This window comes from Pelobates fuscus, chromosome 10, assembly GCF_036172605.1.
Source record: "Pelobates fuscus isolate aPelFus1 chromosome 10, aPelFus1.pri, whole genome shotgun sequence".
NCBI lineage: Eukaryota > Metazoa > Chordata > Amphibia > Anura > Pelobatidae > Pelobates > Pelobates fuscus.
In genome coordinates this window covers 96,797,042-97,873,926 of record NC_086326.1, presented here as the reverse complement: position 1 = coordinate 97,873,926, position 1,076,885 = coordinate 96,797,042, and the positions used below count along the sequence as shown (strand labels likewise).

The window sequence follows — 1,076,885 nt, the reverse complement described above, 5'->3', positions numbered from 1 at the left end:
GCCTGATAAATCCAGAAGAGACATACAAAATGTCCAGATTAGTAGTCCCATTATTAAATCTCACACTGGATACCTTAATAAGCAAAACATGCAAAGGGTGCAAATTGCAAATTAAATCATACAGTAAAGCATACTCACATGCAGACAATCTTACTGATGCACACAAATAGGCTCATTGACAGACAATCTCAATGACACAAAGATAAGGTTACTGGTACACACACAAATTTAGTACAGACAAACTCTGATATACACACACGCTTACTACAGACAAGCTCAAGCTCACTGATGCGCACACACTCTCTCTGCAGACAAGTCCATTGACACACATATGGTCACTACAGACAAGCTCACGATCACACACATGCTCCCTACAGAAGAGCTCACTAACACACAGATTCACTACAGACAAGCTCACTGACACACACATGCTCACTACAGACAAGCTCACTGACACACATATGGTCACTACAGACAAGCTCACGATCACACACATGCTTACTACAGACAAGCTCACTGCACACACACAGGGCCGACCTTAGGTGTTTAGACACCCTGTGCGAGCCAATCTTGTGGCGCCCTACGCCCCCCTCCCCCCCATCGGTCACCTAGACATACACAAAGAGGAAAAATTCCTTTGTAAGAAATAATTTGTTTTAATTACAGATAGTATAAGTGCAAGTGCAAACAATTACAATAATAAATAACTGGATATGCTTGTAACAATAATGTACATTAAGGGGACACTATAGTCATCAAAACAACGTTATCTTAATGAAGCAGTTTAGGTGTATAGAGCATGTCCCTGCTATATCACTGCTCAATTCTCTGCCATTTAAGTGTTAAATCATGTATACTCTCTCCCTTATTTCTTCACCCCACGTCTCTGGCCCCCTCTAGACAAATTCAGGCACACAATCTGCCGCCTCCACCCCCTTCTACAAACCCTGCCCCCCCTTCACCAAAACCCCTGCCCCTATTCACTTAACCCCTGCCCTCTTCACCAAAACACCTGGCTATCCCTTCATCAATGCCCTGACCCCCTTCATCTGACCTTGACACCCTTCATCAAACCCCTGGACCCCCTTACCAGTCCCCTGCCCCCATTCACCAATCCTCTGCACCCCTCATCAATGTTCTGCCCTCCCAGTGGCGGATCCAGAGCCTGATCTTGGGAGGGGCACTTGTAGATTATTTAAAGAAATAATCCAGACACAATAACCACTACAGATCAGTGTAGCGGTTATGGTGTCAATAGTGCCAGGACCCCCTCCCAGAGTAAGTAGTCAAACCGTTTAATAACAGTTTGACAACTTACCCGAGGTCTGCTGGGAAATGGGGCTGTAGTAGGGCATAGGAGCAGTGGTGTGTGTGAGTGGTGCAACGTGTAAGGGGTGCAGTGTGTGTGTGTGTGTGTGTGAAGGTTGCAGTGTGTGAGTGAGGGTGGCAGTATATGTCAGGGGTGCAGTGTGTGTGTTAGGGGGTCAGTGTATGTGTGGGTCAGTATTTGTGTGTGATATTTGCAGTTTGTGTGTGTGTGTGAGGATTGCAGTGTATGTGTGAGTGTGGGGCAATGTGTGTGTATGGAGGGGCAGAGTATGGGGGTAGTGTGTGTATGGAGGTGTATGTATGTGGGGAAGTGTGTATCTGTGGGGGGCAATGTGTGTGTTGGGGGGGCAGTGTGTGTGTATGGGGGCTGTGTGTGTGTATGGGGGTCAGTGTGTGTGTATGGGGGTCAGTGTGTGTGTATGGGGGCAGTGTGTGTGTGTATGGGGCAGTGTGTGTGTATGGGGGCAGTTTGTGTGTATGGGGGGCAGTGTGTGTGTATGGGGGCAGTGTGTGTGTATGGGAGCAGTGTGTGTATATGTGGGGGGCAGTGTGTGTGGATGGGGGGCAGTGTGTGTGTGTGGGGGGAGCAATGTGTGTGTGATTATAAAAAATCCCCCTACCCTTCTTATCCCCCCCACACAGACACACATACACTGCCCCTATACATATTACCGTATATACTCGAGTATAAGTCGAATTTTTCGGCACATTTTTTGTGCTGAAAAACCCCAACTCGACTTATACTCGAGTCAATGTCTGTATTATGGCAACTTACATTGCCATAATACAGACAAGGGGCTGTTGGGGGCTGGCAGAGAGCGTTTACTTGCCTCTCCTGCAGCTCCTATCAGCTCCCTTCTCCTCAGCGCCGGTCCGTGCAGCTCCCCTGTCAGCTCCCAGTTTAAGTCTCGTGAGAGCCGTGGGGTCAGAGCGTTGCCACGGGTTCCCGTGGCAACGCTCCGCGCGGACGCAAGACTTACACTGGGACTTGCAGAGGGAGCTGACCGGACCAGCGCGGAGGAGGAGGGAGCTGACAGGAGCTGCAGGAGAGGTAAGTAAACGCTCTCTGCCAGCCCCCTCCTACACAGCCCATCTACTGGACAACCAGGCAATGAGAGCCCCCCTCCTTGGCCATGTATCAAGCAGGGAGGGGGGACGAAAAAATAAATAAAAATGTAATAATAAAATATTAATAATAAAAAAATAATAATGAAAAAAATTACTAATAAAACAAAAAAATTATAATATTAAAATAATAATTTAAAAAATAATAATAAAAATGCCCACCCCCCACCAAGGCTCTGCATCACACTCTGCATCACACACACACACTGCACTCATACACACACTGCATTCATACACACACTGCATACATACACACACACACTGCATTCATACACACACACACTGCATTCATACACACACTACACTCATACACACACTGCATACATACACACACTGCACTCATACACACACACACTGCATTCATACACACACTACACTCATACACACACTGCATACATACACACACTGCACTCATACACACACTTTATTCATACACACACTTTATTCATACACACACACACTGCACTCATACACACACTGCACTCATACACACACACTGCATTCATTATATACACACACTGTAAATAAATATTCAATTAATATAATTTTTTTAGGATCTAATTTTATTTAGAAATTTACCAGTAGCTGCTGCATTTCCCACCCTAGTCTTATACTCGAGTCAATAAGGTTTCCCATTTTTTGGGGGTAAAATTAGGGGCCTCGGCTTATATTCGGGTCGGCTTATACTCAAGTATATACGGTAATTCTTTTTTTTTTTTTTAAAAACAACACATATTATATTACAAATATAAAACGCCCTCCCCCCCCCCCCCCCACCCTTCTTACAGGTGTTTTTTTTTTATTTAAATAAAACAAATTTTCATGTCCCCCCTCCCTTCGTTCCCTGGTGGTCATATTTCGTTCCCTCGTGGTCCGGTGGGGGTTCCATGGTGGTCCCAGTGGTGAGGTGAACTCTAGCCCACGTTTCAGAGAGGAGGACCCGGAGGAGCTGCAGGCTGAGCTCCCGGGTCTTCCCTCCCTGCCGGCTGTCAGCAATGTGCCTGAGGACCGGGGAGGGAGACCAGTGATCTCCCTCCCCGGTCCGCAGGCACATTGCAGGGCTGGTGTCAGGGGTCCGCGGGTAGCTAGGAGGGGAGGCTGCTCGCAACTTGCAGCACTCACCCTCAGTCCATCGCCGCCCGCGGTCTCCCCTCCTCCTACCTGTCGGCGAGCGGCGTCTCCTCTCCGCCGCTCGCCGCTCGCATCCTTTACGCCTCCCAGCGGCAGCATGTATAACGGCGTTAAAGCAACAGTACCACAATCACAGTGGGAGGCTTAGATATCTCCCACGTGTGATTGTTAATTCTGATTGGAAGTTATCCAATCAGAATTAAACCTAGGGTATTTATACTTACCTTTCCTGTTCCTCCCTGCCCTGTTGTGGTCTTTGCTGTATAGTATTGATTCTGAACTTGTGATTTCTGGTTACGTACTCTCTGGCTTGTTATACTGACTTTGTGACTTTCTCCTACCCTTTGACTTGTTTATCGTTATCCTGTCTTCTGGTTTCCCTGACTTGGCTTGTCTCCTGACTATTCTGTGTGTGCTTAGCCCGGCCACTCTAAGGTCCGGTACGGCACCTTTTCTGTGTGTGTGTGTGTCTGTTAGCGTGTTGGGTTCCCGGGAATCGTGACATTACAACAGGGCCATAATGGAACCTGCTGACATTCCACAGCTCCTAGTTAATCAGGATGCTAGAATGGATGGTTTAGACCATCGTATGGATCAGTTTGCCCAGGCTTTACAAACCATACTGGCTCATACTGCCCACTTGCAACCTGCCGTTCCAGAAGTTGTTGCTGCTGGGCCAGAACCCAGTCCTGATCCAGCAACCGCTCCTGCTCACGTGGTTCACATGACGCCACCTCAGCGCTATAGCGGTGATCCAGCATCGTGCCGTGGTTTCCTCAACCAAATTGATATTCATTTGGTGATGAATCCGCGCTCCTACCCCACTGACAGAACCAAAATTGCTTTTCTGATCAACCATTTGTCAGGGAAAGCTCTAGCATGGGCCAACTCCATGTGGGAGAACTCGTCCCCAATGTCCTTTGCAGACTTTCTAACAGCTTTCAAACGTACGTTTGATCAGCCCGGCCGGGTTGCTTCTGCTGGCAAAGCTCTGCTTAGGATCCGACAGGGCAGTAGATCAGTAGCGGATTATACCATTGAATTCCGCACTCTGGCAGCTGAAGTGGTTTGGAATAACGACTCTCTCGTAACAGCTTTTCAGGAGGGTTTGGCCGCTTACATATTAGACGAAATAGCATCCAGGGAATTGCCTGTTCTTCTGGATGATGTAATAGATTATATCATTCTAATTGACAACCGTATAAGAGAGATGCGTAGTCAAAGAAGGATGAATACACAGGGGTTACCTGCTTTACCCAGTACTGCACTACTAGCATTACCTCCCCCTAATCAACCACCTCCCGAACCCATGCAATTAGGTGCTGTAGGCTTATCTGAAGCTGAAAGAACGTACCGCAGAAGGGAGGACTTGTGCCTTTATTGTGGTAAGAGGGGGCATCTCCGAAGTAACTGTCCTAGTTTACAGGGAAACTACAGCACCTAAGGCCTAGAGAGGGGTCGGCCTCGGGTGTTATGGTTTTTTCCCCTCATGTGTCCATCTCCAGACCATTCATTACGGTTACTCTTTTGGTCAATCAAACCACTGTTACAACTAAAGCCTTGATCGATTCAGGTGCTGCAGATAACTTTATCGATGAGAACTTTGCTAAAAACGCAGCCTTGAATCTGATCCAAAAGGCCACACCCTTGGCCGTTGAGGCCATAGATGGTAGACCACTTGAGAAACCTCTGGTGACCCATGAGACCCAAGAAATGGTTATGGCCTTGGGTGCCTTACACAAAGAAAGGATAACCTTCCAAATAATTGACTCCCCTTCAGCTTCCATCATACTGGGCTTCCCCTGGTTAGTTAAGCATAACCCTGTACTTGATTGGGGTTGTTTGGATATACTCTCCTGGGGGGAATCCTGTCAACAAGACTGTATGGTCCGTTTACGTCCCGTTTGTTTACTCAATGTGCCTACAGCTAAACCACTTTCTGTTTCGGTCCCTCCTGTGTATGCAGACCTCGCATTGGTCTTTGAAAAAAGGGAAGCTGATAGACTACCCCCACACCGGGATTTTGATTGTGCCATAAACTTGTTGCCTGGAACGATGCCTCCTAGGGGCAAGGTCTACCCGCTTTCTGAGAAAGAAAACCAGGTCATGGAGGAGTACATACAGGAATCCTTACGTAAAGGTTTTATCAAAAAGGCCCTCCTAAAAGGCCCTCCTCTCCGGCTGGTGCTGGTTTCTTTTTTGTTGCCAAGAAAGAGGGCGATTTAAGGCCATGTATAGACTATAGGGGCCTGAATAATATAACAGTTAAAAATGCGTATCCTATCCCTCTCATTACTGAGTTGTTTGACCGTGTCAAAGGTTCTAGATTTTTTACCAAACTAGACCTCAGGAGGGCTTATAACTTGGTTCGTATAAAAGAAAACGATGAATGGAAGACAGCGTTCAATACACGCAGTGGGCATTACGAGTATCTAGTTATGCCTTTCGGACTGTGTAATGCTCCTGCTGTCTTTCAGGACCTCATAAATGATGTCCTTAGAGATTTACTACACGTCTGTGCCGTGGTCTATCTCGATGATATACTTGTATATTCTCCTGATCTGGAGTCTCATCATGCCCATGTGAGGAAGGGACTTAAGAGATTGCTACAAAATGGTCTTTATTGTAAATTGGAGAAATGTTTATTCGACCAAAAATCAGTACAATTCCTAGGGTACATCATTTCTGAACAGGGGTTCAGCATGGATCCTTCAAAATTAGAAGCCATGTTGTCTTGGCCTCTTCCTCAAGGCCTTAAGGCAATACAGCGATTTATAGGCTTTGCCAATTATTATCGTAGGTTTATTAAAAACTTTTCATCAGTCATTTCTCCTATCACTAAACTGACTAAAAAGGGTTTGCACCCCAGGGTTTGGACTCCTGAAGCCATGAAAGCCTTTGAGACTCTCAAAAAGGCATTTGCCACTGCCCCTGTGCTACACCATCCCGATCCTTCCCTTCCCTTTGTAATGGAAGTAGACGCTTCAGAATCAGGTGTGGGAGCTGTATTATCACAAAGACTATCCTATAACGAACCCCTCCATCCCTGTTGTTATTTTTCTAAAAAATTATCTGATTCGGAAAAGAATTACGACGTCGGGAACAGGGAACTATTAGCTATTGTGATGGCTTTTAAAGAGTGGAGATACTTATTAGAAGGAGCCAGACACGAAATCCTGGTTATAACTGATCATAAGAATCTCTCCTATATAGCTGATGCTAAAAGGTTGTCCTCTCGTCAAGCCAGATGGTCCTTATTTCTTTCACGCTTTCAGTTCGTTATCACATATAGGCCTGGGTACCGTAATGTCAAGGCTGATGCTATCTCCCGACAATACGAACCTTTGGAGTCTATTGCCCCCGCTCCTGAACCCATTGTACCCACGTCTAAGATAATAGCCGCTACCCGTTTGGTTATTTCGTCCCTTTTCCTGGATGGTATCAAGGCATACCAAACCCAAGCACCCTCTGAGACACCTGTTGATAGATTATACGTGAAAGAAAAAGATAGAAAGAAATTGTTAGTTTTATTTCACACCTCCAAAACGGCTGGTCACCCAGGGGTTACCAAAACATACAAGGGTCTTCTTCAACAGTTTTGGTGGCCTTCACTTAAGCAAGACGTAGTGGATTATGTGCAGGCTTGTCGTGTTTGTGCACAATGTAAGTCCCCTACTGTTAAACCCCCGGGCCTCTTGATGCCTCTATCCGTACCCAAGAAACCATGGACCCACTTATCCATGGACTTTATTGTGGATCTTCCTTCATCCGATGGAATGACAGTAATTTTGACTGTGACTGATAGGTTCTCTAAGATGGCACACTTTATTCCACTCAAAAAACTACCTTCTGCGGTTCAGTTGGCTCGGGTGTTTGCCAACAAGGTTTTCCGCTTGCATGGTATACCACAGGATATCGTATCCGACAGGGGTCCTCAATTTGTCTCTCGGTTTTGGAGGGGCTTTTGTGCTGAGATGGGGATTTCCTTGTCATTTACCTCCTCCTATCATCCACAATCCAATGGAGCTGCCGAACGGGCAAATCAATCTGTGGAGTTGTATTTACGCTGCTTCACAACTGCACACCAGGACAACTGGTCTCACCTCCTTCCATCGGCATGCGCAGCCAATTGCATTAGGGTGTGCACCCTAAAGCACAAACACACGGCGCATGTATATATATATATATATATATATATATACATACATACATACACACACATACATATACTGATGTGTGTGTGTGTTTGTGTGTGTGTGTGTGTGTGAGAGGGTGTTTGTAGTGTGCTATGTGTGTGTGAGGGTGCTGTTTGTGTCGTGTATTTGTGAGGGTGCTGTTAGTGTGCTGTGTGTGAGTGTGCTGTTTGTGTGAGGGTGCTGTATGTGTGAGGGTGCTGTATGTGTTTGTGAGGGTGCTGTTAGTGTGCTGTGTGTTTGTAAGGGTGCTGTGTGTGTGTGTGTGTGTGTGTGTTTGTGAGGGTGCTCTTAGTGTGCTGTGTGTGTGTGTGTGTGAAGATGCTGTATGTGTGATGTGTGTGTGGGTGGGTGCTGTATGTGTGTGGGTGCTGTTTGTGTGCTGTGTGTGTGAGGGTGCTGTTTGTGTGCTGTGTATGTGAGGGTGCCGTGTGCGCGCGCTGTTTGTGTTAGGGTGCTGTATGTGTGTAGGTGCTGTGTGTGTGTGTGGGTGCTGTATGTGTGTGTGGGTGCTGTATGTTTGGAGGGATTGTGAAGGTGGGGGCAGATTAGTAAATAACCCCCCTCCCTTCTTACCTTATGTAGGGAGGGGGGATCCTTGCTGTCCAAGGGAGGGGGGATCCTTGCTGTCCAAGGGAGAGTGAACTCTAGCCTGCGGGGCTAGAGTTCACTCTCGCGAGATCTGAGCATTGCCGCGGCAAAGCTCAGATCTCGCGAGAGGAACCTGGCGGAGCTTCTGTCTAGAGCTCCCCGGGTCCTCTCCTTCCTCCCTCCATGCTGCTGTGGCTGGTGAGGTACATCGTTGATCTCCCCGCCGGCCCATGGAGGCTAAGAGCAGAGCCGGGACTCAGATAGCGCCAGCTCTGCATGAGCCGACAGGGGAGATCTGGAGGTCTCCCCTGCCGGCAGGGGTCAAGTCCTGGGGAATAATATGTGGGATCTCTCCCAAGATTCCCACCCCCTCAAAAAAAATAATATACACTTGTGTGTGTGTGTGTATATATATATATATATATATATATATATATATATATACGCGTACACACACATACACTCACACACATATATTCACAGACACATACACACAATTACATACACTCACACATACATTCACAGACACACACAGACACACACACACACTTACAGGCACACACACACATACATTCACAGACACACACACACACTTACAGACGCACACATATATTCACAGACACATACACACTTACAAACACATACACTCACAGACACACACACATACACTCACAGACATTGACACACACACACACTCACACACACACATTCACAGACACACACACATTCACACACACACACACACACACACACATACACTCACACATACAGACACACACACTCACAGACACACACACATTCACACACACACACACACATACAGACACACACACACACTCACAGACACACACACACACACACACTCACAGACACACACACACATACATTCACAGACACACATTCACAAATTATTTTTTTAATAAAAAAAAAAAAAAAAAATTGTTCACCCAGCCTCCCTACCTGGAGTGCTGGCATGGACTTGTCCCTGGGGTCCAGTGGGGCGGGCGCCTCTCTCCATATCAGCCTCTCTCTCTATATCAGCCGCGGCGAGGGAGCTGTGAGCTGTGAGCTGTGAGCTGTGTGCTCTCTGCTCCCTCTCGCCGCGCGGGCTGTCTACAGTAGCTGGGAGCCGGAATATGACGTCATATTCCGGCTCCCAGCATCAGCAAACAGCGCGCGGCGAGAGGAAGCAGAGAGCACACAGCTCACAGCTCCCTCGCCGCGGCTGATATAGAGAGAGAGGCTGATAAGGACAGGGGGGACACAGGGGGAGGAAGGGGGACATTTCGGTGCGCTCAGTGCCTGCAGGAACGGCGTTCCTGCGCAAATAACAGTGCAGGAACGCTGTTCCTGCAGGACAATCCATAGATGTGCCGCGGGGATTAGGGTGTGCCCAGGCACACCCGGCACACCCCGTGCGCACGCCTATGCCTCCTTCCCTGGGCTGAATTCGCCAGAAAAACTGTGACTCATTCGTCCACTGGCTTAAGTCCTTTTTTGGTTGCTTATGGGTTCCAACCCTCTGTCCTTCCCGGCGTATTCTCCGACAAGGGAATACCCGCTTTGGACGAGCACCTAACCTCCTTACGGAAGATGTGGGATCAGGTCCATGCTACTCTTTCTCGAGTGGCTGTTACTCAGAAGAGATTTGCTGATCGTCGTAGAGGTGCTGCTCCTTCTTATGTTCCGGGTGATAGGGTTTGGTTGTCCTCTAAGAATCTCTGCCTCAGGGTCCCCTCGATGAAATTCGCGCCCAGGTTCCTTGGTCCCTACAAGGTATTGCGTAGGGTCAATCCTGTGTCCTACTCCCTGGCCTTACCTCCTTCCATGCGTATTCCTAACACTTTTCACACCTCCCTTTTGAAGCCCCTGCTCTGTAATCGATTCTCTGGTCCTCTCAGGCGTCCGGATTCCCTCCGCGCTGTCTCTAGTGACGTGTACGAAGTGGCTGCCCTGCTTGATTCTCGTTTTTCTCGGGGTCACTTGCAATATCTGGTTGACTGGAAGGGATACGGCCCTGAGGAGCGGTCCTGGGTTTCTGCCTCTGACGTGAACGCGCCCTCTTTGGTCCGCTCCTTTCATGCGCGATTTCCTTTGAAGCCTTCGGCTTCCCGCCCGTTGGGCGGTCCTTGAGGGGGGGTTATGTCAGGGGTCCGCGGGCGGCTAGGAGGGGAGGCTGCTCGCAACTTGCAGCACTCACCCTCAGTCCATCAGTCTCCCCTCCTCCTACCTGTCGGCGAGCGGCGTCTCCTCTCCGCCGCTCGCCGCTCGCATCCTTTACGCCTCCCAGCGGCAGCATGTATAACGCTGCACGCTGGAAGGCCGTTAATTTATGCAAGCGCCGGGGTCACGTGAGTGACCCGGAGTTAAAGCAACAGTACCACAATCACAGTGGGAGGCTTAGATATCTCCCACGTGTGATTGTTAATTTTGATTGGAAGTTATCCAATCAGAATTAAACCTAGGGTATTTATACTTACCTTTCCTGTTCCTCCCTGCCCTGTTGTGGTCTTTGCTGTATAGTATTGATTCTGAACTTGTGATTTCTGGTTACGTACTCTCTGGCTTGTTATACTGACTTTGTGACTTTCTCCTACCCTTTGACCTCGGCTTGTTTATCATTATCCTGTCTTCTGGTTTCCCTGACTCGGCTTGTCTCCTGACTATTCTGTGTGTGCTTAGCCCGGCCACTCTAAGGTCCGGTACGGCACCTTTTCTGTGTGTGTGTGTGTCTGTTAGTGTGTTGGGTTCCCGGGAATCGTGACAGCTGGCACTTGGACAATGCCAGCCCTGCATTAGCCGGCAGGGGAGAATCTCGGGGGGGGGCAAATGCCCGGTTGCCCCCCCCGGATCCGCCACTGTGCCCTCCTTCACCAGTTCCTGCCCCCCTTCACCAGTCCCCTGCCCCTTCACTAGACCCCTGCCCCCCTTCATCAGACCCTGCCCTCCTTCACCAATCCCCTTCCCCCCTTACCAGTCCCCTGCCCCATTCACCAATCCTCTGCCCCCCTTCGCCAATCCCCTGCCCCCCCTTTACCAGTCCCCTGCCCCCATTCATCAGACCCTGCCCCCTTAACCAATTCCCTGCCCCCCTTCCATCAATTCCTGCCCCCTATCATCAATCCCCTGCCCCCCTTTATCAGACCCTGCCACCTTAATCAATCTCCTACCCCCTTCACCAACAACCATGCACCCCTTCAATAAAAGGCAATATATTTAGTAAAAAAATAAAGCAATAAGAACAAGGACTCACTTTAATGGCTGCTGCTCCCTGGATTGAGCTTCCCACTCCGCCGCGTCGCAGATTTAAGAGCTCCAGCTGCCGACCTCACACGCACCAAGTGGATCCTGCCGCGGCTCCCTGTGAAGGCGGAGCACATGGACGTTGCGCCCCCACGCTCCATCTCCTCCACGCTACAGACCTCTTCATTCTGCAATGGATTCTGGCCACGGCTTGCCTCTCCCCTCATAACTTGGACTGGCCTCTTTGTGATCGACTGCGAGCTGTGTCGGCTGCCCCAGCGCCTCTGTTGCCATGGATCCCTGTGCGGCCGCACAGCTAGCACACCCCAAAGGCTGGCCCTGCACACACATGCTCCGCACAGACAGGCTCAGACACACCCATGCTCCCTACAGACAAGCTCACTGACACACATACAAGCTCACTCACTAGCAGGCACACACACAAACACAAACTCACTAGCAGGCACACACACACAGAAGCTTCCTCACTAGCAGATGCACACACACACAGAAGCTCACTCACTAGCAGATGTGCGCGCACACACACACACACTCACTCGCAAATGCACACACACAAAGACATCCACACACACACAGAGACAGACATCCACACACACAAAGGCAGGCATCCACACACACAGAGGCAGGCAGACAGCCACACACAAACAGCCACACACACACAGAAAGCCGCACACAGACAGCCACACACACAGGCAGACAGTCACACACACACACACATAGGCAGACAGTCACAAACTCACAAGCAGACAGTCACACACACAGGCAGACAGTTACACACACACACACACACACACACACAGGCAGACAGTCACACATTCAGACACAGGCAGACAGTCACACACACAGACAGTCACACACACACACACACAGACAGTCACACACACACACACACACACAGACAGTCACACTCACAGGCAGACAGTCACACACACAGACAGTCACACACACAGACAGACAGTCACACACACACAGGCAGACAGTCACACACAGACAGTCACACATACACAGACAGTCACACACTCACAGGCAGTCAAACACACAGACAGTCACACATACACAGACATTCACACACTCACATGCAGTCAAACACACACACAGACAGTCACACATACACAAAGGTCACACACTCACAGGCAGTCAAACACATACACACTGACCTGCTTCTTACCTCCTGCTTGGAGCTCCTGGAGACTGCTTGTTGGGGAAGCAGGGACTCCTTCCTGCTTCCCATGCTGAAATTACCAGGGCCCCCGCCTGCCGCTTAGCTCCGCCTCCGCCTGCCGCTTAGCCCCGCCCCCGCCTGCCGGTAAGCTCCGCCCCGCTGCAATATATATATTTTTTTTTCCTCTTTTTTTTTCTATCCCGGCCGGCCATGTGCGAGCTGCTCCCATGGGGCTCTTTGCGGCCGCACTGCTCGGGCCGGCCGGGATTACAGGAGCCTGGCCAGTGATGAATAGGGCCCCGCGAGGCTGACATTGACTGATGTTGTAGGCAGGTGGCGAGGGAGCACTCTCCCTTGAGCTCTTACTGCTCAGCTCCCTCGCGCGCCCCGCAGTGATGCCGGATCCGGAATATGACATCAGGTTTATTGTGAGGAATGCCATGTAAACGGACGATTTCATATATAAACATAAGAACTAGGTCTTGAGAGGACCAGTGGTTTCTAAAAATAAAAATTTTTCTGGTGCTAAATAGTACATTTGCTGCCTGCGGTGCACTTCATATCTGAGAGTCAAATAGAACCGTCAAATACTGTGGTTACATCGCACTTTTAAAAATTAAAATATTTTTAGTGCTAAAAAGTAAATTTGTGGCGTGCCCTTCATATCTGAGAGTCAAATAGAACCGTCAAATACTGTGGTTACATTGCACTTTGAAAAATTCTAATTTTCTTTGTGCTAAATAGTACATTTGCTGCCTGTGGTGCACTTCATATCTGAGAGTCAAATAAAACCGTCAAATACTGTGGTTATATTGCACTTTTAAAAATTCTTATTTTTTTGGTGCTAAAAAGTAAATTTGGTGCATGCACTTCACATCTGAGAGTCAAATAGAACCGTCAAATACTGTGGTTACATCGCACTTTTAAAAATTCAAATATTTTTGGTGCTAAAAAGTAAATTTGTGGCGTGCCCTTCATATCTGAGAGTCAAATAGAACCGTCAAATACTGTGGTTACATTGCAATTTGAAAAATTCTAATTTTGTTTGTGCTAAATAGTACATTTGCTGCCTGTGGTGCACTTCATATCTGAGAGTCAAATAAAACCGTCAAATACTGTGGTTACATTGCACTTTTAAAAATGCAATTTTTTTTGGTGCTAAAAAGTAAATTTGGTGCATGCACTTCACATCTGAGAGTCAAATAGAACCGTCAAATACTGAGGTTACATCGCACTTTGAAAAAGTCTAATATTTTTTATGCTAAAAGGCACATTTGCTGCCTGCGGAGCACTTCGTATCTGAGAGTCAAATAGAACTGTCAAATACTGCTGTGACATAGCAGTTTAAATAATTCAAATTTTTTGGGTGCTAAAAAGTAAATTTGTGGCGTGCACTTCATATCTGAGAGTCAAATAGAACCGTCAAATACTGTGGTTACATCGCACTTTGAAAAATGCAAAGTTTTTTGGTGCTAAATAGTACATTTGCTGCCTGCGGTGCACTTCATATCTGAGAGTCAAATAGAACCGTCAAATACTGTGGTTACATTGCACTTTTAAAAATTCATATTTTTTTGGTGCTAAAAAAGTAAATTTGTGGCGTGCACTTCATAGCTGAAAGTTAAATAGAACCGTCAAATACTGTGGTTACATTGCACTTTGAAAAATGAAAAAGAAATTTGGTGCTAAATAGTACATTTGCTGCCAGCGGTGCACTTCATATCTGAGAGTCAAATAGAACCGTCAAATACTGTGGTTACATCGCACTTTGAAAAATTCACATTTTTTTTGTGCTAAATAGTACATTTGCAGCCTGCGGTGCATTTCAATAAAACCGTTAAATAGTACTGTTACATTGTTGGTTTAAAAAAAAATCACACTTTTTTGAGACAGTGAAGTAACTGTATTAATTACGCCTGTCACACTGTTGTGTGACCTCTAGAAATGTTTTCTCTTTAGGACACCGGCACTGCCTTTCTGTCAGTGAACTTAATTGTTGACAATTGGCGATTACATTGTCGCCTGACATAAACCATCTGTTAGTTTGGGCCTGAGGCGGATAGCAGTTTGGCGCATGTACTTCCGCCACCGAGGATTGCAGGGCATTTCTCTTTGCCTCCTGTTGCCTCCTCCTCCTACTCTGCTTCCTCCTTCTCCTCTACCACCTCCTCATCCGGTGAGCGTAACACCTTCTCCACCAATTTCAGCACAGCCAGGGGGAAAGACAGCAGGCTGTTTTAAAACTCATATGTTTGGTGGGAAAAACCCCACACCGCGCAGGAGCTGTGGATGGGCATGGAACAACAGACCAATGAGTGGTTGTTGCCACTGAGCCTCAAGCCCGGCCTGGAGGTGTGTGATAATGGGCGAAATCTCGTTGCAGCTCTGGGCCTAGCCGGTTTGACGCACATCCCTTGCCTGGCGCATGTGCTGAATTTGGTGGTGCGGAAATTCATGAAAAACTACCCAGATATATCAGAGCTGCTGCAGAAAGTGCGGGCAGTCTGTGCGCGCTTTCTGCATTCTCACCCTGCTGCTGCTCGCCTGTCTGCGCTGCAGTGTAACTTCGGCCTTCCCGCTCACCACCTCATATGCGACGTGTCCACAAGGTGGAACTCCACCTTGCACATGCTGGAGAGACTGTGCGAGCAGCAGCAGGCGATAATGGAGTTTCAGCTGCAGCACGCATGGTACAGTCGCTCTGCACCAGACTTGCCCTCGAATAGATCCTTGTTAAAGGATTTAAAGTGTACTCATTCCAATTACAGGGCCTCGAAAGAGTCCTGTATTGTTAATTATCGTCACTACCTCCCCGCGTCAGGAGTGGGTAATTTGCGCGCCTGCTGCCTTCCTTGTATGTGGTAGCCGTTTCTCAGGCTCCCTCTCTGAAATCGAACCCTGATTCCCCGTTACCCATGGTCACCATGGTGGGCACAAAAAGTACCATCGAAAGTTGATAGGGCAGACACGGGGACGTGCGATCGGCCCAAGGTTATCTAGAGTCACCAAAGTGCCTGCGCAACGACTGCCGAGTTGCCCACATTATAACTTGTGCTGATTACTGGGTGGCCACCCTGCTGGATCCCCGTTACAAGGACAATGTGCCGTCCTTAATTCCCTCACTAGAGCATGATCGGAAGATGCGCATGCTGGTAGCTGCATGCTGGTAGATGCGCTGCTGAGGGCATTCCCAACTGACACCAGGGGCTCAGTGGAAGCACAAGGCGAAGGCAGAGGAGGAGGAAGAGGTCGCCAACGCAGCTGGGGCACCGCCAGCACCTCAGAAGGCAGGGTTAGCATGGCCGAAATGTGGAAAAGCTTTGTCAGCACGCCACAACAACCATCACCACCAGCTGATATGGAACGTCTTAGCAAGAGGCAGCATTTCAGCAACATGGTGGAACAGTACGTGTGCACACGCCTACACGTACTGACTGATGGGTCTGCCCCATTCAACTTCTGGGTCTCCAAATTGGGCACATGGCCTGAGCTTGCCCTTTATGCCTTGAAGGTGCTGGCCTGTCCTGCAGCCAGTGTATTGTCTGAACGTGTGTTTAGCACGGCAGGGGGCGTTATCACAGACAAGCGTAGCCACCTGTCCACAGCCAATGTGGACAAGCTCACGTTTATTAAAATGAACCAAGCATGGATGCCACCAGACTTGTCTGTACCTTGTGCAGAATAGACATTTTTACCGGCCTCACCCAGCCATTGTTATACTCAAGTGCACTTATTCTTTGTTTTCTTTTTTTATATGTCCCAATATTTTGGGGGCTACCCCAATTGTTTGCAGGGCACTTGTCCGACTCATCCCAATTTTACTTCCTTTTGCAGCCCTTTAGCCCTTTCCAGGACTTTTTTAGAGCCATTTTAGTGCCCAAAACTTCGGGTCACCATTGACTTCAATGGGGTTCGGTTTTGGGGTCAAGTTCGGGTCAAGTTCGAGGCCGAACTCGAACCTTTTGCTGAAGTCAACCCGAACCTGGCGAACCCGAACATCCAGGTGTCTGCTCAACTCTATCCTTGCCCCATTCCAATATTTGACAGTTTGCCCAGTCAATGTGAGGATTTTGCTTAATAAGCCAAGGAAAGCCTAATATGATGGGGCAAGAAGGGGAAGTAATTGCTTGGAAAGTTATGTCTTCCTTATGTAAGGCACCAATGGAAATGTTAATGGTCAAGGTTTCGTGGGTAATTAAGGGTTGAGAGAGAGGTCTCCCATCAATAGCCTCAACAGCCAGAGGTGATAATCTCTCCTTGATAGGTATAGCATTTTTCTTTACAAAATGTACATCAATGAAGTTTCCTGCCTCACCTGAGTCCATCAGGGTCTTGCATGAAGAGTACTTCTTGTTACATTTGATTGTAATATCAAGGAATCTATTTTTGTTATTCCCAGAGAACATATCCATCACACCTAACACCTGTCCCCGTAAGGTTCTTAAGTGCGGAAGTTTTCCGGACATATGGGACAAGCACTCCTCATATGTCCTTTTCTACCGCAGTATAGACATAGACCCTCTTTTCTCCCATATTGTTTTTCTGCCTCTGACAGTCTAGTGACCCCCAACTGCATAGGTTCGGGTTCAGACTGAATAGGGAGGTCAGGAACAATAGGTCTGGAAAAACGAGGTGCTAATGACATAGCCATTAGACATGTGCATGGGGAACATTTTCGGTTCGGCATTCTGAAATTTGGGACTTCCGCAATTCGGGACTTCCGCACTTCGGCACTTCGACACTTCGGAACTTCGGCACTTCGAAACTTCGAAACTTCGAAACTTTGGAATTTCTGAACTTCAGCATTTCAGAATTTCGGGACTTCGGGTCTTCTCTTGCAGCCACTTAGTAGATAACTCCCTAATTCCCACGGTATTAGGGAGTTATCTACCAAAAGGCTGAAAGACCTAAATTGGTCTTTCAGCCAAATTTACTAATGCTAAGTAAAAATAAGCCTGTGGCTGCTCACTGTTAAAAAAAATAAAAATAAAAATAAAGGACCTATTGCCCCCCCCCCCCCCGCCCCCGAGCGGTGGGTGGGGGCCCTAAATTAGAATAAGGGGGGGACCTAATTGTGGCGGAACCAACCCCGCCACTTGTGCCTGGAGAGGACTGCTTGCCAGCCTCTTGCCTTGCGACTATGGCCCTGGGATGTATTGCCCTTCTAGGAACTGATTTGGGCATATTGTATTTTATTATGCTGCTGCTGGCCCTTTAAGAACCATCTGGGGACATACTGTGGAGTTACTGGGTGGCCACCATTTCATGTATCAGAGGCACATGGTTAAAACAATGGATGGCGGCCATTTTAACTCACAGACACTGTTTGGACTTTTCTACACGGTGCCAACTCGACGGTATTTGGTGCACAAAGACATTGTGCAGTAGTTTTAAACTATACAACAGGGGACACATTATACAGTAATTATTTTTCATATAGCCTGTTTATGTTCTGCGGAATCTGCATTAAACTGTATCTTCCAAACTACTGAACGGATCTGGGTGAATTTTGGATATGTGGTTCACCCAGATTCCCCGGTTCCGAGGATATATTATTGCATGTTTTGGGGTCCCTGTGATATGTTTTATAATACTGTATTTCTCTGCCTGTGATAATTATATTAACCATTGTGTTCAGTAATCATATCACAGGCAGAGGGGAGGATTTTGTGTGGGAGTGTCTGTGTGTATTGTACGGATTGATTGGTTGTATTTCAAAACCCTGTGGGCAGTACTAGGTTTGTGGATTGTGAATAAAAGAGGCTGTATGTGCCAGTACATTCAGTTCTGCTTGACCTCAAAATGAAGTGTCGTCTCGTTATTGGGGGAATTGGATTGTATGCTGATTGCCAGGAGTGTAAGCTGATTGTATGCTTTTCCTGTTCAGCTGTTTACAGCATTTATATGCTTGAGAGCATTCGTATGCTTCTCCGGTTCGGTGGTTGTGGTGTCTGCTGCAGTGCTTGGAGTCCTCAGGAAGCGCTAGGAGCATCATTCAACGGAGGTACCCAGTCGGGGTACCTAAATTAGAATAAGGGGAGGGGGGACCTAATGTCCTCCCCCCTGGCCCCCACCCCTGAGCAGTGGGTGGGGGCCCTAAATACTAATAAGGGGGGACCTAATGTCCTCCCCCCTGGCCCCCACCCCTGAGCGGCGGGTTGGGGCCCTAAATAAAAAATAACCCCCCCCCCTCCCCCAGGTGACTAGGGGTCCCCAAGCCCCCCAAAAAATACTTTCAATTCACCAATCAGAGAGTTATGAGTCAAATTACACAGCGTGGGAAAATTCCAAAGAACTTTCCCACGCTGTGTAAATGATACAGAGCACTCTGATTGGTGGATTTCAAGTCAACCAATCAGAGTGCTGTGACAGGTAAATGTAGAGACTTGAAATACACAATAGAAGGGACAAGGGCGCTATACACAAAATATTACAACTGGTGCAGCTTAAAAACACCTCGGCGTACAGTCACTTATTACACCAAATGAGAGATATAGTGAGCAGAAAAAAAAAAGGTGAAAGCGCACAAACAGTGGAATATTTTACCTTTAAAATCTTGTATAGGTCCTATTTTCAGCAACAGACAGTAACTGTGGACCCTATATATAATGTATACAAGAAAACAACATAGTGTATACTGTTGAAACCTATTTACAATATGTGGAAAATAAAAAAGGTTCACTCACACTTTCCAGAGCCACATAGGTTAGGCTCTGGACTGTAAAGGTATTTCATCCACCAAGGGATACACTGGATCTGATCCTCCTCTTAGATGTTTGCAATAAGTTTTTCTTAGCAGGAGCTCAGGAACCAGGTAAGGTGAAGTGTTAAAATAAACATTTATTTGGTATAAAATAATAAAAGCAGAAATTGCTGACACAGCAGCTAGCACAATGCGTTTCGACCCTCCAGGGTCTTTTTCAAGTGCAGTATACACTATGTTGTTTTCTGCAGAACTTCAACACTTCGGCACTTCGGAACTTCGGCACTTTGACACTTCGGAAATTCGGTAATTTCGGGACTTCGACAATTCGGCAATTCATCTATTCGGACATTCGGAAGTACCCGAATGTCCAAATTGCCCGAAATTCATCCGAATTCACATTTAAACCGAAACAAATTGCACATGTCTAATAGCCATACGTCTGGTTCTATTTCTGGTAGTCTCTCTGGTTCTTAATCTATTATCAATTTGCATGATAAATGTGATTGTGACAAACTCCCCTTTTTACCTGAGTTTGCAACGAGCTCCTGGAGGAGCCTGCTTACCAGTCTTCTGCCCACAGACTAGGGACCCTGTGAAAAATAATGTAAAAGTCTCTGTTTGTGCAATTGGGATTATATGGTTCGTTTCCCGAACAACCGCACAAACCAGAAACCACCCTGGAGCTTGTTAACATCTATTAACAATTTGGAACGTTTCTCACCGCAGAGTTCTAATTGTTCTAATTACTGAAAAATAGCTACAATAATTAATTCCCAAATATACATATTATCAACTTACTGTTAACACTTTCTCCAACTAATTGGTGTAAGCCTTCCACATTTGACCATGCCAGATATTTTATAGGCATGCTTATGTATGCACAAAACCAAATCAGCTGTAACATACCAAGAAATGTCCTTAAAGATCTTACAAAATGACAGATGACATTTTCATACAGGAATACAGCCAACTGACCATTGTTGGAAATATCACCAGCCTTTTCTTTTCCACTGTTTTTGGGCTTTCCCCTGCACAGACTTTCTGAATTACCATCAGCAAATTTATCACACCTCCCATACTCCTGCAATTTCCTCAGAATTTGGAACCTTTAGTATCCTACCACCAACTGTGCATCGTCATTTACACTTAAGAATCTTGGCAGTGGTGGATAGGAAAACTTTATTTTAAGTCTGCAAAAAACTCATTCCACCCTCTCTCTCTCTTCCTCTCTATTTTAAGATAAATGCTTTTTTGCTTTCAAAATGGACTGGTTAGAAACGTTGGATAAAAAAATAAAATGAAAAAAAATTGAGAGTCAAAAAATTCATACAGTGCTGGAAACCTTGTATCCAAACACTGGATCACTTTCCCCAACAGTGCCTTCAATCCACCTTAGAAATGAAACCCCATGGTCTATGTATTTCCATAGCTCAGTATTAGTATTAAGACCTCCCCTTCCTTGATAAATTGGCAGTATGACAGCTTTCTCTGTGTTCTCCACTTTTCTGATCATTGGTGATGGGGCAAGTGGCGACTGCCCATGTGCAAAGTGGCTTAGAGTGGTTGTGGTGTCTGTAGTCTATGGTCAATAGGTCCTGTTTCATGTTTTTTTCAGTCCCTGGGAGCCAGAAGCCAGGCCTTCAGTGACCATGTGGCAGAGGCGAAGGTAAGCTTTTGTCACACCCACCTGGGGTTTTGCAGCGAAGACGGAACCCAATTGCAGCGGAACAGCACTGCCTTACAATCACGACCTTCAGGAGCACCTAGAAGTGGGGATAGGGTCCCAAAGGGTCTGTGGTGGCAGGGAGGCTTTTAATGGGAAGAAGCCAAGTGAGGAATCCGAGAAGTGAAGAAGCAGGAGGCAATGTCAATCAATCCAAAGTCAGGCAGCAGACAAGAGTAGTCAATCAATCCGGAGTCAGGTCAGGCAGCAGCCAAGGAGAATCAATCAGGGGACCAAGGGTCAGGAACCAGGAATATGAGCTGTAAATCAGGAAATAAGGCAGGTATTCAAGGGCAAGGAAAATAACCAAGCACTGACTGGAAGGTGTGCTTGGTTTAAATAGGGTGCTATAAAAAGAGGTCAGGGACTCAGCGCCATCTTGGTTTGCACCATAGTCCTTGACCTGCCTTTTTACCTATTGCAAAGCTGTTAATTTCTTGAATTGTAATCCTCTGTAGCCAGTTGTACATTTTCCTGCCTACCACTGCAGGAACACTTCCTGGCAGCCTTAACTAGCACTTCTTTAAATGCCTTAGCCTTCTCTTTTCCCACAGCAAACCATGTAAACCTTTATATGCCAGGGATGGAACGTTGAGTTCTCTGATACACATATCTGAATGTTGCCACATGGCTTACTGTTCCTCCACACAGCTTTTCTAGCTGGGACACTGGGACCTTTTATCTGTAGTAAGTGCTACATGATTACACTACTTCAATGATGGAACTTTAATGTACAGACACCTTGAGAAAAGTGAACAGGGATGTCCTTCTTAGTGTGAAGTCCTTCTTTAGCACTGAAAGGAAAATGTACATAGTCCCAAAATGTATATACTCAAGTTTAATCAACACAGTAAAGGAGGAGACTATATTTAAAAGAAGAAAAACTACCACAACAAGAGGACATAGTCTTAAATTAGAGGGGAAAAGGTTTAAAAATAATATCAGGAAGTATTACTTTACTGAGAGGGTAGTGGATGCATGGAATAGCCTTCCAGTTGAAGTGGTAGAGGTTAACACAGTAAAGGAGTTTAAGCATGCGTGGGATAGGCATAAGGCTATCCTAACTATAAGATAAGACCAGGGACTAATGACAGTATTTAGAAAATTAGGCAGACTAGATGGGCCGAATGGTTCTTATCTGCCGTCACATTCTATGTTTCTAAGTAAGCATTGTGCTTAGAAGGACCAAGGTTTGCAACAGAGACTGCTTGTCATTTTGTCACTTCTCAGTAAAATATAATCTGATCATCGACCTTGTCTATCAATAAAAATTATTAAGATAAAAAGGGCTTACTAACAGTGAAATCTGGAATGTACGCTGTGCATTATGTGAGTTAATTTGTGAGCATTTTTTAAGCAAGAGAAAAGAGGTGTTTAGTATTGAATGATCTGAATAGCCATAAAATGTCCTAATAATCAGATTATTTGGTACATTAGCTTTTAGAGTTTATTTCCTTGCTCAGATTTCTCCAGATGCATCTGTGGAAGCCAATTAAATAAGCAATAAGATGCGACAGCATGTACGTTTTATTTGTAATAATCTTGTATTGCATTTGCTATCCTCTAAAGGATGATTCATTTTTTTAGTCAAAATAAAATCTGTGATAAGCTGTAAAACAAATTAAGAAAATGCAAGTTATTCATTATCTGTAATACTGTATAGATCTGTTTAAATAAATTAGTGTATTAATGCCTTGTACGAGAGGGTTAAGGTAGACTTATGTTTTCTACAACAAAAAGAAAGAATATAAGAACTCTGAGAACGGACAAAAGCTTAGAGGAACTCAGTAGCTTGCCCTTCGGTAAATCCCCTCTTAGGTCTTAAAATAGTTTTTGCTCACCTCTGCCATTACAGAGGGAACCAGTTCCAAAGCATATCAGACTGATCCCACCCATAAGGACAGTCCAGAACCGAAATGCCAGCAAGTTCTCTCAGCACGAGAGATACAGCAACCTTGGACGATCGTTTCAGACTTACATGGGCCTCATGAGCAAAACATAGTGGATAGGATACCCCTCTAGGCACAGTGAGCACAGGGTCCATGTCTGGAGTACCTATTTAACTTGAGGAAAGCCAAGTTAGTGCAACTGATCCCCCCGAGTAAGGGCAGTCCAGAACCGAAATCCGACAAGTTCTCTCTCTGTGAGAGATACAGCAACTCCAGAGTTCTGATATGCTCTGATTCTGTTGTTATGTTTTCTATAATTCTCATACGATCCAGTGTATTCACTCACTAAACACCAACTAGCTACTTCATAATATGTCATTAAAAAAACACACAATTTTTTAAAAAAAAATTAAAAACACCTGACGTAATGGGGATTTGATTACATTAAAAGATTATGTATTGCATAAGCTTGCCACATTGCCAATATACCCCAGATGTAGACAGATATAGATGCCAAAAGTAACAATAACAAGAGTATTGTAGTTGTAATGATACCTTTTTTATTAGACTAACACAATATTTAAAAGACAAGCTTCTTCATTAAGCAATACTGATCAATAAGAGAGAGTGTAACACGTAAAACAAATGATGTTGCTGGGGGCGAGTTGAATGAGGTATCGTAAATAACAGAAGATGGGCCTGAGAATGTAAGATTTAGACTGAATAGCCAGAACAAGAAAATAAAGGACAGACAAATACAGGAGAGACAATAAGCACATAAAACAGTAGAAGATGTTGACATAACAATATAAAACTTGTAATATGTGTATATATAAATAGCTTAAATATTAGTGTAGTGGAAGAAGTGAAAAAAACAACAAAACACATTAGACAGTAAGATTTATGTTTAAGGGACACTATAGTCACTAAAACAACTTTAGCTTAATGAAGCTGTTTGGGTGTATAGATCATGCCTCTGTAGTTTTACAGCTCAATTTACTGCCATTTAGGAGTTAAATCACTTTTGTTTCGGTTTATGCAGCCCTAGCCACACCTCACCTGACTGTGATTAACACAACCTGAATGAAAATAAAATAGTTTCATTTCAATCAGTGTAACTAACTTTAAATGTTTTTTATCTCCTGATTTGTAAATTGAACTTTAATTACATGCAAGAGGCTCCTGCTGGGTCTAGCAAGCTATTATCAAAGCAGGAGATGAGAAATTATAAGTTAAACAGAATTTAAAGTAAAGGAAGTATAAACATTAGCTGACTCTTTACAGGAAGTGTTTAGGAAGGCTGTGCAACTCACATGCAGGGAGGGGTGTCTAGGGTTTTAACTTTTTTTTACTCCTAAATGGACAAGAATTGAGCAGTGAGACTGCAGGGGCATGATCTATACAGCAAAACCGCGTCATTACGATAAAGTTGTTCTGGTGACTATAGTGTCCCTTTAATAACTTTTGGTGGAGTGTCAGAATGCCAGAATCTACATGAAGTCTTTTATTTATGGTGTTCAAATATGTGATAATTTTCATCTAAATGCTTTCAAATCTTGCAGATCTTTTACATTCCATTTAATTATTTTTATTTTGAGGTTTTGGATAGAGTGATCAGTCTGGTCTGATGAGGTAAAGTTCTCTGTGCACCATGGTGAGGAGTGTAAGTTGTACATTGTTTAATAGGTGTCAGGAACGTTCGGGGATCCTACACACAGAATGCAAATACTAGTAATGTATACCGGACATTAGGATGGCCGGACTAACATTACACACACTAAGAATAGTTAAATAGCAAGCTGAGGTCAGGGGTACCAGAAATCAGAATCAACAATAATGCAATAGCCAAGGTCAAAGGTAAACAGAAGGAGGAATAGTCAAACGAAGCCAAAGTCAGAATACAAGAATACCAATACGGAATACTGAATATGCGCTCTTGGGTCAAACAAGAACTACAGCAGGGCAATTAGTCTCTCCCTGGTTTCTCTTTAAATACCGAGTTCACTTAAGTAGGTAACCACGCCCCCAAAATGTTCTCATTCGAACACCTTGGCGGGCCATGACGTTCTTAGCGCCATGACGTCGGCGCTTATTAGCTGCGTCATAAAAGGAGGCAGGTTTATCGCGGCTGGCGTGAATCACTAGGGACAAGCTGAAAGTTAGGAGTGTCCTCATAACCCTGCAATGAGATGCCAGCCTATGACATGCTCCTGATTGATACATATAGTTAACCTGACAGTAGGGAGCTAGTGTAATTGCCTAAGCTTACCCAAGACATGGTTGTAGTTCCATTTACCTATGATTAAGTGTGCTGCAGCATTTTGTATGGCCTCTAGGGGTGAGAAAACATCCTCTGGCATACCTACATACAGAGAACAATACTAGAGTATTATGATGTTCTTGCAATGCAGTGTATCATCCATTGGGATCTCTGTGCCACTAGATTTTCAACCGAACATCACCACATGCCTTTTAATCTTTTTTTTGGGAGGTGATATGTGCAAGATAGTGTTTTAGTGTCAGTTCAACATTGTTTCTCCACCTGATTCCACATTCTGTCCAACATTCTGAAAATGACGCAGTACATTATTGTGATGCAGACTCATTGGTCTCAGTCTGGCATGGACGCACTTGTACGTTCTTTCTGGTCAACAATGACCCAAAATAATAAACTGACAGTGCTAGCTCTATAAAATCCTTGTGTACTTGAATGCATTGCTCTGTTGTAGTGTCTTGGAATTGCCAGTAGATATACTGGCACACACACAGAGATACATTGACTTATTGGCACACACACAGACACACTTGAAGACATACTGACACATGCAAACACACACAGATACACTGACACATACACAGACATACTGACACACACAGATGCACTGACAGATACACAGACACACTGACACACACAGATGCACTGACATACTGGCACACACACAGACACACTGACAGACATTCTGACACACACATACACACAGACATACTGACACACAAGCAAACTTTACATTTTTAAAGCTTCCCTCCAATTTTCTACATTATGGGTTCAGGAGGGTGGCTTCCCTGGGGTCCAGTGGTAGGCTAAGGTAGTTGGAAGTGAGAGGCTCTGGCACCCCAGCCCTCTTCTGATGGCCTCCTTCTCCCATGCGGCTTGAATCTCTCTGGGAGGAAGTGACTTACGGCAGTATCTTCCTCCAGGCCGGCTGCCTTAAAACACGGGGGGCCAGCCACGCTGTTAAAGAGCCACAGCGACCGACCGGTCTCCTTCTGAGAAATGCCCACTGGGTGGCCCTAAATGCATGGGCCACCGGATGGGCCCCCTTAGTGTGTGGGCAGGGTTGGCTTTAGGCCTTCAGGAACCCTGTGCAAAAAATCTTCACAGCGTCCCCCCCTCCCCATCATAAGCCTACATCCATGTATAGTGTGTGTATACGGGTTTATTAAATGAATAATTATTTAAAAACAAATATTTATCCACCTTCCCTGTTGTTACATTGCAGGGTGGGGGGCATGCTGATCTCTGGTGGTCCAGTGTGCTGGGATGCTGGTCAGCACCTCCACCGGGAGCAGGCCATAGAGTAAATGTCTTGCGAGTTCAGGCACTTACTGTGTCAGAGCTTTCCCGTGGTAACCCGCGGCAACCAGGGCCGGATTAACATAGGGGGCTGATGGAGCTGCAGCTCCAGGCCCAGGCCCATGGAGTAGGCCCATTTTAAAAAAAAATTGTACTCTTAGGTTTGCCATGCCACCTGACTGGTATTTTAAGGCACAGTCTCTGCAATACCAGCACCGGCCAGTTGGCGTCACTGTGTATGGACAGAGGCAGGGATAGCATCTTACTGCCTCTCTCTACTCACTAATCCATGGGGGAGCAGCTACACAACACAGAGAGTCCAGAAAGGAGCTCCCAGCCTGCAGAGGCAGACTACAGCTCAGGCATGTGAAGGATAGGGGGAAAGGCAGCATGGAGACATGGGGACACTGAGACACTTGGGACACTGTGAGACATGGGGCCACTGAGACACTAAGGGCCACATGGGGACACTGAGACATTAGGGGACACTGGGAGAGGTGGGGACACTGAGACACTTGGGGACACTGGGAAACATGGGGACACTGAGATACTAAGCGACACTGTGAGACATGGGGACGCTGAGACACATGGGGACGCTGTGAGACATAGGGAGACACATTGGGACATGGAGACACTAGGGACACAGTGTCTCCATGTCTCCCAGTGTCCCCATGTCTCCCAGCCAGTGTCCCTAGTGTCTCAGTGTCCCCATTGCTTCCATTATCTCCAAATGTCTGTGTCCCCAAGTCTCCCAGTGTCCACATGTCTCTCAGCCAGTGGCTGTGTCCCCATGTCTCTCAGTGTCCCTATGTCTTCCAGCCAGTGTCCCTAGTGTCTCAGTGTCACCATGTCTCTGTGTCCCCAAATGTATGTGTCCATATGTCTCCCAGTGTTCCCATGTATATGTCCATAAGTTCCCCCATGTCTCCCAGTGTCCCCAAGTGTCTGTGTCCCCATGCCTCCCAGCCAGTGTTCCTAGTGTCTGTGTCCCCATGTCTCCCAGTGTCCCCTAGTCTTCCAGTGTCTGTGTTCCCATGTCTATCAGTGTCCTAGTTTCCCCAAATGCATGTATCCCCATGTCTCCCAGTGTCTGTGTCCCCATGTCTCTGTGTCCCTAGTGTCTGTGACACCATTTCTCCCAGTGTCCCCATGTCTTCCAATGTCTCAATGTCTCCCAGTGTCCCCATGTCTGTATTAACAAGTGCCCCCATGTCTCCCAGTGTCCCAAAGTGTCTCAGTGTCGTCGGATCTCTCAGTGTCCCCATGTCTCACTGTGTCCCCTTGTCTCTGAGTGTCCCCTAGTATCCTACTGACACTGGACATACTGAGACGTAGGGACACTGGGAGAAATGGGGACACAGACACTGGGAGACTAGGGAACTGGGTGACATGGGGACACTGACACTGTGATACATAGGGACATTGATGCCAGACTGGCCTTCCAATTCTTTGGTGGACAGACATTCTCCCTTTTTGGGCATGTTCGCCCCTTTTGGCTGGTCTGGTCACCGTGATTCGCGTCAGTGGCCCACCCTTTTACCCCACCCATTGACTTCCTGCTTCACTGGACACTGCTGTTAGGGGCTATGGATTTACTTGAGAGATGAAAGCATACATTATATAAAGAGATTAGCATAGAGTATGTGTTTTCTTATAGCTGCATCCTTTTAGCTTCCCTCCAACACCAACTCCATTAGATACATGATGCTTCAGAGGTATGACTGTTTTAGTGTTTTTGGTCGATAAGATTCTGTAATGTGTGTGACAGATGTGATGGCTGTGTGTGATAAGTATGGTATGTGTTGGGTGTGTATATGTGTGCAATATTTGTGTGGGGTTTATTGGCCGAGTGTGATGAGTATTTCATTCAGATAAAAATATGTATGTAAGCACATGTGTGAATGCAGGTGTGCAGGTGAGCCACATGCACACAGTCCCAGGCACACACGGTTACATGTCTCCATGCTTCACATGCCTGAGCTGTAGTCTGCCTCTGCAGGCTGGGAGCTGCTGTCTGGACTCTCTGTGCTGTGTAGCTGCTCCCCCATGGATCAGTGAGTAGAGAGAGGTAGTGAGATGCTGTAACATCCTATCCCTGCCTCTGTCCATACACAGTGACGCCAACTGGCCGGTGCTGGTATTGCAGAGTAATCTCTGTTTATACTGAGAAACATATTTGCGTTTGTATTGCCGGTATTACTGCAATACCGTCACGGCCAGGCAGCCTCAAATACCGACTGTACCTTAAAATACCAGTCAGGTGGCAAGCCTAAGAGTAGTGTGTAAAAAAAAAAAAGTAATTTTTTTTTAATGGGACTATTCCATGGGCCTGGGCTTGTAGCTGCAGCTCCATCAGCCCCTATGTTAATCCGGCCCTGTATGTATGTGTCTGTATGCATGTATGTCTATAAGCATGTACGTCTCTGTATGCCTGTATATGTATGTATGTCTATTTATGTCTGTATGTCTCTATATGTCAGTATGTCTCTGTATGTATGTCACTGTATGCATGTATGTCTCTGTATGACTGTGTTTGTATGTCTGTGTGTCTGTATGTCTCTGTATGATTATTTCTGTGTTAGTATGACAGTGTACCTGTATGACTGTTTCTGCATCTTCGCCTGTGTAGCTAAAAATCCTTGCAACGGCCCTGCAAGGAGGGCGCCAGAAGCTCCTGACTTCTAATTAGTTTATTAAATAATAAAAGTGGAAGGAAACTCTGCTACCTGCTCACCTACCTATCTACCTTCCTCACCTTAATAATAGTGAAGGAGGGCCCAATAACTAACTTTGAAAAATTATACTTACCATCAGATGTCTTCTTTTTTCTTACAGAAATGCCAAATAAAAAAACATTAACTCCTTAAGGACCCATGATGGAAATATTCCATCATGGGTCCTTAAGGAGTTAATGTTTTTTATTTTATTTATTTTAGCAGTATTTTGCCAGCAGGGACTTATTCCTTGTTTGCACCTGGTAACCCCAGGTATCATTTGATTTCTGGGACTCCCCTCTGTCAGGTGAGGCCAGCATGAGTGGCATCAGACTAACCGGTGCTCTGTTTGCACTACAAACAAGCATTTAAATGGAGATTTAAATCCCCACTGTTACAATGCGGTGTGAGCAGGGTTAAATATCTGCTCACACTAGAGAGTCCCAGGTATAAAATGGATACTGCAACTGTTTTTAGTGTCTGCAGGCTATTGCATGAGCTGCATGCACTGCTGTTAGTTAGCACGGTATGGGGCTTCTTAACTAGACATTGAACTGCCTATAACTAGATTGTAGTGTAAGCAGGGTTTAATACCTCCTCACACCAGGGAGTCCCGGGTATCAAACGATACCTGGGGATCCCCTCTTTCAGCTGGGGCCATTTTAGTGCTCCAGGCCTTAGATGAGCTGCATCCAGTGCTGAAAGTCCACACATGTCAGGAATAGAGATACCCTAACACGCAAATCTAAAGGAAACACTAAAGGAACACGTACTTGGCAGTACTAATGTCTAAGACAAAAAAATAAAATGTCTGCAAGCAGACAGAGTAAATGAGGTCATGGTCATGTGTATAACAGATACACAGAATTCATAGTCAAACCAAGATGAGAATACCAGAGGGCATGAATGGTCAAGCCGAGGTCAAGCCGAGGTCAGAGAACGATAAATCCAATACACAGTATAAACGCACTCTCGTGTAACAAGAACCACAACGGGGCAACAAAACAAGGACAATCAGGAAGTATATATATATATATATATATATACACCCTATACTGGGTTTTGATTGGTTACAAAGGACTGATATCACAAGTGTGTACATGTATGTACGTAGTGGGGAATCGCGAATCAGCATAATACATAAACCAACCCAATTCATCCCCCTTCCAAAATAATGACAGACAACGTAGTATGGATGAAACAGGCCACAGCCTTTATTATAACATATGACGAATACTGTATGACACGTCCATAATTTATTTAATAAGTGCTCTTCTTTTCTGTAACCAAAACATTAAAACATAAATAACCATAACTTAACATATATATAACCAGTGCAGGGCCGGACTGGCCCACCGGGATACCGGGAAATTTCCCGGTGGGCCGCGGCACCTGGGGGCTGCAGAGGTATGTGCCACCGGGTGGCCGGTCCGGTGGCACACTCAGAGGGGGCCGGCCGCTTTCCACGCTGGTGCCGCCGGGCCGGGTGGCAGCCTCGCCGGTCCGGCGGCACTTCTAATGCTGGGGACGGAGCGAGGAGGAGGGAGGAGCATGTCTCTGTACCATGCTCCCTCGCGGTTCCTGTGCTGTGAATTGTGGGAACCGCGAGGGAGCATGGTACAGAGACATGCTCCTCCCTCCTCCTCGCTCCGTCCCCAGCATTAGAAGTGCCGCCGGACCAGCGAGGCTGCCACCCGGCCCGGCAGCACCAGCGTGGAAAGCGGCCGGCCCCCTCTGACTCACTCCTCTCAGGTAAATGGAGGGGAATTATAGAGACACAAATGGGGGGGGGGAGGGGGAATTATAGAGACACAAAGGGGGGAGGGGGAATTATAGAGACACAAAGGGGGGGAGGGGGTATTATAGAGACACAAAGGGGGGTATTATATAGACACAAAGGGAGGGGGGTTATAGAGACACAAAGGGGGGGTTATTATAGAGACACAAAGGGGAGGTTATTATAGAGACACAAAGGGGGGGTATTATAGAGACACAAGGGGGGTTACTATATAGACACAAAGGGGGGGTATTATAGAGACACAAAGGGGGGTTATTATAGAGACACAAAGGGGGGAGGGGGAGTTATAGAGACACAAAGGGGGAGGGGGAATTATAGAGACACAAAGGGGGGGAGGGGGTATTATAAAGACACAAAGGGGGGGAGGGGGTATTATAGAGACACAAAGGGGGGTATTATAGATACACAAATGGGGGGGGTTAAAAAGACACAAAGGGGGGGTTATTATAGAGACACAAAGGGGGGGTTATTATAGAGACACAAAAGGGAAGGTTATTATAGAGACACAAAGGGGGGAGTATTATAGAGACACAAAGGGGGGTATTATAGAGACACAAAGGGGGGAGGGGTATTATAGAGACACAAAGGGGGGGTATTATAGAGACACAAAGGGGGGAATATAGAGACACAAGGGGGGGTAATATAGAGACACAAGGGGGTAATATAGAGACACAGGGGGGGTTATATAGAGACACAAGGGGGGGGGGTAATATAGAGACACAAGGGGGTGCAATATAGAGACACAAGGGGAAGTAATATAGAGACACAAGGGGAGGGGGAAATAAAACAGAGATAGGGAGGAAAGAGACAGTGGGAGAATAGAGAGAGACAGAGGGGGAGGGAGAGTGAGACACAAGGGGAGAAAGAGGGGGATAGAGAGATGGTAGAGAGGGAGAGAGAGACAGGGAAAAGAGGGAAAAAGAGACAGAGGGGAAGAGAGAGATACACAAGGGGAGGGGGAGAAAGAGACAGAGGGGGAAGAGAGTGACTGGGAAGGAGAGGGGTGATGTGGACACAGAGGAGCAGAGATAATATGACTGGTGGATCCAGGGGGGGGCAACGGGCAATTGCCCTTTCCCCCCAGATGCTCTACCCTGCTGGCCAATGCAAGGCTGGCACTGTCCAAGCACCATGTGCCTTCACGGACCGGAGGGGAGATCAGAGATCTCCCTCCCTGTTCTGGAGGCACCATGCAGGCAGTCGGCAGGGGAGGGAGGAAGAGAGGACTGTACATAATGTACATATATATATATATATATATAATATATATACGTAATACACAGAGAAATGTAATTGATATGTAACATATGTAATGAGCAGATATTGGCCCAGTCTTGTTGCTAGGTGCATACTCCAGCACAAAACAATATTTAAAGTGAGGAGCGCACCCACAGGACTTCAAAATAAACAAGATATCGTCATTTTTTACAGTTGTGCCCTACATACATTCACCATTTCAGTTCCATTACCAAGCTTTTCTTAATATGTCAAGGTAGTTGGACACGTCTGCTTAAAATAAATCTGCACTCTTGTTTTTTTTTTAAGCCTATATGTGCTTTTTTCACGTTGGAGTAATCATTTTTAATCTTAAATGATCTTTTCTAACGCTGTATTTGCACACTATGCTGGCGCGACGCATTATGGGGCTGGTAAATAATTTTTTTCCAGGGCTGCTTTTAATTCCCAGTCCGGCCCTAAACTAGTGTCATACAGTAAACACAACCGTCCTTGCCAATAAACTGACCATGCGCCTATGTACCACTTCCTCTCACCTCCCCCCTCGTCATAAAAATCATTTCCTTCCAGTGCCTGCCATCAGCCGACCTTATCCTCGCTCGATGGGCACGACATCCCAGATAACCTAAGGTTAACCATTTAAAGCAGGGGAGGTTGAGACCTTAAAAACTTGTTCATGTCATTCCATATACTTAAACATAACCCCCTCAAACTCAATTGGCAAGGACATTACGCCTAAAATCAGCGGGGGACCCCACCAAAACCATCCATGGCCTGTTCCACCACCTCTTGCAGCGCGAGATTAACAGAGGCCTGGTCCGACCTCCAGCAAGCACACCCAATCCCCTTGAGATAACTAGGCCTGTCCCGCTCAGAACCCTAAGGTGAACTGGAATCCACCAAGACAAACCTAGAAGCCCCTCTTGTTCAATTTTCCGACAGCAGCGCACCAGGGCACTCACATTGGTGAGCGCACTGTTAAAAGAAACGGGCGATAACCTCAGCCCAGACCCTGTGAACATCTGGGAAGAAAACAGAATGCATGACATGTCCAGATTTAATACATACAATAGGTGGAAAATCACACTTCTGGAGAATCTGTAAGATATATAGCACACACAATAGTGTAATACAGTTAATATCACTGAACAGTATAAAATATGCAGATGTGGTACTCACAAACGTGGAGCCAAGTATGTGTGGCTCTCACTCGAAGCGCCTTGGGACTTTTTATGGAAGGATGTCCCTCTCCTAGCTGGATCACTGGTCCCACTTGATCTCCAGGATAGTTAGAAGCTGGATAGGTATGCCCGGGGAAGTCAGAAACCAGGGGGCTGTCTGCACTCACCTGAACGTGCATACATAGGGTGCCGCTGGGAGCTAATTAATACAATAAAAAAGAAAATCCAGCACACTCCCTTATCCACTAAATAGCAAATTTGTTGCTGACAGATTTTGTTAGTTTTTTAAAAACACATAATCTAGGCAAAAATAATGGGGGTTTAGTTACATTATATGATCATACATTGCATAAGCCTGCCACAATGGCAATGTACCTCATTACAGCAGATCCTACGCTAATAGCCTAATGTCTAGATGGGGAAAAAAATCCATCTAGAGTTCTCTGCAGTACAAGGCTAAATAGGGCCCTGGGATGAGGCACCTGTGACAGGGAGGGGTGCAAAACCTAGGAGTTGGCTAGACTCCCAAATATACAGGGCCGGAACTTCCTATAGGCGACTTAGGCACTTAGACACTGAGTGAGCACTTCCTGTCAGTCGGGATGGGTACAGGAAACAGAAACTCCTGTACCGTGGACTGGACTGAAGTTCGACCACGCTACACAGGGGGGGGGGGGGGGGAGGAGAATGGGATGAAAGACCACTGGGGGGGGGGAAGCGGGGAGGCGGAGGGTGGAGGAGAGACCTCTATGGGAGGTTGGGGGTGGAGAGGAGAGACCACTAAGGGAGGGAGGTGGGGGTGAGGAGAGACCACTAAGGGAGGGAAGGGCGGGTGAGGAGAGACCACTAAGGGGGAGGGGTCACTAATGGAAATGGGGGGAGAAGAGCAGAGTACACTTAGGGAGGCAGGGTAGGAGAGTAGAGACCACTGAAGGGGGTGGAGAGGAGAGACCACTAATGGGGTGGGGGAGAGGAGAGACAACTAAGGGACAGCCGAGAAGGGGAGAGACCACTAAGGGGCAGGGGAGAGCTCTATGGGGTAGGGGAGTAGTAGAGAGCTCTAAGGGATGGGGGAAGCACCAAGGGATGGGGGAAAGGGTAGGAGAGAGCACTAGGAGACAGGAGGGGAGAGCTCTAAGGGACGGGAGGGGAGAGCACTATACGGGAAAGGGGGTGGGGAGATCACTAAGGGACAGTGGGGCAGGGGAGAACTCTAAGGGACAGGAGGGGAGAGCAGTAAGGGACAAGAGGGGAGAGAGGCTGAGGAAGGGGAGAAACAGAAGCACAAAGGGGCTGGTAGGACTTAGCGCCTATCCTACCCCACAAACTCTCTTTCACACTACACACACAATGCTTCCCTATACATACACAGAAACACACAATGCATCCCTACACACACAGAAACACACCATGCTTCCCTTACACACAGATAAACATCATACAATGCATAAGCCTGCCACAACGTCAATGTACCCCATCTTTCGCAGGTCTTAGTCTAACAGCCTAATGTCTGCTTCATGAGCTACTTACCTGGGGGGAAAAAATTCCATCTAGAGTTCTCTGCAGTACAAGGCTAAATAGGGCCCTGGGATGAGGCACCTGTGACAGGGAGGGGTGCAAAACCAAGGAGTTCCCTGGCTTCTATATATATAACATCCGATATAGAATGGCTGCTCACCGGTCTTTTAAAATGCAAATATTTTATTGGATAACGTTTAAAAAAAGACCGTTTCAGTCCCCGCTCGGGACTTTCTTTAGTGTCAATAACAATATATATATATATATGGGAGTCTAGCCAACTCCCCCCCCCCCCCCCAGTAAGTAGCTCATGAAGCAGACATTAGGCTGTTAGAATAGGACCTGACAAAGATGGGGTACATTGATGTTGTGGCAGGCTTATGCAATGTATGATCATATAATGTAACTCAGGGCTTGACAAGTTTCTTTGAAATATAGGAGCCAGCTAAAAAAGTTAGGAGCCAGTTTTTTTTAAGGGACACTATAGTCACCAGAACCACTACAGATTTATGTAGTTGTTCTGGTGCCTATAGCCTGTCCCTGTAGCCTTTTCAATGTAAACACTGCCTTAATGATCTTCATTTAGATCTCAGCTATGGATGCAGGACAAGCAACAGCGAAACCAGCATGGCATGGGGAAAAAAGGTAAGTAAAAACACCAATCATGTGATCGGATGGGGGCAGGTACCTAAATCGACACAAAGTCTCTGACAGACATAGAAACATAGAAACATAGAATGTGACGGCAGATAAGAACCATTCGGCCCATCTAGTCTGCCCAATATTTCGAAATACTTTTAATTAGCCCCTGACTTTATCTTAAGTCTAGGATAGACCTGACATACACATGCACACACTGACTGACAGACATACAGACATACACACACACACTCATTGACAAAGACACACACAGACATACACACACACTGACAGACATACACAGACTCATTGACAGAGACACACATAGACATACACACAGACATACATACACACAGACATACACACATTTATATTTTTAATTCTAATCCACCCAGCCTCCCTACCTTTGGGGGGGCTGAGTGGACTTTTCCTGGGGTCCAGTTGGGCTGATATTTCTGGGTGCGAGGGACCAGTGATCTGTCTGCAGTGATGCCGGGGCTGGAATTACATCATATTCTGGCTCTCGTCATCATTACACAGCGCGAGGAAGCAGAGAGGATCTGCAGGAAGATTGCTCCCTCGCACGCTGCCCGAGCCTGCCGCCTCCATACCTCCTGCAGGCAGGCAGGCAGCCAACTACAAAGCTCCCTGAGCTGGCCGCCTCTATGCTCCCGTGGGTGGCCGGCTACACAGCTTCCTGAGCCGGCTCCATTGTTTGCCCAGCTGGCCACTTTAGGTAAAAGGCTGACAAATCCCAGACACCAGGGCAAATTTCTACTCGCCATGGCAACCTGGCGCCTATATTAGGCCTAGATTAGGTGTTTTTTAAAAAAACTAACAAAATCTGTCAGCACCGAAGTTGCTATTTAGTGGATAAGGGAGTGTGCTGGATTTTCTATTTTATTGTATAAATTGGCTCCCAGCATATATACCGTATATACTCGAGTATAAGACGAGTTTTTCAGCACATTTTTTGTGCTGAAAACCCCCCACTCGTCTTATACTCGAGTGAGTGTCTGTATTATGGCAACTTACATTGCCATAATACAGACAGGACCGCCGGGCTCATTACAAGCCCGGCGGTCCTGTTGGGGGCTGGCAGCGAGCTGTAACTTACCTTCACAGCAGCTCCTGTCAGCTCCCTTCTCTCACCTCCGGTCAGCTCCCTCTGCAACTCTCGCAAGAGCCGCGGGGTCAGTGCGTTGCCACGGGTTACCATGGCAACGCTCCGCGCAGCCGCGAGACTTACAGAGGGAGCAGACCGGAGGTGAGAGAAGGGAGCTGACAGGAGCTGCTGTGAAGGTAAGTTACAACTCTCTGCCAGCCCCCCTCCTACAAGCCCATCCACTGGAGCACCAGGGAATGAGAGCCCCCCTCCCTGGCCAGCTAACAAGCAGGGAGGGGGGACGAATAAAATGTAAATAAAAATTTTAATAAAATAAAAATAATACATTTATAATATTAAAAAAATAATAATAATATAAAAATAAAATGTAATATATATATATATATATATATATATATATATAAAATGAATATTAAAATAATAATAATTTAAAAAAATAAGAAAGATGCCCACCCCTCAGCAGGGCTCTGCATCAGACACACAAACACACTGCATTCATACACACACACTGCATTATATACACACACACACTACACATACTGCATTCATACACACACACACTGCATTCATACACACACACACACTGCATTCATACACACACACACTGCATTCATACACACACACACACACTGCATTCATACACACACACTGCACTAATACACACACACACACTGCATTCATACACACACTCACTGCATTCATACACACACACTGCATTCATACACATACACACACACACACACACTGCATTATATACACACACACACACTGCATTCATTATATATACACACTGTAAATAAATATTCAATTACTATAATTTTGGGGGGATATAATTTTATTTAGAAATTTACCAGTAGCTGCTGCATTTCCCACCCTAGTCTTATACTCGAGTCAATACGTTTTCCCAGTTTTGGGGGGTAAAATTAGGAGTCTCGACTTATATTCGGGTCGGCTTATATTCGAGTATATACGGTATATATTTGGGAGTCTAGCCAACTCCTTGGTTTTGCACCCCTCCCTGTCACTGGTGCCTCATCCCAGGGCCCTATTTAGCCTTGTACTGCAGAGAACTCTAGATGGATTTTTCCCCCAAGTAAGTAGCTCATGAAGCAGACATTAGGCTGTCAGAGTAGGACCTACCAAAGATGGGGTACATTGACGTTGTGGCAGGCTTATGCAATGTATGTTCATACAATGTAACTAAACCCTCATTATGTTTTGCCTAGATTAGGTGTTTTTAAAAAACTAACAAAATCTGGCAGCACCGAAGTTGCTGTTTAGTGATTAAGGGAGTTCGCTAGATTTTCTTTTTTATTGTATAAATGAAGTCAGAATGACGTGCTAAGGAGGAGTGGGGAAAGCAAAAGAGACATCACTTCCATGATCGCAAGAAGCTGCGAGCGACATGTAGTAAGACAGCACAGCATGTAGTTCCTTAAATAGCCATTTAAGTGTCTATATCTTGGTGTGAGCAGTGTTAATTCCCTGCTCACACCAGGAAACCCAGGTGTCAGTAAATAACTGGGTCTTCCCACTGTCAGCTGGGGACATTTTTATTTGTCTCATATTCTTTGTTTTTGTTGCACTATCTTGGCTCTGCCCAAACTAAGAGGGTACTCCAGACGTGGACCCCATGCTCACTGTGCCTAGAGGAGTATCGGCTAAACCTGGCTGACGAGGCCCAAAGAAGGCTGACCCAATCATCCGGGGTTGCAGTATCTCTCCTGCAGAGAGCATTTGCTGGCATTTCGGTCCTGGGCTCCCTTATGGGGGGGATTAGCCTGATGTGTCTAATAACATAAGTGAGCAAAACCTTTGTTGAGAACTGAGCGTGGATTTACCGAAGGGCAAGCTACTGAGTTTTGCTAAGATTTTGTTTGTTCTTATATTCTTTGTGTTTGTTGGACATTTTAAGTGGCCCCAGATTGACAGGTGAAATGCATGCAGAGTGACATGGCATTCAACACTTTCAACGAGGATTTAAATCTCCATATACAGCAAGGCAGTGTAAAAAAGGATTATTCCCTGCTCAAACCAGAAACCCATTAGATACTTGGAGCTCCCCTCTGTGGGCATTCACTGCCTCACACCGCAAGACTCAACCCAATACCAATTACCTTATTCATTGAGCTTACATATGCGGTTCGAAGTTGATTTTGTTTCATTTTACGCTGACAAACCATAGTTAAGATTTCCCGACCTGTGCCAATACATACTAGATGCCATCCACACCCTTTTTAAAACTCTACTAAAATGTAAGGGAACTACCCCCCCCCCCCTCCCCCCCCCCCCCCCCCACCACCACCACCACCCTGCTAGAATAGGCTTGACATGCCCCCTGGCAATACAAGATTTTGGAGGTTTATCAGAGCATAACGTTAGACATAGAGCCAAGAATATACCAGCCTACCTATGCAGCCTTAACACTGACATAGGGTTACTGTCTTATGTAAGATGCATACTGACCCTCAACCTGAGGGAACCAAGCTATTATCAATCAATCCAATTCAGATTACCTCTACTACTGCCTGCGGGCTTACTGGACCTCACAGGTTAAGCACCAAAGTATAACCGACCTCTCTTGAACAGATACCGACTGAGACTACTCGACAGAGATCATGACAATTAAATACTAAACCCCCCGCCCCCCTCCAATTGACAAGGGTTTGTTATATACCTGAGCACAATTTAGTGATTTTTTTTAACAGTGGCACACATACAGTTTACAAAATAAACTTCTATATTGCAATGTCCATGTACAAAAATAAAACATTACTATAAACGTTGAATGAAATTGGCTCAAAATATACCATATGACATACCCTGTGGTGTCTTCTTTCACAAATGGAATGCATTTATGATGTAATTTTAATTGTCCCGCAGAGCCCTTGATAGGTGAAGATGGATCTATTTTTTAAGCATCATGAAGGGTTTTTACTGCTTTTTTCAAGTTTTGTGATGCAGACTTTTTTTCCATTTAATGATTTTTTTATTTATTTGGGGACTATTAAATTAAAAACAATCTGGGGGACATACTGTCATGCAAATTGAGAATATTTCCATGGCAAGACTCAAGAGAAGTGCTCTAATGATAATTCAAAGCATGGGAACATGTTTTTAAAGGTTTCTCCCATCTTAAAGCTCATTTTGTGAGAAGTCCTCAAAGGGTGAAGATTGATCTTTTTGTTGCATCAAGCTTTTTTTTGCCTTTTTTCTCATCAGTATTTTGTTGCATTATTATGACTTTTAATTTGGCTATTTGCTTGGGGGTTGAATGAAAAATAAGATTTAAAATAAAGTAGACTTCTGATGGCAATTATAATTATTTTATTTTACAGGTATCAATGTTATTGCCCCCCCTCCCCCCCCCCACTACCCCCCTCACTTTGATTAGGATATTTCTAGTGGAGTGCTAGCCATTCCTATTGTTTTGTACTCCCTATTATTAGGGTAAGGGAGGCAGGTCAGTGTAAAGCCCTATTCCCTGTGCAAACTGTTCTTTGTACAACTCGGCAGCAATGACTGCCCAGCCATTAGATTTTTATTACAATGAGAGGCCACTGGCTGCTCACTATTTAGTAGATATGCACACACCCACAGCATGGCAGATGGGGTCACAAGGGAGTTTTATAAACTCCCTTATACTAATATTAGGGTCATATTGACCCATATAAACTTTGAAACATTTTTATACATTTCAATGTCATGGCTGGTTTGCAAATGCTGGCCAGCAGTTAGATAATTGACCCTTGCGCCACCAAGGGCTTTTTAACTATTTGCCGTCTGCCAGCTAGCGCTGCCCGTAGGAAACTAGTTTTGATTAAATCCAGGTCCAGATTTTAGACATCGAGCTGATATCCGGACCATATGCAGGCTCATTCGGAGCCTTCTCTGCAAAATCCGGGCTTTTGCATTCCAAATGGCCTTGCAACAGTTTGTTTTTACCCCGTTCGGTAAACGCCATTCGGAGTTTAGAGAATAACCATACAAACAGTCGAATGGTGGAAATGTATACATTGCCTGAACATTTCATGCAAACAACATGATTCTGTAGTTTCTAATAAAATGTAGAGTTCCACCAAAATGAATACCAGCTCATATTCCCCAGGGAAGACTGTTGGTATTCAATTATCTGCACAGGATCTACCTTCTGGTGCAGGCAGCATAAATCCCCAAAATGTCTCAACAACTTAAAAAGCTCAAAGTATGTTAAAAATCTGTTTAAATACTTAGGATGAAAGGATAATACACAGCAGGGGGTACATAAAATGACCTGATATTGACAGCCTGTACTGTGTGAGCTCCTGATTTTGAGATGTCCCAGAAACAGCATTTAAAAGAACGATGATGCAACACGCATTCTTAGGGCACATCCATCATGCACAGTGACCTATTTCGAATTATTTAAAAAGTCATTCCTGACAACTGGTGCTGAGATCCTGAAGTGTGACCCTGCAGGAGGATGAGCTAACAAACAGAATATTTGACAAATGCATTATGTGTATCCTAAGCTATCTGAGGCTGTGTAAGGGGTGAAAGTAGATACGTAAAGTACCTTGATCAAACACAAGCTTCAGTGATCATCAAAATGATATTATTTCTAATCATTATACTCTCTAAAATACTCCCTTTATTTGTTTGGACCCTTGATTTGTGATAATGCACAAGGTAGCTACAGGTTCTACGATGAGAACTGCAGACTACGCAGGAGAATGCAATGGGACTGATAATACAGGCCAGGAAAGGTGCTAGGTAGTGGACTGACAGAAGATAAAACAGGACTCAGGAGTAGGTTAAAGGCAGGCAGCATAAGTGCAGGAAAGATACTAGTAATGGTAGCAAAGATTCAAGAATGAAACCCACACAAAGAATAATGTAACTAGGATAATAGAATAGGGTAACTCTTGCTCAGTTTGCACCATGCATTTTGCTTTATTGAAAAGTGAATAGTAGTAACTTAGTAGCATTACTCAAAAATATTTATTCTGGATGTTTACTGAAAAATGCACTCTGCATTATGCAGTACTCTATACTTTGCATGGCTTCCTGTTTTGGTTTTGTAGATCATGATGGTGAGGAACACCTGTTCTTGATTGAGGCTACACAACTTTGGAGTGGTCCAGAAGGTTGTGCCTCACGACCCTTTACCAGGTAGACAAAAAGGCTGCTATAGGGGAAGAGGTTTTATGGGCCCTCTTGCAGGATTAGGAAAGGTAATAAGGTGCACATTTTATTTGAGTTGTTGTGGTTATCGCATTGACCTCACACATGATCCCAAATCCAGAATTTCACGTATCTATTTAATCTGCAAAGTCAATTAAATTGAAACATTAAGTACTATCCAGTTGTTTGGGTGATAACATCATCAACACAGCTGGAATTAAAATGGTTCTGTCACCACAGTAGAATTGTTGTTTCACAAAGGTATAATCTTATAAATACTCATATTTAATTTGTTGGATTTTGAAATTGAAATTCCAATATAATCAAAGGATATTATACGGGTCTGTCTTATGGACAAGCCTGAAGTTGAAATAACACTTGAAAAAAGATGGAGTTTTTTATGTTAACTTTTTGTCAATTCCCACAACCTTCTCTAGTGATTGCTGTGGAAATTAGACATCTGCTCACGATCACGTGGGTTGAACTATGGAAGATCAAGCCATCTTGTGAAGTCCACCATTGACCTATGTGTGTCACTCAGGTGCGAGAGTACCGTATGCAGGTTCCTGGCAAATGTAAAGCCAAACGCTGAAGAAAGATGGCGTTGCCCAACATGTAAAATTTCAGGTAAGTATAACTCACGTTAGCATAACACTTGTCAAGCAGGTAATTACCCTTGGTGGTCTTTGCAAAATATGCACAGATCCTTGAAGATGACAGAGTCAATTTAATTGAAACTGGCGAAAACTAAATGGAGCCTTCCTGGTTAAATAATGGTAAATTATTGTATAAGCAGCAACATATGGCATTAAAGAGGATTACTGAAAACCTTGTTTAATAAAATTGTTGGTAAGACTTTACATGTCACCTTTCATAAAAGAACAGATGCAGTAAACATGAACATTACTTAAGGGGACACTTGGTTGGATATATAAATGTCACCATAATTTCACCTCTTTGCTGGAGTTGAATTTCATTTCCACGTCTGATCTGATGTCTGCTGTGTCTGCCAAAGAAACTCAGCGCAGTATATAGAATTTTTCCCGGGGGGGGGAGTAAAGTTATTTTGTTTTCTTTTACTTTACATCTCTGATGCCTCCAATTCCAAGGCGTTTGTAGAAAAAGGAAATTAAATGTAGCGTATGGTTCTCAGCGGCACACATTACCACATGGCTCTGGGGACTCAGGTCTACGTGTAGAGAAGGTGTCGGGAAATGTTACATTGTTACACTTTCTCTGCCCTCTCACCTCTCTCTGGTGACTGGTCTCTTGTACTAAATGCAGGAAATCCCTTCTTTTGTACTACCCCTTCTTCAATTACTACATCAAAGGCTCTGCAGACAAATAAGAACCAGAAAAGGAGGCTGAATTTAATAAGTGGATCAAAGGAAACATCCATTGAATGGGGTCAATGAATGTTGTAAAGACCTGGTAGATATATTATAACTTGTGTAACTCCTCCTATGCTCGTACTAGAATTAACCCATTTAGAGATATTTTGCAATCCGTAGCATACTGCTTCTGCCCTCCTCAATGAAACCCAAACTTAGCTTGTTAAGACAATTCATAACAACTGTGCAAGCCACAAAACTTCTTGGTCCTCCCAAGTACAATTCTCATTTGACCTTCAAGAATCTCAGGTCTTTAACTGAATTCTGGGGAAAGTATCCATTACAGAGTGTGCGGACCGCCTGGCACCCCGACTGGGTGCCTCTGCCAATCGATGCTTCCTAGTGCTCACCGAGTACTCCAAGCACTCCACCAGATACCATCAGCAATGTAGTCCCCACTTCCAGCGTTACAGCTTGGCTGGGGTCTCGCTGTCATCCACCCACCCAGGGCCAGATTAAGAGACCAGTGGGCCTGGTGCTGACAAATATGATGGGGCCTAATTACAGAATGTTATCGACCAAAAACACTAAAACAGTCATACCTCTCAAGCATCATGTATCTAATGGAGTTGGTGTTGCAGGGAAACTAAAAGGATGCAGCTATAAGAAAACACATACTCTATGCTAATCTCTTTATCTAATTTATGCTTTCATCTCTCAAGTAAATCCATACCCCCCTAACAGCAGTGTCCAGTGAAGCAGGAAGTCAATGGGTGGGGTAAAAGGGTGGGCCACTGACACGAATCACGTGACCAGAACAGCCAAAAGGGGCGAACATGCCCAAAAAGGGAGCATGTCTGTCCACCAAAGAATTGGAAGGCCAGTCTGGCATCAGTGTCCCTATGTATTACAGTGTCAGTGTCCCCATGTCACCCAATTCCCTAGTCTCCCTGTGTCTGTGTCCCCATTTCTCCCAGTGTCCCTATGTCTCAGTATGTCCAGTGTCAGTAGGATACTAGGGGACACAGTGAGACATGGGGACACTGAGAGATCCGAGGACACTGAGACACTTTGGGACACTGGGAGACATGGGGGCCCTGAGACACTTGGGGACACTGGGAGACATGGGGGCACTTGTGAATACAGACATGGTGACACTGGGAGACATGGCGACACTTGGAGAAATGGTGTCACAGACACTAGGGACACAGAGACATGGGGACACAGACATTGGGGAAACTAAGACACTAGGGACACTGAGAGACATGGGAACACGGACACTGGGAGACTAGGGGACACTGGGAGACATGGGGACACAGACACTAGGGACACTGGCTGGGAGGCGTGGGGACACAGACACTTGGGGACACTAGGAGACATGGGGGAACTTATGGACATATACATGGGAACACTGGTAGACATAGGGACAAAGACATTAGGACACACTGGGAGACATGGGGACACTAGGGATACTGAGACACTAGGGACACTGGCTGGAAAACATAGGGACACTGAGAGACATGGGGACACAGCCACTGGCTGGGAGACATGTGGACACTGGGAACAAAATGTAAATGTAATATGGACTGACAGTGAGAAATAAGTATACCCAATGGGATGAAATAACAGTAGGGCTGCGTCACATACAAGGGAGCGACTTATTAAATGAAACCGAAAAGATATAACTGGTATGTGAGCGCTCCAATTAATTATGCAGATCTACATAACAATCAAGATGAAAATATCAATAAACTTAAAAATGACCAATCTCGCCGAGATCACCACAATGACCACCATAAACCACAATTGAATGTACTGGGTGAGTCTTATCTGAATCAGAATACTCTACACATATATATATAAGAGTATAACAAAATATCATTTATTGTATAATAAACCAATCATAAAAAATGAAACAACATCTCAAAACGTCCAGTATCAGATGTAATCGTGATGAATAGTAAGGGGCCCCTTATTCATATTCTTGTCGACAAAGGACTGATGTAAAAAATCCGAGATGTGCACATTAGCATAAAAACTATATGTGAACTCAAAAAAGTTCAAGCAGTAGGCTCCAGTCCAGTCCGTGAAAAAATATATAAGTGGATAAACGGATAGTGCCCAGACGACCAAGCCGTCTTACGGAGAGGGAGCTCAAACACCAGCCAAACACCCTGGTCAAGACTAAGAGGGAAGCGATAGGGATGGCCCCAAAGGTGAAAAATCACATCCAGATATGGAAAACTATGGGGATATCACTTCAGCAACTTACCCTATCCGTCCGACCATCGGGTGAGAAACTGGGAGCACATAAACTCCAAACCGTGAGGGCTGCAGGAAAAAGGCCGTTCTCGCCAGGTCGCTTGCCGAAAATCAATGGCGGGTCGTAAAGGACGAATCGGCTGGGAAGTTCAAATCCGTCGGCGGTGTGGTGAGGTAGCAGACAGCACGTCTACGCGTTTCGTCCTAGCTGGAGGACTTTTTCAAGACAATGTCTGCTGTCTAAGAGCCGGGTTTATATACCCACTCTTAATTGATTCATAGAATGGTCATGATTGTTAATTGATTCATAGAATGGTCATGATTGTTAATTGATAAACTGAGATCATTACAGATCTAAAGTAAATGGTCATAATTGTTAATTGATAAACTGAGATCATTACAGATCTAAAATAAAATATGCTGCAAGTGGATAGAAAAACACAAAATATAATAAATGAAAACATATATCCTTATTAGGACAATCTCATATTATTAACATCGAAAAATTATATATATATAGACATAAAATAAAGATTAAAAATATATTTTTATTTTTACTTTTATTTTTACTAATAAAGTATTTCAATCTCAAGTTTAACAGAGATAATTAATCAATCTTGATTTGTGAGCCTTTTTTTTTTTTTTTTTTATTTAAAAATAATAATAATGATAATATAGTTCAATTGTTTTATAAAAATCTGTTATTTATATATATTAGATTAGGAACAAGAACATTAAAATAAATGTTGAGCACTATATTTTTGTATATATATTTATATGTATAATTAAGAAAAAGAACATTGGAAAAAATGCTGAACACTCATATAGGATTCATATAAGTGTTAAAGAGACCATGGGGTCTAAGGTGAATCGTAATATATATGTGGTTCCCGATTCATCCTCTCCCACATATAGAGACAGTGAAAGATCTTTCACTCACAGGGACAAATAAGTATGTCTTCCAAATTTTAAATGTTACATTCCACTTCTTCATTTAACCCATTAGGAGTAAGTGTGTTGAGTCTAAAGATCCATTTAGTTTCTGCTGTAATTAAGGCTAATTTTCTATTGGGTATATTCTCTGCAATATGCTCGATGCCCATTACTAAAAGCTGTGAAGGGTTACTGTCATGGGCCATTTGGAAGTGTCTGGCTACTGGAGATTTTTTATCACGGTTGCTGATGGCTCGTCTGTGTTCCCTGAACCTGGCTTTTAATGGTCTTGAAGTCTGACCTACATATAGCAAGTCACAAGTACATATCAACAGATATACCACAAATGAGGTATTGCACGAGATTCTAGTGGTTGTATGGAAGTTCTCATCTTTAGAGGAAGGGGGAAAATTCTTTTTTCCGTGACATATGTGTTGGCAGGTTAAGCATCGGGTGGCACCACATTTGAAATTTCCTGCTTCACATAATATCGATGTTTGATTAGTTTTTGCAGTCGGAAATTTGGAAGGGGCCAATAGGTTCTTTAGATTCCTATTTTTACGGAATGTTACTCTGGGTACTTCAGGGATACTGAAACGAAGCCATGGATCCAACCGCAGAATAGACCAATGATTGTTTAGGATATGAATGATCTGGTTGTACGCCCTATTGTACGTTGTCGAGAAGATGGGACCTTTATTCTGACCCACCTCTCTAGTACTGATGTGAAAGTCTATCCTCGGTTTAGGTCTCCTTATTATCGGATGATTCTCCAATAGAGATAGAATCTCCCTATGTTTGACTGAGGGGGAAGGTGATGAAATCAGTATATCAGCTGCAAACCCAGGGATAATTTTAGAGTTCTTTCCGTCCATTCCAATTTTACGCTGGTTGATAAGGGAATCTCTATTGAGCCCTCTAGCCTTCTGGTACGCCCGACCAATGATGCTAGGGTCATAATTCTTATCCAGAAATCGCTGGCAAAGGTCCAACGACTCCTCTTCAAAATTCTCCAAAAAGGAACAATTGCGTCGGAGCCTGGTGAACTGGCTAAACGGGATATTATTAATCCACGTAGGATGATGACCACTCGTGGAGTGTAAAAAACCATTGACATCCACCTGTTTTTTATATGTTCTGGTGTGGACATAACCAGGTTTCCCACTCAGGATTAAATCCAGAAATTCAATAGTAGATCTATTTTTGTTGCTCGTGAAGGAGAGCCCCCACTCGTTGTTATTGAGACTTTGAACGAACTCCTCAGCTTCATTTAGATCACCTTCCCAAATGATCAGGATGTCATCAATGAAGCGTTTGTAGAATTTCAGGTGCCTCTTCCAGATAGGGTTATGGTAGATGTTGGAATGCTCCCATAAACCCATAAAGATGTTGGCGTATGCTGGGGCAAAGCTCGCCCCCATTGCTGTCCCTTTCTTCTGTAAATAAAATTGCCCATTGAAACTAAAATAGTTGTGGGTTAAAATGAAGGATATACTTTCAACAATGGCTTCCACTTGAAATCGTGGAAGAAGGGGGTCTTCCAAAAGGAAATGTTTGACCGCTTTCAAACCTAACTGGTGGTCAATGTTGGAGTATAAGGCCGCCACGTCAATCGTTAGCCAGCAGAAGTTCTCCTGCCACACAACCTCCTGCATCAGAGACAACACGTGTCCTGTATCTTTAATGTAGGAGGGGAGGTGAATCATAATTTTTTGAAGGTGAGTGTCTACCCATTTTGAGAGTGGTGCAGTCAGAGAACCAATAGATGAAATGATGGGTCTATAGTTTTTATGCTAATGTGCACATCTCGGATTTTTTACATCAGTCCTTTGTCGACAAGAATATGAATAAGGGGCCCCTTACTATTCATCACGATTACATCTGATACTGGACGTTTTGAGATGTTGTTTCATTTTTTATGATTGGTTTATTATACAATAAATGATATTTTGTTATACTCTTATATATATATATGTGTAGAGTATTCTGATTCAGATAAGACTCACCCAGTACATTCAATTGTGGTTTATGGTGGTCATTGTGGTGATCTCGGCGAGATTGGTCATTTTTAAGTTTATTGATATTTTCATCTTGATTGTTATGTAGATCTGCATAATTAATTGGAGCGCTCACATACCAGTTATGTGGACACTGGGAGACTTGGGGACACAGACATTTGGGGACACTCAGAGACATGGGGACACTCAGAGACATTGGGACACAGACACTGGCAGACTAGGGGACACTGGGAGCCATGGGGACACTGAGACACTAGGTCCCCATGTCTCACAGTGTCCCCTAGTATCTGTGTCCCCATGTTTCCCAGTGTCCCCAAGTGTCTCATTGTCCTCACCCCTCCCAGTGTCCCCTAGTGTCTCAGTGTCCCCATGTGACCCCTAGTGTCTCAGTGTCCCCATGTCTCACTGTGTCCCCAAGTGTCTCAGTGTCCCCATGTCTCCCTGCTGCATTTCCCTCCATCCTTCACATGCCTGAGCTGTAGTCTGCCTCTGCATGGGGAAAGCTTTGGATTGGCTAAAATTGGCAAGGGAGCAGGGCCAAACGCCAATCAGCACCTCCTCATAGCGATGCAGTGAATCAATGCATCTCTATAAGGGAAAATTCAGCGTCTCCATGCAGAACGTGGGGACGATGAACGTCAGGGCTTCTTACTGTGCAGCCCTGAGCCAGGAAGCACCTCCAGTGGACATCTAAGGAGTGGCCACTTGGAGGTGTCCCTAGGGGAAATGTAAACACTGCCTTTTCTCTGTTTACATGAAAATGCCTGAAGGGAACTATTATACTCACCAGAACAATTACATTAAGCTGTAGTTGTTCTGGTGACTATAGTGTCCCTTTGACTTTTCGCAGTTTGGGGCCAGTTCAGAAAGAGTGTCCATTTAATTTCTTCACGTGAGGTATAGTAAATTGTTTTATGGATTAAAGACATACTTTCTTTTGTTCTCGTGTCCATGTGGGCGGAAATGGGTTAAATATTTAGCAATGTAAGTATACCACCATTTCCTTGCAGTTTATATTATTTTTTAACAGCCTGTCACTGTTTGAATTGAACTCTAGGGATTTACTAGACGAAAACCTGTATGATTTAGTGAAAGTTTGATCCTGCAACACATCATTGACCTCTGACACTCTTTAATTTAAATATTTCAAACTCAACCAACAGACCCCTTCACCAAGAGAGATTTTATACTTGTCTGCAGTTCACCAAACAGCTGTTTTGACATTCAGGGAATAAGTGTATAAGCCATGCAGGTGCTTTCTGGGCCATTCCCAAATATGTCAGAAAGAACCAACTCTGTCTGTCTGTCTGTTTGCAAATGTTATGTAGCTAGGATCAATTGGCAAATCAATGTTAAATTCTCATGATTTCTATGTTGTATTTAGAATGTCAGGGATACATAGGGATACATAGGATTAAGAAAAGCATATGCAACTTTAAAGACATTCTTTACAAGGGAAGTATTGCAGGGGGTCCTGGATGTTTTAGTCATAAACCCCTTAAGGACACAACTTCAGAAATAAAAGGGAATCATGACGGAATATGTGGTCAGATTTAAATATTGCTGTTCACAAGCGCAAACCATCCAACTTGAAGGAGCTGGAGCAGTTTTGCAAGGAGGAATGGGCAAAAATCCCAGTGGTAAGATGTAGCAAGCTCATAGAGACTTATCCAAAGCGACTTGGAGCTGTGATTGCCGCAAAAGATGGCTCTACAAAGTATTGACTTTAGGGGGGTGAATAGTTATGCACATTGACTTTTTCTGTTATTTTGTCCTATTTGTTGTTTGCTTCACAATAAAAAAAAGCATCTTCAAAGTTGTGGGCATGTTCTGTAAATTAAATAATGCAAATCCTCAAACAATCCATGTTAATTCCAGGTTGTGAGGCAATAAAACACGAAAAATGCCAAGGGGGGTGAATACTTTTGCAAGGCACTGTATGTGCCTGCAAGTGTGTGTGTGTGTGCGCGCAATTCTTACTAAGTTTGTCTGTGTCTCTGGCATTGTGTACCTGTGTAAATGCCTGATCATCCTTTTGTGTGAATGTGTGTCTCTGTGTCTGGGAACATATGATTGTGGGATAGCTGGTTGCATTGTGTTGTGTTTAAGGGGGGGGGCTGCTTGTGGTCTTGGTGTGTTGTTTTTTTTTTTTTTCTTTGAACGTTTGTGTGTTGCTTTTATTGTGAGGCTATGTCCCATGGTTGGGAGCTGACTGTGTACAAAGTCTGTCTGAAAAGTATCCAACCATGTAATATGAAAAATAAGGACATTTATTGAAAAAGATGCAAGAAACTTTGTTTATAGGACAATGACGCCAAGTAGGCACTTTGGGACCTCACACAGTTCTTCCAGCGTCTCTTACACTGTTCAAAATACTCCGCAAAATCCTTTGTTGGAATCACCATCAGCTGCCTCCTCATATTTACCCGGATCTTGGTGGTCTGAAATCTCTTCCCTTTCAAAGGTGATTTTGGAAAAAGCCAGAAGTCACAGGGCGCCAAACCTTTGAAACAGATTCTTGACCATGAAGCATTTGTACCACACTTTTATTTGCACTCATTGCATTGTCCTCTAAAGCGTTCTGAATCAACCCAGTAGTTTCCGTGGAGGAAAGATTTGTTGCTCTACTCACTCAGTAATTTATAATGTGACGGACACACAGTACACATGTTCACTCAATGGTGTCTAGCGTATGACTACAGTTGTCATTATGTCTACTGACTGATTACGTGCATTCCAGTCCACTCTCCTTGGCTGCCCACTTACATCGATGTTGCGCAAACCATTCTCGTTATATTATCAATGGCTGGACTTTTTCTGGACAGATCTTGTATGTGTCAGGAATATATGGGATCCTACACGCAGAGTGCAGTAGAATAGTAATGTGTACCGGACCTTAGAATGGCTGGGCTGATGTCACAAGGACAGAGAGTAATCAGGAACAAGCCAAGGTCAGAGGTGCCAGAAATCAAGAACAGCGAGGGTACGAAAGCTGAATCAAAGGGGTACAGAAGGTAGAGTAGTTAATCGAGCCAAAATCAGAACCAAGAGAACAAATACAAATATATAACACACTATTGGAACTGTAAGAACCACAACAGGGCAATGAGTCATGAGCCCTTATATACTGTGTTCCTTTAACTTGTAGCCACGCCCCCAAAATGTTAGATCATCATTTGTGTCATGGCGCGCACAAGCTGCGTCATTAAAAGGGGCCGGGCTATAGCACCCAGTGCGAGAACCGCTGGAAAGAAGAGAGGGACTACTGGAAAGGTCCCCAATCCCCTGCAGGATGACTCCAGTGTGTGGTACCCTGACAGTATGACAATTACTTACTTCAGGGGTTAACTGTAACAAATTGAGGAGTGGGATGATTGTGACAGGGTAAGGATGTGAGTGTGACAGGGATTGGGGTGCAGGTGTGTCAGAGTAAGGGGGTGAGTGTGCCAGAGTAAAGGGGTGAGTGTGACAGTGTTAGGGTAATGAGTGTGATAGGGGGTTACAGGGTTAAGGTGTGATTGTTGGGGGGTTAGTGACTGTAGTTGGGTAAGTGAAGGGGTGACAAGTGTGTGGGGAATTACAATAAGAGGGAAGGCTGTGTTACAGTAATATTTTGTATATAACATTAACCCCCAGTTACCTCCTAGGCAGAAAGGGGGTGGGGGGGGGGGGTCATAATGCATTCCCTAATGGTCTGTTGGATTCCCTGGTGATCTGGTGTGCTTTGTGTGACTCCAACCCTCACTGAGCCCCTGTCTGAGCCCGGGCCCTAAGTGGCCTCCTTGGTTCTCTAATGGGAAATCTGGCTCTATGGAAAATCGTGTACTCTTACCCTCTTACGAAAGGAAATTAAATTTGCGTTTACCTGGTAAATTTATTTTATGCCAGATGATAAAAGAACATGATGTCCCTGAACTCAATGCCAGTGCCTTATTGTACTTCAGTTGTTCTGCATATCTCCTTCCTCCTCTGCTTGGCTACAAACTGAAAATAATGGAGTTGCTGATGGAGGAGAAAAAGCTTTGTATTATGGCATGTTGTCCAGTTGGCAGGGGCATAAACCATATGTTATGGACGATATCCATCCAGAAGGATAGGAATTTCTCTGGTAAGCATACATTTTGCTTTTGTTTATCACACCATTTACATTAAACACTAGAAAGTATTTCATGATAATCCCAGGAGATTTTTTGAGATGCTGAAACCATCCGTTTTGGCACCAACAATAATTCCATGGTCAAAGATACTTAGGTCATTCTGATGTTCAGAAAAATATTAGGCCTCTTTAGCATGTCTGCATATTTTATTCATTGAATTCAAGCTATACTACATGATTTGCTGTTTGTCAGTTTGTGTTAAAAAGCAGATGTACCCAATAATATGGCCGTAGTTTTTATTTTTGGGGGTAATTACAGTTTACAAAACCTTGTGTTATTGTGCTACACCTTGCAAAGGTGACATTTAAAAATTGCCATAAACAATCTTCTTTGCTCTGTTAGGGACTATTGTAATTGGATACAGATGGGATAAACTAAATGAAAGAATTTAGCAGAAATCTCAGCGGAATGGCTAATGGGAGAGAGACAGAAAAGGAAATTAAAAATTATTCAAAGCAGATGGACTTGTCTTTGAGTTATTTCTCTCTCTGTTTTTTTTGTGTAATATATTAGGTTTGCAAAAAAAAAAAAAAAATATCTGCGCCTGTTTATTTTCTGCTGCTCCGGAAAGGCAGGTTATGGATTGGAGGCAGTGTAATTTTTATGAGGTCCGCTATCCGTCACAATTTGGGGCCTGTTTTTAAAGGATTTATAGAGTTTTCAGTAAATCGCATTCATATTTGGCACTGTTCTTTTCTTCTTTGCAAGCGGAAAAAAAGGAGGATTTCGCTTTATAACTCATTGACTAACTCCAGGTGACACCAATTATCGTTTTTCCATTACAGAATAACCAGAACAACTACAAAGGGTTAAATGTGGGGAAAGAATGGACTATGTTAGTCACACACATGTATAATATTAGCATTATGATCAGCTGGTTTTATATGTCTATAATGCCAGCAGCATTGCATGGATGCTATACACTTCTTTGTTGGCTCTGTGTGACTTTAGCAGTGAGATGCTGGGTTATATTTCCTGTAGATAAAGTACATGTTTAGTTTTTCTGTATTTTTGATGCCCTCTACACTTTTCTCTATGATAACTTTTCCCGAGCTACAACCTCCCACTGCAACATATTAAGCTGTCTCATTATCTTGTAGCACCAGTTACTAAGTGTCTATTAGGTTACACACCTGCTGTTTGGCATCAGACAGGGAGCAATGTTACTGTGTCCTTTGGAAACTTTAAAACACCTCGCAGGTTCCAGGTCTGTGAAATAACTCTCTGGAAATGAACCAGTTTGTCAATTGCTGAACCTTCACAGTTCTATGGCAATAGAAAAAAATCAAACAACAGAATATTTTAAAGGATTTGGGCGCTTATCTAGAAACGTGGATTTGGGGAGGCAGTGTAATTATTAGATGTAAATACAAGAAATATTCTAGAACAGGTCAGGACTTAACAAGGTCACCTCGATTATAGAAGCAGGGCCAAATGTCAGGAGCAGGAGCACACGCAAACCCACCGTAGCATGTACGTCTGATATATATATATATATATATATATATATATATTTGTAGTCGGGGCAATATAGCCGTATACAAAAATCTAGCATATAATAACCATAACATCAATGAGTTGGAACCAGTCGGTTGTGGTGTGCCGGAACCGACAAAGCAGTAGGCCTGTAACAAAAGTGGGCAAAAATTAAAATACCATAAGACGTAATACGTTAACCAACTTCTTCTTTATTTAGATAAGTCACAGAAAGCTTGTCTTAATTCTTTAACGGGATTAGGTATGTAGAGTGTGTAAGCTGAGGATTCCCAGCATCCCATTGTCTTGATAATGTGCGGGGGTATGTGATTAGCAGATGCTGTAGATGCTGCCCCGATTCGGAAAGAATGACCTGAGAAATGATTGGGGTTTAGGCCAAGCCTAGTCAATAGTAGACGTACATAAAGCATAAACTTTGTTGTAGTCAGAATGTTACCATGCAGTTCGAGCAAAGGTTGTAAAGGTTGTTGTGGAGTGAAAGAAGATAAGCGTCAAAACTTGTACAGGGCACCATTTATTATGAGTAGGAGACAAGGGGATTGTAATAGTATGACCTATGGCGCTGGTTTTTGATTGTTTTAAAATTAGTGGTAACGGTCATTATGTTTGCAAGACCATAGTTCTTAGGTAGTCGGGGGTTGTAATGGTCTTAGTCGTGAATTCGTTGGGTCGGAGGAACCCATGAAGGCTAAATATATAGCCGTCTTCTTACCATATTAGTTATGGGCTCAAAAGGAGAAGAATCTAATAAATGATTAGTGAATGGAATATGTTGTTGTCTATGGGTAGTCTTTGTGAGGGGACATGTGCGCCCCATTTTAATGTCTTTAAGTATTGTCTTAATTTGATATGAGGACAGGAAACCTGTAGCGCTGGGTTGTTGGATAAGCATGTGATGTTGAATACCAGTAAGGTACAGTTTTATCGTGTTAAATGATAGCTTAAGGTTAATGTGGCAAAAAGAAGTGAAACTCAATATAGATTCTAATGTGAACATGTCACGGATGTGGAATTCAGTGATGAATTTCTTGAATAATGGTATGAACAATGATGGCTTACTGTCATGAAAACTCCTCGGAGGGTATGAGGGAGTTTGAGACTTGGGGTAGCCGAGACGTGAGGTGCAGAGAAGTCTATGATTAGTTACAGTGTGAGGGAAGATTCCCTGTGACAATCCCCAATGGGATTGCACCATGCTGTAAATGGTGTAGATCGGAGAGGCCCAGGTAGAAATCTTTCTGCCATTTCTTGGGCCATGAGTTTAATGCCCGCACTTGGATGTTGCTGTGATGACTGCAAGTTATGGCATTCTAGATTCCCCCAAAAGTATATGGCAATACCTGTACGGAAGGCCTTTAAAATCGGAGGTTAGGAAATCGACTAAATGTCTGGAAGGGTGATGAGTTAGACAGTACTGGAAATGCATTATGTTTACATACGTGAAATAAGGTTCCGGGTACATTTATTGGGGCACATGGTTTGCATGTGCCCTGACATATTGAGAACATATCTGCAACAGTCTGGATGCAGTGAAACTACATGTGCCAACATGGAAATTGTTGCAAATCTGGGATTTGCCAAAGAGAATGAGACAACCCAATTTGTTTCTGGTAGTTCTCTACGTACTACCAGAGGTGTTAGAGCCTGAAACGTGATCGTCCGCTGTGTTGGGACAAAATTGTCATGTGGGACTAGCAACATCTTCTCAAAGTGAAAGTGTGTTGAATCTAGCTGGAGTGTTAGGTAGAGAGAAATCCTTACCACCTGTTTGATACATACTAAAACATGACGATAGCCATCATTATATAAACCCACAGAGTGCTAGTACTGGCTTGCTAGCTAAAGCCGCATGGTGAAACAAGTAACCCTTTGTTTGGTGACAGGTGAGGCCCTGCTAGTTGCCAAGTGGCATGAGAGGCTCTATCTATGCAGTGGTGCAAGGGGATTTTTTGTGGCCACCAAACGTAGTGGCAGGATGTTGGCCTCTCAGTGACTGTAACCAGAAAAAAGGGGAAGGGAGTGACAGGTGAGGCCCTCTCTATATATCATGCGAGGCGGCTATCTCACGAGTGGCCTGATGGGTGTTTGCCTCCGAGCGTTGAGGCGGGGTGTTGGCCTCGCGGGACCACTATACGACAGGCGTAGATGCCAAGAAAGGAGAGTACCTATTGGAAACCTATAGTCCCTAATTGCCAGTACCCTAAGGATATACCCAGTGGGAAACAGAAAATGAATGTATATCCCACATGAGCAGGTGTATGTACCTGGTTGTATGATCAGGTACTCTTACTGGTCATAAGGGTTATTAATACCTATATCCCGTACGGGTAAACAATGTATGAAAATTGAATATAGACATTTAAAAGCGTATACCCATATGTGTGTTATGCAAGTTTAATAGAGCAAAAGTGCTCCGTCCCAATGTTTATTGTATGCTTGTAATGCCCCTGTTTGAAGGCAATTAACTTGTCGGGAGTGTTGAATCATGTGTGACATGGAATACCACTGTACCCCGAAACCTGAGTGTAGTGAACCATGACTGGCAGCTGAATATCCTAATATGTGAAAATACGTAATTAGAAAGACTTATATTTTAAGCGTGCCACCATGCAAATATTCTGTATTAGACTCTGGAATCCTGCATAGTGCTTTAAATAGTATGAGCATTCTTGGGTAAAAGTATGCATATTGTCAGTAAATGTAACTAAATGCCTATGTAGGCAGGTATTCGGAAATGATTATATTATTGCAAGCATGAGTTGTAAGGAAGTGTTATTGTGTAATTATAATTATAGTGGGAATGTTATGAGGGGAATAACCATATGTCTGAAAAGCCTGTAGTATACCGTTTGACAGATAGGAGTCAGTATAAAAGTGAAAATGCTGTAGTTAGTTTGTTTGCTTATGAAATGAAATAAAGTCTGAGAAGCCTGTAGTATGCCTATTGACCAGTAGGGGTCAGCATGTAGGCGAAAATGCCGTGGTTCGTTGGTTTGTACATGAATTGCAATAATGTCTGAGAAGCCTGTAGTACACCGAATGACCGGTAGGGGTCAGTGTGCATGCGCAAATGCAGTGGTTCGTTGGTTTGTACATGAATTGCAATAACGTCTAAGAAGCCTGTAGTACACTGAATGACCGGTAGGGGTCAGTGTGTAGGCGCAAATGCAGTGGTTTGTTGGTTTGTACATGAAATGAAATGGGTGGGTACTGGTGGGCTAGCTAAATACCAAGTGGTGAAACAATTATGCTTTTGAGCGTGACAGATGAGTCCCTGCTAGTTGCCAAGCGTCTTGAGAGGCGCTATCTATGCGTGGGCCCGAGGGGAAGTTTGAGGCCACCGAACGCTGTGGCGGGGTGTTGGCCTCTCGGTGTCAATTAAAGCATAAGAAAGAATGGGAGTGACAGGTGAGGCCCTCTCTTTGCATTGTTGCGAGGCGGCTAGCTATGATTTGGCCCGAGGGGCGTAGTACCTCCGAGTACGAGGATGGGGATGTTGGCCTCGCGGGACCACTAGCCTATGGATTAAGACCAGAAGAATTTACCTAATTGGGACATATAACCTAGGACCAGTACCCCTTAAAACATAGAAAGTAATGGGCTCTGGCGTAGTACCTGATATGTGAGTCAGGCCGAGTTGTTACAGTAGAGGTAACCAGTGACTGAAAAAGTATTAGGATGTTTACCTGTGAATATGAGATTGATATATAGACGTCTGACTGTAATGTAGTAGTTTTGGCCAGATCGTGGGCCCTAAAACAAGAACCTACCCGATACTCTGCAGAGGGTAGTTTTAATGAGAAAGAAGATGACGGCTTCAGTGCTTGTAAAAGCTGCCGTCCTGCGTATAATAAGCTAAAAGAGTAAATGTACACATTTACCTATTTTTTTAATGTGTATTGTTTAGTTTTTAAAATTGAAACCTAATAAATTCCAACCAACCTATAAGGTAAATATAATTAACACAGGTGTGAGAAATCACTATTCCTAGTACGAACCCCTGGTATGAACCTGTGAAAAAAGGTCAGGAAAATCAGGACATATCATCCATGTATAACCATTTATATTAGTAGAAATTTATAAGTGACTGTAATAACGTTTGTAACCAGTAAGGGCAAAATCCCTTGGAGTACCGTTTGAAATTCGTGCTTATTCGTGAGTTGTATGTAATCCCTGAAAGGACTAGATAGAGTATTGAAACATACGAATGGATACATCCTAAGTGTAGACCGAATTGGCAATTTCATATATATATATATATATATAACACCGAATAATATCGTTCGTTAGATTTAAGAAGTGTGAATCATGCGAGTAAATACAAGATTTTAGCTGAAAGGTATATTTATGCGAAAACGAAAAGAACCGAGCGTTGGTTTAAACGAACGGGGCTCCGCCGTGTAAAGCTAGGAAGTTTTGCGCCGGTTGCTTTACGGCGGGCTTGACTTACGGTTTTCCCGCGGTTGTGAGTAACGAAACGGGCTGTGCAGACGCCGGTGACGGGGGAAGACCCATGGAAGCGCCGGACCAGGAGACTTCGAGGAAACAGGTAAGGAAAATCCAAGATGGTGGTCTGAACCGGAAGTAAAATGTTTCAGACTCGCCAGACCAGTAACAGTAAGGTGGGAGTGGATTGGCAGCCCTTTTAAAGGGAATTCAAGCCCCTCCCACAACTACAGGCCAAGTCTTCAAATATATACACACCTGTATATATATATATATATAACATTCACAATCATACCTCACATGGAGCCACATTTTCTCTATACATATATACATAGACCTAATAAGCTGCACACTGACTTACATCTAACACAACTTACATCTTACACAACTAACTACTCATATGCATACACATACATACATAACTAGTCACTCATTTCATTTCAAACACATACAAACAATGTGTGTAAATTACTAACCAGTCAGTCACACATACACATATTTGCTTAACAAAAAACAAAACAAAAAAAGACAATCAATTCTAAAAGTCTACTCACATCTGTCAAGCATACATAAGACAAAGTAATTTGACAGCCATAAATCTAGAGGAACACAGTTTTTTTTTTTCCAACACGCACTTTTGAGTATAACTTACCATTCTCAGTAGTTCTTTTTTTTTTCCTTTTTTTTTTGCTTCTTGATTGCAACAAAAATGGTGTGGCACTGCTCCAAGTGACCCTATGGATGGCAAGTGGACACCATCAGTAATGGCTGAACCTTAAAAAAAAACAAAAATATTGCAGCACACTTTGAGATGGCTCTGAAAATACCCCACAGTTGAATTATACAGTCATGTGAAAAAAGAAAGTACTGTACACCCTCTTTGAATTCTATGGTTTTACATATCTGGACATAACAGTCATCTGTTTCTTAGCAGATCTTAAAATTAGGTCAATACAACCTCAGATGAACAGCAACACATGGTATATTACACCATGTCATGATTTATTAAACAGAAATAAAACCAGAATGGAGAAGCCATGTGATTAAAACAGTATACCCTTACTGCTTCCATAGGAATGAAGAGACTTAGTAGCAGACAGGTGCTAGCTTGATTAATTGATCATTCGCAAGTGTGACCACCACTATAAAAACTGACATTATAATAGTTTGCTGGTCTGGAGCATTCAGGTGTGTATTAACACAATGCCAATCTGGAAAGACATCAGCAATGACCAGGGCCGAACTGGCCAACCGGGATACCGGGGAATTTCCTGGTGGGTCGCAGCACCTGGGGCTGCAGGAAGCCCTGATGTGTAATTTAAATATTTTCCCTCATACTGTAACAGCCTGTGTTAGAAAGAACGGAGGGACGGGCTGGGGCTGGAGGGAGGTGTTGGTGCGGCCCATTTAGTTCTGAGTCTCCCTCCTGAATCTTCAGCAATTGATGCCTCTATTCTCTGCCCCCGAACTCAAGCCCCGTCTCTTGGATTTTAGTCCCACCTCCCATGATCAAGCTACGCCCCCACACACACTGCTGACCTGGAAAGAAGAGGTCAGAAAATGGAGACATCACCTACCAGTGCTCCTTGTCTCACACAGCCTTCTGGAGTGGACATCCCAGCAATTCAACCCAAGGTCAGACCGTGCAATGTTCATAGAAATTGCAAAAACCCGAGAGTCACATCTCAGGACTTAATTAGCATGTTAAATGTTAAAGTTCATGACCGTATAATTAGAAAAAGATAAAACAAGTATGATTTGTTTGGAAAGATTGCCAGGACAACATGACAGCATGACGTTTGCAAAGTTGCATCTGAACAAACCACAAGACTTATGGAATAATGTCCTTTGGACAGATGAGTGGAGATGTTTGGCCAAAATGCACAGTGCCACGTTTGGTAAAAACCAAACACCGCATGTCAGCACAAACATCTTATATGAACTGTCAAGCACGGTGGTGAAGAGGTGATGATTTGGGCTTGTTTTGCAGCCACAGGATCTGAGAACCTTGCAGTCATTGAGTCGACCATGAAATCATCTGTATACCAAAGTAGTCTAGAGTCAAATGTGAGGGCATCTGTCCGACCATTAAAGCTTGGCTGAAATTGGGTCATGTAACAGGATAATGATCCCAAGCACACCAGTAGACCTACAACAGAATGGCTGAAAAAGAAAAGAATCAAGGTATTACAATGGCCCAGTCAAAGTTCAGAACTCAACATGATGAAATGCTGTAGCGGGACCTTAAGAGATCTGTGCATGAAGAAAGGCCAGCAAACCTCAATGAACTGAAGCAACACTGTAAAGAAGAGTGGGGTAAATGTCCTCCACAACAATGTGAGAGACTGATAAAGTCATACAGAAAACAATTACTGCAAGTCATTGCTGCTAAAGGGCAGGGTTGTACCTAGAGCATTTGGCACCCAGGGCCCTGAAGCAGTGGCGACTCTAGGAACAATATATACGGGAGTCAAAACTGGGGGTGGGAGGAGACAAAGGGGGCATTAATAATATTCACTAGGGGATGGGGTAATGTGCTGGTGTTGGCTGTCTGATGCCAGCATGCTGGCATCAGACAACAAATTTGCATATAATTCAATTAAACCAACCAGATTTCTGGTTCTGGGTTGGCTGATACCTCTTAACTTCTATTGTTGTTTAGCGCATAACTCTCCTATTTGCTATCTTTATGTGAGATTGCCATATTTAAGGACACAAATAAAGGAGCTATCTGCTAAAGAGCACCCTAATTTGGTATCTTTACATATAGAATCTCACATAAGGGCACCAATTTAGGGAATTATCTACTAAACAGATAACAGATCAAAATCTAAAAAGCCTTTTTCTACATTTTAATCTTTCAGTTATTTAGTAGATAACTCCCTTATTCGTTATCCTTATGTGGGATTGACATATTTAAGGACACCAAATTAGGGAGCTATCTACTAAACACATACACATTTATATACACACACAGACGTATGTCTGTGTGTGCACACCTGTGGTTGTGTGTGTATATATATACACACACACACAATCACAGACATACATAATCACAGGCACACACACAATCACAACAAACACGCTTAACCACACACATAATCACAGAGATACACAAACACAATCACATATACACATAATTTCTGCCATACACACAAAAATCACATTCATACACACATTTAGTAATTAAGAGGTCCACCAAACATTCACCTTGCTCTAGGAGGGCTGAAGTGGATCCTCCCACTGTTGACCAGCGGTTTCTGCTCGGCTTGGATCTCTGTGCTCTTTCTGCACAGCTCACTCACACTCCCAGTAGTGATGCTGATGCCAGGATGATGTCATATCCCAGCTGCCGGCGCGCACAAACTCCTATGTAGTCCATAAAGAATGTTTAATCTCACTGCCTCCCACTATATATCTGTCCTTGTCCCGTGTTTGAAAATGTGTGTTTGTGACAGCGTATGCATGTGCAATGTGTGTGACTGCATATGTAATCTGTGAATATGAGCCTGTGTGTAATGTGTCTATGTGACAGTGGGGGAACAGTTGTATGTGGTTGGGTGGGTCAGAGTAGATTGGGGTCTGGCACTTAGTGTGTGATATTGCATGGGGCAACGTGAGGACGTGGAGGTATATGTAAGGGAGTATTACTAGCAGGAGAAGGGTATATGTCAGGGAGGGTATTATTGTGATGTAATTCCAGTAAAATACAAGTTTAGCAGGCTAAGATTGCCACAAGGCATATGTATGTATATGTGTTTGTAGTATCAGTTGGTTAATTACACGTAGCTAAGATACTGTCATCACTGTACTGACCAGGTGCAGGAATGTAAGAACTGGAATTACGCGTCCCTCTCCTTTGTATCAGATGAGCCACGTGGTTAGACCGGATGGATGAGTTTAGACTCTATTCATTAAATAGGTTAAGGGTATGTGTGGGTGTAGTTAATTGTGGGAGGAGCTACAGTGCTATATAAGGAATGTACTCTATGTATTCAGTACTCAGACTTTGCTGTATTTTGGTGACGCTAGTCCCTCTGAGTCCCGATCGGTGATCCAATAAAGAATCTCTTCCTTCCTGAAGAAACCTGTGTCCATCTCTCTGTGCTTGGCTTCCGTCAGTTTCTCCGGTATCATTTGGTGCATTGGCCGGGAAGCTCATCGTTCAACGGTAGCTGAGAGGCAGAGGCGTGAGACGGTCTATCTTTGCCCACGTTCTCTACGGCTGCACCCCTGAACTTCTGCGTGGACCTCCCTTCGTCTCGGCGCCACTGGTCTGTTGTCCAGGAGATCATCGGCCTCTACGTGAGAAGTGCTGGGGTGTCCCCGTCGATGAGTGTGAACTCAGGTTCAGGAACGAGGAGGTAAGATAACTGCTGTTTTAGACGGCAGGACCCGCTAGGGGTATACCGATTGTGCGGTAGGCCCAAAGGGGTTTTTGAATCTGTATCTGCCCCCTCTGTCGGAGGGAAGGAGCGAAGGCGCACCGCTCGATCGAACGCTCTTTAGTCAGACCGTTTGATTTGGTTAGTCAGGCGGGGTCCTGGTGTAAATAGCCCTAGCCGGACACCGGTGTCTTGTCTAGACTAGCGTTCTAGGGTGTATATTACGTTCGCTAGGTCGGAGGGACCGGGAGACTAAGCGGCGCCTGTGTAAATTCGGTTCGCTAGTTCTCATCCTATCTGGGCTAAGTGGGAAGGCGTGTAAATTTGGAACCCACTAGACTTTTGATAGTGCGACTAAGAGGCGCCTGTGTAAATTCGGTTCTCTAGCTCGCTATATATGTGGTGATTGGGCAGTGTGGCTAACCAAAACGGGTGTATATAGTTTTAGGTAGTCCATTCAAGGTACTGGCCAATAGTTTAGTTGGGAATTGTAAATGTGTTAACGATTGTTTTAGTAAAGTGTATATCTTGTTAGATAGCGCGAGCTCAGCCGTCTAGCGAGAGTGTTAATAGTGTGTTGCTGTATTATAGTGCACGGTACCATAACCCTGTATATTTACTGACATTATATAATAAGTACTAATCATTGTCGTCCATTGCATGTTTAACACCATAACCACTAATAATTGTATTGTGACCTTAACTTGTGCTTTGACCTATGCTAACCGTACTGTAACCGCTATTTGTAAAAGACGATGTTACTGGGGTGTGTTATAGACGGGTAATTCGTATATAGAGAATTATAGCGTGGGTGACTGTGTAGTTACGCCAAAGGGCATAATATTGATTATATAGTGACTGGTGTAGCAGCTGTGTGTGTACGGGAATTCCCTGAGTGTTTATTGTTATTGTGTACGTTTCACTTGGTAACCGTACCACGTGGTGCTGTTGCCAGAGGAAACGGGTGTGACTGTTGAATAGTACGCGTGTATAGTAATCGTTGTCAACGACGTTCCACTGTTAAATATGGGTGCGTCGCAGTCAACGATTCCGGATCCCTTAGGATGTATGGTTAAGAATTTTAAAAAGGGATTCAAAGTTTGTGATTTTGGGGTAAAGATGTCTCCTGTACGTTTGGTCACTTTGTGCACTAGGGAGTGGCCTACTTTGGTTGCGGCATGGCCGCCACGTGGCAGTTTGGATCCAACTCTGGTACAGCGCTTACACGTGGCTGTATCGGGTAGGCCTGAACTTTACGGCCAGTTTCCTTATATTGATTGTTGGAGACAGGCCGTAAATGACTCGCCAAAATGGCTCCGGACATGCCACGAGGAACAGTGTCGCCTCATGGTAGCTAGGACTTGTTCGTCCACTAGGGCTGGTGTTAGGCCCATTTTGGACACGCCCCCTGAGTCCGAGATCCCTTTGCCGCCCCCTTACTTTCCGGTAAGAGGAAGTGACGCAAATACAGGAAGTCCTGTAACCCTTCCCTCATTACCCTCATCCACTTCCGCTTCCTCCTCCAGTACAGGATCCACCCCCCCTCGTACTAAATCTCCCCTTCCGGAACCAGAACCCACCCCCATTAGAAACGAATATCCTGATTTGGCGCCACTTCAGACTTCCGGTCAAGCTTCATCTAGCTCGGCCCGAAGTGTTCTATTTACCACCTTTTCCCAAAACCAACCTCCCACATCCCCATACCCTATCTCTCCCCGACCGGAACCCATGACTGACGCTTCCCTACGTAGCCCCATACAGACCCGACAGTTGACCGGTGCCCAACAATTGAGACACTATCAGATGCCTCTTCGTCTGAATCCCGGGTCAGCCTATATTAATGCCGCAGGTCAAATGGCACAAGCTGACCCTGTCTTCGTATATGTTCCCTTCACTACAACCGATCTTTTAAACTGGAAGACCCATAATTCCTCGTATACTGAGAAACCACAAGCCATGACTGATCTGTTCACCTCAATAGTACAGACACATAATCCGACATGGGCTGATTGCCAGCAGTTATTAATGACTTTATTTAACAATGAGGAAAGGACAAGAATAAATCAAGCAGCCATTAAAGCATTAGAGGATAGAGCCCGTGCTTTGAACCAAGCTAATCCAGCAGCATGGGCCGCAACACATTATCCCAACACTGATCCCGATTGGAACGTAAATGGTGCTGATATGGTTCAACTCAGAGCCTATAGAGACGCTATAATTGCTGGCATGAAAGCCGGAGGAAAGAAGGCTATTAATATGTCAAAGACAGTTGAGGTGATTCAGAAAAGCGATGAAGCGCCCAGTGTCTTTTATGACCGATTATTGGAGGCGTACCGCTTGTACACCCCCTTTAATCCGGAAGACGCAGACAATTCCCGAATGGTGAACTCCGCCTTTGTCAGCCAAGCTTACGGAGATATTAAGCGCAAGCTACAAAAGTTAGAAGGGTTTGCAGGTATGTCAATCTCCCAACTAATGGAGGTAGCTAATAAGGTCTATATGAATAGGGAAACAGAAAGCAAGAAAGAGGAGGAGCGCAAGATGCGTAAAAAGGCTGATATGCTAGCGGTAGCGATCGCAGGCGTAGATAAACGGGGCCCAGATAGAGGCAATAATAGATGGAGTAGGGAGCCTTTGAGTAGGGATCAGTGTGCGTATTGCAAGGAAGAAGGGCATTGGAGGAACGAATGTCCGCAAAGAGAGCAGTACGAGAGAGACCAACCCAGGGCAGGCTACGGAAACTTTAGAGGCAGAGCGAGAGGTAGAGGAGGTCCCGGAGGGAGTAATGGTTATAGAGGGAGTAATGGGAACAGAGGAAGTGTTAGGGAAGACAGGTATATTCCAGCAGCGCAAAGGTCCCGCGATAGAGAAGGTAGGGACTTCGTAGGATTGGCTGACACGGTCATGGAGGACTATTGATACCGACCGGGCTCCATCCCCCTTGGTCGAGCGGAGCCTATGGTCGATGTATCAATAGGGGGGAAAAGGAGTGCGTTCATGATCGACACTGGTGCTGAACATTCAGTGGTGACTAATCTAGTTGCTCCTCCATCTGGAAGGACTATTACTGTGATAGGAGCAACTGGAAGAAGTGCTGAAAGACCGGTTCTTAAAAGTCGACTCTGTACATTGGGAGGCCACGTAGTAAAACACCAATTCCTTTATATGCCTGAATGTCCAGTCCAATTGCTGGGACGTGATATGCTATCCAAATTACAAGCGCAGATTACGTTCCTACCAGATGGAACAACATCTTTAAAGTTTAATGGACCTTCAGGTATTATGACTTTATCCGTACCAAAGGAAGAAGAGTGGCGACTTTATACAGTGTTGACTAGCCAAAACCCTAGGAGTGATGAGACATTGTTTAACATACCAGGAGTTTGGGCAGAGAACAACCCACCAGGACTGGCCCGCAATATTCCACCAATAAAAATTGAACTGAAACATGGGGTTTATCCAGTGAGCCTAAGACAATATCACATTCCGCAGAAGGCTAAGAAGAACATCCAATCCTATCTGGATAAGTTCATACGGTATGGTATCCTAAAATTCTGTACTTCCCCCTGGAACACCCCATTGCTGCCTGTTCAAAAGCCCGGCACAGATGAGTATCGACCTGTGCAGGACTTAAGAGCAGTCAATGATGCGGTTGTTAGTATACATCCAGTTGTACCCAATCCATATAACCTGCTTGCTTTAATTCCGGGCGGGGCTACTTACTTCACAGTTTTAGACCTCAAAGATGCCTTCTTTTGCCTCCGAATTGCCGCAGAAAGTCAATGTATTTTTGCTTTCCAATGGGAGAACGCTGTAACGGGCTCAAAACGCCAAATGACTTGGACAAGACTGCCCCAAGGGTTTAAAAATTCACCTACCCTATTTGGTTCAGCCCTAAGTCAAGATCTATTGGATTTCGAGTCCATCCCAGGAGAGTGTGTATTGTTACAATATGTAGATGACTTGTTGATAGCAGCAGTTACAAAAGAAATCTGTCAGCAAGCAACGCACGATCTACTACACATTCTCTGGAAGGCAGGATACAAGGTGTCTAGAAAGAAGGCTCAGTTGTGTTTGCCAACTGTCAAGTATCTGGGGTTCCATATCTCTGAAGGTCAAAGAATTATGGGGCCAGAGAGAAAAGAGGCTGTCTGCCAAATACCAATACCCAAGAATAGAAGACAAGTGCGAGAATTCTTGGGGGCAGCAGGCTTCTGTAGGATATGGATTCCCAGTTATGCGATACTAGCAAAACCTCTGTACGCAGCTATCAAAGGTACAGAGCACGACCCCTTCCTATGGACCCAAGAACAGCAAACGGCATTTGAAGATGTGAAGAAGGCTTTGATGAGTGCCCCAGCATTAGGTCTACCTGATCACACACGACCATTCTACTTATATGTACACGAGCAAAGAAGAATGGCTGTGGGAGTATTGACACAGTACTTGGGATCATGGCAAAGACCTGTTGCCTACATGTCTAAGCAACTGGATGCAGTGGCCAGCGGACTTCCACCTTGTCTAAGAGCCGTAGCTGCAGCCGCCCTGCTAGTAGCTGAAGCCGATAAACTCACTCTGGGTCAAGAACTTTATGTACGAGTCCCACATGCAGTACAGACGTTGTTGGATTACAAAGGAAATCATTGGTTTAGTAACAGCCGTATGACCAAGTATCAAGCAATGTTGTGTGAAAACCCAAGAGTGCATTTAGAGACTGTAAACACCTTAAATCCAGCTACCCTTTTGCCACAACCTACTGAAAGTCAACATGATTGTTTGGAAGTAATGGATGAAGTATTCTCAAGTAGACCAGATCTTCGTGATTTTCCCATCCAGAACCCCGATGTTCAATATTACACCGACGGCAGTAGTTATGTGAAAGAAGGGATCCGCTATGCAGGATATGCAGTGACAACAATAGACAAGGTGATAGAAGCTCGGCCACTGGCGAAAGGAACATCAGCACAAAAGGCAGAATTAATAGCACTAACACGAGCGTTACAATTGGCTGAAGGTTTAAGAGTAAATATCTATACGGACTCTAAGTATGCGTTTTTAACCACTCATGCCCACGGAGCTTTGTATAAAGAAAGAGGACTACTGAATTCAGAAGGCAAAGAAATCAAGTACGCAGCTGAAATCCTACAACTATTGGAAGCAGTGTGGGAGCCGAAAGAAGTCGGTATCATACATTGTCGAGCGCATCTGAGAGGAGATGGTGATGTAACCAAGGGAAATCGGATGGCAGATAGTGCAGCTAAGCGTGCTGCTGAATCAGGAAGACAGGAGTATGTAGGGCATATAGCTGCTCTTATACCAACTCCACTGTCCCAATGGACTCCAGTTTATACAGCTCAAGAAGAGGAGTGGTTAAAGACTGAACCGGGAAAGTATCTGGAGAACAAGTGCTATCAGCTAGAAGATGGAAGAATAGTTATACCAGCATCGCTAGCGGTAGAAATTGTCCAAAATTATCACAACGGGACACATTCTGGGAGAGACAGTACTGAAGAATCTCTTAGAAAACATTTCTACATACCAAGATTGTCCAACTTGACTCAGGCCATTGTACGCAGATGTGTAACGTGTGCTAAGAATAATGCAAGACAAGGACCAGTAAAGCCACCAGGAGTTCAGTTTATGGGGGGACTCCCCATGTCCGATCTACAAATAGACTTTACAGTGATGCCTAAATCGGGTGGACATCGTTACCTGCTGGTAATTGTGTGCACCTATTCAGGCTGGGTAGAAGCATGTCCTACTCGTACAGAGAAAGCAGGAGAAGTTGTGAGATTCCTGCTACGAGAAATAATACCCCGATATGGACTACCCTGTTCTATAGGATCGGACAATGGTCCAGCTTTTGTTCACCAGTGCCTACAACAACTGACTCATATGCTTGGTATAAAGTGGAGGCTTCATACTGCATATAGACCCCAGAGTTCTGGTAAGGTAGAGAGAATGAATAGAACTATAAAGAACCAGTTGGCTAAAATGTGTCAGGAAACCCAACTTAAGTGGAACGTTCTCTTACCCATAGCTTTATTGCGAATCCGCAGTACCCCTACCAGAAGGATGGGCCTCTCTCCTTTTGAAATCATGTATGGGCGACCACCTCCCGTACTTGGTAACTTAAGGGGGGACTTGAGTCAGTTGGGAGAAGGAATTACCCGGCAGCAGGTTGTAGAGTTGGGTAAGACTATGGAGGAGGTACAGAAATGGGTACAAGATAGATTACCTGTGAATATTTATCCCCCTGTTCATAGTTACCATCCAGGAGACCAAGTGTGGATTAAAGAGTGGAATACTGTACCGTTAGGGCCCAAGTGGAGAGGTCCTTATGTTGTTCTTTTGTCTACCCCTACAGCAATAAAAGTAGCAGAAGTGACTCCGTGGATACATCACTCCAGGGTTAAACCAGCAGCAGTCGATTCTTGGCAAGTTACAGCAGATCCAGAGAATCCCTGCAAGATCCGGTTAAAACGCACTACTCAGTCGGAGTAACGAGGAATTATTGTGGATTACAAATTTTATTGTTACAGGTGTGAGTGAGAAGGCCATAATAAAGCCTGTCCGCTTACCATCACATAGTGTATAAGCCAGGAAAGTCTCGAAGGGACACCTGTGAAGATGAGCAGAACTCCATTCCCTGCAGCCCCTCACATCCTGGAAGCTGAGGCGCCATCGCACGGACGAAGACTGAGGATGACGGCGAAAGATGTGCTTTTGATAGTGTTTATTTATATGTGTTTTTATATTCAGGAAGGTAGAGGTACCGACACTCCTAGCTGTGAGGTATGCATTAAGACTACGAGAACAGGTAACCATATTTCCCAAACCCTAATTTGGCATTCACAATACGAATGTAAAGGAGATGTATCGAGATGTAGATACTTAAATATAGATTATAGTGTGTGCCATTTAGGAGTAGGAGAACCTAAGTGCTTCAGTCCGGAGTATCAGCCTCGTACAATTTGGTTGACTCTCAGGAATGGAGATCCTCAGGGGACCCTAATTAATAAAACGGTGTTAGAATCCGTACATTCTTCGGGTGTTCTGCTATTTGATGCGTGTAAAGCGATATCGAGTGGTAGAAAGCCGTGGAATGTATGTGGGGATCTTAGATGGGAGAGGACGTATGGGTCTAACGATAAATATATTTGTCCCAGTAGCAAAAATAAATATGTAAGTCCTAGATGCCCAAATAGAGATTATAACTTTTGCCCATATTGGTCTTGTGTGGGGTGGGCAACTTGGGGACAGACAGTAGACAAAGACATGATAGTGACTAAGTTGCCGACTAGCCCTTATTGTAAGTCTATGGAATGCAACCCAGTCCATATACTCATTAATAACCCCGACAAGTTCTTAGATAAGTATGGAAATTTATTTGGGTTTCAAATATACGGGACGGCTTTAGATCCTGGGACATTATTGTTTATAGGAATAGAGACTGATACGGTATCCTCCCAGACTCATCAAGTATACCATTCCTTTTACGAAGAGATGAGTATAGATAATAAGATCCCCCATAATGCTAAAAACCTGTTCATCGATTTAGCTGAAAGTATTGCCGGTAGTCTTAATGTTACCAACTGCTATGTGTGTGGAGGTACTAACATGGGAGACCAATGGCCTTGGGAAGCAAAGGAGGTAATGTCCGGTTCTGAGGCAGTTGACCAATTAATATCTACACAAGCCGATTATCATATGAGTGTTAGAGGTAAATCTGAGTGGAGATTAAAGACCTCCATCATAGGTTATGTTTGCATAGCAAGGAAAGGAATAATGTATAATACTTCTGTAGGAGAATTAACTTGTCTAGGGCAAAAAGCTTATGATAATGATACAAAGAATACAACTTGGTGGTCGGCTTCAAATGTCTCAGAACCATCTAACCCGTTTGCTAGATATGCCAATTTAAAGGATGTGTGGTTTGATCTATCCATCACATCTACTTGGAGAGCCCCAGCAAATTTGTACTGGATCTGTGGTAAGAAAGCCTATTCGGAGCTGCCACAGGACTGGGAAGGGGCATGTGTGTTGGGTATGCTCAAACCATCCTTCTTCTTGTTACCGATTGAAACAGGTGAGACTTTAGGTGTTAAAGTGTATGATGTGAATCATAGGAAGAAAAGGGGACCCATAGAGATAGGCGCCTGGGAAGATGATGAATGGCCTCCCCAGCGTATTATAGATTACTATGGGCCAGCCACGTGGGCTGAGGATGGTACCTTTGGTTATAGAACCCCTATTTATATGCTCAACCGTATTATAAGATTACAGGCGGTGGTTGAGATTATCACTAATGAAACATCACAAGCGCTCAATCTTCTAGCGAAGCATAACACCAGGATGAGGACAGCAGTCTACCAAAATAGATTAGCCTTGGATTACCTTTTGGCAGTAGAGGGAGGTGTATGTGGGAAGTTTAACCTAAGTAATTGCTGTCTTCAAATAGATGACGAAGGGCAAGCAATAGCTGAGCTTACTAGCCATATGGTTAAACTAGCGCATGTGCCTACTCAGGTATGGAAAGGGTACAATCCAAGTAGTTGGTTTGGTAGCTGGTATGAGTGGTTTGGAGGGCTTAAGGCAGTGGTAGGTGGAGTCCTACTGATTTTACTGTTGTGTCTACTCCTACCGTGTCTTATACCCTTAGTAGTTAGGTCTGTGCAAAGCCTGATAGGAAGTATAGCAGAGAGGAAGGCTGCTGCACAGATAATGGCGATATATAAGTATAAGGCTCTAGATCAAGGAGAACCAATGCAGGAAGATGAGTGTTAAAAGATTCACATCATAAGATAAGTCTGGTCTGGTTCATGGTAACCTGAGGTATATGCAAACCAAGGTTAAGTGATGCCTCAAGTAATTGTGAAATATCAGAGGCATCAAAGGGGGGAATGTGATGTAATTCCAGTAAAATACAAGTTTAGCAGGCTAAGATTGCCACAAGGCATATGTATGTATATGTGTTTGTAGTATCAGTTGGTTAATTACACGTAGCTAAGATACTGTCATCACTGTACTGACCAGGTGCAGGAATGTAAGAACTGGAATTACGCGTCCCTCTCCTTTGTATCAGATGAGCCACGTGGTTAGACCGGATGGATGAGTTTAGACTCTATTCATTAAATAGGTTAAGGGTATGTGTGGGTGTAGTTAATTGTGGGAGGAGCTACAGTGCTATATAAGGAATGTACTCTATGTATTCAGTACTCAGACTTTGCTGTATTTTGGTGACGCTAGTCCCTCTGAGTCCCGATCGGTGATCCAATAAAGAATCTCTTCCTTCCTGAAGAAACCTGTGTCCATCTCTCTGTGCTTGGCTTCCGTCAGTTTCTCCGGTATCATTATGACAAGGTGTACTTTTTGTGAATCGATCTTACATATTTTTTTTATGAATATTACATACCTCCTCAGTTCTGAGCTTTCCCCTCCCCCCATCTCCACCCCCTTATACTGAGCTAAAACCCATCTCCTTTCTTCCTATCTACATTTTCTAGACTGCTTTGACCCTCACCCTCCTACTACACGGTGCACAAGGGAGCTGAACAGCAGGATCAGTGCTCCCTCTCTGAGTGCAGTGATTGGCCGGCCGGCCAGCAGCTCGACCCCAGGGAAAGTGAGAATCCACTCCAGCACTCCCAAAGGTAGGGAGGCTGGGGGGATTGAATTAAAAAAATTTTTAAATGTGAGTGTGTTTGTGTGTGTGTGTGTCTGTTGGGGAGTGTGTGTGTATGTCTGTTAGTGTGTGTCTGTTAGGGAGTGTGTTACTATGTTTGTGTCTGTTAATGTGTGTATGTGTCTGTTAGTGTGTGTGTGTCTGTTACTGAGTGTGTTACTATGTGTGTGTCTGTTATTGTGTGTCTGCTAGTGAATGTGTTAGTATGTGTGTGTCTGTTAGAGAGTGTGTTAGTGTGTGTGTCTGTTAGTGTGCATGCATGTCTGTTAGTGAGTGTGTATGCATGTCTGTTAGTGAGAGTGTATTCGTGTCTGTTAGTGAGTGTGTGTCTGTTAGTGACTGTGTGTGTCTGTTAGTGAGTGTGTATGTCAGTTAGTGAGAGTGTGTGTGTCTGTTAATGTGGTTGTGTGTGTGTGTGTGTGTGTGTGTGTGTGTGTGTTAGTGAGTGTGCAACTATGTGTGTGTCTGTTATTGTGTGTGTGTGTGTGTGTCTGTTAGTGAGTGTGTTAGTGTGTGTGTGTGTTTCAGTGAGTGTGTTAGTATGTGTGTCTGTTAGTGAGTGTGTGTGTCTGTTAGTGATTGTATGTGTCTGTTAGTGAGAGTGTGTGTGTGTCTGTCAGAAACATAGAAACATAGAATGTGACGGCAGATAAGAACCATTCGGCCCATCTAGTCTGCCCAATTTTCTAAATACTTTCATTAGTCTCTGGCCTTATCTCATAGTTAGGATAGCCTTATGCCTATTCCACGCATGCTTAAACTCCTTTACTGTGTTAACCTCTACCACTTAAGCTGGAAGGCTATTCCATGCATCCACTACCCTCTCAGTAAAGTAATACTTCCTGATATTATTTTTAAACCTTTGTCCCAATAATTTGAGACTATGTCCTCTTGTTGTGGTAGTTTGTCTTCTTTTAAATATAGTCTCCTCCTTTACTGTGTTGATTCCCTTTATGTATTTAAATGTTTCTATCATATCCCCCCTGTCTCGTCTTTCCTCCAAGCTATACATGTTAAGATCCTTTAACCTTTCCTGGTAAGTTTTATCCTGCAATCCATGAACCAGTTTAGTAGCCCTTCTCTGAACTCTCTCTAAGGTATCAATATCCTTCTGAAGATACGGTCTCCAGTACTGCGTACAATACTCCAAGTGAGGTCTCACCAGTGTTCTGTACAATGGCATGAGCACTTCCCTCTTTCTACTGCTAATACCTCTCCCTATACAACCAAGCATTCTGCTAGCATTTCCTGCTGCTCTATTACATTGTCTGCCTGCCTTTAAGTCATCAGAAATAATCACCCCTAAATCCCTTTCCTCAGATGTTGAGGTTAGGACTCTATCAAATATTCTGTACTCTGCCCTTGGGTTTTTACATCCAAGATGCATTATCTTGCACTTATCCACATTAAATGTCAGTTGCCACAACTCTGACCATTTTTCTAGTTTACCTAAACATTAGCCATTTGGCTTATCCCTCCTGGAACATCAACCCTGTTACATACCTTAGTATCATCAGCAAAAAGACATACCTTACCATCAAGACCTTCTGATCTTGAAATCCACGTGTTTTTAGATGTTCAACAATCCTATCCTTTTACATGGTTTCCATCACTTTCCCCACTACTGAAGTAAGGCTTACTTGCCTATAGTTGCCCGACTCCTCCCTATTACCTTTCTTGTGAATGGGCACAACATTCGCCAACTTCCAATCTTATGGGACTACTCCTGTTATCAATGATTGGTTGAATAAATTTGTTAATGGTTTTGCTAGTACACCACTAAGCTCTTTTAATAGCTTTGGGTGTATTCCATCAGGTCCCATTGACTTATTTGTCTTTACTTTTGACAGTTGAAATAGAACCTTTCCTCTGTAAACTCACGTGTAATAAATAACTAATCTATCCTTTTTCTTAACTGAGGTCCCTCTCCTTCATTTTCATCTGTAAATACCGAACAAAAATATTCATTGAGGCAGTCAGTTAGACCTTTATCCTCTTCTACATACCTTCCTTCTTTTGTTTTTAATCTAACTAATCCTTGTTTTACTTTTCTTTTCTCATTTATGTATCTAAAAAAAGTTTTGTCCCCCTTTTTTACTGACTGTGCTATTTTCTCTTCTGTGTGTGATTTGGAAGCTCTTATAACTTGCTTAGCCTCTTTCTGCCTAATCTTATAGATCATTCTGTCTTCCTCACTCTGGTTTTTTTTATAATTACTAAATGCTAACTTTTAGTTTTTTACTATTTTGGCCACATCTGCGGAGTACCACAGTGAGTGTGTATGTCTGTTAGCTAGTGTATGTGTGTCTGTCAGTGAATGTGTGTGTATGACACTGAGTGTATATGTATCTGTCAGTGAATGTGTATGTGTATTTAGAAGGTGGGGTGGGGGTGGAGGGCGTCTGAGTTTTGTCATGCCTAGGGCAGCACAAAACCAGGAGACACCACTGCCTATACACCCACAGCAACCCCCAGCACAGTAGCTCCCAGGACCCACAGCAGCCCACAGAAGCTCCTAGCATACTAAGAGCCCCCAGCACCCACAAGAGCTCCCAGGACACCAGCAGGCACAGGAGCACCGCTAACACCAGCAGCCACAAAAGCCAAGGGACAGGATCCAGTCCAGCTCTCTCAAAGGTAGGGAGGCTAGGTGGACTAGGAAAAAATATAATAATTTGTGAGTGTATGAGAGTGTATGAGAAAATGTTGATCTGTGTGTGTGTGTGTGTGTGTGTGTGTATGTGTGTGTGTGTCACTGAGTGTGTGTGTCAGTAAGAGTGTGTCTGTCAGCGAAAGTGCATGTGTCTGTTGGTGAGTGTGAGTATGTCTGTCAGCGAATGAGTGTCTGTCAGTGAGTAAGTCGGTCAGTGAGTATGTGTGTGTGTCTGTCTGTCAGGGGGTGTGTAGCTGTCAGTGAATGTGTGTTTCTGTCAGAGTGTGTCAAATAAGTGGTCTGTGAGTGTGTGTACATTAGTGAATATCCGTCAGTGCATGTATTAGTGAGGTTGTGTGTCTGTCAGTCAAAAAAGTGCCTGTTGGTCTTAAAAAGCAAATTTGGATTGGGGGTACCGAGTTTAATCATGCCATGGGCAGCACAAATCCTAAATACACCACTGACTAGGTAATGCTGTATTCATTGTGATCTCATCCCCCCCCCCTCCCTTTAATGTATTTACCATCTACTGCAGATGTTCGGGAAGAGTTAAAAGAACACTCCTGGCACCATTACAACTTCATATCTATGAAGTTGATATAATTCCAGAAAGTTCTGGGCACAATTTAATGTTAGAGGTTAAACCAGGGCTGTCCAACCTGCGGCCCCCCAGATGTTGCTGAACTACAACTCCCATGATTCTTTCAATTAAACAGATAGCCAGGGAATCATGGGAGTTGTAGTTCAGCAACATCTGGGGGCCGCAGGTTGGACAGCCCTGGGTTAAACCTTTTCCGAATGGTTTATACACAGAGTTGTGCAATCAGCGGCTGTTTGTCCGGCATCCTGGTTTCCAGCGATGGGCCAAGGCTTTACTTTTTAAGCCTCGGACTGGACTCCGCTAATTGGCTGAGAGTATCAGTTGACGCTTTCAATTCAAAAATTGGGGCCTGATTTGCAAAATCTGAACATTGTTGAATTCCATCAAAAATATCTGGGTTTTGCAGTCCAGGGCTATTTAAACTTTAGTGAATAACTTTCATAATATATATACATACATCTGAGGAATACTCAGTCGGTATTTGCTTTTAACGTTTGTGGTAATTTTTTACTCCATTAGATGCCAGATGCCCCAACCATAAAAATTACGTTTACTTCCATCTTTCTCCAGTGACGAGTCTTCTCTCGCATTTGTTCCACTTGGACCCCAGAAGATAACAGCCCCCCTTACTCTCTGGCTGAAATTGGCACATGCACTGCAGTTGTCGTGATCGTACCAATCAAGAGGGGAGGTGTTGAAGAGACACACAGGTGAAAACATACATTGGGAAATGGCAAAATGTGTCTTCTACTTTGTTTCCATAAAGCCTTGCATCAACCCTGGAGGAATTGTGGAAAACTGACTGACAAGAGAAGGATTTTAGCTAAGGTTTTGCTTTACATAAACTCTGTAAAAAAAAAAAAAATCTATCTCTTGCTTGACTGTTTTGGCTGAAAAAAATTTTTTTTTTATTAATTCACCACAGTTCTGAATTTAGTGAATAGCTCCATTTGTCTGATCTTGATTGTCAGTTGGTTCTTTTTTCAAAATAAATAGCTAAATGTGTGTCCATTAAAGAATTTAAAGGCAACGTGGGACATGTATGGCACCCATCAATTGGTAAGTAACATGTCAAATAGGTTGTCTCTTTGTATGTTTACTCAGGGTCTGCAGTCCTCTATGATGTTACTACCAACATCACTAAAAAATGTGCTTGGCACTGGGCATAGTAAGGTCAACCTTTCTTGACCCTGTCTCATTGTGCATAGTGTAGTGGCACACCATAAACATGACTATACTGGAATAGTAAAATAGGAAATTGCTGTTCAGGATGATAGATTCGATTTTAAAGAAACTGTGGTGGCAATAAGCGATCCGTCCATTTGGCGAGGGCTATCCATTATACAGGCTGTCCAAATTGTTATGTCCTTTCAGACCAGGGGTCAACTCTGGGTCTGCCATTTGTATTTCATGACTTGTGGAACCTCACTAGGAGGTGAACGATTAAAATCACATTATCCAGGAGAAGAGCATTATGTGGCCAAACAAAAGCAATGTGAATGCAAATCCCGTAATCCTTCCTTCCCTGTCCAACTCTCCTGTTCCAGCCTCCTGTCCTGAGCCAGCTGCTTCCTTCTTACAAACATCTCTACCCAGCCAGCGGTGTTAGCTTGAGCCGATGCTCAGCCTGTTCTCCCCCTGTGTCATTAAGAGGTTTAATTCCCCCTTGATGGGAAGCTAATGCCAGGGTTCTGATTTTGACTTTCCAAACCCATTATACCAGATTGTTGGATGGAAGTTCCATATAGAGGCTTAATACAAGTGACTGCCCTCTGCAGATGAATGTGGCACAACTCAAACTGAGGAGAAAAACTAAACAAAAACAAGCAAAGCATCCCAAACGTAAAGACTTAAAATGTAGTTACCTTAAATATTAACCCTTCACAGACCACCCTCTTGTGATATGGCGAAACCCACTGTTTTGTAAAAAACATGCAGTGGTATTTTTTCATTGTTCTTTTATCCAGTCCAGGAACTAAAGGACATACTGTTTGTGTATATTAAGTGATTAATAATCACTTGTTAATATCCCTAATTATTGAATATAATCATAAACCACAATGCTGCTCGATTGGCAATATTTATTTTTCTTTATAGCAAGCTCTTTATGGCAGACTATACAGAGTAACTTAATATGTGGATATTAAATAACCATTCATAATGTGAATATCTAACAAATCCAGCTGTGGTTGCAACCTGCATATTTATTAGGATTGCCTAATATTTAAAAGATTATCCACACTTAAAATCCAATCCCAAAAATTACACATGAATGATGTGTGTATTATATTGTCACTTAGGTGAAATGATCAGATATGCGAAGATGATCATTTGAAAAATAGAATATTGTTGACAGCGCTAAATTAAACTATATAGAAACATGAGCATAATAATGTTATAAATATGACATCATTGAGTATTAACTACATGATGATATCATGCTTATGAAAAGCAAACAGCTTTGAAAATTAATGCTATCATTAGTATAATGTGCTGCAGGCATATATTTTGAAATTAAAGGAACACTATAGTCTAAATTACTTTAGCGAAATAAAGCAGTTTTAGTGTATAGATCGTTCCCCTGCAATTTCACTGCTCAATTCACTGTCATTTAGGAGTTAAATCACTTTATTTCTGTTTATGCAGCCCTAGCCACACCTCCCCTGGCTGTGATTGACAGAGCCTGCATGAAAAAAAAACTGGTTTCACTTTCAAACAGATGTAATTTACCTTAAATAATTGTATCTCAATCTCTAAATTGAACTTTAATCACATACAGGAGGCTCTTGCAGGGTCTAGCAAGCTATTAACATAGCAGGGGATAAGAAAATCTTAATTAAACAGAACTTGCAATAAAGAAAGCCTAAATAGGGCTCTCTTTACAGGAAGTGTTTATTGAAGGCTATGCAAGTCACATGCAGGGAGGTGTGACTAGGGTTCATAAACAAAGGGATTTAACTCCTAAATGGCAGAGGATTGAGCAGTGAGGCTGCAGGGGCATGTTCTATACACCAAAACTGCTTCATTAAGCTAAAGTTGTTCAGTTGACTATAGTGTCCCTTTAAACTTGCTGACTACCATACGTGGGACAGAACATAGGATAAATTTCCAAAATGCGCATTGAGCATTCTTCTTTTTTTGTTATTAATTTATGGGAGCTCTAAGTAGCACTGTAAATAACAAGATGTAGTGAGAGGTAGGTAGCAGTTAAAGGAACACAAGAAACACATTAGGTTAAAAAAAAAAAGAAGTGTGTTCCTAATGTTCTAGTGTCCTAGTCACTGATTATGTGATTATCTCCCATTCCCCTACAAAAAAATTGACTTACCTTTTCTCCCACTCTGTGCTGCTCTCTCCAAAGGGGGCCCTGCCTCCTTGGCTGAGATCATCGAGATCGATGATCTTAACCAATCAAATGCTTTCCCATAGGAAAGTATTGAGAGGCTAGTGCGCATGCAAAACACTACGATGTGCCAATCTGATCTGGTCTCAAGCCTCCCTCCTTTTTGGAGACTAATAAATAAGAGTAATGAAATGAGATTTCTAGCGCTTGTTCAGTATATATGTGGCAGCTCGAACTTCCCAAACCAGAGTCTCTTCCTTCTGGCCGTAGGTAGATGTAGAAAGGGAATGCAGGCAAGCAGTGCCTACAGTTATGTCCTCATATGTAATTAAAGATGGGGTAATATGAAAAATAAAAAGACAGTAAAACTGAATTTAGTGTAGTATTTAAGTTGCTGGTGGTTGTAGATAAAAGAACAAAAATGCACTTACAATCTTCTGGAGCTTATAGTCAGCTTCAGATTTATGCTCTTGGACAGTATAATCCCCGTCTAGGGATGTGCTGATCCTGGTCCCGGGCCTGTGTTGGAGGATATCTTTAGGCCAGTCAGCGTTGATAGACGTGTTCTCTTTCGATATGCTCTATTATAGCAGTAGAAGTTCACCAGCGTATAAAATTAAAAACAGAAAATAGTGCTCTCTGTGTTGCTAAAAGAGTAATAAGAAAAGTAAAAGGAGGTATACTCACAAAAGGAAAGCAAAGTAAAGTTTTGCTCAATCCGGTATCTCTTAGGTGGTATCTTCCCCACCAAGGAATTCGAAGTATGAATCCCCCATAAAATAAAATCAGGAAGGCCCAAATTCGATAAAAAGCTACTTTTATTTGAAAACAAAATAATACAATTGCTTAGTGTTTTAATTGTGTTTTATTCTGTACAATTGGTTTTATTTTTTTATTTTCAAATAAAATAGTTTTTTTTTTAATTCAGGGTAATTGCATGCCAATGGACTATTCTTTTCCCACATTGGATTAACCATATCAGAGCTTTGTCATTCAGGTGATTTATCATGAACCCCATATTAGCTCTGTCTATTGGATAAGAGCAGTGTGACGATTTAAAATGAATGCTTACTTGATTGAGAAACACTCTGTAGCCAGTAGCATCTCATTTATAATGAACTATAATAGTCAGGAGAGTGAATAAACGCATCCTGGGCTTCCAATGCAAGTGTGACTGCAGAGGATAATGGGAATGACTGCAGTAAAGGATAACAAGGTCTGCAGAGCCTGGGTAAACACCCATATGATGGTCCAGGTTCTCAATGCGAGCCTCACAAGTAGCATACTGGGGGTCAAGCATGCTGAGTCCATGACCCTGTTGTAATATCAAGGTAAGGAAGATAACCCACCACACAGAGCTTAAACCTATTCTACCTTAATAATACAGTTAGAGATAGCCGCGTATTACTGGTTCCTTTAGGATGGCTGGGCTTAACACAATGCCTATTGTAGGCGAAAATAGCAGAGTTAAGGAACGAGCCAAGGTGACTATGGCATGAATCAGGACTTTTTGATCAGCATAACCCTTCATTGACATCAAAATCAATGTGATTATGACACACATGGAGGAACAAATAGCCACAGGTAACCTTACAAGAATGTAGTTAGCCAGTTTGACTCTTCCTCTGTGATCAAACATTATAGATCAGGAGCTGATCAGAGACCTGGACTGGACTGGAAATCCCTGTCTTTTCTGGCATGGTGGTTGAACATCTGATTTTCAAATGTAAAGATTTCTCTGATGGAGTCATTATGCAGGCCTGGAAGCCTGTTTTAGCTCACATCTACAATAAATTGTGTTGAGCATCCTTGTCTTGTTGCTCTTCTAACAACTATACGTGGGAGTCCTTCCAGGTATCCACAATCCTGGATTTTCTCCGAGATGAGCAATACAGTCTGGCAGATCTCTTGTTTAATTTTTAAAAGCACTTGGCTTGTTTTCTTGATGTCAGACCTACATACAGGCTATGTCCCGTATCTGGTTCATCCTTCGACTTCACCTCAGATTGTCAATTTCATGATTCAACATTCCCACTTTCAAGCGATGCACAAGGTTGATTTACACTGTTTGTAATGGAAGGCTTTGAGAAATGACAATGTTTACATCATCCCACACAGCACAATGACATTGGACATGGCTTTAGAATATTGCAGACAGCAAGCCTGCATATCCTAAATGAATGGTAAACTAAGCTGTCCCTTGTGGCGCCGTATGATAATAGAAATGATATCTCTTCTGTGTTCTGATGCACATCCACTTATCGCTAGCTTCCTGGTGCCACATTATGACATCATATATGACATGGAACCCTCCCATTGGTCTCCTTGTATAATGTCAGTCTATGTGCTGCTTTTAGATGATGTATACACACTTGTGACATCATGGCTCTCTGTAACCAATCACAACCCATTATAGGGTATGGTAGTCCTTTCTGGTTGTCCTTGTTTCCTTGCCCTGTCATTGTTCTTGTTACTTGATAGTGTGTTTATACCGTGTATTGGATTTACTGTTTTCTGACCTCTACTTGTTTGTCTATTCTTGCTCTCTATTATGCTCACGTTGGCCTGACGATCAGCTATCAGGCCGAACTATGGTGTGACGACGGCTCGCGTGTAGCTGACGAGCAGCTACACGCGAGCCGTCGTCACACCATAGTGTGCACTGATTCGTCAGACGCCGGCCGCAATTACATGCGAGCCGACGTCTAATTCCAACCTCCCCACACAGACGCCGGCAGCTGCGCAGTGCTTGCCGACGTCCATAAACTCCAAGCCCCAGAATCCCTTGCGGCCGCTTGCCGGTCACATGACCGTATTACAAAATGTATTTTTACCCTATTTAAAACCTGTTTTTCTAATACTGATATTTTATAAGGCTCATAGAGCCTATTGTAATGTATACTGCATACAATCAGTTTATTTTAATATGTTATTTTATTACTGCTCATTATTTTAATTTTGATTGGCTATTCCTAATTTTTGGCGCCAATTTTTATTATCTGAATTGCTATTTAAACTTTACCTTGCCAGGTATCAGGTTCTTTTTCCATATTGATAAAGCCGTATTGGCGAAACGCGTATGTGGACTTTTACTGTGTATTTTTATTATATTAAAGATTATTTGGTCACTTTTTTTTACTGGTACCATTTATCTTTTTAATACACTGAGCACTGTTTTATACCTGTTTGTTACCTGGCATCATTTTGGACCCCAAGCAATCCCTAGGTGGGGATAATACCACCAACGCTATCATCAAAGAGCAGTTGGTCTGCTCCATTCTTGTGAGTATTATTTTTATTTCCCTTTTATCCGTGGATTTTACCCAGTGAGCACTATTTGTTGTCTCCTTTCTTTCTATATATTTGACCACTGACGGAGGAACCTTCCATATATCCCATAAGCGGGGATTATACCGCTGAACGCCTTTCATACTAGAGCGAGTTACAGCTCCTCCACATGTGAGTTCTATACCAGCTTTTAGACTGTTGTATCTCTTTATCAGACGTATTGCACTATTTTTTTCTCTATTTTTTCCTATATCTGAGTGAATCCCTAAGAAGGAGGAGAAAGAGGATATCCGCTCCGGACCAACATCCATAGATCCTACGTCCCCTATTGGACCTGTTCCAGATAAGACTTTCTTTCCCTTTTTTTACTTGGACTATTTTATACACTGACGTTTTGTGGCGCAGCCCTTCCCCCTATTTCTTGTATCTGCCATTATAGGGTATGGTAGTCCTTTCTGGTTGTCCTTGTTTCCTTGCCCTGTCATTGTTCTTGTTACTTGATAGTGTGTTTATACCGTGTATTGGATTTACTGTTTTCTGACCTCTACTTGTTTGTCTATTCTTGCTCTCTGTTATGCTCACGTTGGCCTGACGATCAATTCTGCATATCTCAGTTATCCTAGACCGAGGAGATTCTTTGCCTGCTTGTAGACATTTAATTTATCTTTCTCAGGCACTAGTCAGGTCACTCCAGGGCCGGCGCTTCCATAAGGCAGCACAGGCGGCCGCCTTAGGGCGCCAGAACAGGAGGGCGCAAAAATCCAAATCCCCCGCCTCTGGCTGGGGATTCGGATTTTTCACATCACCTGTCTTCCTGCAGCCAGCAGCCAGCAGCCAGCCGCCATCACACAGCAGGCAGGAAGTTCGCAATCCGCTGGGGAGTCTGGGAGAAGAGCAGTGGAGGTCATGCCCCTCCTCCTGAAATCATCAGTTGAGGCCGGATGAACTTCCAGACTTCAGGCTCCTGCCCACCCCTCCCTGGCCCAAGGTAAGACACAGGGGTGGGGGGGATTCACCACTTGTATAACCCCTGTGTACCCTCTCAGCCAATGGCCTCTCTACAGCCTCCGTTCCCCTTTCTATAGCCCCTGTCTCCTTTTACAGTCCCTGCCCACCCCGTATTGATCCCCTGTGCCCCGTATCAGCCCCTGTCCCCTCTAAAGCCCTCCCCTTTCTATAGCTCCTGTGCCACCTCTCAGCCCATGGCCTCTCTACAGCCCCTGTTCCCCTTTCTATAGCCCCTGTGCCCCTTTTACAGCCCCTGCCTACCCCTTCTATTGCCCCTGCCCACCCCTTCTATAGCCCTGGCTGTGCCCCACCACATCTTTTTCCCCCCCAAACCCCTGACCCACCACCCCAGTCCATATCCCCCACTCTGCAGCCCATGCCCCCTCTTTTATGCCCTATACCCTTCTATAGCCCCTGTTCATCTCTCTATAGCCCCTGTTCCCCTTTCTACAGCCCATGCACCCCATCTCAGCCGCTGTGCCCCCTCTATGATGCTGTGCCCCTTTTACAGCCTGTGTTTTCTTTAAACACACATACTGTGTTGCACCAAATGTTCAAGTTTATAGTGTATAGTGAACACTATACAATTCATTATATAATGTAATAATGGAAAATAAGAAGAAGAAAAAAAAGCTTAAATTTGCCATGAAGAAATCATTGGAGTAATAAAAAACAATTTTTTTTTAATTATAAATTTGTTTATTTTATTTTTTATTTTTATTTTTTTTTTAAATTCTTTATTTTTCCGTGCATCATCAGTGGTACAGACAGTTCTGTTTATGCAACGATTATATACTGCTAAGTTGGCATAACAAACAAGTCCATACAGTAGTTCGGTTATAACAGTAAATGCACATTTTTGTATAGTGGTCTGATGGGTTATAACGAGGTACCTACGAGAGTACTGGGCGTTGCTGGGCGAGAAATTGTGAGATGGTGAGTCATCACCGTTATGAACGTTGTGGGGGTGCGGTGAATGTATTGGCCTTGAGGCTTTCAGGGTAGTTGTCCCGCTACCCGGCATTCTATGTGTTGGATCACCTCGTATGCTGGTGGGTGTATAGTACCCTCTTTAAGTCTGGTGTCCCTGAACTCTGAGTCTCAGAGAGCCTATTGAAGTGGGGGTCTAACGTACCCTTATCTTTTGTGCCAGTTGAGTCCACCATGACCCCCGCCTGTATAGTTGAGTCAAAATGTATTTCTGCCTAGCGAACAGGCCTTCGTCTATATGGGAGTGGGTTGTGTTTCGGAGCGTGGTTGTCTATTTTGTTCTCGGGGTTGGACTGTTATGGATATGTGCGTTGCTTATGTGTCCCCTGTATGTCTGGTTCCCGGTGTGGGGTGTATTGCTCCATGGTTGGTTGTGTCCCTTGCCCCTGGGGCACTGGGGGGGGGGGGGGGGGGAGGGAGTTGTGTAGTTGAGTCACAGAGCTGTTTCTACGTGGTGTGAGCCCGACATAAAGTGTGTGGTTGTAGTGGTGTGTAAGTGAACCTTAAAACATAGGTGAACATAGGTAAAACATTAGCATAAACAACATGAGCAGTCTGTGGGTTCAGGTCGTGTGGCCTCTTTCTTCTTCTCCGCCCGTGCGGTTAGGGGAGTTTTCTGTGCTGCGTGGGCGAGTACTGGATGTCTTTGGAGCGGGTAGTCCTTGTGGAGTGAGTCCTAGTGCTGTCAGTAAGGCAGTGCTGTCTGATGGGTCTGACGCCTTATATGTATTCCCATCTTTTGTGACCAGGAGCGTTCTGGGCGTTGACCATCGGTATGTGAGTCCTGCTATCTGGAGGGGTTTCGTGATGGGCTGCATTCCCTTTCTCCATAACAATGTAGATCTGCTCAAGTCCTGAAAGACTGATATGGTGCTGGTTTCAAATTGTTACGGGGTGTTCCCTTTAAGGGCGGCTAGTAGGCCCATTTTGTCTGTTAGCGAGTGACAACGGAGAATGATGTCCCGTGGTGCTGCGGTGGGTGCTTGTGGGGATTTAGTTATCCGGTATACCCCATCAAAGGTAAAGTGTTTAGCCTGTCGTGTTGGGATGAGGGGGATTTTTAAAAATATATATTTGTAACATGAACAGGAGGCCAGGCCACCCAACTTGAGATCTCTGCACCAAGTACCACCCACCACAACAGCTCTTGTCCCTTGTGAAGTATATTTTTTGCGTATAGGTTTTAAATGGGATGACTATATGAAAGCTGCAGCTTGTTTCTCTATTTAAACAAACATCGGACAGAGCTCGGTGCAGTTAGATCTTTTTGTCCTTTAAATTCTTCGCTCACCTTGCCTGCTCCTGGTCTCCTTGGTGAGCCTTGCAGTTGGACAGGAGGCAGTGCAGTGATAAAGACACAGAGGATATCCCCTGTGTCTCTATCACTGTGCTGCTTCCACTGCGCTGCTACAGCCGAGTCTGACTAAGGGGTCGGGGTGCTGACAAGGCGCATAGCAAGAGCAGCCTAGCAAACTGGGGAGCAGACTAACAAAGCGGTGGCATGTGATCTGCTATACCTACAGGTGGCAAGATGCCTGCTCTTTCTGAAACAGTGACTGTCTGTCTGTCTTGCTCACCCCCTTTAATTAGACAAAGGTACAGGAGTGTCCTTTATTATAGTGTGTGTGTGTGTGTATCTCTATCTCTCTCTCTATCTCTCTATGTCTCTGTCTCTGTCTGTGAGTCCCTGTCTGTGCATTTGATTTCCTGTCTGTGTATATTTGGGGAGGGACTAGGGGTGGGGCTATTGGAAATGGGTCACCAAATTATTTTTGCCCCAGGTGTTTTTTGACTGTAGCAACGCCCAAGATGTAGACAGAGTACAATGTGTATGTAACACGGGGTAGACCATGACCAGAGAGTGCTACAGATTTAGTTGCAACTACTTTTTTTTTTTTACCTCCATATAGCCTACATTTTGTTTTTTAATGTAACATTACTTAATACCATTTGTAGTGGTCTATCATGCTTGAACATGAGTGCATTTATTGATTACCGTTTATTACAAGCTCAAATGCATTTGGTCAATTAAAGTGTTACTCCAACCAAAAACAGTGTTGTAATGAAACACTTTTTTTGGCTGGAGTAACCCTTGCTGGCGTAGTTTTCTCTCTCCTCTCTCAAAAAATAGGCAAGAAATTAAGGAGAATACTCGGCTGTAACTCAGCGCCAAGGCAAAGTCCTCCCTGCAGCCGGATCCTCCTTCTGTGACTTCAGGAGTTGGGGATGTCCTCTGGAGGCAGGGGCGAGGGAGGATTTAGAGCAGCACAAGCCATTGGTTGTCCGCTGCCAGCATGTTCTGTAATGACTCTGCCAGAGGTGAACTTACCTCTCTGACAGTAAAGTTCATTACCTCTGCATGTGCCGTGTTTCTTACTCAAACACTGCACATACAAATTCCAAGCACCATAACAACTGCAAATCAATGACGTGGTCATGGTGCCTGGAGTAACCCGTTAAGATATCGTAATAGTAACTGCTGTGAATGGTTTACTCCACATCACATAACACCCTCACATTATGGAGATAGTTCATTCCTGTCTAGATTATAAAAGGTGTTGTGACACCAAGTCTATTTGAAAATCAATTCATGATTTTAACACCCTCCATACCAATAGGGATGCAGTTGTAAGATGAATTATGATGATTATAGAATGTTGACGTTGTCCCAGAATTTTGTCATAAGATATCAATGAAATATAATAGGGAAGCTGCAACATATTGAAAAGACACAAGCTATTATATTACCTCAGATCCCTATGCTTTCTCTCAGCTGACAGTCTATGCTTCTACATATGGTGACAATGTGGAAGGGACAAAAAAAAAGATGACAATAGGGTACATGCCACTGTCACCCATCTCTACTTCAAGTCATGTCACAGTACCTTTTTAATTTTTTCACACAAGAAGCGTCAGGCCACAGCTTCAGATCGTTGTTTTGACAAGGTGACACCACAGGCTATAAACAATGGTTGAAAGAAATAACCAGTACAAACAGAATGTCATTAATAAAGCGAGGTGAGACACTGTTTTGGAGCAGGAGAGGGAAATGTCTCTGGAAATTTTTTAGCAGGCAACTGCTTGAAAGTTGAATGTTTTTCTAGAGAATGATGCCCGTGGTGTTATATATATTTTATACGGATTTCAGAGAAGCCGTTGTAGATAGCTATCATCATGACAAAAAGTTATTTTCCTCTCATCTTAAAGAGGTTTTACAATGTGACATTGTTCAGAATTATTTAAGATACTTTATGTAACATATTTCATTTTTCATTGTCTTACACGTAGAAGATTGTTATTTATTAATATAGTGCATCTGCTTGCTCTTTCTGATTGGCCTCTATAGTAAAAAATGAGGGGAATGGGTAATGTGTATGTCCAAAATACATGTATCATAATTAGTTTACGCAAGGTATGCTTTAATATATTCTAGCCATTTGATTTTTGCCTTTGGCCTCTGTGGTTTTGGCATCATTAATATGTTTTGGTTTGTTTTTTTTTGCATGTGCAAATCCTTGTAGTTTTGGAGGGAAAAAATATTTTGCAGAATTCTATACAATAAGCCTGGGTATGGCTTGCCATTATACAAATTGGATTCCTTATCAGTTTATATACACAGCTTAGCCACTGACTTCAGGCCTCCCAATTGTCCATATTATGGGGTGCATTACACCACGCAGACCTGCCCATTCTACGGGCAACCCCACCTTTCTGGTTGGGCCCAAAAGCCAGGTTACTGACCATTCATCTCTTACCTTTCCCACTGACATTCCTGTTCACAGGATGAAAAGTTGGGAGTTATGTATCTGCTATGAACAAGCTGACTGCATATAAGCAATGCATACTTCATTAAAACAAAAGGATAGAAACATAGTAAGGTTGGTTACTATGGTTGTGGCTTAAATAGAGCAGCTTAATTGTATTTCTCACATGAGCAAAATAATGTAAGAAACAGATACAATTCGTATCTTGTAATACCCTTTTTTTTTTTGGACTAACAGAATTTTTTAATGACAAGCTTTCAGGAGAACCTTCCTTTCTCAAGTCTGAAGCATTTCTGAGCAAGACGACACATATAATTCAAAATTGAGCATGTCCTTAAAAAATTCTTAGTCCAATAAAAAAGGTATTACAATAAAGAAAGAATTTTATCTGTTTTTTACATCTACATCACTTGACTAATACGGTTACAATCTCTACATGAGCAAAAGAAAGTAGCCAAAAGGGCCAAACATTACAACTCAACATTACAACGGAATGTACCAAAGAATAGGAAGGAAACCTAGGATTGCTGTTGTTGTCCTACACATGACGGCAATATTCAGTTAAGCTAAGCCCGACATTGTCATCAGAAGTGTGGCTTTGAAGATTTTTTTTTTTTAAAGGGCATTTAGAAGATCTTTTTTTTTTTTTTGTAAATTCTTTATTTTGTCATACAGGTGAATACAAAAACATAAACTAACGCCACAACAGCGTACATGCGCGTGTGTACAAAGTGAGTAATAGCTCTGATAATACAAATATTTGATCATACACGGTCTTGAATACTCAATAGTCGTCAAGCGCCATAACGCCCGACAGGAAAATGAATACAGCTGTGACATCGGTGCATAAGAACGCATTTGTAAAACAGAAGTATACTCTAGATTGAATGGCTGAGCATAAATGTGTTAACACTACTTTACTATATTATGTTATACTGTTGTATATTCGAGCTTTCAAGGTTGGCAGAAAAAATAAGGCAGTAACATCGTAGAAACATCAGTATTAAGACAGATATGACACATAGAGTCTGACTGCAGGAGCCGCAATATTAAGTGACATTTAGCACATAATCTGTTAAACTCAATTCAAGTTCTCATGCTCACGTCTATGTCTGTTATTATGGGGCCGACATTGGGATTCGGTTCCCAAAGCCTGATGCAGTTCAGTTCAGGAGTCGGTTCCCTGAATCCAGGTTTCAACCCGGAGTCTCCCATAGAAGTGAGCCCCAGGGGAAATTATGAGGCCACAGTTAGCCTAGTTGTTGGGGTTCGTTTGTGTGTCCCCCTGACCAGGCGTGGGATATGTTTGTTCCTGTCGCCCTGATGAATTGTAGATCTAGTGCTTAGCTCCTATCTGTTCGGTAGTTAGTCATGTCCTACCTTGATGACTAGTTCTCCATGTGTCTGAACCTGTTCCACCACTGTCTGTCAGCCTTGTGTAAAGCGGTGAATTGTGTCTAGAAGATGTTAATACATTGTTTCTTAATGGACTTTTTATGATAATGCACTATATGCATTAAAGGGTTTCCCATGGTTATAACTATGTATGCTCTTTATAAAGAGCAGAAATGTGTATCTATATATTGTGCTAGCACATTTTTACATTGAGAGAAAACCCTGTTTAAAAATAAATAATTTTCTTACCTGTCAGTCAATTCGTCGGCATAGACTCTGACTGACAAGGCAGCAGAATAAACACTTCCTACAGGCAGTTCTTCTGCTTCCATACATAGCAACCACAGAGCATGTGCTGTGGTTGCTATGGTAGCTCCATAGCCAACTCTGTTAGAGCTGGTTCGGTAGTATAGGATCGGAGTAAGTCTCTTTGTTTAGACTCTGACATGATGGCGCACGTAGGAGATTTGACCTTGATGGGAAAACATTCACATGCAGGACAAATCATAGAAGACTGAGGAGCAAAGGATGGAAAAATCATCTTGTATATGTTATTTTCCTACCTGCCTGTTTCTTCAGATGTTACTGTAATGCCTTAACTATGGTATCCTCTTACTTCCTGGTTCCACGGAGCCTAGCCACACCCCTGTATGACACGGTCTGCCTATTTAATCTGACTGCACCAGCTGATCAAGGCTGGATTATTGAACTACGTTCCTTACTCACAACCCGGCTACAACTTCGTTGTGAAAGCCTCTGCTACCAGACCGGACTGAAAGACTCTGCAAAGTTCCCTTCACCTCTCCTCATCCACGACTAAAGATTAAACACTCTTCATACGCCTCTGAGGAGATCTCGGGAACCAGTGTTCTATGTGCCGGAAGCTAAGTAAAACCAATGTGATAAGAGTTGCATCTAAAAGCTGTTATTACCTGTCTCCAAAAGTCCTTCGGTAAAAACAATCCCGTTACAGCTAACTTCAACTCATACTTCATATCAGTTATCTGCATCTGTCTTGCTTCAGTTAAAGTATGGAACAGCTATTGTAATTACTTATCACCTAAACCGTTAACTCTACTAAGAGACTCTTTATTGATTCAGTGTCTGCAATTTACTATCGTTTACTCCTTAAAGCTACAGTGCCTGTAATTGTGGACTTCAGTTATCATTTACTACTTAAAGCTACAGTGCCTGTAACTGTGGACTTCAGTTATCATTTACTACTTAAAGCTACAGTGCCTGTAATTGTGGACTTCAGTTATCGTTTACTACTTAAAGCTACAGTACCTGTAAATTGGAATTAAAGTCTTTACCTTTTACTTTCTTTAATAAATATTCAAACTATACGAAATCTGCAGTTGTGTTCCTTCATAACAAATGTTTAGACGTGACAGTTACTATGTTCCTTACATGTTAAAACATTCATTTTAATTACAAAATCCAAGTATTCCTGCTTTCTTAAAAGAACACTCCAGTGTTATAAATAAACGCAATATTGTAAAATAAAGAGGTTACTTACTTCTAATCCAATGGTGAGATTGGCTCCTTGCTGCAGCTTCCCATTTCCGCAGGAGGTCAGCACTAGCCAATTAAATGATTCTCACAGAAAAGCAATGGGAGGCAGGGTACATATACAGCAATCACTGCTTTACATTGACACTGCTTCTCACAGAGAAGTATCAAACCAGATGCTTCTTTATTAGAAGACCTTAATCCACTGCGAGCCAGCGCTTAAGGGGACACTATAGTCACCAGAACAACTAATGCTTTTTGAATTTGTTCTGATGAGTAGAATCATTACCTTCAGGCTTTTTGCTGTAAAAACCTGTCTATAAGTTTTTTAATACTATGTTAATTAATGTAAAATAAGTGAGATTTTAAACAATGGAGCATTTTAAAACTGGTTAATTTACATTGAGATTTTTATCTCTGTTGGGAAACACTTACATTTATATCATAACTGAGAGGGAATGTTGCTGAGATCCTTAAAAATAAAGAACACATGGTGTTTGTAATGAGACTTCTATTTACAAGCAATACACTCAGTCCGTGATTTGGCGCTCAACCTCTCTTATGCATCCAATAGTAAGTCATTCTATTTCCTGCTCTCAGCTACATAAAATAACATTGTTGCAGACAATAACATGAAACAAAGCACTGAATTTCCTAAATCTGGAAAGTTAACGATCCATTGGGTATTGAAATATTCTATATAAAGGTCTCATATTGCAGTCTAATGAGGTTTTGTTTAATGTAATGGAGATGTGGAAGGGATGGTAAATGCAATTTGTGATTGAATATCATGCACCTTTTACAGGTATATATAAAATCTGTTTATTACGCTTTATAAATTGGGCTGTGGATTTCTACTAACAACCGTTTAACATCTGTTACAGATCAGAAACAAGAGAGACCTTTGGATGGCAGTAGGAACTTTGTATTTATATATTATTGTATATGTGTGAAGAGCCCTAGGATCTAATCGTAATGATTTAATGGTGGAAAATCAGGATAAAACCAGTACAACAGAGAAACACATGACACAAAAATTGAAAAATCTGTGTGCAAAGGGGCTATTCATGGTATAAGTTCAGTTTTAGTCTGAGCACATTGCAGATGGAATAGTTGTAGAGTAATGACTGACAATTATCACCTTAGGTTCACCATAGTCAAAAAGGGCACTTCAGACACCTGGTGGGGGTTATTTCATGTGTACTGTCAGCAGTGAAAAACTCCACTATATAATTTATTTGATATGCTGTTATTTTTAAAAAAATATATAACAATATCTATTTAGTACATATAACCCCAATGAAAACATAAATGCATTTAATTATGCATTTATGCAACAGGGATATACGTAAAAACAGCTTGCAAAAACTGCAGATCTCTTGTCTTCTGCCTTTGAGAGCCCTCCTCTTCTAACTCCGCCCTCACTTTTTTTGGCTGTCCAATCACATACTTCCCAATGCAGCTCAATAAGACGGTTTTTGTAAGGTAGGTGCTCTGGGCTATTCTGCATTTTGAGTTTAGCTTCACTGAGCTAACCAAACCAGAGAGTAGCAGGACCAGTTTTCTGATTGATAGCCAGGGAGGCGCAACAAGGTTAATTTATAAATGTGCCCCTTTCTATTGGAATCTGCACTTTTTGCAATATTTAAAAGCATTTTTAGCAAGCTAAAGTGCTTCAGTTGTTTGGAGTGTTTCTTAAAGCGGCACTGTCACCACAGTGACATCACCAATGGGGGTCAAGTGGCCAGGGGGCAGAGAAAGGTGAGTTCTACTTACCTGAATCTCACAGACGCCACTCTCACAGGTGCCTGCATCTTCCTCCTGTGGGTCCTTTTCAGTTCCTGGTGCTATCGAATGCTCGACAGTACAGCATTGATGGATGATACTGCGAGACAGCGGGATCCTCCATAGACAGAGAAAATTCCCTGCAGCCATCACTGGTGACGGCTATCCTTATGTTTTAGTTAGAAAAAAAATTAAAATGAAAAAAAAAAAGACAGAGAAAGCAGAAGAGAAGTGGATGTGATTGGGTAAAGGTAAATACAGTGTAACAGTGCCGCTTTAAATGCCATTAACTAAGACACAAAGTGACTGGCAACAAAAATAAAATACCCACTATTGCAAGAATTTCCTAGCATAACATATGGAAAGTAAAATAAATTCTGTACAATGCTAAGACAATAAAAAAATTAAATAAAATAAAAACAGAGCTAAGCCTGAGCAACATTCCTCAATGGGCAAAAAGAAAGATACATTTAAAAGGATTTGTATCCTAAACATGCAAAGAATAGCTCTCAGCACTCAATTATGTCCCATTAAAAAACCCCACCAAACACCATAATCACTACAGCCCGATGTACTGCTTTTGGTGTCAGAGGTGTCCAAGCAAAGTAATTCGGCAAACTGTTTGAAAACATTCAGACGCCTGTATCACATCCAGCTTTTCCTGCAGGTTTTTATTTTCCCTGAACTTCGTAGAGCCAATTAGAGAGGCCCAGCATGGGCTCAGTGGAGCTAACCGGATTCTCCAGGCAGAAGAGTCCAGACATTGGCACTGCAGCAACGGGGACCTTGGAAGACCCAGGTAAATTGTCAAACCATTTTTAATCAGTTTGAATAAACTTTTCTGGGAAAGCACAAGGGCACTTCTAGCACCATAACCTGAACAGCAGGCTTTACTGATTATAATAGGGGGTAGATGCAGCAACTTAATAGTTCTCATTTGGATATATGCACCCACAAGGAAAAAGAACAGGAACATATGATAGTGTAGTCAGGGCCGGTGCTAGGATTTTTAGTTACACAGGCGAAGATGCATTTTGGCGCCCCCAACCCTCATTAAAAAAAAAAAAAATGCATCTTCACCTGTGTGTCTTTCCTCCCAAGCCACAGGCACACAGGCATCATTTTTCAGTCACACAGTCAAATTCATACAGGTACACTGTCATACAAAGACAGAAATAATCATACAGAGACATACAGACACATACAGTCAGAGACATACAAGCAGAGATATACATGCATACAGAGACATGCAGGCATATAAAGACATACATGCATACAGAGGCATACCGTCATACAGACACATACATACAGACAGGCATACAGAAACATACATAGAAAGACATTCAGGCACATACATACAGACATACAGGCATAAAGAAACATACATACAGAGACATACAGGCATGCAGACACATACATACATACAGAGGCATACCGTCATACAGACACATACATACATACAGAAACATGCATACAAAGACATACAGGCATACAGAGACACACACATACGTACATACAGAGACATAAAGGCATACAGTTACATACATGCATACAGAGACATATATACAGACATTCAGAGACAAACATACATCCAGTTACATACATGCATACAGAGACATACAGAAACATACGTACAAGACATACAGACACATACATACATACAGAGGCATACCGTCATACAGATACATACATACAGACAGGCTTACAGAAAAATACATACTCACACACACACACAAACTCACAGACACATACTCGAACACACAAATACTCACATGCACACACACACTGACAAACACACACACACACACACTGACAGACACACACACACTGACTGACAGATACACACACACACACACACACACACTGACAGACACACACACACTGACAGACACACACACACACACTGACAGACGCACACACAGACAGACACACACACAGACACACACACACACACACACTCACTGACAGACACACACACACTCACTGACAGACACACACACACTCACTGACAGACACACACACACTCACTCACACACACATACACACACAGTAATTAATTATCTAAATTAAATTTAAATTTCCCACCCAGCCTCCCTGGAGTGCTGGCGTGGGTCTTTCATTGGTGGTCCAGTGGGGCTGCTGGGAGGCGTGCGGCTGAAGTTGATTAGGAGGCGGCGAGGGAGCTCTCTGATCTCTCTGACCGGCTCCCTCGCAGGCTGTTTACTGATGCCGCGGGAGCCGGAATATGACGTCATATTCCGGCTCCCGCGGCATCAGCAAAAGGCGCGCGAGGGAGACGGTCAGAGAGATCAGAGAGTTCCCTCGCCGCCTCCTAATCAACTTGTGCCGCACGCCGCGCCGCTCCGCTCCGCTCCGCTCCGCTCCGCTCCGGGGATCCAGGAGGTGACCAGGCAGGAGGGAGCACTTCCCTCCTGCCGGTCACTGGAATTTTGCGCCCCCAGAGCCGGTGCACCCTAAGGCGGCTGCCTGTGCCGCCTTATGGACGCGCCGGCCCTGAGTGTAGTATATTAAAACTATTGTTGGTATAAATAAGATAAAAATGTGCACTTACACTTTTATGGAGCTTTAATGTAGCTCCAACGTATGCGTCGGGGCGGAATGATCCCAGCCTAAGGATATAGTGCAGTGCAGATTATTCGGTTATGTGGTCGTAGTTGTACAAGGTATCCTCATACACGTAAAACAGATCAAATATGTACTATAGTTATTTTATATATATATATATATATATATATATATATATATATGTATATATATAGCTTTGTAGCAGGGGTAAGTATAAATATAAAATGTGCATTCACGTGTAGTGGAGCCCTAAGATTGGCTCTAAATATAGCGTGTGAAGTGGAATGATCCCCACTCAAGGATATAGGCGTAGTCAGTATCTCTCCGTAGGTATGTATATAGAAAGAAACTAAATAAAAACCGCAATAGTGTACACCATTATTATGGAGTGCAAGACACAATAAAAAGATAAAAAGCCTACTGACATGCTTTAGAGCAAAGTGCGGTTTGCTTAATACAATACGCTTAGGTGGTATTATCCCCACCTAGAATATGTAGCCCAAAGATCCAGCAGTAGCCAGGACCGGATTAACATAGGGGCTGATGGAGCTGCAGCTCCACACCCAGGCCCATGGAATAGGCCCATTAAAAAAAAAAAAAAATTTTTTTTTTTTTTTTTTTTACACACACTACTTTTAGGTTTGCCACCTGACTGTTATTTTACCGGTATTTGAGGCTACCTGGTATTGCAGTAATACCGGCAATACAAATGCAGGTATTTTTCTCAGTATAAACGGAGATTACTCTGTAATACCAGCACCAGCCAGTAGAGGTCACTGTGTGTGAGAGAGGCAGGGGTAGGAAGTTACAGCATATCCCTCCCTGCCTCTCTCTACTCACTGATCCACGGGGGAGCAGCTACACAGCACAGAGAGTCCAGACAGCAGCTCCCAGCCTGCAGAGACAGCCTAGAGCTCAGGTAAGTGAAGGATGGGGGGAAAGGCAGCAGGGAGACATGGGGACACTTAGACACTAGGGGACACTTGGATACACTTGGGGACACTGGTAAACATGGGGACACTGAAACACTAGGGGACACTGTGAGATATGGGGATGCTGAGACACATGGGGACATTGGGAAGCACAGTGTCCCCATGCCTCCAAGCCAGTGTCCCTGTTGTCTCAGTGTCCCTAGTCTCCCAGTGTCTATGTCTCCATGTCTCTCAGTGTCCCTAGTGTCTCAGTGTCCCCATGTCTCCCAGTGTACCCAAATGTCTGTGTCCCCATGTCTCACAGTGTCCACATGTCTCCCAGCCAGTCCCCGTAGTGTCTCAGTGTCCCCATGTCTCCCAGTGTCCCTATGTCTCCCAGCTAGTGTCTCTAGTGTCTGTTTCCCCATGTCTCCCAGTATCTGTGCCCCATGTCTCTCAGTGTCCCTAGTGTCCCCAAATGTCCCCATGTCTCCCAGTGTCCCCAAGTGTCTCCATGCCTGTGTCTCCATGCCTCCCAGCCAGTGTCCCTAGTGTCCCTAGTGTCTTAGTGTCCCCATGTCTCCCAGTGTCTCTGCCTCCAGTCTCTGTATCCCTAGTGTCTGTGTCCCCATTTCTCCCAGTGTCCCCATTGACTTCCTGCTTCTGTTTTAGTGTCTATTGTCAATAAGATTCTTGTCCTGACTGCTAGTGTGGTCCGGCACGCAGAACTATGTAACATCTACATAGACAGAACAGAAAATGACAAAAAGTAAACCGGTCCTTAGAATGGCCGGACTAATACGTTAAACAGAGAATGGTCAAGGGAGACAGAAATATACAATACCATTTAACAAGCCAAGTCAGGGAAGCCAGGAATCAGAATAGTCAGGAATAGTCAAGGTCAAAATAATGGGAATATCAAAAACAGGACAATAAAACGCACTCTCAGGATTCAGGAACCAGGAACGAAAACCACGACAGGGCAATAACCTAGGTTAAATATCCCTCTGGCCTCTGACTGCAGAACGTGCATTTGTGTGGCGGCAGAGCGGCTTCCTACTCAGGACTGAGCAGGTAAACTCAGTTCGTTGGCGCGGTCGCACTGGTCCGGTGCAACCGCACCTCGCGGCGTGCAGGGGGCTGTGACAATTCTGTAATTAGGCCCCGTCATAATTGTCAGCCCCAGTGCTGTGGCCATCTTCAATGGCACCTAATGCGTGATCCACAGCATATATTCCTGGGTCTAGATGTAGGCCTAATGCTTACTCCAGTCAACAATTTTGTTTGGCTAGGCTATCTCTTGTCCCCGACCCACCCTCTATGCAATAGTTTTGCAGTAGTTGAAGCCACCTTTCTTGGATCGGTAACATTCACTCTGTGATGTAATCTGCAAAGAGGGGACAATTTGGTTGTTGATGTTAACCTTGTGAGATTAGCCTGTACAGCTCTGTTTAATCACAAGACTAAAGGCACATTCTAAGCATCATATCCTCTAGAGCCTGCTGTGGCGGAGCCTGCAGATTCACGATGGTAACTGGTGCAGGACTTCTAAATGCAACAGCTAAATCTAACCTTTTCCAAGCCTCCACAAATTTAAACACTCTAAGACTGGCCCATAAAACTGGTTTAGGAAGCCGGGGCAGCCACAAAATGCTCAGTGAAACAAGGTGCTAATTTCATGGAACTCTGAGTTGGTCTGGTCTCAGACGGCTGCCCAGTGAAAATAATGTCTGGTCTTACTCCATGAATTTAATAGCAATAAGAGCGCTTTTTGGAGTGGAGGTAGAGGAGAGAGAGGTGCCTAGGCAGAGCCCCCCTCCAAAAATAGATGCTTTCAGTGACCAGCACTTAGCTGCAGGAGCTTAGAACTCTGAGCCAGATGGTGATGAAACCTCAGCATGGTCAAACTTCATTTGACGATTTCTTGGGCTAGGCACATTGTAACCTGGTGCTTTTTGGCCGCTTTGCTTGGGGGAACGAGACCTATCCAGGGATATATGATTTTTATGTCTATGTTATGTTTAAGTTATGTTTTTACCCTTTTTATTATTAGGGCGACCTTATAGTTTATATCCCAGACTCAGAGACTTCTTATGTGTGACCCCCTTCTGATGTTGTCCCGTTATAAACCTGAATTGGTGACCATAAAGTGTGTTATTCTCCCCTTCACTAAGTGTTGCCTAGTGCTTGGGGAGGTGGACTATAATCTCAAATTTTTTCCACCCTGAGAGGACTTTAGTGGAGATACTCGCTCAGAGTACTGGAGCTCCGCTATATCTGCTGTAGTGGTTTTGGTGGCAGGCATACCCAAGGTAAATAGTCAAACCATAAAGACTAAAAAGCAATTGGGCCTGGTTTTAAGACTATAACGTTTGCTGACTTTGTCAGCGTTACCTACATTTCACTGTCAGCATTAGCATGCCTGAGATTGATAAAGATTGCTGTAGCAGGTTTAAATACCTTTTTTTTATTTTATTTTTTTATTTTTTTTTAGAAATACTTGATTTGATGGTATTATTAAGGTATTTGACCATTTGTCACATCTAAGGTATATGAGAAAAATGCATTTGTGCTTTTACACTAACATTTCAGAGACTGTGAAAGAAAAAAAGACATCCTGTCTAAATCTTTACAGGTCCCCAATATTTTTAAAAACATGTAGAAATAAGTGAAAAATACAAATTGTATACATTTTCATAAATTCTATTTTTTTTTTTTATTCTTTATTTTAAAGGTGCATGTTTATATTTCTGGCTTTACAGTGACAGAGGTGGTATAAGATACAGAAGAGAAGATAGGTTATTAGCATGTCACATGAATCTGCACACAATTTTAACTTTTTCTAACAGGTTGCTTTACCGTTGCGGTCTCTAGTGTCAACAAGCGCACCCTTGCTATTAGCCTAATCGTGTTTTCTTTTGGTCTGTCTATGTAGCCAGGCATGTTGCGTGGTTAAGCTTGTTTGTTGTGCTTTTGTTGCGAGCGGGGTAGCTGTACCAGTAGTGTGTTTTAGGCTGCTATGGGTCGCTATGTGATGTGTGTTATGGTGATAAATTCTATTTTTAAGTTGGTCTGCAAAGCAATCTATAAACAAACTGTTGTGCTGTGAGCTCTTTATATGCATCCCTTGCTTCAAATATATGTTATACTAATGTTTTTTTCAATCACAAAGTGCTCGTAGTGAAGAGGTTAAAAACTATTATATGATTGTGGCCCATTGAAAACATTATTGATTAGTTAGTGATACTAAATTGCAATGTAAGTCTGTATTAGCATTGATCTAACTGGGAGATAAGGCTGCATGCATGCAAATAACATCAAACACACTGGAATGTGCAAAATAGTACAGTAACGAGAAATAGGGGACCAGCGATTGAAAGAGAGATTTCTAAATGAAGATAATCCACAAGAAAAACGTTTTGCTGTCTGTGTCACCTGTGTTCATAGAAATATCTAGCATGGCAGCTAGACCATTCAGTGCCAATGTACTTCTCTCAGAGGGGAGTTCACATTGCAGTCACATCGTATTCAAATTTAGTGTGTGCTTAGTGCTTATGGATTGTGTCATATTCGTGAGTTCCCATTGACATTTGTTGACATATGCACTTATCCCTTTCCCTTCCTGATTTGGTCGAATCAATAAATTTAAGATGACATCATAGAGTGGAGAGGTAATGTTTGGAAGCACCAAATCCTGCAACTTGGCAGTGAGAAAATCTATGATCTGTGCTGCAAGAGACCAATCAGACATTTACGTCAGATACAAAGTGTCTGGCTTGCACATGGGATCTTGGGACGAGAGTCTGACAGCCTGCAGAAGCTGATAGATCTCATGACGATAGCAATGAAAGTAATTAAATTACGTTGCCATCTGCTCTCTGATGAATCTACAGCAAACGCACATTGACAGGAAGATATTAATGTCACCCTATTCCCCACTGACAAGGCCTTTAGGTAAAGGAGAGCAGACCAAAGTCAACGACAGGAGAGATCCATATTGGACATTTTAGGCCCACTTTGACCATATATCATTCACATCATTGATACTCATTATTATAGTATTTTCAGTCCCACTCTTATGTAGGGGTCAGTCAGGTGTCTCGTGAAGAGTGTTGTTTGTGTGTATCTGTGTAAAAATGGAATGTGTTGTGCTTACTTAAGTAGTTTGGCATAAATAAATGGCCATCACATTATAATGCTTAAATTTGCTACACATTTGCTGCCTAATGCAATATGCAGAACTCTATTAAGGCTGTAGTCGGCTGTAAATGAAATGGAAATGAAAATATTCCACCGGGCACTTGAAAAAGCAGTCAACACTTTAAGAGAGCAAGGTCTATTTCTAAAGGGAGCAAGTACAGCAGGAGGTGAGAGCCTTCTTTTCCCAAAAGCCACTTTTTACAGAATCGTAAACGAGTCTTGGCTTATACAACAGACGGTAATTTGAGCGAGAGGGTAAAAGGTTTCATTGCATTTCCCTACAGACCAGATATTGTTTATTTATCCTTCTTTATTCAAATTGTTCATTCATATTTGGGTTTTGCTTACTGTTTAAGTATGGGACTAATACTATACTATATGAAACAATGAGTTAAGTTAGCAAAGCCATCTAATTAGTTGGCCAATAAGTACATTGTTCTAACAAAAAGTATTTGATAGTTACTGAAAATATGAATAAACATTTTCTTTGTAAAATGAAGAATCCCACATTTTCTTGTCTTGACAGAACTTTCATCTTTGTTCACTCAAACCATCAGAGGTGGATTTAAACCGCCTCTGCTCTGTTTTCTGTTCCAGTATATCAGTCTACTAGACCTCTTGCTCATCTGCTGTACTATCATTTGTTATACCTGTTATCAAGGTTGTTGAAGGGACACTCTAAATATCAAAACTACTTCATCTTAATTAAGTCATTTTCATGAGTAGACCCTGTCTCTTCTTTCAGACAGTATAAAACATTGCTATTTCACAGCAAAGGCAGTTTTTACATTTGTCCAAAACCATGCCTCTAGTGGTCGTCTGAGGATCCACACTCCGGACTCTGCGGGAGCGCTGGGCCGGTAAGAACTGGCAGATAATGGGACAGACCTTTAGCAGTGCTCTCTGCATGGTCTGCCTGTGTGGCAGCATCACTGGCATGCCCCTCAAAGCCTGACCACCCTTTGTCTTATTTGCATACCTCCCAAAGTTGGAAGGTATGCAATTGTTAGTGCCATTTCAGCTTTTACTCACTTGACATTAAGAGCTTGTGATGAGCCCTTGAATGGGCAAAGCTGAGATCTGTATTACTGTCTCTCTAATAGAGTTATCAACTTCTGCCAAATAAGCACCTTATAAGAAACATTTAAATACATCTACGTAAAGGCATCATTGCTTTCTCCCAATGCAATACTTATTGAAATACAAAATGGCATTGTCGATACTCAATTACACATTTTCATTTTCAACATGCACACAATACAACCACAATTTTCACAAATTAATTAGTGAAATAGATTTCAAAGTACGTGTCGCAGACCCAGCAGTTTAACATTTTGCAGTGTTCTAAACTAAGTAAGACCCAATATTTCTTGGATACTTAAATGTTTTCAAGCAGGTGGCAGAGATGAGGCAATGTGCAAGGAACCACTCCATAGGAAGGAAGCGAGACATTTGCTTATTTTGGGTAAGGCATGTCCAGTTTTACAAGGCTATTTGGGTTTGCAGCCAACCTGTCTGTAAGGTGTTACTAGAATTAGTGAATATGAAGTAAATGATTAAAATGTCAGCTACATGTTTTTCTGCCACTTATAGTTAACCCATTATTAACTGCATTAATTTAAATTCGCATAGTTTTGACATGATACGAAACCTATTATTTTGCATTTTGTAATTGGTTTTCTATTTCTTTTTTGGATTTATAATACAGCCCATATATTTTTGTTCTCTACACACATTCTTCAGTTTGTGGCTTAAATAGTGGACTACTGGGCAACTTGATTAGGTGACTTGGGCCACTCTAGCAGGGAAATGCATCATATAGCATCATTATCATTTATGTGTTCCTTCTAAAGCCTATCTAAGAACTCATATTGGCTGTAGGGTTAACAGAGGTGAAACCAAGCTTTCTACTTGCTACAGTTTATACATTGCTTCGTCCAGTTGGATAACTATGGGACGGTCCCTTCTTGGAACTTAATGTGGCTAGAGGGTGAAAACACTCTACAGTATGTTAGGTGATGCCGTGATATATGCTTACACAAATGAAAATACATTTAGCAGTAAAACAAAATTGCTGTAATTTGTATTGTTGTGATGCTCTCTTACATATTCATACACAATGGAAATGAGGTATGGCATGGGAGGATTGTCCAAGGCAGATTGAACTACAGGGAGGCCTCAGCTCTGGAACAGAGTTAATTTTTAGCTATATTATTTTATGTTTATTCATTAATTTATTTATGGGCGGTGTTGGCGCCACTAATTGGTGGCGAGCCTGCTTCCCTGCTACAGTAGCAGTGCCATGACCTCCTCGTGCCCAATAACTAGCCGCAAAGGGCTTCCCCAGTGCGACGTGGTGGGTGGGTGGAATATCTGCGTGACTCAGCCATACTAGGTGTGTGCACGCACTATTAAAAGGGCAGGGGGCAGTACAAGGAGGGAGGTGTGTCAAGAGGCCCAGCAATGATATGCAGAGGGTGTAGCGGACTCCGGGTAACTCGACCAGTTACCTCCGCTAATTTCTTCCTTCAGCCTCTCTGGAACCGCTTACAGTGTAAAGACCTCCATTCCCCCCAGTAACTGGATGAGACACAGCTCTGGGAGTGCAACTTAATCTTATTATGCCACACACAGCTTTTATGCATAACCCCTTACAAGGGGTCTTCCATACAGACAAGCAAGGGTTTCCATCCCAAGATTCTCTGTGACTGGGAGCCCGGGCACAGGAAAAGGGACAAAGTCTCTTTGTCTCCCAGGCACACAAAGAGTTCCAAAATAGCTAGTGCCCCAAAATTGTCCCCACCAACCTTAGGAACCCCCACACCAGTACAACCAGTCTCTGTTCGTGAGGCTCCTGTGCAAACACCAGGCAAGGGAAGCATCTCCTTTCGGGATACGAAGCTCCAATTGAGAATATGGTTAGCCATTCTTGGATGGGTTTGGTGCTGTTTTTGGTCATGGAGAAATCCCCCTGACTTCCCAGGTCCATGATAAAGATGTGATTGCTCACATGGTTAGTACTATACCCCCTGAACCAAAATGTTAGTAGCCGAGTCCTGTTAGACACAATAGTGATATGCCTAACTCCCCTATTTATCCTGCCTTTGTCAAGGAGGATGCTCCTCCTCTTTAGCTTTGAGCATGACAGCTCAAGAGTTGAATTCTGGTTCCTGAGATAGATCGGATTATCTCTACTTTGGCCAAGAAGACTACAATTCCTTTGGAGGATAGTATATCATTCAAGCTCTCCATGGACAATACATTTGAGGTACACTTTTCAAGTATCAGACAGGCATTTCCGCCACGCAGTCTGTATGGCCAGACAAACATGTTTTTGTGGTATGATTCAGTCCCTCTTAAAGGACCGACGCCATCATCTCCACAGTGACTGGTGGTAAGAGTGCCTTTCTTCCACACGATCGAAAGTCCTTATTCCAGGGTCAATCCTTGGAACGTTTTTGCTTCATTTAGTGCTTTGTAGGGTCTTGGCCCCTTTTCTAAAGCCACTGCTTTGTCTCAGTCCTCAAGTGTAGCCACGGCCCCATGGAGGAAAGGTACTTCCTCTTGCATGAAAGTAATGCAGACCAAGAAAGTTGCCCTCCTTACAAAGTCTGTGTGCTGGTGTTCTCCCCACAGTCTAAGCTGCTATTGGGGTGACATCTATCATTCTTCAGGGACATGTGAACCTGATCTGTCTTGGACCCTTGGGTCTTGGGTGTGGTTTCTTCAGTTTGCTAACTATCTTTCAGCACTGGCTTTCTGGATTGAACAGCCAATTTAGAAAGGCACATAGTCATTCCTTCTTTTCTGGTTGCTGAAAAGTATCAGTGGGTCTACTAAACCCTGTTTGTCTAGAAGGACGTCTGTGGTTGAAAGCTCAGAATGTGATGCTCACATTCCTGGTGTAGACAATTAGAAAATGGAAGTCACCTGGTGGAGTAGAGTATCTCTCCAGAGTTCTTCTCCCAGCTTATCTGTTTGACTCTTTCCAAGATAGATCTATTGGCTTCATTTGAATGTATTAAGTGTATCACATCAGGAGCAGGTACCTGGGTGTGGACATTGACACTAGTGATCAACCTATTTTCTCTTGTTTGGAAAATGTATTGAGGGGTGACTAAGTGGCTGTCCTGCAGATTTGGTCCATAGAAGTATCATAGTCATGATGATTATATGGACCAAGCTGCAGTGCAGCCATGTTATTGTCCTTGCACACATTTTCCAAATTGTATTGTTGGATGTGTTTATGTCTGTTGATGCTGCTTTTATCAGGACCGTGTTCCATTTAGTCATTGTGCCTACCCACCTTACATTTTGAGGAGGCCTTGTGTCCTACCTGGTTTGAGTATAAGATCACATAGGTCACAACTCTGGGCTCTCAGCCTCCGAAAAGACACCATGAAAAATAAACATAAAGAAAAAACTCCCAATAAATTACAAACAAAACTATAAGAAACTGTATAACATTTGTATTGGGTCCAAGCACACAATGCTTTCCCCAACATCATCAAAACACAAAAACACACAACGCACATTACACACTGACATAAGATCAATCTTTCCTATATCTAATATGCTCTTTCCACTTCCACCCAAATTAATTTCCCAACCATCTATCTTCCCAATTAATACCCCCTGCCACTGACCCCTGTCTTCCCAATTAATATCTCCTGCCACTGATCGATAGATGAGATACAGAGAATCCCCTCCTTTTTATTTCCAGTACAGTTCCCTCAGTCCATCCATTATTATATTCTCCCATGCCCTTTCTCTAATTCGTATCACTAGAGTAATTCTCTTCCAGCCATATTTCCCAAGTACATCTCATCCAACTCACATCCTTTATAGTATTTCTCTCCATATCCCACTGGACATCTTTTGCATTCTCTCGCACTCATTCAAGACATGACACACTTGCAGACACACATACATACATAGAGACTTAGCCACACAGTCATGTAAAGACTCACAGACACATTTGCATTCATAAAAACTTTGCTATAATTTTACATGCATGTATGTCACACTATATGCATGTACTTCCAAGTGGACATTTCCACAACATTGAATATCTGGGAAGTATGACTCTATATATATGTGTGGAGTATGCTATTCTACTCACTGCATTTTCTACATTTTTAAACGTACTCTCCCCCAGAACAAAAGACGCTGTTCTGTCTGCTGCCAATATATTTTTCGAACAGAAAAACTGTTGGGGCACTGGGCCAAGTGTCCCTATGGATTATTGTCCACTGCAGACAATATTTGAAATCGTAGGCATATGATGCGTGGTAACAATCAGGACTAATAAGGACTAAAATTAATTTATTTTGAGTTATATTGTTTAGTTGCCCTAGTTTTGTAGCAATAGTTATAAGGAAAACTATGATTTATTTACATTTTTCTATTTAAAAAAAACAACAACCTTTTATACATATGTAATGTTCATGTTCAATGCATACATATAGGGTATTCAGGGCCGATCCAAGACAGTGTGCTGCCTGGGTCCAAGGATAAAATGCTGCCCCCCCCCCCCTTACCAAAACCACGTGCACATCCATTATGTTATGCAGTGTGTGTAGTGAATGCAGTGTATGTGTAGGGGATGCAGTGTGTGTAGTGACTGCATTTTGTGCATGTGTATAGTGAATGCAGTGTGTGTGTTTGTGTAGGGGATGAAGTGTGTGTAGTGAATGCAGAGTCTGTATTTGTGTAGTAGATGCAGAGAGTGTGTAGTATGTGTGTGTAGTGTATGCAGAGAGTGTGTGTAGTGGATGCAGTGTCTGTGTTTGTGTAGCAGATGCAGTGTCTGTGTAGCTTGTGTGTAGTGTATGCAGAGAGTGTGTGTAGTGGATCGGATGCAGTGTCTGTTTGTGTAGAAGATGCAGTGGCTGTGTAGTATGTGTGTGTATAGCGTATGCAGAGAGTGTGTGTAGTGGATGCAGTGTCTCTGTTTGTGTAGTGCATGTATTGTGTGCCGTGTCTGTAGTGGGGTTGGATAGGGGCTGTGAGGGTTGAGCAGTTTTTTTTAAATGTATAATTAGGTGTATTCCCCCCTCCCTGCCTCTTACCTGTGGTCAGGGAGGAAGGACATCATGGTGGCACAGCAACCTTGCCCTGTGAAGACGGGGCCCAGAAGTCTACTCTTCTGCCCAAGCAGCATGTCCTCTCCTCTCGCGGGCCTCTTGAGCATTGCATTGGGTTGCCAATGCTCCACACCACGTAATGTATTGTCATGGCAACCTGCGGCAACGCTCATGCGGCTTGGAAAAAAGGACTGCTGGAGGGGAAGACTTCTGGGCCCCCTCTTTACAGGACAAGGTAGCGGAGACCCAGAACTGCATATATATATATATATAGAAATAAACATCTCAGACCCCACAGCTGGCAACTTAAAGTGTACAGGGGAAGCAAAATGCCACCCCTGTCAAAGTGTTGTCTAGAGCCATGGCCCCACCGCGACCAACGGAAAGATGTATCTTTCTTTTAAAAATGATATCTAATATGTTTGAGTGTACTTAAAGAGAAAGTGAAATGATTGTGGAACAAAAACAAAGCAAAAGGGCCAAAAAAGACCTCAAACAAACACATGGAATTTCAAAAAAGGGCTCCGTCATGAAGGGGTTAGATGAAGTGGGTGTAAGACATCGAAAAATTGAAATGTAATGGAGCTGTGCTGGAATACCACAGCGTAACCCATAGAAGAGTTGATGCAGATTGAGCTGTAAAGGGAATATGATTTATAGACATAGAGTGAACTCCTACAGTTAGGGGAAAATAGCCATGAGAATAAAACAGAAACTAAGGTCTTTTTGTATATATATGTGTGTATTTTCTGGCAGAAGACACACGGCTGCATTTTTTCTTTGTGCCAAACTGCTTTGCACGGCAATTAGCTGTGTCCTTATTTAGTCTTTGGTCCCATAGGGCAGACAAAGTCATACATCATGTTGGAGAACTGGTAATTATGTAGCTGGATTACAGGTAGGCTTTGTAACTGTAACATGGAGCTCTGCTTACCCCCTTGTCTTTCATCCAATAAGCAGGCAGGCAGTAGGGGGTTTCTGAAAAAGATGCCCAATGCTTACACTCTGGCAACTCTGAAGTCAAGAAAGAAAAATCTTTATTGAACAGGAATTATTTCTCATATTATAACTCAGTAAAGCAAATAGAAGAATTTAAGGAGATACTCTAGTTTAGACTTGGCTTCCTTTCCTTCCTTCTTTCCTTCCTTCTTTCCTTCCTTCTTTCCTTCCTGCCTCTCTCTCTCTGTCTCACTCTCTCTTGCTTTCTCTGTCCTCCTCTCTCTCGCGCTTTTTCTCTTGCGCGCTCTTTCTCTCTAACTATTTCTCATTCTCTCCTGCGTGCTCTTTCTCTCTCTCGCTCCCTCTCTCGCACTCTTTCTCTCTCTCTCTCGCTCTCTCTCGCTCTCTCTCGCTCTCTCTCGCTCCCTCTCTCGCACTCTTTCTCGCTCTCTCTCACTCCCTCTCTCGCACTCTTTCTCGCTCTCTCTCGCTCCCTCTCTCGCACTCTTTCTCTCTCTCTCTCGCTCCCTCTCTCGCACTCTTTCTCTCTCTCTCTCTCGCTCCCTCTCTCGCACTCTTTCTCGCTCTCTCTCACTCCCTCTCTCGCACTCTTTCTCTCTCTCTCTCGCTCCCTTTCTCGCACTCTTTCTCTCTCTCTCTCTCGCTCCCTCTCTCGCACTCTTTCTCTCTCTCTCGCACTCTTTCTCTCTCTTGCTCCCTCCCTTGCTCGCTTTCTCTCTCTCGCTCCCTCTCTCACACTCTTTCTCTCTCTCTCGCACGCTTATTCTCTCTTGCTCCCTCTCTCATGCTCTTTCTCTCTCTCATGCTCTTTCTTTCTCTCTCTCGTGCTCTTTCTCTCTCTCTCTCTCTCTCTCTCTTTCTCTCTCTCGTGCTCTTTCGCTCTCTCTCTCCCTCTCTCTCTCTTTCTCTCCATAGTAGATCAACAATATGATGAAATGCCTCAAACCTTTTTAGGGAGCTATGAGAGGCCCAGTCATTTTAGATATCATTTTAGAATACAGGAATAGATTCCAGGATGCCAGAAATTTTATTCCTTCTTCTGGTTTAGAAACTATCTTTAGAAATGCCTGCTCTGACGTCTCCCATCTACTGTGCTCCCTCCTTCCAAATGCCACTCCCATCTTCGTGTACATTTAAATTGCTTTATTACCTTCCTTCTCTTTGTATATTTGTCCCTTATCTCTTTAGAGTGGTAGCTTGTTTGAGTAAGGCCCTCTTCACCTACTGTTCACATATGTCATACTTCAATTAAATGTCTGTTTTGTTTCCTATTGTGCAGCTCAGCCAAATATGTTGGCACAATATAAATAAGTGTAATTGGAAAGTCAGTGTGGCTGGCTGTCAAAGTCTTAGAACAAGAGTAGGCAACCTTTGGCACTCCAAGTGTTGTGGACTACATCTCACATGATGCTCTTTCAGCCATAATGCTATAAAAGGATCAAGGAAGATGTCGTCCACAAAATATAGAGTGCCCAAGGTGGCCTACCCCTTGAGTGAAAGTGGGTCTCTTATGCTGCTGTATAGTCATGGGTAGATCTGCTATTTTGGAAAATGTGCAAGGGTACATGCTATGTGGAGTACAGTCATCTTGGCTTCATTTGAGTATTTCAATTTGTAACCAGACATGTTCCTCAAAATGTTGGTGGCCACATAGGGATAATTTTCCGGAGGAATGTCTGCAGTATTTTTTGCTCAAGCCTCCACTATACACTAGATGAGCCCAAACAAAATGCCCAAAAAGAGTCCACGTGTAGTTTTATATATCTGGAGTGCCAATTGAATTCAGATTGAGTTTTTGTTTTTCCTTTCTATTATATTTATCTTATGTTTATGATGTGTTGCTTCACTGTCAACTGAGAAAGACAAATGCTACTTGTACGCATCAAAATCATCCTTTTTCTTTTTGAACATATATCATGATTGACAGTTTTTTGCAGCCTTTTATTTATTTTTTTCTTCATAGTCTAATGTGACACGAGGAAACATATGCACATCTCTATTACTATTCTGTAAAAAAAAAAAATCAATTAGATTAAGCAGCTGACGAAAGATCTTTTGCAGTGTAAACTATTCATAAAATTGTAATGGAAATCCTTAAACTGACAGATGGATGTATTTTTTTAAGATTATGTCAAAATGTGTTACTTATAGATGAGCATTACTTATTTAATGTTCTTGTAGAGGTGGGTGTACATTTAACACTTTGATTTCCATGGCGCTTAATCAATTAAATGCCGGGAATTGAAGCAAAAAAATATTTTAGAGAATATTAAAGGAACACTGAAGTCTCACTGCTCAATTCTCTCACATTTAGTATATAAATCACTTTTGTTTCTGCTTTGTTAGATAGTAACTTACTATAAAAATTGTTATCCCCTGCTCTGTAATTTGAACTACACGCTATTAAAAGAGCAGGAGATAAGAAATTAAAAATTAAACAGGGTTTACAATAAAGGAAGTGTAAACATTAGATGACTCTTTACAGGAAGTGTTTAGGAAGACTGTGTAAGTCACATGCAAGGAGGTGAGACTATGGCTGCATAAACAATGTAATTTAATACCTAAATGGCAGAGAATTGAGCAGTAGGACTGGAGAAGCATGATCTACACACCAACACTGCTTTATTAAGCTAAAGAAGTTTTGGTGACTATAGTATCTCTTTAACTCCTCAAGGACGGCGGGCATGCTATGCCGTCCTTAGGGAACCGACTTTAAACGCTGGAGAGGCGGCATAGCACGTCCCCGCCGGCACGATCCCACGCCGGCGATCACGGTATGGGGACTTACCTGGGAGCCCAGGGAGTCCCCCTCCTTCCTTTTCGGCCCCTCTGGGCCATGTGATCGCGAGGTCCTTGCGAGGACCTCGCGATCACATGGACTGTATAGCCGTCCAAGGTAGTGGCGTTCAAATAAGGTTTTTGCATTTTTCACACACAAACAAATATGAACACTAACTTTGGCCTAAAATATTTGGCCTAAAATTTTGATGATCAAATATAGCAAAAATATTCTGTGTTAACAGGCGCTTAAAACAAATTACAACAAGTGCTCTTATAATGCAGTAGCTCTCACACAAAATATAGGAACTCTCCAATCCTATCGTGATCAAATGTGAAAAATACACTATTTACATAACCAGTATGCAGTAGTGATAGTGTGTAGCGCTAAATAGTATTCACTTACTCCCCAGAATTATTTAGGGGTATAGAAGATATTAAGTAACTGTGGAAAAATAGAGAAATATATAGTGTACTCTGTACAGAAAGACGTGGTTGTACACCCTATAATAGGAAGCACTCACGTGGTTCAGAGCCTATTGAGGATTGGAAAGCCGAACGGAATCGGCAAAACGCGTTTTGGACTCACCTATATACTGTATGTATCATATTGATTTTAAAAGTGTATGTAATAAATATTATTTTTATTTGATATACATATATTTGGTGTATCTTCCATCCTGCTAAAGAGGGAAGGAGTCATCCCAAAAGGACTCATATGCTCATTTACTTAGAGCCAGGTTACCGGCTCTTACCCAGGTGAGATGCAATCTTCACTTTTATATGCATGTTTGTATATTGTTATCTCAAGGATTTCAACACCAGGGCGAGTTTTCCCTGTTTTCTTTCTCTTTATTTTTGAGGATTACATTCTATCTGGATTTAAAGGTGTGTGTCACCTAAAGGACACAAGGCAAGAGTGATTAGAGCCAATCCTCAATAGGCTCTGAACCACGTGAGTGCTTCCTATTATATGGTGTACAACCACGTCTTTCTGTACAGAGTACACTATATATTTCTCTATTTTTCCACAGTTACATAATATCTTCTATACCCCTAAAGAATTCTGGGGAGTAAGTGAATACTATTTAGCGCTACACACTATCACTACTGCATACTGGTTATGTAAATAGTGTATTTTTCACATAAAATTTTGATGATAAATGAAAGCCCTGTTTCTCCTGAATAAAATGATATATAATAAGTGTCGGTGCACATAATATGAAAGAGACGAATTACGCCTGAACAGACATATAGCGCAAATTCAAGTTTTTGTTTATGTTTTGTTTTGATCTCAACTTGTACATTTGCTTAAGTCCTTCAGGGGTTTAAATGACAAAGAAAGAAAGGGAGCCAGCAATGTATATTATAGTAAATATTTGGAAACAGTGTAACATATTTATTTTTTATTTTAAAATGTAACATTCATATAAATCTTTAATATGTATGTGTATTTCTATGTAGCAAAAAGGCCAGGGGGTTCAGCCCGGGTTAAACTAAAACAAAGAGAGGAATCTGTCAGATGATATATAACCACTATAAAGCAAATTGACTGCCTAGGTTGGAATTTAAATCCCCTACTTTGTTTTCTCTACCATCCTCAAATGTTCCTTCTTCCTTTCTCTGTTGGGTTATAATGAACAAGATAATGTTGGAGGAGGTCGGTGCTAGACGGGGGTTTAGAAAGTCCTGAGTCTGACTGAGAGGTCTTTGTGGGTGGGACCTGTTTGGATACACTGGCCTTGGACTGTACTGGTCGAATGGCCAGTGTCTTCCTTTTGTCTTCTGTGATACTTTTCACACATAATAACTTTCTGATGCAATAATATCCAACCCCCAGAACCCCAGATAGGTTTTGGCAATATCACAATCTATATTCACTTTTGTTATACATACATTCACCGCTTCCCTTTGAGAGAAGTTAAGTCCTCACTATTCAGTTGAGTTCATGTATTGAGAAAAGGGCTGGTGTTACCTTTGAAAGTACCATTCGTTAGAACACCTAGCGCCCAGTCTTTTGTGTGACCCGTCTCGATGAGAGTGTAATATGAATTATTTATAAGCACTCCTCAGCTATATTTAAAGATAGAACAATATTTCGATATAAATTGTTTTATATTTATCTGTTTAATTTTTTTTATGTAGATACTCAAGTTATTAATACACAGGACTATATATTTTTGTGTTTTCACTTTAAGTGCTATTTAACCCCTTAAGGACACATGACATGTGTGACATGTCATGATTCCCTTTTATTCCAGAAGTTTGGTCCTTAAGGGGTTAATCACGCTTTGTTGATTTCGAATAGTAAAAACTATATACTGTCACAGTGTGTCTGGAATGGTAGTGGATGTAAATTATTTAGGACCCCAAATCCTTCACGGTCTCTATCGACTCACCGCACCCTAACTAATTAATTAGCAGCCGCCAGACGGTAAATTCTCAGCCTCCTGACTCCTAAAAAAAGTGATTTTTGGTTGATCTGCTGAGGGTATCAGAAAAAACATATATTTTGTTTACTTGGTTATTCTGTCTGGAATATGATCTCTGAATGTTAAGTCAGTGCTCTAAAAGAGCTAGCTTTTTATATGTAGTATTTTGTAATCACCTGTGAATGTAATTAAAGGGACACTATAGTCACCCAGACCACTTCGGCTCAATTAAGTGGTCTGGGTGCCAGGTTTCTCAGGTTTTAACCCTTCACATGTAAACATAGCAGTTTCAGAGAAACTGCTTTGTTTACATTGCAGGGTTAATCCAGCCTCTTTTGGCTGTCTTCCTGACAGCCGCTAGAGGCGCTTCTGCGACGCTGGATGCGAAAATCGCATTCAGCATGCAGAACGTCCATAGGAAAGCATTGAGAAATGCTTTCCTTTGGACTATTTGAATGTGCGCGGGGCTCTTGTCGCGCATGCGCATTCCGCTCCACTCGGGAGCCAGCGTCGGAGTGGGTGGAGAGGTCATCTGGATTAAAGTAAGTAACTGGAGGGGTTTTAACCCCTTCTGCGCCAAGGGAGGGGGGCCCTGAGGGTGGGGGGGACCTAAGGGTTGTATAGAGTCAGGAAAACAAGTTTCAAAATAAAACTGCTACTTTCTGCAATTTCAATTCTGCGGCTGTTTATGCCCTAGAGCAGGGATAGGCAACCTTCGGCTCTGCAGATGTTTTGGACTACACCTCCCATGATGCTTTGCCAGCATTATGTGTGTAAGAGCATTATGGGGGATGTAGTCCACAACATCTGGAGAGACGAAGGTTGCCTATCCCTGCCCTAGAGCAATACTCCCCAAACCAGTCCTCATTGACCACCAACAGTGTAGGATTTATCTATTTTCCTTTTTTATTCCAATGGAGATACTGACAAAACCTGGACTCTTGCTAGGCCATGAGAACTGGTTTGAGAACCACCAGCCTAGAGGACCGTGTTGTTTTGGCTGGAAACCGGTATCCTATGGGGTTGCTGTATATATATACTCGGGAGCCGACGTCAGAGTGGGTGGAGAGGTTACCAGCGCCGAGGAAGCCAGGTGCTGGATTAAAGTAAGTAACTGAAGGGGTTTTAACCCCTTCAGCACCAAGGGAGGGGGCCCTGAGGGTGGTGGTTACCTAAGGGCTGTATAGAGTCAGGAAAACGAGTTTAAAGCCAGGCATGACATTTGTTTATTTATAAAATAAAACTGCTACTTTCTGCAATTTCAATTCTGTGGCTGTTTATACCCTAGAGCAGTACTCCCCAAACCAGTTCTCATTGACCACCAACAGTGTAGGATGTATCTATTTTCCTTTTTTATTCCAATGGAGATACTGACAAAACCTGGACTCTTGCTAGGCCATGAGAACTGGTTTGAGAACCACCAGCCTAGAGGACCGTGTTGTTTTGGCTGGAAACTGGTATCCTATGGGGTTGCTGTATATATATTTTTTTTTCCTCATTCTCGAGTTGTCTACAAGAGGCCTGTGGGTCTGAGGGTTCTATGCAGTATCTTAGCTTTTCCTAGAACTGCACTATTCTGGAGAGCGATCTCAGATAACCCACCTGCAACCTGTTGAAGCCACTCCCCCAACTTGGGGGTCAGCGCTCCAAGTGCTCCTATCATAACTAGGACTACTACTGCCTTCACTTTCCACATCCTTTCTAGCTCTTCCATTCCAGAACATGAAACGAGAAGAAACTAGAATATATATTTATAAAATCTGTATTGTACCAGACAGTGCGAATTGTCAATAAGATATTCTTTGTTTCTCATACTTACTCAGTGAACAACTCTACTCTAGCTAGTATAGCAGGATAGGGAGTAGATTATGGGTTGCAGGGTAATACCTGTTTTGTTTTTCTTCAACCTGGTCAAAACCAATTGGCCAGAAAAACATTGAACTGTGCCTATAGCCTCTCTGCATAATACTAACTACATTGAACTGTGCCTATAGTCTCTCTGCATAATACTAACTTCATCGAACTGTGCCTATAGCCTCTCTGCATAATACTAACTACATTGAACTGTGCCTATAGTCTCTCTGCATAATACTAACTTCATCGAACTGTGCCTATAGCCTCTCTGCATAATACTAACTACATCGTACTGTGCCTATAGCCTCTCTGCATAATACTAACTACATTGAACTGTGCCTATAGCCTCTCTGCATAATACTAACTACATCGAACTGTGCCTAGAGCCTCTCTGCATAATACTAGCTACATCGAACTGTGCCTATAGCCTCTCTGCATAATACTAACTACATCGTACTGTGCCTAGAGCCTCTCTGCATAATACTAACTACATTGAACTGTGCCTATAGCCTCTCTGCATAATCCTAACTACATCGTACTGTGCCTATAGCCTCTCTGCATAATACTAACTACATCGAACTGTACCTATAGCCTCTCTGCATAATACTAACTACATTGAACTGTGCCTATAGCCTCTCTGCATAATACTAACTACATCGAACTGTGCCTATAGCCTCTCTGCATAATACTAACTACATCGTACTGTGCCTATAGCCTCTCTGCATAATACTAACTACATCGAACTGTGCCTATAGCCTCTCTGCATAATACTAACTACATCGTACTGTGCCTATAGCCTCTCTGCATAATACTAACTACATTGAACTGTGCCTATAGCCTCTCTGCATAATACTAACTACATTGAACTGTGCCTATAGCCTCTCTGCATAATACTAACTACATTGAACTGTGCCTATAGCCTCTCTGCATAATACTAACTACATCGTACTGTGCCTATAGCCTCTCTGCATAATACTAACTACATCGAACTGTGCCTAGAGCCTCTCTGCATAATACTAGCTACATCGAACTGTGCCTATAGCCTCTCTGCATAATACTAACTACATCGTACTGTGCCTAGAGCCTCTCTGCATAATACTAACTACATTGAACTGTGCCTATAGCCTCTCTGCATAATCCTAACTACATCGTACTGTGCCTATAGCCTCTCTGCATAATACTAACTACATCGAACTGTGCCTATAGCCTCTCTGCATAATACTAACTACATTGAACTGTGCCTATAGCCTCTCTGCATAATACTAACTACATCGAACTGTGCCTATAGCCTCTCTGCATAATACTAACTACATCGTACTGTGCCTATAGCCTCTCTGCATAATACTAACTACATCGAACTGTGCCTATAGCCTCTCTGCATAATACTAACTACATCGTACTGTGCCTATAGCCTCTCTGCATAATACTAACTACATTGAACTGTGCCTATAGCCTCCCTGCAAAATACTAACTACATTGTACTGTGCCTATAGCCTCTCTGCATAATACTAACTACATTGAACTGTGCCTATAGCCTCTCTGCATAATACTAACTACATTGAACTGTGCCTATAGCCTCTCTGCATAATACTAGCTACATCAAACTGTGCCTATAGCCTCTCTGCATAATACTAACTACATCGTACTGTGCCTATAGCCTCTCTGCATAATACTAACTACATCGAACTGTGCCTATAGCCTCTCTGCATAATACTAACTACATCGTACTGTGCCTAGAGCCTCTCTGCATAATACTAACTACATCGTACTGTGCCTATAGCCTCTCTGCATAATACTAACTACATCGTACTGTGCCTATAGCCTCTCTGCATAAAACTAACTACATCGAACTGTGCCTATAGCCTCTCTGCATAATACTAACTACATTGAACTGTGCTTATAGCCTCTCTGCATAATACTAACTACATTGAACTGTGCTTATAGCCTCTCTGCATAATACTAACTACATCGAACTGTGCCTATAGCCTCTCTGCATAATACTAACTACATCGAACTGTGCCTATAGCCTCTCTGCATAATACTAACTACATCGAACTGTGCCTATAGCCTCTCTGCATAATACTAACTACATCGAACTGTAGTGGACTGTTTAAGAAGTTAAGATACCTCCTGAGAGGTAGAGTCAAAGCCTAACAATAGGTATTGGTGTTTATAAAGGGCAAAGCAACAAAATGTAATCCAATACTAACTGGAGGAAACTGAAATCAACGTTACGATTCTCACATCGTGTGCCATTGTTTTAAAAAAAAAAAACAAAGAAACGTAACATTGTTACGAGTGAGTTGCGAAATGTAAGAAAGTGGCAGATGAAAAAGAAATAGTAAGCAGAAGAATTAAAAGTATAATCATTCCAAGGTCAGTATGTACATAAGAAATGTATATATATAGCAGTCCAACTTTAGAGTTAGATACCCTCTGTACCAGCAGAAGTGTTACACAGAGAACTGTATATTTGGCCAAGTATGCGGAAAACCAAAATATAAGCTTTCCTGTCAAAATAAATGCAAATAAATGCATTTAAAGGTATATTTACTTATGATCTTATCTATCATTCTCAAGTTCCTTTAGAGGAGTTCTTATGTTGCTTTGGCCCAGCTGTAAAAACTGTTGATGATAGGAAGATGGAGTAGGAGAGGGAAAGGAAAGGATCTGTGATAAAATATGGATAAAAAAGATAAAGAAAGAATCAGGAAATGTGAGTGTATTGAAGAGAAGTGGAATAATGTTCATAGATATACCATATAGGGGCTAATTGTGAAGGTTATATGTTGCAAGATGATTGATGCAAGGTTGCTTCTCCCAGACTGCTTGTCACACTGTAGGAATGTTTAATGTTCTCATTATTGGATAGCCTGTTGTGTATATTATTCTGTCAGCACCCTGGGCCCATCTCAACTGCCAAAGCACTTCAAAGGACTGCGGGCCATTTATCATGGCCGTGTGCTGGCTGAGCGGAGTGCTGGTGATTTGTTATGACTTGAGAGAGGCCTGACAGACAGGCCCGCTGCAAAAAGGATCCCTTTCTATGTCACACTGAGAAAACATCACTGTCCCCTGCAATGACCTGCCTTTGTCACAGGAGGGGACAGTAGCCACCTGACACACTGCCCGTAGCAATGATGCAGCAGCAGTTTGGGTTCAATGTCTAAACTAAAGGGGAAACAAAAAACACTTTTTTTTGTCTAGTGAAGCTAAGAGTTTTGTAATAACAGCTTTCTGTTGTACAATGATACTGAGGATTTCTGAGTGAGAGGAAAATCAATTCTACAGATAACTAATAAGGAACTTCCTGTGTCATTTTATTAAGCAGGATTGTTCTAGTTACACATATGAAACATTCCACATTTTGTAATGATTTTGATTGTAACGATGTGATGCTGATAGATGCACTGTGAATGTAGAGCTGATGATTTGTTTTATGCAAGATAATAAACATGCTTTGCAATATTAATAAGAAACTTCTTATTGTAAACAATATTTCTTGCTGTTTACATACATCCACCACTGGCCTGTTTACAAATTTTTGAGGGAGTGAGTGGTTGGCTTAATACTGCATCATTAGTTTTACACCAGCAACCAGAACACAAGAACTCTTGGTTGTAAACCTTGAGAAAAACATAAAACCAGTATAATTGGCATGTAAGGAGTATTCTAACTGATCATGTGGTCTTATTGTAAGATTTAAATTCATTTAAATGTACCTGTTATGTAGATCTTTGAAATTTGTTTTGAATTCCAGGCAACACGATTCCAAATTCTTCACATCTGTTAAATAGTGACTGTGCCCTTGCCTGTCCTGTTTTGCTTAGATTAGTTCCTGCTTTTATAGTAATTGGGCATCATATGGTTCATGGTACTTTTCTGGCACCATATTATTTATTATGTATAAAGACCCTTTTTGTATAAATTGAAGATTATGCTAGCTTTAGTATACTAATAATCTTAATTTTAATAATGACAGTGTCAGGATCGGGACAGGGATCCAACACGCAGAGTAGGAACAGGAGAGATGTACGTATACCGGACCTTAGAATGGCCGGACTAACGTAAGGAGGAAGCAGAGAATAGTCAGAGACAAGCCGGGGTCGAGGGAACGAGAGGACAGGTAAGCGAGAGACAAGCCGAGGTCAAAGGACACGAGAGGTAAACGGGAACGATAGTACAAGCCGAGTCAAAACCAGATAGAACGATAAACATGAGAGCACTGAGGAACCAGACAAGCTAGAACCACGACAGGGCAATGAACCATTACACACATCCCTCTTTTATACCCTGGTTATCTAAATCATGACTCCGCCCTTGCCGAGCCCTGATTCGTTGTTCCGAACCAGATTGACAGGTCGGGATGTGATTGCCGTCATGACGTCGGCTCCTGAGCGTCGTGTCATAAAAGGAAGTGGGGTTCTCGCGGCCGGCGTGGGAATGACTATGAGAGCTGTGAGGATTGGATGAATCAGCCCCGCTGAGAGAACGGACGTCGGGAAGTCTAACCTCCTCCGAGGTAGAGACTTCAGGTACCCTGACAGACAGGAGGCGAGTATTTAGCATAAACTCTCTTTACTAGCTCCACCAGGGCCGGCGCTACCTGTAAGGCGGACTAGACCAGGAGCGCCGGCCCCTCTCATGCTGCAGCCGCCCGAGCGCTCTGCAGAGAGCCTCAGGCGGCTGCAGCTTTGCCCGGGCTGGTGCGTCCATGAGGGCGCACCGCCCGGGCGCAGCATTAGGAGAGGGGATGACAGGAGGGAAGTGCTCAGCGCTCCCTCCTGTCACTCCCTCACTGTAGCGTGGCCGAGCTCTGTATGGTCCGTGGGTACAGGGAGCATCTGTCTCCTGTACCCGGCTGGACTAACAGGAAGTGCACACTGAGTGTGCACTTCCTTTTAGGCCGGCCGGGTACAGGAAACAAATGCTCCCTGTATCCGCGGACCATACAGGGCTCGGCCACGCTACAACATAGGTAGGGGAGGGTGGGGGGATAAATTGAAAGGGAGGGGAGGAATACATTGAAAGGGGGGGGGGAATAAATGAAAAGGGAGGGGGTAATAAATTGACAGGGGGAGGGGGTAATAAATTGACAGGGAGGGGGGTAGTAAATTGATAGGGGGGGAATAAATTGACAGGGAGGGAGGGGGAATAAATTGACAGGTTGGGGAGGGGAATAAATGGACAGGAAGGGGGGGATAAATTGAAAGGGAGGGGAAAGAAATTGACAGGGTGGGGGGAAGAAATTGACAGGGAGGGGAATTGACGGGGTTGGGAGGGGGAATGAGAATGGGGAGGGGAGAAGAGAGTGACAACGGGGGAGACGAGAGTGACAAGGGAGGGGGAGAAGAGAGGGACAAGGGGGGAGAAGAGAGGGACAAGGGGGGGAGAAGAGAGTGACAAGGGAGGGGGAAGAAGAGAGAGACAAGGGAGGGGGGGAGAAGAGAGTGACAAGGAAGTTGGGGAGAAGAGAGTGACAAGGGAGGGGGGAGAAGAGAGGGACAAGGGGGGAGAAGAGAGGGACAAGGGGGGGAGAAGAGAGTGACAAGGGAGGGGGAGATTGACATCCATCACACACACACAATGCACCCCTTACACACAAAGACAATGCACCCCTTGCACACAGAAAAACACAATGCATTACACACACACAAGCAATGCAACCCTTACACACAATGCATTCCTTACACACACTCAATGCATGCCTTACACACACTCAATGCACCCCTTACAGATGCACACACTGCATCCCGTACATACACAGAAACACACCTTGCAGCCCTTACACATACAAACACAGATTCACACAATGCATTCCTTACACACATATAAGGACACCCCCTACTCCTGTGAACAAACTCATTGGTGGAACATGAAAGTGGACCCTGGGACCCAGACCTTGAACTGTGTAAAGGGCGTTAAAAAAATGGAGCTGCTTCCCGTTCTCCCAGAACATTGATTTTTGTGACCACAGTTACAAACAGCCTGCAGAGAGCCTGTTCTACACCAGACCAGTGGAGCCAGACTACAGCTAGAGCCCATCATCATCCTCATCTGGTTGTAAGTAGGCAATCTATTATTTTTTTCGTGGCACTAATCTCTAATTTACCTCACATTAAAGAAACACTATAGTCCACAGAACCACTTCAGCTTAATGTAGTGGTTCTGGTGTCTATATCCTGTCCCTGCAGACCTTTTAATGTAAACACGGCGGCACTGTAGCACTTGCGTTAGTTAACATGGCAGATCATATGGGTGGGGCATTGTGATGTCATATGGGGGGGGGGCGGCAAACTTTACTTTTGCCAAGGGCGGCAAAAATCCTTGCACCGGCCCTGAGCTCCACACAGCAGCAAAGAAACACATAGAAATATAGAACCAATCACAAGAGAGTAGGATGTACATAAGGCATAGTGACCTCATCACTTCTTCTTTCAGAAAGCGACATCAAGCGGAAGTAAACATATAACCAGCAATAACAATAACTCCTAAGTCCAACATCCGAAGGAGCAAACTTTGCCGTGAATTCCACACAAACAACAAAAAAGGGTTCAGGGACAAATCAAATCCGAAGGATTAAAATTCCATAGAGTTTCACGCGAACAATCAAATGTCTTCAGAGATTAATCATACTGAAAAGAGAATATGTCACAGGTTTAGGCACATAGTCATGAACATGTAAATCCAAGTAACGTACCATATACATCAATCATCCCATAGAAGAAAATTGTAAATTACGTGACATGTGCATCGTCGTCTTTCTTGGCATATTCCTGTTATAACCCAAATAGTGACATTAAAGAATTACAGACACATGAGTTTTGGCAAAATTATTCCACGGCTTTATTAAATATATATATAATAAAATATTAATTTAAAAGGTCATTGTCAACAAACGATTAGAAGACATCCCCCCATTTAACATAGCTATACACCAAGACAATGACCTAAACCACTTTACATTAATACATCCATATAACCATATAACATAGTATAAATAACATAAACATTAACATAGCCACCCAGGGCATCCATTTCCAATTGTAGGGGCATACCAAGACACCCCTACACCAGTATCACAGCCACCCAGGGCATCCATTTCCAATTGTAGGGGCATACCAAGACACCCCTACACCATTATCACAGCCACCAAGGGCATCCCTTTCCACTGTAGGGGCATACCAAGACACCCCTACACCATTATCACAGCCACCAAGGGCATCCATCTCCAGTGTAGGGGCATACCAAGACACCCCTACACCCCCAGGTTCAGAGCTACCGACGAGCTCGAACCTACCACCAAATCCAAATGTAAGTATTCCTCCTGACCTATCCCACCTACCAAAAACCGACTTACCCCCCAATTATCCTAATCCATCCCCCGTCGCCGTGACAAAACAGAAGAGCAATAAAGCTTAGCCATTACCAACACCTAACCAATAGGGAGGGTGGGCGGGACAGCTACTCGAGGTAAAGGATTTCAAATTAAAATGGGTATTTATATGAGCATTCTAGCCCGCTCCCCTTAACTGACATCTACCAATCAACCACCCCTTCTTCCATATGCCTGCCTCCTAGCTCTGTCAAGGCCCCTTCCACCTAGCTTGCTGTTCCATGGGCTTCAATCTAAAATTTGAATAACTATTATGTAAAACTCCAATGAGAATTCCAGATTATTGGAAATACAATCATCAATGTAAGTACAAAACATGAGAGGCAAACCTACAGAAAGAGTGGGTTAGCGAAGCAGGGAGAGAAAATACTTGCCTTCTGTCATTATTAAAATTAAGATTCTTAGTACACTAAAGCTAGCATAATCTTCAATTTTACAACATGACAGGAGACTTCGTATTTTGCATTTTTAACACTGAGAAAAGAATAGAAAACGAAGGAAGAATCCTAAAGTGCAACGAGAAACCTAGTATGTCGGGGCTACGGGAGTAACCTGTCCGTCGAACGCCCGAATATCCGGTACCTGATGGAAAGCCACACCAGACCAAGCATGAAAGTCCGTCAGCAGATGCCAGGCCCATAGAGAAAATGGAGAATGACCTCCACATCCCATAAGCCGGAGGTGGATGTCACTGGGTAGTTGATACACAAGAGGATCCTAGTCCATCGGGAGTCCTCAGACCGGGACACGGGCCGTTGAGCCGTCCCAATCATCACATAATGGATCAAGGTACAGTTCCAAACACCGATTAGACTGGGAACGCCCAGATGGAGAGGCAGCATCGTCACGTCCCTGGGGCCCAGGAGACTCCCAAGAGGTCCCCAGCAGCCTGCGATAGTCCGCTGATTTGCCCCAAAGAACCCCAAAAAGAGTCGAGGCCACCAGGGCAGCCGACCCTTCAGGATTAAAAGATGTGGGTTCCCTTCGGGTCCATGAGAAATAGTAGGATATGAATGTAGAAGGAGGAGATCCTCACCAGTCAGTACCGTAAGGTCCAGGAAACAAGGATTGATTCTGTCACAGTGGGACGGCCAAAGTGGTGTTATTCGCTGAACAACAAAATGATGGAGAATTTTTGCAAACATTGCAAGGAGGGGAAGACATACATCCTCAGGGGAGGCCCAGTTGACAGTTGTGCATTGTGGCAATTGAAAAACATCGCATTCTGGTGGTCCCTCTGATATGAGTCTCCCCAGGAGATAGTCCGACCTCTGGGATTTGCGAGGAAGGCAGGAATCAAAGATGCCTTTCATGATGTCTGACAGAAGACGGAAGTTGGTTCCATCCAGGTGAATGGTATACCGGACTGTCGACTCTATGTCCATCCGTAGTAGGATGTAACAGATGGAGTACTTATTTTCCAGTCTACGGATAGTGAAGCATTGCCCGAAGAATACTAGGTATCAGGGCCGCCACCAGAAATTTTGGGGCCCCTAACTCAGCTCAGGGTATGGGCCCCCTGGGGCCCGCCTCCAAATACTGCCCACTGGGTCCACACACAGACACAAACTCACACACTGATACAAAAGGACACAGATACATACTAACAGACACACATACTGAAACAGACATACAGGCATACATACTGACACACACATACTGAGACATACACACAGTCATACATAGTGGCAGACAGACACATACTAACATACATACAGACACACATGCAAGAGGAAATAAAGACACATACATACATACATACATACATACAGACACCGACATACATACATACAGACACTGACATCCATACACACACATTCATACATACAGACACTGACATCCATACACACATACATTCATAATGGCACACAGACATACATTCATAATGGCATACAGACAGACTGACATACATGCATATATACAGACATACTGACAGACATACATGCATACAGACATCCATACACACAGACCTACGTTCATAATGATATGCAGATATACATTCATACTGACATACAGACATACATATATACATACATAGACATACAGACATACATGCATACATGTATGCATACAGACATACACAAACATACATAGACAGACATACATACGTAGACATACATGCATGCAGTCAGACAGACATAGACATACACACATCTCGTCCTCCTCCTATACTACTTTACTATACCTGGTGCCCATGAAGGCACCATTCCTTTCCTATTTAGGTATACACCAGATTGGGAAATAGTATATAGGTTATTGTACCTTCACGATAGTGAGGTTGGGCAGCAGGATACCCTGTTATCCATATTGGCACGGAATTAATGCTCTATAGGGAAACCTGTTTTCAGTCTAACACCTGACTTGCTACATTACATATTGCCTTTTGATATTTTAACCTCTCCATTGCCTACTATTATAAGTCCGCTCTATTTACCTACAAGAGCTTTTGTAACATTCTGTGGCATTCAAATCTATTGTAGCATTTGTTGCCTTTGACACACGTGTTCAATTAGTATCGCCCTATATTGTTCTATTTGTCTCTCTGTCATTTAGTAGCAATTTATTGTTTATTGCTCACTAACAGAGTCGTACTTTATTATACCGGCACTAAGGGCGGCTATATGCCTATGTAGGTGGACTGTGGCGTCATTGAGGTATTCTTTAGGCAGTATCACTTTAGTAGCATTACTTATTCCCTTTTTACATCTCAGTTTTTCCCTCTGCCCACGATCACATGTTCGCTCCACTGACCTATTAGAGACTTGGAATACTGTGTGGCATTTGGATTAACTGTGGCGTTTGCTGCCACTGACATACGAGTGCATGTAATATCGCTTTAACTGTTGCCGATTATTATTTGTATCTCTGCTGCTTTACAGGAACTAGTATATTTGTTTACTGTTCTCCACCAGAGCCGTACTGTGTCATATCGGCATCTAGTGCGATTACATACCTCTGTAGGTGGACGGTGTTGCCACTGGGGTATCTTTTATACAGCAACGCTTTATTGATATACCCTTCAGGGGTCTTTATTCATAATTTTCACTTAGCTCTTTAGTTCCCTGAATCAACCCGAAGGAGATTGTCCAGGAAGATAATGCCTTGCCTTCCCCACACGTAATTAAACACAGTTTTTGGTTGTTTAACGAAGCAATCATGCCAGTCGCCTACGCGAAAAGGGTCCTTACTAGGTTTGCATGCCTTCCACCTAGATGCGATGGCTTCTCCTGTGGATGTAGTAGAAAGTAAATCGATGGTACCTTAGGGGTGCTCCCCTGAGGAAAACAGTACCTACCACCAGGGCTGCCATCAGAAATTTCTCACCTCACTCCCCCCTTCCCGCTTATATGGTTAAAGTTTTCGTTCTCTTTATTTATTTATTTATTTGTTCATTCAATTGCTTATTTATTGTATTTATCTTTCTAATAAAGTCTAATATTTTAACTGGGTTTTCCTCTACATCCCGCATATGTTTATATGCGTTTTAGGACAGATTCCTCTCCTGTTCTCCCTTACACACAGACATACATACATACAGACATACACACAGACATGCATCCATCCATACATACATACATACATAGGCATACAGTCATACATACAGACAGACATACACACAGACATGCATGCATACAGACATACAGACATACACACAGACATGCATGCATACAGACATACAGACATACACACAGACATGCATGCATACAGACATACATACATACAGACAGACACACGGACAGACATGCATGCAGACAGACAGACATACACAGGCAGACAGACAGACATACATACACATACATGCATCCAGACACACAGACATACATGCATACAGACAGACAGACAGACAGACAGACATAGACATACAGACAGACATGCATGCATCCAGACATACATACATACATACATACATACATACATAGACATACATAGACATACGGACAGACATACATGCATGCAGACAGACATACATGCATGCAGACAGACATACACGCATACAGACAGACATAGATGTACAGACAGACATGCATGCATCCAGACAGACATTCATACATGCATACAGACATACACATACAGACAGACAGACAGACAGACATATGCATACAGACACACAGACAGACAGACAGACATAGACATACACACAGACATACAGACAGACATGCATACATACATAGACATACATGCATGCATACAGACAGACATACACAGACAGACATACATGCATACAGACACACACATACACACATACACACATACATACATGCATACAGACACACACATACACACATACACACATACATACATGCATACAGACACACACATACACACATACACACATACATACATACATACATACATACATGCACATACACAGCTAGTTTTCCAGCCACCCTCCTGTCTCTTACCTTTTCTTTGCAGGAGGGTGGCTGGGGATGATGGGAGTCGGCGCGGCTCCCTCTTCACTGCCTAGCTCTCCCTCTTTACGGCTGGCGCTCGCTCCTCCCGCGCGGAGTGAGCTGGGAGGAAGTGACCACTTCCTCCCAGCAGCACTTGCGGCTGCTTTTTTTTTTTCTTTTTTTCTTTTTTTTTTAAAGGGGCCCGGTCGCGCTATACAACGGCCACAGTTAAGGTTGTCACCCCCTGATGGCGGCCCTGCTAGGTATGCAACGTGTAGGGTCACGGTGTTGCAGTGGACGACCGTGTGAATATTCCTTGAGGATAGAGGAGATTATACATTATACCTACACACAGAAGGACGTTTTTGCCCCTGAGGAAGTCCAAGGACGTTTGGACGAAACGCGTAGGGCTGATTGATAGTGTTAGAGTTTTTATTGTTTAGATTAGGCTGTTTTATTATTTTTATTTTTATTACTTCTGACCGGGTGAATTTGATCCTGAAAATCATCACCTGATCCTGAGACCGGTAGATTTTATATGCCTGTTTGCCACTACAACACTGTAAGTGTGCCTTATCATTAAAGTGTAATTTTTTACCAAGATACTCTGCACTATTTTGCTTTTTTATTTCCTTCTATGTATCCTATGATGGTCCACCAACTTTGAGATTTACATCGTTTGATAAGATATGCCTACAATCAAATTTGGTTTGTGAGTGTGAACTACTATTTATACTTCCACTCTTTTTTATATATCAACAGTATTATGCTATGTCTGTTATTATTGTATTGTAGATTCAATTTTTCCCATATCTATTGAGGATAGAGGAGACCCTTGAAGAGGGGGAGCTTCCATTTGCAAGGCGCGGCGTCGCTTGCGAATCCTAAAAAGCGGGTCATCCACTTCCAGTCGGACCTCAGAGAATCATGGGTGTTGATGAAGTCTTTAGTTCCCTGAATCAACCCGAAGGAGATTGTCCAGGAAGATAATGCCTTGCCTTCCCCACACGTAATTAAACACAGTTTTTGGTTGTTTAACGAAGCAATCATGCCAGTCGCCTACGCGAAAAGGGTCCTTACTAGGTTTGCATGCCTTCCACCTAGATGCGATGGCTTCTCCTGTGGATGTAGTAGAAAGTAAATCGATGGTACCTTAGGGGTGCTCCCCTGAGGAAAACAGTACCTACCACCAGGGCTGCCATCAGAAATTTTGGGGCCACTGACAAAGCACCAGCCCCCCCCCCCCCGCCCACTCCCTCCCGGGCCCGCCCACGCCCTACCTAGTCCGCTGACAATGATGCGGGACTGAATGTGGTGTGTATAGTGGAAGTGAATTAAAATGTGTGTAATGGATGTAGTGTTTGTGTGTATTAGATACTGGTTGTGCAGTGAATGCAGAGTGTGTGTTTGTGTAGCGGATGCAGTGTGTATAGTGAACGCAGAGTGTGTTTGAGTAGTGGATGTAGTGTGTGTACAGTGATGTAGTGTGTGTTTGTGTAGTGGATGTAGTGTTTGTATGCAGGGCCGGCCTTAGGTGATCAGACGCCCTGTGCGAGCCCAACATATGGCGCCCCCCCCCCCTTCAGCAAAACCCCTGCCCCTTCTACAATAGCCCTGTTCCGCCTACTACAAAACCCCCGCCTCCCTTTCTACAAAAACCCTGCCCTCCTTTTTACAAAACACCTGCCCTGTCTACAAAACCCCTGCTCTCCCTTTAATACAACCCCTGCCCACCCTTCTACAAAGTTTTTTCTCCCCCTTTAACAAACACATGCTATCATTATATATATCAACTATACAGCAATGTACACATAATATCACTAAAAACCTTCCCCATCCACCAAAACCACTGCCACCCTCTACAAAGGCCCTGTACTCATTCTACATAAACCTCTGCTCCCCTTCTACTAAACCCCTGCTCCCCTTCTACTAAACCCCTGTCCTCTTATACTAAACTCCTGCCCCCTTCTACTAAACCCCTGTCCTCTTATACTAAACTCCTGCCCCCTTATACTAAGCCCCTGCCCCTTATACTAAGCCCCTGCCCCCTTATACTAAGCCCCTGCCCCTTATACTAAGCCCCTGCCCCCTTATACTAAACCCCTGCTCCCCTTATACTAAACCCCTGCCCCCCTTCTGCTAAACCCCTGCCCCCCTTCTACTAAACCCCTGTCCTCTTATACTAAACTCCTGCCCCCTTATACTAAGCCCCTGCCCCTTATACTAAGCCCCTGCCCCCTTATACTAAGCCCCTGCCCCTTATACTAAGCCCCTGCCCCCTTATACTAAGCCCCTGCTCCCATTATACTAAACCCCTGTCCTCTTATACTAAACTCCTGCCCCCTTATACTAAGCCCCTGCCCCTTATACTAAGCCCCTGCCCCCTTATACTAAGCCCCTGCCCCTTATACTAAGCCCCTGCCCCCTTATACTAAGCCCCTGCTCCCATTATACTAAACCCCTGTCCTCTTATACTAAGCCCCTACCCCTTATACTAAGCCCCTGCCCCCTTATACTAAGCCCCTGCTCCCATTATACTAAACCCCTGTCCTCTTATACTAAGCCCCTACCCTTATACTAAGCCCCTGTCCCCCTTATACTAAACCGCTGCCCCTTATACTAAACTCCTGCCCCCCTTATACTAAGCCCCTGTTTCCTCTACAAACCCCCTGTTCCCTCTACAAACCCCCTGCTCCCCCTTCAACAAAACCCATGCCCCCTCCACAAAATCCTTTCCCCTGCCACTTCACCAGAAATGCCTGCCCCCTCTTCTACAAAACCCCAACTCCTTCTATAAAACCTCTGCTCCTCCCTAAACCAAAACCCCTCCCCTTCTACAAAACCCCTTCCCCAAAATCCCAGCCAGAAAACCTCTGCTCCCGTTCTGCAAACCCCACACACACAAAGACAACAATTTATTTAATAAAAGGAAAACAATTGTTACAACAAGAATAAGCAGACTTACATTAAATCTTGCTGCTCCCTGGACCCTCCTGAAAGTGTCCCAGTCTGCCGACCTTGATACCAGCACTGACCTCCTCCCTCACACTCACTGTGCGGATCCTTCCGCGAATGACTGTGGAGGCGGAGCATGCTCTTCCTCCGTGCTCCTGACCTCCTCTCTCTCCCGGCCGCTGCTCTCTTCATAATTTGCAAGTCAAGTGCACAGCACAATGCACTTGACTTGCTCTGCACATGACTCGGGCCGGCCTGTGAGTGACTGAGTGCGAGCTGTGTCGGCCGCCCGGCGCCCATGCTGCCATGGCGCCCTGTGCGGCCGCACAGCTCGCACACCCCTAAGGCTGGCCCTGTTTGTATGTACTATATGAAATGTGTTTAGTGGATGCAGTGTCTGTGTATAGTGAATGCAGAGTGTTTTAATTTGTGGTGGATGTAGTGTGTGTACTGTGAATACAGGATGTTTGTGTAGTGGATGCTGTGTGTACAGTTAATGCAGAGTGTGTGTCAGTATAGTGAATCCAGAGTGTGTGCATAGTTTAGTGAATGCAGTGTGTGTTAGACCTTATATTTCAGACTGGGCCCCTTAAAACAGCATTAACACCCAGCACTCCCAAGCAACCAAGTCCTGCTGAATCTTCAGAGCAGAGGTATCATCTCTGGAAGATTGCCCACCCTACCCTCCCCACACCATCCCACCCCATGGTCATCAACTTACTTATAGATAGTGCACATTAGCTGGTTTCCTTAACACACCAATCAAGTCACTAAACCTCTCCTCACCTGAATTCATTTAACACACTGCATCCTTACATTGGTTTAAACTCTCATTGATATTTGTGTGTGTTTGTATATATGATCTACATATCTATATACAACACATTTTCTCTAATGTTCTCCCTTCTATTTTTCACTTTAACACTAACTTCTCTCATCACTAAAATATCCATATCCTTTCACTCAGCTGTCCCTGGCAACACCATCATCATTACTTCCACCTTACTCCCCTCCCCTCTCTATTCATCTCATGCACTCTACACATACCTTTCCAGCCTATCTCCACCAACTCCTCCCAAATCCTCTACATACATACCCTCCTACAAAACTTTCAAATCCTACTCCCACCTTCACTTCCTTTCTATCCTTCTGCTCCTAGCAGCTGGTGATGTCTCTCCAAACCCCGGTCCCCTCTCAACAAACTCAGCACATACTAACCCAAGGATCCACACTAATCTCATACCCATCTCATGTTCCTCTAAATCCCCCTTCAATACTGCCCTCTGGAACGCACGCTCTGTTTGCAATATAACTAAATCCACTGCTGTCCATGACTTCTTCATCTCTCGTTCAATAGATTTACTAGCCTTAACAGAAACCTGGCTCTCCCCCTCTGACACTGCCAACCCTGCATCTTTGTCCTTCGGTGGTCTCCAAATTACCCACAACCCAAGAAAAACTCTGAATGTAAAGGTGGTGGTGTTGGGTTTCTTTGTTTCTTTGCTTTATTGAAGATTTTTCCTATAAAGCACTGAACAACTCTAGCCCCTCTTATATCTCCTCACAGATCCATAGGTATGTCCCTTCTCGGTCTCTCCGCTCTGCCCGTGACCACCTCCTGTCCGTTGTCCGCACTCGTACGGCCAACTCACGCTTGCAGGACTTCTCGCGGGCGGCTCCGTTCCTATGGAATAGCCTGCCTACCGCCATCAGACTCTCCCCTAGTCTTGCATCTTTTAAGAAGTGCCTTAAAACCCATCTCTTTAGGAAAGCTTATGGCATCCAAGACTAACCCCTACCTCACATACCTGTCTCTTGCCCTCTCCTAAAGGGCAGCCCACCCTATTTGATTGCAAATTCCTGTCCTAATGTGTTTTACATCCCACCTCCTATAGAATGTAAGCTCGATTGAGCAGGGTCCTCTTCAACCAGTGGCGTACATACCAGGGTTGCAGGGGTCGCGGCTGCGACCGGGCCCGGCCCACCAGGGGGCCCGGCTGCCCTGCGACCCAGGTATGTACCCACAGGGCCAGCCTCTTCTGCTGGAGGGCCCAGGAGACGGCCACCTCCGGGCCCCCCGAGGCTGGCCCTGCTGTCACCCGGCTGGCTGGCGGGCGCGCGAGGGAGCACTGTTCCCTGGGTGCTCCCTCTTCAGCTCCCTCGCGCGCCGCACTGAAACCGGAGCCGGAAGATGACATCATCTTCCGGCTCCGGCATCAGTACGCGGCGCGCAAGGGAGCTGAAGAGGGAGCACCCAGGGGACAGTGCTCCCTCGCGCGCCCGCCAGCCAGCCGGGTGACAGCCTGGCCAGCAACACCACTGGACCCCAGGGAATCCCCCCAGCTCTCCCACAGGTAAGGAGGCTGGGGGGGATTAAAAAAAACGTTTGAGTGTGTGTGTGTGTGTTAGTGAGTGTGTGTGTGTTAGTGAGTGTGTGTGTTAGTGTTAGTGAGTCTGTTGGTGTTAGTGAGTGTGTGTGTTAGTGAGTGTGTGTGTTAGTGAGTGTGTGTGTGTTAGTGAGTGTGTGTGTGTTAGTGAGTGAGTGTGTGTGTGTTAGTGAGTGTGTGTTAGTGTTAGAGTGTGTGTGTTAGTGTTAGAGAGTGTGTGTTAGTGTTAGAGTGAGTGAGTGAGTGTTAGTGAGTGTGTGTGTTAGTGTTAGTGAGTGTGTGTGTTAGTGTTAGTGTGTGTGTTAGTGAGTGTGTGTGTTAGTGTTAGTGAGTGTGTGTGTGTCTTAAGCACTTACCGTTCTCCAGCGCCGGACTCCCTTAACGCTGGGGATCTCTCCGTCCCCATCCGCCTCTCAGCTCCGAATGCGCATGCGTGGCAAGAGCCACGCGTGCATTCAAACCGCCCATAGGAAAGCATTACTCAATGCTTTCCTATGGACGTTCAGCGTCTTCTCACTGTGATTTTCACAGTGAGAATCGCAGAAAATCCTCTAGCGGCTGTCAATGAGACAGCCACTAGAGGCTGGATTAACCCTCAGTGAAACATAGCAGTTTCTCTGAAACTGCTATGTTTTCAGCTGCAGGGTTAAAACTAGAGAGACCTGGCACCCAGACCACTTCATTGAGCTGATGTGATCTGGGTGTCTGTAGTGGTCCTTTAAGTGTATGTGTTTATGCATGCACTGGCATACATACCGCGGTCGCACGGGTCGCAGCCCTGCGACCAGGTGCCCGCCGCTATGTGTTGCGGCCCCAGCCTGCGCAGAGTAAGCGCTCGCGTGGGGGGAGGGGGGGGGGAGGGGGGGGGCCGGATCAGTTTTCGCACCGGTGCCCCATGGGTTGTGTGTACGCCACTGTCTTCAACCTATTGTTCCTGTAAGTTTATTTGTAATTGTATGCAGTGTGTGTTGTGTTAGTGTATGCAGAGTGTGTTGTGTTGGTGTATGCAGAGTGTGTGTTGTGTTAATGTATGCAGTGTGTGTGTTGTGTCAGTGTATGCAGAGTGTGTGTTGTTAGTGTATGCAGTGTGTGTTGTGTCAGTGTATGCAGAGTGTGTTGTGTCAGTGTATGCAGAGTGTGTGTTGTGTTAGTGTATGCAGTGTGTGTTGTGTTGGTGTATGCAGTGTGTGTGTTGTGTCAGTGTATGTAGTGTGTGTTGTGTTAGTGTATGTAGTGTGTGTGTGTGTGTTGTGTCAGTGTATGTAGTGTGTGTGTTGTGTTAGTGTATGTAGTGTGTGTGTGTGTGTGTTGTGTCAGTGTATGTAGTGTGTGTGTTGTGTCAGTGTATGTAGTGTGTGTGTGTTGTGTTAGTGTATGTAGTGTGTGTGTGTTGTGTTAGTGTATATAGTGTGTGTGTGTTGTGTCAGTGTATGAAATGTGTGTGTTGTGTCAGTGTATGTAGTGTGTGTGTGTTGTGTCAGTGTATGCAGTGTGTGTGTTGTGTCAGTGTATGTAGTGTGTGTGTGTTGTGTCAGTGTATGCAGTGTGTGTGTGTTGTGTTAGTGTATGTAGTGTGTGTGTTGTGTCAGTGTATGTAGTGTGTGTGTTGTGTCAGTGTATGTAGTGTGTGTGTGTGTGTGTTGTGTCAGTGTATGTAGTGTGTGTGTGTGTGTGTAAATGTGCAATCTGGGGGAGGGGGAGGGGGGGCATTTTAACATAATTTTTTTTACAAAAAATTAAATTTAATTAAATTGTTTCTCCCCCCTCCCTGCTTACCTGTGTCTAGGGAGGGGGGAGATTCCATCCCTGGTGGTCCGGTGGCATGGTGGGGCCCCCCGGCTCCCTGTTACCGCAGAGGGGGCCCAGGCAGCACACAGCCTCTTCTCTTCTGTCCTCCAATAACTCTTGCGAGACCCGCGGAGCGTTGCCCTGGCAACCGGGTCTCGCGAGAGTTATTAGCAGAGACGAGAAGAGGAGAAGCAGTGTGCTGCATCGGCCCCCTCTGCGGTAACAGGGAGCCGGGGGCCCACGGCTGCACACATAGATAGCGATATTCGCTATCTATGTGTGCAGAGAGGGAAAGTGGGACCCAGGACCGCCAGAGCAGTCCGGGCCCCCCAGGGCTGCCGGGCCCATGACAGCCGTCATGGTTGTCACCCCCTGATGGCGGCCCTGCCTACCACATCAGTGCTTCTGAGTTCTCTGTCTGATCATCTGGAGCACCAGAGTTTGATTCTCGTGGTTGGCGACAAGCCCAGCTGTCGACCGGTCCCAAAGAACACACCTAATGGAGGGAACCACGTAAAACCTTCCCCCTGGAGGTTTGAGTCTTGATGAGGGCAGCGGGACCATAAACGTGTGTAATAAGTTCCCTCAGGAATTGGTGTGCCTTGTGCCTGTTGTCCCCAATGATCCACCAACCATCCATCAATACGGAGCAGTGCTACTATGTGCGTCCCATAGGAGTGGCGAACACTGGGGTTTCTGACGAAAACAGAAACATCTCTGTAATATCCTGCTCTATTCTGCGGAGATGTCTGGCCATGGCTTCTGGTACCCAGTACTCTTTTTACAATTCTTTTTTTTTTTTTTACATTTATTTTTTATTGAAGATTTTTCAAAAAGTATAGATCCAGTACATAGTTGCTTCGTAATGTATACAATCAAGTAGTCAGTGGGTTACGAGATAATACAATCGTACTCTAAAATTGCACAGCAACAACATCTGCTTCCATGCACCATTTAACATTCTGACGTAGATGATTTACAATATTCCCTTCATTTAGGTCTATGTTAACAACTCAAATCAACTCAACAAAGGTATATACACAAACAAGTATGCAGGCAAACCAAGTTATGTCGGATCTAGTAATTTCTGTATACTCCGTTCACTCCATGTCTATAAAAATCCCTGTCCATGTTTCCATAGGTTGTTTATGTCTCCCCCTGACCCCTCTCCACCTCTCTCACCGTCCATGGTGTCTCTGCCCCCCATACCATGTCTCCCAAACCTTCCAAACGTCTCTAAAATTTTCCGTGGCCTTACCGGTGTCGGTGGACAACTATGTTTTTTCCAATTTAATGCTATTAGATTTCTAGCAGCCATTAAAACTATCAATATTAATTGTATGTGGTTCTGTTGTGTTGTTTTGGGGAATAGCAGGAGTAAGCAGGTCGTTATGTTCATGGGGAAATACCTAACTCCGAGATCTATTAGTAAATTCTTAACATCTCCCCAGAGAGGTTGTATACCTCTGCATTGCCACCATATGTGTGGTATTGATCCCTCTTCCACTTCACATCTCCAACACTTGGATGATACGTCTGGATAGATTCTGTGTAATCTAACGGGAGTCATATACCACCTATAGAGTAGTTTTCGACATGCTTCAATGTGAGAGTAGCACTTAGTCCATTTTTTGATCCCATTTAGGGCTAGCATCCACTCTTCGTCTGTTATTTGCTTCCCCCCCTCGGTCTTCCAGTTCTGTTTACATGCCAACGGTTTTTGGGGTGTTAATTCTAGCCATGCTTTATAGCAGAGTGAGAGGGCTTTGGGTTTCATCGGGGCTGCCCAGCATCTGTGGGGTATAAGTCTTGCTGCTACTGTGGTTGTAGGCATAGTGGGTGGCGTGCTTTTGACATGTGTGTTTATCGTGTTTTTTAGGTGTAAGTAGGGGAAGATATCCGGTACCCCCCATTTATCTCTTATATCTGGGAAACTCATGATTGTTTGTTCTTTGCACAGCTGTTGGATTTGGGATATACCCAAACGTGACCATCTGGCTAGGGGGATCGTGGGATTCACTGCGAGAAGTGCATTTAGGGGAGCTTCAGGGTGGAAGTGTTTCTTCCAGCCAAGGGAGGACATAAAGGCATCCCACACTTTGATCGTTGCAGTTGTGGTAGGATATAGGTTCACTTTAGGGCCTCTCAATGCTCTCGGCGTCCACATGTAATTAAGCAGTGAGGTGTGCCTAAGTTGGTCTTGTTCCATATCAACCCACTGTGTTACTCCCTACTGGGCGTGCAGGTGTATGCTTGTTGCTAGGATAGAGGCTTTATAGTATAGTCCAATATTGGGTAGGCCTATGGCCCCCATCTTTGTTGTCCTTTGTAGGAGACTTAGAGGCAGCCTGGGTTATTTAACTCCCCAAATGTGGGAGTTGCATATGGCTTGTAAGGATTTATAGATTGCGGCCTGAATATCTATAGTGAGCATGCGAAATATATACAGTAACCTTGGTAATAGCATCATCTTATATGCATTCACTCGACCCAACCATGACAGTTTTGCATTTTTCCATTTATGTACCTCTGTGGTGCACAATTGAATGAGGGGTTTGTAATTGAGTTTCACTACACTGCTCATAGGAGTGGCAATCTTAACTCCTAAATACGTTATGGACGTTGTTCGCCAGTCAAGCTCACAGGAGGTTTTAAGGGTATTTACAGTTGGCCCTGGTAAATTTATCGGTAAGGCTTGTGTTTTTTCCCTGTTTAAGCGGTAGTATGAGATTCCGCCATAGTCTGTCAATAATGTTAGTAGAGGGTGTAGTGATTGTTCTGGGTTTGAAAGTGCCACAAGGATATCGTCTGCGAACATCGCCAGACAATAGTCCCTGTCCTTCAATGCAATACCGGTTATGGCTCGGTGTCTTCGTATTTTCCAAGCCAAGGGTTCTAGGAAGAGGATGTATAGCAAGGGGGACAGTGGGCATCCCTGGCGTGTCCCATTCGTAATGTGAAAGGTTTGTGATAGGAAACCACCATGGGAGACCCTAGCACTGGGTTGTGCATACAGTGCCAATATGCCCCTGATATTTGGATAGTACCTGTGTCATATATTGCCAGTTTAGTCTATCAAAGGCCTTTTCAGCGTCCAGCAGAAGGAAAAGACCTCCAAGTTCCTCCATCTCCATCCCCTCTATTATGTTTAGCAGCTTCCTCAAATTATCAGAGCCTTGTCGGTCCCTCACAAATCCCGACTGGTCATTGTGTACTAATTTATGCAGAAGTGGTGCCAATCTTTCGCTGAACAATTTCGCATAGATTTTGGCATCACTATTGAGCAGTGAAATGGGCCTGAAGTTTTTACAGGGTCTTTAGTTTTGCCTGGTTTGGGAAGTGTGGAGACATGTGCCATTGTTACTTCTTCTGGCAATGCTCCTTCCTTCATGCATTGGTTAAACATATCACCGAGAGGTTGAGCTAGGGCGTTAATGAAGGTGCGGTAGTATTTATTAGGTAGGCCATCAGGGCCTGGTGATTTGTTTAGCGGGAGTCTGGAGATCACCAAGGTGATCTCCTCTATTGTGGAGGGTTTGCTAAGCTGTTCCGCGTCCGTGTTAGATAAAGTCGGGAGGTCGACTCCTAATAAGAAGGCGTCAATATCTGCTTTCGAGGGGCAATTTGTCTGTGGGTCGTCTTTTAGATTATATAGCTTTTCATAGTAATGGGCAAATTCATCTACAATCCCTTGTGGGTCTAACATTTTGGTACCCTTGGAACTTTTGACGGAGGCAATCCTGGAGTTTGTAGTTCTCTGTTTCAATTCAGCGGCCAATCGTGCTCCTGCTGTGTTGCCTGCAGCAAAAAAGCTGAGTTTAAACCTGCGTGTAAGGATTGTCGTTTTGGCTAGTTCCAAATCTCTCAGCCGTGATTGTAAGAGTAGTAGTTTAGTATGGGTGGATGCCGTGGGGGAGTGTTTGTTAGCGTGGGTTAGAGAAGTTAATTTGGAAAGTATGGCCGTGTATGTTTCTAGTCGCTTCTTTTTTGCGTAGCTGGCATGCTTGATGAAGCAACCTCTTATGAAGGCTTTGTGTGCCAACCAAATTTGAGGTAGAGGTGAGTCTGGAGCTTTGTTCTCCTTAAAGTAAAATTGCAGATTTTGTTCTATTTGTTTAATTATGTCAGGGTCTGAAAGCAGTTGCTCATTGAGTCTCCAACTGCTCCTTCCAGCATTGGGGAATTGTTCTCTGAGTCGTAACGTGATAGGGGCATGGTCCGACCATGTAATTAGACCTATGTCCGTGTGTTCAACTTTTATGAGGGAGGAAGTGTGGATTAGAAATCTATCTATTCTCGAATAGCTGTTATGTGCTGCTGTGTGGCATGTATAGTCCCTCTCCGTGGGATGTGTGACTCGCTATGGGTCTGCGAGATTGTGTGATGTTAGTTTGTTGCAGATTTGTGTGGTTAGTCTGGACCTACTCTTTAATGTTTGTGCGGTCAGGTTTGGACCTCCAGAGGAGTCTAGGTCGCTGTCTAATAAGAAATTTGTGTCGCCTCCAATGATTACCTTCCCCAGTGCATGTGCAGATATCAATCCAATCAGTACATCAGCAAAGTCACATTGGTTAGCATTAGGCCCATATACATTAATCAAGGTATAGACATTGTTATTCAGGGAACATTTCAATATAAGGTATCTCCCCTTTTTATCCCCTATTTTGCGTATTAAGGAGAATGCTACATCTCTGCTGATAAGGATAGATACTCCTCTTTTTTTAGTTGAATGGCATGAGTGGGGAATTAGATTTGGGTCTTTTGCCCCATTTGAAGTGCGTTTCTTGAAAGAACATTATGTGGGCACCTAATGATTTTGCTTCACGCAGGGCTAGGCAGCGTTTATGGGGGGAATTCAACCCTTTAGTATTTAGGGAGCATAGTTTAAGTACCATCTTGGAAGTGGTGTAGTTTGTGACCTCTTGGGGGCAGGCGGGGTGCCCTGCTTGTACTAGTCTCCCTACTGGGAGGCACCTGCATAGCTACCATGGCGGTGCCAAATGGTGTTGGGGACACGGGACTCACAGTCCGTGGGGTCTGCCTTATAAAGAAAAAAAAGGAGAAAACAATACAATAACTGAACCAATAATCAACTATGTACAACATTCCATTCACTGCGCCTCTGCAGTGCAGTGTTAGGCGTAACGGTTTCTCTTGTGGCTCTGACTTGACAGCCACTTTGGGGGTGGGTATTGAAATCAAGAGCAAGGTTTTAACGGTAACAATTATTAAAGCAATTCTTAAGGGCCTTAGTATTGCCCTCAACGAGTGCAGTTAGGCTTTCAGCCCGGCATGGTAATTGAAGAGAAAGGAACATGTTTGAATATAGTCTATGCATACGACCTGTCCCTCATGAGCACCGTGTAGTCAGTTCTCGAGTAGGAGTTCTGATCTTTCTAGGCTTGTCCTTGTGTAATCGGGGAACGTGGTTGTTTCTTCCATTCGTTTTGGAGCTTTATTGTTGGTCTTCCATCTGTAGCTGGCAAACGGGCGTCTTGTATGGGAATGTTCCACTCTATTAGTTGTCGCTTGCCAGATTCAGGGTCGAGAATTGGGTTGTCTACACCGTTGCGCTTTACTAGCAATTTAGTCGGGAAGCCCCACTTATACTGTTTATCTGCTGCTCTCAATGCCGCTGTGATGTGGGTAAACGTGCGCCTCTTTATCATGGTTGCGGAGGAAAGGTCAATGAATAACTTGACTTGGGGAAATTGACCCGGGAGTTGACCTTGGCTTCTAGACGCTTGCATTATGCGATCTTTCGCAGTGAAATAATGTACTCGTGTGATAACGTCTCTTGGCACTGTTGCCAGTAGGTGTTTAGATTTTGGGAGGCGGTGTGTCCAGTCTAGCAGCAACTCAGTTTCCGTCAGAGCTGGAATGTAAGCTTTAAATATTTCTTGCACATAGTGGGGCAGATCTTGGGAGCCGACTGACTCCGGTATTCCCCGGATTCTAATATTATTACGGCGGACCCTGTCTTCGTGGTCTGCCACCTTTGCTTCTAGGCTTTGCACTCTCTCGAGTAGGGCCGTGTGTGCTTCTGCTAGGCCGTTATGAGCATCTATTATTTCATCTGCCCTCTCTTCCAGTCGTGCAGTTCTTTCTCCTAGAGCTTGGATGTCAGCCCTGATGTCTGTAGCAATCTGCTTCAGGTCTGATTTGAAGGAATTTTTGAAGTCTAGGAGCATGTTATGCAGTGAAGCGTTTGTAACAGGTGCTTGCATGCTATGCATAGTGTGAGTAGACTCACCCACGTCTGTGCATGAGGCTGGGGATCGAGGCTGGCCGGCGCCATTTTGTTCCGCTGTTCCACTCTTCGGTGACAATGCTACGTGCATTTGGAGGGTTTTCTGTTTACATTTTTTGGCGATGTTGGTGGACATTGTGTTAGGGAGGTATGCCCTCGTTGTAGTCTTATTTTCCGGTACTTAAACGCTGTGTATCCAAGCTGTGTGCACCTGTCGGCGGGAGAGCTCTGAGCTCAGGCGACTGCTCTCATTCGCCGCTAAGCCACGCCCCCTCTTTTTACAATTCTTGTTTAGTTTTTCTTGGTTTTTCTGTTTTTTTATTCCATGTCTAGTTTTCTTTATGCTGGGTTTTCTGGGTTCATTCCTTTATTCCGTTCCTGGAATTCCCAGTCTCCTGGTTTCCTTTATATGGTTATTTTATGTTGCCATACCCTTTCCTATTCCATTAATCCTTTTTGTTTCAGTTGGTTCCTGCAGGCAGTTGCTCCCTGTCCTCTTCCCCTTTCTTGCAGGTAAGTGCTGCGTGTGTTTTATTATTGTTTATTTAGTCATGCATATCTAGGCAGTATAGAACCCACTTTAATTGGCGTACTTTGGCGCAGTGGTGGGCTGCATACATCTTGGCCATTTATGTATGGCTAAATCTCCAATGTTTTTACAAATATAGTACTTAGTTATCTCTCCTCTTGTTTTGCCTTGTATCTCTTGTCTTGTTTTATTTTGTTTTGTATTCCAAGTTAATGTACAGTCCTGTCATGTCCTGCCCTGTCCATGTCCTGTTCTTGTTTCCCTTATGTATTGTGTACATGTTCTGGGTTTTGCTTTCTATCCTTCTCTGGCTCTGGGTTCTTCTAGTTTTGTCTTGTTTTCGTGTTTGGTGTCTATTCTAGCCTTACCTTGTTTCTTTACTGGATACATGTCTGCTGCAGAGCCTTCCTATCCAGTTCCTGGGAGGTCTGCTTATTGTCATCTGGCACCTGGGATCCACAGAAGCTGCATCAGGGCCCTGGTATGTGGTCGCACAAACACTGGTGCTCAACACCAGGGGGCGTGTGGGTACCCTGCACCAGGCCCAGATAATCCATTTCCACACAGTGACTCCTAATATCAAAATCAGGCATACTGGGTCCCGGTCATCGGACCACCACCCCTGACAATCTCTGAGCCGATTCACAAATATTGTGAGCCCATTCCCGGAGGGTGTTGGCGGCGTCCGACGTCATAGAGTCCAGCAGTTAGTCTTGGGTGTCTCTGAGACCTTTCCTGACTCCCCTGCGGAGTCACAGTGACCCAGAACCATGACGGACATCATCTTCTGGTCAAGTGCAGTCGTCTGTGCCGCTCTGTCCGGGAGGGAAGGGCATGGGTTGTCCGACCGCAAGCGGTTATGGATATTTTTATTTAGAGGCTACAAAGCCACAGGTGCATAAAGTAGCGAGGTGATCGAGAGGGGCCCAGTCTCTCGAATGTGAGTGACAGATGTGTTGGTTACACAGCCAGTGACCAGTAGGGTCCAGGGTTGTTTCCGTGTCTTCTCGCTCAGTAGCATGCGAGGCACTGTCACCTTCAGTTACCTGTGGATCCCCCAGAAAAAAACATTCCTTTTTCCTATTTCGGCTGCTTACAACAAAACAAACTGGTTGTGTGTCCAAAAACAATAGTAATATGCTAGTAATAATGTCCAAATAATTTTTTTTTTCAGCTCTGATATCTTGCTTTCCAAAAAGATCACATATCATCTTAAGTTCATGGAAAACAACATTGATAAAGAAAATATCCATTGCGAATGGCAAAGTTATTCTAAATAGTGATGAGAACATGTTGCTACATTGATCAATAGCCTTTTGAAGAATATTTCATTGAACAATCATACAAGTTTGATTGATATCACAGAGTAAAAATAAACTTCTAAACGTCTACATCATATATTGTGCCAAAAAACTCAAAAGTTGTCATGTTTCAAAAAAAGTATCACCTTTTGCTGATACAGTTTTATCACTGGCCCAAGCCCAAATTTTAATAGCTTGCCAGTAAAATAGCAGCTGTATGGCAACCCTGACTATTCAATGATGATAAGTATATCTATTTTCTGATAATATCTGATATAAATCTTAATAAAGGTCCCTGTGGTGGAATGAAACATAGATTTCTTTTCTACTTTCGTGTAAATTCTTTTTTTAAGTGCCTGAGTCCTCCATTTGTTAATATATATAGCTGGCTAAGCCCTCCAGGAAGAGGGAGTAAGTTTTTGCATACAAAACATACACATACATATCATGTGCGGCTTATGGTTTTTTAAATCATGTATTGCTTGGGTGATTAAAAACTGTAAAACACTGTCAGGGTTATTTACTAAAGTAAGAATTTTCATGAATTCAAAGGGAATTTCAAAAGGGAAAAGTAGCCAAATTTGAAGCACAAGATAACTTTTTCCCTTAATTTTAAATTGCATAGTTATATAGGCTGAAAAGAGACATGTGTCTATCAAGTTTACCCTTTCTCACATCTGCTTTTTGTTATTAATCCAAAAGAAGGGAAAAAAACAGTTCAATGCATATTTCAAGATCACTTATAAATATGTGAAATAGAAGCGGCAAGAACAGAACCTTGAGGCTCACTAGTTACCACTTGTGTCCAGCTTGAAAATGTACCATTATTAAAGGGACACTATAGTCACCTGAGCAACTTTAGCTTAATGAAGCAGTTTTGGTGTATAGAACATGCCCCTGCAGCCCCACTGCTCAATCCTCTGCAATTTAGGAGTTAAATCCCTTTGTTTATGAACACTAGTCACACCTTCCTGCATGTGACTTGCACAGCCTTCCATAAACACTTCCTGTAAAGAGAGCCCTATTTAGGCTTTCTTTATTGCAAGTTCTGTTTAATTAAGATTTTCTTATCCCCTGCTATGTTAATAGCTTGCTAGACCCTGCAAGAGCCTCCTGTATGTGATTAAAGTTCAATTTAGAGATTGAGATACAATTATTTAAGGTAAATTACATCTGTTTGAAAGTGAAACCAGTTTTTTTTTTATGCAGGCTCTGTCAATCATAGCCAGGGGAGGTGTGGCTAGGGCTGCATAAACAGAAACAAAGTGATTTAACTCCTAAATGACAGTGAATTGAGCAGTGAAATTGCAGGGGAATGATCTATACACTAAAACTGCTTTATTTAACTAAAGTAATTTAGGTGACTATAGTGTTCCTTTAACAACTCGTTGTACTCTATTTTTAAGCCAATGTTCTACTCAAGAACAATAATTTTCATCTCGACCAATTTCTTTGAGTTTGAATACTAACCTATTGTGAGGAACCATATCAAATGCCTTGACAAAATCCAAATAGATCACATCCACTGCAACATCCTGATCTATACTTCTACTTACTTCTTCATAGAATGCAATTAAGTTAGTTTGACAACCTAAGTTTCATAAAACCATGCACATTTTTGCTGATAGCCATGTTCTTCTCAATGAATTTCTGAATAGTATCCCTTAATAACCTTTGAAATACTTTCCCAGCCACATAAATTAAACTTACAGGTCTATAATTTTCCCACACTTTGTTCCTTAAGTACTTGTGGGTGAATACCATCAGGCTCTGGAACTTTGTTTATATTAACTTTCTTTAGTTGTTGCAGCACCTTGTCTTGCAATCATTTGCATATCTATAGCCATATGTTCTTCTTTAATATACATTAAGGAGAAGGAGTTATTTAAGATGTCTGCCTTTTCCTGGTCTTCATTAACTAACACCCTCATCCTGGTTTTCAGTGTACCTACACTTTAATTGTTATTAATTATTTAGAATTTACATACTTAAAAAATGCTTTGTGGTTGGTTTCGCTCTCTTTAAATTTCCTACAATTCTCACTTTAGTAAAAAACCATGTGTGTGTTATGGGTGGCGGTCCGGTGACCGGGATCCAGTATGCCTGATCTTGATATTAAGAGTCACTGTGTGGAAATGGATTTTCAGGGCCTGCTGCAGGGTAACCACACACCCCCTGGTGTTGAGCACCAGCCTTTGTGCGGCCACATACCAGGGCCCTGATGCAGCTTCTGCGGATCCCAGGTGCCAGATGACAATAAGTAGACCTCCCAGGATCTGAATAGGGAGGCTCTGCAGCAGATATGTATCCAGTACAGAAACAAGGCAAGACTAAAATAGACATCAAACAAGAAAACAAGACAAAACTAGGAGAACCCAGAACCGGAGCAGGACAGTAAAAAGAGTAGTGGATACCAGAAGCCAAGGCCAGACATCTCCGCCGAACAAAGCAGCATGTGACATAACTCCCCTCTTAAGGAGAGACCTCCGGGCGCTACTAGCAGCTCTCCAGCAGAGACCAGGAAAGGAGCAAGGATCCTGCAACAAGGTCCTCTTGACTTCCTGGAGGCAAGGATCCCCCGCCGGAGAGGTTTCCTGCAAAGGAACCATCAGCCATGCATAAAGATCCACTCCAGAACAGGAGTACTGCCATAAAATGGGAATCAGAACCGGAAACCAGAACCCAGAACCCAGAACCAAGCATCACAAGAGGACACCTGCATAGACCACTGAACTGCTTAAGTAGATAGACCTCCTCCAGGACAGGAATCAGACAGACTGAACAGGAATGAGGAAGTCATCTCCAACAGACTGGTCCAGATACAGGAACTCCTGTATGCTGCATAATCCAGGCAGGACAGGATACAGACAGGGCAGATCAGGAAAGCTGTAAAGTCCACTTCACGAACTCCATAAGGGCCTACGGCCATACTGTCACGGGTGGCAGTCCGGTGACCGGGACCCAGTATGCCTGATCTTGATATTAGGAGTCACTGTGTGGAAATTGATTATCAGGGCCTGGTGCAGGGTAACCGCACGCCCCCTGGTGTTGAGCAACAGTGTTTGTGTGGCCACAGAACCGGAGCAGGACAGAAAGCAGAACCCACAACATGTACACAAGACATGAGGGAAACATGAACAGGGCAGGACAGGACTGTACATGAACTTGGAATACAAGACAAAATAAAACAAGACAAGAGATACAAGGCAAAACAAGAGGAGACATAACTAAGTACTATATATGTAAAACATTGGAGATTTAGACATACATAAATGGCCAAGATGTATGCAGCCCACCAACTGCGTCAAAGTCTTCCAATTACAGTGGGTTCCTATCTACCTAGATATGCATGACTAAATAAACAATAATAAAACACACACAGCACTTACCTGCAAGAAAGGGCAGAGGACTTGGAGCAACTGCCTGCAGGAACCAACTGAAACAAAATAATTAATGGAAAAGGAAAGGGTGTGGCAACACAAAACAAACATATAAAGGAATCCAGGATAAAGAAAACCAGACATGGAATAGAAAACCAGAAAAAAAGAAGAACAACTAAACAAGAATTGTAAAAAGAGTACTGGATACCAGAAGCCAAGGCCAGACATCTCCGCAGAACAGAGCAGGATGTGACAGTGTGTGACTGACACTGTTTAGTTCAGAGCCCCTACTCTCAGAGCAGCACTAAGACATACATGTCATATCTTGCCCTAGATTAGTAGGAGTTACTTTCTCAGACAGCAGCTGTTAATACATGTTGACACTAATTCAGTCCCTCCCCATTACTGATATGCTGGGAAAGGGGTTTATGAAACAATCAGTGATAGGGGCTTAATTAAAAGAGTACTCTAACTTTTAGAGTTACCTTTAATAAAGTATCCTGTTGGTTGATGGTTTGCCTCCTTTGAGATCTAATGATATTATTGCAACCCAATGCTTCTCATCAAGAAGCATTTGGAACCTATAATGCATGCAGAGAAATTGCTGCTTTACGCCGGCTGTATACTTCATAGAGAAAAGCATTAAAGGACCACTATAGTGCCAGGAAAACATACTCGTTTTCCTGGCACTATAGTGCCCTGAGGGTGCCCCCACCCTCAGGGACCCCCTCCCGCCGGGCTCTGGGGAGAGTAAAGGGTTAAAACTTACCTTTCTCCAGCGCCGGGCGGGGAGCTCTCCTCCTCCGATCCTCCTCCTCTCCTCCCATTGGGCTGAATGCGCACGCGCGGCAAGAGCTGCGCGCGCATTCAGCCGGTCTCATAGGAAAGCATTATCAAAGCTTTCCTATGGACGCTTGCGTGCTCTCACTGTGATTTTCACAGTGAGAATCACGCAAGCGCCTCTAGCGGCTGTCAGTGAGACAGCCACTAGAGGATTTGAGGGCTGGATTAACCCATTTATAAACATGGCAGTTTCTCTGAAACTGCTATGTTTATTAAAAAAATGGGTTAACCCTAGCTGGACCTGGCACCCAGACCACTTCATTAAGCTGAAGTGGTCTGGGTGCCTAGAGTGATCCTTTAAGTATCAACATGCACGACATGATGGCAGCAAACGTGAACACCTTGGATTGTCTAAAGTCCTTATGAGGAAAAAGATCCAATAGTGGCTGTCAAACTGATAGCCACTAGAGGTGTTGTTTATCCATAATGTAACTATTACCATTTCCTTTATTAAGGTGAAGTGTTTTTGCTACTTAGAGTGTCCTTTTAGGGATAAGAGCTTTCAAATAGATAGCAATTTTAATCTTCTACCTTCTACCTTCTACCTTCTACCTTGTCCCTGTCCTTCTACCTTTATACTGCAGGGCTAAATCCATCTCTAGTGGCTGTCAGGATGACTTCAGCTGCATTTACTGAGCAAACCTCGGTCACATGATGCAGAAGTCCACGAAGAAGCATTGAATATGATGTTTTAGAATGGAGAAGCTTAAATGTGCATGCAGCGTTCAGCACACATGCCTATCAGATCCCCAGCACTCCTCTATGAGGAGCATTGGATTGGACCAACCATTGAGGAGGAGAAGTGAGTGGGGGGACAGAAAAGGGCACATGTGGAGAGGGGGTTAAAGAGGGCATAAGGCAAAGAAGGACATATGAGGGGCTAAAGAGGGCACAGTATGGTGGACAAAGATGGCACAGTAAGGGGGACAACGAAGGGCACAGAAGGGGAGGGTGGTTAAAGAGAGCACAGGAGTGGGTCAAAGAAGGGCACATGAGAGGGACTAAAGATGGCACAGTAGGGGGACAAAAGGGCACAGAAGGGGGGACAAAGAAGGGCACAGGAGGGGATTAAAGAAGGCACAGGTGGGGAGGGGGGCTAAAGAGGGCACAGGTGGGGACAGGGCTATAGATGCCACAGTAGGGGAGAGGGGCAAAAAAGGGAACCAAAAGGGGGGGTAAGACACACAGAGGGGCTGGGGGCCCAGAGAGACTTCATTGTAGTGTGTAATATGGCATTGATCAATAAATGCTTGTGCAATAAATATTCTTGAAAACATTAAAAAATGTGGGTGTTTTTTTACATTTTAATGTTGGGGGGAGGAGAGGGTGCCAAACACAGGATCCGCCCCGGGAGCGAAATGCTCTAGTTACGCCCCTAGATTCAGTCATTCAGCCATCATTATTTAGCCATTGTCAAAGTCACTCAGATCTTTTCACTTGCCCATTTGTCCTGCTTCCAATACATGAAATGTAAGACTGTTCACTTGCTGCTTGATATATCTGACTACTTGACATGTGCCATTGTAAAGATCTAATCAATGTTATTCACTTTACCTTTCAGTGGTTTTAAGGTTGTGGCTGATAAAAAAATATTGGCACTAATTAATGTCCCCACTAGACACCAAGGATGAATACCAGTTCCCAAAATGACATGTTAGATGAGCAGTGCAACATTTAAAATTTATTTTTAATTGGGACAATAGGAAGAAGGCTGAAAGATGGAATTAATATTAATGATTAATTTTAAAAAATGTGTAGACTTTAAAAAGTTTGTTACCATTATAGCAACACTATTAAACTGCAGCATTAGACATTACATGTGACTGTGCCAGGCTGCGTCTGTGTGTGTCAGTTAAGGTACGTTTGTGTTTCTGTCTGTGCCTGTGTATGTATGTGTGTATCTGTGTCATTCTGTGTAGTCCCATCTCTGTCTGTGTGTCCATTTCATTATGTATGCCTCTGCATAACTCCCAAATGTCCCTATTTAGGAGGGATAGTCCATATTTTGGGCCCAAATCCCTTTGTCCCTCTTTTCTAGGAGCTCCAGATTGTTGAGGTGTCTGAGAGTATAACAGAGCTCCACAGCAGTAATACAGAAATGTGTCTTTAAACTGCCATAAATGTGTTTAGAAAATAGGTTTTAAACAAGATGTGTTGTTTAGTTACATAAATTGTTATTTGTAAGTTTACCAATATTTCTCAGAACAGCCCTGCCCCAGCCACACCATCACTCCCCCTTTTTTTTTATCAATTTTAAATGTTGGGAGGTATGTGTTGATATGTCTTACAACTGTCCCAGGTTTGGCAGTACCATCCGCAATTCGGAATCCTGTCCTGCTCTCGTCTGGTCCCCAGATGCGGGAAATGTTCACCTTCAGCATGACACTAGAGCGCCAGGCAAAATGCTGTCAAGGCATTAAGTGCTCTGTGTATGTACTGGCCTAAGTGGAGCTGACTATACAGGCTGTCAATCAGCCTGGTGTTCATTCACCAAGTAGCATCAGTGGCATAAGCCTGCCCGCCCTTGTTCCTATTTTATGTTGGCCATTGTTGGAAGAAGTATTCTCACAAATTATCGGAGTCCAGTGTATCTTGAAGGCTGGTACTCCTAAAATCTGATTCCCACCTAATTCTAAACTCCCCTAAACCCCTTACCATGAAAACCTCTAATCCTAAACACCATAACTATCCCTAAAACTACAATCCCCTAATCCTGACCCCCAGAACTAATCCTACCTTAATCTTTTCACTACCCCTGACCGACACACAAGCGAATGCAGTAACATTACGGCTGTGCTGTTACCGATGCTCACTTTTAAAAGGGACTATTTTCACTAAAACGTTTAACACGTATTCGTTAATACTCCATCACTGGGGCCTTCCCTTGATTTGTTTTGCTACTGGCTATTGTACGAATTCCAGTTAACCATTTACACATTACAAGTGGAGAGAAAATGACCTCTTTTATTGCAATATATTTTTTTTATAAAACAGAGACTTTATTTGTTATCTGAGAGTGAGAATACTTTATATTGTTTTTGACAGCTCTTCTGAGCAAGTTTTAATGCTGCTGCAGGATTTACTGTTCCAGCCTAAAATTGTCACACAAATCATCAAACTCTCACCTGCCTTTGCCCTTTATTTTCACCACACTCACTCAGGATACTTAAGCCTTCCAAGATATTACTGATAAGACTGTCATGATTTTACATACTGCACTACTCTTGCTGCAGGCCTCATGCACCTGAAAGGGGTTTGTACAAAAATTAACCCAGCAGAGAGTTTCCCCACTGGCGAGGTTGGAATTAAGAATCCCAGGCACAGAGACACTGGCATTTCTCGTTTCTCCTTAAGAGAAAGAGAGAGCAATATCTGCTGGCTTTGTTTCCCCTCCCAGGGCAGTGACATGATTAATCGTCAGCTTGTGATCTAATTTTGGAACATGAAAACCAGCACATTTGTCTTTAAGATGAACGATGTGTCTTACTCTGCAGATGGAAATTTCGAGCAATGAAAAAGATTAAAGCAAAATTCCACTCCTTAGACCTAATCATGAGTTGTAGATTATTCTGTCGTTCTAACCAGATGGCAGCCCTGATTCTACATCCCTATTCTTATATTAATGAATACTAGACTGTTATATTTGACTTAGGTAAGTGAAATGTCTATCAACTGTTAATAGACTGCCAGACACTATAACACATGTTGTGCTTCTATAAGGAGTTGGTGCATTTTTCATGTTTTAGACTAATGGGGACCATTGTAATGCCCCACTGCTTTCTATCATTGTCACCGTTTGATAAATATTTTCAAGTGTAAAGGGGGAAAAAAAGCCAAAGTAAAAAAAAAAAAAAACTTTGTGTCCTGAGTTAATTTCCTTGTGTTGATCGCAACCATAAGTCTAAGAGTGAATGAGTCCCCCTGAAGCTATCCTTACTATGACTTAAGAGTGGGGTGATTAAGTTGCCAGTCAGAGTGGTCTGCACATGGCTATCCCTTCAAAAAAACCTAATTATGGGCCGGGAGGTGATGTATGAGCTAGATTATTTGAGACTCATCTTCTGGGAAGAGGCAGAGAGGATGTTGGTTTCACAGAGTACACAGTGAGTTTTAATCAAGATTTTTGAAATTGTATTATTATTTTATTTGTCTACTTGTCTGCGCAGACACTTGAGAGGTAGATTTGAAATGTTTTGCAACAAGGTTCATGTTGGAGCAACCTTGGTCTTAGAGTTATTAACCCCCTCTGTGACTGGTTCTTTGTGTGTCAAACCTTTTTAGGCTCTCCATCAATGGGTCAGGGAAACTGAAACTACACTTAATTTACTTTAATGTATATATTAAGAGCATTAGTTAACTCATAATAAAAATGTGTTGTGTTTTGTTTTTTATCAGGCCTGTGGTGGGATCAGGTTTCTTTATTTTGTGAATATTTAATAAGGGATATATGTGTGTGTAACATAACAACATATGCTAATATATATTAATTCTCCTAAGCTTGCCTGCCAGTAACGGGACCCATACTGTCTGTTCCAAATCATGTAAATCACACAGTCTCTCAAAGTCCTGTAAATACCCATCAATCTCATCCTTCTCCTCGCAAAACATCTTAAAGGCATGGTATGGGATTTGGGGTTTTACCTGGTTGCTGAGCAAAGCAGTAATGGATTCTGCTCGGGAGGGAGCATTCCGCACACTGTGTGCCATCACGTACTCCTGCACATCCGCCATCACCACGGACAGCGGTACAGGCTGTGGTACAGGCTGTGGTAAAAATTCCAGGCTGGTCCTCATTTCCCTCTGGTAGAGGGTCTCTTCCATGGCTGCTGGGGGTGTAGCGCTGCGAGCTCTGTCTCCTTCCATCAGTTCGGCAATCAGCACAGCTTTGGATTTGTTGCTGGCTATCTTACCCCTGGCTTCTAGCAGTTCCTTTAATGTCTGCCGCTTTAATGTAGAATAATCCGTATCCATTCACTTCGGTATTCGGTTCTTTTGTTGTATTCCAATTGCCATTCCCTTTTCCTGTTCGGCAGTTTAAATTGCACGAATTGCGCTTTTCGGCTGTAAGGTTGCCACCAATTGTAGCGGAGCGGCAATATTAAATCCCAAGATCTCCACTGGTCACAGTCAGCGCTGAAAAGTAAGGCAATATCCCAAATCCCCCAGTAACCGGACGAAACACAGTTCTGGGAGTCAACTCAGGTCTTTATTCACAGCTTCCAGTATTTATGCAAGTCCCCATGCTAGGGGTTTCCTTACTGACATAGCAGGTGTAATACAGTAGGGGACTACATGGGGGACATTTGGAGCATTTCTCCCATCCGTGCAGCAGAACCGGCAATTCACATGAAAATCTATAACTTCAATAATATTCACTTTATTTGCACGAACAGATGTTTGGTAGATAGCTGGGGTCTGAGTACACATTTCGTGAGAGTATAGCTCAGATCCCAGCTAAAACAACCGAACGCCGCACGAAATACACTTTATTACTAAAATCGTCTGGAAGTACCGAACCCGATGGGGAACCACAATAGGAGAAGACCGGAGCTCCCGAATGGCCTGGAAATACAGCAGTGCTCGTGCCGTCGAGTAGCCGTTTTCAGTTCCAGGCACTCAACGACAAAACACCGCTGGGGAGACAAAGGATCCAAGATGGCCGACCGCCGTGTGGTCGGTAGTCGAACGACGGCCACCCAGGAAAGCACTTAACTACCGATTGCAACAATGTTGCGATCTGCTAATTGGTGCCACACGACCCTCAGTGTGTGGGCTTGGGTTCGGTACTTATTTTGTTTCACGAACAGCCGGTAAAGTTGCTGTTCGTGAAACAACCACGTAAATGCTAGCGGCTTTTGGCTGCTAGCATACGAATACTATAGGGATACAGGTAATCATACAGTTCAATACAGAAAGCAAATTACATTTAAACACAATATGGCAGCAGTGCTTTGGACAACCTTTAGAGACACAGTTCTATAGTCTGAAGTGGCTAGGTTTGCCACAATAGTGTAGTACGTTTTTAATAAATATGGTGTATTGTAAATATATTAGTTACACTCACACAGAGCAGAGCTTTGTGTAATGTTTGTGTAAAATCAAAAGTTCTATTTTTCTCACATGTAGTAGATGTGACTAAAATTGATAAATAAAAATGGTCAAACACCTTGCTGGTAGGTATAAATAAGGACCATGAGAGCAGAACATCTGCACAGTGTCCATACACAGTAAATACAGTTAAGTCATATAGTTCTAAAATAAAGGATGCTATAGAAATGATAATGTAATACTAACAGTTAAATGGTAGAGTCCATTTACTGCTCCCCCTTCCCTGACTGTAGGAATGGTGTGACCCATTAAAAACTTGCTTTACTGTTTGGAAGCAGGGCTGAGCTTACATATTTTAGGCAGTATTTTGGCTTCTGTCAGAAAATATTATTTTATGCAGGCTGGTAATCATTCCAAGAGTAGATTTGAGCATGAGTGAAGATTTATGGATTAGACTGCATTTTGCAGAATGCATGAAAAAACAGTAAAGGAGTTTAAGCATGCGTGAGATAGGCATAGGGCTATCCTAACTATAAGAAAAGGCCAGGGACTAATGAAAGTATTTAGAAAATTGGGCAGACTAGATGGGCAGAATGGTTTTTATCTGCCGTCACATTCTATGTTTCTATAAAATATAAACTTTTATATTTGATTTAGGTTGTGAAATGAATAAGATGAGTGTAGAATAGCATACAATTGGGAAAAAGACAGTACCATATAAACAGATCAATACAAGAGGTAAAGAGGGTCCTGCCCATGAGAGGACATCTTGCCCCTGAATATCTTGTATGCAGAGTACTTTGCTACATAGCCCCGGAGCTTACGATCTAAAGGTTAAAATGGAGAGATGAGACAAGAGGTAGGAGGGGGAATTTGGAGGAGATGTCAGAGAGAATTAATAATATAATTACAGTAACTGGTAAAAAGTAAAGGGAATGAGGAGGTGATTGACTCTGATGTCAAACAGCTGGAGAGGCATGCTATAAAGCCAGAAGGAACCAGGGTGGGTAGTGCTTAGTGAAAGTGAAGTGGGTTTGTTTAATTTGCTTTGAAACACCTCTCACACCCAATAAAATGGTAAGAGTAGTGGCACTGCTATTCCGACCATGCTATTCCGACCAAGTGCTCCCAATGATAGAAGCTTCAAGATTCCGGGTGTGATAACCTTTGATGCATTATTTTACTATATATACAATTAATACTTAACATTATTTATAGAATTTCCGCATTCTGCTTCAATGCTTAGAGTCTTTGCATGGCAGTCGCTGCATCCTTTTTTGCGTGTGTAACACTGTACAGCAACATATGCAGGTGAATATATGGGTCTCAGTTATCTGTTTATCATAATCCTTGCTTGTACGTTGTAGTACTAAAAATTAAATTGTGAAAGAACTTAAAGCATTGCTGACAATCCCAGAACACTTGTTTAGTTTTGAGAGGCAGCCATCTGAATCAATGTGATACATCAGAGCCCGTCATAAAAATGCATGAGGATGTAAATGCTGTTGTAGTGCCATCCATCTCCTGCGCGGTAAATACAAAAAAAACCTCCCCGGTGATGTTATGGAAGGGAAATACATTATACTGAACACCATATTATCAGAAAAATTAAAGCATTGGGTGTTGCTAATTTGTCTTTGTTGTGCAAAACAAAATAAGATAAAGTGAATTTGAAAGTCTCATTCCCTTGTAATGCTCCTAGAATATTAAGTGTCTAAGGAACAAAATAAGTTGTAAAGAATTGGGTGCATCACTAGTAGTATAGAAATCGTTGTAGCCACATGGATGTAATCCAATTTATCCTTGTCCCCAATTACAGCTCTCCTAACAGAGCAAGCACTTTCTCCCCTGTCTTTATCATGAAGGTACAAGATGAATAGGTTTTTCTGTTTTCCATAGGGCATCTATGGTTCGGGTAGAAAGGATAATTACCAAAGTATAACACTGAAGCCCCAACAGAACCAATCAGAGGAAGGGCCACTCTTTGAGTGTTTTAGGGCACATTAATGTTTCAAAAAATCTGTGATACCGGACCCAAGGCACTTTGAGAAATGTAAGTTTGCAAGTGCTACTTGGCGAGTAGCCCTGATCTTGTTCTTAATTCATACATTTCTGTACTTCCCCTGGTGTTATATGATTGGTTAAACTTGGCTTAACTTTTCTCATTGTCATTAATTACACCTTCTTGAAAAGTTTTGGTTACTTAATCAGAATGTTCAATTGAAATGCATGGATGTTAGGGTTCCAGGTTTAGTGCCATATTTTGCGATCAAAATCATTTGGCTCATCCTAGATTGAACTTTTTGGACATTTTCTGATATTTGTTTAGCAAATAATCAATTTTATGAAAAGAAGCTGGATGAACCGTTAGCCAATCTGAACAAGAAGCTGGGTGAATAAGAAGTTAACTTCAGCCTTCAAATGAGAAGCTGGCCAAATAAAAAGCTAACTTCAGCATCATCTCAACAGAAGAGAAAAGGGTAATGGTAGAGAGCTGGGAAATAATGAACTACCATCATGTCTTTGCCCCTCCATACAGTCCAGCCTTTAGAGTCCTCCCATATTCAGCCAGCCGAATTCTGGGTTAACACAGCAAAAGCATAAAAAAATTAGACCTGGGGCTTTTCAGTAGCCACTCAGGGCTTTAACCATGTCATGGCAAAATAAGCTGTTTTTTTTGTACTTGAACTGGAGTGTTACTAGTAAGGCATAATGGTCATAAAGCATAGAATTTTATAAATCAAATAAAAAAAAAAAAAACATTTTAAAATAAAAATTTACCACTAGATGACACTGTAAGTAATAACAATCTTAATATATTATTGGTAGAATATGGGTACTAGCACATTACGTGGGTAAAGTCCAACAGGCTAGGAACAACATTTACGGAGAGGGGTGGAAACTAGCGACCAGCGTCTAAAAATGTCACCAGCATTTATAGATGAAAAAAACAAAACAAATACAAACAAAAGTATAATGTACTTGAACTGGAGTGTTACTAATAAGGCATAAGGGTCATACAGCATAAAATCCATCATTTTTAAATCAAATGAAAAACATTTTTTACATAAAAACTGGGTAAAGTCTAACAGGTTACAGAGAGGGGCGATACCTAGCGACCAGTGTCTAAAAATGTCACCAGTATTTATGGATGAAAAAAAACAAAACAAATACAAACAAAAGAACTCACCATTAGACTTATTTAAAAAGCAATATTGTACACTTCTATATGTGCTAATTTGTCAAACTAAATCTCTCCTACCTCACTTATAAATTATTTACACACAAAAACCTATTATTGCTATGTAAAAATCATATTAATATAGACATTAACATAGACATGATGGATTCAGTTATAGCAGTGTACAGAAATTGCAAATAGTAATTTCTTGCAGCACTTAAAAATAAAACCTCCACTTTCACAAACCCGTTTTAAGGACAGAGTAGCCAAAATGGAAGCATAGCCAACTTAGAAACTGTTTGTATTTCGGCTATTTTGACTTTAAATTTGAAATTCACGTTGAATTTTCACTTTAGTATAAAACAACTAACAGACTCGCACTTTTCATGGTCCCCATACTGTGCATCAATAGCAAAAAGGAATAGGCTACTTTTTATTGCTATGTATATAGATTGTGACATAAACCACTCTCTTTTTAATAGTGGTTCAAACCATGTTCCAATTCCTCTGTTATAAATGCTGTGCTATGCTAAATAAATGTATCCTGTTCACATGCAGTTTTTTATGTATTTGAAACTTAGTATAGTTCTAAAAATGATCAACTTTACTGATAATTAAAACATCTTTACGGAACATTCCCGATACAATATGAACTTTATTAGAATTAAATTATTATGGTGCCAGGAGGTCCCTGGTGCTGGCTTACATTAAGCGGTTAAACCATTAGCAAACTGTTTAACTCCATAGTAGGTTGTCCAGCTCTGTCCTCTCCACGTCCATTTAGGTCTGAGGCTTTGAAAGGAGGTATTTTTCCTGAAACAGGATGAAAGCATTAGCTGATACCCAGCTAAATTTTCAAAACGTATATCCTCCATCATTACTAATTTTAGGTTTTCAATTATAATTTTTTTGACAGTCAACAATTATTTCATAGTCCAGATGATACAGTGAAGGCCAATGTCATTTGTGGTGCATTTTGAACAAATTATCCTACTTCCCTTGTGTTACCACTTATGGATGAAAACCGTTTACTGTTTTTACTGTACCTGTCTGTTTTATCTATTTCAAACTTGTCATATAACAAGATTAACACTACAGATTTCACAGCACTTCCCTTACTAAGTCAATGATCACACAAGGCACCTTTCTCACAGGTGATAACAATATAGAATCACACCTAATGTAATATTAGCAGCTGTAAGGTGTATGTGGTGTGACTTGTTTCCTGATCTGTTGCCACTTTTAGAGAACTCAATATATATGTTATAAAGATTCCCTTCAAGGAATACCATGCTCTACAAGCAGATAGATAGATTAGAAAGATAGACAGGCAGTCAGCAATAAAATGACATTATAGGACAATAATGCTGATTATTATCTAAATTCAAAGTCAATTTCAAATTTAAGGCCAGAGCAGCCTTGTGACGGAACACCGTCACTGACTGCCATATCCACATGTGCCCACTGCTTATTCGTGTGTTTCAAGCAAACAAAGTGGGAAAAACACCCAATGAACGTACAAATTGAATAATAGTACAACCTGGAAAATGCAGGACGAGTGAATCTTATTTAGGATCTCTAGCAAATCTAAAAAGATAATAAATATGACATAGCGTAACACAATAAAAAAATTGTGGGAAAAAGTGATGCTGGTAGCAAACTCACAAACATAAGTGGAAAACAGGCTTCTCACCCCACCCGGGGTTAAATAGTATCTGGATTTGATAGTAGATCTTAGGAATTAAGAATCTTCAAAGGGACAAAGGAAAAACGCCATACATGGTGAAGTATGTATAAAACTAAGAAAACGATTTATTTGATCGCACTAACAAACAAGCAGGGGGTACAATCATATCTCCACTTGGAGTGGAATTCAAATGCAGCGTGGTGGATCTGGATATAGACCAACTCCTGCCGCAGACAATAAAAAAAATGGATAAACAAAGTAAAATATATCAAAGGTCCAACCAATCCGACGCGTTTCGTCCAGAGGAAAAGGGGCTTCTTCAGGGAAGGAGTTGGTTTATATCCAGATCCACCAGCTGGGCTTGAATTCCACTCCAAGTGGAGATATGCTTGTACCCTCTACTTGTTTGTAAGTGCAATTAAATAAATATTTTCTTAGTTTTATACATATTTCACCATGTATGGCTTTTTTCCTTTGTCCCTTTGAAGATTCTTAATGGCTAAGATCTACTATTAAATCCAGATACTATTTAACCCCGGTTGGGAGGGTGCCGTGAGCGGCGCGTGGCCGTCCTGGGCCGCCGCGAGCGGGGCCCTGACAACTGGTTCTCGCTGGAGCTGTGACCAAATAGAATGTTGTCCCTCTTGACTTGAATCTTTGGCTACTTGGAGAATAGTAAATTATATTATACTTTCACTAGGTTAGCCTGTTAATTGTTTTAAACAAACATCAAAATTAATTGGTGGAGACTCTTCTTATGAGACAGAACGCGACCAGTGATTTTAACCTAGTTTTCACTTTTTATCTTCATAAGCGTCATAATGATTCAACGATAATTTCCAATGACAAATATGTTTTATAGACAGAGGTTTCTGTCAGGGGGTGTTGGAAATCAAGTTGGAGCACTGCATAGTATGTCATGCGGGCTGGTGGCGTGCAAGTGATATTTTAAAATTAAACACAATGTTTCTACTTTGGAGCAAGGGAACAACAATGATGTATTATTATTATTATTGGCATTTATATAGCGCCAACATATTCCGCAGCACTTTACAATATTATCAGAGGGAAAAAATTAACAATAAATGAGACAATTACAAAATGTTTCAGAAACAATAGGTTGATGAGGACCCTGCTCAAAAGAGTTTAGTCTATAGCCGGCCTGCACAACCTGTGGCCTTCCAGATGTTTTTGAACTACAACGCTCGTGATTCATTTAATGCCAGGGTGGGGAACCTTCGGCCCTCCAGATTTTTTGAACTACATCTCCCTTGATGATTATGGCTGTAAGTGCATTATGGGAGATGTAGTCCAAAACATCTGGAGGGTTGAAGGTTCCCCACCCCTGATTTAATGAAACAGCCAATGCCCATGTTCTTTTGAATGAAACAAATAGCCGGGGGATCATGGGAGTTGTAGTTCAAAACACCTGGGGTGCGGCAGGTAGTGCAGGCCTGGTATAGAGGATTTATTCATTATCTATATGTAAAAGGTTTAACACCATAACTGTCTGTGTGGTGATAAATGTTACCTGTTGCTATATTGTTGAACAGTAATCTTGCCTTACTTTTCCGTCTCACTTAATACCCCACCTCCTTCAGTCCCAAACGACATATCATTCTTAAAATACAAACTTGTTGGCTTGTTTCGATATTTTCTCTTAGTCCTGTTTTTGCAGATTTCCCTGGGTAAAATCCATCCAGGTTTCCTGTATGAGAAAATAAATGTATGGTTATATATTGTGGAATTTGCATTCCATTACCTTGGTTTGCATGTCATAAAACATTTATTACACCCTTGGGCTAGAGATTTAATAATGACTGGGTGAAAGCACTAATGTGGACTTGGACTTGCAATGGAACAAAAGATTAATGCACTTTGATGTCACCCAGCTAATAATGCTGCTTGCCAATTTGTCCCATCAAAAAGCATTACAACCACACACACAGTCCTCTGTGATGTTTCAAAAAGCTGCAAAATGCAGCCTGAAGCTTGTGGGGGGAAAAGGACCTGCGAGGCCAGCCTGGAAATACAGAGCAACATTCCTTGTGCGGCAACGACTGTCGTAAAAGATTTAGAAGCGTGCTATTTTATTTTTTTCTTTCTTTCTTGCTTTAATTTATTTTTTTTTTACATATTGGTATATGGCAAGATGTCAGCATAGCTTTTTAAATAGCAATACAGGGTTACCATGCGTGTTTCTGTTAAAATAGAAGACGTACAAATATGCAAAGTTATTATAAAATAAATAGCAGACATGATATATTTCCTTTTAAGTAGACATCTGGTCACGTGTTATCAGTCTAATATTATCCCCTATTTGTATTAATCTATTATTTTCGGGAACATTAATTTATGATACCTGCAAGGGAACTGAGGAAAATGAAAACACCGGGAGGCAATGAAGTGGAGAGATGTCATTATTGAGCTTTGCTCGACTAAACACGTAAGTACTGACATATTATCTTTGAAGAGATCTCTTTGGTAATTGCAAAAATACACACAACTTCAATCTACAGGTAACTGGTTCTATGACCGGGGTATGCAACCTGCGGCACTGCAGATTTTGTGGACTACATCTCCTATAATGCTCTTACAGCCATAATGCTAGCAAAGCATCAGGGGGGATGTAGTCCACAATATCTGGAGTGCTGAAGGTTGCCTATCCCTGTTCTATGAGGTTCTTTCCTCAACAAATCTGTTCATTGTTTTAACCTCAATAAAATTAATACCACTGAAATTGTAATTAATCCACCTGACTCAGGATATTATTGAAAACTAAAGATACATCTACATATTCACTAACAAAACATATAATTATTCTAACATAGGTCAGCTATTGAAGCAAAGTGCATTGACAGTGCCCAAAGTTTCTCTTAAAGGAACACTGTAGCGTTAGGAATACAAATGTGTATTCCTAATGCTGTTGTGCCCTGGTGGCCGTTTAGGCCGCGGCTCTCTGCAGGGGGTAAATAATGAATTTTACTTATATTTTCTCCCTTGCAGCACCAGTCTTCATGGCTGAGATCATCGAGATTGATGATCTCAGCCAATCCAATACTTTCCCATAGAAAAGCATTGGGAGACTGGTGCACATGCACAGCTGAACACTGCGCGGCACCAATCAGACGGTCTCTGGGAGACAACATGATAGAAAAAGCACAGTTTTACTCTACTCTTTTTATAGGTAGCCACCTCTATTGGCTTATTGGCTGTCTGAGTGACAGTGTCTAGAAACATTTAAACCCTGCAATGTTTGCTGCTGCAGGCTTAAGATGGGGGAACATGGCATTAAGACCACTTCATTAGAATAAAGTGGTCTGTGTGCCTATAGTGTCCATTTAAGTTACCCACCTGAGACAAGTTCAGTTATAAATATATGTCTCAAAAAAGCTAGCACTGTGTAGGAATACGACTTTGTGTTAAAAGGAGAAACATTAAAGAATATTGGTGAATAGAAGGCCATTTATACCACGCTGCAATATTACAGTGCTTTACGGATTCTATTTAGCCGAGCGCCGTGACATTTTCACAGATATCAGCAGGAAGTGAAAATAAAGGTTACGTATATTGAAAATAACACAATTCACTTTCCTTGTAGAACAGTTATATTTTAGTTAAGCTTTTAGCAGCCAAATTAAACTGTTACCACCAAGAAATACGTATGTCAGGGTACATGTCTTCCCATCAGGACGTACACCTTTAAGATTTATTTCTGCAAAGCAGTTGGGAGTGGAAAGGGTGCGGCAATTAGGGATGAGTATGAAATGCTTCATGCAAGATGAAATCATTAATTAATTGCATCTCTTAACGAGTTTGAAGCATATAGCCCAAGTTTATCTGTGCCTATTAATTTGATATTTCAGGACGCTGTCACTTGAAATTAATTGCAGCTAATTAAAAATGTTAAGACAATAGTACAAAGGAGCCTGGGAGACATTGAGATTTCGATGCCCTGCAACATTTCTTTATCATGGCTCTCACTCACTCACAGGCAAAGGTTGGAACACAGCAGACATCTCAAAGAACACAGCTTTAAAAGCCAAAGTGCCACTTAAAAATACATAAATAGACATACATATAGAGGAAAACGGCAGAGAGCCCTTTCTTACTAGATAGGCGGCATTGAATAAACAGCAGATGTAGAAGTGACAAAATATACATTTTCGTCATGATGACTTAGTCATCTACCAGGTAATCTTAATTCACTTTGACATGTGCTTTTATATAACGTTTTAATTTGACACTATGCAGAGGAAATTGTATCTATATACAAAATAAATAAATACAATCTTGAAAATGCTAGAATCGTCTTAATATAAAAAGATATCAAATAAAAGGCAAAGGACCTCTGTTCGGAATGCTCTGTGTAGCAGCTCTGTAGTGCCAAATGAGAAATTTAACCCTAGGGCCACTGCCTTACACTCTGATTTTGGAGGAGTTATCTGGTGGCCACTCTGGTGGACTATTAGACATGTTCTGTCAATGGTCTTCCTGTCTGGAATATGTACCTGGTAGCTCTGCAGCCTACTTCTAGGTTTAAGACTGGACAACAGATGCCCTCTCGGTCTGAAGTTCCCTAGCCAGTGTTTCATTCCTCTATTAGGTCAACACTTCCTATACCAGCCTAAACAGACCTACATGCCAGTTGAATTCACTGACTTTTTGACGTACCCAAATCTAAAATGGCAGACACCTTATATGTCTCGAGAACATAACCCCCTCCACTTTATCTATGCTGGCTCATTTTGATGAGCTATTTGAGAACTATTGGGCAACGCTAAGAAGCGTTATTTAGTATTTTTATCGATTCATCAACAAATAAGAGGGAACAACACTTACGCCTAGACTGCAACAAGGGGGTACAAACCACATTGGCTGACAATTTATGAGGTCACTAAAGACTCACATGGCTTTGCACTCTGATTCTCATCTTGACAAATGACCTGTTCGCTGTTAATACAGGCCGAGACAAGCCTTTTTCATACTTTGAGTGTATATATTGAAGAGTGGACAATCAGTTTCTGTGTTAAATTTATTGTTATATTAGTCTTTGTAATGTCCAGGCTCAAAGGCGCACAGCTATTTTATGGCTTCATCTCTCAATCCTCACTAGTTTTATATGATTAGTCATGCTTTGTTCCATATGTACAAATCTGAGGTGGATGGCTTTGATCTCAATTACTTATTGTAATGTATGCTATGCACATGTACGAACAAAACAAAAATGTAAAAAAATTTAAAATAGCACAATAATAATAATTTTGTCCAGAATACCAGTCTGATAAAGTGATTTTATAGTAAGAGCTAGGTAAAATGTTATATCATATTCTCCCTAACACAATTTTAATGTATTTATTTAATAAACCCCCACTGGTCCAAAGGTGGGGGAATGGGCCTCAACTTTAAGCAACAATGTGCTGGTGCACTGTAGAGATGGGGAGCTGCCTCCTCCCACACTCAATCGCCAGAGTAGGCCATAGGTCTCGGGAGTTACAATCCTCGTAATATTGGGTCCATCGTAGTACTGCAAGAAGGATAGCACCAGCCTTTGTCATATAGCCAGGACTTTGAGATACAATTGCTGGTTAATAGGCAAGTAACCGGAATCCTGGAAGAGCAAAATGAACATTTGCCAGTCTGACATATCGGTCAGGCCCCGCACCAACACATATAGATTTATTTTTGCAGGTTCCGTTTCTTTTATTGAGGTAACGGGTAAAATTACAGCTAATTTTCTCACGGGGTAAAAGCAGATAATAAACATGTCGCATTGTCATGAAATACCTATGACATGAGTTACATAAATCACGCTGTAGCTCTGTGATGTAATAGAAGTGATAACCAGTATTGTAGGCGATATCGATACCTCCTTTTAACATAAAGAGTCGATTGGCTAATGGCATGACCACCATGAGCTTGAGTGCAGTTGGGCTGTGCTGAAACATGTGTATGGTAAGCTGCATATTTTGAAATAATAACAATAAATGGCATAAAGTACACAGTGCTAGAAACAAAGAACATAAAACAAGCCCTCGGTTGGCTCTCTTCTGAGGTAGGCTAATCAATAAGACATATCGCTGGATATAACGTGTAGTTTTCTGTTTAAAACTCTAGGAATACATGTGGTTTATGCTACTTATTGCAGGAGATCTTGTAATGTGACACCCTGTCATATCATGGTGAAGAATATTAGATGTTAATGCAATATGTTATGTTGAGTTATTGCATTCGCTGGTGATAAATTCTTTGAGCCAGTAACTAAATTGCTCATTATCCAAATTTCATCGTCTACTCTGGAAATGATGTTCTGACATGTTTGAAGCAATTGTCTTTGTTACATGTATGATCACTGATTATTTTGCTTTCATATAGTTGTTTGTTGTCACAATATAGTATATTATTGAGTAATATAGTTATTGGATGTTATATTATATTGTGTTATAAAATTAGGTTGAACTACAAGAATTTAGGATCAGAGCTAAAATAGTAGGTATCTCTTTAAATCAAAATGGTGGGTGTGGTCATATAATTCATTTTGTCATATTAATATTCATATTATTATTCATAATAATAATTACTATTTTTAATATTAATTAAAATAAACTATAATTTTTTTTTTATAATTTTCACAAAATATTTTTTGTAATATTTTGCCCCGCAATTATTTTGACAGTGTTCGGGGCCTCTCTTCGCACCGATCCCCCAGAAGGTGATTAGCGGATTTCAGTTGGCTTGACTTCTGGGACACTTGGGTCCAGAATCCTTCACAAATTCTGTCAAAGGCTGCAAGACTTCAATCTGTTCAACTTCACTGCCATCTTAAATCAATCAGGTCTTCGTTACAGGGGACTCTCAGGTGCCTTCCTGTGGGCACCAAGATAACCCCCATTGGTCCAAAGGGGTGGGGGGACAGGGCCTCAACTTTGAGCAACAATGGGCTGGTGCACTGTAGAGATAGGGTTGGCCACCTCCCACACTTGATCGCCAGTGTAGGCCATAGAACTCGGGAGTTACAATCCTTGTAATATTGGGTCCATCGCAGTACAGCAAGAGGGATAACACCAGCCTTCATCATATAGCCAGGACTTAGGGATAAAATTAATTTAAGAACATACTGACCCTCTTACAAAACAAAAATGTGAATAGCGCCAATAACTCCGTTACAACACAGTGCACATGCTGTCCCTCTTATCAAGTGTTCCCACACCACACTGTCACCTAAAAATACAAAAAAATCTACAGAGTGCACAAAAGTACTAAAATATACTTTCCGAGTTGGACAATGCCATATCTTAACAGAGTATGTGTAATAAAACATCTGTAGAAAACAAAAAAAGAAAATCAATCACAGCGTAACACAGTAAATAAAAAAACAAAGGGACCCTGGTTATGACTCCACTCACATTTAATAGAGCCATTACCAGGGTCTACGTATAGCGTTTTCTGGTGCCCCCCTTTTGGGCTAACATATCCACCGGTATATATGGTTGAAAATGTATTAAAGTAAAAAAAAATATGTATAAACGGGGTCTATAAATACAAGCCAAAACACAGTAAAATATCCAAAGGCTTTGCAAAATATAAAATACCGCTGGTCAGCCTCTCTAGAGAAAGTGCAAACACACTCTGTTTATTCAAAAAACAATACAAAATGTAACGTGTAAATACTAGTACATACAAAAGGTTGTTAAAAGAGGCTCAGTATTGACTCTTGCTGAAAAAACATTCTCCTGTCTGCACTCTTCTATAAATTAGCTGGACATACTTGATTTGCAAGGCACGCCAGCCTTGTAATATTAATTTAGAAATGGAAAGCTAAGGGCCACTGACCAGAAAGGTTTTAAGGACAGCACATAGCTAAATATATTCCTCAATGACAGAAAGGACAAAGTCTTACTGTTTTAATTGACTATTCAATACACAGCTGAGAGAAATCAGTAATAATATTGCCTTGAGTTATTCATTAAAACTATTTAAAAAAAATTATTAATAAATAAAACAGACGTATCCATAACAAATTAAAAACTTAATTGTAAGCCAAGACATTTCAAAAAATGAACTCAAATATTGCTCTAAAACAGGGGTCCCTGAAAAAGTAGATCCCCAGATGTTGCATAACTACAAATCCCCTAAAGCTTTGCATGCCTTTATGACAAAGCATCACGGAAGCTGTAATTTTAAAACATTTGGGGTTCAACCTTTTGGGCACCCCTGCTCTAAAACAAAATATATGGCCTGATCAATTAAATCATCAAAATCCTCTGTTATGAAAATGGAATACTATATACTGCCCTTAACAAAAAAGGGGAGGGGGCTTTTTTTCAGTCATCTAAACATGCAATAAAATGGGTAATGTAATAGAAGGAGCCTAGTAGGTACGTAAACTGTACTATGATAAAACCGAGGACAATCAACTACATAATATACTCACTATACTCCGGGTCGTGTCAAGGAAAGAAAATAATTAAGACAATTAAGAAAAAAATAAAAGTTAAATAACTAACATCTAGACACCAGATGGCATGATATGCATACTGTTTTACATTAGGAAAAATATTTACAAAATATTGTGATTCTCAAAATAGAAAATGTAAATTATCATTAATTAATCAGAAGATTTATATTAGCAAAATGAAAGCAAGGCAACCATATTTTAAAAGTTACTATATGACACATCTGATGCATTGCAAGCAGACGGAATACCAGGGTACCTACTAAATGCCTCTGTTTATTTTGTATCCATCTTCTGGACTTTTCTGGTTCTTCTTGGAAATTGGTTCTTAATGGTCAAGGTGGTGTCATACGATTAATTTGTAAAAATACAAAAATATATTTAATTGTCAATGTGGTGTCTTTCAGAGTTTCTTTCTCTGGTTCTGCCTCTTCTCCCCAACCCCTCTCTGTCGGCGTCCCCCAAGGTTCTGTCCTCGGCCCCCTATTGTTCTCTATCTATACTGCCTCCCTTGGTAAACTCATCAGCTCCTTTGGCTTCCAATATCATTTATATGCAGATGACACGCAAATCTACCTGTCCTCACCTGATCTCTCTCCGCCCACCTTGACTTGTGTTTCTGACTGCTATTTCCAACTGGATGGCTGCTCACTTCCTTAAACTCAACCTGTCCAAAACAGAACTTCTAGTTTTTCCTCCCTCAAGTGCTGCTACTCCTGTGTCTGTCTCCATCCAAGTCAACGGCGCTACTATCACCTCTACCTCGCAGGCTCGCTGCCTAGGGGTTCTTTTTGATTCTGACCTCTCTTTTACTCCCCATGTCCAATCAGGGCCGGTGCGTCCATAAGGCGGCACAGGCGGCCGCCTTAGGGCGCACTGGCTCTGGGGGTGCAAGATTTCAGTGACCGGCAGGAGGGAAGCGCTCTCTCCTGCCAGGTCACCTTCTGGACCCCCGGTGGGCGGCAATGTTCTAATGAGAGGCGGCGAGGGAGCTCTAACCTGTCTGCTCTGCTCCCTCGCACGCTGTCTGCTGATGCCGCGGGAGCCGGAATATGACGTCATATTCCGGCTCCCGCGGCATCAGCAGACAGCGTGCGAGGGAGCAGAGCAGGCAGGTTAGAGCTCCCTCGCCGCCTCTCATTAGAACACTGCCGCCCGCTGCACTGAAGCCCCACTGGACCCCAGGGACAGATCCACGCCAGCTCTCCAGGTAGGGAGGCTGGGTGGATATTATTAATAATTTGTGTGTGTCTGAAAGTGTATGTGTGAGTGTGTGTTTGTCTGTGAGTGTGTGTGTTTGTCTGTGAGTGTCTGTGTATGTGTTTGTCTGTGTATGTGTTTGTGTGTGAGTGTGTGTGTATGTGTGAGTGTGTCTGTGTATGTATGTGTTTGTCTGTGAGTGTGTGTGTATGTGTGAGTGTGTGTATGTGTCTGTGAGTGTGTGTCTGTGTATGTGTTTGTCTGTGTATGTGTTTGTCTGTGAGTGTGTGTGTCTGTGTATGTGTTGTCTGTGAGTGTGTGTGTATGTGTGAGTGTGTCTGTCAATGAATGAGTGTGTGTCAGATCAGTGAGTCTGTGTCTGTCAGTGACGTCTGTGTGTTTGTCATTGAGTGTGTGTGGCTGTTAGTGTGTATACACCACTGAGTGTAGCGTGGCGGAACGGAGCGCAGTACAGGAGCTTCTGTTTCCTGTACCCGGCCAGACTGACAGGAAGTGCTCACTGAGAGAGGACTTCCTATCAGTCCAGCCAGGTACAGAAAACTGAAGCTCCTGTAGAGGATCTGCTCCGCAACGCTACGAGACAGGTAGGAGGCACACCAGGAAGGGGAGTGTGACCGCTAAGAGGGTGGGGTGCACCAAGGGACAGAGAGGGGAGGGGAGAGAAACACCAAGGGACAGGGAAAATAAGGGGGAGGGGAGAGGAACACTAAGTGACGGGGAAGAGGGAGGGGCTAGTTAGGGGGCACATAGGTGAAGATGTTAATATTAGAGGGGGGGTGGAAAAATGCATCTTCGCCTATGTACCCAAAAATCCTTGCACCGGTCCTGTGTCCAATCGATAGTCAAATCCTGTCACTTCCAGCTCAAGAACATAGCGCGCATCCGCCCATATCTAACGCCGGACGCGGCTAAGATACTGGTTCATGCTGTTGTTCTCTCTCGCCTCGACTACTGCAATCCCCTTTTCACCGGTCTTACATGTTCCCAGCTTGCACCGCTGCAATCTATAATGAATGCGGCTGCGAGGCTTATTTTCCTGTCCGGTCGCACCTCCCACGCCTCCATGCTCTGTCAGTCCCTGCATTGGCTTCCAGTTAGATATAGGGCCCAATTCAAAATTCTGGCGCTTGCTTACAAATCCCTACGTAATACTGCTCCAACCTACCTATCCTCCCTCATACACAAGTATGTCCCGTCGAGACCCCTGCGCTCAGCCCAAGACCTACGCCTGTCCCCTGCCTATGGAACTCCCTTCCCTCCTCAATCAGACTTTCACCCAGCCTCCACTCCTTCAAAAAATCTTTGAAAACTCACTTCTTCATTAAAGCGTATCAATTAAACTGTCAGCAGGCTTCTCATCCCCCACCCCATGACTCCTTTCCTGCAACTGTCAAAAATGACCTATTAAACACTCAATAAACCCCTTCTCTAACAAACTATTTAATTCCCCTACTTTAACCCTTTGTGTCACTATGCCCCACTCCCTCTAGCATGTAAGCTCATTGAGCAGGGCCCTCAACCCCCTCTGTTCCTGTACGTCCAGTGGTCTGATCTCAATTATGTGTCTGTTAGTCCACCCATTGTACAGCGCTACAGAATTTGTTGGTGCTATATAAATAATAAAATAATAATAAAAATAATACGATAAATTTGTAAAAATACAAAAATATATTTAATGGTCAAGGTGGTGTCATGCGATTAATTTGTAAAAATACAAAAATATATTTAATGGTCAAGGTGGTGTCATACGATTAATTTGTAAAAATACAAAAATATATTTAATTTGCATGAGTAAATTACTATATTTTTACATGGATTTTCCTTACTAGACTCTGAAAGAACTGACTGACATTGGCCATTGTTGCCAAGTTTGTTAAAGGGACAATTTAGGGACTGTAACTGCTTTATCTCATTGAAGTGGTTAAACTGTCCTCTAGCGTTGTCCTTCCATTCAGCATTACAAGTTTTTAATAGCTTAATGCTAAAGGACAGTCCAGAGCAACCCATCTTCCCCTTGCTCTTTGGGCTAATGAGGAGTCTTTAGCCTGAGCAGCAATGGGTGGCTGTGATTGGCTTAAAGCAATCAGCTGACACTCTCAGCCAGCCAAAGTGTTGATTGGTGGTATAAATTGGCATGGCTAGAAAGGGGTTTATAATCTCTGCCTAAGCCACACCTGCAGTAGGAGATGGGCTGTGGGCGGCCATAGATCCTCATTAAAAGTTAAACTGCTCGAAAATGGTTTAATACTGAATGGAGGAATGGTGCCAAGGGACTCCAGACATGATAAATACTTCAACGAGATTAAATGGTTATAGGGCCTACAGTTAATCTTTAAAAGTTGTCCAAAGCTTCTTGTTTAACAATATTGTTAACTCAACATAATTTAATATATATATTCCAAAATGCATGCTTTTTTAACAATATATTTTTACATTCATTCCCATTTGCCAGTTTACTTTTGTAACCATCAGCCATAACAGTTTCTGATCTGTTAAAAAAGGAGTACCATAGATAACCTGATATTGTAGTAAATTGTATAGGGAAGGGAGATAAAATTAAACAAAGCATAGGTCACATTGGTAACTGAATGGGGTCAACTCTATTGCCAGGGCTCCCAAAATGTATGGAGGAATGGGCTCTGATGAGACTAAAATTGAACTTTTCGGCCATCAAAGAAAACGCTATGTCTGGCGCAAACCCCAGACATCACATCACCCAAAGAACACAAGGATGTGGGAGGCGGTTAATTTCAGTATGTGCAAAAAAGCGTTTAAGTGCTAACACAATATGCAGCAAAGCGGTGGGTTGTATATGCTGCCTATGCTGTCCCCAAGTGAGCCAAGATACATTAGCAACCAATCACTCTGGTTATACCACCAATGACCATGTTTTTAATTATGATTGGTATTTGTGGTTTAAAGAGAGGTATGGAGTGGATAAAATGATTGGAAGGGTTTGATATCTGTAGAAGACAGAACAGAGCCTAGTGAGAGAGATGATCATGATAGTGAGAATATGTGCCATTTGCCCAATTTTACTACACGACAGAAGGCATCATAGTTTTCTTAACTCTCTTTACTTAACTCCTACATTCACTTTGTATGGTTTTTTTCCTTTGCATATATTTATCCTTCTATTTCCTTATATTTTCCTGGTGTATTTATTTCTTATTTGTTTCACTTATTTCTCCAAGCTTTGCAGTGAGGGCTTACCCAGCGCAATTCTGTTATGCAGATTCATTGGGTGTAGGCTGTTAACCCACACAAATTTTAGGACTGATGGTGGTAGGCATTTATCAGTCTATTTTTAATTGTATAACTTCTCTTCTATAATATTAATTTTAATATTCTCAGAATACTCTTGCGACCCGTTTTTTGCTCTCCATAAGTTTAAAGGGTAATCCAGACGTGGACCCCTTGCTCACGGGGCCTAGAGAGATATAAGCTATGTCTCACTGATGATGCCTAACAAGGCTGAAACGATCGTCTGGGGTTGCTGTATCTCTCGTGCAGAGAGAACTTGCTGGCATTTCGGATCTGGACTGCCCGTATGGGTGGGACCAGTCTGATATGCTTCAGATATGTTCTCTCTGTAATGGCACAAGATGAGCTAAAACCAGCTTGAATTCTGAGCAGGGACCCACCGAAGGGCAGGCTATTTTAGCTGCTGTCCGTTCTCAGAATACTCTTGCGACCCGTTTTTTGCTCTCCATAAGTTTAAAGGGTAATCCAGACGTGGATCCCTTGCTCACGGTGCCTAGAGAGATATAAGCTATGTCTCACTGATGATGCCTAACAAGGCCGAAACGATTGTCTGGGGTTGCTGTATCTCTCGTGCAGAGAGAACTTGCTGGCATTTCGGATCTGGACTGCCCGTATGGGTGGGACCAGTCTGATATGCTTCAGATATGTTCTCTCTGTAATGGCACAAGATGAGCTAAAACCACCGAAGGGCAGGCTATTTCAACTGCTGTTCGTTCTCAGAATACTCTTGCGACACGATTTTTGCTATAATATTAATTTGTTGACTTTCTACATCAAAAAAAGAGGTGGGTCTTATTCTGACAACCCTTTATATAACCTGCTATTAGTTCTCTTATTGGTTGCTGGTTGTTATGGTTGCTGCTATAGATGTTAAGTAAAGAGCGTCAAGCAAATTTTTGCCTCCTGTCATTATTAATATTAACCTTATAGATACACTGAAGCTAGTATAATCTACAATGTATCCAGATTCCTTCATAGAGAAGTGGCACCCTTTACAGATTGGACTAATTTGCCTAATTATCTGTCAAGTGCAAACAGGGATAGCAGCATTTATGTACTCCTTACAAGAACATTTAAAAATATGTTAAAATGAAACTTAATCGTGAAGTGTCACGTCCTGCTCTGTTCTGTGGAGATGTCTGGCCTTGGCTTCTAGTATCCAGTACTCCTGTTACAATTCTTGTTTAGTTTTTCTTGTTTTTTTGGTTTTCTAGTCTGTGTCTGGTTTTCTTTATGCTGGGATTTCTGGGTTCATTCCTATAGTTGTCCCTGGATTTCCCAGTCTCCAGGTTTCATTTAAATGTTTGTTTTATGTTGCCACACCCGTTTGTTTTCCATCATTAACTCTGTTTCAGTGTTCCTGCAGGCAGCTCCTCGAGGCTTCTGCCCTTTCTTGCAGGTAAGTGCTATATATGTCTCTTGGTTGTTTTAGCATACATTAGGCAGTGTAGGACCTGCCAGATATGGGGTACATTGTCGTTGTTGGCAGGCTTATGCAATGTATGATCATATAGTGTGACTAAATCCCCATGATTTCCATATGTAGTACTTAGTTATTTCTCCTCTTGTTTTGCCTATGTTATCTTGTCTTGTTTTAGTTTGTATACCCAGTCCATGTACAGTCCTGTCCAGTCATGCCCATGTTATGTTCATGTTTTCCTCATGTCTTGTGTATATGTTCTGGGTTTAGCTTACTATCTTTCTCTGGTTCTGGGTTCTATTAGTTCTGTCTTGTTTTCATGTTTGGTGCCTGTTCTAGTCTTGCTTTGTTTCTAGTACTGGATACAATCTTGCTGCAGAGCCTCCCTATTCAGCTCCTGGGAGGTCTGCTAATTTCCATGCTCCTAGTTCCTGGTATCCGCTTAAGCTGATTCAGGGTGCTCAACACCAGGGGGCGTGCGGTTACCCTGCACCAGACCCTGCTAATCCACCTCCACAATGTGACTCCTACTCTGAACATCAGGCATACTGGGTCCTGGTCCTGCACCGCCGCCCGGATAGTGTCTGGGTCGGATAGTGTCTGGGCATCGGACCGCCACCCTGACATGAAGAAACCCGAATGCAGATGTATTCCACTTACTGTTACTACTATTTTGCAACAAATTGTGCACTATTTTCAATTGACAGCAACTCTTTACTCTCTATCTTTTAGCCAGTTTTCAATCCAAGAACAGTTATATTCCTCTAAACAAATCTCTTCTCAAAAAACTTCTATAGTATCTTTCTCTATGGAATCACATCATACGATTTAGTGAAATCAAAGTAGATCAAATCCACTGTCTTATTTTTTTTATTTATTTTTTTAAATTCTTTCTTTTTGGTGTGCACAAGAGTAATTACAAGCTTTGGTGCGCCACAACAGCGATATCAGGGAATAATATTGAACATTTGCATTACAGGTTGTGGTAAATGATTGTTAGGCACATTTTTAGTTAAAGTAACAGTTTAGCAATTGTTTAGGTTCTCGAGTAGCGTGAACTTTTAAGCATGCAATGCAACTAACATGTATAAACACGTTTGACTCAGTAGCTTAAAGTAAGTGTTAGTAATATGATCATGCTGAACTACGCTTGTCTGTGCTTAAGAGAGGGACATGCATTCCATACATAGACATCTGGACTGATTAGTCTTACACCTATCCTCTATAAAATTACATGTCTAGCTAGGTACACGGATGAGTTAAATGAACGACATCAAGCCTATATATTTGGTAGACGATATACTATGCTGAATGGTTTAAGCTTTAAACACATTGTTAACCACTGATATCCCGCAAGTAGTGGTGCCACAGCAGCATTCCACCCCGGCTGGTCTGGACTTCTTGGGTTGGTGTTTGCAGCATAGGGTAGTCCGGTGTGATTGCGGTGGACATAGGAGCCCAGAGCGAGCCATGCCAGTTACAGTCAGTACCGGGTCTTTCCATGAGGGGTATGGTGGCAGTCTGTCACCTACACAAAGGATATCGCAGTCGAGCCATTCAGAAAAAATAGAAGTAAAAAGAAAAGGGTGTAACAAAAAAATAAAAAGTAAAACCACCGGCGTTGGACCTGTCCTTATGCCTGTTATTGTCCCCAGAGTGCTGTTGGTTCCATCAGTGTTGTGAGGTAGCATAGGGGACTCTGCGTGGTCGGCAAGTCCGAGGCTGGAGTCAGCAATCTTCATTGGGTGAAGAGGTGTGGAGGCCCGTGCATGAGGGTCTCATAGTGTGGGCGAATGGTGAGCGTTGTGGATGGGCTTCCTTGCTTTGATGCCGGCTCGGATTTACCGGAGGTGCCACGTGTGGGTCGCTTCGGTCGGCCTTTTTTCAGGCCCAGTTTCAGGGATATCTGGTGAGTGGTGCTTCCGAGGGCTGCGTTCGCCACCTGTGTCCTCCACCTCTTACCCTATCTCATTTCCCATGCAGGCAGAAGGCATGATTATATGCGGGCTTTTCTCTAGTGAGGATGAAGCTCAGTGGGTCGTTTTCGCCTGCCGTCATATAAGGTTGTGCTTTTTAGTACAGGCCGCATTGCCGCCATTCTAGAGGCTCCGAAGTTGGGCTTTGTAGGGCCAGGATTCCCTCCGGTGGGGACCGGGATGACCCCCCCGGTCCATGTGGGGGGGAGGCGAGGCCTGTGAGGTGCATCACAAGGCTGTTGCGTGGCAGCCAGGTTCGCAAACGGGGGGCGGCCGTCCGTCCCGCTCTCCACCCGCCTAGGCCGCAGACCCCGAAGTTCCATTCCAACCGCTGGGGGCTCTGGCACTCCCGATCTCAGGGCCCACGGTGGCTCCAGCCTCAGCCCGGACACTGTATATAGCTTCAGGTCGCTCAATGTGCAGAAATTGCTTACGTTTTTAGCCATATTTGATCCGATTTATCAGGAGCCTCTCCAGCCTGCAACCGGTCAGCATGGCGGTCAGGCCCCGCCCTCCCAGATCAAATCCACTGTGACACACTGATCTGTACATTTAGTGACATAATATGTGACATAATTTCCCCTTCATAAATCATGCTGACTCTTGATAAGGATATTGTTGTTCATTTATATAGTCCTGAATATTTACCCTTAATAACCTTCAAATATTTTTCCATCACAGAAGCTATATACACAGGTCCTTAATTTTCCATCTGAGATTGTTACATTTCTAAATATTGGCATTACATCAGATTTATCACAATCTTTTTGTACAATTCTAGAAAACAAAGAATACTGTAAGATTAAACGGAAATTGTCACTTCTCAGGATTTTTAATATTATGTTTATTTATTCCTATTTCTAACAAATATGTATCTGTGAAGTGTGAAAAGTTAAATGAGATGTAGAAATCCACACCTCGTTATCCTGTCACTGAGAACCTCCATTGTGGCTCTCTGGCAGAGCTTGTAATAAGCTTTGTCCTTTGTACCTGGCAGTAAACATACAGAAATCTTACATAGAAGAGAATAAAGTTTCTATTTCTTTTTTGTATTTGCAATGTTTGCCTTGGCTTGCATTGTCTGGACTGGATTATGATGTAGTTTGCTAAATATTTAATATACATTTTTTTTTTTTTAAAGCATCTCATGAAAATAAAGGTTAACACATGTTATAGGTAATTTCCAATGTATTATTCAATGGTTTAAATTCCAGGAAAGTGAAAGGTCCTTTTTAAATATAATGGATTAACTATTAGAAGACCAGGCCCCCACTCATACACGTATGCCATGTGACCATGGGACTTGATCTGTGAATACTTTTTGATAAAAAAAAATTACCGCCAATCATATATCTTTCAGCATTTTTTTCAAAAATGTGTTTTATTTCTGGCCTCATTCACATTGACTTTTCATTTCAGTGACAAACATTTTTATTCTTACTGCTTCTCATGCATGAATGTCCTTTAAAAATGCTTTGTTATGGTTTTTAGACATGCGCAATTCGTTTCGGTCCAAATATGTATTCTGACGAATTTCGGGCAATTCGGACATTCGGGTGCTTCCGAATGTCCGAATTGCCGAAGTGCCGAATTGCTGAGGTCCCGAAGTTCCGAAATTACCTAATTTCCGAAGTGTCATAGTGCCGAAGTAGCCGAAGTTGCCGAAGTGTCAAAGTGCCGAAGTTCCGAAGCACAGTATTGCCTAAGTACTAATATACTTACCCAGTGAAAGAAGAAGAATGTTACATTGTATACAATTTTAAATAAATGGTATACAAACATAGCCAGGATTCACCTGTAAGCATTTGCAACACTTACAACAATCAAGTAACATACATTCATATAAAATGTAAGTTACTTGGCCAGTCAATGTAAAGACAGGAATGAATAAGTAGATAACTCCCTAATTCCCACGGTATTAGGGAGCTATCTACTAAAATGCTGAAAGACCTAAATTGGTCTTTCAGCCAAATTTACTAATACTAAGTAAAGCTATACCGCGAGTAGGGGCATGTCTATTAAACAGTGAGCAGCCTGTAGGGCCCCCACCCAGGTTCTTAGTTAAAGGTCCCCCCCTCATTATTTTTAGGGTGAGGGGGGTAGGTAGGGGGGTCATTTTTTGGGGGGTAGGTTTGGGACCCCTAGTCACCTGGGGGGACATTATTTTTAGGACCCCCACCCACCGCTCAGGGGTGGGGGCAGGGGGGAGGACAATAGGTCCCCCCCTATTGGTATTTAGGGCCCCCACCCGCCGCTCCAGGGTGGGGGCCAGGGGGGAGGACATTAGGTCCCCCCCTTTATTAGTATTTAGGGCCCCCACCCGCTGCTCAGGGGTGGGGGCCGGGGGGGAGGACATTAGGTCCCCCCCTTTATTAGTATTTAGGGCCCCCACCCGCCGCTCAGGGGTGGGGGCCAGGGGGAGGACATTAGGTCCCCCCTTATTAGTATTTAGGGCCCCCACTCGCCGCTCAGGGGTGGGGGCCAGGGGGGAGGACATTAGGTCCCCCCCTTATACCAATGTAGGGCCCCCACCCGCCGCTCAGGGGTGGGGGCCAGGGGGAGGACATTAGGTCCCCCCCTTATTAGTATTTAGGGCCCCCACCCACCGCTCAGGGGTGGGGGCCAGGGGGAGGACATTAGGTCCCCCCCTTATTAGTATTTAGGGCCCCCACCCACCGCTCAGGGGTGGGGGCCGGGGGGAGGACAATAGGTCCCCCCCCCATCATTTTACTTAAGGGCCCCCAACCGCAGGGGGGGCTTATTTTATTTATTTTTTTAAACAGTGAGCAGCCACAGGCTGCTCACTGCTTACTAGACATGCCCCTACTCGCGGTATAGCGAGTAGGGGCAAAATTTACTAATACTAAGTAATTTTAGTACTTAGTATTAGTAAATTTGTCTGAAAGACCAATTTAGGTCTTTCAGCCTTTTGGTAGATAACTCCCTAATACCGTGGAAATTAGGGAGTTATCTACTAAGCGGCTGCAATAGAAATGCCGAAGTCCCGAAATTCCAAAGTTCCGAAATTCCGAAGTGTCGAAGTTGCCGAAGTTGCCGAAGTTCCGAAGTGCCGAAGTTCCGAAGTGCTGAAATGCCGAAATTCCGAAGTTGCCGAATTTCCGAAGTGTCGAACTGCCGAAGAGCCGAAGTTCCGAAGTGCTGAAGAGCCGAAGTTCCGAAGTTGCCAAAGTTCCGAAGTATTGAAGTGTCGAATTGCCAAAGTCCCAAATTGCGAAAATTCAGAATTTCGGAATGCCGAACCGAACCGAAAACTTTCCCCATGCACATGCCTAATGGTTTTTCATCTCTGACTATCCATTTTTAACTTTCATACTTTAGCCCATCTAATTGCCTCTTTCCAAGTTCTCTTACAATGTTTTACTAACCAATCTAACATGTATTTTAAAAGCCATTTTCTTTTTTTTCTACAAAGTCAAAAAAAATTTAATATGTGTCTTTTATCATTATCATTTGATGAGAATTTTAGTTTTATAACGTGTGTCTAAAAAAATGTCACTTATCTTATGTCAGGCCACATCATAATGTAGGGTGAGTGACTGTAACTGAAAAAGGAAAAATTGCCTGGAGCGCCATTCTTCCAAAAGCAGTATTTACCAACCCAAAAATATTAACATTATAACACTTCAAAACTGAATGATAGGATGACCAAGTGTCTGCCTTGTAGATTTGGCCCATTGAAGCCTCATGGCGAAAGGCTTCCCCTGTTTGGGAAAGATTTGTTAACCAGAACATGGAATATAGACTTGAGTCAACGGCAAGAGTGATGGCTGAAGTGTTCTGACCCAAATAGGGTCCAGAAAAATTAACAAACAAGGAAGAAATCTTCCTAAAGGGTCCTAAAGGGTCTAGTGGCCTCAGGACACATATATGATCCAAATTATGCAACACTCTCTTCTTGCCATTACTGCGAACACACAATTATTTATTTCATTTACACTTACTAAATTCTAATATTAGTTACAAACATGTACCTATGACTTCCTGAATAACCACCCATAAATAATGAGATTGACAACTTCTTATGTTGGATAGGGCAGAGGCCACAGCTTTATTTAACTGCACAACGAGCCAGCAACCATCCAAAATAACAAGCTGTTAGGTGAGTACCGGCAGACAGGTAAACATTTACTTTAACCAGAGTCCACCGCAGTCCGTATTCTGCCTTCAGATTCCTTGCAGATCACAACTCCCCAAGCAAACTAAGGATTGCCTTAGGAATTCCTCCAATTTTTTATTTTTTTTACATGTGGCTTTTAATGATGTACTATCCACTTAAAAAGAAGTAGAAGACTCCTTGAACACGATAGATATAGGCTCATCTACCTTACCAACACAGTCAGCATTTCATCATTCAGAGGAAACATCTTAGCAAATTTAGGGGAAAGAACCAAGGTGGTCCTTGGTTTGTCCCGTTCATTTCACACCAAGGCCATAGGTGCAGAAAAATGTAGAGCTGCAGCAGGTGGATCCTTCATCACCTTAAGAGTGCACATCACCTATTTGAGGAGAAAGTGCATGTGCTCAAATGTAAAGGTATAAGTCACATTCTATTCCAGCAAACTCTGAGGGGTGCAATGGAATCGGAGAACAACTCTGAAAAGTGCAAAAAGTAGGGAATGAGCACCATCCTCCTTAATAAATAAAAGACATACAAAAATAAATTACTTAAAAAATATCTAAAAGTGAATATAGCTGCTGCAAAAATGCTATCCCACCATTTTAATGAAGGGTTAAATATATCACAAATGTTTAGGGACAAAGACCCTTTATCAATGTAGCAAGCCAAAATCTCCAGTATAGCGCCTCACCCACAGTCCATAATGCTCATTGAGTCCCAGAAAGTCCAAAAAGATTTGGAAATGTCCACAAATGCAATCTTCTTGTTATGTCATCAATGTGTATGACTATGCATGATGCGCTTGTACCATTGCTAAGGCAATCCAGACTTAGGAACCTGAATAGGAAGCAAAATAAAGTCATACCACATAAAATGTTCCTGCGGACGCCCATGCTGAAATGTATGGAGAACCCATGCTGGGGGTCGGTGTATAAATTGAGTGTACCTTTTCCTAATAAACCAGTCTATTCCCAGCATTAAGTCTTAGATAATGTCTAGAGGCGAAAGCTATATCACATTACACAGCTATAATCACAGAATACAGCGCTGACGGAGATACAGAGACATGTGTCCCTATCAGAGTGGCCAGATCTCAATACGATTTTGCATCTGTGAGATGTGCTGGAACAACAAATCCGATCCATAGAGGCCACGCCTCACCAATTGTGGGATTTGAGGAATCTGTTGGTATTGTCTTAATTCCAGATCCCACAGGACACGTTCAGAAGTCTAATGGGGTCCATCCCTCTCTGTATCGGAGTCCAAGTGGGATTTGCATAATATTAGACAGCTGGTTTTAATGTTATGCTATATACATAACAAAACACACAATCAGCACTTTAAAAAGTGCCCACCTAACACCCAGTAATATAGAAACTACACCACAGAGACAATAAAGTGTACAAAGTGTAATGATAAAGACATGCAATGGGAGTGGGGGACAGGGGTGTATTATTGTTTTGGAGGTTTTTACCAATCAGGTTATAGAACCTCTCCCTGTCACAGGTGCCGCATTGCAGAGCCTTGTATTAGAGGATGGGTGTCCCATATCAAAGATAGATCTCATAAGACCAATTGAGAGGTTAAGAAATGTCACAATTTTGCAATATATGATCATCAAGGCTGTTGCAAGAATTTTGGGCTACACAGGCAAAGATGCATTTAGCCCTCCCTCACCCCCCAAAAAAAATCTTCACTTGTGTGTCTCATAAACCCTCCTTTAAATTTCTAACCCCCTTTTGTGTTTCTTATCCCCTCTTATGAATGACTTACTCCCTTAAGTGTATCTTAACCCCCTTTGTGTCTTACATTTCCTTTTAGTGTATCTTATGCCCCATTTGTCCACTTTGGGTGTCTTATAACCCCCTTGTATATCTCTTACTCCCCCCCCCCCCCCCCCAGCTCCTTTGTGTGTCTCATACTTTTCACCAAGCCCCTTTGTGTGTCTTTAACTCTCCCAGCCTCTTAGTGTGTTTCTTTCTCTCATCCCCCTTTGTGCATTTCTTTCTTCCACCCCTTTGTGTGTGTGTGTATGTCTCTCCCACCCATCTCCTAGCGTGTCTCTTTCTCTCCCACATCCTTTTTGTCTCTCTTTCTCCCCCCAGCCCCTTTGTGTGTTTCGTTATCCTGCATCACTTTTCTGTGTCTCTTTCTTCCTACCAGTACCCTTATGTGTCTTTCTCCACAGCTCATCTGTATGTCTCCTCCCCAGTCCTTCTGTGTGTTTCTCTTTCTCCCTTATCCCTGTCTTTCTCTTTCTCCCTTTCATCTCTATGTGTTTGTTTCTCCCCTTCTCTGCTTAGTGTCTCTTTCTCCCCAGCTCCTTTATGTGTCTCTTTTTCCCCTTCTGCAGTCCTTCTAATGTATCTCTTAGATGGCCTTTTCCTCTTTCTCCAGTTGCTCTACAAGCGTCTTTTTTTTTACCCCTCTAGCCTTTTCTGTGTGTCTCTTACTGTCCCCACCCTCATTCATAGTCTCTTCCCCCTCCTCCATCTCCTAGTAGCATGGCTAGGCAGACCACGGTAGACGATCTTCTGTATCTCTCACCCGGTCTGTTTGTTGCCCTCAGCGAGTATCTTCGTGTCACACCGCATAGAGGATACAGAATATCCTCAATCGTGCTTTGTACAGCCATACTACAAGACTGGCAGGTGCGAAGTGCTATGTGTTCCCCTTCTGCTCGTCCCCCAGAGACTGTACCCCTGGGTTGGGGAATCCTAATGTTGCGCCGTCTCTGATGATCATATTTATATTGACCACTATTATTTTACCGAAGTATTTACTGCTAAAATCATAAGTACCATTTTACCTATTGTAATATTAATAGATCTTAACAATTATAAATCATACAATAGCATCACCCTAAATAAACCGTATGGCAAAATAGTTAAAGTATCTAGTTTCTTACAAATAAATAAACAGGAATTGTACAAAGGGTTAACTTAGATATGCCTTCAGTGATACGCAATGTGGGATGGAGTCGGTCAAACACATTTTTCTTCATTCCCTTGCTCTAAGATCATCTGTTGTCCGTCTCATTACGCAGAATGTAAATATCCATCTTAAGTAAACATGATATAAATGAGCGAGCAGAATAAAAGGTCTAGCCATTAATGGATGAGCCCATTACAGGACAGAGGTTTTTTTTTTGTTGATGATGTTCTAGAGGCAGAGTATTGCTTTGAGTTGATAAAACATGTGTTCTATAAATCATTGCCACAGGCCTCTTCTACAAGACTCTATCCAGTTTTACCATAAGCCCTGAATCTTAGTGGATGAGTGAGTATTTATATTGTAGTGATAGGCCTGGAAGGTTTAACTTAGCTTGCCAAGAAACATTTAATTCAACACTCCATTCTGCAAATTGCAACACAAATCACTAGTTATTTTCTTGTCAGGGGGTGTGTAAATAAATATTGTTAATTAATTTTTTTAGTCGCTTGACATTGAACTCATTTTTATTGCATACTATATTTACATAAGCAGAATCCAAAGGCTTAACCTTCCTTTTTTAACACAGGATCAAAATGCGTTTCGAATCTGTGAGTTATGCGGTTGATCTCATATTCGAAGTAAATGTCAGTCATAGAATAAGCTGGGTTAGAAAAGTTATTTTTAACTTGCTATCATGCCACAGGCTGCCACTTTAACATATCGGCAAATATTGTGTGACCACCATCTGGAATGAAGGTGGGCAGGGAAGAAAGCAAGTTGCCCAAAGAGGTAAACTCACCCATGAAAGGGGTAGGTTTGCCAATAAAGTGAGGGGACCACCTTAATAATGCCACACAGTAAATACAGTTAAATTATAGATTTGTAAAACAAAGGTTTCAGAAACTGCTATAGCAATCTTTATCAATCTCTGTAATGCTAATGTAATACATGTGTGTACGAGTATTTCACAGAGCTCCACAGCAATCAACAAGTCCATTAATTGATTTTCTTCTATTTTAGCTCTGACCTCTCTAATTGGGGGGACAGAAACGCTCAACCAAGATGCTGCCAATAGAGTTATTTTGTTAAACAACTTTAGAGCCTTCTTCAAAAAGCCCTCTCAGGGCTAAGATAACAAAAATAGCCAGGTACCTGATTTAGGCCTGTACAAGATGACTGCCAGGAGATCCCTCACTCCTTCCAAAAAAGACAGGACCACCACATGGGGAGGTACATGCTATGATGGAGATGCCTTTTTCTAAAGAAAACAAATGCGTTTTTTTTTTTTTTTAATTCTTTATTTTATTTGTGCATGGAAGATCACATATAACGTACCCTGCCACAACAGTCAGAGCATGTAAAGTCAAACAAAGAGTTGCATTGGTTAGGCAGTGAAAAAACTTTGCACATTTTTTTTAAGTTATTAACGCTTGACACAGAATTGTATTCAAACTGAGTACTAGCAAAAGTAAGAAACAGGATTAGCTTAAGATGTGTTATGAGAAAAGTAGGTAAGTTTGCAGGCTAGTTGTTCAGGCTTATGTCACTGTGTATTAAGCGTTAGGTTACCTGCTGAATAAACGTTAGGTTACATGCTGGATAGACATTAAGCTAGATTACATGCAAGGCTGTACTCGATTGGGACAGGTTAATTAGTAAACGTTAGGTTGCATGCTAAACAGACATTAAGCATATATTACGAAGGGTACAATTGCATGGCCTCTAATTAGACTGCTTATTGTTCATCATAAGTAACATCACTATTTATGGATTAGTAGGCTCCAGCACCACCACGAGGGCTGGTAGTGACGGTGAGCGGCAAAGGGCCTAACTCGTATCTCAGTCCTGGCTCCCAGGCTATCCTATGCCAGCCAGGGGTACCGCATGGTCCCTTCTCGAGCAGTCACACTGCAGGACATTGTCCCTGATTGCAGGCATGTTGGTCGCCTCTGCGGTCCCCTGCGTTTCGGGCTACGGTTTCAGCGTGTTTGGCGCCCTTGAAGTCGCCTCCATAGTGCCGCTGTGTGCTTCAGAGAGGAATGGTGCTTGATCCGCCGCCATGTTGGTGATTTTCCCGCTGGTAGGAAGGTGCGTCGCATTATGCAGGTGGTACTCGTTGGTGGAGAGGCAGGACAGCTCATCTGCCATTTCAACCTCCGCCAAAAATCGGTGAAGTGCCGGTTCAGCTTGGAGAGGATGTCTGCTAGGCCAGCTCTGGATCGTGGAGACCACGCGGTGTCCGCCATGTTGAGTGTGGCGCTGAGAAGGCCTCCGAGACTCCGGTCGTAGCAGAGGTGAGTAGCGTGTTTGGGTTTGAGAGTGTAAGCTGGTAGTCCCGGTCTGCTTGTGGTCCCGATGTTATCGCACATGCCCTCCGACATCTTTATTTCAGTGCTTGGGTTACAGGTCTTGGGGGCCCTGCTACGGCACCGCCGGTGTTTCGCGGTATTCGGGGCCTGAGGGTGGGGACCGGGATCACCCCCCCGGTCCAAGTAGGGGGGGGGGTACGGGGCCAGTTCCCCACGGGACCGACTCATGGCAGGGTGCTGATCGGCAGGCAGCGGGGCAGCGGCCGTCCACCCCGCTCACCTCCAGAGTAGGCCTTAAGGTGCCAATGAGGAACCCTCCTCCTGGGGACTGAAGCCCGTTCGGCCAGCCTCTCCCTGGATCCAGGGCTCTCTGCCCGCTGGGGGCCACCGATGCTGGACGGCTGTCTGCCCAAAATCGCATTTTCGTTGCTTATTTGGGCCTAATTTGCAGGAGCTGGTGTCGAGTGCGACCATCCAGCTCGGCGGTCCGGCCCCGCCCCCCACAAATGCGTTTTTTTCTGGCCTTTCTTCACAACTAATGTTTTCCATTCTCCTTATTGCTTTTGTAGCTTGTCTCTGCCCTTTTTTTAGTTCTGTCAAATAATTTCTTAAAACTGGTGCACAAAATTTCTCCACATAAGACTGATTTACAAGGAGGCATACTGATATTTGAATTATGTGAATCAATACCCATTTTTATCCATGACAGCACTTTACTAGCTTTTACAATGGCAGGCATTTCCCACTGTTGCCAAGATTGATATCTATAATTGTTCCCCAGTACTTTTTATGTAATGTTATCCAAACTCAAACCCATTTAATGTATAAATTGCTTGTGGATTATATTATGAAATGCATGTCTTAACATGTAGCTGTATTGGATCTCATCTGCCACATGCAAGTACAGTCCCCAATGTATCCAAATCCCTCTGTAGAGAAATAATATCCCGTTTAGACTATATTACTTTACCTTTTTGTGTCATCTGCCAACACAGACACATGACTCTCAATGCCCACTTCAAGATCATTTATAAACAATTTAAAGAGAAGTGTCTCACCACATTATTCTCTTGATCCTGTTTATCTCTGGTACTTTTGTTATTCTTACAGATAATGTCATTCTCAAACGTAATTATATTTTGAAACCTGATCATCTAAATCTTGTATAACATCTGAGGGAGATTGCCAATAGTATTATTCAACTCTTCAATCTTAGTTTTAGCATTAATTATCCTAGACTGTGGATTTTATTGAAATATTGACAGTGTAGTCATTTCATTGTGAGTGCCAGTGGCAGTGTGGTCTCCTGTTAAATATCTCCTAGCTCCAGCATGGAATGGCTGGCAACAATTGGCCTGGAGGGTGTGGAACAAAAGAGTGGGTTTTTTTGACTGTTAACATTTATTGCACAGTATGAACAAGCGGTCACGGTGGTCTGTAAATGCTTAAAGGAACACTCAAGATCCCTAAAACACTTTAGTTTGTTGAAAAGCTTTGTATGTGAAGTGTGCCCTCTTTTATAATTTTGCAAAAAGTGCAGATTTCAATAGAAACTGACACTTTTATAAATTAACCTGGTTACACCCCTTTGGCTTTCAAGCAGACAACAGGCCCTGTTACTTCCTGGTTTAGTTAGGTCAGTAGAGCTAATCTCAAGAGGCAGCAATTGCCCTGAGTAAGTGCCTTGCAAAGACTTTTCATTGAGCTGCATTGGGAAGTCTGTGATTGGACAGCCACAGAAAGTCTGGGTGGGGTTAGAAGAGGAGGGTTTGCCAAGGCTTCAAACAAGCTTTTTTTAGAAGTATCCCAAATGAAAAAATGCATAATTAAAACATGCTATGCTACTTGCATTAGTCTCATATCTAGGATAGCCTTATGCCTTTCCCAATGCATGCTTAAACTCCCTCACTGTGTTCACCTCTACCACTTCAGCTGGAAGGCTATTCCATGCATCCACTACCCTCTCAGTAAAGTAATACTTCATGATATTATTTTTTAAATCTTTGCCCCTCTAATTTAAGACTATGTCCTCTTGTTGTGGTAGTTTTTCTTCTTTTAAATATACTCTACTCCTTTACTGTGTTGATTCCCTTTATATATTTAAATGTTTTCTATCATATCCCCCCGTCTCGTCCTTCCTCCAGGCTACACGTGTTGAGATCCTTTAACCGTTCCTGGTAAGTTTTACCCTGAAATCCATGAACCAGTTATTTAGCCCTTCTCTGAACTCCTTCTAAAGTATCAATATCCTTCTGGTGATTCGGTCTCCAGTACTGCGTACAATACTCCAAGTGAGATCTTGCCAGTGCTCTTTCTACTACTAATACCTCTCCCTATTTCTAGTTTACCTAAATCATTTACCATTTTACCTCTTGGAACATCAACCTTGTTGCAAATCTTAGTATCATCAGTAAAAATACATCCCTTACCATCAAGACCTTCTGCACTATCACTAATAAAAATATTGAAGAAAATGGGTCCAAGTATAAATCTCTGAGGTACCCCTCTAGTAACAAGACATTGTTTCAAATATACTCCATATTGTCTTGTCTCAATCTTCAGTCACTGGTAAACACCTCCAGGCCTGGAGAACATTGCTGGACCAGCAGAGGTTGTGCACAATAGCTGGCTGCTACCTCACTCTTGCAGTACAGTGAAGAAGGTTGTAAGGCTGTAGACCACAACTCATGTATGCTATAAGACAATTGTCCCCTTGCAAGCCCTCCCTGTCAATGTTAATTTGGTTTGTTTTGTCATAGTACCATATAGACCCAGACCTTCCTTTTGAAGAATGGACTCTTGACATACAGCTAATAGGAAGGAGCAGGAGGTGCAAGCTGGTGATGCCCTCATTCTACTGATGAGTGCTCCTCCATCTGCACATAGGCTCCTGTGTGCAATGTGAAGAGGAAGAGAGGAACTTGAGGGAGGCAGCCTAATTGTTCCATGCACCTATGAAAGATGGAGGGTTTAATTTCTGACAGGTCCATCAATGAGCCTGTGTTAACCTGAGTGCACTGCACTATGCAAACAGATCGGGAGTCTAAGACAGGATTCTTAAGTTTCAGTACTGGTGATATTGCTCAAATCAGCATTAATGATAGCTGTCACTTTCCAATATTTTTAAATAATGTTTATGAATCACTATGTTTACAAAATATTTGGAAAGGGTAAAATTTTAAATAAATGTAGAAATTCACGCCTCTTTATCATGATTTGATAAATGGGCGTTAGTATAACTAAAGCACACAGAGGTATGTATAAAAAAATGCATGTTATGAAAATTGGTGCAAACATGGAAAAGTGCAAGAAAAGAAGCCAGAGTACTGTATGAAAAATACAAACTATAGGTGGTTTAGTATGTTTAATTTCCAGAAAAGTAACATTACCCTTTAATATTTTTCATCAATTGCAAGGGTTATGTATTACAAAATGTACGTGCTGAAAACGGGTGCAAACATTAAAAAGTGATGGAGTCACAAATGCAATGCCCCTGCAATGTCCCTGCTGGTTTCCATGGTTACTTCCCCACTTTAAAAAAACAATTTTCAAAGCACAAAACTTTTTATGCTTAATCCTTAGTGTTTCAATTTATCCTTCTCATTTGCATCATGTGCCTTGAACATGCCTTGACTGAACTGGATTTTAATGTTATCTGCTAAAGCTCTATTGCAAATGTAAAAGAAAAGAAGTTGGCGTATCGTATGAAAAATACAAGTTATATCTGGTTTAGGATGTTTCATTTTCAGAAAAGTAACTTTACCCTTTAATATTTTTCATCAATTGCAAGATTTTAAATTAGGGGAAATATTTGCCACACCTTCCCCTTTCTGACAAACCAGGTGCTGATTGTTTCAGACATTAAACCTCTAGAAACCGCCGAGTCGCTGAACTCCAGCTGGAACGAATGTAAAATATGCAAATGAGTTATAATAAAAAAGGGAGGTAGGGGGCTTAACAAGAGATGCTGAGTCTGAGTAACATCCATTGTGAGAACTGTTCTGGGTGTTTATCTGTCAGAAAAGATGATGCATACAACTTGTGACCATTAATGATGCTGATGTTATATCCTCCGATTAGCATGATTTAAGTCCAGTGTGTAATGATGTCGTTGGTTTGATGCACTGCCTCTGTTTACGAGCTGATTAAATTGGAAGACTTTGCTTGTTTCATGCTATGTGCTTTACAGCTTCATTACTGCAATCACAGAAGCTGTGAATATGCCCCCATACATCATGTCACAATATATCACTCTTTAAGATTGAATCAGTAGGAGCTGTTTATCAAACACACAAAGGCGCTATTGGCAAAAAAAAAAAAAAAAAGTCACACAAAAAGGCCTGGAATTTTTGCTTCCATTTTGGCGAAAGATAATTGTACTTGTTCTTATTTATGTGAAGTTTGGGGGCATTAAATAAAATTCCTGACTGCAAAATGGTGTCAAAGAAAGAGCACGTGATTTATTGAATTGAAAGAAAATAGGCCTTCTGATCTTGAATACTTGTTTTTATATGTCTAGCATCAAATAGTTAAAATGGTTGTTGATACAATATAACCGTGATTTAAAAAGGGAATGATTTTATTTAACAAATTAATGTTAGGAAAATGGTAAAATGGGCACAATATACAGGGCCTTTTCTTATTCTGTAGACTCCTGCCCTGCATTGGTTTGTAGGATATGTAGTTTAGCCCTCAGCCATAGTCCCACGTCTCGTATAAGCAATAGAGGAAGTAGAATTACTATTCAAATGTCACTGATCCAGGGGTCAGCTTATTGCTGCAGCAATTTATACAAATAACTACCTTTACATTTGGATAGCGACCAAGATGGCTGCATAAGAAAATAGCTCTGTGAGTGACAGGCATTAAAAACAGCAGAAAAGTGACAGAGAGACACAATGTGGACCACAGCCCCAGGATCATCACGTTCACTAAAATTTCCATCATGAGGACACTTGAGTATCTCACAATTACAAGATACAGCTCCTTAACCCCTTAAGGACACATGACGTGTGTGACACGTCATTATTCCATTTTATTCCAGAAGTTTGGTCCTTAAGGGGTTAAAGGTTGTTTGTTATTATATCATTTTTTTTTCATTCTTTATTTTTCAAAATGCAGAGTTAATTACACAATATTGATGAATGATATGACAGATGTTGTACATGTTAAAAGACAAGATATGCTGCACTTTTATTTATTTTTTTGTGGTAGAAAAGGTAACAAGAATGAGTAACAATATTGTCCAGGTCTAGAAAAACAGATAACGGGACAATCGATTCAAACTGACCATAAGTGCCGTTCAAATTAGTACAAGACTAGTATGTGCATGAGGTTATATGCTAGGTTTTACAATAGGAAAAAACTGGCACACACATAAATTGTTGGTTAACAAGCTAGGTGGTCAAGATGAAAAGACCACTAGGTCCCCACTCCCTATCCTGCCATTGCACTGCACATAGGTAAGCTGAAGCCAGATAAGATCAATGCAAACAGGTAGACTGAAGGGCATGTGAGGGTCTATAATTGCAGGGTGGTATCAAGTAGCATTATTGAACTGAATAATAGATTGGATAAACATGTTGGACGAATTAAAGAGAGAGACCACTGGAGGTAAGCCCTCTGCGGGACAGGTGCTCTAAGTACTGTAAAGCTCTGATGGGCAGCAATTATACTCAAATGCAAGTGGGGCAATCATAATGAACAATAGAGTGAGGTAAACTAGGAGCATACGTTGGATGTCCCCCTCAGTTGCTAGGTTGGAGGACTGGGGTGAACATACTGTGGCCAGCTCATCTGATTCCCTGGGATGGCAGAGCATAATCCCGCATTTTGAGGGGCACCCCATTAAAGAGTGAGGGCAGCAAAGTGAGGGTAGTAGAGCAAAGGGGATTCCCTGGTAGGAATGTCCTTGAGGGAGGCACTGCATGCTGTGTCGCCGAGGCTGCCGTCCTGGAACACTCCGTCAGCTGGTTCAGAGTGGGCCTTGGTTTTCCTCTGTGAGACTGGCCTCTGCGCAGTCACTGGATGTGCCTCTGCCAGGTCCGCTGTTGTTTCTGCGGTTTGTAGAGCCGCGGCTCACTTTGGGTACTTGACCCTTTTAGAGAGGCCTCTGCCTGGCTGTGGGGAGTTCCCGGCATTGCAGTCAAGGGCAAGGTGTGTGTTAGCTGCTCAACTGCTGCCCTCCCCCACACACTGCACTCCTCACACACACAGCTCCCCCCCACACACACAGCACCTCTCACACATAACATCCACCACACACAGCACCCCTCACACACACTCCCCCTCAGACACACAGCACACCCCTCACACACACACACAACACCCCAGTACACAGCACCCCACATCCACACACACACTCAGCACCCGTACACACAAACACATACACTGCACCCCTCAATGCAGTGTGTGTGTGTGTATTCAGCAGTCTGTATGTATTCAGTAGTCTGTGTGCGTATTCAGCAGACTGTGTGTGTGTATCCAGCAGTATGTGTGTGTATGTATTCAGCAGACTGTGTACTCAACATTCTGTGTGTGTGTGTATTTAGCAGTCTGTCTGTATGTGTATTCAGCAGTCTGTCTGTATGTGTATTCAGCAGTGTGTGTATTTAGAAGTCTGTGTGTGGGTGTGTATTCAGCGGACTGTGTGTACGTATTCAGCAGTCTGTGTGTATGTTTGTGTGTGTGTGTGTGTGTGTATTCAGCAGACTGTGTGCATGGATTTAGTGGACTGTGTGCATGTATTCAGCTGACTGTGTCTATGTATTCAGCAGTCTGTCTGTGTGTACTCAGCAGTCTGTCTGTGTGTGTATTTAGCAGTCTGTGTGTGTGTGTGTATTCAACAGTCTGTGTGTGTGTATTCAGCAGTCAGTGTGTGTATGTATTCAGCAGTCGGTGTGTGAATGTGTTCAGCAGTCTCTGACTGTATTCAGCAGTCTGTGTGTATGTATTGTATGTATATATTGCATTTGTTGGTGATACTAATAAATATAACGTGTTTACCCTGTATGATTTACAAAAATCAGTTGTACTAATAAAAGGTTATTGAGGAAGGATATGGAGATGCTGGGTTACCCTTTCTACTTACCCCACGGTTTACATATACTTTTGCTTCATTACCTAGCAAAACAAGGTCAGCCCCTCGGAGACAGGGAGATTTTGATTAGATATACTGGATGATTGGGTGATAGACATGGGAAAAAGTGGAGGGACTGGGTAGAACCGGGGACAAGGGACAGGGTGGATAACTTGAACATCGAGGTACTTAGATTACCATCGCATTAAACATTATGCCCTTCAATGTAAAGGGGCTGAATTCAAATCTATAAGAGAAGATTACTCTGGTAGGAAGCGCTGCAGCAAAAAGTGGATATGATATGTGTGCAAGAAACTCACTTTGGGGGGGGGGGCCTGACCGCCGGCGGGATCAGACGCGTTCTGTCTGAGCTCCTGCTCTGGGCCGGAAAATCGGTGATAACCACAAGCAAAAACTCACCCAGCACAACGAAACGGCGACCAAACTGACCCCTATCTGCAGAGGTACACGGGGACACCCACCAAGACCACCAGCAATGACCCGACAAGGGCCTCGGGCGCATGGGAGCTTGAGCCGGGACGAGACGGCCGCTCTCTCGGGTCTCCGGCTGGTGCCTGGCTTCCCCCCCATCACCCTCTGCCTCACTACCCCCTACACAACCCTCAGCATCACCCCCACCACCCTCAGCCTCACCACCCCCCACCACCCTCAGCCTCACTACCCACCACACCACCCTCAGCATCACCACCCTCAACCACCCTCAGCCTCACCACCCCCAACCACCCTCAGCCTCACTACACCCCACACCACCCTCAGCCTCACCACCCCAACCACCCTCAGCCTCACTACACCCCACACCACCCTCAGCCTCACCCCCACCACCCTCAGCCTCACTACCCCACACCACCCTCAGCATCACCACCCCCAACCACCATCAGCCTCACTACCCCCCACACCACCCTCAGCCTCACTACCCCCACACCCCACTCAGCCTCACCCCCACCACCCTCAGCATCCCCACCCCCAATCACCCTTAGCCGTACTACCCCCACACCACCCTCAGCATCACTAGCCCCCTCACCATCCTCAGCATCACCATCCCCCACCCTCAGCTTGACCCCCCCACCAACCTCAGCCTCACCCCCCACCGCCCTCAGCCTCTCCACCACCCTCAGCCTCACCACCCCCACCACCCTCAGCCTCACCCCCCCCCCCCCCCCCCTCTGAAGGTGCAAGCTACAGTTGATAAGCACAGATAAAGGGGGCATCAAAAGAGCAGGACCCTACAGGCTAAGCCCTACATCGCAAAGCCATGGCAACCACCGAACCCCCGGCGCTGCTAGTCCCGCAAAGACTGACCTGGGGGGCCGAACGAGCTTACCACTCACCCAGCACACAGCCAGAAATAGCCCACCTCAACAGTCTGAACCAGAGACACAGCAGCTACTGCCGCACACTACCAAGACAGCAGAGGGGGACACCACTGCACCACATGGGAAAGAGAAGAGCTTACCAAGCGCCAGAGTGGGATGACACCCCGGGATCCCTACGGAGAGAGCCTTATCTTTTGTCTGGACTTTCTAACAACACTAGCATATTGATTGCCACACGATTCAGTAAGATATACTTATCCCACCCCATAGGCAAAAATGCTATTACATGCTATGCTGTCCCTCTTTGTCACTCCTCTAATTTCTCACTCTCTGACTTGCCCATATTGATGACTAAACAAGCGAGAACCCAAGCAGTTTTAACAGTGGCATAAGTAGAAAAGCATACCCCTCTAAGACAAGCCATGCCGAAATCGTATCGCACTCCTAAGCATAAATAAATAAATGTTTAGTCTAGTAAGTCCAATGTGAACCACTAGTGTTCCACAGTCTGACCTTTTCATGTTATTATATGTTATGAGCTATGTCATACCTTAGTGTGTTCACATTAATCGCATTGTCACATACTTAACTATAGTACTACAGATCTAAAACCTTGCATTACATAGGCTATCTAAACAGACGTTGCTTATGTTTACAATATGTTTTCGTTAACCGACATAAAAATAAAAATTAGGCATTGCTATCCAGGAAATGTAATTCCTCATTGTTAACGATGCATTAACCCTAAACTGTATACCCCTCGTGCATTTCCCTCTCTTTATTCTGTACCCCATTGGACATGCCTTAATAAAAGAAAGATTGAAAAAAAAAAAAAAGAAACTCACTTTGTCAAAAGTAGAATGCCGCATTTTCAGCAAACCAACTTTCCACGTTTGCTCCATTCTCTTCACAACACCGAAAGTAAAAGTACTTCAGTACTGTTACATAAATCTGTACATTTCACATTACAAATGGTTAAAAATGACCCAAAGGGTAGGTATAATATAATTCAGGGTAGCATTAATGGGAAAGATGTCACACTCGTTAACATGTATCTCCCTACTGACAATCCACTTCCAATACTCTCTTCGAGCCTGCAATGAGTATCCCTTCTGAAGCTCACTTGTCATATTTTGTGCGGGGAGACTACAATATGCTGATAGGCCCACTCTTCAAAATCTACTTCCAAAACTAAATTGCAGTTTAGGTTTTGGGAAATGAATCCATGAATGCCAATTGTATGATATTTGTCGGATATTAGATCCGGGAGCGAGGGAATATTCTTTATATTCCCATACTCATGACAAATACAGTATTAATAGAAAATTTCCTGATTGACCAATCCATGCTTGGGACCACACGTCCTGAGAGTTACCAAATGGGGAAAAATAACAATTCTCTACAAAAAGAAGAAATTTCCTTTTTACAAGCTACAGACATACGTTTGAGAAAATCACAACCCTGATGTCTCGGCCACAACATTGTGGCTTACCCATAAGGCTCCACAATCAGGGGCCCCTTTATATCACATGCATCTTGCATTCATAAGGATAAAAAGAGGAAGATGGTAGATTTAGCTATCCAGCTACAATCTTTACAATCTCTTCATAAAGCCCATCAATCTATGGACACTGTGCAGTCCATCAAGAAAATTAGAAAAGAGATAAATGACTTACAACTTGAGAAAACTGAATTTATGTTAAAAAGATTGAGAGCCTCCAATTACTCACAAGGCAACAAAGCTAGCCGTATGTTAGCGGACAAGTTGAGGAAGCAGACGGCAGCTACATCAATACCGTAATTAATTAACGAAGCAGGCACTAAAATATACAAAGGATAAAAGAACAGGTTGCGCTTGGTAGTACTAAGAATATAAAAAGAAACACAATAATAAACTATATATGAGACGGCATGACTTAGATGTATATATAATAAGACAAAAGTCCACAAATATAGTTGTTTGCCCTATTATAATAGTCCAGATTAGATTCTAACGAGTAGGGACTTTCTGTTTTCAGTGACAGCCAGTTGTTCTCAATACGTCAGTATATGAAATGAAAAACACAGCATAGGAGTGTAGTCAGGGCCGCCACCAGAAATTTTGGGGCCCCTTACTGAGCTCAGGGTCTGGGACCCTGGGGGCCCGCCTCTAAAACCGCCCACAGATCCCGCCCACAGGAATACAAACACAGACACAAACACATTCACTGATACAAAAGGACACGGATACACACACACTGATACATACTAACAGGATATAGGCACACATACTGACACACACATACTGAGACATACACACATATACAGACACACAGGCATACCTAGTGACAAACACATACTAACATACATACAGACACACATGCATAAGGACATACAGACACAGACACATTCATAATGACATACAGACAGACATTCATACTGGCATACATACATTCATACAGACATGCAGACATACATACACTGACATTCATACACACATAATGACATGCATACAGATAGATATACATGCATACAGATATGCATACAGACATACATACAGACGTGCATACATACATACAGACATACATTCATACTGGCATACATACATTCATACAGACAATGACATCCATACATACACACATTCATAATGACATACAGACATACATTCATACTGGCATACATACATTCATACAGACAGACAGACATACAAACACACATTCATAATGACATACAGACATACATTCATACTGGCATACATACATTCATACAGACAGACATACACACATTCATAATGACATGCAGACATACATACACTGACATTCATACACACATAATGACATGCATACAGATAGACATACCTGCATACAGACATGCATACAGACATACAGACATGCATACATGCAGACATACATACATACTGGCATACATACACTGACATTCATACACACATAATGACATGCATACAGATAGACATATATCCATACAGACATGCATACAGACGTACAGACATGCATACATACATACAGACATACATCCATACTGGCATACATACACGGACATGCATACACACATATGACATGCATACATACACACAGACAGACATACATACAGACATACACACATACAGACATACATACATACATACACACACACAGACAGACAGACATACAGACATACACACAGACAGACATACATACATACTGGCATCCATACATTCATACAGACATACAGACAGACATGCACACACACACAGCTCATTTTCCAGCCACCCTCCTGTTTCTTACCTTGTCTTTGCAGGAGGGTGGCTGATGGGACTGGGAGTCGGCTGGCTCTCCCTCTTCATTGCCGGGCGCACGCTCCTCCCGCGCGGAGTGAGCTGGCAGGAAGTGTGATGTAATTCCAGTAAAATACAAGTTTAGCAGGCTAAGATTGCCACAAGGCATATGTATGTATATGTGTTTGTAGTATCAGTTAGTTAATTACACGTAGCTAAGATACTGTTATCACTGTACTGACCAGGTGCAGGAATGTAAGAACTGGAATTACGCGTCCCTCTCCTTTGTATCAGATGAGCCACGTGGTTAGACCGGATGGATGAGTTTAGACTCTATTTATTAAATAGGTTAAGGGTATGTGTGGGTGTAGTTAATTGTGGGAGGAGCTACAGTGCTATATAAGGAATGTACTCTATGTATTCAGTACTCAGACTTTGCTGTATTTTGGTGACGCTAGTCCCTCTGAGTCCCGATCGGTGATCCAATAAAGAATCTCTTCCTTCCTGAAGAAACCTGTGTCCATCTCTCTGTGCTTGGCTTCCGTCAGTTTCTCCGGTATCATTTGGTGCATTGGCCGGGAAGCTCATCGTTCAACGGTAGCTGAGAGGCAGAGGCGTGAGACGGTCTATCTTTGCCCACGTTCTCTACGGCTGCACCCCTGAACTTCTGCGTGGACCTCCCTTCGTCTCGGCGCCACTGGTCTGTTGTCCAGGAGATCATCGGCCTCTACGTGAGAAGTGCTGGGGTGTCCCCGTCGATGAGTGTGAACTCAGGTTCAGGAACGAGGAGGTAAGACAACTGCTGTTTTAGACGGCAGGACCCACTAGGGGTATACCGATTGTGCGGTAGGCCCAAAGGGGTTTTGAATCTGTGTATCTGCCCCCTCTGTCGGAGGGAAGGAGCGAAGGCGCACCGCTCGATCGAACGCTCTTTAGTCAGACCGTTTGATTTGGTTAGTCAGGCGGGGTCCTGGTGTAAGATAGCCCTAGCCGGACACCGGTGTCTTGTCTAGACTAGCGTTCTAGGGTGTATATTACGTTCGCTAGGTCGGAGGGACCGGGAGACTAAGCGGCGCCTGTGTAAATTCGGTTCGCTAGTTCTCATCCTATCTGGGCTAAGTGGGAAGGCGTGTAAATTTGGAACCCACTAGACTTTTGATAGTGCGACTAAGAGGCGCCTGTGTAAATTCGGTTCTCTAGCTCGCTATATATGTGGTGATTGGGCAGTGTGGCTAACCAAAACGGGTGTATATAGTTTTAGGTAGTCCATTCAAGGTACTGGCCAATAGTTTAGTTGGGAATTGTAAATGTGTTAACGATTGTTTTAGTAAAGTGTATATCTTGTTAGATAGCGCGAGCTCAGCCGTCTAGCGAGAGTGTTAATAGTGTGTTGCTGTATTATAGTGCACGGTACCATAACCCTGTATATTTACTGACATTATATAATAAGTACTAATCATTGTCGTCCATTGCATGTTTAACACCATAACCACTAATAATTGTATTGTGACCTTAACTTGTGCTTTGACCTATGCTAACCGTACTGTAACCGCTATTTGTAAAAGACGATGTTACTGGGGTGTGTTATAGACGGGTAATTCGTATATAGAGAATTATAGCGTGGGTGACTGTATAGTTACGCCAAAGGGCATAATATTGATTATATAGTGACTGGTGTAACAGCTGTGTGTGTACGGGAATTCCCTGAGTGTTTATTGTTATTGTGTACGTTTCACTTGGTAACCGTACCACGTGGTGCTGTTGCCAGAGGAAACGGGTGTGACTGTTGAATAGTACGCGTGTATAGTATTCGTTGTCGACGACGTTCCATTGTTAAGTATGGGTGCGTCGCAGTCAACGATTCCGGATCCCTTAGGATGTATGGTTAAGAATTTTAAAAAGGGATTCAAAGTTTGTGATTTTGGGGTAAAGATGTCTCCTGTACGTTTGGTCACTTTGTGTACTAGGGAGTGGCCTACTTTGGTTGCGGCATGGCCGCCACGTGGCAGTTTGGATCCAACTCTGGTACAGCGCTTACACGTGGCTGTATCGGGTAGGCCTGAACTTTACGGCCAGTTTCCTTATATTGACTGTTGGAGACAGGCCGTAAATGACTCGCCAAAATGGCTCCAGACATGCCACGAGGAGCAGTGTCGCCTCATGGTAGCTAGGACTTGCTCGTCCACTAGGACTGGTGTTAGGCCCATTTTGGACACGCCCCCTGAGTCCGAGATCCCTTTGCAGCCCCCTTACTTTCCGTTAAGAAGAAGTGACGCAAACGCAGGAAGTCCTGCACCCCTCCCCTCATTACCCTCATCCACTTCCGCTTCCTCCTCCAGTACAGGATCCACCCCCCCTCGTACTAAATCTCCCCTTCCGGAACCAGAATCCACCCCCATTAGAAACGAATATCCTGATTTGGCGCCACTTCAGACTTCCGGTCAAGCTTCATCTAGCTTGGCTCGAAGTGTTTTATTTACGACCTTTTCCCAAAACCGACCTCCCACATCCCCATACCCTATCTCTCCCCGACCGGAACCCATGACTGACGCCTCTCTACGTAGCCCCATCCAAACCCGACAGTTGACTGGTGCCCAACAATTAAAGCACTATCAGATGCCTCTTCGTCTGAATCCCGGGTCAGCTTATATCGATGCCGCAGGTCAAATGGCACACGCTGACCCAGTCTTCGTATATGTCCCATTTACCACAACCGATCTTTTAAACTGGAAGACCCATAATTCCTCGTATACTGAGAAACCACAAGCTATGACTGATCTGTTCACCTCAATAGTACAGACGCATAATCCGACATGGGCTGATTGCCAGCAGTTACTAATGACTTTATTTAACAATGAGGAAAGGACAAGAATAAATCAAGCAGCCATTAAAGCATTAGAGGATAGAGCCCGTGCTTTGAACCAAGCCAATCCAGCAGCATGGGCCGCGACACACTATCCCAACACCGATCCCGATTGGAACGTAAATGGTGCTGATATGGTTCAACTCAGAGCCTATAGAGACGCTATAATTGCTGGCATGAAAGCCGGAGGAAAGAAAGCCATTAACATGTCGAAGACAGTTGAGGTGATCCAGAAAAGCGATGAAGCGCCCAGTGTCTTTTATGACCGATTATTGGAGGCATACCGCTTGTATACCCCCTTTAATCCGGAAGACGCAGACAATTCCCGAATGGTTAACTCCGCCTTTGTCAGCCAAGCATACGGAGATATTAAGCGCAAGCTACAAAAGTTAGAAGGGTTTGCAGGTATGTCCATCACCCAACTAATGGAGGTAGCAAATAAGGTCTATATGAACAGGGATACAGAAAGTAAGAAAGAGGAAGAGCGCAAGATGCGTAAAAAGGCTGATATGCTAGCGGTAGCGATCGCAGGCGTAGATAAACGGGGCCCAGATAGAGGCAATAATAGATGGAGTAGGGAGCCTTTGAGTAGGGATCAATGCGCGTATTGCAAGGAAGAAGGGCATTGGAGGAACGAATGTCCGCAAAGAGAGCAGTACGAGAGAGACCAACCCAGGGCAGGCTACGGAAACTTTAGAGGTAGAGCGAGAGGTAGAGGAGGCCCCGGAGGGAGTAATGGTTATAGAGGGAGTAATGGGAACAGAGGAAGTGTTAGGGAAGACAGGTATATTCCAGCAGCGCAAAGGTCCCGCGATAGAGAAGGTAGGGACTTTGTAGGATTGGCTGACACTGTCATGGAGGACTATTGATACCGACCGGGCTCCATCCCCCTTGGTCGAGCGGAGCCTATGGTCGATGTATCAATAGGGGGAAAGAGGAGTGCGTTCATGATCGACACTGGTGCTGAACATTCAGTGGTGACTAATCTAGTTGCTCCTCCATCTGGAAGGACTATTACTGTGATAGGAGCAACTGGAAGAAGTGCTGAAAAACCGGTTCTTAAAAGTCGACTCTGTACATTGGGAGGCCACGTAGTAAAACACCAATTCCTTTATATGCCTGAATGTCCAGTCCAATTGCTGGGACGTGATATGCTATCAAAATTACAAGCGCAGATTACGTTCCTACCAAATGGAACAACATCCTTAAAGTTTAATGGACCTTCAGGTATTATGACTTTATCCGTACCAAAGGAAGAAGAGTGGCGACTTTATACAGTGTTGACTAGCCAAAACCCTAGGAGTGATGAGACATTATTCAACATACCAGGAGTTTGGGCAGAGAACAACCCACCAGGACTGGCCCGCAATATTCCACCAATAAAAATTGAACTGAAACATGGGGTTTATCCAGTGAGCCTAAGACAATATCACATTCCGCAGAAGGCTAAGAAGAACATCCAATCCTATCTGGATAAGTTCATACGGTATGGTATCCTAAAATTCTGTACTTCCCCCTGGAACACCCCATTGCTGCCTGTTCAAAAGCCCGGTACAGATGAGTATCGACCTGTACAGGACTTAAGAGCAGTCAATGATGCGGTTGTTAGCATACATCCAGTTGTACCCAATCCATATAACCTGCTTGCTTTAATTCCGGGCGGGGCTACTTACTTCACAGTCTTAGATCTCAAAGATGCCTTCTTTTGCCTCCGAATTGCCGCAGAAAGCCAATGTATTTTCGCTTTCCAATGGGAGAACGCTGTAACGGGCTCAAAACGCCAAATGACTTGGACAAGACTGCCCCAAGGGTTTAAAAATTCACCTACCCTATTTGGTTCAGCTCTAAGTCAAGATCTACTGGATTTCGAGTCTATCCCAGGAGAATGTGTATTGTTACAATATGTAGATGACTTGTTGATAGCAGCAGTTACAAAAGAAAAATGTCAGCAAGCAACGCACGATCTACTACATATTCTCTGGAAGGCAGGATACAAGGTGTCCAGGAAGAAGGCTCAGTTGTGTTTGCCAACTGTCAAGTATCTGGGATTCCATATCTCTGAAGGTCAAAGGATTATGGGGCCAGAGAGAAAAGAAGCTGTCTGCCAAATACCAATACCCAAGAATAGAAGACAAGTGCGAGAATTCTTGGGGGCAGCAGGCTTCTGTAGGATATGGATTCCCAGCTATGCGATACTGGCAAAACCTCTGTACGCAGCCATCAAAGGTACAGAGCACGACCCCTTCTTATGGACCCAAGAACAGCAAACGGCATTTGAAGATGTGAAGAAGGCTTTGATGAGTGCCCCAGCATTAGGTCTACCTGATCACACACGACCATTCTACTTATATGTACACGAGCAAAGAAGAATGGCTGTGGGAGTATTGACACAGTACTTGGGATCATGGCAAAGACCTGTTGCCTACATGTCTAAGCAACTGGATGCAGTGGCCAGCGGACTTCCACCTTGTCTAAGAGCCGTAGCTGCAGCCGCCCTGCTAGTAGCTGAAGCCGATAAACTCACTCTGGGTCAAGAACTTTATGTACGAGTCCCACATGCAGTACAGACGTTGTTGGATTACAAAGGAAATCATTGGTTTAGTAACAGCCGTATGACCAAGTATCAAGCAATGTTGTGTGAAAACCCAAGAGTGCATTTAGAGACTGTAAACACCTTAAATCCAGCTACCCTTTTGCCGCAACCTACTGAAAGTCAACATGATTGTTTGGAAGTAATGGATGAAGTATTTTCAAGTAGACCAGATCTTCGTGATTTTCCCATCCAGAACCCCGATGTTCAATATTACACCGACGGCAGTAGTTATGTGAAAGAAGGGATCCGCTATGCAGGATATGCAGTGACAACAATAGACAAGGTGATAGAAGCTCGGCCACTGGCGAAAGGAACATCAGCACAAAAGGCAGAATTAATAGCACTAACACGAGCGTTACAATTGGCTGAAGGTTTAAGAGTAAATATCTATACGGACTCTAAGTATGCGTTTTTAACCACTCATGCCCACGGAGCTTTGTATAAAGAAAGAGGACTACTGAATTCAGAAGGCAAAGAAATCAAGTACGCAGCTGAAATCCTACAACTATTGGAAGCAGTGTGGGAGCCGAAAGAAGTCGGTATCATACATTGTCGAGCGCATCTGAGAGGAGATGGTGATGTAACCAAGGGAAATCGGATGGCAGATAGTGCAGCTAAGCGTGCTGCTGAATCAGGAAGACAGGAGTATGTGGGGCATATAGCTGCTCTTATACCAACTCCACTGTCCCAATGGACTCCAGTTTATACAGCTCAAGAAGAGGAGTGGTTAAAGACTGAACCGGGAAAGTATTTGGAGAACAAGTGGTATCAGCTAGAAGATGGAAGAATAGTCATACCAGCATCACTAGCGGTAGAAATTGTCCAAAATTATCACAACGGGACACATTCTGGGAGAGACAGTACTGAAGAATCTCTCAGGAAACATTTCTACATACCAAGATTGTCCAACTTGACTCAGGCCATTGTACGCAGATGTGTAACGTGTGCTAAGAATAATGCAAGACAAGGACCAGTAAAGCCACCAGGAGTCCAGTTTATGGGGGGACTCCCCATGTCCGATCTACAAATAGACTTTACAGTAATGCCTAAATCGGGTGGACATCGTTACCTGTTGGTAATTGTGTGCACCTATTCAGGCTGGGTAGAAGCATGTCCTACTCGTACAGAGAAAGCAGGAGAAGTTGTAAGATTCCTGCTACGAGAAATAATACCCCGATATGGACTACCCTGTTCTATAGGATCGGACAATGGTCCAGCTTTTGTTCATCAGTGCCTACAACAACTGACTCATATGCTTGGTATAAAGTGGAGGCTTCATACTGCATATAGACCCCAGAGTTCTGGTAAGGTAGAGAGAATGAATAGAACTATAAAGAACCAGTTGGCTAAAATGTGTCAGGAAACCCAACTTAAGTGGAACGTTCTCTTACCCATAGCTTTATTGCGAATCCGCAGTACCCCTACCAGAAGGATGGGCCTCTCTCCTTTTGAAATCATGTATGGGCGACCACCTCCCGTACTTGGTAACTTAAGGGGGGACTTGAGTCAGTTGGGAGAAGGAATTACCCGGCAGCAGGTTGTAGAGTTGGGTAAGACTATGGAGGAGGTACAGAAATGGGTACAAGATAGATTACCTGTGAATATTTATCCCCCTGTTCATAGTTATCATCCAGGAGACCAAGTGTGGATTAAAGAGTGGAATAATGTACCGTTAGGGCCCAAGTGGAGAGGTCCTTATGTTGTTCTTTTGTCTACCCCTACAGCGATAAAAGTAGCCGAAGTAACTCCGTGGATACATCACTCCAGGGTTAAACCAGCAGCAGTCGATTCTTGGCAAATTACAGCAGATCCAGAGAATCCCTGCAAGATCCGGTTGAAACGCACTACTCAGTCGGAGTAACGAGGAATTATTGTGGATTACAAATTTTATTGTTACAGGTGTGAGTGAGAAGGCCATAATAAAGCCTGTCCGCTTACCAACACATAGTGTATAAGCCAGGAAAGTCTCGAAGGGACACCTGTGAAGACGAGCAGAACTCCATTCCCTGCAGCCCTCACATCCTGGAAGCTGAGGTTCCATCGCACGGACGAAGACTGAGGATGACGGCGAAAGATGTGCTTTTGATTGTGTTTATTTATATGTGTTTTTATATTCAGGAAGGTAGAGGTACCGACACTCCTAGCTGTGAGGTATGCATTAAGACTATGAGAACAGGTAACCATATTTCCCAAACCCTAATTTGGCATTCACAGTACGAATGTAAAGGAGAGGTATCAAGATGTAGATACCTAAATATAGACTATAGTGTGTGCTATTTAGGAGTAGGAGAACCTAAGTGCTTCAGTCCAGAGTATCAACCTCGTACAATTTGGTTGACTCTCAGGAATGGAGATCCTCAGGGGACCCTAATTAATAAGACGGTGTTAGAATCCGTACATTCTTCGGGTGTTCTGCTATTTGATGCATGTAAGGCGATATCAAGTGGTAGAAAACCGTGGAATGTATGTGGGGATCTTAGATGGGAGAGGACGTATGGGTCTAATGATAAATATATTTGTCCCAGTAGTAAAAATAAATATGTGAGTCCTAGATGCCCAAATAAAGACTATAACTTTTGTCCATATTGGTCTTGTGTGGGGTGGGCGACTTGGGGACAGACAGTAGATAAAGACATGATAGTGACTAAGTTGCCGACTAGCCCTTATTGTAAGTCTATGGAATGCAACCCAGTCCATATACTTATTAATAACCCCGACAAGTTCCTAGATAAGTATGGAAATTTATTTGGGTTTCAGATATACGGGACGGGTTTAGATCCTGGGACATTATTGTTTATAGGAATAGAGACTGATACGGTATCCTCCCAGACTCATCAAGTATACCATTCCTTTTATGAAGAGATGAGTATAGATAATAAGATCCCCCATAACGCTAAAAACCTGTTCATTGACCTAGCTGAAAGTATTGCCGGTAGTCTTAATGTTACCAACTGCTATGTGTGTGGAGGTACTAACATGGGAGACCAATGGCCTTGGGAAGCAAAGGAGGTAATGTCCGGTTCTGAGGCAGTTGACCAACTAATATCTACACAAGCCGATTATCATTTGAGTGTTAGAGGTAAATCTGAGTGGAGATTAAAGACCTCCATCATAGGTTATGTTTGCATAGCAAGGAAAGGAATAATGTATAATACTTCTGTAGGAGAATTAACTTGTCTAGGGCAAAAAGCTTATGATGATGATACAAAGAATACAACTTGGTGGTCGGCTTCAAATGTCTCAGAACCATCTAACCCGTTTGCTAGATATGCCAATTTAAAGGATGTGTGGTTTGATCTATCCATCACATCTACCTGGAGAGCCCCAGCAAATTTGTACTGGATCTGTGGTAAGAAAGCCTATTCGGAGTTGCCACAGGACTGGGAAGGGGCATGTGTGTTGGGTATGCTCAAACCATCCTTCTTCTTGTTACCGATTGAAACAGGTGAGACTTTAGGTGTTAAAGTGTATGATGTGAATCATAGGAAGAAAAGGGGACCCTTAGAGATAGGCACCTGGGAAGATAATGAATGGCCTCCCCAGCGTATCATAGATTATTATGGGCCAGCCACGTGGGCTGAGGATGGTACCTTTGGTTATAGAACCCCTATTTATATGCTCAACCGTATTATAAGATTACAGGCGGTGGTTGAGATTATCACAAATGAGACATCACAAGCGCTCAATCTTCTAGCGAAGCATAATACCAGGATGAGGACAGCAGTCTACCAAAATAGATTAGCCTTGGATTACCTTTTGGCAGTAGAGGGAGGTGTATGTGGGAAGTTTAACCTAAGTAATTGCTGTCTTCAAATAGATGACGAAGGGCAAGCAATAGCTGAGCTTACTAGCCATATGGTTAAACTAGCGCATGTGCCTACTCAGGTATGGAAAGGGTACAATCCAAGTAGTTGGTTTGGTAGCTGGTATGAGTGGTTTGGAGGGCTTAAGGCAGTGGTAGGTGGAGTCCTACTGATTTTACTGTTGTGTCTACTCCTACCGTGTCTTATACCCTTAGTAGTTAGGTCTGTGCAAAGCCTGATAGGAAGTATAGCAGAGAGGAAGGCTGCTGCACAGATAATGGCGATATATAAGTATAAGGCTCTAGATCAAGGAGAACCAATGCAGGAAGATGAGTGTTAAAAGATTCACATCATAAGATAAGTCTGGTCTGGTTCATGGTAACCTGAGGTATATGCAAACCAAGGTTAAGTGATGCCTCAAGTAATTGTGAAATATCAGAGGCATCAAAGGGGGGAATGTGATGTAATTCCAGTAAAATACAAGTTTAGCAGGCTAAGATTGCCACAAGGCATATGTATGTATATGTGTTTGTAGTATCAGTTAGTTAATTACACGTAGCTAAGATACTGTTATCACTGTACTGACCAGGTGCAGGAATGTAAGAACTGGAATTACGCGTCCCTCTCCTTTGTATCAGATGAGCCACGTGGTTAGACCGGATGGATGAGTTTAGACTCTATTTATTAAATAGGTTAAGGGTATGTGTGGGTGTAGTTAATTGTGGGAGGAGCTACAGTGCTATATAAGGAATGTACTCTATGTATTCAGTACTCAGACTTTGCTGTATTTTGGTGACGCTAGTCCCTCTGAGTCCCGATCGGTGATCCAATAAAGAATCTCTTCCTTCCTGAAGAAACCTGTGTCCATCTCTCTGTGCTTGGCTTCCGTCAGTTTCTCCGGTATCAGAAGTGACCACTTCCTCCCAGCAGCACTTGCGCTGCGGCGGCATTTAAAACATTTTTTTTTAAAGGGGCCCGATCGTGCTATACCACGGCCACAGCGCTGACCGGGCCCCTGAAGATATGGGGCCCCCACCCTCGTGGGCCACCCGATGGGCTCCATCAGCGTGCGGGCCCCGGTGCAACTGCACCGGCGGCCGTTCCGCTGCTACACGTGGGGCCCGGGCGACTGGACCCCCAGGGGCACCAGGCCCGTGACAACCATTATGGTTGTCACCCCCTGATGGCGGCCCATTATGGTTGTCACCCCCTGATGGCGGCCCTGTCCCTGGCCTTATCTTATAGCTAGGATAGCCTTATGCCTATCCCACACATGCTTAAACTTCCTCACTGTGTTAACCTCTACCCCTTCAGCTGGAAGGCTATTCTATGCATCCACTACCCTTTCTATAAATTAATACTTCCTGAAATTATTTTTAAAAACTTGCCCCTCTAATTTAAGACTATGTCCTCTTGTTGTGGTCATTTTCTTCCACTCATATTATATGATGAGTGGGACTGCATTTGGGGATAAACTACAAATCCCATAAAGTCCTGCTGGACAAAAGTTTATGGGAAAAATAATACATAGACAAAACTGAGATGCTCCTGATTGATGGAAATCATTTTTCATATATTAGATCTGTCTGCTGATTCTGCTCATGGTGTTTTAGCAAAAGCAGCCGTGATGTTAAAGCCAAGCATCTTTTGTATGATTTTTTTATTTTATTTTTTTACTCGTCTCTATAGTACATTAAGAAAGGCAGGATTTCCACCATATAAAATTCCTATAAGCTGGCTTAAAAATGATGCATACATTTGTTCAGCCCTGGTTGTACAGCTCATAATTATCTGGCCTGAAAACGATTACATTAGCACCTCCGGTCTAAGTTATTTTGCATAGTTGCTTAAGCCTTATTGCAATATATTATTTCTCTCTAAAAGTATTATCATAAATGTTTTAAATCTGTATTAATTTGGCATCACTTATGATCCCGAGAGAGACATTTATTATCATCTCTAGCTGCAAAAGAAAGCAGGTAATTAAGGAAGTTTTATATATCTGGTGTGGCTCAGCTATTAATTTCTGCAGAAAATGTTGCAATTTTAAAACTGAGATTTGTGTTTCATTTCGTATCATTACATGATATGGTAAACCATTTTGTTCCATGTAGACAATTTCCTGTATTTAAGAATACAGTGTTTTGACTTATACTGCAGGTATGTGAAATGTATATCGCCCGATGCCCGGTGCCCGGGACATGTGGCCTTGGTCAGGAAGGTTTTGTTTATTCTTTTAGCCCTACCACCAGCCAGCAGCAGGGTTGCCTTTGGGGAATTGGTGCTGGGCAGGGAGAGTACAGAGGCATCCTGGCCCACTCGGAAACGCCGTACCAGAATGCAGTAGTTGGGGCCAGCTTACTGGTGGCTCACAGGGAGGTGTGAGGAGTAGCAGCAGGCCAGAGCTCCTTGCAATGCAGAGGACTCATGACATACCCCAACACACACATGACATACAGCCAGCGCACACCACACACAAACACATCAAGCCAGGGCACACAAATAGCAAACACCACACACATGGTATGCAGCCAGCACACACCACACATGATGTACAGCCAACATACACCACACTTGCACCAAGCAGTCAGTACTCACTGCACAAACATGACACACGGACAGCACACACAACACACAGCAAGCACACACACAAGACACACAGCCAGCACTCACAGCACACAGATGACACACTATGAGAACACACCACACACATATGACACACAGCAAGCACACACCACACACACTATACAAAAGGGGGAGACTATGGCAGGGCAGAGAGCAAGACACTCTGGGTAATCCACAAGACTCCATATTTTTGCTAAAAAAATCCAGATGGCAAAACGTATGCTAAACTACCAAGGTTGTTACTATAACAGATATACAGAAATGGCAAAATTGATGCTAAACCAGTCATGGTGTAACTATATCAGATTTACAGAAAACAACAAGTACAGGGTGCGCCAAGAGCAAAGTGAATAAATAAAATAAATGATAGAAAAAAATACCAGGGAAACAGGCAAATTAAAGTCTCTAATTCACAGGTATATTCTTCAGAAATTCTCAAGTCGTCTTGGGTCAAATCCTCATCAGCATATATGAAAGAAAAAAGCACACAGAGGGGACCAATGGTGCAGTAACTTTTTTTTTTTTTTTTATTAATCAATTTTTATTAGCATCAGATAAGTAAAATGCAGAGCGGGCGCGCAGGCCCTAAACAACATTGAAGTGCGAGTCTACAAAACAGGAAGAGTATATGCACTCATAGGTAATACAATGGTATAACATAACATTTACATGTCATATAACAGTTCATATAGAGTAGTTATGTACAAAGATGTTTTCGGTCATTTACGTGGTAGCAATGTGTAGGGCAATGGTGCAGTAACTTAAAGGAGTATAGACACAGACAACACTGAGGTTAAGAAATGCCAACTCACATTTGTGGGAGCTATAACCAGCTCGAGTTAAAACAGCATACAGTGCTTTTAAACTCCCCACATGTAGGATATTCCTCTGAGGATATTTTCAGTGTAGGTCACATGAAATAAAAACACAAGAAAAGGCCCATAGTGCTCTCTATATTAAAAAAAGTGCTGGATAAAATAGGAAATGTACTTACAATTTACAGAGCAGACAAACCGCTCTGTGTAATGCGCCTGGGTGGAAATATCCCCACCATGGATTATTTGGATGGTATAAAAGCTTCAGATGTTAGGATATGCCAGGTAAAAAATAAGGATAAATATAAAAGTATTTAAAATTAAAGAGACTAACCAAAATATTAGGTAGTCGGAATTTTTTTTTTTTATTTAGAGTAAAATACAACGCGTTTCACCACATGGGGCTTCTTCAAGTGTACATGGCCCCTTTTGGCGAAACACGTTGTGTAAATGTGAAAGTATTTTAAATTATTATATATCAAAGGTTTTTCATTTAAATCAAGCTCCTGTTTTTGTCTATTCAACCACCTTAAAGTGAGACGGTCTCTTCTCTGGAAGTTACAATTCCTCTTACCATCACTAAAGTGAATAACTATTTAAAGGATCACTATAGGATCAGGAACACAAACATGTATTCCTGACCCTATAGTGAAAATCCACCATTTAGGTGGCTGCCCCTCCCTTAACCCCCTCAGAATGGGTTAAAAATCATCTTATTTTCAGCTCTCCACAGGTCTGCCGGCGCTGGCCCCGTCCCCGTCCCCATGGGGAATGCATCAGATTGGCTAAAATCAGCAAGGGGGCAGGGCCAAACGCCATTTTGGCCAATCAGCAACTCCTCATAGAGATGCATTAAATCAATGCATCTCTATGAAGAAAATTCAGCGTCTCCATGCAGAGCGTGGAGACGCTGAACGGCAGGGCTGCTTATTATGCAGCCCTGAGCCAGGAAGCACCTCCAGTGGCCATCTGAGGAGTGGCCACTTGGAGGTGTCCCTAGGGGCAATGTAAACACTGCCTTTTCTCTGAATTATATATTTATTTATTTATTCTATTTTTATTCTATTTTTTATTTCTTGCTTTGGTGCCCCTATCTTATTTTGTGCCTTACCGTAATCCCAATTTTTGTCAACCTAGGGGAGTTATCTGTCATTTCCTCTTGGTTTTCAGCAAAGGACCGCTTTCTAGCTGGAACAGGGGACAAACCACAGTATTTCTGCCCACAGTCGCCGTGGCTGCACTGAGGCCCTGGAACCACTCCTTCCTGGAGCCGAATGGGGAATTAGCTCTAGTCCTTACAAGGATTTTCCCCCTTGAATCTCCTGCAAGCTGGAACAGCAGACACAGGAGTAAATCTTCTTTCCCTCCAATAACAGGATGACACACAGATTTGGAGTGTAAGCTGGAATAGATTTTATTGGTGCAACACTGGCCTTTTATGACTATCCCCAAGCAAGGTGTACGCCCATATGGACCTTGTTGGGGACAGGGACATAAACTTACAAACCAATAATAACACACTTACAATGTAAGGCACTCTCACGCTTGAAACACAATCCCTCCACTCTGCTAGGGAGATAATTGGATCAATAACTGTACTAATTCTAATCCAATTATCTCCATGCACAGAAAAAAACATTTCTAAAAAGTTTTAAAAGTACCCCCACATGATACATGATATCCCCACAAATGTTACATGCCCTGATAGCCCTGATCTGGGTGACAAACATATCCACATATCACCCAGATCAGTTCAGGGGTTCAGGAATTTCCTGGAAGTCATATTTTTGACCGACTGTGCATATGGTCTTATGCCCAAAACAGTTCCATGAAATCAGTGCTAACGGTTGGTCAAGTTTGGTAGTCTTTTACAGGTTTACCTGCAGGACCCATAGTCTGTGGGCAGGAGGCTGGCAAGCAGGCTCCTCCAGGAGCTCGTGGCAAACTCACTTGAAGAGGGGAGTTTGTCACACTTAGTATTTGTACAATTCCAGATGTACCAGTCGGGGCCGTCTTTAACGCGGGGCAAACGGGGCAGCTGCCCCGGGCCCTGTCCCTGCTGGGGGGCCCAAGACAGCTACTCCGTTTGCCCTCTGCCCGCAAACTATGGGGGCTCATTGGGTGGCCCATGCACTTAGGGCCACCCGGTGGGCCTGTGTCAGCAGGGGCCCGGTCGGGCGCTGTGGCGCTTTAACAGCACGACCGGGCCCTTGCTTTTCAGCAGCCGACTGGGAGGAAGTGACAGCCGCGTGTCACTTCCTCCCACAGAAACAGGAGCCGCGCGGGAGGAAGGAGGACCAGCTGTTCAGGAGGGGGCCAGGCCGGGAGAGCTTAACTCCCAGCCACCCCAGCCAGCCCACTGGACCCCAGGGAAGCCACCCTCCAGGAAAAGGTAAGAAACTGGAGGGTGGTTATCAAATTTTGCATGAGTGTGTGTGTGTGTGTGTCAGTATATATGTATGTATGTATGTATGTTAGTGTGTCAGCATGTGTGTGTGTGTGTGTGAGAGAGAGAGAGTCTGTCAGTGTATCAGTATGTCTGTGTGTGTGTGTGTGTGTGAGTCTGTCAGTGTGTCAGTATGTCTGTATGTGTGTTTCAGTATGTCTGTCTGTCTGTCTGTATGTCTATGTGTGAGTCTGTCAGTGTCCGGGTGGTTTTGTATGTCTGTGTTTGTCAATATGTCTGTCAGTGTATGTGTGTTTCAGTATGTCCATCTGTCTGTGTGTATATGTGCCAGTATGTCTGTCAGTGTATCTGTATGTCTGTGTGTGTGAGTCCGTCAGTGTCTGTGTGATTCAGTATGTCTTTGTGTATGTGTGTTTCAGTATGGCTGGCTGTGTCAGTACGTCTGTCAGAATGTGTCTCTGTATCTGTATGTTGTCCATTTGTGTTTGTGTGTGTGTGTATCTGTATGTGTCAGTGTTTGTATCTGTATATCTGCATGTGTGTCAGGTTGTGTATCTGTGTGTCTGTATGTGTGTCAGTGTGTGTGTCGGTGTATCTATATGAAGTCAGTGTGTGTACCGTTGTATCTGCATGTATGCCAGTGTTTGTATCTGTGTGTGTCTATGTGTGTGTCAGTGTATCTATATGTAGTCTGTGTGTATCTGTATGTTCTTGTGTGTATCTATATGCGGTCAGTGTGTATCTGCGTGTGTGTGTCAGGTAGTGTATTTGTGCGTATCTATATGTAGTCAGGGGGGCCAAGTAAATGCTTGCCCAGGGTCCAATAAAAATTAAAGACGGCCCTGGTACCAGTGGCTGCTTTCATAACATTGCTAACTCTGAAAAAAGTTGAAGCTATGCAATTGGGTCTTGAGCTAATACCAGCCACATGGATACCTACTCATTTACATGGATGTCATCACTTATTAAATACTTTTCAAATCCCAATCCAAATCCCAAAAGGCTTTGTCAAATTAACCTACTTTATCTCCTAAATAACATTTACACGGAGAACATTAAAGAGCCTTCCTGCATGTATCCTTAAAGGGAAGGTCCCATGTATTTATATCTAATCATATCTGGGAGTTGGGGGGGGGGGGGAGTTTCCGAAAATTGTCTTCCCACTGTAGATGATCAAAAACAACTCAGCACAAGCAACTCAGCCAATTTCTTTCGAGGGACACACTGAATTAGCCTTGCCACGTTATCCTAACACAAATATCTGTGTTGCCTGAACATCACAAATGCTAGACACTATATCGCCACAATACATGTCCCTTGCAGAGTCGTGCGATCACTGAAGTGTTGTCACTTCTTTGTTCTGATGTAAACCCACTCATCCTAGCTTCTTGGTGCCTCCTTATGACATCATCTATGACATGGAACCCTCCCATTGGTCTCCTTTTATAATGTCATCTGATGCTTTTTGATGATGTGTACACACTAGTGACATCATGGCCCTCTTTAACCAATCACAACCCAGTACAGTATATATATACTGCCTGATTGTTCTTGTTTCCTTGCCCTGTTGTGGTTTCTGTTCACCTGTGTGTTACATATTACTTATTATTCAGTTTGCTGACCATTCTTGAACTCTGTAACCCTGATCTTGGCTTGTTTCTCGTTTCTGTGTATATCTGCAATCCCTGACCTTGGTTGCTATCATGTACTCTGTGTCTGCTTGCAGACTTTCTGACTACATTTCAGTGCTAACCAGCCACTCAAAGGACCGATACACATACATTCCTTGCATACATCCAGGTTTGTGTATTATGGCCAGGCCAATCCTGAGAATAATATTATAACACACAACTGACTAGCACACAAATAGGAATACCTTCACCGAGTTTGACGCAGATGCACAAAAATATCATACTACCTAAAACTACTCCTACATAAATATCTACAATTAGGAACACTATGATGGTTATGCAAAAGGCCCTGTTGACATCACCTGTCAGGCTTGAGGCTCACGGATCTAGAATCAATCTTCATCATATTCACTTCATGTTTCACCATCATTAGCTCATCCACAATTTCATAATGGTGAATCCATTAATCTGTTTATGTAATGTCAAGTCTAACTTCTTTGCACTGTGACGTACCACAACATATACAACTGACTAATAAAAAAAAACTCACTGTTCTTTGGTTTTGTCCAAAGTCTAGAGTCTAGAGCGTGCAGTGAATGTGCATTTTTAAAATTATTATTATTATTATCACTGGCATTTATAAGGTTCTAACATATTCTATATAAAAAAAAACTACAATATGCATAGATCAATACAAAGGTTGGTTCAAACACATGCTATCAATTTAGGAGGAACCTGGATGGGCGGAAGGAGAATGGGGTTGGGTGGGAAGTAGAAAATGAAGAGACTCCGTATTGCTTGGAGCTGGGTGTGTGAAGTGAGGCCTAAGGAACAGGGATGGAGATAAGACAAAGTTACCGTATATGAAAGTATTTCATTAAGGGCCGCGCTGTGCTTCAGAGTCTGTGAGGGTTTGCAGCTTTCCTCTTGAATACAGTTGCATTTAGTAAAATCTAATACATTTTGGTTGGATTCAGTAGAGTCTTTACTATGGAATTGCGTACTTTTAGACAGGCCAACCATGTTACACTAGGTTCGTGTTATTAAATAAGTAACATGTTGGATTTACATTCCACAACAATCATGTCAGGCGTCAAATTAGGTCAATTTATAGAGAAATAGCGCACAAAGTTGGCTAGACCTCCCATTTTGTTTGGGTGTTATTATTGGAATTAATACAGGGATGTCTTGAAATCCTTGACACCTTGAAATGTGCTTTTTTCTAAGCATTAGTAATTAAAGGGGACATCTGGTAATCCTTTGTGGGATTATGATTTAGTTTCCTTCTGGCTCTAGCTGTTTGGTTTAATTCTTTTATATTTTTTATCCTTGGGGGAATACAATGCATGTTGCATGTTGCAGATGCGTGAGAGACCAACAATGCTGTTCTATTGCTGGACTGTCCCCATGGGTCATAATGCTGGCAGAGTTGGGAAGTATTTTTTTTGTTCGTTTTGTTTTGTTTTGATTTTATATAAGCAACATTCCATTAAAGTTACTGTGTATAACAAAGAAATGTGATAAGTATTTGTACAAAAACATTTCACCCAGAAATTGACTTTCTTGCCAGTAAAATGAGATTAAAGACACATATTTATCAGCAGTATGGTATGTTGTTTGGCTCCTCATTAAAATCCATATTAAAAGATTAAATGATAAATAAATGGACACCAAAACAAGTCCATTAAAAGACCTCTGCCATTGAAGTTTTTATCTGACATGTTGAGGACCAGTAAGGCATACGGACCTGAATACTTGAATCTCACTAACATCCTACATGATCTTTCCCAAAAAACAAGAGCATGCTGGGACAGAGTAAAAATGATGCTGAGAAATAAGCAGGATCAGTGGCGTACACACAACCCCTGCGACCGCAGTATGTACGCCAGTGCATGCAGATACACATACACTTAAAGGACCACTACAGACACCCAGATCACATCAGCTCAATGATGTGGTCTGGGTACCAGGTCCCTCTAGTTTTAACCCTGCAGCTGAAAACATAGCAGTTTCAGAGAAACTGCTATGTTTTACTGAGGGTAATCCAGCCTCTAGTGGCTGTCTCATTGACAGCCGCTAGAGGAGCTTCCGCGATTCTCACTGTGAAAATCACAGTGAGAAGACGCTGAATGTCCATAGGAAAGCATTGAGTAATGCTTTCCTATGGGCGGTTTGAATGCGCATGCGGCTCTTGCCACGCATGCACATTCGGAGCTGAGAGGCAGATTGGGGCGGAGAGATCCCCAGCGCCAAAGGAGTCCGGCGCTGGAGAAAGGTAAGTGCTTAAGAAACACACACACTCACGAACAGACGCATACACACTAGCTAACAGACACACACACTCTCACAAACAGACGCACACACACTAGCTGACAGACACACACATTTACTGACAGACACACACCCAGTGACAGACATACATACACACTCACTGACAGCCAGACACATACACACTCACTTACAAAACACACACTCATTAACAGACGCACACAAACTAACACACTCAGTAACAGACACACACAGTAACACACTCACTGACACACTCTAACACTAACACACACACACTCTAACATTAACACACATACACACTCTAACACTAACACTCTAACACACACACACACACTAACCCACACACACACACACACTCACACACACACTCACACACACTAACACACACACTTTTTTTGAAAAAAATAATCCCCCAGCCTCCTTACCTTTGGGTAGCACACAAAAACAGACTTAAGGACTGCATTCAGCCTATTACAGCCCTATAGTCAAAGTGAGTATGGCAGCCGTTGGAGAGCTGCCTACAGGCACAACATATTGGTTGGAAAGGAAACCACTAGCCTAGATATGAAATAAAGACATGACATTTGGGGGACCAGTAGGGTTATTTAGCCTTTCAGTAAGGGGCAGTGGGGCATTATTAACATGAGCATTAACTGTATTGCAGAGGCTGAAGCGTAAAACACAGGGCCATCTAGTCTGCAGTGTCAGTGTACCTGCACTTGTGGTACTTCCCTGGTGAACAAGTTGCCTGATCATGCATCGTTCCTGTGTCATTACTGACAATACTCAAAGCCAAACTGGGTCCACTTATGACACCAATATCATACATTATTCTATGGTGACGGTTTCCATGGTGTCAATTGGGAATCAATCCACACACCTTTGAGCACATAAAGATATTCTTATCTGTATTTAGGTCTCCTCTGTGCCCATTCTGATGCACTGTCATGGTTTCTGTTAAAGATCTGTAATTTTCAGTGTAGTTATTCTGGGTATTCAACTTGTTTCTCGACTATTCTAATATCTGTATTCCTGACAATGGTTCTGTCTAACTGTACTGTTGATTTTCTGTAATCCTGACCTCGGCTACTCCTGCCCTTGATTTACCTATAGACAGGTATTTCTTGCCTAATCGTGGACTAATTTGTTAAGTCCAGCCATCCTAACATTCGGTAATACTCTATATCCTATTTTCTCTATCCTGTCTCAGGTTTGCGTGTTTGTATATCCCTATTTTGACAGTAGGTCCCACACCTGGTGGTACCCAGTGAAAACATATTTGGTATTAAAAAAGTCTCCAATGAAAATGTTTAAAAAGGAAAACCACCACAGATCCATTTAAATCAACAGTGGCCTGTCCACTGATTGTAGCTTTGTTGAAATACACAAATAAAATATGTGGATTTAACAATAATCTGAAATACTAACTGTGACAAACTGCCATTTGCCACTGGGCATTGGAGAGGACTTATTGCTAGCCTCCTGCCCTGCTACTATGGCCCTGGAAGGTATTGCCCTTTGAGACTTGCATTTGGGCCTAATGGATCTTGGTATACTGTTTCTGGCCCTTTAACTGTGTTGTACAAAGAAAGGGTTTATACTTTTAAACTGGCACTTCAAATGCAGTCGAAGTGCCGAAGCCGTTGAAGTGCCGAAACCGTCGAAGTGTCGAAGTCGTCGAAGTGGCCGCCATTAGACAGTCGAACACGTGGCGGCAGCCATTTTAATCCAGTCGAACGCGGTGACCTGTACCTTCCCCTACCCTTCGACACTGCGGCTGGAGGCTAAGTCCCGTTCGAAGATTCGAACACCCGTTCGAACGGGACTTTGTCATTTTGGTGTAAGATAGACCTCCATTATACTATTGAACACGGCTGGAACGCAACCCCGGTTCCACTTCGACACTTCGACAAAATTCGAAGTGAGTTCGACGATTCGAACACCACCTTCGGATGGGACTTTGTTACTTTTCAGGGCAGAAATAGACCGACCGCACAGCCTGAATCTGTGGAACTGTTTTGGCATGAAAATGTGCTTGCGGTCGGTCATAAAGGACTTCCAGCTAACTCTTTAACCCCTGGATGGAATTGGCTGAATTTTGGATATGTGTGTAAGTAAAGTATGCTGATTAATAATATGTGGTTTTTATGAAGATTGAATGTATAGTTTTACAGTTATAAAAATGTATAAAAATGTATGTTTAAATTGTACGTTATAATTGGGTTACCTCTCAGGCTAAGGGGAGGGAATCTGTGGGATGTAACCATTGTGTGATTGGGTAATGTTTAATTGGATGTGGGTGCCTCCCTTGCAGGGGAGAATTGCATAAAAGCAGAGTGTGTGTAATTAAACCAGAGTTCTTCTTGACCCTCAATACGTAGCCTTGTCTCGTTATTGGAGGGAACTGCTATATCACACTGGGGATTGCTATGCTCTGCATGCTCCCTTGAGCTTTAATCACTTAACTCTTGTTCCTGTTACGCTCTCCTTGGAGGAGAGGTCTTTCCCACACGGTCCTGAATGCTGGAGGTTCATTCAGGGTGGAAGGAAGACGACGCGGCTCCAGTTAAGCTACGGCGGTTGTGGAGTCTGCGGTGGTTGTGGTGTCCAGTGCGCTGCTTGTGGTCCTCGGCGCAAGCTAGGAAGCGTCCATCAACGGAAGGTGTCCGTTACACTAACTATCTGGAACTTCTTATATGAAGTGTGTACTTTTTTATTGCATTTAAATAGCTTTTCCAGACTGACTTTATCTGAAGTTATTAGGTTGTACATAAAAGGGGCTCCCCACCTCCATGTAAATTGCTACAAACAGTGTTTACCCCTAATGAAAAGCTACAATTAATCCAATTATTTTCTTATTTCACCAAAGAAATTGTACATTCTACCATGCCAAATGAAGGCATGGTAAATTCAGATATGCTAGTAGAAATATGTCTGGCTGGGCCACACTATGTTGAAGTCACCAGTGTGCTGAGAGATACATTTTCATAGACTTCACCCATTAAATGGACACTAAGCACCATAACCACTGCAGCTCTTTTTTTTAAATACATTTTGAAGCAGTCGGATATAAACAGTGTTCTCCCATTGCACACCTTTGGCAAACGCAGGAATAATGCAGGAATTACACTTGTTTATTATCAGTGCCAATCTGTCCATCCTTGGATGTCACATAATAAATATCTAAAATATCTTTCTAAAGTTACAAATAAGTTAAATTTGAGCACTTTGTCTATAGATTCCAGAGATTTCTCCCGCCAGCGAATCAGAATGCTTTATTTTCTTTTGTTTAATTATGGTGAACCACCATTTTGGTTCTGTTGATTCTGTTGACACAAAAATACTAATCTTTTGCTTTCTTCTATCAATGTTTGGATTATTGTCTATTATAACAAAGCTTGCCAGAGTATGGTAATACTCAGTACTGCTATACACGGCAGGCTGGTCACTTTCAGTGGTCTTAGTCACACAGCTTGCAATTACACCCCTTTGCTGTAATGGCAGTGTTAATTTATATCACTTTTCACTGCTGCAGAAAACACAACCAGTTTCTCTGAATCTTCTAATTGAGATTAAAGAAGCACTCGGCTAATTAGCTCTAAGAAATTACCTTATAATTTAAACAGTTAGGTAAATGTTTTTCTTGCGAGGGTGATCAGTAGAAATGTGTGTGCGAAGCAGGCTCTCACACTGCCAGAGAAGAAAAACAGCGTCTCCTTTCTCATTTTTTCATTCATTTTTCACCAGAAAATTCCTTTGCTACAAAGTACCAAAGAGACCTGTATTATCGGTACTGCACCCAACCTCTAATCAATATATTTCAGATTATAGTCATCAGTAGAGCGAACATGTGGTTTTTTTATTTCCAAGACACACGTCACAATGGTAGTGGTCTCATTAGCATTTGAAATCCAAAAAACATATGGATAACAAGTATTACATACACAGCTCCACATCTAACTCATGTAAAACACATCAGCTAAATCGCAATGAAATGGTACAATTGCACCCAGTGGTAATGCTAGGCTGCAAAAGGTCTACGAGCTTCAGGTACATTTTATGGCCCCTCCCACATATTTAAAAGAAGCCTTCCCAAAACACAGCCCTATTTCTTGCCCTTTGTCCAATTCTAAACTTTAAAGGGATACTCCAGACCCCTAAAGCACTTTATCTTGCTGAAGTGCATAAAGGGACACCCAAACCACTTCAGCTTATTGTGGTGGTCTAAGTGCACTGTCCCAGTCCCCTTAACCCTACAATAATAATTATTGCAGATATTGAGAAACTGCAATAATTACCTTGCAGGGTTAACTCCACCTTTTGTTGCTGACTACCAGACAGCCACTAGAGGCGCTTCCTGTTCCTTAGCGGACTTTTGGTCATGATTGCATGCCTGGGAGTAGGAGGGCAATGTCCAGGGGGCCCATGAAAATTCTTTGCCCAGGGTCCTTTTAATATTATAGACGGCCCTGATGAGAAATCAGTCGCTGCACATGAGCATTAGGTCCCCTCCAGTTGACTTAAAACAAAATATCTCCAAATAAATTCAGAGTATTATATATCATTACCACTACAAGTAGTGTTGCACTACTTCATACCAAAAACACTTTTTTACATAAAAATGATTTCCATAAAACACCCAAGTATTTTATGTAAATAGTTTTTTTTAAATGTTTATGGTATGAAGTAGCGCAAGACTACTTGTGGTTGTTCTGTTTCTGAGCACTTTAGAATATTTAAAGGATCACTATAGTGTCAGGAAAACAAACTTCTTTTCCTGACACTAAATAACCCTTAGGACTTCCCCACCCTCAAGGCCCCCCTCCCTTGGCGCTGAAGGGGTTAAAACACCTTCTGTTACTTACTTTAACCCAGCGCCAAGCTCCCTCAGCGCTGGTGACCTCTCCTCCCCTGCCGACGTCAGCTCCGGAGTGGAGTGGAATGCGCATGCGCGGCAAGTGCCGCTCGCGAATTCAAACTGTCCATAGGAAAATGCTTTCCTATGGACGCTCTGCACGCTGGATGCGAAAATCGCATCCAGCGTCGCAGAAGCGCCTCTAGCGGCTGTCAGGAAGACAACCACTAGAGGTTGGATTAACCCTGCTCTGAAACTGCTATGTTGAAGGGTTAAAACCTGGGGGACCTGGCACCCAGACCACTTGATTAAGCTGAAGTGGTCTGGGTGACTATAATGTCCCTTTAAGTGTATGCAGCAACATATATATGTATTACACTTTAATACACTTAGAGCATATTGTATTTATTTTGTAAGTGAATAGCTCTCTTTTGGTGTTTTATAGTATTATTTAAAACTGTATTTGTAAATCCCACACCTGCTGTATTAATAAGCAATTGTAATTGTGAGTACTGCTAATAGTTCCAAACTGCAGTCTTTGACCCCATTCTGTACAGCTAAGTTCCTGTGTCACTTATGAATAATTCAAGTGCCCAATAAAAGCCCATTTCATCCTTATTGTTTCATAAAGTATTTGGAATCAAACACTATTTTTTTTAGACTTGTGCATAGCAGGATGGTTCTGTTTGGCTGAATTATATTTCCCGAAATATAAATTTCGTTCAGGACATCCAGCACTGGTTTAAAGAGTGCAAAAATTGGCCAATCGGTGCACTGCAATATATATATATATATATTATACATGCATTCAAAGAATAAATATTAAATATTATGGATATATATTGCAGGAAAATGATAGGCACATTTTATTGCCATTTGATTAAAATATCAAGTGAGAAAAGGTAACCAATAGAGTGAGAAGCAGTAAAAAAAATCTATATTTATATAATATATATATTTATGGAATATATAATAATATATAAATATAGAATTTGTTTTACTGTTCCTGTTTTTATCCCAACTATTGGTCACTTGTCCCCTAGCCATCAGTCACCTTTTTTCCCATCAAACATCCCTATTTTTGGCATATGTTCCATATACCGAATGTTAGGCCTTCGTGCTAATTGTTTGCTCGGGTATATGGAATTCATGTGAACAGCCAGCAGACCCAAATATGGCCATATCACAACTCAGCAATACACAAGTCTACTATTTTACTATCCAATGTCAATACCATGATTGCATTATGTCACATGACCTTATAATGACCTTATAATACACTTTTGAATACCTGTTAATGCAGAACACTGACAATTTCTCCTGAATTTTTCTAGCACGGTTTCCAAAGGGCTCCTTCTCATATTTTAATATAGCCTTTTTTTTCAGTGCTGTACAGTTTTGTTTCGTAATTCCTGTCCAAACTGACTGAGTGTGATAGGAGTTACATTGCACAGCATCTCCAGTACATACATTAGTTAAAGGATTAGAGTTGGTCACCCAGTGCTCACTGCTATGCCAGGTGCTCTAACAGTGCTCAAGATAATAAACACAACTGTAATCTTATGTTTGCAGCTCCCTTACAGCCTACAATAATGATGGCTGCTCTACATTTGTACAACAAATATATAACTGATCTGTTTCAAGAGGAATCATAGTTGGGGAGAGGGGTATTGGCATTATTGTGTTGGGCATCCTCTGGCACAGTATGTTGGGGTGAATTATAAAACATTTACCCCCTGCAAATGACAGTAGATCGTGTTAAACTACATTGCATTGTACGACACTATTTACTATATTAACATATTAAATGTACTAAAATACAAAATTAAACAATTACTAATTATTTTAAAGTATAGCCACTTGGATTTCAGCATCAAAAACAAATCACTGTGAATAATCTGTGCAATAATCACCCTGACCACTAGGTGGCATGAGAGGGCCATTTAGCAGCTATTGTGCAACTTTTTTTCAGAATTTTGCTCAAATAATGATCCCTCATTATAAGGTCAAGTTTCAGTATAGCCTGTGAAGAGAATCTAATGCTTTCCCACTCATATGTTCTGTTCTGTGTTTCTGTTCACTAAAATTTATGTGGTTTATTAAAAAAAAAAAAAAATAAGTACATCCAGGCCTCAATTAGTGACAGCTAAACTCTTCTCACTTAGAAACATCGGTGGACCTCAAAGTATAGGAGAGGAAGGATTGGCATGCCTGTATGATATATTTCATTGAATGCCGCATGAATAACATATCTGTGCTCTCAGGGTCAGTTCTAGGAATTTTGGAGTAGATAGCCAGGATTGATGACTAAGCTGGAAGTGAATTCAGTATCAAACAGGAATAGGTATTCGGAATAATAAGTGGAATATTAAGGTCAATGTGATCTTCTTCTGTATTATATTCTATTTGTGATTATTTACCTATAGATCCGCTTAGAAATGAGAATAAGCGCTACTTGAATAATAGTTACCTTTTTATCATTTGCATGTGTTTTTCAAGTGTCCGCACACACCACGGCAATACAACAGGAGTTTATTAAATGCAAGTGATTTATGATGATACGCAAGGGTACAGTATGTTTGGGAGATTTATGAATATTCAAAGACACATTTAGGCGTATTCATTAAATGTGGAACTGCGGAGAATTGGCAAGGGAATTGCAAGATTTAGGGTAACGTTTTGGGAAAATAAATGAGTTGGGTAATCTTTCCATTTTAGCCATTTCGGCCTACTCACCTCTTGATATTTTCTTTCCTCTTCCTGCTTTAGTGTTTCAGAAGTGGAAATCCCAACAGCTTGCTACCGACCAGCGTAATGCACTGCTCGTCATGGGATTCCCCTCATCTTTCAAATCCCCCCCCCCAAAAAAACAGAATTTAAATAGGAGAAAACCCATTAACGAAAATGGTAAAAAAAAAAAAAAAAAAATAGGGCCTATGAAATAGTTTAACCCCTTAAGGACACATCACATGTGTGACATGTCATGATTCCCTTTTATTCCAGAAGTTTGGTCCTTAAGGGGTTAAACCAGTTAAACCTTACTATAGGCATCTGACTTTATTTTTTTTTATGTTTTTGGAACATATGATTCTAAGATGTCCTCTAGAGCCGTGATTCTAAGAATTTGAAAATTCCTCTAATTATAAAGCAATTAACTTTGTATATCACTAAGCAATATGCTAATCTATAACATGAAATCAGGGTGATATGCATCCCCCGTGCTCTGAATTTTGACAGGCGTACCCTAGCCATTTATCCACTCTCTATTTAAATAATTCTTTTTAAACTGTGAAAGAGCTAATTATTATCAGAGGAATTAGCCTTGCAATTTAGTTTTCATAGATACGTGTTTCTGGGGTTAAGTAAAATATTAGAATTGTGGGTTCCAGTGCATTATTAGTAAGCTCGTGTTTGGTCGCATTATACAAGGGCAGCAAGAACAGAGTCAAGGAGCCAGAACCAAGAGATGCTCATTAACTCCTTCTCAACTCGCAGAGGAGTTAAATGAAGTGATTAATGAGTTTGGACACACACTGTTGTCCCTGCCATGCACGGCGGTGTGAAGTGACACAGCCATCTCTTTCACAGTGAAGATTCTGACAAAGTGTTGACAGTGACATCTTCACTGAATCCTGTTGAATCCGCAGAAAAGCAGCACCTCTGCAAAGCGTCTGCCCTGTGCATCGCCACTCTAAAAAGAAATGCGATGCGTGGCTGTCTTTGTTTGCGTTTGTGTATGTCTATATATATATATATATATATATATAAAATACTTTCTGAGCAATTACATGGATCTTTTGTGCTAGCAATCTCTGCTGAATTTATGTGCATGCCAAAGCATTTATGTGTATCCCTGTGTGCGTATATGAGCACATTTTGTTATTTTATTAAGCTTATACGCTTTCAACGCACTACTTTTTGTGTCTCTCCAATCTCTAGCAAAATGTCGTTATGTAGGGCTACAATCACTAATTAGTGAATTATGGTGATTTTGGAACTGACTGGCAAATGTTAGGCCCAAGTTACTGAGTTGGAAACACACATTTGTAGATGAACTGCAGCTCCCACCACCCTCAGCAATCTACATGACAGTTGAAGTCATGGCCTAGTGACATGGCAACCTTCGGCACTCCAGATGGTGCTCTTACAGCCATAGCGCTGTCCACAACATCTGTAGTGCCGAAGGTTGCTTACCCTTGGCCTAGTACTCAAACTGACATTGATGAAACGTGAAGAAAAAATAATTTTATATTGTGGGGAAAGGGTTTTTAGAATTTCCTGGATGTGAGCTTGTGACTAGTTCTCTGATGAGCTTACTCAAATGTAAAGTGGAGGGTTTTCTGTTCCCTTCTTACTCCCCGCAACTGATAATGTATATGCTTTATATTGTGATAACGTTATTGTCTATCTTGTTCTAATAATAATTATAGGGCTTAATATTTCCACTGACCACTAGCCATTGGCAAGTGGAAATGTATCCCTGGCTAGTAGAAATTAACCTCTGTTGCCTATGCCACGGACCCTCCAGGCTTGCAATGCGAGTAACTGTAAGGCCTGGCTGGTAGCGTTGGACCACAGATTCTAAGCCATTATATCAATAGTAAGTTATCATTTATACAGGTTTTTCTGTCCAAACACATAGTAAGCATTTTACCGCATTTTCTCAGATTTTAAGTGAACCATCATCTGTTTCTTTGATTTGATGCTTTCTGACATCCCAGCTCATCTCCAGGTACTTGTGTCACTGTAAGTGTTAGATGTGGTCGTTTTATCTGTAAAAGTGCAGTTGCTATTATTAACACGGCCTTGTTATTTTATTTGGCATTCTCTTGTGAATTATATCTGTATGATTGACCTTAGCACAATACGCCAGGTGAGGCCTTACCAGGGATCTAGAGAGTGGTACCATTACCTCGCTCCATCTTCCCCTGTGTTTACTGTGATTATAGAAACATAGAATGTGACAGCAGATAAGAACCATTCGGCCCATCTAGTCTGCCCAATATTTCTTGATACTTTAATTTGTCCCCGGCTTTATCTTATAGCTAGGATAGCCTAATGCTTATCCTACGCATGCTTAAACTCCTTTACTGTGTTAATCTCTACCACTCCAGCTGGAAGGCATGCATCCACTACCCTCTCAGTAATGTAACTTCCTGATATTATTTATAAACCTTTGCCCCTCTGATTGCTTGCAAACCTGTATGTTATCTCAATTTATTTAATCTAATACCACCCAACACTCTTCCTCTACAATAGGACTTTGAATTGTAAAGGACACTGAATAGAGCAATTTGTATATGTTTATATAATCCTCATCCTATCTGAGAACGCCACTGACTATCATATTACACCTGTCTTTCATAGGATCTAGTATGGACTCTTTATCAAAGTCTTCACAACCATCACCACTACCACGATTATTATATCAGACTTGTCAGCATCTATCAGACTTGTCAGCCTCAGGGGCAAACGCTACAGTTCATAATATATATAAACCTATGTTATTTTGCATACCTTTCAACATTTCAGTTAACAAATGAGCGATAGGACTGCTACAGTCATACAGAGTTATTTGCAAAAATGCGAATTTTCCAGAATTCAGAAGGAATTCTAAGTGAATTTTAGATTTAAGGCCAAAGTAGTCAAATTGGAAGCACCGCTGACTTGGAGGTTTTTTTTTTTCCTCAGTTCAACTACTTTGGCCTTAAATTTGAAATTAACTTTGAATTCCCAACAATTATCAACTTAGCAAATAACCCTCTTAGTAATTCTCCTCTGCTGAAATTGTTGTGGAGTAGAAATTGTAAAAAAAAAAATCCAATTTAGCAATTTTCTATATTGTGCATTTATTTTGGCATTTCTCAACAAATCCCCATTTAGTGACCAATAAGGCAGCTGCTATATTATCAATAGCTCAGAACATTCTTCAACATGCAAGCTTGTGGGTGCAATCAATACAATTATTCCTTCCAAACAGAGCACTGTGGGGGGGATCCTCACCCAGTCTATCTGTATTAATAAATGATAACATGCAATACATAGTAACAACTTTTAAAGGCTAATACTCCATAGAGTCCATTTTTTTTATACTAACCATGCATGTTTAGAATATTCTCTGTTATTCTTGCCATTCCATAAAAGTTACATCCCAGGAATTAATGTTTTAGAATGTTAAGAAAAACCAAAGAGGAGACTATACTAACACTCCATTCATATCTATATCATCATAAGCAGCACTGGGCACATTGTGAGTCCAGATTTGTTCTGTGTCTTTGTATTGTTACCTGCTTGTGTCTCTGTGTATCTGGACTACCTGTAGCTGAGTGACAGTCCATGCATTTCTGAACATGCCTCTCCACCCATTAAGGCTGTACAATCCGCTAATCAAACACCATTCTCTCCCTGTCTGCTGACACCAAGCTCTATTTGGTGTGTCAAATGTTATACATGTCTACTTGATGTTGATGTATGATAATTTTTTTTTATGCCTCACATACTAATTAGCTGTAGGAGGGTGTTCAGCTGTTCAGCAGCGTGGTCAAACGAGAAATACACAACATGACGTTATTGCTTTTGGTGCATTGGAGGTAGAGAGATGAGATCTCTGTTTAAATACGTGATATTATATAGGGAATTGAATCAATTTAAGAATATTTTGTGATTTTTATTTTTTTGATGTATGTTTAAGTTATAGTTATAAACACTAGTGCAAGTTACTAAAAATGCTAGTGACCAGGTTATTTAAAAAAAAAAAAAAAGTTGACATAGATATAAATAGCTTTACGTGAACTGTGTGAATTGTCCAGGCGCCACTGCGCATTGTCCAGGCGCCACTGCGTATAATACAGTCGCAACTGCGTGCGTAGCTGTATTCTGTACATTAATCTGACGCAAAGGAATATAGATATCTTGCTGTGTTCCTGTGATGCAACAACACGTAGCTGACAGGAAACAAAATAAACGATACGTGCATATTATTGCTTATTGATTTAAAGTCAGATGTGCAGAGCAACAGTTTTATGTGTACTGTTTAAATGTATGTACACAGAATTTATTGCCTGACACGTAAATTTATAGGACAGTAAATATAGCATGGCTACAGGGTTTATGTTCACAAATATGATGAAATATTCTATTTTAGTTTTTTTTCTCTCTAACAGTAAGGTTTACAATGCACTTATTAGCACACAGTGAATTATGGAGACACATGTATTGATATGAGTAATAGGTTCTAGAACTGGTTATTACTATTGGCTTTATTCCATGCATCCTATCAATCCTTATTTAACATTAGGCCATCAAAGATTAACTTATAAAGCATCTTGTAGGCATGGAATGATTTTCAATAGTAATACCATTAAAGGTGTACCCCTCCCCACTCTTCCTTACCCCCAGACTAGATGTCATAGCAAAGTAATGTAAGGCCATTCAGATAAAGAGGACTGAAGGAAGAGGGGTTAGATATTGGAAAGGGTAAAATATTAGGGCTCTCTAACTACTTTTCACTGTCCCTTTCGATGCAAAGGATGCTTCTTGTAAAACAAAAAGATTTAGCTGTGGATAAAGTTACAATTTCAGGAGCCTGAATTTGTCTCCCAGAAATTCTGATAAGATCATCTTATATGAAACGCCATCCAGACAATTGTTTTCTTGGCTTGCAATTTATATGTGTTCATAGAACTTGGAATTACAAACCAGATAAGAGTGTCCTTTCTTGAAACATACACATCGTCTCGTTTTATCTCCCTTAATATATTTATCTGAAGACACTTCCCTTGTTGTAGATCAGAGATTTTATTTCTGACTTGTAAAAATGACTTTTGAGAGTATTAACAAAAATCCTGGGTTAAACACAAAAAAAAAATTAGAATATACAGAATAAATTGAGAATTGTAAAAAAAAAGAAAAAATTTCTGTTTAAAGAATAAGTTTGGTGGGGCATGTTCTGTTTTATATAACTATACAGTTACTGCTTTGTACTGTATGGATTTAATAAAACAGGGTATGTATATTATAAAATTAAACTAAAAGAAAGATTGGAATGGTATATTTATGAGCTCAGTGGAGACGTCTAGTGGCGATGTGATAAAACTGCAATAACTGAGAATAAAGGGCAAATAAATATATTTAATAAAATTACTGCATTCGTACTGGGTAATTTTATGTTAAGCAGGAGAGAATTGCTTTTATATTTTTTTTTATTTAAAAATTTATGTGAGGTCTGAGGTTATCTGGCATTGTGATTCATTGTTAAGTAGCTCTTCCTATGCTTTTCCCTGACATCTAATGCATTTTTGGAACATGACAGCAGTGCATTGTAAACACGTTTTTATTCTTGACAAATCATTGCATTTAAAAAAAAAAAATACAAAATTATTTTTAAAAATACAATTGGTAGAATAAAAAAAAATTAAGTCAAGCCATCTGATGAGAATGCAAAAAGGGACGTGTATATAATTGTATCCCATTTAAGTCTCTTTGAAGTATTTTTCATCTTGCAGGTTCCTGTAGGCGTCCATTCAATTCTTTGTTATCATTAATTCGAGGTTTTTATTTGACACTGAAGATTTGTGACAGAATTGTCAGCTTATCTTTAAATCATCCGGAGATGAAAAAAACACACACATCAGACAGTTTAAAAAGATTCAAAGAGGATCTGATTTATCTTTCTTGCAGTGGATAGAAAAAAAAATATGCAAAATATTTGCTGTACTTTCAAATGACTGAATGAGTCGTGTTAAGAGTATCTCGAACACTCGCTACAATTTACTGTGAGTTCTATCTTTTATCTCGCCTAGAATGGCACATTAAATGCTCAACAGGTTTGACTGCTGCGTTACATACATATATATATATATATATAACGTAAACACCGAATTTGATTTAAATCCTTACATAATCCAAGAATACGTCTAGTTAGTAAGTGTGTGTGCATATACATTATATAGATTATATATATATACACACATACATATGTATAATAGTGTATGTGTACTGTATATATATTTATTTATTTATCGTAAACACAGCATTTTTAAATACTTACATAATCCAATAATAATTCTAGTTAGTGTGTGTGCATATACATTATATATATATATATACACACACACAGACACACACAAACACATACATACATATGTATAATAGTGTATGTGTACTATATATATATATATATATTTATTTATTTATTTTTTACATATATATATATATCGTAAACACAGCATTTTTAAATACTTACATAATCCAAGAATAATTCTAGTTAGTGTGTGTGCATATACATTATATATATATACACACACACAAACACATACATACATATGTATAATAGTGTGTGCGTTATATATATTTGTATTTATTTATTTACATAGAGAGAGAGAGAGAGAGAGAGAGAGAGAGAGAGAAATAATTCATATGGATTATAAAGATCTGTGTGTGATTGTATAAACAAGTGTGAAATAATTGCTGAGTATTGATTGCAGAACAGACTATGTCTTTTAAGGGACAAACAAAATATTCGCAGATAATTATATATAATATCCCACTCGGTTATGTTGCATAGATCTGTGGACAGGCATTTATACCCAAGACATTATTTATGAATCAGGGAGCTGTGATGTGTTGACAATCGATTGCAGAATGCAGGCCAGAATAGTCGAGTTGGACATTGTCTGAAAGTCGGCTGGTTTACATTGGGCAGATCGGTTCGTCACAACTTGCTGTCTGTCTGTCGGTTTATCTGTCTAATCATTTATGTGCATCAAGTACAGTTTCAGGAATGTTATCCTGTATAATCTCCTTATTGGCAAGCAGATTTTATGGTCAATTTTATTAAACACATCAATAAAATATTCTGTGTATTGCAGTTTATATTTATTTACATGATATATTTTTCTAGTTTTATCATTGTATGTCATTTGTGTATGTGGTGTTGATATTTCATTGATGTGTGTCAAAATATATTTCTTTTTATTTATTTAGCTATATATATGGATGTAAGATATTCAAACACACCTGTACTTGCAGATCGATTTATCTTGCTATCACAGGTAAGAGCAGATTTTGTGTTTACGGTGAGGCTTCCTAGAATCGATTAGTGGAATCCTGTGAACTTCCAAATTCCATCAGCTAAGTAGCTCTGTTCAGACACAGCTCCCAGAGTGCTATGTCTCCATGTTTATTGTTTATTTAGATCTGCTTCCAAACCCTGCAGAATAACGCTACCAGCAATTCTGGATTAACATCAAAACGCAAATATTAGAGAATAGCGAGTTCAATCCCACGCTGAGAGTCACACCACATAGGATCTGAGTACATCCCGTGCAAAGATCATGCAATGATCACACAGTATCATCACATGGTAAAATCAGGCAGTGCTAACAAGCCTCATTCACAACAGATATGTTGATAATAAAAATAATAATATATATTATTAACATATATTGTGATATACATGCTCATTCTAAAAAAAAAGGTAATCATTTATAATTCTACAAGACGATCACATGGAGACACTCACTACACGAAAAAGAATATATCCCTTAGTCTTAGTGTATATTTAAATCATATTTATATATTATATTCTATATATAATTATTATTAATATTATTATTTTATATTCTTTTTTTTTTAAAAGTGGTTATGGTAGCCTTTTTCCCCATTTATGAATTAAGTTTAGGTGACATTTACCGAGAGTTTAAGAGAATTGAGGTGTCTGGGACCCACATCAGATAAATAGGAGTGAGATTTAAAGCAGTTATTGTGGTACCCTATAGGTTTTGGGACTTCTACAGCTGGTGCAAGGTAGGATGGGAGAATGCCTTTCAAAGACTTAGTAATCATAAAATAATCACTCACAGGACCCTCTTAAAATACAAGAAAAGTTGAAAATGTTTGAAAAATCTATTTAAAAAAAATCTATATAAGAACTAAAATGTAAAATGCACACAGGATAGTAGGTTAAACCATTCAAACATATCTAGATATTATTAATAAACGTAATCTGTTATGTGTGTTTAATTATACATTTATAACGAAGTCTTACCCTGTGGCTTTTTTTTCCAGAAACCAAACGTATAAAATATATAGTAAATCGTTGACTCATTAAACTGGGGTATATTTTCAGAACAGATTCACAATAAAAATTCATTAAGGTGGAATAAAATGTAATATCTAGCAGCATTAAATAAGTTTCCCCAAGTCAGTAATTTTGCAAGTGATTTTCATTTGAACATAACCTGCCATTTAGCTAATGGACCTCGAAACGTTGGATTTTTCTAATCTTTTTGTTTAAGAGACAATTTTTGTTCAATTTCTCTGGGGAAAAAAAATCTAAAGAAATGCGTGTATCTTCATAAATAGCACTCCAATATGAGTATTAATTAGAGTGTTTAACCCCTTAAGGACCAAACTTCTGGAATAAAAGGGAATCATGACATGTCAGACATGTCATGTGTCCTTAAGGGGTTAAAGCAATAGATCCACACAAAATAGGTAAGCTTAAAATAGTCATTGTAAAAAAGGAAAATCAAAACAAACAATATATAAAATAAAAAAATACACACAAACCAACAATGCATTCACACTATGAGCATTTATGGATTTTACTTATTTTGACTTCTTGAAGTGAACTGCATGGGGAAAATTAGCAGACACAGGATTCACACACACACACACACACACACACACACACACACACACAATACAGTGAATTTAAACATTGGTCTTAGTTTTGCCTGAACCTGCCTTGGCTTTTTTCCTAGTTAAACCATTACAATGTGTTTTACAATTTTAGCACATTCTCCCGGTATACTGCAAAAGCAATGCATGTTGTAATCCCAAGGCAGCAAAATGAAACTGGGGGGCCTATGGGAGAGGGTACACATCTTGGGACAAGTCTGGCATTTTTACACCTCTGTAACAAAAGCTGCGGCACAATATGTCAGTCTGTATATAGAATAGACTGACTTAATTAGAGCTCTTTGATCCTTTAGCTAAATATTACTGCCCTGATTCTATACATTAAATCATGTTTGGATTTTTAAATGTCCTATTAGCTATTTTGTGACAATAAACAACACAGCTGCACATTTTTTAACCCATATATTAATTAACATTTTGTTTTTAACTACTTTCTTTGATCTGGTGATATTAAAAAAAAAAACGTATTTTCCTAAATATTATTAGTTTTATATAATACTACGTTTTTATTTTACTATAAAAAATTTAATTTTGTATACTGCTTTTTATACATATTTTACTCGTGTTCTTAAAATCACTTAAAAAAAAAACAAAATAAAAAAAAAAACCCCAATAGATGAAATCGTTTGGACAGACACTGTTTTCTTCATTAAATTCCATTTCTAACGATATCATGAAAATATATTAAGCTTCTATTTAGTGATTAAAGGAAAGTCACGTTTGTAATAAAAATCATGTAAAAAAAAAAATACAAATAGTCATTGAAAATTTCATTCATATACTTTATATTTAAGTGGAAATATACAGGTTTTTTTTAATCCTAGTTTTTTTTTTTTCAGTAATACAAAAATGGGTTGCGTTTAATTCGGCTTTTACAGAAATCGGAAGGAAATTTAAACCCAGTTTGAAATAAATTTAAAACATATTAAATCAAATATAATGTATTTTAATCTTTATAGCAGGTACACTGTGAGTTTGATACAGGATGCAAAAATCACTGATGGAACTTGCAAACATTTTCATGTGACAGAAATTAAGAAAGAAAAAAAAAAAAAAAGCATTTATCCCCGAACAAAAATAAGGCAAATTAGGGACTTTTTTTTTTCGCAATAAAATCATTTTTTCCAGAATACATACAAAAAATAACCTGTTCTCTGTTTTTTTTTTTTTTTTTTATCTTTATTTTTTTTTAACACCTTAAAAATAATTGCAATTTTAAATTAGGACAAACTGCCGGCTGTTTTATTTATTTTTTTAGTAACAAACATGCATTGTAATGTAATGATATTTTTTTTGGGGGGGGAGAGGGGGCTTGATCCCAAATGAGACGTTAAATAAGGTACAATACAATAAGCAGTCATTGGTTTTTAAGTAACACTAGGAGGATTCAAGTTATGGTGTCCCTGTTGTTTTAGAATTGTACATGAGATTTCCACTTTACCTATCCAGAAATGCACTTTCATTTTTAGTTTATTTTAGACGTCCTGCTTGGAGCTAACATAAATAAATAAGAGTGTCCACGGATCCAGTCCTCAAATGAACACACATTGATCTCATTTTTTTTCCTTAGAAAAAAAAAAAAAAAAAAAACAAGAATAAAAATCAAAAGATTGAAGTCATTTATCTCCACATTCCATAGCCCCCTACTGGTAGTCATTGGTATCCTAGAGCTGATGCTGTGGTTAGTCTTTGCCCATACAGGGCATAGGGTGAATAGTAATGTCCTGTGGCTGCTGGCATTGGCACTGGGGCCCCTCCTGAGGGCAGAGGGCTTTTGGAGTAGGGGTGGTACCGGCTGGTACTGAGTCCCAGGGGGTGGTGGTGTGGGCTGCGCAGGGTGAGAGGGCTGGATGAGTGTCCTGTGGGTGGCATGTGCATGTGGCAGGCCATGGCAGCGGCTGCCAGTGAGGAGGAGCTGGGGTACCCTGGCAGCAGTTTGTCCGTGGCCCCTGGGAAGGCGGTGTGTGTCCGCAGGTGGCCCAGTAGTTCCTCTGAGGAGGAGAAGCGCTTGTCACAGGGGCCGGTGGCGGACACCCAGTTGCAGACATGGGGCAGGGGATCGTTGGGCAGCATGAAGCCGTAGGGGTAGAGGGGGTGGCCGGGCAGGGAGGGCGGGGAGACCCCGTGCAGGGCATGGCTGGGGTACATCAGGGGGTATCCGGATTTGAGGTCGTGGCCGCAGGAGGCGCTGGCCCCCAGCTGGGAGGCGCAGTGGTAGCTCAGGCAGTAGGGGTCCCGGCACAGGCTGGCGGTCATCACGGAGGGCGGGGAGGCCCCGGTCAGCGGGCTGGAGGAGGACTTGCTGGAGCAGCCCAGGCTCCCCAGCTGGCCGCCCTTGGAATGGTCCAGGGACACCCCGTGAGCCAGGAACTGGGGGTGGTATCCGGCGTAGGACAGGGAGCCCGGGTAGGACATGCCGGCAGGGGGCAGCGGGAACACGGTGTGGCCGGGCTTGTAGGGGGACACGGGGGCCACCAGGCCGGAGGCCAGCACGGAGCCCGAGGAGGAGCCGGAGGATGACACCGGGGTGGGGGACGGTGCGGCGGACAGGCTCTTGCAGGAGCCCTCGGAGTGAGCCTGGGGCAGGTCCACGCTGAGCCGGCCGTGCGGGGATGAGGAGCCCTTGGCGCTGCACTGCTCCGCGTCCTTCTTGTCCGCGCTCTCCGCGCTGGGCTTGGGGTCCGCGGGAGGAGGGGGGGTCCGCGGGGAGCCGGGGCTGCCGGTCCTGGGAGTGAAAGGAGGGCAGGCGGCACTGGGCACCCGGAAGCCGGACTTGTCCCCGGAAGACTGCTCCTTCTTGTCCGGAGTCTTGGAGTAAGGCTTGAAGCTGGACTTGTCCTCCGCCCCGATGTCGCTGAGTTTGAGGGGGGCGGACTTGGAGTCTTTGTCCCCCCCGGAGGATGAGCCGGTCACTGAGGACAGTTTGGAGGGGGCTGGGTCCGGCTTGCCGATCTGAGAGCAGGTCTGGGCCAACAGGGCGAGGGGGCTCTTCTTGGCATCCAGCTGGGGGAGAGAGAGAGACAGGGTCAGTACAGGCCTGGGGGACACTATACACACATTATTAGCCAAAATTCATCATCTAACAACCCTCAGCCAGCACAGTGTATATACTGCATTAATACCCAATCATTATCATCTAACAACCCTCAGCCAGCACAGTGTATATACTGCATTAATACCCCATAATCATCATCTAACAACCCTCAGCCAGCACTATGTATATACTGCATTTATATATATGTGTGTGTGTGTGTGTGTGTGTGTGTGTATATATTTATCTGTGTGTATATAAATAAAATAGTATATGTATATACATATATACACACACATATTACCTTCTATATTCTAGATGTAATGATATAATAACGTGTAATGATAATAATAACATAGTGATGATGAATGTGACTTAAGAACAAATAATGAATTGCTTTAGACAGAGCAGGTTTTAGGATTGTGTATATATCCCGGTCGCCCCTATTCACCTGGTGGATTTCGCTAGCTAAGGAAATATGAAGAATAGGATTTGTTGTGAATTAATCCCAAATCTTCCCCTTAAAAAACATTTCCGAATTGAGCTCGATATATTATCCAGATGCTTGGCTTGGTAAATGTTTTATCTAGATGCCTATATGTTTATGGAAAGTAATTAGTTTAAAACTCTGTTATTCCGGATGACAAATTTATATTTTTAACTCATTTTTTTGGCTTAGATCGTTTATACTTTAAGGTAGCACAATGATTTCTTAAACTTAATAACGCTATTGAATTGCAACATATGTAGAGATGTAAATAGGGAACATCAGAGGGGTCACCAGGGGGTGATGTTGGCCCTCAGTATGCCCTCCTCAAAAACTGTTACCCATTATAAAAGGGCTCACGTTTCTTTTAAATGAGGCCTCAATACACAGCCTCGCTCAATATTACTTGACATCAATACGTTTAATTTTACACTATATCTGCGTGTCTGTTGTTTTTTTCTATATGTCTGTTTTAATATATTTATACACACAAATTCCTAAATTTAAATAACTAGCATTTTGTCATGTCTGTTTTATTTATTACATATTTATTCTACCTAGACATATATTGTTTTAAGATTTACTTTTTTTTTTAATTACAAGTAAGTTTTACAACTCCAGATACAAGTTAATACTCAAACTATTGATAATTTGCCAATTTAATGATATAAGCTGATTTCTGGATAGCCAGTGATTTTGTGAAAGCTTGATTTTGTACAATGGCATGGGAAAGACTAAATTCATCCAAGTTACCCATTGACCCTTCGGCTAGAATTTCATATATAATATTCACACGGTGATATTGCCTTAATCTGCTGGGCTTTAATCTCAGCCCTTGGCATAAAACAAAGTGCTCTTAAATCCCTGCATGTAAGTGAAGAATGTCCAAAAACAGGTAATATACCATGTACAACATCACTCACAATATATTATCACTGCATAGAATGTTGGATTAATAACATCACTATACATTATCACTGCATAGAATGTCACTATACATTATTACTGCATAGAATGTTAGATTAATAATATCACTATATATTATTACTGCATAGAATGTTAGATTAATAACATCACTATATATTATTACTGCATAGAATGTTAGATTAATAACATCACTATATATTATTACTGCATAGAATGTTAGATTAATAACATCACTATATATTATTACTGCATAGAATGTTAGATTATACTGCATAGAATGTTACAAGAATAACATTGCCATACAATATTACTGTAGAATGTTACTTAATTAGCAACAACAATATATAGTCTGTATTATTTATCTATAAACTATTTTATAAATGATATAGTCTGTATGTATGTGGACAGATTGTGGTACAGTGTGTGTGTGTATAAGTATACCTATACAGATATAATGCTATATTATAGTAAATAAGCTACACTAAATACATTATAGTTATATTTCATTTTGCGTGTTAGATCTCCTGACTGTAAGAGAGTGCGCTGCAGTGTATTAAAATCAATCTATAATAAATACCGCCATTATTATTGTGTATAATGTACACTGTAGTGAGACTATAGGTCCCCCAGTAAGCCAGGCAGACAGCCCAGGGAAGTGAAGGCAGTCTGTGGCTGTGTGCAGAGAGTGGCTGGGCAGCAGGGCTCTAACCCCGGTGTAAGTCATTGCCATTGCCCGAAGGGTGGAGAGAGGAAAACAGTCTGTTCGGAAGTATTACTACAGGGGGGAGAGGGAAGGAAGCTGTGAGATCTGAGATCAGAGGAGAGGAAGGGGAAAGGGGAGGAAGGAGAGGAAGCAAACATCGAGCTTCACCGTGATAATAATAATGGCATCGATTAACATACTACTATATGCATAGAATATCTAACAGTATCTAGTATATATGTGTGTGTGTGTGTCTGTGTGTGAAGAATACTCAACAGTACAGTGCGTATGTGAGGTGTGAATAGAAGTGTGTGTATGTATAGAAAACACAACCTCTCGTATGTATAAATACTACAGTGTGTGTATGAATGTGTATACTGTACATAGTGTGTCTTTGTATGAATATATATAGATCCATACATACATACTGTGTCTGTGTATGATTGTATGTATATGCTATACATAGTTTGTATAAATGTACATATATACACTATGCATTGTGTGTCTGTGTATGTGTTATACATAGTATGTCTGAATGTATATGTTTACTACATATAGTGTGTCTGTGTGTGAATGTATATATACTATACATATGTGTGTGATTGTGTTGAATACTAAACAGTGTGTCTCTGGGTATGATTGTGTCTGAATGTGTGTATTCAGATAAAGCCAGCAGTAGTGTGTATTGCCTCCTTACCTCTATAGGGCTGACTGGGGTGGAGGGCAGTGGTTGGAGGTACTCCGGGTGTAAGATGTGTCCGCTCCGGGCTGTCAGCATTTTGAGCACCTTGATAGGGAGCCTGGCGGCCTGGCGCAGGGGGTCAGAGGGGGGTACGGGGTGCAGGAAGCAGGCTCTGTTAGCCGGGGACGATCCGGTGTCTCCGCTCTCCCGGGCTGTTGGACTCACACGACTTCCAGAAGCCAATGGCGAGCTGATCATGACCCCCTAACAGGCATTGGGGGAAACGAGGGGAGAGAGACCCCCAGGGGTGCTGGTTGACAAGCTGTAACAAAGTATCCCCGAGATGCCAGCGACGTGGGATCCTACAAATACCCCAGTATCCTATCGCCGATCCTGGTATCGGTGCTGTACAGTGACCTTCAGACACCGGCTCATCGGTGCAGAGCACTGCCTGGAGATGGTGCCGCCTAGACTGCTGTTACAACGTGTCAGTCTATATCCAAGAGATACAGGAAGATCCCACAGCCTGCGCGTCAGTCTGTATCCAACAGATAAGGGGGGAATCACAGCGGGGGTGTCAGTCAATATCCAGCAGATACAGGGGAATCACACAGCTGGGGTGTCAGTCAATATCCAGGGGATCACACAGCTGGGGTGTCAGTCAATATCCAGGGGATCACACAGCTGGGGTGTCAGTCTAAATCCAGGGGATCACACAGCTGGGGTGTCAGTCTATATCCAAGAGATACAGGGGGATCACAGTCTATATCCACCAGATACAGGGGATCACACAGCTCAGTCAATATCCAGCAGATATAACGCTGCCTCTCGCTGGAACCTGAATCCAGATACAATATATCGGTGCTGTGCCTTCAATGCCCGGCTCCTGGGCTCCTTGTAACAATGTAACTCTGTGCACAGCTGCTAAGGGAGTGAACGTTCCATCCAGTCAGGATCAGAGGGTTCCACTGCTGTAAGATCCTGGTGTTCCAGCCCGGTCCTGCGCCCACTCCTGGTACAGAGCGCGCAGTGTGATCAGCAGCGCAGCCAGCCAGAGTTCTGCCAGTGAAACTCACTTCAAAAGCCTCTGAATTAGAGCTGAGATTAAAGCCTTTGCCGCCTTCCAATCAAATGGGACCCCGAGGTGATTGGAGGGTCAAGGGGATGTGACGTCCCCTTTCTCCCTGCTTCTAATGCTTTTTCTCTTTCTTTCTTTATTCCTCCCCCTCTCTCCCTCCTCATGGTGGATTCGCCTCTTTGCTCAAAGCACTGGGCTTGTTTTACATTTTATGGTTCATGTCTCCAGCCGCTCTCATTATTCATAAAGTGTTTGCACAATGTTTCTCTATTTTCTTTCAAAGACAAGTCAAAGAAATACAGGCAGGCGCACCTATGTCATGTAATTTCTCCCATTGTCCTTAATACTGCCCATAAAAGCTTACACTCTATTATGAGAGAATGCAATGGATTGTATCTCTGTATAGTGAGAGAGAGAATGGCACTGCTGGGCTATAATGGACTATATGGAAGATTTGTATTATTTTTGTGTGGAGATAAAGTTGTGAGACTGGGGCAATTACTAGCCCTCACACCTATACACTGATCAGCCACAACATTAAAACCACTGACAGGTTAATTGAATAACATTGATTATATCATTACAAAGTCAATAGGTGGGATATATTAGGCAGCAAGTGAACAGTCTGTTCTTAATTTTAATGTGTTGAAAGCTGGAGAAATGGGCAAGTGAAAAGTTCTGAGTGACTTTGACAAGGGCCAAATAGTGATGACTAGATGACTGGTTCAGAGAATCTCTAAAACAGCAAGTCTTGTGGGGTGTTCCCGGTATTCAGTGGTTAGCACCTACCAAAAGTGGTGCAAGGAAGGACAACTGAACCGGTGTAGGGGTCATGGGTGCCCAAGACTCATTGATGCATGTGGGGAGTGAAGACTAGTCCATCTGGTCCGATCACACAAAAGAGCTAATGTAGCTCAAATTGCTGAAAAACATAATGATGACCATGATGGAAAGGTGTCAGAACACACAGTGCATCGCAGTTTGCGGTCAGACTGGCCAGATTGCACATGTTAAACCCTGTCCACTAACGAAAAAATTAGAACTTCATGTGGTTGTTACTTTGACATGTACCACCTACCTAGAGATTGTTGCAGACCACGTATTCATTGCACTGGTGTTCCTTGATGGCAGTGGCCATGGAAGTGGCAGTGGATAATGCACCCTTCCACACTGCAAAATTTGTTTAAGAATAGTTTGAAGAACATGACAGATGTTGCCGTGGGAGCATTTATGGGATGTGTTGGAACAACAAATCTGATCCATGGAGACCCCACCTCACAACTTTCAAGACTTAAAGGATCTTCTGCTAATGTGTTGGTGTCAGATACCACAGGACACGTTCAGAGCTGTTTTGGTAGCACAAAAGGGAACCTACACAATATTAGGCAGACAATACAAGCATAAAGGATTGCAAGCCGCAAGGGTCCATAGCACATTCACCATGGGTGAATTTCTACCCACCAGTGCTGAATTTTATCATGCCAATGGCTTGCGGGCAATTGGAAATGTTTATACCAACTGTCATTGTAGAGTAAGAAATTGAAGATGATGTTGAAAACCAGAGTAATCTGAATGTACCTTTTCTGGTTAAATACTTTGTTATTATTATATTAAAGTGGACAGAGGGACAGCAAGAGTGGACTGCTGTTATGAGGCAGACCTAAAGTAGTTCTATAAATAAGATTTGGATGTGTGAAGAAACAACACACACAGAGGTCATTGACAAAGAGAACAAAGGGATTGATATTGATCAATTATTTCTAAATAGGTAAGGAGTATCTGGGGTTTCTATTTAATGGCAATTACACCAGTGCATGTCTCTTCTTACCCCCTCACCCCATTTTGCGTCTTTCCTGATTCCCCCTTGTGTGCCTCCCTTACCCTCCCTTTGTCCCAGGTGTAGCATTGGCACACGAGACAACAGCAGAGCATCGTCTTGTACCTCTGCCCGGTCTGTTAGTTCACCTTCAGGTTCCCAAGCTAGCAGCATGCTAGGTAATGGTACAGAGGGTAGGAAAGATATCCAGTCATATCCTCACACTTCTGCTCGGAGCCTGAAGCAGCCCTGACAGACCAGGCAGTGGAACATGAAGATCCTATTTTGTGTTCCCGTGCGGCCACTCTACAAGGAGTGACAATGCAAAAAAGGGGTGTCCTGTGAAACTACTATTACCTGTCACCTGGGAACGCCCCTACCTCAGTTTGTACTCCACTGAAATGGAGATGCCATTTTATTTTGGGTACTGATGTGTAAAGCTTTGTAGGTAAAACAAAAAGTTGATGAACAGAAGCTTTGGTTACATCTTGCTAGAACTGGCAAATTGCATTTTAAGAGGAACATGATTTAGGATTTAGATATGAGGAATAAAAGAATGCTGACTGACAGGGAGAGGGTTAGTGCTTACAATAGGAAAGAGAAAAAGTCCTGATCTGGAAAGACTAACTTTTATAAAACATTCATACAACCAGTTGGAGACAGAAGAGAGGCAGTTTATCACATGATCAATAAGGGGAGGGGAAGAGATCAGGCAAGGAGCACAGTATCTGGATATCATGAATAGAATCCCATCACTAGCCTTTAAATAAACATATACCACCAAGAGCGAATTATTTTCAGACGATTACTTTTTAGTTTTTAGGCAATAATGCCTTGATCTCCATAGGAATGTAGCGGACAAATGAAAGGTGTTAGTTAAATACAAAACAAGATTGAAAGAAAAGAGAAAAAGAAAGCAAAGTAAGGTGTGAAGGGTGAGATGGTGGGGAAGGGGACTGAAGAATTGCTGAATTGTCCTCTTCAGTTACTGGGCAGAACAATCCTAGGGTAAAGGAAGAAACAGAAACAGTGTTGAAGATGGGATCAGCGAGCAAGGGAAACAGGTGGTTAACAATCTGGACTTAACCCCTTAAGGACACATGACATGTGTGACATGTCACGATTCCCTTTTATTCCAGAAGTTTGGTCCTTAAGGGGTTAAAGGGACACTATAGTCACCAGAACAACTGCAGCTTAATGTAGTTGTTCTGGTGAGTATAATCATTGCCTTCAGGCATTTTCATGCAATCACTGCCTTTTCTGAGAAATGTTTACATTGCCCCTAGGGACACCTCCAAGTGGTCACTCCTCAGATGGCCACAGGAGATGATTCCCAGGGTAGTGCTGCACAGTAGGCAGCACTGTCATTCAGCATCTCCACGCTCTGCATGGGGATGCTGAATTTTCCTCATAGAGATGCATTGAGATGCATCTCTATGAAGAAGTGCTGACTGGCCAAAGCGGCATTTGACCCCATCCCACCTCTTTGCCAATTTTAGCCAGTCCAATGATGACTGGATTGGCTAAAAATCGGCAGATTTTATGTCATTAAGGAGGTGGATCGGGGGCGGGGCCAGTGCCGGCGGACTGGCGCGGTGCTAGAAATAAGGTGAGTTTTAATTCCTTTTAAGGGGGCTGAGAGGGGGGAAAGCCCCCTAAATGGTAGGTTTAACAGTATAGGGTCAGAAATACATGTTTGTGTTCCTGACCCTATAGTGTTCCTTTAAAAGGTTGCAAAGCTGTTCGGTAAGGGGTGCTGATGAAAGCATTATTATATATAGATTTGTTCAATAAATAATAGTCTACCTAGGCATCACATGTTGTGTTTTTAACCAGGGATGCCTTAATTGCTCCAATACACAAATTGAGTATAACCATTTTTCTCTTGTTAATTTCTTATCCTTACTATAAATGTAATAATAATAATAATACAAAATGTGTTATCATATGGAGGGTACATTTGAGCTTTTACTATTAATGCTAAATCCTGGAGAATAACTGTAATTGAAACTTAATTGGGTTTTATGTTTAACATTTCACCTTTAACAAGGCTTGTTTTAAACTTCCCCAATAAATAGGTATGTCAAAAACATGTGCTCATGTAATGTTTGGATTGTGAGGATATCAAAGTTTGGATAGCCTTTTGGGTGTATGGTCTGGGATAGTGTTAAATAAATTTAAAGGAACACTGCCGGTACCATAACAACTCAATTAGAATAAGGTTGGTTTGGTGCCAGGAGGTCCATGGAACCAGCTTCCCTTAATGGCTAAACCGTTTCTGAAGAAACGGCATCAGGGGACTCCAGACACTATAACCACTTAAATGACATGAAGGTGTTACAGTGCCTACAGTGTTCCTTTAAGCAGACATTTCAATGTCAAGGTGTTTTCACTGAACCAACCTGCAGAAAGTAGACCACAAGCATAGAACAATACAACACAGTAATTGTAACAGGTTGATTATCGTATTTTGAATTCATTATGAAATACTCATATGGACTGATTTGGATTTTAGCGGCCATTCCAAAGCAATCAAAGGACAAAGTGGGCACAATAGAAGTGGTCGTGTCACTTTCAGGTACATTTACAGGGGTTCCGTCACCTTTGGGGGTCATATTTATGCAAAGACCCCCAAAGGTGACAGAACCCCTGTAAATAGAGGCCTCACTGGATGTAAAGTGGAGTGCTGGCAGGTGCACTGCCTCACATAAAATGCACTATGTGACGGTATTCTTATGTTATTATATTATATATAGTATCAGTATAAAACATTTAATATAAAATAAAGAAAGGGAGTGGGGTGTGGACTGATAGTGTGCAGGTTTGGAGTCAAAGTGGGCTATTTGTTTGAAGTTGCCCCCCCCAGTCCAATATTAGCCAGCCCTTTCCTGGTGCCCTGTAAAGCCTTGCAGGCCTGCTCCTTGAAAGCATTGTTGGGGAATTTTCACCCTACCGCACGACTTTACAGAAAGCCTGCTTTCCCATAACCAAAGTAAGAGGCGAATCCTTCCAATCAGGTGGCTGATGACACAATGAGACCAATGCAAAGGCTGGGGAATGTGAGAGTCACATGTTTCCAATAGAACTCTATCCCTCCCTCACCTTCCAGCTTTGCTCTCCCCATCTCTCCTCCCCTCCATCAATTGTCAATGTGACTTCACCACCATCAGTCAGTTATTTGTCAGCCTCTGTCAATCCGCTCCTGATTTATGTCAGCTTTTGTTGCTGATTACAAGGCTGGTGTGACTTGAAGGGAAAAGGAGAGGGGAGGGGGGAGAGAGAGACTGTTCGTTTGAAAAGAGTCATTCAGTTTAAGGAAATAGATCGTCCACAGTCTGAAGTCAATTTATATGCAGTAAGTTCGGAGTCAAATTCACACAACCTTCCCTGGACCTGCACATACACATTCTATACCTTGCTCTTTGAAGTCTCACCTGGCCACTAAGGGGTTAAACAGTTCACAGTAAGGTCATGGAACGTGCACCACGAATTAGCTGCTGTGTAGATCAGTGTTGAGTATGTAACCATACCCTGGATTTTCTAAGAGTTTCATCATTTTTTTAATTTTTATTTATTTTTAATTCACATTATTTCAGATTCTCCATTTCAGCCAGCGACCCACAGTGAATCTACACCTCAGCCGACCCTGGTGGGATTTTAACCCTTTCTGTGCCAGAAGCAATTGGTTCTACAGCTTAGTGGCAATAGAGCTGCCTATTCCATTTTGTGAGGGTCTAATGCGATCTAAATTGTAGCATTAGTGGGATTTTCTGTGTTCAGATCTATAGGTTATGAGGCAATGGCTGTATTTAAACCAGCTGCTAGCTTGTGGATTTAAATTAGTTTCTGGGTTGTAGTTGCTTTGCTTTACATGTCCATACTTTTACTATAGCAGGGGGGCAGTCTGCTCTCCAGAAAGCCTTTTAAATGTAGCTCTCCCTGACAGCAAGGTTAAACAAGGCTTGCCCAGGTGTATAGTGAGCAGGATATGGAAGAGAATCTGATGTCTTATTCTGTCTCTTTATATGTATGCTCCGGTTCTGAGTGATTTTTTTTATGAGGTTGGGGGGGGGGGAGGTTTGAAGAAGGGTAAGGGAGGAGGAGATTAAGATTGACACATTTTGAGAATCCCTGGAATGTCAATAAAACTGACACTTTACACAAATGATTGCTCTGGATCAAAGAAAACGTTCCAACCATTCATTACAGCTCTTAAGTATTCCCTCACAATTACCACATTTACAGCTCAGTTGTTTATGGATTCTCATTGGAAATAGATTTTCTGAGCTTCTTCCTGTCCACCAAAAGTCAGATCGATTCATCCCAGCAGCACCCTTTGTGCGCCAAGCCTTGGCCAAGGGGAAAAAAAACAGGCGCTGTCTCCTCACCACCTGGCACTTTACGGGTTACCTGTGTAACCGCTATTCAATAAACCGTTCGAAACGTTTCCTGCGTGTGGACGAATAATTGTTCTGCCTGTCTTGGTGTTAGTGCTTCGTTTGTAACAAGAGCGAAGTTTATTCTTTGTTAAAAAGGCTGTGATATGATTTAATAAATCAATGTCATTTTATGAAGATTAATACGTTCATCTCTGCTTGTAAAATGAGAATAGAAAAATATATATATATATATTCAATCTCACTGTACAGGAAAGCTATAATAAAATCACATCTGCATATACCATTGTACAGCGCTACGGAACTTGCTAGCGCTATATAATAAATGATTAATAATATGATATTTATGACATGTGAACGCGTAAGTGTCTGCGTGTAATTGTGTGTGTGTGCGTGCTTATATATAACTATACACTATACTGTATGTGTATATATATATCTATAAAAAGTATTATACATTTAAAATGTTGCATGGATAACTGTAATATATATTAGTATAAGATTTCTTTACATATGCATTTATGGCTGAGAATTAAATATACATCAGTGACTGATGTTAAGAGTTGTTTAAGTACTGTTCCTTAAGAATTTGAATATAGCAATTTAAAGCTCGTTGAAAGATATTTAAATAGCTTTGCTCTAGCAGCACAAAATAAAGCATTACGATAAAAATGATTTTAATATGGCACTTTGATTTATGTTTGTTAATCTCTCAGAGAGCACACGATCTGTACAATAATTACCTATGCTTTATATCTTAGTCTTTCACATCCTGCATTGAATCTGCTGGTTTCAGATCTTAATACTTTGTTTCTTTTCTTGTCTAAGGCTTTTTATTTTTTTGGTTTTTTTTTTTAAAGAGTGAAACTTGTTAATCTTTTACACCGTGGCCCACACATCGTGGGGGCAAGCAGTAAAGGTCACAGCAAGATAAAGCCCAACTAACACAGAGAGCAGGGCAAGTGCTCTGGGCAATAAGAGGGCCTGTCTGGGCTCTAGTGAGAGACATGTGAGCTAAAAAAAAAAAAAAAAACACTTTCATTTTCCCCCTTGTTATGCTTTAAAAATAAAAACAATTTTTTAAAAAAACCCTGCAGGGCAAGTCTTCCCAAACCAATCCCATAACATGTATACAAAGATAATCATTAGATGGACCTCAACTTACATTTTGTTCCAACTGAAATCGCTTCAAAGAACAATCAATGTGTTTTATAAATAATTCACTTTTTTTTAAAATTTTATTTCCAGATCGAAGTCACTTATTATTATATTTATTATTATTAATTGGTTCATTGACTTGCTTCCCTGGGAGATAAATCAGACTGGCCCTTAAATGTAAAAGAATAGAAAAATTCTAATATATTTTAATCACCCCAAGAGGAGGCAAGCAATCAGATAGTTCGAAATCTGGAGCTAGAATGGGGTTCTTGGCAGGCAAGGATTTTTAACCTCACACCCTGTTCCTGCGATAGTGCCTGTGACTGCAGTCTCCCCACATCTCCTCTTTTGTTGTCAAGTCGAATTGATAAATGAAGTGCAGTAAAAAAGTCTGCAGAGAGAGCTGAACCCTTCATTTGTGTTCATTTGCATCAAAGTGCTTGGAACAGCTGTTTTCCTTACAGGACCAGAGAGACTGCTATCTGTTTCTTTGGTGTGTTTGCCCTGCCTCCCGGGGTGAAATATTTAAGATTAATTACCTTAAGGTGGTGGGAGATGTGAAGAGGATTTTTTTTTTTTGTTTGAGTGGATGGGGAGGTGAGGGAGTGAAAGAATAAAGCTCATCTGAAAAATTCAGAGGTGATAGAGTACATGTACAACAAGCACTTTATTACCTTATAAAAATGTACAATTGATTCTGGAGAAATAATTTAAATCACCAACCCCTGTCTTTTTCTACAGTCAAGACAATACAAGTGATATTTACTTCTCCATTTTACATTATGAAGGTACCTGATCAATGTTATATATTTTTTTTTTTTACATATATATATAAACATTTTGAATCACATGTAAAACCGGTTTATACAGTCTTAGAAAATTAGGAGACTGATCAACAATTCCTAATAAAAAAAAATGTGTATTTTTATTTTTGGTCTAAGAGTTCTCTCCTTGCTAACAAAGCCTGTTTGTGATTGCTAGTCTCTGAATACATATAACTATATTTAAACACAGAACTCATAAAAACAATAATAATGATTTATTTATTTATTTACCCCAAATCCCACATATTGTGCAATCTGTGTTAGTACTGCATTTTTATTTTTATTTTTAAATCATTTTTGTATTAACACACATCCCTTTTGATCTTGGCTGGTTTTCTTTTTCCATATTAGTGAAACATTGTAATGTAACATTTCAGAGAGAACTAACATTGTAGAAGAAGAGGAAAAAAAAAAAAACCCCTCTAAGTGAAGGCAAAATTAATTAGAGAGTGTCCCGGCCTCTTTTACCTACCAGCTATTGCAAAGCATGTCAAGTCGATTTTATTTGCACACAATGGGAATGATTTATTTTCTCTTAGAAAGGAGTGGGCTGGAAAAAAAATGTGAGGATTGAAAAAAAAAAAGTTTGAAAATGCCTTGAACTATTCACAGTAGAGATGGCTAATCAGTATTGAGACTCAGGGCATTGGGCAGCTGTTTCAATGCGGGTTCTCTTTTCATCTCAAGCTGTATGGAAGCGCTCAATTAAAAGCCTATCAGTTTGTAAGTAAATCAACGCCTATCAAAGTTGTCACATCAAACAAAACGATTATTATTGCATCCCGCCTACCCTATTAATCTCCTACTTGGATAATCCCCTTGACAGGTCAGGCTGGTGAGAGCAAAACTCTGGACAGGATCCCCCTAATCTGGGCCAGGGGGGAGATTCAGGCTCACTTGCTCCTGAAAGTTGTACAACAAGCAGGTCTCTTTAAACCAGACTGGGGGCAGTAAGAGAGGGGGAGGAGAGGTAGACAATTGCTTACATAGGGAACCTATACACCTGCTCTAACTGCACTGGATAGGGGCAGGGGTGATAGCAATAAGGGGAAAGGGATACGATCAGGCAGGGACAATCTGATGGGGGCAGAGGATTTGGTACACTGTTTATTTTAAACACCACTACTTAGATCCAGGATGGCAGGGTGGGAAAGACCCCAAACCATTGGGACATTAAACACATGCACACACAGACACACATACACATTTTGATATACACACAGTTATACCCTGGGGTCCTGAAGTAAAACACTCTCTCTCTCTCTCTCTCTCTCTCTCTCTCTCTCTCTCTCTCTCTCTCTCTCTCTCTCTCTCTCTCTCTCTCTCTCTCTCTCTCTCTCTCTCTCTCTCTCTCTCTCTCTCTCTCTTCTCTCTCTCTCTCTCTCTCTCTCTCTCTCTCTCTCTCTCTCTCTCTCTCTCTCTCTCTCGTATAATCCGAGTGTATGTATAAATGTAGACGTGAAAAAGTATATTCGTCTAAACATTAATATAATATTAAAATATATTTAAGCATATAATTTAAATGTTTCCATTAATTTGTTTAAATATGATCACCTTACCCATTTTCAGTCAATTCTATCAGAATGTGTTTCTACACACCACGACTGAGGTTTAGTATCATGTAATACTACATCGGTATAGATAAGTTCTCATATATCAATGTCCAATATTTACAAATAGCTAATAGATTTATTCATTCTACACATCGGATTCCCCCATCGCCTCCTTTTTTATTTTTTTGTCATTGTATTTAAGTGGAAGTTATTTACCCAGTTTGCAAACATTTAATCACTGTCCTGCTTGGTCCTTCCTGATAATTGGATGCCATGCTAAAAAAAAAAAAAAAAAAAAAAAAATAAGATTTTTTTTTTTTTTTTAAATGTCCTCCCAGGTTTCTGGATTTCTTTTCCTGCAAAGACAGTTCGTGTTAAACCATCAGCATTTCTGTTGATCGTGGCCATGAAAGGGTTAATGGTTGGTCCCCAGAGAGAGCTGGTAATGAATCCAGCTTCTCATACATTAAGCTGTATCTCCCTCCCCATCCTGCTCCCTTCTATCCTTTTATCACATCTGGCCTCCAAAGACTTGCATTTCTTCACTACGCTGAAGTGTAATTTGTACTAATCGATTTTGCAGTAGAATAGGAGTTTTTAGATAAACTGGAAACAGTGATTTTTTTTTAAGGCAATGTCACAAAGCTCTCTACATTCTCTCTTCTCAGGGAGTAACAGAAAAAAAAAACCCTTAGTTTATTCATTACCTACTGTATTCCTGACACTTTCCCTTGTAATAGAATGACAGGACGCCTTCAGTGACACTGTTTTATGGTTATCATTTAGCATTTTATTCCCAACTCCCAAAAAAATAGCTTTTCTGTTTTTAGACAGCTTGATTGAAAAGCACAGATTTCAAAGCATAACTTGTTTTTTTTTTCTTCTTTCTTCTATTTACTATAGAAGCCTTTAGGCTGACTTAAGAACTAATACCAAGCAAGCACATATTTAGTTACAGCAATCCTTCAAAAGTTCACAAAGTCAAATAAATAAAGAGACAATCTTGACTTTCTGGTCTTGGTTGGGTTTATTGACAAACTGTGAAACCCCCTGTTCTATATGTCTTGTTTTGTCACCGAAGTGTCACACAAATATTCAAGTAAAACCACAGGAGATAAATTCATGGACTCCTTCCTACAAAGCACATTGCAGTACATTATCTATCTATTATGTAGGCTCTATAACATAAACTATATAGTTACTTGGTGTTTTATTTCATCATTTTTAAATTAGATTAAAACATAAATACATTAAATATTATTATTATTAGACATTCTGTTATTAACATTTATTTTGTATGTAGGAAGTATTTACTTATTTATCTGTCTGTCTCTCAGTTTATGTACTTACATTAATGTGCTTGTTATTATGTGTGTATATATATATATATATAAACACACACAGACACACACACACATATATATATATATATATATATATATATATAAAGACACACACACACACAGACACACACATATATATATATATATATATATATATATACACACACACACACACACACATAAAACATATACACAATTTGCTTTGTATACATACACATGCACACACACAGACACACACACATTTTTATATACACACATATACACATAATATATATATATATATATACACACTACTTGCTTTGTATACACACACACACACACACACACACACAGACACACATACAAATTTTTATATACACACACATATACACATAAAATATATATATATACATACACTATTTGCTTTGTATACACAGACAGACACAAACACACACAGACACACACATTTATATACATATATACACATAAAATATATATACACTATTTGCTTTGTATACATACACAGACACACACATTTATATACATATATACAATACACATAAAATATATATACCGTACACACTTCGCTTTGTACACACACACACACACGCACATACATATGTAATTAATGCCATTTTGCATACATGCATCTTTTCCTCTCGAGGATCATTACAGAAGACACGATAATTTATCTCCCCACTCATCAGCAGCCCCGCACAGCAATACATCATTCGAGTGAGGTGCAGTAAAAGTGCAGAATGATCTATAATGATGTAATATATACATTAAAAGGGTGTATGGGTGATCAGAGTTTTGCTAAAAATGTAAAAGGCCCTCTTGATTGATAACAGGGTAGCTGTTTTTCTGCAGAGCCTGTCAGCTCCTGACACAATGCCTGAGTTATTAGGGCAGAGAAGGGCAACCATAAATTTTCAGCGTCAGGCTGGAAGTCTCTTTATTGTGTGCATGATGGATTGGTCTCTGTACTAGACTCCAAATACTTCGTATCACCCTTAAATGGGAACACATTTTTCGTGGCCATAATTCATGTTTTTTAAATAGAAAGTTTGAACTGCCTGCCTATATTTCACCACCCTGACATATTTATGAATCACTCCCTGCATGCAAATATAATTATTTAAAACACTGAGGTGACATATGGGTTAGAAATGTTCCAACTGCTGTTAGTGGAGTGTTTTTTAATTCCCCAAACTGAGGAGTGATCTGAGAACAGCTCACTGCTTCATGGGTAATGCTTGTGGATGGGGATTTTTCCAAAATATATTTTTTTTTATGGAAAGAAAACAGAAGATAGTTTTAACCCTTTCTTCTTCTCCAGTGGTTTAAGCAAAGTAGCTTAGATTCACTAAGACTAACTATTGATATTATGCAGAGTGGAACAAATATTAGGATTTCCTATAAAACACAGACAATATCAGCAACCTACTTGAAATCCAAAAATATTAACATAGGTTATAACAGTGTGTGTGTGTGTGTGTCTGTGTGTGTATGTGCCTGTCTCTCTGTGTGTGTGTCTGTGTGTGTATGTGCCTGTCTCTGTGTGTGTGTGTGTTTAATTGGACTTGCAATTACAAATCTACAGATTCATGAGTGCATTAAAGATAAAACAAAACAAATATATATATATATATACTGTTGGGGTATATTTATTAATATGGGATCTGTGGGGAAAAAAGACAGGGAAATCTTCTAAAACTAGAAAAACTGCCAGATGGGATAATTTGGTCCAAAAATCTGCAGTTTCTTTTATCATTTCTTTACAATTCATTGTTTAGTTAACAAGCCCCTTTAAAGCCCAGCGTGAATAAATTATGTGGGAAATGGCAAAAAAAATGGTGTCAACAAACCATAATAATTTGTCTCTGTTTTGGGCATTCTGTTTCAATAGCTAGGCCAAGATGAACAATATTACATTTAGTTATGAGCAATTAAATATGGAGACACTGGGATAAGGAGTTTCAGAATGTATACTAGATGTATAATTTATCATCACAATTAACGTATTAGCTTTATTTCTTATTACACACATTATAGAGCTCCTAAGGTCAGTGGGATGTAGTATGCCTAATATATAGTGTATGTGCAGATCTGATAGGTTAGTGCTGAGTTCAGTTTCTTTTTGATAACTCCTTAAATGAAAAACAATGATCTTTACTGTGCATCTAAAAAATGGTGGACTCATTCAGCTTTCCTTACAAACGTAACCCCTTAAGGACACATGACGGAAATATTCCATCATGATGCCATTTTTATTCCAGAAGTTGTGTCCTTAAAACACCATACACACTGTTAGACATATAACATAGTGGTTTCACAAACACCAGGATGTAGTCATATATCTTCCATGGCCTAACCAAAACAAATATCAGAACAAAAAATGTTCTGCAGCACTGAGTGAGGTACTTTACCCCTCAAATGACTGGAAGCTTTTTATTTATTTGTTTGAATATATTTAATGTCTCTCTAAAACGACTTGTAGAACAACATTTAATGTAAGTCCAAAGCTGATATGAAACCAAGTGTGGCCATACCCCTAGTTGGGTCCTTAAAGGGACACTATAGGCATCAAAACAACTTTAGCTTGATTAAGCAGTTTTTGTGTATAGATCATGCCCCTGCAGTCTCTTTGCTCAATTTTCCGCCATTTAGGAGTTAAATCACTTTTGTTCTTGTTTATGCAACCCTAGCCACACCTCCCCTGGCTGTTACTGACACACCTTGCATGAAAAAAAACTGGTTTCATTTTTAATCAGATTTTAACTTGCTTTAGTAGTTTTTATCTCCGGCTCTGTAAATTGAACTTTAATCACTCACTGGAGGCTCCTGCAGGGTCTAGAAGGCTATTAACATAGCAGGAAATAAAAAAATCCAAAATGTAATAAAAGTGTAAACATTAGATCTCTGTTTATGAAGGCTGTGCAAGTCACATGCAGGGAGGTGTGACTAGGGCTGTATAAACAAAGTGATTTAACTGTGAAATAGCAGAGAATTGAGCGGTGAGACTGCAGAGGCATGATCTATACACAGAAACTGCTTAATTAAGCTACAGGTGCTTTGGTGACTATAGTGTCCCTTTGATATTAATATATTTTTAGAACTTTCCCATTATTTTTTGTACTCCCTTATATATTAGTATATTTGTTATATTTGTTATATTTATTAGTATATTTGTTATTTTATAAAGTTATTTAGTACACGGTGGCTATGCATATATTACCCTTTACTTTGCCTGTTCTGGTGAAGAGCGTGGACATGTCCGTCTGTGATAATTTAGAAGAAGGCCTTAGTATTATAAAGAGATATATAAAGAGACTGGAACTCCATAATATAGTCTCAATAATATAACTGCTATACTGCTATAGCAGTTCCCTGCACTTGCTGATTTGATTGTAGATCAACTGTACTGAGAGGCTGAACCCTACTACAATGCTAAATAAAATAAAGACTCGGGTAATATAAGCTGGCACATGACACTTATTAACAAAGAGATAAAGGCTATATAGCAATTATCGCAAACAAATGACTCTCCTTACTGATATTGTGATTGTCTTTGTCCTAGTCAATCTCTTTATTGGGGGGGCCGCAAAGGAAGGCGGCCTTTGGCACTCCAGATGTTGCAGACTACATCTTCCCTGATGCTTTGTTAGTATTACGGCTATAAGAGCATTATGGGAGATGTAAACCAAGACATCTGGAGTGCCGAAGGTTGCCTATTGGTGAGATAAGGTAACAAACACATACGATCAAGGCCAAACTGCTAACTTTTCAATCTTATCCTCACTCAGGAAATACAATGTGTGTGTCAATGTGTCGGAATGCACAGTGTCATTAATACTGGGGACCCTTATTGCGGGTAGTCAGATATGACTTTTGTAGGAGTAATAGTACCCTGAAAAATAATGCTGGGGCCACAGTATTTCTCCTCTTTCAGATAACAGAGCTGCATACTAGAATTCTACGACACAGTACCTGCTGCGGGGCATTCGACCCTGAAGCTGTATACTCAGACGGCTGATTCCTGGAAATACATTTAGAACAAAATGCTGTTTGTAAAAATATTATGTAAAATACAACTTTTTGTACCAATATATGAACAGTTTGTACATAATTGCCATAGCGATAGCAGGAGTAAAGGCTACAAAAATGTGTGTAAAGGTCCAATAGTGGGGAAATTATATTTGAGTAAATATTTGGTCTTGCAGTACCGCTTGAAACCTCCTCTAGCTTCCCTGATCTGGACACTGTTATGAATGTTGCACCTTTGCTACGTGTCTTGACTTTGGTTCACGTGACCTCACTTTGTGATAAATCCATTCACATCTTTCAGATACTGCAAAAATCCCAAGGGAAACATGAATTGGGTAGCCCTATCCCTGGTTCAGTGTGTGTTGCAGTTAAGATATCTGTCTGACACTACCCCACATTTTTGCATTGTGAATCCCGTGACTAACATGATACTATCTATGTGTATTTTTTTTTTTTTATTCAAGCTGCAACTCTGCTATTTCAATGTCAGTAAAATACGGAGAATGAAATTCACAAGCTATTGATACTAGGTGTTGGCTGTTATATCACACACAGGTGGAGATTCCCCAGATATGAAACATTTGGATTCTTAGTGACATGTTTAATGTTCTTTATGTCTTACTGTTATATTATATCCTCAGGGCTCTGCAGTTGATTGACAAGGCTCAGTGTTTTAAAGAAAAGCAGCGGCTTTATCAAAGAGGTAAATCCAAGATGGCTGGCCTCAGGCTAACATAAAACATTCTAGCACATAGGCACAAAATGAGAATATTTTCAGGTTGACTGTATAGGTGTAATTCATTTTTCTGAGTGTGAGTCTGTATGCTGCCAGAGGGGATTGTTACATTCTAGGGGATTGTTTATCTGAGTTAAACAACTCAACTACCCAAAAGTAATCTTCAGATATTAATGAAATATTTTCTTTACAACAGGTAAGTTCTATCAGAAATTAAAACAGATCACATACATGATACCGCTTTTTATCATTACTGTGCACGCCACGTGGCCATAAATAATGTGTTAGCATAATTGTCCTACATTATTTTCCACAGAGATATTATTCTTAAAAAATAAAATAAAAAAAATAATATAAATATATATAAAAAAAAATGCTGCATATCTAATTTATATATAAGCTTTAGGTTGCTTTTTCTCCATAACAGTAAGTGAGAGCTGAACTGAGCTCTGCGCATGACACCATCATAGCCCCCTACACTCCATATGATCTACCAAAATCTGGAGGTTTAAGTTTTTATAGTGCTGCTTATCTGAATGTGGAGTCAGTGAAGCTTTGAGCCTGGAGCCACCTGGAGCCAATGTTTGCAAGTTTTTAAAGCAAATATTTGGTGAATGTTACACATGTGACTTCACTACTGTGATGAACAAGGTCATAATTCTGTGGTTACTACGTGCAGTTTCCGTTGATGGATGCTATGGCAGGTTCATTCATCTTTATTTTTAACCTTGACTACTGACTACTAAACTAATTCAAGTATATGTGTAAAATAGAGCTTAGTAGGACCTTGTGAATGTTATTGGGTGTTGGACTCTTGATATAGTGGTCAAAATACCAATAATGCTTTAAGTTCTACCAATTCTGTGACCAACATGTTAAACTTGTACTTCTGAAACTTCTAATTATTTGCTAATTACTGGAACTGCAAGGTCTTTGAACAGACTAGGCCAGAGTTCGATTAATTATAGGGACACAGGAAGTAGGAACTAGGAACAGAATTAGAACCATAGCTTTAATAAGCAAATAGATTGATGAGATGATGGACTGAAGAATTAATAAGCTGGACCCTGGAGAATTGGGCAAAGTAACTACACACTTAAATATAGTAAAAAGTGTCTTGAACTTAACGGGAGGCACATGGAAGACAGCTGTAAGTTTGGACTGACATGACCAAGGCAAGAGATAGAAACAAGGCAGGAGAGTAGTCTGTGATACACTAGACAAGACTGAGAAACAGGATTATAGTCTGTGGCTAGATAAGGACTTACACTGGAATGATATACTGGATTAGACATTAATATCGTCTGGGACAACATGAGATCATCCACTGGATATATTGACATAGGCAGGAGAGTGGTCAGAGGTAATCCGAGGTCGTTTACTATAGCAATTTAAATGGGCGGACTAGTTAGCCAAATTGTAAAGTCAATAGTAAAAAGTAGACCTAGTATTTCTTTGAGAGTCCCTTGATATCATAGGCTTTGGTAAGATAAGGCAGATGAGGACCCACCAGACTATATAGGTGACACTATACCACAGTGGACAGGCAAGGTTAAAGCTGTGGACAGCAAGTCGTATTACAGAAATGAACCTATAAATTAATGCATGGAGGACTAAGTCTTGACATACCTTGGACATTCTCAACAGCTTTTCCAATGACTATAGACAAACACTTGGGGGTAATGTGTTAGAGATTTGTAGGTGACTTCTTTGATTTTCACTGTTTATTCTAATTACTGTAGAAAAAACAGGCGCTCAGTAAAATACTACATTTAAGGCACTCAGTAAAATACTATTTTTTTCTATTTAGGAAAGCATTTTTATAAAAACGTTTACTCAGATTAGGAGCTCATTAATATACGCTTATACATTAAACATTCTGACCTTGTAGAAAGAGGGGACACCTAGGTCTCAATTTAATATTTTTTAATGCGCTTTCCAAATTATTTAATATTTTTGGATAAACTTTAGAAATATTTTTTTTCAACATACTAAAATATAAAAAATTATCGCGTATATAAAAAAAATATATATCAATATATCTAAAAAAAAAATATTACAAAATATTAAAAAGATTTTTCATATGGTAAAATAACTTTAAAAGTTTATCCAATAATAGTAAATGATTTGGAAAGCTAATCAAGGCCCTAGTTAGGAAAGGGAGAAGATGAGATTGGGTATCTTTGTCTTTTCAAATGACACTCAGGAATACTGCATCCTATTAAAGGACCACTCTAGGCACCCAGACCACTTCAGCTTAATGAAGTGGTCTGGGTGCCAGATCCAGCTAGGGTTAACCCATTTTTTTTAATAAACATAGCAGTTTCAGAGAAACTGCTATGTTTATAAATGGGTTAATCCAGCCCTCAAATCCTCTAGTGGCTGTCTCACTGACAGCCGCTAGAGGCGCTTGCGTGATTCTCACTGTGAAAATCACAGTGAGAGCACGCAAGCGTCCATAGGAAATCATTGATAATGTTTTCCTATGAGACCGGCTGAATGTGCGCTCAGCTTTTGCCGCGCGTGCACATTCAGCCGAATGGGAGGAGAGGAGGAGGATCGGAGGCAGAGAGCTTCCCGCCCGGCGCTGGAGATAGGTACGTTTTAACCCCTTTCCTCTCCCCAGAGCCAGGCGGGAGGGGGACCCTGAGGGTGGGGGCACCCTCAGGGCACTATAGTGCCAGGAAAACGAGTATGTTTTCCTGGCACTATAGTGGTCCTTTAATTGCTGTACATAATGGAACAATTGGAGGCAATTTTTGCAAAATATAATAATTATCCACTAAACACTAAAAATAACAGGACGTCATACAGTGTAGATCACACACAATATAGAAGGAAATAAGTTATTTTTAATTATTACAAAAAACAAACCCACACATACATATGAAGATGTATCTAGCGTGAAGAGATTTAAATAATTAAGCATTTTCATAAAAAGTAGGATCCGAATGCATTAATGACATTGACATGCTAAGTAGGATTAATAAATATAGGTGAAACGTAGCTCATTGATGGCATAAGTTTTGACAACTTTTAATGCTTCTGAGGAACTGATGACAGATTTGAACCACTTAGCCCACCTGTTATATCCATCTTTTCTGCATTCGCTAGATATGCTAATATAATCAAATTCTTAGTGATTTTGACTATTATTATACTTTACAGCTTGCAATGTGCATAACTAAGCACCGTCATCTTGAATGAATAAATTAAATGGGAGCACTTTTTCTTTTTATCTTTAATATATTGGTGTTTCTTTATCAATATACTGAGTGGTATTACTGTATGGCCCTTGTAGTTAAAAGGGACACTGTAAGCACCTTAACTCTTATGTTACTGAAGTGGTTATGGTAAATATACCCTATCCCTGTAGCCTTTCCATCCTAAAGCTCATTCTGCCAACTTCTTAAAGAGACACTCTAGGTACCCAGACCACTTCAGCTCATTGAAGTGGTCCGGGTGCAGTGCCCTTGTCAGTTTAACCCTGCAGTTGTAATTATTGCAGTTATTGAGAAATATTTATATTGCAGGGTTAATTCCACCACTAGTGGCTGTCTACCAAGCACTAAAGGCGCTTCTGGGTCATTAGTCGACTTTTGGTCGCCTATCTGACGCTAGATTTCCTCACACTATGCACGAGGATATTCAGCATCAGCTAAAACTCCATAGGAAAGCATTGATTCGATCCTATGAGGTTGTCCCAATGCGATTGTGGCTGGCTTCGGGGTAGGAGGAGTGGAGGCGGAGCCTGCTGCAGCGCCAAGGAACATCGGCGCTGGATACGGGTAAATCCATTGAGGATTTTAACCCTTTCTTAGGTGGGTGAGACGGGGGGGCACTATAGTAGAGATTTGTATTCCTAGCCTATAGTTTCCCTTTATACCATTTACCTTGTTATTTTGTTAAAAAATAAATAGAAAAAGAAAACATAAATCGTCTCTGCTTTTTTTTTTTATATAATTCTTTATTTTTGCATTCCAGTAAACAGTAATCACAAGCCAAACAGAAACATAGCATTTACAATAAGGTCACGACATACTTCCACAAAATGTTGATAAGCATTCCAAGACCCACAGCAATCGAGAAGGAATCCCCAGGCTGTTATCGCTAGCACTATGTCTGTCCACAGCTGTCATGATACCTGTTGTATCTGCTTTAGAAGAGGTTGGGCATCTGGACGTCTTTTCCCAGGAAGGGACACATGCGCCCATCTCCTTCAGCCATTTCGGCCGTTTAGATGCCGCCCGCGATTGCCCCGCCCCCTTTTATGACGCAGTGCAACTTCGCCGACCTCACGACGTCGATGATGTCATGGCCCGCCGAAAAGTTCGAATCAGGACGTTTTGGGGGCGTGGACATCATTTAAAGAGCCAATGTATAAAAGGTACTCACTTACAGTGAGTCATTGCCATGTCGTGGTTCCAGCTTGTCTGTTCCCTCAGTGCTATTTCTGTTGTTGATTTTTGGTTCTTGACTTGGCTTTGTATCTTGACTTTGCTACTTTCTCCTACCCTTGTACTCGGCTTGGCTTTCGCTTACCTGTCTTCTCGTTCCCTCGACCTCGGCTTGTTTCTGACCATTCTTTGTCTGTGTGATATTAGTCCGGCCACTCTAAGGTCCGGTATATGCCTTTCTAGTTATTAGTACTCTAATTAGATCCCTGTCTCAATCCTTACAACAGCACAATGTTATATTTTTATTTAGTAAAACAGAGAACTGTAGAATAAATAAGAGAAAACATTTAAAGGGTAGCAAGAACATTGAACCGAGCTTCTGATTCCCCCCTGCCTCTGGTGCGCTATAACCGTCTGGATGGACCTCTTTATCTATGTTGTATATCCCTTCCAGGCGATACGCTTAAGTCCATTATCTGTCATCTGCCTAGTGTATCGAAATCTGCCGCGCTCCAGATAAAAGAGGAAGGGGGGTGTGCGGTGAAAAGGGATGGAAAATGGAAGGGGAGGAGGAAGAGGGGAGGAAAGGGATAGGAATGCCGTCAGGTGGAACCCATCAGTAACATGCGGAAACATCCTGCGTTGGATGCCTCTTCTATCCGGGGGGGCTCGCCTACTCCCCATGGGTGTTGTACCGAGGGCAGGGTTCAGTCACCCACCTCCCGGCTCCCACCTCACCCACCCTCCTGTCGTCCAGCCACAGGAGCCTTCAGTGATCCAAGAGCGCCATTAAATACGGCCACTCGACCCTAACAAACGCCTTCTCCTCATCCAAAGATAGGAGCAGAGAAGGCGTCCAAGACTTCTCCATGTACCACACCAGATCCACCACTCTTTTCATATTTTCGTATAATTGACTACCTGGGATGAACCCGACTTGAACTGGGTGAACCAGGCGGTGCAACATGTGTTTTAATCTGGTCGCTAGCACCTTAGCCAAAATCTTAGCATCCATGTTGATCAGTGATATCGGCCTATAACTACCCACCTGGGTCCTTCCCCTCCTTTGGTAGCAGCACAATATTGGCCAACTTCATCTCCTGGGACAACTGCTCACCTGCAATCGCCGAGTTAAACAGGGTGGTCAATCTTGGCACTAGTATTTAACGAAGCCTCTTATAATAGGCAATCCGCACCCGGGGTCTTCTGACCCAGGGTAGCTGAAATCGCATCTAATACCTCCTCAGGAGTAATCTCCTGTCTGAGAAGCAGTTTGTCCTGGATCGGTAAGGCGGGTAATGACACTGACTGCAAGAACTGTTGTATGTTTGCTCTGTAAGTAGTGTTCTCTAATGTGTGGGACGGAGAGTGGTTATATAGGGAGCTGGAGTAACTTGTGAACATCGATTCTATGTCTCCCGAGGAGGTAACCAACCCCCTCTCCAGATGCCGCAAGACAGTGAAAGGTTTTGTATGCGTCCTCGGTCGGAGTGTCCTAGCTAGGAAGGTGTCCATCCGATTAGCGTTCTCAAAATAAAAGCTGCGGGACCAAGTCATAGTCCAGGCCACATCGTCTAGAAGGGTCCTCTTAAGCTCTGTGTGGACCTCCCTCAGTGCCCTCAAGGACTGCGGTTCCAGGGTAGCCTTATGACGCTCTTCCGCCCGTCGCAACGCCTCCTGCAGATCCCTAATCTTCTTGGTTTCAAGACGCTTTTTGTGTGTTGCTTTTTTTAATTATCAGGACTCGAATGACCGCCTTGTGGGCAGACCACACTGTGGCCGCCACAACTCCTGGCATTTCATTGAGGAGAAAATACTCCTCCAAGGCAGCGTTCAATTCCGCCACAACCTTATTATCTTTCAGCAGCAAATTGTTCAGGCGCCATGTCCACTTCGTCGAACTTAGAAAACCTCGCAACAGTAGACGAATATCCACATGATCCGACCAAGAGATGGGCCGAATGTCCACCTCCTGCACTACCGGAAGCATCTTTCTGGAGACCAAAATACAAGAATATGTCCCATGAGGGGCTGAGTAGATGTGCAATTGTGCTCTCCCCCGCGCCCCAACCCGACCACAGCTGGAGACCGAGCCTGCCGGATCCCCCCGCAACCCCTCCCCCAAACAGTCCCAGGGAAACCCCGAGACCTCCCCGACCCATAATGATTACAAATTGCGAGTGTCATATTGTGCGTCTTAAGGGTAGACCTCGGTCCGAACACCCCGGGGGGGATCGTAGAGCAAGTGCAGCTCTCCTGTGCCATCCCATGGCCAGGACTCCCCTCCCCTCCCCCCCAGGTCTCCCCCTGTCCCACCCTGTGGAAAACCACTGACACCAGAATGCTGGTCAGCATCGCCATACTGTAGATCAGCGTGTCGACACCTCTGCCGCCCCTTGAGGGGGGAAGGTAGTCTAAAGTCCCCGCACCCAGATCACGCAGCTTCCCCTCCCGTATAGGGGGAAGATGGAACAAGACCCCACATCATGGCCCCCCTCCCAAAGGGGCACCAGAAGAGGCCTCCCCAATCCCACAGGCCCGCCCAAACCAGGACCAAGGACCCCCCGAGTAGCGCTCTTGCGTACCCCAACCCAAGTACCCCCAAAGTACCTGAATACTCTCACTGCCAGCTGGCAATCACCTTCAGAGCTCACGGCGGTCCATCCACTGCATCACCGCCATCTCCTCCGGCCATCCAGATCCTCTGAAGTCTTGACAAGGGCTGAAACTGAGACATCAGCGTGTCAGGCAGATCAGGATCCGAGGTATTAAGGGCCTACCAAAACTCAGGTAAGCTCTCCTGAGGCTGCAGAACAACTGCTCTACCTCCCTGGAATGACAGAAGCTTTAACGGGTGCCCCCATGTGAATTGGATCCCTTTCTGTTGGAGGGTGTTTGCAACAGGTTTCCATAATCGCTGTTTCTGTAGCGTAGAAGTAGCCAAATCTTTAAAAACCTGGAGCTGCGTCCTTGCATATAGAGCTTCCGACCCTCGGCACCTTCGGATGATCGCCTCCGCCATGGAGCAATGGTGACCTCTGGCAATCACATCGCGTTGAGCACTGCCCTAGGCCTCTCTCGCTCTCAGCGCCCAGTGCACGCGTTCGATCTCCCATCTCGCTTCTGCTATTTCCGGGAGCATAGGGCGGAAAACTCAGGGCAGCAAATTGGCCAAGCTCCCCTCACCCGAGGCCTTGGGTAAACCTCTGACCCTAATGTTATACCGGCGGGATCTATTAGACAGATCCTCTAAAAGGCTCTCCACCTCCTGCAGCTGGAAGCGGAGATCGTCAATGGTTTTCGTCCACATTGTTGAGAGCCTGCACGGCCTGTTCCACGTGGGCCTCCAACTCTGCCGTACGAACCTCTATAGCCTGTATGTCGGCCTTCAGGGCTTGGGTGCCCAACGTGATTGCCTCCGCAGGGTAAGACTTATCCACCTGCATCTGATGGAGAATGTGGGCAGTGTTATTGGAACATGACAGGGAGGCATCCAACGCCTCTTCTTCAGGGTCTTCCACACACGGGCTATGCTGGGCGCCATCTTGGATCTGCTTAGAGCTTTAGCCCGCCTACGAGAAGATCGATGCAACCGCTGAACCGTTGCGGGTCTGCTTCTTCCCGCTAGCCTTCATGCTACTGGATGCCGTCCAGACCCAAAAAGGGAAGGTATGTACAGGTTCTGGTTCACTGACTTTGCGACCATTGCTGTAGACGTTCAGGCCAAGCCCCATCGTCTCTGCTTTTTAACCTTTACACTACCTAGGTGCTGAGGTCTGAGAAAATAAACATAAGGAATGGGGTTTTAAAGTAAGGAATTTATGTCACATTAAATTGAGGGTGAAAGGTTGCCTGTTCTTACTGGACTACAACTCCTGTCAAAGAGTTGAGAGTTAAAACATACATTTGATTTAATGGGATAGTGAGGCAACCACTTCTTGAATAGAACATATGGAATATAACTCCAATTAACTGCATCAAGTGGTTGGCTGAATCTGAAAGGCATTTTAGTTATTCAATAGCTTTTTATATTAATTCCCTATTTTAATGGAAACATCAAAAATATTGTATTTATTACTGGCATTTATTAAGCGCCAACATATTCCACAGCACTGTACAATTAGGGTAGAACATACAATATGCACAGACCAATCCAAAAGGTAAGGAAGGTCCTGCCCGTGAGCTAAGATCTAGCCATTGAAGCTCTTTTATACAAAGTGCTTTGATAGACAGCCCATGAGCTTACAATCTAACGGATAAAATCAGGATTTGAGACAAGAGGTAGCAAGGGGAATTTGGAAGATGGAGCATTGTTATCAGGTGCATCAGTGTGAGAGGAGAATAGTGTGGGTGGTTTTCCCTATGAAGAAATTAGGGAACTGAAGAATGGTTGCAGATCAAATATGACACGTCAGGATATGTGATAAAGAGCAATTATTTAATAATCTTCATATTTCTTCCAAGCAAGCTGCATGAATTATGTGTTAGTTAAAGGGACACTCTAACGCTAAGCACCAAAACAACTTTAGTTCTGACATTTAAGAGTTAAATGACTTTTGTTTCTCTTTATGTAACCCTGGACACAACTCCCATGGCTGTGACTGACACAGCCTGCATGAAACAAAATGGTTTAATTTTCAATCAGATCTTAGAACATAGTGTGTTTATTTTAAAAGTTCTTATCTTCTGCTCTGCTAATTTAATTTTCCTCACACACAAGAGGCTCCTATTAGGTCTAGCAGGCATTTATCAGAGTAGGAAATAAGAAAGTCTAAATTAAACACATTATGCAAAAAAAAGAAGTTACACAATGTAGACTCTTTTTCAGGAAGTGTGTAGCGAGGCTGTGTGAGTCTCAGCCAGGGTAGGTGTGACAACAGCTGCACAAGCAAAGTGATTGAATTCCTAAATGGCAGAGAAATTAGAGGAGGCACTTCAGTTGCATGATCTATACACCAAAACTACTTAATTAAGCTTAAATTGTTTTGACGCTTAGAATGTCCCTTTATTTGCTGCATCAATGATAATCTAGTCTCCCAGTCTCAGTTTGCTTAAATGGACAGTCTATGGACTACAACTACTGCATACTGTTGGCCATGGAGCTCCTAGTCTGTGGGTGCCATCTCCAAGTTTTGCATCATGTGATATAATGTAAACACCTTAGAAAAACATGAAAACTCTCTATATTGTTATATTAAATATGCATTTCTCCAGTAAATATTAGAAGTATGTAGTATAAAATAGCTATTCTCCTTTACATTCTAAGTGGACAAATAGCAGCTAATAGGAAATTTGCATTATGTGTAGAGGTAGTTTCTAATTTGTATCTTGTTTAGGAAAAGCCTTTTACCCGGCTAAGCGTTGAAGTTAACAAATTACCATGTGGAGTGCTAAGCAACATTTTCAGGTAACCACGATACAGCAATTTATGTAGGGAATGTGATGTGTCTTAGTCATCAAATATGATGTGTCTTAGTCATCAAATGTCCTCCCTTTGAGTCACTTTATTGAGCACCAGGCCATATTTTGAAAGGATGTTCTTAACTTACTTCTGAGATCCAGTGGGAAGAGAGGGAAATTTAAGCTGAAATATTTGACCAAGTACCTTATTAGCAAAATCATGTATTGTAGACCATAATGCTAATATAACTTAGTCTTATGCATAAGACTTCTGGTATATCCATACTTTAGCTAATCTGTTTGAATACTGGATCCCATAATTGTTTGGGCCTCCCGATCCCACATCTTGTCAGTGAAGACTATGACCTGGCCTGTTTTAAGATGCCTGACTTGAGGTTGCTTGTCAGTAGGACATAAAGGCTATCTGCACTAAATCCCAATGAACTGCAAATTTTACACCAAAACAGCTAAGGAGGATAAATGAGTGGAGGGCCTTTTTTTCCAGTTCAGTTATTTTGAGTGAAAAATTAGAATTTTCATTCACTATCAAGAGAACTGGAAATTTAATATTTTAGACAAAAAGAAACCCCCCAAGCTCAGCTATTTTAGCCTCACATTTGCAATTTGATAGTCATTTCTCCACAATTCTCAATTAAATGAAAAAGAAATTGAACTGTCAAGGAAATTGAATATTTTAGACCAAAAAAATCCCCCCTCAGCTCAGCTATTCTAGTCTAACATTTACAATATGATTGGCATTTCTCCACAATTCTCAATTAAATAAAAACCCCGAACATTTGTATTATCACTACAGTGTGTTTGCTACGTGGGTTTTCTGTTACACTCAGCATCTTAATCTACAAATAAAGTATATGCCACCTGGATTTGAGTGTCATACACAAGGTTATGTGTCCTAGGATAAAGTCGATGGTGCATGATAACATTTTATCTGTGCGCCTGACACAACACACATACAAATCTATTTAAAGGTATATTCATTAAAAAGCATTAAATGTCATATATTATATGAGGCACTTTACTACAATCAATCTCTATTAACCAAATCAGACATTTCCGTTCCCGTGAAAATTTTTTTATATTTTTTTTTTTCTTAAATCTACTTTATGAAACCTAGAGAGAAGTGCTGCTGGTTAAACTCCAGTTTTAACAGCGGAAGATAAAGATACAAAGGCATGATTGCACCCTTAAATCACACAGTGATTTGATATGATCGACCAAATGGTAGCACAGTGCTCTATACCAGGCTTTTAAATGTAGCAGAAATAGCCCCAGCTTTCAAGTCTTCTTATAAATGGATTGCACTTTTTGGAAAGAGAAAATATTAAGCTTTTAATATGACCGTATTGATCACCGAGCAATGTTCCAATAAGAAGGGCCTTTTAAAAAGAGACAGATTTTCTTCTTATGCTCCCTTATTTACCATTATTTTCAATCCTTTGAAAACACTGACACAGCTTCATGACTCAGAATATCTTAGTTAGTGCTTCAAAGCAGCCACATTGTGCAACTCACAGAAAATGAGACAAATGGTTTCTCTTTGCACTGATATGTTTAGCTCACTTTTTAATTTTCAGCATATCGTATGTGTTTTTAAAATCCGCTGTACTTGCTTGCAAACCCATTTGATATTAAGACATTGAACTACTTAATTAAGAAATCATTGTATTTGACAAATAACGTGCAGTAATTTTGCTCCCAAATTGTCACATTCCCTGTATAGATGTCATATAGACCTATATGTTGTCACAGTGTAATCTTGTTACAAGAACTCTGATCTAATGTTTGTCATGCTGTGGATTAAGAGTGAGCTGTTGATCTGTAGAAGGTTGCATTTTCTGTAAATTAAATTAATTTGCAGTCAATTGATTTAGTTGGAAAATGTAGAGCTACCTCGATCACTCGTGTATTAAATTATTGGAAGTAAAGGGTTTAAGTGACACAAGTAAAACAGTTCTCTCTCTGTGTATCGATTACAGGATGGTGGGCAATTTTGACAACTGTTTCTTAGTATTTAAATGATTGTGTTTGCTAGCCTGTAGCTAACAATCAAAAAATATCATGTGATGGTTTACTGCCAAATCAAAATGTGGGCCTAATGTGTCAGCTGCTACACAATTTAGTAAGTCCTTTTAAGTACATTCCAAAAAGACCTACAGTAGTCATATTGTTTCCAAGAAGGCCATTGATAGTCATATGGTCCTTCCGGGGATATTCAAGCATTCAGCTAGGTATATCTATGCAGTAAATTAAGATTTATTAGTTCTATCTTAAATAAATAAAGTAAGGGTTTATGAACAAATTGATGAAGCATTTAAATAGCAAATCCATTGCATAACTTAATTAGTATTTTCACTATACGTAAATTGTTAAAGGGACACTATAGTCACTACAACAACTACAGCTTAATGCACTTGTTCTGGTGAGTATCGAAAGTCCCTGCAGGGTTTTTGCTGTAAATATTGCCTTTTCGGGGAAAAGGCAGTGTTAATATTGCTGCCTAGGGGCACCTCAAGTGGCAGCCATTGTCCAGTGGCAGTAAGTTTATGCATTTCTTTTTGTGTGTGTGTAGTGTGATCCCCCACAGAAGGGGTTGCTACAACCAAAACCAGTGTTTTATGAAAATACCTGTTTTTTGTCAGAGTTATCCTTTAACCCCTTTAGGACACATGACATGTGTGACATGTCATGATTTCCTTTTATTCCAGAAGTTTGGTCCTTAAGGGGTTAAATGAGAAACCCTGTCATATCTAAAATTGCTGGCACAATGCTGCATCTATAATCCAAGACAACTTGTATGTGTGTGTATATACAAATTCCATTCAAAGATCACAGTCAGTTAATGGCTGGTCATTAGAGACTATGAGGAGGCACCTTTGACCAGTGAAGCAAATTGGACTAATCTACTTAGTCGTACTCACATTACCATCATGTTTCTGGATCAAAGTACCTTAGTATTTATAGAAGAGACACCTGCTTTACTATTTCACTGCAAAAGGCCATTTGGCTGACTCAGAAATTCACTCTTCTTTATAGCAACTGCCTGCCTTGTCATCATCCCCAGGTCCCTAGAGATGACTGTACACTATTATAGCTCAATCTGGAGTATGGTTACATCCTCTAGTGATGTACAGCACGGTCAGCAGTTGCTCCTATTAGAATCGTTACTCTGTCTGAGTACAACCTTTAAGATTGATGTTTCCCACACAAGGATACAGTGTTTTGTTCTTATATAGCGATGACATAGCATATATAGCATCAAACTGACTTTTATTTCACCATTAGCAGTTCCCTGTTAGCTCTCTAGGATTATGGGGATCAAGGTGATGGGTTGTCTGGATGGCACTGGCTAAGTGCATTTAATTATATGACTGTTGAACATGTTTTAGGTACATTGTTAACTACCTTTACATGACTTTCTTATAGGTTGGATCTATAAATAAATACTTATATTGCTACTTTTGTTGCCCCTGTTTCGTAGTTTATTTATTTTTTATTTTTGCTGTGCATATGAAAATACAACATGCATGGGGTACCCCAAAGGCAATCCTTATGCTTTAGTTTTAAAACAGTTATAACATTAGGGGGTGTGATGATATATGCACATATTTATGGTGAGTATATACGATTATTCATGTTGTATGCAGCTTAGTGTTATATAGAGTAGAGTAGTGATAATAAGACGTTAAGCGCGAGCTGGTTGGGCGTCAGCATAAACAATAGTATTACATCTAAAGCCAAAGCTACAGCGAGAGGTTAGTCTCTCCATCAAAGTGTGGGTGAGCGTGTGTATGCTATACTTTACTCAAGGTACCAGTGTCCACATTAGAGTTGTCAGAGTCCCGGCCCGTAGGTGGGCTTCAGGAGACGGTTTGGTGAGTGTGTGCTCAGCGGTCCTCAGCCAATGCCTCTTGCATGCCGCCGAGGAGAGTCTGGTTTCTGGTCAGCTTTAGCAGTGCTCCCCTCCGATGTGCGGGAGCGTGGGTTGCCCTGCTCGTGGTGCAGGTGCTGTGTGTAGCGTGACAGGTCCCTGTCTCTTCGGTTCCGGGCTGTTAAGGGAGCTGGCGCCTTCTGTCCATGGATCCTCCTCCGTCGTGAGGCATGATCGTGGGTCCCCCGGGTTTCCGGCTTGCGGTCATCCCTGCGGGTAGTTGGACTGCGGCCTGGAGATTCCTCCAGTTGGGCTCACGGCCCAGAAGATGGACAGGTGTCTGCTGCTGGTTGGCAGGTAGGTCCCATCTCGGGAGGGGTAGGCAGGGGTTCACGTTGGGCAATGCGGTCCCAGAAGGCTTGGCAGATAGCTTCAAACCCGGCTTCGAAGGCCTCCCTCCAGCTCTGGTCTGTCTGGCTTGCTGGGCTGCGCTGTGATTGCGATGCGGTGGCCATCTTGAGGTGCCGCGTGGCTCACCAAGTTTTCCGGCAACGGCCTTTTTCTTTAGCTTTGCGTGTTTCAGGTGCCCTGCATGGACCGGGATGTCCGCCACCGGTCCAGGGGGGGGGGGAGGGGTAGGAGTTGGGAGGTGAGAGCGGTCTGTGAGCCTGTTTTCCAGCGAGGAGAGCAGCCGCCTCTCCCCGTTTCGGTCCCAGGTAGGCCTCAGCAGACATTCAGGGTTCCCGGTTTGTGACATGCATGAGTCGGTTGTCAAATCGTTTCCTGGGGTGTCCCCTCCTTGCTTGTTGTCCTCCAGGCAGTGGATGTGCTTGATTTTGGGGTGTTTTTCCCCCAGAAAGGCAATTTTGGTCAGGAGCTTGGTTTCTGCCCGTCTGCACAGCCTGAAAGCTAGGCTTCCCTGTTTCATATTCTATCCTCAAGTCTAGCAATTTGAATTTACTCTGATCCTTCTAATGACAGGAGGAGACTGAACAGCAGCAATGAAAGAATATACACATGGTGTATTAACAGTGTTTGTGTTACAAGCACACAATTCCATTTAAACATACATAGAGATGATTGCAAGCATTCATTTATAGCGCTTTCCTCATACATGTAGGTATGCACACATTCATCCTTTGAGGTTCCATGAGAGGGAGAGGGAGAGCAGGGCTCTATGGGACCTGAGATAAGTCAACGCTCAGTGTGCTTTTTAGTGGTATCTAGGCCCCAGTGTGCATTAGTAGTACAGATTGTGTTAAATGTGAGGCTGTATTGAGTGAGTGGACAAATAATACTGAGCGTGCGACTGGATTTTGTATGTTGGTAATGCTGAATATGTTAGTGTATACAGGGCTATATGGAAGGATGGAAACATCAATTGCTTCCCTGTAATAATTAATTGAAATTAATGCAATCTAAGTCCCCATTCTTAGAACCAACCCACATCATCGTCCTATACAGCACCATAGGAGACACATTTACATTTAAAGGACCACTATAGTGCCAGGAAAACACTCGTTTTCCTGGCACTATAGGGTCTCTAGGTCCCCCGCACCCTTAGGGCCCCCCTCCCGCCGGGCTCTAGGGGGTGGAAGGGGTTAAATCTTACCTCTTTTCCCTCGGCGCGGGGAACTCTCCTCCTCCTTTTTGCCGTCATCGGCTGAATGCGCATTCTCAATGCTTTCCTATGGACGCTGGCGTCTTCTCACTGTGAAAATCAATGAGACAGCCACTACAGGCTGGATTAACCCATAGGTAAACATAGCATTTTCTCTGAAACTGCTATGTTTACAGCAGAAAGGGTTAATCCTAGATGGACCTGGCACCCAGGCCACTTCATTAAGCTGAAGTGGTCTGGGTGCCTATAGTGGTCCTTTAACTACACAACAGCTATACCTGGAAGCTTTTTGCAACAATCACATTGTCTCAACATTTGTAATGGCTATTGTAACCTCACTTTAAATTTTTAAACATTGCATTTCCCTACTTTCTACCAATAGGCAATGCTCTGTATTATAGATCCTAACAGGTCATGGGATATAGTTATTGGCATGTGGAGTGCAGACCTGGTAACATAACTTCTCCTCCAGATACAGATCTTTTCAACTCCATAAAAAAAAAACCTTTACCTTACCTACTGTACACATAGCATAGCATGTACAAAAGTCGCCTAAAAGCGCGGAGATGGAGTTAACCCTGAAAGATAATTATTAGTTTCTTAAAAATTGCAATAGCTATCTTTGCAGGGTTAAGGGACCTGGGACCACTTCAGTTTTGCTACATTTGTTTCAATTCACATTATTCTTTCTGAATGCGAACTCATGGGACATTTTGCATAGCATTTTATATACAATTGCCAATGTTCTTTCTTGTTATTGTATCAGTATGTCTACCTACATATTCCTCTGTATGAATTTATACATATTATCTAAATTTGTTAATGTCTCACACTCTATATAAACGTTGTTCCATATTTAGATTTTGTAGAAGTTCACACAAATTTGTATTTTAATCTTTGACCACCTGGTCCTGATGTTATAATGGAGTACACGTCTAGGTCTGACTGGTAATTAGTCTCCCCGTCTCCTTCAAGTGGCTCTGTCATGTCACTCCCCCGCCCACCATCCAACGAGTATTTCATAAAAATAAAATCTTTATGAAATACTCACATTGACTGTGTTGGAATTTTACTGAAATTCCTACCCATCCCAAGATATATACTGAGAAAGTATAGACTACTTTCCCATAACCCAATGTTATGGGTGGCTAGGATGCCTCACTTTCCACAGGAACTCCAAGCGGACCAAAAATATAGAATTAGACTCCCACAGGAATTGGTTGGAAAAAATCAATCAGCAATTTATTATAAAAAGAGCAAATGACAATATAGATTTTTTGTGATTGCTGTTTTTATTGCTGTATCATTGGGATTTGGTCCCTGAGGAAGTTCAATTTTAAGGAAACGTAACGCGTAGGAGCTATGTTCCTCTAACTTTATACTTTTCTTGAGCTAATGTAATTTGCTCTTTTTATAATAAATTGCTGATTGATATTTTCCAACCAATTCCTGTGGGAGTCTAATTCTATTTTTTTGGTCCGCTTGGAGTTCCTGTGGAAAGTGAGGCACCCTAGCCACCCATAACATCGGGGGTAGGCACCCTTGAGCGCGTTTATACATCTGCATCTTGTGAGTGTACTCCAACTATTGTGCACGATTAATTTATTATTTACTGTACGGCTCTATGTACATTTTTATGTTCCCTATTTAGATCTGGCAAGCCGTATCCCACATGTTCTTTGTATATCCATATTTGTTGTAAAAGGTCGGATACTGGGTCACGATCTTGGGAGGCTGCCTTTTATTTCAGATAAGTATATTGTATACTTATTTACATTGTATTCATTTGATAGTGTTGTATCTGTTTTCTAGTGGCTGTCTCATTGACAGCCGCTAGAGGCGCTTCTGCAATTCTCACTGTGAAAATCACAGTGAGAAGACGCTGGACGTCCATAGGAAAGCATTGAGTAATGCTTTCCTGTGGGTGGTTTGAATGCGCGCGAGGCTCTTGCCACGGATGCGCATTTGGATCTGATGTCGGCAGTGGGTGGATAGTTCCCCAGCACAGAGGGAGCCCGGCACTGGAGAAAGGTAAGTAGCTGAAGGGGTTTTAACTCCTTCAGCACAGTGGGAGGGGGGCCCTGAGGGTGGGGGTGACCTAATGACCCTATAGTGCCAGGAACACAAGTTTGTTTTCCTGGCACTATAGTGGTCCTTTAACCCCTTAATGACACAACTTCTGGAATAAAAGGGAATCATGACGGAATATATCCGTCGTCTGTCCTTAAGGGGTTAAGTAAAACTTACCTTCACCTGCACCCACTGGAGACACACCAGATGTTACTTTGAGGGGAAAAGGAGGTTGCGATATATGCAAATAACACAGAAAGTGACAGATCCACTTTAATATTCCCACTGCAGCGCTGTACTCACAACATATGTGTGGATATGGCACTAATGAAAGAATTTCCACAAGGTGCTTTATTACATTTGTAAAGATTCTTATTGCAGAAATTAAATGGACACTATAGTCACCTGAACAACTTCAGCTTAATGAGGTTGTTCAGGTGAGAACTATAGCTCCCTGCAGTCTCTCATGTAAACACTGTATTTTCTCAGAAAATACAGTGTTTACATTGAAAGCTAGGAACACCTCCAGTTGCAGTTACTCAGAGTGAACCAGAGGGACTTCGGAGTTGATGGAGGCATAATATGCCTCCATCCAGTCAGATGTGCTCTCAGCAGAGCACAGGGCAGCACTGTGCACAGCATCCTGTGATTCAGTATCTCCTCCCTCTGCATGCAGACACTGAACTTTCCTCATAGAGATTCATTGATTCAATTCATCTCTATGAGATGCTGATTGGCCAGGGCTGTGTTTGAATCATGCTGACCCTGATCTGCCTCTTTGTCAGTCTGTCAATCCTATGGAGAAGCACTGTGATTGGATCAGGCTACCACATGTCAGCAGACTGCTTGTTTTTTTGAGACAAACAGCATGCAGATTTACAGCTTCAGGCTTGCATACAGTAAGATTTTTACTATATTTATGGAGGCATGAGGGTCCCAGGGGGGCTAGATGGTGGTGTTAACACTATAGGGTCAGGAATACATGTTTGTGTTCCTGACCCTATAGTGATCCTTTAAAGAATCCAGAAGTAGTAGACTTTTTGGACAGTCATTACATTGCAGTGAATTTTATGCTTACATGAAAAGAACACTCCAAGTACCATCACCACTACAGCTCCCTGTAGCTGTCATATTGCCATGAGTGCCCCTCCCTCCCCACCATTGTAAGGAGTCAAACTCATTTAGAATTATTTGACTTCCTACCTAGGGCCCACCAACCAAGTCCAGTGCTTTGCTTGGGAGAGCAAATGTTAGTTCCTGCTTAGGAGCTTCTGACTTTCTGTGGTCAGTAGTTGAAGCAAGGAGCGGCGCCCGGCAAGACGTCAAACCATTCTAAAACAATCTGACTACTTAGAACATGGAGGTGCAATTGGAACGTTTGCTTTAACACAAACTGAGGTGCCAGTGAGACCACATCCAGACCCTTTTTGTATTTAGAACTTGATGGTAATATAGGGGCTTGTTAATTAAACAGTGATAAAAAAAAATGTACAAAATCAAAGATAACACAGCCACTTCCATGTAGTTCTGCAGTAATGTATTGCTGTATATACTGTGAGCTTATATTGCACCCTGCAGTGAGCTGGACCCCCCCCCCCCCCCATGCTGGAGGTGTGCAGTCCATGCAGGTACACAGGCTTATATAGAGGCGTAGCTCCCAGCATGCACCACGCCACCCGGCAGTGGGGAGACCCGCACGTGCTACGTCAGCTGACCCGCAGTCTCGTGCCCGGCCAGCTGTAGTGAGCCAGCCAGTTAGCTAGCCAGCGCGCGCGCTAACCCCTCCGGGAATCGGGCGACAAGGAACCGAGTTCGGGCGAGCGAGACAGCGACCTGCGACATGGCCGAACAAGGGGAAGAGGTGGTGACAGGCACCCAGGTGAGTGGCACGGGGTCCGGGCGGAAGTGACGCAACGTCACAGGGCGGGAAATCCGGTGGCGTACCTGGCTCCATGCTACTAGGGAGAACCACAACTCCCATGATGCTTTGCCAGTCAGCTGACTAGCTCACTATGCCCAGCCTTGCTTTACAGCAGTTCCTTTCAGCTTTATCCAAACAGTGTGTTAGTGAGCGTGTCCTGCTCCCAGGGATGGGCGGATAATGCTCAGCATAGCAGCCAGCACTGCACTCACTGACACCAGCAGCATGTGTCCACCCACTAACTGGATCCATTAGAACTAAAACATCCATTTATCAGTCCAATCTCTGGCATGTGAGGCACATGGCCCTTAATTGGACTATGGCTTGTCATCACTCAATGCATTCATTTACACACAGGCCTCTGCCCAGGATGGACTAGTGAGTTATACTAAAATCAATGTGAGCTGATACAGTATCTGGAATCCCTGGAAAGTTTTGTTTTATATATTTTTAATCTCTTTTCTTTCTTCTGACCCATGTTTTGAACATAAGAGAATAATAAAAAAAAAAAAAAAGCCATCCATAATCTTTGGTCTATTACAGTTGTCTATTATGTGTGTTGGTAAAAATTAAATAATAAAATAAAATACAAACCTACATAGTGTGATGATTTAAACCTGTTCAGAATCAGAGATAATATATGCCATCCTAAGATTTAGTATTTAAACATCTTCCTTTGGCGTTGGACACGGGAATATTCACTAAAGTCTTAATTATTAAGAATTTAAATCTGGCAACATTTACACAAAAATAGCTGATTTGTAAAGAAATTACCAAGTCGACTATAGTCACAGTTTGCCTAATTTGTTTCTATTCCTTTTTTTTTTGTGTGTGTGTACGTACAGTTAGGACTTTGTAAATAAGCATATTAGTCTTGATACATAATTATGATATTCCATGTTAGCACAGTGCTGTGGATAATCGGTTAGGCAGCAGTGGATACTGTTGCTAGCTGCTTAAATTTTCCATTGTGGCGAGTAGAGGGTTGCATGAAAAAGCAGGATGGCAGGATCTTGTCACAAGAGCTCGGCTGTATGGAGTGATTGGGAAGCGTTGCTAATTTGCAATGCAGGCACTCTGTCAGGGTTATTCACAAAACTAAAAGTGAGAATTCAGTTGAATTTCATATTAAAGCATGTAATAGCCAAACAGGAAACATTCTCACATTTGGCCACTCTTTCAGTTTGGACACTCTGGACTTAAATTTGAAATTCACTTTGAATTCAAACTTTACTAAATAACCCTGAGTGTGCTGAGAGACGGGAGCCAGGTTATGCATATATCCCTGTCCTTTTCACAACAAATCATTAAAGAAATGTGGTTGCATATTGCATGGGGAATAAATGTGGCTGTCAGGTCTATTTGAAATGTTGGTGTCTGAATAATTCTGGTGGAATATACAAGGCTTATTGACATTGAACGTGAAGGCCTTCCTAGCATTGGTGGCATGGGAGGGCTAGCGGGGAGGATTGTGGAAGACATGGTGATAAAGCAGGTGGTATGGAAATTCAGAGGGTTGCTAATGTTGACATGGGGAAGGATGCCTAGTAGTGGTGACATGGGAATGGGAGGACTGGCTATGGTCACATAAGCTTAGGGTGTGGGATGCATTGCAGTGATGACTTTTGGAGAGCTGACTGGGAATATGGTTGGCTATGGTGGCATTACATGTGAAAATAGGGAGCGCTGGGTGGCGATGATGGCATGACAATAGGGAGGGCTGACTGTTGAGACCCTGAAGAGACAATCCAGATCCCTATGGCAATTTTGTTTGCTGAAATGCTTTATGCATGAAGTGTCTTTTTCTTTCTTTCATTGTGCAAAAACTGCAGATTTCAGTAGAAATTGGCACTTGCTTAAATTATTTTACACCCCTGGTCTTCGTGAAGACATTAAAATTGAAATACGCCTTGCTATCTGAACCTTAAAGGAACCTTTTGCGATATACCATAACATCTCCATCGCTACAAAATGGTTATTGGGTGTGGGGGTCCTGGGGCATCGTCTTACGTTCTAAGATCAAGTTTGAAACTTCTGCATTGAAGCCAGGGACAGAGAATGAGGAAGAAGGGCTGAGCAGTCAGGCAACATCTGGATCACTGTGGGATTAACCCTTGTGTATACAGTTTAACATCTTAAGGTAAGACAGCATCCAGAAACTTCAGGCCGCTCTCAAACTACCACTGGCTATCCACAGAGAAAAATGCATGTAAAAGGTACAGAGATTTCGAAACACGATAGTCCTGATCAGCTTGGACACCTTTTCCCTACACAGTGGCATACATCCCAGAGCTATCCTGGGGAGCCATAGGTAGCACTAATGGTTTTGAAGCTCAGGAGCCGGCAGAAATATTTTTAGTGTCTTCTGACTTTTCAGTGCTTGTTGTTCCACCTCATGGTGACTGAATGATTATTTTGTCCATATATATACACAGCATCTGTCCGACATGCTCATCAGCCATTTGCTCAGCAGGCCCAGACTTGACCTCCTGGCACCAAGAATGTGTATCCACCAAAAACTGTGATTATTTCCCACTATATCACTGCCATCTTCCACCAGTTTAATACACTCTATATAATGCATCAATAGAACCATCATCGGCACCTTTTGGATTTCTATTTATTTAATACTAAGTAAGTTGTGGAATATAAAGCAACATTTGTCCATACAATTGTTTATTTTAAAATGGAGCCAAGAATTATCCTGCAACACTAATTGTATTTAGTGTAGTGTGTGTTAACTCTTGACTTGGGGAAATTAATGTTAATATCAGTACAACATCTACAGATGTCTAATTCATTGTTGACCAACATAAGGACCACAGATGTTAAAGTTCTCAGGAGAGTCCTTTAAAACACTAGGTTGATTCCACCAGCAGTTTACCGTGAGTTTCATTAATGTCTTGTGAGAAGTAGAGCTAAGCCTTAATGCATACCTTGTGGGCTGGGCGATACGGATTCCTCGTTGGAGAATGTATATTTCTGGTGCCTATCTGGTGGTTACAGCCATTTGATCCTCTGCAAACAGATTACCATAATCAGACTTCATGGCAACTGATGTAAAAGTACGCTTGAAGACCACACCAATTTTTCCGTTCATAATCTAAATTATAACCTATTTAAGTTGTTGATGTTTATCTGTCCATCGTTATTTTTATTTTTTTCTCATTGAAACCTGGCTAAAGTGTAGAATAGCGCTTAAAATGTTATTATTAATTACTCTTTCGCAGTGCCACTAGCTCTACAGCTCTGCAGTAATTTGCCATACTACCAGGTTAGGTAAACTAGAGGCAAAGCGGAATGAGGTAAGAACGAGCTAAGTTTAAACTTTCTGTGTTATAAGCTCACCTTGTAAGTGTATCCCGTTTGAGACTGGTTTAACCTGTAGTTTTCTGTTTTAGGAAAGCTCAGGAGAGTGGCAGGCTAAGCTTTATAACCATTAAAACTACTGTAGTATTTAGAATGCTGGCATGCTGCTATCCCTATCCCCTGATTCTCTGCCAAATCACTTTTGAACAGGTTGACACAATCTGATGGTCCTACAGGACTCCACAGCTTGGCCCCTCGCTGTCTGTATTTCTCATGTAGAAATTCCACTTCCAAATTAGGAATATAAAGTCTGTCCATATTTGAACTGCATTCATTGTCTAAGGGCATCAGCTGATGCTGAGGGATCCTAGTTTAGTGTTTAACTATTTTAAGACTGTTTGACACAGAACCTGGGGACAGTGCAAAGTCCATGCGTACAGTGATCATTTCATATCTTAAATCTTCTGTTGTGTCTTATAACACATTTTAATTCCTGAATGTTTGTTTTTCCAGGTGTCGTACATAGGAAAAGATTGTACTGCCATTCCAACATTCCTTTCTAGAAAATACGGACATTTTGCCAAGAGACTTGATTTGAGCTTCAATTTGTTAAGGTAAGTCAGACTGAGATCTTCCCCACCTGATGATGCATTGACGATTGACTACAGAGGTTAGTTACATTAGTATTCCTCACAATTTTCTTCTGATGATGTTGCATACTCATGCTTGGATGTTGGCTGTGTGTTGAACAGTAAACCATAAAACCTGTAAGGTGACATTAGAACAATCATAGAGGTCTGACACTTTGACATCACATAGAGTGATTGTGTAGGAAATGAGATGCAAACACACTCTGCTTCAATACTAACCCATGGTGCAGATCCAGATCTGAGGCTGGCAAACCCAAATATATAAGTAGCAAATCAAAAATGTATCCAGGCTCTTGAGGGTAGTGAATGTCAGGTTTATTGAAGATCAGCGTAACAAATACAGCAGCATTTTGACCTTAAGAAAAGTCTTTATCAAATTTGTTGTTGATCAATGACAAGATTAGAAGTTAAATCATTTATTTAATTGCTAGACTGTAACACATCAAAATGTGACAATGTCCAAAAAGTTCATTTAAATATGCCCAGTTTTGGCAGTTTGACAAAAATAAAGGCCTTTTGTGCATTAGTAAGTAATGTTATTAGTATGGCTGGGCTTAACATTTGAAAGCCCAGAATACCATCTGCAAGAAGACAAAGCATAAACAGAGACAATCCAGGGTCAAAATAAGGAGCAACGAAGAACCAGCCAAGGTTTAGGGTCACAGAAGTCAGAATAGCGCTACAAACAAAGCCACCTTTGACTAGGCATTGAACAAACTTGTGCGTTGTCTTAATTAGCCCAAGAACAAGTACTGTTGGACAGCGTCAAATTATGACACCAGGATTTCTGATGCTGATATTATTAAAAAGACACGGCTAAAAAAAATTTATACAAGTCATAGGTGTTTTAAAAAGCTGCCATATTGGAGTGGCCTGGGCAGAAAGAATGCCAGAATGATGCACAGCATCAGTACATGAACCATGATAGAATCTAGGTATGGCAGAGGCCATGGCACCACGCTGTCCAAATTTGGCTAGATTTTTGAAGATAAAGCAGAAGTGAAAATTCCACATTATACCTGCAGCAGCGGATGGGCAAGACAGTGGGTTCATTGAAACGCTTAAAGTGGTTTAAAAAAAACAGATTACATACAACTACTTTTTGTACCATAACCATCATACAATCCTATTTATGGTGATTACTTATCCCATTAAGAAAGCTATAGTACGTGCATTGGGAACAAATGGCTATCAGATTATACTTAGCCCATCCATCACAGGAATATTGCTGGATCAAGCTTGTGATTAGCATACAGTTGGACAATGTAGAACAATCCTTAAAAAGGAATATGTGCCTAATCAATGGTCTCTCTCTTGCAGTGGTGGCTTCTTCATAGGGGCACTTAGGACAACATCCCACCAGTTAATTGTTCTTTTTTCATAATAAAAAAATAAAATAAAATTTTTTATTGCCAGTGGTAAAAGACAGAGCTACTGACATTGTTTCTCTAAGCCTGGTTTACTTGGAAATGTCTACTATAATTGAAAACGTACACCATACTGTGATAAATGCTCGCTCTTCTTCTTTCATTGCGGCACACACTGATTCACTAACAACAAATGATGGCTCTCTGGATAAACTGTTGAGAATGTGAGTTGTGTATATTTAGAACTTTGGTCTTTGTGAAACCAATGGGTAAAAGTATTCATACAAATTTATTAAAACAAAACAAAACTGCAAAACGGTAGCGATGTTTTGAATCTGTGCAGGAGAGGGAGGTTATACACCACTTTGGAATATCTAATCCTAAAGGCCAATGCTGGAAAACTGCAGGCTTCTTCCAAAAAGGAGGCATTAGGGCTACATTTCCTTCAAAGTGTAAGACATCCTTTATATTGACAAGTGATCTCAGTATGACACCAGTTTGCTTCAATTTTATTCATGAAAGCTTTTCTATAAACCTTGGTTAAGCACAAATCGAGTTTTACGAACCTGTCAGACAAGTTAGTTTGAATGTCACGTGTAAATCATGTACATCATATGAACTGTATAATGCTAGTTAACTCTAGATCTGCCGTGGATAGGCCTGGAGGCGTGCTTTCATGCTCTTATGTCATAGCATGAAACTGGACAATTCTGTATGTGTTTTGGACTTCTTCCGTTAATCATCAGAAGAAATGCATGTCATTCATTGTGGCAGGAAGGTTTTAAACATAGTGGACATACTGTAGCATACCATTAAATGAGATTTGTTCTAGGTGTCAGCCTTCACTTCATTCAAATAACGATGAATGAACATGCTTGTCTGTTCATGAGTTCTTCTGTTTAGTTAGTTAGTTGGGTGAGACTCTGCACTGTATATAATCTGTAAACTTGTAGCAGGCCTCTCTAACCTACTGTATCACATTGTTTCTCAAACTCTTACATCTATCTATCTATATATATATCTAATTTATTTCTGTGCAAAAGCTTAAGGCCACCCAAGAAAGTGTATGGAATGCAATTTAGCTGGCCTTTTAAGGGTTACCCCAAGCATCATGACCAACTCAGTGATTTGTTTATCATGCTATAATATTGAAATGTATACAATTCTTGTCTTTTCCTCAATAAAATAATATAAAATACATTTCAGTGATTTTGAAGCGGTCCTGGTGCTTAGAATATGTATGTGCAGCATTTCAGTTTGTAAAAACTGCACATTCAGAAATGTAGCAGCTTGTAACTCCAACAGTGTAATTTGCCACTTTTGAACAAGACTTTCGGCTGGCTAATGTGAATTCTGTGCAAATTTAGGTATGTGTCATTGTCCTGCTCTGCATGCTGGATACAGATGATGCCGGCACTACCCACCCTCCATGCTGCCAAATTTTCGTCTGAGCCTATCTTCCTTACAAGTTCATTGCTTTGGTATTCTATTTCATTCTGACCCTAATTTTACACCCGATATCCTGTCTGTTACAAAATACCGTCATTTTTACCTTGGACACATTGCCCACATTTACCCCTTTCTTACTTTTTTGTTTACACTCTTGAAATTTCGTGCACAAACTACTGTAACTCTCTTAGTTGGTCTCTCCAGGACCCACATGGTTTTTCTACACGAATGTTCCTGTCAGGCTTAATTGCCTCTCTTGTCGCTCCTTTCACACCCACCTTGTTTGCCAATGATTACCTTGACTTTCTGTACCCTTTAAAATTTACTTCACATTTAACATTTGCCTCCCAAGCTCTTACCACTCTACCCCACATTATATATTGTCATCCTTTTAATTAATTCATGGGTAAAGCCTTTCACAGTCACTCTGCTCTGGCAGTGACTGTCTCCTGTCTCAGTGGTTCTCAATGACCGCGCCATTCCTGTGGAACATCCTGCCTAACCCCTCATCTTTAGTCCTTAAGAACCCTTTTAATAGATTGTCAACAAGAGGGCCCAACATTTTTTTTCATTAATATTGCGAATGGGGAAAAAGTGGCCTTATTGGGTTGGGTGTACGTTCCTTCTTTGTTATAGAAGAACGGATGAAACTAGAAAAAGGAAAAAGTGACCCTCAATTTTTAACAGGAGGCAGTTTCATGTTTTATAAGAGATAGACCTCATCCTCTCTAACGTAACTAAATAGGTTCTATATATAAAAAAATAAAAAAAAATACAACAAAAAACCCACAATGTATAGAGGAGTAATTGGAGGAGGAGTTTCAAAATCTCCATTTGCTCAAAGAAGCCTCAATTGGAAACCTCATGTGGTCTGACTATGCCCCTATTTTTTTTTTTAAAAACATCGACCTTCAAGAAGACCTCAGGTGGTATGTCAATTGACATCTAAATGAGACTCTCCTTGACGACCCACGGGTGACTGAGGACCTATACACGACACTTTCTCACTATTTCACAGAAAATTGCACATCTGACACGACTGACCCCTGGATATGGGAAGCGCACAAGGGGGTGTTTCAGGGCATTTTAATTTAATGGGGATCTCGACTTAAAAGGGAATGAAGAGAGAAAATACACTCCCTCACCAGAGTAATACATGACGCAGCGATTAGCCACAAACCGATCCTATCCCAAGAGAATTTTCAGCGCCTAATGGCGAATAGCTTAAAACTCCAATCCCTTCTTACACTAGAGGCACAGAGAGCGGTCCAGATGACACGGAGCTCCTTTTACGCATATGGAAATAAGAGTGGGAAACTATTGGCCAGGGCACTGAAAGCATATTTTCAGAAAACTTTCATAATTAAAAATAAAGACGGGAGCTGATGTAACACCACAGATACAATAGCTGCATCCTTTAGGGATTTCTATCATGATCTTTATTTTACCTCCCCTAGACCGCACCTCCTGTGAACTAGAGGACTATTGCTCCATGAACATCCCACTTAAGGTCCCTAATTCTACAGCAGATCAATTAGCAACCTAGTTTACCCCAGAGGAACTTTCGTTAGTAATTAAAACCATGGCAAAGGGCAAAAGCCCAGGCCCAGATGGCCAAACTGCACATTATTATCAACTCTTCCAGACTATCCTTGGACCTCATTTATTTAGGACACTTAATGGATTAGCTCCATACGCCCAACCTTCAACCTCCTATGCTGAGAGCAGTGATTACAGTTATACATAAAACAGGGAAGGACCCAGAGGTTATGGTTTGTTAATGGATACCCTGGGATGTACGATAAAGTAGTTCACCCCGCTCAAAAAAAGAAGGGAAAGGAAAGGGGATAAAACGCTTTTCTAATTCTTATACATTTTGTACCACGCAAGATTAAGTCAAAAGATGTATTATCAACATCATTGTGTTAACCTCTTTGGACAAAGGCTAAATAGTGATCATTAACACATCTATTTTAAATTTCTCCTCTGTGGTTACTTTTAAACCTATTTTAATGTTGCAAGAGAGCATCGTATATTATAATTAATGTTGACTGTACCCCTGTATCCCTATACTCTTTTAAATCCTATGCCAAGTAAGATGATTGTTAGACTCCATGAAATAACATAGACTTGGGAACAATATGAATTGTACTTGCCAAATATCTGCATTTAATATGTTTATTATCAATGTGGTTTTTTTTTTTTATCATTGTCGTCTTAAAGACGACAGATTGTGTCACTGCTGGTGGTATATTTCTGGTCCATCTAATAGTGAAGGAGTAAGTGTAGGATCAATTTGGAAAGGTAGCATAATGGTTACCATGTAATTATGGGGAATCAAGGGTAAGAAGTAGACAACAGAAGAAAAGGGGAATGGAGTTATCTCTCTATAGTCAGAATTGCATATTTATCAGTGCGGATGGCTGTTATTAATGTAGCTGTCACACGGAAACACATTTTCTGCATTAAATCCATTTAGTATGTGCATTATTTGGCCTGGAATGCCATGAGGACATCAAAGCCCCTTTACGAATAAGAGCGCAGTGCCCTGCTGTGGAAGCAGAAGGAAGCTTGATCAATAAACCTGACATGTTAATGCAGAGCAAATAGAATAAAAGATATATATATATTTTTTTTTTTTTTTGGACAAGACATGAAAAATCACCTTGTGGCAGCTGGCAGACTGAAGCAGTAACTGCACAGACTGTGGCAACGTTGATCTGACAAGCAAAAAGGAGAGATGATGGCTAGAAGTTGGATTTCTTTCTAACTTTTATATATATATTTTTCCCCCCCTTTTTTTTTTCATGACCTGTCAGTTTTTGAAGGTGTCTGAATGGCCTGCTTAAAAAAATAATAAAAAAATTGTCATGTGAAAATTGTAGTCTCGGGTAGTTATGGCGCAGTTATGTCTTCCCTGATTCTAAATGCTGTGGGTTTTTTAATTGATTTCACTTTAGCTGCTGAAACTGTCAGGCATTCATAATCTGCAAGTCCTATAGATGCAGCGCTGGTATGTCATGCTTCAATGTGTAGTTATCAGAAAATTAATATCCTTAATGAACTGGTGCTTTCAAGCTAACAGGGCGTAAAATCCAACTTACCCTTTTCAATTGCTAATAGCGTATCAGACCCCCCCCCCCCCCCTTTCTGCCTTTTTATTTAGTTTGGAGAAATGCCTTCCAACAGCCTGATTCTTTTGATGCCCGACAAAATGCCAGCTTTGCTGTGGGTATATTGCGCGATCAATTACAATAAATATAGTAATTACACTGGAGTTAGTAATTAACATAATTGTAGTCAATTACTACAAATATAGTGCACAGCTAAATAAATGAGAGGGGAGAAATTAGCAAGCTAATTGATTTATCTTTATAATCGCTTTACTCCTTGTTCCATAGAATTGGCAGCTGAGGGTGTTTTCTTGTGTCCTGCCCTGCTCACTGGAATTTAACATTTTGCAAATAAGTCCAGTGTTGACAAGTGCATTTTTGCAACAGAGGAGGTGATGTGGTTTTTGTACAACCCATTGGGGGCTAATGTATGGTTTTCTTGTTTTGTTTGTTCTCACAGCTCATGATAATAGCATACAAATACTCATCCCCCCCCCCCCCATTTTTTTAATGTTTTATTTATTATGTAAACCTGTATGCTATCTCTCTCATTGTGTTCACTCTTATTGTGAGTTAACAAACAAGTCTGTTTGTCAAGGATTTCTTAGTACTAGCTGCTATTTAGAAGCTGTTGTATTGATTTTGTATACACAACATTTGTATTAAATAGAATTTTAAATGCATATAGTGGTCGAGCAAAACAGAACCGGAAAGCTAGTTTTTTTTAAAATTCTTTATTTATTCCAGTACAAGACATCACAAGCACTACACATACAGCAGCATATGATTTTGAATAAACAAGCATGTACACTGTGATCATGACATGCTACAGTAGCAAAATGAGTTAACAGGCAAGGTCACCCAAATCCCGTAACCAGAGACTGGTAAGGTGTAAGTACGTCTCTAATTCTCAAGGTAGGTCGCAACTCTATGTAAGCTTGGATATCCCGCCGTGGTTTTAATGGTATATAAAACAGTACACAGATAACATATGATAAATGATGACCGCACACGTGTTACAAAGAGAATAATAGGGATAAAACGACAGTGCTTAGCACAGGAGCATATTATCTTTCCCATGACTCTATCGTTACCCGCTTGTATTTCCAATATGTGCGATCGGGCCATAAAAATAAGGAGCTAAGAGTTGAAAGAGAAAGAATAGAGGAAGTGCCTCGAAAGTCTGAGGTCTTAGAAAAGGGGGTGGAGGGAACGGGGGGGGGGGGTGAGTGAGTCCGATGAGTGTTGCCCGATAAAAAGGTGTCTTGAGTAGTGTGCTATCCTTTCGCCGCTTTCCCCCAGAGGAGTCTGTATTATCTCTCCCTGTGGCCAGGTCAAGTCAATATAATGCACCACCTTTCTCAAATGACCCCAGAGGTGAGTTTGGATGCCCTAACTCATCCTTCCTATCTCAGTCGCTTGCAGTGCTATTTGTCCAGGGGCTCCAGATTTTATCGAATTTCTTCATTGTCCCCCTGACCTGTGCCGTTAGCTTATCCATCAGGAAAGTATCTTTTATTTTCTGTTTTACCATCGCTATTGTAGGAGTCTCCCTCTGCAGCCACACCTGCGCTAGGGCTCTTCTAGCCGCCAGGTTTATTTTTTGGACAAGGGTTTGTTCCGTTTTTGTCCAACCATCCATGGATCTGGACAGCAGATACACCCATGGGTCTAGTTTCGGAAAGCTAGTTTTTATATGGTATATAATGAAAAACAGGTGTTTGGTTAATATGGTGATAACTCATATCAAGCCATAGTTTTAGATTTGTGTGCCTTTTTATTCAGTCACCAAAAGATGACCCGGCAACAGTTTGCCCCCTTTCACGTCTTTGTTAAGTCTCCAAACATTATGGAAGGTCCATCCATTGAGACATTTAGTTTTTCTGTACTTTGTACACAATTCCTTAAAGCCCTCCATCCTTTCTGGGCTCCCTTAGTTTAAGTCTCTACCACACAGCAGGCATCAAACTAAGTGCATGACTCCCCAGCAAGCTCCTAACAAAGAACCCAAAGTCCATAAGTTCCAGACTCCTCCACCCCATTTACCACTGGAGCCTCTACTAGACTTATTACTGCAACAACCAGTCTGTGAAGACCAAATACCTTACTGCCAGTCTGTTGGGCACCCATGTTTATTGTACAGTAGGTGCATGGCAGTGGGCCACTTGCCTAATTTATAGAAACATTGACTGCATGTCAATCTACCTGTCATAGCATTGATCCGGAATTAGGAAGATGTGTCAATCTATACCAGGGATTGGTCAATACTGATATTGCATGTTGCCACCAATGTGACGGACCAAAATGTGGGGAACAGGATGACAATTGTTACAAGCCAATGATAATGCAGTACAGTAGGTGACACTCCCACACATTACACACAATCACTCCCCTCAGCCTGGGAGATAATTGAGTCAAGTTCTGTATGTAACTCCATTATCTCCAGGCAGAATTTTTTTTTTATAAAGTATGTAAAGTACCCCAATATACAACATACCCCCCTAAAAGTCTCCCTTACTGGAAGACTCTTTTTTTGGACCGACCGCACGCTTGCTTTCATGCCCAAAACAGTTCCAGAGAATCCGGCTGTGTGGCCAGTCTATTTCAAATAGTCGAAGTTCCATGAACTCGACGACAAAACACCGCTGACCAAGTTCGACTAAACAAGATGGCCACCGCCATGTGTTCGACTATACGAATGTGACCACCCATCCGTTTGTCAATTTTGGCTGCGGTTAACTACCAGCCTGGGAGGTAAATAGGCTGCACACTCCACTTGCGTGTGGTCCAGCTGTTGGGTGGTTTGAAGTGGCACTTCGAAAGTTCGAAGAACAACCGTCCAAAGTCCCAATAGGTACAAATAGAGTTGTTAACCACAATAAATTAAAGAGGCCATAGTCACAGGGTAAAAGGCTGGCAAGTAGTACCCTCCAAACCCCAGTGGCGAAGTGGCTTTCGCCACAGTGCCATAAGATATAATGTCTTGTCCATGTGAGCCAGTAAAATGAATCTCACCCTAGCCCAAATGGGGGAGGGAGTGGGGCTGGCAGCATAATATATTAATGCCTAAATGGGACACTCTTGGGGCCTTAAACCTTAGTCCCCATCCAAACAAAAATGATCTAACTCACATATTCTACAACTTGGTGATTCCACTGGCTTCAACTATTGCTTTTCTACCAATGACCTCATTCATTATTGTGTTGCTCAGATCCCGATCAGTAGTATAACTTTTGTGATGTGTAATTCCACCAACTATGTAATGATGCATATAAACATCTCTTTCAAAAGCTGTGTATTTAGGTTACCAGGAGTATTCAAGCAGACTTCAGCAGACATTGATTATTTGAGAAAGCATTAGTTATGGGCAATTATTTAACCTTAAAGAAAGTAGTAAGCGTGATTTTCAAAATTTGAGATATCAAGAACCTTTTCAAAAAGTATTACTTTATTATTTATTCTTGAAATCCTCTGAACATTGACTACAATTACTCTGAGAATGCACATACTTATAGTATATAGTGAATTACGCTGGTCCGTTTTATTTTTTTTAAAACCCCTTTTTTACATAGCATTTATTACATCTCACCCTCTACCCAGAAGCAACTCTGTATTTTCAAGTTGCACTACATGTTGTGTATGGAAAAGAAAGAGATGACATGACTCTAATATGTTTCTTTCTGTGTGTGGTTCCCTCTGAAATCCGTTTGCTAAATTAAATATTTATATGCAAAGATCCTCTTGAATTATTTAAAATCCGAAGACTAAAGACTTTTCTGGTGAGATTTCATATTTTTTTTATTAAATAAGAGCTTTTAGGGCTTGTAGGGGATTATGATGAAAAGACATAATACAATTATGTATATTGTTTCTTATTGGTCTCTGAACGTTATCCCCTTAAGGACACAGCTTCAGAAAGAAATGGGATTCATGACAGAAAATTTCCGTCCATAATGGGGGTTCTTCTGCTGCCCCCACTTCTGAAGTTGCAGTTTGGTCCTCTTTATTGCAACTTGGGAAACTGACCTGCTTGCTAATCACTTACTAAATTACGTGGCATAAGCAATGATTATAAAGATAATATAATAAAGATAAAGATATTTGTGTGATCAAGTGCACGAAGACGGATGTTGGTTTTTGTTTTTAGTTTTTTTTTTAGTTTTGCCTTGTTTTTTTCATATTTCTTGGTTATCTAACTAGTCTAGGTATTGGAAATGAATTCTACTCCATTCCAGCAGGGATGTGGATCCAACATGGACCATTGGTGGTCCTTAAGGCGTGGGTTAAGAAGCACTGATAAATTGTGTGGTATAGGTATTTTCTTACGTTTACACTACTGTTGCAATTTTCTTTTTCCTATGTTTGAACGTTCGATTAAAAATTCCCAGATTTTACTAGTAACATGACGTAAAGTCATGATTTTATTAAAGACACGGAGGCGAGTATTATGCATAACTCTTTCTTTATTTCCTCAGCAGCAAAAGATAGAGGAATATAAATATTATCAGAATGAAAGAAAAAACTGTATAGGTACCACAGGCAACCAATCACATAACAGAGGAAGTGACTATATAAGGCCTGTGTCTCCCACAATCCCCCTCTTTCTTGCGAAAACCGAAGACCAGGTAAAACGAACGATATCCCACTTGGCCATAACAGGAAACGGGAACAATCCGATAACTTCAAGCTAAAAAAGAGAGAGAAATATGGTAATAACCAAACTCCAAACTGTGGACTTACCAAGCAGAACTGAGATCTGGAAAAACAAAATACAAAATATAATTAGTATAAAATATTAAAAATAGTCCACTCAATTCACATAAAACAGACCAAATTGCAACATACCTGAAGAGTCCAATCGCATCCCACCCGTAGACCCCACACCGGGAAGGTGGGAGGGAATAATATTCGCCTCCGTGTCTTTAATAAAATCATGATTTTACGTCCTGTTACTAGGCCCCTGCCAAGAGTTCCAGGCAGTTGATGTGTAACGACTTCTCTGTGTCGGACCATCTGCCTCCTGTGGAAATGTCGCCACAACGAGCGCCCCAGCCGTGCAAGCTGGCATCGGACTCTATCACCACGTCCGGAACGGAACCGAAAATTGCCCTTCCGTACCAAGCTTCCATGTGTGCCAGCCACCACACCAACTCGTCCCTGGATTCCTCGTCTAAACGTATCCGGGATTCATAGGATTGACCCAATCGGAGGTGTGACCACTTGAGCCGTTGGAGAGCCCGGTAATGTAGTGGACCTGGGAATATCGCTTGAATGGAGGCTGCAAGCAGTCCGATGAGCCTTGCTGATTGACAAATCCGAAGCTCGCAGAGATCATTGAAGTTCCTTTTGGATTGCCTTCATCTTGGATTACGGCAAGTACCGGAATTGTTGGACGGAATCCACTTGGAAACCCAAAAACTCCATTGACTGGGCAGGGGTCAGGACCGACTTGTCCCAGTTGATCAGAAAATCCATGTTTTGTAAAAGGGTGATTGTCCAGTCCAAATGCAGCAGCAGACATTCCTTCGATTGGGACATGAGCAGGATGTCGTCCAGGTAAATAATCAGGCGTACCCCCCCCGGGTACGGAGGAACGCCACCACCGGCTTCATGATCTTGGTGAAGCACCAAAGGGCCGAGAAGAGACCGAACGGCAGGCATGTAAAACGCCAACGCCGTCCGTGCCAGGTGAAGTGAAGGTAGTCTCTGTACTCCACCGCGATGGGAACCGTGAAGTACGCGTCCTTCAGATCCAACTTGGCCAACCAGTCTGACTGTCGCAGAAGATCCCTGAGGCAATGTATACCTTTCATCTGAAAGTGTTGGTAACGCAAGAATGCGTTGAGAGGACGGAGATTTATCACCGAGCGAACCCTGCCCCCTTTCTTGGGCACTAGGAAAAGATTGCTCGTAAAGCCCGAAGCGGCGAACGGCAACTCTTCGATGGCGCCCTGGGACAACATCTCCTCGACTTTAAAATCATCTCGTCCTGATCCGGTGGGAGAGATAGCTCCCTGGGGATAGAAAACTGGACAGGCAGGGAAACAAACTCTAGGTGATAACCCCTTACGCATTGCAGAACCCAAGCACCTGAGGTTATATCTGTCCACCCTTGGTAGAATAATTCTAGCCTCCCCGCCACCCGTACATGAGCGAGAGGGGAAGAAAGGGTACTCACCATAAGGACGTCTGCAGCGCCACCACGGCCGGAAAGAAGGGAGGTGTCCTTGGATCCTGAAATCCTCAGGAAGGAAAGAAGGAACCTCTGGTGGCACGGAAACCACGGCCGGGTGGACGGTTCCTGCTACACCCGGCCCCTCCGAAAACCTTGGGTGCGAACACGCGCTTCATGTTCGCCTGCGCTTTGTCAATTGCCGTAAAGGTCTTGACATAAGAACCCATGTCCTTCACGAAGGAGGTGCCGAACAACATTCCTTCATTCCTTCATCAGCCGGATCAGGCTCCGCCACTGTCATAGCGGCCAATTTAGGGTCGATCTTCAGGAGAATCGCCTTACGTCTCTCTGAAGACATAGCCGTATTAGCGTTCCCCAAAAGGCAAATAGCCCGTTGGACCCATCCAATGGCCACATCTACATCCAAAACTGAGTCCCCAGCTCTGGCGGCGTCAAGAAGCTTGTACAGCTTTGACAGCGGGCCCAGTGTATCCAGGATCTTGTCCTGGCATCCCTTCCGGGAGTGGTCAAGACCCTTCTTGGATTTCCAGCCCGACTTATTCAGGAACTGAGCAATCTGGGGGTCAATGTCTGAGGTTTTACAGGCTGCGTCTGGGAGGGAAGGCCTTGGGCACTTGGCGTGCAACTTATTGCGGCCTTCTTTAGACAGGGGTGTGCGCATACGTTTAGCCACATATTGGGAGATATGATCTGGAGGGACCCATTCAGCAGACCGCGGGTGACGGAGGTCATCCGGGTCGAACAGGGGGTTACCCTGTGGATCAAAAAGCGCCTTACCATCCCCAGTGGGGCCCATCACCTTACCCCGGGCATTGGCAGAGGACCCAGAAGGGGTTAAACCCGTAGGGGGTAGGTCCTCACCCGACTCATCCTCTACAAGGGAGTCGTACTCCCTAACATCGGAATCATCCTCCACACTACGGTTGGTATCCAACCCATCATCCAGGGCTCTAGCCCGTTTCCATAATCTAGCCTTTTTAGCCCAGCCAGGGGCTCTTTTTCGCGTGGGAGGAGCGCCATCTGTGACCGCCTCTAGCGTGTCAGTCATGGCAGGTAAAACCTGCATCGAGGAGTGGGAGATGATATGTCTAGACTTGGCCTTCGCCTTACGAGTTCCAGGCACAGTCTGGGCAGGGGAAGGGGACCCCACACCCAGGGGGGCAGGGGTTGCCAGGGAAGGCAAAATCATAGAGTGCAGTGACTGGGAAAAGGAAGAGGAAACAGCCCCCATGGCTGAGGCAATCGCCTTCTGTAGGGAGGAAGCCATAGTGGCCTCTAACAGGGCCTGGAATTCTTGAGAGGCCATAGCACCCTCAGGGTTATCAATGTTAAAATCCCCAGAGGGATCAACAGGCCCATCCTCCCTATCCTGCATAGTGGGTAACCGTCACCAAGTAAATGGGGCACTGAGACTAAACTATAAGAATAAACACCATATAGAAGGGTTGATTAACCCACAGCAAAGAGTGCAGCAAACAGGACCTGATTGTTGGTGTACTCAGGGGACCCAGAGGACAAAGTGACCGACCGCACGGCAGCACAGCGAGCGATACACGGACCGCCCAAAATGGTCGCAGCACGTGGAGGAGTGCGCTCGCGGCCAGGCTCCCGGCGGGGGAAGGGGCGCGTGCACCTACCTGCGCGGGCAGAAAGTGAGCGCACCCAGCCGCGGCCGCAAGAAGAAAAACCGCCGCAGCAGAGGGGCAGCGCCAGGTCCCGTGTGGGAAACACGGGAATAGAGGAAGGCAGAGAACAGAGCCAGCAACCGAGGGAAAAACCCTCAGGGGCCACCCAAGTACACCAACGAGATGAAGGTTAAACACAGATGCACAAATAATGTAAATAACAATATGAAAAACAATAGTACAAATAAGATGCAATGATCAAGAGAGAACAAAATACTTAGCTGTCTGAGGAAGCAGCAAAGAAAGAGGGGGATTGTGGGAGACACAGGCCTTATATAGTCACTTCCTCTGTTATGTGATTGGTTGCCTGTGTACCTAAACAGTTTTTTCTTTCATTTTGATAATATTTATATTCCTCTATCTTTGCTGCTGAGGAAATAAAGAAAGAGTTACGCATAATATGAGCCTCCATGTCTTTAATAAAATTTGATTTGGGTAGTACACATCTTAAATGCCTATATGGAAAATGTATATTGCCAGCTGCTCTGTCCTAACAATTGTTGGTTCTCCATACCAAAATTGGGGCTGCCAGTCCAGCAGCACTGTATGCCAGAAAAAGGAGGCGTTGACACATGGTACTATGCTAAACAGTACCACAGGTATTTTCAAATCTAAAATGTACTTTGATTGTGTGTGTGATGGAAAAATATACAGTTCAGCAACAAGTAAAATGACAAGCCGGGTTGATGTGTTTCGTGTCTTAATGTCACTTTTTTAAGCATCCACTTTTTTTTTTTTCTCCACTTCCCACCAGCTAGTAGAGAGACACGTATCACAAGTTTTAAGCACACTAAAACTAAAATTTTAGAATTACAATGAATTACAAAAAAAGTAGTATCATATTAGACATGGAGGTAGGGGCAAATGTCTTTTTGGTGTGTTCTAAATATTTAATTTGTGTCATACGTTTCTATTGACATCCAAACCAGCATGGAACAAGGAGACTGTGGCGGAAACAGCCTCGCCACTGGGCATTGGAGAAGACTGATTGCCAGCCTCCTGCCCTGTGACTATGGCCCCATGTTGAAATGCTTGATTTTCCCCTGCAAAGACCCAAAAGCCGGGTCATTCGGTACTTTCCCTATGTGAGCAGTGTTACCCCAGATAGCTATGCCATGGAGCCCATTCGTATAACGAAAGACTATGGGAAAGACTTTGGCTCCATGGTAATTGAACTGTATGTATGTGATTTGAGCGCCATTCAGTAATAATGTGCGCTCAGATCTAAGCTATCTGAATGTACCTGTTTTATGCAATAGCTGCACAGTTATATGTTTTTATGTATTTTATTGTATTTTGCTACCATGTGGCTAATGAAGTTTTGCCTCTGTCCTTGGAGATAATTGGATTACTTCCCAATTATCTCCAGGATAGAAGACTCTGTGGAACTGGTTTTCGGCAGAAAAGCCATGCTTCATTTGGTCACAAAGCACGTTGATCTAACTTGTGACCCACTGGACCAATTTGTATGATTTTGACGTATGTTGGTATTTGGAGTATGCTGATTCTGAAAATGTAAGTGAATGTGATGCATACTTTTAAAGTTATGAATATTGTTTAAAACTGTATTTTCCTGCCTGTGATAATTATATTAACCCATTGTGTAAGGTAATTGTATCACAGGCAGAGGGCAGGATTTTGTGTGGGAGTGTCTGAGTGTATTGTATGTGTTTATTGGTTGTTCTTCAAAACCCTGTGGGCAGTACTATGTTTGTAGAATGTGAATAAAAGAGGCTGTATGGGCCAGTACAGTCAGTTCTACTTCAACCTCAATTTGGAGTGGCGTCTCTTATTTAGGGGAATCTGCTACAAGGGATTGCTATGCTTGTCATACTCCCTTGCTAAATCACTACTAAGCTCTTGTAAGAGCTTGTTCCTGCCTTGCTCTCTGGAGGAGTCTACGGTGGTTATGGTGTCTGCTGCAGTGCTTAGAGTCCTCAGGAAGCGCTAGGAGCATCCATCAACGGAGGTACCCAGTCGGGGTGCCAGGTGATCCGTTACAGAGACCTTACTGGAGCTATTTTCCTTGATTTTTGCAAAGGTCTTTGACACAGTAGACCACGACATTCTACTGCCCAAACTAGAAAACTCGGGTATTGGTGATTGTCCGCTAACCTGGTTTCGATCATATGTATCGGGTCGATCACAATATGTTTACATTTCTGACAGCGACTCCTTCCCTCTCCCAGTCACGTGTGGTGTTCCATTCTCAGCCCCCTAGTATTCACATTATTTATAAATAATCTGCCAAATGTCTGCACATAATCAAATGTACACATGTACGCAGACAACACCGTAATCTATGCAAGCAAATCCGATCTACCGCAGCTCGAGGCTGTGCTCCAAGACCAGTTCAGAGTTAGAAAAGTGGATCACAAAGAACAAATTCTTCCTAAACACTGACAGAACTGTCACAATGATCTTTGGAACAGTACCTAAATTACACAAATTACAAAATTCCCACCTACCCATCAAAACAAAATCAAATGGCACACTGACCGCAGCCCACTCTTTCAATACCTGGCTATGTTGTTATACCCCAATCTATCTTTGGCCTCTACATAGAAAAACTTGCATCTAAACTTTAGCCAAAACTAGGGGCCCTGTACAGAAACAAATCCTGCCTAAGCCCTACAGTAAAGGAAAAGATTGTACAGCAAAAGCTGATGCCAATCATTGATTATGGGGATGTAGTATATGCACCTGCACCGCAATCCCACATTAATAAACTCAATACATTGTATAACTCGTTCTGCCGCTTTGTGCTACAATGTAATTACATAACCCACCATGGTGACATGCTAAAAGACTAAACTGGCTGTCGCTGGAATCCCGACGCACCCTTCATCTTTCCAGCTTTGTGTTTTAAGAGATTTTCTGGGAAGCTCCCACCCTACCTGAGCAGAATGCTCTCTTCAGCTGTTTCCACTTTCTATAACCTCCGATCCAGTATCATCACTTTATTTAGTCTACCTCAATACAAAAAGAAAGCAGCTCGATCCTCCTTCTCCTACAGAGCACCGCATTTATGGAACGACCTCCCGCACAAATTAAAATATTCCCCAGGCCTAAATCCTTTCAGAGATCCCTCTCTACATACCTCAAAACAGAATGCACTTGTCATGGATGATTCTATATTTCCTACCTGTTCTATGTTAAATTTTTTATATATTGTGTATTAATATTGTTTTTGTAATTTATTGTATCAATGCAATGTTTTGTGGACCCAGGACATACTTGAAAACATGAGAAATCTCAATGTATCCTTCCTGGTAAAATATTTTATAAATATAGTAGCTAATGAAATTCTTCCTACATGAAGATAACCAAACTTGCTTCACAACTGTTGTATATGAATTCTGCTTTTACAGTGAGGAAAAAAGGTATTTGATCCCCTGCTGATTTTGAACATTTGCCCACTGACAAAGAAATGATCAGTCTATAATTTTAATGGTAGGTGCACTTTAACAGCGAAAGACAAAATAACAAAAATAAATCCAGAAAAACGCATGTCTAAAAGTTATAAATTGATTTACATGTTAATGAGTGAAATAAGTATTTGAGCCCTTCGACTTAGTACTTGTTGGCAATCACAGAGGTCAGACATTTCTTGTGGTTAGTCACCAGGTTTGCACACATCTCAGGAGGGATTTTGTCCCACTCCTCTTTGCAGATCCTTTCCAAATCATTAAGGTTTTGAGGCTGACGTTTGGCAACTCAAACCTTCAGCTCCATCCACAGATTTTCTATGGGATTAAGGTCTGGAGACTGGCTAGGCCACTCCATAACCTTAATGTGCTTCTTCTGAGACACTCCTTTGTTGCCTTGGCTGTGTGTTTTGGGTCATTGTCATGCTGGAATACCCATCCACGACCCATTTTCAATGCCCTGGCTGAAGGAAGGAGGTTCTCACCCAAGATTTGACGGTACATGGCCCCATCCATCGTCCCTTTGATACAGTGCAATTGTTCTGTCCCCTTGGCAGAAAAACACCCCCAAAGCATAATGTTTCCACCTCCATGTTGGATGGTGTTCTTGGGGTCATAGGCAGCATTCTTCCTCCTCCAAACATGGTGAGCTGAGTTGATGCCAAAGAGCTTGATTATAGACTGATCATTTCTTTGTCAGTGGGAAAATGTTCAAAATCAGCAGGGGATCAAATACTTTTTTTCCCTCACTGTATCTAATTTTCATGGAAACCAGAGACGAGTTGGCTTCCAATGCCCAAGCCACATCTACTGATGATAAGCATGTCTTTTTGTTTCACCCCGATTATTTTTCACTTTTGACTATTCTGTTCCATGAGTTTATTTTCTGTCTCCCGATTTGCGGTACGTAATATTTCTCCTCTAATTATCTGGGTGAAGTGCTACTCGCAACAGTGCCAAAGATCCATAACTTACTGTTGTGGTGTATCACCAAATTAATATAAATATTACACAAGGTTCGTCTACATTAAAAGGTATTTATTTAGAAGGCAACAACACAATACTATAAATGTATCACACACAGCCCAGACCCACGGAGCAACAACCCTTTTAAATCTATCTATCTATATAGTAATCCCCTTCCCCACACGTTTGATCTCACCCACGGTTAGGCCTTCACCATCCACCAAGGAAGAAAAGGAAGCAATAGAGTATAACAGGGTTCACCAAGATAGCACGTGGCGTCTGCACATCTGCCGTGCAGCAGAGCCAAAAAGGAACAGAGAGGAATGAGGATAAAGGGGGAGTGGTTATCTCTTTCCTGACTTGTAAAGGTATTGAATTACCATATCAAAGGTTAAGCTTATCCCCCTGTAAGAAAGATCTACATGAACTTGGTCACATGACCCCTGGTCACCATGTTAGTTTGATGACAGAATGTCACCACAACTGTATCTAGTATATTTATATATATATATATATATATATATATTTTTTTTTTAACAATGTCGACCGGCTGTATGTGCTTGGTATGTAGTGCAGAATTTTAATGACTGGCAAATTTTAAAGAGGCACAAAACTATGGCCTAGATTTCTATATTCTGGGACAATCTTTTCAAATGATTTCCTATTTTTGGATAAACTTTTAAAATGACTTGATATTTTGAAAAAATATCTTTTAATATTTTGAAGGGGGCGAAGCCAGACCGCAATGCTGGCTTGTCGAAAGTTTTCTGCCGGAAACCTGCAGCATCGTTTCCTGACATTTCCAGGTGCACCTGACAGGCTTGATATCGGGTGATTTCACCCCCCTTAGGGAAAGTCGAGTTCCTGGAGTCTGCGGCTTACCTGGGCGGGGAGTGAAGTAGACGGCCACTGCTTTGCTCTTTGACCCAACTGCTGCATTCCGGCATTTTGAATCTCCTTCTATCTAATCCAGTTTCCCCCCCTCTTTGGACCAGTGGGGAATATCCAGGTCTTCACTGGGGAGGCTGCCTGACTGGCTCAATCAAAGCCACTGTAAGCACAAAGGCCTATTCCCTAATAAGGCCACAAGACCGCATGGTGCTGATTCCTGCCTGAAATCTGAAGATATAATGGCCAAATATGATCTGCTATTTTAGAGCTTTTTGGCACAGATGGAGCAGGGGCTAACAGAACACCTACCTCATTCCCACCAGCCAGTGGGTGTCCAAAGCTTGTACATATGCTGTACATATGCTGTATCTCAGACAAAGAGCCATCCTGGGCCAAAAACTACACAGGAAGGCTACCCCCTCACCGCCCACATCTTCAGAAGGCTATGCAGCCGTGGCGCCGCCAACCTCAGATGCTGCGACTCCCAGGGAAAGACACCTAAGACTTTGTTCAGGTCCACAACTGGCTGCCTTTTTAATCAGGCCTAGAGTCTGAGCTTGCTCAATACAATTTTGTGGATGGTCTTAATAATTCTACATTCAGGCATTCCTTTACTTTGTTTTTAGGTCAAGCAGTCTCTACATGCAATATTCCACAGCCACACTGGTTTATTATGAAGGGCCAATCATGTGGCCGATCAGAGTGTATATTACTAGCTAGATCTTTTTACTTTCACTGTTGTTTTAGTTGTTTCTCTGATGCATGGCTTCTCTTTTCAGTTCAAAAGTTAGAGTACACCCAAAGACATGTCTGACGACTCAAAGTGGTCTCGGTGGTTAAATCTACGTTACTAGACCCTTGGTGTGACAATTTACTCCCCTGTTTCTTGGTTTGCAAGTTATATGTCTAAACGTACTCCCCTCCGGCAACTGAGACAGTACGATAGATTACTTACTTTTAAAGTAAGGTATTGTCTAGCAATTTGTGTCATGTTATGCTTCCATTATTATTTTGTCTTACTCTATTGATACATATTTGATCTTATAGACTTGTACGAATATATGTCTCGATTTTAATAAAATAAAAAATGTAAAAAAATTATTTACAAAAAATATAAAATTTGAATGTCTTTAAAAAAAAATAAACGTATCAAAAATATTGAATCATGAAAAGTTTATCAAAACATGTTAGAGTCCTATATTTCAACCACAAGTACCTATTTTTTTTTTTTTAAATCTATATTTTTTGCTGTGATCTAAATTCTCTAAATTCCAAAATTGTACTTTTTTTTTTTTTTTTTCCCTGGCGAGCCAAAACAGGCGTTTGAAGCAGCCAAAAACTATTTTCTGCTTTCACATTTACCGATCTAACCTTTTAAGCGTACCTACATTTACCTGGGCTGGCAGTCGTTTTGCATTTTAATGACAAATCAAGCACGATAACTTTCATTCGAAACGAAAGTGCCTTAAATGTCTTGGGCTGTCAGAATGAGACGCCGGGAACTTGATGAAAAGAGAACAAAGAAGATAAAGTATGAAGCCTAGATACAGTACAAAATGAAATAAAACCTTGTACGGCCTGTCACTGGTGTCAGTTGATATTCATATCTAAAGCACATTATAGTATTACTCTGGTACGCATAGCTTACTCATCTGTCTGTTTTAATTCATTACATTCTTTTGAGTCCCATGTGTCAGCAGTAGGGGAAAAAATAAGTTGACTCTTGTACATTTTAAAGGCTGGAGATATAGAATAATTTCTACATAGAACAGGGTCCTGAAGATGTCTTTCATTGTTTATAAATTATGTGTTTAGGATCAATACTCATAATGCATCTCTGAACTGATGTATCCATGTGTGTACTGTAATAGTTGTTTTGCTCTTCCATATGCAATAAATTGCATAAAAAGAGCAAAAATATATATTTTCATACATCCCAAGTGTCTCTAATTAGGGGGACAGTCTCAGGTTTGGGCCTAAATCTCTGTCCCTCTTTTTTTTTTTTTTCCCCTAATGGCCATCTATTCCAGGAACTCCATATTGTTTCTGTGTATGAGTTGAGTGTATGATCGGGAACCACAGCAATAATATTCACAGTAAAAATGTTATTGTTTCATACATTAGTAGATTACCTACATTCATCAGAATCCATGGCTACACTCCCACTCACCCTTTTAAAATGAAAGTGTCCCTATTTGTTCTTTTGAAATGTTTTGCGTTATGTATATCCTGGGATTTTTGAGGGATTGCAGACTTGTTAACATGCAGTAATCGGTAAGAATATCTATAAATGTAATTCACTAATGGAAAGCTGAAGACATATTCATTACATACATAACATATGTTGCCTACAATTCCCTGACACTATACTTTTGTTTTTGACACAAACTGGGCTCTTCCCAGTGACCAGGGATTCCCCCCTATCTCTACAACATCATTAATGTGGAATTAACAAGTCTGCATTATCAATGTTAATTTTGTTCAAGGTAGATGACACTAATTGGCTGAGCTTGCTGGGGGAAGACTTAGCCCAGTACTCTGTCAGCATATGTTATTCATGTTGGAAGTAATTGATATTTATAATGCAGAAATGTTAATTAGGCATAATTAACACTGTGAGAAGGAGAGTTCACACAGTGAAGGAGAGCCACAGTTTATATGGAACCATTCCTAAACGTTGATACTGCCATGGAGGGGACTCGTCACCAGGACTTTTTGGCAACATAACTACTCCTGGTACATTTTATATATTATTAATTGGGCAGAGCTCTGTTAAGGTGATAGGGAAGTTTTTTTTTAAAAATATATAATTTTATAATATTTCCTAAAATAGAGAGTTTCTTGACTTTCTTGTTTATGTCCATAAGATGTTGTTATTCCGGTGGTGCCCCAGCACTGGCACTTTTCTCTTTGAAGGTGCAGAGTGTCCAGTTGCTTTAACTAGTATAACCAATATTAAAAGGACACTAAAAGCACCATAACAACCTATGCTCTGGTTTGTGATGAAATGTTGGATGTTCCTTGTGCACATTTGCGTATAACTGTAACTGTATGTAACTAGAAGCCCAGCACTTATTTGCTTATTCACAAATGCCGCAGGAGGAAGTTCATGCACTATACGTATTATGAACTCTTGGAACTGGCTACAGCTGCTGTATTTTGTTTGTTTTGGAGGCTGCTTGCATGTGGTGTAGTGTGTGTGTGGATAGGGGCTGTTTGTGGTGTAGTGTGTGTGTGTGGGCAGTTGATGTTTCTAGTGTATGCCTGCTATTTGTAGTATGTGTGTGTGTACATGGATAGGGGCATATCTAGTGTGTGTAATCTGTGTGCAGATAGGGGATGTCTGTAGTGTGTTTGGATAAGCAATGTCTGTAATGAGTGTGTATATTTGAATACAGCCTGTTTGTGGTCTGTGTGTGAGGACGGGGACTGTTTTGAGGTGTGTATTTGTGGAAAAGAGCTTATTGTGGTGTAGTGTACATGGATAGAGGTTGTTTGTATTGTAATGTGTGTGTATAGGGGCTTTTTGTGGTGTAGTGTGTGTGGATAAGAGTTGTTTGTAATGGAATGTATGTGTGTTGATAGGGACTGTTTCTGGTGTGTGTGTGTGTGTGTGTGTGTGTGCGCGCATGTGAGAGAAGGGGAGAGGCATTAAAAAAATAAAAAACGTCTGTTTAGTAATCCACATTTATTCTCCCCTGTCTTACTTATCTTTGGCCAGGGAGTGGAGAATAATGTGCTATGGTGGGAGGAGCATGTGACCTGCACCTCTGGCTTGTGCAGTCAATTTGTACAGCTCCTTCCAAACAACAATATGATATTGTTGCTTCAGTAATCTGGCAGCAACACTCTGTGTCTGCAGCTTGTGGTGCAGGTGTAGTTAAAATGGTCTGCACTCATTGATGCATTGATCTCGTCATTACAGTGTGATGGGTCAATTGAGGAGCTCTTTGAACTCCTCACTATCCTCTGGAACTCCCTGCCTGGGTCAGACACAGAGTTCCTTTGAGATCTGAGTGTCTCGGCTCATGACCATAACCATAACAGCCTATTCGGCATTTGACAAGTTTGCCTTGGGTCTGAAACTCCAGCACACCGGTTTTACACCATAGGAGGTTTGATTTCAGAAACCGGCACTGACTTAAATAATGTACAACCCATGCAATAATTACTTTATCAGGAACATCTCCGTAACCAGAGATTTACGTGTCATAAGCATCTTCTAGGTTTTTGTTTGTTTTATTGTTGTTTTTTTTTTTTTTTTTTTTTACTTCTTCCGTTTGCAAAGCATAACTGAGATACATATTTACCTTGCATACAGCCTCGTAGGCTCTAGGATTGGAAAATGTTGTTAATATAACAATAATAAAAAAAGAAATACGGGCAAAATCTTTTAAATTGTACATGCAGAGCCTTAAAATGAGAAATATTGGATGGCTGATTATGAGGGGGGAAATGCACATATTAAATTAAAGTTGAAAAGCAACTTCATGCAGAAAGTAGACTAAATTAGTAGTTAAATAAAACAAGGGAATTGGTGCTGGAATTGAAATGTGATGTTCACCTTGCATCCATCACAACCCTTTAAGAATAATATTCAGTGAATAGCTGTATCAGCATATAGCACACGCTGAAAATGCAGCTATCTCCAACCTTAATTAGCTTCACGAGGGGGAAGAATAATGTTTAACTTCACTGGAGATCAAGTTAACATTACAGGTTCATCTTTAGACAGGCACTAAATTGCTTGCATCCCCCCCAAAAAAGAAAAAAAAAAGTTGTAATTTCGATTTGCATTTATTTGAAATGAAAAATAGTGGTTTTTTTTTTCCCTCTCAAAGCTTTATTTCCATTATACAATGATGAAAAGCACAGCAAATAAAATGAAGAAAAAAAAAATCACAGAAGAGAGAATTAATGGATGACTATCTACTTATTTTCCTAGGGAGCTGTCCTTTTTGAAAGAATAAATCACTTCTGCGAAACTCCTCTATTGTGTGAAATGATGTGTTTCTTGAATTTTCTTTTATTTGCCTTAAATGATAAGAGAAGGGGAGAAAAGAATGGCAAGAGTACTTCTAAGTATTAGAAATGAAAACCTAAATTCTGAAAAGCCATTTGTGTTCTAAAAGAAGGTGGGAGAGGGGGAAAAAAAAGCTGGGTGATTTTTAACAGCATTTTCATTTGTAAACATGTCCAGATACTGTCAGAAATGGATTGTGCCCCTTGGAGTACTAACAAGGAAAACTCTAGATGTACAGATGCCGTAGTACATAGAGATTGCAATATGAGTTAATTCTGAAATACGACTTTTAGACTGGCTGCAAATACTTAATCTTGTCTGTGTTGCTGCCGGGTTGAAAGGCATTTGCAAAGACCTGACTAATATAAAGACTCTCTTCCTACCTCTCATTATTTTTGCCCCTTTCTGCCTGGTAGAAGCTTCACTTGTCTGTGTACGACAAAGAAACATATGTTTAGATAACTTTAATGCTGGTTCTTTATCTCCAACTTAATACACTGTTTTGTTAGACATTTTGCTAAATGTGACCTGGTTATCCTTATCGCACTAGAAATAGGAAAATCATGGGTATATTCATCATAAGAAATTCAATTTAAAGAATTCAAACATATTTTTTACCCTCAAAAACCATGTCTACTATGTCAGCACAATTACACGTTCCCGGTACCAGAAAAATGAAGCCACGCAATAAATTGCAAAAAACCTCCTGGGCTCTTAATATTGTATGCTTTCCCACTGTACAGTGCTGAACAATGTGTTGGCTCTTTTATAATTCATTTATATGTAGTAACACCCATTTGTTATTTTTTTAAATTTTTTTCAAAATATTAATCAAATGTCGCTGTTGCCTTCGATTTAACTATTTTCTTGTACAATGTTGCTTGGAGAACATTTTTCTTTTTTCCTTCTATGTAGACTCTGGGATACATTTTTGCAAATGCTAGAACTTGGCAGGAATATACAAATAGATTTTGTTCCCCTTCTGCCATTTGGGATTTTGGACAGGAGAGAATTAATGTGCTGTTGCTATAAAAGATTTAAACTGGTGACGGCAATTCTTCCGTCAACTGCCACATACTAAATCTTAATGATGGTCGGTGGAAATATTTCTGTATTTCTGACCTCAAAATCTAAATGTTCTTTTCAGTTATTTTTTGTCTGAAGATTAAATGGGACTTGTTTGGGATTTATACCCTTGGGTAACCATCCAGAAATATTAACTATGTCCCATTTTCCAGAAAGTCCCAGTTGGAGAAGGGGCAGTAATATGTCATGAAGAAAATATTAGCAGTTTTTCTGTGCACAATTACAATCCTGTAATACTTGCAAAATCATTTATACTTGAGACTCTTTTGAACACCATTTCCCTCTAGTTTCAAGCTACAGTATGACTGGCCAAACCATTACTCAAAGCCCAGAATAGTGAAAAGTCCACAAACTTTGCTACTTCGTGGTAGTTGTGTAGGGGGAGAAGATAAATACTTTTAGCTGTCCTTCCTTTTGGCGAGGCTGTTTCAATAACTATGAATGTTATGGTATCAAGTACTGGTCATTCACACTGCTTAGCATCACACATAGCAATAATATGTTGAAGAAGGGAGTGGAGGTCTGTGCTATATAAATCCTAATAATAATGACTAGGGCTGCATGAACATTTCCTCCGTGCATCACGATTATACAGTGAAGTTATATAACAAGTAGTCGACGGACAAAATAAAGTTGAAGGATCGCAGAGGTGAAGAGGTCCCTGCTCTAACAAGCTTAAAGGAATACTCCTAAAGCCTTAATAACATTAGCTCTCAGCCCATTGAGAGTGATCGTGTGAAATAAGGTGGGATGGGATAATGTGTATTCCTTTTAAATGTTGGCAAGCAGGAACCCTAATATCTGTACGAGTTTCCACAGGTTGGTTCTAGATTTTAGTGTTCTCTATTAGTGGCTACAACAATCCTTTTCAGATTTGTGACTTCTTTTTTGTTGGAACACCTTCGCTTTTGTTGTCTTTTTTAGTACTTGCAATGTATAGCCAGGGCCGGATTAACATAGGGGCTGATGGAGCTGCAGCTCCAGGCCCAGGCCCATGGAATAGGCCCATTTAAAAAAAAAAAAAAATTGAAAAAAAAATTTGGAATTTTTTTTTTTTTTTTTTTTTTACACACTACTCTTAGGTTTGCCACCTGACTGGTATTTTACTGGCACAGCCGGTATTTGAGGCTGCCTGGCCGTGCTGGTATTGCAGTAATACCAGCAATACGCAGGTAATTTTCTCAGAATAAATGGAAATTACTCTGCAATACCAGCACCAGCTAGTAGGGGTCACTGCGTGTGTAGAGACGCAGGGATAGGAAGTTACAGAATATCCCTGCCTCTCTCTACTACTCACTGATCCATGGGGGAGCAGCTACACAGCACAGAGAGTCCAGACAGCAGATCTACAGCTCAGGTAAGTGAGGGATGGGGGGAAAGGCAGCAGGGACACATGGGGACACTGAGGCACTAGGGGACACATGGGGACACTGAGACACTAGGGGACACTGAGACACTAGGACACAGACACTGGGAGACCTGGGAACACTGAGACACTTGGGGACACTGGAAAACATGGGGACACTGAGACACTTGGGGACATATGGGGGCACTGAGACACTGGGGACACAGACACTAGGGGACACAGACACTAGGGGACACTGAGACACTAGGACACATGAGGACACAGACACTAGGACACAGTCACTGGGAGATCTGGGGACACTGTGACACTTGGGGACACTGAGACACATGGGGATGCTGAAATACATGGGGACGCTGTGAGACAGAGACATTGGGAGACACTGAGACATTGGGACACGGAGACACTATGTTCCCATGTCCCCCAGCCAGTGTCCCTAGTGTCTCAGTGTCCCCAAGTCTCCCAGTGTCTGTGTCCCATGTCTCTCAGTGTGCCTAGTGTCCCCATGTGTCCCCATGTCTCCCCATGTCTCCCCAAGTGTCTGTCTCCCAGCCAGTGTCCCCTAGTCTCCCAGTGTCCCCTAGTCTCCCAGTGTCCCCTAGTCTCCCAGTGTCTGTGTCCCTAGTGTCTTAGTGTCCCCAAATGTTTCAGTGTCTCCATGTCTCCCAGTGTCTGTGTCCCTAGTGTCTCAGTGTGCCTGGTGTCCCCATGTCTCCCAGTGTCCCTATATGTCCCAGTGTCCACATGTCTATGTCCACAACTGTCCCCAAGTGTCTGTCTCCCAGTGTCCCCTAGTCTCCCAGTGTCCCCTAGTCTCCCAGTGTCCCCTAGTCTCCCAGTGTCTGCGTTCCCATGTCTCTGTGTCCCTTGTGTCTTAGTGTCCCCAAATGTTTAAGTGTCCCCATGCCTCCCAGTGTCTGTGTCCCTAGTGTCTCAGTGTCCCCATTTCTCCCAGTTTCCCTAAATGTCTCAGTGTCCCCATGTCTCCCAGTGTCCCCATGTCTCCCAGTGTCCCCATGTCTGTGTCCCCAGGTCTCTGTGTCCCCGGGTCTGTCAGTGTCTCCATGTCTCTCAGTGTCCCCAATAGCCTAGTGACATGGGGACACACTGAGACATTGGGACACTGGGAGAAATGGGGACACAGACACTGGGAGACTAGGGGACTGGGCGACATGGGGACACTGACACTGTGATACATAGGGACACTGAGACACTGTGTGACTTGCGAGACTGAGACACTGCGAGACAGGGAGACACTAGGAGCAATCCATCTATACAGCAGAATCAAACTGTGAGTAGTTTGTTGGTGATATTACAGAATTTTCTCTGATGTCACTCCTTGTGATTTACATCATGTGATGTCACACATAACTGATTAAGGCTGGTATTTTTTTTCCAAGAAAGTTGGCAACCTTAACTACTCTTCACATACTCTTGCTTAAAGGAGCACTATAGGGTCAGGAACACAATCATGTATTTCTGACCCTATCATGTTAAAACCACCACCCTGGCCCCTTCTTGCCTCCCTAAATATAGTAAAATATTACTTGTATTCAATTCTGCAGCTGCTGGCTCAGAAATGGTGGTCTGAGCAAATTGCAATACTTCCCCGTAGGATTGGCTGAGACTGTCAACTAGACACAAGTCCAACATAGCCCTGGCCAATCAGCATCTCCTCATAAAGATAAACTGAATCAATGCATCTCTATGAGTAAAGTTCAGTGTCTGCATGCAGAGGGTGGAGACACTGAATGGCAGTGCTGCACACTAGGCAGTACTGCCCCAGGAAGCACCTCTAGCAGCCATCTAAGCAGCGGCCAGTGGAGTTATTTTCTCTGAAAAGACAGTGTTTACTGCAAAAAGCCTGCATGGAATGATTCTACTTACCAGAACAAATACAATAAGCTGTAGTTGTTCTGGTGACTATAGTGTCCCTTTAAGTTTGGAAGCTTAAGAGGGATGTATGGGAACAAAACTAGTGTGGACTGGCTGACATTAAAATTAGTTTAGGTAATGCAGACGTTGGTCTCTCTAACACTGTGGCATGTCCCCTTTCTTCTATACTCACTACATACACTTTTCTCTGTCTCAGACTATATACCAGGAACTTCTGCCTGCTAGTAAGAAGGTAAGGAGACAAGTGGACCAGCGAGTGCTAGGGGACAGTCCTTAGAAAGCATGGAGTGAGCGCATCATTAGACGCATTTATGCCAAGCTCAAGGTGCTGCCTGCATGGTATGTCCTTAGTTGGACAGCCTGCAGGATTGGCAGGCAGCCTGACATGCATTCATGCCAGGCTATCCTTTAAATTCTTTGGACAAACATGCCCCCTTTTTGGGCATGTTCACCCCTTTTGGCAGGTCTTGTCACGTGATTCGCGCCAGTGGCGTGTCACGTGACACCCTTTTACCCCGCCCATTGACTTCCTGCTTCACTGGACACTGCTGTTAGGGGTTATGGATTTACTTGAAAGATGAAAGCATAAATTAGAGAGAAATTAGCATAGAGTATGTGTATTCTTATAGCTGCATCCTACGAGTTTCCCTCCAGCACCATCTCCATCAGATACATGACGCTTGGGAGGTATGACTGTTTTAGTGTTTTTGGTTGATAAGATTCCATAATTAGGCCCATCTTAATTGTCAGCACCAGGCCCACTGTGCTCTTAATCCGGCCCTGTGTATAGCTCTCAACTTGGCACACACCAATAGATATTTGTGGCAACAGTTTGTACAATTAGCAATGGTGTTTTCTTGCATAAATTGTAAAGTGCTCTCATTACCAATATAAGGACTGTTTTATTAATAAATGAGATAAATAAGTAGACACACTGATACAAAAGGAGAAGAGAACCTTGCATGTGGACTTCCTTCCCTTACGAGGTATCATGGAAGAAGGCCTATGAACTTGCTCATTATTAAAGGGACACTATAGTCACCAGGACAACTGCAGACTAATGTTGTTCTGGTGTATACAGCCTGTCCATGCCGGCTTTTTAATGTAAGTTCAAAGGTAGTGTTAACATTACTTCCTAGGAACACCTGTAGTGGCAGTCCCAGTGACCTAGGAAGCTCCTCTAGTGGCCAAGTGTGGCTTTTTGCCACACAAACTCAATAGGCTCCTAATGCTTTCCTGTGGGAAAGTGATGGATTGGCTGAGATTGTGACATTTGATGCTCTCAGCGAAGGAGACAGAGCCAGCCTCTACATGAATCGAATAAAGGTTAGTTAAATAACGTTTTAACCGGAGGCAAGAGACCAAAAATTTGTTTTTTAGAACTTTGTATTCCTGACACTATATTGGGCCTTTACATTGTGTCTTGGACATTTTAAACCAAAATCGCCATATGGAAGCATTTTTTAACCTGCTGGTATTTCTAAATTTTGGGCATAAATTTTGCATGTCTCCGTTTCAGTTCACCAGTACTTAATGTGTAGTGAATAACCACAACTGCATTGTGTATTCTGCTGGGTTTTGGTGTGAGAAACCATTTCCATGTGGCTGTTTTTTGGTTTTTTTTATTTGTTTTGTTTCCTTTTTTCTTTTTCTTCTTCTTCGGGTCACTTTACAGTCCCCTTTCTGAATTACAACCTTTTCACTAACTTTATATTACAGTCATTCTAAGGGTACCCTAGCTAGATGTACACAACAATCATTGGTTATTCTTCATTAGCCTAGTCCTCTGTTGTAGCTTAATTAAATTGCACACCAACCTGGTTATTCCATGTGTAATTCTAAAAACAAACTTAAAGGAACACTATAGTGTCAGGAACACAAACCTGTATTCCTGTCACTATAGTGTTAAAATAACTATTTTAGTGTGTACAGCCCCTATCTGTGTAGTAAAACTTTTATTTTTACTCCCCTTTTCTCCAGCGCCACGACTGGCTTTGCGTTCCTAGGCAGGCAACATTAAAAGCCTGCAGGATCAGGCTATAGGCACCAGAACCACTACATTAAACTGGTGACTATAGTGCCCCTCTTAGGACTGTTTTTGCAGCCAACGCCGTTCACAAACTGATTAATCATATCACTCCAAAATTATACAGTGACCTCTTAATCAAAGGCCTTTGGAGTATAATTTTTTTTAGAACTATGTGCTATGGCTGATAAAGCTCTGCAAGAATCAAGTCCCAAAAGAAAATGTGTGAAATTTGTGGCTCTCTTTTTTTTTTTAATGTGGTTTGATTAGTAGGTATGTTAATGGTGACTATGGCTTTGTATTTAATTCCCTTTGAGATCCAGATCATTTAAACCTCTGAAAAATGCTTGCAAAAAAAGCCAAACTCCCTACAGACCTAAACGCCTATTTTTAAAAACTTCTAATGGGTTATACATAGAGATCTACATATCAAGATGTTTCTGGAGCAAAATTGTTAAAAGATGCATGTTATATCTGTTTTAAAGACTCTTGTCTGTTTCCACATCTGGTGCAAGAGATGACTCCTAACACTGTCCCTCGGGAACCGTAAAACAGAAACAAAAGTTTTCTATTAGCTGAAAATTTCTTAAGAAAAAAAAAAGTAACAGATCCTAAAATAGCTTGATGAAAATCTTTTATAACGATGCCAAGTGGGGAGTACAGCTGGCAATGAGACGCTTTGGAACCTAATTATTTTTTGTGTATATCTTCCGTTCCGCCACATGCAAACCTCCTAATTCAGAGATGTAGGTCTGTAAGTGGGCTATGTGTGAATGGTTGTGAAAGGTTGTATGATTTGCACAATACACACATTTCCTGCTGTTACACATCAACACATGAACCTATTGTTGAGTTGTTCTTTGATTCAATCTCTCCCCCCACCTCCTCCTGCTAGTCAAACTAATAGGGAGAAACATAATTAAAATACTGTGTGTTATTTGTGTGTATTAAGTTCTTTTCGTGAAAACCTTTATTCTCCAGCTCGTGTCTATGTAATCTACTAAACAAAGACTCAAGAGAATATTTGAACTGCATCAGTACACAAAATATTGGCAGTTTGACAAATGGAGCTTTCACTTTTATTTTCTGATATTGAGAGATATTACATGCTTTCAAATAAGAGAATTTTGAGGCTGTGGTTTATGGAGAGAATCCCAGATGTGAAGCTTGATTACTTTTTCTTTCTAATATTTAAATTTTTTATTTTTTGACTGCACTCTTTTGGGTGCACTATTTGCTGTACTATATCTCTTTTGTTAAATGTGTACATTTAAAATCCTCTTTTGTCTTCAGATCAAAATCTTGAATTTTTTTTTACATGTGTATATAGCATTAAACATTGCACAGGCAAGATAAGCAAGCTCTTTTAAAATAAGTGTATTTTTAGAATTTGGACACAACTTGGGTTTCTCATCTCTAATTACTTCTTTCTCCCATGTACTAGATTTATTTTTAGGATGGATTTGTTTTGATATAATTAACTCGGTGCCCAATGAGTCCAGCTCCTTATTTCCTTAAGGCAAATTAAATAAGAGGTGCATTTTAGCCTAAATATTCACATTTTGTATAAGAATTGTTGCTATAAATGTCATAAAATGAGGGGGAGGAAAAGCGTATCCTAAATAGGAAACCACTTCTCCCCGCCAGCAAAAACGATTTGCAGAAACTGTAGGTTATGAGTTACACTTTTGGGATTGCTGATTTTTGTCTGTACAGTATATGTAATTTTTTGTAATAAGTTCAAAGCATTATTTAGGTAAAGTTACTCTTTAAAAATTTTCTGTAGTTTGTGTGCTTGTTTACATGCGTCTGTGAATTACGATAATTGCACAGAATTTCATTTGAAAATATACCGGTAGTCATAGTTTTTACTATCATAGATTTTGCTCTGCTCTTCTTTTTTTAAAATTTTTATTTTTTTTTATACTATCTACTTTATACCTCATGTTGTTCCAACGATAAGGTCGTCATTCTTTCTTTAGTCTGATATTCAGAGATGTATCCACCCTTGAAATTGGTAGGTCATTTCAAAATTGTGTAGTTCGCTTGACTCCGACAACTAGGCCATCACTCTGGATAGGATAGGGGCAAATGAATGTGCACAGTCGCAGTGCCTCTAACACATTTGGGATTACGTAGGCTGAATTGGGGTCAGGCTTACGATAAATAAAAGCTACATCATACCTGCCAGGCTGAATATATAGAGTGGTGCCTTTGTAAATATAACCCCAGGCTAAATATCCCCTGTTCTGTCTTTGCAACTGATGTGTGCTTACCTCGCTATCAATTATTTATCCTTCTGAACCAGTAAACAGTGCTTCTAAAACCTCAGGCCTCAGTAAGTGTGTCTGATAAACCCAGAGCACCTCACGTTGACATGTGAACATTTATTTTTATCAGCTGCTATTGTGATTCATGAGTCTTTATTTCTTTTGATTTATGCTTATAGTGTCATGGACTCTAAAGCTTTACTGTGAATTGGGCAAAGAATCTCTTGCAAGCACAATAAGTTAGTTTCTGCTAAGGGCCATGTGTTGTCATGGCCTTTTTAATACTCAATGAAAGTTAAATGTGTCTGAAAACTGAAAACCTGCCTTCTAGCTTCCAGGACATGAAGTGAGAACCTAGACTTGCTTGACTGTTGCTACAACCGCAAACCCAGTGAGAGGGGCTACTGTTGTCAAGAGGATAGAAGCCCTCTGGACTTTGACTTTGAAGTTGGGGGAGTGGCTTCAGCAGATTCCAGGTGGGATATCTGATATCACCCAAAAGAGTGCAGTCCTAGGAACAGCTAAGATACTCTGCAGAACCCTTAGACTACCAGACCTCTGGTAGAGGACCCGAGCGTGAGGAATACCCACACAAAAAACACATACCACCAAGGAGGGTTGAGAAAATCAATTTTAGAATGGCAGTTGATTAAGTACGTGAGTAAATGGGTTCCTGACCCTAAGATACAAAAGCTATACAAAGTATGAAAAATTCTGCACTTCTATTCTAGAAGTATGAAATTTTTTTTCTTTAACCAAACATTCAACAGACTGGACCTGATAATGTCTTAGTACCTTTGTCAAGGCCCGACTGTTCACTAGCGCAAATAAAAAAATATGCAACTTCAAGGAGATTATTATCAACCTGATTTAACACACTGATATCCCTACATTGGTTGTTATACCAGTTATAGAACTATAAACCTCACCAGCCACCCACATTCAGTAGTTATTTTGTTGTTTTTGTCAGTCTTTGTTTTATTGAGGTAAGATTTTGGTTACAGCAATAAAATTGGAGACATGAGATTATGACATTGATTCATAGCTATAGTAAGGAGCTGTGGGAAAAGATCCCCTTGAGTTGTCGACCTCTTTTATATAAGGTGTAGAAGTAAGAAAGTATTTGCGATAAACAATCAAATACAATTGACGTAGGATCTAATGTAGTGAAATTTGCATCTCTCTCATATGTTAAGGGTTATGGACATAGCTATGTACTGTTGCTGAGTAGAGAATGCGAGTTGCCTCTGTAGGTTTCGGATAGGGTCAAAGGCAATTATGTCTGTATACAGTAATCAGAGGCTGGCACCCACTTAGTCTGGGGGGAGATAACAAAGTAGTGCAGGCCATTAGTGGGCTGAGGGGTGAGGAATATGTGGGGTGGTAAACCCCACTTGCCAGCAGGTACGGCTAAGCCGCGCATTAATGGAACATCTGTAGACACTCTATATTGGCTAATAAAAAGAAACAGTAGTGAAAACATAACACGGGAAGAAAGCAAAATAACTTGAGGCATATGAACTGTGTGAAAAGACTGAGTTCAAGCTGGTTGCTCATGGTATTGTTGCTGTTGCAGGATTTCCCTTCTGTGCGTCTGGAACAAACTGTTAGATTTTGTCTGGATCCTAGGATCTCCGTTGTCTGTGTAGGGTGGAGTTCCCCAGGTGCAGTCTGCAGACCAGGTTGCTGAGGGTTGCTTGCTATATCTGAAGCTTGCATGACTTTGAAAGTCACAGTGTCAGTGGTGATTTTCAGGCGCCGTGGGGTACCCCACTTGTATGATTTGTTGTGAGCAGAGAGTTCCTTAGTCAGAGGATGCAGAGATTTTCTCCATTCCAGTGTCGATTTGTATAGGTCTGGATAGAATGGTTGTGCTCTTCAAACCGGTATGGAAACTTACATAGAAACAAGTCCTGCACTCAAACTCCCATTACTCGTGGGCGGCAGCAACAACCACAGTACACATCAGCCAAAATACGTATATTAAAAACCAAAAAAAAAGTTACCTGCGCATCCTTTTTACATCCCTATGTATTTTTAAACAAATGGAGGTTTTTAGTTGCCTCCAATGGCCATGAGGCATGCTTATTAACCCTTAATAAGGAACACATGGGATGGGCAGCAGCATTGTAACCTAGCTGTGTGATACAAAAGTGAATACAAATACAACGAAACAAGTCCTGCGCTCAAACTCCCATTACTCCTGAGCGGCAGCAACGATCGTTTACAACAAGTTTTCGGTATGGAAACTTGTTGTGAATGGCGGCCATTAGGGTGAGGCGGTCTTGCCTGCTCTGGAATCGGATAATGACATCCCTGTTGGACCCCACATTGGCCCTTGGTGAGGTTTAAGTCTTGTATCCGCTTTCCAGCAGCATAGTTTTAGCCTGTTTGGCAGGGAAGAGATTTTGTAACAGTCTTCTGAAAAAGTGAGTAATTTCAGCAGCGGTAATGTCGTATGCTATGCTTCTCACCTTCACATTGTTCCACCTCCTCCTATCCTCCTTTACTGACATGCGGTCTTGTGCGATGGCGTGATCGCGTTGCAACGCCTGTACTGTGTGCTCCAGAGTGGTGAATCGGGTGTCATGAGCCGCTACGTTCAGCTTTGCATTGTGGAGAAGAATGGACACCCCTCCGATCTCCTCACGGAACTGGCCTATGTCGATAGCGATGTTGCGTCGGAGTTTGGCCTGGAGGCCTCTCAACATGCCCTCCATCACCGGTGTGCCCGTGGTGGTTGTGGGTGTCTAGGGTGCTGCTTCTCTCACCATCCGGGCACATATAGTCCCCAAGTCATCCAGGGAAGCCTCACTCGAAGATCAAGAGGGCCCATCGGAGGGAGACGCCATGACAGGTCTCTGTTGATGTTTTGGCCTCCGAAATAACTCTCCAATATCGGTGGATGACTGTGTTTTTTTCCAATTTGTATTATTTGTTTTTGCGGCCCATCGTTTAAGCAGCACTTCTCCCAGTGTTTGAGGGTATTGGGACAAGAAATTACCCCGATTTTTAGCAATTAGGTGCCGTTTCACAAGGATCTCCTGAGATGCACGTCTGCTCAGGATGGCTGCTGGCTCTGCCCCTTCCACCCCACATTCAGTAGTTATTTTAAAGGAAAACTGTTGGGATTTTTAAATTATTTTAAATAAATGATTACATGTAATGTATCCTGTAATAATATGTGTATATTATTTTATTATTGCATACAAATGAGTAAATTTTTATTTTCAGTGCATCTCCTAGTTTACCCTTTCTGTATATGTTCTGCAGAGTTGTAGACGGGAGCTTTTAGATCCCATGATTTTTAATCTAATTTGTACTTAAAACCTATATGTAACAATTTTGTATTTGTGATTTGTTTTTATAATATAATTTAAAGTCCAAAATCTAGTAAACACGTTGTTCATAGGAACCTTACCCTATTTGAATTTTTTTTTCTCTTCTTGATCGAGGGTATTTAGGTCATGTATTCTTTAATTCTTACCTCCAAATGTACCTCCTAGGTTACTCTCTAAATGGGATACTGAGCTTGGGTGCATTCTAACAGAGAAGCAGTGGGGAAAAAGAATGTATACTCCCACCAAAGTTCGATCAGTTCTGAGATTCAACAATTAAATTATATGTTGCTAATGCATTGGTATACAACATCTGAATTGCTTCACTGCATCTGTGCAGGGTTCTCCAGAGTATGTTGGAGATGCAAGGAGGAAGTTGGCACTGACTTACAAATATGGTGGTCTTATTCCATACTGAAAGCTGATTCATGCTACAGTGACCAAGATCATTAACACCAATCTCCCATTCCAACCTCTAATTAAACTTTTGAGTCACACAAAATCTCCAACATCCCTCTACTAGAAATTGCTCACTAAACATTTATTAAATCTTTTATTTCCCTATTACTCCTTTGACCGTCTCATTTTTTTTTTTAAATATTTTTTTCTTTATCTCTCTTACATGGGCCAATATAATAGAGCTACTTTGTGTAGTTAAAATAACATTTCCAGTAGCCAAGTGACGCAGTTTCATCATGACATTGTAACTGTACTTCCATGTGGTGCCTCATTTAATTCTGATGTACACTGTACCTTATTCTTGTTTTTTATTTGTGATGTACAATTCTTTGAAATAAAGATGTAAATTGGGTTAAAATGTAGAAATCGTGTATCCTACCATGGCCTGCAGCCTTCCAGGAATGGTAGGGATATTGGGCCTCCCCATCCTGAAAGAGTGAGTTACATAAAAAGAGAATAAATCTGATGTATTACCATTGGAGCCCTTGGAGATTTTTCACCAACTTCCACTCCTTAATATTGGATGCTAGTAGGGATTTTTCTTGTGCTACCTCTGGTGGGACAGAGGTGGAAGGAGTGTGGAGTAATTAAGGGAGCGCTACATTAGGTCAAAGCTGTGTTTACAAATGTACCATGTTAAATTGTCCCTCTTATCCAATCTAAAGCTTGGCGATAATGTGCGGCTACAGTATAGTGTTTTAGAATTGGAATATTAAGACCCAGATTGCATCTGGGTTGCGTTATTTGTGCAGAGGAAACCTTGGTTGTTCATGTTGCAAAAGAAATTTAGAAAAAGGGCTGATGAGAGTTTTCTCATCAGAGCGTGAAAGAAGTATGGGCAAGGATAAAACAAGTTTAGGCACTAAAACAGATATTAGGAGGGTCACTATGCTAGAAAGAGAAAGGGACAGATGTGAGAGGAGATCCTTTACCTCATCCAAAACTGGAGTCTTGTTCAAATGCTCGAGATAGGAGGGAAACTTAGGAATCCGCACTCCTATATATTTAAAATATGAGTGTGTCCACGATCAATTGATTGGGGGACCTGGGCCTAACCTCAAGGCTGTAGACTTTTACCAGTTAATTTGAAAGCCTGTAACTAGGCCATATGCATTAATAAGATTACGTAATATAAAGCAAAAGATTGTCCACAAAGCATGTGAGTTTAATTGTATATGAGCCCAATTTGATTCATTGGATGTCTATGGAAGGATAAATGTATCTAATAAGGTGATCAATGGCTAAGTTAAATAGGATGGGAGACGGGGCACCCAATTCACCCCTCTGGTAATCATGATATCTTCAAAGTCTAAACTGTTAACATTTAATTTAGTGGTTTGTTGAGTGTATAGAAACCTCATGGGATTATAGAATGGAATACCAAAGAACCTATATTTTAATATTCTAAAGAAGTGAGGCAAAGCAACCTTGTCAAGAGTGTCTAAATTAAGTAAAACCGCATGTTGTTTAACCAAGTGGTTGTCATATAGGGAGGTGGCATGCACTGCCATTCTTATTCTTTGGATGCACTGTCTACCACTAGTAAATTCCAGCTATTTAGGATTGTAAAATAGAGGAAAGGAACTGTTGGAATCTATTGGCTAGTATTTCAGTGAAGAGTTTGGAATCATTATTCAATAACGTTATTAGCCTGTAAGAGGTTGGCAAGGTTGGATCCTTCTCCTGTTTTAAAAGCAAAATGGTTTTAGACAAAGTTAGGGGCAGACCTGGCGCATTATCTTAATAAAAATTACATTGAAAAGGGAAATTAAAATGCTAGTTATCTGGGCTTTCAAAATCTTATAGAAGCCAATTGTAAATCTCCGGTCCGTGGACTTTACTTGCCTTGCCGGTTTTTATTGCCCAGGCCACCTCTTCATTAAGGACCTCTCTTTGGTCATTGGTTAGTCCGGGCTCGTTTTCTCCATTTACAAAACTATCCCTAGAGTAGAATCATCTGGCTGGGAACATAAAAAGTCAGAAAAGTAGGGGTGGAATATGGCCTTGATTCCCTCAGTAACGTGTGTCTGTGCATATTTGTTCCATCTAATTTGGCAATATTGGTAATACGATAATGTCCTGGCTTGGGCTTGCATAAGACATTTTCCCATCCTTTCCCCCAGACGCAATAAAAATTGCTTCTGGAAAATTGGAGTAGTTTTTTGGCATTTTCAAGTAAAAGTTAGTCTAGCAACAGTTTTGCTTCTATATAGGCCTGGCTTTTGGTGGCATTGGACAAGAAATGCATGTTGGGCAAATGTGCTGCTGCTTAATCAAGTTAAGTTGGTTATATTCTTGTTCATTACTTTTTGTAATTGGCAACATATGCTATTATTTGGCCTTGTCCAAATGTTCCAAATTGTCATCTCTGTAATTGGCCCAGGCCCTGTCCAACATGTTCCTAAAGGAGTCCTGTGTTGCTAGGTAAGCAGGAAATCTCCATTGAGGAATAAAAGGGATACGGGGACAGATTTAAAACGAAGTCTATAGGGGCATGCATTTATTTTAATCCGTAATGCCCTAGTGGTCATTACTGACTTGTTTCCCAACTTCAGGGTTAATAGTAACCATAATAAAAAGCAATCAAGTTACCTAGAATCCAACAACAGGCGAAGCTGCCTGTGCTAGTTTCCACAGCTCTTCTAATGTTGCAGCTCCCTCGCTCGGTCCAATAAAATAAGAGGCATTAGATTAACCACTTAGCCATGTGCACGTTCTGTGTTGATAAGGGGAAGGAGAGACGGAGTGTGGCTGAATAGGGAAAAATGCAGATTACGGGGATGAAGGAGAGCGGTCGAGTGGAAGCACTGTCTGTTTGCCGCCAGCACACCGACGACCAACATATTCTTTGCACAGAATTGACATTAGGCAGCTCTAAACAAAGTGATCATATCTATGGATGTCCAGCGTTTCTGCTTAACTCCTGCCACTATGATCATTTCTAAAAGCTGAAGTGGTCATGATGGTTTGAGTAACCCTTTTAAAATTAATGATTCTTAACCACTTTGAATACCTGTCAATACAATTAAAGGCTCCTTTTAAACACCATACAGCCTGTTGTACTAGGTATGGTGTTTAGCGTGTCCCCCTTAAGAGCCAAAGCTCCTAAAACGGAATTGAACGTTTTATTAGATTGCAGCAATGACAAAATAAAACTGTAAAATTGTGTAGTTTTCTATTCATCTATTATCTGTTTTGTATGCCACATCTTTTAGCATCTTTTAATTACTGGTACAGATGTATGAGGTTTTTTTTTTTTTATGTCTGTCTGTTGTGAAAAGGATTGACTGCCTAAGCCTTTTGAAACATCCTGAAAATTAAAAGGACTGCAGACACCGTCTATTCTTCTCTGAGAGTCTCTAGTTGAGTAATATCTCCATGATATTTTTCTTGAGTCATTCGAAATCGCGATGTCAGTAGTCAAGGGTTTACTTGTAAATTTAATAATCTAAAAATAAAACAAGCTGTCAACTTACCAAGTTAGAAAACCCTCAAGTGTCACTTTTTTTAGTTTCTTTATTTCAATGCCTTTTCTCAATTGTTCACCTTCACGCCAAATAAAAAGCATCATCAAAAAATAAAGCAAAAGGACCTGCAAACTTCACTCACGTTTACTTCAGAGCAGAGGCTGTGTGCCGGGAGAAGCTAGTGATGTGAGTTATTGTCAGGTCTTTGCGTGTCAGAACTTTGAAGCCTTTTGATGATTGAGCTGCTTACTCCTTTGCCTTGTCACATTCTTCCCATACACATTAGTTAGAAAGTTCTAGCTTTGGAACAGATTTCAAAACATTATTAGTTTTCCTTCCTTGTGCTCACAACCCTGTCATAAAAATCCCAGCCCCACACTATTTATATCCCAAATCAAAAATACCTCAAATTTTTCACCTTTGCCATAATTATTAGACTGCGTTGGTAATCATTAATTTCTGCATGTAAAAATATACACCGTGCATTAACAAAGTTCAGAATTAATGTTATTTTGATTTTATTATTTATATAGCGCCAGCAGATCCAGTAGCGCTGTACAATGGGGTGCCATCAATATATACCAATATACTTAACATTAGCAACCATATTAGTAAAATAAGTTTAAATATATACCGGCTGGAAATAGAGATTACTTTGTGACTGCATGTATAGTAGATTCTAGATGTGCAAAAATTGATTCATTGGGTATGGATATTACAATGATTTGATTTATTTATGGACGAACCAAATATTTGCACATCTCTTTTAAATACAGCAACGCAGGAGTTTGCACATTTTTTTTCAAGGGATACTCTTAATCGGTTTAGCCATCAGGATGTGTTTGTATTTTCGTAGTGGTTGTGTTGTAAGCTTTGTACAAGAGCTCTTTGTCTACCATGAGTGCGAAGAAGGGCTTCCATTTAAAAAAAAATTAAAAAAAAATTTGTGGTGTGGGTTCGCTCTCTAAGTTTTCATTGGGTACCCTTAGGAGATTGTTTTACTTTGCATTTAATGTCTGAAAACCTAGCAAATTGATCTTCAGACTAACTACACAAAGTGTACCTTCTACTGCAGTAGTTCTTGTGTGTGAAAAATGAAATTTAAAAAGAAATATTTTTTTTATAAATTGTAGAAAGCATAATCTGTAAATATGTACTCGTTTTTTAGTGAAGAGGCTTCCTATCCTATCTGTTCAATTTGTAGAAATATGTATCCAAACAATGATTTAATGTGATTTGTTTTATCTATAGTTACACCTCTGCTCTGCATACATTTTCTATTCAGTCATCTGAAGTGAAAGTCTTGGAAAGCCCTCCATGTGATGTCTGTGAAATTTAATGAACAAGATACTACAATAGTGACCACCTAACAAGTCCTGTTGCCATGTGATGCATGAGGCTAAAGGTTTATCATTCTTGTTAGCTGACCCTTCTTGTAAAAGTTTAATAGGGGATAAATTCACATGTGAATTGATAATCCCCTCATTTGTGCTAGAAACAATTTAACTCCTAATGAGGCTGTGAACGAGAAGCCCCATGTGAGGGGAACTGATGAAATCTAAACTTTTTTGCATTAACATTTGTATGCAAGGGACCCTTACACATAGTTCTAAATTGAAATTATTATTCATTGTGTTAATCTGCTATGTTAATCAAGGTGGTTATACATTTTTCTTGCTGCATGCATGTTTGTGAATGGCATTCCCCATGAAAACCAGATAGCGTTTAGACCAAGTATATAATGTCATGAAATTCACAAACATTCAGATGGCAAGGTTAGCCGTTTTATAGTGCAGTGGAATATATTGATGCTTAATAAATAAAATGATAAAAATTGACATTATATTTATAACGTCCAAGGATCTTAGTTCCTCAAGTACTCTCTTTCAGTAAAATTGTTTTGGACTCTTGTGAAATCGTATTTCTAATGGCACCGAAGGATGATTCACCTAAAAAAAAAAAAAAATGATCTGAAAATCAAACTAAATGTAGAAAAGCACACCTTTATTTACATTTTATGCTGGTTCTGAATGTCTCCATCTTGGCTTCCTGTTTGTCGTTATAACGCATGCCCTTTTCTGTCATTGTACATTGTGTGTGGAGGTGGAGAAAACGAAGCCATGTTGGAAGATTTATCATAGCGTCATGTTATGAAAAGAATTTAGCTAAGAGCCCAGTTTCCAATATATATATTTAAAAATATACATTTCTTGCAAAGGACTGCATATAAACATACCCCTGTTAACAGTCAAGCTGATTGATTGATGAAGGTATAATTTTGATGGACATGGTTTGCAGATTATTAAGACCATGTCAGATTTTGTCTTTTTGTCTTTTCCTTTTTATAGTTAAAGGAGAGATCCATATGTGAACAGCTAGTATGTTGACAATCTGCTTTTATCTCAATTGTTACCCAATCATGAATGCACTTTAAAAAAAATTAAATAAATCTCCAGCTTTGTGATAATTTTCCTCTTCAGACACGTTGAGAGGACCACTTCAATGCTGCCTAGCTAACTGTCAAAGCAATGCTCGCTTTTGCTCCAGTGGAAACAAGACAAAGCAACTTGAAAGGCCGTGGCAGGTTCTGAGCAGGTTTTCCTATCAACTTGCAAACTTGCAATGCAAATGTAGACATTTGCTATGCAAAGTGCGGTTGCATTAGTGTAAAAAGCTCTTCGGGAAAAAAAATGGCAATAATTGCTTATCACATTTCCCTAAACTAATTCATGCCTTGACTTGGCAGTCTTTTGGTTTTGACAACTACAGGAAGCTTCGAACAGGCAGGACATGAGCAGTGAGAACGATAAGCCTCAACTTGCCATGAAGAATTTTTTCAATATTGTTGCTTATTTCTTATAACAGAGATACAACGATTTCCACCATATTGTATTTTATTCCATATTGTTATTGTAAGATCTTAACTGTTACTGGGGAAGCTAACCTTGTATCACACACTGCCAGGGGTTAACAAATGTTTATATAGCAGCCAGACTGAACTATTTAGTAGTTTCACTGCAGATATTAAGTAAATGTACTTTCTGTGTAAGAAGCTCAAAGTGAAATGAGCAGTTGGTTAATTTGAAGAGGTTGAAAACACGTACTTCCATAAAGTTGTATAACATAAACAAACAAACAAACAAAAACACACGCTAAAGGTGCCCGCGTTAACTTTCTGATCCTTAGATCACAGGGGTTTTTAAACCCTCATATCAATTTCACAGATATTTTACAACCTTTAAAATAATGTGAGTTAAATTGCGTTTTCAAGATCCCAGATCATTGGAATCCTTCGACAAACCACTGTGTCTGCCACAAGATATCTTGAGTATTTTGTGGTGGTTTGCTGCTGTAGAATCACAAAACTCCAGAGCCAAAACGACCACTTTCTTTTACCGGAACATATCTTTGAAATATTTGCAAATGTATACATTTAAGATTAAATGCACCGTATTAAAATGTGCATCATCCAATCTCAAAGATTACACACCCCATGAAACCGAAGATTTTCAAATATTAACAGGAAACATATCCATAGTCACCTTTAAAGTATCTCCCTCATTATTATTATTATTGTTTTATTATTTATATGCTCCAGCAAATTCTGTAGCGCTGTACATACCTTATACTCTGATATACCAAGCAACAGCACCGGAAAAACTAATATATAGGGACTCCTCCTTGTAATAATATTGAACATCAATACTCACAATTTTGGTGTAAAAACTCTATTACACAGCTTCCTCTTTTTATAATAGTAGGGGCACTGGAAAACCATATTTTTACCTATTCTTAACCAAACGTGCCATGTCTTTTAGACTGTTTTCTTTTTGTAATTCTATTGTGCTCAATATCCAGAATTGGTTGTAGATCCATAAAATCGTTGCATAGTATGCATGCTGCAATATTTGGTGGGAAAGTACGTGCACTTTTTATTACTTGATCTTTTCTGACTACTGTACTGTGACCTCAGAATTAGCTGCCAAACTCAGGATGTTATGTGTTTTTTAATGTGTAGTAGGTGTGTTCTAAAACCAGACTTGTGCAAATCAAACTATTTTTTTCTTGTTGCAAATTATTCTATTACGGAAATACCTGATTAAATCTTTAGAGTTGATCTTGTGTTTTTTGATATGCTTTGCTCTTTAGTTTTTGTTTAGTTTTTTTTTGTTTTTCTTTTCTGACTGCAGTCTCAGTAATGTTTTTTTGTGTTAAAAACTAACTGAATAGTAACTTACAGGAACATGTATGTATGTATGTATGTATTATATGCATTGTTAGATTGTGAGACTATATTGTTACTTATTCTGTGTTGCTGGAGTTGACAAATTATTTTTATTGTTTTGTTTATCAGTAGAACTGGGCTTTCACCCTGATTGAACTTTCCCCCTCTGCCTGTTTTTAACAGTATACAACAGAGTAGTTTAGATTTTATGTGTTACCTTTGTGGATTCAAAAGTGTTTATTTGTGTGTGTGTGTGTGTATTCAGAGGGCTTATCTGAAAATAAATGCACAAGGAAATGTTGATTAAAAAGTGCATTAAATCATGATTTTTTTTTTCCGTGCCTGTGCGGGTGGTAGGAAGGCAAATGACTTTAGTCTACAAGTCTTATTGAAGTGCTTCAGAGTGATGATATCATAATTACTCTAATACATTTAAAAGCTTGAAGGGCTTTAGCATTTATTGAACTAAGCTCATTTAAAGAATTTAAAGGATGTCTTCAGGCTTCCTATTATGATAAAAAGGACAATATTGTTCATGGGTCTCAGTAAAATCAAGTGTGGTTTATATTTTTTTGTAATTTTTTTTTTTTATGCCATGTTGTAATTACATTTCAAAAGCTTTCTTACAAGTAGAAATAACAAAGGAGCTGTTTTTATGACTCATTAGGAATGCTAATTTCACAACTGTCAACTTCATTATTGTATTCTTTTTTTTATTTTTATTTTTAAAAAGAGGGAGAGAGGAAAAAAACTTTCTTCTGATGTGCAGTGGCCTTAAAGTTAAGGATCTGATCCAAAATGGAAAATGCTAAAACTTATGAAAATCATTTTAACTTTCCCTTGTGTCATTTATGTAATTTTACTGATGCTTATATTTGTGGCACTTGTTAATATATAATACTTTGAAATTAAGTTTACAACAGTATTCTATTCTATGCGAGGAAGAAGCCAAATTTTAACTTTTCCTGCTTTCAGTCCTGAATTCGCTTTTGAACAACAAAAAGACAAAATATTACCAGCTAGACAGAAAACCGTTCAAAATAGAAGTCTGGCCAGGCATCACAGATTGATAATAAGCAAATGAATGTATGGAGGTAGTATAGATTCACAGTTCATAAGGCAAAGTTGGTTGATTGCTCCAAGCAGTTCAGATCCTTGGCACAGGTTCAGAACACGAACTACATGGCTGCAAAAATCTACTCTACCTACCCAGTGGAATATTCTTTTTGTTATCTCATATAGCTCTATTCTACACCTTCTCTTACTCTCTCCTCGTTCAATCTAACAGAATGGTGCTCCTACTGTCTTTCTATGTTTACTCTTCATTACTTTGAAAATGTGCACAATTATTCATGCCAAACAATTCCCAGATTTTACTATTAACATGACTTAAAGTCATGATTTTATTAAAGACACGGAGGCGAGTATTATGCATATCTCTTTCTTTATTACTCTCAGCAGCAAAGATAGAGAAATATAAATATATCAAAATGAAAGAAAAAAACTGTATAGGCACACAGGCAACCAACCACATAACAGAGGAAGTGACTATAAAAGGCCTGTGTCTCCCACAATCCCCCTCTTTCTTGCGAACCGAAGACCAGGAAACATGAACCGACATCACACACACCGGTAAGAACAGGAAACGGCAACAAACCGAACTTCAAGCTACAAAAGAGAGAGAAATATGGTCAAATCCAAACTGAAACTCTCCAAATAAATTCGTCAGGAGCAGTCTAGGAACTCAAACCTAGAATATAGAAAAAATTACCATTAGTACCAAACCATGGAAAATTGAAAACTTCTTCAGTAAATATACACAATAAACACAATAAACACACAATAAACAGACTGGATAGCAACATACCTGAAAGTCCAACAGCATCTCATCCCAAAACCAAACACCGGGAGTGGGAGGGAATAATACTCGCCTCCGTGTCTTTAATAAAATCAGGACTTTACGTCATGTTAATAGTAAAATCTGGGAATTTTATTAAAGACACGGAGGCTCATATTATGCAAGTTTAAAGCTGTGCTACTACTTGAGATGCGATGTGTTCAATAGGGCTGAAATAGAAGTTACAGAAGGTCGACTCCCGAGACCAATCTGCCGCTCGCATAGTGTCCTCCAGTCTACAGCCAATTGCAGAAACCTCCGAAGCCATAGCACCACGTACCGAATGAGGCGTGAAGATAGAGGTGTCTATTCCCGCCGAAGATAAGAGCCAGCGCACCCAATGTGCCAGAATCGGGGTCAATGCAGGCCGGTAAGGCGAATTGAAAAGAAATGAAACAATGGATGCAAATCCAACGAACAACGAGACTGCGTAGCCTCCAAATAAGCCTTCAAACAATCCACTGGACAGAGTGCCGGACTCTCTGAGAATCTAGGGTACACAAACAACTTGGATGCCGATCTAGTCCTCCAGGATATGGAGAAAGAAATACCTTCGGGAGTAAAAACGATGGCGTCCCAATCAAGGGCTCCGACAAGTCCTAGTTGGTCGAGCGAGGCGAACAGCCCTGAGAAGGCGACATACGAAAGGACGTCTGCCGACGGGTGAACCATCCAAACCACCATGTCCAGCTGAGATAGCTGAGCAAAAAAAGGTTGATAATGCGGTACACCAAACCCGAATCGAACAGGAGCGTAAGGAACTCCAGGGTCAGATGTAGAGGGGCAGATACGGGATCCATGACTGTACCATGCACCAACTAGACCATGAGTCCCATGAAGTACGGTATGCTGATCTCGTACTTGGAGCCCATGCGTTATCGAGGAGCAGGAGAGTTGCTCACGGAACGTTTGGGACAACCCAAGGTCCCCTGAACGGGGCCACGAAATCAGAGGCAATTGGATCCGCAACACCAGCCCGTGCGGGGTCCCATCCGGATCCAGAAGGAGTTCTCAGAAACACGGGATCAGCCAAGGGTAATTGATTGATAACTCCATCAGGCGTGGGAACCATGGTTGAGATCTCCACAGAGGGGTAACCAGCATCAGGCAACAATCGTGATGAACCAACTTCAAGATCGTGCGAGCAATCATGTTGCACGGGGAAAAAGGCACACATGATTGGGTCGGGTCCCCAATCAGAAAACTCCGGTAGCTGGGTGTGCAGGCGGGATGCGAACTGGTCCATCTCGAACCGTCCCCATAACCCGTCTAGAGAGTGAAAACCCGAAACGTTCAAATGTCAAAAACTTTCGCCAATAGAGCCAACCTTTTGGATTTGGTACCTTCTAGGTGAATCATACAACGAAACTGTCGATATGTTATCCATCTTGAGGAGAACGCAGCAAGTCGCCCGACCTGGGGTAAGGCTGCGCATCCTTTGCGCGTGGGAGGCGCGCCTTCTGTGACCGCCTCAAGCGTGTCTTTAATGGCAGGTAAAACCTGCATCGAGGAGTGGGAGTCGACGTGCTAAGCCGCAGCCTTCGCCTGGCAGAGGCAAAGGCCTTCTGCAAGGATGATGCCATAGTGGCGTCTAGTAGGGTCTGAAACTCTTGGGAGGCCACATTTCCCCCAGAATTATCCTGGGTAAAGGCCTCTTGAAGGCCCCTCATACCTATCCTGCATATAAGCAGAAAAAAGTATACTCACAAAAACAATATAAAAATCTCTGAACTAAGTTGATTAGGAAAGCAACAGGGTTGAGTAACGCATAGGAGAAATAACAAAAAAGCACAATACATCAGGACGTAAAACAAACAATATATAGTATACTGACATGTACTGTAGTAGAATACACAGGGAAACAACACAATCTGTCTGTTGGTGTGCCCAGGGGACCCAGTGGCCTGCGAGGGCGGGCAGCAGGCTGACCGAGAGTAGCAGGCCGCGAGAAAAAAAAACGCCTCCAAAAATGGGCGCACGTGGAAGCCGGGCAGTCACCGATGGGGACAGGGCGCTCCGCGAGAGCGAGGAGAGAGCCGTGGACGGCTTAGAGAGTCGCGGAAAACCGGCACCCGCGGTCCGCGAGCGCTACCCAGAACAAGGTAGCCTAGGTGGGGAAAAACATAAATAAAAAGGGGGGAATCCCCACTAGGCACACCACCAGAAAGCAAAGACAGTGTAGATATACTATAAAACACAGCAAGGAAGCAAATGACATGCAGAAAAACAACAATAATAATGCAAAATCCATAAGAGGAGCAAGATACTTAGCTGGTCTGAGAGCAGCAAAGAAAGAGGGGGATTGTGGGAGACACAGGCCTTTTATAGTCACTTCCTCTGTTATGTGGTTGGTTGCCTGTGTGCCTATACAGTTTTTTCTTTCATTTTGATATATTTATATTTCTCTATCTTTGCTGCTGAGAGTAATAAAGAAAGAGAGATGCATAATATGAGCCTCCGTGTCTTTAATAAAATTGTCTTTATATGTCTATCGAAACACTGGCAACAGCTGTTGTGGCATTGCTAGCTTATATGTAATATGTAATACCTATGCACAAAAAATAATTACTTTTTTTTTTTTTTATCCGAATAGGAAAGTATTGATTCAATTTAGATTCAATGCATTCCTATGGTAAACTGGGCATTAGGATCCTCCATCAGCGTGATGTTGCTGAAGGAGGAGATCGAACCAGTGTTGAGGGATGTTGGTGCTGGAAGTAAGGTGAATGTTAATAGGTTTTCTTACCCTTTTATGCGTTCATTGGGAGGGTGAGGGGGGAATTAAAAGGAACACTATACGGTCAGCAACACAAACATGTATTCCTGACCCTATAGCGTTAAAACCGACATCTAGCCCCCCTGCCTCCCTCCCTTACCCTCATAAATTTAACAAAATGAAGATTTTGACCGTTTTTCAATTTTCTTACTGTCTTTTTACATTTCTGCGGTGTTTGTGTTTAGCTGTAATTTTCTTCTTACTCATATACTGTACCCACACATATTATATACAATTTTTCTCACCATTAAATGGTCTTTCTATAGATACCATTATTTTCATCATATCATATAATTTAATATAAAAAAATTAATAAAATATGCAAAACAAAACTGTTGCGCATCTACAACTGCCAAAAAAACACCCGCGCTATGTTACATTGTAACACTGATATCTGTCAGGAATCCCTGGATAACCCTTCACATGTATATATTTTTTTAAAAGATGCTTTGACTCTTTCCATGCAACCATTTTACCACCAATCTATGCCAAATTAGAAAAAAAAACTTTGGTGATTTGTTTGACACACATAACAATTTAAGAATACATGTACTGAGAACTTTAAGGGTTACTACCAAAAAAAACACCCCAATATGTTTTCAGCAACATCTGAGTACAGTAATACCACCCATGTACAGGTGTGTCGGGTTCTCTGGGGGCTAAAATACCCTATTTGATGGGTGCGCATTCCAGTTTTCCAACTTGGAATTTTCACAGTTGGTCATCATGCACCCATCTCCTATTTGGGACATTTTTGAAGCTGGACAATGTAATTTACCCCCATCAAACCATATATTTAAGTAGACACCCTAGGGTATTTCAAATGGTGGTCTTTTAACACTTTCCATGCACTAATTCTACCACCAGTCTTTGTCAAACTTTTGGGTAGTCATTGTTTTGTGTTATTTTTCACATACATTCTACTTTAGGCATGGATTCTCAGCTCCTGTTAGGTGTTACTGCCAAAGAACACCCCAATATGTGTTCAGCAACATCTCCTGAGTACAGTGTACAGTATACCACCTATGCATATGTTTGTTGGGTTGTTTTGGGGGTGCAATGCCAAGCTTCTGACATGTGTTTTTCAAATTTGTCATATCTTCTTTGCCCATCTTCTTTTTGTGGCCCTTTTTAGATATCCCAAATTATTTTCTTGCCATGAGCATGCATATATTTGAAAAGTTGACACCCCACAGCATTGTATATGTGGTATGTTTTGATGCCTTTGATGCAATCGTTTTAGTCAAAAAATTGGAGAAAATGTGTTGTGGTAATTTTTAAATTTTCATTTTTGCACACACATTTGTGTGTGATTTAGGAGAGCCTGTTGGTTATTGCAAGAAAACACTCCAGGTTGTTTTCTGCAAGGCCTCCTGAGTACAACCATGCCCCCCATGCATAGGTTTGCCAGGATTTGGGGAAGGTTCAGTTACAATTGTGTGACTTGTACTTTGAGTTGGATTTGAGAGATTGTTTCTTCTGATAGGCCTATCTTTAGTTTGGGGCTTATCACGTACCTCAGTGTTATTTATTGCCATGAAAGTGTATATATTTCAAACGTAGACTAGGGATGCACCGAAATGAAAATTCTGGGCCGAAACCGAACATTCAGGATGCCTTTAACCGAAAATGACTTTTTCCCCAAATGATTTTTAAAAAGTTTTTTTCCCTATAATTTTATTAATATTAGACTTTTTAATGAATTCAATTAATCTAATATGAAAAACATCCCTTCTCCCTTCTTTTTTAGTGGTCCCCCTGCTTAATGTTCCTCTCTCCCCCTCTAGTGTTCCTCTTCCCTCCTTTTTTTTAGTGTTCTTTCCCCCCTCCTCCACAGTCCCATAGTGTTCTTTTCTCCCCCCGCCCCTGTCCTATAGTGTTCTTTTCCCCCCTCCCCTGTCCCATAGTGTTCTTTCCCCCCTCCCCTGTCCCAAGTGCAGTATTCTTGACTTTTATGTTATCATTACTATCACTTTCATTGTGATATATAATCATCTGAATTGTTAATGCAAGCATGTCAGTTAAACTATGCAATCCAAAAAATATATATATTTTTTTTACATTTTTTTTATTTTTTTAAATTTTGGCAAATTTTACCTGTTTTCGGCCAAAACGGGAAAGACCCATTTTCGGCCGAAAATTTCGGCAGCCGAAATTCCGGTGCATCCCTAATGTAGACACCCCGAGGTATTGTATATAGAGTGCTTTGATGCAACCGTTTAAGCCAAAAAAATTGGAGAAAGTGTTTGGTGGTAATTTTTCATTTTTACACACACATTGCTTTTTGACTGATTTAGGAGAGCCTGTTGTTGGTTATTGCAAGGCCTCCTGAGTACACCCATGCCCACCATACAGAGGGTAAACGTAACCAAAAGAAAAAAACTGAATGGCAAATGTAAAAAAATAAAAATAAAAATGGACAAGTGTTTGAAGCAGTCCACAATGCAGAGTCCACGCTGTCCAGGGCAATCAGGACAGTAATATACGGTATCTTTTCTCTGCCCCCTCTTAAAACAGACCCTGCATCATTTCTGGGGATTCTGCTTTGCTGCAGTAGGGGGGATTTTAAAAATAGAATGTGTAGCCCCAACTCTGCTCTCTCCCTTTACCGGGGAGCAGGTGCATCATGGTACAAAATGATCTGGAGCTGAAACTGTAAAAAAGTCTGTTTCATTCTGGAGTTTGCTTTAGTGCACAACAAAAAAGAGTTATTAAGTAGATTGCAACCTTTTTGTTCCAGGCCCTTGTCTTCTGTATAATTAGGTAAATGCAACGCCATCTTGGGAGCCACATGGCTGTGGGGGGAGGAGGGGGGGGGGGGTTTAATATATTTATTATATACATATTGCAAGTCATGTGATTTGACAGCTGCCCTTTAAAGCCAAAAGTGTGAAAAACGTCTATCTGCATTTACCCAGAGAAGCTCTGAAAAAACATATTATGGGCTACTAGTTAGGGTGCCAATTTAACCCCTTCCAAGAACCCCAGCTGTCAAATCACATGACTTGCAATATTATGTTTACTTAGCCCCAATATTTAACACGTGCATTTGTGAAGTGTGAAAAATAAAATAACCTGAGAGATCCACACCTCTTTATCCTGCAACTGGGCTCCTCCATTAGGGCTTCCAGTCAGTAATTGTGTTAAGCTCTTTCCTTTATACATGGCAGTCAGCATAGAGAAAGAATAAAGAAAAGAGCAGAAATTAAATACTTTTTCCATGTAAGACCGTTTAAAAAAAACAAAAAACATTTAGTCTAAAGTTTTGGGTCGTCTTATACATGGAATGTCACTGCAGGGGTGCAGTAACATACCTGCATTCCGGATGTAATCCCCCCAAATATATTTTAATGACAGACGTTCAGGTGACATCAGGTGTGGCTCATGCAGAACACCCTTAGGCATCAATGAAGTAGTAGAAGTATTACAATGAAGTCCAGGGTTTCATTCTGTGCTAATTGTCTTCTACTAGATTCTGTAGCATCTTACCAGCAAAATGGCTGTCAAGTTCATAACCTCACATATATTTCTAGTCAAACAAAAACCACCCATTCAATTAAAGTGCCATTATTGAAATAAATAGAGATTAGATTTTCACAAAATCACACTTTGTGCTCTATCTACACAACTAATGAAACTCGTTTTTGCACCAACCTTGCACACAAACCCTGCAATCCTGTTGATTCATCTGATAAATATTTTACATACAAAGTGTAGTGAGAATTTGGTAACAGTATCAAAGTCTGAAATGTATTACTGATATTTTGATTGATTTTATTTCTCTTCTATGTGTACCTATTCATACCCAATAGGCAAGAAGTCCATATAACTGGATAGCCCAATATTGACGGATAAAGTAAATGTACATATTGGGATTGTATAGGTTGCATGAAGCAAACTAGATACCTTGTTTTCTCTCGTAAGCATACAGTGTGGAAATTAAGCCAGGGCAAGCTGGCCTGGGTACATTAGCCAGAGCAGATGTTCATCGTAGAGTCCATCGTAGAGTACAACAGTCACAGGAAGTTGTGATTTAGCAAGTTTTGAGCACAGCTCACTATGGCTCCTACTGTAGTGCTTTGTGTTGTCATTTTACAGCAAGCAGTGAAGCGGCTGGATTTAGACCAAACCCACATTGAGACTCCTGTGTCTCCCTTGTGCAACCAGACATTAGGGATGAGGCTTCTTCACTCTGGTATGCCAGCAGGAAGGGACCTCCTATGAGCTAAAAAGGCAAGTGGCTTGGTGGAAAGAAATAATCGGTCATTAATAGGCAACAGAGGGGACAAAATGGCAAAAATATGAGAAGAAAGGGCATGGGGATACATGGGTGTGTAGAAAAACATGGAATGGAGAGCACGAGAAAAGGGAGTAGGTGCATATACATTCCTGTGGCCACACTGATCTAACTCTACGTTAACAAACACACTACATCCAAATTCACCCCTGAATTTACACATTGATACTCCCACAACAAATACATCTCTGCATCCATACACTGACATTCTCCAAGGATATACCCCCTGTATTCACACACTGCCAAAACACAATTACAACCCTATATTCATACTGTTATATATTTACCTATTGTGAAATGCATTAATGAGATCTAAATAATTGCTCATCTTTAACTTTGAAGGCTTGGGTTCCTGGCGCCGTCACATTCACATATTTAAATGTGAATTGATCAGAAACCCAAAGCACTATTAATATTTTCACACTCCTGCTTTACTTGTTGCTGTCAGGGATTTACATTTTGGTTTTTCAGAACTTAGATCCTTGGAGTCCCCAAATAATATAGTTTCCAAATAATATTCTCACTCATCTTGTACTGAGCCTTCTGGATCTTCACCTCATCTTTGCTTAGTTTCTTCCTTCCAACTTGATGTTTATTGAACTTACTCTTCACTGATCTCTCCAATGCTCCTATTCATGTCTACAAACTAGATGTTCTATCTACCGACCTTAGGCTTGGATTACTGAATCTGATATTGGACACATCCCCTTGAATTGAGTTAGTTGGTCCTCATTTCTTTCATTTCTAATCTAATTTCTTGATTCCAAAGTATCCCATCATGTACCAGAGATGAGACAAGTTATGGCATATAAAGCAGCCCCATAACTTTTGCTAAAAAACAGAGTCTGCCTCAAACTCTAGCTGTCACTTCGGCAATCAAATTTGTTTCTCTAATTGTATGAAGGACAGCAGACTAGGTTGGGGTATCAATATGCCTTCATGCCTTTGTGTGAGCCCTACAGGCATCTAGGGTAATTTAATTAATCAATTTGTTTACTTGAGATTAAAGCATGTTAGTAGCCCTAGGTGGGGGGGGGGGGGGGGAGAAATTCAGAGAGGACTGCCTGTATGTTAACCTAGAACCTAGCTACTTTTGGGCAGTACCATTATAGCTGATAAAAGGATCCTCTATACTCATAGCCTCACCCGCAGTTGTGAGAGTGGGCAGACAGCTATGTTGGATAACGTGACTGGTGTTACATACCACCTCATACGCATTTTATAAGCCTGTTCCTGCAAGACTTCATTCAAACTTAGGTGATCACATCACAAATGTCTCTAAACTAGAGAGGCAGTTAATTGCCCAGAGTACCTGCCTTGCCTCCTCATTGATTTGCATTCGGAAGTCTGTGATTGGACAGCCACAGAAAGTCTGGGCTTGAGAAGAAGGGGGGCTTGAAAAGGCTTTTTCGATATACTCACAATGAATCAATGCATAATTAAAACATTGATTTTTTTAAATTTTATTTATTCATGGAGCAGTGGAATTACCCTTTTAATACATTTATACACTTCTTTCAAACAATACCACCACTTCTAATGAATGCACTAATCACATAGTATGTCCATTGTACATGTACAACTTACTTTTACTTGCTAAATATTTTTCCCCCCAGTAGATTCAGTTAAGTAGCTGCATAGGAGAACATTTTTGCAATAGTATTCAAGAACTCTTGAACCATTTCAACATACTCTCGTATGTATGTATGTATGTGCTTAGAACACTACTTCAAGGATTAGAAACATTTGTCTGAACCTCCTTTCCCATTGTGAAATGCGTACATGAATGGCATTAAATATTTGCATACTTAACAGCAACTCTACAAGAAAGAAAATCAGCCAGCCTGAATTGTCTTTTGATGTATTCTGCTTATAAATGGTAAATACTACAGTCCTGATAGCTGGCTTATAGCACAGAATGTGGTATAGGACGGCATTTCAACAAGCTACCTCAAAGTGTGCTGCAACCACATTGACTTCAGGTCTTTAATTGGTAGAATGTAGCCCTTAAATATGAATTGTTTAATGTGGCGGCATTAAAATTGTGGAAGCTATCTGTTATGTCAGACAACAAGCAGTTAATAAAAATAAGCATATTTAGCTAGAAGTATACAGAAAATGTATGTTGTATAATGCAAGTAAGGCTGCAAGTAAATGTGGCAAAGTTATTAACTTTGGGATGGTGAAGCTCGTACAAATAACTTACACCCTAAATGGTTGTGAATTAGGAAAAAACAAACGAGAACAGTACGGGAATTGTTATAGACCACAAACTAGGCAACAATATGCAATGTCAATCATCAGTTGCTAAGGCCAGTAAGGTATTGTCATGTACAGGGAGTGCAGAATTATTAGGCAAATGAGTATTTTGACCACATCATCCTCTTTATGCATGTTGTCTTACTCCAAGCTGTATAGACTCGAAAGCCTACTACCAATTAAGCATATTAGGTGATGTGCATCTCTGTAATGAGAAGGGGTGTGGTCTAATGACATCAACACCCTATATCAGGTGTGCATAATTATTAGGCAACTTCCTTTCCTTTGGCAAAATGGGTCAAAAGAAGGACTTGACAGGCTCAGAAAAGTCAAAAATAGTGAGATATCTTGCAGAGGGATGCAGCACTCTTAAAATTGCAAAGCTTCTGAAGCGTGATCATCGAACAATCAAGCGTTTCATTCAAAATAGTCAACAGGGTCGCAAGAAGCGTGTGGAGAAACCAAGGCGCAAAATAACTGCCCATGAACTGAGAGAAGTCAAGCGTGCAGCTGCCAAGATGCCACTTGCCACCAGTTTGGCCATATTTCAGAGCTGCAACATCACTGGAGTGCCCAAAAGCACAAGGTGTGCAATACTCAGAGACATGGCCAAGGTAAGAAAGGCTGAAAGACGACCACCACTGAACAAGACACACAAGCTGAAACGTCAAGACTGGGCCAAGAAATATCTCAAGACTGATTTTTCTAAGGTTTTATGGACTGATGAAATGAGAGTCTTGATGGGCCAGATGGATGGGCCCGTGGCTGGATTGGTAAAGGGCAGAGAGCTCCAGTCCGACTCAGACGCCAGCAAGGTGGAGGTGGAGTACTGGTTTGCGCTGGTATCATCAAAGAGCTTGTGGGGCCTTTTCGGGTTGAGGATGGAGTCAAGCTCAACTCCCAGTCCTACTGCCAGTTTCTGGAAGACACCTTCTTCAAGCAGTGGTACAGGAAGAAGTCTGCATCCTTCAAGAAAAACATGATTTTCATGCAGGACAATGCTCCATCACACGCGTCCATGTACTCCACAGCGTGGCTGGCAAGAAAGGGTATAAAAGAAGAAAATCTAATGACATGGCCTCCTTGTTCACCTGATCTGAACCCCATTGAGAACCTGTGGTCGATCATCAAATGTGAGATTTACAAGGAGGGAAAACAGTACACCTCTCTGAACAGTGTCTGGGAGGCTGTGGTTGCTGCTGCACGCAATGTTGATGGTGAACAGATCAAAACACTGACAGAATCCATGGATGGCAGGCTTTTGAGTGTCCTTGCAAAGAAAGGTGGCTATATTGGTCACTGATTTGTTTTTGTTTTGTTTTTGAATGTCGGAAATGTATATTTGTGAATGTTGAGATGTTATATTGGTTTCACTGGTAAAAATAAATAATTTAAATGGGTATATATTTGTTTTTTGTTAAGTTGCCTAATAATTATGCACAGTAATAGTCACCTGCACACACAGATATCCCCCTAAAATAGCTATAACTAAAAACTACTTCCAAAAATATTCAGCTTTGATATTAAGGAGTTTTTTGGGTTCATTGAGAACATGGTTGTTGTTCAATAATAAAATTAATCCTCAAAAATACAACTTTCCTAATAATTCTGCACTCCCTGTATAAAGGCGCATTAATTCTCAGGAGGAAATTTTTATTTTGCCTCGTTCTAAATCAAACCTAAGACCACACCATGAATTTGCCTTGCAATTTTGGGCACCTGTTCTAAATAAGATATTATGGCACTAGAAAAAATACAGAGGTGGGTTAGAAAGTTAATAAGTGGAATGGAAGGTTTTAGTTATGAAGAAAAGCTAACAAATTTAAAATCTGTTTAATTTAGGAAAATGACACCTCAGAGATGATTTGATATCATTATACAAATATACTTGGGGCCAATTATAAAAACCCTTGTTTGGAAATCTGTTCATAAATAGGAAGATAAATAGGTCACACTATCAATCAATTAGACTGGAAGAAAGGAGATTTAGTCTAAGCCAAGAAAAAGCTTCTTTAGAGTAAGAACTATAAACATGTGGACTTCTCTGCCTGAAGAGATGGTTTTATCAGTCTGTATAGATTTTTAATCCGCAAATGGATGAATACGAGCAAAATCGTTATATTCAGGGATATAATATTTAGTAAGTGGGTAAACAGCTTCCCGATCCAGGGAGAGATCTAACTGCCATTCTGGGCTAGAGAAGGATTTTTTTTCCTATAATTGGAAAGCGTTTCAAACTGGGTGTTTGCTTTCTTTTGGATAAACGGCAGAAACAGATGTGAGAAAGGTTGACCTTGATGGATACAACCCTTTTTTATAGCCTATATAACTGTAACAAAGTTGATGAGGAAAGTAAAAAAGAAAAAAATGTCAGTGGCTTGACTGTTTTTCTCTCATTGAAATGTGCTTTGGTCAAGTTGGGTGAAAACCACTGACATAGGAGAAGCGTTATTGAACCTACAAAAAAACTCCCTTTTACCTCCTTAGAAATGTGACAAATCTTAAAGGAGCTGTCTCCTTTCACTACAGCCTGCCTTAGTGGCTATGGTGCCAACATGCTACTAGCCCAATCTGCTGGTTTAATGTTAAATATTTTTTTGAATATTTGACACAAGCTGAGTGTTCCCTGTGCACTTGCAGCCTCATCCCTCACTGACCATATTGCTAATGTTACATTTTTACATTCCCCAAATCAATTTTGTCCATGTTTGTATGTTTGACCCGCAGCCTAGTGATGGTGCCAGGGGGATGCTGGGACTATAACCACTGCAGTGTACTAAGATGGTGCGTTCTAAATCCTAAAATACAATACAACGATCATATAAATTTTTTTAAAAAAAAGACAATCTTGTTTTTTTTTTTTGTTTTTTTTTTTATTCATATTAATTTATTTTTCTTGTAATAGTGTTGTAGAACATTATTTTTTTCTGATTTAGTATTGATGGTCATGTACTACTTGTAAGTCTGGACTAAGTAGCTAGACCTTTTTATAGTAAAGTAATGTAATTGGACATATAGTTTATTTATTTTAAATAACCTTTTTTTTTTTCCCAGACATCAAGGACCTGTAGACAGGGTGCTTGCTTAGGGGGCTTAGCCAGGCTGGAGCTCTGTGCATGTCTGATTTTTGCACTCTTTTAAATTTATTTTTTAAATAGTATAATCCACTATAATATTTAGAAAGAAATACTACCTTTAATTACATAATATAGAACAATGCCACTTGAATGCACCATATGTGTAGTTAATCATACAGCATAGTGTGGTGGTATTGCTGTAGGTGAAGGGATTTAATGCAGAGGCGGTAGGTTGAGGGCGATTGCTGGCATTGTAGGGTTAATATAGCATGGTGTGGAGTGTATAAATACATTTTTATACAATAATAAAATCAATTTTATAATTAATCGGTAAGTGTAATCACCCCTTAAAGTGGCACTGTCACTGTCTGGGGACTTCTTCCAGCTGGTCCGCATCAGCTGATATCACTGCTGTATTCTTGCGCACGAGCAAGAGTATAACATTGACGTCTATGGAAGATCTGGGGGGATTAACACTTCTAGACAGTGGTAGCTCCACCCAGAGTCTAGAAGTGTCAGACGTAGGAAGTATACAGAGACAAAGTAGTCCCTGCTTTGTCTCAATATATCTCTTGACTCAGTTGGAATTTCAGTGAAATTCCAACACAATCAATATGGGTCAAAGATTCTATATCTATTATATACTGCTTTTTCAGGAGGAAAGTGGTGACAGTGCTGCTTTAAAAACACAACAGAAGTTAATATTAAAAAATCTAACTAAATACAAAGAATATGGTGGAGCTCAGTCACCAATGAGTAAAAGAAAAAGTAAACATAGCACATACAGTAAATGACTTTCAATGAAGGGCAGAGCTTTTACCTAAAACAAAAAAAATTCAACAAAACCCAACTGGGCAGTATGGTAGGTGAAAGGGAATCACGTGATTCTGAGCCTCTTACTACACCTGGTACAAGTGATTTGTTTGCAGCAAGGATGTTTTTTACCTTCCATTGAGTCATTGTGCAGCTACCCTTTCTTGTGGATATTCTGCACTATATTTTTATTTCCACAACAGTGAGTCACGTCATGACTTATGCCCTTTACGCACTCTATTTCCAAACTGAAACCCTACCATGTACGTATTGTGACACCAGAGTATTCTAGAAACTTGTAGATGGTAGATGGAAGGCACTCACCTGATTCTGAGCCACTTTAAATTAACATTCTCAAGCACTATAGATCGCTGTCAGGATACAGTAATATGCCCAACACGCAGAACTCAAGTAAAAATAAATAAAACCCTAATGCTTATTACTAGACCTTAGAAAAGCCAGATTTAACGTATAAAAAGAAAAGTCAGGAATGCAGAGTGTACATAAACGGTAGGCAAGTCAAGGTCAAGGAATAACGAATTAAGAATAGCCAAGTAACAAGCCAAAGTCAAAATACACAAGAATCCATACCATAAACTCGCTCTCAGATAGCCACAATGGAAACCAGGACAGGGCAACGAGAAATGTTCAAAAAAGTTTTAAATAGCCTAAGGTATCACACGCACGTTCCCCATGGGAAAGGACTTAAGGGAGCCTTAAAAGGCTCTGAATTGCAGTGGCCAGCATCTCTAATGATTTGAGTCCCAGCTGCTGCGTCAGAGGAGGAGCATAAGGAGCACCAGTCAGGGCTGAGACCTTTGGGCACCACAGGAGTAGGTAAGTGTGCACCGACAGCATTCCCATTTCCACGTTGGAACACCGCCACAACGAGAAACACGAATGCAGAAAAAAAAACAACAACGTTTGGGCCGAAACGTTGTTTTTTTTCTTCTGCATTCGTGTTTCTGCCCTATTAGGCTTGTGGAATTTCTGGTAAAACTTTATTGTTGATTATTCTACTTTTTGTCTGTTTATTATCACTTATTGTTGTAATAAATGTGTTTTTGAACCAAGGGTTGGTCTATGAAACCAAGATAGATACTGTCTTTTGGTTTCTGGTGTGTATTCTCTTTCAAATCTATAATTCTAATTCCAATACATTGTGAATACAGACAAACTAATTATTGAATAATAGTTTCTCTACCCAGCTGTACTTGTATCTGTACCTGTATTTGAATACATGTGTATTTGTGTCTGTGTGTTTTTATATTTTATATATAAACCAATTGGTGTTTCTTTATTAAAAATGAACAGAAGGTGAATTCTGTTTCAGTGTATATGTTATATAATTAATTTTCCATCAGCTTTTAGAACAACCCGAGAGCTGAATTATTAATGTGTTCCCTCTAAGATCCTTTTAAATGTGCAAAATTGCTTTAATGATGATGGGCCTCTGTTAACTTGGGGTATGCTGAAAAAGCATCTGGCTATTTACTATTCTTTCTCACATCAAGGAGCTTTAGCAGGCCATATCTGATGTATATAGTTGTGTAGAATTTACCCTTCCTGCACCTCTGGTTAGAATTAATTCCATGTTGTTTGTACAAACAAAATGCAATAAATCATGGAAGTTGATTTTATAGACGCATCAGAAGACACTATTCAGCTGTTGTCAGTTACTTGGCTTTTAGGTTTTTCATTTCTTCAAAGGCTGAAACTCTCGTAGTTACTGTAGTCATTTGCTAATTTCAGTGTGGAAAGCAAACTTGCAAAAGCAGGCTGTCCCTGCTCTGCGTTTAAAAAATAAAATAAAAAATTTATTCCTGGTCTGTTTAATGTCTGCCTCCTGACATTCCCGGCCAGACATCATTGTAATGGTATGTGTAGTGATAAAGCCAATAATATGTCAAGATGATTGATAATCTAAGCATTACAGCAATATGACTTTGCTGTCCTCCTCTCAGACGGCTGTGATGGTTTCCAAATTGAATTCTTACAACCTAGATGTGTGTGTCTGTTTAAAGTGCGTATCCAGAGTCTATTTTTCTTATGCAGCGTAGTTTTGCAATTATAATAAAAGTAATGCTTTTTATTTAATTTTTAGAAGTTGCTAAGATATTTGTTCCTACATCGGGATTTTCCACCTCGGTGATTCTTCAGTGTCAAGAGAGCTGTAGAAAAATGGAATGTATTTAAAGGTTTTTATTTTCTGTAATAATACTAATTATGAAGCATTCACTCAGTGTACACTCCTCTACGACTGAAAGACTAGGAATACAAAATGGGTTCTGATTAATGTACTATGCAGAAAATTATGATACGGAGAGGCCTTATTGCGTAGAATTGTGCTATGTTAGAGAAATCGAATTTAACCTGAATTTCAAATTTTAGAGTCAAAATAGCCAATGTGGAGGAAATCTATGTCCACTTTGATTTCAATCCAGGTACTCTGACCTTAAATTTTAAATTCGGGGGGTGGGGGGGTGGGGGGTGCTGTGGTTGCTTAGACAAGCAAATTTATAATACGCTCCTAAAAACGTGTGTAAATCACAACAGAGCTGCTGAACAGTAATGCGTCCCCCCCACCCCTAATAAACCACAACCAAATTACATGTAAATAATCGCAAAGGAGATGGTATCAAATGCCAAAACATGCAAGTGGAATGCTCAGTATAGCAAACACTTAGAGATCAACTGAAGAAAGGTAGGGTGCTATCTTAAAGGCACGCAAGCCTACAAGTTTGGAGACTATTAAATATAGGATCTCATAAATGTTAGAGTGCACTGTTAACACCTACATCAAGATTTTCCTTGGTGTTTTTGATATATACATTATATTTATACTATTTTTTTGTTGTTGTTTCTGAGAAGGTTTTACATTTTATGCACATAGCAGTTAGTGTATTTAAATGAACACTATAGTCACCTAAACAACTTTAGCTTAATGAAGCAGTTTTAGTGTATAGATCATGCTTCTCAGGTTTCACTGCTCAATTCACTGCCATTTAGGAGTTAAATCACTTTGTTTCTGTTTATGCAGCCCTAGCCACACCTCCCCTTGCTCTGATTGCCAGAGCCTGCATGAAATAAAAATCGTTTTACTTTCAGTCAGATGTACTTTACCTTAAACAATTGTATCTCTTTCTCTGTAAATTTAATTTTAATCACATGCAAGAGGCTCTTGCAGGGTCTAGCAAGCTATTAACATAGCAGGGGATAAGAAAATCTAAATGAAACAGAACTTGCAATAAAGGAAGAATAAGCTATAGATGACTCTTTACAGGAAGTGTTTAGGAAGGCTGTGCAAGTCACATGCAGGGAGGTGTGACTAGGATTCATAAACAAAGTGATTTAACTCCTAAATGGCAGAGAATTGAGCAGTGAGACTACAGGGACATGATCTATACACAAAAACTGTTTCATTAAGCTAAAGTTGTTTTGGTGACTATAGTGTCCCTTTAATATCTGAATGTTTCAACATACTGACCACTCCACTTGACCATTTTGGTTTTTTGATAATATCTCTGCAATTATTTGCATGAAATTTGGGGGTCTCAAATGGTTTTCTTGACGTGTGGTTTTTTTAAAAAATAAATGCACTTTTAGAGAGAGAATGTTATGTAATTTGGACTCAATTTAAAGGGATCCTGTCATGAAAAAATGAACTTACCTGAAATGGCTCCCATATACATTGAATACACCATATATGACAAAAATACATAGTGCATTCAATGTAAAATATAAATATTTACTTTTCCTTTGTTCCAGTGCCGCTTTGTGGGTACTACTCCTTATGTAACACCCACCTCCTGCCGTCCTCCACTCCGCCTGCAGTCTTCTTTGATTTTCCCTGCTTGGGACACATCCAATAAATAAAATCTTATGCTCAATACAAAATTCCAGTGATACAGTAACCTATATTAGCTATGTAAATAATTTATATCCAGATTTCAGTTTAGAATTTGAAAATCCCCTGCCATCCTGCATGTTCTTTGTTACTTTAGTGGTGGTAGATTTTTTGTGAATTATATGGCTAATTTTTTTTAAATTTGATTATTTGAACTTGTGTAAAATACAAGGCTGTCCTGACATATATTGGCATTCGTTGCAAATGAGCGAAGTCACATGAATGAAATGACAAGCATTCAGATGTTTAATGGACAGATACAGTCATCTACCCAGAACTGCAGAAAAACGAGGTTTGTTTTGTCCTTACCTCCCCTGTAACATTCACTCCAGACAGTAATGGTTCGGCAGAGTTTGCTAGATTGTGGTTAAATAGAAGTGTTACCAACAAAAACGTCACTGTTTCTGTTAAACTTGTGCTCATGTGTACTTTCTATACACGGTTAGAAAACTTAATGTGGAATTGTGTGTGTCAAGAAAATGTATTTAATTTATTATTATTATTATTATTATTATTATTATTATTATGGGGGATGTAGTCCACAATATCTGGAGTGCTGAAGGTTGCCTACCCTTGTTTTAGCATTTTCAGGGTTGTCTCCTTTCTCCAGTAAATGGGGACTACTTGTTTAGCGGTGTCTATGATCCTAATGGCTCATTTTACTAATATTTTAGTTTAATCTAGTTTGACACTCTTGGAAGTATTCTTGTAAAGCTATAAATCTATTATATTCAGTAAGTTTTAGAGTTAAATTGTCACTTCTCTGGAAAAACAAAAACATTGAAAATCACCTACAACTTGTATTATTATTATTATTATTATTATTATTATTATTACGGCCATTTATATAGCGCCCAGGGCCGGCCTTAGGCATTTAGATGCCCTGTGCGAAAAATCTTCACAGCGCCCCCCCCCCCGTCATCCATGTATGCTGTAATGTTTGTGTTGTCTGTGTATGTGATAGTAGGTGTGATGACTGTGTGTGATATGTATGCTATGTGTGATATTTGTAATGGGTGTATTAACAGTGTGTGATATGCGTGTATTGGTTGTATGTAACACACACACACACACACACACACAGAGTCAGACGGCCATACACACACACACAGGAAGACATCCACACACACACACACACACACACACACAAAGGCAGACAGTCTCACACACACACACACACAGACACACACAGGCAGACAGTCAGTCATACACACAGACACAGGCAGTAATACACACAGACACACACAGAGGCAGACAGTAATACACACAGACACACACACAGTCATACACACAGACACACAGAGGCAGACAGTCATACACACACACACACACACAGACACACAGAGGCAGACAGTCATACACACACACACACACACACACACAGACAGTAATACACACAGGCAGAGAGTCACACTCACCTGACAATCACACAGTTACCTGTGGAGTTCATTGTGGAGGCAGTGCAGCTCCTGGTGATACCGGAGAAACTGACGGAAGCCAAGCACAGAGAGATGGACACAGGTTTCTTCAGGAAGGAAGAGATTCTTTATTGGATCACCGATCGGGACTCAGAGGGACTAATGTCACCAAAATACAGCAAGTTCTGAGCCCCGGACAATAGTGCAGGCTCCTTATATAGGCACATAACTTCTCCCATATTAAGCTCCACCCGCACATTCGCTTGACCAATCAATACAAATAAGAATTAACTTCCTGCTTGACCGCATGGCTTGTCCAGCACAATGGAGGAGGGGAATACTACATCCTGTATTCTTGCACATGCTCCGTACACTACTGATCGTATCTTGCCTCGTGCAACCAACTGATCGATACGTCAGCATATGCACGTACACATGCCACGTGGTAATCTCTGCCTACTAAATTTATTTTTACCGAGATTCCACCACACTGGTGACTGTTTGGTGGGGAAGCAGGGACTCCTTCCTGCTTCCCCTGCATCAGTTTTCCTGTGCTTTTAGCTCCGCCCCGCCGCACGGCGCCCCCTGCTCCACGGCACCCTGTGCGGCCGCACAGCTCGCACACCCCTAAGGCCGGCCCTGATAGCGCCAACAGATTCCGTAGCGCTTTACAGTATTATGGCTTGTATTACATTTATATTTATATATAAGTAACATCACAATCCAGGCACAACCAGGGCACATGTTGCAAATGAGGAGGATTAATAGAAACATTTCATTTCTCCTCTACTCTGTATTCTTTCTCTATGATGACTGCCAAGTGCAAAGGAAAAAGCTAATAACAATGGTTGTCAGGGAGCCAAATTGGAGGTGTTCAGATGCAGGAAAAAGTGGATTTCTACAATTACAATTTTCAGACATCACAATTACAAAATAAACCCTGTTTAGGAAATATACCCCTAATGAAGCCTTTTTCTGTAATCTTTATTTATTGAGACTTGCGAAGACAAGGAATTATAGGCACGCATGCCGCTTTATATGCGAGCATATAAAAAGTGTATACATTTTACAGGAGTAAATTGACTGTGTTAACGCTCTGATAGTCCAGAACCGCAAAATTGTGGAAAATAGTATATTACCATGATATGAAGAGCGATCCCCAGCATTAGCTGATACCGGAGTTTTCCCTTAGTACAGTAAGTGAGCCAGAGCTATGTGGGGAGTTCAGCCTTTCCCTCCACTTATCATAAAAATATGGCCTGCTAGAAAGGACAGCGTAAAGAGAGAGTGTGTAGATAGATAAAGAGAAGAGAAACAAGAAGGGTTCTCGTACCCGGGCGATCAAGCGCCTCGCCCCACCCTCCCCCCCAGACCCCCTGCAACTCCTGTCTGTTCAAGAATCACAGATCACGCGCCATATAAACAAACCATGGTTGCCAGGCCTCCGCATGTCTGGAACTTGCCCCAGAAGAGAAACATTTAGTGCCTCAGCTGCCTGTATATCCTTAACCCTGCGCAACCAAGCCTCCTTAGTAGGAATCTTGGTCTTTTTCCAAAAAACGGGAATCTGGGCTTTATTCGCATTAAGCAAGTGGCGTAAGATTTCTTATAGACCAAAATAGCTTTTGAAGACGTTAAGCAGAGCGAGCTCCCCCGACCACTCAACCGAATCAGCGAGAAAATCAGTCACCTCGTCCCTCACCATGTCCCAAAAATGGGCAATTTCTGGACATTCCCACCATATATGCCACATCGTGCCTCTATCAGCCTGGCATCTACAGCAAGTGGATGCCACACTAGGAAATATCCTGTGGAGGAGAGTCGGCGTCCTGTACCAGAACAATATTAATTTATAGTTAGTTTCCTGGTACTGTGAGCTGATAGAGCTCTTGTGTTGCCACACTAGCACCATGTCTCATTGTGTAGCTGAAAAAGATTGACCTATTCGTTCTTCCCAGTGTCTTTGGAACTTATTGCTCATGGGGCTATTCCCAACCAGGGGGGGTTGATAAAGCATCGATACTGCCTTCTCAATCACCGAGCCCCGCGAGCAAAGCTCTTCAAACCACGTGAGGTTCCGATGCAGCTTATCTCTATGCGGTAACATACGAACATAGTTCTGTAGTTGAATATACCGGAGAGTGATCAAGGGAGTTTGCGGTCCACCCTCCAGTAACACATCCAGTGCAAGGAGCTGTCCATCCCGTAACGCCCTGTGAATAGGGATATATTCTCCTTCCCCTAGAAACAGCCAGGCCGATGGTGGTTATCCGCCACCATGTTTGATATTATTAGACACCGGCAAGAGAGGGCTAGGCGTAGGTGAAACCTGAGGTAGTTCGCGTACAGCCTGCCAGGTGCGGAACGTTTGCGCGACTGGTGCCGTCTTATCTCTGTGCTCCATAACCTGCGATCCCCCCCAACCACACAGCTGGAGACACAGGAACTCCCATACTACTCCTGTCCAATGTTACCCATTGTTTTTGTGGGGATAGCAAATGCCAATCCAATATACTTTGCAAGACAGTGGCCTGAGTAAAGCCAGGCCCCCCCCTATGTCTGGGCAAACGAAGCAAATCATGGCACAGGCGGGATCGTTTCCCCCGCCAAACATATTTAATCACCGCCGACTTCAAATAGCAGAGAAGCCTGGAGCCGGTGGGGCGAGATGGACTATCTGGAAGAGGTATAACACCCTCAGGAGCACGTTCATTTTAACTACAGCCACCCTACCATGTCCAGGACACATGGGGGTATGACCATTTCAGCAGATAGGCCAGTATTGTCTTCAATAGGGGCAGAAAATTGCATTGATATAAATCTTGTGGGTCCGTGGTTACCCAGATTCCTAGATATTTCCCTAATGAAAACTTGCGTGCATTTAATTCTGAATTTTTAAATTGGGGATATAATCTAAAAATAAGTTGCGAAAGCTGCAGTTCTCCTGTTTGCTGCCTTTGCAAACCCTGTACAGATGTTCTGTGGCTGTCCAATCACAGACTGAGCAATTTCTACCTCTTGAGTTTAGCTCCACTGAACTAACCAAACTAGGATGCTTGAACACCAAAGCGGGTGTAACTAGGTTAATTTATAAAAGTGTAAATTTCTATTGAAATCTGCACTTGTTTTTTGGAACGGAATAAAACATGACACACTCTCCATACATAAAGCTTTTCAGCAAGCTAAAATGTTTTAGGTGTCTGGAGAGTCCATTTATATCAGTTGTTCCCAAACCAGTTCACGATTTAAAGATTATTCAGTTTTATCCAAGGTGTTTTAGAAAGGGAAAAAAACACCTCAGACACAACTGGGTAATTCCTAAACCCTGGACTGGTGTGTGTTTTTGTGAGGGGAGGAGGAGCACGGGACATGAGGACTGGTTTGTAAACTACTATTTTAACTCCTTAAGGACACAATTTCTGGAATAAAAGGGAATCATGACCGAATATTTCCGTCATGTGTTCTTAAGTGGTTAAATAAAGTAATAAAGTAGTAAGGAAACATGATTTGAAAAATAATGGGAAGTTTTCCTCCATCTTTAATTACACAACTGGCTGGTTGTGTGTGTGTGTGTGTGTGTGTGTGTGTATATATATATATATAAATCTATCTATCTATATATATATATATATATATATATATATATATATATATATATATATAAAATCTCATTTGAAACACACCTTTATTTATGAATTCTAAAATAATAATTATAAAACAACTTTTCTAGGAAGGGAGTCAGGTTTTAGGATTCACCAACTTTTAATACAGCATTTTATATTAGCGCTTGCTTGTGTGGAAGACATTCCAAAGTGGAATTAATTAGCATATCTATTCCTGCTGATATTATGTGAAGTGAAGTAGTGAGGTAGCCTAATGAGCTAAAGACGACCATTTATTTTACTTTCCTTGCTGTCAAACACATTAGTTCCTGAGGGACGTATACCACCTTTTTCAGACTTCAAGATTAGTGGTTTTTCTGTGGGTTTGGTACATCTGGTGCTGTTTTTACACTGATTTTGCACAAGTCTCAAAGACAAATTTTCCCTGGGTCATTAAAGCTTTTTTTCTTGGCAGTACATAAAAGATCTTTATACGTAGTGTCCATCATTGCCTCTGGATCACATTGTAATGTTGAAGAGTTAATTGCGATCTTTGTTACCTAATGCAAGAGCAATGCACACATAGCAGAGGCCTCCAGTAACAATAGACTTTGATATTTTATGTTTTGTTCTCATCACAGACATGGAAAATCTATTTTGTTCAATTTCCTAAGCTTTATGAATGTGTTTTCCTGCCTTATGGACACCTGGTTTATGGCTCTAATTGTTCATTTATATATATATATATATATATATATATATATATATCTTTTTAAATATTGCTTTGAACAAACCATTGTTGTATGTTCTTTTATTCTTCCACTGGCATTTGGTAACCTTGGCTTTAGCGCAGCTGTAACGCTTTGTTGCTAAATATTAGTTAAGGAGAATTGTACGTATTGTGTTACACTGTCCAATGCAAAACGATAAATTTACTCTCTTGCAAAGGTTATTGAGTTCTCATTTCAGTGCTTATATTGGCGTTTTAGAGTTTGGGTTACGCAGTATGAGAGTTTGGGTTACGCAGTATGAGAGTTTTGGGTCTGGGACGAGCGTTCTGGGTGTGTAAGTTTGGGCAGTCGGAGTCAAAATGAGAAGTTTAATGAAAACTAGTTTCAGGTACTAATAAACCTGTTAATATGACGCTGTGCAATGGTAGTTTAAGATGTATGAACCTCTGCTTTAGAGAGTTAGAATTATGTTATGGAGGTTTGGGGGTCTGGTTTTATCTTCTTGCCCTCTGTGGTCTCTTGATGTGTCAACGCTCTAACCATGCTGTTGTGATAAGTGTCAGAATAGCTACAATATTAAATCACTATAAGTATCATACAATCTTTGCACACACCTTAATCAAAATTCTTTAATCACGGATTCCAACTGTGTTGGAATGTAGACAAAGGACTAAATATATTTTCAGAAATTGAGTAACAATGATAAACTACGGTAGTCTCGGAGGTGACAGATACACACTAAGCTACCCATTTGCCAGCAAATTCGAACTCCTATTTTAAAACTAAGTTGAAGTTGCCTCTCCTGGCATGTTTTTACATTACAAAAGTATGATCTGTTAAATAATCAGCACTGTATTTTCTTGTATTATGTAGACTCCTTTTAATATGAATAATTTAAATTTAATAGCCTTCCATACAGTTTTATATATGTAATGGCCTTGACTTGGTGTCAATTAACAAAAAAATAAAAAAATTCTACTATGGAAACCTAGTTTATGATGAAATGAATATATGTGAAAGGTTTCCCATTACATAGGTTTATAGTGTCATGTGAGTCCATGCCACATATTGTAGTTTAATTCCTGCCTTTTTCCACATTTTCTGAAGAATAGACAGGGATTTGGCATGGTTTTAATGATATCTCTACTTCCATAATCTTAATGTTAATGCAGATGTAGAACAAATATATAGGTAGTATAATGCAAGATCATTACCTTACACTAGACATTTAAATTGAATAATTGGCACTCATAAAAATGCTAGATGTATTTGCAGGCATATACATGCTCATCACAATCATATTACTCATTTAATGTGTCCCAAAGAGAGCAAACTGCAGCTAAAGAAGAACTGATATTAGTGATATTAGTGCTGGTTTTATTGAAAAAAAAAAAATATACTGAATTTGTTTTTCTTAAATTTAATTTTTTTCCCTACCCCAGCATTTTCAGCCAATCACCACCATCCTCCACATTAGACATTGATATTGCTGAAGTGTTCATTGTACACTTTCAACACTTTCAATGTGGTTGAGGAAGAGATGGTCTTCTGGTGCTGTGGAGAACCCCAGTTTTTGTCAAACAGTTAAAAAATTCATCGTTGACCGAGAAAGTTGCACGTGGCATGAGCTTCTCAGGGAAAACTTCATTATAAATCTAATATTGGACAGTATTAACCCATTTTAGACCACAAAAGGATTACGTAACTGAGGGACACTCCACTGTGTGTTTGACCTGCTTCTGCTTAACACAAGTGGGCATAACTCATTGCAGCCATACTTGTGGCGGAGGAGGCGGCCGATCCTCTGCCCTGGTCTGGAGACAGCATGCTTTTGGGCCCTGTCCCCCCCCCCCCCCTCTTTTGGACCGGTGGGAGTATCCAGGCATTCTTGCGGCCTTAACTACAAGGCATAACACCCCAAGGCGATCTGAAGGGCCGAGGCCTACTGTCTAAGATGGCTGCCATGCCAGGGCCTGATGCATCGCAGGCCTTCCTACGGTCATCCATCAGCGAGACCCCGCTCCTGCAAGCTTTTGACAGCCTGTATGCACAATGTTGTGCCAAGCTAAATGCTAGTGCACTTACCACTGCTCCTGTGCACCGGACCAAAGCCTCCTGGAACCAGTCAGTGAGCCGTGATCACATGCCAAAGCTTCTCCCACGCGGCTTCCGCGTGGCATCACAAAGACGCAGGAGACCGACACAAAGGGTGAGCAAGCACTGAAGGCACAGACTCCACAACTGCTCCTGCTAATTTGTGCTACAGGGCATCGTGCGCCAGCTATCAGACCGCAGCCTGCCCACTCAGTGGATCTCGGCTTTGTGGCGCTGGGTATACGGGACAGAGAGATTGCAGGCACAAGCTACAGCTGCCGGACGCGATTGGTCCCAGAGCATCTTGCTGGCTGGCTTGGAGGCTTGGGCCCTATCAGCATGAATGGACAATGTTTGACCTGTGGCAGTGTCTCTCCCACTACAGGAGTTGGCTGAATGGTTCATAATCTCTACCCATAGCAAGGCTGTGTCTCTTATCATTCATGCATAGTTTCATATATGCTTATTTCGCTTTATTTCTTACTCTGCTCGCACTGAAAGTATGCTGAAGTCTATCTTGTATTCCCAGTGGTATTTCCCTCTGGTTGGTTACAACCATTCTAATTTATCCTGTCTCTCCTACTGCTATAATCAGGTACAACTGTGTTCTAGATGTCCTTTCCTAATGTAAAACTTGCAGACTACTATTTACAAATAAGCATAGTTAACGTTAAACAAAATCGTGCAGTTACTTAGACGTGTACGTTAATAGTACCTTTGTTACCTACTTTTCTTGATATGAGAAGATGTCAACGATTATCGATGTTTAACTCATTGCACAACAAAAATAAAGAATTATAAAAAAAAAAATAAGGAATTGAATTCGGACGAACCGTTCAAAACACATTTTTGCACAAGTCTACTAAATATGGAACCACACATAGCAGCAGGACAGCAACAAGACAAGATTAGAATACAGATATAGATATATATTTCAAAATGAAGGTTTTTAATTTTTTTGTGTGCATATGAACTATTTTGCGTTGTGTTCTGCAGTGTTAACGAGTAATCGTGTTCATCGTGTTCATCAGAGTTTGGTGAATATACTCTTTAGTCTGCAATGTTCTCAAGTTCCCAGCAAATCCATGTGATGGAGAGGTCAGAAATATTTAGTGCTCTCATGTTGTGCATTTCTGTTATTTAGTGGTTGTTCAGACTTGTATGATGGATAGAAGCCACGGGATTGAGTATAGTAAAACGTATAAAGCAATACCCGTTTGGCTGCATGAAGTCATTTTCTTTGGCTATAATAGGTTTGGTTACTTTTTATGTTTTGAAATCTTTCAGTATATCCATTTTCCTACAATATATATTGCCAGCTGTTTTCATGAATCCATTCGGTAACAAAAAATTGTAGTTGGCTGTGAAATGATTTGTCTTGACTATGTTGATGGTTTTATTCTTCCTTTTGCGCAATGAAATTGTGATGATCATGAATTTTGTTTTTTGTTTTTTTCTTGTATCTCAAATGAATTTATACAAGAATGTTAGTGTGAAATCCTTCTCAATTATCTTTGCTTTGTCAATAGGGCACAATAACTTTACATTTTGCTGTGATATTAAGTGTAACAAATAAGAATGTGGGGATAACCCCAGTAAGGGTCATAATAATGAAGAGACGTAACCCCAACTTAAAAATCCCTTCTGTCACTTGCCTGAGTCCAGCGCTGATGTCCCTCGGCAGTGGCTCGAAGTGTGCCTTTGCTCCTCCCCCGATGACGTCAGCCACACTCACATTAGATTGGCCCCATAGGAAAGCATTATATAACGCTTTCCTTTGGGGTATCAGGTGGCGCTGGATGTCCTCATGCATAGTTTAAGGGCGTCCAGCACCAGTTAAGCGACCAAAAGTCGCTTAACCACTTGGAAGGCCCTCTAGTGGCTAGTGGTAGACAGCCACTAGAGGTGGAGTTAACCCACAAAGGTAATTATTGCAGTTAGTTAGAAACTGCAATAATTACCTTTATAGGGGTTAAGGGATCTGGGTATATGCATCCGGACCACTTCAATGAGCTGTCCCTTTAACCATGTTTCAGACCTAGTGATGTGTCAGGCATGCGATTTGGAAGAAAAACACACAAGTCACACAAATTAGTCAGTCACGAATAGGGAATGAATAGGTAATAAAGAGTTACGCTTTATTACCAGTATTCAATATACTTTGACCGGAAACCTCTCATACCTTCCAAATGCCCTTGGACCCAGCAAGACACTCACAATTTGGGAACCCTGTCCTACGCTCTCATTTTTAGGGAAGCAGGTAAAGAATAATCTACCTAAAGTGCAGCCCAAAATTGACATGATATTGAGTAAACAAAGGCTTCTACAGAAATCTGCAAATGTGTAGGGGCCTATCTAACTGGCATCCAACATGTCTATCACTTATTTGTGCAAGGAACTCCCTTTGATGTCAGTAAGTCATTACACAAATGCCACAAGTGATGCTGAGTGCACCATGGACCCTCCCCTGTTGAAGTCAAACCCGGTCTGTCTAAATGTGTGCAAGATACAGTAATGAATGAAATGTTGAATGTGTATGTTAGTTTGAAACTGAATCAGTACTATGGCATGGAAATAAATGGAACATGTTCATCAGAGGTAAACAAAAAGGTTCAGTATTTTTATGTTTCTATAACTCTGCTGCAATTTGGTTACATATAATAGTGCAACATTGGGAGAAAATGTAAACAAATAAATGAGGATTAACCATTTTACCCAGTAAAATCCAAGAGTTTGGCAGAGCGAGCAATATGTTAAAACAAACAAACAACCTTATTAAGGGCAGCAATTTATTTATTTTATTATATATGATTAATTTGATGTGCATGGTGTGATCAATAAAATGAACCATTTGGATAACATTCAGTAACTTTGAACTGTAAAATACCCATTTTTATGCACTTTTCTTTTAGTGACTTGCTCCTATAAAATTCCTATCTGCAACACAGATCATAAATATATGCTAAAAGCTGGGGGAGGAAGTGTTATATAAACTACCACGGGACTTTTGTAACTTCACTGTTTAGTATCTTCAATCATCATGCATTTTGTATTTAAGAACTTAACTTATTCTATAAGAGTAACAGGCATCGTGTGTCCAGCCCACAGCAAAGGATAGTGACCGGGATTGTCATATAGTCATGTTTAACCATCAGAAATCCTTCTGTTAGGCTTTGGATTTCGTATCCGTGCAGCACACCAAAGCATAGCATGCTCAAAGAAAGCTTTAAAGTTCGACGAAAATGAATGAGTTCTAAATCTGTCTTTGAGGCGGTACATTTCACTGAAAATAACCATGGGTTTTTGGCACTCTTTGCAAAGGGGGTATTGGATTGTTCTTTAATCTATGTATGTTTAGAACCCTTTGCCCCTCTGCAAAGATGTAAATGCTTGAAGGAGACTGTCGCCCATGAAATCATCCTGTCCGTGAGCCAAAACTCCACCCTGCAACTGCAGAGTAAATAGATTCTCATGACAGGATAATAAAACTTGAGTCAAGAAAACATCAACTGTAAGTGACAGCTCACAGAGATCTGGTGCTTGTTAGGGCCGGATCAGAAGCCCAGATGCCTGGGATGTAAACTCATGAAGAGAAGATTAATTTATCTGTCATTCCAGACTTTGACAGTTGTTGTAAATCTGATTTAGCTATAAGCGGAAAAGGGGAGGGAGGATAGAGGGGGAAAAAAGTGGAAGAGTGGGGAGGGGTGTGAAGACCTCTGTGTTTGTGAGGGGTGACTCAAATGAATTAAAAAAAAAAAAAAACCTTTTAATGTTTAGGCTTTAAGAGGAACACATTTGAAAGATTGCTGCTCTAGAGCTTGCCGTGGCGTCCTTTAGCCATGGAATATAAAAGGCACTAATAGGTGTGGTAGCTCCAGAGCCTCATTGAATTACTACAAAGCTCCAGCTGATGAATCGGGGCAGTGTGTAGGAAGCTCTGCCTTTTTTTGCTGATTGATGGCAGCAGAGGGACACACTGCGCCCACGCCAAAGGTTGTTGTGAACTTGGCAACACCTCGGATGCCGGATGTTTGGGACTAGAATTGCAAGGGGAATTGTTTAGTGGGACGAGATTGAAATTGATTTCGGTAATAAAAGTCAAAACGTGGACAAATTAACCATTCAAAGCACTGAATCTTCAAAATGTAACATTCTAGAACGGATTGCCGCTGATACTGTGACCACATCTGTGACTGACAGGTCATAATTATGCCTGAACATTAATTAACCAATGATTTTTAAACTTGCAGTTTTCCCCTTTGAGCAGATCTTGTTGAATGTCACCAAGCCTTAGTTGGATTTATATTGCAATTCGTTATTTCCTGTTGGAAGCCTATTTATTAAAGGAGATGTTCTCACTTCTTCAATTCAACACTTTTTTGTGTTTGTATGCCTTATCTATGTATAGTACCCTGGAGAAGAGCACTTTTTTCACACTGAGCTTTAAAGAGATCATAACTGCTTTTTACCCATGGCCCCCTCCTGCATCCTTGAAAACAGACCTTGTGTCACATAGCTGGGGGCACAGAATAGACTCTGGGATGATTGCATTGCTCCTTAGCCTTACAGTATTCCATTTAAAGGTCATCGTATCATATTCAATAAGCGCATCCTACCAGCCCTGTGCCTATGGCAAACATCTGTGATGAATAAAGGCCTGCTGTGTTAACAACAGAAGAGCTGGTACCACATTGGTATTTTACAGGAAAGAGGCTGAGCACTAACACAGTGCTCTTTGTGACATTGGCATCCCATGTTGCAACTGGTTTCATTACTTTACTCTGTCTGCATTCCTCCTCAAGCAGAAGAGGTTTTTTTTTTTCTTGTTTTTTGTTTTTTTAGTGCCATCTGACTTGTCAGGCTTATAGATTAAAATCTCTGAGATTTTTAGATTGAATTGTATTAATTATCAGTAGATTGAAGGTCAGTAGATGTTTATTATAACCTTTCATTTGTTTAGTTGTCAGTTTTATTAAAAAAACAAAACAAAACAAAAACAAACAAACAAATGTTCACGACCATAAATATAATTGAGATCATGCACTTGGAGATTAAAGATTTAAAAAAAATTTTTTTTTTATTTCTTATACATTAGTACTGAATTCAGTGATTTGGAATTTTTGAAACGCATATAAACATGTAGGAGGTTTATTAATTAAAGAAGGAATTAACAGTGATTTTGAAAAATTCAGGCAGAGTTTGAGTTTTTCCATAAATGTGCTATTTGACCTAAGTTATAGAAGTAGATCATCCACTCTCCAATAAAATATTTTTAATAAGTTTTAACTTCTGAGTCTGAATTAATTTAACAAACTGCACACACGATCCTGATCTACTCAATAATATTTAGTGATAGCATTATTGTGCTGATTGTTTAGTAAAAATCTAAATACCAGTGCTGAATAAAACCTGGTAATTCGTCTATAACCTGTGCTAACTTTTTGTAAGAGATGCACTGTTTTTCTGTTAAATTAATATTAAATATTTAGCAAATGACACCTCTTTTTTTTATTTTTTTTATATATATATATATATATATATTTTTTAAATTCTTTATTTTTGTTGTGCTTTGGGTAACATAACAAATAAGCTCTTGGTGCCCCAATAGCAATCCTCGAGCACATTTTCAGGCAAAACAATAGGGACATTAGTAGGTTGGTTAAACGGATATAACAAATCTAAGTATACCAGATAAAGAGTACTGTTAGACTATGAAGGTATGATGCTAAACAGTAGCTTGAATCTGAGAGAGTCCTATCAATGCAATGCATAACGATAAGCATATCTGTGCGTCAATATCTTAAAACTGAAAAAAGGTAAAATTAGAGAGTACTGTGAGTCCACAAACCAGTCCCCTTCAACCCATGCCGGTTCTTGGCATGCCGGACTTCGGTGTCAGCCCGTGGGTGATTGCTGTCAGGTACGGTGTGGTGGCTCCTGGGCATCTCCGCTGATTAGGTCTGTGCTGGTAGCTGCTTGTACCGACCTGGGAGACTGGGGACTTCTCGTTCGCAGCGTGAGCCGGGATGTTGACTCTATCGCTGTAGGCCTTGCGCTTGCCGGTCGTCCGTGGTCTCACTGATGTGGGTCGCACGCCTGGTTGCTGTTTTGTCTGCGTGGAGCCGCGTCGTTTCGGAGGCGGGAGTCCCCTTCTGCCCCGGGGTTGCATGAGGGCTGGTGCTTGTAGGCCACGAGCCTGGAGACCATTGTGGGCCAGGTTCAACCCTTTCGGGATGGTGCGAGGAATCATGGCAGGTCGCTTGGGGCTTCGCTTAGCTGTTCCCCGCTTGTGTGGCCGGCACCTCAGGGGCTTGCCCCTTGTTGCTCTCAGCCCTGGAGGGCTTAAAACGTGGGGATCGGACTCTTGGGTTGTGGTGTTGCCCTGAAGCGGACCCTCACTCACCCGACTGCCGTCGGCTCCGAACGTAGCAGAGGAGATTCTGCGTGGCACTTCAGTCCCTAAGCGTGCCTCTAGCTTAGCCCAGAAGCGTTCAAAAATAAGCGTAATGGAGTCACTTGCTTGTTCCCAGGTGTGCATCGCTTCTGGTTGTGTTTGTAGCTTGTCTGATGTTGATGGCTGATAATGCGCCGCCATCTTGGGTGTTCCCGTCACCGCGTGTCTTTTAGAGGTGTTTGTGCCTGTTGCTTGGTGCTGGGTTCGGGACACTCCGTCCGGCGGGGACCGGGATATCCCCCACCGGTCCATAGGGGGGTGCACGATTTGCACTCGCTTGTTGCGGTCCGCATCAGGTTGGAAGGCGGCCGTCCTTCCCCCGTGCGTCCGCTAGGCCTCATTCTATTGCCGCGGTTCCCGGTCAGGATTGGTGCCGAGTCTGATATCGGCGCGTTCCAGAGTGCCTCCTCTAGCCGATAGGCTGATTTGTGGAGGTGTCTCAGCGTTTTTCCTCGGGTTATCCGTCGAGTTTGGGCCATCACGGCAGGAGCTCTGGTACAGTGCGTCTAGTCAGGTTGCCCGCTTGGCTCCGCCCCCCCCAGCAAATGACACCTCAATCCAATTCGGACAAGGACACATCCTGGCAAACTTTGCAATTCAAAAGGAGAAATAGAAATACTGTTTTATTTCTTCTCCTCTTAATATGCTTTTTGTTTTGTTTACCATAACAAATCAATGCAATAGTCCGGTAAGCTCTCCTATTGTAATGATTACTTCGTTTTTTTCTGATATGTTTATTTACGTTTGCCTCTGTTCTATCCTGTACATTTTACAAACCACCATTCTCTGTAGAATAGAGATTCTTTGCAGGTTGAAGTAGTAGCTTGCAAAGACATTTTATAGTACAGTTCCTTGGCACAGCTGTACTTACTATATGTGGCTCTTTTTATGTCCTTATACTGTCATTATTTTTGCATTCAGATATATTTAAGGAATTTGCATTCCCTGAAAGGCCATGAGGTTGTATTCAGATACTATAAGCAGGATACTTGAATGTTTTTATTTGATCTATTTTGCCATAATTACTGTATAGTAAAATAGTATTATAGACTCTCTTTGAAATATATTGCAAGATATGGTATACCAAGCTCTCTGTGTTGGACTGCATCCCCTATAATGCTCCTATAGCCATAATGCTGACAAGCATTAGGGGACATGAACATCTGTAGTGCCAAACGTTGGCTGCCCCTGCTCCAAACGGTTCCATTACCCCCATATTTCATCAAAGGAAGAACAAATACAATTTCTTCTAAAAGCTCTACTGTGCACTAAGGAGGAAGGGACGGGCCATGGGAAATATGTTTTCCTGGCACATTGATCAGTCTTGGAGGTCTGATGTAGAAAGTTGGAACGTTTGTGTTTTGTTTTTTTTGTTTGTTTTGTTTTGTAAAACGTGCTTTATTGGAAGGATGCTCCTCTGTTTTTCAGCTCAGCCGTCTTCATGTTTTAATGCTTCTTCTTATGGCTGACAAATTATTAGGTTTAAATCACTCATGCAAATGTGCATCCCATTTTCATGTTTGACTTCTATATGTCCTTGAAAAGGTTCAGGTTATGTGCAGTGTTTGCTTGTTTGGTTCCTACGCACAAACTGTCCACTCCAGGTTCTTGTTGGTTATAGAAAGGAATAGAGGTGGCATCCAACTGTGGAGATAGGCTGTTAATTAGTACCACAAGAAAAACGATCCTGATTGTGGGGAAATAGTGACTAAACTGTATTTACCCCCTCATCCTTTAGTTGCTGCAGCTGGGCTTTTAATCCTTTTCTTTCTATGTACCAAGAAAATCCAACAATCGGCCTTAAATCTGGTGTCAAAAGAAAGTGGGAGAATCCAAGGCAGAGGGTCACCACCGAGTGTTGAATAGTTTTAAGCCCTAGAGGCTGCACAATGGATCCTGACAGTCCACATTTTCTTGAGCTTTAAACTACCGGTAAGTCTTTGGTAACTTTAAAAAATCCTCTGCTTGCATGACTAAACCTATTGAAGATTTGGAGTCTAAAGCCGTCTCAGGCTTAAGGCTAAAAATTTTAATTCTCCACTAGAATAGATAGGGTTCTCCAGAAGCATGTACTGTGTCTTGGCTGATTTATTGAAAAAAGACTACACATGATAGTTATAGACTGTCAGGAAAAGGTCTGTGTGTCTGTGGAATGTTTTATCTGAAACAGCAATATGTCCTTGATAAGTGGAAAGAATGGAGCAAAATTAATGTCACTTCTTTCTTTCTAACCTGAAGATAGTGTACCTGTTTTTTCTTCAAACAATATATAGATGAATATTTTTATCATATACGGTATATATATATATAAAATCTATGATTAGGCGTGTGTGTGAAACACCTCTGGTCTCCCTGCTTGTTTTTAAAACCCTAATAAGGTATTCTTTCCCCCTAGAATATGTAGATTTTATAGTAAATGATTATTGTGTAATAGTAAAACTTTCAGGACCTGGGCAAGTTCCCGCTTAAATTTTTATAAAAAAAACGAGTAACTTCCAATTGGTATAAAATCCAAGGCATTTATGCACCCTGCCTAAATAACGTTTCTTTGTAACGAAGCGCGTAGACTTTATCTGCTGCCCGAGAGATCACTTGACCTGCAGTGGCACGTCTTTATTCTCATTGGTCTGGATCGGCTTTGGAGGAAACATTGTGTTTTAATTCCCTAAGGTGAATAAACTCCTTGTATTTTATACTGATTGTGATTTCCTGGTTTCTATTGCATTTAATCGGTCTGAGCTTCAACCAACACCAACTGTGATTTCTCCCTCTAAGCATATGTGGTTAACTTTTAAGCCATATATCAATGCTACCCGATATATGGATATTATTGGAAATTTCAATTTCCCCTTTTTTTTTTTTTTTGTATGTGGCATGACACCAAATATCGGTACATGGGCATGCATATGTATTATTTTTAAGTTTGTGTCATTATGATATTCTAACACCTTGTGTGCAGTTTTATTACAGTGTGGTTCATAATAGCTCAGTAATGTATCCCTCTCTGCACCTCTTATGCACAGACAGTGCCATTATAGCAGGGTACCCCCTAATATTGTGGACACTGGGCTTGCTATTGCTTGTAACGCTTGTTTCCAAGCTTTTAAAAGCCATTCCATTCTTTTTACATATGGTCAGTAGGCACTCACTTTTAACAGCTGTTTGTTATAAGTTTTTATATTTAATTATGTGTGCAAGATAACACAGCACATAAAAAATGTTCCGTTCTCTATTCTGAGTCAATCATTCTGCAAATCACCAATAATGTGACTCTGTAAGCCTACACTTTCACTAGTACAAATTTGTTAAATGATACATTTTTGTAAAAAAGATCTATTGCAGGTCTTTGGCTGTTAGACACTTGTGGTCATTGTTAAAAATATAGAGAATTTAAAAATAGGGGTCATGCAGTGGAGCAAAGAGAAGGGAGGCATGGAGACATGACAGACACAGCTAGGCATGTAGAGAGGCGCACTCGGTAGGCATGTAGAGAGGCGCACACGGTAGGCACGTAGAGAGGCGCACACGGTAGGCACGTAGAGAGGCGCACACGGTAGGCACGTAGAGAGGCGCACACGGTAGGCACGTAGAGAGGCGCACACGGTAGGCACGTAGAGAGGCGCACACGGTAGGCACGTAGAGAGGCGCACACGGTAGGCACGTAGAGAGGCGCACACGGTAGGCACGTAGAGAGGCGCACACGGTAGGCACGTAGAGAGGCGCACACGGTAGGCACGTAGAGAGGCGCACACGGTAGGCACGTAGAGAGGCGCACACGGTAGGCACGTAGAGAGGCGCACACGGTAGGCACGTAGAGAGGCGCACACGGTAGGCACGTAGAGAGGCGCACTCGGTAGGCACGTAGAGAGGCGCACACGGTAGGCACGTAGAGAGGCGCACACGGTAGGCACGTAGAGAGGCGCACACGGTAGGCACGTAGAGAGGCGCACACGGTAGGCACGTAGAGAGGAGCACACGGTAGGCACGTAGAGAGGCGCACACGGTAGGCACGTAGAGAGGCGCACACGGTAGGCACGTAGAGAGGCGCACACGGTAGGCACGTAGAGAGGCGCACACGGTAGGCACGTAGAGAGGCGCACACGGTAGGCACGTAGAGAGGCGCACACGGTAGGCACGTAGAGAGGCGCACACGGTAGGCACGTAGAGAGGCGCACACGGTAGGCACGTAGAGAGGCGCACACGGTAGGCATGTAGAGAGGCGCACACGGTAGGCACGTAGAGAGGCGCACACGGTAGGCACGTAGAGAGGCGCACACGGTAGGCACGTAGAGAGGCGCACACGGTAGGCACGTAGAGAGGCGCACACGGTAGGCACGTAGAGAGGCGCACACGGTAGGCACGTAGAGAGGCGCACTCGGTAGGCACGTAGAGAGGCGCACTCGGTAGGCACGTAGAGAGGCGCACTCGGTAGGCACGTAGAGAGGCGCACACGGTAGGCACGTAGAGAGGCGCACACGGTAGGCACGTAGAGAGGCGCACACGGTAGGCACGTAGAGAGGCGCACACGGTAGGCACGTAGAGAGGCACACACGGTAGGCATGTAGAGAGGCGCACATACACACCAGGAAGGTATGGAGTGGAGCACACTGTGACTTATGACAGCTTGCTTAGCAATTTTATTCATGTTTTTTTAATTAGCAAAACTGCCAAGTTATGGACTACGTATCTTAAACCTCTGCTGGCCAAGGATTTATGGGATATGTTCAGCTGTTACTTTGTAAATATTGAAAGAACTAAAAAGTGACTTATACGTGTTTTTTTTTTTTTTAAATCTTTATTTTTAAGGTGCATAGTTTTGGCTAATATTTAGCATGATACAAGATCATGATGTACAGAAACATGTACCGTATATCTTAGATATCTGGGGTACGAAACCATGTTTTTTTTTTGTAAAGCAAAATCGTGTAGGAACAATGGTCAAGAGAGTGAATCAAAACATCAGCATGTAAACCGTCACAAGCAGGACAATTGGGCTATCAGTTGTCCTTAGGCGTGGAGGCAAATATATGCAATAGAAGCATTAACATACATGTTTAGTGGAACAAACCGTTAAGAAGCATATATGATCCTTAAAACATGCTGAGACTAGGTATAAGTGTAAGATGCATATGACGCATTAGCAGTGTGGGCATGGGGCCTGGCAGTAGCCGTAGGAAGAGATATCCCATGAGGAATTTTAGTTTAGGGCGCTAGGCATTTTGAATTGAATCCCCTAAACAATGGGGCAGCAGGGGGGAGTATAGAGAAATAGAATGCCATATAATAAAATCCAGACACCTACTGTCCATATGTACCTACTCATATCAAGGGTAGGTAAGCCTGGTAAGTTTTTAACTGGTTCCTGGTTTGGTAATTGCTCACCAAAACAAGTGTATTTTTTTTTTTATTATTATTTGCTTTGTTTTAATGCATATTTCTATATAATTGTTTCAAAAATGTAAATATATAAAAAAATTTTTTGTATATTTCCTTTTGGAGTATTAAGTAACTAGAATAATAAGCACTGGTGGGGAGAGATTAAGGTACTCCTCCATAGTTTCACACAGGATAACCACAGGCCCATGGTCGGCCCTGCCAAGAATCCTGATTTCTTGGTGTAGGTTTGAAAGATGGACCTATCCCAGCTGGAGTTGGTCATATGTGTTTAATAAATTAACTTTCTGGTTTATTTTCCCTTATATTACTTTTATTGTATTCTGCAATAAATCTTTCTAAAGTATATTGTTGACACCGTATATCCAAATTACATCACTTTTAACATCGTAATAGCTGCATCAATGAATCACTAGGGAAAATTTTAAATATGGGCGATGGACTTTATTTTTTATTAAAAAAAAAAATTAAAAATAATAATTCATAGAAAACAAAACCAAAAACATAGTCGTATGTATTATACAATTTGTGAACCTGAAAATGTGCATTGTATGAAGACAAATCAGTGGAATTAATTATCCCAGCTGTCAATTCTTGGATCCTTGCAGTTTTGTTATCTAACGTTAGATCCTTTTTGCTTTTTTTGCACTTAAAGTACAAACTGTCACAGACCTGAGTGAAGGTTATTATTAGTGCCTAGTCATTAAAGCATGACATCCATTATTGGTTAGTGAAATAATTTAGGGTAAAGCAATTGCCAATCGATAATAACTCACACATTAGCAAGCTCTTCTCCATTGTCTGTCCCATGGAAATTGCGGACTTTGAAGTGCCTTGAAAGGTTCAGAAATGGCAAAGTGCTTGCGGAGTAAGAATCAAATTTGGTGAGCAGGGAGCCTGAAATCTCTTAAAGGAAATTATACCTAAATACGAGTATGACTTTTTAATTTCCTTTTTAAAGGTATTCATCTCTCTCTGTTTTCTGTGTGATGTATACTGTAGCAATCTTCTGATATATACCGTACTTATATTTCTGCAAGAATCCACATTTGCTATTGTAGCACAATTTTAAGCAGGTTTTGTGATTACAAGAAAGCATCATTTTATAATGTTTATTACATTACATTTTGTAATGTAGAAGATTCATTTTTTTGTCTAGCTGAAGAAAACCTTAAAGGACCACTATAGTGCCAGGAAAACAAACTCGTTTTCCTGGCACTATATGGTCTTTAGGTCCCCCCCCCCCCCCGCCCTCATGGCCACCCCTCCCGCTGGGTTCTAGCATGAGGAAGGGGTTAAACACTTACCTTTCTCCAGCGCCGGGCTCCCTCAGTGCTGGGGACTCTCCTCCCTCTTCGGCTGAATGCGCATGCGCGGCAAGAGCCACGCGCGCATTCAGTCAGTCCATAGGAAAGCATTCTCAATGCTTTCCTATAGACGCAAGCGCCTTCTCACTGTGAAAATCACAGTGAGAATCGCGGAAGCGCCTCTAGCGGCTGTCAATGAGACAGCCACTAGAGGCTGGATTAACACCATTGTGTACATAGCAGTTTGTCTGAAACTGCTATGTTTACAGCAGGCAGGGTTAACCCTAGATGGACCTGGCACCCAGACCACTTCATAAAGCTGAAGTGGTCTGGGTGCCTATAGTGGTCCTTTAATAATTGCCCAACACTAGTCTCTTGTTCATATCTAGTCTTCCCTTTCATTCATTTCATCAAAAAAACATGTGCCCAGCAATGATAAAGGCTAATAATTTTTTTTTATTGCGCATTCAGCCGAAGAGGGAGGAGAGTCCCCAGCACTGAGGGAGCCCGGCGCTGGAGAAAGGTAAGTGTTTAACCCCTTCCTCATGCTAGAACCCAGCGGGAGGGGTGGCCAAAGTGTGGTCTTCTGTAAGTGGTGTGCGGCTCGTTGTGTGGGAGACCTGCTCCCCGGCTTGTCTGGGATGGAGGTGTTCGCTTGCGTGCCTTCTGTGTGATCCTTTGCGATGCGGGTACTGGTTTGCTGTGCCCCCGGCTTTTCCGCATGATTTGCTTGATTTGGGCCAGCCTTGGAGCCGTGGTCAGAGCTCCGGATCGTGTCCCAGAGGTTGTGTCTTGTCGGGGCACTTTGCTGTGAGTTTCCCTCTGGTTGTTGTGGGTAACGGTCTGGCTTGAGCTTGTGAGCGCTTTGTGTAGTGGGCGCTGGATCGTTGCAGGCTCTCTCGGTGCCTTCGGCGCGTGTGGCGTCCGCCATTTTAGTTGAGGTGTTTAGGCCACAGCTTGCGGTATTGAGGCTGCTGCTTGGTCTTGGCTGGTCTGTTGTTGTCGAGGCCACTGGGTGAGGACCGGGATAACCCCCACCGGTCCAGGGGGGGGGGGAGGGCAGCCAAACGCCGTTCGGAGACCTGGGAGAGCGGCCGTCTCTTCCCAGCTCAAGCCCGGTAGGCCTTAAACCTTGATCGGGTTACTCCGGTACCGTGCTGGGTCGATGATGGTACCTTTGTGTTCGCCTGTAGCTTGTGGGTAGTTTGGGCACCTTTGTGGATTAGTGGGTGCCGTTGGTACCGAGTTGGCTCCGAAAATTTAGTCTAGGCGCTGGAGCTCAGACTAGACGCGTCTGATCCGTTTGGCGGTCGGCTCCGCCCCGATAAAGGCTGATATTTTGATTAGGCACTGACTTAAATCAGAATTATTGTGGAATCTGTCTGTTCAGTAGCAATAGACTTATGGAACTCTAAATATAGGTTAATGAAAACCAGAAAAGTTCTGTTTATGGCAATAAAAAAATACTGAAAAAACGGATGGCAGATTGTGATTTTAGTTATAAAATGCATTTTCAGATGTGCTGTATTATATAATTGACTTACAAACCGAGCGATCTACAATAACGTGAACAGAAAATAAAATACATAATCGACACAGTAACTAGTTTCTAGTATATACCACTACTATAGGTAGGTTACTATAAATCGACGCTATTTCCCCATATATAGACACTTTGCATGAATCGGTTTGATTTTATATGGTACACAGTTGGAAATGATTGAGGTCTTCAAGATGCCGCAGTGTTCTGTCACTGTTATCGATGCAAACTGATATGGAAGCAGAAAAAGAGAGATACATTTCAGCTTCCTTTCATTAGACCACGTGGAGATGGGTTGCAGAGCAGCAGGGTCTTGTGGGACTCTGGATCCACTTGAGACTGTGCCTCATTATAACACATCATTAATGTGCTGGTCAACAACTATCACAGAAGGGTGAGAATATTCAAATAACACAATAAACACTGTAATTATACATGCAATGTGCATTTGAAAAACGTGTCATTTCTGCTGACTTGAAGCTATGAGTATTTTGTATCGTGAAATATAATAACTGTTTATGGGAAAGGTGATGCTTTAACCCCTTAAGGACAAATGACGGAAATATTCCGTCATGATTCCCTTTTATTCCAGAAGTTGTGTCCTTAAGGGCTTAATATGTATCAATGGGGCGGTGAGCACACAATCAAAATCTAACTGGCCTGTGTATGCTTGTGTGACAAACAAACCCGGTTGATGTTGCTTGTCATCCTTTCTTCTTCCGTGCACAGCTGTGATTTGTTTCTGTGTTTTGGATCTAGTTTGAGTTGTCTATTAAACCATTTTATTGTGATAAACATTTGTGTAGTTGTACTTACGTTGTTAGGATTTATATAGTAAAAACAAAAAGTTAGGTTTGATTTGGTTTACACTTGAGATTGTCTTTTCCTTCAAAAATGTCAATTTCTGTTACTACGAATATGAGCTTAGTACTATACATTCATTATTTTAAAGTTTTGTCCCTGCAATCAGTGATGTAAGCCATTCGCATCCAGTAGCCTGAAACTGGTTTAACTGGCGATACAAGAACCTGTTTTATTGGGAAATACCGTTTTGGTTTTCGTAGAAGCACTTAGTCTGTTTTATACCTTTTGCATACATTGACCGGCTTTCACGACACTTTGTAGGTAGTTGATTTATTTTTAATGTCATTTGAAAATTATTGCAGATAATTGTATGGACAGCAGCCTAATCCAAAACGTACATAGTAGTAATACCCGGGGTATTCAAGCGTTGTAATATGTGTTTAGTTATCCTTTTTTTATTTGGGCTTTTAGTTTCCTTATGTTGTATTTAAGTGATCTGATTCTCCATTCTGTCTTATTCCCTATGTTATCTTCAAATGCAAGAAATCACTGTCTTTTAAATGTGAAAATGATTAATTTCTTAGTTTAAAAACTATCCTGCATTGTCCATGCATGATGCAAATGAAGGTATGACTGAAATTTAAATTTAATGCACCCTATTATAAGATCGAATTTTATTTAAAATGTTATATTTAGGAACCACTCAAAATCAATTGTGGACTAATTGGCTGCAGATAACAATAGCATGTATGCTTTGCAGATTTTTATACCTAGCTATGTATTTGGCAGACCATTCTAGTTTCTCTGGGTATATCCAATAGTAGATTGAGTGGCAATTGTTATCACAACTCTTATTATTATCATTATTATCGCCATCATGAAGATTTGCTTTTCTCCCTAGCTTTAGAAAGCACCTAAACACATTTAAATGGGGTTCGTTTTCTGCTCAAAAAGCTATTTCTTTTAACAAAACTGTGAAGGCCATTTTCAACTATGGTCTTTTTTCACCCCGGGATGATTACATTTTTATAAATGTTACAAAAGCTGACCGCAATCTACCCTACTCACTATGAAACCGGTGTACAGCACTTGAAATAACCTCTAACAGCTTTGTTGCACAAATATACTCCACAAGGTCACAAACGTATCAATAGAAAAATTGCTTTACTAATTTTCTAGCAATATGTACTCCTAAAACAGGATTGTATGGTTAGGACCTTTTACACCAATAATGAAACTCATGACGAAGAAGTATGAGTAGGAATTGAGAGAAATGAACACGTGGAAATACATAATTGTTTTAAATTGGAAATCACATTTCCCAACCGCATTGTTGCACGAATGACAACATATTTCCGGTACTGTTCTCTACCGAATATCCAAGCATTATTTTTGTATGATATCCCTTTACATTAGAAAAAATAATGATAATCAAATTGTGCACACATTAAGTATTCTGTTGAATGAGAGCATTTTAAATATAGCTCTTTCTGCTTGTTTAATATTCCCCTATCCTTTTTCTAGCTATGCTTAATTATTTCTAAACAAGTGTTTTTGCCACTCTGAAATCCTTTCTGGTTCATTTATCTGTTTGGTCAGGTGCGAAACTTTAATGAAGATGCTTGCTGCTTTATAACATAACAGTATCTTCACTGGAAAATTTGTTCTCAATGCTAAAAAGCTGTCGTGAGCTAATGAGATTTTTTTTTTTTTAAACTGTGATTGTTTTATTTGTCCTACCCACCCCCCAGAAATCCATTTTTAATGTCAGGAGAATTGTAGCACATTTAATGGCAATTTGAGCTTCTTTTTTATACCCAATGCACATTGTGAGATGTATGGACCTGATAAGGTGACATGCACTGTGAACTTGAAAGGTATTTATTGAATTAGGTTTCTGTTTTGAGGCTTAGAGTATCATCTGTGCTACTATAATTGCAACTTGAAACATTTAGTATATTAAAGGGATCCTATGATGCCAGGAAAACAAACCCGTTTTCCTGGTACTATAGACTCTTGGAAAGCCCCCCTCCCTCGGCACTGAAGGGGTTAAAACACCTTCAGCCACTTACCTTAATTCAGCGCGGGGCTCCCTCAGTGCTGGTGAACTTTCCCTCGCCCCCTCGCCAACATTCGCTCCCGAGTGAAGCCGAATGCTTTCCTATGGAAAGATAAGTGCGATTTACTCCGTGTAAATCGCGGAAAGCGGCCTCTAGTGGCTGTCGGGGAGACAGCCACTAGAAGCTGGATTACCCAGCAGTGTAAAAATAGTTTCTCTGAAACTGCTATGTTTTCAGCTGCAGGGTTAAAACTAGGGGGACCTGGCACCCAGACCACTTCAGTGAGCTGAAGTGATCTTGGTGCCTATAGTTGTCCTTAAAGTGTTTAAACAATGTTTAAGCTCCTCGTGCAATGGCCAAATCGTTCAAAATTAGAGTTTTCAAATTCTTAAATAAACTGGATTTTCAATTCAGATTTATTTATGAAATTGTAATACAGTACACAAGAAAAATAAATCATTATACACCAGAGCAATATGCATGTGGTGGGTTAGGGCAATGAAAAATGAAAACAAAAAAAATTGACCCTCTTATTCAGAATCAAACAATGTACATTCACCTGTGTGTAGATAGCAAACACACTTAGTGGGTATTAGGTGAAACAAACACACAAATTACCCTTAATTAACTGTATTGTAGATAAAGGATTCCTCTTATATCCTCAAGGCAATAACAACAAAACACCAAAAAAATGGCAATCTACAATACAGAAATAATAGAGAAGGACATAGCGCAATACTGTTGCAAAATACTATAATTGTGGTTTAAATGATTGCACTCACAAAAACAGTTTGATTGAAGGCACATCAAATATACTGCTGTGAAGAATTCAGGACTTGTGGATCATCAGAATCATGCATAGGAAGAAAGAGATAAATAATAGTGCAGAGTATCCAAGTAAAAAAGACACACTTTATTCACAAATACACTTACAGAATTGCAGTGTCAAGTAGGCACATCAAGGTTCAGATGGAATGGCATATCCCAGTGGAAAAATCCAGAGGAGCAAAAAAACCAGATGCATAAATTAAATAAAATCAACAGTAAAATAAAACGTATTAAAACAAGAAACTCTAGCACTAAAGGAAAGCCCTACGCGTTTCGTTCATAAAAGAACTTCCTCAGGGGCATCAAATAAGAAGTCCTCCAAATGCAGGCATAAAATCAAGTCCAGAAACCTCCCTTTTAAATCCGTCCGGTTTGGCGCGAAAAAGCCGACTCAGCCGTTCACTTCCGGGTTCGGACTGCTTCCGGTTACGTCATGCGTTCCGGAGTTGCTGTCCAAGCCTCAGTTTCGTTTTGTTAATCAGTTCGGAGGTAACACAGAGGGAAAGTTCCGTTATGCTTGGGCATTCAAACCCACAAGTCCATGATGAAAGAAACAGATGTATTACATGAATTAGCAGCATATCATATTATAACAAGAGCAATAGGAAGTAACATTACAAAGCTAATGTAGAAGAACATTATAGAACCCATAACTGGTGTGAAAACCTTAGGGGGAAATAGAATAAAATAACTAAATATAAATAAAAATAGATAAAAATAAATATAAATATAAATAAATAAAAACATAATAATAAAATAATAAAATAAAAAATATATGAAAAATTATATATGAAAAATATGGAGAAATTTATATGAACAAGATATATATAAGGGGAATAAATTAAATTAAACAGATTGGGTTTAATAATAAATATAACTTAATCAGATGAGTAACAATAAAGTTACTAAATAAAATGAAATATGAATAATTACAAAAAACAAATCAAATCAAAATCAACATTTAGACCCCTTGGTTTCATGGTTTTTAATGTATGGATCCAGTAACCCTCACGTTGTCTCAAAAACATCATTAGATCCCCACCTCTTTCGTTCAGAATTACTTGTTCGATGCCTATACACTTGAATGTATTAAAGCTAAAGATGGGACAGCTATTACAGTGTACCGGCACTGAGTGAGTCAATAGACCCTTTTTGATGTTATTCCTATGCTCCTGCAATCTAATTTTTAATTTCCTCCCAGTTCTTCCCACATATTGTATAAACAGATGTTTAAACAGCAACTCTATAAATACTTGCAAAAACAATATTCAGGTATATCATTTTAAAATTGTGGGACTGCACTTCAAACTGTATTTTCTTTTCTTTTTTTGATCAATATCAAAAACAGATTCAAGACAGGCTGAACTTGATGGACACATGTTTCTTTTCAGCTATGTAGCTATGCAACCTTAAAAAAAAACCACACATCACACAAAGAGTTAAATATTGGTTAAGAATATTTTGATCATTGATACATTTAGGTACTGATAAAAGTACCATAGTGGCTGACCTCTAATAGGTCCACAGAGGAGCTGACACCTTGGTTTGTAAAGATGGTATATAAATTATATTCAGTTTTGCCCTGGTGGCCTTGGGTAAATGAAAACTACAGATACAAATGTAACTTTTCGGTAAGTTTAGAAAACCTATACAATCCCCTACAGCCATTTCCCCTCACCATGGCATTCATTGTCCTCTGAGAAGTAAAATCCACACACACAAAAACATTTTTTTATATTAGCCAGCGTACTACTGGTATGCAACATTGGAAAGCCTCTAGCTGTCATAGTGCAGTGAGACAGAAGATATGATATACAAAATAACGGGTGTATCAATAGTTTTACACAATCTAAAGGGAGCGAATCAAAATAACTGGTGTATCAATAGTTTTACACAATCTAAAGGGAGAGATTAATGATTTGTAGATAAAAAAAAAAAAAAAAAAAAAAATCTCTATAGGTCCCATAATCCTTTGACTCTGACCTCAGACAAGAGTTAGGGTCCCAGGATTCTACAAGATTTCCCCAACTGTAGCATTGCTTCCAGCGTCTCTACAGCCTGTTTGATTAAGGTTTAGCCTCTGTTGACAGATTACCATTGGAAAAGGCCTCTGGCTGTGCTGTGCAGAATGAGTTAAGCAAAGGATTAACCACCGTACTCTCACTAATGCAGCCAAACTGTCAACAAGATCAAAGGATTTTCCAAAAGACAAGAAGCAATTTAGCAAAGTGTCCCTTTTATTGAAAGGCATCACACACATGCACATACAGAAAACTAGACCATTCAAACACATTGGCTATGGACAATACAGTGTATTTTCTTAGATATTAAGATTGACTCGATGTTCTTACAAGAAGGTGCTTGAGTAGAAGAAGTTTAAAAGGATATTGTTATTTTTACCTATGATCTACTTTGCTATGTACACTTGATTTGTATTGAATAAGGTATTGATATCACTTAATAATATTGATGTGCATGTATTTATAATGGAAAAGAGGCCTATTTGTTGTATTCCCCCCCCCTGTACATGTATAAATATATATTCTAAAACTCCAGAGGCTTAACTGTCTGCATTATCTGGCGTGGGTGAGGTGCATATTCTTTACTGGGCATGTGACCGATACAAATTGAGAAAGCCTATACAATACCCTACAGCCATTTCCCCTCACAATGGCATTCATTATTGTCTTCTGTGAAGTAAAATGCACATAAAAACTGCAGACATATTATATACACCAGTGTGTATATCCACGTTCCAGCAGTAGTAACATATAATTGAAATACCTTAGAATAAAAAGTACTGCTGTTTAAATTCATTTAAAACATTTGATGTTTGTTTATAATGCAGTGCATTCTAACGGCCACCTGTTATGACCTTCTGAGTACTTTTCAAGACCTGAGACTCAATTTATTTCTAAACACTGCTAATCGACCTCCCTTCTTTTTGGGTAATATAACAGTTGATTACAGCAAACCAAAACTAATAAGAACTGGATACATGTACATCATTTATAATATTACCTTAAGTTTAATTTGGATAAATCCAGGCCTCTGCTATAGCCTGTGTTCCAACAAAGCTAAACATATTCTAGCTAGAATGCCATGATCCATAAACTGGCATTCTGTGATGCTCTATCTGCGTGTAGCTTATGGTGGATTTCTGAACGAAACCTTGTGGAATGGAAACTTGCATTACTGCATGGAATGCGACTAGAGTATTACATTTAGAAAACTCTTCCAATCTACCCTACTAATAGTAAAAAAAAAAAAAAAAAAAAAAAATCGGCTCTGTCAATCATTATCAAAAAAAAATAAAAAAATGTGGCTCTGTCACCTTCTGGGGTCTTTGCATATTTTGGGTGATGGAGCTGTTTTTTAACTCAATCGTGGGTGAATTATCTACCCACATGCAGTTTTGAACTGGTTCCCACTGAATAAAGACAATATTTAGAGTGATCCTCTGTTAAATCATGACTGCAATCAATCAATCAATCATGTTATTGTTGAGGACTTCTAGAGAGATTTTACATAGAACAAACAAAAGACTTTACTAAATGGTTTATACTGTTTTTTTCCCACTAGTATTTAACAGCAGCAGCAATTGTTCATATTTTCACTTTGGGAAGGTAGTGGTCATTTTTAAGATGGTATAATAAATAATTCTTCATCATCCTATTCTAAAAGCCAATTAGGCTGTAATTGGGTATTGCCAGAAAATGCTGCCAATCACTCAGTGCTGGCTTGTCAGCCAACTCTTCCTGAGAGCTTTGCCAAAATAGATTTTGTTAATGCAGTTATCTATTTATCCATGTGCTAACAAAATAAATGACCTATTTGAAGCAGTGTTAAGCATCTTCATTTTTACATTAACTTTTTAAATTGCCAGTTTGGTGTCTCTATAGATCCCCTGAGTCTTTCTTTTATTTCCCCCTATTTTTTAAAAAACTTGGTTCTGGGCCCTTCAGTTGCTGGAATTCATTGATGATGTCATTTAATGTGAAATTGATTGCATTACTTTAATTCATCCACTGTTCTTTGCAGCATTGGCTCTAGAATTCAAGTTACAAATATGCTCACCTACCAGTTTATTAAAGGAACACTCCATTAAAAAAAAAAAAATTATATATATTTTTTTAACCATTTAGCTGATAAACAAACAGGTTGAAGTGCTTTACGTGTTTGGAGTGTTACTTTAAAAAAGGGTCAATTTATGCATTAAAACCACTTTGGCTTAATAAAATTGCTATGACGCAAAGATCATGTCCTGCAGTCTGAAAGACTGAAATTAATTTCTACATCCATAGCCTTGCCTCTGCTGGGTGTGACTTACAGAACCCCACTATATACTTACTAAAAAAAAAAGTGTTAAAGGAACTCTCCAAGTACCATAACCACTACAGCCTACTGTAACCTATAGTAACCTAAATCTTGACAGGCGCCTGTTGCCTCCACATCTAGTGCCGGAAGCTTGCTGAAAGAAATCTGAAGCAAGTGTTAAAGGGATATTCCAAGCACCATAACCACTACAACCCGCACATTTATTTTTCAGTTTGGGTTTTATTGTCTTTAAAATCAGTTGTACCTTTGTTCTAGAAGGGGCAATAGTCTATAACATTAAAATGCAAACCTTATACATGGCAGGTATACGATTATTGAGGAAACTGCAGATTTTATTAGATGTAGTTAAGTACAAGGAAGTTAATTCTAGACTCCAAAACATCTGAATGAGGGAATACCCCAGTAGTTTACTGCCTTGACAAAAACAACATAAAAGTTTATTAGGCCTTTTAAACAGAATGTGCTGTTTAAAACAGTATCTGCTATTTAGAACAAGTCCATAATGTCTGACAATGACACATTAACGTTTTTCCCCCAAATGTATTTTAAGGTTAATTCTGAAAATGTAAGTTTTATTTGGTAACCGCCATTGATGCTAGATTATGATTGTCTGAAAATGAAAGTGGCTCAGCTCAGATAATTTAGTTGAAACTTTCTAAAAAGAATATTTTATCACGAATTGGCAGCAGGGAGACATGGGGACACTGAGACACTAGGGGACACTGTGAGATATGGGGATGCTGAGACACATTGGGACATTGGGAGACACACTGGGACACGGAGACACATGGGTCACAGTGTCCCCATGCCTCCAAGCCATTGTCCCTATTGTCTCAGTGTCCTCTAGTCTCCCAATGTCTATGTCCCCCTTGTGTCTCAATGTCCCCATGTCTCCCAGTGTCCCCAAATGTCTGTGTCCCCATGTCTCCCAGTGTCCACATGTCTCCCAGCCAGTCCCCCTAGTGTCTGTGTCCCCATGTCCCCAGTGTCCCTATGCCTCCTAGCCAGTCTCTCTAGTGTCTGTTTCCCCATGTCTCCCAGTGTCTGTGTCCCCAAATGTCCCCATGTCTCCCAGTGTCCCAAGTGTCTCCATGCCTGTGTCTCCAGGCCTCCCAGCCAGTGTCCCTAGTGTCTCAGTGTCCCCATGTCTCCCCATGTCTCCCAGTGTCTTTGTCTCCATGTCTCTGTGTCCCTAGTGTCTGTGTCCCCATTTTTCCCAGTGTCCCCATTGACTTCCTGCTTCACTGGACACTGCTGTTAGGGGGTATGGATTTATACCATCTCCATTAGATACTTGATGCTTGAGAGGTATGACTGTTTTAGTGTCTATTGTCGATAAGATTCTTGTCATAACTGCTTGTGTGGTCCAGCACGCAGAACTATGTAACATCTACATGGACAGAACAGAAAATGATAAAACGTAAACCGGTCCTTAGAATGGCTGGACTAATATGTTAAACAGAGAATGGTCAAGGGAGCCAGAAATATACAATACCATTTAACAAGCCAAGTCAGGGAAGCCAGGAATCAGAATAGTCAGGAATAGTCTAGGTCAAAATAATGGGAATATCAAAAACAGGACAAGAAAACGCACTCTTAGGATTCAGGAACCAGGAACGAAAACTACGACAGGGCAATAACCTACGTTAAATATCCCTCTGGCCTCTGACTGCAGAACGTGCATTTGTGTGATGGCAGAGCGGCTCCCGACTCACCACTGAGCAGGTAAGCTCAGTTCGTTGGCGTGGTCGCACCGGTCCGGTGCGACCGCGGCGTGCCGGGGGCCGTGACAATTCTGTAATTAGGCCCCATCATAATTGTCAGCCCCAGGCCCACTGGGCTCTTAATCTGGCCCTTTCCCCTGAGGGGAAAAGAGCACAAAAAACTACTCCAGACCCCTCTCTCCCACCAGCCAGCAGCAGAAGGAGGACTCCAATCAAGCCACCCTCCTGGACACATATGGTAAACTAACAGGAGGGTGGCTGAAGATATAAAACAACATCACTTGTATGTGTTTATATCAGAGTGTGTGTGAGTGTGTCAGGGTGTGCATCTATCTGTGTGTGTGTGTGTGTGTGTGTGTGTGTGTATATATATATATATATATATATATATATATGTGTGTGTCAGTGTGCTTTTATGTGTGTGCACACATCTGTGTGTCAGAGTGTGTGTTTTTATGTCAGTGTGTATATCTGTTTCATGGTGTGTGCATGTGTCTGTGTTTGTGTGTGTCAGGGTGCGTGTATCTGTTTATCAGAATGTTTGTGTGTGCGTATGTATATGTCAGTGTATGCATGTGTTAAGGTGTGTGTGGCGGAACCAACCTCGCCACTGGGCATTGGAGAAGCCTGTTTGCCCGCCTCCTGCCTGCTGACTATGGCCCCTGGGAGATTTGACCCTTTAAATACAGGATTTGGGCATGTTGTATTGTATTATGCTGCTACTGGCCCTTTAAGAACCTTCTGGGGACATACTGTGGAGTTACTGGGTGGCCACCATTTCATGTATCAGAGACACATGGTGAGAACAATGGATGGCGGCCATTTTAACTCTCAGACACTGTTGTGACTTTTTTACACGGTGCCATCTCGACGATATTTGGTGCACAAAGACATTGTGCAGTAGTTTTAAACTATACAACAGGGGACACATTATACGGTGATTATTTTTCATATAGCCTGTATATGTTCTGAGGAATCTGCATTAAACTGTATCTTCCAAACCACTGAACGGATCTGGGTGAATTTTGGATATGTGGTTCACCCAGATCCCCCAGTTCCGAGGATATACGTTTTATGTTTTTTTTTTGCATGTTTTGGGGTCCCTGTGATATGTTTTATAAAACTGTATTTCTCTGCCTGTGATAATTAGATTTCCCATTGTGTAAGATAATTGTATCACAGGCAGAGGGAAGGACTTTACTGTGGGTTGTAACTGTTTTTTTATTGGTTATTTTATACCTCCCTGTGGGCGGTCCCGTATGTGCAAGACCGTAATAAAAACCAGGCTGGGTGTGCCAGCACAGTCAGTTCTTCTTCACCCGCAATTTGAAGTGTCGTCTCTTGGGGGAATCTGCTACAAGGGATTGCTATGCTCTGCATATTCCCTTGCTGTAATCACTACTAAGCTCTTGTAAGAGCTTGTTCCTGCTTCACTATCTTGGAGGAGAGGTTTACCCCCTGGAGCCTGGTCGTAGGTCCAGGGTGGGCAGGAGACGGCGAGACCCCAACCAAGCTGTGGCGGTTCGTGGGGTGGGGTCTGCGGTGCTTATGGTGTCTGGTGGAGTGCTTGTAGCCCTCGGGAAGCACCAGGAGCATCCATCAACGGAGGTACTCAGTCGGGGTGCCCGTCGATCCGTTACAGTGTGTGTATGTGTCGGTGTCTATATGGATCTGTGTGTATGTGTTGGTATGTATATATGTATCTGTGTGTTAATGGGAGTATGTATGTATGAGGTAGTGTATGTGCACACATCCAAGCATTTAAACACCGTAACAACATACAAACACACTCCAGCAATCTAACTCAAATACTGCATACAAACACACCCCTGCATTCAAACTCTAAAATTATATACAAACACACCCCTTCAATCAAACACAAAAACTTCACACAAATGTATATCTGCATTTAAAAGCGAAATTATTGATACCGGAGAAACTGACGGAAGCCAAGCACAGAGAGATGGACACAGGTTTCTTCAGGAAGGAAGAGATTCTTTATTCGGTTCACCGATCGGGACTCAGAGGGACTAATGTCACCAAAATACAGCAAGTTCTGAGCCCCGGACAATAGTGCAGGCTCCTTATATAGGCACATAACTCCTCCCATATTAAGCTCCACCCGCACATTCTCTTGACCAATCAATACAAATGAGAATTAACTTCCTGCTTGACCGCATGGCCTGTCCAGCACAATGGAGGAGGGGAATACTACATCCTATATTCTTGCACATGCTCCGTACACTACTGATCGTATCTTGCCTCGTGCAACCAACTGATCGATACGTCAGCATATGCACGTACACATGCCACGTGGTAATCTCGGCCTACTAAATTTATTTTTACCGAGATTCCACCACATTATGAATGCAAACATTACATATATACACACCCCAGTATTAAAACTATATACAAGCGCCACCCCTTCAAACACCAACACTATATATTACACTATAGATGTACAACCTAGAAATTCTGACTTGGGATGCCTTGGAAAATAATTGAAATATTAACGGGCGCCTTGAAAAGGGGTACTATGGCTTAAAGGATTATCCATTTGAAAGGGGTTATACCTGCATATGGATGAATGGCTGTACAGTTCAAAGCTTCTGTAATAAACCTCTGCCTTCTGTGTCACATTAAGCTGAAACATTCCCTCAATTCCAGTCGAAGCACTAACCCAATTAGGGATGAAGGAATAAATCATTCACTGAGGGGTACGAAGGGGATAGAGGACCAACATCAGGAGGGTACATCCCATAATCTGTTAGTCTAGAGCCGCCTCTGCTTGTACTCAAAAATGCTCCAACCTTGCCCCTAGGTTACTATGTTTTGGGCAATTCTTCATTGTCCAATTATTATATCCCAAAAGTGTTAATGTTCTAACAATGTCATTGTCCTTATGAGCTCAGAGTATGTATGAAGTGATCATTTCAGGCCTTTTAAACTTTCATATATACCTATACTACATTGATAAACCATGAAAGTCATGGTCATGAAAAAGAGTACACTGTGAGTAAACGGCAATCGTTTTTTTTTTTTTTTTTTTTAAACCACGCATTACAACTATGCCTTTAAGCTGTAGCTTTGTGACATGACTGAGCTTGCTCTCTCTAATTTTTGGCTTTGGTGTTATTTAGCTCAGTCAAATGTCTGTCAGTCTCCTCTAATCTGAGAAAATTGAACTGGGTTTTACAGAAGGATTCAACAGCTCAATTACGGCAGAGCCATTTTGTCAGACAGCTTTTTCAAGGCCCTGCTACATAAATATTCCAGGAGCAGATTACACTTTTCTGCTGCTCTGCCACAACTACTTTGTCCTGTCGTTGACGTTTAGCGCTCAAAATGTTTCAGGTTACACTTTTTAAATACAGGTTTCACAAAGCATGTAATGCCTGTGACAGTCATGCCATATACAGGGTTATTTACTAAAGTGATACTTCAAAGTGAATGTAAAATTCCAGGCCAAAGTAGCCGAACTTGAATCATAGCTGACTTACAGAATGTTTCCAGTTTGTCTGATTTGATCTTAAATTTGAAATTCACTTTGATTTCACCTTGTATTCTCACTTTAGTGAATAACCCTAATAGTATCCAGGGTTTATATGGTTTGTGTAATGGGTGATAACACTATAAGCAGCAGGTAATGTGGGGTTATATGTACAAAGTAATGAGTGAGTGGTTTAATCCTTAGAGTTCCAACCACATGATGGTCACGTGGTTGGCAAGAGTTTGGCTACAGTCTGATTGCAGACGCTTGCACACCTAATCATTCTAACGCTGCTCTGGGATGCAAAAGTGGCAAATCGTGGACCGCAGAAATATCCTTTAGGCTGGCAAAGCATTGTGGTGGGAGTTTATTTTTCATTATTTAATTTGTAATTTGCCTCATCAGGATTTCTTTGTTTCATGTCCTGCAAAGCCCATGTAAATTGTTGTGTATAGAACATTGATCCTATGTAGTACAGTTAAAGATATGTTGTTACATATGCAATAGATCTATACAATACAATTATAAATTAATGAATGTAATGGCTTCTTTTGATTTAAGGCAGACCGATGCAGTTATTTTCACGGACTTTAGGCTGGTGGCAAATAACGTAATGCCATGTATGTGGAGCTCACGTCTCCTTTATGAGATAAGAACATAAGGAGCAGAAAGTGGAAGACATGATGAAGGCAGCAGGAATGAGCATATTGCTCAGGTTTTAGTCCTAAAACAGCTGGATATGATCCAAGGCCATGCCAGTGGTCAGTATGAATGAAGACGCCGTCATGTGTGAGGATTGTTAGTTACATCCCTAGTGTCACCTGGCTAACACAAGCAGCTGCAGGGACATCAACTGACACTCAACATGTTAAAGCAAAATGTTCATATTGCTACTTCCTGAAGCAGAGGGGTCCTAAATACAATGCCTGATGCTGATGAGATCATCTTAATACTTCATAGCAGCAATGCCAGTGCTTCAGTTGGCAGAGGAACCTTGGTACTGCGGCTGTCCCCTTATCGTCTGATTAAAGTATCTCCTGCTTTATAATAAGATTGACTTCCTTAAGACTAAAACTTCCTCAAAGCCTTTAGATACTATTATATTGTTATAACTTGCAACTTTCCAAAAATGTCTGTATAACTATAGAATATGTACTACACAGGGCCGGTGCAAGCATTTTTGCCACCGTAGGTAAAAAATATTTTGCCGCCCCCACTCATACAGACTAACACACACGCTGACTCAAGTATAAACACACACTGATCCATGCAAACGAATGCACACGCACTGACCCATATACACACTCTGACCCATGCAGATACACATATACAGACACATACTGACCCATACAGACACATACTGACCCATACAGACAAACACTGACCCATACAGACTGACATACACAAACCTTCTGACAGAAGCAGACTAGCACATTCTTTGATACACATCTTACCTCCATTGCTGCTCCTATGCTCATCTTGCCTGCGCCTGGCGGCCCATCATTTCCTCTCTCAGCCCCACCTCTGCTATCCTCCCGCCCACTTGCCCCCACGTACAGGGGAACGGGTGGGAGTGAGCAATTGAAGTGCCCTCGCGCTGCTTTGGCATTGGATGCCTAGGAGGGGCCCTGGCTCTTAATGCTAACGTGGATGCCGCCGGATCGATGTTCTACCGGGCGCTAGTGAGCAGCTATGTAAGTGCTCCCTAGCGCCCGGTAACATGGTCGGCGGCACGCTCACAATAATAGAGGGAGGCTGAGGGCTGGCGCAAACTTGATCATAAAGTCAGGGCCGGTGTCCCCTCTTAAGCAGCACCCTAGGCGGCCACCTAGTTGGACTATAGGAAGCGCCGGCCCTGGTGCTACATAAATAAAGTGATCATCGTGGTCACTCTGCGCTGTCTGTTTTTATGCAGCCCGATACACGGCAAGTTGCAATGCACTGTGTCTTTTGAGACCTTTCTATCGTGGCTAGCTTCAAGTTTTTCAGCAGTTTAGACCACTGTAGCTTTTCTGCATGATCGAACCAGACGGGCTAACCTTCAAATTGAGATTCAGAATCAACTTTATATGGTGACACTATGTATACAGTGTCACTTGCCTTCAATGCCCATGTGCATCAATGAGCTTTGGGTTCCCATGTCGCTGACGCCGGTTCACCAGTTGTTCTTCCTTGCACCACTTTTGGTAGGTATTAACCTCTGCATACTGGGCAATGTTTGGAGATGCTCTGACCCAGTCGTCAAGCCATCACTGATTGCCCCTTGTCAGACTCACTCAGATCTTTTCATTTTCCCATTTTTCTCGCTTCCAACACATGAAAATCAAGAACGGACTGCTCACTTGTTGTCTAATATATCCCACCCCTTGACAGGTGCCATTGTAACGATGGTTTTAATTATGTGTGTGATTGTGTGTGCAATATATTATAGTTCTATATCTCTCTCAAAGATCTCAATTTTTAATATTTTAAAAAAATAAACTTGAATTTAATCTAGTGTTTAATATAACTAAGTACTAGCCTTTACATACAAAGCTGTCTTTTACAAATATTTTTTTCTAAGTGCTAAATATCCCCATTTTGTGCGAGAACTCTATTGAAGTCTAACAAAGTGCAATGGCAGCAATGTCCCAGCATCCAAACCGTTGTTAAAATTTTAAAGGTTACTGGAGAATCCTGTGAAAGGGAGCGCCTTTTTCTGCTATAAACTGTGTTCCTATTACAGAAAAAAAAAGTACATAAACCTTGCCAAGAAAATGATTGAGTCTATTCTATCAATCTAAGGTTTCTGGGCCACCTGACCCAACTACTGCTGTTTATTCAGCAGCACAATAACGTTTTACAAAATTTATGAATACACATTCCCTAGATTACTAAGGGTAGTATTGTTAACTAGAGGAATACATTGCTACGGATAGCTTGCTGTCCTTCCCATTAAAATGATTGACTGTGCGCTTGAAATCAAGGGAAACTGCATGAACAGTAAGTACAGCAGTTGAGTTAATCTAACTCTCTAGCGTTCAATGTCAGCGTGGACTTTGGCTCTATTTCAGGTTTTATGACTTGTTTAAACAATATAAAAGAGAGAAGCACAATGAATTGGTGCTCATAAATCATGGATTTATTAGGTACACATAATTAAAAAATGCCTACTCATATTTGGGAAGTTAAATCAAACCTTGAGATATGATATGGACTGACCATATTTTATTTTATTTTAGAAAACGATGTAAACGTATTCAGCAAGGTATGGCTCGGCACAGAATGTCCGTGATAGTTTAAAACCTCTAGCTTGCTCTGTATGGGAATAGCAGGTTGTTATGGAATTGGCTTGTTAACTGATGAAAGCTGGGTAGATAACCAGTGGTTAAAGTCACTTGTGTAATATCACTTTTTTTCAAGTTATTGCATTTGAGTATAAACTGATAATCAATAAGCTGTGATATATGTCCTGCATTTATGGGTTCAATTCCTTTAGTCCATACCTCTCAACATTTAAAGGAATGCCAAGCAGTGAGATGGCATGACACAAGGGGGCATGTTAAGGGCAGGTGGAGAGGTGGCTATTAAAAAAAAAAAAGGGGGGTCCTGTCCAAAAAGAGTTGGGACAATCTTGCCAACAATGTGTCAGAGCTGGCAATGCATCTTTGAAAGCATTCTCGCGTGGAATGAATGCTTTGAGCTCCGAGTGCAGCAGTATCAGATCATGTACTCGCACTGCGCTTATTGGGCAAATCGCGACTGTATCAGGGACTCTTGGGAGTTGTGTTATTAAACTGGAGTCCAACTAACCGTTTGTATCTTATTTTTTAGAAGCCACAAGGGGTCCATATATATGCTAAGCAGAAAACAAATCAGACAAGCTCTGTCCCAATATAATTTATTTACCAATGTTTCCTTCTATTTAGTTATCCATCTATTATTCATATTTTTAGATTGTATTTCTTTTTAATGTTTTTATATTTTGTTCTTGTTTTGTGTTTAATAAAAAGCTGTTATTAGTTTTCCCTGTCCCACTTGTCTCAAATATCAATATGAAAACTTGATGCCCATGGCAAGACACATTATAGACCCCCTCATGGCTTCAAAGTATTTATTTATTTGACTTCCACTCACCCTGGATCAATAGGCTTTGGGACAACCATGCTTCCTCAATTTACCATAACATCACAGTGGGAGTTTGACTTTGTTGATCGTTCAGGAATATAATCCATGACCTTTGGTGTCCTTTACCCACTTTTATTTTGTATTTGTTGACACCACACCTTCTTCTTTGAAGTTTAATTGGAGGTTGTTAAATAAAGTGGATTTGTTATGTAAATTGGCTGTGTAGATAATGCTCCACCTGGACTAGAGAATAAAATCTTGAAATCTTTGTTGGTAGGTGATATGTCCTCTGGCAAAAGAAAAAGTAACAGTTCCTTTATCTTGTTAATCATCATGTCAATGGTGCTACTTGTGAAGAGATGCTTGTTGGTTGTCAAAATATGTTGTTTAATTGGGCATACTTACATATACTTGAATATATCTGAGTAAATTACCTTTTTCATAATTTAGTTATGTAATTATTGAACTAAACTGGATTCCTGATTAACATTATTTAAAATAAATGTATTATTAGCTAAGCTTATTCTATGGCGCTGTAATAATGATGGTTCATTATTGCTATGCATTGTGACACTAATTCTCTAAATATATTCAATTATATCAAGCGCAAACGTCAGGAGATTTAGAATAAATAGGTTAGTGGGTACAGCTTCATCTTTTGGGAATTTAGAAATATTGTTATGTGAAATTGATCATTTTTATTTAATAAGATATCACAGATGAATGTGGTAGCATACAGCTTAATCTTTATAGACTTCTGATGCCCCGCGCTAATAAATTGTTTTACACGCTCACAGTGACATGTTGTAATTGCAGACTGCATTTCACAGGTTTTCTTGCCCCGATCAACTTTATCTCTGCAGTTTTACATCCATTACCGCAAACGCTATGCGCTTCCTTGTCTATACTTATAATATGTTGGAAGTATTTTGCAAGAGTGCACATTTTTTTTTTTATAGTTCTTTATTTTGTTGTGCATGTGAGTACAAATCAACTTAATAACGCCACAACAGCGTATACTTTGACATTTCAGTGAAACAGTGGCAGGAAAAAACTGCACATTTTTTAATTATTAACAGGCGTAAACTTTTAACACGTCACATGTTGATGAGTCGGGTGACAAGATGTGGTGGGCATGCGTACGTGTAGGTAGCTTAATTTGCAGATGATAATTAGGCGTGAACTTATGAGTGTGTCGCTAAGTTAAGGAGTTGGATGGCAGTATGAGTAGGACATGCGTGTGTTCTGGCTTTAGTGTGGAGACTTAGTTTGTATATTGTAAGCCGGCTGGAGTTTCCTATAATGTCTCATATGGTAAAACGGTAATGATACATGGGGATTATCATGCTGTGCTAGTCAGGTTAACTTGAGCCCCCTAGAGTGCTGAATATGAGTATGCTAACTGCGATACATGAATATTGTGAGAATACATTTAAAAATTTTTTAGGAGAAAAGTATTGAAAACCAAAAGTATAGCACAATCAAGCATTATTCAAGATAAGTCCTCCAGGAGGCATCTAACTGGTTAAAGGCATAACATGGTGAATGAAGAGCAACTGACTCACAGACGGCAGAGGAGGGTGCTTGATTGGTACACAGTGGCCCATATGTGTCCCCACCTCACCAGAATGGAGAGTAAGGTGGGTGACCAGGAGTCCCTTCTGTCTCAGATTAACCTGCGCTGTCCATGAGTATAACATAGTCCCGCAACCAGAGTACTGCAGGCTTTAGTGTCTCGAGGTGGACCAGTAGACAAGCCACATGTCACTGTTGGGGTTCCCCCCCAGTACCCCAGAGGAGGCAAAAGACCCAGCAGGGGATTGTAGTCGCTTTTGTTGGAGCTATGGGTGATTTGGGGTCTGCTTCACTGGGTATAACAGAACACCATACAACTGCAATGTGTGGCCTACAGCGAGACACAAGTCATTAAATCAGTGGAAGCACTCTAGAAAACATTAGTTAAATGAATAAGAACTAGCTTGAAGTCCAATGCTCATGTTTTTTTTAGGCCCTGGTAAAGTATGGGCCGTAGTCACAGCATGTCTGAGGCAGGGGCGGATCCAGAGCCTGATCTCAGGAGGGGCACTTGATTATTATTTAACAAAATAATCCAGAACTGTAGCCCGCAACTCCAGAGAGTTCACTCTTGCGAGATCCGGAGTGTTACTGTGGTAACCGCGGCAACGCTCTGCACTCGCAAGAGAAGGACCCGAAGGAGCTGCAGGCTGAGCTCCTGGGTCCTCTCTCACTCCCTCCCCTGCTGGCTGCCAGCACTGCAGCTTTGGCGCTTGGACAGTGCCAGCCCTGCATTAGTCGGCAGGGGAGAGGGAGACTCTCAGTCTGCTCGGTTTTCTCAGGGGTGGTGGGTGGGGAGGGGTGGGCGCAGTTCTAAGGTCAAGGAAGGCCATGGAATTAAATAATCCCAGATACAAGTGATGAATCCGATAAAATGTAATATAATGCTGAAATAAGAAACAGGAGTGTAGGAACGGTGAGGTCATCTGCATGGTGAAGCTGGACGCCACCAATGCCATATTTGAAAATGCTGTTCGTCCAGGGAGCATTCATTTCCATATTGCCAGGCTTCAACATCCAGGTATGGTTGCATTAATTCTGCGCATGCACAGATATCTGTTATTGGATCTCTGCTCAATGCCATGTTAGCAGTATGGTCGACACAGAAGTCAATGGCCAAGAACAGACCATTGGATGGTAATCAACCTGGTTATGCTGTGTGGCTTTATTTGTGTTGATTATTGTGCCTAAATATACAATATATGGCACTTTATATTTTACAGATTTTGTTTTTTGTGGATGTATTAATTTTCCTTTTTTTTTTATATGGATGTTGTGCCCACTCTTTTTCTGTATTTTCTCTATTTCCAAATACATTATGTGGCAGAACCACTGGTTATTTGTGTGTGTCCCCTTGTTTCCCCATGTGTTTCGTGTATTGTGCCCTGTTTCCCTGTTCAGGAGCAGCCCTACAAACAGCACCCATTCGTCTCCCGAACGGGGACCACCCCGGTAACCCATTAGAATGTTCACACACCAATCACTTAGAACGTTCACACCAATAACTTAAGTGCGAAACCGCATGGAAAGTAATTAATGAGTGCTCCCCTGGGTGGCTGCCATTTCATATAGACTAACCCCAACCAGGGGGAGCATTCGTATCCCGAAAGGAAGCAATTCCCTTGCCTGGTCGTCGCACAGGAACCTCACGAACAGAGACTGCTCGGGGAATGTACTTTTGTGGGGTTTCTGAGGTTGATGGGGACACTTTTGAGGTACTGTCTATTTTGGCAGGGTTTCTGTGCTGGGGAGACAAAGGGGCTAGAGACTTTTCCTGCCCCTTGGCTCCCAGGCACAGAGGATCCCGGGATGAAGACCCTTGTCTTCTTGGGTAGAAAACCCCTTGCATGGGTGACAGGCTTTCTGTACCTGGGAGACAAGGAGGCTAGATCCCCTATCCCGTGCCTTGGCTCCCAGACACAAAGGATCCTGGGATGGAAACCTCTGTCTATTTGTGTGGAAGACCCCTTGCAGGGGGCTATGCATTAAAGCCGTCTGTGGCACAATAAAATCGTGCTGTAATCCCAGAGCTGTGTGTTGTCCAGAGGTCTGCTTAGTTTAATGTGGAGGTCTGATTAGTTGAATGGTTCCAGAGTGACTAAAGGAAGGAATTAGTGGAGGTAACTGGTCGGGTTACCCGTGGTCCGCTACACATTATAAGGATCTTTTTAAATTACAGCCAATATCAGTCTTTAGTGTTATCTTGTTCTCTTGTTCTCAGTAACACTGTGTGTGTGTGTGTGTGTGTGTGTATTTATTTATTTTATTTTACAATTCTAAATGGCTGCCGTATTATTTATGGTGCCCTATATTGCAGACTTTTGGATCAGCTATTGTATTTTGGCCATGTATAGGCATTCAGAAAAAAAATTATTTATGCAAAGAATGCATGTGTTACATCCTATCATATATTGCGTTTTTTTTATTTTATTTTTTTATAGAGGCTTTATATTGGTATTATAGCAGGCAGCTATAGAGGAAACACAATTGTCTTTTCTTTTTGCTTTTAATATAATTGTATACCATATAGGCTCCTCTCTTTTCTAGATGTTTAAAATCATAGCGAGCCTGCACAAAGATGCCGTTAGGCACCCATTTTAACAGCCAGTTTTTCCATGACATTTATTGCTTAGCTGTGGATTGAAGAATCTCCTTTAAAGTATAGCATGGCATACACTCAGAACAATGATATTTATGTTGCTACTGTGTTAACAATGGCTTTCATAAGGAGCAAAACTTAAAAGGGTTTTGTTACCATTTCTAATACGTCATTCATAGGGTGAACAGTACAAGCCAAGAGGTAGGTGATAAGATACCTCCTTGTGAAAGCGTATAGAGATATATGCATTCCATTACCTACTGAGGAAAAACCACTTCAAAGAGTTTACTCTTTTTTTTTTACCTGGACAGATTCTCAAGCACCTATGTGATCTTGTTGCAAAGGTCTTCCTGAAGCATATAAGCAGACCTCTGCAAAGTATTCTCCACTGTGGCATTCTATTTCAATAGAATGCCACAGTATTCTGCAATTAATTTCCATCACTTCATAGCTTTATTATAGTTTTTATTTTCTGCTAAGAAATGCCTGTGAAGTCTGTGAAGTCTCTCATATGAAAGCATACAATATGAAATGAATAAAACTCAAAATGAGCCGTTCCAGAGTTTTTCTATTGTCGGTTGGTGAATAGGTAAAGCCTTTGTAAATCAGTCAGTAGGCAGTATGTTTTCCAGAAATTGCTATCGGGGTACTCTTTGCCCATGTTACCTGCTGGGCCTCTCCTCTTTAATGTTGTTATTTTGACGGGTAGATTTATAGGGCTTGAAATTTGTACAAATCAGTTGTCACTCAAAGCAACTTGTCAGTGTGTCTGCTCCTTTTGACCTGCTGTGCAAGGGAAAGGAGGTGAGCAAAGAAGGAAGGCTGAAGGTTTAGGCAAAAGGGCAGCTAAGGAGAAAAGGATATTCATTCAAATGGGCTTGAAATGGAGATAGGCTCTTAGGCCCTCGCTGCTCCTGTAGTGCAACCATTAAATTATTTTCCTTGATGTTGAACAACAGAGCAGCCTGAAATAACATGTTGTACACAGCTGAAAGCTGCATGACTTTGCCTGAGCGACCACATGGACAGCACGGACTACATTAAAGGAAGTGCCATGTTGCTGGTTGTATATTTACTGGTCTTTTTTGTAATTTAAAAAAAAATAAAAATAATTGTTAACAAAGCTACTGCATGAAAACAATACAACAGCTAAGTGGCTATCACAACTATAGTACTTAATAAAGTAATCCAGACAAAAAATAAACAAAGTAATATAAATGACAATAGTCTCCTTATCCCATTTACACTGTTTAGACGTGTCATTACATCCCGAACAACATTGGCTTAATCAATGTTGGGTGTGTAATGACAGGTTGTTACATTAGTGCCGGTGAAGCCGCCCTCCCCCCCACCAAATCCCTGTGAATTATACTTACCTTGCCAAATCTGTTTGGGGGAGACTGCCTGACAACCAAGGCAGACCCCCTGCAGCCAATGCTCGTTGATCTGAGTCATGTGATTGTGATGACACCGCAATCGCATGACTCTGATTGGCCGGATTGCAAGATTACCTGCAGGGGGTTATCACACAGATTCCCCAACATATGAATACAATCATATATCCCCGCATACAAATGTGTGTATTATATTGCCGCAAAAGCTTAGTACATTATTATGACATTCACAGTTAAAACGCCATGCAGAACTTAAAAAATAAAATTTCTTAATTTTCAAAGTTTTTAGATTTTATTCATATTAAACTGTGTTCCATATATTAATATTTGATGTGAAATGAAAAAAAAAAAAACTTTTCTCCTGAACAAAAAGATAATTCTAGGTTTTGTTTTGGTTCAGAACTTAGACAATTGCCTCCGTCATAAAGGTGTTAATGACAGTAGGGATAATGATGGAGCGGAGAGTCATCTAATAAAAAAGAGAGAAGCAGAGAGGTTTCATAGAGTAGCATATTTATTCCAATATAGTAATATAGGCATGTAGTTAGAACCACTCATGTGGTCCAGAAACCCATGTACAGTATAGGGGTGTTCCATTAATGGACACAAATAGTAAAGAGATTTATACAGGAACCTGGCACCAGCAGATGGCTCCAAGTGGTATTTTATTCCAATTTTATTCCTGTATACCTTTCCTTACTATTTTGACCCTTGAAGGGCTGTAAAGCTGCTACATGGTTTGGGAGAGTCTGTTTTTGTGCTCACTCAGCCTAATGCTGTGTTGTTCTCTGTAGTAGTCCAAGACATCATATGACCTCAGACTTCCTCTCGTATTCATTTGCAGCCTGGAGCACAGTATAGACTTTGATAAATGCTGTTAATGCATAAAACTGATCATTATTAAATGTTGCTCTGTTGGTCTGACTAACCATTGCTGTTCAATAGATTTAGCCAATGCCATTGACTGGGATTTGTTCACACTTTCATCAATATACTTTTATGAAAAATTGCATTTGACAAAACAATTTATTACTGAGCAATATATTGTAACTACCTGTATAATATTCTGAAATTACTATGATCCATTTCGATGCTCTAAATTCTTGCTTTGTTCAATGGTTGTTTTCAGTAGTACACTACAAAATGACATTCATCATTAGTGCCAAGTTAACATAACTGTTAAGTTAATGGATCCTAGCAAGTCCCCTAAAGCCACTTCATGTTTTCTAACGGTTTTCCTGGCACTATAGAATCCTACAGTGCCCCCCTCCCTCCCACCCCACATCCCACGTCACTGAAGGGGCTAAAACCTCTTCAGTCACTCACCTGAATCCAGCGCCGATGTCCCTAGGCACTGGGTCAGGCTCCACCCACGCTCCTCCCCCGCCGACGTCAGCCGAAGGAGGAAACCTAATGCGCATGTGCGGCAATGGCCGCGCTCGCATTAGCATTTAATGATAGGAAAGCATTATTCAGTGCTTTCCTTTGGGGATTCCGGTGACGCTGGAAGTCGTCATGCAGAGCATGAGGACGTCCAGCGTCGTTTAGACAACCAAAAGTCGTCTTAGCACCCGGAAGTCCCTTCTATGGCTGTCTTGTAGAAAGCCACTAGAGGAGGACTTAACCCTCCAAGGTAATTAGTGCAATTTCTCAGAAACTGCAATAATTACCACTGTAGAATTAAGTCACATGGGACATTGCACCCAGACCACTTCAATGAGCTGAAGTGGTCTGGGTACCTACACTGTCCCTTTAACTGGGATATCCCGGGTGGTGGCAGTCTGGTTCTTTTCTACATATATTGCTAAATTGGAAGATCCTCATTACTGATAGCATTACTAATAGCAGTCTGTTTTGGGGCGCAAACTATTGGTTGAGAATGTCAGTTACATAGCTGAAAATAGACTTGTTTCCATCAAGTTAAGCCCTCCTCACATATGTGTTTGCTGTTGATCCAAAAAAAGGCAAAAAAAACCCAGTCTGAAGCGCTTCCAATTTTGCAATAAACTAGGAAATATTCCGTCTTGACCCCCAAATGGCAGTCCGATATCTCCTTGGATCAAGCAGCTATTACTCCACTAATTCGAAATTATATCCCTATATGTTAGGGTTTTGGAAGTATTTATCCTAATGGCTGTTGAAACATCTGTACGGATAAAACCACCTCTTCAGGCAGAGACTTCCATATCCTTATAGTTCTTACAGTAAAAAAAAAACCTTTCCTTTGCCTTAGATTAAATCTCCTTTCTTCCAGCCTAAATGTATGACCTCGTGTCCTGTGTATAGCCCTGTTTATGAATAGATTTCCAGATAATGGTTTGTACTGGCCCCAAATATATTTGTATAATGTTATCATATCCCCTCTCAGGCAACGTTTTTCCATACTAAAGAGATTTAAATTTTTTAACCTTCATAACTAAAATACTCCATTCCTTTTATCAATTTTGTAGCTCGTCTCTGCACTTTTTCTAGTGCCATGATATCCTTCTTTAGAACAGGTGCCCAAAATTGCACAGCATATTCAAGGTGTGGTCTTACCAGCGATTTATAAAGAGGCAAAATTATATTTTCATCCTGAGAATTTATGCCCGATTATACATGACAAAACCTTACTGGCCTTAGCAACTGCAGATTGACATTGCATATTGCTGCCTAATTTGTTGTCTATAACAATTCCCAAATAATTCTGGTCTGTTAAATATCTAGGTATGTTGCTAGACTCCAATCTATCCTTTTCGCCTTCACATTGAAAATAATCTCTTCAAAACTTTATCCAAAACTAGGTGCCCTGCACAGAAACAAATCCTGCCTAAGCCCTACAGTAAGTAAACGGATAGTGCAACAAATGCTTATGCTGGTCATTGATAATGGGGATATAGTGTATGCACCCGCACCGCAAACCCACCTTTGTAAACTTCAAATGTTATATAATTCGCTCTGCCACTTTGTACTAGAATGTAATTACTTTACCCACCACTGTGACATATTAAAAGAGCTAAACTGGCTATCGCTGGAATCCAGACGCACTCTTCATCTTTCCAGCCAAGAGCATTTCTGGGAAGCTCCCACCCTACCTGAGAAGAATGCTTTCCCCGGCTGTTCCCACCTCCTATAACCTCCCATCCAGTACTAGCACGATATTCAGCATACCGCAATACAAAAATAAAGTGTCTCGATCCTCATTTTCCTACAGAGCACCGCAATTCTGGAATAACGTCAGGGACACAGTCAAATCTTCATTCAAACTAAAATCGTTTAAGAGATCTATGGCAATATGCCTCAGCATAGAATGCACCTGTCATGGTTGAATAGATTTATTACCTGCTATTTTTGAATTTATTATATATAATATATTGTTTGAATATTGTATTTGTGTAATATTGTATCCTATTGTAACAATGCAATGTTTTGTGGACCCAGGACATACTTGAAAATGAGAGAAATCTCAATGTATCCACCCTGGTAAAAAAATATAAGTTTTATATATTGTTTGCAGGTGTGTGTGATGTTATAGGGGTAGCCTCATCACTCAAAACTTGCCAAAAGTATCTTGGGGGAAAAAAAGAAAAAGGAACATGTGCTTTAGTTAGTTAGATCCATACAAGCTGTAAAATATATCCTTAAACTGGTAGAATTGGAGAGAAACATATGGGTGTGCTGGCCTGAAGTACAAATCCATCTCTGCCAACTCCCCTTGGATATTTTTGCCCACAGCATAAAGTTAGTTTACATGTATCAGAATGAATAGTTGCCTTTGTCCAGCATCTTTCTTCCCATGTATTGAACAAAACACATTGGCCAGAGCTTCCTAGTGTTGCTTTTACCCATATTTGTTTATATTGCGCAGTCTTGAATGTACATAGTGAAAATATAAACAGATCTCAGGGAGAGATCTCTTGAACGGTGATTCACTGGCACCAGCAATCAAGGAAAAGATGTATGAATCGGAACTTGTCCACACAGCTATTAGCAGCTGGCATTTACTTGTTCCAGACGCCAAGCTACAAAGTCTGCATTGATGTGCAATACAACCGCCTTCTTCCTTTTTCTATTTTTTTTCTGCCTTGTAAAAGCACAGCTGTCCAGGACATGACAGCTACAGCATTAGCAGGGCCATTAAGAGGTGTTGAACATTCTCAAGGAAATGATTTGAAAAACGACAGTGCTGTCGGACATTAATTATACACTGTATTCTATTCAAGGAAAAATATAATGCGTCCACATGGCTATGACATGCAAATGCTCTGCTGCTCCCTTTTAGTGTAAGGGGTAACTGCATTTAAATGAGCTTTAGGGAGGTAAAGAGGAAGCACTCTTAGGCACAAGGCAAGTAGATTTAATATATATATAATTTATTACGTATGTCCCAGTATCTCAAAATTTGTGACAGTCGACGCCTGCCAATCAATCGTGGTCAGTCTGTCAAATGTAGTCAAGAACAACTACACTGCCAAAATTTAGCTGTTGACGATCTAGAAACCTTGAAGGGTATTTGTTTAATAGTAAATGGATTTCTTGCTCAGATTTAATTAAATTGATATGAAATATCTGCTTTCCAAATGATTCAATACTGTTAGAAAAACTTTCAAAATTAGTGTCCCCCCTAACACTTCCACTCTGACTCCTTGGCTGATATCATCAGACTTGATGATCTCAGCCAATCCAATGCTTTCCCCATAGGAATCATTTGGAGGCTATTGCACATGCGCAGCAAAGCGCAGTTGCACCGATCGTCTTCTGCTCACAGAAGTTCTATGAGGAATATTTAGCATCTCCATTAAAGGGAAACTCCATTAAAGGGAAACTCCTTCAGTCACTTACCTGGGACAGCGGCAATGTCCCTCGCCGCTGTCTCCGCCTCCGCGACGCTCCTCCTAGTGATTGCGTCGGCCGGTGGGCGAGACTGATCTCGCCCACGGCCGAGGAGACGTAATGCGCATGCGCGGAAATGCCGCGCATGCGCATTACGTCTCCCCATAGGAAAGCATTGAAAAATCATTTCAATGCTTTCCTATGGGGTTTTGAGCGACGCTGGAGGTCCTCACACAGCGTGAGGACGTCCAGCGACGCTCTAGCACAGGTTTCCTGTGCTATGGACCAGGAAGTGACCTCTAGTGGCTGTCTAGTAGACAGCCACTAGAGGTGGAGTTAACCCTGCAATGTAATTATTGCAGTTTATGAAAAACTGCAATAATTACACTTGCAGGGTTAAGGGTAGTGGGAGTTGGCACCCAGACCACTCCAATGAGCAGAAGTGGTCTGGGTGCCTGGAGTGCCCCTTTAAGAGCATTGAGACATGGAATGTGCAGCACTGACCTTGGAAGCACCTCTAGTGGCCATCTGAGTTACAGCCACTGGAGGTGTTTCTAGGCAGTAATAGAAACCGTGCTCTTTCCCTGTACAGGCAATGTTTGCATTAAAAAACATACAGGGACGGACTACACTCACCAGCTGTAACCTGTACTTGTTCTGGTGACTATAGTGTCCCTTTAAAGTCTATAGGAATATTTGTATTTCTAGTAGTATTGAGTCATTTGGAAAGCCTTTGAAATTGAGGCCAAAAAGAAAGAACTTGAAAGTGAATATGTCCTCTTTCGTGGAAAGATGAAGTCTAAAATTTGGTTTCAAATCCTTTTTTTTTTTTTTTTATTTTTTTTTTTAATGTCACTAATTATAGACCATGGCAAAATAATGGTTTTCACAGGGGTAGTGTATCTTAGAGTAACAAAGGATGATGAACAATAACCATACTTGTAACTCTGTAAAAACTTCTCCCTCACTTTCTCAGTTACTAACCCAGCCAGTGCACTTTACAAACTAGAACCATATAAATTGTGTAATCTCTGTAAAACTATTGTGATTCCACATTCAGTCTGTGATCATCTGGTATATAATATTGGCTATAACAACTAAAGCTTAAAGAGATTCTCCAGTGCCAGGAAAACAAACCCGCTTTCTTGGCACTTACTTACCTGAATCCAGCATTGATGTCCATTGGCGCTGGGTAAGGCTCCACCCTGTACACGTCAGACGTTTGAAAATACGTCTGACGTGTGCTGGAGAGAGAAGGCACTGTGTGCGCGCCTTCTCTCTCCAGCCTGTCAGCAGAGGAGGGGGGCGGGCAAAGACCGCGAGCTGAGCTGTCAGTCAGCTCAGCTCGCGGCCGCTCACACCGCGCGCATGCGCGGTAGTGCGCTGAGGACTTCAGAGGGCGGCATGAATGCCGCCCTCTGAAGTATGTGCACATGTGCGGCGAAGCTGCGCATGCGCACAAGGGAGCAATGACGCTTCCAAATGGAAGCGTCTGATTGCTCCCTGCTCGCGCCCGCCTATTTCGTCATTTTGACGAAATAGGGGGCGCGGCTTCACGAGGCTCCCGGCGCTGAACCAGGTGAGTAAACAGGGGCTCCCTGGAGAGTCCCTTTAATTCTCTAAGCCGATCCCCTTGAAGAAACATTTAAAGGGACACTATAGTGTCATGAATACAAACGTGTATTCCTGACAGTTTAGCTCTGAGATCACTGTATAGGTGATTTTTCACTTCTTTCCAGCTCCACATGGGGGTCCTTGTGGCTGACTCCACCCCCACTTCGCCCCCATGGCTGAAATCAATAAACTTGGTGATCTCAGCCAATCCAGTGCTTACCCATAAGAAATTAAGGCCCAGATGTAGAATGAGTGGGAAAGAGGGAAGCCTGACTTCCAACCCATCCCTCCTGGATCATAAAATATAATGTCAATTTTTTGACAATGGCCTCAATTTAATATTATTGGATGACTTAGCTTTTCAAATGATTTAATGGTTTTAGATATATTTTTTTTTATCAAATTATGAAAATATTATATTAAATATACAGGGAGTGCAGAATTATTAGGCAAGTTGTATTTTTGAGGATTAATTTTATTATTGAACAACAACCATGTTCTCAATGAACCCAAAAAACTCATTAATATCAAAGCTGAATATTTTTGGAAGTAGTTTTTAGTTTGTTTTTAGTTTTAGCTATTTTAGGGGGATATCTGTGTGTGCAGGTGACTATTACTGTGCATAATTATTAGGCAACTTAACAAAAAACAAATATATACCCATTTCAATTATTTATTTTTAACCAGTGAAACCAATATAACATCTCAACATTCACAAATATACATTTCTGACATTCAAAAACAAAACAAAAACAAATCAGTGACCAATATAGCCACCTTTCTTTGCAAGGACACTCAAAAGCCTGCCATCCATGGATTCTGTCAGTGTTTTGATCTGTTCACCATCAACATTGCGTGCAGAAGCAACCACAGCCTCCTAGATACTGTTTAGAGAGGTGTACTGTTTTCCCTCCTTGTAAATCTCACATTTGATGATGGACCACAGGTTCTCAATGGGGTTCAGATCAGGTGAACAAGGAGGCCATGTCATTAGATTTTCTTCTTTTATACCCTTTCTTGCCAGCCACGCTGTGGAGTACTTGGACGCGTGTGATGGAGCATTGTCCTGCATGAAAATCACGTTTTTCTTGAAGGATGCAGACTTCTTCCTGTACCACTGCTTGAAGAAGGTGTCTTCCAGAAACTGGCAGTAGGACTGGGAGTTGAGCTTGACTCCATCCTCAACCCGAAAAGGCCCCACAAGCTCATCTTTGATGATACCAGCCCAAACCAGTACTCCACCTCCACCTTGCTGGCGTCTGAGTCGGACTGGAGCTCTCTGCCCTTTACCAATCCAGCCACGGGCCCATCCATCTGGCCCATCAAGACTCACTCTCATTTCATCAGTCCATAAAACCTTAGAAAAATCAGGCTTGAGATATTTATTGGCCCAGTCTTGACGTTTCAGCTTGTGTGTCTTGTTCAGTGGTGGTCGTCTTTCAGCCTTTCTTACCTTGGCCATGTCTCTGAGTATTGCACACCTTGTGCTTTTGGGCACTCCGGTGATGTTGCAGCTCTGAAATATGGACAAACTGGTGGCAAGTGGCATCTTGGCAGCTGCACGCTTGACTTTTCTCAGTTCATGGGCAGTTATTTTGCGCCTTGGTTTTTCCACACGCTTCTTGCGACCCTGTTGACTATTTTGAATGAAACGCTTGATTGTTCGATGATCACGCTTCAGAAGCTTTGCAATTTTAAGAGTGCTGCATCCCTCTGCAAGATATCTCACTATTTTTGACTTTTCTGAGCCTGTCAAGTCCTTCTTTTGACCCATTTTGCCAAAGGAAAGGAAGTTGCCTAATAATTATGCACACCTGATATAGGGTATTGATGTCATTAGACCACACCCCTTCTCATTACAGAGATGCACATCACCTAATATGCTTAATTGGTAGTAGGCTTTCGAGCCTATACAGCTTGGAGTAAGACAACATGCATAAAGAGGATGATGTGGTCAAAATACTCATTTGCCTAATAATTCTGCACTCCCTGTATAAAAAATATAAAAATAGTGAAAAATGTAAATATATTTTGTGATATTAAATCATTTTAAAAACATAGTCAGAAATATTAAATCATTTGAAAAGCTTATCCAAGAATATAAAACCGAGGCCGATGGTATGAGCTGGCTGTGTAATACAGTATATCTGCCCTATCGGAAAATATGGAATAATTGTGTATAAAATGCAGGGCTGACAGAGGAGAGGGGATAACAGAGTGTAATGACAAACCTGACGTGAAGTATAGTGCTCACAGGGTAATAAAGGAAAACCTTACCGGCCCATGGGCATCCACAGAGGGAGGGGGGAGCGGCATGGGGGGGGGAGAGAGAAAGCCCATAGATCAGGTAAGTGAGGGATGGGGGGAGACAGCCTATAGATCAGGTAAGTGAGGCATGGGGGGGAGAGAATGCCTATAGATAAGGTAAGTAAGAGATGGGGCGTGCAGCCTGTAGATCAGGTAAGTAATGTATGGGGGTGTGCAGCCTACAGATCAGGTATGTGAGGGATGGGGGAGACAGCCTACAGGAAGGGCCAGCAAGAAGCAGGAGGGTAAAGTAAGAGAAGGAGCAGAAAGGAGAAGGGACATCAAGGAACAGAAAGGGGCAGTAAGGAGCTGGAAAGGACAGCAAGGAGCACAAAGGAAAAGTAGGAGAAGGAGCAAAAAGGAACAGGAAGGGGCAGCAAGAAGCACGAAGGGGCAGCAAGGAGCTGGACGGTAAAGCAGTACAAAGGTAATATAGAAGGAGCAGAAAGGGTCAGTAAGGAGCTGGAAGGGGCAACAAGGAGCAGAAAGGGACAGAAGGAGCACAAAGGTAAAGTAGGAGAAGGAACAGAACTGAGCAGGAAGAGACATCAAGGAGCAGAAAGGGTCAGCAATGAGCTGGAAGGGGCAGAAGGGAGCAATAACATAAAGTAAGAGAAGGAGCAGAAATTAGCAAGAAGAGTCAGCAAGGAGCAGGAAGGGGCAGCAAGAAGAATGAAGGGTCTGCAAAGAGCAGAATGGGACAGAAGGAGCACAAAGGTAAAGGAGCAGAAAGAACCAGAAGGAGCACAAAGGTAAAGTAGGAGAAGGAGCAGCAAGGATTAGAAAAGGGGCAGAAGGAGCACAAATGTAAAGTAGGAGAAGGAGCAGAAATTAGCAGGAAGGGTCAGCAAGGAGCAGGAAGGGTCTGCATTGAACAGGAAGGGTCTGCAAGGAGAGGGAAGGCTCTGCAATGAGCAGAAAGGGACAGAAGGAGCACAAAGGTAAAGTTGGAGAAGGAGCAGAAAGCGACAGAAGGAGCACAAAGGTAAAGGAGCAGAAAGAATCAGAAGGGACACAAGGATAAAGTAGGAGAAGGAGCAGAAAGGAGAAGGAACAGAAATGAGCATGAAGGGACATCAAGGAACAGAAAGGTAAAATAGGATACGGAGCAGAAATGAGCAGGAAGGGTCTGCAAGGAGCAGAAAGGGGCAGGAGGGAACAGGAGGAGCACTAAGGTAAAGGAGCAGAAAGAATCAGAAGGGGTACAAAGGTAAAATATGAGAAGGAGCAGAAAAGGGTAGCAAGGAAGGAGGCAGAAGGAGCAGAAAGGGACAGCAAGGAGCAGAAATGTATCAGAAAGAGAGAAGCAGAAGGGCGCAAAATAAGCAGAACGTAGCAGAAAGGTAAAGGAGCAGAAGATGCCAAGGAGGATATAAGACCGTGTCAGAAGAAAAATAAGACTGTGTCAAATAAAAGAGAAGAAAAGGAGATTGGAGCAGGAAGGACAAGTAAAGTGAAGTGAACCCTTCACTTTATTCTGGACACCACATCATAAGGCTTTGGTACCTGGCCCTGGCAGGGAAACTTTGCACCTTCTCATCTCCCAAGGTAAAAAATAAATATCCGTGTTAATGTGTTCACTTTTATTTACTGAGTGTCAGGAAGCACAGAATGCCGCCGGGTAGGGTGTCGCTGATTTGCTCGAGCAGTCAGCTGGCACTAAGCCAATCTGTAGCTCCCCATTCATAAAAAAGTAAAACATTTTTATGAAGCGGGAACTCGCGATTTGCTTAGAGCGTCAACTGACCACTCTAGCCAATCTGCAGCATTCCTCTTAAAGGAATGAGAGCACCCAAGGGCCTCCTGGCATTATAGCATTTTAATTTAGATGAAGTTGTTATGGTGACCAGAATGTTCCTTTAATTTGCTTAAAGGAACACTATAGTGTCAGGAATACAAACATGTATTCCTGACGCCATAGTTGTGGAAACGCTATTCACCCTGGCTTTATGTGATAATGACTATGCCCCTTCCCTTTCATGACACTGTCAAAAATGGATGTCATTACAATTATGCCCCCCCCCCCCCCCCCCCGAAAAATTCCAGCGAATGCCCATGCACCTACATACAACAGGGGAAGAAATAGCAAGCATTGGGTCAGATAACTGAATCATTTAACTAAAAATACAGAAAGATGGCTGGTGAGACAGGAGGATGGGAAAGGTAGGCAAAGCATTTATTTAAAAAAATTCAATTACACAATTAAAAATAGAATATCAAATAGAGCATAAATCTTCAAATAAGTTATTATAAAAATATAAGTAAGTAAAGTATTTCTATTTCTAAAGTGTTTCTGTCTGGGTTTAGGATTAAATAACGGTCTCCTCTTGTTATGTACATTACACAGCTCCCATAACACCTCAAACAAAAAGGGAATACAACTAGATAGTTATTATTTAGATGTGCGAATATACCTTTAAATAGTTTTGTAGTAGTAGGAGTAGTGTGTGTTCCAAGATATCACATTTTCAACCGTTTCCCTAAACACATATATTTAATGTCATAAATAAATGAATATCAGGAGAGTGAAATTTCAGATAAACTGTAACCCCAAATGGGTTGATTATTATTGAATGAAAAAAACCAACAAATTTATTGTTTCCTTGTTGTCAAGCAGAGCTGACTCTTGATGTGATAGATCTAAAACACTGTATGCTTACTTGTTAAAATGGGATGTCTGGGGAAAATATCGGAAAATTATAGTGTTGGGTAAATTGAGCTAGCTTGGGTATGGCTACTGGAAGAAAACAGACGAGAAGCAATAACATCTTTACCTTAAACTCCCGCAGTGAGGCACTTAACCATTCTTGTTCTACCAATGATTGCACCACCACAAACAGCACAGCTGTCTCGGGAGATGGTCAGAATGTTACCTTATCTTAACCTTTCCACGACAGTCATCCTAGCGATGCCTTCGCAGAATTTTTTTTTTTTTTTTTTTTTTAAATCAGAAACATTGTCTGTTGTGGATGGCATATGTCATTTCTCTTAGGCGCACTGTGTGTCCTTGAAATTTCATACTAGTAAATTATTTGTGCTTTTATCTTGTGGGGGCGGAGGGAAGAAAGAGAATTGGTTGTGGAACTCAGCAAGCAAGCTGAATCTTTAAAGTAATCTCTAAATTGCTCACAAACTGGGACTGAATTGGAAGCTTTCAACAATGCGTGTAAATATTTGTTAACAGTCCCCGAAAAATGCTTGCCTTGTGGAAAGGCAACATCTAGATTTCCATAACGAACGTATGTATAGCTTTTTGCTCCCCTTTGATTTTGTGGCTCTCGCCTCAGGTTGTTGTTTTCTGTCCCATAATATGAATATCTCCATGCGTGAGCTATGTGATATATTTTCAGAACTATTTTCATGCCTTGGAGATTAAACCTTGTAAGTTTATTTTTCTGATATCATTGAACATATATTTAGAAATTCTTCCCCTTGCTTTTATGTTTTAAAAGCGTCATATGTTTAGCCAGAAATAAACAAGTGAATTTAATTGGCTGTCTTAATTTTATATATATATTATATATAAAGTCATTGGTTTTAATATTGTGGCTTAGCAGTGTAAATACACACACACGTATATACACAAACACATTCACACATAAATATATCCATCTATAAGCGTGTGTGTATATACACTGCTCTGCCACAATATTAAAACCAATGACTTTATATATAATATATATATAAAATTAAGACAGCCAATTAAATTCACTTGTTTATTTCTGGCTAAACATATGACGCTTTTAAGACATAAAAGCAAGGGGAAGAATTTCTAAATATATGTTCAATGATATCAGAAAAATAAACTTATTTGAAGTGAATAACATTGTTTATATTGCTACAATAGCAACTGGAATATATTAGGCAGCAAGTGAACAGTCAGTTCTTTAATTTCATGTGTTGGGAGCGGCAAAAATAGGCAAGCAAAAAGAGTGACTTTGGGGGGCAGGGTCTGGGCACCATGGCGACTGGCTGCACATTGTGAGAACTCCCGCAAAAACTCACTGACAAAGCCTGTTTCACAGGCAGCCAGCCCGCAAAAATCACAGCACTCAACTGCATCTCACCCATGGCAGGCCCGGGAGCAGCTCTTGATACCGGAGCGACCTTCCTGAGGGTTTTCTTGACGGAGATCCTGCTGCAGCCGAGCATAGCAGGCAGATCGCCCGGACCCTGCGGCGCAGCACCATGTAGGACCTGCCGCAACTCCTGTTCCCCTCCCCCCCACGTAATCAAGGCCCCTGAAGTGAAACCAAAATGGACGGCGGCCATGAAACGCTGCACTGCCGACCGAGCCAGGGGGGCTAAAGAGTGGCTGGACTCTTTCAATTACTCTTTCAGGTTCAAGGCTGTCTGCCAGAGGTTTTGGCAACATCTGGCTAATCGACCATGGGTGATGTCACCTCCTACCACCTCAAAGCCTCTCAATCAGACGCTGGGATCTTCTCCCTCAAATCAGCCTGAAGTCTGCCGGAAGCACGGCTCACACCTTCATACACCCTATGTAGCACAAAAGGGTGGTAAGGCTGGACTCTCTGCCCGCTCTTCTTCCAAGCCGGGGCCCAACTGGCGGTAACCCCCCACCGCTGTCCATATACCCAGGGGTCTGACTGGAACCCAGTAACCCCATGGGCCCACAATTCTGATGAAGGGATCAATGGATTACAGGCACGGGCTCCCACCAAGGCCTTGGGCCGAAGATACAAGATGCGGAGGTCCTGCGGACCCACACCCTGGCAGCGTGAACTCGTACATAGCCCTAACAGACTTGGACACTGGAGGGGTGAGGTGAGAGCGGAGGCACCGTTCCTGCAATGGCATGGACTATCTCAGTACCTGAAAGGACTCCCACTCTGGGGTATAGGCTGAAAGCCAAGCTTCCTCGGAAGGACGTTGCACCAACTAGCTGAGATCCAGGATCAACTGTGAATATCATCTACTATAAATGTTATGGTATCTTTCGGCCTGTTGCCCTCTTATCTTACTTTTTTATTACAATATGACACTACTATACCACTATAGTTCCCTACCAGGCTAAGCTCATTGATAAAGCTATTAGGGCATATATGCTACTCTAGAGGCCACCCACCACCCGAAATGGTCCCAGTTGTTTAAACTAATCACCTACGCAATCTATCATATCTTTAGAGCTACCAGTGCATAAGACATGCTTCCTTTTGATATAACTAACTTAGTAATAATCCTAACACACTGTATATGTTCCTCTTGCAATATAATTTTCTTTAATATGAGAATGAGTTTCCTGCAAACTGAGTGACATAACATTCACCCTTGTGATGTTAGATACACTGATTTCATTATTGTAAGATAACCCATCTAATTACTGCATACCTGCAATTATTCTTAAAGTCAACACTGTACAACTGTGTTTACAAACATACTGCCTCCTTAAAAAAAAATTGATTGACAATTGTAATAAAGGCTTCAATAACAACGGACCATTATAATAATCGTGTATATATAAAAAAATAGTATTTTGTAGTTTCAGCTTGTACAACAAAATAAACAAAAGACAAACTACATATTTAAACAAAGGACTCTATAGACTTTCAGATCTCAGAAGCAAAATAATATATTGGCATATCTCTAGACCAAGTGATATACAGTATTGATACTATTAGAACATTACAAATCATCATCCTTATGAAGAAAATTATACCAAAATGATCATAAGTTACATTTGTAAGTCTTCCCTTTAATATCTCAAATACGGGCCCAAATGGGCTGCTAGATCTGCCTTATGTTGGCATCACAATTTTAATTACAGATAAATCGTAATTAACCACCTTAGTAAGAATTACCCAATGTCTAGGAGACATGTGGTGACTCATTTTATACATTTATCTAGGATATCAGTTTTGTACTTACCGTTAATTAACCTCGCCACTGCTTTTGTCACAGGATTAACAAAGTGTTCTCTTCATTCTGGGTGTACAAACCTTTGGCTTTTATCCCCCCTTTAGGTTATCATGACTTTACATCAGATCTCTCTAAAGTTTCCATACAGCATTGCTCATGGTTACCGTCCATTGCTCTGCAGTTACTTAAAAAATGTTAGAAAACAAATATATATATATATATATATATATATATATATATATATATATATATATATATATATATATTGAAAAAGAGTGATTTTGACCAGGGCCAAATAATGATGGCTAAATGACTGGGTCAGAGCATCTCCAAAACGGCAAGTCTTGCGGGGTGTGCCCCGTATGCAGTGGCTAGTACCTTCCAAAAGTAATGCAAGGAACCACAGCCGGTGTACTGGTATCAGGGTCATGGGCTCTCAAGGCTCATTAATGCACATGGAGAGCACATTGCTGAAAAAAATACTGGTGCTTACCATGATAGAAAGGTGTCAGAACATACAGTGCATTGCAGGTTGCTGCATAGAAGTCTCCATAACTGCAGACCTGTCAAAGTGCCCATGATGATCCCTGTCCACCGACAAAAGCACCTTCACTGGGGACGTGAGTGTCGGAACTGAACCATAGAGCTATGGAAGAAGATTACCTTATCTGACGAATCTTGTTTTCTTTTCGATCAGGTGGGTGGCCGGGTACGTGAGCTTAGTTTACCTGGAGAAGAGATGGCAACAGGATGCACGATGGGAAGGAGGAAGTCCGGAGGAGGCAATGTTCTGCTGGGAAACCTTGGGTCCTGGCATTCATGAAGATGTTAATTTAAAACTTATCACCCACGTAGAGATTGTTGTAGACCACAAGAGGCAGAGGCCTCTTTCAGCAGCTTAGTGCACCTTGCCACACTGCAAAAATTGTTCAGGAATGTTTGAGGAACATCATAAAGAGTTCAAGGTGTTGCCTTGACCTCCAAATTCCCAGATCTTAATCCGATTGAGTAACAAATCTGATTCATGGAGGCATCATCTCCCAACTTGCAGAACTTAGGATATGCTGCTAATGTCTTGGTGCCAGATACCACTGGACACGTTCAGAGGTCTTGTGGAGTCCATGCCTCAGAGCTGTTTTGGCAGCACAAGGGGACCTTTATGATATTAGGCTGGTGATCTTAATGTTGTGGATAATCCGTGTGTGTGTGTGTGTGTGTGTGTGTGTGTGTATGTATGAGAAAAAGAAAGTACTCCCTCACTGAATTCCAAGGTTTTACATATCAGGACATAACAATCATCTGGTCTTTAGCAAGTCTTAACATTGGGTAAATACAACCTCAGATGAACAACAACACAACATATTACACCGTGTCATGATTTATTTAACAAAAATAAAGGCACAATGTTAGAACTATGCAAAAAAAAGTACACCTTATATTTCAGTATAAATGTCAGTCTCTTATCAGTCTCTCACATTGTTGTAAAGGAATTTTGGCCCACTCTTATTTACAACATTGCTTCAGTTGATTGAGGTTTGCTAGCATTTGTTTACGCACAGCTCTTGTAAGGTAATGCCACAGAATTTCAATCGGGTTGAGGTCTGGACTTTGATTGGGCCATTGTAACACATTAGTTCTTTTCTTTTTCAGCCATTCTGTTGTAGATATGCTGGTGTGCTTGGGATCATTGTCCTGTTGCATGACCCAATTTCGGCCAAGCTTTTGCTGTTGGACAGATGGCCTTACATTTGACTCTAGAATATTTTGGTATACAGAGGAGTTAATCATTGACTCAGTGCTGCAAGGTTCTCAGGTCATGTGGCTTCTAAACAAGCCCAAATTATCACCCTTCCACTACTGTGCTTGACACTTGGTATGAGGTGTTTGTTGATAGGCTGTTTGGCCATAATACACAATGCCACATTTGGTGAAACCCAAACAGCTCCACTCCAAAGGACATTGTTCCAGAAGTCTTGTGGTTTGTTTAGATGGAACTCAGATGCAAAACTAAGCCGTGCTGCCATTCTCTTTTTATAGAGAAGAGGTTTTCTACTGGCAACCCTTCCAAACAAACCATACTTGTTCAGTCTTTTTTTAATTGTACTGTCATGAACTTTAACAAACTAACTGAGACCTGTAGAGTCTGAGAGATTTAACTCTTGTGATTTTTGGACTGAACATTCCATGGTGTGATCTTGGGGTAATTTGCTGGGACGTCCACTCCTGGGAAGATTGGCAACTGTCTTGAATGTTTTCTGCTTTTGAATTATCGTTCTCACTGTGGAATTATGGACTTTAAATTGTCTGGAAATGGCTTATAACCCTTATAACCCTTCCCAGTTTGATGGACAGCAACAATTGCTTCTTTAATTGCTGATGTATTTCGTCCTTGGCATTGTGTTTGCTCCAGACCAGCAAACTGTTAGAACGTCAGTTTTTATAGACCTGGTCACACCCGCTGATGATAAATAATCAAGGGTGTTTAGGTAAATGCAATCTAATTCCAATTTTAAGACATGCTAAGATGATACAGACATACAGATGATTGTTATCATAACAATAATTTTGTGTGTGTGTGTGTGTCTGCTCTTATTACCCTCACAGACTCTCTGTTGTGTTCTATTATTAGGAAAGCTTTGTATATTTATTATTGTTGTTTTTTGTTTGTTGTTGTTTTATTTTATTTTTTTATTACATGTAACACTCATATTTTCAAAGCTAAGTATAACATTTAGTACGTTAAACCTGTCACTGATCGGTCTATCTCTCCGCACTTCCTTGAAGCCCAGTCCTACCAAGGACATTCCAAATATGTTGGTGGGATGTCACTTTCTCTGATAATTTGCAGTCAAAAGGTCATCCTACAGGAATTGGAGTACAGCATTGAGTGAGCCTGTCTGATTACCCCGTACAAAAGGATATCAAGCTCATTTTGATAAATGTGGTATAAAATCTGTTTTTATGCAGTGTAGTGCTAACTCTAGGGCCTGTTGTGAATAAATTCTGGCAGGCCGCTGTCAAATGAACAGAAGCCCTTAGTTATTTGATGAGATCTGGTTTCTGCAGTGTGTGAGAAGCAAAGATAAATTCCTGTCCTCTTAGAACTGTAGTAGTGACTCATAAATAAATGGTTACCCTTTGGTGCTTATAGTTTTCATTAGAGTGGCCAGAGTCCTCTTATTGACACCCTGGGTTGCCTATTCAGGGAAATGCAGTAAAATTTATCAGTGCGCTTTCAACACACAATAAATCATCTAAACAGGGAGCCATATGGCAGATAAGACCTTGAAAATGTGTCTTCAGCATGCAGTAGAATGATGCTGTTCAAGTCCTAAATGATTATAGCCTGGGATTTTTTTTTTCCCCAGAAGTAACGCATGCTTATGTTACGTGCCTTTATTTGCAGCTTGCATAGCTCCTATTTAAGGTAATGCCTTTCCTGCTGGAATTCCTCTGGTACCAAAAAAAAAGTTGAAAGTAGAAATTAGCCTTGTGGGATTTTCAGCTATGCTATCACAGATGAAAACAAGTGTGTATTATACGAAGCAGTGATTTTACAATTTAAATAAAAAGTCTACGGAGTCCGCCACTCAATGTTGTAGAAGAAAATTTCCTGCATCACAGCCTGACTACATTTATACATTTAAAGTGCATTATAATTGGCAATTAAACAATTTCCTATTTAAGTAGAATTTTTATTTTTTTGTATTTTGTTTTTTGCAAAGTAAACAATACGAAAAAAACAAAATTAGGTGTGTGCAAGTAAAATCTCAAACCCTGTACTACATGGTCAGTGCTGTCATCCTTGATGCTTGGTTTGACTGACACCATGTGCTTTCCTAGTCTGCCCGAGATTAGTGGGAGATACGCTCCTTGGCAGCAAATGCTGTTTTCAGCAGCTGACATTTTAATTTAGCCCTATTCACATGGTGAATTATATGTCGCACGTTGCGATGTGAAGAAACAGCAACTTTACATCTCCCAAGCTCCTCCTTGGCATATCTCTATTAGATGTTAAAGGAGCTCTATAGTGTTAGGAATAGAAATGTACCCCCACCCTCATCTAAAGACTTAGGCACTCTGGATGATAGAATTGTGGTTGATTGTGAGTCTCTAGTCGACCTGGGCATAGCTAACTCAGTCATGAGTACTTTTCTGCAATCTCGTAAGAATCTACTTCTTATACTTATCAGATATTACGAGCTTATGTGACCTTGGAAAATGATCAGAATATGGACCTTAATCCATCATCATTGTTTTATATACTCTGTCTTCTTCAAGCAGGCCTTGACAAGGGTCTAAATTATAATACTCTGACGGTACATGTTTTGGCACTGTCTGGATTAATAGGAATCTGTTGAGCTTTGGAGCCTCTGGTGGTAAGATTTTTTTTAAAGCGGTGATTAAGATAGACCTCCACTGAAGATATTCATGCCTTCTTGGGATATACTTCTTGTTTTTTAGGCCATGACGAGGCTCCTCTTTGAACCTATGGAATCTGTTTGTAAGACGATGTCCCAGAAGATCAACCTATTGGTAGCTCTGTGTTCAGGAAGAAGAGTTTGTCTCTTACCTATGAATCTCCCTTCACCATTTTTTTTCCTATGGCCTTTCCTGTAAAGCATGGAAGTAAATTGGTACATGCTGCCAGGATAAGCCAGGAAAAAGGAAATGTAATCACACTTGCCATAATCTTCTTTTACTAGCTATTATGTATGGCAGCATACTACCAACTTAATTACATTAAGGTTATCTTTCGAGCTTGTTACTGACATGTGATCTCATGACCAAGACCTCCTTTTAAATATTCATTCTATTTCATGTCCTATCAGTTTTTAAGGGGCAGAGCTAACCCATTCGTTTATTCTGCCATGATTAATAGCCAGGAAAAGATAATAATGTTAAGTATGATTACATTTCCCTTTAATTTGATTCAGATAGCTGGCTAGTGTGACATCAGTTAGAAACTAGTAACTATCACATGTACAACTAATGTGTAACCTACTCTATGTGAATTCCGTTAACATTTCACAATAAGCTTTAGACTTAAAACACACACACATTTGAACACCGTCATATTTATAGTGAGCCTGAAATGGCACAATGTTCATAAGAACACAGTGGTACTTACAGCACCACATTTTATAGTGACATTATTAGAGTAAGGCTAAAGGGACATAGCTTGTTGTAGTAGTTCTGGTGCAAGGAGCCATTGGGTGCCACCGCCATTCTTTCATCTATTTAATGAATCAATGTAATAATGGAGGCTTGTTAATTTTGTCTATTAGCAAATTGCTGGTCAGCTTATTGGTGGCTGCTTTCTCATTATCCACCTATGTGTCGACATTGACAAGCCCCCTTTGGTATCATGACGTCTGCCTCAGCGTTACATACCTGCTCGTGTTGGGAGATATACGTAGCTGCCACTGTTGACAACTATGTTATAGTTGTGCAAACCAGAGCTGAGAAGTAGCAAGTGCATCCTGTCTGTCTTTCTCTTAACATTTTTAAAAAAAATGCATTGCCAACAACAACGGTATGGGTTTTAAAGTTATATATTTGTGTAGCGTTGACTAAATTTGTTATACAATCTTGTGTGAAAAATGAACAGGAAACCTTCTGAAACATACTCCTTGTTATTTTTGTTCATTATGAAGTTAGGGGTTATCTTGTCATTGGCGTAGCTGTTACAGACCATAAAATGAAGGCGGTTTTGGAAGGAAAGCCGATAAGGCATTTGCTGAATGTCCTATTGGTTGAGTGAAAGAAGCAAGAGTATGATGTATGGGCCCTAGTCTCATTCCTACTCTCTGCTAACCTGGTGTCATTAATCATGGCCATTAGTATTTTTCAGACCTGCCTTCTGCTGAGTGCTTTGGAGAATCCATTGTCCAATCTATACACCAGCTCGCCAGTTACAAGAATCTCTGGATGAAAAAAATACAGTTTGTTTTTTTCCTTTCTCCTGCCACATCTCACCTCTTGTCTGCACAGTGACACATTTTCCTCTCTCTCTTGGGAAAAAAGCTGGGCTTGCGGTTTGTTTCTCTGTGTAAGCACTTATTTTGTGACACGTTAACAGGCTGGGCAGCTGTAATATACATTCATGAGTTAGAACAACAAAACTGCCTCTTGCTCTGTGCCTGCGTTACGTACTAAAGAGCAGGCAGGCAAAAATATCTTATTAAACAATGCAAAAAGGCCTCACCTTCTGAGTTAAAAGGAGAATTTGTTTGCGTGCTTTGATTTTTTTTTTCCGTTTCGAAAAATATTTTGTGGAACTTAATAAACAGTAATATATATTTAAGGTTCATTATCTCTTTCGGCATTTCAAGTCCTTAATATTCTGTAAAAATAATGGAAATAGCATGTAAAATGATGATTAGATGAAGATGTAGTATTGTACAATGAATGTTTCCAAACACCAAATCCTACAGATGCTTTAAGACTTTAACATTGATTTTGAGTTCTCCTACTTGTGTAATCTTTCATTAAACTTTTATTACTATTTAACCTACACTGCTTAACCATATCATTATTTCATTACAGCTATTACAGTAGGTAGGATTGTCAATTACTCCACAGAAGTCTGTAGATGAGGGCCTTTTAAGTCAATTTAGCCTTTCATGTCAAGAATCTTTATAAAGGACCACAGACAGCGTTCAGACCATAGTAATGATAAATTTGCAGATATGTGGCAGTATTTAGAATGTGAACTCTAAAGCTTTAATGGTCAAAAGAACATACCCCTAGAGTGCCAAAACATTTGGCCGAATGTTGCTGGTTCTTCACTTTAATTCGACCACTCTGCATTATTTTAATAATGATATTTTTTTTTCTTCTTAGCTCTGTGTGTGAGCTGAATATATATTATGGGCCTTTACGTTGCATTAAAACTGTAATCGCAAAACTAAATGACTGTTTTTCTTCTTCTTTCATTCAGCCACTATTTTATTAAGCCACCCAGAAATGGAAACGTAGATTAATTTCCTGCTAGGATGCTCATATGAGCAAGGTGTGATAGCACTGATTGTATCACGAGTATCTACTACAATTCTACTTTATAATACATGTGTATGTGTGAAAGGCGCTCACTGAAGGAAGTCTTTCTGTAGGAAGTCTTCATACAATATTTGCTTTAGTGCGCAAGTCTCAAAGACTAATGCTTGAAATGCAGTGCAAGGACATTCTTTACAATCGATACTAGTCAGATTATTCAGTAGCTTGGTGTAATAAATAGGAACGAAACTTGCATCCCATTGTCATTCCACCCCACATTGGCTTCCTGTAAAGCTTGGGCAGTGTGAAAGTTAGCAGGCCAGTCATGTGATAAGCGTCATTTGCACTGGCCAAAGAGCACTCCTGGAATTCGGGCAGGTCTGCTCGAAGGTCAGTTAGTTGGAGGCCTGCAGTGTTAAATTGATCAGGCTTCTATCTCACTTTTTCTACAAAGTGGCAATCTATGATGCCTATGCTATGTAGTCAGGTGATGCATTACCTCACATATGTAAAGCTTCAACATAAAACTGCAGTTTAGCAGAACATTGTGTTAATGGGGTTCTATCCCAGTAAAATATGCTTTTATATCTATGCGTTCATTATTTAAAAGTTCTGCTCAGTAAAATTTATAATCTATCAGTGAGCAATAACAGAGACACGAACAGATAATAGACAAACTGGCACTGTACGCATGATCACCACCACTGTACAAAATAGTTTGAAACAGTTTAACTGGTTCATACAAAATCTGGCTCTCCTGGTACCTACTTAAATAGAGGTCCACATCAGCTATTCATCTTTAGGTGTCAATGATATGTTGAATGCACTGGTTTTATCCCAATTTTCCAGTTACAGCTAAAACCTTTCCTAGTAAAATGGCACCACCTATAAGACGGTTCAACACTAATGAAGCTTTAGAAGTCCTCTCATCTGTCTCGTCCGTAGGTTTGGTTTCCTTTGTTCACAACAACCAAGGGATTTACACCTGGATTAACCCAAATAATATGTAAGCCGTAAAACATTAATATACTTAAAAATGGAATAAGTATATTAGTGACAGTACACTTGGATGAGTTTTTAGCAGCACTGGTTTATATTATCTAGCGCCATTACCCCTTGAGATTTTTTTCACCTTTGTTTTAAAACTGAATAGATATAAAATATAGTTTTTCCATATTGCTTGCCAACCTAACTCATGAGGTCATGTATAAGCAGGGACTGGCTTGCTATACTGTACATACATGACACTTATCTGCAGGCTGTAGTTCCTGTCCTTCCTGTATTTTTTATTAACCTATATTTCTGCATAGTCATAGGTTTTCAACAGCAGTTTTATCCCCCACCCCAATTGATTCACCTTGCTACAGTAATGAGAATAAACAGCCGTCCAGGAGCGCTGACCGCTCAAACTAATAAAGATGTATGTTTCAGTCTGAACTGCTCAGGATGCTTTGGGATTTGGTCCTATTTTTATGTGGTTCCCTGCACTTGAAACCCTCCCCTCCGTATAAAAGTGGATTTTCTTCGTTTAAACCATTTTGTCAAACAGTCACTAACGGTAGTTTAATGGACCTGTAAAATAATTTTCTTGTTAAGTCTCATGCATTTACGTTTTTATTCTCAAAATAATATTCAGCACATTCCGTTTGAACATTGCCATATAGAGAGTTCATTACCTATAGAGACTATCTATGTAATTAATGAATGAGCATTTTATTCAGTAATTCCAGATGCCTGATTTCTCGCTAAAGTGGTGTTTATTAAACATCAATTATATGATTTTCAGTGAGAATGAGCCACTTATCAGTTGGTCAGAGTTAACAATGAATACAGGCTTCCCAACAGTCCTGCTTTTGGCAGGGCAGTCCTGATTTTGTAAGATGCAGCAGGCCCTAGGACCATGCAGGGAACACTTTAGCAGCACTTTTAGCAAGGTCCCGGTCGGCCAGCCAGATTGCCTGTCAGTGGGTGGGTAGCATCCTCAATGAGGCCACCTCAGGACCCCTGTGCACTATGTCCCGATCCCATACCTGTCATTGGTGTGAGGTATGTAACCACGTTTTAAATAATAGCACAGACCTCACAACACATTTTTAGAAGTCTTCAGTTATTAAAATGGTTAAAGCTTTTCTAAAAGCGATCTACTTCTCCCACAATGAAGTTTTTGTTCTTTTTACTTGGTCCTTATTATACATTTTTAGCCTTTTATGTTGCTTCTTCTTTTACTATGCTCTTTCTCCATTGATTCATCACTTGTTTTCCTCCCCTACTGTATAAGATATAGTGGAGGTGGGCAGAACAACACAAGAGTGACGTTGGTAAGCCATTTTTCATTTTATTATTTTATTCTTTATTTTTACTAGAATACATAATGCATGGTGGGGATTACTTTGTCTTGTGTGTTTTATCACCGCTTGACAAAGGCAGACCTACCTTTGTCAAGGTTTGTCATTAAGGCATTGTCTTGCTCATTGTGAGACTATATTTGTGGTGGCTCTCACGATCTTGTGGAACTCTCCATAGATATTAGAGCTGCACACGTGTACAGCACTGATGTGGGCTCCTGGTGGATGAAGCGATAGGAGCTGAAAAAAGAACATGGTGGCACCCATGGAGGACAGCATCAGGTAAGTATATCTACCCTCCACTACACCCTCGGGCCGCTGTACAGCAAGCAGCGATATCAACATCAGGGGTCTTTTCAAAATATGCCAAGATCCCCGAAGGTGATAGAGCCACTTTAATGGATTTTGTGAATTGAAAATTACTTTCAGGAAAGACTAACATTTAGTTAAACAGTGTTCCCTGTGCCTTCAATCTTATTTTCTGCACATTCTAAAGCTGCACCTCTACATAAGATCCTGTCATCCAGAAAGAGTCAGTACGGACACAGAGAGAGCTGAACTTCTACAGAGTGCTTGTAGATTCATCTTAGGTCCTCCCAGCCCATCATCGCTAATGTTTTTTCAGTTTTTTATTTTTATTTATGTTCACTATTTTCCAGTGTTAAACCAATTATTTTAGGCTTTGTGGGGTCTAATTGTCTGTAGTCATACAGCCACATAAAAACCATGTACCAATGTGCCAAATAGGTTGTTCAGGTTTTTTGTTTGTTTTTTTCGAGGTGTGTAGGTGCAGAAGATTTTGTATTCATTCTTATTCATGATGCTCAATTGGTGTACCGATACCGACACATTTGTCTCAAAATTTAAGTGTGTTCTGTTATTTAGTGGCAAATGCTCCAGAATATTCTCATATTCTTGTACCTTATATAAAATATTTTTTATTTATATATATATTTTAAAGTATATTCATTAGGAAATTGGAATGAGGTAACATTAAATATGTGACCATTATATAAAAAAAATTGCATAAAATACACTTTGCCAACTCCCCTCTTGCTATGTCCCTTCCTCCCAATTCTCCCTGTTTGTGCTGAACTGGCAGATTTGCAAATTTGTCAGCAAGAAAGCGCCTCGGCTCATCTTTATGAAGCCAAAGTGGTTTCTTGTTAGCTGAGCAGCAAGCTACAGTAGAAAGGGCCTGATTTTGACAACATAATTTACATCTTTGTGGAAAAGTATTGCTGGCAGCTGAACTAATTTGTGCAGGATTAGGTTTGCTTGTCTTTTCTGCTGCTTAACCGCGTTATCTATCAGGGGCCCGTTTTCAAATATCACTTTTCAAGTGCGCCCTGGAGAGGTGGAATTGATCTGGAATAGAGAGAACAAAATTGCTCCAATAACTTTATGGTAAAAACGATTACTAAATCATACAGATGTGAGTAATTCTGAAAAGCAGAAAGAGATGTCAGACCTGACACCCCTCCAATGCATGCTGAAATTATAATTAAAGGCAAAAACTGAACAGAATGAATATTTTCCCCCTTCCTTTTTTCTTCTTTTCGTTTTTTTCTTTTCTTTCTTAAATAGAATGTATGTTGAATGTAAAAGGAGTATCTTGCACGTTTGCTTGTTGAAAAACTGAGGCATTTTTATCACAAATGCTTTAACAAGATCGGAATGGTGAATTTATTACCCGAGAAGGTTTGTATCCAATCTCTGCACAAATATATAGTACCTTATTGTCTATAAGAAATTATTTATTATGTGTGTGTGCTTATTTGCCAAACTGCAAAATGTAGTCAAGTATGCAGTGATGTCATTTGAAATGTTTGTACATTGGAACAGCTGTGTAATATAATTTTATACAAAGAGTATTGTGGTGTGCAGTGATGTCTTTTAATATGTATATATTTATTATATTACACAGAGAATCCAATCTGTGTGAGTGTATGTGTTTATATATATATATATATATTTCGTTTTTTTGTTTTTGTTTATTTAATACTGTTATGCATCACTTGTAAATCTCTATCATATGTCATATAGCTATACCTGTATACCAAACAGATTTTGGTGAGACCAAAGATGATAAAACTCCATAGAGTGCAAATAGAATAATTACTGTTCTGCATCACCTGCATATCTCAATTTAGACTGTTATGAGTCCTCCTTGACCATAGAAACTCAAATCATGTTTCCACAAGGATCCCTGAGTTCCCAGCTTGACGTGCAAATAAGTATAGACATATTTATGATATATGATAAATATATAATGTGGATGGATAGGCACATATATAGATAACATAGATGGGTATACAGGTGTAACGGGAAAGTGTGTCTGATTGGAAAATAATGTGGCACGTTCACTGATCATATGCTTAAAAGTTGTGCATCGCTTGTTTTGTTTGCATGTTTGTTTTCCTTTTAAAGGGCCCGTCTAGGAAAAAATAAACTACCAACAAATAGGCAAAACCAGAACTCTCTCTGTCCCATCTGATACACACAAGTTCCTCCTGCAGATCCTGGTGACTCCATCTTCAGGTCTTCAGATCCTGGTGACTCCATCTGCAAGGAGCCCTGTCGCTATTCTAGTTTAATAGTAAGGGCAAGAGTGCAAAACGGAATCCATGGAATGAAATGTGTATTCCCATCAGTTGTGGAAAATAGAAGATCTGGAGGTGAAGGCACATTTCGACAATCGGAAATCTGAGCTTATTTTAGCAACTAGAAGAGCAGACCCCATTTTTTGTCATCTTCTGTCATCGATATGACCCTCTCAGTGAGAGGCAGCTTACATGGAGATCTCTGCATGGCCAAATACATTGTTTGCTGTGACTCTGCTGCTACCCCAGAAGGTTAATATATAACCAGGGGCACTGTACTTCTGCTTCATAGCTTGGCATCCTAATTCACCCTCGATCCAGTAACATATGAAGTATTTACACCCAAAGCCACTAGTCCTAGAACAAAAGGATTTCAAATTATCGAATGCATTGCACAGTTGGCTATTTGCTCTCAACAACTCCCTGTTTTGTTTGTCTCTGGTGGTATGTCGGTGATGGCCAACTCTACATACCTTCTTCTGCATTTAATCAGCAGAAAAATGGTCCTAAGAAATCTTGAATGGCTTCACCTGTCTGCTACGCCTGGAAGGGATGTCCATTTTATATCTTCCTTTTACCACATCGATGGACTATTTTTAAAAAAAAATTCTTCTCCAATGTGTAAATGTTATGTTAACTTATCGCTCCTGATGTAAACTGTGTATTGCTGTCCTGTAGATTGTGTGTGTGTGTGTGTGTGTGTGTAGAATATTACAAAATAAATATATGGAATAATTTCATATACAAAAATGCTTTATTTTATTTTATTTTTTTTTCCTTTAACACTTCCTCTGATGATTTCTCACTGCTGCCATTCTGTAGCAGATAATTAATTGCCTTCAGTTCAAGGGTGTAATAATACAATTAATTATGCTGCAAGTTCTTGTCAAAGAAGAATTCTTAACTGGGCACCTTTTGCTGAAGCTGGGCTAATAAAAGGCTGGAAAGAATTTACATAATGCAGAGCTTGAAGTCTTTTAACCTATTCACTACTGAAGGTCGTGTCCTGGAGACGTTTAGAATGCAAAATCATTCTTTACCGCCATAGATGATGAAATCACAGTAATGGTACAGTTTGGGAATAATGCATGTGCATACATTTTCAAGTAAGCTGGTTTTATTCAGAAGTGCAAGTGTCCTCTGTTTAGTGATGCAAGACCTCAGGATATCAACGAATGTGGTCACATGCACGACACCGGTCAGGATTGGGTAACCCTAAGTATACAGCAATGTTTGGAGAACGTCTTTAAAGGGGAACTGTAATGTCTTGGAATTTGTATTAATATGTTTACTTATCCCCTCTTTTTGGTAAATTTGCATTTGTGAAGTTTGAAAAATAATTGGATGTAGAAGAAATCCACTTTTTTATGTGGGAACTGGAAGCTTCCATCTTGGCACCCTACCTATCTTTGTTAGAAGTCGTGTCCTTTTCACCTGACTGTCAGCATAGAGAAAACATGAGAGAGATGAGGAGAAATTAAACTAGGTTTCTGTTTCTTCTCCTCATTGGCAGTGTGTGCCCTGGCTGTACCTGGTCTGAACTGGATTGTGATGTATTAGAAGCTTAAAAGAAAACAAGTTCTAGTTGATTTTCAACATTTTATTAAGTGGAGCAATTTCCAGAGAACTATTAATATGACCGTGGTTAAGCAATTTAAAAAATAAAATAACATTCTCATAGTGTGGGTATGCACCACAACAGGTCAGGAATGTCTACTCTCTTAAAAATGTGACTTCATGCAAGTCATGGGTCAGGCTTATAGAATGCTGGTAACTCAAAAGTGTTATCAGGACTTTACAACCTCAAGTCCACACCACCTAGGCCACTTTCATGAGTTTGGACAACCCTTCAGGTTTCAGTCAGTCTTACTGAAGAGGTTTTGACAAGGTAGCTCAGAGTACGTGCCTATGCTTAAAATGTTACTCCAAAACCTTCTAACCATTTTTCTTTAAAAAAAAAAATTAAAAAAATATTTTATATAATTGAAAATAATTGAACGTGATCTTAGTGCTGAAAAAAAAAGTAATGAAATAAGCTATTACTTGCCTTTAAAACCATGCCTGGCATAACTCCCAACGCTGCTCAGCTCTACCGCCTGACGTCACGGCAGCCATTGCACTGTAGATTGGACCATTTAACCAGCTCTGAGCGCATGCGCGTAATCCAAACCGACGGGGGAGAGGGAGGGAGAAGGGAACATAAGCAGACAAACAAAAAACAACAACAACACATTAACTGTAATTAGGGAGGCGGGAGTGCTGCAGTGAGACAAGACACAAGCTTCCACTTTTTTTGTGATACAGTTACAGAAGTAATTTATAAAAGTTATACTTTTATTAACCCTTTAACATTCCAATCCTGAGATTCCTTTGCGGTCAGTGATCCTCACTTTGTCTGCATGACTAGTCATCATGTTCCTTTTATTTTGCAGATTATTTTATTTGCTCAAAAACGTAAGAAATGTCACCACAATGTGTGAAGTGAATTTTAAACTCCATTTACACCTTTCTGCTGCCGGCCTCTAAATGTTTGATTTGCATAACTAGTTAAAATGATATGGGAGCAGCATATTGATTCAATTCCATCTTGCAAAACTGTTAATTAATAATGATAATAAATGTGTCAGCACTTTATTATCTGCTTTGAATTGGCGATGATAAGTGTATTAATACCACTTTGGTAATAAAACTGCCCTGGCTATTGTTGGAAAAGCTGTGATAGTTTGAATAACCTAGCAATAAATATTTGTGTAATTTGCCAGAGATCAAATTAGAGAATTAATGATGTTTTCTCATGAACTGCAGGATTTGATTAAACACTTAAAACATTTTCACTTACAGTTCAGTGACTGCTCTTGAAAGGGATGTTCACATTATTCTTTAATCCCTTATAGTCTGACACAAAGTATTTTATAGGCAATTTCATTTCAAATTGGCCCCCTTGCTCCTTTAATTCCGCATTCTTCCTCTGCTATAATAATCCGTTTATTGTCAAAGGAAAAACACCACTAGGATTGCAGAGTGGAAAGAGATGTATGTGACAGAATCATTAATTTGCTGACTAATTACCTTAACTTAAAATCCCTGCAGTTGTCAAGCCTTAGAAGAGATATATTTCTGATATATTCAACTATAACATCTGTAATGATTTGGATAGCTCCTGGTTTAAGCTTCCAGTATTATTCATTCATCTATTTTGCTGTGCGGTTTATATTGAAAGATGGTAAAATCTTCCTTAGCAGGGCCTTGTCTGACGAAGGATGTAATCTAAAACGTGTGTGTGCGAGCATGGTAAACAAATTCTATCTACAAATTGTGCTGAGTGACGGGGAGAGCAGGATAGACCTCCCAAATGGTCCTGCTATGTAAGCATAGCAATGTTGGCGCATGTGCTGTGATAGCTATGGTTACTCCCCAGCCGACACTGCCAGCGCTGGCTAGGGAATATAGGAACACTGTGACTAATGTCGCTACGTTCAGATGCTAGGGATACTCGGCAAGATATGTCAGCAACCTACCAAAGGGGAACAGGAAGAAAAGGATCGGCGTATTACTAGAGCTTAGAGTGGCCATGCTAAGTAGGAACAGTAAATATCAGAATTAAATACCAACGTAACTCAAGCCAGCATGAGCTATACCAAATAGGACTAGACCGCAATAGTACACTCTACACAGAATAAGCCAAAACTCAGTGTCAGGAACATAACTGGGTCTGATAAACAGGAAATACTCCAGGATAAAGTCAAGGTAAATAAAAAATAGCCATGTCTCATGTGCAGGAGATACAGGACTAGACAAAACTCAGGGTTGAGGACACAGGTCAGGAACTGGAAATCAAGGGACAGCAGTGTGAAACGCTAAAGGGTTAGTGAAACCACAAAAGGACACAAGTCCAAAGATACCCATGCTTCATATTTGCATCACTTTTGTGTCGGCGCACTTTGTCAGACAAGACTCCAGCACAAAAGAATAGCAAGGTGAGAAGGTTGGAGCTCACGTCATTTTAGGTTTGTTGAAGGCCAGAGTGATACAACCATGACCTAGTTAAAATCTCACTGCATCGATACTGCTGAGACCACATCTGAATTGACAGATGCAAACACCCCATGATACCAACACTCTGGATTCAAACACCCCATGATATGAATCCAGAGTGTTGGCATCATGGGGTGTTTGCATCTGCCGCTTGGGAAAGTTTCCCCAAGCAGGGCAAATCAAAGTAGATAACACGTGGAGTGTACATATATTGGAGGTACATGTTACATAAGTGTAAAACCCATGAAGTTGAAGGATCTCAAACTACAAAGTATAGACATGTTAGCTTCTTATCTCTGCTCTAAAGGTAACATGACCTTTTTAAAGGAATATTATCAGTAGAAAATGGTTTTCTATATATGCAGCACAGAATATTCGTGTATAAACCATATTCTAAAGATTGCAGACTGTTAAAAATTATTCAAGACAAAGGATAAAATAAAAAGATGTAAATTATATTTTCTGTATGCTATTTATTTACAGTTCATATCAAAATTTATCAGAAAAGTGTATCCTCACAAATAAGACCGAAATATGTTGTACCTTTAAAACCAAGCAGATCCCACATATAGCATAAGGTTTCCACAGAGCTAACAGAAGTGGCAGGCTGAAAGTTTGTGCTGAGGAAAGACAGGAGGGCTTACAAATGCTGCAGATAAAAGGTCTGCAGCTTTTGCAAACCTTTTTTTTTTTTCTTCATATACCCACAAAGAACACATGCAGAAAAAATACATTGTTAAAAATAATGGCAATGAAGTGTTCCGACTTTTCTTTGTTTATAATGTCATGTGGGAAATGAATAATACTGCTGTTAACAGCAATTACTATATGCAAATTTCATTCAGAACTCTCGGTTCATGTTGCTGATAAATTGAGGTCTCCCATGCTATTCTGGGCCAAAACATTCTATGATACGATGATGCCTGAAGTTTCTCTTAGGAGTTTTGACTTTAAATTAAGACATTAAAATACTTCACTGCAATTACAGTTAATGCTGCATGTCATCTTATAGTGTGCTGAGATAAACAGGATCAATTATAATGTTTAATGTTGGTGTCCTTCCAATACCTATTACCACATAATGGATGGGGCTCAGGTGGAAGACTAACAAGAGGCTGTTGGTTTCTCCTAGGGAATTAAAGCAGCCAGGCACGCTGTGGGAGCAATGTGTGCATTTGTGTTACCTGTCACCTGCACTACAGGTGTGGACAGGTATAACGACGTATTCTATTTGCTTCAGAATCTGTCAGTAAATTGAGTTAATTAGTATGTTTCCATGCTTTTACAGCATGTGATAACAGTCCCTTCTGTTCGTTCTCTAACTTTCAGTTTGTGTAAATTGTTGGTTGTTACGTTGGCCACTTCACAATATGAAGGCTTATCGTTGTGCAACATTAATGGAATTTTAAAACCACATGACGAGATTTTCAAATCGACAAATGACTTTGAAGGTTCATATTTTCTTTCTGTCTGTTATATAAAAACCACTGTTATTTTTGTATTTATTTTTTTAACCGCTCACTAATATTTAGCTGTATCCAACAGTACGGAAAGTGATCATTAAGACTGCTATGCTCCAAATGTGTACCACATGGCAAAATCTTCGGTAAATTGGCCAAAGTGAGGAGGTAATAAAATAAACCCTGGTAATACAATAAATGTAATTTGAAATCTGCTTTGTAGGAACATTGTCAATTGCAATGACAATGGTAACTGTTTGATTAAAACCAAATTGTGACCTCTATGTATTTACCCATTTGATTTTGAAGTTTGGTTGATTTGTGTACCTTTTTTTTAAGATGCTTATTTCAGTAGACAGATACCACAGTTGTTTTAAGGGAGCACCCATTTTACTGTTAACCTCATCTAATATGGAGTGTGAGAATAGATGAGCCATTTGGGTGGGACTTACTTAGTTAATTAGGGAGTATTGGGGACCACTGTTTGTTTTTGGGATTTAAATGGTGCTTGTATGAGATAAGCATGTGAATAGTACATGCTGATGAGTGCACTGCATGCCGTCAAGAAGAAGTGATATGTGTCCAGAAGAAAATGGTGGATCGGGAAACCTTAAGTGTAAGAGAAGGTTGGAGGCTGTTCTAAATCCAGCCCATTTATTCTAATTTAAAGCATAATTTGTGAATTTTGAAACCCTTTTAATTACAGCTGTGGCCTAATACATTATCTAATTTTTCTTTGATTCTACTGTGAATATTAACAATTATATGTTCTTTAACAACCAACTTGCATAGGCTTTTCAGTAAGGTGTAAAGAGATCTTCACTGGTGGCTGTTTTGTAAGGTGGACAATCACAGACAGTGGGTCTTGTAGCACTCATAGCCTGTCAATGCTGATGTTTTGGGGCATAACTAGACATAGCAGTGCCACGGTGCATGAATTAATAAAGGGCCCCCTCGCCTTGTCTGTGGGGTTGGTTGGGTTTGATTGTGTGGTGGGTGGCAGAGTGTGACTCTGTAGTGGTTGGCACTAGTGTTCTAGGCAATAAGGTAAGTGTGAGTGTGTGTGTGCGGCTTGACTGAGTGTGACTATTTTTATTATTTTTTTTTTTTTTTAATTCTTTATTTTTTTGTGCTTGCAGGAAAACAAATAAGCATGCATTGCCCCAACAGCAGTTGCTTGCTGGTTAATTCAACATTTATAAACATGCGTTCAACACAGGCAGAGAATAACAGTGCACATTTTATATTATGAAGTACGGTAAACACAGTTGTAGCCTATGTGTCAGCTATAGACTAGTGTAAAGTCGGCAGTTAGTACTATTGACACTGCTGGGATGTGTTTTGTAAGTATAGGCTTGACGGGTAGATATTTATGCATGCAATGCTCCCGCTCTATTCATCGCTATGATTTTTAATTTGGTCTAATGGAGCATAGTACATGCATGGCTTAGGGTTATGCTTGTTTCTCATACTTTCGTGCGGCTTAAATTTATAGATGTACAATTTGTAGTCATCTAAGTGGGTCGCTTGGGCAGGATCGTTTAACTCTGGCTTGGTCAGCCTCGGGCACCACCATGGGTTGTGTGGAGGTCAGTGGGGTCGGTTGCCTACCTTTCCCGGGACGGGTCTGCTTAGTGGACGTCGGGTGGGTTTGTCACGGCCTGTTTGTTTTGTAGATGTCTGCAGCAGTGTGTGTCTGTCTGGAATGGTGACCTGTGTTGTATGTATGTGTTGCTCTGTCTCCCATTTGTGCTGGATGACTGCCTTGTAGGTCCTAGCGTGTGTGAGTCTGTGGGTATAATTTGTTTCGGTGTGTGTAGTGCGGGAACAATGTTTTAGAGTCCAAGATAAAGTCCAGGATCAGCATTCGTTCTCATCCAATGCCTAGTCTCGGTAGTGGGCTCTTAGGGCCGTGGGAGACCCGGCAACAAAGTCTAGTTACGCTGGTTTCACGTTCTTGGGCACTTCGGGAGGTCTGCTGCTGCCGCTCGTGATGTGAGAGCTTCCTTTGTATGCTGCAGTCCTTCCCGTGCAGGGGCTGTTGTGCTTCGTGATGTGATGCTTCCCACTGTGCCGTCTGGTCCGCCGTTTCTGTGGTAGTTGTTCGTGGTCTAGGCTCCTGGGCGGTTGCTGTCTGGGTGGGCTTTTGTGAGAAGATTGCGTTGGTCATTTTCTGCTGGTGCCCGGGGTTTTTGTTATTTCCCACCTTTTGGTTCGCGGCTTGCGGGTACTTGCCGGTGTTTGTTACCGCTTGTGATGGGCCGCTGGTCCGTGAGGGCTCCTGTGGTGTTTGGCGGGCCCCTCGTTGCTTGGTGAGTCCTTCTTTTGTAAGCCGCGTGGTTGCGGGCTGTCCGCCATTTTGGGGTATTCCTTCTGGGCTTTGTTTTGTGGCCCAATTAGTGTTTGGGCTCAGCCGACAGCATTGGTGGTCGCCTGTGGGGACCGGGATAACCCCCACCGGTCCAGAGGGGGGGGGGGTCCGCTGGACGCCGTTCAGAGACCCGGGGGGAGCGGCCGTCTCTCCCCGGCTCAAGCCCGTGTAGGCCCCAGGCCTTGGTCGGGTTACTCCGGTGCCTTGCCGTTGTATGAGTGGTGTCATCTTGTGAGTCCCCATCTGGTGGGTAGTTTGGTTGCCGATTTGGGTCGGTGGCTGTTTGTGGCACTGAGTTGGCTCCGATTTTCTGGCCCAGAACCTGGAGCTCAGACAAAACGTGTCTGATCCGTTCAGCGGCCAGGCTCCGCCCCCCGACTATTTTTATTATTAAACCAGAACCCTGCTAGTTCAGTGAGTGCTGGGTTGGTGCCATCATAAGGCCGCACAGGTGGCCCCATTAGGGCGCACCGGTGCGGGGAGTACACAGTGCGGGTGATCGGCAGGAGGAGAACACAGCGCTCCCCGTTATTGCCAGTCACACCATGTAGCATGGCTGCGCAGTTACCCAGAGGGGCTGGAGGGGAGAGCAAGAGCTGCTGGCAGAATCACCGGGGACGCTGCTGGCAGGAACCCAGTGGAGGTTTGTGTGGTCTGCATCTCCAGTAGTACATGCTCCTTGAAGTTGGAGCTCATTCAATGAACCTGCCATTAAATTCAGCCATTCAGTGAACCTGTAGAGACCATTACAACCTTGTTAATTAGCACTGCTAATGTGTTAGATGGCTGCTAAAACCACAGTAAGTCAATGAGTTCCCAGTGATTTAGGATTTAAACACAGTTAAAACAAATCCAGTATTTATTCAGGTTTAGCAGAATATTCAGGTGTGCCTGTTAGGCTGAAATTCAGTGCAAAGAAAAGTATGTAAGCAGATTCCGTTATTAAGTAGAAAGAAGTTGGAGCAATTGACGTTGCACATTTATCTTTAATAGCAGGAGGGTCACAGGCTGTCAGAACAACATCTAAATACTACTTGCTCCACTGGGGGGGGGGGGGGGTGGGGGGTGCATGCGGTGCTTAGTGTCATTTTAAGGAAGACACATTCTACCACAATGTTAATTGAGCATTATGTTTTTACACAAATATATAGTTACATCATTTATTTTTTGTTTTGTTCTACTTCGATTTTTGCCTGAAATACGTTTATTAATATAGTGGTCAGAATATTACATACAGGAAGACTGTCAGGATGCAGTCTAAGGCAAATAAATGCATAATAAATTTAATATAGCAAAGCACTCAGTAATTGACTTCCATCAGTAATTCACTTTGCTCGGGAAATACTATCCAGTAAAACATTATACAAATGCCACAGACATTTCAGAAACAAACCTCTGAATGATGTAAAATAACTTAATTTTTCCTATTCATTTTTTTTTTACCTCGATAATATTTAAATGGCTTTAGATGGCAAACAGGAACCAAACATCCAAATTTCTATTTTGCTGATTTTTTTTGTTTTGTTTTACGATGGCCTTATAAAAATCCAAACTTTTTTGAACCCTTGAGTGAGTTTACTTTTACAATGTCTACTAAAAGACTGTTTTAGCTATAATATAATTTCTAAACTCTAAATGATCAGTGGGCGACGTGGAATTATCGACAGAATACCCTTGGAAATGCATTTGCAAATTCCCTTAACATTAAAAGCAAAGTATCATATCCCTTGGATACCTAACAGACATATATTTCAAGAAACCATGTGCAAGGATTTCTAGGATTCACACCTCTTAATTGTCTTAAAAAAACAAAAAGAAACAAAGTTGTAACAAATAACCCACCGATGACACAAGGTGTTTTTCACCTTAGATAGCTAAATATATGGGGTAGAGAGCTTTCTCCTGTTTCCACTGCATCGAATTCCGCAATACCAGTTGCTTAGGTATCAGGACCTAGCTGCTTCAATGTGCTGTAGTATAGGGTCACTTTTATACCTACATACCTCCGCTCACATTAACTGCTTAATAAAAGGTTTATCTATTTTTTTTTATAGGAACAATAGTTTGTTTTGGGGTTATGCCATTTGCAGGACCCGAAGACTCTTTTTTTCATTTTCCCTATTTTAAAATATACATATCGCTTTCAAAGCCACTTTTTACTGAAGTCAATATGTGTGCAGTCAATAGAAATAATACATTGGGGTGTTATTGATCTGGCAAAATCCTGGATTCATGTCCCAGTTGGCTACAGTGAGCTGTATGCCTTGTAGGCTTTCATTGTTTTGTTTTTTGTTTTGTCTTGGTTTTTAATTTGTGCTCCGTTCACATACAAAGGAAAACAAAGCACCAAGTATCATATGTAAGTACAAACGGCATTGAAAGAGCAGGTGCATAAATGGTGAATGTTGAAAAAACATGTCAACTGAAGTTTTGTGGAATACACAAGGAAGCAAACGGCAATATTTGTTAACTTTCAAAGAATAAAGCACAAATGTGCCATGGGTTGACAGGACTGGATCAATTATTACGAAAAAAAAACCATTATTAAGAAAAAAAAGACACATATTGGTAGGGTGAGGGAACTTCAGAACCAATGCTGAGAAATTGCCTATGGAACCAGAAAAGTAAAAGCAAAAAATATACAGTATAAAATCAAACACAGCAGATCTGCCGTCCCACCTGTAGCTTGTCTTGGAACAAATTAAGAAATTAAGCCAAAGCTCATGACAGTCTCATGACAGGAGATACTCTGCTGACAGTCACAGTAATTGTAGAAAAATCTGTGCTTCTGTAAGATGGGTAGGTGATGTACCTGTCCTCCTTTCTTCAATAAGCGATGAGAACCCCACCTATATGGAATATTAGCCTCCCGCAGTGATGGCATGAAGCGAATGGCTCCATTTCATGGTGGATCTGCAAATCCCTTTTTAAAAGACTGCTGGGAGCCCTCAAAAGACAGGGACGAAAAATCTATGGTGACTCCCTCACAGTATGGCCCTCAACCCTTACAGAGTGATACCTGATGGGTATCAGAGTAGTCTCCTGCTGTAGGCTATTGGCCTCTGATGAAGCAGTGGAGTAAGTCTCGGGGGCATCATCTTCGGAAGCACGTGTTGCCTTTTGTGTCAGAGCAATGCTCCAGTATCTGGATCAATGCTACAATTCTTCTAGTGATGCCCTGTAGTCAGCTGCATGTGTGTGCCACAAATGGAACTATTAAGGCCATTAATACGCTTGAGAAAAGTGCCGATTGGTTATAAAAAGCACTGAGCTTGCCACCAATGCATCTGACTTCTGGCTCTGTGTCAGGATCGGGACAGGGATCCAACACGCAGAGTACAAAGAGTGGAAAAGTACGTATACCGGGCCTTAGAATGGCCGGACTAACGTACCGAGAGTAATAGAGAATAGTCAGAGACAAGCCGAGGTCGAGGGAACGAGAAGACAGATAAGCGAGGGACAAGCCGGGTCAAGGGATAACAGAGAAGCAGGAAAGTACAACAAGCCGAGTCAAAACCAAATAGAGCAAACGAGAATACCAGAGCACTGAGTGACTAGACAAGCTAGAACCACGACAGGGCAATGAGCTGAAGGGAGAAGTAAGCTTAAATACCCTGGCTCCGGATGGTAAGCACGCCTCTGACAAGTACCGATTGGATATCGGACACTTGAGTGACAGGTCGCTCGTGATAGCGTCATGACGTCACGTATTGAGCGTCCTGCTAGAAAAGGACGTGGATTCCTCGCGGCCGGTGTTTAAGTGACTGGATGAACCGCGAGGAACGGAGGAAGCAGCTCGCCTGGACGGATAAACCACCAAGTCTCTACCTCCCTTAGAGGTAGAGGCCTCAGGTACCCTGACACTCTGCCCCTTGTGTTTTTGTTTTGCATTAGATTTCTGTTCATTTTAGGATTGGACTTAGAACACATACAGGAAAGTTAGTTCCATGAAATCTCATTTCCTAGTACCATTAATCTGATGGTTCATGCTGCTATTCTACATCCATTTATTTTGTAAGGGGCTTGCATAATTCTGTGACCAGTTGCTCTGGTGTGCCATTTTATCAGCAATGGTTTGAATCTGATGATGCCATTAATTCGCCATTTATATTCTGGCTTTGCCTGGAGAAAACTGCTGTCGTGGTTCCTATTGGTGTGATGGTGTATTTCTTTAGTTACCGTATTTATTCGAGTATAACGCGCAAAATTTTGTACCGATTTTTAATCTAAAATTAGGGGTGCGCGTTATACTCGAATAAATATTAGCCCAGCAGAAGAGGGAGGGAGTGGGTGCTCCGATAATACCTCCCAGGACCGCCGGGCTCATTACAAGCCCGGCGGTCCTCGGGGGGTGGGCAGCAAGCGTTTACTCACCTCCCTGCAGCTCCTCCAGCTCCCCAGTGTAAATCTCGCGAGACCCGCGGCCAGCTCTGACGGCCGCGGGTCTCGCGAGATTTACACTGGGGAGCTGGAGGAGCTGCAGGGAGGTGAGTAAACGCTTGCTGCCCAGCGGTCCTGGGAGGTATTATTGGAGCACCCACTCCCTCCCTCTTCTGCTGGGCTAATATTTATTCGAGTATAACGAGCACCCCTAATTTTAGATTAAAAATCGGTACAAAATTTTATACCGATTTTTAATCATAAATTAGGGGTGCGCGTTATACACGTGTGCGCATTATACTCGAATAAATACGGTATATATTTTTTGTGTCTTTGTTACTTTTTGTGCTCAAACTTGTTAGCACCTATAAAATGGTGCTTTAATCCTCTCCATTCTAGGGAATTCTATGGAACAGACAGGGCTGGCGCTTCCATTAGGCCACCTAGGCGGTTGCCTAGGGCGCCGTGCCGCTGGCAACATGATCAGAAAGAAAAATGCCCTTCACTTACACTGTGCAGAACTACCTTACACCGTTGCCTGGCTTTGATCCCCATTTCATCAGGGAACGTGCGGGCGCAGCGTCCGTGCGCTACCGCACCCTGCACTGTCCGTGGGGATATGTTAGTGGGAGGGATTAATGAAGGAAGTGGGGCAGGGTGGCAGAGAGTGTCCCAGTAAGTCCTGTACTGGGTCTACTTTTCACTCGCTCCTGCCCTGTACTTGGGGTCAAGTGGGTGGGGGCAGGAAGTGAGGCTGATGAAGGGAGTGATGGGATGCCATGCTGCTAACTGATATAAGCAAGGAAGGTAAGTGTGCATTTTAGAATTTTAGAGAATGTGTGTGTACATGAGTCAGTGTGTGTGTGTGTGTATGTGTGTGTGCGCATGGGTCAGTGTATGTATGTGTGTGTTTGTGCATGGTTTCAGTGTGTATGCATGGATCAGTGTGTATGTGTCTGCATGGTTCAATGTATGTGTGGGTCGGAATGGATCAGTGTGGGTGTCAGTCCGCATGGGTCAGTGTGGGTGTCGGCACGCATGGGTCAGTGTGGGTGTCGGCATGCATGGGTCAGTGTGGGTGTCGGCACGCATGGGTCAGTGTGGGTGTCGGCACGCATGGGTCAGTGTGGGTGTCGGCACGCATGGGTCAGTGTGGGTGTCGGCACGCATGGGTCAGTGTGGGTGTCGGCACGCATGGGTCAGTGTGGGTGTCGGCACGCATGGGTCAGTGTGGGTGTCGGCACGCATGGGTCAGTGTGGTTGTCGGCACGCATGGGTCAGTGTGGTTGTCGGCACGCATGGGTCAGTGTGGGTGTCGGCACGCATGGGTCAGTGTGGTTGTTGGCACGCATGGGTCAGTGTGGGTGTCGGCACGCATGGGTCAGTGTGGGTGACAGCCCGCATGGGTCAGTGTGGGTGTCTCTCCGCCACACCAAACCGGAAAAAAATATATCTCCAATTCAGCCAAGTTTGCTGTTTAGCTTCTTTTTTTTTAAACCTAAATACAAAATTCACTTTGAATTCCTGACAATTCTTTGTGATGTCATGACACGGACAGATCACATGGATTGGGTTTTTTGAAGTCTCATCATGGCTGGAGCGAAGGGGGCGTAAAAATCTTTTTTTTGCCTAGGGCGGCAAAAATCCTTGCACCGGCCCTGGGAACAGAATACGCTTATGTGTGTTTCTTTTCTTCCTTATCTTTTGGTTAAGTCTTTAAGCATAAACTCTACAAATAGGGTTAGTCCCTATCCTGATAACAATCTGCTGTCCACCTATATGTGAAGGCAAGAAAACATCTACTTTGAAAATGTAAAAGGCATCCTCAGTGTAGCAGTTATCACCCATGTGTCACTACATAATTCATTATATAATTTTAAGCAATCTTTTTACTTAATTTGGGATGAGGTTTAAACACTGAGACATTTGTTTCTATATTTCCACTCTCCTCGTTTGACGTTTCCCTTCCAAAACCCATTGTCACACTCCGTTTTAACCCCTTAAGGACCAAACTTCTGGAATAAAATGGAATTATGACGTGTCAGACATGTCATGTGTCCTTAAGGGGTTAAAGGAACACTATAGTCACCTAAATTACTTTAGCTAAATAAAGCAGTTTTAGTGTATAGATCATTCCCCTGCAATTTCACTGCTCAATTCACTGTCATTTAGGAGTTAAATCACTTTGTTTCTGTTTATGCAGCCCTAGCCCTAGCCTGCATGAAAAAAAAAAAACTGGTTTCACTTTCAAACATTTAATTTACCTTAAATAATTGTATCTCAATCTCTAAATTGAACTTTAATCACATACAGGAGGCTCTTGCAGGGTCTAGCAAGCTATTAACATAGCAGGGGATGAGAAAATCTTAATTAAACAGAACTTGCAATAAAGAAAGCCTAAATAGGGCTCTCTTTACAGGAAGTGTTTATGGAAGGCTGTGCAAGTCACATGCAGGGAGGTGTGACTAGGGTTCATAAACAAAGGGATTTAACTCCTGAATGGCAGAGGATTGAGCAGTGGGCTGCAGGGGCATGTTCTATACACCAAAACTGCTTCATTAAGTTAAAGTTGTTCAGGTGACTATAGTGTCCCTTTAACTTGCAGTGTGTGGCACAGTTCAAAAATACATTTACCATATCCAAAATGATTCAGCAAGTCACTGATAGTATGTTTTCCGGACACTTTAACTGGAATATGACTGGTTGAGAATATAATAGAAGTACTATATTGGATCACCAAGCACAAATCCTTTATAATATGGATTTCCAGAAATTGGAATATTGTGTTCCTTTACCAGTGTGTTTTATTGTAAATAAAATAAATCTGGCTGCTAATGCACAATTTATAGTTTAAAACCTAAAATCAAACGCACCAGCACTATGCATAATAACCCTACTTCATGGATAAATATATTCTTGTTCACTTACAGTTTGCAATAGTCCCTTGCTCCTGTTACACTGAGTAATCTGTGATTTAAATCAGTTTTACGTGCGTGTTTTTTTTTTCTTTTCCCTAAATTGGGTGTTATAAATCTAGAGTAGTTGCTGGATATAGCACACGGGAGGATTTCTTATACATTTTAATGTTGCATAAGTAAGAAATAACCGTGCTTCAGCAATAAAATTGCAAATGTAAGCGAAAATAAAGATTTTGCATGTCTTTTCCCCCCACAAAAAAATTGTAACTAGGTTACATTTGTTTTGTAAACTCTGATCATAATTTATTCTTTTATTGAGTCTGCCTTTCACAAGTAGACATTTCCCACTACGATGCAAAGGAATTAGCAGAAAAGCACGAAGTAAAACAATCAGCAATTTATCTCCATAACCATAACAAAGCTAATCATACCATTCACATTTACGGAGGTTTTTTTTTTTCATACAGATGAGAGAGTTTCAGTAAGAGTAATGTATAACATATTGACAGCCATCAGTGATGATTACCTGATCAGCCAGAGTTTAGTAAAAGTGGTGGTTGAGAAAGGCCATTAATATAGTCACTTTATATTCATATTATTTTATGGGGTTTAATGCATAGTACTTATTCTCCTGTTGTTATGGTATTCACTTTCAGCCTTTAGTTACCCACTAGTTGTCATTGATCAAGCAGAACTGGATCAATAGTTATGGGTCTTTTTTGTTGTACCACATCGATAAGTGGCAGCCAGCATGGTGTGGACACGTGTCCGGACGTGTGTCTGTGTTGGCCCAGTCTGCCATAACTCGGCGTTCATTCACTAACTCTGTCCCAATGGATATGGCCAATCCTGGACAGTAGACAAGTCGGACTGCTGCCACTTTTATCTAAAAACTATAAAAATCATAGCTCATAACATTTCCTTCCTAATGTTGGATGGCTCTAAAATGGTTGTTCACTCTTAAATTATCTTCACCCCTAACTACCTCAACTTCTTTACAATTCTTAAATGCCACTTCCAGATTGATCTTCCAGTATTCCCACGCCTTACCTCTCGGTGATTCTTACATTGACTATATTCAACTGTAAGATTCAATTTCAATTCTTGACCCTTTTACCCTTTCCTATAAACAGGGCCGGCCTTAGGCATTTGGGCACCCTGTGCAAAAAATCTTCACAGCGCCCCCCCCCTCCCCCACTCCTTACCCCTTCCCACACACCCTGTCACACACACACAGGCAGGTAGACAGCCATACACACACACACACACACACTCAGGCAGTCATACACAGACAGCCACACACAAACACACACACAGACATAGAATGTGACGGCAGATAAGAACCATTCGGCCCATCTAGTCTGCCCAGACAGTCACACATAGGCAGTCACACACAAACACAGGCAGACAGCCACACACACAGCCACACACAAACACACAGGCAGACAGACAAGCACACAGAGGCAAACAGCCACACACACACAGTCACACACACACAAACAGTCAAACACACACTGTCAGACAGCCACACACACACAGTCACACACACACACACACTGGCAGACAGTCACACACACACACACACGCAGGCAGTCACACACGCGCAGACAGTCACACACACACACACACACTGGCAGACAGTCACACACACACACACTGGCAGACAGTCACACACACACACGCACAGACAGTCACACACACACACGCACAGACAGTCACACACAAACATAGGCAAACAGTCACACACACACAGGCAGACAGCCACACACAGTCAGACACACACACTCACTAACAGACAAACACACACACAGACACACACTAACAGACACAGACACACACTAACATACACAGACACACACTAACATACACAGACACACACTAACAGACACACACTAACATACACACACTAACATACACACACACTAAGATACACAGACACACACTAACATACACAGACGCACACTAACATACACACACTAACATACACACACACACACACACTAACATACACAGACACACACTAACATACACACACACACACTAACAGACACACACACACACACACACACACACACTCACCCACATTAACACATTTTTAAAAATGTATTTAGACACCCCCCCAGCCTCCTTACCTTTGGGAATGCTGTGGGGGGGGTCTCTTCCTCCCTGGTGGTCCAGTGGCTGCTGGGCTGGGCGGGCGGCTGGCGAGGGAGCACTTCCTCTGAGCTGTTTGCTCAGCTCCCTCGCGCCGCAGAGTGAGGCTGGGAGCCGGAATATGACCGCCCGGCATGTCTGTTAGCCGCAAGGCTAACAAGACATTTGCCTTGGGCATTTGGGGGCGGCTTTTTTTGCCGCCCCCTGGAAAATGCCGCCCAAGGCAAATGCCTTGTTAGCATTGCGGCTAACAGACATGCCGTGTGAGCTATGCGGCCGCAGGGCGCCCCCTGCACCATGGCGCCCTGTGCGGCCGCACAGCTCGCACACCCCTAAGGCCGGCCCTGCCTATAAAGCACTTCTTAATCATGCCCTGATCTACAAGTTCTTATTAATAAACAAATGTGTCCCATCCTGTATTCTCTGCTCTGCTAAAGACTTGTTCTGTTTGCACCCTCACTGCCATCTCTCACATATAAAGCTTGTAAAGGGCTTTGTTTAAATGATCAGTTAGACGTGATCAATAAGTCTTCAAACCTTTAAAGGGGTAGAGTAGGCACCAACACAACATTTAGCTTAATGAAGCAGTTTTGGTGTTTAGTCTAAAACCCTGCAGTCTGACTGCTTAATCCTCTACCATTTAGGAGTTTTCTCACTTTTTATGCAAGCCTAGCTACACCTTTTCTTGCTGTGACACACTTTATGTATGTATTATATATCTCTATTTATTTATTATATTTCTCTGAGCAGTTTAATTCCTTCTTTTGAAGATACACTATATGGACAAAAGTATTGGGACACACCTCTTAATTATTAAATTCAGGCGGTCAGTCAAATCCGTTGGCACACGTGTATAAAATCAAGCACCTATCCATGCAGTCTACATTTTACAAACATTTGTGAAAAAAATGCTTCATTCTGAAGAGCTTAGTGAATTCAAGCATGGTACTATGATAGGATGCCACCTTTGCAATAAGTCAGTTCCTGAAATTTCATCCCTGCTAGATATTCCACTGTCAACTGTAAGTTGTAATATTGGAATGTGAAGGCGTTTAGGAACAGCAGCAACTCAGCCACGAAGCAGAATACCGTGTAAAGTTACAGAGCGGGGTCAATGAGTGCTGAGGCGCATGGTGCGTAAAAGTCACTAGCACTCTGCTGATTCCATAGCTGAAATGTTTCAAACTTCCACTGGCATTAATATCCGCACAAAAACTGTGTGTCAGGAGCTTCATGGAATGGGTTTCCATGGCCGAGCAGCTGCATGCAATCCTCACATTACCAAGTACAATGCCAAGCGTTGGATTGAGTGGGGTAAAGTTTGCTGCCACTGGACTCTGGAGCAGTGGAAACATCTTCTGTGGAGTTACGAATCATGCTTCTCTGGCAATCTGATGGGCGATGCTGGATCTGGCGGATGCCAGGAGAACAAAAAATTGGAAATAGGTCGCTCTACAATAACAGAGAAATAATATGTAGTGGTAATATACTCGCATAAAATGAAAAAGGCAAAAAAAATTATTGGTAATAGTCCTAATACTTAGTAGACTGCTATAGGGTCCAGTTGACCTGTGGAGACTTGGTTATGTAATAAGTCCAATACGGTACTGAATCTTCAAGTGCTGGAGTTGTTTTTTTTGTTTTTTTTTAAATACGCAACAGTGAGGTAATCCACTCACCTATTAAGGAGCATGAACTAGCTCAAGTATTTCTGGCATTCAGTGGCGTCGATATAGGTGTTGATGATCTAAAGAGCTCCTCAGTATGTAGAGAGATAAAAGCCAAATATAGTGCTCACTGTATATATTGTAAAACAAATCAATGGTGAAGAAATAAAATACTCACATTCACATGAGCAGGATATACGGCTCAATATAATAGCATAGGTGGTACTATCCCCGCCTAGGATTCTTGGGCATGTGTGTGCTCCAATGTTGTAAGTGACCAGGTGTAAATAAAATAAATAAAATAATAAAAGGTATATGGCAAATATGTGGTTTAAAAAGAGCCAATATTCCTTTATTAGTAACTATTAAAAATAGAGTATAAAAACATGTCAGGAGAACATTACCTGCTTGACTGCATTGTGCCAACTGTAAAGTTTGGTGGACGAGGAATAATAAAAAAGGGGCTGTTTTTCATGGGCTGGGCTAGGCCCCTTACTTTATGTGAAGGGAAATCTTAATGCTTTGGCATTTTGGGCAATGCTTCCAACATCGTGGGGACAGTTTGGGGAAGGCCCCATTCTATTCCAGCAAGGCCTATAATGAGTTTGGTGTGAAAGAACTTGACTGGCCCACACAGAGCCCAGTCCTCAACCCTATTGAACACATTTGTGATGAACTTGAACAGATATTGCGAGCCAGGCCTTCTCGTCCAACATGTGCCTGACCTCACAAATGCTCTACTAGATGAATGGGCAAAAATTCCCATAGAACACTCCAAAATCTTGTGGTCTTGCCAGAAGACTGAAATCTGCAAAGGAGGACCAACTACAAGTTAATGTCTTTGAATTTAGAATGCAATGTTGTAAAAGTGTATATGGAGTTATTAGTAGATAAAAAGTGCATATGGAGTTATTAGTAGATTAGTAGAGTTTTAAGTATGTATATACTTTAGAAATCTGTTTTTGTTAGTGTGTTTATACTTTCTGTTGTGGAATATACATTGAGCATAAATTAAGCTATTGATTGTGTTTTATGCACAATTACTGTATGTGTTAATCAGCCTGGGCATGTGGGAAAGACATTGTGTATACATGGGTTACATATAAGTGGGCTGATGTGTTGACGTTGGACATGATGACGTGGCCAGTGCATGCATGGTCGATTGACCCGACACACAGAAATGGGATGTGTATATATATATATATATATATATATATATATATATATATATATATATATATATATATGTGTGTGTGTATATATATATATATATTATACACATATAATGAAGAAGGAAGATGTATTAACCCTTTCCTGAGTAAGCCTGAAACTTTAGTGGTTAGGCTTTAGTGGCCGTGATGCTTGGCGTAAACCTTTGTGTTGTTCACTCTGACACTATTGTGTTTTGGAGCTTTCATGTTAACCATACGGTGGTCATCCCCTGTTTTGTTTTTTATATAATTTGTAGGTTATTCTTATTGGCTTACTTCTTGAATTTTATATCTGTTTTTAGCGCTCTAAGAATCACATATATTTTTATGTCACACATTTTTTATAGGATTCAGTTAATTTGTGTTGTCTAATCACATGTATGCTTTGTTTATTCATCATTAATGTTCAATAGACTTATAACTCTTACATTGATTGTTGTTGATGCATAGAGACATTTATTATGTATAGTCTAATTGGTGCAGTTTTGGGCCCTTAAAACAGAACTGCCGCTGTGACAGTTACGCTTTCCCTCACCCCAGTAATTTCTAAAGAAGTGTTTATTGGGGTGTATTGTGAAGCTGAAGTATAAAACAAACATTTATTCTAAAGTGTTATTGTGTATATAGAGCACTGTGGGGATTAATTTCATTTGCATGGCATGCTCTGGCTATGCTAGGGCAAGCAGACATACGGTATAAATAAAAAAATGCAAACGTCTAGGAAACAGGGACGGACTAGCAGTGGTTTGCACCCCCGGGCAAAATTAGGACCCAGGCCCCCTACAGATCAACATATGTGCTGGTGTAGATGTACCGTGTGTTTGATTGTATGTGCATGTAACATGAATGTATGCTTCTGTGTGTATATTCACTGTAAGTCGCGTCAGGATATGTGGAATTAGAGTTGATTTCCTGGCACTATAGTTACCCACAGTTAAAACTCTCCCTTCTGTCACTTACCTGAATCCAGCGCTGATGTCCCTTGGTGCTGGTTCAGGCACCGCACTTGCATTAGGACTTCCCACATAGTAAAGTATTGTATAAAGCTTTCCTATGTGGTTTTGTATGAAGCTAGATGTCCTCATGCATAGCGTAAGGACATCCAGCGTCAGTTAGGTGACCAAAAGTTGCCTAGGGACCCGAAGTCTCTAGCGGCTGTCTGGTAGACAGCTACTAGAGATGGCGGTAACCCTGATAGGTAATTATTGCAATTTCTCCAAAACTGCAATAATTACCATTGTAGGGTTAATGAACCTGGGACACTGCACTCAGACCACTTAAGTGAGCTGAAGTGTTCTGGGTGCCTATAATGTCCATTTAAATATATTTAAATGGATAAAAAGACCCAACAATCAAAAATCGGGGGGACCAGTAATTTCTACCACTAAATCATAATAGTAATCACGGGGGTCTAGGGAAAGGTTAGCGGTCATCTGTCTCTTGCTCTCTCCTAAAGGGCCGTACTTTACTCTCTCCTGTAGTGGTTATAGGGTCTTTAGTGGGGACACGGAGTAATAGAGCCTATAGTGGGGGTAGGGGCTAATAGGGGCTATTGTGGATGTAGGAGAGGGATATGGACTGTGGTAGGTACTGGGGAGGCAAGGGGCTGTGGTAGGTGCAGAGAGCAATAGATGCAGTAGGAGAAATGGGCTGTAGTGGGCATATGGGCTCTAGTGCGTGCATGGGGTTAATTGGGCTTTAGTTGATGCAGGGAATATAGGGGCTGTAGGGGATATAAGAACTGTAGGGCATGCAGGGATTTTAGGGGCTGTAGAGTGTAGGGATGCTGAAGGGGTTAGAAGGGCTGGAGGGGATAGAGGAGCTGCAGGGGGTAGACAGTCTGTGTGAGGTAAGGGGTCTGTAGGGGGTGCAGGGATTTTAAGGGCTAGAGGAGGTGTAGGTATTTTAAGGGCTCTTAGAGGGTAAAGGGGCTGTAGGAGGTTTATAGAATGTAGGGGCCTACAGTGGTTAGAAGGTCTGCAGTGGGTAGGGGGACTGCAGGGGTTAGAAGGGCACTGTAGGGGGTAGAGAGCTAATAGGGGCTGCGGCGTTTAGAATGGCTGCAGGGGGTAGAAAGGCTGTAGGGAGTAGATGGGTTATAGGGGCTGCAGGAGCTAAGGGGGGAACGGGTTAGAAGGGCTGCAGGGGGTAGGCGGCTGCAGGGGTTATAGGGGCTGCAGGGGTTAGAATGGCTGCAGATGGTAAAAGGGCTGCAGGGGGTAGAGGGGCTGTAGAGAGTAGAGGGGTAATAGGGGCTGCAGGGGGTCTATGGTCGCAGGGGTTTGAAGGGCTGCAGGGGGTAGAGGAGCTATAGGGGCTGCAGGGGGTAGAGGGCAGCAGGGGGTAGATGGGCTATGGGGGCGGGGTGCTGATTATATAGTGTTTTACTTTAAAAAAAAAAAAAAAAATATTCCCTTCCCTTAGCCTTACCTGTGGCATGCTGTTGTAGATGCTGCTTGTTGTCTGTAACAGTGATCCGGCAGCTCCGCACAGCTCGTTGAACTTTTGATACACGATGTCATTTCCTGCATAAGCAGCCGCACGGAGCTGCCTGATCTGTTACAAACAGCTCTCATTCTGTTTATCTTTCAGGCACACTGAGCGTCAGCCTAGTGGGGGCTTCGGAAAGGCCCTATTAGCTGCCTCTCAGTGTGCCATGCTGGAACCGAGGAGATTGTATTTTGCAACAGGGGCCCGCGGAGCGCCGTGCGGGCCCCTTGCTGTGTGCAGGCTGGCTGGCGAGATGTTTAACTCCCCAGCCCAGTTGTTACTTAACTGCACAACGAGCGGGCCCCCAAGAGCTTCGGCCCTCGGTCCATGACCGATTTGCCAGAGTGCTTAGTCTGCTCCTGCTAGGAAAATAGCGTTGTAACAATCCTGATAGAGTGTAAATAGTGTAAACATGTGTATGTAAAATAAAAATGATCCTTTGGCTTTTATATATATCAAACTATGATAGGACCTTTTGCAGCCACACAGCTACAGTTCTACAACTCCTGTTTTGTGGTACTGTTGCCTGGCACACACTCATCCCTTTTGTCTGAGTGTTTTTTTTTTAAAGTTTTTTTTTTTTTTGTATTGTTTTAGATAGCAGGGAGCACTAGGCAGAGCCTTGCTGATGTTGATTAATGGGTAATCTAAGGTGAGAGACTCAGGGGCCAAGCAGCAGGGTCCATCCTGGTGGCATCTGATGCTGATTGGCTGTTCCCAGTGTGACTGAGCTGAGAGAGCGGACATTAAGATTAAGTGAGGCTGTCACAAGGAGGAGCACTGCACTGCATCATTCTAGGGGAGAGACAGCTGTGGTGGTAATCCTTCATCGCCAAGGGAGGGCTGCCAGCAGCAAGATAGACTGCTAAAGATAACCCTCTATAACTTGTGCTAAAGATCAGAAAACTTTGAATTCACATCCATCTGCTTAGCCCTGTTCTAAAGATGAAAGATAGGCAGAATAGGAAATAAGAAAAACTCTACAGGGATTAATCTTGACGTACTCTGCACACACAAGGGCAAGAACAAAACTTTAGATCCAAAATTGACAAACGAAGCCCCCCTCCTACCCCCGTACCCCTTTCGCTCATTCATCACATCAAGCACCCAATGCTAGTAGGTTTTGATTATGATTTTCATTTATGTGTTGGCTTAAAGGACGCCATAAATAATGGACAGACAGACAACTAAAAAAGAGAACAACAAAGGCCACTTAAGGAGGCATAAACTTTACAAAAGGATGTGAGAATGTTACCATTATTTTTATTTATTTTTATGTAAAAGTCCATGGTGTTTTCAAATAGGTCTTCTAATTACAGCAAAATACAGATTTTGGACTTTTTCACTGGAAAAGACAATTTGTTTACATTTATTTTTTAGCGGAGACTGGACTTAGTCCTCAATAAGTAAGAGAAAATACAGTAACGGGATACATTATCTATTAAAACAGAATTCAATGTAATTTACATAAATATTATGAATAGTTGGACTAGTTTGGTGTAATGGTACAGTAATTGCTTATAACTGTTAGATGGTACATTGGACAAAAGAATACTTCACGAGTATCAATGTTACTGGAGCTGTGGATTCAGTTTACATCATAGTGATAGAGTCAGTATTAGTCAGGGTGATGGTTACGCTGGTAGGGAACAGGGAATAGAAGGAGGTAGCATGGCGAGATGGAGTGACCTGTAAGGGTAGTTAGTTAAGTGTTGGTGAAAAATTTTGTAAATGATTGTCTTATGGAGTTTGTGAAAAGGTGAGACAGGTGGCTGACTGGATGTAGTGAGCGGCTTATTCCAGTAGTATAAGCTGAACTGCAGCCAATACAGCCAGTGAATCTACACTGGAGCTTGGCCACACTTGTGGCCACCCGATGGGCATCTCTGGTCAGAGGCCCTGTCACAACAGTAGTGCTGGAAGGGAGTTCAGGTTACTTTCTCCAAGCTTTCAGGGCACCTTAGAGGAGGGGGAGAGAGAAAAGGGAAAGCCTACACTAGCTCCAGAATCCCATCATCCGCCAGCAGCCAGATCCATTTTACCCCAGGAAGGTCACCCTCTTGCACCCAAATGGTACAGAAACACGAGGGTGGTTAAAAATACGGAAATTGTTACTTCTTTAGGTGTGTCAGTGTGCATATGTATCTGTATGTGGCATTATGTGTGTGTATCTGTGTTTCTGTGGCAGGGTATCTGTTGGCATGGCTAAATGCGTTTGTCAGTGTATGTGTGTATCTGTGTGACGTATGTGTGTGTGTGTGTGTGTGTATCTGTGTGCTTATTCTAAATGCCAGCACTACATACAAATATGTGCCTGCATTCAAATTTCAAAATTGCATTTGAACACAAACACTACACACAAACACACAAATACACACCTACATTCAGTCACACCTACAAACACACAGACAGTCCTACAAGGATGGTCAAATGGTAAATCCTGAGCTGACAGGGTAACGTGGGAGTTGTATAACCTTTTGACCAGTTTCGCGCTATAGGGGGATCCTAAAAATCCATTGCACTGGGGCCCTCACTTTATTTGTTCCTTTATTGTTAATTAGTTTTCGGAAAATGAACAGCATCAAGAAGGAGCACCTAGATATAGTTGGGATTATGGATACTGTAAACTTGTTTGAGCAGGGTCCCCATCTACCTATTTTTCTTCATCGTTTTGTAAATGTCTCATATATTGTTAAATTTCCATCCTTTCATAATATAATAAAGCGCTGCGGAAGTTGGCTTTGTATAAAAACTACTGCTACTAATAATAATAAGGATTTCATGGGAGCAGAGAGGACAAATATTGGCTTAGTATTAGAGGCCACATTCATGATTTTCTTTTTTTCTTTTATCAACTATTGGGTGTTAAGATTTGGTTAAATACAGGTGGGAAATCTAAACCAATGGCAAAAATGAGACAGAATGGAAAAAACATTTTTAGATTATTTTATTACTGGTACAGTCTTATATGTGTGCTAGCTTTCTGTTTGTTTTGCCTGTATGCTTAAAGACCTCTGGGTACCGTCCTTTAACTAAAAAAAAAATTACAAAAAGTAAATATAACGTTCACTCAATTTCTATTGGAATTAATTTACTGATATAAAAAAAAATGGTTGGTGGTGTAATATCCATGAGAAAGGACTTTTTTTTATACCTCTATTGTACAGAATCCATATGCATTTAGCTAACATATGGTAAGGGATGGGAGGATAATGTTACATGCAGTGAGACCCAAACAAACACTGTTAGAAAAAATGATCACTCTACTACATTACTATAAGTGAAAACCGTATGTATGGGTTGTCACCCGATACGGATTTATTAAACATAATAGATGCTTATTTTGCTCTGGCTGATTGGTTTCACTTGATTAATCTCTCACACCATTAACCCTTAGCTCAGGGCGTCCTTCAGAGAAAGCGGTGACAGATGTGCTGTGCTGAACTACAAACATACATCATTAAGAGATTATGCATTGTGTGAATGTGCTGCATATCTCTCCATCATAACACTTGCTGAAAAGAGCTTTCATTGTTTCGGTGGGCGGGTGGAGTCTGGTTCGTACTCCTATGCATTGGAACATACATATTGCGCTGTTCATTTCCTCTTTCAATAATCCTTGCAAACCTTGATTAATGGGAAGTATTTTTCAACATAATGAATAGCTGCTTTAAATATGGCAGCTTTAACCAGCTGAATGCCAGAGTGAGCTTGAAGTGTGGTTGCGATATGGAACATGTTTGGAACGTGTTTTAGTTCCAAATCGGAATCTCCTGTGGAGCTCCGTGGTCTGTTTCATGGTATAGGCAATATTGCCGCACCTTTTCAGAAGCACTGTGCATTTTTTCCAGACACCTGCATCTCCCGATTTGGGTTAGTGGTTTCTAAACCTGTCATCATTTGTGGAGTCCTCTTCACAACCACTATCCTTTCACTGTTGTGTCAGCGTTTTTTTTTTTTTATATTGCTGGGCTGTGCATACTTGCAGCTGGGGTTTTATACAGCTGTCAGAGCCCTAAAAGATGAGCATCATCTATAAAACTGTAAAATAATATCTTGAAAAGGGTGTCAGGGCAAGATTTGAAACAAATCACATTTACGCAGCTATGTTGTCTTTAAATCTCTTGCCTTTGACTAAATCTTTCCAGTGTGATAGAGGCAGCCATACAGTATCACTGTAATTGTTGTCATGTTCTGTGACATTTCAGCATTTACAAGGAAATGTATAAATTGTTTCTAGTTTCTCAAATTGTAAATAATATATATTATTTATCGATGGAGAGCAGGGTGAATGCACAAAATTTGACTTCCTTGTTACCTAGAATAATCTTTAGTTGTGGATGTCACTGCGGCATTAAATATATTAATCTCTCAACCTTGTAATAGGAAACCCTGCTGAAAATATATGAAAAGGTTCTGTAAAATCTGAAGCCCTGTGTGTATAAGGGGGGTTTGGCCCCTCTTTCGTTTGCTATGCGCAATCTGCATACCTCAGTATAGCAGGCCTGCCCAGGACCCCTTTCCCTCTATGACATTGACATATTAGTTACGCTGCCTTTTGCAATTTGATATCTTTAAATTTGCCAGCTTGTTAAGTTTTGATTAATGCGATTCCATTTCACCAAAGTAATTGGCTTGGCCTGTTGTGGAAGGAATCAGGCCTTCCACGGAACAAATGCTGGAACATGCTAATGAGGGAGGGAGTTCGTTAAATTGATGGCGCAGAGTGACAGTTATTAATGATTGTTATGATAAACAGACGAGCCCAGGATCGGGAAGAGTCGGGCGAAAGTGACAGTTTAAAAATAACATATATTGGAAAGTACTAACGAAGTAATATACTGTTACTAAAACAATCATGCAAGTTGTCAGGGGAAGAAATATAATTACACAGCTGCACCGGCTGTGTAGGGAGAGCAGGGATCCGGTGCATAATGGACACGTTTTTTATGTTGGCAAGAAGGAAATTTGTTATGGCAGAAAAGGAGCGTGGATTGATAAATTAATTGGTCGTCTTGTCCTATCTCGAAATACTTTAAACAAACCGACCAGGCAAGAGAACCAACTGCTTATCTACTGCCTTCATTTCTGTGGCATATCCATGCTCTCCCAGTCTTGCTGTTTTTGGGAACTATATCCTGAAGCATATTCTGTATGACTGCAAGCTCTTGAGGTGTCTTTTTATTCTTTAAAAAAAATAAACCTGAGCTAAAGAATTGTTTAAGAATTGGTAGGCCTTGAAATAACCTCCCCGTCAAATATCCTAAATAACGGCAAGGAGGCCACAGGCAGACAAACAGGACAATAATAATTACCCTTTATTTTCCTACCTCTCGTTAACGCCTCGTACAGTTATAATTACACATCCTTCTAAACAAACAAATACCTCCAACACTGGGTAGTATGACTGCAGAAAGGAAGGAGGAGGCAAAGAGCAGTGTCCGCTTTGATTTTATGTCAAGACACGGAGGCTCGTATTGCTTAACCCTTTCTTTACTGTCCACCAATAGCAGCAAAGAATACAACAGTAAGAAAAAATGGTAACCGTATCCAGTTATTAAGGATTTTTTTCTGTGTTTTATTACATGCTTGTTTTATACTATATATTATTTAAAATTCTTTATTTTTGGTGCAAATAGGATTAACAAACATTCCTGTGGTGCCACGACAGCAGGCACAGGTGGAGTAATGCTTACAACGTCATGGCATTATACAATTGCAAATTTTTTATGAAATAGGATAACAGGCTAAGGATACAGGCTAAAAACGTAAGCTTATTTCACAAGATCCGCATAATAACAGTGAGTTGGATCATAGAGATCTGTGCTTAGAGAGGTCGTAGTTAAATTCTCAGTAAACGTAATCAGGTCGCTGCAGTGTGTACACTGACACAAGCTTTAGACTAAACAGCACGTACAACAGGTAGCATGAGCGATTAAAGCAATATATTGTAACGAGTAGGCACAGAGATATCGTGAATGGCAATAATGCTGCACATATTATAAACAATAAGCATTTCATGTGAATCATTAGCTTGAAGCAATATTAGGTTAGAGTAACCTAGCTGGTGGACATTATGATTAGTGTTAAGTGAAGAATAGTCTGATGGTCAAACTTGAGTAACTAATATGGAGCATAACTAGGTCATTTAGGTCAAAACATTAAGATAAAATGTTGCAATATTACGGCAGCTTGTGAGTCACTGGTTTGGTACCGACAGGCTGGGTTTGGGCTGTAAGTCCTTTAAGGGACATGGGTACCGTACTCAAGAGTCTGTGGCATAATCAGCCGATTCCCCGGCTTGGTAGATCCATGTCGCCTCTGGGATTTCTCCTGAGTGCCTGGCCGCAGTTTTGTGGCAGTGCTTGGTATGTGTTGCGCCCGTCTTCTCGTTGGTTCACGGCCTCCCTGGTCGACAGCGTCGATTCGCCCCTGGTTTGCAGTGTCTGGCACCACTTCCTCCCTTTTGGAGCTGAGCCCTGCTGGCCCGAGGTTGTCGGGTACGTTGAGTGTGGGGCAGGTTGTGTGGGTCGGCAGGTCCCTCTCTGGGTTGTGAAGGCTTGGGTGCTTGCGCCCGATATTCCCGCCCTTGCGGTCGTTGCTGTGCAGTTGGTCGGGCTGCTGCTCTGAGGGCTTGTTGTGGGAGTCCGTAGTGGCGTCGGTGGGTCTCCGGACGGAGCCAAGAGGCCACCATTCGAGCCGCTTGACGGTGGGACAGTCCCATATTGCATATGATTTTGTGGAAGCTTGTGCAGAGGAGGTCTAGAGCTTCCAGTTGGCGAGCGCGTGTATAATTGCTAGTATTCCCGCCTTTAGGCCCATGCTGGGCGGCCATCTTGGGTTTGCCCTGGCAGGCTGGGGTTGCTGCTGGCTGCGAGGCTGCAGTCTTTTGTCGTTGTGTCAGTCCGCTTGGTGTGTGGATACCGGGATAACCCCCTCCGGTCCAAGGGGGGGGGGGTTGGGAGATCTGGAGTGCCTCTGAGGGGATCCGGTGCCGGAGAGAGCGGCCGCCTCTCCCCAGCCCCTGCTTCCGTAGGCCGCAGGTCTCTTTTCGGGTTTAGGGCTCCGACAGGCTCCGGGAAGGTGTCCATCGAGTCAGCGGTGTACACCCAGTGTGGGTAGCGCACCTCGGTGCTTGTGTGGTCTGAATAGCCTCCGTTATAATCCATTTTGCTGCCCGCCCGGCAGGAGCTCCTTCCCTGCACGTCTGTGCGGCTTGGCGGTCAGACCCCGCCCCCTATATACTATATATTATGTTGGTTACCTTTGAGCCCAGGGTTCCAGACCTTCCCTATGTTTTATTCTGTGTGTTATCCATGCTCACTTGCTTCTTTTGATTACTAACTTACCTCATTATATCTTTCCTCACTACCCTTTGACTCCATTTTCTCCTTCTCTCCGTTTATTTGGTGCCATTTTGCGCCTGTTTTCCGTCCTGTTCGGCTGTTTTCGTGTAAGAATTCTAACCAGTTCGGTAGATTCTTCATGAACACATGCCATTCGTTTGGTTTTTCTACACTTAGCTTCATTCGTCTGTTTTGCCGCGTTCGGCTAATTTTCATTCAAACTTTCAGTGCATTCGCCTGTTTCCTATTCATTACTTTCATATATTTATCCCATTGAATTTGTCTCTTTTTTGCCAAACGTTCGGCTGTTTAACTTGACGAATTGACTGTATTTTGGCCGCGAATCTCGTGAGATTGACGGGGCCATTTCCTGACTTCCTGTCTCTCTGACTTTGTGCGTGTTCTCATCCTATCTGCCGGTCTGGACCCTGGTGAGCTCCCTATCTATACCCTGTTAGGTTATACTAGTTTGCAGTGATTAACTCCTGCTAGTCTCCTCTGCTCTATTTAGCTTTATCCCATACTCGTTATATTGTTGTTTGAGTTTTTGTTGGGGAATATCTCACAGCACTAACATGCCCAGATCTAAAGTGCCTGCCAGCCCCTCCTCCCCTAGGGAGATGGACTTGCCCCAGGTTTTAGATAACCCATTTTCCAATCCTGTTTCTCCTTCTTCTGTTGGGGACCCTATGCCCCTGTCTGATGAGACCCAGTCCCTGGCGCTACAGAGCTCAGTCTTTGACGCCATTATGGCTGCTATGGGCTCCATGTAATCTGTCCTCTCCCAGACCATATCACAGGCCTTACGTGCACGCCCTTTGGCCGCAGAAGGTTCGGGCACGCCGACATGCTTAGTGCGACCGGCTACTGACCCTATAGGGGAGGCACCAACAAAGGCTACTGCCAAATCCAGGCACTCAAATCTCCCTGCCTCCAGAACACACATGACTGGTGTGACTATAGCCACCCATGACAGCGTGCCTATGCCACACAAGAGAGCCTTTCCGCGCCAGGCAGAATGGGCGTGGCAGTGGAAATGTGCTAGAGCACAAAAATAGAGCGACTTCGACTCAGAAATCGGGTCTAGTGAGGAGGCTGACACTGAGTCTGTGGATGACTGATGACGAATTTTGTGGGCAGAAATCTGACCCTTTTGGCCACTGCTCACTCTGCGATGGTTGCGAGTGGCCCTAGGAGCGACTCCCCCACTACTGCAGGCTCCACCCTCGTGGATCCGTCTGGGGAACTCATGTTTGACCCGGATGCTCTCCATCATCCGAGGTCGGCGGAATGGCTCCTGGCGGACCATGTGAAAACTGGGTAAGACGCCCCCTCAGTAAGGTGGCGCGTAATAAACTTAGGGCGGAATGCCCAAGACCATTGGTACCAAGCAAAGTCTGTGAGACCCCTGTAGTGGACCCTAAGATGACCCAATTCCTCTCTAAAATGGGTTGGAATCCCCGCAAGAGTCTAGATTCAGCACTTAAATCATGCCAAGATAAACATCTCAACATCTTTGGCCCTTTGGCCAAACTGTTTGATCTGGCTGAAATCGCCAGAGCCGAGAACCAGCAGGTTGACGCGAAAGAACTCCGTGGTTGGGTGCAGAGGGCTATCTGCATTGCGGGCAGTGTAAACACCTCCCTGTCCATTGAAAGGCATAAAGCCATTCTGATCAAAATTGAACCCAAACTGGCCAACCTCGCCCTCACAGAGGCAGGCAAGGACGCCCAAGGTCTCTTATTTGGGAACTCCTTTATTAAGGACCTGGGGCACTTTGTGGGTGCATTCACAGCCCTAGATAAGGCCCAATCCTCCATGAAGAGGGTGTTTCAGGGGCGGCAGATTCAGGGGTAGTCTGTCTAGCCACTCCAATTACCATGCCCGTGGATCGGTACGAGGCTCCTACACTCAGAGAACACCCTACCAGGAGACGAGACAGCAGTCTCCTTTCTTCCCCTCTCGTGGAAGACCATGGCGTTCCAGAGGCTTCAGAGGGAAGCCCGGTTCCAGACGCCCTTACGGTAAGCTTACATCTACCTCATGTTTCTTCCAATATATGTGTAGGGGGCAGACTCCGTTATCTTTTCCACACCTGGTCAACCATCACCTCAGATGTCTGGGTTCTGACCACAGTTCGGGGGTTTCACATCGAACTGGTCGACAATCCATGTCATGTACCCTCACCTCGCCCTATTTTGCTTTCTACAACCGACCGCGCCTTGATAGACGCAGAACTAACGGCCCTCCACGCAAAAGGGGCGATAGAGCCCGGTGTCCTCCACAGGGGTGATCAGCAATATTTTCCTAGTGGAAAAGAAATGCTGGCAAATGCGCCCTGTTATCAACCTCCGTGCCCTAAACACCCTGGTGCGCTATCGTCACTTCAAAATGGAGGGCATCCACCTCCTGCGAGACTTACTCCTTCAGTGAGACTGGATGGCAAAGTTGGACTTGAATGATGCCTACAGTGGCCGAGTCTTCCAGGGACCTGTTACGTTTCCTTTGGCTTCACGTGCCTCCCCTTCGGACTGTCGTCAGCCCCTTGGTGCTTCACAAAACTGTAGCGCCCCACCATGGCTTGGCTGCGCAGTCAGTGAGTCCGGCTAATCGTCCATTTGGACGACATCCTCATCATGGCACAGGATCGTTCAGTCCTTCGGAAACATCTTCAATGGACCTCCTCTCCCACCTGGGTTTTCTCCTCAAATGGGAAAAATCCTGCCTGTCTCCTTCACATCGCATGGAGTTCCTAGGCTTCACGGAAGATTCCGAAGCGGAGTCACTGAGCCTCCCTGCCTCCAAGATACGGACAATGCGCAAGGAGCTGCGCCACGCTTTAACGCGCACCCAGCTATCTCTACGCCACCTGGCACGGATCATTGGCCTTCTGGCAGCATCAATCCAAGCCGTGTTTCCAGCCCCACTCCATTACCGTGCCCTCCAGCGCCTGAAGATCGCACACCTTCGTGGGGGGGGGCGTCCTATGCGGACATGATCTCCCTGGACTCGGAGACTTGAAACGAATTGACCTGGTGGATCCACAACCTCTCGGCTTGGAATGACAAGGCCATCTTCGGCTCCCAACCAGAGTTCACGGTGGACTCAGACGCCAGTCTCCACAGCTGGGGTGCCCATTGCAACGGGGTGACTACCGGGGGTCGTTGCTGCCTTGTAACACCTCTAGTGGCAGTCACTTAGCCGACCTACATTCAGCTTTTCCACCCTCTGCATGGAGGCGCTGAACATTCGCTCTAGAGATGCTGATTGGCACAATATTTTTCTGTGCATGCTAATAGCCTCCCAATGCTTTTCTATGAGAAAGCATTGGATTGGCTGAGATCATTAGGCCATGGCAAGACAGGCACTGTGAGGGGGAAAAAAGATGAGTAAAAGCACCATTCCAAAGCGATCGGAGGGGGGCCGTCACCTAAACATACACACTCACTGTGTGAGGGAGCAAAGCAAGATCACAGCTCCCTTGCCACACGGGTCTATTCCTTACAGCCAGCCGCTGGCCCACCTCTAGTCTCCCCCAGCAAGTTTGCCTCCTCCGTGGAACCGGGCTGACAAAACCCAGTTGAGCCCTGATATAGCCTGTCCCTGTTTTCATACAATGTAAAACATTAATATTGTAAAGTGCTGCGGAATTAGTTGGTGCAGTATAAACACCAGTAATAATAATAATAATAATTGACAATTCTAAGAAACCGCAATGTTTACGTTTGTCTGAAACCAGGCATCTAGTGGCCATCAGACTGACAACACATTCCTATTGAAGAAACAATGTGAAGTATAATGCTGCCGAACGTGCACAATGGTGCTCATAGAGAAATATTGGCTTCAGTGCTTCTCTATGAGAAGCATTGGATTTTTTAAACACAATTGCTGCACGTGTGCTGCATATACCCATGTTAGAGTTAGTTTTTAATTGGTGTGCGATGTACAGCATTGAGGTCTATGGAGGGTCCCACCAGAGAGCCAGGAATTTCCAGTGGATAAAGCCAATTTCCTGCAGCTGTCACTGGTGAAGGATCACTAGGCGGTGGTAGCTTTGCCCAGTGTCTAGAAGCATCAAGTCTAGGAAATATGCAGAGACAAAGTACTTTGTCTCAGTATATCTCTTAACTGGGTTGGAATTTCAATCAACAGTGCCTCTTCAATATCCTTTCTTGATGCAGCTATTAGCAGATACCTTCTGTCTTCTAAAAACTTCAATGTATTTCCAAAAGTAAATTACAGTGGAAAAATAGGTGAAATCAAGATAGGTGCTTATTAAAGATAAGATGTCAATCTCAACAGCCTGTCCTACCTTGATCAGCTAATCAATTAGAACTGGGTAATATATGTCCTTGCATTGTCAGAAAGGGATTAAGATGTTCAGTGGACTTTCAGAATATGCTGAAGTGAAAGGGGTTTTCAAATGATTTTCAAGTGATGTAATATGTACGCTTTAAGAGCAGTAGTAATAATCCTGCTACCTTAAGGCTTGTGAAATTATACTCATTAAAACCCACATTTGCTATTCCTTTCAAATAATGTGACATAGTGACACAGAGCTTTCAGTCTATCCTTTCTATACAAAGTCTGATAGATTTGCATTTATAATGCCTAGGTAATTTCCACATTATCCATGTGGCTGCTTGGGGTGTGCCGAGCCCTGATTTTGTTAAATTGCTCAGTTTGGCAGAGAACTGGTGGACAATGCCCATAGCAGCTACACTGAGCTGTAGTGACTAGAATGTGTCTGAATTTTGGGTGATCAGCACATTGTCCTAATTCCATAACTCCATTAGCTCTATATGAACGCATTACAAACCAGGGCAATGGATGATGAGCGTGTTAATTTGCTTCATGATTGAGTTCTGTCCATGGCACCAAAAAAAGATATGATTCATCTGGAAAAAAGATCAATGATCGCTGAGGGGCAGCCACTAAATATTGATTTTATGAACAGATCAAATAAGAATAAAGGGGATAAAAGGAGGAGCTGTAAAGCATCTATATTTAAATATTTATAAATCTGTAATATTAAATATACATTTCCCCCCCTATTGGTTACTTCTCACTTGATCTGTGAACCAAATGGGAAAATGTGTCAATATGTACATGATAGTAATATTTTATATATTTTACAGTACACTGGCCCATTTCCGTGCCCTTTTTGGTTGTCCAAATCACTTTTCTGAATCATTTGCATGGACAAAAATTGCCCCATGGACAAGGTTTAGATTACCAAGACAATTAAAAAAAAAAAAAGAAATTGGTACAATTTTTCCCAATGTGCACATGTCTAGTAGTGACTATGATAAGGAGTGTTCCTTTTACGCTTTTCTTTCAATACACAAGTAAAAAGTATGCTACTCCTGGGTCAGTACCAAGCATCCATAAATCAATATAATTACTGAAATCAATAATATATATTTTATAGGCTGAAAATGACAAGTTATATCTTGTGTACATGCTAAGCTATTGGTGTCACATACGGTACTCAGCATCCTTCTTACCCTTTCATTTTACTGAGTGCAATTTGAATGCTTTCATTGCAGCAGTAAAGCTAAATACGACTAAAAATAATAAATATACTTGATTTTCATTGGGCATAAAACTTAATTTGCTCAGTTTAACATTTCAAAATTAGAGCACTTTTTAGTTAGAGAAGACTGAAGACATGAGCTGACCCCATATTTTTTTTAATAGATTGTGGAAATAATGCACTAAAAACATGCAATTATTTTAAAATTCCGAGATTCTCAAATTGGAATAATCCAGACATTTCTTAACCAGGTCCAATCCTATTTCTTTGGTTAATTTCCAAAGGAATACTGTACCATAGTCTATCATTTTCAATCCATTTTTCATTTGTGAACTTCTTTCGTGCTTCTTTGTTAGTCTTCTTCTTTGTGGGGGGGATATTTATTTATTGTCCGACATGATAGATGCTTTATGTAGTAGAACATGTGTAAACCAGGTAAATACCTTGGAAGATGTGAGATATCAACGCAGGTTGGGGGGCAGGGGAAGCTGCATTCGGGGAGATAAACTTGGGAATTTGACGATGCTGGCCACCATTGATATCTGTTCAGCAGCGAGCAACCAATCGCTTAATAGATCCAAATAATGAAAGGCACGGGATACACTGTCTGTGCAGTAAAAATAGACTCCTTCATTAGAACGAGGAAGGGAGCCACCACAATGTTTCTGCAATGATTCTTTATATAAGTATATGCATGATTAAGAGATCTAAATCAAATGTTGTGATGGCTCCTTTCCGTGCTCCAATAAAGCAGTCTGTGTTTTTGCGTATCCTGTTCCTTTCATTGCTCTTAACCATTCTGAAACCTGAGCGAGAAGCAAAATAACCTAATGTGTGTTTCCTTCAGAGTGTGCTGAAGGTGTAAGACTAGCTAGAAGGAATTATTGCTGAGTTTGGCTGGAATAGTAAAACTACCATCTTCGAGTCCAGAAATGAGTGGTTATGGTATTTCAATAATGAAGTGCCAACAGATCTCCAACTGGCATCTACAGCTGTCCTAGTGTGTTCACATGCCTTCCCCGGAAGCAGGGAGTTTAGTAACTTGTTGTAACAGCTGTGTAGACCTGTGTCGTCACCCTTGGCTCCAGTTGCTCTCTCATCCTGTGGAAAAGAGAGATACAAGTCTTTCCTGACAGATCCTGCAGGCTTCTGTCTCCAAGTTAGTGGCTATTCTCCCTGCTGACCTCATCCTGAACTTTGACCAGACCTTGTTACCGGTGGTCATAAATAAAACAGGAGTCCCTTTCATGAGCCCTGTCAATGGCCTGCCTGACTGGAGGTGATGTATAGTTCACAGAATTACTCCATGCTGGGACCAAACAGTAGGTAGAGATAATTTATATCAGCATTACAAGCAGGGTCCTGTCATCAAAGCACAATAGCTGTGAACTGTTCACAGAGACAGATCTTTTGGATTGTGGATTCTGCTGCTTCTGAATGCTGGCTGGCATTGTGGGGCCCTTGTGAAAAATAGTCACACCGAATTTAGTTTATTTTGCTTGCACACATATGTACACTTCACAGCAGTGAGACGAACAATGCCTAGTTAACTATTCATTAACTTGCATCGCTTTGCATTTTGGATATGTATCTCCTCCCACTCACCTACCTAAGCCCTCACATTAAATATGCTTTAACATGCTTTAAGAGTAGGCGGGAACGTTTTTCAATATGTTAAGTGTTTTTGCTTGCAGCCTGAAATACTACTGACTATCTATTTGGTGCAATAAGGTAAATTTATACGGTTATCTAAATAAAAATTCCACCTGTCAATCAATTTTTATTTTTTTACCTTCACGGCTTTAGCATTGACATAGAAATCTATGATTGATTGACAGGCCAGAGACGGAGAACCCATATTGCTGGCACTTGCAACACTAGAGGACTCTTGAGCTTTCACAGAGTTTTATAACCGGGTGACATTTGTAGGGCACAGTAAAGCCAGTGTGTTGGCGTCAAAGGGGAGGCGGGCACTACATTGGGAAGAGCTTATGTGTTCCTAGCGCAAAACCAATCAGGTAGGAGAAGGGCAGCTTGGAAGAGGAAACCTTGGGTCAGAGGAACATCTGTGAGTCCAACGTCAACTGAGGCAGCAGTGTTGGAGAGAGACTTAGTAAACCATAAATTACTTCTAAAGCATTATAATAGATCATCTGTTCACATGCTAAATTGTATTTTTGTTGTAAAGGGAAATGATAAAATTAAATAAAGAAAAACTGTTATGAGAGATTCAATACAGCATCATTAAGGAAGGCCTGTCACATCATACTATTCCCAACAGCCATCCCTCACAACATTGATGGGAACACATTTTGATGTGAGATGTGTGTTAGATGTCTATAGAACAATATATTGAAAATTCTACAATCTTGCAGTATCTTCCATAGACCTCCATCTTGTCCATGTGCGTGATCAGTGATGTAGCTTGAGTCCTGGCAGCTTCTTTTTTTTTTTTTTACTATGATAGTGCTACTGAGGAGTATACATCAGTTCATCTCATCCCACACAGAGTGCCAACATTGAAGCAGACATGTTACCAAAAATTGCATGACTCCACATGTGATAGCGACAGTTTAGCTAGTTGATGTATGGGTTAAAAAAACAAACAAACAACGTACGTTTGTACAATAACACACATAAAATAGGACTGATACAATATAATTAAACATTAATCAAATGTGTCATAACTCCTCCCCCCCTTCCCCCCCAAAGGAACCCTAGTTGTGTACATGCCTCGAGGATGACAAATTCTACAAGAATGAAATGAGCTTAGCTACTCATTCTTCAATAATGTGTACAAAATAATTGTGTAAAAAAAAAATCTGGAGAAGATTGCACTAGGGAGAGCATTGCGGCTAGAATATACAATTTATTGTGATTCATGGCCAGGGGTTTGATGAATCTGTGCATTTGTGCTACTGGGGACCTAATTTTAGGGTCCGATCCAGGGGTTAAGAACCACTGCATTAACATCTGGGTTTTTTTTTTTCCATTAGTGATTTGGCAATAAGACATGTTTTCGGGCAATTTAGACTGGTGATCAATTCAACATTCTCTGGAAGGGTTACTCTGCACATGCTCAGCTCTGTAGGAGACTGCTGCTCAACCCACTTCTCTTTTACAAAGTGGAATGCATTGAGGATGTAGATGGAGGGGTCAGCTTGACAGCGTATATGTTTTCCAAAAAAGTGCTTATGAACTAAGCAAAAATTGTTAATGTTACATTTGAATTCAAAGCCTCTTGACTATCCTGTTAACATTGCTGATACCATAGTGGGAGTTGGCACCCAGACCACTCCAATGGGCAGAAGTGGTCTTGGTGCCTGGAGTGTCCCTTTAACTGATCATTGGCCAGGTCTATTATGCTGGTGGTGCCATGGAGTATAACCGGGGCAACATTTTGGTAAATATGGGGGCGAAAAAGAAACATATATATTTTTATTTTGTAAGGAGATTTTAACAAACTTTTCCTATAAATAGACCTGTCATCTTTCTAGCATTTAACCCATTAAGGACCATTGCCAGGGGCTTGATGAATATGTGCATTTGTGCTCATTTTATGGTCCGATCAAAGGGTTAAGGATCACTGCATTAACGGCTGTTTTCTTTTCTTTTTTTGTGAGTTGGCAATGAAATGTTTTTGGGTAATTTATAGACTGTTGATCAATTCCGCATTCTCTGGCAGGGTTACTCTACACTTGATCAGCTCTGTAGGAGACGGCTACCCAACCCACTTCATTTTTCATGCCATTATCATAGTCCCTGCCAATATGACATTTCCGGTTTATTTAGTATTTGCAGATCCACAAACTTATCTGGTAGTCATTTTTTCTATAGCATCTTTAAAGGATAGTGGATTATGACAAACTCATACCAAAAGCGATCCTTAAGAGGTTAAGATATTAAAAACATTCTGATTGCAATATGTTCTCAAAAATATAGATTTTTTTTTCTAATGGTACTTCTTCTTATTATTATTATCGCCATTTATATAGCGCCAACAGATTCCGTAGCTCTTGCTTTTTAAAGTGTACAAGAATGTCAAGGTGTACAGTGTACATTCTACCAGACTGCCCTTTTGCATTTGTCTGATGTGCCCTGTTAAGTTTCAGCTCTGTATTTTGACATGCCTCACATGTAAATGTTTGAAGTATGTTGTGACTGGCTGTGACCTTCAATACCGTTTATCTGTTAGTGTTCTGTTACTTGCACAGACCATCCTGGGATTTCCCCCTATTCAATTACGTTCAGGTCCGATGTACAATATCCGTAAGTTAGTAAACAAAAATGGAATTCACATCTTTCTATAGTTTCATTTATGTCTGGTATGTTTCTCTCACCACTCTCCTGGTCCCAGAGCTCCATCAGACAAAAATTCCAGCCTCTGCGTTGCTGATATTCTTGCTATATTGGCACCGGCCACACAGCCTTAAATACCGGTAAGGTGGCAACCCTAACATTTTCACACCGTCACAAGTAGGACAATATATGTATACTTTCTAGAGATGTATTCATTTCCATCAAAATTACTGATTTTAATTATCCTGGCGTTAAACTCTCATTTTGACAATTTGCATACCTCCAAAGTGTCCCTTTTTAGGAGGGGCATTCCCTATTTTGGGCAAAATCCCGCTGTTCTACTTTTCTATCCTAATGTTTTATAGTTTGGAGAGTAACTGGTAATCAGTGACAGCAAGTTCGATAGCCGTAATTATAAAAGTACATTACTTGTATGAATACATTGTGATTTTCCCTTGTTTCCAAATGTCTTGGGTGTGGATTTTATTACAACCTACTCAGTGGTACAGATTTTATTAACCTCAGAAGGATGAGCAGCAGAAACGAACCTGCCAGGACTCAGAATTGGAAACCTTAGGTTCAAATTGGTACTACAGCTAGTGCATTACCCAATTGGCTTTTCCCACTGGCTCTTTATAAATTATGTTAGAAAAAGACAAAAAGGAGTTAAGGTAGTATAATAGAATCTGTAAATAAGCATAAGAAATAGCTTTGTGACCCATTTATAGTCTTTGAATTTGGCATCCTTGTCACCTTGGCCAAATTAGATTTTTCTAACACTGGGCAACAACTAAGCATATCCTATTAACCCTGTCTTTACCACCAGAGTGTGATTAGTGACAGAAAAAGAAATGTAGCCTATAGTCAATTGATCCTGTCAATCTCATCTTTCGTTAAAATTGATATAATGAGAGAAGGGGCTTTTCACCCATTGATTCTGTCACTGCCGCCTGGGTGACAGTAACACAGACAGAGGCCACCTATGGCCTATTGATTGTGTTACTTGAAGCCCAGAATAGTTATTGATAGAGTTAAAAAGCTTCTTTTCGATACTCGTAAATACGTCTGGCATGTTAAATATCAAATTCCAAAAATATCTTTACCAGCATTCAATACCTGCTGCTCACTATCCAGCACAAATTTATTATATGAGAACATACTGAACTATAAAGTCTATTGGGGAAAAATATGAATTGCTAATTATTTTATTGCAGTTCTTTCACACAACAGGTTTTTAACATTCTAAAACCAGTGATATAACATGGCAAATACATGAATTCTTTTGACTCCATTTTTCTGCAATAACTTAAGTTTTTGCCCTTTAATAGTGTAGCATAAGATCTAATTGGAAAAGGAACATTTCAAACAGTCACAGCTAGAGGTGTCATAGAACCACTGGGTAATTGCTTTAAACTTTGCAACACTTACCTTAATAAAGAAATAGTATGGCATAAGGAATATAAGAGATTTTTTTAGTGTGCCCTGGTGGTCCAGCGGATGGTTTATAAACCAATGTCGGTTCATTTATATAAATTTAAAATGCAATCCAGTGAGGAACCAGCTTCCCATAGTATTTTTTTTTTTTTTTTTAACATTCTTTTTTTTTTTTCTGTTTTTCTAATTTTGCACACTACAACAATTAGACCGGTGGTTACAATATCGTGAGTGTGGTATTGGTACAGGATTCTTGTATAAGTAAGGGCTACACCGTCACAGTTTGCGTTTGAGAATATGTACGTTTTTTAATTGTAGTGTATTGACAATATTGGGTTTTGCCTCTGACCTTCACCCCTCTCCCCTTACTCCTCACTGTGGATTCTTCGGTTGTGAAAACGCTCCCTACAGTTGTTGCTCATAATAGGGGGCTAATCAGGGGTCTCTCCCTCCTGCATCAGTAGGTGTGTTGAGATATCTATTTAATGTAATTATGAGTGATTGTCTCATCCTCCCTATCAGTCCGATCCACTCTTAGACAGCAAAGTTCCCATCATATTTTAATTAAACCAAAACACATTTTTTATTAGAATCAAAAAACAAACTTACAATAAGTTGGTGTTCTATGGCAGGATTCTTTCCCCTCCTGTGTCTGGGTCTGCCCCACTTCATTGTATTGAAATTAATGGGAAAAGCACTGTATGTACATGTGTTTGTGACTTTACATGTTCGTGCCAAGTGCATTGATACTTCTTTTTAATGTGGTAATATCGGAAAGCCATGAGTTTTCACTTGTGCGCAGCCATGATAGGAAAACTGTGAACTTTTGAATTTCCCTTGCTGGGAGATTTTCCACTTCCTTCTCCGAATGGTAAAACATTGAGAGGCAGAAACCAAAATGGACAGTTATATAACACTGCTACATCTCATATAGAGAGCAGATGTTTTTGGAGTGCAATTTAATGGATATACACCTTTAGATTGTAAGCTCACAGGCTATCTAGTTACGTACGGACAGGGCCCTCCTTTTTATCTGTTTTATTAGTCTGTGTATTATGTACTGTCTTTTCCCCCAATTATACAGCACTGAGAATCTATTAATTCTCTATAAATGCCATTAATATATCCAAATATTTTACAGAATTCAGATATAAAAATACATATTGCACTAGCATACCTCCCAGCAAAAGCAGTCCCAGAATTGGGATGCCGGTCGGAAGGGGTAAAGGGGATGGGCCAGTGATGCGATTATATCACTGACTATGCCCAAAAGGGGACTGACCGGTAGCACCATGCTACCGGTCAGTCATTTTGGCCGGCCCACTGCAGGGTCCTAGTGTCCTAAACATAGCGCAAGCGCCTCTTGTGATGCACTTGTGCTATGAAAGTTCCCTGTGTTCACATAAGCAGGACACCTGGGGACTAAAGTAGGACGGTGGGACGGGACTTGAAAACTGGGACTGCACTATATATGAGGTGTGCACTAAATATGATAAATGTGAAAGAAAGAAATGCCACAGAGAGTGTATTCGTTTTGAAAGCATGGGGAAGTAGAGTTAAGGGAGTTAAGTTATTAGGGAGCAATAACTAGGTTGTCCTCTATTGTAAATATTGTGGCCTAGGTATATACACTGTTTCAAGTAAGCCATAGATTATTCCCTGTTTGCCTGGGTTATTTGATGCAAGCGGTCTGCATTATGTTGGGATTAAATTGGGTCTTGCAAGTATGTCAGAGGGATCTCATATCTTATTGGCAGGTCTGTATAAGGTCGGAATGTTTAAGCCAAGACTGTAGAACTCTCAGGAATGTGCAGTAAACCAACAACATACTTCTATTCATTTCAAGAAAGCCAATCTGTGGTGTACTACGCATGCCATACACCAGAAATCAAACGACCTTTTCATTCACTGGAGACTCTCTGCACATGATCTATAGTGTACACACGAGGAATGAAATACGAGGGCAAATGGTGGCAGAGAATATATATTTTTTTTTTACCTACTTTTGTCGTTGTGTTAGCAGATAAAGAAAATCTAAAATCTTATTTTCTAAATAATGTAATATTTTCCAGAACGCAATCTCTTTATGCTGGAAAATGATGTTGGCTTTATTGCCTGAACCAGAGACTGTGACTAGGTAGTGATAATTTGCAGTACACGGTTTCTTTCTTTTACCTTTTCATATTGTATAGAGATTTTTTATATTCCTTGCACTGCCTAGTGGGAGCAGCTTTCCACTGCCTTTGCCATCTCGAAATAGTAAATAAAAGGCCCTACACAAAAATATGTTTCTACGGTAAACTCGCCAGGGAGGTACTTTTCAGTGTAGGGTTCTCGAATTCTGTTTTTTAGGCTTTTAAGAGGAAGTGTCACTTACAGAGAAATTACAGAACCCCCCCCCCCCTCCCTCAATGCCCCCCCTTTTTTCAATTTAATAAATGCTCCAATAATGCTTATAAAAAAAAATATAGTGATAAAAAAATGTTTAAAAAAATAAATAAATAGCGATTTAAAAAAAACACCAACAAAAAACTTTTACATCTGCTGCACTTCCAGGTTCTGAGTAATTTTGCCATCCCACGAGGCCTTGGAACCTTCTTAAAATGATGGGTGAATTTTAACTTGCACACACGGGCACCTCACTGCATTGTGTGCTACACGTTTTGTTATTATTTAAGTGTTTCCTTTGAATTTTTTTCTTCTATGCCTATTTAGTAAGTTTAACAGGGAGAAAGGCTTTCTCTACTTTAATTTACTTTATCTGTCCTACTTTGGATTATTAGTGCTGCTGATCCTCTAGACCATGGTTCGTCAACCTGGTCCCTACCGCCCACAAGTGGGCGTTTCAGGATTCCAGGTGGGCGGTAGGGATTTCCAGGTTGATAGTGCGGGCGGGCGGGTGCGAGCCGGCGGTACCCGTGCGACTGGGTACCGCTGTGACCATTTGCGGCTCCGGCCCGCGCGGTAAACCGCCGGGCCCGCCGTCCAAGGGGTCCATCGGGTGGCCCATGCTGTCAGGGCCACCCGATGGATGCGGATTGTAAGGGGGCCCGGTCAGCCCGGAACATCACAGAGCTGGGAGGAAGTGATTTCCCGGTCACTCCTCCCAGCTAAAACTGAGAGCCGCGCGGGAGGAAGCAGAGGGAGTCAGAGTGGGAACTTTGACTCCCATCCACCTGAGCCACCACTGGACCCCAGGAAAAGTCACCCTCCTGCACCTTAAAGGTAGGAAACAGGAGGGTGACTTAAATATAATGTGTTTGTTTGTGTGTGTGTGTCTTTGTAGGTATGTCTTGTGTGTCTGTCTGTATGTGTCTTTGTATGTATGTCTTGTGTGTGTGTATGTGTCTGTCTGTATATATGTGTGTCTTGTCTTTGTATGTATGTGTCATTGTATGTGTGTCTTGTGTGTCTGTATGTGTGTGTGTGTCTTGTGTGTGTGTGTGTCTTGAATGTGTGTCTTGTATGTGTGCCTGTCTGTTATAGTGGACTATAGTAAGTAGGCTACCTAGCTCAGCCTTCCTACTGGGCATTGCTATAAGGAAGGTTAAAAGATAGAAAAAAGGGGAAAAAAAGGTGGGGAGGAGAATTGAGGAGGGAGAGGAGATGAGCTGACGCACAAATGAGAAATCATATTATGCGCAAACAGAGAAGTCGTCTGAATATCACTGAAAGAGACCTTCGTTTGTTCCTTACGAAAATCGAACCAGATATCAAATATTTAGTCTCGCAGCATCAACCTCAAGGATCTCATTAATCACTAGTAAAGGTAATTTCAATTTACTTTATTGTTTTCTCATTAAACTTTATAAAGTTAAAAACCTTATAAACCTGCATTAAGTAGAAATAAAAAGATAAATGTACGTACATTTATTTATTTTTTAAAAAAACACCCTCCTTTCGCATTTGCGTGAAAACTGGTGGGCGGTAAGGACATTTTTTCAACCAAAAAGATGCATTAGTGGGCGGTAGGTAGAAAAAGGTTGACTACCACTGCTCTAGACAGTAACTTTTCTCCCTTTAGCATTTTTACCAGTGCTCAGGAATTAAGGTGAGATCTACTAACATCCTATGCATTAAAAGGCCAGGACTAATTAAGCCTATATGTATATTGCAGATTTGGGTGTTTAGCACTTCATCTCCCCACTTACTTAGGCATGAGAGTTTATGATTTAAATGTTTTCTTCTATGCCTATCTAGTAAGTCTCACAAGGAGAGAAGCTTTATTTTATTTTACTTTATCTGTCTGTCTACTTTTGATTATTAGGGCTTGCCAATAATAGACGGTGACCTTTCTCCCTTTGGCACTTTTTCTGGTGCTTAGGTACCAAGTGGAGATTTACTAACACCCTATGCGTTAAAGGGCCAGGACTTATAAAGCCTATATGAATATTGCAGATTTAGGCGTTTAGTAACTTTATCCCCTCACTTACTTAGGCATGGGAGTAGCCTTATAAGGCTAGTTTGGTATTTAGTATTATTTGGAGTTAGTTTATTTTCTGTTAGTTCAGATATTTAGTGGTCTCCCTGTGGTTACATTGTTCCATACCACTGGATGCTTTGGTGCCTACGTCTTTATCTCCAGCATTATATTCAGTTTGTGAGTTTTTGCTTCTTTGTTTCTGTTTCTGGTATCTAGGTTTAAGCCATTGGGCATTGCTGGAGTGCCCTCCTGTTGCATGGGATCAGTGCGGAGGTGGTGTTTATTCCCTTTTCCACCCATTTTCACACGGATCCCATTTCTTTTTATTTTTTTCAGAGTCCTTATGGGCCCAGGTGTGCTTTTTCCAGCAGTGTCACACACACGCGTGCACACTGCATACCAGCCATTCAGGGGTTAACTCATTTGTATGCTTCCCCCAGGTGTTTCTTAGCATAAAAATTAAAAAAAATAAAACTATAAAGAGTTTTAAAAAAAAAATGAAAGCTATTAGCACGACCAACGGTTACATTTTCGTTAGTGACATTTCCTCTTAAAGACTTCAGCAAATAATGTTTAAAAGCACATGAGGAGTGATGTAAAATAGTTCAGGTTATTTGGAGTTATTTGCATTTTTCATATTTTGGTTTTAAAAGAGCCCACTGCCGAAATGAGGTGCCTTGAAGGATTAAAAATCTAAAAGCAGCAAATGTTTACTTTTAGTATTATCAAAGTCATTTAAGGAAATCTGTTATATTGTTAGCAAGCCAAAAAAAAACCACTAACCACAAAATGTGAAAATGACCCAACAGGAATTACACCTTCATGGGGTAATTTAACTCCCCTACCTATTTCCTCCAAACCATAATTATATTACTGGAGGATAAACCTGCTTTACTCCTCGTCCCTTTGAAAATGTGTCCCCGCTGACTATTTTCCCACTTTGCTCTAATACGAAGTGACAGGCAGGGATATGCAGAGTAAGCTTCAAAACCCAGTAATTGTTTTTCAGTGAGAATAAGTTGGATCTGCTGGGTAATAGAACAGCAGCACTGATTAGTCTTCATTGGGGCTGCCTGCAGGACTGCGCTGACACCTGTCTAAAGTCCCTTTCTGTTCACACCAGCACTGATCCCTCTATTCTGCCTGTCACACGGTAGGAGGAAGAGACCTGAGGACCAAGACTTGAAAGGCCTCCCCTGAATCTTGTCATGCTTTTACTATTCACTGAGCCCAGCATAAAAGCAGACACCAAAACAAAGATTATTCAAATGCTTTTCACATGTGAGCTGCTACTTGAGCAGTGATTGCAGAAGGTCAATGCGGCTTTCTTTGTTTACATGCACAGGCGTTTGAATGAGTTCGAGGACAACTTTTAACAAACTAGGAGTCCTTTATTTGTTTACATTTATGCATTTCACAACATTCTTAAAAGTATCTGCCTGTTTGCATGTTTTATCCGTCTATAAATTGGGTCTTCAAATCCAGGTATCTTCTTCTTACTAAATCTTTTTATGTAAATCGGAGGTTGGACTTTTTTCGATTTTGATAAACCCTGTCATTTTGTTGCTCCTATGAACCAAAGATCCCAAGATATCCTAGTTTTCTGAATGATTCTTTCAGTTAAAAGGTCTGTTTTTTCATTTATTTTATTTTTAATATGGAGTACATAAAAGTAGTGATACCAAAATCATACAGAAATACTATAATACCCATACAAAATTACAAATCTATCAAAATGGTACTACAGAGGGAGTGTAGAGCATAGAAGCATTGCGAGTATACGTAGTATTAAAGGAAAACTCTAGGAGCAGGAATACAAATGTGTATTCCTGACCCTATAGTGTTAAAAACACATTTTAGGTGGCCAACCCTATGGGCCTCCCTTAAATAAAGTTAAAAGATAAAAAAAATTCCAGCACCGCGCGGATTCGCTGGCGCTCGTTTTGCCTCCTTGGCTGAGATCATCAGAATTGACTATCTCAGCCAATCCAATGCTCCTCCATAGGAAAGCATTTGGAGGCTATCGCACATGCTCCTACAAACGCCACACTGGCCAATCAGCCTCTCCTCAAAGGCACTGACACAGGAAGCAGCCCGAGTAACTGCAACTGGAAATGTCCCTAAGTAGCAATGTAAACACTGCCTTTTCTTTGAAAAAACAGTGTTAACATCAAAAAGCCTTGAGGGAGAGGGGCGTGTCTTGGCCACCATCTTAGATGGCCACGTTTTAGAGAGGCTCCTGGACAAGGGGGGCAATTTCGTCCATAAAGCACCAATTTAATTTCAATGAAGAAATTCTACATATAAATACTAATAACTAATACAATTCCTAACATGGAGAAGCTTAAGAAGGTTGAAAAATCTGCACCTGTCACGAAGAAAACGGGAGCAGGAGCTGCTGTGGTGAGTAAGGGTGCCCAGGCTCACTCCCCTGCTTCAAAATCCGGCTCGCGGCTTGTTTCGCCGCTTAAAATATCGTTGGTGGCGCCGGGGAAATCCCTCCCCACCTCCCTCCCGGTCTCCCATGCCAAATCGTATGCCTGTGCGGTCGCGACCCGCTCGCGGCATCCAGAGAGCGGCGGGACCGCGGCCGCACTAGCCGACACCTCTGTGTGCGGCTCAGAGTGCTCCGAGCACTCAGCATGCTCGGAGCACAGAGCTGTGTCTCCCGCGAGCGGCAAGGACCACCCAGCAAGCCGCTCGCGGTCTCAGCATAGAGCAGCCCGGTCACTCACTTACAAAAGTGACCGGGCTGCAAGTAAAGGGGAGGGTAGTGTGAGGTCTCGCTCCCCATCGGGATCCTCGGCCTCCAGGTTGTCGGTCCCGGTGGGGGGGGGCTCTGCTATCCGACCCCAAACTCTTAAAGGCACAGTAAGGGCTATGGAAAGCCCAGAGGACCAAAATATGGAAATAGGAGCTGAAATGCTCCAAACAAGTACTTTCTCTGCACTACCACAGAGAAAAGGTCATGATGCCACAACAAAGATGGCTGCCAGACCAGACAGTGTGTATTCCACTCCCAAGATGGCCACTGCCACCTCCAATATGGCTACCACTACGTTTATAGCAGCGACTTACAATCCAAATATGCCACCTGAACTGGCAGATGATCTGCCACCATCAGCTGGCATGATAATACAACTCATTAAAGATTTGAGAGTCGATCTGAAAAACGACTTTAAGAAAGACTTTGACACTTTGTATGGAGCCATGGAGGGCATTAATCAGCGGACGGAGATAATAGAGAATAGATTGCACTCTCAAGAGCAATCTCACCTGGATCTGGTTGAAACTGTAAAAGAGCTTCAGAAACAAGTATACCAGCAGGCGGAAAAATTAGCGGACGCCGAGGATAGAAGTAGGCGTAATAATCTAAGGATCAGGGGGATCCCTGAAAATATAGACTCTCTGGAATTACAAAATTATTTCCAGGCAATGGTGAAGTCAGCTCTACCAACTGCTAAAAACACGGATCTACTACTGGACCGCATCCATAGATTGCCTAAACCCGGTAATGCACCTGCAGCTGCACCCAAAGATGTGATAGTGAGATTTCACTATTACCACATTAAAGAGGAATTTCTGGGTGCAGTACGCACGTCAGGTCTCACGGGGGACTATAGTGGCATGAAGGTCTTCCAAGACTTCTCTGCCCAAACAATGAGGCGACGCAGAGAATTTCAACTTTTTACCGCGGAACTAAGACGAAGAGGGATAAGATATAGATGGGGATTCCCGGTTAAAGTCCTTTTCCGCATGGATGGCAGGAATTTCATAATCACGTCGCCTGAGGAAGGAATGGAACTCATCCAATCCATGAATAGGAGTCATGTATCGCCTCATAGACTGTCGCCATCTACTCCTCTGCAGGCCAGCAAGAGAAGCAAATCGGAAACTTCCTGAGTTTCCAGTTCATAGGGCTACAGTCTCCATTTTCCACGGTTGTAAATCGTTCGACACTTCAAGTTCAGATGTTCTTCCTATTTTCACTAAGGATTTTTTATTTATTTTTATTTTTATATATACACGTTTATCTTCATGATTTTTCTCTATTCTCTATTGATTTTTATGGCCTGGTTCTGAGAAAACTTTATCTCTGCAACAGGCTTTCGAGTCCTGCTCCAGTCTGGAGTTTTAGCGGGATTACTTTTGATTTTATCTTGTTACTCCTGGTTATGACTGTCCTTAGAGTTTGCACACCAATGACTATTTGACATAAGACTTAACGGTTTATTTCAGAAACCGATTTGACCACTTTCCAAACTTTTACAATCAATATTATTTTATGGTCCCTTGTTTTTTTTTGTATATCATTACATATTTCATTTTATTAATTTTTTTTTTATTTGTTCAGTGATTTTTGTCATTTCAAAACGTCATATTTTACAGCTGCCTCTTTGTTTTATTTTTTTTTTATTTATTTATTTTTTTTGTTTATTAATATTGCTCCCCTTGTATCCAGCAGCCTTCTCTCCCCCCAACCTGGGCCTAATACCCTGAGATGGAGAGACTTTTTTTGCTCTCCCTCATGGCCCTTTTTCATTGTTTGTTTATTTCCCCTGATAGGGGTATATACCCAAGTTTTTTGTACCCCGTTGATATTTTTATTTTTATATTTTCTTTGACCATCCATCCTTTAAAATTTGGCAGAAATGTTTACAGACCACGAATCACAGAAATACCTCATACAAAAATGCATATTATGTGGCATCAGCGACTTGCACAAATTCGTTCATTTATTCCCGTACACACATGTACACATCTTGAGTTTGTTGTGACGGTATTGTTGGATGTTTCTTTATTGGAAGGCGGTTGTTCGGACTCTCACAAAGTTGAATGTCCTTTTACTCTTTATCAAGCATTGCTGTTCCATAAATTATGGTTTTAAAATATATGTCATTTAATGTGAGAGGCCTGAACACCGCCCACAAAAGACGCTTACTATTCAAAGAAGCAAAATCCAACAAATCAGATGTCATCTGTGTACAGGAAACGCATTTTAAAAATGATAGAACACATAAGATTATGTCAAAGCTTTTCCCAGTCCAATATCATAGCACTTATAAATCCAAGTCTAGAGGTGCATCGATTTTCTTCCACAGGAATGTAGCATGTTTGACGAACAAAGTCATGACGGATGATGAAGGGAGGTATTTAATATGGATAGGTTCACTTAACACTATTGAATATACCATAGTGAACGTGTATTTTCCCAACACCGGTCAGTTGCAGTTCTTCAGGAAATTGATGGACTTAGTGAATGAGAATGTGAGAGGCAGCTTGGTAATGTGTGGCGATACGAATTTTGTTATGGACGGTGAATTGGATAACGCTAGAGAAGACAATGATCAACAACATAGAGGGGACAGCGACAGATTGGCAAACAAATGTTCCAAATACATGATTGAATGTGGTTTATATGATTCCTGGAGACTGATGCATGAGAATGAAAGAGATTTTACGTATTATTCTGTTTCTAAAAATATGTATTCCAGGCTGGACAGGTTTATGGTCCAGAACGCTTTAATTCCGCACATCTTGAAATCTGATATCTTAGACATTAACTGGTCTGACCATGCTCCAATCATAATGCATATTGACGAAATTGTTTCTTCAGCCCCGAATAGATCCTGGAAATTAGGCGATTATTTATTAAACGATGTTGTGAACAGATCATTGACGGAGAAAGCTTTGAGCGATTATTTTTTGGAAAATGCCTCACCCGAGGTTCCTGGCGAGGTGTCTTGGAATGCGCATAAGGCTGTGTTAAGAGGTCATTTTATTTCTAGAGCGTCTCACCTGAAGAAACTTAATAGCAATAATTTAAGAACATTGGAAAAAGAACTGTACAATTTGAACCAGGCCAATAAATGTGGTCCCTCGTCTTCCATATCAGCAATGATAGGAGAAATTAAGGCTAAAATTAACAAAATTAATTTAGATCGTACATCTCTTATGGTGAGACGTCTCAGGAAAACGTTTTACTTAAAAGGCAACAGGGCCTCTACTCTTTTGGCATCCAAACTCAGGCATGTGAATGCACAATCAAAAATAGCGTATTTACTTGATGATCAGGGGCGAAAAGTGTTTCATCCTACTAAAATAAGTGACATGTTTGCAGAGTATTATAGTAAACTTTATAATTTAGAACGCGATTCGAACCTTACCCAGCCTTCTGCAACAACCATTGATAAATTCTTAGACAGAGTGACATTGCCTCGGTTGTCTCCAGAACACTTGGAGAGTTTAGAATGTGAAATATCAGCAAAAGAGATAGCTGAGGCGATTAAACTTATGCCATCCGGAAAAGCCCCTGGTCCCGATGGATTCACTATTTTATATTATAAAACTTTTCAAGAAATTTTGATTCCCCACATGACCAAAATATTCAATTCCTATAAGTCCGGGGGAACGATGCCAGAGGAGTCCTTGTGCGCACGAATAGTCACCTTGCCAAAACCAGGAAAAACTCCTGATAGATGCCACAATTTTAGACCCATTTCTCTAATCAATAATGACTCAAAGATTTATTCTAAAGTTCTTGCAAATAGATTAACCAAATTAATCCCATTGCTAATAAATAAGGATCAAGTGGGTTTTGTAAAGGATAGACAGGCGCCCGATGGGACTAGAAGATTCATAAACTTGATTCAGCACATCAATATGACCAAAACGCCTTCATTGCTTCTATCTCTAGATGCAGAGAAGGCGTTTGACAGGATACATTGGGGATATTTATGGAGAACGTTAGAAAGATTCAACATACCACTATCCTTTATCACAGCAGTTAAGGCGCTATATTGTGCACCTTCCGCCCATGTCTCGGCTTCCGGTTTCTCGTCTAAAACGTTTTCTCTAACCAATGGGACGAGACAGGGGTGCCCTTTATCCCCAATTCTATTTGTTTTAGCAATAGAACCCCTGGCTGAACTAATTAGAATAACCCCACAAATTGCAGGAATTGCTGTTAAAGAATCCGCTCACAAAATTGGCCTGTTTGCAGACGATATAATTCTAGCTGTCAAAAATCCAAAAGAATCTTTGAGCCACCTCAAAGACATTTTAACTCAATTTGGCGAGATATCGTATTACAAATTAAATGAGTCTAAGTCTCAGGCCCTTCCATTTCATTTAAAAAATTCGGAAACTATTGCCCTTAAGAAATTATATTTATTTGATTGGAGAGCTGACTACATGGAATATCTTGGCATTAATTTATGCAAAAATTTGGTAAATATGCATAACCACAACTTGAGGAAAGCATGGTCGGACCTACAAAAGGAGATGGAGAGATGGGGCGGAATGGAACTTTCATGGCTGGGGAGGGTCGCATCTGTTAAGATGACGATACTTCCAAAAATTCTATATTTTTTTAGGACCATCCCTTTGTCCATCCCACTATCATTTTTTAATAAAGTTCATTCGACAATTATGAAGTTCATCTGGGGGAATAGGCCTGCTCGAGTGAAGCTCACTTCCTTGCAGCACCACAAATCGAATGGCGGTATCGGTGTTCCCGATTTCCGCAAATATTATTTCGCCACTAACGCTGCAGTGGCTGTGAGCTTTGGCAATCAGGTTGATAAACCCAGATGGATGGAAATAGAAGAATCAAAAATTTTACCGGTTAGACTGTCGGAATTACCCTGGTTAAATTCTAAGAAAAGACCTGGAATTACTAAGTTATTTTTATCTACCAAGACTACACTTAAGGCCTGGGATATTGTTTTTAAAAATGATCACTCTCCCAGCCTATATAGAGCAATGCCTATTGAGTTATTGAAAGATTATATTCCATCCTTAAAAATAGAACTGTTGAAGGAATGCTCTATAACTAATCTTGACAATTTTTTTCACGGCAATGCTATTCTTTCTTTGGAAAAATTGAAACTTAAGTATGGATTAACGAATGTATGTGAGTTGGATTGTAAGGTAATCATTGACAAATTGAAAGAACTATATAAGGTACCTGAATTTGATAAAAACTATAAAACGCTTGAGATGTCTCCATTAGAGAAAGCTTTTTTATGCAGCCCCACTAGTAAAGGCATGATATCCTTATGCTACTCGTTTTATAACGCCAAGCCCCTAGTTAAATTAAAACACATGTTGTCATGGGAGACGGAGTTGGGTGCCCAGTACGATCTAGAAGAATGGTTCGGTTTTTTTAAAGCTTTAAAAGGCATTTCGTATTGCACCGACCACTTTGAAAATCATTATAAAATTTTATATCGTTGGTACCTGGCCCCGTCTAGATTGCACAACATGAACAATATGTATTCTGACCGGTGTTGGAGGGATTGTGGGGGTGTGGGCAATATGGCCCATATTTGGTGGTTCTGTCCTAAATTAACTAAATATTGGAAATTGATTCACGACCTAATTATTAAAGTGGACAGAACCATTAGCATTTTAACCTCGGAACTAGCCTTATTTAAAAAACTCCCGGAGTCCATTACTAGAACAGACAAAATAATCATAGGTCACATTTTGATCGCTGCTACATCCTGTTTACCTAGACATTGGAAGTCCCAAGATGTGCCATCTCTCAGGGAAGTTTTTAATTTGATTCTAGAAAACAAGGCACACGAATTATCACATAGAGCTAATATGCGTGGTTTCCCAATATTAAAATACAATTGGGATAAGTGGGAAGAAAAAATCAAAACTGCATATGGTCTTTGACATATTTATTATTACAGTGCATTGATGTAAAAACATGTTTTTTTTATTTTTTGCCATATACACTGTCATGCCTATTGTAATACTGGATGGTTACTCTTTTCCATTTCCAAGTTTCCCTTCCCTTCCTACCCCCAATACAATGTTTATATTCTTGTTGTTATACAAATATGTAAAACTTTAATAAAAATATTTGAAAAGAAAAAAAAAAAAAAAAAAAAAAAAAAAGCCTTGAGGGACATACTAAACTCACCAGAACAACTACATTGTTGCGACTGTAGTGTGCCTTTTAATGATCAAACATGTTTTACATTTGTTTATGGTTACTTCCCATTGTAACATCAGTATACAGCACAATATGTCAATGAATTAATGTAATAACATGTGGGCTGTATGCACTCTAGTCAATTTAAGGACATTTCTGCTTATATAGAAGTACTACAGCAACACTCTACACAAGCATGCCTGGCTGTTTAGTATGGCTGAGTTTTATCAACATGTGGGCTGCGACCACACTCACATTTTATGGTTACAAATGCAATCCGGCAGCTAGTACAATGTACATTTTTTTTTTTTTTACATTACATTTAAACGTTTTTTTTTTTAGTATTTTTGGTTATTGATAACATTTTAAATATGCACAAATTCGCATGACTTTATCAGTTGGTTTGAGGGAAATAAGAGTTTTGCCAGTGAGTTTTTTGCCTAAACATCACCAATCCCAACTCACAATAGGTGACATAAAACAAGCACACTTCTTGGTACAATATGAGGGGAGGGGGAATTCGCTAAAATTGAAGTTTTGGATTAAGGCTTGAACTGGCCATATATCTTACTCTACAGTAATGCCTTGTTTCCATTGAGCGGTATGGTTCGGGTCGGTTTGGTTCGGAAGGGTTAGAATGGTCCAGCCTATTCAGGTAAGCGTTTCCACTGCAAGTCGGACTGCCAGGGGGAATGCGGGGTTTAGACCAAACGCCTAGCGTGTCATTTATCGTGAGCATTAACGTTTTCCTGTCCGCCAATCAATTGATTGTATAGTGTGACCCAAGTAGCTCCGCCCTAACCGTACCGTAACATTCCTATGGACCTACATCTGAAGGGAGCCCAGGAATGGTGCGTTTTGGTTCGGTTGTATGGGCCACTTTCATAATGGAAACACTCTAAATAGCGTACCAGACCGTACCGACCCTAACCATACCGCTGAGTGGAAACGGGGCATTAGTTTATTAATGGATTATGTTTTATGACTGAGAATTGATCACCAGCCATTAACTTTGAGAAGTGCATTTATCAGAAGAATCTAGATGGATTATTTTTATAAATTATTATTCATATTTATATAGTGCCAGTTCATTCCACAGCGCTTTTCAATAATCTGAAAGGGGTATATGTAACAATAAAAGGATCAATTACAAAATGTTATTTGAATAATAGGTAGATGAGGACCCTGATCAAACAAGCGAACATATAGACCACCTTAAGTCCACCGGGTACCGCTCCACTTCTCCACTAAAGCCTTCAAAGAACTTAAAGTACCTACAGTGCAGAGCCAGCGTAGTGGCTGCTCTTGGCCAATAATTTAAGCCCTACACCGCCAGTCATACTTCACACAGAAAGATTGTGGTTCTCTGAAGACTGTAAGGGAGGCAGGTAGTGGCACCCTCTGGACCCCATGTATGAAGTCGTTTCATTCCAACATGGTTTGATACTTGGATTGGGTGAGGGGTGCCAGGGCACTCCTTGTACCATAACCACTATGGCCCCTTATAGTAGTTATGGTGCTTGGAATGTTCCTTTATAGGCCTCTAAAGATGAATGCTCCAGATGTCTCAACTAGAACCTCTGACTGAACCCATTTTATTGCCTTAATAAACTATGTTTTGCCTGATTACTTTATAAGACATTGGTTTTATATACAATATCAGAGGACAAGACAAACTCGACACAGATTTAAACCTTTGACCACTTTAATGGAAATGTATTTTCCTCGAAACCCAGGAGGATTGTCGTGCTTAGTCCAATTGTGTCTGTATATTAGCAGCAAGTTACCTCACCTGTTGTAGAGAATATCAGGATAGTCTGGTAATGTTTATCAAGGAGTCAAAGTACATTTTTTCAAAGCAACTATCAAGCCAGATATTTTCTACGCATAGTGTAGGAATAGGGACTCACATGGCTGAATGCATGGAAGCAAATCTGAAGTTACATCTTAATTGTTTGAATTTTGTATAGTAAGATGGGGGTGGGGGGGGAAATAACACGAAATGCCAAAAGCATTTGATATGTACAAATATTGGCATCCCCTTTATCGCACCCTTTCATTGTCTCCTTTAAAAAAAACAAAACAAAAAAAAACTGTGAATTTATGCAAATGTTCTGCATTTCCCTAGACGTCTAATCCTTCGTAATCCTTCGTAAGCAAAGTGTAATGTGGTTGAATTGCTGTAATTTCTGGGATCATGATGTACATTTGATTAGTCTGAAACAAACTGCCTAATTAACATCACCTCTTAATAAATGCAATATCTGTAGACCACAATTTTTTAAATTAACATAACTGTTGACAAATGTAATGGGTGTTTCAGCCTTGCATTTTCTCTTATTGGTAGGGGAATTGGCCAAAGCGACACAAAAAAAAATAATGACATGCCGAGGAGGAGGGAGAGAAAAATTGCCATTACTGAAAAATGCACTTTATTCCAACCATCTGGTTGCATCTTGTTTACAGCTCTGTGTGCATTTATTGCTTATTAATCATGCTTACTCAGGGATTTTAATTACTCCCTATGTAGCTGCTCTGTCTTGAACTCAGACGTTGACCTTTTCCTTTTTTCCTGTTCTTTAAAACCATTAATCATACACAATCAACGCCAACAGGGTAGTGCCAACAGAGCCGCCCCCTTTTCTTAAAGCCCTCTCTCAGCAAACTGACTGCAGCTTCGTATTATCAGCATCCCGCCATATCTTAATTAATGACTCCAATTTTTAAAAGCACACTGCGAATGTGCACAAACACACATTGACAGACAAACCTCCTGCTCCTTTTGTCACTGTTTTTAGAATAACTTCGATGGAAAAACAAAACAAAACAAGAATCCAATCTTTTTGTATACTACTTCTCTTAAGATCCAACAGAAATTCAAATTCTCTATGCACAGAATGCCAAGGTTATACTGTGAATGTACACTGCGTGCAGAATTATTAGGCAAATGAGTATTTTGACCACATCATCCTCTTTATGCATGTTGTCTTACTCCAAGCTGTATAGGCTCGAAAGCCTACTACCAATTAAGCATATTAGGTGATGTGCATCTCTGTAATGAGAAGGGGTGTGGTCTAATGACATCAACACCCTATATCAGGTGTGCATAATTATTAGGCAACCTCCTTTCCTTTGGCAAAATGGGTCAAAAGAAGGACTTGACAGGCACAGAAAAGTCAAAAATAGTGAGATATCTTGCAGAGGGATGCAGCACTCTTAAAATTGCAAAGCTTCTGAAGCGTGATCATCGAACAATCAAGCGTTTCATTCAAAATAGTCAACAGGGTCGCAAGAAGCGTGTGGAGAAACCAAGGCGCAAAATAACTGCCCATGAACTGAGAAAAGTCAAGCGTGCAGCTGCCAAGATGCCACTTGCCACCAGTTTGGCCATATTTCATCACTGGAGTGCCCAAAAGCACAAGGTGTGCAATACTCAGAGACATGGCCAAGGTAAGAAAGGCTGAAAGACGACCACCACTGAACAAGACACACAAGCTGAAACGTCAAGACTGGGCCAAGAAATATCTCAAGACTGATTTTTCTAAGGTTTTATGGACTGATAAAATGAGAGTGAGTCTTGATGGGCCAGATGGATGGGCCCTTGGCTGGATTGGTAAAGGGCAGAGAGCTCCAGTCCGACTCAGACGCCAGCAAGGTGGAGGTGGAGTACTGGTTTGGGCTGGTATCATCAAAGATGAGCTTGTGGGGCCTTTTCGGGTTGAGGATGGAGTCAAGCTCAACTCCCAGTCCTACTGCCAGTTTCTGGAGGACACCTTCTTCAAGCAGTGGTACAGGAAGAAGTCTGCATCCTTCAAGAAAAACATGATTTTCATGCAGGACAATGCTCCATCACACGCGTCCAAGTACTCCACAGCGTGGCTGGCAAGAAAGGGTATAAAAGAAGAAAATCTAATGACATGGCCTCCTTGTTCACCTGATCTGAACCCCATTGAGAACCTGTGGTCCATCATCAAATGTGAGATTTACAAGGAGGGAAAACAGTACACCTCTCTGAACAGTGTCTGGGAGGCTGTGGTTGCTGCTGCACGCAATGTTGATGGTGAACAGATCAAAACACTGACAGAATCCATGGATGGCAGGCTTTTGAGTGTCCTTGCAAAGAAAGGTGGCTATATTGGTCACTGATTTGTTTTTGTTATGTTTTTGAATGTCAGAAATGTATATTTGTGAATGTTGAGATGTTATATTGGTTTCACTGGTAAAAATAAATAATTGAAATGGGTATATATTTGTTTTTTGTTAAGTTGCCTAATAATTATGCACAGTAATAGTCACCTGCACACACAGATATCCCCCTAAAATAGCTATAACTAAAAACAAACTAAAAACTACTTCCAAAAATATTCAGCTTTGATATTAATGAGTTTTTTGGGTTCATTGAGAACCTGGTTGTTGTTCAATAATAAAATTAATCCTCAAAAATACAACTTGCCTAATAATTCTGCACTCCCTGTATAATAAAAATGTGTACTGGGATAGCATGACCCCTTTAAGGCCGCATGCATCATCGGTACTACTCAAACTTCCCTCCGCTGCACCCACTCTCTACACCATTTCAGGACTCCCAATTTTAGGAACCATACACTGGAGTAAATTATAACAGAGTGGTGGTCCAGTAGGGGTGCTTGCCAGTGACTGAAAAGTTGAGACTGTTGGAATGTATGGCACTTGTGTTTGTTTATGAAAACATTATTAAATAGAGCATCCTATGTCAGATATCCAATTGCAAATCAATAAACAGGGACAACAAAGGAGTATAAATGACACAGAACAATTCTTATGCATTAAAAATATAGGAACACCTTTGATTTGTGTTTAATTAAATTTTTTTATGAGATGCTCGATCTTCTTATAAACCTAAATTAAAGATTCAGCAAATGGCATCATAATACAGTTCAGACAAGGCAAACATTGCAAATGAATAGGCACAGTAGAAACATTTACAATACCTTTTCTGTATGGTTTTTCTTTGCTGACTGCCAGGTCCAAAGAGCAGATCATGTAGGAATTACTGACAGGGACCCAAAATGAAGGCACCTGGTTGCTGGATGGAGACGTGTGGATTTCTACATTTAATTTTCTTTTTCCCATCTCACAAATGCATATTTGATAAATACTCGGATAAGCAAACTAAATATTAAACCGTTCTGGGAAGTGACATTTGTCCATTTCTATGGCTAGTGTGCCTAGAAAGCTTTCCCCACACCAGTATACCTCCAAATGTAGAAAAACCGGATACTACATACACAAGACTAGTACAACATTTAAGGTAAAGGAAGCTTAAGTGTTTTTAAGGGGTTTCTTGTACCTTGATAATATTGCAATTTTTTTTATGTGTTTATGTTCCCTAACAAACATCAGATGCTGTCTACTTGGAAACTAGGTCACACATGGCAGAATTATGTACTAGCCGTGTTTGTTTTTCCTTTGTCTTTCTGGTTGTAGTCAATGAACAATTATTAAAAGCTTGTAAAACTATTTACTCACACTGAACACAAATGTTCATTAAAATTTAACGCTATTGAACATTGCAACTGAATGTTTTGATTATTCTTTTTTTTTCACCATAACTACACATCAATACACTTCTGTGTCAATTTTGATCTTTTTTCTCACTCTGAATGAGTATAAATATGTGTTTAAGGGAAATGCTTAGTAATTTTATTTTATATAGAGCCGTTACATTCCTCTCCCTGCTCCATTCATCAGCTGTAATTCTTTTTGTAAATTACAGTCGCTTCAAAGAGTCAGAACTGCTAAAGACTTTGGGGCCTCCCTTACAATTTTATAATCGGAAGTCAAAATAATGCTTATTGCAGATTTTGTTTTTAATACGTAAATTCCTTACTGTATCATTTAGTTTTAATTTATTACCTTTGATGCTGTGGATATAAAATACGCAGTAGGTTTCCTGTTAATTAGGTAGCAGCATGCCCTCTGCTATTTCTTCATATACCAGAGCAATGAATGGATCATTTGCACCTATGCAGAGAGGTAATGGACAGTCATAGCAACATTTTTTAAGGGTTCATATGCTTTTCGTAATTACCGTTCAAATCCCTAATGTTTGAGTCTTTTTTTCTTCTACGAAGAACACATGTGGAGACGCAAAACTAGAACAGAATTATTGACAATATCATCAGTTTTACACCTACCCTGGTTAAAATTATGTAAGAATATAGACTCAATAACAGCTTCAAACCTCTTTTCAATATAATGAGTGGTGCCACTTGGAAGGCATTGGTGGAAATACTCCAACACAGGAACTTAGGGCATCTATGCAATGCTCACGGTCACACTACTTGAATATAAATAACGACCCAATTCTGGAGGGTGGATAGTTTTATCCTCCCCACCCCCTACGACGAACTCCCCACTCTTTTTCCATCCTATAAACAGTCAAAGTGATATAATCTTACTGTACAGTAGTAAGCACATTCTTCATTGTATATTGTTTTATATTTGGAACAGGTATAATGTGGAATAAATGTAGTGTACTGCATGTGTAAATAATCCTGTTATTTTCTAAAAAATAAAAAGATACATAGATAAAAATTACTGTATGTAACGCAAAGCATAGATAGTTTATTGATTTCTCCATTAAGCATCACATAGACATTGTTTTTAAAAAGTTAGGACGTAGTGGCAGCTAGTGTGAATACTGGCAATAGCCACTCTTAGCCACTCTCCATCATATGATGATATAGTAAATTAGCTTGTTAAAGCTCAATGAAGTGGTCTGGGTGCCAGGTCCATCTAGGGTTAACCCTGCCTGCTGTCAACATAGCAGTTTCAGTTTCATTAGGGTTAATCCAGCCTCTAGTGGCTGTCTCATTGACAGCTGCTAGAGGCGCTTCCGTGCTTCTCACTGTGATTGTCACAGTGAGAAGACGCTGACATCCATAGGAAAGCATTGAGAAATGCTTTCCTATGGACTGACTGAATGCGCGCGCTGCTCTTGCCGCGCATGCGCATTCAGCCGATGATGTCGGAAGGAGGAGGAGAGTCCCCAGCGCCGAGGGAGCCCGGCGCTGGAGAAAGGTAAGATATTAACCCCTTCCTCCCCCTTCAGCCCGGCGAGAGGGGGGCCCTGAGGGTGGGGGGACCCAAAGACCCTATAATGCCAGGAAAATGAGTTTGTTTTCCTGGAACTATAGTGGTCCTTTAAATGAGCCAAGTAGTATGCATCACACTGGATGTTGGTGACATCACCCACTCTGTTGCAGGAAGTATTTAGTGGGAAATGGGCCTGGAAGATTAATTTTGTTCCAAATTGTATTAAAACCGGTACTTTCTGAATATTTTGAATCACATACTTTGTATACATGCGAAAGCACTAATTGTAGATGTGGATACCAAATGTATCCAGGCAAGTGCTCCAGGTTCTGACTGTATTCGGCATTAAAAATGGGAATTTGTAGGAGTGTGCACACTAAAATGTAGTAGAAAAATATTAAAATAACTTTTACCTAGCGCAGCATAAGTACATAGATTGCTATGGATGGATTAGAAAAAAATCTACATTAAAAAAATGAAAAATCTGGACAAAATCTGCTGTGTAGTGAATAACCTTGTCGGAATTTTTTGCTTTCTCGTTGATACTTGTAGGTGCTATTAAAAAAAGCACATTTGTCAAACTCTTAGTTCATTGAAGAACAGCTGAAAGCTGATTAGATAAGTCTATGTATATTACTTGACTGTGTGTTGGACTGTGGTTTCCAACATACATTGATTAATGTGTGTTTAGTTGTATTTGAACCACCATGTTCTTTTTCCATATGTTGCTTTCTATCCTAACCAGTCTGTGTTTTTTTTTTAAAGGGCAAATGTAAAACATGTTTACCTTACATAGCTTTAAAACCATACAAATACAAACGGTACTTGTAAACCTGCTATAAAAAGATCAGAGGTTCCTCTGAAATGCACATTGCTATTTTGCCTGCGTATACCCCAGGGGATAGGACATAACCTTTCTTTCACTCTACTGATGTTGTGTTTATCTCAGTGTTGTTATCTGTGTAACACCACCCTTATTGCTGATGAAGATGATCATGAAGGAAACATCTCATTATACATGCAAATAGAATACAATTGAGTCTTTGTCTGTTTAGCTAGATAGACCACAGGACTACTTGTAGCCTCAAGCTGTCCTTTGTTTAAAGAGCTTGTATGACAAAGGTATGAGGACTGTAAGTTCTCTGTAAGGAAGTCAGCCTGCTGGACAGACAATGCTTCTGACTACTACTACTTCCTCTACCTATAAAGAAGCAGGATAGTTTCATGACTCCATGTGACTTTGCCTCAGGCATTAAGCAGAAAATAAAGTTTAAACCTATTTGATACTAGAAATTATCTAATGAAGCTGTAGAATGTCAGGGCTATTTTGGGTTACTGTCCCATCATACTAGTTTTGTTACCTGGTGTCTGACACCTGGGGACACCAGGGAACTGTCCCCATGCAGCAGAGCACAAGTGAGTCATTAGATGTGTTTGTACTTTATGGAAGGCACTAAGACCATGCAGGGAGCATTTTTTTTTTGAATTCTTTATTTTTGTTGTGCACGCGGAAATTCAAAGATTGCACAATATACAAATATAACAGAGAAAAGGTTTGTCAGATTTAAACAGTTGTACATGGAATTCAGCACATTTTTTTGTTATGAGACAGGCATACTGCATATTGAAGAAGGCTTAGCAATAAAGTGTGAGCATTGGGTGAGACTGGTGAGTGGTAACCAATAGATCGCCAGGTTGTGGTAATTCTGCTTTAGCAGAATAAGAGACACTAGGTTGACACGATTCGATGCAACGTAAACTTTTAAAGTAACGTGAAAACTGTAACTAAAATATCTATCGTTACGTTTGGTGGTCTCTAATGGTAAGGAAAGTTTCTAAATTCCTTATTTTGCTCACTCATCATATTAGTATAGCAATGCCAACGGAAAAGAGACAACAGGATGGGCCATAGCCCTTATGTTCTGCATATAATAAAAGAGGCATCTTAGCTGTCTAGTGTGCGGTCTTGTGCTGGGTGGGTTTTATATTTTAGTGACACGTCTAACAACAGTATAACGCTATAGTAAGATTAAAGTGGTCCCCTGAGCACACGGGTATTTGCAGGTCAAGGATGCATCAGGGTTTCTGACTTAGGCATTAGTGCTCCAGGGGGAGGAGAAAAGCCCCCCTCGGGGTTTTACAGTAGCTAATACTTGTATCCATCAGATACTCGGGTCTAAGGGCGCGTCTCTCATCTGTGTTTTCCCTTCGAGTTGCCTTAAAATTTGGCGTTAGAAAAGTAGAGAAGGGAAAAGAAGAAGAAGAAAAAAAAGGTACATGAAATAAAAACATAAACAGAGTATTCAATTGAAGGTGAGATAGCAGTCCCCTTCAGTGCGTCCGGCTCCCACGGGTATACTGTTCGGAGTTACATTCTCCAAGGCGATGCTTTATAGTGGCAGCCAGTGAACAAGAAAAACATTTAAAAAACTAGAACAAAAAACTTATAGTGGTTATAGTCACGTATTCCAGTGGCGGGTTCTGTGGTCTCCAATGGGATGGAGAGTCCGTCGGTTAGTGTGGTGATCTCAGGTAGCTTCTTCTGCCGATGTGGTGTGTCTGGCTGACCTGGGTACGAATTCCTTGGCGGTGGTAGGATTTAGTCTGGTGGAGGTGGTCGTAGATTCCGCTTGCGGGGCCTTCAGGCCCAGCTGGCCCAGGTAAGTGTCCAGGTCCAAGCCCAAGTTCATGTAGTAGCTTCTGCATATGGGTCTGCGGGGAGTTGTCGGGGGACAAACTCCGGTGCGGTGGCTGCATTCCTTCCTAGTGGGCGCGTGGGTCCAGCTGGGTCTGTCGCTGTGGCAAGTGCAGTTGTGGGAAGGTTTAATAGTCCTAGTGCCTTAGTAGCCTCCTGTATGTTATGGACTATGTGAGTGCTGCCTCCTCGTTCTATATGGAGGGTGCGCCCTGGTCCCCAGCGGTACCGGAGTTGGTGTAGTCGCAGGAGGGATGTGAATGGGCCCAGGGATCTCCTCCACGCCAGCGTCCCTCCTGAGAGATCAGAGAAGAAGGACAGTGTCATCCCCTCGAAGGTGAATGTTGACTGGCCTCTGATGGCTTCCAGGATTGCCTGCTTGTCTCTAGTGGACTGGAACCGGATTATTAGGTCCCCTGTGGCGGCTGGTGGGGCCCTTGCTGGTCTCGGTACACGAAATAGACCATCAAGGGTGATTGCTTTGGCTGCTTTCGGGGTCACACGTGTGGTGAGAAGTCTTCTAACCAGATGTGGTAGTTCCGCCTCTGGGACGGAGTCCATGACTCCTCTGAGTTTTAAGTTGTTACGGCGATGTTTATCCTCTTGGGAGGCAAGTTGCTGCTCGTGGAGCAGGGTTTGCTGCTTTAGGCTGTGGATTGCCGTTTGCAGTTCTGCAATCTGGTTTGTGTGGCTATTGGTGGTACCCTCCACTGCTCCCAGCCTGGCTGTGATGAGTTTGAGATCCTCTCTTAGCAGGGCCACATCTGCAGCTATCTTTCTATGGTGGTCTGCCATGAGTTCCCCTATGGCCTCCATAGACACTGGGGTGGGGGTTTTCGCGGGTGGTTGTGCCTGTACCAGTGCTTGTACCTGCATGGTCTGTGGGGGGTCCCCATCCTCCCCTTCACAGGTCCCATCTGAAAAGTTGGAGCACCCCCCATGTAGGGCTGCCATATGCGCTCCGGTTGCAACATGTGCATGCCGCCATAGTGCCCCGATGTCCATGCTCTGCCGGGGTTTGTCAGCCTTCGCTTTTTTCGTTTTCCGACCCATTGTGGTTGTGTGGGTCTTGGGGTGTACCTGGAGCGGGTTTGGGTCGTGTCTGCTCGCTCTTGTAAGGGGTTTGTTGGCTCGTTTGCCGGGAGCCCCGCGACCATGCGACCAGGGGCGGACTGAGCACTCGGGCAAATCGGTCATGGACCGAGGGCCCGAGGCTCTGGGGGGCCCGCCCGGTGCAGTGCAGTAATGGCTGAGCTGGGGAGTTAAACAATCTCCCCAGCCAGCCTGCACTCAGCAAGGGGCCCGCACAGCCTTCCGCGGGCCCCTGCTGCTAAAAATATTGCAGGGAGCATTTTAGCAACATGCTCTGCATGGTCTTGTGTTGGGCCAACTAAGTGGCATGAGTCTGCATGTCTGTGAGTTTATGGCTAGATGCCATGCCCCTTGAGTGGATTGGCCCAACCTTCCTGGGCAGACCTGCCCATCATGAACATTGCCAATGACACACGTTGCATCACTGGCAACTCAACCTGGGATCGGCCCACCACGTCCCATTATAATACTATTCAATGTTTTGATTTAGGAAATTGTGCTGATTTTACAATTGGAACATCTGTCACCCAGCAAAGCCTTATAGATCATCTAACTCCAATACGAACAGATTCTTCTTTGTTCTTGGTAAATTTCTCTTATTCATGATCAGTACCTGAGCACTAGAGACTCTTCCAGATGCATTACCCACTTCTGACATTAAATTATTTCCACTTAACTTTGATTTAAAGTGAAGCGTCTCATAGATTGAATACATTATGAATTTGATCCCCCTCCATCCAAATGATTAAACCATGTATTGTACTTTTCTGATTGCATTCTTGAGATAGGACCTATCTTCTTAAAACTCATAAAACATTTATTTTCTCATCAGTGCCTTCTATGAAGATGACAACCTTACTTAATGAAATAGTGTCCTCTTCATTTTCGATCCAAAGGACGATATAGTAATCAAAGAGTGGGTGTCTAAAATGTTCCCAATTTGCAACAACACTTCTGTAGTGCAGACCGTAGACCTTTTATATTGGCACATTTTGAGTGTCCATTAATTAAAGCACTTTGGAGTTGTCTTCTCATCATCTCCTTAACTCTAGACCCCAGAAGTACACACCTAAATAGTTTGGCCAAAATGTTAAGTCTATCAAATGCATTGCATCAATAGATTCATGCTAAGTGGCCATGCTACTGCCATTGACCCTTCTCCATAATAGAATGGGATTCAATCAAACTTGGTCCATCTTTTTGGAGATTGGATGAATACAGTGTTACCCGGGCCATACCTTGCAGAGCTTCAAAGAGTCCAATTGCTAAGATCAGTGTACTCTGTGCAGCCCCCAGGATGTTTACAATTTGTAGTTGATTATATAGTGCCTCTGGTCTTCCCTGCTCTCTCTCCCCAGGATACAATGAGAATACCAGATCAGAGAAAGCAAGTATGGACTCACACTGAACTCTGCTTTACATAAACACAGATAAGGAAATGTATTATCTGCAACACTCCACAGGTGCTTCCATGAGCCTCTATCAGGTTCCCTTCCCCTGGCCCACACAAAACAATAAAATAAAGTTGAAACACTTGAGCTCAAACTGTTAAGCTTTGTTTATAGCTGTTTCAAGCTGTTGAGTTTATTTATATTTTGTGTTGGGTAGAGAGATTGACATAATAATGGAATCCGAATGAACAGTCGCATGTTTGATACCGATGTGTTTCAGCCTGCAACATATTAACAAAAGATTTAACAATACAAGAAGTCGATAAATTCCCCTAAAATGCCTCCTTACCACCGCCAGGAAACCCATTACCAGAGCACATTTTAAAACATTTCTTATAAACTTTCTTCCAGTGAATGAACCCAGTAACATTTCTGATAAAGACTGAAAGGTTAAAACATTGACTGGTCTGGTTCTTGAATGAGAGATTCCAGAATTTTTGTTGGAAACTTCTACTTTATGTACAATTTTATGCCAGTAATTGACATTAAGATGCCTTGCTCACGTACCCACATACATTACTCACCAAGTAATGCTCCAGGGTTTGGAGAGTAGGGAATTCTGCAGCACTCCTGTACAACTAGCAAACATTTACAAACCTAAATGAACTAATCAATATACACCTGCACATTCGGAGTCTTCACCACAGAGAGCCTATAGAGAAACTCCATACCATGCCTGTACAGTAACCTTTTGGTGTTATACTAACGTGTAATGGACGGAGGCTGGTTAGTAAAGGAAGTGTGATATAACAAGACAGAAAATCTGCTTTTTTTTTTTCTCTCTATCAAATATTTTTCCACAAATATAAACAGTATATATATTTATCGACACATATTTTTTGTGTGGACTTCCCTTTTAATAGAAATATAGTATATGTTTCCCTTGTTAAATCCTGGAGACCACATGGACATTGCTTTTATGTTGTTTGAGTTTTTTGTTTGTTTTTTTACATCATGAGTTGATTTGTGGTGTTCATGTTGCATTTTTTCAGTTCTTAAAAAAACAAAAAACAACCTTTAGATTGGTAGAAGGGTCCTCATCAACCTATTGTTCATTTCAAACTTTGTAATAGTTTGTCCCATTCCCCCACACAAAAGAAGATGATGTGATAATGTTGTAGTGGGACTTTTCAGAAACTATTACTGTTCCACTATAATAAGTGTAATTCTGCATCAGGTATCTTTCCCTTAAACCTCCAAGATGATAAAGTACTGGTTAGAAAATTCACAGACCAGTGTCTATGTGTTTCCCATGCATTGACGGATCACTGGCTATCTCTCGGCCTCTGAAAGTCAATGCACTGTCCCCTTGTGATGGATCATTCTGTCCTGCTATGGCTTTACCTGATCTCTTCCAAGCCCAACATGTTTTCTCCAATTTTTTTTCTTTTGCAAATAGCCAATGTATTTCTCAGTAAACCAACTACATTTGATTGTGCTCCTATTCTTTTAGATATATTTTAACGAAATAGCTTCCTGATTTACTCATTTGTTGCTTAGTATTTGATATCCATGACCTTAAAACCAGTACTATCTGTTTGCCATTAGTGGGATTGCATAGTTAAATTTTTTTTTATTTTTTTTTATTTTTTTTTAATGACCCAATATTTTAATGCATCATACAAATAATGCATTAAAATATAAGTTGCATATAATGAAAGCTATTTTGAGAAGGGTCTTCTTTACCGCTAAATATTTCTCTATAATTCTAAAGCACTGCAGAATCCGCTATATAAATTGTGATAATAATCATACCTGTGAAATGTCCCACTGTTCAGGAGTGTTAAATTCTGGTCTATGGAGAATGTAGGTGTTCTAGATTAAATAATTGATTAAGTAAGTTTCGTTGGCTGTGATAGCAATGGACATCAAAGACAAATAATATAAATAAATAAAAAATAGGATCTTCTGAGGTAATTACATACTCTTCTATTTCACGTCTTATGACCAGAAATCAAAATGCATATAATGAATTATCTTAATGTGCACAATCACTTCACACGTTTGGTATACTGCTGAAGGCGGTTAGTGGTTCTCCAGATGTCCAGTGTTCATCTTCTCATCATGTCCTTCTGATTGTCATTCTGTCTTACATGATTAATTAGACTAGGTTGAGTTCTAACAGCTTGCAATTCTAAATTTTAAGTGTTTCACCAATATCGTCATAATATTTTCAAACGTCCATGAATCCTCCAAGTGTAACTAGTATATACAACTAAACACGACTGGCTAAATTGCTATTAATGGAACACTGTTATGTTGGGAATACAAACCTAATGCAAGAGTGTTCTCCTCTGCCTTTAGTTTAAGATCCACCAATTCTAAATAAAATAATTGGGGGGGTTTAACAGTATTACTCCACCTGCCGCAACTTCAAGCTCACTCTTCTTTTTTTGTCCAATCCCCATCTCCTAATAGAGCAGCATGGAGGACGAAAAGCGTATGCGTGCCCATCACTACACTCTGCCAATGAAATGGTGGTTAGCTGTGAGAACCACTTTTCATTCAGTTCTCTCTACAGAAGGACCTCATTTTGCTGTCAGAAAGACCGCCACTACAAGAATATTTAAACCTATAAAACAAGCATTGCAGTATCTACTAAACGGCAATGTTTAGATTGCATGGTTAAAACTAAAGGACCTCTGTACCCAGACCACCTTTGAGATTAAGCGGTCTGGGTGTCTTCAGTGGTCCTTTAAAATGCCTTTTCTTATCAATTATCATGTTGTTTTTTTGTGGTACCTGGTACATGTATTTGACATAAAGAAGTACGTACAGCCACTGGAAAACTGTTAAGGGGGATCTCTGTCACCCAAAATGTTGAGTAGCTCTGCATGTAATGGGCCATGTCGTCTGGATTCCTGTAGGATGTGGAGAGTGTCTTCTATGTTCCTGCAGGTCTGACTTATACTTTTAAGTGCATGGCACATTTTCTCATCCCAAACGTCTTTCTCCAAAATCCTACATTTAATTTGAAAGTCACTTTGTAATGATAATATTTCACTTTCAAGTGCGGATTTGTTCACACTAAGTGCAAAGCATAAAAATGTTGCTATGAGTTCTAACAATACTAAATCTTTGAAGCCACTGTTGAATTCTGTGCTGATGATCAATAGGCATGTGCACAGCTAAAAATATGGTTCATTTGCATTCTTTCATCTGAAAATGTTTTTGGGTTCAGACTGAATTTCGTTCAAGTGTTTCAGTTCAGACTATTTTTGTCCATGCTATTGTTTTGGCAAAAAGCAAATGGGACAAACCAAAACGACACACAAATGCACCTATTAGTGTGCTGCAAAACATATACAATACATAATATAATAATTTTGTGTATATATATGGCAATGCACTAATAGGCACATTTTTTCACCATTTGGTTTACAGATCAAGTAAGAAGTGACCAATAGAGTAGGGAAAAATGAGAAGCAGTAATAAATATATAATATATACATACTTTTTAAACATATGTATATCTGTGATATATTGATCTGTGAATAAAATCAAATTGATCTGTGAATAAAATCAATATTTAGTGGTTGTCCCCTTTTTTGTTGTATCAACGGACGGAACTCTGAAACATGGATTAAACGAAATAGCTTGTCCATTGCCTGTTAAATTTGTTTCGTTAATTGGCCATATTTCGATTCCAAGTTGCAGAATTCGTACATATTGGCAAATGCCACAAGTTTGAACGAATTGGGATTCTCTACTATTTGTGAAGTAAACTAAATATTGATCATCATTAAGATGTGTTGATTGTAAAGCGCTGCGGAATTTGACGGCGCTATATAAATATCATAATAATAATAATTCTTTGCTCTGATCCTTTAATTCTAAAATCACACTTTTCAATATAGGTACTTCATGATGCTGTAATATTTTAACACATATATATATTTTTTTTTTGCTTAAAAGATATTACAGAGCTGGAAATTTTAATAACGGTTTTATTTTTGCACCGTAAATTTAACTTGGACAACCATACTTCACTTTCCAGTTGTCGTATTTTTAGAGGTCACTATTTCATTTAAGTTAGCATGTCCATACAGGTTTGCAGAGATTTACATCTGCTTACACTGTCTCGTGTTCTTTTGTAAAAGGTCTGAATGCTTAACGTAATTCATTCTTATTTAAAAACAATCTTCTGGAGGATATCTATGAAAGCATTCATGCTGAAAGTTTTGCCATATGATGTCTACGTGGTCAGTCCTGCAGCATGCTCTCTAAGTGATTAGGTTGAGAATCTTTGACATCGATATGCATTCCCTTACAATAAAAAACAATCAATACCATAAGCAATTCTTTCCTCAAATTTCTTGCCTTCTATTTGCTGTTAACAGCAGTATTTTGAGTAAGTCCTCTTTTACAGACATATCCTGAAAGATCATTCTAATAAAGATTATTCGTTGTGATGTCTGTCATGTCTGTTGACTTGTAAAATTGCAGCGACAGCAAAACACATTTGGTTATAGCATTTTTTTTTCCTTCATCCAAACTCTCCTTATAATTCTACAGCATTGTACCAGTTATTCTAGATTACTGGGCGTCCTTAATAGCTGAAATAACTATAGACTTTAAAATCCTGATACACTGTTTCTGCTTCCCTAAACCATTCTTGTCCTTCCCACGTATATGACCAACGCAGAAAGAGGCAATAATTAATACCTTTAACTTCAAACTTACTGATTGCTGTGTGCTAAGGTGGGACTTCAGATCTTTGAGAGGGAGTTTGTTATTTTTAATGTTGGTGGAAATTCATTCACAAACTTTGAAAAGTTTTGAAGTGCCTCTTCAATTTTCTTTTCTTGGGAAGAATAGCATTTGCTGTGCAGGTCAAAAACAAACATTTTTGATTGCCCATCATTCCTCCTATTACATAGTTACATAGTTACATAGCTGAAAAGAGACTTGCGTCCATCAAGTTCAGCCTTCTTCACATTTGTTTTTTGCTGTTGATCCAAAAGAAGGCAAAAAAACCCAGTTTGAAGCACAATTTTGCAACAAGCTAGGGAAAAAAATCCTTCTTGACCCCAGAATGGCAGTCAGATTTATCCTTGGATCAAGCAGTTATTACCCTACATTGAAAGATTATATCCTTGAATGTTCTGTTTTTGCAAGTATGCATCTAGTAGCTGTTTGAATATCTGTATGGACTCTGATAAAACCACTTCTTCAGGCAGAGAATTCCACATCCTGATTCTTACAGTGTTCTTACAGTGAAAAAACCTTTCCTTTGCCTTAGACAACATCTTCTTTCTTCCAGTCTAAACGCATGGCCTCGTGTCCTATGTAAAGTCCGGTTTGTGAATAGATTTCCACACAATGGTTTGTATTGGCCCCGAATATATTTGTATAATGTTATCATATCCCCTCTCAGGCGACATTTTTCTAAACTAAATAGGTTTAAATTTGTTAACCGTTCTTCATAGCTGATCTGTTCCCGCCTCTGCACTTTTTCTAGTGCCATAATATCCTTCTTTAGAACAGGTGCCCAAAATTGCACAGCATATTCAATATGTGGTCTTAACAGGGATTTATAAAGAGGCAAAATGATATTCTCGTCCCAAGAATGAATGCCCTTTTTCATGCATGACAATACCTTACTGGCCTTGGCCACTGCTGATTGACATTGCACATTGTTGCATAGTTTGTTGTCTATAACAATTCCCAAGTCCTTTTCGTGTGTTGTTATCCCTAATTCGCTTCCATTAAGGGTATACGTTGTATACGTTGCTTGTGTATTCTTTACGCCGAAGTGCATAAATTCAACATTACATTTCATCTGCCATTTGAGTGCCCAGTCCCCCAGTCTATCTAAATCCCTCTACAGCAAAGTAATATCTTGCTCACATTGTATTATTTTACAAAGTTTTGTGTCATCTGCAAACACTGAAACATGACTTTCAATGCTGTCTTCAAGATCATTTATAAACACGTTAAACTATTCATCATGAAAATTGAATGGTTTTTTAGTTCCTTGGTATTTGATCAGAACATATTAGTAAGAGAAGCAAATAATTTACTGTACATTCCCAACACAGGTTTGTTAGGTGTGAAAAAACAAACAGAGAAAAAAAACTGATAAGAATGGGTAAGAGAGAAAATAAGGCAAATACTGTAGAAAGAGTGCTGTGTAGGTGGCCTCTGTAATTGGAGTGGGATCCAGTGCAGTTGCGGAAGGCTTTATTTTTGACACATATCTAGGAGTAGTCCATTGGCGTTTTATAAATAGTATGTAAGGCTTTCCATTGCTTTAAAGTTGCATACCTTAATTTGGTTTGAGGAGGGAACAGTGGCCACTGAAAGCAAACCATGTTTTAGAGGTCTAGGGTAGTGTTAGGGTGCTACGTAGAGCCAATTTGGCAGGATGTTAGAGTCCAGCTGAAAAGTTTTGTTTGATACAAACGGGTAAGACCACCACATGTGGTGGTAGAAGCCTGGGAAGGCAATTCCATCAGGACATGTCCAATAGGTATTCAAGTGCATACAGTTACTCTGAATCCAGTTAAAATCCAGTTGAAATCTTGCTTGTTTCTGTGTATTCTCCCTATTTGTAATGCTGTGCAGGTTACCCCCACCCCTACATGCACACACATTCGGCATCTGCGCCAATACTTACACATGCACAGGCATAAGCCTACATTTTCTTATGTACACAGTGATGCCCTTACACTCGCATTTACATAGACATGCTCACACTGTACTATATTCACGCATATGACTGCACAGGCATACACTTTTAAATATACAGACATGCCCATATATATGCAGGCAGGGCCACTACAAGGATGAAGATGCATTTTGTCACCCTCACCCCAAAAATTGTCGTCTCCTGTGCGTCTGGTAACCTCTTTGGGATGTCTTATCCCCTTTTGCCTGTTAGTGTGTCTTACATCTCTTTGCGTGTCTCTTACTTCCCCACCTGCCCCTTTGCATGTCTCTTACTCCCCTTTATGTGCTCCTTACTTTACCAGCCCTTTTGTGTATCTCTTACTTTCCTTCTAGGCCCTTTGTGTGTCTTTTACTGCCCAAAACTCCTTTGTGTGGCTCTTTCTACCCCCAAGCCCTTTTCTGTGTCTCCCACGCCCCAGTGTCTTTGTGCAGCTCTTTCTCCCCTCAGCCAGTTTTGTGTGTGTCTCCCCCAGTCCATTTGCGTGGCCCCATCTACAGATATATATATATATATATATATATATATATATATATATATATTTACACAATAAATGTACAAAGACACAACTATACAGACACAAAAACAAAGTTATGCAGGCACACAGTCACAAATATATACAGACACAGAGTCATAAAAGACATACAGGCATACAGAGATATTCATACATAGTCATACAGTTATACAGAGATAGACACAGACATACAAATACAGGCATACAAATACAGACACAGGCATAGAGTCATACAGAGACATACAGACACAGGCATGCAGAAACATACAGTGACCTACAGAAAGACATACAGAGACATATATACTTATTCATAATGGCACAGACATAGAGCCAAACATATATGAAACCAAAAGGCTGCACTCACTTGAACATGCATGCATTATAGGGTGCTGCTGGGGCCAATTCAAACAATATATAAGATACAAGATCCAGCACACTCTCTCATCCACTAAACTGCAATTTGAAGTTTCACATAATGTAATAGTTTTATTTTAAGACACCTCACCTATGCAAATAATATGGGTTTAGTTATCATACATTGCTGTGATCGTACATTGCATAAGCTTGCTACAATGTCAAAGTACCCAGGGCCTGGTTGGGAAAATAATTCGGCCCGGGCATTTTTTCTATCACAGCGGCCCATTAAGAAGGGGGCAGGGCAGGGCAGAGAGGGTGTGTTTTGTCATCACCAATGATAAGCACACCACCTCTCAAAGTGAGCATGTTGGTTCAATGCTCTTTCAGAGCAGACCATGCGCAGAGCTCTGCTGGAGAGCTCTAGCATGAGAAAAAGGCCTTGTATTTGTTTTGCACAGCGCAAGCAAATGTAATAGCATGCTTGCGCTGTGTTTCCTTACAACTTGTCTCTTGTGTCTCTATAAATGGGACACCAGGAGACAAAGGGGCCAGGAAAGAGTATTGTGCATGTGTTTGGAGCCTGCTTGTGGGATTGTGTGTGTGTAGACTGAGCGGATTGTGGTCTGGTATTGTGTAATAAGGTCAGTTTTATTCATGTTGTGTTTGTGGTGTAATGTAATGCATGTGTGGATAGAGGCTCTATAGTGTGTGTATAGGGGATGTGTGTGAGCAGTGGCGTACATACCGGGGTCGCAGGGGTCGCGGCTGCGACCGGGCCCGGCCCACCAGGGGGCCCGGCCGCCCTGCGACCCAGGTATGTACCCACAGGGCCAGCCTCTTCTGCTGGGGGGCCCAGGAGCTGGCCACCTCAGGGCCCCCCGAGGTTGGCCCTGCTGTCACCCGGCTGGCGGGCGCGCGAGGGAGCACTGTCCCCTGAGTGCTCCCTCTTCAGCTCCCTCGCGCACCGCACTGAAAACGGAGCCGGAAGATGACGTCATCTTCCGGCTCCGGTATCAGTACGCGGCGCGCGAGGGAGCTGAAGAGGGAGCACTCAGGGGACAGTGCTCCCTCGCGCGCCCGCCAGCCGGGTGACACCACTGGACCCCAGGGAATCCCCTCAGCTCTCCCACAGGTAAGGAGGCTGGGGGGATTAAATTAAAACAAAAAACGTGTGAGTGTGTTAGTGAGTGTGTTAGTGAGAGAGTGTTAGTGTTAGTGTGTTAGTGAGTGTTAGTGAGTGTGTTAGTGTGAGTGTTAGTGAGAGTGTGTTAGTGAGAGTGTGTTAGTGAGAGTGTGTTAGTGAGAGTGTGTGTGTTAGTGAGTGTGTTAGTGTGTGTGTTAGTGAGTGTGTTAGTGTGTGTGTGTTATTGAGTGTGTGTGTGTTAGTGAGAGTGTGAGTGAGAGTGTGAGTGTGTGAGTGTGAGTGTGTGAGTGTGAGTGTGTGAGTGAGAGTGTGTGAGTGAGAGTGTGTGAGTGAGAGTGTGTGAGTGAGAGTGTGTGAGTGAGAGTGTGTGAGTGAGAGTGTGAGAGTGTTAGTGAGTGTGTGAGAGTGTTGGTGTTGGTGTGTTAGTGTTAGTGTTAGTGAGAGTGTGTTAGTGAGAGTGTGTTAGTGAGAGTGTGTTAGTGAGAGTGTGTTAGTGTTAGTGTGTGTGTGTGTTAGTGAGTGTGTTAGTGTGTGTGTTAGTGTGTGTGTGTGTTAGTGTGTGTTAGTGAGAGTGTGTTAGTGAGAGTGTGTTAGTGAGAGTGTGTTAGTGAGAGTGTGTTAGTGAGAGTGTGTGTGTTAGTGAGAGTGTGTGTGTTAGTGAGAGTGTGTGTGTTAGTGTTAGTGATTGTGTTAGTGATTGTGTTAGTGAGTGTGTGTGTTAGTGAGTGTGTGTTAGTGAGTGTGTGTTAGTGAGTGTGTTAGAGTGTGTGTGTGTGTCTGTTACTGAGTATGTTTGTGTGCGTCTGTCACTGAGTGTGTGTCTGTCAGTAAATGTGTGCGTCTGTTCATGAGAGTGTGTGTGTCTAAAGCACTTACCTTTCTCCAGCGCCGGACTCCCTTGGCGCTGGGGATCTCTCCGTCCGGATCCGCCTCTCAGCTCCGAATGCACATGCGTGGCAAGAGCCACGCGCGCATTCAAACCGCCCATAGGAAAGCATTACTCAATGCTTTCCTATGGACGTTCAGCGTCTTCTCACTGTGATTTTCACAGTGAGAATCGCAGAAAATCCTCTAGCGGCTGTCAATGAGACAGCCACTAGAGGCTGGATTAACCCTCAGTGAAACATAGCAGTTTCTCTGAAACTGCTATGTTTTCAGCTGCAGGGTTAAAACTAGAGAGACCTGGCACCCAGACCACTTCATTGAGCTGATTTGATCTGGGTGTCTGTAGTGGTCCTTTAAGTATATGTGTTTATGCATGCACTGGCGTACATACCGCGGTCGCACGGGTCGCAGCCCTGCGACCAGGTGCCCGCCGCCATGTGTTGCGGCCCCAGCCCGCGCAGAGTAGGCGCGGGGGGGGGGGGGGGCCCCAAGGATAATTTTTCGCACCGGGGCCCCATGGGTTGTGTGTACGCCACTGTGTGTGAGGGGTGCAGTGTTTGTGTGAGGGGTGTATGTATAAACAAAAGGAGTAGTGGGAGCACTCAGAGGACTTCTTCAAAGTATTTTATTTTATTGTGGTGTTACATAAATGAACAAAAAATCAATCATTTCGACCCCTAAGGGGTCTTTTTCAAGAAAAAGACCTTTTAGGGGTCGAAACGTTGATCAAATTATTTTTTTTCATTTATGTGACAGCACAATAAAAGAAAATACTTTGAAGAAGTCCTCTGAGTGCTCCCACTACTCCTTTTGTATATATTGAACGCTGGGGATGCACCTGGGCAAGAATCTCAGAATCTTTTGAATTAGAGTGCCAAGTTCAAATTTGTGTGTGTGTGTGTGTGTGTGTGTGTGTGTATAAATATAGGTGAGGTATCTTAAAATAAAACTATTACATTATGTGAAAAAATGTGTGTGTGTGTGTATAAATATATATATATTTGGAAGTATTGTGTGTGTGGTGCAGTGTGTGTGTTGGGGGTTCTGTGTGTATGTGTGTGTGTGTGTGAGGGTGATGTGATGTGTGTTTGTGAGAGGGTGATGTGTGTGTGTGTGTGTGAGAGTGCTGTGTGTGAGGCATTGTATCCCCATGCTGCCATCCCTGGTGGTGCTAGTGGTGAGTGAACTCTAGCCTGTGGGGCAAGAGTTCACTCTCGCGAGATCGGGGGCGTTGCCATGGCAACACTCCGCATCTCATGAGAGGAACCCGGCGGAGCTGCAAGATAGAGCTCTGCCGGGTCCTCCTCTTCCTTCCTTTTCCAGCTGCATGTCTGTGGGCTGGTGAGGGAGATCTTTGATCTCCCTGCAGGGCCGGCGCTCGGATAGTGCGGGCCCTGCATGGACTGGTAGGGGTGGTCCTGTGACCTCCTCTGCCGGCCTCGGCCCATAGCCATCGTGGCCCACCGGGCATTTGCCCGGTGTGCCCGATGGCGAGTCCGGGCGTACCCCATTCTTGGCAGATCTTACTCTAGCACCTAATGTCTGCTCTTATGAGATTAATCCACTTACTTGGGAAATACTTCCTCCTGGGACTCTGCAGTGCAAGGTTAAATAGGATCCTTTAATGAGGCGCCTGTGACAGGGAAGGGTGCATTTTAACACTTTAAATGCAACTGAATTGACTCAGTCTCACTAATTTGTGTGTATAGCTAGATTTAGATGTGTGTGAATGGTGTTTCAAGTATATATGATGCTGAATGCCTTTCTTTCCTGATCCTTATGTCTGTATGTCTCTCCATTTTACCTTTGTCCCATGTATCTCCCACACTTATGTCATATGCTCTGTCTCTTCCCTAGTTGTGCCTTCCTTCCCCATCTTTCTCCTCCCTTCTCCATCTCTTCCCTCCCTTGTGTCTCCCTTACCCATCTCTACCCTCTCATGTGTCTCCCTTACCCATCTCTCCCCTTCCTCGTGTCTCCCTTGCTTAATTTCTCACCAGCCTATTGTCTTCCTTTCCCATCTCTCCCCACCCTAGTGTCTCCATCGCCCATCTCTCCCTTCTCTTGTGTCTCCCTCGTCCATCTCTCCCTTCTCTTGTGTCTCCCTCGTCCATCTCTCCCCTCCCTTGTGTCTCCCTCACCCAACTCCACCATACTTATTTTCCTCTCTTTTCTCTTCCCCACTTGTCTCCATCCCCTACTTGTGTTTTCTTCTCCTGACTTGACTCCCCTGGTGACACCTTCATCCATCTCCCACTAGCTTATACATAGATTGTAGTTTAATATTTAGTGTGTGTTGTGTTCCCGTATGGAATTATTTGAGCAAACTGTATTGCTGGTTCATTAGTCTTGCTGTATGTGTATGTATGTACGTTAATTTACTCTGACAGATTTAAATCTCATGACACATGGTTGCTCATCAAGTACTTATTGTCTCCATCTTATGACACGTCTCATGCATTGATGGACTTTTTATTCTTTATAATCTGAGTCTACTCTGCTGGCAGAGCTTTTGAGCATCTCTTTGCAACACACTACGATTTACCTGCCCACGCCTCCTTTCCCCAGAGCCTTTGTTGTCTGTCTCGCTGACTTTTTTTTTTCTCCCTTCTTCCCCCACTCCATCATTCCCCTCCCACCCCTTTTTTATTTTATGGGAAGTAATTTGATTTTATTAATAGCTTTCTGTCGCAGATTTGGGTATCCGGCCGGATAGCTGCCTCACTGTCTGTGTTTCGCTCCTCTCCGCTTATTTTTCTCTTGTTAAAGTCATCAAACGCTTGACAGCTGCATAACTCTTTTTAAAGCATTCCTACACTGACAGGTATTACCGATATTCGTCATTTGACTTACAGTAAGTGACAGCTAGAATTAGTTTTATGCTGCAGTGGAAGCTGTCTCTGAGGTAGCAAGTCCAGTCAAATTTGTATTGCATTTCTTTAATGTGTAGCCTCTTCCAAGTGGATATTAAAGGCAGTGGGCATCTGGGAGAAGCTGTAGATAGAGCATATAATGCTGAGAAGTGTCTTGTTAAACCTTCTTTTCCATTTGTTGTGTTTGTTTTCCAATCGGTTCTTTATTCACTCTCCGCTTTGAAGAACATTCTGAATATTAAGTACCCAGTAGCAGCAAAAGAGCATCGCGTGTGCACAGAACAGGTACATTGTCTGGAGTCTCAGCATCTTTTTGCAACTAGCACCCAAATCTTTATAGTCGATAGACTGTATGCATTCCTATACAGCGTGATGCTACAGATAGACTTTGTTGTCAGTAGAATAACTGCCTTTTAAACATATACAAACATTCTAAACACGGGAGCTTTAAAAACAGAACATTTTTAACCTCAAACAAGTGCCTGTTTTGGTCCTAATCTCAAAGCACTGCGCAGTCCTTGAGCCCATCAACTCCCCTTTAAAGACTGAGGTTTGTATAAGAATAAATAATTTTACAAGCACAATTTGTGTCTGCAGCCAAGAGGGAATAGCAATCCAATTTTTAAGTGTCACAAGGTCTCACAAGAATAATCTTGAGCACTGCTAAAAAAAGGAAGAAAAATAAAATCAAATCAAAGGAGACAGATTGGTTTTATGTAAAGCATTGGGTCATCGGCAAGGGAGCATCAAGGAGTTAAGTGCTTGTGGCACCTCTCACAAGCTCAGCGTATCAAGAGTCCATTTAAACAAACTCACCCCCTCCTCAACCTCTGTTAGTTCGTGTTAAGTTAACCTGTCCCTTTTCTTCCCCGATTCAATTTCCCTTCTCCCCCCATTACTTTCTTAATGCGCTCCCCTCCTTCCTCTTCCCAAGCATACTCAGCGGCAGTTGGCAAAATGTGTTAAATTAATTCAGTTGCAATTAGCAGATTTATGAGAGAGTCCCAATGTTATCCCTTAATTGGAGAGCATAAAACTGCAAAGCGAGTATGTGCTGGTTTCTCTTTGTGTAATAGGCAATCTGTCTTTGCCAAGGTGTGATGGATGGAGTGGTATCATGCCCTTGCCTTCTTTTATATTGGCTGTCAGCTCTTAACTGGGACTGAAGTATCAGGGTAACAAAAATTGATATAATGACTTAATGCGCCTTATTCTCTGTGAGCTACATCAGTTTAGAGCACTTCAGAGAGAAAAATGTGTGCAAAATATCAGAGGCTCATTTATCAAACTGTTTTCATTAACATACAGCTTGGTGCTGGCACAGCTCTCAATGAGAAGAGGAAGCCGCTGCAGAGTACAATTCATTTTGGGCCTCATATTTCTTGGATGAAAGGAGCCATCTAATACAAAGGAAATAATGCAAGATTTTTTTTATTCTATTTTTTGTCTGGAGGCTTTCAGCCATCCCAGCTCTGAACGGTGTCAAGTTTATTTTAGTTTGTTTTGTAAAATTAGAACAGCATCGGGTTCTGCAATTAAAAGAACGTATTTCATGCAATGCAAATTATGCGATCAAGTAATGAAACGGCCCTTTAGAATATTTGTTCAATTGTGAATTATGTGTGGTCTAAAAAAAAAGAAATATATATATATATATATATATATATATATACACTGATCAGCCACAACATTAACCCCTTAAGGACGGCGAGCGTACTATGCCGTCCTTAAAAGGGTGGACCTTAACGCCGGAGGGCGGCATTGTACGCCCAGCCGTCCTCCCGCCGTCCTGCCGCCAGAAACTTGCCTGGGGTGTCCTCATTTTGGCACCCCCTTCCCCCCTCCACTTTAAAATGTAAAAAACACCCACATAGTTTTTTTCAATGTATGTAGCATTGAGCAGTGAGCAGTGCGTGTTTCAATGTAAGCATGGTTTTGTGTGAATGTAGGGGTGTGTTTGTATGTAGTGTTGGCATTTTAATGCAGGCATGCATTTCTGTGTAGTGTTGACGAGATGCAGTGGTGTGGTTATATATAATGGTGATGTTTTTAATACAGAGGTGTGTTTGTATGTAGCGTTTACAATGGAATGCAGGGATGTTTTTGTGTGTAGTTAGGCAAGACGCTGATTTGTATGTAGATACATACACACATATACACACACCGTCACAAACAGATACAGAGGGGGGGGGGGGCTTAATAATTTTCCCTAGGGAATGGGGTATTGTGGTGCCATTGGCTGTCTGACGCCAGCATGTTGTGCATGCTGGCATCAGACAACACATTTGCATAGGTGTTCAAACCACGTCTCCTCCCTGTGCACTGCTTCCCTGTTGGTCAGGTTGTAGTAAAAGTGCCTCAGTTGTGCGTAGTGAAATCTGTGCATCAACGTCTGTTGTGTTGCTGTGCTCCACTCTCGTAGGCTTCTCAGCCCCCTTATGTGGGATTGCCACATTTAAGGACACCAAATAAAGGAGCTATCTGCTAAACCGCACCCTAATTTAGTATCTTTAAATCTCACATAAGGGCACCAATTTAGGGAATTATTTACTAAACAGCTAAAAGATCAAAATGTAAAAAGCCTTTTTCTTAAATTTTAATCTTTCAGTTGTTTAGTAGATAATTCCCTTATTTGTTATCCTTATGTGGGATTGACATATTTAAGGACACCAAATTAAGGAGCTATCTACTAAACACATACACATTTATATACACATACAACCACAGATATACACACACATTTAGTTATTAAGAGGTCCAACCAACATCCCTGTACATGGGGGATATTGTTATACTCGGGAGACTTCGCAGAACACAAATATGTACCCCATTTTGAATAACTTCAGTTGTCTACATTTGTAAATGGTATACCATGATGTGTTTAAGTCACATTCCTGAGCTACCATATGGTCTCAAAAGGCAACATAGACCCAGCAAACCAATCTAGCAAACTGAAATTGGCGAGCCCTATGTTGACCCTGTCACTTTCCAAAGCACCCTAAAACCTGTACATGGGTGGTATTGTTAAACTCGGGAGACTTCACTGAACACAAATAAGAGTGCTTTAAAACTGTAAAACTTATCACAACGATGATATCACCAGTAAAAATTCAGTTTTTGTGTAAAACAAAATGCAAAAAACAAAGATGAATGCTAACTTTGGCCAGTGTTTGTGACTACTACAAAAGACTGGACATACCCCATTTTGAATACCCTGGGTTGTCTACTTTTTCAAATGGTATGTCGTGGTGGGGTTAATTTTCATTTCTGGGCTGCCATACCGTCTCAAAGGCAACATAGCCAAACTGGCAAATAGCAATTTGTAAAAACAGAAATTGGCAAATAGTATGTTTGACCCTGTAGCTTTCTAAATCACCATAAAACCTGTACTTGAGGGGTGCTGTTGTACTCAAGAGACACTAATATGAGTGTTTTAGAGCAGCTAATTTTATTATACTGATAATATCATCGGTGAAAGGGCAGTTTATTTGTGAAATATTAAAAAAATCTAATACAAAAGCAAATTTTGGCCAGGGTTTCTGACGAAGTGGCGTCTAAAAAAAGAGTGGACATACCCCATTTTGAATACGTTGGGTTGTCTTCTTTTACAAATGGTATGCCACGATGAGGTTGATTTTCATTCCTGGGCTACCATACGGTTTTAAAGGCAACATAGGCCCGGCAAACCAATCTGGCAAATTTCAATGTGCAAACATGGAAAAGGGGAAAGCCCTACATTTGACCCCTGTAAGTTTCCAAAAAAAACATAAAACCTGTATATGGGGGTTACTGTTGTACTTGTGAGACATTTCTGAATAAAATTATGTGTATTTTATTTCAGTAAAAGCCAACAGCATTATGACATTCACAGTTAAAATGTCATGCAGAACTTGAAAAATAAAATTTCTTAATTTCTCATACTTTTTTAGATTTTATTCATATTAAATTATGTTTCATATAGAAATATTTTATATGAAATGAAAGCCCCGTTTCTCTTGAACAAAATGATATATAATAAATGTGGGTGCACTTAATATGAAAGAAGTGGAATATGGTTGAACCACATATAGCGCAAATTCCAGGTTTTGTTTACGTTTTGTTTTGATCACAACTTGTAAAATTGGCTCCGTCCTTAAGGGGTTAAAATCACTGACAGGTGAAGTAAATAACATTGATTATATCATTACAATGGTACCTGTCAATTATATTAGGCAGCAAGTGAACAGTTAGTTCTTTAATTTCATATGTTGGAAGCTGGAAAAATGGGTAAGTGAAAGATATGAGTGACTTTGACAAGGGTCAAATAGTGATGGCTAGACGACTGGGTCAGAGCATTTGCAAAATGGCAAGTCTGGTGAAGTGTTTCTGGTATGCAGTGTTTAGTACCTACTAAAAGTGGGGCAAGGAAGGATCACTGGTTTCAGGCTCATAGGCGCCCAATGCTCATTGATGCACGTCGGGAACGAAGAACTAGCCGGTCTGGTCTTATCACAGAGAAGTCGTTCTGTAGCTCAGATTGCTGATAAATGTAATGATTGCCATGATATAAAGGTGTCAGAACACAAAGTATATCAGTTTGCTGCTTATGGGGCTGTGTAGCTACAGACTGGGCAGAGTGCACATGATTACCACAGTCCTCCGCCTAAAGTGCCTTCAATGGGAAATGAGAACTGGACAATGGTAAAGTGGAAGAAGGTTGTTTGGTCTGATGAATTATGCTTTCTTTTAGATCAGGTGGCTGGGCGGGTGCATGTGTTTGGGGAAAGAGATGGCAACTGAATGCACTATGGGAAGAAGGCAGGCTGGCGGAGCCAGTGTTATGCTCTGGGAAATGATCTGCTGGAAAAACCTTGGGTGTTACTTGGACATGTACCTCCTACCTAGAGATTGTTGCAAAGCACATAGACCCCTTCATGGTAATGGTGTTTCTTTGACCTTATGTAGGCAGGTGTGTGCCTTTTCAAATCATGCCCAGTCAATTAAAGAACCACTATAGGCACCCAGACCACTTTAGAGGTCTGAGTGCCATGCCCCTAATGTTTTAACCCTGCAGAAGACACATAATCATTGCATTTGACTTTTTGGGGGGGTTTATTCTTAATCAATAACATATAAAATTTTACCTTGCACTGCAAAACATTATTACCTGTATATACAAATAATTACGCAGTGGTAAGGATTCTAATAGTAAAAAAAAGTGCGTAGCGCTAAAATTAGTGTTACACTTACCCCTAGGGGTTAAAAAATGAGAACACTGATACAAATAAAAACATACAGGTGGTCCTCGATTTGCGATCTACCAGTTTTATGACGGCTCCCACTTACGACCAGCTATCTCACGGGGTGGTAAGTGCGAGTCGTTGTGAGAATTATAGGAATTCCATGATCTGCTGCGTTTATCTATGTTCGGGGAAATTTCCCCCAAATTTATCACGAGCACCATTCGTGATACCTACAATCACTGGCGATGCTTTGGAGGAGTGACTTTTAGCACAGCTGAATAATCTGCCCCTTTCTGATGACATCACACGCCTTACATTGCAGCTTCTGACGTCACCTTCGGGATTTATCAGCTTGTTGATTATATCCATTATCCCTGATTAAAAGAGGTACTTTTAGTAAATCTTAGACCTCTTGGTGTGTTTTTCTCTCTAGTATATTTTCCAATGTGGACCATGTGAAGATATCCATTTTGCATCTCCATACACATTATCATTTTCTAGAGGAATTTCTTAATTTGCAGGGATTATTCTATATATGTATTTTATATATATTTTTTTATATTTTGTATATTTTTTTTAATGTTTTGTAAATTTGTGTGTTTTTATTTCTTATTTCACCCTTAATATTTGACTTTTTATTTGTCTTTGCATTGCATTCTCTATGAGTACAATGTACATAGGTCTGATTATATAGGGCTATAGAGGACTTATATTCATCAAGATGTTTCCAGTAATACAGATGACTACCTGAACTAATCTAAGAAGATGTGAGGAAATGGACTCCATTTGTAAAAAGGGCAATTACTTGTTACTCTGCCTGTGTGACGAGGAAGGGACGTGAGGGGTTGCCGTTCTGCAACTTCCTGGATACGAGGATCATTTACGGAAGAAGGAACAAGCTGATAAAAACCCAAAGGTGGGGGGCGTGGCCTAGCAGCCGACTAAGATGGCAGCTTAACGAGCGAGCTCCCGCGCATCCACGCACAATCCCGCATCTGCAACAAGCATCGCAACCCCAAACAGCTACCTACATGCCCAACACAGGCACCGGAGTCACCCCACGCAGGAAGAAACGAGGGGACCCGCACGAATCATCGCCCACAGTGGCCGACATGTTTGCGGCCTCGCGGTCCACCCAGGCCGCCCAAGATGGCCGCCGGACGGGTGCACGAAGCTCCCAAACCCATTCTCCCTCCGCTGATGCGGACGGGAGACACCCGGACCGCGGCAGCGGAGACACCGCACAAATCCTGCAACAGATAAAGGAAGTTAAGACATACTTGGCGGGCGAAATAACCCGCAGCACACTGGACATTAAAGCCGAGATCCAGGCCCTGGGCGCCCGCACAGCGGAACTGGAGCAGCGCATGGAGGGGCTCGTACAAGGCCATAACTCTGTCATACAGCACTCCACCTCCCTAAACCATCACCTGCTGGAACTGGAAATGCAAGTGGAGGATCTCTCCAACCGCTCCAGACGGAACAATCTCCGCATTAGGGGCTGGCCAGAAGCACCACAAGAAGGCCCTATTGCACCCCTCCTAGAGGCGTACTTTAGTGAAATGCTGCCGGATATACCAAAGGCCCAGTGGGCGATGGATCGGGCGCACAGGGCTCTGCGGGCCCGGCGCCTAAACGCTGACGTGCCAAGAGACATTATAATATGTTTCCATTACTACGCCACTAAAGAGGCCCTCCTGCGACACAACAGACACCATGAATTCACTTACAAGGGCAAACCCATCTCCCTTTATCAAGATCTGGCCCCCAGCACACTACAGCGACGGCGGGAGTGGAGGCCATTAACAGACATCTTACGGCAGCATGAGATCCGCTTTACCTGGGGCCATCCATTTAAAATCGTAGCATTCAAAGCCTGCAAGACCTGGACATCGCTCCCCCGCGAGACTTTGCCTTACCGGGACCGGTTAGGCAGGTCCTCACACCTCTCCCACGAGACTGGTACACGGTTTCACTACGAGCTGATCAGGAGAACTAACAGCTGCGGCTAACATCTCTAGCCCTGTGGGGGCTCCCACAGGACTTAAGACTGCAATATCTGCAAGATGGACAGCTAAGTTTTCCCAATAGAAATGACATACCAAGCCTTATCATTTGGGGGGACAACAGGTCACTGGAAATGAGGCGGGGGGTTTGGGAGGGGGGGAGGGGGAAGAGTGACTCAGAGGGAACAATGTGATGTATAATGCTATATCTGATGTCCTGATGAAATACTGGAGTACATGCATTGATGTCTTCTAGGCCCGGGGGGTTAAACACACAGACACCAACCGCCTCCGCGGCAGCACGCGGACATGCAGCTAATGCGCATGAGGCCCAAGACAGGCCCTCGATACCTGGCGGGGACAGGGGAGTCATGGAACACACCTAACACACGAAGGAGGGAAGACATAGCGAGACAGGCACTGCCGAGAAGGGGAGGAGGGGGCCGCGAGGGAAAACCCCCCCTAAAAAAAAAATAAAAAAAATACCAGGGGACCAAGACCGAGGCCTACTCCTCCACATGACGCCCAGAGGACCCTGCACCCCAGCAGACCTTAGGGATCCTATACTAGGCAAAATACGAAACACAAACAACAAGGGGAGACCTCTGCTATACGGCAGGAGAAACACAGCCACTATACACAGAGCTCCTAATACAGCATAACCCCTACCAACCCATGAAATCACCTCAGACTAGGGGATTTGACTCTACGTTAGTTGCCTACCACACCACAGTGGAAAGCGCAGGGAGATCACCTAATCCGAGGGGTGAACTCAGCACGGTTTTATGAAGCACAGGTCATGTCAAACTAACTTGATTGCGTTCTACGAAGAAGTAAGTAGAAGTATAGATCAGGGTGTTGCAGTGGATGTGATCTATTTGGATTTTGCCAAGGCATTTGATACAGTTCCACACAAAAGATTAGTGTTCAAACTCAAGGAAATCGGTCTCGATGAAAATGCTTGTTCTTGGGTAGAACATTGGCTTAAAAACAGAATACAAAGAGTTGTCGTTAATGGTAAATTTTCAAGCTGGACAGAGGTGGCAAGTGGTGTCCCTCAGGGGTCTGTTCTGGGACCCCTTCTATTTAACATTTTTATAAATGATCTTGAAGACAGCATTGAAAGTCATGTTTCAGTGTTTGCAGATGACACAAAACTTTGTAAAATAATACAATGTGAGCAAGATATTACTTTGCTGCAGAAGGATTTAGATAGACTGGAGGACTGGGCACTCAAATGGCAGATGAAATTTAATGTTGAAAAATGCAAAGTTATGCACTTCGGCGTAAAGAATACACAAGCAACGTATACCCTTAATGGAAGCGAATTAGGGATAACAACACACGAAAAGGACTTGGGAATTGTTATAGACAACAAACTATGCAACAATGTGCAATGTCAATCAGCAGTGGCCAAGGCCAGTAAGGTATTGTCATGCATGAAAAAGGGCATTCATTCTCGGGACAAGAATATCATTTTGCCTCTCTATAAATCACTGGTAAGACCACATATTGAATATGCTGTGCAATTTTGGGCACCTGTTCTAAAGAAGGATATCATGGCACTAGAAAAAGTGCAGAGGCGGGCTACAAAATTAATAAAAGGAATGGAACATATCAGCTATGAAGAAAGGTTAACAAATTTAAACCTATTTAGTTTAGAAAAACGTCGCCTGAGAGGGGATATGATAACATTATACAAATATATTCGGGGCCAATACAAACCATTGTGTGGAAATCTATTCACAAACCGGACTTTACATAGGACACGAGGCCATGCGTTTAGACTGGAAGAAAGAAGATTTCGTCTAAGGCAAAGTAAAGGTTTTTTTACTGTAAGAACAATCAGGATGTGGAATTCTCTGCCTGAAGAAGTGGTTTTATCAGAGTCCATACAGATGTTCAAACAGCTACTAGATGCATACTTGCAAAGACAGAATATTCAAGGATATAATCTTTCAATGTAGGGTAATAACTGCTTGATTCAAGGATAAATCTGACTGCCATTCTGGGGTCAATAAGGAATTTTTTGTCCTAGCTTGTTGCAAAATTGTGCTTCAAACTGGGGTTTGTTTTTTTTTTTTTTTTTCTCTTTTGGATCAACAGCAAAAAACAGGTGTGAGGAAGGCTGAACTTGATGGACGCAAGTCTCTTTTCAGCTATCTAACTATGTAACTATGTAACTATGTAACTTTTATACGCCACTCGGAGGGGGTGAGCACCCCCACCTTAATCTGGCACAGGTTAAGACCAGATTATTACTGTATGTTTATTTCACTTGTTTATATATATGTTTATTTCTATGTTTTTTGAAGATGAGGTTTCTAGATACTCACCTTTTATTCCTTTCTCTTTTACAATCTCTTATGACAAGTACCGATCTCCAACTTACACGCTCTACCTGGATGCCGCCCGCGTCCCACGGGGAGGGGGCCCCCATGATTAACTCAACTCACTGGGCACTCCACGATACTCGGAGAACCAGAGGTCCCGCAATCTCAACTGCACTACTTATGCCACCACATGGCTCTTAAGGTACTATCGTTTAATGTTAAAGGCCTCAACTCCCCTAACAAACGAAGGATGTTAGCAAGGGACCTAAAATCCAATAAAGTAGACATAGCACTGATTCAGGAGACGCACCTCCCCAGGTCGGCGCCCACCAAACTGACTGACAGAACCTACACGACAGTACATGAGGCTCGTACACAACGCAAAAGAGCAGGGGTGGCGATCCTCCTCCATAAAAATTGTCCATTACACATCACCACCACCCAAGCAGATCCAGAGGGCAGATTTATATACATAGGGGGCACACTATACACCACCAAGGTACACATCATAAATGTCTATGCACCCAATGAACCGGACCAGATATTTTGGACGAGCCTGGAGATGTTGGTGGCGGGGGCTGGGGGGGGGGATTCTCCTTGTGGGCGGTGACTTCAACGCGGTGCCATGCCCGGCAATAGACAGAAGCTCGAAACCGGGCACCGTGAGATCGCAGGGCAGAGGGAGCCAAGACAAGCTATTACACACATTTTTAACTCACACAGGCCTCCTGGACGCATGGCGGATGCAACACCCGACTACTTCCGACTACACGTTTTACTCCACACCACACAACACTTATTCCAGAATAGATAACATATTCCTCAATGGGGCAGGGATGGCTAAAGCCCTTCACACGGACATAAACAGCATCACATGGTCAGACCATGCTGACATAACACTAACCCTCAGCAACCTTAGATATAACTCCAACTGGGCCTGGAAACTAAATACTAGCCTCCTAAGGGACACCACCACACAAATCACAACCCGACAGGCTATCACAGAATATTTTGAACTTAATACAACCCCCGAAGCAGACCCCACCACGGTTTGGGCAGCACATAAAGCAGTCTTACGAGGACACTTTATAAAAATAGCCACCCAAAAAAAGCGAGCTAACACAAAACACCTGCTCGAACTACAGTCAGCTCTACGCAAAACGGAGCAACAACACAAAGCCAACCCGACAGACTCGAAACTTAGGGAACTAAACGCACTCAGACACTCGATCAGAGACATCACACTGGAGGCGGTATCGCACTCAATACTGTGGTCAAAACAATTATTTTACGAGAAGGCAAATAAAACAGATACACTCCTGGCCAGGGTGCTTCGCCCGCGGCTTCGCGGTAAGGCCATAACGAAATTACGCACGCCAACCAATGAACTAGCTCAGACGCCTGATACTATTAATGAAGTATTCACGTCATACTTCTCCGGCCTCTACAACCACGCCACCCACCTCCAGGCCACCAACACGTCATATATGGCGAGCATACATCAATTTCTCTCCGAACTTGACATTCACAAAGTGAATGGAGCGGAGGCAGCCTCTCTGAGAGAACCGATTACACAGACCGAAGTGGAGGCAGCTATAGCATCCCTGAAAGGTAATAAGGCACCAGGGCCGGACGGATATGACATTAGTTATTATAAGCAATTCAAAGAGACACTAGCCCCCCCTCTCACAGCCCTCAGCAACCACTTTATGCAGGGTGGGAATCCCGACAGAGACATGGCAACGGCAAACGTGGTACTCCTGCCAAAACCCGGAAAGGACGACACACTAGCCCCCAGTTACAGGCCAATTTCACTTATAAACACCGACCTCAAGATATTCGCAAAAATTTTAGCATCCAGACTCACTCCCCTACTCCCACGCCTAATTCATCCAGACCAGGTGGGCTTTATACCAGGCCGCCAACTATATGAAAACACACGCAGGGGAGTAAGCACGCTATGGCATATGGGGGAATCCGGGGCACCTTCTCTAGCGCTATCACTGGACGCGGAGAAGGCCTTCGATAGAGTACTGTGGCCATACCTGTTTGGGCTTCTTCGGTTTCAGGGGTTCCCAGAATCATTCGTAACAGCGATACAAGCACTTTATACTGACCTGAGGGCACAAATAGTCATAACGGGGGCACGAAAAACACCTTTCTCACTAGGGAACGGAACCAGACAGGGATGTCCCCTATCCTTGGAACCCCTCCTGCAGGCTATTCGACAACACCCACACATCAAAGGCATTGAGATCAAGGGAACACCATTCACGGTCTCGGCGTACGCCGATGACGTCCTGCTAACGCTTCAGGAACTCATGACCTCCCTCCACCATTTAACGCTCTTACTGGAGCGATTTGGCAATATCGCCGGGTACAAAATCAACTATTCCAAATCGGTCGCCATGCCCTTCCATTTAGGACCCTCAGACGTAACACAAATACACAACACATATCACTTAAAGATCGCGACCGATGAGTTCATGTACTTAGGCGTCCGCCTCACTGCTAATACAACCAACCTATACGCCCGCAACTACACACCCCTCATTCGAACCCTCATCACAGAACTGGACCAGTGGGCGGACAGACCCATCTCCTGGCTAGGGCGCATAAACTCCATAAAAATGAATGTGCTGCCGAGGCTACTGTTCCTCTTTCAGGCACTCCCGATACAGGTAACTCGGGGGAACCTGACAAGCATGCAACGGGCGATCGACGCCTTCATCTGGCAGAATAAACGCCCGAGAATAGCACGCGCCCTCATGTATAGACCAAAACCCAGGGGGGGATTAGGACTACCTAATATTCACACATACTATTTAGCAGCACAACTTACCCAAATCATACAATGGCACTCACCCCCTGACAGGAGACGATGGGTGGACATGGAGTCCCTAATGACGGACCAAGATCTCCCACAATTCTTCATATGGACGCCAAAATCACAAAGAACCATACTGCGTACCATGAACCCGGCCATACTCAACTCCATACAAATATGGGACCAAACCAACAAGAAATTCACCCTAAGCTCACACCCGTCCCCAATGACACCAGTTCTCAGAAATAGGGCATTCCCCCCAGGGCTGAGGGCCCAAGACTATAAAGGGATAGAGGCCACAGGGCTACAACGCTACACCCACTTATATGTGAACCATAACATAGTTACATACGAGCACCTAAGCACCAAAGCCACTTTACGAACAAGAGACTATTTTAGATATATGCAAATCCGAGACTTCGCACTAACACCCGAAGTACGGAAGGCTGCCCTGACACCACTGACCTTTTTTGAAAAACTGTGCTACACTGAAACCACCCAAACTAAACTTATCACACTACTATATGACCATCTCAATGGGGCTCTAGACAGGAGGGGCACGCTACGATACACTGACCAATGGGAAGCCGACCTGGGGGAGGTACTGGAGGGAACGGAGTGGCAAGATATATGGGAGGCATGCACCAAAACCACTATATGCGTAACAATTCAGGAACAGTCCTATAAAACAATGTTTAGATGGTACATGACACCAGTGAAACAAAAACACATGGGATTAAGCCCCACAGACGACTGCTGGCATCTGTGTGGAGAAAGGGGCACCTACATACACATGTGGTGGGAGTGCCCGAGGGTCACAGCATACTGGCGCAGCATAGTAGAGCTTAGCTCACAAATTATGCAAAAACGACTGGCGCTGGATCCGTGGGCGTGCCTGCTATCCAGACCTACAGAGGGCCTCCTCAGACACGAACAAAAACTCCTAAATATGATATACCTAGCGGCCCGAAGGGCCTTAGCACAACAATGGTCATGCCCGGACCCTCCGCAGATCTCTTTGGTTAAGACAAAGTTGCGAGACAACTACTTAATGGATAAATTAACCGCCCAGGTGCGAAACACTGTAACAAAGTTCTACAAGGTGTGGGATCTGTGGGAGCAGTTTGACACCTAACCACAACCCGGGACGTGGGGCGGCATCCACAAGCTAAATAGCTGTAACAGTGATTGGGATTCCCCCATCAACAACGGACACACCGGAACCCGAACGGGTGGTAGCGGCACCACTTCAGGACGGGTTCCTGGTCAAAACCAGGGCATAGGGCGCAGCCAGAAGAGAATGGCAACCCCTGTCTCTGGACCCTCAGGAGATCATCTTACGCTATCCTTTCCAAACTCTACTTGTCTCTAGTTCTTTATCTTTCCTCTCTACATGATCATCGAATGCAAGCACCCCAGACAAACGATCTGGCACGAGGAGTAACAAACTACCACTCACGGATAAGACGCAAACAGCAAGAGGGAATGGGGTTCTACTCCTGGGCCCCACAGGGACGCAGAGAGACCCTATCCCTACCAAACCTACCCCTCCACACTACTACCATTGTACATAGTTACTTGTGCTTGCCTACAAAACAGAAAATACCTGACGAAAACACACACGGAGTACATGATATGTGCATAATAACCGTATTAATCCATGTACTTTGCATTCTGTAACAAAATCTCTGACACTGCGTTGTCACATGCATGAATGTATCTGCCTTATTGTGTATCATCTTGATCGTCAGACCAAAAATAAAGAATTAAAAAAAAAACAAAAAACCCAAAGGTGAGGTCGGGCGCCGCAATATGAGGCGTGTGATGTCATCAGAAAGGGGCAGATTATTCAGTTGTGCTAAGAGTCACTCCTCCAAAGCATCGCCCGTGAGTGGAGGTATCACGAGTGGTGCTTAAAATATCCTTAAGTGTGCTTTGATTGATAAACAGGATATCATCAGCAGCATGATACCGATTGATGAAGCCGGGCTGTGACTGGCGAAATGCGTCTCGGAGTGTGACCCATTTGGATGTTCTTTCTGTATGTTTAATAAATTCTTGTTATACTATTTGGAACAGTGTCCTGTGGATCAACTGCTATTGCTGCTGCTGATTAAAGAAGGGTTGTATCTCCCTAAATTGAAACATTTACCTATATGCTAGGCACCAGGTCCAGGCACATCAGAAGGTGAGCACTACAGTTGTATTCTGTGACTGTTAGTTTAATGCACTAGGGTCGGCATTGTGCGCCTCTATCTCCCCTCTTTCGTCTCCCATTATATGAGGATATTTACTACCTATATTTCAAAGGGAAGGTTGAGTGTCACCAGAGTACACTAAAGCTGAAGTGTACCATAACAGGCTCTTACCCATGTGAGTGTATCCATTTTATATTAGTCCACTGACTAATTACCAACAGTGTTACACTATATGTGATTTTATTTTTATCTTTACAGTGTTGTAATTTTTTTAACTCCTAGGGGTAAGTCTAACACTAAATTTAGCGCTACGCACTTTTTTTTTTTTACTATTGGTATATCCTTAACACTTAGTAATTATTTGTATATTCTGCTGGAGCGGGATGGGGAGTTCCTACGTTTGTGTGGTAGTTGCTATCACTTTGCACTTTACTATTTGTCTTTGGGCCTTTAAGCATAGAGCACTTTGTTGTTTTCGTTGCTTATTACCTGTATATTCATATGCTATCTAGCAAGATGGTGACTGATAATGCAAACTGGCATATTAGAACCAATAGTCATGAGAGCACATTTTGCTTTTTTTCCCTCTCTCTTACCACTTCTAAAAAAATTTAATTCATTTTTATGTACCGTTATCTATTTTAGGGTTATGGCAGATGTTTAAATAAAAAGAACAAAAATGTCCTTATTACCTGGAAAGTTTTTTTTACCTGGAAAATCGAATGTTTATGCCACTGACTCACGTGATATAAAATTGTTTTGTTTTTAAAATCCTGCGAATAGTATGCCTTAAATGTTCAAGAGACATATAATTATTTTTTCACATTTTATCCTGGGTGGTAGGAACTTCAAGCGATAGTGGAGCGCGACATAGGGATCATACAGGGACCCCAAACTGCCATTAAGTCAATTGGAACATATAGTCCTTACAAAGTGAATTTGTTATCAGGAATCCATCCATACAATAAGGCCACTATGACACAAAGACAAATGTAAACCTAGACAAAACGATTGTGCAAGGCATAAATTTAAAGGGACACTATAGCATTAAGAATACAAACCAGTATTCCTAATGCTATAGTGCCCATGTTCCCAGTTTTGATAGGTCCTCACACTTTTCCTCACAATTTAATAAAATAAAGCTGTTTAGAGGGGGCGGGGCCTGGCCGCCGGCCGGATCAGACACGCTTTGTCTGAGCTCCTGTCTCGGAGCCGAAAAATCGGAGCTAACGGCGGGCATGGGGCACTCAACAGCTTGAAAATGAGAGCACAACATCACCCATGCGATGGAGATTCCAGGGATACCCGATAGGACCCCCAAAGGCACCAAAGTCATACGATCCAGGCCTGAGGCCTGCAGGCTTATGCTCGGGTGAGACGGCCGCTCACCCAGTTCTCTGGCCGGCGGTCTGCCACCCCCCCCCCCCTCTGGGCCGGGGGGGTCATCCCGGTCCCCACGGGCGACCAACGTACACGGCTGCATTTCCACTCAGGCCGAGCGCTGTGGATCGGACAGCGCGTGCCAAGATGGCCGACCAACAACTCTACGGCATAACAGCGAGCAGCGCACAAACAAGTCTGGCTGTTACCTCGTGGCGGAGAACTACCGACCTCAAGAAGCATCTCCACGAGGCACTGTAACCCGCCAAGACAGCAGCACCACGCCAGACTGCACATATCACCTGAGGTACCGAGGAGATCCCCACCAGCGAAAGGGCGGCATAGGCTGAGCAAAGTGGACTGTGTAAGGGACCGGATCTGACTCAGACCACCCACAGAAGAAGAGACCATACAGACGACAAGCAGATAACTATATAAACTTCTGTGCCTATCTGCTCAACCTCCTCCTTAGATTTTCCACTTGATTTAAAGCGACTAGTACTTAAACCAGCTAGATAGGCATGTCACCTGTGTAAAAGATCCCTCTGTTTAAATCGTTTTTTATGCACATCATAGCAAAATAACATCTGAGACCTTAGCCTGCCTAATTTCGTTACCCGTAAATGCTTTAGTTAACTTAACCATGTCTAGCCAGATAAACAGCCAAGTATGACATGCTTTTGTTTTAAGTTAAATGCATGATTATTTTGGCATGTCATGCTGCAAGAATGAGCAAGCTATTCTTAAGCCATGTTTATATCCAAACCTATGTATACATTAAAAAAAAAGTGCATTGTTTATCTATTCCCCACTGTAACTAATGTCTTGAAACCTACATATGGATTGCCGTTGGGGTACCATATGTATGCCTGTGACTAATATATGCACTGCAAAAATAAAGAATTAATAAATAAAGCTGTTTACTCACCCATTTTCACCTCTCAGACTCCTGCACGTCTTCCTCCGGCGATTGTCCATTCAAATGCTTCTCTTAAAAGGAGCTTTGGGGAACTAATGCACATGTGTGGCAAGCAGTGCGCATGCGTCCAATTCTTCATAGGAGAGCATTGAATTACAAAGACAGCCATTAGAGGTTTTAATCTTGTCCATGCTCTAGTAATTTCCCGCATGGATTACTGTAACCCTCTCCTGATTGGTCTCCCCAAAAGCCGTACTGCCCCGCTACAGTCTGTAATGAATGCTGCAGCTAGACTGATTTTCCTATCCAGTCGGTCCTCTCACACCTCGCCCCTCTGCCAGTCCTTACATTGGCTCCCTGTATCCTATAGGAGTCAATTCAAAGTGCTAACCCATACATTTAAAGCACTGAACAATTCCAGCCCCTCTTATATCTCTTCACTGATCCAGAGGTATGCCCCTCCTCGTACCCTCCGCTCTGCCCGCGACCACCTCCTGACCGCTGCTCGCACCCGTACGGCCAACTCACGCTTGCAGGACTTCTCACGGGCGGCTCCTCTCCTATGGAATAACTTGCCTACTGCCATCAGACTCTCCCCTAGTCTTCAATCATTTAAGAAGGGCCTTAAATCCCATCTCTTCAGGAAAGCGTATGGCCTCCCAGAGTAATCTCTCCCTTACATACCGGTCTCTTGCTCTCCTATGGGATAGTGCTTTGCTCTCTCCTCCAGCTCTGCTTCACTCCTACTTGATATTTCCTATCCTAATGTTTCTAATACCCCACTTCCTATAGACTGTAAGCTCATTTGAGCAGGGTCCTCTTCAACCTATTATTCCTGTAAGTTTTCTTGTAATTGTCTTATTTATTGTTACATCCCCCCCTCTCAAAATATTGTAAAGCGCTACGGAATCTGTTGGCGCTATATAAATGGCAATAATAATAATAATAAAAAAAAAAAAAATGACATGACCACTGCACCTAGACCACTTAATTGAGATGAAGTGGTCTGAGTGACTAAAGTGGTCTTTTAAATTATTTGCCTTTTCTTTGAATATAACAAATAAAATAAAAAATATTTTGACTGGTAAGGCAGGATTTTCAACTATTTTCCAGTCACGAGCAAATGTTGAATAACTTCCCACAAGAACTTTGCAGAAATGACTGCAAATCACTTCCAGAATAAAGTCATCTCTTTATACGTGAATTAATAAACTTTTACCTCATATAAAATACTCTCTTGCCAGTTTTTCTTGCAAATGACCCGAAATCCACAGTACACTTTCTCTCTTCAGTGTGCCTCCATTTCTCACTATGGTAAATATGGGATACTTTATATGTAGAAAAAGACGCATTTTGTTTTCAAGCATCAGAATGGTAATTTGTGGTCTTGTGAGAAATCGCAGAGAGCTTTGTAGCATATGTTTTATCAGGCCATAGTAAATATTATGTTGCAAGTGCTGAATAAGTAATTTATTTTTATCAAGCTTGATATTCCCATCTCTTCACTTTTTAATTTTTATTAAGAAAGTTTCTGTAATGTTCTTAAAGTAATAACCATCTCCCTTACAATGTGCTTCTAGGTAATCACAATATTTTTGGATACTTCCAGTTCTGATGGACGTTGTTAGACAAAACTTCCGTAAAGCAAGACATTTTGGCTAGAATGCTGGGTCAAACTATATAAATATAAAAAGCCAAATAAAGGCTATGCTATTTTGCACCCCCCCCCCCCCAACCCCATACCATGAAACTTACCATTATTCCTATTTAATCCCACACAGTTTTACTTTCTTTGCAGGCAGCTGATTTAATCTCTCCACACAAACTGAGTAGTTTGAACACAATGTAGTGAGTGGTTATGGTGCCAGGAGCGTCCTAGCGCCCAAAATGTAAATATTCAAACAATTTTACAACTGTTTCACTTCTTACCTGGGGTACACTAGGTGCCAATCACTGCCTTCACTACAGTCTCCTCTCTACCCTGAATCCTCTCTACCCTGTCTGAGCTAAGCCTGGCAAAGCATGGCTTAGCGGCCTTAGCCCATTGAATGAAAATGATCACCTGACACCACTAGCCATTGAGCTGGCCTTGCAGTTCATGATGTAGCTCAGTAGTGCTGGCATAAGTGCTTAAACAGAAGTTTCTGGCTCTCCTGAGGGCTGAGAGGAGGCAGGGAGTGGCACCCAGAAAATTCCAGTTAAGAAGTCAGCCAATTCTAAAACTGTTTACTTAGAGTGTAGGGGCACCAGGACATCCCTGGCAACATAACCACAATAGAGAATATGGTATTTGGAGTGTTCCTTTAATGACCATTAGCAGTGATGGCTGGTGAAACGTTAGGATGGTGGGGCACCAGACTCCTACCCCAGAATTTGGCTCCACCCTTTAACTCGTTAGCCACTATTTTCTGACCTGTGGTATCTGTCTACTTAATCTCATGTACTCAACCCCTAATGGTAGTCCCCATTCGATACAGTCGTCCATAGAACATAGAGAGCGAGATACAGTGCAAAGATACTTGTACAATACAGAGATATCAATACAAAACACAGAGCCAGGTACAATGTAGAGATTCTCATACAATACAAACAAATGCACACAACACATAAGGTACACATTAAATACACATAGCTAAATGGACTGTAGAAGTACCGTATTTATCGGCGTATAACACGCACTTTTTCTCCCTGAAAATAGGGAGAAAATCATGGGTGCGTGTTATACGCCGATATCCTACATTTACTTACCTGTCTTGAAGCGTGGGCCGGCTTCACAGCGCGCACCGCGGAACTGGAACTTAAATTTCAGGTTCCGGTTTCCAGGGGGACTGAAAGGAAGTGTGCACACTATTGTGTGCACACTTCCTTTCAGTCCCGCCGGTACTGGAACTTAAATTTCAGGTTCCGGTTTCCGGCGGGACTGAAAGGAAGTGTGCACACTATTGTGTGCACACTTCCTTTCAGTCCCGCCGGAAACCGGAACCTGAAATTTAAGTTCCAGTTCCGCGGTGCGCGCTGTGAAGCCGGCCCACGCTTCAAGACAGGTAAGTAAATATGGGACAGAGGGAAAGTGCACTAGGGGACACTATGGGAGGGGGCACACACTATGGGGTTGGAGAATACTATGGGGGGGGAGAATACTATGGGAGGGGGGAGAGAATATTATGGGGGGGAATACTATGGGAGGGGGGAGAGAATACTATGGGAGGGGGGAGAGAATACTATGGGAGGGGGGGAGATTACTATGGAAAGGGGGGGGAACACTATGGGATGAGGGGGGGGAATACTATGGGAGAGGTGGAAATTTCCTGGAATTTCCTTCTGGAAATGAGGTGCGTGTTATACGCCGGGGCGTGTTATACGCCGATAAATACGGGTACTTAAAGAACAGGCAGGATTTAATTTGAAAAAAAACCCAGAGATACACTCAGAGAGATGTGCACAAGAAGGACACCTTAATGCAAAAAGAAAATATCTATGTTGAATAAAGGACACAGTTTTGAGATAACATATAATGTGCAGTAGAGGCTTTTAAACTATTAGTAATAAGCAGCACAGTGCTGTCAGAGGCTATTGGCGGAGAGAAAAGCATATTATACACTTACATTTGGCAAGGGCCAGAAGCTACTGCTGCTGTGCTTCTTCCAAGATGGCTTCTTACTTTCTATGAGCCAATGATGACCCCTGAATAGAGTGGTCAATGATAGGCACTGAAATTCCTTCCTAAACGTTGACAAGGGATGTGCAAAACCTCCTGAAACAGGACAGGAGGATTTCGAATCTGTCCCATTTTTTGACATGCCTTGGTGCTATCAAGAAAGATTCTCCAAGCAGGGGGGGGAGAGGCCCTGCAGAAATGAAATCTATTCCAGAACTAATGACACTTTTTTTTTTTTTTTTTTTTCTTTTGACTCACACATGTGGCTGGAGAATGTTAATCTAACTTTTCCAATTTTTTCAGCTTATCCCCCCTTTTCCACTCAGAAAAAAAGTGTTTCCAAACTATTGCAAAAAACTTTTTCCCCCACATAAACACTGCCCAATGTGCCCCTATGGACAAGCTTCCACTGGTCATTAACATCTAATAAATTGATATAGATGCTCATAGCAAGTCCGTGAATGACTTTAATTTGAACATATCCTTAAATCCTTCCTAAAAAGAAAAAAAAAAAAGAATTGCTAAACAAGAGAAAGGGTTGGTATGGCTTCCGTGTGAAATATGTAGTGCTGAACACAGCACAGGATAAGGACATCATTACACTCTCATGACAGATAAGCTTGCAGTGTGCAAGTGTAAACTCATTTGTCTTCCTCTGACCTTTAAATAGTACTGTACTATTGTGCTGGATTTAAATCAATAATTTTGTCAAAACAAAATATACAACAGGCTTTTTCTCCTTCACATTGCAGTCCTAGACGATGGGGAGAGATTTCTCCTGCCCAAACTTAATATAACCTAGGGACAGCTTTATTACTTGGAGTTCAGTTTAACATTCTTTAAACTCGCGGTCATTCAATAGGAGCTGTTGCTTAGTTCAATTATGAACTAAAAAAAAAGTTATTCATTTGGAACTTTAATAGTATTTTATAAATAAATGCTGTAAATAAAATAATTCTTATACCTGGGCAATTTGCTGAATGGGCAGAGACACTTTAAAAATATTAACCATTTTGGTCTGCTATGCTCAGTTTAAAGGGACACTATAGTCACTCACCAGAACAACTACAGCTTATTGAATTTGTTCTGGTGAGTAGAATCATTACCTTCAGGCTTTTTTGCTGTAAACATTGTCTTTTTAAAGAAAATGCAGTGTATACATTACAGCCTAGTGATAACATCATTGGCCACTCCTCAGATGGCTGTTAGAGATCGTTCCTGGGTCATGACTGCCTAAAATGCATCCAAACATTCAGTATATCCTCCCTCTGCATGCAGACACTGAACGTTCCTCTTAGAGATTCATTGATTCAATTCATCTCTATGAGGAGATGCTGATTGGCCAGGGCTGTGTTTGAATCATGCTGGCTCTGCCTCTGATCTGCCTCTATGTCAGTCTCCGCCAATCCTATGGGGAAGCATTGTGATTGGATCAGGCTACCACTTCTGATGATGTCAGCAGACAGCTTGTTTTTCTGAGGCTAACAGCATGCAGATCTACAGCTTCAGGCTTGAATACAGTATGATTTTTACTATATGTATGGAGGCATGAGGGACCCAGGGGGGCTAGATGGTGGTTTTAACACTATAGGAATACATGTTTGTGTTCCTGACCCTATAGTGATCCTTTAAGTTATACCCCTGTCAACTACATGCCATTACATTTCCACACTGTGTAAAGCACAGCAGAATGACAATAATAATTACAGAAACCTAGTTCTGGCAGTAATTATATTATTCAAATGTTGTTTTTTTGGGGACCTCTTTGTATTCTAAAATGTCAGGCCTAGAATCCTTGGTAGCAGTGTCTTGGTCATTTTCAGTTTGTTTATTTTTTTTTTTTCCTCAATAAATATTCATGATTCAACGTTTTTCAAGAAAATAAATAAAAACTGCGTAATAAAATACAGGTGCATGTTTTGCAATTCTTTATTATTATTATTATAAGATTATTTATAAACTGGATCCTCTTCATAGATTGCCTTTATTGCGTCATCTGTATTAAGGAAAGATTTTTAAATATATTATAGCAAGGAAAATACCAATTGTGGGCTTAGTTATGAGTAGTGACTATCATTAAACTGGCTTTACGAAATTAAGATTGGAGTGGTAGGCCAGCGCCAATAAGAGTAGCACGTGCAGTGGTGTGCATTAATTATGAAGTGCATTTAGTGTAAAAAGTATGTGAACAAACAAAAAATATCTATCTATCTATCTTACAACAAAATATTATCATTTTGGAGTATGTTCCTTTTAGTGCGCAGTGTTTTTTTTACTTGTTATTGGCATTTGAAAAATCTTTTTATAATATCTGTCTGTAATCCAATCTTTTCCCTGTGGGCCCATTTGCCTAGTGTGAGATTATCTATCCGGTTGATTCCTAGTCCAATCAGATACTTCTCTCAGAGAATCAATGAATACATGTTGCGCATGTGTTTCAATCATTTGCCATAGAAGAATCTGATGAAGAAAGCGCTTCGTGTTGCTGTCTGTCTGACAACCACTACAGAGGCATGTTATTGCCCAAATGTAAACAATGCTGTTTCTCAGAAACAGCAATGTTTTACACTGTCAGACAAAAGGAAAAGAGGTAAACAATTCTGAGGCTTACGCTAAAATCATGTATGCTTCCAGGTATATCTAGACCTTGAAGTTATATGTTAGATATATGTGGCTGAAACCATTCTTTTGCACTCATAGGCATCCATACAATCTAGGAAATTGTCCACTTGTATGTGGCTGCCACAGCGTCTGGCTTCCAAAGAAAATAATTTGGGAACCACTATTCTGAAGATATAATTCTGAAGATATAATAGTAAAAACACTGTAGTATCTTAGTGTATTGAAGGATGTAAGGAGTATGATTTCCTCTGGTTTCCTTCTATATTAGTGTACATCTCACACTGTCAGCCACGTTAATACGTGTCTTGTTGCCTGTGTCCAACAATTCCATACATGACATAAAGGAGCTAGGTGTATTCTTTGCCAAGCTATACTAGTGGCATTAGGACGAGAGATCCGTGTTCCATCTGTGCTCAGGTTAGACACAGCAGTACAAGAGCCCTCTTACCAAACACCAGCATAATGAGTTCTTTTCTGCTTAGCATGGATCCCTGTGATATACAACTTGCAATTAAGCATGGCTTGGTGATCCGGTGATTAATGTCGAAACGACTCCTGAAGGAGCCACGCAGACCTCCCCGTCACATACTTCATGCTGTTTACAGCTGGGTCCCGATTAACAGTAAGATTCAAGGGGCCATTTACAATTCAGTAACCTTTATGACGGCAAACTCTTCAATCAGCATTTTATTTCCTTGGTAACACTTTAGTCATCTACAAATGTCAGAGTGAAATAGGGATATGAAATATTTAGGAACGGCAGGTGGAAGGGTAGCTGGTGAAATGTTAACCCTTTCACTGCCTGGGTTGCATTAAGTTGGTTAAAAGTATATTCAGTAAACTGTTCACAATTGGGAAACTGTTTTGTTTTTCAAGCAAGTATGAACTGTCTGTGTTATGTTAGCCTATTATTATTATTATTATTATTATTTATAAAGTGCCAACAAATACCGCAGGCTGTATGACTTCCAAGTAAAGATATCCCATTGTGAATGCATGTATTCTCTACGGCTGTAACTAAAAATGGCTGCTGTTTTCAAGTTATGCTTTGTTACGTCTATCAATAAATGGTTTGTGCTGAATCCATGCGAATGGATATATGCAAACCACTTGAGGAGAGAGGAGAAGCAGATTTGAGAAACTCCATGAAAGATGTATTGATTAAGGCTTCTAGAACTGGAACGTCAAATATTACAAAGTATAGGGAAAGACAAAAAGACTTTGCCCCTTTGCTGTCAGAAGCTCAGAGAACACCCTCTGGCACAATATGCTTGCATTTCACAATCAAGCCTAAGTTTCTGTCTCGTACATTTCTTTTTTGTTTTGTTATATTGTCTATTAAAGAAATCACTGTCAATATATGGATACTGCTTGTACACTGTAACATTCCCAAACAAGCATTATTTGCTCATGTTTAAACACTTTAATGAAAGAAATATTGATATGACTACTTTTGTAACTAAGCTGGGTAGAACAACTACTTCAGTTTGCTTTTCCAGAACTTGTGGTTCTTAACCACAAGGGTTAATGTATCGGAGCGTGGCTGTGGTAACCCATGGCAAGACTCTGATACAGTAAAAAGAGCATTGGAATTGGTCTGTACCGGCATCAGTGCTGCCTGTCCATGGAGCCCCAATACTCGAGGGTTGGCCCTGTAGCGACTGGCCATCAAAATCCTTTGAACTTCCCTGTCAGCCGAATACCCATGTAAGTGTGCTGGCCAGTGAGGGAGATCTTTTATCTTCACAGTGGTCGTGTCACCCCAAGGCCTCAGTGTCTTTTTGGGAAATCTGGGCCTCTATATCTAAATATTGGGCATCTTTAGCCACCACTGCAAATGCCCCAATCTATCCCTTCACACTAATAATAAAAAATATTTTCATATTTAACATGCTGCTTCTTCATTCTTTGACTTTATTTTTTAAGCCCTGAAAGAGGCCATATTATAAACATAATATCACGATGAAACTGTTTAAAACAAAAGGATCCTATTTGCAAAACTCAAACTCAAGCAAAAAAACAATCCAAGTGAGCCATTTGAGTGCTGTATGCCAATTGAGCATTCATGGCAGGAAAGGCCTTGATCAAACCTGTTCAGTTTTTACCACATGCTTTGTGATGGGGAGTCCGACTGCTGTCTTTGACAATCGTGCAACCAAAATATGATGTCACAAGTGTGATTAAGAATTTCAACTGTAGCTATGTAAAGATTTAAAGCAGGAAGTCATTTTAAGAAGTATATCAGTATTGATGCAAAAAGAGATTTTCAAGTATCTAAACGTGATAACACGAAATTCTGCTTTCAGCTGTCTAGACCTACAAATTCCTTGTGACCTTTTTTCCCCCAAAATGTCCCAAAATGACTTTAATTCCCACTTTTCATCATTTATGCCCCACTCATCTCAAAAAGATCACAGCCTTCCAGTCTCTCACTTGCAGCATTTTCACTTAAGATCAAGAGCGATGAGCTAGAGGTTTCAGGCTGAATCTCTGAGCAAAGGGCCGACGTGACATGGGTTATTATTTATTTGTCATCTTGAATGTAATAAGCTGTAGATACAGCACCGGCAGACCTTGATTTATTGCACTGTCGGCAGCAAGGAACGTCGCAACTGGTGTACCATGCAGAATGGATACAGAAGTGTCAGCCATGTCTATCTATCATGACTGAGACTTTCTCTCCCCCCCCCCCCTTCCCGTCTCCCTCTCCTTCAGACTCATAACACATTCTCACTTCATGCCAGAATACATAAACAATCTTTCATTATTTTGATGCATTTTTTCCGTATTTGTTCTTTACAGAACATAAACTTCGAATTTATGTATTTTGCACTGAGCTATTCACGTACTTTGGGTAGATAGATAAATGTACTGTTTGATAGGCATGCGTATATGCTAGATATTTATTTATCCTTTGTGTCTTTACAGGGAGGAGGTTTTTTTTGGGGGGGGAGTCAGTGAAATGAATGCTTTGGATAAATGTTTATGGAAATGTTTTGTGGACTGGAAATAAATGTAATTTAATGGATTTTTCTTTCCTGCCCAAAACACCTTATTACAAATGTAACATGAAAAATGTTAAGGCATGTCCTTAACAAATGGAAAACACCAAATGCCAAATAAAAGGGGCACTCCAAACAGCATAAACACGTTATGTTGCTTGCATAAGGTTATGCCTATAGGAGCTTCCCCTATCTGTGCTCCTTCCTATGTATAAGTGCACAACTCCCAACATATGAAATAGACAAAGAGGGACTCTTTCACTGTAGGAGAGGGGGAACAATGTATCCTATTTACACAAATTGATATCCAAACACATTTATTGTAGTTTAAAGATTGAGTATTGTGAGTATTGTATTGTCCAAATATATGGAACTCCTAGAAAAGAGGGACAAAGGAATTAAGGTCTATATTACGAACTGTCCGTTCTAAACCGGAAAACTTAGGAGGTATGTTAGTGCAGCAGCTAAATGCCTTCCTCCGGTAATAATATACTCCCCTGTTCCATATTAGGCATTATACAGCATGTGCATACTTGGTGTGTACATGCAATACATCTCTTAAGTCAGGCTTTGACAAATTTACTTTGAATCTAGGAGCCAACTAAAAAAGTGAGCAGACAGTTGTTGTTTTTTTAAACTTACAAAGCTTTATTTTCAATAAGAAAAATACAATTCTTAAAGGGACACTGTAGTCAGCAGGACCACTACAGCTTACTGTATTGGTTCTGGTGTCTATAGCCTGTCCCTGCAGGCTTTTCAATGTTCATCATAGAGATGCATTGATTCCATGGTCTCTATGTGGAGATGCTGATTGGCCGAGTTATGCAGCACATGCACAATAGCTTCCCAATACTTTCCTATGGGAAAGCATTGGATTGGCTGAGATCATCAAACTTGATTATCTCAGTCTTTTTTCCTAGACCGGCTCAATGTGGGAAAAACGGTGAGTAAAAACTCACTGATCGTAATGGGGCTGGTCACCTAAACATACAAACTCACTGACACACATATACACTCATACACTGACAGAAAACACACACATACACTGAGAGACAGACACACACACCATGACAGGTATATACACAGACACACACATGCACAAACTCACAAATTATTATGTGTTTTAATTCAATTTAAATCCACCCAGCCCGTCTACCTTTGGATCAGCTTTTCCTGGGGTCAAGTGGGCGGCTGGCTAGGGTAAAATGATCTTCCGGAGTGACTTAATATTCCGGCACTGGCATTACTGATCACAGCACCCTCGCGCCGCCTGCCTCGGAGGGAACGGGTTCTCAAATCCCTGCCTTAAGTGGTTTATATATCATGCTACTAACTCAAAAGTAGTTATATAAAATAAATTTTTAAAATAGTACATGTTGGAAAATCTTCTGTGTGCTGTTATTTAGTCAGTTTTTATACTTCACAAAAGTTAGCATTTGCTATCATGTGTTGTTCATAAGTACATGTGATGAACGCTTGTAGGATCCATTTTCATTATATGACTACAGCTCAACTACAGACCAATTCATATGCAAAGGAGGCAAACACTCAAAATGAAGGAGACCCACATTTTAACACTTTATATAAATAAGAAAAATATGTAAAAACTATTTATTAGGAATATACACACCTTCCCTTGCATTTGCTGCAAATCCTAAGGCATAATTTTCTACAGGAGTTCAGTATGCCCCTAAATCACTGGCCGTCAACCCTTCGCTAAAAAAACGTATGGAGCCATCCTTCCATTCAGCATTAGACTGGTTTTAACATTTTAATATTAAACAAGCCCCCTGCAGCCTACCGCCTCTGTGCTGCATGAACTATTGCGTCTAGCATTAGCCTGAGCAGCAATGGGTGGCGGCAACTGCCTGAAAGTATCCGTTGACTTTTAGCATATCAACACCCATTGATGGTATGAATTGGTATGGCAAGAAGGAAGAGTGTAATCAGTACCTTAGCTATGCCTCCAGTAGGGGCCAGACTGTGGGTTGCCAGTGACTTATATATAAATGGACACAGGATACACTGTAACTGTAGCTACTTCAATGGTATAGAGTCCCCTGGCATAATCCTTCAATTCGGTGTTAAGCCATTTGTAATGTTTTTATGCTATTGAGTTTTTATGCAGTCAATCCCCCTGTGCTGTTCAGGCTAATGAGGAAGCATTAGCCTTAGTGGCAATGGACAGCTGTGATTGGCTGAGTGTGTCAGCTGACCAATTTCAGCCTATCACAGTGCACATTTAGGTATGAATCGGTATGGCTAGAAGGAAGTGTTGAATGGAAGAACAGTGACTGTCTCTATCCACTATAACCACTGCAATGACATGGTTATAGTCCCTATAGTGTCCCTTTCATGTTAAACTGCTCTACAGAGTCCCTTTATATAGGGCTAAACTACTCCTCAAGAAAACTGCTAGCTAGGGCCTGTGTAGCCTATAGCCATAATATTTATTGTCTTATTTTAAAAGGAGTTGTATTGATAACAGCTTGGAGACTTGCACCACTATCATTACTGGTCTAACACGAGACATTAGAGGACCAGGACTGGCAATAACCTGGAGTAAGAGCCCTTTTTGTATGCAAACAAATTGTAACCCACTTGTGATAGTGAATGAATTAAATGGTTGAAATGGGCAGGGCTGCTGAAATAAAAAGAACACACACTAATTAAAAATAATAATAATAATAATAACATTGTGCAAGAGGCTTCCTTTAAAACATGTAGATCATAAGAGCAGAATGTTCTATATAATTATAAATCACCAAATAAAAAAAGTTTAAAAAAAAAAAAAGACTTGAACAGAAAACGTTTCAGTAATTCCTCGATATCCAAATGATCGTAGGAGCATTGCTGTATATTAACATCACATTAAGCATATGTTTGTTTTTCTTATCTAATTTGGCCTTTAGCTGATGCTTGTGTTACCACACTCCTAGTACAGTATTGTCAATGACAAATTTCCAGGCTATGCCATCTAAACAGAAATCTCATTTGGCAGCAGGAAATAAAGCTGATAGTCTATTTGTAAAATGCTTGTTCAGTGAGGGGCAAACTATTTGTTGCTGTCTAATTAGTGATGTTGCACATACTTGGCCATGCAGAGAGGAGACATTTTCCAAGTATTTATCCAATGGTATTTTAGACAGTGAGTTGGCTAGAAAATGAAAATGCCACTGTGTAAAGCCCAGGTCTGCTTCTCGCATGTGATGTTAATTAAATTTCCCTCACCACTGGCTGTAATTACGATAGTTGTGTATTCTTATTATGCGATACATTTTAAATGCTCCCCCCTGTTCATTTCATAATTTGGTTGTCCTAAATTGGGAGGTAAATATTTGTTTTGTTTTTGGAAAATATCTTTGTGTCTCAGCCTATCATTTCCACCTGTTAATTATCTAATAAATGGTCCATTAAAAAATAATAATAATAATAATTTAATACCGAAATGTGCTACTTTAACCCCTTAAGGACCAAACTTCTGGAAAAAAAGGGAATCATGACATGTCACACATGTCATGTGTCCTTAAGGGGTTAAACAGCAAAACAACTTTAGCTAAAGGAGATACTCTGAGCACCAAATCATGAAGCAGTTTTGGTGTATAGATCATGCCGCAGCAGTCTTACTGCTCAATTCTGTGCTGTTTAGGAGTTAAATCACTTTTGTTTCTGTTAATGCAGCCTTAGTCACACCTCCCCTGGCTGTAAATCACACAGCCTACATGAAAAACATGGTTTCAGTTTTGATCATTCCTTGCAGCACAATGTGTTTACTTGAGAAGTTCTCAAGTAAACACATTACTTATCTCTTGCTCTGTTAATTAAACTTTAATCACACACAGGAGGTTCCTGAGGGCTGTTAACAGAACTTCTAAAGTGAGATCAGTTTGAAAAACAAAGAACTGAACATCTGTTTGAAAAACAAAGTATTGAGCAGTGAGACTGTAGGGACCTGGTCTATACACCAAAATTGCTTCATTAAGCTAAAGCTGTTTTGATGCCTAGAACTTCTCTCTTGCCCCTTGGGAAGTAATCTATTCAGGAAATCTCAAATGGGTTCCCGCTGTGTAATTCTTAGCTTTTCATTTTGTCCGGTCTGTACTCCATCACATTAGAGTAGAGATGAAATGATGACACGATCCATGTACTGTGAATTAAGTAGGAATTATAAACCTGTGTTTTTAAAAGAGGTATCTTTGAAATACGTGTCATTCCATTGTTCATGCACAAGAGCTGTTGTCAATGCACATGGTCTTAAAAACCCAAACTGTTTACATAAAGGGAATCTATAGTTACCCAGACCACATGATCTCAATGAAGCGATCTGGGTGCAGTGTCCCTGTCCCTTTAACCCTGCACTATAAAACTTTGCAGTTTTTTTTAGAGCCCTGTGTATATTCCTGAGCCCCAAGTCTACAATATGGATAAGTCATGGAATTGGAGACTATATGCAGCTGTGACTGTTTGTTCCTGTCTCTATGTTCCTGTGTGTGCCCATCTGTGTCTGTCTGTCTGTGTACGTGTTTGTCTGTGTCTGTGTGCTTATGCATATGTGTGTTCATCTTTCACTTGCCATCTGTGTTTTTGTGTGCCTGTGAGTAACTGTGAGTGTGTCAATTGGTGTAATGATGGTGTGCGGTTGTGGAGCAGCCAAGGGTGCGATTTGGAGATGGACAAGAAGTGGGGTTTTAAGAAGTGGTTATTAAATTAGTTTTGGGCAAATGCCCCCAGTGTTTGTTTGTTTTTATCTTACCCTTGCAATACTCCTGCCCAGCATGCATTCTGTGTCGTTTAGTATGTTCACAATCCGCATCCTTGATAACATATAATTGTTTAGTTTTATTTTTTTAATTTCCTTTGTTTTTCATTTGTTTGTTATACTCTAAACTTTTTTGTTAATATCTATTATATTGAGAAACAAAGTTTATCTTAGGTGTGGCATATGCATTTGGAGTCTCTACTATTGTGTTTCCGAATGAGAAGCACAGTAATGTTTATAGCAATAAACTAGACCAGTGTTTCCCAACCCAGTCCTCAAGGCACACCTACCAGTCCAGGATTTAAGGATTACCCAGTTTTGTCTAAGGTGTTTTTAGAAAAAAAAGAAAAAACACCTTAGACAAAACTGGGTAATCCTTAAATCCTGGACTGGTAGGTGTGCCTTGAGGACTGGGTTGGGAAACACTGGACTAGACCATCCAGGTTTTAAAACTGGAAAAAACTGTTTAGCGTCATCGCAATCTCATTATGTTCTACGTTCTACAGAGCCGGGCACATTGTGTTAAAGTGTGGAATTATGAAACTAATGTGACAGACAGAAGCAAAACACTAGGTTATAAGAGCTTAGTCTGAAAGCTGAGATAAACAGGTGAGGCACAGAGTGTGGATGTGGCATGTAGTAGACTAAGTACAATCAATTTGTTGCTTAATTTGTGGATATTATGGATCTGTTGGGATTAATATGACTAGCAATACCTATTTGCATCTGTAAAAAATCTTCCTTGTGAGAGAAGTTGGCTGTGATAAGACTGGTAGAATCCTTGTTTCTGAGATATAATGGTGTATTTGGCAATAATGACTGATATTGTAACGGAAGCTTCCACCGCCTTGTAATGTGCTCCCTTGGAACTGCATACCAACTTCACACTAGATTGTAAGGCAAGTGGAGAAGCTTGGATGCCAAACTCCTTCCTAGAGACACTGGACCCTATTTTGTGAACTAGATCTGGTGTCTGCAGCCCTGACTTCAGATACTGTGACTGATTGCCCATGAGCCCAAACTGGCTTCCTTGTCACTGCCTCATGTGTCCTACATGGTCCCCACACCTCAGTCATTAACCACCCCTCCATTGTTTAAAACCTTATCCTCTATATATACGTTGGGTTTTCCACAAGAAGGTAGTAATTCTTTTACTAAGACTTGTCTAGTGTTTGGGTTGAGGTTGGGCGAGCTATAGCTTGGTTGCTGGTTGTGAAATACCACTAAATAAACTCAGATTGTGAGATGATTAGTGTTGAGTTTCCAGGTTACTGTGGTAGCTCCTCAAAGAATTCCAGGCTCCTGGAAGCTAATTTATGGAGAGCTTTGTAAGGCAGATTAAATAGTCATCAGAGGTTTTTGCAAAATGGAACATGAAAGGAATGGTGTGTAATAAAAATGAGATGGGTAATGTGGACATATCATGACAAGATACACTTGCCTTTTCATATGCACATATGTCTTGCTGAATGTTTGAGCAATGCTCGGCATATGGACAACCCTGATTTACCCTGTCGGGCAGCCTATTATCCTGTAGTACATGTGCACTGGGGTCACATGATATCCCTTTCCGAGGACACATCTCTAGTGATCTCAGTCACTTGCATATTTAACATGTTGCAATGTTTAACATGTAAAATAATTATGGAATTATTTTTTTGTGGCGGTGTTATGGCCAGGTGAGGGAATGAATAATAAAAGGTGGAAAAGGTACATACTTAGTGACTTATCTGTATATAGACTGATAAAGGGGATTTAATTATTTTTTTTTAAAAAAGTTTAACTACAGTTCTATTGTTATTGACGGCATCGGGCTATGAGAACAGTCCCTGATGCCTCTTTAGCATATGGCGGATTTTAGCTAAATGTATCTTTAGATAAACGATATCCAGCATCTTTATCTACTTAGCTCTGCGGCAGAGACAATCTTTCCACCAGTTTGTCATAGGCAGTATAAGATTTGGAGGTCTTCTACCCATTGACATTCTATCCTTCTATACTATGTATCAGGCATGAACTATGTGTTCTTTATACAGCCATTTCATATTTGGAGAGATGCGGTGTTAAAGAAATTGAATATTTGTTTGTATTTTTACACCACGGGAAGTGATCATGACAAGTGCTTGAAACATTGATCTAATTATTCACCATGAATAAATGTGGCACTAACCTCCTTTATGGGTTTATTTATTAGACCCTGTCTGCTTTGTAATTTGCTATGCAGAACAGTTATTGAACAATCGAGGCACAGTCTTATTGTCACTATGTAACGTCCTGAGAACAGTCAGGAATTTAAGGTCTTTTGCACTTAGCTAGGGTAAGGATAACTGATCTGTGACATGTATATCTGAAAGCTTAACCTTAAACAAACAGTTCTTCCATATAATATATATAATAAGAGATGTATGTACTACTTGATTTTCTTTTTTTATTAACCATGTAGAGTCAGTTAGAATTGATAGAAAATAATGTATATATATTTTGCCATGCAGTGCCTCCTCCTGTTTGTTATAATAATTTAAGGTTACTATGGGTGCAGGTCCTTCAAGTTTTTTTTTAAACCATTTTCGAGTGGTTTAACAAAAACAAACCAAAAAAAAAAGGACTTACGGTACTTACTAAAACACTGGGTTTTATAGTGCCAGAATTGTAGGTGGTCAAACCATTTTTGATCTGTTTGACTTTTTACCAGGAGTCTGCTGGGCACAGCTTCCCTTCTGCACAACTAATGTAGACATAACGTCACTGAAGTGGTCATGATGCTTGGTATATGCATGCACAGCTTTTTGCTATGAAAAGCTGCGCAAACCAGAGTTTATCCCCTCTTCTGGCAGAGGTGTAACTCCAGCTGCATCATTGGGGTGTCATTAGCCTGTCTAATATAAATTCTGTGTAAAAGTAATTGCTCAAATGTCAATCATTGGCTAAGAGTGGTCAGCTGATGTTCTCATCCATTGAATAATGACTCCACAGAAGCCAGAGATATGTCACCAGACCACCAGGAAGTCTCAGGGCCTGGTGAAGACCCAGTTATAGGGAGAAACCATTCCTAAATGGGTTGTCCCAATACTGGAGAAGCAGACCAGGGTACTCCTGGAATCCAAACCACTACAACATTCTGTAGTGGTTATGATACTTGGAGTAACCCTTTAAATAAATATCTTCTCAATTGGCAATGGTCACATTTATATTTGATTTCAGAACAAGCATTTAACTTGTTCTGTTCTTATACATTTTAAATATTTTGTGACATTGTCTTTGGGATTTTTTTTGTACCACTTGTCAGTTCAAAATTATTATAACAGACTGTTTAATGATGAGTAGTGACCGTTACTTCCTCATAGTCACAAGACTTATTTGTGATGTCATGCCTCTCTCCATGTGACAGATGGCAAATAGTCGTCCACTTGCCGCTTTGAAATGCCACCTGGTGGTCACTATGCAAAATACTGCATCCTCAGACTATTGCTTAGGGGTCTACCTCAAAAGGCCTTGTTGCTTGACCTTGTCCCAGTGTTGGTGGCAGTTTGACTGTATGCTTCTTTGGCATGTTATGGATCTCATGTTATGCAGCATTACATTATGTATGTTCTTCAGAAATAATTGCAACTTTTGTTTATGACAGATTTATGGACCATATATGCTTTTGTCCAGGTCTGGCTGAGTCAAGGTCTTATCTCAGTGGAGAACTCTCTTTTTCCACTAGCTACAGGCTCCCTATTCTTTACATTCCCTTGACATCTCCCACTGCATCCCAGACGCACACCTCCCTTTTAATTTATGGCTTAATTTCCCTCCTAATTCAGAAGATTGATGCCGGAAGGCTATTTGCCGAATTATTGAAATGTCACTACGTTTTATTGTTGTAATAAAGGGATTTCTATATATCACTCGCTCTATGGGGATTCCAGACCTTTTGCATACATCTTCCTAGCAACTGATGCTGGCAAAAAGTGCCAGCACTTATATTCCTAACAGGAGGCACGAGAAGGGAGGGTTTGTAGGATTCACATGTCATCCCAGGAGAGAAGGTTGTTAATTTGTGAGCACAGTTGTCTTTTACTGTGTTGACCCATTGTCTACAAGCACTAATGAATTATAAGTCCGTAATGTATCTCGTGTACTTTTCATTTAGTAAATCTTGTTTTCATTGTTGTCATAGCAATAAAGTCGCCGCATTCATTGTGGTGAGTTCTTGAAGTGCAGATTAAATTGCTGTTTGTAGTTATATTTTTTTTAAGGTCACAATGATAACACATTGCCCCTGTTCTGTTAATATGTTATATAGATAATGCAATCATAATAATGAAAACAATTAAAAATAGCAAGTACTTACCTTCCAAAATCATGAAGTTGCACAGTTTCTAGAAGCTGAATGCAGCTTCAGTTTGGCCACACCCTCACAAAGAGGCTCCACCAATCAGGAAACTCTCATTCTAGTTTGAGTTTGATTGTATTCCAGAAGATTAACTCCCATCTTTAATGCCAGCCGGGTGGACGGTGCCATGAGGGGGTGTTGCCAGTGACTTAACCGTAGCAATTCCTACAAGGGGCATCTGTTGACAAGCTGTTTGGCAGGCCCCCAGCGCTCTCTGCATGTTCTTAGTGCCTGCTGTATGGGTCTACTTATGTTGTTGCATTGTGATACCTGGGGCCAGTTCACCGGTGTCCCCAGATGCAGGACAGATTGGAACTAATGCAAGGCAGAAGGACAGGCCCCCCAAATTGGGTCTGTCCCTCTGAAAGGTCTGTTGGGAGGTCTGCCAGAAGTGGTTTATGAGAGAAATTGTTTATCCCACAGTAGTAGTTCCACTCATCACAAATGATAAAAACTGCATGGTTCTGTAGACTGATGGCAACGTTTCCACAACCGCTATCAGCTTATATACAGCACGGATCACTTTTTATTTTTGTGAACTTGTCCATATATTGAGCAATCAGCAGAACCACCAACTGCATGTGCAGTAATGCATTCAATTATTATTGCCATTTATATAGCGCCAACAGATTCCGTAGCGCTTGAAGATATCATGGCGCTTATTATTATTAACTTTAGCTCCACTATTGATACTATTAAAGGGTTATTCTGGTATTAACGGGTTTGCATCTTCCTCAAGGTAGATATACGGTAATTATTGCTGTGCGTATCTTTGAGCAGTCAAATAATAAAGAATCAACTGGAAGTTTCACGGGGTGAAACATCTCATATTAACTGGGTGAAACTGAAGATCTCCATGAAACGATGCTATCCACTGGGGACCTGCCAGTCCCTACAATATCCAAGTCCAAACCCCAAAAATGAATGTACAAACGGACACACCAGGAAATCCAGGACTTATTGTTCCGCAACAAAATGTATTCCATCATGAAGGAAGACCAGATCAAGTTACTTTGCACGATTTGTATTGCACAGAACACTAATTTCCTAGTCTATCTGTTTATGCATCAATTTTGTTGGTTTGTATATGTATCCACAAGCACCATGTAAGGAGTTTAGATTTTTTGTTTTATAATAAAATCTGGATTCTTTTTAAATGGCCATGTCTGAAATAATTTTGTTGATATGGCATTAAAAGTCACAACAGTCCATTTTATTATCTCAGACCTATTGAATCCACTTGAGTCAGTTCTTGTCACTAAATAACCAAGACATGTAGCTTGTGCTAATGCAAGTTCCCTCTCCCTCTATTTCAAAAAAGATGTTAAAACTTGCAGCAAGGGTTAACAGTCTCACAGAAAGTAATCAATATGGGTGATCTATTGCAGGACCTGCCAATACATTAATGGCTCCGTCCTGCCTTTGAAGGCGCCATTAATCATGGTGGTGCCACAGTGCTTAGCAGGCATCCATGCAAACAGCTCACCCCAAGAGCTAGGGAGGGGGGAGGAAAGACCTGAAGCAATTAACGTCCAGGCATTCTGCAGCTCAAGGGCCTGATGACTTTTACATACTAAAATAGTAAGCAAGGCCCCAATGGTAAATCAATAAAACAATAAGACAAACTATTTTAATAAGACAGAGGCACCCAGTTTATCACAGCTCGTCCTTTATTTATGGAAGCTTCTGCGGATATAAATAAATACTTACTTAGTGGATAACAGCAGGGCTTCCATTTAATGCCCCGGAATACAGGAAAATTATTCTCAGTACTCGGAAACATCTATCTCCCTTTCTCTCTCTCTCTCTCTTATTATATATAACAGAACTTATTTTTTCAGCTTTGTGCAAGAATAATAAATATATACTCTCATCAGGATTCTCTTGTTCTGAAGAGCTAACATTCTATTATTTTGTTTTTCTAATTTCAATAAACACAAAATGTATGTATTTGATCCCCTGCTGATTTTGAACGTTTGTCCACTGACAAAGAAATGATCAGTCTATAATTTTAATGGTGTATTTTAATAGTGAGAGACAGAATAACAAAAAAAAATCTAAAGAAACGCATGTCGAAAAAAGTATAAATTGATTGGCATGTCAATGAGAGAAATAAGTATTTGACCCCTTTGACTTGGTGGCAAAACCCTTGTTGGCAATCACAGAGGTCAGACATTACTTGCAGTTGGTCACCAGGTTTGCACACATGTCAGGAGGGATTTTGTCCCACTCCTCTTTGCAGATCCTCTTCAAGTCATTAAGGTTTCGAGGCTGACATTTGGCAACTTGAACCTTCAGCTCCATCCACAGATTTTCTGTGGGATTAAGGTCTCGAGACTGGCTAGGCCACTCCAGAACCTTAATGTACTTCTTCTTAAGCCACTCCTTTGTTGCCTTGGCTGTGTGTTTTGGGTCATTGTCATGCTGGAATACTCATCCACGACCCATTTTCACTGCCCAAGATTTGACGGTACATGGCCCCTGTGGTAACTTGTCTTCCTTGCATGGTAATTTATCTTCCTTTCAGGACCTCCTTAAACAAACAAACAGGTCTAGATAGGAGGGCTAAGAATCTTTCCTTCCCTCCCACAATTGCTAAAGGAAGTGATGCATGAACAGGATGTGATGTAAAACACATCATCTCAACCAAGGGTATATAACATAAGGCAAGGCAGGAAATCAGTCTGTTGCTTCCTTTTCTTCCTTGGTGGATGTGATGTTGAACTTGCAGCAGTGAGCCATTACTAGATGTGAAGGCCTAACCGTGGGTGAAATCAAATGTGTGGGGAAGGGGATTACTATATAGATAGATGCTGTGTGTTTGTGATAAATTTATAGTATTGTGTTGTTGCCTTCTAATAAATACCTTTTAATGTAGACAAACCTAGTGTAATATATATATATATATATATATATATTAATTTGGTGATTACACCACAGCCCCGTCCATCGTCCCTTTGACGCGGTGCAGTTGTCCTGTCCCCTCAGCAGAAAAACACCCCCAAAGCATAATGTTTTCATCTCCATGTTTGATGGTGGGGATGGTGTTCTTCGGGTCATAGGCAGCATTCCTCCTCCTCCTAACATGGCGACTTGAGTTGATGCCAAAGAGCTTGATTTTGGTCACATCTGACCACAACACTTTCACCCAGTTCTCCTCTAAATCATTCAGATGTTCATTGGCAAACTTCAGACGGGCCTGTACACATGCTTTCTTGAGCAGGGGGACCTTGCGGGCGCTGCAGGATTTCAGTCCTTCACGGCGCATTGTGTTACCAATTGTTTTCTTGGTGACTATGGTCCCAGCTGCCTTGAGATCATTAACAAGACCCTCCCATGTAGCTCTGGGCTGATTCCTCACCATTCTCATGATCATTGAAACTCCACGAGGTGAGATCCTGCATGGAGCACCAGACCGAGGGTGACTGACAGTTATTTTGTGCTTCTTCCATTTGTGAATAATCGCACCAACTGTGGTCACCTTCTCACCAAGCTGCTTGGCAATGGTCTTGTAGCCCATTCCAGCCTTGTGTCGGTCTACAATCTTGTCTCTGGCATCCTTGGACAGCTCTTTGGTCTTGGCCATGGTGGATAGTTTGATATCTGATTGCTACTGTGGACAGGTGTATTTTATACAGGTAAGAAGCTGAGATTAGGAGCACTCCCTTTAAGAGATATGTATAAAAGACAGCTGGGAGCCAGAAATCTTGCTGATTGATAGGGGATCAAATACTTATTTCACTCATTGACATGCAAATCAATTTATATGGTAGAATTCTTACTCACATTCAATTGAGCTTAATCCAGCTCTGGTGTGTATGGCTTGCAGCGGTAAAATCCTTGCTCATGGGATATGCAGTGAGTGTCCTCTCGGTGCCGTACCGTAGTTCCAGGGGGGGGATGATAAGAATGGAGACAATAATGGTGCAGTATGTTCCACAGTAGATAAAAGATAATAAAATATAGTATTAACACTCACATTTGGTAGAGCTTAAACTAGCTCTAGTGTGTTGGGCATACAGCAGTACAATCCCCGCCTCTGGGATATGGTGAGTGTTCTTTAAAGATGGTGGTATCAAGAGCCCAAAAGGAAGATCATAAAAACAGCAACAGTGCTCTCAATAAAATATTACTGGTATATGAACTATAATAAAATATACTCACAATATGTAGAGCAGGCTGACTGCTCTATGATAACAGCATAGGTGGTATGATCCCCACCTAGGATTCTTTGGAGTAACGAAGAAAAATAAAATAAAATAAAATGCAAGGTAGTAGTAAAAAAATAATAAAAATGTAAATAAAAGATGATGGTACAGAGGAGTAAAAAAAAAAAAATCTGTTTATTAATTTAAAAAGCAGTATACAATATCGAAACGCGTTTCACCATATAGGTTTTATCAATGGATCCATTGATATCCATTTGTCCATTGATTAAACCTATATGGTGAAACGCGTTTGGAAGGGAAGCATGTTGTGTTTCTGTGTGTGTAGGGTTGCATTGTGTGTGTGTGTGTGTGCATGTGTAGTGTGAAAGAGCTCCCTGTCCTGCCCCCTGTCCTATAGAGCTCTCCCTTCCGACTCTTAGAGATTTCCCCTGCCCCTTAATGGTCTCTCCTCTCCTCCCCTGTTCTTTAGTGGTCTCTACTCTCCTCCCTCCCCCCCCCCACCGTTAGTGGTCTCCTTTTCTCCTCGACTTTCCATTAGTGGTCTCTGCTCTCCTCTGCCCCCCCTTTCCATTAGTGGTCTCTCCTCTCCCCTCCTTTCCATTAGTGGTATCCTTCCACCCTTAGTGGTCTCTTCTCACCCCTCCTTTCCATTAGTGGTCTCTCCTCCACCCCCCTCCCCTAGTGGTCTCTCCTCCACCCCCCCTCCCTCCCTTAGTGGTCTCTGCTCTCCCCCCTCCCCTAGTGGTCTCTCCACCACACCCTCCCTCCTTTAGTGGTCTCTCCCTCCCCCACATTCTCCTCAACCCCCCCATGTTCTCCTCACCCCCCGTGTTCTCATCTCCCCCCTGTTCTCCTCTTCTTCCTTTCCTCCCTGTGTTTTCCTCCTCTTCTGCCTCCTCCCAGCCTTCCCCCTCCCTGTGTTCTTCTCTTCTACCTCCCCCTGTGTTCTCCTTTTCTTCTCCCCCTCCCCGTGTTCTCCTCTTCTTCTCCCCCTCCCTGTGTTCTCCTCTTCTTCTCCCCCTCCCTGTGTTCTCCTCTTCTTCTCCCCCTCCCTGTGTTCTCCTCTTCTTCCCCCCGTGTTCTCCTCTTCTTCCCCCCCGTGTTCTCCTCTTCTTCCCCCCCGTGTTCTCCTCTTCTTCCCCCCCTCCCTGTGTTCTCCTTTCCCCCCCGTGTTCTCTTCTTCCCCCCATGTTCTCCTCTTCTTCCCCCTTCCTGTTTTCTCCTCTTCTCCTCCCCGTGTTCTCCTCTTCTTCACTCCCTCCCCGTGTTCTCCTCTTCTTCCCCCCGTCTTTTTCTCTTCTTCCCCCCGTGTTTTTCTCTTCTTCCCCCCGTTTTTTCCTCTACTTCCCCCCGTTTTTTCCTCTACTTCCCCCCGTGTTTTCCTCTACTTCCCCCCCGTGTTTTCCTCTACTTCCCCCCGTGTTCTTCTCTTCTTCACTCCCTCCCCGTGTTTTTCTCTTCTTCCCCCCGTGTTTTTCTCTTCTTCCCCCCCGTGTTTTTCTCTTCTTCCCCCCCGTGTTTTTCTCTTCTTCCCCCCCCGTGTTTTTCTCTTCTTCCCCCCCGTGTTTTTCTCTACTTCCCCCCCATGTTTTTCTCTTCTTCCCCCCGTGTTTTCCTCTACTTTCCCCCGTGTTTTCCTCTACTTCCCCCCGTGTTTTCCTCTACTTCCCCCCCGTGTTTTCCTCTACTTCCCCCCCGTGTTTTCCTCTACTTCCCCCCTGTGTTTTCCTCTACTTCCCCCCTGTGTTTTCCTCTACTTCCCCCCGTGTTCTCCTCTTCTTCCCCCCGTGTTCTCCTCTCCTCCCCCCGTGTTCTCCTCTTCTTCTCCCCCCTCCCCTGTTCTCCTCTTCTTCTCCCTCCCTGTTTTCTCCTCACCTTCCTGTCCCTGTGTGTAGCATGGGTGCCCGAGCTCCTTTTTGGTTCGCGGTACAGGAGCTTCTGTTTCCTGTACCCGTCCAGACTGATGGGAAGTGCACACCTATCAGTCCAAGGAAGGGGAGGTGAGGAGAGAGGCAGTGCTGCAGCTGCCTGAGGCTCTCTATAGAGCGCTAAGGCGGCTGCAGCATTTAAAGGGCCGTCAATGAGGGCTCATGGTGCCCCCTCCTATATGGCGCCCTAGGCGGCTGCCTAGTTCGCCTTATAGGAAGCGCTGGACCTGACTGAGGGCTCAGTAGGTAATTTTTTTTACAGTTGCAGGAGAGGAGTCATGGGTGGGGTGGTGGATAAAAACCTGCTAACAGTTTAATTGATATGCTTTCTTGAAGAAGTGAGTTTTCAATTATTTGAATGGAGACTGGGTGAAAGTCTTAAGCTATAATTCTGCACCATCACTACAATGCTCCAATCAAATAAAATTAATGTTTTGACTCTCTTAAAGAATTTACTACACAGTTGCGTCACCATCATTTATTAGTACCATTTTGTGTCAGCTCCTCTTATTTCATTTTAAACTGCAAGCTGCCGTTATCATTGCTTCAGAGTCAAAGTTTATGTCTAAAACATGCAAAATAAATAAATATTCCTGTGAAATGTACCAAAACTTGGATTTTGTCTCAAGTGATTTGCGGCCATCATTACATCTGGAATGATACTACAGAATACATGAATATTTTAGTAGTGAAGAGCAAAGTTGTAATGTAACCCCATCCACTACTTGATATTTCAAAGAGATTTTCTAATTAAATGCCTTGCACTATTTGCCCAAGAGAGATTTTACAATGACTTTCCATGTGCATACAGAGAGCAAAATTGTCTCTTTAGTCTCTATTCACTAAACAGTGAATTGCAAATTCAAAGAGAAATAGCAAATTTACTGCCAAATTAACAATTGGAAACAGCTATTTTGGCTGGATTGGATAAATCCCCAAATTTTCAATGGTAGTTGCTTCTTGTAACGAGAAGAATCGTCACAATTAAAAATTTTGTGCAACCTAACAGCGTTATAAAAGTTAATACACGATTAATCTTTAGACGAACAGGAGATACATGAACACACACATACTCCTACCTGCAATGGCACAAAACCACAATAGGACCCCTCTAAAATCGCAGAGCCAATGGTTTTAACATTAAGTTATATTTACAATTACATTATTGATTGTATAAAATTCAAAAGTTGACTGAATGTACTCACGTAACACCACAACTGATGCAATGCATGACTGTTCTATGTCATCTTCCCATTATGTATAAATCTTTGCTGAACTTAGGCTTCTGCGCAAGCCTCGGTGTACACTACTACCTGAATCTTTGTCAGCAAAAAAAAGATTTAAAAAAAAAATAAAAGTTAAAGGATCACTGTAGTGTCAGGAAAACAAACTCATTTTCCTGACAATCTGTCATCCTAGTGTCCCCCTCCCGTGGCGCTAAAGGGGTTAAAGCCCCTTCAGCAGCTACGGAATCTGTTGGCGCTATATAAATGGCAATAATAATAATACCTTAATCCTGCGCCGTGCTCCCGCCGGCGTCAGCTCCCGAGTGGAGCGGAATGCGCATGCACAGCAAGAGCCGCGCACGCATTGAAACAGTCCATAGGAAAGCATTTCTCAATGCTATTTACTGTCCCCAATGGCAAACTCATTTGGTTCTCAAAACACCACTGTTGGTCTTGTATTTTAATATTTGCAGTGAGAATCATCAAGTTCCTCATAGTCTTTCATCCGGAAAGCACTGTGTTACAGATCCCATCTGTACATAAATTTTAGTAATAACTTGGACATAGATCTGGGGGAATCTAACCTTTTGAAGCTCAGGAAGCAGGCTCTATAAGGGGTCACAAGAGCACACAGGCGGGAGGATGAATGCAGAACAAAAAGACAATTAAAACTGATATGACTCTCATAACAGAAGTGGAAACAGCAGGCCGGATGGAAGCAATTTAGCTAACAAATTGCCCAAATACTTAAAACAGACCCAGGGGAGTGGGTGGCTTAGGTTTACCCAACATAACTAACCTAGAACGGAAAAAGGAGTGAAGGTGTTTGCATTAGGCTGTTACAATGGTATAGATCAGGGGTAGGCAACCTACGGCACTAGTGCCATACACGGCACTCGAGGTGTCTTTGCACGGCACTCAAGGCTGCTAGAGTCAAACAGGCTCTGGCCTATCAGAAGTCCCAGTAAAACTTCAGATATCTGCTAATACGAAGAGGTGGTGAAGGACAATCCTCAATTTATGCATTGCAGCACATAGCACTTGTGAATGGAAATCCACACGGTAGTAGTGCAGCCTGCTGTTGCAGCTCCTGTCCTTGACATGTACCTGGCCGGCCTGGTCCCCACTGGACCCCAGGGAAGCCACCCACACTGCTCGATATACACAGAGCTGCAGGATAACCCTCACCTCATACAAATAATACTAACAGCCCACACACAAACATACACACAATCCCCACAAATGCAACAATCCACATACATGCACACAACCCCACATGCAGCCTCTCACATGCAATAACCCAAACAGCCCCCACACACCACAAAACACACCATGTGACATATCCATCCACACACAATCCCACAAGCAGCCATTATGCACAGCCCAAATTCATAGGGACACGATACCACAAACTACTCATGAACATATACAATATAATAGCTCATATACGCACAAATACAACGATACAAAGCAATTACAGTAAAAATAACACAAGCAGAATATGGCAGCATACACACCTCAATTTAAAAAATATAGGACCGGCACGCTACGGGACATCACAATCCTATATCGGCACAGCGCTGTTAAAAGGTTGCCTACCCCTGGTATAGATCTTAAGTTCCATATTAAAGTGTAATGCAAGGGAAGAAATTCGAATTGACAAGCAGCCATAGTGCTTTACTTCCTTCTGTACACTTATTCATGAGTGTAGATGGAGAAAATGTGGTTATATGTGTTGAAATATATTTACGAAAGCAATCAATTTTTCATTAGAGCCAAAGTAAGAGGGATTTTGACTTTTTATTTTATTTTGTGAATATTCTCTGTTCATTCTTAATTTAATTGCGCCAGGTCAATGTAGCATCTGACAGTGATTATCTCAATATAGGACAATTAAGTAACGTGTTGTGTGGTAAGCTTCTGTTAGGAAGACATGTGACATGGAAACTGTAGATCTGATAACAGAAACTTTTGTGTAGTTCGAATCTCTGGCCATGGATATTGCTGTTTACATAGCAAAATGACAAATATATAGCCTTATATTTCCTTTACTGTTGGTAGCATTCCTAGGCTCCTCCATATAAAACACCATTCGGTCTGTTTGTGTGTTTCTAAATTTGACCAAGAAAATGAGTTATGATGTATTTAAGGAATACTACAGTGTTAGGAATACAAACATGTATTCCTTACTCCATAGGATCCTGTTACCTGCTTAGGTATCTGCCCCCACCTCCCTCCGTGTCTTTTTACGTTTTACCTACCTCCTAGGCATCACCGCACTGTTCTCCTCGCTTCCAGTGAAGTCTACTTGGCTGAGATCAACATCAAGCTTGATGATATCAGCCAATCCAAGGTTTCCCACAGGGAAGCATCGGGAGGCAAGTGCGCATGCATTGCAAATCAAAGTTAACAAATTGGCCAAATACCAATCAACCAATGGTCTAGGAAGAGCATTTGATTGAGAACTGAGTTTGCCATGGTTCTCAGCACAGAGGCCAGCCACTAGAGGAGTGTTAAACCTTGAAAAGAAAGCATAACATATACACTATAGTTGTTTTTTATGCTGAGCAATTGGGTTGATTGATGACAAAATAATGTCATGAAAGTCAGCACCCTAGAATAACGCAGGGTATTGGCATCATAAGGACTTGATAGCGAACAGCATCGATAATGACAAAAGAAGGATGCAGGGTAGTATAACTTGTACGTGGAGAACGCACAGAAAGGACAAGTACCATGACAAAGTGCATGCCTTGTCAACCTATACTGGTGGACTGTGAGGTGATGGTCGTGCTGTCACTTTATATTAAAGCAACCATAGTGAGAGCCTTCATCTTGGAAGAATTCAAAACTGCTGATCCTGAAATATTCTTATTTTTGTTTTTATATACTGATATGAATTACTACTTCTGCAATAATTTCAGTATTTGAATTTTCCCCAGGACCCCAGAGGTTTACCACTCTCCATCATGAATTGTTTGTTTTTTTTAAAATTTTTTTAAAGCTGGTTGAGTTGCAGTAATGGGCATTCTAATTTTTTTTCAATTTTTTTATTTTTGTTGTGCGAGAGGATACAAAGCATTTGCAAATGCCACAACAGCGTATCTAAACACATATCGATTAGGCCGTGGCATGTCCGGTTGCACATTTTATGATTTATTTAGCACGCTGAATGCATCTAGTGTGGCCCAATGGTGAGAGGTGTTATGAGCATGTAGTCTGGCTTAATGAAGGTGATGTTGAGCTATGGGGGAGAGTATTACGGTAGGTCTGGTGGCCTTCCCCCTGTGGGAGAGTTGTTGGATATTTCTGATGCAGAGATATTTCTGAGGCAGAGAGACTTGTCATCCGCCGTCATCTGATGGTGTTCGTCTACGTCTCTAGTGGAGAATGGGTGCCAGTCAGGGGATACTCGCTTTGTGTTTGCCCACATCTCCTTTACTGTCCCGTTGCTATTAGTGTGATATTTTATGCATACCTATTTGTGGCCCTAGGGAGTGGCGGCTAAAGGCGTCTAGTAGGCGGGGGGGGGGGGGTGTTGTGTTGACCATTGGGCCGTCCAAGCTGGGGGTGAGTGTAAGTTAAACTGGGTGTCACATGAGTCAAGCAAGTAGGTTATAATCATAAACAGGTTAAACTAAACTTTATAAACATATAATTGTTCAAGTCGCTGTTGCTGCATATGCGGCCTTGGGAGGTTGTCGTGGGACAAATTCGGTCACCGTCGCTGGGTTCCATCTCTGCGGTGCTTTCACTGAGGTTTGTGGCTCAGGTTGTGTTATAGAGTCCCAGAGCCAGTAGTAGTGCTTTTACCTCACGGAGATCTGTGACCTGGTGCTTGTCGTTGTCTTAGTTGAAGTATGCGGGATATGTTCCAGCGATATGGTATTCCGTGCTTCCTAAGAAGAGAGGTGAATGGATGGAGTGTGCATCTCCATGCTAATGTGCCGCCCGAGATATCTGCATAGAAAGTCAAGGAAAGTGTCTCGAAGGTGTAGGGTACTGAAATCACCTAAAGCTCCTGTGGAAGTACAAGGAGACCTAGTGGTCAGATTCCAACACAGTAGAGACAAAGCTGCGATCATGGCTGCAGTAAGGGGTAATTTCTGCTGGTTTTTGAGTGTTTATTGCATGTTGCAACGGAGCTCGTGGTGAATGAGACCACTCAGCTCGGAAGTTCGGCTCCGCCCCATGGGCATCCTTATTTAAGGTAAATTAACATTAGGTTCTCAACAGGTTGCAGGCAATCACTGGATACATCTGCAGCATAATCCATGTATCAAAATATGAAGATTCATATGCAGTGATCATTTTATATGTAGTGGCAATCCAATTTGTTTGTTTCAAGAATCTTTGTATGTCCCAACACAATATCCCTTGCAGACTCTCCGAATAGAATATCGGTGGCCGAGTATCCTCAAATGGTCCAATGGGAGGAGGAGACATTAGCAAAATCTATTGTGTTAATTCTACCTCATTTGTAGGCCTCAATTATGTAGGAACCCAAATGCAGACATTTTCCACACGCCTTATATAATCTCTTTAGAAAAGACAAGACTAAATTGTTGTTAAAGCCACAGAGCTCATATGTCATATCCAATCAAGATGGCAGAATCCCGAACATCAGTAAAGCTCTGCCCCTAAAATATATTCAAATGCTTTTAAAGGGACACTATAGTCACCTGAACAACTTCAGCTTAATGAGGTTGTTCAGGTGAGTGCTACAGCTACCCGGAGCCTTTTTCTTGTAAGCACTGTATTTTCTGAGAAAATGCAGTGTTTACATTGAAAGCTTGGAACACCTCTTGTTGCAGTCAATCAGACGGCCACCAGAGGGACTTCCGAGTTCAGAGGCCCTAAAAAGGCCTCTCGTCCGATGCATTCTGGGTGAATGCATCAGACGGGCTATCAGCACACAAAGCACTGTGAACGCGCTTTGTGTGCTGATAGCCTGTCAGCACTGCTGCGGGCGTGGCTTCAGCTGACAGCTTCAGCTTCAGCTGACAGCTGAAGCCCGAACCCACAGGGAGCTGACTGTCCACAATAGTGGTTGAAGGGGGGGGGGGAGACCTACTCTCCTTCCCCCCCCCCCCGGCCCCCACCGCTGTGCGGCGGGTGGGGGCCCTAAAATTATCAATAAGGGGGGGGACCTACTGTCCCCCCCCCCGGCCCCCACCCCTGTGCGGCGGGTGGGGGCCCTAAAATTATCAATAAGGGGGGGACCTACTGTCCCCCCCCGGACAGTAGGTCCAATAAGGGGGGGACCTACTGTCCCCCCCCGGCCCCCACCCCTGTGCGGCGGGTGGGGGCCCTAAAATTATCAATAAGGGGGACCTACTGTCCCCCCCCCCCCCGGCCCCCACCCCTGTGCGGCGGGTGGGGGCCCTAAAATTAAAATTATCAATAAGGGGGGGACCTATTGTCCCCCCCCGGCCCCCACCCCTGAGCGGTGGGTGGGGGCCCTAAAATTATCGATAAGGGGGGGGGCCTACTGTCCCCCCCGGCCCCCACCCCTGTGCGGCGGGTGGGGGCCCTAAAATTATCAATAAGGGGGGGACCTACTGTCCCCCCCCGGCCCCCACCCCTGTGCGGCGGGTGGGGGCCCTAAAATTATCAATAAGGGGGGGACCTACTGTCCCCCCCCGGCCCCCACCCCTGTGCGGCGGGTGGGGGCCCTAAAATTATCAATAAGGGGGGGACCTACTGTCCCCCCCGGCCCCCACCCCTGAGCGGTGGGTGGGGGCCCTAAATACAAAGGGGGGGGGGACCCTAGTTAACCCTCCCCCCCCCCCAAAAAAAAATTATCTCCCTACCTACCCCCCTCACCCTAAAAATAATGAGGGGGGGAACATTAACTAAAAACCTGTAAAAAAATAAAAAGAGATAAAAAAAACTTACCATTCGATGTTTTCTTTCTTCTAAAATCTTCTTTCTTCAGCCCAAAAAAGGCCAAATAAAAATCCATAATAACCGACGCAATTAAAAAAAAAAAAAAAAAAAAACCGAGCGCAAAAAAAATAATCCATCTTCACCCATGGAGGGCTCCGCGCAGACTGAGCTCCGCAGGGTGGGCAAGGCTTATAAAGCCTTGCCCCGCCCTGCAATTAGGCTAAGAACACTCTGATTGGTGGGTTTAAACCAATCAGAGTGCTCTTTGTCATTTTACAAGCGTGGGAAAGTTCTTTGGAATTTTCCCACGCTTGTAAAATGACACAGAGCACTGTGATTGGATGGATTTCAAGCCATCCAATCACAGTGCTCTGTGTCATTTTACAAGCGTGGGAAAGTTCTTTGGAATTTTCCCACGCTTGTAAAATGACACAGAGCACTGTGATTGGATGGCTTGAAACCCATCCAATCACAGTGCTCTGTGTCATTTTACAAGCGTGGGGAAATTCCAAAGAACTTTCCCACGCTTGTAAAATGACAAAGAGCACTGTGATTGGATGGCTTGAAATCCATCCAATCACAGTGCTCTGTGTCATTTTACAAGCGTGGGAAAATTCCAAAGAACTTTCCCACGCTTGTAAAATGACACAGAGCACTGTGATTGGATGGCTTGAAATCCATCCAATCACAGTGCTCTGTGTCATTTTACAAGCGTGGGAAAATTCCAAAAAACTTTCCCACGCTTGTAAAATGACAAAGAGCACTCTGATTGGCTCAAACCCACCAATCAGAGTGTTCTTAGCCTAATTGCAGGGCGGGGCAAGGCTTTATAAGCCTTCCCCACCCTGCGGAGCTCAGTCTGCGCGGAGCCCTCCATGGGTGAAGATGGATTATTTTTTTTTGCGCTCGGTTTTTTTTTTTTTTTTTTAATTGCGTCGGTTATTATGGATTTTTATTTGGCCTTTTTTGGGGCTGAAGAAAGAAGATTTTAGAAGAAAGAAAACATCGAATGGTAAGTTGATTTTATCTCATTTTTTCTTTTTTACAGGTTTTTAGTTAATGGTCCCCCCTCATTATTTTTAGGGTGAGGGGGGTAGGTAGGGAGATATTTTTTTTGGGGGGGGGGGGAGGGTTAACTAGGGTCCCCCCCCCCTTTGTATTTAGGGCCCCCACCCACCGCTCAGGGGTGGGGGCCGGGGGGGACAGTAGGTCCCCCCCTTATTGATCATTTTAGGGCCCCCACCCACCGCTCAGGGGTGGGGGCCGGGGGGGGACAATAGGTCCCCCCCTTATTGATAATTTTAGGGCCCCCACCCGCCGCACAGGGGTGGGGGCCGGGGGGGACAGTACGTCCCCCCCTTATTGATAATTGTAGGGCCCCCACCCGCCGCTCAGGGGTGGGGGCCGGGGGGGGGACAGTAGGTCCCCCCCCTCATTGATAATTTTAGGGCCCCCACCCGCCGCACAGGGGTGGGGGCCGGGGGGGACAGTAGGTCCCCCCCTTATTGATAATTGTAGGGCCCCCACCCGCCGCTCAGGGGTGGGGGCCGGGGGGGGGACAGTAGGTCCCCCCCCTCATTGATAATTTTAGGGCCCCCACCCGCCGCTCAGGGGTGGGGGCCGGGGGGGGGACAGTAGGTCCCCCCCCTCATTGATAATTTTAGGGCCCCCACCCGCCGCACAGGGGTGGGGGCCGGGGGGGGACAGTAGGTCCCCCCCCTTTTTGATAATTTTAGGGCCCCCACCCGCCGCTCAGGGGTGGGGGCCGGGGGGGGCAGTAGGTCCCCCCCCTCATTGATCATTTTAGGGCCCCCACCCGCCGCACAGGGGTGGGGGCCGGGGGGGGACAGTAGGTCCCCCCCCCATTGATAATTTTAGGGCCCCCACCCGCCGCTCAGGGGTGGGGGCCGGGGGGGGACAGTAGGTCCCCCCCCTTATTGATAATTTTAGGGCCCCCACCCGCCGCTCAGGGGTGGGGGCCGGGGGGGGACAGTAGGTCCCCCCCCTTATTGATAATTTTAGGGCCCCCACCCGCCGCTCAGGGGTGGGGGCCGGGGGGGGACAGTAGGTCCCCCCCCTTATTGATAATTTTAGAAAGCGAGCTGAGCTGTCAGTCAGACAGCTCAGCTCGCGAACGCGCATTCCGCGCACATGCGCGGTAAAGCGCTCAGGTTCTTCATAGGGCGGCATTCAATGCCGCTCTATGAAGAACGCGATTGGTCCAGCGCGAAGCCGTCCCATTGGGCCCCGCGATTTCGTCATTTTGACGAAAAAGGGGGCGCGGCCTAGCGGGGAGCTCGGCGCTGGAACGGAGGTAAGTTTTTAATATAAAAACACCGATTTTTTTTTTTTAATTAATGAAAGTTCATATAAAAGCAAGAAGGAAGGCTGGGGGACCTGTCTTTCTTGCTTTTATATGGTGACTATAGAGTCCCTTTAAAGTATATTTTCTCTCATAGAAGGCATGTAGTACACTTTTAAACATAGACCATTTCCACTACTCATTGCAACTGATTTATTAAATTATAAATAACAAAGCAATATGGAGATTCTAAATATATATATATATATATATATATATATATATATATATATATATATATATATAAATAAAAATAAATATTCATGGCCACGTAAAGCTAATGCCATAACCAACATAATTTTTTTATTTTTTTATTCCAATGCTTATAAGTTAACAGTGATTATGGTACCTTGATAAGTACCTTTCTATGGTTAGTTGGTTAATTTTGCTCTGTGTGGCTTTCTCTCCTTAGGCCTTAGCATTCACAAGGTTCTAACAGGCAACAGTGCTTAGTAGTTTCATTTACGCTATGTGTATGTTCTACATAGAAACATGGACGGGCAGCTATCAATGCACTTGGATAAACCAAAGGTTTAACTACCACTGTTATTTCACAAACACACCGTTCTGGATAAGCGTTCTGAAGAAAGCATTCGGATCATGCATCATATCAGAATTAAACTGCAGGTATATTAAAATCTTTTTGCAGTAATTGATACGGTCAGTATCTTTTTTAATGATTTACTTATCAACATTATAGCCTGAGGTAGTCCTAAACTTTATATAATATGCCCATTGAGACTTGTTTTCACATTCCTTTAATGTGAGTGTAGATTTACCAAGCAGTGATTCAACCTTTCTTGAAAGCGCATCCTGTACTCTTGTGTGACTATCTGGACCCATTGAGGAACACATCAAGCAGCAGTAGACAGGTGATTCCATTTATTGCCTGTAGTCACAGACTCTACAGGTCTATAAAAGTTTAAATAACACCAAAGTAACTGTTAAATAGTAAACAAAATAATACATATTATGACATACAGACACAGGCGACAGGATATAAAGATGATAGTCGATGGACGGACTCTCATCCAACGCACCTGGGTGCTTTTTTAAGAGCATTTGGGCTGCAAAGTCCAAACTGTAAAACTAGCATTGACACAATTATTCTTTACATATACACCTGTCCATTATATGCTCCAATTTCATCTGACCATATATTGGCCTATACACCATATGTGATACAGTGCTAGATGATTTGCACCCAGGGCCCACAAGGAACCAAGAACCTTGATTAAAAGCTTGTTTCCAGAAAATTGCATGTTTGATTTAATAGGCTCACACAGGTATTAAAAAGGGTATAAAAAATTGACAACCGTAAACTGTTTAAATAAAATGATAACATAGTCTAAAGGCTTCACAGTTGTTGAAATGTAGAAGAACATGGCTTACAGGTATAAACTTAAATGAGAAAAATGGGTGTTTAGCAACATGCACCATTGGGAAATGCAATGAATCAAAGTTTTGATGCAATTTCTTTGTTTGACATTCAATGCCTAGAAGAAATAACTATGTATTCTGTCATATTTAAAAAAAATAAAATAAAAAAAATATTGGGTGATGCTGATGGAAGTTCTAATTCAATCTGTATTTCGGCTTGCGGTTGCAGCTAAGTAGGTTCAATTACTTATTTTATATTTGCATATGAGTCCCCGCTGCCTCCTAAAGCAGTTGAGATGTTGGGATTAAAATTACCATATAAGTACAAAGTTACATTTATTTATTTTTTATAGTTCTTTCATAAAATAATACCCCGAGCACTTTTCAATAGGATATCACTTAAGATGGAAACACTGAAATAAACATGATATAAAATTATATATAATATCGGGGCTTTTTTGTGTGTATGATTGATAGTGAATGGGAAAAGTTTCCAGTGCTTTTAAATTAATATTTAACATGATAAGTTTATTGATGTTTCTACTTAGTAATAAAAAAACCAATTTGCTCCACTCCTTCCAATTTCACCTGTCTATTAAAGAGATTTTATCAGAGTTCATAAGTAACACCTTCCCTGCTACAATCTAAAGGTGATCACACTGTTTCATGCGATGACTATATACAATCCTTTGAGTTTAATATTTGCTCTGGGTTTGGGCTCTCTGAGGTGACTAGAATGACAAGTTATCTACTCACCTTTAATGAGCACGCCAAGCTCTATAGCCACTAAAGCACATTGTAAATATTATGGTGAGCGGGATACCGTGGGGCATTCCCAGGCAAGTAGTCAAACTGTTTGCACTTCGCCGCGGTCCTCCGGGGGAACCTGTAACCTCCTCCAAGCGAGTAAGACGCTCTCTGCACTGAGGTAGCCTGACAGTGCACTAAGCCAAGCACTCAGCAGACATTAAGCCAAGGCTCTTTTTGGAATATCCAAGCAGGAGCTAATGAAAGCTCTGTGCATGGACTTCTGGCTTTCCTGGAAGCCATTACCTGCAACCAGTAGGCTCCGTTTTAGTTGTAAAACCATTTGCAGTTGGCTACTTACCCTTGAAGGGCACCATAAGCACTGCAGCATGCTAAAATGGTTATGGTGCTTTGGTGTTCCTTTCATATAATAAACATGTTAGAGCAAAAGAACAAACCCCCCCCTTTATTTATTTTTGCTGATGCGACTTAGGACTTAAAGGTGAGTAATCACTGCAACCCGTATACTATGCCTAATGATGGGACCTAAATGATCTTACATTTGAAGCTTGCAATATTATATAACTAGTTATCCAGAAAAGGTATCACCCTTACCGCACCTCTTGAGCCAGGTGCTTCCACATAGGAGAAAGTAATATTAGTGTTCAAGTGGCTATGCAAGTAATATAGAATACCCTTGAGCACATTGTATTTTGGGGTCTTTTGGGCTATAATCTGTTATACCCTTTATAAGGTAGTGTCTAGAGTTAATAAAATCTGTGAGATTAAAATACCCAATAGCAATTGTGTGGAGGGACATTTGCATTCCAAAATGGGACAGTAGTAATATAGAATACTGTACACTATTTGCATAGTTTGCATAGTTTGTCTTATAATTCAATATTGGGAATTTATTTTGTTCTGTGTTTCCAAACGCATGTTGGTATTCCACAGAGTGGTACACATTTGTTCTGCGTTCCGTGGTGGACCGCATTACCATATTTGATATGTTTTAATTTGAATTGACCAGACTGGGCGGGCCAGAGATCACCAAAGAATAGTCTGTGCTGGAATGCAAAGCCATATTACAATAGTTTGATAAAGACACAAAAAAAGAATGCCAAAACAAGTGTTCACTCGAACATACAAACGTTTATTCAATACCAAAAAACAAAAACCAATAAGGTGGAAAAAGCCAAAATAAATATTTTTGAACCTCCAAGTCCTTAAACAAAGGATTCATATTTCCTATTTTTTGGTGCTGAATAAACTTTTGTATGTTCAAGTGCACACTTGGTTTTGTGTTCTTTTTTGTGCCTTGTGCATTATGGATCTTGGATCAATTCGCCTGGCGTCTGTTCAATCAATCATCGGGTGAGTGTCGTTTTTGTCTCCCCTTGCCTTTTCTGTTTATTTAGCTTATGCTCTAAGGCAGCCTATTCTATCTGTGTGCCTGGTCCCATTTACTGGTTACAATAGTTTCAACCTATGAAACTCTAGGTATTGTGGATGCGGACAGTAGCTGAGAACACTATCTCACTCTGAACACTTGTGGGTGGGCTTGACAGCATCTCTTGCGAACCAGCTGAAGTCCTAGCAACATGTGACTTTTTTGTTCCCAGTAATTAAGAGGGTTTGCATTGGGAAGAAAAGCAGCTTCTGAAAAGCATGCTTTCGCCATTATAGAAGCTCTATTCTGGGTTTACCAAGAGTGGTAAAAGCCATGGCCCAAAAGGCTGCTTCTCCACTCTGTGTAACATCTGACCAAAGGTAACTGACATAGGTAAAGAGTAGGAACTGTGTAGAACTACTGCTACAAGAAGTTTCACTATATACCATTTCCAACTCCTGCTGTTGCTCCCTTATCATACCCCTCTTTCTCTGCAATTTAACTAGTCTGCCTTTCCATGTAGGCTGACTATTATTATTGACTTGTCAGAGTTCCTTTTATTCCTGGGTCACAAATGGTGGCCATCATGAACTCTGGAGTTGTGTCCATCATTTCACACATACAACCTTTCAATTACTCTGGAGCTTTCAACTCCTCCTTCAACTCCTTAAAAATGCTGCCACTTCTGGATACATCCTCTTTCCAGATGCAATCTCATTCTCTAGGGTTTCTTTCATTTTGTTCTTTATGCCTGTGAATAATGGAATCACCTGCCCAAGGCTTGACGTAAAGTTTCTGACATCCCTGAAAGATCTAAGGATTGCCACTATCTAACCTATAGCTCCCCATTCATCGCTCCCCAAGTGGACCCGTAAATCCTATCTGCATATCTGATGAGAAATGTGTCACTTTCCAATTTTTAGATGAACATATTCTCAAGCAGTAGAGTTCCACTGTGTTGCAACATCTTGGAGTAAACTATCTTTTGGCAAACCTGCACTTTCTTGATTCTTCCTCAACTTTTAATAAACCTTCACCTCACTGTAGAGGTACTCCACAATCTTTTGACATTTCTCCAATAGGCTAAACAATCTGCCACCCGTGGCATCGGAAAGAGGTGCACTTCTAACCACCAGATTTTAATCATGTGCTGCATTTATAAAGTCTTCATCTCTGATAGTGTTAACCATATTGGCTCCCCATCACTCACTACAAAGCTTATGTGCTGTTGTGCCTGCTTCCTCTCCAAACCACTTTTCTACACCCTGGCTAACTAGTGCTCACAGAATAGTCTTGTGACGTGTGCAGACATGATTCTTCATCCCTGTACTTGTCAACTGTCCCAAAACTTTAATTCTGCTAACCTCCTTGCCAAACAGCCTCTATTTTGCAAAACACCCATCTCCCACTTCATCAAAATGATTCCACACTTTCCTCCTGGGCTCTAGACCTGAATAATGTAACTGCTGTCTCTGTCAATAACCAGCTCATTTGGCTCATCGTAATCAAATTCCTCATGCTCCAAGCCTATTAGAATTTCTTCAAAACTTTTTTGGTGGAGGGTGTAATGGTTACATCCTCAGGTAATGGTGAAGATTCCATTGCTGTTGACTGACCCTCTACATCTCTGTGTGCTATGACTATAGGTATTTGTTGCTGCTGCTACCCTTCTTCCCTGAACGTGCAATTGCATGCTAGTATTTGTTTGAAAACAGGGCTGCTACTGGCTTTTGGGGCACTGACAATTCTGGCTACACTGCTCCTTGTATTTGCGAGGGTGCTGCTCCTTTTACTGTCAGTTGCTTCAGTAAAACACCCACAACATGATCCTACTACTTCTTCAACTGTTCAGGATGCATTGATACTCTACTTTTCCCCTTCATTAGAACTTTACAAAATAATACACGTGGGGACAGTGCCTGACCGCCATGGTGAATAGTTGCAGCAAATGTGTGCTTCTCAACAATCTCCATTACTTAGCTAATAAAATGCCATCTTACACAAAACATTGACTCAAGTTCAGGTTTACTCAAGCCTGGTGCCCACTGAGCAACCTTATTGTGAGCTCCAGATATTCTCATAGCAGCAAACAAAGAGATCCAGTCTACAGTCTCTGCGGCCTGGTGTAATCAACCACGGCTTTATTGTCCTCTTACTTGTCCCTCAGGGCCCACTGGGTTATCCTGATCCACACCAAGAACACCCTTACTTCTTACCCGTTCCTGGGCACAATCTTGTACACTGGCTTCCACACTGACTATCCATGATAGCCGACAATTATGGTTTGCTCAATCTCTAGGGGCTTGCCAGCAGTGCCTCAGAGAAAAGATAGCTTTCTAGTGGCATTTGATGACTTATGCAGACGATTATGGAAGCAACTGACAGCAACAATTTATCTTACCTACTACTCAACCAGCTCTTCCGAGGATAGCCTCAGTTAGTAGTTCCTAGCCTAGGCCAGGAGCCAATAAGATTTCTGGCCTAGGTTCTTATGGTGGTTTACAGGGCTAAGCCCCTCTACCATAAACTAACACCACAATCCATATGCATTATGAACCCTCTACATCTCTGTGTGCTTTAGCTATAGATATTGAGCAAATTTCATTCAGTTTGTTCATTTGATTGTTTATTCTTATGATTGTTCATTATTTGTTTTTAGATTAAATGAACGTTCATTTTGACACTTCTCTGAAAACTAACGCACATGTCTAGTTGCCTGTTAACAATCACTATATTTTGTGGATGGTGTTGTTGTTTGAATATTTACATACCGTATATACTCGAGTATAAGCCAAGGCCCCTAATTTTACCCCCCAAAAATGGGAAAACTTATTGACTCGAGTATAAGACAAGGATGGGAAATGCAGTAGCTACTGGTAAATTTCTAAATAAAATAAAATCCTAAAAAAATTATATTAATTGAATATTTATTTACAGTGTGTGTATATTATGAGTGCAGTGTGTGTGTGTGTATGAGTGCAGTGTGTGTGTGTATGAGTGCAGTGTGTGTGTGTACGAATGCAGTGTGTGTATGAGTGCAGTGTGAGTGTGTGTGTGTTGCAGAGCCTTGGTGGGGGGGTGGGCATTTTTATTATTATTTAAAAAAAATATATATTTTAATATTTTTTTATTATTATTATTTTTAAAATATTATTTTATTTTATTATTATTATTTATTTTTTCGTCCCCCCTCCCTGCTTGATACATGGCAGGGAGGGGGGCTCTCACTCCCTGGTGGTCCAGTGGCATTGGCAGTTAAGTGGAGGGGGCTGACAGGATGCACTTACCTCTCCTGCAGCTCCTGTCAGCTCCCTCCTCCTCCGCGCCGGTCCGGTCAGCTCCCTCTGCCAGCTCACACTGTAAGTCTCGCGAGAGCCGCACTATGACCCCGCGGCTCTCACGAGACTTACACTGGGAGCTGACAGAGGTGCTGAACGGATCGGCGCGGAGGAGAAGGGAGCTGACAGGAGCTGCAGGAGAGGTCTCTTTGCCAGCCCCCTGTCTGTATTATGGCAATGTAAGTTGCCATAATACAGACATTGACTCGAGTATAAGCCGAGTTGGGGTTTTTCAGCACCAAAAATTTGCTGAAAAACTCTGCTTATACTCGAGTATATACGGTATATTATATACAGTTATTATAGTACTCCTATTAGATATTTAGCATGGTTTACCAGTTATGATTTACACTTGTTAGCCCTATACTTGGATGGTGAGTGTTTCTATCTCGATACTGTTGCTTTTATTATTATTATTATTATGCAGCCGTTCAAAATTTAGGCCCCGATTTATTTATTTTTTCTACTTAATTTTTTTTGAGTATATTCAACTTATTGACATTAATATGAGAAATGGAGTTGCATATTAAACGGCAGTGCCATTGCATTGAAATTATAATCCTAATTCTGGGTACCCTGCTGTAACCAGCGATGCAGTGAATGACGACTGAACTCCATATCACTACGGTAGCATTAGAAGATTCAGGGTTAGGACAGTACTGCTTTTTTTTCACTGCAAAACTTCCTAGCAAGTTAAATTGTGATCAGAACCATCAAATAATTGTGGTTGCATATTTAGCTGCCAGACTTACTACACTAAAAATATGGCTGTGACAACTAGGGTTTAATAGGTCCATTAAACCTAAATCCCCATTAGCTATAGTACCTAAATACCTAAAGTCTAGTACTGTATTGTTTTATTAAACTGTGGCATTATAAACAGTGTTGTTATGGTGCTATGCTATGTTCTTTACAATGCTCGATTTTTAAAACTTGCAGATATTGTTAAAATACTTAAAAAAATAAAAAAAAATAATGGAAAATACTATGTGTGTTCGGGGCATTCTCATATGTTATAGAATAAGATGGGTTGTAGAGATGTGTTCGGGGCATTCTCATATGTTATAGAATAAGATGGGTTGTAGAGATGTAGCTTTAGGAATAATCGGTTGAGATGTGCCGAAACCGATGTATGCTGTAGGCCGGTAAAAAGTGGGCTTACATAGAGGAAATATGAACAATGGGAGTGGAGGGTGGGGCTATTCGTCTGACCAACAAAGGTAAGTAGGGAAAGGGGGGAGTCCCTTTTATAGGTCTATAGCCCCTCCCACAACTTCAGGCCATGCCTTCCAATATATGAAACCAAGAGGGCTGCACTCACCTGAACATGCATACATTATAGGTTGCTGCTGGGGCCAATATACAGGATGCACAATCCAGCGCACTCGCTTATTCACTAAACAGTGATTTCAAATCTCTCATATATATGTGTGTGTGTATATATATATATATATATATATATATATATATAGTATATGGGTGTATGTGTGTATTTTATTAAATGTTTCTATTTCCTTGCACACCTAGGTTAAAGCAAGGTTTGAATCTATAGTAAAAATCCTTGCCGAGAAAAAAAAAAGTGGAGCCCTATTGGGAAATGGATTATTTTTCCAGTTGCCAAGTTCCCAGTTGTGTAGTTAGGGGCATGCTGCAGACATTAATGTTTACGCATAATGTTTTGCCATGTAATTTAAGTTGAACTGCTTTTCACTTACTTAACATTTATAGGTCAAGACACCTGCTGAAAGGACAAAGAGAAAGATTATTGTTGACTTTCCCGGCTCTGGGTAAAACTGAGAGCATGCTGGTGCTACACACCCGTTCTGCCTCACTGCCTTAAGCTTCAGATCTTACCATTTCTTACCTGCACAGGGGAGAGATAAGATACTAGTTTTCTAGAAGTAGGGTCCCCACTGAGCGGTACGTGAATTGCTAAACTGACAGTAGACGATGCTAAGGAATGACCCAATTATGCTTGTGTTTGACAACAGGAAGAATATCACAACAAGCTATTTGTTGGAGGGTGTGTGGAGTAATGGGGGCTAGACTGCTGAAACGTCTTTTTCATTTTACACAGCATGGATCATTCTTTGTCTTGGCTTTAATGGAGGCTCAGACATACAGCAATGCTATGTGTAATAGAAATTACTGGGGTTTCCACAATTTCACTTTAAAGGGACTTTCTAGGCATGATCCACCTCCTCTTTACTATCAAAAAAGTATATGACGATAAAGATATATTAGAAAGATAGCCATTGCTGAACTTCCCTTATTTGCTGCAATTCACCAGATATCACAGGAACTAAGAAGTAGTTTCTAGTTAAATTCTGGTTCTTCCATTGGTTTCAATGGGACCACTCCTCATATCCCATTAACAATTGCACAGCATTAAAATGCATGAATGAGATAAATCTGAAAGCAAATAGAAAACACTTTTTTTTTTTATGAATATGTCTACTTTTGGCCTAGTTTATGACAGTTCCTATACAGGCACGATCAAAGAAAAAGTCTGTATTAGTCTCCTAGTACACAGAGGACATACGTTCACTAAGAGTTTTTGGTACGGTTTTAAACTGGAGGCAGCTAGTATGAATTTGATAAAGGGATGTTGGGAATGAAAACTACCTGCACATACCTTATGCAAAATACAAAGGTGGGAATCATTCCTTACATGAAAAAAATATTGTTTGGAAAATATTACAGAAGATATACATTACTGTGTGAGCAAAAAACGTAAAAACCCCTTATGCAATATAAAACACCGGTGGTTAAAAGGGGGTAATTATAAAAATAAGTTACCCTATAAAATAGTAGATGTTTAGAAGATTCCTCGGAGAAAAAAACAACCTACAAAATAATATCCGAAAGGACCACAAATGATGCAGACCAAAAAACACCAGATAATAGCTAGTGTAAAAATGCACTCACACGCATAAATTTAAAGCAGGCAGAATACAAAAATATAGGTAGAACATCTTTATTCACTACTTCCCAACTTCTATGCTTTTTGGGAGAGAAGAAACAAACACTTTGAAACACAAGAAACAAACACTGTATAACACCAAATAGAACACTTTATTTTATACACTCACAAGATAATTAAAAAGTAAAAGCCCATCACAGTTTTTTTTTTACTCGCAGGAGAAATTCTGTATACAACCTCCAGGACCCAGAAATCTGTTGTGAAGTCAATCAGTAGAACACAGGGAAAACAGTGTTCTTTCACCCTACGCGTTTCGTCTATAAATCGACTTCCTCAGGGGGAATTCAGCGCGTGAAACAGACGAAACGCGTAGGGTGGAAGAACACAGTTTTTCCTGTGTTTTACTGATTGCCTTCACAACAGAGTTCTGGGTCACTGGTGAGGGTAACATTACCTGAAAGGCCATGACATGGGGGTGTTCTACAGAACCTCACTGTAATGTGCACTACTTGGGTTTATTACAGATCCACAAAGTAGAGTATGTGGGAGTATAGCTGTGACCCAAGGCTTATGCAGCGTTTGTTAATTAGAATAACACATCTCTACAGTTCTTCTAATTCCCTGCAATAATGAGGTTTATATCCTTTTTATTTCTGCACATCTGTGTGATATACTCCATGAGTAATGTGTGGTATATGAGTATATTATATTTACATGCACAACACACTTTACTGTAAGTGTTTTGTTGAAATCCACAGAAATCAAACTCCTAGTATTGTGTGGTGTTTATACAGAACCCCTGGCAATAGGTCTCGAATATATAACCAGTGTCTATCCATCTATGTAATATAAAGCTTCATGTTTCAGAGTTCACGGCCCAGGCAAAAGGTAATTAAGGTACACTTGAATCAATATTGAAAAAAGCCATGATGTTTTGTATATTTTAAGCTTATTATCCTACAACTATTAGTAGCTATTTTTGTTACATTTTTATATGCATTATTAATTAAAATGGTAGTGTCCGCAGAGCTTTTCTGTTTTTTTGTTCCTCAGCCTTATTTCCACCTTCCCCTATTTTACGCTATCTTTTCATCTCCTTTCCCACACCCTTCATTCCTGTAGACTTTGTGTTTCTTAATTTTTTCACCAGCTTATTCCTCTTATGTACTTGTGATATCTGCGTCCTTTTTCCCCCAGAAAGAAAACATTGTTAGTATTTAATTTTTTTTTTTTAAATTCACCATGAGCTATAGTGTACTAAATTCCATGAACAGGTTAGTACAGTATGAAAGCTTTCCTTGCCCTAGATGTCACCTTAAAATTTTACAAAAAAAAAACAAAACACTAAGGTAGGCTTTTTCTCTAGTCAAGTGGATACTCTGCTAAATTTGGCTCCAGCAATAGCATCCCCCATACATACTGGCACATCCTGAAATCTTGCAGAAACTTGCCATGGAATAAACCTGCAAATTACCAAAGATTGACCTCATGCCCCTAACTAATCCACATTTCCTAAGTGTTATTTTCTGATGGAATGATGTATTTCTATTGACACTGTTATTTACTGCAGCGGTTGCTTGGCTGGCTGAAGGAATCTGATAACGTCAGATTAGAACAGCTACAGGCACTGCCTTGATGGGACTGTCATTAATCAGGGGGACCACTCTCCGAGCCTAGGCAGGGTGTTTGCTCGGCAGCAGAATTGCAACACAAATCAAATCCAGCATGTGATGAATAGAGAATACTCAGTGTTGTGAAATAACAGTTTTATTTGGACAAGAAAGGATTGGCTCATCATTCATATCGTGCTAGGGCAAAGTGAAAAAAAAAAGAAGAAAGATTTTGAGCAATTTGCCCTGAAACTTTCAGCAGACAATTGGAATTGTATGTACTTTTTGAAAGGCAATACTTATGTGGTTACATTGGCAAAGAAAGCATTTGTGCATAATGTCACTTACAACGGCAACAAATTGCTCTCCACCAACCTTAGCATTCTAAATCTGTTCCATTCTGTCAAGTCCTCTTTAAAAATTCGCCAGGAAATTTCTTGTGACAGTGGATATTTTGCTGTGTTTCCAAGCAACGTTCTAATGTAACTTTTACAAACTGAGCTTTTTAGCCAGGATTATTCCTTAGATAGATGTACTTAATGGGCCATCTCTGACTTTCTGATTCTTCAACATACAAAGGTCTCCTCCTCAGGGATGTAAGTCCTGGTATATTGAGTGTGTACGCTTGACAGCAGTGACAGATTTGCATCTGTCGTTTATCCTATACAGACACATAAACTAGTGTTATGTGGCTCTGATTTAGGACATGTCCATTATGCCACATATATCTATATCTTGCCTTAGGTGGACAAACTATTGTGGCTTATCCAGGCCTGTAATAAGCCACAATAGTTTGCATGCCACAACCATTTGAGTAAATGTACCCATACATTTCAGAACAATCTTCAAAAACTTGTATTAGACTAAGTGGCATCATTTTAATTTTCCATTTCACAGTTGTAAGGCACTTGCTCACGCACAACATACATATGTATGTACAGATATATTTTATATTTAATTAATTAAATGTAAAAATAAGGAATTAAGTTAGGCTTAAAGAAAACCACTATAACAAATAATCCAAAAATAGAATAATTAAACCTAAAATCTCATGTTTTGCAAAGAACCCTGATGATGATATCTCCTCTTGAGATATGGGGTGCAGTAGAAAGTAGTTATAGTTCTCCATGGTATAGATCATATCTCACAGTGAGCGGGATTAGTGGCAAAACTACTGCTGGTGCAGCTGCCCTGGTGCCCGCAAGGTCGGGGGCCGGGGGGCATGCACTTATGGCCATCCGATGGCTATCGTTAATGAGAGGCCCAGTCAGACGCTGCAGCCCTTCAATAACGCTACCCCCCTCTCCCCCCATTGCTCTCTGTGGTTGCAGTGGGTCTGGAAAGAAGTGAGTACAAGTCAATTTCTCCCAGCTTACCATGGAGCTGTCCTGGAGAGGGAGAGGGGGGAGAACCAGACAGGAAGGAGAGCCTAACTCCCATCAGACTGCGCTAGATGCCAATGGACCCCAGGGAAGCCACCCTCCTGCACCAAAAAGGTATGGGAGCAGGGGGGAGGCTAAACACATGTTCATTGTGATCTGTGTGTGTGTGTTATTTGTGTATGTGTCAGTTGGTGTATCTGTGTGTGTGTATGTGTGTTTCAGTTTGTATGTGTCGGGCAGTGTATGTGTATATGCGCAAACATCCCTGCAATAAAACGCCAACTCTACATACAAACACGTTCTAACACTAAACACAAGCACACCACTGCTTTCAAATACAACAGTACATACAAACATACAACTGAATTCAAATGCCAACACAATACACAAATACATAAAAACATTCAAACACAAACACTGCTCATAAATACAGCTTTGCAAAAATGACTACATGGTAGATCCACAGCTGGAAAAGCATTGTATGATTTGAACGACAGATGGGGATCTACCTTTTGACCATGATTGTGCTAGAAGGAGTCCAAAATAATTCTTGCACCAGGGTTCTCTACATTAGTTCCGCCACTGAGTGAGATGATGCCTGATTTCACTTGCTGTGGCTGCTGGGATATGACAAAAGTTGTTGGCAAAGCTTCACCTTTCAGGCTTGCCTGTAAAACAAAGTTTGAAATTTCAATGCAGCCAATATGAGTATTTCATAAAGACTATATTTTTTATGAAATACTTACAAGTGACAGCTTTAATAATTAAAGATCTGCTCCAGACTGGAAGTAAATCACATAAGTATGCAAAAAATATATAATTTTTAAAAAGCTTTCAAAGACACTATTTTGTACTTTAGTTATTATGGTACCGGTAGTGCACTCTTCCCCAATGTAAGTATTTCATAATGTTTGCTAATGGCTTAACAAGTTCCATTGTTTCTGATGGGCACTGCTCCTTGCCTTTTTGGAGCCGCAATCACTCTCCACTGAGCAAAGTGTGATGGTGCACAGCTCAACTCGATGGCTAATCGCAATCGGCAAACACTTTCAACCAGTTGGCTGGCCCAACAATTCAAGGCTCCACTGGGAGAGTGAATGGAAGATTCTTGCAGTACAGGTGCCTGGTGGTCTGATCATGTAGGGGGGTGGGGGGGCAGGTCACTGGTGGCACTATAAATACTACAAGCACTCTGTACTGGATATGGGAGCTCAGAGTGTTCCTTTAAAATTAATGATGTTGCTGGATAAAATTGACAGTTATAATGTATATGAGAAGATGATAGCCTCTGGGTTCACCTGGAGAACTTCTTCTAAACAATTGGACTTAAAATAGGGGTTTTAAGAGACTATAGGCAACATAGTCATTACATTGTACTGTAGTGGTCATGGTGCTTAGAGTTTCCCTTTAAAAATCTAATAATCCACTTTTTGCTTGCTTCACTTTAAAATTTAGTTATCATGAACATCAGTGCACATTGAAGCCTTATGTTATCAAGAAAAGAATTGGCTTTTCTGTCTTCACTTTCTATGGTCTTATGATTCTGTATAGGCCATCTTGTAAAGCATGACTAGTTCTGTTCTAAATTGGAATAATACACCACTAACCTAGACACAAGATATGAACCTTCCAAGCAGGACACAAGGAACAGACAAAGGTCAACGTCTACACATGTCTCATCTGCAAGCAAAGACCAAAGCATCATAATTATGCCCTGTAAAAATGTCCAAACCTAGATTTGACTAGGACCTATTGGAAAAGTGATTAAAAAAATACATGAGGTTTTTAATGCCTGACTGATATTGTATGTACTTGAAAGAGAAATTTCAGCACATTTGCTTTCAATGGATAATTTCAGTTCATGCAGTTGTTTTAATTATTTCTATAACATTTTATATATATATAATATATATATATATATATATATATATATATATATGTGTGTGTGTGTTCTCACATGTGTATGTATATATTTGTGTTTGTACATTATATGATCCGCTTGTTATTTATTTGAAACAAGCTTTATATGTATATAACCATCATGTGGATACTGGCAGAAATGTTAAAGGGGCTCTGTAGGCACCGAGGCCATTTAATCTGAATGAAGTGGTCTGGGTGCCGTTCTACAGGAAATCAATGTTTTCATTGTAGGGTAAAAATGCTTCTAGTGTCTTTACACTGTAAGAGCCACTAGAGGCGGTTTTGAAGACATCGCTGAGTAAATCTCTGCTACTTTTATCACATGGTCTCACAGAGACCATCTTATTGATGCAGCGTGGTATTTTCCCATGCCTGTGCAGTAGCCTCCCATTGTTTTCCTATGAGAAAGCATTGGATTGGCTGAGATCGTCTATCCCAAGTAGGCAGTGCTTCTCCATGGAGACTGGCACGGCTGGACCTGAAAGGTAAGTAAAATCCACACTTCCAACCCTGACATGGCAGGGGGTACATTAATACTGTAAACTAGAAACTATTCAAAATACTTGAATGTTCCTTTAATATGTGTGGGTTCTATTTTTTTTTGTTTTTTTTAATTATAGAATATAGTTAACATTCTGATCAGAATAATGTCAAAACAATGAAATGGCTCCCTGTATCTTCTGACTTGCACCAAACTGAAGCTTCAAATAACCTTCAGCAACAAATTATATTTCAGCAACAAAAATACCTCGACAAAAAAACACAGCACTTGTTACAAAATGTAGGCTTACTGTTCTTGATTGATATGGTGGATGGAAATAGATTATGTTTTGAATATCTTTATTGTTGTCATAATATAAACGCATTTAGCGAACCGAGTCATATTAAGGCAAATATTTGCCCACGCAGGGGCCGAAACATTGGTAAGTAAAGGTATAAACAGTTTGTCGCTTACGCAGAAGCGAATTAGTTTTGGCCTGTATAACATGACATAAAGGATTGGTTCATATTGTCAACTGGCCTATGTACTCAGATTAGTATTACAGCTGTGTTATAGTTTTTTGTATATTTATTGTTGCCGTAGCATATGTGCGTGTGGCTCCTGCTTGTATGAGTATGCATACGTCGCCCACACTAGGGCGCATTTATACGGTGCTTATGTCAGTGTGTATTACGTCGCCTATGCAGAGGCCATCTGGTTCATGTTGGTGTAATACCGTTTGCTTATACTTGGTCAGTTGTTCTCACTTGACCCTGTTAGTGCTCGTGACGTATCATTGTCTAGTCTGCTCTGGTGTCTTTTGGTACAGTGTGTCTACCCAGTGCCTCCTGAGGGGCTTATCTCTAACTTTTTACTGTGTCTTGTGTTGCACCAGTTCGTGTTTTGGTATGGTGCCCGTGCTGCCAAGCATCCATTGCCTTGTGTCTCTTGTCGTGTTGTGGTCGTGGTTGGCTGTACCCTAATCTCGTTTGGTCTGGTAATGGGTGTAGTTTGTGCGTGTGTCTTGCTATGTTGCCCTAACTACGGCTATGGGTGTCTCGGTAGTTTGTGTGTTCTGGGCGCTGCGGGGCTCTAGGTTCCGCTTTGTGATAGCTTGTTTGGGTATCTGACTGTCGTTGCGTGTTGTAGTGGGATTGGTATCTCCGCCGCCAAGTGTGGCTGCTTCAGTCCTGGGTGGTATTCTATTGTGGTGTGACTGTGTGGCTGATTCGGTTCCGTGTGCTGTTCCCTGTTCGGCTAAGCCGAGGTCTTGTGCCCATTGATGTTCGGTGAGTGGTGCCCGTTCCCGTGTCCTGGTATCTCTCTTTGTGAGGTTCGTCGGGGCTTAGTTGTGTGTGTGTGTGTGTTTCGTTGTGAAGTGTTGGGTTTCTGTACCCTGTGTGCTTTTTTTTTTTTTTTTTTTTCCCCCCTTCCCTGGGTGGCTCACATTAGTGTCCCCCTCCTTGTCGCGGTTGGTCGTGTACTCATATCGGGTGTGGGTATTTTTGGCATTATGTAGTGTTGTGTCGTTCGTACGGTGTCTCCCGTCCGTCGTGTTGAGCGGGGGTGTCCAGTTTTAGATCTGTCAGTCTAGGTTTGCTTCTGTGTCCGTCTTGTGTGGTGCGTTAGCGGGTCCGGTCTGGTGTCCGTATGGGGGGGTAGGTAGTGTGGTTCAGGTAGGGGGGGGGTTATGCGTGTCTCCATCCCCTGCTGCTGCCCCCCTTCGCCCCGTCCCTCCGTTCCCCGTCTGGTCTCCCGGTCGCTCTCTCCCGCCTCTCGACCCGTCCGGCTATTGCGGGGCCAGGTGTCGTTGGAAGTCGTTTGATGTGGTTATTCTCAGCCAGTGGAACCAGCGTTTGGTGTATCTGTCTCTGAGTTTCGGGGTGTTTGCCTTTATATCTTCGTATTTCCTGGTGTTATCCACCTCCTCCACCCATCTTGATATCGGTGGTATGCTTGCCTGCTTCCAATAAATTGGGATGGTCGCTTTGGCTGCGTTCAGCAACCGCGGTATTATGGATCTGCCATATAGCTGTGTGGCCATGTCAGTGTGATGGAGGAGAAAGGCCGCCGGGGACCTCTGAAGCATCTCGTCTGTTACTTCGTGTATGATGCCTCTGACCGTGTCCCAGAATGGCTGTATCCGTGTGCATGACCACCAGACATGTATGAATGTGCCTGCCTCCTCCCCGCATCTCCAGCAGGTGTCTGGTATGTCTGGGTTCCTTATGTGTAATGCCGTTGGTGTCAGATACCACCTGGTAAGGATCTTGTAGGAGTTTTCCTGTAGGCGTGCTGAGCTAGGCGTTTTTTGTATCAGGGTGAGGCATTTGTCCCAGTCAGCTTCTGACATGTCCTCGTCCAGGTCTTCTTCCCATTTTCTTATGCAGGGCGGTGCCAGTATGTATCTACTGGTGATCAGTATAGTGTATATCTGTGAGATGGCTCTGGGTGTTTCCGCGTCTTGCGTGCAGAGGCGTTCGAATTGTGTCAGGTCTCTCGTCAGGGATGGCCTTTGCGGGATCGACCTGGCGTATTGGGAGAGTTGTGCTCTGGCCAGTGTGTGTGAGAACGTCAGTGGTCTGTCCGGGAAGAGGTCTGTTAACTGCCGGATATTGAATGGGTGTTCGAGGACGTCCACCATAGGAAATAGATTATGTATAGGGGTTTTGGAAGTAGTAATTAATGTATTGTATACTTAGATTGTGTGTCATTTTACATTGTAACTGATACATATTATCTTAAATGTTGCTTTATGTAGGGGTGGTGTGTTTAGCATATAATAGAAATTGCATGAAGACACTTTTTAGCAAACATCAAAATGTTGAAATGTTAAAATTTCACATTTTAATCAATTACCTAGAACTGCACTATTTTAATCTTTCATCTGTTAAAATAAACACTCTAAGCACCATAACCACTCAATATCACTGTGGTGGTTATGGTGCTAGAAGTGTCCTGTTGCCTCCCCCATTGCAATTAGTGGCTTCTTACCATAACCACTAAAGCTCACTGTGGTGGTTATAGTGCAAGGAGTGCCCTGCTGTCCCCTCACACTCCCCCCCCCCCCCATTGTAATTAGTGACTTCTTACAATAACCACTAAAGCTCAATGTGGTGGTTATAGTGCTAGGAGTGCCCTGCTGTCCCCTCACCCCCCCCCTATTGTAATTAGTGACTTCTTACAATAACCACTAAAGCTCACTGTGGTGGTTATAGTGCTAGGAGTGCCCTGCTGTCCTCTCACACTCCCCCCCCCCCCATTGTAATTAGTGCCTTCTTACAATAACCACTAAAGCTCACTGTGGTGGTTATAGTGCTAGGAGTGCCCTGCTGTCCCCTCACACTCCCCCCCCCCCTTGTAATTAGTGAGTTCTTACAATAACCACTAAAGCTCACTGTGGTGGATATGATGCTAGGAGTGCCCTGCTGTCCCCTCACACTCCCCCCCCCCCCCCATTGTAATTATTGAGTACTTACCTGGGGTCTGCTCCCCATCTTCACAACTAATACTGAAGAGCCGCAAGTTCTTGCGCAGTACATGGCTTTGCTCGTTGGTTGAGAGTGATCAGCTGACACCAGAGGAACCATCCAGATCGGTAAAACAAATCAGCATTGACCCTCCAGTGGTTTGATGTTTGAGTGTTTATGTGAAACATTATTGCCTTGTACCATGTATTTCTAATTCACAGATTCATTTTGCCCTATGTGAAGCTTATTTAAAATTAATTTTGAAGAATTCTTGGCAACAAGTCGTATCCATGTATTCTGTCTGACATTGTGATGTTCAGCATCTGAAGCAATGCTGAAACCGTTTGGTGTTTGCCCATTCTTAGAAGCATCAAAAACCTGCAAACAAGGGTTAACATTTGTTTCTTTATTCTGGTCTCATGTACACACTTCCCTCGTCGCTTTGCTGGGCAAATATTGTAAATATAGCTTCCCTTACCCAGCCTCCCTGTTGGTTCAGAAGGTAATTGCTGCACAGGATGTTGTGAATATGGAAGTGTAATCAAGTGCATTTTCAAGCTCTGCGGAGAACAGCAGGTACAACTCTGAGCTCTAATTTGCATCGTCCGTACACATATTTCAGAAACTATTTACCCATTACCTCTTAGGTCACTGGCCTAATAATGCAACAAAGCAGTTTTTGAAATTGCAGATAATTTTCAACACTCCGTTCTCTGTGCAATATTGATGGGGAAGGGAGGTTGATTAGGGTCTAGGGATTTGTGGTTGATGGGAACAATCTGGAAGGAGTGAAAAATTATTAAACACACACAGCGGGAGCCGCAGGATTTAGCATTGTCGTGCAGTGCTATTAATTCTCATCGCATGCTTTAGCAGTTGGCTGCACACTGTGAATATGGTTTATTACCGAAGCAGCACAATATTCCTGCCGTCGTTGTAATGTAAGACTAAATGCTAATTAGGACTCTAACAATAATTAGAAGATCTCAGTTATCCCCTTTGAAAGCAGAAGCACCCAAGTTGCATGTGTGGAAATAGAAACCATTTCTAATTTGAGGCAGCTACGATTTGCTGCAGCGAGCCTTCCCTTAACAAAAGTTTTTTGCTTGTTCTGCATAATTGTGAGCAGGCAATCATTTTGAGGAGGAAAGAGTAGAAATCTAGCACGTAAGGTGGATTGGCACTTCTTCCAGAAGTGGAGCTGAAGGTGCCCCACTGCCAAATCCAAACATTGGAAGGTTTATTACGCATGCTTTCTTTCAAAAATAAATTGCAAGCTCTTTGGTAATGTGACTTTAACACTTTTTGGAAATGTAATGCAGGGTTGAATATGGTCACTTGGTGTCCAACGCAGAAAATAAAATGATACAGTAATTTAATTAGGTTTTACTATTTTTATTGTGTACGTATAATATGTATATATTGTTCTCAATGACAAATGCAGACATTAGTATTATTATTATTTATAAGGCGCCAACAAATTCCGTAGCGCTGTACAATGGGTGGACTAACAGATACGTATTTGTAACCAGATGAGTTGGACACACAGGAATCTCAACGTTGCATTCATTATAGACTGTTATGGGGCAAGTTGGAAACACGTAAGACCACTGAGAAGCAGATTGCAGTAGTCAAGGCGAGAGAGGACAGCGGCATGGACAAGCACCTTTGCCGTATCAGGCGTTAAATAGGGTCGGATGGACGCAATATTTTTTAGATGGAAGCGGCAGGATTTGGCAATTGATTGGACATGATGGGTGAAGGAGAGATCGGAGTCAGAGAACAACTAGGCAGCGAGCCTTAGAGGTAGAGCGGATGGTAGCGCCATTGACTTGGAGTGACACAGACAAGGGAGTAGCAACACTTGAGTGAGGGAAGACTAGAAGTTCTGTTTTGGACAGGTTCAGTTTAAGGAAATGAGCAGCCATCCAGTTGGAAATAGCAGAGAGGTCGTCAGAGACACGAGTCAAGAGTGGTAGTGAGAAATCAGGGGAGAACAGATAAATGTGTGTGTCATCCGCATAGAAATGATACTGGAGCTGATGAGTCGAAGGAGCTGATGAGTTTACCAAGGGAGGCAGTGTAGATTGAGAACACAAGGAGGCCATGGACAGACCCTTGGGGAACACCAACAGAGAGGGATTGGGGAGAAGAGGCAGAGCCAGAGAAAGAAACACTGAATGAGCACTTGGAGAGGTAGGAAGAGCACAAGGAGAGAGCGGTAGCTCATAGACAGAGATTACGGAGGATGAGAAGAAGCTGTTGATGATCAACAGTGTCAAAAGCAGCAGAAAGGTCAAGGATATATAGGATAGAGTAATGACCATGGGATTTTGCAGTGATAAAATCATTGGATACGTTGGTCAAAGCTGTTTCAATAAAGTGACGCGCGCAGAATAGAGACTAAAGCGGGTCAAGCGGAGAGTTGGTTCCGAGGACGTCTGTCAATCTCACATACACAACTCTCAAGGATCTTGGAGACAAACGGCAGTATCGAGATAGGGAGGTAGTTGGACGGGGAATTGGGGTCAAGATTGGTTTTTTTCAGAACCGGGGTTACGGTTGCATGTTTGAAGGGTAGATGAAATGTGCCAGAGGAGAGGGAGAGACTGAAGATTTTAGTGAGTAAGAGAAGGAGACAAAGTGCGGATGTGATACGAGGGAACAGGTGGTGGGGTGGCAGGAACGGAGCAGAGCAGAAACCTCTTCTGCTGTAGCGGGTGCAAATAAGCATAGGACAGCTGAGGGAGTGTGGTTAGGGGAAAGGTTGGTAGTGGATAGAAAAATGAGAGATATCTTCCCTGATTCTAGAAATCTTCTCAGTGAAGTGAGTTGCAAAGTTTGTGGCAGTCAAGTTGGTAGGAGGAGGCGGCACGACAGGGCGCAGAAGAGAGTAAAAAGCATGAAACAGTCGTTTCGGCTCGCGGGAGAGTGTGGTTATAAGTGTATTGAAGTAGTTTTCTTTTGAAGAGGAAAGAGCCAGACTGTAGGAGCGCAGCATAAATTTATAGTAGAGGAAGTCGACGCACAGTGTCCTTTAACTATAACTTAAAGTCATACATTCAGCGCTAAGCACCCGGACGTGTGCTTTTTAAAATTGTTTGTTAGGACTTAAGGTGGACTTCTCTGAAGGTGAGTCTATAATGTCCAAGTTTCTTCCTTTTTGGAGTTAGTTGCTGTTTGGGTCCATATTTCTACAATGACCAAAGACCTTAACCACAAGCCTCTGATTTTAATAAACCTGTTTATTAAATAATTTCCACATCCCATTATCACATGCCATTACATCTACATAGTTAGGGCTAAAACTCTGCGATTTTAGCACAGTTTAATGATTAGCCAAACAAATCACTTACAACATTTCCATACATAGTATTCTTGATATTTTTTATTGATGTATGTTCATTACCTCCTGTAGGAACAATTATATTTAAGAACTTCAACAATAATGAGGGGTTTGTTTAACCACAATCCTCAAATGGTTAGAACCATTGTGCTCTTAAATGTGTTTACAGAGTTCCCTACAGGATGGTTAAAACCCGTTTTTTTTTTTTGCACATTTGTAAGTGAGACATGCAGGTAAATGGAAGTGGATTTTGTTCCAAACAAGTTCTACTTCCATCTTTCCAATGTCCATCATTAAAGTAAACTTTCTTTTAGTGGCTTATGGTGGTGCCTTTCCCACTTATGATCTTCATTGAGTATGCTAACTTTACAAACTTACCAACTTTTGGAGTGAGGAAACTGAGGTTTGTGTTTGCCAAAATGCAGACATGTCAGCACTTGAGACTTAGATATTGAGTCTAGAAAAAGACGATTATTAATTAACCAACTTAGCTTGTACGTGCAAATGGTATTGCTCAGCTGGAAGTGTATTAAACAAAACGCTAACAGCATTGATTTGTGGGATTTATCTCAGTTATTCTTGAAAGGGAACTAAATTGTCTCAGTAAATTTCTGAAGAGTATTATCCAATAGTAAACTGTTAAAACTTCAGCTTCCTTTTACATCTGTAACCTTCATTATATTTACATTTTTTTCCTAATAAACTACAACGATGGGTCAGAAATATATATATATTTTTTTGTGTAAGTTGTAGTTCAAATCACATTATGAAAATGACAACATGTGGCAGAATACACGATATTACAGAGGTGCAACATTGACCCAAAATGCAGATCTGCTTCTACCAGTGCACAGGCCAACTTTAAGATAAAGCAGTTTGAGGAAGTTAACAAAGCTAAAGATTGGAACTCTTCCGTTCCAGTGCCTAGTAGGCTGTTTGTGAATGCAGTTCACTGTGGAGCCATGAGGACCTTCAAAAGAATACTAATCACTACTTCCAAATACCAAAATACAAGATTTGGTATCAATTGGGACGGAACTGGAATGACTTTAGGACTCCAGTATGATGCGCTATATACCACAATCTTTTTCTCCTTCCCATTTTTTTCTTCTCATTTTCTTCTCTTCCCTCTCATATTCTTTCCTCTTGTCTATATTTTGTTGTATCTTATTATATTCATGTTAATATAATGTAACATCAATTTATGTATTTCAATCACCCAATGATTGCATGCCACCCAACATTGGGATGTGTGAAATTGGGACAGAGGGTTGCTGAACCTAAAGGGATGTTACATTGATGCCACTTGCAATACCCAAAATGGGCTGTCCCTCCCAGAAAGGGAGCAGGTTGCCAAAAAAAGACTGGGTGTGAATTTATGCCAGATACATGGTGTATTCCGTGTAAAATATAAAGATTTACTCACTCTTCCTCCATTCCAGTGCCGCTTTGTGGTTGTTACTCCTCATGTAACACCCACCTAGGGTTGTCCTCTGCTCCGACTCCACTCTTCCTAAAGTCTTCTTTGATTTGCCCTGCTTGGGACACATCCTCAAGCAGGGCAAATCTTGTCAGTGATGCCGGCATGATGACTTCGTTGCTGGCATTGGAACGGAGTGACTTGAAGCACCAGCCAAGGATTTCCTATAGCAACCACAGCGCTTGTGCTATGGTTGCTAAGGGTGGAGGGCACAGGGACCTGTTGTGAGAGATCTTGTTTGGTCTCCCTTGTCAGTCAATGCTTTTGCTCTCCAAGGCATTGACTGGAAGAAAAAAATATTTTTAAATAGGTTTCTCTCCTAATCTATACATTTACTAGCACAATGTATGGATACAATCTTATGCTCAATCCAATTAGCATACATTGCTTGGGGCAAGACAGCCCTTACGGACAAATGCATGTAAACAGGTTTTTTTTTCTAAATATTAATTAAAAATAAATAATTAATATACCGTTTTCATCTGAAAACAATAAGCATTAATTATTTACCAGTATGTAAGGGTCCATCATTAATGAAATTAAATGTCTCTCTCTTTTTTTTTAATGAAAATGATAAATGGGCAGAAGAAAAAACTCTCTATAGACCAGATGGCCGGAATATTCAAATGCATTAAAAAGATTTAACCTAGAAGATTTCCGCATTGTACTACAATTGTATGTTGCAAATGCTGGGTTAATTCTTCACAATTCTTTGTTTTTTGGCATCACCGAACCCAAGCCTGTCGCAAGAGGGCACCAACACCCACTCCCCACTTAAACAAAATAAAAAAATAAATAAAAAAAACGTCACCCTTTCCCATGAAAAATTAAAAATCTAAAATGTCCTGCCAAGTTCCACACTCATATGCTGCTGTAGGGGGGGGGGGAAAGGAGGAGGGGGTTGACTGCAAGATTGAAAACACAGCTACACGAAAATTAATTTTCTGTTCTGCAAGAGTGATGGCAAATCAATTAATCTTGATGTATTATTTTATGCAGGACAGGGTACAGGGAGCAGCATAGAGAATGCTTACAGCTGTTCGCTTTGCTCAGGACATATATTACCCTCGCTGGCTCTGACAGCTTCTGAAGGAAATGGCTGAAGGGTGGAAAGCAGGTGAATCAGCGGCAAAAATTTATTGGAGAATTCAGAGAGTTTCTAAGGGACCGATATAAAAACCTGCACTTGAAGAGTGAAGTATTGAGTGCTTTTGTGACTGAACTAGCTACTTGTCAATATTTATAGCTTCTGTATTTGTTCCATGTCCCTATTTGTTTGATTAACTAGTCAGATGTTGCTTTATGCCGCTGTGATTTATTTCTGCTGCCTTATGGAGCATTCTTGATGTGTTAAGCTGAGCTGTAGCAGCCCCCGAACAAGCGTCCTTTTCTTTATTTTCTGATCACAACAATGCTGATGGTTCATTTTCTCCATAGTGTACGTGTATATCTATATGCACACACCCATGTATATCAATCCAAATGTGTGCGTGCGTCAATAGATATTTTACACTATATGTGTGCGTATGCAAATATAGACCCTTCAAAATTGTAAAGAAAATATGCAACTCTCTCCTCAACTTTGTCATTTACACAACAACGCACAAAACAAAACATCAATATCCTCCTCTCACGCTGCCTCCTAGGTTATGACATCAACTAAAATTACAGGAACACATACACGTGTATATGTGTGTGTGTTTGTGTGTGTGTGTATATGTGTATATAGATATATATATTTTTTTTTAATTTAAATTTATTTTCATTTTTTGCTACTCACACTCAGATAATTTTCTTCAATAAGGATTTATGTGGGTTTTATTTTTGATGCCCACATTTGTTTTAGAATATAGATGACTGTTGGACAATCTGCAAACTAAAATGTCTGTCGTAAGGTTCTAGGTTAGTATAACGTGCCGATAGTGGCATTATTATTTTAATAAACTCTCATAGTGAAGAAAGATTTTATTTAAAAATACAGAATATTTATTTCTTGAGTAAAAGCTTAGCTTTCATGCAAGTATTTGCACTTAATTTGTTTTTTTCCATATAAAGTATTGACATATACTTACCTAGTTTATATCCGTTTTCAAAAAAATATTATTATAGAAAAAAAAATCAAATTTATCTAATTTTACATTGATTTTGAATAGCAGTGTTGTAATTCTCATGCAAGATAGAACTCTTGAGATTCTCATTTTAAGATACGTCTGTTATATTTTTTGTGCATTGTGTTATGTTTATTTATAGTTAACACCCTCCCCACTTTCCTTTTTATATATCATTAAATAAAAGCATCAATTTAAAGATATTTTAACCTCCCTCCGGATAAATGACTAGCGCTGTTTAAATAATTTGTTTAGCTGTCCATATACAAGGCCATCCTGTACATGCATTGCACACGTGTTAATGGAAAGAAAACAAGGCTTCGGGCCACCTTTAGTGGTTTTCTATGAATTACTGCCATTGCCCCTGTATCTTTCAGAGCTACTAATGAGCTCAGAGTTACACTGTGTGCAGGAAGGAGATTTAAAGGAAGAATTAATTTGGAAAGTTGAGGATTAGACAGATAAGAGAAAATGAGAGAGAATAAAATGTGGTAGCTGTGTATTTTGTCTTGTAAATGACTTTGCGCTGCCTGGATAGGGAAGCTATTTGTTCAAGGATAGGAGGATGATAATGCAACTGATCATATACATGGTCTATTACCATAATGAATTTTAACACGCACTTTGTTATGTGATATTTTATTTATGAGCACTTGGATGTTTCAGATAAAGATGAGATCCTCGGATGCATTATATTACGCCTTGTTTTTATAAACACATTGAGTAGTTTAATAAACATAATTTATTTAAGAGGGGGTTTTGTGCCTTTTTAAAATCAGCAAAATTTATCTGAGATTATCTTAAGGTTAATGAAGTCTAACGTTAAGAAAATATTACCCTGCAATATCACAGACTTCTGTACTCGAATGGTAATTGCTTAATGCTTTAGCCTACCCGATGCTTTATACTGCATATGCTTGTGTCATTAATCCTATTTTTACAAGTTACTGGTTGGCCATTTCATTAGGCATTATATATCAGTGTTTATTGGCCTAAATGGCTGGCTTTATTAAAACAAACAAATTGAGTGCAAGTGCTGATAATTAATCATGTGCCTGAGGTTTTTACTTCCGTGAATCGAGGAGGAAGTTCCTAGTGCTTTAGATGAAAGATGTGTTTCAAAAAGAATCCTATTACTTTGCTTTCTTGTTTTTGTGTATTTATAGCAAATAAACAAAATATTTTTTTGTTTGTTAACCCTTAGGATAGAAACGTTAAAGGGACACTATAGTCACCTGAACAACTTTAGCTTAATGAAGCAGTTTTGGTGTATAGAACATGCCCCTGCAGCCTCACTGCTCAATCCTCTGCCATTTAGGAGTTAAATCCCTTTGTTTATGAACCCTAGTCACACCTCCCTGCATGTGACTTGCACAGCCTTCCATAAACACTTCCTGTAAAGAGAGCCCTATTTAGGCTTTCTTTATTGCAAGTTCTGTTTAATTAAGATTTTCTTATCCCCTGCTATGTTAATAGCTTGCTAGACCCTGCAAGAGCCTCCTGTATGTGATTAAAGTTCAATTTAGAGATTGAGATACAATTATTTAAGATAAATTACATCTGTTTGAAAGTGAAACCAGTTTTTTTTTCATGCAGGCTCTGTCAATCATAGCCAGGGGAGGTGTGGCTAGGGCTACATAAACAGAAACAAAGTGATTTAACTCCTAAATGACAGTGAATTGAGCAGTGAAATTGCAGGGGAATGATCTATACACTAAAACGACTTTATTTAGCTAAAGTAATTTAGGTGACTATAGTGTTCCTTTAATTCTTCACTGGTTGCATGGTGACACAAGATTTTATTGTCAGCCCTGAGACATTCCATTTTTGTTCGACACTAGATTTTAATAAGTGCTCGTTAAAAAAACAAAACATTGCCTAATGTGACAGATATTCCACGTTGACAGCTAATGGATAGGTAGCCAAACAGATGTTTTTTTTTTAACATCTCTTTTATTTTCATAATATTAAAAGCTGTGATGCCTTGATAATAAATAATTTATGTTTCAAAGTTGTAGGCGTGTTATTTACTTTGGTGAGATATGTATGGTCAACCGTAGAGGTTAAATGAAAGAATATAGGGCTTTACTATTTTACAGTTTCTCCTTCCTGTAAGTGATAACCTATTGTAAGGATCAGAAGGCAGATTAGGCAGCTGCCTATAGGAACGTGCCTACCCTGACCACATAGGCACAATGTTTTTCTAATTAACTATATGTTGATTTAGTTTTTTTTTTTTTTTTTTTTTTTTTTTTACCTTTGTGGAGGAATTGAGAGATGTACATTGTGACTCTATTGTATATCTTCTAAACCAAAGAGCAAACAAGCAAGAGCTGGGTGTAAAGGTGGACATAAAGGCACCTGCAAATTCTGCACCTAAATGCACCTAAGATGTAAATCAAGCCCTGTATATTACATAATTGATACTTATTAGCCTTTGGTGCAAGTAGACTTATACCTATTCCAACTCAACTCCAACTTGTAAAGTGTATTTTGGTTATTATGGATTAAGCAGGGGAATAGGTTTGAAATGGTATAAACTAAAGCGGCGATGCTCACCTTCCTGTCCGCCTGCACCTCCCACACCTGCCCCCTCTGCCAGAACCTACATTGGCTTTCCGTTAGATATAGGACTCAATTTAAAATTCTGATACAAGTTTACGAATCCCTACACAATGCTGCTCCAACCTACCTATCCTTCCTAATACACAAGTATGTCCCGTCGAGGCCCCTACGCTCTGTCAAAAACCTATGTCTATCCTCTGTTCGTACTCCCACCTCTGATGCTCACCTTCAAGATTTCTCTAGGGCTGCACCGTTCCTGTGGAACTCCCTTCCCTTCTCTGTTAGACTTTCACCCACTCTCCAGTCTTTCAAAAAATCATTGGAAACTCACTTCGTCAGGAAAGAATATCAATTAAAAGTTCCATCCCCGGACCCTGATTCCACTTCTGCAACTGTCATTAAAAAAACAACCCACTGAAGCCCTCAGTGAATACTATTCTAGCAACCTAGTTTTCTACCCTACCCTTACCTTTTGTGTCACTATACCCCACTACCTCTGGCATGTAAGCTCAGTGAGTAGGGCCCTCATTCCCACTGTTTCTGCACGTCAAATTTATCTGGTTTCAAATACGTGTCGGTCAGTCCACCCATTGTACGGCATTTCATAATCTGTTGGCGCTTTATAAATAATAAAATAATAGAAATGATGTCCTTGTCCAGTTAAGCTTGTAAGAGTTGTACATGGAGGAACTGTAGAGTAGAAGTAGTAAGAGTAAATGGACTAGGAAAACACAGGGAGGCCCATGTTACTGAGAGAAGAATCACAGTAGAAAATGGAATGCCAGTGACTTCTTAAAGGACTGGATGCTAATGAAATAATCTAACGGGATGAGTTCGAACATTAAATGGGAATGGTGCGGCCCTTAAGAAATCCTGTAGTTGAGAGTCAGCAATGTGGGAATGAACAACAGACAAGAGAAAAGTGTGAACAGAACAAGAAGGGATGTATTTGTTAATTAAAGGTAACATGTGATGAGGAGTGGGATTATTGAGGTCTTGGTAAGTTACTCAGTAGTCTGAATCAAATCTTGACTAGACAAAGGCAAAAAGTTTGCATTGCAGTGGTCAGGTAGATAAGATGTTTAGGGTGTTGTCATTATCCATTATAAATTGTACTCCTTTTATAGACCCTCTATAGGATCAAAGGCTGAAACAAACCTGGCCTTAGGTCATTAGGCGCCCTGTGCGAAAAATCTTCAAAGGGCCCTTCTCCCTCCCCACCCCCACCCGTTCATTCCCCTTCATCCATGTATAGTGCATGTGTATATTGGAGTGTAGTGTTTGTAGAGGGGATTTATTAAATGAATGGTTTACATACAAATATTTACTCCTCCATCCCTGTTGTTACCTTGTTGGGAGAGGTTACAGTCTCACACATACACATACACATACACACACACACACACACACACACACACAGGCAGACAGCCATGCACACACAGTTTCAGTGACACACAGCCGCAGTCACACACATACACAGTTACCTGTTCCCATTATGGGCTGGAAGGGATGAGGGGAGGCAGTGCAGGTTGTCCCCCTTCCTGTGCAGCATTGGCTTCTGGGTGCATTTAGCTCCATCCCAGCTGCCATTTCAGCTCTGCCTCCACTGCTCGATAAGCCCTGCTCATGCTGCCATTTAAAAAAAATAAATAAAAAAAATTCTAATAGTCATGGGGGGAGAATAATGAAATCCTCCACCGTGGTAGCCGGGCCTGCATTAGAACACACTTTACATTCGCTCATGTGTGAGCTGTGTCAGCCGCATGGCGCACCAAGGCTGCACAGCTTCCACACCCCTAAGGCCGGCCCTGCCTGCTGGGAAGTTAAACTACAACTCTGATGTTTAAACAGACAGTGAAGATACAACACGTGGTGTTCTATTCAAGTGAGCTTTTCGTCTAGCTTTCTATAGGTGTTTAAGTAGGTGTAAATGGGCCTAAATATGAAGAGTGATTTGTTCACAATTACTTTTTGTGCACAATCATACACCCATTAAATTTCCCCTCTTTGCAAACAACTTGCTATAGACCCAGAGCTATACATGGTGTATATTTGTGCACGTGAAACTGACGCTATACTCTGCGACACTAGCCTTGATGTTACAAGTTAGTGCCTTTATTTTAATACACTGTTTATAATCTATTTAATAAAATAAGTGCTATAAATACACAGCCCCAGCTTTTGCAGTGTTTTGTCTAAAATGAGACGATTGCTAATATGTGGTAGTTTTGCCATTCTGCTTTTCTAGTTTAGTATTCTTTGCACGTTTGTGCCAGTACCCATATTGCATTAGGAGCAACATGTCATTAATGGCAAAGATTTCCTTGTACTTTGTCAACACACAACATTTACCTCCATCCTGGAATCCTCTACAAATTGGTAACTGCACATTTGCATAGTGCTTTGAAGCAGGCAAAATATCCGACACTCATCACATAATGAATTCCTAGCAAAACACTTTTTTTTTCTTTTCTTGATATTTATTATTATATTATCTGTCATGAGTGCTGTAATAGCAATTAAAATCCTGTTTTGTTTTTGTTTTTTCCACTGAGTTGGCCTAGCTGTTCATGCTGATGCACAGAGAATGAGTCCTTGTAAACAGCTATTTTAACCGTATTACTGAGGTTAAATAGTAATGTGTTAAGTTAGCAATATCTTGAGGCATGTTATTAAAGGAACACTATCTTGCCGCAACTAAAGGAAGACTGGAGAAGCATGAGGAGATCTGGAGAACCTGGATTTACCCCTTGGGCGCAGACAACACATAAAGCACAATGTGTTGTGCCCGTAAAGGCGACAGGAGACTGCGGGGTCATGAGGGCTCCCTGGGGGGCGGAGCAGGCAGGACTAGAGAAACAATTCAGGACAAGCACCCCTCCGTCCTTTCACTTCCCCCCCCCCAACCCACCCCCATAAAAAAATGATATCCTTCTCTCTCCTTTTTCCCTCACACATTCTTCTTTTTCTCCCAGCCTTCCCTCTCTGATTCATGACGTCTATTATTTTTTCCCTCTCAAAGTGGTTCCTCACAAGATCCCACTTACCAGGCTTCACGGGTTGGTAACTCGCGGATGGTGCAGGTAGCTGTGGTTTACTCTACGACCGCTGGTCCCTAGGCTCCAGCATCAATGCCCAGGGGACTAGACCCAATAGCGAACCAGGTGATGGTCACGGGGCAGGGAACTGGCGAACATGAATAGGGTGGATGTTCTCATGCACGAGACTAGGATTTTAGCAGTATACATGGAGGTTCTGTGCACAAGGGCAGTTACACACCTAAGCAACAAACCAAGCGTAAACAACGCCCTTGAACACGTAAGATCATACCTGTAGACCCAGGGCCGTCTATAATATGAATACTACCCTGGGCAAAGCATTTTCTTGGGTCCCTGGGCACCTCCCCTCCCCCCCTAATTACGCCCAACCCGCAATCACACTGACAGACATTCTGACACATATACACACAGACAGATATATTAAAACATTCGCAGATACATACTGACACACACACACATGTACACTGACACACAAATATCTACTGGCAGACATATTGACACACATTCAGACATACTGAAACACATAGAGACACACATACATACATATACACACAGACACATACACTGACAGATGTATTGACACACACACACACAGACAGACATGCTGACACACACAGGCATACTAACACACAGACATACTGACACATACACAGGCATACTGGCATATACACACAGACAGACACTTAGACAAACATACACACACACGGACAGACATACACAGGCAAACTGACACACACATACTGACATACACACACACAGACATACTGACACACACACACACACACACACATACTGGCATACACACACATACTGACCTACACACACACACACACACACATATACATTTAGCCACCCTCCAGGTTCTTACCTTTTTCTGGAGGGTGGTTTTCCTGGGGTCCAGTAGCAGGCTGAGGCAGTTGGGAGTTATCCTCTGGAACTCCCCTCCTCCCTGCCTTCCTTCCTCCCGCGTGGCTCTGATCTTCGGTGGAAGGAAGTGATGTGCGGCACTCACTTCCTTCCAGCCGGCTGCCGAACAGGAAGGGGCCTGGTCGCGCTGTTTAAGCGTCACAGCGCCCAACCAGGCCCCTGCTGACACATGCTTACCAGGTGGCCCTTAGTGCATGGGCCACCCGGGGGGCCTCCTTAGTGTGCGGGCCGGTGCAGCTCTGTGCAGCCACACCGTCTGGTCCATGGGGGCTGCGGAAGTCGCTGGCCCCCCAGGAGCAACTGGGCCTGGGGCAGCTGCCCTGATTGACCCACGTTAAAGACGGCCCTGTGTAGACCTGAACCTCTCCTTGCAAACCCACATAGGGTTCCAAAGGGCAGTAGTAATACTTGCGGTGGGGGGGGATCGACCTACTTCTGTAACTGATTCCCACTGGTATTCTATGACTGTATTTAGTAATACATTTGAGAAACTTTCAATGAAAAACATATTGTCAAAGAGAGGAAAGGAAAGGAAAAAAGGAAAGAAAAAAGCGACACCCCGCAGTTACCTACATTGTGCAATTACAAATGTATCCTTAGGTACAGTGATTACAGCATCGAGATAGTATTGAAGTCTTGTATTGTTATTTTTGTAAACACTGATCCTTTGTGTAACTACTTTCCGTAAAAAAAGTTAAATAAATAAAGATTGTCAATAAATTAAATGAACACTATCATTTTAACCCCTTAAGGACACATGACATGTCTGACATGTTATGATTCCCTTTTATTCCAGAAGTTTGGTCCTTAAGGAGTTAAGAATACACACACACTGGTGTGGCTGTTTATGTGACATTTTTAGGTGACTCTCTCCCTTAGATCACAAGGAAAAGGTATTCACTTACTCTTTACAATGCTACGACTTCAGGGACAGGCTATAGACATCAGACCAATTACATTAAGCTGCATTGGTTCTGGTAACTATAGTGTCACTTTAAAGTTGTTAACTAACCATGAAAAATAGTCAATAGTTAAGAGGATTAATACATCCTCTTAAATCCAATTTTTTAAGTATATGATTTCCTACCATACTTGTTAAAATAATCCTACGCTTGTCAAGCATGTGTATCCACAAATACATATACTTTGTAGACATAGGTAACTGCAGATACATGCAAGTGAAAATTCTAAATGTGTACATACCATAAAAGCAATGGTGGCTTGATACCGCTTTTTATGGGATATAGTACACTAGATTGTATTCCTTGTGCTAATCACATGGGATACATTATGATCATGTGTTACTATTGCTGAATACATAGTATCCATTATAGCAGCCATTTTAGAGGAGGAGGAAGAAAGGCACGCATTTGTCTTGTATTGCTTTCTGTATTTTGCGTTGAGCTATGGCCTAGATTTAATTATATTGGCAAAAAAACACTAGTTCATTATTGACTGCTTTTGGTAACTTTTTTTTTTTTTTGAAATACAATTTTTAGCTGGATTTAATGCCAGACAAAATTGAAGCAGCTGAACCCGATGAATGGGTCTGCAGCTCAAAATAAAAACACAAATAAATGTACAAGAGAAGCACATTTAACAGCATTTTTAGTCATAACAAATCCTAATAGAAAACTAGTGACTCGGCAGCCTGCACCCACCCATAGAGGACCCTGAATATTACATAATTGGAGGTGGAAAGGTCACTATCCACCATTGCCCTGTCCATGGACAGTGGGTGGAGACAAAAAAAAAGCGAGAGGGACATTCTAGGGAAAGAGCGCACTCATCCTCCAACTAATAAACAATTGTCTGCAACCCCATATCAACGTTTCATTCCCTGACAGCTCTTTTTTTTTAAGTTCACAGTTTTATTTTATTTAAATGTCTAAAAAGGATAGTTATTATCCCCACACCTTCCTACATGCAACCAATATATCTGATCATGATATGAGTGATTGGCCTCTTATCAAGCAATGGTTAGTGTGTTACTGACTACTGTCTCCATGATGTTTACATAGCCATCTATGGAAAATTAGCTAGTGTGTTGTCAATTGTGACCTTCACCATGCAATAAAATAAAATATATATAAAAATATATATATATATATTTGTTTTGGTTTTTTTTAAAGAAAAAAACACACATTTGAATAAAACCATTGATGGACTATCATTTTCCTAGCCACGGCAGCGAATTCACGATTACTTCTGTAAAGATACTAAAATTGCTATCTTAGCTGATACGTTTCATATTTAAAAAAAGCATCTCTGGTATTTTATTACACATAAAGTTTTCAGAGTTTGCTTTTTGATGGTTTTTACTGTCGTTCAAAAGAGTGTGTGTATATTCATGCATCATAGTTGTAATGTATATTGCAAATGTTCACTAAAGAAAATCTAAAGCCATCCATAGAAAATGTGTACTGCTGGAAGACACGCTAATGGGTTACACCATTTACCATGACCACTAAAGTGCTTGGAGTCTGTATGTACAGAGTTTTAGTATGAGACTCTGCACAGAGATATTTAATTATGCTACTGGCGGCACCCCTGGCAGCATCACTCCTATGTAATTATCCAGTCCAAAGCAAGAGTTCTGGGATGGCTAATGTCAATTCTGCACAGAGTGTCATTCATTGGTTGAGAGAGATTAGCTGATGCTCTGCAGAAGATGGAAGTGTGTCAACAGCTACAGAGCAGGGGCGGACCCAGAACCTAATCTCAGGAGGGGGACTGGTAAATTATTTAAAGGAACGTCAAGGCACAATAACCACCTCAGCTCTCTGTAGTGGTTATGGTGCCAAGAGTGCTGTGGCGTCCTCCCAGAGTAAGTAGTCAAACCGCTTAAGAACAGTTTGACAACTTACCTGGGGTCTGCTGTATGTGTGTGTGTGTGTGTGGGGGTGTGAGGCGTACAATGTGTGTGAGGGGACAGTTGCCCCCCTTGCTTGTCTGTCTGTTTGTATGTATGTGTCTTTGTATATATGTTTAGGCACTCCAAGGTACAAAACAGGCAATTTTATTAAACCCACTCCATCACAACGTTTCGACCTACACGGTCTTTGTCAAGACCGTTTAGGTCGAAACGTTGTGATGGAGTGGGTTCAATAAAATTGCCTGGTATTGAATTATTTTAAACAGCTACGAACAACTTATGTGGACATATAACTCTCTGCACAGAACTGATGGAATTATAGAGCCTAAGGATGAAAGAACTCTCCGCTCCCTCCCAGCAACGGCATGAGAAGGAGGCATGGGCCGCACACGCCGTACCTGTGGGTGGTATCGGCGTGTGACGGAACTCATGCACGAACCCCCTGCCTGCTTTTTCCACGGTATATAAACAAGAGAAGGGAACTTCAGGACATTGAATTGACTCACCCGGCCGAAGAAGCCACGATTCTAGTGGCGAAACGCGTTCCGGATTTTGCAAACGTATGCTCTTTTTATTTCTTATTTTAAAAAGTGTATTAATACATTTTGAAGTTTTATTCATTGATCCTGATTCCCAGCATTCAAAACCAGAACAGAAGGGAGTGCAGTCCCTAATCTGCACAACACCTAAGAATTGAGTCATTACTGTATGACTCCAGATTTGTAAGTACCCACTTGGGATTCTTTATTTCACACTAGAAATACTACTGGCAATACTGCACAATCTTTTTTTTTTTTTTTCCTCATCTTCCCCAGGATATAAGATCTATACCGGCAATAGGGGTGGGTCGCCTAAACGGACCCGGAGACGATTCAAACCAGAGCTGGGTCTATAGCTCTCCGTTTGTGAGTGTATACACACTATAATTGAAATCGATTACCTTATTGTGTATGATCTACAGTATGTTGAATTATTTTTTAATAGGTTCTTGTATATATTGAATACTTAAGAAAAGTTCGCCTCCATGCTAAAACTAAAAAGGTGATTAATTTTGTAACTATCTAAAACGCTACATCCTTTTCTTGTTTTGCATCTTGTATTGGTGATAAGATAAAAGATCACTTGGATGTATAGCAGCTAATAAGAAAGATTTGGTGTATAGACACATTGATATTTTAAACAAATAAGTGCTGGTATCTATCTATATTATTTTGCATAGCTCTTAAGGCGGCAACGCCAGCTGGCACGCCGAGGCAGCACCCCACACATGAATGCAGTGCCATCTAACAGTACTACACGACAGGACACACCGTAACGCAGTCCTCAGCCCCCACTTTCATTTTCCTTAATAAGCTTATGTTCTGCAACGTTGGTTATCTTTTTACTGTTTGCCCACCACGCAGCCCACACGCAAGCACTCTAAACTCTCACTACACGGGCACACCCAAATGCCAAATCTGATTTACACCAATCATAGATATACAGTAATACTACATCGCCAGAAAGACACTACTCATAGATGAAGTTCACTAGACCCACTATTTCTGGCGCAGTGGCACACAACACTTCTAGCCGAGGTTAGACTTACATCCCACGTATGTTTCCACTTTCTGAAACTGTACGATAACCTCATGTACATACCTATGGCTCTATACAAAATTGAAAATTGTGCTGTTCTTTTATGGCCATGATGCTGTCATATTTTGTTGTTATAAATGGGCTAGTACCTGCTGTTATGGCTATGCAAGCCCTCCTGTTCAAACACGCACTACAAAAATAAAAAAATATTTAAAAAACAAACAAAAGCACAGCATGGAAATACCTAAAAGATGTAAATACTATTTTAATTTTATTTATTTTTAGAAAAAAATTACACTATTTGTTGAAACTACGATTTTTGCTATAAGATGTAAATAGGGCTGTAGGTGTTGCTTGACGCTACCAAATCACTTGAGAAGGTCACTGGGTGCTCACTATCATGCTAATAGTGGGTGGCAAGAAAATAAATATTTTAATAACTTTTAATTTATGGCAATATGACTAACGCCATGTGAAGCTAGAATTGTACTCCGAATAAACTGATACCAGGTCATATCTGTTATGACAGGTGCTCTTTAACCCCTTAAGGACCGGACTGTTTTTGCGATGTTGTACATTTGCGACCAGGCATCTTTTTACACTTTTGTGGTGTTTGTGTTTAGCTGTAATTTTCCGCTCTCTCATTTACTGTTCCCATACAAATTATATATTGTTTTTTTCAGGACAAAAGGGGCTTTCTTTACATACCATTATTTATATAATCTCCTGTAATTTAATTTTTAAAAAATGAAAAAATATGATGAAAAATTTAAAAAAATACATGTTTTTTGACTTTTATGTGAAAAATCTTTTACTCATCTACAAAAGCGAATGAAAAAAACTGCTAAATAGATTCAAAATTTTGTCCTGAGTTTAAAAATACCCAGTGTTTACATGCTTTTTGCTATTTTTTTGCATGTTATAGGGCTATAAGTACAAGTAGGATATTGCGGTTTCAAAACATACATTTTTAAAATGTATCAATAGTGACATTGTAACACTATTATCTGTCATAAATCGCTGAATAACACCCCACATGTACATATTTTTTTTAAAGTAGACAATCCAGGGTATTCAATATGGGGTATGTCCAGACTTTTTTAGTAGCCACTTAGTCACAAACACTGGCCAAAGTTAGCGTTCATATTTGTTTGTGTGTGAAAAAAGTAAAAAAACGAATTGAACGCTAATTTTGGCCAGTGTTTGTGACTAAGTGGTTACTAAAAAAGACTGGACATACCCCATTTGCAATACCTTGGGTTGTCTTCTTTTGCAAATGGTATGCCATCATGGGGGTAATTCTCATTCCTGGGCTACCATACGCTCTTAAAGGCAACGTAACCAACCTGGCCATTTTCAATGTAAAAATATTTGACCCATATATTTGACCCTGTAACTTTCAAAAACGCTATAAAACCTGTACATGGGGGGTACTGTTATACTCAGGAGACTTTGCTGAACACAAATATTAGTGTTTCAAAACTGGAAAATGTATCACAACAATTATATCATCAGTAAAAGTGCTGTTTGTGTGTGAAAAATGCAAAAAAAGTCACTTTCACTGACAATATCATCGCTGTGATATGTTTTACTATTTTGAATCACTAATATTTGTGTTCAGCAAAGTCTCCCGAGTAAAACAGTACCCCCCATGTACAGGTTTTAAGGTGTCGTAGAACGTTACAGGGTAAAATACAGTGATAGCAAATTAAATTCTCTGGACTTTCGGCCTGGGTTGACAGGCAGGTCCCTTAAATTGCAATCAATAAAATAACTTAATTATGTAAAAATATTACATAAATACGCACGTAGAATTTAAATATATATGCATATTTATATATTTGAAGTCTACGTGTATATTTATATAATTATTTATGTAATTTTGTATATGGACATATGAATAGTTCGTATTCTTTTTATTTATTTATTTATATATACATAGATATATATACAATTTCATTCTAAGTGTATTTTGATATAAATATATATATATTAATATCAAAATACAGTTAGAATAAAATTTCGTATAGATATATAATTTTTTTTAATTTTTATTATTATTTTTACATGTTTAATTTAATTTAAATTACTTATTATTTGTATTTTATAATATATATATATACAATATATATAGTTATTATATATATTATATATATACGTGTGTAATTTAATTATAAGTGTATTTTTATATTAATATATGTACATATTAATATAAAAATACACTTAGCATGACATTATATATATGATATATAGACATATATTAGATAGGTATAATATATGTCTATATATCATATATATATATATACACATATATAATAATAATTTTTTTTTATTCACTTTAACTTTAAATTTTTTTTATGATTTTACAGCAGCAGGGAGACTGCCTGTCAGCACAGACAGTCCCCCTGCAGGCAGACACTAGGACACCTATTGTGACCATGTGGTCGCCCTGTTGGGCGATCACATGGCCACAGGGGTCCTAATCCGCCATGGGGAGACTGTCTGGGCTGCAGGCAGTCTCCCCACAACGGGAGCACCGCCGATCGCCACCGGGGGAACGACGGCGATCGGGTAAGTACATCTTAAATTTAGGACGGTTCAGGACCGTTGTCGGTCGGCAATGGAAAAATGCCGATGACGGTCCTGAACCGTCCAGCGTCCTTAAGGGGTTAAATACCAGACCTCCTAACTAAAGATGTTGAGTCTAAACCTTATGCAGACTTTCAGCTGATCTGTATAACATATTCATCCTCATCTTGTGGTATCTGCAGTAATTGCCTTCCTGACAATAACGGAAGTGCCACTCAGCGGTCATGCGCCAACTTTATCTGACTCCTGCAACATGTTGGTGGATGCCGGCCGCTGCGGATCCACACCATTTTATAACCCCGCGTCCACCCACGGTAATGACGTCAACGTGTGTGACGTCACGCAGGAGATGCGCAGACACGTCCTGGGGTCAAAGCCCAATTTCAGCCAATCAGATCTGTAAGAGGCTTATTTAAACGCATTTTTACTTCTCCTCATTGCCCTGTCGTGGTTTCCCTTAGTAGGTTATCCGATAGTGTGTTCCTGAGCGTTTATTTCTGGTTATTGACTTTGGCTTTGTTTTTTTATTTCCCTGTATTCTGGTATCCTTGACTTTTGGCTTTCCCTCATCATGTGTCTCCTTCTGTGTCCCTGACCTCTGCAAGTATTCTGACTATTCTCTGGTACGTTAAGTCCGGCCATTCTAAGGCCCGGTAAGACGTTACCTTTAGTCCTAGGTGTGATACAATTCTGCGTGCTGGATCAACTAGTAATCCTGACAATCTGCACCCCGTCTTCCCGTCACCGTGTGGGTTCCCTGTACTTAGGTAGAATGTTTAAATATTACACACACGTCATCCCAGATCGTCTGGAACAAGGCTAAATGATGGCATAGAATCAAAGCTCCATCAGCTCTGGGTAAATTTGTGAAATTGAATAAATGCTTCTGAATGTTAGGCACCCACTTGAGCAGTGGCACAAGATAACATTTTAAAACGCAGAATTATGAAGAGAGAAAATCCCTTAATTGCAACAAGTTCTCAAATGTACAAAAGCACAATCCGCCAGAGAAAATTGGCAGTATTCTGCTGAGCAGATTTAACAGCTGGAACACATCTTTTTCAAATACTTTTTGCTGCAATAAACCCAACAATTTGTTCACAGACTGCTGTGATATGGTTATAATTCTGCTTTGCTTACATTCCTCTTCTGGATTTTTTTTCTATCTTTCCATCCCAGAGTGAGAAGGAGGTTAATTTACATTTACATTTTAATTTCGTATGAAAAAATAAATAAGTGCCGGTTTTGTTTCTACAAGTTTCTTGGATCATTGAATTCGCCTTGTGAGAAAATGTCATTACAGACAAAGCAGGAGGTTTTTATTTTCTTTCCTTTACCCCCATTCATTCTTCTTATTATTATTATTATTATTAATAATAATAAAATAGCCATTTGTTATCTTGAGATTTGAATCTGAAAGTTTAAAAAAAGAGTTTGCAAGTAGATCATGTAGATCAAGAACAGAGTTTCTTCTATGTTACTTTATCTTGTGTATTAAAGGCCGGAAGTGGGTCTTGTCTGTGGGGCAATTTTTCCATCACAGAACAAATAACTAATTATACAGTACGCCTCCTTGTTTCAGTGTCAAATTCAGACTTGATGATCACGTTTTTTCACATCAATGGACATGAAAGGCTCTCACCATAAGCATGACTGATTATTTTTCAGATTTAAAAAATTGAGAAAATGATTCATGCAGTAATCATTGGCACATCTAATTATAATAGTTCTTCAAATCCTTCTGTAGACAGAATCACTCAATGACTAGAATATTCACTAAGGCTTAGAATTTTGATCCGAAGATGTGCCCATTCCCACACTACCGCTTCAGGAATCAAAGTGAAAATGTCGTCATTTAAAAATTGCCATTGTTTCTTTATTTTGGGATATAAATCATTCTGAAAATTATACAGATTATAGAAAGCTTGCAGCGATTTTGTAATAGTTTTTGCATTTGTGTTGTTGACTGGAGGGCAGAGCCATTACTTGCGTGCGTGATGAGTGGGGAATGGCTAGCCAATTTTTTTTATTTTTTTTTTTTAATCTATAATGAAATAAAAAGGTCCTATTGTGACTATTTTCAGCAACTCTGAGAAAATATGGAACCACAAGTCTATCACAGTAAACTCACTTAAAAGTATGATTACGATCTTAAAATGTCTAAGTTATTATAATAACTTGGTTTGGGGGGACTTTGATGGTAAAACCTAAATCTGTTCATCAGTTCTTAAAGGTTTTTTTTTTTGCTATGCAAAAGTGCAATAAACAGTTAATCATCTATGAGCATTTAAAGGTAAACTGTCACCACTACAGAAAATCTGCTCCATGACGCCCACATGCTACCAGCATGCCACCATTTTGTCAGGAATAGAGTTACCCTAACAAGCAAATCTAAAGGTAACAGTAAAGGTACATGTACCGGCCCTTAGAGTGGTGGTGTTAGTGCCTGAAACAGATGTAAGATATGTCTGCAAGCAGACAGAGTATAAACGAGAGACAAGCAGAAGTGAGGATTACAGAAATACACGGAATCGATAGACAGGCCAAGATCAGGATAACAGATAGCAAGATTAGTCAAACAAGCCGAGGTCAGAAAAGAGGAAATCCAATACACAGTAAACACACTCTCAGGTAACAAGAACCACGACAGGGCAAGGAAACAAGGACAACCAGGAAGTATATATACCCTGTACTGGGTAGTGATTGGTCACAGAGGACCGTGATGTCACAAGCCTGTACACATCATCAAAAAACTACACATGGGCTGACACTATAAAAGGAGACAAATAGGAGGGTTCTACATTATATATGATGTCATAATAAGGCACCAGAAAGTTATGGATAAATGTATGTGCATCAGAACTAAGAAAATAAATAATTTCTGTGATCGCACGGTGCCGCAAGGGAAAGGTATCGTGACACATTTGAGCGGAATGTTGTCACTCGCTAGGGAATTACCATAACAACCACAGCGCATGCCCTATTGGTGGAGAGCACAGGAACCTCATGTGGAAGGTCTCTTCTGCTCTCCTTTTCTCTCAATTTCTCATTGAGTGTCTGCCGAGGAACTGAGAGCCAGATGGATGAAAAACTTGTTACTGCATAATGAAATGCTGAGACCTAATGAGCTCAACTCCGCAAACAGATTGGCTGCTGATGCCACGTTATTTATACTTTTATTTATTTTAATTCAAATGTTACTTTTACTATATAGAAATAAATAACAATACAGAGCTGAAAAGAAGAAAAATCCTGAAGAAAATAATCCCACCGTGTTGTCCCCCCTCGTCTCTCTTGCTAACACCCCCCTTGTAGTTCTAGCTGCCTCTTTGTCACTCTTGCTTTCCCAGTTTGTGGCTCTTGTTTCCCACCCCCCTTATAATTTTTGCAATCCCTCATATTCTGGAATTTACTTCCTCCTCCTCTTCCGTAGCTCTTGTTGCCCCACCCTTTGTTCTCTCTCCTCCTGTTGTAGCATTGCATGGTAGACAGTGGTAGATATTCTTATTTATCCTTTACCTGGTCTCCCAGTGATCATCTTAATTTCAGACTGGTTAAAGGTTAAAGTTCACCAACCACAGTACAGGACACCACCCTACAACAGGAGATGAGAAAGTCTGGAGATATGTGGAGTTTAACTCAACAGGTATATCGTAGTTCTCTTATTCACTAGGATTTTAGGCAACCAAATGCACAGCAGGTGTGCCACCCCTTGTTAAATGTCATTGTGAATTCCCTAGGCATTATTGCACAATTATAAACATAGCAATTAAATCGGGGACAATGTAGATGCACATTCCATGGACTCACTCAGCAGGTTTGTCTTAAAGGGACTTAAATTGACATTAATCACCAAAAAAATTAATCAACAACACAGGAAGAGGAGATATGTGTATCTTGGAACAGTTCATCATAATATTAATTTTCACAAGGAATAGTATGTCATTACTACCACCCACTGACACTTTGTTTTCTTGTAATGAAAGGGCAAGGTGAGGTTCATACCAGACTTGTCCACCAGCAAAAAAAAAAAGAAAAAAGGTTCCCGATAGAATGCACACATTGTTTCCAGTTGTTCTATTTTAAATTGGTTATGAAAAAAAAAAATCACACTTTATTCTTCTAAAATATGTTATCCAGTCCCCCCAAACAGGCCAGTATCTGAGATTCTTATTATTACATGTCTTTGTAAAAGTGGTAGGGCCAATAACTCACCTTTGCAATAGCAGAAATAAATATCCTCAAATTGAGAAGAATTTGAGAATCATTGTAGACCACAAACTAGGTAACAAGTCAATCAGCAGTTGCCAGTAAGGAACTGTCATGCATGAAAAGGGGCATTCATTCTCAGAATGAAAATGCAATTTCACTTCTTTATAATTCAGTCATAAGACCACAACTTGAATATGCTGTGTAATTTTGGGCATTTACTCTAAATATGGTTATAATGGGAATAGAAAAAGTGCAGAGGCAGGCTACAAAATTTAAATGGGGAATAGAAGATTTTAGGCGATCACAACCTCCAAGAAAGCCAGATGTTCATGCATGCAAATGATTTGCCACCTTCCCTGTGAAAAGTGCAAGGGAACTCCTAGCACCATAACCACCACGGGGTGCTCTAGTGGTTCTAGTGCTCGGAGTGTTTATTTAGTGAGTCATGTGCTAAAGGAAATCTAGTAAACTAAGAAATACAATTGGAACTGTTTGCAGTTGTGCAACGGTACCAGCACACGAGTGGTGGTAGAGTACTGGTGGATCGGGATACCGATTCTGTAGATACCATAGAAAATCAACAAAATGCATAGTAAGGGGACCTTGTTGGGTATTTCTGACCATGCAATAGTACTTTCTCAGTGCTATCACTGGTATACCCCTCTTCAGTAACCCTTGGTTTCATGCCTCTCAATGTTGGAAAAGCATGTGTTGGCTTCAATTTTAATTGGATACACAGACACACACGAAGAGCATGAACATGATATATTTAAGTATGCATTTGGTCAAGCTTTGATAGTACCATCTTTGTTGTGCAAAGGCATATAATGTAGTGTAATGATTTTAAAGTTAAAGTGATGTGCTTTAGATTGGCAGCTTACCCATTAGCTCAGTGAAGTTCTGTGAAATTCATAGTTTGCAGGGTGTATGCCAATACGTCTGTAAGTGAATTATTTAAACTCAGCTGCATTGGTGTCAGTTGACCTTTAATGTTGTATTTTTAACAAACTCTTGCAAAACTCACAGGGGATATACACACTTTGTGGTACACGAGTATATGTGTATGGTACCCACACAATATGACTTCTTTTTATATTTAATATGAGCTTGTGAGCTCTGCATTATGATTGGAGCATAACATATTTATTGTAATCCTTTTAAAGGTAGACCATCTGCCCCCTAATAAGCATGCACAAACAGGTCTTTAAATACAAGATGACCCCGATGTCCTCTCCGTTTTTCAGAAACATCACCAGAGCTAAAGGAGTTAATAAAGACCGTCCCTTTGGCCTCATTAGCAATGCTTGTATTGTGCATGTTAAATATCAAGAGATGTTGATAGCTAAATGTCATACTTGTAATTTTGGCTTTTAGGAGAAACAGGCCCATTGCAATCAAAACTGATTAATAATGTTATTTATCTTGGAGAAGAGCTGTCACAGGACTGGTAAAAATGACAAATGGTTATGTGTTTAGAATGAAAGAACGCAGGCCTCTCGCCAAGCTCGAGAAACGAAGCAGACTTGTGCATTGCAGCCCTGGCTAAACCCGTGACACACGCATCACCGTAATAGCGATAAGATGGGAAATTTGCATCATTTCCAGAGGACAGGGGAAGAGATTAAGTTACAAATAATATTTCTTTCCATCAGCAGAAGATTCTGACAGCGTCTGCCGCTGACAGGAGGCAGAGAGGCTGACAAAAAAAGTGACAGGTTCCCCGCAGAAATGACGGCGAATCAAGAAAATCGAATTGCAGCAATGAAATCAACGCAGGTTCCTCAGCCAAGGAGTTTTCCAAATCTAAACAGACAGTTGTTTATTTTCAAAATGCATCCTGTCTTTCATTCCCTTGTGACTTTCATATTTGCCCAGGAAGCGTCTTGTTTAAAAAATGGAAAAGGGGAGTGGGTTATGCCGCATGTGAACATTAGTACGGCAAATAGCGACACAAGCATCAAGGGCATTTCATAGTGTTAATTACTTTGCCGTACTCTGTCCAGTATACTTGCTACAAATAGTATGTTGGTTTCCTTGCAAATGATTCTTATGCTTTCTGAGACTTCTAAAAGCTGCTAATTGGGTATCTTATTTAGTTATAAGTTGTATTGCAGTGTCCTTGCTTTTCCTACTGTATTTAAAATGTAATTCACGTGTATATATTGCATTAAACGTCTCAACATCGGTATTGCTATTATTATTTAGCGAGTGTTATTGTATTGTTATTGTGTACACTGTATAATCAGTAAAGAGAACACACAAGTGGTAGGAAAAAACAAGTTTGGGATACAGCAATATGAGAGCAAGTTTGGAATCATGGTCCTAATCAACTGAGCTGAAAGGGAAACTGTTACCTCTCTGAAGTTTTAACAATATATTTTTTGCTTTTATGTAACACATAATATTTATAAGATTTGAAAAATATATATTTTTTTTTTTATTCTTTATTTTTGCTGTGCATTGCAAGTACAACAGGTAAGAGAAGACAAGTCAAAGAATAGCATCAAAAAGTGTCAACATTTCTCCATACATGTCAAAGATTACTGCACAATTTTATTCTTATATATTCAAAGAGTACATGTTGCTTATAGAACCGAATATCAGATAATGTATAGCATGGCATACGTTGGTGCCTAAAGTAAACAAAATTTAAATTGAACACATGCTAGTAAAAAATAGATCATAAGCTATAGGAGTAACTACAGTGACAATGTCCATGGATAGGAAACATGCAGAGATATGATACTAGGTTGCCCAGCCCATTGACTTATGGCTTATTAGCCTATGCCGTCTGGGTATACATCACAGTCCAGCATGATGATGACTCGCCAATGGGCCTCAGGCTTAGTCGGCAAGAAGTTGCCAGCATGAGTGGATTGTAAGGGACGGCTTGGAGGTGGCTGTAATGGCTTCTTCAGACAGTATTGTACTGGCACCCATTGTGTGTAGTGCCCTGGTGCTCCCCGGCGAGGGTGTGCAGAATGTCGGTGTGACGGTACAATCCGTTACTCCGTCAAGCATTCCTTTCTTCCCCTAAAATAAAATCACCAAGTAATCCACAGAGTAATACATTGCTGGTATCGCCGAATAATCCACACATGAGCCAAAGCTTAATGCTGGAACAGGACTGACTTTTAATGACACACACACTCTGCTTTTATGCAATTCTCCCCTGCAAGAGAGACGCCCACAGACAATTATGAATTACCCAATCACACAATGGTTACATCCCACACATCTCCTCCCCTTAGCCTGAGAGGTAACCCAATTATACGTACAGTTTAAAACATACTTTTTACCTAACATTCATAACTCTAAAACCATACATCACATTCACATAAAAAATTACATATTCACAATCAATCCATTCAGGGGAACAACATATTAAAAAATGGCATGAATCAGACCAGGGGTTCAAAAGTTAGTAAAAGTATATTTTGGTCCCTGGCTGGCAGCATGGCAATCTGGTTTAAACAGGTTTTACAGAGGCCTCTATCCTGGAGACAAAGGGGAAAGTAATCCAATTATCCAGGGCTAGAGGCAGACTCCATTGAGCACATGGTTGCAAAAAGACATAAAACACTTTAAAATACATAAAGTCACCTTTTACACATAACACACAGACATTTCTTTTATACATTTTAAACCGAACAGATACAGGTATTTAAATAGCAGGGAGAGGGTTTAACTGAGGGCCCACAGGCAAGTACATGGAAAATCCTTCACAATGGCCCCCCTTTTTCTCCCTGCTCCGGCAGACATGACTGGACCTTTCCGGGTCCAGTGGGGCTGACGGGACTGCCAGTCATTAGTCCCAGAATAAGTCTGTTTGGCGGGCCAGCCCACATACAGCATTCAAAGGGCCAGACCTCCCCGGGTCCATAATCCCAAGGCAAGAGGCCGGCGAGTAGTCCTCTCCAGGCGCACAGACCCCTGACCTTCCGTCTGTCAGTACCCCGGTTAGTCAGGCAGCCCACCCACAAATAAAAATTAGCAGAGTAGCCCCCCCACGATAACCAGTACTTCCCTGGTGCAGCTAGGTAAACTGCTGGTGCTGCTTGGGGGGTAGAGGCCAGCGGCGCTCTGCCCTGTTGCCAGCTCTTCCGCTGGGGTACCCCGTGGTAAGCCAGGCTCTTGACCCGGGAAAAAGGGAGGGCAGAGGCTAACAGCGCTCTGTCCAGATGCCAGGTCTGCTGCTGGGGGAATTGGGGCATAGTCCTGCCCAGTGGCAAAGGGAACGTGGGGGTCAGTGGGGGTTAACATCTCCACTGTTAACCCTGGGCCCAAGTCAGGGATGCTGGGGAGGGGGGGATTGGCTTACCTCCTCCTCCTGATACTCCTGCAGCCGTTGGGAAGGGAGGTCGATGCTCTCCGCTCCCTGTGGAACATGCTGCGGCTGGGGGGAGAGACCGGTTGTCTCCTCTCCGTGAAAGGCACACTCCGGCTGGGGAGGGAGGTCGATGCTCTCCCCTCCCTGTAGCTGGGTCTGTCACTGGGGATCTGGGCCGCCTGCCCAGCATCCCTGTAGGGCCGGGAGAGAGACTGCGGTCCCATCTCCACCTGCCTGCTGGGGGTCCTCCCAGGACCATTCTATGAGGCCTGCTGCCTCGGGTACCCCTGGTTGTGGTTGGGGAAGGAGACCGGTTGTCTCTTCCCTCTGTACGGTGCACTGCCGCTGGGGAGGGAGGTCGCTGCTCTCCTCTCCCAGTAACTCAGGCTGCCGCTGGGGAGGGAGGTCGCTGCTCTCCGCTCCCGGTAACTCACCCAGGGGTTGGGGATCTGGGCCGACTGCCCAGCATCCCTGTAGGGCCGGTAGAGAGACTGCGGTCCCATCTCCACCTGCCATCTGTGTGCGTCCCCAGGACACGTCTATGAGGTCCACTACCTCAGGTACCTCTGGTTGGTGAAGGAGAGGAAGGCCGGTTGCCTCCCCTCCCCAGGACGCTGGTTGCTGTACGGTGGAGGGATCTGCCATCCCCTCCTCCTGGAACTCAGGCCGCCGCTGGGAAGAGAGACCGGGTGTCTCCTCTCCCTGTGATATGCACTGCCGCTGGGGATCTGGGCTGGGTACCCAGCATCCCTGTAGGGCCGGTGGAGAGACCTCGGTCCAATCTCCACCTGCCATCTGTGGGTCTCCCCAGGACCGCTCTATAAGGTCGCTCACCTCTGGGGCTGGTTGGACAGAAGGGGGTACGGTGTCCAGGTGATCCTCTGGGCTGAGGGACAGTGGTTGGGCGAAGTCGAACAGTTGATGGTAATCCTGTTCTAGCTCCCATTCGATGGTGATCAGGCGGGTGATATCTGGTTCCAGGTCAGTAGCATCAGGGAGCTCCAGTGCATCCAATCGCCATTCCCTGATGTCCCAATACCGGGACTCCTTGGTGCTGCCAAAGTCACTGTCCTCCTCCAATGCCTCCCATAACAGACCAGCGCCATCGTAGTCACTGGCCTCTCACTCTCAGCCATCCAGGGGCACCTCTGGACTGAGAACCACCGTAGCGCCCGGTATACCTCATCCAGCCACAGTTCTTTTCTGATCAACCTCTGCAGTTCCAGCACCCCCTCGCTTGGGGGTAGACACCCCAGGAAGGGCATCCTCAGTGCCGCTTGTTTCTGACTGCACTGTGCTTCACTTGGGAGATTTTCTCCCCATGAACCTCGTGTCCGCTCCAAGGCCTCGTGCCAGAGATCTCGCCGTAACCCATCTCTCCAGGCCAGCTCCTACTCGGCTGAAATAGGGCCACACTCCTGGGCCAAGGCATTTTGTAGCCTCCATAGGAACTCCTCCTCGTAGGTTGACGCTGCCCGGGGGCTAGCTTGCTCCATCCCTTTGAGTTCCTCCGAAGCCAGGGTTTCAGCTAGCTTCATTTGCAGCTCTATTTCCCTCTTTTGTTTCGCCTCTTTCGCTACAATGGTCATTACCTGTAGAACAATGTCAGCTGTTGGGTTCGGACCGAACCACACTAGTCTCTCCCGAATCTCCCTGTTGGCTGGCGATTCATTCGCCCGAATTGCTGGTGTCTCCATCTCCTGAATGGTTGGTGTTGCTGCAACCAAGTTCTCCCGGTCTAGCTCCATTAACTCAGCCATAACGACCTGCTTGGTTTTGCTGCTAGCAATCCTTCCATGTTGCTGTGGATAGGGACGCTGCGCGTAGCTAGCTCTATCCCTTGAGTTCCTCCAAAGCCAGTGTTGCTGCACGAGTGCTAGCGTTGCCCTCCATGCACTATACACCAGTGCTTTCCTTGAATCCTCTGTGCAGGGAAAAAGAAGGGAAAATCCCACCGCTGGCACCAGTTGTGACGGTACAATCCGTTACTCCGTCAAGCATTCCCTTCTTCGCCTAAAATAAAATCACCAAGTAATCCACAGAGTAATAAATTGCTGGTATCGCCGAATAATCCACACATGAGCCAAAGCTTAATGCTGGAACAGGACTGACTTTTAATGACACACACTCTGCTTTTATGCAATTCTCCCCTGCAAGAGAGACGCCCACAGACAATTATGAATTACCCAATCACACAATGGTTACATCCCACACATCTCCTCCCCTTAGCCTGAGAGGTAACCCAATTATACGTACAGTTTAAAACATACTTTTTACCTAACATTCATAACTCTAAAACCATACATCACATTCACATAAAAATACACATTCACAATCAATCCATTCAGGGGAACAACATATTAAAAAATGGCATGAATCAGACCAGGGGTTCAAAAGTTAGTAAAAGTATATTTTGGTCCCTGGCTGGCAGCATGGCAATCTGGTTTAAACAGGTTTTACAGAGGCCTCTATCCTGGAGACAAAGGGGAAAGTAATCCAATTATCCAGGGCTAGAGGCAGACTCCATTGAGCACATGGTTGCAAAAAGACATAAAACACTTTAAAATACATAAAGTCACCTTTTACACATAACACACAGACATTTCTTTTATACATTTTAAACCGAACAGATACAGGTATTTAAATAGCAGGGAGAGGGTTTAACTGAGGGCCCACAGGCAAGTACATAGAAAATCCTTCACAGTCGGTTCCCAGCGGCTTACACCGTTTGGTAGGCTCAGATTTGGTGCCCTCTTATGGGCATCCCCACTCTGGGTAGGAGGTGTTTATTGTCGAGTAGTTGGAGGTAAGGTAGGTGCCACCTGAACCTCTGTGGATTCTCCAGAACATCATGCAAGTGTAGACCAAAAGTCTGCAAACAATTTATCCAGTTTCTCCAGCTGCATGTGGCATCCGCCATTTTGTTGAAGACAAGATAACTCTGTCATTGGAACCCTGCTCTTGCATGGACACCGCAGCACACTACACATAAGTACTAAAAGCAGCTCACATACAAACAGTTACCAGAGATAGCACACAGAAAACCTATACTTCACACAAAAGGAAACCCACATACATACAGAGAAAGACTACAGTTCACATGCATGGTAACACAAACATGCATAAATACTACAAGCAGGGCACACACATACATAACACATCAGGCAGCCCACACACAATACTACAAACAACCCACACATTCATAATTCCGTAAACCTTTTCTGCCACACACGCATGCACACAATATCATTAGCAACCCATACTACGAAACAAAACCCTACAAACCAACCGCTCCACACACATTACCACAAACAACAATAATTACACATTACACACAGTTTATAAATGCACACACATATATAACACACACTACATACAGCACACACACACATACAACCACATATAGCATGCACCCATACACAAGCCAAATTCCTTAACATTCATTGTTACTTAAAATAAATAAATAAATAAGGCAGGCACCTTAAGGAACTTCAACGTTTTTATTTTGGCAGAGGGCTACCAAACTGTTGTCTACCTAAAAATGTCCTGTCACTGGTATATTCTTCCCACTTTGCATGCATAACATGTGGAAAACATATATAGTTTTACCATGTGTAAAGCACATCAGTATAATTTGCATTTCTTAACCACTTTTATTTTGCCCCGTTGTTTATATATAATAATATTCTATTTTATTTTTGGTTATGTTGTTTTAGAACCTTTTTTCATGAGAGCCCTTATAACCCATAGCAGGTTCGGTGTGTTAACTTGACTGACATTAACTTCTATTTTATCTGCATTGTGGGTGAAGAAACTCCTGTCTTTGTATTTATTTTTGTCTTGTAACTTCTGCATCATGTAAGCTGCAAGACAGGTGTATTAAAAATCTGACAAAACAACATTAGCCGCAGTGTCCTGTAGCCAACCCACGAGACGTGAACAACACGAACATCTTCTCAGAGACCTTATGTGCCTCATCCTGAGAATATCACACCTGCCACAAGCGTGTGTTTATCTGGTCTGGGGGTTCCAATAAGAGCAGATCTATTCAGTTTCCTATCAGCATGAGCAGATAATGTTTTTTCCCTGTGTGAATGAATAGCATGTGTATGCTTAGCAACTGGAATGGACAAAAAAAAAAAGTTCATATCCCCAGGTTTTGCAAATCTTGTATGAAAAGAATCTAAAGTGCACCTGTTTAAACCTCACAGTGGAATTGTTTGAAGGGTAAACAGTGCTTTTCAGAATGCATTATGAGGTTGGCTTGTTGAGCATGGCAGTACATTCACGGCAGTCTTTAATTATGTCCAAGCTGTCAAACTGGAAAGTCATATTCCTTTGTTACAGATCTGATCTGAAGTCTGAGGGCTTTGAAAGCTGAAAAGATGAAAGACTAGAAAGCTATTCAAACACTTCATTCAAATATGCTTTAAGAAAAAGGGAAGACGTCACTCTTGGGCTATAGTAGGTAGGCAGCTGATAACCTTAATGCACTTTCTACTTTTGATTAAAAGCCTGTCGCTCAATCACAGGTTACCCTTTGTAATTGATATGGGTCCCTGCCAATCTTGGGTGCTACACCAGATTGATAGGAAATGGTTATGAACAAACATCTCGATACATTGTACCTTTCTGTTTTGATGAATGAAGTGGCTTTGTTAAAGTTAGAGTTCAGAGCTTTCTGCGTTTATAAATGGATCTTGTTCTACTTAGTTTACTTGTTAAGATGGCCACGTCATACTATGTAATCTGCTAGCCAACCAATTCTGATTTATGGTAACATGCTGTCAAAGTTTCACAGTTTCAGCTAAATGGCAGTGTTCTGACATGGACCTGCACAGGATTTGGTGTATAAACAGGTGGAAAACTTTGCCCCTTTACCAAAATACGTATTTACACTGAGAATAAAATACAATTCAATACAAAAAATTACGTGATCGTATACAAAGAACCCCGTAATTTTAATTTTAAGAAAGTATTAACATTCATTTTTGTTTTTGCTCTCTAGTTCCCAACTTACTTCACTTTAAAATCTCCTATCATATTGCTACCCCATGTATACATTTGAGAACAGAGGTCACTGGCTCACTTTAAATACACCGGGAAGGTTACAGGGCGCAAACCAGGTGCACCCTCTACTGGCCTCAGTGAAATAAAACATTCTGCTCACTTTGTTACCTGAACTCATCACCTTGGCTGTCACCTGCCTGCACACATAAAATCTGCTCTCCTGCATACCAAGTCTCTGACGGGGAATGAACAGAGGATTGTTTGTCACTCAGCAGTGATCATTCTTTAAATAAAAGGTTAGCCAGACAGAGCCCTTAATCAGAGGATCGCTCTTCCCTGTCATCACTGCCTTTTAAACAGTCCTGATGAAGACTGGCTGTCATTGCGAGGCGAGACGGGCAGGGGCGATTGATCTTCATAAATCATTTTCCTTACCTGCGCTAGTATCACAGAGATTGGTTCTGATGCCTTCTTTTTTTCTTGTCTGTTATCCCACTACATTCCATCCTCTTCATATTGGGCATCATTTGGAATTGCTTCGTGGTTTGTTGGATGCCAATTAGCAGATGAAAGTTTGCAGCCTTGACTTCTCTGTTCGTTGTTGTGCCAACTGATGTGTGTCAGACCTAGGATTCTTCTCGACTGTACTAGTAATAGTTATATGTATTTCGACTAGGTTAAAGCATGTGAATGCACATATTATATTTTGAATTTTTCCAAAAAATTGAATGAAGAAACTATGTCCCTTCCTTGAGTCACGCCATCAAGAGGCAGCCCGCTTACTCAATTTATACAAGAAAATCTTGGAAAATTTGCTATAATTAGTGAAATATACATGGTAGCTATTGTATCCAGTGCCGGGAAAAAATTATATATTTTTTAGAGCGATGTGCTGATCCAACATATTGGTTTGTTAGCTAAAATATTGTACCCTTTAGGAGCAAGTCTTCCTCACAGTTGTGCGTTCCTTATCTTATTAAGTGATATTGCCGTGTTATGGGAGCTAGCTCACTGCGTTCCATGGTTTCAAGTTAAAAAATATTTATATTGTTAGCACAAATGTAAAGCTGGTTTCTAATAGACATACGGAATAGAATTAAAAGTATTCAGAAATATCCTAACCTTTATTGGTTAGTGCACATATTCAAATAGGTTTTATTAAATGTATATTTTCCAGATTAATAAAAAACAAAACATTTTTGTTGCACTTTAAACATCCTTGTATATGTACTTGAAGATAATAGTGAAGGCCAGTATATTATCCACTCGATATCCAATGTATTAATCATATAAGAAAATGGGAAGTATTATTTGCCTTCTTTTTTTTCCCTTTAAATATCCATGTTACATGTTTAATATCTTCTTACTTCTAAGTGTGTTGCATCTAATTTCTTTATCAAAGCGATCTACGTGCTTTTGGGGGAAAGTCCTCTCCTGATTTCTGTGAAAGCTATCATTTTCTTGACTTTACAGCTGAATGGAGAATAAGAGGCCTCATTGATTCCCCCCGGTTGTTAGACGCTAAGAGTTCTTTTATCGACATGTCTATTGGCAGTTTTCAGTATATTCAGCGTCTAATTATCACCCTCGGCTGGAAGATACACCTTGAAGTCTGCAGACTGAGAGAGACAGGAGTCGATAACTCGTACTGCATTGTTCTCTGAGCAGCTATTGAGTGGCATGTCAAGGAGAGATGATTTATGTGACTGGATAGTAAAATTCTACTGATGGTCAGTTTGGCTTAATAGTTTTTAAAGGGACAGCAATGGCGTATGTTTATAAAGAGATGGCTTTTCTTTCATGATCATAAGAGTTCACACGAACCATAACATGGTCAGGTTCAGTTCGCCAGAGTAGTAATAATTCTAGGGTACCCTAAGCATGCTTGTGCCCTCATCACCATTAATTTGTCAGGTAACTATAAATGTTGTTTTTTGCAGCACAATTAACAAATGTCTCTCTAGAATAAATGGCACATCTTTATATTTTAAAATGTTTATATAAGGAATGTCTGACTATCCGACAGTTCTACTTGTCACATGTCACCACCAACACATTACAAATCGTGTCTCTTCAGGAAGACAACCGCCAACTTAGAGGTTGATCATACTCTTGTCTTAGCTGGTAAGGACACATCACCAAACAACAAAAAGAAAGACAAAACAGAAAAACACATAACACTTACAAAACCAAGGGTTGGTGATTCTCCGTTTATGCTGCCTCTCAACGCACGGTCTTGGAGGACAAATTTTAGCTCCTTTCCCAGTTTTACATAACCTTAAAACAGGAGTACCAAGTGACCACCAATAGCCTATCTTTCTCTTTTTGGTACCTGGCCTAACAAACACGTCAAAATCCACTGTGGATTGACCAAGTAAAACAGAGGAAGGATATACAGTCGTGGGGTTAATGCTCTAGCTGTCCAGATGACTGCATTATTGCAGCCTCTTGGATTTAATATCAACTCTTATTTCCTTCTCCACTCCTTCAATCCTTGTGAAATCTTTATAATGTTCCTGCTGATTCCGTAGAGTACAATGAGACTTGCACCACATTTACAGGGCTATTCTTTAAAGTAATAATTAAATTTGAAATCCACTTTGAATTCACCTTTAAGGTGAGAATAGCCGAACTGGAAAAAAATTGTCATGCTTTCAATTCAGCTACTCTGGCCTTAAATATGAAATTAATTTTGAATTCTCACTTCAGGAAATAACCCTGATAGCTCTATGCCTAACTTTTCTAATGGTAACACTTTTTTAAAAAAATCTCGTCCAAGTTTGACAGACTGGAACACCCTGATAAAGAATGTTTTTAGGACATCCAAGGGGGAATGAGACATGTAAAACACAAGGTGGTGATAACGGTGTGTTCAGGACAAATGGCATAATTGATAACAATAACAGGTGAAGATCTCTTTGTGATGTTCTCTTTAAAGTTCATTGTCTAGTTGTCAGACTTGTGAGTATTTATTAATTTACTTTTCTTTCTGCGGTTTACCCGTCTCCCTGCAAATTAAAATGATGTGCGAGAAAAGTTTACCCTGGTCACAGTGGAACTTCCAGATATCCTACAGCCTCCTGTCTGATTTATTGTTCTCTGGTCTTTATTATATGTTCTTTTTTTGCGCTTCATTTTTTGTTCTTTCTTTTCTCCATTGTTAGAGCTTTTATGGTTGTTTGCACATGGATGACAAGCCGACAGAAACTGTTCAGAACAAATTTGTTAGATCTCCCCGCAAAGGGCAAGGCCAGGTGAAACTAATGACAGTTTTTATTTGAGGAGAATGTTAAAGGGACTCTCCAGGTTACACTTGACCCCAAATTTTTACTTTTCATTTGCAACTTCTCTACGGACTAGAGTGGAGGCTAGTTTAGAAATGACTAATTACTTGATTTCTCAGACCATGATTGTACTTATATTCATTGTTCTATTTTGGAGTGCTAAACACATTCAACAAACCTTCAGATTAGGAAGGACTGCTTTTTCTTAATAAGAATGAAATATTTTGGAACTTCAAAATATGGGGATGCGGAGACTGGGTATTACTATGTCCCTAGTGCAAGTAAAAGCTACAATCTGCCTCTTTGAAAGTTTGTAGAGACATGGGTGGCTAGGCACATTGGGCTTGATTATCTTATATTTCTGTATGAATGAGAGACTGACTGTCTTTGTATGTGTATATAAATCAGTGTCTGTCTGTGTGAATCTATATATTTGTATATGAATGTGATTGTGTATGTCTGTATGGATGTGATTCATTGTGTGTGCATGTTTGCATGTGTGTGTTGCTACATAGCTTTGTCCTTGTTTAGTTAAATATGAGTGTGTGTATGGGTAATTGTCAGAATTCTCTGTGTGAGAAGCTTTGGGACACATGTTTAAACATACTAAAGCTGCAATTACAAGGAGCTACAGAGTATTCTTAACCCATAAACAAACATATGTGCAGCCCTGATTGGCTAGCATGCACGTACCACTGGGTATGTGCCCCCTTTATGGGCAGGAACCTTGCAATGGGCACATTCACTCACTAACCGCTCCATCTCTTAATTGCAGGCCTTCTAACATGTGCAGATCTTAAAGCGTGAGAGATGATTACATATTGTATATGGATTCCTAACCTAGGCCAAAACATGCTACTAACTTATAAATAATCAGTCATCGCTTGAAGTTAAATGTCCTTGCATTAAAAAATAAATAAATTAAGGCTCCTTAATGAAAATTAAATTAGGTTTCCATATTACTGGAATTAAGAAACAGAGTGATACAATTGTGCGTCAAAATAATATAACTTTGTTTAAAACACAAGCTGTTTTGCAGTTCTGTTACATCTCTTCTTTCTGAGAATCTGGTTTATACGATAGGTAATGTAGTTTGACAGTCTCTAATTTTATCTGTTTCTCTAAACAAAGACATCAATTTTTGTGCTCTGAATATTTACATTTGGGTGGTCTGCAAGAACATCCATGACAACTTTTCCTAACCAGAACGGCTGACCCATAGCTATCTGTTTCATAGCAAAACAAATTAAAAAAACATTTGTTTCGAATGATTTTTATAGAATTTTTAAAAACTTTGGAAAACTAACTAATGGAAGGGATAAAACATTACGAAAACAATCTGTTCTATTGTTTTGAAATTTACACTGATATCCCTAAAAGTCAAATTCTACATTTTCAGGATCCTGTTGCAAGGCTGCTTGTGACTCTAATCAGTCAAATTTAGTTTTTTTGGTTACTGTTTTATGCAAACAACCGTCTTTCAATTAACTTTTTGAGTCACATTGAAAAAAACATATTTGCAGCTTCCCAGTATTAGATATGTAATGCAAATCAAATGGTGGCACTTTTGATAATAATTCCAGGCTGTAATCGAGCACATGGAAATGTCTTATTAAGAGGGGTTGAATAGTTGTGTAGGCCAGTGTACCACGTTAAATGCGTATCCTTTTCCATGATCATGGCCTATTCTCTTGCTTTAGAAAGCCAGTGCAGCAAGATTGCTTGGCTGAAACCATAGATGTACCGACACGTTTTACAACACGCAACCAACTATTGGGAGAAAATATAAAATATAGCACTTTGCGCACGTTGTTGAAACAAACTAAACCATCAAATCTATTGTTGTAGCTTCCCTTTTTTTTTTTCCTTCATGTTATTTATTTATTTATTTTAAGCAATGAAGAATCCGCCAATATCTTGTCATTTGTTACAGAATAGCAGAGCCAGTGAAGCACGCCGGCGGGCGCTTCATCAGGAGTGCTCATTCAGAGTGATGAATGTACCTAAACACACATTTGTTCGTAAAACTTGCAGAGTGGATGAGCATCATTAGGTATGAGGAATAGGTGCCTCACGCTGAGAGGAGAGGGGGCCAAACAGATGCTGCGCATTTTTTGCAGACATCTTTCATCCCGCGGCTCGTCATTAATATCCTTGAAGGTGATCTTTTTCTTGCGTCTTCTCTTATTTAATAAGCACAAACATGGTGCGTGGAAAAGCTGCAGTGCTGATTACACACATTTTCCTGGTCCACACGGAAAAATGGAGGGAAAAAAATTAACTGGTTGGTTTGTTAACCTCTTCTCTTAACAAAAGGAAAGGGAGATTTGAAATGCATTGTTTGAGCTATGATCTGTCATGTGGCGTAGTGTTCTTATTGCAGCAGAGCATTCTGGGTAAATAGGGTTCTGTGTTCTGTGTGTTCTCAGGAAGTTAACACTGAATGCCACGGAATTGTGCGTTCACATTTGCACCTATAGTTTGGATACAAATTACGTTTGATTGTCTTTTAGAAGTAAAGGCAGAAAAATGGAGAAGGAAATTTGAAAAATAATTTATATTAAGAAAAATGTAAGGGCTGATTTAGTTTCTATTTTTTAGATTTTTTTTTATAAATTTAATTCACATTTATTATTATTTTTTTGAATTTTATTTTATTTTTTTTACTCTCAAGCATTCCGCTTTATGGCAATGCTGTAAAACACGCAGAAAGAGAGTTTCTCTTCATTTTTTTTTTTCTCTTTGGCAGACAGTGTAAAAATGGGAAAAGAAATGAGTAAAATAAAATAAATCTTATGTCAGACCTTCCTGGCAGCTCAAGAGAAGAGCTTTTCATTTTGCTTTTTCTAAACCCAGGATGCAGCTTTTGAGGTATTGCTTTGCCTGGCTGGGCTTAAAACCTTTTGTCATGGCTAAAGCTGCCACGTTTTATAAAGAACACAAGTCAGAAAGGCTTTACAAAGAATGATTCCGAATCTCAAGCAGCCCTACGACCTATAAATCTTCATCTCTGCTTTGGGTCTCCCGCAGAGCAGTGCATATCCCCCATTGGTTGTCTGATGAGAGCAATTTTCTCTTCTGGAGCTGAGCTGTGACCCGGCTTTAAGGTTCTGTTCTTGGAACATGCTCATATTACCTTTTGTAAATGAAAGGTAACAAGTGTTTATCCCCTGGGCTGTCAGTTCTGGTGAAGAGGCCATTCAGAGTTGTGAATCAAGTGTAAATATGCATGTGTGTGCTTTTTTTCTAGTTATTCCCAGAGAAATGTACTTCGTTCTGCAAGGCTGAAACATGTACATTATGTCATTTTTTTTATGTGATGTACATATGAGCGTGAACAATCCGTGTATAAAATTCACTTCTAAAAAACAAAATTGTTCCTGTTAAATGTATACAAATAAAGTTCTTTAGCTGCCCTTAACACTCCAGATATATTCTCTTTACACAAAACAAATGAACAAACAATAAAGAGATGAGTGAAGGTTTACCTCTTAAGGACCAAAGCTCTGTGGAGATGCAACACGTTTCTGACCAAGGCCTTTTTGGCACTTTTCCCGTGTGGTCATTCTTGCACAATTTCCCCATTTCTCTTTTTAAAAAATGATTTATAATATGTACGGGTTCACATAAAGGAGAAATAGGGCTTTATTTCGATACCCTATGTGTATACATAACACAATATTAAATAAGAGACAAATATTTAAAATAAAAAATTAGGCACTTTTTTTTTTACACTTACTATTTTCTACAACTAAAGAAAACAAACAGAAAATAGATTTACTAATTAGTCCTGCTTACCACAATTCCCAATATGTCTAGGATCTTAATACATTTTTAGAAGTTACAAAACAAATATTGCACAGAGTGAATTACGGTTTTAAAGCTAAAACTGTGCAAAATGTGGCATGCTGAGACTACAATCACATCATCAAAAACCCCACTTAAAAGTATTAATTTGTAGGATGTGCCTTCACCAGGCTATTTAACTAAATGTGTTTTGCCACTTATCATTTACCATTTCATCACAAAGCTAGGTAAAAAAAATGTTTTGTGTGTGTGTATATATATATATATAGAGTCAGTCAATGTTAAACAAATATCTGCATACCAGTCAAGCCATAAGACTTGCATTTCCAACAGAGATCACAAATTTGCAGTGATGTTACTACTGCAAAGGATCCTGGGTGGTCATATGCAAATGAGTTCAACAAAGAGTCACATTTTTGCCTTTTTCCAATTTAAACATGGATTTTTTTGAGTCTGTGTTTGCTGTGAGTGTGTATATGTGTGTATATATATATATATATATATATATATATATATATATATATGTACGATACCAGTAGAGAGCACTCAGGAGTCTTTCAAGGTAAATTTCATCTGTTGCTTTATTGAGCAATTACAAATTCACACAATGTTCCAGTCAACGTTTCAGTCTGTAAAATACTTTTTTCAAGACCTTGCCTTTGACAGCCAAGTTTCATAAAGTAAATAAAAGTAATTAGATCATATATATATAAATTTGCAGTGATGTTACTACTGCAAAGGATTCTGGGTGGGCATATGCAAATTTGCAGTGATCATATATATATATATATATATATTTATATTTATATATATAGATGATCTAAGTACATTTATATGCACATATACTTACATAAAATATTATTCTAAGTGTATTTTAATATTTATATATATATGTATATGTGTATATATGTGTATTTTTCACATACAAACAAATATGAGCGCTAACTTTGGCCAGTGTTTGTGACTAAGTGGCTACTAAAAAAGGCTGGACATACTCAATATGTAATACCTTGGGTTGTTTACTTTTGCAAATGGTATGTCATCATGGGAGTAATTTTCATTCCTGGGCTACCATACGGTCTCAAAGGCTATCTTGCAAATTTCAATGTGTATAAACTGAAAAATGTGATATGCAATATTTGACCCTGTAACTTTCCAAAACACCATAAAACTTGTACATGGAAGGTACTGTTTCACTCTTCAGACATTGCTGAATACAAATATATGTACTTTATTGCAGTAACAGCTAACAGTATTATGACATTCACAGTTAAAATGCTACACAGAACTACAAAAATAACAATTTCTTAATTTCTCACATTTAGTTATATTTTATTCATATTAAATTATGTTTCATATATAAATATTGGATGTGACATTTCTCCTGAAAAAAATTATATATAATAAGTATGGGTGCATTTAATATGAAAGAGTTGAATTATGGTTGAACAGACAAATAGCGCAAATTCCAGGTTTTGTTTATGTTTTGTTTTGATCACAACTTGTACAACTGGCTCAGTCCTTAAGGGGTTAAACATAGTCTTCTTCTTTACTGTGTTTATTCCCTATATGTATTTAAATGTTTCTATCATATCCTGCCCTCCCCCCGCCCCCCCCCCCCCTGTCTCGTCTCTCCTCCAAGCTATACATGTTAAGATCCTTTAACCTTTCCTTGTAAGTTTTATCCTGTAATCCATGAACCAGTTTAGTAGCCCTTCTCTGAACTCTCTCTAAGGTATCAATATCCTTCTGAAGATACGGTCTCCAGTACTGCGTACAATACTCCAAGTGAGGTCTCATTCTGCTAGTATTTCCAGCTGCTCTATTAAACTGTCTGCCTACCTTTAAGTCATCTGAAATATTCACCCCTAAATCCTTTTCCTCAGATGTTGAGGTTAGGACTCTATCAAATATTCTGTACTCTGCCCTTGGGTTTTTACATCCAAGATGCATTATCTTGCACTTATCCACATTAAATGTCAGCTGCCACAACTCTGACCATTTTTGTAGGTTACCTAAATTATTTGCGATTTGGCATATCCCTCCTGGAACATCAACCCAGTTACATATTTTTGTATCATCAATAAAAAGACCTACCTTACCATCAAGACCTTATGCAATGGCCAATGGTTCTAATGTCAAAACTTTTAAAAGGGATCATAAACGACATTCCTGACGGGATCCATTAGGGATACATTTTAGTGTCTGAATTTAGCAATGATATTGGTCTGAGGTTTTGACAAATCATTGCCGGTTTACCAGGTTTGGGTAAAGTGACAATATGAGCATGTAAAAACTCTCAAAGAGCTGTAATGAATTTCATATAAAAAAATTTATAAATAAAGTTTTATAATATAGGCCTAATAAGCCACAAGGACAGGAGCTCTTACAAGGTTTTAGTTTTTTAATCACCAATTCTGCCTCTTCTCTGGTGTTTTGTTCAGATATGACTTCCAAGTTATATTATTTAGATCATGGGCAAATGTAATCTGTCCAAGAAAGTACAAATCTTCTCTCGATAAGGTTGATGAATTGTAAGGTCATCTTTTAAATTGTATAAAGTAGAATAAAAACCTGTAAACTTTAATTCAATGGACACTGGATTGTAGAGTTAAGTCTCTTTAAAGGAGGTTGTGTATAGTGCCAAGCTTTATTGCTACCACTGTAGAAGAATTGTTTTAAGGTTTGTAGAGCTAACTCAGTTTGTTGTAAATGTAGCATGGAGAGTTCTAATTCACTGTAGATTTTGTGATTTTTTTTTTTTTTTTGTGGTGCTAGTTTACTAGTCAATTCAGATTCCAACTGGGATATTTTGTGTAGGCCATTTTTTTTTTTTTTTTTTTTTTTTTAACATGAAAGAACAGTGATATATGCTTATGAGTGATAATAAAACCAGTTTCGTTATAGTGAGTACATATCGTAAGCACTGATACTGATTGCCACCAATAATTAAAGCAAGCTTAGTCAAATACATACATGGTAAGGTGAAGGTGAAGTGACCCCTAGGTCTCAACATTGCAAGTAAGTACATGAGTTAACTATTTTAGGCATAAATTCTGGCTTAATAGTACATTGCGAAAAAGAAAAGCTTGACTACGTGGTTAGAGCAGCAATGTGAAAATAAAGGTAAAGAGAACAAGTAACGCTTATCAAAGAGGGCACGAGAAGCAGTTGTCAGTCGACAATGATTAACAATATTATTACAGGCTAAACTAACTGTCAGCATGTGTGTGATTCCTTTTCAATGCTTAGAGCGCCAATGGTGGTATAGTGGAGCTAAACAAGGGGGATCATGCAGGCATTATATACTGTTTGCGCTGTTCTGGGCCCATGCTTAAATAAAAGATAGAGAACATCACCCTTTAGTATATAGCTATACATAAGTTACATTAGTAGGGCTAGAGCGTTAAGGCAGGAGCATTGTAGAGTTACCCTCATGTGTCTTGGAATGAGTGCAGGTAAGGGCATGGTAATAAAACATCAGTACAGACAGAGATTTAACTTGGGTTGACGGTATCTGTCGTGCTGGTTTGGCAGAGCAGCATATGGAAACATGTCCTAGAGGTTGCTGGTGCTGCGCCCAGGGTGGTGTGGTGAATTCAACCTATGCCTCTGCTCGGTGTTTTGGGAGAGTGTCTGGGTGATGCTTGGTGAGGTTGGTATGCCAGGTTGTGTTCTCTCACCCTCCAGGTCAGTGAGGCCAGGCTATAGGATGCCTCCGGTCTTACTCCGCTGGGTTGCAGGGGTTCGGCGTGGTCCGCATCTGGGTGTATGTATTGTGGCACTTTCGTCGTGGAATACTCTCTGCGACTATCACCAGGGCCGCTCTTCATGTGTCTTGTTGTGGGTAGCCGGCCGGCTGGGGCTTGTGAACGCTTTGTGTAGTGGGTGCTGGGTTGTTGTAGGCCCCCTCGGTGTCCTCGAGGTAGTTTGCTCCGTTTGCGCGGGCACTGTCGGGGAGACGGTCTGTTTACGACTCCCTGTCCAGGGAGGCTAATGCCCTTTGTGGCTGGTGCTGGACGCAGTATGATGCTGCTTTTTGGTTTGCGGCCATTTTGTGCCACTTGCCTCTGGTTATCCGCTGGGGGGTCCCGTTTGGGGTTTGCCCCTCTTGCCGCTAACTTGGCCCAGAAAGCCCCCAGAATAGCATCGAGCTTTGCCTCTAGGCTCTCCTGGGCCTCCAGTCTGCAGTGTGAGATTGCTTGCTGCGCTCGGCTGCGACAGGGTGCGTCCGCCATCTTGTGTATCGAGGTACACTTCTCGGTTTCGCTGTGTGGTTTGCCATGGTTTGTCATCTCCTTAGGTAGTTGAGTGTGGACCGGGATGTCCCCCCCGGTCCAGGGGGGGGGAACGGGGGATCCGTGTGGACCTGCTGGGGTGAGACTCAGGGGACGGGTGATCGGCCGTATCTCCTGCCCGGGGTACTCTCTAGGCCGCAACCGCTCTGCAGGCTTTTTGGCGGTCGGCATCTCGGTTTTCCGAACCGGGATACTCTAGCCGCCGTCTGTGACAACTAAGTCCGTTAGCGGTTTAGGATGTGAGCGTCAGGAGTCTCGGTATGTGGCTTGAGAAAGTATTTGGCTGGGGAGCTCCTGCTAGTTGCGACCGTCCGCCATGCTGGCCAGGCCCCGCTGTGTAGGCCATTTTTAATACCAAATGCCTATTTAATGAACTCACCCCTAAGGCATATCTTATGTGCGTGCCATAAAACACTAGGGGACACGTCAAAGGTTTTATTTCGATTAAAATTGTCAGAGAGGAAAGCCTTAAAATGTAGAATAATCTGCCAATAAGGTGTCATCAATTCTCCAGGGCCTCTACTTTGTGAACAATTTAGTTATGACAGTAACCGCAAAGTCGCATCGTGGTTTGACCACAAACTTGGCCTAATCTCGCAGTTTGTAACTTTTTCCAAAATTGTCCACCATAAATGGTCAAAGCAAAAATAACTGTCATGTCTAGTGGAGTAGAAGGTATAATCCCAGGATTAAGGATTCTCCAAATTTCAAACCAGGCATACATAGTATAAAAGGACTAAAAAAAAAAAAAAAAAAAAAAACAAGCCTAGGGAGGACAGGTAACTTTGGGTATTACATACATGGGTCACTGACGTATCCATAGAAGGATCTGGTGCAATATTAAAATCTCCACACACCAGAATAGGTCTCTTAGATCTTTTTTTTTAATTTTGGTTAAAAAAATTATTTGAATGTATTTGTGTCGTATTAGGAGCATAAAGGTTAATAAGTGATCATTACTTGTACACATTAAAATGATGTAATGCTGTTTGGCATCCATGATGTTAGAATATAACTGAAAAACGAAAGATCTATGGATGAAAATAAAAAGTCCAGTTGCCTTCTTGGAGACTGTGGAGTGGTATCCGATAGGGAAATTGGGTGTTCGTAAGAAAGGATTTTAGTGTAGCAAAGTTGTTCTCCTGTATGCATTCTATGTGAGGACTCTCAAATGAGCTGGTGATTCTTTACCGGCATATTTAACCCATTTCACTTAAGGAGAGGACTTTAAAACCATTGTACAGTATAATGATATCAAAGAAAAGAAATAACGCTACATGGGAATGTTCCCCCAGCTATGGATGAGTAGTCTGTCTGCCCTCTTCCAGAGCATTAGGCATCAAACCATTCATTTCCTGATGAAAATACCTAACAAAATAGGGCACAGATTGATGAAATAGTGAGAGCCTCAATCTCCTATTGTACTCATATAAGGGATGCATAAAAGACAATAGTGGTCAATATTCAGACGCAGTGTCTGTTGACCAAACTGCTCCAGTGCAGGTGGGGGGTGAAGGAAAGGCAGTATTCAGCAAGTTGCAGGGTAGACCATCTTGTCCAATGGTAACTAGTAAGCAATAATTCTTGAGCCTTGAATTTAGAGGAACTTAGTAACAAAAAAACAAAACAAAATAAACAATACATTCTATGCTCAGCAGCATAGGGATCATAAACAAGATGTAGCAATCGATGTTGAAACACACTCCAAGGAACCTCAATTATAGTAAACACCCCAATCTTTTCTAGATGATCAGTATGTTTAAAATGTATGCAGCAATGGATTTAGAAATTAGTTTGAGTAAATACTTTCACTTCATGTAAATTGCTTATTCTATTTGAATGTAATAAATCAAATTCAAAATCGAATGTGTGGAAATCTATTCACAAACCGGACTTTACATAGGACACGAGGTCATGCGTTTAGACTGCAAGAAAGAAGATTTCGTCTAAGGCAAAGGAAAGTTTTTTTTTTTTTTTTACTGTAAGAACAATAAGCATGTTGAATTCTCTATAGAATAAACCTTATACGTAAAGAGTATAGGGGAATGCAAGAGGGAAAAAGACCTTAATTTGGAGCTCTGAAACTGGAATAGTATAGGGATCCACCAAACCTATAAAGATAGTGAGCTGGAGAGAAGTGGTACTATAAATATAGCAGCAACAAATCCAGGAGCAAATCCAATATAAATCAAATGAGTAAGAAGGCTAAGTGTGTTAGAATGCAACTGCAATGTAGAATCAATTCTTAGCTACAGTGTTATTTAAAATGTTAAACTGTTGGCTGTTACTTTTTTGAGTTGCTATTTAAAGTTGTTACTTGTTACTATTTCGTAAAAGTGAGAAGGAATGAAATAAAATAAGATAAAATAGAATAAAAATAAAAAATAATAATAAATAAAAAATAAAATAAGATATCAGTGCTGGTATGGAGAACTCGGGCTTCTCGGTTGAATTATCTGCCTGAAGAAGTGGTTTTATCAGAGTCCATACAGATGTTCAAACAGCTACTAGATGCATACTTGCAAAAAGAGAATATTCAAGGATATAATCTTTCAATATAGGGTAATAACTGCTTGATCCAAGGATAAATCTGACTGCCATTCTGGGGTCAAGAAGGATTTTGTTTCCTAGCTTGTTGCAAAATTGGAAGTGCTTCAAACTGGGTTTTTTGCCTTCTTTTGGTCAGTGCCGCTGGCATTCTACGCATGGTACCCATTATGGCTGCCAAGCTTCTGGAATGTTCAATTGGTGAATTAGATGCAAGGCCGAATGTATAATACCCTCTTGACCAAGTACAGTAAGCATAGGCCTCATATAAAGTGTATAAAAATGTTATAGTATAAAAAGTGTAGTTTTCAGTTTAACCTGTTTTAGCTCAGAATGTGCAGCACTCTCCTAGACTACATTTCTACAGGTGGTTTCTTTTCATCTCATGTGAACTCACTGGGTATCCTGAGATTATAGCTTCTGTACTCTCTTCTAGAGATCTCATTACTATGAATATACTCAATGTATTTTATTTCTGTAATTGGTCCTTATATCTGTGGATATTTGTACTACACTCTCAGCGTGTGTGCTGTCATTCCAGTTCATACATCTGCACAACAAAAATTAAGAATGTAAAAAAAAACTAAACAAACAACTATTTAGCATGGGAAAGGTGTTTTTACTTAACTTTTCCCCCACACTTCATGAGTCTCGCCACAGCTAGTTTCACCTTCATGACTGAGATCTTCAATCTTGATGATCTCAGCCATCCCAATGCTTTTCTATAGGAAAGACTATGCACACTCACAGCAAAATGCCACGCTGCACCAATCAGCCTCTCCTTGAATCAATGCATCTCCATGGGGAATGTTCGGTGCCTCCATGCAGAGCATGGAGACGCTGAACATAAGTGCTACACACTGTGCAGCACTGGACTAGGAAGGACCTCTAGTGGCCATCTGAATGACAACTACTAGATGTGTTCCTTTGCAGCAATGTAAACACCGCCTTTTCTCTGAAAAGGTAGCGTTTACAGTGCTCAGCCTGCAGGGACTTGCTACAGACGCCAGAACCACTACATTAAGCTGTAGTGGTTCTGGTAACTGTGGGGACTATAGTGTCCATTTAAAACTCTCAGTTATGTTAAGTAACATCTTATCATTATTTAGATATACATTTTTATGGTGCATATTTTTGAGTATGGATTCTACCATTTATATGTATTATATTTAGACTGGCTTATTTATTTATTATTAGAAATCACAAATGTTTCGCATTTTATACGCCTGAATGTGTAGTATTTGACAGTCTAACTATACTGTGGTTGAATAATGGCTTCATCAGCTTCATGCAAACCATAGTGTACACAGTAAGTTGCGGCATGTTGGTAAATTAAATATGTTTGTAAATTAAATGTGGTGTATAAAATATTACTACATGTCCAGGCTTTTTTAATATTGTGTATAAAGTATTAGCACAGATCTATCCTTTTGTTTAAAGTAGGTGTATGTTAGCACACATCCAGTCTTTTTGAACATGTATGCCTTTAAGAATGTTAAAATACATCGATATTGGTTTTCAGTTTTCATAAAACAAAGCTAATGTTCAGAAAGTATCCCTTTTTTACGCAATCTTCCTCTATTGTCTTTTGCAGAGGTTTTTGTGTTGCGTATTTTATCTTCCCTGTTTTTTTTTTTTTTTTTTGTTTTTTTACTCTGGAAGAGAAACTCTGGTTCCATCCGGTTTCTTGTTCTGAAGATAAATTAACGACTTCTAAATAATGCAGTGAACCCTAATTCTCTTTGATTAGCCGTGAGTTAGATGATGACGACCCAATGAAATTGGTCATCAGCATAAATAATGAACTGATAAAATGCTAAGTCACTGCCGATCATAAATCACAGCAAATCCACTTTCTCTAGAAGTCACTGAAATTAGAAGTCCATGCTCCTATTAATTATTTTGCCTCTTGAAGACGACAGTGTTATAAATCAGCCCTGAAAGGCCCTTCACTTAGGAAGCTGAAGGAGTCAGGCTGCCTGCAAATTGCTTTGTATATGGACCTAATTGTTTCCTAACTAATCCACCTTGGTAACAAGAAAGCAGCGTCTAAAAAGCTGCACATGTACATTTCAATACACTCCGGTTCTAACTCCGTAACCTCTAAGGTCCACAGTATTTATAACAATTTTACTGCAAACCTAAATGTCAGCCGAAACATCTTTCTGTGCTTTCTTTATTCTAAACTGTTATTTGGTAATGCTACGTACTGACTAGTATGTATATACTGACATTTATATTCCAACTGTTAACTATGTGATAACATTTAACACAATATACACAAGACCAATAACACATTAAGTATGCCAAGTTGTTTAATGAATGTCTAATTAAGTGTAAACCTATCCAGTGAGATATATGTCTTTCTTCAAATCACCAACATAAAATCCTACAGTTTTTGAGAGTTAAAGAGACACTATGCTCCATATTATCATACTTGGGCGCAGTCCCTCTTATGTTTTCCTGGCAAAGTATTTATTCTCTACTGCCACTGAGATAGTACAGAGGTGTATTATTTTGCTTCGAATGTACATTTAACATCACAATGAATTTCCCATAATGCATTTTGAGCATGTGCGTAGGATTGTGTTAACACTATTTTTGTTACATTTAGTGACAATCTTTCTCTTTTTTTCATTTGTTGTTTGAACATTCAATTTTTTAGCTGCTGCAGTAAAAAAACAGGTTGTTTTCCATTACATCCCTCTAGAACATACATAACTGGCATACATGAATTTCTGCCTTTTTGTACAAATTTGAGACTTGCACCATACCGTTTCCAAGCTTTAGTGGGAGTAGCTCGGTACCCCTTCATGGGTGTTTTATAGAAGCAGACATTCTGCTGTATTTCAGGGAATCCCATTTTTACATTTTGGCAAGAATCCTTGCCATTCTTCACAAGGAATATGATTTGACAGTTACAGAACCACGTTTCATACATGGCAAACTACTTTAATTTAGTATCGGGTCCTTACCTTATTTTCAGGGCTGTATTAAGAGCCTATTAGGCCTGGTGCTGACTGTTATAATGGGCATAATTACAGAATCTTAGAAATGAAAACATTAGACAGTCATACCTCCCACGCGTCATGTGTCTGGTGGAGGTGGTGCTGCAGGGGAACTCACAGGATACATTAAAAAGAATACACATATCGTACGCTAATCCCTTACTTTCATCTCTCAACCAAGACTCTCAATGTGTCCATATTACAAGCCCCATAGCTCTTACTTTCTCTCTCACTAATCACAAACTTTGAATCCTCTCCTCTGTGCATTTACTTATCCACTCCTCTCCTTTCCTTCTTACCAGCAAGCAGAGGCTCCTGGCTATAGCGCACAGAGGGGCAGCATTGAAGCGCACCACCCCGAGTGATAGATGGGCATTGGGTGCAAAGATGGGCGTTGGGTTTGCCTGTCACTCCTGGTAGTGTGGGACCCAGATAGAAGCTTTCTTTATGCACTTCCTGAGTCTAGGTGATACCAGGTGGGAACTGCCTCATAGTCTGTGGGGGCAAAGTTATATGCCCCCGGCACCCACTGCCAGTTAACTTCCTTGTGGAGTCCCTGCTTTTCTAACCACTATAGACCATGAACTGCTGTGCCTCTGCTTCTCCCCCTCCCAGTTCCCATAAAGGAAAGAGGGGAATTTGGTGATTTTGTGCCTGTTGTGTGTTACTGTAACTGTGTGTTTGTTTTTGTAATTGTATGCCTGTTTCTGTGTGCCTGCAACTGTGTATGACTACTAGTTCTGGGTGTAATTAGTAAACATATCCTTGCATTTGGAACCAAGAATGTGCTTAGTTCCAAAGCTAACCAGCGTGGAATCATTCTTTAATTGTATTCCATTCTATTGTGGAAAGATTATTATTTCATTATTGTTATTAATTATTTTAGGTATTGTGTTATTCATTTCAACTTTAAATTGCTATCCGTTTCTCATTGTTTGAGTAAGTGTATTGGGACTATGAGGTTGTAAATGAGTAAAGTTTTGAATGGAGGTACATAATTAAATGTACACATGTGATGAGCTTTGTTGGCTCTCCAAGTAGAGTTGTCTTTGGAGGTCTGCTTAGATAGGCTGCTCCATGCAAGCAAAATTGAAACAGAATTGCTCCTTGTACAAAAAAAACATGATAAATATGATATCCTTTCCTTCATATCTATGTCTGTAAATATATTTTTATGGATGCTTGGCATAAAGGTAGCTTGTGTCCTACTCTATGGATTTATTTGTTTCTGTGACATTTTAGTTGTGGTTGTTACACGATATTTATGAATACAGGAATGCTAGGTTCCCTCATTATGTTTTTTTTCTCTCTTACATTTATGGTTTCCAGAGTTGGAACTGTACATTTGAAATCTTTATAGCGTCTGTTCCTGTTTGGATCCGGGAAGGGGGGGAGGGGGCTGGGGGGCTACGACCAGGTGCAAGCAGTATGACAATTCATCAATCCTGTGGAACATCTAAGAATGATTTGTAGCTCTTTGCCCATTTTAAATATCAGGAACTATGGCAGAGTCCCAGATGCACATGACATCGCTTACCTATGTCTGTTTAATGTATATAACCAAATCAATGTATTCCTTAAATAAAGGCAATGACATTTACTGTAATGCTGAATTTGAATCTATTGCTTTACATGCCCAAGGTAATTATAAATGGTTATCAACCATTCATTTACAAGAAACTTACTTACAGTGTGTAGGGATTGTAGGTCATTTTTAGCATTTCATTATTTTTTGCCTGCCTTGCAATCAGAGATACAGGTTTAGAAAATTAATAAAAATAAAAAAATATAGAATGAATGTATAAGTATAAATGCACAGGCCATTAATTAGAAATTGGTTCATATATTTAACAATGATGCCAACAGTATCATGAACAAGGGGGTAACACTGGAGAAGAAAACTGGATGGGGTTGGCCCAACTTATGAAATAAAACAGAGGTACGGGAGAGGTAAAATATCAGGGGGAAGAAAAAATTTAGGGTGAAGTGGAAAAGGTGAGGAACTGGACCAAACCCTCTTTGGTGGACAAACAGCCTCTGTATCTAGTGAGAGTTAATTTGTTATGCTATCAACCTGTGTATAGTCTGGAAACTCTGACTCATTCAAATCAATGCCCTTTTTGGTCCTCTAGTTACTGTTTGTGAATCTACAACTTTTGTTAAAATTCGAAAGGCCCTTATGAGTTGTAGTTCGCCAATATCAATCATTGGGAATGGTCTGCAATTAACAAAGAAATTCAAAATATAGTACAAAATAGGTCACTGGGAAAATAGTCAGGTTGGAAGATGTTTTGCATTTTGGTTATTTTTCCCCGCATTTCCCTGGTAAATTGTCACAATTTTCTGGTTTAGTCAATAACCTTGAATTATAGTTTCTGGTATTAAAGTAATATTAATTTGGGGGGCAGAGCCAAGCAAAATGTCTGCATAAGAGCTGAGCTCCGGGCAGGCGGGCAGCTTTACAGGCATAACAACCAGTATAAATAGACTAGTTGACGACAACCAAGGAAGGGAAGATGTCCCACCATAAAGGGAAAAGACAAGGGGACAAATCCTGTGTATATGCACAGATCCAGATCTTTGCAGACATATCGCCAGCTACTTTGACGAACAGACTGAGTTACACTCCCATCACTATGGCACTCCGAAAGCAGCAAATGTCTTACATGTGGGGATTCCCCACACGTCTGTTAATAAATAGGAATGGCCAAACATACCAAGTGAAAACCCCAGGGGGAGGGTCAGGGGTCAAGTCCTGGGGAAAAAAGTGTGGGAACTCACCCAAGATTCCGCCTCCTTCCCCCCCCCCTTAAAAAAATTGCACTCCTATGCATATAGTGCAGTGCAGGGTGTGTATAATGAATGTAGTGTGTTTGTAGTGAATGCAGAGTATGGATAATGAATGTAGTGTGTTTGTAGTGAGTGCAGTGTGTATAATGAATGTAGTGTGTTTGTAGTGAGTGCAGTGTGTATAATAAATTTAGTGTGTTTGTAGTGAGTGCAGAGTGTGTATAATGAATGTAGTGTGTTTGTTGTAAGTGTAGAGTGTGTATAATGAATGTAGTGTGTTTGTAGTAAGTGTAGAGTGTGTATAATGAATACAGTGTGTTTGTAGTGAGTGCGGATTGTGTATAATAAATGTAGTGTGTTTGTGGTGAGAGCAGAGTATGTATAATGAAGTGTTTGTAGTGAGTGCAGTGTGTATAATAAATGTAGTGTGTTTGTAGTGAGTGCAGAATGTGTATAATGAATGTAGTGTGTGTGTAGTGAGTGCAGTGTGTATAATGAATATAGTGTGTAGTGAGTGCAAAGTGTGTATAGTGAATGTAGTGTGTTTGTAGTGAGTGCAGTGTGTATAATGAATGTAGTGTGTTTGTAGTGAGTGCAGAGTGTGTATAATGAATGTAGTGTGTTTGTAGTGAGTGCAGATTGTGTATAATGAATGCAGTGTATGTAGTGTGTATGTAGTGAATGCAGTGTATGTAGTGTGTTTGTAGTGAATGTAGTGTGTAGTGAGTGCAGAGTGTGTATAATGAATGCAGAGTCTATATAATGAATGCAGAGTGTGTATAGTGAATGTAGTGTGTTTGTAGTGAGTGCAGAGTGTGTATAATGAATGCAGTGTATTTAGTGTGTGTAGTGAATGCAGAGTGTGTATAATGAATGCAGAGTGTGTATAGTGAATGTAGTGTGTGTAGTGAGTGCAGTGTGTACAGTGAATTTAGTGTGTTTGTAATGAGTGCAGAGTGTGTATAATGAATGTAGTGTGTTTGTAGTAAGTGCAGATTGTGTATAATGAATGCAGTGTGTGTGCTGGATTATGTGTGTGTGTGTGTGTGTGCTGGATGATTGTGTGTGTGTGTGCTGGATGGTGTGTGTGTGTGCTGGATGGTGTGTGTGTGTGCTGGATGGTGTGTGTGTGTGCTGGATGATGTGTGTGTGTGCTGGATGATGTGTGTGTGTGCTGGATGATGTGTGTGTGTGCTGGATGATGTGTGTGTGTGCTGGATTATGTGTGTGTGTTCTGGATTATGTGTGTGTGTCCTGGATTATGTGTGTGTGCTGGATTATGTGTGTGTGTGCTGGATGATGTGTGTGTGTGTGCTGGATTATGTGTGTGTGCTGGATGATGTGTGTGTGTGTGTGCTGGATGATGTGTGTGTGTGTGTGTGTGTGTACTGGATTATGTGTGTGTGTGTACTGGATGATGTGTGTGTGTGTACTGGATGATGTGTGTGTGTGTGTACTGGATTATGTGTGTGTGTACTGGATTATGTGTGTGTGTGTGTACTGGATTATGTGTGTGTGTGTGCTGGATTATGTGTGTGTGTGCTGGATTATGTGTGTGTGTGCTGGATGATGTGTGTGTGTGTGTGCTGGATGATGTGTGTGTGTGTGTACTGGATTATGTGTGTGTGTGTACTGGATGATGTGTGTGTGTGTGTACTGGATTATGTGTGTGTGTGTGTACTGGATTATGTGTGTGTGTACTGGATTATGTGTGTGTGTGTGTACTGGATTATGTGTGTGTGTGTGCTGGATTATGTGTGTGTGTGCTGGATTATGTGTGTGTGCTGGATTATGTGTGTGTGTGCTGGATTATGTGTGTGCTGGATTATGTGTGTGCTGGATTATGTGTGTGTGTGCGCTGGATTATGTGTGTGTGTGTGCTGGATTATGTGTGTGTGAGTGCTGGATTATGTGTGTGTGTGCTGGATTATGTGTGTGTGTACTGGATTATGTGTGTGTGTGTACTGGATTATGTGTGTGTGTGTACTGGATTATGTGTGTGTGTACTGGATTATGTGTGTGTGTGTACTGGATTATGTGTGTGTGTGTACTGGATTATGTGTGTGTGTGTACTGGATTATGTGTGTGTGTGTACTGGATTATATGTGTGTGTGCTGGATTATGTGTGTGTGTGTGCTGGATTATGTGTGTGTGTGTGTGTGTGTGCTGGATTATGTGTGTGTGTGTACTGGATTGTGTGTGTGTGTGTAGTGGATTGTGTGTGTGTGCTGGATTATGTGTGTGTGTGTACTGGATTATGTGTGTGTGCTGGATTATGTGTGTGTGTGTGCTGGATTATGTGTGTGTGCGCTGGATGATGGGGGGGATGCATTTGCTTTTTAACTTTTATGTGTTTTTTTTTTTTTTACTTTACTCCCCCCTCCCTGCTTCTTACCTTGTCAGGGAGGGGGGAGATCGCCTGGTGGTCCGGTGGAGGGTAGCAGCCGCTGCACACAGGGGCCATCACACGCGGCGTTCTTCTCCAGCTCTCTCAGCTTCAACTCTCGCGAGACTCGCCTGTGCGGAGCGTTGCCATGGTAACCCGTGGCAACGCTCTTACAGCTGCGGGTCTCGCGAGAGTTGAAGCTGAGAGAGCTGGAGAAGAACGCCGCGTGTGATGGCCCCTGTGTGCAGTTAGCAGGGCAGGTCCTGCAGGACTGGGAACGGCGTTCCTGCTTTGGAAAAAGTGCAGGAACGCCGTTCCCATGCGTTCCTGCAGGACTCGAGCCCTGGGGAGGGTACACTATGCTGAAGCAGTGGGACATACCGTTTGAAATTCCACTGAAAAGCCCGAATAGACCTCAACGTCTATCCCAAGAATGGCAACCAGTAAAACGCTGACCGTAACTAAAGCTGCAAGACAAATGACGATCTTTCAGTAACCATGCAAATCCCTCAAATTAACCTGAGTCACAATTTTCCCACTGTTCTAAAAGAGCGTAATGCTTATTCCCAGGATGGCTTATGGGGAACTATCTTTACCAGGACTACTGCCCACTCTACACGGAAACACCTTACCGGGACTGCACACACTTGTATCCAGACCTCTACTTGCGACATCTAATGGAGCTAAAGGCGCCGGAGATGACCTCACCCCTGCAATCCTGACGAATGGCTGACATGTCGTCCATGGACTGTTGTCCACATAAGACAGGTACAGGATTATAGCCATGGCCTCGAAACTGTGGATATGAGGCAGCAATAAGAAGACGAGAGGCACCCTAGACTATGTGAGCATGATTATCCACGTAGTTTTACTAATACAATGGGGGCTACATGCAGTGAGTTAAACCCCAATACAGCACCCACTGTCCCATGTAGTGAGCCATGTAGCCAGGTGATGGCCATTACTCACGGCAGATCAAGGGGGACATACACATCACCCCACACGTCTCCCATATGGTTAAGGGCCAAAATTAGAAAGGCTCGCTTTGCCATAGTTTTCCATATGGGTCCTGAACACTCACCATAGTAGGGAACCCACATGCTAGCCTCGAAACAGGGAACACCCGAGATAGCGGTCATACTCAGGCGACAAGCACAAAGCTGTGGGGGGCAGGCGGCAACCAAAATAGTTTAACTAATGGGGTATCTACGATAGAGTAAAAAAAAGGTTGGAACCTTTGCAAATGTTACCCGTATAACGCATTCTGGGAAGTTATTTGTTAAATATGGTTCACCGGTTGTATGATATGTTTCATATACTATGTATAGTTATAATTTGCTTGACCGTCTCGTCTGTGCTGAGGCGGCCTTGGCGGTGAACCTGCCTGTTTGGTGATTATCAAATACCCTAAAGGGAGCTGTGAGGTCTCACCCAGCACATTTGAAACCCATTGTAGATCGTCGGTGGGCGACCATCCTGGTCTCTGAATGACCAGTATTCTTTCCTACTCTAGAACTCCTTCTCTTTGCTACTTTTCCATTTCTTTCTCGCTGTCCACTTTTTATTTTACCTGCAGAGGCTACAAATACTGAGGGTGGAGGGAGGGTGGGACGGACGTGGGGACGTAAGTGGTTGTACACTGCCCACACTACAAATCATGAGATTGATATCCCACAATGTTAAGGGGCTTAATGCCCCCTCTAAACTGCAAGTGCTATATAGGAAAACTACCCAATTGAAAGGCGATATTATATGTTTGCAAGAGACGCACTACAAAAACCAGGACCCCTGCCGAATCCAAGTTAGAAAATTCCCGCACCAATTTCATGCATCTGCTGATTCCAAATCGAAAGGTGTCTCTATTATGATCAGTCAACAAATCAATTTTTCCCTGATAAAATCCATCAAGGACCCCCAAGGTAGATTCATTATCATAGTCGCGAACATGAATGGAGGCACGTACACTATAGCTAATATATATGCCCTAAATGACAGGCAAGCAGCATTTCTCAGTAAAGTATTCCAGAAAATAGAACAGGTCCTCCAGGGCAGACTATTTCTCTGCAGAGACTTCAACTGTACATTTAAACCTAAATTAGACTCCTCCTCACAAAAAACCCTGCCTGGGCCGCTCGACTACGGACGGTAGAAAAACGCCTACAGGCACACAACCTATATGACGTATGGAGGGCGTCTCACCCTTCTGACAGGAAATACACTTTCTTTTCTGCAGTGCACAATAGCTACATGAGGATTGATAGATGGTACATGCAGGGAACGTCATTATCACTGGTGGAGGACTACTCAATTGGAAACATAGAATGGTCCGACCATGCCCCAGTCATCTTGGACATATCAGACACCCATAGCTTCAAGGGCCCTGCTGGAGACTGAACGAATCCCCGCTTCAAGATACTGGATTTGTTAACAAGCTCCAGGACAAGATCAAATATGGAAGGAAAGCCTAAGAACCCTAAACAAACTAAACCAGGCCAGGCCAGACAAAATATATAGAGAGGAGATTGTTCTCCTCCAATCCAAACTTTCTGAAGTGAATCTAAAAATCTTGAGCTGCTACTTAACCCCTTAAGGACCAAACTTCTGGAATAAAAGGGAATCATGACATGTCACACATGTCATGTGTCCTTAAGGGGTTAGAGAAACTAAAAGTAACACAATATACTCAAGGAAATAGAGCAAGTAAACTCCTGGCAGCAAAACTCAAAGAACAAAGGGTTCAATCTAGAATCCCTTATATCAACTCTGAAGAAGGGGACAAAGTGATCACACCTTCAGAGATTAGCACTAAATTCTCACGCTCCTATAGCAAATTGTATAATTTACGACAGGATAACCCCCTATATCATGCGTCTAGGGAAGAAATATCTGTATACCTAAGGGACATGCTTTCCCCCACACAACAGGCTACACTGGACACACCCTTCAACTCCAAGGAAATCTTAATTGCTTTTGACAACTTCCCACCTAACAAATCACCAGGTCTTAACGGACTCTCGGACGTCTATTACAAAAAATGTAAAGAAGTTCTGACCCCTCACCTCCTAAGACTATTCAACAAGGCGATGGTGCTCTCACGACTATCCAAAGACATGTTGATGGCAATGGTGATTATCGCCCTTTCTGGCAGATGATAGCAGACGTGGTCTCGAATGTAACCGGCCAGAAAGTGCAGTCAGCAGCCGAAGCTTTCCTGCTATTTATATTGCTGGACACTCTATCTAAACTCCAGGGGATGCTCGCCTTCCACATCCTGGTAGCAGCAAATTTAACGATCGCAAGGAATTGGAAGCTTATCTGAGTTCAAACAGAGTAAGTGGCTTAATGGAGGCATGGAGATCATGGGAGGATTATGCCAGTAAACAATAGAGGGGGGTACAGGACTCCGTATATAGCCAAAAAAAAAAAGGGTTTATGTTCAGGTCCCAAGTTCAAGTTCCACAGCTATCAACCCTCCAGGGACTAACCTGTATTAGCTATACAATAAGTTACTAGTACATACCTGATGCCCCTTGCAAGGTGTCGATCGGAGACTCGATTTCTGAGTGGCGCCTTCTGAGCCATTGCCCGGGCATCCCCACCCTCCCAAAAGTGTTCAATGTATGGAAACATCTCTCCGCTTTCTAAAATACTACTATTTCTTCTTCCTACTTTCTTCTTGCTCTACTACTTTGCTAATCCTATCTATGCTCTGAACTAGAAGGTGGACAATACTGCGGTACTTGATAAACAATACAATAATATTGTTGATGACTGCGAGCTAGTGACGGGGCTTGTTAGTCATTCTGCCTTATGATACCTTAAGTTGTATCATACTCTCAATGTCACTGTACTATTGCCGATACTTTGTGATTATATATGTTTATCATAATAGAAACATAGAAACATTGATTGTGACGCAGATATTCGGCCCATCTAGTCCGCCAAATTTTCTAAATACTACAAATATACAAATAATGCAAAAATAAAAGAAGTACAAGAAAATAAAAGAAATAAATATTTTTTTTAAAAAGTAATATTAATTTTCCATGCAGACACTACTTAATCACTGTTCTCATTGTTATGTATGTATGTTAAATGTCTTACAAATGAAAACAAAAAGGCTCATTTTCAACAATCAGAGAATAATTATTTAAATTTTCTTTTTCATGACCAATGTTACATCGTGTCACTTTAAGGGGAAGTCTATGTATCGTAAACACAACTGCCAGCTGTAATAGTTATGGTGTAATGGTAAACACGACTGCCAGATTGTAACAGTTATGGTGTAATGGTAAACACGACTGCCAGCTGTAATAGTTATGGTGTAATGGTAAACACGACTGCCAAGTTGTAATAGTTATCGTGTAATGGTAAACACGACTGCCAGGTTGTAACAGTTATCATGTAATGGTAAACACGACTGCCAGGTTGTAATAGTTATGGTGTAATAGTAAACACGACTGACAGCTGTAATAGTTATGGTGTATTGGGAAACACATCTGCCTGCTATGTGGCACTGTCCCACCAAGAACAATTTTTTTTAGGAGGGCACACCATAGAACCAAACAAAAACTAGACGGGGTGCTTATTCCATAACTCTATTCCCTACTGAGTTATAAAATGTACCTAATGATTAATGAGTGAGGAGCGCCACCAATAAAAATTATATGATCTTTATTGAATAAATAAAAAAAAACATGTAAACATGATAACAAAGTACATACCAAGAATCAATAGGCAAAAAGAATGAGTGAGAGTTAGAGGATACCAAAATAGGATACCTCCAACGTTTTGGCTGGAAGCCTTTGTCAAGGGGGGATGGACTGTCAAAAGCAGTATCTAGTCAAACTGTTTCCTAACAGGTAGAAACTTCCCTGGGTTCAGCAGTGTAACTGCAGTCAGTGTGGCTACACCAGGGCCCTCAAACTAAGGGGTCCAATGGAATGGCCCATACACTTAGGGACACTCAGTGGGGATGTGTCATGAGGGCCACGTCATGCTTTGCAGCGCAACCAGGCCCCTTTAATAATGGCAGCATGGGAGGAATGGAGAGCCTGTCCATTCCGGCTGCCATTTGTGATAAGACTAATGCAGGCATTCCTACCTCCGTATTAGAGATGTCAACTTTAGATGCATCACAAATGGAGACAAGACTAGATGCGCCTTTTGGGACCTAGTTAAGTGCCACTAAACTGCTAGTAAACTCACTACTTCCTGTGAGTCAACTATAACCACTACAGCTGGCTGTACTGGTTATGGTGAGAGAAAAATAGGGAGGAGAGTCAGCGCTAAGCTGCCACAGAGAAATATTCAATAAACGGCTGCACACCTTAATATAAAAGGGGAGTTCCCTCTAATCCCCTTGTAGTAAATAGAATACAAAAGTGACAACAAAACAGAAAACAAGGGTGCGCCTAGATAAATATAAATATAAGTCCAGAATGATACAATCCTCGTGAATATGGAAGGCACTTGAAAATGGAGTCGGTCTTTACGGATATGTGCTTGTAGTTCAGTAGAACATATAAAGGAAAAAGACAAAAACAGGACTCCAATGGTACAGTATGTAGACACAATAAAATAATAAAATAGTAGTAATTGGTATTACTCACACTTTACAGAGCTAAACTCCAGCTCTGATATTGAATGCATGAAGTGGAATAATCCCCACTCAAGGATGTGTGAAGTGGCGCTGATTGGCAGGTATGTCTGGTGAATCAGAGGTCCAACGTTGGTACAATCCAGCCGAGAAGTAAAGAGGAATAAAATATAGTGCTCTCTGTTTTATGAATAAAACAATATTAAGAGATAAAAACGTACTCGCGATATATAGAGCAGGCTATACTCCTCGATGTAAGCGTATGGGTGGTATAATCCCCACCTATGGAATCTTTATGCTTCTTTCTTAAGTGCTGAATATCAGTGTAGCCAGGTACAAATAAAAATAAATATAAAAAAATAGAGTAAAATAATTAAAAGGAATATCAGAATATATGGTGCCAAAATAGTTCCTTTATTACAATATATATGTATTTAAAATATATATGTATTTAAAAACAATATCTAGACGCGTTTCGTCTAAAAAGGCTTCTACAAGTAGATAATAATAGGAAAGACATGACCTGACATACATGAATTAATATAGGGTACAGTAATACTGATAGCATTTGAATTTCCCGCCATAATGACGTCATTATGATCTTATTAACATAATGCATACAATAAAAGGTATTTACAAACATAATAATGAGAAGCAGTATAAAATAATAAGTGGCAAAACAAAACAGAAGGGAATAGGTCGCGCTACAAGGGAAATAATGAATAAAAAGTATTATACTCACATACACTGAGAGAATAAAAGAATATACAAGTAATAGTCCCAATATTTAATAGACTTCTTTTGGATTCCAATAGGCTTGTAGAGACTCTAGTATGCAGTATGTCCAATAGGAAACTTGATCATCTAGTGTTGGGGAAGTCTTGACTCGGTTGTAGATATATAGGTAAGAAAACAAAGATACTCCAATAGTGCAGACTGTATGCTGACAGATAGGAATAAAATATTTTAACAGGGAAGTAATTCACTCACCTATTTAAGAGCATAAACTAGCTCAAGTATAGCTGGCATTCAGTGGCGTCTATCCCCCACTGGTAGGATGTAGATGTTTGAGGAGCTCCTCGGTATGTGGAAAAATAAGAGCCAAATATAGTGCTCACTGTATATATGTTAAAATAAATCAAAAGTGAAGAAATGAAAATACTCACATTTGTCTGAGCAGGATGTACTGCTCAGTATAATCACGTGGGTGGTACTATCCCCACCTAGGATTCTTGGGCAGGTGTACACTCCAAGATTGTGAATGACCAGGTATAAATACAAATTGGCTGTTTTTATACTTTTATTTTACAACTATTAATAAAGGAATATTGGCTTTTTTAACCATATATTTGCCATATACCCTTTATTTTATTTTAAGTATTTTTTATTTTATTTATACCTGGTCATTCACAATCTTGGAGTGTACACCTGCCCAAGAATCCTAGGTGGGGATAGTACCACCCATGTGATTATACTGAGCAGTACATCCTGCTCATACAAATGTGAGTATTTTCATTTCTTGTATTTTAAATACATATATATTGTAATAAAGGAACTATTTTGGCACCATATATTCTGACTGCCATATTCCTTTTTATTATTTTACTATTTTTATTTTTATTTATATTTTTATTTGTACCTGGCTACACTGATATTCAGCACTTAAGAAAGAAGCATAAAGAATCCATAGGTGGGGATTATACCACCCATACGCTTACATCGAGCAGTAAAGCCTGCTCTATATATCGTGAGTACGTTTTTATCTCTTAATATTGTTTTATTCATAAAACAGAGAGCACTATATTTTATTCCTCTTTACTTTTCGGCTGGATTGTACCAACATTGGACCTCTGATTCACCCGACATACCTGCCAATCAGCGCCACTTCACACATCCTTGAGTGGGGATTATTCCACTTCACGCATTCAATATCAGAGCTGGATTTTAGCTCTGTAAAGTGTGCGTAATACCAATTACTACTATTTTATTGTGTCTACATACTGTACCATTGGAGTCCTGTTTTTGTCTTTTTCCTTTATATGTTCTACTGAACTACAAGCACATATCCGTAAAGACCGACTCCATTTTCAAGTGCCTTCCATATTCACAAGGATTCTATCATTCTGGACCTACGTTAAGTTTTCTAGACTTATATTTAGATTTTTATTTATCTAGGTGCACCCTTTTTTTCTGTTTTGTTGTCACTTTTGTATTCTATGTACTGGTTATGGTGCCTAGCCTGCTCCATTGGAAAGTATAGAGGTTCAGCTATTCACAATGTTCAACACACTGGCTTAGATTTAGTTATTTTGGATAAGCTTTTAAGATATTACAAGTTTACATTAAAATTATTTTTCCATATGCTTATTTTTTGTGTTTTTACACATTTTATTTTTTGAATAAATATAGTAGAGTGTAGTGGGTGTACAATACTGAGTTACAATACCAAGCATCCAAATAAATATTTATGCTATAATTATAAGGAAACAAAATCAACAAAATATAAATTATACAATATTTACACTATAATTATCATGGCTGGTTTCAAACAAAGGAAAATGTAACCGTTCAATCAGGATAAAGCGGAGGCCTCCCACAATGTTTTTGTAAAGAATACCAGCCAGTACAATGAAACGTTTGTGGTATAAATCTAGATATTGAATATAGTGTGCCCAGGAATAAAAAGAATTGGGAAATCTTACACTCTTCATATTGGGAGGCTTTAACCAAGTCTAATGTAAATACATTAGCTAATTTTAATTTAATTTAATTTGCCATTGTGCCAAAGTTGGATTATGAGATGAAATCCACATGGAAGGATTGTCTTCCTGGGGACCATTTGAAAAAAAAAAATAGGATGTCTCCAGGCAGGGCAAAAAAGAAAAGAAAAACAATTTCAAAAAAGGACTACTTACGTGGCAGTGGGACCAAGCAGTGCGCAAGGAATGCCAGATAAATGTGTCCGTCTCTACAGATTTTTTTTTTTTAATATGAGAACAATCCCCAAAACAATTAAACAAATCAGCCCCCTCAATAATTATTGATAAAAAATAACTAGATTTTATTATTGAGACGAATATAAATAATGTGAATCATTTCTCTAGAGCATGCATTAATCTAATTTCTGATTATCGCCTTATATAAAATGTATGTATTTTATCAGACGGATCAAAATAACTCCCAGAATGCTCTGCATTCAAAGATGGTGATCCTTCAGCTAAAGTAAAATGGCGTTTTATATATGTATTGTTTAAAGGTAATTAAAAAAAAATGTCAGTATGTTTTGACACGCTATGGATTGGAATACATTATAAAACTACTTGCATGAACTAATAAAGCTCTATACCTCTTTAGATGCTTGACGAGAGCTCCAAGTTGCTAATTTATGACAGTACAATTTGTTATTTCAAGAATAGAGTACCAGATTTGCATATTCAACTTCCAATCTAAGATCTTAGGGACAGGTTCCCCTTTTTTATCTCCCTTCTTTCCTTGATCTTATGCTGGGTGATTTATAAGGTGTTGGACTTGGCTGTGTAAATCCATCCTTTTTTTTCCTCTTTTTCTCGTAGCAGAGTACTTGCACCTACTGATTTCTTACTGTGATTTCTAGGTCAACCTTCCCCCAGCCGTAGCCAGCTTAATAACTCACTATCACATCAGGCTTTGTGGTGACAGCCAAGGAAATGAGAAATTATCACCCATTTCCGAGGACCTTTTGGATGTTTACGGCAAAAACTATTTTTTTTTCTTTCTTTCTTTCTTCTTCTTTTTTTTTTTCTCTTCTTTTACTTTTGCTTAAATTAAAACCAAGCAAATGATTAAACAGTTTTGATTTATAGAGCCTACATTTTCAGGAAGATAAAGTCCAGTGATCTGGAAGGACATCAAGAGAATTTATGCCACCTACACTGAAAGGCACTGTGCAGCCATTTCTGGGGGACAACAAGTTGTGAATTAAGCACCAAGGGCCATATGGGTCTGAAGCACAAAGCACCCCAGCAGTTGTGATAAATCGCACTGTTCTGTGTGCCTGTAAATCTTGATCCCAGAAGCTGCAGGAATCAGGAGCAGCTCCCGCAGATAAATCTCCAGGGGTGGTTATAAAAAGAGGAGTCCAATATTAAACCTCAGAGCTGATAAGTTTAGCTGCAAGGCGGGAGAGGTGTCCTTGCTCTGACATTCTCTGACTCGTATTTGTTTCCCTTTTAAATAAGGAGCTGTAACTCTCCGAGAGTGATGGCCTGGCCGTGGTGACATTGCCTCCACAACCAAGGTTACTGGCTTAAGGATAAGCCAGTCTATGTTCTCTCTCACCCACACCCTGTCAATTGATATCTGCCTGTCTGTGGACGTTCGATGTACAGTTTACAGCCGACATCCAAGCATCATCATTTATAGAATAAAAATGCATTTTTAACACATGTAGAAGAGTAATTGAAGAAGATGAGATGTCATAAGATAGGGATATGTGCGGCCAACATGTGGCATTCACTGTAGTTAGAAAGCCTTACCACCACAAATGTAAGGCAAAAGAAAAATCTGTAGTTAATGTTTGTGTATGCCTTGCAACTGCTTTATCACTTAATCACTGTGTGTTTTTTTTTAATATGAGTGTTGCACACCTCCCAACATTTCAAATGGACAAAGAGGGACACTTTATTTTAATTTAGGTGTGTGAGCAAGGGTGTGTCCAGGTGCAGGGCTGCTCTAAGAAATTTTAGGTGTCTTATTAATAACAAAAACTGTAATTTATAACAGTAGCAATGTATCTGATTAACTCAGACTGATTTCTAAACACATTTATTGTAGTTTAAAAACAAATTACTGGGATAATTATGGCTGCGGAGCTTTATGATAGACCTTCCAACAATATGGAGCTTCTTAGAAAAGAGACATTAGGATAGAAAATAGGGACAAAGGGATTTGGGCCCAAACTATGGAATATCCTGTCTAAATCGGGACACTTTGGTGCCATGATATCGGTTTGTGTTACAAAGATAAAGCAATATGCCATGGTTTTGTAGTAATTACCTGTATTTTGCATATAACAACAAGGCTACTGATAATTCAGTGTGAATTTAACATTTAAGACCAAAATAGCCACACTGTTACGTTGGCCTTAAATTTGACAATTACTTTGAATTCACTTTGAATTCTCAAGAATTCTCACTTTAAAAACTTGAATTACACTATCAGGGTTATTCACCAATCCACCACTTCTCATTATATATACAGAAAGATAGTTGATAGCTGTCATATTTACAAAATAGCTGTCATTCTAATTCCCTTCTTGTAGTAATACCAGTATCCTTGTTTTTTCTGCAGTCATACGTATAGCCCGCGTTGTTTTTTCTGCAGCCATACGAATAGCCCAGAGTTGTTTTTTCTGCAGCCATACGAATAGCCCAGAGTTGTTTTTTCTGCAGTCATACGAATAGCCCAGCGTTGGTTTTTCTGCAGTCATACGAATAGCCCAACGTTGGTTTTTCTGCACCCATACGAATAGCCCAACGTTGGTTTTTCTGCACCCATACGAATAGCCCAACGTTGGTTTTTCTGCACCCATACGAATAGCCCAGCGTTGGTTTTTCTGCAGTCATACGAATAGCCCAGCATTGTTTTTTCTGCAGTCATACGAATAGCCCAGAGTTGTTTTTTCTGCAGCCATACGAATAGCCCAGAGTTGTTTTTTCTGCAGTCATACGAATAGCCCAGCGTTGGTTTTTCTGCAGTCATACGAATCGCCCAACGTTGTTTTTTCTGCACCCATATGAATAGCCCAACGTTGGTTTTTCTGCACCCATACGAATAGCCCAGCATTGTTTTTTCTGCAGTCATACGAATAGCCCAGCATTGTTTTTTCTGCAGTCATACGAATAGCCCAGCATTGTTTTTTCTGCAGTCATACGAATAGTCTAGCGTTGGTTTCTCTGCAGTCATACGAATAGCCCAGCATTGTTTTTTCTGCAGTCATACGAATAGCCCAACGTTGGTTTTTCTGCACCCATACGAATAGCCCAACGTTGGTTTTTCTGCACCCATACGAATAGCCCAACGTTGGTTTTTCTGCACCCATACGAATAGCCCAGCGTTGGTTTTTCTGCAGTCATACGAATAGCCCAGCATTGTTTTTTCTGCAGTCATACGAATAGCCCAGAGTTGTTTTTTCTGCAGCCATACGAATAGCCCAGAGTTGTTTTTTCTGCAGTCATACGAATAGCCCAGCGTTGGTTTTTCTGCAGTCATACGAATCGCCCAACGTTGTTTTTTCTGCACCCATATGAATAGCCCAACGTTGGTTTTTCTGCACCCATACGAATAGCCCAGCATTGTTTTTTCTGCAGTCATACGAATAGCCCAGCATTGTTTTTTCTGCAGTCATACGAATAGCCCAGCATTGTTTTTTCTGCAGTCATACGAATAGTCTAGCGTTGGTTTCTCTGCAGTCATACGAATAGCCCAGCATTGTTTTTTCTGCAGCCATACGAATAGCCCAGAGTTGTTTTTTCTGCAGCCATACGAATAGCCCAGAGTTGTTTTTTCTGCAGTCATACGAATACCCCAGCGTTGGTTTTTCTGCAGTCATACGAATAGCCCAACGTTGTTTTTTCTGCACCCATACGAATAGCCCAACGTTGGTTTTTCTGCACCCATACGAATAGCCCAGCGTTGTTTTTTCTGCAGTCATACGAATAGCCCAGCATTGTTTTTTCTGCAGTCATACGAATAGCCCAGCATTGTTTTTTCTGCAGTCATACGAATAGTCTAGCGTTGGTTTCTCTGCAGCCATACGAATAGCCCAGCATTGTTTTTTCTGCAGTCATACGAATAGCCCAGAGTTGTTTTTTCTGCAGCCATACGAATAGCCCAGCGTTGTTTTTTCTGCAGTCATACGAATAGCCCAGCGTTGGTTTTTCAGCAGTCATACGAATAGCCCAGTGTTGGTTTTTCTGCAGCCATACGAATAGCCCAGCGTTGTTTTTTCTGCAGGCATACAAATAGCCCAGCATTGTTTTTTCTGCAGTCATACGAATAGCCCAGCGTTGGTTTTTCTGCAGCCATACAAATAGCCCAGCATGATAAACGTGTGTGTCCAGGAGAACGTGGTGTATATAGCAATCTAGCTATATGTGGTGGCTGGTGGCACAAGCGACACCTAAACGGTTGGGCTTGCCCAAAAAGGGAGCAGGTCCTGTCTGAAAAAGGGTTGAGTAGGCAACTGAGTACAGATTCAAGACGTACAGTAGTGCCGCAGGTACTTGTGCTGCCTATTAAAAAAACAAACAAACAACCTCTCCCATCATCTGCCCGAGTGATGTTTGCTGTATTTCCAGACTGCACAACTCAAGCTGAGGCTTCAGAGTTAATGGGTTGCTGTATTAAGAATGCACCTTTCATGGTTGATTATATATTTCCTACCTGCTCTATGTTATGTTTTGTGTATATTGTGTATTAATATTGTTTTTGTATTTTATTGTACCCTAATTGTAACAATGCAATGATTTGTGGACCCAGGACATACTTGAAAACGAGAGAAATCTCAATGTATCTTTCCTGGTAAATATTTGATAAATAAATAAATAATTATAGGGACACTATAGTCACTAAAACAACTTTAGCTTAATTTAGCAGTTTTGGTGTATAGATCATGTCCCTGCAGTCTCACTGCTCAATTCTCTGCCATTTAGGAGTTAAATCACTTTGTTTATGAACCCTAGTCACACCTCCCTGCATGTGATTTGCACAGCCTTCATAAACACTTCCTGTAAAGTCATCTAAAGTTTATCCTTCCTTTATTGCAAGTTCTGTTTAATTTAGATTTTCTTATCCCCTGCTATGTTAATAGCTTGCTAGACCCTGCAAGAACCTCCTGTATGTGATTAAAGTTAAATTTACAGAGAAAGAGATACAATTGTACAAAAGTAAAATACATCTGATTGAAAGTGAAACCAGTTTTTTTTTTCATGCATGCTGTGTCAATCATAGCCAGGGGAGGTGTGGCAAGGGCTGCATAAACAGAAACAACATGATTTAACTCCTAAATGGCAGTGAATTGAGCAGTGAAACTTGAGAAGCATAATCTATACACTAAAACTGCTTCATTAAGCTAAAGTCATTTAGATGACTATAGTGTTCCTTTAAGTTAGATGAAGACAATCTCTGCATGGCCCTTTCACCCTCAGACTTAACACATAAGCGATCTACAGCTAAGAAAGGGGACCAGAATGGCCATCTCCTATAATATACAACACCTACCCACAATACTACACATGTTACCACCTACACTATACACACCAACAATATAACACATTGCTACACATATTGCTACCCACACAGTATTTATTCTTCATTGTATTGTAATTTAGTCTAGACTCCAATAGAAATATATTAATGCCCCAGACAAGTGTGCAACTTTGTCCTTAAATGAACATGGCTCTTTTCCTGTGGACACATTTCAGCTGACCAGTAATTTTTTCTATCCTTCTGTACCATCAGCTGCTTCTTTGAAACAGCTATCAAGGCCATCGGAATTACATTGTTTTCACAAATGCTCCACATGTGTAGGAGACAGCTGGCAATGGAGATGGATGCCGAGTTACATATGCTGATGTTGCTTAATGATGTGTTGCCTAATAAACACTGAGATAAAGTGGTTCCTGCAATGCCACGCTCCATTTTAAGGATGCTTTTGATATATTACCATAGTATTAGTTATTGTACAGAATTATTTTACTGAGGAAACTAATTAAATAAGCTAATAAGTTTAGTAAAAATAAAGAAGTGGATTTTTACCATTGAAATAAATTAAGTATTGGATATTTTGGGGGGACTGAAAGCAGACATTTAACCATGGTATTGATACATGTCCATTATACACTTAAAGGACCACTATAGTACCAGGAAATATGTTCTTCTTTGGGTCCCCTCCACCCTCAGGGTCCCACTCTCGCCGGGCTGAAGGGTTTAAACTCTTACCTTTCTCCAGCGCCAGGCTCCCTCATCGCTGGAGAACTCTCCTCTTCCGACGTCAGTGCTGAATGTGCATGTGTGGCAAGAGCCACGCGCGCATTCAATCAGTCCATAGGAAAGCATTTCTTAATGATTTCCTATGGACATCAGCGTCTTCTCACTGTGATTTTCACAGTGAGAAGCGCGGAAGCACCTCTAGCGGCTGTCAATGAGACAGCCACTAGAGGCTGGATTAACCCTATTGTAAACATAGCCATTTCTCTGAAACGGCTATGTTTACAGCTGCAGGGTTAACTATTGAGCTGAAGTGGTCTGGGTGCCTATGTTTGATACAAAAACATCATCATAAAGGGACATGTGGGTGGGGCGTTAATGGTATTTGTCCTGAGGTTATGGGCATGTTGTCATCCAGATAAGCAGGTACCCACTTATGTGCAGTGGTCTGTGGAACAGGGGTGGATCCAGAGCCCAAACTTGTTAGGGGCACTGATGGATTGTGTCACTAATTCTTAAAGTTGGACACATACATCTACACAAATTAACAAATACACATATAGTGGCAAATACCTATATACATTTAGGCTTGTAGTATCTGCTTACACTGATGCCCTGATTCCTGCGTGCCAAAACAATTAAAGAAGTAAAGACACACCAATATCATAGACACAACATTGCATTTATAAATAGGCATATGGTGGAAGTTTAAGACTCTGAAGTTTAAAATATTATAAAATGAGCTACATCAGTAAGTTAAATGGTATGTGTACCCCGTCATAAAGGACACAAGGGGATAGGGTATTAAAGGGCCAGGAGCAACCAATGCCTCCAGGAAATGTGAGCAGAATTAGGAGGTATAAACCTCAGAGTAAGCAGCGGAGGCTGAATACCCTACTTACCATTGTAAAGCCTTGTAAGCTTAAAAGTGGGAAAAAAAACCTTGCCGTTTGGTCTTGGCTGAGTTGGAAGTGAAGTATGATGTCTCTACTCACCCTCGGAGCACCAATTTGTGGGCCTGCAATGCTGTACCACCCATCCAGTGGCATGGACTTTGCTTGCTTTGCAGAGAAAAGTGCTGTGAACATTCTACAGAAGAGGTGTGGGAGCTCAGCTGCCTCAACAGTGTCTGTCAGGCCACAGATTTTAGCACTAACATTTTTTATGCCATTGGTTTAGTAAGTTTGAGTAGTGGTGGGATGTTTCAGCACCTACTGCATTTCACTATTTTAAAACTTTACGGATTTATTTATTTAGTGTAGCACCTTCTATGCCCTTGAGAATATGAAAAATAAATGAAGAAAACTTATGGTATTGGATGTTTGTAATGATGATAAAAAAAAAAGTAAAAAAGAGGTAAACAACTCACACTTTTTAGGAGCCTGAGTATAGCTCCAAACTTTGCGCTTGGGCAGAATAATCCCCTCCTACAGATATACTGTAGTCCACTGGTCTGTGAGTGGTCTTCCTCTACAACATTATCCTCATATATATGTGGGGAAAAATTTAAACAATATGGTAAATTCAATTATATTTTAGTTCCACGGTTACATACTATTGTGACTTTTCTTCTCTTCTATGTCCATACACAGAGAGGCCAAAGCAACACTTATATCTTAGCGTGGGTATCATACCTCTCAGAGCCATGTCTGGAGACCCGACGTTCTGGCTCCATAATATCGGAGTGCACATTTTTCACCTTCTTTTATTCCCTTTTGATTTGATGTACTACACCATATCGTTTCTATTTCCCCCCCACATATCTATGAGGATACTATTGTAGATGAAGACCACTCGCAGACATGTGGACTATATTATATCCCTAGGTGGGGATTATTCCACCCAAGCGCGAAGTTTGGAGCTACACTCAGGCTCCCAAAAAAGTGTGAGTGGTTTACCTCTTTTTTACTTTATCATCATTACAAACATACTACACCATAAGTTTTCTTCTATTTTTCATATCCTCAAGGTCATAGGCGCTACACCACCCTTCTGTTTCTCCTTACTCTACACCAGACAAGAGAGGGTCCGGACTCTGTGATTAAGCTGCCTTAGAACTACAACAGTACTCTACAAGGGCTGAATCTTTCCCCCTTTATGTTCTACTTGATTTATTTATTTACCTATTGCTTTCTGTTTGATGTTGAGTGTGTCTTTTATGATTACTATTTATGAAGATTTCCTCTAGGGCCCTCTCAAGAAACGAGGAGCATGATTCATAACTAGCGAACATCCAAAATCTGTATTCTTTGATTTAGAAATGTTAAACAATATAGCTAGCACAATCCTATGGATTGTTTTCTTATTCCACTGTTTTTCTGTGGTGGTATTTACGTCTGCAAGTCCCAACAATAGGGTCAAAACCTTTCTTACCTCCCTGTAAAGTATACCAGAAAAACTTTTACGTGTAATTTTGCTAATGTTTAAGTTGCTTTGTACATATAACACAAAGACATTGCATGTAAATGAGATGTCCCTACTTGCATCAGACAAGCTTATTATTAGTATAAGTGATGCATAGTAAATCCCAGCTGACTGATTTGGTTTGAGATTATATTCAGGAGATGGTGCCCGACGGAGCGCATGTCTCACTGATCAGATCTGCTCTGATCAAGACAACACGAGGGGAAAAAAGCTCTTGGTTTTTGTGCTTCATTTCTCTTTGCACAAACACATACACACCCTCAAATTAGGACCTTGGATGCATGCTGCAAATGGCTTGTGTGAGCGCCCTTGTCACTTCCTTTACAATCCAGCATCTTCCTCCCCCAGCAAAGTGAGCACTGTGCTTTAATTCTCTATAACAAAGGGAGAAGAGATATGTCAGTGAGGGAAATAGCCAATCAGTGGCATTACATCAGCATGGAACTGCAGCGCCCACACAGGAATCACAAAATCAAATACTATCACTTATCAAGTTATGCTAATGAGCCTAATAAAAGCTTCTGGTAGTGTGCTCAAGACTCTGCAACAAGCGTGGCTACCTAATCAAACAAGAAGGGCCAGTGGCTGGGAAGTGATATGAAGTGACATTCAAGGCACACTATCCCGACGTGATTATTTTCATCTGCAGGCGTTTTCCCCTGCTATTTCTGTTAAATACTTTGGAAGTTATTCACTAACCAGCGCGTTTGAACTTTTTCCCATCTTTTACTATGTATAAGTTAGGCATATTTTTCTTATGTTGATTGTAAACTCGTATAAATGTACCTTTTTATGAATTAACTGCTTGCGTTCAATTACTTGTTTTGTATGAGCCAATACAGATGAAAAATGTAAACGTCTTTTAATTAAAGAAGACCATTCTTTTTTTATGCACAAACTATCGTTTCTCCTCCCTCTGGGAGAAGCCTTTTTTGTAATGATGTACACAAATATATAAATTCTTGGTGGTGGTAATTATCAAACTAGCTCTGCATCACACCGCTGTTTCCTATTTTTCCAAAGCTCAGCTAAGATATAGTGAAGACTCAAACACAAGTGCATTTTTTGAGTCATTTGCATAGAGACTGCATAGAGTGGTACAGTTGCTGTCTCCTGCCCAATCCATGTTCTCCCTGCTGCTCATGATGACCACTCTAGAAGATTATTACAATTCCAGAGGAGCTTTGCCAATAAGGGACATAGAGAGCATCCGCTACAACGCAGCGTTTTATGTGAAATCTGTGCTCTCTGTACAAGGAAATCTAGATTGCATGGAGTTTATCCTCTTCAGAGCCAACTGGTATAAATAGATACGTTTGAGCAAGTATCACATTTTTTAGCATGTTTGTAATTAACCTTTTTATTAATGCAGCTAAAGAAACAAATAGAATAGATTAATGAGCCATTGATGACCGCATCATCCCCCAAATTGTGGATACTAACCCTTCCACCCCCACTCCCCTTTTTCTTCTCCTATTTCTCTTTGCCCCCCCCCCCCCCCTCTAATGTCTCTATTTGGCCTGTCCTCCATTCTCACCTGACTGCCATAGTATTTTGTTATACAGAGCATAACTATTTATGTAACACGCTAGACATTTTTAACAAGTGGATAGTTTAACTTTTGTACACATCCTACACTTTTGAATTGCACTAATTTCTAACTGGTTTTCTCTTTTCTGTACGTTTGTATTTTTGCTTCAAAGCAAATTCTGAATTATAGAAAGAGGACGGAAGGATATAAGAGTTGAAAGAGCTCAGAGATACCTCTTGTAAAGAGAGATCATGTTAGGAGGGAAGATAGAAATGTTTGAAAACCAACTCTTTGTAACATAAAGGAAAGAGGAAATGTATGTACACCAATCATGCATTACAATCATGTGTTACAAGTTAGTATTCCAGAGGTCAATGTTTCTCAAACTTCCACAAGAGTTTGTTACTTAATGAACTGTCACTGGAATGAATCTCAAGAATGCTTACAGGCCTCCTAACTGTCCCATTTTTGGCAGGAGGTCCTGTCCTGCCATCCCAACGGTGTTCTCTGGTGTCCTACTTTTGTTCCAAAAAACATGGCTAGAGAGCATCATTTGATGTGCTTGCGCTTTGCTCAGGGCATCAAGACGATGCAGAAAAACAGCACACAAGGCTGATCTGCCTATACTTCAGAAGTACACCCCTTTTCTGTGTAGGTCTGCCCCCTTTTGCCCTACCCAGCACTATGGAAGATAAGAACAAATTTTTCAATGCCTTCTATATTTTGTATACACAGAAGCAAATTGTAGTATTGTTTAATAGTCATTTTAATTTATAATTTCTACATATGCTCCCTGTCATAAAGCCTAATCCCATTGCACAGTTGGTGGGTTTTATATACTCGTTGCAAAAAACAGGGTGCAAAAGAATACTGAGAACGGACAGCAGCTCAAATAGCCTGCCCTTCGGTGGATCCCCGCTCCAATCTCAAGCTGATTTGAGCTCATCTTGTGCCAGTACACAAAGAACAAGGGCCTTTTGCATGTCAGACTGATCCCACCTAAAAGGGTGGAACAGGTCCAAAAAATATCTCTCTGTACAGGAGATACACCAAACTCAAGACGATGGCTTCATCTTTGTTAGGCATCGTCAGAGCGGTATAGCCAATATCTCTCTAGGAAGATGGAGTAATAGGCGCTCTCTATAGTAACTAATGTACAGGCAGCAGTATACAAACAAGGATTCCCAAACCTTGTGAATAATGTACAGAAAAAGGAAAGGTGTATCCCGCGACTAGTATATTATATGTGCAAAAAATACATACATATGTTCTCAAATATATCCGGAAGGAACCGAACCTCAAAATAAAAACAGAGAATAAAACACAATGGTGCAATACAGTGATAAAAATTATTGTTGTGGTGGTGAGTACAGCTATATATAATCCACTCACATTTATATGAGCTATAACAGAGCTCAGCTGTGCAGCGCTTGGACGGTACAATCCCCGTCTTGGGATATGTTGTTGTATTATATGCAGGTGCTTCCAAAGTGCAATATGCGTGGTATATGCAGAAAAAAAGGAAAAATAGCAGCCAATGGTGAAGTAAGTCCCAATAATGGTGTGAATAATGAATAGTATTGTACTTACAATTGCTAGAGCATGTAACCTGCTCTAGTGTGGTCAGCTTAGGTGGTATAATCCCCACCAAGGATATACCGGATCCAGGAGGTAAAAGAATGAATATAAAAAGTAACTTTAAAAGTATACTTTAATATTAATACAATATAAACAAAAACCATAAAAGGTATAAAAAGTTAAGGGGTCCACGTCTGGATTGCCCTTTAAACTTAGGGAAAGCAAACAAACAAGGTGCAAGAGAATACTGCGAACGGACAGCAGCTCAAATAGCCTGCCCTTCGATGGATCCTCGCTCCGATCTCAAGCTGATTTGAGCTCATCTTGTGCCAGTACACAAATAACAAGGGCCTTTTGCATGTCAGACTGATCCCACCTAAAAGGGTGGAACAGGTCCAAAAAATATCTCTCTGTACACGAGATACACCAAACTCAAGACGATGGTTTCATCCTTGTTAGGCATCGTCAGTGCGGTATAGCCAATATCTCTCTAGGCACCCGGAGCAAGGGGTCCACGTCTGGATTACCCTTTAAGCTTAGGGAAAGCAAACAAACAAGGTGCAAGAGAATACTGAGAACGGACAACAGCTCAAATAGGCTGGCCTTCAGTGGGTCCCCGCTCACATCTCAAGCTGATTTCTTGTGCGTACTCGTTGCATTCTGTGTCACACGGTGTGATTTGGGGTTTATTATTAATATCACTTTAGAAATTGAAGAAGTGCTGTATTAACTTTTAATCGGGGGGAAGGGGGCAAATGCATAAGTATTATTTTAAAATCGGTAGGTCTTATAGATTGTAATACAAATTTTCTATAATTTTATATACTGGCACCACCCATCTGTGTTTAATCACCTTTATTGAAAGACTGAGGTCTGCTTAGTAAATGCTGAATGGGTTTGGGGTTGTCTAAATTTCTCTCTTTTAACTAAAAGTTTGTTATGTGAAAACCCACAAAAAAGCACATTTTTATCATAGCTGGGAGATTTTGCCATCATTGAGTTGCAATTTTTTGTTGTTGTTCAAAGCTCACTGCATCCATGAGAATGGTTGAGACCCATTCGGCTCAATGTGGTTTCAGTTTGGCCAACTGAGAATACAATGAATTTCAAAGGAAGTGCTTACAGCCAAACTGAAAATAATTGAGGCAGATTCATTTAGCCAAATTTGCTCAAAAAAACTCCCAGTGAATAGATCCCTATGTGTTCAGTATTACATAAGTTGCAAAATGCCAAGTGCTACAGTTACTTATACATAAAAACATAGAACAAAAAGACTTCAGTTTATTTACCACAATTGTTAGCATATTTCCAGAGCTATCATTTATTAGTTTAGTGTAGCTTTCACTGTCAGAAAAATCAGTGCGATCATGCTCAATTGTAATATCATTTACAAAGTCGAAGTCTTCTATTGGTGAAATGCAGTCAAATAATGGCATCAACAGATCACCTCTCTGTTAACACAAAACCACAAAATAATGCAGGGCTGTCGCCTGGTGAACTTGGGCTTAGCGGTGTCCTGCGGGTGAGCTGGTGACAGCTGACTCCTGTGACCTCTGCGTCTCTTGAAGTCTCAGTGAGACGGAGTCTTGAAAGTTCGATTATTACTGACAGGTTTGTAAGTGAGAAGAAGCTGATCTTTCTGCTGAGAGCTGATAACTTGAGACAAGCTTTAAGCGGGATGCAGAGAGACAGAGGCTGTTGGGGAGGGGAGGGAAAATAACCACAATAGTAAGATTGGAGTATTTGGCAACTGATCTGTGGATATGGGCTACTGTCTAGCAGACACTAGTGACCACCGTCAAAATCTTCTGTCTGTGAACACAACTAATTATTTGCAATAATTTACTTCTTTATTCATTGCCATCAATTTATTTCCAAAGAAAACCGGGATTATGAGCTGGCAAATTCATTATTATAATGTTGAATTCTAACTATTATGAAATCATATACAGGTCTCTGTGAATAAATTGTGTTCTTGTTTGTAACAATTCTCTTCTCTTAATAGTGGATATGACTATAAGTTAAAGGAACCGTGTAGGCACCATAACAACTTCATGTAAATTAAGTTGTTATAGTGCCAGGAGGCCCCTGGGTGCACTCATACCTTAAGGGGTTAAACCGTTTGAGAATGGTGTGACTCCAGCGCCAATCTGCAGGCCTCCCAGGTTAATCCGGCTACAGGAAGTGCGGAGTGCCTCCAGGCAGGGGTGTCGCTGATTGGCTTAGAATGGTCAGCTGATGCTCTTAGCTCATCAGTGACTCCCCATCCATAAAACATTATGGGATTTTCAGGGTATGTATCCTGCGAGACCCAGGTAATTTTTCAAATCATACAAAAAGGGTTTGACTACTTACCGTGGAATGGTGCCACGGTACTCCTGGTATCATAACCACTATGGTAATGGTGGACTGTAATGGTCATAGTGCTTAAAGTGTTTATTGTAACCAAAATATTCACAAACAAATTATGCGGTGATGAAAAGATAGTGTCTTCCTTCACTAAAAATGCTAGAATTTTTACAGATGTAAACCGAAAACACCTGACTTTCATATCTTAGACGCCTTCCTCAATAGGATAGCAATTTACAAGTCTCAGTAACATCTGCAGCCCATCTGAAATGGCATTTTCTGTGCCTTTAGATACTTCTCTAGCTGTCGCCACAAGATTAAAACCAAGGTGCACTCCAACAGACAGTGATATAAGTCCGCCTTTGTGTGTGTTCATTTGAAACAAGTTGATCTGTTCCAAGCTATTAGATGGAGCTGGTGAAGGGAATGTTTAGCATAATGTGTGTTCTTTAGGAACATATCTCGATAGGAGATCATACGGAGTAATTGGATTTATTTATTTATTATTTATAAAATATTTTACCAGGAGAGATACCGGTACATTGATATTTCTATCGTTTTCAATTATGTCCTGGGATTTCATTGGGACAATAGGAAAGTGGATCATCCACTTTCCCAAACCTGTGTGGACCACATCCCAGTCAGGAGTATAACGCAAGAGTCCATATAGCTTTGAGATGGAATACAAAGCAGGGTTTGAAGAAAGCATCTAGGGAGTTATTCCAATCATTTGGAGTGAAGTGTTGTATTATAGATTGGAAATAGTGTTGTACCTGAAAGTATACAAACCATGGCAGCTGAAGGCCTGGGATCGCTCCTAGTTGAGAAAGAAATATGTGAGCATAAAAGTCTACAAAAGAACATAGTGTTCTAACACCCTGGGCTGGCCATGTTGTAAATGTATAAGCATTGATTTTGAAAATCAGGATTGTGAAGTAGAATGCTTGGTTGTATAGGGAGAGGCATTATCAGTAGAAATAGAGGAGTGCTCATGCCATTGTACAGAACACTGGTGAGACCTCACTTAGAGTATTGTACGCAGTACTGGAGACCGTATCTCCAGAAGGATATTAAGAGAAGGACTACAAAACGGGTTCATGGATTGCAGGATAAAACTTACAAGGAAAGGTTAAAGGATCTTAACATGTATAGCTTGGAGGAAATACGAGACAGGGGGGAATGAACCCAGTAAAGGATGGAACTATATTTAAAAGAACTAAAACTACAACAACAAGAGGACATAGTCTTAAATTAGAGGGACAAAGGTTTAAAAATAATATCAGGAAGTATTACTTTACTGAGAGGGTAGTGGATGCATGGAATAGCCTTCCAGCTGAAGTGGTAGAGGTTAACACAGTGAGGGAGTTTAAGCATGCGTGGGGTAAGCATAAGCCTATCCTAACTATAAGATAAGGCCAGGGACTAATGAAAGGATTTAGAAAATTGGGCAGACTAGATGGGCCGAATGGTTCTTCTCTGCCATCACCTTCTAGGTCTCAGATGACTGGGGAATGTATCCGAATATAGCCAAATTGGCCATATGTCACAATAAGCTTAACATAATCTCTATAATTCAAATTAGGATAATGCATTAATAAAATAATATATGAAACACAAATGGCAACTTTGAGGAGAAAATGAATAATGCTGGACATTCATCTAGACCACTCATAGCTATATTTAGCGAAGAAAAGGAGGAAGATAAAAGAGAGTAAAAGAGGTGAGCAGAAAAGATAAGGCGCAAAGACCCAAGGAAATAGCATGGGGAGGTAAGTGTGGGGAAGTGTAGGGAAGAAGAACTAAGTTGTTGAGAGAGGAGGGAAAGAAAACTGGAAAAATAATACGTGGAGTAAAAACGTGACCATGTTTTGCAAATTTAATAATACAGACTCCACCTACAAAAGAACTAGAAAGGCATGGACAACAAATAAATGCATTATGGATAGTGAGAGCAGATTGGTTAGACTTGGCACAGTCCGTAGGGACAGGCCACACCACAACACGCCCTGCACCTCCTCCCACACCCCATGTGTGAAGCCTAAAGGGAAACTCCAGTGCCAGGAAAACAATCCGTTTTCCTGGCACTGCAGGTTCCCTCTCCATCCCACCCCCCAATCCCCGGTTACTGAAGGGGTGAAAACCCCTTCAGTAACTTTCCTGAGGCCGCGACGATGTCCCTCGTCGCTGCTTCCTCCTCCGCCGCCGCTCCTCCTTCTGACTGCGTCGGCCGGTGGGCGAGACTGATCCCGCCCACTGGCCGGGGAGACCTAATGCACATGCTTTCCTGTAGGCAAATGAGCGACGCTGGAGGTCCTCACACAGCGTGAGGACGTCCAGCGATGCTCTAGCACAGGTTTCCTGTGCTAGGAACCAGGAAGTGCCCTCTAGTGGCTGTCTAGTAGACAGCCACTAGAGGTGGAGTTAACCCTGCAACGTAATTATTGCAGTTTATAAATAACTGCAATAATTACACTTGCAGGGTTAAGAGTAGTGGGAGTTGGCACCCAGACCATTCCAATGGGCAGAAGTGGTCTGGGTGCCTGGAGTGTCCCTTTAATTGTATGTTGGCAGGACTCGCTGAGTCTGTCCTAGGCCCCCCATGCAACCCAACAGCCTAGTAGGCACCCTTAAGCCAGAGAAGTCCACAAGCTCCCTTCCCCTCTTAGGAACCCACAGGGCCCCACCTCTCATGCTCCACCCCTCATGCTGCAATTCAGTTATAGATTCCCCCTGGAATAATAAGGAAGGGGGGACATGACTGCTGCCCAAGATTGTGGGATGGATCAGGGAAGATACAATGTTGCTAAGATTGGGGGGTTCTTAAAGAAAGGGAGAGGGAGGGGACTTACCAGTCGGCAGGATCAGTTGAGGGCTCCTGACTGTTTTCTTAGCTGACTGTCCCCTGTAATTCATAAAGAAAATTATTATTATTCTCATAAATAAAATAAAAAAAATGTGGCAGATCACCTAAACGGCGAATCTACCCTGAGCCTGTTCTTGCTGTTATGGCTGCCCCAGCTGCTGATTTACAGAGGCTTCTGCAGGCTTACCTTGAGGCCCACGGTCGAGGGGCACTGGATGAATTGATGTCGGGGGTGAGGAGCATGGCCCAGGAGGAAGGAGAGGCGTCCGGTCAGCCTGTGGCATCTGGCGGACGGAGGGCCAGGAGATCGCGGCCTCCGTCGCGCCTTTCCCTGAGCCCGGTCCGGCAGCGTGAGCAGAGGCATAGTGGCGGCTCGGCCGCGCACTTGGAGCGGCCATCGGTCCCCAGGAGGCGAAGGAGCTGGACTGTTACTGGTGTCCGGGCCCAAGATGGGACTGCGGCAATGGCGGAGGTGAGGCCGGAAGATCGTGCAGCCCGCGCTCTTCTCTTCTGGCCCAACCGGATGTGATATCAGCGCGCACGCCAAGCGCACGTCGGACGAGAACGCCAGGACGCAAGGCGCGTACGTGACGGCATCTCACAGGATTTGATACGCCGCCATTTCCCAATTTGCGGGTCTCCACGCTGGGATTGGTACCTAAGAAGGAGCCTGGATCCTTTCGTCTCATTCACCACCTGTCCTACCCGTCAGGCGGGTTGGTGAACGATGACATTGACAGGGAAGTGTCGCACGTTCGCTATGCCTCCTTTGATCGGGCTCTGGAGTTGGTCCGGGAGGCAGGGAGGGGAGCTCAGTTGGCCAAGTCGGACATCGAGTCCGCTTTTCGACTGCTCCCGGTCCACCCAGACTGCTTTCACCTGTTGGGTTGCCGGTTTCAGGGTTCCTTTTTGTAGATATGTGTTTGCCAATGGGCTGCGCTATCTCCTGTTCTTATTTTCAGATGTTCGCGTCCTTTTTGGAATGGGTGGTTGCTCAGGTTTCTGGGTTAGCGTCGCTGACTCACTATTTAGATGATTTCTTGTTTGTGGGCCCACGGGAGTTGGATGACACTGCGTGAGGCTCTTAGATTCATTTAGAGCCGTCGCGTCGGATTTTGGTGTGCCCATAGCGGGGGAAAAGATGGTTGGGCCGGGGGGGGGGGGGTTCTGTCCTACCTGGGTATTGAAGTGGACTCGCGGAGTATGGTTTTTCGGTTGCCGGAAGAGAAACTGCATCACCTGCTGGGTCTGGTGGATTCAGTTAAGGGAGCAAAAAAAGTACAGCTCCGGCAGTTACAGGCATTGCTAGGGCATCCGAACTTTGCCTGTCGGGTGCTACCGATGGGTAGGGCTTTTTGCCGGCGCCTTTCATTAGCGACGGACGGAGTCAAACAGCCGTTTCACTTCATTCGGATCACCCACAGACATCAAGAGGATCTGCAAGTTTGGAGCTCATTCTTGGGTAGGTACAACGATCAATCTTGCTGGCGGCGCCCAGCGGCGTCCAACATGGATTTGGAGTTGTACACCGACGCGTCCGGGGCAGTGGGCTTTGCGGCCTACTTTCAAGGACGATGGTGCGCGGAGGCCTGGCCCCGCCACTGGCTGGAGACCGAATTGGCAGGCAACCTAACGTTCCTGGAGCTCTTTCCCATTGTCGTGGCAGTGGAACTCTGGGGTTCGGAACTGGCAAACCGGAAGGTGATGGTGCACACGGATAATATGAGTGTTGTCCATGTGATCAACCGGTCGTCATCTTCATCCCCTCCGGTTTTGTCGCTGCTTAGGCGCTTAGTTTTGCTTAGTTTAGAGTGGAATTTGTGGTTGGTTGCGCGGCACGTGCCTGGGGAGCGGAACGTTATAGCCGACTCTCTCTCTCGGTTTCAGTGGGACCGGTTTCGAGAGGCGGCTCCCAACGCGGACCGAACTGGAACCTCGTGCCCGGCGGGCGTCTTGGACCTGGTTTCCACAATCTGAGCCGGTTGGTGAGGGGGTCGCTGGCTGCGTCCACATGGAGATCGACTCTGCAGTATGGCGGAGATGGACGGATGTTTGCAGGGGTAGGGAAGTGTCCTCGGAGGAAGGTAGGTTGTCGGCTATGCTGGCTTTGTTGGAGTTGCTATGTGAGGAGGGTAAGTCGGCAGCGGCGGCCGAGAGAACATTATCGGCCTTGTCCTTCCTGTTCCAGTGGTGTGGGTGGCAGGATGCTACTAAGGCGTTCTGCGTTGCGCGGGTCATGAAGGGATGGAAGAGAGATCGCAGGCCGGCGCTCGGCGTCCCATCTCCTATGAGATCCTGTGCAAACTGTTGGAGCGGCTACCGCAGATCTGCGTGTTGCACTATGAGGGGCTCCTGTTTCGGGCCGCGTTTGCAATTTGCTTCTTTGCCGCCCTCAGGGTCGGCGAGTTGGTGGCCCCAAGTACTAGGGCGCCAGCCGCCTTGCAAATGGCGGATATTAAGGTTTCTACGGGGGACTTCGCGTTGTGCATCCGGAGGTCAAAGACTGATCAGATGGGGGTGGGCGCCTCGGTTCGGATTCAGGCTACTGGTCAGTTGTTTTGCCCTGTCAGGAGTTCTTGGAGGTACGTGGGAGGGCAGCAGGGTCGCTGTTCAGGCATCGGGATGGGTCCTCACTCAGCCGATTTCAATTCGCCAGAGTGCTTCGGGTGGGTGTGATAAACATTGGATTGTCTCCCGGATGTTATACTACGCACTCCTTCAGGATTGGGGCAGCTACTCAGGCCAGTATGCTGGGTCTTCCATCAGAGGCTCTCAAGCGGTTGGGCCGATGGCAATCGGGGCGGTTCCAGCTCTATGTGCGCCCTTACTTGCTTTAGGCCAGCGGCGCAGCGTAGTTATGGTTTCATTGTTTTGTTGTAGGTTCTTCCCCGCGTTTTGTATGGATAATTGGACATTCCTTTGTGTATTGGGCAGCTAGAAGGGCCAAGAACCTTGATTTGGCTGGAACCTTGGTTTTCCATACGAGATAGCAAGGGTACGTTGGAGGGGTATCCGGGGGCTGTCTTGGGACGGGTTATATGCTGAGCTTGTTCAGCTCAGGCACTATGTGTCGGGGCCAGTTACCCTGGTTATTCACGTGGGCGGGAACGATGTTGGACGGCGACGGTCGGTGGACCTGGTGCACGCGATGCGGCATGACGTGGCCGCTGTGTCGCGTTGTTTGGGGACCTGATCCTCGTCTGGTCCGAGATTGTGCCCCACCCGATCTGGCGAACCGAGGGAAAGGGTAAGGCCCTGGAGCGCTATAGGCGGAAGGTCAATATGACCATGTCCCGGTTCGTACGCCGCCTGGGTGGGATTGTAGTGAGGCACGTTGAATTGGAGGGGGACAATGATGCACTCATGAGGTGAGATGGGGTGCACCTATCCCCCATTGGGCTGGACATTTTTAACACGGGCCTGCAAGCAGGAATTGAGGAGGCGCTGTCGGCGGGGGGCGCGATGCCCGCGCAGTGTAGTGCGCAAGGAGGAGCATCGCGGTGGCGGTTTCCCTGGACAGTGCAGAGGAAGAAAGGACATTGGGGAGACGACAGCCGACATGGAGCTGATGACGAGGAGCTGGCTGTCGAGGCTCATGGTACCGAATGTGTGTGAGAACTGCCTGTTGGGCAAACACCCAACAGCTGGCAGATTTAGACTTAGCAAAATTGTTAAGTTAAATAAAGCTGTGGCCGTTGCCCTTATCCACAAGAATGAGGTGTCACGTGTATTATTGGGGGGCAACGGGTTGATGGTTGGGTCAGCAGTCAAGATTCCCCCTGGAATACTAAGGAAGGGGGAACATGACTTCTGCCCAAGATTGTGGGATGGATCAGGGAAGATACAATGTTGCTAAGATTGGGGGGTTCTTAAAAAAAGGGAGAGGGAGGGGACTTACCAGTCGGCAGGATCAGTTGAGGGCTCCTGACTGTTTTCCCACCCCCCTTCCCTGTTTCTGGTGTTGTGGCTTGTGTCTCGTGCTGTTGTTTTGTGTTGTCACAGCTTGGCGGTTTCCCTGGACAGCGCAGAGGAAGAAAGGACATTGGGTAGATGACAGCCGGCAAGGAGCTGATGGCGAGGAGCTGGCTGTCGAGGCTCATGATACCGAATGTGTGTGAGAACTACCTGTTGGGCAAACACCCAACAGCTGGCAGATTTGGACTGAGCAAAATTGTTAAGTTAAATAAAGCTGTGGCCGTTGCCCTTATCCACAAGAATGAGTTGTCACGTGTATTATTGGGGGACAACGGGTTGATGGTTGGGAGTGGTTGGGTCAGCAGTCAAGACAATATTTCTCAATAGTGTGTCACTAGTTATACATATGTAAATATAAGCTCTTTTTAAAATAATCTTTTTATGTTTTCCTTCTGCAATTTCCTATTTAAATAAAACGTAGATATAGCAAATAAAGCTTAATTTCAACTTTACTGTATTCTGATGATTTAAGGATGATATGTATAATATAAACCATTTTTTTTTCAATACAATTTTTTTTTAAAGCAGTTTATGGATACAGCAACAAACAGCTAAGTGTCAAGGCATATAATGAGTATACGGAAAGTAGAAAAGAATCTCAAATCTGTTAACTTAACAGTAAGAATGAAATACATGTATAACAACACAAAAGGAATTACATTCGGAGAAAAGTGATCTTCTTGCAAGTATTATTGAAACCGTGGGCTTATAAAAATCCGCTAGTGGGAAAGCAGTGGCCTTAAAGAAAGTTAGGATAACATTTATCATTTTAAAGCATTGTTACCCTGGTATATGTATGTGTGTGTGTGTGTATAATATATATATATGTGTGTGTGTGTATATATATATATATATGTGTGTGTGTGTGTATATATATATTCTCTCTCTCTCTCTCTCTCTCTCTCTCTATATATATATATATATATATATATATATATATATATATATATATACCGTATATATATATATATATATATATATAGAAACAACGTAATTTCTGGCACTCTTCCCAAACAAAATAAATCTAACTAGCAACTACTAGGTGCTTCTCTGTGCAAAAGTATAAACAGAACAAAAAATGAGAGCACTCCATTGATTTAGTAAATAAAAAAATATATTAAATAACACGCATATAAATCAACGTTTCGACCGTCTAGCGGTCTTTATCAAGACGGTCGAAACGTTGATTTATATGCGTGTTATTTAATATATTTTTTGATTTACTAAATCCATGGAGTGCTCTCATTTTTTGTTCTGTGTATATATATATATATATATGTATGTATGTATGTATGTATGTATGTGTGTGTGTTTATATTGTATATCTGTACACACACACTCACACCCTTTATAATGCACAACCTCTAATTCTCTCAAAGTTTCAGTATTTTTATTCTAGCGACGAATGTATGCATCTTCCCACTGATTAGGCTAGCAAAAGAATGTGTGAAATCATCCGAGAAGGAAATTGGTATATAAGTTTGCTTGGTAGCATTTCATTGTGCTAGAATTCACAGTGTGTTGGAACTTGTAGTAAATTTGTCATGAAACCACATTCACATCCCGTGAAGGTCTTTTTCATCAGCAAAGGATAATCTTAACCTTCACTCATTTTGCCCTCCGCAAAATACCCTTGTCCCCTTTAAGTTTACCGATTTCCTGTGTTTGGAGCGTCATTGAAAAGGAAAGACCCCACCTCTACACCCCCCTTTACCGTCTGTCCCTGTTAATTAAATATGCCCATATTGGGGAAATTAACTATGAAATACTAAAAAATGATAAATTATGCCTTGTTTGAAAGTATAAATTAAAGGTTTAGTGTATATAAAATTTGTCATGTTTAATTGCGAGTTCAATTAAAATTCCGGATAATGATGATTTATATGGGTTTCTGTGCAATTTGATATTCATTAGCGGAGCCAGACACACGCCGATATTAGCTCATTTATTATGCTTCCTTTTGTTGAACTAAGCCTCGTGAAAGCAATCTGCTGAAACTTTGCTAAACTCATTCAGCTAAATGAATATTTGGCAGCTGTTGCTGTTATTGAGTTGGTCACCGTGCCTTCGTTTCACTCATTTAGGGCATAAATCATACCCAGGGAATGATAAACAGGAGCTGCTCATTACAGAACCATCTAGGGAGGTTATACTGACACTAGGCAGCTATCACATGACATATTTAGCCAATATTCCCTTTTAACCCCATTGTTCTGAAAGTCTTAACAACGAGATGACTTTTAACGAGATCTGCTATTGAGGTGTAACAATTTGGAATAAGCAGCTTGTTTTCTTCTTGGCTCTCGGTTTTCTCTTTGAGTCAACAAACCTTGACGTGCTCTAAGCTACTTGTTTTTCCAGTTACATACATTTTACTCCAGAAAGAATTGATTCTTATTAAAACAATATAAATATATTTTTTACATAACGAGTCTTAGATTGATTTGCACTTAACTTTTAAGTAATTATTTACTTCACGTTATGTTTCTTTCTATGTACTGATTCTGAAAGCCTCCACCTTAGCTCAAAGTAGTCCATTATAGGTCTCAAGGGGCATCAATCTGGCAAAGTTTTTTTTTTTTATGGTTTTCGTACATTTAGTTCACCAATTTAATATGCTGTTTCTATAACTAAGCAAAGTGTTCCAGCCCATGCAATGTTGGAACCATCCATGTCAATTATCCCCAGTGATTTGAGATACACGTATTACTTCTTAAAACATATGCAAACCAGACTTTGGTTGTAAAACTTGGGTATTCTTTTTCATTCAGTAGTTTGGAAACCATTTGGACCAGAACTGCAGGATTTTGAATTAGGGACTATGTTTGCATGGGTAGAACTTGTAAAACAAAACCGGAACCTGCATCAATATGTATGCCGCAGTATGCATGACCGAACTCTGTTCCACTTTCCGAATATTCATTGAACAGTAGAAATGATCTTGCAAGAACAATTCCGGTAGGGCTAGGGTAGAATGTCTTGGTGGAAAGGTAGCTAAAGCCCTAATCCCCATTTATATAAAAAATCATAATGTCCAGTAGCTAGAATTCAATGGGATCATTGCCCATTCCTAGTCATACAGCAGGCATTTGAATATTAGGATCCTGTTTATGTTAGCATGATGGTATAAATACCAAAGATGGTTTGTAAGCACATCCCCTCTGTGTTACCCCTGCCAATAATGTAAATATTAAAGAATGTCCATGATTAGGGCAAAAGATTACCCATTTTTACTTTAGCATATGCAATTCTGGTTGAGACTTTTTATAAGGAAAGATTTCCTAATAAAAAGGGTATCGGTCTCCATAAATCAGTGTTCAGATCCAAGGTGTCACAAGTGCATGTAGCACTCGCCTGTGTGCACTTTTTTTATATGTGATTGGTATATATTCAACAAAAATAAGACTTTAATCATAGTGGTTTATAAAGGTCAGGTGTTCTTTTCATTAATGTTTTTGTAACACAAGAATTGACCAGAATTCCTTGCAATGACGTCCCAAATATAAGCCATACCACTATTCTGTTTCTGTTTAGAAAATCTTCACAGTCTGTGCAAGGCGCAAGTGTGTATTTATTTAACCAGTAGATGGATTTTTATTTCATTTGTTGAGTGTTTTATAATGTAAAATACAGATATCTTAAGTTAATATATACTATTGTATTATATATTTATGTATTCATTTTATACTAATGATGGACCTATTATCGAGGTTGCAGAGAGCTGGAGTGAGAATATTGTATCTTTGTAGATGTTGCTTCATATCCAAACTAGTGAGATGACCATTCATTTGTATTGGTGGCAGTGGAAACAGTGGCAACATAAGGCTATACGATAGCAGTAGTAGCAGAATTATTGATGCTACTGGTACAGATAATGTTAGTGGGATTGATGATGATGATGATAATATTGACAGTGGGCAAACTTCTTATGCCAGTGGTAGCAGGTGCAGCTGATGTCTGTGTTGGGTGAGGTGTTTCTACAGCAGATACAGTTGTGATTTGAGATGGTGGAAAAGATGCAGAAGGAGAGTACCGCTGCTATCTTTTCCTTCCACACTGTCCTCTTCTAATTCCTTTGGCTCATCAAAATAGTCATGACGCTGTTAGTCAGATGTAAAAGTGCTTTATCTGCAGTGGTGTAGGAAACAGAATTTGTATCATTGGAATCATCACCGCAACACAATGTACAAAAGACAAATGGGACACTATAGGGTTCATGAGAGCCACAGTTTAGTGAGGACGTATCATAGAGTACCAAAATAAAGTAGACTTTGCTCTGCTCTCCCTTGGAAGTGGAATCTCAAGTTGCTGAAGCATTAAAAGGATGGAGGAGAGAAACCAAATACCTCCTGTATGTTGAAAAAGATGTAGCCGACATGCTGCTAATTCCACTATCCTGAGGCTGAATACTACTCATAGTGGTAGTGTTGGCGGAGGTGGCTGCAGTCGTCATGGCCAAGGAAGATGTATTCCTTCTTTCAGAAGCCATGGCACTACTGCTGATGTTGGATTGGAGAATAGGACCCCTTCCCCTGCACCCTTCAATTTTGACTTGGTATTAGCATGTGACATTGATAATAGTTGGTTTGTATTTATTTCTACAAGAAATTAGAGAAGGTATATGCATGACTTTGTATTCTGTAAAGTAATTCAACTTTATTCAGCAAAAAAAAGTATTTGTGTTGCAAAATGGGTTAGTACTTGATGGATTTACTGCTGTAATGTTACTGCTGTAAAGTGAACAAGCACTGCACAGTGCTCTCTTGAGTCAATGCATCTCTATGGGTAGTGTTCAGCGCCTCCAAGCATAGCGTGGAGATGCTGTACTGTGGTCAATACAATATTTGCAAGAATTAACCCAGGAAATCTCTCTAGTGGCTGTCAGAGTGACGACCACTAGAGGTGGTGATAGGCAGCAGTGTAACACTGCATTTATTAAGACTGCAGGGGCAGTCAGTGTGGCCCAGAACCACTCAATCGAGCTGTAGTGGTTCTGGTGCTTATAGTGTCACTCTAATTATCCAGCTGTACCATTTTGACCTAAACATTTCAGTTCCTTGTAAATCTTTCAATATTTATTGCGAAACAAGTGGAGGATTCATTCACTAAACAGCTAATTGTAATTGAAACCCATTTTGAATTTAAAAGAACACTATAGTGTTAGAATTACAAAACTGTATTCTTGGTGCACCAGTGTCCCTTTAATTATGTATTCTATTGTGTATGCCTGTCTGTGTGTTTATCTGTACCTGTGTGTCAGAAGGAGTTTCTTGCAGGTATTAAAGGATTGAGCTTGGAAGGTGCAGAGTGGAGTTTGGGGAGGGACCACAAGTGGGGCTTTGGGGAACCAGATTTTAACGAACTAAAATCACTGTGTGTGCAGTTACAACATTGCCAATACATTTTCCTTCAGCTGCTGTGTATGGGTGAAGATTATTATGGCTTTATGTATGTATACTCAATTTTTATCAGGCCATATTTTAAACTTTGGGGTTTTGTAAAGAAAATTTGAATTGAATTTAATCTGTTGCAGAGGTCTAAACAAATCCATAATTAGCTGATTAGATTGGCTTGAAGAATAACAAAATATATATTGTAGACTCTTGCAAATGTTCAAACTGCCAAGTCACTTAAAAATAAAATAAAATTAATGGAAAAAAAACCCCTGCATATAGTATTTATTTTAATTTGTTAAAAAAGCATTTTGCAATGAAGGGTTTAAAAAAAACACTGGAATTTTTTAGAAAGAGGCAATCGGTATTGAACAATAAAAAAAAAAAAAAAACACTTGTTTTACCTATGAAAGTAAAATTATGTAACCTTTAGCATTTTCAGATACAGTGAAATGTTAGGAAATCAATAATATTAGGAATCTCTATTGTACAGAATATTCAATTCTCTGTAACACTCTGTGACCTTCCTACTCCCCTCTCCCGGGCTGCTAAATTTTAACTTTACCTTAAAAATAAATAAGTCAGGAGTTTCTGTAATGTAAGGACGAGAAGAGGGCTTTTAGAGTTCCTCTGCTTGATGCAGATGGACTGAATGCAGATATGGCCGAAAAAAATGTGTTTCTCTGCGAGGTGAAGACCGGTTCTATGTAAAATATAGAGCTTTAATCTAGGTTTTGTTTTACATTTCATATTAAATGAAATCTTCCTTGCGCATGCATGGGTTTGACGGGGATGGAATTATTAATCCAGAAGGTCTAAATACTTCTAAAACGGATAAGTCATTGTTGTTCCAAACAATACAATAATCAATTATTTCTGTCCATGGCAGTCTTTTGACAGGTTTATGGTCAAAGTTGAGCTTTAATAGTAGATATTAAGAATTGGGTTCGGAGTTCTCTCTGTACATATCAGTTCCGTTTAGAAGCTGGATTGCTGTTTTAATGCTAATAAGTGCTTATTCTGCTTTTCTCTTGGGATATTCCAGTCCTTAGAGGAATACTAGTATTCTTGAAAGAGAGTGATTGTGGCGAGGCTGCCTAGATGTAGGCCATGGCTGAAATGCACAAAAATTATTAAGTAGAAAAGGTAATTCCTCCTCAGACTTGAATGGTCCTTATTCATTTCCTCAGATTACCATCAAATTTATGTCTCCAGCACAAGCTACATTATTGAGTTTCACAGATAGATTCCTTTTGCTTTCATTGTCATCGTCAGTGGAATGACATTCTCATACGTGTCTCCGCTAATGCCTCAAAATTACTTCATCTGCAAATGTAACAATTGAGCAGATCATTTTAATAAGATTCGCTCTGACTTCAGACTCAGCCGTCTCTCGTTCTTTTATAGAATGCAAATTGTAACCTGTTTTTAAAGCCACGCCATGCAGTGAACTTTAATGGGATTTGACAACATCATATTAGGCACAACAACTACGCATAATGTACCGAAAAATTGGACGTGAAATTGGGAACATCACAGAGAACAAAGTAAATTTACATGGTTTGGTGGTTTGAATGTCTGATATCATATTCTCTCATGCAAGCCCCATAAAAAAAAGCAAGGGGATTTAAGAATGGATATCAGCAGAAAGTGCTTTTAAAGGGAGAGTTGATGGATAGCTTGTCAGAAAAAATAATTGCATTGGATTGGAAAGTGGGTATGCGTGCTGAGGGGGGGAGAAGGAGAGCGGGGAGAGGTTGATGGGGAATGACAATAGTCTGTCAAGACACAGTGGCTGCCCGGAGAAGTGTGAAGCCAGAGCATTGTGGTGGCAAAGGAGAGCAGGCTGTCAGAGCGGGAAAGTGGCTTTAATACCTTGAAAAGCAAAGGAATCCGCCTGTCAGCCTTGCTCAGCGACGCTGAAAGTGGGAGAGAACATGGCATAAAGTTAGAGCCATTAAATGGGCAAAAGCAGGGGGAGGGATAAGGGGAATAGATGGGAGGGAGAGGAAAGTTAATGGTAAAAACCAACCACGTCTTCTATTTCGTGCACGTGGAATTCGGCAAAGGGTTTGTCTGTGTTTTTGTTTATGTCTTCCTTTTGAAATGTTCCTGTTACCGGGCTGAAAATGGTGTGGGAAAATGGTGTGCATGTACAGGGTGTCAATAATTGCGCTACTATTTGGAGCCAGTGGGGTGGGTGAATAAAATGTCTAAAACCAAGGAGGATTTTTATAGAACCCTGAAAGAAAAAGATATAGATATTGTACAAGCAGCAGTGGATTAACAATATACAAACCTAGGAATGCATTGTATATGTTTATAAAAAGTAATGTGTTTTCTCAATGCTATGCTATGCTAAATGTGTATACTGTTGTTTAGGAGGGGGTTTATGGGAGTGATCCTGCATTCTGCATTTAAAGAAGGAAATTGTCACAGTATTATGCAGCGGAAAAGTGTCCAGCAGAGCACCTATCAACAAGTAAAGATACCGGGGTCAGAGTTACTGAGATGGAGATGCTGCATTGTACATGTGAAGAGTTGATAGATGGTGAACATTATTCACACAATGATGGGCTCAGGCAGGCGCACATCATTCCGCAGGGGAGCAGTTGTTATCGGCAAAATATTCTACAAGGGAATATCGGAAAAAGAACAGCATATCACTTGATTAGAAAGCCTGGGAACACAAGCAATCAGGAGCTAGAGGCCCAGCTTTATGCATTAGAAAATGAATACAGTCATAGCATTTAAGAAGGCTAGTAAAATAACCTGGTATTTGGTTTCCCTAGACCAATCAAGGCTAGGCACCACCCTCCATATACTTTACTGCCCTCGCATACACACTTACAGAGGTCAGGGCTGAATTAAGAGCCTGTTGGGCCTGGTGCTGACAATTACGATGGTCGTAATACAGAATCTTATCGACAGAAAACACTAAAACAGTCATACCTCTCTAGTATTGTGTATCTGGTGGAGTTGGTGCTGGAGGGAAACTCACAGGATGTAGCTGTAAGAAAACACATATCCTGGACTAATCTCTCACTCAAGCAAATCCATGTCTCCTAACAGCAGCATCCTGTGAGGCAGGATGTCGGTGGTTGAGGTAAAAAAGGAACGGCACCACCCAAAGGGTTAGACATGCCCATAAAGGGGACTGGCATGCCCATAGAATTTGAAAGCCAGCCTGGCGTGAATGCAAGTCATGCCACCTGCTAATCATGCAAGCTGGCCAACTAAGGGCATACTATTCAGACAGCCCCCAGAGCTTGTACCAAGTGTGTCTGTTTTCTGGGGACTGTCCCCCAACACTCACTTGTCTACTCCTCTCATTATCTTCCTACTAGCAGCCAGAAGCTCCTGCTATGCAGTCTGGGACAGCAAAAAGGTGGATGTAGTGAGTGTAGAAGAAAGGGGACATGCCACAGAGTTAGAAAGCAAGAGCATAGGCACAGTGTGCAGAGTCAGCTTTATCTCAACTAATTTAATTTTCAGCCAGTCCACACAAGTTTTTCTCCCCTACATCCCTTTTAATTCCTTCTGAGAGAATCTCACACACAGCCAGATACATACATGAATACACAATAACATGCACAGCCAGATACATATATACCCAATCACAAACAGTTATACATACATAAACCCAATCACACACACATATACAATCACATACATGGACACAGTGCATACACATAACCATATACAAAAACACATAGAATAACGTTAAACCTGCAGTTTATCTGTGTGTTGGAAGGCGGGGATGGTAGGAGAGAAGACTTACTATTCACATTGTTTAGTTAGCACTCACAGTCAACTTTGATATATTTTGGCAAGAAACTAACCGCAGCTTTCAGAACAACAAAAACTGATATGTGCATTGCTACACGGTAAATGATCATTAGTGATTTAGATTGTATTTACTAATTAATTGCATGGCTAATGCAGATGGTATAGTAGAGACTATGGAATGATATAGACCAGGACTGTAACAGTAAGAATAGAGTCATTATTGCAGCAGGTGGGAGACAGAGCTTCTAAAACAATTTACCATTTTGTTTCTCTTGTCACTGTGTAAAACTACAGCTTAATGTGATGGAAAGTGATAGCTGGCTTTTAGCACACTCTACATGTCTCTCAAGCACTTCCAAACCCCATAAATAAGATATTTTACATTGTTGTTTCCACTGTTCTATGTAAATGACAAAAATAACACTTTTAGAGCAACTTTGTAATAGATACCTAGCTGTGCAGTTAATGTTATTCAGTCGTGTTAAAGGGTTTTTGTTTTATAGTTTTTTTATTTTCTTACGTGTCATGGCGCCTGCGAGGTCTGTACTTGCAGGGCCTCACATGATGCTGTTTTTTCGTTTCAGTTTCTGACTCCAGTTTCGTTTTGCGTCCACACATTCTGATGTATCTTACATGTGTTGACATATTGTCACAATCTGGATACATCAAACTAATGCTGGCAGATAACATCATGATTATTATCCTCTATTTAAAAACTCCTGGTTCAGTAAGGAGCCACCCTTGTGTGATCCTTTTGACCTGTTGGTATGTTTCTCGTTATTAAGGGTACTTTGTGGTTTTGAATCTATGGTTATCATGATTTAAGAGATCCCTGACTTGGCTAGGCTTGTTGGTGCAATTTGTTTTGTGTGACTGTTGTTGGTGAATTGGTGTTGTAAATGCTAACTATAGGTAGGGTCATCATATCCACCATGTTTTCAGGGACACAGATAACTTTGTCATATATGTGAAAATGCATGAAAAGTGTTGCCCTGCAGTATGTAAAATGTATATTCTGCAGGGTTCTTCATTGCCTAATTACCCAAAGGGAATCTCTAGTGTTAGGAATACAAAGTTTATTCCTAACACTATAGTGCCCTCTGGCACCCTCCATGGCACATAAAGGGTTCAAAACCCTTTATTTACTACCCGATTCCAGCAGTGATGTCCCTTACACTCAACACTCAATATTTTATGAATGACCTAAACAGGAGGGCTCACAAGCAGGAACAGTTTTCAGTCTTTTAAAAAGATGGATTTTAATGGATATTTAACACACTAAGGTCTCATGTGTCATATACTTTTCTACATTATTTTATATGTTGAGCTTATTCTGTTTACATTTTCCCTTCTTCCATGACACCTTTTAAACCATATGAGAATGTTGTTAACGAGACATGCATCACTTTGAGATAACTGTCTCATTCAAAAGCTTTGACTTTGAATGTGACCGTTTCCTCACTCTGCAGGCTGAAAAACGCAGGTAAATATATTTGTTTTTTCAAATTTACCTGCTCTTTCTTTGTTTTCCACACTCACTCCAGGGGGTCACTAATTTAACCAATCAGTGTCCTATCCCTAGGAATGCAATATAAGTGCATTAGACATGTCTGACAGATTTACACATGTGCAATTGGAAGTTCTCTTCGCCTTGCCGCATCTGACAGGGGGAGAAGGGACGGAGCCTGATCTGGGTGATTCAGGTAGTGCAGGCTCTGGTTTTGGATTTCTCTCGGGTTTCTTCTCACAATGATGCCCTGTTTCTGTCATTACTGTACTGGTCTAAAACTGAGAGGAGCGGGTAAAGGGGGCAGAGGCTATATAAAACTACCTTAGCTGGGAGGCGTGCCTAATAATGCAATCTGACCAAGTTTACTGTACGTTTATAAATGTTTATTACATACTTTTCAAAGTTTTTCTTGCATCATTTTGGTTTGTTATAAAGTGTTTGGATAGTGGTTTAAAAAACTATATTTATGATGCATGTCTCTTTAATCTTGCCAAACCCACACTTTAACAATGTTGTTTGTTAAAATGCCAGAGATTTTTTTTATTTTTTTTTTACAAGTTGGCTATTTTAGATCAAACTATTTTATTTTTTTAGAGGCATTTTTAAAGATGTACAAAACCAGTACAAACATCAACTGCGAATACAAACTTACCTTACAAGACTCATTGGGTATCTCCATCCGTTCCTTCCACAACGTCACTCTGGAGGTGTTGTTTCCCTTGATGATCATCCAACCCAATGCATCTCATAGAGAAGCATTGGGGACAATATGCTCATGCACGGCGGGTACCATGTGCACATCTAATCGAATGCTGCTTATAGGAAAGAATTAAATCCTATACTTCACTATGAACTGCGTTTGATGACGTCCAACATCCTCATGCAATTCATTAGGATGTTGACTGTCATTATGACTGAGTGAAACCTGGTTGTAGTAGCGGAAGCACCCTCTAGTTGAGGTCAAGAAAACAGCCACTAGAGATGTGTTTAAACCTGCATTCACATTGCCATATCTACTAAATAGCAAAGTTACAACTAAAGGATCATTGCACCCACTTCATTGGGATTAAGAGATCTGGGTGCCTTTAGTCGTCCTTTAAATTTGAATTTCCAAGTCTGCTTCATTTTCAATTCTGCTGTTTTGGCTTAAAATTTGTAATTCACTTAGAATTGTTTTATACATTCCAGACAATTCATATTAGACTAAATAATCCTATCAGTGTAGCCAGTAGATTTCCCTTGCCACCTTTTGCCACAAACCGTAAATTCTGAAAGTATTTAGACCCCTAAATTATTTTTAATGTTGCATTCTTATGCTACGATTGTTTAATTGTTTTTCCACATTCATCTACACCCCGTACCTCTTAATGACCAAGCAAAAAACTGATTTTGAACATCATTACAAATATATTAAACAGAAAAAGAATGAACTTAGTTGAAGCACCTTTGGCAGCGATTACAGCCTCAAGCCTTTTTGAGTTTGATGCATCGCACTTTGTACACATGGATTTAGACAGTTTGTGCCATTCATCTCTACAGATCCTCTCAAGCTCTTCCAGGTTGGATGGGTATTATCAGCAAACAGCCATTGTTTGATTGGGTTCAAGTCCGGACTGTGGCTGGGTCACTCAAAGACTTTCATAGAGTTGTCACTAAGCTACTCTTGCATTGAATTGGCTGTGTGCCTCGGGGCATTGTCCTGTTGGAAGGTAACATTTTGGCCCAGTCTGAGGTCCTTATGCATTGAACCAGGTATTATTTAAGGTTATCTCTGCATTTCGCAACATTCAGCTTTCCCTCACCCCAGGCCCTGCTGCTGAAAAAAGCCCCCAGAGCATAATGCTACCACCATCATGCTTCTTTACCGTTGTGATGGTATTGCATAGGTGATGAGAAGTGCTGGGTTTGCTCCATCCATGCCACTTTCACCCCTTAAGGACACATGGCATGTGTGACATGTCATGATTCCCTTTTATTCCAGAAGTTTGGTCCTTAAGGGGTTAAATTGAGGCCAAACAGTTCAATCTTTGTTTCATCAGTCCAGATAATATTGTTTTTTCCCAGTTTGAGAGTCGTTTAGGTGCTCTTATTCAAAATCCATGCAGTTGTTCTTGTGTCTTGTAGTCAGGAGAGGTTTCCATCAGGCCAGTCATCCATAAAGACCAGATTGGTGAATGTTGCAGTGATGGTTGTCCTACTGCAGGTTTTTCCCATCCCCACACATGATCTCTGGAGTTGACCTAGAGTGACCATTGGGTTCTTACCAAGGCCCTTCTCCACTGATAGCTCAGTGTGGTTTGGCGCCAAGCTCTAGGAAGAGTATAACCTTCTTCCATTTAAGAATTATGGATGCCACTTTTGGGAAACTTCTATCCAGCACATCTATGTCGTGACACAATCCTGTCTCTGAGCTATGCAGACAGTTCCTTTAAACTCGTGGCTTGGTTTTTGTTTTTATATGCATTTAAAGGTGTGAGACCTTAGACATGTGTGTGCCTTTCCAAATCATATTCAGTCAATTGAATTTGCCACAGGAGGATTCCAACCAAAGTGTAGAAACATCTCACAGACAAGAGACATGGAATGCATTTGAACTAAATTGCATGTGTTATAGCAAAGGGTCTGAATACTTATGTCAATGTGATTTTTCAGTTTTTTTTCTTTTCAATAAATTTGCTAAGATTTCAAAAATCTGGTTTGTGCTTTGTCATTATAGGGTGTTGAGTGTAGATTGGTGTAAAAAAATATTTAATCAATTAAAGCATAAGGTAACAAAATAAAAATGAGGAAGATATTAAGGGATCTGAATACTTTTCTGAATGCACTGTAGATCTTTGTCTCTTTTAATAAAGTACACATTCATGCTTGTATTATTATTTGTTATTATTATTGCCATTTATATAGCATCAACAGATTCCGTAGCGCTTTACAATATTGTATGTCTTATGTCTGTAAGGTTATGGAGTGCCGGAACGTTTATTGACACACTCAATAAAAATATTAAAATAGAAATAAACAAACATTTAAAGAACACACCAGTAGGGATGCTAAGCATTTAGAATATTGTAGTACCATCTGGCGTTAAAGATTCTATTACCCCCTCCCCTTCCTCCCTGCATATCTTGTTTTTTATATTGGTACTCAAACCTCAATACTTTAAGAGACCATATTCTGGAACCAGTGTGCGAAACCTTATTTACCACTCAAAATGCACTATTTTGCTTGCATCGCTCGGCAAGAGTGAAATGCCTGCATAAATCTCTGTCTATCCATAGTCTTTCAGAGCTACCATCAATATCCTGTGCTCCTGTCTGTTTACCTGTCTCTGCATTTATCTAGTTGTCTATCTAACTGTCGGTACCTAGTATCAATCTATCTTGCTGCCTCTTTTAATCTTGTTCTGCATGCATGTTTTATAATGGAGAAAATATTGTTCCAATCTTGGGCCCATAAAATAGTGAAAAGACAAAGAATTCACTAGAACATTTTGTAAAATATTTTCTACATACATATAATGTCTGTGTTTGTGTGTGTTTATGTCTACGTGTGTATATTATTAGAAGTATTAAATACACAATATGAAAGCCCGGCTCTCAGCTTTGAGGGATTTCTGTATAAATTACCTGAGTGCAAAAAAATGTGCTAAATATCAAGCATATAATCCGAGTGCACTCACATGTCTGCAAATCATAGAATTAATTTTATCTCGCAAAAACAAATTTTGGAAATATTACCTCTAGGCCTACCAGAGTATTCTCAGAATCCCATGATGCTCCTGTGAAATCCTTACAATTTTGAGTTAGTGTTGCGATGAGCTTTTTGTAATCTGGGCGCCTTTGTAATGTAGAATGGATACACAGAGACTGTATTAATGGCGGATATTTTACATAGAAAAACATTTTTGTTTCTTCACTTATGAGCTTTTAACAACATTGCTAATGTGCATTTACAACTGCTGTCTGAGGATAATGGGAAACATAGTCCACAAGAACTGGTGTACGGAATTCTAGCCACCACTATATTACACTGAGAGAATTGTGTGTGAAAATTAAAAACTCAAAAACAGCTGTTCGATATTGGCATTAACTCATCATATGCTCCTGTATATACCTTTCTCTATTAATTTTAAGCATTGCCAAAGTTTCAATCTCTTTCTCCGTGTCTCTGTGACCTTGGCATATCTTTAGCTGCTGGCACCTCTTATTTATTTTGTCCCCTGCCCTGGCTGCATCTCCTTCATCGTTCATCATGATTATTGTTGAATTTTTCACCTGTCATTCTCTGCTGTAAATCAATGATTGTCGCCTTTCCCCTTTGTCACAGGCAGTCACTGAGAAGCCCTTTGCCTTGGAAATGATCTGCGGCCCTGTCCTCCCTCCATCCATTATAAGGGGGCAGTCTCCTGCACAAGTCGATCCTTTGTTAGCCTCGGGCCATTTATCATTTCCCCAATCAGCGTCTGACATTCTGATCCAGCCAGGTCGTCAGCCAATCTCTCATTCAGCTTTTTTACAATTCATCTATCTGATGCAGGATTGAAGCCACATAATGGAAGTTGGGGGTGTCTACTGAAGGGCACGCAAGGGCTAAAACACATATATTCTTCCCCTGGTAAACTAGAACTGAGAAAAAGTTTACTCGGGAGTTAAATAATGCTTTTTGTAATGACGTGAATATGCAGTTACAAACATTATATAAACATATATCTAACAAAGATGTTCAAGATCTTTCATTGAAACATTAAAGATATCACATTTTACTTTGCGTTCTGCACCCCAGAATGTCCAATACAGGTTCATAGTGTTTGGGAAGGTCATAGAGGGCAGTCTATGTCCTATTGATGTTCATTTCATATTTAGTCGAGCGATTGGAGTATTGTACTCCTTGAATATGAAAACATTATGAGAGAACGGGGATGTCATCTGACAACCACAAGTGTACTATTTATAATCACAATATGGACCTCTGACAATGGACCCACAACATGGATTGTGTAATTCAAAATATAAACTTATCCAGTAGAAAATACAATGAAAGATAATTCAGTAGCCCTTATTGCTTTTTCAATTGCTCATAGGCAATGTAGTTAATTGTTGCTGCTGAAGTGCTTTATGTGTGATGTGTGTCTCCCCTTTTTCTCATTTTGCAAAAAGTGCAGATTTCAATAAAAATTGGCCCTTTTTTTCCCCGTAATTCTCTTTTTTTTATTGAGACATTTGCATGACAAGCGAGACAATAGTATAAATTGGCACTTTTATAAATTAACCTCGTTACACCCACCTGGCTGTCAACCAGCTGTTACTTCCTGGTTTGGTTAGCTCAGTGGAGCTAAACTTAAAAGGCAAACAACTGCCGAGAGAACCTGCCTTGCAAAGACTTCTCATCAAGCTGCATTGAGAAGTCTGTGATTGGACAGCCACATAAAGTCTGGGCGGAGTTAGAAAGTACGGGTTCGTAAAGACTTCAGACAAGACAACTGCAGGTTTTGCAAGCTGTTTTTAGATATATCTGCAATGAAAAAAATCATAATTAAAGTACCACTCAACACTGCAAAATAAAGAAAATGTTTAGTTGATATACTCTCAATGAATACATGCATGCATTTTCCCCCTTCCCCCCCCCCCCCCGGAAGAGACTTTCTGTCTCATCACTGGGAATGTCATTGAGAAGCGTCTGACTCTGTGCACGTATGTCTGGTCTGTGAGTAACATGGGGGAGGAAGTAGGCATGCTCAGTAGAGCACAGATGCCACTCCCGTTAGCTCAAGAAGCTAATGGAAGGAGAAGGCAAACCTCCCCGACTGTTTGCGTTCTTAACTTATTTGCATTAATCATAAAATAATACACAGCAACACTATATTACATTTTCAATTATAATAATATTTTGATTTTCAGTAATAACAAGCAATTTTTGTTTAATATTGTCATAGCATTTTTACAAATTAACAAATCCTATGCTGCTCTATGATGGAAACCAGGTAGTGTGCAGTTTAGACATACTGGTCCACAAGGCACTGTATGTTTTGAGTTTGTTTAGCCACTCAAAATGAAGGAATGTCGTGTGCTTTACACTGTTATGTCACATGTAGAACTGCACGTTTTTAGCATGGGTGGCATGCCAGCACCATGGCCTGCAAACGTGGTTCCCTTAAAACACTTTTGAGTCTGAGAATATTTGTTTCTATGGATATAGATATTCCTGTATTTTTATGATCTTAAGAATTTTACATTTGGATTGTTTAATCATTTTCTTTCTTTGCAAACGTTATTATTTTCAAGTATATATGACTTCCGAGTCCTCTAAGTCTAGTGTCGTCACCCAAGCTCCGCATTACTATCTTCACAGGAAGGGATGTTTTGGGGCTATGGAAAAAAATACATGAGGTGTTTGTGTAATCTAAAATATCTTCCTTATCAATCCATTGTATTATATCAATATATTTATATGGGAATGTTTAATGTTCTTCTTAGACAGATGCATCCTATGGTTTATTCAATTTGTTCTGATGAAAAGGATGCTTACGTATAAAAGATGTAAGTTCTGCAATCTCAGTGGCTGAATCCCCACTCTCCCTCTCTGGATTCAAGGTAAGATTCTGCCATTTTTTTGGAGATTATGCTTTAGAGCGATTGTATAGTGTTAGGAATACAAAGCTGTATTCCTAACATTAAAAAGCCCTTGCAGACCCCCGGCCAATCACTTACCCGATTCCAGTGGCAATCTCCCTCAACATCGAGTCGGCGCTCCGTCATCCTACGGCTGGGCCTAATGTGCTTGCTCTGTGAGCGCATTAAGCCCACCCCATAGGAAAGCATTGAATGAATGTTTTCCTATAGGGCTTTCACTGACGCTGGATGTCCTCATGCAGAATGTGGGGACGTCCAACATCAGGTGACCTAAAGCCCGATAAAATCCCAGAAGCAGCTCTACTGGCTGTCTTGGTGCTACAATGTTTTACATTGCAGGACTAAGAGTGACAGGGACACTGCACCAAGACCACTTTAATGAGCTGAAGTGGTCCGGGTGGCTGTAGTGTCCCTTTAATGAAGCCATTGGGCTTTTTCCTTGATTTTGAAACCTTTGATGATCTAATCAAGAAAATCTACCTGAAAATCACACCTCCCAAACAGTAAGGAGTTTGTATATTCCACATCTACACCAGAAGTATTAATCAAACCTGTTTAGTGTGAGCATTGTCTCCTGAAATGTCCCAGACAATACACAGCACTACAAATACCATTATTCCAGGACTTGAGTCCTGCAGGAATGCGTGGGAACGGCGTTCCTGAACTTTTTTCACAAAAAATGCCCCCCCCTGTAATGGCACCTGATGGAGGGAACCTGATGGACCCCCCCGGCGGGCGCCTCTCTAGCTGTCAGACGCGGCGAGGGAGCTGTGTTCTCTCTGCTCTGCTCCCTTGCACACTTTTTGCTAATGCCGGGAGCCGGAATATGACATCATATTCCGGCTCCCGGCATCAGTAGAAAGCCTGCGTGGCACGAGTGTGTGTGTTTGTCTGAGTATGTGTATGTGTCTGTGAGTGTGTGTGTATGAGTGTATGTGTGTGTGTCTATGAGTGTGTATGTGTGTACGCACGCGTTTATATGTGCATACGAGTGTAGAATTAATTTTTTTTGCGGGGGGGGGGTCTTGGGTGAGTTCCCACACTTTTTTCCCCCAGGACTTGACCCCTGCATTATTCAGATACTCTCAAAGCACATTTTTCTGTACAGAATATTGCAACAAAATCCACTTTTCCAGAATCCTGTAGTTTTCCCTTTTTTCCTACAAGCTCTCTATATTTTAAGGAACCTTAGCAGAATTGTTTGCTTCCTTTTTTGTTTTGAACCAGGATTAATAATGATCAATGCATATATGCAGTATTTATTTGTCTTTTCTTTTTAAATAATAAAAAAACAACAAAAAAACACAAACCAGATGCATTTCCATGCTGACGTGACGTTAGAAAGAAGCCCCCAGCACATTTTCCTCAACAAGCACATCATATAGGCGTACAAGAGTCTCTTAAGATGGAACATTCTCTAATCAGCTTTATCATTCACATCTGAATTTATCTTATTTGAGCAAAAATGCCGATATATTAGCAAGCAAGCATGGTACGCAAGGTGACCCTAGCAACTTAATGACATAATCCATTATCCTTAATGAAGTCAATATCTTGTCTTTTAGCTGTCAGTCTGGTGGGGCGATTAATTGCAGTGTCATTAAAGTTAGCTCTCTTTTCATTTGAGCTTGACAAGTCGCATAAAACTAATGTTCTTACTTATCAGGCTCTGGAATAGAATGGAGGGGATGGAGCCCAGCTTGGGGGGGACTACAACGGCCAACTCTGCCTGTCCTTTTTAGTGCCCCCTCTCTATATATGACTGCTTTTTACATTTGTAGTTTAATCCTTACCTTTTCTACGAACACATTTTCTGACACGGACAAAACATTCTCCCTGTATCTTCTTTTTCTTAAGCTTTAAATGTGTGTGTGTGTGTAAATAAAATGTATTTGTGTTATATTTAATGTGTAGTAAATATGGCGAAGCATAATAAGATTTAAAGTCATCAGCTTCTCCATTGTATATCGGACTTTGGAGAAATATTTTATATAATGTATTCCTATTCATAATGAATGTAATACGATGCTTATTTTAATTATAGGACTTGCTGCTCGTGGCAAAAATCTATGTTAAACACATGCTTCGGGTAGATAAATGATGTACAACAGTAAATATCAGACATTCATTAAATCACTGTAGAGTATATATCATTTCATCACTACACGTTTAATACTGTTTGGATACTTGCAGCAGTAACCAATATATTTCCTCCGCTTGACCCAGAATGCACTAGGCCAATTGTTTGTACTAAACAAGGCCAAACCAAACACAGCCACGGCTAGACATTTGTCCATTTTGATCTTAACCCATGCATATGCATAAAAAGATGCGGTTTAATTACTAAACGATACATTGCAGTGTATTGAAAACCAAATTGAAAAATTCAGGCTAAAGTAGCAGAAATGTGACTATTGCAGGGTTGGAGAATTTTTCAAAATGAGTACTCTTTTGACTAAATTTCAAATTATATTTTAGCTTGGTAAAATACATTGTTTACCAATGAAATGTCACTTGCTAGGGAAGACTACTGATATTTGGGTTACTCAATCTGAACAAATGATGCGTGCTTGTGCTTATTTGCATTTTCACATCGGCATTGTGGGAGAATTATGGAATCCCCAAATATCGCCCCTATAAGTATCACAGTAAGATGTACCATGGTGGCTTGGTGATGCTCTATGAGTGTTAGAGGTGTATGTTATGAAGCATGGCAGATCATGCTATGTTTGTCAAATGATATTTGTTTGATATGACGCTTGTGCAAAAGGAGTAGTGTGTATAAGTATGTTTTTCTGCTTGTTCACAGTCCTACTTTCATTTAGCCCATTTAATGCTACTATTTCTTCTGCTCCGGGGAGTGAATATTTTTTTATCTTGCCAAACCCTGTGCCAAAATCATTTTGTGATCTTCCTTCCATAATGCAATATGTGGTTATGATATTCTTTGTGAGATTACTGTGATTTGTATTATATAATAGGCTTGGCCTCTCATCGTGGCTGTAATGTGTCTCCACATAATCTAAAAAAAAAAAACCAAAAACACAACCCATTTCTGACTTGTACATTTTGTAAAGTGACGTTTCCTCTTCAAATGGAAATCATTGTGAAAACAATGTTATAAATTCTGTAACGCTTTCACAGATGAATGAAGCAGTATGCACACCTCATTCTTACAGATGAATTAGTACGCATAATTCATAAAATCTCTACAAATACATTTGTAGAGATTTTAGTTTAAGGAATTACTGATATATTCTCAACAATGAATGTTCTATTTCTATAGCAAACACAGTTAATGCAGAATTAGCTAGGGAGCGTTAAAGGAACACTCCGGACACATTACTCCTTTAAGCTTGCTGCAATGCTTTATGCGTTCGCAGTCTATCATTTTTGAGTTTATAACAGAGTACGCTTGAGTTAATTTTTTTTAAATAAGCCTTTCAAATTATATCATATTTTTGAATAACGTTTATCCTTATCCATGAAATTAAGGGGGCGGAGCCTGGAGCTGAGCCTGAACGGACGCACTTAATGTGAGCTCCGAACAAACGACGATAATCTGCCTTAATCCGAGGTACCGAGGTACCATCCAAAGACCCAAACACCCATCGGACTTCCCCCTGGAGCCCAAGGCTCAGACGAATGCCGTTCAAGTTCCCGCAAACGGGTACAAAGACCCGGCGAAAATCTGGGGCCTACCCGACACTCCAAGCCACAAGGTACGCGACGGAGGTCGCTGCATTCGAAGCTCGACACAGCACCTACCTGTTAACTGACCCTGCGGAATCGGACGGCTACACAATGGGTCGCAGGTCCCAAAAGCATCCACCAACTGCCAGCAGAGGCATTCAAGATATAGGTGACATGCTACAGAGGCCAATGGCGCCCAAGATGGCGGTTCCGCCGGAGCGCACGCCAGCCTCTCCAGATGAGGGGAAACAGCATGGGGCCGGATTAGAAACATCCACCGCTCCCCAAGTCACAGACCCAGTAGCCGGCCAGGACACTCAAACCCCGGCTACCAAACAAGATATTGCCGACCTCCTGATAGAGATGAGGAGAATGCATGCAGCAGACATTAACCTAATAAAGACTGAATTACAAGCGATGACAGCACGCACACAGGCTACAGAGGAGGACATCCTAGACCTCAAAAATGAGGTGAGAGAGTTAAAAAAACACTTATGCAGGCTGTACAGTCCTCCCTAATAACGAGACTGGACCAAACAGAAGACCGCAACAGACGCGCTAACTTAAAACTAAGGGGGATCCCAGACACCATAGACTCCTCAGAACTACCCCACTACCTCAGACGTCTCATAGCAACAATTCTGCCACCCGCTCAGGCAAAAAAATTTGTGTTGGACGGCTGTTTTAGAATCAGAAAAGCCAGACAAGCACCAATGGACGCCCCTCCAGATGTCATTATCCGATGTCACTCCGTGACCGACAAAATTAAGCTTCTCACGGCGGTCAGAGGGAAGACCCCGCTAACATTTGAAAATTCACAAATTACCTTTTACCAAGACCTGACCCACAACACATTACTGTGGCGCAGATCCCTGGCCCCGGTCACAACCCAACTGAGAGAGGCAAAGATTGAGTATAAATGGACATTCCCCAGATCCTTGACAGTGTCCAAGGAGGGCGCCACGCACAGCCTCTCCTCACTACAGAACGCAGAACCATTCCTGAGGGCACTAGGGATACTAGCACTCACCCAAACAAGGGAGAATCCCACAACGTCGCACACATGGAATCCAGAGACGGTAATCTCTTTCACCCCTAGGAACACGGAGAGAAGCGGAGCCCTAACCTGAACTGCCCCACCGTGCCCGACCTTAGACCCTCTACGTGCCCTCCGCAGGCACAGAGGAAGAGCTGATCTGAACTGTAACACTGGTGGTCAGCAACTCTAATATATCCAACAGGCACTGTCTCCTCTTTTTTGCTTAGCTTGCCGGCTCTACTGCTGTTTTATCCTGTGACAGTTTATTTTTATTTTTATGGGTTATGTTGGTTTTTGTGTTTTGTTACTGTTTTCAACATGATACTACTACACACACATCTAACAAGTATAGCACACGCTATACCATAACTGCGACCAACCATCACCAACCGTGACTGACTCAGACAAAGAACACCACAAGCTCCAGGGAGAGTAACCCTTCTCCCACCCCCCCCCCCCCCCGTGACTTCCTCGGTAAGAAGTTGAAACCCCAACCCATCGGTACACCACAAAGACGCAACGGGCTCTATGAGCGATAACGCTCACCCCACAAGCACACGCCAATCTACACGGACGCAATAGAATTCACTCGCAGACACTATCAACACTAAGGACAGCCCCCCCCCCGATTTAACATGAACCCGAAACTCGTAGACTGACATACACTGTGAATACAATCCAAGGAGGCCTTAGTTTCACACTAATTGACTTGTAAAAAATAAAAATGTGCAGATTTAGCTGACGTTACAACTTTAGCTGACAGACAAAAGTATGCCTTAACTTTGTTGTGAAGTCATGTAACAACCATCACCCGCGAGGCTATTGTGGCCAGCCGGGTTGTTTTGTACTTATCCATGCACGCAAAAATAAAGAATTAAAAAAAAATAAAAAAAATAAAAAAATAAAAAAAAAATTCATTCAAAAAGAAATTAAATCAAGTCTGGGATTACCCAGTATTGTTTTTTTATTTATTGTTTCCTTTCTTCTTCTACAAAATCTAAAAACACCCTAGACACAACTGGGTAATCCCTAATCCTGGACGGGTGAGGGGAGGAGTGTGTGTGAGGACTGACTTGGGTTCCGACTACTTTTTTTTTTTTTTTTTTCTTTTTTTATATTACCCAATTAAAACATGTATATTTTTATTTAATAAATAGTGTAAATAAATTAACAGTAGAGTTAAGGGTTTTATATTGCTTTTGTGATAATGCATGGAATAGATGTGATTATTGATATAAACTTAGAGACAATTCAGACCCCCTAAGGCACTTTAGCTTGCTGAAGTGCATTATGCGTGAAGAGTGTGTTCTCTTTTTTTCATTTTACAAAAAAAGTAGATTTCAATAGAAAATAGAAAATGAAGAGTTTCAAAATTCACTCACTTCCTTCTCATTCCCATAGAGTAGGGGTTCCCAATTAATTTTTCCTGTGGAACCCTTTGACTTAGTGTATCAACATCGTGGAACCCCTCCTCCCCACGGTAAAAAAAAAAATGTGCCGGTGTGTGTGTGTGTGTGTGTATATGCCGGTGTGTGTATGTGTGTCAAGGTGTGTGTAACTGTGGCACTGGCACATAGTGGCACACACTTTGACACACAGTGTGTATCTGTGTGTATGTGTGTACTGTGTTTGTATGTGCTGGTGTGTGTGTGTGTATCAAGGTGTGTGTATCTGTGTTTGTGTGTGTCAGTGGGTATGAATCTGACACAGATATACACACACTGACACATAGTAGCACACAGATACACACACTGACACACAGATACACACACCTTGACATGCAGTGTGTATATGTGTGTGTGTGTGTGTGTGTGTGCATGTATCTTTGTGTCAAGGTGTGTGTATCTATGTGTCAAAGTGTGTGTATCTGTGTTTGTATGTGCCAGTGTGTGAATATGTGTATATGTGTGTGTGTGTGTGTATCTGACACACAGATACACACACACTGGCACATAGTGGCACACATATACACACACTGACACACAGACACACACACTCAGATACACATACACACTCAGATGCACGCAGTGACACATACACACATCTTGACTCACACACACACACTCAGATACACACAGTGACATATGCACACACTTGCATCCACATATACACACACTGACACATACACACACTCAGATACACACACTGACACATACACACACACACATAGGAACATACAAACACACTGATATACACTGGCACACACACTCAGATACACACAGTAACACATACACAAACCTTGACACACAGATACACACACTGACACACATTCAGACACACATAATCTTTGACAGACACACATACACTGTCACTGACAAGCACACATACATTCTCACTGACACACACACATACACACACTCACTAACAAACACACATACAAGCTCCTTAACAGAAACACAATTTTATTTTTATTTTTTTAAATTTCTCTCCACCCAGCCTTCCTACCTTTATATTTCCCTGTGGCCCAGTGGGGCTGCTGGGCTGAGCAGCTGGTGTGCAGTCCCTGTGGTCCAGTGGGGACTGTTGGGCTGAGCGGCTGGCGTGCAGTCCTTGGGGTCCAGTGGGGCTGCTGGGCTGAGTTGCTGGCATGCGGGCAGCAAGGAAGCAGTGATCTTCCTGCTCATCTCCCTCGTGCGCCTCTTTGTGATGCTGTAGTGATGTCATATTCTGGCTCTGGCATCACTGCTGTGTGTGCCCGATAATGTCCGCCACGATAATTGAGGCGGGCGGCGAGGGAGCACTCTCCCCTGCTCAGCTCCCTCGCCTCCCGCCTCAATTATCGCGGCTTCCATTTTGTTTCCTGAAATTTTGGTGGAACCCCATTTGTGTTCTCGCTGAACCTCAGGGTTCCGCGGGAAACCAATTGGGAAACACTGCCCTAGATTGTAAATTCATTTTATAAGGGCCTGTTTGTTAATGCACCTATTGTTACAGTACTGCGGAACAAGGTGGCACTTTAGACGTAATCTGTTAAATGTCTTTCAGGAAATTAGTACATACGCAGATTGTATTACAGAAAACTTTTCTTGCCTTTCATAAAATGTCTCCCTCGGCCACCAACCTAGGAATCTTTCCATCTAGCCATCTTAGCTTCCACCCCACAACCTTTCTTGGCCCTGGGACAAGTTTAACTTACCATTTTTTTTTATTGTGCTGGTCCTGCCGGTTCGTTTTTTTTATGGTTATTCTCAGATGGCAGCCGACAAATCCCATCTTCTGCTTTTTACATGCGTTTTTAGTGGGATCCAGCAGCTTCTGCAGACCTTAGTTGGCTCCTGTAATGCTCCTCTGCTGGAAGGTACACAACAGTGGAGGGAGGTCTGTATTGACCAAAAGGGCCTGTGAAAAGTTGACAAAGGATGTGGAGCTTGACTAAAACACCATCATTTGTCAACTTTTGTCAACCTGCAGTTTAGACATAAGGAAAAATAGTCTCCCATTTCTTTACGTATAACTCTAAAAAAACAAGCACACGAGAAAAAAAAAATGGGGATGCTGATGGCACGATTTTTACCATGCCAATGACAAACAAAAAATAGACATCCACTTTAATTGAAGGAGGGAGTTTACCTCAATACCTATAAAGATATGATTGCCTGGTTATAATCTTTGCTAAGATTCTGGACTAAGTTTATCAAGTTGAACTTGAAAAATATTGTGGAAATACACCTTGTGTCCTTTTTTATGTGTGTCTGTGATCTCTTCCTAAATAGTGTCATTCAGCTCGAGCAGAGCTCTCATTGCCTTTCTTTTCTGTAAAATGCAAAGCAGTCACCATATTTGTAACCCAAGATAGTGTTCAGTTATTGCTTGAGTTCTTCGTACTGTATCATTATTGTTATGATTGTTGTTTGGTTGAAATCCAGCATTTATTATCTTGGTCTGAGCCCTTATAACATAATAACTTCACATTTTCAAAGTTAGAATTATCATAATTTAAGGTTATCATGATTTAAGGTTGTGGTCATAGCTATCAGTTGTTTCTGACTACATTTAGCTGAAGGGCTGAGTCCCAGCTTAAAGGACCACTATAGTCACCCAGACCACTTCAGCTCAATTAGTGGTCTGGGTGCCAGGTCCCCCAGGTTTTAACCCTTCAGATGTAAACATAGCCGTTTCTGAGAAACGGCTATGTTTACATTGCAGGGTTAATCCAGCCTCTAGTGGCTGTCAGGAAGACAGCCGCTAGAGGTGCTTCTGCGATGCTGAATGCGAAAATAGCATTCAGCATGCATAACAACCATAGGAAAGCACTCGGGAGCTGACATCGGAGTGGGAGGTGAGGTCACCAGCGCCGAGGGAGCCCAGCGCTGGATTAAAGTAAGTAGCTGAAGGGGTTTTAACCTCCTATAGTATACAATTACTATGCATGCCTCTGAAGTCTCACTGCTCAATTCTCTTCCATTTAGGATTTAAAGCACTTGTTTTCTGTTTATGCAGCCCTGACTGACACAGCCTGCATGAAAACAAAATAGTTTTGTTTTCAATCAGATGTAACTTACTTTAAAAGTTTGTATATCCTGCTCTATAAATTGAACTTTAATTAAACACATGAGGCTACCAGGTCTAGCAAGCTATTAACAGAACAGGAGATATTCAATTCAAAATTAAACAGACTGTACAAAAAGCATGTGTAAACATTAGATGACTCTCTTCAGGAAGTGTTTAGGAAGGCTGTGTAATTCACTTGCAGGGAGGTGTGACTAGGGCTGTATAAACAAAGTGATTTAACTCCTAAATAGCAGAGACATTAGCAGTGAGACAGCAGGGGCATGTTCTATGCACAGAATCCGCTCCATTCAGCTTGAGTTGTTTTGTTGGCTATAGTTTCTCTTTTTTTTTTTTTTTTATTCTTTATTTTTGTTGAGCACGGTGTAACAATAGGCTTACTCAGCAACGATAGCAGTCGTAAGCAGTAATAGGCATAACAATCAAAACATGGCACATGAATATTCGGCACAATTTTTAAGTTTCGTTGAGAGAAAAAGTAGACAGTGGATAGTCATAGTAAGTTACAATTAAGCTTTCCTGTCTATTTATGATGATCACGTTAAGTGAAATTGACGCTAATCTTCATGCGTTAATGCGATACATGTTACAATGGGGTATCGAGTTTACATGCACAATTTTACATTTAATTGTTTGGCAGTAATGTTTAACAAGATTCATCAGCAGTAGCTAGCATGGCTGTCAACGTTGAGCAGTGATTTTTAACTGATCTAGCACAGTACAAGCATAAAACCCATTAGATATTCAGCTAGTTACGATAACAATATGGTGCTTCTAGTAAGCGATGCAGTGGGTAGGGCAAAAGAGGTTGCAAGCATTATAACAGTGATAGTAACTGGCTATAGGTAAAGGGGCAGCGCGTGTTTCAGCCAATATCCAGCCTGTCTATAGAGAAAATATTAACGTACAACGGGTACATTACCAAGAGACCTAGCTGGGCTCAGAGTGCAATCAAAACTGGTGGCATCCAGGGGTAGTAAGGCAGTTCGTTCGCACCTAGCAGAATAAGGCTGGTGGATCCCCCAGGTGCACCCTTTTTACAGTCCACAGTCACCCTATACCTTGTATCGGTAGGGCACAGTCCCTGCCCGCACTGGGGCATGCCAAGCTTTGGGGTCCAGATGCTAGGCAGTGCAGTTTGGCGACCAGAGTTTGGTCTCTCTGCAGCTTGTCAGGCGTGGGCTTGATCCATGGCGGTTCCCGCCTCCGTACCGCCGCTTGTGGGTCTTTGCCGGGTCGGCATGTGGGAGAGACTCGTTTTCCGCGGTGGCCCATGGATCGGGTATGCGCTCGGTCCTGTTGAGTTTTCCGTCCGGGGGTTAGTCTGCTGCTCCGATTGGATGTGTGAGCCCACTGTTTAGCGTGTGGGGTTGGTCGGTGCCGAGGTCGACTCGCGGCGGCCATTTTATGCGCTCCACGTGGGTGCTGTATTGAGCGGGTGCCTTGTTTAAGTGTGGCGCTCTGGAAAATCGCGTCCAGCCTTGCAGCGTATGCAGTGTGTTCTGGGCTTGAGTTCCCTGTGATCGCCCTGGGTTTTGTGGGTGCTACTGCGGCAGCAGTTTCAGGGGTGTCTCGGGTCCGTTTGGTTACATGCTGAGTTGTGGGGATAGGCGTCCCCAGCGAGGACCAGGATAACCCCCGCCGGTCCGGGGGGGGGGGGGAAGCAGGGCTATAGTGGGCTCTCGGGTATGAGCGTGTCCCACGCCAGGGGATCGTCCACCTCCCCCAGGCTCTAGGCTCCGCTCCGCAGTAGGCCACATGGCCGGTTGCAGTAGTCGCTTGGTGTACCGGGTCAGGAGAGGTATCCCCCTGATCCCCGCTTGATTCCGCTTCAGTTTCTGAGCCTCCCGGGCTGTTGGTGCCAATATCTCATTCTAAAGTAGTGTGTTTGCGCCCGTTAGACCAGGAGCTCTCAGAAACCTCGACCGGCCATCTTGGCTGTCAGGCCCCGCCCCCACCTATAGTTTCTCTTTAACTACAAACACAAGCAAGTTAGAAAATGTTTGTTTCATTTTGGCTAATTTCACCTAAAATTTGGTCTTGACTTTTTATCTACAATTACTTACTTGATCAATAAACCAATTTTTTTCCCTATATATGTACATCATCATCTGTACATCATCATTATGCTCTCAAAACGAACTAGCCGTGTGGATTTCCAATAATGGGCCCATGTTCTTTTGTATTGGCCAACAAAGGGAATTTAGTTTCTCTAAGCAATGGTAATTAAAAACTTAGTGTCTTTTTAAGCAGCATGTCCACCATCTCCTGCCCCAGAGCTCCCAGTCTATCATTGCTGCTCAAAATCGGAGGAGTGCAGCGCTTAGCTGTGCATTCATATCTCATCCACCAATTCTTCACTATGTGAAGCAGTGGTTTGGATGAAATCGTAGAAGAAGTCTGTGGGCATGCTGATATTTTCAGAAGCAGAATGGGCGGCTCCAGCGGAGGAATGGCAGGGCTGGAAACATGGTGAGTACGCTTTATTTAACTCTACATTTTACCACCAAAGGGGGTGGGAAGTGGGGACAGTGATATAAGGAACCCATAGTACAGAAAAAATATATATTTTACGGATTATAGGTAGGGTGGGATACCATATGCACCATGTTTTCCAGGACGCATGTGATTTATACAAATGGGCAACATGTGTTGCCCTGTGGTATATAGAAATCGAATGCTGCACTTAGTAAATCAGGTGATAAATCCAGCAGCATATACATTATCCATAATACACGGCAGCATTTTCATGTGCTGCCAATCAATATGATGACATTTTGTGTATTTCCAAAAAACATGGTGGATATTACAACCTGAACTATACGTTTCCTTTAAATTACCAGTCCGAGAAACATCCAAATTGACTTCAATTGGAACTATGAACATATAATATGCTATCACATGGTACAATATGTGGTACATTAAGGAAGATACGCCTTAAGTGGCCATCAGTCGCTTTTAATTGTAACGATGATGTAAAAAGATTATTTTCTTTGTGTGTTGGTTTTCTACTAACTCGTGCATGGGATTTGTTAATTATGACTACAAACTGCTGGACAGCATTCCATACATCTGACACCAATATTAATACCAATTTGTTTGCTCATTTATGGCAAAATTAAAAATCGCTTAAAATCTGTTTTTTTTTTGCCTTCTTTTGGATCAACAGTCGTAACACAGATTTGTGAAAGACTGAACTTGATGGACTTGAGTCTTTTTTTCAGACTATATTGCAATGTGACTATGTAACTGTAGTATTGTAAAGATCTGTAAATTGTTATTCTCTTGATGTATCTTTTTTCTCTTCTTTTTTTTTTTTCATTTTGGTGAGTTGGAGCTATCAATTTTGGGGAGCTCAGAGGCCCTGACGCTGTGCTGCTCTGAACAGCGGCCAGCATTTATACAACATTGCAAGCATCACTCCCTGCCTTCCCCCCATCTCCAGGCTGCAAGTCAGGGTGGCTTTAATTTACAGTGTGTTATCTTTGTCTATAGCCAGCAAGCTGATATGAAGTAAATCAAGGTACGAGTAATGAAAGACTGAAAATTTATTCCTTGGAGCACACTTTAAAGTGTAGTATCTGTTATAGTGGCACTGCCTGAAGATTCTGAAATGAGACTCAGCTGACACGCCATAAAGAACCTCTGAGGCTCATGTTAATGCTGTTTGTCTGGGGTTAGTAATTGGGTTCTACTGATGAGTTGTGTGAAGACAAAGTGAGAAGCCAAGCACGGATTGTAAATCTTACATTGTTGGAACAAGAAGCAATCCTAACAAATATTGATCCTTGCTTTTGGCTGCAGGCAAAGGGAGGGGAGGAAACGAAGGCATAGTCCTGCTGAGCCACTGTAGTTTCAATTGCACCAATTACCTTTAGTGAAACTGACACTCCGTATGGGACATCACCAATCTCTTAAAGCGCATATTATCCATGATTAGGCTTTTTAGAAATTGCCCCACAGAAGCGTAGGCGGCTGGTGCAGTATCTCAATTATCCCTCTCGGCTAAAGAAGGAAATAAGGTAGCCGTTGCTTGGAAGGAGTCTGGAACAGCAGAATTTCACTTAGTTCTTTCAATATTTGTTATATTTATTTTAAAATATTAACCTGCATGGCTTGTGGGGTCAAGATCCTTAAAGAAAATGACCCCACATATCACCCAAAGTAAAAATTCACATTTTGTGCAGTGTCTCTGCCTGTTGAGAATGGTGTTTTTTTTAAATTTGTTTTGTGTTTATGAGTATTTTTTGATAGGCCTCTTGCTTCAATAATGTTGTGAAAATGTACACATATAGATTTCACTGTGTTTGCTGTTCGAATGGTGTCAAACTATGAGGAACTCATAATAGACCCTTCTCAGTTGTGTTTCTCTTTGGTGCTTGATCATCAGGCCAACCTGTCTTGATTATCTTGCTGACTTCATTGGTTCTAAAAAGTTATTCAAGGTTTTAAATGGACCCCAGGGAAGCCACCCTTCAATTTCCTACCTTTTGCTGGAGGGTGGCTTCCGTGGGGTCCAGTGTGGTGCCTAAGGCTGATGGGAGTGAGGAGCCCCCAGCCTCACTGCCTTCTCCTCACTCCCACTCTGCTCTTTCTGCTCCCTCCTGCGCAGCTGCTCTCTTTATGCGAGGAAGTTACTCACGGCAGTCATTTCCTCCCATGTTGCCGAAAAAGCAAAGGCCCGGTCGTGCTATTAAAGGGCCGCAGCACCCGACAGGGCCCATGCTGATAGAAGCCCACCGGGTGGCCCTATGTGCATGGGCCAGCCGGTGGGCTTCCTTAGAGTACGGGCCCAAATAAATTGTTGAGGGCAGCAGCCTTGGGCCCCCCAGGAGTAACTGGGCCCGTGGCAGCTGCCCCATTTGCCCTGCGTTAAAGGCGGCCCTGCCCCTGCGTTATCTGTACTATCAGTATGTTTACAGTTGATTGCTTATTGTATTTTTTTTTTTTTTCAATTTGACAATTTTTATTGTTTTCACAAGCTATGCGGGGTACAGAAAAAAGATAGGAGGGGGAAAAAACGAAAACAAAACCTGGTGCTGCATTAGAAATAATAACAACATGGGGGGCGGGGCCTGGCAGCCATGCTGACCGGTCGCATGCTGCAGAGGCTCCTGCTGAGCTTGGCTTTATCAGCAAAACTTATAGACTCACTACGACTAATTAAGCTGTAAAAGATACCCAAGGGTGCAAGAAGCTGTTGGTGACACTGCGGACTCCGAGATCGGGAGTTTTGGGGGCCCTACGGGTGGTACAAAACTTTGGAGAGTGCGGCCTACATTGGAGAGGAGTGGGGCAGACGGCCGCTGCCCTGCCCGTACGCCTGACAATCACCCAGCGGCGGTGTAATGCCCCTCACAGGCCCCGGTCCCCCCCCCATGGGCCGGCGGGGGTTATCCCGGCCCCCACTGGCAGAAGCTGATACCGAGAAGGCTTCGATGCAGGGCCGCGCAGCTTACAGACCTCAGCGCCCGACCATCAAGATGGCGGCCGACCGCGCTACCAGCGCTCACGTGGCATACTGAAATACACAGCCCCGATTCTTAAAACCTGGACTGTAACTCACCCTGCTAAGCAGCAGACCTGCCTCAGCGGACCGGCCCTTGTTCACAGCATCTCAGCCCGGTTCATACAACCGCCCACCGGTACCTAGAGCACCCTGATGACCATCCCCATACCACTGCCTGTCTACACTTCACCCGGGAATCCCGATATTGATCATCACTGGCAGCGGAACCGGAGGCACAGGTGACGTGCGCTTATAGACCACGGGACTAGCAACCTCCTAACCTTTCACAGGGCATGACACGGGGAGAGACGGGAACGAGGCAGCAAGATCCGGCGGGACTGTCAACATGCTATCCGCGGCACAGCCGGGAGGTCTGCGCGGCCTGCCTTGAGAGACTCCAGTGGCACATCCCAGCTACAGTTCATTTAAATGCAATGCTTCCTTCACTTAATCTATATTGTTTTTTTATTTTCTTTGCTTTCCTTCTCTCTTTTGTTCTTTAGTGCATACTCAACATCCCCCACTGTGGTGATAGGCAGCATTTCACGGCACATATTAACAGGTGGGATCTAGCAACATAGGAGAGGCTTACTCCCCACATCAGGGCAGCAATGGTGACACTGCACCCCCAAGCATAACCCGCTTAATGTGCATGATAATTAATGCTGATATCTAGCAGCGCAATACTAAGTGAATTATGGCATCGGGGGCTATGCCTTATAAGTTTAATCACCTCATCATATCAGGGCTTGTGTCCTGGACAAAGCCCAACTTAAGCAACCCAAGCTGAGAAACCCTGCTAGTTGAAATCTTTATGTATGCCTATATTAACCCTTCTGCTCCTAAGGAACGTTACATGTCTTCATGTTCTAAGCCTGTAACTAACCAGCTTGTATTTAGCTTCTATAAACCTTTAAAAAATTGTGCGACACTCAGAATGCCATGTAACTGTTGACTAATAATTGTTTACAAATTGCATGTGATAACTATTGTGGCATTGTAAACATGCATATGTTCTTTCGTGCACAACAAAAATAAAGAATATAAAAAAAAAAAAGAAATAATAACAACATTGGCCATATTTAGATACCAGCCACATTACCATTCGGTGCTTAAAGATATAATTAACACAGTGTAACATAGGGAGGCTTATTGTATTTAAAAAAATAAAATTAAAAATTTCTGTTTAAATCTCACAAGGCTAAATATTTTTGGATTAACTTTTTAAAACACGTATTATTATATATTTCTATATTTCTGACATATTGATATATTTTTTTTTACATCATTTTGAATTGTTTTTACAAGCTTATACAAATATATTAATTCACTTTAGAAAGCTTATACAATTCTATTCAGTAGAGGCCTATGTTAGCTTCCCAGGTTTACTTGTCTGATATATATTGGTCAGCCACACTCACTGGTGAAGTGAATAACATTGATTATGTTTTTACTATGGCACCTGTCATAGGGTGAGATATATTAGGCAGCAAGTGAATTTCATGTTTTGGAAACAGGACAAATTGGCACGTGAGTGTTTTTCACAAGCCAAATAGTGATTGCTAGATGACTGGGTCAGAGTATCTCCAAAATGTCAAGTTTTGGGGGGTGTTCCTGGTATGCAGTCATTAGTACCTACTAAAAGTGGTGTAAGGAAGGACAACAAGTGAACTGGTGTCAGGGTCATGGTCACCCAAGGCTCATTAATGGGGAGCGAAGGTTTGTTGTCTGGTCCGATTACACAGAAGAGCATTTCAAATTTCTGTACAACCTAATGCTGGCCATGATAGAAAGTTGTCAGAACACACAGTGCATCGCACTGCAGTGTGTGGGGCTGTGTAGCTGCATACCGGTCAGAGTGCCCATGATGACCTCTGTTGGCCACCGAAAGTGCATTCAATGGTTTTGTTAGCATCAGAACTGGACCATGGAGCAATCGAAGAAACTTGCCTGATCTGATGAATCATGCGGATGGCTGGATATGTGTTTGTCGTTTTTCTGGGGAAGAGATGGTAGCAGTTTCTACTTTGTGAAAAGGGTAGGCCGGCAGAGGCAATGTAATGTTCTGGGCAATGTTCTGCTTAAAAACCTTGGGTGCTGGCATTCATGTGAATGTTACGTTGACACATACCACCTACCTAGAGATCGTTGCAGACCACGTACATCCTTTCATGGTATTGGTGATCTCTGATGGCAGTGACTTCTTTCAGCAAGATAATGCACCCTGCCACACTGCAAAAATTGTTCAAGATTATTTTGAGAAACATTATAAAGAGTTTAAGGTGTTGCCTTGGCCTCCAAATTCCCAAGATCTCAATCCAATTGAGCATATGTGGGATGTGGTAGAACAACAAATATGAACGATGGAGCCCCCACCTTACAACTTGCAGGACTTAAAGGATCCACATGGTGCCAGATCCACATGAGATGTTCAGAGGTCTTGTGGAGTTCATGCCTCGATAGTCATGCCCCGGTTTTATATGTTGTAGATGATCAGTGTATAATACAATGATACACTCCTCATTATATATTATATGATAACTTTACCTAACCATGGATTGGTTTATGATAAAATTATACACAGTACAGTACCAGTGCAATACTTTTTCTGTCTCCGTGCTTGGTGTCCAGTATGTTCACCTGCATCAAGTGCTAGTGTATGAACATCTTATTGTCCAAGGGATTTTGTATGTGTTATGTCCAGCTAGAGGAGTCTGGCAGGAGTCCTTGTCCAATGGGGTTCTGAAGAAGGTGGGAAGGCGGCAGTGGTGATTGGTTGAGAGAGTCAGCCGATACTTGGCATATCAATGGCCAAACATCGCAAGTTAAGGATAGATATGTATGTATATTTGCTGGCCGTGGGCAGCCAGTGATAGGCCGATGAAATCAGCCAATCACTGCTGACTCTTCACTGCTCACACTGATGCTTCCGATTAGACTGAGCAACATGGGAGAGACCAGGCACCTGGAAACACATCTTTAGCGTTAAACTGTTCATGAATGGTTTAACACTTAAAGGTTAGACTGTGCCATGAATCTCCAGGCACCATAACAACTTCATTGAAATAATTTTTTTCTGGTACCCAAAGTGTTCCTTTTACACTTTTCTCACTTAATTACTTTTGCCGTAGAGCTTTCATTAAGTGAAACTACACGTGTAATTTCCCAATCATGTAGAACAACTCATGTAACTACATATTGTTAAAAAAAAAGGTTTAAAAAAATAAATGTACTTTAAAGCTGCAAGGAGCTTCTCGGCCCCTTTAATATTGTCTGGTCCCATTGATTTATCTGCTTTTAATTTACATAGTTCTAAAGCAATCTCATCTACACTGGATACATCACGTTTAAAAGATTATTTTCTTCATACTCTACTTTAATTATTCGCCTTCATGATCATTTATAGAAACCGAGCAGAAATAGGGATCTGCTATATCGTTTTCCCTTCCGCACATGCTCCATCTTTGACTGTCCGCGTTACTATACCTCCCTTTGTTTTATTTCTCTCTCAGACTCTGATTCATCCTACGTTTCCAACATGCCCTAACACCAAATTTAAATTGACTTGGCCTCCAGTAGCAAAGGGGTTAAGCTGTCCTTTCACAGAGAGGAATTTGCTTGTCAGAGGCTGTGGCATCTACTTTGATTTACTTTCCCTGGGACAAGACCAGTGCATGTAGGATGATGTAGCCTTGCTGAATATGGAGGAATTTGTTACCTTTAGCTTTGACAGGAAGATAATTGCTGATAGTTAACAGAGAAGAGCCAATGCTACTGGTTTAGTGACGGCACCTGAAGTCTGTTGAGTCAGCAACAAGAGAACAAAGTGACCCCAGCCCTCAGGAAACACTATTCCCATACAATAGGATGCTATACTTAAGATGACAAGCCTTAATGTCAGGTTATTTAGAAACAATACTGGAAGATAACATTTTAACCATCCAATTTTTGCCCTATTAGAATAGGTTTCAACCTTTTATGGAAGTGGTCAGGAAACCTTTGTTCATAAGTATTATTGTCTTGCATTGGGAAGAAACATGATTTATATGTAAACAATTCAGAAATTTCTGAAACAGATATTAAAGGGACACTATAGTCACCAACACAACTTTAAGTTAATGAAGCAGTTTTGGTGTATAGATCACGGCCCTGCAGTCTCACTGCTCAATTATCTGCCGTTTAGGAGTTAATTCACATTGTTCATACAGCCCTAGCTACACCTCGCTACATGGACTTACACAGCCTTCCTAAACACTTCCTGTAATGAGACATCTAATGTTTACACTTCCTTTATTGCAAATTCTGATTAATTTTGAATTTCCTATCTCCTGCTCTGTTTATATCTTGCTAGGCCCTGTAGGAACCTCTTGTATGTAATTTAAGATGAAATAGCAGAGCAGAAGATAAAAACATTAAAGTAAGTTACAACTGATTAAAAATTAAACCATTTTGTTTTCATGATGCAGGCTGTGTCAGTCACAGCCAGGGGATGTGTGGCTAGAGCTGCATAAACAGAAACAAAGTGATTTAACTCCTAAATGGCAGATAATTTTGCAGCAAGACTGCAGGGGCATGATCTATACACCAAAACTGCTTCATTAACCCCTCAAGGAACAAACTTCTGGAATAAAAGGGAATCATGACATGTCACACATGTCATGTGCCCTTAACCCCTTAAGGACACATGACATGTGTGACATGTCATGATTCCCTTTTATTCCAGAAGTTTGGTCCTTAAGGGGTTAAGGGGTTAAGGTAAAGTGGTTTTGGTGTCTCTAGTGTACCTTTAAGAAAAATAAACTTAGGGGGCGGGGCCGGGCCGCCGAGCGAAGCGGTCACAGGAAAGCACAGCTCCTGCAAATAACGACCCATCAAGCCTGGAAATCACGGATTTCATTACCCACAACACTCACCACTGCGACCGCAGATGGGTAAGGGCCACCGGAACTGGGGAGAGGCTTGCTCCCGGAGTTCTAGCCCCCCGGAGGGGAGATCCCTGCGATACCAGGCGGGACCTTTCCTGGCAGTGAGTGGAGTGGACGGCCGCCGCTCCACTATCCTGCCCGACGGAACCCGACAACCATGCGCACCGGTGCGTGCCCGGCCCCGGTCCCCCCCCCTTTGGGCCGGGGGGGTGATCCCGGTCCTCACCTCGCGGCCAAACCCAGAGGCAGTATCTTGCCAGGCCACTGAGCAGGCCCAAAGCCTGGATCCAAGATGGCGGAGGCCGTGACAGAAAGCGCTGACTCACAGAGCCCAAAACAGGCCGCTGATCCCTGCGGGCAAGACACAGAGGGAGCCAGCAGCGAGCAAACACCACAGGGCCCCAGACAGACGCTTACCATCAGTGGCAGAGGGGTGAAGAGAAGGGGAGATGCACAGCACAAGGCAGCGCAACAAACACTGCTGCTGGCGCCATGCAACAAGCTACATACCTCCAAAGAACGGGAGTGCCGGACACCAAAAGCCTGCACAAAAGGCAGCACTCAAAACTGCACAGTTAGTCTTCTACATGATATCTTATACTATTTTCTTTATAAGTGGCCTCCCAGGAAAACTTTTCTCACTCAGCTATACAGCGTCTGTTGTTCATCTTTATTTTTGTTTCATTTGTCAGATGAGTCACTCACCAAGCTTTGTTTCACCTTTCCATGTATGTACTGACTCTCAAGCTTTCCGTGCTCACGCTCAATATTTCATAAAATGTGCAAAGTATTTGCAACGTTTTTTACATGCCAAGCTAATGTCCTTTACATGTCTTTTAAAAAGCTAGCAAAAGCTAATGTGGCATTGCAGACGTGTTGGTACCATCTATGCACCATAAATAGTCATGCATCGTATCCTACACGCAAGCAGATAGAAAGTTATTGTCATAAAGCTGTTAAAAATATATAAAAATGTGCTCGTTATACCAATGCTCCTAATGTAATGCTTGACAAATTGCTCGAGGAATGCTGTTGGGGCACCAAGAGCTTGTATGTATTAATCACCCTGCACACCAAAATAAAGAATTTAAAAAAAAAAAAAAAAAAAAAGAAAAATAAACTTAAACAACTGTTTGTTTCCTACAAACCCCTGTTGGCATGTTCTGATAGAATTTGGTATGCAGAATGCATATAAAACTGTGCAGCGACTGGCATTTCATTACAGGGACACCCCAGACCGCTAAAGCATATCTTCAACGGGCTGAAGTACATTATGAGTTAAATGCATGACCACTTTGTGTTATTACATACAACTGCTGATTTCTAGTGAGTGCTAGAGGAACATTGGTTTCAATCAGAAGCACTGTTGGTGTGGATGCGCCGTGTGTACCAATGCTTCTCTATGAGAGGCATTGGATTGGACACAAGTCATCAGTAATGATGACTTCACAGTAGGCTGATCAGAGTTGCAGCGAGAAGACTCTCCCATCACTGAAATAAGAGTGATTTTTAAATCTTTCAATGCAGAAATGTAGTGGTCCAATAATCTTAAAAACAAATGGGAACTCTTCAATTAAAAAGTGTTGTAAATATACAATTAGTGGATACTGGATGCCTAAATAAATGGTGTTTTATATATAACGAATTTAAGAAGACAGAGAGATGGCCACCTCTGAAGTTCATTTGAGGTTGAGGTATGTCCTCTGCTTTCGGTTCCAGTTGAACCCTACATTCCTGGCCTGGCTGTTATCAGTGGCTAAGACTGCATTACCTAAACTCTTGGACACATTTGAACAGGTGTGTATTAGGGGTATGAGGTGCTGAGGGGCAAGATCCATGTTCCTGAATGATAACATGTCCATTGCCTAGACTATTTAAATAACTAATAATGGTCTCTGGGTACCCAATAATGATATTAACATAATATCTACTTTGTATTGATCGGCTATTATATAAAGAGTCTTTTCACAAAATAGAGAATTGAGGTGAATTGGTAAGAGAATTGCAATAAATGGGCAGTCCCCAACCCACTTTCTCTAAACTTCCTATAATTTAAATGTTTGGAACACAAAAATGATTAATTCATGATCTCAAAATTCCCAACCTAGAATTGTAACGGAAGGTTACATTCTCTGTCAGTGTGATGTCTCTGTTTGCCTTGCTGAATGTTTGGAAAGGGAGATTAATTGTGTAGTATTTTCAGTTCTGTTGGTTTATTTAATTTAGCTATTTTAGAAAATAAAAGTAATTGTTTCTAGCTGGAGGAATTTGTTGGCAATTCGCCTATGTAAGGCGACTGATTTAGGCTGGCTTAGCAGGAAAACGAAGAAGGAGAATTTAGTGAAGCAAAGTAACTAGTCTTACCCCACTCTATGTCCTGTTGTGAGGAGCTGAAATGGTTTACTCTTGATCCAAGGAGAGATACGATTGCCATTCTGGGGTCAAAAGGGATTTTCTTTCTAAGTTTGTTGCAAAATTGTAAAGTGCTTTAAACTGGGTTTTTTTTCTTCTTTTGGATGGACAGCAAAACCAGATGTGACAAAGGCTGCATTTGATGGACGCTAGTGTTTTTTTCAGCCTATACAACTATTGTGAGAACAACAGATATTCCATCCATGCAGATGTCAGGCACACTTTAATGAATATACCAGATCATCCCCAAATTAAACATGCATTTCTATGCTTTGTAGAATCATAAATAATATTTAAATCCCCCCTTAACATATATTCAATAAGAAACACCACCACCATACATCTTGGCATCTTGGTTTATAACAATTTCAGTCCTGGAAGTTTTTAATTCTTTATTGCTCAGTGACTCAATGTGCAGTTGCATAACTTAAAAATATAATTCCGCATCCTGCCCGTAAATTGATATCGCAATCTACGGCCATCCTGGCCCTCAATAAAACGGATTCACTGAGTGCAACCTTCTGATCTGTGTGCTCTTCTATGTATGTTAATCTTATAAATATTCAGAATTGATAAATCATAAAGCAATGTTTCCATGTGTTTGCACATTCCACAATAGCTTCAATTAAGCCATTTAATGCACTTGGAAGATGTGCAAGAACCACAGTTATTACATGTAAGAAAATACAGGTTTTCAACAGAATACACCTACACATTTTTTCCATACCATCTTTAGCAACCCTGCATTTCAGCGTAGATGTTACCTGCTATTACGTCTCATGTATGGCTTGTTTACAAAGTTGAAATGAATTGTTTTGCACATGGCTGTGCAGCCTCTCACTCAACTCTGATGGCCATTTGTTCTCTCGAAACCAAAGTGCTGAAAACACAGTGTCTCTGTAGTTGAGTTAAATGGTTTTCCCTCTTAGCCCTGAATGGTATTATTTTGTGTCCTTAGTTTCTACCATTACCTGACCCCAAGTTCTATATTTTCTGAATGACAATGAAAGTAATTGAAAACACTGATTGGCAGTACAGTTAAGTTGTCAACACAAGCGTTTAATTTGTCAGAAAGACTTGTTAAATTGTCAGAAATCATATAAAAAAGCCCTCCTCTAGTCCATGATGATATACATTATAGATGTGTGGAAGTGAAATGGCCCATTTTGGAGATGACTGTGGTACAAAGAATCTGAAACCTGCTTGAAAATATTGTATTCTTTTTTTCCAAAGTCTGCTTTTTTTGTTTTCTTTTCATTTTTATTAAACAACCCATAAATTTTCCGTCAGACAAGATTGGCATGTTTGGTCCCCTTTATTTTCCTAACCCACTCACTGTTACAGCTTTATACTGTTCTATGTCACTAGGATTAATATGCAAATATCTGTATTTTGAATTAAAAATATATTTTGCTGCACGTTTCGAAATATTAAATGTTGGGCATGGCATAATAAGTACACCTCGATTTTTACCATGATCTTCTGCCGTCTGATGGTGGGCGTCAGTCTAGTTTTCAATAGCTCTGATTAAACATATTTAGGTAATGCATTTTTCATGAGTAGTTGGATTTCAGCTCTGCTGGTTGATATCAATATTGGTTATATATTACACAAGAACTCAGAAACAAATGCACCAAAAAAACATATTGGGAGTTGTCGTTCGGTTGGGCTTGTGAACATCAGCAGTGAACGTGGTAGTTGTACACAAGTATCAAAAGAAACTACAAGGGAGTTTAAACCTAGAGGGTAAATATTGTTTTGCTCACTTGTGTTTTCAGTAACTGGGGATAAGTGCTACCAAGATTCCGAGTTTTACTCCGTTCACATCCTGCTGCATGTATGTATGCCTGGGTGAATCTGTCCAGGGTCCATATCTCTGTGGTGGGTGTGAGCAAGTGGCTTTTCTGGAAGCTCAGATTGGAGATCTGGAGAGGCAAATTGCAACACTGAGGGAGATTGATAATCTTGAGAGGAGTCTGCTGCTCACTGAGCAGAGTTTAGTGGGTTCAGGTAGTGGAGTTGAGACAGTTGGTGAGCAGGCACATAGCTGGGTAACAGTGGGGCGAGGAAGCAGGGGGGGAGGGAAGAGGAAAGGTTTAGCTAGTCCTGATCTTGTGCTGCCTAACAGATTTGCCAGTTTGAGTGAAAATGTAGTTGTACTGCAGGAAGCTTTTCCTTCTAACAGCCGTGGGAACAGCCCCTCTAGTACAGGTGGGGTTGAGAGGGTAAGGAAGGCTGGACATGTTGTGGTGGTAGGGGACTCTATTATTAAGAGAGTAGATAGGGTAATCTGCCACTCTGATCTTCTAAACCGGACAGTTTGCTGTCTCCCGGGTGCTCGGGTCCGGCATGTTGCCGACAGAGTGGAGGGATTATTGGGAGGGGCTGGGGATGATCCAGCTGTCATGGTCCATATTGGTACCAATGACAAAGTCAGAGGAAAATGGAAGGTCCTAAAGAATGAGTTCAGGGATCTAGGAAGTAAGCTAAAGAAAAGGACCTCCAAGGTAATATTTTCAGAAATATTACCTGTGCCGCGCGCTACAGCAGAAAGGCAGCGGGAGATTAGAGAGGTCAATGCGTGGCTGAAGTCTTGGTGCAGGAAGGAGAGCACTGGGCCGATTTTGCGCTTGGGTACAATTAAAGTGGCTAAACTAGAAAATGAGAAATTGATAGCCAAAGATTGCAAAACCAACCCCAAATTTGTTTTCAAGTACATCAATTCTAAAAAAGCAAAAAATGAAAGTGTAGGTGCACTGGAAACAGAGATGGGTCTGTTAAGAGCAGGAAAAGGCAGACATTTTAAAGAATTATTTTGCTTCCTAAATTAATGAGGATCCTATGGCAAGAGATATCCAAATGATTGCTGCAAAAAACTTGCAGATAACTTGTGATTGGATGACTCGAGACAAGGAGCTACAGGAAGGTGCTACAGCATTTAAAGAAAATTAATGTAAATAAAGTTCCCGGGCCTGACGGTTCACCCACAAGTACTTAAAGAGTTAACTGGGGAAATAAGTGAACCTCTGTATTTAATTGTTCAAGATCTTTTTGTTTCAGGTATTTTACCGGAGGATTAGAGGAAGGCAGATGTCGTTCCTATATTTTAAAACGGTTCAAAATCCTTGCCTGGAAATTATAGACCTTTGAGCTTCACTTCTGTGACTGGGAAAATAGTTGAAGAGCTATTGAGGGATAATATTAAGGAATTAATTGGGAAGAACTTCATTAGCAATAATCAACATGGTTTTTTGAAACATAGGTCATGTCAAACTAACCTAATTGCATTATTTGAAGAAGTAAGTAGAAGTATAGATCAGGGTGTTGCAGTGGATGTGATCTACTTGGATTTTGTCAAGGCATTTGATACAGTTCCTCACAATAGGTTAGTGTTTAAACTAAAATAAATTGGTCTAGAAGAATATTCTTGTTCTTGGGTAAACCATTTTACTTAAGGATAGAGTATGACGAGTTATCATTAATGGTAAATGTTCAGGCTGGACAGAGGTGGTAAGTGGTGTCCCTCAGGGTTCTGTTTTGGGACCGCTTCTATTTAACATATTTATTAATGATCTTGAAATAGGCATTGAAAGCCATGTTTCAGTGTGTACAGATGACACAAAACTTTGCAAAGTAATAAAATGTGAGCAGGATATTGCTTTGCTGCAGAGGGATTTGGATAGATTGGGCACTAAAATAGCAGATTAAATTTAATGTAGAGAAATGCAAACATATGCACTTTGGGGTGAAGAATGCACAAGCAACTTACACCCTAAATGGTAGTGAATTAGGGATAAGCACACGTGAGAAGGATTTGGGAATTGTTATAGACAACAAATTAGGCAGCAATATGCAATGTCAATCTGCACTTGCTAAGGCCAGTAAGGTTTTGTCATGTATTAATAGGGGCACACATTCTTGGGATGAAAATATAATTTTGCCTCTTTATAAATCACTGGTAAGACCACATCTTGGTACTAGAAAAAGTACAGAGACGAGCTACAAAAGGAATGGAGCAGGAATGGAGCATTTTAGTTATGAAGAAAGGTTAAAAAATGTAAATCTCTTTAGTTTGGAAAAACGGCGCCTTAAAGGGGATATGATAACATTATACAAATATATTCGGGCCAGTACAAACCATTACCTGGAAATCTATTCATAAACAGGGCTATACATAGGACACAAGGTCACGCATTTAGGCTGGAAAATCTACGCATCTAAGACAAAGAAAATGTTTTTTACAGTAAGAGCAATAAGGATATGGAATTCTCTGCCTTAAGAGGTGGTTTTAGCAGAGTCCATACAGATGTTTAAACTGTAATTGGATAAATACTTGCAAAAACATAACATACAGGGATATAATTTCTAATTAGTGGGGTAACAGCTGCTTGATCCAAGGAGACATCTGACTGCTATTTTGAGTTCAAGAAGGGATTTTTCCTAGTTTGTTGCAAAATTGGAAGCGCTTCAGACTAGGTTTTTTGCCTTCTTTTGGATCAAAAGCAAAAACCTATGTGTACTGAACTTGATGGACGCAAGTCTCTTTTCAGCTATGTAACTATGTAACAATGCTCGTATACATTGTGCTGGAAACAACAGAAACATGTATTTTAAGCTCACATTGATGGCACACCATATATAGTGAGAAACAAAGCAATAAATGCATCAACAAACATAAAAAGTTCAAATAAATATCTTAAATGTAGATAACATTTCAGCATCTTTGAGTATATTTAGGTACACAACATTCACCGTGCAAAAAAGAGGTGGACTATTATTGCACAAAGTGTCTAGAAGGGGTCATTGTGTTTTATTTTTTCCCTTGGGGTGGAAGTAGTCCATGTTCCCAAGTTGAATTAGTAACAGCAGCTGATTGAGCTGCTGCCTGGGACTATAGCTTAAACTATTCTCAGGCAACTTTGAGACATATATGTCCAGTGCTACATTGAGTAAATCTCTCCCATTAAGACACTACCCCCAATGAAGAGTAAAGAAAATAAAAAGACACTTTCCCAAACTGTGACATCCCCAGGGGCGGATCCAGAGCCTGATCTCGGGAGGGGCACTTGTAGATTATTTAAAGAAATAATCCATGCACAATAACCACTACAGCTCTGTGTAGTGGTTATGGTGCCAAGAGTGCCGGGACCCCCTCCCAGAGTAAGCAGTCAAACCGTTTCAGAACAGTTTGACAACTTACCTGGGGTCTGCTGGGATATGGGGCTCTACTAGGGCATAGGAGCAGTGGTGCGTGTGAGGAGTGCAGTGTGTGTGAAAGGTTCCGTGTGTGGGTGTGTGTGTGTAGTGTGTGAATGTGTAGGGTGTGTGGGGCAATGTGTGTATGGGTGGGCAATGTGTGTGTGTGAGGCAGTGTGTGTATGGGTGGGCAGTGTATGTGTGTATGAGGGGGGCAGTGTGTGAATGTGTATGGTGTGTGTGTGGAGGCAGTGTGTATATGGGGGGTAGTTTATGTGTGTGGCAATGTGTGTATGGGGGGCAGTGTATATATGTGTGTGCATGGAGGCAGTGTATGTGTGTGGGGGGCAGTGTGTATTTGAGGCAGTGTATGAGTGTGTGTGGGGCAGTGTGTGTATGGGGGGAATGTGTGTGTGAGGCAGTGTATGTATGGGGGGCAATGTGTGTGTGTGGGGCAGTGTATGTATGGGGGCAGTGTGTGTGTGTGGCAGTGTATGTACGGGGGGCAGTGTGTGTAGGGGGAGTGTGTGAATGTGTGGTGAGGAGGGTAGGGGGGCTTTTTTATAAAAAAAATTAAATTAAAATAAATACATTTATGTCCCCCATCCCTTCTTACCTTTACTGAGGGAGGAGGGGGGACATTTCCCAATCCCTGGTGGTCCGTGGAGAATCCCTGGTGGTCCGTGGGGAATCCCTGGTGGTCGCAGTGGTGGCCGCAGCTCGAGGGCTAGAGTTCACTCTCGCGACATCCGGAGCGTTGCAGTGGTAACCGTGAGAATGCTCCATACTTGCGAGAGAAGGACCCGGAGGAGCTGTAGGCTGAGCTCCCGGGTCCTCTCTCCCTCCCCTGCCGGCTGCCTGCATGGTGCATGCGGACTGGGGAGGGAGATCGCTGATCTCCCCTCCGATCCTGGAAGGCACAGTGCCAGCCCTGCATTAGCCGGCAGGGGAGAGCCTCGATGGGGCAGTTGCCCAGCTGACCCCCCCTGAATCCGCCAATGTGTCTTGGCAGGGACTGGATGGCTATCCCCTGGCCTTGGGGGGCACAGCATGGCAGTTAAATGTCAGATAGCTGGCCTGAGTGGACACTGGGCAGTGTTTTACACTGGGCAGGTGGCTATCCCCTGGTCTTGACTGGCACTGAATTGCTTTTCTCATGCCAGCTGTCTGGTCTGAGTGCAGACCAGAAGGCTAGCTGAATTATGGGAGGCTGGTCCCTGGTTTTGACAGGTGACAACTATCTGGGTGGGCATTAACTGGCTAGGCAGGCACCAACTTGGCTTGGGTGGGCAATGACCAGCTGGACCCTGGGTTAGTGGCTGTAGTCACTAAACAGCAACTGGGCAGAGCTGGTCAGCCTGTTCCTCACCTGACTGGCCACATGGTGACAGTAATGAAGGCCTGTGTAGTGTGCAGGCTGGTGGCTACTAATGCATGCCAGCAGGCTTGTAAGAACAGACAGTGGCATCAGGCTGGGGCTGGGTTAGGGCTTTGCACTCACCATGTCCTCTAATGGTCATTATTGCCTTCCTTACTTGGAAGAGGTCTGCTAGGCCAATCAGAGGAGTATGGGCGGGGCTATGACATCACCAATGTAGCTCCGCCCCCTCTCCTCTGATTGGCCTAGCAGCCCTGAGCATGGGAAGCTCTGCCGTTCCGTCGACGAGAAGGAGAATATGAAAGTGAGTTTTCTCCTTCTCGGGCTGGGGATCACCACACACTGCCACCAATGGTATTAATATATGGACATATTTATTTTACCTCCTTTGTAGTTTCTCCGGCAGCTTAGAAGTGCTGCTGTAAGCTGGAGAAACTACAAGGGAGTAAAATAAATATGCTCATATATTAATCCTCTAAGACCTCTATGTGCTTTGTGCCTCCATGTGACAGGCAGCTTGGGGGGGGGGGACAATTGCCCCGTTGCCCCCCCCCCTGGATCCGCCACTGGACATCCCTAATGTTACACCCAACAGGAATCCCAACATAAACCCTAGGCCAAATTCTAACTCTGACTTTAACACACTAAGCCCAAAAAGTATCTTCTGCTATATAAGATATGTGATGGCAAAATTAAATATTTAGTGGGGAAAAAGATGATGATTGTCACATCTCCATTATAATGTCTCCGACACTCCTTAATGTTATTATTTTACCTTATGATAAAATAGGCACGTGCTAGAACCATTCTTATAATATACAATTAAGTAATTGACTACAACTCTGTATTATTTATTAGGTACATCATACTCAATTGTTATCTTCATCTGGAATTCTGAAACATATTCCATAAATTGGCTCTTTTGAGACCTTGGCAAGCGGGATAACGGGTTTAATGTGAGTGTTCATATCTTAAATTGTTGGTATTGGTGGTTGACCTGGAAATTTAACATGGCTCTGGACTAACTAGTAAATTATGGCCATATGATCATTTATCTTGGAACACTGTCCCAAGGACTGTTGTGGACAAAGTAGATCTTGCAGTTTGTTTTTGGAACCCTTTGGTTGCTTTAAAGGGAAACAAAGAGAGTCAAATGGCAGGGCAGACCCCAGCCCACTTTCTCTAAATGTCCTATAATTTAAATGTTTGAAAGCAAAAATGATTAATTAATGAGCTCAAACCAAATTCTCAACCTAGAATTGTAACGAAAGGTTACATTCTCTGTCAGTGTGATGTCTCTGTTTGCCTTGCTGAATATTTTAGGAAGGCTGGCAGAAGAATCAGACTTTCATGTCATATTTACGTATTCATTGAGATAATATATCTTGTGTTTTGTTCTGGTCTAATCTGGGAACATGAGATTGATTGATTACCATGTACTGGTTTCTTTCTATAACTGTAAAACTCTGCCTAATTGAAAATGGCATCTTCAAGCATGTAACTGTCAGGAATGATTAATGTGCATCAGGCTGACCCTTCTTTTCTTGAGAGATCACAAGGGCGTCAAGCTGATGTTTTGGGGGATTCAGACACAACATTATAGCATAGAAACAAAATGAATCCTAAGGTCTCTCCTCTGCAGCTCCGAGGAAACGTGTTTCAGACAATGTGAAGGTTATAAGGGGGCTCATATTTGCATGAAAAGGAACATTAATATTTTCTATTTCAAAGTCCATTGAACAAACAGAAGTGATCACGTTGTGCTGCTTTAGTCACAACTCCTCTAGATACTGTTACATAGTTACACCATCACACTGGAATTTGTTCCATTAATAAATATCCGCTCAACACTCTAAGCAAATAGATGTTATACCTTCCGTGCAACCTCTCTGAAGAAGAAAAAAAAACAACAGATTGCAAGCGATCACTTGGGCTTGACTGCATATGTATGTATGATGTTATTCAGTTGTGCTGAATAGCCTTTTTTCCTGCCCTGATAGAACCACTTCCTGTTATTCTTTTAAATTGTTCAGAAAACCTGGTGGGATAAACTTAAGCTTGAATTCCATTATTTGGATGACAGAGCATTGATCTGACTCCTTATTAAAGGGACACTATAGGCACCCAGACCACTTCAGATCATTGAAATGGTCTGGGTGCCTAGTCCCAGGTCCCTTAACCCTGCAAAGATAAGTATTGAAGTTTTTAAGAAACTGCAATAATTACCTTTCAGGGTTAACTCTACTTGGTAGACAGCCACTTGAAGGGCTTCTGGTTGCCTAACTTATGCTGAACGTCTTCATGCTATGCATGGGGACGTTCAGCATCACCCAAAACCCCATAGGATAGCATTGTATAATGCTTTCTAATGGGAAAATCCTAATGCAAGCACGAAAGCGGACTAGAGCTAGCGTCGAGGGACATCAGCTCTGAACCCAGGTAAGTGACAGAAGTTTTTTTTTTTGCCTCTTCTGCAACATGGGGGGAGCTATATTGCCAGGAAAACAACTTTGTTTTCCTGACACTATAGTTTCCATTTAAACTAATTTAATGATAAATTAATGATAACAAAATCTTGGTGTTTTTTTATTTTCTTTTTCTGATACAAGTCATAGATAAAATGCCTGCTTGAATGCAGGAGACCTATATAAAGCTAATTTTAAGGGCTATCACGTTCTTATTCTGAGAATACATTATATAAGGGCAATTTAGTTGATTGTTAGAAAGGACAGAATTCTATAATTCTTTATATGCCAACATATTCATCGTTACTGAACAGTGGGTCTATCAAAGATGTTCTATTTTAGGTGGCCTCAAAGTTTATCACTTTGAAAAGTTCCCAGATATAAAGATACATCTAGAAAAGGCTGTGCTATAGCTTGCATTGTGTCAAGGGCCTTATATTTCTAACTAAAGTTTACACACCATGAAAAGTTTGGATGTGTCTGTCATGCACCATGGACCTTTGATAAAATAGTAGTGGCTTTGTTTATTTTTTTTCCATCATCTTGAAGTTCAGTCCTCTATAACATTTTAAACATTTAAAAAATTCTGTATTCTGCCAGTACTGAACACACTTAAATACGCCTGTGCTTTGCATATTGTATCTGTGTTGCTTATGTTTGGCAGCATACATGGTCCCTATGAGTACTGCTACTTGATTTTCAGAACCAGCATTGTAATTACGAGAAGGGTAGACTAACCCTATACATAGGACAGCATCAAAAATCAGGAATCTCTTTTCATTCACTTCGATGATTAAAGTTTAACAGGGATTGCTCTGGTTCTGCACTAATTAAATGAGTAGATAGAGAATGTTAGATTCATTTGACCATTACCCTTATGTTCTACACCAATGGATGCACCTAAGACACGTTACAATAACTGTCTGCCATGTTGAATATATTAACTTTAAGCATCTATAAGTACTTGGCTGATCCCTAACTTGTTGCTTACTTTGTACAACTGTTTGAGATGATCTACGGCCCATTCATATCATGTTGGCTTTTTACCTAAGAGATGAGGTGTATATTTATGCGTATGAATGTGTGCGTATATATATATATGTCCTATGTTTATTATATTTTTTAATAATTGCCAGAAAGCCACCTAAAGGCAATAGGCATCATCATTTATTTTTGCTTCTGTGTTTCTGAAAATGTGTTGTGTGTCAGCATTTTCCGACTCTTGAATTTATATTGTGACTTTCAATTTAATAGAGCAAGTCATTCCATTTATTGTTAACGCCAGAGTATTCTTGGAAATAGTATCATAATCTTTTCTGGTTTTTTTATTTTTTTCATTCTTCTTGTTTTCTATTCGTAGAACACAAGCTGTAAGACGCAGGGATATTCCATTTATCTGTGCACAATTTAGCTTCCTTATCTAATAGCACAGACTTATTCCTTGTAACTAACCATAATGAAGGCTGTCTTTAAAAAAAATCTCCCATGATCGGCCAGGCATTACAGATGAGGTCAGTGGAATTGCTTCTGGCTTTAGTATGATGGATGAGAGAGGGAATGGTTTTCTACTGCTAGGCACTGTGAAATCTTTTCATTGTCACCGACAGGCCTATGAGGAGCTGATGTATGAGGTACCAGGCCAAAGGAACGCCCTTTTCTTGCCCCAGCTCACTTTTAATATATCCCGAAGCTGCTAGACGAGGATTGATAAAAGTGCAGCTCAATAATAGTAGCAAAGTTAGAGGGGTTTGTAAAGTATAAGGTGGGGGTTGCCTTGCAGTTTCTCTAACTCACAACCTTGTATTCATCTATTCATCCTCTTCTTTCGAGAACTGCATTCAAGAAAACTGGATGTATTTATCGGTAAGACACAGCCTTTTTAATCGTTGATTTTTTACTTTTTTTTTTTTGCAATTACAGACAGTGACGGCTGTGATGATGGATGAATCTCTCCCATCTGGATGCAATACGTGTAAAAAATACTTGGACATGTTTGATAAGAGTCCATGTGTTTGTATTTTGTAAGAGTGGTGAAATATAATTATGTTTTTGCTTCTAAAAGCAAAATAACATTTATTTTTTTTATCTTGTTTCAGAATGTCTTATGAACAAATACTATATTTCTTTTTTTATATAATAGATTTTTTGTTAAAAAAAACAAAAACAAGCCATAACATAGGCAGAAGAGGACATTCAATGCCTGCGAAACATAGAAACCATAATAAGATGCAAGCAACCATCCATACATATAATAAAAACAAAAGAGTAAAAAGTAGGAGAGAAAAAAGGAAACCTCCACAAACCTTCTTAGTTCTACATGCCTTCAACAAACTCCCCCTTGTCAGATCTTTTAGCTCCAGTCCTTTATAGAAAGTTTTATAGCCAATTGGAAATACCATATTTTATTTATTTATGTAATTTTTTTTGCAAAAATTGCCAGATTGTAAAAATTAAGCTGTATTTTTGGTTAGTCTACTAGGCCAAAAATATGTTACATTTACTGTGAATTCACATTGATGAGCGCTTTGTTGAATATTCTTGTTTGTTTTGTATTCTTTACGCTTTCATATTTCCACTGGGCTATATGTAATTGATTCACCGTTGAGGCATATCAGACAATGATATTACCATGCTTAATATCAGCAGTAAAATATCTGGACAGCCTATTGTGCATAATGGCTGACACTCCCCATTATTACACCAAATATATAGTCTTTAAAATTTTTACTTAAAAATCTGTTGCTTTAAAAAAAAAATACACATATAAAAAAAAAAAGAATACACATGTTAAAGCAGGGTTTGCTAGGTGGCCACTCTGCCTTAAGAAGACCTTTGTTGTTTAGGTGTGGGGTAAGCCTTACAAAAATGTTTGTTGGCCAATGTTTTTATTAATACTCTCTGGTAGTATTGCTACTATATTCTTTAGATAAGGACATGTATTCCACTACACAAGTAAGTGTTATAGGCGATAGTAGTTTATGAGATTTGGGACTAGAGAGCGTACCCTCAATAGCCCTACATCCTTAGCCTATTTACAATCGGAGGGTTAAATACAGGGCCCAGTTTTTTGGGGTATTTCAACGTTCCAATTGGTGCTCCCTCCTTCACGGCTTCACGTGTACCCCAAATAAATGATTGCAAGCTTTAATTACTAGGCATCTTTAAACCAGAGCTCAAAATTTAATTGAACTTTTCATGCTTCTTGCTCCCTAGCCAAACAATTTGTACAAAAAAAAATTGAATTACCAATCTGACTTTTTTGCATTGATTATTATAACATTAAGAGAGTCCCAGGAGTTTCCAGGCTGTAAAAAACTAAATTGTATAACATTACTCACAATAACGCATATGTTATAATCGCAAAGAACTTACTTAAAATTCAATCCACTTTGGCATCATTATCATGTATCAACATAATAAATGAGTCCTTCAGAGCACGGTAATTATAATTTGATAAATCATCAGCAGAAAATTAACTGGATGTCAAAACATTCATTGGAAAGGGTGATGAATCGGCGATGATTGCAGTGATGAATCGTGTTAATCTGCTCTGTATGAAGCCAGCGAAATGGCTAAGCAGCCCAAGATGGATGGGGCATAGAAACAGCAAGGTCAGGACACTGTTCTACAGAAAGTGAGGGAGAGAGGGAAGAAAGGAGGAGGGAAGCAGCAAAAATAAAAAGGAGACAGTCAGAGTAGACTGCAAAAAAGCAAGGGAGAGCGGAGGGGGGGGTGATCTGCATACCCAGAAGCATAATCAACTTTTTAAAAAGGCAGAAGAATTACTCAAAATGTAATGGACAAAGGTCACCTAGTGTCTAGCGCTGTCCAAACATACCTTCGCTGTTCGTTCCACCGAGTGGGACATTTTGATCAATTTTTCTTTGCTATTGTGGAATTGCGTCCGATATAACAGTATTATTCCTTTTTATTCATAAAGTGCAGCAAAAGACATTTGATTCTACCCCCCCATATTGTTCCATACCATAAACTAGACCTAAGGTGTTATGCATCAAGGCCTATTATCATATATGGTTATTTGCGCTGCCCCCTATTGGTTATATTGTGTAGTGTGTTTTTTGTTTTTTTTCCCTCCAGTTGTCCTTTGTCGTCAAGACTCTTCTTAGCCACTGCTAATTGTACATTACCATCAATGCTCATTTGTAATGCTTTGTTTTTGTAATTTGAAGGCCCTCGCTTCATCAATCTGTCTACTTAATTGCACCAAAGCTTTATCGTGTTTACTCTTACATTGAGTGACCTTATAGCCGTCAAGGTCTGTGACAATTTATTGACAATAACATATGTGGAAATAATATAGCATTTTTAATATAAAATCAATTTAAATAGTTTGTAATTAACAGTTCTTCTTTAGCTACGGGCTTGCCGAGGGCAATAGGAGCAGATGTCCAACAACAGTTTGGAAGACTCATGACCCAGACTTATAAGTGAACATGTTTTAATTTTATTTAGTTGCATACGTGTGTGTGTGTATGTATATAATCACGCATAAAGTTACCCTATCCTATGATCCTTTTTTCTATCTTTTCTGTCTTTTTTTTTTTTTTCTCACAGAATGAAAACAAGGTCTAAATCTTAGATGCACATTGCCTTCAAGTTTTATTAAATGAGTTATAAATTTCCCCGGCAGTTTCCTCATAGCTCAAGAGGTTTAATTTGTATGTGTTGCCTCTTACAATATGCTTTCCGTAATGTTGCAGATGCCTCTTCCCAAGCTTCAGTAAACAACAGGCTCTCCGCCAGTTTTTTGACTGAACGTTTGCCAAGTGGTGAAACTATTAGTTAACTGTGTAATGACTGTTGGGTGGAGCCCAGATGCTTTTATCTTAACCTTGCCAGGAAGCAGAACACAGCGCCATGGGAAGCAATTATATCTGCAAATTCTCCCGGGCTGTACTGATTGTTGAAAGAAGTCTCCCAGAGCATTCCTACATTGCAAAAGCCCTCGAAAGTCAAGTTACTTTAATAGTAACTGAGCAATAATTCTATAAGGAACCTTATGGCTTTCTAATTTACTTGTATTTCTATGTATGACTTGGAGAGCATAATCATTTTTGTTTCAATATGAATTATTTCGAAACGTTTGTCTACTGGGTTGACGTTAACATTCTCTGTAGAATCTGGGATGCTGGGATTCATTAGTTATGGGGATGTTGGACAGACAGTAGTCTAGTAACAGGGTCTACTAATAGAACATAACAATGAGTCCAGGAAATGGGGAATTAAGCATTCATTAAAGAGTTTGGTGTAAAGAGGTGGGGTTGCCCCAAAATATCTGACATCCTTTTTCTGATTTTATAATTGGATAATACCATTTTTATATTTTAGACTGATGACCCAAGACCTGTACTTTTGATTCCATCTTTGTCACCGACATCCATGGTGCCATCCACAGCAATACATTCAATTTATGGTGCTTTTGGTATGCAGATCTGCTCTCGGTGCAATATTAGGCGCATGAGCTGATGCCAACATGCAGCCAATTTTATCTTTTGACACTGCATGTTCTGTAGCATAGTTCTATGATGGTGTGGACCCTTCCAACGTCCTCTTCTGGCATGCACGTTTGTATGATTGTAGCAGGAATACATAGCTCCCACGTGTCTCTATTTAGAAGGGATAGTCCCTATTTGAGGCCCAAATCCTTCTGTCCAACTTTTCTATCCTAATGTTCCTCTTTTCTATAAGATAAATATTGTTCGTGTGTATTGAATGGAGTGTATAACAGAGCTCCACAGCAATAATACTGTAATGTGATTTACAATAAATGTGTTTAGAAATCAGTATGTGTAAAATAAGATACATTGTTCTTGCTCTAAATTACATTTTAGTTGCATACACTATTGTTAGTAAGTCACCTAAAATTTCTCAGAATTCTCAGAACAGCCATCCTCTGGCTAGACCCCTACTCCTAACCCTAAAATTAAAGTGTACCATTAAAATGTTGGGAGGTATGGAAATATCACACGTCTGGGCTATTCCAGCTGCAGTTACCTACCCTCTTTGTTCTTGAGTGTTTTTTTATAGTTTTGTGATCCGTTCAATCCAATTGAGGTGCTTTGCTGTAACTAGAGAAATTAACTATTATAGTGTTATAACTGTCCGTAAAACCCACAGCATATGCACACGCAAATAGTGCAATGTTTAAAGGGACAGTTCACTTTAGTGGTTATTTTAGCAGACTTGACATATTAAAACAAACAGACTAACTATGGTACGTTATCTATGACTTTACTATGAGTTTACTTTGAGTTACTGATTACTAATTCACAACCTTACACATGGCCAGACGCTGTTCACCAGCAACAGGACACTTGGAGCATTATAACAACCTATGCTCATTGTATGGTACAAAGAGGTTCTCTGTGTGAGTTCCTACACACATTTTGCAAACTTGATGCAGCATCTCCCCCTGTTTAAAATCCTTTCTCCTTCTCTGTTTAAATCTAATCAACTTGCTGGTGCAGCATACACAGATAAGATGATGCATGCTATGCAATTATATACATTCCCCACAAGTGTCACTTTTACACATTAGTATTTAGGATTTGTCGCTAATGGCTAAAAAAAATATATATATATTTATAGTTGCTGTTCTTTTTTTTACTTATATGTTTTGCGAGGCAAATTACAGGAAATAATGTACATTTGTTAATTCTTGCAGTGCACACATACGCAGGCCCGGATTTCCCAATAGGTACAGTGGGCACCTGTCCTGTAGGGGGCGCCTGCTCTGCTTGTTAAACTCTGCTTGCTCTCCTGTATATGAGGAGCCTGATCTGTGCCTGGCCCTGCCCCCACAGACTGAACACAGGATCTGCAGGATAGACTAGGACAATTCAGAAATCAAAGATACATGCACAGTGTTACACACTGTTGTGATGGAAATCCGGCCCTGCATATATGCCATTTAATTTAGTTACCTGAGCATGTATGCACATTAGTGATGTCCCGAACTGTTCGCCGGGAACCGTTCGCCGACGAACATAGCTTGTTCGTGGCGAACGCGGCGGGCGAACATATGCGATGGTCGGTCCGCCGACTATTCGTCATGGAAGTGGGAGGGTCTGGGAGGGAGGGTCTGCTGCTGATTGGCTGGAATGTGTCTGCTGACTGTGAGGTACAGGGTCAAAGTTTACTCAATGATGACGAACAGGGGGCGGACCGACCATCACATATGTTCGCCTGCCGTGTTCGCCGCAAACAAGCTATGTTCACCGGCGAACAGTTCGGGACATCACTAATGCACATGCTTGAGGCCTCCGTAACATGAAACTGCAGTAGAGGTAAGTATGTTTTTTTTTTTCTTGACTCTGCTGTATTATACGTTAAACTATCTTTTACCAAGATAAAAGAATGAGGAAGGAACAATTCCTCTTTAAGTACATGACAAGTTGCCTGTAAGGTATGACACTAGCAAAGTGACTCTTCTATTTTGAACTTAATGTGGGTGCTGAATAAATCATTAAAAGGAATATTTTGCTGATTTTGTTTTCTTCACAATGCCACAAGAGCACTAGCCAAACCATTTTGGGGAGTTGCCAACTAATAATGACCCCAAGTAAAATCTCACAGGACCCAGGAATTGAGAGCCATTGAATTAAAGTACATTTAGAGTTAATACTCTTTCCTAGATTAGAGGGTGGATGTTTATACTGCTGCCTAGTAGGGAGGGCGAACTAACTACTATTACTAGATTATTATAATCATTATTATCGCCATTTATATAGCGCCAACAGATTCCGTAGCGCTTTACAATAATAGAAGATTGTGTTTAAATTAAGGAGAATATGTTGGGTTAAATCGGCTTTTCTGAACTTTTTTTTCCCAGAAAAGTAACACAAATAGCTACTGTGTTCTTATATAATCCCTACAAGGATCGGAGCAGAGAAAGGCTTTTGTTTGATCTTATTTTGATAGTAACATATGGAGTTTGCAACACAGGGTGAAGTAAACTCTTAAATCCCTTTGCTATTACCATGTGCGAGAAGTGCCTTCACTTCCCCCCTTTCATTAATTGGATCGGGGTTATATGTGTTTCATTTAAGAGCAGCAATGATCACTAATGGAATGACCTTGAAATCATTATCTAGCTCTGAGCTACCAGACAAAGATTGTTATTCACATTCCCTTATATTTGTCATTACTTGAACATAATGACCATATAATATATTGTCCACATACTTACACAATTTGAGCAATGTCATGTATATGCAATATACTCCGCAATGGGTCATTTCCATTTCATTACTGGGAAGCTATTTTGCTGGTATCTGACATTAAAGAGCCAGTGAATTATTAACCCTTTGCTGCTCCTCTCGGCTTTTTTCTAATGCAAAACAATACTGTTCAGTTAGAGACACTCTGAGCTTTATCCTTTCCCTTTTTATTTGCTTTATATAGGCAATGCTGTAAAATAAACAGAAATAATAAATTAAAAATTAAAGGCTAGGCTCTTCCGAAGTTACTGCATTTGCTGTAACAGGGAAAAGCCTTGTAACTTCTGCAGTGCGATTTCTCCATCCCATAATAGGTGATATACAGGCACAGCAGTAGTTTGTCTGGGAGTTGCAATTCGATTGTGAGCATTGCAGTATTTTTGGCTAAAAAAAATCTAATCAATGCACGTTTAGAGGGAGAGGCATAAAGTGTGCGATTAAGGAACAAAGTGAAATATTATTTACAGTAGATAAAAATATCAATGGAAAATCTCTAACATGAATAACTAACTGGATCTCAATCTACATGCAATGCAGCGAATACGACCCTGGACCTTTTCTTTAACTAATAGGACCAAAAAAAAAACTATACAATGAGAGAATTTTATAAAAAAATCTAATTCTTCACTTGTTATGTAATGTATTTTATATTTACACGTAAATATAGTGTAGGGACATTCTTTTGAGCGGGAGTATGCCCCAAATAAGTAATTGAACTGGCCTATGATTCTATTCTCCTATAGCAGCTAAATGTAATTATTGATTCCACTGTAACTGGTGTATTACTTGTTAATCTTGAAATGTTGATGGAATAAAACACAGCCAGAACAATTGGCTGTAGATGCTGGGAAGACCACCGTTTTAAAACAATGTGTCAACTTTGTAAGGGTGCCACTACAACAGGCTGTAGTGGTTATGGTGCTTGGAGTATTCTTTTGAATTTGTTGTTTTCCAACTATTCTGTTGTCACAAATTACATTGCAATACAGTAAACTAGAAATTACATTCGGGTTGATCTCAGTGTTGCTAAAACTGAATGTTTTGTTAGTATAGTTGGGTGCGGTGATAACCAATTATTACTGGCAGCATTACCATGATCTCTGTTATTTGTCTCTGTCCTCCATTGTTTTCTTTTATATGCTTTTGGAACATTTTAAGAACAACAAACGTTAATGTTACTGACAAAGTAAATGCTTTGTACGATTGGTTGCACTCTGTGTACTGCTATTGTGATACATGCAAAGATTATGATTCAGACTATCAAATGTTAACTACTTCAGACCAAAACAATAAATCTATAAAGGGGGACACTTTAATTACTTACATAACGTTATCTTAACAAAGTGATTTTTAAAAAAAAATTATTTATTTTTTTGTAGATCATGATCCTGCATTGTCACTTAATTTTCTGTCATTTAGGGATTCATTTGTTTGTTTATGCAGCGCTGAGACACACACAGCCTCTGTACAAACTCCCTGAAAAATGGTTTACATTTATCTAACTTCCCTTACTACTCAATTTTATTTTTGTGTCTCTTGTTCTGCTAATTTCCTGCTAGAGCCTGCAGGAGCCCTGTGTGTGACTGAAGTTTAATTAACACAGCAGGAGATTATATTTTCCAAAGTAAACACACTGTACTGTAAGATCTGATTGAAAATGAAACCATGTTTTTTTTCATGTAGACTGCGTAACAGCCAGTTGAGTTGTGGCTAGGGCTGCATAAATGGAAACACAAGTTATTTAACATCTAAATGGCAGACAATGTAGCAATGCAGAGAACTGACCTACAGACCTAAACTTCTTGAATAAACATTTAATGACGTCAGGGCCTGTCATTAAGTCCTACAAAGCATGGACTTAAAGGGACCAGACAGCCACAAGAAAAACATCTGGGTGGTTAGGCGACTTTTGGTCGCCTTACTGACACTATACTTTCTAATGCTCTGCATGAGCATATCCAACGCCATCCAAAACCCCATAGGAAAGCATTGAGCAGTACCTTTCTACAGGGTAGTCCTAATGCGAGCATGGCACGGCTTAGATAGCGTCAGGTTGGTATATTAATATTGTTAACTACCAAAAATGTAATTAATTTAGATCCACGCCATATGAGACATTTAAAGTGGGTCTGTCACTTCTCAGTATTTCATAATGATATATTCCTTATGAAATACTGATCAAGACTGCGTTTAAATCTTATTGAAATTCCAATGCAATGCAAACATACCACAAGACTGTTTAGGGACTGCGTTGTCTTATGGTAAAGCCAGAGGTTGATAAAAGGCAGAGCCCTGCCATCAATGTTTGTCCAATCCCTGCAATGGGGTTACGATAAAGACGTTTTGGTGCTTAGTGTCCTTTTTATGGGCTTTTTGTTTTGATTCTAAATCACCAGTGAGGCACCTACAAAACAACATTTCCTTTATGGACATCTCGCATAACAATAAACAGTTGCTATGAATGCAGTATTAACGAGTTTACTGTATTTTCAAAAATGCAATGCCCTACTATGATAGCCCAGTGTGTGTCTTCTGAAGCTACGTCTTTAGATGGTTGGTTTAGTTCTCAGCAGGTCTCCTAAGCATTTGTTTCTTCTGAGGTTGTTGAAATGTGTACCATATTGGTTGGGTGATTGTAGTAGTAACTGGCTTACTGTAAATCCGGTTTATTCCCCTACATGGGGGTTTTGGAAAAAACACTCTAAGCAAAAGGATAATTATTTAGCATCTGCATCATTCTGTCGTTTCTCTTCAGCTTATCAGACTGTTTGGTGTTAGGCAGGCGGCATGTAGTGGCTCATCCATAGGAGCACTTGATAATTGATGCAGTTATAAGAAAAAAAAAAAGATATAAATAACTGTATTAGAAAATATCTCTCTCTCAAGATATCTATCTGTTTAGTAATTACTGTTCTGCAGTTTCCATTACCCTTCTTACTGCACAGCACAAACGTACTCACTGGAAATTAAGTTGTTGAGAGCAAGAGGGCATTTCAAGATCTTCAGATGTTAGTGAAAAATGCCCCATATGACTGTAGACCTATCACCTACTTATTTTGTATTGGTATGTCTGGGTCTGGTACCCTGAGCTGAGTGGATGCATGTTTTTCTACCCGCCATGCTGAGTGTAAGAGGGAATTCCTGGCACCAGAAACCTGGACGTTATTATGCTCCTGTGTGTCTAAATTTGGATGGCTCCTTGCTCAAGCTTGTATCATGGCTGCATCATGTCTCATTCGGCCTTCCAAAGCATTGGTCAGTGCTAGGCCGTAGAGGCCCTGTTTTGATCAGAATCCAGGTCTGTGAAGGCATACCTCTCTAGCTTTCACGTATTAACATGTGCCCTAGCCATATATGTCCTGATCATTGACAAGATCTTGGCTGAGGTGCTGCAGTGTGGTGTAGCTTGGCTAGTTTGTGACACGGATATTAGGAAGACTGAGCAGCTCTACTTTCTCAGTGAGTGGACTTTTCAGACTTATTCAGAACCTCAACCTTTTGATACAATGTCCAATCTAATTTTTGCCTAGATTTTGTCAGTGGCCAAATGTCACACCTATGTGCATAAGATGCAGATCTTGTTAAATACAGAGGAAAAAGGAGGGCACATGATGGAGGTCGATGACCTCCAATAGTTTAAAGCAATAGTGTACATACCTGGGGGGTCGGAGGGTTAACAGGCAGAAAGGGAATGCACAGAGCACCTGAACATGGGTGGTGGAGCTGTGTGGCAAGTACCTGAACATTCAGATTTAGGGCAGACAAAATTAATTTCAAATGTAAGATCAAAATAGATGAAACAGAAAAAAATTCTCAATCAGCTATGTTTCCAGTTTGACTGGTTTGGCCTTAAATTTGAAATTCACTGTGAATTCACTTTGAATCCTCACTTTAGTGAATAATTGTGTGTGTGTGTATGTGTCAATATGTGAGTGCATATGAAAGTGAGTGTGCTAATATATGTATGTGTGTATGAAAATACATTTGAATATGTGTATGTATACCATCAACAAGAACAAAACAAATCTATATTTTGTGGTGTGGGTGTAGTACCAGTCTACATTTCTGAGCCGGTTGCCAGATAACATAGGTATGCTTCTGGTCCAAAGTGGTCTGGATTAACCTCAATATTCATCAGAGGAAATTAATTAAAAGGGATTCTAATGTTATAAAAGATATTATAGGGCAGGGGTAGGCAACCTACGGCACTAGTGCCAGGCATGGCACTCAATGTGTCTTTACACGGCACTCAAGGCTGCTACAGCCAAACAGGCTCTGGCCTATCAGGAGTCCCAGTGAAACTTCAGATATCTGCTAATATGAAAAGGTGGTGAAGGTCAATCCTCAATCTATGCATTGCAGCACATAGAGTAAGTGATCTCAGATCACTTCCTCTCAGCACTTGTGAATAAGAATCCACACTGTGGTAGAGCAGCCCACAGCGGATATTGCAGCTCCTGCCCTTCACCTGTACCTGGCCAGCCTGGTCTCCACTGGAACCCATGGAAGCCACCCACACTGCTAGATTTACACAGAAATGCACAATAACCCTTCCCTCATACAAATAATACGAACAGCCCACAAACAAACATACATACAATCTGCACAAACGTAACCCGCTAACAATCCCACATACATACATGCAATACCACAAACAGCCCCCTACACATACACACACTATCAAACACACAATGTGGCATATCCATCCACACACACAATTCCACAAGCAGCCCTCATACACCGCCCACACTCATATGTATCATACACGATACCACAAACTACTCCTAAACATATACAATATAATAGCTCATATACGCACAAATACAACAATACAAAACAATTACAGTATAAATAACACAAGCAGAATACGGCAGCATACACACCCCAATTTAAAACATTAGGACCGGCACGCTACGGGGCATCACAATCCTATATCGGCACAGTACTGCTAAAAGGTTGCCTACCCCTGTTATAGGGAATACAAAGGGAAGACGAACACAGAGACAGAACCCAACCAGAAACCAAACTGAGGCTTCCACCTTTACACCCTAAACAGAAAAGGGGTCACCATAAACAAACTATCGGGAGTACCACGACCCACAGGTAATCCCTCCAGCTACATAAAATAAGTTTATGGACGAGTCACCCTAACACACATCAACATCCTCCCCCTCCCCCCACTCTCTCCCGACACCCATCTCAAAGACACCATAACCTCGCACCATAGAGGAGACAAACAAACCACACCCCCTGGGACAGGACCCACACCCGATCCCATGAACACAAAGCTCAGCATGCATGTGCTCCCCTACTACGCAACAGATAGGATAAGAACGCCTCACACACCCTCACCAATGCACAACAATAAACCCGAGGGATACACACACACCCATGACTCAGACTTACGGAAAGACGATCCCAGAGGACCCACCGGCGACTGGTACTATCCCCACTATGGACACCCTTACGAATTCACCCACACCAACCAAGGTAGATCTGCCTCGACTACCTGCACAGCATAGCAACATTAGGTAAAGCACGGAAGTTCAGAAATGTGTGTCCAGAACCATAACATCCTTATTATCTTCTGTACCCCTTCCCCCACGATATAACAAAAATGAGAATAATAAGATATTGTGACACCTATATCCGTTACAAACACCGACGAACAATCTGCAAACTTGCTCTAAACGTCTGATTAGCATCGTCATCGGAAATCTATGTATGCTATGCAAAAATGTACTTATAACTGTCCCCCCAACACCCCCTTCTCTTCCGTACCCCTCCTCATATCCAAAAAGAAAAACCTCTCAAATAAAGAATTTATATATATAAAAAAAAAAAGATCTTGTATTGTTTAGAATGAGCTGTGAGCTGGTCCTTTGTCGCAGTCTCTGATAAATTCAACATTTTCAGTAGAGAGCCCAGTCTTAAAGTTGACTCTAAAACTCGTCCATAGAGCCGTAGCTATGTTTTAATCACTCCATTTAGCATCATAGTTTATCTGTTCAATACTTGCACACAGACTAAGTGGTTTGTCTTTGAGATCTCCTTGGTACTCGTTCTTCTTGTAGCGATACACAGGACTGCAGTTTATTTATTGTAGATTCTCATTTATTACAAAAAAAAAAGGGCAGGAATTATTAATGGCTTTGTACGTATTAATGCATTACTTGGGAGAAATTCAAATTCTAGTATTTATGGTAAACTGTTTCAGAATGAAATGTGTGAGAGAGGGTACGCTGACACTAGAAACTGGAAAAAGGCTGTTTTCACTTGAGAGTTTGTAAAATATTGAACGGCAAGGGGCAGGCTTTTATTTATGATAATAAATTGGAAAGTAGAACAATGAGCTCCACTTACATAGTTATTTTTTTCAAGAAATATTTGTCCTTTGGAAGGGGATCAAAAGTATATAAAATACAGAATGTACAATTATAAAATCTAAGGAAAGGCAGCTTTGTTTTATTATGAAGCGTTTGGAATTCACAGTAAATTTTACATTTTAGGCTTAAATAGCTGAATTGAAAAATTCTCCCAAGCCCAGCTATGTTTTCAATTCAGCTAATTTTGCGCAACATTTAATATTTACTGTGTATTCACTTTGAATCCCAAAAAGTTTGTACTGTAGTGAATAACCTTGTATACATATAAAGTTTTCCTACTGAGTTGGCCTTTCCTAGAAGAAATGGCACAAGATGCCATCACTTAAAGGGACACGCAAACACCATAACTACTACACCACCGTGTAATGATTATTGTGTCAGAAGTGCCCCTCCATTGTAAATTGTCAAACTAGTTTAACCCCTTAAGGACACATGACGTGTCTGACACGTCATGATTCCCTTTTATTCCAGAAGTTTGGTCCTTAAGGGGTTAAAATGGTTTGACCAGGGTGAGACGGAATTTCCCTATTAGAAGCTTCCTTTGCCTTTTCTGAGTTAATCCCTGCTGTGAAGGGCTAGCTCCATGGCTGAGAGCATCAGCTGATCGCTCTCAGCCAGTGAGCTAAGCACTGCATCAGCTCAAAGCTGAGTATTTCTGGCTTCAGTGGAGTTAAGTGTAGGTAAGAGTCAGACCGTTCTATTACTCCTGGTGAAATCATGTAGTGGTTATGGTGCTTGAAGAGTCCCTTTCGCCTAAAATATGTTGAATTCACAAAAAATACCTAGGAGTGGGGAGAACTTTTACTCAATTCACATAGACAATGGACACCTCTACAGTTATACTGTGATTATTTGATAATTCACAGACAACTATAGTGCACTGATTTAAAAAACTCACAATTATGTGCATAGGAGTATATCACCGAGTTCCCCCGCAATAAACTTTACAGTAATGTTCATTTTATGTGACAGTATCACTGAGCTATACTGTAATAAACCTCATATTTGCTTATGTCCGGCTGTAGTGGTTATGGTGCTTAGTGTTCCTTTAAGTAAGATTGTTACATTCATGTGGACTTAATTTCCTTGTTACCTGCTGACCAGATGAATTATTTTCACACCTGGGAGCCTTAAAACAACCTGATCCAAAGATATTTTCAAACCTGAACCATTTGAGAGCAATTGCAGAGACTGAAGATGATTAAATGTCATGTTAAACATTTCTTTTTCTCAAATCTTGCTAAACTCCTAAAATGTCAGTACTCTAAAATATCTCCTAATCAACTGTATGTTTTATTACAGAACTTCCCGTTACAGCTTTTTGGTTTAAAAAAATAAATAAAATGAAATGAAATAAAAAATGGAGATTACATTATCATGACATATTCTCCCCTCAAACACTAGGTGTGCTTATTGTCCATTGCAGTGGATGGAGAATGGGTTATCAGATCTACCCATGTGTTTTAAGCCAACTGATTAAAATGAACCCTGTGCATTATTCAAGATTCATTTAATTTAGAGATTAGGATTTAGGCCCACACTACTGGGTAACCTGTCAATCTTGCTGCCAGCTCCTCCCCTTTCAGATTGAGCCCTGGGTGAGCTGCAGACTAGGGCTGGTTCTCTGATGTCCTCATGGGAGGGATTTGCAGTCTGCAGCCAGTCAGAGCTCTTGTATTAGCTGGTATGTGCATGGTGCTGGAGACTGCAGGGGGGAGAGAGGCATACAGCTACCACATGGTAAGTGAGGAAAATAGCTATTACAAATTTATACACTGCAACTACATGTTCCCTCCATTTTAAGGCTCATTTGCTGTGATCTAAAGCTGCCAGTATGTATGCTGATCCTGAACCTGACTGAATTTGAAAGTTGCAAACAATAAGAACTGTGTTGGCTGATAAGTTGAGACAAGACCCCCATAATATGCTTTTGTGGTGTACAACTCCAAGCCCACTCAGTGAAGAGTTAACGACTGAGTTATACTGTCAATTAAACTTATCATGAGAGAGTGTGGCCATCTAATATGTGCAGTGTGTATTGGAAATTACAGAGTGGGAAATTACAAAGCCCCCAATAGTGTGTGTGTGTATGAGGGCATTGGGAGCACCCCACAACAAAGTGCAGTGTATAGTGGGGTATTACAGAGCCCCCAGTAATGTGCAGTATGTACTGGGATATTACAGCGCCCCCCCAGTAATGTGCAGGGTGTACTGGCATATTACAGCGCCCCCAGTAATGTGCAGGGTGTACTGGGATATTATAGAGCCCCCCAGTAATGTGCAGGGTGTACTGGGATATTACAGAGCCCCCAGTAATGTGCAGTGTATACTGGGATATTACAGCGCCCCCCAGTAATGTGCAGTGTATACTGGGATATTACAGCACCCCCCAGTAATGTGCATTGTATACTGGGATATTACAGAGCCCCCAGTAATGTGCAATATGTACTGGGATATTACAGAGCACCCAGTAATAAGCAGTGTGTACTGGGATATTATAGAGCCCCCCAGTAGTGTGCAGTGTGTACTGGGATATTACAGCACCCCCCAGTAATGTGCACTGTATACTGGGATATTACAGCACCCCCCAGTAATGTGCACTGTATACTGGGATATTACAGCACCCCCCAGTAGTGTGCAGTGTGTACTGGGATATTATAGAGCCCCCAGTAATGTGCAGTGTGTACTGGGATATTATAGCACCCTCCAGTAATGTGCAGTGTGTACTGGGATATTACAGAGCCCCCAGTTATGTGCAGTGTGTACTGGTATCCATTTAGACGGTTAAAACCCCTTCAGCAGCTTACCTTAATCCAGCGCCGGGCTCCCTCGGCGCTGGTGACCTCTCCTCCCCTGCTGACATCAGCTCCCGAGTGGAGCAGGATGCGCATGCGTGGCAAGTGCCGCGCGTGCATTCAAACAGTCCATAGGAAAGCATTTCTTAATTCTTTCCTATGGACGCTCTGCGTGATGGATGCAAAATTTGCATCCAGCGTTACAAATGCGCCTTTAGCGGCTGTCAGGAAGACAGCCATGAGGGACCTGGCACCCAGACCACTTAATTCAGCTGAAGTGGTCTCGGTGACTCTAGTGTCCCTTTAACTAATAATCCTCAATCTTTATTGTTGGTACTCGTTGCCACGTGTTCCCTCTATTTCAGTACTTGTTTTGGTGCCGTGACAAAATATCTTAATTTGAACTGAACCCCCCCTTTGTCGTTGTAATTATTATTCTTATTATTCTTATTATTATTATTATTCTTATTATTATTATTATGCAGTGGTATGGATCTCAATGTCATTGTGACACCACTTTCAGTTGGTTGTTTAAATATGACGACTATTTTCTTATTTATTTTTTTGCCGACAGACGGACTTGCTGGTATCTTATTTGTCAGGTTACATAATGTTACTGTACAGAATGCACAGGGCAAGCGTCGGGGGAAGTAAAATATACAGAAATATAAGCTATTTATGATGTTTTACTTTATAACGCTCGGATCCTCTGTATGGATTTGTATTTTTATTTATTTAATTATTTTTAACATTTTTTTTATTTTTTATAACATTTTGTCCCTTTACAATTGCTCATGTTGCATGTCAGAAGCTTTCACACTGCAGAATCTGTCACATTCGCTTCCAAGTTTTTGATTGTCTAAATAACACAGTAACCCATCATTCAGTTGTCGAGAGTACTGACAGTGCAATAACCCATAATTCCTACTGCCACTCAGCGACTCAAGGTTACCATTTTGTACTTTGCTCTCAAGGAGTATTCATTTAAATTTTGAGCAGAGAGGAATGGAACGTGCCCAGCTGTATTTTAGTTTCTCTTTCCTTTTTTTGTGATATTTGTTTTTAAGACATATTTATGTATATAATATGTGCTATTTATGTTTGTTTTCAGTGTTATTACTTTAACACATTTTTCATTTTTTAAATGTGTTATTAAAACACTGATCACCAGAACCAGTATAGCTTGCTGTAGTGGTTACGGTGCCAGGATGCCTCTGCCTCCTCATGTCTGTAGTATGTCCATGCAGGCTTTTTAATTTAAGTGTTGGTTTCCCTTGTAACACCTCTAGTGGCTGTCACTCAGACTCTCACACAGTGTGAAGCACCTCCAATCCGTGTCTCCTCACTCTGCATGGAGATGTTGAACACTCCCCAGGAGATGCTGATTTTCTATGGGAAAGCATTGGATTGGCTAAGGTCATCAATATTGATGATCTCAGCCAAGGAGGCGATTCAGGCGTTGTAAAACCAGCGTGGTGATGGGCACTTTGAATGGGGCCGGTGACTTAAAGGACCACTCTAGGCACCCAGACCACTTCAGCTTAATAAAGTGGTCTGGGTGCCAGGTCCAGCTAGGGTTAACCCATTTTTTTTATAAACATAGCAGTTTCAGAGAAACTGCTATAAAGCCTCTAGTGGCTGTCTCATTGACAGCCGCTAGAGGCGCTTGCGTGATTCTCACTGTGAAAATCACAGTGAGAGCACGCAAGCGTCCATAGGAAAGCATTGATAATGCTTTCCTATGAGACCGGCTGAATGCGCGCACAGCTCACGCCGCGCGTGCGCGCATTCAGCCGAATGGGAGGAGAGGAGGAGGAGGATCGGAGGAGAAGAGCTCCCCGCCCGGCGCTGGAGAAAGGTAAGTTTTAACCCCTTTCCTCTCCCCAGAGCCGGCGGGAGGGGGTCCCTGAGGGTGGGGGCACCCTCAGGGCTCTATAGTGCCAGAAAAAAAAGTATGTTTTCCTGGCACTATAGTGGTCCTTTAAACATTGAACAGATAACAATAGTGTTAGGGATACATGTGTGTAGTTCAAATACTATATAGTATTTCCAATATCTCCCAATACAGTGGTTCTCTTAGAATTTGAAGCATTGGATGCACACCCAGTAGCATCATACTTTACATGCAGATGCTATAACAATAGATTTATTTATTGAATTTTTGTCTGATACCTTTAGGGGCTGTCTGAGTGACTGCCTCTAGAGCAGGGGTAGGGAACCTTCAGCACTCCAGATTCTGTGGACAGCATCTCCCATAATCCTCTTACAGCCATAATGTGGGCAAAGCATCATGGTAGTCCACAACATCTAGACTAGAGTATTGAAGATTGCCTACCTCTGCTCTAGAGGCATGCACTGTTCTACTACAAGACTGCAGGGGCAACATCTGTATACCAAAATCACTTAATACTAATCACTGCTGTACACCGTGATTCTCTAATGTGTGTGTGTGTGTGTGTGTGTGTATAATATACAGTATATCAATATGTCTCTTCACTTTAATTGTGGAAATTGCCAACACTATCGTCTGTCTTCATGACAGCTGTGTCTGTGAAATATGTTTTTCTAATGTTATGATGCTTATCTCTTGAAAATTTAAACATCTCATTTATTCTTTATCAGTAGGTTGCAGAACATGGGGGATAATGGAATGTATGTTAATACAGAAATAATTAAGTTTTTAGCATGCCCAAGGGAACCTGTGTAGAAACATATATAGAGAATATTGTGGCTCTTGAGGTGTTTGCCCTAAAGACATCCATGGGAATCCTAAAGTGAAAGAAGCTTTAAGTATCAAAATCATCCAAAACACATATACACACCTTGTAGTGAATGTGAGGGTGTGGCAGGTGTTTGCATTATATAGGAGAGCGCCCATCCCTTCAGGTATGAAGAGATGTTATTTCCATAAGAGCACATAATGCGTCTGGGTGTTATATCTACAGGACGGTCTACACCCAAGCTGCTTAGTGAAGTTCGGTATCCATCATTTGAAATATATCCTAATTACATTCATGCACTTTCTTCTTAACCCCTTTTCCGAAATGCCATGTGTTCAGGATTAAAGCCTTTTATTACTTTTGCCCTGTGCCTGCCACACAGTAATTTAAATCTTACTATGTGTGTGTGTATTATACAGCTTTGCTGTAATCATTTCTGCTGGTTTCCTGTATCCTATAATTGTCAATTCAAAATACTAACCCTAACCTATAAAGCTTTAAACCACTCTAGCCCCTGTTACTTTTCTTCACTGATAGATAGCCCCCTTCTCGGTCTCTCCGCTCGCCGGTGACCACCTTGTGTCCGCTGCTCACACCCTTACTGCAGGACTTTTAGTGGGCGGCTCCCTTCCTTTGGAACAGTCTTCCTACCCCCCGTCAGACTCTCCCATAGTCTTTAATTGTTTAAAAAGTCCCTCAAAACACATCTGCTCAGAAATTCTTATGGACTCCCAGAGTAACTTATCTATACCGATCCATATCTGTCTCTTGCTCTCCTAAAGAGCCACACTCCACTCTCACCCGTTATGCTTCTTTTCCGACTTGTTTGGTGGCTGTCATCCTTGCTGCCCCATGGTGTTTTTTACTCCTCTTGACTGTAAGCTCATCTGAGCAGGCCCTCTCCTGGTCTCTCTTCCCCCCCCCCCCCCTCCCCTGGTGGTCTCACCCCCCCTCCTTCCAATGGTGGTGTCTCTCTGGTGATCTCTCGCTCCCCTTCCCTCCTGGTCTCTCTCCCCCCCCCTGTGGTCTCTCTCCCACTCCCCTGCCTCCCCTGGTTGTCTCTCCCACTCCCCCTTCCCTTGTGTGCCTCCTACTTCAGTGTAGCGTGGCTGGGCCGCGCGGACCGCGCTACAGGAGTTCTGTTTTCTGTACCCGGCCGGACTGACAGGAAGTGCTCACTGAGAGAGGCCACGCAACACTGAGTGACAGGGAGGAGGGAGCGCTGTGCAACGCTGTGTGACGGCCTAAGTCTTTTATAGGACGCGCCAGCCCTGATCTCATCTACCAATTTGTCCTGAAACAGTGGTTCCTGCAAGTCCTGCCCTCAGCGGGACAGCCTGCTTTATTGGCAGGCTGGCTGACCTGCCAGTAGTGCAGATGGAGTGCCCAGTTTCCAGGCAGGTGTGCCCCCTTTGGGCAGAGAATGGCACAATTGCATCACTGGTCCATCGCCTTTATCCACCAGTGTCCCTTTCTTGGGACACCAAAGTTGGAAGGTATGGATTAGTGGAAGTTACACTCCCAATTCAGCTGACGAGAGAACTAAATTAAAATGCTGGCAGTGTATAAACCAGCTACTATCCAGGAGCATAACACCATGTAATGATGGCTGTATCAGAACCCTGCATTGCATTTAAATTATTCTTTACGGAGAAAAGTGCTTGGATGATGCCACAGATTTCAACAGGCAGGTTGCATTTTCAAGCTATGTACTGTACGATAACAGCCAGACCATGATGTGTATATGTAATAATAAAAAAAAAAAACATTTAGAAGAGCGTAAAATTAATGTTCTACTAGTAACCACAAGTCACTTCAGGAGTTGCTGCGTGATTTTCACTTAAAAGTCTGTGTTTTAAATTCTATAGCTTTTTTAAGAGATTTTTTTTCTATGTTTGGATACAAACAGCCAGAAGGTAAAACAATCCTAGTTTATGTGGAGATGGAAATCTCTAAATTATACCCAAAAGCCACAACACTGTGTGCTATTAACAGAGAACATCACATGCAGGACTCTCCCTCTTTGACAAGTCCTTGCCTAGTCTGGTGTTTATTTTGGATCATCATGTTACAGAAGCTATTACTGCTTTGCATTTTCTTGCATGCAATCCTTTACAAACCCGAGAAACCTTTGTACAGCTATTTATTCAGCGCATGTGATGGTGAGCTGATTTGTAATATGATCTTTAATTTATAATCAAACTGATGATGTGTATGGCAAGGCCAAAGTTTTGGAGTATTACGTATCTAGTGGTACCTAGTGAAGTTTCAAGATTGTGTGGTCACTCGACTTTATCCCCAGAATTTAACTCTGTCCACTAAACCTCATGTACTTTAACCATCGACCCAATCACATGTCACAGTAGAAAAGAGAGGAAAATCTCCAGACACTCAAAGTGTTAAAGCCACAGGAAGATGTATTGGATCAACGTAGCAGAGCAACATTTTGCCCTGCTATGAGGTCTTTATCAAGCTCATGAGAGCTCAAGCAAATGAGATGTCATGCCCTGTTCAATACCATTTATCTAAAATAAATGAAGGTCTAGGCACTCAGGTAGTGGCAAAAAAAAACAACAAAAAAAACAGCTTTATTAGGGTAAAAGCAGCAACGTTTCGACCCTACCGGGTCTTTTTCTACTACCACGTCCGCTACACTGAGTGTCTGGACCTTTATTTATTTTACATATCTGGAGAGGGAGCTGTCACATATTCATCCACATATAAAAAATGGGGTTAATTACATTTACTGTCCACACAGGAAAAGTTGTGCCGAGCAGCAACCTAATCCACAGAAGGGTTAATGCTGAGCAGCAATTATGAAAATGAAACCTGGTAACTGCCTTTGGGGTCAAAGGCCGGTTACAGCCTATCAGATCCAGAGGAGGGGTATTTAGGCCCAGTTCTCATCCTGCTCAGTGCCCTGTCGTGGTTTCCCTTGTGGTTGTCCGAGAGCGCGTTCCTGTTTATAGTTTTCTACCTGTTTTTTGACTTTGGCTTTGTTTATTGACTTCTCTATATTCTGGTATCCTGACTCCTGGCTTTCCTGGACATCGCTGTGTTCCCTGACCTCGGCTAGTATTTTTGACTATTCTTTGTACGTTAAATCCGGCCATTCTAAGGACCGGTAATACGTTACTTATTTGTCATCTGTGCCATACAGTTCTACGTGCTGGATCAAACAGTAATCCTGAGTAGTAATCCTAGTAGAGTGCAGAATCCAGTACGTCTCTACTGTTCAATACCATTAGCCTATAGATAGATAGATGCATCTGGGAAACAACCAATGCACCCTCTGATGAGGTTACTCAATGACCACTCTGAGGACCAGATGAAACAAGGAATATCTTTTAGGGCATCGATTTCTAGAATCACAGTGACCAATACAAAGCCAATGGGCGATGTTGGAAAACCTGCTAAAACAGACTAAGCACGTATAAGGGGTATATACAGAGAAAATGGGGTCATTTTTCAATTTACCTCAAATCTTAACATAACTAATTGCTATGCTTCTTCATAGCATCTCATTTTCATTCATTGTATTTACAAATTGCGAACAAATACTGGGGAGGGGACACTACACCTTCCCATGTGAACCAGCATCCACTATAAGTGTGCCTGATTTCTGTGTGTTTCGTAAAGAATTTTCATTTTTTATTTTATTGTGGTGGTTTTTCAGAACAAACACCAGAAATACTGGAAGCATCTATCTTACAAATATAACAAAGTGCCACTTTCTACTCTGTGTTTATGCAAATTGATAGTAATTGCATAGATCTAAAACAATTTTCTTTTTCTTTTTTTGTGACTTAAGCTCATGCATCGGTACTGTAAACAACATAGAAGTATAAACTAGAACCAGGATGAATATCAGCAAGTCTACTAGTGCTTAGAAGAATATTAAAAATGAAAGTAAAATTAAGAAAACAATATAAGGAAGCTGCACTATCTAACACAGGGCTCGACAAATCACAGATGCCAGGTTGCCGTGGCGACTAGAAATTTTGCCTTGGCGCCTGGGATTTGCAGCCCTTTAGTGAAATCGGTTAGTTTGTGGAGCATGGGGGCTGCCAGCCCCGCGGGTCATGGAGGCGTCCACCCTTGGCTGCATGGTGGCGCCTGGACTCAGGGAGCATGGAGGCGGCAGGCTGGGGGCAGCGTGCGAGGGAGCAGTAATCTTCCTGCATCTCCTCTCTGCTCCCTCGCTCTGTATAGTGATGCCGGAAGCCGGAATATGAGATCAAACCTATGCACGTACTCGGGGAGAGCAGCCCCACTGGACCTTGGGAAAAGATCCACTCAGCTCTCCCAAAGGTAAGTAGGCTGGGTGGATTACAATTAAAAATGTAAATTTGATTGTGTGTGTGTGTGTGTGTCAGTGTGTCTGTCTTTGTCAGTGTGTGTGTATCTGTCAGAGAGTGCGTGCCTGTTTAGGTGCCTGTTTAGGTACTGGTCACCTTCTGAGAGAGGTGTTTTTACCTTTTTTCCCACGCTGTGCTGGTTTCGCTGCGGCTTGTCGTGCCTTCGTGGCTGAGATCATTAGTCTTTATGATCTCAACTAAACCAATGCTTGAAAGCATTGGGAGGATATTGCATATGTTCTCTATGGGTAACATTCATGGGAGCCGGCCGCCAGCCTGGGGTAGTGTGGGAGGCAGCACGTGAGGGAGCAGTTCTCCTCCTTGAGCTCTTCTCTGCTCCCTCGCGCTGTTTGGTGATGCCGGGAGCCGGAATATGACATCACTCCAGTCCCGGCCTCACAGGTGAGCAGAGAGGAACTGCAGGGAGGTGATTAAAGCAGCCCCACTGAACCCCACGAAAGGATCCACTCAGCTCTCCGAAAGGTAGGGAGGCTGAATGGACATACATGAAAGTAAAAATTTTAATTTGTGAGTGTATGAGAAAGTGTGTGTCTGTCTGTGTGTGTCTGTCTGCATACAAACAGCATAAAAAAAAACGGAATCTTAAGATGTGCATATATAGGAGAAACAAGTGAACAAATTAACCATAGGTGTTTGTGAATCCGCAATATATAGAATTACAATATACACACACACACACTATTAGACTACACCCCTCGGGTGCCACATATAGAGGACACAGATAGAAACTGTAATTTACACAGGGCTCTGAGCTACCATTGTCATGAACCAGCGGTATTTGGCATATTTTCTTAGTATTATTGTAAGCACTTGCAAGAACTTGTATTTTCTTAATAAAGTTATCTAATTGGTTTTACTCTATTTCTATGCCTACTGCGAGCATTTTTGAGTTTGCAAGGCAAGTTTCAAGAGGAGGAGTTTTTATGTTTCCTATTGCTTGGGGGCAGATCTTTTCGTGTAATTTACATCTATTGGAATTGCCGATTGAGTACCTGTGAAGTTTCTACATCTTTTTATAATGAATTGTAAGGTGGATATTTTTTATCAAATGTATTTATTATAGATGACTTTTCTCCCTGATTTTTTTTTCTTTTTTCTTTTTGTGTAAATTCATACTGCTGATATCACTGCATATATGTACCAAACATTTCATATTGCTAACACTGATTTTATTAGCGCAATTTACCATATCTATATTTATTTAGAACCAAAATGACTGCAGTGGGTTTGTGCATGTCCGTTCTCTCTACTTGTGCTGACCATGGTATCCCAACTGTGGATGTCATTTTTCACATTTGTATTTATTATTTTATCATAATATGTGATGACACATGTTATGTTATTCTTTTAGGTCCCTTAAAAGGACACTGTAAGCATTGGAACCTGCTTCATCTCATTGAATCTATGTCTCAATCTATGCCTTGACCATACCTCCATTGGGGTCTGGCTGGGGGATCCCGGAACCCTCATTCAGTGCTAAACTGCAAAAAAATGGCTTAACATTGAATGAAGGGACAGTGCCTTGCGATTCCGTCACTATAACCAATTGAATAGTGTCTACTGTGTCCTTTTAACTTGTCAAATGGCTTTTGAACCAAGATTTTGACATGCAACTATATGGTATTCTCTTTTAAGCAGGGTCCTCGTCAACCTGTTGTTCCTGTAATATTTTGTCTCGTCTGTTAAATTCCTCCCTTTATAATATTATAAAGTGCTGCAGAATATGTTGGATATATATAAATAATTATGATAACATGTTTTGATCCTTGTGAGCTCCATAAAAACAGCGCTGGCTCTTATTAATGAAGAAACCATAGGTATGCTGCTTATTCAGGCAATCTCTTCATAGAAAAAGGGATTCTGATTCCAAAGGATCTCTTTGTACACTTGTGGTGTAGTGAAGGCACTATAAGTACTTCATCTCAATAAAGACAAATAGACTGGGAGAAATCAATTAGTGACATTATAAAGGGTAGGCTGAATTACTTGCATTGATCATTTGACCAAAAAAACTCCAACACAATTATTTGGTAAGACAAAGATGAAACCGCAGCGTGGTCACAAGGAATGGGGATTCATTGTTACCCTGGATAGGATATCTGTAGGAACAGAGTTTGAAATGCCTATCGTGGATTGCAAGCTCATATGAGCAGAGCTTTCTTTACCTCTTGTCGTCTGTCAACATGTTTCTGTCAATTACATTTTGTTAAATAATCCCATTATGGGAATTTAGCAACAGACCAGCATAGACACCATTTTATGAGCTCTTCACAAACATAACTCAAATCTACCCTTTTTGAGGGGAAATAGACCCTTTTCTACTACAGTTTTTTTTACTGGCACTGCCTGCCGGAAGCTGAGAGGAACCTGTGGAGGCCTTTTGTTTTCAAGTCGGGGACAAAATCTCATGCCGGTCTCCCATGGCCTACCACGCGGGCAGCCTCAGAGGAGCGGTGCATCCAACAGAAGTCTGGTGAGGCTTTGGTGTGTGCACCCTTTATCTTATACCAGTCTGTGAAATAGCAAGAAATATGGGTCGGAGGTCCCTGAAACCTCAACCACTCAAGGTATAAGACAAGTGAGATACCTGGACTCTGTTTCATTGTACTTCACAAACTTAGTGGACGGAGTTAGGAAGCTCGGAGGCCTGCAATTCCCTGTTGAATGACGAGGCTGTTGATTGAGATTTGGTAACAGATTATTGCACAACAGTAAGCGCTGCCAACAAGAACCTAAATAGTTCAGCCCCAGCCACAAAACAAAATATTCACAATTTATTTGCATATATAAAATAAATTTTGCAGCTGACATTGCTTTGGTGGAGGTACAGGCAGTTACCACCAGTGTTAGTCTCAGAAGAGGATATAATGGTTATCAAGCACAGCCTGAACTCTTTGGGGGAAACGGTACACAAACTGCAAATCCTACATTCTGAACTCAACATGCTGGTTGATGACCTGGATGAAAAAGGTTGTTAGAAGAACATTAAAGTAAGAGATGTTTCAAACGTATTATTGTGATTAGTGGCTACACTGCTGGCTGCAAAACAAGCCAAACCACTCATCATCGATGGCAACAATCGCATCACATTGCAAAGTCTCCCCAAGCACCAACTGCTGTTCACAGAGATATTATTCTACCCTGTTGAACACTTCAAGATAAAATTCATTTAATGGCAGCTCTCCAGAACAAAGAACCCTTAGACTTCGAGTGTGATAAAATTACATTCTTTAATGACCTATATCGTACAACCTTACTTGGGCGGAAGTCAATGCAACCCATTACTATTATTATTGGTATTTATATAGCGCCAGCTTATTCCGCAGCGCTTTACAATAAAATGGGAATTTGCCAAATTAGACAATAACAAAATGTAACAGGAACAATAGGTAGTTGATGACCCTGCTGAAATGAGCTTAGAGTCTAAAGGTCACTGAGAAGCTTTGGGGGGCAGGTGTTGTCTATCACTGGACTGCTTCTAGGTCACTCACAGTCTCTAAAAAGGAGAAATTATATAAGATTACCAACTAAATAGAAGCTTCCACCTTTCTTGTACCCCTTGGCTTGGGAGACGAAATACAGGAACAACTGGAATTCTCGCCCACTCCTGCCATACCTGGAACGTTGCAAACGGGGCTCCCTTTACCCCTAAAAGGAGACAGGACTCTATAACATAATTATAAATACCTTGATTTTCTGTAAGTATTTGTTATGTTTAAAGGGACACTGTAGTCAGACTTTAAGATAACCAAAGTGACCTTAAAGTTACACTCCTGAATCCTAAAGCGATTTAGCTTGCCGAAAAGCTTTAAATGTGAAGAGGGTGTCCACTATTTTTTCATTTTGAAACAAGTACAGATTTCAATAGAAATTAACAATTTTATGAATTTACCTAGTTACATCCCCTTGGCTTTCAATCAGACAACTGGTCCTGTTTCTGGATGCTTTGATTAGCTCAGTGGAGCTAAACTCAAAGGGCAGACAATTGCCCAGATCACCTGCCTTGCAAATGCTTCTCATTGAGCTGCATTGTGAAGTCTGTGATTGGACAGCTGGGAAAGTCTGGGCGGGGTTAAGGGTAGGACTGGCAAAGACAGCAGACAAGAGAAATTCAGGTTTTGCAGGTTGTTTTTAGATATACCCCCAATACAAAAATGCATAATTAAATTCATGGATGTTTTCATTGGGGTATATGTACTAAACAGTGATTTTTTTTAATTTTGTGCTTGGGCAGTGGAGTGTCCCTTTAAGCACTGACAGGGATCCACTTAAACCTACAGAACAGGAACTGCAAGGCACCAAACAGTTTAAATGTTTAAATGCGATAGTAGTAGGAGAACCGGTGTTTGTTGGCATCAGTTTACCTGTATAAAGTTTATCCTTGCAATTTCCATACCTTTTATCTCAAAAGTATATTTCACTTGGTGCATTAGGGCTAATCACTGATGCTATTACTCTGTATATATTTATTTTCCCGGAATATCTATTTGACACAAGATGAAGAAATCAAACTCTTCATGATTTCTTTGGCCTGCTCTGTGTTTGCGTGCCTTTAACTGCCTTATTATGCTCCGTGTTTTGAGCTTAGCTCTGCATTTCAGACCCACTGACAGTATAATTGACCTAAAAGTTCTGGTTTTCCTCCTAATGCACTTTTCAAATGTGCATCAACCACCTTACGAAAAAAGAAAAGAAAACTAATTTCTGTCTACATTTCACTTGAATTCCATTTTGAAGAAAGCTTTTTTTTTGTCATCATAATTCCCCATGAATAGCCGTGGTGTCTTGAGAGATGGCGTTCATCTTACACTGTACGCAATTGTACTTTCTTTATTACCTTTGTCTCATTATACATGATAAACACACATTAGTGAGATTCACTGGCTGTTTTGGAGGATGAACAGGGGGGGACGGGGGGGATCTTTTTAAAACTGTTTCTGACACTCTGTAACCTGGGGGGTTTAATAGCATTCTTTCTGTGATTCAATAATTTATCTGTCAAAGAGAGAAGGGGGGTAAGAATAGTAGAGCTGCCAGGTTGACACACTCATTTCGGGAGTCTTTATCATGCACTTATTTTTTTTTCCTTTTAAAAAGGTGTTTTTTCCCCCCCCCTCATCTCTTAGAAACAAAAACAATATATGACATTTTAATTTCCTCGCAACCTTAAGCTTGTTGAAAATATGCTATTTTGCTATCCGTCCAATCTTCGTAGAAGCAAAAAAAAAAAAAAAAAAAAAAAAAAAAAAAGGTAAATGAAAGTACAATTAACCTGGTTAAAAAAAAACAAAAGTCTGATTTCTGCAGTTAGCAGTTATCTTATTATTTTGCCCCAATCGAAATATGTTTGAAGTTGCTATTTGACTCCACAGAAGTGATAGTGTATTTAAATGACAGCGAGGGAGCTTAGTCCTTTTCTTGGACTTTATTATGATCCTATCCACACTCCCAGAGGTTCATTTAACCCCAATGCTCTCTTGGTTTCATTTTGCTACTGAGACCTGTTATGCGTTTTGACTGAACAGCAGTCTTTAAGTAAACACCTGATAGTAATTCTCTGTTACAGAGAATCATACTTTTACCTGTCTAATCCAATTTTCTTCAGTATTTTGGGGATTGCTGGGGAATAGAGAGGCAGTAAAGAGGTTACCAGATTCTGCTGACCTTTTATAGTGTAATTCCATTGTTTATTCATGTGATTTTTTTTTTACTAACCTAATCTGTTTTTTGCACTTTATAGCAATTTAAGTTTTATTTAAGGGAGACACTAAGCACAGTAATAGCTTATACTCAATGCATATGTTAGAGTGCATGTATTCTCACTGTCACTGGGTTCCAGGATACATTTGGTTAGAACTGCTGCTATAAGATTGTCGCTTCTGTGACATATGTCATAGGACGGAGGAGGTTTTACTATCTCCTTTGACAGTCCAAACAAAATCTTTATAAAGTGATTTTAGGACATACATGCTGCCCCCTCATTTTTGCAAAACAAAACCGTGTTGTTTCTGAGAAATGGCACTGTTTAAATTTTGCAATACCCAGTCTTACTAGTGACTGTCAGATAGCCGCCAGCTATGCTTGTCTGGCACAATTAGATTCAATAACTCAAATGTATTTGACATCTTATGTCACTGTGCAAAGTATGCTGGTTAGGGACCTGTGTGTTCAGCGCTTCTCGTGGAAAATTGACATTTACAGGTATAGTTGTACATGTGCCGTTTGTTATCAATACTTTTCTATGAGAAGCATGTGGTTGGGCAAAAGGATCGATGACTCACGGACTATCTAGCTAAGAACTTTGTATTAAAGAGCTTTATTGGCTAGGTCTCAGCTTACGGACAGGGCCCTCTCTAGCTTTTGTATATGTCTGTGTATATTTTATGTTTTCCCCCAGTTGTACAGCGCTGCGGAATATTTTGGCACTTTATAAATGCCAGCAATAAATAAATAAAAATGACTTCAGGCTGCATTAAGAGATTTGATCCAGCACTAAGTTACATGTACGTTTGTGTGTTTTTTTAATGGAATTAAACAAAAAACAAACAGAAGGGAAATAGGTTGTCTAAATAGGTTAAGTAAAACCTAATTAAAGTGTGCCACTGCCAAAGTCACGTTGAAATGCATTATAAATTAAAAATCCATGAAGAAAAATTAAAATTCTGTATACGTGCACAATACAAATTGCACATCACCGTACTAAGATAATAAAGTAGAACCAGGATAAAAAGTCAGCACGTTTCAAAAATTCTATGACAACATCATTTCTATGGGTCCATTGCTATTGTAAGCATAATGGGCTGTCAGGCCAGCAATAGAAGTTAGGTGACCTGGTATCACCATCAGTAGAAAACAGGGTTGTAGAGTTAGTCGTGGAGTCAGAAGCAATTTGAAGTTTTAGCTTAATGGAGTGCTTTTGGTATATAGATCATCTGAACAGTCTCCCTACACATTTCTTGTAAAGAGAAATCACATGTTTAAACCCCCTTTATTGCACAGTCTGTTTAGTTTTGAATGTATCTCCTCCTCCACTAATAGCTTGCTAGAACCTCCTCTGTGTTATCCAATTAACAGAAAAAACTTCTAAAATAAACACACTGTACTGATAGAAAAAAAAAGTTTTTTTCATGTAGACTATGTGAGTCACAGCCAGGGAAGGTGTGACTAGAACTGCATAAACAGAAACAAAAATGAGAGATGATATATAGATTAAGGGCCTTACAAGATAACTCAATCCCCAAAATAATGTGCAACTTTTGGATTGGGCTAGGCCTGTGGACTCTGATTTGGGCCGAGGCTAGGCATCCTAAGACAACAAATATCCCCATATCATATAAAATTATTATTATTTTTTTACTTGCTATATTCTTTACAGGTTATTTAAAGGAGCACTATAGTGTCAGGGACACAAACATATATTTTTGACCCTATAGTGTTAAAACCACCATCTAGCCCCCCCTGGCCCTCTCTTGCCTCCCTAAATATAGTACAATCTTACTTGTATTCAAGCCTAAAGCTGCTGGCTCTGCCCCTATCTGGCTCAGAATAGAGGTTGTCTGCTGACATCATCATAAGTGTTGTTCTGAGCCAATCACAATGCCTCCCCAAAGGACTGTGAATGAGGCAGAGCCAGCATAAGTCAAACACATCCCTGGCCAATCAGCATCTCTTCCTAGAGATTAATTGAATCAATAAATCTCTATGAGGAAAGTTCAGTATCTGCAGGCAGAGGGGGGAGATACTGATATGTTGTGATGCACACTAGGCAAGACTGAGATAGGAAGCGGCTCTAGCAGCCATCTAAGGAGTGGCCAGTGAAGTTATCACTAGGCTGTAATGTAAACACTGCATTTTCTCTGAAAAGACAGAGTTTACAGCAAAAAGCCTGAAGGTAATGATTCTACTCGCCAGAACAAATTCAATAAGCTGTAGTTGTTCTGGTGACTATAGTGTCCCTCTAATATTATATGACTAATAAGATGATAAGAGTTTAAAAGTAAACATTAGCGTGATGTTTACTTTTTTGTTAATGGATGGCGCCTATGTGAGCAGTGGTACATATATGTCAGAGTACCTGCTGTTATGGCATCCCAGGAGCACCCTTGTGGGGATACAGAGACAGAATGTGTCCTTCCTCGTGCCTTAGCTGCTTTTCCCATCGGTCCAGACGCCAAGTGTTGTGTCTCCACCCCATTTATGATTCAACGTGTGTGTGTCGATGTCATCATGCTACTGATGTCACATTACGCCAGTTTCAACAGCCTCTCACCTTTATTTTTTAATTCTATAATCACCAGAAAGATAATTTAATGCAGAGTGTAATTTGACAGTTTTAAAAATTTACAGTGGTGGTTATGTATCAGTCCTTTACAAGTGTTTTCCTGTATCAGATTCTAATGGAACAAATCTGTTTAGCTTAGAAAAACCTCTCAGTGGATATGATAGTTTGTTTTATACAAATATATTCAGGGCATACATAGGAAACAAGGTCACGCATTTAGACTGATAGAAAGGAGATTTAGTATAATGCAAAGGAAATGTTTTTATTATTTTTTACTGAAAGAACAATAAGGGTGTGAAATTTTTGCCTGGAGAGGTGGTTTTATCAGAGTCTGTACAGATGTTTAAACAGCAACTCGATGAATACTTGCAAAAACATAATAATCAGGAATCTAATTTTTTTTAAAAAGGTGGGGTAACATCTTCTTGATACAAGAGAAATCTAACTGCCATTCTCAGGTCACAAAGGATTTTTTCCCTAGTTTATTGCAAGTTTTTTCAAAACTGCGCTTCAAACTGTTTTTGTTTTTTTTTTATTTATTTTTTTGCCTTCTTTTGGATCAACAGCAATAACAGATGTTAGGCTGAAAAATTACTTGCATCCATCAAGTTTATCTTCTCTATGTAAACAGAACATACTTAGATTAGGAGTATTACTGGTTCTTCTTTCCCTCTTAAGTGTTTGCTTTATTTTGAAGCAGTCTGACCTTCTTTAACCTAGGAATCTATCATTCTACCTCTTCAAGGATGATTTCTTCCTGAATTGGATAGCCTGGGGCTTTTTTGTTGGCTGATCTGTTAACGTTTTGTAATATTCATGACTGTGTTGCTAATGTTATCAAGAAGAAAACTTGAAATATGTTAAACCTTGACTCTCCTAACCCAAGTTTGGGAAAAGAACAAAAAAAGAGAATATGGAAAAATCATACCCTCTTTATTAATATGTGCATGTTTATGACCTTGGAAGAAACTAACCTGTGCAGTACCATTGTTATCCCATCCGTCTGGTATTTTAATCTTTCCCAACCCCCCTCCCCTGAGATCTGGAAGAAGGAGATCAACACATTCTTAAATCCTGTCCCATTTGTACATTGTGTGCTGTTTATTTATGACTCCGGCCTTGTTTTGGTGTTGACGATGTATGACACTGCGGAGTGCCCAGAAGCGGATTCACGCAGGAGTGCTTCTTTTCTTGTGAGCCCAGCATATGTTGTATTGGTAAGCCTGACTACCCAGGGACACAGTGCATACTATTGAAAAGAGAAGCTGTGTTTTCCTCCTTGGGTATAATGGAGCTACACAAGTCCACTTGACGTCTGAGTTAAACAGAGAGTGAGTGATTCTTGCATTTCAAAGACACAAAGTGCTTTCCTTGGAGAGAGGCAGGGGGAGGAAGAGAACCAAAGGCTGTTGGAAACCTTTTAATTAGTACTAATTACCTCAACAGAACACATTGGGGGTGTGGAAAGGATTTGTGTCAGCAAACGGGGTGATCAAAGATTGCGTTGCTTGCATTTTAATCTGTTGGCTGTAAAAATGAGGATGAACTGATAATAGGACCCGAGAGAAAGTGAAACTTGTTCTGCAGATCTTGATTATTGTTCTTAACGTTCTTTTCAGTGTTCCCTTATTTCGTGCTATTTTACTTGCATAAACACAGAAATCTAAGACAGATTATCTCTTTACTACACTCTCCCATTACAGTGCGATCTTGAGCATACATAGTATGTCACTTTTAGATTCTAACTAACAGTTATATGGGTTCCCTTCCCAAAGTGACAAAACAATTCTCTGTTATACAATAATATGCACTGTCTGCATCTAGGATTACAAACTAGTTTTCACAAAGGCAATTAGAGTATCGTGGTAGAGATATCATGTTCTTTTGAAATGCTGAACATTAAAGGAACTCTCCAACTACTAAACCACTACAGCCCCCTGTAGTGATTATGGTGCCAGGCGTACCCTGACACCCTCCCAGGGTAAGTGGTCAAGCTGATTTGACAACTTATCTGGGGTGTAACAGGCACAGGCCAAAGCCTCTTGTGGAACTGGAAACTCCTGCTCGGAGCTCCTGTTAGTCTCACTGAGCTAAGCGACCCACTGACGGAGAGAATCAGTTGAGCGCTTTCACTCATTGAACTAAGCCCTTTACTGCCGGGCTTGGCCCAGTGCTGCAGCATTCGGCAGCAGAGAAGGTGGTGCCGGCAGGCCCCAGTTATGTCGCAGAGCATTTGACTTGCCCACCAACCCATGGAGTATGCCAGTGCCCTTCTGGCACCATAACCACTACAGCTGGAAGTATTCCATCATCATATGTATACATTCCAGTTTTAGTATGTATTTTGTCAAACAGTTCTGCGCATGCTTAGTTAAGCACTGGGAACTCCGAAATCTACAAATTCAATGCGTTAGCAAATACTCATGGATTTTATTTGGAAGCAAATAAAAATGTGGTTTAAAGTCTAAAAGTGTCAAACCATGCATGATAAATAGAATAGCACTGCATGTGGCATTCTGCATGTGAAGAAGTACATCCCATTGATTGCTGAGCTTCAAACTGTTTTTTAAATTGTTTACAAACAGATGATGTTTAGGAGGGTGCAATGTCATATATATTTTGTATGTATTTGATTGTATACATCATGCAAATTTCAAGTTTTAAATAGCAAGTTTGAGTGAGGAAGTTTGACTTGCTACATTGCTAACATTGTCATTAGGATACATTTTGGGCTAGGCTAGGGTGAGCCTTGGTCAAGGTCATTGGTAGGGGTTATAGTAAAAGTCCTGGCTGAGCACTGTGGTGTAGTAGCTGTCATGTAACTTATAACCCCTAAACCAGGAGTTCCCAAGATAATTTAAAACTACAACTTCCATGATGCCTTGTCATTCTAAAGGCATGCAGAGACACGGAAAGCATCATAGGAGTTGTAGTTCTACAACATCTGGGGATCTACGGTTTGGGCACTGCTGCCCTAAACCAACTGCACATGGTTCTGCCATGTGTCATTCCAGTGATGGGAAGTGTTTCTACCATTGAATGATGACCATTGTTATAAAAATGCTGTAAAGGCACTCCAGGCTTTGACATGAAACAACTTTATAGTGCTACTATAATCACAACAATTAATTAATGCCATTTTTAAAGTGAATAATTTATTATCTATGTAGCTATTTAATTTCTTTTTTTATGGACATCAAAAGACAAGTTTTATGGATAACCCCGATTTAACAATAAAGGCCTCAACCAGCCTACTTTATTTATGTTGTTATATTGCCATCCTAACATATCAAGTGCCAATATATTCTCCTGTATCTGCAATTTTTAAACCGTTAATGAAGTTTTCATATTTTTGTTCCCCAGTAGAGGCATGTTTTTGACTTGATGAATGAAAAAGTTAGCAAAATCTTGTTTAACAATTCTATCTGTGTAATAAAAAAATGTATTATAGCTTACTGCAGTGCACCATTATTTGGGATTACTGCACAATTATGGCCGATACGAAAATAACTGGAATGGACAGACAGGTCTGGCCTGGTTTGAGTGGAAAAAATTGAATAGACAGAGACTTTTAGGGTTCTACCCCGTTAAATGATACGTTACCACACAGATAATTAGCCACATAAAGGCTCGGAAAATGAATGTATACAGATAGGGATAAAATATCCTACACGTAATGGGTCACCTTAGCAATAGCTTGATACAATATCTATATCACTTTAATATCGCAAAGCGTCTCTACTTATGGTAGTGGAGCCTACATATGAATTTAGCATAAAACTACTTTGGCTAGATGTGTACATACAGAAACATTTGGTCGTCCTACTTATATGCACAAGTGGATACAATCAAATGCAATACGTGAAAACGCAAAAATAAAATCGGCAAGATTTAGCAGATAGGCGGCCTATGGACTAAACGGTGGGTTAGTAGAACGAAAGAAGGAACACAAAAATGTATTATATTAATCCTCTCATAGACATACAGAGCTAGTATTTATGAGCATAAGGAGTATTTGTGGGTATTGTCCAAATAAAGTCTCTACATATAGAGTTTGTGGGATACAGAAAAAGTCTGTTTGTAACAGTATTACAGCTGGCACAATTCACTGCTGCTATAAAGGAATAACAAAAGCTATATTGTATCCAAAGCTGTTTTTATATAACCAATATGGTATGAAGTGGTCTAATGCAGAAATATCTGTTTTCCCAGATATAATGTGATGGCAATCACTCTTAGATCACAGACACAGATCTCTAGTGATAAAATCTTCTGTGATCTGAAATGTAGAACAAACAGCCATAGTGCTCTCCATTAAAAAACTTTGAAATGTATTGTAAATAAGATAAAATACACCCACAAAGGTGCAAATGGAATGGAGCAACTATAGGGTCCTTTGGAGTCTGCAAGATCAAGTGATTGCTGGAATAGTGGTGGTACACTTTCCTCCGGTCGGCTGGGAGGTCTCGATGTTGGGGAAGAGGTAAATCTCCCTTCGCGTGCGTTCCACCTTGTTCACCCGACTTGCGTTCCACTGGGACTCGGTTTCTGGATGTTTGTGCGGCTGCTGCCGTAAAACCTTACGCTTTTTATGACTCGGCAGGGTCACTTCATCAGAGGCTGGTGATTGTCTTAATTTGACCCCTCAGTTTATATAGCACTTGTGATCACTCATTATGAATAACTGCTGTACTTTGGGGATCAATGGTAGTATCAAATATATCATTAATTGTTTAAAAAAAAAAAAAAAAAAAAAAAGACTCCTTTTACATCAGAAGTTAAATCTGTGTCATACAAATTATAACAATGCAAATAAATATGGAAATACGAACACAAATGCTTAAAGGACCACTATAGTGCCAGGAAAACAAACTCGTTTTCCTGGCACTATAGTGCCCTGAGGGTGCCCCCACCCTCATGGCCCCCCTCCTGCCGGGCTGAAGGGGGAGGAAGGGGTTAAAATCTTATCTTATCGTATCTCCTCCTCCTTCCGACGTCATCGTCTGGATGCATTCAGTCAGTCCATAGGAAAGCATTGTGAAAATCACAGTGAGAAGCGCGGAAGCGCCTCTAGCGGCTGTCAATAAGACAGCCACTAGAGGCTGGATTAACCCTATTGTAAACATAGCAGTTTCTCTGAAACTGCTATGTTTACAGCAGGCAGGGTTAACCCTAGGTGGACCTGGCACCCAGACCCACTTCATTAAGCTGAAGTGGTCTGGGTGCCTATAGTGGTCCTTTAACCCCTTAAGGACACGTGACATGTGTGACATGCCATGATTCCCTTTTATTCCAGAAGTTTGGTCCTTAAGAGGTTAATGAATAAAATCAAAACAAATATAGTGATTGGTGTTATTGGAATTTCCAACATGTTTCTTAATGCATGTAACCAAATCTTACAAATCGAAAATATTTGCAAAAGTGACATAAAAGCACCGAATCATTGAAAAAGAAGTAAGACGGTGTCTAAACATAGAATCTAAATATAGATAAAGTTTGAAAGACAAATGATTTGTGCCCTGAGATAAATCAGACAGGAATACATTTCCCTATATCCTGAGAGAGCTACAAAGGGAGTGGGAAAAATACATATACATATTCTTATTCGTAATAATCTCTATTTACAACATAAATGTGAGGACTAGGCTCACCCTGTCTAGATGTTTTGTGAAGCAAAAATACGAGAACGTTAAAAGCAAGATAAGAAGTGCATGTAGAGAAATAAGAATTAAGAATATAAAATATAAAGATATATGACCTATACTAAATTTACAAAAAGTGAAATATTCAAAATAATTGCTTTCATCAAATAAGAATTTTGCTGTTTTTCAAAGTCGCCACGTATAGTGGCACACATAATGATATTCCGCTTATACACCTGATCGTTGATTAAAGGTTTGGATGTAATAAGCAGGGTGATCCCTCGCTCATGGGTAAACTGCATAAAAAAAGGATGGTACCTTGGCATGCACATTACCGCAAGAGGGCTAAGGGTTATGCAGGGGCCATGCATGGAGGAAAAAGGTTTAGTGTGCACTTAGAGCCCAGTGCCAAGGTATCAGCCCTGCCAAGAACTTCAGTCACATTCCTACCAACCAAAAACCTCTACTGATCCTAAGTCATTAATCAAAGCTGAGAGCTGTCTTGACCCAGGCAACTTCCCTTTGAAGTGTGGTGTCCTCTACAGCAGAGAGGGAATAATTTGCTGCCTGATTCAATGAGCCATCAGTGGAGCAAGCAGACCTAATGACATGTGAGAATATTAACCTCCCAGCACACAGAGCTGTGAATCCTGCCTGGCAGTCTATAACTCACCCGTCACACCCAGCCTCGCTCTGCCTACCTTGCTGTCTCTCCCCTTCACTCATGTTGTGAACCAGGGGACAGGGAGAAAGGCCCCACACTCTGCAAAACTAATTATCTTCTGTCGAGGAGCACGGGAAAGGCGGCTGAGGGTTTCAGTAACCATGCGACTTTATGAAATTGAGCGCAGCTCAAAAATGCTGTGCTCGTGAAAAGTCTGCGGCCTGCGTGACAGGTATCTGTGAGCAATCTGACAGGCGTCTTATTGCTGCAAGTTCCCATTCTGAGGAATAGAGATGGACTTTTAACCCTTTTAGAAATTAATGCCTCAGCGTTTTATGACATGCAGCATCACACATTCAACTAGTAAAATAAATTGCTGCCCCCACAAATGCTTGCTTGTTTTTTTTTTCTTAACTTTCCAACCAAGACATATTGTTGGCTTCACAAGCATTCATGTTATACCAATGCCCTCAGTTATACATCTTTAAGTTAACTGATTTCTTAAATGAATACTAAAGAGTTAGGAATGCAAACATATATTCCTAATCCTAGTGTTAGCCCACATATTTAGATGTTTGGGCCACCCAGAAGTAAGAAAATAAACCATTTTACGTCCATGCCATGTGCTGTGGCCATCCTGTCTTCACTGGCTGAGATCATCAATGCTGATGATCTCAGCCAATCCTATGCTTTTTCACAGGGAAGCATGTGCGTGGAGGGGAAGGGGGGCTAGTGCACATGCGTGGCAAGTGCCATGCTGCAGCCAATCAGCCTCTTTTCATTGGTGAATAAATTTCTATGGGGAGTGTACAGTGTCTCCATTTAAGGGGTGTTGATGCTGAACATCAGTGCTGTGATCTTTGCATGACCTTGTCTAGGAAGTCCCTCTAGTAGCTGTCAGAATGACCGCCACTAGAGGTGGTGTTAGGCAACAATATAAATACTGCCTTTTCTCAGAGTATGCAGGGACATAGCTGTACTGGTTCTGATGCCCATAGTGTACCTTTAAGCTTTCTATCAAATTTTAAGCAAAATAGGACTTTAGCCATGTGAATTAACTGATTGAGGCCTAGATTAATATTTTTTAATAATCTTTTTAAATAATTTAATATTGTTGGATAAACTTTGGAAAATTATATATTCCAAATATTAAAATCTCATGAAAGATATCCTACATAAAAAAAAGTAATTTTATATATTTATATTTTTCACAAGATTAAATAATTGGAAACCTTTCTCCAAACATTTTTCAATAATTTGAAAATCTTATCCAAAAATATTAAATAGAGGCCTGAGCAGGAATAATTTAACCTGGCTAGTGGTAACATATGACAAAGTTAGTGGGGGTTGAATGCCACCATTTAATAGTGAATCCAACAAGCACTTCTCAAGTAAGACTCTGATATAACTTCATATAATGATGATTTATTTAAAGTCCATTTGAAATGGGATAGTGTAACCATAAATATCTGGTACATTTCTCATATTTAAGTGTAAAGCAGATATTGATTTGCATTTTATATCATCTGATGTCTTCGCATACTAGATGGTAGGTAGTAGATTTTGTATTCCTCATCAAAAGAACTACCAATTGGAATTTTGACACACAGAGCTATACACAATAAATACCTTTTTATATTCTCATGTATGGAAAATATATATATTTTGTTTTTGAGGGGTGTGGTTTTGAGACAGACACACAGATATGAAAGAGAAAAAGGCAGACACATAAATACAGTGTACAAGAAAGGCAGAGATAAAGTGTGACAGAGCTCATATCGCTGACAGGCAGTTTACAGCTGTGCATCAACGATTTGCTTCCAGTGATAGATGGATTTTTATTTTATTTTTTATTCTTTTTTTTTTTTATACTAATAAATAAAACAAAACAATATCATTAGAATGTGCAGTGTCAAATGGGATTATTGCCACTAGAATTTTTTTTTTTTTTTTTCCACAAACATTGTTTAGATTTGGTTTTCCCTACAAGAATCCGCTACTGTACAGCCTATTGTTTTACCTGGTGTGTGTATATATATATTTATTATGTATGTGTAAATAAAATAAAAATTATACATATAAATATATTTTCTAATTTAAATAATAAAAAAAACATTTGTCAACAGTGAAAACTGCATTGGTACCCCTGACCATGCTACAAACTTCTCGCCTTGGCGCTCCCCCTTACTGCTAATGAGGGCGAAGCGCAAGCCAAAGGCAGTGATTATCTAAAATTAGCTGTGACAAGGAGCTTGATCATAATTATCTTAACGAGGATAGGGTTAATTACAGTGGAAACTTAAAATTCGTTTCTGCTTAAGTCAGAGGGACAGCAATACGTTGTGATGGTTTGTCATTTCCATGTTGACGTTTGTGGCTCTAGTCATGATTTAGTAGACGTGGGTGGAAGGGGTGGGCCATGGTGTAAAATAGATTGTAGGGTAAATGTGGTTGAGATCTGCATTGTGCTTTTTCCAATAAGAACACAGGGGTTATTCACTGAAGTGGGAATTCAAAGTAAATGTAAAAATTTTGGCCATAATTGCAGATTTAGAAAAAATTCTCCATGACATTTCAGTGTTCATTTTGGCTAATTTGGCCCTACATTTGAAATTCACTTTGAATTATCTGCAAGTGTTTCTTACATAAAAAACTACCAATAAAAAAGACCAATGATTATCTATACCTAGTTCACGTTTCTATCATTTGTGTTTTATCATTCCGTCCACCACTTGCACCTAAAATGATGTCCTGTGTGGTGATGTTCACAGCAATAAAGCTTTTTTTTTTACATTATTAATTTTACCACCCATAATAAATTGCACATGTCTCTGGCGGTCAGCCAGTTAAGGCATCCAAGCTGTTCAATATTATTTACAACTACTACCTAACTCAGTGTCATGGTCCTTCCCTCTGAGCCTCACAGCTGTCACTGTGATTTATGCTTTGCCCTCATAGTGCACAAATATGTTCTACTGACTGGACATGATGCAGTGCTTACCCCCAGAGAACCTCCAATGAGCCTAGAACAGAGAGCTCGAATAGACATAGAGGAAGACTATACCTTTATAACCAAATGTGTCTTATCTGGCTAGAAATGGGTTAACGTTTAATTAAAAAAAAACAAAAAAAAAACTCCATTCGCATTCTCTGTTTGTTGTCGTTATTGTTGTTATTGTAGGGGAGTAGGCAAAATGGGTGGCTGATATTTACTCGGGCATGTATGATGGATGACATCTTAAATTTGTGCCCAGGGAATGAAGGTGAACTGTGACAGCCTTATTTGTCTTGGGAATGGAGGTTGAGTCCAGGAAAGTCTAGGTGCCTAAAGATGCCAGACAATGACAAATACATCTCACTGACTATAGCTGGAGACTTGGGGATAAGAGGTCATTCTTTATTTTACTCATTGACCCTCATGGTTACAGTGGTAATAAAAAAAAAAAAAAAGCCAAAAAAAATAAAAAAAACAGGAGAGAGAGAAATAAAATCCCCTCTTAAATAAAAAGACGACAAACTCAATGCGACAATGTCTAGCTTGTCAATTATAGTAACTGTTAATGGTTGTGGGACTTCTGAATTTTGATGTGTTTGCAGGAAGCAGAACATTATAGGGAAGGGAGCCCAAATTCTATGTATTGGAGATCGGTATCCATGTAAAAAGTGGTAGACTGGACTATGTTGTTCTTAAAAAAAAAAAAAATAAAAAAAAAATATTTACAGATAACAAAAAAAGAAGTCATGCGCGATAGTGTGAATGTCTGTTCCTATGGAATTGATCTGTATTTGTGTTATGATTAACTGTTGGTTGCAACATTGCACTGATTTGTTTAATGCATGCTGATTATTGATTACATAATCTCTTTATTGCTTTAGGTCCCTGGACGGGCTGGAAGGCTTTCAATCACTGGAGGAGCTGATATTGGACAACAATGAGCTGGGAAATCATGTTTCATTTCCACCACTTCCAAGCCTGCACACCTTGACGCTCAATAAGAACCAAATATCCTTTCGCAGTAACATAATAGGGTCAGGAAAATAAACGTTGTATTTCTATTTTGTCATTTATTAGTCAATGCTATTGAATTGCTAGTTTTGTGGAATAGTAATGAACAGTGTAAGTAAAGCATGCTTCAGTTGAGGGTATTCTGTAATTTAGGTTATATTAATTAGCTACAGTTTAAATAATCCCAAGTATGTCGGTGCTTAATCCCTGTTAATATAAATGGCAGCCCTATAGTAATTGTATGATTTACTCAGATCATAGGGGGACTTGACTGACGTGCACAGTTGTCAATAACTAACCATTAACTTGTGAGGCCCTGGTGTTCAGATGTGATCTGTAGTTATGGTTTTCCATGTCACGGAATGCTCATTTAATGATTGCAAGCCAAATGTATTATATGTTGGTGAATTTAAAATAACCAATGTGTAAGTAACTTTAAGGTTTCCTGTCTAACTGCATATCTGTGGCCTCATACAGGACTGATGCATACACCTGCAGCCCCTTATAATATACAGTTACAGCCTTCTTGAAATGCCCATAGGTTCTCTTGCATGATTTCATTTATTTAATAGTTCTGGCACTTAATCATTTTATTTGAACAGTACTTCAACAATCCTGCAACAATAAATAGACACAGTGTTCTTCATCAAAACATAGTATGAACCAGCGCTGTGGAATCTGTTGGCGCTTTACAAATACCAGTAATAAATAATAAATAAATAAAAAAACACAAAGGTGGTTGGTGGAGCCATTGAAGGAAGATATGCTTTGCGTGTCACTGGTGACTAGAGACAATAGATTGACTGTAAGGGGACATGTCAGCTGAAAAACGGCTCTGCCAACCTGCCTTCCAGTACAGACACTGAACCGTTCTTGTATAGGCAGAAAGGCCCTGCAGTGGCTTTGCCCACAAGTTTAATTAAGTGCGTCATCAGTCTGGAGGTGTTTTCTATCACCTAGTTGAAAACATTTTGTTGGGTAAGTAAAAAGGCATCATTTTTAAGACTGAGCCAAGACCTTTGTCACCTCTTCCTTCCATCCACACTAATTTTATTTGCTGTTTTATATCCCCTTTGAAAATTGTAAAGTGCCGCCGAATATGACGTTTGTATAAAAATGATAATATTAAAAGTGTAGCGTTTAAAATAAATGTGACCAAGTAATATATGACTGCACTGTATTGTAAACCTGTGATTAATGTGAGTGCCTCGTTGTTGTATGTAGTGCATAGTTTTACTCTATAATGGGACATGGATGTGGTACATAATAGTTTGGCACTATTATAAATCTATACGAATAGTTTGAAGTGCAATTTTTAAAATCCACTAATTTGATGGCGACTTACCTTGATGTAAAAATACTAAGGGATAGGATCCGAAAAAAAACCATGGGATGCCAAATGTTACATTCACAAACTGCATGCTAGAGAACTGTGATTGTATGGCGAGTTTAGTTTATTCTAAGTTTATACCTCTAAAATCTTACTGGGGTATTGTAATTGTGGAGATATACTTTTTAAACATTTTTTATTTCATGGTTTATATGCAATCAAAAATGTAATTGCAAGATGTATCTCCGGTTACGTGGAAGATTCATTTTTCCTATACTGTATGCAGATGTTAAATATACTTCTGTAACCTTAAGAACCTGTGCTGTATTTTGCCTAAATATATATGTGATGTACGGACCCAAAATACATCTTAAAAACAGAAGACAGTCGGTAATAGGTTCTTTGAGAATAACATAAAATGCATTAGAGAGCAAACTGTATGTGTAGCATCCTGTGTAACTGCCCTCTAGTGGTATATTGACAGTATGCAGTGAAGCTCAAATGTGAGCAGGGACTACAGCTGAACATAGTTCAAGAATTGGCTCGATATAACTTGTGAGCCTGGGTACTGCACATTCTTATAGAAACAAAAGCTTTTTTTTGTGGATGTGAACTGAAATCAAAAGAAATAATGTCAGGCTTTTTTGCAGAATTAATAAGATCTTAAAATAAAAAAATATATAAAAAAAACTGCATATACAGCGGTAACTGAATGTTTTTATATTCACCCAATGAAACTCCAAATCGTCTCACAATTTGTATTTTACTGCTATGATTTTTCTAAAGCTGCTGATAAGCAAACAAAACACACAACAAATGGCTTTTCTTAAATCCATCAAGTTCAGGCTTTTACATATCTGTATTACTGCCGTTGATCCAAAAGAAGGCAAAATGCTAATTTTCAGCAGTTTCATATTTTGCCACTATTGGGAGAGGGGATAGAGAAATTCTATGTGGCTCCAAAATGGCAGTAAGATTTCCTTTTCGATAAGTAAGCTATGCCCCTTCATATTCACTAATATATATGAATAATCTGTTTTTCAAATTAAACAAACAAACAAACAAAAAAAAAAAAATCCAGAAATTGTTGAAAGCATTTGTACAGACTCTGATAAAGCAAACTCTTCAGGAAGAGAATTCCACATATCTATTGTTCTAACCTTAAAGAACATGGTTATTATCCTTAACCTAATTTGTCTGGATACCTGACTGACCTGGACCATCTTCTAGACTCAGTGGCTTCTGCAGCTCCTGCATTGGAATACCTAAGTCTGCTTGGCAATCAGGCATGTCCCAATGGGCTGGTTAGCATTGAAAAGGATGAAGATGACTATCAGCGATACAGGTTAGTGCCACAAACCTGCATTCTCTCAATTTTTCTTATTGCCAAATTATTATGTGTGGTGTTTATCCAAATGTATGTAGATAGAGATCTGGTTATTAGCAGAGATACATTGTTTTTCTTCTTATAGAATACCAATTACAGCCAGATGACCTGTTCATCCAGAACAAAAAGGCATGGTTTAGATCACAGCAGAAAGAAAGAAAAGACAGGGGGGGGGGGGGGTTGGATATTTCTACTTCAAAGCCTTATTTTTTTGTAAGCATGTAGTTTCTACCTAAAGGTCAAAGAATTAAACATTTTCTGGAAGAAAGATGTATTGTGATGCCATGATGTCTGTTTTCCATGAAATGATCTGTAATATTATACAGACAAAGAAAATTATCAGGATATACCACTCAGGCAAATCCACGTGTCCATTTTAGATGTCTGTTCAGGAACTGAAAAAAGGCAATTTGTATTTTCATATGACAGGTCTTTCAATTGGAGGCCTGCAAGGGAGCTATTGTAAGGTAATTATTTGACATCACTGTTATAGTAAAGTCTAACCCACAGGCTTATCTATCTAAATTATATTACTAATTAACTACCTACTCTCAAGAAAAAGCTGGACAACGATGCTATATGACATTTTCTATAAACCCTGTCAATTTATTCAGTTAGACGTCAGTGATGCAAAGTGATGGATTGATTTGGTGATTGTTTTACTTTTATTTTTTTGGTGTACTTCTGGATTGCACTACAATTTAAACATATTTATCAAAAAATCATAGACTGTGCTTTTCATTTCTCTAACCCAGTTTCACTCCAGTTATCGATTAAAACAGCCTTACTTAGACCTTGCTAGTTTGTCAAGCAGCAGCACCTGCCTGGGCAAAAAGCGTACCTGATTATAAAATGGTTACACCATCAATATAGATGCAACTGCCCAATTAAATGTGTGTAAAATCCCGAACAGCCAGTAGTAGCCAATTTATGCTAAAGACTGATTGTCTTTGCCCAAAGTCGATATTTTCTATGCCTGTGTTCCGTAGTAGAACTGTGCTATCACAATCATGTTAATGATGCATATATACAAACCGTTGCCTAAGCCTTGCAGTTGTTAGATATTCGTGCTGGTGGTCTATTGTAACCAGATACTGTGGAATGATTTTGTTTGGTCTGTCTTTTCAGCCTGGAGCACTGTGTCCTCCTCTTATTCAGGTGGACTTGTGCTCACTATCGCCTAATTCAGAGTATTCACGTGATCTATTGTGACATCAGCATGCTCACTTCCATTCTTATTCCATTTGGTGATGCCAAATTAACAAGGGCCAGCATAACACAAAACCATGCACTTGCATCTTCAAGCTCAGCTGAACTGACACGGAATTCCAAATGAAATTACACTCTGTTTGGAACCACTAGGATTGTTATGCAGGCATCATATGGGTTCTCCACATGGATTGCTCTTTGTATGACCTTGTGTCTAACCTGGTGCCTCAGACATGGGAGAAACCAGGTTATTTAATTGTACTCTCAGAAATGTTAAAGAAAACATCCCTTTACTCTCAACCACAGGGAATCAGTTGACAATTATAGGGCCTTTTCTGTGCAGGCAACATATACCAGTATTTTGGAGGAAAATTCCCCTTTAAAAATTGTATACAATAAGTCTTCCGAGAGCATATTTGGGCCAACCTTGGTAACTTTAGTTAACATGAAAATCAAATTCTGTAATAAAAGTTACTTCGGCTTGACCAGCACTCACTTTATGTAAATGATACATAATACTACTGTGTGGATTTATGTAGTATAGCACTCAAGTTGCAATTGCTGTTGAAAATGGCGGTCTGCCGGTATGAGAAGCTGCCTCTCTCATTTCAGCTTTAGTCATATAACTCTATTCAATGGTGTTTTTCCCAGGTAATCCTGGTGCGTATACTTGGCCTCGCTGCCTAGTTGCCCAGCCTATATTTTTGATCCTTTAAGAGGGAGTGTAAAGATTAGGGTAGTAGTGTTAGTGGTAGTGTTAGGATAGTAAGGATCTAGTGTAATAGCTTGATTAGCTATTAAAGGTGTCAATTAAGTATATAATATTACACTAATTATAGCTCCTTTTTACAGTGCCAGTGTGATGGGCAGAACCATCTCTTATTTGTCTAGTTAGAATTAGACAGATCATCTCATAGGCTTATCTTGGATTCAGTCTCTGGCCCAATTCCTCCTACCATTGAAAAATAACGATTTCAAGCATACTAATTATTTAGAAATACATTCACTTACTCCTCAAAAAATCCGTATCCCAAGACATGCAATAATTCCGAGGTACCGTCTCTTCACTCCTAAAGATTCTAGAACATTTCATGCAGGGTTAACAGGGCTTCTAAAGAGCTTCTTAGTAAAAAAGGAATTTACAGGGTTTGTGTTTACTTTGTTAGGGCAGCACTGAAACATACATGAGCTCTGGCAAGCCATGCATTGTTCCCTGTTTATTATGGGGAGGGGGAATATTTGTGCAGAATACATCATTATCAATGTTACACAATGTGTAGCATATGTGTACGTTTAAATAGTACAGTTATACACAAATACATACACACTCACACATACACCCTGTTGCTTGCACTTGTCATTCAGGAAATAACTATATTCCTGCTCTTTACAATTTTGTGTTTAGTAGAAAGATGTACACGGTTTTGTCAAGAGCAGTTAAGGGGATTATTTTTACCAGTACGGTCATTACTGTATGGTAAAGGTGCCGGTGGAACCATTGTAATGGGTAGCCATTTTGGCTGTAAGAATGCTTTATCTGGGAATGTGAATTCCTCCGTGTGAGAGTTTAACTGCTGTCGTTGTAGAGTTCTTGTCAAATGTTCTGGGGAATATGCTTCAGGTCATATTCTCTTAGATAATAGATTGCAGCATTGCTGAGGTTATATATGAAAGCTATGAGAAATACGGCTGCCTAACCCTTCAGCATAGTCTGCTTCATCTTAAACTTTTGTAATAGGCCCCCTGAAGCAGTTATGGATTTGGCTGCAAAACAAGGCACCATCTGCTTGTATACTTTACATCTAAGCAGGAAGTGAGAGGAGAAGAAACAGGACAGGATATAAAACATTTTTACAAAGTGCCACTAGTAGAACATATGTTGGCAATGCCTCACATGTCTTGAGTTTTTCTTAGGGTTACGTGGGGGCAGGAATGTGTACATACCTAGGCTACAGCCACAGTTTGACATTACTTAACACGAGCAGCAATAGTGACCCAGTGGCTGGGACTTGTGTCCAAGCAAGCACTGTAAACCAGTAACTCAGAAATGCAGTCTTAGAACTGCTTTAGAATTCCGGTTAACCTACTTTCACTAAGGTATATGCCACAGAGGGTGTACCGTGTTAATGTCTTGTGACATTCTGTAATAAAAAGAAGGGGGAATACAAACATATATTTGGATTTCATATTATTTTCTTGTATTTTCTGCCCATGAGGCTCACGCTAACATCAAACCATCAATTCATTATGTACAAGTAAAAGGGTAATTGAAACCTGTTTGCGGTGTATTTCTTCATTCTAATATGATCTATGTAACTATATGCAATAAAACACCCAGCAAATAAATATGTACAAACAAATTGTGAAAAGGGAATAGGCTTTATTGCATAGATTGTTTTAGCAGTTACTGCTAGCGCGTTGGTTGGATATGAAACATAAACTCAATGATGAGGTAGAACTGTTGAAATTCAGACTTTTAAGGCGATTCTAGAGTTTCATGTGTAAAAATACAGAGATCATATGTAATCCCATATGCTTGTTTGAATAGCAGTAGGTGTAACATGCCTGTATAAAATGATATATTTACAGAAGGCCAGGTACTAAGCTACGTAAATAACAGCAGCGTTTTTTCATGACTACATGATGGCAGCCGTTCGGCTCAGTAGGGCCTTAGGGACACTATAGTCACCAGAACCACGACGGCGTAATGTAGTTGTCCTTGTGTGTATTGTATCTCTCTGCAGGCTTTTTAGAGAACAGGCAGTGTTTACAGTGCTGCCTAGTAAAACCTCCAGTGGCTGTCACTCAGATGACCACTTCCTAGGTAAGTGCTGCACATTGTACAGCACTGCCATTCAGCGTCTCCACGCTCTGCATGAAGGCGTTGAACATTCCCCATAGAGATGCTGATTGGCGCATTGAGGCGTTTTGCCGCACACACACAACAACCTCCCAATGCTTTCCTATGGCAAAGCATTGACTTGGCTAAGATGATGAAATTCTTGGCAATATAGTCGAAAGTATCTGCGAGACTGGCACCGCGTGGGATTCAAGGTGAGTAAAATCACTTTTTCAAAGCGATGTAGGAGGGTCCGCGAACCTAAATACTTAAGGGACACTATAGTCACCTGAACAACTTTAGCTTAATGAAGCAGTTTTGGTGTATAGAACATGCCCCTGCAGCCTCACTGCTCAATCCTCTGCCATTTAGGAGTTAAATCCCTTTGTTTATGAACGATAGTCACACCTCCCTGCATGTGACTTGCACAGCCTTCCATAAACACTTCCTGTAAAGAGAGCCCTATTTAGGCTTTCTTTATTGCAAGTTCTGTTTAATTAAGATTTTCTTATCCCCTGCTATGGTAATAGCTTGCTAGACCCTGCAAGAGCCTCCTGTATGTGATTAAAGTTCAATTTAGAGATTGAGATACAATTATTTAAGGTAAATTACATCTGTTTGAAGGTGAAACCAGTTTTTTTTTCATGCAGGCTCTGTCAATTATAGCCAGGGGAGGTGTGGCTAGGGCTGCATAAACAGAAACAAAGTGATTTAACTCCTAAATGACAATTAATTGATTAGTGAAATTGAAGGGGAATGATCTATACACTAAAACTGCTTTATTTAGCTAAAGTAATTTAGGTAACTATAGTTTTCCTTTAGTTTAACACTAGAGTTGTCACGTTTGTATTCCTTACACTACAGTGTTTCTTTAACCCCTTAAGGGCACATGACGTGTGAGACATGTCATGATTCCCTTTTATTCCAGAAGTTTGGTCCTTAAGGGGTTATGCCAGTGTGACACACACTGTAAATTGAAAGAATGTTTTGCCTCTGATTATAAGCAGGTTTTAAAGCCCTTATAATAATTTATATTGCCTATTGAGTCAGCTAGTTATGACATACGTAAGTCAGTTGCATTGAAAATATGTTAATATTTTGTTTCCTTTTACAAATTGCTGGGCATGTTTTAAATTCTGTAATATGTAAAAATATTGCATAATCTGTCAAACTGTGACCATATCAGTAGTATGGTCTAATGTAGGTCTTGGCCCAATAAAAGTTTCAGTAATATTATTGACCGATAATGACAGACTGCAATAGCATGCCATAAATCTGTAGTTCATTAAGGGGACATTCTAAGGACCATAACCACAGTAGCTCATTGTAGTGATTATGGTGCAAAGAGTCTTTGGTGTCAAGCTCTTTTTTTATGTTTGATTAACCTAAAGCCTACCCATCTGAGCTTTTTTACATTACCTAGCAGGCATTGGACTGAGATGATAACCCCACACATCCGTTTTCCTGGCAATGCAGGTCCCCTCTCCCTCCCACCTCCGAATCCCCGGTTGCTGAAGGGGTAAAAACCCCTTCAGTCACTTACCAGAGGCAGCGACATGTCCCACATCGCTGCTTCTTCCTCCGCCGCCACTCCTCCTCTGCATTACGTCTGCATCAGTGATCAGAGATGCAAAGATGTAGTAACACGTTTGACATTTCTGAGGTTTTATAACACAATATAGTAACCCAGGACAAACTTGAAAACGAGAGAAATCCCAATGTATCTTTCCTGGTAAAATATTATATAAATAAATAAATAATGTCTGGGATAGCAATCTAACTTTTTGAGCCAGGGACATAGTCTCCCTGTGTGAGTAAATACACTATTCGCCTAGCTTTAACTGATGTGTTCTTGGAAGTTATAAAGAATAATCCAAATGTATTCCGAGTCAGCTGTGATATAGAAGTTGTAGCTAGAGTAATTTGACATATGCAGTGTTTTCTTGGCCCCGTGTATGTGTGTGCGTACAAACTATGAAGTGTCCCACAAGCAGAGCCTTGGCTAGAAAGCAGCCTCTCTTGGTCTTCTAGTCACAGGATGTCACTTGGTTACTTTTCATGTTTCACCTCTGACAATACCAAATTCCCCAGACAGAGAGTCCCATGTAGACAGCAGCTGTCATCCCCTATCCTCCTACGTCTCCCTGCTCAATGAGAGTGACTGAGTCCTCCTTTCGTCCTGTGCTGTGATCCATACCCAGCCAGCGATGACAAACTTGCCTCTGTTTCTGCCGACTTCTTTGTTTGTACAGTCCCTCTTGGATGGCCTCTTTCATCTAGTCATTAAAATCCTTGTTGTGCACTCACCCCACCTGGTTCTCTTACCTGAGACTGTGACTTCTGTCTGCCCTCTGACACTCAAATTCTCATACTGCAGACACTCTTTATGTTACCAGGATCCTTGTTCTTTGCTAGCAATGTGGGAGGCACTGTTGGGCTTTAAGAAAACCTCTTATCTTTTTTTTAGATTTAAAATAAAAATCTAATTTGTGTTACCGCAGTCTTCGGTAGTGTGGTGTAATATTATGTTTTAAATTTAATGCAGATTATAGAAAATCGCATAAGTAGATTGCGTTCTCAAATTTACATTACGTGTACAGCTCAGCTCGCAAATCTTGTCTTTTACTTTTTTTGGTGTGTTAAATCTATTACATATCCTATTAACTAGACATGTTACTAGAATTCTCAGTGATATGCACAGTGTATACATTTTCAGCTTACGTGCAGCCACTAACCAGGTTACATGTGGCCAGAATGAAGAGGCCTAGTTAGGTTTAAGTGACTGTTAAAGGGACACACTGGGCACCATAACAACTTCATCTAAATGTGGTTATGGTAAGTGGAGGTTCTGGGTGTCGGCTTAAGGAGTTAAACTATTAACAAACGGTTTAACCACAAAGTCTTCAGTCTAGCACAGGGATAGGCAACCTTCGGCACTCCAGATGTTGTGGACTACATCACCCATAATGCTGGCAAAGCATCATGGGAGGTGTAGTCAAAACATCTGCAGTGCCCAAGGTTGCCTATGCCTGGTCTAGCACCTGATAGCTCTGCCCCTGAACTTCTTTGTTCTATACTTCGAACAAGAAGTCTAAGCCTGAGCACCGCTAATATCAGTAACACGAGTGATAAAAATATGTACGCTTGGCTGATGATCTCAGCCCATTCGCAGTCTTCCTGTTTGATACATCAGATGAAGAAAGGAAGTTCTGTAGCGTAACTAATGGGCACCAGACTAAAGAATTCTGGGATAAACCATTTAAGGCTTAGAGCCCTTGAGGTAAGCCAGTGTCATAGACCTGCTTGCACCATAACTACTTAATTGTGATGAAGTTGTTATAGTGCCCGGAGTGTCCCTTTAACTTTTACTTCTGTTTGTATTTTCCAATGCATCCACTATAACCATATTGCAGTCTTATAATGAAATCCTGTGTGTGTATGAGAACCACTTATAAACAATATGTTTTGTGAGGTTTTTTTTTTTTTTTTTTTTGGTACTAGCGGTTTTATTTGCATGTATGCTGTTTTTTTACACTACTTGTGCAATATTTTGCCTTTGGCTTATTGTATATTGAGCCCGAAAGTGATTGACTCTGAGCACTTCATTTCTATTTGACTTGCACGTTGGCACTTGCACTTTTCCATGCAGTCCAATACCATGTTGTGTTAAGCTGCTATACCGAAGGGTCCCTGGCCCGTTGTGGCCTTTTTATACTTGTACATTTTATATTCTTGATATATTGCACATTGAGTGTGCTGTGAGTGTGTATACTTTGTTATTAATAAACGCTTGCTGCTCTTTACCTCATCATCTACACTCCTTTTTTACCCCTATTTAATATTGCCGATATAGTGACTGTGGTGCCCTGTGCTTTCTAGTTTTTGGTATTTACATTTGTGGTTGGAGTGACCTCTACACAGAGGCTTGCCTGCACTCGGTTCTCACTGCTCTTCACCCACCTTTCACTTTAATTTTTATGAGGTTTTGTCTGTATTTTAAAGTGCCTTGCTAGGAAAACATGCAATCAACATCCTGTCATGTACAAGTGAAATGGAAAACCTGCCCTGCAGTTAGGCTTTAATGTCTCTTTTGACAAAATATGTCCTGATGTCACCACACTAGTTTTAGAGTTGCCGTTCATGCAAAAGTCTCACTTTATTGCTGGTCCTGTAAATATTTAGAACATTTTAAGGGTGGTAAGCACATAGATGACATTGACAAACAATAGTGAAAAGATATTTTTGTTACTTAGCCCGAAATTTTGGAAAAACAGTCCTTGGTGATGCCATCTTCTACCCACCATTACAATTCCGAAGTGCACAAATATCAAAATGGACCTCTACGGAAGTGGCTGATATCAAGGGATAGTACTGTGTGTGCATTTCGGATCTTACTTTACATTTTATATAAACTTGAATATTAACAGCTGATATAGAAGGAAGTGCTGATAATGCCTAAAAAAATAATCAGTGTACATTTTTTGTACATTTACCAAGACCAACCATACACTAGGTAATTATTGATGTCAAAGTGTAAACAATATCGTTTGTCCAATACTTTTCTTAAGCACAATCACTGGTATTGGTTCAGTAAAACGCACTGCTACTTTACCTTACTATAACATTCAAGCTTAAATAATAACAATCGTTCTGAAGAACAGTTATAGACACATTCATTTTCAGACACCTGCCAAATTAAACACCAAAAGGACTTGATTAACTACAGAACCACTGAAACCCATTTTCTAACAATTTACCAATACCCTGAAAATGTTCGATAGCTACGTCACAAGGCTATGCTAATGATAATGTCAGCGGGGGAGAAGCGTGGGCGGAGCTGAACCAGCGCTGAGGGACATCGGCACTGGAACCAGGTAAGTGACTGAAGGAGTTATTAACCCCTTCAGCGCCGCGGCCGGGGGCCTTGACAGAGAGGGAAGCTATAGTGCCAGGAAAACAAGTTTGTTTTCCTGGAACTATAGTTTCCCTTTAAATGTCTGACCTGAACTGTCTTAAATATAAATATCAATAACGTTTTAATTCCGATTTGGAACACAACAGGTTAATGACACATACTACCGGGGTGCATGAGGTTTAGATTGGATAAACTCGTGATGTAAGGTAGGCAGGGAAAGAAGAGAGAGAGAGAAAAAAGAGAAAAAGATAGCGTGAGAAAGTAGTTGAGAAGAATAGAGTATGTTATGGTAGATCCGGTGATTGAAGGTGCTTTGGCATGTCGTCGTTCATCCGTCTGTGGGCTCTGCCTTCCGCCCACCTTCCCAGCTCCGCTCCTGTCCGATGCCCCCTCGCATCCTACCTGCTATATATGTGAACCATGGTTGCCAACAATCTGCTTGTTTGTCTCCTGAACCCCGCAGCGCTTCCTGAGTTGCTTCCGCAGCTTGTATCTCTCCTACTTGGCCCAGCCACTGTTCCCTGGTGGGAGCAATAATTTGTTTCCACATGGCGGGAATCAGGGCTTTAGCCGCGTTGAGATGTCTCGTTATGATTTTTTTTTATAGGTTGAGATTGGTGCATAGGTGTAGAAGTGCCAGTTCCGCAGTTAGCTGGTGTGGTTCTCTGTAGATTTTGGACATGGTATCTCACACCATGCCCCAGAAAGGAACAATTTGAGGGCAACTCCACCAGATATGCGCCATTGTCCCCTCACTCTGTCCACACCTCCAGCAAAGAGGTGAGGTTGCAGGGAAAATCCTGTGGAAAAGACTTGGCGTGCGGTACCAGCCGGACAGTAGCTTGTAATTTGTCTCTTCTGGAACTGATTAAGCGCTTGTGATTCAGGATGAGAACTTTTTTCCCACTGTGTGTCCGTAATCTGTGTGCCCAAGAAGCCTTCCCACTGCCTCTTAAATGTCATCGTCGTAAGTTTGTCTTCCGTCCGAAAAAGTTGGTATAGTACGGATATGGCTTTTTCCAAAGTGGCCCCTATTTCAATGGAGCTTTCAAACCACATCAGGACTTGGTGGAGTACAAGCCTGTTGGGAATTTTTTTGTAATAGACTGGGTACCTCCGCCAATCGTTGCCTCCTAGTCGCTTTGAGTACCATAAACACCAGACGCCATCAGCACCATAGCCCCTCTAGCCGCCGCAGCTTGGCTTAGGTCTCGCCGTCCCTTCCCACCAGGGTTTAAACAACTGGATCAAGCTCTCAGTGGGAAAGCCTCTCCTCCAAGATAGTATATCTGTGAAGCTCTTATAAGAGATAGTGGTTATAGCAGTATAGCTGTTCCCTACAATCACAAATCGAGGCTGCGTGTTGAGGGTGAAGAGGAACTGATTTTAATGGTGCCACACTTGGCCTTTTATGACAATCACCATGCAAGTGGTATGCCTATATGGACCTTGTGTGGAACTGAGTGGCAATATTCACAGACCAATAAGAATAGTATTCCAATGCACGACACTCCCACACAACATACAATCTCTCCTCTCTGCCTGGGAGATAACTGAGTCAGATACTGTATTAACCCAATTATCTCCAGGCAGAAAAAAACATACATTTCTATAAAGTCTCAAAAGTATGCCAAAACACATAATACCCCCACAAATGTTACATCCCCTGATATCCCTGATCTGGGTGATCAACATATTCAAAAATCACCCAGATCAGTTATGGGGTTCAGGAATTTTATGGAAGTCACTTATTTGACCGACCGCAGGCATGGTCTCATGCCCAAAACAGTTCCAGAAAATCAGGGCTTGCGGTCGGTCTAGTTCGGTAGGTTGAAATGAACAAACTACCGAACAGAGTCAATAGTCTTACCCTGGAGCTTGTTCCCTTCATCCACACGAATAATCCCACTGATCAGTGCCCTTCTAAGTGGTATAGAACCGAACACAGGTGATGAAGGAAGTCCAGCGGTGTTCGGGAGTTTCTGTATCTGATTTTAGTTCCATGAGATTCATGCCCAAACACTGCTGCCTGCGTTCAAGCGAACAAGATGGCCGCCACCTCGTGGTTGTCCATAGGAATTGCGGCTACCCAGACGAACAATTGGAACACTGTGGTAAGAAACGTTCCAAGTTGTTAATAGGTGTTAACAAGCTCCAGGGTGGTCTCTGGTTCGTGTGGTAAACAAACCATATAGTCCCAATTGCATGAACGGAGCCTGTATAAAGTATTTTAGCCAGGTCTATTGCAGGGCCATAGTCACAGGGTAGGAGGCTGGCAAACAGGCCCCTCCAAAACTAGTGGCGAGGGTACTTTGTACATGGGTCAGAGGAATTGTTAGGGGTAAGCCTGGGTTAGGGATAATGGGGGTCCCCCTGCCATGTCCCACCCCTACAGGTGCTAGGTGGGAGACGACAGAGGAGGCTCCAACAAATAGACAAAGTAAAAGTTGAGTACAGAGAGAGAGAGGTAGACAGAAAAGTAGCTCCCTCTACGGGTAGGTAATTCCCTTGGTGATCTCCCCTTTGTCGAGAGGATACTCGTGTGGCAGTGAGGGATGTCTAGGCTTGCCCCGGATAATCCAACCGGTAGAGCTAGCCGACAACACCACACCACTCTAAAGACACACACGAGTGTACGAGGAGTGTGTGGCTCTGCTCCTAACTGTGTGTATCAAATGTGAATTTCTATGTGAAAAGAGAATATAATATGTCCTAAAGAGAAATTGTCCACTCGTCTGCCCCGCTGAAAGAAAAGTCCTACCCTTTGTCATGTTATGTCAGTTGGGGTTATGGGTTGAGTATTGATCCCTTATCTCACCAGTCGTCCAGTTAAGCAAGTGTGAAGTAAAAAGACGTGGTGGTGGAATGTATGTCATTTAATAGCCTAACCCTCTGGTGGGTCTAAGAGTTATCCACCCCAGGTATTGGCCCCACCTGCACCCTAGTTCACTATGGCCCTCGTTGCAGTTCCCTTCCCCCCCTCCCAATGGGTCAGCCCGAGTGATGTTACTCCTTGTCGGCAAGCTGTTATGTCCTACAAATCATGTCGATGTACCCAGGGGTGTTCGTAATGGACAAGGAGAAGTTCATCAGATCGAGGAGACCTTGCTCCGGTCATCCCCCGCCCTCCCCCGGTCTCCCCACCCCGCCTGTGGGTGTGGAGGTAAGAAAGGGGGTGTGTGGGACTGTAGTGGAGTTGGGGGAGATGAGTGGGGGAGAAGGGAGGGGACCCCCTCTCCCGGGATCGGAAGTAGGCCGCAACTGTTCTGTACCGAGTCAATGGAGAAGTCCGTGATTATGGTTGACCTGTCTCCAGAGGACAGTGGGGTCGGTAGACGTGAAGGCTCCGGTTGTGAGTCTGGGAGAGGCTGGCAAGGGCGGCGCCCAGTTCCTTTAACCCACCCAAAGCAATATTAGGTTCCCAGCTCACAGTGGAGAGAAGGATGTCAGGGTTTCAGGTGATTACTGTGTCCTGTGGGGGCCCCATCAAAAACAAAGCTAAAAAAGGGAAGGGGGGGGTGACCATTGGCGACCAGGGCATATAAACAAAGTTGGGGGGGAGGTCTGCAAAGGCGATCCGTGTGGTTGACATTGCCTATATTGAAACGGGGTGTGCCTCATGGATCCCAGTGGGCATCATTGGGGGGCTATGGGGTCAAACCCAGGACGAACCACTACCCAAAGGTAGTGTATCCCCTCCCAACATGCATGAGATCCGACATGGGCCGCGCGTGTCAGGTAGTGTGGGGCAGTGGATTAGAGATTACCTTCACGCGCAGCCGGGGCCCTCCTGGGGTGGATGCCATGCTTACTCCATTGAGTGTACCTGGTCTGGGGACCGTCGGGACAGGGGGACCGTTGGAGATTCCCCACTCCTGCGGTGTGGGACTCTTTGCGGACATGACTTCAGGTCTGAGGGTCTCAGGACCCAATTGACCACGGGTTGTGGCGGCAGCTTTAGTCTGTCGAGGAATCCCTGTACTTCTTCCGGCCACTGGAGGTTGATCCATTCATTTTGATGACTGGCTGACAAGCAGAATGAGAATCCCCAGCGGTATGGAATCCTGCGTTCCTGGAGCAACGCGGTCACCGGTCTTAGCGCCCGTCTCGCTTCTAAGGTAAGTGAAGAGAGATTGTTGTAGATCGCCACTTGGGCACCCTGAAACTCCCACAGATTTCTGATGCCGGCCTTGAGCATAATTGTTTCCTTCTGTTTGAAGGAGCTTAAGCAGCAAATTATATTTCTGGGAGTCGGATTTTCTGACCTCAGGCGTAGAGCACGATGGGCCCTCACAAAATCGTAGACTGCCAGTGAGTCTTCTCCAACAATGAAGCGAAACAGTGAGGTGAGTAGGTGCTCCACATCTTCAGGGCCTTCGGGTTCGGGTAGGCCACGCACACTCAAATTGCATCTGCGTCCACGGTTATCTAGGTCTTCCATTTCGCGGCGCATCTCCAGGAGTAAAGTGCCCTGCCTTGCTAGTGCCTGATCAGATGCCGCGACCCAGGTTGTGAGATCTCAAGTGATTTGTTCCTGGGCTTGTATCCGTGTACCTTGTTCATTTACCTCTGTGCGAATTAAGGTCATTTTGGCTTTGATGGTCTTGTTTAGTTACCTTCCCGGCGGCAAGGGATCATAGTTCAGTGCAAATGCTGTCCAGAGAGGCCTGTCCCGATCCCATTGGGGAGAATGGTGGAGATGGTGTCATGTTTGAGTCCAATACCTTGTGGTCGGCCCCAGGTATATAGAAACCCATCCATAGGGCCAGTCTTGGAACCGGATTGTAAGTTCCTGGGGGTCTGGGTATTATCAGTGTGGCGTGGTCTCCCCATTAGCAGTGTAAGAGATGGAAAATTCAATGAGAACGTGCTTATTTAGGGCTTAGACGAGCGGAGCTCTCTTTTTATGCTGCCATTTTGTTTGGAGGTGATTACTGAAATTAAATTAAATTAAGCATATTTTTTGGTCAATAAACATTTATAACTTTTGCATTAATGCCAGAGAAAGGTTTCCACATTTTTGGATTGTGATTGCATTCAAATATTCAAGTGACACTGGGCAAAATTGTGAAACTGTTAGTGAGTTGATACTGACTGAATTGAAATGTACTCCATCGTGTGTCCTGATGAACCATTATATACAGGGTTAAGCTTTAATTAGTTCTTGTAACTGGTACCTCACCATTTTATTTTGTTTTATCTGTGCACTTATTTGTTACCCTTTTTTCAGGTACTTTGTGCTGTACAAGCTTCCAAACTTGAAATTTTTGGATGCCAGCAAGGTTACAAAAAAAGAACACGAAGAGGCAATATCCAGAGGCGCCTTCATGAAAGTTGTAAAGCCAAAAGAAAGCAAGGTAAGATCTTTGGAATTAGTTTGGGTACAGCATGACATGATGTTGGGAAGACGTTAATGTTCAGATGACAACCAGGCCAGATTTACATCATAAGTGCCTGTAGATTATACAATCTTAATTTTTTTCAAATATGATTACATTATATATTGATACATAAAGTTTGAGAGTGTGTGTGTGTGTGTGTGTGTGTATGTATAGAGTGTGTGCGCATATGCAGTCGTGTTACTAACGGATTTTCCAATTCTGGGCAAAACACACAAAGACATTAAAGGGATACTATCGGCACTAAACCAAATGTAGTTTAATGCAGGTTTTGTGTATAGGTCATGTCCTTGTAGTCACATATTACATAAATTATATGGCACAAGGCATTCTGTGGCACAATCTTTATAAGAAAAAGCCTATATACTTTAATTTAAATCAGTCTTCAGCAGTTGTCGACAGATCTCTGTAAGATACTAAAAAAAGAAAAAAAAATTAGTTTGGAGAGGATTTAACATAGGTCCTCAATACTAACTCCATACGAAAATTAGGGTAGGGTCCATCTACAATTAAGGTGAGACAACGTGACTGGCTGACAGCTCTCTCACCAGTCACCAACCCCCACAGCTGGTTGTCTGGGAAGTGCAACTATACACACAAAATTAGTCCCTTTATTATTATTATTATAATGATTTATGGCTGTCAGAATATGCTGTTAAGAGTAACTGGGCATGTGTAAAACTTGGGCCATTTGTGAAATTTGCCCAGCTTTAAAAATGCTCAGTCTGCTCCTAGTAGGGGTTTTTGAAACGTCTCATTTAATATCAGTAGGGTGTCTGAGTTGGACATCTCGTGTATAATAGTTCAAAAGTATTACAATCTCAAATTAAGTTTATATTTAGAAAGTAGCCTAGAGGGTAGAACAGTGATTTCATAATGTGAACGTTGTGAGTTAAGTTCATGCATGGTTGTTTTCTTTCCTGCTCATTTGTGTGCATATCAGATTTAAGGGGGTATGCAGTTTTGTTCTACTCTTTATTTTTCCACATGTCTATTGCAATTGTCAAATTCATATTCCAATACCATATTTCCTAATATATTTTGAGGATACCCTTATTGAAATATGGAAAAAACACATTTATTTCACTTATTGTGTTTCTGTGTAGTGAAAATGCTGGACTAAATCGGTTTACTTATGTGTTGGTCCATGTAAAATAATATATACACTGTTTTCTATATCTCCAACAAGGTTAGTTTTTATCTGATTTAACGAACAAAATCATAGTAAAAAAAATCAATACAATGTTAAACAGAAAGATCTGCACACCAGTCAAGCCATAAGACTTGCTTTTCCCACTGAAATCATAAATTTGTAGTAATGTTACTATCGCAAAGGATTCTGGGTGGGCATATGCAAATTACTTCAACAAGGAATCACATGTTTGCCTCATTCCATTTTAGACATGAATTCCTTGAAGTTTGTGTTTGCTGTATACAACGGCTTTGTGACACAACTCAGGAAAAGATGCAAAGCCAGTGAACCACTCATGGACAGCTGTTTCATTATTAATGCAAATCATCAGCATACGGTTGGTTACTGGCTTGTTATTGAGGCTTGGCAGTACTTGCAAAGCAAAATCCAAAGAGATAATGGTGGGGAAAAAATAGTGATTGAAAACCCCTTCCACCTGAAGTTAGTGCATCGTCAATACAATGTTAAACAAAGATATATAGATATATATGTATATGTGTAGATTTCACACCCATACCAGAAATGAACACCAGTTGCCAGTGTCAAAATCAAAGCCCCTAACCACTAGGATATAACGGTAAAAAGGAACATAAAGGCAAAGCTCATTTTCAATACAATACCAGCACTGTGTGTCCACTGAAAATGTCACCCAATCCCAGTACTGTGTGTGTGCCCTGGTCCCAGCTTTGTGTGTCACCCAGTCACAGCACTTTGTGTCTATTGAAACATGCTGCCGAAGTCTCCCAGTTTTCCAGGTACCATTTCTCTGTTGTGTTGATCCGTATGCTCAAATCTTTTTATTTAAAAAAAAAAACTATTTATTGTATTTTTCTGTGCTGATATTGTAATAATTTTATACTTTAGCATAATGTATTGTATCAGAGCAGGACTAGTGTAACTCATAAGTCTAGCGCAGGGCTCGACAAATCCCAGGCGCCAGTTCGCCATGGCGGCTAGGATTTTAGACCTGGCGCCTGGGATTTGTTAGTCCACTCAGCCCCTGAGGTGGTTGGCTGCCCATGAGTGGAGGTGGCTGGCTCATAAAGAGCATGGGCGTGTGGTCAGTCGGCCGTCCGCCCGGCTACAGGGAGAGCATTAGCAGGTGGTCGGTCGGCTGGCCAGCTGATGGATAGCGTGGGCTGTGCACACGGGCGGGAGGCTCCTGGAAGATTGAGGCAGCTGTAATCTCCCTCTCTGCTCTGCTTCCTTGGGCGTCCTCCAGTGATGCCGTGAGCCGGAATATGACGTTATTCCGACCCCGGCATCACTAAACAGCGCTCTATGGAACAGAACAGGGAGATGACTGAAGCCCCACTGGATCCCAGGGAAAGCCGAACCACTCCAGCTCCAGGTACAGAGGCTGGGTGTTGTTATTGCAGTGACCATGAATGCGAGTGTGTGTCAGTGAGTGTGTGAGCGAGTGTGTGTGTGTGTCGGATAGTGAGTGTGAGTGTGTGTGTGTGTGTTTAGGTGACCGGTCCCCCTCCAATCACATGGGTAGGGGTTTTTTACTCACCTTCCCCCCACGTCATGTATATATTAATTTCAGTGCAAAGATAACAATTTATTCAGTACTATAGTGTCTTTGCGGCTTGCATACATGATACTAATGAATATGAAACAACGCCAAATAAGTTATGGTTTCGCTTATAGGATATCTGCCTTTAGAACTGTTTGTTACAATTTCAGTGCCTTTTCACACATCAAACCTGTCAAACTATGGATGAATGGGAGACCGTCATCTACTTTAAGCAGCTGTTTACGCAACGTTTAAACATAGTCATGAGGAGGCTAGTGTCACAATTGGACACAAAATCAGGTTTAAAGAAAAGCAATGCCCACCATTGAAACTATGATTGGAAGCCAAAATAAAGACAACTCAGAAGGAAGCTGGATCAACTTCACAGGTGGTGGTTAGATCCTGGATACTGAGGATGTACAGGGCTATGCCCATACCAGAGGCACTGGAAACAGCTAAGAAAAAAGCCACAGCACTATCAGCCAGACTGAGATGATACTGATGAGAATCATTGCCCTGTTTATCAAAGAACCACCGCATGAAAACCTAGATCAACTCTGCTCAACTCACTCCCTGAAAAAGAAACTCCTCTCATCTATGTACAGTTTACTATAATGCACTCACGCCCAAGACCCCTTGCCCTTCTCTGACAAATGGTCAAGAGAACTACCGATCTCCATTTCCCTTGGACAATGGAAGAAAGATACAATAGTCTTCCACTACCCTTAACACCCACGAAAATAACTATAGGTGCATAACCCGATTGCATTACACAAGCTTCACAGGAACACATCTGATACAAGCTGCATATGCCATCATCTTAACACACACATCCCATATCTGGTGTCAATGCGTGCCAATAAACACATTTTGGAAATACGTGCACACACTCACTCAAACAATCACTAACATGCAAATTCCGTGTACACCGGAATCTATCCTGTTCCTCATGCTACCACCATCCCTCCCAACACACAGTTCTTCCCTGATCACTCACTTCCTCACCACAGCAAGCCAACTTATTCCAGCTCATTGGAAACCGGTAAACCCCCTACAGTGCAGAACTGGACCCAGAGAGTGGAAAACATAAGCATTATGGAGGAAATGTCCTACTCTATTTCTAAAAAATACTCCAGGTCTAAAATCCTAGCCGCCATGGCGAACTACCAGAACCGGAACCCTTCACCATCACAGAGGGAGATATCCAGCAAAGACTGGTCTGCGTACAGCCTGGATTGACTACAAGAAAGCCTATGACACAAGGCCACACACATGGATACTGGAATGCTTGGCTCTGTGCAAGGTTAACAAGAAACGAAGAGCCTTCATAAACAATGGAAAACAACTCTAGATGCCAATTCCAGGACAATAACACAAGTGAACATCAAATGTGACATATACCAAGGTGATTCACTATCCCCAGTGCTATTCTTAATTATCTCAACCATCCAATGTTTTCCCTTAGGAAAGCATTGGGAGGCTATTGAGAATGAGCAAAATAGGACTAAGAATCTTTCTAAATCACCTCCAGCAAGTTCAAATTGGGTTTTAAACCTTCATAGACGACTGACTTGCACCTTTTGTTTAATTCTTCTCTGGAACAACATTTGTCCCCTGTAATCTCTTGTTTCTATACACCTTTCTCATCAATTCCTGCGCATGTCAACTGTGACCCACTCCCACCACAATTGAAATAAGGTTATTGTCAAGATTAAACATAGGTGTAGGGACTCACTGAATTTCCCCTTTCTCCAAAGCCTGCTCTTCCTACAGGGATGCTGCAAACACCCTCAACATATTTCACGACACACAACAAATTCTTTCTCACACCCAGTAAAAGGAAAAATACTCATATTTTGTTTTGAAGGCAGCTGAAGCAAAGCATGTACAAAGTTTCATCCACCCAATCTTACCACGTTTTCAAGACACTAGCCGGGTCACATATTCAGGACAGATTCACATTAGAACTATCACAGAGAAATATACACTGTACTATGCAAAGTGCCCAATTATTTTTTCCATTGGGGGTGACCTAGAAAAATGGACCCCCTCAATATCCACCTTAGTGATAAGCGAAAAATTGACTGCAGTGACCAAACCAAACAAATTGCTACTGATGGCCTCTTACCGTGGCATGTACCTATGGAATTTCCAACCAGTGGTAAGAACAATCAGGATGTGGAATTCTCTGCCTGAAGAAGTGGTTTTATCAGAGTCCATACAGATGTTCAAACAGCTACTAGATGCATACTTGCAAAAACAGAATATTCAAGGATATAATCTTTCAATGTAGGGTAATAACTGCTTGATCCAAGGATAAATCTGACTGCTATTCTGGGGTCAAGAAGGATTTTTTTTCCTAGCTTGTTGCAAAATTGGAAGTGCTTCAAACTGGGTTTTTTTTTTGCCTTCTTTTGGATCAACAGCAAAAAACATATGTGAGGAAGGCTGAACTTGATGGACGCAAGTCTCTTTTCAGCTATGTAACTATGTAACCACCTGGCAAACAATACCAACTAAAACAATGTGATTCAATAAATTGCCCACAATATAGGAGGAGAAATGTGGACCAACAACACTGCATTTCGGCATGTCATGGAGTGCAACAATTCTGGAGAAATGTAATTGTATTTTTTTTAAACCCAGATCTAATTGACCCATTAACCATGCTTTTCAAGTGGACAGGCTAAAGTCATCTTCTCAAAAGGAAAATAGCATTTCCCCCACACCAAAATTGGACAAATTACATTAAAGGGACACTATAGTCACCAGAACAACTACAGCTTATTGAATTTGTTCTGGTGAGTAGAATCATTACCTTCAGGCTTTTTGCTGCAAACACTGTCTTTTCAGAGAAAATGCAGTGTTTACATCACAGCCTAGTGATAACTTCACTGGCCACTCCTGAGATGTCCGTTAGAGATCCTTACTGGGTCATGGCTGCCTAAAATGCAACCATTCATTCAGTATCTCCACCCTCTGCATGAACTTTCCTCATAGAGATTCATTGACTCAATTAATCTCTATGAGGAGATTCTGATTGGCCAGGGCTGTGTTTGAATCATGCTGGCTCTGCCCCTTTGTCAGTCTCAGCTAATCCTATGGGGAAGCACTGTGATTGGATCAGGCTACCAATTCTGATGATGTCAGCAGACTGCTTGTTTTTCTGTGGCAAACAGCATGCAGATCTACTGCTTCAGGCTTGAATACAGTAAGATTGTGCTATATTTATGGAGGCATGAAAGGCCCAGGGTGGCTAGATGGTGGTTTTACATGTTTGTGTTCCTGACCCTTTAGTGATCCCTTAACTATCTGGAGCAAGTGTTGAGGGAACAGATTAAAAAAAATAAATAAAAAAAATCTCCGTAATTCACGAAGTACATGCTACCCATTAATGGTCTACAAGCCACTTTACCCCCCTCAAATGTTTTACTCTACATCTATGTGTACGGGTGACTGAAGGCAGAATGCCTAATGTTATTTTAGAATATGACCCATGTCTTGGCACAGGGACACAATCCTGCAAGCTACAATGTTATCTGTGGGTACTGTTTTCTGTATACTGTTATGTATCAACGTACTTGAGAACCCTTGACAGGTAATCTGGCTATAAAAGACCAGAGCCTGATCAGTGCATATATTTGTATATCTCATGACCAGATCCTCAATAAAATATTTTAAATGTAAAATAATTTTTTTTTAATTGTTTTTTATTAACGAGGAATCAAATTTTCACAAGTTATGGAGTTAACTTTTAGCTCTGTATAACTGACATTGTATTACAACATAGGTCAGCTGCAGATGGAAGGAGGGGGGTATAATGAGATGTTTTGTTTTGCTTTCACGTTGATTTCTGTTGGTACATTTTCCAGCAGCAGGCAGGGGGCCATCAATACTGTAGAAAATACACCACAATTAGTGCTTGCTCTCATGTTAATTTTTGCAAGGATCCCTGTAATTGTCACTAATGGCAATTAGACAGGAAAAAGCTGCATAGACGTGCACATTGTTCCCCTGTGATGGGAGAAGTCGAGGCAGGGCAGTACACGTTAACTGTTTCCGAGATCAGTGAATAGAAGGACAGGTTGATATCATTTGATGCACAAACTTTTTGCGGACATTTAAATTTTAACAAGCTGATGTTTTGTGCAGAATTGTAATAATTTGTGCCCTAATTGCATATAGTGGTATCTGTCACAACTACATGTTTATATAGCAACATCTAATACACACACAGCCTTGCAGAAGTATACAATTAAATGACAGAAATCCATTCTATATAATAATTTATAAGACACATCATTTCTGGGCCATCGTGTTTCAAAACCCATGAATATATGTAATTATTATTTGTTTTGCTACATTTTGCAGTTTACTATATTTATAAAACTACTAGTGTTTTGTTATGCTCATAGCGTTGTAACCTGCAAAGAGCATATAGGGTGGATATTGCTACATATTTTTATTGTAACGGATGACTGTCCACAGAGATGTGTGAGAGTTAAAGGGGCACTATAGGCACCCAGACCATTTTATTTCATTGAAGTGATCTCGGTGCAATGTCCCTGTCCACCTTAGTCCTGCAATGTAAAACTGCAATGTTTACATTGCTGGGTTAAGACCTCCTCTAGTAGCTGTCTACCAGACTGTCACTAGAGGTAGACAGCTACTAGACTCCGTGAAACGAAGCTGGGCGTCCTCATGTTTTTAGAATCCTCATAGGAAAGCATTGAGTCAATGCTTTCTTATGGGAAAGGCCTAATGCAGGCACGGTGCTGCTAGCGAAGGAGGAACTGGAATCAGGTAAGTGTTTGTTTAACCCCTTAAGGACCAAACTTCTGTCATGTGTCCTTAAGGGGTTAAAGGTTATTTAAACCCTTTATAATGCCAGGGTTTGGGGAATGGGGGGGGGGGGGGGAGGGGGAGGGGGTGCATGGGACCTTGGGCCGAGGGGCAGAGGGTTCCTATAGTGCTAGGAATACATCTTGGCATTCCTAACCATATAGTGCTCCTTTAATAGACATACTGTGATTCACATGTATGTGATTGTATTCCATTCCAAGAGTCTGTTTAGCATAAACTAGAGAATCCTGGAGTAAATAATAACCCGTACAAATGTGTATTCTCAGTGTTAAAGTAGGTGCTCACATACAAATACATGTTTCATCTTATAATACATTTTATGTTAAAATGTGTCACAAACATAATCCAATAATTACACAAAAATAAGTCCTGCACTCAAACTCCCACTACTCTTGGGCGGCAGGTACGACCACAGTACACATCAGCCCCAATACATTCAATAAAAACCAAAGGAAAAAAAGTTACCTGCGCTCTTCCCAAATACCCATGCATATCTAAACAGATGGAGGTTATTTAGTTACTCCAATGGCCATGAGAGGGATGCCCACCTGTCACATCAAGGCGAACCTCGTAGGTGGGTCCTACACTGACTATTCACCTTGCTTCATTAAGCTTCTGGCAAAGAAATCTCTAATTAGACAGAAACAGGTGTTTTTTTTTTTTTTTTTTTTTATATAAACCCCTATAATATATATACATATAATCCAATAGTTGTCAACTCAGTTTTGTTTGTTTATGAAATGATTTAGCTGATTTCAAAGTGTGTGCTGGGATGGGAATGGTGTGTAAATGAACACATAAAATGCCACATGTATTCTAAATCGTCGTGTCTGATCGGTATTGCATAGTGGCAGTTTTAAATGATACGCCAGGCTAGAGTTTACTTTTTTTATTTACTACAATATAAAGTAAATAATAATAATAAGCAGAAAACAGATATGCACCTCTCAGTTGTGTTTGCTTCAGATCGGCTCGGCAATGCATGCATAGACCAGGAAGCAGTTGATACATTTTATCTAACCCTGGCCTTTTTTTTTTTTTTTTTTTTAAATAAACGAATATATTTTAATTACTTTCAGAGTTGGATGGCAACCCGTTGTCTGTTACTCTCCTCCTTTGTGGGTCAATAACATAAGGGTGCACAGCTCATTACATCAGAATATCTTCCCAAGGGGGGGTGGAGCCAGGCTCCCATGCAGAGCAGACGTGCTGTGCCTGAGCTCCTAAGAGTCTAACTGTTTTTGAGGTGATATCCCTCGCTTACTGAACAGCTGCTTTCACGTATGGGCACTCTCTGAGTTGGGGGGATCTCTGCTGACTACCCTGAACCTCAAATCTTGACTCTACCCCACCAGGGACAGTCTCTCAGCTGTGGCCTACTGTGGACGGAGCAGAGGAGAAGCGGCCGATCTCAGACCTATGTTCACCTCCGCTTGCTGCCTCGGCAATCTTGCATATGCGTCTTCCCTGCCGCTGGCCGGAATCGGCTGGTTAGATTAGAGACTGCACCCACACCCTGAGATAGTGGCGACGGCTGCATCCTAACACGACCATGATATGCAATCTATACTTTATTGTTGAACATTAGTTTTCATGTTTCATTCGTCTTATACTGTTGACACAACCTCTAGTGTTGTGGTTTCTCTTTTTCATTATGCCTTTGTTTTTTTTCGCCACTCTATCATACTCGCCTTACACACCTTGGCCTTGGAGGGACACTAAAGGTGCCAGTGGTATACTAATATATAATCGCCTAGAAAATGTGTTAAGCTCAGCTCGCTGATCTTATAAATAATGTGCCAGTATATAACACACATAGAATGTGACGGCAGATAAGAACCATTCGGCCCATCTAGTCTGCCCAGTTTTCTAAATACTTTCATTAGTCCCTGGCCTTATCTTATAGTTAGGATAGCCTTATGCCTATCCCACGCATGCTTAAACTCCTTTACTGTGTTAACCTCTACCACTTCAGCTGGAAGGCTATTCCATGCATCCACTACCCTCTCAGTAAAGTAATACTTCCTGATATTATTTTTAAACCTTTGTCCATAGAAACATAGAATATTTGCCTACTCATGTCTTAACTAAATAACCTACAATGTCAGCTCAGCTTACTGTTCTTGAACCCACTAGTCTGACTTATCTATTTCTTACCTTAAAACAAAATGTGCCTAAATATAAAATGTTGCATCTTGTATTGCATATTGAATTTCTATATACCTTGATACCGCTGTTGTGGCGTACTGAGTCTTTTTATTAATTTTGTGCACAACAAAAATAAAGAATTATATAAAATATATATATATATATATATATATATATATATATATATAAATAAACTGAGAAACTCTTGCACTCCAACTATAAACTATGATACCAGGTGCCAAGTTCCAAATTCATAAAAAATCAAAAAATTACCGGCACTCATGGACTTCTTTCATCCGATTTATTTTAGGTGAATATAGTCAGGTCGACGTTTCAGCTCCCGATCGGAGCTTTCATCAGGACACCAAAGACATATTACATGACATAAAACAAACATATATAGGACATAGGACCAATAGACACTGACCTTATCAGCTGTATCCTGTTCATTCTGATGTTCGGCGTGCACTCGGCGCTATTGCGCATGTCTGCCATCGGTGTGAACTTCCGCGTCATGTGATCGGGAGGCCGGGTCCACGTCCTGGTAGCGTCACAGTATCTTAACAACCGCTGATACATTCAGCGTGGGTTGCTACTGTGTTTCCAGCCACCGTCAGGAGAGCTCTCCCTTCTGAAGTAGAGCCAGCCCCTCGGTGACATTGGGTTCTACCATTCCGATCGTTAGTGCTTGCCGAAAATCCTGATGAACTACAGAACTATCTGATCGTACATATTAATATTAATATCTGAGTACAGTCAATTATACATATCTTCTGATAAGGTCAGTATCTATTGGTTTATATGTCTCATATGTCCTATATATGTTTGTTTTATGTCATGTAATATGTCTTTGGTGTCCTGATGAAAGCTCCGATCGGGAGCTGAAACGTCGACCTGACTATATTCACCTAAAATAAATCGGATGAAAGAAGTCCATGAGTGCCGGTAATTTTTTGATTTTTTATATATATATATATATCTTCCCAAGTCAAATTACCACCTAAACTTTTCTTCCAAATTACTAATTAAAAAAATAAATAAAGGGGGGCGGGGCCTGACCGGGGAGCTGAGCAGACATGCTTTCAGAGAGCTCCCGAGACTAGGCCCGATTTTCGAGGACAAACTGAGGATACCCTACCCGAATCGGTCCTCCCAACCCGGCAACCGACACTAGACAAGCTGGGGTACAGAATGATACCTTTCATGCCGGTGAACAAGCGAAGATCTTGGGCCAGGGACTTGGGGCCTGCAACGCATGGCAGTTGGGGGAGACGGCCGCTCTCCCAACACGCCAAGCCAGCGGCACCCGCAGCATCGGGCCTTTCGACCCCCCCCTCCAGGACCAGAGGGGGTTATCCTGGTCCACACAAGCGTGTACCCGAAGCCTGACTTAAAAAAGGGGAAGGAGACCAGCAGAGAAAGCGGAACGAGTAACTGGATGACCGCACCTAAAATGGCGGCATCAGGCCCAACTATGAAACAAGCCTCCACTCAGCCCCTACATGAGCGGCTAGACACACTGCTCCGTGGGTTCTGGCAGATGTTAGAGGAGCGGAAAGCACACCGAGCCTCTAAACACATGGAAGAGGTGAGGCAGCCCCAAACTAAGCGGCAGAGAGGGCAGACCCCAGGAACGACCGCCACGCACCGACGGGCGGTTCACCCGACCGGGCAGGGGAACGTCGGGAGACTCCCTCCCACACACCGACCACATCGCCGGAGAGCCACCCGCCGCAGGCGGCGGATGACCACCAGGACCCTCCAGAGCGCCCACCATGGGAAAGACCCGGCCCCGAGAGGCAACCGTGTCTGTGGTTACAGGGTGACAACCCCACAATATGCCCGGATGAAGGGAGAAGCCTCCTGCAACTACCATCCCCACACCCCGCTGACCAACCTGCAGCCGCTGCCAGCGATCCTACCCAGAGGGAACCGGTGCGACCCACGCTTACACAATCCTGCATGCAGAGCCGCCAGAATGGGCATCGGGTGAGGTGACCCAGTATCCAGCAGACTGCGGCCCACAGCCATCACTCCAATCCGCAGCACAGCAGACACAGTTTGACCATAAGAACTTTGGACTTTAAAACGGGACACTCACCTTGGTACACTGATCCAGCCGTAAGCGGCACATATCATATCCCCTCCAAGGGGGCACACTCAAAGGCTGATCAGTAATGTCCCACATTATCTTTCCCTCACACAGCTTTATTAATTACTTTCACCTACTAATGCTCCTGATGTGTGTCTGTAACGACGTAACAGATTAACCAGACCAAACGCACAACAGTAAGACTACGCTACTGCTATTGTACACACATATGCATGTCTATAAATCGAAGGTAGCCTTACCGTCTTGGTTTTGCCCTGTCTCCCGTTACTTAGCAGACCACTACATAATAAGCGCTTGCTGTGCTACCATTATCGTTACCATAATGTAAACCACTCTGCTGTCCCTTGTTCCTACAATGTCCCTTATTTTGTAACGCTCTTGTGCTCAGACAACTACCCTCATGGTGCCCCGTAAGTTACTCATGCTATTAAGCCTGACACAGATCCCTAACGTATATTTACTTATGCTCTACTCTAATAATTACTCGCCTGTTACAGCTAACTTGTAAATATGATGTTGAAATATTAAGAATCGCTTACGCACTGTTACCTTAACATGCTACATACTAGATCAAACAATCCTGAGATATTCACGTTATTAAGCCTGACGTAAATTCTTGGCATGTTCTAATCCATGTTTTACTATAACAATCACTCGCCTGCTAACGCTAAGAACTTATGTTATTAAGCCATGTATTTCATGCCGACTGTCCATCACTCTGTACTTTTTACTTCATGTTATACTCTCTCAGCTAAACTTGTTTATATAATATAAAACGAGGCCGTTAATCCTAGGAGATATCGCAATTTGCCATGATGTGTACAACATGTATGACCCCTGCATGTCTCCCTCTCTTTATTCTGTACCACCATAACCACATGCCTCAATAAAAGAAAGATTGACAAAAAAAAAATACACATTTTTGCTCAAGCAATAACCATGAGCACTCTTAAAAAACACAAACCCACACAAATACTCAGAGACTTAAGTAGTGGACAGTGAGGAGTGTACACCTGTGGTCTGAACTTCTATAAATGTATTTATAAATAGTTTATTCCATTTAGATAGGTGCCCCTTAATTGGAAAATAATTATACAGCTTCAGTGCACTATGCTGATCGGAAATTTTAAATATTTTGTCCATGGGGTAGCTTTAACTGTATTTTTGCCCCTAGGCACAACGCTAAGGTTCACGAGCCACCATATCAGTGGAATGTCGAACCACGAATTTTAACATTGTAAATCCAGCTAGATGTGCTTCACTGCAGCTATTAACTAAGAACGTGTTTAATTCTTCATTTCTAGCTACAGTGGAAGCGATTTAGCACTTTGGTGCCCCTAGGCAGGTACCTTATGTTATTGTCCATAAAACCCTTCTTACAACTGCCCCCAACAGGATATATCTACTACAGCATATGTGGATATGTCATTAGCAAAGTGAGTATCTATGAAATAATTTAGCAATTGACTTCCTCCACTCTCGAGAAGTCTCTTTATAACTGCCTTGCCAGCGGAAGTTCAACATTTCCCACTTAATGAGTTTTCTAGCTTTGCTTCACAAATCGCCTATCTGGCTTTCTCAGAATATTTACTTTTAAGGTGTATATGTATCCACTCGGTCCTCAAAATTTCCCTGTAATGACAGATGTAAAAAAAATAAATCTGAAAGGCGAAGGAGTTGCACAAAATTGTTAAAATCTGCAGTGGTATCCTTTTTGGATATTGGGTGTTAATCACAAAAGTACACCTCAGCTTCATTCATTAAAGACCCGTTTTTTTTGTCTTTTTTTTAATATCACCATTCGGGTGTGTAGCATTTGATAGTTACACCATTATGCTCTCTGAATAGGAGACCACCAACGTTTTTAGATAATACACGTCTATCACAGTGTGGAGGAATGCAACTCCCATCATTTTCAGTCAGACAACGCCTGGCTGGCAGTTATGGGAGATGAAGTCCAAAACAAACTCAGTAGGGTTGTTAAATGTTAGATGACTTTGCACAGGGGTTAGGGTACATATGCCTGTCTTGCTTTCCTAAAATGCTGCTCCTTTCCAATAGCATTCTATGCCACCTTGTATTTTAAACTCGTTGGAGAGAAGATGTTTTTGTAATGAGACACATTAAGTTTTCAGGCTATATTACAGACCATTGGTATATGACAGAGTTCAAGGTTTTTGCTTTGTTCAGCCTTTTGCAATTTCTGAAATTACAGTTTGGCACAACTGCAATAGAATGTAGAGAAGTCGTGTGAGAATCCTGGCCTCACTTCTCAGACACATCATGAGGGTCTCAAACAGGTTACAGCTTGCTGCTTGAACAGCACAGTCTGTGAAGGGAAGAAGTGAATCTACCCTTTCATGTCTGTTTCCAAAGGGCTTTCTAAACAGCTCTCCACAAGGCTCACTCTCTCTGTTATGCCATAAAACGGAGAAATAACATGCTTTGAAAGTGATTTATGAGGGCACCTAAATTGCCAGATTTACAAAGAAGTATCTCAGATCTAGGGGAAGCCCCAGGAGTCAAGTCAAAAATAAGTCTAAGCGTGATTTAAAAGGCTCTGTTTGTGACATGACATTTAATGTGTGTGCAGTAAGGCCCATATGTCCCTAATAAAAGAGCATTACATTTTAAATACGAGGCGCATGCTGTGTGTATTTTTTTTCTGTCACAGAATCCATAGCCTTTTACAACAGTAAAAAATAAAAAAATGCTAACCACAAAGGAAGTTTTACATGCAATAAAACTTCCCGCTTAAAAAAAAAACAGCCTTTCATTAGGCGGGCTAGTGAAATGGCTGCTGGACCACAACTGACCACAGTGGATAAAGATACTGTGTCTGTATTCAACAAGGTGTGCAGTAGTACTTTCTTTTTTGAACCTCATAGGTTATTGCAGGACAACCCGGAATATTTTGTTGTATATAGAAACTCAGGAGGGCCCCTGAATTGTGCATGCGAATTGAAGAATTATATTTTGAAATATGTATTGTTAATTCAATATTTGTCTTTGTAAATGCATATGCAAGTCTGATCAGAGTGATTGAAATCTCTATTTTTTTTTTTGTTTATTAAAGAACTTTTGATCGCCAAGTGACAACACACACAACAACATGCTTACTGCTGGATAATACATGTGTATGTGTATGCGTGTGTGTGTATATATATATATATATGTAATATTTTTATTTACTTTTTTTTTTTTTTTTTTTTTTTAAACATTACAAAATATGCAGACACAGCAAGTGAAATGGAATAAAGAAGGGATAAAACTTAATCTGTCTTATTTGCATGCTTTTTAATATAGAAAACCAGAAATGAGAATCACTACCCTGGACCTTTATTTTAGAAATGTTTTATCTGACATAACTGTAATTATAAACTAAATGAAATCAGCATATTTTCCTTGTTTTTGTATCTCTCAATATCCTTCTTACTCAAGACATTTAGACTAAAGACATGCTTTTAATGAGTTGTAACATTCGCCAGGGATGATATATCAACAAATACAAGTTTAACATCTTTGTTAGGCTCCTCAACACATGAAGATGACAAGCTTTGCCACCAGAACTCTAAAAAAAAATAAAAAAAAAAATAGCAAGGGATCATTTGAAAGGATTGCTTTGGGTTCATATGCTGACATGGTGGGACATGTGCCACTTAAAAGGACAGAATTGTTTTGGTTCTCTTTTTATTAAAGGCTCGTTCTGCTTAATTACGATGAAATATTTGTTAAAGCTTAGAGTAAACCGTATCAAAATGGTATAGGAAGAGGATTCTTGTGTAACTGCTAAGATATGTAGAAATGTGCATTCCTACTTTAAGAAATGTGGTTTGTGTCTTGTCAGACCATTGTGGCCTTAGAGAGGGTTTACTGCCCAATACTCTGTTCCTAAAACGATGGAACCTTGCCTACAAAGTCCAGTAGTTTTTTGTTTGTTCTTTGTTAACAGGGGATTGTTTTTTCTATTTCCATTTAAGAGAGAGAGAAAAACAGGAAAACCAATCTTAACACTATACAGGGCTTTCATGATGCAGAAATTGATGGCTGCTCCCGTGCCATATTTGGAAAAAAAGGTTAAAATGGAAGCAGTCTGTATCAGCCCGAGTTCAGCCACCTTGTGATTAAATTACGTGCTACGCGGTGTCATGCTCTTCTGCCTGCAACGTGTTCTGGCTATAGCACACACCGATTGCTATCGTACAAAGTAGTTTCCAGTTAAATCATCCTCAATGCAAGCAGATCAGCTGGCTTGTTACCAAAACGGTTAAACCCACCAGACAAATGCACATAAACTTTGAACTGTACTCGGCGCTGGCAACTTAGCTTCTGCCAGCTTCGAAGAAATCAAATGAAAGTGCTTCTTTTTCTCCCCTTTTCTTGCTCTCTTTCCCTCTCTCTCTCTCTCTCTCTCTCTCTTTCTTTTTGTCTTTCTCCCGCTCTTTGTTAAGTTAGTGCTCACACAAAGCTGCTTTGTGGCTTTTCCAGACTTGTCACAGCCGTCAGTCGGGATAAGGAAAACGATATTGTTTCCAGTACTTGAGTTCCTTCCGCGCTGACATGTGCCACTCGATGAGGATGATAAATGCCTCCCTCATTAGCTTGGGGTGTGGGATTACTGGCTGACAACACATTAATCACCAGCTTCGGTGGCAGACTGACGAGCAATAGACATTGTTAACAAAACTTTTCTAATATGTCACTCTGCTGTCTGGCAGGCAATAATCAATCACTCAGATTGGCAGCCTTGATAAATCATACTATTTATACTCTGTGTAATGAAAGATCTTTCCCACATCCTGTCATTTTTGCCGGCCGATGCAGTGGGTGCAGTCTTACCCCAGCATTGTTTTTAAGGGGTTAATAAATATTCGAAAGTGGGCCCTTCAATTGGCTATCCTTCCTTGTCTGGTGAGCACCCTGCCGTTCGATTCTGAGCACATCATGGACACTGTGTTGTTGTTTCAATACATGTGGGCGGTGCATTGTCTGTAGACTACCTGTTTGATTTTAGTTCCTACTTTCTGAGTGCGTGTGCGTGTTTATTTATAGTTGCTGACTTGTGTAGAAGTGTTTGTTTGTTGTGTAGTTATAGTCTCTTTCCACACTCCTTGATTTCTTTCATGCTTTCAAGTATATTAGCCAGTTCTTCCTTGCTCACGGGCACACAGACTGCAACGTTTAGCACTGGGAGTGTTCTGTTTTTTTGAATTACAGCTCTCTTGAGCTGAGAAAGTGCAGCTGGGTGATTGTAGCTCTATAGATGTGCTGTTTTGTGACGTTTGATTTGATTGATCAATGTTGTCCCTTTTAGCATTTATTGTTCAGGTTTGTGATTTTTAACATTCTTCGAGCACAGTTTGAGGACGTCTTACCACTTAACAGTCACCTTGGTAGTGTTTTGCTCTTAAAAATACAAAGCTTTTGCAAGCTGTATTTAGATGTATCCCCAATTAAACTTTTTTTTTTAATAATTTACTGCATGCAAGTTTTCATTTGGGGTATATCTACTAAACAGTGTTGTAAAATGTATTTTGTGTTTGTGTACTGGAGTGTCCCTTTAATGTTCTGCTTTGTAATAAATCCCTCAGAACACCTGGCACTTTGACTTTTGCATCTACAATCTTTTTGTCTGCAGAGGTGCACGACACTTGCTTTGTGTCATTTTGTTCCCATGGCACATCAGAGGTCTCCTAACATGCTCCCTGTTTTATTGTTACTGATGTTCTGAATCATACCTTGCTCCACAGACACTTTGCAACATATGACGACACCCACTGGGGGATTTAAATAGAAAATCCAAGGCTTGCATCTGTGTGTTGAATTCCCTACCATCACTGAATGTAATGCATCTCTTGCCCCATTGACGCCTAGTTATGATATGATGTGTGTTCTACTCTCTGTTCTTTGAAATTGATTCTTCGAGCAAAAGAAATGTAATTTAATATAGATCTACCACTAACAACTGAAAGACCTACCACTAACCACATATATAATTATTGACCGCAAATACAAACTCTTTTTCATAAACTGCAAAACATGCAACATCACTGACATTTTGCCTGCAGCTGTACTTAATTGTAGCCATTATCTATATCTATAATCATTATTTATTGGGCACCACCGCGTACCACAGTGCTGTTAAATAATTTCAAGTATTTGTTGTTGTGCTTCGTTTATGACTTCACCAGTAAAACTCCCTACAGCATATGTTCACCTTCAGGATTGGGTTGGGTTAGTCATTGCAAGTGATCCCCTGTGTTCTGTGGGTTAAGCTAAACACTGCTACCTCAACTGCATCATGTCACTGCCGAGGACCCAATTCTCGTGGGAAGATCAGCACTGCCACGGGTCATGTTATGTGAAGGGGACAGTTTTTGTAACAGGATATGGGCAGACCTTGTTTCTTTAACAGCACTGTCTGTTCTATGATTAATGTCCCTGCAGGCTTTCTGTAGGTCAGGTGAGGGCCTGTCACTACAGCTGCAAATGACACTTACAGCAGATGTTATGTCTCATACACCGTATTCACTGTCACTTCCAAACAAAGGGCCAGAACACTGTAGAGTTCCTATATAATGATTTTGCACACTTCTTTTCTGCCTACTGGTTTTACCGGTACATGTAACAGGTTATATTAAGATGGTGTCTGCTTACAGAACTAAAAATAAAGGGATCTATGCATCATATTTGTGACAGAGTAATATTTTCAGATAACCGGACATTTTGTTCTGTTTTTTTTTTTGTTTTTTTTTTAAACAAGACCGATTTGATTGTTGGCAATTGTAAGCCAAACAAGTGTTACTTGTATAAAATGAAGTTGCCATACTATAAACAGGGGACAATGCTTGGACACTTCTGGCATCATAACCACTATAGTGGGCAGTAGTGGTTATAGTAGTTGTAGTGTTCCTTTAAGCCATTGCCGCATGTATTCTTGTTAGTCTACTGTCAGAATGCAAGCAGTGAGCTTATCTACTTTATTTTATGTTTTTCTAAAAAAAATTCTCACAATTACAAGTTATTTATTTTTAGCCAACAAGTTCCGCAGCACATTGTGAAAATTAAGGGTGTAGTTTTTACAAAATAAAGTAATGCAATTGATTTTAAGAGACTTGCCCACAAGCATAAAGTATAAATCAGGGGTAGTAAACCTTCGGCACATCAGAAGTTGTGGACTACATCTCCTCTGATGCTTTGCCAGCATTATGACTGTAATACTAGCATTACGGGAGGCGTAGTCCACAACATCTAGAGTGCCAAAAGTTGCCGACCCCTGCTCTAAATTATTATTTCCTTTCCAATTAAACATGTATGAGATAAAGTCTCTCTCATACAGGGCCGGTGCAAGGATTTTTGGATACACAGGCGAAGATGAATTTTGCCGCCCCCCACACACACGAATAAGATGTATCTTTAGCGGTGTCTCATATCCAGCCTTTTGAAATCCCCATGTAGTGTATTGTACCCCCCCTTTAGTGTGTCTTACACCCCCTTGTATGTCTCTTACAACCTCCATGTGTATCTCCTCCCCCCCCCCCCCCAGCCCCTTTGTGTGTCTTTCTTTCCCACAGCCCTTTTCTGTGGGTCTCTCCCCTCAGCTTGTGTTTGTGTGTCCCTCTTCCCCTCAGGCTCCTTTGTGTAACTTTTCCCTCCCAAGCCATATAGACATAGATATATAGCTACACACACATACAGGCACACAGTCACAGAAATATGCAGGCACACAATCAAACAAACACAGCCATACAGGCACACAGTCATACAATCAACACATACAGGTACACAGACATACAGTCATACAGACACACACACAGAGACATGCAGACACTGGCATATAGATAAATACACAGTTATACAAACACAGACATGAAGATGCAGGCATACAGAGACATACAGAACAAGGCATACAGGCATGATGCAGAGACATACACAGGCATGCAGGGACATATATACACAGACAGTCACACAAAGATATACAGAACAAGGCATACAGAGACATATGGATACGGTCATACAGAGACATACAGACACAGGCATACAGGGACATTCAGAAACACACGGACACAGTCATATAGAGACATACAGACACAGTCATACAGAGACAGGCAGACAGGTATACAGAGCAGGGGCAGATCCAGAACCTAATCTTGGGGGGGTAGTGAGTTTTAGTGGGGTAATAGGGGCTCTAATTAAGGAGTTAAGGGCTGTAGTAGGGGGACAGGGGCTGTAGTTGAGAGTTAGGGGCTGTAATTGGGGGCTTAGGAAATGTAGTGTGGAATTGGGGCTGTAGTAGGGGGTTAGGGACTGAAGTAGGTTGATGGCTGCAAGTGGGAACAGGGGCTGTAGTGTGGGTGATATGGGTAGCAATTGGGGGAGAGGGGCTGTAGTGGGGGTAAGGACTGTAGTAAGGGAATAGGGGCTGTACTGGAGTTATGGGGTAAAAGGGAGTGGAAGGGATGTGAAGTAAGGGAGTTAGAGGCTGTAGAAGGGAGTATATGGGCTGTGGTGGGAGCAAAGGGGCAATGTGGTTGGAAACGGGCAGTATGGTGGGAAACAGGGGCAGTAGAGGGGGACACAGGGGCAGTATGGTGTGGGCACAGGCTGTAACGAGGGACACTGAGGCAATAAAGTGGTGTCACGGACAGTATGGTAGGGGGTAAATGGGAAGTAGAGGGGGGGCAGAGGCTGTTGAGGCGGGTAGAGGAAGTAGAGGGGGGAGACAGGCAGTAGAGACGTGTGAAAGGGAGGCAGGGGGCAGGGGCTGTAGAGGGAAATAGAGGAGGCACAGGGGATAAAGAGGGGGCACAAAAGCAATAGGGGGAAGTTAGTGGGGACAGGGGCTGTAGAGGGGGGCATGGGCTGTATAGGGGCACATGGGCAGTATGGTGGGGCAGAGGCTTTAGAGGGAAAGAGGGGCTGTAGACAGGGCAGGGGCTGTAGAGGGAAATAGAGGCGCTGTAGAGGGGCAGTATGGTGGGGCAGGGGTTATGGAGGGAAATAGAGGTGATGTAGAGTGGCACAGGGGCAGTAGAGGAGGACAGGGTCAGTATGGTGGGGGCAGGGGCTATAGAGGTGCTGTAGAGGGGCACATGGGGCAGTATGGTGGGGCAGGGGCTATAGAGGGACGTAGAGGGGACATGGGCAGTATGGTGGGGGCAGGGTCTATAGAGGGAAATAGAAGTGCTGGAGAGAGGCACATGGGGCAGTAGAGTGGGGAAAGAGGCTATAGAGGGGCTGTTAAGGGGCAGGGGCTATAGAGGTGGCAGGGGGAGTATGGTGGGGGCAGGGGCCGTATGGTGGGGGCAGGGGGAGTATGGTGGGGGCAGGGATAGTATAGTGGGGGCAGGGGCCGTATGGTGGGGGCAGGGGCCGTATGGTGGGGGCAGGGGGAGTATAGTGGGGGCAGGGGGAGTATGGTGGGGGCAGGGGCCGTATAGTGGGGGCAGGGGCCGTATGGTGGGGGCAGGGGCCGTATGGTGGGGGCAGGGGCCGTATGGTGGGGGCAGGGGCCTATGGGGGGGCAGGGGACGTATAGTGGGGGCAGGGGCCGTATAGTGGGGGCAGGGGGAGTATAGTGGGGGCAAGGGGAGTATGGTGGGGGCAGGGGCTGAAAAAAAAAAGTTTTGATTTAAAAAAAAAAAAAAAGCTACAAGTTCTTCCCCCACCCCCTTCCCCTCCCCCTCCCCCTTCCCCTCCCCCTCCCCCTCCCCCTTCCCCTCCCCCTCCCCCTTCCCCTCCCCCTCCCAGAGACTTACCTTGGACCAGGGAGGGGAGAGCCTTACCCCTTGTGGTCGGCTGGGACAGGCTGCACTGGAGGCTGGAGCTGCAGATAGAGTCAGGACCGCTGGGGAGTCTGGGAGCAGTAGAAGTCCCGCCCCCTTCTGACATCATCAGAGGAGGACGGCTGACTTCACTGCCAGGCTCCTGCTGTGTGCTGGCTGCAGGGAGAGAGGTGAGATTAAAAATCCGAGTCTCCAGCCAGAGGCAGGGGATTCGGATTTTTGCGCCCCCCTCCTCTGGCGCCCTAAGGCGGCCGCCTGTGCCGCCTTATGGACGCGCTGGCCCAGCTCTCATATGAAGGAGGCATAGAAGCATGTAATGCAAACACATCCTTTTCTAGCTCCTCTTCTAGAATCCTGTTATTGTGTCTCAGAATGGGGTGGAATTGCTGAAATTCTGACTGCAGTAAAATATTTTTTATTAAGGTGTGGCTCCGGAAGATGCACTGACTGTTCTTTGGAACATCTACTTGGTCTACTTGCTCCCTCCAACCCCTTTGATACGTTGGTGGTAGTTAAGATTCATCTGAAATGCCACCCAGGCCCTGGTATGCAGCTTGCCAACCTGTTACCAACTGCATTTACCAAGGCTTTGTCTGAAAGTACCCTGGAGTGTGTGATTTTCACTCTTTCAGTACTCTTCTACCATAAGCTGGCTTTGTCTCTGGTCCTCTAGACCAGTGCTCCCCAACCTTTTTATCGCTGCGGACCGGTAAACGTTTGATAATTTTTCCGTGGCCCGCTTGTTTTGATTTAATAAGACAAAAAAAAAAAGTCACATATATTAAAAAAACACACAGACACATACATAGTGAGAAAATCACAAACATAGTCACATAAAGACAGACTCAAAATTGTTGGTTCACGGTCCCACACATACGCAGACTGAATGTATATAGCATGTTCATGTGAGAGTTAATAAAAATGGGGTACATATGAGGGTATGTGACAGACAGGATAGGTAGGTAGTGTTACACCAGCAGACTAATGCTGATGTAACACCACCTATACTCCGCAGCTTCTTTCCCAGTCACAGACTGGGGGAGTTTCTGTGGCTGGGAACTCAAGGCTGTATTTCAGTCTCCTACCTACCTTGTCCCAAGCTGCCTCTGCTTCCATGCAGTGCCCCTTCTCTCTGGTGCCCGATCACAAGTCTCCTCTGCCCTCTGTTATGGCGCCAGTAGTGTGTGCATGGGGGCAGTGTTTGTGGGGCAGTGTGTGTAGTGTGTGTATAGGGGCAGTGTTTGTGGGGCAGTGTGTGTAGTGTGTGTATGGGGGCAGTGTTTGTGGGGCAGTGTGTGTAGTGTGTGTATGGGGGCAGTGTTTGTGGGGCAATGTGTGTAGTGTGTGCATGGGGGCAGTGTTTGTGGGGCAGTGTGTGTAGTGTGTGCATGGGGGCAGTGTGTGTATGGGGCAGTGTTTGTGGGGCAGTGTGTGTAGTGTGTGTATGGGGGCAGTGTTTGTGGGGCAGGTGTGTATGAGGGGGCAGTGTTTGTGGGGCAGTGTGTGTAGTGTGTGTATGTGGGCAGTGTTTGTGGGGCAGTGTGTGTAGTGTGTGTATGTGGGCAGTGTTTGTGGGGCAGTGTGTGTAGTGTGTGCATGGGGGCAGTGTTTGTGGGGCAATGTGTGTAGTGTGTGTATGGGGGGTAAGGAGGGTAGGGAGGCTTTTTTATATATTTTTTATTTAATTAAAATTAATATATTCATGTCCCCCCTCCCTTCTTACCTTTACTGGGAGGAGGGGGGACATTTCTTAGTCCCTGGTGGTCCGGTGGGGAATCCCTGGTGGTCCCAGTGGTGGTGAGATGAACTCTAGCCCAGTTACAGGGCTAGAGTTCACTCTCGCGAGATTTGGAGCGTTGCCGTGGTTACCGCGGCAACGCTCCAAATCTCGCGAGAGGAGGACCCGGAGGAGCTGTAGGTAAGAGCTCCCGGGTCCTCTCTCATTCACTCCGCTGCCGGCGGTCAGCACAGTGCCTGCGGACCGGGGAGGGAGATCAGAGATCTCCCTCCCCGGTCCGCAGGCATATTGCAGGGCTGGCACTTTGGCACTGCCAGCCCTGCATTAGCCGGCAGACTCGCACACCCCTGGGCGGCCCGGTACCGTTTGATCCACGGACCGGTACCGGTCCGCGGCCCGGGGGTTGGGGAACACTGCTCTAGACCTTTACATGGGCCCTGGTATGGATCAAGTGTGTGGTGAGCCCTCTGTGCACTAGGTTCAGATTATAAGGTAAATCAAAGTGCTGCAATGTACTCCATTTTGGTCTATGCACTCATTGGATGTGCTGTTATTCTGGAAGGTAGGTTTTTTTTTTTTTTTTTCTCTTCTCTGAACTTTCGTCTTCCTCTTGCAAGCACCCTCTACTGTTTTTTGTTAGGATCTTGCAGTCTTGTGGACTATTACTTTTAGCCAAATATGGTCTTCTCTCCTAATACTAATATTTAGATCATTATACTCTTCTATAGTACTTTATCTGCGAATGACAAGTATAAATTGTTGTAATTAAACAGTGGCTACCTTGTGGGCATTTCATAATGAGGCTTCTGTGAACGAAATCTGCAAGGCAGCCATTTTGTTGTTTTGGCATACATTTTTCAAAATGGTATCCTACTGATGATGATCCAGACTGTTTACTATGTGCATGGTCTCATGTCCTACTCTCCTTCAGTGTAAGATCCCATATGTCACTTCCCATCCAAAGAAGAAAAACAAAATGTGTCTTACTTTTTAAATACATTTTCTTCCAGATGAGGAAACCCCACAAAATCCTACCCTACCCATTCCCTGGCTTGTGCTGTAACTGACTGCTCGGTTTGTTGTTTCCTCCTGATTACTCTCCTCCTCTGCTTGGCTGTGGATAGTACTGGGAATACTAGAAGGGCTATTTAGGGTGGAGCATTATGGGTATTTCTACATCTTCTGTTTGGGGTGGAATATATCACACATGTCATGACTTTTCAATATATATGTCCCCACTTTTTTAGCTGGAATATTTCAACATATCATTTGAGTACCTCTTACATGTTCTAGGCTCTTAATATTCTGATGGTTTGCCTTTATACTTTGGTCAGATGCACATCCTAACTGAGAGATTAAGTATTCACAGCAAGTCAAGTTCAATTACTAGGTTATAGGTCATTGTGACTGATGTGGCAACAGATCGGAACAGACTCAATAAGTCATTATACTGAAGCTAATTTATGCAGCTCCAATTCCTCAACTTCTCGGTGTCCCAAATCAGTATCTATTTACTCCCAATTCACCCCCCTGTATACCTTGAGCTTTTCAATATTTGATGTAACTGATCTCATTCCTGGTGCTACCATCTTCTAATTGCTGGCAGGGAAGGAAAATCACTGCATTCTCTTGTCCATAGCATGCGACAGGGGGACCACTATGGAGGCGGAAGCGCATGCCCAGTGAAAATTGAACTGGGCATGCGTGGCGCTCAAAAATATTGCAAGGCAACGGAGGAAGCACACAATAGAGTTGAGTATTGTGAGACAATGAAAGTGCCTTAATATGCTCTCTTTCTCAAAGTAGTGCCTATTTTGTCTTAAGTTCTAAAGAACAATAGGACAGAATTAGGAAAACTAACAGATTCTGAAAGAGGAACATAAGAGGAAACAATAAGATAAAGGCAAGTTTGAGGTGACAGAGCCACTTTGACAAGCCTATTTTATCTGATATTATATGGCATGATTTTTTTTTTCCTTTTTAAAATAATAATATTAATTAAAAAGAAATAGAGAAAACACATCAGAATCTAAACTTTGGCTGGAAAACAACTCCTTAATGTGTCATTACTGAAATGAAAACGGTTTTTCATTATTGAATAATTCTGAAATGATGGCACACCATAATTTGTGACCACTGCAATGTAGTGTGTTCCTAAAGCATTGTTCCTTATTAGTCATTGTATGCAGATTAATCTAATTGAGCGCAGGATTATCTAGCAAGTGTGCATAACTTACTCTTACTGAAATTATTGTGGACTGTGAAGATGTAAGAGAAGAGACATTGGTAAAATGGAACTTCATCCCCAAAAGTGATGTTTCACTCATTCATCTCTGTTAGGTCACAGGCTACTTGCCAGTGATGAGCTTCTAAAATGTGGATAAAGTTGTGGGTAATGTGGCAGAATTGTTCTCTTTCTGTGATCTTTATTTCTTCTTAATTAGTCCCAGGAGTGGGAATTGATTCGTAACACTGGTAGCTCACATCTGCTGGTGTTGGATAGGTCACTCTGTCTGTGTCCTTCCTTTCCCAATCCCCAGCTGGTGACATTTCTTGCAAGGGAAAAGGCACTAGCTCAATGTGACACTGGCTGTCTCTTCTGTCCCTCGACGGGCACAGATGGCTGGTCGAATGAAGACATCAAGCTAATAGGTATGCTGACAGCTCTCCGCAGTGCTGAAATGCCTCGCGCTTGCAGAGAGAGAGATGGACAGACAGATTTGGTGCCAAGACTTGTGGGTTCTGCTGAAGCAACAGCATATGGTGTGCTTCATGAGGAACTCCAAGGGAGACCAGACATCAGTAGAGGACGCAACACGGGCTCCGCATGTAGACATCTCTATACCAAGACCTGTGTGGTGTCAATCTCTGCGCCGAAGAGACTGAATCTTGTGCAAACACATTAAAACTTTTATTCATAACAATTTTCATATTGTGTAAGTGTCAGAGTCTGATAATGAGACACAAAATATTCGGCTACCAGCACAAATACATAAATCACAAAATATGCATTCTGCTGGATATTAACCTTATTTTGATTGGTTCATTACAAAATACAAAAAGGCAAAATAAAGAAAAGGACACGTTTTTCACACATTTGCCTATAGTAATGTGTACAAAATTAGACATTGTGGGGTATTTCTCTAGAGGCATTTTGACATGTTTTTAAAGTGTAGTGATCTTATTTGCTTATTCTTGGTGTTTTGCTGTGTATTTCATAAACCTGATATATGCTACTGTAGAAAAATAAATAATACATTGTTCAGAACTATATCTCCTCAGTGTATCAATAGCCTCATGTTTACCTTTTCCAAGTTTTTTTGTGAAGTTGCAGAGCTAAACTAAACACTTTCCTAATTACAGTTTCAAATTTTTTGTTTGGTTGTATTCATGTAGAATTAGGGAGGATTTCTAGTTTAAGGGTTCAGAGGGTGCTTTGTGCAATGTTCACAACAAGATATATCAACCTCACTGCTGCTGAATTATATAGTGACAGGCTGTCACAATATGATTCATAGCCCTCTACAAAGCTTTGTGCTGTCACTACGAAAATGTGCTATCGCTATGGGGGACATGCAGGGAGGTCTGAGGAAGACTTTGCATGTCACTCACTGTGGGAACACCTGTTGACATCACCGATGACATCACCAGACCGTAGGTGAACAACTTGTGCATTGCACACAACTAATCAGCTGGCATGACCGGCACGGCCCAAACAGCAATGGGCAATAGTGATAGGCTGAGAGGGTCAGCTGAAGACTCTTGACCTGTCACTGTTGCTCATCGCTTGTATGACTTGGTATGGCTAATGCTCAATAGCCTCCGCATTAGCCATACCACCCCCAGTGGGTGTGGAGCAATGGACACCCTTAGACCATCATTCAGTGTCTGATGGATGAGAAAGGGTTTACATTTAACAGAATGTTTAAAGAATGGCTACATGTACTCCAAGCACCATAACCACTTTTATCAGATGAAGAGTATGATGTGCAGAGAGTGTCCCTTTTAATGCTGACGCCTTGTTTTTTTTATTTTGTGTTTTATTCTACATAGCAGTTTATGACTGCACCTAAACTATTTAGTATCCTAAATGCTACATAAACATGTGTGCATAAGATGACCTACATCATAGCTTAGGTATTGATTAATGCTAAGAGGCTTAGAACATTTCCATTGCCTAAGCCATTGATAAATTATGTTTAACCTGCAGGGTTCTGAATCAAATTGATTTATAGATTATCCCTGTTTTCCAACTGTGTATAGTGGACTGTCTATGGACTGACATATTGGTGCTTCAGTGTTTGTGACAGAGCAGTAAGGTGTGTATACAGAGCAGGTTACTTTTTCTTACCTGCTGATATGACGAGAGAGAGAGAGTAGTAAAACTAGCAGAGATGCCTATGGGGTCTTCATCAATTTTCCTCTCTGACATGTAGTATGTGATTGATGAGCTAGCCTAAGGCGCTGAAGTTTATTCTTTCAACCGTTCATAATTTATACATCTTATCCCTGCCAGAACAAAAGATGGACCCGTCACCGGAAGCATGTAAGAAAACAACCTGGACTGGAGTGTAGTTTAAATGCATTTGGATAAAGACAAGAGAAAAGGCTGTGGAGTTGATCAACAATATTCTAAGGGTGGAACACTATATTTTATTGACTTTTCAAAGTTCATTAAAAAAAAAAAACAACACACATTTTGTTTAACAAAAATAGTTTCTGATTAATGTGAGATTTACCCAGGGACACAGAAAGTAAACTAAGCCCCTATTCCGGTACCATGTCCTGATAGCAGCTATCAGGTTAAAACTATTCCCCTGCCTGCTTATTACATGTGTATTTTTGGAGGGATGTTAGGGTTACTTTGCTAACTCTCAGCCAGTGCGTCTGTTTTATATTGTGTTGTTGGAATGCTGGACAGGATTTATATCAACACAAGGAAAGCTAATTTATCATATTTTCATCCATCTCTTTTCATTTGTGATGAGGGATAAGGAAGTGGTGCGTTATTGTTAAGCTAAGTTTGATTGAACTGCTTCCAGCGCTGCAATCTTTCCTGCCCCCCACCCCCCTTTCCCCTCAAAAGCTGTCATACCTGTTTTATGTCATGGTAAGAACATAGAGCCTGCTTATTCTTTTTTGTGAGTGCGTGTGCAAGGGCTGGATGCTGGGAAGAGAATGCAAACATCTAGTATGCATGAAATACCACTAGGTAGCTATGTAGCTCTACTGTCACCTTTTAGCTGTGGCAAAGAAACATACAGGCTGGTGTGCATTTAACAGTAGATCCAGGTCTGTAGGGAGAATTTCAATGCCAGTCTGTTATGTGTCAATGGCACCTAGTACACCAGCTGTTTTACAGAAAATCAGCCCCAGACTTATCAAAGCATGCACCTCAACACAAATATGCAGGTGTAATGCAGGTGTTCTCTGGATTGATATGAGATGTAAGTGGAAGAGTGGATGAAGGATCCCCCCCCCCCCCCCCTCTTATTTTTAGGAATTAAAAGCCTTACAGAGTAAAAAAAAAAAAAATCTCTTTAAAAAAATAAAAAATTATGTTCTTGCTTTGCTTTCGATTTGTCTAGCACCCCCTACAGGCAGGGGGGAAATACATGCATTTATAATTTTTTACCTTAACTGCTATGTTAGCTGGTGAACATCCACCACTTTAAGTGCACCTACCCTTTCTCTGGGGAGCCTTTGGGTTGATTTAAGAGTAATCTGTCCCCTAGCACCGATTGTGTTTGTGTGCCTGACGCAGATGCATTTGACAGCTAATATGTAGATAGAGCAGAGTTCCGTAAGGAATTGCAATAACACTTGAAATGCATTGTTTTATATGTTACTCACTTGAGAACAATGAAAGCTGTTGCTGGAACCCAAATACTATTATAAACAGATTTATCGGAGCATGCGTTTTCCCACCTTTCCCCAGGAGTTATGGCTTTAATCTTAAGAATTTATGTCGGTTTGCTTGTGGCTTTTATACGCGTTATGCATTCACTTTTGAGACTTTTCAGCTATTTAGTGTCGCGGTGTTTAAAACAAGTGTTATCAAGGAAATAATTTCAGCTCTAGATCATTTTTTATATTCACTCCCGAATACTACATATAAAAGAGCCAGATGGTAATATAATAGAGTTATAGGAAGCGTCAGGCAGACTTATACGCGCTCTGCCCTTTTGCGTACTGCATTGCCTTTATCGAGTAACCAGGAACGAATGAAGGATGCAAAAAACCTCTCCTAAAAAGGGCTGTCTCTCTTGCTCTCATTGCACCTTTAAAATATGAGCAATTAAATTAATTTCCACCAGTGCTGCCTTGTTTCATTTCGCTCCCTCCCCACCATTATGAACTAAAAAAAGCTTTTAAGAACCCCTCCTCAAAAGAAAATAACTGTTTCAGAGTGAAAACAGAAAATCGTAATTTCTCTAAACAGCCTGCGCTGATATTCCCCGGAGAGACAGACCTTATTTTCCTTCATTTTATATTATTTCGCACTAAATCAGATCTAACAGGGGAGAAAGGAAGAAAGGATAAAATCAGTTCATAAATTGTTTGAGAAGAATCTTTGCTTAACAGCTTCACCACCAAATTTGCAGTACGTATGCCTAGTCAGGCAGTGCCCTCTCTGGGACTAAAGGTGAATGTCTCTGCCAACTCTCTGATGTTTGTAATTAATGACAAACATCTCACTACACAGTTTCCACCCCATGCATATTTCTGTTCAGACGCCGTTCCGTCCTTTCACTTACAGTCATAATAACTATTATAGCAAACAATACGATGCTATGGATTTAGTGGTATAATTTGCCATATGCTCATTATTATTAAAAGGGCTTGGATGTTTGGAGCTGTGGCTCGAAAAAAAAAATAACTGTGAATCACTAGTGTATAGAGAACCTTATAGATGTTACTTTTGCCTGTCTCTTAAAAACAATGGAAGTTGGGCACATGAAGTATTCATTTAAAAAAAAATATATATATATATATATTTAAATTGTGTTGATATTTTATTTTTTATATTTTATTTTTTATGCTATATTTTATGCTCATTTTATGTTACCATTTATTATGATGCTTCATCCTACCTTATATATTATATATTTGCAGTTTTATTAGGTAGTGTAGTACAGTAAGCTTTTTGTGGAGTTAAAGGGCCAAGATGTTTGCTTGTTTGGCAGAGCCCTCTTCCTTCTTTGTTCCTGCATCAAACTTTTTCTATGTACTTTGTATCAAATATTTTTGTAGCATTAACCCCTTTGAATGTACATTTTTATGAACTATTTTGTTGCAGTAACATCCTTTTTATGTATGGTTTTAATACAAATTTTTGTTGTAGTGACACCCTTTTTATGTGTATTTTATTAAATATTTGTTGTAGTAACCAAAATTAATTTGAGGATACGTCTGGAATTGAGTGGCTGCTACCTTTTCTTAATATGCTAAGTGTTCAGAAATTACTTTATGTGACATTCCCATGGACATTTGCCACGAACTCCTGAAGGAGTGTGGAAGCTGGCCTCCTGCCCACCAGCTATGGTCTGGGTCTGAGACCCCGTTCGGGAGTTACCCTGCCCATCCACCCTTAGCAGCTTTCCCTCTAATGAATTGGAGTGAACGCTCACTCCTTGGCGGCTGTTTGTATGCAAAAACCCACAACCCACAGCGGTGCTTTGGAACTATTTTCAGCATGAGGACTTCGTGGTTCACGGTAACCTTGGATCGTTCGTACGAACAAACCCGCAAACAGTCCTCCATGGTACTTAGCCGCAATTGTTATGGAACCATTTTCTGCTATGCGACTTAGCGGCCCCCGGTCAACTTGGTCCTGTGTTTTGAACCACTTGCATGTGTTCCTCAGGCACCTTGCCCCCAAAAAGCACTCTCCTGGCGGAACAGCAAGAGCTCCGGAAAGTTGACACATTGCTCTGGAACTATTTTGGGCACAGGACCATGTGTGTAGCTGGTCAGAACTTTACCCTGGTGGCGTTTCCCCTATACTGCATGTATCTGAGCGCTATTTGGACAACTTGAGTGCTCGGATCAGGGCTGTTTGGGGATATAGGACAAGTGGGGTTAGTGTATGCTTTTATGGAAACATAGAAACATAGAATGTGACAGCAGATAAGAATCATTCGGCCCATCTAGTCTGCCCAGTTTTCTAAATATTTTCATTCCCTGGCCTTATCGTATAGCTAGGATAGCCTTATGCCTATCCCACGCATGCTCAAACTTCTTCACTGTGTTAACCTCTACCACTTCAGCTGGAAGACTATTCCATGCATACACTACCCTCTTAGTAAAGTAATACTTAGTGATATTATTTTTAAACCTTTGCCCCTCTAATTTAAGACTGTCCTATTGTTATGGTAGTTTTTCTTCTTTTAAATTTAGTCTCCTACTTTACAGTGTTGATTCCCTTTATGTATTTAAATGTTTCTATCATATCCCCCCCTGTCTCGTCTTTCCTCCAAGCTGTACATGTTAAGATCCTAACCTTTCCTTGTAAGCCCTTCTCTGAACTCTCTCCAAAGTATCAATAGCCTTCTGGAGATACGGTCTCCCGTACTGCGTACAATAATCCAAGTGAGGTCTCCCCAGTGTTCTGTACAATGGCATGAGCACTTCCCTCTTTCTACTGCTAATACCTCTCCCTATACAGGCAAGCATTCTGCTAGCATTTCCTGTTGCTCTATTACATCGTCTGCCTACATTTAAGTCATCTAAAATAATTACCCCCAAATCCCATTCCTCACATGTTGAGGTTAGGACTATCAAATATGCTATACTCTGCCCTTGGGTTTTTACATCCAAGATGCATTATCTTGCACTCATCCACATTAAATGTCAGCTGCCACAACTCTGACCATTTTTGTAGGTTACCTAAATCATTTGACATTTGGCTTATCCCTCCTGGAACATCAACCCTGTTACATATCTTTGTATCATCAGCAAAAAAGCATACCTTACCATCAAGACCTTCTGCAATATCACTAATAAAAATATTAAAGATAATGGGTCCAAGTACAAATCCCTGAGGTACCCCACTGGTGACAAGCCCAAGCTTCGAATATACTCCATTGACTACAATCTGTTGCCTGTCACTCAGCCACTGCATCCTGTTGAAACTTGCTTTGTATAGCTAAAAAAATTGTTAACCGAGACATTATTTTCAATGGATTTTCATTTGAAAACCGAAACATTATGTTAACCGAGGCATTTGTAAACCGATGTCCCACTGTACATCTAAAAACATAAACATGGCTTAATAGACCATATGGGTACATGTAGGCACTAATTCTAAGGTGCCCCCCCACCCCACCTCCACAATAAAAGAAAATGTGAATAAAGTGAATCTAATTAATGTATTGTAACAGAATACTGCAGGCATTAAAATGTGTAATAAAACATATACATATCTGATAACTGTTTTTCAAAGTTCGAGTCGGGTTTAATTTAGTTTTAGAGCATAAGGGACATGTGTTAAGAGGAGTTAAACCTAGTGTTAAGGTAAACAGTTGTTTTTCAGGTTTAGACTTTGAGTGCTTTAACCCCTTAAGGACCAAACTTCTAGAATAAAAGGGAATCATGACATGTCACGTCACACATGTCATGTGTCCTTAAGGGGTTAAGGGACACTCTGGATGCCTAAAGCACGTTAACTTGCTGAACTGCTTTGTGTGAAGAGTGTGTCAGCTTTTCCCCCCCTTTTTATAAAAAGTGCAGATTTCAGTAAATTAATCTGTCTACAACCCCTTGGCGTTCTAGCAGACAGCAGGTCTTGTTACTTCCTGGTTTGGTTAGCTCAGTTGAGCTAAACTCAAGAGGCAGCAATTGCCCAAAGCACCTGCCTTGCAAAGATTTTTCACTGGGCTTCGTTGGAAAGTCTGTGATTGGACATCCACAGAAAGTCTGGAAAGTGCTGGGGGAAGGGGTGTCATGCAAAGGCAGCAGACAAGAGAACTGCAGCTATTGCAACCGTTTTTAGAAATACTCTCAATGAAAAAAATGATAATTAAATCCATGTGTTTCATTGGGGTTTATCAATTAAACGGTCATTTAAATATATATATATATATTTGGGCAGTAGATTGTCCTTTTAAATTTAGGTCTAAAGAAATGGTTTGTTTAGGATTTGGGAAGGGTTTCAATTAGGGATTGTAAAAAGTTTGAAGTGTTATTTGCAAAGTACTCATTCTTGTATGTGTTCTGTAATCCAGTCTTCTCTTCTTCTATGATTGATAGCAGTAGCTATTATACAGAGGCTGTCAGTGGGCAGAAGGGAAGTTATCCTTTCCACTTCCTGTCTAGACACGCACACACAAATAGGAGGCTGCCTGTCCTAACGAGGAGACTGGCCAAGACTCCAGGTACTTACACTGATCAGCCACAATATTATGACCATGGACAGGTGAAGTGAATGACATTGAGTATATTGTTACAATGGCATCTGTCAAGGGGTGATATATTAGATAACAAGTGAACAGTCAGTTCTTGAATTTCATGTGTTGGAAGCAGGAAAAATAGGCAAACGAAAAGATCTGAGTTACTTTGATAAGGGCCAAATAGTGAGGACCCTTGTCTTTAATAGTGATGGCAGGGTCAGAGCATCTCCAAAACAGCAAGTCTTGAGAAGGTGGGACCAGGCCTCCGAGCTGGATATACGTCATCTCCTACGGCTCCCGTCTTGAGTTCCTAAAAAGCTCTAAAACACTGCATACTGGCCACACGTTTACCTGCTTTATTGCTGGATCTGTTTGGAGGAAATCTCCCACTTTGATCTCAGTGTGAAGCTGATGACCTCGGTTGTGCAAAGACGCCAACAGTTTGGATCTACTAGAGCACACTGAGACCATGAAGCAATCACTGCTACCTCATGTTATCTACAGAAGCTGTGCCTTGGCAGAGGGAAAATATGAGAACTGATGGGAGAATCAACATACCACCTGGGACAAAGCACGTTGCGTTCCCCACCCCACGGGCGGTGGGGGTTATCCTGGCCTCCTAGTTCCAGCACTTGCCACTTACTCACATGTTCCTGAAGATGCTCCTTACTCCTATGTCTGCAAAGGCTGAGTGCAAATGAGAGGGCTCTCCGCTTACTTAAGCAGGCCAGCGGCTCCTTTGTTGCTCCGGCTGTCAGGAGGATTTCTGACAAAAAGCTGCACTGCCTTGAATGGGCTGCACCCAATCAGGTAGCTGTGGCCTATGCCTCTAGGTTTTGCAGGCTTCTGGAGTATGGTGTTTTCTGTCGCTGTGAGCCCAGCAGGGCCGGACTGTAGTTGACTGCAACGGACAAGTGGTTGTGGGGCTGTGCCGCCTGTGCATCTGAGTAGTGGCCGGTGATTTATTTATTTATTTATTTATTAAAAATTCTTAAGAAACGCAGTCTTATTACCCATAGGGTCTCGATGCGCATACCAGCAATAAAACAGACAAAACAATATCCAGCAAACAACAGCATTATAATCACATGCATTTGAACCAGGTTAAAAGTTTCATGTCATCCCATACGCCTGAGCAAATAAAACTGTTTTTAAGCTCCGGCGAAACTTCAGTAGATCATTCTCAAGTCTTAATGTCAGAGGCAGGGAGTTCCAAAATTGCGCTCCCTGAACATCACTCGTTCTCCCTCCGCACTTTTTCTTTTTAAAATGTGGAATCTTCAATAAGGCTAAATCAGCCGATCTCAAGGATCGACTGGGAGTATAGCGTGTGAATTTATCCTTCAGATAGTCTGGTCCCATACCATGGACTGCCTTATATACCAAACAACCATTTTTAAACAGAACCCGTTCACGAACGGGCAACCAGTGCAAGGCTCTTAATGATGGAGTGATATGGTCATTACGGGCCACACCCGTAAGTAGCCTTGCAGCTGCGTTCTGTATCAACTGTAGCTTGTGTATGATGTTCTGAGGCAGTCCAATGTACAGAGCATTGCAGTAGTCCAATCGGCTACTGATGATGGCGTTGACCACCGAGATTTGATCGGAGGGGGCAATGAATCTGAAAATAGACCTCAGAAGCTTCAGGTGGTAGTGGCAAGAGCTTACCACCTGATTAATCTGAGGCTTCAGTGTCAACCTGGAATCGAGAATGACTCCCAGATCTCTGACCTTAGTGGCAGGACTCGGAGATGGAGAAAACGAGTCCGGCCATGAGGGAAAGATACTATTCACCTCCTGGTTACTGAAGATGATGCATTCAGTTTTGGAGCCATTAAGTTTTAAATAATTGGCTCCCATCCATGACTGGATATCCTGTAGGCATGAAGAAAGATTGATTTGATCCTCCTTTTTCTTGGCCAGGCGAAAGTACAACTGGGTATCGTCGGCATAGATATGATAGGGAAGCATGTGGCGGCGAATGATATGGGTCAGTGGCCTCATATAGATGTTAAACAGGATTGGAGATAAAGCCGAACCCTGGGGGACTCCACACGTCAGGGAGATGTTAGAGGAGTAAAATGTCCCCAATTTTACCCTTTGAACCCTGTCGTGGAGAAACGAGGTCACCCAAGCTAACGCCCTGTCATCCACACCAGCCACAGTAAGTAGCCTCTCTGTCAATCTATCATGATCGATGGTATCGAAGGCCGCCGATAAATCCAGGAGTACCAGGGCAATTTCCTCCCCTCTGTCCAAAGCCCACAGGAGATCGTCGTGGACTTTAACCAGGGCAGTTTCTGTCCCTCTACCAGGTCGAAATCCCGATTGGAAGTCATCCAGAATGTGATTAGATTCCAGGTGAGGCTGAATTTGCCATACCGCCGCTCTCTCGATGATCTTGATGAAGGGGACATTTGGAGACGCCATGTCTGCATTATCGGGACTCTAATGGGACAGTGCTGGTGCAGATGGTGGTTGGTCTGTAGACTCTAGAGGATGGGGGTCTCATGGCCTTCGTGCATGCTGTGTGGGTGGTCCCTGGTGGGGTGTGTATTGTTTGGTGTGGGGGTCTACATCCTTCAAGGCAAACTGGAGATGTAACGGACATGATCCTATAGCTCTGTCGTGTTTTCAGCCTCCGGTTCGAGGGGGTGGGGGGGGACTGCATAAACACCTGAATATGTATAAGCAGCTAGTGGTTTTTTTTTTCTTTCCCAGAAGATGACTTGTACTTCAAATACCTACTGTAAATTTTAAGCTATAGATTTGCAGTTTCCGAAGCTACAACCACTATGTTGCATTTCCTACCCAAGGCAGCCACTTATACCGTGAAACAATCCCCATAAATGCTTTATGCTCGGCTGAAATGGAACCAGAGCTGATACATTTTTACTTAAGATGTCTACATCGTTGTGGTTTGTACTCTCCCCGCCACCCCCCCCCCCAATTTATGACGGGACGGGAAGGTCCTTGGAGGCACTGGGATATGCTCCTGCTGATGCCCATGTGTGGGTCTTCACGTAGTTGGACTATGTTTGGGCTCACACTTTTATTTTTACTTTTACTATAGTTTTTTATTCTCTGCTTGTTCATTCTGTATGACACCGCTATATACATCTCTATAACGGAACCCATGTGTACATAGATTTAATTTAAAAGAAAGGTAGAATAAATAAGTAATTCAGCGCTTGCAGATAGTTCACCGAAAGCAGCCCAACACACAAATCTGGTGTTTCTCTTATCCTGAACAATCAAAATCAGATGTAGCTAAAAGGTAGGTGTGCACCTAGGTATTTCTTCAAATATATATGCAAATAAAAACAGAAGAGGAACTGATAGTGTGGTATGTCTTAATATTTTTGAGAGGGTTATAGTAAGCAAAATGTACAATCACACTTTTCTGGAGCTTAAATTCAGCTCCTACGTTGGCGTTTGGGCGGAATAATCCCCACCTAAAGGGTCACTATAGGGTCAGGAACACAAACATGTATTCCTGACCCTATAGTGTTAAAACCACCATCTAGCCCCCCTGAGCCCCTCATGCCTTCATAAATATAGTAAAAATCATACCGTATTCAAGCCTGAAGCTGTAACTGTGCATGATGCCTAAAAAAAAAACAAAAAAAAACAAGCAGCCTGCTGACCTCATCAGAAGTGGTGGCCTGATCCAATCAGAATGCTTCCCGATAGGATTGGCTAAGACTGACAAGGAGGCAGATCAGGGGCAGAGCCAGCATGATTCAAACACAGCCCTGGCCAATTAGCATCTCCTCATAGAGATGAATTGAATCAATGAATCTCTATGAGGAAAGTTCAGTGTCTGCATGCAGAGGGAGGAGATACTGAATGTTTGGATGCATTTTAGGCAGCCATGGCCCAGGAAGGAGCTCTAACAGCCATCTGAGGAGTGGCCAGTGAAGTTATCACTAGGCTGTAATGTAAACACTGCATTTTATCTGAAAAGACAGTGTTTACAGCAAAAAGCCTGAAGGTAATGATTCTACTCACCAGAACAAAGTCAATAAGCTGTAGTTGTTCTGGTGACTATAGTGTCCCTTAAGCATATGGTGTAGCGCTAATGCGGCAGGAAGTCCTTATGATGGTCCATATTCTCGTTGGACATATAAGATAGCATAAAAAGGATAATATAGTGTAATATATCACATTTGATATTGGAATGAAATATGTATAAAATATTACACTCACATGTTATGGAGAAAAAGAAAACACAGGACCAATAGTGCACACTGTAAAAGTAGGGCTACAAAAACTTACATAAGGTGAAGCAAATAATGGTTTGCTGAATCCTGAGAGCGTAGGTGGTATATATCTAGGAATATACCTAGGAATCAAGCAGCAGCAAGGTTTAAAAAAAAAAAAAACACAACCCAAAAAGTACTTTTATTTAAAAAAAACTAAATAAAACAACAAACATGCACTGTATTAAAGACACTTAACATGTTTCACCATTGTAGGGAACCTGTGTAATCAACAGGCACATCCTACTTGTACACTTTCACAAATTTGTATCACTTTAACAAATACTTTTCATCTACTGGCTACATAAGTATCTTACATTATTTATTTGTAGTGCTTGGTGTGGGACTGTTCACCTAAATATTGCTTCACTTCTTTTATAGTTTTTCTTTGGTGGTTGGTGTGTTTTGATGTATAACACCGAAGTGTGTAGTATTTGTTTAAATTTTAATGCATAGCATTTTTATTTATTGAGCATTTTATATATTGCAATAATTTTGCACTCTAAAAAATATCCACCTTTTTACTTATATAATCACACTGCGGGTAGTTTTTTTTTGTTTTCCTCACTGTGAGTGTTGTGACTAAATTTCAACGTGGCGGGTCTGAAAGATGTATGTTACGGTAATTAGGTGATTTTTCTCTTTTATACATTATGATAAACTTCTACAGTTAAACCAATTTAAAGAAAGCTCTGTATTGTTGTTCTTGGTTGCTAAATGCTGGTGATAGATGTACCTACAATACCTAGATACTGGTGTCAGTCTCTGTGTGTGAGAAACACTGCTGTTGACACAACAATAAAAACAAAGCGTTTAGTTTGTCCTAAAATGTAGTGTGAATCCTGTAGCAGAGGTAGAGCTTCTGAGAGCTTTTGTTTACAAAACGCTCAGTTTCACTAAGTGGTGATGGAACACTCAATTTCACTAGTAAACCATCTCATTGAACCATAACACATGTAATGATGCTTCCAGTAAAAATTAGAGAGATCCGGAGTTTTCTGCATGAACCAATGATGATTAGAAACAGTGGATGCTGGATTGCGTTTTCCCACTACTGCAGATATGTACATTTATAACTCTGCATTGTAAGGGCAAGAATGTCCCTAGCGCTAGTTTACTTTTAGGTGTTAAACCATTCACTACTGGTTTAACTTCAAAGTTTGTGCCCCACCGTTGGATCGCTCTGCACCCGTCCGTCCGCTTTCTGAATTCTGCATAACGGAAGACTCCTGCTGCATCAGGCAGGGATGCCGCTGATTGGCTTAGAGTGGTTAGATGAAAAGGTATATTTTTAAAGCCGTTTTTATGAATGAGGACCTACAGATTGGCTTTGAGTGTGAGCTGCCTGCTCTTAGCCAATCAGCAGCGGCCCTGCCCTATGCTGCCCTAGCCTTCTGTTATGAAGAATTTTAGAAAGCTTAAGAATGAAGATCAGGTGCAGAGTTCTGGCGCTGGAGCACAGGCTTTGGGGTTAAAGCATTCATGGAAAGTGTACAATGTTTGTCCACTTCAAAAAGCAGTGATCACAGAGTGGATCAAACAAAAGATACTTTTACTCAAATTGGTAAACTATCACAAACTATTTAGGCTTGCCTTGACGTGGCAGGTGAGCTTATATATTCAAATGACCATTGGAATAAAACTAAAGAGCCTCCATTTTGTTTAAATGTACATGGGGATTTAGGCCAGAGCACAGGTAACGCTTTTTTTTTTTTTTTTTCTATGTATTTTAAGCTGTTGGATACTAAGCTACTGCTGCTGTAAGCGTGGTGCTTTATCTTTGTGTTTGTATATCACAAACTATTAGTAAAATCACAATGTCAAATTTGATAGTTATTGGCACATTAATAGGTGCCGATGAGCCTTTAACAATATTGACAGGCTCTCAATTTCACAATCCCTTTACTTGCATACCAATTTATACCAGTATTAAATCATTAAAAGAGGGAGAAAAACAGTCAGTGACACTTTTCATTCTTGTGAAGAATGGAGCTGTGGTTAAAACAATTAACAGCATGAAGATGAGACAAACCTACTCAAATGCACTTAAGTTGTATTGGTGTCTGGAATGTGTGTTTAAGGTGCATAGATTATCCATTTAAATCGACATATATGGGCAACCTTTGAGGCATAACATTATAAGTTGAACCATTTTTGATAGGTTCACCTTTAATTGCAGATTTGTGTGTAATGCTCCTATTTAGTTTTCAAGTGAAAGGGGCAATTTAGAGTGAGTTTACTATCCTATTTAATGGAGTCTAGCTTTAATACATAAGACAAATGCAAATAAAGCTTTGTTTTGCAAATGCAAATGTTTGTTTTTCTTTTGCAAACGCTGTACATCTGGCGTCATTCAATACATTTTTGCTTTGTATATGAAGAAATAACTGTTCCATATAGAAGGCTAATTCTTTTTATTTTTGTTTTGTTTGATAGACTATACTTAGAAACTTTCATAGCACGCACCTGGCCAAAGTTGGTTGCTGCATTCTCCCACGTACACTGCTTACCCTGTGTCCCCACATCCATCAGAACATGCCTTAGAGTGTTAACATGTCCTTGGTTAGTGCATTGTGGGGCATAAGTGCTACAGTGTTGAACTATAACCAGTCGCCTGCTGAGGCCATAAAGGCTTGTCTTCACTTGGCTGTGTGTTTTGAAGTTCCCTGACGCCAGGTCTAGTGACAATCACTAAGTGGTAATATGCGGTCACAGGGCGGTCATAGTAAAAAGAAAATATTTATCACAAGGTCATATACCAGGTCAGATCAGAGGCTTCTAAGAATGTCTCACTGATAGCTGTGTCTCATTTTAACCCATTTTTTTGTAAAAGGCACCTTACACATCCTTAAACTACAAGGGTATATTCAAGGCAAGTACCTGATATGACAAGTATTCCACATACATTAAAATGAAAAGATTATTTTAGGATCTGAGCTATTAAAGTATGGTGAAATGTGTAGGTAAAATTCAGTAGAGCATGTGTGTTCTGTAACAAAGTGGACAAACCATGAGATGGATAATAAATGGATTTGGGACTTTTGTGGTGACTTTTACGATCGAGCAAGTATGCTGTAAATTGGAATGGCTAAAGGTGGAGTCATTGACTGGAATCTTACAGGGTTATTTACAAAAGTGATAATTCAAAGTGAATTTTAAATTTAAGGCCAGAGAATTTTTCAAATTTGACTATTTTCACCTTCAAGGCGAGGATGGCCATAAACAAAGAAAAAGCATTTCTAAGAAGTCACTGTAAAGGAAGAAAGGTAAACAAAGATAGTGGAATATAGGCTAGTAATAACAAACAGAGAAAAAGCAGCTTGGTGTTTGTTTGTGTGAGATGCTGTGGAGAACTACAAAACAAACCTGCAAAGTAAAACGGTCGCATTGAATGAGAATTATGTATGCAGTCAATCGTAAACCTCTGAAATATAAACCAAACCAAACCAAAAAAAAAAAAGGTCTAGGGCAATGAGATTGCAAAGACCAAATCTAAAGGATATTTGTCGAGTTCATTTCACTCACTGTAAATGTATAGATTTACCACAATAGGTCAGAAAAAGATGCGGCCCACCTCCCTTCTGGCAGTAAGACTATTGGCATGAACTTTATGCCCGTACGTGTCTTCAAGAAAGCCCGCCTCCCCCGCTGTTTGCCGTCCCAGTTTCATTCACCGATAACGAAAATGCACTAACGTGTGGTCCCTCCATTCAGTCTGTTAAGGTGATGCTAATGAAGCCAGCACATCAGTGTCATCCCATGGGGCTGTGCCAGGTATGGGGAAGCCATCACAATTTTCCCTCAGAGACGGGAGTAAAAAGAGCATTCACACCAATAAAGGCAGGCTTATAGCAGCAAGGGAATCGTTGAGAAGTAGGTGAGTATGCCTAAAAACTCTTTGAAGCTTCACAGAAGATAACTAAATTATTATTTTTTTTTAAAACAACAATACAATTCAGCAATTATAAAGCAAAAGGAACATATTTAAGGAAAGAAAAAACGATTATAAATAGGAATGGCGCAAATGGGAGAAGGATCTTAGTACATGCGGCAACCAACAAAAACAAATCCTGGTAAAACGATTTGAACATAAAATAACTTACAGTAGTGATGGTGCGCAACAACAAAAATCGTATTCACTATGGACCTCTTATAGAGAGTGAAAGTAACCCTGTGTACATGAAATGAGGTGTATACAGAGTGGAAATATTACAAGTAATTGAAGCACAAACAGTGGTTCTGGTAAAACAAAGCACAATCTGTAGGTATACTTGCAAACTAGTGGTATAGAAACTTGGCTAGAGATACCAGAGGTTGACACCCACTCAGTGTAGTATGAGTAATATTAGTGGGCGGCGGGCGGGGAGGGAAATTGTGGTGGAGTAACCCCAACATGCCAGCATGTACTGTCTAAGCTGTATAGAAAAGTGTGTGTCCCAGGGGACACTCAACCTGTCATAAATGCCTGTATGTGAGGATAACGTAAGAAAAGTACAAGAGAATAAAAAACAAGAATCAAAATTAGGTGCAGTTCAGCAGTAAAGGTATCGTTGCATTTTTGGAGTTCCAATCTGCGCTGCTGGATAAAACGGGCAAACTCGTTCAGGTTCCAAGGCGGCTTGGTTCATTAAATGTGGGGTAGGTTGCTGCTCTGTTTTTTAACATCCCTGACTCTTGTGGTATAAGTAGGCACCTTGGTGTACCCCACCTATAAGGTAGTTTGTGAGTCGCTAACTCTGTAATCAGGGGTTTCTACTATCTCTGCCAGTCGATCATGGCATTTGGTAGGTCTGGGTAAAATGTCAGGGATTAATCTTCAAATTGATGGGAAGTTTTGGCACAAACAGCCTTCATGATTTCTTGTATATCCTGCCAATCTGGAATCTGATAGTTATTCCTGAGGTGGCCCTGAGATTTATTCCTGAGATTCGTCAATAGCCTCAGAAAGAAGTGAGGAATTTCAGCAGCCTCCATTGTGGTAACTAGGCCCCGCTTCTGTCTTCCATAAGCCTTCTGTCTTCCATAATTGTGAGGCGGTCTTGCATGTTACCATGCTCGTGTTGAAGTGTCTGTAGCTGGTCTTTCAGGCTGGAAATGCAGAGGTCATGGGCTACTGTATTCAGTTCCGCATTGTGGAGCTGCGTAGATAACCCTCCAATTTCTTTCCAAAATTGGCCAATATTGGCCGCAGTGTTGCGTCTGAGTTCATCAAGAAGGCCCTGTAATATACCACTGTAGTGCTCCTGGCATTCATTAAAGGTAGGGGAACAGGGCCTTGTCACCATCTGCTTGTCTGCAGACTCCATGTCGGCAAGGGAGTATTCACTGAATGACCGATGGGGCCCATCAGGCGATGCCATGACAATTCGCTGTGAGAGTTACAGCCTCCACACGAGCTCCCTGATGTCTCCGGTTACCGGAGGTTTGTTTGCTTTATTCTTTTTATTTTTCTGCCCATCATTCAAGAAGGGTTTCACCCAGCGTTAAATGCCATCAGGGTCAGGAATTCACCCAGGGTCAGGAATTGTAGGTGATAAATCGTGAGCAGGCACAGAGCTCCCCTGAGACACGTATGGGTAGTATGGCTGCTAGCTAGTCCCTCCCCCACCTCCCCAAAAGAATATTACTTCTATTTCTATTTTATTTATTTATTTATTACTGTTATTTATAAAGCGCCAACATATTCCGCAGTGCTGTCTATTGAACGTTCTATATACACTGTGTAGGAAGTCAAAGTTTTGGGGAAATTTAGGGACATATCCGAACTAGACTTACATTTTTATAATCAGTAGTAGCAAGAGGATCCAGGCACTCCAAGTATCTTCAAATGTGTTTATTGGGACAAGTGAGACATCGCAACGTTTCGACCCCTAAAAGGGTCTTTGTCAAGCACATTATATTTACATTCTTATAATGACATCCCTTGGACCGATGCTAATGTGATGATGTCCTTGTGCTTCCTGAACAGGTCATCTTGAGGCTGTAGTGCTCGGATTCCATACAGAGTTAAATGCCAAGTGGGGTGGTCTGCTACAATAGCTCAAAATCTGGTTTTATTCAAGTGACTTTTGTCTTTCCAGAATTGTGCACTAGTGAAGAGATTGCACATGAAAAGTTTATAATCTTTAATGTCTTGTTTTCTTGGCCGTTATATCTGGTCTCATTGACTCAAGTTTTTAGCAGACATGGTATGGTGTCACCTTCTGTTTAATCATTGTCATAATCCAGTAAATGTCTGTAGCTCATTGACAATATTTTTTAATGATATGTCATGGCACTCTTAATTTCTCAAGAGTTAAATTTTCCTTATGAAGTTAGTTGAAAGTACAGTTTAACATAAAAATGGGGTCTGTCCGGAAAAAGCCCAGCCATTGTTAATATAACGAGAACAGGCTCAGGCACCGGGTGTAGTGGTGTTGTGCAGACATTCTCAGGCACACAGTGTAGTGGTATTATGGAACAGGCTTGGAGACTATGGTGAGGCCTAATAGAAAGCAGTTGTTGTTGGGGGATTCTATCATAAGAGGTGTGGAGCTGGATAATAGTGGTCTTGTGAGATGTCTTCCTGGAGCTACTGCTCACAGAGACAGGAGACATATTTGTAATATTGTTAGGCGTACAAAGCAGGAAGGGGAATTGGATGTACTTGTCCATCTTGGGACAAATGGCTTGGCTTGCAATGAGGTTTCAGAGGTAAAGGAAATTTTTAGTGGTTTTGCCAATGATACACAACAGGTTGCTTGCACACTGTCATTCTTTGATGTTCTGCCTGAGCATAACACTCAGAACGACAGGGGGATGCGTATTAGAGACTTTCACTTGTGGCTTGGTGAATGGTGTCGGGAGCAAGAATTTGGCCTAATTTCTCATGGTAGCTCTGTTTGGAATGGAAATAAACTGTACAAAAAAGATGGTTTGTGTGGCGAAACCAGCTTCGCCACTGTGAACTGGAGAGGCCTGGTTGCCCGCCTGCTGCCTTTGGACTATGGCCCTGGGAGATTGGGCCCTTTACAAACAGTATTCGGCCCTAACAGAGTGCATGTCACTCATTCTGGCCCTTTAAATACAGTGGGGCCATTCGGTACTTGCCCTGTGTGAGCAGTGATACCCCCCAGATAGCTATGCCATGGAGCCTATTCATATAATGAAAGACTATGGGAAAGACTTTGGCTCCATGGCAATTAAACTGTATTTGTGTGGTCTGCGTGCCATTCACCTAATAATGTGCACGCAGACCTGAGCTATCAGGGGATACCTGTTTTGGAGGTGTAGCATATGTATTTGGGGTACATCCAGGAATTGGGGAAAAAGGTGTACAGTATAATTGTGTTAAGTGTTAATCTAAGGGGAGGAAATGTGTGGGAGGTACATCCATGTGATTGGTTAATTTCATCCTCCCCCTGGGAGTGTCCTGTATGTACTTGTTGGTAATAAAAGCCAGACTGGGTGTCCCAGTCTAGAGTTCTTGCTTAACCCTCAAAGCGATGTGTCGTCTCGGTCTTTGGGGGAATGGGATTGTTTGCTGACTGCCAAGAGTGTAAGCCGATGTCTGCTTTTCTTGTTCAGCTGTTCCAGTGTTCGTGTGGTTCCAGTCGGGAGAATGGTGTTTGCAGTAGCTGTCTGTGCATCTGGAAAGGGGATTATCGCCTAAACTGGGTTTTATCCTCTTCTGTTCCAGTGTTCGTGTGGTTCCAGTCGGGAGAATGGTGTTTGCAGTAGCTGTCTGTGCATCTGGAAAGGGGATTATCGCCTAAACTGGGTTTTATCCTCTTGTAAGTGAAACGGTCCGTTACAATTGGTGGCAAGCGGCGGGATCGTTCCTACAACCAGAGGGACAGCTACAGACAACACCATTTCTGGATTACAAATTGAGGGCAACGCTAGTATCCGTACAGCGACCCTATCTACAAAGGAAATCAGGAAAATGGAAGGAGACAGAGTCGCAGCTGCTGCAGCACCTCCGAGGGAGGAGGAGGAATCCGAGTTTGCCAGGGAATATAGGAGCAGGATGGCTCTATTCTCACCAGCCCGAGCGGAGCAGATGGCAGACCGGGTCTACAACGATGTACAGGCGTACCTCATGCTGCGAACGACGCAGAGGAACCAACAAGCTGCGGGATCGTTCCTACAGCCAGAAGGACAGCTACAGAACACCAATTCCTTGGAGTTACAAATTGAGGGCAACGTTAGCATTCGTGCAGTGCCCCTGGCAGCAGAGGTATCCAGCGACTTGGAGCAGACAAGTATGGAAGGCTCTGACGCTGAAGATGATTTTATGGCCAAGGTGAGGCAGCAAGTGGCCCAGTATGGGGGTTATATATCCATGGACACATTCCAGGGGATCTGGAATCAGGTCATGGTTGAGCAAAACTCAAAGATGGACGAAGAGTATGATGAGCAGGAAGAGTGGTACAGCAGCAGAGTAGAGGCTGCATCCGAGGAGGTTAGCCGCCCCCCCCTGAAGCGTCAGGAAGAACCCGAAGTAGGGGTCCTCATAGATTGGTCCTGTGAGGAACCACACCAGGCAGGTGGAGATGGGACCGAGGTCTCTCTACCGGCCCTACAGGGATGCTGGGCAGTCGGCCCAGATCCCCAGCGGCAGTGTGTAACCCAGGGAGCTGATGGTGTCGTCCATCCTCCCCAGCGGCAGAGTAAGTCCCAGGGAGCTAAAGGTGTCGTCCTTCCTCCCCAGCGGCAGATTGTATCACAGGGAGCTGAAGGTGTCGTCCTTCCTCCCCAGCGGCAGATTGTATCTCAGGGAGCTGAAGGTGCCGTCCTTCCTCCCCAGCGGCAGTGTGTGTCCCAGGGAGATGAAGGTGTCGTCCTTCCTCCCCAGCGGCAGGCTGAGTTACAGGGGGCAGAGGTTGTTGTTCCTGCCCCCCAGCAGAAAAGTGATATGCCAGGAAGGCAGTGTGAAGTAAAGGGAGAGGAGAGCAGCGTCCTCCCTCCCCAGCGGCAGTGTGTGTCTCCGGGAGCTGATGGTGTCGTCCATCCTCCCCAGCGGCAGGCTGAGTTACAGGGGGCAGAGGTTGTTGTTCCTGCCCCCCAGCAGCAAAGTGATGTGCCAGGAAGGCAGTGTTAAGTGAGGGGAGAGGAGAGCAGCGTCCTCCCTCCCCAGCGGCAGTGTGTACCCCAGGGAGCTGAAGGTGCCGTCCTTCCTCCCCAGCGGCAGTGTGTCCTGCAGGGAGCAGAGACAGTCAGTCTCGCACCCCAACCGCAGGACAAGGGAATGAAAGGGGAAACAGCTGGTCTCCCTTTTCCCCAGCAGAAGGAGTGGCAGGGAGAGGAGCCTGCTAACCCCTCTCCCCAGCAGCAGTTCACCGTCCAGAGAGAGGAGCTTGTTATACCCTCTCTCCCACGGCAGCCTAACCCACCAAGGGGAGATGTTAAGCCCCACAACTGTGCAGATGGGACCGTAGTCTCTGCACTTACAGCACAAGGGATAGGGACGGTCGGTCCTGTTCCCCAGCCTCAGGGTGATGGATCCAAAGGGGAGACAGTCGGTCTCCCCCTCCGGCAGTCGAGCTGTGCACCTAAAGGGGAGACAGTCAGTCTCCAGCAACCAGGCGCCCACCAGACTACTCCCGTGGTAGTGCTGGCAACCGGACAGAGTACCGCTGGTCTCTGCCCCCTCAGCAACCCACCAAGGCAGCCTACCAGTCTCCCACCCAGCAGTGGTGAAACACCAGAACCTGGACAAAATTCTTCCTCACCCAGATGTAGTAACCGGTTAGGGTGGGTGGGCTGCTCTGTTATTTCTGTTTTGTGGGTGGGTTGCTGGACTAACCAGGGCACTGACCGGCAGAAAGTCAGGTACCCTGTTAGTCTAATTGACAAAGGGGAGAAATGTGGCGAAACCAGCTTCGCCACTGTGAACTGGAGAGGCCTGGTTGCTAGCCTCCTGCCCGCTGACTATGGCCCCTGGACATATTGCACTTTAAAAACTATATTTGGGCATGTAATAATTTATATTGCTGCTACTGGCCCTTTAAAATCAGCAATGGACATTTTGGGACTACTGTCCCTTTAAGACTGTGAAGCCTATCCTATTGTACTGCCTGTATATTGTATATGTATTTATGTATGCAGTTAACCTGGGTTATATATATATGCAGTATTCATCTGATTGTTCGGTAGAATCACTCCATTCATTATATTGAGGAAACTACCGAACAACCAGACCACCCAGGACTAAGTGTGCCTCCAATTACCGTTTGCAACAATGTTGCAAACGGGTAATTGGCAATCAGTGCAGTGTGGTCTTTGTCCTCTGGGTGGCCGCCATTCGGGAAACGGTGTTTTGCCGTCGAGTGTCTGTGCATCTGGAAAGGGGATTATCGCCTAAACTGGGTTTTATCCTCTTGTAAGTGAAACGGTCCGTTACAGTTTGCATCTTTCTCAAAAGGGAACAAATGTTCTCAGTGAGCAGTTCAGAGGTTTTGCTAGGATGTATTTAAACTAGGAGGGGGGGCAAAAGGGTGATAAAACATCAATCCAATTGTCCCCCAAAACAAGGACAGAAGGTGCCTGTAGCAAGTGTGTTAAAAAATGATAAGCTTAGAGTCATGTCTTCAAATGCTCGCAGTTTAGGAAATAAGATCCATGAATTTGTGGCAATAATGGCAACTGATAATGTAGATTTAGTCACTGTTACTGAGACATGGTATACTTAAAAAATGACTGGAACATAGCAATACCGGGGGGTATGTGAAGGATAGCATAAAATTGAGCCTAATAAAAGTTAGTGAGGCTAACATAGAGTCCCTTTGGGTAACCTTAGAATTTGGTAATCACACAGTAACTCGTGTAGGTGTGATTGATAGCCGCCCCCCCCTGCCCCCCCCCCCCCCAGAACAAATAGAAGAGTTAGATAATCTACTAGTTGAGGAAATAGCTAAAATGACAATGAAGGGGGAAGTTATCATCATGCGTGAGTTTAATCTTCCTGATGTGAACTGGAAAACCAAAATAGCTGCTTGTGCCAGGAGCACACATATTCAAAGCTCCCTACTGGGATTGTCTCCAAAACAAGTGGTTGAGGAGCGAACTCGTAAAGAGGCCATACTAGATTTAGTGTTAACAAATGGAGATTTGGTATCAGATATTACTTTAGGTGAACGTTTAGGTTCCAGTGATCATCAGTCAGTGTGGTTTAATATAAGAACAGTGACTGAGTCACACCACACAAAAACAAAAGTTTTAGGCTTTCAAAAACAGATTTTTTTTTAAATTAGAATATGTGTAAAGGAGTCAGTATCAGACTGGAGCAGTTTAAATGGAGTCCAAGAGAAATGGGATTATTTACAAGTTGCACTGCTGAAGGCAACAGAAAATTGCATTAGGCTTGTCAGTAAAAGCAAAGAAATGAAGAAATCAGAGTTTGCAGGAATCTATGATCTGCAAACTTTCTTTCTTAGGGATGAGCATAACCACCTAGCAAAGCTAGTGGGGTATGCGGCAGCCTCCCGGAGTCAAATGCCAGAGCTTAAAAGGCTTGCGCTGTGCATCTGCACAGCAACAGCCAATCAGGTAATCAGGAGAGCCGTGCTGAAATAATAAGGATAAATATTTCCCACAGTGTACAGGAATATAATTAAACGTCTAAACACAAAATAAAACCATTCAAGATGCCAATAGTACAGGGGAACAAGAAAATATTTAATAAATCATGAAGACATACAAGATAGACTTGAATCTTTGTATAAAACAGCTGAACTGAAAAACAAGGCAACAATGTATGCCAAAGGAAAGTATCAAATGAACACTGGAAACATTCAACATAAATTGCAACAAAATAAGTTCAATAAAGAGAAAAGAAATGTTGAAACAAGTCCCAGCAAACACATTCTTTATGCAGGGAGTCCATGAGAATATTAAACCGACGAGACTACTTGCATCCAATCCTCCTACTTAGGTGGATCTTTGGTTTGTTGGTCCTGTCTTGGAGTACGGCTATAGTCTGTAAAAAACAAAACAGAGAACAGTTATCAAAAGGTTGAATAAGCACCAAATAACCTTATGTTTTAGAAAAACAAACTACCACCAGCAGGCAAAACCCTTAACTTGGAGGAGGGTGGGACGGGCGCTATTGCTAGGTGGTTATGCTCATCCCTAAGACAAAGAAAGTTTGCAGATCATAGATTCCTGCAAACTCTGATTTGTCCTCCGGGAGGCATAACCACCTAGCAAAGCTAGTGGGTAGAATAGCACACACCTGGTGGTGGTCCTAAGAAACTGAGGGCGTTCAACTTCTGATGGCCTCCAGTAAAATCTAACAAAGGTTTTACTGGACAACCATCTTGCAGCTTTTAAGATAGTAGGGAGAGGAAGGTCCTTTCCTGCTGCTTTAGTTAGTAGCCGAGGCTCCCCTAATTGAATGGCTTTTGAACACTGAAACATCAATTCCAGCCGTAGACATGGCGGAAAGTATCCAGCCTCTAATTGTATTAACCTTGGCTGGACGAAAGGGATTCCTTGATGTAATGAATAATTGACTGATATAATTTCTAAATACAGCAGAAAGTTGAAGGTACGATTGTAACAAACTGACTAAACATAAGCCTGGTTCGGAAGAATCTTGGACCAAGTCCAATTCTACCGGACCAGGAGAAAAATGGGATGTTTTTTGTCTGCCTTTTAGTATAATATGGAAACCTCCCGGGGTCCTGGACAACCAAGGTTCTGAAATATGGATTTGAGTTAACTCTGCTCCTCTAGCTGCCAGGGCCAAGGACAGCAGAGAAGCCAACTTAATAGCAGTCCATCTTAAATCAATTTTAGCATTATCCAAAGACTTTAGGAAATGTAATAAGACATCTACATCCCAAGTAGATGTGTAGCGTGGGGTATATGGGCGGCAGACGGCTAACCCTTTTAGTAATCTCAAATACAGGGCAACCTGAGTAAGGTTGGGGATCAGGAAGTTTAAGGCAAATCCGTAGGTCTTGATTGAACTGACAGATAAACCAGAATGGAACTTAAGGGTAAGAAATTCTAACGCCAAAGGAATGGTATCAGATCCTTGTGTGTTAGACAGAAAAGAAACCTCCCATTCTTTGAATTCCTCGATCATCTTTCTATATCTTACCCTAGTTCTACGTCTTAAAGATGAGTTAATAATATCCAAGACCTGATCCGATAAAAGGGGATGTGTTAACAGCCTACCAGGGCTGCGATCCACATCAGCTGCGGGAGCTTGAGCAGAAGATCGCTGGTTCCCTGAAAGCAGTCCACTGTCATGCCTAATGGGATCTTGGTTCCCTTGACTAACTGATGGATCAAGGGATACCAGGGTCTGGAGGTCCATACTGGATAGACGAGAACTAAGCTCTGCACCCTGTCCCTACGGATCTTCTCCAGCACTTTCATCAGTAAAGATGGAGGGGGGAAAGCATAAGGGGCTGGAACATCCGTCCATTGGAAAGACATTGCATCCAATATCCAAGCTCCCTTTGTCCAGGTCCGGGAGACGAACCTGGGAGTTTGAGCAGATGTTTGGGATGCAAACAGATCTACCTGTCTCTGGCCAAAATTGCTTTCTATCCGTTGGAAAAGAGCAATCTTTAATTGAATCGTTGCCAGGGACAAACTTTGGCGAGAGAGAGAGTCTGCAAGCTCGTTCGCCTCTCCCGGAACATATTCTGCGAAAACCTGAACATTGCTTGCTAAGGCCCAGGACCAAAGCTCTAGAACCTCTAAGCAAAGACCCCTTGATCTTGTACCCCCTCTGTGGTTTATATAAGCCACCGCTGTCCTGTTGTCCGAATGGACTTTTACCAACGTCGGTGACTGGTTTAGAGGAACTAGGCCCTTGAGAGCTAATTTTATAGCTCGTAACTCCAAGATGTTTATATGGAGGTGACTCTCTTGGTCTGGGCAGATTCCTCTTATGGCGTTCTGGGTTGTAAACGCACCCCAACCGTGACTTCAGGCATCTGACGTCAGAGTGACTGTCGCAGGCTGCTCTAACAGTGGACGAGGAAGTGGAATTTCTAACTCCAGAATGGACTTCAATTCTTCTCTGACCTTCTTGGGGAGAACAAATTTAGATTCCCAATGGCCACCCTGTCTTAGTCGGTTCCCTAAAAACAGCTGACTTCTTCTGCAAAGTAAGGGGGAATTGTTGTATGCTGGTGTTAAAGCTATTAATTTCCCGATAATCTTTGCTAGGTCTCTCAAGGACCAACCTTGTGTGTGTGTGTGTGTCTTCAGCACTTACCTTTCTCCAGTGCCGGACTCCCTTGGCGCTGGGGATCCCTCCGCTTCTCAGCTCCGAATGTGCATGCACGGCAAGAGCCGTGCGCGCATTAAAACCGCCCATAAGAAAGCATTACTCAATGCTTTCCTATTGACATTCAGTGTCTTAGAATCGCGGAAGCGCCTCTAGCGGCTGTCAGTGAGACAGCCACTACAGGCTGGATTAACCCTCAGTGAAACATAGTAGTTTCTCTGAAACTGCTATGCTTTCAGCTGCAGGGTTAAAACTAGAGGGATCTGACACCCAGACCACTTCATTGAGCTGATGTGATCTGGGTGTCTGTAGTGGTCCTTTAAGTGTGTGTGCATCTGCATGCACTGGCGTACATACTGCGGTTGCAGGGGTCGCTGCCCTGCGACCAGGTGCCCGCCACCATGTGTTGCGGCCCCGGCCCACGCAGAGTAAGCGCAGGGGGAGGGGGGCCCCACGGATCAATTTTCGCACCGGGGCCCCATGGGTCATGTGTACGCCACTGCAGACAGTCAATGAGTTTCTGGTAAATACAACAAGGCAGCTGATGGCAATTCCAAAATGGATTTTGCAGAGTGTTCAGAACAGTGGAAGGGATGCTGGCATCACTGTGTGAGGTCCCAAGGTGCCTACTTTTAAGGGGAAAGATACATTTTCCAATGTACAATATTTCTTTTATCTTATATCTTCTTCAATAATTATTATCTATTTTTCATATTGCATGGCTGGATACTTTCTGGACAGACCTCATAGTTGCTTTGAAGCTTCAGAGATAGTTGTAGGATTTGGCACCATTTTGGTAGAGGTAGCTATGGAAGGCTTAAATGAACACTCCATAACCAGTACATTGCTATGTAATGGTTATGGCGCCAGGAGTGCCCTGGTGCCCCCAGGGATGGACTGATGGACTGACCCACCGGGATACCGGGAGATTTCCTGGTGGGCCGGGCAGACAGCTGGGTGTGCTGGCGGCCGCAGGGGGAGCTGTGCTGTCTCTGAGTCCGGGGCCGGAATATGACATCTCTGAAAAGTCAGTGTTTACATTGAAAAGTCTGCAGGGACAGGCCATAGACACCAGAACCACTACATTAAGCGATGTGTGTGTGTGTGTGCGCCTGCTAGTGAGTGAGCTTGCTTGCATGTGTGTGTGTGTGCCTGTTAGTGAGTGAGCTTGTGTTTTTATGTTAATAAGCTTATGTATATCAGTGAGATTGTTTGTCTATGAGGCTATGTATCAATTAGCTTGTGTGTGTCAGTGAGATTGTCTGTGTCTGCATGTGAGTATGCTTACTGTATAATTAAACGTTTTACTCTGAAAGGACCGATATTTTATATTAGAAAAAGCAATATATATTTGATAGATAATTACTCATTTATCTGGGGTGACAAGACATAGCCTTACAAATTACATGCAACAACATATGGTGCAATGACTTATGGGGCTGGCATAGATTATTTTTCCTTTCAGGGCTGCTTTGTATCCCCAGTCTGGCCCTGGTTCCCTCCTATTTTAAATAGTTAAACCATTTTAGAACAGTGTGACTACAAGATGACAGTCCTCCCAAAAATGTTGTATTATTTTAGGACCATACCCCCTGTCTATCCTGGTATCGTTCTTTTCAAAAATTAACTCCGCAATTTGAAGTTTATTTGAGAATCAAACTAACTACTTTGCAACATAAGAAATCCAATGGGGGTACTGGTGCACCTGATATTCGTAAATATTATTTTGCTACCAATGCCGCAGTTGCAGTTAGTTTTAATAACAATATTAACTCTTTAATCCCTTAAGGACACATGACGTGTGACATGTCATGATTCCCTTTTATTCCAGAAGTTTGGTCCTTAAGGGGTTAAGGACTGAGCCAAATTTACACTTTGTGATCAAAACAAAACCTAAACAAAACCTGGAATTTGACTATATGTCTGTTCAAGTGTAATTCACCTCTTATATGCACCTACACTTATTATATATAATTTTAGTCAGGGGGTTTTCATTTAACATCAAATATTTAGCGATGTATTTGTTTGTGTGGGAAAAATGCAAAAAACTAATTTGAATGCCAATTTTGCCCAGTGTGACTAAGTGGCTTCTAAAAAAGACTGGATATTCCCTATTTGCAATACTTTGGGTGGTCTACTATTAGAAATGGTATGCCATCATCGGGGTAATTTTGGGGTATATATATTGATATCAAAATACAGTTAGAACAAAATTACACATATATATTTTAATTATTTATTTTTTAACATATTTTATTATATATAAATATATAATTATAATTATATATACATTTAATCAATATCATCCTATGTGTATTTTGATATATATATATATATATATATATATATATATTAATATTAAAATACACTTAGACAGTGTATGTGTAAGTGTGTGTGTGTGTGTGTATATATGATGTATATATGTATGATGTAAGTATATATTTGTGAGAAAACCAGCATTTCCTGACTTTGGTTGTTCAATATTTCTGATATTTTTTTTTATATGTTGTTTAAAATATCCAGAATATGAAAACCAAATATATTTTGTTTATTTGTTCGGTAGTTTTCAAACAACCGAACGACCGATCACCCCTCTGGCTCATTATTACTAAAGGAAATTTTCAATTAAGCGCTCTCTTTGTGTGGCCGCCATTCGTATAGCCGAACGCCACGTGGAAGATAAAACGGCGGCCATCTTGTTTTTACGAAAGGAGGCAGCGGGAATTGGTCGTCGAGTGTCTGAAAACTAAAATCGGACACTCACTTTTCCCGAACAGCTAGGAGAGAGCTGTTCGGTAGTTTGATTCCCACAAACCAGGGGAACAATCGCTGCTATGAGCCAGAGGGATCCATTCGTGCATTTGTTCGGTTTTGTGACTTAACGAAATAGACCGACCACACAGCCTAAACACATGGAACTGTTTCTGGGAAGGAGCCTCGTGTTCGGTCGGTCAAATGGGACTTCCATGAAATTCGAAAACCCCTGAACCGATCTGGGTGATTTTTGGTTATGTTGGTCACCTAGATCGGGGCTATTAGGGGATGTGACATTTGTGGGGATCCTGTTTGTTTTGGGGTGTTTTTCATGTTTTGTGAAAATTGTGTTACCTCTGGCCAGAGATAATTAAGTTATTACTTTATCTGATCCAATTATCTCCAGGCAGAGAGGAGGGAATTAACTGTTTGTACTGGGAGTGTCACTGTCTGTCCCTGTATTGTCATTGGTTGTAATAAGTTGTGTCCCTGTTTTCCATCAGGTCCAGGGGGTGTTCCTCTGGCCTGGAGAATTGCATAAAAGCCAGTGTGGCACAATACAATTTAATTCCTGTTACACCCTTCATCATGTTTCGGCTAATGTTTGGGTACCTGATTACTGCTTTGGGAAATTCTGCTTGAACGCTGCATCTACTCTGGAGTAAGAGACAAATGGAAACCCGAACTATAATTTTATAAAGAGCTATAATCACTCCTGCTCTTAGCCGTTCGTGTAAAACCAGACAAACCCTAGCTACCACTTCAGGGTTCGTCACAATATTATTGAATTAAAAACTGTGTTTTAACTTTAGTTCATGTTATTTCAGGCAGCAGGGGGACTGTCATTCCAGGTACTCCCCCTACTGGCACTGCTATGGACGGCTATTCCGTCGATGTGATCGTGAGGATCACGATCACATGGCCCAGGAGGGCCAGATCGGCAGCAGGGGGACTCCCTGGGATTCCAGGCAAGTCCCCTGGACAGCAGGGACGTGCTATGCCGCCCGCCGGCGTTTAGAGCCGGGTCCCCAGGAACGGCATAGCACGCCAGCCGTCCTTAAGTAGTTAATAAACTGAGACTGCTAGAAATGGAGGAGGTTAAGGCTTTTCCATTTATATTCAAAGAGGCTCTTTGGGTAGGCCCGGAAAAGAGACCTAGAACTACCAAGTTATTCTTTTCAACCAAAACAAAGTTTAAAGCTTGGGACCTTATTTTTAGAGGTCAGAGGTTTATATAGAGCAATGCCACTCACATTGCTGAAGGAATATGTGCCATCTTTAGACATTCTTATTCCGTAGCTTATTTAGATAACTTTTTTCATGGAAATGCCATACTGTATTTTGATAAATTAAAATTCAAATACGGTTTACCTGACAAATCTAAATTGAACTGTTCAGTGATTGTAAACAACCTAAAAGAATTATTCAACGTTCCAGAAACAGATACAAATTATAAGGCACTCGAACTTTCAGCTCTGGAAAAGGTTTCCCTGTATGATCCAGGAAGAAAAGGCATCCTTTCTCTCTTACTCTGTTTATAATGTTAAACCCTCTGACAAGTTGAGGCATATGTTGTCGTGGGAGACGGAGTTGGGTACACAATACAGTTTGAAAGAATGTTTTTTTTTTGGGGGGGGGGGGGGTTACTGCTTCTAAGGGAATTTCGCACAAGACCACTTCGAAAACCATTATAAGATTTTTATATCGTTGGTACCTGGCTCCGTCTAGACTACACAACATGAATTCAGACCGGTGTTGGAGGGATTGTGGAGGTGCAGTAAACATGGCACACGTATGGTGGTTTTGTCCAAAATTAGCCAGATATTGGAAAATGATTCATGATTTCATTATTAAAGTGGACAAAGATATAAGTATCTTGACATCAGAACTAGAACTTTTTAAAGAAATCCCCGGAGTCTGTTGCGAAAATTGACAAAATAACAATAGGCCACATGCTAATTGCAGCTACTTCATGTCTACCTCGATACTGGAAGTCTAAACATTTACCTACACGTAAAGAAAATGTATGAATGGATCCCTTTCCTTTTTCCAAGTTTCCCTTCCCTTTCCTTCCCCGAATACTATGTTTGACTATTCGTTACTATTTGTTATGAAATACATTATAACTTTAATAAAAAAATATTTGAAAAGAGAAGAACAGTGTGACTACTTACCTAGGTGGTACTCCACTGCTTCAGACAGAGAGTCAAGAGCACTCTGTCTCCGCTAACCCCAGCAATCTGCCGATCTTGGCCAATGAGCAGGGCTGCAGGGCTTAGCTCAGGAGATCTAACAGAAGATTACAACTTTCTGTCTGAGCTAGTGGAGGCAACGAGCGGCAAATGACAATCTATAGGTGATAAGGCAAACTGTTCTAAAATGGTTTGACTACTTACAATGGGTGGGTGCTATGGTGCTTAGAATCTTTTTACTATAGACCTGTCTGTAAAAAAACCCAAAAAACTAACCCATATGTAGCAATTTCAATAAAAGTTTAGTGCGCTCAAATATACATAAGGTAAATAATAGTTATGTATCCTGTTGAAAAAGGCAAACTGTGTGTGTGTGGGGGGGAGGGGGTGTAATCTTCTTGCACATTGTGCAATAAAGGCCTCTCAATGTGCATGTCCAAGATATTCTATGGGGATCCTAATATCTCCCTTAGATCCCCATTTTGTTTGTTTGCACAATCAACAGCTCTCTAAATATATGTTTTGGTTAGTTCTGGGCTTGGTTGTCAAGTAAAATGCTACCATTAGAATTATATAAACCCATCACTAATATAATCCTAGCCATCTATTGCAATGGGATTTTTTTCGTGAAGAAGACGCCTTACTGTTCCTCAAATCTTTCAGTGCCACCACAGTGTTTTGCAGACAATGCTAATGAGTTAAAGGACCACTCTAGGCACCCAGACCACTTCAGCTTAATGAAGTGGTCTGGGTGCCAGGTCCTTCTAGGGTTAACTAATTTTTTTTATAAACATAGCAGTTTCAGAGAAACTGCTATGTTTATCAATTAGTCAAGCCTTCCCCTATTTCCTCTAGTGGCTGTCTCACTGACAGCCGCTAGAGGCGCTTGCGTGATTCTCACTGTGAAAATCACAGTGAGAGCACGCAAGCGTCCATAGGAAAGCATTATGAATGCTTTCCTATGTGACCGGCTGAATGCGCGCGCAGCTCTTGCCGCGCGTGCGCATTCAGCCGACGGGGAGGAACGGAGGCGGAGAGGAGGAGGAGAGCTCCCCGCCCAGCGCTGGAAAAAGGTTAGTTTTAACCCTTTTCCCCTTTCCAGAGCCGGGCGGGAGGGGGTCCCTGAGGGTGGGGGCACCCTCAGGGCACTCTAGTGCCAGGAAAACGAGTATGCTTTCCTGGCACTAGAGTGGTCCTTTAAGGTGTTTCAATATAGAGATTGTGATGTATTATTATCATTGCCATTTATATAGCGCCAAAAGATTACGTAGCACTTTGCAATACTATAAGAGAGGGGATTTAACTATAAATAGGACAATTACAAGAAAATTACAGGAACGATAGGTTGAAGAGGACCCTGCTCAAAGGAGTTTACAGTCTATAGGAGGTGGGATATAAAACACAATAGGACAGGAAATAGCAATCAAATAAGGTGGGAGTGAAGCAGAGCTGGAGGAGAGAGTAGAGTGCTGCCCTTTAGGAGAGAGCAAGAGACAGGTATGTAAGGTAGAGGTTACTCTGGGGGCCATAAGCTTTCCTAAAGAGATGGGTTTTAAGGCACTTCTTAAAGAATTGTAGACTAGGGGAGAGTCTGATGGTAGGCAGGTTGTTCCAGAGGAAGGGAGCCGTCTGCGAGAATTCCTGCAGCCTGAGTTGGCCTTTGCGTACGAGCAGCGGACAGGAGAAGGTCACGGGCCCTTCGGAGAGACCGAGAAGGGGCATACCTATGGATCTGTGAAGAGATATCAGAGGGGCTAGAATTGGTCAATGCTTTATAGGTATGGGTTAGCACTTTGAATTGACTCCTATAGGATACAGTAAGCCAATGTAAGGACTGACAGTAGGGTGAGGTGTGAGAGGACAGACTAGAGAGGAAAATCAGTCTGGAGGCAGCATTCATTACAGACTGTAGTGGGGCAATACTGTTTTTGTGAAGACCAATTAGGAGTGGGTTACAATAATCCATGCGGGAAATTACTAGAGCATGGACAAGCTCCTTAGTAGCATCTTGCGTAAGAAAGTGGCGGATGCGGGCTATGTTTTTAAGATGGAATCTACAGGACTTGGTAACATGCTGGATGTGAGGCCAGAATAAAGTATGACGCCAAGACAGCGCACTTGCAAGGATGGACGGATGTGGATCAGGAGAGTGAAATAGGAGGATCAGTATTAGGAGGAGGAAAGACAAGGAGCTCAGTTTTAGAGAGAGCTAGAATGCTAAAGCTGATGGTGTTAGGCCCTGCTAATCAAACACCAGCATTTAGCACTCCTAAAAAATGGACATCACAGTATTATCAAAGTCATGAAGAGTAAGGAGCACAAATTCTCGGTTGTAAATATGTCTTTTTTTTATGAGTTGGTAGAGAAATGGACTATAATTTCATGCCAGATACTAAACTTATACATTATGAATAGAGCTCTTTATGACTTTGCTTTACTCATTTAACCCCTACTGTCCTGTAGATTGTCATTATTGACTGGCGCAAATGGTTAACCGTGTCCCAAGCCCATACATGCAGTTTCTGGCTCAGTTCCTTTAACATGTCAGAAATACGCAGCTAATTGGCAATGATTAGGTATGTCTGAAAGCCGATTCCCTGTGATTTCAGCACACATAATTGTTCTGTGTAATCCAGCCTGTCAGAGGTCTTTCATCTCCCCGAGAGATCACAGACGATGGGTTTGTGCAAGCTAGGTTTCTCTCAGCCACACACGGCTGGCTTCATCCCCCTTTCTTAGGGAATTCTCTCAGCGCTGTTGTGACTAGTTGGCTGCGGATTATGTGTTATATTGAGGTCACCTGTGCGTTTCTGTCCTATGATTGATTGACTGGAATTAATTACGTTGTCAGAGCTGTAATGGATGTTAGATTGCTGGCTCTGATAAATGCAAGGATCTAGCAATTCTGTTCTATTTCCTGCTGAGATATATCTTTGAGATTTTTATATATATATATATTTGTGTGTGTGTGTGTGTGTGTGTGTATATATATATATATATGTGTGTGTGTGTGTGTGTGTATTTACTCTACATCCAGTCTCTCTCTCTCCCCTATTGAATGTGTCATTTTCATTTTCAATCTTACTCACTATGATGTAATCAGAATAGAGGGGTCCTGGGGTTTTCTTGATAACACGGGACAATGCGTCTCTAAGCTTGAAATGATTGGGAGATTAAAGTAAGCCCAGTTAGTCATGCACTGCCATCACTCACATCACTAACAACTATTTCCAAGAGCAAATGAAACACATGGAACTCTTTAGACTTACAAGATTCAATGAAATGTACTAAACTAGTTATGATTACCAGCACATGGCACAGATGGAACCAGTTATAGGATCCCAGGAAATTAATAACTAATAATTAATGTTACCCAGGAGCAGGAGACACCTGGCTCTGTTTAATACTAATCAAACACATACTAATTCATATGGCCTATGTTTGTGTGTGTGTGTGTGTGTGTGTGTGTGTATATATATCACAAGATTATGGAATGCAAGATCAAATGATCTGGGTGACAATCCAACATTCAACCTTCCTATTTCTTATAAATCCCTATTCTATAATTTTTTTTATTTTTTTTTTGTCAATCTTTGTTTTTATTGAGAAATAGATTAAGACAATACAGAATGCAAAACAGGAAGTTAGAGCGCATCAATGCATGGTATGCAGGTAATATTCAGTGTCCTAACACCCACACGGGTCAGCCTATTTTTATATGTTTAGATAGCCATGCAGGTTTCACTACAGAATGCAAAGCAGGGGGTTAGAGCATATCAACGCATGGTACACAAGTCATATTACATAGTGAGGTTACTTGCTAAGCTGTGGTTTCAGGACTTAAAGCTGGTATAGAGGTAAGGGTTAAATACAAGTCGAGTTATTTGGCCTCACAAGTGGGGAACAAGCAAAGCTCACACGTCTAATGCTTGTACACAGGAGTTAAAGAAAAGCAGAGATCCCAGACATGGTGTGTAGCAGCAAGTTAGATGATTATAAGTTGATTGTATATTATATTAGGTTGCTAAGTGTGGTGCCCTGCGTATCACATGTTAAATATAGATATAACTCAACTGTGTAGTCTGCGAGTCCCACCAGGTATACATATTAGGGTGAGTATGCTGTTCACCATATGGTGCTAGCTGGAATGGTGTAGCCAATGTGGGGAGGCACACCGTGCCCAGGCGAGCTAGCCTGTGAGATGGTCGGGGGGGGGGGGGGGGGGAGGGGGTTGGTCGATAGTGTTGTGAACAGTCTAGTGCTTACGGATTAGTTAGGTAAGTTTAGTCAGCCCCTCTGCCTCTCCCCCATTGTACAACTGGCGTCTTTTAAGATTTTTGGCCCCAGTCCTGGGTATGTGTCGTTGTGTTTGTTATGCAATAGCCTTTATGTCCATCAATGTCTATAAAAGTACTCAGCCCACTCCGCAGGGTATGCTGTTGTGCCTCGGGATGGATGCCGCTTGTGTCACTGCCAGATTGGAGATCTGCTTCAGTTCACCGAGGTGCTGTTTCTTCCTGGGGTCAGGACCGCCTGTCTTCGGCCTGAGGCCTTAGTAGGTGCTCGTGTCCGTTCGCCATTGATCCCCATCAGCAGGATCGTGGGCCCAGGGTTGCGCTGGATCCCGAACTTCTCCCTGGGGGTATGGCAGGCTGGGAAGGAGTTCCTCCCGGTGAGTGCCCAGCTCAAAAGAAGGGCGAGCGGTCTCACCTGCAGCGTATGCCTCGAGGGTGGTGCGTCATGCTGGGTTATTGGCACCATGTGCCCGGTGTGTCCCTGGACTCTGTAGCTGCTGCATGGGGTGGGTCGTTTGGTGCGTGTTGCTTTGTGCGTCGGACCAGATGGTGTCTGTAGTCCGCTTCAGGCTCCGCGGATCAGTGTCTGCGCACATGGCCTCCGCCATCTTAGATCTAGGCCTAGGTCTTGCATGGTGGCACGGTAGTGCCTCCGGGTGCGGCTTTAGTGCGAGGACCGGGATCACCCCCCGGTCCAGAGGGGGGGGGGGGGTAAGGACCGGGTCCGTGGATGGTCCGAGTGTTTGTCGGGCCTCGTTGGGAAGGATAGTGGCGCGGCGGCCGTCCACTCCACTCACCGCCAGGTAAGGTCTCGCCTGTTGCCGCAGGGACCTCTCCTCTCAGGGACTAAAACTCTGGGAGCAAACCTCTCCTCAGCTCCGATAGCCCATGCACATCGAGTTGTGGACCATTCATTCCTTCCAAAAGCACGATTTACAAGCATAATAAGTCCTATTTAGCAGAAGCTGATCTGTCCTGCGACCGCTCAGCTCGGCAGCCTGGCCCCACCCCGGCCCCATTCTATTAATTTAATCAAATATTCCAGAGTTGGGTACACATAGAACTGAAGTTAGGAGCTTCTCGCAGGGGATCACTGCCTTTCAGACTGATTGAGCTACTCTCCCTTCGCAAAACACATTGGGCTGGACACATGCAATTGGAGTTTACTGTGGCGTCCCTGACTCTACAGCAGCTTGCTAGGATGTAAGAGGTATTTCTGAAAGAGTGGTTCCCCAAGTGACTATCATCTATCAGGCCTTGTTTAGCCAGCCATCAGTTACCAAAACTGCCAATAATTTTCCATATCTGCATAAGCAGCCACATAGCCACAGCGCATGTGGACATCTCTAGTGGCTTCATTGTGCAGATTGTCATTGTCACCCAACACACAGCTTGCCTCAACATCTAACATATGCTGGTAGGATAGGAAGTGTATTGTGCGACTTTAGAAGTTGCTTGAGTTAACGCACAAAATGCATGAAAATAGAGGTTAAGGTCAGTAGAGGTAAACAATAAACTAAGCCAAGTCACAGGGTAACAGAAAACTGAATAGTCAGGACAAGCTAAGTAAAAAAGCCATCACTATATACCAAGACTATAAGGACTGTAAAGCCCACAAAGGGCATAGAGCACTGGTCAGATTGATGTATTTATATGATTAGGGCACAACGCCATGCCCTAAAAAAAGTCAGAAAATATAGAGCAACCAGAGGCTGTGAGGATGGAATAGGTTGGAGTATCAGAACACAGAGCATTGTGCGACATGTCCTCTTCAAATAAACAACCCTCCAGGTGGACCATGACGAAGAGAAAAGGGGGCATGGAATTCACGCAATAGACTGTTCATGAATATTGGTAGCATTGACCCATGACCTTTCCTCAGGTCCATATACCTTCCAATGTAACAAATATTGTAATTTATCCCAGGAGAATCTGGAATCAATAATGGACTGGATCTCGTATTCCTTTTTATTGTTGACAATGGCAGGAAAAGGAGGAATAAAGTGTCTGGTTAAGAGACAGAGATATAGAATACATTTATTATTTTCATATTGGTGAGTAAGTCTAAGACGTAAGCAGGATTGATATGATGATAATTCTGTAATGGCTAATGTGCCTAGGACCAAGTTTAGCAGAAGTTACATTCAAGTACTGTAACCACACCTGTAACCACACCCTATCAACCACTGAATGTGAAGGAACCATATTGTGCTTTTTGTCTGCATACGTTTTCTGAATAGTAGGTTTATTAGTCAAGGCGCACTGACCCTGTTTCCAGGCATTACGCAGGTTGTGTAAGTGTTTGTCCACAACAGGTATTTTCATTATTTAAAAATTTGCTGGGAAAGCTGAAGGTGGAAATCATACAAGATGTTTTAAGGGCTGTGTCCCAGTAGATTTGTTAATGGCATTGTTGTGTAAATTCAGTCCATGGCAAGTCAGTCCTGTTATCTTGATGATCACAGATGAAACATCTAAGATATTGTTCAAGAGATTGATTGGTGCGTACAGCCTCACCATTGGTCTGTGGATGATGACTAGAATGACTGGGTAATTCCCATTTAAGCAGAGAATGCTCTTAAGTATCTGGACATAAACTGAAGAAGTAGGTAGCTTTTGCAAGGGTATAAATTGGTCCATTTTCATGAAATGGTCAGCGACCGCCAGAATCAGATAGTTTATTTGGGATGGTCTGGAAAAGACCACAAGGCAATGTACATGGGTTTTTGGCTTGTGTAAAGGCTGAGCAAGCCAAAACATACTCTCTTGCATCAGAGTGGTTATAAGACCATCACAATTGTCTAACTACTGCGGAGAAGGTCTACTATTAATGCCAGGATGACCATCTATTTTTCTGGAGCCTAACTAAAATAACGGTTCATTTCTATGACATTGTGACACAATTTCTGAGGCGGTGTGGTTTTTGGTGCTTGAGCTTGTGAAGCATTAATCTGTTTGTAGACAAAACTAAAAAAGGTGAAGGGGAGGCGGCGCCACAGGTTACAATCTTGTCAGGGGAAGTATTCCTCAGTAACGTATGGACATGGGATATTCGTGAAATCCATATGAAAAAATAAAAAGACAGCAAATAATGGTGCAGTATATCCCAACAGGTACTAAGTACTATTTGTAGAGGTCTATATGGTCCTACTCATGTTTTCCAGAGCTATAAGACTAGCTCTAGTGTGGATGGCATACAGTGGTACAATCCCCACTTATGGGATACATGAAGTTTTGTAGTAGATGGATATCTTGTTGGTATAAGGACCATATGAAATGTAAAAGAAACAATAATAGTGCTTATTGTATAAAAGCCAGAGGTAAAGTAAGAAAATACCAAGTGGTTACTCACATTTTATTGAGCAGGCAGACTGCTCAATGGATAAAGCTTGAGTGGTATAATCCCCACCAAGGATTCTTTGGAGTAAAATTCTCACTGGAACAATACAAATTCTGGTGCCAGGTAAAAATAAATAAGAGTAAAATGGCTGACTCACAAGTTGAAAGTGGCCAAAATACCTTTAATAAAATACAGCAATTAAAATACCACAATGCGTGTCTCCCCTTAGGGAAAACATGTACCTGACAACACTGGCTTTATATAGGCCTCAGATTACTTGATTTTGGAGCAAAAAAATGGTGATGAGACCTTTTTTTTTTCTTTTTTTCTGTGTGTAACTTAATTGTAGAACATGTTTCAGCTATATTAGGGAGGGCAATGAAACATGTGTCAGCCATATTAGGGAGGGCAATGAAAAGAAGTGAATGCATACACAAATTCAGCGTAATTATAAACAATGGGTTTATTAGCCTCTCAAAAAGGATTCGCTTACGTAAGCACTTTATACTTGATAATAAAGCGCACCTTAGCTCTGTCAGTAGGATTTAGATGAGGGACTACTCATGTTGGATACTAACCTGATTCAATGGTGAGGTGCACTAGGCTCCCAGCTGTACTTCTGTCTACAGATGTGAAAAAAGCGTCTGGCAGGGTGAACTGGGGACTTCTGCAAGGTATGCTACAAGAAGTTTCTCTCATGGGTGACGGCGCTATACTAACCCAACTGCTCAGCTGCGCATCATTGGCACATAGATGAGGTCACCTTGGATAGTGCACACAGAGCTTGCGAAATTGCGGGGAGGTCTAACCCTCAATAGACTAATGCTACAGCAGACAAACAAAAGATCAAGTTGAAATTGGATAAAACCAATCATGATATACAAGCTTTACCGTGGATCAAAAGTGAAACGAGTACTTACATAGCTGCCGCAAAGCAAAAGCCACTCTAACAGTTTTGTATTGTAGCAGCACTAGGTACTATCTTTCTACTGAGACTTTTCTGTTACTCCTGTTGAAGGCTTACCCAGACTTCCCGGCAGATGACCAGGGATCCATACAGAGTTTCTTGCAGAACAGAAGCAGTTAGACCGATTGTCGACCTACTACAGGAAACAGCCTTGCACATTCCTTCACTCACTAGCACGGGAACAAATTGTCCGATACACCAGATCAATACCCCAGAAGCCATATCTGATAAGGGAAAGAACAGAACTTGAAGACCTATGCCTGCAGAAAACAATAGCACCCAGAAGCCGTTCAATGATATATGGTTTGCTGGCAACAAGTCGCTATCTTTTGGCACCGCCATGTTTACAGAGATGGGAGGAGGACCTTCAGCAGACGTTCACGGATTCTGAAAGGGACAAGATGCTTGTGCATGTCCAAAAAACACGGCATTGGCCCGTTTACATGAGAATTCATACAAAGTCCTGACGAGGTGTTATTTGACTTCACAGCTCCTTCATAGGTGGGACCCCTCGACACCAGACACCTGTTAGAGGTGCAGAGAGTAGGTAGGATCATTCTTGCATATGTGGCGGAACTGCCGATTGTTTCAACCATTTTGAGGAGTGATTAATCAAATAATGTGGGATGCATCGGATGATCCCTTGCTGTTCGAACCTGCCACTTTCCTTCTACACAATACCTCACTGCCGAAGAAAACATATACAAATGTATCATACTGAGACTCCTCAATGCTGCAATTATATATTTGAACTTTAATTCACAGTATGTTTTGTCCTTTCCAACAACTCCCTTAAAAGTCTGTTCATTGTAATATTATATGAGGTGCTTTATACAAAACGTGTGCATATGAGAGGTCACAGTCTATCTGTTTAACCTAGAAGTACACTTATTTAAAAAAAAAAATTACATTTTTGGCAGCTGCCTTGAAGCCTTTACTACAGTCCTGGTCTTTTTAAATCTGTGTGTCTTTTTATTTTTATTTTCTCATTACGTTGTGCAGTATTAGTCTTGTTCCCTAGTTGCATTTGTGTGAGCAGTACAGTTATGAACCCTTTCAGTGCCACATTACAAGCATCTAATTGGTTTTAAGCAATATCGTTAAATCCCTTTAAATCTTTTTCTCCCAACTGCTTTCGATCTTACACACGGTTACTCTGCTCTCTTGGAAAGGCTCCCTTGTGCCTGTCAATCACAAAACACAAACTGTTTGATTAGCATTTGAAAGTACCAGCTGGGGATCCTCATGTATCCCTGTGTGACCTTTAACTCTACATTTGATATTGGAAAACAAATGACAGCCTTTTATACAAGCAGTCTGTCCTCCGCCCACCACATCCTCTGCCCTTCATTGCAGTCTAAAGACTTATAACCGTGCACACTGCGTAGCGCCCGCATGGAAGTGATTAAACATTTGTTCCATGAGCAGAACGTGACCTGTGTTAAGCTTCTTTCTCCTGGGATCTTTTTTAAAACCGACTCTCTTTTTTCATATATTTTTTTTCTTATCATTTCCATTTTTTGTAGTGTAATGCATCGGAAATAAAACAAGGCCATTTATTGGCATAGACTTTTGCAGGTGGAAGTTTGAGAAGAAATGTCTCTTTTTTTTGTCAACGTTTGGTTTTTAATTTATTTTCTTATTTTAAAATGTATTGTAAAAGGTGAGTTAGTAAAACGCACACCTTTGTTAAGTGTTTGATTTTTGTTCACATAATGTGTTAGATGGTAAGAGGCACATTGTAAACCAATATTCAGACCCTGAAACAAATAACATTTAGAATGGTCTAGTGATGTGAAAAAGATTGGCTTGGGAAACAGTTGAAAATATTTATTCAAATAATTATTTCCCATGACTGTAACAATGGAATGTTCCGTGCATTCATAAGCCTAAGTGGCAGAACTTCAGACGTATTTGTGCACCTATGCTCTTTTATATGTTACGCGCATGCATGTGTCCCTCCCTTCCAAGTGGGATACTGGAACAAGCCATTCCTGGACACAAAGTGAGAACCTAGACCTGCTTGACTGCTACTACAACAGCAGAAATGAATGTGGGAACTATGGATGACTAAGAGACCCACATCTACACTAACACCACCACAACTAGTTATGCAACGTTTGAACATTGTCAATAGGAAGCTAATGTCACAAGTGGAATTATATGGACTATACAAAATATGATACGTGAGCCATGAGTAGAAAGAAATTACTATACCCACACCTGTACTTACAGAGAGTTGCAGGATGTGGAAAGTGAAGTCAGTAGTAGTTTCAATTGTGATAGGGGCACTCGTGCTGTGACCCCCAAGTTAGGGGAGTGGCTACAGCAGATTTCAGTGAGACATCTGAGATCGCTCTCCAGAAGAGTACAGCTCTAGGAACAGCTAAGATACTGTGCAGAACCATCAGAATCCCGGGCTCTGGTAGAGGACCCAAGAATGAGGAATTCGCCAAAAATAAAAAAAATATATATATATCACCCATGATGATTTTTTTTCCCACTGAGTACTGACGTTCTGGACTACAGTTTTTTTATAAGGAAATGGGATCTGCAAGTATTTTAGGAATCAGTTCATTATTATATATAACTTATAGGAAGTTTAATCTCTAAACCTGTTATTGCTTGTGCCGATAAAAATATGACTATCCTGTCTTGTTGGTGATTTATAATACTTTTTTTTTCTACTAGGATTCAATTTGAGGCTCAGAGAAGTTAACTTAGCTTTCTAACTATGTTCTACACTGAGCTCACTGCCAACGACTAATTTTAAAAGACAACATGCAAAGGGCCAGGCTCTGGTCATCTTAAGTAATCTTAAAGGAACGTATTTCCACCACACACACTTGTTGTGTGTGAATTAAGTCCCTTGAAGATGCTGATACACAGAGTCTGAAAGGGATGAATGGGATGAGTAACTGCTAATGTAGTTGGGGGAAAAGTGGAAGAATGAGGATGACGTGATGGCTAATGGAGTGAGGTGGGTGATGTGATAGGTAATGGAAAGGGACGGATGGGAGTGATAGTACTAGCTAATGGACTGTAAGTTGGAAAATATGAATGCAATATAATGTGAAGGATAACGGAGTGGGGGCACAAATGGATGGATGAGGTGATGTCTAATGAAGTGGGATAAGCAGCTGTGGGAGTTTGTGTCTGGGAATATACATATCTGTGTTTGTGTGCATTTATGAACATATGTACCTGTGGGTCTGTATGTTTGGAACAATAAGTGTATGTGCTCATGTTGGAGGGGAAAGACCTTGTCAATGGCTATAATCTCTGATAGTGGCCCTTTCACTAATGATGATGGCAAAACCAGACACCAACACGGCCTTGTAAAACAGGAGGACCTTTTTACTCAGTCAACAAGAGGCCACTATTATTGAGGACAATGATCATAGCTTCAACCTGAAGGTCAGGTAAAAGGTATGGAGACGATGAGAAACCAATTCTTTGAAGCAACAATATTTAAGAAACGTGTAGTGTATTGATTGAGCGTGAGGGCCTGAAGGTTAAAAGGAAAAGCATCAACACAACGTAAGTGCATTTGATGCAATAAAAATCTACTCAAAAGTATATCTTTCAATTGCATTGCAGACATATGTGCAATTTAAAGTTAACCCATCATCAAAATGTTGTTGGTGATAGGTGTTGCCTGTTGATGTAGGCCTAAAGGGATATTTACACATCTTAAAGGAACACTCTGGGCACCATAAAAACTTAATCGAAATGAAGTTATTATGGTGCCAAGAAGTCCTTGGTGCCTCCTTTCATGGGTTTAAATGTTCACGAACACTTGTAAAAAGGCCAATTAGTAGTGAAATGCATCAGTGTTATATTGTATTCCTTATTTCATTTTTTTTAAAAATTGTTTTAAATCAATTTCATAAAGTTAGATTATAGTTTAGTCCTGTTGGACCTTTTTGTTGTTGTTTTTGTTCACTGCCTTCTGGACACTTTCTATGGTGCGGAACAAACCATCTAAGCCGTGTGTATTGCTCTGGACCTGTAAGTAAATCCCCATTTGTTAGCTTTTATCTACTATGTAGTGTACACTATATTTTGTTTTTTGGTCCCTTTCTTATACTCTTAAGGAGAGGACCCCAGCCACTGATCTCAGAGAAGGGATTATAAAACTCCATGCTGATAAATTTGGGGGCTCTATTACAAGTGATGGCAATTTCTATTTTTTACTGACCTAATTGACCTTGTCCTAATACACAACACTATATAGATGTCTATTCTGTTTTTGGATAACCAAGTCTGGATCAAGAAATTCACCTCACATCCTTAAGTGAGGATTATACCGCTGAACTAGTAGAGCTAATTGACAGCTCCACAAATTGTAAGTTCATCTCTTGCACAATATACTTCTCCATTGTCCCCTTCCCTTGTTCCATATTACTGACATCTGTGGACACTTCAGTGTACTACTCCTACCAATTCCCTGAACATATCTCTGTCTGGCCAGAAAAGAGAGACTTCAAACTGAGCTGCCTATCTCTAACCCATTCCATTCTTCCATCGCTAAACCTACTGGTTTTTAGTTTAACCCTAAAGTCTGCTCTGCAGTGCCATTTCTCTCTTTCCCCATCAACATCCGCTTTCAGAAATTATTCTAAGGGAAATTGTGGACTGCTGATAGACAGGGGCGCCACTGATTCACATAGAGTGGTCGGCTGACACTTTAAGCCAATCATTAGCTTGTCATGCATAAAAACTTTTTAAGAAAGGCACATACCTTTTTCAAGCTGTTTTTATGAATGATAGTTACTGATAGTCTTTGAGCATCAGCCAAACAGTAGCTAACCTTTATTTAAAAACAGTTTGAGAAAGGTATGTACCTTTTAAAAGCCATTTTTACGAATTGATTGGCTACCACACAATGAAAATATTCCCAGCCAATCAAATCCTGACTTTGTGTCCTATTAACCATGGGTAGGTAAAATCCAGCAAATGCACCCAGTACTTGCAGGAGTTACTGATATTCATAGAGTGAGTGACATGTCCCGACTACCTTCATATCAGAAGCTGTGTGAGTCCTTGAAGCCGTGTTGTCCTTGTTACAATCCGGGTTCTTGTTCTTTAGGAAAGCTAGTGTCTCAAGCCTCAACTGCTGTTGTTCAGAATCATCATTTAGGTATAGGTGCAGAGGGCAATCCCTAGAACAATGGTTTGGGCTGTAAAATTCCTCAGAAATTATTTAGTCAAGAGAAGACCAGCAGAAGAAGACCAATTGACCAATCTCTTTCTTGGTCATCACCTTAACTCAGGAATTCAATTGAAAAGAGTCGTATTTTATAACACTGGGGAATGAAATAGCTGGAATAACAGAATAACAGATGAGTGGATGAGTTTGGGGTTAGCAAAGTCATGTATTACTTTGTATATTAGTCTGGATCTGAAATCTATTTTTTTCTGGAAATGGTAAGCCAATGAAATGGTCGCAGTGGAGCAGCACTTGAAAAATGATGAAGAGTAATAAATGTCTAACAGTGGCTTTTTGAGCAAGTTGGTTTCCTCTAGTTGAGACAGCTGATTGTAAAGGAATACATTAAGGAATATGTTATATATTTTTTTATTTTTTGCCTGAGAAAGCAATAAATGCAATTTGGGTCCAAGTGTCTGAATCTGCTATGGGATTAAATGTAAGTGATAAAAGGGAAGAAAACCTTCCAAATAGTAATTGAGTGTCGATATTTGGGGTTCAAGAGCAGTGTTTGTAATTAACAAAGATTACTTTGATATGGAAACTCCTGTGAGTTTCAGGATGTTCTCAATGCTTTGCATAAATCAGGGGTGTCAATTGAAATTGAAGCCGGGAGCACTGTGTCTCCCTTCACAAGCTGCAGCAGCAGTGCACAGAGGTGGGTGGAATTCCCACGTGCGGCCAAAGGGGGCACTGTGCTGGGAGGAACTTCCTGCTGGATCACAGAGAGGAGCGCAGGGGAGTGGAAGCTCAGCTCTGCCTGCGGGAATGAGGCATCCAGGCAGCTGCTGGTAAGTGTGGTTCAGTGTGTGGTTCAGTCTGTGTGTGTGTGGGGGGGGGGAGAGGGTCAGTGTGTGTATGTATGGGGTAAGTATATGTGTGTGTGTGTATTGGTCAGCCTATGTGTGGGTGGGGGTCAGTCTGTGTGTGTATGGGTCAGCCTTAGAACCTCAACACCCTCTGCCCCCACTCTTTAGCAGAGGACCTTGCTGCAGAAAGAGGCGTGAAAATGGCCTTCCAGTTCTGCCACAGCCTCCAGTGCCAGGTAGGCTTCCAATACTTGAAGCATGACAGAGTGATCTTGTATGTGTATGTGCCTGTTACTGAGTGAGCTTGTCTGTGTGTCAGTGAGTTTGTCTGTAGTGAGCATGTGTGTTAGTGAGCTAGTCTATAGTGAACTTGTGTGTGTCAGTAAGCTTCTCTGTAGTAGGTGTGTGTGTGTCAATGAGCTTGTTCACTCCCCACGGCGGCCAGCTTTAATGTTTCCTGCGCGGCTTAGCAAAGAGCTGACAAATCCCAGGTGCCAGGGCGAAATTTCTAGTCGCCATGGTGACCTAGCGCCTGTGATTTGTCAAGCCTTAGGTATGTATCTCTGTGTGTGTGTGTATATATTGTCTTGATAAAAGTCAGTTTGGACTGAAACGTCGACTTTATATGCACTTATTTGCTCAAATAAAACACTAATTTGAATCTAAAAGTCCTATGAGTGCACTCTTTGTGGATTATACAGAGTGGCTGGAGTTCGCAAGTTACAAGACCGGTTAAATTGAGTGCGGGGAACAAGGATATATATATATGTGTGTGTCTATTTATAATTTATCCACAGCTCTTGGACTCCAAAGTAAAAGTGTAATACCTGGTGCTTTGGTCACATAATAGATAATATTGCACAAAAATACCGGCACTCCAGGACTTAGTAGATAAATCTTCTTTATTCTAGTAGCTTACAACTTTTTGCAGAATAAGGGATGTAACAAAATATTATATCTAAATATTTAATAAAACCATATATAAAATTACAAAAAGGGCATTATGTCCCTTTCACAAACGAATGGATTCATACAGCAATTAAATTATTAGTGATGTGTATGGCTTAGCCCATAACTTACTGCCTATCATTGCATTTTTTGACTCACATCCTATGACTGTTATCCACATTTATATATATATTTGTATGGACGAAAGTGAAAAATTCATAGTTTTTCCTTCTAAATAATGCATGACATAATAGAAAATGAAATGTATCACTTTATAAATACATACTACCCATTCCAAACAATACTTTGCAGGTATTACTAAGGGATATTACTCCATTTACCCGCTTGAGTCCACATGGTTAACCAACATGGTAGCCACAATTATTTTGTTTTGGGTATACTAACTTGCAGTCAGGATGTAGTAGTGTTGCAACACAGGTGGCCTCAGGGTTGTTAAAATGATACCATTTGGTCTGAACACTCTTAAATCTTTCCATTAAATGCCACATTTGTTACATTGTGCACTTTCAATCAGGTTTACTATATTCTCCATTAACTGAATTAAATTTATGTTTGGAAGAATTCTCAGCTATGTTTAAATGCGGTAAGATTTTGTTGTAAAATAGATGTGACCAAATAGCAGCCAAATATTCAAAGGGGAAGAAAAAGCCATAAAAAGTAAAACTATGGTTTGGGTATTGCTCTAGGCAGCAGGGAGAGGTCAAGGTGTAGCCTTAGGATTGCTAATGCTTTTGTATCTAAGAGAAATGGAAAGAATAAAAAGAAGGGGCATACTAACCAGCATTAACATTAAATCTCAGTGTAGTAATTATGTTACAGCCAATTTTATATCAAACTGTTTGGAACAATATGCCAAAACTGGCCTCTCTGTGGCACCTGAAGACTGCCCCAGACTCAGCCACATTGATAATGCAAAATTAACACTTCAGAGTTATCAGTGTCAATTCTGTCAAACCTAAACAACATTGACAGGCTGAGTGTGTTAGGCTAACGGGTCCTCTGCAGTCTCCGCTAATCACCACCATCTAGTTTGGATGAAATTGCCGCATACGTTTATTGCTATGGTGTGGTTAGCACAATTCTTGGTTTTCTCGTTTTAATATTCCATATAATTGTTTAAGGAGGATGTCTGTGATTTTGTACTTATGCAATGCAACTTCTTCCTGTCCTCAGAGCTGACATTCAAAGCTGGTAGTCTTCATTCAGAGCACGTCTCTGGGCGACTTGCTAACCAGACAGTCTTAGTGCACAGAAAGTTTGAGCCCAATTTTCTGCTTATCAGGCTGTTCTTTAATGAGGTGTTTCTTGGCTGCCTTTCTGTCTTAAATGTTGTTATTTTCCTCTTTTTTTTTTTTTCCCTTTTTCTTTTTTGTGCTTGTCTGTGCAGGGACTCTTGAGTTCTTAGGCTGGAAGGGTTGTTAAGCAAGTTGAAAGGCCTTTTGGTGCAAAGGGAGATGAAGCAGACGAGCTGGGATCAGTAAAACACCTCTAAATAGGAATGAAAGATAAACACCCAATTGAGCACTGTTTCATCCTTTTGCATGAAAGCCAGTGACAAGGACTTAAGCCGATATAAGAGCGGCGCTAATGATCTGGAAACCCAGGCAGTAGCAGGGGGGATTAGCTGGCAATTTATAAACAGATGAAATAAAGAATATGCCATGGTATTGAAGCAGTTACTAGCGCAAATAAACAAGCTTTTTGCTTCTTTCAATAGTTTTGTTTGCATGCCATATTGCTCTTTGGTATGATTATTAATATATTTGGAGAATATTTTAATCATAGTACCAGCAAACAAAATTATAATTAACGCCATGTTACCACAAGGCTTGCGCATAGTAATAATTCTACTGTCATACTGTAGACTAGAGTCAAATAGGTTTTAGACTTATGGAAGCACCATTAGTAATATTTTCTTTCCAACCAATTAAAAATATTTAGTTTCTCATCAACTCAAATATTATTAATAATGTTTATTAGGTGGATTAATGGATTCATTTTCTTGAGTGTAAGTTCATTTCAGCAGGAACCTCAACACCCTCTGTTCCGGCGCATCCAACTCGTCTACCCCCTGTACAGAGCTGTGGAGTTTGTTGTCCATTTCTAGATAATATTATTATTAATAATAATAAGCTTTCAAACCGCTGTTTCAGAGTTTAGATCATTAGATCACGACACATGGCTAAATGTTAGCCTTTTATCAATGGCTTTTGTAAATAGATTAGCTTTTATTTGTTTATTACTGACAGTTATAAAGCACCAACCTATTCCACAGCACTGTACAATTAGGGGGAACAAGAACACTACAATATGCGCAGACCAATACAAAAGGCCTTGCCCATTAGCTGAGATTTATAGAAAGTGCTTAGGTAGGTAGCATGTGAGCTTGCAATCTAAAGGCCTGGCTTCTATTTTTGGAGGTCCACCATTTTTTATATTTCCTATGGTTTACGCTGCCTATGGCTGCCTCCGGAGTCTGTCCTCTTTCCCTTATAATTTTATATTTATACCTGGCTATTAATTATACTTTTTTTTTGTGGTAAAGGACTCTTTACCACATCAGAGCCTCATCTAATGGGTCTCTGTTAAATAATCTTGGTCAGTATTGTTGAAAAGAACAGTGACAAAAAGTGTTAGCACTGCTAGGTTGACAGGTTCTGGAATTATTTGCCCCAAGGTGTTCATTTACTGCTAGATAAAATCTGGAGTAAGTGCTATAACTTTTTAAGATGAGTAGATCTGTTTAAGGTTTTCTATGACTCTTTAGCAACAAATACGTTCAACCTTCTAGTACCCTTTTCTTGCATTACAGAACTTTTTTTACATGGAAATGTTTCAATCAAATAACTCTTATTACCGAGGTAACAGTGATGCTTTTGGGGTGTAGGTGCTTCTATGTTAGTTTTGAGCTGCTGGATGTTTCTCAATTATAAATGTTACCTTAAAATTGTGTGGGTGACGATGTAGCTTGAACACCAGTAGGGTATACAATACTGTATATTTAAATTTTTTTACATATCACAATATCAAGGATAAAAAAGTTAGTATAAGAGGGGTGACAGAATAGTAACCGTTGATATAAGTTCTGATCTTCAGGCGTTATGGAATCCCTGTGAACTTACGGAGTTTCAGCATTTTGAGGCTATATTGAAAGCCTTGGATCAAAACTGTCAAACCGTTTACATTGTGACACAACATGGCTCTTTTCGATTTATATGCTCAAGTGAATTCATATGTCAGTGTTAGCTGTATCATTTTAGTGCAACTGTGAATGTTCTTCATTGGCTGAGAGTATGGCATAGGAACTTCTGTACTGGTATTACACTGCCACAACTTCTGGTATGTTTCTGGTTGTTCTAATTTATTCAGAATGTTTCCAACTAGTTGTGTGAGAATTATTGGCATGTAATAAATAATAATCTATCCATAAAATATTTCTGCAACAGAAATACAAGTAAAAATAAATAAAAATAAAAACATTCTGAATAACATCTGCTCTGAATTCTTTTAGGTATCCTTAACAACAATCCTTAAATGTTGGTTAAGACAAAAGATATTATATTTCATGACGCAGCCTTCTACAATGATTATGGTACCTGGAGTGACCTGGTGCTATACCATGGTAAGATGTCAAACTCTTTTATTTTGGTTTGGCAAATACGTCCCACCTAGTGCCCACGGCCGCATACCCTTCATCTGCTCTTGTCAGGTAAAAGAAGCCGAATGTCTCTGTAGAGTAAAATACACTTGTTGCCTGAGAGTGCACCGCTGACACTCTCAGTCAATGAGTGTGATCCTGCTTTGACCTGTAGAGCAATCTAGACTCTACTGCTGGAGAAGACCTAATGCAGAGGATGCAGCTGCGGGCACATGGCTGGATCGTATTACATTTTCAAACCTTCCAAAAAAGAATTTGACATCTTATTATGAGATGTCACTATGGCACTCCTCACACCATAACCACTACAATGGGCTGTAGTGGTTATGGAGCTTAGAGTGCTCCTTTCAAAGAAACCCTTTATCATTGTGCATATATCTGTATTAATTTAGGAGAATTATGGAAGTAAAAGGTGTGAACCAGATATCTCTCCTTCCCCCCCAAATGATGCATGCAAAAAAATCTATGATTGTATGTTACCAGCAGCTGAAGTAAAAAAAACAAAAAAAAAACAAAAACTGTTAACTGAGCTTCAGGTATTTTTTTTTTTTTGTTAATGCATGTTTCACTAAAGGGGTCTCACTAAATGTTGAAGTTGTACCATAGGTATTTGCTTCTTAACCCCCCCTACTGCACCACTGCCCAGGCACACACTATATATATATATATATATATATATATATATATATATATATATATAATGTTGCCATGTCCACCGAAATGCCATTCGTATAATTCCCCATCATCTTGTTTTGTTATTGCTGCTGTTGTTAAATAAGCAAATAAAACATTTCTCAGACAGCAGACACTGTCCATAAGAAGGACAATAAAGCCTGCATCAGTGCTACTTGTTATCTTCCATCTCTACTCCCTTGGACTTGTTTACGATTGTATAGCAAGCGCCAATCATGGTGTGGTAGGATCCCCTTGTGGGCCCTTACCTGCCTGATAAAATCTGACAAACAGCTCGTTACCACTTAATTAGGCAGGTGAAAATTTACCACCCACTAGACAGAAAGCTGAACTGGTCTCCTGTCGTCTGCTCAGTAGAAGAAATGTGAGGCAGGGCTGCTCTGCTTTAATTACCTTTAAATCTGCTGAAATGCAAACTTAAATAGCAAATTAGTTCCTGCTGAAGAACTGTAAGCGATCCTGTATCATTCAGAGCCCTCCAGGGTGCATCAAAACAAAACACCTTTAGATAAGAGGAGATTCAGTTCTGCAGAATATGGAAAGGTTGGTGAAGCCTTGCATGGCTTTGTGGGTAAGCAGCCACCACCATAGAACATATTCTCTCGCTATTATAGCCATATTCTAAATCACCGACTGTTCAATATGCCTTTAACCTTTTCATGTTCTGTAACATTGAATATTAATAATGCTAAATAATATAGAGGCCCCTTAAAAACACAGACAAGGGTATAAAGTGCTATGGTTTTCCTCTTTTCCTAAAGTAGCCTTGTTTGATATATCCCCCCTGTTAACCTGTAAAACCAAAAAACCAAAAAAAAAAAAAAAACACGTTTTGCTTACCTTTTTTCCATCACTGACACTTAGTTGGCGCTACCGCCCATTCATCCTTCTGCAACGTCATTTTTGGGGGCATCCCTTTCTGTCTTCTTGCTTAATCCAATTCTTTTCATAGAGAGGTGAGCGTCTCGTTGCTTGATGTCTTCTTGCCCAATCCAGTGATCCTTATAGAGAGTGTGCATCCAATCACATACTTCACATAGGGAAGCATTGAATCCAGTGCTTCCCTATAAGCTACATTGTAGTGGCTGTCAGGAAGACAAAGGTGTGTTGTAACCCTGCAATGTAAACATTGCAGCTTTTAACAAATCTACAATGTTTTACACTGCAAGGAAAAATTACAGGGCCGCTGCACCCAAGCCACTTCATTGAGATGAAGTGGTCCGCATGACTTTAGTGGTCCTGTAAAATAGACTGATCATGTCAGTGTTGGGTAACAAAACAGCTATCAAAGCAAGATGGTGTAATTTTAAAAATGCACAGATATTGATCATTCTACAAAAAAAGTTCTGATGATATCAATTGTTCTGGTAAGATTATATTTTATTTTTTGTGGCTTGAGTGCCATTCTGCATGACATGTAAATGGTATGCTTTGAAGTTAAAGGGACACAATAGTCACCTGAACAACTTAAGCTTAATGAAGCAGTTTTGGTGTATAGAACATGCCCCTGCAGCCTCACTGCTCAATCCTCTGCCATTTAGGAGTTAAATCCCTTTGTTTATGAACCCTAGTCACACCTCCCTGCATGTGACTTGCACAGCCTTCCATAAACACTTCCTGTAAAGAGAGCCCTATTTATGCTTTCTTTATTGCAAGTCCTGTTTAATTAAGATTTTCTTATCCCCTGCTATGTTAATAGCTTGCTAGACCCTGCAAGTGCCTCCTGTATGTGATTAAAGTTCAATTTAGAGATTGAGATACAATTAGTTAAGGCAAATTACATCTGTTTGAAAGTGAAACCAGTTATTTTTTCATGCAGGCTCTGTCAATCATAGCCAGGGGAGGTGTGGGTAGGGCTGCATAAACAGAAACAAAGTGCTTTAACTCCTAGATGGCAGTGAATTGAGCAGTGAAATTGCAGGGGAATGATCTATACACTAAAACTGCTTTATTTAGCTAAAGTAATTTAGGTGACTATAGTGTTCCTTTAAATTAAATAGACAATTAATGTATTCAGTGATAAACTATTCCAATAACGGTTTGATCATTTCTGAATTATATTGGTGAAAAAAGAACCCAACAATCAATAATAATAACAAAGTATTTAACCAGGAAAGGTACATTCAGATTACTCTGGTTTCCAAGTACGTCCTGGGGATGTTACCTTAGCCCAACATCCAGGGGTTGTTACTATCACCCAATTTAATGGTACTCATTTTATGTACCTCGGAAGGATGAAGTGCTGAGTCAACCCTGCCAGGATTTGAACCTGCGATCCAAGGGTTAGAACAGATTCTGCTGATGCATTAGCCCACTGAGCTATTTCACCGGCCTACTGTCCTCACGCAATTGGGTATGTTGGGAGGCATGTAATCATCATTATGATAATTCGGTTTTTCTCTGCCCTTGACTTCACAGCATCACGCCAAAGTTAGTCAACATAAATTACACGTGTAAATCATGGTAAGTGTCCATCGACACCAACGGCACATGCACATTTATACCTACATTCACAGCCTGACACTGCTTACAAATATTATTATTATTATTATTATTATTATTGCCATTTATATAGCGCCAACAGATTCCGTAGCGCTTTACAATATTTTGAGAGGGGGGGATGTAACAATAAATAAGACAATTACAAGAAAACTTACAGGAATAATAGGTTGAAGAGGACCCTGCTCAAATGAGCTTACAGTCTATAGGAGGTGGGGTATTAGAAACATTAGGATAGGAAATATCAAGTAGGAGTGAAGCAGAGCTGGAGGAGAGAGCAAAGCACTATCCCATAGGGACAGGTATGTAAGGGAGAGATTACTCTGGGAGGCCATACGCTTTCCTGAAGAGATGGGATTTAAGGCCCTTCTTAAATGATTGAAGACTAGGGGAGAGTCTGATGGCAGTAGGCAAGTTATTCCATAGGAGAGGAGCCGCCCGTGAGAAGTCCTGCAAGCGTGAGTTGGCCGTACGGGTGCGAGCAGCGGTCAGGAGGTGGTCGTGGGCAGAGCGGAGGGTACGAGGAGGGGCATACCTCTGGATCAGTGAAGAGATATAAGAGGGGCTGGAATTGTTCAGTGCTTTAAATGTATGGGTTAGCACTTTGAATTGACTCCTATAGGATACAGGGAGCCAATGTAAGGACTGGCAGAGGGGCGAGGTGTGAGAGGACCGACTGGATAGGAAAATCAGTCTAGCTGCAGCATTCATTACAGACTGTAGCGGGGCAGTACGGCTTTTGGGGAGACCAATCAGGAGAGGGTTACAGTAATCCATGCGGGAAATTACTAGAGCATGGACAAGCTCCTTGGTAGCATCTTGCGTAAGAAAGGGGCGGATGCGGGCTATGTTTTTGAGTTGGAACCTACAGGACTTGGCAACAAACTGGATGTGAGACTCAAAGGTGAGACCAGAGTCAAGTATGACGCCAAGACAGCGCGCTTGTAGGGATGGACTTATGTGGATATCACTGACAAATATGGACTTATGTGGATATCACTGACAAATATCTGCATGAACTGACACCTGCATTGATATAAAGTGACCAAAAATGGTCATTCACACACTTGTTTCTCACAAATGTTCTAACCTTAAAACTATTTTGGCTCAGATTTTGTAAACCAGCTGTCAATTTATAATCAGGATTATTCATTAAAGTGTGAATTGTCAGGACTTTAAAGTTGATTTAAAATTTAGTTCTAAACTAATACATCCTAGCCTCAAACTAAATATTTATTCCCACTTAGCATGGCTTGTACCCGTCCACTATATTAATAGTACAGACAACAGATTGCGGTAATATTAAAACAAGACCAATAAAACAAATTACTAGATAAAAATGGAACAAAAAGTAGATACTAGGGGGTGGGGCCCAACTGTCATGGATGAAAGACGGGTTTCATTTGAGCTCCTCAACAATTGTGGCTTATAACGCACTACAAGGCCCCATACACCTTGACTTCAGCCACTCACCTGAAAGGCACCCGAGGGTTTCACGGGAAAAGCGTAACAGGCCACGCACCTCAGCCCAGCGCAAGACAAAGCAAAGACAGAAGCCGACGGGACCTCATGCGGAACCTTGCTGAAGGTCTTCAGTGCTCCCAGGAACTCCTACACATGGGACTGAACTTCTCCGCAAGACCCTACCTGTAACCAAAGGCTTAAAATACCTAGCATAGCTGCTGGACTGTGTGGTGCCCGTAGCAGGCATCGGCTGACTGAACCTAGGGTAGGGTATGAACCGTGAGGACCAACGGTTACTTTTAATTCCAGACACCACCTCCCACACACAGCATTAAAGACAGAACTGAGTTTTTGGTTTTTGTTCTGGTTGTTCTCTATTACCACACGCTGCCTGACCGGGCATAGTCTATCTTGGCTACTAAGCTTGATTTTCCTAGCTTAATCTCCCCTTTTCCACTCAATAAAAAATAGAGGGAGCCTCCCGAGGTACTCTCTCTACTCAATGTTAACTATAAAATTTTACTTGATTAGTAGTAGAATGTACTCTCTCAAGTGAGGTTTGTCAATATGTTAAGCCAAACCTTTTCGATTCATATACTGAGCCTTGCTTCTCCCATACACCATATACTGTAAAAATGTGCAGTCTCATCAACATTTTCCATCTCACTGTTTATTTAGCATCGTATAGTTTCCTACTTGGACTTACCCTCTTTATCATATTATAAAAATGTGCAGTTATATCGAATGCCTAAACATTGTCTATTTCAAAATGCTCGCATAACGGTTGTGGCATTGTGAGCTTGTAATCTTTTGCACTACAATAATAAAGAATAATTAAAAACAAAAAGTAGATACCATAGAATATAAAATTAAAGTACAACAAAATAAGGAGTCCAGAAATAATTTTGCAGTTCTTTTGCAGTCTAATCAATTCTTATTGGGTGAATAGGTAGATAGAAGAGAGGGAAAGAGGAGCTTGTACATACGCTCCATAAAATGTGAATAGACTGCAGATGGATGGAATAGAACTCAGGCCATTAGATTTCTGGATTTTGTTATTCCTTATTTTATTGCATTTTATTTTATTTTGTATATTCTATAGTATCTACCTTTTGTTCCCTTTTTTTATCCAGTAATTTGTTTTATTAGTCTTTTTATATTGGCGCAACTGGTCGTTTGTATTATTTGTTTACTTCTTGTTGGGACTTACAGGAGTAAGTCCTGTTTGAGTTTGCTGCCTTCAGTTTGCCCGCACTTGAACCTCTATTTCTCTAGCTTTCCTGTACCATGTCTTTGTCCTGTATATTGCCTACCAGCTGGTAAATATAAATGAATGACAAACAGGACTGACTATAAAAACGGAACTTTCATTTTAGTTGTGATCGAAACAAAGGGCTTTCTTCTTTAACAGATCGTAATAGTGGCAAATAGTGCCATGCAGTTTTCATTTATGAAATAAATTGAGCATTGGTAGAGCCCTATCTGTAAATTATATTCAGCTGATACGTTATGGGATTGCCCTACAAATCCTAAAGTGATTACATTTCATAATTTAATTCACAAGGCACTCAAAACTTTTTTCTAATCTACCTATATTACGGTAAATCAATGTTATTTTATTAATTTCTGCTTTATTAGGATAATCCTACTATTACTTCTTATATTAAACCTAAAAGGGGCATTTTATACATGCCCCCAACCATCACTACTGGACAGTTCTGATTTTCGACTTCTACTTGATTGTCAGGCAGCCTGGCATACATTCAATAGGTTTACTAGGTTAATGCTAACTTGATTTACTTTTACTTTGCTGTGAAAAGGGGTATCCAACAACAAATCATTCACAAAATAAAGTAACCGGGAACAGGAAGAAAAGAGACCTTACAGCGTACAGTCATCTGGGATTTTGTCTGCACCATAGACCAAAATAACGAGGGAAGAATCGATTAATGCAGATGTGGGACCTCTGTATTTCAGAGAACCCACCCGACGAGTTGACAAGGAAGAGCTTTTGCAAGCAGACCTAAAGAAATTGGGCAGTGATGATTTTATAGGTCATAATAGGTCATTCATGGACTGTTGACTGACTATACACACTTTATTTTCCTCACAGTAGCATACCTTTGCTGAGCCACAGGCAGATATCATAACTTTTGTCAAGGTAGGAACTAGGTGGGTGTATGAGTAGATGCCAGCTGTTTTCGGGGAGCTGACATCTCCCTTCACCCTCTGTTCATTCAGTTAAAGAAACTGTCAGAAGTGACTTTCTAATGTAATTACCATCTCTTACTACGTGCCACACTTGTCAATTTGTACAACAAAGTGTTGAAGCATCACCCCAACCTCCCCGCTCCCCCCCCCCCCCCCCACACCACGCATTGTAATGAATAGCTTCATAAAAGGAAAATATTTTAATTACATTTAAGTTTGGGGCTCGTTATTAGGCGAGAGGAGCTAAATTGAATAATGCAATCCCGGTAATAATTATGTGTAAATGAGCACGTTTAAATGATATTTTACAGCTTCTTTATAAAATTACAGCTAGAGGCAGTACAATGATAGACACACAAAGGCCGCACAGAAATTATCATAAACTATTAGCTTGTTTGCAAAGGGTTTTATGTTAATCTTCGAGTACTTAAAGCACTCTGCAATTAACATATCAGGGGGAGATGCCTCCAAGTGCTTAGATAAAAAGCTATCTGCATTAAGAGAATCAAAGCAAGAAGGGGTCACCCCCTCCCCGTTGCACAAATGCACACACACACTGGCATCCACAGCTTTCTGTTATTAGTTAAAGGCTTGTAATGATGTGTTATCTAATCAGGGGCTCTAATTAAAGCATCTCTCCATTAGAAATGACAGGCATGTTGTACTGTCTAATACAGTATAATTGTACTTGGAATGCGGTCACACCATTTTGGGGAGCTAAGTAACAGTACTTATAATCACATGTGTAAGACAATAGATAATCATAGGGCTTTAAATATTGTTAATATCCTTGCCCTGTCTAGTTATTTAATTGTGTCGTGTTCATACTGGTTAAAATTGTGGCAATGATTTAGCCACTTGAGTTATTCCTGCTTATAGAAATGTGGGCAAGAGCTAGTGAATTATTACTTTCTGTATAAAATTGCAGTGGTTCCATTTTAAGCGTGGCGTGTCTATGTGGGACTTTTTCTTATTTGTTATTTTATTGCATGTGATGTAATAGTCAGGCTAACTCTACATAAAAATTGGCCCCAGAGCATCAATTTAAAGGGGATTACAACTGCCATTGTGAGTCATCCAGCACTTTCCAAGGTTAACAAAATGCACTGGAACTGGACCACCATGTTTCTTACTCAATCGAAGTAAAAATGATAATGTAAGCCTTGTTTCTATAAAAGTGCATAAAGCGCTAACCTAAGCATTGTATCTTGATAAATTGCAGGCTGCCCTGGTCCCTAGGTCAACCTCAAAGTCGACAGATGAAATTGGACTGTTAAAAGCAGAGCATGAAATCCAAGCATTCTTTCATGCTTTGCTGCTAATTCACTGTTCCCAATACCTGGCGAGTATCCAGGCATGGGGGAGGTGGGATGTCCTATTTAATAATCGATATGGGCCCTTTAAAAGGTTTTTGTAGTTTGTGGTTATTCACTAAATGAGAATTTAAATTTCTCTGCCAAAATGGCCAAACTGGAAACTTATTTTTTTCTTCACAACTCCGGTTTTAATGGAATTAATAATACTGTCCATTCATATCTACTCGCCCAAGTGTACTGTTTACTTAATAAATTAAAAAAAAATATCCTGTCCTAATGTGTTTTATACCCCACCTCCTATAGACTGTAAGCTCGTTTGAGCAGGTCCTCTTCAACCCTTCGTTTATGTAAGTTTTCTTGTAATTGTCCTATTTATAGTTAAATCCCCCCTCCCCTAATATTGTAAAGCGCTACATAATCTGTTGGTGCTATATAAATGGCAATAATAATAATAAAATATATATAAAGTCAAGACACATAATGAGCTGTGAACAGAGTGTATATAGAACATAAACAAATGATACACAAATATATATATCAGTCTCACATGTGTCACAAAACTGATTCCCATGGCTGCCTCCCCTTTATTGAATGCTCACCCATGCCACATTCAAATCTACAGTACTGCGGAATATGTTGACACGGTATAAATAATTGTAATTTCAAGAATAGAACTTTGGCAATGTTGTCAATTGAAAACTATCTTGGAACAGGCAATGGTAGTTTGAATGGTGGACATGCCTGTATGTTGGTTAATGTATCTTGAGTGTTTGTTTTGATGTGGCAGGTGAGCTTACACTTTAATGGCCGTTGGAGTGATACTAAAATCCTCTATTTAGTTATGTGCATATGGATTTGGGATAGTGTGAAGGTAAAAAAAAAATAAAAAATAAAAAATGTTCTATGTATTGGGGCAGATGTGCACTATAGTCATTGCCGCCCCCTAGGAGTAGTGGAAGTTTGAGCACAGGGCTTAAGTTTGTGTTTTTTGTATAAAAAAAAAAATGCTTTCACAATGTTGCAGTTGAATGAAAAGTATAAATAACGCGGTACTATTCAGATTTCAAAAAGTCAAAGCACTTTTGGTGGCCTTTTTTTTTTATAAAGGTCTGGCAAAAGTGTTGAATTGCATCAACCAAATAATTAAAATGTATCTTAGTGTTTAACAAGGATGCCTACATTTATAGCCTGTCACTTTTAGCATGTCTACATTTGTCGAAATATTTTCAACCCACTTGTGAACAATTTCTTCCTCTATCATCTCAGAAAGTATTATTTTGAAGTATGAAATGAATTGTACATTTGTAGAACTTTCCTCCTCCTTAGAACAGATCCTTCTATACCCCATCCATTACCAGCGTTGTGTTTGCACCACTGTGTGTGGTTGTTTTATGTAGGTGTTGAACAGGTACATAGCGTTTTGTAAGGATTTTACCCTGTCAAGGTTTATATAGGTTTAACGCAATGCTTATTCATTGGCTTCTTTAATTGTAAGTCTGTATTTCTGACTCATGCATCTTACGTTATGATTTTTACCCATAAATCCAAATGAATCATTGCTCACATTCAAAACGGCAATTTTAGGGAGCACATTTTTCTTGAGATTTGTGTGTAACGCAGCTCATGGACTGACAACAAGGTTTAGAGTTCAGCAATCGGAAGACTCCATATTCACCCCACCACAAGCCTTTGGAGTGGGATATTCCTTTGGCAGGCTGTAATTGAGTTGAAATGAACTCAAGACTAATGATTAATGAAGCACGAGCAGAGGTGAGCGAGACAGATTGGAGGAGAGTTCCCTGAACTTTCTGTGGTTGCTAATGAAAGAATGACTAATATAATTAGAGGGAGCTTTATACAGGCTCGTTCTGCATTAAGTTTAGAGTGTATTTAAATACAATGGCCCATTACAAGCAGGGCAAGAGGTTAAAGAGGACTCTGCCATGCTGTTTCTAACACTTGAAACACTGATTAGCACTGGTCTCTGCTTCACAAGTACATGCAAATAGAGACACTTGACAGGAGGCTGAACAATTTCATTTAGAAGGTTAATATATGTTTTATGTTTTTCTCGCTGCTTTGTAAACGGAATAGTTTAACGCTACAGCGGTAGGAGAAAAGGAGCACACAACAGTATTTTTTTTAACCTGCCAAATGCTGGTCACCTGAATTACCTGCTCATTGCATGTTTTAAGTAGCAGAACTGTGTAGTTAAATAGTAGATAATAGCAATCTAGCATAGCAGTGAATCATTACACAGACACTTCCGAGGGAAGTTTTTATTAATCATTTTATTGGAATGTTGTGAAGAAATGTGAAAAAATTCACTCTGTCTAGAAATATGTCTTATGAATGACAGATTTATTTTGCTGCAAATATACATTATGTTTTTAGTGTTCTGAACAGAATTTATCACTAGAGCTGCCTCATTCGTATCACAAACTCTACCTTTCTCTAAACATAACTTTTTCTTGCCCTAAACTAGCTAAAATGCTTGTTCTGCATCTCTGTAAAAATCAGCCACCAGCAGAATGTTTGTGAATGCCATATTGATGCACAGTATTAAGCTGTTAGTGTTAAAGCGGAGCTTTCACTTTTTTGGGAACAGACAGTTGCTTCTTCCTTCGCCTTAGTAAGAATTCCATAGGTTCTTATTGGTTTTTTTAATTTAATTTAAATTCTTTTTTTTTTGCGGGCATACGGTTCATGCAGTTTCAGGAGGAATAGTGCCTATTTCCAGTTTACATTCCTCGTGGGGTAGCTGAGTGCATGGCCTGTTATGTGAGAGAGGACGTTGGCTGTGTGTTTCTTGTGCGAGTTGGTCTACCTGGCCACAGTGTGTGAACAGTTCCCTTCTGGGTTTCTGGTGCCCGTTAAGTGCCGGTTAGCCCTGTGCACTTTAAATGAGGTGGAGGGTGGGGTGGTGGTGGTGGGTCCAGTTGGCTGGAACGGTTTTACTTTGGACATGTCCCAGGTGTGTGGGGGCCTTTGTCTCGGTGTGAGGGTGGTCGGCTCCGAATTTGGTGCCAGTCCTAGTGCTGTGAGCACAGAGTCTATTTCTGATGCATTGGTTGTAGGATGTAGGATGCAGGATGTTGTAACACCATGTGTGATGACCAGGCTCATGAGGAATGCCCAGCGGTATGGGATAGAGTGTTGGCGGAGTGCAGTGGTCTGCGGTCTGAACAGGCTTCTCCATACCAAGGTAGGTCTGGACAGGTCTTGGTAAAAAGACAGAGCCACATTTTTGAAGGAGTAAGTGGATATTCCTCTCACTGCTGCCATGAAGGGGAGTTGGGCTGACCTTCTTTAGAGTTGCAGTGTTACATCTCTTGTTGAGTCTGCTGGGGCTCTAGTAGCTCTCGGAATGGCTTATACCCTGTCGATCATGGCTGGTTTCACCTGCTGTGGCGTGAGTAGTGTGTTGAGAAGCCTCCTGGCATATTGTGTTAGTTCTTCCAGGATCACGGTCTCTGGGATTCCCTGTATTTTGAAGTTCCGGCTCCTGAGTCAATCCTCCTTTGCGTCCAAGTGGTTGGAAAGCTAGGACTGGGTTTGTTGAAGCTCTGCATTTTGTGCTTCTCTCGTTTGGCATAGTGTTGTAAGGCCCTGCGTGTCCTCCTCTACCGTCTTGACTCTTTCCACAGCGTGTATCTCCTCCCGCATTATGGCTAGGTCTGCTGCAAACATTGTGCGGATATTGCGGAGAAGGGCTTTTATATTTCCTTTAGGAAGGGTGGTTTAATATCCCAGCGTTTGGGAATTCGTCCAGCTCATCCAACGCTTGGTCTTCAGAGGAGGCCGAGGTTGTGTCACCATTTTCTTTTGGCACGGGGATTCCTGAGGTCTTAGCAGAACAGAGGAAAAGGTCCCCGATATCGGGAATACTGACAAGAAGCATCACGAGATCACAGATCAAAGGTGAGAAGTGTGGGAAAATTGCTTTGATCACCGGAAACGTAGCACACTTTGCTACACCGCTGGTTAAAGCTGGTCAGCCGTAGGAAACCTCCATAAGACAAAGTAGTCCCTACTTTGTCTTATGGTTTAAAAAAAAAACAAAAAAAAAAAAAAACACTAGAGCAGACAGGACGAAATGAAGAACAGATCTTGGCAGAGGGAGAGAAGAGGAATCGATTGGGGAAAGGTAAGTTCGGCATGACAGTGCAGCTTTAAACATCCAGTGCCCCTCCCAAGATTCGATTCTGGATGTGTGTCTGTCATACGGGACACATTGGGTATAATAGACATGGATATGTTGGGTTATAGATTTTGCGAAATTATGTAACCGTAACAGTTCTTATTTTTCCTTTATTTGCTTTAATACATCAACGAGGAATTCATTAATAGGACATTCTAGGCACCCAGACCACCTCATCTCATTGAGATGCTCCCTAGCGAATGATACGTTAACCACGTCTAACGTCTTCAAACCCCCATAGGAAAGTACTGACTCAGTACTTTAATGCATGTGGTAGGTGCCGCACATGTGCATTAGGTCAAATCAGTTTCGTGATGACGCGGGAGGAGGGGACCTAGCCAACAAAAAGGGGGCCTTGGCACTGGAATTAAACATCCAATGGCGGGGGGGGGCTAATAAGTTGGGAAATGGGACACTAGAGCACTAGGAATACTGGTTTGTATCCGGAATGCTGTAGTGCTACTTTAAGTTTGCTGACATTGCTTGCAAAACCACTTGCTGATTTATAGAGTATACGTTTGGGGTTTTTTTTAGCTGAAAGGTGTTTTCAGTCATTTTGCCTGTTAAATTTGATAGGGGAAAATAAATCATCTTCTCTGCTATGAAAACGTGCACTCATAATAACTCCATCAAAGTAAACAAAAAGTCTTCAACGTAAACAAATAAGGGAATGGGTGTATTTTACTCATAATGCAACTACAAAAGTCTAGAAAATTCCACTTCTCTAGGACAAAAATATAAAAATTTGTGAAATCTATATGTGAGAACATTTCAGTGCTTGTGATAGCTTTTAAGAAAGCAGAATACCCTTTTGTGCTTGGAGCTTTTGGATTGGCTAATTTATTTTTGGTATCTGGGCCTGGCCTCCCTTTTGGCACAGAAGGATTAAGATCACACAGACAGGACCCTCAGCAGGTTACCAATTTGGGGTCCCCCCTTACTCTCAGAATAGTTGTGACAAAGTTAGAGGTTGAGATGTATTCAAAATAAAACATAACTACATAAAATATTACCTGTTCAGAGAAATGTTTTCAGTGTGTGACCATTGAAGTATAGGCCAATCCCTGGAGCAAATAGGGGGGGGGGGGGGGGCATGAATGCTGCCTTAAGGGGTGGTTGGCATGCAGTAGGTTTTACAGTTAGTTTTACAGTTGAAAGCAGGGAACTTTGGGGAAATAATTCCAGACTACTGGTGAACAATGCTGAGGGAACCTGGCAGTGTCTTTCCCCTGGTAGTCCCTGTAAAAATTACTTTATTAAATTGAGTTACCCTCCCTGAGGGAACCTGGCAGTGCTGATTCTCCTAAAAATATAAAAAAAGACAAGTTGTACTGAGAGTACAGGATGGCCCACACCCCTGCTGTGTCTAGGGAGGCCCTGCTTACCCTATTGCAGGCCTTCCAGAGGACCCATGGGGCTGAATCCTTTAACTTGCTGCTCCACAGTGTCCTGCTTAGGAGGGGCCTGCTTAGGAGTCCTGCTTAGGATGGGCCGGTGCAGACCAGGAGTAGCCCACCGTTTAAGACCGCATTCCAGACTGTCCCCTAGTCCGGTGCGGAGGTCCAGGGTCGGAGTATCGCCATAAGGTCCAGGGCCGAGTGAGTCTGGTTCCAGGCGGCAGAATGCGTGCATCGCGAGGTGGAGGAATGGCAGCAGGTGCTGCGGAATTTGAGTTGGGCCTGGGTGGCAAGATGGCGGTCCCCAAGATGGCGCCGGAGGCGAGGTGAGGTGCTTTTATAGGTGCATGGGTATGGTTAATGTTCGGTTTATTTCTTTATTGCTAGATATTCTCTATATGTTTGGATCCTTGGGCATTCTTTTATTTATTGGGCAGCTTGTCAGGTAGCCCAAATTTCATATGACCAAGATCTTCATTGACTCATCACCAGGTCAATGTTAGGTGGTGTGGGGTCAGGAGGTTCCGCTGGCAGCAATGTTATCTAGAGTGATCGCTACGGCGATATGTGATGGAACCAGTTGTACTGCTAATTCTGCTTATCCACGCTGGTGGTAATTACCTGGGTCAAGAGCGCGCAACGCAGAAAGGGGTATAGTGAGGTGGATGTCTCTTCAACATGACAATATCGTACAATGCTTGGGTGGATTGGTGATTCCTCATGTTGAACTAGAAGGAGATAACCAGAATTCTATGCGTACTGAGTTGGTACATCTTGCTCCTGTCAGTTTGGATACATTTAATATGGGATTACAATCAATAATTACACAGGCGTTGGCTTTGTGGGGTGGGGGTCTGCAGTGGCGGGTTTCCTGTGCCAGCACGTTTGGTAAATAAATAATGCCCGGACGGGCTTGGGGAGTCGCAGCCTGAATTTGGTTGATGACGAAGGACAGGCTGAAGAGGCTCTGGAAGAAGTTTAAAGTGTACCTGCCTGCTAGGTAAAACCAGCAGCTGACAGTATTTGGTTGTGCTGGTTTAAATAAAGCTGTGGCCGTTGCCCTTACCCACTTAACATGGTGTTGCATTACTTATTGGGAATGGAAGGGTAACAGGATTTGGTGAGCGAAGGAGTCAGCAGTCATGTTGTATTATTGTATAATCTATTTGGATGATTCCAATGCAAGTCAAGGAGCAAGAGAATTAGCTATATTCAGGGTTCTATTTGAACTTCTGCTAGATTCTAATAACACACAGGAGGCAGACTCTAATAAAATCCCATTGCTTTATAGTGTATATGGGTTACCATGGAGATATCAGTCTCGGTAAAGGTCACCCTCGCAAATGTAAACACACAATTACCATGTAACATATTTTATGGGGTCAGAAGGCATTTGCAAATCTTTTACACAACCTGACACTTCTGCCTGACTTGGGCCCCTAGAGTATTGAGAATGCACAAGATTCAGCAGTGACTAGGCCACAAGGGTCACTGGTTTTCCACAGGAGGTTATTAAGACAGCAATGAATTCTGGGAAATTGCGTAGACCCTAGCAGAGATTGCGCATTCATATTTATCCTACCATAAAAGGCCACCTTTTTAAAATCTTAAACAGCCAACATATAATACACTTACTTTCACCTAATGTGTGGATTTTCTTGCTTTGTTTAAATTGGTATTAGCACTGTTTTTGTTTTTGTGGGAGAAAATTTATTATTTGGACATTTATTAAAGCAAAAATTAAAAACTGACATTTTTATTTTTATTGTCTAAAGCAGGGGTCCTCAAACTCCGGCCCCCCAGATCTGGCTGAACTACACCTCCCATAATTCTTTGAACTAGATAGCCAGAGAATCATGGGAGTGTAGTTCAGCAACATCTGGGGGGCTGGAGTTTGAGGACCCCTGGTCTAAAGCAGTAATAAGCAACGGACAGGAAAATATAGGGTTAATTACATGAGAATATAGAATTGCTGCATCCCAGAGTTCATTGCAAATTCAGATATGTAAAATTACAGAAGTGGAATAACAAACTTATTGAAACTTCCCCAGTGCTTGTACTGTTAATTTTAAAGGGGCAGTGCAGACACCATTTCATAGGTTACGTTATGCTGTGTGGAAAAAAGCCCAAACATGATGCAGTGCATATCTTGTGAAAAGCAGATAGAGAACACCCAAATGTGCATTCTTTTTTACACACACAATTAAAACCAACAAAAGACAACTAATACGTTTACTTTTTAAGTGTAAAACTCTTTTACGGTACATCTAAAATTGCAGTCACTCAAAAATCTCCAATAGTATTATACTCCACAAAATAGAGATATGCAACCATAACTCCCATCTTCTTGGGAGATGTGACAAGCCACCAGGAACTCAGGGGGCCAGGTGTTTCCTTAAGGATATATACATTTATTTAACCTATTTAACTATGAATCAGTTTAGGATAAGAGTTTGCATTTCCAAGGCGTGTGATGTGGTACAGAACTAAGATAATTCTCCTGGCCAAAGATATTCTAAGGCAGGTAGTGTATAAAATACTGTTATAATCAGAACGGTGTGGGCTTCAGCTAATAGAACTTAGAGGAAGAGACACTTTTTAAAATTAGCCCACTCTTTATTAGATATGTGTAGGTAGGTAGGCAGAGCAGGGAGTTTTCAAAATTTAAAATTGCATTTTTGTGGACTTCCTTTGCAGTGACCTAGTGAGCTGTCATTTTACAGCTCACATTCCTCGTGTGTAATTATGATTTAATTGGTTTTACATGTTTTAACAATATATAACAGATTTATACATTTAATCAAAATAGGATAAGCATTCCAAGAACAAAAATTAAAACTATGAAAATAAAAAAGTAATGATGGCTTAAAATAGCTTAACAAGATGGAAACTACAAGGTAAAAAGAAAAAAGTAAAAAGTGAAAAAGTGCAGGTAATTAAAACAGAATGTAACACGGAACCTGATCGGGGTAGCTTCACTGACTGCAGGAACTGTAGTAATCATGGACAAAGGATCCACACTTGTGTGATAGGATCTCTGATGGTGTCCAGCCATAAAACCCACACCTAGATGTGGCCTGGTCTCATTGTGCCACACAAGACCACAATGTGCCATATTTCTAGGTCTGTATACGTCTGTGAAGGAGGGGGTGTTGACTTTTTTTTATTTTGTAATAAGACTTGAGACCTGCATTGCTTTTTACGGTATTAGGATCATAAAAAGCAATACCTAACTACATTGCACATATCCCTACATGACTCAAGTTGCTGGGTTTGGTTTTACGTTTGTTTTAAAAAAATAAAATTTTAATTCCATGTACTTATTTTTCCCCAGTAGGTATGTTTTATGGTTAAACCGTCTGTATAAATGGTGTTATTAAGACGTTTTCTCATCATAGGCCATATACTGCTAGAATACTAAATAAAAGTTGCAAGTGCTTAATTTTTTTTTATCATGCCAATACATACATGTGCATTTTCTCCATACATATTTATTACCTTGCTGTATGTGTTTAGTACAAATCTCTGGATTATGTTATCACTAAATACATAAAAAAGGTTCTTGCTCACCTATAAATACAACACCTACACAATATATTGTACTCACAACTATTAATGATATCTTGATTATGTATGGGACACGGATATGGTCAGGCGTATATTTCCATATTAAACATGATCTACAGTCTTGCGTTGCATTTTCAAATTTGAGTTTTATTGAAGAGTTTTTTTTCCAATAAGTAAGGGGTACAGAAAGGAAAAAGGGGAAAAAACAATAGGGTTCCAAAAATGGGTGATCACGGATCTGTAGGATGTTATACAGTTGTACATTTAACATAATATACATCATACATTGTACATGATGTGCCATACACTATGTTAGCAACATGAGAGTAGCATAATGTGTGTCTTGCGTTGCATTTTAATTAATCAGTTGTGGTCTAATATGGTTCGAATTTGACTCCCAAGAAAAGGGAGTATTTCTCGGTTGCCTACGTTTCTCCTGCATTTGTCAAGCTTGACTCTTTTAACCATTTATTTTATAGTGTCTAGTGCAATACTGCGCCGTAGGAGTGACAAGTAAACACAGTGAAGCAAGCAACTGGGGATTTCTTGAACATCTCGGGCGTTTCGCAGCTTATAATGAATGAGCCCTGTTTAACGTTGGTGGTTTAAAGGCCAACTATAGCAAAGGACTCAAGGGAGTCTAGTCATTCAAGAGACAAGATCTTTTATTGCTTCACAAAAAGGCAAACAAGAAACTGCTGGTCCTTCTATCCCTCTATCACAGTGTGGACAAAGGATGCTTTAATAGGATATGAACAGCTGATGAGGGTCTGATCCGAGCCATCCCTTGCTGGTTTTCCTGTAATGTTAATATTCACTGTAAGCCTATGTGATCGTCCCTTTAACTGCTTTTGTTGAATCTGTGGTGCAGATGAGATCTGTTTTAGGAAAGTCAAGGCATGAGAATGAAGTATAAACATGTTGTTTGCCACGTTTGTCTGAGTAAAATGGCTGAGGACTGAGCCTATATCTTTTTTTTTTTCAACTTATCACTGTTGCCTTGCTCACAAAAAAAAGAGAGCTCAGATTTAAAAGGACATTTTAAAAACTATAATCACTACAGCTTATTGTAGTGGCCATGGTGTTAGGAGATTGTGAGTACAGTCCACTTTGTTATGGATTGTCAATCCATTTATTAGCAATTGACAAACAACATTTTTAATTCCCCAACACCCATAACCTACTCATCAGCTTGTGACATCACAGTGGTTTGACATGTATTAGTGTTCTGTTCTGAAAAGTAGTACAGACATGTAAAAAAAGAGGAGCCACCAATGGATTGTGCTTGCTATTTCCACTAGCTTCTATGGTGAATTGTTGTGCTTTTAGTAATTTGGATCATGTTTCAGAACCAAACTCTGTGATAAATTTTCCCAATTAGTAAATTTCACTTTCACATAATTTGCCCCGGCATTTGTATGCTGTGTACGCTGATTGTGTGGAATGAGGCTGAGTACTGGGGTAGTATAGAAGTTATGTGCACATAATCTTGGTGTGGTCAAAACACTACTAACCCTGTCAATGCAGCAGAATTGACACAAGTGTCTGTATGTCAGGATAGACAAAAACATGACATGCAAAACTTAGGTCAGAGGAAAGGGACAGAGCATATTGCTGGTTCTTACGGTTGTCTGGGCTTAACACAAATAACAGAAACCGCCTAAAATACAGAAAAGAGTAATCCACGAGACAAGCTAGAGATCAGGAAAACACCAGGTCGATATAACTAGCCACGAACTGTAATATCGGAGATAAACGCAGTCAAGACAAGCCGGGGTCACAATACCTTTGTGAATATAAAGTGCGATTGGTTGGCAGAAGGAAATCATGACCTATCCATGACACGTCATAATGGTGATGCCAGAAGGTTGTGAGTATGGGTTTACAAGTATGACGCGAGAGCGAGTCCGTCAAAATTGACTCGTATAATGTCACAGAGTTGCAATATCCGGCCAGAGAAACGTTTGAAAAATTACGCGGGGAGGCAGAGTAGAACCAGGTAATATGACACTGTATGGCTTATAGTACATAAACACCTTTATGGACTAGAAGAGTATAGGTGTCACGTAATCATTTGATATTTGTCAGATTCAGAGTGCTTTGACATAAACCCACAGCATTCTTAGAGCATTTCCACTACAAAAAAAACTATATATATGATTAAGGTGTTTGAAGTATGTGAACAGTGCATACGGCTGCCTTACAGTATTGTTTTGGAATCTGTTTACAAGCTGATAGTTATATATGGTGCAAGGAGGCAGTAAAACCAATTGATAGGGTCTTGCAATGGCACGAACGTGGCTTATTCAGTGTGCAAAAGTAACCCATAGCATGAGGCGGAACTCAACAGGGCTGGCAGACCCTTAACGGCCATTCAGAGCTTTGCCTGCATTCTTCACCTGAGCAATAGTGAGCATTCGAGAAGAGGTTAAGCCAACTGAGTTTAGATGATGACCGGAGAAATCTCAGGCAGGAAATTACTGGCCAAAACCCAGTTTATAAAGCTGCACTGTAATCCGCCACAAAAATGTGTCACCATTGAAAGAAAAAAGAAAAGAGAGAGAGAAAAAGACAGAAAGGGGGAGGTGGGAGATCACAGATAATAAATACTCTTAATTTATTAGCTAACAACAAAGAGATCAGAGCCAGCCGTAATGTGATTGTTTGACATAATTTTGTCAGAGAAGAAAAGCAAAATTGACCAGAGATGTATATTACACATTGAGCCAGATGTCTGGGCTCTTGGCTTGTCAGCAGCCGAGCTAAACAAAACGGCAAACACAGGAGAAAAACTGGCAAGATCTACGCTCGTTTATCATCAGGAGAGACAGCTTCAAGAGCAAGTGAAATAAGACCTAGGTTCCCCAGGTTTGGTGAAGGGCCAGGCTTTGAGTATTATCAATTGAATGTTTTGTGTATCATGTTTGGCAGCTGGAACTAGACTTTAATTTCAGCCTTTCTCTTGCGAGGCCTTTGCTACGATTACTTTTCTGTGTCTTTTCAGTAAATGCAGAAAAGACTTAACCCTCTCTACCGCCCCAAATCCTGCAGGATATTTTTGATGCATCAACTAAAAAAATAAATAAATAAATAAATAAATAAAGATTGTACTGCACACCTTTGTACAGGTAGTACTTTACAAATAAGAACTGAGACATGCTTGTAAAATTTCATATTATTGAAACTGAATGAGGCAAAGCACAACATTGCACTGCATGGTAAATAAGCTGTAAGGCTAAATATTTTGCTGCTACACTTACAAGGTCATTTGTTTTTTTGGTTGTTGTTTTTTTAGACAATAGTTTATGATATCCTATATTTTCTCATATGCAGTATACAGATAAAGTTCATATATATTCATATATTTTCGGCATTTTTTTTTTCTCTCGTTCAAAGATTAAGGTTATAACATACAGAGCTTCAGGCTGGACATTATTTGTTATTAATTAACAAAGCAATTCTGCTGTTTACGGTGATATTGATGTAACTGTTAGTACAGATTGAGTATTCCAGCAGATTTTACTAGGTGTTTTTTGTTCTATGCAGTACAGCGCATTGTTAGATGTATGGTCTGAGTGCTGGTCGTGGTAAGGGCCTTTGCTGTGTCACAGGTGAACCTCGGCGTCGGTAACAACAGACAACTGGTTGACAGACATTTGTGTGCGTTTTTGTGTCGCTGTCTGGGGCAGAAGCAGAGCAATGAAATAAACATACTCTGAACATGTTGGCTTTCACACCTTTTAATGCAAAGATTCATGAGCTATAAAATCCATTTCCTACCCACAGTGGGGCTTCGGAAACACCGCTGTGAGAAAAAGTACAGCCAGCGCATCTCTGAGATGGAGGCTGACAGCGGCATTTATTTATTCTGCCGAGCATCAGATGTTAAATCTCAAGGTCTAGAGGAAACAGCGAGTTTGCAAATCTCCAGTTTGGCTTTGTCTGACACCCTTTTTACCCCATGCCATGTGTGTGTGTGCCAGATTGCTAAAATGCTAACCTTTTTTCGCGGAGTGTAAGCTATATATTGGAAAGGATAAATGCAAGTGCTTACATAGCATATCAATATACTGATCTAGATGACCATGCGATAAGATAAATGCTACCGTACTTGTAGGTTGCGGGAATGTCTACCCAGTTTGTATATAGCACTCCGGAAACGTGCGTTTAGGAATTTCTCATATTTCATGAGAGAACAGCTTGCAGATATATTGTACTGATTATTAAGCTTATTCTTTCAAACTTCCAGGCTCATCTGGAGTGACACATGGTATCCTAAGTGATACTTATCATAATATTACACCTGCCAGGTATTTTTATCTTAACATATATTTTATTTACCTGCATAAAAATGCAGTTAGGCAAGCAATCATTCCAGAAACACCAGGATGTAAGTGACTAGAATAAAATGCCAAACCATATCTATGCTGCTCTTTGCTTCGTAAGTCCCATAATATGGCACAAGTAACGAAAACCATTATTAACTGTGCAAAGTTTAAAACCCCAATTACACAATATGGCCGCGGAGCTCTCTTATGTTTCATTGGAATTCTATGGATGTTCAATACGCAATGAGAAGAGAAATCAACACTTTTTTTTTTTATGCACTCTACAAAATTTAATAGAGTAGTGTACTCTGTGTGAGATCAGCATGTGGCACAGAAACCTATTTGGAGAAGACCTTTTCCAAATTCCATTTGGATCTAATCACTGCAGTGCTGTGTGTCCACTTCATACAGCTGTAGAAGAACTGTAAATCAGTGAGATGTCGCCATGGATAAAGCTGCTGAAATTAGTTTCTGAGTGTTATGTTCTTGAAATGACTTTTAGTCTCTTTAAATTAGAGTTCCTAAATTCTCTCTCCACCTCTGGGTGCCTTCAGGCCTTGAGACTTCTAGAGCTCAATTCGGTATTTTTTTTCCAGCATCATCTTCAAAGGAACACTTGTATTTCTATTACCCTTTATTTCTGTAATCACAATTTATTATGGGGTGTTTGGGCAGCACCATTGGAATAGATATAATCACAATTTGTCTTTCTTTTGTTTTCTCACCTTTTTTATTACTGGTTTACTTAACCACTTCAGGGCCAGGGTTTATCAAAGTCCTTCTTATCATGACAGTTCTGTCATTCCAATTGTCTTGATATGGTTACCACAAGCATGATGAATTAAAAAAAAACGCTTTTGTCAACAATATAAAAAATTTAATCCATCACTGTGCGTTAAATGAGTCTCCTTGGTAAATGGGACAAGAAAGTAAAATAATATTGTGTGTTTTAATATCAAAATATAAGTGATTGATAATTACCGGTAAGTCTACTACAGAATAAAATACTAAATTTAAACAAAATTATTATTATCTAAGAAGTCAAGGTTTATACTTTGTGCTTTCATTTTGACTGTGTATGCTACCATATACCACACTAGCAACTTTGAGTATACATATATACCCACTGTTTAATCATTATTATGGCAATTATATAGCGTGTGTTTTTATATATATATATATATATATATATATATTATACACACACATGTCATTATTATTGGCATTTATATTGCACCAACCTTACCCACAGCATGTTGCTTTGTAAATGCTAAAGCAGCACTGTCTAACAGTGATATCACTGTTGGTGGTCCGATGGCTAAGGTGGAGAGGAAGAGGGGGCATGCAAAGGTGAATTCTACTTACCTGAACCTGCCACTATCTTCTCCCGGATAGTCCTCTTCGGCAGTGCCAGGAGCCAACGTCACTGCTGAACTATGGCATATGCGTAAGAGTATAGAAAGCATCACGGTTTTATTTTATGCTCTCTGGCTGCTAAGTCAGCCCCAATCGCACCGGACAAGTTCATGTCCGGTCACCATTTTAGCTCATTCGGAGCTTGTATTGCAAGAGCTGGACATTGATAAATAGAATGAACAATATTATTAGTATCATCATCATTTATATAGTGCCAACATATTCCCTAGTACTTTACGGTTATAGAAAGGGAAAGAGGTGAAGACCCTGCTTAAACCACCTTACAATATCTGAGAATTTAAGGTAGGCAGAGACAGGCCTTTAGGTACTCTGTGTGAAATAGCTTCACAGCCACACTACCTTGTTTTCTGTGGCAACGCTCTGATTGGCTGATCGGGACAGCTATTGATCTATGATCTGCAGCCAACAGAGGCATCAGACCTCCTTCCCAGCATTACAGAGGGGCAAACTAAGTACTGTGTGCTGCTGTCACATAATGCTGTGAATTGTTTTGCTTTGGAGCACTGGATTTTCCATATTTACCTTGATATCCTTTGAATAAAAACTTACAGTACTGCACTGTGTTTATCCATTTACACTGAACTCCACAGCAACAAAACAAAAATAGCCCCCTCAGGACTATGTGGTTTGTACCAGCTTATCACACAACACAACAATAAAACTCACAGTAGTGTGCAGTGTATGCATATGCCACAAAGCTCCACAACAATACAACTCCAAGTAATGTGGCTATTCGCATATCGCAGAGCTCCACAACTTTAAAACCGGCCCCTGCATGTGAGCTATGTCGGCCGCCTGGTGACCCTGCTTGCCAAGACAACATGCGCAGTGCAGCCATACAGCTCACACACCCCTAAGGCAGATATATATCATTAGGTGTCTTACCCACAGACACTTGAGTCTGTGGGTAAGACACTTAGTTGTGCATTGATACTGAATTGTAACATTTAGGCTAAAATAGCATAAAGGAATTTTCCAGATCACCTATTTTAATCTACATTTTGTCTATCAGTTTTTTATTTCGATACATTTTTGTATTTCTGAATAAGCCCTCGGTGAAAGAAAGCTCGAGATGTATGTTACACAGCATTCTAGGGAATCTGTAAGGATGACCTGAAAATATAATGTCACTTATGTGCTACAACAGGTGAGCAGGGGTAGTCTTTTTTTTTATTTTTTATTTTATAATATTGTTATGTTAGGACTGCTGTGCTCATGGTGCTTTTTTCTTTCTGTTGCCACAGCCAAATTCTGGTGGCTACATTTCAATACAATTCTACTCACAGTCGCATGTGTAAATTGAGTTGCCTGCATGTGAACAAGCTGGTGGTGTCAATTGAGAACTTCTGTGTTCCAAGATATTCACCCTTGCATTTCATTTGTGATACATTTACCTCCCCGGTAACTTCTCAGCACACTGCTAGATGCATTCTCTCCGCTCGAGGAGAATACAGATATTAGCGATAAATACGGATGTATCTGTCATCAGTCTTTACATTTATTGCACAGTTTAATTTGGATTTTTATCAGCCAGCTGCCAGTTAAATATTCGGAGAAGAAAGTTCATTGCTGTTCCATCTTCCATTAGTTGAACCATTTATCTAATTAAAACCAATATGAGGTCAGTGGTATGGTATACTGTGGACATTTTCATGATCTACTTACTGTACTAAGAACTCCAATTTATAAACATTTAGCCAACGATATCAGCCGGAATTAATCACTGGGCCTCTTACATGAGCGTGTGTACAGGCATACACATGTAGCGTACTAAACTTGTGCAATTACTTAAAGTTTTATTTCAGCCTCCAGATGCGAGCAGCCAAGCCTACATATAAATACAAGCCGTATAAATCTGTCAGCGGCTGTCACCCCCTCGGACACTTTCAGATATTAACCGGTTTATGGAGTTTATGACAAAGTCAAAAATTATTCATTAAACCGACCCGCTGTATATTCACTAACTGGAAAATCGCCTGCGAGAACCCTGTTTGGTTTTGTAGTTGTGATCACGAGTAAATTTTTAACTTAATTAATTGGCCGTTCCTGCTGACAAGAAATTTATGGGCTCATAATTTGCGGGGGAATAGACGTCAAGCGAAGGAAATGAGAAATCCATCACAGGGGCCCGCATCGTAGCAGATGAACACAGGACCCTTTTCTGAAGGTCTCTGCATTTTTATTTATTTTTTTCCCATTTTTTTTATTTTTTTTTCCTTAGGTCAGTGTTTGTGCAGTCTGGATTAAATATACTTACAATCCATTGCCTGCCTGAACAGCACCCGTGGAGGTCTGTGATAACAAAAGCGTGGTGAGTTATGGCGTGCTGTGAAAGCAGAGCCTTGATGAGATTAAACTATTTCGGAGCACAAGTGTTTCTCAAAGCCTGATTTGTAGTTGCAAGTGGATGTTAAATCACATTTATATATCGGAAAGCGTGCTCGGGAGAAGAGCACAATTACACTGCAAGACAGCTACTTTCTATTTCATTTTTATCCAGGGTTCTTCTTGGCTTTTATGTCTCTCGCCTCCCTCTTTGCTAAAAGGCTTCACCTTCAAAAGTTCTCTGTGGAGGAGAGGCCACTACAGGCCTGCTCTGAATCCAACTACTTCTGGACCTAGAAAAAAAACATGCTCCCTTCATCAACTACTCTATAACTAACAACACACATTAAAAATACTGCGTCTGATACATTACACTTGTATACAGTTAAGACCAAATGTAGAAAATATATATATTTTTTTATTGCAAATTACTTGTTACTTATTAATAGGAGCTCTTTCTTTCAAATTGAGGAAAGCACGAGGTCTGCTCTCAATCTGTTCTCTTAGCACAAGGCAATATTCTAAACGTTCCATTATAGACTGTCAACTTTTAATGAATTAAAGCACTAACTGGAGATTCATTAAATTGTCTGTCGCCTCAAATTTACCTTTCTCCTATTTTTTCCTCTTCTCTTCCTCTTTCAGATTTTTTTCCTCTTCATTTCTCTCTATTTATGATCTATTTCTCTTTAAAACATAAGGCAAAGTAAGGGCTACTTTGTATTACATATTGTTCCTACACTTGACAATCTTGACAAAGGGTGTAGAGTAATGCAAGTTTGAAGCCCCACCCTTTTGGCACATTAGTCAGGCATGGGAAAAATGCACAAGACATAGTAGTCCCCACTTTGTCGTATTATTTAAAGAGAAATAGATCCGAGATGAAAAAAAAGAAGAATATAATCTGAAAGAGGGAGAGAAGAGGAAACAATAGGAGAAAGGTAAGTTTGAGGTGACAGAGTCACTTTAAATAAATATTGGTGCTGGATCTCTATCCAAGCATTCATGTTAAGAATCCTGGCAGTGACCAGGATCCTGCCTTCATTTGCCCTTTCTCCACTCATAATCGATAGTCATGCGCATGCCCCCTTTTTCCCATCGGTCATGTAAAGGTGGAGTTGAGGGCCGGCATGGATGAGCTCCATATATTACTGGCTGGGGAAGCGACGTTATGAAGTTTGGGAATCGGGGAAGGAGAGTTAGGTGTTAGGGGGAGCAGATGAGTTATTGTGAGTTGGTGGGGATGGGCTTATGGGCATACCATAGATACAATAATCGAGGGGGACAGGCACTGGCAGCTATGTCACAAGGGAGACAGGATTCTGAAATTTGCCAAAAGGTAGGGTGGAAACTGGTCTCGATGGAGATACAGAATAGACTGATGGATCGCAGGATTATAGAGGATGACTGTTTGCCAACATGTATTTTTTTATTTTGTGTTCCTGTTTCCAATAAACTTACATTTATGTGCCTAGCCTGTTGAACCCTAGCATTTTCTATTTTTCTAGAGGATGAACGCAACAAGCAGGTGCATGTTGTGGGGCTGCCAAATCTTGACAAAGGAAGTAGAGCATTTGTCAAGCGGAGGAATAATACATTGGACAATGTCCGTTCTATGCTTATTGGACTCTGACATCACGCACAACATGCTTTCGACATGCGCCCGGTGGTGGCACAGTCGCCCTCTCTGTGCCATTCTGTCATTACATTTCTCCCCCTACAGTTGGTAGGCAGCAAAGACGAGTACTTAGACAGACAGGAGCGGTGGTCCAGGATAGGAAGAGTATGGATTTAATTTGTGCATATAATGCTTTGCCATACCCCATATGCCCTGGGTATGCCCAGTGTTTCAGAAAGTAAAAGGAACGCCACAGCGTTAGGAATGCAAACATGTTTTCCTAACACTATAGTGTCTCTTTCCCTAATTGTTTTAAGGTGTGTGTGTCCCCACCTGCTATGTGCTATATAAATGTAAAAATCAAAAGTTTCCTCATGCAATGCGTATACAAGCTTCCACATAGAAACGCACTGAATCAATGCTTTCCCATGGGGGCTAACGGATCATGTGACAACGTTTTACGGGGTCAGTGCCGCGGAAGCTTTTTTTTGTGGCTGTCAGTGTGACCGCTACTAGAGGAGGACTTAACCCTGTAATGTAAACATTGCAGTTTCTTAAAAAAACAAAAACAAAACTGCAGTGTTTTACATTGCAGGGTTAAAGCGATAGGGATACTGCACCCAGACCACTTCATTTAAATGAAGTAGTCAGGGTGACTATAGTGTTCCTTTAAAAAAAAAAAAAAAAGGGACTAAAGACAAAAAAACAAACAGTGCTGCTTGTCTTTTTCTTGTTAGAAGGTTTGTGTTCCATACTTCCTTTATATCCTTTAGATTGTAAGCTCATGGGCTGTCTATCTAAGCACTTTGTATAAAAGAGCCTCAATGGCCGTCTTTTTGTATTGGTCTGTGCATATTGTATGTTTTACCCTAATTGTACAGCGCTGCGGAATATGTTGGCGCTTTATTTTTTTTTTATTTATAATATTTTATTAAGTTTTTAACATAGATATATATAAACATTCATACAAAGACATTGTCATTTTACAAAGAGATATGGTACAAAAATTGCATATTAAAGTTCTTTCAATTGCAGTACAAATTCTATTATTCAGAACCAGTCTTTTTGTGTTTTCCCCTTCTTTTCTAACAATAATTCCATATCATGCAACAGACAAATACAAAAAATCAAAACATTTATTCTCCGATGTTGACATTACCTATGGATTTTTGGGTATTCGGTTCCGTTTTCTACCATCATTCCCCATCCCCAAATGTCCAGTTTATAAAAAATTCTTTTCTGTAAACTTGCACAGCCTATCTTAATGAGGTGGTCAGACTCCATCTGCCTGTACTAAGAAGCACCAAGCTCTCTATGTCAATTTTTTCCCAATAAAACAACAATACTCACACACACACCTTTCGCTATACCAAGATTCGAGGGGGAGAGGGTTAGGGGGAACAAACTTTTTCAAGCGCTATAGAGCTTGACCTAGATTTCCCTATTGCCCTGGCCCTCTATTAACAAAACCTAGGGGGAGAAAAAAAAAAAAAAAGAAAAAAGAAAAAAAAAAGAAAATCACACTCCCGCCGAGGGTCAGTCCCGAGTCAGTCTTAAGAACCCGAAGGGCAACACACATCCTTCTAACTACTAATCAGGTTTCTCATAACCACAAGTATCTTAAAGGTGAATGCACAGGGTTCACCCCCAGCCACAGATCCATAGCATATACATCTTAGTGTAAATTAAAAATCATTTCTTCTACCTAATTTTATAATCCATTTCTGCCATTGTTCAATTCTCGGATTAAAGTAGTGTTCTTGTCTTAATATCCCTATTTCCATTTTACAGTTATTCAAGACCTGCTGTTTTATCAGCTCCCAAGTCGGGGAGTCTGGAATTTTCCAGAATCTTGCAAGAGTAGCTTTAGTTTCTATGAGAATGTGGATTATTAACTCTTTTTTATCCTTTGGAATTATAGGCCAGCCCAAGTGCAATATCATAGAGCTACAGGTGTAATCAAGATCTACCTCTATTACTTCCCTGCAGAATTTCGCTACCTTTTGCCACAATGAAGATATAATCGGGCATGACCACCATATATGGACGTAGTCTGCTCTCAATGAAGCGCAACGCCAGCAGAGATATTGAGATCCTGGATATATTTTTGTTAATTTAGTTGGAACATAATGCCATCTATTGATGACTTTATAATGACTTTCCGTTAGGTTTAGGCAATGTGAAGCTTTCAGTACCGCTTTATTGGCCTTAAGCCATTCCTTTCTCGTAATTATAATTTGTAAGTCTCTTTCCCATGCTTTTAGGGCTGGAAATTCAGGGATTGCCTTATACTTACTAAAAAGTTTTAAGCTTTTAGAAACTAGATTTTTATTATGTCTGATGTTTATCAAGTCTACAAAAAGTTGTAATCCCTCGGAAATCTCAGTTATTCTGTGTCTCATTAGAAAATGTTTTATCCTTAAATACGCAAAACTTTCTCTATAAGAAAGCAAAAAAATTTGTTTAATCTCCTCAAAAGGTCTAATTTGTTGCTGTTGGAATAGCTGATCTATTCTATTAATACCTTTGCTTAACCATGGCTCTAGATTTAAGTCCTCCATATTACTGGCCAATACGTGCAGTGGTAGATCAATGATAATTTTATCTTCAATCTTGAGTCTTTTTTTCCAGATTCTCCATTGACCCAATAGGTTAGCTAGGATTATACCCATATCATCTTTCTCAAACTTATCTATACTCCAGAATAAAGTCGTTAAGTCCGGAACTGCCGCTTTCCTAGCCTCAATTTTTTCCCATGTTTCACCACAAGAACTCTCTTTCATAGAGGAAATAACATGCGCAAATGAACAAGCTTCATATATGTCCATAATATCAGGGATTCCCATCCCTCCCAATTTAGGCTTTAAATTCAGAATTTTTTTATTAACTCTGGGTTTTTTCCCCAGCCATATATATTTGTCTAAAGCAGCTTGAATCATCATGAGCCATGGTTTAGGCATTTTCAATGGTAACATACGGAATATATAACTCCATCTAGGAACCAAATAAGACTTTACAATGTTAATTCTACCTGTCCATGATATCTCTGCTGTTCTCAAGTCCTTTAGTTGCTTATTAATTTGCATCATTAGAGGTAGAACATTATATTCCATAATCCTAAAAGGATTACTGGAAATCTTAATGCCTAGATAGGTAATACATTTTTTTGCCCATTCGAAACTATATTTCGCTTTAATATATATTTTCTCTTCCTTCTTTATATTTTTGGCAAGAATAGTTGTCTTATCTACATTTAACTTAAAGTTGGAATAGTACCCAAATTCATAAATCGCCTTTAACAATTCGTCTATTGATAATATAGGGTCTGATATAGTGATTAGGACATCATCTGCATAAAGTAAAGTTTTAAGTTCCTCTTGACCTATTGTTATTCCCTTTATTTTCTCATTAGACCTGATGTCACAAATCAAAGGTTCTATATATATCAAATATAGCAGCGGGGACAGAGGACACCCCTGTCTTGTCCCATTTCTTATGTTAAACCACTCAGAGGTTATTCCCCTACCGATTGTTCTTGCCATTGGGGAGCTATACAGGGCCATGATAGCGCTCAGAATCCAGCCTTCGAAACCAAAGGCCTTTAATGCCTCCCAAAGGAAGTCCCATCTGACCCTGTCAAAGGCCTTCTCCGCGTCCAATGACAGGGCCAGCAATGGAGTGCCCGATTCTTGAACGTGTTCCAAAATGTCAATCACTGTCCTTATACTATTATTTGATTGTCTGTCCTTCATAAATCCAACCTGGTCTCCATGGATTATGGACGGGAGTACTCTTTGTAATCTCTTTGCCAAAATACTTGCATATATTTTTATATCGGAATTTAGTAAGGATATAGGACGATAATTCCCCACTGATTCCGTCGATTTATCTGGCTTTTGTATGGGAATTATATTAGCATATAGTAATTCGTTGGGCAAATCTTTTTCTCTAGCTATGCTATTGAAAAGATCTTCAAGGTGTGTTACCAACACGTCCTGGAACTGTTGGTAAAATATATTTGGAAAGCCGTCCGGCCCCGGGGTTTTTTTTTTTTTTAAAGACTCTATTGCATTTATTATTTCTAGTTTTGAAAAGGGTTCATTAATGGAATTCAGTTGTTCCCTTGATAATTTTTTTAGGGTTTTATTTTGAAAGTATGTTTCTGGTTTATAAGGGGGTTCAGGTAGATTATACAATTTTTGGTAAAATGAGTTAAATGCTTTACCTATATTTTCAGGCGTTAATTGGATGCCATCATCTGTAATAATTTTTTGTATTAATTTGTTTAATTTCGCACCTTTAACTCGATTTGTGAGCATTTTATTTGCTCGATTTCCTTTATAGTACCATTTTATTTTTAGATATTCGAGTTTTTTTGAGGTTTGTAAAAGTAGAATTTTATTGATTTTATCTTTTATTAATCCTATTTTCTCACTTATCTCTATATTTGGATTATTTTTGTTAAGTTTTGTTAGTTTATAGAGAGACACATATAATTCTGTCAGGGAAGCTTCTTTTTGTTTTTTCTTGATTGTACCTAATTTAATAAACTGTCCCCTCAGCACGGCCTTATATGTACACCAAACTATGGCATCTGAAGTTCCTTTATTCTTATTCTCCTCAAAAAAATTGTTTGTTAATTCTTTTATGGTATTTATATCTTGAGCCTCCCTAAGAAGGAATTCATTTAGTCTCCAACTATTTCTAATTTTAATATCTGGTGAGATAGTGAGATCAAGTATTACTGGGTTATGATCTGACCAGGTTACGTCATGAATCAGAACCTTTTTAGTCTTGTATGAGACCTCTAACGAACCCAAAAACAGATCTAGTCTAGAATAGGTACAGTGTGCTTTCGAAAAGCAGGTATAGTCTTTTTCTGATGGATGGTTTATCCTCCAAAGATCTAATAATTCATAGTTATTTATCAACATTGAAAATTGCATTGAGGATTTCTTTCCCCTTTTATCTTGCGTTACCCCTGCCAATGAGTTCCTATCCAACGTGCCATCCAGAATACAATTAAAATCTCCTCCTATAATGATTTTACCCTTTTTAATTTTTTCTAATTTACTCAGCACCATTTGTATAAACTGAACTGAATTAGTATTAGGAGCATAGATATTTACAATAGTGAATTCTTCATCCTGTACTTTACATATGGCTAAGATGAACCTGCCATTTTTATCTATATCCTGGTATGTGACTTGAATATCTAAATCATCTGTCGCTAGTAAAGCTACTCCACATTTCTTTTTATCCTCTAATGATGAGCAGATTTGGATTTTAAAATTTTTGGGGATGAAACGTTTTATATCTTTCCTTAGCCAATGAGTTTCTTGTAGTAATACAACTTTTGCACCTTCCTTTTTAATATATTGATACACCATGGCTCTTTTAGTTGGGTTATTCAGGCCCTGTACATTCAGCGTCATAAACTTAACCATAGTCTAAGCCTTTGAAACTCGAGACCGTACCCCCCGGCGGGAGGGAGAGAGAAAAAAAAGAAAAAGAGGGGGGGGAGGAAAGCACATAACAATTACATTCATATGACCTCATGTAAGACGAACATAAGGCCACACATACCCACATTTGTTGTAAAAAATTCCGTCTCCACTCCCACTTAGTGGAAGACAGAAAATGCATCCCAGAACTCTGGGAATACATCCACAACTCCACAACGAAATATGGAGTTACTTGGGGGAGCATGAGAAAACCCTCCCCGAGAGTGCCGCTGGTGTCCATATATACCCAGCGGGAAGGAGAAGGGAAGAGAGAAAAAAAAAAAAAAAAAAAAAAAAAAAAAAAAAACCTTTTATGTACATATCAATCATAAACCACGTTGTGAAAACTACTTTCAATATAATTTCAATTTCCTATAATACATCGTACTTTCCTTATGGTCTAAAAATTACTCTAGACCAATAACATCTCGTGTATTCATCTTACTATTCAATTTACTCCAATAAATGTACTTATATATATATTATCCCATTTCCCTTTGGCCAAAAGTGCCTTTAAGTGTGATTATTTCAATTTCTTTATAACAGTTTTATATTACTAAAATCTGTCTTTACAGTCTAAAGTGTTATCCATACAATATCTTGTGGACCAGATAGCCAATTTAACCCTTAAATTTACCCCCAAAAATACAGTGAACGCACAAAAAAAAAAAAAAATAAAATAAAAAAAATAAATAAAAAAAAAAATAAAAAAAAAAAAATAAAATAAAAAAAAAAACAGAAAAAAGAAACCTTTTATGTACATATCAATCCTAAACCACGTTGTGAAAACTACTTTCAATATAATTTCAATTTCCTATAATACATCGTACTTTCCTTATGGTCTAAAAATTACTCTAGACCAATAACATCTCGTGTATTCATCTTACTATTCAATTTACTCCAATAGATGTACTTATATATATATTATCCCATTTCCCTTTGGCCAAAAGTGCCTTTAAGTGTGATTATTTCAATTTCTTTATAACAGTTTTATATTACTAAGATCTGTCTTTACAGTCTAAAGTGTTATCCATACAATATCTTGTGGACCAGATAGCCAATTTAACCCTTAAATTTAGCCCCAAAAATACAGTAAACACAAAAAAAAAAAAAAAAAAATATATGTGTACATTCTCCTACTCTTCACTACTACCTAGTAAGTTTATATTAGTGATTTCAATATTTGTGCTTTAGAGATTATTTTGAAGCAGTGTTCTATCATACAGAGGATTCCTATCAATTTAACTAATCAAATTACACCCAAAAGTGTCCATATCTATCATTATCTGTGGGTAATCTCGTTCTCCTCTGAGAGGATATACTTTCACGTGAGTGTCATTTATATATACCATAACCTGTTCCCCTGTTATGTAAAAATTATATAAATTATGTAAACAATTTTCAGTATAGATATTGCAATTTCCCATGTACCAACTGCTAGATTATACGCCTTTATAAGCTGTAAGTAACCCGATCAGATCAATACCTTGTCAGCCATTTACAGTATAGTATGTCTGGTTATTATATTTACATCAGAGGAGAGGGAAAAAAAAAAAAAAAAAAAAAAAAAATTCATCCCTTAGTCGATCCGCTGGCATGTCCAAACTTATTGATTAATTTTGCATGTGGACCTCCTGTAGCCATTTCCTGGCTAAATCTGAGTTGGCAAATACCAGAGTTTTTGCTTCATGAGTGATAATTAATTTTGCTGGGAAAGCCCAGAAGTGTCTAACATCATTTTTCCTTAGTGTCTCCAGAACCGAAGCGAATGATCGCCTTTTCTTCCTCGTTTCATATGATAAGTCTGGGAGAACTTTTATGTTCGCATATTCTTCTTTTTTACTGCCTTGCCTTGAGGTTTTTCTTATTTCTTCTCTAAATAAGTATGAGTTGCAGCAAACCATAATATCTCTGGGAGCTTCCATTGGGAGATTTTTAGGTTTTGGAATTCTATGATATCTCTCTAGAAATTTATGATTATCATCCTTCTGAATGCCCAGTTCCAGGAAGTATGAATCCAAGAATGCTTTTATTTTTTCTTGTGTGATACTCTCCGGGATGTTCCTTAATCTTAAGTTGTTTTGTCTTGATCTGTCTTCAAGATCATTTATCTTTGATTGTAGCTGTTGGATTTTCTGGTTTATTTCTCCCTGTTGCTGCTGTTGGTCTTTAATTAGTGAGTCAATAAGATCCATTTTTCTTTCGACTTGGTTAATTCTGAGGCCTATCTCTTTAATTTCCTTTTTTAAATCCTCATTATTGCTGAGAATTTCTTGTTTTATTGCTAATAGTTGCTGGTCTAGGCAGATTTTTAAAAATTCTGGCGTAACCATCGAGTTTTCCATTTGAGATGTTTCTAATTGGGATATTTTTTTCTCTCCCGCTGTCAAATTAATTTCTTTCACAGAACTCTCTGGGAACGATCTATCTGTTTGGGGGGAAAAGAAATTAGAGAGTCTTTTCTCCGTCTTGTTCTCTTTTCTTTCAACCTTCTCTTTATGTTCTTTATCTTTATCTTTGCCAAGGGACACTTTATTTTCTTGATTTCTTCTGGTTGACATAATCCCAGAGATATCATGCAGCACAGAGAAAGAAAAAAAAAAAAAAAAAAAATCACCAAAAGTATATCAGCTTAATTCCTTGTGTGAGATAGTTAGTCAGCGAAAACGTGTTTCTGCAGCTTTAATAACGTTTTGGTTTATGTATCACGTTACGCCCTTAGATAATTGTTTGATTGATTAGAATTAGTTTTTCTTCTCTCTACTTCATCTTCATGGCATTTTTATTCTTGAATTCTTCTAGTTGACGTAATTTTTAGTGATATCGTGCAGCACAAAAAAGAACAAAACAAAACAACAAAAAAGAAAAATCACCAAAAATATATCAGCGTGAGTCCGTTTAGTCAATGTAAACGTATTTCTTCAACTTTAGTGACATTTTGACGTTTTAATTTATGTATCACGTTACACCCTTAGATAATTGGTTGATTAAAATTAGTTTTCCTTCTCTCTACTTCATCTTCATAACTCCTTTTTTTTTATTTTTTCCCTTTTTCCTTTAAGAGTATGCATTCATAGGTGGAGGTTCTTTATATGCACTCTTTACTTTTTCCAAGCTATGGTGTTTAACTCTGTTCAGTTTTAGGATAAATTATGGGAAATCATGGGTTTTCCCCCTCCTTCGCTTCCAATACACCGTTTCCCAATTCCTTCTATATTTATGAAGGCATGTAAATGTAAAAAAAACCCCTTAGGACGTAGGGGGGGGGGGATGACGTAGGACGCGTGTGCGCGAGCGCTACGTAAGGGGGGTGGAGGGAGTGAAGCCCGCCGAGAGTGCCGTGGGAGTCGGATGGCGGACGGAGGAGATTTGAATGAAACGCGAGATCTATGATCCAGGATTCAGGTTTAGCCCGGTCGTGCCTTCGACCCGAGTGGATACATGTACTGCGGGAGAAATAGAGGCGCCCTATTATTGCTGAGGCCGGGGCAGAGACCTGTGAGCATTGGACTTCTTACTCATAACTACACGCTTAAGCTGCTGGCTGTAACTTAAGGCTGATTGGCGGTTGCAGTTTAAGGAAGACGGGTGAGAATTATACCAATTACAACAATTATACATATTGGTACTCAGCACTCAGCACCCGACAAAGCAATACAATATCTTGGAATTTTTTTCTTGTTTTCCCCGCTGCAGTAATTCCCCCCAGGTCTAGTTAAACGTGGGGTGGTAAAAATAATTCAACGGAAAGTGAAAGCGGAAGAAAAGTAAGACAGAGAAAGTGATATTTTAGTTTACTTTTCTTTTTTTTTTTTTTTTTTTTACATGTTGGCGCTTTATAAATGCCAGTAATAAATAAAAAAAAATTAAAAAATTTTTTTTCTCTTTATTGAAACTCCTAAATGTCTAAAAATGCATTGTTTTGATAATTTGCTAGGATTGAGTACTTGATAATATTTTATGAAATCAGTGCATTATCTGTATATTCCAGTCTGGATCTCAAGCTAATGCACCCCTGCAGATTGGCTTGTCTAACCCATAACCATAACCCACTGTCAGGGTTTCTTTGCTGTTTCAAACAGCAAACCTTTCTGTTTCAGTGATTGAGTTTGCAGCTGCAATTACTATGAGCTGCTTCTGCTTGTTGCCACGGTTACTCACCTGTGAGTAGTAATCAACCCTGCTGCTAATCAGTTCTGCCTATTTAAGCAGCTAAGCCCAGAACCTCCTTGCCCTTGCGTGGTTTCCTGTTTCCCAGAAGTCTCCTTGTTCCTGTTTTTCCTGTTTGATCCTGGTTCCTGACTCCGGCTTTGTTCCTGACTCCGCTGCTCTCCGTGCTCCTGATCCTGGCTTGTCTGACTACCCGCTCTGGTGACTGACCCCTGCTTGATTCCTGGACTTTGCTTTTGTTTATTATTTGTTATTTATTAATAAAGGTGTGTTTGCATCTACTTCTGTTTCTGTCTGGTTCCTGGTCCCTGACATTACGCAAGGGCCATGAATACAGATGGTACAGGCAAGACACCTATACCTAACCTGCTTACCCAGTGGGACCAGCAGAACCACCATTTGGACCAGTATGCCCATCTGGATCCAGTACCCGGCCAGCCTGCGATTGCGGCCGCCTCTGCCTCACTTCCTGTTCTAGCACCGGTTGTAACCTCCAAACCTGTAGCGGCTAGAGAAATGACTGGGTCTGTCCCGCTCCCTCAGCATTTTGGGGGCGACCCAGCACAGTGCAGAGAATTTATAAATCAGGTTAAAAGATACCTTGAAACCCTGCCCCAGGCATTTCCTACAGACAGTGACAAAGTTCACTTCATGATTTCTTTTCTGTCTGAAAAGGCCCTAGCTTGGGCAAAACCTCTCTGGGAGGCGGAGAAGCCTATTATTTACAATTACCCTGAATTTGTTGCATCCTTCAATAGGGTTTTTGATATTCCAGCTCGCTCCACCCCTACTGCCGAACTACTCATGTCTAATTCTCAGGGCACAAAAACTATTGTCGAGTATGCCAGTGAATTCCGTACCATGGCAGCAGAGGGTGGCTGGAACAACGAGACTCTTGTGGCTGCCTTTGCACAAGGTCTCTCCGATGTGTTTAAAAATGAGATTGCAGCCAGAGAATTACCTAAAGATCTCGAGGAACTGATATCATTTGTCACCCTCATTGACATCAGACTCCGAGAGAGATCCTCATCCAAGGAGCGCCTGCGGAGGCCTCTTGTAAATTTGACACCGAGCTTTTCTTGCCCACCCTCACCTCCCTCACCTCCCTTGCCTCCTGGTCCTGAGTCCTCTGTCTGTGTGGAGCCAAGGCGGTTAGGCTTCTCACGCCTCTCGGCCGAGGAGAGAGCCTTTAGGAGGAGGGAGGGCCTGTGCCTATACTGCGGACACCACGGTCACATGTTAAAGTTTTGCCCGATCTGTCCGGCAAAGGGTCCGTACCCAAGATACTGTCAGGGGCAGATCTTGGGTGGTCTTTCTGCAGACCCAGAGATATGTGTGCACAAACCCTTGGTGCCTGTTATCCTCTCCTGGCCTGATTCATCCATTGAAACCCGGGCGTTACTTGATTCTGGGGCCGCAGGCTTGTTTATAGATTGTGCATTTGCAGCAAAGCACTCTATACCCTTACAGTCTCGCAACTCCCCACTAGCCTTCGAAGCCATCGATGGCAGACCAATACAGCCAACCCACGTGACCCAAGAAACCGTGCCCATATCTCTGGCTGTAGGGGCTCTACATCATGAGACGACCCAATTCCAGGTCATTTCCTCTCCATATTACCAGGTTGTTTTGGGATACCCTTGGTTACAGAAGCATAACCCCACAATTGATTGGCGCAAAGCTGAGATATTATCATGGTCCTAGCAATGCACATTGTCCTGTCTCCAGAAACCGGTCAAAGTTTTGGGCGCATGTTCTGCCTCTTCCTTACCCGCTGAGTACCAAGAATTCCAAGATGTATTTGACAAGGGTCAAGCCAGCGTTCTGCCACCACACCGTCCGTATGACTGTGGTATCGAACTCCAACCGGGTACCAATCCTCCCCGGGGCCGGATTTACCCACTGTCTGTAGCAGAAAATCGAGCCATGGAGGAGTATGTTACTGATGCACTGTCTAAGGGTTTTATTCGGAAGTCATCTTCTCCTGCCGGGGCCGGCTTTTTCTTTGTAAAGAAAAAAGATGGCGAGTTGAGACCCTGTATCGACTATAGGGGTCTCAATCGCATTACTATTAAGAATGCCTACCCCATTCCATTAATCACGGAATTATTTGACCGCCTCAAGGGAGCAACGGTCTTCACCAAACTTGATCTGAGAGGGGCATATAATCTCGTCCGGATAAAAGAGGACCACGAATGGAAAACCGCATTTAACACCAGGAGCGGCCATTACGAATACCTAGTAATGCCCTTTGGTCTTTGCAATGCTCCGGCGGTTTTCCAAGAATTTATAAATGACGTCCTGCGAGATATGCTGCAGCAATGTGTGGTGGTTTATCTTGATGATATTCTGATCCATTCCACATCTCTCGAGAACCATCACGCAGACGTTTCTCGTGTTCTACAGAGACTTAGAGAAAATAGTCTGTTCTGCAAATTGGAGAAATGTGAGTTTCACTGCAAACAGGTTACATTCTTGGGATATGTTATCTCAGATACTGGATTCTCTAGGGATCCGGAGAAACTTTCGGCTGTACTTAAATGGCCTCGACCTACGGGTCTTCGCTCTATACAACGGTTTCTGGGCTTCGCCAATTATTATCGGAAGTTCATATGCAACTTTTCTTCCTTGGTTAAACCTCTCACGGACATGACCAGGAGAGATGCTGATCCACAGCATTGGTCACAGGAAGCCATTACTGCCTTTGAGTCTCTCAAAGTCGCCTTTGCTGCTGCCCCTATACTGGCACACCCTAACCCTGCCTTACCATTCATTCTTGAGGTCGATGCGTTTGAGACAGGAGTGGGCGCCCTCCTGTCTCAACGTCCTAACCCAGAGAGTTCCAGGCATCCGTGCGGGTATTTCTCGAGGAAATTGAACCCGGCGGAATGCAACTACCAGATTGGTGATCGAGAACTTCTAGCCATAATTTTAGCTCTCAAAGAATGGAGGCACCTTCTTGAGGGTACTTCAGTGCCAATCCTCATACTCACAGACCACAAGAATCTAACATATCTTTCTGAAGCTAAGCGACTTTCCCCCCGGCAAGCTAGATGGGCTCTCTTCCTATCAAGATTCAATTATGTGGTTTCTTACTTGCCCGGTACAAAAAACATCCAGGCTGATGCCTTGTCTCGACAGTTCTCCCCTCCATCTAGAGAGGAGATAACCCCTACTCCTGTGATTCCTCCGGACCATATACTGGCAACCATCCGTACTAACCTCACCTCACCCCTAGGCGAGGAGATTCTGGCTGCACAAAGTAATGCTCCTCCAGAGAAACCTAATGGCCGTTGTTTTGTACCTATTAACCTCCGTACGAAACTATTGAGTACATACCACGACTCCAAAGCAGCTGGACATCCAGGCAAAAACCAGTTAATCTGGTCCGTATCCCGGCAATTTTGGTGGCCTAGTCTCCGTTCGGATGTCACCGCTTTTGTAGCTGCCTGTCCTGTGTGCGCTCAAAACAAAACCCCACGACGCCCTCCAGTGGGTCTCCTGCAAACCATACCTAATGGTGAACGACCCTGGACCCACTTGTCCATGGATTTTATCGTAGATCTTCCGGTCTCTCGTGGCAATACAGTCGTTCTCATGGTTGTTGACCGATTCTCGAAGATGTCGCATTGCATTCCCTTGAAAAAACTACCAACTTCCCAGGAACTTGCAACAATTTTTGGTCGGGAGATCTTTCGTTTGCATGGGTTACCCAAAGTGATAGTCTCAGATAGGGGTAGCCAGTTCGTGTCCAGATTTTGGAGAGCTTTTTGTACGCAAATGGGAATTCAGCTTTCCTTCTCCTCGGCCTACCACCCGCAATCCAATGGTGCAGCGGAACGAGCTAACCAAACACTGGAACAGTTTCTGCGTTGCTACATTTCTGACCACCAGAACAACTGGTCTGATCTGCTACCCTGGGCGGAGTTTGCCCACAATAGTGCGATTAATGCCTCCTCCCGGCTATCCCCGTTCCTGGCAAACTATGGGTTTCAAACGTCCATGTTGCCTGATACGTTCTTGCCACAGGAGATACCGGCATTGGAGGGACATCTCAGGGAACTCCGTTCCACTTGGGTGCAGGTTCAGAGTTCTTTGCAACGCGCAATGCAGAACTACAAACTCCAGGCTGACCGCAGACGCCTTCCTGCACCTACCTATCAGGTCGGAGAGAGGGTCTGGCTGTCTTCCCGCAACCTACGCCTCCGTGTTCCCTCACAAAAACTGGCACCCCGATACGTTGGGCCATTTCGTATACTTCGAAGGGTTAACCCTGTAGCTTACGCACTTGACCTTCCTGCTAACATGCGCATCTCAAATGTTTTCCATGTTTCCCTCTTGAAACCGTTGGTTTGTAATCGCTACACCAACTCAGTGCCACGTCCACGTCCTGTTCTGATTGACAATCATGAGGAATATGAAATACGCAGCATCATTGACTCACGGGTCTTCAGAGGACAGATCCAATACTTGGTGCACTGGAAAGGATACGGTCCAGAGGAACGCTCCTGGGTTCCAGCCTCTGATGTCCATGCACCATCCCTCCTTCGTTCCTATCACGCCCGCTTCCCCATGAAGCCCGGACCCACCAACAGAGATGGGGGGAATCGTTGAGGGGGAGGTACTGTCAGGGTTTCTTTGCTGTTTCAAACAGCAAACCTTTCTGTTTCAGTGATTGAGTTTGCAGCTGCAATTACTATGAGCTGCTTCTGCTTGTTGCCACGGTTACTCACCTGTGAGTAGTAATCAACCCTGCTGCTAATCAGTTCTGCCTATTTAACCCCTTCACGACGGGTGACGGACGAGGTCCGTCATCCTGGGGATGCCCTTAACGACGGGTGACGGACCTCGTCCGTCACGCGGTAAAATTAACCCCAGATCGCCGCAATCGCGGCGATCGTGGGGTTAATGGTGCTCCGGTCTGCCTCTGCATTAGAGGCAGACCGGGAGCACCGGATCGAGCTGTCCCAGCTCATGTGCCCGCTCTGACAGCATGTCAGAGCGGGCACATGTGCTCTGTATACTCACCTCCGCCTCCCTGCACTTCCGGGTTCAGTGTGAAGTGCAGGGGGACGGATCTTTAGTGATCCTGCCCCCTGGTGTTAAAAAAAAAAAAAGTTAAATTAAAATCCCACCCCCCTTTACCCATATTAATAAAAAATTAACCCCTTCCCTGCCAATTGATCACGGACTACAGTGATCAATTGGCAGGGATTACATTTTAATATGATCTGATTTTTTTTTTAACCCCTGAGGGTTAATTCTTTTTTTTTTTAACCCTCAGGGGTTAAATTTATTTTATTAATTAATTTAAATATTTTAAAATGATAAATTTAGCTAGCTGGGGAGGGTGGAAGTTAGTGGGGAATTGGGGGATTTAGTGTTAGGCTAACTAGGGGTTAACGTTAAAAAAAGTTTTAAAATAAGCTTTAAAAAGTTAAAAAATTAAGTAAAAAAAAGTTTTAATAACGTTTAAGTAAAAAATAAAAAAAATTAAACCCTTTACCCAGTCCAAATAAAAATTAACCCCTTACCTGCCAGTCTATCACTGCCTACAGTGATCAAAATACAGATCACAGTATTATACTGTGATCTAATTTTTTTTTAACCCCTGACGATTAACTTTTATTTATTTTTTAACCCTCAGGGGTTAAATTAATTTAATTAACTAATTTAAATATTGTATAATTAAATATTTTGCTAGCTGGGGTGGGTGGGAGTTATGGGAAAATGGGGAATTTACTGTTAGTGCTGCTTACTGCTAGTTAGGGGTTAACGGTAAAAGAAAAAGCTTAGAAAAATGTTAAATCTGTAAAAAAAAAAGTTTTACGAAAGTTTAGGAAACTTTAAAAAAATGAATAAGCAAAACAAAAGTTTAAAAAATAGTTTTAAAAAGTAAAAAAAGTTTTAAAAAGTTACAAAATTAATTTAATAACGCTCATTACCACTACACCTGGTACAAGCTAGCGGAAAAATGATCCCACGCTAAGGTTCAAAATATGCCTTTTGAAATACCCTGGGATGTCTTCTTTAAGAAATGGTATGGCTTTATGGGGTATTTTGATTATATAGCCTGGTAAAATACTCTAAAATGGAACATGGGCACAGCGTAAAAATTTAAAGTTTGAAAAAAAATGGAATGGCTGTGTCCCAAATGTGCCCCTCCGATGTCCACATATACCTGGCAAAGGTACATACGGGGGTATTTTTGTACTCAGCCGACATAGCTGAGCAACATATAAAGTATTATAGAGTGGTGGTACACATAAGGTTTGCAAAATATACTGTGCAAACTCACTTTGTGTGTCAAAAAGGCAGAAAAAACGCTTATTACCACTACACCTGGTACAAGCTAGCGGAAAAATGATCCCACACTAATTTTCAAAATATGCCTTTTGAAATACCCTGGGATGTCTTCTTTAAGAAATGGTATGGCTTTATGGGGTATTTGGATTATATAGCCTGGTAAAATACTCTAAAATGGGACATGGGCACAGCGTAAAAATTTAAAGTTTGAAAAAAAATGGAATGGCTGTGTCCCAAATGTGCCCCTCCGATGTCCACATATACCTGGCAAAGGTACATACGGGGGTATTTTTGTACTCAGCCGACATAGCTGAGCAACATATAAAGTATTATAGAGTGGTGGTACACATAAGGTTTGCAAAATATACTGTGCAAACTCACTTTGTGTGTCAAAAAGGCAGAAAAAACGCTTATTACCACTACACCTGGTACAAGCTAGCGGAAAAATTATCCCACGCTAAGGTTCAAAATATGCCTTTTGAAATACCCTGGGGTGTCTACTTTAAGAAATGGTAGGCCTTTGTGGGGTAGTTTGAATTTAAAACTTACGAAGATGCTTGGAAATTGCACATAGGCCCAGCGTCAAAATTCAAAGTTCTGTAAAAACTGATATGGCTTGGTCTCCAATATGCCACTGTAGCTTCACAAAATAGTGCCAAAGACATTCATTGGGGATGTCTTTTTACTCAGAAGACTTAGCTGAGCATAATTTGGGGGGTTTGAACTTAGTGGCACATATGAAATATACAAAATGCCCAGCAAAAATGCAATCCGTATGTAAAAAATGCACAAAATTATTTTTTACCACATACTTTGGCATGTAATGGTAAAAAAATGGGGGCATGTTAAGGCACAATATGCACCTTATGAGATACCCTGGAGTGTCTACTTTTACAAATGGTAGGCCTTTGTGGGGGTTTTTGAACAGTCAAACTGTTATAATACCCCAAATGGAAGCATAGGCTCATTAAATCCGTCTCTCAAAATTCTACTGTGAATACTGAAAAGGACAGGTCTCCTGTATGGCACTGTAGCTTCACGAAATAGTGCCATAGACATACAATGGGGGTGTCCTTTTACTCAGAAGACTTAGCTGAGCATAATTTGGGGGGTTTGAACTTAGTGGCACATATGAAATATACAAAATGCCCAGCAAAAATGCAATCCGTATGTAAAAAATGCACAAAATTATTTTTTACCACATACTTTGGCATGTAATGGTAAAAAAATGGGGGCATGTTAAGGCACAATATGCACCTTATGAGATACCCTGGAGTGTCTACTTTTACAAATGGTAGGCCTTTGTGGGGGTTTTTGAACAGTCAAACTGTTATAATACCCCAAATGGAAGCATAGGCTCATTAAATCCGTCTCTCAAAATTCTACTGTGAATACTGAAAAGGACAGGTCTCCTATATGGCAATGTAGCTTCACGAAATAGTGCCAAAGACATACAATGGGGGTACCGTTGTACTCAGCAGAAGTAACTGAACACATAATAAAACTTTGTACAGGAATAGCACACACCAACTTTACAAAATACACATGAGAAGTTCTTTGTTATACGTTTGTGTGCGAAAACCCCCCAAAAACACAATTTTACTCCAATATTTAGCAGAGGTTGGCGGTAAAATGGCTACGTAGAAAGTGTCAAAACAACCTTAGGTAAATAGCCTGTGATGTCTACTTTATATAAATATATACTTTTGTGTGGCAATTTTGTTTTATTTTATGGCTATTAGGCTTACAAGACAAACATACCAAATTCTAAAATCGCTCCACATTAAAATTTTATTTTACTCCTTGTGCTTTGTGACCTGTAACTACCAAAAAAAACTTAAAATCCCAGACACATTATATATTCTGTAAATCAGAACAAATAAATGAATTTATTTTTAATTACTTTCCTTAACCTGCACTAATTATGCACACATTATGATTGCAAAAACTGTAAAAAAAAACAATATTTTTCATTTTTTTTGCATTTTTCTGTATTTTTTTTATAATAAGTAAGCATTTATATATATATATGTTATATCAAATTAAAGCCCTTTCTGTCCTTTAAAAAACAGTATATAATATGTGTCGGTGCAATAAATGAGAGAGATGCAAATTGCAGTTGAACGCAAACAGCAAGAAAATGCAAAAATTGCTTGTGTCATTAAGCGTAAGTCAAGCTTCTGAAGCTCTGTCCTTAAGGGGTTAAGCAGCTAAGCCCAGAACCTCCTTGCCCTTGCGTGGTTTCCTGTTTCCCAGAAGTCTCCTTGTTCCTGTTTTTCCTGTTTGATCCTGGTTCCTGACTCCGGCTTTGTTCCTGACTCTGCTGCTCTCCGTGCTCCTGATCCTGGCTTGTCTGACTACCCGCTCTGGTGACTGACCCCTGCTTGATTCCTGGACTTTGCTTTTGTTTATTATTTGTTATTTATTAATAAAGGTGTGTTTGCATCTACTTCTGTTTCTGTCTGGTTCCTGGTCCCTGACACCCACTTAAAGACCGCGTTTTGTCAGAAGAATATTCTTTTGCAGAGAACAGGACAGACTGACCCTGCGTATGGCAAGAGCACTTTCAGAAGTGGCCAGGGTGCCGGTTTTCCTTGATTTACATCATCATTATTTTAATTTTATGTAGCAAGTACATAAAGCATAATTTAGATGGCAGCAAGTAATCAGGGTATGAGAGCGAAACAATGAACATTAAGTTATAAGCTCAGGTCATGCAGACACACAGTAGAGAGATGACCGCGTTTTAGAAATTGTGTTTATATTACTGTTGCCTGTGGAAATCTGCCTGCACAGATTTATATCCACTATTATTAGTAATATAGAGTTGATTAACTCCTTCAGTGTTCATATTGAAGAAAATTCCCATTACCGTACATTGTTAAGTCTTTATTATATGTGTGGTTTTGCATTTTTTTGTATGTTATGCGCAACACATATCTACATAAGTATGTGTAACATACATGGCGTTTATACATCATAGTTGTGAAGTTTTGCATGTGTGTGTGTGTGGGTACGCATGCATGTAGGTTTTGTGTTTTTCAGCCTCTCATGCGTTTAGAGAGCACATTATAGCCCCACGGGGAGAGCTGTGCTTTATGGCCTGTTCACACTGAATGTTTACTTAGCCAGGTATAAATAGGTAAAAACACAGAACCAGTGAGACATAGTTAGCTTCTTAAAATTCATATGCATGAGCTGCATTAAGTAGGGAGCTTGCTACACGAGTCATTAACTTCCTGTTTGCATGTAACCTCTGCTTGTTCTACAAAAGGTGCACACGAACATTTGTGCGACATGCTGTGGTCCTTCTACAAACAGCGTGGATTAACACCTTCACCGTCACACCAACCTGACAAATAGAGTTATTAGTACAATACCTCTGTAACTTCCTTTATTTTTATAGATAGATGAAAATTTCCAAAGTCCTAGAGTACAAACCCTTATAATCGCCTTTTAGTTTTGTTTATCAATATGAGTATGAGATGAGTTGTTTAGTACATTTGATAAACATATACCACAAGCAGTTTCAATACATAGGTTGAATTTTCGGAGATTGACAATCTTATCAGCCAGCCCAGTTGAGGATGTCTGTCTGAAGGATAATAAAATATTTAGCCAGCAAGGGTACATGCAGATTACTCTGGTTTCCAAGTAGGTCCTGGGGATGTTATTTTTGTTGCCCAACATCCAGGAGATGTTATTACTCTTATGGACACAAAAGTATTTTGTTGCAATTCCATCATTCAGATTCTCATGCTGCAGTTACTCAATGTAAGTAAGCAGAAATACACTTACAGGGTTATTCCTGAAAGTGAGAATTGCAGGAAATTGAATTGTCGATTTTAAATTTAAGTCCAAAGTAGCTGAACTAGAAAAATTATCCCAGTCAGGTATGCGTCCCGTTTGGCTACTTTAACCTTAAATGTTAAATTCCCTTTGAATTAAGTTTGAATTACCGACAATTTTCACTTTTGTAAATAACCTTATTGAGGTTTTTCATACCTCATAACTCTGTTACATGTGCCTAATTATATAATGATAATTTACATATACATTCAACATTTACATACCATATTTTCTAGAAAGATTCTGACAAAAATAAAAGAGCTACAAAATATTTGTCAGCTCGTGGTTTTGTACTAAACAATATAATCTGCTTTCCCTATTATTTTGAAGAACCTTTTTGTTCTTCATCTCTATATGTTTATTACTTTATGTTTATAGTCAACAAATATGAAATGATATATAAAGTTTTCAAAGCTTCCACTGCCTGCATTTGCCATATCTACAATGTCCTACATTTTTTATATATGAACATCATAAAATGTGTCAGGTAGTAAGCAATATATGCATTTTTTAGGTTACCCTCACACTGTCTGAATCTCAGGGATTCCACCATAAAGTTAGCCCCCTTCCACCTCCCAAAGAAACAATTCCACCAGAATTTAATCCCAACAAACTAACCTGTATTCCTAATGCTATGCTGTCTCTGTCCCTACTTGTATTAAGGTGTGTCCCCCATGTCCAGGAAAATAAAATAGAAATTAAAAAATAATAATTTTACTTACCTTTTTTCCAGTTGCTGATCTCTCTGCTTCCCAAAACGTCACAGGGGAGGCAATTTATTGCACCTTATTGGAAGACCTAATGTGCATGCGCAGCCAGCACTGCGCTCACATTCAAACTTACACAAAGGAAATATTGAGTCAGGGCTTTTCTGTGGGGGATTCAGTGTCATATGATGATAGTGTTTCTATAAAAAACTGCAACGCTTTACATTGTCAGGCTAAGGTGGACAGGGACGCTGCACCCAGACCACTTCATTGAGATTTAGTGGTCTGGGTGACTATAGTGTTCCTTTAAAGGTTTTAAAACAAAGCTGCGGCAAGACCAGCACAGCCTGGGAGGAAATAGGTGAGTAAAAAAACCCTACCCATGTGATTAGAGGGGGACCGGTCACCTAAACACACACACACACGCTCACTCACTGACACACACATACTCACACTTACACCTGACAGACACACACACACACACACACACACTCTCACACTCACTGACACATACTCACACTCACTCACTGACACACACACACATACTCACACTTACTCACCGACACTCACACTCACATTCACTGTCACTGCAATAACAATACTAAGGTGACCTCCCAGCCTCCCTACCTGGAGCTGAAGTGATTAGATTTTCCCTGGGGTCCAGTGGGGCTTCAGTCATCTCCCTGCTCTGCTCCAAAGAGCGCTGTTTAGTGATGCTGGGGCCATAATGACGTCATATTCCGGCTTCCGGCATTACTGGAGGATGCGCGAGGGAGCAGAGCAGGGAGGTTACAGCTCCCTTGCGCGCCTGCCCGTCTGCTTCACTCTTACAGGAGCCTCCCGCCCATGCGCACACCACACGCTCTCCATTCACAGGCAGCCGACCACCTCAGGGGCTGAGTGTGCTAACAAATCCCAGACGCCAGATCTAAAATCCTAGTCGCCATGGCGACCTGGCGCCTGGGATTTGTCGAGCCCTGGTGTAAGTATCTGTTATTCTGAATCGTTTGCATTATAACAATGTTCTGTGTAGAAGAAAAATGGCAAATGAAAGGGTCTTTATGTCCTTGTGATGTGAGCATATGAATGCTTGGGGGGCAGCTAAATATTTAGCATTTGGTTGTGTAATTTCCTATGTCCAATATTGTTTTCTGTACAATAGTATAAATCATAGGAGCTATACCTGCAAGGTTTTAGCAGTATACAGTGAAGAGAAATGTTCTTATACTGCATACTTTTACAAGTGGGTGCCTGCTGCTGATAGTTGCCTATGGAAGTGTCTAAAACATAGAACATCAGAGTCGTCCCTTCTATCTCATTGTTCCACTCTGACCTCTAACTCATCTGCACTTTCTCACTTGGTCGCTATCTTTTATTAAATAAGGGTCTGTTTTTAGTTCTATTAAAGGCTGTTGTCTTCCAGTAGTGTTACTAAAAGTTTAAATCACGGGAAAGCGACAAGCGAGGAAATGTTGGGATTAATTCACCAACGCCATCCAACCTCTCAGAGACTCAAGGATCATATAGTACACAGTAAGATACTCTGATTGATCCTATCAGCTGGCATTATTGTCCTTCTCTTTGATATGCTAAGCATTAGTCCTGCAATACTGCACATATGTACCATTTTTTAAGGAGCATTTTTGAAAGGAGACAACGTTGGTTGTACTTATACGGATAAGTAAGCAAATACTTTAAGTGGGCACAGTTACATATTGACACCGAATGTTTTACCCATTTCATCAGCACCCTCATACCGCAGTCTAAAGTCAATATAAGAATAAAATGCTTAAGTGTAGGTCAATAATTATATTACATCAGAAGTTAACTCCAATCTATGCAGTAAAAAAAAAAAGGAACATCGACATAGTAGGGTAAAAGTGTGCCCTCAATGTTTTTTTACTACAAAGCTTGGAGTTAAATGGACGCTGTAGGCACCCAGCCAGCTCATCGAAGTGGTCTGGGTGCAATGTTCCATGTCTCTTAACCCTACAGTGATAATTTTTTTTTTTTTTTTTAAATTCTTTATTTTTGACGTGCATATACATAATACAATCTGGCGAGAGGTGCCCCAGAAGCAGTCCTCTGGCTTTTCCCACGTGGAACATGTGGGGCACATGCATAACAAGCACAATTTTTTGTTTTTATCAGGCTTAAACAATTGTATTTAGACATATTTGGTAACATCGATTACTGTGAGAAACTTTATGTTTGTTTTTTTGTTTAACAAAGGCGATACCACAGTAGTTAGAATTAAACAAGAATAGCAGAGCCTATTGATTATGTTATTAAGTAAGCATATGATCCGTTATGAAAAATAGGCGATTTCTTAGATTTCAGTAGCAGAGTGTGTGAGGGTAGCGTCTCTTTAATATGCTTGCAGTAATGATTACACTCAAGCTAAGAATAAAACAAGAGTAAGCGTGGTTCAGTTTATGAGCTTGCCATTTTACTCCGCTGTGCTGAAGCCCTCCCAGGGCGGCTTGAGGTCCTGCTGCGAACCGGCTGTTTCTGTGCTGTCCGGCTTTTTCTGTGCTGGCGGTAGAGCGGTGTTCGTTCTCCTGCGAGTGGAGTGAGGCTCCTTGTATGGGAGGACGGTTCCCCTGTGTGTCTGGGATGGAGGTGTTCCTGTGCGGTGCGGGGGTTGGTTTGCTGTGCCTCCATCTCACTCTCACGTTTTGGGCCTGCCCTGGAGCTAGAGTTAGAGTCCAACATTGTGTCTCCGATGGTGAGTATTGTGCGATGGCGCCTTGCTGGGGGATCACCCTGGACTGTGGTAGGTAACTGGCTAGTTTGTACCTGTAGGCACGCTTTGTGAGTGCTCGGTTGGTGTTGCAGGCCTCCTCCTTGCCTTCCGCACGCATGGCGTCCGCCATCTTTGGTGGGATGTTTAGGCCGTTGATCGCGGTAGTGACGCTGCAGGGTCTTGGTAGGCCTGTAGGTGTTGTGGCCACTGGGTGGGGACCGGGATGACCCCCCCGGTCCAGAGGGGGGGGGGGGGTAAGCCAGACGCCAGTCGGAGACCCGGGAGAGCGGCCGTCCCTACCCGGCTCAAGCTCCGGAGCGCTTCAGGCCTCATCAGGTTACTTTGGAATGCCAGGCACGGTCTTGAGCGGTATCTCCGTGACCCCCAGCTGCTGGAGGTTAATGTGGGCTCCAGTATGGGTCTGCAGTTGCAGTTGGCACCGATGTTTCGGTCCAGAAGCAGGAGCTCAGACGGATCACGTCTGATCCTGTCGGCGGCAGGCCCCGCCCCCCCCTACAGTGATAATTATTGCAGTTTCTCTGAGAAACTGCAATAATTACCTCTAAAGGGTTAATTCCCCCCCTAGAGCTTGTCTACCAGACAGTCACTAGAGGGGAAATGGACCTTTGGTTATCTGATGCTGGATGTCCTCACGCTCTGCATGAGGATCTCCAGTGTCAGATTTCCCCCATTGAATAATACTTTCCTATAGAGAAATCCGAATGCGAGTGTGGCAGTTGCCGCTCATGCACATTAGGTCTCCCCTGCCAGCTGATGTCAGCGGGGGAGGAGCGTAGGCAGAGTATGACCCAGCGCAGAGAGACATCAGGTAGGTAACCCCTCCAGCTCCGTAGGAGTGGGGGTACGAGAGATGGGGGGTGCCCGGGAGGCGGGCACTGCAGGAGTCTATAGTGCCAGGAAAACGGCACTATAGAATCACTTTAAGTTCTGATGGAACATAATTCTTGAACTATACTTAAGCATTTTATTCTCATTTTGACTTTGATCCAGCATAGATTATTTCAGCTCATATTCTTGTTTGATTGTTACCACCCTTACCCTCCCTCCTAGTTATAACTAAGTAGCCCCTTTACAAGTAATAAAACACAAATGATTCAGCACTAAAATGAGTGAACAATCACAAAAGGCAGCAACCCTAAAATGGATCCCTCTCAACCCTTTAAAAATATCTAAAAGAATGGCACAAATGCCGATATGACGGTCACTTCTTTGTTTATGTTTTTACCGTTCTGAAACTTTAATATATCTGTAACTTTGAAATTGAATGTGTTGTCATGTGATGTTTGTTTTATGATACATTTTGTGTCCAACTTTGTCAGAATAATAATAACATTGTCATTTCTGAAATGCCTCGTACAAAATGTAATATTGTATATTGTCATGATGACAAACTTTAAAATAATAAAAAATGGGGGGCGGGGCTGGACCGCCGTGCTGGACGGTCGCACAAGAGAGCAGCTCCTGAAACCTTTCCACAATCAAAGAATATAACTGTGATTTTTGTACCAACCTGACGACTGACGGCTACAGCATATTGCAGGGAGGCATACCCGATCCGAGGCGAGGCTTGCAGAGTCTGTTTTAGTCCCTTGGAGAGGGGATCCTCGTCGCCCAAGATGAGGCCTACTCTGGCGGTGAGCGGGGTGGACGGCCGCCGTCCCGCTATCCTGCCTAATAGGGCCATACCAGTAGCATGAGGCTGGGTGGGTCTAGCCCCGTTTCCCCCCCCTCTGGACCGGTGGGGGTGATCCCGGTCCACACCTCATGGCCCCTAACACAGCCAGGACGAACCAAAGCCCACCTAAAATGTCGCACCTAAAATGGCGGAGACCGCGTGGCATGTCACCCATGCGAGGGGGAAGACCGATGCTCCCTACTCACTCAACTCACCACATGAAGATGGCTGGTAGGGGATGGCTCGACACCAGGGGAAGGCTGCTATGCAGTAGCAACATCAACCTGCACTTACCACATGCGGACCGATAGAGAGCACAGGCACTGGTCCTGGATGATCAGAGGAGCCGGAGACACATCAAACGGCACTTGCAACACAGAAGCAAAAGAAGGTGGGCAGCCCTCACACACTCACCCCCATACCGACCCAGGAGGACGGGTCCCGACACGAAACACTGCTCCAGTGGAGCAGCCAGACCAGCAGTATGTCCCCGATTGCCGTGCAGAGGCAGCGACGCCCGCGGAGTGCACAATCACAGCGGACCCGCGCTAGGCCACAGGCTGTCATCGACAGAACAGTCGGAAACTTGGACACTCTGACTAACATACGCAAGTCTAACACAATTGCCACAGAACGTGTATTGCCTAACCATGTTTGCCATCTCTATTTGAGGCCAAATCTACTTAAGTGTAGCTCTTAATAGTTTAACACTTGCTCTGCAGTGCAGCTTACCACGCTATAATATATGCATAACTTTACTACCTTGCAATACCCTAGATAAACCCTCTAAGCCTGTTTTACAAGCCTGCTATATGAGCCTGTTTCCCAAACTAGTACTATAAGCCTGTTATACATGCCTGTTTTAAACGACCTAGTTAAAGGACCACTCTAGGCACCCAGACGACTTCAGCTTAATGAAGTGGTCTGGGTGCCAGGTACTTCTAGGATTAACCCTTTTTTTTTATAAACATAGCAGTTTCAGAGAAACTGCTATGTTTATAATGAGGGTTAATCCAGCCTCCAAATCCTCTAGTGGCTGTCTCATTGACAGCCGCTAGAGGCGCTTGCGTGCTTCTCACTGTGAAAATCACAGTGAGAGCACGCAAGCGTCCATAGGAAAGCATTGTAAATGCTTTCCTATGCGACCGGCTGAATGCGAGCGCGGCTCCTGCCGCGCATGCGCATTCAGCCGATGACGTCGCGATCAAGATGGAGAGGAGGAGGAAAGCTCCCCGCCCGGGAGGGGGTCCCTGAGGGTGGGGGCACCCTCAGGGTACTCTAGTGCCAGGAAAACGAGTATGTTTTCCTGGCACTAGAGTGGTCCTTTAAGCTCTTTACTCATATTGTCCACCAGCAAGGTTATCCTAACCTAACATTGCTTTATAGCAACTAATAATAGTAAAGCTGTTGTCCTAGCCTGATAAATGAAGGATGCCTAATCTGTAGCTAAACTCGATGTTTTCATGTTTAAAAAATAAAATAAAATATGTGCTGTATCATAATGCCACTCATTGAAATGCCATGAATATGCCTGCAGTAGCTGTCGTGGCCCTGCACGCTTGTTTGTAACCTATATGCACATGCAAAAATAACAACACATTGAAGACATGTGACAAAGGCAAATGCGTGTCACTAGAGAAAATACACACTATATACAGGTAGTCCTCACTTTACAACTGACCTGTTTAACGCCAACTCAGACTTACGACCTGTTCTCTAGCGCGGGGATACAAGGGATTCCCCACATTAGAGAGCTGGTCTATACATAGAAAAGAACATAGACAAGTGCACCAGAGCAGGAAATCCCTCAAATCTATGTTTGGGGAACATTCCCCGAACATAGATTAGAGGGATTCCCTGCTCTGCTGCATTTGTCTATGTTCAGGGAAATTTCCCTGAACATAGACCTGCACTGGCGCGCGTCTGTATCTCATTCTCATGTACCGATCAATGTGTTTTACGACCAACACATTTGAAGTCCAAAATAAAAGTTCTCATATATAAAAAATGCCTCTAGTTAAGAGGTAAGTGTGGCTGTGGACATTTGATAACACTTAGGTTTCTTGGACTTGGAAGCAGTAATCTTTACAAGTTGCTTGGTTGTCCGTGTACAGGGAGTGCAGAATTATTAGGCAAGTTGTATTTTTGAGGATTAATTTTTTATTGAACAACAACCATGTTCTCAATGAACCCAAAAAACTCATTAATATCAAAGCTGAATATTTTTGGAAGTAGTTTTTAGTTTGTATTTAGTTTTAGCTATTTTAGGGGGATATCTGTGTGTGCAGGTGACTTTTACAGTGCAAAATTATTAGGCAACTTAACAAAAAACAAATATATACCCATTTCAATTATTTATTTTTACCAGTGAAACCAATATAACATCTCAACATTCACAAATATACATTTCTGACATTCAAAAACAAAACAAAAACAAATCAGTGACCAATATAGCCACCTTTCTTTGCAAGGACACTCAAAAGCCTGCCATCCATGGATTCTGTCAGTGTTTTGATCTGTTCACCATCAACATTGCGTGCAGAAGCAACCACAGCCTCCCAGACACTGTTCAGAGAGGTGTACTGTTTTCCCTCCTTGTAAATCTCACATTTGATGATGTACCACAGGTTCTCAATGGGGTTCTGATCAGGTGAACAAGGAGGCCATGTCATTAGATTTTCTTCTTTTATACCCTTTCTTGCCAGTCACGCTGTGGAGTACTTGGACGCGTGTGATGGAGCATTGTCCTGCATGAAAATCATGTTTTTCTTGAAGGATGCAGACTTCTTCCTGTACCACTGCTTGAAGAAGGTGTCTTCCAGAAACTGGCAGTAGGACTGGGAGTTGAGCTTGACTCCATCCTCAACCCGAAAAGGCCCCACAAGCTCATCTTTGATGATACCAGCCCAAACCAGTACTCCACCTCCACCTTGCTGGCGTCTGAGTCGGACTGGAGCTCTCTGCCCTTTACTAATCCAGCCACGGGCCCATCCATCTGGCCCATCAAGACTCACTCTCATTTCATCAGTCCATAAAACCTTAGAAAAATCAGTCTTGAGATATTTCTTGGCCCAGTCTTGACGTTTCAGCTTGTGTGTCTTGTTCAGTGGTGGTCGTCTTTCAGCCTTTCTTACCTTGGCCATGTCTCTGAGTATTGCACACCTTGTGCTTTTGGGCACTCCAGTGATGTTGCAGCTCTGAAATATGGCCAAACTGGTGGCAAGTGGCATCTTGGCAGCTGCACGCTTGACTTTTCTCAGTTCATGGGCAGTTATTTTGCGCCTTGGTTTTTCCACACGCTTCTTGCGACCCTGTTGACTATTTTCAATGAAACGCTTGATTGTTCGATGATCACGCTTCAGAAGCTTTGCAATTTTAAGAGTGCTGCATCCCTCTGCAAGATATCTCACTATTTTTGACTTTTCTGAGCCTGTCAAGTCCTTCTTTTGACCCATTTTGCCAAAGAAAGGAAGTTGCCTAATAATTATGCACACCTGATATAGGGTGTTGATGTCATTAGACCACACCCCTTCTCATTACAGAGATGCACATCACCTAATATGCTTAATTGGTAGTAGGCTTTCGAGCCTATACAGCTTGGAGTAAGACAACATGCATAAAGAGGATGATGTGGTCAAAATACTCATTTGCCTAATAATTCTGCACTCCCTGTATAAGGAAAGATAAAAAAAAAAGCAGGGAGAACCAATAGTGCAATATGTTAAACCTAATATTGTGGAGATAATAACAATTGTGATATTACACTCACATGTAGTAGAGCTATGGCCAGCTCTAGTGTATATTACATACAGTTGTACAATCCCCACTTATAGGATGTGATGGAAAACATCCGCAGTGATGGAAATGTCCGTAATTGTCCAGGACTTCTACATTAAGCGGTGGTGATTATGGTGCATGGCATGTCCCTTATAGAAAATTCTAATCTAAAGATCTTTACTGGATAAAGATCTGTGTAAAATATTAAACAAAATAGTATCCAATAATGAAGGGCTCAGATGTTTATACATAAAACAATCCCCAAAAGAAGTATACCTTGGCATTAACAGAGATATTTTTCACAGTGTGAACTTTAAACTTAAGGCCAACATAGCTGAATTGGAAAAAATCTTCAAGTCAGCTATGCTTTAGGTTTAGCTATATAGATCTCACATTTTTACATTTGAAATAACCTTTTATGTGCTAGGTCTACCTGTGACTAGGCTTGCCAACTGGCCGTTATTTCACCTGTACAGCCAATATTTGAGCCCGCCTGGCCGGTGCCGGTATTGCAGTAATACCGACAATACAAATGCCGGTATTTTGTCAGTATAAACGGAGAATAGATGGAATACCGGCACTGGCCAGTAGATGGTGTGTGGAGAGAGACAGGGATAGAAAGTTACAACCTCTCCCTCCCTGCCTCTCTCTACTCACTGATCCGCGGGGGGAGCAGCTCTGCCCAGAGAGTCCAGCCAGCAGCTCAGGTAAGGGGGATGGAATGGGGAGAACAAGTTGGTGGACAGTCTGTAACAGGTAACACTGGGGGCACAGAGGGATCAGAGACACATAGACATGGGGACACTAGGGAATACAGAGACATGGAGACAGTGGGGGACACATACATGGGGACACTGGGGAATCATGGGAGTCACAGAGACAAGGGATACTAAATGAAAAAAGACACATGGGGACACTTGGGCATACAGAGACATGTGGGCACACGATGGGATCCTGGGAGACACAGAGACATAGGGACTCTGGGGGGGGACACAGAGACACTAGGGGAGACATTGGGACACTGGGGCACACAGACATAGGGGGATCCTGTGAGACATAGGGACACTGAGACACTAGTGGACACTGTGAGACACGGGGAAACTAGGGCACAGAGACATAGGGACACTAGGGGAAACAGAGACATGGAGACAGTGGGGGACACAATCATGGGGACACTGGAGGATCATGGGATACACTAAATGGAGACACAGAAACATGATGACACAGACACATGGGGACACTGGGGCACACAGAGACAAGGGGACACTGGGGGATCCTGGGAGACATAGAGACATGGGGACACTGAGACACTAGGGGAGAAATTGGGACACTGGGGCAAACAGACTTAGGCATACTGGAGGATCCTGGGAGACACAGAGACTGGGGGACACAGATACATGGGGACACTGAGAGACATGGGGAAACTAGGGCACAGAAAAATAGTGACACAAGTGGACACTGGGAGACATGGGGACAGTGTAAGACATGTGGAAACTGGGAGACATAGGGACACTGAAACACTAGGGGATACTTAGATACATGAAGACATTAGGAGACATGTCCATATGTATTTCAGTGTCCTTATGTCTCCCAGTGTCCCCTAGTATCTGAGTATCTCCTAGTGCCTTGGCCCCAATGTCTCCCAGTTTCTGTGTCCCTGGGACCTAGGGCACACTGAGACACTAGGGGACACTGGGAGACATGGGGACCCTGAGACACTAAGGGAGACATGAGGACACTAGGGGTCACTGAGACGCTAGGAAACACTGGCATACATAGTGTCCACATGTCTCCCAGTGTCTGTGTCCCTGAGACTCTAGGGCGCACTGGGTAGACATTTGGACACTAAGACACTAGGGAACACTGGGATACATAGGGACACTGGAAAACATGGGGACACTGAGACACTAGGGGACACTGGGAGACATAGGGACACTGAAACACTAAGGAAGACATGAGGACACTGAGACACTGGGAGACTTAAAGACACTGCACTGTGAGACTGGGAGAAAGTGGGAGCAATCACTCTTACAGCAGAATCAAACTGTAAGTAGTTTTTGGTGATTTGAAATAATGTTCTGTTATGTCACTCCTTGTAATTTACATATTGGGATGTCACACGTGACTAATTATGCAAATTAATATGGGCAGTATTTATTTTATTATTTTTTTTTAAAAAAAGGTGTCAACCCTACCTGTGACCGGTGATATTCCAAGGTTTGTTTCTCCACCTACTGGAGACTAGTGGCACCTTATTCACGTAAATACACAGCTCACTTTCTTACATTCATCCTACATCTTAGTTTAAAATGGCTTGCTAGTTTCCCCAATATCTTGTAAAAATTATTGTGCTGCCCATTGAGAAATACTGCCACTCCATCACTGTTGCTCAATGTCTCAGCCATGCTGACAGCCAGCTACAAGATGTCATTGATTGTACACAAAGGTTGGTTAAAGTGTAGATCTGTGTCATTATTTATCTATTTCACGATCAGGGCCGGTGCTTGGATTTTTAGGTACATAGGCGAAGATGCATTTTTCCGCTCCCTCCCCCCCCCCCCCCCAAAAAAAATCTTCACTTATGTGCCTCTTAACCAGCCCCTCTCCCCTCCCCGACCATTAGTGGTCCCTTCCCTGTCCCTTAGTGTTCTTCTCCCCTCCACCCTCTTTTCCCTGTCTCTTGGTGTTTCTCTCCCATTCCCTCCCTGTCCCTTGGTGCACCCCACACCCCTTTAGTGGTCACACTCCCCTTCCTGGTGTGCCTCCTACCTCTATTGTTGCATTGCCGAGCGGAGCAGATCCCCTAAGGGAGCTTCAGTTTTCTGTACCCGGCCGGACTGACAGGGAGTGCTCTCTCGGTGAGCACCACCTGTCAGTCTGGCCAGGTACAGGAAACAGAAGCTCCTGTACCGCTCTCCGCTACACTCTGTACACACTGACAGTCACACACTCAATGACAAACACACAGACGTCACTGACAGACACAGACTCATTGATCTGACACACACTCAATTATTGACACTGACAGACCCACACTGATTGACACTCATTGACATACACACTGATAGTCACACACAGACTCAATGACAAACATACTCTCACTGATTTGACAGACACACACTCATCATACACTCACATGCACACACACTCATACAATCACTCACAGACACACACAGACGCACTCACACACACTCAGTCACTTACAGACGCTGTCACTCACAGACACACATGCTGTCACTCACAGACAGACTGTCACTCACAGACACAGTCACTCACAGACACACACGCTGTCACTCACAGACACACACGCTGTCACTCACAGACACACACGCTGTCACTCACAGACACACACGCTGTCACTCACAGACACACACGCTGTCACTCACAGACACACACGCTGTCACTCACAGACACACACGCTGTCACTCACAGACACACACACTGTCACTCACAGACACTCGCACACAGACACATGACATACATTCACTAATTATTTTAATAAATACAAATTTTCCAACCACCCTCCCTACCTGGATCATTCCCTGTGGTCCAGTGGGGCTGCTGGGCGGCGTGCGGCAGTGCTGTGATCAGGCGCGGCGAGGGAGCTCTAATCTCACCGCTCTGCTCCCTCGCGGGCTGTCTGCTGATACCGCAGGAGCCGGAATATGACGTCATATTCCGGCTCCCGCGGCATCAGCAGACAGCACGCAATAGAGCAGAGCGGTGAGATTAGAGCTCCCTCGCCGCGCCTTATCACATCACAGCACTGCCGCTGGGGTCCAGATGGTGGCCGGCAGGAGGGAGAGCTTCCCTCCTGCCGGCCACTGAAATATTGCGCCCCCAGAGCCTGTGCGCCCTAAGGCCTTATGGACGTGCCGGCCCTGTTCACGATTTATCTATTTCACTTTTCTTTTCTTTTTTATATTCTTTATTTTTGCGTGGATCACCAAAATAACCAGATAATATTGCTCTCTTGCTCTGTGACACACCAATGCTTATGGCAGCCATAACTTGTCAAGCTGAAAAGGTATCCAGCTGTATTTTATTAAATTAATTAAACAGTGATGGTTTAAAAATTCATCAATAAGGGGACATGTTAAATATATGTTTATTAGGATTAGTCCAGGATACAGCTTGTTGTAGTTGTTCTGAGGGACTAATGTCACCAAAATACAACAAGTTCTGAGCCCCGGACAATAGTGTAGGCTCCTTATATAAGCATGTAACTCCTCCCATAATAATCTCCACCCACACATTCTCTTACCCAATCAAACGAATAAGAACTAACTTCCTGTTTGACCGCATGGCTTGCCCAGCACAATGGAGGAGGGGAATACTACATCCGGTATTTTTGCACATGCTCCGTACACTACTGATCGTATCTTTGCCACGTGCAACCAACCGACCGATACACCAGTATATGCACGTACACGTGCCACGTGGTAATCTCGGCCTACTAAATTTATTTTTACCGAGATTCCACCACATTCCCCCCTTTGATGCCTCTGATATTTTCACAATTACGGAGGCATCACTTAACCTTAGTTTGCATATACCTCAGGTTGCCATGAACCAGACCAGACTCTGCGACTAATTACATGAATCCCTCAACATTCCTCTTCCTGCACTAGTTATTCCTGATTTAGAGCCTCATATCTATATATGGCCATTATCTGTGCAGCAGCCTTTCTTTCTGCTATATTTTCTATAATGCCCTGCACAGACCTAACTACCAAAGGAACAAGACATGGTAGGAGAAGACACAGCATTAAGATTAGCATGACTCCACCTACCAATGCCTTAAGTCCTCCAAACTGCTCATACCAATTACCAAACCAACTACTTGGATTATACCCTTTCCATACCTGAGTAGGCACATGTGCTAGTTTAACCATATGGCTAGTAAGCTCAGCTATTGCTTGCCCTTCATCATCTATTTGAAGACAGCAATTGCTTAGGTTAAACTTCCCACGTACACCTCCCTCTACTGCCAATAGATAATCCAAAGCTAATCTATTTTGGTAAACGGCTGTCCTCATCCTAGAATTATGCTTCGCTAGGAGATTGAGCGCTTGTGATGTCTCATTGGTAATTATCTCAACCACCGCCTGTAACCTTATAATGCGGTTGAGCATATATATTGGGGTTCTATATCCGAAAGTACCATCTTCTCCCCAAGTGGCTGGCCCATAATAATATATAATACGCTGGGGAGGCCATTCATTATCTTCCCAGGTGCCTATCTCTAGGGGTCCCCTTTTCTTCCTATGATTCACATCATATACTTTAACTCCCAAAGTCTCTCCTTTTTCAATAGGCAACAAGAAGGATGGTTTGAGCATACCTAACACACATGCCCCTTCCCAGTCCTGTGTTAACTCTGAATAGGCCTTCTTACCACAGATCCAGTACAAATTTGCTTTGGCTTTCCAACTAGATGTGATAGATGTGATAGATCAAACCACACATCCTTTAAATTGGCATAACTTGCAAACGGATTAGGTGGTTCTGAGACATTTGAAGCCGACCACCAGGTTGTATTCTTTGTTGTATCATCATAAGCTTTTTGCCCTAGACAAGTTAGTTCTCCTACAGATGTGTTAAACATTATTCCTTTTCTTGCTATGCAAACATAACCTATGATGAAGGTCTTTAATCGCCACTCAGATTTACCTCTAACACTCATTTGATAATCGGCTTGAGAAGATATTATTTGTTCAACTGTCTCAGAACCGGACATTACCTCCTTTGCTTCCCAGGACCATTGGTCTCCCATGTTAGTACCTCCACATACATAGCAGTTGGTCACATTAAGACTACCAGGAATACTTTCAGCTAAATCTATAAACAGGTTTTTAGCATTATGGGGGATCTTATTTTCTACACTCATCTCTTCATAAAAAGAATGGAAAACCTGATGAGTTTGGAATGCTACGGTATCGGTCTCTATCCCTATAAATAATATTGTCCCAGGTTCTAAACCCGTCCCATATATCTGGAACCCAAATAAGTTACCGAACCTATCTAAAAATTGTTCAGGATTATTAATAAGTATATGGACTGGATTACACTCCATAGACTTACAATACGGTTTGGTAGGCAACTTAGTAACAATCATATCCTTATCTACTGTCTGTCCCCAAGTTGCCCACCCCACACAAGACCAATATGGGCAATAATTATAATCCCTATCTGGGCATTTTGGACTTACGTACTTATTTTTACTACTGGGACAAATATACTTATCGTTAGACCCATACGTTCTCTCCCATTTAAGATCCCCACATACATTCCACGGCTTTCTACCACTTGATATCGCTTTACATGCATCAAATAGCAGAACACCCGAAGAATGTACGGTTTCTAATACTGTTTTATTTATTAGGGTCCCCTGTGGATCTCCATTCCGGAGGGTCAACCAAATTGTACGGGGTTGATACTCTGGATTGAAGCACTTAGGGTCTCCTACTCCTAAATGGCATACACTATATTCTATACCTAAGTATCTACACCTAGACACGTATCCTTTAAACTCATATTGTGAATGCCAAATTAGGGTCTGGGAAATATGATTACCTGTTATAGTAGTCTTAATGCAAACCTCACAGCTAGGTGTGTCGGTACCTCTACCTTCCTGAATATTTAAAAACACAAAAATACACATTATCAAAAACACTTCTTTCGACGACTTCATCCTCAGTCTTCGTCCGTGCGATGGCACCTCAGCTTCCAGGATGTAAGGGCTGCAAGGAATGGAGTTCTGCTCTTCCCTTCGAGACACCCTGGCTATGACACGTGGGTAAGTGGTCAGGCTTTATTATGGCCGTCAAAACACTCACTTACTGATCTCTTTAAACACACTTGTAATCCCAATATCTCCTTGTCACTCCGACTGAGTCGTGCGCTTTAACCGGATCTTGCAGGGATTCTCTGGATCTGGTGTAGCTTGCCAAGAATCTACTGCTGCTGGTTTAACCCTGGAGTGATGAATCCACGGAGTCACTTCAGCCACCTTTATAGCTGTAGGGGTAGACAAAAGAACAACAGAAGGACCCCTCCACTTAGGCCCTAACGGTATACTGTTCCACTCTTTAATCCACACTTGATCTCCTGGATGATAGCTATGAACAGGGGGATAAATATTCACAGGTAATCTATCTTGTACCCATTTCTGTACCTCCTCCATAGTTTTACCCAACTCTACAACCTGCTGCCGGGTAATTCCTTCTCCCAACTGACTCAAATCCCCCCTTAAGTTACCAAGTACGGGAGGTGGACGCCCATACATGATTTCAAAAGGTGAGAGACCCATCCTTCTGGTAGGTGTACTACGAATACGTAACAGAGCTATAGGCAAAAGAACATTCCACTTAAGCTGAGTCTCTTGACACATATTTGCCAACTGGTTCTTAATAGTTCTATTCATTCTTTCTACTTTACCAGAGCTCTGAGGTCTATATGCCGTAAGAAGCTTCCACTTAATACCAAGCATATGAGTCAGTTGTTGTAGGCACTGATGAAGAAAGGCTGGACTATTATCCGATCCTATAGTGCATGGTAGTCCATATCGGGGTATTATTTCTCGCAACAGGAATCGTACAACTTCTCCTGCTTTCTCTGTGCGAGTAGGACATGCTTCTACCCAGCCTGAATAGGTACACACAACTACTAGTAGGTAGCGATGTCCACCAGATTTAGGCATTACTGTATAGTCTATTTGAAGATCGGACATAGGGAGTCCCCCCATATACTGGACTCCCGGTGGTTTCACTGGTCCTTGCCTTGCGTTGTTCTTAGCACATATTACACATCTTCATACAATGGCCTGAGTCAAGTTGGACAATCTTGGTATGTAGAAATGTTTTCTGAGAGATTCTTCCATACTATCTCTTCCAGAATGTGTCCCGTTGTGATAGTTCTGGACAATTTCTACAGCTAGTGATGCTGGAATAACTATTCTTCCATCTTCTAACTGATACCATTTGTTCTCCAGGTACTTCCCAGCTTCAGTCTTTAACCACTCTTCTTCTTGAGCTGTATAAACTGGAGTCCATTGAGTCAATGGTCGGTATAAGAGCAGCTATATGTTCCACATATTCCTGTCTTCCTGATTCAGCGGCACGCTTAGCTGCATTATCTGCCATCCGATTTCCTTTGGTTACATCACCATCTCCTTTCAGATGCGCCCGACAATGTATAATACCAACTTCTTTCGGTTCCCACACGGCTTCCAGTAGTTGTAATATTTCAGCTGCGTACTTAATTTCTTTACCCTCTGAATTCAATAGTCCTCTTTCTTTATACAAATCTCCGTGAGCATGAGTGGTTTAAAACGCATACTTGGAGTCCGTGTAGATGTTCCCTCTTAAACCTTCAGCCAATTGTAACGCTCGTGTTAGTGCAATTAGTTCTGCCTTCTGTGCTGATGTTCCTTTTGACAATGGCCGAGCTTCTATCACCTTGTCTATGGTTGTTACTGCATATCCTGCATAGCGAATCCCTTCTTTCACATAACTACTGCCGTCCGTATAGTACTGGACATCAGGGTTCTGGATGGGAAAGTCACGAAGATCTGGTCTACTTGAAAATACTTCATCCATCACCTCCAGGCAATCGTGTTGACTCTCAGTAGGTTGTGGCAAAAGGGTAGCTGGATTTAAGGTGTTAACAGTCTCTAGATGCACTCTTGGGTTTTAATACAACATAGCTTGATACTTAGTCATGCAGCTGTTACTAAACCAATGATTGCCTTTATAGTCTAGCAACGTCTGTACTGCGTGCGGGACTCGCACATAGAGTTCTTGACCCACAGTGAGTTTATCGGCTTCAGCTACTAGCAGAGCGGCGGCAGCTACGGCTCTTGGACAAGGTGGAAGACCACTGGCCACTGCATCCAGTTGTTTTGACATAAATGCAACAGGTCTTTGCCATGATCCCAAGTACTGTGTCAATACTCCCACAGCCATTCTTCTTTGCTCGTGTACATATAATTAGAATGGACGTGTATGATCAGGTAGACCTAATGCTGGGGCACTCATCAAAGCCTTCTTCACATCTTCAAATGCCTTTTGCTGTTCAGGTGTCCACAGGAAGGGATCGTGTTCTGTACCTTTTATAGCTGCATAAAGAGGTTTCGCCAATATCGCATAACTGGGAATCCATATCCTACAGAAGCCTGCTGCCCCCAAGAATTCCCGCACTTGTCTTCTATTCTTGGGTATTGGTATTTGGCATACAGCTTCTTTTCTCTCTGGCCCCATTATTCTTTGACCTTCAGAGATATGGAATCCCAGATACTTGACAGTTGGCTGACACAACTGAGCTTTCTTCCTGGACACCTTGTATCCTGCCTTCCAGAGAATGTGTAGTAGATCATGTGTTGCTTGCTGACATATTTCTCTTGTAACTGCCGCAATCAACAAATCATCTACATATTGCAATAGTACACACTCTCCTGGGATGGACTTGAAATCCAGTAAGTCTTGACTTAAAGCTGATCCAAATAGGGTGGGTGAATTTTTAAACCCTTGGGGCAGTCTTGTCCAAGTCATCTGGCGTTTCGCGCCCGTTACAGCATTTTCCCACTGGAATGCGAAGATACACTGGCTTTCCGCAGCAATTCGAAGGCAAAAGAAGGCATCTTTAAGATCTAAGACAGTGAAATAGGTAGCCCCGCCCGGAATTAAAGCAAGCAGGTTATATGGATTGGGCACAACTGGGTGTATACTTACGACCGCATCATTGACTGCTCTCAAGTCCTGCACAGGGCGATACTCATCTGTACCGGGCTTTTGAACAGGCAGCAATGGGGTGTTCCAGGGGGAAGTACAGAATTTTAGGATACCATACCTTATGAACTTATCCAAATATGATTGTATATTCTTCTTGGCCTTTTGTGGGATATGATATTGCCTTAAGCTCACTGGATAGACCCCAAGTTTCAGTTCAATTCGAATTGGTGGGATATTGCGAGCAAGTCCTGGTGGGTTGTTCTCTGCCCACACTCCTGGTATATTAAACAAGGATTCATCACTCTTAGGGTTTTGGCTAGTCAACGCTGTATAAAGTCGCCACTCTTCTTCCTTTGGTACAGATATTGTCATTATACCTGAAGGTCCATTGAACTTTAAAGATGTTGTTCCATTTGGTAGAAACGTTATCTGCGCTTGTAGTTTTGACAACAAATCACGTCCTAGCAGTTGGACTGGACATGTTTTACTACGTGGCCTCCCAATGTACAGAGTCGACTTTTAAGAACCGGTCTAGCAGCACTCCTTCCAGTTACTCCTATTACAGTGATAGTTCTTCCAGATGGAGGAGCAACTAGGTCAGTCACCACCGAATGTTCAGCACCAGTATCGATCATGAACGCACTCCTTTTTCCCCCTATTGATACATCGACCATAGGCTCCGCTCGGCCAAGGGGGATGGAGCCCGGTCGGCATCAATAGTCCTCCATGACCGTGTCAGCCAATCCTACAAAGTCCCTATCTTCTCTATCGCGGGATCTCTGCGCTGCTGGATAATACCGGTCTTCTCTAACACTTCCTCTATTGCTACCATTATTCCCTCCAGGACCTCCTCTACCTCTCGCTCTGCCTCTATAATTACCATATCCTGCCCTAGGTCTGTCTCTCTCATACTGTTCCCTTTGTGGACACTCACTTCTCCAATGCCCTTCTTCCCTACAGTATGCGCACTGATTCCGACTCAGGGGTTCCCTATTCCACTTACCATCGCCTTTATCTGTTCCCCTATACACCTCTTTTTCCCTTCTATCTACGCCTGCGATCGCTACCGCTAGCATATCTGCCTTTCTACGCATCTTGCGCTCTTCCTCTTTCTTCGTCTCTGTTTCCCTGTTCATATACACTTTATTCGCTACCTCCATCAGTTGGGTTATAGACATCCCTACGAACCCTTCTAACTTTTGTAGCTTGCGCTTTATATCTCCGTAGGCTTGGCTGACAAAGGCAGAGTTAACCATCCAGGAATTCTCAGGGGCCTCCGGATTAAAGGGGGTATACAAGCGATATGCCTCCAATAATCGGTCATAAAAGACACTGGATGATTCATCACATTTCTGCAATACCTCAGCCGTCTTAGACATATTAATCGCCTTCTTTCCTCCAGCTTTCATGCCAGCAATAATAGCGTCCCTATAAGCTTTTAAATGAACCAAGTCTGCACCATTGACATTCCAATTTGGATCGGTGTTTGGATAATGGGCCGTGGCCCATGCTGCTGGGTTGGCCTGATTTTGTGTACGGGCCTCTTCTTCCAGCGCTTTAATTGCCGCTTGATTTATCCTAGTCCTTTCCTCGTTATTAAACAATGTCATTAATAATTGCTGGCAATCAGCCCAAGTGGGATTATGTGTCTGGACTATTGAAGTAAACAGATCCGTCATGGCTTGAGGCTTTTCGGTGTAAGAGGCGTTATGGGTCTTCCAATTAAAGAGATCAGTAGTCGTAAAAGGGACATAAACGTAGACTGGATCAGCGTATTGTATCTGGCCGTCATCGTTAATGTGTGTCGGGCCAGGAGTCAATCGAAGTGGCATTTGATAATGTCGGGGTTGGAGAGTACCGGTCAGTTGTCGGGTTAATATGGGGCCTCGTAGAGATGCGTCAGTTAGGGGTTCCGGTCGAGGGGTAGTAAGGCATGGGGATGGGGAAGCTTTACTATGAGGAAGGTTGGTGAGTAAAATATTCCGGGCCGGGCTAGGGGGAGCCTGACCGGAAGCTAGATATGGCGCCAAATCTGGGTATGTGGAGTTAACGGAAGCAGGTATCGGAAGGGGAGGGTTCGAAACGAGGGCTGGGCTCTGAGCTAGAGGAGGAAGTAGGTGGGGACAACGGGGAAAGGGGAGGAGCGTTTCCAGCAGCACCTCCTCTTCCTCTTCCGGTGGAGGAGGAGTAAGGGGGCGGCATAGGGATCTCAGACTCAGGGGGCGTGTCCAAAATGGGCGTAATTACGGCCTTAGTGGACAAGCGAGTCCTGGCCACCATGAGGCGACATTGTTCCTCGTGGCATACTCGGATCCATGTTGGCGAGTCTTTTACGGCCTGCCTCCAACAATCAATATATATAACAGCCACGTGTACACACTGTACCAGATTAGGATCCAAACTGCCACGTGGTGGCCATGCGGCAACCAAAGTAGGCCATTCCCTACTACACAACATAATCAGGCGTGCTGGAGACATCTTTACCCCAAAATCACATGCTTTATATCCCTTTTTAAAATTCTTTATCATACATCCTAAGGGATCCAAAATCGTCGAATCCGACGCGCCCATACTTAACAATGGAGCGTCGTTTCCAACAGAAACTATACAAACACTCTACCAACGGTCACACCCGTTCCCTCGGCAACAGCACCACGTGGTACAGTTACTAAGTGAAACGCACACAACAAAACACTCAGGGAATTCCCGTACACACACAGCTGTTACACCAGTCACTAAGTAACTAATACTGTGCCCTTTGGCGAAACTATACCCACGCTATAATTTCCTATATTTGAATTACCCGTCTATAACATATCCCAGTAACATCGTCTTTACAAACAGTAGTTACAGTACGGTTAGCATAGGTTAAAGTACAATTTAAAGGCACAGTACAATTAGTAGTGGTTATGGTGTTAAACATGCAACATAGACGACAATTATTAGTACTTATTTACAGTGTCAGTAATTATACATGGTTATGGTACCGTGCGCTATAATACAGTTACACACTATTCACACTCTCGCTAGACGGCAGAGCTCACGCTATCTAGCAAGATATACACGCTACTACAACAATCTTTAACACATATACAATTCCCAACTAATCTATTGACCAGTACCTTGATGGACTACCTAAAACTATCTACATACGTTTTGGTTAGCCACACTGCCCAAGCACCACATATAACGAACTAGAGGGCGGAATTTACAACAGTACCCTCTTAGTCTATCTACTCTATCAATAGTCTAGTGGGTTCCAAATTTACACGCCTTCCCACTTAGCCAAGATAGGTTGAGATCTAGCGAACCGAATTTACACAGGCGCCGCTTAGTCTCCCGGTCCCTCCGACCTAGCGAACGAAATATACACCCTAGAACGCTAGTCTAGACAAGACACCGGTGTCCGGCTAGGGCTATTTGCACCTGAACCCCGCCTGACTCCAACCAAAATTAAAGGTGCTTACTAAAGGGCGTTTAATTGAGCGGTGCGCCTTCCCTCCACTGGAGGGGGCAGATTCCAAATAACCCCTTATGGGCCTACCGCACAATCGGTATCCAATACCCCTAGTGGGTCCGCTGTCTAAAACAGCGGTCGTCTTACCTCCTCGTTACTGAACCTGAGTTCACACTCATTGACGGGGACACCCCAGCACTTACTACGTAGAGGCTGATGATCTCCTGGACAACAAACCAGTGGCGCCGAGACGAAGGGAGGTCCACGCAGAAGTTCAGGGGTGCAGCCGTAGAGAACGTGGGCAAAGATAGACCGTCTCACGCCTCTGCTTCTCAGCTACCGTTGAACGATGAGCTTCCCGACCAATGCACCAAATGATACCGGAGAAACTGACGGAAGCCAAGCACAGAGAGATGGACACAGGTTTCTTCAGGAAGGAAGAGATTCTTTATTCGGTTCACCGATCGGGACTCAGAGGGACTAATGTCACCAAAATACAACAAGTTCTGAGCCCCGGACAATAGTGTAGGCTCCTTATATAAGCATGTAACTCCTCCCATAATAATCTCCACCCACACATTCTCTTACCCAATCAAACGAATAAGAACTAACTTCCTGTTTGACCGCATGGCTTGCCCAGCACAATGGAGGAGGGGAATACTACATCCGGTATTTTTGCACATGCTCCGTACACTACTGATCGTATCTTTGCCATGTGCAACCAACCGACCGATACACCAGTATATGCACGCACACATGCCACGTGGTAATCTCGGCCTACTAAATTTATTTTTACCGAGATTCCACCACAGTTCTGGTGAGTATAACAACAAAATCCCTCTGGTGAGTATAGTCAGTCCCTGCAGGCCTTTTTGCTGTAAACACTGCCATTTCAAAGAAAATGTAGTGTTTACATTACAGCCTAGGAACACCTCTAGCAACAACTCCTCACACAGCTACTAGAGACACTGCATCGAGACACTGAACTTTCCCCATAGGGATGCATTGATTCAATGCACCTCTATGAGGAGATGCTGATTGGCCAGGCTGGCATTTGGTCCCGCCTCCTTGGCAATCTCAGCCAATCCAATGCTATTCCCATGGGAAAGCACTGAATTGTCTGAGATCATCAATTTTGATGTCAGCCAATGTCGCGGGTTAGGGTCGGGCCATCGCCAGGAGACCCACACAGAGCTGGAAATAAGGTACATTTACTTACCTTTTAAGGGGGGCAAATGGTGGTTTTAACACTATAGGGTCAGGGATACACATTTGTGTTTCTGACTCTGTAGTGTTTTTTTGTTTTTTTTTATATTCTCTCCTATTACAGTGTATAATAGCACAGTGGCTGTTCAGATAATCAATAGTCAGGGCACTCAACAAAACTTTCTAACCAAGAGGAGGACCTGCAGGTCTGTTAGCATGGTAGAAGAAACTGGAAACCATGAGAAAACAATGTTTAAGATCTGTTGAAGGACTGACTAAGTCTATATTGCATATTGATATAAGATCACTGAAACACATATTCCCTGCGGATGTTAAATTAGTGTGAGTGGCATTGATTTGTGTTGTGTGTAGGTCTGTCTTAAAGGGACACTCAAAGAACCAAAAACAACTTTAGCTTAAAGGAACACTATAGAGTTAGGAATACAAATATGTATTCCTAACGCTATACTGCTCTAGTCACCACCAACAACTATGTAGCAGAAATTAACCCTGCAATTAATGGCAATGTCTTCAACTGCAGGGTTAAAAGTGGGATTTAAATTACTGCTTTTAATAGTCCTAGCCACACCTCCCTTACCAGTTTCCTGCATAGCCTCCCTATACACTTCTGGTAAAAGGTTATCTTATTTTTAAACTTCCTTTATTGCACAGTGTGTTTAATTTAGAATCTTGTATCTTCTATGATTATAGTTAGATTACCAGAGCAGGAGATTGAAAACTTCTAAAGTAAACTAATCTGTAAAATTATTTACTATATTTTTTTTTCATTCAGGTTGTGTGAGTCACAGGGGTGTTTGACTAGGGCTACATAAGCAGAAACAAAAGTTATTTAACTCCTAGATATCCAAGAATTGAGCAGTGCACCAACACTGCTTAGAATATACCTTTAATTTTGGTGCTTAGAGTATCCGTTTAATATTTCTTTCTCATTAATATTTGCATGAATGAATGCAGAGGCCGAATATCCCAGAGGCTAGTTAGGTGACACCTGAACGTAAGCAAACTTTGTGCACATCCCATCACCCTCCAGTAATTAATTGCATTTTCTACAAGGACACATGAATCTGAAACCAAGGTCACCCAGGAACATGACCACGTGGGCTGTACTGGCCATATAAGGGTTGTATTAGGACTATCATGATTACCATGGCTTTGCCTAACCCTGTCCAGAATTAGATGTAGCTGTAGATTAAATTGGATTTTTATTGGCCGTTTCTTGTTTATGTATTTAGTAAGCGGGTATTAAACAAATGACATTCACCAGCGAGAAGAAAACATAATGTAAAACGGTCCGTGTGTGTATACATAATATACACATACACAAAGTGTTTTTAATGTTATATTAATCAGATATTTATATAAAAAAAGTGTTTATTTGTTTGTTTGGTTTTTTGCACACCAGTAATTTTTTGTGTGAAAAGGATGATACATATTGGGAATGTTTCTCCTTGGCCATCACTACACACCATCTGCATTATATTCAGTGATGATCTGTACATCAACTGAAAATAAAAAAAAATTCCTAGCAGTTTTATTATTGGCGTTTTTATACTGCCAACATATTCCACAGCGTTTTACAAAATTAGAATGAGAATATTTGACAAGTAATTGATAGAAATGTAACAAACGTTACTGAAGGCCCTGCTCAAACCAGCTTACTACTATTATCTTAAGAATGTCATTTTCCCATTGCTTTCAAACCGCCTTCATTTTATGGAGGAGACCTGTACAGAGTATTTAGCATTACTGATAAATTAGACATAACATTGGTGTGTCATGCCTATTACTATTATATGCTGCTGTGGAACATATAGATTTCAGTCAAACACTTTTTTTTCTTTCTATATACCGGTATATATATATATATATATAGAAGGTTTCATGTTTTTTTTTTTCCACTCCTGTTCCTGATGAGTTGCCTCTCTTTCAGTACCCCTTGCTTTGTCCCTTACCCTTCCCTTGTCTGCTCTTAGTATTATACTATTCCATGGGGATCATCCTATATCTCAGACCTCATGCTAAACTGCAGAATTCCTGTCCTTAGAAACCCGCTTCCTTGCCCGATGTGAACTCATGTAAAGTCACAGAGAGGGCAAATCTGTGTTGTTTTAGCACATTGTCTGCATGTCCAGATGTATCACAAGATAAAATGTAGCACTGTTTACACGTTTTCTCTTTCCCTCCTTGATTTCAAGCAGTGTAGTCTTGTAATTAAATTGTGTTGTTGGAAGTCTGTGTAAGACGGGAGTGAGCTAGGGTGCAGGAGAAACTCTCAGATCTTGCTAATAAAGTCCTTGTTGCCGTTAACAGACAGTGCTGTGTTTTGTTTTTTGGAGAATTTATGCCAACATTGTTAAATACAACTTTTCCACTATGTCATTCCCTTAACCCGTTTGATGATAATACAACATTTTAGGTAGGTGGAGTAAATGTGCTGCTCCCAGGGTATTAAGAAATGTGTCTATGGTTCTAAAGTGTGCGTGACATCCCCATGGTTTCATGCTCACTTACACAGTTATGTCTATAGTAAGGTGGCGGGGAACCACTTGGCATACTGGAGGCACCTGGGTTTAGGAACGCCTGGAAGAGTGACCGGGATGTGCCTCTGTCAGACAGATGCCAAGTGATCGAGAACCGCAGAGTCTGCAGCATGTGAAAATGTTTGTCAGCCTGACAGTTCTGGCCCAAAGAGCTCTCTTCTCCCCAAGAGCAAATAAACCCAGTCTTGTTTCTTTGCTTTTAACTTGCACATTTCACAGGCCTGTGATTGGAAGCACTATTAATAACCTTCAGTGCGTGGTGACAAGCTTGATTCCAGCATTCAGCACGCTGGGAGTCTGCCAAGTGCCGTAAATGCTTGCTTTAATCTGCAGCTAAAGCAGTACTCCATTTGCATCTTAAATGGATGACACACTAGCACCCCCTTCTGCTGACAGCCTGGGCTTTCAGCTGGGCTTGTTTCCCTCGCATAATCTCAGATTGCTTGAATTATCTACCATGCTGGAGACAGGGCCCACCTGTGCATTGATTATTACTCGTGCAACCTCTGGGATCTGGGGAAAACATGTGAATCAAAATTATGTTAATTACAACAAAACATATTAGAATTGCAATGCACTTATTATCAGGATTAAATTGTTGTGGGGGGGTGCGAATTTAGAATAAACGTTTAATCAAATATCCTTTAGAACGGGATAGTACCGTCAGTTCTTTATGGAACTACGTGGTTCATGATGCTCGGCAATCATCTAATATGAGCGTGGGTGTGTCTGGCACGCTAGACATGGTGGGAGTTGTTTCGTAGCCATTGTAATCGTCTGCCATAAATATAGTATGGGTGTTGAGAATTGGTCTGTTTTTTTTCTGCACTGTTGCAGCCACGGCATTGATTATTAGTTTAAAAGCTTAAAGTGGCCTCGGTTGTATTGATCTGCCGATAGACACTGTTGTGACAGCACTTGATGCAGCTATAAAAAGGTGACAAAATATCTAGCAAAAGTGACATTTTCACTGTTTCTGTCTACAGCAATCAATACTAGATATAGACATATACTCAAATTTGGCGTAAATGAGATATGCTCTCTGATCCGGCAGTACTGTTGATACTACTGTATACAATTATAGAAATGTATTATAAATATGTTTGTGTGGAAAAACAAGCTGTAGAGATATAATGTTGTACATACAGGTGATCTAAGGGGATTTTGTGTCAGATTTGAGGAATATGTAATCAGTAGTTTAACCCTTGACAGAATTCCATTAAAGGGTTTTAATTGCTAAGCATTTAATCTATTGATGTAGCCAAAATATGGGGTAGCTCAGCATATCCACCTTTTTAAGTAGTAATAATATGCTCCTAGTATTCCTTTGGCTTTGTTGACAAGTGACCTTATACCAGGGAAGACCTACTGGATAACTGAGGGCCAATACCTACATTTGAAATGTGTTGATTTTTGCCTTTTGTTAATAATAAGTCTCCCTACCATGAGTCTCAGGTTTATAATTCACCTAATTTAAACGTTGGACAACACAGATCTGACTGTTTTCATAAGAACAGGCAGGAACACACTGTTTTCTACAGAGTGTTAACAATAAGATACCTTGATTTCACTGCAGAACACTGACCTATCTCTAAATGTGCCATTTTTGCTACTCACTGTGAGTGCAGTTTATCAAGCGATCACTGATTTTGTACAAAATCTCTTGCATCTGTCAACATTATTTAGTCTGTCAATTTCTTACTGTTTTATATCCTTACTGTGCAGTTGTAAAGCGCTGTGAAATATGATGCCGCTATACAAATACTAATAAGAATTCAAAGAGAAATCTTTGCCTTAAAAAAAATTTCAACATGCAAGAAAACTGAACAAACTGCTTCATACAGAGCATCGATGGTATGAGAAATGATCGGCATTTGAAAAGGCTTTTTTATCCAATTTGCAGTGCTTTTTGAAAATCATGTTCTTATAAATGTTCTTCGTCCCATGGCTTAACATCAAACTGGTTACAAACAGTGTGATATAAACCAGAGCTCTCCCCGGGGGCTGCGCTTATCTTACATTGTTCATGGGTAATGTTATCACATTATCTGTGTCACTTTTTTCTCCAAATTGGGTGGCATGAATTGGCTGAGACAGCTGATGTCCTGTTAAGAAACGTATCATGAAAAGCCCTAAACTTGCACATTCCCCCTGGTTTAAACTCAATTGATGCTTCTAATTTGTATTTAAAGGAACACTATAGCGTTAAGAATGCATATTTGTATTCTTAACGCTATAGTGCCCTAATCACCGTTTAGACCACTGGATCAATGCTGCCAGGGTTAAAAAAGTAGACTTACATTTTAGCCCTCGCAGTGCCAGTCTCCCCGCTCAACCTCCAACTCTTTGGCTGAGATCATCAGTGTTGATGATCCAATGCTTTCCTATAGAAAAGCAATGGGGGGGGTTAGTGCTCATATGCGGCAAAATGCAGCACTGCTCCAATCAGATGGTCTCCTGAGACCATCTGACCAGAATAGCAGCGTCTTCTTCTGCTATTTTACAGAAGTGCCTCTAGTTGCTGTCATATTGAGGGGAGGGGAGCAGGGGCACATGGCACATGGCACACGGACTATATTCCATTTGAGTGGAATATTTCTTTGCTATATAAGTAAAGGGAATGTGTAGATGTATCGATAAATTACAAAGTGTGTGGCAAGAGTCTCTGTGTTTTGCAACACCTGGTCTCTCTAACGCCTTAATAGCACAAAAATATTCCTGCGTCATGTCTTATTCTATTCGTGACTATCTTTCCAATCATAATTGGAAGCAATTGTACACAATTTACTGTGTTTTGTTAGTTGGCAGCAACTGGTACCGCCATCTAATCTGTTTTTTCGGTGCTGAGACTCTGCATATTAATCTTATGGACAGCACTATAGATTCTCTCTCATAACTTGGCCCTTAAATACCGCCCCCGCCCATTGAAATTTCTACCCCCTTTCCCAAGTCTTAAGGAAACAAAAGCGCAGTTGTTATTACATGCTCTCTGTGCTACACTGAAACAAATCAATCTCAACTTCTCAGAGCCCTTGTGATTATGTGTGTGTAAAGACTTTCAGGGCCTTTGATCTTGAAAAGTCATTTCATCCTCTTCCTTAGTCAGAGCTGCTTCAGGCTGTTTAAACAGTAGAGGAGGCTGGGAGGGTGTTTGAAGAACAGGGGAGATCAGGGAGGGGAGAGGAAACCTTGCAAATGGCTGGGGGATTTTCATTTAGCATTAACAAACCTTTTATTACTATTAATGCACTCTTTCTATCCCCCCCTGTTAAGATTTGCTGGTGTTCTCCTCTGTCCCTGTGTACTGTAGGACATACAGTAGGTAATGCTCTCTAATGAAATGGAAGAATGGGGATAGGGTTCATATTAAAATAAAAATCCCAAAGGGAAATGGGTGTGGAAAGTGAATTGATCACTAAGCAAAAATGTTTGATCAGTGGGGGGAGAAGAGGTCTCATGCTCACAGTGACCTGGATCAGGAGAGCCTTTGATGGAGGTCTTTGATGCCCAGCAAGAGGCCTGCTTATATCCAGTAGGGTGTCAACCCTCAGTGGGTGGTAATGTTAATAATGTGGCAATTTAGTGAGATTAATTGGGACAGGGTTTCTGGATTAGAGAGTCTTCTGTGCCCTGACAACGGAAGGGGGTAAGGATAGAGAGTTTAAAGGACCTGTGATCTGTCAGCTGAAAGAAAATTAGTCAGGGCAAGCGGGAGCTGGCTTAATCAAACTTTGAGGGTATTCAATCCGAAATGGAAAGGGATATTGAAGAAACAAAAAGTGTTTTGAAGGAAAGGTTCTCTTATTGTTATTGCAGGTCAAAACTAACATGTTGACGGATTTAAAACTTTTACATACCATCTCTCTTATTTCCAACAGAATGACATGTTTTGAGTAAATCCTTTAAATGTTGATTTGAATTAAAATGGATACTAAGCTCCGATCACATCCTTTCTCCCACAAACAGAAGTACCCCAGTCTTACAGTGTAAACACTCAGCCCTAGTGCTGTGTCAGTCGGTCAGAGGATTTAATGACAGTGGAGTTCTTAGTGATTCAGCTGCTACCTGAGCAGAGAGCAAGTGTTTTGCTTTCTGAAATGTAAAGTAACTAATCTAAGCACGACTACAGTCACTACAGATTAGCGTATTTTTATGTTACTGTTAGGTTGAGGGGGCTGCCATTCTGTTTTTGTATTGGACAAATGCATATAGTTTAGGGTATCATTATCACATCAATGGGTAAGGGATGGGCTTAGAGTGTCTGGCAATGCCATTTAAAAAATGGTTTGACAACAAAGGGAAGATCAGCAGCCATAGGGTCGTTGCACCATAACTTCTGCAATAAGCTATAGTAGTTATGGTTCTTAGGCTGCCAATTTATATGCATCATATTTAGCTATCTGAGAAAAATATTGGATCTTCATCTTTAGGGGTTTAATGGTATTGTGTCTGGTTTAATTTAAGTGCCCTTCTAAATAGATTGGCCTGTCTTGTCTTCAAGTATTTTTTATTTATTTTATTTTTTAGAACCATTAGTTTGTCTCTAATAAAAGATAAACTTTCTTTGCAGATCTGTTTCTATGATGGCACCTTGAAAGAGAAGTAGGAGGGTAGATATACTTACCTATAACTCTCATTGGCAATGCTATGTTAATTTCCAATCCTGTCAGTCAAGCTGATCTGAGTCGTATGATCGCGTTGTCTGGGCCTGGAGGAGGGCTAGATCGTTAGGGTGTGCTATGCTGTCTGAAAGGCGTAAAGCCCTCCTTTTGTAGGATGGCATAGCATGCCCTAATATCAGGAAGGGGTTAATTTAGTTCTCCCCAGTCACCTAATCCAGTGATATACTTACTATCAGGGTTATTAACTACAATGAGAATTCAAAGTGAATTTCAAATTTAAGGTCAATTGGCCGATCTGGAACCATAGCTGAGTTATAGAATTTACCCATTTAATCTACCCTGGTCTTTGCCAATTATGAAATCCACATAGAATTCTCACTTTAGTGTCTGTTTGAGTGTCCTCTCCTTCTGTCGCACACGGCTTTGATTTAGAACAATTCAGCTCGCTAAGTGGTGTCAGTGGATGTGCTTTGTTAGTACATAGATAAGGAAGGATTTTCTTTTTTTTTTTTTTTTTTTTTTTTTTTTAAATGATGGGGTGTAGCTAAGGGAAAACTTACAAAGATATAAAGAAAGCAGGCACACACAGCCTTTTAATGATGCTAAAGACTATAAAGTTCATCAAAGTTGTCTTGCTGCCGGCTGTATCCCTTCACATTTTCCTTTTGATTTCTACCATAACAGTTTTTTTTCTACAAATTTCCTAAATTTAGATACACCACCAGATACATTAAAGTGATTGAAAATATTGAACAAATTAGATGTTATGGTTTTAAATCCGTAATTGCTTAGTATGGAGTTTCATAAGTCCAGTTAAGCTTTTATTGTTTAACATGTTTCAAATACCATACATTCCAGGTATCTGTGGTTTTAATTCAGCAATCAGAGCAACAAAATGTAATGTCAGGAATTATAAATAATTTCTCTGAATGCACTGGTATAGCTAAAATGGAAAACCGTAGTGGCATAATCTATCTGTTAAGCTACTCGGCAATACTCCACCTTTAGACGGACAACCCAGCCTGGAGCTGACCCCTGTTAAGTCTATTAAATAAATGCATTCTATAAAAAATACCTTGCAAGTATATTAAAAAGTTCACCTTTTGAATACCTGCGTCTTCTACAAATCCTTGGGTTTTTCAACTTTTGCACACTGGAAATTATTAGCTAGTCTTGGCTCTCACATTATTTGTGTTTTATTATTACTTTCTTTAATATTCGATAAATCCCTGGTGAACATCCCGGTAACTACAGCACAAGTGATGGAAAGAATTGTAAAGTGCTGCTCAATAAGTTGGCGCTATATAAATGCCAAAAATAATAATAATAATGGAAAGCAATCTACTGGAAGTTCTTCTGCCGTCTCTGATCACACAACTGCAAAGCAGAATTACATTAACCATAAGGCGATCTTAGGCAGTTGCCCCAGATTCTTGGGATCTGGGGTTTGACAGATACCTCGGAACCATGAATATATACTGTCACAAAAATCTTTGAGCTTTAAGAGAGATGTAATTTAACATTAGTATAATTTATACTTTAACAGTATGTTGCGGCCAAACAAGGAAAGGGCCCAATCAGCAATGCGTGCACAGGAGCAAACATGGAAAAAGTTAAACTACTAGGAATCGGCCTCTGTCAAAATACCTTGCTGTACTTGTGACCATCAAAGTTTGATATCTGGGGTCAAGGGTCAGTTTAAGGTCAGGACACTACTGTGACAAGACTATGTACTTTGTGAAGGATGTGACATTTGGATGCCATGCTTGCAATCTCAAAGGTGAGAAGCCACAGCAGTCTACATGGATCCATTCTATCTTTTTGATCACAGAGAAAAGATAGACACCTCATCTCCCAGATCATTCCCATTGTATTTCAAAACTATCTCCATGAGGTCCAAAGAGGAGGACACATCTGGTTACTGGCCTGTGAAAGATTTACAAATGTTAAATAGGGAAGCATTCTTTACATGAAAGAAATGTTTAAGACACATGTGGTTATAGCTGTCAGGATCGGGACAGGGATCCAACACGCAGAGTACAAAGAGTGGAAAGGTACGTATACCGGGCCTTAGAATGGCCGGACTAACGTACCGAGAGTAATAGAGAATAGTCAGAGACAAGCCGAGGTCGAGGGAACGGGAAGACAGATAAGCGAGAGACAAGCCGGGTCAAGGGAGAACAGAGAAGCAGGGAAGTACAACAAGCCGAGTCAAAACCAAATAGAGCAAACTAGAATACCAGAGCACTGAGTGACTAGACAAGCTAGAACCACGACAGGGCAATGAGCTAAAGAGAGAAGTAAGCTTAAATACCCTGGCTCCGGATGGTAAGCACGCCTCTGACAAGTGCCGATTGGATATCGGACACTTGAGTGACAGGTCACTCGTGATAGCGTCATGACGTCACGTATTGAGCGTTCTGCTAGAAAAGGACGTGGATTCCTCGCGGCCGGTGTTTAAGTGGCTGGATGAACCGCGAGGAACGGAGGAAACAGCTCGCCTGGACGGATAAACCACCAAGTCTCTACCTCCCTTAGAGGTAGAGACCTCAGGTACCCTGACAGTACCCCCCCTCTCAGATACGCCCACCGGGCGGAAGGAACCGGGGCGAGATGGGAAGCGGAGGTGAAATGCTCTGCGAAGGCGAGAAGCATGAACGTCCTCCTGAGGTACCCAACTCCTCTCCTCAGGACCATATCCCCTCCAGTTGACCAGATATTGCAATTTTCCCCTTGAAATTCTGGAATCAACGATGGAGCTGACTTCGTACTCCTCCCGACCCTCCACCTGAACAGGACGAGGCGAGGAGACCTTAGAGGAGAATTTGTTGCAAATAAGAGGTTTCAACAAGGAGACATGAAAAGAGTTAGGAATGCGTAAGGCAGGTGGCAGAGCAAGGCGATACGCAACCGGATTGATACGAGTGAGAACCCTGTAAGGACCTATGTAGCGAGGAGCAAATTTCATAGATGGAACTTTTAGTCGAATATTCTTAGTACTTAACCATACCCTATCCCCAGGAACAAAAACAGGAGCCGCTCTTCTATGCTTGTCAGCGTGTTTCTTGAACAACGAGGAACTATGTAACAGAATTTGCCGAGTCTGATCCCATAATTTCTTCAGGTTGGCGACATGATCATCAACCGACGGTATCCCCTGAGAAGAGGAAACCGAAGGAAAAATCGAAGGATGAAAGCCATAGTTCATGAAGAAAGGGCTAGAGCGAGTTGAATCGCAAACAAGGTTATTGTGTGCGAACTCCGCCCAAGGAATCAGACCGACCCAATCGTCCTGGTGTTCGGAAACAAAGCAACGCAGATACTGTTCGATCTTTTGATTGGTACGTTCAGCAGCTCCGTTAGACTGAGGGTGATAGGCCGAGGAGAAGTTCAATTTGATGCCCATTTGAGAACAAAAGGATCTCCAGAAACGTGAGACAAATTGAGAGCCTCTATCAGAAACAATCTCCGAAGGAATCCCATGTAGGCGAAAAACCTCTCTTGCAAAAATCTCCGCCAATTCAGGAGAAGTCGGAAGTTTAGGTAATGGCACGAAATGGGCCATCTTAGTAAATCTATCCACCACCGTGAGAATAACAGTCTGTCTCTTGGAAGCAGGCAAATCAACGATAAAGTCTATGGACAAACAGGACCAAGGTTTCTCAGGAATGTCCAAGGGGTGCAACAGGCCACATGGAGATGCATGAGGTAGTTTAGTCTTGGCACAAGTTTCACAAGCTGCGACGAACTCCTCAATATCTTTTCGAAGTGAAGACCACCAGAAATCCTTGGATATCAAAGAGTATGTCTTGCGAATACCAGGATGACCAGCTATTTTACTTTCGTGAAAACATTGTAAGAGCTCCAGTTGAAGTTCAGGGGGAACAAAGTTTCTTCCCTCAGGAGTGTTTCCGGGAGCTAGATGTTGTGACTTCAAGATCTGGTCAAGTAGCGGAGAATGAATTTTGAGACTGGTATTAGCAATAATATTGCATTTGGGTACAATGGAGGACATAAGTGGTTCAACAGAAGCAGAGGGCTCATATTGGCGAGATAGCGCATCGGCTTTAGAATTCTTTGACCCAGGTCTGTAAGTCAGAACGTAATTGAAATGGGTAAGAAACAACGACCAACGAGCCTGCCTGGAGGACAACCGCTTAGCCTCTCCGATATAAGACAAATTTTTGTGGTCAGTTAGAATGGTAACAGGATGTAATGTACCTTCCAATAAATGTCTCCACTCTTTCAAAGCCTTGATAACCGCTAGTAATTCTCTGTCACCAATGTCATATCTGCTTTCAGTACCGGTCAATTTTTTAGAGAAAAATCCACATGGATGTAATGGTTTATCAACCCCCAACCTTTGAGATAGGACAGCACCTAAACCAGTCTCTGATGCGTCTACCTCAAGTAGAAAAGGCAGGGAAGTGTCGGGGTGAACTAAAATTGGAGCGGAAGCGAAAAGCTCCTTGAGAGTTTTGAACGCAAGGAGAGCTTCAGTAGTCCAATTCTTAGTATCAGCCCCCTGTTTGGTCATATTAGTGATAGGTGCGATAATGGAAGAATAGCCCTTAATAAAGCGCCTATAATAATTAGAAAAACCAATAAATCTCTGTACGGCTTTAAGACCTTTGGGTAAAGGCCACTCTAGAATGGATTGGAGCTTATCCGGATCCATCTTAAATCCCTCCCCAGAGATCACATAGCCGAGAAAGGTTACCGGGGTTTGATCAAAGCTACATTTCTCCAACTTGCAGTACAAGCCATGCTGGAGAAGCTTGTGCAAAACCCTCCTGACTTGCTTGTGATGAGTCTCAATCTCACTAGAATGAATGAGTATATCATCTAGGTATACAATGACGCAATCTTGCTGAAATTCCCTAAGAACCTCATTTATCAGATCCTGGAATACAGCTGGCGCATTGCATAACCCAAAAGGCATAACAGTATATTCATAGTGACCATATCGAGTATTGAATGCCGTCATCCACTCATGTCCCTGCTGGATTCTCACCAAGTTATATGCCCCTCTGAGGTCTAACTTGGTGAAAATTGTAGAGCCCTTCAAACGATCGAAGAGTTCGGTGATCAAGGGAATCGGGTAGGCATTTTTAATGGTTATCTTATTCAAGCCTCGATAATCAATACAAGGTCTCAAAGAACCATCTTTCTTTTTAACAAAAAAAAATCCAGCCCCGGCAGGGGAGGAGGACCTCCTGATGAATCCCTTGTCTAAATTCTCGTGAATATACTCCTCTAGAACTGAGTTCTCTTTTGTAGATAATGGGTATACATGACCTCTGGGAGGCATGGTACCAGGGAGTAGGTTAATTTTGCAATCAAAGGACCTGTGTGGGGGTAAGGTATCGGCTTTCTTTTTGTCAAATACTGCCTTTAAATCTAGATACTGAGGCGGAATTTGTGTCTCTGTAGGATTGTCAGAGGTAGTCGATGTGTTAGTTAATCCGAGAGGTAAGACCTTCCGCAAGCATTTTTCTTGACAATTCTTTCCCCACGAAACTATCTCCCCTGACTCCCAATTAATAATAGGGTTGTGTCTCCTCAACCAGGAGTACCCCAGGACTATGGGAATAGACGGAGAAGAAATGAGCAATAAGGATATATCCTCTTTATGTAGGATGCCAACAGTTAAGTTAATCGGTATGGTCTCATGGAAAATAACAGGCTCAAGTAATGGTCTACCATCGATGGCCTCAACAGCCAGTGGTGTCTCTTTTAACTGGGATGGGATAGCATGCTTGGCAACAAAACCCTGATCTATAAAGCTCTCAGCAGCTCCAGAATCGATTAGTGCCATAGTCTTTACTACTCCCTTCTCCCACCTCAAAGAAACGGGTAACAGAAGCCTGAACTCTTTGTAGTTGTGAATAGAGGACAAAGTAGAAACACCCAAGGCCTGTCCTCTAGAGAAACTTAGGTGCGAGCGTTTCCCGAACGATTAGGACAATTTAGGCGTAAATGTCCTCTGACTCCACAATACATACATAAACCCTCCCTTCTTCTGTACTGTCTCTCTCTCTCTGTGAGATGAGTACTGCCTATCTGCATAGGTTCAGAAATACGTAAGTCCTCGAACTCAGAATTTTGAAAGGTAGGCGCTAGTTTAAAGGAGGGTCTACGGGTCCTATCTCGAGTGTTCTGCCTCTCTCTTATGCGTTCATCAATACGAGATATAAAAGAAATTAAATCCTCCAAATTCTCAGGGAGTTCTCTAGTAGCGACCTCGTCAAGAATTACATCTGATAACCCATTCAGAAACACATCTATATAAGCCTGTTCGTTCCACTTAACTTCTGCCGCCAAGGACCTGAACTCTAGTGCATAGTCCACAAGTGTTCGATTGTCCTGTCTAAGGCGCAACAGTAATCTAGCTGCATTGACCTTTCTACCAGGAGGGTCAAAAGTTCTTCTAAACGCAGCTACAAAGGCATTATAATTATAGACTAGTGGATTATCATTCTCCCATAAAGGATTGGCCCATCTCAGAGCTTTCTCAATGAGTAAAGTAATAACAAATCCAACCTTCGCTCTATCTGTAGGATAAGAGCGGGGTTGTAATTCGAAATGGATGCTAATCTGGTTCAGAAAACCACGGCACTTCTCCGGTGACCCGCCATAACGTACTGGTGGGGTAATACGGGAAGAAGCACCTACAGTGGCTACCTCTAGACCTGAGACTGCAGGAGAAATAGAAGGAGTACGTGTCTCCTCAGGTGGGTTACTAGCACGAGACAAAAGTGCCTGTAGTGCTAAAGCCATCTGATCCATCCTATGCTCCATGGCGTCAAACCTGGGATCAGAAGAACCAAGCTGACTGTTTGTACCTGCAGGATCCATTGGCCCTGTCGTAATGTCAGGATCGGGACAGGGATCCAACACGCAGAGTACAAAGAGTGGAAAGGTACGTATACCGGGCCTTAGAATGGCCGGACTAACGTACCGAGAGTAATAGAGAATAGTCAGAGACAAGCCGAGGTCGAGGGAACGGGAAGACAGATAAGCGAGAGACAAGCCGGGTCAAGGGAGAACAGAGAAGCAGGGAAGTACAACAAGCCGAGTCAAAACCAAATAGAGCAAACTAGAATACCAGAGCACTGAGTGACTAGACAAGCTAGAACCACGACAGGGCAATGAGCTAAAGAGAGAAGTAAGCTTAAATACCCTGGCTCCGGATGGTAAGCACGCCTCTGACAAGTGCCGATTGGATATCGGACACTTGAGTGACAGGTCGCTCGTGATAGCGTCATGACGTCACGTATTGAGCGTTCTGCTAGAAAAGGACGTGGATTCCTCGCGGCCGGTGTTTAAGTGGCTGGATGAACCGCGAGGAACGGAGGAAACAGCTCGCCTGGACGGATAAACCACCAAGTCTCTACCTCCCTTAGAGGTAGAGACCTCAGGTACCCTGACAATAGCCCCTGCTCATCCACTGTCTTTGCCTTGGACACCATAGACATGAATTATTATCATTTAGTGGATAGTCAATACAACGTTTCACAAAGATCTGCTCACTAGTCAAGCCATAAGTCTTGCTTTTCCCATAGAAATCACAAATTTGCAGTGATATTACTATGGCAAGGGATTATGGGTGGGCATATGCAAATTAGGTCAATCAAATTTTTGCCTCATTATTCCATTTTAAACATAGATTCCTTGGAGTTTGTGTTTGATGTATACAACAGCTTTGAAACACAACTCAGGAAGAGATACAAAGCCATATTATATTATTTTATTATATTATTTATGAAGCGCCAACAAATTCCGCAGCACTGTACAATGGGTACGGATGAAGACTGAAATCATTCTAGGGTTTATTGGCATGTATTGTGCATGAACATAATAGTCTCCCAGCATTGTAGTAAATTAAACTGGCATTAAATAGAATATTATAGTTTAAAATGAAGTGGGTAGCCAAAGTAGGAAAGGGTTATTTCAGCCACCATGACCACTTCTGCTTTTCAACGTGGTCATGGTGGTAGGAGTCTATATGTGCAGGGTTTCTAATTGAAATACTGCATATACAGAGATATAATCAGTTTTGTGCTGAAGGCTAATTACACCCTATGCACACGTGACTTAGGCAGCCCAAAAAACTATCAAAGTTAGACACAATTTTCACACATGATGAAAATTAGGCAGTCCTCAGTGCGCACTTGCTACAGGTGTATTGAGCGTCTATAGTGCAGGCAGTGCATCTGCAAGGGGAAGCAGACATCACCCTCTTCCCTATAACATTAACGTTCATTTTATTTATTTATTTTATGTCCTCCCCTCCCTGAACTGCCCACCAGAGGTAACAATGTGTGATTTGTCAGTGTGAGTGTGACTGTCTGTGTATGACTGTCTGCCTCTGTATGTGACTGTCTGCCTCTGTATGTGACTGTCTGCCTGTGTGTGTGTATGACTGTCTGCCTGTGTGTGTCTGTTTGTATGACTATCTGCCTGTGTGTGTGTGTGTCTGCCTGCCTGTATGTGTGTATGACTGTCTCCCTATGTGTGTGTATCTGTGTGTGTGACTGTCTGTGTGTATCTGTGTGCGTGACTGTCTGCCTGTGTGTGTGTGTCTGTGTGTGTGTGTGTGTGTGTGAGACTGTGTGTGTGTGTGTGTATGACTGTCTGCCTGTGTGTGTGTCTGTGTGTGTGTATGACTGTCTGCCTGTGTGTGTGTGTGTGTATGACTGTCTGCCTGTGTGTGTGTGTGTGTGTGTATGTGTGTGTTACTGTCTGCGTGCGTGTGTGTGTATGACTGTCTGCCTGTGTGTGTGTGAGGCTGTCTGCCTGTGTGTCTGTGTGTGTATGTGTGTGTTACTTTCTGCCTGTGGGTGTGTCTGTGTGTGTATGACTGTCTGCCTGTGGGTGTGTCTGTGTGTGTATGACTTTCTGCCTGTTTGTGTGTGTGTGTGTGTGTGTGTGACTGCCTGCCTGTGTGTGTTTGTGTGGCTGTCTGTGTGTGTGTGTGTGTGTGTGTGTCTGCTTGTGTGTGTGTGGCTGTCTGCCTCTGTGTGTGTATGTCTTCCTGTGTATGTATGGCCGTCTGCCTGTGTGTATGTGTGTGGCTGTCTGCCTGTGTGTGTGGGTGTGGGTGTCTGTGTCTGTGTGTGTGACTGCATGTAAGTATGTGTGTGTAAGACTGTGTGGCTGTGGGTGTGTGTGTGTGGCTGTCTGCCTGTAATTGTGTGTGAGTGTGTTTATCTACCTGTAACTGTGTATGTGTGTTACTGCCTGATCCTGTGTATGTGACTATCTGCCTGCGATTATGTGCATGTGGTGAATTTGACAGTGTATATGTATAACTGTGTGCATCTGACTGTGGAACTGTGTGCACATAACTCTGCAAAAATATACACCTGCATTCACACACATGCCTAAATGCATGTTTTTATCTGAATTAAATAACCATCACACACAGCCAATAAGCCCAGCACAAATATCACATACAACCAATACACGCATATAACACACTGTTAATACACCTATCACATACACAGACAACACAAACATTACATCATACATGGATGACGGGGGGGAGGAGGGGTGGACGCTGTGAAGATTTTTCACACAGGACGCCTAAAGCCGGCCCTGCACACACACTAGCACATACACACACAAGGCATAACAATTTGATCTGCAACCACCCTTAGCTTACTTTGTGTCCTGGCTGAGGCTGATGGGAGTGAGCATGTAGCTGCTCACTCCAGCCTCTTTTCTGCCTCCATGCTGCCTGTGTGCTCCAGCTTCCTCCAGACTCCTCCTGCTCCCTCCTTGCGGCTGTCTTCTTAGCTGGGAGGAAGTGACAGGCTGTTTATCACTTCCTCCCAGCTGGCAGATACTGCAGTGGCCCATTCAGGTTCTTAAAGGGCCAGGCACCAGACCGGCCCCTGCTCAGAAATAATATTCATGGGGGGAAGATTTTTTTTCTTAATATATGCTAAATGCCCTTAATTTATGAAGGAAATTTAGCATATATAATAGCCCGGAAATCACACACATAATCGGATATATAGAGTATGTCAGATTGTGTGTGTGATTTCCAGAATATTGTTTGACACTTGAGGGTGTCAGGGAGCCACACTAAACATACGGCAGTCTCCCGGACCTAACTGCCACATACCTATTTACACACAAATACAGACACACACACTGACACAGATACACACACCCTGACACACAGATTCACACACAGGCACATACAAATAAAGATCCACACACCCTGACACATAGACACAAACCAGCACATACAAACACAGATGCACACCAGTGCCATCTTAACAGCATTATGGGCCCCCAGCCAAAGCAGTGCACTGGGGCCCTGCCTACACAACAACTCACAGGAATACAAATTTCCATTATCAATAAAATGAATCTTATACTTATTAGTACCTTAAACAAATGCAATACATACATACAGACTGCTAAATATGCACACACCGACTGCTAAATACAAGCACACAGACTGCTGAGTACACACAGACAGACTGCTAAATACATACACAGTCTGCTGAATACACTAACACAAACACAGAGACTGCTGAATACACACACACTGTGCTGTGTGAGAGGAGCTTTGTGTGTGTGATGTGTATGAGGGGTGCTGTGTGTGTGTGAGGGGTGCTGTGTATGTGAGAGGTGTTGTAAGTGAGAGGTACTGTGTGTGAGGGGTGGTGTGTGTGTGTGTGGGGGGGGGATGCTGTTTGTTTTATAGGTGCTTTGTGTGAAGTGTGCTGTGTATGTGTGGGTGGGGGTGCTGTGTGTGTGAGAGATGTGCTGTGGATGGTGGTTTGTGTGTTTCAGAGTGTAAGGGGTGCATGGAGCAAACGCCTTCTTTTTTTTTTTTTTTAAATACTAAATGTACATTAATAAAATCTGCATGTCACCCCTAACCTTTCTACTTACCTTTAGTGAAGGAGGGGAGTTGGGGGGGACACTAAGGTCCGTCAAGTCCGGCCATTCTAAGGTCCGGTAGACGTATCTCTCCTCTGTGTTGTCTTTTGTTAAGTTGAATCCTGCGTGTTGGGGTATATATTCGTTACACCGGCACACTTTGACACACAGATACACATACTATGACACACAGATACATACACCTGGACAAACAGATACACACACACACACACACACACACACTGTGTGTCAAGGTGTGTGTATCTGTGTATCAGATAAATACACACACACAGATACACATTGACACACAGATACACACAGCGGCACATACAAAAAAAAGGCACAATTTAATTTTAAAAAAAATGTTTTTACTGGGGTCAGAGGGGGGTATTCCACGATGTTGATACACTATGTCAAAGGGTTCCACGGGAAAAATTAATTGGGAACCCATGCTCTAGAATCTAGAATCTCTTTTTGAGCAGGGTTCTCATCAACCTGTTGTTCCTGTAACATTATGTATTTGTCTCATTTATTAATAAATGTCCCCCTTCATAATGTTGTAAAATGCTATACAAATTCCAATAATAACAATCTAAATTTTTATAAAACTACAACTCTGACAATGCTTTGCTTGCCGTTGGTAACCTGAACGCAAAGCTGTTCTCAACTATCTCTGCTCTTGCTTAATGTAGCATTAAAAAAAAATATTATTAAAGTAGATGACAGTTGAATGTTGTTATAAAGATGGCTATTAGAAAATGTGGTTTGTCTTATTTTCTTTATGCCAATTTTAATAAAAGCAATCCATATATATCTGCGTCGAGCACTTTAATCCAACCAAAGCCACAAAATTGCCGAATTCCATTACTGTTAACTACAACTCATTTACCAACTTTACTTTGAGTGGGGAAAAAAAATCATAAGTGCTCAGTGGTAAATCTTTCAATAATGCAAAATAAAAGCTGTTTGAGAAAAACAGTGATAAAATCACTAAAACACATATCTCCTCTTATATGTCACACATATCTTTAACTTTACATGATGTTACATGGAATGCATTAAAATTCACTGAAAAAAATGACTTTATGTTTAGAAACCACCACACCAATTTAAAACCATTACAAATGCAAACCAAATAGAATGGTGGTAGCAGTGGTTGGCTCTTTAATAATGTTGCAATTTTCCAGTACACGTAAAAGGAAACTAATTGCACCATAACCACTACATCACATTGTAAGGCTTAAGGAGCTATGAAGCTGTCCCTGTAGTCTTACCTTTAAATTGATTAGTTTCCCTGTATAATCACTGGCCGAATATGGGAGAATGGAGTCAAAACATAACACTAGCCAAGAACAGACATGAAGCTCTAAAGATGAACTACCAAACAAGCCAGACAGACAAAACTCCTATGTTAATAAGACGACCATAGTATAGGTGTGTTGGTTGGCCTTTACATCTTTAGCATTGTCATTTGCTATTCTTTTGCTTTGCTTTTGCAGAGATATTAATGCTATCGTAATGCTGTATTTCAGCAATATATTTGCATACACTAGAGCGATATAATTTGATGCCAATGTGAAATGCGTCAGATTTGTACTTGGCTCATTAGGATTATTAGATTTACATTTTTGTTATGTCTGGCATTCTGTCAAGCTGACGATTAGCTAACAAAAGTATAATGCAAGATTCGTGAGCAGCATTGAAGTGTATGCGTGAAAATAAGGAGCCAGGCAACCAAATGTCACCGATTTTTCCATCTTTGTTTCCTATGAGTTATAACCGGAGACACAGTTCAAATGTGTGAGCAGATTTTATCCATGTTTCAACCATGAATCATAAATGGGAAAAAAATGTACAGTCTAAATTGCACTTAAAAGGAATAAAGTCATTTTATGTCAGGCATGATTTATCAAAATGATCTCATTTTAGGAATACTGCGATGTATCTTGATTAATAACATTAGATAGGATGATAAATGGCCTCTTTAATGGAAAGACAGAAATGCAGAATTGAGGAACGCAGGCAGTTAAAAAAAAAAGTAGCCAATTACTGGCAGGTTATAGCATATCTTGGTGCTAAAACATATGTACTGTACACTGCTATTTTATTTTATGTACAGTACCTTAACAGCAGCTTATCACACTTGCTAAAAAAATCAATCAATCCCTCCCCACATTGTGGCAATGTTTCATCGAGAACTGTTAAATATAATAAACACTGCCCTCTGGCATAGAATGGGTTTAATTTTTGTAAATATGAAAATATACAGAGTCCCTTCTGTCTAACATCTGGAGCACCAGCACCAAACACAACATTTAGTATTGTTAGCAATTCGTCATCTGTGCTCAGTCGCACTTTCTATGGAGATTCAGTTCTGATGGCCTCCATGATAAACAGGCACTTGTAAAGTACACACCTTCATTTAAAAAGACACGTTTAAGGTATCACACCTGAGCAATGTAAGGCAGGAGCCTAACCTATTGTAAAGTCTTGCTGCCTATCATAATGCCACCGATGTAAACAAATTAACAACAAGCATGTTATGACAACAAAAAGAGGCATTAGGTTTTTGTTTGAACACAGTGACTATTTTTTTTGCCATTTCGAAAGATATATGTATGTATACATAAATGGGGAGAGAGAGATGGAGATGGGGGTAGGGGAGGGAGGCGTTGCTTTTGAATTAATATTTTTTTGTCCCTTTATCCTTTTTTTTTTTTTTTTACGTTTTTTTTGTTTACCTATGCATTAACCCCTTAAGGACACAACTTCTGGAATAAAAGGGAATCATGACGGAATATTTCCGTCATGTGTCCTTAAGGGGTTTTAATAAAACTAGGAGCTACTTTTCCCATTGGGAGTGTGATCTTTGGCAAATGTTGGAAATGGGCTTAAGAAAAATATAATTTTAGTCTTTAGACTAATTTACCCACAATCCATCAGTCAAAAGAATCCCACGGAAGGGCAACCTGCAGACACCATTGACAGAGGAGAGCAAAATAGAAGCACCCAGGTATTAAGATTTGGTGCAAGGAAGAAAAGATAATAAGTATAAATAAAGAGGTTAATATAATTGTTAAAGGAACACTATAGCTTTACAAACATGTATTCCTAACCCTCTAGTTTTTAACTACTTACTCTACCATGTGAAGGATTAAAAGATGAGATTTACTTACCTTTCAGCCCTTGCCATGCCAGTCTCCAAGATGCACTTTGTCTCTTTGGCTGAGGTCATCATTGTAGATGATCTCAGCCAATCTAAAGTTTCCCTATAAGTTGGCTAATGTGCTTCAAAAACGCTGATCTGCGCCAATCAAGTGGTCTTTTTGAGACCTAATTAAATAGATGTGGCGGTACTTACCTTATACGGTGGCCGGCCGGGGTCCTCAGCAGTCCTGCTTCCACACGAGCCGCGCGCGACTCAATCTTCCCTTCTGAGCGGGCTGTGTGCACTTACCGCAGCCCACCTGGCACCACGGCCACGCGGCCCACCTGGCACCACGGCCCGCCTGGCACTAGGAATGCGGCTCACATCACGGGCACACTCTTAAAGGGGCAGTGGAAGCCAAAAGTAGATTCAGGCTCCCATTGACCCAGGTCATTCCGACGCCCCCACACATGCACATTTTGGGGGCGTGGACATGACGTGGGCCAATCAAATGTCCGTTATGGATATTTAAACTTCCCTAGCCCTATCCACTTCGCCTTATCGTGGTTTCTGTTTCAGTACCCTTTAGTGCGTTCCTTGATCTCTTGTGTTTATTCTAATATTGACCATGGCTTTGTATCTGACTCTGTATTTATCTTTAACCCTTTCCTGTCTTGTTTGCCCGTCTGACTGATTACCATGTACCTGACTCTGGCTAGTTCTTGTTTTCACTGTCTCTCCGTTATCTTGACCTTGTCTAGTCTCTAATTACGCCTTTTCTCTGTCTAACACTTGGTCCGACCTAAGGGCCGGTAATACGTTATTTCCTAGTCTTGTCCCTTGCCATCTTAAATTCTGCGTGTTGGGGTATTACACCATGACAATAGCTGCGTTTAACTTGACTATTGTGGCGGAAGTGCCTCTAGTGCTGTCTGGGAGACGACCACTAGAGGCATATAAACCCTGCAATGTAAGCATTGCCATTACTGCAGAATGACAATGATTTCAATTGCAGTTAGACAGAGACAGGGCACCCAGGCCACTTTATGGAGACGAAGTGGTCTGACTGTCTATATAAGATACAAGGTGCATAAGCAAAGGAAAACGGAAAGAAATACTAAACCAAGCATTAGAAATGTTTTAAAACAGTGTATGAGGATGTCCAGCCTTTAGAAGATTACAGATGTTGGTCAGAAGATCGTTTTGGAAATTATTAAATGTTGTTAAGGTTTTGGTCAGCAGATGGTTTTGTATATCCCTGATGTTTTTCGTCAAAGACCACTTTAAGGTATGGACACTGATGTGGCATGTCTGTGACCTCTGTGAAGGATGTGACATTTTAATGTCATGCTTGCAATCTCAAAGAAGAGATGCCTCGACACTCTATGGGGTTCCCTTCTAGTCTTTTGGTCACAGTGATAGAAATACAATGAATTCAATTGGGGGAGGAATCACATCTGATTGATGCCCGCCTTCCAGTGAATAGTTTAACAATGTGTACTTTTGGGAGTGTTTTTGATTTGCAACAAGTGTCTCAAGTTTAGAGGAAAGTACTAAATGTGGAGCAGTTATTAGGACAACCAATGGAATGTTACTTCTGATCGTTCCACAAATATGATTTTATTAAAGACACGGAGGCTCCTATTATGCATATCTCTTTCTTTATTACTCTCAGCAGCAAAGATAGAGAAATATAAATATATCAAAATGAAAGAAAAAACTGCATAGGCACACAGGCAACCAATCACAAAACAGAGGAAGTGACTATAAAAGGCCTGTGTCACCCACAATCCACCTCTTTCTTTGCTGCTCTCAGACCAGATAAGTACTCTCTGTTCACTCTCTGTCTAATGTGTTATTTATGGAATTTCTTTGGTTGTTTATTATGTGTTTATATTTTTTCTGGGGCTTCTGCTTACCTTTGCCCCTTCCTGTGCCTGCGTGGTGTGCCCTGCTTAATTTTTCTCCCCTGCCGGCCGGTCGGTTTTTCCCCGCCGTCCTCACCCTCTCCTACCCTCTCCTCTTCTCGTTGGGTGGCCTCCTGGTGGGTGGCCATGGGTGCTGCGGTTGGAGAGGTGTTTGCGTGCCTCCGCTCCTCGCGACGGTGGCTCCCTGGGTGCAGTCGGGTCGGACCGGACCGCATGTGTACCATACACGCGTCCCTCCCCTGCACTTTCTGCTTCTCCCGAGGTGCCTGTACCTCGTGCGGCGGCCATCTTGGATCGCGGTTTTACCGCGATCTTCCTGCAGGCTTCCTGGGTTCCCTCTCCTCCTGCCCGGCCGTCCTCCCCTTGCTCTGTCGGCCTCTGAGGCTTCTTCTTTTCCTGGGCAATCCACCATTCAGGTACTCTGTTTTATGTTATGTTTAATGTTATGTTTAATGTTATTATTATGCCTAATTAACCGTTTCTTTTCTCCTATGGGTTACTCAACCCTGTCCTGCTAGGTTTATGCTTTTGGTTTTCTTAATGTGTTTTTACAGTTTTCTCATACTACCTCCCTGTTATGCCTTTGTATTTTGCCATATTTAATGATGGGAATTGCATGAATGTGTCCAGATCACATGGGCCTTTACTCTACTAGTTGTTTTACTTTCCAGAGGGACCTGATCTTTCTGACTATTTATTTTATTTATTTTAAAGATTATGTATTCCCTTTCTATATTATTGCAGTTTCTCAAATCTGTTTTTATCTAATGGACAATACATTTTCGTTTTACATAACAACCCTCTCCCTATGATGGCTGAGGGTGATGAGCCTGAGAGCCGTTTTTCATGATTTTTCATCAGGGGCAGCAGAGCTGACTGTCAGACATTAATAGTCTCCTATATGTCGTATCCCATGCCATGAATTTTTATCTTTATCCTGGGTGCGGAGTCGTCTTCGCTTTCCCAGTATTTCTGACGCAACTCCCTTAATGCCCCCTGCGGCTACCTCTGCTCTACTGGGTATGGGACCCTCCCCCCCCCCCCCCCCCCGCTGCCCTGCCTCGCCGGGGCCCATAAGGCTACGGCGGAGGATTATAACCTCATAACTCCCACTCATTGACGCAGATCCTGCCTGACATGACGGACTCGCTGAGGCGGTCAAAGATGGCGCGCTCCCACCGCGCATAAGAGCCCCTGGTCGGGCTAAAAAGACCAATGTGGATACGGGCTAGACACCGTACTGAGAGGTCGGTTACCGACCGGAGTGAGGAGAAGGATTATGTGGTTATGGTAGGTGCCTTCCTATGGCGACCCCTACTGGGGCTACTACCCTATCAGGTGCTCCCGCTCGGGCGGGTATTAGGGGTACGACCCCTTTTGGGTCCTCTGGGTACGCCCCGTTTTCTTTAACGAATCGGGCTGATACTTTGATACCTCTGGGCTCCTCCCTGGAGAATTTCAGAATTTACTTATGAGAGCGATGGGCCCCCCTTCCCTTTTTTCTGTACAAATGTATGTCCTACTTGATTCCGCTACGGCGGTGAATATGAACGCCCGGGTGCATCACCTGTTGGCACTATTGGCAAGTTTTCTATGGTCGTCACGACCGGACGCCAGAAGGCGATTCTTTGAAGGTTCACCCTGATTGGCGAATATGGCCATCTCCGCACCGGCCCTAAGCTGAAGGGAGGCTGTTCAGATGCAGACTTTTTGTCATGGAACCGGGGTTTTATAAGTGAAGACGTTCACGTTGATTGCTAAGCCCCAAGTAATTAGAAATGGTTTTGGTGGGGCCGGGCGTGACGGGAGCCGCCCGTCTGGCCGTGATTTACGGGACTCGTTCCGAGAATGCCAAGCTCCTTACTCCCTATGCGGGATTTCCACAAGCTCTAGACTCCACTCCTCCCCATCCAGGGGGAGAATATATTAAGCCCCTGCCACCCCGTGGTTACTCCCTTCTGGTGGATACCCTATGTTCCCCTCCTCCTTATGGACGGGTGGCGGACAGGTTTGGTCCAGTTTCTGCTAAAGATGCTGCCTTAGTAGTTTTTCTGAGCGGTACGGAGCTACCGTCTAGTGTTTTTTTCTGTCTTGACCTGTTGGCATTTTGGCCCCATTGCACTTGCCTGTCAGGGGGACAGGTATCGTGATTCTCCACGGGGATCCACGACCTGCTCGCCTTAGGGAAGATTTGAGGGTTACCCTGGGGTTACCAATCTTCAGATCAGTATAGTCTTGGTACCTAAACGGTGGGGAGGGGTTCGCCCCATTCTACTTCCCCGTCCTCTTTGTTTTCCCTTTGGTACCACCATTTCAACTGATGGGCATCCATTGCCTCCGGGATCATTTCTAGGAGTAGGTTTGGTTGGCCCATCTGGAATTGACAGACTATCTTGTTATTGTTACTATGAACACGGAATACGGGGTTTTTTTCCCCGATTTGCCTGGCGAAGGAAACATTCGAGATAGTTTTTTTGCTAGGGCTACTGTTAAGTCTCTCATCGGCTTCTGGATGTCCCACCAGGAGGTGCTAGGGGTACCCATCTGAATGTCTACCTGGACGACGTCCTGGTCATATCCCTGTCCAGGTACCAGTTACGGTTGCGTGTCAACTGTCCGATCACGATGCTTCGGGTTTTCCATTTATTAATGAGCGGTTAGGAGACAGTTTTATGTAGTCCTCACGGTCGATGGAGTTTTTTCTTAGGTTTAAACGGTGGAACTCTATCAGATTGTTCCTTCCTGGCTCCGAGATCTAAACCATTATGAAGTTTGTCATGTAGACTTTTAGTACAGTGGTCCTGGTGGTCGGGCATTTAGTGCGGGTGCCAGACCTGCCAATGGCTTCCATCCAGGCTATGTCTCCAGGACCACCTCACTTTCTACCCCTTCAAGTCAGTAGGATTCCTATCTCTGTCCGGGTCACTGTTATGAGGCAAGGCGGGAGTTGGACGACGGTTCCAGGATCTATCTGATTCAAGGCTTGGCTCATAAGTAGACCTGGATCAGCGGGACCCTCTGTGAGCCGTGAATCTTTTCTCCCAGGGACAAGTGGTCCAAAATCGAGAAGATGTTGCACTCTGACTATTGTAAATCTTGGCGGGAACATTTTGTTTTCGCGGTTTTGCCCCGGTCCCGCATACGACTACGTTATGTTTTGAGTGGGCTATATGTCGGCGATGGGTTCCATTGACCAGCTAAGGGCTAAGTTAGCTAAGTGGCTAATCGTAGCATATTGATTCTGGTGCTTTTTTGCCTTCAGGGTCTCGGTGACGGCTGAACACGTTCCACCTGGACACTTCTAGGTCCGCTTGGACTTCACGTTTATTCAAGAGTTTATGGCGTTTTTTCTCGGTTTGTAACGGTTGTGGAAGCAGTTCGAGGTGGATCTATTGGCATCTTGTCTTTACACCTCGTTACCGAGGTTTTTACGTATGGAAGGCGATACCCAGCAACTGTCACGATTGGCGTGTTCGTTCTGGACTGATCGGATATTTGGATGTATGCATTCCCTCCGTTCGATTTGGCTGCTTGCGGGCTCTTGCACTTGGCCCAGCACTAGGTGGCGTTGGTATTGATTGCTGCTCTGTGAAGGTCGCATCCATGGTTCCCTCGATTACTGAGAATGGCGATGATTTGCCAGGTTTGATTCCAAGCATTCGGAACCCTTCTAGACCGAATGGGACTACACTTCGTGTATCAAGACCTTCTACATTAGATGATGTGACTCCTTTCGGGACGTTTGGATTATCTTGGCCATTCTGCGATCAACTCCCCGTCTCCTCTGTGAAACATGGATCCCGGGTGATCAACCGGCCTTAGGTCATCATGACAAGTGTGGTCCGGTTGATGCGTGGGACTACCACTGGTTTTTCCGTATCTATCCCTGGATTTGGGATTTTTCCTGGTCGGTCAACAACCTTCGTAGATCATCTATGTAGAGGATTCACCTTACTAAGTCAACTGGAGCATACATTTTTACCATACGTTCAGGACTTTTTTTGACGCTATGGCCGGTGGGGTGTCTGGGAACTTACCTGGAGGTTACACAGCCACTACGTTTTCCGGATCGTGCACTTTGTTCTTTCCTTTCAACGCTCCCCACCTACTGGTGTCCACTCTTACATTGTCAAGATGGGTTTCCTGACTACTATGTTGGCTGGTATCGACATGTCGTCTGATGCATCCCACTTGGTACACGAGGGTATGACATACGGGGCCTTGGAGGGCGGTTGTCGTTTGGAGGATACACTACGGGCTGTTCTCCAGTGGCGAGTGTTGAGTTTCGTGACTCTATATTCCAGACCGATTGATCACATTGCATCTCATATGGTGGCTCAGCTTTGAACTTGCATAATAGGAGCCTCCGTGTCTTTAATAAAATTCTCAGATTTTACTATTAACATGACGTAAAGTCATGATTTTATTAAAGACACGGAGGCGAGTATTATTCCCGCCCACCCTCCCGGTGTTGGGTTTGGGATGAGATGCTGTTGGACTTACAGGTATGTGGCAATCCAGTCTGTTTGTTGTATGTATTTATTGTGTATATTTACTAAAGAAGTTTCAATTTTCCATGGTTTGGTTCTAATGGTAATTTTTCCTACTATAGGTTTGGTTTCCTAGACTGCTCCTGACGAATTTATTTGGTGAGTTTCAGTTTGGAGTTTAGATTTTACCATATTTCTCTCTCTTTTGTAGCTTGGAGTTCGGTTTGTTGCCGTTCCTGTTCTTACCGGTGTGTGATGTCGGTTCATGTTTCCTGGTCTTCGGTTCGCAAGAAAGAGGGGGATTGTGGGTGACACAGGCCTTTTATAGTCACTTCCTCTGTTTTGTGATTGGTTGCCTGTGTGCCTATGCAGTTTTTTCTTTCATTTTGATATATTTATATTTCTCTATCTTTGCTGCTGAGAGTAATAAAGAAAGAGATATGCATAATACTCGCCTCCGTGTCTTTAATAAAATCATGACTTTACGTCATGTTAATAGTAAAATCTGAGAATTTATATGTTTTATGCATGGTAGACTATGTATTTGTTTTATTAATAAACCTGTGCATTCATAACTAACTAATTTCAGCACCTTGTAATGTTTGCAATACTCAATGGCATTCTTAAGCTACGGAAAACATGCATCTCTTATGTATTTTTTTGTTTTGTTTTGTTTATGTTAAACTTTGATCATTGATTACAAAAACAAGAAAGGGAATACAGGCATTTTAATAATAATTTAGAGACTGAAGCAAAGTTGTAAATCTGTTTACTCTACAACTCTGCGTTACATCTTTTATTTTCTCAAATTAATTTGAAAATGAATTGTATAGAAGAGTGTGGTATGGGGTATAACAGACTCCGCCTAATAAGAAAAACAAAAACCATCTCTCCTGCCGTGTCTCCACTTTTGTTTTGGGGATAGATTTATTGTCTACTGATGTTTGTGAGTGTTGTGTCTTTGAGTTAGGGCTTTGACTGTTCCCATAGTGAGTTCTCTGAAACACTAAACAACTGTTCGAAGCTTTGCATGTACTGCTTTAAAGGGACACTGTAGGCACCCAGACCACTTCAGCTCATTGAAGTGGTCTGGGTGCAGTGCCCCTTTTACACTTAGTGCTGCAATATTAAATGTCTTCTTCCTGAATCAAAACAGACCTTTGGTCCGGTATCTGATGCTGGACGTCATCACGCTCTGCATGAGGACACCCAGCGTTAGATTTTTCCACATAGCAAAGCATTGATTCAATGCTTTCCTATGGGGAGGGCTAATGCGAGTGCGGCATGCACATTAGCACGCTCTCATCGTGTGCCGTCAGAGGGGGCCGAGTATTGACCCAGCGCCGAATGACATAGGCACTGGGAAAAGGTAAGTAAATAAAGGGTTTGTAACCCTTTATTTACCCGGGCGGGGCTAATCAACTGTTTTGATTAAGAATGCAATATAATGCATGTAACCTTGCTCACTTTGCCCCTGTCTCTTTATCTTCCTTTAAGGTTGCCAGTAGTCCAGATTCCAGCTCTCCAGACTTGCCTTACACCCCGCTGCCATCTATGTCCAGGGATCCAAATCATCACAAAGGTACAATACATGATCACTTTTGTTCAAAATATAATAGTCAGACATTACACAGTGTAGTCTTGCATATAGAATATTTATATTTCATTGCTCAATCCACTGTCTCAGCAGTTTCAATTCTGATGTTGCACATTACACATAGATGTTGAGAACCTCACTCCTGTCAAGTCTACAGACTCTGTATTGGTTTGAAGGTGAATTTAATGGCAGCCTGATGCCACCAAGATAAAGAGTATGCCTTCTGTTCCTTTCTAATGGCAAATTCCTTTGTTCCTGAAACAGCTGGTGAGTTGAAAGTTAGGTGGCATCATTAACAAGTCTCAATAATGACACAAGGGGTTAAAACATGGCACTGGCATTACATGATCCAGTAAGCCAGCATGTGGGCATTAGCACCCAGAGGTTATTTGTGAGGCCATAGAAGCAGAATAAGTTTGACATTTCGGTTTCAATCCTCTAGACAACATTTATATCCAGAGGCAGGCAACACTTATATCCCAGTCTGACTGCGGGAAGCATAATGTCAAATATCACTGAATTTATTGTTATCTGTAGGGCTTGAAACAGAGATGAGTGCAAGAATGAAAGTTGTGTAACTTGGGTGATCATGCTTGCTTGTTTTGAAATAACCTCACTTCCACTAATGATCACAAATGAAAATGTTTGCCTCCCAAGCTGTATAAATCCTTATCTTTAGTTTTTTCGAGGTCATGGTGTTCTAAAGAAATACTCCAGGAGACATTACTATGAATCTGCTTTTTTTTTCATTGTTTTTTCATAAATTCTTTATACAGTTGGCAAAATAATCAGTAAAACAAACATGTACAATTTGTAACACCAACTTATAAAGGGGAGAAAGAAAGGGTAGAGAAAAGGTCTCCAGCAGACCTAGCCCACAAATGAATAACATGTTGATAAAAGGAAACTAAATATCCTGGGTTAAAGACGGCTATTGTTTAAGGAATGGATGAAAGATATCTTGCTGGTAAGCTATGAGGTTTTTTTAAATGACACTATAAGCACCAATACAATTTTAGCTTAATGAAGCAGTTTTGGTGTATAGATCATGCTCGAGCAGTCTCACTGCTCAAATCTCTGCATGGAGGCCCTAGGCACACCTAACTGCATGTAACTTGCACAACCTTCCGAAACACTTGTAAAGAGAGATTCAATGTTTAATCTTCTCTTTATTCTTATATCTTGCTCTGTTGTGTGTGATTAAATTCCAACTTACTGAGCAGGAGATAAAACGTCTAAAGTAAGTTAACATCTGATTGAAAATGACACCATTTATTTTTTCATGTAGGCTGTTTAACTGCCAGGGGAGTTATGGCTAGGACTGCATAGACCGAAACAAAAGTGATTTATCTCCTAAATGGCAGATAATTTAATAGTGAGACTGCAGGGCATGGTCTGTACACCAAAACTGCTTCAGTTAAAGTTGTTTTGATGCCCATAGTATCCCTTTAATTAGGGCCTTTTCTGACATTTTGGAAATGGCATTGGTCTGGTTATAAACTTGCGTCAATGCTGTACCATCCACTGGTAAGTTTTGGATAACATTGTTATTCTGTACTAAATCTCACCAAAAACAGTAGATCACCCATCAAAACAGGCAGATGAGCGGTGGCTGTCTACAGATCTTTTAATGAACAGGTGGAAAAGTGTACCAGTTATCATTACTTGTATATTCTTGCTCTTAATTATTAACACCCATAGAGTTGCCTTAGCAGTCTAAATGTCATTCTTTTTTCCTTGAGAGATTCTCCATTTATTCAGAGATTCTTAAATGTCATATTTGTATCTAGTCAAGTGAGTTTTTTCTTACAATGGCAAAATTAGTGAGGGAGAAACTATATGAATACCAGAATTTGCAAGCTGCCCAAACTACGTCAGTGTCCACTTCCCATTTCTGGAGAACATGGGTGATACATTGTCAAGTTTTTAGCTTTGCGTGATTGTTGCTCTCTGTTTCTCTCTGTTAAGTCATATTTATGTTCATACATATGATGATGCGTAATTGTAGTTGTTTCCTTTTAAAAGAGCCCAATTGCATTTTAGAACAAAATACATGTAGAGGCATAACCAACAATAAATGTATATGACGAACATCCTTAGTGAATGATGGTGTAAGAGAATTGGAGTTCCACAACGAGATATGTGACACGAAAAAAACCAGTCTTATTCAATGTCTGGTTTTACAGTCACCACAGACAGACCTGACTTTGGTGAAAAAAGTTAAATATTTGCAAACTTTTTTTACATTTATATGTATATCCTGTACTGTGCACCTTGTCCCAGGGCCCTATGTGCGAGTTTGTTTTCCTGGCACTATAGTGGTCCTTTAAGGGCATGCATACTTAATGCATACTAAAGGACATGCATGCAAGCACATATGGTGGTTTGCGAGAAGGAGTGACCATCTTAGCAGGAGGCATAATGCACTGATGCCATTGATAGAGCCCTGGAGCACTACAAAAAGGGCAACATTGTTTGGCAATGAGGATAGACCCAAGGCTCGCACTATTTGCATACACAGGTTGCCTGTAGAAATTACAGTGGACTAACTTCTACATTATTATAACATTATTTGCCACCTTAGTGCCTCCCAAGCAAGAAAAAAAAAATAGTTTTGGATCTGCCAAAAGGCCTTTAGAGATGTGCAGCTCCAGCTCCAGAAGATCACTGACAAAGCAGCACTCTTGACGTCTGTTCTTTGCTTACGTCCCATGAAACAAGGTTACTATATTTAAATATGACATTTGCTATTCCTATTTACCAATGTGTCTGGGTAGTTTGGTAGCTAGGTTGTGCTGGATGTCGGAAAAGGCTGCATAGCACTATTAGAACAGCTTTGGTAGAACATTTAAGCAAAATGACAAAAACACTGTAAGGAGAGGGACATTGCCAATGCCACTTTTTTCAAGTTCTCAATATGCTTAAGAACACCATTTATGGATTTCTGGACAAGTACCAATTTCTTTAAACGCAGCTTCCTGCGATCTAGGATTACGATAATTTATTGTTGGCTTTTGGGTTGGCGACAATAAGTCAAAACAATCCACTGTAAGAGGAAAACATCTTTATTAAAAGATGCTGCTTTCTATGCAGTCCTGATCATGCAGCACAGTGCTTCTCAACCTTTTACGGAGAAGTATGCCTGCCTCAAACAAGTATTTTACTTTTTCTGTAAATATTTTTTGTTGTGCAGGTTCATAAACACAAATAGCAGTACACAGGCATCGATTTCACCAAACATATCCACAGATAACAGGATCTTCAGCAATAAGATATCAAATACACTCATAGAAATAAAAGCACTAAAGAGAGCATAGGTAGAATAGCCTCAATAAAAGCAGTGAGCTTGCATTGTGGTGAACCAAGTTATTTGTAGAAATAGGGTCAAACATTGTTTTCCCTATATCGTTTTTATTGTGAATGTTAGGTGTTGGTAATACGTCCTATACAATATCATTCTCCAAAGTATGTGAATACTGAGCAGTTATACATTTGTCACAGCAAAGAATTACGGTACGTCCACTCCTTTTTTTTTTTTTTTTTTTACATTTTTATAGATATTAAAAAGTCTGAAAAACAAAAACAAAAAAACAAACTAAGAGGAGGCCACATTTATGTCCAGTTCCTTTACTTAGTTAATGTTCAGTTGGTGTGGGCATCATTGCTTTGTTGATGTCTGCAACCGTGTCACAGCAGACCGTATAATACGTAGTTATATCTGGTTAGGGTACGTTGGTTAGTAATGTGTGAATAGGTGAGACAGAGTGTACGTCAATATGGTGAAGTACTAATTTTGTATGTAGTATGTTTCAACTTTGGGAAGTGATGGACTGGATTTGAATCTAAACAAAAAAATAAAAATAACTAAAGTAACTTAACTGAGTTCCGACTTGGAACTCCTGCTTGCTTGGCAGTCAGGCCTCGCCCCAGTGAAAGTATTTTCGATTGATTTAAATTCCAAATGAAACATGTAGGCACTGATATGTAAGTTAATCCCATATTGGAGAACAAGCCTGATTAAATATATGTAAGGAGGAGTGTATGCACTATAATCTGAAATATAAAAGTCACAAAATGAAAATATAATACACATATTTACACACACATTTACACGGACACACACAGTTACACACAGGGGACACTGACACACATGCACACAGAGGACATTGACACACACACACACACACAGAGGACACACATTTATACCCAGAGGAAACTGACACACACACATTTACACACACATAACACAGACACACACATATATTTACACACAGAAAACACTGGCACACACAGTTACACAGAGGGGACACTGACACACATGCACACAGAGGACATTGACACACACACACTTACGCACAGAGGACACCGAGACACACATTTATACCCAGAGGAAACTGACACACACACACACACATTTACAGACACATAACACACACACACACACACACATATTTACACACAGGAAACACTGACACACACAGTTACACACAGAGGATACTGACACACACACACACAGGACACTGACACGCACACACATCTACACACAGAGAACATTGAGACACACACACACACATTTACACACAGGGGGCACTGATACACATTTACACCCAGAGGAAACTGACACACCCTCGCTGTTCTGACACACACACACACACTGACAGACTTACGCACTCACAAATTCTTTTTTTATTATCTTTATTATTTCCACCCAGTATTTCTACTTTTTCTGAGAGCTGAAGTGGATTATTTTCCTCGGGTCCAGTGTGATCTTTTCCCTGAATTCCAGTGGAGATCCTTTTTCTGGGGTCCAGTTTGGGGCTTGTGTAATATTTGTGTTCTTCTAACAGAGCTCCTCATGCACTGTTTAGTGATGTCTGGGCCGGAGGGACATCATAACCCGGCTTCCGGCATGATCGCAGCGCGTGCGAGGGAGCAGTGTTGGAAGATTATGAAAAGTACAGCTCCCTTGCTGCCTTCACCTCCATTCTCCCCCAGACGACCACCTCCTGGGGGGCACTAAGGTGGTCAGCCAGCCATCCCTTGGTGTGCTTAGGATGCCATTTTGGTAAGGTCTCATGCCTCTTAAGAGTGCCACACATTCATATATTGGAGATCTGGCCATCTGCAGCATGTTAGCATGAGAATAGAAATGGTTCCAAGCTTCCAGGTATGAAGGATTGTAAATGTTCAGTTCTTTATTAGCAGCAGGAACTCTGCAAGCTGACTGTCCACGTCTGACTGATTTACTCCTCTGCTCTCCCACATCTGAGTCCCATTGTAATGTAACCAGTGTGTGGGGAAAGTTTGCAGGCCAAGGCAGCAGAGCTTCCTGTGCAATGTCAAACTCAGCACATTCATCAATGACAGTCAGGAAGGGTCATCCAGATGGGGAGTATATTAATGGCTTTTCCTGCCAGAAAGTGCAGAAAATGTGTTTTGCTGGCAGTGAAAGGGTTAACCAGGGCAGCTTTGTCTAAGAGAAACCTGACCTAAGCGCAATGGTATGTTATAATTAGTTAAATGGGAACTGGCTCATATAAAGATACGGTTTAATTTATTTGCTTTGTCTTTGAGAAATCGTCTCCACACACAGTTCTGTCAAATAAACAAGTTCTGTTTAACCAGTGATGGATTCATAATAATTTTAGCGTGCAAGGAAGTAACTAGAGGCTGGTGACTTTCAGAGAACTGTTTGAGAAACGGAATCTTGCATCTTTTATTTTGTGTCAGACGATCCAATTTATTGTCTGCTAATCATGATGGGTTACAATTGCATGCCAAACCCATACATACAGCTGAAAGCAACAGTTTTTCAGGGATAAGTGGATGTAACCAAGCTGGTCTGAGGCCTGTGCCTTTCTTCTTAGCCAGGAATCAGAACATTGAAAGATATCAGTTTAATCCAAGAGGACAAGTCAGTTTCGTTCAAGTGCCCTGCTAGCTGATGAATTATGACAAGTGATGTCACTTCAGGATGATTCAGATGAATGACTTCCAGGGGTCACTTGTCCCTGTTGAATCCAGAAGAAATTCTCTCCCCCTGTGTAGATCAGAGCAAGAATGAGCTGATATGACATGTAATTGTGTGGTTAACCCTACTACTTAAAACCTTCTCTGTCACATACACTCAGACCCCTCCTAAGCCCTCTCCCCCCCCCCCCCCCCCCCCCTCCATTTCTTTGGAAGTCTTCTTCTAAACTGGAACCAGAGAAGGTGAACAGAACATCAGGGGGTGGGGGTATGCCTCCTAATTTTCCCTTTTATCTGGCTCATAAAAATGCAGTTGATTAATGGCACTGCTCAATAAATTATCTGTCCTCCACATGGAGGATGAGCTAGAAGATTTATTTTACATTTCCACATGTTCCTCATTTAGCCTGTGGATGACTGGAGAAAGATGCTGAGCCTGGGGAATGTGAGAGCAGAGGAGGGGCGCAAGGCTTTGGTGGAAACCTCCGGCAAGAACTATTTAAAGATGGTTCGCGGATACTCTTCCTAAAATCCCTCTAAAGGTTTCTCCAACACTCAGTACAGCCTTCTGAAAATGAACCTTTTATGTAGATAAATTAATAGTCTGTTTGACCTTCTAAAGCAGATTTTACCATAGCAACAGCAGAGGTTTTGGTGGTAGGTTTTGTAGATATGCTGCCGTTTTAATTGTTTATTCTCTGGACTCTTGTCACACTTTGTTTTTACTCTCTTCGTCTTTGAAGTTTAGGTGAGAGATGATGAGTAGAAGTGAATTTGTACATTTTCAAAACTGTTTTGTATACACATCGTTTTAATTTTATGGTCAAGAATCACAAAAAGAATGGTTCAAAAAGCTCTAACATTGCTCTTCTTAACAATAATGCGTGATCGATTTATAAACATTACAATGTTTGCAATAATAAGGATTATCCTCGCTTGAGAATGATATTGAGGTACTGAGTTATGGAATGTTGTCTTGGGTAATTTACTATTTTTGAAAATTTTAGAACAGAGTCTCACAAGGTTATTAACAAAATGAGAATTGTCAGGAATTCAAAATGAATTTCAAACTTGAGGCAGAAGTAGCCGAAATAAAAACATAGGTGACTTGGAGAATGTTTCTAGTTTGACTGTTCTGGCCTTAAATTTGAAATTCACTTCACATGGTCGACAATTCTCGTTTCAGTGAATAACCCTGTCAATTTTATTTTTATATATTGATATATACAAAAACTGCAAACCTTGCACTCAATATACAGGTCGCCTTCTTGCCTTAGTGGTAACTTTTCAAAATATTCAGGAGAGCTTGTGTGAGTACTCATTGTATTTGAATGTTTGTATTATCTATGCATCAATGTTGTGTATGTGGGGCCAGAAATGGCTGTCACAAATACTAGCGGCATCACCCATAAAACCATCCTCCATGTTTGCAAGCAATCCCATGTATAGATTGACTGAAAACTATTTTCATAATGAAGACACTATAAGCTTGTTTCCAGTGTTGTTTCTACTTTTTACCTGCCAGTCACTACTCTATCAGCCTCTGTTATAGCGCAAAAACGGCAGCAACCTCCCTATACATCCTTTACATGCTAACTATTATATTACATTATATTGAAACCCTACAGAACACATTAGAGCATAGTTAACTATATAAATGAGCAATAAAATTATTGAAGCAGAATTAAACCTCAAATGTTAGCTACATACACTGTTACTACATACCGCCAAACTTCCGAAAAAGCGGGACACCAGGGTACAAAGTCAGCATGGTGGGACAGGACCCAAAAATCAGGACTGTCACACCAAAATGAGGACAGTTGGGAGGTCTGTTCCTAACTTCCAAACACTGGGTGAAGTTACACATGCTCAGGATAAGCCTTTTGTTGCTTTCAGTTTGTGGTTCCTATAGTGTCAACTTGCACGATATGTGTTTCTGTGCTTTCCCCATTGAGCGGCTAAACTGCAGTCTTGCCAAGTAGATGTTATTGGCAACCAGCTGGTTTAAATACTAGAAATAAGGTTGGTAACCTATCAGCAATTAGGAAGATCTACAAACTGTTAAAGCACTACCACAGTCTTGGGACTTTGCGTAATCTGGTGGTCTGGTGGGTAGGAAGGAGGGCGGGTCAGGGGTGCAGTGAAAGGTAAGATTTGCCTACCATCTCCTTCTGGACGATCCTTTTCTACTCCTGGCGCTACAGCTGCCAAATGCCGACGTTACTGTTGGACTTTCACAAGAGTACAGCATTGAGGTCTATGGAGAATCCTACGAGACCACTGGATCCTCCATAGACACAGCTAATATCTCTACAGCCGTCTCTGGTGATTGTTGAGAGATTGACACTTGTAGACGACGGTAGCTTCGCACTGTATCTAGAAGTGTCAGGCGTAGGAAATACTTTGTATTAGTATATCTTTTGACTGTGTGATATTTTATCTTTATGAAATACTCATTTTATAGGTTGATGGGGGGGGGGGGGGGTGCCTCTGTAAGAATTACAACTTGCAACAACTGTTTGACATCAATATTGTAAAAAAAGCCCTGCTTCTGAAAAATACCTCCAATATTCGAAACCCTTTGTTATGCTGCTGGATCACTATTTCTGTAGTGTATAAAGATGACCTTTGAAACATATCCCATGGTACAAGTGCAAAGTCTTCCATGGACAACCCCCATCCTCAAATACAGGAACGTCCATTCTGTCCCTGCCTTTTTCACTGTTGCAGTGACTTCTACTACTAAGAACCGTGAGACAGGGACTAATAACTATCTAAAATCTTTAGAATGTGTATGAGCATCAAATACCCCATCAGTTTGTTTCACACTCTCATCCAGAATTCAGTGTGCCTTAATTATTTATACAGCCATCTTTCTTTTGCTCACATATCTCTTCCTTTTAATTAATCGTGTATAATGCTTAATTTATATACATCTGTCTTGCTGTCATGTCATGGTTAGCATTTTAAAGGGAATGTACACATTAAAAGACAAAGTTACTATTTGGTTTCTTTGAGCAGTTTATGAATATAGGACTTCTACAGTAGAAATGTCGCAGATGCTTAAAGAGTTACTCTGACTCTTTTAAATAACATTTTAGGTTGTTGTGGGAGCCTGTTGGAGTCTATGAACTGAGGGAGTGGATGGAGAGGGCTGCACTACTCTTTAAAATAATAATAGAAACAAATCTTTAAAACAGAGGGAGGCTGGGAGAGACTGCAAGGAGATGTATGCACGGATGACAGAGGACTTTTTTTTGCACAGAATTTACATTACGCACCCCAGAACAGTGTTAAAGACTGCCAAAGTCATGTGTGCCAGGGGTTTAACTAACCCGCCCCCCTGCAAATATCCCTGGATGTGCAGAATTTCAAGCATTTCTTACTACCATGACTGTTTCTAAATGCAGGATTGGTCATGGTGGTTGGCGTAACTCTTTGGGAAGAAAATTGAAGCGGTGGGGGCATGTATTACAAAAAAGTGTAAGTCAGACAAAACAAGCAGGGTGGGCGCTCCTCTTAACGGTTACCTAAGTTCTCTTTTCTTGAATGGATCGTCTAAGGCCCTCATGTAGTGGTTTACCAATGGCCCAGTTATAATTAAAGACATATCTGATACTTGTTTTTGAATCACTAAAAAAAATAAAAAAAAAATACTTTTAACTTGGACAAATAATTTTTGGAGGTATGGTGTCTCAATCAGCAGAAATATTCCATTGGTTTCCATGGTGTCTATGAACTCTACCCAGAATTACTCTTCATACATGACCCTCATTGTGCTTTAATGTTCTGCAAGAGGTGGAGTCTTCAACAAACTGACCACGTTTATAAGAGCCTAGGCTACATAATGTGCTGGTAATAGGACATTGTCTGTATATCTTGTTCTGAACTTTGCAAGATGCCAGTTCCTGTATGGAAACACTTTCTTGTGAAACTCTGATAACCAGCAGAAGTAGCTGAACTCAGGACCTGGATAAATAAAACCACATTCACAAGTCGTCTTTTTTTAGTGCTAAATACAGATACTAAAAATACAACACATTAATAGAACGAAGGAAAGACTAGATGGCTGGACATATTTTGCACACTTGGTAATAATTTGTTTGTTTTTCTTCAAGTTTTCTTTCTTATAGAAATCAGCACTTTTCTAAACTGTCATTATTATGGGATCCTCCTAACTCATAAAGTTTGTCAGCAAGTTCGTCCTTTAAGTCTCACTTCCTGATAAATTACAATTCACTTTTTTTTTTTTTTTTTTTTTTTTTTTCAATGTCTCATTTTTATTGAGTTTTGTTATGCAATCAAGAAAAAATCATGGGGGTACAGAAAAAAGAAAGGGGATGGGTAAATGAATATACATAGTCATATCGTATTGGTACAATATACACAGTTTGCATTGGTCATTTTGAACATAAACAAGCGGATAACAAGCAGCGCAGGTTATGACAAAGAGTTTACACGGTATCAGCGGTAAACTATCTCTAAATGACTGCCTCATTATCGGTCACGGGGCTGACTTGTAGTTAGGTGTTTTGGCTAATATCTAATATCTAACCTGTGGACTGTGTGTATTCATTCTACTGCATCGCATATTCATAGGTTGAGTGGTTGAGTGGTAGAGGTAACAAGGTAGGGGAAGTATACAGGGAAACAACTTATTAACTAAGTACTTATATGATATATAATATTTAACATTTAACGTGTGTTACCTGCTTTAGCGATGGAGATCATATTAGAATCTGAAGTGTTGGACTGCGTATGCGTCCAATGTGTGGGATATTACGTGGTAGTACTATGAAGCTTTATTATTTTTGTGCGTGCCATGTGCCAACTTGCCCAATGTGTGGAGTAGATCTCCGTTTGACCTTGTAGTTTGTAAGCCATGCGTTCATAGATTGCAACATTATCGATCTTGTCCCACACCTCTAGCGGTGTTGGAGCACGCTTCTTCTTCCAGTGACTGGCTATGCTGGTTTTAGCTGCCGTTAAAATGTGCAGGAGTACATGTTTGGCTTTATCTGTTAACAGTTCTGGAGACAGGTGTAACAGAAAGCATTCTGGCGTGTTTGGGATATTACGATTTGTTATCAGTTTAATAGCCTTTCCTATTATCGTCCAAAACCTTTTTAGCATGGGACAAGTCCAGAATATGTGTGTCATATCTCCCTTGGAGGTGTCACATCTCCAACATATATGTGAGGCTGACGTAAACATTGTAGCCAGCCTGGCCGGCACCAGATACCACCGCATAACCATTTTACAGTATGCTTCCCAATGTGTTAAACTGTGGAACGCCTTTTTAGTCGTTTGCATGGCTTGTAGCCATAGTGGTAGGGGAATGTTTAAGTTAAGTTCTAATTCCCACAAGTGCATATAGGTGTGCTTGAGGAGCGGGTCCTTGTCATTGAGAGCTGTGTAGCACAGGGATAGGGATTTTGTTTGTGAGTTTTTTCCTATGCAGTGTCGGCCGAGGCTCGTTAGCTGTGTTTCCTCGCAGTATTGCGTGTGTAGAGTGTGTAGGATATGCTTTACTCTAATGTAGGTGAACACGTCTTTGGGGGGGAGTGCGAACTCCTGTTGAAGCGACGTGAATGATTTTAGACCTTCCTCCGTGTATAATTGAGCTATCGAACGTATGCCTTTCAGATACCAGGCTGTCATAGTAATATTTTTGGATAAGTCTGAGATTGTTTGTATAGGGGCAAAATATAGAATATTGTTTGTACCAATGAGTGGGCCTGCCCATTTCTTCCAACTCTTGATTAGGAATTGTGTACTCTGTAAGGGGTGGTTTGTGGACGCGTCCCAGAGCGTGCACGCTCGCAGTGTAGATTTTACCGTAAGTGGATGAATGCAAGCATCCTCTAGGGATGTCCAGATAGGTGTGTTGGGTCGGGCTAGCAGTTCTAAGCCTTGTGCTAAGATTGCAGCTCTATAGTACGCTCTAACGTTTGGGATGCCCAGTCCGCCTTTGTGCGGGGATAGCCATGTTAGGCGCCTAGCTAGTCTTGGTGGCTTTTTTTTCCAAATGTAGGCATTGAAAATGCTTTGGAATTTGTGTAATAATTTAACGTTGATCGCTATGGGTATAGTGCGGAAAAAGTACAGGACATGGGGTAAGGCCATCATCTTAATGGTGTTCACCCTCCCCAACCATGAGATTTCCAAATCCTGCCAATTGTCTAATTGCTTTTGTAATTTGTGGGCCACCCTGGTATGATTCTCCTTGTGGAGATGCTGGGATGATTTGGTCAGATTGATACCTAAGTACTTTGTGGAGACCTTCCTCCATTCAAAGGGGTGTGAGCCCATGAGTGACTGCACATTGCGCTGGGGGAGGTTTATAGGCAAGGCCTGTGTCTTTTTGAGGTTATTCCTGTAGTATGACACTTGTCCATACTTTTGAAGAAGGGTCATCAGGTTCGGGATGGACTGCAATGGGTTAGAGACATATACGAGTACATCGTCTGCAAATAGGGCTAATTTTTGGGTCCCAACTGGGGTGTTCAGGCCTGTGATCTTTGGGTCGTGTTTGATGTGGTGTATAAGTGGTTCAAGACATAGGATGAACAGCAATGGGGACAGTGGACAGCCCTGGCGTGTGCCGTTGCTTATGTGAAATGTGTCCGACATGAAGCCAGAGTTGAAAACCTTGGCTGAGGGTGATTGGTATAGCGCCTTAATTCCTCTCAGGGATTGGCTAGTGAATCCCATTTTGAGTAGAGTAGCTTCCATGTACGGCCAGTTCAGGCGATCAAACACCTTTTCAGCGTCCAGCGCTAGAACTACGCCTGATTGTCTATTCGTGTTTGCCCAGTTTATCAGATTAATGAAGTGCCTAGTGTTATCACCCGCTTGCCTGCCTGGTACAAACCCCGCCTGTTCGGCAGAAACTAGACTGGGGAGATGTTGTTTCAGCCTTGACGCCCACAATTTCGCATACAGTTTTATATCAGCATTTAACAAGGATATTGGCCTAAGGTTTTCGCACTGCGTGGACGACTTGCCCGGTTTGGGTAGGGTGACTACATGTGCCTCAAGCATCTCCGATGGAAGTGTTCCTGTACGTTTTATGTCATTGAATAGGTCTGTAAGGTGTGGTGCCAAGACCTCCGCCAGCTTAAGGTAATAATAATTGGAGAGCCCTTCTGGGCCTGGTGCCTTATGTTTGGGCAGTGACATAATAGTTTTAAGTATTTCTTCCTCTGTAAATGGTTCGTCTAATTGTTTGCAGGCTAGTGATGAAAGCTTCGGTAGGGAAATGCCGCTCAAGAAGGCCTCTATGTGTTCAGGGGTGGGTTGGGGTGTTGTCGGGTCGTCCTTCAGATTGTATAGCTTATCATAGTAGTGCGCCAGTTCGTTAACAATGTCTAGGGGGTTATACAGTCTGCCTCTCGTGGAGGATTCTATGTAGGGAATTTTGGTTTGTAGTTGTTTGGTTTTCAGTTTGTTGGCTAGTATTTTGCCTGCTTTGTTCCTTTGTGTGTAAAATTTGAGTTTGAGGGATCTCATCCACCTTTCGGTGGTCAAGAGTTCTAGACCGTGTAGTTCCCTCTGTATTTCGGTGATTTGTGACGTCAGGGATTTTGCTGGTTTAGATTTTTGTGTTTCAAGGGATACCAAGTTTTGCTGTAGGAGTTCACGTTTATCTTTAGTGTTTTTTTTAAATTTGGACCCTTCTCTTATGAGTATGCCACGTAGGACCGCCTTGTGTGCGACCCATATGGTTGGAATTGGGGTGTCCTCTGAGGAGTTAAGATTGAAGTATTCAGTCGCTTCTTTGGTTACTGTGTCTAATATACGAGGGTTATCTAATAGGCTTTCATTGAGTCTCTACTTCCCCCTGCCTCTTGCTAGGTGAAGGGATCTGAAGATGATTGACAGAGGGGCATGGTCAGACCACGTCCTCTGCCCTATTTGTATGTCTTCTATATTGTTCAGGGTTGTTTTGTCTACCAAACATAAATCAATTCTTGAATACGTTCTGTGTACCTGTGAGAAAAATTTATAATCTCTCTTTTTAGGGTACAGAGACCGCCATGTGTCATAGAGATCATTGTGGAACAGCAGTTTGCGTAGTTCAGCGCTTACTGTGTTCGCTTGTGTGGTAGGGGCCCTGTGACATTCACGTTGTATATCAAGTTCAGGGTTCAGAGTGCAGTTAAAATCACCGCATACTATCGTGTGTGGCCTTGTTTAATTTTATTGAGGTGTAACAGGGACTTGCGTATGAACGGAGTTTGGGCTTCATTTGGGGCGTATAATGACGCTATAGTCATCATCATACCATTCAAATTCCCTACGAGAATTAACAAGCGCCCTCCTTTATCTGTGTATCTATTAGTTTCTTGGAAGACCCAATCCTTGTGAAAAAAAATGGCAACCCCTTTCGATTTGTGGGGCGAGAGTGCATGATACGCCTGAGGGTAGAGGCTAGAGTGAATGTGAGGGGGTTTGCGGACACAAAGATGTGTCTCCTGGAGGCATATAACTGCCGCTTTTGATTTCTGCATCTCTTGTACGAGAAGGCGCCTTTTGTGTGGGCTGTATAGGCCTCTTACGTTTAGGGAGTGAATTTTAAACGTTACTAGTGCCATGGTGGTATCTAAGTGCATAGCTTTTTAGCATCTTGAGCCTGCAGGACATGATATGTGGACCTGGGGGATATCGTGTAGAGTCAAGTTTGTGTAAATGTATAGTGGGGTGTGCACTGCGGGGGGAGTTCATTTTATCCCATGTGGCACATAATGTAAGTTTGGGGAACCTCATACATCGCATAATGTCAAAAAACATTATACATGGTAACACATATTCTACAAACACATTCAAACTTTGAAGTAACATAAAAGGGGGAAAACTCAGGGAATCCCGTGACCTGCACAGGGATACAATTCGCCACAGGTGAGAGCTCGCCATCTCTCAAGGTTGGGCAATGGGGGGTGGGATGTCAGCTCCACCGAAGATAAGCCTATTTTAAATTTTGACTCGATGAGCCAATTTGGGCTAAAGAGGTTTGAGCAGCATACTAGGATGGCTGGGACTTAAATCAAAATCGTTAGGTGTTTGGTGAAGGGGACTTGACCCCTGGACGAGCTCTAAAACCGGTATTGCATACTCTTGCATCGACATTAACCAATTATTTAAAGTGTTACGAGAAACTATACATTGGTCTAAGATAATTACTGAAGACGGGTATATAGCACGTGGGCTGGCCCATGGGCCAATATCAAATGCGAGTTGTGCCCTTTAGACATATACCCTCATGGGAGTGTAGGTGAACCATGCATTCGTCTAAAGTACTGTTAGTTCAGGGTACCTAACATACGTGCTAACAATTATGTTATTATGAGCAGTTCGCATATCGACTATATTTATACAGAAGCTAACATAGAGAAGCTAAGCGATGGTCGAAACCTGTTGCACCAACTTAGATCGGCACGTAGGAAAACACCTGTAGACGTGCATATAAACACCTAATAAACTAAACATGCATGTTAACGTTTGATACTTAAGTGAATAAGCGGCTATGGCCTGAGCCTTTGGGGACTCTGCGTCATTGTTCTTTCCGTGTTGGGGATTTTGATGCCGCTCCCGCCATCATCCAGTCAGCTCTCAGCTTTCTCGGCTGCGTGTGCGTGGGAGAGTTCTGGCCCATGTTATGATGTAGGCCCCATTCTTTAAGTTTCGCCATTCCAACCTCCGGTTCCAATATTACTTCTGTCTTGCCTTTGTACCAAATTAATAATTTGGTAGGATACCCCCTATGGGATCTGACGGTTGCGTAGATTTTTCGTTATGTTAATAAATTCACGTCTTCGCGCCATAGTAGCTGCTGATAAGTCGGCGTAAATACTGATTCCTTGGTATGGTTCTGGGAGCTTTTCCATCTTTCTCGTCGCGGTCAGGATAGCTTCTTTTGAGCTATAGTAATGAAAGCGTGCGATGACATCTTTCGGCGTATCTGCCGCAAGTCTGGCCGGTCTCGGCAATCTGTGTGCTCTGTCCAATGTCCAGGCCGCATCCCCAAGCTGTGGTACTAGAGATGAGCACATGGATTGTAGGTATTGTGGGAGGGCCTCTGCAGAAACTGTGTCAGCTATGCCCCTGAAACGTAAATTGTTTCTCCGGGCTCTATCCTCCATGTCTGCCACTTTGAGTTTGAGGGCTGCTTGCTCTTCTTCTAACCTTTGTAGCTGGTCTACTACTTCATTGTGGACTACGCACATGTCTTCCGTTCTGGTTTCCAGGCGGTCAGTGCGGTCCCCTAGTTCTTGAATATCTTTGCGCAGATCTTTGGTGATTTGTTTAAAGTCTGACCTGAGAGATTCTTTCAGGTCCTGCAGCATTATGTGGAGGCTGTGATTGGTGACTGGAGAGTCTCCGTGTGGAATCAATTCTGTGTCCTCATTTATTTGTGCAGCAGCTTCTGTGGTGTCCGAGGCTTCTGAGGTACCGCCGTCGCCATCTTGTTTTTGCCGTGGGCGATCTTTCTTGGCGGTCCGGATCGGGTCTGTCAATTTCAGCTGCCTAGATGGTGCCATGGTGTGACAGGGTATTGGGGCTCCCAGGAGGGTGAGTTTTTAATTTGCTTACGGCTCGTTTATAGCAGCTTTAGGCTCGGTGGTTGCGGAGCTCCCTTACTATGCGACTACTCCATGCGGTCGCAGGACACGCCCCCTACAATTCACTTTTAAGGTTAAAAACAAACAAAAAAAATGTCTTGTGAAATCCAAAGCAAGTTTGCTTGAGTTTTCCAGAACTCCACGCACAATTTCTTGTTCCCTCTGTCGTGGCTATGGAACAGCCATATAAGACAATGTGTAAACCTTCTCACCTCTAAGGAAACTCCCAATATATAAGTGGGGTAAATAAAAATATAAATTATGCAAAATGAATTATCTCTAGTCGTGACCCCACCAGTTATACTGCTGGGAACATTTTTTCAGTCTACCGCATTCTAATTCTCCACACATTTATTCCCGTATTGTTCCCTGAAGGTAGATATTTAGTGAACTAAGTGTACTGAGTATTAGACAGATTGATCTTGAATCTACTGAGGTGTGCAAGTAGACAGTGGGGTTCCTGAGACACGGAACTAAGGTACATTGGCCAACTTTACTAGAGACATGACAGAGACACTTTATTAGCTAAGGCAATATTAGCATAACTCAATAAGAATCGGTGTTCGTCATCTATGTCTTCTATTAATGGCCCTGATTTCATATCTTTGAATATGCTATTTTTTTTTGTTAAATTAAATATAATGCTGAGGAAGAGGAAATATTTTAAAAGAGATATAACAATTTACATACCATTATTATTTTGACTGCAGACAATTTGCCTCGTATAGATTGTTCAAATTTAGCTAATGTTAACAAATCAAAATTTTCCCTTCTATTTTACTTCAGTATTTAATTTACGATACGAGCTAAATTCTTATTCAATTGGATATTTGATGACGTGAAATGCAAATGACACCAATAAAGTACGTAGGGATGTTTAAGGTCTTGATTCTAGGGCCGACACACACACTAATGGAAAGGAAATGAGATTTATAAGTGTTAACATGAAAGTATGAGGCTGTACTAAAAGTGGTTTGGGTTCAGTGGGTATTGGGAAGGATTGCTTTAGGTACAGTATGAAGACGTTGTAAAAAAAAGAAAGGGGGGACTTGCCATAGCAGCATCTTTGAATGATGACATCTCTTCTACACTACATCATAACAAAATGTATTTTCTGCATCCGGCAGTCAGGAAAATGCAGATTGTGATACAGAGGCATTTTGTATAACATTAAGAAATGTTCTGCTGGTTTCCAGGACATAAACAGTTTGCCTACACAAGATGGAGAAGGTGACATGATATATGTCCTGTTTATCAATATTTTTGTATTTCTTTTGTTTTTAATCGGGAAAGAACCATTTTGGAGCTACCTCGTTTCAGTATATACTTTTGAGGTATTTTGCTTGTTAGTGAATCACTAGAGAAGAATTGTATAGTTGTTTTTTTGGTGTATTTTTTTTTTTTTTTTTTTTAAGTTTGTATGAGAAAGTGATTAAAGGTCTGATAATAGTTATATATAAAATCAGCTAGTCCAGGGGCATTCTGTAATGTATTTCATATAACAGAAAAAAAAAACCAGTAAACTAATAAACAAGCAATTCTTTACCCTGTGCCACACCATTTAATTTACAATGACTGGAGTGGATAATCGGTTACTTCAGCCAGGAATCATCCTCTGGATTTACCGTGTTAGACTTATTTATAAAAAGCGTATGTGTGCTTGATATTTTGTATTCTCAGGCCTGAATTGTTAAAAATGTGTGTATTTATGTAAAGATATATTTGTTCTATGAACACTATTCCAGCTACCTTCCCATACCACCGCCAGATTCTCAGAGATTTGACATCGGATGTCTTTCTTCTGGTCTTTATTGTCATTAGTTGATGCTCTGTAAAGACACCAGGGCAGGGGTGCCTAATAGGTAGATCCCCATATATATTAAAACTACAGCTTCCATGAGGCTTTGACATTCTAAAGACTTTCTAAAGCATGCACAGCATCATGGGAGCTGTAGTTCTACAATAGCTGGGGATCTACCTTTTGGGCACCCCTGCTCCAGGGTATTGACACAAAGCATCTGTGTTGTACAGAAAACCAAACTAGTACTAAATGTGTGATGTGCTGCTTGTTGTGTGTTTTGTTACTGTGTTTAAGTAAATTATGTTAATCTTGGCAAGTTTGACGATTCTGACTCCTGGTATCTTGACCTCAACCTATTATTATTATTATTATTGCAATTTATATAGCGCCAACAGATTCCGTAGCGCTTTACAATATTATGAGAGGGGATTTAACTATAAGTAGGACAATTACAAATAAACTTACAGGAACAATAGGTTGAAGAGGACCCTGCTCGATCGAGCTTACATTCTATAGGAGGTGGGGTGTAAAACACATTAGGACAGGAATTTGCAATCAAATAAGGTGGACTGCCCTTTAGGAGAGGGCAAGAGACAGGTATGTGAGGTATTGGTTAGTCTTGGAGGCCATAAGCTTTCCTAAAGAGATGGGTTTTAAGGCACTTCTTAAAAGATGTAAGACTAGGGGAGAGTCTGATGGCGGTAGGCAGGCTATTCATGATCACTATATGTCTGCTGCCCGTGTTAACCTTTCTGCTAGTTTATCATGTATCCTACCGTCTGTATTATTGACCACATCCTTGTTCATGTTACATAGTCTATCCCTTATAGGTGTTCATATATGAAACGGTTTAAATGTTATGTTTTGGTTAAGCATAGCCATCTGTATGGACCGATGCAACATCTTTCTCCTCTTCAGTGTATGACCCTGATATCAAGTCATCACTACATCAGCATGTCAGCTTTGTGATTTCTTGTCCGAGTTAAACAAGTTTTCCGAGAGAATGTGTTGCAGATATAAGGTGATATTTTTATATATATATATATATATATACTGCAGCCGATGGTTCATTGTCTGTGTGACTTGCTGATGTCATGAGCTTACCTCACCTTCAATGCAGACAGGCACATAATGTGCAGTGAGCCCTCTATCATGTACCATTATAATTAGCACTGTCAAGTCCAGGACTCTGCAGCCCTCATGCATATCAGATGATAATACGTCTTCATAAGCAAGTGACTATACATGCACAATATTTCTCCCCTTATGAAGATTGCATGTCAATAAAGTAATTGAGTCTCCGAGGCTCCAGCAGGAAAAGATTTAGGGGATGTGACTTGCAGGGCAGTGATGTATAGCCATTATTATTCTGCTAGTCACTGTGCTGAGGCAGAAAATGGAGACTGGTCAGGAAATAACAGAGAGAAAGGTTGTATTCCATTTGCAGAAATATATATATATATATAAATATTATAGTGTGTCTGTGTATCTAAGCACATGGAATTAGTAGGTATGCTCTGATGTATGATGTCAATAGGTAAGCACAGAATGGATGATTCATATATCGTACGGTTTATAAACAAGGTTTAGGATTAAAACAAAGTGGATGCTAAAAGCCATTTTGAATCAGTAATAAAGCAAAGGGATACAATGTTACTAAATAAAAACTATTTTGTAATGTGGAGTGCTGTGTGTAATTTTATGTTTACAATAATTATACACATGCCTATGTGGACTACAGTCATAATAATTCACAACAATTAGAATTTTTTTTGATACTACAAAAGGGGCTTTAAAAAATTCTGTGTAAATGTAGCTGCCATCCATTTTGGTACCAGCCTTAAGTTTTAGGTCAGAGATTACAGAGGTACACAGAAACAAGCCAAGATCAGGGCTACAGAGATCAAGAATGGTCAGACAAGTCAAGGTCATAAAAATGAATAATAGTTCATATATAACACACTCTCAAGTAAACTGAAACCACGACAGGGCAAGAAAACAAGGACAACCAGGAATTATATATACCCTGTACTGGGTTGTGATTGGTTATAGAGAGCCATGATGTCACAAGTGTGTACACATCATCAAAAAGCACCACTTAGTCATAGACTGATATTATAAAAGGAGACCAATGGGATGGTTCCATGTCATGTATAATGTCATAATGAGACACCAGGAAGTTATTGATGAGTGGGTGTGCATCAGAACACAGAATATCAATCACTTCTGTGATTGCACATTGAGGGACAGGTATGGTGACACCAGTGCTTTGTATTGCACAATAAGGCTGTCTCAATATGTAACATTAATATGTTGTTAATAATAATAATGTAATAATTTTAAAATAGCCAAATTGTAGTGAACTGAAAACAAATTGGAAAATAACTGACGTTAAAACGGCTCAATTATAGTTACATCCTTAGTATTTTAGCTTAAGTTTTCAAGTTATTTCTTAAATTCACCACAGTTTACTGTTAAACCCTATATGGTATTTAAATGTGTTATACATTAAGATGTATCTGTCATTTTCAAGTTTACATAGTTTAACCTCCAATTGATTGAGTGATTTGGATAATTAAAAAGCTAACTAAACATTAAAGTATAGGGGGAAGAGACTAAAATTAAGCAAGCACAGCCAATTTATTGTGGCTCCTGTCCTTTCTTAATAATCTGCTTTTTTACGCTTGAAATCTTGTTCACCCTGCCTTGGCTTTGCTGGCATATATCACAGGGCAGTAGGGCCTCGTGGAGCAGCTAGGTGCCCTTCCTTATTGCCCCAGAGGCAAAAAAAATAAAAATGACAGTCTCTTAAGGCCTATGTTAGTTAGCAGCCTATGTTAGTTAGCAGCCTATGGGCAGCAGTCGATTCTTTCAGAGGCCAAGCTGACTGGAGTGATCACTTACTTGATACCTCCGATAATCATGTTCCTGTTGAAGCAGAGATGAATGGATCTTTATATGCATAGGAAGGACAGAGGAAGGTAACTTCAACCACAGCGTTCCTGAGAACACAGAATAGTTTAGATCCGTGGCTCCCAAACAAGTCCTCATGACCCAGCAACAGTCCTTGTTTTGCCAGTATCTCCATTCGAATAGAAAAGGGAAATACACAAATCCTGGATTATTGGTGGGTTTAGATCAATTTATGTTCTACCTCATAAGAGGATGATATTTTAAAAATATATATATTTTTTTTCAATAATCAATGTGCCCCTTTTTTTCAATAATCAATGTGTGCCCGAGTGTACCCCTTTCTTTCTCTTTTTGTGAATGTAACATGAGAATAAGTGCAAAGAAAATATTGTATATTTTTGCTATCATTATTTTTAGTCTGGAATAATGACTTAGTGTTATAACCTTTGTACTATTTGGGACATAGTTTGTCTCACAAGGAACCTATTATTATTCAATTCATAAACCTTATTGTCTCAGTCTACCAATTTCCCTTTGTTTTTCCCAATAAAATCTTGTAGATTTAAACCATGTAGATTTTATCTCATGCAACCATCTACCCAAGGAAGCCTTCTCCAGTTCCATTCCAGATCCACCTACAACTCTGCAAAACAACAAATGCAACTCCTCCTTCCCAGTCCACACTGTTTTTTTTTTCTTTTTCCAAATGTATTCTCTTTTACAATCCAATCATATCACACCTGGGACTCATTTTACCTGGTTCATTTTACCTCTCTTCTCCAACCTGCCTACAATTCTCCTTGTGGTTGGCAGATCAGTCCATTTGTCACCCAGCAGTATGTATAATTCTTAAACAATCAGAAATAAGATTTACATGCTGTTTCTCTCTGCATCTGCAACAGAGATACTTTAGTTTAAATACCCAAAACCAGTCTTGTCCCCACATGAACCCATTTATCGGAGCTATGCGTCTCTCGCCGTGTTTTTTTCCGACCATAGATAATGCAGCACACGCAATAATTTCAGTGTCTCAGCAGTCAAACATCTGCTTTATCTTTCTCTGCTTTATGACAACATTTCAAGGCAGGCAGAAGCAGGAGTGAAACCACACTACTGGTGTGTGCAGTTCTGAGTTTACCTGCTCAAGAACTGTCTGGCCATAAATCACAGCTCACACAGAAACTCAATGGCAAGTTTGGGATTTGGTTTAGAGTATAAATTTGTAAGGTTGTGACTACTGTAAACACAGGAAAATTTATGCTTTAAATAAAGCATAACAGCCTGGTTGGGTAACTGCTCTGGAGATCGGTCTGAGAGCTGCCAGGCATTTTTCTTTTCCATGGGAAACTGACCTGGGAAAAGGATCTATATCTGTTAGAGATAGATAAATCAAAGTCATACTAGGAGAAGCCCATGGATGTTTCTCTTTTGACCTCCTGCTAAAGGTTATCAAGCCTCCTCTTCTGGAATTACGGTGTATGGCTCTCAAGCAGTATCATTATGTGGGGGAGAAGAGAATACTAGGTTAATTGTGAAGTCCATCTCTAACAAGGATGTCACCTCTTTTAGTCTATGCTTTATTTATTTTATCTCACGTAATTAGTATTGGTATATTGATTCTTATACATACAACTGTGATACAATGTCAAGAGCGCAGCTATAGTTTTAATCAGGCTGACAGAAGAATATCTCATTTCATTAGCTTGCAATTTAAGTATTGTGAAGACAGGCAAATGAAAGTAATAGAGATGTAAGCAATGGTTGATACATGAGGGTTGTTTGGGTCATGAATGATTGCGGAGATTCTTAGTCTTAAAGGGAAAAGAGCATAATTAAAATAGCACAATGCTGGGGCGTGGCCTGACAGCTCAACTGAACGGTCGCATGAGCTGTTAGCCCCTCCGTGAAACGACCCTCCACAGCGACTTTCATAGCGATAATCTGCCTATTTTACCCACTGAAACGGACAGGAGGAAGAAGACAACAGTATGACAACGAAATCCGCCAAAAAACCCAAGCACAAACAAACCGTGCTACACGTCCAGGAGCTATCCTCGCCGCATTTACAGGCCCAAAATGGCGCCGGAATGCCGAGATCCCCAGCGGCGTGCTCTGATGCCAGCGACCTCACCTCAGTCTCGGAGCCGGCGGATGCACCAGCCACGGATCTTTCGATCCACAAAATGCTGCAGGCAATGCAGACATCATTGCAATCTGAAATGTCCAAAATGGCAAGGGACATCAGATCGGACATACAAGCCTTGGGAGACAGGACGTCCCGTCTAGAGGACAAATCGGAAGAAATAATATCTGCACATAATACCCTGGCAGATGCTTACACAGAACTCAAAGAGCAACTACATCGCCTTACAGAAAAGGTAGCGGATCATGAAGATAGGGATCGGCGCAGTAATATCCGCCTTCGCGGCATACCTGAAGCCGTTCTACCACAAAATCTCCAGGCCTATGCCATAAGCCTCTTCCAACTCCTAGTTCCAGACCTTACACCACGGGACTTCCTCATTGACCGCATACACAGGCTGCCTAAGCCGAAGTCTCTGCCTGTGACAGTCCCAAGGGACACTATAGTGAAGCTGCACTACTTTACCACCAAAGATTGCATTATGAGAGCCTCCAGACGCACGCAAGATCTACCGGAGCAATTCGCGGCAGTCCAGCTTTACACAGATCTCTCCGCATCCACGCTGTCTAAACGGAGAGAACTGAACAGCATTACCAAAGCCCTACGAGACGCAAACGTCCTATACCGCTGGGGATTCCCGGCCCGCCTGATTGTCAGGCGCAATGGCGTGGACCGCCATATTACCACCATCGAAGAAGGAAGAAGATCCCTAGTGGAGTGGAATATCGCCTTACCACCGCAACCTGACAGAGACACCCCACCTGAACGCAGAAGACCCACGTGGAAAGTGCCGCAAGACTGGAATGTAGCAGCTTCAGCTAAGTGACTCTCCCACACCAACATTTACGCTGCCTTTCCTTCCATACATGAGGGCATATTAGCCCGACACCTTCCCTGTTACAGGACTTAATTTGTTATACTTATTTTTTTTTTTTTTCTCTTTTCTAGTTATTTATCACCTTCTCAATCATCAGTACTAGCCTCGCAGATTTGCTCTATTTTTATCTGTGGTTTTCCCACACTTTTCTTAAGGGCTACTGGCAGGCTATGCTAGAATGTTTTATACTTGGGCTACTGACTTAGTAGTGTTACGGGGCTGGGGTGGTTAGCAAATGATGTATATATTGGGCCTCGCAGCCGCGGCGGGACTCTAACTCGGGTCCTCTCGCGGCGGCGATGCAAAGTGTTTGAAGTTCGTCCTATAGCACCCACACACCCCCGGACACCTCTGTGGAATGCCCATACCGCACGGACTGTTACCTGCCAATAGGGCAGGGTTCCTGAAATTCCATGCGGTCCCCCCCCCCCCCGGCCTGATCTAGTTTTAGCACCCACCAGATTAGAGGCCAGTGCCGAAAAACACCACGCCTTAGAGCAGAAGTTCAGTTCTGATGGCTACGAGGGCCGACCACGGTGTGGTTTGCCACATTTCCCCCCACCAGGCTCAGAGGAGCCATGTTTTTGCCGTCTCAGCCGCAAGGCATTCTCTCTGACGGCCCTTTGTACATAGTTTATATCACCCAGTTCGCATACCAGGAGTCCCCCCTCTGGTACTCACCCCACTATCCCAACTCTCCTACTCCAATGTGGTATCTTAGGAGACGCAAGGCACCCGCCAAACTACAAATAATGCTCTATACACAACTTGACCACGCTATAATTCTGACGGGGTCATATTATACTGAGCGCACGACTTCGCTGCCTGTCACTTTCCTGTTAGGAAGGAAATTTAGCCCCTCACCACTCCGCCCCTGCGACCTGCATTGCACCACACTAATGCTACCCCCGCAACGAGTTTCACGACATACCAACTACAATACCTTTTTACCTCTAAATCACGATAACCACTCGCCCCACAAAGAGCTTACCACAGCTGCCCGCCTTCATACGCATTAATGACACTCAATATCTTGTCCTTAAATGTTAAAGGACTAAATACACCGCATAAACGGCGATTAACACTAGATGAAGCAAAAAAGAACAAGGCCCACATAGTGTTTCTTCAAGAAACACACTTCAAATGGGGACACCGTCCCAAGTTCAGCTCTAAATTATACCCCCACGACTATCACTCATGCTTCAAAACAAAAAAGAGAGGAGTATCCATACTAATAAGCAATTCGGTGGCATTTTCCCTTATCAAAAAAATAAGTGACAAACAGGGGCGATACCTCCTACTCCAGTGCCTCATTAACAATGAGCCCTATACATTTCTCAATATATATGGCCCGCACACAAACCAGACGGAATTTTTAGAAACAATGTTTGCCCTAGCCACCATCCATAGACTCGGGGAACTCATACTGGGAGGAGATACCAATTTCCTCCTAGATTGCTCCCTAGATACAACCTCATTGCACAAAATTGCCGCATCATCGGCACGCACACTTAACAAGACTACCTCCTCGCTTTGTCACCTAATCTTAAATAATAACTTCCTTGACCCGTGGAGGGTTCTCCATCCCCTGGAACGGGATTACACGTTCCACTCCCCGGTGCATAATACCTATACGAGGATAGACAGGTTCCTTATACCTTCCACGACAATACACAGAGTAGCTAAGACCCAAATCGGTTTGATAACCTGGTCAGATCATGCCCCTGTAATGCTGACCATAACGGAACACTTCCCTGCAACAGGCAAAGGATCTTGGAGACTGAACGATTCCCTATTGACAGACCCGACACTCACAGAACAACTTACAGCGGACATCACCTCCTATTTCTATACAAATTCGACCCCCGACGTAGACATAACGACCATCTGGCAGGCACACAAAGCAGTTATACGCGGACTCCTAATCAGGGCAGGCAGCTATGCCAAAAAACAGAGACTCAAAGAATATACTACACTAATCTCAGAGATTACAAACCTCACGCACAAAAACAAAACAGCCCCAACACAACCCCTACAACGCCAATTGTTAACATTACAATCCAAACTCAGGGACATAGAACTTAGGAAAACGACTCATATGCTTCGGCGCTTTAAATACAACTTTTTCACACAAGGAAACAGGGCCGGGGCGTTGCTGGCAACACGACTCAAAGCACGTACAGCCAATTCAAAAATAGCTTATTTAACTGACGAGTCGAAACGCAAACTTACGAACCCTCAAGACATAGTGGAGGCGTTTGCAAACTACTATGGCAAGTTATATAATCTCAAAGACGACCCTGACACCACTCCTCCACCTAAATCGGCCATAGAGGACTTCCTGGCCAAGGCGAACCTCCCCAAATTGACACCAGATGATGTAACCTCCCTTTCTGCACCATTCACCATAAAAGAAATAGAACGAACAATTCGGCACCTCCCCAAGCACAAGGCGCCTGGCCCTGACGGATACACAAACTTTTACTATCAAACATTTGCACCCACTCTATCACCTCACTTACTCACACTATTTAACCACTGTTTTGCTCAGGGCGCCCTGCCCCCTGAGATGCTGAGAGCCCACATTTCTACCCTCCCGAAACCAGGGAAATCTCCAACGCATTGCCCTAACTTCAGGCCCATCTCCTTGCTTAACGGAGACGTCAAATTATATGCTAAGCTCCTGGCCAACCGCCTCTCCAGCATACTTCCAAAACTTACACACAATGATCAATCTGGCTTTGTGAAGACCAGACAGGGCTCGGACAATACCAGGAAAATCCTGAATATTCTAGCACATACCAATGCCAGCCGTGGAGAGGGCCTCCTCCTAGCATTAGACGCGGAGAAGGCCTTCGACAGGCTTAATTGGGATTATATGAGAATGGTCCTACAAGCTTTTGGCTTTACGCCCCCACTACTTTCTGGAATTATGGCTTTATATAATGAACCATCGGCACAAGTAGGAAATGCAGGTTTCCTGTCTACCCCCTTCAATATTTCTAATGGTACCAGGCAAGGTTGCCCTCTCTCACCACTGCTATTTGTTCTCTGCCTGGAACCGCTAGCCTATGTTATCAGACACCACCCGGATATTACAGGCATGTCGATGGGCACACACGAGTATAAACTGTCTATGTTCGCGGACGACATTTTCTTGACACTAAGCAATGTAGAGACGTCCCTGCCGACCTTACTACGACTTTTAGGTGACTATGGGGTATTATCGTACTATAAATTAAACCAGGCCAAAACCCAAGCCCTACCTGTTGGACTACAAAGAGCCACGATTACAGGGTTGGTTAGGGACTACAGATTCGACTGGCGAAAAAACCACATCACATATTTGGGGGTTAAAATAGCGCCCACTGTGGACCAAATATTTCATTATAATTATAGACCACTAATCCTAAAGTGCAAAGCGGAATGCAACAAATGGAAACCAGTGAGACTCTCTTGGTTAGGCAGGATTAACACCATCAAAATGGTCCTAATCCCAAAACTACTATTCGTATTCCGCCTACTGCACATACCAGCCCCACCTTCCTTTTTTAAAATCCTTCAGCAGATAATCTCCAAATTTATCTGGGATTCCCGGAGACCCAGACTATCACACCGCACCCTACAATTGGCCACGGCAAAGGGCGGAGTTGGTCTGCCGGACGTACACGCCTACTACAAAGCAGCTATTCTAGAAGCGGCGGTAAAGCTGCACACCCACAAAGGAACACACCAATGGGTAGATATGGAGGTGGCATACTCCGCTCAGATGCCTCTGGTTGACATTTTGTGGACCCCCTCACCCTACCGACCTAAAATCAGATCCCTACTCCCGACCACTTTACTGACCCTACGTCACTGGGATGCACTACATCGTAAACACAATCCTACCCACAAATTTCACCCTCGCACGCCATTATCGGCATTTCAGACAATCTCACCCTGGCTCTCACTTGGCTCCTGGGCCAAACTAGGAATTACCCATGTGAATCAAGTTATGCAGGGCAACCTCATTAAACCCTTCCCAGACCTGCAGAGGGAATTCAAGCTCGCTAATTCGTCAGTGTTTGCCTACTTGCAACTTAAGGGCATAATTTCATTTCATGTAATGCGAGATCTGGCGCCCTCATCCCCAGGTTCCAATGGCATGGCCGCACTGCATGATAGATGCTGGCAAGCCCCAAACAAACACAAATCTCTATCCCTATGCTACCAGCTGACCCTAGAGGCCACTACCGTGGTTACCCCAAATTTTGTGACCCAATGGCTCAAAGAGAGTGACGATTTCTTAACTGAAGCTGAAGTGCTGGCATCCCCACGGGCTCTCACTGGCCTTACACGATGCTACTCCCATGTGGAGGCTCACAAAAAACTGGTATATAGGTGGTACTTAACCCCCCACAGACTCCACTCGATGTTTAACAAGGTGCCTCCCTATTGCTGGAGATGTGGGACTGAACAAGGCACGATGCTCCACATTTGGTGGGCGTGCCCGCAAATACGGCCCCTGTGGATGGAAGCACAAGCTATCCTACAATCTCTGGGTATCCCCTCGCCACCTATAGATGTCCGTACTGGCTTGTTCCTCTCATACCCACACTCAACTCCAAAGCATGTAAAAAAAGTAATGGCTATTGCTGCTATGGCAGTGAGAAATTTGATAGCGACTCATTGGAAACAACCCCAATGTCCCTCCCGAACACAACTAATAGACAAAATTCACCAGTACTACACATATGAAAGTATGTCAACCAAGTCTGCTGCTCAGCAAAAAATTTTCCAGGAGGACTGGGCATCATGGCTAGCCTTCAGGGCCGACTTGGCCATGACTCCACCACCCTAAGCCGCTGTGGCACTAACCAGGAAGAAGCCGACCCCTCCCCCCCCCCCCCCCCACACTTTGCAGGCTCTGGTAGCCTGTCTCGTGTACCGAACCCTAGAGATAAATATGTAATAAGATAATGGGCCTCTGTACTATGATTAGACTTTGCTATTATACAATGCTGCAATGTATATTTAATGTGACGTCTTCAGTGAAATGTTTCTAATGTCTCTAATGTGATACCCTTGCAAACCCTTTCCCCCCCACTCCCCTTTTTCCTTTCTGTAACCCTAACCCTGATCCCACCTATTTGAAAATAAAAATTGTCAAATTGGAAAAAAATAAAAAAAAAAAAAATAGCACAATGCTGTTACGTAAATAGTTGCTTGTTTAGATTCTGTCTACTTTGATGTCAAGGTTCAGGTTTGCAGACACATTTTTTGGGGGGATTCAGTGGGGCGGGGATTGGATCAATGGTGTATTTTGGTTTAAAGCTGCCCTAGGCATGACTAAATTTGGGCTCCCACTATCTAAATTTGCTGCACCCCATCCTATCAAGGCCGCACCTCCTTCTGTTTAAAAACCATCCCTTTCATTTTAGGCTTCACCTTTTCCTTTTAGAACTCCAACCCTTCGTATCTTATCCTTTAAGGCATACACATTCTCACTGACCCACATACGCACTTATTGGCACGAACACTGTTTAACCAACACACACTTTCACTAACAGGAAACATCCTCGTTGATACACGTACACTGACTGACACACAGTCATTGGCTCACACACTATTTAACTAACACACACTTTCACTTGTTGACAGACACTGACACACCCATTCACTGACAGAAACACACTCTCAGATACATATATACTCACTGACTGACACACACCCTCACTGATTTGACACACACCCTCACTGATTTGACACAGACGCTGACAATCCTACACACACACACACACACATTCACAGACAGACACAGACTCTCACTGATTTTTAACATACACTCAGACACACACACACACGCACACGCATTTACTGACAGACACACATTCACAGACACTCACACATTCACTGACAGACACAAACATAATCACACATACACATTTTCTCACACACCGTCATAAATGATTATTATTATTTTAATTTATGTCCACCGAGCCTGACGTGGATCCTGTCTCTGGGATCCAGTGTGGCTGTGTGTGCGCAATGCCGGTTAGTGATGCTGGGACCGGAGTGATATATTCCAGCCCCAGCATAACTACAGGGTGGGCAAGGGAGCAGAGGAAGGCGTTTACAGCTTTCTCGCCCTCTCCATTGCACACACACCCACCGATCCGCCATGTGGGGGGCCTAGGTGACCAACCGGCCAGCTCTTAGGCCCCCATGATAGCCGCAGAACAACAGCGGCCCAAGCAGGCATTTGATGATTTATATTTTTGTCGCCCCCCCTGGAAAGTGCCTTCCAAATGCCTGTTTTGCCTTGGGAAGAATACAGCGCTGGTTAGGATGTCTACATTGCCTTTTTGTATCCCTTCTCATGAAGATCTGCATTTTCCTCTATTATCGTAAAAGTTGTTATAGTTGCATGGCATTACAGGGCTACATCTCTGAGGTCTTCTTTAGTTCTCCCACATGTTGACACTGCGTGAGAGAGTAGTTTGTGCAGGCATTATTCATGGAGTTTCTTTGCATGTCAAAGTCAGATTAATGTCTTGGTTGTGGTACCTTTTGTTGCCTAGTAAGTGTAACAGATTCACATGTAATGCTTACATTTTAGCACAAACCAACCTATATATCCAAAGGGCGAGCTCCAAACCATGCAAATGTATTCTGTTCTAATTTATTCAGTTGCCGCTGAGCCTGAAACCCAGCAGTCTGTGCAATAGTCATTTAGATACATCCTCCATTGTTGCAGCAGTATCGTGCACTGTCCTACTTCTACAACATGGTTTTATGTCTACTGCATTGACCATCAACCAGACTTAATTTTTTACTCCTTGGACTTTTTCACTCTTTAACCTTGGTTCCAACATACCGTCCATTATTTTTTAATATTTGTTTTCCACTCTGTTGTCTTCGCACATACGCTGCTGTGTGCTTCCCAGGGTCCGGTTCTCATTCTCGGTCTTCTCAGGTAGTGATGCTGTGCAAGAGTGGGTTCATTCTCACAAATTCCTAACTGACATCAGTAAGTCTCAGATGTTTTTCTGTTCCCTGTGGCAATCAGATCAGCAGCAAGCACTCCTTTAAATTATTCTTACAATGAAAACTGTGTTTTCCTAGTGCAAATGATAAATAAATGGTGATGACAGCATATGGCCAGGCTGGGACACACAAAAAAAGTCACTAATCTAGACTAAATCACAAATTGTATGTTAGCTAGTGCTCTGTACAAAAACTGGACTGGTAATCCAGAATACCAAAATGTGTGTTCCATTGTACCATCCTATGGGATGATTATAGTATAGTTAACAGATTAGACCTAAAGATACAAATAGCAATCTGACTATTGAGTTTGATTTTAATCTGTCAGTGGCTGAGCAATCGATATATTATGTCAAGCAGTCATGTTTATCGCCATCTCATCATGAAGTTTAGTGGGTGTTAGTAGGATTTGTACTTTGGTGGACACTTTGCCTTGTATCTTGGTGTAGCTCGGAACACCAGCTCCCTTGGGTGCATTCTATTGTATTGTCTGTATTAGTCCGTTCCCTGTGCAAGCACTTTTTGTTGTTTACCGCCTTTTAACTTGATGATATCCTGACAATGACAATGACTTCCCAGTGTATCCCACTTTCACTTGAAGAAGCACTTAATTACCAACTAATTAACCTGGCTCTAATTAGCTTAAGATGACTTAATTAGGTTTGTGCTGACCTGAAAAATGGTTCTGTCTGTTGCTCTGGAGATAATCTGACTGTGCCCAATATTTAGTATCTACGTGTAATTGTTAATGCGCATTGAAGATGCCTCGCGTACACGTTTTTAGGCTGCTGATTTCCCTCGGTAGCATTCCTGTGTTTACCTGTAGTGCAGGTGTTCTCCTATAGTTTTATACTGTATGACTGTTGGGGGCTATTCACTAAAGTTCAAATATGCTTTAAAAAAAACAAAACAAAAAAAAACACAGGGCTACATATAGGGCCTTTAGGACTGCACAAAGGAGACATTGGACATTGTTCACACTATTCAACAGACAGATGCAATCCGATCCAAATGCTACAAATCCGGGCATGAATTTATAGAAAAATCTAAACTCTTTGCCCACTGTCAGCACAAGGTAAAAACCCTCTGCAGTGAAGGGCTAAACCTGTGGTGGCAGGCCAGTGCTTGCTAGGCAGATGCCATGTTAAATAGTTTGTAAAAAAAAATGTATGCGATTCAACAATATTACTGTAAGTGATGCTTAAAATCTCTCTATGCTTGAGTGGTGGGGACATGCCTGCTAAATATTTTTCAACTAGTAAATGGGGCCATGGGCATTAGGTAGTCGTGCTGGACGGTCACATATATTCTGAACTCAGCACCGCAGATTTAATTTAATTATATTTTGAAGCCTTTCACCCTACTTCAGCTGGTATTCTACCTACTACTCTTACAAAGCAACACTGTGGGCTCAGTTGGAAGCATTTTGGAGTCAAACATGTCCACACTGAAAGGTTCCCTGTTGTGAGTAGATTCTGCAGCCTAACTGAGGCCCTCATGGTGGCACCGGTAAGAGTGAGGCGGCCGATCTCTCCACTATTATCTGCCAAACCTTTAGAATCCTCTGATCTGTACTTTGTCATCTCCCCCCTGCTGGTGAAGGATATTCCTGGACCTATTGCTTTTGGACCACGTTTACCCTGCGAGAGGCAAAGCTTATTGGTGTATTGAACATTTCAGATTAGTCATAAGGATACAAATAGCAATCTGACTTCAGCTACCTGCTATATATACTGGCGACCTCCTTGCTCAGGCTGTTCGGACCTTACCTCCTCGCAACCAGACTAGCCAACAAGAAGCCCTCTTGTCACAAAGCTAGGGCAAGCAGATCATCTGTTCATACCGTGCAGGGTATAAGATTGCCTCACTGGAAGGCGGTGGTACCACAGGACTGTGTTCTGCCTGCAGTGGTTATCGGCTAATTCTGGGTCGGGACTGGGAGCACAGCTTTAGTCACCTTGCACTAATTCTCATACCTTTTTATACATACCACTTAAAAATTCAAACCACTGATCATTTTGCATTTCTTTTGAATTTGTATTGTTTTATTTTATACCAGTGTATTATGGTTCTGAAATATGTTCCAGTGGCATTTCCATCATATTTCCTGTTGTTCTCAAATGTCAAAGCTTTATTTGCTCTCATGTGTTTTATTGATAGTCTTGTATAACCTCATTAAAAAAATTGATTGACAAACAAGAGAAAACATCTGAAAAAAAATAATTCACACTGAATCGAGGAATAACATGTTATATTGCCTAGAGCAGAGAAGGTGAATCTATGGCACAAGGGCCACAGCTGGTACGCCAAGCCTTCTCTGTGGGCACGCAGCCATAGGTCGCCGGTAGGGTGCCAACGTGTCCCGGATCGCTCAGGACAGTTCCACATTTTGAGAGTCTGTCCCGTGTCCCGGTCACCCTCATTCCGGGACGATGTAGTGTCCTGGAATGACCTGAGCTGCACCGCTGCAGTGGCGGACCGGGTGTAGGGGGGCAAGGCAACGGGGCAATTGCCCTTCCTGAGAAATTAGTGCAGCTCCCATAGGGAACTACCTCATCAGGGGCCCAGTCAGGTGCTGCAGCTCTTTAATGTTGCAGAGAGTGTTGGGAGGAACTGTTACTTCATCCCAGCATACAGACCGCGCGAGCTGACAGGACACTGAAGAAGCAACTAAGAGAGGAAAAGGGGGCAAAAAAATTACCACATAATGTAAGCCAACCAATGAAAACGCTCTGACAAGCAAGGCTCACTTTTCTCAAGACTTGCCTGTCAGAGTGCTCAAATAATTTTTATTAATTAATTTTGTAAACTTTTTTTTTTTTTTAATGCGATGGCTGGCCACCACTCGCACTAGCAGCCAGCAGGTACATTGTGCTGAAAACTATCATTCACTTGCCAAAAAAGTAAGTGAATAATAATTTGCATCCTATTGGGTGCATTTGGTTCCATATTTTAATAAAACGGATGCTTTGTGTTAAACTGCACACCAAATGCATCCGAGCAATTCCTGCAGATTTGCTCAGGCCAAACGAATTCTGATCATCTTTGCCCTTAGTAAATATGAGAATTGCCATTGTTTTAAAAACAATTGAAACGCACGGCAATCATAACTAAGGATCAAGTGGAACGCACGGATGTGTGCAAGACCGCGAGTAAACACCGAAAGCGGATTTTTGACCGCGAAAAAAGAAAATCATCAGCTGGGACAACTCTACAAGATAATTACCAGGGAAAAGAGGAAGCCCAATCAAAGGAAGAAGATATAACAACACCCACCACACCACCAATGGACTTCCAGCTCCACCATATTTAAGGGAAGGAGAGGGAGGGAGGGGGCTCTTAGGCTTATTTGTGCATTTGTCACTTTGTTGGCAGTGTATGTGATTATATATTTTATTGTTATTTTTGGTCCCTGAGGAAGTTCCCTAAGGGGAACGAAACGCGTAGGACCGTTATTTATTATTTATCTTTTATTTACTGTATATATATATATATATATATATATATATATATATAATAATTTTTTAAAAGTAAATACATCTTTTCTAAACCCGACCATTGGGAGTGTGTGGACTTCCTTATAACCGGATTTGGCGTGGTAACCAGCAAAGAAACCCCACCCCCCTATCTAAGGGGAGGCACCTTGAGGGCCTGACTTAATTCTTCATCTTGTGAGTGTAACCTTGAAATGTGAAGCGAGTGTTCAAAGTTGTAACTTTATTACACTATGTTGTATTTCATGTTTCCATTTTAGTGGTACAAGCTGGATCCCTGATCGTTTTGTATTTTATAAAACTAACCGATATGTACTATCTGATGATCATTACTGACAGACTAAGATATATTTACTTTGTAATCACTGTTGTTAAGTGAAAGGACAGAAAAAAAAACAAATAAAAAAGTCAAAATAAAATAGTTTTTCCATACATAATCCTCTTCCAATGTGTTAATACATAGGTCCACATTCTAAGCTTTAAAGGGACAGTATAGGGCACCAGGCCATTTTATCTCATTGAATTGGTCTGGTAGTACTTTTCCTGTCCCCTTAACCCTGCAATCTAAAACACTGCAGTTTCAGAAAAACTTAAATCTTTATATTGCAGTGCAGCCACTAGAGGTGCTTCCTGCTGTTTCACAGAGTTTGACTTTGTGAAACGATGCTGGACCTCTTGACACTGTGCATGAGGATAGTCAGTGTCTTCAAATCCTCACTGGAAATCATTGGTTCACTGCTTTCCCATAGGAAGGCCTAATGCACTTACTGTGCCTTAGGTTCCCCCTTGGGGACATTGCAGGGGTGGGAGCCCAATCCAGCACTGAGGGATATTAGCGCTTGAATAAGAGGAGTGTAAAAAAGGGAGTTTTAACCCTTTATTTGCCAGGAGTACGAGGGGAGGGGTGGTAGGGGAACACTTTAGTGTTAGAAAAAAAGCTTTGCATTCCTAACACTGTGTCCCTTTAACGAACATTGTTAGTGTACTGTTCCTGACATAATATATAAATTATTGTAAGAAGTGTCTCATAGGTGAAATTCACTGAGTAAGCAAATTGAAAGTGAAGTTAATTTTTCCTGGGGGGGGGGATCTATAAATTTGGACGGCTCCTTTTATCATTAAATAGCACGTAACATCCAGTATTCATCAACGTGACCTCATCTACCATAACTCAGTTCCACTCATCTTTTGTTTTCATTGACAAATGTTATTGTAACCTATACTCTTGTTATGAATAATTAGAGAAGAGATTAATGGTTTCCAGTAACCCCAAAGGCTAAGATACAGACCCGTAATTGCTCACTTCCTTACTTGCAGTGCTATAACCGTGAACTTTAACTTGGCACATTCCCGTTTAATTTGTACAGATGCTTGGTTGTGTATGCCAGCAGGTACATAAGTGACAGCATTGTGTAAAATATCACAGCTGTGTTATATATCTTACTGTGTAGCAGTGGAAGTGTCATTTCCCGATTAATTTAGCTTTAAACATTGACCGCTTCAATGAAGAAGACAACATTTTTCCTGGCTTAGGTTCCTTAAATAAAAGTAATTTGTTTACTGCTTTCAGGGTTATTTCCTCAACCAGGAATTGTTGGGATTCAAGAAGTAAATTGTAAATTATAGGCAAAATGGCAGAATTGAAATTTTCTCAAAAGCCAGTATTTGACACAGGAACAGTATTTGACACAGGAACAATATGTAGATGAGGGCCCTGCTCAAACAAGCTTACAGTCTAGAGGAGGTGGGGTACAAATACACAACAGGGCAGCAAGGGTGACAGCCACCAAACAAGGTAGAAAAGTAGCAGAACTGGATGTGAGAGTGGAGTATGGCTCTTTTAGGAGAGCGAGAGACAGATTTGGATAAGTATAGATAAGTTACACTGGGAGTCCATAAGCATTTCTGAACAGATGTGTTTTGAGGGACTTCTTAAATTATTGAAGACTAGGGGAGAGTCTGATGGTGGTAGTCACTAGGCAGGCTGTTCCAAAAGAAGGGAGCCGCCCACGAGAAATCCTGCAAGCGCGAGTTAGCAGTAAGGGTCAGAGGACAGGAAAAGGCCACCGGCAGAGCGGAGAGACTGAGAAGGGGCATATCTATGAATCAGGTAAGAAATGTAAGAGGGACTAGAGTTGGTTAGTATTTTGAATTGACACCTATAGGATACAGGAAGCCAGTGTAAGCATCGACAAAGGGGTGAGGTATGGGAGGAGTGACGGGTGAGAAAAATCAGCCTGGCGGCAGCATTTATTACCAATTGTAGCGGGGCAGTTTGGCTTTTAGGGAGACCAAGTAGGATAGAATTACAGTAGTCCATGCGAGAAATTACCAGAGCATGAACAAGCTCCTTGGCAGCAACCTACGTGAGAAAGGAGCGGATACGGGCTATATTTTTAAGGTGGAATCGACAGGGTTTAGCAACATACTGGATATGTTTAGCAAAGGTGAAGCCAGGATCAAAGATAACACCAAGACAACGAGTTTGCATGGATGAACTGATGCAAGTACCATCAACTGCAGGAAAAGCGAAGGAGGAGGATCAGCATTATGAGGGGGGAAAATAATAGATATATCTGGATGTCGTTGGAATACAGATGTAAGCAGAATCCTAAGGAGTTAATGAGTTTGCCAAGGCGCAGGACTTCCTCCAGCAGCGTTCAGCTGAACGGGAGCATCTCTGCAGGTAGCGGGTTGATTTAGTGTGCCATGGTTGGAGGCGTGTCTTCCTTGATGTGCATTTTTGTAGCTGGGCTGCATCGTCCAGGGCTTTGGTGAGGGTAGCATTATATGAGGACATAGCCAGAGAGGGAAGGGAGAAAGTGGGAATGAATGAGAGTTTGGAATGGAGATCAGCTGAGAGTTGAGGTCAAGAGAATTCAGGTCCCTTTTGAGTTGAGGAGGGTGAGGGGGCTTTCAAGAACAAATGATATCTTTTATTCTTTATTTTCTGAATTTGCTTATCCTGCATTATTTAAATTTAGAGATCAACATCTTAAAAATATGTAGTTTCTCAAATGTTCCTGGTTGACAATGTTTAGTAATAATAACAATAATAATGCTGTGCTTCTGTTGCTTCATTGTTGCATGCATGGATGAAATCACAGAGATTCTGCCAGAGTGTTAACCCAAAGTAAACTGTAACGACCCTTAATGCTGCATGGCCTGACCCTATTGCCGCCCAGTAACTGCCCTCTCCCATACCCCACATCCCCAAAGCCTTTTCTCTATCCCGCTGTTTCTCCTCACCGCAAATATATTAGATGTACTACAGCATGTCCTTCTTGTATCAATGTCCCTTTTTTAAGTGACCAGAGTATACAGCAACTTTTCAACTGGTAACACCATGCTTTCACAAACTTGTTGGTTGCTTATATCTGGGTATTACCAGTTAAAATGTTGATATACACGTTCGTTGCTGATATGTGGGTACGATTGGTCGAAACGTTGCTGTACACGTTGGTTGCTAACATATGGGTATGATTGGTCGAAACGTTGCTGTACAAGTTGGTTGCTAACATCTGGGTATGACTGGTCGAAACGTTGCTGTACACATTGGTTTCTAACATCTGGGTATGACTGGTCGAAACATTGCTCTACATGTTGGTTGCTAACATCTGGGTATGACTGGTCGTTGCTGTACATGTTGGTTGCTGATATCTGGGTATGACCATTTGAAATGTTGCTGTAAATGTTGGTTGCTGATATCGGGGTATTACCAGTTGAAACATTGCTTTACACGTTGATTGCTAATATCTGGGTATGATCGGTCAAAACGTTGCTGTACATGTTGGTAGCTAACATCTAGCTATGATTGGTCGAAATGTTGCTGTACATATTGGTTGCTGGTATCTGGGTATGACCATTTGAAACGTTGCTGTATACGTTGGTGTCTAACATCTGGATATGATTTGTCGAAACTTTGCTGTACATGTTGGTTGCTGATATCTGGATATAACTTGTTGGTAATTTGAGAAACTTGTATGTTCTCTTAAACCTGTGTGCATCTGTGTCGGAAATACAAATAAACTTGTTTTTTATAGCATTAGTGGGCTAGATTCTAAATGTATTCAAGCTTCCAAAGAGTTGATCTGTGTTCTTGCTGCATCTATTATTAATGATCATTAGGTTGGACTTCAAGGTTTTATATCCTTTGAAGCACAAAGCATGCAGATGTTGTGTTTTTGCTGGAGAATGTATTACATATGGTATTGATATTTAGTAACTTTCTAATGTCTTGCCTGAATAATGATACTCTTATCATATAGTTATTCGCTTTCTTGGTTCCAAGCAAACATATCACAGGATGTGACTGAGTGTTACTGACAGAGCCAAGAAAGCAACGATTATGCACCTTTTGTCAGATTCTATAATATTCGTCCAACTATTAACTGTATTGATTTGTTAAGAGCTGAAACGTTAAGTAGTAAAACAGTGCAAGGCATAATCATGCTGGTTACTCTGGTATCAGCATTCATAGAATTGATGTCATGCATAATGCAACTGGACTTGAAGTCGGTTTTCCTCTTTATGTGCATAAGTAACGAGACACTAGACCTGTGAAAGGTGAAGAGCAACAAGAACTTTGGAAGAAGAGTCATTGAAGCTTTAGTGAATTTGGTTACTGGTTGGAAGTTTATACTATAAATTATGTAGGGAAACCGCAATAGAACACTATGTGAAAGCTGTCAACGACGAACTAAGATTCTGTAACGATGGTTCATGTAATGAGCGCTAATGATAAATAGTGTCAAATGAAAAAGTGTAGGTAAATAAGGCACACGGTTTGAAAGATGTGACAGAGCAATCCAAAGTAGCTGATGGAAGCCCAAAAAAAGAAAGTTGTGGAGAAAACTAGCAGTAGTTGTTGGATGGTCCTTTCCTGTGAGAGCTGTAGGATGATGGTGTCATGTGCCATGTGTCAAAAACTCAGTACACCCATACTGCTTCCATAGGAATTAAGAGGCTAAATAGCAGCCAAGTGCTGCTAGTCAAATCAGAAAGCAAGTGTGACCACCTCTATAAAAGCCTAAATTTTAGCAGTTTGCTGGTCTGGAGCAGTCAGGTGTGTGAGTTTACACAATGCCAAGGAGGAAAGGCATCAGCAATGATCTTAGAGACGCATTTGTTGTTGCCCATCAAACTGGCATTGGTTATAAAGGCCATTTCCAAACAATTTCAAGTCCACAATTCTACAGTGAGAAAGATTATTCAAAAGTGGAAAACATTGAAGAAAGTTTCCAATCTAACCAGGAGTGGACATCCCAGCAAATTCAGCCCAAGGTCAGACCACGCAATGCTCAGATAAATTGCAAAAAAAAAAACTGAGTTACATACTCGGTTAGGATGTTGAAGTTCATGACAGTACAATTAGAAAAAGACTGAACGAGTCTGGTTTGTCTGGAATGGTTGCCGAGAGAGAGCCTCTTTACTCTAAACAGAACATGGCAGCACGGCTTAGGTTTGCAAAGTTGCATCTGAATAAACCACAAGACTTGTGGAACAATGTCCTTTGGACAGATGAGACCAAAGTACAGATGTTCAGCAATAATACACAGCACCACGTTTGGCGAAAACCAAACACAGCATATCAGCACAAATACCTAATACCAACTGCCATGCACAGTGGTGGATGGGTCATGATTTGTGCTTGTTTTGCAGCCACAGGACCAGGAAATTTTATCAGTCATCGAGTTGTCCACCAACTCCACTGTAGACCATGGAATTCTAGAGTCCAATGTGGGACCATCTGTCCAAAGGTAAGACTTGGCCGAAATAGGGCCATGCAACAGGACAATGATTTCAAGCACACCAGCAAATCTATAATAAAAATAACTAAAGCAAACAGAAGAAAGTGAAAAGCTGCTATTTACCTAGATAATACATGTCCCCATCTGCCTTAATTCTTTTAATTATTGATGTAGCAAAATTAAGCCCCTGCTTGCTAACTCGGTGGCATTACAGGACATACTTGCATGACATTTACATTCCATACAAGTGCCAAAAACATTTAATAGACTATGCCATTGCTTGTCATTGCTTTCTCAGCTACGTACTCAAGTCAGCCTCTTCCTGTTTTCATAGACGCTGCAAATCTGCAGCAAATAAGGGGTGTTTAGAGGTTAGTAACTTAATTTTGGCATTTTTAATACATTATTTATATAATTCATGAAGTGCCCCTTTAACTACTTTACCTACACTTATCACATCCCAGCCGAACACTCATCAAACCTTGTTTATGACACAAGGCATGCAAACATTTTTTAATTATACATACTAGTAATTATCAGTCAAATTGAATCAATTCTTGTTTATTAGGCTACTGATGTAAGAGGTCCTCTGGGTTTTGTATTTTCAACATAACAATTTGTAATGAAAGCTGTCACAAGATTGTAACCTTGCCATAGCAAAGCATCATGATATTGTATAGCAGTTAGCTTAATGAAATAGAGTGTAGAGAATATGTAAATAAACGGCACAGGCATATTGTGCCTTAGGGTGATCCTGCCATAAAAGCAACAAATGAGGTATGGATATCAGGCCTCTTGAGATTTATATTGTTTGTATATTTCAGTACAAGACGATCTGTGTCAATAGGTGCTTGAAGCAAATTAGTACACCATGGCACCTGCAATGCAAATTAACCTATTCTAGACCAGAGTTTAGACAAACCCTATTTATATCATGACAGGTCGCATACATGTAGGGGTAGATTTATCAAGGCAAAGCAGGTACTATTTTGGTTGTGTATCATGATGGGCTTTAGACAGTGTCACTGCCATTGAAGTCCTTCTCTGTTTTCATTGCTGTGAGAATGTTAAGCAAGGTAATTTGCATATATTTGCATCTATTGTTTTGGTTGTCACTATAGGCTTAATGTTGGGCTGTTGGATGCAAGTCCTTGTGTTCAATAAAGCATTTTGGGCAATCTTGCCTCCTAAACATTAGAGTTGTATGGTGACTTAGTCTTTGAACTGGTGTGTTGAGAGCTAAATCGGTCTGCATGTGAGACCAAAGTGTCTTTGTAAAGATGACTTTAGGAGCACCATGCAAGAAGGAGTGCTAAAGGATAGTGATATCTGCCTGTCCAGTAGGTAATGGGCAAGAGTTTCTCTGAAACTGCTATGTTTTCAGCTGCAGGGTTAAAACTAGAGGAACCTGGCACCAAGACCACTTCATTGAGCTGAATTGGTCTTGGTGCCTAAAGTGGTCCTTTAAGGAATGAAGGTAGCTAGGATTAAACTCTATTCATTTTAGTAATATAAGTAGTTGAGTTAGCATCTGAGGTTTGATAACTAGACGTCTATCGCTGGAAAAAAATAAACTTAAGTTGTTATTTTCAAAATAGCACTTGTGTTTAAAATCAATACTACCATTTTGCTGTGGATGGAATAATTTGTTTATCCCACTATCTTTGTTTATCTCACTATTTAGATATTTCTCTTATGTAGAGATATTTAAACTATATTCAGTAATATATTTATTAAAAATGAATAGAACTATTTTCTAGTTCTGCCCTATGCAAGCTCTACACGAACGCGGTGTATGTTGCCAATTTTACAACTAGGAGGCTTTTTTACACATGTGTTACCTTTTGAGACCATCAACCAGATGGAAAAAGTGGAGCTAGTCTGATCTAATTGAGGTGATCTGTAACTCTGTAACATATATACACTGTGCAGACAAGCTGCATACTATTGCAATCACCTTGTTTTAGAACAAAAACATCTCGAAGACTACTGAGCGTCTCCAAGAGAAAGCACTCCTGAGGTTGTGCAGGGCTATGCTTCCCTGTGACTTCCCTAAGTTCTAATACACTGACAAATAAAGCTGATTCAAGGAATTCGCTGAACATTTCCAATGTCAACAACCATTTGTTATCCTAACTTTATTCTGAATCTCCCAAATCCAATTAACAGCTAATAGTAGTTGTCACTTTTACTTTAAGTCATTAATAGGAGGTCACAGGGGATGTTGTAACAGTGAGATTAAATTGTTTCAATCTCCAGTTGTGGCCAGCCTTTAAATCACTTGCCTCTTATCTTTGGCTAACAGGGGCTTATGTTACGTGCTACTGTTTTTTTTATTTCTCTACTAAATAGAATGAATGAAATCTCCCTTAGATTAGATTCTCAGCACAATCTCTCACAATTTTTAACTGGCAAATTCAATTTCTTGGTTTACTTTTTTTTTTTCCTTCCTCGAAGAAAATTTGGGCAGATTTTTTGTCTTTTAAGAATTTTGCTGCCAGAAGAGTTAATTTCATGATGCTATTTTCATGTCTGCTTTGAAGTAAATAAATATGCTTGACTTATTTAATTTAGGCTGAACTATGTGACATGTAATGACATATCATGTAGAGTTCTAAATCAACCATTTAAATTCTTTGGGACTTGGGAGTAACACGATTGACAAGGGTGAAATCCCACCCACATGTTTAGTCTATTGCTAAACGATGAATGCTTACCATCCAACAATAACAGGTCTGAAGGAACAGTCCAACCTCATGCAGGGCATTTTAGAGTCATGGTCAGGGCAAGGTGTAACCAAACTCTAAAATATTAAATAGAAGAAACTTACCGGCTCTTAGCATGGCAGAGCTACCAAAATAACTCAAACATGGTGGATGTTGTACCCACTAACACAGAGGTAGGCAATCTTCGGCACTACCGATGTTTTGGACTACATCTCTAATAATGGTCTTACAGACAATGCTGGCAAAGGGGGAAATGCGGTTCTCAGCATCCAGGAGAGCCGGAAGGTTGCGTTCCAACAGTGATTGAATGAAGAAGCCGCGAACCGAAAGTACGTCATGATTATGCGACCGGAAATGATGAATCTGCGTCAATACGGAACAGATGAACCTGCCGAATACAGTGGACATAAAAGGATACTAGTAGAAGGTAACAACAGCAACTGAGGAAGCCTAGAACTTAGGTGAAACGCGTCTTGCATTTGTTTTTTACCCCACAGAGGACTTATCTACTTTTCCACTATATGGTGGTTTCTAGCAGGCTAGAGTCTTGCTTTTACTTTTGCACTTTATTGTGATTTTATTTTTTATTTTTTATGTGTTTATTAAAAGAAATTTAGTCCCCAATAATATTTGGTTTGGACATTTATTTTTGGAACCAGCAAAGGACCATCTGCACATTTAAAGGGAGTGGGATCCCTTTTGATTATCCCACAGGCGTCCAGATTGAGCCATAATTCCCCGGCTCTCTCCTTGTGAGTACAATAATATAGGCTTTATATTATATTATTTTCATACTGTATGATATTGCACTAGGTGCCTGTCTACCATTTTATTTTTACAGTTATTCCATCTGTATTTATACCATCATCTTTTACCCTGAACCGAGATACTCCACCCACTATGTATGTATACATTATATATATATATATATACAAGCTGTCATTTAAAAAAAAATCTGTTGTGTTCATGAAGTTGTCACAACCTTGTAATGAGCATCAAAATTGCAGACACAAGCCTAGAGGGGTAGAAAGATATTGTCAAAAAAACTTAAGATTCTGAGGTGTGTGTGTTTGTTATATTTAAAGCACTGGGTATATTGCACAGATTACATTGTTTAAGCTCAATGCCAGTTCTTTTGTTTTCTGCTCCGAGTTCCTAATATCTACCTAATTAGAAACCAGGGAGTAAGAGGTTGCCTGGGGAGAGCAATACTGTAACTGACAGTATGTTTTTGAGTTAAGAACAAAATGGGCAATCTCTCTTTTTATTTTATTTTTTGTCTTGACTAATCTGACAGGCACAGCAACAATCACACTGTCATGTTTCTGTCCCAGTTTGGTTTCTCAGGGAGAGTTGTGGGGGTGTTTGGCAGCCATACGCTCTAAATTTTCATCAGATTTATATTTTCTTACCGTGGCAGGTGTTTTAAGAGGTTCTTATTACTTTATCTCTGAGATATCACCCTCTTGCTCCCCAGACTGCTTTTTTCACATCCTTGTAATGGAAGTAAATTTTAGTAGAATTGTAGTTTTGCATGTAAACTAAGAATCAATAAGGTTGTAAACTAGGGGCAGTCAACCTTTTAATACCTACCATCTACTTATGTATATTTTTTGATGGTAAAATGTCCTTACCGCCCACCGGTCCGCATTAACTCAATTTTTGTAGTGCAAGTGCAATTTTTTTTATTTATTTTTTAAAATGGAGGGTTTTTAAAACATTAAATATATCATCTTTTTATTTCTTTTTTTTGTTTTGCACAATTTAACTGCTTTTACTCTTACCACGTGCTGCCCTCCACTCCACACGGCACTTTCTTTTTTTCTTTTTACAAACATTAACAACAACGCTGCATTAGGTGGAATTATTATTACGTGTAACCTTTTCTTTTTTTTTTTTTCTTGGTTTTCCTTCAATTTCTCCTTTTCCTTTTTTCTTTTCTTTTTTCCTTCCTTATTGCAATCACCAGCTGAAAGGCTGAACTAGGTAGACCACTTCATTAGCCAACAATAAAAAATAAAACAGAAAAAAGGAAAATCTATATATCAGAGGTCTCTTTCTTCTCTCATCTTCCTTACTTTACTTTATTAGATAACAGAACAAAACAAATTTCAATATCAGCCACTCTAAATGCCACGCTTCTTCCAGTCCCTGCTTTCCCATCGGGTGCATGAGCTCCCTTTCCTCTTCTAACGTGTTACATCATCACGCCCCTGTCCGTCCCCATCAGTAGTGCAATCACGCGCACTTCCTTTTAGCCATTGAGAGAGATTTAGCAAAGAGAGGCATTCAATGACTGAAAAAGGCGCGCGCGCCTGTGGTTGTGCGGGAGAACCAAAGGTTACGGATAAAACCCACCATCGCTCACTAGTGGGCGGTATGGACCAGATTGACTACAGCAATCTTCAATATTCAAAATAAATAATAAATAAAAAAAAACTCCCCATCAAAATAATATACATATTCCATGCGTATCTACAACAAGAAAAAAACTGAAATGTTTTCTTGTTACTGGAGAGTCCCTTTAAACCACATTTTTAAAACCGTTTCCTTAGAAAATGCTGCTGATTGCTTGTTCTTGTATTCCATTGGTCTTTTATTTCGATCTCTCCTTTTACTTTTAATTAGACATTCAGCCCCCAATAAATATTAATGTAATATCCTTAAAAGTCTACATAAACATAGTATCTTATATTGAACTAAATCAAGTATCCCTATAAAATAAAAATGCACAATGTATCATATTTAAATATCCTTTCACAAAATGCCACTGTAGAATTTACATAGACATAGCTATGTTTAAGGAAACAAGGGACAGCTTCTATACAGTGCTCCTCAATGTTTCCTCCCACAACCTGAATAAATTGACAAAAATTACCAAAAAGGCAAAGGAGCTGAATATCTAAAATGTGCTCCCTCACATCTTTGTCAATATATAATACAGTGAGTGATATCCTAAGGGGGTGCACTAATTTTTGGGGTTTATTTATGATTGGAAGATTTGTCTGCACTTTTTTTTTATGTTGAAGATACACCTGGAATATTTATAAATCATTGAAAGGGAGTCAACACATATATGTATATTTATTTAGAATTGAGAGATTTCTGTAGAGCTGCACTTTGTTTGCTTTTTTAAAAATTGATTTTACACATTTTATGTTATGGTGCATGCGGGGGGGGGGGGGGGAGGGCTCAGCACCCTCGCCGCAGAGTGATGCCGGGAGCCAGAATCAGAAATCATCGCTCGCTCGCCGCCCTTGGAGAGCTGGAGGTAAGATGATCTGTTTAATCCAGGCTCAATGGCCTGCTTTTATACAATACAAGGACACAGAAAACACGCCCAGGACACTCCCACACAACACAGGGTAATCCCTCCCCTGTGCCTGAGAGGTAATTGAGTCAGGAACTGTACAAATTATCTCCAGGCACAGAAAACACACAATTTACACATAAAATATCTGGGTGACCAACATATCCAAAAATCACCCAGATCTGTTTAGGGGTTCGAGATTTCCATGGAAGTCAATTATTTGACCGACCGTGCACATGGTCCAATACTCAAAACAGTTCCATGAAATCAGGGCTAGCGGTCGGTCAACTTTGGTAACATAAAAATGAAGTTTAAACGATTTCCAAACTGAGGAAGAGAATGGTTCCTGGGAAGGCAAAATTGTGGTTCTGTCACATAGCTCCCCCCAGTTCCATGGGATGGCATACCCGCCTAGACCCCAACGGGTTGGCTTGGGGATGTCCGGTCAAGTTGGTTATTTTTCTAGCTGCGGAAAGTGCAGAACCAGGGACACCCAGGGCAAGCCACTAATGGCAGTTGGGGAGATTTAACTCCCGAACAGGGTCTTTGTATATGGCCTATAGTCAGTGGGCAGGACGCTAGCGTCAAGACTCCTCCAGGAGACCCTGGCGAACATTTAGTCAGAGGGGCATTCGTCACATATCTCCCCCCTCCTGGGGAGACTAACCAGACCCCAGACCTCCAATCGGTTTGTGTCTGTGTTAGTCTGGTGTCTTTTCCCAGACTGTGCCATGCCCCAGAAAGCCTTCTGTCACATGCTCCCAGGTATAACTCCGGGGTCTTTCTGGGCAGGGCAACAGCTAGAATCTGCTCCTGCATCGCTTGGTTGCTGGAGGGGAAGGGCGGAATTCACCCCTCTCAGGGATACACAGAGCCATCAGGGAGGGAAATGGAGGGCACCATATCCCAAACACTCACTCTGCTAAAGGGGCAAAATAGGGGTGACTTTGGCTCCCATACTAGGGGGTTGGACGTACGGGCTGACTACCCAGCATCCATGTACTTCAGGAGTGGAGACCACGGTCCCATCCACCTCTCCCGTGCCAAAAGCTTCATGGACTGGTGGGCAGAGACCAGCGGTGCTCTGCCCTAAGGCCACCTCTTCCGCTGGGTAGGTACTCGGCTGCTGGGGAGAGAGACAGACTGTCTCTACTCTCTGAAACTCCTGGTGCGGTTGGGGATCTGGGAAGGCTGCCCAGCATCCCTGTCGGGTTGATGCAGAGACCTCGATCCCATCTGTACCATGCGCTCCAAATGTCCTGTCTCCTGGTAACAGGCACTGCCACTGGGGATAGGAACCAGTTGTCTCCTCTCCATTTAAACCATACTGCCGCTGGGGTGTCGGCCCGACTGTCTCGACTCTCGGTAATGCCGGCTAGTGGGACCAACCATCTCCATTCCCATTGCTGCTGGCTGCTGCTAGAGAGAGAGCAGTTGTCTCTTCTCCCTTTAAATCCTGCTGCCGCTGGGGATTCGGACCGACCGGTAACGCTGCCTGGTGCTGGGTTGTGGGACCGACCATCTCCGCTCCCAGGGAGGCTTGCTGCTGCTGGGATGAGGGACTGACAATGTCCTCTCCCTGTGACGCTGCCTGGTGCTGGGTAGTGGGACCGACCATCTCCGCTCCCAGGGAGGCTTGCTGCTGCTGGGATGAGGGACTGACAATCTCCTCTCCCTGTGACGCTGCCTGGTGCTAGGTAGTGAGACCGACTATCTCCACTCCCAGGGATGCTTGCTGCTGAACTGCGTTTCGTAGGTTCTGGTATTCCTGCTCCAGCTCCCATTAAATAGCTACCAGACGTTTGATATCTGGTCCTAGGCCTGTAGCAATAGTCTATATTAACCCCTGCAATGTTTTGCACATATTTTCAGTTGCAGGGTTAAATCTGCAGGCTGCTTCATTGAGATTAAGGGGTCTGGGTACCAGTAATGTCCCTTTAAGATGGGCATGGACCAAGCAGATGTTTGGGTACAGTGACGATGAAATGGGCTGTTGAAGAAAAGGTGAAATAGAGACAGGAAGGTGCTCAAACTACATGGGTCACAAGTAGAGGGTTTATGGCAATTTCAGCCTGGGACATTGTGTTTTGTCCATTCTTGTATCCTGACTTCACACTGCTTAGCAAGTACCGTACGTGTTTTTTGTGCCAGTGTATTAATCTGTGTTAGAATAAAATGACATATTATTGCTTTATACAGATATTCTGATCACCTTTTACTGCTTTCCCAAATAGACGTGTATTCAAATTGCACATTAATTTTAATACATTCTCCTTCAGAGTAGCTATAATGTAAAGACCTACTCCTAAGTGCGGAGAAAGGAACATTTTTATTATCATTATTACCCAATTACAGATGGGAGCGCAGGTGTCCAGAGCAAGGATAGAAACCACAGATTTGTGTATTTAAATCGCTACGTCAAGATATTGATCCTTTTTAAAGTCTTCATGGAGCTGTCCCTTTATAATGCACCCACTAGCAGAGATGGGGTTAATTTGCTTGTTCTACATTTTACTTTGTACAGTGCCCAGCAAAGTACAGCAGTTTTATTGTTGGTTGCCAGCTGCCATCTGTCTCCTTGACCTTTAATCTCATCAGCCTTAGCTGTGAAAGCACCGGATGCGGATTTTGGACAGTCCATCTGACCCTATAACTCAATACCTCTCTGAACAGCTACAAAAGGGCTTTCTTTTCCTGACACGAATGGCACATTGTTTCCCACTGTTGGTGCCCATCTCAGACCTAAAACATTTGTAGCAGGAAGGGGGGTACGTCTTTCCTCCCCCAAACAACAGCAGTCTCAAGGATGCTAGGTGTGGTTTTCACATTACACATCAAACATTTTCATTGTAGAGTTTCAAAGTATATTTGGAATATTTTGTGGATCTCGTATCGTTTTGCTTACTGACAGCCTATCCTTTGTGCATTCATTTTGAAACCATAGAATAGTGTAGTTTTTATTGCCTAGGGGTTTGTTTTACTGTTGCATTAAAACTGTTAACGTTTCCTGGGTGAATTCTACATAGAAGACCCTCCTCACCCCTCTAGTTTTTGTGTACATAGAATATTATCTCCTACTGACTCTCGAAAAAGCAGCGTCACATTTTCACTTCTTTACCTTCGTTTAATTTGGCAGTACACCAGTACGTGATGTCCTGACCAAGTGCTCTGCTTTATTAAGCTGTACGAGAGTACACTATGGTAGTACAGACAACGCGGCTTCTTTAGAAAACAATCAGTCTGGATTAAGGGCCTGAAGCTGAAATTTGTGATGGGTCTAATGACAGAAGTTGGATTTACATGTCCATTGTCATGGTAGCCGTTGTGGACAATGTGCGACATATAGCAAGCATACATGTGGTCCATGTGTCCTCTAGACTTTCACTCATGTGTTACTGTAATGTTACACATCTGTCTTAGAGGCTGTGTATGTAATGGAAAACCAGCCATTATACCTGGTATATTTAACATATACATTATAAGTGGAGTTTTCCTGTAGCAGCAGACAGCAAAACTGTAACGAGAATATACCCCTACACGCAGGATCCAGCCAAACAGAAGACAGCACAGAGGAGAGATACGTCTACCGGACCTTAGAGTGGCCGGACTCGACGTAGTAGGAGAAGTACAGAGTCAGGAACGATCCGAGGTCAAGGGCACAAAGAGACAGCGTAAACGAGAACTAGCCGGGGTCTGGTACACAGGAATCGGCAAGCCGGCAAACAGAACAGACAAGGATAAAGCGAAAACGAAGTCAGAATACAAAGCCAAGGTCAAATACGGAGAAACACAACTGAACACAACAAGCACTAAAGGGAACTGTAGCAGAAACCACGATAGGGCAAGGAGCTAAGGGAAAAGGGTAAGTATAAGTAGCCTTCAAACTAATGTGATTGGCTCCTGTCACTTCCACACCCCCAAAAGGTAAGTGTATGGGGTGATTGGCATGACAGGAGCCAATGGGAGCCTTTTTGCAATTTAGGCTCCCACTGTCTCTTTAAGAGCGCGCCCGAGACTCGCGGCGCGCTCTTAGCTGCAAGCGGGACACGTGACCGCATCACGCGGTCACTGCCCGTCCTCCTGTTCAGAGAGTCGGATGAGCCGCAGGACTGCGCGCGGCTTGAAGAGAGGACCGCGGCCGGCCCCCGGATAAGGTAAGCAACGCTACAGTACCCCCCCCCCCCCCCCCCGAGGACACGTCGGCGGGCAGGACCAGGCCTGGCAGGAAAACGCGAATGGAAAGAACGCACAAGGCTGGGAGCATGAACAGCATCCGCAGAAATCCAACTGCGCTCCTCAGGCCCATAACCCTTCCAATGTACCAAGTACTGAAGCCGACCCCTAAGGAAACGAGAGTCAAGAACAGCAGACACTTCGAACTCCTCATGACCCTCCACAGAGACAGGAGGGGGAGGGGGAGTATGCCGGGTATAGCGGTTGCGTACGTAAGGCTTCAACAACGAGGTGTGAAAGACATTAGGTATACGCAGATTCTTAGGCAGACCCAAGGCATAAGAAACGGGATTAACCTTGTGTATAATGCGATAAGGACCAATGAAAGCGGGGAGCCAATTTCATAGAAGGCACTCGGAGGCGAATATTCCGTGTGGAAAGCAAAACCCTGTCCCCCACAACATAGGAAGGAGCCGCTCTGCGATGCTTGTCAGCCTGAGTCTTCTGGCGGGCAGCAGAGTCCACCAAAGAACGCTGAACCTGCTCCCAAGTACTACGCAATCCAGCCAAATGCTCATGCAGAACTGGCATGCCCTGTGAGGAGAATGCAGCCGGAAGAACAACGGGATGCTGGCCATAGACAACGTAAAAAGGGCTTTTGCCGGAAGAATCATGAGTGGCGTTATTCCGAGCAAACTCAGCCCAAGGAAGCAGGTCAGACCAATTGTCCTGATGGTGAGACACAAAACAACGGAGGTACTGCTCCAGAGACTGGTTGGCACGTTCAGCAGCTCCATTAGACTGGGGATGGTAAGCGGAAGAAAACGAGAGAGAAATACCCATTTCCGAACAAAAGGCTTTCCAGAACCTGGAAATAAATTGGCTACTCCTATCGGATACAATAGATACGGGAATACCATGTAACCGAAACACTTCTCTAGCAAAGATAAGAGCCAGTTCCTTGGAAGTGGGCAACTTGCGAAGAGATACAAAGTGAGCCATTTTGGAAAACCGATCTACTATCATTAGGATGACTGTGTTACCATTCGAAGGGGGTAATTCAACAATAAAATCCATTGATAGATTAGACCAAGGTCTCTCGGGAACGGGTAACGGATGCAACAGCCCACAAGGAACTCTACGAGAGGATTTCATACATGCACAAGTAGTACAAGCACTTATATAGTCAGTGACATCCTTACGTAAGGTATCCCACCAAAAATACCGAGAAACAGCTGACACCGTTTTGGAAATACCAGGATGTCCAGCAGTCTTAGTATCATGATACAGTGACAGAATATCCCGTCTCTCGGGAACGTCAACGAACAATTTATCAGTAGGCCTCTCACTAGGTGCCATGCTTTGTTTCGCTTGTATGGCCTGCAAGAGGGACGAGGAAATAGACAATATAGTGGTTGCTATTATCCTGTCTGGGGGGATGACAGGAGTAACATCAATCTCCTGTTTGTCAATAGTTTCAAACTGTCTGGACAGAGCGTCCGCTTTAGTGTTCCGATCACCTGGCCTATAGGTGATTATATAATTAAAATGAGACAAGAACAGTGACCACCTAGCCTGCCTGGAAGACAATCTTTTAGCTTCGCTAAGGTAGGATAGGTTCTTGTGATCCGTAAATATGAGGATAGGATCCTTAGTGCCTTCTAACAAATGTCTCCATTCTTTGAGTGCTAAAATGATAGCAAGGAGTTCGCGATTACCCACATCATAATTCTTTTCTGCTTTGGACATTTGTTTAGAAAAGAAGCCACAAGGATGCAATGGCTTGTCAGGAGACTCTCTTTGGGATAAGACAGCACCTACCCCTATATCGGAAGCATCAACCTCAAGTATATAGGGCAATGAGGGGACAGGATGCTGTAAAATAGGTGCAGAGGCGAACGTAGTCTTAAGAAAGTCAAAAGCCTGAAGTGCCTCGGTAGACCAGGCACGTGTATTGCCATCCTTTTTAGTCATACGAGTAATAGGTGCTACGATAGACAAAAAACCTTTGATAAAACGTCTATAATAATTAGAGAAACCCAGAAAACGCTGGATGGCTTTCAGACCTTGCGGCAGAGGCCATTCTATGACCGCAGCGAGCTTCCGGGGATCCATACGAAAACCCTTAGCGGAAATCAAATACCCCAAAAACTGGACCTCGGATTGGTCGAACAGACATTTTTCTAGTTTACAATAAAGGCCATTAGCAAGAAGGGTCTTCAAAACTATCGTAACATGTCTGTGATGAGTGTGTAGATCTGTAGAATATATTAAAATGTCATCCAAGTACACAATAACAAATGAGTGAATAAAGTCTCTTAAGACATCGTTGATAAGTTCTTGGAATACGGCATGACGGTATACTCATAATGACCTGAGCACAGAGGAGAGATACGTCTACCGGACCTTAGAGTGGCCGGACTCGACGTAATAGGAGAAGTACAGAGTCAGGAACGATCCGAGGTCAAGGGCACAAAGAGACAGCGTAAATGAGAACTAGCCGGGGTCTGGTACACAGGAATCGGCAAGCCGGCAAACAGAACAGACAAGGATAAAGCGAAAACGAAGTCAGAATACAAAGCCAAGGTCAAATACGGAGAAACACAACTGAACACAACAAGCACTAAAGGGAACTGTAGCAGAAACCACGATAGGGCAAGGAGCTAAGGGAAAAGGGTAAGTATAAGTAGCCTTCAAACTAATGTGATTGGCTCCTGTCACTTCCACACCCCCAAAAGGTAAGTGTATGGGGTGATTGGCATGACAGGAGCCAATGGGAGCCTTTTTGCAATTTAGGCTCCCACTGTCTCTTTAAGAGCGCGCCCGAGACTCGCGGCGCGCTCTTAGCTGCAAGCGGGACACGTGACCGCATCACGCGTCACTGCCCGTCCTCCTGTTCAGAGAGTCGGATGAGCCGCGCGCGGCTCGTGCAGCCGCAGGACCGCGCGCGGCTTGAAGAGAGGACCGCGGCCGGCCCCCGGATAAGGTAAGCAACGCTACAAAAACTAAGCTGCGTTGGGCCTATCGCAAATTATGAGTCTTGAGCTGACACTCCAATAACCCCAATGTGAAGCTACCCTTTCTAGCGGAAGGTCGTTAACATGAGTAAGTGTCACACACATGCTTCTTCACATGTTTTCTGTGGATACCGGTAACTCTGAACTTCTCTACCCATGCAAATCATGTCAAAAAGGAGAAAAAAGGTCCAAATGAGTTAAAGATGAGCTATTATCATGTAGCTTCTCTAGCTCTGAGATAACCAGGCGCAGCGCAGAGTAAGTGTCAAAATGGCCTAAAATAGTTTGACAGATTGCTCTGGGTCAGTGCCATGGCACGGCTGGCACCACAACCTGGCTAACTTCATTTTACTTGGCTGAACAACATTGCGTGTTTCTTACTAGTTTCTGTAGTTTCTTAGTTCTTGAATGTGTTTCTTCTCTCTCATTTTGGTTACTGCACTTGGCAAAGCAGTAACCTAGAACCTTTGTGATGTTTGTTAAGAGGTTAATGTTATGAAGGCCCTCAAAATCCGTCCCCAGGTATAATGATAACCCATCCCTTGCAGTTGGTATTTTATATTACTTACATTTACAGTTCTGCGGTGGCATACAGTATATTTCAAATCCTTTTACAAGGCCTCATTCCATCAGTTGAGTTTTAATGCTTTGTATACACTATTGAATGAATAGAAATGGAACAGATCCATCATTAAGCGCCCATGACATAGAAGACAAATGACACTTTGTGTTGCCCGTGTTACCATATTGGGATCCATTTGTGTTTCTCCATTATATTTTCATTGCAATTAGTTTATATGGAGCCGTAAAATCCAAAGTCTTGAATTGATATATAATTTTAACATCTATGGTTTCCAGTCAGCGTGGATAATTAGTTACGTTCATGCTTTACACAATAAGCACAATCTCTCTCTTATTTTAATCAGGATTGCGTTAGGGACTCCTATTAACATAACATGTTTGGAAACAAAAATAGGAGACAAATCAGATTAAATCTATCACTACTTAGGGAACTGCAATTGACACACTCTGTCCCCTCCCTTAACCTGCGCACTCCTATTATTCCCAGCATTATAAGCAGAAAACACAGTACAGTTTGTGTGGCCAAAGCTTATTAGTATGCGGAAGAAATGCCAGAATCTGTTCCCAAGCCTGTACCGAGTGAAAAATGGCCTGCATTTTCCTGATAGCCCATGTGGTTGTAAAGAATAAATGGCTAATGAATTACAGATGAACATTGACGCCAATTAATCTTTCTGCTGTCCCTGGGTTATATGGCAACCATTTAAAAGTTTAATCAATACGCTAAAGTTGAAAACATGCAGGCACTGCAGTTGTTTGCCTGTAATAAACATCAGAAAGAAACAGCAGCCCTCAATAGGCCTGTGCATTAGAATGACATGTATTTATGCTTAATGGACTAAATATTTTTTATTGGGAGAGAGCAAATGTCAACTTAAGTTTTGCGAGGCCAGCGTTCCTTTCCTTTCCTGGAAGGTGGGCGAGAGATCAGTGGCAGGTCTGTGACAGTGACAGATGAGCAAATAAATAAGGAGGAGAAAGCATGGGGACAAAGGAAAAACAAGGATGTATTGCTTTGCCGACCGAACAGCGAGGTCTCTGTTTTGCACTAGGATAACAGCACAAACACTAGCTGCATTAATAGCCTTGTAGAAATGATAAATATTGCACTCAAACAAATAGGGTGTTTTACCATTCTTGTCATTTTGGTCTTCCATGACTTTGTTTGCCGTGTTCCAAAAATAATTAAGCATCCAAAGCATTATTGTGTAAATGCACAACTTATCCCAAAATAATCCTGTTAGTTATATGGACGTATTTATTTGCAGATATATGCATAGAAGGCTGTAACATTTAAACCTGGGCTGTACACATTGAAAACATGCTCTACATATATAGCACAGCTTTGCACTGAGAGACTCTGAATTCACGAAGATGCTTTAAATTGCTCAACTCTGACATGGGAAATAGCAAAGAAAATGTGGGTAATGTACAACCCCCAGAATTTCACGTCTGTTGAATCCCTCTTTGTTATCTTTGCCAGGGGTTAGTGATTTATTCTTCCTGTTTGAGCACACGCGTATGACGATGCAGGGTGGTTCTAGGGCATTTTTGCCCTGCATGGCTTCCTAGCTTAGTAGGCTGCTGACCTGCCACACCAATACACCACACCGCCCCCCTGTCTCAGCAGCAGTATATATTGCCAAGTATGTCTTGAAATCCTGCTTTAAATTACTTTTACTTTCTCGTGACAAACTACAAATGTGTTACACACATCTCTCCTCCATTGTAAGAGCAGGCAATTGTTGAAACAAGTAGTCCTATAAAAAGGGTGCTTCAGGCTTTGACTTCAAAACTACTCGACTAAGAGATGCCTTTTGTGTAAAATAAAGTTTTTAATGAGATTGTCACATTTAATCTCCTTTCATATTTAACTCTTGAAATGTGTTTACTGAAGGGGTTAAAGCCCTGAGAGTTCAGTGTGTGCGGTGTTTCATTGAATGCGCCGATTGTGGAGCAGCGAATGGTAACCCAAGCTGGCCTCTTGTGACTGTCAGACTTTGCAGTATTGCTTTGATATATTACTGTTGAAGGTATCATTGTATTTATATCTGATAGTAAGTGACGGCAGACTGGCAGCTCCGTCAATCAACTCCCTCACTGCTGAGTCCTATTCCTCTGACAGCTAATCAACGATCAAGAAGAATTTTGTTCCTGATTTGCAGTAATGAGGATATGACAAGAAAAGTTTCCTCTCCCCCTGCGGCTGCCTGCATATGAAGGAGTGATGCCTGTGATCGTCTTTTGAGGCCCTACAGTGACCTCCCCAAAAAAGTGTTCTGCACCACCAACGCACTCTTCAATCTGTAGATCATGTATTTTTATGAGACCTACACACTGTATTTAAGGCATTTGTTAATTAGGCATAATGCAGGTTGTCACTCTGAGGGTTTTATGGCTTGGCATAGATTTTTGATGTAAGAACAATTAGAGTCGACACAGACAAACTCTTTCTGCAACTGTAAAGCTGTCACACAGAGCAAAAGAAATGAATCATATCGACATATCAGCATCTAGCTATTTCAAGATGAAAAACAGTATTTAACACGGGTTACATTAATTCTTAAAAACAGGATTTAACACCTCGCAATCTAAAGTTTTAACTCCATATCAAATCCAACTATTTAGGAATATCTTAAGCATTTGTTACATTTTTTGGTACACTGGGAGTTGGTACAAAATATTCTGTGTACCACCTGCTTGGAAAAAATGAAAAGCTGTTATGATGCTTAGAGTGATTCATTAAAAGTACACTTCACACACCAGAACCACTATAGCTTAATGTAGTGGTATTGGGGGCAAAAAGCCTGTCCCTGCATGCTCAGCAGTGTAAATATTGCATTTTCTGTCACTCGGAGAGCCACTTTAAGGGACTTTCTGCTTGTGTCTACTGACGTTTTGTGTCTCAATACTAGAGGTGTAGTGAGCCAATGCATTTCCATAAGGACGTGCTGATTAAGGCAGCACACCAATTGCTGCACATGCGCTCTAGTCTCCCAAGCATTGGATTGGCTACGATCATCAGTGTTGATAATCTCAGCCAGCGGAGGCAGAGTGACTGTGGCAGGACCGAGGAAATAAGGTAGGTAATTTGTCCCGACACTCTAATTGGTTATATTAACACTCCAGTGTTAGGAGTATCACGATCACGCTTAACCTAAGAAAAAATAACCCATACAGGTATAAAACAAAACTCATTTTAATTTAATAAATACATTAATAAAAATGAGGAGAAATAGAAACTCGAAAAGCATTAAAAAAAACAACCCACAAAAACTGTGAAGTGACAATGCCACTTTAATGTTCAACATTGATCCTTAAATATTCATAGTGTAACAAACTAAAACCTTCACTTTAATCAGTTGACCATAAACATATATGTATTGTGTTAATGTGTTAACATGATCGTGGCATGGTTATTATTGCTGTAATAGGACATTGGTGTTTAGTATACTGGTCTTTTAACACTCAGAATATTAATATGTTTTAGATCGGGGTTGAAGAATGAGTTTGATAAAGTGATCTCTAAGACATATTCCAAAAACAATATCATACGTATTTTCCAGTCTGTATTTCTTATATTAAATAGGCACGTAAAGCACTGTAACTGGTGTTTTTTTTCACATTACCCATACATTTTATTCAACCTGTTGATTGCCCCTTTAACAGTACAAAGAGTAGCCACTTTTTGCTTTATGGATAACCACCATTGTCGGTATAAGAGGGATTGTTGAAAAAAAAGAAATAAAATGTAAGCCTGATTTGAGACACAACACCAAAGGTACTCAGTAATTCAAAGGTTTTAAGGTCTAGCACATGTTCCAGATTTGCTGGAAGCAAGATTAATTTGAAACTGTATGAGGTTTCAGCCTGATTAGGATCTTAAATGGGGTTCAAGTCCCTCAGTCATAAATCTGTGCAGAAAAGTGACCTGTTTGTACGTCACTCCTTGATCTCTGACCAGAATTCCGCAAGCAAACGGTACACAGTGATTTGTGATCTCTACAGTTTGTTTTTGCAGATGTATTGTCATAAAATTCTTTACTACAGACATTCTGCTGCTATCAGATAGAAGCAGTAAGTATATGTTTCAGAAAAGTTTCTGTTTGCCCTTTAATATTAAAAACATAAACAAACATAAGAACCCAAGAGTTAATTGACTTTTGGATCATACAAAATGGAAAATCATCAAGGATCTAAATGCTTTACAAGAATAATTTTAAGCACCAACACAACTTTGTATGAATGCAGTTGATTGTGCACCAACTCTGTGTGGCTTAGAATTGCAAAATTTTTAAAGAACATCTGCAGATCTAAGCCAGCCTCTCCGTTTCGGGCCACCGGATATTGATATTACCACGGTTGTGCCAATTGGTCCACCAGTCACTAAACGGAACGGTGTGCTGTGTGCAAATTGGCAAAAGCTGCCAATTTGGTTTGTTAGTGATCTGCATTTGGAGTGGTGATCACCATTTGTCCTCCAATAAGGTTCCAGTATAGACTTGATACAAACATTTTGACTATTCTATTTTCATAGAGTGCTGAGAGTCAACACACTAAAGGATGCAAATGGGAAAATAGCATGGGTAGGGAGGGAAAGGGCATGTAACGCAGAAAGGGGGTTATGAGAGTATCTTTGATAGGAAGCTATAAAGACATACTTACTAATCATACTATAGCTCCACTGTACAATGCCTCTATTAAGATGCACTATCCTACTTGGATTTTGATATTTTTCTTGCTTGATCGCATTCCTTTTTGACTTTTGTAAACACTTGTATGTACTTGAACCTCTGGTTGTTATATTGCATAATTTGATATGATCGTAGATTGTGTGTCTACAATCTGCATTGTATTGCTATAGTGCAGTTTCCCCTATTGTCACACAAAGCATCTTTATTTATACACAAATCTCAGAGCCAAAGTAAGACTATTTAGTCTAGAAAACACCCCAAAACCAATTGTGAGTTACAACCGTATTGTTCCAGATGCCCAGTTTAACACTGCAGTAGAATTTTGTAGTGACAGAACAGTCCAATGGACTCAACCCTTTAGACAAAGCAGAAATATCTTTTATTTATTTATTTTTTACCTAATGTATCACAATGTTATTTTAATTTTAGCCCGATGTATTGTAAACGTTTATAGCAGACTGATCTATAAGTGGATGCTCCATAAAACGTTGACCAGTTTGCTTTGATCTCATGGTTCTGTGGTTGTTGGGGGGCTATCTCTTCCAGCTACCTTACAGACTCCTTCAAGAACATTTATTCTCAAAACATTAATTAAAGGGACACTCCACTGTGCAAACACAAAATAAGTAATAAGTATATCTAAAAACAGCTTGCAAAAGGTGCAGTTCTCACCTGCTGCCTTTGAAGGCCGTCCCCTTCTAACTCCGCCTAGACTTTCTGTGTCTGTCCAATCACAGACTTCTTAATGCAGCTCAATAATAAGTATTTGCACGGCAGGTGCTCTGACCAATTGTCTGCCTCTTGAGTTTAGCTTCATTGAGCTAAGTAACTGGACCTGTTGTCTGCTTGAAAGCCAGGTTGGTGTAACCAGGTTCATTTATAAAAAAGTGTCAGTTTCTTTTGAAATCTGCACTTTTTGTAAAAAAAAAAAAAAAAAAAGGAGAGCACACAGCTTTTTAGCAAGCTGAAGGGCTTTAAGGGTGTGAAGTGTCCCTTTAATTTAAAACAAAATTGTAGGCAATGTGAAAAAAATTGGCTGCTTTCTGCCTTGTTTATTTTAAGAGATACTAAAGAGAGCACCAAACACCACTTTTTTTTTTTTTTTTTTTTTTTTTTTTTTTTACATGTTTACATTGCAGGGACAAGGCTTCCTGCAATTTCACAGAGTTTGATCCATGAAATGACCCTGGACATCCTCACACTTTGCATGAGGACATTCAGCGTGTTGAAAAAGCCTATAGGAACATATTGAGTGAATGCTTTCCTATGGGGAAGGCCTAATGTGCACGTGGCATTTGGCACACATGCATATTTGTTTCCCCCTTTGACTGATGACAGAATAACCTGAAGCAACTCATGGAATCAGGTAAGTGTTGAAAGGGTTATTTAACCCTTAAATTGACACAGGGGCAGAGGACACTATAGTTTTAGGAATACAGCTTTCTATTTCCAATACTTTAGTGTTCCTTTAATGTAGTGGTTTTGGTGCCCATATACTATCCCCTTACTCAGCCTATATAAAACCATGCTATTTATGAGAAATGGCAATGTTTAAATATGTCCAAGTACATGACTCTAGTGGCTGTCACTGAGTTTAGAAGCTCTTCACATTCAGTGTAATTTTTTACTTTTTTAAAGGTATTGAGTCTAAAGAATGCAAAGAACACAAATATTTAGTAATGTCAATAAACCTGCCACCAGTTACCACATTCCATGGTGCTTATCAAAGAAATCTAGCCCTTAATTTTTGTTGAAATATTTCTGTGCTCTGAGTTTGTATGATGTTGTTCTGAGTAAATCTCTCTACCACCCAGTGTTACTTGCTTGAGCTTTGTAAAAATAAATAAATAAAAAGAATAGCTCATCCAGCCGATTGGGCAGCCTGCAGTGAAAATTGAGCATTTTATTTAGTGGGAATAAATGGCAGTGTTCCCACAATGGAGCCTAATAACATGTGGGGAAGATAAGGAATCTTTCACTGTTCCATTAATCCTCTGGAATTTAAAGATACCTTGGCAGCCCTGTACACACTGCAGATTCTGGGGTAATTGATTGCTCTTGTTTACATAAAGATGTAAATGGAATTATAGTGTTTATATTTTATGTTTTCTTTGAAGGATCAGTTTGTCCTCCTGAGTTATAATCCAGAACTTCAAAGTTGTGTTTTCTACTCGTCTCTCTGTACTTGTTTATCTGTAGAGGAGAATGGTGGAGCCAGGTTTAATCGTTAACCCCCCTTTTACTCTGAGGGCACTCCGATGCAATTTCTGTTTTAGAAGAAACTACAAAAAATCCACAAATGTAATAAGCAAAGACCCAACAATTACTACTTAGAAATGTACATATCACTGTGATTCAATAAGGTCGCACATTACAGTATTTAATAAACCATACTTTTTTTTTTGGTTGCTTTGTGAAATCAGTATCCACCACGACTCCAATTTAGCAAAGTATTGAGAACATATGAGTTTGATGTAATTGAGTTTATTGATTGGTTATAACGTGGCGATTTATGCCAGGACAGATTGAAGTGCAACAGAATTTCAACACACATGTGAGCACATTACCTAATTACCAGCAGAGATTGGACCATTTTGTGATGATGCTTGTTTTGCTGGGGCAGGAGGAGGTAGAAGGGAGAGTTTGTAATACGTTTGATGCACTAAAATGAGAATTCAAAGTGAATTTCAAATTTAAAAGCAAAATAGCCAAACTGGAAAAATTATTTGAGTCGGCCGTGCTTTTAGTTCAGCTATTCTGGCTTTAATTTTAATTTCAGTTTGAATTCTCACTTTTGTGAGTAACCCTGTAAGAGTTTGGCTCCTGGGATGCCAGGATATGACATCATGTATCCCGACGGCCTTTAAAAAATACTGCAGAGTTGAGATTGTTAATACTCCCTTGTGGTTTCACTGCCACTATTAAAGTCCCACTGTTGGCTTGACTCCCACTTCTCTTCCTCCATAGAGCAGCGTGCCGCACCTCGAGGTTGAAGACCTGCCTGAGCTAAGTGGCCATCCTGGGGTGCTTTGACATTGACACTTCTAATGATGATGTTTGAAATATGGTCCCTCAATAGCCCTTCAAATTAGTTTCCAACTACAGTTTTCCTCTATTAAATATGCAATCCACATCAGCTATTTGCAAGCATTTGGGAAAGTGAAAGATAAAGTAATTTCAGACTGCACTAAGCCACCTTTTAAGGCTTTTTGATTTTGGCTGACCCAACATTATATATATGGGTGCAGATTTATTACGGTTTTTACTTTTTACTTTCAAATCAATCAGAAAATATCAGGAATCCATTCAGCTCTAATAAGTTACCATTCAGTTGTTAAAACAGTGACGCACAGAATATTGTAACAGGAATTTGTAACTGGAGTGAGCGGAGTAAAATCAAGCAAATGTGCTAAAGCAAATTTGGAATATAATGAATATAATTATAAGCTCCCAGACTGTCCTGGGGTGAAGTCAGCGATGCTGTAAATAACCCAGTAAGCGAAGTGTAATATAGTAATTTAAAAGGATTTTTTTTGGTTGCCCACTAGACTTCTAAGTAGGCGGAGGATCTGGTAATCTAGTATCCACAATGGGGAATCATTAGATTTCTCCTAGCTTGTACTAGGGTTTGCAGGCCAACCATTGCCCTTACCAGCTCTATTAAATCTAGTACTGGATACATTTAGATGGAGGTACATTCTGACAGGCCAAAAAAATACAATACAGTATTTTCCTTCCTTTTCTAAAGTCGTAGTGTACAATATAGTAACGGCCAAAAGATTCCAAACTGGCCCTAAAAGGGATGCTATGGTAAACCAGACCATTTCACGTGGGTACCATCTCCCCAGCGTTTTAACTCTGTAGCTAATATTACAGGGTTTTTCGATGTGAAATATCTAGATGATCTCAGCCAAGGAGGCAGGCCCACCCGGTGATACAGGCGCTATGTGGGTGGAAAGGTATAGAACCTCCCTCCCCCCTTTTCCCCCCATTTTCTTTTTCCTACAGGAATTAGGTCACCTAAAAGGCTACTGGGACATACACTATAGTGTTGGGAATGCACATTTGTATTACTAATGTTCTTTAAAGCTGGTAAAGCCTTATACAATTTGGAGTGTACACTGTGAGCAAATAATTGTAACTGTAAATCAATGAAGAAAGGCCTTGACAAGTAGAAGATACAAAGAAGAAAAACATTACTGTTTTACCCTTGTAACTATTGGGGTAAGACACAAATTATTGCTAAACAATTGCAGTTATAGATTTCAAAGCCAAGTATGGCCCAAGTTACAGGAACCCGATGTTATGGGCGTCTGTCATGCTTTAGGGTATTTTTCTTGCCCATAGAGATAATAAGAACAGTTTAATTGCATTGTTAATTGATTTCTTGCACAACATTATTATCTTGATTGATTGCAAAGTTGATGAAAACATTAGACAGACAGAGCATCCGCTCCTAGAGAAGCTGCGGAGGAGAGAGCTAGCCTTGTGCTGAACAGATAACCTTGATGTTAAAAGCCGTAGCCTTCAGATAAGTCTATTCCTGACATATTGATGGTCCTTGAAAAAGGGAAAGCTGATTGTATGCAGAATGCAATCATTAAAGGCACTTCAACCAGCACTTGATAAATTTGTTTTTTCCTGAAGGATTCAGTGAGAGAAAGGCTTTTTCTCTGCTCCTCCTACATGCTACTAGATTAAGTGCCCATGTCTGATTTGAGAATCTCTATCAGGTTAAATATACCTGTGTTTGCGTATTCCGACTGTGCAGCATTGAGCTGACATTTAGCAGTTAAACACTGAGAATCATTTTCCAGTTAGGTTGCCTATGTCTTTTTGTAGCAATGAAATATTGGAGATTACAGAGACACTATAGGAACCCTGACCACTTCATCTCATTGAAGAGGTCTGGGTGCATTGTTCCTGTACCCTTAGCCCTGTTTACATTGCAAGGTTAAGACTGCCACTAGAGGCACTTTCTGCAGTTTCACAGAATTTTTGCATGAGAACGTCCATCATTTTGGAAACCTCCATATTGATTCAATGCTTTCCTAGGAGGAAGGCCTAAAGTGCTCATACATGCGCATTAGGTTCCCCCCATTGCTGACATCGGAGGAGGCAGAGACGGACCTCTGTGCTGGAAAGTGGTAAGTGTTAAAAGGAATCTTTCTAACCCTTTCAATTTCTTAGGTGGTGGGGGAGGTGGGAGGGGATTGGGGGTTAAAAGGGCAGTCTAAGAACCATGACCACTGCTTGCTGTAGTAATGGTTATAGTTCTATTAGGCTGCTGGCACGATCCCCAAAGGGTTTTTAAACCAGGTTGATGAGGCACCTGAAGCCTGACTACACGTGTCATATTAATAACACAAAAGGTTGCACTGTATAATCTTATCTGCGGACCTGTTGTACTGCCTTAATCATTTGTGGTGGCACAGCTTCATGTGCTTTTTAAAAATAAGGTTGTTGTTAACCACATACAAATGTTATACTCCGAATGCAAGGGCTTACATACTCCAGCCACTGCAATCTGACAGCTACATTCAATGATGGAAAATATTGCCCATTCTTGCTATTTTATGTACAAAATATGCTACTTGAAGCATGAAGTTGGCTACTTAATGTGCTACATTTACTACACTATGGGTTATATTTACTTCTTCATGTGCACCATATTTTAGAACATTTCCCTACGTTGGGATAAAAATCAGACGTAAGTGTGAATGAGTTGTGACTGTGTTGTAGAATCTTATTTTTTCCTAGAGATAAAGGATATATCTTCAGTTGGAGGGTTCCATTTTATATTTAAATGACTGTCTACTCCCTCCCCAAGGAGACCAGAATGGCAGATTCTAAAGGTGGGATCAAAGTAGAAAAGACAGTATATGCAGTGCCAAGGCTATTGGACCAACCTCTATGGCATTAAGCTGTATTGGTTCTACTGCCTATAGTGTCCCTTTAATTTTTTTCCTTGAAATATTAACTGCTCATTTCTTATTCAGATGCATAGATTATAGGGTAAAAGTACAAGTGATTGTATGTAGTTTTTTTTAGGTAGACAAGCTCTGTGGCCTGCTTAAAGGGACACTATAGTCACCAGAACAACGACCGCTTAATGTAGTTGTTCTGGTGAGTATAATAGCTCCCTTCAGGCATTTTCATGTAAACACTGACTTTTCAGAGAAAAGGCAGTGTTTACATTGCCCCTAGGGACACCTCCAAGTGGCCACTCCTCAGATGGCCACTGGATGTACTTCTTCGCTCAGGGCTGCACAGTAAGCAGCCCTGCCGTTCAGTGCTAAATTTTCCTCATAAAGATGCATTGATTCAGTACATCTCTATGAGGAGGTGCTGATTTGCCAAAACAGCGTTTGGCCCCGCCCTTTGCCGATTTTAGCTAATCCAATGCTTTCCCCATGGAAAAGCATTGCATTGGCTAAAAAATGACTATTTTGATGATGTCACCAAGGGGGTGGGGTCAGCGCCGGTGGACCTGCGGAGAGCTGAAAATAAGGTGAGTTTTAACCCATTCTGAGGGGGCTAAGGGGGGCAAGCCACCTAAATGCGGGGTTTTCACTATAGGGTCAGGATTACATGTTTGTGTTCCTGCCCCTATAGTGTTCCTTTAACCTTAACAGACACCTCTAATGATGCAAGAAATAGCATTATTGTAGACGGTTATTGTTTTCATTTAGTTAGATGTTCACTTTTGGCCTATGTTTGAATGTAAATATTATAACAGGAAACGGCGATGATAGATTTCTATTTAAAAGCTAATAAATGCATATCTATCAGAGGAAAAGATCTGCTCAAACATTCCTAGGTACAGAGATGTATGTTATCTGTTTGCACTCTATCTTATCCTCCCTGCACCAGCAGCGTCTGTGTGACGTGCAATACGAGTCATGGTCTATCTGAGGTTAGTTGGATAGAGATTAATTATTTAGAGAGGTAAGTGCTCAATTGGTGATAACATGAAAGAGTAGCACAGATAGTGACTGTCACAGGTTATAGTATGCGAATTATTGAGCATGTCGTTAAAATGATACAAGACACGATCAATAAACCCACTGGTTTTTCTTGACAGTTTCCACAGGAATATCAGGGGCACAAAGTCCTCAAACAAGCTCCTCTTTATGTTTCTTTAACCTTTTTCTGTTGTCGCAATTCTATCAGGCATTTTTTTATCATGTTTTTATAAAAGAAGGGAACAGGAAGACAGCTTGCTTCAGATAAAGAAACAATCAAGACATATTTCATGAGTTGGAACGGAATATCCCGTCAGGGGTTTAAAAAGCATCTAAGTTGCTATTCCACACATTTTACTACCTATTGAATACTGAGTTTGTTGTAGCCTGCAGCTAACACCATGGTCATAAACTGACTGCTCAGAAAAACCATAAGAAGCTTGAAATATTGCAATACTAACAGGTTATTTGATAGCCTCGCTGAGCGGTACAGAAGCAAAAAGAAGCAGCACTAAGATTGTAAGAGATATCAGATGATGCAAAATAAGGATTTTCACCAAAACTGTCCTTGTGATATGTTTTCCACCCTCCAAGAAAATAAAGCACAATGTTGGGCATAATGGACAACAGAAATGCATGGCCTAGAACCAAAGGAAGTTTGGCTTTACCAACAAGCCCAGTAAACCTGGATCTTTAGACATCGAGCAATCCAAGACGATATATCATACAAGGTCACCTATTTAGAATGGAAACAAAATATGTAGTCTAAGTCACAGGAAAGGGTTCTTTGCAGTAAGATCAGTAAGGATGTGGAGTTCCCAGTGGTTGTGGAGGTCCAGTGGTGGCTGTGCAGGATCCCTGATAGTTCAGGAGGGAACTCTCATGTGGTGCTTTAAGTCAATGAGGGAGCTGTTAAAGTGGTCTAATTTATTTGTGCAGACTCCAATGCTCTTTTGAAATATTGATCTCCCTACTGGCTCAGTAATCGGTCCCTCACAGTCGTAGCTGAAGCTCCAGACCTAGGCAGGGGCCCATCTGTCTCTGTTTGAACCTGGGCCCTAGGTAGCCACCTCATGGGTAAATTGCCTATGGTCCCTCTAAATCATGAAGGGGAACTGTGTTCATCAAAATACCATTTTGCTTCAGGCATATGAAGGACTCGGGTCTATATCAGTTAAATTATTATCTTATATAATGGTCGAGGGATCACAAGCCATAAGACTAGCTAGTTAGGTTTGGTTTGACCATCCTTGTCTTACTGTACATGCAAGACATTTTTGGAAGACATTGAGCATCATGAGATCCATCTTGAAATTCTCATACAATATGCAACTTTCTCTGCAAAATAAAGACAGCCTGGGAGATGTCTCTAGAGACATCAGATTATAAATAACCCCTTAAAATAGCAGACCAACATTTGTGAATGTTATCTTTTACATTTAAACAGAATGAGCTTTATTCCACAGCTCATTTTGGCTCATAAAGGAACATTTGAACTTCAGCAACCCACTGGCCAGTGTACTAGACTTTACAAAGAACACTTTAGAACCTTAGAAATTCTCAGTAAACAAAAGTGAATTTTATTTTCACGTCATTCATGTAATGCAGTGCCAATCTTGTAGCTGTAATTCCTGTATAGAAAGTATGACAACGTGAGTTTAAAAGTAATTGTAAAAGTCAGATTTCACATTTTGTAGTCCCCTTTCGCACACATTAGATTTAAATGTATTCACATATGCAAACATTTTTTTTTTTTTTAGCAAACACATTTTTAAAATACCGTATATACTCGAGTATAAGCCGAGTTTTTCAGCACATTATTTGTGCTGAAAAACCCGAACTCGGCTTATACTCGAGTCAATTGTCTGTATTATGGCAATTTACATTGCCATAATAAAGACTGGGGGCTGTGGGGGCTGCAGAGCGTTTACTTACCTCTCCTGCAGCTCCTGTCAGCTCCCTTCTCCTCCGCGCCGGTCCGTTGAGCACCTCTGTCAGCTCCCAGTGTAAGTCTCGCGAGAGCCGCGGGGTCATAGTGCGGCTCTCGCGAGACTTACACTGGGAGCTGACAGAGGAGCTGCACAGACCGGCACAGCGGAGGGAGCTGACAGGAGCTGCAGGAGAGGTAAGTGCTCTCTGACAGCCCCCCTCCCCCCCACTGAACTGCCAATGCCACTGGACCACCAGGGAAGGAGAGCCCCCATCTCTGCCATGTATATGCCGGCATTTCGGATCTGGACTGCCCGTATGGGTGGGACCAGTCTGATATGCTTCAGATATGTTCTCTCTGTAATGGCACAAGATGTGCTAAAACCAGCTTGAGTTCTGAGCGGGGACCCACCGAAGGGCAGGCTATTTCAGCTGCTGTCTGTTCTCAGAATACTCTTGCGACCCGTTTTTTCTCTCCATAAGTTTAAAGGGTAATCCAGACGTGGACCCCTTGCTCACGGTGCCTAGAGAGATATCAGCTATGCCTCACTGATGATGCCTAACAAGGTTGAAACGATCGTCTGGGGTTGCTGTATCTCTCGTGCAGAGAAAACTTGCCGGCATTTCGGATCTGGACTGCCCGTATGGGTGGGACCAGTCTGATATGCTTCAGATATGTTCTCTCTGTAATGGCACAAGATGAGCTAAAACCAGCTTCTGAGCGGGGACCCACCGAAGGGCAGGCTATTTCAGCTGCTGTCCGTTCTCAGAATACTCTTGCGACCCGTTTTTTCTCTGCCATGTATCAAGCAGGGAGGGGGGACGAAAAAAAAAATTAATAAAATAATATTAATAATAATAATAAAAAATAATAATATTATAACAAAAAAAATTAAAAATAATAATTTAAAATAATAATAAAAATGCCCACCCCCCACCAAGGCTCTGCAACACACACACACTGCATCACACACACACACTGCATCACACACACACTGCATCACACACACACACACTGCATCACACACACACACACACACACTGCATCACACACACACACTGCATCACACACACACACACACTGCATCACATACACACACTCACACTGCATTCATACACACACTCACACTGCACTCATACACTCACACTGCACTCTTACACACACACTGCACTCTTACACACACACTGCATTTATTATATACACACACTGTAAATAAATATTCAATTAATATAATTTTTTTAGGATCTAATTTTATTTAGAAATTTACCAGTAGCTGCTGCATTTCCCACCCTAGTCTTATACTCAAGTCAATACGTTTTCACAGTTTTTGGGGGTAAAATTAGGGGCCTCGGCTTATTCCCGAGTATATACGGTATGTTTTATTCTAAGTGAACATAATTGTATAAATCCCACCACCTGGGGGATTACGTTGTGCGTGCAACTATGTTTGATGTGAAATAAGGCCGTCTTTTTCAGAGTACAAATCAATTCTTGACATTACACAAACTGTAAGTGCTTTGAAAGTATGTATGGAGAACTTAGTTCAAAAAGGGGGCTCAAACCTAAGGAAGCTAATACATGTTATTTCTACCCTGCCGAGTATTCTGGTGATGCAATGATGTTGTGCTTTATTTGTGACAAATTTAAATCAGGGCACTGCTACTTTGCATCATACTCTTGGAACACCTTTGATGGGTCCTTCCAGGGACACCCCTCACACACGGTCTGGAAATGTTGCTATCCAATAGCAGTATTGTTTTACCTATATACATGCGCCATTCATTCTAGCCTTTTTTGTAACAAAACATATATAACTATTTAAAATGTGACGGCTATTGCTTCACTGTCCATAAATGTTAAAAATTATCGCTTTCGTTTGTTCATCAAATGTACCCAACAGAGTCATCTACTCATCAATAATGCCTGGATAGTTTCTTTCCGATATATCACAATGAGTTAGTATGTTAATATAATCACTCAGAATTTGTGCTCCTGAATGAATTCCCTTAGAATTAGCCTTCACTCTGACAGCTTTCTCCCTCTCTCAGTCAACAGAGACTGTCTTTATTTACAAGTGGAATTTATCATATTGTATAAATCCAGGGTGACCGCTGAGGTTATCCAGACACGAAGCAGAAAGTACTTGCAATACACCTACTCTTTTTATTTTAGCAAAGTATTATATTTTTAAAATGTTATTATTTTTCATTTTACATTTATGTATATAGTTACCTCTTGATTAAAAACAGAAAAAAAGCATAACCTACTCAAAACACATTCTCTGGGATAGGCCCTGTTATTTTCATTTATGTTGGTAATCAGCAGTGTGATTCTCTGGACATATATGTAATATGATATAGACTTATCCTAAAGTGCAGCTCAATAAATCACTACAGTCTTTACATGTAAATGATCACACTTTAAGATCTATATTAGATTCCAGTAGCATTGCCTTAGTGCTCCGTTTAACTCATAGTGGCCAAATCTGCCAGAGTGCGTTCACTGCTTTTTCTGAATGTCTCCAGATTATTACTTTATACTGAGTAGTTGGCACAGCTGTCCTGTATGTGTATCTAAACCGAGAACTGTTGATAGATTAATGGATGGTGACCTCTAGTGGCTGTATCCCAAATAATCATCCCATGTGCACGTCGGGCAGGGTAGCATTAAAACCTCTTAAAGCCTACAGTCCTCAAAATGCTCACTGGAACAGGCCAGCCCCCTTTAATGATGATCAGCATCTGTACCCTGGAATTTAGTAAAATAAGCATGTGTTTGACTTACCTCCCATATAATTGCTGCACTTCATCTGTGTGTATTATCTGCTTCTCTGTAAAGAATAGCTGCCCCTTGTCTCTGCAATTCTATATAATTGTCAGCTCTCTACCGCACTCTCGGTTTTGAAGACATTAAATAATAAATACTTACCTCTTCAAATGCAATTCACTAATTGTTGACACTGTTATATCAAATCTTAGCCCACTGTAGATTCAGTAATATGCTGAATTCTCTGATTCCTATCCCCCTAGCATGTCTACATTCCATATTTGCGAGGAGGGCTCTCCCTACCTTATGTATCATCCCTTCTGACAAAATGAGTTTGTAATACTCTCTTGATACTTTATTGAGCACTAGGTAAATTGTTGGTGCTGGTATTAATAAATGATGGTATATTAATACAGATATACAGATTGCACAATAAATGCCTGCCTTGTATTCGTAGATATTAATATTGATGATCCTTTCAACACACACGTTCAATTGAAAAACTGTCACATAGGAGAATGTGCTGAGTAGTGGAAAGAAGACATGAAACATTAATAATGGAGACTCCAACGTTGCCAAAATCACCATGTAATTGGATGCATATTTTTATGGTTTCCTTTGGAATGAACATGTTCTTAAAACAGCAACATTTTATATCCCTTAAACAGATCTGTAGAAAGATTACTATTGAATGCGTTCTGATTTATTTATATGGAGCTGCAAAATACAAACCGTTATTTTTTTTACATTTAATTTAATCACGTTAAATTCTAAGGAAATAGGAAAGGTGTTTGTGAACCACAAAACGTACTGTGGATCCACTTAATGAGAGTTACACAGACAGATATAATTATAGAGTTTACATGAGCTGTTCTGCTCACTTGATCAAATATTGGTCCTGATTTTAATATTTCTACATACGTTTCTCTAATGTAATATTTTGATTTTTTTTTTAAACGTAATATATATATTTGTATGTGTTATATCAATTATGTTTTTCAAAAATATTTTAAATAATTAAGCGTTTCAAAAATGTATTCAACAATATTAAATCAAGGACTTAGTAAGTGTAAATTACGCTAACAAGACGGCAATAGCCCAGGAGGGGGAAATATGGATGTTGCTGGTATACAGTTTTGGTGTGGTGAGAATATGTAAAATAAAAGTGCAGCCGCTAAGTGAATTAAGGTTTTGTCAGTTTAAGTGACTGATAGTAAAAACTGTTCAACGTATTGAGTTTGAGAAGAAAGAAGTTAGTGAGAATATTATCACTGATACTGCAGGGTCATTTCTACATAGACCAATGATCTTCGAAAAAAAGGAAGAAAAAAAAAGACGGCCACAAGTAATTATTGAAATATACAGAAACTGTCTTTTGAAACTTTCCCCTGAAGATAGCAAGTCGCGGCACTGAATATAAAGATTATCTGAAAAATAGCATGTCAAAAACATGTAACCATAATAATTCAATGAGGATTTTTTTTTTCTTTTAGTGAGTATTACATGCAGATACCTCCATAAATGTATACATCCAACGGTCCCTGATAAGCTGGGCTATCTGTACTGAAACCCTCTGTGACATATTAGAAGCCAGAATATAAAATATTCAGTTCTGTCAATTAGTAGAGATTAAAGCACTAGCTCGCCTGTGGTACGGCTGTTCAAGTCCCAGACACACACACACATTCTCTGTGCGTTGCTGCTTGTGGCCTCATTTTGGCTGGCATTGGTACTTGTGTTGTAGTTGATAAAACATAGTCGAACATTTGGTTTAGAACACAGACACAAAGCATCAACTGACAGCACATGTCCAGATAACAGCCAGTCATGTCAAAGTCGTCCAAGGAGTTAAGAGCTCCCCTCCCATCTTATTATACAAAGTATGACATCCAAAGAACAAAGTGTTGCTTGTCCCACAGCCAAGATGCACATAATGGAAACATTAGCCTGCAGATAACTTTTAATGTGTCAGCTTAATGGTTCCTTAATATGTAAGGGCTTGAAGGAGATGTCAACTGGGGCTGTGGAGAGTAATGTAGGCTTGAGTACTGAAAAGAATTGGGAAGTCTCCTCCCCTCCCCATTACACAATGCAGATTATGAGAGCACATCAGATAACATCATATAGAATCGCGTAGAACTGGGATGTCTCTCACTTTATCTGTTCTTGACATGAGTTTACAGAAATAAGCTGTCTGAATGCAATTTGCCCACGGCACCACCTTATTTATTTTGTCTCTTATTACCATTTATTTTCTCGAATGTCTTTTTATTATCTCCTTTTTAAACTTTATTTAATTCACCTTTACGGAGGCATTGCTCTCAAGTAACTGTATACCAGACCCACTCCTTCTTACTGGACTTATTTAGTCTGGTTCTAAGAGTTTGATAAGTATTTTGTTGTGAAGGACACATCACTAGTTTGACAAAAACAGTTTAGATTTTTTTCCCGTTCCAATGTTGTCTTCCCATCTTCCCACTGCCTTTCCCCATTTCCCTGCACCTTTTGGATGTACTTTCCCAGCTGTTCGATGTGTCTAAAACATCATTTCTAACAAGCTGCACCAAATCACACATCAGCTGCTCGCTAGTTTATACTGAACATTTCTGGATCGTGCTCCTGGCCTGGGATTAAAACTTCACATCTCTTTTCCTATCACCCTTAGGGCAAATTTATTTCCAACTGTCTCCTGCTCTTCGTCTGGCCAAGCTGTTTTTCTTCTTTTATCTTCTCATTCTGTCTCTTTCTTACCTCATTCTATCTTTTTCCTGTCTTGTGTCTTCTTTCTCCTCATCTCTTTTTAGTTCAACTACTAACACGTTCCCTGTTCCCTCGCTTCTATTAAAACGATTGAAGTACGTGTTTATGAGGTCTGCGCTTTTTTATATTCATGTACGTTTACATGCTTATTTATAAACAGAGGTTTTGTGTTAACCCATTTTTTTTCTGATTTTGTGAGCGAGCCTTAAAGGGACTAAGTAATGCAAAAAAGGGTCACATTGTACCTTATACTTTGTCTTCACATTGTATATATGAGAACTGAGAGGGACTTTTTTGTTTGTTTGTTTGTTTCATTATTACCGGTATGATTGGCCATTTCAGAATGTCACTTTAAGAGCTTGTATGCATTCTAGATCTTCTGCTATTAATCTAATATTTGATCTTAATTGATATTCTTTTTATTGATCTAATATTTTACTGCAACAATCGTCCAACAAATTCTCCCTTTCTGACCACAATCATCACACACAAAAACACATCCATGGTTGTAACTTATAATAACTAGCCTTTTCCTGGTGAAATACATTCATAGAACTCTATGCACACACATAGTTTATTCCCATTAACTGGGAAACAAAACTGTAAAATACGTACTAAAAACAAGATTGTAGTGTTCTAAACTGCGCATTAGTTGATTTTACTACTCTCACTGTGGTGTCCTCGACTATTATTTAGGGACCATTTTTCGCATTGTACGATTACTCCTATAAAGGCTATAAACACATAACTCTGAGGTGTCGTTGGCTTCATATTAAGAAGATTTGCTTGGCGCATGGGATATCCCACCACCAATCCGCAGTGTTGTTTGGACACTGTTACAATTACAAACAAATCCCTTGCTGTATTGCGTTGCAGTTTCACGCAGAGTAGGGGGTTAAAAAGTAAATCACATCTAGTAACCTGATCACTAAAAGCAATTCCGACAGGCCTTTATGTCACTCTGCACCTAATAGCGCACTTCTCTATTCACGTTAAGTGCAATCAGGTTAATAGTCCCTGTGTCAGGAATATATGAATAGTAAGCAGGCTGGATTTAAGGTCACATTACATCTTGGAAACAGCAGAAAAGCAGATGGGGTCAGGGAAGAAAATGTTCTGTGCTTGGCTATACACCCATTCAGACTTCTCCAAGAAACAGACAAGTCTGAACTATATATAAAAGGGACATAATGATATATTCAGTGTTTAAACACTAGAGGCTTATTTTACATACACTCTGTATTAGTCTAAAGTGTCAAGAGGAACAGCTTTCTGGGTGTTTTATCCACGCAGCAACAGTCAGCACCTGTCAAACTGGAGAGAGCTGACCTGCTTTATCCAGTCACTGTAGAGCAGCGGCGGCATAATTATAGCTATATGCATATATTTTTTATATATGAACATGCAATAAAACATATTCCTGAATTAACATATTTGTCCTTTTTGCTACGGGGCGGAGGAGGTCAGGTAAGGAACTGAAGTCAAATTAATTTTCCATACAGACTGCAATTACGTTTCGAACTGACCATGAGCATTGGAAAGTCACCAGTTAAAAATGCAATTCCTGCTATACAAGTCTTAAATTACTGTCCCTCCTTCTACCAGGGGACAAAATCTTAACCGAGGAAGTGTTGACACAGATTTGTTGTTACCATTTAAAGGGTCATTATACATAAAGCGCAGACAGACTCCATAGAGAAGTATGGATTATTAAATCTAATTTCTAATAGTGGCCACGGTAGAACTTTTTGTATCGGGGGCTATGGCCACAAAAAGACTGTGGGTCACTGGTCCATTCTTTTCAGCAGCCATTTAAACCTTTTTGGATTCATAATAAATTCTCTTTGGCTGTAAATAAACCGCATGGCAACTAATTCCATCTGTCTGTCCTGCCTAGAAGTTTATAAATTCCATTCTTTTTTGTCTGTTATCTGTTTCGATACACTAGCAAAATGATTCAAGTGTGTGCTATATATTATAGGGTGTTTGTTTATATAGTGCAATACATTTAGAAATATTGTATTGCCTCTTGACTTACTGTTTATATTTATTATTCTTTATAACCTGCACTTAATCTCAATATTGAAGTGCTGCGATTTTGTTCTCCTTTGTCCTTGATGCCCGTAGTTTGCCCTTGCATGGCTACTTTTGACTGGTGAATTGTGGATAAATTACCCCGGCAGCAGCAATGGAACTTTGATTGAACTCCACCCATTGCCGAAGATTGGACTAATAATAATAATAATATTAAAACACATTTCAAAGTGACAGTGCTGCTGTCTTAAAGTGTGCCCCTTGTAGCCTGGTATCAGCTATGTTTTAGTTTGACAGAATTAGACTGCAATGTAAACTGGGTTGTTATATCAACCCTCAGTGTAGGACAGGACCAGATTAAGAGCCCAGTGGGCCTGGAGCTGACAATTATGATGGGCCTAATTACAGAATTTTATTGTCAGCCAGTCCACATAAGTTTTGTTGCTATACATCCCTCTTAAGCTTCCAAACTTAAAGGGACACTATAGTCACCAGAACAACTACAGCTTATTGTATTTGTTTTGGTAAGTAGAATCATTCCCTTCAGGCTTTTTGTAGTAAACACTGTCTTTTCAGAGAAAATAACTCCACTGGCCACTCCTTAGATGGCTGCTAGAGGTGCTTCCTGGGGCAGTACTGCCTAGTATGCAGTACTGCCATTCAGTGTATCCACCCTCTGCATGCAGACACTGTATTTTCCTCATAGAGATGCATTGATTCAATGTATCGTTATGAGGAGATGCTGATTGTCCAGGGCTATGTTTGACTTGTGTTGGCTCTGACCTTGATCTGCCTAGTTGACAGTCTCAGCCAGTTCTACGGGGAAGCATTGTGATTGGATCAGGCTAACACTTCTGATGATGTCAGCAGACAGAGTCAGTTCAGAGGCAGAGCCAGCAGCTGCAGACTATAGAATACAAGTAAGATTTTAATATATTAGGGAGGCAAGGCAGGGCCAGGGGGATAGATGGTGTTTTTTACATAATAGGGTCAGAAATACATGATTGTGTTCCTGACCCTATAGTGTTCCTTTAAGCAAGAGTATGTGAAGAGTAGTTAGGGTTGCCATCTTTCTTGGAAGAAAATACCAGCCTTAATCATTTGTAACATAGAAACATAGAAACATAGAATGTGACGGCAGATAAGAACCATTCGGCCCATCTAGTCTGCCCAGTTTTCTAAATACTTTCATTAGTCCCTGGCCTTATCTTATAGTTAGGATAGCCTTATGCCTATCCCACGCATGCTTAAACTCCTTTACTGTGTTAACCTCTACCACTTCAGCTGGAAGGCTATTCCATGCATCCACTACCCTCTCAGTAAAGTAATACTTCCTGGTATTATTTTTAAACCTTTGTCCCTCTAATTTAAGACTATGTCCTCTTGTTGTGGTAGTTTTTCTTCTTTTAAATATAGTCTCCTCCTTTACTGTGTTGATTCCCTTTATGTATTTAAATGTTTCTATCATATCCCCCCTGTCTCGTCTTTCCTCCAAGCTATACATGTTAAGATCCTTCAACCTTTCCTGGTAAGTTTTATCCTGCAATCCATGAACCAGTTTAGTAGCCCTTCTTTGAACTCTCTCTAAGGTATCAATATCCTTCTGAAGATAGGGTCTCCAGTACTGTGTACAGTACTCCAAGTGAGGTCTCACCAGTGTTCTGTACAATGGCATGAGCACTTCCCTCTTTCTACTGCTAATACCTCTCCCTATACAACCAAGCATTCTGCTAGCATTTCCTGCTGCTCTATTACATTGTCTGCCTACCTTTAAGTCATCAGAAATAATCACCCCTAAATCCCTTTCCTCAGATGTTGAGGTTAGGACTCTATCAAATATTTTGTACTCTACCCTTGGGTTTTTACGTCCAAGATGCATTATCTTGCACTTATCCACATTAAATGTCAGTTGCCACAACTCTGACCATTTTTCTAGTTTACCTAAATCATTTTCCATTTGGCTTATCCCTCCTGGAACATCAACCCTGTTACATATCTTAGTATCATCCGCAAAAAGACACACCTTACCATCAAGACCTTCTGCAATATCACTAATAAAAATATTAAAGAGAATGGGTCCAAGTACAGATCCCTGAGGTACCCCACTGGTGACAAGCCCAAGCTTCGAATATACTCCATTGACTACAACCCTCTGTTGCCTGTCACTCAGCCACTGCCTTACCCATTCAACAATATTCGAATCCAAACTCAAAGATTGTAGTTTATTGATAAGCCTTCTATGTGCAACAGTGTCAAAAGCCTTACTGAAATCTAAGTAAGCAATGTCTACTGCACCACCCTGATCTATAATTTTAGTTACCCAATCAAAAAAATCAATAAGATTAGTTTGGCATGATCTCCCTGAAGTAAACCCATGTTGTCTCTGGTCTTGAAATCCATGTGTTTTTAGATGTTCAACAATCCTATCCTTTAACATGGTTTCCATCACTTTCCCCACTACTGAAGTAAGGCTTACTGGCCTATAGTTGCCCGACTCCTCCCTATTACCTTTCTTGTGAATGGGCACAACATTCGCTAACTTCCAATCTTCTGGGACTACTCCTGTTTTCAATGATTGGTTAAATAAATCTGTTAATGGTTTTGCTAGTACACCACTAAGCTCTTTTAATAGCTTTGGGTGTATTCCATCAGGTCCCATTGACTTATTTGTCTTTACTTTTGACAGTTGAAATAGAACCTCTTCCTCTGTAAACTCACGTGTAATAAATGACTCATTTATCCTTTTTGTTAACAGAGGTCCCTTTCCTTCATTTTCATCTGTAAATACCGAACAAAAATATTCATTGAGGCAGTCGGCTAGACCTTTATCCTCATCTACATACCTTCCTTCTTTTGTTTTTAATCTAACTAATCCTTGTTTTACTTTTCTTTTCTCATTTATGTATCTAAAAAAAGTTTTGTCCCCCTTTTTTACTGACTGTGCTATTTTCTCTTCTGTGTGGGATTTGGAAGCTCTTATAACTTGCTTAGCCTCTTTCTGCCTAATCTTATAGGTCATTCTGTCTTCCTCACTCTGGTTTTTTTTATAATTACTAAATGCTAACTTTTTGTTTTTTACTATTTTGGCCACATCTGCGGAGTACCACAGTGGTTTCTTGAATTTTTTGTTTTTACTGACAAGCCTAATGCAATTTTCTGTTGCCTTCAGTAGTGCAACTTTTAAATAATCCCATTTATTTTGGACTCCATATAAATTGCTCCAGTCTGATAATGACTCCTTTACACATATTCTAATTTTAGAAAAGTCTGTTTTTCTAAAGTCTAAAACTTTTGTTTTTGTGTGGTGTGACTCAGTCACTGTTCTTATATTAAACCACACTGACTGATGATCACTGGATCCTAAACTTTCACCTACAGTAATATCTGATACCAAATCTCCATTTGTTAACACTAAATCTAGTATGGCCTCTTTACGAGTTGGCTCCTCAACGACTTGTTTTAGAGACAATCCCAGTAGGGAGTTTAGAATATGTGTGCTCCTGGCACAAGTAGCTATTTTTGTTTTCCAATTCACATCAGGAAGATTAAAGTCACCCATGATGATAACTTCCCCCTTCATTGTCATTTTAGCTATTTCTTCAACTAGTAGATTATCTAACTCTTCAATTTGTCCTGGGGGCCTATAAATCACACCTACACGAGTTACTGTGTGATTACCAAATTCTAACGTAACCCAAACTGACTCTATGTTCGCCTCACTAACCTTTATTAGGCTAGATTTTATGCTATCCTTTACATACAGGGCCACCCCTCCCCCTTTCTTGCCTTCCCTGTCTTTTCTATATAAAGAGTACCCTGGTATTGCTATGTCCCAGTCATTTTTCTCATTATACCATGTCTCGGTAACAGCGACTAAATCTACACTATCAGTTGCCATTATTGCCACAAGTTCATGTATCTTATTCCCTAAACTGCGAGCATTTGTAGACATGACTCTAAGCTTATCATTTTTTAACACACTTGCTACAGGCACCTTCTGTCCTTGTTTTGGGGGACAATTGGATTGATGTTTTATCACCCTTTTGCCCCCCCCTCCTAGTTTAAAAACATCCTAGCAAAACCTCTGAACTGCTCACTGAGAACATTTGTTCCCTTTTGAGAAAGATGCAAACCATCTTTTTTGTACAGTTTATTTCCATTCCAAACAGAGCTACCATGAGCAATAAAGCCAAATCCTTGCTCCCGACACCATTCACCAAGCCACAAGTTAAAGTCCCTAATACGCATCCGCCTGTCGTTCTGAGTGTTATGCACAGGCAGAACTTCAGAGAATGACAGTGTGGAAGCAACCTGCCGTATATCATTGGCAAAAACACTAAAAACTTCCTTAACCTCTGAAACCTCATTGCAAGCCAAGTCATTTGTCCCTAAATGGACAAGTACATCCAATTCCCCTTCCTGCTTTGCTTGCTTAACAATATTACAGATACGTCTCCTGTCTCTGTGAGCAGTAGCTCCGGGAAGACACCTCACAAGACCACCATTGTCCATCTCCACACCTCTTATGATGGAATCCCCCAACAACAACTGCTTTCTATTAGGCCTCACCATAGTCTTCAAGCCTCTCTGCACAACACCACTAGCCTCAGTGCCTCTCTGCACAACACCACTAGCCTCAGTGCCTCTCTGCACAACACCACTAGCCTCAGTGCCTCTCTGCACAACACCACTAGCCTCAGTGCCTCTCTGCACAACACCACTAGCCTCAGTGCCTCTCTGCACAACACCACTAGCCTCAGTGCCTCTCTGCACAACACCACTAGCCTCAGTGCCTCTCTGCACAACACCACTAGCCTCAGTGCCTCTCTGCACAACACCACTAGCCTCAGTGCCTCTCTGCACAACACCACTAGCCTCAGTTCCTCTCTGCACAACACCACTAGCCTCAGTGCCTCTCTGCACAACACCACTAGCCTCAGTGCCTCTCTGCACAACACCACTAGTCTCAGTGCCTCTCTGCACAACACCACTAGCCTCAGTGCCTCTCTGCACAACACCACTAGCCTCAGTGCCTCTCTGCACAACACCACTAGCCTCAGTGCCTCTCTGCACAACACCACTAGCCTCAGTGCCTCTCTGCACAACACCACTAGCCTCAGTGCCTCTCTGCACAACACCACTAGCCTCAGTGCCTCTCTGCACAACACCACTAGCCTCAGTGCCTCTCTGCACAACACCACTAGCCTCAGTGCCTATCTCCAGGACACCACTACACTCTGAAACTGCAGAAAATGAATTATGTAGAACAACAGACTGTGCAATATGCCTTTTATCCACAACTCCAAGTCTACCAGATCCTACAGTAATCCATCTGCCATTCCTAGTATGTCTCTGCGGCAATGGCTTTGCAGCAGTTCCAGCCTGAATTTGTTTACCAGATAATTTACAAATCTCAGACTTCAAAAATACAATCTCCTGCCGCAAGATAGAGAACTGTCTACAGATTAGACAACAACCAAACTTCCAAAAAGTGGAACGTGAAACAAATGCAAAGCAACTATTACACTGAACTAAGTCTGCCATTCCAATGAGGCGAATAATTTAAATCAAACAAATTTTACCTTTTTTTTTTTATTTGTCCTCCTGGATACCTCAGATTACCTCCTGTTTATCTCCAGAATATCTCCAACCACACACACACTTAGAAGCAACACTTAATTAGTTATGTGTGACATCACATGATGTAAATCACAAGGAGTGACATAAGAGAAAATTCACTAGGAACACTGAGAGACATGGAGACACAGACACTGGGAGACTAGGCGAAACTGGGAGCCATGGGGACACTGAGTCACTAGGGACATGGGGACACTGTGGGACATGGGGACACAGGGGGACATTGTGTCCCTAGTGTCTCTGTGTCCCAATGTCTCAGTGTCTCCCTATGTCTCACAGCGTCCCAATGTGTCTGTGTCCCCATGTTTTCCCGTGTCCCCAAGTATCTCAGTGTCCCCAGGTTTCCAAGTGTCCCCTAGTATCTGTGTCCCCATGTGTCCCCTAGTGTCTGTGTCCCCATGTCTCCCTGCAGCCTTTACCCCATCCCTCACTTCCCTGAGCTGTAGGCTGTCTCTGCAGGCTGGCAGCTGCTGTCTGAACTCCCTGTGCTGTGTAGTTGCTCCCCAGCGGATCAGTGAGTAGTAGAGAGAGGCAGGGAAATGCTGTAACTTCCAATCCCTGCCTCTCTCCACACACATAGCGACCCCCTACTGGCTGATGCTGGTATTGCAGAGTCATCTTCGTTTATACTGAGAAACATTTGTATTGCCAGTTTTACTGCAATACAGGCATGGCCCGGCAGCCTCACAGGCTGTGCCAGTAAAATACCAGTCAGATGACAAACCTAAGAGTAGTGCGTAAAAAAAAAAAAATAGTAGAAAAAAATATATATATGTTTTTTTTTCTTTTTTTAATGGGCCTATTCCATGGGCCTGATCCTGGAGCTGCTAATCCGGCCCTGGTGTAGGGACTCTAATACATAGAAAACCAACACATAGTATAGTACAAAAAAATGTGTACTAAGTGGCTTAGCGTATGGTGCTTGGTTATCCTGACCAATCACGTTGGCTCAAAATAACATACTGATGCATATGATTACATTGTTGCAAGTTAACTTAAGCGTATCACACAATGCTATTTACCGTATATATTTTTATCACTTCTTAACATTTCTGGGAGTGTTTGACTTTGTGACCTGCTTTGAAGTGCAAGGTACAGTGATCCTCCTTTTTGGTAACTTCCTGAACTAATTATAGTAAAAGTCTGGTTATATATCTGAACAGTAATTACAGAAAGTCTGGTTATATACCTGAACAGTAACTACAGTATGTCTGGTTTTATAACAGAACAGTAATCACAGTAAGAATCGGTAAATACCTGAACAGTAAATCCAGTAAAAGTCTGGTTTATACCAAAACAGTACATACAGTTACAGGTGATACTGGAAAAATTAGAATGTCATGCAAAAAGTTCATTTATTTCAGTAATGCAACGTAAAAGGGGAAACATGAGATAGACGCATTACATGCAAAGCAAGATAGTTCAAGCCGTGATTTGTCATAAGTGCAATGATTTTGGCTTACAGTTCATGATGTGTTGTTATCCCTAACTCAGTACCATTTAGGGTGTGAATTGCTTGTGCATTCTTTCCCCTGAAGTGCATAACTTTGCATTTTTCTACATTATATTTCACCTGCCATTTGAGTGCTCAGTCCCCATATCTATCTAAATCCATCTGCAGCAGAGCAATATCCTGCTAACATTGTATTCTTTTACAGAGTTTTGTGTCATTTGCAAACACTAAAACATGACTTTCAATTATTATTTCAAGATCACTTAGAAATATGTTAAAAAGAAGCTATCCCACAACAGAACCCTAAAGGACACCAATTACCTCTCTTGTCCTGCTTGAAAATTTTCCATTAATGGCAACTCTCTGCACTCTATTTTTAAACCAATGTTCTACCCAAGAACAAGACTTTTCATCTACACCAATTTCTTTTAGTTTGAACACTAACCTATAGTGAGGAACCATATCAAATACCTTGGCAAATTCCACGTCGATCACATCCACTGAAATAGCCTGACCTATTCTTCTACTTACTTCTTCATAGAATGCAATTAGGTTTGTTTGACATGACCTATGTTTCATAAAAGCATGCTGATTATTGCTAAGAACAATGTCCTTCTTATTTAATTCATAAAATGTTTCCCTTAATAACCGATCAAATACTTTCCCAGCCACATAAGTTAAGCTCATATGTCTAGAAATTTCAGGCAAATATTTAGAACCCTTTTTGAATTTAGGAACCACATCTGCCTTCCTCCAATCTTCTAGTAGAATTCCAGAAAGAAAAGAATCTTGAAATATTAAACACAGAGGTTCACATCCATACTTAGCTCATCAAGTACCTTCAGGTAAGTACTTATGGGTGAATACTGTCAGGCCCCAGAGTTTTATTTACATTAACTTTCTATAGTTATATACTAGAACAGTAAGTACAGTAAAAGTCTGGTGATATGCCCAAACAGTATTTACAATAAACTATGGTTATATAATCGAACAGTAAATCACCTCTTCGCCTTAAATATATGCGTTTTATAATTGTAAAGCACTGTAGAATATGATGGTGTTATATAAATACCAATACTACTACTAATTTACATAATTGGAGAAGTAATTTGAAGCAAGCAAATACGCATGTATATTGATAGTTAGAGATATCCAGCACGTTGGGCCCTATAAATCAATTTTCTTAATTCCATCCCCAAAAAATTATTCAAAGTTTCAGTTCTATAACATAACTTTCTTCAGGGCGGTTACAAATTACAAATTGCATTTAAAGACTATAATTAATTACCATCCAGGGGAAATCACCATTGCATTCTCCCGGCTCCATGTGCGCAATGCGTGCAAACTCAGTGCCTCCCACCTTCGTGGACATTTGTGTCACCTGACACGTTACTATGGTGATGAACAAACAACATACAAAGCTCCTGAGACAGCCTGCCCCTGTTAATAACAAGCAGTGCGTATGTGAAACCACCTGCCATTTCACAAGTGCAGTGAAATGACACCTAAACATACAGGATACAGGGACATGCAAGAGAATGTGCAATAAAAATATCATCATATATATGAATAATAAAAGTGCATCTGGCGCTGTGTACCAGTGTAACAATACAGTGCTATAAATGCTTAACCAAAAAATGTATAATAAAGATGCTATTAAAAATACAACTTATAGTGCAAAAAAACTACTATTGATTAAAGTGCCTTAAGTGCCAATAGTTAAATACATTTTCTGATTTAGCTCCTGTGTGCATAAACTGTAAAAAAAGTGCTTTGTTCAAAAATGTAAATAAATCCTAAAACTGTGTTATAAAACGTGACCATACTATCAATCAATACTACAGATTACTTAGATACACTATCTCTATATCACCTCTATTGGGGAGTGTTGATGCATAAAACTATTGCCTATAATGGATAAACGTTGCAAGGTGTGTTTATTTTATTTTTATTTTTTTATTATTAAACACATTTGCAAAAAATTACCATACCATTAAAATTTTGTTCTTTTGAGTTTTATTGATTCTAATGTGAAATTCAATTTGATCGGGTGGACTGGTCAACTTTGGCCCTGACAGGTGAACACTGGGATGCAATGCGATGTTTAAACTGGTCAAGCATTTATATCAGTGAACATTTTGTAATGGTGAACGTAGCATGTGGAAGTATTGTTCATTTATTTTGTTAGCAGCCTTCTATGTTCATTCATTCATACGTAATTTGTTGTATATGTTTCAATTACGTTTCTACACGTTCCAAATAAACCTTGCAAATGCATTGTGTTTATTTTTCCAGAACATACCTGAAAGTGGGAGACATTTCTATTCCCAAAATGATTTACATTTCAACATCACAATATTACAAAAGTATAATAAGTATTCACATTTCCTGCGGCAATTTTGTTTTGCTAATAAACCATTCCGAAGCACTTTAATCCTGAAATATACATTGATACTGAACCTTACATGCAGGGCTTGTATGAAGACATATGGACAGTTTGCACACATAAAAGTAAAATTCTCTTATGACAGAAGTGAATTCTGTATGGAGAAAAAAAAACATATAATTTGAACGTGTTTCTCCTACTCTAAGATGTTGTGCATTTAAAATTGTTGTGGGTTATGCAAGTGTATGTACAGGTGAGAACATATTTATCTGTTATTTTGTGTTACATGTGCTGTGACACCAACTGTGCAATTGTCTGACTCAATTTCATATCCCAAAACAATGTGTTGGTAACAGTGCATCTTTGTTTGTAAGCCCATATCAGTGTAATTGTGCGACCTGTGGTTTGCAACCTGTCCCCAGAGACCTTTTGCTCCACACCTCTCTGGCCCCCTCTTGTGTCATGTCACTATTGATTTCTCATGTACTGTCACACCGAAAACAGCAGTCTCTTTTTCTGCTGCCAATGTTGTCATTGTCTAAGCATAGTCCTGGTAACATAAGAGATTATAATAGATATAGCATCAGTCAGTTGAATGCAGTCTTGTACGACTAGTATATTTTCCTCATCCCAAAATAAGAAAAAATATATTTCTTTTTTTGTGGATTTTTAAATACATTCGTCTTTCGCACCGCTATCCTAAGGCAAGCGCCGGCATCTGAGTTTCAGCCTCCTCCCCCACCAATCTTCTACCTCCAACTGAGTTTGTCAACTGTCCCATAAAGGAGAAGCCTGCTTTGGAGACTATGAGATATGACAGCTGATTCACACTTACAGTATCTGTACCACCTCAAATCGCCGAGGTCTTCGAAATTTCTCTTCTTAAACTCTCAATGTGAACTGACTGTCATACACCTGGGGCTGGTCTTCTGATGCTGCCAAATAAACTCTCAGCGCAATTATAAAAACACTGGAAAAGAACGCGACTTTTCATTTTGTTTATTTATTTACCTACTGATTTCTAGCTAATTAATGTTTTAATGTTTACATTATATAGTATGTATCATTAAAACGAGAGCAATCTAAATGTATCCTTCCTGGTAAAATATTTTATAAATAAATGTAATTTATTTGTCTTAAAGAATATACCAGTTAGCGCTAAAACTAGTTTAACAAAGGCAGTTTGTCCATATAACAATTTGTTTTTTAAAGGAACAATCCACCATAACCACTGTTGTGAGCCTGAGTGACATATGCTCTGACTTCTAAACTATAAGCAAACAAAATGGTAATGGGACTCTCCATTACAAACATGATCTCTTGTATTTATAATTTTAGTTATATACCTAGTGTCAAGGCTAAACTAATCCAAGGAACAGGGTAGCCATGGATCCCAAAATCTTTTTATTTTTATTTTTTTTTACGGTGGGCATTTAGACCTAATTAATATGTATCGCAACATAGTCCAGCATAGTGTCTCTAAATGTAAATTAAAGAAACGTCTACTATCTTTGTTTCCTAGCAATCCATTTTGAGTGGTTTGAGAAAAAACATGGGCTCTCCCCAACATCCATAGCCCATACCCTCTGGAGAAAGATGCATTATTATACTTTTGGCATTATAACTATGAATTCATGTAATTTTGATGCCGGCGTTAGGTTGGGAGCGCTTGGTTAACCCAATCCCAGGGCTCTCAGCTGCCTTTAAAGTTAGATTTGCACCGATAGTCTGGAGATATCCTTATGTACATGGAACAAGAGCTTTGCATTTGTTGCTGCTATTGGTGTCAAGTATTTGGAACATAAAGAATGGCTTGTATACAAGAAACAAGATGTATTTAGGTATTTACTGATAACTAAACGCAAGTAATATTCTGATTTAGAGGAAATACGTCTGCTATTACTGTTTTATCGGAAAATAGGATTGGCAAAACTCACAAGGAGGAAATAGAGATGTAATTGTGGACTGCTCTTATGTAAATCATTGCAATAGGCTGAACTTGCATCCTTTGAAGGTGTCAGGAAATAATTTAATAGGTTACAAACTAAAATAAAACATATCTGAAGGCTTCCAGAAACTGTAGGTGTATCAAATCACTGTAATTGTAAGCAGGTATATTGTTGTTGTTTGTGATTTTTTATTATTCCATATGGGGGCTTGGATGATGAATCCCCAGCACTGAAGCATGGAATGTGGTCTACAATGAAGAGTGCGGCTGATGAGAGGACTTCACGATGCCAGGAAGGTTGTCACCTCCTGTTAGAGATGTGATTGGTGCATGTAGATTCTGGCACCAGTATCTCTGTCAGCCGCTCTGCTTTCTGTCACTGCAAACCGTTCCTTTTCTCTGTACATTTCTGACAGTGTCTTTTCTGATTAAAGCTTTAACTAAACTTGCAGGGTGGCTCTGCGCTGTCCCCTTTCTTCAAAGTCTAGCTTTTTTTTTTTTCCTTTTCATCTTTTTTTTCTTTTTTTCTATTTCTCTTTATTTTTTTTTCAATCATACACAAACTTGTTGATTTTGTTCTGTTAAACTGGTATTCTTGAGTAACCATCAATTTCCTAGTGGCTGAGCTTTTTTTCTCTATAAAATAAGAATTAAAAAAAAAAATAATTATGTGTATGCTCTAAAATCAATCAATCACTTTTTAGTAGACATACTTTTCAGGGACACATATCATTTTGTCATTTTTATTAAAATGCATTAAAAGGGTTGACCTGCAGTATGTTTAATGCATATTCTGACGGATTCTTCTTTGCCTAATTACTTAATCTTATACACTTTCTTCTGAATTCCTCATACTACAGGGCAACCATTTTCATGTGCTGCCCGTCAATATGTATAGGTGATATGTGTCCCTGAAATCATGGTGGTTATGGTAACCCTAGATATACCTCCAATGACAACATGTATGCATTTAATCATGCATTTGTTTCATTGGGTGTATATCTAAACACAACTTGCAAGAGCTGCAGATTTTTTGTCCGCTCTCCTTGCAAGCCCTCCCCTTCTAACCTCACCCAGACGTTGTGTGACTGTCCAATCGCAGGCTTCCCGATGCATCTCAATGTTTTGGCAAGGCAGGTGCTCTGAGCAATTACCTGCATCTTGCATCTTGCATTTAGCTACACTACGCTAAATTACTAAGGGCAAAGTGCTGACTGGCTCAACAGTATGTATCAAATGTAATATGCATGTTAATATATAGTAGAATGCGTCTGCGTATCATATATTGGTGTTTATATAGCTATATCATTTTTTTTCCTCTGACATAAGCTTAACCTGTCCACTCAAAAATGCTTTGAAGGGGGGGCGGAGCCTAGCAGCCAAGCTGAACGGCCACACATCAGATGAGCTCCACACTAAAAAAGCCTGAACTAAGCTTTAAAAACCACATTAAGCGCTAAAACTGACTGCTTTTCAACCTCCGAGAAGAGGGCTTACCACAGAGGCAGTGCAAAAGCAAGACTGCGGCCAAAAACAGCGGCGACATCCCGGGGATTGACCTGAGGCCTACAAGCGGCCTACTCAGACAGCACGAGGGAAGCGGCCGATCCCTCTGCTGACTGCAGCCTACTCACATGGAGGTCTCCCCCCCCCCTGCCGCAGAGGGATATCCCGGCAAACAGCCCACTACTCAGGAGCACGGCACCACCCTTGGCTTATCTGCACTGCCGGTCCAGTGCTGCTTAACATGGCGGATGCCACGTGCCAGCCAGATCGCAGATCCCCACTGCCACCACTCTCGGAACGGCTGGACCGCCTGCTAGCTAACTTTTGGGCCAAGCTCTCGGTCCAAAGGAGCACTCCAGCAGAGGTCCCATCGGCAACAACTCCACAGGTCACCAAGCCACAGCCCGCGGCTCCAGGACGGGGCCAAGTTGCAGCATGGAAGACTGGGAGGAGGAGGCGGGAGACACGACTCAAGCCTCAGCGGGTCAGCAACAGACCAGCGGTGAGTCACCTAACCAAGAAACAACAAACCCCCCCCCCCCCAGGGTAATCACTACTTCTCCTGGGCAAAGACATCGTGGCGAACGAAGGCCCTCAGACTTCCAAACACGACTCTACCTAAAAGTGCTGTGGCGCGATAAGGGACATCCCCATACTCACCAATCTTCCTCGGGAGAGGATCCCAGCGACCACAACCTTTACAATCCCCACCAGGGACAACAAGCCCACGACATGCTGGTCACAAGACAGGGGACTTATGCTACTGAACCCTCCGACTACATCCCAGCTGGGAATGTGAAGGGCACCGACTGGGGAGACCCTGCTGATGGGGATCGGTTAGACCACACAGCTAGGACTTTGTGTCCCTTACTATGGACGCTGCGCACTGGGTCCAACACAATGTGTGTACTCAATTTATGCCTGCACCTGAGTTAGTTCTTATATTTAGTTAAACATATTTTATATAACAGTTAGTTTAGCCCACAAATGCAGAAGTCTTTAAGCTAATCTCATTATACCTCTCACTAATGCATACTCTGCAACAGCAACGCTTCAATCTCCAGTGCTAACCTTGTGTAATCTTATATTATTTTGTTCTATCTGATCTTGTACCTTACCTTTCATGATAAGCAGAATAGAAGAAACTCCTCGACAAGCGACATTAATATTTGTATAAAAAATGTGCAGTATCCTCTAATGCCTAACCACTGTAAAACTGTGTTAGAAAAAAACGCTTACCCTAGCTGTTGTGGCTTTGTAAGCCTCATGTGATGTATTCATGCACAAATAAAATAAAGAATTAAAAAAAAAAAAAAAAATGCTTTGAAAAGAATAGCAGATATTGTTTACGTACCTTGTAACATGTCCTCTTGTGCCATAAGTGAAACATGTCAAAGTGCTATAGGGTCTAGGTATACTGGCATATGTCTGCGTATTATGCATTGGTGTTTTTATATATATATAAACAGAACAAATTGAGAGCACTCAATGGATTTAGTAAATCAAAAAAAGATGTATATTAAATAACACGCATATAAATCAACGTTTCGACCGTCTAGCGGTCTTTATCAAGACTATGTTGTTACTGGTTTTATTAAATCTGACTAGTGGTGGCAAGCTTTACTATTTTGTAATTTTAGGGGTATTAGTAGAGTATGGAGTTGTAACTATTCTGTTGATTACCATTTGTAAAATTGCTTTAGTGTCTTTTTTTCTCTAAATCAAGATTTTTTTTATTTTTAAAAGGTGTCAATTTCTATTGCAATCTGCACTTTTTGTAAAATGTAAAAAGAAAAAAAAAAGTAAATATTCTTCACACGTGAAGCATTTCAGAAGTGTCTTAGGTGTTTGGAGTATTCATTTAAACACTCTTTAGCATATGATATGTATCTCCCTTCTGCTATACTGAAATGCAACAAGGTGTATGTGTTCCTTGTAGGGAGCACAGGAATTTATAAGAGGAGTAACTTAGGTGTCAGATTAAAGGAAAGCTCAAATTAGAAAAATAAATAAATTATATTTATCTTTCAATATATGCACATATAACACCCCCTTCCCTCCCCCTCCTCCCTCCTCCCCCCCAATAATTTCTCTTTTCTATTTAATTTACATTTAGTAAGGATCAATACATCTTACATAGTCCCATATATTTAAAAACAAAATCATTTGGGAACCATAGCTACCTGATTCCTGGGATTAGTATTGCACTGACACAAGTTATATAACACAAATAATAGATGATCCAGTGATTAACTAAGCATCTATTAAAACATTGAATTTAGTTTTCCCCTTCTTGGCTTATAATTTAGAGATCAGAACTGTGATTCAAGTTCACGCATTTTCATTATGGCACATGCATTCTCTGAGAAGATACTGAACATACTTATCACAAGTACAATTATAAGAATAATATAAATACCACAAATTAGTCTGTTTTAATGTGATTTAAGTGGACAATAGAACTCTGAACAATAGTTCCACTAGTGATGTGACTAATGACCAGTGCAGTAATCTATCCTAATTCTTCTCTTTGGATTGCAATACTTCAACTTTTACTTTTGTTTTTGATTGTTATTGTGTGATATGTATTGCTCTCAGTACAATGAAAATGAAATAAATAAATAGACTTGTGCACGGATGTAAATTTTTCTCAGTCCATATAGTTTTGGCCAAAAAACAAAACAAAAAAAAAAACCTATTCAGATGGACCAAATTTATCCATAAGTTTGTTCAGTTTGTCCAATTTTCGTTTGCATATTTTCATTGGAAACAATACTCAGGAGAACAGATTTTCATTGGTAATCTCTCACCCATTGCGCACAAATAAGAGGTTAAAAATGGAGCAGAGTACGTGGGGACTAAATTAAATTAATGGGGGAGGCTCGGACGTCCTCCAAAAAACTACCCATAGGCAGGCTTTTATATAAATATGGACTGAAGGGGGGGGGGGGTATGTTATCCTCCTGTCCTGTCCATAGACAGTGGATGGGAGCTAATATTATAAAAAACAATACAAGGGGGAGTGGACATACTAGTGTCTTCCCCCCTAAAATTATGGACCGTTTAAAGTCCTTTTTATCTAGAGATCCCCATCTCTTAGCCCCCTTTCCCCCCCACTCCCCCAATATATAATACCTGCCAATCCCCGTCACCATTACTATAGTTATCAAGAATTAGACAGGAAAGTGACGGTGACACTTTAGATAAATCTATATCTCTTTCTGGAGTATTTTGTTGCTTTTTCATTGGGAGCTCTTAAACAAACTATCACTCAATGACTTGGACATCCAATGTTGAAGATGGGCATGTGTGAATATCTTTATAGCTTTAACTCTATTTACCTGTTTATGCCACATGTGAAGATGAATGTGACTTTGTGACATAGTTGCTGAGCTTGTGTCCCCTGTTAGTGGTTTAGATTAGACTGTTATGCTCTGAATGTTAGAGGTTTGTTTACTAGGGTGAGATTTTTAAAAGAATTTCAAATTCAAGAAAAAAATAACCGGACTGGAAACATTCTCTGTCAGCTATGTTGCAGTTCGACTTACTTTGGCCTACAATTCTCTTTGAATTCTCTCTTTAATGAATAACCCTGTTAGTGTTGTCTGGTGGGAATATAAATACAGATCATTTCTGTTTGTGTCAGCCTTTGCATTAATCAGGATTGCCTTTACTATTTCTTGTATTGCAGGTGTTGCAGGGAAATGTCGTTATGTCTACTATGGGAAACATTCGGAAGGCAACAGATTTATCCGTGATGATCAGCTCTGATTAGTACCTTGAACCTTATTCCGTGTCCTCAATTTTATCTTCCTCGTGTACCATTCTGAATCAATGGCCATCAATCCGTAATGTGGGGAAAGACGGGTCAAAACTGAAAAGGAACATTATCTGTGATTGCAATATCTAATTATTCACAATTTGGAAGATAAATGGATTTTCCTATATCATTTTCCATACATTCAATTAAAATAAAGATTTTTAAATGAAAATTTGTATTTTATTATATATATATTTTTATAATTCCTCACCAATGCAAACCGTTTTCAATGTAAATGTTTTGTATGTATATATATATATATATGTATATATTTTTTTTATTATATTTATTTTTCTTTTTCAGAAAGATTTGGAATGTGACCAGTTAAGTACAAACCCAATGCCATCACATAAACACCTGTTCGTCTAGATTTTTTTTTCCCCTAAAGTACTATTTCCAAACTTAGCAGAAATCCTTGAGAAAAGCCGAAAGGTGTTCACCTGTTGCTTTAGCGATTGTGTATGAAGTGGAAAACAAATACAGTCCCATGGCATGATGTCCTGCTGCGTTCTCCTGTCTGACATTTCTGTGACTGTCAGGATCAGTCACTACATTGTGTGATGTGGGATGGAGAGTGACAGGTCTGCCTCGAGCCTCCGCTGTCCACTGCTGACTGGCAGCTGCAGACGTTAGCTGGACCAAATTCACTAAATGGACAGAAGAAGTACAGGGAGAGCATATTTTAGGCTTTACTAAACACAATATATGTATATGATATGTATGTGTGTTTGTGTATGTATATATATGCATACAGAGAGAGCGGTCTAGCTAGATAGATTTTCCATACAGAGTCCTCTCATTAAACTCCTACAGTACAAAATCACCAAGCATTAATCTTTATACTACATTACATTATCACTAAATATTAACATCCTGCACTGCAATAGCACAAAACATAATTATCACTTATTACGATATAATCAATTACAGTTTGAGAACTTTGCATATCTTTTACTTTACTTGCACATTTTACACCATTTTCATGTATTTTTTTCAGTCAAATTAATTTCAGGTGTAGTAATGCCCTTTATATAGTATTTTATTACAATATAACATGGATTTACTCCCACTGTACGTTCGAGGCAGCGATGGTATTCTTGAGTCATTGTAAGGCTTCAGGGCAGCTTGCAACATATGAGCGGTCATGTATGGACACATAAAGACCTACACCCTTGTGTGTGCGTTCGTATGTCCCGAGCGATGCCTTATAGGAGGAAACTGTGGCCATTGGGACGAATGAGCTGAGAGTTGAGTTTGTCAGTGTGATGGTGATGCCTTGTGAAACTAACATGACTGGGACTTACTTTGCCCACAGAAATGTACGCTCTTTGAAAGCTTGTGAAAAGGCTGATCCCGCAGTTCTGGTCACACTGTCAGGGAAATTAAAGAAGGACGGGGAATATGGTCAGAAAGACTCAGTCGTCCCATGTCACCCACTCGGTTAACTCTTTATAGAACAATTTTCAGCATGTTACAGTTGTACAGCCATCACCTGAAAGTTTATTTGCCAGTAGCTATTCTAGTGCGGTGCTGAATTATGTTGCCTGTCACATGTAATGCTTCATGAGCTTATGGAAGTTGTCATTACTTCTTGTGCGCAAATTGCACGCCATGAGATGTGGGTTTGTGGAGTGCAGATAGTGTATGTCTCCTATCCCCAATATGTCCTCTCTTTTTTATGGTTCATTATTTTTCTGTTCATGTCACATTCACCTGTCTTTCTAATCCCTGAAGAGATCTTACATTTGTTTAAAGAAATTACTAATGGGACCGTATGTATTACCCACTGCCAGTATGTGTGATTCACTTATTACAGTCTCATGTTTCCAGGTGTGGTCCTAATAACCTTCTTTTCCAGGTTTCCTAGCACCATTGACCTAGAATGCAAAGATTTTTTTTTTTTTTAGAAATACTGGTACAATTATGTTAAAGCAGGATGTGGCAAAGTGTAAAGCAGGTATCTCAGCCTCCCCCCCCTAATGTTGATGGCCTACAATTTCCAGACTTCTTTGAGTACAATAGATGGCCCGACATCTGGGAGTTATAAAGATTGAGATTCTTGTGTAGAGTATGGAATGTACAGACTATACAGAGAAGCATTTAGCAGAGTTGTTTTGATCGGAGCTGTGTAGACAATAATTATCTGTAATCTGAGTGAAAAATTACAAGAAAAGCATCTAACAAGGAGATAGTTAACGATATAGGACACAGATGAACAACAGAAGACTTCAGTTTATTTTTTCTTCAAATGTGATCTTATTTACTTGTTTAGGATCTGCCGTTGTATTCCTAACACTATCGTGCCCTCTGGTCCCCTCCTCCTCCCTCTCCCCCCCCCCCCCCCCGGCAGACAAAGGGATAAAAACAACTTTTTTCACTTGCCCGATTCCAGCGCTGATATCATTTGGTGCTGTTTTTTTGTTTCTCAGCCTCCTGCGATGTAATCCAACAGGGGGACCTAATGCGCATGTGCAGCGATCTTTGCAAGGGCATTAGGCCCTCCCCATAGGAAAACATTGACTCATTGCTTTCTTATGGGGATTTCACTGACACTGGACATACTCTTGCATCATTTAGGGCACCCAGAGTCTGGTAAACTCCCAGATGCGCCTCTAGTGGCTGTCTTAGCTGTTGGCGCTATATAAATGGCAATAATAATAATAATAATAATGTATTTTTAAAGATAAGAATGAGCTGTGATTTTCCAGTTTAGGTCTTGCATGTTATCTATTTAAATATTTTGTACTCAAAGCTTTTCTTTACAAATTACAAATTGTAGATTAGATCCAATGCATTTGCCTGCAAAATGTGGGTCTTGAAAACAGCTAAAATTGTCCATAGTCTCCAATCACTCTTTACACTGGTGTTTGTGGTGGTAGCCACTTTGAGTATTTGAAATGAGCTGTATGCTCTTTGTGCCATTACATGTTGGTTTGATATAGGTTATCATCAACAGAAGAATCCCAAATCAAAACACAGAAGTCAGCCACATTTAATCATTTCTGCTTCTTATATGGGCCTCATCAGTGATGTCTTGCTAATATTGCTTTAGCCAGGGCCGGATTAACATAGGGGCTGATGGAGCTGAAGCCCATGATAGGGGCCATTGATAAATATATATATATATATATATATATATATATTACAAGAGTGTAGGGAAAAATACTTGTGTGGACTAGTTAAAATTAGTTAAGGTAAAGTTTAGAGTGAGCTCATATTTAGACGCATTTGCGCCATGCTTGGGGGGCAGTCTGTATAATACGCCGTTAGCCAACCTACATAATTGGCAGGTAGCCTGACATACATTTACATCAGGCTTACCTTCCAATTCAACACTCAGACCCACCCCCTTTCTGGGCATGTTTACCCCTTATAGTGGTGCCAGTTATGTGATTCATGTTGGTGGCCCACCCTTTTGTCCCGCCCACTGATGTTCTGCTTCGACGGACGCTGCTTGGGAGGAATGACTGTTTTAGTGTTTTCTGTCAATAAGAGTGTGTAATTAGACCCATTGTAGTTGTCAGTACTAGAACCAAAGGGCTCTTAATCTAGCCCTGGCACTAGCCACAGGTACTCATGTTTAAACATCTAAACCTTTTAAATCAATAATTAAATTTTTTTAACTGGATATATAAAATAAGAAATGTTGGCCTATATTGGCAATGCAACCCAGAAACATAAAACCTGACTTTATAATATAAACAACATAAAGCTATTTTTTGTTTAATGAAGATTAGGTAAATTATAGGTACCAAGTCATAAAGACTGACCTAGAAAGGGGCAATACATGCAATAGGGATATCCTTGCACTTCTTTTGGAAGACTACCAAGACAATAGGTAGCATGGCAAATTGTCCAATGGAGAGCCATCAAATTATGTAGGTCTCACACACAAATAGGAGACAGAGAGATTCTGGGAAGTATATTTTTGTGAATGATTCTATTCTCCATTAAAGACCGGTAACAGGTAGGTACAGGTAGGACTTGATCTCTTATTGATTAAGTCGTTATAATTTGCTAGTCAACTCTGTATATAACAGCAGGCATGTTAAATTAATTTACTATAGTATATTTCCAGATCGAACGAATATTGCCACTATACACTCTTTATGGCATTTTGTGCATATACTACGCTTAAGGTGTTAATTACAGTCGTTACAGGCTCTGATCCATGTGAGTGAATCCTATCCTTTATTAATTCAAGCTCTATGTGTATTACCATCTACTATATTTGTTTCTGTTTCCTTTTATGTACTAAATATATACTTGTGACAAGTCATTTTATTAAGGGTAAGAGCAATTTCACCTGCACTTTTTCAGCGCTTCACTTTTATCACATTTGTATTTTCATCTGTGTGTGGTTATAGGGGTATCCCCGCATTTCAGTGTTTTGAGCACCTACGCACTTTATTAAAGCACACAAATTTTACTCTAAGGAGTAAAGATTTTGTTTTACACTGCACTTTACCTTTGCTTTTTGTATTATAATATAGTGAAGGTGCATGTTGAGTGCTGAGATTGGTGTCTTGCTTTGGATTTGTCTCTTTTTTGTTTTTAATGGGCACTGATTGAAGGCTGTTTTAATTTAGTTTTGGATGTAGATAGTAATGTGGGACATCTAGACAGATATAGGTGGTGTATAGGAGCCCTGATTAGATGTCTCCAGGGCTCTGAGGTATCTGGGGTGTGCTAATTTATTAAATATCTGCAATATTAGCAGTATATCAACTGTCTAGATTGCTCAGATTTAACCACTGATTCTTTTACCCTTTGCTGGCGATAATGTAGCCCCTATCCTTCCTATCTGTTTATGGATTTTTCTAAATAGGTTTGTTTCCTTTGGGGCGTTTGTACTGATACACGGTTTCATTTTTCTACACACAGTATCAACTTTTTCTCCTCCTAGGTGTTGACAAAGGTGAGTATTTTTTTAAAACGCTTAAATTGTATTCCATGTTTCGGTTAGTTCCGTTTTGGGTTACTCAGTAACCGCTAAATGTTGTTTACACCGGTAACAAAGCAGAAATATGACAAATACATCCAACAAAAGGACGTAAAAATGGGACTTCTAATAATACCTTTAAATAAACACCTGAAGCAGGATGACTTATATTTGGGCTACATATGGATGCGATGGAGTTGAGTTAAGAATCACAGATATGATGAAACGAAGAGAGCAAAGCACATACATTTTTAATTACTATTATTTATTTCTGTGTTTATAAACAAATATGAAACAACAAACACTGTCCTTATTCAGTAACTGCTATTCGACACAGTAAACTATTTGTTTTTAATTCTCAAATGGGATCACATTCATTCGTCTTTGTCTTGTTTGTATCTCTGCATAGAACTTAGTCAGCAAGTACTACCACTGTACCTTGAAAAATCAAGGCTCCATTCATATTAAGGTGATTTTATGTATTGAGACATTGCTTTTGTAGTCTAAATATATATGGCATGTCTTAGTGGCGTTTTATAAGAATATCATGGCTAATGCTGGAGGCCTTAAATAATGTATTCTTTATTTTTCATAACCTCTAAAAATGTTAAATCTTCCAAGCAGTCACAGTAACATTAAATGTTTTCTCCTTCCCGTTTATACACAGAATGAAATTTGGCCCCCCCAGTATGTTTTATATGCCAAATCATTCCACTTAGATGAGGAAGGGGAGATTGTAGGGTCTTAGATGCATGGCACTGTGAGCATCAATTTTCAGAGCACTGAATCCTAAAAGGTCACCTATAGCCTGCTGTTTGTAGCAACTAGACTGCTTTCTTGTTTGTTTCTGCAGCCTCCCCTCCCTCTATCGCTTCACAACAAATAAATAAATCACTGTCTTTTATTTTTTTCTCTTTCTTTAACTTTTTAAGGTCGGAAGCAGTTGACTAGTAAGTGGGTCCAGACCTGACAAAACCTATTGGCGGACTGTATGACATAGATGAGAGAAAACTGGTTTTGACAAGCGGAGGAGGCGGTAGGAGATATGGGCAGCAGAGCTTCTGTTTGTCATATAATGCCAACTCCCCAAACCTGGTCCTATTTCTTCTTATGCTCTGTATGTACATCCTGATTGAAGCGGGTGGCAATGGGATAAAAAAAAAAAGGAGGGAGCAAAGAGGGGGAGGGGGATAAAGGAAGAGAACAGATATTTAAAAGTTTCTGACATGTGTCAGGGGCTCAGCCATTGAGACAGTGCAGCTTGATGTACTAGGACATGACATTAGCAGAGCCATCCATGTTAGCTTCAGGACATGTGGAGTTTGGTGTGTGTCACATTATATTCACATCAGGGCACGTCCAGGGGAGGGGATGATGATAATAAAATATATATATATATATATTATATATATATATTATTTATTTTTTTTTTAAAGAAAATAAAGGAAGAGGTGGACAAATACAGCAGGGAAAGAACTTCAATGGAAAAGACATACACACAAACAAAGAAATCCATTCTGAAATGTGTACCATGCTTCAGTATATGTCCCGGTATACCATACTATAAGATGTTCTACAATTAAGTAAAGAACACAATGATTTTCTACGCAGATTAATTTATTTAGGCAAATGTCCTTTTTGCTGATGGATTACACAATGACAGTTGCCTCTTTAAAGTTAATTGCAAAACGCAAACAGGTTATATATTTCAACATAAAAATAGTTGACATACTTTTAAATCCTGTGTTAAAACAATACAGAGTGCCTCTCAAGTAGTCCTATATATCCAAGTAGGTGGGCGATTTTTAAAAGGGGGTACAATCAAGATATCGTAAATATAAATGTCAGAAAGGAACTGCTTTTATTTCTTCATTATCCAGGTGTACTATAAAATGTAAATGGTATTTCAATATCATGTCAACGACATGATCAGTGTTCTATTCAAACTTTTGATCGCCATTCATTTTGATGACATGTCTTCGTGTAAATCTGATCATCATTACTACTTGCTCAATATATATCATACCCAGAAGATTGTGTTCTGTTGTCACATGTGGCAATCCTCCCCCACAAGTAATGTGATCGATATTTGTTTCTCAGAGAAGAGATAACTTTTAACTTTTTTTTTTCTTTTCACAGAAGTGTTACTGCTGTTCGTCAAGCACCCATTAATTTAATATGCCCATCATGAGAGCAGAATGATGCACCATGCTGTAGACCCATGGAAGAGTGATGTTGCACAGAAGAGATACTAAAACAAATAAGGTGGAATAAAGAAGGAAAAAGATCGACACAATGCAACTGCTATACCTCTTTCAATTTTTGGGAAGAGAGAGCTGGTTGTTACAGGGAACACAAATGTTTTACTATAACACAGACCCAATCAATGTATTGTGGTTCGTTATAAATAAAATGTTGACTAAATGGCAGAGCTTTAAGACAAAAATCCAGCTAGACTGAGGGGTAATTTCCAAAATTGTCAGCGCGTTTTACCAACCAACCGTTACTCACTTGACAATTTGCAATTACCAGCAATTGTTACTGTTCTCATATATTAGAATGGAAGCCAAGTGAGGTTTACAAACATGTTGCCAAAATGTATTTATCTCACCGATGCTTATAATCTGTCTCTCCCTGCTTGCAATACACAATAATCAAGTCAATAATTTGTAATGGCTGATATCTACTGGATGTTGTTAACAACAGCTTATGGCAAATATTTACTGACAATGCTTGAAAAGACAACCCACTGGGATTTAAACCAGATATTGCTCAGAAACACTGTGACAGATCATGGCGCTTTTTGGACAGGTAACAGAGAGAGCCCGAGGCTTTCGAGTGACACCTTACTTGTGGAGAAGCTCTACAGGGAACCTCGGGAATTATACCTTTTTCGGCCTGCGGACAAACCATTCAAACATTGAACTCCTCACTTGGTACCTTTCCATCTGCACCATGTTAATCTTTGAAGAGGTGTCACTCGGTGCCCCAATGCCCAATTAGGATAATATTTGAACTAGAAACAGTGAGGACCCTGAGCTATCCAAATGACACCCTGGTTGTGGGGTTGCTTCCTTGGGGGGGCCCGGGGGGGCAGATTTTTTATTCCCCAGGCAAGATATCTACATGAAGTCATTGGTCAGGAGACTAATTGTATTATCTCAAGCTACTGTTTGTTAATTTATTTAATATGCTGACCAGAAGAGGAACTGTGTTTGAGTGGTGTGTTCTGTTGTATGTTAATTAGCTGTGTGCTGTATCAATAGGTGTATGTTTTCAATAAAGGCAGGTGGGTTTTACCCTTCACCGAGTGATATTTGAGGAAAGGGCTATATCAGCACTTTCTTTTTCAGTGAGGGTGAACTTTGGCGGACGTACTCAGACAGAGTACAGGAGCTCCGTCACAGTTATTTTTGCTGAAGTGCTATAAACATCTGGAAAATATCATATTTGTGGGAGGTTAAAAAAAAAAAAATCAGATTTCAATAGAAATTGGCACCTTTATAATTTGGGAAGAAAAATCTCCCTGACAGTCAGACAGACAGGGAGGTTTTCTTCCACTTCTGTTAGTTCCAGAGAGCTAACAGAAGTCGTAGGCATGCTAAGGCCTAGCGTGTACCTGCCTCCCCAATTCTCAGTGAGTTGTATTACTGCTCATTGAGAAGCATTGGAAAGCTGTAATCCCATGCACGTGTCTATTCCCTGCACAGACTTTGTCTGTGCGGGGGGAAAAGAGGAGGTATTGCAAAGGCTGCAGACAACAGGTCTGCAGCTTTTGCAAGCTGTCTATTCATGTACCAGCAAAAAAATATATACATGTTATCTTTGGTAGTACAGGGAGTGCAGAATTATTAGGCAAGTTGTATTTTTGAGGATTAATTTTATTATTGAACAACAACCATGTTCTCAATGAACCCAAAAAACTCATTAATATCAAAGCTGAATATTTTTGGAAGTAGTTTTTAGTTTGTTTTTAGTTTTAGCTATTTTAGGGGGATATCTGTGTGTGCAGGTGACTATTACTGTGCATAATTATTAGGCAACTTAACAAAAAACAAATATATACCCATTTCAATTATTTATTTTTACCCGTGAAACCAATATAACATCTCAACATTCACAAATATACATTTCTTACATTCAAAAACATAACAAAAACAAATCAGTGACCAATATAGCCACCTTTCTTTGCAAGGACACTCAAAAGCCTGCCATCCATGGATTATGTCAGTGTTTTGATCTGTTCACCATCAACATTGCGTGCAGCAGCAACCACAGCCTCCCAGACACTGCTCAGAGAGGTGTACTGTTTTCCCTCCTTGTAAATCTCACATTTGATGATGGACCACAGGTTCTCAATGGGGTTCAGATCAGGTGAACAAGGAGGCCATGTCATTAGATTTTCTTCTTTTATACCCTTTCTTGCCAGCCACGCTGTGGAGTACTTGGACGCGTGTGATGGAGCATTGTCCTGCATGAAAATCATGTTTTTCTTGAAGAATGCAGACTTCTTCCTGTACCACTGCGTGAAGAAGGTGTCTTCCAGAAACTGGGAGTTGAGCTTGACTCCATCCTCAACCCGAAAAGGCCCCACAAGCTCATCTTTGATGATACCAGCCCAAACCAGTACTCCACCTCCACCTTGCTGAGTCGGACTGGAGCTCTCTGCCCTTCACCAATCCATCCATCTGGCCCATCAAGACTCACTCTCATTTCATCAGTCCATAAAACCTTAGAAAAATCAGTCTTGAGATATTTCTTGGCCCAGTCTTGACGTTTCAGCTTGTGTGTCTTGTTCAGTGGTGGTCGTCTTTCAGCCTTTCTTACCTTGGCCATGTCTCTGAGTATTGCACACCTTGTGCTTTCGGGCACTCCAGTGATGTTGCAGCTCTGAAATATGGCCAAGCTGGTGGCAAGTGGCATCTGGTGCAAGTGGCATAGAAGTATAATCGGTAAGATTATGTGGTTAGGCCATCAACCTGTGAATCAAAAATGTAAGTACACTAAACAAAAATTAAGAACCTAAAAATGTCAGGATTCCCCAGGATTTCTCTGCTGCCTAACACCCCAAAAAGGTGCAAGATGGATGAAGGTATATTTGTTTTTATGAGATACATTTAGTAAAGGGTCATATCCTGCTATCACCTCTGCCGAGGACCATGCCGTGTATTCCATGGTAGCCTTAATTTTTAACTGGCTATCAAACATTTGTGATCAGTCATCTTGCTTCCCTGAGGGCACTGCAAGTTGTTATTATCAGTTTATTGTTGCAACAATGTCTGTAATCTCTCATGTCCAACGTAGTTTCACCACAATTCCACTAATATAATATTTTCTCTTTTTGCACTGCTTTAGGTCTGCATACATTATATATCCTGAGTGCCTGGACCTGGTTCACTAGCTGAACCCCACCAAGGTTCCAGGTAAGTGAAATATTTGTATTTTGTAAAACATTTTTTAGGTTTAACTGCAAACTGGGAGGAGGGGCCTTCCCCATATTACATCAGAAAGGTTAAAGGTTTATAGTAACCCTTCAATGCTACATAGAATGCAGTTTTTTACTTTTTTTTTTGTCAATCATTATTTTATTGTAGTTTTATATGGAACAGTACAGAAAGCAAATGGCATTTAAGACATTGAGCGGTTTACAACAGTGCAAGCTTCACGTTCGAACATAGGTGGAGAGGTACTTTGCGTTTTTTGTTTTTTTCCCCCCTCTATATTAATTTTTATAGGGGAGTAAACAGTGTTCATTGTGAATACAAATATAACAGATAACATTTGCGTTTCGAATCGAAACCAGTGTGTTGTTTTCATGCGTGTGTCTGATTCTCAGTAATTAGTTTAGCATACAAGTAGGCGTTGAGAATCTAAGTAGCAGCGCTAACCACATGAAGTGCTCTTTCCTTTTCTTATCCTATACCTTTCTTTTCCTTTCCCTACTTATCCTCCAAACTATATGTTTATAAACTTCTCCTCAACTGAGCCTCTGTATATCTTCCCTTGGGCTATGTCTCGTGTCCGTCTCGTTTTGGCGAACTGAGTCACTACCTGTCGGTTCATGTGTCAGCTTTCCCGTGTATGTCTGCCATAGGGCTTAGGTTCCCTTACGTGGTAGGGCTTATGTCGGGTCCTACCGCCGTCTTTTTTGTTGATGGGCTAGGGTATTGCTTCTGTCTGTGGGGTCTTGATATCCGTTATACATCATTGAAGTCTGGAGACTGGATAGGCCAGGGTCACCTGATTTAGTTGCCATTTCACTTCCCTTTTTCATCACGTTGCTTTAAATCTTCTTATGCTTTGTTTTGTACATTTTCAACACTTTTTTTTTTTCCATTTTAAGTAGTTCAAGAAAGTTAGAAGACATAAAACTTCAATTATGCACAAAGCTCTTTTGCTGCAAGTGTGTCATGTTTTTGACTGGAAAAATAAGTGCTTGTGTCACAACAAGCAGCTCAAAAGGCAAAGATATGACTTATCACACACATTGTATGTATATTTAAAAATATATATTTCCAACTGTTGACAATACACACACTCTCTCTCTCTCTCTCTCTCTCTCTCTCTCTCTACATTGCATTCTAAATACATAGACATGAATATGTAGATGGTCCCCCTTTGCAAATATAACAACTTCATTTCTTCTAGGAAGGTTTCTACAAGATTTTAGAGTTTCTGTGGGACTTTGTGCCCATTCATCCAGAAGAGCGCTTGTGAGCTCAGGAAATGTTGTTGGACGACAAGGCCTGGAACGCAGTCTCAATGTGGTTGAGGTTAGAGTTTTGTGCGGGCCAGTCAAGTTTTTCAACATCAAACTCTTCCAATCATGTCTTTATGGACCTTGCTTTGTGCACTGGGCCACAGTTCTGCTGGAATAAACAACGGCCTTCCCCAAACTGTTACCACAAAGTTGGAAGCATAGCATTGTCCAAAATGTCTTGGTAGGCTAAGAACTATATGGATAGAGCCACAGGCACGTCTCCCAGGTTAGTGTTTTTCAACACATTACCCCCCCCCCCCCCATCCCCCACCCCTACTTCCCAACCCATCGGACAGATCACAGACAACACTCACCACCCCTCAGCCCCGTTGTACTTTCAAGACATCAGTCAAGGATGAACAGGGGTAACCCACTGGGTAAAAGACGCAATACAGTATAGCCGACACACAAAGTCTAGGAGAGATAGGTAGCAAAGGTAAAAGAATGAGACAGCGCTAGTTAACTTATAGGCAGAAACCCTTTAAAAGGGGATCCCTCAGACCCTTTAGAGCAAAACAAGTATAAACAGTAAAAAAAAGGCTGCGCCACAATAAATAATAAAAAGTACAATTAGAAAGGAAAGTCCAACTTTTGTATCCTTACAAATGGTCTTTGATGTAATGGTGAGGTCTTCTACTACTGTAGTGGTTCCACTTTATATAGAAGATAAAAAGAGAGAGAAGGACAACCAATGGTGCAGTATGTAAAATTCAAATGTAGACGTAAAGGAATAATAGTATAAAACTCACATTTACCAGAGCTAATATCCAGCTCTGGAGTGAAGCGCATACAGCGATTTGATCCCTGTTTATGGGATATAAATGGGTTCCTCTCCATCACTGGTGTCCAATTCTCGGTATAAAAGAGACAGCCAATAGTGCTCACTGTATAGCAATATTGTTAAAATAATAAAAGAATGTACTTACAAGAAAAGAGCAGCCCAACTGCTCTGTGATGACAGCTTGGGTGGATTGATCCCCACCTAGGATTTCTTTAAGTACAGGAAACTTCCAGGGGTATTTTCCAGTTTTTTTTTTATAAAACCAATTGAAATAAAAAAGAAATAAAAAAGAAAGGTTATGTGTCTATAAATAAGGTAATTGGCACTAACAAATGACCAAAAATACTTTAATATATATAAAAGAACACAATACTTAAATTTCCATAACGCGTTTCGTCAAAAATACTTTATCAAATGGACTAACATGTAATACCTGGCTCATAGGTGTTATATAAGAACATAACTAATTGAAATTTTTTTGCCAAAATTGGTCCATCCAATCAGAAATAAAAACATATTTATAACATTAAAATGCATAAATAAATAAATAAATAAATCAATAAATAAATAGTTTATAATACTATAACATGATTCTGATGTGTTTGAATCTAAAACGAGGGTGGGAAAGTGTAATTTTAAATGTTTGAAAATAATCACGTGTTAAGCCGCAAAGCCACATGGGGGATGTAGTTCTATTGGCCGCAAATGGCGGCCGCATAAATAATAAGAAATAGAACTGGATTTGAATAGTTATAACTACTCCAGTGTAGTTATAAAGGATTTAATTGAAAAACGAGGGTGGGAAACTGTAGTTTAGAATAGTTAAAAGGTGGTCACGTGGTTTTCGGCACTTACGCGAATCGGAAGTTTTAGCTGCAATGCCACATGGGAAGTGTAGTTTAGTTGGCCCAAAATGATGAGAACCTAAACACTAAACATAAGATATTTAAAATAGAATAATATCATAACTCAAATAAAATAATAAAATAAAAAATAGAATATAAATTACATTGAATAATATAATACATAGAATGGAAGCTAATAAAAAACACAATTTAAAAGGAGCAGAAAAGGGAAACTTAATAACAGAAGAGAATAAGAAAATATTATAGATGCCTATATATATATAAAAATGCATATTTTACAAATAACAATAAAAACAGTTATTAAAGGTACAGGCATCCATTTTCATAAAAAAATATGTAAATCAAAATCTGCATTAAGGCCATGGGGTATAAGAGTCTGAAGTTTATACACCCATTCCATCTCTTTTTTTTCCAAGCAGCTTTTTTATATCTAGGAGAGATAGGCCTTCCCGGGTGGAGAGAATAGGGGACCACGAGTGGAAGAGAAGGTTTAAACTTGTAAGATCTTTAACTTGGAGTATGCAATGTATAAGAGTGTTTTATTGTTCCCCTTTACTCCCCCCCCCCATTCCTTTTTGTATCCAACCTGCAATATATACTCGCACCCCCACTAGGGGTCAAATTGTGGGAAAAATATACCGGTATACAAATACGGAAACAGGAAAAAAATATAAGAAAAATTGTCAAATTGAAAAATAAAATGTCTTGGTATGCTGAAGCACTAAGAAGTAACTAGCTAAGCCCCTGAAAAATAGCCCCATACCAGTATCCTTCCTCCACGAAACTTTACAGTTTGCACAATGCGGTCAGACAGGTAACAATCTCAGTTTAGTTTTAGTCATGGTCTTTTAGTTGTATTTTAGTCATACAAATTGTTTTAGTTTTAGTCTAGTTTTAGTCGACTTAATCTGCAGTGAATTTTAGTCGACTAAATCTCTGTAGATTTTAGTCAACACAATTAAACTGGGTTTAATGGGTTTAGTTAAACCCTCTGTCTCTTTTACCCCTTCCTCAGCCCCTCTGTGTCTCTTTGTGTCCCCCTCTGGGTGTATCTCTTCCAAGCCCTGGTCTGTCTATTTTGTCCCAACTCAATCTCTCTCTGGGGCTCTCTCACACGCCAGGGTTAATTTTGGCAGCACATTTCAATTTAGGTTTTAGTCATTTTTTTTTACTAAAAAGAGATTTTAGTTTTAATTGTATTTTGTTCCCCTGAATTCAAATATTTTAGTTGACTAAAATTGTTAGTCGACAAAATTAACTCTGCATGTGACCTATAGATATAAGTATGTATAAGCTTAAACATGTGACCTACCTCTTCAATGAGATAAAACGGTCAAGGATCTGAGAGAGGAAGGACTTTCAATACCCGTTTGCCAGAGTCACCTTCCTTTATTTGATTGTCAACTTAAAATTACGTATCAGCACAAACTCCAGTCATTATACCTATTCCGACTAATGCAGATCATCGCTCTGTAATATCATCTGCATCCGGTTAGGGATACAGGAAATCATCTTGTTGAAATCCCATAGTATTTTTTTATTCCCCAAACTAATATGTTAAGATGCAGATTGATAGTTTGATCTGAGACCCTTTCTCCAGGCTCCATTTGGGAACGATTGCCGAAGGTCAGTTACTTCTTGGCATGATTGCGTATCAATGTAAACGTGCTTGTCTCGCGCACCACAAATTTAGCTCGAAACACGTTTCCTCCCCACCCAGGTGTACAGAAATGTTTATTAGGCAGAGGATTATTTAATAAACCATAGACCTTAGAAATATTGTAATTCTTTGATTGGGCCGGCACATTTTTAGATTAAAAAAACGTTCCACCCTTTTTTCTGTTGACGCGAAATACATTCTCCTATTCGTTCGTTAAACATATTGGCTTTGTGCGTTGTTCTGTGCAGCTCATTCGGCCCCGGCAGGGTTAAAGTTGAAATTATTTAAAGCACTGCCAGTTGCATAAACGCACTGAGAGCGATCCGAGGGTGACATATTGCATTGTGACAGTGCCTGTCATTCTTTATTAGTCACTACCTTGGTGTCCTGCTTCTTTAGGTTTTGAAAAAAGCTGGACTTGGGAAATAATACATTCCAGCAAAGCTGCCGAACTGACAGGGACAGGAAAGTTCTCTCTGGACATTTTGCTTATACCTGGAAGGTATTTCAGAATCTTCTGTTCTGAACACTTAGCAGTTCATCCTTTTGTGTTCGTCTTCGCATATCTTATTCTCGCTTGATCTTGCACCTGTGGACACTTCTAACACTTTTTGTTTCAGAGAAATAGATATTGACCTTTTAGTTACTGGCACCAGCGAAATCTAGCATATCTACGTGACCACATCTGTGTTTTTTTTTAAGAATCCTATTCAACATCTTTGCTAGTATTTAGAACAAATACATTAATTGCATAAATACAGCAGTTATTTTAATTCATAATTATATGTATGTGTGTATGTATCTATGTGTGTGTTGTCAGGATTACGGTATGATCCAGCACGTAGAATTGTGTAACACAGAGTACTGATAGGTAACGTATACCGGACCTTAGAATAGCCGGACTAACGTACCAAAGAATAGTCAGGAATAGCCGAGGTCAAGGGATACAGAAATAGAAACAATGATAAGGAAAAGCCAGGAGTCAGGGATACCAGGAAACAGAGAAGTCAAAAACAATGCCAAAGTGAAATAACCAGATTACCAGAATCAATAATGCGCTCTCGGACAACCATAAGGGAAACCACGACAGGGCACTGAGCAGGATGAGAACTGGGCCTAGATACCCCTCCTCTAGATCTGATAGGCTGTAACAGGCCTTTGACCCCAAAGTCAGTTACCAGGTTCCCATTTGCATAATTGCTGCTCAGCATTAACCCTTCTGTGGATTAGGTTGCTGCTCGGCACAACTTTTCCTGTGTGGACAGTAAATGTCATTAACCACATTTTTATAAGCGGATGAATACGTGACGTGTGTGTTTATGTGTAACGGATCCCCTATACTCTGACTGAGTATATCCGTTATAAGTTTCCAAAATCCCAAGCGAAACAGTGATTAAAGCTCTTGGTTACCTAAACATCAGCCGAGACTTGATGAAAGGTACAACAGATTCTGTTTATTGAAGGCCAGATACACAGTATTTATGCAAGGACCCCCACAGGGTGTCTCCATCCACAGTAACATAAAACATAAGCCCGCTCGGCGTCGCTGTGTCTGGGAGATAATGGTATCTCCCAGATACAGGAAGCTGACACACAAAACCCCCACAAAATACACACAATACAATAATGCACCCCCGCATGCCATGCATTACCGAATAGCACCTGGTCCCAGCTAGGATCCCTGCAGATTTCGGGGTGATCAGATGTACAGAGCCGGGGATATCGTTGTGTAAAGTTCGGAGCTTAGGCTCTGTAAATCCCCGCAAACCATTCCATAGAATCACTTGGTTTAGGCTGGTCGATTCAAACTTTGTAACTAAACCAGGCTGCGACCAATCCGGAGAAAGGACGTGAACACGCAGTGACCAATCAGCGCTCAGGGAGGGGAGGAGTTACAAAGAAAGCCCTTTAACTCGGGCCGACCAATCAGGAGAAAGGGCACGATCCAGGTTTGTACGCCGCACCCAATCAGTGCTCAGGGAGGGGAGGGGTTACTAAGCCCTTATCTAAGCCCTTTAACTCGCGCTGACCAGTTTGAATGGTAGCTCGCTCTCCCATGGGTTGGTGCAGACTTCCAGTGGGACTCATGGCTCCAGAGCGTTGGCTAGGGCTCGCAGCTCTCTCCGCTGCATATCTCCACTTAGGTAGCACCGGAGAGATCACTCTTTGGGCAGCTACAAGCCCGGACTTGTAGCTCCTGGGTCGGGGCAGATAGGGCAGGCAAGCAAAAGGGGCTGGAACACCGAGTGGAACAGGGATAAATGCAGTCTTGGGGGGGACAATTTGTGACAATGGCCTTTCGAGGACTCAGTTTATTACAGTATGTATATATGTGTGTGTGTGTATGTATGTGTATATATATATATATATATATTTATGTGTTTATGTGTGTGTATGTGTGTGTGTATATATATATATATATATATATATATATATAAATATATTATTTACCTTCATGTGGTCCTCCCTTGCCACCTGTTTCCCAAATTACCACTTTGTGTTCATCCCCTTTAGCCCTCTTGCATGTCTCTCCTTACCTTTCTCTGTCTCATGTCACTTACCCATTTTGGATTGTAGGTAGGTAATGTGGGACTATATTGTCCTTAGACAGTCTGTCAGTGCAGCTCCAGGCTCCTGAGCAACCAGTGTCCAAGCTTCGTGGAGAGGGGATGGGTCATGATGATTTTGGTTTAGTTCACATTGTAAGGGTGCTGCTAAGACCAGAATGTGGTAATTTGTAATACAATAATTATTTTATAGGAGAGAGATAGGAAACATAAGAACAAGACATACTAATTACTTGCTGGCGCTCTTGAAATAGAGTACGTGCTTTTATGTCATCTTCTTTGTATAAAACATTCATACCCGCCTATTATAGTGGATACCTTTTTATTAAGACACCAGGAAGACCCTGGTGACATCTGTATTTACAACCTACACACTAATGTGCATCTGGGCTGGAAGAAAGACATTTGCCTCCATACCAAGGGAGCCCTGTGCAGAACATCCAAAACAGATGTTAAAGAAGGCAAACTGTAGAGACAAAGCTGCTTAAAATCAAAACTGTAATGTTAGGTATATATTCTGATGATGGGTTATCAGCACGTTCTCCAAAAGTGCTGGTCTACACTATCTCTTCATATGAGAATTCTCTTGGCATGACTGAGAAGAGCTTTGAGAAGTCTATTTTTCTTTATAGGCTAGTCTGTTGTAATCCTATTAGCCAATCTAAAAAAAGTATTCATAGTGTGGTGCTTTAAATATGGATATTGCACAGATGAACTCCTCCATAAAAGCTACAATGTGCTGTGCAGAGCAAACTCCATAATATTAGGAATTTGCATACTTTATGAAACTTAGGGTGAGATCTATCAAAGTGTTCCCTAAAAGGTCTAAGGTGTTAAAAGAATGGAAACCAGTCTAACCAGCAGACATATTAAATCGGTGACTCCTTATCTATTTTACATATTTGCACCACTTTTTTTAAAGACTAGAAATAATACTTTGATATATCTCACTCTTAATGTCCACCAGACTTTGAGTATAAAGTAACATTGGACCCTGTGACACGTTCCAAGATACCATCGCTATGAAAATGATAATTCCGATAGGTTTATAACAGAGCTGGATATTGTAGACTTAGAGAATGATGTTTGATGTTTTGGGGAGAGGGCACATGCACATTACTTGCTGGTTGGAAATCAAAGTCCTTTTTGTTGCTCCCACATTGTGTGGATGTTTTTTGTTTACAATCAATACCTGAATCCTTACTAGATTGCCCTTTATCAACCACATATAAAAACAAGTTACTTACTTTACCTTGCAACCCTATGCCCAGCGGAGATGTCTATCCACTAGTTTTCTGGATAAAAGGTGCTTTTTTTTTTTTTTTTTTTTTTACAAGAGACAGATTTACTGCTCCGAATGCCTTCTGTCCCCTTGTTTGAGATTGTTTCTTGTTTCCATATTCCTCCTCATGTTATATTAAGTTTCCTGACATTCTGCAGGAGTGTTGTATCGTACAAAATGCATCATTTTGTTCTGTATTGAAATGGCTTGTAGTCTCATGCATTAATAAATATACAATTAATAATACATAGAGAAAATATATTGCATTTGCACATTTGGCAAGAAAGCAGTGGAGGAAGTTAATGCAAAGAGAGCTTTATGCCTGAACAGCAATTGGGTGCTTTTTTGATAGGTTTTGCCCTGAGATGCACAAATAGAATTTCATACAAATAGATTTAGTGGGTTGTAACTCTGTGAGTGAGAGTTCCCTCGGGAGGCGAACAAAAAATACCCTATTAATTATTTCCCAGGGACTAGATAAATGTTCTTACTAATTATATTACAGGCTGAGTGTTCTGACACTTAAAGGTTACTGGTATACGGGAAGCTTCTTTGTCTTAAGAGACTGGATGAAAAACTGCTTTGGGCTCAGCGATGCAGGGCAGCAAAAAGAGTTGATGTAGGGACACAGCGCCCGGAACCTCTAGGACAAGACACTCGCATGTTGGGACATACAGATGTTTCTTCCTAATGGAAAGCCGTATCTAAAAATACTAATTTGTGCCTTGCATTTATGTTTCTTGAGCACTCCCCGCACAGTAGGCTGCTTTAAAACAACACAAAGGAACACAGAGCAATGTGGCAATTTTGCTTTGTCTCTATCAGAATAATGATATATTTTATAGAGCTGGCATGGTGCGAATATCTGTATGCTTAATGTACAGACTTAGCGCATTATTTTCTGCAGACCTTACAATGTCACTTGCAGTCTGAGTGACTGAGAGATCGAGAGCTAATGTTCTTTCCTATGTGGGGTTACCTACCAACCTACAACCTTTACTCCAGGTTGGAATGGGACTCCGATATTGTGCACAGCGAGATGTTTCACTCATTTTTAGTGGTATTTTCTTCTTGAATTACTTAAGCAGATGAATTTTAGCTACATGAAAATCTATGCTACATCAGAAAGAGTGATAGGGTATACCCCATGAGTGATGCGACTAATGCGGCAATACATATTTGTATTTACTCTGCAAATACGGTTTATTCTTCCATCAATCTTCTTTAGCTCTGAGTTTGACTGACTGCATTAAATCCCAAATAGCCCCTTGAATCTTCCTACATTAGATCTTCCACGATATATTATTGTTATGATTTTGTCATGACTCTCTGACTTTGAAATAGAGCGTTCCCAGAAATGGAAGATTTATAAGAGAATGCATTAGTGTTTCGAGATGCCCGGGAGGCTCTGCTGCGGCAGAGTGAGGGTTAACGCTACAAAGTATCTGCCAATATAAAGGTGTTTTTCTTGCACTCCCAGGCTGCCAGAGAAAAAGCTAGCGTCATTGATTTTCCTGTCTAATGACTAAAAGAGATGTTATTTTGATTAATTAGGAAGTGCCTACCATGTGGGCCTACCTCTAAACCCATCTCCTGACATTTAAACAGTGTTTTTTTCACATTAGTTAGGAGATATGAACTGTAGATATTGTTTAAATGTTACATCGCAAGAAACTAGGGAGGTCACGTAGGAGCGGAGCCCAGCGAGGCCAAATGCTATTATGACAAGTCTTTAAAGGGACATCATCAATTGAGATTTTGCAGACAGTGTGTTAATTAAAGATGTCAGATGAAAAGTACTGGGAATGTAAACAAGTGTTAGAACAGAGAGTGAAAGAAATATTGTTTATTAACCAAGCCCCACCAGGAAACCTGCAGTCAGGAGATTACTTTATATTAAATATACATGTCCTGATAATCTATAGCCAGAAAGTACATTTGTATATTTGTAATATAAATCCAGCTCTACATGATCCTGTATTGCAAACCTGCTGCCGAGAGACCATGAGACAGAAAACGTAAATCCTAGCTCCACCTTGATGCCATGACATATTTTGATCACTTTACAGTAGTTGATAGCCGCAGATAATAGACTGTTAATAGACTTTTATTAGACATAATTATAGCAATGGACAAGTATGTAGTGATAATCTACATTCTGAAGATCACTGTATGTTAGGTATGATCAGCGCATTATCTGAGCCTATTGTGATAATCTACAGTCTGGAAATACTTTGTATTGGATATAATCTCAGCATTACCTTGACATATCTTGATAATCTGTGGTCTGAATGTTAATGTACATTAGATAAAAAATCAGCACAATTTTAGTCACTTTGTCATGACTGGTCACAAGATTGCTTTATGTTGAATGTTGAACAGGATCCCAGCATTGTTTGAACATCTTCAGTTAAATATGAGCAATCAGCTTGGTAATTACATCATAGAATGAAAAAAAATAATCACATATGGGTTGAGTATACCTTTTTCCATGTGATGTTCCATTTTCTTTTACACCTCTAGCAAGTGAAATCATAATCCAGTTCAATCCAGGCACAGCCAAGGCACACAATGCAAATGAGGAAAGGAAAAAAAAAACTTCTTATTCTACTCTTCTTTTATGTTTAGAGACCAAAAAGAGCACTATTTGCATCAATGTTTGACAGAGAGCCAAGATGGAGACAGAGCTTTATGAAATAAATAAGTACAGCAATGTGTTTTTTTTAAATTTTATTTTTTAAGACCTCATTATTATTATTATTATTATTATTATTTTAGTATTTATATAGCGCCATCAGAGTCCGTAGTGCTGTACAATGGGAGCTATTCGCTAAATATAAGGGTATAAGTAAACACATTTAAAATTTCTGTGAAATGACGGTCCATTCTGTAAGAGAAAACAGAATGTGCAGAATGTCTTGTTATAATGCAATCATGGAGGACCCTTACATCTGAGCTGCTTCTGATAAAAGCACACTATATATAATATAGATTCCTGAGTCTTATTATCTAAAGTCAGAAGGTCATCTACGTTGGATAGAAATAATGCAGTGTCTGAGCTTGTGGTGATAATCTACAATCGGGTCACTTTATATTAGAAATAATAATTTAACTGTCTCAGCCAGTCCTGATAATCTGTAGTCAAATCAACACTTTACAGTAGATAACAGCCCAGTGCTATTGGAGCCTGTCCTGATAATCTACTCTCAAGAGGTCACCTTACATTATGTATCAACCTATCGTTGTCTGAGCCGGTCCTGATAATCCGCTGCCAGGGGATAATCGGACGCATTTAAACTCATCACTGCATTCATACATTGCAGTCTTTGGACCACTTTACATTAGGTGGAAGCTAGACGATATGTTCTGAAAATGCATCAATACGGTTAACATACATTAGACTGTCAGGATACAAGATTGCCACAAACACCCCGGTGATGAACACCTTGATGTTCTGGCAATAGCTGGCAAAGTGTGGATAGTTGAAACGACGAGGGAGGGGGAAGACAGGTGGGCTAGAAAATAGAGGCTTATTTCAGGGAACTATTCAAAGGGAGAAGCATTTGTCATGAAGGCGGGTGACGGGTCTAATTAGCTTGTCAGTCTGACGGAGGCTGCACCCTGCTCTGTGAGCTCAGAACGATGGACTGACTGGCAGGGCGGCTGACAGACAGTCGATAATACAGCAATTAATGTCATAAATAATTCGGGAGCCAATTACAGAGGAATGGACACTGAGCTCTCAGAAAAGGAAAGGGGAAGGGAGGGGCGTGCTTTTACTTGCTCACTGTCAGCACAAACTACAGCTCAGAATCTGGCACTGGCAGTAGAAAAGCCTAGATCCAACTTTCTCTAATATCTGGGTATTTTTCATGATGTATGTTTAGATGTGTGGGAGACTATGCTGTAAATCAAGCTGTATTCATGTGAACGTACATTATGTGCTTTTAGCGTGAGCTTAGAGCAAAGGCATGGTAGGGTTTATGTGCCTAAAATATGCGTAAAGGGCCTCTTAACACGTCAGCAGTGTTTATCAGAGCATGAAATATGTACATATACATTGTATTCATAGAACTGACTGTCTGTCATTTATTACATCACCACGTAATGGGCTACTCAAATCTTTTAATCTCTATTACAGTAAATTAATTGCATAAGGTGCCGAATGTGATGTCACAAATTAAAGATGGCCTAATTAGAGGTAACATCTGCTATCATAGTGCTCACATCATTATAACAGTGTTTAGGTGATGGAATGCTTACACAGAATTTCTAATGAAGTGTGTATCTATATATGAGGTTTTTTATGATCCCTTACAAATGGATTTTGCTGTTTCTTTAGAATATAATTCTATCTTGTAAGATTTCATATAATGCTTTTTTTTATATTTGTATAATAATTACACCATTGATTGTGAAGGGGCACTAAATCTGCACTATATAAACACGAGGTACAGCAGTGAAGGAGTTATCTGTATAAAGGAGTAATGCCAATGACAGGAGGGCTGGGAATTTGCTGGCGTTTGGAAATGAAGATGTCTCAGATAGGGATGGATTTGTCTGATGGCTTTAAAGGTTGCTGTGACTTTGCTGGCACTGAACATATTGATTTTGCCGTTGGCTTGTTAGTGGAACATGCTGGGAGCTGAGAGGATCTGACCCCCCCTGCAGGTCTCACACACAGATCCCTGTCAGCGCCAGGGGGACAGGAGAGATAAGGACCGCTACATTTCTGATTGGGGTACACACGCACACATAAAGAGGGAGCAATCTTAATTCAAAATTACTTTACACACATACCGTCTTTATAGCATCTCATATACGTGCGAATGCAGGTCCACAAAACGGGTGAATAGAGATACAAATGTAAAATGCAAAAAAAGAATATTATAAATACAAAAAGAATATACTGGTACATAAAGAAATAGAGAGAGCTATATGCACCCTCATATAATAATAACAACATTTTTAACAGATATGACTTTTATCAGAAAGATATTGTATAATGCTGATGCCTAGGGCAACACATTTACTTCTACGTAAAACTGTAAAATATAATATGTAATATGAATGGGTGCATCATTTGGGCCATCAGTAAGCCATTTGGAGTCTTAGTATCGTATCGTTCCAATGTACAGCCATATTATTAAGAGAACATGTCATGTAGCCAATGAAAACAGTCGTTTTTTTTTTTTTCTTTCTTTTTTTTTGTTTTTTTTACTGAAACTAAAATACCACCTTTTCGAGCTTCCACCTTAAACTAAAAATCTATACAGTGCAATACTGAGAATATTGGCACACAGAGATACACCTTAATTTACTCAGACTCTCTAAAAGGAAATAATGCTGTGGATGTTCCATTTAGGCTGATATTGCAAGCTTGGTAAGCGGAGTAGCTTCCTAGTTCTCAAAGAGTTTTAAAAGTCATCCCATTGTAGGCTGTATGAGGTCACCCTTTATCGGAGAATAAACCCAGCACTGTCTGAGCTCTGCAATCTGTGGGCATGTTTAACTATATCAGAGAGATTGAAACTCAACACTGTCTGAGTCTAGTAATCTACAGCCAGCAGGTCATCTTTCATTAGCTATGAACTGTCTGAGCCTTTAATGAAGATCTCATCCAAGATTTCGTAATGGCACTGGCTCTGCATGTCTGAATAAACCCAGGAGAAAATCTACATGACCTAGCAAGCTTTGAAAATGATATGTCAAAATCCATTCTGTGGTGTGTATCAGTTTATCCTGACCTCACCTGGTATGTTAGATGTTAGCATGCCTTTCATAATAGTGGATTCCACTTGCATTATTAGCTTCAACCACAAGGGTCTTTGCCATCTAGTTTTTAACCATGTGGAATGGATGTATCCTACTGCTAATATATTATTACACAATCCATTGGGATTCGTTGATTGCTATGTAGGTTTATTTTTTAACTATACCTGAGGAATTTGCATACTCATCCCAAGAGCTAGCATACTTTTTCCGATTTAGATTTTGTGGTGCAAGCGAATGGTGTCACAGCCGTTCTCCGAGTCGCTATCAGATGTTTGAATTGTGCATGGTCTTCAGTCTAATAAGTGGTACTCTCTTACTACACAGAACCGGGATAAGCCAGGATGTGAACTGAAAAAATGTGTTTAATTATATGTACGCAGTACGCAGTGTATTTCTTACTATATTTTGGAATGTGATTTCGGATACTCGGCAACAGAATGGGATAAGCAAGCTATGTTCAGAGTTTGTGTATTAGTTGTGTGTTTTACTCTAAGTTCTGATGGGTAATGCACGGGTCCAAAGTGTTAAAATGTTGCCAAGTTTTTCATGACTGAGTGCTTTCCCTGTAATGATTATATGTCACTAGATGCGATTTAGAATTCTAAGCTTTTTTTTTTTTTTTTTTTTTTACTCTTTCTTTTAAGTGTTCTGTGATGCAGTGCCTGCTACAAATAAAGGGCTTTGCAAATCTTGGAGGTTCTTTCCAAGGCTCTCGATGCTGTGAAATATGAAATATGAAGTGTGTATGTGTGTAATATATACAGCACCGTCAAACACGTCTCCAAGACGTCTTCCCATAATGTGCTGAGCATCCGCTTTCCCCAATCACCAACTAAAGCCTTGGAACAAATAGTTTAGCGAGTAAATCAGGGTGCAGGCTGCCACTTCTATTAACCTTCAGCGCCGCACCGATGAAAGGAAATGAGTAACGAGAAATAATAATTCAGACTTGTAAATCATGCTTAGTATGCGAGTGGAGGAGGAAAAAAATATATAAAGGGAAGAAATCTGTGTGCTGCTCAGAGGCAGCTGTTAGCAGTTAAAGTTAATTCGTAGTGTGGAAATTAAATGGGGCAGTGAGCGAAATCTCAGAGGTCTTTGGAGCAGTAGGAAATAAAAAAAAAAATGGCTTGCCAGCTCGTGTGAGTGGCAATTTAAAACATGGCGAACATTTCTCCTGGTAGGTTTAATGCACATTTTAACCACTCAAAAATTCATAATGTTTCTGCCACCATTTTGTTTGGTGTATGTAGAGCAGTTTTCTAATAGAGACATGCACAGGTATAATTGGCAGTTCTTTTCGGTCGTTCGTTTAGACAAATTATTACTGTTCGGTTTTCCCGAAATGCACACATCGATCCGGTTTGCTGAAATTTGGTTAAAATTATTGTTTATTTACCGAATTTCGATCGACCATTAATCCTTGAGGAAATGAATGAATCCTGTTTGTAGGAGTAATGCAAATTTAAAATAAATAAATAAATAAAGCATTCAAAGAAATAAAAGAATTTGGAGATTTTTAAAGCTATCCCGTAAAAGTTAAATTGGTCTACTTTTGCAAGAACTTGATATTGATTGGCTGATAAAACAATAAATAGCAAATAGCTTTGGTCTTTGATTGTGGTCACAGAATTGGTCAGAAAACGCTAACAAGACATTTGCTGCATTGTCATTTGCTGTAGTGTCACATGCGCGATTTTCAAATGAACCAAATTACAACGTCAGCTCGTGACATGACAAATATCAAATTTTAACCAAGTATCTGCTATAGAAGAGACAAAAAACATGGGACTGGAGATTTGTTCTTCATAATAACAAACCCTTGCAGTACATTTTACTCAGTCCTTAGCAGCCACAGGACACACATGCATTGTGCTGTGCAGCCCATACCCTTAGATGTTTGTTATATTTTAAATGCAAGCAGGACTTTATGTGCTATCATATTAATCTCCCCTACTCCATGACTCGTCAATAAAAACACATTTTATCAACTTTTAATTGTACCATTCTCAGGCTGGTCACAGAGAGAGAGAGACTCCTCGTAAATTAGGTGCTGCTTAAGTGCACTGCTGGATAATTTTACTTAATTAAATCAGATTCATTTTTACGAGTTCCACCATTTCTTCCTTGTAAAACGAAGGACCTGTCGCATCGAGTGAGTCACTTTCACAAGAAAAAAAATAAGATGCAAATTGATGCCTTGGTGTAAAAAATGCTGTAAAACGTACATTTAATACTTAATGTGGAGGTACTCACCTTACATGGAGATGGTAATAATTTTCCTAAATGCATCCCTTGGCATGAGGTCAAAATGGTTTGTAGTATTATTCATAAGGAAATAAGCTAGTGTTAGAGTAGGGTTTAAGAAACAGAAACACATTATTCATTAGGATCCCTTTGTTTTCTGAGCGCAAGTAGTTTGTTTTTCTTGGGGTCTATGAATCTGTATCGGTACTTAAAGGGACACTATAGGAACCCAGACCAGTTCATTTCATTGAAGTGGTCTGAGTGCAGTGCACTTGTCTACTTAACCCTGATAGCACTGCAGTTTTACAGATGTTTTCATTGCAGGGCTAAGACTGTCTCTAGTCACACTTCCTGCTGTTTCACTGAGGTTAAAGGATCACTATAGTGTCAGGAAAACAAAGCGCCTGACACTATAGTGCCATGAGGGTGCCCCCCAGTGGTGTATCCTGGTTTTGTGCTGCCCTGGGCAGGACAAAACTCAGGCGCCCCCCACCCAACCCTTCCCCCCGCCCCGCCTTCTAAATACACACACACACACATTAATTGACAGATACGCATACATTAGCTAACAGACACACACACACACACACACACACACACACACACACTAACAGACACACTCACACTCACTAACAGACATACACACACACACTCACACACTAACAGACTGACACACACACTAACAGACACACTCACACTCACTGACATACATACACACACTCACTGACATACATACACACACTCACTAACAGACATACACACACTCACACACTAACAGGCTGACACACACTAACAGGCTGACACACACACTCACATTAACATATATATATATATTTTTTTTTAATTTACCCCCCCCAGCCTCCTTACCTTTGGGAATGCTGGGGGGGTTCTCTATCTCCCTGGGGTCTAGTGGGGCTGCCGGTCGGGCTGCTGGGCTGTCTGCTGGGCGGGCGGCGAGGGAGCACTTCCTCTGAGCTGTCTGCTCAGCTCCCTCGCGCGCCGCAGAGTGAGGCTGGGAGCCGGAATATGACGTCATATTCCGGCTCCCAGCCTCACTCTGCGGCGCACGAGGGAGCTGAGCAGACAGCTCAGAGGAAGTGCTCCCTCGCTAGCCGCCCTCCCACCAGTGCCGCCCGACCGCCCAGCAGCCTGCCTTGTCAGTTAGCCGCAAGGCTAACAAGGCATTTGCCCTGGGCATTTGGGGTGGCTTTTTTTGCCGCCCCGTGGAAAATGCCGCCCAAGGCAAATACGCCCCTGGTGCCCCCACGCTCAGGGCCCCCCTCCCGTGGTGCTGAAGGGGTTAAAACCCCTTCAGCAGCTTACCTTATTCCAGAGCCGGGCTCCCTCGGCGCTGGTGACCTCTCCTCCCCTGCCGACGTCAGCGGAGCCGTCCGATGTCACAGAATCCAACTGCGCATGCGCGGCAAGTGCCGCACCCGCATTCAAGCTGTCAATAGGAAAGCATTTCTCAATGCTTTTCTATGGACGGTCTGCGCGATGAAGGCATAATATACCCCCAGCATCGCAAATGCACCTCTAGTGGCTGTCCAGAAGACAGCCACTAGAGGCTGGCTTAACCCCAAATGTAAACATAGCAGTTTCTCTGGGGATGTCCATCATCTTGCAAAACCCCATAGGAAAGCATTAGGTCAATGCTTTCCTGTGGAAAAGGCTTAAAGCGCTCGTGGCACTCGCTGCACATGCGCATTATGCTCCACCATATGATGACGTTGAAGGAGGGGAGGCGGAGCCAGTGCTAAGGACATCAGGGCTGGAATCAGGTGTTTAGAAAATGTTTAACCTTTTGATTGTCACACTGGGAGGCAGGGGGGGGGGGGGCAGCTTTGTATTCCTAACACTATAGTGTACCTTTAAATCTGGCCCTAAAAATGAGTTCTATGGTGAGGAAGAGAAGCTGGATGAAAATACAGAGCAGTGGTAAACACATGGTTAGAGCCACAGCTCTTGTGGAACTACAATCCCCATGATGCTTTGTCAACCAATATGTATTCATTCATTCTTTTCCATCCGTGATATAAAATACCGTGGCAGACTCCATGGCTACCATATGTAACAGATTTAAGAACAGTTTTTGCTTACTGACACAAAATGTGTTTGACAGTACTTGAATGTGACCAAAATGACCACCTGCATACTGAAATAAATGTCAGGTGTCAATTGCAGCCAAGTTTACCATAGTTTGGTTAATGAAAATATATATTGGGAATATTGTTTTAAACTGATTTATTTGAAGAAACATCAGATGATGAGGTCGTTTTAAAAGGGAAATTCCAATACGTTTTACTATTATGTTTACTTATCCCTTATATTTAACATATATGTATTTAGGTTTGACAAAACAAATACAATTCATGCAGAAATCCACGTTTTATACCCTGCAACTGGGTGCCGCCATCTTAGCTTCTTGTCAATCATTTTTATAACCTGTCAATCGGCACGATAAAAGCATAGAAACAATGTTTTACTTGCAATGTGTGCCCACGTTGTGCCTGGACTGAAATGTATTTTTATGTTATTTGCTAAATCTTTCATATAAATGGAACATCGAGTGATGAAAAGATGAACACGAGCTATATGAGCTTTTCAGTGATTTATTTAACGGTGTAATTCCTAGAGAAGGGACAGTTCACCTTTAAGCACTAAATAGAAGTGAACCTTTTCAAGGTAAGACACAATAACTTATTAGAAAAGACAAGTCGCCTATATATCTGCTGTGAGCTATGTATATGAAAGGTTATGGGTCAGTTCTATGCTTTTCTGTTGCAAGATGGGAGGAGTTGATCAACTTGGCAGCAGCTATTGCTTTTTTCCCTGGGAAGAATAATTTCCTTCCCTGTGTTACTTTGTATCTGGTTGTGCTGGAATTTAGTGTCTGCAGATATCTCTGGATGGGGCTATCATTCCAACAGTGCCTCATCCTTGTGCCTCGTTAGGAAGATTCATGGCTCCCATATATCACTGCAACGCTTTCGTCTACCCATATGTTACTGTGATACATCAGACTAGGTCTCATGCAGAATGCATGCATCAATGGATGGCAGCATCCTTGGGAACAGAGGACAGAAAGGCAGCTGAAATTGGACCAGAGAGCAAAGCAGTGCTAGCCCCCTCCCCCCTCGAATTACCTAGCGTGTCTGCAAAAACGCTGTGCATTAATTTCATTTAAAAACACGCACCCTACTTAAAAAGCGCATTATAGAGAGTTAGTATCAATTATAATGGTAGTGATGTAGTAGATGAAACATGAGTTGTCCATATACAGACTTTGTATCCTAACACATTTTATAAAACATGTAATGTTGCTTTTTCTATATAGAATATAGAACACATGATGGATTTTCAGATCACATAGAACACTATATGAAGTCTCAGATCACATAGAACACTGGATGGATTTTCAGATCACAAAGAACACTGGATGGATTTTCAGATCACGCAGATCACTGGATGGATGTTCAGGTCACATAGAACACCTTTATGTTTTTTTTAGATGACATAGAACACTGGATGGAGTCTCACATTAAATAGAACACTGGGTGGAGTCTCAAATTAAATAGAACACTGGGTGGAGTCTCAGATCACATAGAACACCTGGTGGAGTCTCAGATCACATAGAACACTGGGTGGAGACTCAGATTACAGAACACTGGATGGAGTATCAGATCACAGAACACTGGATGGAGTCTCAGATCACATAGAACACTTGATGGAGTCTCAGATCACATATAACACTGGCTGGAGTCTCAGATCACATAGAACACTGGGTAGAGTCTCAGATCACATAGAACACTGGGTGGAGTCTCAGATCACATAGAACACTGGGTGGAGTCTCAGATCACATAGAACACTGGGTGGAATCTCAGATCACATAGAACACTGGATGTAGTCTCAGATCACATAGAACACTAGGTGGAGTCTCAGATCACAGAACACTGGATGGAGTCTCAGATCACATAGAACACTGGATGGAGTCTCAAATTACAAAGAACACTGGATGGAATTTCAGTGCACATAGAAGAGAGAAATGATTTGTACAAATGAAAGGTCTCTTATCCAATCATACTTGCATTGTAGAATTTAGGTTAATATTTGCTTTGAACAAACAGAACAAAAGATTCAGGTAGTGCCAAAATAAATACAATATTGTGGTAAGTAATCAAAAAAGGTACCAAGTAAAAGATAAAAATTTCTTTTTGAGGTTTTAAAAGTCTTCAAATGTTGAATAAGATGTCTCCGGAGTGGTATCACACATCAATGGCAAATGCAAAAGAGAGAATAGGAGACCAATAGTGCAGTATTGTAAGTCTATGGACTATAGACAACGTAGAACTAAAAATTGCCAACTCACCTTTTTCAGAGCTATAGCCAGCTCTCGGTAAAACAGCTTACACTGGTATTTCAACTCCCCACTTGTAGGATATCCCTCAAACGGTTGTTGTAGTGTAGTTCACATGCAATTAAAGAAAAATAAGTCCCATAGTGCTCTCCATATTTTAAAATAAGTAGTAGTAAAATGAAATATACTTACAATTTTGAGAGCAGACAAACCACTCTATGGAAACAGCGTGGGTGGAACAATCCCCACCTAGGATACTTTTGATGATGGACCTGATGTGTATGGAAATAGGTTGTGCCAGGTACAAATCAAATTAAAAAACTAAATAAAAGTATAAAAGAACGTGTTTTGCACTATTAGGCTTCTTCAAGTGAGATAAAAACCCTATAATAACTACTAATTTGCCTTGGCATGTATTTTTCCTTTCCAGTGAGATATTTGGCCATCTTGGATATCTTTACACGATAACTCTATAACTGCTGCAATGTTTACAGGCTAAACGGTTTCAGTTGTATTCGAATTGTGTATTTATTAGAATGAAATATTTCCTTTCACATGTGACTACAGGTGAGTTAACTTTTTGGCGTGTACATTATTACCTGCAATAAAGGCATCACATGCAGTTGCAGATGAAGGGATGCACAGCCTTATTCTTGTGTTCAGAGTATCGTATTGTTATCTGGTACATTCTATGCCTACTGAGCTAATGTGAGCTTTGTCCTGAGAATTGGTTTCATGTTTGATTCTTACCTTTTGTTGTTTCAGATATCTGGCTCAATTACTGTCATCCCGTATTTTCCATATTAGCCCTTCTGTGAAAGATTAGGGGATTTTGCTTTCTTCCACCTCGGCTTTGTGCTGTTGTCAATGATGTCATGATTGTCTTGTCCCATTGCACCCCGGAATAGCATGTCTTGGTCCTGTCTTAATTTACATCCTGACAGCTCCTTTTGTATCTAAAGATATTTAGTTTTACTGAACGGACTTTCCTATTTTCTTTTGTCTCTGCCGTGTCATGCTCCTTGCTTTTCACTGTCTCATTATATCTGTCGTCCATCAACTGACCTGCTTATTTATGAACATATTATATCCTTGTTTTAATTTTTCAATTGTGAATGGAAGCTTGCAAACACCTATTTTTAATATAGGACAATTACCATGGTATGAAATATGGTTTTCGTGATTTCTGATAGGAGGCCCAATTATCTAACTTGACAATCAAGTAATCTTATTTAAAATAAAAAAAATAAAAAGTCTCACGTTTCTTTCATTAGAGTTATGCTGTCGTAGAGATGCAAAGATAACATTTTTAATGCAACTGGGGTCATATTATCAGAAATGTGTGATTGAACTTTAAAATCTCTGTATAATCCCTTTAGTGAATTTGGGAGGAATCGGCACCGACAATGTAAATCTATAAATGAGTACTCTAAAAAAAAAACCAAAAAACATACTTTTTATTGGTTTGTCTTGTAGGCTGACTCTGAGACTACATCCAACAAATGTTTTTTTTTTGTTTTATTTATGTGTGCGTAAGTTATAGGTTAGTACAACTGTATAAGAAAACATTGTACAAATCACTGATCACCAAACTAACAGCCCACAAGATACAATAAAATAAAATGGACTTAAACCATATATATGGGGACACAACACACCTGATGCATGTCATAAACTGCAGACAATTTGGGATCCTCAGTATAGCAAGATTAAAGGGATACTATAAGTGCCAGGAATACAAAGCTGTATTATTGGCGCTATAGCTCTCTCTGCCTCCCTACTCCCTCACACCCTCTCCTCCGTGATAAATAAAGAGTTAAACATCCTTTATTTACTTACCCAGGGACATCAGTGCTGGGTTGTGGCTCCACCTCCTCCCTCCCGTGAAGAGCGGGCGCTAATGCGCATGCACGGCAAATGAAGCGTGCACATTGGACCTCCCCATAGGAAAGCATTGAATCAATGCTTTCCTATGGGGGAAAATGTGACGCTGGGTGTCCTCATGCAGAGCGTGAGGATGTCCAACGTTGGATACCCCTGGTCTGTTTGGATGTAGAAAACGCCTCCAGTGGTTGTCTGGGAGACAGACACTGGAGGGAGACTTAGTGCTGCAATGTAAACATTACAGCACTAAGTGCAATAGGGACACTGTACCCAGACCAATTCAATGAGCTGAAGTGGTCTGGGTGCATATTGTGTCCCTTTGACAAAGATTGAGGCGACTTGTTGTTTGTTTCTACACTTAAAAAATAAATACCAGTTAGAAGTCAGTGAATCTTGGCTTTGCAACCACATACATGTTTGCTTTTAAATTTGCATTTACTTTGTCTTTGCTGTTTCAAAAAAGTATCACATTCACTTCTATTTCTGCTAGATAGATTGACTTGTGACAGTTAGAGGAATCCTATGCAAAAGTACCTAGAGTTTTAGAATTTACACCAGCAATCGTCAACTTTTCCACCCACGAAACTGATATACCTTCTACTGGGTTATAGCACCGGGGTCCCTATGCTTTGTAATTGGACAGAGGCTGGAGTGTTCCTGCTGATTGTTCCATAGTAAGAATTCTGCCATAAAAGTCATCTTTAAAAAAAAAAATAACCCCACTTGATCTTGTTTAAAAAAACAAACAAAATAAAACAAAACAAAACAAAACTTCTTTCTTAGAATGAAATCTGAAGTTTTGGTTTGTTCCTAATTAATCATTGGAAGCTGGTTCAGGTTTACTCTTGAGTCAACATTGCTTTTATATTGTCGAGCCATTTGTCTGTCTCTAATACAGTCATTATATGGGAATAGAACATTTGAAAAATATAAAGTATTCTAGGTAGAGGGAAAGCGTTAAAGATTTCATTTAGAAAATGTGAAGAATATAAAAGCACTTAACCTTGAGAACCAATGCTGTATATGTGATCTATTTTATAGAGCTTAATGCATTGTTCTTGGTTATATACTGCACAGCAAAATTTAGCATCACCTCCAAACTACTGGCCCACACCCTGATGTTACTATTAATGACTACTAATAAACCCTCCGACCGTACATTGATTGTAATAAGCCCCTCTCATTTCTGCCAATTTCCATCATGTTTATGGAGCCACTTCTCAAACTTGATAGAGATCCTAGTTAAACTGATTGTATTTGCTCGTATTTGTAGCATAACATTATTCTCTAAATAGGTGCTCAAGCCATTATCCTTGCCAAGTCATTAAGCTCATGTTAAAAAAAAAAAAATAATAAATGGGCTGGGGGAATTGGACGCGCACCCGGAACATGCATTTCTAAGTAGTAGTACTGCCGTAAAGACCAAATATATATACAAAATACAGACTAAGGAACAAAAATATTTTTTACAAAATGCAAAAATACCGTTTAAAATTTTACAAAACTACTTAAAATCTCCTATCTTAGTAAAGAAATATGGGAATTCAGTTATTCCACATGGCCATATTGTGTTAAGCCCACCACCACATCACAGTAACCCCGATATCAGTGGGTCCTACACTAATTTTAACACGGGATGATTAACATGCATGTTAGTATTTTGGTCTTTACAGCAGCACCGCTACATAGAAATGTTCCGAGTGCTCCCAGTTACCTTTTTTTTCTGTGTAGTTTTGAAGTCCAGACCAGGTTCCTACTGGGCCCCTTTGGATGTGACCACAGAACAGCATAAATTGAGGAGAGTCTCTGGAAGCAGTTTAAGCAGTAAGTATTGCAGTTAGCATGTTAATCTTCCATGTTATAATTAGTGTAGTACCCATGTCCCCCTTGTCACGATGCCCATGTGTTCCCCTTGCAGCCATTTCCACATATTAACTTATGTCTATGTCCCCCTTGTATCTATATCCCTCCTTTCAGTACTTATATCCTCTTTGTGTCTATGCTCCTCTGCCTCCCCCCCCTTATGTCCATGTCCAACTGATGTAGAATTATTAAAAACCTGTATTGAACCTGTGTTGAATTTTTGCACTAACTCAATTTTAAACCACATTACCTGACAGATCCTCCATTTTAGACTACATTACATGACAGAATTTCCTAACAGCATTTAGTGTAATGAATAGAGACTGTATTTTCTATAAAGACATGACTAACCCCGGAATTATTGAATCTCCTGTAACATGCAACAAAGTATAGCCAAGGCCATGGGAAGCTGGCCTAATGAAATGTTCTATTCATAAAAAGAACCCTGAACCTGACCACGAGTCTGACATCCCTAACTACGCAAAATGACGCCCAAGCCCCCCTTCCCACCGAGTAAGCCTCGTGCTGGGTAAGATGGCGCTTGAGCCATCTGTCCACACCCGTGTCCAGAACAATACCACCTCCCGGTGGGAGGACACCTAGCTAACCACTTAGTTCTTGAGCCAATTAATAATATTGATGGGTGGACATTGACATAGCCACTTAACATTTAATACAATTAATGATGTTTATTTACTGATATCTTGATATTCAATGATGATGTAATTTTGCTCTTATAAGGGTCTGCAAGCCCGCTTTTAATCAGATGCCATTAAATTTTCTCGAAGTTATTTTAACCTGAACTCCGTGTGTCAGTGTGAATTTACTTCTGCGTATACGCAATTTAATCATCTCAGATTTGGACAGGAACAGATAGATATTTAAACATATTTGTTTATTTCTAAATTAATCTACATCACACCCATATGACCATGAAGGCATCTTTCCTACTTATTGTCTATCTACACAGATTATTCTATTCTGTCTCTTAGTAACATATCTGACAGCTGTAGCACGTCAAGTTTATCGCTACTACTTTACACCACAGTATCGGACACTTTGTTATGGGACATTACTGATACTTTTTCGTCCGGTGTTATTATGTATTCCAGCTTGGCTACTAGGACCCTTTACAACCACGCTATAAATTGTTATCTCATTATGGAAGAATAGTCTCCGGCAATTTTTCCTAAACAGGGCGCGTTACTCTATCTTGTGCCCCACGACAGTAGCAGCCGCTACATCAGCCGAGGTGATACTTTACTGTGTGACGGCTGGAAATCTAACTATAGCTCTCCAAACTTGCCTTTTTGGTTCCTCTATTATATGTTACTAATTGACATTTGACTGTGAATCGTTTAGACAGTATCATCCCGTATTATGGATAAAGTCTAACGACAGTTCTTTAGATTTGCCTTTTTGATCCCTCAATCATGGTTTACATACCAACGGACTTATATTACGATTAGTGCAAATTTCCTGTCGGCGGTTTGCCGTCAGGTGCACTGGTGACAGAAATTTTCACACTGACCATTATCATCCTAGTATTGACTTAGGAAAGCGTTTTGAGTGAGGCGTGATATCTTCCCGGGTGCCCTCTGATAGCAGCGGCCACTACATTTACGAAGTTGACTCTGATAGTAGTGGCCATTATATTCACGAAGTTGACACAAAACTTTGTGATGGCAGCGAGACGGTTTTGGACAGGATTAGTTTATAATGCCCTAGCTATTTCAGCACCACGGTTAGGAAAAGGAGTATTACTATCAAACCTACTCTTGATATTTATGATTTTTTAGTACATCACTACGGTGGTGTCTCTATATTTACTCGATCATACCTTACTTTATCTGTCTACATTAGTATCACAATTTTTATCAGTATACTAATTTATTTTACCCATACTCTGTTTTGTCCATGTGTACTCTCGGTTATTGCCTATCATACTGACTTTGTTTCTCTGTTAGTTAGTCATTGCTGGGATAGTTCCCCTTCTTATGATGTCCCTATATTCACTTTTAAAGGACTATTAATTGTTTGTCACAATTATCATTGGAACAGACCCTGTTTCCCCTTTCCCTTCTCTCCTCTTTCAATATTACACTTCTATTTGGGTTACCCCCTTTTCTGTTCCTCGACTTTGGTACACCAGTATTTTGGCCTATTTTGTAAAGTTAATTATCCGTCAGGATTCTTAAGTCAGGTGCTTTGTGGAAGAATTAGTGTAGGACTTACAAATATTGGGGTGCTTTGATTTAGTGGTGAGCTTAACACGATATGGCCATATGGTGTAACTGGTTCCCCATATGTGTTTGCTAACACAGGTGATTTTATGTAACCTTGTAAAATGTAATTAATATTATGTTTTTCTGTGCGCTGTTCTTTAATCTGAAATAGGCTCAGGCTGATATGCTGCTGTAGTTCATGGTTTTGTATAGGTCCAGATGAATTCTCACAGATCATTTCATGTTTAGAACTGGTTTCCAAGTAGAATGTTCCTCTAAATCATTCTAGCTTTGACCTGCTTCATGTAAATATTACACTCTGCCAGTGTTTTCACAAATGCTATGGTACTTATGCTGCACGCTAAGGTCTTTAGAAACTGTACACAAATTGTACAATTTTAACATCAACTCTGGTCTATGTCTGGGGCAAAGGTCCTGATCTGTATTTATTCATTTAAAAAAAAAAATGTGTCTGTAAGACTCTGTGTGCTGCGTGCTCTTCAAATATTATAAATGTGCTACAAATTGCTTTAAAAATTTAAAAATATATATATTCCATAAATGGAAGTCCTCAAAAGCAGTTGCTTTCTCTTTCCTCTCGTTTCTTAAGTGCTCTCATTTCATGCAGCTCTTACTTGGAATTGTAGTAATTATTGTTGCTGTATGATGCTACTCTGTCATCAGACCGTGGAAGAAAGGTAACCACTCTCAAAGATTTTACATAGCGCTTTAGATTTAGGTCCATATTGTTAAACGTGAAGCATGGAAGTCCGTCTAATGGGGATAATAGGGGCTATGTATAAAAAGTGTAGCATTAAATTTCACATTGCGTGTCTCTTATGTATAAACGTTTTATTCCACCCTTTATACACATATGATTTTTCTGCCTTTTCTGTAGTGCACCAAAATAATAATTTTTGCCTAACGTTTTGTTCCTCTTTTGGATTGTTTTTCTCCTTTATTCCCTGATGATTTTACCATTGATTGCATTCACAATATAAGAAGATAGATAGAATAATATCACTAGGAAAAAAATGCATTCGATTACATGATACCCTGACAGTGGTGTAAAAAAAAAAAAAAAAAAATGTCAAAAGGAATATGTGCACTTTAAAACTTTTTTTTATATACGTTAGAAGTGACACCTTTGTGAACCGAAATAAATGTAATGGGAAAATTAAATTTACAGAAAATGTGCCGTAAGGAATATTTTGACACAAAACGAAAAGGGAAAGAAAAGTGTATAGAATAAAAAAAGTGAACTTGACACTTTTTAAACAATCTCCAATGCATCCAACACTTATATGTCAATTCTGTCACAAGATGGATTGCATAGTTTGTGCGTCGGAGATCAGATTAATCGCACTTAATCACCTTAAGCTTATAGGATATGAGTTTTCGCAACCTCGATGTAGCAACAATTAATTCAGTGGGAAGTAAGAGAAGGAGTGGTGTTACACACATCCTGTTTAAGATTAAACGTGACATTTTCTTTAATTTCCATCATTGTATGCCAATATTAATATTAGTTTTTTGTTTTTTTTCAAATAAGCTATAGCACATGCAGGATTTCAGTTCGGTGCTGGTGGCCATATTAGAATTGCATCACCATTTTCAAAACGTCAATTGCAGCTAATAAAACCTGAGCCTTTGTCAAGCCAGGTGTTTGTCAAGACAAAACGTTGCTGTAATTGTTCCTGAAATAAATTCTGCCCTTTCTGGATACCACCTTGTGCCCTTGTGTGTTTTCTATGCCTACTTGAATTACTGAGAACTCCCCACTGCTTACGTGTTAGCGTAATTATCAGTTCCGCTGATTATTAGAACTGATATTCGACATATTTCTGAGAATCTGAATCGGCCTTGTAATTTACCAATATTACTGATACCCTACTCACCTTTCCCAGTCACTGCACAAAATCTTCCATATCCGGAGCTCAGCTAAAGGCAGGGAGCTGAAACAGCGAATATTCTTCTGTAATGCGTGAGAGTCATAGCAATGGATCATTAATAGCAATGTACATGCTGAGGTTTCACTGATCCCAGTATGTACTGTCTGCCTGAGAATGATAGGAAAGTGATAACTGTCAGCATGTTCACTTAATGCCAGATTTGTGTAGAAATGGTGTTGCTTTTTCAAAACCTTAGTTGCACAAAATATCGGCACCAGTTAATATCAATCGTCCCAAAATCCTTAGTGTGCTATTCCAATATGGTTAACTAAACAAGTGGTATCCGTGTCACACCCTGTCCTGCTTCAATACCTCCCAAAGTTGGGAGCTCTGATATATATACAAATATATACCTTGCGTGGTCCGAAATGTTGATCGTGCTGCTGTCATGCAATGTCGATTATATATTGCTAATATGTATGCTATATTTAGTGTTAAAGGGACACTATAATCCCCATAACCACTAAAAGCTTAATGTAGTGGTTCTGAGGCAAATAGCCTGTCCATGCAGGATGAGCAATGTAAACGCCTTTTGTGAGAAAAGGCAGTATTTGCAATGTGTGTGACTGTCACTCTGATGGCCACTAGATGGACTTCCTGGGTACAGTCCTCCAAAGATTGCAGTAACAATGCTCTTTGGCTTCATGCTACATGCGCACTAGTCTCTTAGGAATTTTCTATAGGGAAACATTGGACTTGCTGATATCATCTCAGTCAGTGGAGAAGGGGTGCAGCCACAGCAAGACAAACGCGCTGGGGAAATAAAGGTAAGTAAACACTATGCTTAAATTAAGGAGGCCTGAACATCTCAATAGATATGGTAACACTGTAAGGTTAGGTTAGATTGAATAGTAGTTGAGATAATGGAGTGGGGAGAATTAGGGTGTAGATGGGGTTTGCATAGAGCATGAAAAGCACATACATTATATGCACTTTTAATGTAGCAGTAAAGTTAAACAATATGCATGTGCACTCTTTTGTAGTAAGCATAATTGCACTCCATAAGCAATCCCTAGGATGGTGTAGTTGATGGTAATCCCATTCAGAGAACAAAGTACAGGACGGGAGGATATTAAAGGGAATGAAACCATGGCTATTTTATATGTCTCTTAATATTGCTGTGTGGAGTCTTAAAATCAAAGTGAAGAAAATTGGGGCTTGAATGATGTATTCAAAGACTGGAGAGGGAACTGATTAATAGGTTTAAAGCGTGTTTATAGAGTAATCAGCTGTGAAATCACCCACGCTTACATGCCTTACTGTACATACTGTTACATTTGTATTCCGCTCACCATAGCTCCGATGTGCAGTTCACCATTTCAAATGTGAACTAGCTGATTAATTTATAGAAAGTCACAGTTTTCCTTTAACTGAATTGTTCTTAGTCCCCTTCCTCCTCCTGATCAAACTCCTGCCTCTGTTAGTTCTCCAGTGATACCTTGGCTGTTTTTCTTAGATGGATTTTGTAGCTAATGGCGCTAATCAATTTTCTCCCACTAGTTTTTAAGGGCCTATATTTCTCCTTTTTATTACCTTTTAAGCAGACTTTCCTACAAATCTCTCCAAACAGATGATGTTATGATCACTGGGCCCTGATGCATGCACGGCTCCTTTCTTGTTCATTATCACAGCTTACCCATTCTCGAAGAGGTCGGTGTATTTGTTCTGTTTAAAAAAAAAAAAAAAATGAAATGGAACACAACAGACATAGCTGGGCTTTGTATCAATTTCCCATGTTGTGATTGAACAGATAATCACTCGCTTCTGGTGCAGTCAATTCATCGTAGTTCCGTTTGCCAGCCACAATCCAAAGAAAGCATTGTTGAATGTCTGTATTTTAAAGTCATAATTTAAAGAAAAGATTTAACATTCCTGTTTTGTTCTTTTTGTTTTGTTACAAAAATACGTGTTCCAAGTAAAAAAAAAAAACTACTGTATTCTATTTTATGGAATACGTACAAAGACCAGTAATCTGTCGAATGACGCATTTTGATGAGCAATAGAGAATTAAGTTCATGGTATATTTTGGGCACTCTAGTCTAGTCTAGTTTTATGGTATTTTAAGGGTAGCATGCAAGCTGCCATTAAATGTGGTTTATATGGGCCACGCTGTATGACTTGAGGTTATTAAAGCTGTGTTCACTATGACATAAGTGGGCCTTGTTGGATATTATGTGAGCATTCACATCACATTTGGTGTCATGTAGGCATTTCGAATCTGGACTGTCCTTATTTGAGCATCTAGCCTGGTGTGCTCTCAGTATAGTTTTTATTCTGTATTGGAGCAGGTTAACTGAAAATGTTTGAGTTGCTCCTAATTTGGCACTACCCTATTTGATTTTATCTGTTGCGTATGTATTGAGTTGGTCCAACCCGTGGCACATATTGAGATTTAATCTCATGCGTATTTGCTTATTTTCTAGACATCAAAGAAGAGGGAAGTTTATAAAGAGAAACGTATTGATTCCACAGACTAAAAATATAATTTCGACATCATCAATTGCTTGCTAAAAAGAACTATTTAATGTCATTTCATCCACTCCTGGCCTCCTGGGGAGTTATGGCTTTAGCAAGACCGTCACATTCCCTTCTTTGCCTAAATACTTCTTACCTCTAGCATTGTGCTCAGTAGGGAATGCTAGTTTTTAACATTGTATACACTATGTATTGTTCTACTCCTCAAGCCTATATCTCTGTTCCAAAAGTATATGGCTACTGGCCACTGTGTTGTTCACTACCAGTTTAATAGCCAGCTTGTCTTAGTATATTGCTGTGGTTACTCTAAGTTCAACCTACATTTTCCCAATGGTCTTTCTGTTAGTGCCCTCTCATTAAGCTTAATGTGACTAAGTGGGAATGAGCAAATCAAAGTTAAACTGAATTTTCTTGTAATGGTTCTTCCACAGTCCATTGCAGTTGTTTCATTGTAAGGATGAAGCAATAACAGTTTGACACCTTGTACTTTATTTATGGGGCAATATTTCTTCAGAGAAAAAAAGAAAATGTCAGGAGTTTAATTAAAGATGTAGGATATAGATTTGTATCATACAGGCTTTGTTTAGCTATTTGGACACACAAAGGTAACAAATCTCCCTCCTACAATATTATGTATATACGATCTGGGCCGAGTGTAGAACATAGTTTCAGAAAAAGCACCAGATATTCTGATATTCTCTTACAGTATGGGTAACCTGGCTATCAGCTAGCCCCACCTAGTGTACACAGAGTAACCTGCACAACTCTGCTAGGTATACAAATAAATGTTCCCTTACGAACAGAGATGTTTTAGATCAGAAAAAAGAAAACAAATGAGTGCATTGGTACAAAAATATCTAGAGAAGACAAGTATATAAAAAAAATGTAACAACATGTTTCTAAATGTGCTGGATCTATGAGATTTTGCTTAGGACAAACAACTGTTAGATATTAGAGGATGTTTTCATTATCGTGAGATAAGTGAATGATCAGAGATATGGAGAGGTGAGTGTGTAGAGGTCAAGTGTGTAGTCTATAAACTAAATTAAAGCTTCAAATGTAATATCTGCATGCTCAGTACTGTAATAACAAGACCAGGTATTGAAGATTCACTCTATTTATACAGAATGATTCCCAGGCTGCATGCTTTTTGGTAGGAATTTAAAGGGACACTATAGTCACCAGAACAACTATAGCTTAATTTAGTTGTTCTGGTGAGTATAATAGCTCCCTTCAGGCTTTTTCATTCAAACACTGCCTTTTCTGGGGAAGCAGTGGATTGGCTAAAAATGGACAATTCTGATGATGTCACCAAGAGGCAGAACTAGCGCTGGCAGACCCACGCGGTGCTGGAATTAAGATGAGTTTTATTAACATTTAAGGGGGCTAAGAGGGGGGCAAGCCACCTAAATGGTGGGTTAAACATTATAGGGTCAGGAATACATGTTTGTGTTTCTGACCCTATAGTGTTCCTTTAAGATATTTAGTGCATGGGACACTTGTTCCCATGAAATTTTACCATTTATAACATCCAAGATTTTTGGCTGCTCTGTAGTAGTCCAGAGGCAAAGAATATTTTGTTTCACCATCAAACATTTTTTAATAAATACAATCATGTAAAATATGATGACATCTGCAGAGTTAGCATTATAATGAATTTTAAAATAAACTACTTACATTTTAAGTGAAAGGCACTGGCTTAATGAAAGGTAGTGGGGAACAACTATATATTTGTTTTGTATATAGGAACAAACCATGTAAGAGATATAGAACATTCCAGGAGTGCTTCTGCACATCTATGTTTATGATCTTTATACTAGCTCTCTGTTTAAACATATTATAGGTATATGATGCTTCGGTTTGTTGATAAATAGTTTTGGCTTAAATTATAAATTATTTAGCAGAAAACATAGAGGTTGCTATGTTGCCTTGCTCATGTACCAAAGGAATAAATGTGAGTGCTAATGGGGGTGCATCAATAGTTACATACAATTTGTTTGCACCAAACCCAGTGTTGTATGTGCAGGAAAGATCTTGGGTCCCAGAGCTTACAATCTACAGTTCTTTGTGGCAACTGCATGTTTGTGGCACCTGTACTAAAGAAGGATATTATGGTACTAGAAAAAGGGCAGAGGTGGGCTACAAAATTAATAAAAGGAATGGAACATATCAGCTATGAAGAAAGGTTAACAAATGTAAACCTTTTTAGTTTAGAAAAACGTTGCCTGAGAGGGGATATGATAACATTATACAAATATATTCGGGGCCAATACAAACCATTGTATGGAAATCTATTCACAAACCGGACTTTACATAGGACACAAGGTCATGCGTTTAAACTGGAAGAAAGAGGATTTCGTCTAAGGCAAAGGAAAGGTTTTTTTTTTACTGTAAGAACAATAAGGATGTGGAATTATCTGCCTAAAGAAGTGGTTTTATCAGAGTCCATACAGATGTTCAAACAGCAACTAGATGCATACTTGCAAAAACAGAATATTCAAGGATATAATCTTTCAATGTAGGGTAATAGCTGCTTGATCCAAGAATAAATCTGACTGCCATTCTGGGGTCAAGAAGCAATTTTTTTCCTAGTTTGTTGCAAAATAGGAAGTGCTTCAAACTGTTTTTTTTGCCTTCTTTTGGATCAACAGCAAAAAACTAATATGAGGAAGGCTGAACTTAATAGACGCAAGTCTTTTTTTTTTAGCTATGTAACTATGGTAAAACCTGTCTGTGATGGCTACTGTTTCCATCTCAGATATTTGAAAACTATATCCTGTTTCATAGTTCCATAGGCTGAAAAGAGACATGTGTCCATCGAGTTCAGCCTTTCTCTCATCTGTTTTTGCTCTTTATCCAAAATATTGTGATGCTTAGCCTAAAATGTAATTTACAATCCTGGGGTGCCTATGCTACCCACTATTGGCGGATGATTTCTGAGTATACAGTGCACACAACATACACTGAATATAACTTTGCCGCCGTGTAGTTTGGCAAGGACTCTGTACACATTGCGACCCAGCTCCTTCTATTGATTGACTAGGTCACTAATGCAGAATGATAAACTGATGCAGATAAGCAGAGGCTCATTCACAGTGTCAGTTTAACATTTGCTGGGGGTAGGAAAGACTCCTCATATCTTTAGTGAAGGGTAGGGGTCAGGCATTTAACTGACTACTAATGATGCTTTGTTTTTGTGTGATTATATAAAATCTTTTTTAGAATAATCTCCTGTTGTAAAATAACTGTTTCATGGTTTCCCTCAATGTATTTCCCCATGGAAATATGTATTTAGCATCTTTTAAGGCCTGTTGTTATTGGCTAGTTGGTAGTTCTCAAACAAAAAAGTATGAAGCAAAAATGATAGATTTTACCATTATTGGTAGCGTTCTTGATCTGTCAAATTCCTCTGCAATTTTTTTTTTTTAAACTTTTAATACCCAAACTGGCGTTAAATTGAAAGCATTTGATTATTTTTAGTATACACTTTGCAAAGATCTATGAATCATATTTGTGAAATTACATACTGAATAAAGAACAATTTTTTAAATGTTTGAAAGTGGAAAACCGTAGACAGATTATGTTGATTTCCAAGCTAAATAATTTAACATTTCATACCCAAACATTTTTTTTCCGTAAATCTTCTGTGTCCTTTTAATGCACATATATGTACCGAATCCTGGGGATCAACCAACAGAAGGTCAGTGTGGTGTACCGCCTAGCACCCCGACTGGGTACCTCTGTCAAGCTCACTTCCTAGCTCTCCTCGGGGACGCATGAGTGCTTCAACTCATAGCCACCACAGCTTGGCTGGGGTCTTTACGTCGCTCCCCGTCCTGGAACTGGGTCCTGGGTACAGCTTCAAGTGATTAAGCTCTCCCGCAGAGAGTATAGCTGATCCACCCAAACACTAGCCCAGATTGAGTGAAGGGTGAAAAGGAACTGCTTTATTATGGCCAAGTTGCCTGCTTATATACACAACCCCCAGCAAGGGGTCTCCACACAATACAATGCATGCCCCTCCCAAAGATCTCTGTGTCTGGGAGATAATTATGTTAAATATAGGTTAGCTAATTATCTCCCAGGAACAGAGAGGCAAACACAAAAACACAAAACATAACAATACCCTAACACATCAAAAACTATATAATAACCCCTGTGACGGTCTGAGTAGGTATCACCGTCTTGCATTCCCTTTTCCCATAAAATAATAATGCCAATAATCCACAGATTCCAATATCGCTGGTGTCTCATAATAACCAAGCTTAATGCTGGGACAAGACTGGTTTAATGGAAACACAGGCATTCAATTTTTACATAACATAACTCCTCCTCTGAGCCAGTGAGATAATTGAGTTTTGAGAACATGCTAAACTCAATTATCTTCTGGTCAGAAAAAGTTAAAATGTTCACGATTTATAGAAATAACCCCAAAACACATAAAACCACCACAAAAGTCACATCTCTGGGTAGCTTGTCTCTGTGGGAGCAACATATCCAAATTTCAGCCAAATCCGTTTGGTAGTTCCCGAACGGCACCGCAGAGAGAGTTGACCGGACTGCCACGAGGTTGAAGCCGAGAAACAGTTCCAGAGGAAATGTAGCAAGAGCCGATCTCCATTCGTGGGTTTTTATACGAAAACCGCAATAGGTGAAATATATCTGGTTCGTGAAGAATGCTCCTTGTGTTCGGTAGTTTGAAACTCCTGAAAGCAGTTTGTCTAAAGTGCTGGGAAATAGAATGTAGCAGAGTTCCATAGAGACCGTTCATGCGAGTGCGTAGCCGAAAACAGTTCCAAGCACTCGACGACCAAGTCCCGCTGGCCGCGTTCAGGAGACAACATGGCCGCCACCCATTGTTCTCACGACGTGTATTCGTATGCACGAAATACAGGAGCATTTAATTGGTCTGCGGTTTTCGTATTGATACATAGTGTTCAACGTTCTAATTAGTCACAGGGGTGGTTTCGTTTCGGGAAACGAACAAATAAACTAATGTAACCATAAAAGAACGAATGACTTGGGAAAGTTAATAGCAGGGAGTACAAATAGCCGAACGGTGATGGGGTATTCCTTCACACAGCCCCCCCATTTTACTCCCTGCTCCGGCAGGCATGGTTGGACCTTTTTCGGGTCCATGAGGGACTGTCCGGACTCACCAGTGGCTATTCAGGTAGTAAGTCGGTCTGGCGGGAAAGCCTATCTGCATTCCCATTTTGTTTTCCCGGACGATAATGTATGGTGAAGTCGTAAAGGCTGTAGGGCAAGACTCCACCGTAGCAGACGAGCATTATCTCCAGCGACCCGGTTGAGCCAGGCGGGGTTTTTGGTCTATAATAAGAGTAAAAGCGAACGGGGTGATGAAGGCTGACTTAGGGATGGCTTCTTCGGCTAAGGGGATCTGCCAGTATCCCTTGCAGAGGTCATTAGTGGTCAGATATTGCCCCTTAGATATCCGGTCGAGCAGTTCGTCTACAAGGAGCATTGGATAGGCGTTTGTCACTGTTTTGTCGTTGAGCCGTCTGTAGTCGACACAGAAACGGGTTGTGTCATCCCGTTTTGGCAACAAGACTACAGGTGAAGCCCAAGGACTCTCGGAGCATTCTATTATCCCTAGGCGAAGCATCTCCTCCTTCCACATCCCGTCCTTGACAGCTTCGGGAATGCGGTAAGGGGGATGCCTTGAGGGAGCTTGGCCTGGGGCTGCTACCTTGTGAACCGCTAACGGAGTGTACCCGGGTTCCTGGGAGAACGTGGCTTGTTAGGCTTCCATGGGCCCGCTCGTGGGGTCCCAGCTGTTCCCCCAGTTGGACAAACTCTATGTTCCGTGTTCCCCGGTCACCCCCTAACATGTCTGGTAAGGGTAAAGCTTCCGTGTCCTCCCCTGCTAGGGCACACATGGCCATCACTTCTTCGGCCCTTACCTTACAGGCTTTAAGCATGTTGATGTGAAACGTCCGTCTCACATCTTCATCCTCACAGCTAGCTATTATGGTATCGCACACCTACCCAATAACTTTATATGGACCTTGCCATGCCGCCTGAAGATTGTCTTGTCGGACTAGCTTGAGAACCATAACCATAACTTTTTGTCCGATTTGAAAGCTCAGGTGTCTGGCTCTCCGGTCGTACCATACCCTCTGGTGCAGCTGGGCCCCCTGGAGGTTCTCTAGCACTGCCTGAGCCAATTCCTCCATATGGTCCCTCAGCTCTAGCACATAGGGTACAATCGGGGTCCCCTCAATCTCAGTCTCGCCCTCCCAGTGGTCTTTAATAAGGTCTAGGGGTCCTCTCACGCGCCTCCCGTACAACAGCTCAAAGGGCGAAAATCCTGTTGATTCCTGGGGCACCTCTCGGTACGCAAAGAGGAGATGCGGCAGGAATTGCTCCCAGTCTCTGTAAGTGCTCGTGAACGTCTTCAACATTTGCTTCAGAGTCCCGTTAAAGCGCTCACAGAGACCGTTAGTCTGAGGATGGTACGAGGAGCTTGTCAGGGGTTTAATCCCGCAGACCTTCCATAGCTGTTGGGTCTATTCTGCAGTGAACTGCGTCCCCCGTCAGATAAAATCTCTTTGGGAAATCCCACTCAAGAGAAAATCTTGACCAGAGCATCACAGTGTGGATGTTGGAGACAGCTACTGCCTTCGGGTAGCGGGTGGCATAGTCCACTACGGTAAGGATATATCGCTTACCGGAGTGGCTAGGCTGGGCCAGAGGGCCTATGAGATCTACAGCTACCCTCGTTAAGGGTTCCTTGATTATGGGCATCGGGACCATTTGGCTTTAGGGTTGTCTCCCTTTATACCTACATGTTGACATACCTCACAAGTTTGGCAATAATTCCGTACGTCATCGAATACTCCAGGCCAGAAAAAGTTCTGGGTTACCCGATGTAATGTCCAGCATATTCCCAAATGCCCTGCTAATGGGACATAATGCCCTATTCGCAATAGCTCCCGCAAGTACTTCATGGGGATCACCAGCTGGCGTTTTTGCCGGGGTCCGGGTGCGTTGACGCGGGACTCCGTAAGCCTGTACAACCGGCCACCCTCCCAGACTAACTGCTCCACTCCTAGTCCCCCTTGGCCTATTCTAGCCTTTTCCCTGTACTTCCCTCTACAGTGGCCACTTGGCAATGTGCAACCCAGTTGGATGCTGACAGCTGTAATCGGCAGGCCCACTCCGAATCCTTGTCCACTTTGCGGGAGTCTCGAAACTTTCTGTGGTACACCTAAGGGGTTACTGCGTACCTGGCCAGGAGTGCCTCTTTTTCTCGCTCATAACTGTGTATTTCGTTGTCTGGAACAGCCCTGAAAGTATCTGCTGCTTTGCCCAATAGCTTTCATGCTAGTATCGGGACCCATTCGTCTGCAGCCACTTTATGTAGGGCACACTGGCACTTAAAATCTGCCAGATAGCCATAAATGTCGCTTTCTCTTTCGTTAAAACTTTTCAATGCGCTGAAGGGAATCTTCTGCGATTCAACTGTGTTGCTGACTCTGTACGGCAATATTGCTACCATTCGTTGGTTTTCAGCTAACCGTAGTTGTAGCTCTCGCTGTTCCCTGTCGTTCACATTTTCAGTCACATTATTAATCACCTGCATGATGATTTCGGGAGATGGGTTTGGCCCGAACAGTGCCAGTCGTTCCCTGATCTCCCTGTTAATCACTGTGTCATTTTCCCGAACGGTCAGGGTTGCCGCAGCCACGTTCTCTCTGTCTAGCTCTATCAGTTCACTGATTATGACCTGCTTTGTTGCTGGCAATACCTCCACGAACTCCCAATAGTTCCTTAAGCGTGCTTCCCTTAAGCTGTGTGTACCAGCCTTCCATTCACTGTACACCAGTGCCCTCCTTGGATTCTTAATATAGGAAGAAGGGATGATTCCACAGCTCCCACCAGTTGTGACGGTCTGAGTAGGTATCACCGTCTTGCATTCCATTTTCACATAAAATAATAACGCCAATAATCCACAGGTTCCAATATCGCTGGTGTCTCATAATAACCCACACATGAGCCAAAGCTTAATGCTGGGACAAGACTGGTTTAATGGAAACACAGGCATTCAATTTATACTTCACATATTTCCTCCTCTGAGCCAGCGCGATAATTGAGTTTTGAGAACATACTAAACTCAATTATCTTCTGGTCAGAAAAAGATAAAATTTTCACAATTTATAGAAATACCCCCAAAACACATAAAACCCCCACAAAATGTCTCTGTGGGAGCAACATATCCAAATTTCAGCCAAATCCATTCGGTAGTTCCCGAACGGCACCGCAGAGAGAGTTGACCGATCTGCCACGAGGTTGAAGCCGAGAAACAGTTCCAGAGGAAATGTAGCAAGAGCAGGTCTGCGTTCGTGGGTTTTTATACTAAAATCGCAATAGGTGAAATATATCTGGTTTGTGAAGAATGCTCCTTGTCTTCTGTAGTTTGAAATAGAACGTAGCAGAGTTCCATAGAGACCGGTGTTTGTGCGAGTGTGCAGCCGAAAACAGTTTCAGGCACTCGACGACCAAGTCCCGCTCGCCGCGTTCGGGAGAAAAGACTGGCCGCCACCCATTGTTCTCACCATGTGTTGTGTGGATATTTATGGGATAATAATAGTAAACAGTTGAGAATTGCCCACTATTTCAATTCTCAGATCCCAAAGATCGTTATCGTGTAAGTGAAATGTATTCCATATAAATAAAATCACAATTTGTTATAAAAATAGATACAATTTATTGTGACAATTTAAATAATAATAATAAGTAACATGCGTGACAATAATCAATGAATATTCAGTATAACATGGTATGCAATTAATGGCAATACACATTCCAATGGTTAACACAGCTTCAATTGTCAAGACAAGATTTATGACGGTGTTTCACAGAGCTTGCAGCATAAGGCCATAAAACTTTAACTAACAGTTAGAATAACCCTTTCAATGCTGGCTAGACCTCCTAGGTAATTAAGACCTATTCTCATGTAATTTTAAATAAAATAACATTTAAACCAGCTCATTAGTCATTTCCTGGAACCATCCAATAAGAGTAATCTATAAGCAGAATTTTAATTTGCCTAAACAGATATTTTATCTTATTTTAGAGCAAATCAATACACCTGGATAAATATCACGATATGCTAACATGTGATGTGTCTTATTAATACATAATTATTATTTTCCCATCTGCAGAATGGGATGTTATAACTATATATTCTTTAGTAACTAAGATTTCTAAATATCGAAATCTGATCGTGATTTATCCAGTCATATATCATGCTATTAGAAAATTGTAATTAAATTAGATTAATTAAATGAAACCAGTATAATTACCAGTTGAGTAGATATTCTCATCTGATGAGTAGGTAGTCTCAGGAACTGAATGGATGTGTGATTGGTGTGTAAGAAATTCTGAGTGCCCTGGAGTGGGTATCTGTTATGGATTTCTCCTCCTTTGCTTCCTTCTCATACCTCTCAAAGAGTTAACTTTTCCTGGTGGCTATTTTGACGTCATTTAGCTTATCTTTATGGTTATTTATAATTTAAGTTTTCTGTCAGTTCAAAGAGTTTCTTTGGGCTTTCTTCAGACTATGTGTCTGGCAAATTCTGCTATAATTTCTAATATGACAGTTATAAACTAAATATGACCTCTAAATTACAATGGGATCTTATACAATATCGAAAGTAAAATTAAATTATTTAATCTTCTCTGTCACAAATGTCTGGGTTTATAATTAATTCTATTCCATTAGCATTTAGACAGTCTGTCCATCCCCCGTTCTCATTTCTTATCACTTGGTTTGTATATACTATGCATTCCTTTAGCTCTGGCAAAGTGGTTAGTTTTACAGAAGGGATAGAAATCTTGTGTCTTTTGTTAGCTTGAAAATAACAAAATGGAGTCTACACTGTTCAGAGTGACTCTGACAATATACATTTTAATTTCTATCATAGCACAAAATGTCTGCTGATATAAATATCCTGACAGTGTATTCGATTGCACAAAATGGCGGCCACCTAGGAGCATTCAATTAGTCTGCGGTTTTCGTATTTATACATAGTGTTCAGGGTTCTATTTAGTCAAAGGGGTGGTCTCGGTTTCGGGAAACGAACAAATAAACGAATGTAAAAGCTAATAGCAGGGAGTGCAAATAGCCGAACGGTGATGGGGTATTCCTTCACAACCCCAGCAATAATACATCCCCAAATAGCCCTCGGTTCTATGCAGTATAGGGGAAAAGCCACAGTGTTAAAGTTCTGACCGACCACACACGGTCCTATGCCAAAAATAGTTCCAGGGCGTTTGGTGCTTTTGCTGGTCAACTTGTTTCGGGAGCTTCTGCGGCTGCATTATGGGGTACTCCACCTGGCTCTCAGGTAGCGTTTGTTCCCCTTAGTCTCAGGCACCTCCCTCCAAAAAGAACTCTCCTGGCAGGTTGCAAAGTGATTTAAAACCCCGGACCAAGTTGTCCAGGAACCTCATGCTGAAAACAGTTCCATAACATTCGCGGCTAAGTACTGCTGAGGTGACCGGGGACCCACGAAGTTCTCATGCCGAAATTAGTTCCATAGCGGTCGCGGCTAAGTACCGATGAGGACCATTCGTGGATTTGGTTCATGTGAATGGCCATCAGGGAGCTAGCGTTCGGTTCCATTCAAATGAAGGGAAAGTGCCAAACCAGGGGCACCTAGGGAAAGCTGCTAATGGTGGCGGTGCAGGGTATCTGCCGAACAGGGTCTCAGACCTCGACCATAGTTGGTGGGCAGGAGACCAGCTTCCACACTCCTCCTTGAGTTTGTGTCAAAAGTCAGAGGAAAAGAGTGTTTGTCACAGTCAGTACAGAACTTTACTAAAGGAACACTATAGGGTCAGGAACACAACCATGTATTCCTGATCCTATAGTGTTAAAACCACCATTAGCCCCCCTGGTCTGTGCTTGCTCCCGCTAAATATAGTTACATAGTTACATAGCTGAAAAGAGACTTGCGTCCATCAAGTTCAGCCTTCCTCAGATATGTTTTTGCTGTTGATCCAAAAGAAGGCAAAAAACCTAGTCTGAAGCGCTTCCAATTTTACAAAAAACTAGGAAAAAATTCCTTCTTGACCCCAAAATAGCAGTCAGATGTCTGCTTGGATCAAGCAGCTATTGCCCCACTAATTAGAAAATATATCCCTGTATGTTCTGTTTTTGCAAGTATTTATCCAATTGCAGTTTAAACATCTGTATAGACTCTGACAAAACCACCTCTCCAGGCAAAGAATTCCATATTCTTATTGCTCTTACTGTAAAAAAATGTTTTATTTGCCTTAGATGAAGATATCCTTCAAAATTGCACAACATATTCAAGGTGTGGTCTTTACAGCAATTTATAAAGAGCCAAAATTATATTTTCATCCCGAGAATTTATGCCCTTATTTATACATGACAAAACCTTACTGGCCTTAGCAACTGCAAATTGATATTGCTGCCTAATTTGTTGTCTAAAACAATTCCCAAATCCTTCTCGTGTGTGGTTATCCCTAATTCACTACCATTTAGGGTGTAAGTTGCTTGTGCATTCTTGACCCCGAAGTGCATAACTCTGCATTTCTCTACATTAAATTTCATCTGCCATTTTAGTGCCCAGTCCCCCAATCTATCCAAATCCCTCTACAGCAAAGCAATATCCTGCTCACATTTTATTACTTTACAAAGTTTTGTGTCATCTGCAAACACAGAGACATGGCTTTCAATGCCTATTTCAAGATCATTTATAAATATGTTAAATATAAGTGGTCACAAAACAGAACCCTGAGGGACACCACTTGCCACTTTTGTCCAGGTTGAAAATTTACCATTAATGGCAACTCGTTGTACTCTATCCTTAAGCCAATGTTCCACCCAAGAACAAGAATATGCATGTAGACCAATTTTTTTTAGTTTGAAGACTAACCTATTTTGAGGAACCATATACATACAGTGGGTGGAATGTTGTGGTTCAAGATTAGATACAGTGATATTGAGGTCGATGAAGTAACTGTGGAGATATAAACGTACAGATACCTAGTGCAATATTGTACTGTAAAATACAACTTCAACATACAGTGTATAGCTCAGTACTCACAAGGAGGGAGCCAATTGGAAATGGCTCAGTCCTGACGCCTGTGGGATAATTAGAAGGGATCCCACTCCCTTCCAAAGTGCAGGTGCTTTTCTGTGTCTTTAAAAAAGGAATGTCCACACCAATGTGAGATTGGGGACTAAGTCCTTTTATTGGTAAGATAAAAGTGGATATGCAGCACAGCAAAGTGCAAATAAAATAAAAGCAAAACAAAAACAAAATTGATAAAATCACTAAAATAGTGCTGTAGTAAATAAGTCCACTGTGGGGTAAAAGAAATTACTTGCAAAACGCATTTCGCCCAAGTCCTGGGCTTCCTCAGTTGCTACAGGTGTCTTTCAGATGTTCTGTTTATGTACCCAATTCGGAGGGTGTTCATTTCCGGGTTCGCGCCGGTATCTCCACTTCCGGTCGCGTGTCGATGACGTACTTCCGGTCCGCGGTCCTGTTGTTGGAACGCATATGCGTTCCAAATCGTCAATAACTTTATTGTTCTTTGACAAAGTCCCATATACATGTCAAATCCGATGTCCATTTAGTAA

General features: G+C 41.4%; 2 protein-coding genes across 5 annotated transcripts; one reads left to right on the top strand and one right to left on the bottom strand.

Annotated features, from left to right (window-relative positions):
- Positions 1 to 230,952: 230,952 nt before the first annotated feature.
- Positions 230,953 to 236,988, bottom strand: ZNF503 (zinc finger protein 503). Its single transcript, XM_063434241.1, has 2 exons — positions 235,873 to 236,988; positions 230,953 to 233,030 (listed from the first exon to the last, which is right to left on the bottom strand). Exons 1-2 carry the CDS (start codon positions 236,113 to 236,115, stop codon positions 231,681 to 231,683), a joined length of 1,593 nt encoding a protein of 530 aa, XP_063290311.1. The 5' UTR covers positions 236,116 to 236,988; the 3' UTR covers positions 230,953 to 231,680.
- A 34,867-nt stretch (positions 236,989 to 271,855) lies between these two features.
- On the top strand, positions 271,856 to 1,022,781 carry LRMDA (leucine rich melanocyte differentiation associated). 4 transcript variants are annotated; one of them, XM_063435367.1, is made up of 7 exons: positions 271,856 to 272,044; positions 275,909 to 276,009; positions 737,202 to 737,328; positions 739,867 to 740,006; positions 754,242 to 754,368; positions 930,204 to 930,288; positions 1,022,481 to 1,022,781. In XM_063435367.1, the coding sequence occupies exons 1-7, from the start codon at positions 272,006 to 272,008 to the stop codon at positions 1,022,558 to 1,022,560; spliced, it is 699 nt and encodes a 232-aa protein (XP_063291437.1). In that variant the 5' UTR covers positions 271,856 to 272,005; the 3' UTR covers positions 1,022,561 to 1,022,781. The 4 variants fall into 4 exon arrangements, with proteins under 4 accessions (XP_063291437.1, XP_063291438.1, XP_063291439.1 ...); XM_063435368.1 differs by having other exon boundaries at positions 737,202 to 737,333; positions 739,872 to 740,006; XM_063435369.1 differs by lacking the exon at positions 754,242 to 754,368 and having other exon boundaries at positions 737,202 to 737,333; positions 739,872 to 740,006.
- Positions 1,022,782 to 1,076,885: the final 54,104 nt, after the last annotated feature.

Bases quoted from the DNA above. Each gene is read 5' to 3' on its own strand.
- LRMDA (XM_063435367.1), top strand. From the start codon at position 272,006: ATGGCCGAACAAGGGGAAGAGGTGGTGACAGGCACCCAG. The intron at 737,329-739,866 runs ATATCCTTTCGC...TTGTCTGGATAC, and splicing joins TGACGCTCAATAAGAACCAA to CTGACTGACCTGGACCATCT. The intron at 754,369-930,203 runs GTAAGATCTTTG...TCTTCCTTTAAG, and splicing joins TAAAGCCAAAAGAAAGCAAG to GTTGCCAGTAGTCCAGATTC.
- ZNF503 (XM_063434241.1), bottom strand. From the start codon at position 236,115: ATGATCAGCTCGCCATTGGCTTCTGGAAGTCGTGTGAGTCCAACAGCC. The intron at 233,031-235,872 runs GTAAGGAGGCAA...TCTCTCCCCCAG, and splicing joins CCCCAGTCAGCCCTATAGAG to CTGGATGCCAAGAAGAGCCC.